Source organism: Eubalaena glacialis, chromosome X (assembly GCF_028564815.1).
Source record: "Eubalaena glacialis isolate mEubGla1 chromosome X, mEubGla1.1.hap2.+ XY, whole genome shotgun sequence".
Lineage (NCBI taxonomy): Eukaryota > Metazoa > Chordata > Mammalia > Artiodactyla > Balaenidae > Eubalaena > Eubalaena glacialis.
Window position 1 is genome coordinate 32,717,301 of NC_083736.1, and position 1,153,433 is coordinate 33,870,733.

General features: G+C 36.7%; 5 protein-coding genes, 2 long non-coding RNA genes and 3 pseudogenes across 7 annotated transcripts; 7 read left to right on the plus strand and 3 right to left on the minus strand.

Annotated features, from left to right (window-relative positions):
- Positions 1–3,147: 3,147 nt before the first annotated feature.
- On the minus strand, positions 3,148–3,630 carry LOC133082623 (ubiquitin-conjugating enzyme E2 variant 1-like). Its single transcript, XM_061179301.1, has one exon. The coding sequence runs from the start codon at positions 3,628–3,630 to the stop codon at positions 3,148–3,150; it is 483 nt and encodes a 160-aa protein (XP_061035284.1).
- Positions 3,631–23,374: 19,744 nt separating this feature from the next.
- LOC133082675 (uncharacterized) lies at positions 23,375–190,701 on the plus strand. The gene is made up of 4 exons (XR_009698971.1): positions 23,375–23,403; positions 23,906–24,024; positions 64,634–64,725; positions 190,648–190,701. It is a non-coding gene; the product is annotated as an uncharacterized LOC133082675 (long non-coding RNA).
- Positions 169,132–169,423, plus strand: LOC133082457 (small integral membrane protein 12-like). The gene has a single exon (XM_061179057.1). The coding sequence runs from the start codon at positions 169,145–169,147 to the stop codon at positions 169,421–169,423; it is 279 nt and encodes a 92-aa protein (XP_061035040.1). The 5' UTR covers positions 169,132–169,144.
- A 40,072-nt stretch (positions 190,702–230,773) lies between the features above and the next one.
- On the plus strand, positions 230,774–231,817 carry LOC133082536 (melanoma-associated antigen B16-like). Its single transcript, XM_061179153.1, has one exon. The coding sequence runs from the start codon at positions 230,774–230,776 to the stop codon at positions 231,815–231,817; it is 1,044 nt and encodes a 347-aa protein (XP_061035136.1).
- Positions 231,818–307,867: 76,050 nt separating this feature from the next.
- Positions 307,868–349,469, minus strand: LOC133081754 (serine/threonine-protein kinase MRCK beta-like; annotated as a pseudogene).
- A 4,711-nt stretch (positions 349,470–354,180) lies between these two features.
- On the plus strand, positions 354,181–359,696 carry LOC133081755 (melanoma-associated antigen B16-like; annotated as a pseudogene).
- Positions 359,697–409,768: 50,072 nt separating this feature from the next.
- LOC133082197 (eukaryotic translation initiation factor 4B-like) lies at positions 409,769–413,640 on the plus strand (annotated as a pseudogene).
- Positions 413,641–464,179: 50,539 nt separating this feature from the next.
- Positions 464,180–950,312, plus strand: CFAP47 (cilia and flagella associated protein 47). The gene is given in 76 exon segments (XM_061178124.1): positions 464,180–464,374; positions 468,107–468,258; positions 471,688–471,772; positions 471,774–471,804; positions 477,289–477,427; positions 479,613–479,841; positions 480,198–480,358; positions 482,383–482,427; positions 482,429–482,505; positions 485,109–485,344; positions 486,301–486,636; positions 487,646–487,758; positions 496,191–496,385; positions 499,027–499,056; positions 499,058–499,177; positions 499,813–499,996; positions 500,097–500,189; positions 503,618–503,622; positions 509,978–510,193; positions 510,497–510,738; positions 521,477–521,607; positions 524,639–524,761; positions 526,079–526,207; positions 530,294–530,371; positions 533,344–533,403; positions 533,405–533,489; positions 537,994–538,088; positions 551,189–551,330; positions 562,926–563,022; positions 574,370–574,530; positions 582,930–583,125; positions 589,200–589,290; positions 589,293–589,414; positions 616,010–616,110; positions 619,712–619,837; positions 620,998–621,226; positions 631,845–632,057; positions 646,595–646,676; positions 647,583–647,711; positions 663,680–663,872; positions 679,374–679,471; positions 679,758–679,874; positions 686,324–686,351; positions 686,354–686,457; positions 689,967–690,079; positions 697,640–697,790; positions 700,377–700,465; positions 712,456–712,542; positions 720,721–720,791; positions 722,066–722,211; positions 734,261–734,372; positions 735,124–735,350; positions 741,043–741,217; positions 770,703–770,756; positions 770,759–770,898; positions 771,382–771,525; positions 772,273–772,446; positions 780,120–780,231; positions 801,574–801,714; positions 808,166–808,263; positions 824,308–824,374; positions 824,377–824,467; positions 826,029–826,136; positions 828,319–828,427; positions 832,382–832,486; positions 836,389–836,545; positions 846,958–847,056; positions 881,357–881,516; positions 883,187–883,281; positions 886,993–887,145; positions 898,787–898,891; positions 898,894–898,957; positions 910,303–910,464; positions 943,211–943,403; positions 950,057–950,224; positions 950,226–950,312. Coding segments are annotated over 76 exon segments (9,771 nt in total).
- Positions 950,313–970,568: 20,256 nt separating this feature from the next.
- On the plus strand, positions 970,569–1,067,488 carry LOC133081601 (uncharacterized). Its single transcript, XR_009698869.1, has 3 exons — positions 970,569–970,627; positions 972,440–972,549; positions 1,067,425–1,067,488. It is a non-coding gene; the product is annotated as an uncharacterized LOC133081601 (long non-coding RNA).
- Positions 1,067,489–1,086,151: 18,663 nt separating this feature from the next.
- On the minus strand, positions 1,086,152–1,087,773 carry LOC133082217 (T-complex protein 1 subunit zeta-like). Its single transcript, XM_061178714.1, is given in 2 exon segments — positions 1,086,152–1,087,005; positions 1,087,007–1,087,773. Coding segments are annotated over 2 exon segments (1,596 nt in total). The 3' UTR covers positions 1,086,152–1,086,176.
- Between the last annotated feature and the right edge of the window lie 65,660 nt (positions 1,087,774–1,153,433).

Below are 1,153,433 nucleotides of genomic sequence, written 5' to 3' on the forward strand. Positions count from 1 at the left end.
TTCAGTTGACACAGTATTTCCAAATATATAGTTTCAGTAGTCTCATGGAGATGATTTCATCTTTGTTTTGCAGCTGAAGATAATGAAAGTTACAAAGTGAAATAACTTGCCTAAGACCAAATACCCAGTCTGTAGCACACACAGTCTTGTTGTTCTTGGTCCAGTATGCCTTCCTCCATACCCAGGTGCCTTCATTTGCAAGTCTACAGTAGAGTTCTGGAGGGAAGAGGTTTCCGGAAGCTCTTGCTAAAGGAGGTGAAGATGATAAACTCTACTACAGCAAATAATACTTATTTCCATATCTGCCTTTCCTATTAGATGGTAATTCTTCTTAAAGACAATACATTAAATCTGCGTTCCCCCATACCTTGCACAGTATCTAGAATGTAGTCAGTACTAGAAAGATTGAATTTAAAAAGGCTTAATGAGTACAAATGTCATACTCTCTCAGGTACACCATGTCCTGTCACTAAGAGCAGAGACCCATCTCCAGACCTGGGAAAATGTTACAAGGTACATGGGAACTGAGTTCATTCATTTAAAAATAAACTACTTACTGAGCATCTACTATGTGCCAGGCACTGTGTTAGGCAAAAGGCATAGTACTGCAGAAGACAGACATGGTGCCTATACTCATAAGAGCATCCAGAGACTTGGAGCTGAGCCTTTAACTCTTGTTATAAAGTATGGACCAGTGATTCTCAAACTTGAATGTGTGTACGAATTGCCCAGGGACCTGGCATTCTGATTCAGTAGGTCTGGGGTGGGCCCAAGAGTCTACATTGCTCACAGACTTCCAGTTGATGCTGATTATGCTGGTCCCAGGCTCACCCCTTGAGTAGCAAGGACCAATGTTATAAAATTTTATTCTCTTGAAACACTGTCCTGTATTACTTCCCCTGCAAGATTTCCCCAGTATTACTTGTTCATGTGTGTGTGTTTAGTTCTATGCAGTTTTGTCACATATGTAGGTTTGTAGATTCACCATCACAGTAAACATACAGAACAGTCTTATCACTGCCAACACCCCATCCCGCAACATTGCTCACCTCTGGCAACCGCTAATCTGTCATCTATCTCTACAATTTTGTCATTTCGAAAATGTTATATAAATAGAATCATACAGCACATAACCTTTTGAGACTGGTGCTTTCACTCTGTGTACTTTTCTTTTTGCCTGTATCGATAGGTCATTCCTTTCTATTTGAGAGAAGTGTTCCATGGGATGAAAGTACCACAGTTAGTTTAACCCGTCACCACTTGAAGGATATCTGGGTTGTGTCCATTTTCAATTATTACAAATAAAACTGCTCTGAACCTTTGTGTACAGATTTTTGTGTGAACATAAGTTTTCATTTCTTTGGGATGAATAACCAAGATTGCAATTGCAGGGCAATATGGCAGTTTCATGTTTAGATTTATAAGAAAGTGCCAAATTGTTGCCCAGAGGGGCTGTAAAATTTTATATTCCCACTAGCAAAGTTTGAGTGTTCCAGTTTCTTTTCATCGTTGTCAGCATTTGGTGCTGTCACTATTTTTTTTTTAATATTAATGCACACTTCTTTTTATTATATTAAAATCAGGCAATGGTCTGAAAAATGAAAAGGCTGCTTATGGAATACTGTTATGTTAAACTTTACTTACAGGACGTTAAGTCCTTAGAACTAAGGTTTTCCCCAGAAAAAGATTAATGGTAACATCAGCTGTTTTCAGACTTGATGGTTGCTACTTCTAAAGGTGGTTTTACACAAACACTAAAAAAAAAAAAAAAAAAAAAAACCCTTAGAATACAATGAATTGCTTTTATTTTGGTATGCATCCACATCTCAGCATTTAGTGGTCCTGAACAGAAAAGTGGAAAAACGCAGCAATTTGCCAGGAAGTCAAGCCCACCAATTTTGGGGATCCATTTGGGGTGCAAGCAAGTTCTTTCTTATCCCTGCTGAGGGCCGTGAGAAGCAGCAGCACTGAAATCAAAGTATGCACTGAATCTAAGGTTCTTTTTGTTCCAGTTGTCAGATTCCAAACTAGACCCAAATGGATTGCGAGGATGACCCAATGAGAGCCCTGTTTAAAACTTCTTCAAATTTTAAAAGCAAAAGCTATTACAGAAAAAGAAAACAATTCATTCAGAGGGATTGTGTGTGACTACAAGTGTCTTCTGTGGCCTTTCTCCAAGTTTAACCACCAAGGACTTTGAGAGCTGGCAGGTCTGTGACCCTGGTGACTGTTCTTTTCACCTCATCAAAACCTGAGCTAAAAAAATGCATCAGCTGATGACAACAGCAGAGGGTGGCAGGGCTGAGCACCCAACATTCATTTCCCAGGCTGGTGGAGAGTAAAAAGTGTGGTTCCAAAACTAAATGAGGGAGGTCAGAGACGCTTTCCAACCTTACCTGATGGCTTCTGGCCAAAGCAAGGAAGTGTCATGGAAAGTGCTGGGTGGTGATGGTGCAAAAAGGGACTTGAGGAGGAGGAAGGACAAAGCAGCACCCTCAATTAAGGTGGAGGGAGAAGATATGGGGAAAGCCCTGAATTCCTCACCGAAGGCCAATTTCAGAGGGGAGCCGAGGGGGTTACAATCTGTGCTTCGCCAAGGGTGGTAGTGGAGAGTGGGAAGAGGATGATGGCTTGGAAGGGGGGCACCATTTAAGACTTAAAGAAAGAAACCAGGGGTGCAGACGAAGCACCCCACACACACCCAGCAGTAGTCCCACAGGCTGTGACCTGAAACCCTCACATCTACTCTAAGAAGCCACCCCCAGCTGGAGGGCTGTTGCAGGGAGGGAGGAGGCAGGGGGAGGGGAAGGGGAGAAGGCAGAGACCCCAGGCTATGTAATCAGCAGCAAGGTGATGGCGTGATGTGTCTTTTCACAGTTGAGTTAGATGTGCCCCACCGGTTATGATGGGAATCGATTTAAATACACTTTCTTGATCCCAGAAGTTCATATGTGGATAGTGGTTACACTTGACAGGATGATTTGTTATGGCACAACTTATATATTTCAAATGGACAAAAAAATTAGTATCACATTTACAGTATCTTAAGATAAACTGCCTTTGAATGGGAGTTTCCTTTCCAGTACTTTGAGGTATACAAGACGTATCTAGAAAATTTACTACTGTGGAAAATGAAGACTGTTTAAATCAAATGGGGGTTAAGGGAGGGCTGGTGGTTTTTCTTTTTGGTTCACTGCTGTAACACTGTCCTTCAGGCGGCTGAGGGAGTTTCATATTATCTTTAGACATCATTGGGCACTGAAGCTCTTGCAGGACAACTTTGATGCTATATGAATTCTGCCATTCTGCTAGCACTGATTTGGCTCTTGGGTCCACCACTCCATTAGAACTATTAACTCCATTCATATTAATTTTTGTTACAAATCTTACAAAGGGGGGTGCTTCTAGGTATTTAGCTCCACATTCTATTTTAAGGCTGTATATTTGGTTTTCATAAATTGTTCTTGGGGGCTCAATTATCATCCCCTGTCCATCTTGTGTCATGTCTTCATCATCTTCTAGACCCCAGATAATTGTACCATCTCCTACTCCTTTCTGGCCTTCGTTGAGTTCTTCCAGCAGTTGGAAATTGCAAGGGACTTTTAGTCGCGAGCCTGCGGTGGCTGCCATCTTGCGTTGCTGTCGCTCCTTCACTATCTTTTTTTTTAATTTTAGGAATTCTAATAGACATGTAGTGATATCTCAGAGTGGTTTCAATTTGCATTTCCCATGGCTAATGATGTCAAACATCTTTCTTATGCTTCTTTGTCATCTGAATATTATCTTTGGTTAAGTGTCTGTTTATGTTTTATCCCAGTTTCTAATTGGATTTTTCCTTTGTTGTTTCCATTGAGTTTTAAGAGTTCTTCATATGTTCTGGATACTACTACTTTGTCATATTCTTCTTTAGAAATATTTTCTCCAAGTCTTAAGCTTGTATTTCATCTTCTTCACAGGGTCTTTTGCAGAGCAAAAGTTTATAATTTTAGTGAGGTCCAATTTATCATTTTTTTCCTTTTATGGATTATGCTTTGGGTATCAAGTTTAACAACTGTTCACCTAAACCTGATCCCAAAGATTTTCTCCTAGTATTTCTTTTCTCATAAAGGTTTTATAGTTTTAAGTTTTACATTTAAATGCATGAACATTTTGAATTTTTTTTTTTTTGGTATAAGGTGTGAGATTTAGATCGGAGTTTATTACACCTGTTGAGGTGTAGCATGAGGTCCAGGTGGGGGTTATGTTCAGTTTCCCACTGGACCCGACCAGCATCACCCTTACAAAAGAGGAAGAGAGCACTTACACCTCACTGCAGACAGTTGAGGTGGAAGTTCAGCCAGCCCTTCCCTCTGCTGACATCTTCCCAGCAGATGTGTGACACTGACTTTCACTGCCTCGTTGATGCTGAGTGAATGTGGAAGCTCAGCTCCCCGCTGGACCCCACTGACACTACATGAGGAGAGGGAAACAGAGTGTCTCCCAGCTCCACCTCTCATCACCTCATCTACCTCATTGCTGCTGGTGGGGGGAGTTGAGAATCTGCTCCCCAATGTGTTCCACAGACACAGGGAAAGGACTGCGAAGCCTAGTGGGGACTAGCTCTGCCTCATACCACCTCATTTAGTCTTATTTCTTCCAGGAAGATGTGGAGAGTCTGTTCACTGCTGGATCCCACTGACACCATCCTGGGGGGAAGGGAGAATGGTAATAACGCCTGCTTCTGGCCAGTGGGGGAATGGAAGATCAGATCTCCACTCAGCTTCGCCAGTACTCTTCCTGTAGGGGAATTGGTGCACAGCCTGCCTATGCTGGGCAGAGGATAGATGACTAGCACCCCCCTCAGCCCTGCCAGCTCCACTGGGCAGGGGAATCAGAGGGCTGCCACCTCTCTGGGGTGCAGGGGGGAGTGGCAGAGTGAAAAATCTGCTTGTGCTTGGCTTCAGTGGAACTTTGGGGAAGGGGTACAGTTTTTCCAATGTTCCATTTATTTTGCGCTGGCTTCAGTGGAACTTTGGGGAAGGGGTACAGTTTTTCCAATGTTCCATTTATTTTGCGCTGGCTTCAGTGGAACTTTGGGGAAGGGGTACAGTTTTTCCAATGTTCCATTTATTTTGCGCTGGAGTAGGGTAGCTATTGCCAAAAAGGATTCTGTTGTTAAGGTACCCATTTTCTGGGCCTTTAGCTAGGGAAAGCAGGTTTTTTTGTTTTGTTTTGATTTGTTTTAATCTGTGCTTGTTGGCAGTTCTGTGTTGGAAGCTTTTGTAGCATCCTGTCACAAAGATGTATGGAAGTGATAAAAAAAAACCCAGGAAACTCACTGCCATGTTGTTCCTCAAGCCCCCTGCAATCTAAACCTACAAATAACAGACCGCTCTGGGAAGGAATTGGCTTCCTCTGGATTGTTACTGAGGACTGACCCCTTTTCTCAGCCCTGGATATTACGTTCTCTGAACCCTGAGGGCCCAGTCACATGATGCTTTCTTGGTTTCCCATTAAATTGCTCTTTAATAATGATTGAAAGGAACAAGGCTTCAATTCTGAGAGCGACCCTGGTGGCTTCAAGTCTCAAGAAGTGCTATCGGCATCTGGGGGGTTACATGGGATGACAGCAAAGGAAGCTCTGGCCTTCCTCCTTGTAGCTTGATCACATCTGGAAAAAAAAAAAAAAGAGACCTCCTGGCTTCTCTCTCTGCTTCTGAATGTGGTCTTTGCTTATACCCTTCCAAGTCTAACATGCCTCATGTTCCTAATTACTTAGCTTATATTTTCAAATGCTCAGCTCCAGAAAGGTCCTGGCAATTGATGGTGGGACTTCACAGAATTTATTCCTAACCTCTGCCCCTCAGTTCATGTCCTCTCTGCCCACCCTAAGGATAACTCAGAGTGCCCCAAGTTTCATGACACTGTGCATTTTTAACATCTTTTTATGAAATAGAGGAATGTGGCAGACTTGCAGAAATATGTGACAAGCTTTGGTGTTTAAAATGCCTTTAAAAACACTTTTAAGATTCATACTAAGACTTTATTAATAAATAGTTATAACTCAGAGCTTACGTGTAAATTTCTCAAATGTATTTTAGTTATAGAAAGTATAAGTTCTCACTCTGTATCAAATATAATGCAGAATCATTAAAGACACAAGTAAATCAACCCAAGTCATCTAGACTTAATAGTAAAATCCAAACACCAATGCCCTTTATAATGGGAAATCTGAAATATTTTGTTTATGAAATGATATTATATTTTCTAACTGCACTTGGAGATGAGGGCCCAGAAGGTCACACAATCCAGACTTCATTTGGAGATGAGGAAGCAGGCTCAGAGACGGTAAGTGGCTTGTCCAAGATCACAAACCCAATTAATTCTGAATTACAATTCATATCTCTTAACTCTTGGACCAATATTATTTTCATTACATCAGTGGTTCTTACATTTTAGGGTGCATTAGAATCACCTAGAGGGCATGTTTAAAAACAGACTGCTGGGTCCCACCCTCAGAGTTTTTATATTGAGTTTTCAGGGTGGGACCTGAAGATTTGCATTTCATACCGGATCCCACAAAGCTGCTCATGCTGCTGGTCTCAGGGACCACTTTTGAGAACCACTGAATTGCAGCATTTTCCTCTATTTCTATTCTATTTTACTTTAATGAACATCTTTAACTTTATATTTTGGATAATTTTGAAAATACACAAAAGTGGACCCAAGACTATGTATAAGGAACTCATAAATCCATCGAACACCAACAACCATCCAACAATAGCCAATCTAAAGAACTTCTTAACATACCACTTTATTTTTTATGCATTTTTCTCTTGGGGACAGGTATTCTTAGATGTCCAAAATGTCTAATGAGAACAAGGTCTTGTATTGTTACTCTAGTATTTTTCATTTTGTGGTTTTATTTAATGTAGATTATCTTTACAACTTTACGAAAAGGTAGAGACAGTTGTTTACCAGCTTCTTTATTACAATGAAGGAAAAGGAGGCTCACATGGTTCTTAAGTGATTCACCCAGGACTCATACGGAAGTCTGACTCCACAATTTACCTTGTTGATCATCATCATTCAGTTGCATTAATTAAAGCCAAACTCATCTGATTTAAGGCAAAAGCACTCTCCTAGTCCATTCAGGCTGCTGTAACAGAATGCCATACGCTGGGTGGTTTAAACAACATTTATTCTCACAGTTCTGGAGACTGGAAAGTCCCAGATCAAGGCTCTGGCAGATTCGTTGTCTTGTGAGAGCCTATTTCTTGGCTCATAGACAGCCATTTTGCTGTCTCAAATAGTAGAAGGATGAGGGATCCCTCTAGAATCTCTTTTATAAGGGTACTAATCCCATTCATGAGGGTTCTACCCTCATGACCTAATCACCTCCCAAAGGCCCTACTTCCAAATACCATCATACTGGGGATTAGGATTTCAACCTACGAATTTTGGGAGGATGCAAACATTCAGTCTTTAGCAAGCACAAAACTGGCTGCACTTATTTCTATATATGTAGCCAGTAACAGTGACACAATGTTAGTACTTGTGGGCAAATGTTAAGTGGTTAGTGGCCCAGTAAGATTCAGACCTTCTGGTGGAGTGGAGGTGGCTGTATTTTCAGTCAAACTTCCAGTGACATTAATTGCCATAAGGATTTCAACATCACCACCTGATTCAATGTTCATGCTAGAGTATGGAGTTCTTCCTTCATTTATGACCTAAGTCTCACTGAGACTGTCTCTTGCTTTCAGAAATGTGGATAGTCTTTGCCATTTATGTGCCTCCAACAAACTGTGAAGTTTAATGAACTATCAAGAGCTTTTTAGATGAATATTCATATATAGTACCATGTGTCTCTAAATAGTTCTCTATATTATACATTTATGAGTAATTCATATGCAGTTATGATCCAGTAGTCAGAAATATAAAAGTATAAAATACCTACATGTGTCAAATAAAATGCCACTTAACATTGGCATCTTATGAAATTTTATCCTAAACTCCAAACCCTTACACTGCTCTAACAGTTATCACCTTTTGAGATATAACTGATATACGTAGTGTGATAATGTACCTCTCTGATTACTTGTGACAGACATTATACCCTGGACTTTCTATGATTAGCACAGAATAAAAAACAAAAAGAGAAAAGCTACCTGAGATGAAACTTGGCAGTTATAGTACTTTCTTATCACTGACCTGTGGCTTTTTAAAATGTGATTCTGGTTTCTTTTCTTCAAGTTTATTAATTTGGGATAATAATGAATAGTTTTAGGAAATTTTATGAGTTGACAGCTGTTTTTATCTAAGATCTAGAAGAAAAATAAGAACATCTACTTTATGGTACTTTTTATATTAAAAGATTTGCATCCAACACAGAGTGATTAGTATATGAAAAGCTGCTCAATATTATTAGTCATCAGAATTGCAACTGCAAACCTCAATGAGATATCACCAGAATAGTTAAAATTAAAAGGACTGACAATGCCAAGTGTTGGCAAGGATGTAGAGTAACTGGAATTCTTTCACACTGCTGGTTGGAAATAAATTGGTAAAACCACTTTGGAAAAATGTTTAACAGCAATTGGCAAGGCTAAAATACAAATACCCTAGGATCCAGTAATTCCACTCTTGGCCACATACACAAACATAAATGTGTACACATGTACCAAAATGCATGGACAAAAAATGATCTTCCCAGCCAAAACCTGAGAACGACACAAATGTGCAACCATGGATGAATGGATAAATACATATGATACATTCATACAATGGGATATAACTCAGCAATAAAAAGAATACACTACCGATATATGCAAATACATGGATGAAACTCACATACATAGTATCGAGCAAAAGAAAGTCAAACACAAAAGAGGGCAAACTGTATAATTCCTTTCATATCAAGTTCAAAAAAACAGCCAAAACTTTTGGGAGTATTAGCTAGGAGAGGGCACAAGGGAGCTTCCTGGAGTGCTGGATATGTTCTATATCTTGATGTCAGGTGCTGGTTTCAGGGGGTAAAAATCCATCAAGCTTTACCCTTAAGATCTGTTTGCTTACTAAAATATTTTTTAAAAATAGAAATAAAAAGATTATGCAAAATTGTCAAAATGCCCTGTTGAATTAACACTTCCAGACAGGCTCATTTCAAAGTGTGCAAACTTGGTCCCATGGAATGAAAGCTTTTCTGAGTCATCAGGTCATATTTCTGGAGCTTCTACATGGGCAATATATTTTCAGTGCTCTGCTCAGGGACAAGTGATGCTTAAAGGTAGATTTAGTATCATCTCTTTTTATTGTACAGTGCCACATGGAAGCAGCAACATCTCATGACCCACATTTTGAGTTGAATACTCAGTCATATAACTCATAATTTTCTACTCATAAATACACAAGTTAACAACTTAAAAACAATCGATAGCCATCACAACTTACACAACTCCTTAAAAGCAACCATTTAAATAACTATTCGATTTATCCAATGCTGGAAACATTTTGCTGAACAAAATAGGCATCATTTTTTTCCTGAGATTTAGGAAAAAATGTCTATATATACCTTATTTCATAATTTTTTCCAGACAGATGTCTTTTTTTTTTCCTACACGTATTCTATCATTGTATGCAGACCCAGAAAAAAGGCATGACCTCCATTTCCAAGCCATACTCTGAATGGGAGTATTAGCTAGGAGAGGGCACAAGGGAGCTTCCTAGAGTGCTGGATATGTTCTATATCTTGATGTCAGGTGCTGGTTTCATGGGTGTAAAAATTCATCAAGCTTACTATTATCTACCTGGAAAGGACTGTCCTACAAAGGTACACAAGATAGGATGGTGCTCTTGACCTGAAGAGATTCTGGCTATGAAGACATCTGCTGAGGTGTTGCATTTTGCTTTTGCTAAAGTACTGCACCATCCTCTGTTGCCCCAGATACAAAATGACACAGGGAATTAATTCCCAGGAATGAAGCTTAAGTCATGGGTTTTGTTTGTCTTTGGAATGCTTTTTCAGCACTGCCTTTCTGATCTTTGAAATGGAGCAAACCCTTGTTTCCTGGAATTAATTTTTACACCAGAGGACATTCTTGAATATCATTTTTCTTTTGAGAGGGGTCTGTCCTTCATATTGTGGTCATGACATCTTACTAAATGTATCATCTCTCCCAGTTAGACTGTTACAAGCCAGGTGCTACTCTTAGGATAGAGAGAGTAGCTGAATGGCTGAAACAAGGTAGAATATAAAAGATGTTTCATGTCCATGGAAGTGGTAGAGGCAGAAAATGAATTGGATTCCTTTAAGATGAATCTTTTATGGATCAGCAGATTTATTTGGAGTTACTTAAAAAGGAGTTATTTCATTAGCAACTAACTCTGATCTATGTCAGCAATAAGGCATCCTTAGGTCATTTATTTCAGTATAAGAAGTCACTGCAGAAGAAATGTGATTATTGACTATCTAAGATGGAAATAAATATTTAGGCAAAACTAAGACTTTTTTTACAGAATTATGGATATTACACTTGATTTTAAGCTTCATTTAATCAAAGCATTTGGCTATTATACTTTGGTGAGTAAGTTTATGATCAGGAAAGATGAAATAATTATTTTTTAAAGAACACTAAAGCTAACACATTTTTGCAAAGTTTTTAGCAATGATTTAAGTACAATGCTTAGAGGTATTATATAAAGAGTATGGGAAATGCTGGTTGCTCAACTGATTTTTGACAAAGGTGCAAAAGCAATTAAATGGAGAAAAAGTTACCTTTTCAACAAATGATGCTGGAGCAACTGGACATCTACAGGCAAATATATAAAATGAACTTCAGCCTAAATCTCATACCATATACAAAAATTAACTCAAAATGGATTACAAATTTAAACATAAAATTTAAAACTATAAAACTTTTAGAAAAAACAAAGGAGAAAGCCTTTGGGATCTAAGGCTAAGCAAAGGGTTCCTAGACTTGACATGCTCAAGGACAATCCATTAAAGAAATTCATTAAAGAAAATACTAATAGCAGATTTCATCAAATTTAGAAACTTTTGTTTTATAAAAACACTGTGTTAAGTGGATGAAAACACAAGCTACAGACTGAAAGAAAATAGTTGTAACCAAACCACATATCTGCCCACAGGATTACTATCTACAATATATTAAAACTCTCAAAACTCAACAGTAGGGCTTCCCTGGTGGCCCAGTGGTTAAGAATCCGCCTGCCAATGCAGGGGACACGGGTTCGATCCCTGGTCTGGGAAGATCCCACATGCCGCGGAGCAGCAAAGCCCGTGCGCCACAACTACTGAGCCTGCGCTCTAGAGCCCATGAGCCACAACTACTGAGCCCGTGTGCCACAACCACTGAAGCCCGTGTGCCTAGAGCCCGTGCTCCACAACAAGAGAAGCCACCGCAATGAGAAGCCCGCGCACCGCAACAAAGAGTAGCCCCCACTTGCCACAACTAGAGAAAGCCCGTGCGCAACGAAAACCCAACGCAGCCAAAAGTAAATAAATAAATTTATTTAAAAAAAAACAAACTCAACAGTAAAACAACAACCAGAAAAAAAAAATCTGACTAGAAAATGTTAAAAAGATATGAAGAGGCACTTCATGAGGATATATAGAGGGAAAACAAGCATATGAAAAGATGTTCATCATGAGATGTTACAACAATGCAAATTAAAACCACAATGAGATACCACCATGCCTCGATCAGAATAGTTACAATTAAAAATATTGGCAACGATATTTCTAGAGAGGCTGTGGAGAAACCTGCTCATACAGATGTTGCTGGAGGAAATGTAAAACGGCACAGCCTTTCTGGAATCAATTTGGCAGTTTCCTATAAAACTAAACATACAACTGCCATACAGCTCAGCATTTGCACTGTTGGCTATTCATCCTAGAGAAATGAAAATTTTTGTTTTGCACACAAAAACCTATACATGAAAGTTCACTGTAGCTTTATTTGTAAGTCAAAACTGGAAACAACTCAGATGTTCTTCAACAGGAGAATGGTTACACAAACTATGGCACATCCCTACCATGGACTGCTACTCAACAATAAAAAGGAACAAACTGTTGATACAGTAGTCTGGATGAATCTCCAGAGAATTGTTCTTAGTGAAAAAAGCCAATACCCAAAGGTCACATACGGTATGATTCCATTTATATAATCTTCTTGAAAAGATGTAATTGTAGAAATAAATGGAGAATAGAATAGTGGTTGTCAAGTTTAAAAGAGATGGTAAGAATGAGAATGAGGTAAGCTTGGCCACTGAAGAGCAGCATGAGACATCTTTGTAGTGATGGGATTAGTCTGTATCAATGTCAGTATCCTGGTTATGATAGCATACTATAATTTTGTAAGATGTTACTGTTGGGGAAACTAAGCAAAATGTATATGTAATCTCTTCATTTTTACCACTGCATGCGAATCTACCATTTCCTTAAAATCTTTTTTAAAGTTTATTTAAAAAAATCATATTCACAATGTGTTTGTAAATTGTGTCAGAAATTGCATTCAGAAATATTATGAATGAGTAATACTGAGATTCTCTTGGACGAAGATACTATACATCTCCACTAAAAAGCATTTCTCTCATATATAGAAAAAGGACATTACATAGGTATTTGTTCTCTCTATGTCTGGTTTCACCACCTCACCCCAGATTGTCTGACCCTGGTGTGGTAAAAGTGGAGGCCATGAACCTTCTGTATCCCTTATCCATATCCTAGTATTCTTGTGCTTCTTCTTTAAGCAGATTCAGAAGGAAATCCATCTGGTAAGCTCATTCAGAGTAAAGAATTAGTGCCTGAATTTTAAATGTAAAGAAGAAATCTGTCAGAAGGATCCAGGTATAATACATTAAACCCAAAGATATGCAATACAGACAGACATCCCCAGTGATACGAACAAGCCACTGGAATGGTATTAGTAAGCAACACACATCATAGCAGCTGCAATTTGTCTCTCTCTGTACAGTTACCTTATCTCTCTGTCTGAAGTCGGGACTTATTGATGGTTGTCATCATTTATTGATGCATACATCGCCGTCTCACAACTCCCAAATTTACCTAACTGAATATTTGGTACCAAAATAGATTCTCCCATCACAGTGCCAAATTCCTACGAAAGAATCTTAGGGTTTTTTCCAAGGTCAGTTCCCTGCCCTTTATCCAGTTAACTATGGGGTCATGCAGGAGGATGAACATGGATATTGAGGACTTAGATCTAGAGTCCAGTGGCATTTAGCTTTTGAAAGTTATGATGCACTACACAAACAAATTGGTAAGGAGTATCACAGGCATGAATGAGGCACATAACTATAGATGAACCCTTTCTTGGAGTCTGAAAAATACCACTGCCTGGATAGCTTATACATGGAGTGGGGATGCCCTCATCTATGTGTTGTATAGATGGCAAAAGTATCAGTAGTAGGGGAAGAAAGTCATTCATCAGCCTCTGTTAGTATCTCCCCTGTACTCCCTCAACAGTCAATGTCAAGCACCTGACAACCATGCCTCACTGCAAACTTCTGCCTAAAGACTTTATTTCACACAAGTGTAAGTTAATGCCCCTAGAAAGATAATGCTACTAGGGAACAGCCCTAAGCCATGACAAATGAGAAGTGGAGGATAAATACCAGACCTAACTCAAAGGAGGGGGGTAACTCTGAGATGTGTTCTATTCTGGCTTCCAGACACATCCCCTACCCCCAGCAAAACTGAGCCACACTTGTACATATTACTAACCTCTAATAGCATGTATTTCCTGTGGCTTCCTCCCCTTCCTGTCTCCTGTCTCATTCCCCCAATGGCGCTTCCTGTCATCAATTACCAAATAAACTACCTGCCCTCAAATTCCTAAGGGTTTTCTTCTTTGGTATGCAATGTAAGACAGGGGCATAGGACATAAATTGCCAAATGCTTATCTTCAGGGCTGGCATGATGGAGGGAAACAGGAGAGGCCAGTAGTTGGCAAAGGTAAGAGAGAGAAGCAGGAGCCGTGAGAAAGCTTCAGGTCTAACGTGTACCTGGCTGAGTTGAGTCAGGGTGCAGAGTGTGAATACAGCTTGAACACTGGAGGAAGATCCTATCTTTGCAGAGAAGGAAAAAAGAAGCATTGGAGAAGAGGGGGCAATGTCCTCAGCCAGATCATGGCACAAGATCAGTAACAGACAAGCAAAGTAAGACTCATCCCCTTGAAATCTTAGCAGATGGAAACACAAAGGGAGCAGGGCCCTGCTGGCTGCCTGGAGACATTGGATTCATGTGGTCAGTGACCTGAGGTCAGGGGAACCTTTGAGGTCCAGGGGTGTGAATTAATCCATCAATCATACAGTCATCCCTCCCCTCAGTATCCATAGGGGATTGGTTCTAGGACCCATTCCAGACACGAAAATCCAGGGATGCTCAAGTCCCAGAGATGGCCCTCCGGCCAGCCCTCCATATCTGCAGGTTCTGCATCCACAGATTCAACCAGCCATGAATCATAAACGTAGTAGAACCCGTGGGTGCAGAATGCCCAGAGGGCCAACTGTAGTCTTAGTTCATTTGACTAATTGCTAACCTCTCTAAGCATTAAAATGCAGCCTTACCCACAGCCACATTAGATTACTGGCTAATGTTTTGCTTTAGATTAATGAAGAGCTTTTTATAATACAGAAGAACTGTCTCCCTGTAGATATAATTTTAAATAAGGCCCTCAGTTTAAAAGCTCTATAAAACACAATATTTTAAGTCTTCACAACAGAGTTTTACTCAGGAACATGTTAATTTATAAGCAAAGATATGAAGATCCAACAATTTGATATTCAGTGAGGATATGCTAACCCTGGCAGAAAAGGGCATAGCAAATTACTTAGCTAATCCTAAAATGTGGAGACCAAGTCTCTTCTCAGTGATAGCTGATGAGGAGGAACCAGTTCCAATATCCTTAACCAGTTGATTGAATTGGAAAATTTTATGTAGCTCTTTAAATGTTAAGCATTTCCTAAAACAGAGCAAAAATAATTTTAGTAACTGATTATCATCTATATGTGTAAAATTCTGGAAACTCCACAGCCATTTTCACTTGAAAGTGGTTGGATTTCCTTCATCAATTAATTTGGCAAAACTCGAATAGAATGTGTAGTTTAAAATTACCCCAGAAACACCAGGAAAAATGGCACACATTCTGTCATTGATGTATCCTCTTTTACTCTACAAACTTGTCAATGAAAGATAAATTATAAAAATAAAAAAAGAATCAAAGAACCTTAGATAAGATAAACATCTTCATAGACCAGAGACAAAACAGAAAGCTGGAATTATAAAGTGAGGCTGAAGATCCATATTCCAAAGCAGGCAGTGGGAGGTATAAATTCACCTCCTTTGGGAAAAGAAGGACTAGAGGTCTTCCATGTGAAATGGAAAAACAGAGTCAGCTTCACTGCATAAATCCAGGGGCTATAAGTCATAAAAGTAAGGTGAAAAAAATACTGACAATTGCTGCCTGGGGCTACAACTTACAAGGAGCTGCCAGGTAATGTAACCCTGAGGATATGGACATAGCCTCAGGACAGAGCTGCCTGTGGCTCACTAACCATTTCTGTATATTCTTCATACCCCTACCAGGGAGGAGGCCCAAGCCTTCATTATGAGAGCTGTTTCTCAACTAATGGCCCCAAGACATTCATGGAAGTAGCCTCACAACTTCTTGTCAGAGAGGAAGGAACCTAGAGAGAGAAAGAGAAAACAATGCAAAGCAAAAAGAAAAAAAAGAAAGTTTCCCTTAGATAAGCCTGTGATCTGGAACTCTAAAATGCATGCAGAAATCTAATGTTAAGGAAGAGCCAAAAAAAATAAACCTTAGAACAGGAGTTATTTTCTAATGATGTAAATGTTATGAAATAGACAAATGTTTTAAAATAAGCATGGTTGGGATACTCAAAGGTGTGAGGACCTAACATCCATAAAAAGAACAAGAAAATATTATACAAAAAGTTACATACATAAAAGAAGGTGGGTGTAAAAAAGAATTAAATTGAAATGTGGGAAACAAAAATATAATAAAAATAAAATTAATAGACAGGATAAACTCTAAACAGAACACCACCGAAAAGATTAATCCTGACTGATAGCACTGGACACTTCACCTACCACATAGTAAAAAGATAGAAGAGATACATGCAAGAGCAGTTAATATTCCCACAAGATCTATTGAGTTCTTTTACACTTAAACTTCACTAATCTCTTTGAAAACATGTCCTAGCATACAGACAATACAGACAATGGCATGAAAAGAATATCTGATATTAGCTGAGAATTTTCTGACATTGAAGAGAGACAAAAGTGTTCACATCAATAATGCACTTTGAGTATCAAGCAGAAGAGTAACAATAAAATAATAATAACAGGGACTTCCCTGGTGGTGCAGTGGTTAAGAATCCGCCTGCCAATGCAGGGGACACAGGTTTGAGCCCTGGTCCGGGAAGATCCCACATGCCGCGGAGCAACTAAGCCCGTGTGCCACAACTACTGAGCCTCTGAGCTCTAGAGCCCGTGAGCCACAACTACTGAGCCCACGTGCCACAACTACTGAAGCCTGTGCACCTAGAGCCCGTGCTCTGCAAGAAGAGAAGCCACCGCAATGAGAAGCCCAGGCACTGCAACAAAGAGTAGCCCCTGCTCTCCGCAACTAGAGAAAGCCCACGTGCAGCAACGAAGACCCAACACAGCCAAAAATAAATTAATTAAAAATAAATAAATGAATAAATGTTTAAAAAAATAATAATAATAGATCCACAGGTAGATACATAATAGAGAAATTTCAAGAAATCAAGGATAAAAGAAAAAAATTTAAAAGCTAGAATAAAGAAAAATCAGTTTATCTAAATGGTAATGGCAATTTGACAGACAGTGTATTTCTCATTATCAATAAGAAAGGACAGAGAAGATGGAATAATAGCCTCAAAGTTCTGAGAGGAAAAACAATTACTATATGAACCCAGAGTTCTATACCCAGCAAATTGTAATTCAAAAGTAAGGGCAAAATGAAGACCTTTTTAGAAATAAAAAGACTAAATGATGTTGCCACAAACAAACCTTATAATATTGACTTTGGTTAGAAGGAAGACCCTAAATAAATGCCATTTTTTTCTTACTGCAAGTAAATTTCAGTAAGATATTTACAGGGAGATTAGATACATCTCAAAACTTTCCCCAGACTCTTTATAATCCCCTCTTAACCTTTTCCTTCCCGGGGCAGGGGCGGGGGGAGGGTTGGGGGGGGCAGGGAATACTCCATGTTGTCCAGTCTGTTCAGGATCTATGCCTTGCTGTGGTTGGCTTAGTGGGGACAGGACCCCTGACTGATGTACCCTCACCCCAGAAGCAGAATCTAGATATTTCTCATTCTAACCAGTTTCTTCTCAGTTTACACCATTGCCTCTTTTTCTGTCTGTTCACTGCTCTTTAAATGTCTGTTTTTCAGGGTTGTATTCATGCCTGATTTCTCTTATTGAATATTTTGTCCCAACATGTGAACTTTTGAATCACCTGGAGAACTTGTTAAAATATAGATTCTTTAATCTAGCCCCACATACACTGAATCGCAATGAAAGAGAGTGAACCTTATACCTGCATTTTTAGCAATCAACTCAGATAATTCTAATGCATACTAGAGTTTAAGAACCACCACTTTTATAAACTTTCTGTAAGCATTATCATGTATAGCTTTGCTTTTGACTCATAACAATTCACCAGTAAGTCACAAAATTTATGTCAGAATCAAAGCCATGTTCTAAGTTCCACCTGCTAACTGGCCATTTCAATATAAATGTCCTATATTTACCCATCTTCTAACCCCTTTATTTCCTGAGCTAAGAATGTGAATTACCTTAAGCTCCTCTGTTCCCACCTACATTTGTTCCCATGTTTTCTGTCAATCCCCAACCCATTTATCCTGAGCTCCAACCATTGCTTTACTGGTTCCCGGACATGCCAGTCTGAGAGTTCACAATCCCTTCTACACATGGAAGACTTCACATCCAGGAATATTCTTTTCAAAAGTAATCTTCTCCTTGAAGTCTTTTCTCATTCCCCAGTCAAGTCCCCACCTCCATGTTTCCACACCAAGGTCTCAATCACAGCACTTTCTATATGATCTGGAAACTACCTGCTTACACCTGTCTTCCCCACCAGTCAGGGAGCACTTGCAGGAAAGGTTTGATCAGGGCTCACTTGTTTTTATATCTCAAGGTTGAGTACAGAACCTAGCTTGTAGTAGTACTTAACACCTGTTTTTTTAAGTAAGGGTATAAACACATGAGCAAACTGATGGATACCTGACCAAGGTTCATTGAATCTACAAATTCCAAATCAGCATATGTATTTTCTTAAAGGATAGCGTACGTTTCATGTGGATAAGATTCCCAGAAAACTCGTATCTTCCATTCTGCAGGAAATTCACATAGTAATGAACAAATTAGTGACCCTCAAATAAGAAACTCCAAGTAAAACCTTTTATTGCTTTTTCAGATTCCTTTTTCAATATGAAGCAACGAACATCAACACAATATAGTGTTTTCCTTGTCCTCTTGAGATAAGAAGAAGTTTGTTGACATGGGTAGACCTCTTCCTGGTTACTCCCCCTACTCCCCGTGTAACTGCTGTAGTCTCTGAATTGATTTGATGCCCCTTGATTTTAAGAGCCATTGATATTCACAAATGTTGGACAAAGAAATAGTGAAAATATACAATGCAAAGCTTTCCTCTCCCTGAATCATTTCCCAACACCGCTGGATTCTTAAAGTAAAATAAAATAAAACAAGGACTGGTCGTGCTTGAAGACTCTTTAAAGTTTTACTGATCTCATGTTGCTCTATAGGTTATCATAAGAACTAGGACCATAGCTATATAAAGACAGACATTCTGAACAACATTTCTATAGGAAATTGAAAAAAGTAAAACTGCCAAAGGAACATTTTAAACTCCTGATGTAATTTCAAATCCCTTACAATATTAAAATAATCCACAAATGATGGGTGAGCAGAGAGCATTTGACACTATGACCTTGCCTCTTATGTCTTCGTGACACTTTTTGTGCCTTGTGACATAGATCCATAAGTCTTGAGGATTCAGATATTTCTTGCTGTCTGGCTACACTGGGGACCATTTCAGATATTCAGATAAATATCAAATTTATAAACTAGGCAAAATATGAAGCCCAAATATCATAAAACAAATAAAGATTGAGCGTTATTTGCTATATGGTTCTGACAGTGAACAGGACTTTGGGAGATCACTTGACAATAAATATTAACTAGAATAGCTTGTACTTCAGATGCCTGCCAGTGGAGAGAGGAATCCAGAATCATCCTCCAAGTCCAAGAGAAGTTCCCACATTTTAAAAATTATGGTATTGATTTACTTCTCTCCCTTACTGCTAGATGCTATTTACATTGACATAGGCCAAATCTCCCCACACCAGTCATCTCAATGGACTGTTCTGGGATTCAAGAACAACTCTTGCATGTTACCTTTTAGAAAACAGCAAAGAAGTAAAAAATATATATATATATACACACACACACACACACACATATATATAGTATATTGAATATGTAGCAACAGTGTGTGACTGTTTATTCATCTTCTTGATGAATACCTTGAAAATCCCACGTACACATGTACCAAAATCACTTTTACAAGATATACATCACAACCAATTAAACTACCCTGACATCCTATGTTCTTCTCAATGCAACATGACTAAAAATTGATTGATCATCTCGTGTCTATATAATAATCACTCCCTAGTGTATGCATAGAAGGGTTCATTAGTGTCAGATCAAAATTCAAAGACCACCAGTGCTGATAAAAACAAGCAGAATTAACTGCCCTCCAGGCCAGTGCCTTGAGAGCCAGGAATATCACTCAAGAGACAGGTTCACAGGGTCTCACCAAGTTAAAAGCAAGGCTGGATACAGCGTAAAAACAGAAAGATTTTCACAAACTAAGGTTCTGAAGGTCATGATTTGAATGAATAAGGAGAGGATAGTAAAGTCTCTTTGGGATTGGTCATGGCACCGGTTTATATCACAAAAGTGTGGGCCCAGAGATCATACATTTACATTAGCAGAGATAATCATTTTCCACTTGCATGGCAGACTACAAGCTCATGGGCCAGGACTTTGTTTCAATTGGTTCTGCACACCAACACCATACCCCTTGTGTCATGCTGGGCGCGTAATGACTGTAAAAAATAATTTTTGAGTAAATGAATGCATGCACATAGGTTATGCAGATGCCACAGCTTCGTATCATCCTCAGAAATATTTGCCTCCACGAATGATTATTTCCAAGTTGAGCACAGTGCTATGCTTTTCCATATCAACGCTTTCTCTCCAGGAGATTTTCTACTTTGTTATGGGTCTTTGCATGGTTTATAACTGATTCTTTGTCTTCACTTTATTTTCACACTGTGTTCTCTCTGGACCCATATATAAATACAGTACAAAAAGGCCTTTTAAATGAAAATGATGTCAAACACTGAGAGTGTCCCCTGAGGACATACATTCTAGTCCACTGGATTAAGGCTAGAATTTCACTCTGTTTTTATCTCTTTGTCTCAATTCCCATCTTGTTTCTGTTTTTAGTCAAGGATGTTAAGGCTTCTTCATCTTTCTCTCACGTGTTCATATACCAAACTAAATTAAATACCCACTATTAATCCTTTTCTCTCAAAGTTTGTCTATCGAAGAGCTGCTTAAGCAATCCAATAAATACTTTTAGGGTGAAGGGCTAAGTACAGGTCTGACTGATGCTCTTTGGCTTAATAAGCACTTCTGATACATCAATAATTCTTATCTAGGTCTCTAATAATCATATCATCCCTGCATATGATAGGAAGTTAAGATTCCTCCCTCTTTTTAATGTGTCATCTCTCCTCCTAAAGAAGCATGGGTGTGTGGGGAGTAAACCACAGTGTGGCATAAAGGAACAGTGAAAAATGGGGGATGATGTCAGAAGGAGAAATAAAACCAAGAGCCAGGTGGAATATCAAGGTGTCAGTTGGAAGAGGCTATTCAGAGGGCAGAACAGGTGAGGCCTGACAGCAACAAAAGCATCAGAGAATCCAGACAAGAGTGGCTACTTGAATTCCTTGCACGGGTGAGCGTGGGAGCGGCTGGGAGTTGGATAAAGGCGGTCATTCTCAGAGAACTGCCTGAACCCCTGAGGCAGAGCTGTGGACTCATCTCATATTGTGATTGTAGCCCAACCAAGGAGAAGTGAGGGTGGACAAAGAACCAAACTATGGAGGGCACTGTCCCGAGCTGTATTACGAATGGTGCTTTTGATAAACATATTTAAATCCATGGTAATGTCTTGGAAACTGCTTTTACCGGTCCCAAATGTATGGTAGGTAGAAAAAGCCCTGAACTACTAATAGGGAGACAGATTCCAGGACTGCCTCTCCTACTCACTTAGGGCTTTTGATGCAAATGTTAAATTCACTTCAAATAACAAGACAATTAATGAACGCTATGCATAACGAATAGCAGTAGGTAATGTGGCGGATACAAAGATGATTAAGTTCCTATCTTCTAAGGGCTCAGAAATAAAGTGAGGGAAACATTTACCCCCAAGTGATAATGAGGCACAGTGTGACAAGAACTGCAGTGGTATAAAGCACAGAGAGAAAGAACTCGGATAGAAAACAAGTTAATTCAGATGAAAAACATCTGACATCTAAAAAACTTTCTGCTGGAAGAAGAATTTGAGCAGAGTTTTGAAAGACGGAACGTATGTTGCTGGGCAGGTATGAGACAGAAGTGTACTTTAAGCAAAAGAAACTGCACAAGCTAAGTTCCTGGGCAAGAGATTCACTGTGACCTAAGCTCTGGCTTTGAGGCAGAAGAGGGCACAACATTGTGGAGATAAGACAGTGCAGGGAATGGGGGAAGACTGTTGAATGATTTGGATTTCAAGCTGAGGAAGATGATCTACACTGTAAGTGATGAGAAAACCTTCACAAGTTTGTGAATATGACGGATATTAAAAACAAAAACTGTGAATGCATTGGAAAGTGACAAGCTATAGCAATCTAGACACGCCATGGTGTCTGACCAAGGCAGGTGCAATGAGCCTAGGAAGAAAGGCATCGTTACTCATGATGCTAAAAAGGATGAATCAACAGGATCTGAAAAAGAAAAAAAAAATCAGAAAAGAGAAAAAGGAACTTTTTGGACCAGTTATTAAGTCTGTGGCTTTTAAATCACCTGTGGAGGGCTAGGTTCCATCTCTAGTCTCATGAATCAGGTTGGCTTGAAGAAGAGGCTGAGGGGCGGGCTTCCTGCTGGAGTGCAGAATGCAGTCAGCAGGTAGTGGGTCCCTTTAATGCTCTCAGATGTTATCTGCCTCTTTCCAGATCTCACCCTCCCCTGAGCCATGGAGGTCCCACCTCAATACCCTGGGTGCTGCAGGAGTGAAATGGGTTTCTCCAGCAGCATGGCACACAGCTGGGGAAGCAGGGCAACCTCTCACCCCCTCACCAACTTCCCTTTCCTCCCCCCCAGGAGAAGTCAAGGTGGGCAAGTTCAATCACGCTGTGCCACCTTGGGGGAGGGGCGGCGCTGTCAAAATTCCACTTACCTTGTCTAATGCGTCCAAACTCGTTACTTTTTTTTTTTTTTGCTGCAACGAAGTGCTGGAATGTCTTTTCAGGAAACCAGGACTTCTACAAGGCTCTCTCGTCGTCCATAAGTCAGTGCCCTCCAGGTATTCCGGGACCACAGCCAAGAGGGGCTGAAGCGAGTTCACAAGGCTCCTGCTGGTTCCACAGCCTCTGTCAAGGTCTGTCTGTTACCCGATTCCCCCCCGACCGCCCCCGCCGAGTCTATGGCCGTATGGTCTGCATCTCACAGCTCCCACAGAGGCACTTTTGTTCGTAGATGGATGTCGTTTTAGTTGCTAAAAGGGGGGAGGGGGGCAAAAAGGTGGACGTTTTACACCACCATCGCTGCTGACGTCACTCCACAGTTCCTGTTTTAAATTTTTTATTGGGGCTTGACCTTTCTTTGAACTCAAATAAGTACTGTGAAAAGATTTCGATCTAAAACGGACGGAACCGGAGAACCTCACGCATGCGCCCTCAAAAGAATGGAACTTACCTGAGACTGGCTTCCTGGAAATGACTGATTTACCCAAGACCGAGACTTATCTCCTGACCAATGAACATCCGCCGTGAATCTCTCCCCATCCTCAAGCCAATGAACTTACAGCTTACTGGCTGGACTTCCTGCTCTTTGTGCTCCTTCGCGATAAATACAGCCCATCCTGAACTCTTCACGGACTGGCCTGTAACTTGCAACGTTGTGTTTTTCTGGAATTGCGGTTCCTCTGCTCTTCCCGAGTGAACTCAAGTTCAGGTAATTGGAGCTTGCTTCAGTTTACCTCTTTATTTAGGTTGACAGTACCTTATATTCCCTTAAACAAGTTAATTTTTAAGTAGTGGTCGTGTGACAAAAGTAAAAGCAGGTCTCCGGAGTTTTGTAGGAAAGGCTAGGAAAAAAGGAATGTTCCTTTTAGACATTAATCATGATTTTATTTTCTGTATTTTATGATGTTTCGATATCTTAAAAATCTTGCTGGCTGGAGAGTGACTCCCCCTCCCAGGGTTAGCCCTTTCTTGGAGATAGCAAAGTTCTCTAGCCAGGAGAATATCTTTTATATACAAACCAACCAGCCCTGAGTCTGTAGCCCGAAACACCTCCTTATCTGACTTCCACTGACAAGCCGGTATTTCCTCTGCCTCATCCTAGGGCCAAGTACAGATAGCTAGAGCCCACCCTATAGCCCAGATGCTGCCATAATTATTCAAAGTAGCCAATTCTAAACAACTTTCTCTGCTTTCTCTCACTTTTCCTTCAGAAACCCCATTAAAGGCTCTGGCCTAGAGTTTCCTCTTGCTCCTGTCTTTGCCACCCGACCAAAACCTGGAGCTTCCTCTTTGGCCCTGCACGGCATGCAGTGACTCCCCTCTGGAATCTGTGAGTTTTATAAACTTTTTCCTTTCAAGCCTGGTTCTCATTTCCTCCTGTGGCCACACTCACTTTCCCGTACCATATCCAACATTTACATTCTTAGAATGCTTTACCCATCTACTTGAAGCTGAAAGGATGGAACAGGTGTACTAAAATGCCCCATGAAGGAAGAAACTGGAACTGCTAGGCAATCGCGTGTAACCTTGAAATGGAGCTTACACGGAGCAAGAGATGAAAAGAGATTCAGTCTTAATGACTTTGTTTTTATTCTAAATCTAACCATGGTTGAAGCTGCTTCTTGAGTTTTCAGTAATGTGAGCTAAAAATTCACTTTGTTATTTAATCCAGTCTGAGTTGGGTCTGTTGCCAATTGCACCACAAACAAACCCAGCTGAGGGAGTGCTGAATGTGATGGATCCTACATTATTCAATTAGCTAAGCAGAAGTTAGGTGGAAGCCATTAGGAACTGATATTTTGCTTTGGTATTTGGTACTTTTTAAAACTAATAGTAAGACAGTAGGTTAACGTGTTACCTGTTTTATTTGGCACTAAAACCATGCCAGTGAGGCTGCAGCATCTGGGGTTTGGAAGTAAAAATTCAGGATACACCTTGGAAAATGTTGCGTAGGTTTTTTTTTTTAAATCAGTTTCACGTGGAATGTACAGTGAACATTCAAGCTATAAATATATACATACATATATATCTCAGTGTAAAACTTTAGTTCTCACTTGTTGTTTGAGCCCAAGCCTGCCAGATATATTCTCCTGGATATATCTCTCCAAAAATGATGTGAACAAACTCTAGATGAACAGAAACAAAATCATTATCTACTTCTCTGTTTCCAGTCTTTATTAATGGTACCAGCACTTTACAACTAACCTGGCTCAGAAATGTAGAGACAGGTTTAACTGATGCCTCATTATATTGCCTCGAATGACGTATAAGATGAAATCTCTATCTTTATTTGGTGTCTTTTTCTTACATTGATAATATCCTCATGTCATAGCCATATTAAAATTCCCTAATGCACAATTGCTTTAATTGCTCTCCTGTTCAAACATCTTTTGATATCTCCCCACAGCCAATAACACCAAAAAATCAAATATGTACATTGTAGTCTGCCAGTTGAGCTTTTGCATAATATGACCATATTTGAACTGAATTGTCTCCTACTACTCTTCCATGCATACACCCGAAGAGAACTATTCACGGTTTGACATAATCACCCCAGACTTTTCCTGCTTCTGTGTACACTGTTCCTTCTGTCTCAAATGTGTCCCCTTTCATCAGTCTTTTACCCTTCAGTGTCTAATTCATGTTTTATCTCCACTAGGAACCCTGTTCCATTTCTGTCTCAACTTTTTTTTTTTTTTTAAAGAATCTGAGAGGGGAACAGCATTGATTTGTTTTTCTTTTTAATTAATTAATTAATTAATCTATTTTTTGGCTGGGTTGCGTCTTCGTTGCTGTGCACGGGCTTTCTCTAGTTGCAGCGAGCGGGGGCTACTCTTCCTTGCGGTGCTTCTCATTGCAGTGGCTTATCTTTGTTGTGGAGAACAGGCTCTAGGCACGCAGGCTCAGTAGTTGTGGCTTGCGGGCTGTAGAGCACAGGCTCAGTAGTTGTGGCACACGGGCTTAGTTGCTCCGCGGCATGTGGGATCTTCCCGGACCAGGGCTCGAACCCATGTCCCCTGCATTGGCAGGCGGATTCTTAACCACTGCACCACCAGGGAAGTCCCTCTGTCTCAACTATTAATGGCAATTTGTACCTCTCCCAATGTTGGTTGTCACATTCTGATTTGTAATTAATGTTATTTTTTATTTTACTCCCCCAAACTATAAATACTTATAGGTTAAGAACTATAGGAGCTATGTCTTTAAATACGCTTCCCAACTCCAAGTTAATGCTTTAGAATTTTAACGAGTTGTTTCCATAATATTTTATAGGCATATTTAAATAATGTAGGCTCTTGACAATTTCAAAAATAAGTTAGGACTATAGCGTACTCATTTTAATGTGTGAGTGTGTGTGTGTTTATATGCGTATGTGTGTCATGAACTGATTCTGAATGTCAATTCAAAAAGTGAAGCTACGTATAGTGTTTTGAACAATTGAAATATTACTGTATGTATTATTTCTGAGTGTATAGCAAATGCAGTGTCAAAGAAGATAAAATGATTTGCAGCAAAGCTTCAAAATTAGAGTACTCAAACAAAGCTTCATTGCTGAGGTGAGCCTTGAAAAATCAGTAGGCTTTGGATAGGTAGAGCAGAAATTGGAGAAAAAGTCGGGAAAAAGGAAAGGCGTGAGCAAAAGTACAGAAATGAAAATAAATGATGATGGTAATTTTGAAAAGGAATAGGAGGAGCCTTGTCTGCTGACAACAGAGACTAAATGTGCAGGAGGAGGCGTGGTAAATAATGCTGGATGAATAGCATGAGGTCACGTTTTAGAGGGCTTTGAAAAATGGTAGAGAAATTTGGACTTGATGTGATAATAATTTGTTATGCTTGTAAAATGACTTACAGTTTACAATGCACAATAGATTTTTTTCCATTTAAACTTTAATTTGTGACAGGCATTTTTTGTTTGTTTGTTTGTTTTGGAGTAATTTTTTTTTTATACTTCTTTTTTTTGCTTTTAAAAAAAGTTTTATTGAGATATTTTACATAGCATAGAATTTACCCATTTTAAGTGTACAATACAATGAATTTTAGTATATTTACAAAGTTATACAATCATCTAGCAGAATCTAATTTTAGAACAACTCCATTACTCTAAAAAGAAGTTTGTGCCCATCTAATCACTCCCTATTCCCACCTCTAGCCCTAGGCAGCTACTAATTTTCTTTCTTTCTTTCTCTATATATTTTCCTTTTAGGATATTTCACATATGTATTATAGATGAGGAACTAGAACCAGAGCAGTTAAGAATCTGCTGAAAATCATGCAGCTAATAAAATGCAGGACACCTGACTTACTACTCAATGTTATTTTTGTGTCTGCACCATGTTATCTTCTGCATTTTTAGGCAACAGATAGAAATAACTGGTATTTTAGGAAGTGTGTTCTCTCTATATTGGAGGTAACTCTATTAGAAATATCCAGTTTACAGTATAGAGGCTAAAGATATTTTCTATGTCTAAAACAAAATAGAGGTTAATGGGGCAGGAGAGTGAACACAAAGACGGTAGAAGTTGATGAATGAGATTTTCGTGGGGGGTATCATTTGGAAACAAGAAACAGTTTCTTGTGGTGGCTACTTCCGTGGTGATAGCAAAGCAGCATTCCTCTGCATATCACAGTCAGAATGTGTAACTACGTTTCCTTTCTGGAATAGTGATTAATATCAAAAAGATAAACCCTATCCTGTTAAGAAAGCAGATATCAGCACTTAGGAGAGGAAGAAGGCACTCCATAAAATCTGTAAGTCAGATATCAGTGTGGCTTTGGTGTAGCATTGATAGAAAAAATAAAGGAAAATATTCCTGAAAGTTTATGAGACTTTTGCTGGGGTAAAATGTGTTCCTCTATATTGGAAAAGACAAATGAATTCTTCCATCAAACACTGAATCAAATGCAGGTAATGAGCAGTTGAAATATGAAGAGAGGGCAAAAGGGAGACAGGGTGCTCTGGGGAGCATAGATGAGTCAACTTTTTCACAGCAATAACATTGCTACCAGTGGCAATAAGCAGAATGTGTCAGAGGACTGAAATGGCAGCCTGATATTGACAGTCCCTATCAGAGAGTTATAGCAATAAAATGGATTAAATAAGTAAAAGTAAACAAGATAAAAGATAAAAAGATATTTTAGTGCCTCTAGAATCAATGAGTGGGCTTGTTTGGTAACTTTGTTTTTTTGGTTTTTTACTTGTTAGTTTTTAAAAACTTTTAAAAATGAAAATACATGTCTAGAGAATAAAATAAATGAGTATTAAAATGATTATAGGGAATACGGAATTTAAAGTTACTCTTACAAGCCAATTTTTAAGGAAGAAAGAACATAACAATAGGGGTGCACTGTGTGTTGTTTTCAGATCAATAATTTTATTTTCTAATTTCTTATTTAAAAGATGGGACTCACATAAAATACCAGTAGCTGAAACTTTCTGAGGCTATTATCAAAAGTGACAGCAATAATAAAGTCACTTCTGATACATTTTAAAAGAAGAAGAGTCACAGTTGGAAAAACTGTCAGGCAATTTTGAGATCCTGCTTTTTAAAGCATAATCCTTGACCTGAAATTCTATGAATTAACTACTTTTCAGCAGCTATGCACCAAGTTACTAAGCATTTAAAGCATATTGCACAATTTCACTGAAAATCAATCCAGTTTATCAGTAGCCTTTCTTCATTGATTATTTTGACTGATAATGATTAGAAACAGTGTTAATATGTGATAGCATAAAGAAAGATAATTTTCATTATTTGATACAAACATGTCAAAAAGCATCAATAACTATAATCTCTGAATGAGTTCATGTACTTTTTTCCCCCCTGGATCCTGAAGTGTGTGCTAAGATAATCAATTCCATGATTACATCTTTTGTATCCTAGATGCCAGACGTTGGCAATTTAAAAGGCAGATCCTAAAATATGATGAATTACTGACCTCTGACATGGCATTTTCATTGTCTCAAGATAAACAGTATCTAATAGCGATACTAAAAATTTGTTATTTAGAGGAATAATCTCTGATCCATCTTTCAGAAATCACTATCAGCATATAAGGAAAAATGGTAGGCTACAGTTTCTAACCTAATATAAAGTTTTTTTGATGAACTACATTTTGGGGGAAGATGAATACATTCAGAGTTACTGACATAAAACTAGTAATAGCTTACATCTCAGTAGTATAGACGTGGGGAACATTGCTGTGTGCACTCAGATACCACCTCAATGAAGGACTTAATGCCCCAACTGGTAAAAGTGCTGTAGAAAGAATGTCTTTGGCTGTTAGTCCCTTAAGGAATTGCCTCAACTGCAGAGAACGACCTCCTCTAAGGTTGCATCCCTTTCCAGATTGATCTACATCAAATATCAGGTCAATATAAGGGTGTAAATTCCTGGCCATATCAGCCCTACTCCAGACAACTCTAAAGGTATATTCTATCAGCAGAGATCCTCATGAGGTTGGTCAAAGTTGTCTTTGGGACTGCGTTGCAGCCTGACTTCTTCCTTTATCTGGTCCTGCTTCCTTACCTTTACTTACACGTGTCTTGAGTCTAAAGGTACTCCTTACTATCTCCTGCACGGTAAACCCCATCTCAGTATCTGCTTTCCACAGGACTCAACTCACAGCAATTGTCATTAAAAAATAAACCTTATCTTCCTCAAGAGTTAGTTAATTACCTTAATAACTCAAGCACAAATTAAAATACATTTTTCTTTCTTCTATATGTGAGAAAAAATTTATGTGATTAAAAGTTTAAACCCGAGAGGACCTTCAAGTTGGCGGAGGAGTAAGACATGGAGATCACCTTCCACCCCACAAATACATCAAAAATACATCTACATGTGAAACAACTCCTACAGAACACCTACTGAATGCTGGCAGAAGACCTCAGACTTCCCAAAAGATATATATATATTTTTTCCTTTTTCTCTTTTTGTAAGTGTGTATGTGTATGCTTCTTTCTGTGATTTTGTCTGTATAGCTTTGCTTTTACCACCATTTGTCCTAGGGTTCTGTCTGTCTGGTTTTTTGTGTTTTTTTTTTTTTTTAGTGTAGTTTTTAGTGCTTGTTATCAGTGGTGGATTTTTTATTGCTTTGGTTGCTCTCTCCTTTCTTTTTTTAATGACTTTAATTTTTTTATTTTTAATAATTTTTTTATTTTAATAATTTTATTTTATTTTTTATATTTTTTTGTTCTTTTTTCTTCTGAGCCATGTGGCTGACAGGGTCTTGGTGCTCCAGCTGGCTGTCAGGCCTGAGCCTCCGAGGTGGGAGAGCCAAGTTCAGGGCATTGGACCACCAGAGACCTCCCGGCGCCACGTAATATCAATTGTCAGGAGCTCTCCCAGAGATCTCCATCTCAACACTAAAACCCAGCTCCACTCAACGACCAGCAAGCTCCAGTGCTGGACACCCCATGCCAAACAACTAGCAAGACAGGAACACAACCCCACCCATTAGCAGAGAGGCTGCCTAAAATCATAATAAGTTCACAGACATCCCAAAACACACCACCAGACATGGTCCTGCCCACCAGAAAGACAAGATCCAGCCTCATCCACCACAACACAGGCACCATTCCCCTCCACCAGGGAGCCTACACAACCCACTGAACCAACCTTACCCACTGGGGGCAGACACAAAAACAATGGGAACTATGAACCTGCAGCCTGAGAAAAGGAGACCCCAAACACAGTAAGTTAAGCAAAATGAGAAGACAGAGAAATACGCAGCAGATGAAGGAGCAAAGTAAAAACCCACCAGAGCAAACAAATGAAGGGGAAATAGGCAGTCTACCTGAAAAGTAATTCAGAGTAATGATAGTAAAAATGATCGAAAATCCTGGAAATAGAATGGAGAAAATACAAGAAACGTTTAACAAGGACCTAGAAGAACTAAAGAGCAAACAAACATGATGAACGACACAATAAATGAAATTAAAAATTCTCTAGAAGGAATTAATAGCAGAATATCTGAGGCAGAAGAACAGATAAGTGACCTGGAAGATAAAATGGTGGAAATAACTGCCACAGAGCAGAATAAAGAAAAAAGAATGAAAAGAATTGAGGACTGTCTCAGAGACCTCTGGGACAACGTTAAATGCACAACATTCGAATTATAGGGATCCCAGAAGAAGAAGAGAAAAAGAAAGGAACTGAGAAAATATTTGAAGAGATTATAGTGAAAACTTCCCTAATATGGGAAAGGAAATAGTCAATCAAGTCCAGGAAGCACAGAGAGTCCCATACAGGATAAATCCAAGGAGAAACATGCCAAGACACGTATTATTCAAACTATCAAAAATTAAATACAAAGAAAAAATATTAAAAGCATCAAGGGAAAAGCAACAAATAAACTACAAGGGACTCCCCATCAGGTTAACACCTGATCTTTCAGCAGAAACTCTGCAAGCCAGAAGGGAGTGACAGGACATATTTAAAGTGATGAAAGGGAAAAACCTACAACCAAGATTACCCAGCAAGGATCTCATTCAGATTCGACAGAGAAATTAACACCTTTCCACACAAGCAAAAACTAAGAGAATTCAGCACCACCAAACCAGCTCTATAACAAATGTTAAAGGAACTTCTTTAAGTGGGAAACACAAGAGAAGAAAAGGACCTACAAAAACAAACCCAAAACAATTAAGACAATGGTAATAGAAACATACATATAGATAATTACCTTAAATGTGAATGGATTAAATGCACCAATCGAAAGACACAGGCTCGCTGAATGGATACAAAAGCAAGACCCGTATATATGCTGTCTACAAGAGACCCACTTCACACCTAGGGGCACATACAGACTGAAAGTGAGGGGATGGGAAAAGATATTCCATGCAAATGGAAATCAAAAGAAAGCTGGAGTAGCAATACTCATATCAGACAACATAGACTTTTAAAAAAGACTGTTACAGGAGACAAGGAAAGACATTACACAGTGATCAAGGGATCAATCCAAGAAGAAGATATAACAATTGTAAGTATTTATGCACCCGACATAGGAGCTCCTCAGTACATAATGCAAATGCTAACAGCCATAAAAGGAGAAATTGACCGTAACACAATAATAATAGGGGACATTAACACCCCACTTTCACCACTGGACAGATCATCCAAAATGAACATAAATAAGGAAACACAAGCTTTAAATGGCACATTAAATAAGATGGACTTAATTGATATTTATAGGAAATTCCATTCCAAAACAACAGAATACACTTTCTTTTCAAGTGCTCATGGAACATCCTCTAGGATCATATCTTGGGTCACAAATCATGCCTCGGTGAATTTAAGAAAATTGAAATCGTATCAAGTATCTTTTCCAAACAATGCTATGAGACTGGATATCAATTACAGGAAAAAAAACTGTAAAAAATGCAAACACATGGAGGCTAAACAATACAGTACTAAATAACCAAGAGATCACTGAAGAAATCAAAGAGGAAATTAAAAATACCTAGAAACAAATGACAATGAAAACACGACGACCTAAAACCTATGGGATGCAGCAAAAGCAGTTCTAAGAGGGAAGTTTATAGCCATACAATCCTACTTCATAAAACAAGAAACATCTGAAATAAACAACCTAACCTTACACCTAAAGCAATTAGAGAAAGAAGAACAAAAAATACCCAGAGTTAGCAGAAGGAAAGAAATCATAAAAATCAGATCAGAAATAAATGAAAAAGAAATGAAGGAAACAATAGCAAAGATCAATAAAACTAAAAGCTGGTTCTTGAGAAGATAAACAAAATTGATAAACCATTAGCCAGACTCATCAAGCAAAAAAAGGGAAAAGACTCAAATCAACAGAATTTGAAATGGAAAAGAAGTAACAAATGACACTGCAGAAATACAAAGGATCATGAGAGATTACTACAAGCAACTATATGCCAATAAAATGGACAACCTGGAAGAAGTGGACAAATTCTTAGAAAAGCACAACCTTCGAAGACTGAATCAGGAAGAAGTAGAAAATATAAAGAGACCAATCACAAGCACTGAAATTGAACCTATAATTAAAAATCTTCCAACAAACAAAAGCCCAGGACCAGATGGCTTCACAGGCGAATTCTATCAAACATTTAGAGAAGAGCTAACACCTATCCTTCTCAAACTCTTCCAAAATATAGCAGAGGGAGGAGCACTCCCAAACTCATTCTACGAGGCCACCATCACCCTGATACCAAAACCAGACAAAGATGTCCCAAAGAAAGAAAACTACAGGCCAGTATCACTGATGAACATAGATGCAAAAATCATCAATAAAATACTAGCAAACAGAATCCAACAGCACAATAAAAGGATTATACACCAGGGTCAAGTGGGGTTTATCCCAGGAATGCAAGGATTCTTCAATATACGCAAATCAATCAATGTGATACACCATAGTAACAAATTGAACGATAAAAACCAAAACCATATGGTAGTCTCAGTAGATGCAGAAAAAGCTTTTGACAAAATTCAACACCCATTTATGATAAAAACTCTACAGAAAGTAGGCATAGAGGGAACCTACCTCAATATAATAAAGGCCATATATAACAAACCCACAGCCAACATCGTTCTCAATGGTGAAAAACTGAAACCATTTCCACTAAGATCAGGAATAAGACAAGGTTGCCCACTCACCACTATTATTCAACATAGTTTTGGAAGTTTTAGCCACAGCAATCAGAGAAGAAAAAGAAAAGGAATCCAAATCGGAAAGGAAGTAAAACTGTTACTTTTTGCAGATGACATGATACTATATATAGAGAATCCTAAAGATGCTATCAGAAAACTAGTAGAGCTAATCAATGAATTTGCTAAAGTAGCAGGATACAAAATTAATGCATAGAAATCTCTTACATTCCTATACACTAACGATGAATAATCTGAAAGAAAAATTAAGGAAACACTCCCATTTACCATTGCCACAAAAAAGAATAAAATACCTAGGAATAAACCTACCTAAGGAGACAAAAGACCTGTATACCGAAAACTATAAGACACTGATGAAGGCAATTAAAGGTGATACAAACAGATGGAGAGATATGTACCATGTTCTTGGATTGGAAGAATCAACATTGTGAAAATGACTCTACTACCCAAAGCAATCTACAGATTCAGTGCAATCCCTGTCAAACTACCAATGACATTTTTCACAGAATTAGAACAAAAAATTTCACAATTTGTATGTAAACACAAAAGACCCTGAATAGCCAAAGCAATCTTGAGAAGGAAAAACGGAGCTGGAGAAAGAAAAATCAGGCTCCCTGGCTTCAGACTGTACTACAAAGCTACAGTAATCAAGACAGTCTGGTACTGGCACAAAAACAGAAATATAGATCAATGGAATAGGATAGAAAGCCCAGAGATAAACCCATGCACAGATGGTCACCTTATTTTTGATAAAGGAGGCAAGAATATACAATGGAGAAAAGACAGCCTCTTCAATAAGTGGTGCTGGGAAAACTGGACAGCTACATGTAAAAGAATGAAATTAGAACATTCCCTAGCACCATACACAAAAACAAACTCAAAATGGATTAAAGACCTAAATGTAAGGCCAGGCACTATAAAACTCTTAGAGGAAAACATAGGCAGAACAGTCTATTACATAAATCACAGCAAGATCCTTTGTGATCCACCTCCTAGAGTAATGGAAATAAAAACAAAAATAAACAAATGGGATCTAATGAAAATTAAAAGCTTTTGCACAGCAATGGAAACCATAAAGAAGTCAAAAAGACAACCCTCAGAATGGGAGAAAATATTTGCAAATGAAGCAACTGACAAAGTTTTAATCTCCAAAATTTGCAAGCAGCTCGTGCAGCTCAATATCAAAAAACAAACAACCCAATCCAAAAATGGGCAGAAGACCTAAATAGACATTTCTCCAAAGAAGACATACCGATGGCCAACAAACACATGAAAAGATGCTCAACATCACTAATCATTAGAGTAAAGCAAATCAAAACGACAATGAGGTATCACCTCACACCGGTTAGAATGGCCGTCATCAAAAAATCTACAAACAGTAAATGCTGGAGAGGGTGTGGAGAAAAGGGAACCCTCTTGCACTGTTGGTGGGAATGTAAATTGATACAGCCACTATGGAGAACAGTATGGAGGTTCCTTAAAAAATTAAAAATTGAACAATCATATAACCCAGCAATCCCACTACTGGGCATATACCATGAGAAAACCATAATTCAAATAGCGTCATGTACCGCAATGTTCATTGCAGCACTATTTACAATAGCCAGGACATGGAAGCAACCTAAGTGTCCATCGACAGATGAATGGGTAAAGAAGATGTGACACATATATACAATGGAATATTACTCAGCCATGAAAAGAAACAAAACTGAGTTATTTGTAGTGAGGTGGATAGACCTAGACTCTGTCATACAGAGTGAAGTAAGTCAGAAAGAGAAAAACAAATACCGTATGCTAACACATATATATGGAATCTAAAAAAGTAATGGTTCTGAAGAACCTAGGGGCAGGACAGGAATAAAGATGCAGACGTAGAAAATGGGCTTGACACGGGGAGAGGGAAGGATAAGCTGGGAAGAAGTGAGAGAGTGGCATTAACGTATATACACTACCAAATGTGAAATAGATAGCTAGTGGGAAGCCGCATAGCACAGGGAGTTCAGCTTGGTGCTTTGTGACCACCTAGAGGGGTGGGATAGGGAGGGTGGAAGGGAGACGCAAGAGGGAGGGGATATGGGGATATATGTATATGTATAGCTGATTCACTTTGTTATATAGCAGAAACTAATACAACATTGTAAACAATTATACTCCAGTAAAGATGTTAAAAAAAAAAAAGAAAAGAAAAAGTCTAAACCCAGGGTTAATTTGAGAGTATGATTCATTGAAAGCATCGAGATGAAAGAATAATCTGGCCCTCTGGTTGATTCATAATTTTAGCAATTATTTGGAAATGCTGAGCAAACACTTGCTGGAGTGTATTTATTTTGTTATGTATTGAGAAATACTACCCTGATAGAGTTATGAAAGTAATTGGCTTTATCGAGGAATCATAGCCCTTAAAATCTCTTGGGTATTAGTTTTCTATTGCTATGTAACAAATTACCACAATTTTACCAGCTTAAAACCAAATACATATATTGTCTCACAGCTTATGTAGGTTAGACGTCCAGGCATATTTTAATTGGGTCCTCCGCTCAGGGTTTCACAAGACTGAAATTAAGCTGTTGTCTGGAATGCAGTATTATCTGGAAATGTGACTAGCGAGGAATCCATTTCCGAACTTATTTAGGCTGTTGGCAAAATTACTGCCATGTGGTTGGAGAACAGAGTCCCCATTTTATTGCTGATCGTTGGCTGGGTACCACTCTCAGCTGCTATATATTGCCTTCAGGTCTTTGCAGTCTGGCATCTCCACAGTCTGATCACAACATGGTATTTGCTTATTTAAAACCAGCAGAAGAATCTCTCTTATTTTGAATCTTTCTTGCTCTGAATTCCTCTCTTGAAGGAAGACCTAGATCCTCTTTTAAAGATCCAGGATTGAACAGTGTGGAGGTTCCTTAAAAAAATAAAAATAGAACTACCATATGACCCAGCAATCCCACTACTGGGCATATACCCTGAGAAAACCATAATTCAAAAAGAGTCATGTACCAAAATGTTCATTGCAGCTCTATTTACAATAGCCAGGACATGGTAGCAACCTAAGTGTCCATAGACAGATGAATGGATAAAGAAGATATGGCACATATATACAATGGAATATAACTCAGCCATAAAAAGAAACGAAATTGAGTTATTTGTAGTGAGGTGGATGGACCTAGAGTCTGTCATACAGAGTGAAGTAAGTCAGAAAGAGGAAAACAAATACCGTATGCTAACACATATATGTGGAATCTAAAAAAAAACAAAAAAATGGTTCTGGCGAACCTAGGGGCAGGACAGGAATAAAGACGAAGACATAGAGAATGGACTTGAGGACAGGGGGAGGGGGAAGGGTAAGCTGGGACGAAGTGAGAGAGTGGCATGGACATATATACACTACCAAATGTAAAATAGATAGCTAGTGGGAACCAGCTGCATAGCACAGGGAGAGCAGCTCGGTGCTTTGTGACCACCTAGAGGGGTGGGATAGGGAGGGTGGGAGGGAGGGAGACGCAAGAGGGAAGAGATATGGGGATATATGTATATGTATAGCTGATTCACTTTGTTATAAAGCAGAAACTAACACACCATTGTAAAGCAATTATACTCCAATAAAGGTGTTAAAAAACAAACAAACAAACAAAAAGGGCTCCAGGATTAAGTCAAGCTCATCCAGGAAAACCTCACTTTCGATTAACTCAAGGACAATTTATTAGGAGCCTTTATTACATCTGCAAAATCGCTTCACCTTTGTGATACCAGGTAACCTAATCAAGGAGAGACATCTCACTATATTTATAAGTCCTGCACACACATTCAAGTGGAAGGGATTATAGAGGGTCTGTGTACATAGTGCAGGAAGGGGAATTTCAGAGTCCATATTAGAATTCTGCCTACCACAAATTGGTTTTATGTTTGGAAACGCCACATTTTCACATAAATTAAATAACTACACATATCTCCTTGTCTCAACCCAGGCTTTAGAGCTTTGCAAGGTACTTGACATACATTTTATCTGGTGTGTATATGTGTGTGTATGTGTGTGTGTATGAATTATCCAAAATTAGAAGAAAAAAGGAAAAATGTGTGTGTGTGTGTGTCTTGGCAGGTGTTTAATGTCCTTTGAATATTATAGGAGTCACAGGTCCATCTAAAGATTATTTAGAAGAATGAACTTTGACTCACTGTTTACTATTGATTAAGGTTCCCAGACATGATGATGATCCATGTTAAATTATAGATTTTCTTTTAGTATAGGTTCAAATAATTGGTAAAAAAGATAACCCAGAAGTTATAGTTTATAACCATTTGAGTCAATAACCAATTGTATATGTAATCTAGCAATTTTTATATTCCTTTATTAAATTATTTCTATATAGTTCCTCAATTTCTCTTTTAAATGAGTCTCAAAATTGTATTGGTCCCCTCATTCATAAACTACTTAAATAAAGCTTTGATCTCATATATTTACATGAAGGTTATCACAATTACAAGAACTATTTATATAATCCAGCTATTCACCTGAGACTTGGATATTTTTTACACTCTCGCTGCCAAAGTCAACCTGAGTTTGAACAACATCAGTAATGGGGATCTATTTCCCCATGCTTCCTTTTAATTTTAAGTTGACAGAAAGTCCTTCCTAGAATGAGGGATGATTTCAAAATAAGACGGATTGATGGATAGATGAGTGTGATAAGCAATGGTAAATGTTAATTATAGATTAAGTGATAGGTATATGTATATTCCCTGTATAATTATTTCAATTTTTCTACTTCCTTGAAAATATAATGCAGAAAAAATTTTAATACGGACCCAAATTCAAATTTCTTATACTATATATGTTTTTCTACAAAAATAACACCTGTTCCTTACTAAAATTACTTTAGTGGAATAGTCTTATGACACATCAGAAATGTGCAGTGTAAAAAGCAATATTTTCGGGCTTCCCTGGTGGCTCAGTGGTTAAGAATCCGCCTGCCAATGCAGGGGTCACGGGTTCAAGCCCTGGTCTGGGATGATCCCACATGCCTCAGAGCAACAAAGCCCATGCGCCACAACTACTGAGCCTGCGCTCTAGAGCCCGCGAGCCACAGCTACTGAAGCCCATGCACCTAGAGCCCGCGCTCTGCAGCAAGAGAACCCACTGCAATGAGAAGCCCACGCACCGCAGCGAAAAGTAGCCCCTGCTCGCCGCAACTAGACAAAGCCTGTGTGCAGCAACGAAGACCCAATGCAGCTAAAAATAAAAATAAATAAATAAATAATTTTATTTAAAAAAAAGAATAGCTATGATTCTCAAAATTTCTTTATATCTTAGCACTACTAATATCAAGCCAAAAGCATCTTCATTTTGCATTAGATGCTTAGGTAGTCAACACCTCATATTTGAATTAATAGCTCACGATTTTCAGCCTTCCATTTTTTTTTTTTTTTGAATGGCAAGATAGCAAATAAAAGAGGAAGAACAGCGCAAATCAGCTGAGGTAATGTTCAGCCACAACAGTTCAAGGAAATATAAATTAGCAAACTAAGGATGGCATCAGGCCACTTTTTAACCATTGAGTTAATGGGGACCAGAGTTGCATTTGATCAAAACTTAGTATAGCTCAGTAATGCATGTTAAAAAAAAAATCAAACTTTCACTTTTAGTTATTCTCTGAATCATTACTTAGCCACTTTACTATGAATAATAAATATGAAGGCAAAAGTAGTTCAAGTACACTTGGAAAAGTATGCTTAATAACATTGTCAGACCAAAGCTTATAAATAACCAATAAACAAAAAATCTAAAAGAGATTGTACAGATCCTACTGTAGGCCCAGAACTATGCAGTTGTAAGGCATGCAAAAAATCTTTAAGGAAAAGACTCTGCCTTCCTGAATTTTGTCACCTTATTGAGAGAAATTGGAAGTGATAACATAAGACACTTGGATATTGGTACAACCACAGTAGAATTTGTATGATTTATTTAAAATAGCCCCCTAATTAAGTGGACTCTTAAACACACTGAGCATGATACAGATAATAAAGCTTCTGTTTTTTTAGTTACTTTAAAATTTTTATGTTTTCTTTTATTTAAATAGAGCTATAATATTTCCTGTTAAGGTCAATTCTCTGATTTAGTAATTCACCAGAATAAATAGATGTTCAGAATAAGAAGGCAAGGAGAGCTCTGAAACAACCTTTGAAAATACACATCCATGTTACTTGCATGGTGTTTGTGAAGCAATAACACTAGTTGGGTCTACCAGACGTTCTAACACTTGATCTTAGATTGATGAATACCCTGTATATTGTAATAAACTCTGACTTAACAGTCACATAAGCCTCAGTTAAAATTCCTGCTCTGCCACTCACAAGCTATGTGATCATAGAAAAACTACTTTATGTCTTTGAGTTGACTCTTTCCCTCAGGTAAAATCACATCTATTTTTCAGAGTGAATAAATAAGAAAATATGTCTGTCATAGAACAATTCAAGTACTTATTAAATGGTAGTTCTTTTCCTTATGCCTGCTTCATCAGAATTAGGTTTAAAACACATTTAATTTTTTCCATCAATATGGCAGAGTAGATGCCCTGGAAAAAGAAAGAAAATAAAAATTATTAGCTAAGCATCTATCAATACTTGGTTAAAAAAATGTAACAAATGCAGAGATGAACATGTTAAATAAAGAGATAAAAGAATCTCATAGGAACTGTCAGAAATAAACATAAAAATGAAGGTTAGAAAAAACAGAGAGATAAGCTAGGGCAGATGCTAAGTCTATGTTGGGGGCTTTTTGCTAATCTTAGTAACCAGATTTTAACAGCTGTGTCAATAGAGAATCAAGTCTCCACACGGCAGGGAGTCAAAGATGAGCCTCTAATTTAAAGCCAAGGGCCTTGGAGGGCTATACCCTCAGTGAAATTGTAGACTAGATACAGTCTATATGCCAGAAAAGTATGATTAGGAAAATTGAGAATTTATAACCACATGCAAATCCTCATGTTATACTGTTGCTTGAATGTACAATATCACTAGGATTTGAGAAGTGCCCAAACTTAGATAGTATCATAGATTTGACTCAGGTTAACAATGTTAAAAGCAAATTCTTTCTAATGGGACACATCTTCAACCAAGGTCATGCAGTATTCCCACAGTTAAGAGTCCCGCTAAACACCAGATCATAAACAAAAATTATAAACAAATGAAAAAATAAGCCATAAGCACAAAAGTTAGAAAAATTTTAAACAGCAGAAATAAAATTTCAAGAACTACAATTAGTTGAACGTAGCTAGATTTCAAGATATGGCATAGAAGTCACCCAGTTGAAAGCTGGCGATGTGGAATTATGTTTATTTTTATTATAAACAAGGCATGAGCAAAGCTCGGAGAAGATAAACAGGATGTTCAGTTTTGCTGAAAATAAAAGGTATAATGTGTGTCAGTTATCATTACTGACATCACCCTGATAGTATTCTATAATATAGTAAGTATTGGGACTCAGTGTGAAATCCTGGCTGTGTCAAACACTAACTCTATGGCCTTGGGAAAGCTACTTTTACTATCTGTGTCATTGTTTCCTCACTTGTAAAATGAGGATAATAGAATATCTGAGATTAGTGTTTTTATGAAGAAAGAAAGATTATGAAAGCACACAATTAGTTGTTCAGTACATATCAGTAAATATTCAACAGGGATATTTCAATGTATTCATATTATTCAAGTGTGCATTCAAAACATTTTACTATGTGATAAAGTGTTAAGCATTGGTGAACAAAGCTGGTTAAGAAAAAAATAAATGGTCAGGTGGGAAAAATATGCATATAAACTAGCAGTTACAATGCAATGATTTTTTTTTGCATTATTACAGATGCATATAAATTGAAACTAAAATATGGAAGAGTGAAAAGAAAAGACTTTGTCATGATATAGTCAGCTTCACATGGAAGGAAATACTCAAGCTGAATCAAAAATGGTAAATAAGATGCAAACTATTATATATAGAATAAATAAACAACAAGGTCCTACTGTATAGCACAGGGAACTATATTCCATACCCTGTGAAAAACCATAATGGAAAAGAATATAAAAGAATATAAAAAAGCATATATATATGTATAACTGAATTACTTTGCTGTACAGCAGAAATTAACACAACATTGTAAATCAGCTATACGTCAATTTAAAAAAATGGTTAATAAGAGGAATGGAGACAACAATGTGGGCAAAGTAAAAAAAAAAAAAAAAAAAAAATGGGGGGGGCATACAAGATTGTACTCCGAAAATGGCAAGTAGTGCCTTGTGGGTCAAGTTTACTATATTAAAGGGAATATGGAAGAAAATAAAGAAAGTAGACTAAAACTAGATTGATATGGCTTTGTATGTGAATCTTAGGAGACTACAACCAATATTAAGCATTAGGGGATTTTACTTCATTTTTTAAATTATTTTTCTTTTTTTTTTGAATTTTTGAATTTTATTTTATTAATTTTTTATACAGCAGGTTCTTATTAGTTATCCATTTTATACATATTAGTGTATACATGTCAATCCCAATCTCCCAATTCATCACACCACCACCCCCACCCCCGCTGCTTTCCCCCCTTGGTGTCCATATGTCTGTTCTCTACATCTGTGTCTCAATTTCTGCCCTGCAAACCGGTTCATCGATACCATTTTTCTAGGTTCCACATATGTGCGTTAATATACGATATTTGTTTTTCTCTTTCTGACTTACTTCACTCTGTATGACAGTCTCTACAAATGACCCAATTTCGTTCCCTTTTATGGCTGAGTAATATTCCATTGTATATATGTACCACATCTTCTTTATCCATTCATCTGTCGATGGGCATATAGGTTGCTTCCGTGACCTGGCTATTGTAAATAGTGCTGCAATGAACATTGCGATGCAAATGTCTTTTTGAATTATGGTTTTCTCTGGGTATATGACCAGTAGTGGGATTGCTGGGTCATATGGTAATTTTATTTTCAGTTTTTTAAGGAACCTCCATACTGTTCTCCATAGTGGCTGTATCAATTTACATTCCCACCAACAGTGCAAGAGGGTTCCCTTTTCTCCACACCCTCTCCAGCATTTGTTGTTTGTAGATTTTCTGATGACGCCCATTCTAAGTGGTGTGAGGTGATACCTCATTGTAGTTTTGATTTGCATTTCTCTAATAATTAGTGATGTTGAGCAGCTTTTCATGTGCTTCTTGGCCATCTGTATGTCTTCTTTGGAGAAATGTCTATTTAGGTCTTCTGCCCATTTTTGGATTGGGTTGTTTGTTTTTTTAATATTGAACTGCATGAGCTGTTTATATATTTTGGAGATTAATCCTTTGTCTGTTGATTCGTTTGCAAATATTTTCTCCCGTTCTGAGGGTGGTCTTTTCATCTTGTTTGTAGTTTCCTTTGCTTTGCAGAAGCTTTTAAGTTTAATTAGGTCCCATTTGTTTATTTTTGTTTTTATTTCCTTTACTCTAGGAGGTGGATCAAAAAAGATCTTGCTGTGATTTATGTCAAAGGGTGTTCTTCCTAGGTTTTCCTCTAAGAGTTTTATAGTGTCCGGTCTTATATTTAGGTCTCTAATCCATTTTGAGTTTATTTTTGTGTATGGTGTTAGGGAGTGTTTTAATTTCATTCTTTTACATGTAGCTGACCAGTTTTCCCAGCACCACTTATTGAAGAGACTGTCTTTTCTCCATTCTATATCCTTGCCTCCTTTGTCATAGATTAGTTGACCATAGGTGCGTTGGTTTATCTCTGTACTTTCTATCGTGTTCCATTGATCTATATTTCTGTTTTTGTGCCAGTACCATGTTGTCTTGATTACTGTAACTTTGTAGTATACTCTGAAGTCAGGGAGTATGATTCCTCCAGCTCCGTTGTTTTCCCTCAAGACTGCTTTGGCTATTTGGGGTATTTTGTGTCTCCATACAAATTTTAAGATTTTTTTGTTCTAGTTCTGTAAAAAATGCCATTGGTAATTTGATAGGGATTGCATTGATTCAGTAGATTGCTTTGGGTAGTATAGTCATTTTCACAATAGTGATTCTTCCAGTACAAGAACATGGTATATCTTTCCATCTGTTGGTATCATCTTTAATTGCTTTCATCAGTGTCTTATAGTTTTTTGCATACAGGTCTTTTGTCTCTCTAGGTAGGTTTATTCCTAGATATTTTATTCTTTTTGTTGCAATGGTAAATGGGAGTGTTTCCTAATTTCTCTTTCAGATTTTTCATCATTAGTGTATAGGAATGCAAGAGATTTCTGTGCATTAATTTTGTATCCTGCCACTTTACCAAATTCGTTGATTAGCTCTAGTAGTTTACTGGTGGCATCTTTAGAATTGTCTATGTATAGTATCATGTCATCTGCAAACAGTGACAGTTTTACTTCTTCTTTTCCAATTTGGATTCCCTTTATTTCTTTTTCTTCTCTGATTGCCGTGGCTAGGACTTCCAAAACTATGTTGAATAATAGTGGTGAGAGTGGACATCCTTGTCTTGTTCCTGATCTTAGAGGAAATGCTTTCAGTTTTTCACCATTGAGAATGATGTTTGCTGTTGGTTTGTCATATACGGTCTTTATTATGTTGAGGTAAGTTCCCTCTATGCCTACTTTCTGAGGGGTTTTTATCATAAATGGGTATTGAATTTTGTCGAAAGTTTTTTCTGCCTCTATTGAGATGATCATATGGTTTCTATTCAACTTGTCAATATGGTGTATCACATTGATTGATTTGTGTATATTGAAGAATCCTTGCATTCCTGGGATAAACCTCACTTGATCATGGTGTATTACCCCTTTAATGTGCTGTTGGATTCTGTTTGCTAGTATTTTTTTTTTTTGTTTGTTTGCTAGTATTTTGTTGAGGATTTTTGCATCTATGTTCATCAGTGATATTGGCCTGTAGTTTTCTTTCTTTGTGACGTCTTTGTGTGATTTTGGTATCAGGGTGATGGTGGCCTCATAGAATGAGTTTGGGAGTGTTCCTTCATCTGCAGTTTTTTGGACGAGTTTGAGAAGGATGGGTATTACCTCTTCTCTAAATGATTGATAGAGTTCACCTGTGAAGACATCTGGTCCTGGACTTTTGTTTGTTGGAAGACTTTTAATCACAGTTTTAATTTTATTCCTTGTGATTGGTCTGTTCATATTTTCTATTTCTTCCTGGTTCAGTCTTGGAAGATTATACCTTCCTAAGAATGTTCCCATTTCTTCCAGGCTGTCCATTTTATTGGCAAAGAGTTGCTTGTAGTAGTCTCTTATGGTGCTTTGTGTTTCTGTGGTGTCCTTTGTAACTTTTCATTTTTCATTTCTAATTTTATTGATTTGAGTCCTCTCCCTCTTTTTCTTGATGAGTCTGGCTAATGGTTTATCAATTTTTGTTTATCTTCTCAAAGAACCAGCTTTTAGTTTTACCGATCCTTGCTAAGGTTTTCTTTGTTTCTATTTCATTTATTTCTGCTCCGATCTTATGATTTCTTTCCTTCTGCTAACTTTGGGTTTTGTTTGTTCTTCTTTCTCTAGTTCCTTTAGGTGTAAAGTTAGATTGTTTATTTGAGATTTTTCTTGTTTCTTGAGGTAGGCTTGTACTGCTATAAACTTCCTTCTTAGAACTGTTTTTGCTGCATCCCATAGGTTTTGGACCATTGTGTTTTCATTGTCATTTGTCTCTAGGTTATTTTTGATTTCCTCTTTGATTCCTTCAGTGATCTCTTGGTTATTTAGTAACGTATTGTTTAGCCTCCATGTGTTTGTGTCTTTTACGTTTTTTTCCTTGTAATTGATTTCTAATCTCATAGCCTTGTTTTCAGAAAAGATGCTTGATATGATTTCAATTTTCTTAAATTCACTGAGGCTTGATTTGTGCCCCAAGATGTGATCTATTCTGGAGAATGTTCCGTGCACACTTGAGATGAAAGTGTAATCTGCTGTTTTTTGGATGGAATGTCCTATAAATATCAATTAAATTTATCTGGTCTGTTGTGTCATTTAAAGCTTGTGTTTCCTTATTAATTTTCTGTCTGGATGATCTGTCCATTGCTGTAAGTGAGGTGTTAAAGTTCCCCACTATTATTTTGTTACAGTCGATTTCCTCTTTTATAGCTGTTACCAGTTTCCTTATGTATTGAGATGCTCCTATGTTGGGTGCATATATATTTATAATTTTTATATCTTCTTCTTGGATTGATTCATTGACCATTATGTAGTGTCCTTCCTTGTGTCTTGTAACATTGTTTATTTTAAAGTCTATTTAATCTGATATGAGTATTGGTACTCCAGCTTTCTTTTGATTTCCATTTGCATGGAATATCTTTTTCTGTCCCCTCACTTTCAGTCTGTATGTGTCCCTAGGTCTGAAGTGGGTCTCTTGTAGACAGCATACATATGGGTCTTGGTTTTGTATCCATTCAGCAAGCCTGTGTCTTTTGGTTGGAGCATTTCATCCATTCACGTTTAAGGTAATTATCGATATGTATGTTCCTATGACCATTTTCTTAATTGTTTTGGGTTTGTGTTTGTAGGTCCTTTTCTTCTCTTGTGTTTCCCACTTAGAGAAGTTCCTTTAGCATTTGTTGTAGAGCTGGTTTGGTGGTGCTGAATTCTCTTAGCTTTTGCTTGTCTGTAAAGCTTTTGATTTCTCCATCAAATCTAAATGAGATCCTTGCTGGGTAGAGTAATCTTGGTTGTAGGTTCTTCCCTTTCATCACTTTAAGTATATCATGCCACTCCCTTCTGGCTTGTAGAGTTCCTGCTGAGAAATCAGCTGTTAACCTTATGGGAGTTCCCTTGTATGTTATTTGTCGTTTTTCCTTGCTGCTTTCAATAATTTTTCTTTGTCTTTAATTTTTGTCTATTCGATTACTATGTGTCTTGGCGTGTTTCTCCTTGGGTTTATCCTGTATGGGACTCTCTGCACTTCCTGGACTTGGGTGGCTATTTCCTTTCCCATGTTAGGGAAGTTTTCAACTATAATCTTTTCATATATTTTCTCTGGTCCTTTCTCTCTCTCTTCTCCTTCTGGGACCCCTATAATGCGAATGTTGTTGCATTTAATGTTGTCCCAGAGGTCTCTTAGGCTGTCTTCATTTCTTTTCATTCTTTATTCTTTAGTCTGTTCCGCAGCAGTGAATTCCACCATTCTGTCTTCCAGGTCACTTATCCGTTCTTCTGCCTCAGTTATTCTGCTATTGATTCCTTCTAGTGTAGTTTTCACTTCAGTTATTGTATTGGTCATCTCTGTTTGTTTATTCTTTAATTCTTCTAGGTCTTTGTTAATCATTTCTTGCATCTTCTCAATCTTTGCCTCCATTCTTATTCCGAGGTCCTGGATCATCTTCACTATCATTATTCTGAATTCTTTTTCTGGAAGGTTGCCTATCTCCACTTCATTTAGTTGTTTTTCTGGGGTTTTTTCTTGTTCCTTCATCTGGTATATAGCCCTCTGCCTTTTCATCTTGTCTATCTTTCTGTAAATGTGGTTTTTGTTCCACAGGCTGCAGGATTGTAGTTTTTCTTGCTTCTGCTGTCTGCCCTCTGGTGGTTGAGGCTATCTAAGAGGCTTGATGGGAGGCTCTGGTGGTGGGTAGAGCTGACTGTTGCTGTGGTCGTCAGAGCTCCGTAAAACTTTAATCCACTTGACTGTTGTTGGGTGGGGCTGGGTTCCCTCCCTGCTGGTTGTTTTGCCTGAGGCAACCCAACACTGGAGCCTACCTGGGCTCTTTGGTGGGGCTAATGGCAGACTCTGGGAGGGCTCACGCCAAGGAGTACTTCCCAGAACCTCCGCTGCCAGTGTCCTTGTCCCCACGGTGAAACAGAGCCAGCCCCCGCCTCTGCAGGAGACCCTCCAACACTAGCAGGTAGGTCTGGTTCAGTCTTCCCCAGGGTCACTGCTCCTTCCCCTGGTTCCCGATGCGCACACTATTCCGTGTGTGCCCTCCAAGAGTGGGGTCTCTGTTTCCCCCAGTCCTGTCGAAGTCCTGCAATCAATTCCCACTAGGCTTCAAAGTCTGATTCTCTATGAATTCCTCCTCCCGTTGCCGGACCCCCAGGTTGGGAAGCCTGACGTGGGGCTCAGAACCTTCACTCCAGTGGGTGGACTTCTGTGGTATAAGTGCTCGCCAGTCTGTGAGTCAGCCACCCAGCAGTTATGGGATTTGATTTTACTCTGATTGTGCCCCTCCTACCGTCTCACTGTGGCTTCTCCTCTGTCCTTGGACGTGGGGTATCCTCCTTGGTGAAGTCCAGTGTCTTCCTGTCGATGATTGTCCAGCAGCCAGTTGTGATTCTGGTGCTCTCGCAAGAGGGAGTGAGAGCACGTCTTTCTACTCCGCCATCTTGGTTAATCCTCCAAAATCTTTACTTCTTTAATGATGGTTTTCCTTAGTTCTTTGAATGTATAATGGCTACTTTAAAGTCTTCGTTAAATCTAACATCTGGTTGCTCTCACAGGTAGTTTCTGTTGCATACTTTTTTTTTTCCCCAGTAGATGAGTTATACTTTCCAGTTTCTTTGTTTTGGGGGTCAAGGCAGGGCTGCCCCAAAATATGCCAAAGAAGCATATTGATTATTTTGAATTAAATTTTCTTAAGAAACAACCAATACAAGAGGAATACTCTGACCCTCTTCTCTGTCTCCCTGAAAGCAGGAGCTAAATCTCTCATGTAAAAGGTGCTCTCCCTGTATCGGGATGTAGAAGGATACCCGTATCGCCAAAGACAGGGAATTCAGGGCCAAGAAGCCTCTATAAACAAACTTTGTTATTTCTTTACTGGTGACTGCCCAAGCCCAAACTTTGCTTAAATTCTTTACTAATTAAGTACCCAAACCTAAATTTCTTTGTCCTATCAATTCTTCTCAAATTTATTGTTTCTTTGCCAAAAATGTATAAAAGCTGCCCCTCCTAGGACTAGGAAGTACTGGGGCATGAGGAAGCTTTGTTTTCTTCCTTACTCCAGTCTAAAGTGGAGTGTCCATCTCATTGACCTTGACCAGGGGAGGGAAGAAATGCATCTTGGTTCAGATACCAAAGACTCTCATAATTTTTTACCATGCTGTAGTAGATTTTCTTGGACAAGTGTTCTTTATTTGTAGTTTGCCCTTAGGGCCATTTTCTGAGATATTAAATGGTTGTCTTTTTAAGTAATTTTTTGCAGTTTCAGTGGTAGGTGGGTCTGTGGAGCTCCTCACACTGCCATGCCAGATGTGGAACCTCAGTACTTTTTTTATCATGACCTAATTTAATAATGTATTTTATGTCATAATTCAGTAAACACACACACACACATACACATACACACACAAAATCGGATTTTACAGAACAATACTTTTCCTTACCAAGTGTGATTCTTGTCAATATTTTTCTATTTTGCTTAATTAAAAACTGTACTAGTTGGCAATATCTAGATTGATTTTCCACCCACTAACAGATTGAAAAACACTGTTCAAGTTGATTTGCAGTCTCTGTTTATTTGTCCACTCATTTATTCTTTTAATTCAATCTATAATAATTTAGAACAGTAGTTCAATTTTTATTTTTGAAAGTACCACTATGAATGAAATACAATTATTTATTCAGAGGAGCTTAAAATCTACTTGGGGAGCATGTTAAGTGTGAAAATGCTATTGACAGGAGACATACTGTTGGAAGTTTTTGTAACAGGAAAGAGCTAAATCGGACTCCACATTGGATCTGTTTCTTTGACTTTAACCTTTGATTTTCGTTGCTTTTGTTATTCTAATCATACATAATGGCCTGCCTCAGGGAACCCTGCCCCTCTGCTGCTCAGCTCACAGGTAGACAATCTGACCCTGACCACCTGTGAATGGCTGCAAGAAAGAAGAAACTAACACATCCCCTCATGGAGGCTGGCCATTCCAGGGAATATTTGCAAGACTGATGGCCCTTTTTACTTTACTTCCTCACCGCCTCTCCCTCTCTGAGTCTGTAAAAGAAACTGGCATCCAAACCCCGATAAGATGGTTTTTCAGAGACACTAGTCTGCCATCTTCTCAATCTGCCAGCTTTCCGAATAAAGTTGTGTTCCTTGCCTCAACACCTCATCTCCAGTTTATTGGCCTGTCATGCAGCAAGCAGATCAAGCTTGGATTCTGTAACATTTTTAACCAGAGGAGTAATGTAATCATGGCTATGTTTCAGTAAGTTAAATCTGGTGGTGGTGTAGAGGTTGGATGGGGACGGGTGATGGGAAGAAACCACAATCTGGTATATTGGTTTGGAGGCTTTTGCATTAAGTCAGTAAACATGGTGTGAGGACTTCCCTGATGGTCCAGTGGTTAAGATGCCATACTTCCACTGCAGGAGGCATGGGTTCGATCCCTGGATGGGAAGCTAGGATCCTGCATGCCCTGTGGTGCGGCCAAAAAAGAAAAAAAAATGGTAAACATTGTGTGAACCCAAATTTAAATATTATGGTAGAATCAGATAAGAGAAAGTTGACGGATAGGAATATAAGAGATATGTAGCAGATAGAGCCAATTAAATGCAGTCATACGTGGACTTTAGAATAAAGAAGTTTCTTGTACAGTGGAGGGTGCATGCGGCATTATTAACTTGAGGTGGGAATAGGAGGAAGGAGGAATATGTTTCGAGGAAGTGGAAAAGAAAGTTTCCTTTTGTGCTGATAATTTCTTCATAATTGAGAAAATATGAACTGTTGTTACCAAGTCCAAGCTCACTCTGCTTTTTGCAGCACGACAGGCCAATGAATCGGAGATGAGGTGTTGAGGCAAGGAACGCGACTTTATTTGGAAAGCTGGCAGACCGAGGAGATGGCAGACTAGTGTCTCTGAAAAACCATCTTATCGGGGTTTGGATGCCAGTTTCTTTTATAGCACAGAGAGGGAGAGGAGATGAGGAAGTAAAGTAAAAAGGCCATAAGTTTTGCAAATATCCCCTGGAATGGCCAGCCTCGGTGAGAGGATGTGTTAGTTTCTTCTTTCTTGCAGCCATCCACAGGTGGTCAGGGTCAGATTGTCTACCTGTGAGCTGAGCAGCAGAGGGGCAGGGTTCCCTGAGGCAGGACATGATGTATGATTAAAATAACAAAAGCAATGAAAATCAAAGGTTAAAGTCAAAGAAACAGATCCAATGTGGAGTCTGATTTAGCTCTTGCCTGTTACACTGTGAGGAAAACATTAACTAAAAAGTCCAGTAGAAATTGTAGGAATTTAAAAGAAAGTGATCCACCACTGAGTGAAAATAAAAATTATTCAGTAACCCTGATATTTATGAAATTAAAGAATTTTGACTTAATATGTATTATGTAAATGTTTGGTATTATTGTTTTTGTGTCTTTTAGTATAGTGCATATTGTCACTTTCATTTTAGTGAAGAGTAGTAATTTATTTAAAAAGAGAGCATTAATTTAAAGAGTTAAGGTAAATTATCTAAAGTACAATGATTACATTTGAAATCATTTATGAACTAAAAAAATAATTTGCAAGAAAAGACCATGATATCAATACATTTTGACTTTAGAATAATAATAGTGAACTATTTTAAAATAAAGTAAGTGACTAAGTTTAGACATTTACTACAGTGCTCTTGATGCTTCTGGGTCCATTAAAAGCAGCAAAAAATAATATTCATTTGTACTTGTTTACTGTAACAAAAATAACATCTGCTTTTTTTTTTAACGTTTTTATTGGGGTATAATTGCTTTACAATGGTGTGTTAGTTTCTGCTTTATAACAAAGTGAATCAGTTATACATATACCTATATCCCCATATCTCTTCCCTCTTGCGTCTCCCTCCCTCCCACCCTCCCTATCCCACCCTTCTAGCTGGTCACAAAGCACCAAGCTGATTTCCCTGTGCTGCTATGTGACTGCTTCCCACTAGCTATCTATTTTACATTTGGTATTGTATATATGTCCATGTATACACTACCACTCTCTCACTTTGTCCCAGCTTACCCTTCCCCCTCCCCGTGTCCTCAAGTGCATTCTCTACATCTGCATCTTTATTCCTGTCCTGCCCCTAGGTTCTTCAGAACCATTTTTTTCTTTTTTTTTTAGATTCCATATGTATGTGTTAGCATATGGTATTTGTTTTTCTCTTTCTGACTTACTTCACTCTGTATGACAGACTCTAGGTCCATCCAACTCACTACAAATAAGTCAATTTCGTTTCTTTTTATGGCTGAGTAATATTCCATTGTATATATGTGCCACATCTTCTTTATCCATTCATCTGTCTATGGACACTTAGGTTGCTACCATGTCCTGGCTATTGTAAATAGTGCTGCAATGAACACTGTGGTACATGACTCTTTCTGAATTATGGTTTTCTCAGGGTATATGACCAGTAGTGGGATTGCTGGGTCATGTGGTAGTTCTATTTTTAGTTTTTTAAGGAACCTCCATACTGTTCTCCATAGTGGCTGTATCAATTTACATTCCCACCAACAGTGCAAGAGTGTTCCCTTTTCTCCACACCCTCTCCAGCATTTATTGTTTCTAGATTTTTTGATGATGGCCATTCTGACCGGGGTGAGATGATATCACATTGTAGTTTTCATTTGCATTTCTCTAATGATTAATGATGTTGAGCATTCTTTCATGTGTTTGTTGGCAATCTGTATATTTTCTTTGGAGAAATGTCTATTTTTGTCTTCTGCCCATTTTTGGATTGGGTTGTTTGTTTTTTTAACATCTGCTCTCGATCACATAGTTAAGAACCAGTTTCAGATTCCCACACAGTCACTTATTACATGAAAATGAAAAGTAATTTTTTCCTTAAACTTTGTTTCTTCATCTAAAAGCGAAAAGTAATACTAGCTCCCTCCTAGAGTTGTTGTAAGGATTTAATGCAGGAGCTAAGTAAAGGGATCAGCACACACACCTGGCATTTAGTGGGTACAAATGAATGAGATACAGAGAAAGACCTGCGTCCACACCACAAAGTTAGTACAAATGAGTGACCTGCTACATCTGACCGCACACAGGATTTCTGGAAGCAATGCAAGACAAGCAGTATTCCTCCAGTTTAATAGCTATGTTATCATGGTGCCGAGTGACTAATGTCTTTGATGTGAATAATATTATTGCTCAAGTCATGTCATTTTTAGTTAACAGTAATGGCTATAATGCACAAAATTTGAGGATGAAGATAACTACATTAGAAACTACTGCCCAGTTGAATGTTTAACCATTAAAGTGGTTTATATATTCCTATATTTTCAGTAATTCTAAGCATTCCAAATAGCTCATATCCTTAGGAACTGCTTCATAATTAGCAGTTACTAAAAAGGGTCAATTTTTGTTAAATGATTACATGTGGTGGTACTAATATGTACAGAACAAATTCTCAAATGCAAATTTCTATTAAATTAGTTGTGTGTAAGTTAAAAGTGAGAGCAGAAGCAAGAAGAACTATAATTCTGCAGCCTGTGGAAGGAAAACTACATTCACAGAAAGATAGACAAAATGAAAAGGCAGAGGACTTTGTACCAGCTGAAGGAACAAGATAAAACCCCAGAAAAACAACTAAATGAAGTGGAAATAGGCAACCTTCCAGAAAAAGAATTCAGAAAAATGATAGTGAAGATGATGCAGGACCTCGGAAAAAGAATGGAGGCAAAGATCGAGAAGATGCAAGAAATGTTTAACACAGACCTAGAAGAATTAAAGAACGAGCAAACAGAGACGAACAATACAGTAACTGAAATGAAAAATACACTAGAAGGAATCAGTAGCAGAATAACTGAGGCAGAAGAACGGATAAGTGACCTGGAAGACAGAATGGTAGAATTCACTGCCGCAGAACAGACTAAAGAAAAAAGAATGAAAAGAAATGAAGACAGCCTAAGTGACCCCTGGGACAACATTAAATGCAACAACATTCGCATTATAGGGGTCCCAGAAGGAGAAGAGAGAGAAAAAGGACACGAGAAAATATTTGAAGAGATTATAGTCAAAAATTTCCCTAACATGGGAGAGGAAATAGCCACCCAAGTCCAGGAAGTCTCAGGCAGGATAAACCCAAGGAGAAACACGCCGAGACACATAGTAATCAAATAGACAAAAATTAAAGACAAAGAAAAATTATTGAAAGCAGCAAGGAAAAAATGACAAATAACATACAAGGGAACTCCCATAAGGTTAACAGCTGATTTCTCAGGAGAAACTCTACAAGCCAGAAGGGAGTAGCAGGACATATTGAAAGTGATGAAAGGGAAGATCCTACAACCAAGATTACTCTACCTGGCAAGGATCTCATTCAGATTCAATGAAGAAATCAAAAGCTTTACAGACAAGCAAAAGCTAAGAGAATTCAGCACCACCAAACCAGCTCTACAATAAATGCTAAAGGAACTTCTCTAAGTGGGAAACACAAGAGAAGAAAAGGACCTACAAAAACAAACCCATAACAATTAAGACAGTGGTAATAGGAACATACATATCGAAAATTACTTTAAATGTGAATGGATTAAATGCTCCAACCAAAAGACACAGGCTCAGTGAATGGATACAAAAACAAGACCCGTATATATGCTGTCTACAAGAGACCCACTTCGGACCTAGGGACACATACAGACTGGAAGTGAGGGGATGGAAAAAGATACTCCATGCAAATGGAAATCAAAAGAAAGCTGGAGTACCAATACTCATATCAGATTAAATAGACTTTAAAATAAAGAATGGTACAAGAGACAAGGAAGGACAAAATGATCAAGGGATCAATCCAAGAAGAAGATATAAGTATTATAAATATATATGCACCCAACATAGGAGCACCTCAATACATAAGGCAACTGCTAACAGCTAAAAAAGAGGAAATTGTCCATAACACAACAATAATGGGGAACTGTAACACCTCACTTACAGCAATGGACAGATCATCCAGACAGAGAATTAATAAGGAAACGCAAGCTTTAAATGACACAGTAGACCAGATAAATTTAATTGATATTTATAGGACATTCCATCCAAAAACAGCAGATTACATTTTTTTCTCAAGTGCACACGGAACATTCTCCAGGATAGATCTCATCTTGGGTCACAAACCAAGCCTCGGTAAAGTTAAGAAAATTGAAATTATATCCAGCATCTTTTCTGGCCACAACGCTATGAGATTAGAACTGAATTACAGGGAAAAAAACGTAAAAAACACAAACACATGGAGGCTAAGCAATACGTTACTAAATAACCAAGAGATCACTGAGGAAATAAAAGAGGAGATCAAAATATACCTAGAGACAAATTACAACAAAAACACAATGATCCAAAACCTATGGGATGCAGCAAAAGCAGTTCTAAGAGGGAAGTTTATAGCAATACAAGCCTACTTCAAGAAACAAGAAAAATCTAAAATAAACAATCTAACTTTACACCTAAAGGAACTAGAGAAAGAAGAACAAACAAAACCCAAAGTTAATAGAAGGAAATCGTAAAGATCAGAGCAGAAATAAATGAAATAGAAACAAAGAGAACAATAGCAAAGATCAATAAAACTAAAAGCTGGTTCTTTGAGAAGATAAACAAAATTGACAAATCATTACCCAGACTCATCTAGAAAAAGAGGGAGAGGACTCAAATCAATAAAATTAGAAATGAAAAATGAAAAGTTACAAAGGACACCACAGAAATACAAAGCATCATAAGAGACTACTACAAGCAGCTCTATGCCAATAAAATGGACAGCCTGGAAGAAATGGGAAAATTCTTAGAAAGGTATAATCTCCCGAAAATGAACCAGGAAGAAATAGAAAATATGAACAGACCAATCACAAGGAATGAAATTAAAACTTTGATTTAAAATCTTCCAAGAAACAAAAGTCCAGGGCCAGATGGCTTCACAGGTGAATTCCATCAAACATTTAGAGAAGAGCTAACACCTATCCTTCTCAAACTCTTCCAAATAATTACAGAGGAAGGAACTCTTCCGAACTCATTCTATGAGGCCACCATCACCCTGATACCAAAACCAGACAAAGATACTACAAAAAAAGAAAATTACAGACCAATATCATTGATGAATATAGATGCAAAAATCCTCAACAAAATACTAGCTAACAGAATCCAACAACACATTAAAAGGATCATACACCATGACCAAGTGGGATTTATCCCAGGGATGCGAAGATTCTTCAATATATGCAAATCAATCAATGTGATACACCATATTAACAAATTGAAGAATAAAAACCATATGATTATCTCAATAGAGGCAGAAAAAGCTTTTGACAAAATTCAGCACCCATTTATGATAAAAACTCTCCAGAATGTGGGTATAGAGGGAACCTACCTCAACATAATAAAGGCCATATATGACAAACCCACAGCAAACATCATTCTCAATGGTGAAAAACTGAAAGCATTTCCTCTAAGATCAGGGACAAGACAAGGATGTCCACTCTCGCCACTGTTATTCAACATAGTTTTGGAAGTCCTAGCCACTGCAGTCAGAGACGTAAAAGAACTAAAAGGAATACAAATTGGAAAAGAAGAAGTAAAACTGTCACTGTTTGCAGATGACATGATACTATACATAGAGAATCCTAAAGATGCCACCAGAAAACTACTAGAGGTAATCAATGAATTTGGTAAAGTTGCAGGGTACAAAATTAATGCATAGAAATCTCTTGCATTCCTATACACTAATGATGAAAAATCTGAAAGAGAAATTAAGGAAACACTCCCCATTTACCATTGCAACAAAAAGAATAAAATACCTAGGAGTAAACCTACCTAGAAAGACAAAAGACCTGTATGCAGAAAACTATGAGACACTGATGAAAGAAATCAAAGGTGACACAAACAGATGGAGAGATATACCATGTTCTTGGATTGGAAGAATCACTATTGTGAAAATGACTATCCTACCCAAAGCAATCTACAGATTCAGTGCAATCCCTGTCAAGTTAACGATGGCATTTTTTTACAGAACTGGAACAGAAGATCTTAAAATTTGTATGGAGACACAAAAGACCCTGAATAGCCAAAGCAGTCTTGTTTTTTTTTATTTTTTAATAATGACTTTTTTTAAAAAAATTATTTATTTATTTATTTTTGGCTGTGTTGGGTGTTCGTTTCTGTGCAAGGGCTTTTCTCTAGTTGCGGCAAGCGGGGGCCACTCTTCATTGCGGTGCGCGGGCCTTTCACTATCGTGGCCTCTCTTGTTACGGAGCACAGGCTCCAGACGCGCAGGCTCAGTAGTTGTGGCTCACGGGCCTAGTTGCTCCACGGCATGTGGGATCTTCCCAGACCAGGGCTCGAACCCGTGTCCCCTGCATTGGCAGGCAGATTCTCAACCACTGTGCCACCAGGGAAGCCCCAGCCAAAGCAGTCTTGAAGGAAAAAAATGGAGCAGGAGGAATCAGGCTCCCTGACTTCAAACTATACTAAAAAGCTACAGTAATCAAGACAATGTGGTACTGGCACAAAAACAGAAATATAGATCAATGGAACAGGATAGAAAGCCCAGAGATAAACCCACGCACCTATGGTCAGCTAATCTATGACAAAGGAGGCAAGGATATACAATGGAGAAAAGACAGTCTCTTCAGTAAGTGGTGCTGGGAAAACTGCACAGCTACATGTAAAAGAATGAAATTACAACACTCCCTAACACCATACACAAAAATAAACTCAAAATGGACTAGAGACTTAAATGTAAGACCGGACACTGTAGAACTCTTAGAGGAAAACATAGGAAGAACACCCTTTGACATAAATCACAGCAAGATCTTTTTTGATCCACCTCCTAGAGTAATGGAAATAAAAACAAAAATAAACAAATGGGACCTAATGAAACTTAATAGCTTTTGCAAAGCAAAGGAAACTACAAACAAGATGAAAAGACAACCCACAGAATGGGAGAAAATATTTGCAAACGAATCAATGGACAAAGGATTAATCTCCAAAATATATAAACAGCTCATGCAGCTCAAGATTAAAGAAAAACAACCCAATCAAAAAATGGGCAGAAGACCTAAATACACATTTCTCCGTAGAAGACCTACAGATGGCCAAGAAGCACATGAAAAGCTGTTCAACATCACTAATTATTAGAGAAATGCAAATCAAAACTACACTGAGGTATCACCTCACACCAGTTAGAATGGGCATCATTAGAAAATCTACTAACAACAAATGCTGGAGAGGGTGTGGAGAGAAGGGAACTCTCTTGCACTGTTGGTAGGAATGTAAATTGATACAGCCACTATGGAGAACAGTATGGAGGTTCCTTAAGAAACTAAAATTAGAGCTACCGTATGATCCAGCAATCCCACTATTGTTCATATACCCAGAGAAAACCATAATTCAAAAAGACACATGCACTGCAATGTTCATTGCAGCACTATTTATAGTAGCCAGGTCACGGAAGCAACCTAAATGCCCATCGACAGACGAATGGATAAAGAAAATGTGGTACATATATACAATGGAATATTACTCAGCCGTAAAAAGGAACGAAATTGGGTCATTTGTTGAGACGTGGATGGATCTAGAGACTGTCATACACAGTGAAGTAAGTCAGAAAGAGAAAAACAAATATCGTATATTAACGCATATATGTGGAACCTAGAAAAATGCTACAGATGAACCAGTTTGCAGGGCAGAAATAGAGACACAGATGTAGAGAACAAACATATGGACACCAAGGGGTGAAACTGGCGGGGGTGTAGTGGTGGTGGGATGAATTGGGAGATTGGGATTGACATATACACACTAATATGTATAAAATAGATATCTAATAAGAACCTTCTGTAAAGAAAAATAAATAGAATTTAAAAAGATAAAAAAATAAAAATTAAAAGTGAGATCATTATGTATATGGAGTTGCAGATGCCAAAATTTTTTATACATTAGTATCTTTACATAAAGTATGTTGCTGCATAGAATATTTCCTGATAAATTTGAATAATACACTTTTGGAGATTAATATATGAAACTATCTGCAAGGGCCCATTGGAAATAATAACCTATAAATATTCTAATTTTAAAACCTGAATTGTGTGCATTTCAATTAAGTTTCAACTGATTTTACATTAAGAGAACTATATTTTACATCTATATATATTTATCTTTCTATTTATATGATATGATGTGCTAGATATGGTAGTACATGACGCTAAGCATATAATGGAGTTCAAAATAGACCAGGGGTATTTCATTTTCTCATATTATTAGAAGGAATGACTTACAGTGGTGGAGTCACAAAATCAGTTAGTAGAAAGTCGACCATGTCATTAATCCAATACACTATGTGCTAATAAGCAATATAAGGTTTACTTTATAAAAATAAAGTTAAAAAATGAAATAAAACGTCTTATATGCCTTTCAGCTAGTTATCAGAGAGATTCACCTTTCCTACCACTTCACCTATAGGGTTTTAAATGTAATCCTGTTACTCATAAACACTTCTCCAAGCCCTCTGAGATGTCAGTTGGACAGACAACTGTGGGCAGTGATAACCAGGCAGCCTGTTGCCAGAGAAGAAGAATGATACTCCTGCTCTAGGGGTTCCTGGTGTGGTGCCCTTGGAGCAGTATCACTGTGTAATTTCCCTTTTCGTTAGCCCTGGTCCTGGAGCAAAATGACTATGGGAGAGGAAAAGAGATAGGGAATATATAAATAACTTGTGTGATATAGAAGTGTGGTAAATAAATATGTATACTTACTTGACCTCTATTATGCCCTTTTTTAGTCTGTGCTTTTGGAAGGGGGTAGGGGGCAGAAGATAAAGACATATCACTTGGGATTTTCAGACATGTCCATGGCAGCAGGCAGGGTTTCCAGCAGAGCTTCAGGTCCTCTGGCCCGTCCAATGCTCTGGGGCCTACCCAGTCACTGTGAATCTCACACATGCACACACACACACACACACACACACACGGGGATGATGCCAGCCACTCCCTACTTTTATTAACCCCTCCAAATCATAGTTCTTATACTGATATTTAACATTCTTTAATCAAATTATAAATAAAAAACAATCACTCCCACGCATGCATTTTGGGGAAGGAAATATCTTCCTCTACCATGTTTGGCTCAAATAGTTGGGAGCCTGAGAATAAACTGACCATAGAGAGATTAACAGGAGAAAAGACAAGGTTCATAAGGTTCATTTACATGTGCACATAGGGGTTGCTCAGTAATGAGCAATTTTGATGAATAATGAGAGATAAAGTTCCATATGCCAGTTTAACAAAACTCTGAGGTAGGGCTTCAGTGGGAAATGTAAAAGCTTCTGTTGGGCTTTTTGAGGCTAATGCACAGCTTAATTTGCACTTCCCAGTGCTAAAAGTCAGTCTTTGCCCAATCAGGAAACTGCCTTGGGGTCAGGGGGGAGGGATATGGCAATAGCAGCTGCATTTTGGGGAGACTCTCCTTGAGTTTAGATGATGCTTCTTTAGTGGCTGATGATGATTTAGATATTTTCAGTTTAAAGTAATTTTCGTACCACTTTGGTGGACTATGAATCCCAGTATTTCCCCCATCTGAAATTTCTCTAAAAGTCTCAAAACAAGTTGCTGGATGGATTGCTGTGGAGAGAAGAATTGGGTTGGAAGTTAAGAAGTAAGAGATCTGTAAAGGGCAAGACGAATAGAAATTAGAACAAGGAAATAGGAAGAAAAACAAAGATTAATGATTGGAATCGACTGTAAAACAAGTTTCTGAGTCCATATATTGCAGGAAAGAGTGGGGCATGAGAGGATGGTCACATCCCAGGTCTCAGTAAGTCCCTGGGACAGGCCAACAGGTGTGGGTTCTTGGCTTCATGCAGGAAAGAATTCAAGAGCTAGCCATAGTAAAGTGAAAGCAGGTTTATTTAGAGAGATGCACATTCCATAGACAGAATGCGGTCCATCTCAGAAAGTGAGAACAGCCCTGGGAGAAACACACTCCACAGACCGAGTGTGGGCCATCTCGGAAGGCGAGAGGCCCCAAAATATGGGGTGGTTAGTTTTTATGGGCTGGGTAATTTCATCGGCTAATGAGTGGGAGGATTATTCCAACTATTTGGGGGAAGGGGAAGAGATTTCCAGGAATTGGGTCAGCACCCACTTTTTGACCTTTTATGGTTAGTCTCGGAACTGTCATGGCGCCTGTGGGTGTGTCATTTAGCATATGCTAATGTATTCCAATGAGCATATAATGAGGCTCAAGCTCTACTGGAAGTTGAATGTTCCTCCATCTTAGACCTGGTTATTTCTGACCAGTTTATATTGTGTCCTCAAAAACTATGTCATTCTTTTAAAGATTGTGCCCTGCCTCCTTCCTGTCTCACGTAGGGAAGCCAGTTGAGAAGATATCTAGATGTTGGGCTTGAAACATCTTTAAATGGTGGAGTGAGGCATCAGTGTCACAGTCATGGTTATTTCCCAGAGCAGAGCATGGAAGATGTGGATGATCTGGTGAACTTCTTAAGTGGCCCGAACTGTTGTGCTGGGAAGTCATTTGAAGTCTAGATTGCCTTGTAGCTGCCCTTTGCCTGAAGGCCTACAAACTGAAGCTACATGACTTGATATAAACTTCAAATGACTCAGTAAGGATCTGGGCAGTTAGATTTCAGTTTTTAGTGACACCAAGTCAGGAGAGTGGGAGGAAAAATTAGAATCAATTAATTACTGGCAAAATGTTGCTGAACGCAAGTTCATGGGCTCTATGCACAGTGAGGCCAAACAAACAGAAATGTCGGAGTTTGGAGCAGAGAAAGGTTTATTGCAGGCCAAGCAAGGAGAATGGATGGTTCGTGCTCAGAAGACCTGAGCTACCAGATGGTTTTCAGGGAGAAGTTTTTATAGGTAAAATTTGGGGTGCGGGCTGCAGGGTGTGTGACTTTCTTCCGATTGGTGGGTGGTGAGGTAACAGGGCGGTGCTCCAGGAATCCATGCTCAACCTGAAGTTACCATCCTCCACCTGAGTGGGGTCCTTAGTTCCTGCAGAAGAACTCAAAGATATTATGTGTATCCCTTGAGGAGGAACCAGGACCCTGCCCCATCTCTGCACTGTTGTTTCTTGTCTGCTCCTCCTTTGTTTCTGTGTCCCCTCCCTTCCCTAATTAGCAACTGTTTGAATCTGCATAGGGAAGGTCTAGGAGGCTGAAGCCTTTTTCCTGCAAACCAAAAAAATGGGGACATGGAAAGGCTTTTGAACCTAGGAGGGCCCCACAGGGTCTTGCTTAGTTTCAAAACTGCACAAGACAGCAAGATTAAAATGAAAGATTGTGGTGATCATTTTGTAATGTACTGAAATATTGAATCACTCTGTTGTGCACCAGGAACTAACATAGTGTTATAGGTCAATTATACTTCAAAAACAAACAAACAAACTCATAGAAAAAGAGATAAGATTTGTGGTTACCAGAGGCAGGGTGGAGGAGGGGGAATTGGAAGAAGGTGATCAAAAGGTACAAACTTCCAGTTATAAGATAAATAATGCCAGGGATGTCATGTACAACATGATACATATAATTAACGCTGCTGTATGTTATGTATGGAAATAGTTAAGGATAAATACTGAAAGTTCTTATCGCAATGAAAAGTTTTTTTTCCTTTATTATGTATCTATATGAGATCATGGATGTTCACTAAACTTATTGTGATAATCATTTCATGATGTATCTACAACAAATCATTATGCTGTATACCTTAAACTTATACAGTGCTGTATGTCAATTATATCTCAATAAAATTAGAAGAAAAATAAGGATTATAATATATACAGTAATATTCATTAGATAGTGATTTAGTTTTTAAATGTGTGTTCTTATTTGTCTTCTGAGACAGCATGGTATTGTTGTTAAGAGCAGGCTTTAGGGTCAGACAGACAAACTTTGAACCCTGATTTTTATGATTCTTGGTTTTGATATACAAGAATGGTATGTTTACCATTACCATTTACCACCATACAAGGGTGGTATGTTTAGTTGTAAAAAGCTAATCTTAAAATGTTACATAGTATATGATTCCATTTATATGACCTTCTCAAAAAGACAAAAGAGTATAGAGATAGAGAATAAATAGATTAATGGTTTCTAGGGATAGGTAGGCAGTTACTGGGTTGGATTGGACTGTAAAGAGTAAGCATGAGAGAATTCCTCTGTGGTAATAAAATAGTTCAGTTACTGAACCAAAAACTTGGGTCTGCTTGCCCTCGTGCAGTAAAGCTAATCTGCTGACACCGGGTTGTGGTAAAGGAAAGTGCAGTGTTTATTGTAAGGCATCGTACAAGGAATCCAGGACAGCTAATGCTCAAAAAGCCCAAACTCCCCAATGAGTTTTAGGGAGGCCTTTTTAAAGGTGAGGTGAGGGAGGGAGGTCACTAGTACGCAATCACCTCATACACAATTCTCTGATTGGTTGATGGTAAGGTAACAGGGTGGTGTCACAGGGGTTTGGGGGCTAGGTCCTCATGGTCATCAAATAGTTAACTTCTTCCATTTTGTGGGGGTTTTAGCATCTGTAAAACAACTCAGGAAATGTGCATCAGATACTATTATCTAGGTACTTCAGAGAGGAACTAAAGCAGAGGACATGGAGGGGCAGGAAGATCCCATAGGGTCCTGCTCTGTTACAGTTCTGTATCTCTGTTGTGGTTGTCATGAAACAAATCCATATGTGAGTTCAAATTGACTAGAAACACACGTATACACTCACGAACAAATGCGTGTAAAAAATGATGAAAATGGGATGAAGTCTGTAGTCCAGTTAATGGTATTTTACCAATGTAAATTTCCTTGTTTTGGTATTGTACTACAGTTATACAACATGTCACCATTGGGGACAACATTAGGGTAAGAGTTCACAGGACTCTACTATTTTTGCAACTTTCTATGAGTCTATACTTATTCTAAAATGAAGCTTAAAAAATGTGAGAATTATAAAACAATTGAAAATTTGAACACTAAATGTGTATTTTATGTGTTAATACTAAGTAATTATTGTTAATTTTTAGATGTGATATTGGTTATGGTTGTGATTTTTGACTTTTAGAGATTAGGAAATATTTGCAGGTGATAGGATGTCTGGGATGTTCTTCAAAATAATATGGAAGGTAGGGAAGGGAGTGGGTATCTGAAGCAGGATTGGCCATGAGTTCATAAGTATTCATACTGGATGATGAGTGTTTGGAGATTAATTATTCTATTTCTGCACATATTTGGTTTTCCATAAAAAAATAGAATCAACAAAATAGTAATTCCTTAAGCATGTTTCAGTCTCAATTTTCCCCACGTAAGCTTTTTTCAAATTGTTCAACTTCAGACTAACTGCAAACGTCATGTTCTCAGTCAATACCATATACCAACTTATTGTCTCACAGGAAACCTTCAGTTCTGCTGCCGGTGATTTAATTGTCATATCAATACAGGGAAGCCAGGAACATATTTTATTAATAAATCCTCATAAGTAGTTAATTTTAGAAATGTCCATTGTGTGTTAGATAAAATAAATATCATTTTAGTTTGCAAATCTATCTTTAAGAGATTATTTAAGCTCCTTAGAAGGAAAGCATATCCTCTTTTCTTAACCAGCAAGTACAACATGATCACTTTAAATCAAGTATCAGTGCAGGCAAAGGGCTATTTGCAACAAGGCTCCAGAAGTTTTATATTTTTATTACCTGGCTTGTAAGAACTCTTAGAAAGATGAAAAACAGCAATAATTTTCTCAAGCTATATTCAACATTTTTCTTTTCTCTGTTCATGAAAACAGTAACAACATATTTTTCTGCCCATGACACTGCCTAATTAGTGTCTAACAGTTTGGTAATCACTTTGGCACCAAGAGTTATATCTTGAAACATGTCTTTTGTGCCTATGCTACTGAAAGTAGACACAGGCAATAGGCATCTTTTCAGAATTAATTTGAAAGTTATCTTTAACCTATAAGTTCTTAGTAGAATATATGTGGGAAATTTTATACAGAAATTTTGCCCACTTGTGGAATCTGCAAAACTGTATTTTCCTTTGCTATTAATGAAATGATAGTTTAGCAGACTTTTATATTAATGGCTCATTTTATACTTATTATTTCAATTCAAAAAAATTTAATCTTGTGTTTAATTTTCCTCAACATTTCAGACTCAATTTTTTGCTTACAATACTCTATGCCTTAAAAAAAGATTCCAAAATCTATATCTCAAATCACCTATACTTAATAAAGTCCTTGAAAACATATGTTATAGAAAGATAATATTTTAATATTAAACCTTTCCCCCGTAGTTTGTTTAATGCTTTTAGTGACATCAAACATCCTTGACTATTGCCTTTATAGAAGTCCCCTGTATTACTAATGTTGCTTTGTATTTTCTATTGTACATTCAAGGTTTAAAACCCACATTGATGAGCGTTCCTTCAGTGTCAAATGGAAGAAGTTCTCCAACCTGAGGCTTTACCAAAACTCCAGATCGCTACCAGGTAGGAAGTTTGTGGTGAATTGCTCAGCAAGTCTAGAAAAAAAGTGTAAATATTGACCTGTTAGATTTGATCATTACCCCATTCTCTTTGTGAGACCTTGATGACTGGAGACTGTATCCTGCTGCAATAGCACTTAGCAGCTGTGAGCCTGATACTTGTTACTGATGCCGAAAATTCAGCCTCTGTGCATCAGTGCCAAGTTGAATATCGGAGACAGAGTTTTGGGTGAAGTAGAAAAGAATAGCTGTATTGCTTTGCCAGGCAAAGAGGACCATAGCAGGCTTGTGCCCTCAAAACTGTGTGTCACAGCCCAGGGGGATTTGGTGAGGAGTTTTATAGCAGTGGTTCAAGGGCGGGTTACTGATAAAGATCAGGGTGTGTGCAGGGCCTGCATTCCTTTAATCTGGCCTCAGGTGGTCTCCTGATGAGCTTCTGTGGTTCTCGAGGTTATCCAACTGTGACCTTCTCTCTGGAATGAACAATGCTTCATCAAGTAGTTAACATCTTCCATTTGTTGGGGGTTATAGTTCTGCAGAAGAGCTCAAAGTTATTGTTATGTGTATCCCTTGAGGTGGAACCAGGATCGTGTCCCAAGGCTGCACTATAGTTTCTTGACTGTTCCTCCCTTGTCTCTGCATCCCCTCCTTTCCCTGATTAGCAACTGTTCAAACATGCCCTTTGGAACTCAGGAAAGGTCATGGAGGCTGGAGTCTATTCCCTACACACAAGAAATAGGGGACAAAGAAAGGCTTCCATGCCCAGGAGCCCTACAGGGTCCTGCTTGGTTTCATTACTTTATGGGATACTTACAGAATAACAGTCAAGAGGCATTGTTTAAATTACTGAAAGGTGTTATTCTTCCCAGAGTAACAAAATGGAATCCTAAAGATTTTTCACGTATTTATAGTGTACAGAGAAAAGCTGTCCCTGTAAAAGAGGGAAGAACTCAATGTCCTATATGAAAATTCAGTCATTTGTGAATTCATATATAAAATGACTGACCACAACAGCTATCGTAGTGTTGCCAAACACAAGTTCCTGTGCCCGACGCACGGTGAGGCCAAACAAACGGAAACATTCAAGTTTGGAGCAGAGAAAGATTTATGGCAGGGCCAAGCAAGGAGAATGGGTGGCTCGTGCTCCAAAATCCTGAACTCCAGGATGGTTTTGAGGGAGAAGTTTTTATAGTCAAAATCTGGGGAGAGGGCTGCAGGGTGTGTGACTTTGTTCTGATTTGTGGGTGGTGAGGTAACAGGGCAGTGCTCTAGGACTCTTGTGCTCAGCCTGAAGTTACCATCTTCCACCTGGGTGGGGGCTTTAGTTCCTGTAGAAGAACTCAAAGATGTATCTGTCATGTATATTCCTTGAGGAGGAACCAGGATCCTGCTTTAATGGCTGCACTATTGTTTCTTGACTGCTCCTCCTTTGTTTCTGCATTCCCTCCCTTCCCTGATTAGCAACTGTTTGAATCTGCCCTTTGGAATTCAGGGAAGGTCAAGGAGACTGGATGAAGCCTGTTTCCTACAAACAAGAAATGGGACCATGGAAAGGATTGGTACCCAGGAAGGCCCCACAGGGTCCTGCTCAGTTTCAATAAGTTTTTTGTTTTTACTACTATTCCATTGTGATATTTACTCATTTCCCTTTAGCTCTCCATTTGCAAACTGAGATGGAAGCACTTTACAGGCTACTTGAGAATTCTTGGGCCTGAAGATGGGTTAAAATGATCTGAAGTGAAGTGAGTGACATTTAAGACTCAAGTGACCATCTTCATGCCAAGGTTAATTACATTTGGGATGAAGACTGTGAAAGAAGTTGAGGAACTTCTTTGTTGAATAAAGCAGGGGAGGAGCATACTGTGTGGGAGGTTGTACACAAAGGAATTTAAAATTCAAACTGATGGGAGATGTAGGTAGAAGGTAAAGTGCAGCCTTCAAGAATGGGTACAACAGTGAAACATAGAAAAAGAGACAGGGGACATTTATGTTGGGACTCTCTGATCCATTGAGCAAATGTGTGTTGAGTATTATGGCAGAGGTTTTGATAGTGGACTGTGGATATGGATGGCCTGGATTGGAACCCTAGTTCTGTCAAGAGGCATGACTTCAGGTCATTTACTTAACGTGTGCCTCAGTTTTCTCATCCGTTAAATGAACTTAACAACCCATGTAAAGCCATCACATTAGTGCTTGATGTGAAAAGTATCGAGGATTAACCAATATTACTATGGTCATTATTGTTGTTATTGTTTTAACATTTCATTACCAGTGCTAGGCAATGATGCATGATCTAATAAATGAGAGATGAATAAGACAGAGTGTCCACTCTCAAGAAGCTCAATCTAGTGCAGTATTTTAAATCATTGATTTAAAAGCAAAAATTTTCTTACATACATTTCTAAAATGTAAAAGATAAATGTAAGGTATATAAAATATAAGTGAATTGTTGCCATTAAAGTTGTAATAGGGATCCAATTAGGAGATGTTGTTGTAATGTTTATTTGTTTTCTAGTTATCTAGTCATTAAGAATAGAGTTTGTGGCTTGGGGTAACCCAGTGCTTCCTAGTATTTTGCTGAGATGTTTTCATAATCAGGGTGTAAGAAATTTCTTGTCTCTGAACTAATTTCATTATGTGTGATTTCCAATCTTCTACAGTCCAACAGAAAAATATGCAAAATATCCAAGAAACTTAAACAAATAAAATCATAACTACAAAAAATTAGAAACTGAAAAGTCCCATAGATCTAGTACATAAGTATTAGTGACATAAGAATTACTGATATCAGAACTATATTCATATACCCATGGGCTCTATAGTGCATCTCTATAATAGGTTCATGAATAATAAGGCTTCTTTATTAACAGTTTTAAAAATTAACATGTTAATGTGCAGGAGGAAAAGTAATTTTCCCTCTACCCTTCTAGGTTATTGACTGAGACACCCTGTAATAAAAAATTAAAAAGAGAAAAACAGAAGTTTAATAACATGTATACCTCCTGAATACATGGGAGAGCCCTAGGAAAACTGGGTAACTCTGAAATGGCCCAGGCCACCACCTTAAATACCATCTTTAGCTAAAGACAAAGAAGATGGTGGCGGGGGGTGGGGAGTGGGGGGTGGGGAGCCAGTTTGGGGAGGTAACCAGGAAAAGCACAGTAAACAAGGGTAAGGGTCACCCTTTTCTTCCTGGTACAGAGGGGGAGACACCCTTACAAATGGACATTTCCCTTATAAATGTAAATATCTCTTACAAAATGGGAACTTGTACTCAGTTTTCAGATCTTATCCTGTATCTGCTATTTTTTTTAAAAAAGGTAATCAAATTACCTAAAGTAATCCTCATGCCAAAAAGGCATATTTTGGAGTGATATAGTTTCTTCCCCTTCATTAATAAGGAAGCTTTGTGTTATTTATAGCAGAAACTTAAAATTCGGTATAATTCTAAAAAGCAACTGTTTTTAGAAAACTATGACCCATTCTTCTGTATTTCTTAAAGTTGAGGCACAAAAACCAAGTCCGGGATCTTCAGGAAAAAACTGTTTATGGTGTTAAAAAACAAAATTCAACTGAGTAAATCTGAAGATCTAATTTGCTATATTCAACAATATGTGAATCAAAAGCATTACATCTAGCAAGTAGAAAGGTGCTCCAAGGAGCTGTACAAAATGAAGATTTTTAAAGGTGGAAAGGGAATGGGGCAAGAAAGTAAAAACAAAAGAAAGGACTATTTCAGGCAAGGTCACCTTCCTTTGGGGGAAGGGTGGGAGTCTGTCATGCAGATTACCTCACTAGTGTTGATCAGGAAATTCCAGACTGGTTTAAAATTTCACTTGTGTAAAGACTAAAACTGCAATTATGTTAGGTATTAAGTTGTGGTTTGCTGATATGGGGCTTAGCACAAGTGACTCCATTTGGGCCCTGTGGTTTCTTTTTTTAAACAATGGACATCAGTGAGCTATGCAGTTTGTTCTTCTTTAATACATTCTGCTATTTTTTTTTTTAAACAAAATCCAAGCAGAACATTAAGGCTATGCCTGGAACTGAGGAAAAAACATCATTGATGAATGGCTCTATGCATGGATAATAAAAGTAATAGCCATCATTTATTAAACTTCTGTCACATCAGATTTCAATCACATCTCTTAAATGAACTTGGAAGAAAGCTTTAACCAGAAATGGGGACGATTTAGACTGGTTTTTAGGAGGGAGAAAGGCAGACAGAAGCCTGGGGTCTAGAACTATATTTCCTAGGGGAATAGAAGAAACTACAAGTATACTCTCTTGATAATGAGTGAGATGGGCTGATGGATTGGGAGATTTAGTCCCAGGCCAGATGTGGTTGTCTGCCCTTGACACACAATAGCACCTGCTGGTTGTGAAAGCAGTCATCACCACTTGGGGAGAAGTCATTACCTAACAGTGGTAGCACAGTGTTCCATTACTCTCTCCATTATTGAACTGAGGTTCGGCTGCTTACTGCTGGAAAGCCAATACTCAAGAGACACATGTTGCTTGGAAAAGAATGTTTGCTTTGTTTAGGAGGTCAGCAACCAAGGAGAAGGTGGACTCATGTCCAAAACCCAACTCTGAAGATTCTGCTTGACCGTGGAAGTTTTTAAAAGGGAGAAAGGGGAAGTTAATTGCAGTTAATCATTTGGGGAGGGGGTCAGAATCTTTGTTATCTTACACTGTGTGCAGACTTTCTTCTGATTGGTTGGTGGTGAGGTAACAGGGCGGTGCTCTAGGGATCTTGTGCTCAGCCTGAAGTTACCTTCCTCCACCTGGGTAAGGGCCTTAGTTGCTGCAGAAGAGCTCAAAGATATTGTTATGTATATTCCTTGAGGAGGAACCAGGATCCTGCTTTAATTACTGCACTATTGTTTCTTGGCTGCTCTTCCCTTGTTTCTGCTTTCCCTCCCTTCCTTGATTAGCAACTGTTTGAATCTGCCCTTTGGAACTCAGGGAAGGTCCAGGAGGCTGAATGAAGCCTATTTCCTACAAACAAGAAACAGGGGTCATGGAAAGGATTTGTATGTGGGAGGGCCCCACAGGGTCCTGCTTGGTTTCATCTCCTCTGTGGTTATGCATGTATGCAAGCTTCTCCAGGCTCCACTGGAATCCTTGGCCCCTGTCAAATGAGGAGAAAGTCTGAGCAGGGGTGGCATTGGCCTTGAGGAAGGCAGAAATATGAACAGACAAAGGACTCTTCAGGAAGCTCACAGGGCCTCAGAGCCGTGTCCATCCCCCAAAGGCAGCATGGGAAGGGGAAGAGGATGGCAAATATGAGACACCTCAAAAATCCCCTCCCTTTTAGAGCTAGAGAGAAGAAACAGGAGGAGCCCAGACTCAGGAAAATAGATGTGGTATAAATATATATCCAGCCTGTAATCTTAAATTCAGGTTTTACACAGATCCCTGTCACACAGACAGCTACCAGCATATTAGTTATTATTATAGTTTTGCCATTATGATGTTCAGACCTAATTGCTTAATGATAGAATTATCTAGATTTCCTTTGTGAGACAAATCTTTTTAAATACCTGCTTTTAAACTGACTTCCCAATTTACACACGTTTGTTCCCTAGTACTGACAGATATGGTTTGTGTAGTCTCAGGGATTCATGAGCAGCACTGACATTGTACTAACAGAGTGATCTGAATAGAGACAAACATTTGAATTATACAGACTGAGGGAGAAGTAACAAGTCACTGAGCCTGTCCTATCCTTGAGCAACCCTAGCAAAATAATGTTCTGTCTTAGTCGTCCCATATGCAATAATAAATCAGAGTTTTATTTTGAAAGTACGTCAAAAATTAAAGATGTCAGCTATTGCCGATGATGGGAGAGGATAAAAATCAAAGCAATTAGTCAAATTTGACTTTTAGAAGAAATACAGAAATGCTGGTTGCATTAGATAATGCAGTGTTGAAGCAGTAGCTTCAACTTGTTGTATATGATGTGAATGGGCCTCCTGCAGTTATAGTGAGGAAACAAAAAAATAGGGGGTTTTCTGAAATGACTTTGGTGGATGCTCTGGTCTATGCAAAATATGCTCATCCAATTAAAAAAAACAAAGCATTAAAGAAAATTGGAGAGTCATTTTAATTGAAGTTCGGGAAATGTATAACTTTTCAAGAGAAGTACAATTCCAGAGACACTCAGCAGGTATTCCTCTATCATCATTACTTCCATTTCATTACAATCAGCTAAGTTCATCTTTAACCTCACTAGAGTTATAATATGCTATAAGATTGGGTATGAGAGTGGCAAAATTCGTTTCAATCGATTTACAGAAAGTGTATCCTATATTTATAGAATCATTGAGAGTTTTCAGAGATTGATTTTTTTTGTTTGTTTTGCTTACAATGTACCATACTTTATGGGGGAAATTATATGCTGGAGTTATGGTCACAATATTGGAAATGCAAGAACTTAAGACATCCCCATGTAGAATATTAAGGGCATGTATTACCTCTAGTTATTTCATTTATTGCCAAATACACTGAGTCCCTACGTTTGTTACGTATCCCTAATGGGGGATAGTAACAAATAGAAGTGTAACAAATAGTTCCTGTATTCAAGTAGCTTGGACTCTACTTGGGAAAATGAGCCATGTAGACAAATACCTGTAAAAAAAGAACCAATTAAAATTTGAAAAGATACCATATATCAACAACTAAATAAATGTTATAGAAAATAAGGATTTTAGGAACTCACAGGAGAAAGGAATCTATGAGGTGGACTGGTCAAAGAAATCGTAGAAACTTATGCTTTAAAAGAATCACTCTGGCTGTTCCAAGAATAGACTAGGTAGAAAAAGAACAGTGAAGAAACTTTGCAGTAATACAGGCTGAAGATGTTGGTTGTTAGATCAAGATGGCAGTAGTAGTAGTGGTCAAAAGTACTTGGATTTTGTTTCTATTTTGTAGCTTACGTCGACAAATTTGCTAATGGATCAGATGGGGAGTATCAAAGTTTGCTCAAAGTTTCTTGGCCTGGAAGAATGCAATAGTAAAATTGCCATTTACTGAGATGGGAGGACTTTTTTAAAAAATCACTTTGGGGAAAAATTTAAGAATCTGTTTTTGGCCATATTATTGATAAAGATGAACATTAGCATACAAATAGTGATGTTGAATAGGTAATTGGTTATATGAGCCTGAAGTTCAGGGAAGAGGCCTAGACTGCAAGTAGGATTTTTGGTTTCTCCAGAGTACAGATGGTAAAGTCATTAGAATGGTGAAATCACCTAGAGAGGGAATGTGGATAAAACAAAAGTCTAAAATTAAGCCGTGGGGCATTACAATGTTACAAAATTAGGGAAACAAGAAAGGATAACTGATGGAATCTGAGAAAGAGTGGCAGTAACAGAGGAGGAAATACAAGAAAGTGTGATGCTTTGAGGGTGATATGAGCACAGTGGCTCAAGAAAGAAGGAGTGGTGAACGGTACCAGATGATGGACACAAGTTAAGTGAGATGAGGAGTAAGAATTGATCTTTTATTGAAAGCGTGGAGAGAGTACAACAGCCCAAGAGGCAATGGTACTTGGATGCCTCATCTCAGGGGATGTTGAAGTCATGGAGAGCCATGCCAGGGATGGTACAGGGGAGTGACATTGAACTAGGTGCTAAGAGGGAGTTATTACAGTGTCTTTAAAATGACAGTATCAAGAAAGAGTAGAGGTGGGAGACAATATAGAGTGAAGTTACCTGCCCAACACCAGGCCCAGTGATCTCGGAGTCATGGGGATGGGAGGTTTAGTACTCCTCCTCCAAGGCTTTAAATGTCTGTAATACCCAACCAAACACTCCCCCATGAATTTTTAAGTACCCTCTAAGAGGGGTATTATGACCCCTGGTTGAAAACCACTGGACCTAGTTCCAAAGCTCATTTGCTCGCTTTTTGTTGGCGCTGCCTCAGCTCTGTGACCTTTTCAAACTTGTAAAGTTCTGTGCACATCTACACCAAGATTATTTTTACATAGCAGCAACAGTCTGTTTTAATTGGGGTTGGTATGGTTTCCGGGAGATTCTCCTTTTTTCACCTGGTGTTTTGCAAGACTTCTGTTTTATTGATTTACATTTTTAGCCATGGACTCCTTTGTTCAAACAAGTCATATAGAAGACAAATGAATAAAACAGATGAAATAGAGCTTTTATTTTTAAATACTAATGGTTTGTGTGTGTTTCGGTGGCGGGGGTGTTGGTTGGGGGAGAGAATAGGGTAGCAGTTTTTTAAAATAACAACCTTAATACAAAAGATTACACTCCGAAAGAAGAATTGCAGACCCAGTATGTGATGACAGATATTTATAGAAATTATCCCTTCCTCTGTGTGATATTCCTTAAATTATACTGCTCAGCAGGATACCTATTCTGCCAACATCTGCCGAAGCTAATGCTGGAGATACCTCTAATGCAACAGAGATGCTTAATAGCTTTCTCGGTGATTTTGGTATTGAAAAGATAGCTGGCAGATCTCCTGTGTGCTTTAGTCTACTACAGATCAGAATGGTCTGAATCTGAAATTCACAGAACACTAAGCTAGAGTAGGCATGTGAATAAGGGTGTTTCTATTGAAATGGAGCTGGAGGGAGGTGACAAAGACAATCCTTGACCAAACTTTAGACAGGTTCCTCTGTGCCCTCTTCTCAGCTAGGACTTGACTTTGGGCTTCCACATCCATCCTTGCTGAGTCCAATCCTAGCAAGAATCCTGCTAAGTTGGTTTAGAGAGAATCTTCCACCCTTGCTATCTCATCACCTTGGCCTGCCTTCAGTAAGAATCCTGTTAAGTCAATTTAGCAAAAATCTCCCTACCCTTGATGTCTCCTCTTAGTAATTCTTCATCCGCTGACCCCGTCACCTTGCTCTTTGTCTGTAAATTCCCACTTGTATTTGTAATTGAGCTCATTTCTATACCGAATTATCTTTTTCCCTATTGCAATAGTTTCTGAATAAAATTGGTCTTTACCACTTTAACTAGTATCTAGCTCTGGTTCTCTTTAACAATTCCTTGGTGTTGTGTCTCGGATCTGGATTGGAACCACCATCGGATCCTCAGACATGACAACCAGAGCTCTCAGCATGCACCAAGGCCTTTTGTCTCCAGTCTGCTTGCTTATTTTGGTGTCCAGTGGTGAATCTGATTCCAAATCCCAGTGCTGCAGATAAATATCCATCCAAGCATGGTGAGAACAGATTGATTTTAAGAATCAAATATACTCTAGAAGTTGCATTAGAGTCTCAGGCAAATAAAAGCTAGTCCTAGGCCTCTCTGTCCATAAGTATAAAGATATCATTAGTCAAGAACATGGAATATTCTTAAATTATTAAAAACCACCCCCCCTTCTCAAACTCTTGCTGACTATATGCTTAACCACTACACTCTAATACTATCCACTTTCTTTCTCCCTGGCAAAGTTTACTAGACACTCATTTGAGCTGCAGTGGCCCCTCTGGGGTTTCTGGGATATCCCCAAATTAATCCACCTGAAAGGAGCCCTAGAGTAAAAGGTACAAAAATCTTGGACACAAAGTGGTCTGCTTATTTCTCTTCGTATGAAGAAGCTGAAAAATGGCTAAATAATTCAATCCTCCCTCAAACTATTGAAATTTCTACAGAAAAAGTTTTTCTGACCCAGTAAGCTGTCTAGACTCCCTTCCCCTTGGCACCCAAATATTTCCCTCCTAGTTCTCCTCTGAATCCTTCTTTTCCCCAGAATATCCTCCATCATTCACACCCCAGCCCTTCAACTCCCTGTAACCATGAAGTTCACAAGGCCCCCATCTTTTGCACATGAAGCCTAGGGGCCTTGGTTTTGCTTTGAATTACATGCCATCACCAAGGGCTTCTCTGACTTCCGAAAGGAAAGGGAAAGATTTACTGAACAATTTAGAATTGTTCTAGGAACATGTTCTCCTGGATTCCCCAATTTATATCAACTTATACACCTATTGGTTGGACCTGGAGATGCCTCCCTTTGGTTTAAAAAGCCAAAAGGCCCACCTTTAAAGACCTTCAGAGGTCTCAGATTACTCGATTCCCATTGGAAACTGAGGGAAGTAAAAGAAAAATTACTAGGGGGCATTCCACAACAAAGAGATAAAACTATGGCTATCACCATTGATTGAAGAGAACATGGAAAGGCATTCAGAGCTAGAAATGACTTCCCAAACAGCCTCTGACCACAAACTTCATAAATGGTGTCAGACCAGAGCTCCATGACACATTATAGGAAAATATTAACTGGCAAAATGCAAACACATCTGAGGTCCAGACATTAGCCCAGCATTACGAAAACAGTGTTTCTGAAAACGGAGAATACACAATGCAACCTTATGGCCTTGCAATTAAAACAGTCAGAAAAACCTGAAAAATTTAATCTATGGCGAACTGCAAAATCACAGTTTCTCACTCATCAAGACACTTGCCAAAATTTTAAGGAAAAAAGACACTGGGTCTGGGATTGTCTAGACCTCAAGAGGAGGGGGAAGCCGGAGTCTTTTTCTCGTCAGCGCATGACTGACTCTCCTCGGAGGAAGTAAGTGCCCACTGCCCTCAACTATCACTAAACTTGCAAGAGAAAAATAACCCTGCAAGTTGAAGGGCACCCCGCCAAGTTTCTCACTGACATAGGAGCAGCATGTTCCACTTTTAACATCACTTCATTTCCTGTCCCCCTTCCTCAGAGTCCGAAACTTTAACAGTGATGGGTTTGATAATTTACCTCATGATTTCTTCTGTTGCAACCTCTTAATATTTCTACAGGACCTTTTAAAGCTCAAAACAACTTCCTTCTCAGTTCTACCACCCAAGTAAATCTGTTAGGGAGGGATCGTCTCATGAGTTATGGTATCAAAATTTATTGTGCCTCTAAAAGACTCCTTCCTACAGGTCCTCAACTCCTCCCCTTCATGTGTATGTCCCCTAAGGGCTTTGTCCAACTTGCCTGAGTTTCTTTGCCCCCTTCAGCCTAACACTTATTTGAGCGAAGATTTAAATCAACTGTTAGATAAAATTCTTTCTTATTTATGGGCAACAAATTCCACTAATATTGGACACGTGCAGGATGCAGAATCCCTCAAAGTGGAAATATATTCTTTCACACTCTTCCCCAGGATTCCTCAATATCATCTAAAACCAGAAGGACTTGAGAGGCTTTGCCCAATATTCCAGACTTTATTAGACAAAAAACTTTGTCTTCACTTTTGGTCCATGCAATACTTCCATTTTGGCTATTAAGAAAACTAATGGGAAAGGATATCAGTTAGTTCAAGGTCTAACATCTGTCAATAAAATTGTCAAATTTAGATTTCCCTTGTTGCCTAATCCTAACACTATCCTCTCTGCTATCCCTTACAGCACCCAATATTTCACAGTCATTGATTATGTTCAGCATTTTTGTATTCCCTTTCACAAGGAATCCTAACACTTGCTTGCCTTCACTGGGGAAACCAACAATATACCTGGCCTGTTATGCCTCAAGAATTTACTGAGGCCTCTACCTTCTCTTGCATACCCTGAATGTCAATTTGAAAGACTTAAAAAAAATCCCAGGAGACTCCACAGTAATCCAGTACATAAATGACTCCCTTATATGTTCTGACAGTTATGACAGGTCCCTTCTGGACACTGAATACCTTCTTAAGACATTAGCAAGAATGGGTCACAAGGTGTCTAGAGACAAAATTCAGTTATGCTCTCTGTATGCCTGATATCTTGGTCATGACATCTCAGCCACAGGAAAAACTATCTCCGCAGACCAAGAATTTACCATCCAACATTTTTTTTCTCCCTGAAACAAAATGACATCTGAGAGATTTTGGGGGTCTTGTGGGATATTATATGGTGTAGATACCTAATTTTCCTATGATTGCTTCACCTCTCTATGCTGTGACTAGGGAGTCATCCCCAGACCCAATAATCTCGAATCTCCTATCCGAAGATGCTTGTGAGAACCTTATGGGATCTCTGCTTTCACCTCCCACCCTTGGACTTCCCAATTGCTCTCTGCCTTTTCCCTTGTTTGTTGATGAATGAGAGGGTCATGCCATTGTAGTGTTATCCCAGAGGACTAATGGATACCAGAGACCCATGGGGTATTATAGCTTGGCCTTAGACCCAGTAGCTGAGGCAGCCCTCTTGCCTGTGAGCTGTGGCCACAACTGCCAAAATTGTCCATGCTACCTCTGATTTAGTATTAGGTCATCTGCTTGACATAAGTGTTCCTCATGGTATATAAACCCAATTTCTTAATGAATATACACAGTACTATTCCACATCTTGACTTACTGTTTCTTCTTCTCTCTCATCACCATACATTCCTGTTAGAAACTTAACCTTGCCACCCTGTTTGCTTTACCCACTGACAGAACCTCCGTGATTGTTTCACTAATACCAGATAATTATCTTATTGTAGGCTAGATTTATCAGAAAACTTCCCCCAAGTTGATCTCATTATTTATGTTCATGATACCTCCCTCCAGAAGGAATATGGGACCTTCCAGGTTGGGTATGCCCTCAATGATCAACACAAATCTCTTGAATATAAAGCCCTGCTAAATGTTAAATCAGCTCGGATGGCTGAATTAATTGATATCACTCAGACTTGCATAAGAGCAGAGGGAAAGAAGGTTAACATTTATACTGACAGCCGCTATGCCTTTAGGGTAGTTTATGATTTTGGTATGTTATGGAAACAAAGGATTCATGACAACAGCTGGTATCCCAGTCAAAAATAGACCCGAAGTAATAGAACTTTTAGAAGCATTGTTATTACCCCAGCATATTGTTATGGTTAAAACTGAGGGGCATAGTATAAAAAACTTAGACAAGGCCCAGGAAAACAAATTGATAAATATGCTAAACTAGCAGCCTCTTCCCATACCACCTAAGATATTCAAGTGGCTTCCAACTTGGGACTATGCCCCTGGAGTCTGTTTCAAGGCCCTGCCTGGTGGAATTATTCACCTTTCCTTAAGGGAAATAAATTCTTTAGAATGACTCCCAAGGAAATAATAACAGATATCTGCATGACTCATATAACAGCTTCAGCCTCAAAAAGAACTGGATGGGAAAAGTGGGATGTTCAGTCTACTTGGATAGGCTTTGGAAACACCAAGATGGCCACTGGATGGCTCTTAAGTCTACTGCCCAAGTCATTGTGTATAGTTTACATGATATGACTCACCACGGAAAGGACAAAATGCTGGATATATTAGACAAACAATAGTTTGGGCCATTTAGCTTTTATTTGAACCAAGTAGTTGCCACTTGCTTCATATGACAGAAACATAATCCTGGAAAAACTGTGTGTCCTTTGTGGAGCAAGGAAGGGAAGTAGATCTTCCCCCACCAGACTTTCCTTCATTTGCAAATAGATTACATCAAATTACGAAAAGCACAAGGCTACCCATGTATACTACTCTAATCTGCATGTTTTCTAAATAGTTAGAGGCTGTCCCCTGCCACAATACCTCAGCAACATCAGTTGCCAAAGTTTTTGTAGAATGAATCTTCCCCTCTACTATATCTAGTGACAGAAGATCACATTTCATTGACAGAATTATACAGGAAATTGAAAAGGCAACACGCATTAGTCAAAGTCTCCGCTGCTCTTACCATTCTCAGTAATCAGGCACCATAGAAAGAGCCAACAGTACCTCGAGACCAAACTAGCTAAAATATCTGAAGAATGGAACTTACTATGGCCATGAGAGCTTCCTATTGCTCTTATGACTCTCAGAATTTCACCCCTATCTATGCATAAACTATCTCCTTTCGAAATTATCATGGGAAGGCCCATGAGGATGCCTTATTCATTTTGGACTGCAGAAGATTCTATCTTGACACAGTCTGTCATCCTTAGATACTCTCAAGGGTTAATAAAATATACTCAATCCTATATCAGCAAATGAAGGCTGCCTTCCCCTTAGAATTTCCTGATTATCCTTTACATGACTTACAAATAGGTGATCTGGTATTCTTGAAATGCCGCCACTGGAAAACCCACCTTGAGCCCAGATGGAAGGGATCTTATTCCAGTTTACTCTGCTAAAACTCCTGTCAAATTATCAATTGTTCAACCTTGCATTCATGTTTCACAATTAAAGAAATACAAGAGCTATTCAGACTGGAGAAGTATTCTAACCAGAGACCTGAAACTGAGGCTATATCAGGAGTTCCAGAAGCAGACAACAGCCAGAAGCAGACAGTCATCCCAAGAACCTCCGAATAAGTAGACTGATATCATAAGGTAGTCAGCTTCTGCCCAAGGGTCACAGAACAAGACTCACCTGGATTCCCCTTCCTTATCCCCTGCTTCTTTTTCCTTGTCATTTGCCTAGAGACTCTCCTGCTCTTTCCAACTCTTTTATCAAGATGTGTTTCTACCCACAATAACTTTCTACCTTCAACATGACCTTTCCTCACCTTAAACTTCATTTTTCTGCCCCTAAATTTAAGATTTTCTGCTCCTCCCTCTACTCCTTCCCCTTTTCCTACCTCTCAGTAAGACTTTTTCACCCACAGAACCTTTGGCAACCCTGGGCCAAACTTCACTAAAGTGAGCATTACTCCATTGTAGCAGGCCTGCATATCCTTGACTCTTTTCTCATTGAAAGGTGGACCCTATGTTCCTTCTCTTCATTGTAACTAATAGAATGTGGCTGAAGTGATGCTGCCTAACTTCTGTGTCTAGGTCAGACAATGTCCTGTGTCTTCTACCTGGTTCTCTTGGGATACATACTCTATGGGAAACCAGTCATCATGTAGAAAATGCATCTACCTGAAGGATGAATACATATTAGACTATATGTAGGCATTTTTGTTGACAGTCCCAGCTGAGCTGGCAGCCAATGACCAGCATAAACTGTCATTCATGAGAGTTAGCCAGTCAAACCTTAACATAACTGTGGACATGACCAACAAGGGATTGCAACCCTAATTATGAAAGAACCTCAATAATTAAAATGCACCAAAAATGCACCCCAAGCCTACACATTGAATGTAGTTAAATGAGGAAAATCCCATTTGCTACTGAATATTTTTTAGTCTACCAGTATCAGTATGTATAAGGCTTGCATTATTACATTCTCAGAGCCAAAGTTATACAAAATTAAAGTCTTTATAAAATATTCTGCTGGCACTCTGGATTACTTGGTAATTCTAAGTAATTCACTCAGTATAAAAGGATTATCAGAGTTCAGGGCAGAAGAAACTATTTTCTTTCATATTTTGAATTCCTTTGACATATATGATTTGATATCATAGAATTCCTGATAAATGCATTCTTTCCCTAGGAAAATGTTTATTGAAAATTAATGAAGTAGGTCTATTTCATATTTCTTTTGAGAGTGTTTTTAAAATTAGCACTTGCATAAATACCCCAGAATAGAAGATAAAAGTTGCTTCTAATTTGAAACAAACACCTCACAGTATATTAGGGATATTAATTAAAAATGAACTCAGCCATTAAGTATGAAACAAAATTATTGTTTTCTTTTTGTTTCTTCCATACAAATATTTTGTCATACTTGCTTCTTTTATTCTCTTAAAAAGATACCAAGGGCATAAGGAAGCAGACGTTATTACATCAGAAACTGAATCTTGTGTCATATATTTTCCAGTGGTACCCATAACTAAGCTACCACAAGGACATTAAAAACATGAAGATGTTCAGTGAAAATATGAAATTAAACCAAATGCCAATCTGAAGGAATTAATTTGTAATTGTCTTAGTGTTCTCTTAAAGGCTTAGGGAATGTAGAAATGTAATCTGAAAGTCAACTTGGAATTGGATTGAGAAGAAATGAATAAATGTAGGAGAATAAAGAAAGCAAAAGTTGAGCTTCTAATTTATTACTCTGAAAAAACTGATCAAGACATGGATTCAAAATTATCACTTTTATCATAGAAAATAATATGTTCAGCATATCTGTTAAATATTAACATTAGTATTATTACTACTACAGTAGTCTATCAAAATTAGGATGATACCCCCCAAATTGAAAGCAAGTCTTACTGGCATCTGAATTAAATTATATATTCAGTAGGATGTGATATGCCCCCGTTCTTCCTCATCTTCTTTCTGAACCTAAATATGGGCCTGTGTTCTATGTCTCCAGTTAACTAACTCCAGGCGGAGTTCCCAGTCACATTTAAAGACAAATTAGACTAATGAAATTTTTTCAACTTAAAAATAACCACGATAGCATTCTTGCAGAAAAAAACATTTCATTTCAAATCTTTATTGAGAGTTTTCCTTTGTGTCAACCAGAATTTTGAGACTTGTGTTGATTTCAATCTCTTATCACTGATGATTGAGTTACTTAGTTTTATCTGTCAAAAGCAATCACAAGGAGGCAATAGAGGATGGAACTTGTGTTATTTTAATAGAAATTATTTGGTTGCTCTGTTTTCATCAAATTACATGCAGTATACTATTACAGGATGATTAATTAACAAGGACACAATATAATAGCTCAGTTACTCTGAACTCTATGGATTATTTTCTACAACCAGGAAAGAATAAAGAAAATTTTACTTGTTAAAGACCCATAAAAGTTATGAAATCAGTTTATTTTATTATATTTTAGGTGGAATACATCTGGTATATGTTTAGTTAATTTTCACCTACACTAGAAACTTGTGATGTAGAACATCTAAAATACACTCCTACTAGCAAACGCTCTGAACAAAATCCCAAGTGTTATGTAGGCCAGATGAACATACAGAACTGAATGAAGGAAAATCGATTTCCCACCCAAGAGGCAAATTTCTCAGAGTAAACAAGTATAGTACAATCTACTGACTGCCAAATAAGTAGAAATTCATTTTTGCACTCCTGATTGCAAAGGGAATATTTTCAACCTGAACAAACTGGGAAAGTTATGCAGAACATTTCATCAATTAGTGAAGGAGCAGAGCTCTCATTCATGCCCATAACTGTGTTTCTTTGGAGCTGATTAACCCATTAAAAAATCCTGTTGTTTATGATAAACAGTATACTTTGAAAAGACTTCATATATATAGATGTACTGGCTTTATCCAGTAAATAAGGATAACGGTTGCCACAACATAAAACAAAACAAACATACAACTTCTTTTTTAAAAATACTTGAAGTTTTTCAAAATCTCTGATTAGAAAAAGTCATTAATTATACATGTCAGTAAGTTCCCAGAAACCCAAGAAATTTACCAAGGCTCTCTTTTTTCCCAAGAGTACTTCAAGGCAGATTTATATTCAAGGCAGATTTATATTTAACAACAATTAGCATCACCAACTTGTTTGTTACTTATTGTGGAAACCAAAGTGCTTAGGGATTTTCATTCTTTCTAGGTATACTTATTAAGCATCTCTTACATGCTTCGCACTGTGTTGGTTGTTGGGGATACAGTGGTTGAACAGGGTGACCATGGTTCCTACCCTCATCGAACCCAGGCGCATGATGATAGCAGACATTGCACAAGTAAGGACAACAACACGGATCATTACGAAAGAGAATGATGGTGTGGTGGTGTTATAGGAACATACTTCTAGCTCTCCAGTATGCTTCCAGAAAGAAACAACGTTTAGGTTGAGACCTCAGAAATGAGTAGAAATCAGTAGGTGCCAGGGACACTGATGTTCTGCCCGGGTCACCTTTCATGAATGAAGGACTTACTCCCCCAGCTGGTGAGAATGTAGCACAAAGCTGTCAGGCCTCTCCAGGAAGTACCCTCATCTGAAGAGAGCTACTTTATCCAAAGACACCCCTCCTTCCTTGGGGGACTACCTGCTAGTGACTAGCCAAGGGAGAAAGAGAAAAACGAGGCCTTCTTACTCCAAACTGGGATAAATTAGAAGAGTTAAGAGCTTGGATGAATCTTTGTTGGGTTTGCATCACAGAGCAATTTCTCCCTCTGCTAAGTCCTGCATTTTTTTCTTTCTCCAACGTGTGTTGATTCCCGAGAACACTCTTCGCACCATCTGGCTCTGACTGGCCTCTCCAGCAACTTGCTGCCTTTGACGTTTCCTTAGCTTCGTTCTCTCAGTCACACTGGCCTTCAGTGGTCCCATGTCCATGTCCTGCTCTCTCCCCACCAAAGGACCTTTGCCCATGTGGCTTTTTCTGCCTGCAGTCTTCTCCTCTTCCTTCGCCTTCTTACCTCTCTACAGCCCTCAAATCTCTCTTCCTGGTAGAGTTTACCTGACCTACACGGAGGAACCAAATTTCCTTATTATATGTATTCAGAGCACCGTTCACTTCTTGTCTTAGTTATCACAGTTAAACTTTCACATTTTTTGTATGATATGTAGTTAATACACTGATTGACTAAATTAATGAATGATAAAATAATTAATGGCTCACACAGGACAATTTTTAAAAACTTTTTCTTCTGCCGAACCTGGGTGAGATGATTTTAAATCTCCTTATTCTGCTTTTGACGTGTTTCTAGATGCCTTAGAACTTTTCAGTGACCTTCTTACAATGCACAATTCAGAATGAATCAATTATTGATATGTCTCTGAGCAGCAGTGTTGAAGCTACATGCTTCAAAATATCCAGATTTTTCTTCCTTATTGTTATGGCCATTTTTTCCAAATACTTGTGATTTCTACATAATTAAGTTCTTCCTTATGGGATAGAACTCACTGCAGAGGGTAGTAACCATTCTGAGTATAAACCCATCAGCGAGACAGTTAATTTAAGCAATATGGCTAATAGTTGTTACTGCTCTGTCTTGCTTCCTGCCATTTTTTATTATCAGCACAAGGGAGTTACCTCCCATGGCTTATGTCCTGCCAAGTGACCTATAATGTAATTGCTTTTCTCATTTCTTAACCCAAACAAGTTGAGACCTGTTACCACACACAAAAAAAGTTATGCCTTATTATCTATTCATATATATTTGCCTGTTCTAAATATTACCCATTATTTTTGAGAAAAATCTTATGGTTTGAGGTTCTGTTTGTCGCATGTGGTATAAATTGATCCAAAGTATTTTTTTGAAAAAAATTAACATAATCTCTACTATAATCTAAATTAATATTTATATCCTGTTCTTTAATAATGACAAAGACTAATAACTTTAAATACTTCTCAAATAGATGAATGATTTTTTTAACCTAAGAAATGACAGTCTTCCACCACGGTCTCTTTTTTCTCAGGTAACCACAATGATTCAGACTTGATTATACTTTTTTGGGGGACTATTAAGGTTCCACACAGCTGTCAAATGTCTACCAGCAAATTACATCCCACCAGTGAAACTGCCTCATTTTTGTTGCTCTCCTCTAAAAGCACACAGAAAGTTGATCACATGTTCATTTTGCTATGAAGATTTTTAAGGTGCAGAGAAATCTTACCCATTTACAGCCTTCTCACAGTTCCAAATAGCCATTTTTAATTTACAATTTATAAAATAGTTTTTAACAAATGAACAAGTACCCAGATAGATACTGAATCTATAAAGCAGAAAGAATTGAAATATATGAAAAAAGTTATAAACTGTGTGTAAATATAGGATATATGTATGTTTTCTTCCTTCTGTGATTTTTAAATACCTGATTAGGTTGATCCTCAAGAATGATCTCTTCATTCTAATTTCATAATTTTATTTGTGAATTGACTAATCAATATTTCCCAAATCTTAATATGAGTCATTTATTCTACTAGGTGTTAGGTCTTGTGCTCTAGGAACTCATATTCTTGTCAGTGAGAGAAATAAATATGATAACAGGTAATATTTGCTATAGCTGTAACAAAGATCTTATGGGCACAGAGGACTAGAACAGGAGTGTGCGTAATAGTTCTTTATCGAATAAATGAATGAAGAATATTGCCAAAATCAGTTGCCTTCTTACCAGGCCTGAAAAGTGAACTAATCATAGACTCTGGGGGCCCATATACTCATGTTGTAAAGGACTTCTCAATGAAAACTTATCCAGGCTCATCTGCTCCCAGTTTCATTGTGGTAAATAAATTCCAATAATTAGAACTTTTTGTGATTCTTCAAATAGAACATATTGTTTCATGTATCTTATGTCATATGTACACACTGTTCTCTCATCCTGAAATTCCTTCATCATCCTCCTCCTATATATGCCTTGCAAACAACTATTTAATCTTCAAACCTGAGCTTTAAATGTCTGTTGACTGAAAGAATATATTGAGAAAGTAGGTGGTGAGTTTGCAAATATGAACAATATATAAACCCAGTGGAGCTCACATTCTGTGGAGTTGTGGCAGATTATTTTTGCCAAAGCTGGCTGTAATAATCTTTCAACATGCTCTTGCACAGTACGATTTGGGCACCTCATCCTTTGAGAAGAAGAGTCTAAGACTACATCCCTTGAATCTGGGCAACCTTGTGACTATTTTGACAAATAAAGTATGGTAAAATGATGCTGTGTGATTTCTGAGGCTGAGTAGTAAAAGGAAATTCAATCCTGAGTTATTCATAGAACTCTGATACACTATGTAAGAACTCTGGCTACCTCAAGGCTTCCATGCTTTGAGGAAGCCTGGGTCACATGGGGAGGCCACAGGTGATGATGTGGTAGATGCTAAAATCCCAGCTGACAGCTAGAATCAGCAACCAGATATGTGAGTAAACAAACATCCAGATGACTTCAGCCCCAATCATCAAGTCACTGCCAGCCTTTCAGTCTTCCCAGTTGAAACCCCAGACTTGGTGGATGGGAGATGAGCCATCTGCACTCTCTGTTCAAACTCCTGACAGAATAAATAAACATAATAGAACCATTCTTTTTAAGGCACAAAGTTTTTAGTGGTCTGTTATACAACAATAGTGATAACACAAAGAGTAATACATATAATTATTATTCTTCCTTCTTGTTGTCTGATTTTCACAAAGCTTCATCTTCTTTGTATTTGTCTTTAGTAACTAGCATAGTACCTCAACTAAATTAACATCTATTGATTACCCGCTATAAGTCAAGAACTTACAGACATTTTTTAAAACATAAAAAATTGCATAGTTCTTTAAATTAGTGGCCATATCATAGTTTTGATTTTGGTTTATTTTCTGATATTAAAGGAGAGTGACGTCTTGTGTTTCTTATATATAAATATAGCAAATTTTTCTAATATTAAAATTATATCCTATTTGACTAAGTAGAACTTTTATCTTGGGGGAATTTTGTTGAATAAATCAAAGAATGAATTATTTCTAAATTATTTTTCATGTATTGATTTCAAATACTAGATGATCTAAGATTACAAAAGATAGTGATTAAATTACAAAGAGAAATTGTATGTGTTGCCTAAGGAATGTTTCTAACTGGCTGAGGATATAAGTCATAGTCATTAAAAGAAAAGAAAGAAGTTTTCGTTTCAGTTATAATGAAATAAGTAGATTCAAACCTGTATTCCAACTGAATGCAACTAAAAACCCTGAGTTCATTAAGAAGTTATTGAAATAATCTGAAAAGTAATCATAGCAGGTAAATTGGAGTAGGAAACCCAAACTCAAAGTAATATGATTTAGTGGTGAGTTTGCTATTTGTTTTTTGACTCCATTAGGCTTAGCCCTGGAGCCAAAGACAACCAAAAACCCAGAATTAAGCAGCACTTCTGAACAGAAATAGCTCCAAGGAATCCTCTCTTTTTCTTGTCCAAGAAATGAGCAAGAGTGCCGCTGAGGGTTAGAAAAAGTAGAGAAGATGTGAAGTTTTATTTTAGTTTTTTTACCACTCTTTTCTATCACCCATGCAATCCCAAGGCAGCAAAGGAGGTGGCAATGGTGAAATCATTGGCACAAGACAGGCCTTACAACTCAGAAGGAAGGGAACCTTTTTCTGTGACCAGAGGAAATGTGATACCAAGACTGTGGGGAAAATCCCCATTGCTTTTCTCTCACTCTCCCCTCCCATTCCTTGGAAACAGAGGTAGACACAACCATAGAAGTGTATGAAAGAGCCCCAGTTTCTAACTAGACAGCCACACAAGATGGCCACTTCGAGCTGGGAAATGATAGTGAGGAAGGAGTTCAACAAAGCAGTGACACAATGTTTGGTATAAACTCAAGGACTCACTACAGAAATGCTATCATTTCAGTATGATTATAAACAGTATATCAAAGGCTTTTAGATTGTACTGTGGGATAGATGACCAGCCAGGTCCAGACTGTCCATTGGGTGGTATATAGAACTGAAGATCACTGCAGACACTTTGAAAAATGAACTGACCTAAGACTATCAGTCCATAGAATACAGTTTGGAAGTTGCAGTCTATACTGAAATAAAACGTCCTACTAAAATGGCAACATTAACAACAAACAATTTCTATAGAAATTAAACTAGACCTATAGACTGATAACATAGTATTCAAAATGTCCAGGATAAAAACTAAAATGACTTAACATAAAAGAAACAGGAAAATTTCAAAAACTTTCAGGGGAAAAGACAATTAACAGAAACCAATACTGCCATGAAACAAATGTTGAAATTAATAAAGAGTTTAAAGCAACCATTATAACTGTACTAGAAGTAAGAGAAGATACTTTTGAAATGAATTTAAAGGCAAGACATCTCAACATGCAAGTAGTTGTAAAGCAAGAGAACAGTAACAACAATTCACTCGAAGTCCTCAAGAACAGGATGGAAATGACAGAGTAAAGAACCAGTGAACTTGAAGATACATCAATAATAATTGTCCAGTCTGAATAACAAGGAGAAATAAATTGACAAACAAAAACCAGAGCTTCCAAAACATGCGGGGCAACACAAAAACGTCTAACATTTGTGTCATTGAAGTCCTAGGAGGAAAGGAGAAAGAGTTTGCTTCATAAAACATATTTGAAGAAGTAATGCCTGAAAATTTTACAAATTGGGAGGAATACAAAAACTTACAGGCTCCAAAACTCAACAAATCTTAAGCAGAATTTTAACCCACAGAAACCTATGCCCAGGAAAATTTATAATCAAACGGCTGAAAACTAAATGAAAATAAAAAGTCTTAAATGTAGCCATAGAAAACTGATGCATTGCATGCAGGGGAATAACAATTTGAAGGACTGTAAACTTTTCATCAGAAACCATGGAGGTCAAAAGGCAGTGCAGATATATTTATGAAGTGCTGAGTGAAAATAAATGTTAACTCATAATTCTGTATCCATAAAATATAAATGCCAGGAATTAAGCTCAATTAAAGACATTCTCAGATGAAGGAAACTAAGGGAATGCTATAAGAAATTTTTCAAAAGAGAAGAAAAAAGATACAGGAGAGAAAATTGGAACATTATGAATGAAGGAAAAGTGACAGAAATGGTATATATCTGGGTAAATGTAATAGACAGTTCTTCTCCTTCTGAGTTCTTTAAAGCATGTATTATTGTTAAAAGCAGAAGTTACCACTGTGCTTGATGTAGTGTTAAATGTCTGTAGATGTAATTTATATGACAGCTCCAATATAAAGGGGAAGAGTGAAGGGATGTATATTGTGGTAAGGGATCTATATTTCAGTTGAAGTCGTAAACTATTCTATGGAGATTATGAAAAGTAAAATGCATAAAGTAATCTCTAGAGAAACTAGTAGTGTTTTCTTCAAAAATATATAGTGAAAAGGATTATATATTTTTATATATAATATAAAAGGATATACTAAAATATTCAACTAATCTAAAAGAAGGCAAGAAATGGGAAACACAGAAAGAAGAAAAGAAGAAAGAAGAGGGGTAGAAGGAGGAGGGGGAAGAGGAAGAGAGAGGAGAAGAAGAACAAAGAAAAGGAGAAGAAGGAGGAGGAGGAGGGGAGGGGAAGGGAAGGAGAAGAAGACCACCACTTCCATGACCACCACAACCAGTAGCACCTGAGGGATCAAACAAAATAACTATTAAAATGCTAGACCTAAGTTCAAATATTGTGATTATATAAATGTAAAATGTCTAAACAGACCAATTAAAAGACAGAAATTGTTGGAATTAATTCTAAAACATGTTATCTATAAGAAATCCACTTTAAACATAATGCTATATGTAGGATCAGAGTAAAATGATAGAAAGAGAATGTAGCACGCAAAAGCTAAAAACTAATTAAATTAAACTTGGTTGGAATAGCTATATTAAAATCAGACAAAGTAGCCAAAGGCATTGCATAACAAAAAAGGGTTAATTCACCAAGGACATAATAATATAAAATGTGTATACATCTAAAAACAGAGCTTCAAAATACATGAAACAAAAATTGATAAAATGGAAAGGAGACTTGGACAAATTCACATTATATTTGGAGAATATATCAACGCCCTCTCAGTAATCAATATAGTAAACAGAAAATCAACAAGGATATAATTGAACTAAAAAAGATTATCAAACACTAACAATGAATCATCCTAAAAGGAAATGAAAAAAAAGTTCCTTAACAGTAGCATCAAAAATAATAAAATATTAACAACGAATTTAGCAAGGAGGTAAGAGACTTGTACATTGAAAACTACAAAACATCCGTGAAAGAATTTAAAAAGACATAGTAAAATGGAAACATATTCTGTTATCAACAAACTCCAACTAGAAAAAACACAAAGAAATCTACACCTAGACATATCACAATCAAATTGTGAGAAGACAAAACAGAATCTTGAAAGCAGCAAGAGAGAATTGACTCATCAGATACAGGGGTTTTAACATAAGATGAATAGCTAATGTTTCACCAGAAATAGTAGAGGCCAAAATGCAATGGGATGATGTATTCAAAGTGATAAAAGAAAAAAAAGATTGTAAACCATGAATTCTATTTCCAGAAAATCCACCCTGCAAAAATGAAGAATTTAAGATATCCCCAGATATACAAAAACAGAGACCCATCACTAGCAGGCATGTCCTATAAGAAATACTAATGGCCTGGGGGGTGGGGGGGGTTCCATGCAGGCTGAAATGAAAGGACATTGAACAGTACCTTGAATCCACATGAAGAAATAAAGAACACTGGTAAAGGTACATACACAGTCAAATATAAGATGCTGTATAAATGTATTTTGTATTTTGATGTTTTCTCCTATCTCATTTAAAAGACACCACATAAAGCAATTATAAATCTTTGCTAATGGGCACACAATCTATAAATTTTTATTACAATAACAGCAGAAAGGAGGGGAAATGGAGGTACACAGAAGAAATTTTTTTGTACAATATTGAAATTAAATTGGTATTAATCCAAACTACATTGATAAAGGTTAAGATGTTGATAGTAAACCCTAGGACAACCACTAAGAAAATAGCTCAAAAATACATAGTAGGATAAACAACATTTAAATGGTACTCTAGAAAATATCTATTTAACACAAAACAGAACAGTATGGAAGAATGGAGGGTAAAGTGATACTAATCATACAAAAAACAAATAGCAAAATGACACATATAAACTCTAACTTTTATCAGTAATTAAATTAAAAGGATTTAAACACACTGATTAAAAGGCAGATAGCATTGATTTTAAAAAGGATGATCCAATGGAGCAGAATAGAAAGCCCTGAAATAAATGCAGTCATTTGCAGTCAACTGATCTTCAACGATGGTGCCAAGAACACACAACTGGGAAAGAAATAGTCTCTTTAGCACGTGGTACTGAGAAAACTAGATATCCACAAGTAAAAGAATGAAGTTGGACCCTTTATCTATTACAGCCATTTAATTTCTAGTAATAAAAACGTCCTTCCCCACCCCCAGAATACTTAAGGCTAGATAGTTTCACTAGTGAACTCGTCAGACTCGAAGAAGAAATAACAGATTCTACAAAATCTCTTCCAGAAAAAAAGAAGAGGAGGGAAAACTTTCCAACTCATTTTATCAGGCCATAATTATCCTGATACTAAAACCAAAGACAGTATAAGAAAAGTAAAATAAATACCAATATCATTCATGAACGTTGACACAAAAATCATCAAAAATATATTACCAATGAAAATATATGAATGGCAAATAATCACATCAAATGAAGTTCACCGTCATTAACAATTAGGGAAGATACAAAGTAAAACCACAAGGAATAACCCCTACATACCTATTAGACTGCCTAAAATCGCCACCACCATCATCATCTAAATAACTGACAATACCAAGTACTGGGAATGATGTGGAGCAACTGGAATTCCCACACTTAATGGTGAGAATGCAAAATGATAAAGCCACTCTGGATAACAGTTTTTTTACAAAATTAAATGTAAACTTACCCAGAAATAGGGTCAAAACTAGAGTGAAACAAGTGAGGCATTCATCTGAAGAACAAAATTTAAGGGCATGTCAAAAAACTCAGTAATTGCAATAAATATTATTTTAATATAATATTTTAAAATATCAAAATTAATGCCAAAATACATAAAGAACAAAACATCAAAATTTGAATTAGAGAAAGGATCAGTGTTACTGATTATCCCTTAGGCCTCTGGCTCCAGTGTGTCTCAGCATAGCCCTGCCCAGCAGTCTCACACCCAGGTAATTATCCCAGAAAAATGAAAATATGTTTACACATAAACCTGTATACAAATGTTTATAACAACTCTAGTCATAATTGCCAAAACCTGGAGACAATACGAAAGTCCTTTAAAGAGTGAATGGATAAATAAACCATGGTAAATCCATGTACTAGAATACTACTCACAAATAAAAAGAAGCAAGCTATTAATATACGTGACAATTTAGATGAATCTTAAAGGCATTATGACGAGTGAAAGAAGACAGTCTGAAAAGACTACATGCTATATAATTTCATTTATATGACCTTCTAAGCAAAGCAAAACTATAGAGATTGAGAACAGGTTGGTGGCTACCAGATATTAAGGATAGGAAGAGTGTTTACAAATGTGCAACAGGAAGGAGTTTTTAGCAGTGATGGGATTTTTCTGTATCTTTATTCTGGTGGCAGTTACAGGAATATATACCTTTGTGAAACTCAGAACAAAGCAACCAATAGTAAATAAGTGAGCTATTCAGTAAGTAAATACATACATACATACATACATACATACATACATAAAACAAGTTAACACTATATTGGCATCATAAAGTGAAGTGTGAAACTTGAAAAATAGAATTTAAGTATCAATAGATGGAAAGGAGGTAAGAAGGGAATTTTAGGAGCCTAAAGAAATGAAGGCAGCTGAGAGGTAGTGATGCATGAAAGAGGCTCTGGAAATAGTGACCCTTTGCATAGATTGAAGCAGAGGATCTGTATTAAACATTGGAGAGGAAACCTGGAAAGTCTGAGTAGCCTGGTACTATAGACAGCATTTATAAGTGGAATACTACTCTGCGTAAGTGACAGGGAAACTTTGAATGATTTTGATAAGGGAAGTGACATGTTATAACAATGTACCTATAAGGGAGATTAGTTTTATGACACTCTGTAAGGTGGATTAGAGGTGAAAGAGACTAATTGTATTTGCTCAAACATGAAGAGAAAAACATCCAAGCTAAAATGATATTATTGTGATTGAATTTTTTTTAAATTAGAGTGACAAATAGTTTCAACATCAGATATAATTTTAAAAATATAATTTCTTGTGACCTGTTTCAACTATTCTTTGTTAATACTGATATTGCAAAATGTTTCTAACATTTGTTCTGGGGATCACAATGATTATTGGTAAAACCAGTTGAAAATATTTCCCTAAGCCTGAAAAACTCTTTTGAAGGTAGTAAATATATTTGGATTAAAAAAACTAATAATTTGCAATATTTGTAGTTAACTGAAAGAAAATGGTTTAATGACAATACTGTAACATATTCAAAATGGCTAACTGAGAGCTTCTGCTATCAAAGATGAGAACTCCAGTTATAATATTGATAGGCGATCAGACATTTCACTGCTCGTTATTTTTGACTTAAGTCCATGGAATGCATTCATACCTACCCAGTGCCTTTGTAAAGTTCATTTCTATGGTAGATAGAGACCATCCTGAGATACCACAAAGCACAGACAGGCAAGTCATGCCAAAACCATTCTCTGGCAGTTGTAAAATGAAGAAAATCAATAAATTAGGTACTGCCCTCCCAAATTCAGACATCTCCCACCTTGTCTGGCACCAATGAGGGAAGTATTCAATATGACTTGGGGACATGAACCTCTTATTTCTCCACCCACTAAAGTTTAGCAGTCTGTGTTCAGTGGACACAATTAAACCTCATTAGGGAAAAATCTGCCTTATTCAAACAAAATACCATTTCTCTAGCATGTGGTGAAGAAACTTAAAATAATTAATACCAGTTCCTAGTCAGCATTTCAAATATAAAATAACAGGGAACATTTGTAGTCAACCAAAGTGTACTTAAAATATACTGTACATGTGCATGTGAGACAGGCTGAAATGTTGTCACGTAGCATATGATATTACAAGTACAATAAGGACAGTTATAGTAAAACAGGAAAATAAGATAGAAAATGGAATTAACGTGTCACCCAATCATCTCCACTTAGTTAAAGCATTTCATAAGATAGCACTTCTTTTTTTTTAATCAGTCATCAGTTTTATACACATCACTGTATACATGTCAATCCCAATCGCCCAATTCAGCACACCACCATCCCCACCCCACCGCAGTTTTCCCCCCTTGGTGTCCATACATTTGTTCTCTACATCTGTGTCTCAACTTCTGCCCTGCAAACCGGTTCATCTGTACCATTTTTCTAGGTTCCACATACATGCGTTAATATACGATATTTGTTTTTCTCTTTTCACTCTGTATGACAGTCTCTAGGTCCATCCACGTCTCAACAAATGACCCAATTTCGTTCCTTTTTATGGCTGAGTAATATTCCATTGTATATATGTACCACATCTTTATCCATTCGTCTGTTGATGGGCATTTAGGTTGCTTCCATGACCTGGCTATTGTAAATAGTGCTGCAATGAACATTGGGGTGCAGGTGTCTTTTTGAATTATGGTTTTCTCTGGGTCTATGCCCAGTAGTGGGATTGCTGGGTCATATGGTAATTCTATTTTTAGTTTCTTAAGGAACCTCCATATTGTTCTCCATAGTGGCTGTATCAATTTACATTCCTACCAACAGTTCAAGAGGGTTCCCTTTTCTCCACACCCTCTCCAGCATTTGTTGTTTGTACATTTTCTGATGATGCCCATTCTAACTGGTGTGAGGTGATACCTCACTGTAGTTTTGATTTGCATTTCTCTAATAATTAGTGATGTTGAGCAGCTTTTCATGTGCTTCTTGGCCATCTGTATGTCTTCTTTGGAGAAATGTCTATTTAGGTCTTCTGCCCATTTTTGGATTGGGTTGTTTGTTTCCTTAATATTGAGCTGAATGAGCTGTTTATATATTTTGGAGATTAATCCTTTGTCCGTTGATTCGTTTGCAAATATTTTCTCCCATTCTGAGGGTTGTCTTTTCGTCTTGTTTATGGTTTCCTTTGCTGTGCAAAAGCTTTGAAGTTTCATTAGGTCCCATTTGTTTATTTTTGTTTTTATTTCCATTACTCTAGGAGGTGGATCAAAAAAGATCTTGCTGTGATTTATGTCAAAGAGTGTTCTTCCTATGCTTTCCTCTAAGAGTTTTAGAGTGTCTGGTCTTACATTTAGGTCTCTAATCCATTTTGAGTTTATTTTTGTTTATGGTGTTAGGGAGTATTCTAATTTCATTCTTTTACATGTAGCTGTCCAGTTTTCCCAGCACCACTTATTGAAGAGACTGTCTTTTCTCCATTCTATATCTTTGCCTCCTTTGTCATAGATGAGTTGACCATAGGTGCGTGGGTTTATCTCTGGGCTTTCTATCTTGTTCCATTGATCTATGTTTCTGTTTTTGTGCCAGTACCATATTGTCTTGATTACTGTAGCTTTGTAGTATAGTCTGAAGTCAGGGAGTCTGATTCCTCCAGCTGTTTTTTTCCCTCAAGACTGCTTTGGCTATTCGGGGTCTTTTGTGTCTCCATACAAATTTTAAGATGATTTGTTCTAGTTCCGTAAAAAATGCCATTGGTAATTTGATAGGGATTGCATTGACTCTGTAGATTGCTTTGGGTAGTATAGTCATTTTCACAATATTGATTCTTCCAATCCAAGAACATGGTATATCTCTCCATCTGTTGGTATCATCTTTAATTTCTTTCATCAGTGTCTTATAGTTTTCTGCATACAGGTCTTTTGTCTCCCTAGGTAGGTTTATTCCTAGGTATTTTATTCTTTTTGTTGCAATGGTAAATGGGAGTGTTTCCATAATTTCTCTTTCAGATTTTTCATCATTAGTGTATAGGAATGCAAGAGATTTCTGTATATTAATTTTGTATCCTGCAACTTTACCAAATTCATTGATTAGCTCCAGTAGTTTTCTGGTGGCATTTTTAGGATTCTCTATGTATAGTATCATGTCATCTGCAAACAGTGACAGTTTTACTTCTTCTTTTCCAATTTGGATTCCCTTTATTTCTTTTTCTTCTCTGATTGCCGTGGCTAGGACTTCCAAAACTATGTTGAATAATAGTGGTGAGAGTGGACATCCTTGTCTTGTTCCTGATCTTAGAGGAAATGCTTTCAGTTTTTCACCATTGAGAATGATGTTTGCTGTGGGTTTGTCACATATGGCCTTTATTATGTTGAGGTAGGTTCCCTCTATGCCCACTTTCTGGAGAGTTTTTATCATAAATGGGTGTTGAATTTTGTCAAAAGCTTTTTCTGCCTCTATTGAGATGATCATATATGGTTTTTATTCTTCAATTTGTTAATATGGTGTATCACATTGATTGATTTGCATATATTGAAGAATCCTTGCATCCCTGGGATAAATCCCACTTGATCGTGGTGTATGATCCTTTTAATGTGTTGTTGGATTCTGTTTGCTAGTATTTTGTTGAGGATTTTTGCATCTATATTCATCAGTGATATTGGTCTGTAATTTTCTTTTTTTGTAGTATCTTTGTCTGGTTTTGGTATCAGGGTGATGGTGGCCTCATAGAATGAGTTTGGGAGTGTTCCTTCCTCTGCAATTTTTTGGAAGAGTTTGAGAAGGATGGGTGTTAGCTCTTCTCTAAATGTTTGATAGAATTCACCTGTGAAGCCATAAGATCGCACTTTTAATTCTTACTGGAAAAAACCCCACATATGTTAAAAAATAAAATGCATTGGGTTGCCCATTGAAAACCAATAGAAAAATTTTCCTAAAGAATCAATATCTAGTTATTTCCTTTTGCCTCCAACTTTCTTTGGTCTTTACTTTGCAGACACTATATTTTAACAAATATACTAAATGTATAAAGTTTGAGCATAGAAGCCATGCTGCTCTGGCTTAAGCAGGAAAAGAAGACATAATAGGATTTTCCATCTTAAATTTTGTTTCACAGTTGAGTGTAAATTGCATTAGCAAAAATGAGCCACATACTTTTTCTTGATATATTACCTTCTCTGACTTGTCAGCCTAGAGTCAGTAATAGATTACTTAAAGAAACCAAGCCTTTTAGTGTCAATGACACCATCCACTTCAAGTTCAGTGACGACCAACATTATGGGAAACTTCCAGATCCTATCATGCACTCTATTATCAGTGTGACCTGAGACACTGAATAAAATAAGAGATGTGTAAAAAATGCTTGTGAGGAAAACAAAGAAAACATAGCATGTTAAATCAATATCCACGGTGAAAATGTAAACCTTGAGATTTTGGCAAAGCCATTGTGGGTTTTCTTTAAAAAATGCAGGTGGCTATAAACTTGATTTCAGAAATAATTTTTATGCTACAGTTTAAATTGTTATGTTCCCTTCAGGGTAATCATTTTGTAGGGCATCTTATCTAGGCTCCATTTGTTTACTAAGAGCTGGTAGCTTGTATCTAATGGGTGCCACAAATATAATCAGCAGAAACTTTTATAAAGAATACAAGGAAAGATTTGGAAAATAAGCCCAAGTATTTGGATAATAGGCAGGATACATGAGGGTTTTTTGTTTAAAATGGCTAATTGTAAAATAGTCATTTTAACTCTTTCATCTCTTCACATAGAAAATGCATATTTTCTGTGAATACTTGCAAAACCTCGTGACATTACCTAAGAAAGATTTCTATTTTTTAAATTAAATTACAATGACTGATGACCACAGACACATACCAGCATAACACCCTATTGTTAATATCACTTCAATGTGTTAAGGGAACTGAGAGTAGAGCCCACTGTACAGTAGGGCAAAACATTGTTTAGTTAAATTCGGCGGTTATGAAAAAGGGAGAAGAAGAAATTTGTTTGTTGACTGTTACCAGCTATTGAACTGATGGCTTTCTGCAACATCTTTTTAGGGACAGCATTCTTTTCCTAAGTTCACATTCCTTTGTGGACTTTCATACACATACTACTGAGACACAGATCCCCAAACATGGACAGTAATTTGTGATGTCAAAGCCTAAGGGCATGAGGGGAAGCTGCAAACAACATGTTTGGCCTCAGATGCAAACAGTACTTTCCCTACTGATCTGTCTGCCGTGGAAAATTGCCCCAAGAACTCTCATCAGTGTGGCAGGTTGGGTTTTGTGTAAAGTAAGTGCTTCAAGTGCTGGCTTAGCCTAGCCAGGTATTTAAGGTTTGCCAAGATCTCCCATCACATCTTTTAAGCCACACTTAAAGGATAATCCCTTTTATAGTGACAATTTGTGATCGTCCTTGTAACTTCTCTGTGTCTTCTGTGGGTGAACTGCTAGTCATGTCAAGGTTGGGAGGAACTAGAATTTGAAATTAGACAAAGATGGATTCTACAGTTTTGTGACCTACTGTATGCACCCTTAGAAAAGTTACATAATTCCATGCAGTCTTGGTTTACTCATATTTATATCAGAGATTTGTATGCAATTAAGTGGCATATGTAACACACACAATGTTTGGCATATCATGAATTCTCTAGATATGTTAGCTTTCTTCTCTTTCTCGTATCTTTTCTAGTGACAAAAAACAAAATACATCAAATTGTAAGTAAATGTGAAACTTAATTTCTGAACATGTAAATGAGTACCATCTGTGTATCTGTGAATCAAATTATGAATTTGACCTCAATCCCAGGTTATTGACATTCCTGATATAATTAGAATGGCTTTGGCAAATGGATGCCTTCCTTAGCTACCTTTCACTTTCTTTCTTTCTTTCTTCTTTACTTTTAAAAAATGAGGTACATTTTGCATCCACTGAAATAAGTTTCTTCATGCCCCTTCCCAGTCAATCACTCCATCCACAGGCAACCTCTCTTCTGATTTCAATTACCATGAGTTAGTTTTGCCTGTTTTACAGCCTCATATGAATGGAACCATACTCTTCTCCATTTTTTTCACACAGCATGAAATGTTTGAGATTCATCCATGTTGATCCACATAACACTAAGTTATTGCTTTTTATTGGAGAGTGGTATTCAATTGCATAAATATATCACAGTTGTTTATCCATTCCCCTCCATTTTTGCACTTATTTCTTTGTTAGTGTTTCAGTTTGGAAAGTACAGTTGATCATTTGAGCAGGTAAAAAGTTACAGGGATTGTTAAGATAACTAGTATTTCAGAATATATTCCAAGATAGATGATATGTATGGGTCAAATCTGGCGCACCACCTGTTTTTATAAATAAAGTTTTATTGGAACACAGCTATGCTTATTCGCTTATATATTATTTATACCTGCTTCCATGCTACCATGGAAGCATCCACAAAGTCTAAAGTATTTCTATTTGACTCTTTACGGAAAAAGTTTGCTGATCCCTGTTCTAGAATGATTATCAGACTGATTAATGCTATATGCATCTGCACCTAATCAAAATGTTTTCACTGACTTAAGTTATAATATTACGTCTTTGATTTTTATTTAAAATCAATATAAAATGACTGAAGGCCATGGAAATAATATTCCTCCATCTTTAATTAAAAAACATAATTTTAGGTCATTGACCATTATTATGTAGTACAATGTATCTTAAAATATTCAAACTAAAAGTTACCTAGAATTTATCAAAGAGATACATTGTTCTGAAGCAGTGGTACATTTTCCTTTACCAAACCATGAAAATATGTAATGCATAGTATTTTCTACCTTGCCATTCAAGAAGAGTTAAATTTAATACTTTATGCTGAGGTTTTATTATAATTATTTATTCTGATTTTTTCATAATTTTGAACTATCGCTTTTATATTTACTGGTGTTATTTATGTGTATCTCTTCCAGTGAAGCAAATCAAATACATTTGCAACAAGGAATGACAGAAATCAATTAATATGTAAATATATGCATAAAATAGAATTGTTAAAATACATCAAACCGTCACACAACACTCAGAGAAAATTATGAACCTCATGCACACAAATTGTCCTAACTTGGTTTCCAAATTCTTACCAAGAAGCTGTAAATCCAAAAAATTTGACTGATTATAAATATGGGCATTGACTCTGCCCATATTTACCAATATTATCTCCTCCTCTTCTAGTATTTGCTGGTATTTTTTCATATCACTAAATTAACACAATTTTTAAAAGTGTGAACAAATACTAAAAGTTAAGCACAGAAAACTATGAAAATCAAAGATAAAATGGGGGTAATATTTCAGGTGTAGAGCAAAGTGATTCAGTTTTTTGTTTTTTTGTTTTTTACATCTTTATTGGAGTATAATTTTGCTTTACAGTGGTGTGTTAGTTTCTGCTTTATAACAAAGTGAATCAGCTATACATACATATATCCCCATATCTCCTCCCTCATGCGTCTCCCTCTCACCCTCCCTATCCCGCACAACATTGTAAATCAACTGTACCCCAATTAAAAAAATATATTTCAAACTTAAAAATAAATTAATTAAATAAAAATAAAATTTAAAAAATAGGGGTAATATTGATATTTATAGCTTAAGTTCTTTGTGTGTGTGTGTTTGAATTACCTATTTTCTGAAAGAGCGTGATTCACAGGGTGTTAGAACAGAAAGACATGTTAGAAATTCTGCAGTTAATCCCCTCATTCTATTAGACGAAGAAGACAAAGCCCGGCAGATGTTCCCTGGCGCACCAAAGTCAGTGGGAACACCAGGGGCAGAATTAGAGCCAGTTTGTACTGTAATAGTTTATTATCATACCTTGTTGCCTTACCCTTCCTTCCTTCCTCCCTGAAGTATAGTTGAGTTACAGTGTTTCAGATGTACAGCAAAGTGATTGTTATACATATATATATGTGTAACATTCTTTTTCAGATTATTTTCCATTATAGGTTATTACAAGATATTGAATGTAGTTCCCTATGCTATACAGTAGGTCCTTGTTGGTTATCTATTTTATATTTAGTAGTGTATATGTGTTACTTCCAAATTCCCAATTTGTCCCTCCCCTGTCTTTCCCCCTTTGGTAACTACAAGTTGGTTTTCTATGTCTGTGAGTCTATTTTTGTTTTGTAAATAAGTTCATTTGTATCATTTTTTTTAGATATACATATAAGTGATATCATATGATATTTGTCTTTTTCTGTCTGACTTACTTCACTTAGTATGATAATCTCTAGGTTCATCCATGTTGCTGCAAATGGCATTATTTCATTCTTTTTTATGGCTGAGTAATATTCCATTGTATGTATGTATGTGTATATATATATATATACCACATCTTCTTTATCAATTCATCTGTGGATGGACACTTAGGTTGCTTCCATATCTTGGCTATTGTAAATAGTGCTGCTATGAACATTGGGGTACATGTATCTTTTCGAATTGGAATTTTCATCTTTTCCAGAAATATGTACAGGAGTGGGATTGCTGGCTCATATGGTAACTCTATTTTTAGTTTTTTAATGAACCTCCGTACTGTTTTCCATAGTGGCTGTACCAGCTTACATTCCCACCAACAGTGTAGGAGAGTTCCCTTTTCTCCACAACCTCTCCAGCATTTATTATTTGTAGACTTTTTAATGATGGCCATTCTGACTGGTGTGAGGTGATACCTCATTGTGTTTTGGTTTTTTTTTTTTAGTATTTACTTATTTATTTATTTCACTGTGTCAGGTCTTAGTTGCGGCATGCAGGATCTTTAGTTGTGGCATGCAAACTTTTAGTTGCGGCATGTGGGATCTAGTTCTCTGACCAGGGATCAAACCCAGGCCCCCTGCATTGGGAGTGCAGGTCCAGTGGCAGTGGGAGTCTCAGCACTGGACCACCGGGGAAGTCCCCTCATTGTGGTTTTTGATTTGCATTTCTCTAATAATTAGCAATGTTGAACATCTTTTCATGTGCCTGTTGGCCATCTGTGTGTCCTCCTTGGAGTAATGTATGTGTAGGTCCTCTGCCCATTTTTTGATGGGGTTGTTTGTTTTTTTGATATTGAGCTGTAAGAGTTGTTTATATACTTTGGAAATTAATCCCTTGTCAGTTGCATCCTTTGCAAATGTTTTCTTCCAGTCCATAGGTTGTCTTTTCGTTTTGTTTATGGTTTCCTTTGCCGTAAAAAGCTTTTAAGTTTAGCCCCATTTGTTTATTTTTACTTTTGTTTTCATATAACTTATGTTCTTCTTGAAACTTGATTTTATTGCTGCTTTCTAAATATTATTCTGGTATCATTTAGTAATTAGGCATATATATTCAAGGCCATTTTAAGTACATTCATGACCACATTAATAGATACTTTATAGTCATAATTGAAAAACACAATAGATACTTTTGATGTTTTAGGGGATAGGAAAGCTCTTGCCCACCAATCCTACCACTTACTTTTCAGGAAAGATAAAATACCACATCACAAAATATATGAGGGCATTATGCTTAGTGAGATAAGTCAGACAGAGAGAGACAAATACTGCATGTTTTCACTTATATGGGGAATCTAAAAAATGAAACAAATGAACAAATATAACAAAACAAACACATCACAAATAAAGAGAACAAACTAGGGGTTACCAGAGGAGAGAGGGGTAGGGGTAGAGACAAAATAGGTGAATGGGATTAGGAGGTACAAACTACTAGTTATAAAATAGCTGAGTTATAAGAATATAATGTACAACACAGAGAATATAGTTAATATTTTATAATAACTTTGTATAATGTGTAATCTATAAAAATATCGAATTATTTTGTATACCTGAAACTAATTTTATATTGTAAGTCAACTATACTTAAATTAGAGAAAAAAAAAATAGTACAGGTGAGAATGAGTTCCCTCCATTGAACAGGTCAGGACAGGTCACATATCCCTGAGCCTGGGGGACAAAGCTACCAGAAATTCTTCTGCTCTTGGAGGAGGAGGGTTCTGAGAAGAAAGGACTTAGACATACATGATAATTTTGCACCCAAAGAAGGCCAGATGCGTCCATGGATCTTTTCATGAGACCTAAAGTGATAGAATGGCTCAGTAATGGAGGGCAGCTTGCCATATCCTGTGACACTCTGTAGGAAAGGCAAAGGAAATCACACAAGTATCTTCCTTAACAGTCCCATATTCATGTTGTCTGTGGTGATTAAGTGTTCACAGTGTATCATTGGCCATATTAAATTAGCATTCTTAATTTGAATGTTTTGGTTTGGTTGTTTTTATTGAATTCATAAACTGATTATTTTTATAGCCGCATAAAAGCTGTAAGCTAAAGATATGCTTTTTTAATATATTTGTTTGAACAAATTTAGTAATTGGCTAGTAAAAATAATTGAAGCCCACAGAGGGAGAAGAAAATAACTTTTTTCTTTTCCTTAAATTGTCTGAACAGTGACCAAATTTGAGAAGCATGGCTTTCAAAAAGTAACAAATGCTATTAAGATGGTCCCCTTGACAACAGAATAATAAAAAATTGTCCTGCCAAAACAAGCTTGAAAATACAAATGAAAACAACACTGAGACATTTTCCCTCACCTATCAGATTGGCAAAAAAAAAATCAAAGTTTGACCATTCACCTTTCTGTGACATTATGAAGTACTAGGCACTGTCGTACACTGCTAGTGTCAGTGCAAAATGGTACATCCCTATGGAAGAAAATCTGTCAATATTTATCAAAACTACCATTTGATCCAGCAATCCTACTTCTAAAAATCTACCCTACAGATACACCTGCATATGCACCAATTGACAGGCTTTTAGCTAGATCAATAATTCTGAAAGGAGGGGGAGGTGATTTTTGCCTTCCCCCAGGGGATATTTGGTGAAGAGTGGAGACTTTTTTGGCTGCTACAAATAGGGGAGGGGGTGCTATTCGTATCTAGTGGGCAGAGGCCAGGGCTGCTGCTAAACATCGTACAATGCATAAGCTAGCCCCCCGAACAAAGAATTATCTGTCCCAAATATCAGTAGTGCCAAAGTTGAGAAACCCTGATATAGATCAGTTCTTTTATTTATATGATAAACTATGCTACTTTGTATAATTCATATCTTCTGTTTTGCTTTCAGATTTTAGGGACAGCTTTTACGGTTCTAGTCAGCATTTATGGTTTAGGTTTGTTTTGCTATGATTCCTCTGTGATAACAATGAACTTAGATTAGAAATATCTAGTAAGGGACTTCCCTGGCGGTCCAGTGGTTAAGACTTCACCTTCCAATGCAGGGGGTGCAGGTTCAATCCCTGCTCAGGGAGCTAAGATCCCATATGCCTCAGGGCCAAAAAACCCAAAACATAAAGCAGAAGAAATACCTAGTAAGTTAAAATATTTTAATAATTACAGCATCTCAAGGGGGAAGAAAGTCTACATGCCAAAACAAAAGCAATTGTAAGCATTTACTTGCTGCCTCTTACTTAGCTTTTTGTATCCCTGCACTGAAAATCTAATTTAGAGCTTTGAAATCAGCAAAATACAATTAAATTTTCATCAGATACACAAAGTCTAAAGGGTACTGTGTTACTATATCAGAGTTTCCTTTCTGTGAATATTTAAAAATTTCTGGAGGGTTCCTTGACACAAATGCTGCCTAAACAAAGTGACAGCAGCTTGAGGCAAAGAGGTCATGTACCTTCACTGAAAATTGTGAGCTGTATGATTTGCGCATGTGATCACTGTACTTGGAGCCCAAAATCTTTTCAAATGTTTATGAAAAACAGCTAACACATAAAACATCAGAAAAATATAAACCGTTTTATGAAAGTACTGTGCTATGATAACTAACGCATAAAGTTTACATCTCTGCTTCTCAAAGAATGTGTATATATTTTATACTTGAAAAAATTTTAAGATCCTTTATCTTTGTTTCTCCAAAAATGGATTGTACAAAATCCTGTTTTTAGGAGATAACTTCCTCTCTCACTCTCTATAGAAAAAATATTTTGAAATTGAGAAAACCTCCACAAAAATTCAACCACTCCCTCATTTTCCTCCTCTCTCTTACTTCTGGATCTTTCCATTTCCCTTCAGCCTAATATTTCTACTGGATATACTAATCTACTTCCAGAGACATAAGTACTGTATATAGTTGATATCTGCATGTATTTCTGTTTAATTATTGAAGCCTTTATGAGCAGTGTCAAAATGAAGCTAAGAAATGAGAAGCTAATTTTAGTTTCAGAAGTATTGAACCTCCTGTGGGGATCTGTCTCTATGGCTGTAATAATTCTGATTATAAGAATATCCACTGGCAAAAGTAGAGATGTGATTGTCAACTGTGGGCAGAGGGTGAGGCAAGTAATAACCAAGCGAGTATATTTTCATGATACATACATCCCCCTTGTATATAACTCAAATATATTGGATATAAGCCCCTAAGGAAGAAGGACAGCATCACAATTGACAAAAATTATGATAAACTGACATTTCACATTATGTTTTAAAATTGATCTGTTAGAGTTTCAGTATTTTGTTTGAAAAGTCATATTCTTAATTAAGAAATATGCCATTCACTGTATTTCTAATTTGGCAGAATCTATATAGTGTGTGGATTGGGTTGATAACAGCTGTCATTGAATTATCATCTGGTTGTTAGATAAAATCAATCTTTTATGATAAACATAGCTGACAACTTTAAGAGAATAAATGTAGGTTTCTAAAATAGTACTTTTAAAATTCAAAGTTACAAGTCAACAGTCCTTAGTACTACTGTTAACAAACCTTTTAATATTGGAGAAAATTTCTGCCCATCTTTAGCAAATCCTTAGAAAGACACTTCGTGAAATATGTACTCAGAATAAGTATACATTTAACCTCAGTTGTGTTTGAACAGGGGTGTAAATATTTAGTAACTTCTTTGTTTTTCTATCTTACAATATAGAATGATTAGCACTGGCTTCTCTCCTCAAAGCACCTCCCATTGTCAGTTGTCTCCCATTCTCTGAAGAGCTTCAGGAACCACTGACTAAGACCTATAGATTCCACCACAGTTAAACTTTCTTATTGTGGCTAAATTCATAAATATGGGATAGATAATTTTTTCTACAGCCAATATCTAAACATACTTTAAAAACATATTTCTTATGATTTATATTCTCATTCCTTTATTCATTCAGCAAATAGTAATTGAGGGCTTTCATTGAAATGAGAAGTATCATTCTTGTCCTCATGGAGCTTATGATCACTAGAAAAGAAGTGACAAACTGCCAATAACACAACTTGTTTTAGAATGATTACTGTGGAAATAAATAAATAAATAAGATTACTGTGATAACTGTTACCATGAACAAGTCAAGGAGGCTATGAGAGCATAGGTCCTGGGACCCTGACTACTAAAGATCCACCATGAGAAGACCGATACACCAAACCTGAAGGGTGAGTCAGAGTTAGCTGGACATGGAGACGGAAAAAATCGCCTTCTAGGCCTCAGAGAAGCATGCGGGAATTTTTCATGGTGGAAACCAGCTTGGCCCGTTTGAGCAAGAACTTATGTGGGTGGAGCAGAGGGAATAGAAAGAACTTGTCAAGAGATAAAGTAAGCAGGGACTTCCCTGGTGGCGCAGTGGTTAAGAATCTGCCTGCCAATGCAGGGGACACGGGTTCAAGCCCTGGTCTGGGAAGATCCCACATGCCGCGGAGCAACTAAGCCCATGTGCCACAACTACTGAGCCTGCGCACCACAACTACTGAAGCCCACCTGCCTAGAGCCTGTGCTCCACAACAAAGAGAAGCCACTGCAATGAGAAGACCGTGCACCACAACGAACAGTAGCCCCGCTCACCGCAACTAGAGAGAAAGCCTGCACACAGCAACAAAGACCCAATGCAGCCATAAATAAATAAATTCATTTTTTAAAAAAAGAGAGAGATAAAGTAGGCAAAGTTGGCAAGACCATGCAGGGTATGGTGAAGATTTGGGACTTCTAATAATAGTGGGGGCCACAGAATGTTTTAAATATGAAAATAATAGGTTCTTTTAATGGTAAATTGAGTAAAGGAGATTCAAGGAGAAAAGTTAATGAGGTTTCCACAGTAGTTCAGGCCAGGTAGTGGCTTGCACAAGGGTGAAAGGAACATGTTAATTAAGATCAAGTAATGCCCTGCTATGTATGAAGCAGGTGCTATGTGAGCAGTCATGACCGGTAACTAGAATCATCAATCATCATGAACTTACCACTTCAGTACTGAATTCACACCCTTTATATATATATATATATATATATATATTTTTTTAATCAGGTTTCAGAGAATTGCAGAGTTATCTATCTACCTATCTATCTAACAAAATAGTGTCATAAAACAATAATGGTAATAATCATTTGGATGTGCCAGCAAACTCATTATACTGCGCAAAAGGGGTAAGTCTCCTATCCAGATATTGTCCCTGCATAATTAGTATTCAACCTAATGTGTATATTATAGTGCCAGCATATCGTGCAGTAGGAGCTATATTGGCCAAGAGTGCCTGTTATTTGGGTGAATCAGGAAGTGTGATTGAGTTTTAATCAATACAGTAAAATATTAGTAATTTTTAAAAACAGAGTACTTGATTAAACATGATAAATTTGTTAACTTTATTTATTTTAAATTTATTTTTGGCTGCTTTGGATCTTCGTTGCTACGCGCTCTAGTTGTGGCGAGCGGGGGCTACTCTTCGTTGTGGTGTGTGGGCTTCTCATTGCGGTGGCTTCTCTTGTTGTGGAGCATGGGCTCTAGGTGCGTGGGCTTCAGTAGTTGTGGCACTAGGGCTCAGTAGTTGTGGTGCACAGGCTTAGTTGCTCCGCGGCATGTGGGATCTTCCCAGACCAGGGATCAAACCCGTGTCCCCTGCATTGGCAGGCGGATTCTTAACCACTGCGCCACCAGGGAAGTCCCTGTGATAAATAATTTAAAATTCTACTGAATTATAAAAAATTATTTACAAAATCACTAAACATTTTAATCTATAAGAAATATTTTTTATGGCAAACAACAAAAATATCTCAATGATGGAGAAATAAATGTCAAGGTATAATGGAAATTGTTATCCACGTAATTTCCATGAATTTCTGTTGTTTTCTATGCTGTAATATAAAGCATATACATTTGTTTAACAGGAGAACTTAATAGGCATATAAGAAATTAATGGAATCACTGAAGGCACATTTGAAATAAGATAAAGATTACAAGGTATTCAGAGAAAATAGAGGATGATGGATGAACTACAAGAAGTTATTTTCTTTGAATATATAATTAAGTAATGCCACCTATATACTCTTATTATCTTTACAAAGTTGTGTATCTTTTTCAAGAGGTATTTCATTTACATGTTTTTACTTCACTTTCATAAGGTCATTTGAAAGACCAGACATTTTGATTAACTTAAAATAACTACATTTTCCTCTGCTATGGCTGCAAGAACAGTAAACAACAAAATAAAAATTCAGAGAGAAAAGTTGCTGCACATCTAATGCTCTTCTTACATGTTTTCTTCTAAAAAATGATACTAGAAATGAAAGATACGGGGACTTCTGAAATATTTTATCTGAGCTTTTAGCGATTAGCATCCAATTTCAGACTCTATCCACGACTTAGGCTTCATGTTTTGTACTTTATTTTCATAGAGTATTCTTTTGTGTAATTCTGAGAAAACTTACCAAAATTAGAAGGTGGGCACTCTAGTACATCACTGTCACAGAATACCAAACTAGAGCTTAAATGATAATAATGGTAATGTGTAACACTTATGGAACAGTCACTGGGAACCAGGACTTTCTAAGGATTCCATATGCATTTGCACCTTGAATATCCAAAAATAATCTTTGTAACAGATACTATCATCATCTCCCCATTACAGTTGAAGAAACTGAGTTTATAGTGAAGAAATTTTCTGAAGGTCCTACAGAGACCAAATGGAAGAACCCAAGGCGTCTGACTTCAGATGTCACAACCTAGGATACCAGGCCTGTCATATGGCACAACTACTAAGAAGATGCCATCAGCATCATCATTAAATGTGCAGGATGTAACCTGTAACCTGTGCAATGGAGTATGGTGGCCCTCAGGGTCAGAGATCAGAGGAAGAGGTCAGAGATCAGAGAAAGAGGAATAGAAATGGAGAAGGGACAGCCAGGGTGATAATTAATAAAGCTAGTCATGAAAGCCAAGAACAGAAAGAACTTCAGCTGGTCAAACAGTAAATACTGCTGATGGGTTGAGTGAGCTCAGAACACAAATCTGACCCTTGGATTAGAGGCATAATAGACAAAGTTGGCAGTCTTGTCAAGGGCAGTCCTACTAAAATGAGGAGGACGGGAGTCTTAACAAAGTGAATTGATGAGAGGAAACAACATGAGGGGGAGTGGAGCAAAGGGTCACAGTCTGGGAGCCAATGTGGGGTCATGGGAGGACCAATGACAGGTTTCTCAGGAGCTGTTTGTGATTACAGACCAAACCCGATGTTGGAGATTACATTCAGCTTGCAAACAAAGCACAACAAGATGACTGGCCTTGAGTGAAATGAGACCAGCATGACTCATAAATCAGCAAATCAGACGCAAAAAAAGACAAATTAGTCAAAGAACAATGTCCTCGAGCTACAGAACACCTGGGAAATGAAAGAAGAGTCATGAATCTGACATACAGTTAAACAGTAAAACTACTCCCACAGAGAACATCCCACAGAGAAAAGTAACTGAACTAATCCCCAGGGAGGCACAAAGAACACCTGGACCAGGAGTTACTTAGGAAGAAGAAATACAAGTATAGGGGAAATTTTGCCTGCAGAGAATGATTTGTAATCTTAAAGAAGTGACATGGCGAAACAAAGTCTAAATGTCTACCGAGAATAATATCCTGGCAAGGAAATACTAACTGATTTAAATAGAATGGATGCATAAATAAAACATGTTGGAAAGATGTTCATCAAACCTCTTGACAACAGAGTCTGTGTTTTGTTCATTTTAGCATCTGAGACTGAGCATACTATCTGGCAGCAAAGATGCACACTCAACTGTTGTTGAATGATAACAGTGTTAAAATGATCTATCCTGGTTAGTGCGAGCACATGTGTGTGAGGAGTGGGGATGGAGAGAGAGAAGAGGGGTCCTAGCATTTTCATTAAATGAGTCTTGATAGTTTTACTGGACAGATGGAACAAAGATAATGAAGATAAAGGGAGGCTGATGAAGAAGGAGTGGTGAGGATTCTTATCTCCTACTTACCACGTTTACATATAAGAGCCTGTTCGCTCAGGAGGGGGAAAAGTATAGGAGAAAAAAAAATCCCAGCTTCAACCTGCCTCCTCCCTCATGATTCCCCATGGGAGAAAAAGCAACATATCAGTTCAGTGAATTTGGGTGAAGGAGTGAAACATGAGCGGATGATTGGAGCCTTCTCTTTCTTTCCCAGTAACTTGAATCCAGGAATCCATCTTTTCTCCTCCTCCTCCTTCATGTGCAGGTTTTGTTTTTTTTTTTTTTCCTGCAAGAAGTCTACAACTGGCCAGTTTGGTGTGAATACTTTCAATTTTGGTGGAAAGTATTAATAAGCCAGTTGTGTCCAAAGTGCCAAACCACCATCCAATTCATCTTTATAAATAATTAGCTGACATTTTAATCTTCCTCTGCCTTATTTCTACATCTACTTCTCAGTTGGTTTTACACTCAGATGAGGTAAGGGTGTCATTAGTTAGTCCTAACACCTAATCACAGTCCAAGCCACAGAGTGAAGTATTTTCATTTCTACCATAAGGCATTTAAGAGACTATAAAAAGTACAAAATTGCACAGACAACATTATCCTTTTGGACACTATTTAATGTGCTGAGTAAACTGTAATTAAGTTATACTCAAGGGGGAGTATAGCTGGTTTGCCTCTGCATATGTTAAAGAATAAAATCATATTCAGAGTTGTGACCAAACTCGTCCCTTCATACAAAAAATAGGTATTTTAGTTTCCACATCTAAGCAAAAATATACAGTATTTGTCTTTCTCTGTCTGACTTATTTCACTTAGCATAATATCCTCCAGGTCCATCTGTGTTGTTGCAAATGGCAAAATTTCATTCTTTTTATGGTGCATGGGTTTTTTCCATTGTATATATATATATATATACACCATATCTCCTTTGATCCATTCATCTCTTGATGCACACTGAGATTGCTTCTATATCTTAGCTATAGTAAATAATGACGCTATGAATATTGGAGTGCATATATCTTTTCTAATTAGTGTTTATGGTTTTTGGGGTTTTTTTTTGATATATACCCAGGAGTGGAATTGCTGGGTCATATGATAGTTCTACTTTTAGTTTTTTGAGGAACCTCCATAGTGTTTTCCACAGTGGCTGCACCAATTTACATTCCCACCAATAGTGTAGGAGAGTTCTCTTTTCTCCACATCCTCGCAGTGTTTGTTATTTGTGTTCTTTTTGGCAATAGCCATTCTGACAGGTGTGAGGTCATATCTCACTGTGGTTTTGATTTGCCTTTCCCTGATGGTTAGTGATGTTGAGCATCTTTTCATGTGCCTGTTGGCCATCTGCATTTCCTCTTTGGAAAAATGTTTATTCAGTTCTTCTACCCATTTTTAAATCAGGTTGTTTGGTTTGTTGATGTTGAGTTGTACGAGCTGTTTATATATTTTGGATGTGAACCCCTTATCAGTCATATCATCTACCAATATTTTCTCCCATTCTGTAGGTTGTCTTTTCATTTTGTTTATGGTTTCCTTTGCTGTGCAAAAGCTTTTAAGTTTAATTAGGTCCCATTTGTTTATTTTTGCTTTTATTTCCATTATTCTAGGAGACAGATCCAAAAAAATATTGCTGCGATTTATGTCAAAGAGTGTTCTGCCTATGTTTTCCTCTAGGAGTTTTATAGTGTCTGGTCTTACATTTAGGTCTTTAATCCATTTTGAGTTTATTTTTCTGTATGGTGTTAAGGAGTGTTCTAATTTCATTCTTTTACATGTAACTGTCCAGTTTTCCCAGCACCACTTGTTGAAGAGACTGTATTTTCTCCATTGTATATTCTTGCCTCCTTTGTTGTAGATTAATTGACCATAAGTGCGTGGGTTTATTTCTAGGCTCTCTCCTGTTCCATTGATCTATGTCTCTGTTTTTGTGCCAGTACCATACTGTTCTGATTACTGTAGCTTTGTAGAATAGTCTGAAGTCAGGGAGCCTGATTCCTCCAGCTCTGTTCTTCCTTCTCAAGATTGTTTTGGCTATTTGGGGTCTTTTTTATTTCCATACAAATTTTTAAATTATTTGTTCTAGTTCTGTGAAAAATATGATTGGTATTTTGATAGGCATTTCCCTGACAACATGAATGGACCTGGAGGGTATTATACTTAGTGACATAAGGCAGACAGAGAAAGATAAATACTGTATGTTTCCACTTATATGTGGAATCTAAAAAACAAAAAATTTGACAAAATAGAAACAGACTCACAGATACAGAGAACAAAAGAGTGGTTACCAGAGGAGAGAGCAGTGGGGGACAAGGGAAAAATAGGTGAAGGGGATTATTAAGAGGTACAGACTATGAGTTACAAAATAAATAATTTACAAGATGTAATGCACAGCACAGGGAATATAGTCAGTATTTTGTAATAACTTTGTATGGAGTGTAATCCATAAAAATATCAAATTACTCTGTTGTACACCTGAAACTAATATAACATTGTACGTCAACTATACTTTAATTGAAAGAAAAAGTAGGGCTTCCCTGGTGGCGCAGTGGTTAAGAATCCGCCTGCTAATGCAGGGGACATGGGTTCAAGCCCTGGTCTGGGAAGATCCCTCATACCGCGGAGCAACTAAGCCTGTGCACCACAGCTACTGAGCCTGTGCTCTAGAGCCCGGGAGCCACAACTACTGAAGCCCGTGTGCCTAGAGCCTGTGCTCCACAACAAGAGAAGCCACCACAATGAGAAGCCCGTGCACCACAACAAAGAGTAGCCCCTGCTCGAGAAAGCCTGCGCGCAGCAACGAAGACCCAATGCAGCCAAAAGTAAATAAATAAATAAATTTATTAAAAAAAAAAAAGAAAGAAAAAGTAAACCAGTTGGTGGGGGGGGGGGGAGATCATAAGGGAAAGGTAGCAGGGGGACTTATTAAGAGTGCAGGCAAGTTGATCACACGCTTAGAATAAGGGTAGGGAAAGGAATCACATTATTGCCAAGTGCCTTTAAGGAACCCAGACGAGGCAGAGGTCAGCTGATTTATCAAATATTCAGGTACCATAAAGACAGAGAAAAATATTAAAGTCAGGTGGGGACTGATCAAATGTACTTCCATATGGCAAGACATAATTCCGGAGAACAAAAACGTTCACAAATTAAAGTGTCTTTAGCCATAAAATAATGAGCTTGTTGAATTTGGTAGCACCAGGCAGAGAAAGAAGTATTTCAGAGGGAATTATGGGTGAAGATATGCCTGTACTCTTTCCATATAGTTATTTTTAGCATTTAGTATTATTTTTCAGTATGAAAAGCAATGAAGCAGTAAAATTAGGACCATATCAAAACATGTATTTTCAAGAGCTATTTGAGAGAGATTATTTTTCTGTTTTGCCTTTCAAATTTTCAAAAATGATATTGGAATTTTCCTTATAGATCCTGTTATCTAGGAGAAAGTACAGCGTTTTTTAGGTAGTAACATTAAAAAAAATTTTTTTTAAGTTTTATTGAGATTGCTGGGGAGGAGAAAATTTCCCCATTTCCCCTCTTGAGTTTTTGTGGTTGGACTAATAATAAAATTGACACAAGACAGATTAACAGGAGAAAAAGAAACAAACTTTAACTCATGCGCATGGAGGTCCGATAAAAATTGGACCAAAGAAGTGACCAAAGCAAACAGCTTTTATACTTTTTAGACAAAAGAGTTTGTGATGAATTGACCAGACAAAGAAACTTAGGTTTTGGGTGCTTAATTAGTGAAGAATCTAAACAGAGTTTGGGTTTGGGGTAGTCAGTTAAAGAAGTAACAAGGTTTGTATATACAGACTTCTCAGCCCGAATTCCCCATCTCTGGCGATAAGGGTGTTCTTTTACCTGCAGATGCAGGGAGTGCATCTTTCACATGAGAGATTTTGTTTCCTGCTTTCAGGGAGACAGAAGTGTCAGAGTGTCCCTCTTGCATTGGCCGTTTCTTCAGTAACTGTAATTCAAAATAGTAAATATGCCCTTGAGGTACATTCGGGGGTGGCCTACCGTGGGCCCCAACAGAATATAATTGACATACAATACTGTATAAGTTTAAGGTGCACAGCATAATGACTTGAGTTAAATATATTTGCAAAATGATTAGTTAACATCTATCATCTTATAGTTACAATTTTTTTTTCCTTTTGATGAGAACTTTCAGGATCCTACTACTCTCTTAGCAACTTTCAAATATTTTAGGTAGTAACTTTTAATCAATTTATCAGATTTAATATTTCTTTAGTTTACAACCTGAAAGCGTACAAGGCAGTAGTGAGTTACAATGGTTCCTACATACAAACATTCATTCTACCTTCCTTTATATATAGAACTGTTTTCCTTCCTCAGGATAGGTTTCCAATAGAAATAAAGCCTTAAACACTTAACCCCAGTTAAGTTTCTACAATGAAATTTAATCAACCATTAAACTTCACTTAGGTGTAGCAGGATGACACAAAACAATCTTTTCACATCTGAATGAGACTGGTCATTCCTGGGGTACTATAAATGTCGTTTTTCTGCTTATTAAAATTTGTTCCATTTTAATCATGAAATACTTAAATTTGTTTTAGCCCGTAAAATTGGCAGTCCAGTGTTACACATTTGAACTCGGAGGCAATCCACTCTAATATCTGCTTCCCTGATTTGCCTATTAATCCGTTTTTGCTGTTAGTTGAAGAAAGGAAGGCTTACAGGGTTCCATTTATTAAATGTTGTATTTCTAAAATTTCTCTAATTATTTTACTAAAGCCAGTTCTGGATCCAGGTTATAATATTTCCAAGATAGGAGGGATTGGTTTCTATCTGTCCAATTTTAATTTGAGGAAATAATTCCATACATTAAAGAGTAAGTGAGAAAGTTGGCAATAGAATAGTCTGTACTTTCCATCTGGATATAGTCCAATTTTATTTATAAATTTAAGCCCTATGTGATTAATTTGGCCCTATTTACTCAAACAGATTAAAAGAAATAACAACTATTAAAATTTAATTGTACAGCCTAACAATACTGTTTCCTTTTGCAAAATGTGTATTACTATTATCTAGTTGGTAAATAAAAAGAATGTAATTTGTGTGAGTTATCAAACTTTTTGTGAAATTTCTAAGAATCTATGGGTTATAATTGGGTGCATATAATAGGAGATTTTCATTTCATAATTCTTTCTCCACTTTTAAGAAAAAATAATTATCTGTTTCAGTAAAGATGGGAGGAGAATTATTCTGACAACTTTTTTCATTTATTTACTTAACGAAATTTAATAGTTCCTAAACTCTACCATGTGTTTTGTCAAGACTATAGTTTGCAAGAGACAGCACCCACTGAAAGTTCTGTGTCCTGGGAAACGTTTTAGTCACGAGGAAACTGGGATTACTAGTCACCCTATTCCTATTCCAGTACACTGGAGCTTAGAAAAGATTTCTCATCTCAGTAGGGGATTCGACATACTGACCAGAAACTGACTGGGGCTCTATCCTAAAGAATGGGGACACCAACTTCGATGGTTGGAACGAGGTGGGAGTTTGTGAAGGCAAAAGCTTCCCTCACCATCATGTCACCAGGCACAGAAAAATACTTCATGTATAATAGCTTCTTAATAAGTACTTTTGGATAGATATATAGATTTTATAAATCCATAGTAAATAAAGTATGACAGATTCTGCTAAATGTTTCCCCAATATTTATTTCCTTCCTTCCCCTTTTTAAATATAGAGGGTCCCTCAATTCTGTGAGGGCATGCCAAGAGACGACATTTCCCAGCCTCAGTTGCAGCTAGGAGCATCCATATGACTGAGTTCAGACCAATGGGATACAGGTAGAAATGATGTATGCTTCTTCAGGTCATAGTTTAAAGGGAACCAGCTTGCTCTTCACTGCAGATGTGACTGTACAATTGATCATGTGGATGAGGACAACTTAGTAGGTGGTGGAGCAATAAGAAAAAAGGAACTAGAATCCCTGAAAATCTCAAGGGGCATAGGCACTACATTCCCTAACCCATGCACAAGTCCAGGCTTTCGTGTGAAAAAGAAATAAGCCTGTCTTATTTGTCACTGGTTTTTGGTCACTTAAAATAGCTGAAGTGCATTCCTAACCAACATGTACCGTGACTTATTTGTTTTCTGTTTAAAAAATGTTCCTGCCTCTCAAGTATTCATGGAAGCATGGACGATCATGTGCCTAATTGTTTATGGTATAACATTATCTGAGTTGGATTGGATTGAGTTGTGGGAGGAGGGAGCTATCCATATTACTTCAGCGTCTTCTTGAATTGTTAAAAATGAAAACTTTAGTAAAGTAATAGAAGTAGCCATTATTATAAAATATTAAAACTACTATATCTCTCTCATAACTCCTTCAGTTATGTCTCATTTATTTTCTTTTATCATTGAAATACTTAGAGACAGTGTTAATAAAACTAAGATCAAAGTAAAACAAAATAGATATAAGTGAAGCAAAGCAGGGAAGATATTTGTGTTCTTGCAAGGAATTGTGTGTTCAATTTTGTAGTCAGCTTGCTTTTTACATAATATATAACCATAGATTTTTTTCCCCTTGAATTTAATGAAATACTGCTATAGGAATATCCCTTTTGATGTGGATTAGGCTCATTCCAATGTAGTTCATCTGGAAATCAATTGAAAAATAAAGTTTGCATCATTGGGATTTGATTTTGCCAGATGATTATATTAACTTTTTGAGAAGTCTTAAGACTAAATGTCAGAGGGATTATGGGGGACCAAGTTCACTGTCTGAAATTCAAATCAGGATGGTTTTGCCTTTCTGTACTCGTGTGTGGTTTCTGTCGTTACTAAATTCAATTTTAGTCAAGTTTGGCCAAAAATCCTGAATCCTAAAGCTGAATTTGTTTAAAACAGACCTTTCACTAATTAGTAGCTTCTATCTGTAGCTTAAAAACAAATGCTGCTTGCTGAGCACTGTACAGACCTCAGAAGAATGATCACTTTAGATACCAGAGGGAGAAAGTGATTGCCTTGCTGGTATCTTAGCACTTTGACTTTTATTTACCTTTTTACTGGTATTATACTAAACACAAACATTATGGTATTAAGCTTGACTTCCTAGCAGCCATCAGATACATCTAGCAATAATGACTTCCATAAACATAAATCACTCCACTACTACCAGGGTCAAAACATTTCATTACCAAAATGCTTACCTGAAAAGATGAAGTGCCCCAAATCAATATCTTGATATATATTCAAAAGTACAAAACTTATAAGAGCAATCAGTAGCTTGTTCAAAATGCTGTGTCTTCCGTGTGGTTGGTGGTATATTTTTTTATTTCAAGTGAAAAATCTCGTATTTGGAAAATTAGGTAAAGTATTTCAAGTTATTTAGAGTCAAAATTAGATATCAACTTTATGAGTAAAAAGCTGTAATTTAAATGTAATGTATGCCTTATACTTAATTATAAAAAATGTTTGGGCATTATATCTAATTTGTGTCCATTTTTCTATTTCGTTAAATAAGAGGCATTTTATCCAAGCTTGTATTTCTAAAATTAAGGCTGCGACACATGGCCTCAATCACATTCCTTAAAATCAAAAGGAAATCACAAAGAGAAAGGAAGAAATTAAAGTAGGCTGGAAGTAGAAATTGCAGTTATTAGATTTTCCTCTTTTCACTGCTGACAGAATCACAGTCTGTGTCTTATAAACCTGTTAATAATTTTAATTGCTGTCATTTGAGGGTGTTACCATGAAGTGAAGACAGCAAATGTAAGAACTGAGCACTCATTAAGCACTACTCAAATGATGTATTATATAAAAAAAGTAAATGGACAGCACTCTGCAACTCAAGCAAACTGTGTTTTTAATGGCTTAAAAGAAGATTCATGATTGTGATTCTCTTACCCTTGACATCTTCATTACAATTATCTGAACTCCTTTAAAAAACACTGCACAATCTGTCAGTTCTGAGACAAAATTGTTCAAAAAAAAATTCACCAGTGTGACTTCTACAGTATTCTCCACCTGATTCCTAGAGAGAAATTTTTCCAGTTACTTTGACTCTTAGTTTATATGATCATACTTGAGATATCAGAAAATAAACTGTGTCATGAAATATAAAACTTCCTTGGTATGTATTATCTGGTCATTTCCTGTGGTATTTATACATAAATACACAAATAACTATTATACAAGTATAATAGTGGGCCAAAAGGTTCGTTCAGTGTTTTCTGTAAGATGGCTCCAGTAGTACTTAGTTGTCTTTAACTTCATTCAAAACAATTTTGTTAGATTGTGTGTGACAGCTGTCATATCAGCATGCATTTAAAAAAAAACAGCCGCATAGCACAGGGAGATCAGCTCGGTGCTTTGTGACCACCTAGAGGGGTGGGATAGGGAGGGTGGGAGGGAGGGAGATGCAAGAGGGAAGAGATATGGGAACATATGTATATGTATAACTGATTCACTTTGTTATAAAGCAGAAAGTAACACACCATTGTAAAGCAATTATACTTCAATAAAGATGTTTAAAAAAATAAAAAATAAAAAAAAATTAAATAAAAAAAATTAAAAACATCAAAATTGGTGAATCTTTGTGTAGCCATTTTAATATTGAAGTTGGAAGAGAAAAAGCAACATTTTTGGCATATTATGCTTTATTATTTCAAGAAAGGTGAAAATGCAACCGAAATGCAAAAAAAAGATTTGTGCATTGTATGGAGAAGGTGCTGTGACTGATCGAACCTGTCAAAAGTGGTTTGCGAAGTTTCGTGCTGGAGATTTCTTGCTGGATGATGCTCCACGGTCAGGTAGACCAGCTGAAGTTGATAGCAATCAAATCAAGACATTAATTGACAACAATCAACATTATACCATGCGGGAGACAGCTGGCATACTCAAAATATCCAAATCAAGTGCTGAAAATCATTTGCACCAGCTTGGTTATGTCAATCGCTTTGTTGTTTGGGTTCCACGTAAGTTAAGCGAAAAAAACCTTAGTATTTCCGCACGCGATTCTCCACTTAAACGTAATGAAAACGTTCCATTTTTAAAACAAATTGTGACGGGCGATGAAAAGTGGATACTGTACAACAATGTGGAACGGAAGAGATCGTGGGGCAAGCGAAATGAACCACCACCAACCACGCCAAAGGCCCGTCTTCATCCAAAGAAGGTTATGTTGTGTATATGGTGGGATTGGAAGGGAGTCCTCTATTATGAGCTCCTTCCAGAAAATCAGACGATTAATCCAACAAGCACTGCTCCCAATTAGACCAACTGAAAGCAGCACTCGACAAAAAGCGTCCAGAATTAATCCACAGAAAACGCATAATCTTCCATCAGGATAATGCAAGACCGCATGTTTCTTTGATGACCAGGCAAAAACTGTTACAGCTTGGCTGTGAAGTTCTGATTCATCTGCCGTATTCATCAGATATTGCACCTTCAGATTTCCATTTATTTTGGTCTTAACAAAATTCTCTTAATGGAAAAAATTTCAATTCCCTGGAAGACTGTTTAGCACCTGGAACAGTTCTTTGCTCAAAAAGATAAAAAGTTTTGGGAAGATGGAATTATGAAGTTGCCTGAAAAATGGCAGAAGGTAGTAGAACAAAAGGGTGAATGTGTTGTTCAATAAAGTCCTTGGTGAAAATGAAAAATGTGTGTTTTATTTTTACTTAAAAACCGAAGGCACTTTTTGGCCCACCCAATATATATATAAATATAAATTTATATATAAATATATGAACACACACACACATTCTGCCTGCAAAAAAAGGGATAACTGGTAACTGGTAAAGAATATACAGGATTATGGAGATGAATACTAAATAATATATAAAAAAGATGCTACTACAAAAAATATGTATGAAAGATATGGACTAGATTAAAGAAGACCAAATTAGTACATAGGAAGTCTGCTCCAAAAATATAATTATATGACTTATTCACCTAGTCACTGTGAACATACGAATTTTGTCATTGTGACAGTAATAACCTCTATTTTTATAACTTTGCATTACTTAGTGTGATACTATAACAAATGTGCTTTATGTTTTTATGCTTTAAATATTTTTCTTATTCAAATAATTCCTTACTCAAACTACTTATTCAAATGTACCTTATTAATGTTTATTTAAACTAATTTTGTAAAATATTTAAAATTTTTATTTTTTGAATTGCTCTTCCATTTATAAAATTAACAGACTATTATGTTTTTAATTGCGAAGAAACAAATATAGTTGTAATTAATTATCTCAAAAATAAGCTTACATACAAGATTACATTTTCTGTTTTTTGATTTGTCTTGTTTTGTGGCTGTACCTTGCAGCATGAGGGATCTTCCCTGACCAGGGATTGAACCCATACCTCCTGCAGTGGAGGCACGGAGTCTTAACCACTGGACCGCCAGGGAGATCCACAAGATTACATTTTTATGGAATGCATATATATATTTCTATGTAGATGGAGGAGAAATTGTCAGTGATCTTGTGAGAAATAAAAACATAATTTATCTGGACAGACAGTAATTACGCAAAGACATGGTATTAATATTTTCCTTGTGCCTTAGCTCTCAAGTATTCTGGAGCCATGTTAGAGTTCAAATAAATACGAATATGGTTCCTCACCAATATGTCAAGTATTATACTTTTATTAAGTCAGATGCACAGAAAATATAAATTCATTCTGTGGGAAAAGGGGAATTATAATACAGATAAGAGATTTTGAATTTATTATACTATGTTTTGTGGCATAAATAATCATATATCCATCTAAACTGCAAAATTGCTAAGTGTGCTCAAATTTATGTGTATTTGCAATATAATATGCAGCACAATTGTAATATAATATCTAAAATTTATATTTATTCTAAAATTTACAGGTTGATATAGAACACTCTAGACCTAGATTAAATATGTGAAATAAACAATAAAGATACAGTTAGATGTAATTTGGGAGGATTGGAATGGCTGAGAATATGTATAAGCTTTTCTGATTATAATTAGCTTCACTGGCTTAAAGCATTAAATTGAAAATTAGTGTGATGAAAGTTACAGTTAGTATCATGTCACTGATCTTTTCCTATAAGTCCTTAAGAAATTAGTGCCCTGACAATGGAAGCATCCTCTCAGTCATAATGAATTCATGTTTCATTGTATTTCCACTGTGACGGGGAATAAGTCCTTTTCCAATAATCTCTCCCAGTGGGCAGAAGATAAGAATGCACAAAGAGAAAAGGTGGCTCACAAAACAAAACGAAATAAAACCAAAAAAGGACCTTGGACCCCATGTTTGCAGATAACATAGGTGATAGATACATAGAAATAAATAAATAAATAAAAGTAAAATATCAACAGATGATCCAGTTGAAAAGGAAAAGTACACAGCTAATCTCCAATGATCTACTAAGTAAATACTGGGGACTGGGCTCTACAGAATGTCTATGATACATATCTGTACAATTACATCAGTGTGCTTCTTAAGGACATTTATAGATTAAAAATTACTAATATATCTTTCAGTTCTTTGATAAAATGATTTAATATCTAGTACACAATCTATTTCACAACACTGCCATTAATGCTTGTTTTTGCTACTGTAATCCAGCATAGCCTTGATAAAGACCTCACATTTAATTTTATAATCAAGTAATTACCAAGCCAAGTGAGTAAAGGGAACATGTCTACATCACCTATAACTTTCTGGACCTTGTGCTGAAACTTTCATGTAAAATGATGTGCAAGAAATTTATACTTTTGTGTTCTCATTGGCCTTGTTTTAGATGGAAATTTTCTCTTTTCATTTTTAATATGGGAAAAACAGTGTCTGCAGAAGACACAAGCAACATTACTGTTAAAATTCCAGTAGAGCAATAGCTAGGCTCTATTATATCACTTTGATTAGATGACTCAGTATTATAAATTTAAAACTTCTTCTCTGTGGAAACTATACAATCAGTTATCTTCTAGAGAAAAAAAAAACAAAAACATTTTGACCTGTTTCTGAAACATCTTGAAAATAATCTAGTAGTTAATGAAATATTTATATATGCTATATGTTTTTTTAGCCCCAAAGTAAGAGTACTACAAGTAAAAAAAGTGATATTATTGTCAAAAGTACTGCTAGAAATGTGGATTTTCACTCCATTTGTTAAAATTAAAACTATATAAGCAATGGTTTTGGCTTCCATCCACGCTGGCTTTTAGAGAAGTTGAAAGGAGTTCTGCTTCCACCCTTACAGTAAAAAAGAGCCAGAACAACTTCAAATTACATGGCATTTCTTGAGCTACCAGAAAGCTGAGGTCACTGGGCGCAAATCCAAGGAAAGACCATGACTGCAGGGAAAGATAAGAGATGAACATGCACTCACCTGGGGTAGACATAATCAGGTCCCGATAAGAAGAGTTCAGCTACAAGCAAGGACAATTGGTGAAGACCAAGTGTGGCCTGTTGAGACAGTGTGAAACCCCTGAGAGCATTGGAAATTGGAGGAGTCCATGTCCCCTTGCATGTCCTTTCTCAGCAAACCCCAACAGGTGCTTGCAGAAAAGATTGGAAAGAGCCCTGAGGAATATCCACTGCAGTGCAGGCCCTAGAGGGAAGCAACAGCCACATTCAACTTATGGCTGCAATTTGGAGAGAGGCAGGATAACCAAGAAACCACATCCCTGGCACTCGCGTAAATTGTACATGCCTCTGACCCTTAGTCACAACAGCACCACCCCCATTGCCACGGTAAGACATTTTAAGTAACAAGTGACAGCGGACTACAGCTGGAATAGGACAGGAGAGGAATAAGTATGCAAAGAAACTTTCTCTGAGTCACAAAGTGACACAGTATCCCCTAGTCATGTCAGTGTTTCATTAGGATTTCCATCACTTGGTGAATGCCAGCATCAGAAGTCTTAAACTTTTCCCAGACATACCTGTTTGAGGTTGTTCTCTGGATACTGATTATTTATTGTCTTAGTAGACACTAATATCCCAATTTAAAAGGAATCTTCTTGCATGTCTCTGACTATGATTTATTGGGAATGATACTGACAGTTGAACTTGTTCATCACTTCAAACTTCAAATCAGCAATGGAATATACTATACTCAAAATAACATATTTTCCCCTTCTGAGAATATAAATCTCATCATTTAAGACATCATGAAATAAATTCATCACCACAAAATCATGAATTTTATATTGTATATGCATAGCATGTAAAAGAAACCAATCAGATCAGTGTTAGTTAAAATAATTTCACCTCGATATTCTTATTTAAATGTTTTATCTCTATATCCAGTTCATCACAATCGTAAATTTACCATTTGCACTCATCATCTGAATAACTACCAGGGTTTTGTATAATTTCATAAAGTTGGAGCTAAATAATAACAGAGTATCTGTATTCTTAGAGGTAGTACATTTACATCTGTAAAGCATTAAAAATTAATTTTAATGTGATAAATATTTGCAGAATACAAATCTAGCAGCAGTAGTAAGTAATCTACTTCCTTTAGAGATTACCAATGTATCAAAATCACTTTTAGATTCATCTGGATATTTATCCAAAAGAATAGAAATCAGGATCTTGAAGAGATATTAGCATGACTATGTTCATTGCAGCACTAGTCACTGTAGCCAAGGTATAGAAACAATCTAAATGTCCATTGATGGATGATTGGATAGAGAAATTGGGCTATATACAACAATGGAATATGATTCAGCCTTAAAAAAGTAGGAAATTATGCCATGTGCACCAACATGGAGGAACGTTGAGGACATTATGCTAAGTAAAATGAGACAGTCACAGAAAGACAAATACTGCACAATTCCACTTATATAAGGTATCTAAAATAGATTCATAGAACCAAAGTGTGAAATGGTTGCCAGGGGCTGGGAGAAGGGGGAAATAGGGAGTTACTAGTCCATGGGCATAAAATTTCACTTAAGCAAGACGAATAAGCTCTAGAGATTTTCCATACAATAATGCAACTGTAGTCAACAATAATAATGTGTTGTGCACTTAAAAATTGGTTAAGAAGGTAGATCTCATATTAAGTATCCTTGCCATAATAAAATAATATTTTTTAAGAAATTGGTTTTAAACAAAAATTACAGTATGATAAATTGCAGGTGTTCTGTTACCATTTTATCTCAAAAGATATCAATCAGCCCTATTAGAAAACAGTCAACCCTTACTTCTCTGGGAAATGTCATAAGGGACAGCTGGGGTTTCTGAGATAAGGAACCGTAAAACTCATGAGTCTATCTTGCTTCACAGAAAGAGAAATTACATCCAAATGCATTAGTTAAAGAAAAAACTTTCGTTTCTGGTGTATGTATTTCCACTGTAAAACAGGTCTGGGTCTCCATTTGAAGCCTCAAAATTGCTGCCAGTAATCACTGTTCATTTCCTTGACTGATCCAAGATGGAGATCAAAGGTTATTTGTAAAAGAAAGAGGAAAATTCTCACTCTTGTGAAAGCCAGAAGGCAGAATGATTGATAGCAGTTTCTTATATCATACTAGATTAGGGTTTCTTAAACTTTAGTATGTATAAAAATCACCTATGGAGCTTGCTAAAAAGAAAGCCTGATGAGTCCCACCTCCTGAGATTCTGATTCATTCAATCTGGCTGGTGTCCAGGAAGCTGCCATTTTTTTTTAAAATTTATTTACTTATTTGTTTTTGGCTGTGTTGGGTCTTGTTTTGCTGCGCGCGGGCTTTCTCTAGTTGTGGAGAGCAGGAGCTTCTCATTGCGGTGGCTTCTCTTGTTGTGGAGCACGGGCTCTAGGCGTGCAGGTTTCAGTAGTTGTGGCACACGGGCTCAGTAGTTGTGGCTTGTGGGCTCTAGAGCGCAGGCTCAGTAGTTGTGGCGCACGGACTTAGTTGCTCCGTGGCATGTGGGATCTTCCCGGACCAGGGCTCTAACCTGTCTCCCCTGCATTGGCAGGCGGATTCTTAACCACTGCGCCACCAGGGAAGTCCCGAAGCTGCCATTTTAAGGCGCAGCTTTAATTACACACTAAGAGATTCAGAATCAAATGATCATGGGGGCATACTTTGAAAAACAACATGTTTGTGACAGGTATTTAGAGGTTGCAGAAGTTAGGAGTTTTTTTACTGTCAGTAACAGTGGGAAATTAAAAAAGAATGACGTCTTCCTTCATGATACTAAAGTACTGTTGGCTGTATTTTTCTCTTATTCTTTCTAATAAGACATACGGTATTCAGAGACATTTCACCAAAGGTGATACTTTTTACTAAACCATTAATAAAGTCAAAAAAAGAGAAATTTTCCCCAAATTAACATTCTTATAATCCCCCTAAATGTTAACTTTATTCCTTAATAAATGCGAATTTATCAAGTTCACTATTACTAAATATACCACAGAGAGTAATTAATAGTAACTAATTATTAAGTCCTTAATATGTGCTGGTCTCCGTTCTAGGTATTTGGCTTATATCATCTCATTTAATCATCAGAAAACTTCGTATGAGTTAAGTGCTATAATTATTCCCATTTTATAAATAGGAAATTGAGATAGTAAGATTAAAACATTTGCATAATGTCACAAATCTTGTAAGATACAGTAATTATATATTTTTTCAGAGATATCAATAAAAGAGTATGAGGTTAACTAGCATGTCTATATAAGGCTTTTTATCTTCCAATTTGTCTTTATAAGCTCTGTATTTTTCATGAATCATTGTTTTGTGAGATACCATACAGTTAATAAAAAGGGAACATTTTTTCTGAAAAATAAACATAGTATAAAATATTATGTTTGTCATTAAATTATACATGCACTAAAACCTTGGTATAGATCTGTAAGACCCATTTGACTCTTAAACCTTTTTTTTTCCATTTTAATCAACATTTTACTTATGATTCTTGATCATTCATAGCAAAATAAGAAAGACCTTTTGTTAATAATTTAAAGTCTATAAATTCCCTTGCAGGGTTATGAAAGAATAATGTAGTTGACTTCATATTTCAAAGGTCACAAGTACAAATCTGATGAAGTATATAGTTTGTAAAAAACTCCGCCTCTTCTTTTTTCATTATACTACAGTAATAGATCGGTTCTTTTAAAAATATTTTTGGAACACAAAACAGCAAGAGCTGATTCAAGTAAACCATGCATCTCAAAATAATCAAGTTTAGAAAATATCATTTAAACTGACAAGAGCTATTTTTTACTAAAAACATACTTTGACATTTATGTAATCTAAGGAGACAAAGCATAGATAAGAAGGTTATCCATTCTTTATACCATGCTTGCTTATAATATTTTAATTAAAAAGCAGGATATGATGATGTCAAGACAAATAAGCTCATTTAAGTAAAAATCCAGTAACATGTTTGTGCCTATATCTATTTGCCACGTCTAAAGGAGAATCATAGTTTTCCCCTGAATTTACCATAAGACTTCTTTAGTTTTAATTATACTCTTAAAGGGTAAGAGTCAGTGTTCTTGCTAACCTGTGAAACTGTAGTGCAATGTTCACAACTTCTGAGAAATAATAAAGTCTTAAAATTGAAGATAACTTTGAGATTTTATCAAATTCATTTAATATCTCACTAATAATAAATATTCCATAACATCTGTGTATTTTCTGTTCTTCTTGGCAACATTCTGAACAGGAAAGTGGAGATGGGGATAATTTTGATGTAATATAAATGGAAGAAGTCAGTAGGCATGCATGTGTTCTAACAGTGAATAAAAAAAGCAACAGGACAACATGGAGATCCTGAAATGCTATTTGAAAGACATTGAAAATTGTAAATCAAAGAGATTGCAAACTAAAAAAGAGTTGAAAGAATTAATCTGAGAAGTGTTATGATTTTTTTTCAAAGTAAAATATGCTTTTTCAAGGGAAAGCATGTCTTCTTAGCCGTTTTAAAGTCTTTCAGTTCAGAGCATGGCACATAGTATGCCCTGAAAGAATAAATGGATGAATGAATTCATGAGCGCTCTGCCTATGTGAGAGCAACCTGATACTGGCAGAGTTTGGAGAAAGAAATTGGAATAGTATTTGGAAATTTCAGAATGCTTTTGAGATCTTTCATTATCTCATCTTCATCATTATGAACATCATTTAGATTGTACTCCTAAGAAGACAGGTGCATAAAAACTAATTAAGACCTGGTAAAATAGCAAATAAACTTCCTAAATTATAAATATATATATATATGTATTAATGTAATGTGGGAATGGAGGATGTAGATCACCACACAGTAATTACACAGGCAAAATTCTCATAATAAGTGATGTTTATATTCTACCTGGCTTGAAAGTCACACTAAAATAAATAAACTCACTGTTGAGCATGGTTATTATCTCCAGAAAACCAGGGTCACAATGAGAATTACAGGAGTGAATGAAGATCCTGAAAAGTGTCTCCTCCTCTAACTTTTACTTTAAATATGAATGTATTTAAGTTGTTTCACCTTAAGAATCTCAATAAAACTGGAAGAAAAAAAAAGAATCCTTCGGTGGAGAAGACAGCAACCAGAAGTAAGGGAGGCTCACCTACATTTTGGATAATGAACATTAATCTATCTACAGTAATACTGTATGCCTGGCTTTATAATTCCAGGCTTGGGAAGGAGACTTCAGGGAATTGAGGAAGTACTATTGGATAGGAAAGTATTCTGCATGCTGCATGCAAACTGTGGAAATCGGAATGAAGAAATTAAATGGAAAGAGATGAAATGAACAAATCAAAATGAAGATTGTCAGATGGGATTTAAAAAAACACAACGTATATACTGTTTACAAGAGACACATCTAACATATATGGATACAGAAAAGTTGAAAGTCAATGTATAGGTTAAAAATTTCTCTGTAAATATGAACCAAAAAGAGTTTGTAAGGTTAAATTTATAGAAGACAAAGTAGACTTTAAGGAAAAATGATTACTGGAAATAAATGGGACTATTTTATAGTTATTAAAGATTAAATTGATGAGGAAGATATAATTCTAATTTATTAAAAAATCAATATCTATAAAAAACTTAACAAAACCATCAGGATACATAGATACATACATAATGAGGTTGGAATATATTAACAAAACCCTCTCAGCGGGCTTCCCTGGTGGCGCAGTGGTTAAGAATCCTCCTGCCAATGCAGGAGACATGGGTTCGAGCCCTGGTCCGGGAAGATCCCACATGCCGCGGAGCAACTAAGCCTGTGCGCCACAACTACTGAGCCTACGCTCTAGAGCCTGCAACTCACAACTACTGAGCCCGCGTGCCACAACTACTGAAGCCCGTGCACCTAGAGCCCATGCTCCGCAACAAGAGAAGCCACAGCAATAAGCCTGTGCACCGCAACAAAGAGTAGCCCCCTCTCACCACAACTAGAGAAAAGTCCACGTGCAGCAACGAAGACCCAATGCAGCCAAAAATAAATTAAATAAATAAATAAATTTATAAAATAAAAAAAAAAACCCTCTCAGTAGCACATACAACCAGCAAGTTAAAAATTACTAAGGGTTGGGACTTCCCTGGTGGCACAGTGGTTAAGAATCTGCCTTCCAACGCAGGGGACATGGGTTTGATCCCTGGTCAGGGAACTAGATCCCACATGCTTGCCGCAACTAAGAGTTCGCATGCCACAACTAAGGAGTCCATGAGCCGCAACTAAGGAGCCCATGAGCTGCAACTAAGGAGCCCACCGGCTACAACTAAGAAGCACATGTGTCACAAGTAAAGGAGCCGGCGAGCCGCAACTAAAGGAGCCGGTGAGCCGCAAATGAAAGAGCCGGTGAGCCACAACTAAGAAGCCCGCCTGCCGCAACTAAGACCACTGGCGCAACCAAAATAAATAATAAAATAAAAAAATTTTTTAAATTACTAAGTGTTTAGAAGATATAAACAATGGTATTAAGAAATATAACCTAATATATCTGTATGGAATACCATACCCAACAATTCCTGAATTCATGCTTTATAAGCACATAAGCAGTATTAACAAAAATTTGTCATATATGTCTCCATATAGCAAGTCTCAAACAATTTCAAGAGATAAAACTCAGAGTAATTTTCTGATTGCAGTGCAATTGCAGTAAGAATCAATAACAAAAATAGAGGCAAAAATCTCCAAATGGTGATTATCAGGGGCTAGAGGGAGAGCGAAAAGAGGAATTGTTTTTAGTTGGGTATAGTGTTTCAGATTTGCCAGATGAAAAAGTTCTGAGGATCTGTTTCATAACACTGTGAATATATTTAATGTTAAAGAACTTAAAAATGGTTAAGATGAGAACTTTTATATTGTATTTTTTACCACAATAAAGATATTTGTGGGATAAAACTAAATCATAAATTAAAGAGTATTAATTTTATGTGAGAAAAGGAAGGCTGGATATTTTTTTTTAAATCTATTGCCACAGGACAGGAATAAAGATGCAGACAGAGAGAATGGACTTGAGGACACAGGGAGGGGAAAGGGTAAGCTGGGATGAAGTGAGAGAGTGGCGTGGACATACATACACTACCAAATGTAAAATAGCTAGCTAGTGGGAAGCACCTGCACAGTACAGGGAGATCAGCTTGGTGCTTTGTGTCCACCTAGAGGGGTGGGATAGGGAGGGTAGGAGGGAGATGCAAGAGGGAGGAGATATGGGGATATATGTATATGTATAGCTGATTCACTTTGTTATACAGCAGAAACTAACACACCATTGTAAAACAATTATACTCCAATAAAGTTGTTTAAAAAAAAAGAATCTATTGCCAAATCTAAGGTCTTGAAAATTTACCCCTATATTTTCTTATAAGACATTTGCAGCTTTAGCTAGTTCATTTGGGTCTTTGATCCATTTTGAATTAATGTTTGTACATAGTGTGACCTAGAGATCCCACTTTATTCTTTTTCATGTGATGTGGATATCCTGTTGTTCCAGTGCCATTTGTTGAAGAGACTATTTTTTCCCCCATTGAATGGTCTTGGCAGTATTGTCAAAAATCATTGTATGTCAGATGTCCAAGAAGCACATGAAAAGCTGCTCAACATCACTAATTATTAGAGAAATGCAAATCAAAACTACAATGAGGTATCACCTCACACCAGTTAGAATGGGCATCATCAGAAAATCTACAAACAACAAATGCTGGAGAGGGTGTGGAGAAAAGGGAACCCTCTTGCACTGTTGGTGGGAATGTAAATTGATACAGCCACTATGGAGAACAATATGGAGGTTCCTTAAAAAACTAAAAATAGAATTACCATATGATCCAGCAATCCCACTACTGGTCATATACCCAGAGAAAACCATAATTCAGAAAGACACATGCACCCCAATGTTCATTGCAGCACTATTTACAATAGCCAGGTCATGGAAGCAACCTAAATGCCCATCGACAGACGAATGGATAAAGAAGATGTGGTACATATATACAATGGAATATTACTCAGCCATAAAAAGGAACGAAATTGGGTCATTTGTTGAGACGTGGATGGATCTAGAGACTGTCATACAGAGTGAAGTAAGTCAGAAAGAGAAAAACAAATATCGTATATTAACGCATGTATGTGGAACCTAGAAAAATGGTACAGATGAACCGGTTTGCAGGGCAGAAGTTGAGACACAGATGTAGAGAACAAACGTATGGACACCAAGGGGGGAAAATCGCGGTGGGGTGGGGATGGTGGTGTGCTGAATTGGGAGATTGGGATTGACATGTATACAATGATGTGTATAAAATTGATGACTGATTAAAAAAAAAAAACTATGTATGGATTTATTTCTGGACTCAATTCTATTCTGTTGGTCAATAGGTCTGTCCTTATGACAGTATGAAGCTGCTTTTGTTACTGTAGCTTTGTAGTAAGTTTAGAAGTCTGGGAGTGTGAGCCCTCCAAATTTTTTCTTTTTCAAGACAGTTTTGGATATTTAGGATTCCTTATGAATTCCATATGAATTTTAGGATCAAGTTTTCCGTTTCTGAAAAAAGATCATTAGGATTTTATGGGAATTGCAAAGAATCTGAAGATAACTGTGAGGAGTATGGCTATCTTAACAATATTAAGTTTTCAGTCCGTGAACCCAGGGTGTCTTTCAGTTTATTTGGGTCTTCTTTAATTTCTTTCCCAATTTTTTGTAGTTCTCAGTGTATAAGTCTTACATCTACTTGGCTAAGTTTATTTCTAAGTACTGTATTTTTTTGGATGCTGTTATAAATAGAACTGTTTTGTTACCTTTTCAGATAGTTCATTGACGGTATACAGAAATGCAACTGAGTTTTTACGTGCTACTCTTATATCCTGCAACTTCACTGAATTTATTTATTAGCTCTAACGGGTATTTTTGTGTGTGTGCATTCTTTAGGATTTTCTGTATATACGGTCATATCATCTGTGAATAGAAATAGTTTTCCTACTTCCTTTCCAACTTGGATGCCTTTGACTACTTTTTCTTTCCTAATTGCTCTGTCTTGAACTTCCAGTATAATACTGAATAGAAGTGATGAGGTGAATTTCCTCATCTTGATCTTAGAGGAGAAGCTTTCACCATTAAGTATGATGTTAGCTGTACATTTTTCATAAATGCACTTTATCATTTTGAGGAAGTTCCCTTCTATTCCTAGTTTGTGGACTGTTTTTATCAAGAAAGAGTGTTGGAGTTAGTCAAATACGCTTTCTGCATCAATCTAGAACATCATGGGTTATTTTTTCCCCTTCATTTCACTAATGTAGCTCCAGAGTAAAAGAGATGATCATCTGTGAAGTAAGATAAGTATGATTTAATAATTGAATTTGCCAACATGGGAATCATAGTGACCTGAACAATAGTTGGTTTGATGAAATGTAACAAATCTTGACTGAATCCAGGCTCAACAGGAAATGAGAGGTGAGAAATTAGAGCTCTCAGCTCTTGAGGTCTCTTCAGCTCTTTTGAGGAACTTTGCTATAAATGAGGGGTTAGGAAATGAGGAGGTATCTTGAAGGAGATGCAATGGGTATGAGTTCTTTTTAAAGATAGGAGAAATTATAGCATTTTATACGCAAATAAGAATGATTTAGAAGGGGGGGGAAATTGATGAAGCTAGTGTTAAAGGAGAATCACTGGAGCCAGTAAGGATGGTATCTAGTAGACAGGTCGAGAGAGTGACCTAAACAGAAGTTCTGACAGTTTCTCCACCACAAAAGGAAAAAGACCATATGGTCACAGGTACATGTGTCTGAGTTACTGAGATGGTGAGGGTTTTTAGATGTTCTCATTTGATTGCCTCTGTATCCTCAGTATGTTAGAACTATCAACTGTTGAGACTGAGGATGTGGGAAGAGGTTTTAGCTGTATGAGGAGAGAGGAAAAGGTGTGAAATGGTCAGAGGGAGAAAGCTCAGGAAATGTGATATGATTGTAAGGTGTCATTTGGGACCTGATATATATTATATAATATATACAAATATATATTATATACTTTATAGAATTCTATGTATTATGTATATAAAAGTCTATATAAAAATTATGTATATACATATAGAGAAATATGTGTATATATAATTATATATTATGTAATTATTAATGGTTCTATATTATATATATATATGTATGTGGAGAGTTTGCTAATGTACCCAGGAATTGAGTGCTTGGTACAAGATGAATGTCTCACCATTTGCCCTTTTCCTCCTATCAGTTTTCCTTATGATAGAATTTGTGGTAAATATCAGCACATCATTTACATGTGATAAAAAGATAAATATAACTCAATGATTACTCTGTCTACTTCTAACAAGGAGGCAGGGGTCCCAGTACCTGCCCGGTTTCTATAGGAAAGGACATCTATTTTAGCTACCATAATTAAGGAAGAATAAACAGGAACAAAAAGTCATGAGTCGTTGTGCCCAAAGGAGGGAAATCTGAGAATAGATTTTTTAAAAGTAAAATGTATTCACTATTTCCCTTATATGAGATGGCTAAAAAAATGTGAAACGAATCCATTCTGTAAGACTAAACTGACTTGCTCACAGAGCTGGTAATGGTAGAATTTTTAGTTTGTGTGAATTCTTAGATATGACACAAAAAGCCAAACCTCTATTATCTAAACCCCAGCTAACCCACACATATGGGTTAGTGTAAAGTCTTGTCGTTCTAAATCACAGTTTTAAGGTGTTTTTAAAATTTTTTGTAGCACATTTGTAGCAATAACTGATGGAGCCACTGGGAGGACATGATCTTACTATTGAGATACCTACAGTATTCCACACACAGTGCTCTTCTGTAGAGGCCTGATGACTAAATGAATGAACAATTAAAAAATTAAAACTTAGCTTCCACATTTAACTAACACCAATTGTGATTCCAGGAATCACATCTCTAATATAAATAATGCCCTTGAATTGTACCCCAGCTACAATGTTCCTTAATTAAATACTCTTCATGTCCATTATACAAGTATCTGAGTTAGAAAATGTTACCCTTTTTTATCTGATAATTTTGTACATATATTACTGGCTAACTTTATTTTTTGTTTTATTTAATAAACATTTATATTGAGCTTATATGTTAGATACTCTTCTAAGTAACCATAAAAATATTGATTTCCTCCTCATAGAATTGTCTGTGTTAGGTGGTGTTATCATTTTTATTCTAAAGATAATTAAACTGAGGCTCATAAGTTTAAGCAGTTTGTCTAAAGTAATCAGATATTAAGTATTGAAGCTGGGTTTGAATACAGGCAGTCTGGCTTCAGGATCTGGGCTCTTACCCAATAAACAATACTGTTATAAATAAAATATAACAGTAAAAGTGGATAAATAACTAATAAAATAAAAATGTAAAACATGTGTCTGTATATCACTCAGAATTATCTTAATTAACACTGTTCAATGTCAGGGAGCATGCACTGAAAAGGAGATTAGTTTCCAAGAAGTTTATTAAGGAGTGCTTTCAGGAGCAGCACCTGTTGGGGAAGAGAATGAAACAGGATTAAGCAGAAGGTGGGCTGTGATTCAGTCACACGCAGAAAAGTCTTAGCTGACCTCACGTGAAGAAGCTCTGAACCTAGAAAGACTCTTCAAAGTAGTCCTAAATTGAGGTGTTGGAATCAAGATTTTATATCCCTGCCTCAACCAGTCCTTGGATACAGTCTGCCGGCGGAAAAAAGGCCTAACCTTGTGCAAGGCTGCTCTCTTCAATCAAGGGCAGTTCTCCAAAAGGGCTGACAGCTGCAAGTTCTCTCGCAACAGATAGTACTTCCCACTAGCTGGGTTTCCATTTTGAAGCGTTTGCTGGGTGGTACATAATAGCCTCCACTACAACTTCCACAGGTATAGGAAACACAGTTTGGGTAGCATTGGCCTAAGCCATGATCTTTTAGAACACTTTACATCACACCAGGTCAAGAGTAATCTGTATTTTGTTAACTACCCTTTTTTACACGGGGGTAGTGAGTTTGAGGGATTTCGAGGCTGATCGAAAAGGATCTGATCAATAGGTGGCAGTAGCATACAAGGAGCTGTATTCAGGCAGCATTTGGATAGGTTGGATTCAAGGGGAAGTCCCTTAGTGCAGGCCACCTTCCAGAGGCAGCAGCGCAAGGGCTGCCCCCAGAAGGGGAAAAGGACATGGGAACTCCTGGGGGAGATGGGGAATCAGGAGGTTTATGTGTGTAGGTGATATTGATTGCTCAGCAGCAAGGTGGGGAGTCTTTCAGTCAGAGAACTCTGAAGGGCAGCAGTGACTAGGGTCTTTTAGAGCTACAGAACTTATCTAGATTTAACAGATGTTGGGTGCAGTTTTGTGGAGGTATGCAAAACAGGAAAGCTCTCAATGGCTAACAGTCTGCTTTATTTGTGGTATTTTAAAAATAATCAGATATATAAAAATTTAAGTTTGGTGCCGATAGGCTTTTGGCTACTGTAAGAAGTAAACAATGTAGAGCCAAGGCACATAAGCCATCTGACTCATTTATGTAATACCTGCTATGGCCTTTATCCAGGTACTAAAGCCTATATAACAAGACCACCATATGTATGACATTCAACTTAGTGGAATACAATTCCTGTATTTTTAAGTTTAATATGAAAATACAACCAATGTAATGACATCAGAATATTTTTTAAAATGCTACAAATGAATATTCCATGTGGCTTAAGTTGTATTCTTTATTATAAAGTGTAAATTTTGCTATGTATCCATATGATCTACATTATTGATTTGGTATTTCATGTACTAGAGCCTTACTGAAGTATTAAAGTATCATAATATTAGTGTGTTTTTATCTTTTATTTTCTCCTCGTATCCCCTGCGGTTGCTCTGTTTTTATTTATTTATTTATTTATTTATTTTTGGCTGTGTTGGGTCTTCGTTTCTGTGCGAGGGCTTTCTCTAGTTGTGGCAAGCGGGGGCCACTCTTCATCGCGGTGCACGGGCCTCTCACTATCGCGGCATCTCTTGTTGCGGAGCACAGGCTCCAGACGCGCAGGCTCAGTAGTTGTGGCTCACGGGCCTAGTTGCTCCGCGGTATGTGGGATCTTCCCAGACCAGGGCTCGAACCCGTGTCCCCTGCATTAGCAGGCAGATTCTCAACCACTGCGCCACCAGGGAAGCCCGGTTGCTCTGTTTTTAGTGCATAGTTATTCGTAACTATTATATATACAATTTGATTATGACTTTAGTATTAAAAAGTGCCATTCTTTCCCATGAATAATGCTTTTGGCTCAAATTATACTTTATTTGATATCAGGTATTAAATCTTTGATTGCTTATTGTTTCCTTTTGCCTAGTACATCTTGGCATATTCCTTTATTTTAGCCTTTATGAAGCACTTTGTTTAATACAGAATATACTTGTATCTTAGATTGTAAGTCAGATTGGATATTATATTTAATACATGTGTTAAGCCCATAGTGTTTCTGACAGAGTTGAATTTGAACATTTTTTTGACTCCTAGTCAAGTGCTCCTTGTAACTCTATCAGTGGCTTCCAACCCTGGATCCTTAGAACCCTGGATATCTAGGGATACTTGAAGGAAGAAATACGGGCATTATTTGAAAAGCTCAAGTAGAAATCAGTTATCTATTTCCCCATAAAAAGGCCATGTGGGTAAATGAAAAGGTGAAGTGTGGTAGCTGGAATTACAGGAACTCAGTGAGGAACATAGCTATTCCCTTACTCTTGAGAGAAACTCTATTGAATGATTTCATATTTTAATAAGAATAGGTAAATGAGGATTAATCAGTAAACACAACTTTTATGAAAGCCAGCATCTTTCAGAACACCAGGAAAAATCAAAATAAAGGTCATCTTGGTTGAAAAAGGGTTGTGAACTGTTACACTGAAATATGCAGATCATTTTATACATTTTATTTTTACTGTCATGAAATATATATATAACATGAAATTTGCCATTTTATCCATTTTTAATGTACAGTTCAGTGGCATTAATTACATTCACAATGTTGCATATTTATTATCACTATTTTCACCTCAAACATAAATAATGTAACCATTAATCAATAATTCTGATTCCCCCTCCACCCAGCTCCTGGTAACCTCTAATCTACATTCTGATTATATGATTTTTTTTCTTTTCCAGATATTTCATATAAATGAATCATATAATATTTATACCTTTGTGTTTGGCTTCACTTAGCATAATATTTTCAATATTTGTCCATGTTATAGCATGTATCAGAACTTCATTTTTTATTATTTAGGGCTGAATAATATTCCATTGTATGTATATCCCACATTTGTTTATCCTTTCATCTGTGGATGAACATTTAGGGTTTTTTTGCCTTTGCCTATTATGAATGATGGTGCAATGAACAATGGTACACAGTGTATGAGTGTTTTTAGTGATTTTGTGTATATAACTAAAAGTGGAATTTATGGGTAGTATAATAATACTATGTCTACGTTTTAAGTATTCAAGTCCTTTGCACATTTTTTTAGTTGAGTTGTTTGTCTTTTTGTTGAGTTGTAATATTGTTTGTATATATATATATATTATAAAGCTATATATATACACACACAAACATATATGTTCTAGATATTAAAACTTTATCCAATACATGATTTATAAGAATTTTGTCTCATTTTGTGGGTATTTTCACTTCCTTAATAATGTCTTTCGAGGGACAAAAGCTTTTAATGAAGTCCAGTTATCACTTTTTTCATCTTGTGCTTCATGCAGATTTCAAAAATAGTTCAGCAGATTCAATGACAGAACTTTAGTTAGCAATACTGTTGGAATTCTGAAGTTGCACAGGACTAATAATGCTATCTTATGCTTTTAATTGATGTTCAAATCCTGACTTTTCCAGTGCCAGATTATTTCTGTGGGCCCTAAGGGCCTATGTCACTGTGAATCAGCATGATTGGCATGCCATAATTAAGCACAAAATATGACAAATAACTGTCATTCATTTTTACCAAAATATTTTTCTGCATACTGCTGACTTCATAAATGGGGATACATTTAAAAACCCAGGAGGGCAATTACAGAGAAACGTAAAGTGATAAAGTTGTGATGGAAGTATTAGCTAGTTTAAAAGTAATATCTTGTACTCTGATTGGCACCCTGTACATTACATCTGTTAAAATCAGACTGGCAGTTAGAATTTAAGAAAATAGGTTTGACAGCATAGCCAAATGCTCACCGATTACACAGATGACTCAATATGTAACTTCCTGGCATTTTGATAATTGCTGAGATTAATAAAGCACATCAGTGATTACCATAAATAATATAAGAATGTATTTTGAGCACTTACAGCTAGCTAGATTATCAAAAATTATTATACAGCTATTATAAACAAAGTTCTATGCTGTCTACCCAGCCTATTTTCGGGGCTGTAAGTAGGCACACCCTTATAACTTGATGTATCCACACAAACACACATGCACACACACACACACCCCGCACTAAGAACATACTTGAATAACATAAGATAAAATGAGGTTTATGCACTTAAATGATTACACCTAGTGGCCATCCAAGAGCAAGAAGCTTTGCGTGCATTCTGTCATGCTTCAGCACCACAACCAGCTTGGAAGCGAAATTCCCCGAATGGATAGTCCAGAAGATAAATGTTCGGTTATGGCTTATTGATGTGTCCTTGAATCTCCATCCAGGCACCCCATCCCATTCATGTTTTGTAGTTGGTAGGCATTAAGACATGTGTGGACCCCTGAAACATAATCTTTTCTCTACATTGCCTTGCATAATGCTCAACTGAAGTTTCTTTCAAGAGCTTGCTATGTTTCTTTTGCTTTAGTTTGTACGTGTCCTTGCCTGGAGTCTTCTGTTCCTAAAGTGAATGAGACAGGAAAAATCCAAAAGAAGTTGAGAGCTGCAGTCCACTCCTATTGGTTTATCACGTCATGGGTAGGATATTACCGCAGCAATCAAAAGTTTTGAAATAAACTATGGTGCTTCTTGGCTCATATATGCATTTACTTATGCTTCATCTGTTACAAAAACTTTTAAAGGTATCACAAAGATATAAAACACAAGAAAAAATGAATTACAAGTAATTTTTTAGGAAGTTGAAGCAAGATTAGAGACATCACGTGCAGTCAGGGATGAGATATAGTATGGTCATGTCACTTGCTCTGGAGAAGCCAAAATGTTTTTCTAGCAGCCAGTGTATGGAGGAAAAATGAAGAGTGGCACAATCATGCTCCATGGGATAAAAACCAACTAATTGCTTCAAAGAGTCAACTACTCTTCCTGATACTAACATCTGAAAGCCATTTCTCCCTAAGTTTTCGTTGAAAAGACTGGAAAGCCTTTGATAACATCCTTACCTAAACATCAAGATGAATCCCTTAGAATATTTCTGTGTCATCTGAAGTTGTGGGTAGATGACATCACAACACAGTATTCACTGAATGAAATCTTAGTGTGGTTGGGAGAAGACATAGTAGATTTTAGGTACAGGGCTCTTGGCTCAGTGATTTAATCATTGAGTAGATTTTAGAGCACCTAGAGGAATAGATTGCAAGACTTTCCTCTAATCATTTACTAGTATTACTTTTTCAGTAGAGATTTTAGGTTTTGTGTATACCTAGGTGAGCAGTTAGTGAGATAGTGTTCTGTCTGTTTACTGAGAGACCATGTGCAAAGTGATTCAGAGACCCAGCTTTGCAGTCTTGGGTTTTTATGCCAGCAACATCACTTAATACCTCTGTGATCTTGAGCAAGTTGTTAAGCCTCGCTATGCCTCAGTTTTCTTATCTGTAAAAACAGAGATATTGCCTATTTGAAAGGGTTCGTGCCCTGGGTAGGCTGAGCAGGCTTTGACATCCTGAGAAAGCTCCTAGGAAATGAGTTGTGGTTCTTGGCAGTTGGAAGATGGCCCAGATAAATTCCATGCAGGAAACCAAAAACGTCCTGGGATAAAAATGAAGGGCTCTGTAGAGTGCCTGTCATAATTCCCATCTTAAATATCAGCTATTGTATATCACCTAACTTACAGCCGTTCAGTTACAAGTAAACAATATATACTGTAACTAACAGTTGAGTTAGAGGTTGAGTTCACATCCTCCTGTGGAAATTGAGGAGCATAATAAGGATTTATGCGTAAGTGGAAGGCAACCCACCCCACTCAGGAAGTTCTTGTGAATGGGGTCAAAATTCTCCTTAGGACATAATTGTGAGCCTGCTTTAATGCACAGACCAGTGTGTGACCAAGGTCTCCAATTTCTGCTCCAAGAGCACAGCCAGGAAAATTTTTAACTTGGGATTTTTTTTTTAAATTTTGGTGAAATTGACATAACATAAAATTAACAATTTTTGAAGTGTACATCTGGTTGGTATTTAGCACATTCACAATGTAGTACAACCACCATCTCTATCTAACTCCAAAACTGTCACTTCTACAAAAGGAGATCTTGTACCCATTAAGCAGTTACTCCCTAAGGTCCTCTCCTCCAGCTTCTGGCAAGCACCAGTATGCTTTCTGTACTATGGATTTACCTCTGCTGGACATTTCATATAAATGGAATCATACAGTATCTGATCTTTTATATCTGGCTTCCTTCACTTAATGTTTTCAAGGCACGTTTATGTTGTAGCATTTATCAGTACTTCTTTTCCTTCTATGGCTGCAAAGAAATGCCACAGTTTGTTTATTTACCCATTGATGGGCATTTGGGCTGTTTCTACCTTTTGACTACTGTGAATAGTGCTATGTGAACATGTGTATCAAGTATTTGTTTGTGTATCCTTTTTCAATTCTTTTGTATTTAAACCTGGAAGTGGAATTCTTGGGTCATATGGCATTATATGTTTAGGTTTATAAGAGCAGCTAAACAGTTTTCCAGAGTGGCTGCTCCATTTTACATTTCCACCATCTATTTACAGGGGTTCCAATCTCTCCACATCCTCACCAATACTTGTTATATTCTATTCTTTTTAAATTATATGAAGTGGCATATCATTGTGTTTTTGATTTGCATTTCCCTAATGGCAGTTGACATCAATCATCTTTTCATGTGCTCGTTGGCCATTTGTATATCTTATCACATATATGATTTGCAGATATTTTCTTCTATTCTTTAGGTTGCCTTTTCACCTTCTTGATAATATCTTGTGATATACAATTTTTAAAAATTTTTGTTAAGGTCCAGTTTATCTATTTTTTTCTTTTTTTTTGCTCGTGTTTTAAGGTCTTATCTAATAATCCATCACCAAATCTGTAGTCACTAGGATTTCTTCTAATATTTTTATATTTTTAGCTCTAATACTTAGGTTACTGGTCCATTTTGAGTTATTTTTTTGTATATACAGTACTGTAAGGTAGAGTTCCAAATTCATTCTATTGCATGTGGATATCCTTTTTTCTCAGCACCATTTGTTGAAAAGACTACCTCTTCCCCATTGAATGGTAAATTCTCTCTTTCTCTCTCTCTTTTCCCCAAATGACCTATGCATCTTTCTCATATACCTACGCATGCTCTTCTTCTGCCTTCAGTTCTTTTCCCCACATTTTCATCTGCCTAACTTTAGTCACCCTGTCTTCAGGTACCATCCTGTCTTCAGGTACCATCCTGTCTTAAGGTACATGACACCTCTCTCCAGATCTTCTCTGCATCTGCTAAGCCTGGAATGATTACTTCCCTTACTGGAATCATGTGGCAGCTGATACACACCTTTATTGCAATATTTGTCACTGTTATTATAGTTAATGTTTGTCTTTCCCACCATATTGTGAGATCTTTTGAAGGCAGGGTTTGTGTATTAGGCACTTGTATAGCAAATGGGAGAGAGCAGTCCTTCAGTGCTTCTCTGCTGGATGACTGGACCATGAATAAAGTATTATAAATATCTAGAAGTTAGAGTTAACAAAATAGAAATAAAGTGAAAAATATTACTTGATTTTCAAAGGGCAATATTTCTGGGACAGGTGATAAAAGTGGAAATAGCCAAGATGTCAGGAGGAAAAAAGATGTTAGAGAAATAAGGAATCTAAAAGTTTGATAATGAGTTTGCAACTCCAAAAATTGTTTTCTTGGAAAAATAGTGGTGTGTGTGTGTGTGTGCGTGTGTGTGTGTGTAGAAGGGGGGCAGCCAGGCAAGATGCAGGATCTGAAATACTGTGAGATCACTAACATCCACAAATTTCCCATTTGCTGATATATCATGAACCTTACTCTCAACCTGCCACTAACAGAGATCCTGTGATTTCTGTACCATCTAAAGGCACATTCATATTGTCTGTTGAAAGACAGCAAGAGAGAACATAGTCCTCTCTTGAAATAATGTTAAGACATTTACAAGTATTTAAATGAGAAGTGATTAATTTAGTACCTTTTGTAATGAGTACATTTGGCATATATGTTAAACATGTTTATTCTTCCTGGCATCATGTTTCCCTATAGCCCTTTGACAATGCAGGCCACATTATGAGGCTTTGTCACCAAGGAATATGAATACAACAAGATATGTAGTTGGTGCCTAAAGAAAAAACGAAAGACAGAAAGTAAGTTATTAGAGAGAGGGAGATATCATTACCAAGAAAAGGTAAGGAAGATCCTTTTCATATAGAAGAGAGAGAGGAGATATCGGAGGTTGGTGTCTTTCTTTGCTCCCATTCCTTATAGTGAATTTCAGAGGGGGAAGGCAAATGAGAAGATTAGAAAAACAAGATAATTGTTGCAGAAAAACAGACCTCAGAGGCAATTTTGTGCTACATGGAGTTTGCGAATCTAGGTGAGGAGCACCTCACGGTGAGCACCCTGTGAACACATGGTACCCACATCAGAGTGAAAGTAAAGTGTGAAAAGTAGAATTTCAGGGAGAAGGAAGATGAAATAGAACCGAAGGGTCTCCTGTGGCAGCTGTGTGCAATTGATCCATGAGTTCCTTATTGCCCTATTGAGGTCATATAAAACAGCTGATGGTGTAGGCTAGAGGTGCAAGGAGATCAACAGAGTGCGTCAAAGAGCCCATCTGTTTGAAAGCTACTGGGCCAGTTCATGCCTGTTCAGTGGTTCCGATGGGCGTTATAGTCAACCTCATGGGATTTCTCATGCTGAGATAAAGCCTGCTCAGCCCTTAGAACTTGTCTATGACAAGGGAATAACTCAAACCTTTCACCAGCCTTGGATTTAAAGAGAGAAGACCGCCAAGGACCACAAGAATAGTAAGAGGATTCAGCTGTGAATGTAGAGCTACCTCTCCCATCACCAGAAAAACACTCCAGCAGTACACTGTTCATTCCTACCCACACCACTATGTGAAGAAAAAGGGAGGAGAAACTCTGAGAGTCTGAACATTTACCCTAGAGATAGTGAGTTTACTGGAAAGAAACTTTTGAACTTGAAACACATTGGTATTCTTTTGATTGGCAAGTTTACTGTTTTTTCTAGCTATGGAGTAGAAAGCAGTTTAAACCAGTTGTGAGAAATTAAAAAGAAAAACTATTTCCCAATTTATTTTTAATGTTAACATACTGATCCAGCTGTATTTTCATAAATTTCATATCCATATAATGCTTTATTAAGTATTTGATCTCTTTGTTAAAAGTTTCCCCACAAAACATCTAAAACATTTAAGATAGTAAATCACATTTGGTTACTATCAGATAGTTTAAATTATTTGTGTATATGATGCTAAGCGTGCATTTATAAAGTAACATGTATAAGTGAGATGTCCACCATCAAGAGAATAAGGAAGGAGCTGGCACACTAGGGCCCAGGGGTCAAATCCAGCCCACTGCTTGTTTTTGTAAATAAAGTTTTATTGGAATGTAGCCATGATCATCTGTTTAAATATTGTCTATGTCTGCTTTTGCACTAAAACAGCAGAGTGGTTGCAACAGAGACCATGTGGGCTGCAAAGCCAAAAATATTTACTATCTGTCCCTTTACAGATAAAGTTTGTTGAGCCCTGGCATGAGGAATCAGTCATTGCAGATATTTGACATATTTTTATTTTATTGCAATACCAACGGTCTGTCTCTGCAGCTTCTATTTGTTAAGGAGCTTAACTCACAAATATGTTAAGATATTTTTAGAAGCACACTGAGTATCTGCATAATTATGTAAAGGCTTAGGTATAATTAGATAACAAATGGTTGCTTACTTTTTGGGTATTTTATGAAATAAATTCTGTATAACAGAAATCACGTAACTTGAAACCATCACGATGACAAGCTACAAAAAGAAGAAAGTCATGTTTTCTTGTTTCCCCAAGTGTCCTGGTATAATGGAGTTTTTCTGTGCTTCTCTGCTAAGACACATTCTGCAATTGAACACAATAAGCAGTGGAACACTAATATCCACTAATGCCCTAGCCGTTGCTTAAATTATCCACTTGGGTGTAGAGAAGAAAATTAAAAAGTAACCTGGTGAGCATGTGCATTTTTAAAAAAACAAGTAACATTTTTAGCCCATCTTAATTGCAGTCTTCTAAAGGAGAGGCAGTAAAATCTTTAAAGCTTCGATTCCATTGTTTCTAAAAGATAAAACAAGTAGAGGCAGAGAGAGCAAATCTGGCTTACACATTGAGCAGAGCTCCAGGATGTCAAAACGTGCTGAAAATCAACAGAGCTTTGCATAGACACAGGCTGTGAGGACCATAGACTCAAGCTGGGTTATCAAAACACTTTGATTGTATATCTTCTTCCCTCATTTTTGCTATTCTGACCTTTAGGTGAAGAGAGTCAAACAGTCAAGTAAGAATCAAATAAATAATGCCAACTCTTTGAAAATTAAAAATGGAACAACTGAAGACCAAGAAAGAAAATATCAGAATATAGTGTTTCAGACCAAAGAGAGCTCCCAGTTCTCACATTTGTTGTTTATTACTGTTCCTTTTATCCTGTTATGCAGTAATGCAGTCTCATTTAGAGACTCTGGTAGCATAATAGGAGTTCATGATATTTGCACTTGTGATATCTTAACCAAATTAATTTCAAGATTCAAAATCTACACAAAACAACTCTAGCCTAAAGATTTTGCAATGCAGAGATCTTTACATGAATCCAAGCCAGAAACAAATGAAGCGAATAGTAATCCATAGCCATTTTCCCTAGTTCAGGCAAGAGGTGTGATCAGAAATAGTTAAAGCTTATCCTATAAGCACTGCCATTTGTTGATTTTAGATTAGTCAGCGATTCAGATGTATGTGTCAGTTCAGATACATTTAATCAGTGAAATCAAGAGAAGAAATACAATCTGAATGAGGTTTTTTTTCATAATGGCTAAAAGTTATTTCAGACTCTTAGATCTAGAAAAGTAAACCCTGAAATTTTATTTAAAAAAGCTCCATTAGATGTCTGCACTTACATGATATATACTATATTTTCAAAAGTTCATTCAATTAACACTTTGCAATGAACTGCTTTTTGTTTGAAAAGAATGCCAACTAAATGAATTAAATAAAAGAAGAAGACCAGAATGATTCAGGGATGAAAAGGGCAGGACAGATTGCAAAGGTTAGAGCAATACATTGAAAAGGTTGAAGGAGTTTGGATCCAGCAGCTGAAAGGATGAGTTATTGATTCAAGTCCAGCTTCAGATGAATTGTTGGAGATTTGTTACAACTCATGAGAAGATACTCAGAATGAAATCAAGTACCAGTACTCAACTGGTCCACAAAAGATTTGAGTTGATTATTTACTTGTTTGATTTCTTTTGTGTTTGGTAGAGAATTTCAGCTTCCAGACTAGGATCTCCTAATGCTATTAATATTCAGAACTGATAATCACCCTGCTGATCTATCTATTTGTATAAAAAAGTAATCTCTTCTATATTTTCCCTCTGTATGAGGATTACTGTGTTATTTATTTATTTTTTTATTTTTTGGACAATCAAGAATATTTCTAAAATATTTGGTTGAGGTCATGTATAAATCAGTTATCTGTTAGTCTCAAAACAATTCTTCTAAAACATAATTACATTTGGAAAAGGCAACATTTCAATTACCCACAAGCTGTGCACTGATTTTAGGACTCCTGTATTATATTTGATTGCATTGCCTCTCAGATGGCAGAGTTATTAGAGTTCTTTGGTGTTCTCCAAGATATAAAGTGCATTCCTCCATTGACTTTCTTCCCCATCAAGATTTAAAGAAAAAAATGAATAATAATACCTTTAAGTACTGTCTACATTTTTCTTTGGCAGTAAGAGAGTTACAATCGCTCGGCAAACTGTAAGGTACCTGTGAAAAGTAGTCGTGAAGACAAACTTAAGTCAGATATCCTGGGTTCAGGTCTTGGCTCAGCCTCTTACTTGCTGCCTGATCTTAATTTCTCTGTGTCTCAGTTTCCTGATCCAGAAAATGGGGTTGAAAACAATACTTCCAGTATAGGATTATAGTGAGAATGCACTGAGAAAATTCTTAGGCTGGTATGTAGCACCTTTAGAGATGCTCAAAAACTGATTAACTATTGTTGTTTTTAAAAATTATTATTCAAGCATACTGTGCAGATGAAATGGAGTGAAAAATAACACATATGCAAAATCACACTCTCTACATTTTTATATTTATGTTCATAAAAAGTTGAATAGTAAAAACCCAAGCCAGAAAATTAACATAAATGCCAGCAATTTGGCATTTCATTATAATACCTATCTTTTAAATCTGAGTATAGATTCTGGTTGATTCAAGCAATCTAGTGATACAAATATTTATTGATTTTAAAATTTAATTAACTGACTTGGTCTAAGAATACATTATCATATCTTAGCATAGTGGAAGTTGATTGGAGCCTGATGAATAACCTTCCTGAGTACAGAAAGATGAAACTGAACAGATACCTCTACAGTGAAGTGAAGAGGTATGAGCAACTGTGCAAATATGGAGAGAAGCAAAAGAGAACAAAAATCAATACTTTTATTTGAGTCAGCATCTTTGTGTACTAGGTATAGGCAAGGTTGATGTTCATGTGATTAACGTCTTGCCTTGCACACATTCTTCATTCTCAGCAGGCCTGCTCAGGATATTGGTAAAGCAGCCCTTGGTAAACAGTGTTTAGTGGTGTTCGAAGCACACTGACCACCCGGAATTACTGGATATATAAAAGGAAGTCAGGATTAATTTTTTAAGCTGATTCAGAGGCCCCAATAGAAATGTACCTTTTATTTTGAAGCCCATAGTGCACAGCTGGTTCTTCATATCCATGGGTTCTATGTCTGTGGATTCAATCAACAGTGGGTTGAAACTATTAAGAAAAAAAAATTCCAGAAAGTTCCAAAAAAGCAAAACTTGAGTTTACAGCTATTTATATAGCACTTATATTGTATTCACAGCTATTTACATAGCATTTACATTTTATTAGGTATTCTAAGTTATCTAGAGATGATTTAAAGTATACAGAAAGAAGAGCATAGGCTATATGCAAATGCTACAGCATATTATATAAGGGACTTGAGTATCTGCAGATTTTGGTATCCTTGGGGGTCCTGGAACCAATCCCCTGTGGATACCAAGGGATGACTGCATCATTCATCCAATGGTACATATCAAAGCACTGGGAATCAAAGGCTTGAAGAAGTCAAAAGATTCTAAGCATAGATATGACTTTCTTTTTTACTCTGCAATGAAGTTTTCCTTATTCTCCTATCACATACACATTCAGGGTGCAAATGTGATAAGCTGGAATAAATTGAGACTGTATGGTGTTAAATTAAGTTACCACTTGAGAAGTTGTGAAAGAAGCCAGCAGCTCCATCACAATGTAATGAGAGCGAGAGTATCTTCTGTCATCAAAATGCTACAGTGGGCATAATATAATATTTAATATGAACATTTACAGAATGAGTGATACATGTTTGAAAAGTAAGCCAATTATTTTTCACGAATGTGTTTTGTCAGATAATGTTTCAAAAAATAAAATTACAATTTAGCAGTATAATTCAGTCTTTGTAAAATATAGCACTTGATACTCAAGAAACTTTGATAATTATCATGAAATACAAAGAAAACTAAATTTTTTATTTATAGCAGTGTCATTATGTATATGAGTGGTTTATCTACAGCAAGTATTTTTACCTCGTGCTGGCCTCCCTCTGACACCTCACATATTACAGGGTTATCAGTTAGTATACACTTCAGGAATATAAATTAATTTTCATATCAGTCTTAGCCAAAAAAAGTAAATAAGAAAGTAATTGCACTCCATATATTCTTGCAGCTTAGCTAATATGAAAAAGAAAGTTGTGTATGTAGGTATCTTTCTCTGTCTCTATCTCTGTCTCTTTGTTTTTCTGTCCATATCTATCTATATTTACTTATAGGGAGCCATCTATTTCATTGCAAAGAAGATAAATTACTACATGAGCCTGTATTTTATTCTAGTTCTGCCACTTGTCAACCATGCAGTTTAAGTACTTTACCCTCTAAGGCCTCAAGTGCCTCCTCTATAACTGTATGTGAGAGGCCTATGGTGTAGATTAACTGAAGTAGTGTATATAACTAATCAGTAGTTCAATCAAAATCCTTTATTTTTGCTAAAAATTCATTGAAATTCACTGAAAATATATCTTCCATGGTTTCAAGGAAAGAAAGATAAATACCATTGGCAGCAAACTACTGGATTATTGAAATGGGCTATATTTAAGATGCTAAATGTAGGAAGTTTTCAAACCTTTAAAAATATTTTATTAAAAATAAGTGTCAAGAAGTGACATCAAAAGATGGTAGAGTAAGAAGACCTGGACCCTCCTTCCTCCCACAAACATACCAATTCATGGACAGTTCCCTTTGGAACTTTTTCCCTTCTGGAAAAATCCAGAAGCTAATTGAAAGGATCCTGCATCCCAAGTGAATGCAAAACCAGTCTTCAAAGCCAGTAGAGAGATTCAGGACACCCACTCACTGGAGTTCTTTCCCCTGGCATAGTACCATACAATCAGGAAGAGACTCCCTATCTCCCAGATTCACCAGGGGAGGAGGGGGGTTGGTTCACATGTCCAGTACCCCAACTATTCCCAGAGGGCTCCCTAGAGGACTGGCTTATGTTTTGCCAGTCTTGGAGCTCTGATGAGTGCAGCAAAGTCTAGCCACTCAGGGTAGAATATAGGTGGTTGCTGGGGCTGGTAGGTGTCATAGATCGCCCCTTTCTCTGCTTAGCAAAGAAAGAAAAGATGAAAACTCCCAGCTCTCAGCTTTTCCCTTGGGAGGGAAAGGGTTGATCTAGATGTCCTGTGTCCCAATTTCTCCAGAGCTGCCCAAAGAATTGTCTGCTGGCTTACATCTGAACTGGCATCTTGGAACTCTGATAAATATGGCAAAATCTAGACACCTGGGGAGAACATAGATGATGGTTTGGACAGGTAGATGCCATAGGTCCCCAACCACTGGATCAGCACAGAGTGAATAAGACATGACCACAGCTACCTGCTTCCTCCTGGAGAGGGTAGGATTCTGGAGGGGGTGGGCAGAATCTCTGGCTGGACTGATTGGTGAAGATCTTCTCCTGTATGAGGCCAGGATGGCTGGGAGAGGTGCCTGTTTTGTCTAATTTGAAGACATCAATACAGAAAGTCAAGGAAATTGAAGAATCAGGCAAAAATGTTCCAAACAAAGGAACAAGATAAATCTCCAGAAACCAATCCAATGAAAGTTATGATGTACCTGGCAGAGAGTTCAAAATAACTGTCATAAAGATGCTCACTGAGGTCAAGAGAACAATGCATGAACATTGTAAAAATGTCAGCAAAGATATAGAAAATATTAAAAGGTACCAAACAGAAACCATGGAGCTGAACACGATAATTGAACTGAAAAATTTACTAGAGGGGTTGAGCAGAAGACTAGACCAAGCAGAAAAAAAATATCAATGAAATCAAAGACAGGTCATTGGAAATAATTAAGTCAGAAGCACCAAAACAAAACAGAATGAAAGAGTAAAGAACACTTAAAGGACTTATGGGGTCTAATAAAGCAGACCAATATACACATATGGGAGTCCCAGAAGGAGAAGAGAGAGAGAGAAAGGACAGAAAGCTTACTCAAAGAAGTAATGGCTGAAAACTTACCAAATCTGGGTAAGGAAATGGACATCCAGACCCAAGAATCTCAAAAAAAAACCACTAAATTATATGACTCTAAAGAAATCCACACCATGACACATTATAATCAGATTTTCAAAAGTCAAAGACAAAGTTTGAATTGTGAAAACAGCAAGAGAAAGGCAACTTGTCATACATAAGGAACTCCCATAAAACTGAGCTGAATTTTCATCAGAAACCTTGTAGGCCACCAGGTAGAGGGATGATATATTAAATGTGCTTAAAGAAAAAAAAACCTACCAGACAAAAATACTATACCTGGCAAAAGTGTCCTCCAAAAATGAAGACTTTCCCAGACAAACAAAAACTATACCGATGGACCTACCTTACATGAAATGCTAAAGGTTCTTCAGGTTGAAAAGGAAAGGGCGCTAAACAGCAACATGATAGCGTAAATGAGTATAAAACTCACTGGTAAAAGTAAATATATAGACAGATACATAATACTGTACTACTGTAATTGTAATCAATAAATGAGTTTTAATTTGAATTTAAAGTTAAAACAGAAAAGTATTAAACATTACTATAACTAAAAAAATATATTAAAAGATAATATGAATAGTGTAAATGGTGCCAACAGTAAGATAAAATATAGATGGGGGAGAAGTTAAATGCAGAATTTGTATACAAGATTGAACTTGAACTTGTTTTTTTCAACTTAAAGTAGATTGTTACAACTGTAAAGTATTTTATGTAAGCTTCAAGGTGACCACACACACACACACACACACTCACTCACTCACTCTTATACATCTGGTAAATGAGAAAATACCCACATCACCCACCTCAAAATGGAGAAAAAAGCCTAAGACACTCACCGTAAAACCCTTTCTCAGCATAGTGACATACAATTGACAGAAGACTCCCAACTCCAAGTGTCTCCCCGGGGAGTGAAGAATTTTGGGCACCACATCTAGAGAGGCCCAACTTTTAAAACTCCCATCTTAGGGACAGGACCCCAAAGCAGTTAGCTCTGAAAGCCCATAGGGCTTGTGTCCATGAGGCCCACAAGGGTATAGCAAACAAAGAAACAGTTCCTAAAAGGGCTCATGAGGACTTGCTGGGGTTATTACCTCAAGGCTCATGAGGACTTGCTGGGGCTATTACCTCAAGGCTCACGAGGACTCGCTGGGGCTGTTACCTCAAGGCTCATGAGGACTTGCTGCCTCCCAGTCTCCCTGAAAGAGGCCTGCTTACATACCTTAAAAGCTACTGCCTGACGGTTAGACTTCTACTTTAATATGCATCTAGGGACTAAGTGTGATTCTCCCAAGAAACCGGGGAAGACAGCGAACTCCACCTCTGCCTTCTCCCTTGAACCTGCCCCAGGTCTCCAATATCTTTCTGGAAGGAGCTTGCACACATCTGGCAGCCCAGCTTTTGTACCTGCTGCCCAAGGGATGGACCCCTAGATCACCTGGCTCTGATAGCCAATGGGGCTTGCATTCACCAGTCCCATAGGACTATGGCAAACAAAGAAACAGTTCTTAATCAGCTATCCTCACAGGGCTCCGGAGAGGGAACAGACAGTCTTTCCCTGAAAGAGGCCTATTTGCATACCTTAAACTGAAACTTCACTCCTAAGGCGGGACTCAACCCAGCCCAAACTCAGTTTGGGGCTGGGACTTGAACCCACCCGCACCTCAGATTGGGATTTGAACCCAGGATCCTGACTTAGGAGGGGACTCAAACCCACTGTCTGATTGATTGATTGATTGATTGATTGATTGATTGATTGATTGATTGCTGGCTGCGTTGGGTCTTGTTGCTGCGCCTGGGCTTTCTCTAGTTGTGATGAGCGGGGGCTACTCTTTGTTGCGGTGCTCGGGCTTCTCAGTGTGGTGGCTTCTCTTGTGGAGCACGGGCTCTAGGCGCATGGACTTCAGTAGTTGTGGCATACAGGCTCAGTAGTTGTGGCTTGCAGGCTCTAGAGCACAGGCTCAGTAGTTGTGGCACATGGGCTTAGTTGCTCTGCGGCATGTGAAACCCACTGTCTTTTAATGGAAACTGCTCATCTGGTGTCAGGGCTTACTGAAGCTCAGGTACTTTTTGTCTAATTGCAGAAAGAATTCAGCATGAGGCAAAGTGGCAGGCAAAGAGTGAGTTTATTAGCATAGGACACTAGTGAGAGATACAAACGGACAGCTCTGCCCTGAAGACTGAGAGGACTTTATTTTTTGTATCTTTTTTTTTTAGATTCCGCATATAAGCAATATCATATGATATTTGTCTTTCTCTGACTTACTTCGCTTAGTATGATAATCTCCAGGTTCATCCATGTTGCTGCAAATGGCATTATTTCATTCTTTTTTTTTTTAACTTTTTATTTTATATTGGAGTATAGCTGTTTAACAATGTTATGATGGTTTCAGGTGCACAGCAAGCGACTCAGCCGTACATATACATGTATCCATTCTCCCCCAAATTCCTCTCCCATCCAGGCTGCCACATAACACTGAGCAGAGTTCCCTGTGCTCTACAGTAGTAGGTCCTTGTTGGTTTTCCATTTTAAATATAGCAGTGTGTACATATCGATCCCAAACTCCCTAACTATCCCTTCCCCCCACCCTTCCCCTCTGGTAACCATAAGTTCATTGTCTAAGTCTGTGAGTCTGTTTCTGTTTTGTAAATAAGTTCATTTGTTAATTTGTATCATTTCTTTTTAGATTCCACATAAAAGGATATCATGATATTTGTCTTTCATTGTCTGACTTACTTTACTTAGTATGATAATCTCCAGTTTCATCTATGTTGCTGCAAATGGCATTATTTCATGCTTTTTAATGACTGATATTCCATTGTGTATATGTATCACATCTTTTTTATCCATTCCTCTGTCAATGGACATTTAGGTTGCTTCCATATCTTAGCTATTGTAAACAGCACTGCAATGAACATTGGGGTGCATGTATCCTTTCGAACCATGTTTTTCTCTGGATATATGCCCAGGAGTAGGATTGCTGGATCATATGGTAGCTGTATTTTTAGTTTCTTAAGGAACCTCCATACTGTTCTTCATAGTGGCTGTACCAATTTACATTCCCACCAACAGTGTAGGAGGGTTCCCATTTCTCTACACCCTCTCCAGCATTTATTGTTTGTAGATTTTTTTGATGATGGCCATTCTGATGGGTGTGAGGTGATATCTCATTGTAGTTTTGATTTGTATTTCTCTAATAATTAGTGATGTTGAGCATCTTTTCATGTGCTTCTTGGCCATCTGTATGTCTTCTTTGGAGAAATGTCTATTTAGGTCTTCTGCCCATTTTTTGATTGCATTGTTTGTTTTTTTGATATTGAGCTGCATGAACTATTTGTAAATTTTGGAGACTAAATCCCTTGTCGGTCGCATTGTTTGCAAATATTTTCTCCCATTCTGAGGGCTGTCTTTTCATTTTGTCTATGGTTTCCTTTGCTGTGCAAAGGCTTTTGAGTTTAATTAGGTCCCATTTGTTTATTTTTGTTTTTATTTCCGTTGCTCTAGGAAGCGGCTTGAAAAAGATATTGCTGCAATTTATGTCAAAGAGTGTTCTTCCTATGTTTTCCTCTAAGAGTTTTATAGTGTCTGGTCTTACATTTAGGTCTTTAATCCATTTTGAGTTTATTTTTGTGTATGGTGTTAAAGAGTGTTCTAATTTCATTTTTTTACATGTAGCTGACCAGTTTCGCCAGCACCATTTATTGAAGAGACTGTCTTTCCTCCATTGTGTAGAGAGAGGACTTTATAAACAAAAGAAAAATGGGGAGGGGGAGAAGACCACCTTCTTCCTTGTTCTTGGGTAAATGTCAAGGCTTATATTATTAGTTCCTCCTTTGACCCTATATGGTTTAGCCAGGACTGTCTTGTCGCTATTTAAATCATATGTATATTAGCAGAAGGGTGGTACCATATATTAAAATATGGTAATTCATCTCAGGATTTGGTATAATGTCCCCTTTCACCTAATTTTTTTCCCCTTTCACCTATATTTTTGTCTTGGCTACATGCAGAAATGCTACTCTTCAAGGGCTATTAACTCCCTGACTTCATGTAACAAGAATCAGACCCCATATCTATTGTCTTGTGTTTTAACTGTCAGGGTTTGTGGCTTGAATGTGTCTGGCACTTGGATGCACCTGGTCTTCCTTCAAGGTAGTATAGATTGTTGCTAGGTTACTGGATTCTTTTCTTGAGTGGTCATTAGCTTACAACAGTCTCCCAAACTCCCTTAAAATTCCCTTTCTGTCTTTAATCCCCTAGTGTGATTTCTAAACTGACTATTTAATTATCCTACTCTATCCCTATCAAAACTGCTACCTGAGGGCTTGGCTTCTAATTTAGCATACATCTACTGGCTCACTGTGATACTCCCCAGAGACTGGGGAAGCCTATGCACACCTCCCCTGCGCTCTCTATCTAGCCTGGTCCGAGTCACCAGTTTCTCCCTGAAAGGAGCTTATACATGCCTCTGGTGCCCCAGCTTTTGTGGATATATACCCAGAAGTGGAATTGCTGAATCATTATGCTAAACGAAATAAGCCAGTGACAGAAGGACAAATACTGCCTGACTCCATTTATATGAGTTATCTAAAATAGTCAAATTCATAGATGCAGAGAGTAGAATGGTGGTTGCCAGGGGCTGAGGGAAAGGGAAAATGGGAAGTTGTTGTTCAAAGTGTATACAGTTTCAGTTATACAAGATGAGTAAATTCTAGAAATCTGCTGTAGCACATTGTGCCTATAGTTAACAATAGTGTATTGTACCCTTAAAAATTTAAGAGGGTAGACCTTATTTTAAGTGTTACCACCACAATAAAAAAAAAAAAGAAAGTAAAAAGTCACCTGCTCAGAGAAGACTGATTGTCTCATTGGCTAATAAATAAAGAAAAATCCTTTATTCACATTTCTTCGAGAAACATGATTAAAGAAATGAAAGCAACATTTAAAGCCATTTTTCCTTTTCACGTTTTTATTGATCCTGAAAGTAGCAACTGGAAGACTGAAGTTCAGTGGAACTTTAAGCTAACTCATAAGTCTGTAGCGTAGGGGAAGGCATGATTTCAGGGTCAGTCATGGAGGATGAGTCCTAGAAGAGACTTCAGACTTTCCACTGGAACCATGATATAATCCCCTCTGAGATTAACAGTATAAACTTCAAAGCATCTCAATTCCTGATTGGATTTATGTGATTTGGACTGCTGGCTCACCTCTCTTAGCTGATTGCTCTGTTGCATTATTATTATTTTTTTATGGCATGAAAAGAAACTATTCTCCAAGGTCACAAGTTACTTCTGGTATTGTGGTTGGTTGTGGTATTTCAGTAGTCAATCTCTGTAAATATCTCAACTCTAAACCTTTATCAGGCTGAAAACAAAACTAGAGGAGATACATGTATATAGTCTTGTCATTACATTTAGTTTTCATAATAATTTTGATATAAAAGTGCAAAATTGTTAGAATTATATGGTTTAAGGTGCCCTGTTGGTAAATGCACTGTGACACGGTGCTCACTGTGATGTATTTTTTAACATTTATTTTATGGTGAGGAGATTACTTCATCATTTCTTACTTAAGAAAAATAGTGAACTTGGCATTAACACTTGTTAAACTTACGGAATTTTAATGTATTGTCTGAACTAACACAGGAAATGTAATTAAATCAAATTTGGTTTCTTGAATGCATGTATATTTTTATGTGAATGTTATCAAGTGACATATATTTCTGGAGGGCTCCGTTTATAATCAACATGTGTTCCGCTCCAGTGGAGAGGGCCTGTGACACACTAATATCTTAACTGTGCCGGTATCCCAGCTCCATCACTATTTATTTGTACAAATTTGGACAAGTAAATTAAGGTCTGCAAGCCTCAGTTCCATCATCTATAAAATGGGATGATGCATTCATACCTCTTATGAGTGCTGTGGGAATTTTCTGTGTGTATGTGTAAAATATGTGCCACAATGAAGATAACAGAGTAGACAGTCGATAAGTATTAGGTAAAACTGTATCTTAATATAGGCTGATAAAGAAAATACAAGATTTGGTCTTTGCTCACAAAGTTCATACAATCACATTGGGGAGATGCAGTTGAAAGCCACCCCCCCCCCATGATATATCTGTGTCAAATTCCTGGAACCTGTGAATGTTACCTCATTTGGAAAAATGGATATTTACAGATGTAATTAATTTAAGGTCTTAAGATAAGGAGATCTTCTTGAATTATCCCTCTAGGCCTTTAATACTATAAGAGTCCTTATAAGAGAAAGGCAGAGGGATATTTGAGATAGAAGGGAAAACAGAGAGAAAAGAGGTTGAGGCAGTGTGACCATGAGACAGATTGGAGTGCTGGAGATGCAAGCCAAGAAATGCCTGCAGCCAACAGAAGCCAGAAGCAGTAGACTCTCCCATAGTGCCTTCTGAGGGAGTGTGACCCTGCTGACACCTTGGTTTCAGACTGTTGGCCTCCAGAACTGGGAGAAAATAATTTTTTTAATTAAAATTTTTATTTTGAGATAATTATTGATTTCCACGCAATTGTAAGAAATAATACAGAAGGATCCTATGTACCCTTCACCCAATCTCCCCCAATGGTAACATGTTGCAAAACTTTAGTATAATATCACAACCAGGAAACTGACACTGATACAGTCAAGATATAGACCATTTCATCATTCCACATTCCGTCACCATGAGGACCCCTCATTGGGAGATAATAAATTTCAGTTCTTTTGAGCCACCCAGTTTGTAGCAGCTCTAGGAAACTAATATGGGAGATGAGACAAGGCTATATTTCTCGTGGCAGTTTATCAAAGAGTGCCCGTTATAATAAGTTATATCCTTTTTTTTTTTTTTTTTGCTTCAAATTACAAGATAGTTTTAGCCTTTAAAACTTGGCAAATTAAGTCATTTATTAGTGCATTTAAGTGGTAATTACTTGGTTCTGATAATATGACAGATCAGTGCTAGGGGAATAGATATGAATTATTATTACTCTGAAAGAGCTTATAAACTAACAAAGGGTGTTTTCGTGGAATAAAATTAAATTCAATGTACAAATCATACCTAAGTCACTTGTGGACTTTAAAATAGCAGTAAATAATTTAGAGATTAATTTTGAAACACATATCATAAAGTTGATTTTATTAAAGTAATTGAATTACGTGTATATACACACATACACACATATATATGTGTGTGTGTGTCTTTTCACAAGTAAATTTTTCACAAATTAAATGCTAAAAGATCACCTGCTAACATTTTTTATTTAAATTTTTTCTTGTTCTCTAAACGGGCACTGTCTGATTACTGGAGAATTTAAGTGGAAATTAATTTTTATTAAGGGAATTGAATAGTCTGATCCTTCTCATATAATAATTTTCATTTGGTTCTATTTTTTGTTCTCAGAAAGTGAAATGGAAAAAAGGGGGGGGGCATAAAGAGAAATTTAGGAATTATTTAATTCAGTATTCCATAAGGCTATTATTAGGCAGAAATCATTTTAATTTTAAGAAAGACCAGTTGTACATAAATAACATTTTAACCTAAGAAATAAAGAAGAGTGGCATTTTGGATATAAATCAGAAGTGGTAATGGATATAATTTAGAACAAAGAGATATTTTGACATTTATCAAATAACATTACAGAGGTGACAAGACAACTTTGATAATAAGGTGGTGACAGAAGAGATATTCACAAAGCACATCTTCAAAATGACCATTACAGCTTGGTCCGTAGGTATTTCAGAAGGCCCAACTCCCAGAAAATATGCTTGGTTACCTCTGCAAATAAATAAGTGGGCGAATAATACGTTTTAGGAGATCAGAGACAAAATTTAGGGCAGTGAATAACATCTGGCGAGGAAAGATGGAAATCAAGAATATACACAAGTTTACAATTCAACTTGAGCAATTATAATTTATTATAAATAAGTTTTAATTGTAAAAACAATGGAAAAGTGCTTTCTACAATAGTTACAGCGGATGTTAGAATCGTGGGTTCATAAGATAAATGGGCACTCAAAGAACTACAGTAAAATATTCAATGCTTATAATTATAAAGAAGCAAAAATAAAACTATAAAAGGCAAAACACTGGACAATGACTAATTTCCTCGTCAACATGGCATATTTTATAAAATTGGTATAGGATTAGGCCTCCAAGGAATATTTCAATGGTCAAGCAAATCAACAACTAAAGCAAAGGAGTATGCCAGAATAACAAACACCATCAACCATATATTGCCCTAGAAACTTTGCCTAGGGTTTAAGAGAGAAAATGAGAAAATTAAAATGATATATTTGTGCCTAGGCATTTGTTCTGGTCTAATATTCAGATATTTATTAGAGAAGAACAGTGTCAGTTCAAGAGAATGCTACAGCTTCTTCACGGAAGTGAAAATGCCAATGATTTTCAAAATGTTTTCACCCCAAAAGTATCACAAAATAATTCCTACCCTTACCACATGTGATGTTCTCTGATATTTTCTATTCTCTTTTACTGTAGTCTATTTCTTCAAGAATAATGCTACTTTTGATTCACTCATGGATTGACACCTGCATATTGTAAAATCCTCGTCGAAAGAGGAATAAAATACTGGAATATAGAATTGACTTAGGTCTTATCGTCACTTATAAGCCTTGAACACAAAATAAAACCACTAAAACCTACTCTTTTCTCTGTGAGCTGCAACCTATTTAATAGGAGCGTGCCCTCATGTTACAAAGGTGTTATAACATTCTGTGGTTGGCTGAATCTCAAGAGTAGGAAATGGGGATAGCAGCTGTGGGGCACTTATGTCACAGCTGTTCCTTGGCATCCTTGCCACATCCATGGCAAACATCACTAACTGATCACTCTAATCAGTAGGTCTGGTTACCCCTTCAAAATCCTTCACACGGCAACCCTTCAGATAGCCAGTGTTGATTGATTAGAGCTGCCAGCACAGCAATCTCTTGGGAATCCCTGGAATCTAATTCTCTAGGGTTTCTAAATAAGAAAGAGACTCACTAGAAAGAAAATTTTTCATTATAATTAAAAGTTTAAGCTTCTAATTACAGTGACGTCAGCATTTGGTAGAATAGGAAGCTCTCTCCCCATGGAAACAACAATTTAACAACAATGCTAATCGCCTTTAGGAGAAATCCAGAAACCAGTTAAGAAGTTCCTGCACCTCAGGTGACACATAGACAAGAAGAACCATATTGAGTCCAGTAGGAAAAGTTTTGGCATTTACTCTCTCTAGCGCCTCACCACAGGACAGCACTACATGACTGGGAAGAAATTCCCAATTCTCAGCTTCTCACTGGAGGGGGAAAGAGAAGAGTGGAACATATATCCAACATTCAACATTCTTACTTTTTGAGTGGCTGCCTAAGGGACTAGTTTCAGTCTTGCCTGAACCTAAGTGCTGACAGGAACATGCAACAGATTGGAGGCTTCTGAGAAATAAGATCATTGCACCTTAGACTAGCACCAGAGAGCCTGCAGTACCACAGACACACACTAGCCAAAACAAGTTTGAAAAAGATGATAGTCAGAGCCCTCACACTTCCTGTTTTGAAAACATACTACAAAATAACAGTAATCAAGATGGTGTGCTACTGGCACCGATAGGCCAATGGAACAAAACAGTTCAGAAATAAACCCTTGTGCCATGTGGTTAAATGATCTTCAACAGGGGTGCTACACAATGGGGAAGGACAAATGGTGTTAGGAAAAATGGATATCTACACGCAAAAGAATGAAGATAGACCCTTGTCTTACACCATATACAAAAATTAATTCAAAATTTTACATCATATGCAAAATATTAACTCAAAATGAATTAAAAACCTAAACAGAAGACCCCAAACTGTTAAATTCGTAGAAAAAAAGCATAAGGAAGAAGCTTCACAATATTGGATTTGGCAAGGATTTCTTGGATATGACATCAAAAGCATAGGCAACCAAAGTAAAAATAGACAAATAAGACTACATTGAACTTAAAACCAAATTGCATCAAAGGAACAATTGATAAAATGAAAAGGCTCCCTGTGGAATGGGAGAAAATATTTGCAAATCATAATCTGATAAGGGATTAATAACCAGAGTATGTAAGGAACTCCTACAACTCAACAAAAATTTAAATAACCCAATTAAAAAATTGACAAATGATTTTAATAGACATTTCTCCAAAGATGATATATAAATGACCAAAGAGCATATAAAAAGATGCTCAACATGACTAATTGTATGAGAAAAGCAAATCAAAACTGCAGTGAATATCACCTCATACCCATTAGGATAGCTACTATCAAAGGAAGAGACAATAACAAGTATTGGCAAGGATGTGGAGAAATTGGAACCCGTGTGTACTGTTCCTGGGAATGTAAAATGGCACAGCCACTATGGAAAAAATTAAGGAGTTTCCTCAAAAAATTAAAACTAGAATTACCATATGATCCAGCAATCCTACTTCTGGGTACATATCCAAAAGAATTTGAAGGAGGATCTCGAAAAGATGTTTACACACCCATGTTTTCTGCAGCATTATTCACAATGGCCAAGAGGCGAAAGTAACCCAAATGTCCATCAAGGAACAAATGGATAAAGAAAATGTGGTATAAACATACAATGAAATATTATGCAGCATTTAAAAAAGATGAAAATAATGTTACATGCTGCGACATGAGTGAACCACGAGGACATTATGCTAAGTGAAGTAATAAGCCAGTCATGAAAGGACATAGACTATATGATTCCACTCATGTGAAGTATCTAAAAGTCAAAATGATAGAAACAGAAAGTAGAAAGGTGGGTGGGTGCCAAGGGCTGGGAGAAAAGGAGAATTAGTGTTCAATTAGAGCTTCAGTTTTATAAGATGAAAAATTCTAGAGATCTGTTGCACAACAACGTGAATATACTTAACACTACTGAACTGTACACTTGAAAATGTTTAAGATGGTTGTTGTGATTTTGTCAAATTAGCACTTATTATTATGTGGAGCATAGGGTACCAGATGGTGAGCTGTAGTTCAGTAATAGACCACAAGAGGAATTGAAATAGAGAAATTTACTATTCACAATACCTGGCAACCTCTAGGGCCCACACAGGGAAGTCAAGACAGAGTGCAGACAGAGAGAGGCAGGACCTGGAGCATATGCTTTTATTAAGGTCCATGGGTGGAGTGCTCTGAGGTTTCTTGGCTAAGGCTGGACTAGTCAATTCAAACCAAAAGAGCAGGGTTTTGGTAAGACCCACAGGGCTCTTATGTTAGGGATGCATAAGGCATATAGGTGCTAGAAGGCTGGGGAGACTGTCGATCACAGTGGTTGTTGGGGAAGTCATATCAGAAACTTATATTTACTTGTGACTCTTCTGGCTGCTACATACGGCATGTGCTTGCATGAGGGGCTAGTGCCAGCTTAAGGCCATTGTAGGCCGCTTGACCAAACAAAATGGATGCTGAAGCAGCAATACCATGGCGTAGCTTAGCTAAACTCTTGACAATGGTAAATATGTAATGCGTTTTCTACAATTAGAAAAAAAAGTTTATACCTTCTAATTAACCATAATGAATCTCTATGAGGCTAAAAAAAAAAGTCAAACTTAACTATAATATTATAAAAATAATTTCTAAATTTAATTATGGTTTGAATATTATTTTCTTCCAAGTTTGAATATATAAACGTATCTAAATCACACTTTTAAGCTATGTTATTATACTAATAACTTTTATAATAAATATCCATCTGCCAAAACGTTGTCACATCAAAACTAATTTAGGCAATGTTAGTTTCCTAACCAACAATATTTTTAATTCTAAAAAAATAGACCCTTTAGTTTAATGTATTTATTAGACTCAGTAAGTAAATGAGAATGACATTTTGTTATTCATCATTTTATAAGATGGCCAAAATACATATAAATTCATTCTTGGAACGTCTCCCTTATGTCAACTATATCATTCCAGAAATGCAGAAGTATCTTGAGCAAACACCATGCAAAATAAAATTTATAAAGAAAATTCCATATGTAAAAGCAGTTTATCTTGTTGTCTAAGTTATCCTGCCCCCATCCCATTTAAGAGAAATGGGTCTCACACAGGAAGTACACCAAGTACAGTCTTTTGAATTTCTGTGAAAAGTTTAATATGTTTGAATATTTGGCTAGTATCTTGGCTTACTTGGATGAGTGGGCTTTTATTCTTCCACTTTGATGAGTGGGCTTTTATTGTTAATTTATGTTTATGACTGTTAGACCAATTTTTTTTAATACAGGTAAAATAATAATGACTGTACGTGGTGACTTCAGAAAGTATAATTTCATCTTCATATGGACTCTTTTAGGTTCAATGATAGAGAATGTTGGGGCTCAGGGTGGGCTGCCCCAAAATATGCTGCAATGACATATTGATTATTTTGAATTAAAGTTACTTAAGAAATGGCCAGTGCAGAAGGGGCACGCTGATTCTCCTTTGTCTCTCTGAAAGCAGGAAATAAATCTCCCATGTGAAAGGTGCACTCCCTGCATCTGGAGGTAGAAGGACACCCTTATTGCCAGAGATGGGGAATTCAGGCAGAGAAGCCTGTATCAACAAACCTTGCTACTTCTTTAATTGACTACCCCAAGCTCACACTCTGTTTAGATTCTTCACTAATTGAACACCCAAAACCTAAGTTTCTTTTTCCTGTCAATTCCTCATAAATTTTTTGTTTCTTTGTTTGTTAAGTATAAAAGCTGTCTACTTTGGCCACTTCTTAAATCCTCTTTCTATGAGACCTCCATGAGTTTGAATTAAAATTTGTTTCTTTTTCTCCTGTTAATCTGTCTTGTATCAATTTTATTATCAGTCCAGCTACAAGAACTCAAGAGGGGTAGAGGGGGAAATTTCCCGCTCCTCATCATGAACATTCCTTTATAAAGCAGTTTTTCTCTTACATGTACTTAAAGAATAGATTAACCAGCATAATGACTTAACTTTCTATGTGAAAGAATTTCTGCTTGTTCAAAGAAATTGCCTCCATTTCTCATAATCTTTTATTAAAGGACTATACCATGTATATTCAATCTTGTGGCATAGAAGGGCAGATTTTAAAACAAGGACATTCAAAAGATGTTGAAATTTAGAAAACTGAAAAAAAATTCAAGTAATCAGAAAAGATTGGGATACTATTTTAAAATATGAACAGACATGTATCAAACTTTGCAAGTTATAAACCTTTTCAGTAGAAATTTTAATATCTTATACATTTTTAAATAGATGTAAGGTAGTTGCAGCAATTAAAATAGTATAATTTTTGTTATTATTTTCTTAAAGACAAGAAACATTTGAGAGGTAGTAGACTCTAGACACATATTGAATTAAATTACCCAGCTACAATTCCAGGGAACACAGTTAAGGAAATCCTGTGTTAGGATTTTTTTTTTTTTTTGAGTTCATTTTAATAGAAGTAAATGTGACTTCTTGATCATGCAGGTTTTTTGTACCATAGCCAGATTAAAACCCAGGTTCCTATATCCCCAGGCCAGGGATCTTCCTGCTACTCCACATTGTTTAAAAGTTTTAACAAAGAATTCTAAGCTGTTAGAAGAGCAGATTGGAATTTTCATCTGTGGCAAAACTGCTTTTGGTATTTCACCTTTATTTTCTGCCATTTTATCACTTTGCTAATTATATGTAATTGCTCTTTGATGCATGATGATAAATATTGTTACATAACCATGGTTATGTGGGCATATAAATTATAATTGTGTTATTTTAAATATATTATCATATTTCATTTATTCATTTGTTTAGTCAGTAAATATTTATTGAATTCTGCTCTGTGCAAGGTGTTGTGATAGACACTCAGAATAGAGCAAATCAACTGGACAGTAATGACCCTGTGTTAGTGGCACTTACATACTAGCAAGGGAAACATTAAATATAATGATTAGTTTAATTATAATTGGAATTATTTAACTAGAGCAGTGATAAATTACAAAGGAAAAGTGCAGGCTGGTATGAGGGCATACAACAGGGGACGCTGAATAAGCTGGAGAGTTAGGAACGGCCTCTTTGAGGAACCGACCTCTAAAGGATGAATAGTAGACAAAAAAGTAGTAGGGAGCAGGGAAAATTAGAGCAGAGGTAAGAAGAACATTCATTTCTAGGAGAAGCTCCGTAAAGGTGCTGTGGCTAGAGTTGGAGACTAGGGGGAATGATCACAAGATTTTATGTTGGTGAGATGGGCAGGGGCTTTTAGGATATATTAAAGAGTTTGATGTTTATCCCAAGAACAAGGCAAAGTCATTGCAGTGTTTTAAGGAGGAGACCCTCATCATTAGATGGATTATTTTGAAGCAGTGTAATGAATGCTACATGGAAGATAAGTTGGAAGGAGGCAAGACTGATTTGGTTGGATGTAGATGGTCAGGACAAGGGTCCAATTCAAAATATTTAATGATTGGTCCGTGGGTGCTACCAATCAGAACAGATGTCACCAATAAACAATAATCATGGCAGCATAAGTGTGAACCTCCTGGATATAAGACCAGGCTGGTGAACTTCAGTGCATAGCTGTATCTCTTGCCGAGATGGGAATAGTGGGAATAATTTTGAAGAAACAGGTAAAGGCTTAGAATAATGACTATTTTAAAAGCAAGTTAAAGAGACAAAGTAAAAGTATAACTGATTTCCCCTTATTCATTCTGCTATGAAAATTCCAATCAAGGAGGACACTGAAAGGCTGAATAAAACAGATTCCATAATAATCTTATTTTTAAAAGGAGAACCTTCTTCTGAAAATTTCTGCTTGCTTAATATTCACTTCAACTAATTAAGCCTCTTGAGAGGGGATATTTTTCCTAAGAAAGAACTTAATCATTTTTGCACTGAAAATATTATGTCTATTATTGTTATAAAATTAAACAAAGCTATATGAAGCCATATTAACACTGAGTTTAACAATGACTTTAGAGGTCACTGAAGAAGTCATTTCTAATTAAAAATTACAAGTTTAAAAATTACAGCATAGGATCCAAAGAAAAGTTAAAGTAAATTTTCAAAATACTTTGCTTTAAAAAATTAATATCCCAATATTATATCACTTATAGTTCCATGAAGTTTTCTCTCCCTTTCTAAACATTTGTTTTCCTTAAAAATTCTATTGTATGTTCAGATGAATTCATGTTATCCCTAAAATAGCCAATTTGGTACTCTATAAACATTTGACAAACAAATAAATGAAGCAAATGTGTTTTTTACACTATTTTTTTCTCCCTCTAATAAAAACAACATAGAACTCAAAGCATAGAAATCACAGTCAGAAAGCCTGGGTAACAGTAGTTGCACAGTATATGTGAACCACAGTTTCCTGATTTGAACACAATACCTACCTTTAAGGGATATTAAGCTGTACAGATCTTTACAGAATATTAATTTTTGTTATTATCCCTCCAGATGATTGAAAGGAATTATATTTACTGGTGTTAGTACTAAGCTCTCAAAGAACCATTGTTCCCACTCCAAATTGTTACCCAGAAACTTGTATAGCCCTCAAAAAAGGTAGTTACATGTTCAAGTTGGAACAGTAGAAAAATCACTTTGAGTTTTTGCATGTGGACATTGGTAGAGAAAGTAGAGCCAATAAAATAAACAAACACACACATTCAGGGATTGTTTTACCTTTTTTAAATTGTTGGTAAAGATCATAAATTCTGAGGATGTGCTATCCACTACTGTAGCCATATGCTCTGTTAAAATTGAGACAACAGGCCCAAAATGGAGTCACTTATGCTAAGCCCCATATAACCGAACCCAGACAGCTTAATTACAGTTTCAGCTTTCCCAGAAATGGAATCTTAAACCAGTCAATCAGGAATAGCCTGATCAGCACTAGTTAGGTAATCTGCCTCATAGACACCTGCCATCCCCTAAAGGAAAGTAACCTTGCAATAACTGACCTGCTTTTTTTCTTAGTGTAGCTTCCCTATTTTTGCTCCCTTCTGTCTATAAAAGTTTTTCATTTTGTATAGCTCCTCTGAGCTCCTTTCTGCTGTACTAGCTGCTGCCCAATTTGGATTGATTTTTGCTCAAATAAACTCTTAAAATTTTTAATATGCCTCAGTTTATCTTTTAATTCTTAGCATTTGAAACATGACTAAATTGAGCTGTATCGTAAGTCCAAATACACACTGAATTTCAAAGACTTAGTATGAAATAGGAATGTAAACCATCTGCTGAATAATTTTAATGTAATCAACATCATATTGGATTATATTAATATATATTAATATTATAGTGAAATTATAGCAATGTTATATTGAAATTATAATATTTTGGTTATGTTGGGGTAAAGTGGTTTTTGAAATTAATTTCACTTGTTAATTTTTACTTTTTAATTGTAGCTACTAGAAAATTTAAAATTACATATTAAATTATATTTTTATCGGGTAATACTGTTCTAGAAGGCACAAAGGATAAAAAAAGAGGCCCCTACTTTTCTTCAAGCTGTACCTTATACACCATCATGCCCAATTGTTGGTTTACACTAATGCTCTTACAATGTTTATATACATACATGAAGCATAATAAATGCATCTACATGAATTATGTTAATACCTAGAGATATTTTTCATGAAAATGTCCTATTCAAAATTATGTATATTTTAATTCTGATAATAATCCCAAGAGTTTACCATTTTATCTTCAAATATCTCCTTGATTCGAGGTGAGAAGAATATGTGTGCAAACAGAAGAAAATGCATATTTTAGTTAATAAATTGTTCGCACAGATATTTTAATTAGGAAACTTTGTCATAGCTTTTCCAATGCTGAAGACTTTGTGTACTTTTCATTCTGACTGTTGGGTAAATACTCTAACAACGAATGTGATAGTAGGAATTATATCTCGTAACATAGCTGTCTCTATGTTGCTGTGCTGGTAGAGAAGACAGTCGGATCCTGACATCAGAACTCCTTTGACAGATGTATGATCTTACCACATATTAATAAAATGACCTTGGTCAACTCATCTCACCATCTGATACATGTTGATACATTAAGCTTGGTAACTTCTCTACCTCTGAGTATATATGGCCCACTCCTATGCAGAAGTAAGGGAGTTTTTCATGCAGGTAGTAACGTTATCTGGGGATCTCAATTTTCATAATAGAATGTCAACCCTACACCTGGCATAAAATTCTTCAGTAGAAGCCCCCATCAAGAAGTACAATCTCAAATTCTCTGCTATTCAGCCTCCATCAAAAGTTTGATACAGGAAAGTAAAACTTAGACAACTTTATATAAAGCACTAGTTCTCAACTGCATATATTTTATGAAAAATGTATAGGAATTATTATCGTTCATTGATAATAGCATACACCAATACTGCTGATAATATTTATTGCTAGAGTTGTTAAACATAAAATAATGTTGTTGCCAAGGAAGTTTTTTTAAGAAAATCCATAGCCTGTAGTTCTGTTTTACTCAATCTACTACCCAAGGCTATTGCTAATATGCCATGATGTACCATGATAGGGTATGTATGAGAATTGTTTGAGTTAGTAAATGTGTGAATAATTTGTACATAAGATCAAACTGTAGTAATGACAAGTATAAAAATAGTTCGTCATGGGAATTCTTGTTTTTTTGTTTGCATTCTAAGGATTTTTGCTTCAGACCAATGCTTTTAATGTCAGTCAGGTGATCCATGAGTATATAATGAGACAAGAGAGAGGGACTTGGTGAGCTGAACAGAGACAGAGGGAATTATGTCATAGTAAAATTTCTAGTTCTATTAAAATATAATCAGTTGAACCTATACAGTAACATTTTATGTTTCTGTTTCCATCTCTGTTTCTTAGAAACATCTCCGAATTAATACAACAGTACCTAAACCTGTATTTCATTTCCAGTTAGAATTTGATAGAGTGAATTGAATGATCTCCAAGATTTCTTTAATGACTATGATTCTAAGATTTTTCTCTAAAGATTTGATTCTCCATTCCCATTGCTACCCAATGCATAAAGTGTCTCCAGAGAATTCTTGCTGATGGCCCTTCCTCTGTATTTCTCCTTCCCCTTCTGTTGTCCAATTTTTGACATATAATGTAGTGAGGACTTTACCTTGATGTCATTTTGAGCTTTTCACTTAAAATTACTCCAGGTATTCCTGTTGCCAGAAACTCTTCCCTTAACGAAAGGGCCTCTTATTCTACTTGATTTGGGACCATCCAGCTCTTACTGTATTTGGCAGTACTGCAAGCCAACCCCCATATAAACTGTCCTCTCTTTGGCCTCTATATCACTAAATATGCCACTTAATTTGCCTAGAAGTCGTCCCCATTTTGCAGTGTCAAATCATCTGCCTCACTCATAAAAAACTTTCTCAAGGCCAATGATCCTAATTATACAATGAAACCTCTTTATCCAGCCTTTTCACCAGTCTAAACACTTAAGCACTTAATGGGAACATCTATAATTGGCTGTATAAATATTTTCTACATATGCATAATTTTCTTTGGTTCTTGTATCTCTCTCATTAAGCCAAACAACTGACTTCAGGAAACTTATCTTTTATTTCCCTTGAAACTCTTCACTGCATCCAGCAAAGGGTTCAGCATTCAGAAGATGTCTAACAAATATGTTGCCTAAGAAAATCAACACTAGACCTTGATAAACTATTGCTCTCTGTGCTTCAGTTTTTTTGCAGTTTACAAAAAAGAATACTGTGAAGGTAATTTACCATTAGAAAAGTGTTTTGAAATCCTTGAACAGAGAGTACTCTTCAGCAATTGCATGAAATACTGCTGCAATTACAATGATTTCTGGATGCCACTCTGCTACAAATCTGCCACCTCAGAACAAAAGAAAATGCCGCTTGAAGAAAACTGGTTAACAAAGTGCTGTGCAAGGCCAAATGCCACCTCCTCCACCCTACATCAAAAGTAGACTTTGCTTTAGTTTCCTGATACTAGAAAAAAATAGTTTTAAGAAAATTTTAGCTAAGGAAAAACTCTTTGAAAAAAACAAAAGGATTCTCTACAAAGAACAGCTTCGTTCCAGCCTGGAATGCCTATTTTCTTTTTTTCTAGGTAATCTGATAGAATTTAAAAATTTCTAACAAATTTCTCTACTGTAAACCAGTTTAAATAAGTGGTCACTTAACACTATAAAAGTCTGTAAAATTTTTTGAATGAGTAGCTAGGAAAACATTCTACTAATCTAATGACAAGGAAGTAATTAGAAGAGAAGATTTCAAGGGCTTCCCTGGTGGCGCAGTGGTTAAGAATCCACCTGCCAATGCAGGAGACATGGGTTTGAGCCCTGGTCTGGGAAGATCCCATGTGCTGCGGAGCAACTAAGCCCGTGCGCCACAACTACTGAGCCTGCGCTCTAGAGCCCATGAGCCACAACTACTGAGCCCACGTGCTGCATCTACTGAAGCCCGTCTGCTCTAGAGCCCATGCTCCGCAACAAGAGAAGCCACTGCAATGAGAAGCCTGCACACCGCAATGAAGAGTAGCCCCTGCTCGTGGCAACTAGAGAAAGCCCGCGCACAGCAACGAAGACCCAACACAGACTAAAATAATAAATAAATAAAAATAAATATTAAAAAAAGAAGATTTCAGTATTAAATGCTAACTCAAAATTGAGCAAATGATAGTCAATTCATTACAATAAAAAAGGCCTGATTCTTGAAAGATTTTATAAAGAATACTTTAAATAATTAATATGATGGTTTAATAATAAAAAAATGTTGACAGATTCTTGAAAAAACTACTGATTTCCATTATTTAAAACAATTCTAATGCCCTGTAATGAAAAATATTTGGATAATACCTCTGAATTGCTCTTATTATCAAATTGCTTTTTTTTCTTTCTGGAAGGTTCCATATGTTTCACTCTTCCCCAGTTTAACTCCTTCTCATCTTTCTGATCTCAACCTGTTGTCACTTTCTCAAATTGGCATTTTTCTTAGCCCCCAAATATAACCATTTTTTCCCTGATATCCTCTTCCATTGCATCTTTGTATATTCTTTCAAAACACTTATTGCAATTTATGATTCTGTATTTATTTTGTATTTATTTCCTTATTGAATTTCTCTCCAACTAAACCTTAACTTCCATGAAGGTAAGGTATCTGTCTCGCTTTTTTTTTTTTTTTTTTTTTTTTTTTGACGTTCCAGACCAGCATCTAGCACAATGCTCGGCTGTTAGTATGTGATCAGTAAATACTTGTTGAATGAACTGAAGAATAAAAAAGTGATAATCCCTCATCATGTTATCTGATATTTCCAAAACACTAATTCATTTTGAGAGATAAAAATGTAAATTAAAAGCACTATCACATGATCCGGCAATTCCACCTCTGGGAGTATATCCAAAAGAAACAAAAACACTAACTGGAAAAGATATCTGTACCTCCATGTTCACAGCAGCATTATTTACAGTAGCCAAGATCGCGGGCGCCAGTGGGCGGGGTCTGGGGCGAGGCCCCGAGCGCCGCTGGGACTGGCGGCTTCGGTGCTCCGGGAGTGGGAGCACAGGCGGCAGGTGGGGGCCAGACAGCGAGGTGTGAGCTGCGGCGCACATGTCATGTGGCCTGTGCTTTGGACCGTGGTGCGTACCTATGCTCCCTATGTCACCTTTCCTGTGGCCTTCGTGGTTGGGGCTGTGGGCTACCACCTGGAATGGTTCATCCGGGCGAAGGATCCCCAGCTTGTGGAGGAGGAGAAGAGCATCTCGGAGCGCCAGGAGGACCGCAAGCTGGATGAGCTGCTAGGCAAGGACCACACCCAGGTCGTGAGCCTTAAGGACAAGCTGGAATTTGCCCCTAAAGCTGTCCTGAACAGAAACTGCCCGGAGAAGAATTAATGGAGGACACAGGGTCCTATGGGTCCTTCTGGGGGCCAAGACTGGTCCTGCCACCATGTCGACTCAGCAACCAGAACCCACATCTGATTTGCTTTATTGTTTCTTCTGGCCCCTACCGCCCCACACAGCCACGCACATACTGGCTGCTCTGCTATGGCCAGGCAGACACACTATTAGCTGAGGAGCCAGTGAAGAGGAAGGCCCGTGAGGATTCTGGCCTGAAAGCTGCCTCTCATGGATGGTGGCCACAACTGCTGAGGCTTCTGTGCTGCTAGGTGCACCACTGGGAGGACAGTGATGAAATGAACATTGGCTGTCAGTCCCTGTGGGGAGGCAGTTTGGCCTCAGGTGGGAGTGGCTGGGATTGGGGTGATACCTTTAGGAGGGGTACCTACATGCCTAGTTCTAGTTTGCACTGGGAAGAGTTCAGAAATCTACCTGGCTCCCTTAACTAGCTTGCTTTGTCCTTTGTGCTCATTTTCCCTGAAATCCTGTCCTGTCAGCTCAGAAAGGGGATTCCCCTGGGAAGGAAAGCAGATTTCTGTTCTTGGAAGCCCCGGCTGTTCACCTTGGGGCAGGTGAATTTGCTTGAAAACAATCACCATCTTTCACCCCCACCCCGTCACTGTGTAGTGCAAAACTTGATTAAACTGGCGTCTGAGAACCATTTTGATCTAATCCTATCTTCCAGGTGGTGCTGCGGTCTCCTAGGAGTTAGGCAAAGCAGTCATCTCCGGGTAGGATAAAATTGGCTTTTAACTAAGGACTCTGGGGCCCTGGAAGCTTTGTTTTACTAGCGTGGCTGCATTGGAACCTGGAGGCCGTGAGTCCTGGAGGCGCAGGTTCCCAAGGGCCTTTTTATCATGATAACATGAGGCTTATATACTTTCAAAGTCTACATTAAGAGTAGACCAGGGAGCTTAACAATTGCTATCAAATTTTCCAACTTCATACACACATGCACACATACTTTTCCCTATAAAAGTAGTATATGTACGTTAAATTTGGTAGGGGTTTAAAAAAGGTTACCCACACTCTGAGGGCTCTAGTACAGATAAAATGTTAACATTTTGGTATCTTTCAGTAATTCTTGGACTAGTTTTTTTAGATATTTATTACTGTACATTTAATTTTATATTCTTTTTACATAGTGTTTCATATCATAATCACTTTCTTATCACATGGTCTTCATAATCCTGATTTGTTTTCATTAGCTGTATAATTTGCCCATCAAGTGGGAATATAGCATAGTTTGTTTTTAACAGTTTCCCTATTGCTGGACATTAGGGTTGTTTCTGGTTGTTCACTAGGAGAAATAATGCAAAGAGTATCTTACATAAGGATTTTCCTGCATTTTTGGACTAAATGGTAGGAACAGTAAATGGCATTTTGGACGAAATGGGATGAACGGTTTTAAGGGCCTCAATGCATAATACTAAATGTCTTTCCTGAAGGGCAGTACGAACTTATACTAAATGCTACCACTAAAGATGTTGTCGGTGAGGTTGGAAGGGGTGAGAGCAGAGAGCAGACCTGTTGCCTCACGAAGTCAACTGACCTTTAACCTGAGTGAGCAAAGGCAAGTAATGAGCATTTGATGAAGAATGAACCTGCCTTAAAAGGGGGAGGGTGTTTGCCTGCCTCTTACCTCAGGATCTGAGGCCCAGTGGTGTTAACAGGTGGGTGAAGGTAGAATTCCTGAACAGATAGAGATGCCGGCTGTGGAGTGGGAGGAGCGGGGGGATGTGGAACGTGGTAGGCAGAGAAGGAGGGGGCAGGTCGAGTCGGTGGCTCCCCCTCAGTCGCCGAGGCCTGGTGGGAATGTTGAGATGAGTTGCTGTTGCTTCTCAGGGCATAAATCCGATGGGGGGCGTGGGGAAGCAGGGTCTGCTGCTGAAGTGAGGATGACGTTTCTGGTTCTGAAAGGATGTGCTAATAAGCTCAGCTTGGTTACAGGCTCAGGCTGACGCAGACCTCATGGGCAGACCAGTGCTGCCCCCCTGTGGCAGTCCTGAGGGCGACCAAGCCTGGGATCCCTTCACTGGGCTAAACCACCAGTAGCAAACTCTCTTGCCTACAGGGGTCAGTCAGGTGGCTTAAATGAGTGGCCAGGCCAGGCTAGAAAGCACAGGCCTGCCTAAAGGGGGCAGTGGCTGTGCAGCTTCTTCCAATTTGTGCTGCTTGCCCAGAGATACCAGATTGAACTTCTGATTTTTAAATGTTGACAATTTATTTTTTTAAAAATTCTAAGCATGCTAACATACCCATAGGGTTAATTTGACCCGGTGGCGGCCAATATGCCACCTGTCAAGCTGCCCCTTGCCTTCTAATGAAATCTGAGAGATACGCTTTGTTTTTAAGCAATCTAACAACTGTGGCAAACATTAGATCCCAGGATTGGTTTCCCTCGAAACACTTTTGGGCATCCTGCACATATGTAGTTTAATATCAGCCTAAGCAAAACATTACAGGACAGAAAACCTACAGAAATAACACACAAAAAGTTTTCCCACAGACTAAGACATATTTGGGTTTTCAGATATTTTGGAATAACCCTGCCACCACTGATGTACGTCCTCCCAGTGCCTGATGGAAGAAGCACTATCTTTGGAAGTCCAAGTTGCTCCCTTTTTCTAGTCTCACTTTGTGCCCCTTTTAAATAATTTTATTTCCTCGGGCTTGCCCTCGCTGAATTTTTGCCTCCAGCAAGTCTATTAGTATTCTCAGCTGGCTCTTTCTTTCCCAGGGCTGGCTGAGCTCTGCTACTACCGTCGGGCTGTGAGATCGGGCGTGCTTTCTTGCCTCTGCTCAGGTGTCATCAGGCAGCGGGGTTTCTATGGATGGGGCAAAGGTGGGCCAGGCTTGCTGGGACCAACCAGGGCATGGACTGGTTTTCTTCCACTCTTGCTGATTCACCTTGGAGGTGCATGACCCTCTTTTGGATTGGCCCAGCAGTCACGATTCACTGAAACACAGTAGTAAGTAGATGTGCTTGGGGCTTTTACCCACCCCTCCCGGCCCCCGCCCCGGGTCTCTTCCCAGCCTGGTGATAGTGGTGGCTTTAGAGCTGCGTTATCCCGTCTGAGCATGGCAGGGATCACTTCTCTGCCCTCAGCGGCCCAGGGTCTGGTGCTTTTCCACTCTCTCTCGAGCCTTTCCTGTGCCTGTTGCTGTGTTAGCTCAAGTCAGCTGGGCAGCTGCCAGGACAAGCCTGCCAGAGGGCCCTTTGACTCCTGTCAGCTTCCCAGGGCCCCGGGCTGGTGAGGCCGTCGGCCGAGTGAAACACCATGGGATTAGCCTCCCCAGAGTCACTTGGGAGCCAGGCAGTGAAAATGAAAAGGCTCGTGCCTTGCCTCACTTTTCCTTTTCCACTCTGGTGTGGGTCTCTAGGCACTTGTAGAGTGGTGAGCCAGGGCGGTGTGGTACAGTGAAAATAAAGTGGATTCTCGAGTCTGACAGGCTTACGAGTACTGCCTCAACCACTAGCTGAATGACCTTGGGCAAGTCACGTAGCCTTTCTGAGCCTCAGGTATCAGTTATCCTCATCTGTAAAACAGGGATAAGAGTACCTATTTTTGCTGGGTTATTGCAAAGTTAAGGTAACATATGTAAAGTTCTTAGCAGAGTCCATGGCAACAAGTAGGTGCTCAATAAATGTTGGCTGCTGTAGTTTTATTGCAGGAAAAGCAGTTCCATGTAGCTTGTGATCCTAGTGAGCTAGGGATCCGGAGGGGAGAGCAGCCTTGGTTGGGAGGGTGATCACAGGGACCCACCCTCACAGGGACCCTCTCAGGCCTGGTGGTTGAGGGCTTCTTAGGAGTATCTTACAGGAAAGACTGCCTTGTCCAAGAACCAGGCTGGCCACGGGGGTGCAGGCTTCAACCTGTGTTGCGAAGTAGTAGCCGCATCGGTGCCGTCTCAAGGTCAGAGTCAAGATGTGTGGAGGGAGGTGTGGGGGAACACCTGAGAGTAGCATGCGTCAGGATGGGTGGAGGTGAGAGCCCTAGACTTGGAGGCAAGAGACTGGGGTGGCCTGGGACATGCCCCTTCACCTCTTCTGGCCTTGGAAGAATAGGGGTGCTGACATCCTTCCTGCTGTAGTGTAAAAAGAGAAGCCAGCTTAGAGCTTCGAAAACGTGCAAGTGCTGTTCTATCCCAGTAAAATCTCCCTTTTATCGCATCAGGATGGCAGCCAGTCTGAATAATGGAATAGACATAAATGCTCCTTTATTCTTTTTCTGAACAGTCTCTTAAAGTATTTGCTAAGTAGAAGTCTTTGGGGAATCAGCTTTAAGAGTAAAGAGGAGTAATTAGTAATTAGTGTGTATCATTTTGCATCCTGTTCCAGTGGTACCTTGATGTACTTAAAAACAGTCTATTCTTTTTAAATTAAATTTGTTAACATTCGTTATCTGTTTATCAAATCCCTTTTACACAATGCAGAGATGAACCTTGGCTTTGTTTTTTTGTTTAAAAATTCCAAATGCGTCCTCCAAATATTTTTGAGATTTTTAAACATCTTTACTGGTGTCCCAGAAAGGGCAGCTCTTCTCTCTAAAAGAGTCCAAAGTCCCTTGTACCCTTATGCCCCTCTCCACTGCCCCTGTTTCTTCACTTCCAACCCAGCTCCACGGTCCATTTCTGTTTGCTTCTGGGCCTGAACTGCCCAGTGCAGCTAGAGAATTTTGCATAACCGTGTGGCCTGACACTCTGCATGTATGGGTTCAGATGTAGCCTTCAGGGTGATTTCTTATTTATTTGTCTTCTTTGGCTGCGCTGTGCGGCATGTGGGATCTAGTTCCCTGACCAGGGATCGAACCCATGCCTCCTGCATTGGGAGCGTGGAGTCTTAACCACTGGACCACCAGGGAAGTCCCTGATTTCTTTTTTAAACCGAGCTTGTCAAGCCCTCAGCCCCATCCCTGCATTCCTCTTAGCCCTTGCTGCTTGCTCTCCACTTCCACCGCTAAAGTGGTGAAACCAGTTTGGCTAAAAGCCTTTGTGATTGCACATGTGGTATCCATTCCCAGTCATACTAATGCTTTGCAGTGTCCGGCACTCTTCAGTGAATTCTGTCTTGACTTCACCACCACCTCTGTTTCCTTTTCCAGCTGTCTCCTCTGCCACTGGCTCCTCCTGTTCTCCTAACTGTGAGTGTTCTTCCAGTTTCATCCTTGGCTTTTTTCTTGCTGCACTGTTTTAGCCTCACCTGTGGCTTCAACCACCTGCTGATCTACCTTGAGGACTCCCAGATGTCTTATCTGTAGTCGTGAATTTCCCCCCAAGCTCTAGATCATTCTCTGAAACAGCTCACTATACATCTCTGTCTAGATTTGTATGACAGTTAAAGGTGTTGACCTGGGTTTGAAGCTTAACTCTGTAATCTAGTTGCGTGACCAGAAAAGTCACTTAACTTCTGTAAGCGTCATCTGTACAATGGGGACGATTCTTGTGAAGATGGAGAGTGTGTGTAAAACACCCGGCCTGGTGTTTGGCGTGGATTCCGTCTCCTCTCTCCTGTCGCTCGACTTGCTTCTGACTCCCCCTTTCCCCCAACCTGTGGTGACCCACTTCTTCATCTGGAATTCATCCTCTGTTCTCCATCTCACTTCCCTGCCCTCATAATCTCTTGCCTAAACTTTTGGTCTCTTCCTGAAAATTCTTCCCGTTTCTGGCAGCATTTTCTCTCTAAAACACATTTTTAATGAGGTCGCTCCTTAAAGACCTCCATGGCTTCTCTCACCAAAGCCCCTTGTGTGCCATGCAGATTCTTTCATCATCTTGCCCTAGCCTCCCTCCCGTCATCCCCAGGACAGAACATGCTTTGTATTGATACCATTTCCTGAACGTGTTGTGCTCGTTCAGGTCCTGATGCCTCCGGGTGCACTATGCATTGGGCCTCCTTGGCTGCCTGGTGAACTCCATTACACCACAAGACAGCCTAGGTAGCTAAGCAGAGACTGCCATTCCCTCTGCCTCTCTAACCCTGTGTCTGCTCTCCTACTGCAGCATTTACACAAGGCACTGTGACGGTCGTGTGTCTGTTTCCGTAGACTGTGAGTTCCTTGAGGGCAGGGACCAAGCCTTGCACAGAGTCATTTCCAATAAATGTTGAATGAATTAAGAGAAAAAAAAAATAGCCAAGGTGTGCAAAAAACCTAAGTGTCTATAGATGTATAAATTCTTCAAGAAATTGATATCAATATATGTAATTCAGCCATAAAAAGTTGAGAAAATCGTACCATTTGTGACAACGTGGATGGACCTTTAAGGTATTGTGCTAAGTGAAATAAGTCAGACAGAGAAAGACAAATATTGTATGATCTCACTAATATGTGGAATCTAAAAAAACAAACAAACAAACTCATAGAAAAAAGACCAGACTTGTGGTTACTAGAGGTGGACGGTGGGGGGAAGGGGAATTGGAGAAAGATGATCAAAAGATACAAACTTCCAGTTGTAAGATAAATAAGTACTAGGGATGCAATGTACAATATGATGACTGTAGCTACCACTGCTATACAATATATAGGAAAGTTGTTGAGAGTAAATCTTGAGTTCTCAACACAAGGGGAATTTTTTTCCCTTTTTTCTCTTCTTTTTTCTTTTCTTTTTATTGTATCTATGTGAGAAAATGAATGTTAGCTGCACCTATTGTGGTAATCATTTCACAATGTGTAGATCAAACTATCATTCCTTAAACTTATAGAAGAGGTGTGCCAATTATTTTTCAATAACACTGGGAAAAAAATGTATAATTCGAACTCTGTTTCTGATTAAGGAAGGATTATTTGGGCCCTAAGATACTCTCCAGTGAATGGTACCAATTAGATGGGCAATCTGTTTCACTTTCCCTTCTCATTCTTTTCAATCCTGTCATAAATTGCATCATAAATTGGTTTATAGGGTGACAATTTTAGCTATGCATTTTTTATATAAACCTTCAGAAGCTGGATTTTATTTATCAGAAAAATTTTCCTCTGGGAACAGGTAATGCAGTATTCTTACTGACAATTTCCTACCCTCCTCCTGGGTACTCCTGCAAAAATAGGAAAAATGGATTTCAAGGTTGAGTGAAGCCACTACAGTACTATCTAGGCATTGCATCTCGTGGTTTGCACTTTTGTAATTGGCACTATAGCAGTTGCTATGTAGATTCCAGAGTTAAGTAATCAGTGATATTCTGGGAAGCTTCAATATTATGCAACTCAGTTCTCTCAATCTAGTATATACCAGTTCAGTCCAACCTTTCAAGTTTAGCCTATTTTTTTCTCTCCTCTAATACCTGGCTCATCTAACTAGGAAGAAAAAACAAACAGGGGAAATAAACATATATTTTCTAATTTCCTACCGTCTCCTCACTTTTGCTGTTTATTTTGTTAACATTTTTATTTAGAAGCCTGTGGGATCAAAACATTTGCAAAAATGGCTAGGATTTACCATATATAAATACACACATTGACATTTAGCATGTAGAAGATAGTTTTTTAAAAAAATCATCAGGATTATAACATATATATATAGAGAGAGAGAGAGAGAAGAAGGAGATATTATTCGATATTATGTTACATTGGGTAATGGGAAGCCCTTTCACTTAATATAGTTGGTAATCATCAACAACGTTTTCTAGATTCCTAACAAAAATTCTATACATCATGAAGAGATTAGGAAATATAATTTAAGTTTTAAAACATAATTTTAGTTGACAGAGATCCCCATGATTAATATAACAAATGATTGAAAAGTAATATAAGAAGTAATGAATGCTATCTTTTCAAAATAAAGGAGTACCAAAACTAGACATTTATAGTACTTAACCTTAAGACAGTTTCAATTAATGAAACATATAGTTTGATATCTGTAAGGATTTCACTCAGTTGTTTACAAACGCACGTTAGTTCTAACTTGCTCACTTTTTTTTCTTAAAATTAATCAGTACATTTATAAGACAAAATTCTAGTCTCCCTATATGTACTATAGAGCTGTGCTGTATAATACTGGAGCCCCTAGCCACATATAACAATATACATTTAAATTAATAAAAATAAGTAAAATTTAAAATTCAGTTATTCTGTTGCCTTAGCCACATTTCAGGTGCTCAATAGTGATAAGTAGCTAGGGCAACCATTTTGGCGATACTGTATTTTTGTTGTTGTTTTATATTTTTTATACAATTTTAAAGGTTACTTTCCATTTACAGTTATTACAAAATATTGGCTATATTCCCCGTGTTGTATAATACATCCTTGTAGCCCATCTTACACCCAATAGTTTGTGCCTCCCACTCCCCCACCCTATCTTGCACCTCCCTCCCCTCCCCACTGATAACCACTAGTTTGTTCTCTATATCTGTGAGTCTGCTTGTTTTTTGTTATATTCACTAGTTTGTTGTACTTTTTAGATTCCACATATAAGTGAGATCATACAGTATTTGTCTTTCTCTGTCTGACTTATTTCACTTAGTATAATGCCCTCCAAGTCCATCCATGGTGCTGCAGATGGCAAAATTTTGTTCTTTTTTATGACTGAGTAATATTCCATTGTGTATATATACCACTTCTTTATCCATTCATCTGTCGATGTACACTTAGGTTGCTTCCATATCTTGGCAATTGTAAATAATGCTGCTATGAACATTGTGGTGCATGTATCTTTTCAAATCAGTGTTTTTGGTTTTTTTCGGATGTATGCCCAGGAGTGGAATTGCTGGGTCATATAACAGTTCTATTTTTAGTTTTTTGAGAAACCTCCATACTGTTTTCCACAGTGGCTGTACCAGTTTATATTCCCACCAACAGTATACAAGGGGTTCCCTTTTCTCCACATCCTCACCAGCATTTGCTATTTGTGTTCTTTTTGATGATAGCCATTCTGACAGGTGTGAGGTGATATCTCATTGTGGTTTTGATTTGCATTTCCCTGATCATTAGTGATGTTGAGTATCTTTTCATGTGCCTATTGGCCATCTGCCTTTCCTCTTTGGAAAAATGTCTCTTCAGTTCTTCTGCCCATTTTTTAATCAGGTTGTTTGGTTTTCTGATGTTGAGTTGTATGAGCTGTTTATATATTTTGGATATTAATACCTTATCTGTCATATTATTTGCAAATATTTCCTCCCATTCTGTGGGTTGTCTTTTCATTTTGACAACAGTTTCCTTTCCTGTGCAGAAGCTTTTAAGTCCCATTTGTTTATTTTTGCTTTCATTTCCTTTACTTTAGGAGATGGATCCAAAAAGTTATTGCTGCGATTTATGTCAGAGAGCATTCTGCATATGTTTTCCTCTAGCAGTTTTATAGTATTTGGTCTTACATTTAGGTCTTTAATCCATTTTGAGTTTATTTTTGTATATGGTGTTAAAGAATGTTGTAATTTCATTCTTTTACATGTAGCTGTCCAGTTTTCCCAGCACCACTTAACGAAGAGACTGTCTTTTCTCCATTGTATATTTTTGCCTCCTTTGTCAAAGATAAGGTGACCATATGTGCGTGGGCTTATATCTGGGTTCTCTGTCCTGTTCCATTGATCTGTATGTTTGTTTTTGTGCCAGTACCATACTGTTTTGATGACTGTAGTTTTATAGTATAGTCTGACATCAGGGAGCCTGATTCCTCCAGCTCTGTTCTTCTTTCTCAAGATTGTTTTGGTTATTCAGTGTCTTTTGTGTTTCCATATAAATTTTAAAATTATTTCTTCCAGTTCTTTGAAAAATGCCATTGGTATTTTGATAGGAATTGCTTTGAATCTGTTGATTGCCTTAGATAGTATGGTGATTTTAACAATATTGATTCCTCCAATCCAAGAACACTATATATCTTTCCATCTGTTTGTGTCATCTTCGATTTCTTTCATCAGCATCTTATACTTTTTGGAGTACTGGTCTTTTGCCTCTGTAGGTGGGTTTATTCCTAGGTATTTTATTCTTTTTGATGTGAAGGTAAATGGGATTGTTTCCTTAATTTCTCCTTATAATACTTTGTTGTTGGTGATAGAAATGCAACAGATTTCTGTATATTAATTTTGTATCCTGCGACTGTACCGAATTCATTAAAGAGCCCTAGTAGTTCGCTGGTAGCATCCTTAGGTGATACAATGTTTTATGTGAACATTTTCATCGTCACAGAAACTTCTGTTAGAAAGTGATGCTATAGAGTTGATTTAGTGATAATCTAGGCATATGAACAATACGTTGTAATGCATGTTTATAGCTATTAATAACAATGTAAGATTTTTCTGATGTATTGCTGTTTGGATCAGTACTCAATTCTGATGTGTGGAGGGGTGCCCTCACACCACCAAACAACTCAATTCTGACACTGTTTACCCAGAGATAGCATCAGATTCCGCAGGTTAAGTGCTCATTCCCAGCAGACTGCCTCCGCTCGCGTGCATTTGCGTGCATACACACACACACACACACACACACACACACACACACACTTCAGACACACTTGCAAATCCAGGTTGTTATCTGTACTTCTGACTGGCTGTAAAGCTGAGGCTCCCACAACCCCCTCCTTGGGTTTGATTAATTTGCTAGAGTGGCTCACAGAACTCAGAGAAACCTTGTACTCACTAAATCACTGATTTATTATGGTTTATTATAAAAAGATATAACTCAGAAACAGCCAGGGGGAAGAGAGGAGTACAGCAAGGTAAGGGAAAGAGCACAAAGCTTCCATGCTCTCTCTGAGCGCCACTCTCCTCAAATCTCCACGTGTTCACTAACTGGAAGCTCTGGGCTCAGTCCTTCTGGGTTTTTGTGGAGGCTTCATTATATAGGCATGAATGATTAAATCATTGGCTATTGGTAATTGATTCAACCTCCAGCCCCTCTCCCCTCCCCAGAAATCAGGGGGTGGGACTGAAAGTTCCACCCCTCTATTTGTGGTTGGTTCCCCTGGCAACCAGCCTCCATCCTTAGGTGCTTTCCAAAAGTCATTTCGCTAATATAAACCCAGTTGTGGTAGAAAGGGACTTGTTATGAATGATAACACACCTATTTCACTTTTATGGCTCGGAAGGGATTTTAGGAACTGAGGGCAAGAGACCAAATATTATAACAAAAGATATTCCATTGCTATTTTCTCAGGAAATTCCAAGGATTTTGAGAGCCGTGAGGCAGGAACTGTGGATGAAGACCAAATATATATGAGAAATAGATTTTGGTCATCTGAATGACCAAATATATATTTCTTATAAGTCACAATATTACAATTGTAGAGTATAGAATACACAAATTTCCATTACTTGGGAACATAATTTAATTTTACAAGTAAAGTTTTATACAAGCTCTTAATTGGACATCAGATTTTATTATAAATAATACGAGAGTCTTGACAAAATATATTCACTCTTATAAATACATTGATTCTTTCCTCCAAAGGAAGTTTAAGAAACTAGTTGTGATCCATCAAAAAAAAAAAAAGGTATTATATCCATTTTTAGGTCCTGTGTCTACCTACCAAGGACAACATCTCAGGTAACCAGAACCTCCAAGATACTAGTAAATCTCAAACTTGGAAGTTTTCCAACAGTCCAAAGCTTTCAGCTATAAGTAACATAGTGTCAAACATTAATTTGGATGATTTTACACAATTGTAGGCATAAAACCATAGTGATAAATATAGTGGTGGTGTACTTATGAATTAGTAATATAGATCTGAAAAACAAAAGCATACTTAAAAATAGAATAAGTATCTATTCTGGAAACCTGAAAGTAAAATAGTTGAAAAGCTTTCTTTGCCCATGAAGAAAGGTAGATGTCCAGTTTCCAAAATGCCTCATGATATATCTTTATCTTGGTGAATTAACTACAGTATTACCTATGCCCCTTGGTTTTACAACATATAAATATTTAGACTCACTATAGAAATATTTAAAATCACAAAGACTAAATTTGCTTGGTCAACTCACAAGACTCTGATGGCAATGAAGGGGAACAGAATTTTTCCACTCCAAAATATGCCACATCCCACATCAGCATGAGATTTGTTAACGCAAGTTCGTGTGCCCGACGCACAGTGAGGCCAAACAAACTGAAACGTCGGAGTTTAGAGCAGAGGAAGGTTTATTTCAGGGCCATGCAAGGAGATGGATGGCTCATGCCCTGAAAAGCCTCAAGCTCCCCTAAGCGTTTCAGCAAAACATTTTTAAAGGCCAGGAGGAGGGTCGCAGGGTATGTGATCAGCTTGTGCACAGTTCTCTGATTGGCTGATGGTGAGGCAGCAGGGTGGTGTCACAGGGGTTAACATTACCGGTCCTTAGGCTCCAGGAGGCCTGGGGCTATGTGCTCACGGTCATCAAGTAGTTAACATCTTCCATTTGGTGGTGGGGTTTTCACATCTGCAAAACAACTCAGGAAATGTGCATCAAATACTGTTATCTAGGTACTTCAGAGAGGAGCTAAAGCAGAGGATATGGCGGAAGCCCTGTCTTGGGAAGGCCCCATAGGGTCCTGCTCAGTTACAGATTATTTTGAGCTAAAGACAATGAAAACCCAGCAGATTCAGGAAAAATCCTTTACCTCCCCATCCTCAACTGCCAAAATTTGCATTGGAAAGGGGGCCTATACCAGGAAGAGAAATATTAGAAATACCATTTTACTTACGAAACTTATCTGCATAACAGGGCAACCTTTGTTTTCCAGACATCTCCTCTGCCTTCCTGTGAATGGCCTTCTTTTCTTTGTATCCCCAGACCCCACTCCTTTCCTTATTAGCTCAGGATGTTATATAAGCTTCAATCACCTGGCTGCCTTTTGGGTCTCTTATTTTTATGGGAATCCCATGTGTATGAAATTACATTTGTTTTTTTCCTGTTAATAACATTTTAATTGTTTGACCTGCCACAGAACCTGGAAAGGTAAAAAGAAAAATTTTCCTCCCCAGCAACATATTATGAGGAAAAAAAACCTGTCCAGTGAAACAGAGATTTGCACTGAATGATAAGATTAGCACATCCCCTTTCTTTAGATGGAAGGCAAATTGTCTGAAGTTTGCTTGATCAATACAAGATCAAGTTCAAGAGAAGATAGTGGCTTGATACAGGCATTTGATGACATCAGTCTCTGATAGATTAATATGCACATCTTTAGCCAGGCCAGTTGGGATTCTGTATCCACTTGCTGGAGGGGGCGGGGAGGGGCATCACCTTGTGCTTTGATAGACACTGTGACCATCTGATTCTTGTCAGAATTCTCTGCCTTTTGAGTGGAATAGTCTTCCTCTGTGCAAGCAACTTTGTTATTTTCGTTTTCACCACAAACACATTTTCTTTCTTTCACTGAACTTTATCTCTAATTTGTTTTATGTTGCCTTTATGCTACCTCTCAGAACGAATGCATGGTTGCTTATAAAACTCCTCCACTTCTGCTCTGCATACACATATATCCAAATAACTTCTCCAGTGGAAAGTATAATAAAAGTGTCAATGCTGCCCAAAAGAGGGATGTATTTATAAAATCAGTATCAAATTATAAAATAAACACTTCTGAAAAATTTCCTTGAGATCTGGTATTTCAACTAAGATCAACAGTCTGTGTTTCTTAATAAGTCAAATATAAAACTACTTTACTGATGTTTATTCCATCAACACCATAATTAACATTTGTGAATATTTTATTTGTGCATATATTTTTGAAACACACACTTCCTCTCACCAAGGAGTTTATGTTTGAAGATAAACATGTTGTGATTAATGAGAGATGTTTACTGGACAGAGCACTGGATTGGAAGCAAGGGCTTTTGTTTCATTAGATGTAAAATGAGGAAGCTGGGCTTTGTTATTCTTGTCACAGCTTCTAACATTATGATGTTATATCCTTAATAAGAAAATGAGACAATCACAAGACACAGGGTTAGAAAATCAAATCAAAGTCAAATCAATAAAATGAGTGTTATTGTACCATCACATAATTCTGTTACATCTTGAGGATTTTAGTCTTTGTAGTATCTTCTAAGTAAATCCTAATGAGTAAATAATCAGACTCCCTTGTGAGCTAAGGTGTTCTGTTCAGTGTGTTAATCTTCTTTCACAAGTCTAGGGAATCATTTATTCAGGAAAATAATGTTCTAGAAGGGTAAATGGTATTCTAGTGGCCTTAATTTGTACAATCAAATTTCTTTAAGTGTGGAGAAATGTTATTGAGGCTTATGAAAACAGCAAGAATATTTAAGAAGGAAAGCAATTTTTTTTTCTTAAAATAATGTATAGAAAAACTGTTGATAAAACAATAAAATAGCTAGATAATTTATTTTAGAAAATCTAAGCCTTTTAATAAGAACTTTTTGGGGCTTCCCTGGTGGCGCAGTGGTTGAGAGTCTGCCTGCCAATGCAGGGAACACCGGTTCGAGCCCTGGTCTGGGAAGATCCCACATGCCGCGGAGCAATTAGGCCCGTGAGCCACAATTACTGAGCCTGCGCGTCTGGAGCCTGTGCTCCGCAACAAGAGAGGCTGCGATAGTGAGAGGCCCGCGCACCGCGATGAAGAGTGGCCCCTGCTTGCCGCAGCTAGAGAAAGCCCTCGCACAGAAACGAAGACCCAACACAGCCATAAAATAATAAATAAATAAATTGTCAAAAAAATAAGAACTTTTGCAAATAAGAACACTGACATGTGAAGGGAAACAGAATACACCACCCCCAAAATGTGCCACTTTGGCATGGGGATTATTTTGAGCTGAAAGCAATCAAGACACTGCAGGTTCAGGAAGAGGTTTTTAGCTCTCCTTTAACATCCTAAAAGCATTTAAATAGGTGGCCTATACCAGAAAGAGAACTATTACCAGAGATATATATATATATATATTTTTTTTTTTTTAGAAATACTTACCTGCATGGCATGGCAAATATTTGTATACCAAATATTTACTCCTCTCATCTTCTCGTGAATTGTCTTCCTCCCCTTTGAAGTTCTAAAACCCTACCCCCCTTCTCCTTAGCTCAGGATGTATGTAGGCTTCAATTACCAGACTGCCTGGGGGTCTTATATCTTTGTGGGACTCCCATAGGTACATAATTAAATTTATTTTTCTCCTGTTAACCTTTCTTATGTCAATTTCATTATTAGACCAGCCAATGAACCTAGAAGGGAAGAAGGGAAAATATTTCCTCCCCAACACATGTTATAAAATCCACAAAAGCATTTTGGGGCAAGGGGAGTTAGTCTGGAAAATAACTCCTTTCAGTTTGACAGTTCTCCTAGCTCAGCTCTAGAAACAACTGCAAAATTCTTCTCTCTCTGACTGGCTCTACCAAATCCTTATACTGGTGGAAATTTTGACTAACCTATGAAGGCCTAATATTTACACATGATTTGAATGGGCAAATGCTATTGAATCTGCTGGCTTTCCCTTCTTTGTCATTCATTTTTCAGATGAAGAACACTCCAAAACCTCGTAGTAGTTCTTACCCATTCTCTTTGTTGTTACAAAAGCCTTTCTTGGTCACAATGTTTCCTCATCAGAGGGCTGTGACATGGACTTAAAAAGTCTTAAAAGGCACATGAAGGCATCTAGAAGCAACTGGTACCTAAATAACTTAATCACTTCTGTGGAATTAGGACTCAAGAGCATCCCTGAAAAGTGTACTTTAAAACCCTCCTCTTCAGCTTTTCCTTACAAAGGACTGCTTATTGTGGAATGTGGGTTGTCATGGTGACTGAATGAGGTAGGATTTAAAGATTTTCAAGGCATTGTTAGTAGCTAAGAGCACTGACTTCTGACTTCAGAGCCAAGTCCCTGAGTTTGAATCCAAGCTTAGCCATTTACTAGTTGTGTGACACTGATCAAATCACTTAATTTCCCTGTGCCCCAGTTTTCTCATCTGTAAAATGAGGATAACGGTATTACCTCAAAGGGTTATTGTAAGAATTAAATGAGTTACTATTTGTAAAACATTTAGAATAGTGTTTGGCATATAGTTAGTGCTGTATAAATACATATTAAATATTGATAAAAACTAAAAATTGGAAAAAATATACAAATATACAAAATAAATTGGAAAAAATATACAAAACTAAAAATTGGAAAAAATATACAAAGTTATATTCCTTCTCTGAATATAACTTGAAATGGGGCAGAGCTTGATTTCATGGTCCTGGAGAGCATTATGAGAGCAATAAAGAATCCTAAAATTCAGTGTGCCTAATGTCTGTTGTTTTTTTATTGGATATCATAGAACATTAAATGATGATGGCAAGGTGGGGACTGAGGAAATGATTTGGTCTTATTAAAAATTTATATCTTAGATTAGATAATAATATTTTTACAGAGAACATAAATTTCACTCCTACATTTACAAGTTATCACAAAGCATAAATTAATGGAGTCCAAATTAATGAGGTTTAGCTGAAATACTTTAAGCTAGCAAGATCTGACACATTAAATTGAAATTATACATAAAATTAAAGCACGCAGAACTCCTTTGGGAAATGATTCATTCTTTTTTGTGTGTTGCCAAGGTTCTATTTAGCACATCAAAGAAGACTTTGCCAATTATTAGCTGTGTGACTTTGGGAGAATTACTCAGATTATCTAAAGTCCTTTCTTCATCAGTAAAATGGAGTTGACAACAACTCCAGAGCTTGTCCCTCAATCCCCACCACATCCTACATCTCTCAGAGGGCAATTAGGAGCATAAAACAGTTTTGTATACAGTAGAACTATATGCATTAAATTGAGTGTGTATCTTAGTTTGGATCTTCCTAACAGCAGAGCATGCAGCAATTTGAGGGAATAGGATATTTATTAGGCAGGTTATCCATGGAAGGATAAAGGAGAGAGCAGGGAATGTAATGTCAGACTGGAAAACCAATAAGGAGCTGGTTTTCCCCATGAACAAATATGCTGTCTCCCTGTGTACCTTATGAGGAATTATATAGAATTCCCTATGGAATTGGCTTCCCGCATAGGAGAGGAGGCTGGAGCATTTCACTACAGACTCCCATCCTACACTGGTTGATGTGTTTCCTTGAGAGCACTAAAACCCTGATTGGACTTATCATCAGTCAGGAGGAAGCCTTGAGGCAGAAAAGCAGAGAGACAATGGTGCCCTTAAATTGGCATCCTGGGAGTTTGTAAAGTGTAGTCCACTATAGCTTTAGATGAGGTGAGAGGTGAGCAGAGGAGATGTGGTCCAGACAGTAACAGTATCTGCCACAGTGTGTATTACTATGCCCTTGTGAGTAGAATTAAATTTGAGGTATGGCATAGGGGGTAATAATTCACTCTGGTCCATCAGTGCCTTTTTGTTTGCTGGGTTGTATTGCAACAAAGTGCTTACCCACTCTATTCTTCAGAGCAAGGCCAGGCTTCTCTCATCAGTTCTATGATCCTTTAATTCCTCTAACTTCTCAAGACAGATTCTTCCACCCTCACATGCAGGACGCCGAATTTAACAAGTCCACGTCCTCTAGCATCTGCCTTGCCCTGGCCACCATTATTAAAACTGGGATTCGGCATTATGTATGTACCTAGCTTTTCTCTGTTTTCATGATATTTATCATATTCTACTGTAGAAAGATATTTGAATTTCTACTTTTTCTTTCCCAACCTCGATCCATATTAGACTGTGAACTATTAGAAAGCAGTATCAGATAATGTTAAATGCAAACAACTAAATTTTCTACAATCTTCAGAATATTTTAAAAATCTATGTGGTGGTTAATTTTAGCTGTCAACTTAACTGAGCCACAAGGTGCCCAGATAGTAGATTAAACATTATTTCTGTGTGTGTCTGTGAGGGGGTTTCTGGATGGGATTAACATTTAAATCAGTAGGCTGAGCAAAGCAGATTGCCCTCCCCAATGTGGGTGGGACTCATCCAATCATTTTAAGGCCTGAATAGAATAAAAGGCTAAGTAAGGAAGAATTCTCTCCCTCTGCCTGACTGTTTTTGAGCTGTAATATCAATCTTCTCTTGCCTTGGGACTCAGTCTTGAACTCAGCTTGGAATTTGCACTATCAGCTCTCCTGGGTCTGGACTTCTCTGCTTCCATAATCAAGTTAGCCAATTGCTTTAAAAAAAAAAAAAAAAAAAAAATGCACTCACACACATTCTATAGGTACTGTTCCTCTGGAGAACCCTGACACATGCAGTCTACTTTAATTTCCAATAAGATTGAATAAGTTCCTCACTGACCTATAATCTTCTATGGTCCTAGTTTTATTTTGTGAAAAATACCTATGGGACTCTAAGTAATTCTGCTTTATACCAAAAGAAAAAATATATATATATCTCCTAAATACTCTTTGATTTTATGTTCTTTTTTACCCACAAAATAGCCCATTCAAAATAAATGGAGTGTTAGAGCTGCTCTTATATATTGGCTAAAATTCCCAGCCAACAACTTCATTTCTTTAAATAAACAAATACCTCTGGGACCTTTAGCAGGAAGATGGAGAATATTTTTCTTCTTTTAATATTTTCATAGCACAATATTCTGTTAAAAAGGCATGATAAATATTCAAACAAATATTCTGAAGTTATAAAACTCATGATGTAAGTGTAGAAAGAATTAAAATTTGGAAAATTACTAAATAAAATACAGTCATTAGTTGAAATTATTAGTGGACATCTACATAAAAGCAGGGATGCTATTTTGTGTTTCATAAAAAACAAGAGATATCTGGCTGGTGACTAAATAAATTGAAGGTGAATTATAGATGACCAGTGTCGTCTTTGTCTAATTTCAATATTCATGTTGTATATTTCAAAGTATTACAGAGAAGTGAAACACTTTGGGATCAAAATTGTAAATACTTACCTGGAAATCAAATATTAATTTTTTAAAAATAACAAATGTCATATTTTAAAAGTATCTTCAAGACATATGGTAATGATTAAGATCACAATGTTAAATGCATCCAGTCAATAATTTTTCCTTTGAAAGATTACCAAATATTTCATCATTAAAATATATTTAAAGGTAGAGCATCTATCTTTTTGTATGCTATATTACCCTCCAACAGTTATGCAAAGTTTATAAACACTATAAAGTTTAGATTTATTACTCTTATCATACCATAAACTCTGATAATTTTAAGCATATAAACATGAGTGAAAAGATGGATTATAAAACCATTCAAATGCTATTATCCTGGATGGTGTGGCAAGTGGAGTAACATTCCCCCAAAGATGCCTATGACTTAATCCCCCAAACCTGTGAATATGTTCCTTTATGTGGCATATTTTTCAGATATGATTAAGTAGAGGATTCTGAGATGGGAAGATTATCCTGAATTATCTGACTGGACCCAATGTGATCACAAGTTTCCCTATAAGAGAGAAGCAGAAGAATCAGAGTTAGGGAAGGAGATGTGATGATGGAAGTAGAGACTGAGATGATGCTGCCCAGGCCAAGGAATGCAGGCAGCCTCTTGAAACTGGGGGAGGCAAGGGATGGATTCTCCAGAAGGAATGCAGCCCTGCTGACACCTTAATCTTAGTGCTATGAGACCTGTTCTGATTTCTGACCTCCTGAATTGTAAGATAATAAATTTCTGTTGTTTTAAGTAACAAAATTTGTGATAATTTGTTACAGCAGCAATAGCAAACTACTATAGATAGAGGAATTAAACCTTCCATATTACAGTAGCAGTTTTTTATATTTCTAAAGATATCTTGCTTCGCTTGATTCAGACCCTGTACAGATATGAAATATATAATTGTTAGAATTCTAATTAGCAATCACATGGTTATAAAAAACACTCACTCAAACTACTTAAAATAAATAGGGAATTTATTTTACTCTCTAGTAGGAGGAGAATCTTACAAGGCCCAATATTTGGAAGTGTAGCTGAATCTTACAGAAACTAAAAAATCATCAGGCATATAGTCTTACACTTACTCTTTCACTCTCTGGCTCTTTTTCTTGCTCACACTCCCTTATCATCTTCCCTCTCTCTCATCCACAGTGTGCCATACCTTTGTTTTTATTCTGCAAGCCTACCCCAGCCTCCTTTCTGAACACTGACTTGCCCTGAAAATACTTAGGATTTGCTACCCCATTACTTTGGTTTGTATAGAGCTTTAAACTTCTATACTGCCAAATCTAGTCTTGATTCATTATGGCAGGTCTGATATCTGCAGACACAGCCTAAAATGTTCTTATTCCAAATTCCCCAAAGAGGTATTCCGGTTGTCAAGTGTCCACTCTTGATCCAATCAGCTGTAGCCACAGAGATAGAATCATTTACCCCAAATATGGCTAAGACAGAATCTTTTATAAGAAGGGATGACAGTTGAGCCAATGGTATAAGTTTGACCTACAGATATTTTATAAGCGTATTTACATGGTGAGTATATTTTTATAGGTACAATGTGTATTGTGTTACTCAGCTACAGCTAATTCATTGAACCTTAATTATGTGAATTGATGCTAAGCTGTTGTGAATAGCACCAAGCACTGGCCTGCTAAGAATAGGACAGTAGTACATACCATAAATCTTTTAGTATAGAAGCTAGGCATCAAAACAATGGTGCAACTTTAATTGCTTATCATGTTACAAGTTATTCTAGTTAGATGATCCTCTCACAATGTCTTCTTCACTGGTAACTTAACATAAAACTATTTTCCAGGACAAAGTTAAAAGAATTATTTGGTAGCCTACAGTAAAGCAAACCTTTGCTTCTGCCTGTAAAGTAGGGACATCCCCTGCATATACAGAGTAATAATAAAATGACTCAATAATTCCATGATGGAAAGAATCTTTGATAATAGTAACACCCAGAACATATTACATCAATGCCTATCATGGGTCACAACCAAGCAATGGAATCATTTATAAAATCTCTTTTAACATTCTCAACCATTCTTTAAGATAGCTATTTTTTAGTTCACATTTTATAGAGGATAAAACAAAGGCTCGGGAATAAAACAACTTACTCAAAGCAAAATGAGTAAGAGGTATAACCCAGTTCTGAACAAGATCTGCCTGATTCAAAGCTAATATTCTATCCCCTATATTAAACTACTCAATGTTTGTCACTGTACTGATGAGAACATAATAGATTCTCCTTGTTGGTTATAAAAAATAACTTATACACAGCTTAAAATGTACAGATTGTCATTCAATGCTACTATAAACGTATTACAAAATGGACTAAAAGAAAAAGTAAAATCAAGATCAACATTTTTACAAGATTTACTATGGTATATTTACGCTACTCTCAAGTCACTTACTTAAATTACAGACTTAACTACACCATCTCTCTTTGCTTTCAGCCTAGTTCCATCCTTGTCCCAGCAGTGGCAATGAAATGGCTACGAGATAAAAGCACAGTATGTATCTAGAAAATTGGCAGTTCTGTTTAGGAGCTTAACTATGCAGCGGATGTTATAACAAAGGTAAGTAAGGCTGTTCTCACACTTGTAATCAGGCGCACTCGGGGAGAAATTCAGGTTTTGTGGCGCTTGAAACTTGTATGATTTGCACAGCTTCTTTAAGAGAAGAGAATATAAAATTGAAACTAAAAAATTAGGTATTAAAAGGACTATGAAAATGGGAAAAGAAATCACAACGAATTATAAATTTTGAAAGGTGATAAATACTGCAAGCACCACAAAGTCCAGAAAAATAATATAACTTGATCAACTACTTGAGATACCTGTGAAATGCTTTTATATTTGTTATTTCTTGTCTATGTACTTTTTGATTCCCATGGCAATGGTTTTGTGGTATCATTTTCTAAACATATTCCACTTGTGCTGGTTAATTTTATATGTCAACTTGAATGGACTAAGAGATGCCTAGATAGCTGTGTCTGTGAGGGTGTTTCTAGAAGAGATTAGCATTTGAATTGGTAGCCTGAATGAAAGAGATTGCTTTCACCTTTCTATGTGGGCATCATCCAATCCACTGAGGGCCTGAATAGAACTAAAATTTGGAGGAAGGGTGACTTTGCTCTCTGCTTGAGCTGGAATGCCCATCTTTCCTGCCCTCAGAAATTGGTGCTCCTTGTTCTCTGGCATTCCTGGAACTGAGGCATACACCACTGGCTCCTCCGGTTCTCAGGTCTTCGGGTTTGGACTGGAACTACACCGCCAGCCTTCCTGAGTCTCCATTTTGCAGATGGCAGATTGTGGGACTTCTCAGCCTTCATAACTGCATGAGCCAATCCCTCATAATAAATTTCTTTCTGTATATCTATCTACCTATCTATCTATCTATCTGTCTATCTATGTATATCCTATTTGTTCTGTTTCTCTAGAGGATCCTGTCTAATACACCAGTCATTCCACTAGCATGACTAACTTGTCAAATATGTTTTAGTCAGGTATATTTCATGAGTATTGAATGCAATTGTGCTCATCTCTTTGGAGCCCCACTGCACCGTGGTGATGGCTTCCTAAGCTTCCATGTAAAGTTTTAAAGTTTCAGAATTGTTGAAGAATCTTCCAACCCTACCGATTCCCATAGGCTATATTTAATTTCTCACGTATTAGGAAAGCATTTTTGAAGAGTGCTTTGAATTTGAAAGAGTATCTAAAAAAAGGATGATGTATGAATAAAATAGTTTATAATAAACCCCTATATCTGAGATTCTTAAGTAAATGCTTTACATCAGAAAAGTTTATCAAATCACATTTTCATTTAACTGTAAATAACTGGTCACAACATATAAAAATTCTTTTTTTCAGATTGTTTTCTTTTATAGGTTATTACAAGATATTGAATATAGTTCCTTGGGCTACACAGTAAATCCTTGATGCGTATCTATTTTATGTACAGTAGTTTGTATCTGTTAATCCCATACTCCTAATTTTTCCTCCCCCCTTCCTCGTTGATAACCATAAGTTTGTTTTCTATGTCTGTGAGTCTATTTCTGTTTTGTATAGAGATTCATTTGTATTATTTATTAGATTCCACACATAACTACTTTCATATAATATTTGTCTTTCTCTGACTTCCTTCACTTAGTATAATATAATCTAAATCTAGCCATATTGCTGCAAATGATAATATTTCATATTTTTATGGCTGAATAATATTCTATTGTGTGTGTGTGTATGTGTATATATATATATATATATATATATATATATATATATATATATATATATATATATATATTCTCCGTAAACCAATCACCTGTTGATCGGCACTAGGGTTGTTTTCATGTCTTGGCTATTGTAAACAATGCTGCTATGAACATTGGGGGTGCATGTATCTTTTCAAATTAGAGGTTTTGTTTTTTCTGGGTACATACCCAGGAGTGGGATTGCTGGATCATATGGTATCTCTATTTATAGTTTTTTAAGGAACCTCCATGCTGTTTTACATAGTGGCTGCACCAATTTACATTGCTACCAACAGTGTAGAAATGTAACAGAGGGTTTCCTTTTCTCCACACCCTCTCCAGCATTTATTATTTGTAAAGTTTCTGATGATGGCCATTCTGACCAGTGTGAGGTGATACTTCATTGCAGTTTTGATTTGCATTTCTCTAACAATTAGTGATGTTGAGCATGTTTTCATGAGCCTGTTGGCCATCTGTATACCTTATTTAGAGAAATGTCTATTTAGGTCTTCTGCCCATTTTTTGATTGGGTTGTTTGTTTTTTTGATATTGAGTTGTATGAGCTGATTATATATTTTGGAAATTAACACCTAGTTGCTTGTATCATTTGCAGATATTTTCTCCCGGTACGTAGGTTGTCTTTTTGTTTTGTTGATGGTTTCCTTTGCTGTGCAAAAGCTTGTAAGTTTAATTAGGTCCCATTTGTTTATTTTTTGCTTTTATTTCCATTGCCTTGGGAGACTGACCTAAGAAAATGTTGCTATGATTTATGTCAGAAAATGTTTGGCCTATGTTCTCTTCTAGGAGTTTTATGGCATATGGTCTTATATTTAAGTTTTTAAACCATTTTGAGTTTATTTTTGTATATGGTATGAGGGAGTGTTCTAACTTCATTTGTTTCTTTGAGGCTGTCCAGCTTTCCCAACACCACTTGCTGAAGAGACCGCCTTTTCTCCATTGTATATTCTTGCCTCCATTGTCGTAGATTGATTGACTGTAGGTGTATATGTTTATTTCTGGGCTCTCTATTCTGTTCCATTGATCTGTATGTCTGCTTTTGTGCCAATGTCATGCTGTTTTTTTTGTTTGTTTTTTTAATTTTATTTTAACATCTTTATTGGAGTATAATTGCTTTACAATGGTGTGTTAGTTTCTGCTTTATAACAAAGTGAATCAGCTATACATATACATATATCCCCATATCCCCTCCCTCTTGCATCTCCCTCCCACCCCCCCATCCCACCCCTCTAGGTGGACACAAAGCACCGAGCTGATCTCCCTGTGCTATGTGGCTGCTTCCCACTAGCTATCTATTTTACATTTGGTAGTGTATATACGTCCATGCCACTCTCTCACTTCGTCCCAGCTTACCCTTCCCCCTCCCCATGTCCTCAAGTCCATTCTCTACGTCTGTGTCTTTATTCCTGTTCTGCCCATAGGTTCTTCAGAACCTTTTTTTTTTTTTTTTTTAGATTCCATATATATGTGTTAGCATACGGTATTTGTTTTTCTCTTTCTGACTTACTTCACTCTGTACGTCATGCTGTTTTAATTACTGTAGCTTTGTAGCATCGTCTGAAGTCTGAGAGGGTTGTGTCTCCACCTTTGTTCTTTTTCCTCGAGATTGCTTTGGCAATTCTGTGTCTTTTGTGGTTCCATATAAATTTTAGTATTTTTTGTTTTAGTTCTGTGAAGAATGTCATGGGTGTTTTGATAGGGATTGTATTAAATTTGTAGATTGCTTTAGGTAGTATGGTCATTTTAACAATATTAATTCTTCTGATCCAGGGACATGGGATATCTTTTCATTTCTTTGAATCATCTTCAGTTTCCTTTATCAATGTTTTATAGTTTTCAGTGTATAGGTCTTTATCTCCTTGGTTAAGTTTATTCCTAGGTATTTTACTTTTTTTTGACATGATTTTAAATGGGATTTTTTTTTACTTTCTCTTTTTGATATTTCATTGTTAGTTTAAGAAATGAAACAGATTTTTGTATATTAATCTTGTATACTGCTATGTTGCTGTATTCATTTATTAGTTCTAATAGTTTTTCTGTGGAATTTTTTTGGTCTTCTATGTAGAGTATCATGTCATCTGCAAATAGTGACAATTTTACCTTTTACCTTCCATTTTGGATACCTTTTATTTCTTTTTCTTGTCTGATTGATGTTGCTAAACTTCCAATACTATGTTGAATAGAAGTGATGAGAGTGGGCATCCTTATCTTGTTCCAGAGTTTAGTAGGAAGGCTTATAGCTTTTCACCATTGAGTATTATGTTGGCTGTGGATTTGTCATAAATGGCTTTATTATGTTGAGATATGTTCCCTCTATACTCACTTTGATGAGAGTTTTTATCATGAATGGATGTTGACTTTTATCAAATGCTTTTTCTGCATCTATTGAGATGATCATGTGGTTTTTGTCTTTTCTTTTATTAATGTGGTGTATCACGTTGATTAATTTGCATATGTTGAACCATGCTTGCAACCCTGGGATGAGTCCAACTTGATCATGGTGTATGATTCTCTTTACATATTGTTGGATTTCGTTTGCTAATATTTTGTGGAGGATTTTCACATCTACATTCATCAAAGATATTGGCTTGTAATTTTCTGTTTTAGTAGTGTCTTTGTCTGGTTTTGGTACCAGGGTGATGTTGGCTTCGTAGAATGACTTTGGGCATGTTCCCTACTCTTCAATCTTTTGGAAGAGTTTGAGAAGGATAGGTATAAGTTCTTCTTTGTATGTTTGGTAGAATTGCCCAGTGAAGCCATCCAGTCTTGGACTTTTGTTTGCAGGGAGTTTTTTTTGGTTTTTTGTGTTTTTTTCAATTACAGATTCTGTTTCACTTCTAGTGACCTGTCTGTCTGTTCAAATTATCTGTTTCATCTTAACTCAATTTTGACAGGCTGTTTTTAGAAACTTGTTCATTTTCTGTAGGTTGTCCATTTTGTTGGCATATAACTGTTCATAGTATTCTCTTATGATTTTTTATATTTCTGTGGTATCAGTTATTATTTCTCCTCTTTCTTATTTTGTATATTTGGGTCCTCTCTCTTTTCTTCTTGGTGAGCCTGGCTAGAAGTTTGTAGATTTTGTTTATCTTTCCAAAAAAACAGCACTTGGTCTTATTGATCTTTAGTATTGTTTTCTTGATCTCTATTTTATTTATATCCTCTCTGATATGTATTATTTCCTTCCTTCTGCTGATTTGGGTTTTATTTGTTCTTCTTTTTCTAATTCTTTTAGGTGGTAGGTTAGGTTGTTTAGTTTAGATTTTTCTTGTTTTTTTGAGGAAGGCCTGTTTTGCTATGACCTTCCCTCTTAGAACTGCTTTTGCTGCATCCCATAGATTTTGTAAGGTTGTGTTTTCATTGTTGTTTGTCTCAAGATATTTTCTCATTTCCTCTTTGATTTCATTGTTGACCCATTGGTTTTTTAGTAGCATGTTGTTAGTCTCCATGTGTTCATTTTTTTTTCCGTTTTTCTTTGTGGTTGACTTCTAGTTTCATACCATTGTGGTCAGAAAAGACGCTTGAAATAAGTCACAAATTTTTTTTTGATTGGCCATGCAGGACACACACACATACACATATACACACACATGCATGCATGCACACACACACAAAGAGTTTTATCTACTCAATATAATTGCAAAACATATATTGGCAGTTCAACATTCAGATATAAAGACTTTAGGCAGAATGTCCAGGATTGAGTCATCAGCCACTAGAACCTTCTTCGTAAAGCAACCTGAATTTATATTCAATAGAGCATCTACAGCCTGCCTTGCACTCCCAAGAAGAACTATGTCCCTAACACATGATCAAGAATTACAAATTAATAGTGTGCCAGTTAAGTGTGGGTTTCATAGTAAACACTAGAATTGCAGGACTGTCTTTCCCTTCAGCTGGACAGAGTAGATGCAGTTGTCAAATTTATGCTTTTCTCCAAGTTTACAAATCTTCCTTGATCGTGTTCTTGTATTTTATTGCCCTCCCATTATTGCACTACTGAATACATCTTTTAATATTTAGAAACAATTTTATTTTTGAACTGTATTTTTTCTTTCACTTAATATTGACTGGATACCTGCTGCTGTATGCCAGGTGTTGGTCTAGAGGCCAATGCTGGACTAGCAGATAAAGGACAGATCATCTTATGTAAAAACAGAAACTGCAGGATACATCATCACTCACTGATTTATTAACATGAATGAATTTATCTCTAGCTGGTCATCTGAGTTGAAGTTGGGTTACAGTTGGTATACATCTTGATTTGATGGACAAGGACAGGAGGAAAAGTTCTAGTGCTCACAAGCTCTGGAGGATAACACCATCCTGAAGGTGGCTAGAGCTATCATAAGACATCAGAGCCACCTGAGAAAGCAGAGATGGTAAAAGCAAAGAGGAGGGTCCAGAGGACCATGGCAGGATCCAAGCATACCTATTCTACTCTCTCTGAAGTTCTTCGAAGCCCTGCTTTTGCAAACCATTCTTGTCCTCTAAAAAAGCATGAAATGGTTTGTACCAACCGATACTTCAAAGACTAGTGGCACCTGATTGGTTTTTATGCTCCTACATCTATGTGACAGCCCACACTGGTAATAGGAACAATACAGCAAAATACAAATTTGATTTCAGCCAAACTCTTGACATTACGCTTCCTGGCTTTCTTATTGAGACAAGCTAGGAGAGGGTGGAAGACAAACGGAGTCCAAAATCTACCATATACTTATATCATGTTAGAGAGTTTTCATAAAAGGGATGTATAGCCATCTGGCCATTCCTTTTAGGTGTTTGTTTGCCAAACTAAGAAGAGAATAGTGAGGAGAAGAAGAAGATAGAAAAAGCAGAAGTTTACATTAGATAATACCTTATCATTTTCTGTGGTCTGTGGTCACTAGCTTTCTTTCAACATTAAAGAGAGACAGTATGGCACATAGATGCAAAGACTGTGGAGACAAACTGCCATGGTTCAAATCTTATTTCTGCCACTGATGAGTTGCGTGAATGTCAACAACTCACTTAAGCTCTTTTGTGCCTCAGTTTCCTCCTCTTTAAAACAGTGGAAGTAATCTTACCTATATCAAATGTTTGTGGGGATTAGTAAAGTAGATAAGATACAGATATAGTGTTAGTAGTTATTGTTAATAAAGGAGCCATGTGTTGTTCTAATAGTTATTAGAACACATGAAAAAGTGAAACTGATCATCATAAGCAGATTTCTCATGAGCTTCAAATGATACACAGAGTTTTTTTCAGCAGTACAAGTAAGTGGTAGATTTACATTTGTACCATGCATCTTCTAAGCTAGTTTCCAAATATATTTTCTCTAGGGCTTACTTTATTTAAAAATTAAAGAGTAAATTTCAGTTAACCCAGTGTTAGCATGCAAACGATGCCCCCTACATGATTTTTTTTTCCATGTTGAAAAAGACTGTGTTACCAAATGTGAGGGCCAGAGATGGGGTGGAGATGGGAGTTAGCATGTTAAATAAGAGTGATAAACATTAATTGAGCCCTAGTAGTTGTGTGCATTTCACTTATTCTCATTTACTGCCCATACCCATCCTGAAAGGTTAAATATTATCTGTATTTGACAAATAAGAAACCTGACATTTAGTGAGGTTAATTAGTAACCCAAGGTCACACAACCAGAGAATGACATAATTGGGAGCTGAAGTCATGTTTATTTGATGGTGTAAAATAATGAGGAGACCTAGCATTTATTTAGTACCTTCTGCATGTTCTGTGTTAGGGGCTTCATAGCACTATCATCCATTGATGGTATAACAGCTGATGACGTAGGGAGTATTTATGTTATCATTCCATGGATGAGGAAATTGAGGTTTAGAGGGGTTGAATAACCTGGCCCAGGTCCCAGAGACAGGAAGTAGTAGGTAGGAGATTCAGAGTCTGTTCTTCACGTAACATGGAATTATAAAAAGTGATCATATTTTGATGATGGCTTTTGATTTTTCAAAAGCTACATCTTTGAGACAATATTACATATTCTTATGATACATAAAACAAACTAAAACTAGATTTTATGTAAAGTGATTCTTTGTTGTTACAATGTTGTTGGAAGCCTTGAAATAGCTGTATGTCAATTTAAATGACAGAAATCAAAGGATGGCTTGCTCAAGATATAAAAATTAGTGTGGCTTATATTCAAGAGAGAAATCTCTCATTAAAAAGAAAGTTTACTGACTTATTGATATTTTAGAAAATAATATTTAAAATATATTTTATAAAAGTAAAAATGGAATAAGCCTATTATATATGCTTTATGTTTTTTAAAAAAGCCTTTCTCAGGCCAACTATTTTGGTTATGGAATATTGTCTTAAGAAAAAGAATAAGGCTAAAAATCGATTGAAATATATAACCTTGGCTTTACCTTGAAATGTTTTCAAAGGGATATTTTAAGGCATTGAAAATGAATTATTTGACTTCTGAATAAGTTCTTTTTGCAATAACAGTTAAATAGGAAATTCTGAAATACAAGATGTGCAATTTTCCTGTTACAATGTGGTGGATAGAATAAATATCCTTCCCAAAGTTAAATGAAAATGCAAAATTAAATGGTAATACTTTTGTTGGCATTGCTTTCTAAAAAGGTACAGGGCAAGTAGTACTTCATATCACACATAATATTGGAAATCAAATTTTGAACTGAATTTCTCATTTTAAAGATGGCAACTGGTAATAAATGTGTTTCTGGAAAGTGTATTATTTCAGAGAGTGGCAGAATGTTGACTATAAAAACTATTTCTATCTTGCTTTAATATAGGCCTAACATAAGAACAACTTTTTTGTGCTCACATTAAACATTTTATTTAGACATTAAACAGAAGTTTTCTGATGTCGAGCCTTTACCAAAGCTGAATAAAAGCTTGTTTGCAGTTGTTTGCGTGAAGCTTTCTTGTGCTATTGTCATAAAAGATTTCTTTCCAGTGTGCTAATTTCTGAACTGCAAATTTTTAGAAATGTGTCTTAGCTATAATTCACACTTGTAAGAAGTAAATGAATACAATCACTTTCCAGCAAGTAAAAAAGCACTTATAGCTGCTATTGAGCAGAAATACAGGGTATTTGTTGATGATGTTAAAACATCATTGTTACTTATTTTCTGGAGCTACAAGCTTAATTGACTATTTGTTACTATCAAAGGTCATGAATAATAGGATTGAACTTCAGACTAGTATATTAAGAATGTTCAGGGTAGAGATTAAATTTACTAATACGACTAGAAACCACCTTAATTGTAAATTCTCAGTATTTAGTTTTCTAATGAGGAGTAAACAGAGTTAAAGCACCTTGGTGACTGCACTGAACTATGTCCATGTAATGTTCTGTAACATCTAAAGATTTGCCCCTGTAAGTAAATGCTATATAAAAGTATTCTTGTTGTTCAATGTTTGGAAATTATTTTAGGCCATCAGCCAAGATCAACATATTAAATTCTTAGAGTCCATTCTTTTCCAAAATAATCTACAGATTCAATATAATCCCAATCAAAGCTAAGCAAGTTATTTTTTGGATATCGACAAACTGATTCTAAAATTTATATGGAGAGGCAAAAATCCAGAATAGCCAACACAATACTGAAGCAGAACAAAGTTGAAAGACTGACACTGTGTAACCTCAAGACTTACTATAAAACTACAGTAATTAAGACAGTATGATATTGGCGAAAGAAAAACAAATAGTTCGATGGAACAGAATACAGAGCCTAGAAATAGACTCACGTGAATATTGTCAACTGATCTCTTATGAAGGAGTAAAGGTAATGCAATGGAGCAAAGACAGTCTTTTCAAAAAATGGTATGGGAACCACTAGACAGTCACACACACAAAAAAGAATCTAGACACAGACCATACACCCTTCAAAAAAATGAACTCAAAATAGATCACAGACCAAAATGTAAAACACAAAACTGTAAATCTAGAAAATAACATTGACAAAAACCTAAATGACCTTAGGTATGGCAGTGACTTTTTAGATAAACACCAAATGTATGATAAACTGGACTTCATTAAAATTAAAAACGTCTGCTCTGTGAAAGCAAATCAAGAGAATAAGACAAGCCACCGACTGGGAGAAAATATTTGCAAAAGTCACATTAGATGAAGGACTGTTACCAAAAATATAAAAAGAACTCTTAAAACTTTACAATAAGAAAACAACTGAATTGAAAAATGGACCAACGATCATAATAGACACCCCACCAAAACAGAAATACAGGTGGCAAATAAGCATACGAAAAGATACTCCACATCAAATGTCATCTGGGAATGCATATTAAATGTATATTAAAACAATGAGATATCACTATGCACCTACTAGAATGGCCAAAATTCAGAACACTGACAACACCAAAATACTGGCAAGATTGTGGAGCAACAGGAACTCTCATTCATTGCTGGTGGGAATGCAAAATGGTATGGTCACTTTGGAAGACAATTTGGCAAATTCTTTGTCTTTTTTCCCAGGTTTATTGAGATATAATTGACACATAACATTGTGTCAACGTAAGGTGTACAGTGTGATGATTTGATATACGTATATATTGCAAAATTATTGCCACATAAGGTTAGTTAACACATCCATCACCTCACGTAGTTACCATTATTTATTTTCATGGTGAGAACTTTTAAGATTTACTCTCTGGTAACTTTCATGTATACAATACAGTACTATTAATTGTAGTCACCATATTATACATTAGACCCTAGAATTTACTCATAACTGCTTACCTTATGTGAAACTATACTATTACTTTGTCTCCTGTGTTTTGGGATTTTCTTTCACTACTTCTCTGCTCCTTCTCCATGTAGCACTCCCCCAAAAGTTTTGTTTTTACCTCTCTGCTCTTCTCTCACTCTGCACATTGTCCTTCAGACGTCTTACCACACTCACTCACAAATCCAAATATCATCTTGTTCCATATAATTCCCAGCCTCCCACCCAGAACTTCAGTTCAAGACTAACAAGTACCTGTTGGACATTTCCTCAGCCATGATAGCAAATAGTGAACATTTAAAATAAAAGACATAATGTGTCCTCCCCAAATATATTTTGACTTACTTCTCTGCTTCTGTTTATATTGAAATAATTTTCATATTGCCTGACTAGAAAACATTATTAATGAGAACTTTGATTCTTTATCCAAATTCCACATTCATCAAGTCTTGGTAATACATCACACTACCTGGTAATTTACCCCTCCTTCTTAAGGGGGGACAGTGACAGTGATATCTCAACTCAACCCATACTTCCTTCTCAAGCTTTACTCAACCCCCGCCTCAGTTTCAAGCCATCTTGTTCACCACTAACAGGGTTATAAAGCTAAACCACTTCTCGGATCATACTAGCATGCTATCAGAAAAGTATCAAAGGCTGGAAAATGTCTATGGATTGAAGTCTAAGCTTCCTGTTCTCGAATTTACATTCCTTCACCATCTGGCCTCACTTACATCAAAGAAATGCCCTCAGGGGAAGGATTTCATCGAAGTGGACTGAGCAGGAGAACCACTGGACTGACTTGCCAACACCAAACTCACCACACATGTGGCTCTGGCAGAGGGCAGTAGAGCAGGGTGTGCCATGGGTTTCTCACCTAGCAGCCATGGTCCCCCAGAGGTTCCCATGTATAAAATTCAGGGGATGGGGAGGATGAAGAACTGGATGGAAAAAAATGACTTTTATGTTTTCATGAATGCCTCACTGAAATGTGTCATTTCCTTCAAGTATGAATATGGGCAACCAACCTAATAGGTAAGAAGTACCTATGACCAGGTCACCAGTAAACATCCCAGGTATTTTTAAACCATGCAACAGTCATATCACACATATTGAGATTATGAAATCACCCACTATATCTTGTTGCTCAGTGCATTAAGGAGCATATATGCTCCTACATCACAGATGCATTTCATAGTTATTTTGACAGCACTATTTTAAAATTACTGGCTTCCTTTGCTACCTTTTTTTAAATTTTTATTTTATATTGGAGTATAGTTGATTTACAAAGTTGTGTTAGTTTCAGGTGTGCAGCAAAGTGAATCAGTTATACATATATATATATATATATATATATATATAAATTCTTTTTCAGATTCTTTTCCCATATAGGTTATTACAGAGTACTGGGTAGAGTTCCCTGTGCTATACAGTAGGTCCTTATTGATCATCTACCTTATATATAGTAGTGTGTATATGTTAATCCCAGCCTCCTAATTTACCCCTCCCCTACCACCTTTCCCCTTTGATAACCATAAGTTTGTTTTTTAAGTCTGTGAGTCTGTTCCTGTTTTGTAAATAAGTTCATTTGTATCATTTTTTTAGATTCAACATACAAGTGATAGCATATGATATTTGTCTTTCTCTGACTTACTTCACTTAGTATGATAATCTCTAGATCAATCCATATCGCTGCAAATGGCATTATTTCATTCATTTTTATGACTGAGTAATATTCCATTGTATATATGTACCATATCTTCTTTATCCATTCATCCACTGATGGACATTTAGGTTGTTTCCATGTCTTGGATAGTGTAAATAGTGCTACAATGAACATTGGGGTGCGTGTATCTTTTTTTTTAATAAATTTATTTATTTTTATTTATTTATTTTTGGCTGCATTGGGTCTTCGTTGCTGCACACAGGCTTTCTCTAGTTGCGGCGAGTGGGGGCTACTCTTCGTTGTGGTGCACGGGCTTTCTCATTGTGGTGGCTTCTCTTGTTGTGGAGCACGGGCTCTAGGCGTGCGGGCTTCACTAGTTGTAGCACGCGGGCTCTGTAGTTGTGGTTCACGGGCTCTAGAGCGCAGGCTCAGTATTTGTGGCGCACGGGCTTAGCTGCTCCATGGCATGTGGGATCTTCCCGGACCAGGGCTCGAACCCAGGTCCCCTGCATTGGCAGGTGGATTCTTAACCACTGTGCCACCAGGGAAGGCCACATGTATCTTTCTGAAGTATGGTTTTCTCTGGATATATGCCCAGGAGTGGGATTGCTGGATCATATGATAGCTCTGTTTTTAGGGTTTTTTTAGATTTTTTTTTTTTTTGCTATCTTATATATTATTATTTATATACAAACAGTATTCTGAGTATATTTTTTTAGACTGCCAAACGTGTCTGTGTCAGAAAATAGGTTCAAAACTGCTACACTCTATACCGCATGGTCCAGAAGTAGGTAACTGATAACACACAAGAGTGGTTCTGGAGGTGGTTCTGTAAATTTAAACCCATTAAATTTATCTGATTGTTGTTATTAAAATTTTATTTTTAAGGATATATTATGGCCCTGATATTCACAAGCTGGAGGGCCTTGAGCTGATTGGAGTGACATCCTCCTAAGAAATTTAGAACCGTCATGCCAGAGATACACCTCAGACATATGGCTTTTATATAGATTATTAAAGAGCAACTGGAAAAAATTATTAGAAAAATGATGTGCAAGTTATACCACATTATACAACCTTTAATTGGTACAAGTTAATTTTCATAATACTGCAGTAGGAGTGTGTTGTCTCTGTCTTATGAACATGCATGTTTTATAGCTATCTCTAAATTTTATTTATGAATTGTATTATTGCAATCAAAATCAATTTAAGAATTGCTGTTACTAAAGTATAAGTTAACCACTTAGGACAAATTATCTTCATCTAACTTTCAGTCTTGTGCAAAACAAACTTCTTCCTGAAGAAAAGTAGAAATGTACTTGCATATTTCACTACTTCATCTAAACAGCTGGCCACAGCATTGCATTTCTACAGTTTGTTACATATCAATCCTGTAATAATGGATGGTAAAATGAGCTTTTCAAATTATAATTTTTATCCAGACCAGAGAGCTATCTGTGTGGTTATGCAGGAAAGAATCTTAACTTTCATCATGTCTCAAAGCATGATATCATTAACATTATTTCTATCATGACCTTAAGAAAAATAGACTTCACACATAGTGTATTTGCTTGCTTGCTTTTGCTTCTTTTTTTCATTGAGATAATGTTGGGTTTATAAAATTAGTTTCCATATTCTCATGTCTAGATCAACTTAATTTTTTTTCTGAAATGTGTTGGCAAAAAAAGGTAATTTTGATCTCAACATTTAACTGGGTTTTTAATCCCTTTTTCCTCTTTAAATTGTGTCACCTTCCTTAGGGCTTCTCAATATCATTATCATATTTACCTCTTTTTTCTTCCTCATCTCCCTATATCCAATTATTACCAAATGTACCTGTGGTGGATACTCTCAGTCATCAACCAGGAATTATCTCCTCAGCTGGTGGGTTCCTGTGGAAAGATAGCTTTTGGCTGTCAGTCTTCTCTCAGGGCTTCCTTAGCTGAAGAAAACTGCTTCACCCAAAATCATGCTTCCTTCCAAAGCTAACCAACTTCCAATGAACAAACAACAGAGGGGTATAAAGACCTGACCCCCTTGCCCCAGCTCAGGTTAATCCTGAAGGGTCAGCTCAGCTATAGCATTCCCCATGAGGTTGACTGAGCCCTTTGTTGGGGCTGCATCACAGCTCAACATTTACTTTCTCCAGTTCTATGTTATACCCTCTTCCCCCAACACACATAGTTGTTGATACCAGTAGCACTTCCTAATAAACATCCTGAGTGCTAAATTCCCATGGAACCCAACCTGTGACAGAACCATTTTACCTTTTTATTTCTCTTGAAATTCTCTTCCTTTTTCTCACTGATCTAGTTCAATCTACCATTAACTTTCATTTTGAATGGTCACTCTTTAATTTTATTCCTTGCCAAGTGGGCTTTAAAATAAATATTGCTCCCACAGACACATGGATTTTGACTGGAGCTCACTGAAGGCATACATTTCCACTTCACCCTTTTCTTAAAACATTTCCCTACTCACCTATATGGCATTACACCCACTGAAGCATATACAGTTGGCTCTCTGTATCCATGGGTTCTACATCCGTGGGTTCTGCATCTGCGGATTCAACCGACCGTAAATCAAAAAAAAAATGTTTTAAATCCAGAAAGTTCCAAAAACCAAAACTTTTTGCCACAGGCCACAACTATTTACATAGCATTTGCATTGTATTTACAACTATTTACATAGCATTTACATTGTGTTAGGTATTATAAGTAATCTAGAGGTGATTTAAAATATATGGGAAGATGTGCGTAGGTTAGATGCAAGTACTATGCCATTTTATATGAGGCACTTGAGCATCCAAGGATTTTGATTTCCATGGGGGTCCTGGAACCAATCCCTTGCAGATACCGAGGGGCAACTGTACTGTGCTGAGCCCATATATCCTCCATAATGGTTCCCATACACACTCATGTCTTCCTGCGTCTCTGATTGAAGGCATTGTTTGTCATGGGAACATACTTAGTCTGTTTATGTCAGAAACATCTGGGAGATAATATCTCAAGAGTGTTTCTCAAATAATGAGGCATGGATATAGTGAATACATACTCAGCTTCCTCACCCTACGATGTGACAGTTCTACATAGGGATATTCTACATAGTCTCTAACAAGGTCCTCAGTGAGGTACCCCAGGTTTCAGTAGCAATCTGTTTGTAATTCTATCCTTTATTGTCTTTCACTCTTCACTGTCTTAATTTCCCACTTCAGAGGGTTTCCTAAGATTACCTTCCAGATAAATAGATCCTTGTTTCAGAGTTTGCTTTCTGGGGAAACCAAAATAAGTTACTTATATTGATAAATGATGACCTAGGACAGGAGTCAACAGGCCTATGTGCCAAATCTGACCTGCCACCTATTTTTGTAAGTATTGGAACACAGCCACTCACATTCATTTAGGTACTCTCTGTGGCTGCTTTCACACTATAACAGCAGAGTTCAGTAGTTGCGTTAGAGACCAGATGACCCACAAGCATAAAATATTTACTATCTGGGCCTTTACAGAAAAAAAAAAAAAATTGTTACCTGATCTGAATTATTACCAAAGGCCCCTAAATGATCACCCAGATCTAGCTGCCTTACTTCTCCCAGCCCATTTGTTTTATATATTACCTATAGATTTCTCTTTCAGAAACTATTGACTCATGCCTTTTGCCTCCTCCAAAATCTTCAATGGTTCCCAGTGCAATAAGAAGTAAAACAAAACTGCCCTACAAATTCTGCCTGTATTCCTAACTGTATGTCACTCTGCATTCGCTACCACACACACACTCCAGGCGTACCCTTCTAGTCATTATTTACAGAAATTGTCTTCTCTGTAATTGTAATAGAAATTGTCTTATTCTACAGTAAGGTTGTTTCATCTGCTAAAATGCCCTCCTCCACCCATATTGGCTCATCATTCAAGGTCCAGATAAAACCCAGTATCTCCTAAGAAGCCCTCTCAGACCCCCACTGTTGTGATTAATCTCTTTCCACCATGCTCCACAGCATCATGTTGAAATTTTCAGTCTATCGGAGTGTACTTTGTATTGAGAAGATTTATGGATGTCTGTTTCCACCACCAGATATGAATTCCTGGGAGGCAGGAGCCATATCATATCTATCTTTGTATCCATTGCTAATATTTGAAATAATTAACAAACATAGATTAGAGTTCTTACCAATCTGAAAGGATGCCTGATCAAAGTCCTGAGACTCCCTGATACACTATGTGTTAACTCCTTAGCTGTCACTGAATTATTGGGAGATGCAGGGGGCTCTGGGGGAGGGGACAAAGTAGTTAGAGGGCCAAGGGTTATACTGTAGTAAAAGCCATTGTTAACGATATTTTAACAAGCAGAGCATAATGCTTGAATGCCAGCCTTGTTTATAACTGCTATGCTTATCAAGGATTTCCTAATTATAGGCCCTCAGTAAATAACTGTTGTATACTTAAGAATGGAACTGAAAATGAGCACTTTTTTTTAAAGACTGCTCACACACACACACACACACACACACACACACACAAGCTGATGCATATCTTTGACCAGCATGAATAGGGAAAATTTCACATATGTGTGAAAATTTTATATTGTAATTTTGCTCATATTATTTCAGATTAGCTAACAGCTGTTCAAAAAGAATTACACTTACGGTGTTTAAAAACATGTACAAGTCTTCCAATAGTAACATCAATAAAAATGGAATTAGCCCTTCCTTGACTAGCTCTCTTTTTGCAGAGCATAATGGCAACATTAATTCAACTCTGAGGGAAAGCTCTGGGCACAGCTATCATAAACATGTTTTGCAAATGTTTTTCAAAATGATGAAGCCTGTAAAACCTCTTATGTAACCACCAGCATTGACCCTAATCCACCCTCACTTTGCGTTGGGCCCTGATTCGCCTTTAGTTCCCTAAATTCCTTCTAAAATCTTTCATACAATTATGTTAAAAGAGCACATATTTGCTTACTGTAAATATGTCTTGAAATGTATAGCCTCACAATTGCTGGTAAGACCAATACAAACAAGGTTATACAAAGGAAAAGCATATCAAATCCACTTATTTAATTCCTCTATTTATTTCAATAACTCCTAGCCCAGGAGTTTCTTTCAAGGTTGTCATAAACACTCCTAATTCAATAATGTTCCACAGTTCACGATGCCTCTTATGTTTCTTCTCCTAAGTAGCAGACCTTGCTGCCTTATGTACAGTAGGATACTGAAGTTCGTTCACTATGTTTTGTCTAAAAATAATCATGCCAATTCTGAGGGACCTGTTGCTCATTACAAAAGAATAGTTAAATTGCACAGCTGTCATTTGATGATCAAGATTAAAATTGAAATATAGGTTTTTTTGTTTCTTCTTATAAAATATTCCTTCATTTTATTTTATTTTATTTTTAATTAAAACATTGGATAAAATATTCCTTTGTAATTAAAAAAATACATTGTACTATTTACTAAGTGAAAAATCTTCTGAGGCAGAAAACCAAGTGGAAGAGAGAGCAGTTTCCCTGGAGTCACTTGATGAACCGAGTTTTGAGTTTTGATTTTTTTTAATTTTTTTTTATCGAAGGATAGTTGATTTACAATATTGTGTTAGTTTCAGGTGTACAGCACAGCAATTCAGTTTTATATATATATATTGTTTTTAATTTTTATTTATTTATTTTGGCCACACCTTGCGGCATGTGGGATCTTAGTTCCCCAACCAGGGATCGAACCCATGTCACCTGCATTGGAAGCACAGAGTCTTAACAACTGGACTGCCAGGGAAGTCCCCTATATTGTTTTTTAGATTCTTTTCCATTGTGGGTTATTACCAGATATTGTAATAATTGCATCTATATTCATCAAAGATATTGGCCTGTAATTTTCTCTTTTGGTAGTGTCTTTGTCTGATTTTGGTATCAGGGTGATGGTGGCTTCATGGAATGACTTTGGGAGTGTTCCCTACTCTTCAGTCTTTTGGAAGAGTTTGAGAAGGATAGGTATAAGTTCTTTGTATGTTTGGTAGGATTCCACAGTGAAGCCATCTAGTCCTGGACTTTTGTTTGCAGGGAGGTTTTTTTTTTTCCCCCGGACAGATTTTATTTCACTTCTAGTGACCTGTCTGTTCAAATTATCTGTTTCTTCTTGACTAAATTTTGGCAGGTTGTATGTTCCTAGAAACTCGTTCATTTCCTGTAGGTTGTCCATTTTGTTGGCATATAATTGTTCATAGTATTCTCTTATGATTTTTTGTATTTCTCTGGTATCGGTTGTTCTTTCTCCTTTTTTCATTTCTTATTTTGTTTATTTGGGTCCTCTCTTCTTTTTGGTGAGCCTGGCCAGAGGTGTGTTGATTTTGTTTATTCTTTCAAAAAACCAGCTCTTAGTTTTATTGATTTTTTTTCTATTTTTTAATCTCTTTTATTTATATCCTCTTTGATCTTTATCATTTCCTTCCTTCTGCTGATTTTAGGTTTAGTTAGTTCTTCTTTTTCTAATTCTTTTAGGTGGCAGGTTAGGTTGCTTACTTGAGATTTTTCTTGTTTTTTGAGGAAGGCCTGTATTGCTATGAACTTCCATCTTAGGACTGCTTATGCTGCATCCCATAGATTTTGTTTTGTTGTGTTTTCATTGTCATTTGTCTTGAGGTGTTTTTTGATTTCCTCTTTGACCAATTGTTTTTTTTTAGTAGCATGTTGTTTAGTCTCCATGTAATTGTTTTCTTCTTGTTTCTCTTTCTGTGGTCAATTTCTAGCTTAATACTGCTGTGGTCAGAAAAGTTGTCTGAAATAATTTCTATCCTCTTAAATTTGTTGAGGCTTGTTTTGTGTCCTGGTATGTGGTGTCTCCCAGAGAATGCTCCATATGCACTTGAAAAGAATGTGTATTCTGTTTTTGGGGGGATATAGTGTCCTGTAGATATCAATTAAGTCTACCTGTTCTGTTTTGTCATTTAGGATCTCTGTTGCCTCATTGATTTTCTGTCTTGAAGGTCTGTCCATTGATGTCACTGGGGTCTTAAAGTCTCCTACTATTACTGTATTCCCATAAATTTCTCCCTTTATGTTTGTTAGTATTTGTTTTATATATTTAGGTGCTCCTATATTGGATGCATATATGTTAATCAGTGTAATATCCTCTGCTTGTATTGATACTTTTATCATTATATAGTGTCCTTCTTTGTCTTTCTTTATGGCCTTTATTTTGAAGTCTGTTTTGTCAGATATTAGTATTGCTACCCCTGCTTTCTTGTCATTTCCACTTGCATTAAATATCTTTCTTCATCCTCTCACTTTCAATCTATGTGTGTCTTTCACAGTAAAGTGGATCTTTTGTAGGCAGCCTATTGTAGGTTCTTGTTTTATTATCCAATCTGCCACTCTGTGTCTTTTGATTGGAGCATTTAGTCCATTGACATTTAAAGTAATTATTGATAAGTATGTATTTACTGCCATTTTAAACTTTGTTTTCCAGTTGATTTTGTGTTTCTTCTTTGTTCCTCTCTTCTTTTTGTTTTTCCTTTTGTGGTTTGATGGTTTTCTTTTGTACTATTCTTGAATTCCTTTCTTTTTGATTTTTGCCTCTTTGTTGTATGTTTTTGATTTGAGGTTACCCTGGTTTTCAAGTATGTTGACCCATTACTATGTCTACTTGTTTTAGACTGGTAGTCATATAACCTCAAGCACATTCTAAAAGATCTACATTTTCTTACTCTCCTCCCCTGCATCTTGTGATTTTGCTGTCCTATTTTACATTTTCATGTTTATCTTTTTGCTGTTCATTGTAGGTATAATCACTTTCACCGAATTGTTTTTATTGTTTTCTTAATATATGTGCTGGCTTATTTAAGTGATCTTCAGTCCTTTTATATATTTGCCTTTACTATCGTGATTTTCCCTTTCCTATAGATTCTTGCTTCTTTTCCATTTAGAGAAGACCTTTCAATATTCTTTTAGGATAGGTTTAGTATTGCTGTATTCTTTTAGTTTTTGCTTATCTGAGAAATTCTTAGTTTCCCCTTCTATTCTAAATGATAATCTTGCTGGGTAGAATTTTCTGGGATGCAGTTTTTTGTCTTTCAGGAATTTGAATATGTCATGCCACTCCCTTCCAGCCTGCAGAGTTTCTGTAGAGAAATCAGCTGATAGCCATAAGGGGTTCCCTCGTAACTGACTCTTTTTCTCTTGCCATCTTCAGAATCCTCTCTTTATCTTTAACTTTTGCCATTTTAATTATGATATGTCTTGGTGTGGGTCTGTTCGGGTTCATATTGTTTGGGACCCTCTGTGCTTCTCATACCTGGGTATCTGTTTCCTTTTTAGGTTTGGGAAGTTTTCAGCCATAATTTCTTCAAGTACGTTTTTGATCCCCTTTTCTCTTTCTACTCCTTCTGGGATCCCTATTATGTGTAGATTGGCACACTTAATATTATTCCGTAGGTGTTGTATGTTGCTTTCCTTTTTTTTTTTTTTTTTTTTTAAGTCTTTCTGTCTGCTCTTCTGATTGGGTGATTTTCATTATTCTATCTTCCAGATGAGTTATACATTCTTCTTCATTATTTAGTTTGCTATTCATTGCCTTTAGCTAGGTTTTTATCTCAGCAATTGAGTTGTCTAATTTTGATTGGCTCCTCTTTATAGCTTCTAGTTCCTTGTTCCAGTGGTCTGCATTTCCATTGATAATCTTTTCTAATTCCTTAGCATTTTTATTACCTCTGCTTTGAACTCAGCATGTGGTAGACTGGAGAGGTCTATTTGATTTTTTGTTCTTTCAGGGTATTTCTCTTAGTCTTTTAATTGGGAATAGTTACTCTGCTTTTTAATTTAACTTATATTTCTTTGACTCTATGAAGTGAGGAGAAATATTTATCTACTGTGGTCTTTTTTTTTTTTTTGGCCACACCACACGCAGCTTACGGGATCTCAGTTCCCCAACCAGGGATTGAACCCGGGCCACAGCAGTGAAAGTGTTGAATCCTAACCACTAGACCACCAGGGAACTCCCTACTGTGGTCTTGAAGGGCTGCTTTTATGTGGGAGCATCCCTATGTAGACTGTGTGAGTCTGAAATATTTGGTGTGAGGACTGTTTTTGGTATGGATGCCTCCCATGTCTTTCCTTATCATGTGCTGGCCATTGTCCCCTTGATAGGGGGTGTGTTTATTGTTGTGGTTATCAGAACCTGCACTGGATATTTGGTGGAGCCTCCTCTTTGCTCTGTGGTTGTCACAGCCCTGTTGGGGACAGGATCTGCTCCCCAGTTCTTGAAGTAGAAGCCCCAGATCCAGTTCTAAGCTACAGTTGAGGTAAGCAGGACTGGAGCACTCCCACTGAGAAAGGAGCTGCCGCATATTCCTCCACAGGAGCTGTCCACAGGGACGTGTGTCTCTGTGATATCACCTGCCACCTGGTGTGTGCACCCACAAAGTCCACTGTTGCTGTGGGAGTGCTGGTAATTGGCTCCGACGTCCTCAGGTATGTGTACACTCCCAAAGTCTGCTGGCGGGAAAACCCACTGAAACCATGCCCCTGAACCCACCAGGGGAGCACTGGTAGTTGGCTCATATTTCAGCCCCACTTCCACATGTGCACTCCCAAAACCCGCTGCTGTCAGAGCCATGCCCTGGTGTGAGAATGCTGACAGTGAGACTGCTGTGGTAGATCCATGCCCCTCCCTTCACGCGTTGATAATTGGGCTTCCGTGACAGACCCATGCTGTGTCCTCTTGTACCCTCAGTTTCAGCCCAGACCACACTCCCAGCCCTTCAGTCTGTCTCCATGCAGCCAAACTGAGTCATCTCCCCAGGTTTGTCCAATGAAGCCTGAGTTTCAGCACCCAGCTACTTTGAACACGAACAGGCTTCCAATGAAGCCTGAGTTTCAGCACCCAGGTATGTGTTTTGGTCTGGGAAGTGTGGCAATGTGGCAAGGACTGTCTGTACTGGCCTCTTTGTACACTGCCTGGCCAGAAGCCACCTCTCACACTGTCCTCTTAAGCCTCTGAAGCTCCCTATCTATCCCTGCAGACCTCCCAGCCAGTGAAGGAGATTCCCAGGGTGAGGGGACCTTTCCTCTTTCACAGCTCCTTCCCAGGGGCACAGGTCCCATCCCAATTCTTTCTTTTTTTATTTTGTCCTACCCAGTTACATGGGGATCTTTCTTGCAGCTTTGGTTGTATGAAATCCTCTGCCAGCTTTCAGTAAGTATTCTGTAAGAATTGTTCAACACGTAGATATATTTTTGATGTATTTGTGGGAGGAGGTGAGATTCATGCCCTTCTACTTCACCATCTTGATCTCCTCCCAAAACATGGGTTAATTTAATTAATTTTATATCCCAGATTATATGCAAAATGGTGAAGTATACTACTTCATTGAAATATTTGGAATAGGTTTACTATAATCTATGATGAATTCTTAATGGACTTTGTAAAGCAAAATTCTTAAAAGTGATGGGAAGATTTCAGAAGATGCTAATGACTATTGCTGTGGTGACGTTTGACGTCAAGCACACTAGAAGCTGAGGAATGAGCCAGTGGACTCTTCCATCACAGTATGTTTTGTTGCAGTGGCAGTGAATCATGGAGTCAAGCAGAGCTCCAACTTTATGCCAAGTTTATGCCTTTTAAGAATTTCCTTTCTACTTGCTAATAGTATTTAGATTCAGTCTGCTATCTTTGCATTTCTTTCTTTGCTCTGGTTCTCTACACCTTTTATACCAGGTGTGGACTCTGCCCTCAAACAATCTTTGGTTCTCCCATTCTTACCCAGTTCAGTTCCTCAGTTCTCTGGTATCTTCCTGCTCATCCTGCTCAATACGCCATGTAACTTTGTTCCGAGTCACCCATATCTTCCCACTTAAGCTTGAATTGCTATTTCCTCAAACATTTCCTCAGTCATCTCCAAAATTTAATCTGTTTTCTACCCTTCCAGACTCAAAAGAAGGCAAACAGGATATGGATGGACCTTCATAGATAATTTCAGACCATTATTCTTCCACTGTCATTCATCAAAGACTTTAGAAATTCATAACCTGAGATTATCCCTTTCTTTATCATGTGTTTACTTCTCTATCACTCATTTTTTTTTAAAACACAAAATCCAAGCCCAGAATCAAGGTTTTCCTTGACTTGTCTCTTGCCATCATCCTTGGAAATTCAAGATAATGTAGTAATAAAAATTTCTGACAGTCGCCTTGATAATTAACATGGATCTCATGGCCAGCTATTCTAAAACTGCCCTTAAATCTCCTACTTATTTGATCTGTTTCGTTGATACCATGGAACTTATCTAGTCTAGGCTGACCTTACCCTCCCATTGATTTTTTCATAATTCCTACAAAATGGTAAGGAAGTCACAAATAGGGGTTAGCCCTAAAATTTGGGGTGCTCTAACTGCCCTTTTTACTCCTGCTTAGCTGTATTTTATCAATCTCATATTGCCCTAACATGGCATTTTCCAAAGGGCTCTTCACATCTTTCCCTAAGCCCTTTAGTTCCCAAGTCTCATCTCTTCTCATCATGTTGAAGAAATGGTTTTGCTACCTATTTTCTGTAGTAATTACAGATATGCAAGATTTTGTATGTGAATGTTTACCTGGCCTCAACTCTGGACAGTTGGTTTAAAGAATCATAAGTTCCCTTCATACACACACACGTTTCCACAGACTAGACCTGATCTCTCTCAGCATGGGTTGCATTAACCCCCAAGCTGGTGGACCTCTGAGAAACTCTGAAAACCTTGAGGAAATATTTATACTCATATTTGTATCCTCAATCCAATTTATGTCCTTTGAATTATTTAACTTATGTGAAAGTAAAACAAACTTGGTTTAAGTAATCATTTTGAGAGTCTTTATAACTGGATTAGTGTTTGTAGGCTGGCCTGGCATACAAGTCCTACCAAATATACTTCAATTTATTTATTGATTTATTTATTTGCCTCTGCCCCTATTTGTCCGTATCTATCCTCACCACTCTTGTCCATGACTTTGTGACTTCATGGCTAGACTACTGAAAACATCTACCACATCGATTCTATAAACTCAAAATAGTTTCTCTCTAATGTTAGACTGCTATATTAACTTTTTGGAAAACTATTTTTATGTTATACTTCCACATAAAAATTTCCCATGACTCCTCACTACTCGTTGAATGATGCAAAAAATCACTGACACAAGCCTACCTTTACAGCCCCAACTCCCCAAGTTTCCCAAAGGCTCAGTGTCCCAGTTAATTTGGAAAACTCCATATTCTGAGAATTTGCTTTGTCGTCCACCTTCCCTGAATTTATAACCACATCCAAGTTTACGTATAAATGTACTACTCATTCTCTAAGTCTTAGTTACGATGGTAGCTTTTTTAGATAGTCTTTCCCTAATAGTCTAACTAAAAGAGATTCATCATCTTATGGATTCTTAACATTTATCACTTATATGGCACTTGCCTTTCTCTAGGGAGCTTCAACAGAACAGTACTCTAAAGGACTCTTGGCCACTTATTCTGGTGCATAAAAACAATATTTGGACTTTAACAAATATTCAGGCAAGTGGGGATGAAGAGACAGCACTCACCCGGAATTGCTGCTAGATGTGTGTTTCTCACATTACAAGTTTGCCTCTATTAACTTTGACCAGCCTTTGATCTCAGTCCCTAAGGCTCTTTCAAGATTATATGTTTGTTTATTGCATTACTCACCTAACCAACTTGCTTTCTTCTGAAGCCATCAGTGCTTTAATCCAAAGGAAACATGGACATTTTAAGATCTCTTGAAGCTTGTTGGAGAAGTAGATTTATACAAAGACGTTTTGGTAACACTGATATACCTACTTAAGACCAGCTGTAATATTGGCTGGCTGGAAGAAACTCGGTAGAGTTTGGCACTTGAACTCTCTATTTAGAAATATAGTAATATAGTTTACTGGAGCATAAGCATCCCTGAGAAGCATTTGTTATATTTCTTTAGTTAACATAAGATTAAAAAATTGCATTACTCTTGGAATATTCTAAGTCATCTCAACCATTGATGCCTGGGGGAAAAGTAACCTGTGAAACTGAGGCTGAGAGAGGGCAAGTAAATTGTTTCAAATTGTATAACTAGTATTTGACTCCAAGGTCAGTGCTTTGAAATCTTTGTGATAAATCAAATACAGCATAGTATCCTTTCTTATATGCTTAGGTGTTTTCTTTTTACTCTGATGAATTAGTAATAATAACAGCAGCAACAACAATAATAACATTGAATTAGCATTTATCATGGTCCAGACACTGGCTTAAGTGCATTAAGTGTATCATCACATGTTCTTCATTGAACAATCCCTGTCCCCATATGAGAAAACTGACTTGTCCCAGGGATAGTAAGTGCTGGTGCTCGGGTTTGAACCTTTTCCTGCTTCTGTTCTGCTTTACTGTCTGCCAAGCAAAAGGAAACATCCTGCTGTTAGCTTTTATGAAGTTAATATTCTCCTTGTTTGCTCTCTCATTACATTATAAACTTGACCCAAATTTAAAAGAAGAACAGTTACATTACTAATATTTCAACTTTATTAGGTTTCACATATTAGGTTTAACTATCTTTGAAATAAATTGCTTTGTTCTCTCATAAGGTCAAGATTAATGATCTGTTAATTTGAAAATTATTATTTTATCTGCTTTTGTTGAGCAAAATGTTATACGTACTGTGGAATGTTATTTTAAGTATGTCGTTTTTTGCACATAATTACTCTTAATTAAACAATTTACCTTTAACCAAAATTCATGAGTATATTTGCCTGTATGCAGTTTCATCCAACTAGAGTAGTACAGGAAACACTGAACATGAGCACCATACTCAAATTTTGCTTCAGTGTGTGCGTTTCATTTTAAAGAAAAAATTTACGGTGTTATGAAATTCACCATGCGATGATATTGCCCTGTGTTTAAAATTAAGCATATAGTTAAATGTAGTCAGATAAGATAAAGAAAACATGTTTCTCTCGAAGAGGAAAAACAGAAAATGTTATTAAATAGGTACACTAAAAGGGGTTTTTGAAAACTCCAAACAACATTTCCTTCCTCACCAAATATGATCTTTTTTCATAGTCACACTCTTGAGTTTCTTCGTATTCTTCTTCCTAATTGCAGGATGCATATCACTCAGTTTGCCATCTTCAGTTCTTAGTTCCTTCTTTCCCTAGAGAGAATATGGAGAATCATTGCCTACCTTTATTGCCCCTGGATTAACCTATCATAATTATATAGTTTAGTTTCTTGAAAGTGCTTAAAGTTCAATATGTCTGACTTTTTTTTTAATCTCCCATCTGTGCAGCAAAATCTTGGCAATTGCTGTTTTCTCAGACACAATTTCTGACTCCCACCATTTGTCCTCATTGTACATTTTGGCATGTCTAGTGCCAAACACAGACTCCGGCACATATAAGGACTCACCAACATTAATTGAATGAAAGAATAAATAATAAATGAATGAATGAATAGTTGATTTTCAGCATTTTAGCACTGCATTCAGAAATTTCTGCCCCCTGGACTGATCTTTGTTATACAATTTTCTAATTGGACTGTGGCCCCAAAGGATCCTCCAGCACCTATAAGATAAACCCTTTCTACAATTTCCCAGTGACTTTGGCATTGATCTCCCCCACCCCGCCACTGTCCTATTTTATCTTCACCATAATATCTTAGGAGATTTTACTTTTCCTCCACTCCAGATTCTTGTTTTCCCTCTTATATCTATGCAAACTATATTTTTGAGGATAGCACATAAATAATTTAAAATGCTGGTTTAATCCAACTGAGAGCAGGAGACAAGAACAATTTAATGATCTATTTTTATTAAAGTGTGCTATTATTTTTTTTAAGGAGAAACTCTGTCTTCAAGTCTCACTTCTAGACCACTCACAGGATGTCCAGTCTCTGCAGACATGAGTGTATGTATTCTTTCCTGCAAATATATCTTAACTAATACATAATTTATATCAAGTATGTATCCAGAGATACTCAAATGAAGTTCTTCCTCCTTGATAGTTTTTTATATTTTGTGTTATCTAATTCCATACTAAGCAAAGAAACTGTCAGAGAATTTATGGCAAGAAGCCAGTAAGCCTCCTCCATTTAAGTAATTGTTATTCACCATCCTGAAGCACTCAGAAACATGCATATTTGTTAAGCCCAGCTAAGCTGCTGAGCTGAAATATGTTAAATCTTGGATAATAGAGAATGAAGCATATAAATTTGGTCATAAAAAGTGCTTTGTTCACTTTCCAGTTTTCTTCAAGTCTAAGTCTACAACGGACTATCTGAATGTCTCAGATTACTGAATAATGATCCCTTTCCTTTAACGAACATGGAATTTGCCAGAGGGAGCGGAGCATGTTGCTAAAAAGGGTAGAAGGTGTAACAGCTGGACAACATAACTATAAAAAATTATCTTGCTCTACTGAAGGCTTTTTTGTTACCCTGCTGTTTATCCATGGAGAGCTTTCCTGTTTCTTTAAGGCCCTGGAGCTGGTTAGGCAGGCTATCCTTTGTTTCACTTATCTATGCTGGTCTTTTCCTTTCAAGCAATGTCACTTTTCTCTGAAGGTTTCCATTTTTCTAATCTTAATGAAATCAGAGCATAGTTATAAAAACCTTCTCAACCCTAAGGTAGGATACAGTATAAAAGCATAATACAAATTTCACTATTGCACTTATCTTTCCATTTATTGCCAATATACGTAAGTAATCAATATATAACAACAAATGAGAAAAAAGTGTCCTAAGGCTTAATTCCATGTAAGGAAATTCTCCAGAAAACTAGAAAAAAAAGTCAAGCATATCAACCAGACAAGTATCATGACAATGAAACTAAATGGATATGATTTTAATTCACTATTGTGAGAAGCATTAAACAAATCAAATTTTAAAGATGGCAACTTTGTTTTCAAATGCACTGAAGTTTATGTGTCAAGAAAATCAGTCACTCCTGCAAGAATATTAAGTATGTTAAATCCTTTGTAAGACAAATTGAGGGTTTGTGTGTGTTTATGTTTTATGTATGTACTATATTTTATCACAAATTAATTACATTTTATACATTAATTATACATTATATAGCACATATTATATATGATGTGCTGCTATATACATATCCCATATTATAATTTTATATTATATACTAAAACACATTGGCAGTGGATCATAGTTGAAATTCATACTGTGTCTAATCAAAACCCCAAGACTCTCAGCTGGCTATGGGGCAAACAGAGTTACTCTCAAAGATTGTCAGAATATTGCTATTTTTATTCCATCCTACTCAAGTATAAATATAATTTTAGAATATAATTTTCTCTTGGCAAAAAAGGACTCCAGGTACATTTTATCATCTTTGTTCACTGATTACTTTCATTCTCAGAGAAGTATTTGGGTTGTGGCAATCTCATTAGAGCAAATCAGGAGAAAGAATTGTTTGATCAAAATGTGTTGTTTTATTAGTAGAAATCTAGGGAAAAAATGCCTGATTTTTCTCGTGCATGAACAGATTGAAATAAAAACCTTTAGAATAGGAAATTCAAATAAAATGAAATGTTTAGAATAGGAAATTTAAACAACTCAACAGTAATTATTAATGTTATCAAAGACAGAGAATCACTAGCTTTTTCATAGTATACAAAAATAGAAATGTACAAGTTCAAGTATAAAGTTTCTGTCAAAAGCTTTATGTTATACACTATTTCCTTTTCCCTGAAAATATTCATTTCCTAATGATATGGAATCTGAAAGTGAAAGCCAACGACCTTCTTAAGTGTACATTTTCCAACTCATGAAATGTTCGTGAGCAAAAACCCAAAGGAATGCACAATGCCAGCCCCCTCCCTTACAAGTCCATAAAGAAATCCATCATAATAGTGGAATTCATGGAAAAGATGGTTCTATTTTTGAAGATGTATTGATAAAATAATATTTCTTTTCTTAAAATCCAAAATAATTTGATTCATATAAAAAACATAAATAGGAAGATTTTCATATGTTATAAATCAGAAGCCACTTCTGGGTTAAGAGATTCATCAGCCAGTACCCACATCCCCTCAGATGTAAAATAGCAAAGGTAGAAACTATTTTGATCCTTAGAAGCTTGGAAATTTTTCCTGGCCACATTGTGCCAGCATACCATCATTCTCTTTTAGGGACATGTTTTCTCAAAGTTCTTTCCAATTCTGATCTGTAGCAGATGTCATCCATGCCCTGCCATGTCCCTTCACATTTAAATCTTCCCTGTAGGTCAGTGGCTTCATGAAAAACTGCTCCTTTCTCCTTGAGGGCTTTCTCTGTTCTCAGGAGGGTGCTCAGTCCTCACAGGCCTCAGGCCAGAAGTTGCAGTTAAAGCCTGTAGGAGCAGTCCTCAACCAATGATGGATGGAAATTGGTGGAAAAATAACCCATCTTCCTTGCCCTTTGGTTGGAATAACTCTGAGGTGAATTATTCCAGAGGTCCACAATGGGAATAAGCCCCAACTGCCCACAGTGGTAACCTGCTCATTAACACCCATTGAATTAGTCTCTTCTCTTCACTCTTAGTACAGAATGTCTACCAATTCACATGGCGGAATAAACTTTTATTGTATTAAGCTCTTTATATTTCAAATTTTGTCTGTTATATCATTTAGCAGACACTTTTTCTGGCTAAAACACAGCTACTCTTTTTGGTGTTAGGCTTATTTAATATTTTAATTACTAAGGTAACTGTAAATACATTCCTGTTGCAAGAAATTCTAACAATTTTCTCCCTTTACAACTCAAAAATTCTGTTCCTTCCTCAAAGGTAAACACATTTAACATCTGAAATATATTACTTTAAAGCTCATTCTAGTTATTTGTTTTTTCATACATAGATATACCATAAAAATATGTTGTGTTGTTTTTCACATACGTGGGTTCACTGATCCTTTTTATTGTTTCAGTATCCAAACCAATGTATACTTTTATCTCAGACACAGTAGCTTTACCTCTTCACATTCATTCTGAATCTTCTCGTATCTTCTGTGTCTCCAACCCACTTAATTTTTATGTTGTTTATTGGGCATATGAAATATAGTTACGATAACTTTCAATGTCCTTGTCTATGCATTTTATCACGTGTATCATTTCCAGGTCAGTTTTGATTGCTTAATTTTTTCCTAATTATTGGTTATATATTCCTGCTTCTTTGTATGCCTGGCGATATGTGGTTGGATGCCAGACCTTGTGAAATTGTGATTTTGCCTTGTTTACACTTGTCCAGAACAAATGCACACTTTTGTTTTTTTTAATTTCAATATATCAATATTCTTAAGCGCTGTTTTGTAATGAATATTAAGTTACTTAGAAACAAAATAATCTTGTCAGTTCTTGCTTTCCAGCTTTGTTAGTTGGGACTAGAACAGCATGAACCATGGCTTACCTCACCTCACTTCTGAGTACTCTCCCTGATGCCCCATGAATGATAAGGGTTTATCACTTTGACAGGAAGTACTCCCTGCCCTGTGTGGGCTCCACAGTTCTTTCTCTGTGCAGCTCTCTCCTCTCTGGTACTCTTTCTTAGGAGCTCTAGCTGCATCGTCCTCTCACCACTCTCAGCTTCATCTTATCAACTCAGAGATACCACAGGCTCCACTTGAGCTCCAGGCAGCAAGCTGGGGTAATTATAGGCTCAGATCCATTCTTTCCCATGTCTCAGGGATCACTGTTTTCATGGTCTGATGTCCAGTATATTGAATAATGTTGTCGTGTATTTTATCTATTTTTTAAAATTGTTTCAGACAAGTGGGAAAATCCAGTCCCAGTTACTCCATCTTCAGCATACTAGAAGTTGTAGAAGTCATAAGTAAGATCTAAATTATTGCAGCACACAAATGTCATGAAAGAGTAAACCAGCATTCCAAACACATTAAAATTAAAATTGGAATATGAAAGACTGTGGCAAACACACAAACACATATACCTATATAATTTTAGCCTTTTGGGAATTTTATGTAAATGAAATTATAGAGTAGATAAGGTTGACCTTTAAGATTGGCTTTTTTCATTCAGCATTATTTCTGAAGATTGATTCCCATTGTAATATGTATGCTTGTCCCCTTTTTTATTGCGGTATAATATGAATCACAGTCTTTTATCAATTCCTCATCGTAGGTTGTTTGGCTTGCTTCCACTTTTTGGCTATTACAAACAAAGCTTCTATAAAAATTCAGATGCTGTTTTTTTTGTGTGAGTGTAAGTTTTCATTTCTCCACGAAAATATCCAGAAGGGGCCTTTTCAAACTTAAGTAATAAGTTAGATTTATCAGAAACGTCCAAATGGTTTTCCAAAGAGCCTAGCTCATTTTGCATTCCCAAATCAATGTATGAGAGATCTGATAGCTCCACAACCTCACCAGGACTTGGTATTTTTAGTATTGTCTTTTTTAGCCATTCTAATAGATACGTAGTGGCATCTCATAGCAGTTTAAATTTACATTTTCTTTGAGTGTAATGATGTTTAATGTATTCTCATCTCCTTATTTGGCAGCCATAAATCCTCTTTGGTAAGCATGTATTCAAGTTTTATGCCAATTTTCTAACCGAACTCTGTCTATTACTGTTGACTTTAGAGAGTTCTTTTTATTTAGGGAACAAGTCCTTTTTCAGATATGTGATTTGCAAATATTTCTCGCAGTCTTTGTATGGTAATTTCTTTTTCTTATCATTGCCGTTCGCAGAGCAAAAATGTTTTAAATTTGATTAAGTCTAATATAGTGGGATGAATTGGGAGATTGGGATTGACATATATACACTAATATATATAAAACAGATAACTAATAAGAACCTGCTGTATAAAAAAATAAAATAAAATTCAAAAGTTCAAAAAAAATAAGTCTAATATAGATAGGTTTGATTTTATGGATTAAAGTCAGGTGTGAGAACTTTTCACAATGGACGGACTGGGCATGCTATGCAATTGTGGTGAGTCTGTAATCTACAATAGAAGAGAGAAGACAAGACAGATTAGAGGGAACGTTTTAAAGTTCCCCCTTAGTTGTTCCAAGTGTGACTTGGTTCAATGGATTTCTATTGCTTCACTGCAGGAATCTGAGGTGGCACCTGAAACCACAGCTGCCATCAACCATCAGTAAGGTCATTTCAGTAAAGCATAAAAGTTTGAGTTGCTTGAGGTGGTATGACTCCGGAGTGTACAATAACCACCTAAAGCCTCTTTAATGGGTGAGAACTGGCCTATTATTATTTTTATTTTAATAAAATGTAAAGAATAGACTAGGAATAGAATTGAGGATATCAGAGTAAATCGCACACAATAAGGCTGGGGTTTTTTTTTTATGAAACTCAGATAATATATGTATACATACACACACACACAAACTCTTGTTAGACATTGCTTAATAGTTTATATATATTCTCATTATGAAGGATGGTAAAAAAAAAAAAAAAAAAGAGTCACTACACTAGACAATGCAATGTAAGATAATGCCCAAAATTTAGGGGCTCACAAAATCCTGAACTATCAGATTCTTCCGTATAGTAAGTACATCTTTAAGAACTGAAGGTCCTCAAGAGGCTAATTCTACAGGGTAAATGGAAGGAATAGATCAGCCTGTTTTTTCTCTGACAGCCCATCCTCCATTCTAAGGCTCCTACCTTGTGCTGCAGCTCCTCCATTGTGCTTAGATCCTGATCCATTTTGTGTAAGAGTTGGGCAAAAGTCTCAGAGCAGGCAGGAAGGTAATATTATCAATAGAATAAACTAATTAAGGAGCTGGAATTCCAAATACAGATATAGACCACCATGAGAAAGATCCGAAAGGACCACGTGCTCCAGAACTTGGGTAGCAAGGAGCAGAGATCTGTTCCTGCTTTCAGTCTGGAGAGGCTGTAGGCTGCTATAGCTGAGGTGAGATGTAGAGTTTGGGGTGGGGAGGGGCGGGTTTCAGACTACCACTGTAGCTGAAGAAGAGTCCCACTCTTCTGGCTCTTATCTTTTCAAGGGTATTCCCCAGACTTACCTGTTTTGGGGACACCTGTGATTCTCCAGGGCCCTCCGAGAGCCCCCATCCACCATCACTACTGCTGTAGCTGTATCATGCACAAGAAGCAATAAAGGAGCTAACAGAGTCAAGAAAAGGAAAATTCAAGCACCTCATGGGCCCTGCCTGACTAAGTGCTTGTGTGCAGACCCTGTATCGAACAAGGTGACTTTTTTAGTGTCGTTTCTGTTGCTCATTAATAAAATGAAAGCGCCCATCACAAAGACACATATGCTAATGAATGTCAACAACAGGACCACTTCCCTGAAATCAGGATAGCTTCTGAGTAGATGGAACTGGGTTTTATCACTGATTTGAAGAAAGTTGTCTCCATGGAGCGCTTCCATGCCCTTATTAGCAAAATGGACCTCACCTTTGATAGGAAACTGAGTAATGACAAGGACGTGCCCAAGGCCGGCCACTAGATTACTAAGGACAACTGAGCCACTGAGGAGGAAATCTGGGAAGAGATTAATGTAATGAAGGTATATGTTGAGAGGAATCACTTCTCTACTAAGAGCCCATGAATCTCATCTGATTCATGGATGGAAGAAAATACCTGATGCGCTGGAAGATTCTCAACAGTGATCTGCATGCTATGAATACGTGTGGATTCCAACAGTCCATGCCGAAACCAGCACAATGAAAGTCTTGGTATTTTCCACCAGGGCCCATGTTATAGTCCCCACTGCACTCCCTTCCTGATATGAAGAGGCTCTAAGAGATGAGGAGGGGAAATCCCAAGGCAAAATTGCAGCCAGGGTTGGCTCTACTGCCATGGTCAGTGTACATTACAGGGCCAAGTTCAACAGCTTCTCCTGAGGCAGACTTTTCACTTAGTGTTTAAATACTAAGGTCAATATTCTAAGTAGCTGAGGTCCAGTATAGGGCTGGAGGGAAAATTTTATATCATTTTTGTATTCCTGATTTATGTGGTAACTTGGGAGTTTTTCCTTCCTTCCTTCCTTTCTTTTCACACTTCCTCCCTTTCTTCCTTTTTTCCTCTCTCTCTCCATCCCTACTTCCCATATAGCCTTGCTTTCTTCTTTCATTTATTTTTCAAGTGCTGTTCTTTTTATACATGTTTAAATAGCTTTAGAACCTATGTTTATATATAATTTTGGTTGAATATTTACTGCTTTGTATCAAGATTGAGTAGGAGTTTCATGACTGTAAAACAATGTTTGCAATCCAGAACAGGGTAACCTGGTATTGCAGTCCATGTTTCTTAGGAAATCTGAAAGAACTCAGTAGTAAAATCATTTACCCCAAGAAATTGATGCAAATAAATTAAATGTTGGTCAATTCTTCTCTTTCCTAATGCTTTTTACTGTCATTTTGTAAAACCAAAGGTATCTATTTGTATTTAGTTATAAAGAATATTGGAGAAATTAAATCTTAATAATTAGATACCAAGCTCATTCGTTCATTTATCTCCAAAACATTGAGCATCTGCTCTTTGGGAGACACTGTACCATTACTTGAGTTGCTCAGATTTTTGTGTGTAGAAGTTGGAAGAAGTGAGGTAGCACGGTAAACCAGAGGGACAATTTTTAAAAAGGAGTTAGGAGGCATGAGTTCAAGTTAGAATAGTCATCTATAAATGTCCCATTGCATGGCCTTTTGCACATTCAGTAAGCTGCATGTCCTTCGTGAGAGTGAAGTTTAAATTTAGCTTTGGAGTGGGCAAATCAAAGGTGTTGGATTGTTCAACAGATAACAGGTCGCTCAGATGGTATCTCACAGTTGAGAGACTAAAGCCTGGAATGCAAAATGGGTCTCAGCAATTAGTCTTGAATCCTGGATACACTAGAGAGGTAGGAGTTTGGCCCCTGTCTCAATACATTTGAGGACAGTTTGCAAAGTAATTGCATTGCATAATCAGTTATAAACACATATTCCCTTCCATAACAAATGAAGGATGACTTCAAGGAGAAACCTAGAACCCAGAGAGTGGCATTTGGAAATTTATCTGAAGGCCTTAAAATCTAATCAAGGAATTCACAATATATGCCCAACAGGCTTTCACAATGCTATGGGCCAGGGAATGTTTATACCTTCCACTTTTCCTGTTTTGAATAAGAATGTCTATAGTTGCTGTCCTTTCCCTGTCCCACTATTATATATAGGGTGTGTTGGGGCCTGATAATTTGTTTCTTTTATTTCACAGGTCCACAGAGAGAGAAGTATTGTGCCCCAGTTGGTATACTTAACTGTATGTTCCCCAAGAGCCTCATCTGCACAGGAGCCTATTTTAGGTGATGAGATTTGGATTTTAAATTGCTGTTGTAGTAGATTCAGATTTGGGGGGATCTTGGAAGAATATTAATGTATTTTGGATGAGGAAGAGACTTGGTTCATGGAGTTCAGAGATAAATTGTGGTAGACAGAGTCTAAAGTAGTTACCATGATCTTGACCATTTGGTATTCATGCTTCTGTATACTACTCCTCTTGAGTATGGGCAAGGCCTGGGACTTGATTGTAACCAACAGAATATGGAAAACTGATATGTCACACCCATGGTTACATTACATTTGATGCCAAAAAAGATGGGACATCATTCATTTGATTACAGACACCATATATGACTCTGTTTTGCTAAAGACTTGTTCTCACTTTCCTGCTGGCACTGAAGAAGAAATCTGCTATGTTGAGAACTTCCTATGGAGAGGGTCACCGGCCTGGAACTACAGGCTACTTTTAACCATTTAAACTGATTTTGCAAGAGTTTGTTTTTTTTTTTTTTTTTTTAATTAAGCTCTTAGTTCTTCAGACAAGAGGAAATGAATTCTGCCAACAAACTGAGTGAGCTTGATACTGGATTTTTCTCTAGTCAAGCCTTCAGTTTAGAGCAGAGCTCAGTAAATACTTTAATGTCAACCAGGAGAAACCCTGAATCAGAGAAGGCAGTTGAGCTATGCTTGGACTCCTGATACACAAAAACCATGAGAGAATTAAATTGTGTGTGTTTTTTTAACTGGTATGTTTGTGGTAATTTGTTATGCAGCAAAACAGAACCAATGCATGAAGAATAGTGTATGATATTCTTCTGGATATAAACTCTTCTTTTTTCTCTTTCTTCATTCCTATATTTCATGTTTCAAACCTAAAGTGGTTATCTCATGACAAGCAGAAATAGATTCATATAATGTTTGAGTAAGTAGGATTGTTCCTTGATCTCAAGGGTGAAGGGAGCTGGAATGAAGTGTGTGGAGTAGAGATGGGTGTGTGCCTTGCTCTGGGCTAGTAATTATCATGATTGACGATGATCTAGATGGTGTCCCTCCTCTTCAAGTTCCCCTCAGCTTAGGACTCTGTGGAATTATTTCTTGGAGTCCCCTTTGACATTTCAGCATTGACTGTCAGACTAAACTCTCAAACCAGGAACCCAGAATACCATTTAGATGGTGGAAGTTTCTCATTTAGGCACTTTCAGGACCTGGCCTGTCAGGAGTGGTGATAATTTACTTTATGGATGAAGAGTCCCTCCCTCTGGGTTCACTAAGAGCTGCCTGCCCATTTTGGAATTAGCTCAGGGTTCCTGAGTCCTGCCCTCTCTTAAATCAGACTCTCCTTAACGTCAGCAAGTAGAGAGACCTGTGCCTTTCACATTAAAATACTCCAAAGCCCAGTCAGGGGCCTCTATAAGGGGGTCTCTGTGCTAAACAGCAGAATCTGCAGGACACTTTCACTTGGAAAATAAAGGAGAGAGGCCCAGTCCCCCAAATTCCTAACTTCCAGAAGGAACACTCATCCTGGTGGAACAACAGGTGGGATTCTATTCCCATCATATCTGGACACCCTGGCGTGGCACTGCATCTAGGTCAATAATGACCTCTTGGTTCTCAGTGTGTCTGTAATCAACAGGCTATTCCCTGGTGTCTCTTCTCTGGAACAGTACAGTACAGAGCATATAATTCTTGGAGGTGCAGAGCAACACAAGTCAGCATGGGGGATGATGTAGTGGGAGGTGAAATGAACATATCATTGGCTCAGATAGCATTCTCCCAATGCAGCATTCTCCCAAGTCCCAGTTGTCACATTTTGAAAGTAAAGGCCCAAGAAGAAAAACTACCTGTGGAACATGGGGAAAAAGAGCTGGCATTTCTTCTTCTGTCCAACTCATGTCATCTCACGTGCTTATGTTACTGACCTGATAGATGTCCCCAGACTTTTCATTCTTTCTCCTCCAGATTTATTGATGTGCTCGATGACCAATGTTGCCGGCTCTTTACTTGATAGAACATGTGAAGATTTTGTATGTTGTTTCTTCTGTTATGTAAGATCTATATGACCAATAATTTATAAGTATTACCAATTACAAAAGAAACAGAAATAAGTAATAATAGTTAAAAATAGTGTATGAAATATAGGTGCAGAGAGTTAAGTATTTTAAGAGAACACTAACAGTATTTTAAAACAATACCTCAGCAAAATGTGGCAACAAGGAAAGGTTTCTGCCTATAGAAAATTTCTGTTAATAATTTAAAGATATGGTAGAATGAGAAAATTACCATGCTAGCCCATAGTGGAGAATGGAGAATGGTCATAATTATCAGAGTGTGAAGATCACAAAAAAGGAAGACACATAGACATTATATATCTCCTAATGGAAGTATAAAGTATCACCTGTGGAGTGCTCTTGCCAAAAAAACAAACACATTGACCAAAAAAATACTGATTATGATCAGACTTCTACTTATAACTATTGATGATGGTTATGATGAGTGTCAGGGAAACAGGGTTCATAGTAGTTTTGTGTACTACACTAAATGTCAGAGAATTTCTATGCAAAATTATTTATTATAAATATCATGCCTTTAACTTTGAATACCCAAGAGAAATGAAGAGAAATGCTGTTTTTCAGCAAAACATATACTGCAAAGGAGGCCCATTAATAATAGAAAATTGAAATCAGCAATCACAAACTGAAACACTAGGCCAAAGCCACACAGATCACATCAGGCTTAGAGGCTACTTGCACCATATAATCAGGGAAAACTAATCAGCATGTTCTGTAAACTTTTCCAAATCACACAAAAATATTTGAAATTACTCCACACATTTTAACAAGCAGGCTCCGCTTGATACAAAAACCAAATAGATGAGGAGACTCAAGAAAAGAATATTTAAGCCACTGTTTTAAACTGGACTAGAAAACAAAGCCACAGAGATAAGAATAGAAAAATAAACCAGAAGTATAAAAATGCATATAGATAATATTCATCATCTGCATATGATTACTGCATATTACAGGTGTGGAACAACCTCATAAAACAGGGGCTTTCAAAATCATTCGTCTCAGTTGCTCCATGTACAAAATAAACTTTGTAGTGGATAACCTATGAAAGTGGCTAAGTCTGCCTGGTGAAAGCAGGAATAGATGGCTATGACTTTCCTCTGACAGCCCACCCCCCTGTCCTAGCCCCTGCCTGTCTTGTGCTCCAACTTCCCCATTTTCCATTGAGGCTGGAACATGACCCATTCCAAGCACTGCAAGGATTGTAGTAAGTGAACTCATCAAGGCTTTGCTGGGATCTGGCATTTCCCAGGAAGCCTTAAGTCATGAAAAAGGAGCCAAAAAAGAGAACCCTTTGTATGAAAACAGAGGAAGGGCAACACCAAAGAATAAAGGGGGGGGGGGTGGTCACACGAAGACGGGCTAGCGGCTGCTTTTCACCCTAAAGGTCGGGCAAGGCTGTCTGGCTGAGACACGCCCTCAGTTACTCTTCAGGGTTCTCAGTGGCAAGAGGACCTTGGCATGAGGGTCAAGACCTCAGCTCAACAGAGGGAGGCAGCTAGAGCGCGGCAGCCAAAGTGAGGGCTGGGAGCCGGACCAGCAAGCACCTCCCTTCTGAAACTGAGCGCTGCGTGCGCAGTGCGCCGCCCCTACTGGTGACCCCAGGAGGTCCCAGGCAGGCCTCACCGGATGTCACGCCCCCTGACTTCCGCCTCCAGAGCGCAGGGCTGCGAGGGCTTCAATCGGAAGCGCAGACTCCAGTCAGCAGCGGGAGGAGCCCCAGGTGCCACTCGGTGTCAGGTGAGACTCTAAATGAGGACTGAGGGGACCGCCGGCCCCAGAAAGGAGGACGCCCACCTGATCAGAGCCCCACCCCAACCCTGGGAGGCGCGGGCAGGTTCAGGCTGACCTACCACACACGTCCTGTTCGGCCATCTGATTGAGGTGGTGTCATTTGTGCGTGGGGCTCAGGGTCCCCGACCTACGAGTCTTCAAGCAAAGGCCCCTGAGTGAGACCTGAGGGGACCCTCCCCCACAATAGTAGCGACTGACTGAGCCTCGGCCGGGAGGTCGGCCTTGGGAGGCCCCGGGCAGGAGCGGCCGGAAGTGGTGCTAATGAACTCGGCCATTGGAGTCTGAGGGAGGGGAGGCCTTAGTCTGGGACAGGCGGTGTCATGTCACCAAAGGAAGGCATCTCAGGCCCTGCAGGAGTCCTGGTGAGGACCCCGAGTGAAGCCTTAGGGATCTTCAGACCCCAGGACGGAGGGTGTGCACAGCGTTCATCCCTGTTGTCAGCTGTGGATGTCCTGTCATGAGGTTCTCCTCACTTCCATTTTGGGGGTCGCACGGAGATGCGGCCTTGATTGGAGGGGGGCCTCAGGCAATAGATGGCGGCGGGCACCTTACCAACCAGGATCTAATTTGAGAAGCGTATGTGAGGATTGTGAGGCTAACCAACCCATGGCAGAGGGGGCTCCACAGCCCTGAGAGGTCCAGGGAGTGAAGCTGGCAGAGGCCACCCCTCCCTTCCTCCTCTGGGTCTCAGGAAGAGCCGCCACAGTTAAGTTTACCAGCTGAAGCCACTCACATATGCCCTGTTTATCTTAGGTGGTGAATCTCATTGCCCACCGTCCTGTCCACGTACTGCTACCCACAAGAGTCATCATGTCTCAGCGTCAGAAGCATCCTCAATACTCATATGATCAATGCCATCAGACCTTCAGTGAGTCCCAGGGTCTGGAGGTTGCACAGGTCTCCAAGGCTCTGGAGGAGACCCAACTCTCCTCCCATCCTCTAATGCCTGGCGATTTGAAGGAGGCTTCTGGTGCTTGTATACCCAGCACTCCTCAGGGTCCTCAGAATTTCTGCTCCTCTTCCATTGCTATCAAAGCTACCTCACCCACCAAATCGGATGAGGGATCCAATAGCCAAGAAAGAGAGTATACTCTGAGCACCTCACAGGCTGTGCTAGACCCCAAGAATGTGCCCGTAGATGCTCTAGATAAGCAAGTAGCTATGTTGGTAAATTTCTTGCTGTTCAAGTATCAAATGAAAGAGCCAATAACAAAGGCAGATATGTTGAAGTTTGTCATCAAAGAGTGTGAAGTCCACTTTCCTGAGATCCTCCTGAGAGCCTCTGAGCGCATGGAGATGATCTTTGGCCTTGATCTGATGGAAGTGGATCACACCAATCACCACTATGGCCTCTTCATCAAATTGGGCCTCACCTATGATGGGATGCTGCATGTTGAAAGAGGCGTGCCCAAGACCGGCATCCTGATACTTATCCTGAGTGTGATCTTCATGAAGGGCAACCGTGCTACCGAAGACGAAGTCTGGGAAGTTCTGAATGTGACCGGGACATATTCTGGGATGAAGCACTTCATCTTTGGGGAGCCCAGGGAGCTCATCACCAAAGAATTCGTGAAGGAAAAATACCTGGAGTACCGGCAGGTGGCCAACACTGATCCTACGCAATTTGAGTTCCTGTGGGGCCCCAGAGCCCACGCTGAAACCACCAAGATGAAGGTCCTGGAGTTTCTGTCCAAGGTTCATGGGACTGACCCAAGTTCTTTCCCATCTCAGTATGAGGATGCTCTGCAAGATGAAGAAGAGAGAGCCCGAGCCAGAATTTCAGGCAGGGCTGTCTCTCCTTCTGTAGCCACTGCAAGTTCTAGTGCCAAGGCTAGGAGCTTCTCCCACACCTAGGGGAGTCAGGGATGCTTTCTTCATGCATTGTTGGAAGAGGCAGTTAGTGCTGGTAGAATTTAGTTCTGAGGTGGGGGCAGTAAGGAAGACAATATATTTGCCTATGTGTTCCTGTTTTGTATGTATAACTTGAAAGTTTATTCTTTTTTGATGTATGTATTACTCATATTTTTTAATATGAATGTAACTGGTTTCAAAATATCAAGGCTTATGAATGATACTGGTCATACATTTACTACTATCATGATGTTTAAAGCAAGAACTTTGTTGTTTTGTGAAACAGATTGTGAAACTATCCATCTTATTTTATCATCTGGAATAAGAAGATGGCATTGCTATAGGCATTTATTTCCTTGCACATGTGAAAGGTCAGCTTTAAGATAGCTGGGATCAATAGAAAAAATAGAGAAGAATCTCTAAAAGATATTCAAAATTTGCATTTCGTATTCCTTTTAGTTCTTGTTCTGTAAAATTAAATGATACATGCGTGGATGTGCTTAAGCTCTTTAAAGAATGTATAATAAATGTTAATAAATTAGACCTCATGTTCACTGGATCATTTATTCCACAAACCTTTATTGAACAGCTGCTCTTTGAAAAGAACTGTAGATAGTATTGGGAATGCTAGGATTAATGACTCAGGGCCTGCTCATAGCGTTTTAACATATAGGAGAAAGAATCCTTCATGGACAATAATGAGATCTTCTAATTCCTAAGGGACAAGTAAAATGAAGAAGTGAGTAGGTAGAGGTGGACAGTCCTATGAGACTGTCAGCGTGGTAATGCAGTTAGGCGTGGCCATTTGGGGCTTTGGGAAACTTCAGGTCTTTCAGTGGGAGTTAATTTTACATGAAACTGGGTGGTGAGCAACATGAGGCTGAGGGCATTATGAGAGCGACCAGACCCTCTAATGGTCTGTCTGAGTTGAAACCCAAATGTCTGGAGTGGTAAACTGCTGTTAGCTGTTACTTTTGGATCACAAGTAAACCAGAGAGAAATTCTCACCTGGAACAGGAATGGAAGGTTACCTGAATCTTATTCCTGTGCAGCTGAACGCATGCACAAAGTTTTTTGTATATGTCACCTCTAAGGAGTTTCTGAGAAATATAAATACTTCTTTGAGATCAGACACCCAGAAGCTACTGGGCTGACAGTTGGCCATCGCCTAGGAGAGCCAGCGATTACTTCATTCAAAAGAAAATTTAATTAAGCTGTCTTCAGTCTAATTTGGAAAAAAATAAGCTAAAGCTTAATTTTTGGTGGGGATGAAATGAATGAAAAAGTGGGGCAGGGTTGCAAGCAAGGTGTAAGGGAGGAAAAGTAATTTTCCCTCTATCCTTCTTGTTCTTGGCTGAGACCCTCTTGTAATAAAACGAGTAACAGGGGAAAAACAAACCTAATTTTCTATGTCTGTATGGGAGCCCCACAAATATATGAGATTCAAAGAAGTACCAGAGCAGGAAGCTTTTATACCTTTTAGACAAAGAAACAATGAATTGAAAAGAACTGACAAAGGGGTTTAAACTAAGGCAAGTCAGTAGTGAAACAGTAAGAGGGTTTGTTTATATAGCCCTATTGGCCCTAAATTCTCTGTTTCTGGTGGTAAGAATGCCTTCTACCCTCCTGGTGCAGGGAGGGTACCTTTCACATGGGAGATTTATCTCCTGCTTTCAGGGGAACAAAGGAGGGTCAGAGTGTCCTTCTTTCACTAACTGTTTCTCAAGTACCTTTAATTCAAAACAACCTGTATGCCAAAGTGGCATATTTGAGGGTGACATACAGTAGCCCTTCCTTACCCCAGTTTTGCTGTCCAAAGTTTTACTTACTGCAGTCCACCATGGTTTGAAAATATTAAATGGAAAATTCCAGAAATAACAATTCACACATTTTAAATTTTATGCTGTTCTAAGTGCTGCAATTAATTCTCATGTGGTCCTGCTCCATCCAGCCTGAGATGTGAATCATCCCTTTGTCCAGCGTATCCCATCTGTTAGTCACTTAGTAGCTTTCTCTTTTATCAGATTGACTATCAAGGTTTTTCAGCACTTGTGTTCAAGTAACCCTTATTTTATTTAATAACAGCCCCAAAGTACAAGAGAAGTGATGCTGGCAATTTGGATAGTCTCTTACTGTGCCTAATTTATAAATTAAACGATCATAGGTATGAATGTATAGGAAGAAACATAGTATATATAGGGTTCAGTTCTATCCACAGTTTCAGTCATCCGCTGAGGTCTTGGAACATATCCCACACTGAGAAGGGGGGACTGCTGTATTATGAACCCCTACAAACAGCAGCTGGGAGGGAGGCAAGGAGTTTGTCCTTCACACGGTATCTAGGACATTTGAATTACATCCAGATGAGGAAGACATTCCAACACCCAAATTCAAGAACATAAACTCTGAGGGTAAATTTTTACAAATTTTTTTTTTTTTGCTGAGGAACATTTTTGTCTGATTTGATATACCATAGCACTTTATGTTTTCTGAGAAAGTCTAGATTTAGAGAAACACTCATACACACACATACACAGGTGAGGGGGTAGGATTTGGAATCAACAGTCACAGCAATAACTCTCATTCATTAAAGCCCTGTGATATGCCAGACACTGTGCCTGTGTTTTGTATACTTAATACACATTGTAATAGTCCCAGAAGACAGGACTTATCAAACCAAATTCACATAAAAGAAGATCCTCAGGCTCAAAGACCTTGTGATCGTACCTGATTTCACATGACTAGACTGTGACAGAGCTGCCACTAGACCTCTTCTCTGAATTCATCTGGAACTCACTAGATTCCACTCTTCCCAGCCTGAGTCAGACCTTCTGACCCTTTATCTGTCTTCTCACTACTCCTTAATACCTCTCAGGATACAGAAAGAAGAATGTAGTAGCCAGGAACTTAAAGCAGGTATAAAGAAGGAAGTTTGAAATAAGAAACACAATTTGGGGATTGTCTCTGAGCTTCATTTACCAATGTCTTGAGAGCTGATTCTGCCTAGGGACTGGCATTTCTATCAGCTTCTGCTCTCTCTGCAACATAGTGCCTTTCCCCTGGGTCTTCTCCAGTGAGCCTTCTTGTTAACACTGGAACCTGACCTGCTGGCTAGCTCTGCAGTCCTCCTCTGAAAGCTGTACCTGCTCCCACTGGAACAATTAGGGCAAACTTCACCTGCCTCCCCCTGACTTGGAGCATTCCAGCTCCCTGGTGGTCCCCTCCCTCACCTGTACCCCTGTGATAGCAAAATCCTGTTCCACATAAAAGGTAACCTGATGTTGAAAGTTAGACCTGGCCACCAGTTTTGAGCATCTCTGCCTCAGTCTCAAAGCGTTTTCCAAAGTGCTGGTGAATTTAGTCCAATTTGTCATACAATCTACTAATTTGGGGGATAGAACCCTGAAGTTGGAGAAGGGATTTTGAAACTACCTTGATATTGCAAAAGAATTTTGATGAGTATATATTTTTTTGAGACTGGCCATTGAACACATACACATATGTAATTACCTATGTGGTTAATAATCAAAGCTTTCTTGGGACTTCCTTGGTGGTCCAGTGGTTAAGACTTTGCCTTCCAATGCAGGGGGTGCGTATTTGATCCCTGGTCAGGGAGCTAAGAACCCACATGCCTCGCGGCCAAAAAACCAAAACATAAAACAGAAGCAATATTGTAACAAATTCAATAAAGACTTTAAAAGTGGTCCATGTCGAAAAAAATAAAAGTTCTCTTCATAAGTGAGAAGTGCAAGAGAATTAAAGACCATGGAAATCACCGCAAAGCAAGCATCTACAGAGGATTAACATCCTTAAAGCCCTGCAGTCCTTCCAGGAGGTGAAAAATTGTTTACTGACAGACATGCTAACCTTGGGTGGCAGAGATAAAAATAATTCAACAACCTTCTACTGCCTCTTGTCTAACTGCAGGATCCGCGAGAAAATTATGGATTTTCCTTGCGCCTAATGACACCTGTACAGTGTTGAGCTATATTCAGTCATCTTGAAGGTGGCAGAAATTCATAGATTTTGACCAGGCACCAACAGGAAGAAGAAAACTCTCATCCCATTAAGATTTTAAAAGTTAAGGTTTAGGTCAGTGCAGGAAGGTACTATTGAGTGAAGAAGGCAAAATCTTTCTTCTGGTATTTTACAGGATCCTTTTTGAAAATTTGATGTGAGTCTGTGTCTGGAAGCAACTGTCACATAGTAGGACCTCAAAAATGTTGAAGAATTTCAAGGAAATTGAGCCTCCTCAGAAACTCTAACAGGAAATGAAGAGGGCCGTTGCATAAATTTTACTAGTTGCATTTCTTCTATTGAGCACTTACTTTGTAACACTTAATGGGGGAGACTACAAGTGCTTATCCATATCTTGCCTTCCTCTCCTTCCTGGGCTCATCGGGAGATTATATTACCAAGTGCACTTGTAGTTACAAAGGATCATGTGCCCTAGCTCTTGCCATTGATCTGTGAGCAGATGCAGTATTTGTCATTTTCAGGCCAAACATTTGTTATCCACTTTACCACTTTCCATGTTTTTACTTGCATTCATCAGTAAACATGGAAATCATGGGTTTATGGGGTGAACCTACAAGAAGGACATAGCCTGGACCCCTGCATCACCTGTTAGTACAGAACGTCTGCTAGTCTGCATGGAGAGAGAAATGTTTATTGTACTAAGTTCATATTTCAGGCTCTGTTATTTATCAGTCACTTTTCCTGGCTAAGACACAGCTACTCTTTCTGGCGTTGGGCTTATTCAAATATTTTAATTACTACAATAACTGCATATGTTGTTATTGCAAGAAATTCTAACAATACTGAGAAATCACAGTTGTCCCTCTTTATAACTCAGAAATTCTGCCCCTTCCTCAAAGGTAAATACAACTAACATCTGGTATATATTATTTTAAAGCTGATCCTAGTTTTTATTCTGTACATATGTGTACTATAAAAATATGTTGAGTATTTTCACATACATGTCTTCACTAATCTTTTTTATTGTTTCAATATCCGACATAAAAACATATCTGAGACGTTGTTTTCACCTCTTTAGGTTCGCTTTGAGTCTTTTTATATCTTCTATGTCTCTAACCAGTTGAAGTCTTCTTGTTTTTTGAACATATGAAGTACAGTTATAATAACTGTTTTGATGTCCTTATTTACTCATTCTGTCAACTGTGTTATTTCCAGGTCAATTATGAGAGATTAATTTTCTCCTAATTTTTGGTTACATACTGCTGCTTCTTTGCAGGCCTGGTAATTTTTTTTTTAATTAATTAATTTATTTATTTATTTTTGGCTGTGTTGGGTCTTCATTTCTGTGCGAGGGCTTTCTCCAGTTGCGGCGAGCGGGGGCCACTCTTCATCGCGGTGCGTGGGCCTCTCACTGTCGCGGCCTCTCCCGTTGCAGAGCACAGGCTCCAGACGCGCAGGCTCAGTAATTGTGGCTCACGGGCTTATTTGCTCCGCGGCATGTGGGATCTTCCCAGACCAGGGCTCGAACCCGTGTCCCCTGCATTGGCAGGCAGATTCTTAACCACTGCGCCACCAAGGAAGCCCCATGCCTGGTAATATTTGATTGGATGCCAGAGATTGTGAAATTGTGATTCAACTTGTTCACATTTGTCGAGAACTAATACACATTAAACATTTTTTTTTTAATCTGAAATGTAGTTTACATACAATATTATGTTAGTTTCAGGTGAACTACATAGTGAGTTGACATTTACATGTTAGGAGATGATCAACGTGAAAAGTCTAGTAACCTTATGTCCCGATAGAAAATTATTACAATATTGTTGACCATATTCCTTATGCTGTAGATTACATCTCTGAGGCTTACTTATTTTGTATTTTTTTGTTGTTGTTGTTGTTATTTTTTTGGGTTAAGACTGGGTAGATTTATTTATAGGGTTTTCTTAAAAAAAACAAAATGAACTTTAATATCAAAAGTACACTGATGCATAACTAGAATTTGGTTTTCTCTCTGTTGAAATAAAGTCTTTTTTTGTTTTTTTTTTTTTAATTTTTGGTCTGCTCTTAATAATAGATTGTAAAAGGTTTTTCTTTACCTTTTAAGTAATCCCCATAAGAATCAAAGATACTGTCTTATCAGAATAATTAACTATGCTTTATGTTAACCTTTATCGTGTCCTTACTTATTTTTTTCTTTTAACATCTTTATTGGAGTATAATTGCTTTACAATGGTGTGTTAGCTTCTGCTTTACAACAAAGTGAATCAGCTATACATATACATATATCCCCATATCTCTTCCCTCTTGCGTCTCCCTCCCTCCCACCCTCCCTATCCCACCCCTCTAGGTGGTCACAAAGCACCGAGCTGATCTCCCTGTGCTAGTGGCTGCTTCCCACTAGCTATTGATTTTACATTTGGTAGTGTATATATGTCCATGCCACTCTCTCACTTTGTCCCATCTTACCCTTCCCCCTCTCCATGTCCTCAAGTCCATTCTCTACTAGGTCTGTGTCTTTATTCCCGTCCTGCCCCTAGGTTCTTCATGACCTTTTTTTTTAAGATTCCATATATATGTGTTAGCATACAGTATTTGTTTTTCTCTTTCTGACTTACTTCACTCTGTATGACAGTCTCTAGGTCCGTCCACCTCACTACAAATAACTCAATTTCGTTTCTGTTTATGGCTGAGTAATATTCCATTGTATATATGTGCCACATCTTCTGTATCCATTCATCTGTCGATGGACACGTAGGTTGCTTCCATGTCCTGGCTATTGTAAATAGTGCTGCAATGAACACTGTGGTCCATGACTCTTTTTGAAGTATGGTTTTCTCAGGGTATACGCCCAGTAGTGGGATTGCTGGGTCATATGGTAGTTCTATTTTTAGTTTTTTAAGGAACCTCCATATTGTTCTCCATAGTGGCTGTATCAATTTACATTCCCACCCACAGTGCAAGAGGGTTCTGTTTTCTCCACACCCTCTCCAGCATTTATTGTTTGTAGATATTTTGATGATGGCCATTCTGACCGGTGTGAGGTGATACCTCATTGTAGTTTTGATTTGCATTTCTCTAATGATTAGTGATGTTGAGCATCCTTTCATGTGTTTGTTGGCTATCTGTATATCTTCTTTGGAGAAATGTCTATTTAGGTCTTCTGCCCATTTTTGGATTGGGTTGTTTGTTTTTTTGATATTGAGCTGCATGAGCTGCTTGTAAATTTTGGAGATTAATCCTTTGTCAGTTGCTTCATTTGCAAGTATTTGAGGACCCACTCCTGAGGGTCCTCAGAGTTTCTATGCATCTCCCACTGCCATCACAGCCACCTCATCCAGCAAATGAGATGAGGGCTCCGTGATCCAAGAAGACTTTCTTCATGCATTGATGGAAGAGGCAGTTAGTGTTTGTAGAATTTAGGTCTGAGGTGAGGCTGAAAGGAAGACAGTATTTATGCCTATGTCTTCCTATTTTGTATGTTTAACTTTAAAATTTATTTTTTTGATGTATGTGCTATTCAAATATGGTTTCTTTTAATATAGATTTAACTTCCTTCAAAATCTTCAAGTTTGTGAATGGTGTTGGTCGCACATTTAATGTTATAATGAGGTTTAAAGTAAGAGTTTTGTTGTTTTGTAAAACAAATTGTGAAACCATCTTATTTTGTCACCTGTAACAAGAACATGGCATTGCTATAGACATTTTCTTAGAAATGTGATGGATCAGTTTTAAGATAGTTTGGATCAATAAGGAAAAATAGAGAAGAAAGTCTAAAGATATAAAGGCATTCTTATCCCTTTTAGTTCTTGTTTTGTAAAATTAAATGAACTGTACGTGGATTTGCTAGTTCTTTCAACAATGTATAAGAAATAAATGTTAATAAATTAGACCTCATACTCACTGGATCAGTTATTCCCCGAACCTTCAGTGAACACCTGTTCTTTGTAAAGCATGGCACTAGTACTGGGAATGCTAAGATTAAGGATTCAGAACCTGCCCATAGATTTTAATATATAGAAGCAGTCATCTTTTGAGGACAATTGTGGGATCTTCTATGTCCTAAATGACAAGTAAAATGAAGGAGTGAGTGGGTAGAGGTGGACAATCCTATGAGATTGTCAAAGTGTTACTGAAGTTAGGCATGGCACTTTGGGACTTTGGGAAACATGTCCTTCAGTGGGAGCTAATTTTACGTGAAACTGGGTAGTGGGCCACCCAGAAGCCACTGGGCTGACAGTTGGCCATCACCTAGAAGAGCCAGTGCTCACTTCATTCAAAGGAAATTTTAATTAAGCCGTGTTCAGTGTAATTTGGAAAATAAGAAGGAAGAGTTAAATTTTTGGTGGGGATAAAATGAATGAAAATGTGTAACAAGGTTGCATGGAAGGAGTAGGGGAGGAAAAATAATTTTCCTTCTATTCATCTTGGTTCTTCCCTGAGATACCCTTGTAGGAAAAAGATAGATTAACAGCAGAAAAATAAATTTACTTATGCTTGTAAGTATTGGAGCATCACAAATATATGAGACTCAAAGAAATGCCTAGGGCAGGAAGCTTTTATACCTTTCAGACAACGAAACTATAAATTTGTGTTTATAGTTGAATTGACATGACAAAGGGGTTTGGACTAGGAGTAGTAAGTGCTGAAGAAACAACAGGGTTTATTTATACAGCCTTCTTGGCCCTGAATGTCTCTCATGGTAAGAATACCTTCTACCCTCTTGGTACAGGGAGGGTGTCTTTCATAGGGAGATTTATCTCCTGCTTTCAGGGGGACAGTGAGGGTCAGAGTGTCCTTCTTCCATCGACTGTTTCTCAAGTACCTTCAATTCAAAATAATCTATATGCAAAGTGGCATTTTTGCGATGACAGACAGTAATCCCTCCTTATTCATGGTTTCAGTTACCTGTGGAACCACGGTCCAAAAAGATTAAATAGAAAATTCCTGAAGTAAGTAATTCATTAGTTTTTTTTTCAGGTATTAAATATTTATTGAACAACTATTATGTATCATGAACATATAAGAAGTGCTGGGGATACATAAACTGATAAATTAGACATGATCGACTACTTATTTTTAAAATGTTACACCCAAAATTGACCAAATACATCAGATGATTTCACACCAGTGCAAAGTTCAATGGGACATTGATCTGACTGTACACTTTGAGGCAGACAAAGGAAGCAATAGATTTTGGGGGGCTATTTATTCAATGGTAGGTCATTTATGAATAATTCATTAGTTTTAAATTGCACTCCGTTCTGAGTACTTTGCTGTCCCACTTCATCCTGTCTGGAACATGAATTATCCCTTTGTCCAGCATATCCTGACTCATTCCCTTTAGTAGCCTTCTGGGTTATCAGATCAACTGTCATGGTTTCACAGTGCTTGTGTTCAAGTAACTCTTATTTTACTTAATAATGGCCCAAAACACAAGTGTAGTGATACTGCCATTTTGGATATTCTTTTACTATACATAATTTATAAATTAAACTATGTCATAGGTATATATATGTAGGAAGGAATAAGCATAGTGTATGCAGGGTTCAATACTGTCAGTGGTTCTAGACATCCACTGCTGTTCTTGGAATGTATCACCTTGGACATGGGGGGGCTACTGTATTAGAACCCCTACAGAGTGCAGCTGGGAGAGAGGCAAGGAGTTGGTCCTTGTCACAAATTCTAGGAAATCTGAATTACATCCAATTGGGGATGACATTCCCACACCCGAGTTAAAGAACATAAACTCTGAGGTGAAATTTTTTTTGCTTGTTTGTTTCTTTTATTTTCTTGCCATCTCATTAAGATATAATTGACATACAGCCGTGCACAAGTTTAAGGTGTTCAGCATAATGATTTGACTTATGTGCATCATGAAGTGATTATTACAATAATTTTAGTGAACATCCATCATCTCATATAGATACAGAATTTAAGAAACAGAAAGAAATTGTTTCCTTGTGATGAGAATGCTTAGGATTTACTCTCTTAACTTTCATACCTAACATACAGCAGTGTTAATTATATTTATCATATTGTACATTACATACACAGTACTTATTTATCTTTTAACTGGAAGTGTGTACCTTTTGACCACCTTCATCCAATTCCCTCTACCCCCACCCTCTGGTAACCACAAATCTGATCTCTTTCTATCAGTTTGTTTGGGGGAAATTTTTACAAAATTTTACTTGCTGAGAAACATTTTTGTCTGATTTGATATACCATGGCCTATAGCACTTTATGTGTTCTAAAAAAAAAAAGCCTAGATTTAGAAAACACACTCATAAACAGACACACACACACAGGTGAGAGGGATAGGATTTGGGACCAACATAATCACAGTAATAACTCTCATTCTTTAAAGCCCTACAATATTCCACGCACTGTGCCATGTGCTTAATATACTTCATACACATTCCAACAGTTCCAAAAGACAGAACTTACCAAACCAAATTCACATAAAAGAAGGTCCTCAGGCTCAAAGAGCTTGTGATTGTACTTGATTTCACATGTCTAGTCTGTGACAGAGCTGCCACTAGACCTCTTCTGTGAATTCATTTAGAGTTTACTCTTCCATTCTTCCCAGCCTGAATCAGACCTTCTGTCCCTTAAGTTATTTCTCTTCTCACTACTCCTTAATGCCTCTCAGGATATAGAAAGAAGGATGTTGGAGCCAGGAACTTATTGCAGGTTTAAAGAAATAAGGTTGAAATAAGGCACACAATTTGGGGATTGTCTGTGAGCTTCTTTTACCAACATCTTGAGAGCTGACTGCCTAGGAGCTGGCATTTTTATCAGCTCCTGCTGTCTCTGCAATAGAGTGTCCTTCCTTTGGGTCTTCTTCAGTGCACCATCTTGTCCAAACTGGAACCTGACCTGTTGGCCGGGTCTTCAGTCCTCCTCTGAAAGCTGCACCTGCTCCCAGTGGAGCAAACAGGGCAAAATTCACCTGCCCTCCCCTTGACTTGGAGCATTCCAGCTCCCTGGTGGTCTTCTCCCTCACCTGTACCCCAGTGATAGCAAAATCCTGTTCCACATAAAAGGTAACCTGGTGTTGAAAGTTAGACCTGGCCACCCAACAATGATCATCTCTGCCTCATTCTCAAAATGTTTTCCCAAAGAGGTGGTAAATATGGTCTGATTTAGCATAGAATCTGCTAATTTGAGGGATAAAACCCTGAAGTTGGAGAGAGGATTTTGAAATCACCTTGATATTTGCAATATAATTTTGATGAGTTTTTTTTTTTTTTTTTTTTTTTAGATTGCCCACTGAGCACATACACTTATGAGCTTACCTATGTGGTTAATAACCAAAATTTCCCTCATAAGTGATAGTTGAGGAGAGGTGAAAGACCTTGGAAATCACTGCACAGCAAACATCTAGTGAGGATTAATTTCTTAAATTCCCTGGAGTCCTTCCAGGAGGTGAAAAATTGTTTATTGACAGACACAGTATCTTTGGTTAGGAGAAATAAAGTTTCAATGCAGTTTTACTGCCTCTTGTCTCACTATGTGACCCAGAAGAAAATCCTGGTTTTTCTTTGTGCCTAATAATACCTGTAAAAGTGTTCAGTCATGTTCAGTAATCTTGAAGGTGGCAGAAATTCATAGATTTTTTGACCAGAAACCAACAGAAAGAAGAAAATTCTTATTCCATTAAGATTTTAGGAGTTACAGTTTAGGTCAGTGCAGAAAGGTACTACTGAGTGAAGAAGACAAAACTCTTCTTGCTGCTTTTTATGGAGTCCTTTAGAAAATCTGATGTGAGCCTGTGTTTGGGAGCAACTGTCACATAGTAGGATCTCAGGAAAGTGGGAGAATTTCAAGGAAATCTGGCCTCCTCAGAAACTCTAACAGGAAATAGAGAGGATGATTGTCATAAAAATTCTACTAGTCATGGTGTATTGAGCACTAACTTTGTAACAGCTTATGGGGAAAACTGCAAGTATGCATCCACATCTTGTCTTCCTCTCCTTCCTGGGCTCATGGGGAGACTAAGTTCCCAAGTGCACTTGTAGTTAGAAAGAGCATTTGACTAGCCCTTGCCATTGATCTGTGAGCAGAAGCAATATTTGTCATTTCCAGACCAAAGCATTTGCTGTCCAGTTTACCACCTTCCATGTTTTTTCTTGCACTCATCAGTGAACATGGAAATTGTGTGTTTGTTCATGGACCCACAAGAAGGAAGCAGACCGAACCCCTTTGTTACCTGTTAGCACAGGATGTCTACCAATTCACAGGGAGAAATAAACTTTTATTATATTAAGCTTTCATATTTCAGGTTTGGTCTGTTACATAATTTATCAGTCACTTTTTGTGGCTAAAGCACAGCTACTCTTTCTGGCATTAGACTTATTCAAATATTTTAATTACTACAATAACTGCATATGTGTTATTGCAAGAAATTCTAACAGTACTGAGAAATCACAGTTGTCCCTCTTTATAACTCAGAAATTCTGCCCCTTCCTCAAAGGTGAACACATTTAACATCTAGTATATGTTATTTTAAAGCCGATTCTAGTTTTTATCATACATAGATATACTGTAAAAATATGTTGTGATATTTTTTCACATACATGGATTCACTAATCTTTTTTATTCTTTCAGTATTCCAATCCAATGCATATTTTTATCTCAGACATTGTAGTTTTCACCTCTTGAGGTTCATTTAGGGTCTTTTTATGTCTTCTATGTCTCTAACCAGTTAATCCTTCTTCTTGTTTTTTGAACATGTGAAATATAGTTATAATAACTGTTTTGATGTCCTTATTTACTCATTGTGTCGACTGTGTCATTTCCAGGTCAGTTTTGATTGGTTAATTTTCTCCTAATTTTTGGTTATATATTTCTTCTTCTTTCCATGTCTAGTAATTTTGATCGGGTGCACAATATTGTGAAATTTTGATTTTACATTTTCACACTTGTCCAGAAAAAATACGCATTTAATTTTTTTTTTACTTGAAATATAGTTGACGTACAATAGTATGTTAGTTTCAGGTGAACTACATAGTGATTCAACATTTATATACATTACAAAATAATCACCACAATAAGTCTAGTAACCATCCATCCCCATAGAAAGCTATTACAATATTGTTGAACATGTTCCTTATGCTATATATCACATCCCCATGGCTTATTTATTTTATAATTGGAAGTTTGTACCTCTTAATCCCCTTCACCTATTTCACCCAACCCCTTACCCCTCGACCTTGGGAACCACTAGTTATCTGTATGTGTCAGTCTGTTTTCATTTTGTTTTGTTTGTTTTGGTTTTAGATTCCACATATAAGTGATATCATATGGTATTTGTCTTTCTCTGACTTATTTCTCTTAGCATGATACCCTTTGACTCCATCCATGTTTTTGCAAATGGCAAGAGATCATTTTTTTAATGACTGAGTATTATTCCATTGTACATATTACCACATCTTCTTTATCCCTCCATCTATTGATGGACACTTAGGTTGCTTCCATATCTTGCCTATTGTAAATAATGCTGCAGCGAACACTGGAGTGCGTATACCCTTCTGAGTTTGTGTTTTGGTTTTCTTTGAGTAATACCCAGAAGAGAAATTCCTGGATCATATGGTAGTTCTAGTTTTAATTTTTTGAGGAACTTCCATCCAGTTTTCCATAATGGCCATGCTAATTTACAGTCCCACCAACAGTGTGCAAGGGTGCCCTTTTCTCCACATCTTCGGCAACACTTGTTACAACTTGTTGTCTTTTTGATGATACCCATTCTGACAGGTGTCAGTCAGTGTATCATTGTAGGTTTGCATTGCATTTCCCTGATGAATAGTGACATTGAGCATCTTTTCTTGTGTCTGTTTGCCATCTGTATGTCTTCTTAAGAAAAATGTCTATTCAGGTCCTCTACCCATCTTTGAATTTTTTTTTTTTTTTTTTTTTAATGTTGAGTTGTATGAGTTCTTTGTGTATTTTGGATATTAACCCCTTATCAAATAGATTATGGACAAATGTCTCCTCCCATTCAGTAGGCTGCCTTTTCATTTTGTTGATAGTTTTCCTTCACTGTGAAAAAGCTTTTTAGTTTGATGTAGTCCTTTTTCTTTATTTTTGCTATTGTTTCCCTTGCTTGAGGAGACAGATCAAAAAAAATATATTGCTAAGACCAATGTCAAAGAGTGTACTACCTATGTTTTCTTCTGGGTGCTTTATGGTTTCAGGTCTTACATTTAAGTCTTTGATCCATTTGAGCTTATATTTGTCTATAGTGTGAGAAAATGGTCCAGTTTCATCCTTTTGCATGTAGCTATCCAGTTTTCCCAGCACCATTTATTGAAGATGCTGTCTTTCCCCCATTGTATATTCTTGCCTCCTTTGTTGTAGATTAATTGACCATATGTGCATGGGTTCATTTCTGGGCTTTCTGTCCTGTTGCATTGATCTATATTTCTGTTTTTGTGCAGTGCCATACTCTTTTGATTACTGTAGCTTTGTGGTATAGTTTGAAATCAGGGCACATGATACCTCCAGCTTTGTTCTTCTTTCTCAAGATTGCTTTGGCTATTCTGGAAAACCCACATTTTTTAAAATTTTCAGTACATCAAGATCTCAAGCTCTCTTCTGTAGTGTTATGAAGTTACTTAGAAACAAAATAATCCTTTCCATTCTTGCTTTCAAGCTTTGTTAGTTAGGACCAGAGCAGCATGAACTATGGCTTACATCAGCTCACTATTGTGACAAAGCACTTCTGAGTACTCTCCCTGATGCTCCATGAATCATATGGTTTATCACTCTGACAGGAAGTACTCCCTGCCCTGTGTGGGCTCCTTTTCTCTACAGTTCTCTCCTCTCCAGTACTTTCTCTTAGGAACTCTCTCTGACTTGCCCTTACCAGACTCTCAGCTTCATCTCATCAATTAACAGAAACCCCAGGCTTCACCTGGGCTCCAGGCAGCAAGCTGGAAAAATTATAGGTTCATATCCTTTGTTACCCATCTCCCATCACTGTCTTTTATGGTCTGATGTCCAATATATTGAATATTGTTGTTGTATAATTTATCTGTTTTTTAACTGTTTCAGGCAAGTGGATGAATCTGGTCCCAGTTACTCCATCTTCACCAGAATTAGAAGTTGTAGAGATAAGTAAAATCTAAATAATTGCAGCATGCTAATGTCTCAAAAGAACAAATCAACTTTTCAAGCACATTAGAATTAAAAATTAAGATTGAAAGACACTGGCAAACACACTAACATATATAACTCTATAATTTTTCCTTTTAAGAATTTTATATAAATGGAATTATAGAGTAGATAAGGTTGAACTTTAACATTGGCTCTTTTTCACTCAGCATTATGACCTTGAGATTGATCCGGGTTGTCACATGTACATGTTCTTTTTTTATTGCACTATAGTATTCCAGCATATGGATCACAGTCTTTTAGCCATTCCTCACTGAAAGACATATGGTTTGCTTCCAGTTTTTGGCTATTACAAACAAAGCTTCTATATACATTCAGATGCAGTTTCTTGTGTGTGAGATAAGTTTTTTGTTTCTCTATGAAAATATGCAGCAGGGACCTGTTCAAACATAATTGTAAGTTAACTGTATTAGAAACTCCCGAATGGTTTTCCAGGGAGCTTGGCTCATTTTCCATTCCCACAATCAATGTAGGAGAAATCCAGTTGCTTCACATCCTTACCAAGGCATGGTATTTTTAGTATTTTTTTAACCATTCTAATAGATGTTTAGTTGTGTCTCATAGGGTTTAAATTTACATTTCCTTAAAGGATAATGATGTTTAGTGTATTTTCATCTGCTTTTCTGGTGTCTATATGTCCTCTCTGGTAAAGATTGTGTTCAAACTGAAAAGGTTCTGCAAAGCAAATGAAACAGTCAGCAAAATGAAAAGGCAATCTATGGAATGGGAGAAAGTATTTCCAAAACATACATCTGTAATGGGTCAGTATCCACAATATTTAAGGAATTCATACAATCAATAGCAAAAAACAATTTGATTTAAAAATGCACAGAGGGCTTAGAAGACATTTTTCCAAAGACATACCTATGGCCAAGAAGTATAGGAAAAGGTGCTTCATGTCCCTAATCATCAGGGAAATACAAATAAAAACCACAATGAGATATTACCTTACCCCTGTTAGAATAGCTATTATCATAAAGACAATAGGTAGCAAGTATTGGTGAGGATGTGGAGAAAAGGCAACCCTTGTGCAATGTTCGTAAGAATGTAAATTAGTATAGTCACTATGGAAAAAAGTATGCAAATTCCTCAAAAATTAAAAATAGGACTACTATATGATTGAGCAATCCCACTTCTCAGTATATACCTGAAGGAAATGAAAACACTTATCTCGAAGAGAAATATCTGTACCCCAATGTTTATTGCAGCATTATTTACAAGAGTCAAAATGTGGGAACTACCTAAGTGTCCATCAGTGCATGAGTGGATAAAGATGTGGTGTGTATACACACATACATATATACACACACAATGGAATATAATTCAGCCTCAAGAAAGAAGGAAATCCTGCCTTTTGTGACAACATGGATGGACCTTGAATACACTATGCTAAGTGAAATAAAGAGTAGAATAGTGGTTGCCAGGGGCTGGGGGTGTGGAGGAAATGGGGAGATGTTGGTCAAAGGGTACAAACTCCCAGCTATAAGATGAATAAGATCTGGGGCTCTAATGCACAGCATGGTCACTATAGTTAATGGTGCTGTGTTATTTACTTGAATGTTGTTAAGAGGGTAGATCTTAAATGTTATCACCACACACACAAGAAAACTGGCAATTATATGATGGGATGGAGGTGTTAGCCAATTATTTTAGTAATCATTTTGCAATATATACATGTAACTAATCATACATTGTACACCTTTAACTTACATGTTATCAATATCTCAATAATCTGGAAAAAATAAAGAATATAAAAGGAGGCAGGATCGGTCAGAAATAGAAGTTGGGATGAGGCATGGGAACGATTGAGCTTTTCAATCAGTGGTATCTCAGTGTCACCCTCATCTCTGTTGTTAGCTGTCTTCAATATAACTGAACCAAGTAGGAACAATCAAGGCTACTGACTTTTTGCCTCTTGTGAGTCCTGGAAATGGAAATGCAGACGTATTGTCTGAATTATGGCTTTCACCTGCGGGCTTCCAGAGCAACTTCTATTTAAGGATACTGTTGGTCACAGGGTATAATCCCACACTTCCTAAGACTTCCTGCTGCCTTTAAGTCACCTGTACTGGTTACTCCACTAAGGTGGCAGCCCATGCTGAAAGTACAGACCACAATTCTGTTCTCAACTCTTTGTTGCTCTCACCACAGGGGCACATGTGGATGTCAAAGGGAAGAAAGTGGAGCTCCAGTCTTGAAGTCCCTTTCACTCCCAGGTAAAGAGTATGTATGGAACACATGAACTCTCTGATCAAATTGGACTTAACTTCTGGACAAAACATGAAGCAGAGCTTGTCTGAATATCATTTCGTAAGTGCTGTTTAAATAAAGCAGCTGTTTCAATTAGTGATGAACATTTGGGGATCAATAAAATTGCTCAAAGCATTAGCACACAAGATTAAAAGATGATACGTACATTTGTTAACGGAAGTATGGGTGACCCCAGCTCAACCTTTAAAAAAATGCATAATGGCTACCCTCTATTAAAGAATTTCATTACAAAGAGAGCTTGACTGTGGTTAAAAATTAGCCAGTTAAATACATAGCAAAGGAGTCACCAATGAATCTTCAATTTTTTTATGTACTATAATAGTTCATCGTACAAGATATAATGGAAAATTTGAACTGGAAATAAAAGACTGTTCTATGTCTTAGTATATACATACACATCTTTGGAGTGGTTTGAAAATATATCCACAATTTCTTTAATACTGCCTTGAATGTGGTGATATGCCAGGCCAGCTTTAGTGACAAATAGTATGCTAGAACATCCTAACAAATAGTATGCTAGAATGCAGCAGAAGTGAAGCAATGTGATTTCTGATACTAGGTCAGGAAATTTTACAAAATTTCTGCCTAGTCTTCTATCTTTTTGGCTTACTTGACTTTAGAACCAAATTGCCATCCTGTGAAATAGCCCGGGCTACATGGAGAGGCCACCTGTAAGTATCCAGGCAAACAATCCCTGCTTGAGACAATTTGCTAAGTAGCCATAGGAGACTGATAAAATCTCCAAACCGCAGTTTGTTCAACACTTGCAATCTCCATTACTTCAATCTTTTTTATCATAGTGAGTAGAAAAACAGACTAACTTAAGCTTTATCTCCATTACTTTTCTTTCCCTATTTTGTTGGCAAGCAGCTAATGAAAGTGGTTTTTTGAATAAATCAAAAAATTGCTTCATCCCCAAAGGAGCCTCTCAAACCCAGGAAACAGAATTAAGTATACTATAGCAAAAACGGGTTAGAAAATCTTTGAGAACCTAAGAATTTGTATTTACCTGTTTACAAAGCTAATTATTATCATTAGTGTTACTTAAGAGATGCCAGAATAAAATTTGATGAAATAATTTGTCTTGGGAAAATACTGTTTTTACTTGATTAATGTTCCTGGGTCTAGAATGTCAGTAATGAACATATCTTGTTTATAAAACCAGTATCATATGTACCCTGAAGATGGAACAGAAAACACCTTCATGAATAGTGATATGAGATCAAGTTTTAGATTCATCCCATCTTTTATGTGTCCAAGAGTTCAAAAAAGAGACAAGTGGCCATCTAGAGGACAGTAAAAATGGGATGTTTGCTGCATTTTGTACTGCTTTACCTCTAGGAAATTGAATATCTTAAGCAAGGAGCCCTAACCTGTAGTCTAAGAACAAAGTGGATATGTGAAATTCCAACTCTATTTTTACTGACTTTTAATTGCATTATAGCATTCCCAAACCACAGTATTATTAGTTGTACCTATAACTTGGCCACCGAAGAATCACAAATGTTTATATCACATTTCTGTCGTTTGAAATATTGTTTATATTCATCACTACTTTGAAAGTATGACAGTCATTAGATCCGCCATTAAATCTTATGCATTGTGTTAATGAAGAAGTCTACATTTTATATAATATTTTTTACTTTTTGATAGTCTATTGGAATATTAGCTTCTTCCATAATTCTTGCATCTTATTTTATGTATTTTAAACACCCTATACTGTGAAGAAGCATAGGCTTCATCAAACTACCAAAGAGGCCGATGGCATAAAAAATAATTAAGTAACTCTGATCTGGAGTGAGAGGATCAAGGCAGCTTACCACTTAGTATATACACTTGCCTGTGATTTGCTCTGGTTAACTTAGAGACTTGCCTAATTCAAATTGCTAACTCAGTGCAATAGAATGAAATATTTTAAAATTGTGGCTCTCCAGAATCCAGCTTTTGGTGAGCTTTTAGTGAGGATCAGGACCCACAAAAATATCTCCATGAGGGCCTTTTTTCACTTGGCTGAGTATTCTGGATCAACCTACTCTGGGATACAAGCCTGAATGATGAAGCCCCTAAGTTCATGTACCATACAGTCTGCCATAAAATGCAGGCCTGCAAGAAATAATTACAATGCAGAATGATAAATACTTTAATATCTTTTCAACCTTCATTCACACTCTCCTATGTTGACCCTGTGGTCCATATGCACACACATATGGCTCGTGCTTCCCTTTGGCTACCCCCAATGCTTCTGTCATCCCCTCTTTCCATGTTCCCTTGTCTTGTATGGAACTTATTCCCCTTCTCTAGACTCTGACCATCAAGAGCTTATTCATTTTTCGGCGCCCGATTTGTATATGATCAATAAAAGCAACAGAGTACAGTGTATATGTGAGAAAAGGGCTTAGTACCTCTTAATTCTCCTTAAATGTCCTCTCCTCTTCCATGAAGTTCTCTATCAGATCTAAATAGTGATATTCTTCTCCTATCAACTCATAGAGCATTTTTTTTTCATATAACGTATGATACCAAATGCATCCTGCCTTGTACAAATGCAAGCATTGTGTAATTGTTTTTCTACTTGACGGTGGGCTATTTGAGGACCAGATCTGACTTATTCATCACACTATATGTTTCCAGTACTAAAAAGAGTGCTTGGGGTGCCATTTAGTATGTATCTGTTGAATGAGTACATAATTCAATATTGCTGGTAAGAACAGCAAGTCGTATCAGTGTAGGAAATAATTTTCAAAGGATTCATTTCTGAGAACAGCTTATCCATCGATCAATTTTAAATTGTGGCTAAAACCAGTCTTTTATACTGATCCTTGCCAGCCAGTTCTTTTGGGATTAATTAGAATAAGAATTTGCTAACTGTTCTTGCTTATGCTAATGCTTCATATTCTCATAAAGTAAAATGTGTGATGACTATAAAGTTTACCTCCCACACCATTTAATAAAGAACAGGTTACAGATAGAGACTTCAAAATTTTTCTTAGTAATGGCTTCTATTATATTTTTAACAGCATCTGAAAGATAATTTCAGTACCATAAGGCTCATTTGGGAAGAGAAAATTTATTCTTTTGAGACACATTATGTTGCAGTAACAAACATCCCAAATCAGTGGATTTGCATAATAGTTGATTTCTTCCTCATACTACACGTCCATTATAGATGGAGAAGGTACAATCAGAGACTTATGCTGAGGGAGACTCAATTTCTGCATGTGCTTCAGAACTCATTACAGCTGGGGAAAGGAATCTGAAAAATTGCCCAGTGGCACTTAAACGTGGAAAATAATGTACAGCACTTCTCACATGTTTTTGGCCAAATAAATTTTATGTTCACACATAACTTGAGCATTGGTGAGGAAATGCAATATTACCATGTGCCTAAAAAGAGAAGAACATGAATATTTTTTAAAAGCACCAGAAGCAATCCAGTCAGTTTACGGGGAATTTTTTTTTTAACCTTTTCTTGTCTCCCAGCGTAACCCTGCTGGTTAAACCTAGAGACCAGACCTGGGGTTATTAATGAGACAATGTCATGTTATTACATTTTAGATTACATAAGAAAGTTAACTATAGAGGTACTACGCAGGACTTCCATTCTAATTATGATTTTAAATGTGCGTTCTTATATTTTATTTGTGCCTGGAATTCTCTTCAAAAATAATAATGAGAGCTTTGAGAAAAATGTGATCTTGTAACATTACTGTTATTTTATTAAGAAATATTTAAATATCAGAAGGTCTCATTATACCTACATAACCAGATAGCCCACTAACCATTTTACCTTTCCTCCTCACTGACAAAACTTTGACTTTATTTAGGCATGTGAGCATAGGTTCAGTCATCTGATTAAGATTTAGCCCATGGGCTACAAGCAGAAGTGCTGTGTTGTGTTTCTGGAGAGAAGGCACACTCTTTTCACTGCCCTTCCTATTTTTCTGCTGTCTAAAAGGTGGGTATTATTGTTGGAGTTCTGGAAATTTTCACTGAGCCTTGAGTAGGTGCATAGGATTTTTCCTGTTACATGACCCAGAGCCTGGAGGTGCCATAAAAAAATAGTCAGGATCCCAGAAAAAAGAAGAGACTCTTTAGCCAGCCTTTTTAGTGAACTTGTGACTACTCTATCTTAATTCATCATATGGCTTTAGGGCTCAGCAATCTATGTCAGTTGCCAAATGACAAATCAAGGATTTGTATAAATTGGCCAACGCCTTTTCCTTGAGAAATCCTCCTGTGGCTTTTGCCTTTGTAAGTCCCACCCTTGCCTTTGATCTAGGGGACAGTCTTCACAAAGGTATATGGAATAAATCCTCAATCCTTTAAACTAATGGCTCTGACTTATTCTTTGGGGGTTAGTCTGCAGGATAGTGACTCCTCTGTGTTGGATCATGTTCTTTCTGACTTCTGTTAGATCATGACTCCCTCACTCAGTGTTTCAGCAACTTTATGTTTCTTTTGTCGCAGGGAGGGTTGAGAGAAGAACTGAGATACTCAGTATTATCACTGTAAATGGAAGAGACTATATGAGAAAGAATAATCAATAAATCTTGAGACCATAGTAGACGTACTTCTTAACCTGTACTTTAAGCTGAGTTTGTAATTATTTTAGATAAATACTTCTAAGGTTTCCTTTCCTGCCAAAATTACATTATAAATGTTTTTATACTCCATTTTGGTTTTGACTTGGCACATGTGCCATAAAAAGAAACATACCTCTACCTGTAACTTTACTGTCTATGGTTTCAATTACTTTGGACTTTGGATCTAGTCAAACACATTCCAGAACATTATATAAAGAAAAAAAAATGTTACAGTCTGTGAGACAGAATTCTTATATTGCATTCCAAATTTTGAAAGTAGACTCAATTTTGCTGTTCATTAAACTGAGTCAATTTTTTTGTTACTTGTGCTCACAGATACCTACAGCGTTGCTTTGAAGTTCACCTCTAGTTTAATAAGTGATATCATAAATTATTCAAAATAAAAAGTAAAGAAAATCTTTTGAGACAACTCAGGAAAAATCTACATGACAAAGCAACTGTTTAATCAAGAAGATGCAAGGGACTAAAAAGTTAGATTTCTAGAAGAACTGTTTACCAGTGTTTGGCAATAATAATATTTGATATCTACAAATAAGTTAACATAATATGCCTAGAATTGCCTGGTATGATATGGTATGGTATGGTATGGTATGGTATGGTATGGTATGGTATGGTATTATAGGGGCGGAAGGCAGGCTGCCCCACATGTTGCCTCAGTGGCACATTAATCATTTTGAATTAAAGTTACTTAAGAAATAGCCAATGCGAGAGGGACACTTTGACCCTCCTCTTTGTCTCCCTGAAAGCAGGAGATGAATCTGTCATGTGAAAGGTGCTCTCCCTGCATTTGGAGGTAGAAGGACACCCCTATCACCAGAGACAGGGAATTCAGGCCAAGAATCCTGTATAAACAAACCTTGTTACTTCTTTAACTGACTACTCAAAGCCCAAACTCTATTTAGATCCTTCACTAATTAAGCACCCAAAGCCTAAGTTTCTTTGTCCTTTGGGTTTCTTTGTCCTGTAAATTCCTCACAACTTTATCGTTGCTTTGTCTAAAAAGTATAAAAGTTGCCTACTTTGGCCACTTCTTAGGTCCTGTTTCTATGAGACCTCCGTGTGCACAAATGAAAATTTGTTTCTTTTTTCTCCTGTTAATCTGTCTTGTGCTAATTTTATTATTAGATAGTCCAGTCACAAGGGCTCAAGAGGGGTAGAGGGGGAAATTTCCTCCTCCCCAGCAATGTGGTATAGTATTACAGCTCAGCTCATCAATTCATGTCGTACTGATTATTAAAGCCGAGTGAGAAAACAAGGCTTTGAATGCCCAAGTTAAGCATAACATGACCATTAATAAAACAGATACAGTGAGACCAAATGGCATCTTCTTTCACAACTTTTCTCACAGAACAACCAATAAGGAAATCAAACATAATATATATAATTTTTATACTTTCTTAAAAATATTGGCTTGAGTACACTTCACTTTTGGAAATTAAAATACATTTATTTCAATCTTAGCAAGATTGGCCCAAGCATTGTAATGATTTCAGATAACTTTCACAACTCATGTTGTCAAAATTGCCCCAATTTTTACCTGCTGAGCCTTTTTTACACCTAAAAGGATCACACAGACAGAGGCAAACAAAAGTGTAATGTAAACTAACAGTATAGCAGTAAAGGTCAATATATAAATCCATTTCATTAATATAAATCTGCATTATTTTCTTTTGCCCTGACATTCCTTAACTGTCATAGCACTACTTTTTATTGCTTTACTGTCAATAGATTTCTGTAGTTTAAAAGATATTAGAATTATAAAGCAATCTAAGTTTTAAAAACTTTGCTTCTATATCCTGAATTCAGACTCTTTAAAAAAATCTATAAACACTGACTTCACAAATTAGATGGAAGAAATTTAAATATTAATGCTGTCAAGTGCATATTTATTCAGTTACCATGCACATGAACCTAGTAACACATAAAGAGATATATTTGAATAAAAATGTGAATAATATAAATTAACCATTTTGAATAAATTAAAACCAATATGCAAATTTATAGTAAATTTATTCAGTGCAAATTATAGTGAATTCCCTCTGATAATTAAGAATTTATAAAATACAAATATTTACAGTGGTTCATGTGGTTAACTAATTGGCCAGGTTTAGTTAATTGTTATAGTAAAGATACAAACGTTGAGGATTCCACCAAAATGACACCGAAATAAACGAAACAAGAATTATTTAGAATTCTGCTTCACAGAAATCCACACAACCACAAAAAAATTCTTCCCTTTTTTTCCACCATTCATGAAAATTAATTATAGTCAGAATAAATTACAGTTTAAGGAGTCTAAGTGTTCTCATTCTACCACGCAAAACTTATGTTAGAAGAAGAGAAAGCACAGATTCCTGGGCCCCTCTTCTGGGAAGTCTGATTCAATTGGTGGAGAACGGGACCTAGAAATTTTTTTTAAAAAATAGACATCGGGACTTCCCTGGTGGCGCAGTGGTTAAGAATCCTCCTGCCAATGCAGGGGACATGGGTTCGAGCCCTGGTCTGGGAAGATCCCACATGCTGTGCAGCAACTAAGCCCGTACACCACAACTACTGAGCCTGCGCTCTAGAGCCTGTGAGCCACAGCTACTGAGCCCACGTGCCACGACTACTGAAGCCCGTGCGCCTAGAGCCCGTGCTCCGCAACAAGTGAAGTCACCGCAATGAGAAGCCTGCGCACCGTGACGAAGAGTAGGCCCCGCTCACAGCAATGAAGACCCTATGCAGCAAAAACTAATTAATTATTTTTTTAAAAAGCCATATCAGCTTGTTTTAAAAAAAAAAGAAGTAAAAAAAAAGATATATCGTAAAATAGCCTTATCAGAGAAAGTTAAGAAAAAACGAGCTAGCCTCAAGAGGAGGTTCTGGGAAAACCCATAATCTACCTGACCCAGGATTCCAAAAGACAAGCTGCCCCTGTGCTTAGGATGCCAAAAGCCACCTCTGTGCCTCAATCACTCCTCGCCTTGTTCACTCCTGCCAGAAGAAAGATCTAAGGGTAAGTGGAGAAAGTTGCTTTTTCCAGCCAAGTTTCTCATAGTCATTTCACTATTCCTCAAGCCAGTATTCAAAGAAAAAGAAAAAAAAAAGAAAACGGGGAAGGAGAAGCAGTAACATATATACGCATGATGCTATGCTATGCCAAGTCACTTAAATGTTGAATTACTCATATCACCAGTTTATATTGTGTATTCTTTAATAGCTGTACTAGCAAACATTTAGAATAAGTAATATGATGACTTCTGAATGTAGAAAAATTGAATCAAAAACCAAGCCAGTACTAAGATTAAAGATTTTTTTACCCTTCTTAACACACACATGTGCATGCACACCACACCTGCACAACTGCAATATTTTTGTATATCCTGACACTTGAAAACTAACATCAGATTCTGTCCTTTTGTTTTAACTTGATATTTCTAATGCTTTCCTATTTGACTTGTAAGGTGTACCAATAGTGTATACCAGAAAATGTCCAATATATAAAATTAATCATAGTAAAAGGCAATCTATGAATGATGCAAGACACATGACAGATTTTCAGAGGTACCTATATCACTGTAAAGTTACAGTTAGGCAAATATATAAGAAATTATTCCTCTCCAGAGAGTAATTTAAATTTAAAACCAGGCACTGAATTCTCATTTAAATTTCGTAAAATTATGAGGCAAAAAAAAGTCTCCAATGCTTCTCTTGATTTAAAAAAAAAACCTCCTTGATGACTGCAATTTCTAAAGCAGTGGTTCTCACATTTCAATGTACATAATAATCACCTGGGCTGCTTGTTTAAAGTTCAGATTCCCAAAGTTTTACCTGACAGGATTCTGATCAGATAAATCTGACATGGGTCCCAGGACCCTGCATTTAAAACAAGCTCTCTAGGTGCTTTTTATTTTTTTTTCTTTTTTAACATCTTTATTGGAGTATAATTGCTTTACAATGGTGTGTTAGTTTCTGCTTTATAACAAAGTGAATCAGCTATATGTATACATATATCCCCATATCTCCTCCCTCTTGCGTCTCCCTCCCACCCTCCCCATGCCACCCCTCTAGGTGGTCACAAAGCACCGAGCTGATCTCCCTGTGCTATGCAGCTGCTTCCCACTAGCTATCTATTTTACATTTGGTAGTGTATATATGTCAATGCTACTCTTTCACTTCGTCCCAGCTTACCCTTCCCCCTCCCCGTGTCCTCAAGTCCATTTTCTATGTCTGTGTCTCTATTCCTGTCCTGCCCCTAGGTTCATCAGAACCATTTTTTTTTTTTTAGATTCCATATATATGTGTTAGCATATGGTATTTGTTTTTCTCTTTCTGACTTACTTCACTCTGTATGACAGACTCTAGGTCCATCCGCCTCACTACAAATAACTCCATTTCTTTTTATGGCCGAGTAATATTGCATTGTATATATGTGCCACATCTTCTTTATCCATTCATCTGTGGATGGACACTTAGGTTGCTTCCATGTCCTGGCTATTGTAAATAGTGCTGCAGTGAACATTGTGGTCCATGTCTCTTTTTGAATTATGGTTTTCTCAGGGTATATGCCCAGTAGTAGGATTGCTGGGTCATATGGTAGTTCTATTTTTAGTTTTTTAAGGAACCTCTATACTGTCCTCCATAGTGGCTATATCTATTTACATTCCTGCCAACAGTGCAAGAGGGTTCCCTTTTCTCCACACCCTCTCCAGCATTTATTGTTTGTAGATTTTTTGATGATGGCCATTCTGACTGGTGTGAGGTGATACCTCACTGCAGTTTTGATTTGCATTTCTCTAATAATTAGTGATGTTGAGCATCCTTTCATGTGTTTGTTGGCAATCTGTATATCTTCTTTGGAGAAATGTCTATTCAGGTCTTCTGCCCATTTTTGGATTGGGTGGTTTGTTTTTTTGATATTGAGCTGCATGAGCTGTTTGTATATTTTGGGGATTAATCCTTTGTCAGTTGCTTCGTTTGCACAAATTTTCTCCCATTCTGAGGGCTGTCTTTTCATCTTGTTTATGGTTTCCTTTGCAGTGCAAAAGCTTTTAAGTTTCATTAGGTCCCATTTGTTTATTTTTGTTTTTATTTCCATTTCTGTAGGAGGTGGGTCAAAAAGGATCTTGCTGTGATGTATGGCATAGAGTGTTTTGCCTATGATTTCCTCTAAGAGTTTTATAGTGTCTGGCCTTACATTTAGGTCTTTAATCCATTTTGAGTTTATTTTTGTGTATGGTGTAGGGAGTGTTCTAATTTCATTCTTTTACATGTAGCTGTCCAGTTTTCCCAGCACCACTTATTGAAGAGGCTGTCTTTTCTTCATTGTATATTCTTGCCTCCTTTGTCAAAGATAAGGTGACCATATGTGTGTGGGTTTATCTCTGGGTTTTCTGTCCTGTTCCATTGATCTATATTTCTGTTTTTGTGCCAGTACTCTTCAGGTGCTTTTCATGTTACTTGTCCACGGATTCACCCCTGATAAATCCTGCCCTAGACCTGCCCCTCTCTAACTTAATTCTGCATAAAAATCCCCTGGGGATTTTGTTAATGTGCAAGTTCTGATTCAATAGTTCTTGGGGGAAGGGTCTGAGGATTCTAACATGTTCCCAGGTGAGATCAATGCTTATGGTCCATGGACCACACTTTGAGAAGCAAGGTTTTAAAACCTAAACCTTTGTTAAACATAAACCAAGACTCTCAGAGATATGAGATACGACAGTTATAATACTTACCAGTAAGTAAATTAACAAAGTACTGGTGGTGGTGGTGGAGGTGATTTGGAGGTTTTTAGCTAGAAAGGGGGTTACTTAGTGATTATGCTAATTAAGGATTGAAAACTAGCACATTAGAGAGGACTTGAATTGTCCATAGGTCTGTACGTATTTTGGATAAAAAATAAATCCTGCTATTTGTTGGACAGAAAAGCTCCTTCAGTTAGGTACAGTAAGAGTCATTAAAAGATAATGGTATTTTTTCAGCTTCAGCTGGTTAGAACATTTTTGATGAAGCACAATGTTCAGTTTTATACCACCTAGACAAATGCTGCTACAGGTGGGGATTTTTCCTTTTAACACTACTAGTGGAGAATTTGCCCAGCAAAACAGGGCAGATAGATGATTATGAAGTCATAAAAGTTTGGTTAGCAGATTTATTTTCTCAAGTGCCTTTTTTCCAACATTATTAATTCTGTTTTCATCTTACATTAAGTAATAGATTCAACAGTTGCTAGAATTCAATGTCAGTCCCTTGATTCAAACAACAAACAGACTTAATGCTGAGTATTAGGTGTACGGTAGAGAAGGAACTCTCAGCTTACCATTTATTTCCTTAAGTTGCACCAAGCAGACATGTTTAAAAGACACTTAAGTCTTTTAAACATGTTCAATTGCCGGAGTGTGTGAAATCCATGGTTCTTTTGGAAATCCATGAAATACAGATGCTAAGTTTAACCAAGTACATAATTTTATGCAATACCAAGGACTTCAGCAAATGTTAGTAAACATAAGTTTTGTTGAGTAGTGATAGTTTTTCAGCAAAGTGTTCTGCTGACTCTCTTAGCCAATATCAATCCTGGAAAAACTATAAAGAGTGGAAACATGTATTTCAGGAACTTAACCATCACAATAAACCTGGAGAGAGGGAAGGTTGTTTGGGACTGTTTGGGGATGGAGGGTCAGGTGAGAGGCTGCAGGTGGGAAGGAGGAGGCCATGAGAGGAAAGGTTGGAAAATCATATTAAGTTGTGTTCTTTGTCTGTCCCCTGAGTTGTCTAGGCACAAATGCTCCTGGTGAATGTAAGGTTCTTGTCCCATCACAGAAAGAATTCAGAAACGAGGCAGGGAGGTCAAGAAAGTAAAATGAGGATTTATTTAAGCAAGAATACGCTCTCAGAAGGAGAGTGGGCAGACAGGTGAGTAGCTGCCCTGGGTTTCTTTGGCAAGCCGGGTATGTGGGGCATACAAATGAAGAGATGGAAAATGTCAAATACTAAGTATTAGATATATGTGTAACTTCCAGGTCTCAACAAAAGTATTGATCTGAGGATCTGATTTCTGAAGCTGAGTGAAATAGAGTTCATAGTATTAACATTTGATATTTTCACTTATAATCTCTTCTCCCTCAGCATGTAAAACTGTAGGAATTTTGACAAATTCATTAAGAACAGATAAGTTTTTTTTTACATTGTGTCCATAAATAATATTCAAGCATTTTATTGTTTTTTCATCTCAAATCTATTTTTTTGTTGTTGTTGTTAATCTCAAGACAGGCACATGTACATTGAATGTGCCGTACTAATTAATCATGATGCCCTAAGTAAGAGTTCATTTCCTGTTTAAATCAATATTTCAGTTTTCATGTTTAACAGATGAAGTAAAATTAGAAGAAAAAAGGCTATTAGTTATAAAATTTTAAATATTGACAGAACGCTGAATCTCAATGAGCGGAAAGACAAGATTTATAAATCTGAAGTAGTCTGCTTTGTACAGATCAAACAACATTTCAAGGAAAATTGATTTGCCATGATTATTTATTCATTTTTATCTGATGATGCTTATAAGTTTATAGAGCTGTAAATACACATAATTTCTTTTCAAAGAGATGAAGAAAATTACATATTTCTCTTAAGAGTGAAGAATGCTAATTTCAGTGAGTTTATACCAAGACAACTTAAGTCCTCAGCAGTTTGGAAGGGGTTTTGACATTCACAGTGACTTCTTTCCATTGTGGTGTTTTGCGTTTTATAACTTCCCAAATAACAAACAAATAAAATATCTGATAATAACAAAAAGGAGTGTCTTAAATTAGGAACTATAAACTTAAAAAATATGCAAAGCATTTCATTGTAAATATTACACTGATATTAATTTATATAATTCCCGTTTTTCCACAAATAGCGTGCTGCTACAATCTAGATGGGAACGGATAAAAATATACTTTATCTCATCACCGATACACAGTACTGTGCTAACAACTAAACTCTTGGTCAAAATGATTTCTCCCAAATTGATGTCCTTTAAAACTGATTTTGTTAATGAATGAACATGATTTTGAATTTGTAATTAATCAAGCATCTATATCTATATCTATATATCCCTAATATGTATGACATAAGAAAGAAGCTGATGTATGTGTGTATGTGTATGAATACCTCTGTGTGTGAGTGTGGCATGCCTGTGCTTATAATGTTGCGGCTACATTGGCATATTTGTACTGTAATAAAAGCACAGATATAAAATTAAAACTTCAGATTACCCAAGTGACTTCCATGGAGGGAAACCTTTGAGGAATTCTGTATTTTTAGACTGTTCATGTCTAAAATCTTCAGGTGTCAGCTTTTCTGCCCCAGAACCATGTTAATGACAGGCTAAAATCAGCTATGTCTCTTAGCCACATGTTGCAAAGCAACGTCTTGTGTCAGAGAATTTCTTTGAGAGGGTTGAGAAGTATAAGTGTTCATTATTCAGGAGGAAATCAGAAGATCACAGCACATATCTCAGTAACAATCAAATGCCCACTTCCGGTTCTGTCATTATCTAATCAGACAGTCTGCTCACATGAGCATTTTGACACTTTCCTCACACATCTGGCCACTACTCAACCCTCCCAGTGTCATCCTCTCTGTTTCCCATTCTTGCACCTGCCTACCTAAAATTCTTTATAAATCTATATGAGAATCCAGTACATAATGAATTTACTTGTTTTTTACCATACACATCCATGGTAGAAAATAATATTTAGACAAGATAATGGCTACAAAAGTCAATCATGATAATGTCACAGTAATTTTATTAAGATTTTAAAATCCACCCCTCCTTGAGCTGTAAACACTTAGAACTCTGCCTGGAACATCATCACTTCTCCCTAAATGCCAGCATTAGCATTATCTTTATAATGGATTTGCTCTACAGGACACTCAAGATAAATTGATGAACGCTCCTGTCAAAGAAGAGAAAAGTCTTCTTTTCTGCGTAAACCTCCAACTCTTAATCCAAACAAAAACACAGACAGGCTCAGGGACTGCTTTAACTTAAATCACAAGTCTCCATGACAAAAGGAAATATAAGTTGCTATGTGTATAGTGAAAGACTCCTTCATGAAAAGCACAAATGTAATCCTAAAAAGCTGACTGTAAAATAACTCAATGCAAGTTCTTTTTTTTTTTTTTTAATATTTATTAATTTATTTATTTATTTGGCTGCACCAGGTCTTAGTTGTGGCATGTGGACTCTCTTAGCTGCGGCACATGGGATCTAGTTCCCTGACCAGGGATCGAACCCAGGCCCCCTACATTGGGAGTGCAGAGTCTTAACCACTGGACCACAAGGGAAGTCCCTCAGTGCAAGTTCTTTCAACTTCTTTTATAAAACTGGAGACTTATTTCCACAGGAAGAGTAGCAGAGTAAGAATATCAGAGACACAAAAGCCAAGAATTGTGCACATGTAAGTATGTGCTCATCTATGTGTCTGTACACACACACACACACACACACACATCACATCTTTATCCATTCATCTGCAGACAGACACTTAGGTCGCTTCCATATTTGCCTATTGTGAATAATGATGTGATGAACAAGGGAATGCAGACATCTCTTCAAGATAGTGATTCCATTTCTTTACATAGGTGCCCAGAAGTTGAACTGCTGGATCATATGTTAGTTCTACTGTTATTTTTTTCTCAGGAATCTTCATACTGTTTTCCATAATGGCTGCACCAAAGTATATTTCCACCAACAGTACACAAGGGTTCCTTTTTCTCCACATCTTTGCCAACACTTGTTATGCCTTGTCTTTTTGATGTTAGCCATTCTAACAGGTGTGAGGTGATACCTGATTGTGATTTTGATTTGTATTTCCCTGATAATCAGTGATGTTCAGCATCTTTTCATGTACCTGTTGGCCATGTGTATGTCTTCAGGCCTATTCAGGTCCTCTGCCCAATTTTTAATTGGAGTGTTTGTTCATTTGCTCTTGAGTTGTATGAGGTGATTTGTTGTTAAGCTGGGTGGTGGAGAAGATACGACTATGAGAGAGGTGAGCAGGAGCCATATTCTCAGATGGTGTAACTCAGCGTTCAGAGATAAAAACCTGGAGTGAGAATTCCCAGCCGTTACTTTGAGATCATGAATAAAGGCAAGAATGGAAGGTGTCCTGTGCTTTTGTCCCAGCACAGTTGAACACATTGCAACCTAAATGTTTTATGCACATTATCTCCAAGGAGTGTTTGAGAAATAAGTATGATAGTCCCTTGAGATGATATGTGCAGAACACACTGGGCTGGCACTGTATATGTAGGGCTTGGAGGGCCAGAGTCCACTACATTCATAGAACATTTTAGTCAGGTTATCTTGAATGTAAGTTGGCAAATCTAATCTGGGGCTAGATTTTTGGTAAGGGTGAAATGAATGAAAACGGTGGTTTGCATGGCATGCAGGGAAGGAGTTAGTCCTTGACACAAATTCTAGGATCATTGAGTTTCATCCAGTTGGGATGACACCTCCACACCTAAATTATATAATAGACTATTTGAGGGGAAAGTTTTATTTGATTTTTACTTGCCAAGTAACAATTTTTATCTGATTTGATATTTCATGTCCTACAGTGATTCATGTACTCTGATACATCCTTGATTACTTTTTTAATTAAAAAAATAGGTAAAGGTGGTTCCGTTTGTGGTCAAAATAACCAGAGTAATAATTCCTATTCATAAAGATTTAAGATATACCAAGCACTGTGCCAGGCGTTTTACATACATTACATGCATTCCAAAAGACTTTTGATATAGTGTTTATTAGACCAACTGCAGAGATGAAGAAACTGAGGTTCATAGAGCTTGGGATGTGCCTGAATTAACAGAATAGTTTGTGACTATACTGGGACTAAACCCCTGATCTGAACTGGTCTAGAGCCCACACTGTTTCACTCCTGCCAGCCAGAGGTAAACCTTCTGTCTTTTATCAATAATTCATTTCTCTTCCCACTATTCCATAATGTGTCCCAGATGATAAAAAAACGGACTCTGTCACCAAAGTACTTTATGCAGGCTTAAAGTAGGAAGATGAAAATGAGAATAAAGTATAATTTAATGGTATGTGTAGTTTTTGTCCCCATCACGTGTCATTGGACTAGCCCTTGCTGCTGACCTATGAGAAAAAGCAGTTTGCCACTTTCAGGCCAAAGAATATGAGAGTCAGTATGCCACCTCTATGCTTTCTCTTTCATTCAGCAACATCCCGGAGACTTTGTGTTGTGATGGTGGAACTAGAAGATGGAACAGCCTGGATCCATGGGTCACCTGATAGTAGTGTGGCCAGGACAATGTACATCAGATTTCCTCTTCACAAAAATAAATATCTTTGTGTTAAGCCATTCAAAATTCAGGTTTTGTGTGTTGTATCATGCAGCAATCATTCTATCTTATTAACACACTCTATCTTATTAGCTACTTTCTTTGTTTGGCCTATTTTAATACCTTAATAAGAAAGCTACTGATGCATATATTTTTGTGGCAAAAGAGTTTTAACAATATACATAAATCAAAGTTCTCTGCTTTACAGTATTTCTCCAAAATTCATGCCCTCACTGAGAGGTTACCACAAATGAGAGTCTAGTGTGTATCATTTAAAAGATGACTCTAGGATTTCCAATATAGAGATGTAGTATAAAAATACATTCTATTTTTAATTTAATGGATAAAAGTAACATGTTTTTCTACTTGCCCTTGCCACTTAATAAAGTGAATGTGGATCTTTCCATGATAACACATATAGATAACCTCACTTATGTAACTATACCCAAAGCAAGTATGTGTCATAATGAGTTTAACCATTCTCCTACTAATTAGAAACTAAGTTGTTTCCCATTTGTTAATATGATTTATAGAACTGAAGTCAACATTTTGGAAATGCATTATAGGGCCCATGTGCATGCTTTCTCAAAGGAAAGATAATGCAAAATGTAAATTGGGTTAAAGTGGAGAAGATTGTATATTTTTATAAATATAGCCCAAATTTATTTCCAAAATTTTTCTTCTAGTTCTCTCACAAATTAATGTATTTTAATACCCTACACATTTACAGACACTTTAATTTACCAATCCTTTAAAGTATAGTCAAACTTAAGAGTGAGAAAATATTGTCTCACTAATATTTTGTATTTCCCTGTTTTCTAATTAGGTTTAGCCGAAAATTATATTACAACCTCTCTCATATTAAGCTGAATTTATACAGTGATTTCCTGAGTAACAGGATATTTCTTGGAATGCTTTAAAATTCTGATATGTCAACATGGTATTTCTCCTTCATGTGAGAAGCAAGGATTCGATCAGAATGACCAGGTGTCAAGGAATAGGGCCAGACAGGAAAATCTTAGCTAGTGAGGATCCAAGAGGACAGCATTATCCAGGGTCCGTGGGAGTCACATACAAAGCAAGTCCAGGGACCCCAGTGTAGGATAGCTGTCAGGATTCTGAATCCAGAGCTCAGCATTATGTGGAGAAAGCACAGGAAGTAGAGAAGTTGGGGAATTTGGGGGCGGGGGTGGGGGGTGGGGAGGGTCCAGGACAAATTACATGAACAGGTTTGGGAAATATCACCGTTGCCAGCTGAGCAGAAGGGACATCTCAGTGTGGTGAGTCTACTGGATGAAAGGAATACTGACATGAAAGACAGCCACCTTACCTTAGAATACCCCCTACATACTGGGAGTCCAGTGCACCCCTCTTGGTGTTCCAGGGCTTGTGGCTGTCTGTGTGTGTGTGTGTGTGTGTGTGTGTGCACGTGTGTGTGTAATAATAGCACTTAACGTGAAATCTACTGTCTTAAAACATTTTAAAGTGTACATTACTTTTTGATTATAGGTACAATGTTGTACAGCAGATCCTAGATCTTATCATCTTGCTTAACTGAAACTTTATGTCTGTTGATTGGTAACTCCTCATTTCTCCTTCCCCTCAGCCCCTGGCAACCACCATTCCAGTCTTTAATTATGTGAATTTGACTATTTTAAGTAACTCATACAAGTGGAATCATGCAATATTTCTTTCTGTAACGGGTTTACTTCACTTAGCATAATATCCATGATGCTCATCCATATTGTTGCATTTGGCAGAATTTTCTTTTTTTAAGGTTGAAGAGTATTCTATTGTGTGTATATACCACATATGTTACTGACCCTTTAGAGTCGGGCCCCGACAAGGGTCCTTCTGCCTAGTGTCTGTCCGTCAAGCCAATAGGAGGCAGAGTTCGGTTCAGAAGCAAAGGAAAGCTTTCTTCTTTGATCAAAGAGTGGAGAGGTGTGTGCTTGTGCTCTAGAGCACGTGCTCTCCCTGACAGGCCAGGCCAGGCCAGGGGCGGGGCTGCTTTACTGGGCTCAGCGGGGAGGGGGCGGAGTTCTCACGGGAGGCGCAGGCGTGTTGCTCGTGCTCCAGATCCCAGTGCGGGTGCCGCGTCTCTGCACACAACCCGCCGAGCTGAGGTGTCCGGTGCAGCCGTCTTGCACTCAGAATCTGGTCTGAAGTGCCGGGTACAAGGCCTCTGCACGTAGCACCATATGAGCAAGAGAAAGAAGACGAAGCACAGAGGAAAAGAAAAAAAAAAGGTTAGACTTTATTGTATTACCCAGATTCTATTTCATTTCCCAGGAATTGTTAGTAGCTTTGCTGGTGACAGTTCCCTCCTCTGCCTTTCGGCCGGCTCCTCATTCTCGAGGGGCGCTGAGGGGCGACGGTCTGTCTCCTGTGACTGTTTCCTGCTGATTTGGGGGGTCGTCATAACCCCAGGGAGAGGAGCAGAGCTTCCCACAGCTGCCTTTAGTTATTTTTGATTTTCCCCAGGCCTTAGCCCTAACTGTTTGCGTTCCTGAGCGACCATCCTTGGAAATTTTATAGATTCTAACCTTTTGGAGACAAAAGACGCGAGACAATTTGATACATGGCCCAAGTGTCAGCAAGAGGACAATGGTTATTAGGGGGCCCAGGAAAAGTAGAAACCGGCGACCCAGGGGAGGCCTTGTTTTACCCGGCTCCACATTTGTTCGGCCGGATGAGGCTGGCTGCCTTCTGTTTGGCAAGTTGCTGTTTCCAGTAGCCCGTCTGCACTTTCTTCAGTCAGGCCACTTGCACTGAAGTAAAAGCAACATGGCGTATTGGCCAGCACACAGACCCTTCCCTGGTCAGCTAAGAGATCTTAAAATCTCTACTGCTCAGCAAGGCATATAGGGTTACTTATCGTTTGCCGTTTTTCGGAAAAGGAGTTTTAGGTTGGAGAAAGGTTCAGAAGAGGAGTCAGAAGGGTCCATTGTCTTGGGTTGTTTACTCTCAAGTGATGTACCCACGGAGTAATCCCCTGCAACAGTGTTGCGAGTCTCCATGGGCTGTTCAGATTGCCTTGCCGACCAGTTGACATTGGAGGGCAATAGCCAGTAAGCGGGCTTGCGTCCAGGCCTTTTTATCCTGACTTTTTCTCCTCTGTATCTCAGTTTTTAAACAGCCAGTGGGCAACCTTAACGAGGCAAGAGGTAGGGGTATCTGGTTCTATTTCCAGTTTCTGAAGTTTATGCTTGCTAGGGACACTTTGGGAAATGAAATACGACCTCAGGATTACATCCCCTTTCAATGACTCAGGGTCAGTGGTAGTATAGATTCCAAGGTATTCCCTAAGGCTTTAGGAATGCTAAAGCGTTTTCTGTTGGCTCATGATTGAATTCCTTTATCTATTCCAATTGACAGGTTTCTTTCCTACTACCTGGATTCCCTTTAGGATCATAGTTTTATAATGAGTCCATCTCTGTCTTCCACCTTCTTTTCCATTGTCTCGGTGGACCCAGGTGGGTTCATTATCTGGGACCACTTAATTCTCTGGTGTGAAAGTAACACAAACTACATTGTTTCTGTTCTTTTTGTTTGCCTCCTCTCTGGCTTTAAAAAGACCTTGGCCTTTTCTTCCCCCATTAAGAGTACATTGAGGGGGCTCTACAAGTCAGCCCAGGTGGGGTCATGGGTCTGAAAGATTCCCCTAATCAGATTCAGGAGCTCCTCTTGATCTTCCATCAACCCCGTGCTGTGACTTTTCCAGTTATACAGATGAGAAGTGGTAAATGGAAAAAAAAAAAAAAAAAAAAAAAGAAGTGGTAAATGAGACATATTCCTGGATGAGTTCTTCTTCTCCATTGGGGACCTGCCTCAAAGAGAGTACTTTTCTTGGTGGGTTGTCGGGCCTTGGCTGGTAATTAGTAGACCCATAGGCCAACTTTACCCATCTCTCAGCCGGTATTGGAGGCAGGCTGTATTACGTAGGAAGATTACATGTTTTCAGTCAGGGGGTGATACCTGAAAAACTTCCAGTTCTGCAGGATACACCCTAATGGGCTACCCTTCGATATGGCAGATGTTTGGTTCCCCATACCTTACGTGTTCTGTTTTGGATTTGTTACCGGTTACCGAAGGGGCGGTTGGAGTGATTTGTTGGTACACAAATGCCCCAAGATTTGACCCAAATAAGATTTCTGGTTTGGGAAATTTGGAACCAGCAAGCAAACCATTAATGGATTCCTTAAGAGACCCAAATAGGCATGGGATCTGATACAGTTGGGGGTTCCCTTTGAATTCATAATGGCCTGTGCTTGAAATAGTCAGTCCTTCCTCAGTCAGAATGTCCCACAGGAGGTTGGACAGGAGTTGCCTCCAGGCCAGAACAGCTTAGCCATGTTAGTTCCTAACCACCTTAGTCCTTAGGGAGAGGCACAGCTGTCTGAGATGGGGCTCTTCTCTTTCCTCCTTTTGGCTGAAGAGGAGGAGTTTTCAGGCTTCTTGCCGGGTGAGAGCTAAAAGCACGAGGGATTCCCATGGGGTACTCACCAGATCACTGGGGCAGCTGGTATTCTGTGCTGATACCGGGAGGAGAGCCTGTGGAACCTCAGTCGGTAAAGAATCACCCAAGGTTCGCCTCCCATACAGAGGGGGGAGCGCAGATCAGGCAGTGGGTGTTTCCTATTCTTGCCAGCAGCTCACAGGGCTTCCCAGTAATGATATTGTGAGTGGCTCACAGGGCTCTCCAGCCCAGTTCAGACAAACTAGCACTGACCAGAAGAGGTCAAGACCCCGGTCGCATACCTACCTTGGGACCCGTTTGCATTTGGGCGTCTTCGGTGACTTTTCCTGAACTCAGATCGAGCGTCCTCATTCTGTTTTGTCAGGTGGTCCTTATTACCTGGGCCTTGTTCTGGTCTCACCTCTTGGCTCACGGGGCTGCCCACTTTCCTTTACCACACTGAATGTGACTATGGAGAATGCTACTGTTGACCCCTGGAGGTGGGCGAGGAGGGCAGAAAGCCCTGGTGTAACTGCTACTGCCTTGTACAGGGGTCAGGAGGTCAGCACTGCTGGTGAGACAGCGGGCAAGACTGCCGTGGTCCCCTCTAGCCCACAGGTCCTCACCGTCCCCAGGCGTGCGGTACCGAGGGAAGGCCAGCCAGAGGCAGCGGGCAGATAGGCACTGAGTTTCAGGCTCTGATCCCCAAGGATGCCAGAGTATGATCCCCTCAAAGGGTCACAGTCCGGATTACTCTGGGAGCTACGCTGTGTGCCCACCACACCTGGCTATTGGGTTGCTGGGCAGAGTTGCTCTGAATTCGGCCAAAGACTACCGCCATTTTACTCCATCAGAGTGTAGTCAAAGATCACAGTCAGTCATCCTCACGTGAACCTCCCAAAGCCTCTGCCTTCCTCCCACTGGAGCTGGGATGAGCCCAGAGCCTAGTGGATAGGTGCAGGCAAAAAAGGCCACGGTCCATCCCATCTGGGTCACCAAAATTTGTTACTGACCCTTTTGAGTCAGGGCCCAATAAGGGTCCTCCTGCCTGATGTCACTTGCTCCAATAGAAGGAGAACAAGTTTGGTTAAGAAGCAAAGGAAAGCTTTATTCTTTGATTAAAGAATGGAGAGGTGTACTCTCACTCCAGATTGCACACTCTCCCCAAAAGGCCATCAGTGGGGCTGCTTTATAGGGTTCTCATCTGTGGAGGGAGGGGCAGAGTCCTTGAGGGTCAGGTGCAGCTGTTCTCCTCATGGCACTTCAGACTGAAGCACTGGGTGCAGCATCTCTGCACACGGTATGCTATTGCCATCTTGAATTGACGTGTCCTGCTCAGTACTTTTGCACACAGCATGCCAATTGGGTTATCGGGCACGGAGGTTCTGTACTAGGAGCTCTAATCTGACATGTTAGGAACAAGGCCTCTGCACATGGCCCTCTACTGGCAAGTGAAACTAGGGTAAGCACAAAAGAAGTTAAACTTTATCTTATCACCTAGATTCCATCTTATTTTTCTCAGGGACCCCAGTGGGCATTGCTGGTGACACATATTTATCCATTCATCCACCCATGGATGTTTCAGTTGTTGCTGGGGATTGTCTTACTGCCTGCTGGAGATGGGTATTTCTTCCCATGTGGACAGTGGCACTCCTCCCCTGATGCTGGGGCTACGTAATAGTTGATATTGGTGAGTGATGACAGGGAAGACAGGCCAGGAGTCCCATGAGTAGTGAAAGTGGGTGTGCAGCTTCAAGTATGTCTTGTTTTTCCACTTGGAAATTAGAGGGGGGGATACATGGGTGCTAATTACCTCAGTAACTCAACAGATGAAAGGCTGGATGTGGAAGACATGTCTTCTGAATCAATCCAGATGGTGTCTTTAGCTCAGACTCTTTTCCATGGTTTCTGAGAGCTTGGCACACTACAGAGTAGGTGTTCTGTGGCTTTGATTGCTGGCCTACATTGGCACCAGTTACTGCCTGGAGTAGGAAGTTGGCTCAAGGTATAGACTTTGCAGGTTGGATGCAGAACCCATGAAGATGGCACATGTTCTTCTTAAATTGACTGGGGTAACATGGATGTGTGTAGTGCAATGCAGAAAGCATAATATATCATTCCTGTTGTGCACACTCCCACCTCTAAGATGAAGAGTTTAGGGCCTGGGAATGAGATGTCCATTATGACGTTCAGAGTGATAGTTTCACATGGGAATTCTCAAGTTAGATGAGCAGCTGTGTTGCCGGAGAGGGGAATGTCACATCCTGGGACCCGCGGGAGTCCTTAGGACAGACTGCCAAGTGAGGCTCCTTGGCTTCATGCAGGAAAGAATTCAAGAGCAAGCCAAAGAAAAGCGAAAGCAAGTTTATTTGATAAAATAGAGGGATACACACACCATAGGCAGAATGCAGACCTTCTTAGAAGGCGAGAGCAGCCCCAGGGCATGGGGGTCATCTCAGAAGGTGAGAGCGGCCCTGGGGTCTGGGATCATTGGTTTTTATGGGCTGAGTAATTTCATACGCTAATGAGTGGGAGGAATAGTCTTGCTATTTCAGGGAAGGGTGGGGATTTCCCAGGAATTGGGCCACTGCCAACTTTTTGGCCTTTTTATGGTTCGTTTGGAAACTGTCATGGCATAAGGGGGAGTAATTTTGAGTATTACAATGAAGGTATAATGAGCTAAATCTCAATGGCGGGACTCTTCTCAAAGCCACCCTGGTTTCAGTTGGTTCCAGCCAGTTGGTTCCAGGTTTTTATCGCATCCCAACAGCTGCGCCCCTTCTTCATTTACCTAGCATTTGTGTCCTGCCCCCTTCCCTCCTATCTCAGCGGCAGCACTTTGAGTTTTTTCAGTGGAGGCAGAGGTAAGGCTCTACATTTTGAATCAGGGAATGTGATCCTTTAGTACTTTGATTGACTGATTGATTCATTCATTCAGCAAACACTGATTATATGCTGAGAGTGAAACATAGACAATGTGATCAGCAGGTGTAGAAAAAGGAACTTAACTACTTTCACAGTTTCACAAGAACGCTGGCAACTTCCGAAAAAAAAGTGTGTTATCAAAATTTCTACCTTCATTTTCTTGAGGATTTGGGCATCTTAGGCTGCTCACTTGTACATATCAGTTAAAAAGGGGGCAAGGCTACCCCAGCAGGTGTTTTTCCTTTCAGTTAATTAACTAATTATGTTTTCTCTGGTGTTCATTAAGAGACAAGGTAATTTTAAGCCTCAGACATTTATTTGCAACATTATTTAGGTTGCTAATTTCTATTTTCAGGAAGTTTTGGTAATCATACTAAACCCAACATGAACTACTGCTGTTTGATAGTCCATAACCACTCCTAAGACCTTAGGGAAACCACTCTGTTTGATTGTGTCTGTGACACAAAGGTATTGTGCTCACCTCTCTTCAAACTGTTTACGTCAATTTTAATAGCTATTACTTGAGGTTTCTTTTTAATCTGTTTAAGGGGTTTGAAAGTGTTGGTAAGAATGACATTCTGTGATTTAGGCACTACCATCTCATGATATTGGTTCACAGAGGTAAACTGTGCCAAAGAATCTCAGCAATTCCATATTAGTGATTTTCCTAAGTGGAACTTAATAACAAACTTAATAACAGAGTAATTCATATTTTCTATTGCATTTATTTCTAATTTCCTTCCTTTAAAGAATCTTACCTTACATTTGTGAAAATTATTGTCTCTATAATCTTGTCTATATTCTTTAGGTCTAAACATTATTTCTAGTAAAGGGCTAAATAAATTAAGAAAGCATGTTTCCAGTCATATATGCTTTAATTTGATTTTTACATCATAATTAAAATTTGTGTTTAAATATTAGCTAGCATAAATTCTTGTGCTTATGAAACTTATCTTGAAGTCAAAAGTCACTGCAATATAATTACAGCTCTAAGCCTGTTAGCATCCTCAGTCCTTGAATGTCATTGCAGTTAGGGAATTATCTTAGTAAATACTGCTGAAGAAATTTTCATGTAACCTTTATATCTCTTCTGAGAAAAACAGAAAAATAAAATCAAGTACAAGAGAACACATCTCAATATTTCTTAGCAGAAAATGGGGAGGGAGATGCTTTTCTTTCTCTAATCTGAGCCCTTTACCCTTTGAGACAAGAATTTAGTTTTTTTCCAATTTATAACTGAATCCTTATCAAGCATTACTCAAACCCTCTTGCAGCCTACACAGTTTTTTTTTTTTTCTCAAGGAGATTACAGTTACAACTTAAAGTTTACCAGAACATACTTCTAAAGACCAGTATGAACAAGTTTTCAACATAAGAATAAAATTATTTTATCCTAATAAAAATGTGGATAAGAGTACATAGAACAGCCTGAAGAAATTAAGATTGAATCAGATTAAAGTGGCAAAATATTTATTATACAAAATAAGATTATATCATCCCATAATGTGCTGAGAAAAAAAATCTGGTTGAAGATTTTATAAAAACTAGTAGAAGGGATAGTCTTAGATAAATATAAGCAATTTAAAATCATGTGCTAGAAAATATTTCTTAAGTCCTAATATGGAACAAATAATTTGGAAAAAAATGAGTTCAGTGTACCCTGACAAGTTATTTTCCCATCGAAGATGATACTTGGAAGACTTGACATAATTATTTAGAAATGTTATCAGCACACCAGGCTCAGAAATTTCATTTTCAATTTCTTCTGCAAGTTGATAAATATATAGTTACACTTTTAGTAGTTCCAGCGTATACAAAAACCTTTAGTGGAAATCAGGTGGTCCTGGTCAGGAGAATTATTTTTATTACATCCCTTTTTACATCCTCATTTGAAAAACAAATTCATCTAGAGTGTAAATGTCTAAAGAAAAGCTGAACACACTCAGACCACTAAATTCCCCTTAGAGTGTCAGTCGTTTCAAACATGAAATAGATCTCAAGAAGCCTGGAGGCATTGGACCTTCAAAAGTACTTAACTCTCATTTCCTATGTCACCAAACTCCATTAATTTCATGAATTACAAAGGACTATGATTCATTGTTAGTGGTTATTATAATTAAATGTAAATGTTTCTTTCACTCTTATAAATCCTGCGTCTAGAAGAAGCATATTTGCTAAGTCATTCAATTTTAATAAAACTTATCATATTAATAATTGTTGTTAATTGGGCATATGAAGGAACAATCTAAAACCCAACTTAAGTGCTTGAGTCACATGTATTTTGGTCCCAAAGGTACTCATGCCTGTCTCGTCACAGTGTCATGTAGAGTACAATGAAAGAATGTCACCTTCTTCGGGAGATGTATTAGTAATAATTCACACATGTAGACAGAAAGCATGAGCATTGGGATTGGATTTGGGTCACAAATGTCAGTGACCCACTTTCATAAAAGAAAAATATAAATTTAGAGGATATACAGATTAATTTAAATGTATAAAAATGAGTTAAAACATAGTACAGCAATCATTGCCCTTTTTTTAAGTTACTAATAGTCAATAGTGCTGACCTGTAGAAACAGCAGACTGCAAATGGAAGTAAATCAGAAGATATTGCCTTGTGTTGAAAGATTAAGTAGAATTACTAGATGATAAATTAGTTGTGTTCTAAGTAGAACACTGACCTCACAGCCTCAAAGACTATAATAGCTAGTCAGAGGGCAGAAGAATGCTAGACTTTAGAAACAACTATAAAGTGACTAAGACACTATCCCCATCTTAGAGAATCATATAGTGGAGTAAAATACAAATGGCAAGTAGACAGACTTGTGCAATGAAGAAAGGATGGCAAGAGAGTTTCAAGGAAAAGCCCATTAGAGGAGGCTGCATTTGAGATGTGCCTTGAAGAATGCTAGGTTACTGAATAGGTTGTGTTTGGGGCAAGGAAAATTGCGAATTCTAACAGAAAGGAAAAGCTGTGTAGGATAATATATAAAGATGTATAAAACTGTATAAGCTGTATAAAGCACTTTAAGGCAAGGAGATAGGTAAGCACAATGTTTGTTCAGGAAACAAAAGAAAGTAGAACTTGAATCATGCAAAAGATAAGACAGGACAAGTAGTGGGTGAAGAAACAAAGGAGTATCAGGGCCTTATTGTGGAGGGCTGGATGTCAGAGTGAGGGACTTGGTATGTGAACAAGGAATAACAGCAAGAGTAACAGTTCAGGCAGATCAAACAGAAGTGGTTGGGGAAAGTACTTTTCCCAGGGAAGACACATTGTAACAAGATAGACATGATAATTATATTAAAAAACAGATAAACTAAAGATGGGGGGACTTCCCTGGTGGTGCAGTGGTTAAGAATCTGCCTGCCAATGCAGGGGACATGGGTTCGAGCCCTGGTCCGGGAAGATCCCACATGCCGTGGAGCAACCAAGCCCATGCGCCACAACTACTGAGCCTGTGCTCTAGAGCCTACGAGCCACAATTACTGAGCCCGCCTGCCACAACTACTGAAGCCCATGCACCTAGAGCCCATGCTCCACAACAAGAGAAGCCACCGCAATGAGAAGCCCGCGCACCGCAATGAAGAGTAGCCCCCACTCACTGCAACTAGAGAAAGCCCGTGCGCAGCAACAAAGACCCAATGCAGCCAAAAATAAATAAATAAATAAAGATGGAGTATGAATAACTTTGAGATAAAAACCAATATAGAGGAATAACAAACAGCAGGGCCAATAAATATAGCCAAATGTAAGTTGGAGCCAAAAATATAATGAGGGTCAGAAAAAGGATGGGTTCTTTCTATCAATTGATGTAGTGTCTAAGATCTAGAAAAGGGTGGAGGTACTGGGGGAGGATTATTCATAGCGAAGAAGTACTGAGGTTGCTGTGAGGTAAGGATTAAGAAACACATAGACACTAAGTGAGCCATCATCTCTCTGCACTTCCATGAAATGAAGATTTGCTATGACTTAAAAGCATACATTCAAATTAGCAACTGAAAATGATCTGAGCCTAGCCTGGAAATGCAAATGGTAAAATGTTAGAGGAGACCTAAAGTGCCATGTGGAAGGAATGCACTTGATGATGATGTTTGGTAGCAGTTATTAGAGAATAACACTATTCTCTCTGATAATCCAGTACTTCACACATTCTTATAAACTCCGCTCCTTCTTGTGAAGAAGGAAAGGGTTTGTTCTTTCACTTTTATTTTTTATTTTTTTGTCAATAAGCAGTAATGTTTACCAATAAAAGTGCCTGGGGAAAGGATTGTTAGTAAAAAAAAAAAAAGCTAGCTGGCCTGCCTCAGCAGAGTAGAAAGCTGCTTGTGATTATGGTTTGAGAAAAACTGAGATATATACCAGGACCCCAAAGTTTCTGATCAGTATTCTGGGATTCCACATTTTTCCAGTAGAGACAATATTAGGCAACAGACATAGGGAAATGATTGCAGAGATGAACAAAATCAAAAACAAAATAAAAGAATTTGATTCTGAAGTTCACTTTTGTAGCCTAAGAATGTAAGTTTCAAAATGAAAAATATGTCCCTGCTTGGCCCAGTGTGATGGACCAGCCTATAGGTTTGATCCAAAGAGGGCTGTTTGGGGTGATGGGAAATGTGTTTATTGGGGAAATGGGGAAAACCAGTAGCAGAAAACTCTGGGCTCAAGCCTGGGGCTAATAAAATTCTTTTGAAACTTGTCTTAGTATACATGACTTAAAATAGATAACAATATAAAACTTATTTCAAAAACGAATCTTTGAAAAGATATATATTGTGAGCATGCAGTAATTTGGTAAATGAAAAAAAAAGTTTATCTTAAAGGAAAAATATACTTGATAATTAAGACTATACAGTGAGTAACCAGATAAAACTCTTTAAATGAAAGAACATTCATAACTTTCCTTACGATATATTTCAATGAAAAAAGCAAAAGAAATTACATTTTTCTCACTCCTACATTTAAAAAATATTAAAATAAAATCAAGTTTCTCCTAAACACAATTCGCATGTGAATTATCTTGCGAAACATAAAATTTCCCTATCTCTCTTTATCCAAAAAGAACTAAGTTGTTTAGATCTTTGATTTTTTTCTTCTTGAAGATAGTGTTTTGCTGCTGGACTAGTGAAAGACAGAAAATTAAACCAACAAATGAGGGGAAAAAAATCTTCATAATAGAAAAGATGCTGGAGTCAAAATCTGGTAAACTCGAAGCAAGTCCTACTACTACACAGTACCATGACCTTGGATTGGATGGTATTGAATTGAGTTTCCTAGGCCTCGATTTCCTCGTCAGTAACTAGAAAAGGAAAGATGATCATGAGCTTCATGGTGGATTTAATTTGCTATGATTTCATGATATCACCAGCTTTCACACTTTACCTGAATTATAACTACCAGTACCCATTGATATACTGTAATCCTAGAGAGGACTCTGTTGATTACCTTTTTAACAGCCATTTCTCCTTTCTTCTTCACTAATAATCCCACTTTTTGTAGGTGTACCATTTCCTTTGTCAAAGCCTGGTTTTTCCACAGACATGGTACACAATTCTGAACAGTGACATGCAAGGGGAACTCTGCTGCATGGCTACTGGGAAAGGCTTGCCTTCTGGAAAAAGAGAAGCACAAGGAGAGATGCCATTTGTCTTTCACTAGGAATAGCTGAATGAAGGTGTTATGTAAAAACTTTGGTAGATTTTTTTTGATTTATTAGTGTATGTATTTAGAACAAAGCCAGCAGGCTGGGAATAGCTGGACAAAAATAAATCCCTTATTTTTATGATAAATTGAATAACTACTCACCTGATTACTTCTACCACCTGATTTAATGTACTACAAAATATTGAATTTTCCTTATGTTTAAACCACTTGTAATCATGAGTTCTGCTATTTATGGATGAAAAATCCTAAGTGACAAAAACAAAAATAGACAAATCTTTAAGGGCAAAGTTAGAGTATCTAAGTATCTATTTACCTTTAACAGTACCCAGTGATCAGCATGTACTGTGTACTAAAATCTGTGTAAATGTTTTTTTTTTTATATCTTTCTTTCTGCATGCATTTTGTGCATCCATACCTTCTATGGTGAATCAGAATATTTTGATGAAATTTTTTCTCTTAAAGAAAGCATGAATTAGCAATGATTAAGTGGAATTTGAAATTAAAAATTCAGTATAATTTACAGGAGCACCTCCAAAATGAAATACTTAGGTATAAATCTAACAAAATAAGTACAAGATTTGTATGAGGAAAACTACAAAACTGTGATGAAAGAAATCAAAGGAGAAGCAAATAAGAGGAGAGATATTCCATGTTCATGGATAGGAAGACTCAATAATGTCATGATGTCAGTTCTTGCCAGGTTGATCTATAGCCTCAATGCAATCCCAGTAAGAATTCCAGTAAGTTATTTTGCAGATATTGACAAACTGATTCTAAATGGTGAGGCAAAAGGTAGCCAGCAAAATATCAAAGGAGAAGAGCAAAGATAGAGGACTGACACTAACTGACTTTGATTACTATGAAGCTACAATAATCAAGTCAGTGCAATATTGATGAAAGAATAGTCAAATAGATCAAAGGAACAGATTAGAAAGCCCAGAAATAGGCACATGTAATATAGTCAGTTGATCTTTAACAAAGAAGCAAAGGCAATACAATGGAGCAGAGATAGTCTTTGCAACAAATGTTTCTGGAAAAACTGGACATCCACCAAAAAAAGAAAAAAAAAAAATCTAGACGACCTAGGCCTTATACCTGTCACAAAAATTTATGAAAAATGGGTAAATGTAAAACAAAAAGCTGTAAAACTCCTAGATGATAAGAGGAAAGCGAGATGATCTTTAGTGTGGCCATAAAATTAAGATACAACAGCAAAGGATTGATACAGCAAAGGAGATGATAAGCTGGACTTCACTGAACTTAAAAATTTTTGCTCGGTAAAAAACATTGTCAAGAGAATTAGAAGATAAGCCACAGACTGGGAGAAAATGTATCCTCAAGACTTATCTGATAAAAGAGTGTTATCCAAAATATTTAAAGAACTCTTAAAATTCAACAAAATATACTCAAATTTTTTAATTTAAAATGTTGGCTACACAATAAAATAAACATATCTTGAGTCAACATATCTGCAGAAATTTTATTAAAAAGCAAAGGAGTGAATCACAATGCAAGATACTTGCAATGAGTTTTCTCTTCCTCAAGGGAACAGCTTATTATATATCATTGCGTTAAGGGAAGGTAAAAAAGTAGATGGTTCAAAATACAGTAAGTATACAAAATATTTTAGATCATTGTAATGGTGTACTGGATGTGAAAGCCCAAATAGAATTATAACTCAGAGGCCCAAATAAAGTGAAACATACTATTACTGTAGAGCTCTCCACACATTTTAACTTAAAAATATAAATAAGAAAACTGATACTTTAATTTTTTTCTACTGAATTAGGAAATAATTTTAAAATCTATATGTGTACAGCTCTGCTCTGTAAATTCATTCATAGAGTTCTGTTAATGTTAATAAAACACTCACACTTCATTTATGTGTTATATGATACCTGGACCTTTCAACAGAATGTCTTCCTTATTATTTGCAGTTGAGTAAATACACACACACACACATACACACACACACATTTTTTGTAATGCAGTCAATTTCTATGGAATCATTTTTCAGTGTCTATACTATAGTAATATCCTATTGAAACCAATAGGTGTGGTTTTGGGGTCTCCAAGGAGCCTGGTCCTTTATGTCTCAGGGCAGAAAGAATTCAGTGAGAGGCAAAGTGATAGATAAGAAGTGATTTATTGCAATAGGATGCTTGTGAGGCTTACAAACTGGCAGGCAGGCGTTGCACTGCCCCGAGTACTTAGTGGGTTACATTTTTATAATCAAAGGAAGAGAGGGGAGGGGAAAAAGACCTTCTTTGTCTTTCTTGAGTAGATGTCACATTTCCATCATCAGCTCCTCTTCCAGGGTGGACAGGGGAGTTTTCTTGTCCCTACATGGTCAGGCCAGGACTGTCATGGCGCTTTGGAAAAATTATTTCAGGTCTCAGTACAATGAGGGTCTTTCACTTTGAAATGTCACCTTTCCATAAATGACTGTTTTTTTGTGTGTGTACACAGAGCATGTCCTGGGGGTCATTAACTTGATGACACCACCGGGCAGGTTGTAGGCCTTATTCTCCACTATTGTTTTATTGTTTTGGGGGCATTGTGCAAAGAGCATGTTCTAGGGGTCAAAGAGCATGTTTTGGGGGTCATTAACTTACTGAGCTCACTGGGCAGGATGTGGGTCTCATGCCACCATTGTTTTATTGTTTGGGGGCATGTCTCATGCTTCTGTTACATGGTTTTGTTGCTAATCAAGTTAGCTTGATTTTGTTGTTAAGCAAGCCAATCTGGCTTTGATGCTAACCAACTTGTTCTGCTTTATGAGTCAAGCAAGCCCACATTGTTTCAGAATTTTCCCATTACTTTCTTGAGTGATCATTAATCTTATTGTGGTCTCCCAAAGCCCCCTAAAGTTCCCTCTCTATCTACAATCCCCTAATGGGGTTTCTAGCTAACTATTTGATTATGAAGTATGTTTCAATTCAGACTTTTACAATTTTTGAGCAAAGTATTATTGTAAAGAAATAAAGTAACAGAGGATACTCATAAAATGTTTACGGATTGCATGATATAAAGAATACACCTGTATGTCTATGTCAAAGTAAATTTCACAGAGTGTTCACACTGTGGGGGAGGAAAAATAATTTTCCCTCTACCCTTCTAGGTTCTTGGCTGAGACACCCCAGTAATAAAAAGAGAGATTAAAAGGAGAAAAACAGAAGTTTAATAATATGTATACCTGCTGTATACATGGGAGATACACAGGAAAATTGAGTAACTCTCCGAAATGGCCCAAGCCACCACCTTAAATATTACCTCCAGCTTAAAACAAAAGATGTTGGGGGTTGGGCAGAAGGTCAGTTATAAAAGGTTACCAGGAAGACACAGTAAACAAGGGTAAGGTTGTTATGCAGATTTAGGCCCACACCTCCTGCATAGGTAAATAGGTTTGTAAAGATTGAGTCATCTCCCTCTTCCTGTACAGCAAGGGTGATACCCTTACAAATGGAGATTTCCCTTGTAAATATCTCTTACTAAAGGGTAACTTCTTCGTGGTTTTCAGAGCCTCTCTCATGTCTGCTTTTTAAAAACATGATCAGCTTAAAATAATCCTCACGTCAGAGAGGCGTATTTTGGGATAAATTCTGCTCCCCATACAATGATCAGGCAATTGTGCAGATACTGTTTAGGACAGTTCAACCTTTTGCATATATCTACCAAATGAGAGTCTGGGAAACACAATATTCAGTCTTTTAGTAATAGAAGCAAGTTGCTGCTTCATTAGCTTTCTTTGTAGTTCAATGAAAAGGTATTTGAAGGTGAACACTTAGGCCATTTATTGATACATTAAATGCAAAATGCAAGAATAAATTAAAAAGCATTGATAGCATAGTTTGAGAAGAACTATGTGTTTGGTAGAATTCACCTGTGAAGCCATCTAGTCCTGGACTTTTGTTTGCTGTGTTTTTTAAATTACTGATTCAATTTCATTACTGATAATTGGTCTGTTCATATTTTCCATTTCTTTTTGGTTCAGTCTTAGGAGACTTGCATTTCTAGGAATTCGTCCATTTCTTCTAGGTTGTCTGTTTCATTGGCATATAATTGTTCATAGTAATCTCTTATGAGCTTTCATATTTTTGTGGTGTTGGTTGTAACTTCTCCTTTTACATTTCTGATTTTATTGATTTAGGCCCGATCTCAATTTTTTTTATCTTTTCAAAGAATCAGCTCTTAGTTTCATTAATCTTTCTTTGTTGCAAGTTTTTTTTATTTTTTAAATTTATTCAAGTATAGTTGATTTACAGTGTTGTGTTAATTTATGCTGTATGGCAAAGTGATTCAGTTATACATATATATACATTATTTTTCATATTCTTTTCCATTATGGTTTATCACAGGATATTGAATATAGTTCCCTGTGCCATACAGTAGGACTTTGTTGTTTATCCATTGTATATATAATAGTTTGCCTCTGCTAATCCCAAACTCCCAATCCTTCCCTCCCCTACCCCCGTCACCCTTGGTAACCACAAGTCTGTTCTGTATGTCTGTGAGTCTGTTTCTGTTTCATAAGTTAATTTGTGTCATATTTTAGATTCCATATATAAGTGATATCATATGGTATTTGTCTTTCTCTTTCTGACTTACTTCACTTAGTATGATAATCTCCAGGTCCATCCATGTTGCTGCAAATGGCATTTCATATATTTTTTTAATGGCTGAGTACTATTCCATTGTGTATATGTACCATATCTTTTTTATCCATTCATCTGTTGATGGACATTTAGGTTGTTTTCATGTCTTGGCTATTGTGAATAGTGCTGCTATTTTTTTGATGTGATTTTAAAAGGGATTTTTTTTTACATTTCCTTTCTGATATTTCATTGTTAGTGTAAAGAAATGCAACCAATTTCTGTATGTTAATCTTGTATCCTGCTACCTTCCTGAATTCTTTTATCAGTTATAGTAGTTTTTGTGTGGAGTCTTTAGGGTTTTCTGTATATAATATTCTGTTATTTGCATATAATTACAATTTTACCTCTTCCCTTCCAATTTGGATACCTTTTATTGCTTTTTCTTGTCTGATTGCTATGGCTAAGACTTCCAATACTATGTTGAAGAGAAGTGGTGAGAGTGGGCATCCTTGTCTTGTTCCAGATTTTAGCAGGAAGGCTTTTAGCTTTTCACCATTGAGTATTATATTGGCTGTGAGTTTGTCATAAATAACTTTTATTATGTTGAGTCATTGATCTTTTCTATTTTTTTTAGTCTCTATTTCATTTATTTCTGTTCTGATCTTTATTATTTCTCTCGTTCTACTAACTTTGGGTTTTGTTTGTTCTTTTTCTGATTCTTTTAAGTGTAAGGTTAGGTTGTTTATTTGAAATTTTTCTTGTTTCCTGAGGTAGGCTTGTATTGCTATAAACTTCCCTTTTAGAACTGCTTTCGTTGGATCATTGCGTAGATTTTGGATCATTGTGTTTTCATTTTCATTTGTCTCCAGATATGTTTTGATTTCTTTGATTTCTTCGGTGATTCATTGCTTCTTTAGTCGTGTACTGTTTACCCGCCAAATTTCCAGTTATAAATAAGTACTTTGGATATAATGTACAACATGATAAATATCATTAACACGGCTCTATGTTATATATGAAAGTTAAGAGAGTAAATCCTAAGAGTTCTCATGACAAGGAAAAATATTTTTTTCTGTTTCTTTAATTTTGTATCTATATGAGATGATGAATGTTCACTAAGCTTATTGTGATAATCATTTCATGGTGTATGTAAGTCAAATCGTTTTGCTGCATACCTTAAACTTATACAGTGCTGTATGTCAATCATAACTCAATAAAACTGGAAGAAAAAATGTGTATGGGATCTCAGAAAGGATGGGTTACTTGTAACTCTAAAGTTTCATTGTCGATTTCCCTCTTTGTTGAGCAAATTTTCATACATGTAGAGCAAGTATGTGGAAGGCTTGGCATAAATAAGAGAAATTTTATGGCTTAAGGAAGGCAGAATTATTTGACTTACGAAAGACAAGGCAAAATTAAGGAAAATAAAAGGAATTCTCGATTACAGAAAGTATCACTACATAGAGATTGGAACAAAAAATGAAACCTTCTGAATATTAAATAAATATCTGAGTGGAGGGAGGGTAACTTAAATAGTGGAAATTACTGCCGAGTTGAGTGGGGGCATCTCAGTAGTTAAAGAGTTTCCAAATTAGCCTAGTTTCTCAATGGGATGAGATGATTTCTTATATGAATGTGAAGGAGACAAGTGGGTGATCTTCATATATCCACACAAATCCCATGAACCCTACTTGCTGTGAGGGAAAAACGATAGAATATACTCATTCCATGTTGTGATATTGTGATTTATAAGAAATACATATTTGATCTTCATTGGAGTTCCAGGCTCACAGCTCCTAAAACCCTTGGAAGTTCCTGAATGATAAGAGGAATGGGAACATCTTTTGTTAAAATATTTGGTCTCTTGTCCTCAGTTCCTGAAAATGCTTCAGAGCCATGAAGGTGAAATGGGTATCCTGTTATTTATAACAAGCCTTTTTCCACCAAAACTGGTTTATGTCAATGAGATGACTTTCAGAAAGCACCCAAGGATGGGGCGGTGGGGGGGCTTGTTGCCAGGGGAATCAACCATGTGATTAGAAGTTTGGAACTTTCAGTCCTACTCCCTGAGGGGAGAAGGGTTGAAGGCTGAATCCATCATCAATGGCCAATAATTTAATCATTCATGCCCATGTAATGAAGCTCCACAAAAACCCAAAGGGAGGGAGTTCAGAGAGCTTCCGCATTGGGGAACCAGAATGCCTCCATGTGCCACCATGCCAGGTCTCACACTCCATGAGGACAGAAGCTCCTTTGTTCAGGACTTTGCCCTATGTATCTCTTCATCTGGCTGTTGATTCCTATCCTTTAATATCCTTTGTACTAAATCAGTAATCCAGTGAGTAAACAGGTTTCCTGAGTTCTGTGAGCCGCTCTAGCAAATTAATCAAACTCAAGGAGGAGGTCATGGGAACCTCCAGTCCGTAGCTGGTGGGTCAGAAGCACAGGTAACAACTTGGCTTTGCAATTGGTATCTGAGGTGGAGGGTAGTCTTGTGGGACTGAGCCCTTAACCTGTGGGATCTAAGGCTGTCTCTGGGTAGATAGTGTCAGAAATTAGTTAAATTCTAAGATACCCAGCTACTATCAGAGAATTGTTGGTATTTCCCCACACATTGGAAACTGGGTGACCAGAACCCTTACATGTGTATTAACTTCACAAACCAGGATTGCTTTACCCCTGAAATTTGAAGACTTAGTTTTCTCTAGAACCCCAAATGTCTTGGATGCTTCCAGAAACAGTACTGGTTACTTTTTCATCTGAGGTGCCACACCCTTGAGCATTTTTATAATATATCATTTCAAAATCAGTCTACTCAAATAGAAGTTAAAATAGATAACCAACAGGACCTACACAATAGGGAACTCTGTTCAGTATTCTGTAATAACCTAAATGGGAAAAGAATTTGAAAAAGAATAGATACATGTATATGTATAACTGAATCACTTTGCTGTACACCTGAAACTAACACAACATTGGTAATCAGCTATACCCCAATATAAAGTAAAAATTTAAAAAAAAATCACTAGAAGTCTTCAGCTAATATACAAAATTAGTTGAAATTCTATACTTTCTGTGTTTATAATTTTTTCCTGCTAGAAACCTATTAATATTTTTATGTCTAAGATATAATGCATCTCAAAGGAAATGATTTTAACAGTCTTATTTCTATTTGGCCTAATATCTATGAACTACATGTTTCTTTTAATGTGTAATCAACATCCATGGCTTTCAATAACAATTGAGAGTTTCACTGTGTAGCCAACATTCATTTTCTGTGTACTGAAAACAAAAATGCCTTTTGATTTGAAAAGAGCAATTTACTAGCTTTTTAAGGCCTTTACATATGACACTGTTTTTCAGGAAGGTGACAGTGAATGTTAGCAGTAGGTATAGACTGTGTCCTCAAAATATACCATCCCTGCTTGCTGTCATCATTGTGTGAACCTAAATAATACTGAACCCAGTTCTGTTAAGATGAAATGTAGGTTTGTAGGTATTAAGCAATTTATCCTCTCTTCTCACTCTCCCTCTGTTACCTGTATCTTTCAGTCGCTTTTGAAAAAGTATTTTATAGTCCCATGTATTTGTACGTACCTCAGAGTTTATTGGGATGTATATATATATGTGTGTGTGTGTGTGTAAATGTGTGTGTATATGTGTGTATGTGTGTATATGTGTGTAAATGTGTGTGTGTATATATGTGTGTATGTATGTGTGTGCATGTGTGTGTGTATATATGTGTGTGAATGTATATATATGTGTGTGTGTATATATATATTTGCCTCCACTATTCTCATCGCAGAGGAATATTGGAAACTTTACTATAAATCAATGAAGCTAATTTTCAGTTGTGGTTATATGATTATTCTTATTGTTTTGAAGTCACATATAGTGTATTAATGATTTTTTTTTTCAGCCTGAGGAGCTCAAAATTCAAAGATATCATACAGTAACTTAACCGTTCTTGTAAGAACCAAATCCTATCCTTTTTGTAAACAGTTTTTCCAAGCACTTTCGCATCACTTCACTGTCATGATGGCCTCCTTAAGAATCCTAATTTAATCTGAAAACAAACATTTTTTGAGTGCTTACTATGTATCAGGCACTCTTTGAGGCTCTAGAATTATAGATAACAATCTCTGTCATCAGGTTGCAGATAGACTAGTGAGGAAGGCAGGTAAGCAAAGAGTTACACTAGTTGTGTGTAAATTCTAAATGACTGACTACATACAAAGTCCCGTGGGAGCCGAGTGGCACCATGCCTAATCTTACCTTGATCTTATCTGTGTTATTTATAGCTGTGTAACAAGTTAACACAAATTTAGCATTTTAAAACAATGCACTTTATTATCTCACAGTTTCCTTGGATTAAGAGTCCAAACAAGACTTGGCTGAGTCATCTGCTTAAGATCTCACACATTTTCAATCAAAGCATCAGCCAGACTTACCGAGTATATAGAGGATCATTCATACATGAAAAATAATACAGAATATTAGATATGTAAAATAAACTTTAATTTTACACGTAAAATTACACATATAATGATGTTGTATGGTAATAGTAAATCTTGTTTATCTAATCCTTTAAAGTAACATTTGACTTAACTGAATTCTCCTATATAAAACTTTGTGAAAAAAATAAACTACAATGTGATCAGTGGTTTAGTCAGACGCTTCTGAATCCCCTTGTTGTGTTTATTCATAATATAGCCTTAGAAAAATGCTAATAGCTTAGCTAATGCTCAGTGGCATAGTAATGAAGTCAATTTTATTCTTTCAGTTAGACAATTAGAATATTAATATTTTACTCCCTAACTTTATATCAGTCAAAATGTAATTACACTTAAAAATCTGTGTTTTAGAAAGGGTCTCTGGAGCCCATGTTGAGAGTACATTAAAAGTTTGGAGAAAGAAATCAGAGTCAGGCATACTGGCTAAGAAGCTCAGGCATTCTATTTCTACTGCCCTTTGGTTTTCCTCCTGTGATTCTGGCAAGGGCCACAATTTGATTACTAGCAGTAAAAACAAAGAAGGATGTGAGGAGCAATAGTGAAAAAGGCAGTGACAGTATTGCACTTGGAGAAAGGAATAGGAAGAAGGACAGAGGAACAAGGGACAACTGTAAAGATGAATCTGGATATAAAGATTAATCTTCCATATGACCCAGCAATCCCACTCCTGGGCATATACACAGAGAGAACCATAATTCAAAAAGACACATGCACCCCAGTGTTCATTGCAGCACTATTTACAATAGCCAGGACATGGAAGCAACCTAAATACCCATTGACAGATGAATGGATAAAGAAGATGTGGTACATATATACAATGGAATATTACTCAGCCATAAAAAGGAACGAAATTGGCTCATTTGTAGAGACATGGCTGGACCTAGAGACTGTCATACAGAGTGAAGTAAGTCAGAAAGAGAAAAACAAATATCGTATGTTAACGCATATATATGGAATCTAGAAAAATGGCGTAGATGATCTTATGTGCAAAGCAGAAGTAGAGACACAGATGCAGGGAACAAATGTATGGATACCAAGGGGGAAAGGGAGGGTGGGATGAATTGGGAGATTGGGATTAACATATATACACTATTGATACTATGTATAAAATAGATAACTAATGAGAACCGACTGTATAGAACAGGGAACTCTACTCAATGCTCTGTGGTAACCTAAATGGGAAGGAAATCCAAAAAAGAGGGGATAGCTGGGATGAAGTGAGAGAGTGGCATGGACTTATATATACTACCAAATGTAAAATAGATAGGTAGTGGGAAGCAGCCGCATAGCACAGGGAGATCAACTCGGTGCTTTGTGTCCACCTAGAGGGGTGGGATAGGGAGGGTGGGAGGGAGATGCAAGAGGGAGGAGATATGGGGATATATGTATACGTATAGCTGGTTTACTTTGTTATAAAGCAGAAACTAACACTCCATTGTCATTGTAAAGCAATTATACTCCAATAAAGATGTTAAAAAAAAGGGGATACATGTATACGTATGGCTGATTCACTTTGCTGTACAGTAGAAACTAACACAACATTGTAAAGCAGCTATACTCCAGTAAAAATTAATTTTTAAAAAGATTAATCTTAATATCAGTTTGGTTGATATTCACAGTTGAAAGAAAGCAAATTTTAATTTACTTGCAGAGCAAATTGCTGGCATTTTTTAAAATAGAAACTCTTTTTTTTTTTTTTTCCCAAGAAATGTGGCAACAGTGAGGAGGAAAAGTATTAATTTTATCACCACAATGACTTCTGCAGTCTAGACACAGTTTCCTGGTATTTGCTGAGATAATGTCATACAGCACACTACATTTTTATTAGGAAACGCATTTGTATGTTTTTCCATTTAAGTATACATTACCTTCTCAAAATGTCTGGAATCATCTCTGACGCATGCAATTAAGTTGGGTTAAGATTGTGTTCAAATGACTGAATTTTTCACTGCAGGCTTACAAATTTTTTTATGAATCTTTCACCTGCACTGAGTTTTCCAACACATTCCCCTGAGTTAATTATTATTAATAATTCAATTAAAATTATTCTTTTCAAAATAACAGCAATTATTCTGCCCTGGTCATGTTATGTATAATTTTTTAAAGTCAAGTAGTCATCTTGAATGATTAATGACCTTTTTCTAGAGTACACAATTTAAAATTTTATAATTTCAGTTTAGCTCTCATTTGCCTATCTAGCCTTCAAACTCATGTAATTTGCCCACAGGATCTAGGCTCAAGGTAAGAGAATAAGTAGAATTTAAGATCTGTAAGACAATATGGATATCTGTCTAGGACAGTATCTTTTTATAAGATTGAGGTTATTTGTATCTAGAGGGCATTCACAACATGTCCAAGGTTACCCAGATAATTAGTTACAGAGCTAGGATTAGACCTTTTCTGCCCATTAAGTTTTGTGTCCTTCCTTTCTGGGTCATTAGTAGTTGGTCTTCTTGCAAAGTTGCATGCAGCTGTGCTATTTGAGGAATGCAATTACCTAGATACACAGAATGAACAAAATATTTTCTGAGTGTTTCTTAGTTTCTCCCAGGATAATATAATTACAATAATCAAGTACAATAAAAATATGAAATTAAGAGCAGGAAGGAATTTGTACAGGTGACTCTAAGGACAGCTCACAATGGCAAGTGTCTGCTATATTTAAGACAATTTCATTTCTCTGGCCATGATCTCTAGACTTATAAATTAAGGAACTTTTTTCCCAGCATTACTGAGATATAATTGACATGCAACATTGAGTATGTTTAGGGTTTACAGTGTGATGATGTGATAAATTTATATATTGCAATATAATTGTTACAGTAAGATTAGTTTACACATCTATCACCTCACATAGTTACAATGTGTGTGTGTGTGTTGAAAACTTCTAAGATTTACTCTTAGCAACTTTCAAATATACAATACAGTATTTAAGAAAATTTTTTATTGAACTATATTTCAATATATATATTCTATATATATATTTCAATATGTTACAATATTGTGTTATTTTCAGGTGTACAGCTTCAGATTATTTTCTATTATAAGTTATTGCAAAATATTGAATGTAGTTCTCTGTGCTATACAGTAAATCTTTGTTGTTTATTTTATATATAGTGGTGTATACCTGTTAATCCCAAACTCCTAATTTATGCCTCCCTCTCCTCTTCCCCCTTTGGTAACCATAAGTTTGTTTTCTATGTCTGTGAGTCTGTTTCTGTTTTGTAAATAAATTAATTTGTATTAGTTTTTTAGATTCTGCATGTAAGTGACATCATATTATATTTGTCTTCCTCTGTCTGACTTACTTCACTTAGTATGATAATCTCTAAATCCATCTATGTTGCTGCAAATGGCATTATTTCATTCTTTTTTATGGCTGAGTAATATTCCATGGTATACCACACCTTCTTTATCCATTCATCTGTTGATGGACACTTAGGTTGCTTCCATGTCTTGACTATTGTGAATAGTGCTGCTATGAACATTGGCTGCATGTATCTTTTCAAATTAGAGTTTTTGTTTTTTCCAGATATATGCCCAGGAGTGGGATTGCTGGCTCATATGGTAGCTCTATTGTTAGTTTTTTAAGGAACCTCCATACTGTTCTCCATAGTAGCTGTACCAATTTACCTTCACACCAACAGTGTAGGAGAGTTTCCTTTTCTCCACACCCTCAGTAGAATTTATTATTTGTAGACTTTTTGATGATGGCTATTCTGACTGGTGTGAGGTGATATCTCATTGTAGTTTTGATTTTCATTCTTCTAATAATTAGCAGTGTTGAGCATCTTTTCACGTGCCTGTTGACCATCTATATGTCTTCTTTGGAGAAATGTCTGTTTTGGTCTTCTGCCCATTTTTTGATACAATACCGTATTTTAAACTATAGCCACCATACTGTACATTACATCCCCAGAACTTTTTTTTAAAATCAATTAATTAATTTATTTTATTTTTGGCTGCATTGGGTCTTTGCTGCTGTGCACGGGCTTTCTCTAGTTGTGGCGAGCGGGGGCTACTCTTCGTTGCAGTGTGCAGGCTTCTCATTGCAGTGGCTTCTCTTGTTGCAGAGCACGGGCTCTAGGTGCACGGGCTTCAGTAGTTGTGGCACACAGGCTCAGTAGTTGTGGCTCGCGGGCTCTAGAGCGCAGGCTCAATAGTTGTGGCGCACGGGCTTAGTTGCTCCACGGCATGTGGGATCTTCCCAGACCAGGGCTTGAACCCGTGTCCCCTGCATTGGCAGGTGGATTCTTAACCGCTGCACCACCAGGAAAGTCCTACATCCCCAGAACTTATTAATCTCATAACTTCCAACTGTCCTTTATTACATTTGCATTCCCTTCTTAGTCTGATCTTATTTCAAGAATAGTAGAGAAAAATAATTATGTCAGACTACAGATTAAAGTTGCCTGAATAACTTCTCCAACATAAGCAAAACAAGAATTATTTTCATTTATTTTAAGTGTTGTTATATAATAAGGAGAACGTATTCAAAATGAACAAGTTAGGTAAAATCATTTTTAGAGAAATGGTAATATACCATCTGTAAGAAATGGAATTGAATGGAGACTAATTTATTGATATCTTCATAAAAATTGGCTAATCAATGGCTGGGAAACAGTTTATCATTTGTATTAGATTTTGGAAATAACAGTTTACTCCTTTTATATAGACAGTCATGGTTTGATACTCATTTGCATGAGGTAGACAAACTTCAGGTTTCATTCAGCCACACACAAAAACACTGAAAATTAGGATAATATTTTAATCACTGAGTCTAATTGCTTATGAATAGTATATCTTGGAGAAAAACAATTTTAAATTAGAATAGGGATGCCATGACAATTCAAATAAAAGTAAAAGAACTATTTCTTGTTTTCTCAAGCCTCTGCTTTGTTGAGCTGATACTTTTGTCCTCTATTCTAATTACTATTGAAAATTTTCTATCATTAGCGTTGATCAGTCAGCTATATTTGTACTTTAAAAAAATGTGTTTTGCACCCTGCAAAATACATGGCTGCTTAGGAAATATTCTATATTCAAATTATATAAAAATACTATGTATTTCCTGGAGTAGCTGAACTGAAGACAAATTGTGTATCTTAATTAATGAAATTCTAGGAAACTTTATCCTATGTAAGTAGACCACTAAATGAATTATAATATAAACAAATGTCAGTTTGGGAAGAAGGTAAGGAAGCTAGGAATGTGACCTTACAAACAAATTATTTATTTCTACATTGTCTTCCTATTTAATTTTCAGTTTCCAGTGTTTTACTTCTTATCTAAGATATTTATACTATTTTGGAATATTTAAAAATAGATTGCATACTTAAAGATATCCATGGAATACTCTCTCAGGCATGCAGTTAATAGTGTTTTAAGATTGCCTTAGGGCACTTCAAATGAGTTAAAAGCCCTCCTCAGAGTTGGATTTGATACTGTGTTGGTTCCCTCATATAATAGTTATTTGTATGCCTGTCACAAGACCATGTAGTTGCAATATTCTACACTGTAGGCCCAAACCTGAATTTTCCAGCCTTTATTTTCATTGATCCTTTCTAGTCTTGGTCCTTCTAGACCTTTTGTGTCAGAATCTGCATTTCACAAGATCCCCAAGTGATGTGTATGCTCATGAAAGTTTATGAAGCCCTGCTCTCAAAGAATGGTCCCAGTCTATTTAAATGGATCCCTAAATACCTCATACGTGCCTGGAAAAGGGTTAGGTTTCTAATATGTGGTACTTCATGTAGTCCTTACCACATCCTTACTATCATTCTACTTCTTAAGATTTAAGGATTTTTTAAGTTAATTATAGAAAATATAAAATATATATAATTGCAGAGATAAAATAACAACAAACCTCTGTTGTATCCTCTACCCAGATTCCACTGCATGGCCACACATTTTTCATGATTATTTTGAAGCAAATCCTAACCATCACACCATTTTATCCTTAAATAGTGCTGTGTTTCTGAAACAGTCTGTCTATTTTTGACACGGCCATGCTGCCATTACTACTAAAAATATTTCTTAAGTTATTCCTTAGTATCCTCAAACATCCAGGCAGTGTTCATACCTCCGTAATTGTCTCATAATTGTGTTTGTCTTGTTGCTGATGCTTCTTTTTAAGTAACTTTGTTTCAGTTAGCATCTAAATAAAGTTCATCTATTGTGATTGTATGTTTTGTCTTTTGACTGTCTCTGTCTCTCTCTGCAATATGGTGATTTATAAGAAATATACATTTCGTCATTCATGTTAGCAGAAGAGAGTCTGGGGGCCCCTCCTGCCAGGGCCTCTGTTCTTGGTAAGGACGCAAAGAAGAATCTGAGGTCTTACCCGTTGCAAGAGAGTTTATTGAAGATAAGGAGAGAACAGAGAGAACACCTCAAGAGAGAGGTGGGCCAGGCCAAGGAAGGCAATGGCCCTGGAGGCTGGGATGTAGTTTTTAAGGTAAGGTCTTTGATTGACAGTCTTGACTGACAGCTGCAGGTTATATAACAAGAGGCTCTGCTGTGCATGTCCTTCCCATAATTGTCTGTTATAATCAGATGTATGTATTCATAGAATATTTATGAACATTTAATGAGCCTAAAGGCCACCAAAGGTTATCTATGGACATGATAGCGTGAGGTGCGCGCATGTGCCAGAGTGGGGAAAGTCCCTCCAGTCGGCCATTGGGGGATTTTTCTGGTCCCCTGACCATTTTGGAGTACTGATGGGGGTGTGTTTGGGGCAGGGTTGGCAAATAGCTTGGCAGGATTTAGGCGGCTACTGGACGTTCAGCCGCCGGGGCCGCCTCTTGTTGCTCATGGCTAACTTCCTGCCTAACGTTCAGATGATCAAAATTTATTTCTCATATATATTTGGTCTTCATCCACAGTTCCTGGCTCAGAGCTCCCAAAACCCTTGGAATTTCCTGAATGATAAGAGGAATGGGAACATCTTTTGTTAAAATATTTGGTCTCTTGTCCTCAGTTCCTCAAAATGCTTCAGAGTCATAAGGATGAAATGGCTATCTTATTATTCATAATGTAGGGGAGGAAAACTTTTCCCTTTTTCCCTTCTAGGTTCTTTGGCTGGTCTAATAATTAAATTGACATAAGACAGGTTAACAGGAAAAACCAAGTTTAATTTTGTATGTACAGGAGCTCATAGAAATAGGAGCTCAAAGGAGTGACTAAAGCAGGCAGCTTTTATACCATTTAATCAAAGAAACAATTTTTTTGTGAAGAATTGACAAAGGCGTTTGGACTAGGGGTAGTAAATAGCCAAGAATTAACAAGGTTCGTTTATACAGTTTTCTTGGCTCTAAATTCCCTGCCTCTGTTGATATGGATGTCTTCTACCCTCCTGGTACAGGGAGGGTACCTTTCACATTGGAGATTTATTTCCTGCTTTCAGGGAGACAAAGGAGGGTCAGAGTGCCCTTCTTGCACTGGCTGTTTCTTGAGTAACTTTAATTCAAAATAATCAATATGCCAAAGTGGCATATTTGGGGATGGCCTGTCCTGAACTTGATCAATAACAAGCCCATTTCACCACAGCCAGGTTTATGTTAATAAGGTGACTTTTGGAAAGCACCTAAGGATGGAGGCTGGTTCCCAGGAGAACCAATCATGAATAGAGGGGTGAAACTTTCAGTCTCACCCCCTGACCTTCTGGGTGGGGAGAGAGGCCGGAGGCTGAATCAGTTGCCAATGGCCATGACTTAATTAGTCATGCCTATGTAATGAAGCCTCCATAAAACCCCCAAAGGACAGAGTTTGGAGAGCTTCTGGGTTGGTGAACACAGAGATGTGGGGACAGGGGAGCACCTGGAGAGAGCATGGAAGCTCCAAGCAGTTTCCCTATACTTTGCCCTAGGCATCTCTTTCATCTGGCTGTTCCTGAGTTGTATCTTTTTATAATAAACTGGTAATCTAGTAAGTAAAATATTTCTCTGGGTTCTGTGAGCCACTCTAGTAAATTAATCAAACCCTAGGAGGCGGTTGTTGGAACCCCCCATCTATAGTTACCCAGGACAGGTGACAAACTGGGCTTTCCACTGGTGTCTGCAGTATGTGTGTATTTGGGGGTGGGGGCAGTCTTGTAGGATTGAGCCCCTAACCTGTGGAATCTGATGCTATCTCCCAGTAGATAGTGTCAGAATTGAGTTAAATTTTAGGATACCCAGCTGGTGTCCCAAGTATCTGCTTGGTGTTATGGGGGGAAACCCAGCCCCATACATTAGAATTGGGCATGTAGAATCTAAATACTCTCCCTAAATCTCATTTAATCTCTAGGTTACTACAAAGGAAGGCATTTTTTATTCCAATTTACAGAGGACAAAACTGGAACTCAAATTAAGTACGTTGCCTGAGATTAAGTAGCTAGTAAATGGCAGTGCCAGAATTGAAACCAGGCCTGTCCGCTTCCATTAATTCTTCTCTACATCATGTTACTGCCCTTACATTGTCCCAGTTTTATTTCTTCACTCTCATTTAGCTCACTGACTTCTTGCCTTTTCATTCTTAAAGATCTTTTGTATCCACACATGTCCATTTAGGAAGTCCACAGCTTAAAGTCTAGTTTCCTGGGAAATCAGGCACACCCTGAAATGATATCATTACCCTCCAACAATAAGTTACAGAATGAGGAAAAAGGGCTGTGTGTGTGTGTGTGTGTGTGTGTGTGTATGTGTATGTATGTTTTGGTTGCTTTCTTGATTGTTCATTAATTTTAAGGTTGCATTCTTTCAAAGATTATATGTATCTGTAAAGATTCAATTATTGTTGGTTCCATCCTGGGACCTTTTAAATCCACCCACCATGTTCTGGTTGCATGCAAAATTTCCTCCACACTATTGTAGGGCTGTATTTATGCCTGACCTTTTCTCCACCCATTTAGGACCTCTATTGCACAATGTATGGATCTTTCTGTTGCATGCTGACTCATTCTCAGGAACTGTTTAGTTCTGCCTTTAATATGGAAACATAGTTTTGTTTTATGATTTATCATAATTTTTCTGAACTTTAAAAAATATTGTCAAGTTGTTATATATTGCAGAATTAATATACATTGTGCAAGGAACAAGTATGATCCCTCTGCCTTCCACCTTCCTTCCAAGAAATTTTTAAAGTTTACTTAACTACATCAGTATTCCAGAATACATTAGAGTACATATACGTTTTATTTATTTATAATGCTGAGGGATGGGACTGGTGTTCATATAGTCACCTAACCATCTCCATAGCAAAATTTTCCAGTATGTGAATGGATTTTGGAAGGCATCCTTTTAACTTTATTATATCAGCATGCATATAATAGAGCAACATTTCACCAATTTTAAAAAGTATTAATTATGGTGCTCTTGTAAAACTTTAATTTTTGATCTTAAGATTGATATCAAAATTTGGTATGTAAATTATTTACTCAACAAAACTTTCCATTTCTCAAATGATTAGGAAATCACTATATTCTCAAAATCTGTGTATTATGGTATGATCTAGAATTCTATCCCATGTTTTATTTGCTTGATTATTGACCACTAAAGAATTAAATATTAAATGGTAAAGTTGTGACCAAATGTTCACTATTGCCCATTACATACCCTCTACCTTACCTTAACCAACTTTTAGTCAGGGTTTTCTCCACCCTACAGGCACCTGAACTTTGGCTTGCCCTAGAGTTTAATCATTAAAATGCAGAACATCCCCCCTTAACATCTCATCCTGAGAACTAGCTGACCGCATTGAAAAAGACAGCCCTGATCATGCTGTCTTGTCACTCCCACTCATTCCCCCATTTTCCCTTCAAAAATTCCTGCTCGCCCTGCTTACCCCCCTCTATAAGAGAAAAGCATTTTTAAGTTTGATTTTGAGACATGTTCAGATCCTAAGGTTGGAGCATCCTCCCTATTGCAAAACTGTTTTTGAGTAAAGTCTCTACTTATCCAAGTCCAGATTTGTTTTTATTTGACATTTGTTAGCATCTCCAACTTGTTATACTATATTTCTTTACATTTATTTCTACTCTCCGTGCCTTCTAATGCCAAATAAAAAGCATAATAGTCACTAAATTTTTTGAGCATGTTGATGATGTTTCTTTGAGAGAACTGTTTGACTAGAACACATATTTGATATTGTTAATAAAATGCCTCTTCTCTAATTCTTCTTAAATCACTAAATTAGAACTACTAGAAATGGGTTATCCATTTATATTACCCTGTTTAATGAAGTTCATGACTGCACTTTTATGTTTCATATCTCCCAAATCCATCCTGGATAACAATGACAAGGACATAAATATTCACTGCAGTCACCAATGTTTTTGCTTCCCTTAGTGTTTAATAAGGAAGACCTAGTTCTGTATTTGGAACTCCTTCAGTATGAGAGCTCCTTCAAATACTGGATGTGGAGCTCAAATTGCTGCTAATGAAGCCAAGGGAAAGACTTTGGCTTTTGAAGCATAGCAATAGATGTCACACATGAAGTCTGAGCAAAGGTTGATGACAGGCACTGTGGAGAGCAGTAGTATCCAAATGGTCATTGCCCTTCTGAGGCTGACCAAGGTCATGATGGGACTGGAAAATAAGTGATACACTTAAATTACTCACTCATGAAAAATGTGTACGCAACTGTCACCACTTAATCAGTACCAATATTTTTGATAGAAAACTTGGGGTTTACACTGAAGACTTTTTTTCCCCAGAAAGCTCAGTTATTTTTTTTTTAAACCTCACTAATAATATATTTGAACCAAATTGTTCTGCTAGGTAATTTTAAGCATTACAGTATGGTTGATGTTTCACAGTACTTCTCAATTCTGGCTCTACATTGGGATGCCCTGGAGAACTTATCCCAGTGCCCAGGCCCCATCAGAACAATTCAGTATCAATCTCTGGAAGGGGGTGAGTGGGGACATATTCTAAAAGTTGTCCAGGATATTCTGTTGTTCATCCAGAGAGGATCATTTCTGGGGTCAGATTACCAGGCTGAGAATCAGACTCTAACACTGTCCAGCTGTGTGACTGTGAGCTGGTAACTTAAAACTCCTCCAGCCTTGATTTTTACATTTGTAATAAGGAGATAATGGTCATTAATGAAAACTAAGTGAGATAATTATATAAATTTAGCACAGTACCTAGTATATAATAAGTGCTCTCTAGATGTATGGCATTGTTGCTGTTGTTACTGTAGGCTCTATTATTACAGCTTGAACTCTATCTTATAATTGAAATAAAGTACAGTCGAGCTCCACAGAGCCACCAAAGCGATTCTTCTAAAATGGAAACCTGCGCCCTTTGCTCCTTTGCTCCCCTGGCTTTTCCAGCTTGTGTCAGAATGAAAACCAACATCTTTACGGTGGTCTTCATGACCCTTCTGGTCAGGCCCATCCCCTTCCCTGACCTCAGCGTCTCCACTGGAGCCCATTTACTCCTGTCCCTCCATGTGCACAGGCCTCCTTGCTGTTCTTCCAGCACCTGAAGAAGGCCTGCTCCCTGCGGCCTGTGCACATCTGTCCTTTGTTGCTTTTCCCTGGACGTGAGAGGCTGCGTCCCTCAGTTACTTCAGGTCTACTGGAATGCTACCACTGAGGTTCTGCTTACCAACTTGCATTTTTATTTTTTCATTTAATTTTTATTTTATATTGGAGTATAGTTGATTTACAATGTTGTGTTACTTTCAGGTGTACAGCAAAGTGGTTCAGTTATACATATACATATATCCCCTCTTTTTTAAGATTCTTTTCCCATGTAGGCCATTACAGAGTGTTGAGTAGAGTTCACTGTGCTATACAGTAGGTCCTTATTAGTTATCTATTTTATATATAGTAGTGTGTATATGTCAATCCCAGTCTCCCAATTTATCCCTCCCCCCCTTACCCCCCTGGTAACCATAAGTTTGTTTTCTACATCTATGACTCTACTTCTGTTTTGTAAATAAGTTCATTTGTACCCTCTTTGTAGATTTCACATATAAGTGATATCATATGATATTTGTCTTTCTCTGTCTGGCTTACTTCACTCAGTATGACAATCTCTAGGTCCATCCATGTTGCTGCAAATGGCATTATTTCATTCTTTTTTGTGGCTGAGTAATATTCCATTGTGTACATGTACCACATCTTCTTCATCCATTCCTCTGTCGATGGGCACTTAGGTTTTTTCCATGTCTTGGTTCTTGTAAATAGTGCTGCAATGAAATTGGGGTACATGTATCTTTTTGAATTGCGGTTTTCTCCGGATATATGCCCAGGAGTGGGAGTGCTAGATCATATAGGAGTTCTTTTTTTAGTTTTGTTTTTTTTTTAAATAAATTTATTTACTTATTTATTTATTTTTGGCTGCATTGGGTCTTTGTTGCTGTGCACGGGCTTTCTCTAGTTGCGGTGAGCGGAGACTACTCTTTGTTGCAGTGTGCGGGCTTCTCGCTGTGGTGGCTTCTCTTATGGCAGAGCATGGGCTGTAGGCATGTGGGCTTCAGTAGTTGTGGCTCACGGGCTGTAGAGCACAGGCTCAGTAGTTGGGGCACACGGGCTTAGTTGCTCCGTGGCATGTGGGATCTTCCCAGACCAAGGCTCAAACCTGTGTCCCCAGCATCGGCAGGCAGATTCTTAACCACTGCGCCAGCAGGGAAGCCCTTTTTTTAGTTTTTTAAGGGAGCTTCATACTGTTCTCCGTAGTGGTTGTACCAATTTACATTCCCACCAACAAGGTAGGAGGATTCCCTTTTCTCCACACCCTCTCCAGCATTTATTGTTTGTAGACATTTTGATGACCATTCTGACTGGTGTGAGGTGATACCTAATTGTAGTTTTGATTTGCATTTCTCTAATAATAAGTGATGTTGAGTATCTTTTCATGGGCTTTTTAGCCATCTGCATGTCTTTGGAGAAATGTTTATTTAGATCTTCTGCCCATTTTTTGATTGGGTTCTTTCTTTTTGATATTGAGCTACATCAGCTCTTTGTATATTTTGGAGATTAATCCCTTGTCAGTCACATCATTTGCAAATATTTTCTCCCATTGTGTGGGTTGTCTTTTTGTTTTGTTTATGGTTTCCTTTGCTGTGCAAAAGCTTGTACTTTAATTAGGTCCTATTTGTTTATTTTTGTTTTTATTTTCATTAGGAGATGGATCCAAAAAGATATTGCTGCGATTTATGTCAAAGTGTTCTGTTTATGTTTGTCATAGATTAACTGACCATAGGAGCATGCGTTTATTTCTGGGCTTTCTATCCTGTTCCATTGATCTATTTTTCTGTTTCTGTGCCAGCACCATACTGTTTTGATGATTGTAGCTTTGTAGTATAGTCTGAAGACAGGGAGCATGATTCCTCTAGCTCTGTTTTTCTTTCTCAGTATTGCTTTAGCTATTCAGGGTCTTTTGTGTATCCATACAAATTTAAAAATTTTTTGTTCCAGTTCTGTGAAAAATGCCATTGGTAATTTAATAGGGATTGCATTGAATCTGTAGATTGTCTTGGGTAGTATGGTCATTTTAACAATACTGATTCTTCCAGTCCAAGAACACGGTATACCTTCCATTTGTTTGTGGTGTCTTTGATTTCTCTCATCACAGTGTCTTATAGTTTTTGGAGTACAGGTCTTTTGCCTGCGTAGGTGGGTTTATTCCTAGGTATTTTGTTCTTTTTGATGAGATGATAAATGGGATTGTTTCTTTAATTTCTCTTTCTGATCTTTCATTGTTAGTAAATAGAAATGTAAGATACTTCTGTGTATTAATTTTGTATCCTGCAACTTTACCAAATTCATTAATTAGCTCTAGCAGTTTTCTGGTAGCATCTTTAGGATTTTCTATGTATAGTATCATGTCATCTGCAAACAGTGACAGTTTTACTTCTTCTTTTCCAATTTGGATTTTTTATTTCTTTTTCTTCTCTGATTTCCATGGCTAGGACTTCAAAACTATATTGAATAAAAGTGGTGAGAGTGGACATCCTTGTCTTGTTCTTGATCTTAGAGGAAATGCTTTCAGCTTTTCACCGTTGAGTATGATGTTAGCTGTAGGTTTGTCATATATGGCCTTTATTATGTTGAGGTAGGTTCCCTCTATGCCCACTTTCTGGAGAGTTTTTATCATAAATGGGTGTTGGATTTTGTCAAAAGCTTTTTCTGTATCTGTTGAGATGATCATATGGTTTTTATTCTTCAGTTTGTTAATGTGGTGTATCACACTGATTGATTTGCAGATATTGAAGAATCTTTGCATCCCTGGGATAAATCCCACTTGATCGTGGTGTATGATCCTTTTAATATGTTGTTGGATTCAGTTTGCTAGTATTTTGTTGAGTATTTTTGCGTCTATGTTCATCAGTGATGTTGGCCTATAATTTTCTTTTTTTTTGTGGTGTCTTTGTCTGGTTTCGGTATCAGGGTGATGGTGGCCTCATAGAATGAGTTTGGGAGTGTTCCTTCCTCTGCAATTTTTTGGAATATTTGCAGAAGGATAGGCGTTAGCTCGTCTCTAAATGTTTGATAGAATTCACCTGTGAAGCCATCTGGTCCTGGAATTTGTTTGTTGGGAGTTTTTAAATCACATTTCAATTTCAGTACCAACTTACATTTCTTCAAAAATCCCTACTTCCACCAGCCACTCCCCAAACCCTAAACTTCTTTCAGTTTTCTCTGTAGTTAGCATTTACCATCTGAGAGTAGTATATTTATGTGTTTACTCTTTATCTCCAGCAAGGGAATTTGTGAGAAGATATTTGTTTAGTTAATTCTCATATCACTAGTGCCTACAAAAGTGTGCACTGTGCCAAAGGTAGTCACTAAATCTTTGTTCACTGAAGAAATAAATAGTAATTTAAAAAATCCTACTAGTTTAACATTAGCCTTAATCTACATAGGTTACAACAAAACCCTTGGCATTGTAGGCATAGTTTCTTTTGTATTTGTGAGAATGCCAGAATCAGTACAGGGGGAAAAAAAGTTTACCAACTATTAATGATGGCTTTTTAAGAATGTCCCAAAACATCAAGGCCTCAGGTTCTGATGCCCTCTTGATTGATCCATCCATTCTGTCCTTCTAAGAAGCTAATGGCTTTCTTCAGCTCATATGTAAAAGCCTACTTCTACTATAGAATAGTGCATTTGGGAAGGTTTATGTTCAACTTTCAGTGCACTATTACAGTAAAAATGTTCAATGAGTGGCCATTTTAAACTTTAAGCCTATCTTAGAGTGCTTTCTCACTCTCCTTTTAAATTCATTTTCTTCATTCTTATCTCTTTTCAAGAGATTTTATTGAAATGGAAAATGGCTGTCGGAGATAATTTTGTACAAGGACCAACTTTCTATGATGAATGTACTTACACTCTGAATTTTCTCACTCTGTCTTTGGCTCTCTCCCTGGAACCCCGTACACTTATTGTGTTAATTACTGTGTCATTGCATCGATCAAATTATGTTTTCTATTGATTTACTTTTACATTTACCTGTGCTGCCCACCAGGTTGTGAATTCCTAGAAATCTAAAGAGCTTTTCTTACGTATTGTTTTGTCTCTCTCTCAATGTTTTGTGCATGATATGTGCTCTGTCATTGTTTAATTGAATTAAACATATGCCTGAACAAAAAATGGCTCTTTTAACCTACTTGACTCACACTCTTTGGGCTGGATTTATCTGCAGTGTCCCATTTTAGATGGAACTGTATTGAACTAGATTATGTCTAAAGAAGCATTATGCATGGGGGCATTATGTGGATGGAAGTAAAAATGTCTAACCTAGATAAGAAGAATTTTGGACAGCTATGGAGGGGTGGGAACTAGTTGCTTTTACATATTTATAAAATTGTCATTAGTAAAAGAGGGGGGACTCACTGTGTACTGCTAATAAGAATATGTCTGTTGGGTAGATGTTAAGGAGCACAAGTTTCAACTCAAGCAAGAAAGCACTTTCACAATACCATTCATCAGTAGAATGGTTTCCTCACAAGTCAATGAATTCCTCAACACATTAGAGCAGGAACATTAAGCACCTCTTGATAAAGTGTGGCTCCATTAGTTCTGTGAAATGTGTTGGTGTTATCTTCCAGTAATTAAATAAAATTTTGGTTAAAGAAATGAACCAGTTCAACCTCTTGATGGATCTTTTCTCCAAATATGAAGTCTAAGTACATAATGCTCTTTTTTGTTTTGTAAGTAAAAGTTAAGAGAATTCCATTCTGATTTTACTCTGTTTATTTGCAGTCCTTTATCCTCTTTAATATCTCAAAGTTGAGGAAGCCTAAGTTCATTTTATACATGATAGAACTGAGCCTTCTAGGATATTTCAGTATCCCCAAGAAAATCTACATCCCTCAGATTCTGGAAATTCAAGCTACCTTGACTCAATACCAAGGAGTTAAACTTCAGAGAAAACAGGTTATTAGTAACATGCATAATGCAGTATCTAGTACTGTCCCTAGTACTGCAGAGTACTAAAAAAGGAGAGATTATCTTCACTAACAGGAGTTCGTAATATAATTGAGGAGAGATTCAGCTACTTGAATGCCAATTATTGAATGATATTTTACATTATAAATAAGCAACACATTACATCACAGTAACCTAAATTATATACTAAATTTGAGTGCTAAATATTGGTATTAAAATTTAAAGATGTGTCTTTCTTAAAGAATAGTTATCTGATAAAGACCATGAGTACATTTTAAGAGAAATGAGTTCTTGATCTGACAGTGAACTTGGTTGCAGAAGTTGCGCTGGAGTTCAGGCTTAGGCTGGCTCTAAAGGATAGGAGGGATGTTGATGGCAAGAGCATATCAGAGGAGAGTGATGGATTATTTTTGAGTAATTTATCTTTGATCTGGACTAGAGCTTTTATTTATTGATTACTTACTTATGGTCTCCTGGTGCCCCTTTATTCTGTTTTTGTAATCTAGAAGAAATAAGCCAGATTTAATATAAATGTTGATATATTATTAAATACAAGTGATAACACATAAACAATGTGGCCAGATATTTTTAACAATTCAAAATTCCCTTTCTTTTTTCTTACACTTCCTTCCAGACTGCTGCATAATAACAGAAACATAATTTATTCTCTTGGGCTATTCCTAGACTGTACAGTATATCCAGTGTTATGGATTCTAAGTTATGTTTTCACTATATTTGGTCTTGTTAAATTTTCATTTGTTATTCTAGGATGATTTATGTGAAATATAATACAGTTTCTAAGTCTCAAAGAGTGAAGGCTACAGATTATAAGTTTTAGGGTATTCTGTTCACTTGAACTTCCCAGAGAAGTGGGATCCTAGATTCAAATGCTAAGTGGCCAAGTAGATAACAAAGATGTTAATATTAGGTCTAGTATAAGCAATAGGGGTGATGTAGCCTAGGGCAAATGGCAAATTGGAAAGTAGATGCCCTGACTGAATGTTCAAGTTAAAAGAAAAACTAAAAGCTTGGGCCAGCCGAACAGTGATGGGGTCATATTTAGCTCACCAGCTGCCAGTTTGGTATCCCTCATCAGTTGGTTTTTGTTGGTTTGGTTTGGTTTTATTTTTGTTTTTAAACTTGAAAAATGTAAAAATGCAGTTGTCCTACCAGACTTTGTCTGACTTCTGCTACAGGCCTCAAATAGACTAGACTCAAGAATTAGGGAATGCATCCAGAAATATCTACTTGACTAGGATAACAGGGATTCCTAGATATAGATAAAATTTGTGGGAAGTGTCCTAGTAAATAATTTACTCTAATTGTAGATAACATTGGTGTGAACATGTTGAATGTCTCCAGGTGGCCTTCAGTGCCTCCTTAAAAATGAAGTCATCAATATAAAATAACTAGGGAAAAAGGTATAGTTTGGGAAATTACATTACGTCTGTAATGACAGGTGCTTTGGATAAGTGATGAACATTTAAACTGGAGCTGAATAATAAGAATGTCCAGGTGTTCAATTCAGCACAGGCTAAAGTCAAGAGCAGCTTTAAACATTGAATGCAAGTTTCCAATTCAGTCACCCAAATTTCTTTACTGTAACACTATTCTCAATTATTAATCTGAAATTGTGGATGAATATTTGAGTCATTTATTCATTCAACAAATATTTATCGTGTATTGTGTGCCAGACTGTGTTTTAAGCACCCAGATTACATCAGAGACCAAAACAAAAATCCCTGCCCTGTAGAGCTTAGAGTCTAGCAAAGGGATTACAGACAATAAACAGTACACATAATAAAAGATAAATTTTCTTGTATGTGGGAAGTGATAAACACCAGAAGAAAAAAGAAAAGGAGCAGGGTAAGGTAATGGGGAGTGCCAGGGAGTGGGTGTAGTTGGCAGTATGATGTAGAGTGGTAAGGCGGGATCCCTTAAGAGGATGAGAACTGAGGGATGTGAAGAAAAGGAATAAGTTAGACAGATATCTGGTGGAAGGGTCTTCCAGAAAGAGGGAACAGTTGTTATGAGATCATCAAGGGGGATGTTATAAGGAGGCTGGTGTGGCATAAGTGGAATGAACAAAGAGAGAGGAAAGTAGGAGAAAAGGTTAGAAAGATAACTGAGCATTGGACCCTGTAGGGACTTTGAGGCTGGCTCTCTTAAGGATTTTTTACCATGAATGAAATGAGGAGCTATTGCATGGTTCTGAGCTTGAGAAAGAATGAGGCAGCCACCAATTTATATCTATATCTATATCTATATCTATATCTATATCTATATCTATATATCTATATATATCTATATAAGTGATTACTTAAAAAAATTAACTGCTTTAACTTAAACTGTTGTCTGCTGATTTATTGAGGGGTAAGTTGTTTAAAATTGATTGCATGATTCAATAATTACAAAAACACAATTTACATTTAAAAAGTAAAAACTAGAATCCTAAACACATGCCAGACCCACAGACGGTCCAGTAGATCAGGATAGGGCAGGCAAGTGCCAGGTGCGGAGCGCTTTCAGGCACAGAAGTGATGGCACCCGCATCACTCAGTGCCTAGTCATGGTAAGTGCACATGCTATACAGTTGGAGAGCAGAGAAAATCCTAAGAAAATACAAATTTAAGAAAATGACACCCCACTGTCCTCACAGTTGCTCAGAGGTCCTGAGGCCACAGATAACAAGCTGTGTCTGCTGGCCACAGTAAATCACCAACTTTTTTTTTTTTTTTTTAAATAATGTGAGGGTTTTTTTGTTTGTTTTTTTGTTTTTTTAAAAATTATTTATTTATTTATTTATTTATTTTTGGCTGTGTTGGGTCTTCGTTTCTGTGCGAGGGCTTTCTCCAGTTGTGGCAAGCAGGGGCCACTCTTCATCGCGGTGCGCGGGCCTCTCACTATCGCGGCCTCTCTTGTTGCGGAGCACAGGCTCCAGACGCGCAGACTCAGTAGTTGTGGCTCACGGGCCCAGTTGCTCCGCGGCATGTGGGATCCTCCCAGACCAGGGCTCGAACCCATGTCCCCTGCATTGGCAGGCAGATTCTCAACCACTGCACCACCAGGGAAGCTCGTAAATTACCAACTTTTAATGAGATATGGTAAAAAATCTGATTACTAAACATGTAATACATGGAGGGATGATATTAATACATGTGCGGAATATCACTGCTGACCAAGGGCTATGGGGAAATACAGAGGAGTATGCTAGCTGATTCCACATGATCAGTGCTGGGTTATCAATCATGGCATCTTCATTCACGGCCAGGGACCAGGGAGCAGTGTGGGTAGTGAAATGTCCCATCATCTGCTTCATGACTCCCTTGGGCTCTGGCCACCTTCTAGCCCCAGGAGTCCTCTAAGACCCCTGGGATATTCATTGGCTAAGAATGGGTATTTTTATGACAGAAATCAGGAGCTCTGGGAGTGACTGAGAAGCAGAGAATGCAGCCAGACTTCCCAATAGCAAGTAGTAGTGAAACTTCCTGATTGTGATGAAGGATGGACAGATACACGCAAGGGACCCAGAAGAGTAGGCTAGGAGGTAGGGATGACTATAAAGCCCACTGTTGGTGGGCCTCTACCCATGACTAAAGAATTGGTAGAAAGACTTCTGCAGCTTAATATGCAATAGCTAAGTGAATAAAAATACCACAAACTGACCTCTATTGCTCTGTCTTCAAAATTCTAGTGTTCATGAGAACAGTAAACACTTTTGTATTCTCCTAAGACTTCAGGAAAATAGCTTCAGAAAATAGGAAAAATTATATTGCCTGAGGCATTATCCAGAGAGGCCACATTGTATATAAAAAAGTTTCCTTCAAATGAGACATGGAATCATCCATAGGCATAGTTGAGCACAAGCCCTAATAGGTATCTCAGTTTGTTCTGAATAGGAGGTAGACTGAACGGTGGCCTTTCAAGGGCAAACGTAACAGTGTTGCCTCGTAGCTATGCAGAAGAATGGATCTTGTCTACCACTATTGAACAATATGACCTAAAGCTGATCATTACAATAATATAATAAATATTTTCTTCCTTTTCATATTTACAAATCAATTCTACATTTCCTTAAACAACAATAAAGGTTCAACATCAGCCTTGGCACTGACCTGACCATGAGGGGCCATAGATCAAGGAGCTTCAGGTGTCACAGGACAACTGCTGCAGGCCTTCTAGTGGGAGCTGGCTCTTCTAGGGAAGGGTGGAGCTCAGTGGGCTGCTGGGGTTGGAGTTGAGTGTTTGTTGGAATATGAATGAAGCTCTTTGTCAAATTCCTGGTCAGGATGAGACACGCTTCTCAGAGGTGTGGCCACTCCCATCTCTGATCCATTCAATGAGAACCTTGAAATGTACATTTTTTTTTTTCTGGACTGAGTCTACTGAGAAAGATTGGCTGGAGCAGGATCTAGCCTTTCCTCCAGTGAGGGAAGCGAAACATTCAGAATGAGAGCTATGAGGACTTGCATTCCATCTCTGGGCCGTGTGTGAGTCATATAATTGAAATTGGCTAGGTTGATATAGTTTTGGAGCTCATTCTGGGTCTCTAGGCATTGCTCACCCACGTTGTAATCTGTCTTGCTCTGGAACTTTTGCAAGTATCTGACACCCTTAACATCTCCAGAGGACTTGTTCTTAAAGTAGATTAAGCATGGAAGCTCACAGTTGAGGAGGTTTGATGGTACATTAAGAGTTTAGTGGTCTTATCCTTCTCAGACCAGTTATTTGGACCCATTCCATAGTCTTAACATCATCATTAAGGTGTATTGATATCACACTCACTGTATACTGTGACATGGGGAGAGCAGTAACTATAAGTAACTATAGTTTGAGGGCCATATTAGCTCCTGCATACTTGACCTTTGATGTAAGTCTACGTGCAATCCCATATGGCTGAAGCATATGGGATAGGTATTCCTCATTATTGAGCTCCACAGAACAAATGTCATCAAAAGATTACAGGGAGAGGAACATAACTGAGGGGCTGCTGGAATTTACCAGGCTTAGAGATTGCCCATCTTCACGGATACTCAACAGAGAGAACCCAGAAGAGTAGCCAACACAGAGCTTTTCCTTGAACATTGTCGTGCACTGTACAGTTCCTGGAGCCACAGTTTCATTGAACTGTCTGTGAGAAGGTTTAGTTCTATGGATTTCGTAGCAAAAGATCAGGCATTTCACTGCTACAAGCAGACAAGTTGAAGAACTCTTCCTACGTGTTGAGCTTAGGATGACTAGGCAGCCCTTTATTTCTGGAAGCTTGATGTCAAAGCTCCCTTCCACTGCCTCAGAGGAAGAGTATGGATAAAATGGAGCATGGTCCTGATAAATTGAATGTTTATAAATGGAATATTTCCTGCCATATCAATAAACAAAGGATGTCACAGTCACCAATGATTGCAACCCTCCAGCGTGAGCTGGTGAGCCCTGAGGAAACTCAGGGCTGAAAAGAATACCTGCCATCTAGCAACCATCAGACTGCAGCCACTCCCTGCGGTGAGCCCTGAGGAAACTCAGGGTGTGAAAATACAGGCCCCAGATAGCTGAGGTGCATATCAGAGGAATGATTTCAGTGAGTCCAGACTCTTGCATCTTCCCATACATAGAAAAGCGCTAAATTCCTTAACTTGAGATATCTGGTTTTCTTTATTTAACAATAATCGTTTGACCTTCCCAATTACCTGCTCTTTATTGCAAAACTCCTATATATCCTGGCCCCTCCCCTCGCCTCCTGGGCTGCAGCCCTCATTTTGCCCCAAATAAAACTTAACTCACAGCTCTCACGTTGTGCATTTTTTTAAAGTCAACAGTCCTAGCAACAAAGCTATTCCAAAAACAGAAAAGGGTTGTAGTTTTCTTCTTGGGGAGAGAAAGTTCAGTATGGTACACTTTCTTACAAACAGTAGCTTGAATGATCACATCACAGGTAATCTCTATTATGTACACACTTTGCTTTAAACCGACTGCAATCTTAGATGATTTTCCATAACAAGTGTCAGAATTGCTTTAATAAGAGACAGTATCCTGTCATAGGCTTCTAGTGGAATATGCACAACATGATTTTTTAGTTTGTTTTTATGTAGGATAGATTGGAGTCCTTCTAGAAACCTAGCCAATTTCCTCTTTTCTTTCTCATTTTCTGTTAGAATTAGTAAAGAACTAGTCTTTAAGTTGTACTTAAGAGAGAAGCTGTCACCCTGAATATACAAGGAATATCAGCTCGGATCACGTATAACAGCTAAAGCGAGGATAAAGCTCATCAAAAAATCCTCACGTCTAAGATACAAGATTGGCTCACAGTAACTCCAGGCTGGGTGGGTTTTCCTTCAGGCAAATCATACAGAAAGAGTAGACAGTTATGTACCAATACATAAATCTTTGTCATCCTTTCTCCACACTGGTATGTTTTGCACCTTAAGGTAAACTTTGTAGGGTGTTCCTAGGCCTTTCTGCACATCCACTTTAAGAGGCCTCTGGGACTACCTAGAGGTTGTACAGACCTTGGGAGCACTGTCTTTGTGGGATACACACCTCCAAGCGATAGCCTTGTTAAATTAGTCCAACCATGAGTGAGGTGCAATGGCTACAGCAAGTAGGACTAGAAAAAAACTTGATGCTAAATCAATGACCTTTTGGCTTTGGTTCAACCCATAAGAGGGCCTGTGTGGTGACAGTGGCACAGCAGCTGGCCTTTGCTGCAGCCGAGACATGTCTTCTTGCTGTTCTGGGCTTATGGGCATGAAAATTGATGGGGACACTTCCGGGTTTGGAGTTTGTGTTTCTTACTAGCTTAGCTAGTTCTAAGTTTCAAATCAGTGCAGGAGATGCAGTGTTGAAATAGTTAAAAATAGAATCACAAAAATCTAGAATTTTGAGCTCTGTATTTATTCTAAATTTATCTCTTGTTTTATTCAAAATTTCCATATCATCTAATAATTCTCTCCTTGTTGTTTCAGAATCCTTTAGTTTACTTCCAGAAGAGAGGTTTGTATTTAAACATTTCTCAGTTAATTTTGAACAAGTTCCCTGGCCTGGTTGCTTACCTCAAAAGCAGACTGAAAGCCCTGCAGACATGCTCAGCTTCTTACTATGATGGCCTTTCCAAAGTGGATCCAGCATTCATGATGCCAGACTAGACCTTTTCAGTTTCAAACTCTTTGGTCATTTTAGAAACAAGAGCTTCAAAATACTGCTGGACATCTTTCTCATTGCTGATCAATTCATGGTTTCTGCAATCTAAGCTTCCCAGCAGGCCGCCTACTCTTAGCTGCCAAATCCATAACCTCAACTTCATATTGTGTATTTTGAACTCTTAGGTTATCCACAACAGGTCAAAGCCTTTCATTTTCACCAGTAATTTCTTGTTTTCTTTGCACCTCATTGCACTTTCTTTTTCAAAAATACACCTTTCACCATGTCTTCTGCCTCCTCCATTTCATTGTGACATTCTTGTTTTTACTTTTGTTATTTCTCTTTTAATTTTATTTTTTTTTCTGCAGGATAAGCTGATGGCTCTCTGAATCACACACCTTGTTTTTTTGCATTTTTTGCTTGTTTGGTTTTTGTGGGGGTTTTTTTTTTTTTTGGCTTCTAAGACATGGAACATTTCATGTCCAACACATTCCTTTATATAAAACAAGACTTCCTCCTCAAGTTCAGACTTTATTTCAGAAATCTCTTGCTGGTATTCTGAAGTGGAACCTGGAATTTAACCTCCTTGGCTCGTTATGGGGACCTCAGGCTCACTTTCTGTTTGTTTAGAGAGGTTCTCTCTGCTTTCATGAGGCTTGTGTTCCTGTGAAGCCTCAGCAAAAGTATCCTCAAGCTGAGCTTCCAGGTCTTTCCTGAACATCTTGGATTCAGAGATTTCCTGTTCCATGGAGTCACTTTTCGACATGGCCACTTCCATCTCTTCCTCTTTGTCATTAAGCTTTCAGGAAATCTTCTGCTTCTGTAAGCCATGCATGCTTCTATCTCTGAGAATTCCTGCAGGGTCAGCTTTTATTGCTGATGGGTATCTTTGTGGTTTTTTGGCCTGGGATTTTGGACTGTCTGCAGGTTCAACCAACTGCTTCTGAAAAATCTTATTTTTCCTGCCTCATGATGTGGTACTGGTTTTCTAGTCCTTTCAGTCTAGGCGTGGATCTTCATGTTCTTGGCAAAGTGTTACTATATTCTCAAGTTGTTGCTTGAGCCTAGTTGAATCAGCTATTTATCCTTTAAATATATACTTTATTCATTAAATTTTTTAATTTCTTTTTTCTTGCTTTGAATTTCTATGGCATGAAGTGAACAATGTAGAGTCTGTGCATTCTTGTAACTTCCTATTCAGTTCCAGTTTCTCTTGGTCTAGTTTTCATACTCTTCTTTCATCCTTCTATCTTTAATTCTTGACTGCTATAGACCTGGCTGGTTTTTTTTGGCACTGAAGTCAGGGCAATAAACAAGAGAGAGGAGCCCCTGCCCTCATGGAGCTTCTGTTCCAGTGGCTATAACAGAGAAAACAACAACAAATAAATAGGTAAATAATATGATATCAGAGTCTAAAAAGGAAAATAAATGAGTTCAAGGAGAAAGAGAGTAAGGGATAGCTCTGTGTGGCAGACAGATAAGGCATCCTGAGGATATATTTGAGCAATTGGCTATTGTGAAATTTAATGAGAATTCCTTTCAAAGTGCTATTAACAGTCCCTGGCTAGTTGTAATAACTGAGTCAATGTTCTAATATTGTCATTAGTAATAGAATTAGTATTTCAGCTTTCCAGAATGATCTCAATGGCTATTATAGAGATATGGGCTTTTTACTGTTGAGAGTATTATTGGGTCCACCCTGGATTATAAGAGACACTGTCATAGAGACAGAGAGTTTGGGCAGGAAGGGAAGAAGGGGCAGAGGCAGGAATGCAATTCATGGGGAGTGAGGAGTGCTTTGGATAACCTCCAAATCATTTACATTGTGTTTCAGAATTTATGTTTGTTTTTATGTTGGAAAAATGTATCTGATTTGGGAATGCACCAAGATCACATGGTTTAACAGATGCCAGAATGTTGAAATCCCCGATTTTGCAGTGTGGTTTCCACTGTAGACAAGGGAAGGAAAGATTATATCCTGAAGGAGCATGTAATAATCAGAATGAAGTCTTTCTGCCTCCTCCTATTTTATAAGTTCACTGCCTGACTGGTACTTTGGCTAGACCTTACAAAGGACTCAGGTAATATCTCTGGGTGATTATTTTTACCAGAATTCTAAAAATTCCAAAGAAAGCATAATATTTTCTGATAATTAACCCCAAACCTAGGGTGTTTTCAAAATTTTGAAAAGTCAAGAGTTGATTTCAGCTGTGTGTTTCAGGTACCATGAGGGTAACCTGAATTAGGAGTGCCTCTCTGTTAAAATGCAAACACAAATCAAGTGTTCATAATTAGCAGAGGGGAGGTAAGAGCACGAAGGTTTACAACTCATTATTTTCTTCATCCCACAAACTTTTAAGATATATTCATTATATTGAAAACAGCTTATATAATCCCTACATTTTAGTACCCAGGTTTCGAGTGAGTAAATGTAGACCAAAAGAAAAATTTGAGGTGTTTTTTAAGAGAACTAAATAAGTTATTGGAAAATAAAATTTAAAGTAAATGATAGAATTCTAGATTATTTGACTAGATAATATAAAACATATATATGGGATGGTTGTTCAGATAATAACTGTTTTCCCATTCTAGAGAAATGGTCTCAACTTTGGCTGGGCATTGGAATCACCTGGGGAATTTTAAAACTACAAATGTCTTCTTGCTACCCCAAAATGCTGATATTAATGATCTGAAGGGTGACCGAGAGTGCCGAAAGTTTTAAATGCTTCCCAGATTTTTCTAATGGCAAGCCAAAGTTGAGAACCCTTGCTCTAGAACACTGGTTCTCAAACTTTATCATGCATATGACTTACCTGGAGGGCTTGTTAAAACAGCTTCTGAGTCCCACCTCCTGAACTCCTGGTTTAGCAAGTCTTTGGTGGAACCTGTAAATTTGCCTGCTGAGGTCGCTAGTTTGAGGACAGACTTTGAGCTTGTTTGAAAGAGAATTTCAGGTCCTACTCCAGATCTAAGGAATCAGCAGCATCTGTATTTTAAAAATATCCCTGGGTGATTCAGGTTCTCAGTAAAGTTAGTGAAGCTTGGGGACCTAGAAAGACTGGATAAGGGAAAATGCCGTCAGGAGGGATTAGATTAAACATTTTGGCAGAAAATGACATTAATACTAGAAATGATGTTGCTGTGGGACTCTTTAGGCTTGATACATATCTTTATAACATTAGAGTAGATTTCGTTTCTGCTACTGATAATTCTGTCTTTGTATATAAACTAATGAAATACAAAAGCAAGTATTACTTAACTTTGCCCTTCAAATAACTCCATGTTGTACAGCATATAGTCCCCAAATTACAGAGAAAACAGAAACATTATTAGGCTATTTATCTTTTATACTTTCAACCAGCTCTTAGATGAGAGAAGCTAGATTTGAAATCACGTTATTATATCTAGTACATTTTGCCTCCTTCTAACTTTTTTATCTTAATAAAATTTTATAACAGCTTTAGATGTGCAGAAAAGTTTTAGAAACAGTACAGAGAGTTCCTATACCCCTCACACCTAGTTTCCTCTATTGTTAGCATATCACATTAGTATGGCACATTTGTCATGACTAATAAACGTATATGGATACATTATTGCTAACTAAAGTTTCTACTTTTTCCAGATTTCCTCAGATTTTTCCCTAATGTTATTTTACTCTTTGAGGATCCTCACTGGGATCCCACATTACATTTAGTTATCATGTCTCTTTAGACTCCACTTGATTATGACAGTTTCTCAGGCTTACCTTGTTTTACATGAGATGACCTTGACAGTTTGGAGGAGTACTTGTCAGCTCTTTAGTACGGTGTTCCTCAATTTGGTTTTGTCTAATGCGTTTCTCATGATTAAACTTGAGTTATAGATTTTGGTGTAGAAGGCCACTGAGGTAAAATACCATTATCATCCCATCATATCAAGGGAACATGCTATCAGCACGACTTAATGTTAACATTGATCACTTACCTGAGATATTGTTTATCAGGTTTCTCCACCAGAGTTACTTTTCCTCCCTTTCTGTACTGTACTCTTTGGAATGAAGTCATTACACTCTGCCTCCACTTAAGGAGTGGGATTTAAGTGCTACCTCTTTGAGAGCCCTGAGTATTCACATAAATTATTTGAAATTGTTCTGCAAAGGAGATTTGTCTATTTTCTTTAGTTTACTTATTTATTTGACCATTGACTATGATCTTTTTTTATTTATTTGACCATAGTCCATTGACTGTGGACTCTTGGATATTTATTTTATACATTGGATTATAATTTTATACTACTTTCTGTATTTTCTTGCTCAAATTGTTCCAGCTTTGTCTATTGAGAAGTCTTTTTTTTTTGATTCCTTTGTCCCTTTGACACATCCTTATCTTTGTGTTTGTTTCTAAGAATTTCCATAATTTCTATCACTGCAATATGGTCCACAGTCACTGTGTATATTTCTTGTCCCAAGCCTAGAGTTGGCCATTTCTCCAAGGAGTCCTGGTTCCTTTTGTTTGAGAATGTTTTTATTTTTTGGAGAATGGGTGCCAGGTGTGCTTATTGCAACTGGGGTGTCAATGCTTCTAGGCCCTCTCAGCTGACAGAGCAAGGAAATATATGTGTGTATACGAACCCCTACACATATACATCCCTATAAATACTTGTGTATATATCCGTCCATATCTATATTAAGCTAAAACATGAGTTCTTTCTGGTACCTTCAATTCTAATCCAATACCACGAGTCATTCTAACCTTTCCCCATTGCTTTTCTGTAACCTCCCAGTCCAACAATAAGAGACCTGTATCCATCATTTTCCATCTGTTTATTTAATTGTTAAATTTGGTTTACATGTATAGTACTTTCAGTGTTGGTAACCTGCACCACTATGAGAACCAACTTTATCAACCAGAGTTTTTACTGCTTTTACATGACCAGTTTACTAAGAAACTTGTATAAAATTATTTTTGAGTCGTGAAAATCCATTACTTATATAGTAAGGCTTCAGTGTTTTAGTGGATTATGTTCCAAATGAAGGACCAATTAGAGATGCACAGTAAGAATCATATAGGCAATGTTTGGTAGAGGACAGTGAACTAAACTCAGGGATGGTTTTCAACTGACACAAAATGGTATGTATTTGCCAGTGGATAAAATCTTGACATACTTCTTTGTTAGTCAGTAACTAGCCTCTGTCCTTAGTGCCCACACCTTATGCCTGGGCTGTCTACCCACTCCCTCTGGACTTCATACCTACTCAAGACCTAGTAACCAAAGGGTTAATACCTGGCATAGTCAGGATTCTTCGGGGTCCTATGCTATTTATCTATTTTTCTATAGTTCCCTTTTACATTGGAGGATTTATTAGCATTAGAAGCTAACTATTCTGAATATCACCCTTTTCCATATGAAACATGATCGTGTTTCCAAAGACATAGTAGTTATATTTCTAATGCCATCAGGAGCAGTGGCCCTGCACATTTGCAATTGGCTGGTGTGCAGTAGCTTCAGTGTCATTAACAGCAAAGCTGTCACTGAAATATCTCCTCTATGAATTTCTTGGCACACAACTCTTGGGTTGTGTCTGGTTTAGTTACCCACTCTAAACTAATATCAATTAGTGCTTTCCCTATTCATGGGTGAGATATATTTTAGCAGAATCCTTGGACTTTTTCTTAAAAAAAAATATGACACAATCTTGTTCATTTTGGAGTTGCTAGTGTTAAGGTACTGGATTATATAAATTTTTTCTGACTTTAAAACACATGTAAATGGAACTTTGCACATATATTTTAATATGTTAGTTAATAGGGAGTTTAAATGATAAACAATTAAATTATAATTTAGACTTCATTTGTTGATATGATAATTAAGTATTCTGTTCTGGCTTTAAAGTTAAAGCAGTGCTTAAAAGTCTTTATCATAAAAGTGTAGAATATTATGTTGATGAGAAATATATTTTAAAATATGTAAATCTGATGTTAAAACTGAGAATGTAAAGCTCTTATTTATATTTACTGTTTTCTTATATGGCAGACATTTTGTCAACCTTGTTATAGAATCATAAAACTTTTGGATGCATAATAAACCTTCTTATGCTTGTCTCATTAATATGATAAGGCATTGCCACTCAAATGGAAATTATGCTATTAAAAAAATTGTCAGTGCATACCATGGTATTTGTGAAGGGTTCATATGGGTATATCGGGTTGGATTCTAGTATTTATTAAAGTATTTTAAGCATTCCTCTTCTAGATACTTTGCTGTTTTTGAAAGAGGAGGAGACTGCATCACATAGAGCAGACCAACAGAAAATGAATCAGACCCAGAATTAAACCACTTGGAATGCACTCAGGTTGGCAACAGCATAGTAACTGTAATGTAGGTAAAGTAATATCTAGTTCCTGGGGAGGAGGTCAAGATGGCAGGGTATAAGGAGGTGGAGCTCACCTCCCCCCACAAACACATCAAAAATACATCTACATGTGGAACAATTCTCACAGAATACCAACTGAAAGCTGGCAGAAGATCTCTTATACAACCAAAGCTACAAGAAAGAGGCCCACATAACTGGGTAGGACAAAAGGAAAAAGAAGAAAAAAAAGGTATCAGGATGGGACCTGTGCCCCTGGAGGGAGCTCCGAAAGAGGAAAGGTTCCATCGCCCTGGGACCCCCTTTGCTGGCTAGGAGGTCTGCTGGAACAGATAGGGAAATGGAGCGGCCTGGACTTTGCTCGAGAGGAATGTGCAGGTGCTAGCTTGCTGGCAGGTGGGATAGAGAGGCATCAGCACTGATGGCTGCCACATTGTTGTCACTCTTCCCAGGCCAAGACATGTGCCTGCTGGTGCACGCAGCAGCTGGGTGCTGAACCTCAGGCTTCAGAGGACAGATCTGTGGAGAGGACTCGGTTTGGCTGCATGGAGACAACCTGAACGGCCTAGTGCGTGGTCTGGGCCACCGTTGCTGGTGCACACCAGATAGAGTGCGGGTCTGCCACAGAAGTGCCATTCTCAGCATGCTCCCAATGAGGTGCAGCTCTGGCAGTGGTGGGCTTTGGGTGCCCATATACACTGGAAGTGGAACTGACAGCCAAGCCGATTATCAGGGCTCCCACAGTGTGGGCAGGTCCAGGGGCGGTGCCAGCAGCAGCAGACCTTGTGGACACACACACTGGGTGGTGGATGGTATCACAGAATCACATGTCCCCAGTGGACAGCTCCTGGGAAGGAATACACAGTGGCTCCTTTCCCAACAGGAGCACTCTGGTCCTGCCTACCTCACACCACAGCTTAGAAGTGGATCTGGGGGCTTCTACTTCAAAAACTGGGGAGCAGACCCTGCCCCCAATAAGGCTCTGACAGCCACAGACCAAAGAGGATGCCCTGCCCAACATCCAGTGCAGATACCACAAAAGCCAAACACACCCCCTATCAAGGGGACAATGGCCAGCACACTCTGAGGAAAGACATGGCAGGTATCCATACCAAAAACAGCCCTCTCACCAAAAATATTGGACCCACACAGTCTACACAGGGATGCTCCCACATAAAAACAGCCCTTCAAGACCATAGTAGATAATTGTTTCTCCTCAATTCATAGAGTCAGAGAAAGTTCAATAACATGAAAAAGCAGAGGAACTACTCCCAATTAAAAGAACAAGAGAAGTACCCTGAAAGAACAAACAATGAAACAGACCTCTCCAGTATACCATACCCTGAGTTCAAAAAGGAGGTAATAAAAATGCTAAAGGAATTAAGAAAAACTCTTGATAGCAATGCAGATCAGGGAATTCCCTGGCGGTCCAGTGGTTGGGACTTGTACTCAGTGCTCTCACTGCTGGGGCCCATGTTAAATCCCTGGTCGGGGAACTACGATCCCACAAGCCATGCAGCATGGCAAAAAAAAAAAAAAAAAAAAAAAGAAAGAAATGTAGATCACTGGAACTGGAACAAGGAACTAGAAACTATAAAGAGGAACCAATCAAAATTAGTCAAGTCAATTGCAGAGATTAAAAACCAAGCTAGGGCTTCCCTGGTGGCACAGTGGTTGAGAGTCTGCCTACCAATGCAGGGGACACGGGTTCGAGCCCTGGTCTGGGAAGATCCCACATGCCGCGGAGCAACTGGGCCCGTGAGCCACAACTACTGAGCCTGCGCGTCTGGAGCCTGTGTTCCGCAACGAGAGGCCGCGATAGTGAGAGGCCCGCGCACCACGATGAAGGGTGGCCCCCGCTTGCCGCAACTAGAGAAAGCCCTCGCACAGAAACGAAGACCCAACACAGCCAAAAATAAAAATAAATAAACAAACAAAAAAATAAAAATTAAAAAAAAAAGCACTTTGCCTCTGATAACAAAAAAGGCTCTTAAAAAAAAAAAAACCAAGCTAAAGGCAATGAATAGGAAATTAAATAATGAAAAAGAATGAATAACTCATCTGGAAGATAGAATACTGGAAATCACCCAATCAGAACAGCAGACAGAAAGACAAATTTTTAAAAAATGAAAGCAACATATGAGATCTTTGGGATAGTATTAAGCGTGCAAACCTATGCATAATAGGGATCCCAGAAGAACAAGAAAGAGAAAGGGGGATTGAAAATGTATTTGAAGAAATTATGGCAGAAAACTTCCTAAACCTAAGGAAGGAAACAGATTCCAGGTACAGAAAGCACAGAGGGTCCCAAACAAAATGAACTCAAACACACCCACACCAAGACATATCAGAATTAAAATGGCAAAAGTTAAAGATAAAGAGAGGATTCTGAAGATGGCAAGAGAAGAGTCAGTTACAAGGGAACCCCCATAAGGCTATCAGCTGGTTTCTCTACGGAAACTTTGTAGGCCAGAAAGGAGTGGCATGATATATTCAAAGTCCTGAAAGAGAAGAAACTGCCACGTAGGATACTCTACCAAGAAATATGATCATTAAGAATAGTAAGAGAGAATACGAATTTCTCAGATAAGCAAAAACTAAAAGGATGCAGCAATACTAAACCTATCCTAAAAGAAATATTGAAAGGTCTTCTCTAAATAGTAAGGAAGCAAAAATCTATAGGAAAGGGAAAGACACAATAGTAAAGGCAAATATATAAAAAATTGAAGAACACTTTAATAAGCCAGTGCGTGGATTAAAAAAAAAAATCAAAAAATTTTTGTAAAAGCAATTATAACTACAATGATGAGCAAAAGGATAAACATAAAGATGTGAAATAGGACAGCAAAATCACAAAATGTCAGGGGGAGTGTAAAAAATGTAGATGTTTTAGAATGTGTTGGAACTTATTACCAGTTTAAAGCAAGTAGATATAGTTATGGGTTAACATACTTGAAAACCAGGGTAATCATAAATCAAAAACATAAAATAGATTCACAAAAACCAAAAAGAAAGGAATACAAGCATAATATTGATAAAAAAGAAAACCATCAAACCACAGAAGAAAAAACAAAAGAAGAAAGGAACTAAGAACTACAAAATCAACTGGAAAACAAGATTTAAAATGGCATTAAATACATACTTATCAATAATTACTTTAAATGTCAATGGATTAAATGTTCTGATAAAAAGACAGAGAGTGGCAGATTGGATAAAAAATAAGAACCTACAATATGCTGTCTACAAGAGACCCACTGTAGGGCGAAAGTGACACACAGATCGAAAGTGAGTGGATAGAAAAAGATATTTCATGCAAATGGAAATGACAAGAAAGCAGGGGCAGCAATACTCATATCAGACAAAATAGACTTTAAAACAAAGTCCATAAAGGAAGAGATCCATAAAGAAAGACAAAGAAGGATACTATATAATGATAAAGGGATCAATACAAGAAGATAATATTATACTTGTTAACATATATGCACCCAATATAGGAGCACCTAAATACATAAAACAAATGCTAACAGACATAAAGAGAGAAATTGGCAGGAAGAAAATAATAGTAGGAGACTTTAACACCCCACTGACATCAATGGACAGATCTTCCAGACAGAAGATCAATAAGGCAACGGAGATCCTAAATGACACAATACACAGTTGGTCTTAATTGATATCTACAGGACACTATATTCCAAAAACCCCAGAATACACATTCTTTTCAAACATGCATGGAATATTCTTTAGGATAGACCACATAGTAGGACACAAAACAAGCCTTAACAAATTTAAGAGGATAGAAATTATTTCAAGCATCTTTTCTGACCACAATGGTATGAAACTAGAAATCAACCACAGAAAGAAAAACGAGAAAAAGATTATGGGAGACTAAACAACATGCTACTGTAAAATAAATGGGTCAATGAGGAAATCAGAAAATACCTTGAGACAAATGACATTGAAAACACAACCTCACAAAATCTATGGAACACAGCAAAACCAGTTCTAAGAGGGAAGTCCATAGCAATACAGGCCTTCCTCAAAAAACAAGAAAAACCTCAAATAAATAACCTAACCTGCCACCTAAAATAATTAGAAAAAGAAGAACAAACAAAACCCAGATTCAGCAGAAGGAAGGAAATAACAAAGATCAGAGAAGAAATAAATAAGAGATAAAAACAATAGAAAAATCAATAAATCCAAGAGTTGGTTTTTTGAAGGGATAAACAAAATTGACAAACCTCTACCCAGGCTCACCAAGAAGAAAAGAGGAACCAAATAAGAAATTAAAAAGGAGAAATAATAACTGATACCACAGAAATCCAATAAATGGACAAAATGGACAACCTAGAAGAAATGCACAAGTTTCTAGAAACATACAGTCTGCCAAAACTGAGTCAAGAAGAAACAAATAATTTAAACAGACTGATCACTAGAAGTGAAATAGAATCTGTAATTTTAAAAACTCCCTACAAACAAAAGTCCAGGACTCGATGGCTGCACTGGGGAATTCTACCAAACATACAAAGAAAAACTTATACCTATCCTTCTAAAACTATTTCAAAAGATTGAAGAGGAGGGAACATTCCCATAATCATTCTATGAAGCCACCATCACCCTAATACCAAACCAGACAAAGACATTACAAAAAAAGAAATTACAGGCCAATATCTTTGATAAATATAGATGCAAAAATCCTCAACAGAATACTAGCAAACCAAATCCAATAACACATAAAAAGGATCATAAAGCATGATCAAGTTGGCTTCATCCCAGAGTCACAAGGATGGTTCAACATATGCAAATAAATCAATGTGATACACCACATCAACAAAAGAAAAGACAGAAACCACATGATCATCTCACTAGATGCAGACAAACTATTTGATAAAAGTCAACATCAATTCATGATAAAAACTTACCAAAGTGGGTATATAAGGAGTATATCTCAACAGAATAAAAGCCATTTATGACAAACTCACAGCTAATGTAATACTCAAAGTTGAAAAGCTGAAAGTCTTCTGACTAAATTCTGGAACAGACAAGGATGCTCGCTTTCAACACTTCTATTCAACATAGTATTACATGTCCTAGCCACAGAAGTCAGACAAGAAAAAGAAATAAAAGGCATCCAAATTGGAAGGGAAGAGGTAAAATTGTCATTACATGCAGATGACAGGGTACTTTATATAGAAAACCCTAAAGACTCCACACAAAAACTATTAGAACTAATAAATGAATTCAGCAACATAGCAGAATACAAGATTAATATACAGAAATCTGTAGCATTTCTTTACACTAACAGTGAAATATCAAAAAGAGAAAGTAAAATAATCCATTTAAGATTGACCAAAAAAACAACAACTTAGGTTAGGAATAAACCTAACCAAGGAGGTGAAAGACTTATACACTGAGAACTATAAAACCTTGATAAAGGAAATTGAAGATGATTCAAAGAAATGGAAAGATATCCCATGCTCTTGGAAGAATTAATATTGTTACAATGGCCATAATACCAAAAGCAATCTACAGTTTTAATGTGATTTTATCAAATTACCCATGACATTTTTCATAGAACTAGAACAAATAATCCTAAAATTCATATGGAACCATAAAAGACCCAGAATTGCCAAAACAATCCTGAGGAAAAAGAACAAAGCTGGAGGCATAACCTCCCGAGACTTCAGAGGATACTACATAGTAATCAAAACAATGTGGTATTTCGCACAAAAACAGACATATAGATCAGTGGAACAGAATAGAGAGCCCGGAAATAAACCTACACACCTACAGTCAGTTTATCTTCAACAAAGGTGGCAAGAATATACAATGGAGAAAAGACAATCTCTTTAGCAAGTGATATTGGGAAAGCTGGACAGCCTCATGTAAATCAATGAAGTTAGAACACTCCCTCACATCATATACAGAAATAAACTTAAAATGGTTTAAAAACTTAAGTATAAGACAATATGCCATGAAACTCCTAGAAGAGGACATAGGTAAAACATTCTAGGACATAAATCACAGCATTATTTTCTTAGGTCAGTCTCCCAAGGCAAAGAAATAAAAGCAAAAATAAACAAATGGGACCTAATCAAACTTACAAGCTTTTGCACAGCAAAGGAAACCATCAACCAAATGAAAAAACAACCTACGGACTGGGAGAAAATATTTGTAAACGATGTGACCAACAAGGGGTTTATTTCCAAAATATACAAACAGCTCATACAACTCAATAACAAAAAACAACCCAATCAAAAATGGGCAGAAGACCTAAAAAGACATTTCTCCAAAGAAGGCATACAAATGGGCAATAGGCACATGAAAAGATGCTCAACATTGCTAATTATTAGAGAAATGCAAATCAAAACTATAGTGAGGTGTCACCTCACACTGTTCAGAATGTCTATCATCAAAAAGTCTACAAATAATAAATGCTGGGGAAAGTGTGGAGAAAAGGGAACCCTCCTACACTGTTGGTGGGAATGTAAATTGGTACAGCCATTATGGAAACCAGTATGAATGTTCCTTAAGCTAAAAGTAGAGTTACCATATGATCCAGCAATCCCACTCCTGGGCATATATCCAGAAAAGATGAAAACTCTAATTCAAAAAGATATATGCACCCCAATGTTCATAGCAGCACTGTTTACAATAGCCAAGATATGGAAGCAACCTAAGTATCTATCAACAGATGAATGGGTAAAGAAAATGTGGCATATACGTGTGTGTGTGTGTGTGTGTGTGTGTGTAATGGAATATTACTCAGCCATAAAAAAAGAATGAAATATTACCATTTGCAGCAATATGGATGAACCTAGAGGTTATCATAAAGAGAGAAATAATTCAGACAGAGGAAGACAAATATGGTATCACTTACATGTGGAATCTAAAAAATAAATACAAATGAACTTGTTTACAAATCATAAACAGACTCACAGACATAGGAAACAATCTTATGGTTACCAAAGGGGAATGGGGAGGGGGATATATAAATTAGGAGTTTGGGATCAACAGATACATACTACTATATCTAAAATAGATAAGCAAAAGGATTTACTGTATAGCACAGGGAACTATATTCAATATCTTATAATAACCTATAATGGAAAAGAATCTGAAAAAATGTATATATGTATCACTTTGTTGTACACCTAAAACTAACACAGTATTGGAAATCAGCTATATTTCAATGCTTAAAATATTAGAAGACAAAAAAATAAAACCATACCTGGTTCTTATGTGCCATTCTACAATATGTGGATTAAAAATATATTTTTTAAATATGTAAAGTGAGTTAAGTACATCTAAGGAACACTACCCCATAGCTATAAGCAACTTTTGAGTTATTCAAAGCTGCCTTAAGGATTAAGAAGAGCAATACTCTGGGATGTTTTCATCTTTTGGAAACTCCATTCATTCATAGTGCAAACCCAGAATGTATTGAATATTTATATTTGCTTTTAAACATATCCTGGCTTCTAGGTTTGTTCATTCTACATTTCAAATTCCTCCAGATGTGTTACTTGGTTTTGTTAATCCATTATTAGTAAAAAAGAGACAGCTTTGTTCAGATACATCAGGTAGGGCCTATTGGGTTCTTCCTCCATTGACCACTGAGATTTGCTATAAACCTAATGTCTATGTGTTTTGTCTATGGCTTTTGATTATAATCTTGGTTTAGGAATAATGTTGGGGTATATTTATGCTAAAATCCCGAATTCTAAACTCCCAGGAATAATTTCACATTGGCAAAGAAATTTCCAATCACTTCCAAATTTATACTTAGTGGAAACCATACTAATTTTAATTTTCTACTACAGAGGAGTATGAATTAAGGACATCTTGGTTTACTGTCCATCTGTTGAATTTTTTTTGCTTATTTTTAAAAGTTTTTTTCCTTGAAACAACATAGAGAAAATGACTTAAAACATTTTAACAAATCACATTGTCAAATAAACCCTCCCGTATCCACAACTCTTGTCAGGAAATAGAACATTACTGGCACCCCATGTCTCTACTGTATATCGCTTCCCCATCAAACATACTTTAAATTGTATAGTCATTGATTATAATTATTTTTTCTATAATTTGGGGCATTTCACATTAGAGAGGTAATGTATTAGTCAGGATTTGATGGATACGTGTCATATATTTGTCCAAGCTCACAGAATGTATAACACCAAGTAGATAAGATAAACTATGGACTTTGGGTGATTATGGTGTATCATCATAGGTCTATCAATTATAACAAATGTACCCTTTGGTAAGAGATGTTGATAATAGGGGAGGGTATACATGTTTGGAGGCAGGGGATATATGGGAAACCTCTGTATCGTCCTCTTAATTGTGCTGTGAAGCTAAAACTGCTCTAAAAAAATTGTCAATAAAAACAAAGTTCATTGGCATTTTGTGCAGAAATAGAAAAAAAAAATCCTAAAATTTATATGAAATCTCACAGGATCCCAAATAGCCAAAAGAATCTTGAGAAAGAACAAAGCTGGAGGCCTCCTACTTCCTGATTCCAAAACATATTGTACAAAGCTACAGTAATCAAACCAGTATAATACTGGCATATAGATAGATAAATAGACCAAAGGAACAGAAGAGACAGCTCAGAAAGCAACCTTTGAAAATGCTGCCATTGACTAAACAATTGGGAAAGGATAGTCTTTTCAACAAATGGTGTTGGGAAAACTGGATAAACATGCAAAAAAATGAAGAAGGGCTTTTATCTTACACTGTATAAAAAAATGAACTCTAAATCAACTGAAGATGGTAAGAATTGAATGTAAGAATTGAAACTATAAAACTCCTTGAAGAAAAATAGGAGAAAACTTTCATGACATTGGAGTGTGCAATGGTTTCTGAGATATGACTCCAAAAAGTACAGACAACAAAAGCAAAAATAGACAAATGGGACTACATCAAAATTAATAATTTTTTCACAGCAAATGAAGTAATCAACAGAGTGAAAAGTCAACCTAAAAAATGGGAGAAAGTATTCACAGACCATCTACCAGATAAGGTGTTAATATCCAGAATATATTTTCAAAACTTCTGCAAATCAACAACAGAAAACCAAATAACCTGATTTAAAAATTGCCAAAAAATTTTAATAGACGTTTCTCCAAAAAGGATAAACAAATGGCCAAAAAAATATGAAAAAATGTTGAACATCACGAATCACTAGGGAAATGCAAATCAAAACCACAATGAGGGGCTTGCCTGGTGGCGCAGTGGTTGAGAATCTGCCTGCCAATGCAGGGGACACGGGTTCGAGCCCTGGTCTGGGAAGATCCCACATGCCGCGGAGCAACTGGGCCCGTGAGCCACAACTACTGAGCCTGCGCGTCTGGAGCCTGTGCTCCGCAACAAGAGAGGCCGCGACAGTGAGAGGCCCGCGCACCGCGATGAAGAGTGGCCCCCGCTCGCCGCAACTAGAGAAAGCCCTCGCACAGAAACGAAGACCCAACATAGCCAAAAATAAATAAATTAATTAATTAATTAAAAAAAAAACACACAATGAGATATCACCTTACACCCATCAGTATTGCCACTGGTTTAAAAAAAAAAGTTTCAGTGAGGACGTGGAGAAATTGGAATTGTGCACTGTTGGAGGGATTGTAAAATGGTGTAGCCACTATGGAAAAGAGTATGGAGTTTCCTCAAAAAATAAAACTACCATATGATCCCACTTCTCGGTATATATCCAAAAGGATTAAAAACAGAATTCTGAAAGGATATTTGTACACCCATATTCATGCTCCATTATCCATAATAGACAAGATGTGGAAGCAACCCAAAAGTGCACTGATGGATGAATGTATAAAGAAAATGTGGTATATAAATACAATAGAATGTTATTCAGCCTGAAAAAATAATTCCTGGCATATGCTACATGATGGAAGAAACTTGCAAACATTATACTAAGTAAAAAAAGTCAATCACAGAAAGACAAATAATGCATGATCGCACTTCTGTAAGATATCTAAAATAAACTCATTGAAACAAAGTAGAATGCTGATTGCTAGGGTATGGGGGAGAGGGAAACAGAGTTGTTCAATGGGTATAGAGTTTCAGTCATGCAAGATGAAAAAGTTCTAGAGATCTGTTGTACAATACTGTGTACAGAGTTAACAATACTATACTGTATGCTTGAAAATTGTTGAGGGTAAATCAATGTTATGTGTTTTCTTTCACAATTAAAAAAAAGTTGATTAGTGTGGAAGACATGAGCTGCACCTCCCAGTGCCTCTTCAAGGTAGGACATGTTGTCCAATTATGTGGAGTGTTGTCAGCTGACTGCCTCTATTTTTCACCTCCTACAAAGTCTGTCTCAGCCACCTAGCCTGAAGTTACGTCCTACTCATGCAGCCTCCTGTGAGATTTAGGGGCTGAAGGTTACACTTTGGGGGGTCCTTGCTGATGACTACAAACAATCTTTTCTGGTATTTCAAATTTTTCTTAAATGAGGGTGTCACACTCTCTTCATCTGTCCGTCCATCCTTCCATGCATCCTTCCATCCATCCATCCATCCATCCATCCATCCATCCATCTATCCATCTATCTAATTCCATATTGCATTCAAAACTTCCAAGTAACTTTTATGTGCTGTGTGCTGGTCTCTGCCTTCAAGGAATTTCCAACCAGATGGAAATGATAAGAGATTGAAGAACAAAGTGACTATGAAGGGAGAAAATGCAGAAGTCAGAGCAGTCAATAAACTCTACCAGATTGATGCTGTGAAGAGGTACAGATCTACAGGAGTGGGAGTTAGAATGAATAAAAATGGGATGGATGGGAAAAAAGAGTCATTTTTGATAGAATAAACAATAGGATTGATGGCAATGTAGGACATCTAAAATCCTTTGAAAGAACTAAAAAGCATCATATATGCATGTGAGTAGGGCCCTATGCATTCATAGACCAATCTCGGTAGCTGGCTTTAAACATCTGAAAAATTTAGTATTTAAAAAAAAGACCTTCAAGTCTTGATAACGCAAGTCATGTTCTGTTTCTAATCAGTACATGGTTTCAAAAATGGTAGGACTTTTTTCTTGTTGGTTTGTTTGTTGTGATTAATGGAGTATTGCTTATATTTTTTTGTTAATAACATACCATATATCTTACTAAATTCCTAAATAAAACCCTTGTAGTGAGTAGTAAAACTTCAAACCGTATCTTTCAGTTGTTTGAAATGGGTGTACAAATTGATTTGGTTTTTTATTCTTTTTGATGCCCCTCTTTCTCCCACCTATACTCTCTGTTATTCTCTTGATAACTGTTAGCTTCAGTGTTTAAGTGATTATTTTCCAATTTCTCAGTTCAGCAGTAAATCTTAGCTCCATGATTTTAATAACCTATTCCCTGTAACCATGAGAGTCAGTCTCCAACTGGATTTTGTAACCATTGATCACTTGGGTGTTTGTAAACTTTCACATCTGACCTTTTTCAGTGACTTGCTAGACTTAGTGCTTTCTTGTAATTATCAGAAAGGTCTACCAAAAAAAAGCATCAATCGCCGGAAGTTAAATTCATTTCACCCCTGTTGAAATGCAAAATGTAGTTCAGAATTCTAATTTTGTGCTTGAAGGTACAGTGGTCTTCCATGCACTCTAAATGATCCTTATCTCAGTCTTACATAAACTAATGGGATCCTGCTGTGCTCTATCCTAGCCTTCATTCCAGCTGAAGAGCAGTAGTTTCATACTTTTCAAGTACTGCAGACTCTTTTAACCTCAAAGCATTTACCAGATCCTCTACATGAGAAAACATATGACCAAAAGTTACTTTAAATTCAGCAACTCTTTAAAGTAAAGATTTCATTTTATTAACTGTTAGAGCATACATTGACATCTGTAAGATCATGTTTAAAAACATGTGTTAGGGGAACTTCCCTGGTGGCGCAGTGGTTAAGAATCCGCCTGCCAAGGCAAGGGACACGGGTTTGAGCCCTGGTCCGGGAAGATCCCACATGGCGTGGAGCAACTAAGCCTGTGCACCGCAACTACTGAGCCTGTGCTCTAGAGCCTGCGAGCCACAACTACTGAGCCCATGTGCCACAACTACTGAAGCCCGCATGCCTAGAGGCTGTGCTCCACAACAAGAGAAGCCACTGCAATGAGAAGCCTGTGCACTGCAACGAATTGTAGCCTCCACTCGCCGCAACTAGAGAAAAGTCCGTGCGCAGCAACGAAGACCCAACACAGCCAAAAATAAATAAATAAATTTATTAAAGAAAAAGAAAAGTTTTAAGCAAATTGTTTGTCAGACTGTTTGATGTTCATAAGGCAATACAGAACCAAAACTGTTTGCTATGTTTCCACTGCCCCTCAGGTATCCACAGCCCAGGGATCAGGAACTATTTTCAAAGATGATGGAAATCTGCTGATAATTTTACCATTGCAAGTCTATAATTGACATTGAGCAGAGATATTTTGGATACATTTCACTAACCTCTTATTGGAAAGCAACAAAACAATGCAATGCAAACATAGTTTGTCTATTTTCCTATCATTGGCCTTACATCCAATGGGAATAGTCTGGAAAAGATCATTTATCTTTTAAAAATTAAGTGAGATGAGGCTGCCTTATGCTATACTTGGCACATCGTAGTTCCCAGTTAATTTTATTTTTTAATCTCCCTTCTAAGCCACTTCTATATGGTCAGGAGTCCCTGGGTAATCCCACCATCTGCAATTGTAGTCCCTCTGAAACTGATGCCAGACCATCTCCTGGCTTCCCAAGCTGCCCAAGCTGCTGGAGTCATTTGTTACAGCCTAATTGATCTCATTCCCTTGCTTAGACATCAACATTTAACCTTCAAGCTACAAATTTATAATCAGTACATCTTTAACATCGCTCTAATCAATGAGAACACACATATGGTGGGATTTCAGAGACATTTGACTGAATGGTTGGGAAATGTATTTTAATAGGGGTTTCTATCAGAGGGAGCTCTATTATGACACGGAAGTCAATGATGACTTCCTTTAATAACTTGTAAGGCCAGCTCTGACTTTAGCCTGTGCTACTGTTTGTTTCTAAAAGCTTCTTCAACAGAATAGCTTGATTCCAGGTATTTCAAGTGTAACTATGACTTCTTTTTGTTATGTTCATTAAAAAAAAATCCTAAAATCTTCTAAGAGATAAAAGGGGGATATTCTATAAATATTACCTAGCCTGTGTTTTAGCTAGATCATACCTGCCTTAAAATAAAATGCATTATAAATATGAAGGAATAGTTTAATGAAATTGAGCCTACTGTGTTCATATGAGTTTATGTCAGCACAGAGGGAGTCTTAGTTTTTGGTTACCAGCAGGATACTGATATTGATTCACATAATATATTTAATGGCTTTTGCCTCTGCTCAGAATTCTTTGGGATTAACCATTAAAGATGTAAGGATGCAAACAGAAGAAAAGCTATTGGATCATACAGTTTACAAATAATTTTCAGACTCAGCTTTATTAGGTGTCATAAGGCTGATCATGTTACCAGAGCAGTCTACCATAGATCACATTTCTACTCTTTAGGCATGAAGGCAGTACTATTTAGTACTGTCTTAAAGTATTCTGTATAGCTTTCCAAATACTTAAAGTTTAAATTTTGCCTTTGTATCTCTTTGTAATGATAGTTATTTACAGACAAAGAAAAAATTTGTAAATTTAGAGTGTACACATACACCTACATAAAATACATACACATACATATGGGGTTTCTCCCAAACATAAATATGTTTAGGGATTGGCAGTTTCTCCTTTTTGTCACATTTCATTCCTAGAAACCACATTTTGAACTTAATAGATTATAGTATTTTTCTCCAGGAACACTTTCTTGAAAAGAAAATATATATTGGTAGATATTAACCAAAGGTAATGTTTTAAAATACTTAAAATAGGCTCTAAGATATCCAGGTTTCTCGAATGTTTTATAGAAATTGCAGTTTATGCTTATTTTACCAGATTATTGGGTATCCAGCAACTGAGATGATTCATGTGAAAATAACATATAAATTTAAGTTATTGCTAAATGGATATATATTTCTATACTTGATGAATATCTACAGATCTCTTATGTGATCTAAAAAAAAAATTCTCTGCCCTTATTCTGCTGTGATACAAATCAATGGAAGACTTTCACATATGCAACATACTTCAGTGGATTTAGGAAGTTTTAGATTAAACCAAAAATCTATATTGAGGCACTAAATTAGTTAATGTATATTAGCTAGAATTAGTAATTTTCATAAATAACAGTGACTTTATGGCCTGCAGATAACGTATATTCTGAGTTATTGCAGTACCTAGAAGAGTAGCTATAACTCTACTCCGTTTTTTCCTCCCACTAAAGAAGGGATATTGAAAGATAAATAAGTGAGAGTCACATTATCATCAGGAATATTTGAGCCTGCTTTGATTCTTGAAAATAAATGAAAGAAATTAAAACTCTGGGACTTCATTCCTCATTAACAAAATGAATTGTGATAGAGACATTCTAATGTTTTACAACACCATGGATGAACTCTATCGTTATAAATATACATCACTGCATCCAAATTAAAATTTACTTGTCTCAACAATTGACCTAACTTAAATATACTATCTATAGTAAACATTACATATTTAAATAAACATTAATTAACACTTTTGTGTGAAAGTAATTTTTCATGTGCATATTTGCTACTAGTTATTAAACTGAGAAATATTTTAAATAAATGTGGGTAGTACAGTCTGCTTTAGAAAGCTTCCTGAACAAAATTTGTTTTCTGTAATAACTTTCTCTGAAGCAAAGACAGTCATTCAAAATCATTCCATTAATTTTACATTTTTACTTAAATAGTAGATGGATAGTAATAAGCATTTGTTTTGGATGATGATGTTAGTGGTAGTAAATTTCATAATATAAAGCATTTTCAAAGGGTTGACCCAGAATTTTTTCTTTTCCTTCTCCTATTTATGAGTTTATTTAGCCCTATAGAAAGACTTGTGGTGTATCAATGAAGCAGTGTTAGCAGTGAACTCTCCATTAACCATTCATTGCCACTGCTGGTTTTGTCACCCTTAATTTTTGGTTGAGTTGCCTTGTGGAGAAAGTTTAGACACACAATCATATTAAGACTAGAGGTTTGCTCCTAGAAACCACATCCTGGAGCCTTGCCCCTTCCTCTTGCTCTGACCCTATTTCTATGAATTAAAGCCATGTTCAGTTGAATTTCTTTTTGAACACAAGATCTGTCTTTCATTAATACGTATAGGAACAGAACTGTAGTTAAGAGCAGAAAGATATAAAAAGTATCACAATCTTATGATACATAACATGTTGTCAGTAGGCCATCACAGTACTTTATATGCTATTGGAAAGCAATAAAATACTGCAATTACTAAGCCCTTTATCACAAATATTTACTATAAATCTTCAAAATTGCAACCCTAACATAATTTGGAAAGACAAGGATAAGGGTCATTATCTTCACTAATGATGGCGAAAGACAGATATAAAATTTGAGCGTTGTTATTACCCAGTTAATGACTGAGTGATAAATGGTGAGACTTTACATACCTTCTCTAATGTGTTACATATACTCATCATGTCATTCAACTTCAAAATCATGATGCTTAAAATCATCATTTGCATTGTATCGGTTATTCTCTACTGTAAATTAAAATTTTTTGAGTGATTGATGTTTGTTTTTGCCTTTAAACAATGTTTTTGTTTGTTTGCTTTCCCCTCATAGGGAAAGATAGTGACTTCTTTCCTACAATCTGGCAATGAGGAGAAATGAAAAATAGAATTAAGACAGTAATGTGTGCCTGGGCCTGGGGAGAGGGATGTGGTATTTATGTGTGCATCAAGTCTGTGTGTGTGTGCATTATATTGGGGAGACAAATGTATATTAGATGAATCAAATTAAATTGCCATTTATGTAGTTGGCAATTTCATATGGTTCAACCCAATATTTAAACATTCATTTGATGCAAACAGCCTTAGCACTGATGTAATAAGTGCCACTGCAGCTTCAGGGATATTTCATAGTTGTAGCATCCAGAAGTATCATTTTTTAATAAGAGGAAATAGAAGCCCAAAATAATATCATGAGGGTATTAAAATACAAGCGAATGAGAGTTGCACTATTATTAGGAAACTTTTGAGTCTGCTTCAATTCAATAAAAATAAATACATATTTCAAAAACTCTGATACTTTATTACTGACTAAAAAAATGAATTGTGGTACCATCACAAGATTTTGAGATGTGTTTGAATATTGCAACAATCAAAAACTATTAATACTTACCTAGGATTAAACTGATAAACTGATTGAAAGAAAATATTAGTATCTCTATATATTATTTTTGGTTAAAAATTACACAGACATTAGAACAATATATTAAATAACTGAAATCTTTACAAATAAAATTGAAGTAAATACATTTTCATTTTCATAGTAGTATTTTTAAATGATTTACTAATTTATATAGCTCTTAAATTTCATTCAGAAACTGTGCTAATAAAGTGTTCTAATCTGAAACAGATCTGAATTATCATTCTTTAATTACTTCCTTTATTTATATAAAAGAAACAACAAAACACTCTAAGGCATGGGAATTATAAAGGCAGTGTCTCATAATCCTAATCTTCTGTGTTTAATAGGAGATTGAAAGCATCCATGCTATGAAAATGTAGTCATTAGAAGTGTATATTTTTAGAATCATGATATTAGAACTATCATCCCAACTGTAAATCAATGACATCTGTTGAGTACTGATTTATATCGTGATTTTTGTCATAGAATCTTTAGCAGAAGTAGCCACATGATTTTGTTGGATAACTAACTTAAATCCTATAAAATGGGAACTGACAAAAGATAAATACAACGTTTTTAGAAATGAAGTTATACAAAAAGGATGCATATTAAAAATATTAACATAAGAATAATTGATTTGTAGTGAATGAGTTATCTTCATAATTCTTAGTTTCATGTGGTTCTGAAAGACTGCTATTCTTAATCCCTTGGAGGAGTGTAAAGGAGGTGATTTCCTATAGTTCTCAACCAGAGGACTATGTGCATGGCCTGAAGTATGTAGAAAAAGGCAATAATTTCTGAATGTGTTACTTAAAAGCAGATATACTGGTTCTGTAAATTTGTATTTATAGGACACAGAGCCAATTTACACACTCACTTCCTCATACTGCTATAAAAAGCACTTGGTTTCTTTTCCGTCTTCTAATGCTGCTGTCCTGCGCTGCGCTTTTCAGTTTGGGGATCTGGCTCAGTAGTTTTTAGCCCTGAGAACCACTGACCTAGCTGCTTGGAGGAGCCCTTCCAAAGGGTTTTATACAACCCAAACACAGAGTGTATACTTTATATGCAGACCATTAAGGAAAAGGCTGATAAGGAAATGAATGTTCACACAGTCTCAAAGTTTCATGTAGAGGTTAGTTATTAACTACTGAGGGAGAAAGCTATCTTTAACATGAAGACATCTGGTGGACACCACCATAACCAGATGACCAAACTTAGCATCCCAAATAACTTGGCACTCTGACCTGCTGTGCTTCTGGGACACACTGAGAACTATACCACAGTACATACACAGTTTTCTTGCAGAAAAGTTTAAACTCCTCTAGTCACGAAGGGACAACCAGAGATTTCAGATAACTGGCCTCAACTCTTAAAAAATGTCAGTGCCATGAAGGACCCAAACAAGGTTTGGGGGACTGTCCTGGATTAAAGGAGCCTAAATTCAATGGGTAATCCTGACATTATTGGGACTCTTGAACATGGACTGTAGTTTAGATAATGTTGTTATGTAATTGTTAAATGTGTTGGTTGTAATGATGGAATTGCTGTTATATAGGAGACTTTTTTTTCTTAGAAGATGCATGCTGAATATTTAGGGGTGTATGTGCCTGTGTGTGTGTGCACGTGTGCACATGCACACATGAAAATACCTTAAGAAAATAAATCACAAATGAAAGAAGACGAGAGAGGAAGGGAGAAAGTAGATATGGCAAAATGTCAACTGGTGGACTAATGGAAGATTATATGTGTTTCCTGTTCTAGTCTTCAACTCTTACATAAATTTGGAATATTTTGAAGTACAGAGTTGGGGTGGGAAGAAGAAATCATTAATAAGTATTGGATGGGTCTGAACATGAAAAGGATAAAAACTAAATAGTGCATTCTGGATATGTCTTCCTATGTATTATAGTATTTATCATTTGATTTATTATACTGAACTATCAAGAGTTTGTACATGAGAATCATATGTGAATCAGCATTAGACAGAAATTGGCCAGAATATCTTCTCATAGTCACATTTTATAGTATTTCTTAGAACTCGAGTACCTTTTTTTCTTCGAACTTTCTATCTTTGTAAGAATTTATCATGTGCTCCATAGAAGTATTTGGTCAAGTCAATTTTGTAAGTATTGGTTATTCTTTCCTCTGGGGAGCATTTAAATCAAATGTGTTTCTTCCTGGGAACCAGAGGAATATTTATAGCTTCCCAAAAATGCTACTGTTTAAACTACTTTTTACTATGAACATATACAATTGCATATTTTTAGAACAGCTAGAAATTATTAAAATGCATGTTAGTTAATGATAAAGTTGAGAAAATAAGTTAGTGCAAAAAGGTTATAAGTGTTTACATTCATCATTGTCTCTATGGTTTTATTCAGACCTCCTAAATGTAAGCATCTGTGCAGCCACAGGTCTGGAAACTAACCATTTTCATGCAGTGACTAAGAACATAGCTTTGTTTCAGGCAGGTTGAACTTGAACCTGGCCCCACAATTTTCTACTTGTGGGACTTTAAACAATTAATGACCTTTTCAGGGCCTTGTTATCATAAATAAAGTCTGAGGAAGATATTACCATCTGCTCTCTGAGACTGTTAAGAGGATTTATAGAAATGAGATAGTGCACATTATGTATTCACAACAGTATCTGACACAAATAGTACAAGCCCATTACCACCACTTTTATCTACATCCACACCAGATCATCCTCCTTGTTGTCACCAGGAATGTCCATCCTGATTTATGCCGAGTAGAAACACTCTAAATCATTTATGCCAGAGGTGTATTATTTAAATCCCAGAATGGAGTTGAAAACCATGGTGTCATGTGCCTTTTCATTTTACTGTCACTCTAATATTGAGTATTTTTAGAATAAATTCCTTACCACTAATTGTTCCTTTCTGTACCGATTGGCATAGGAAATCCATAAATGTTACCATTGTTTCCTGATGAGGTACCATAAATTATCCTATATTCCAGGAAATATTTTTATTAAAATATTTTACTTAACTTTAAGTTTTCTTAATTTAACAATATTTATTATAATTTATAATGATATCCTATTATGGCATAATATGTAAAATAAATATAAATTTATTTTTATTTAATATAAATTAAATTATAATTCATTTAAAATTAAAATATAGTATTAAAACATAGAGTATTAGTATTACCATCTGCGTGTCCCTTTTCTTTTTTAACATATTTTTAATAATGATACCAATGTATAAAGTGCCCATATAGCCATGCAGTATAACTTGTTAAATTTCTGTATCATGTGCTTCATGGAAGAATGTGGTCAAGTCAATTATGTATGTGTTGGTTATGAAACTGAACAGGACCCTGTGGGGCTCCCGGGCACGCAAGCCTTTCCATGTCCCCCATTTCCAGCCAGCCTCCATGACCTTCCCTGAATTCCAAAAGGCAGATCAGTTGCTAATCAGGGAAGGGAGGGGATGCAGAGACAGGTCCTGCACACACCCTGATCCTTATCAGCAGCCCCGCCCTTGAACCATTACTATAAAACTCCTCACCAAATCCCTCCAGGTTGGGACACACAGTTTTTCAGGGCACAAGCCCACTGTGTCACCCTTTGCCTGGCAAAGCAATAAAACTATTCTTTTTTACTTCACCCAAAACTCTGTCTCCAAGATTCAATGTGGCACCAGTGCACAGAGGCTGAGTTTTTGGCATCAGTTATTCTTACTCTGAGGAGCATCTGAAATCAAATGCTATCTTAATTAATAAACTGATTTTGTGACATTTTAGTCTCACAATAAAATTTTCAACTTTTTTCCTTTAGTCCTTTGCCATTTTACATCCATTCAATAGTGCTTCTTCCATTCATTCATTTGATAATTGTCATGGGTAGCTGCTTGTGAATTGTTTCTAAGTGTTGGAGGATTCATGGGTATGTGGTTTGTTAAGGAAATGATCCCAGGGGAAAAAAGAAGTAATGGAGTAGGGGAAACAGGACAGAGAATCAGTCACACTAAATAAAAGTGACATTTCAGTCAAAGCTCAAGCCTCACCCTCATACTTGGGGTTCTCAAGAACTGAAATTGCACCACTGAGTTTTTGGACTGTTTGAGGCAATGGAGCTGGACTTTTAAACTCCCATACTACATGGGCATTGGCTTGGACTTGCTACAGGGCACATAAACTCCCAGGCACTTCAGGCTTTGAACAGCTACAGTAGCCCAAGGGAAGTTCTCTGAAGAAGGTTAGAGGTAGCCACTTAGGACTGTCAACAAAAAATTAATCAGTCAATCTAAGAAAGAAATGAAAATTTTATTCAAGCCATATTAAGGATTATAACCCAAGAACAGCCTCTCAGCTCCGAGAACTGTTCCGCCATTTAAAAGTCAAAGCACATTTATATAAGTTTTTGAGACAGAGGGCTGTACATTAAATGACTTACTACTGACAGTTTACACAATCTAAGGAGCAGTGGGTCATGCGTCATCATGGCCCCTTTCAAGATTCAGAAGGAATGTTATCTTTTAAGGAGTTGTAAGGAGCACCAGTCTTACTGGTGCTAGGAGAATGTTGTTTTTTTATGGTTGAGCAGGTATTCCTGCCGATGGGGGAGGTTTGGTCGATGCATAATGCAGATACACAATGCACAGTAGAGGGGAGACAGGAGGCCAAAGGGCAGAGAAAATTTTTTATGTTTAAAGTTTATTTCTTCTTCTGCCGTAAAATATTAATTTTATTTCATAGGACTAATAAGCTTGTGGAAGCTGGAGGATAGGAGCATATCACAGGTGATCTGGGCTGAATATTGATAGCATTTGCTAGAGTGCTCTTTTTATTCCTGAAATTGGTAAAACAAAATTTTTTGATTCTATGATAGCAATGATGATGATGCCATGAATAAAACATTTTATTTGATCTAGATAATTATGGTTAAAAACCGATGCTCAGGTAGTAGAATGTTTAATCATTAGGTTTAGCATAAATATACAGTAAGCAAAAGTAGTAATTCCTGATGTCAAGGAATTTTAAGCTTTATTTGTAAAGAGAACAACACATGAAATAATTACACATATTTGTTAGTTTCCTATTGCTGCCATACCAAATAAGCATAAACTCAATGGCTTAAAACAATGCCCACTTACTATCTCACAGTTCTATATGTCAAAAGTCCAGTAGAGCCTGGCTGGGTTCTCTGCTCAGGTCCCACAAGCTGAAATCAAGGGATTACCTAAAACTACAATGCTTATCTGAGGCTTGGGTAGGTCCTTTTCTAAACACAGTGGCTGTTGCTGGAATTTGTTTTCTTGTGTTTGTAGGACTGAGGCCCCATTTTCTTGCTGGCTCTCAGGTAGAGGTGGCTCTCATCTCTTAAAGGTCTCATACTCACAAGTCATCCCACAACATGGTACTTTATTTCTTCTTCCTTTAGGCCAGCAGGAGCACATCTCTCTCTGACTTCTGCACATCCAGAGAAAGTCTACTGTTTAGCTTCTCACCTGATTGAGTCAGGCCCACCCAGATAATCTCCATATCTTAAGATAAACTGACTTGAGACTTTAATTACTTCTGTAATATCTTTCCCCAGGAGGACATAAATTAGTGTTTGACTGAACAACCAGTGGACTGGAATCTTGGGGGGCCATCTTTAGAATTCTCCCTGTCACAGTATACAAATGCAAATTAACACAACAAGGAAGTTTGATGTATGTGCTTAGAATGCAGAGAATAGAATGAATGGTTTGGCTAAAGGGTTTTAAAAAAAATTCTGAGTGTTGTGGATTTTGCACAAAATTTTGACGAATTTTAAATGTTAAATGGATAGGGACTTCCCTGGTGGCGCAGTGGATAAGAATCCGCCTGCCAATGCAGGGGACACAGGTTCGATCCCTGGTCCGGGAAGATCCCACATGCTGCGGAGAAACTAAGACCGTGTGCCACAACTACTGAGCCTGCACTCTAGAGCCCGCATGCCACAACTACTGAGCCCACACGCCTAGAGCCTGTGCTCCGCAACAAGAGAAGCCCCCGCTTGACTAGAGAAAGCCCGTGCACAGCAACGAAGGCCCAACGCAGCCAAAAATAAATAAAATTAAATCTTTAAAAAAATATAAAATAAAAAAGAGTACATCCTTAAAAAAAAAAAAGGTAAATGGATAATGCACTCTGTAAGGAAGAAATAGCATATGTAGGACCATGAAAGAAATAACAATTTAGTTATATGAAGCAGATGTGTAGGTTTAATATCCCTGAGAACTCCTTATATTTGAGCTAAGATTTTTTTTTTTGGGGTCTGTGATGGGTGACTTTACGTAGTGGTAGGAAGTTGGTGAGGTTAATTTAGTTTTAAAATTAATTGATAAAATAAGTTTACATCACTTTCCTTCTGCAGTATGTGTACTGACTTCCTCTTTTCTTTCCCACATATACCAATCATATGTGCATGTGCACACAAATGTGGACACTTGCATACATCTGTACACACATACACGTTCACTAACGGTAACACAAAAGAAGTTTCTTAGTCCATTGATTACACATCTATCACAAGGCATCCAGTTGGAAAGTCATTCAGTGAACTCTTTCAATAAATAGATTGTTTCTCTGCTCAGTTACAAAATTTGTCAACCAGTGTATGGCATAATCCACAACTGAAAAAATAGATTGTTCTCATGTAAGGAAAAAGAGGAATGATAGGAATCAAAGGAAAGTTCTAGAGGAGCAACGTAAGCAGAATTTGAAATTTTTCATCATGGCAGCAACAACATTGTAAATATTTGAAAGTTGAATGATGTTTCTGAAGGATATCAGAATATGCCACCACAAAATATGCCTCTTTGGCATAAGGATTATTTTGAGCTGATTGCTTTGAGAAATTGCAGACACAGGAGAAGCTCTGAAAACAGAGTAGAATTTACCCTTTTGTAAGGGGAATCTACATTTATAAAGGAAATTTGCATTAAAAGGGGGGAATTACTGGAAAGAGTTATTATCAGAGATAAATTTTTCACCTGAGAGACTTACCTGCAGGGCAGGGCAACCTTTGTTTACCACACATTTTCTCCTTTCACCTTTCCATGAATTGCCTACCCCCAACCCCCAACAACATATTTCTTTTGTCTTTAGCTGAAGATGGAATTTAAGGTGGTGACTTGGGCGATTTGAGGTAGTTACTCTGTTTTCCTGGATATCTCCTATGTATGCAGGAGGTATACACGTTAATAAACTGTTTGTTTTTCTCTTGTTAATCCATCTTTATTACAGGGAATCTTAGCCAAGAATTCAGAAGGGTAGGGAGAAAATTATTCAGCAAATACTTCATTCAGCAAAGAATTTTTTATCATCCAATGAGTATGAGAACTGGAATAAAATCTGGCTCAAAATTAAGGACAAGATAATGGCAGGGGAGGCAACCATCAGTTAATCGGAGGAGGGCAGTGAAATTACTAAAATGTCAGTGAATTGTTTCAGTCTGGCTAATGTATCTTATGTCTTAATGTAAATTAGTTTATAGACCAATTACTGTAAAATTCAGTGGACTGATTGGAAGATATTGGAGGACAATGGTGAATCAATAATTGTTTTCGAGTCCAAGTCCCTGTGCCCGACACACAGTGAGGTCAAATAGACCTAAATGTTGATGCCAAAAGCTCAGCTTCTCTGTACACCAGTGCCAAATCAAATCTCAGAGACAGAGTTTTGGGTGAAGTAAAAAGGATAGCTTTATTACTTTGCCAAGCAAAGGGGGACACAGTGGGCTCCTGCCTCAAAAAACTATGTGTCCCAACTTGGAGAGGATAGTCAGAAGTTTTATAGTAATGGTTCAAAGAGGGGCGTAATCAGTTCATGGACATTCTTCTGATGGGTTGGTGGTGAGGTAAGTAGGAGTCAGCATCATCAACCTTCTGGTTCCAACTGGTCTGGCGTCTGTGTGCTTCTGGGCAGCAGTTAACTTCTCCCACCTGGAGGGGGTTTCATTATCTGCAAAACAGCTCAAAGATATTGTTGTGTGTATCCTTTGATGGGGAACCAGAATCTTGCCCCAAGGCTGCACTATTGTTTCTCTTGACTGTTTGTTTCTCCCTTGTCTCGCATCCCCTCCCTTCCCTAATTAACATCTGCTTGAACCTGCCCGTTGGAACTCAGGGAAGGTCATGGAGGCTGAATGAAGCCTATTTCCTGCAAAGGAATGGGGGATACAGAAAGGCTTTGTGCCCAGGAGCCCCACAGGGCCCTGCTCAGTATCAATGTCTGAGTTTGGAGCAGGTAAAGGTTTATTGCATGGGCCAAGTAAGGAGAATGGGCAGCTTGTTCTCAAAAGACCCAAATTCCCTGATGGTTTTCAGGGAAGAGTTTTTAAAGTCAACATTTAGAGTTGTTACCAAATGCAAGTTTGTGTGCCGGATGCACAGTGAAGCCAAACGAACCAAAACCTCAGAGTTTGGAGCAGAGAAAGGTTCATTGCAGGGCCATGCAAGGAGAACGGGTGGCTCATGCCCCACAAGCCCCAAACATCCAAGGGTTTCAGCAAAGCATTTTTAAAGGCAAGATGAGAGAGGGGCATCCCAGGGTATGTAATCAACTCATGCACAATTCTCTGATTGGTTGATGGTGAGGTAACCAGGGCTGTGTCACAGGGGTTAACATTATCAATCCTTAGGCACCAGAAGGTCTGGGGGCTATGTGCTCATGATCATCAAGTAGTTAATTTCTTCCATTTGATGGTGATTTTTAGCATCTGAAAAACTCAGGAAATATGCAGAAGATACTATCATCTGGGTACTTCAGAGAGGAGCTTACAGCAGAAGATATGGGGAGAGGTCTGTCCAGGGAAGGCCTTATAGGGTCCTACTCGGTTACAGGGTGACTGCTGCAGGGTGTATGACTTTCTTCTGATTGGTTGATGGTGAGGTAACAGGGTGGCATTCCAGGAATCTCAATCTTCTGGTTCTGGGGTCTCAGCATGTAGTTAACATTCTCCACCTGGGTGGGGGCCTTAGTCCCTGCAGAACTCAAAGATATACATCAGATTGTTATGTATATCCTTTGAGAAGGAACTAAGACTGTTTTTATCACTGAACTATTGTTTCTCGATTGCTTTTCCTTTGTTTCTCGAATGCTTTTCCTTTGTTTCTGCGTTCCCTCACTTCCCTAATTAGTAACTGCTTGAATCTCCTCTTTCGAACTCAGGGAAAGTCTAGGAGACTAAAGCCTTTTTCTACAAACAACAAATGGGGTACACAGAAAGGCTTTTGTACCCAGAAGAGCCTCACAGGGTCCTACTGTTAGAAGTCAATAAAGCCATAGAATAGACTTAGAATTGGGTTGTTAAAAGAGGAGGCCCTAGGAAAGAAATGACTGATTTTATCTGTTGTGATAAGTCTCTGTTTCTGTGATCCATCATATTAATTACATTTTTCTAACCAAATCATTTTATTTCATAAAGTATAAAGTTCTCATACATTATAGCTTCCTTAAGAAATCTGAAGTAAAGGTAAAGCAAGGGCAAATAAATTTAGTTGACTACAAACAAAAAAAAAAGATGTCAAACATAAAAAAACGAATAGACACTGTGTGATGCAATTGCATCCAGAGGTTATGACAGCAAAGGTCAGGAATAACACGTTTTCAATATAAGGGCTAATTCTGTAATAAGTAATGTTGACAAGCACTCAATATCCTGAAGATTATTAAAACACCAAGATTGAGTTTAAATGAGTAGCTTTCAATGATTAGACTGTCCCCATATCCGTCCCAATGGTCATTAAGAAAGAAAAATGTTTTTATAAAGTACCTGAGTTGACTGGTCATGTTTATTAGCTGATGGATGACTTGGAATATTTAAATCATCAGGGTCTTTGGAAACTGGAAGTATGCAAAGAAAAATCAATTAGGTTAACCAAAAGATGCAGATAATTTATGATTTATTTTGTAATTATAAATACAAAATATAATCCATTCCTTGTATAATTTAAAAGCTCATATAGATGTTTTCCACTTGGATGGCATTTATCATATATCTCTACATGGCTAACATTTGTTATGTTCATGGCTTCCCTTTATTACAAGCTCCCATTGCATGTCCCCAGCTCATGGCTTCATTCTCAGCTCTGAATAACTTTCCCTCTACATCCATGACACATTTGGTGGGAGTCAGTCTGTTAGGTTCACGTAAGCGATCTATTCTCAGAAAACAGCTCTGCAAAGAATATGAGTAAGTTTTGTTTCCATAAATTACTTGTCAGGGACCATGGACCTTTAGGACTTCCTACAGATAGTCAAATCAACAGTTTGTTAAATTAATTAATGCCAAGGCTTTTGTGATATATTCGCGTGTGTGTCTGTAAATGTGTATATTTATATGGTAGTTATATGTCTACTGTATGGCAAGCAGGCTAATAAGAGTGCCAATCTGAACCTCTACTCCAGCACTTAGTAACTTAAGAGCTATGTGATACCAGGCAATTTTTTAAATGTTTCTGTGCTTCAGTTTTCTTTTAAACATGTGGATGCAAATATGCTTATAATGAGGGTTAAATATGCAAATATACATAAAGTGCATATTCCTAATGTTCAGTATGCAGTAAATGTTAAATAATAGATATTAATGTGTATATATAACATGTTTGTCATGTGTATATATACATATGTGTATGTGTAATAAACCCAAATGTACATATAAAAGGACCAGAAAGAAATTAACCAACATGTTAGTACAACTATGTTTATCTGATGGGAGTTTTCATTCTTCTTTATACTTTGCTGCAAATTTCAAATTTTCAACAGTGTGCATTTATCACATTTATAATCAGAGAAAAATGATAAATATTTATTCACTTGGAAGAAAATGGTCTGACACATCAGAGAGCTGGTGTGGTTATCAAGAATAATTTCTTCATAACGAGACCTTTTAAATACTGGAATAGACTACTAGGTTTATGGAGTTTTGCTTTTTGGAAACCTTAACACTCTTCTCCTTTTTAATCCTAATTGAAGGAGGAAGAGTACATCTCAGGTTTTCAAAGCCTTGACAGCATGACAAATAGTTCTGTGGTTACGAACAAGTTAACTTCTATTACAAAAGGTATGTTTCGGGACTTCCCTGGCTGTCCAGTGGTTAAGACTCCACTCTTTCACTGCAGGGGGCATGGGTTCGCTCCCTGGTCGGGGAACCAAGATCCTGCATGCCGCGTGGTGTGGCCAAAAAAAAAGTTACGTTTTGTCAATCAACACACAAGGAAGCAGAACTACTAAAGTACCTGGGAAATTGATGTTCTTTTTCTTTTTTCCAAGGAGTTTTCTTCAGAATTGATTGATAATAAGGAAGCAGGTGAACATTTTTTTCCCCTCATATTTAACTCAGAATGGATATACTTCCAACCATGAATATTCAGATTTGATCATATATATACCCTTTAGCAGGGAGCATTTACTGAAGAAAACAACCACAGTTTAAAGACACAAACCAAGAAGATCATTTCAATTGGATCCTGGGTATTTCAAATATAATTTAAGCTTGACCCAATCCAATAATTTCTGCATTTGATCTACTATAAGTAATAAAGATTACAGTTTAGAAATAAATACAGCCTAATATATAAAGACCAAAGAGACAACTAGGAAAAGTACTTTTTTTCCCATTCTGTCTTTCTGAACTGGTAAAAATAATTGAATGCAAAAAATTCTAAAAATTACAACTGGTTAAAGATCATAAGTGCTTATGAAACTTGTCAACTCTTCTGGTACCGACACTGCTTGTATTATTATTACTATTTATTTATTTATTTATTTATTTTATATAGATTTATTTATTTATTTTTAGCTGTGCTGGGTCTTTGTTTCTGTGCGAGGGCTTTCTCTAGTTGCGGCGAGCGGGGGCCACTCTTCATTGCGGTGCGCGGGCCTCTCACTATTGCGGCCTCTCTTGTTGCGGAGCACAAGCTCCAGACGCGCAGGCTCAGTAGTTGTGGCGCACGGGCCCAGTTGCTCCGCGGCATGTGGGATCTTCCCAGATCAGGGCTCGAACCCGTGTCCCCTGCATTGACAGGCAGATTCTCAACCACTGTGCCACCAGGGAAGCCCCCTGCTTGTATTATTTAAGAAGAGTATTTGTCATGTTTAGCATCCATTGGTACATCATTTGGGACTTATTGATCCTGGAAGCATCATATATTTTGCTCATATTTATGTAAATATGACTATTCTCTGGGATTCTTATGCATACTTTATTTTTTAATTTATTTGATTTTTATTAGTTTAATTGTATACATTTTGCATTTTTATGAATTTGCTCTTTTGTTTCAACTTATGAAATATTTAAGACACAAATACATATACAGAATAATTTAATAAGCACCTGTGTAACCAACACTAAAATTAAGAAATAAAACATTGCCAATATTATTTAAGCACCCACTGTACCTCTCCCCAATAATACCCTGTCCCCTGGCCACCTTGGCAAAGGAAAGTATTTTCCTGGATTTTGTGTTAAATATTCCCATTGTATTTTTATACTTTTACTATATGTGAAAATGTCCATAAATTATACATAGTATTTGAACGTTTCTATACTCTATTTTCCTGGGGTTTGACTTCTCCATTGACATTATGTTACAGCCATCATCCATGTTGACTATGGGTGCTCCAATTAATTAATTTTCTCTGTATTTAATATCCCATTATATAATTGTAGCACATTCTCCATATAAAGGATGCTTACTTTGTTTCCAAGTTTTTTAGTATCACAAAGAGTGCTGCTAGGAACATTCTGATACATTTCTCTATGTGCACATATGCCATAATTGGTATACATACCCCAAAGTGAATTTAGTATGTCATAGGAATTTGCATATTCAAATGAACATGTTATTGGCAAATGTTTGTATCAATATACTCACCATCAACAATATTCTTTACCAATACCTCTTATTATCAGACTTGCCATTCGGGTTTCTTCTTTGGTAACTGACTGTTCATGTCTTTAGCCTATTTTTTGCTATGGGATTGTTTATCTTTTTCTGAATTAATTTTTAGATCTTTGTATACTCTGGACATCAAGTCATTTTTAGTTATATTCATTAAAAATAGTTTTTCTTGGACTATGACTTATCTTTTCACATTATTCATAGCTCTTTTTTAATTCATTAAAAAATAGACTCAAGAGATGTAAAAACAGTACAGAGTATTGCAATCACTAAGCTTAATCCATCTCTCAGCTTCTCTCAATGGTGTACAATCACCCAGTTTCCCCAATAGTGACATCTTATGTAACTATAGTACATTATCGAAACCAGGAAATTGATATTAGTATAATGAAATTAACTACACTAGAAATGATACACACAGTTTGCCAGTTTTTGCTTGCAACTCTTGTTTTGGGGGTGTCTTTTTGTAGAATTCTGCAATGTATGTCTAGATTCGTATGTATATCTATATATGTATTAATTCATATAACTCCGACCACATTCGAAATACAGAGCTGATCCACTGGTACAAAGAAGCTCCCTCATATTATCACTTTATGCTCACACACTCCTTCCTTCTTTACTAACTCATGGCAACAACTGATCTGTTACCCATCTCTGTATTTTGTCATCTCAAGCATGTTATATAAATAGAATCATACTGAATGTAACCATTTATTTTGAAATAATTACATATTATTGCAAAAGAAATTGCAAAGATCGTACAGAGTTCTCATGTAAATTTTACCCAGTTTCCCCCAATGGTATTATCTTATATAACTATAGTACTTCGGTAAAATGTATTGGTTTAGACCTATGTCCTTTTATCACGTGTGTACATTTATGTGACTATCACTGCAGTCAAAATTCAGTATGGTTACCTAGTGTTACCCCTTAATAGTGGTGCCAACCCCCTTTGCCCAACCATGCCTAATACATAGCAACAACTAATTTGTTCTTCATTGCTATCATTTTATCATTTGGGGAATGCTATGAAAATGGATCATATGGTATGTGACCTTTTGAGACTGATTTTTTTTTCACTCAGCAAGTATGGCCTTTAGATCCATCCAGATTGTTGCATGTATCAATAGGTTTTTTTTTCCCTTTTCATTCCATTGCATAAATGTCCCAGTTTTTTTTAAACATTCACCTACTACAGGACATTTTGGTTGTTTCCCGTTTTCAGCTATAACAAACAAAGGTGCTATGAACAATTGTATGCAGGTTTCTTTGTGGACATAAGATTTCATTTTCTAGTATAAATATCCAGTTGTGCCATTTCTAGTTCATATGGTGAGTGTGTGTTTAGTTTTTTTTTTTTTTTTAACTTTCCAACTGTTTTTTAGAGTCACTGTGCCATTTTACATTGTGTTGACAGAAATAATCAATACACCAATATATAGTAGGAATAGAAAAGAGTTTTATTTGAGCCAAACTGAGGCCTGTAGCCCAGGAGACATGATTCGAGAAGCACTTAAATTGTGTTCCACTGGACTACAAATGGGGGAGGCTTATAAAGGCAAAAAACCACAAAATTACATAAGTTGTTTGTCATGAATTATAATTGGAGCTGGCAAGAAGTAACGATGCTTGTTAAGCAAGGATTGGGGTCTGAAATGGTTGCATAGTTACACGGGGAGGCCCTGAGACCACAAAGTTGCAGCTGGCAGCTGCCAGCAGATATAGTTTTGAGAATGGCTGGTGGTGTCTTGAGTCTGATACAGTCCAGAAAATTCAAGTTCTCAGTGATGCAGGAGCGTGTCTGAAACCACATCCACAGTGGCCGCTCAGCTCCATTTTGGATACCTGAACCATAGTTACTCCATTTTGATTTTTAAATGCATTCTTTTCTTTAGTGGTTAAAAAGGATGTACAATGTATGTTTGATAGGCCACAAAGCAGGCTGTTCTAATTATCATAAGTTTAAGTTAAACCATGTATAAACCTGAACAACTTCATCATACCCAACATGTGAAAATTTCTTCCACCAATTTCCACCAGCAGTGTATGAATGATCCAGTTTCTCTGCATCGTTGCCAACATTTGATACTGTTACTTTTTTTTTTAAGCTGTTCTGATAAGTATGTAGTGATATCTCATCGTCATCCTTAATTCACATTTCCCTGAAATTTAGTGAAGTTGAACTTCTTTTAATGTGCTTATTTGCTATCTGTATGTCCTTTTCAGTGAAATCTTTCTTCATGTCTCTATAAGAAAAAACTCAGTTTTCCACCTTCTTGTGTGAGGAAAAACCCTGTTTGTCCCTACTGTGTGTTTCTTTCCTATGTGTCTCCTTTACTACTCACATAGAACACTCATACTTCTGACATTTCTGGTCACCAAATGTTTGGAAGTTTTTTCCCCCTCAAAAAGCAATTCTCTGTGACACCAGCTGGGTATCCTACAGTTTAACTAGGACACTATCTACCTGGAGAGAGCATCAGATCCCACAGGTTAAGGGCTCAGTCCCACAGGAGTGCCCATCCCCCCAACTCCAGATGCCAGTTGCAAGCCCAGGCTATCACTTGTGCTTCTGACTAACCGGCTATAGATCAGAGGTTCCAAAGACCCCTTCCTTGGATTTGATTAATTTGCTAGAATGACTCACAGAACTCAAGGAACCACTTACTTACACTTACTGGTGTATTAAAGAATTTGATAAAAGATCTAGATGAACAGCCAGATGAAAAAATATCAGTACATAGGGCAAGGCCTGGGAGGGTCCTGAGCATAGGTGCTTCTGTCCCCATGGAGTTGGGGTGCATCACCCTCCCAGTGCAGATGTGTTCTCCAGCCTGGAAGCTCTCCAAACCCTGTACTACTGGGATTTTATGAAGTCTTGCTCATGTAAGCAGGATCAATTTTTAACTCCATTTACAGTCCCTCTCCCCTCTCTGGAGGATGAGGGATGGGGCTGAAACTTCCAAGCTTCTAATCATGGCTTGGTCTTTCTGGTGACCAGCCTCCATCCAGGAGCCACCCAGACTCACCTCAGTAGCACCAACGATGCTCCTCATGCTCTTATTACTTAGGAATTTACAAGAGTTTTAGGGGTCCTGTGTCAGGGATGGAGTCAAAGACAAATATTAGAGCAAGAGATGTTCCTGGTGTTCTTACCACTTAGGAAATTATAAGGGTTTTAGGAGCTCTGTGCCAGGAACTGGGGGCAGAGACCAATATATACATATACATATATATATATATAAAATTTATTTATTTATTACTTCATAATGTCTTTTGTCCATTTTCTAATTGTTTCCTTTTTTAAATGTTGTTTTCAGATGTCTTTAGATATTCTACATATGAATCTTTTGTACATATTTGGTTTGGCAAATATTTTCTTTGGCTTGTATTTTCATAACTCTTGAAAAGATTTTTCATGAATAATTTTTTATTTTGATGAAGTCTAATTTATCAATCTTTTCTTTTATGGATGGTGTTTTTGGTATAATGTCTAAAATCTTCAGTAGATCCCCAAAGCTTGCTCCTACATTTTCTTCTAAAAGTTTTATAGCTTTACATTTTATATTTAACTCTTATGTAACATTGAATTTATTTTTGTATAAGATCTGAGATTTAGGTCAAAATGCATTTTTTCCCAGTGGATGTTCAATTGCTCCAGCACCAGTTTTTGTAAAGTCTATCCTTCCTCCATTTAATTGCTTTTGCAACTTTGTTGAAAATCAATTTCCATACTTATATGGGGGTATTTCTATGGTCTCTTTTCTGATCTATTCGTCTAATGTCCACCCAGCCACCAATATCACAGTCTCGATTACTACAGCTAATCAATGTCTTGAAATCTGATAAAGAGATTCCTCCCATTTTTACTCTTCTTTTTAAAACATTGTTTTAGCCATTCTAGTTCCTTTGCCTTTCCATATAAATTTTTAGATGAGATTAACTAGACATGGAAAAAAATCTTACTGAAATTTTTATAGGTATTATGTTAAACCTGTTTATCAATTTGACAAAAATTGAGATTATTACTATATTGAGTCTTTTAATCCATGAACATATTATATCTCTCCATTTATTTAGATATTCTTTTATCTCATTCATTAGTGTTTTGTACTTTTCTGCATACAGTGCCTGTACATATTTTTTTAGATTTATACTTAGGTATTTCAGAGTTGTGTTGTTTTTTGAGTGAGTGTCAGTGGTATTGCATTTATAGTTTCCATGTGTTCATTGCTACTATATAGAAATACAACTGATTTTTGCATATTGATCTTAAAGTCTGCAACCTTGCTGTGTTCACTTACTAGATCTAGGAGTTGTTTTGTAGATTTCTTGGGTTTTTAAATATACACAGTCATGACTTCTTCAAAGAGGGAGAGTATTATCTATTCATATATGATTCTTAAGACTTTTATTTCTTTTATTACCTTATTGTGCTGGCTAGACATTCTAGTACTATGTTAAATAGCAGTGGTGAGAGTGAACATTCTTGCCTTGTTCCTGATCTCATGGAAAAGTCATTCAGTCTTTCACCATTAAGTATAATGTCAAATTTAGGTATTTTTAGATGTTCATTATCAAGTTGAGGGAATTTGCCTCTATTACATCCTAAGAGTTTTGTTATACATAGGTGCTGAATTTTGTCAGTAATAATAATCATCATCGTCATTATTTTCTGTCTGTACGACATTCTGCTATTCATTTAAGACTTCGGTAACTTCTGTCTTCTCTCTTTTCTTCTTTGTCAGTCTTACTAGAGGTGTGTCAATTTTATTGGTCCTTCCAAAAAAAAAAAAAAAACCCACACCAAAAAAACACAAGCTTTTAGTTTCATTGATTATCTCCATTTTTTTTTTTGTTTTTTTGTTTACAATTTCATTAAGTTCTGCTCTTTATCATTTTCTTTCTTCTCTTGCTTTTGGTTTATTTTGCTCTTCTTTATCTAGGTTCTTGTGGTGTGAGTTTAAATTACTGATCTGAGACTTTTCTGCTTATTTAATTTACTATCTTAGTGCTATAAAGTTCAGTCTCAGCACTGCGTCAGCTGTGCCCCACAGATTTTGAAATATTGTATTTTCATTTTAATTCAGTTCAGCATATTTTTAAATTTCTTTTCAGACTTCTCTGACCCATGGATGATTTAAAAGTGTTTTTTAGTTTCCAAATATTTAGAGTTTTCCTGTTGTCCTTCTGTTGTTGATTTCAATATTGGCTCCATGATCATTAGAGAGTGCACTCTATATGATTGTAATTATTTTCATTTTGTTACGGTTTGTTTCATTAACTAGGATATGGTCTGTCTTGGTATATGTTGCATGAGGTCTTGAAAAGAATGTGCATTCTCCTTTTTTTGTGTAGAATGTTCTATAAATGTTTGTTAGATTCTATTGGTTGATGGTTCTTCTATATCCTTGCTGATTTTGTACCTGGTTGTTGTATCATTTGTTGAGAGAGAAGAGTGTTCAACACTCCTGGTATGTCTTTGTTAAATTAACATATGTTAAAAGGAACACAAGTTAAGGGTGCTGAATGGTGAGCGGTGGTCCAACAACAGACCACAAGAGAAATTGAAATAGAGAAGTTCGTTACTCACAGGTCCTGGGGGAAGTACATCCAAGCCTCCAGGGGCCACATGGGGAGATCAAGGCAGACTGCAGACAGAGGCAGAACCTGGGACACATGCCTTTATTAGGGTCTGTGGGTGGAGTGCTTTGGGATTCCCAGGCTAAGGCTGGATTGGTCAATTCAAAACAAAAGAGTAGAGTTTTGGTAAGTTACATGGGATCTCATCTAAGGGGGTGGCCCTGAGAGGCAGAGGAGACTGTTGATCACAAGGTCTATTGCAGAAGTCATATCAGGAACTTAATTTGCTTGTGACTCTGTGGGATGCTATCTAGATCATGCACGTGCATGAGGGGCTAGTGTCAGTTTAAGGTCTCTGCAGGCTGCTTGGCCAAACAAAATGGATGCCAAGGCAATAATACCATGGAATAGCTTAGCTAATCTTTAATAACTCTAAACATAATTATAGATTTATCTATTTTTCTTTTCAGTTCTATCCGGTTTTGTTTCTCATATTTTTCAGCTCTATAGTTTAGTGAATCCACAATGAACACTGCAGTATCTTCTTGGTAGGTTGACCCTAAAACTTGCAGAAAGTAATGTAGTCCTGTCAACACATTGATTTTTGCCTCACAAGACTTATGTCAGACTTTGGAACTACAGAACCATAAAATAATAATTTGTGTTGTTTTAAACTGCTAAATCAGTGGTATTTGATAAAGCAGGAAAGGAAAACTAATATGCTAGTATAAGCAATTAGTGCTATAAATTCTTCTAATCACTGCCTTACTTGCATCCCATAGATTTTGATATATTGCATTTTAATTTTCATTGATTCATTTGAACATATTTTTTAAATTTACCTTGAGAAATCCTCTTTGACCCATATATTCTTTAGGGGTATGTTAGTTAATTTCCAATAATTTGAACAGTTCCCTGTTGAGTTTCTGTTACTGATTTCTAGTTTCAGTCCATTACATTCAGAGTCCAATCACACTCTGTGTGATTTCATTCTTTTACCTTTGTTAAGGTTTTTTTATTATACAGGGTCTAGCTTGTGAATATTCTATGTGTGCTTGAAAACAATGTGTGTTCTGTTGTGTTGGGTCGTGTTCTATAAACACTAATTGTATCCTGTTAGATTATGATGCTGTTCAGTTCTATATCCTTTATACTATATTCATATCCTCTAAATCCTTGATGAGTTCTTTTCTACTGTTACTGTTGATCCCTTAGGGAAAGGTGTTTAAATCCCTGGCTATAAGTGTGGATTTGCCTACAAGTCCGTTCAGTTCCCTCAGTTTTTGTTTTAGTTTTTTAAGCTCTTCTTTGAGGGCCTACATGTTAGGATTGTTGTGTCTTTATAATTTCTGTGGTCAGCCCTTGAAGACCCTGGGCCAGACTGTCAGGCTAAGCATCCTATTCACTTCTTTATATCAGGTCTAAGGGGATGATGGTGTAGCCATTGGTCACCAAAGGGAGTAGTCCCAGGAGCCAAGGTGAGGATGCTCCTTCAATAATTAGGAACCAAGTATCCCAGGACAGAGAGGGACCAACAGAATAGTCAGTACTAGGTATCCCATGGTAGGGGTGGTGGCTGACACACCCCTTGACTTTCTTTTCCTGGGGCCCCGTGGAAGTTAACTGCTTTGGTTTGAAGTGTCAACTTCACAGCAGCAGAGAGGAGGGGACACAAGCCTAGTTAATAGTTAATATGATGATCTTGAATGTGAACTAAGAGTATGACTCACTCTAGAACAGAGGGGCCCTGAATGCCAGCCCCTGCTCTCACCCCAGTATACCTCAGGCAGGGCTGGAAGGCCTCATCCTAAGACTCCGTGTAACTTCCTCCCTGGGTGTATTAGCTTCTAGGACTGCCAAGACAAGTACCACACATTTGGTGGCTAAAATAACCAGAAATTTATTCAATCACAGTTCTGGAGGCCAGAGGTTTGAAATCAAGTTGTTGGCAGTGTTAGTTCCTTCCGGAGGCTCTGAGGCAGAACCTATTCCATGCTTTTAACCTGGCTTCTGGTGGATTGCCAGCAATATTTGGTATTCCTTTGGCTTGTAGAGGCATCACTCCAATCTCTGCCTCTGCCATCACATGGCCTTCTTCCCTCTGTGTCTCTGTATCCAAATCTCCCTCTCTTCTTCTCTTACAAAGGTATCAGTCATTTCATTTAGGGCCCACCCTATTCCAGGATGACCTCATCTGAATTTGATTACATTCGCAAAGATCCTATTTCCAGATACGGTCACATTCGCAGGTACTGGAGAATAAGGCTTGAACGTATCTTTTGGGACACACAGTTCAATCCACTACACCAGAGATCTTAGGGGCAGGAAGGAGAACAGGAGCCCTGCGGGTTCCTAGAGTAATGCCCTCAAAGAAACCTGCGAAGCTGGTCTTTATTATAGCTACAGGATTATCTCCCTGTTGAAGATGAGCACACCCTCTATCCTCCTTCCTCCACTGGACTGGAATTACCTGCTCTCCTGCCCACACTTACGCCTCATGACCCTGGCCAGTGTCACCATGCCTTGGGAGCAGAGCAGTAAGAAATGTGGTGAGAAACACTACAAATCCCAAAGTCAGACACTTGCCCTCCTATTTTGGGGGATATTGCCCAGAGCCACCCCCCTTGCTGCTGGCATTCTTAGGAACCTCAGAGAGCCACATCCACTACCATTGCTTCTGCAGGTGTTTCATGCATGAGATCAGATGAAGGTGCCAAGAGCCAAGATGAGAAAAGCACAAGCACCTCTGAGGCCCCGCTCTCATTTCAGAGCTGACCCAGACGCCTTCTAATGAGGAAGAATAGTGCAGTTGACAGCGCAGTTCCTGCTGCACAAGTATAAAATAAGAGACCCACTACAAAAGCAGACATGCTAAAGATTGTCAACACAAAGTACAATGCAAGCACTACTTCCCCGAAATCTTCAGGAGAACCTCTAAGTACACGAAGCTGATCTTTGGCATTAATGTAAAAGAAACCAACCCCAGAAGTTACTCTTATGCCCTTGTCAGCAAGTTGGACATGACCGGCAAAGAGAGTTTGATTGGTGGCAGGGAGGTGCGTAAGACAGGGCTCCTGATGCCTCTCCTGGGTTTGATTTTCATGAATGGCACTTACGCCACTGAGGAAGAGATCTTAGGATTCCTGAAGAGTGTAGGGGTATATGCGAGGAGAAGGCATTTAACTTGGGGGGAGGCCAAGAAACTCACCACCAGAGATTTGATGCAGGGAAAGTACCTGGAGTAGGGGCAGGTGCCCAGCCGTGATCCTCCAGATGTGATCCGTGCGGTCCAAGAGCCCAGGTTGAAACCTGCAAGATGAAAATCCTGGAAGGTTTGGCCAAAGTCAACAAAGCTGTCCCAGTGCCTTCCAGCCCTGGTATGAAGAGGCTTGGAGAGATGAGAAAGAGAGAGCCTGAGTGAGAGTTGCAGCCAGGACTGGCACTACTGACGTGGTCAGTGCAAATTCCAGGGCTATGTCCAGTAGCTTTTCCTGCCCCTAGTGAAGTCTGAGGCAGATTCTTCATGTTGTGGATGAAGAGTGAACGTTCTTAGTAATGGAGGGCCAAAGTGGGCTGCAGGGAACACAGTGGATAAGATCTTTGTGTTCCTTTTCTGTACGGAGAACTTTTACCTCTTTTTTTTTTTTTTTGGTATTTTTCAAATGTCATTTTTATGAAAGGCTTATTTAGCATCAGAATCTAAGTTTATGAATGACATGGATCACACATTTGTTGCTGTTGATCAGGTTTAAGAGTAAGAGTTTTGGTATTTTCTTGGAAATATGAAAGAATCACATAGTGAAATGTCAGTAATTAGGATCACAAAATAGAGGCAAAAAGAAAATGGTTAATTATTGTTTTTTTATATTTTAGTCTTGTAGTAAAATTAAAGACACAGATTTGCTTAGCTTATTCAAGGATATAGGAGAAATAAAACCATTGTTAATTAACCCTTAGGCCATAGGCCCTTTCATTCTTCAGACATTATTGGACATCTGCTCTTTGGAAGACTCCTTATTAGTACTGAGGATGCTAAAATAAAGAAGATCCAGCCCTTGCCTATGGAATTTTAGAGTCTAGGAACCGCTTTCACATGATGAAGATGGTGAAATACTCTGCACAAATAAAATATAACAAATAAAAAAGAGTTAAGCAGGATGGGCTCCAGATGAGAACAGTCAAATGTAAATGTCATAAAGCAAGGAAGTTTGAGGTTTTGGACCCTGCAGTTTCTCCAGTGGGAGGTACTTTTAAGTTAAGTTGGGTGGTGGGCTAGATGAGGCTCTCAGTGTTGTGAGCAGAGGCCAGACACTCAACCGTTGTATCTTAGAGTTGAGAGACTAAGCCTGGAATGAAAAACTGTTCATAGCAGTTACTTTGGTATTTTAGGTAAACTCGAGAGAACCTCCACCTGTGGCAGTAATGGAAGGGGTCCTGCGCTTTGTCCCAGTTCAGATGAACCCAGTACAAAAACTAGATGTTTTATGTATATTGTGTCCAGAGAGTTTCTGTGAAAAAAGTTTGTCACTAGATTGAGGTAAGATGTGAGGAAGACACTGAGCTGTCACTCTTTGTCTTTGTGTTAAGAGTCAGAGCCTGCTCCATTAAAAAGGGCATTTGAATTGTTATCTTGTATGTAATTTTGTAAATCTACAAATGAGGGCTAGATTTCTGCTTGTGGTGGAATGAATGAAAATAGGGGTGGTTTGGATGGAAAGGCAGCTGGAAGGGATAGAAGAAGATGGCCCTTCACACAAATTTTAGGAGCTTTGAGTTGCATCCAATTGGAGAAGACTCCCCAGCACTCAAATTAAATAATATTGTTACTGAATGCAAGTCCCTGTGCCTGATGGCACACTGAGGCCAAACTATACCGAAACATTGGAGTTTGGAGCAGAGGAAGGTTTATTGCAGGGCCATGCAAGGAAATGGGTGGCTCATGCCCTAAAAAGCCAGAATTCATGGTTGGTCGGGTCACATGATGTTCCTGTAGACCTCCAACAAGACAAAGTTATTCTCTGTTCAGGTCAGGTCATGGTCAGGCTATCCCGTATATTTCTAGCTATAGGCAACATTCTTTTACAAAAGGTGCAGAGCCAGCATGACTAAGCACAGGCAGCAGAGCACAAAGGTTAAAGTAAGGTTAAAGTGAAAGGAACAGATCTAATATGGAGTCAGATTTGTTCTTCCCTATTATAATATGTCTTCAAATGGGGGAAGCTGATGAAGCTTTACTTGCAAATCAGCATTTTGGTTGATTTGCTATTCCACATCCTATAGCACTTCATCCTATAGACATGTATTCATAAACTATTAATCATCTAAGATATGCCAGTCACTGTGATATGTGCTTTATATATATTACATATATTCCAACAGTCCTAGAAGACAGGGCTTATCAAACTCACTTAATAGATGAAGGGCCTGAGGCTCATAAAGTTTGGTATATGTGCCCATGTTCACAGAGCTACAATATGACAGAGCTGGGGCTAGAGCCCTGGTCTGAATTCTTCTAGAGCCAACTGTTCTGCTGTCATTTCTTCAAAAAAATACTGCTCTTTCCCCACTTCTCTGCAATGGCACATTTTTAATAAATCAAGCAACCATGTACAAGTGGGTCTGTTTGGAGACACTCTATTTGATTACTTTGGTTTATTTGCCTATGCCTGAACTTAATGCCACAAGATCTTGGTTACTATAGATTATTTTTCCTTTATCTCTTTATTTTTTTTTAATTTTTATTTTTTTAAACATCTTTATTGAAGTATAATTGCTTTACAATGGTGTGTTAGCTTCTGCTTTATAACAAAGTGAATCAGTTATACATATACATATGTTCCCATATCTCTTCCCTCTTGCGTCTCCCTCCCTCCCACCCTCCCTATCCCACCCCTCTAGGTGGTCACAAACCACTGAGCTGATCTCCCTGTGCTATGCGGCTGCTTCCCACTACCTATCTATTTTACATTTGGTAGTGTATATATGTCCATGACACTCTCTCACCCTGTCACATCTCACCCCTCCCCCTCCCCATATCCTCAAGTCCATTCTCTAGTAGGTCTGTGTCTTTATTCCCATCTTGCCACTAGGTTCTTCATGACCTTTTTTTTTTTTCCCTTAGATTCCATATATATGTGTTAGCATACTGTATTTGTTTTTCTCTTTCTGACTTACTTCACTCTGTATGACAGTCTCTAGGTCCATCCACCTCGCTACAAATAACTCAATTTCGTTTCTGTTTATGGCTGAGTAATATTCCATTGTATATATGTGCCACATCTTCTGTATCCATTCATCTGTCGATGGACATGTAGGTTGCTTCCATGTCCTGGCTATTGTAAATAGTGCTGCAATGAACACTGTGGTCCATGACTCTTTTTGAATTATGGTTTTCTCAGGGTATATGCCCAGTAGTGGGATTGCTGGGTCATATGGTAGTTCTATTTTTAGTTTTTTAAGGAACCTCCATACTGTTCTCCATAGTGGCTGTATCAATTTACATTCCCACCCACAGTGCAAGAGGGTTCCCTTTTCTACACACCCTCTCCAGCATTTGTTATTTGTACACTTTTTAATGATGGCCATTCTGACTGGTGTGAGGTGGTACCTCATTGTAGTTTTGATTTGCATTTCTCTAATAATTAGCGATGTTGATCATCTTTTCATGTGCCTGTTGGTCATCTGTATATCTTCTTTGGAGAAATGTCTATTTAGGTCTTCTGCCCATTTTTGGATTGGGTTGTTTGTTTTTTTGATATTGAGCTGCATGAGCTGCTTGTAAATTTTGGAGATTAATCCTTTGTCAGTTGCTTCATTTGCAAGTATTTGAGGACCCACTCCTGAGGGTCCTCAGAGTTTCTATGCATCTCCCACTGCCATCACAGCCACCTCATCCAGCAAATGAGATGAGGGCTCCGTGATCCAAGAAGAAGAGCATAGTCCGGGCATCTCACAGGCTGTGCTAGACCCCAAGAATGTGCCCATAGATGCTCTAGATAAGGAAGTGGCTCTGTTGGTGAATTTCCTGCTGCTCAAGTATCAAATGAAAGAGCCAATAACAAAGGCAGATATGTTGGAGATTGTCATCAAAGATTGCCAAGTCCACTTCCCTGAGATCCTCCTGAGAGCCTCTGAGTGCTTGGGGATGATCTTTCACCTTGATCTGAAGGAAGTGGATCCCACCAACCACCACTATTGCCTCCTCATCAAATTGGCCTTACTTATGATGGGAAGCTGCACGGTGAAGTGGGCATGCCCAAGACTGGCATCCTGATACTTATCCTGGGTGTGATCTTCGTAAAGGGCAACTGTGCTACCGAAGACGATGTCTGGGAAGTTCTGAATGTGACCAGGTTATATTCTGGGAGGAAGCACTTCATCTTTGGGGAGCCCAGGGAGCTCATCACCAAAGAATTCGTGAAGGAAAAATACCTGGAGTACCGGCAGGTGGCCAACACTGATCCTGCGCAATTTGAGTTCCTGTGGGGCCCCAGAGCCCACGCTGAAACCACCAAGATGAAGGTCCTGGAGTTTCTGTCCAAGGTTCATGGGACTGACCCAAGTTCTTTCCCATCTCAGTATGAGGATGCTCTGCAAGATGAAGAAGAGAGAGCCCGAGCCAGAATTTCAGCCAGGGCTCCTCTCCTTCCGTGGCTACCGCAAGTTCTAGTATCGAGAGTAGCAGCTTCTTCCTCACCTAGGGTAGTCAGAGATAGTTTCTTCATGCATTGTTGGAAGAGGCAGTTAGTGTTGATAGAATTTAGGTCTGAGGTGGGGCTGAAAGGAGAACAGTATATATGCCTATGTGTTCCTGTTTTATATGTGTAACTTGAAAATTTATTCTTTTTTTGATATATGTATTATTCAAATATTTCTTTTAATATAGATTTAATTACCTTCAAAACCCTTAAGTTTGTGAATGATGTTGGTTATGCATTTAATTCTATAATGAGGTTTAATTGTAAGAGCTTTTTCGTTTTATAAATAAATTGTGAAACCATACATCTTATTTTGTCATCTGGAACAAGATAACATGATACTGCTATAGGCATTTCCTTGCAAATGTGAAAGAAATCAGCTTTAAGATAGAGGGAATCAAAAGATAAATAAAAGAGATACTGAAATCTTAGTTTTCTTATTTTTTCTTGAATTTTATTTTATTTATTTTATTTTTTTATACAGCAGGTTCTTATTAGTTATCCATTTTATACATATTAGTGTATATATGGCAATCCCAATCTCCCAATTCATCCCACCATCACCCCCCTCTTCTTATCTTTTTTAATGCTTGTTTTATAAAATTAAATGATAGGTACATGAATTTGCTTAGTTCTTTCAAGAATGTATATGAAATAAATGTTAATAAATTAGACCTCATATGTATTGGATCGTTTATTCTCCAAACCTTCACTGAACAGTTGCTCTTCGGAAAGCACCGCACTAGTACTGGAATTGCCAGGATTAATGACTCAGGACCTGCCAATAGAGTTTTAACATATGGAACCAATAATCCTTTAAGGACAATTATGGAATCTTCTAATTCCTAAAGACTAGTAAACTGAAGGACTGAGTGGGTAGAAGTGGACAGTCCTATGAGACTGTCAGCGTGGTAATGCAGTTATGTGTGGTGGTTTGGGACTTTGGGAAACTAAGAAGCAGACTTACAGATATAGAGAACAAACTAGTAGTTACCAGTGGAAGGTGGGGGGGCAATATAGGGGTGGAGGATTGGGAGGCACAAACTATTGGGTGTAAGATAGGCTCAAGGAAGTGTTGTACAACATGGAGAATATAGCCAATATCTTATAACAACTGAAAAATGGAAAGTAACCTTTAAAATTGTATATAAATGTTTTTAATTAAAAAAAATACAATCTTCCTAAAAAAATTTAAAAATAATAGAAGAGTATAATTCTAAAAGAAATTTTAAAATAAAGAATAAATAAATAAAATTAAGGGATGGGGAAAAAGAAACTTCAAGTCCTTCAGTGGTAGTTAATTTTACGTGAAACTGAATGGTGAGCCAGATGAGGCTGATGGCATCGTGACCAGGGACCAGACCCCCAGATGATGTGTCTCAGTGTTAAAACCCAAATGTCGGGGATGGTAAACTGCTGTTAGCTGTTACTTTTGGATCCCAAGCAAACCAGAGAGAAATTCTCACCTGGAACAGGAATGGAATGTGACCTGCATTCTCGTCCCAGTGCATCTGAAGTCATGCACAAACTGTTTGGTTTTTTTAAATTTTTTTTTGTATGTGTCACCTCTCAGGAGTTTCTGAGAAATAGAGATGATACTCCCTTAAGATTAGACACCCAGAAGCCACTGAGCTGACAGTTGGCCATCGCCTAGGAGAGCCAGCATTCACTTCATTCAAAGGAGAATTTAATCAAGCTGTCTTCAGGGCAGTTTGGCAAACGATAAGTGAGAGCTAAATTTTTGGTGGGGTTGAAATGAATGTAAAAGTGGGGGAAGGGCTGCATGGAAGGTGAAGGGGAGGAAAAATAATTTCCCCTCTACCCTTCTAAGTTCTTGGCTGAGACTTCCTTGTAATAAAAGGACAGATTAACAGGGGAAAAACAAATTTATGTTTGTATCTATGGGAGCTCCACAAAGATATGAGACTCAAAGAAGTGACTAGAGCAGGAAGCTTTTAGACAATAAATTTGTGAAGAATTGACATGACAAAGGTGTTTGGACTAGGGGTAGTAAGTGGCCAAGAAGTAACAATGTTTGTTTATACAGTCTTCTTGGCTCTAAGTTCTCTGTCTCGGCTGATATGGATGTCTTCTACCCTCCTGGTACAGGGAGGGTGCCTTTCACATCGGAGATTTTTACTCCTGCTTTCAGGGGGACAACGGAGGGTCAGAGTGTACTTCTTGAACTGACTGCTTCTCAAGTACCTTCAATTAAAAATAACCAATATGCCAAAGTGGAACTTTGGGGGTGACATATGGTAGTACCCCCTTATCCTGGTTGTGCTTTTTGATGTTTCAGTTACCCGCAGTCAACTGTGGTCCAAAATGTAAAAATATTAAATGCAAAATTTCAGAAATACATGATTCACAAAATTTCAATTCCATGCAATTCTGAGTACCATGATTAAATCTCATTCTGTCCTGCTCCATTCCACCTGGGACATGATTCCCTTTGTCCAGTATATGGCTCCTGTTAGTCAGTCAGTAGTCTCTCTGTTATCACGTCAACTATTGAGGTTTCACAGCACTCATGTTCAAATAACCCTTATTTTACTTAATAATGGCCCAAAGTGCAAGACTAGTGATGCTGGCATTTTGTATATTCTCTTATTGTGTCTAGTTTATGAATTAAACTTTATCATACGCATGAAAGGGAAGAAACATAGTATATATAGGTTTCATCTGTGGTTTCAGTCATCCACTGTGGTCTTGGAAGGTAATTCACACAGAGAAGGAAGGACTAATGTATTATGAACCCCTACAAATGGCGGCTGGGAGGGAGGGAAGGGGTTCATCCTTGACACAAATTCTAGGAAATTTGAATTACATCCAGCTGGGAAGATATTCCCACACCCAAATTAAAGAACATAAACTCTGCAGGGAAATTTTTACAATGTTTTACTTGCTGAGAAGCATTTTTGTCTGATTTGATATACCATGTCCTATAGCACTTTATGGTTTCTGAGAAAGCCTAGATTTAGAAAACACGCACTCATACACACACACACACACACACACACACTCATACACACACACACACACACACACACACAGGTGAGGGTTAGGATTTGCAATCAACATAGTCACAGCAATAACTCTCATTCATCAAAGCCCTATGTTATGCCAGGCACTGTACCATGTGCTTTATATATATACTTCATACACATTACAGAACTCTTAGAAAACAGGATTTATAAAACCAAATTCACATATGGGATCTTCAGGCTCAAAGAGCTTGTGATTTTATCTGATTTCACATGTCTAGTCTGTGACAGAGCTGCCACTAGACCTCTTCTCTGAATTCATCTAGAGCCCACTCTGCTCCACTCTTCCCAGCCTGAGTCAGACCTTCTGTCTCTCACCTCTCTTCTCACTACTCCTTAATGCCTCTCAGGATATAGAAAGAAGGATGTTGGAGCCAGGAACTTATTGCGGGTTTAAAGAAATAAGGTTGAAATAAGGCACACAATTTGGGGATTGTCTGTGAGCTTCTTTTACCAACATCTTGAGAGCTGACTGCCTAGGAGCTGGCATTTTTATCAGCTCCTGCTGTCTCTGCAATAGAGTGTCCTTCCTTTGGGTCTTCTTCAGTGCACCGTCTTGTCCAAACTGGAACCTGACCTGTTGGCCGGGTCTTCAGTCCTCCTCTGAAAGCTGCACCTGCTCCCAGTGGAGCAAACAGGGCAAAATTCAACTGTACAAATGATAATGTGGTTATAATAACTGCTTGGTTGTCCTTGTCTACTCATTCTATCATCTGCATCATTTCCAAGTCAGTTTTGATTGATTAATTTTCTCCTAATATTGGTATTATATTCTTCCTTCTCTTCAAGCCTGGTAATATTTGATTTAATGCCAGAGGTTGTGAAATTGCAATTTTACCTTATTCACACTTTCCTATAAAAAATGCAACTTTTAAAAAATTATTTTTTATTGAAATATAGTTGATGTAATATTATATTAGTTTCAGGTGAACTACATAGTGATTCACCCTTTACATGCATTACAAAATGATCACCATGGTAAGTCTAGTAACCATCTGTTCCCATAAAAAATTACTATAGTAGTGTTGACCATATTCCTTATGCTGTATATTACATCACCATGGCTTACTTATTTTATAATTAGGAGTTTGTATCTCTTAATCTTCTTCACTTATTTTGCCCAACTCCCCACCACCCTCCACTTTGGCAACCACCCTTTTGTTCTCTGTATCTATGAATCTATTTTTGTTTTTTGGATTACACATATAAGTGTAATCTGTATAATCTGTAGTATAGTCTGGAGTCAGGGAGCCTGATTACTCCAGCTCTGTTTTTCTTTCTCAAGATTGCTTTGGCTATTCAGTGTCTTTCGTGTTTCCATACACATACACATTTGTCTTTCTCTGTCTCACTATTTCACTTAGCGTAATACCCTCTAGATCCATCCATGTTGTCCTACATGGCAAGATTTCATTTTTTTAATGGCATCTTTTTTATCCACTTATCAATTGATGAGCATGTAGGTTGCTCCCATATCTTGGCTATTGTAGATAATGCTGCAATAAACATTGGGGTGCATGTATCTTTTAGAATTATTGTTTTTGTTTTCTTCAGGTAAATAACCAGAAGTGAAATTGTTGGATCATACAGTAGTTCTGTTTTCAATTTTTTGAGGAACCTCCATACTGTTTTCCATAGTGTCTCTACCAATTTACAATTCCAACAACAGTGGATGAAGTTTTCCTTTTTTCCACATACTCAGCAACATTTGTTATTTGTTGTCTTTTTGATGATAGCCATTCTGACAGGTGGGAGGTGGTTTCTCATTGTGGTTTTGAGTTGCATTTCTCTGATGAATAGGGATATTGAGCATCTTTTCATATACCTGTTAGTCATCTGTAGGTCTTCTTTGGAAAAATGTCTATTCAGGTCCACTGCCCATTTTTTAATTGGGTTGTTTGTTTTTTGTATGTTGAGTTATATGAGTTCTTTGTATATTTTAGATACTAACTCCTTATCAAAGATATCATTTGCAAATATCTTCTGCCATTCAGTAGGTTGCCTTTTCATTTTGTTCATGGTTTCCTTACCTATGCAAAAGCTTTTTAGTTTGATATAGTCCCATTTAGTTGTTTTTGTTTGTTTGTTTTTTGTTTTTGTTTATTTTTGCTTTTTTTCCCCTTGCCTGAGGAAACAGATCCTAAAAAATATTGGTAAGACTGACGTCAAAGAGCATACTGTTTCCTTCTAGGAGTTTTATGGTTTCAGGTCTTACATTTAAGTCTTTGATCCATTTTTATTTTGCTTTTGTGTATGGTATGAGAAAGTGATCCAGTTTCATCCTTTTGCATGTAGCTGCCCAGTTTTCCCAACACCATTTATTGAAGATGCTGTATTTTCTCCATTGTATGCTTTTGCTTCCTTTGTCATAGATTAATTGAGCATATAAGTGCGGATTTATTTCTGGGCTCTCTATTTTGTTCCATTGATCTATGTGTCTGTTTTTGTGCAATGCCATACTGTTTAGATGACTGTAGCTTTGTAGTATAGTTTGAAACAGGGCAGTGTGATACGTCCAGCATTGTTCTTATTTTTCAAGATGGCTTTGGTTATTCAGTGAAATACATTTACTTTAAATTTCAATACATCAGTATACTCAAGATGTGTTCTGTAATGCTGTGAAGTTACTTAGAAACAAAATAATCCTTTGCGTTCTTGCTTGCAAGCTTTGTTAGTTGGGACCAGAGAAGAATTAACTATGGCTTAACTCACCACACTACTGAGACAAAACAATTCTTAGTACTCTCACTGATGCCCCATGAATCATATGGTTTATCACTCTGACAGGAAGTACTCCAGCCCTATGTGGGCTTCACAGTTCTTTCTCTGTGCAGCTCTCTCCTCCCCAGTACTCTCTCTTAGGAACTCTATCTGAGTTATCCTCCCCAGACTCTTAGCTTCATCTCATCAACTCACAGAGAACCCAGGTTCCACCTGGGTCCAGGCAGTAAACTGGGGAAATTACAGGCTCACATCCTTTGTTTTCCATCTCTCAGCCATCACTGTCTTTTATGGAATGGTGTCCAATATATTGATTATTGTTCTCATATATTTTATCTGTTTTTTTCAGTTGTTTCAGGCAAGTTGATAAATCCAGTCACAGTTACTCCATCTTCACCACAAGTATAGGTTGTATAAGTCATAAGTAATATCTAAATAATTGAAGCATGCTAATGTCTCAAAAGAGCAAACCAACGTTTCAAATGCATTAAAATAAATTAGGATTGAAAGACTGAAGCAAACCTGAAACACATGTACCTACATAATTTTGTCCTTTTGAGAATTTTATTAAAAGGAAATTAGAATAGATAAGGTTTACCTTTAAGATTGGCTTTTTTCACTCATCATTATAGCCTTGAGATTGATCCCAGTTGTAACATGTACACTTGTCTCTTCTTTCTTATTGTGGCGTAGTATTCCATGGTATGGATCACAGTCTTATCTATTCCTAATAAAAGGGAATTTGGTTTGCTTCCAGTTTTTGGCTATTACAAATTAAGCTTCTATAAACATTAAGATGCAGATTTTTTTGTGTGAGTATAAATTTTTATTTCTCCATGAAAATGTGCAGTAGGTTCCTGTTCAAACATAAGTAAAAGTTAACTTTATTATAAACTTCTGAATGGTTTTCCAGAGAACCTGGACTATTTCACATTCCCACAATCAATGTATGAGAGATCCAGTTCCTCCACATCCTCACCAGGACAGGGTATTTTTAGTACTTTTAAAGCCATTCTCATAGATATGTAGTGTTATCTCAGTGGTTTAAATGTACATTTCCTTAAAGGATAATAATGTTTAATGTGTTTTTCAGGTTTTCATCTGCTTATCTGTATCCACGTGTCCTCTTTGGTAAAGCATGTGTTTAGGTCTTATGCCAATTTTCTAATTAGACTCTGTTTATTACTCTTGGATTTAGAGAGTTCTTTTTTATTTAGGGAACAAGCCCTTTTTCAGATATGTGATTTACAAATATTTTCTCCCAGTCTGTATATTGTAATTTCCTTTTCCTACCAGTGCTGTTCACAGAGAAAAAGTATTTCAAGGTTCATTAAGTCTAATACAGAGATATTTGATTTGATGGATTAAAGTCAAGTATAAGTACTTTTCTCAGTGGAGAGGAGGGGCATGCCATGACGTTGTGTTGAGACTGAAGTCTACAATACAAGACAAATGACAAGATAGTTTGGAGCGAGCATTTTAAAGTTCCCCTTTAGCTATTCCAAGCGTGTCTTAGTACAATGGATTTCTATTGTTTCACTGCAGGAATCTGAGGTGGCACCAGAAACCACAGCTGCCATCAAGTATCAATAGCATCATATCAGGAGAGTATAAAATTTGAATTTCTCAAGGCAGTATGACTCCAGAGGCTACCATAACCACCTGAAGTCTCTTTAATGGGTGAGAACTGACCTTTTATTATTATTATTTTAATAGAATATAAAAGAATGGACTAGAATATAAAGACTAGAAATAGGACAGAGACTATCAGAAAGAATCATATATAGTAAGACTAGGTATTTTTATTATATATATTTATATATTCTTATTATGAATAATGGTAATTTTAAAAGTCACTACACTAGACAATGCAATGTTAGATAATGTCAAAAATTTATGGGCTCACAAAATCCTGTGTATCAGACTTTTCCATGTAGTAAATATATCTTTAAGAAAGAAGGTCTTTAAGATAATAATTCTACAGGATAAAAGGGAAGCAGCAGATCAAAGTGTTTTTTCTCTGACAGCCCACCTTTGATCTTAGGGCTCCTGCCTTGTGTTGCATATTCTCTACTGTGCTTGGGACCCTGACCCATCTGTGTAAGGGTTGGGCAAAATTCTCAGCACATACAGGGAAGGTAATATTATCCACAGAGCGTATAATCAATGAGCCAGAACTCCAAGTACAGACAGAGATCACCATGGTAGAGACCTGAATGGACTACATGCTCCAGAACTTGAGTAATGGGGAGCAAAGACCTGCCCCTGCTGTTAGTCTGGAGAGGCTGTAGGCTGCTGTGGCTACGTACATCTGAGGTGAGATGTAGGATCTGGGAGGTTTTGACTCTCCTTTGCAGCTGGAGAAGAGTCCTACTCCTCCTTCTCACTTATTTTCAAGGGTATTCCCCAGACTTGCCTGTTTTAAGGACACCTAGCACTCTCCAGGCATCTTGGAGAGTCCCATCCACCATCACTACTGCTACAGCTGTATCATGCGCAATAACCGATAAAGGTGCCAACAGAGCCAGGAAAGGAAGACAAGCACTTCATAAGCTTTCCTCACAATGAGTGCTTGTACAGCGACCCTGTAATTAAGAAAGTGGTTTTCTTAGTGTCATTTCTATAGTTGAAGTATAAAATGAAAAAGCCCATCATGGAGGCACACATGCTGATGAATTTCAACAAAAAGAATGAGGACCGCTCCCCTGAAATCAGGTTTTCTGAGTAGATGGAGCTGGTTTTGTCATTGACTTGGAGGAGGTTGACTCCACCAAGCACTTTCATACACTTGTCAACAAAATGGACCTCACCTTTGATGGGAAACTGAGTAAAGACAAGTACATGCCCAAGGCTGGCCACTCAACTATACTGTTTATAACCTTAAGGACGGTAACTGGGACACTGAGGAGGAAATCTGGGAAGTGAGAAAGTGATGAGGATATATGCTGAGAGGAATCACCTTACCCACTGATAGCCCATGAAGCTCATCAACAGAGATGTGATGAAGCTCATCAACAGAGATGTGATGGAAGAAACTATCTGATGTACTGGTGAGTTCTCAGCAGTTATCCTGCATGCTGTGAATACATGTGGAATCCAGCAGCCCATGCTGAAATCAACAAGATGTGAGGCAGATTTTTCACACTGTTTTGAAGATGACAATATTCTAAGTAGTTGAAGTCCAGAGTAGGGTTGGAGGGAAAAAGTATATATCTCTTTATGCTCCTGATTTATATGGTAACTTAGATTCCTTCCTTCCTTCCTTCCTTCCTTCCTTCCTTCCTTCCTTCCTTCCTTCCTTCCTTCCTTCCTTCCATTCTTCCTCCCTCCCTTCCTTTCTTCGTTCCATCTTTTTTGCTCCTCATTTTCCTCCTTCCTTTCCTTTCTCACGTCCTCATTTTCTTCCTTCCTTCCCCCCTCTCTCCCACTCTTACCCTTCCTTTCTTGTTTTCTTTCTCCAGCTGTCCCTCCCTCCCTTCCTTTCTTCCTTTTGCCTTCTTCCTTTTTTCATTATCTTTCGAATGCTGTCTCTTTCAATAGAGGGTTTAAATAGTTTTTGTATCTGTGTTTATGAATAATTTTGGTTACATTTTTACTGCTTTGTATTAAGTGTAAGAGTAGGAGTTTTGCAACTCTGTAAAACAGTGTTTATAATCCAGAACAAGGTAACATGGTATTCAATTCATGTTTGTTTGGAAAGGTGAAAGAACTCAGTAGTAAAAATTTCTGCCTAAAAAATTGATAGCAGTAAATTAAAAGATGATCATTTCTTGTCTTTCCAAATACTTTTTACTATGTCCTTTTGTAAAATAAAAGACATCTACTAATATTTGCTTAGCTAATAAAGAATATAGGAGAAATTAAATCAATCATTTAGATACAAATCTCATTGGCTTATTTATTTCCAAAACATCGGGCATCTGCTCTTTTGAAGACACTGTGCTATTGCTTGAGTTCCTCAGATTTTTGTGTCTAGAAGTTGGAAGTAAGTGAGATCATATGGTAAATAGAGGGACAATTAAAAAGGAGTGAGGAAACATGAGTCCCAGTGGTAATAGTCACCTACAAATGTTCCAAGACATGGCCTACTGTGCATTCAGTAAGCTGCATGTCCTTCAGAGAGAATGAAGTTTAAATTTAGCTTTGGAGTGTGTAATTCAAAGGTGATGGAGTGTTCAATAGAGAGCAGATCCCTCAGATGGTGTCTCACAGTTGAGAGACTAAAGCCTGGAATGCAAAGTGGGTCTTAGCATTTACTCTCGAATCCTGGGTAAATTAGAGAGGAACGTTTTCTTCTTTAATTTTTGCCTACATTGGGTCTTTGTTGCTGCGCATGGGCTTTTCTCTGGTTGTTGTGAGCAGGGGCTACTCTTCATTGTGGTGCGCAGGCTTCTCATTGCTGTGGCTTCTCTTGTTGCGGGGCATGGGATCTAGGTGTGTGGGCTTCAGTAGTTGTGGCACGCAGGCTCAGTAGTTGTGGCTTGTGGGCTCAGTAGTTGTAGCTCGCAGGCTCTAGAGTGCAGGTTCAGTAGTTGTGGCACACGGGCTTATTTGCTCTGTGGCATGTGGAATCTTCACGGACCAGGGCTCGAACCTGTGTCCCCTGCATTGGCAGGCAAATTCTTAACCACTGTGCCACCAGGGAAGTCCCATAGAGAGGAACTTTTGACTGACAGAAGTAAGGTAGGAGTTTTGGGTCCTTTTCTGAATGCATTTGGTCACAGTTTGCAAAGGAATTGTTTTGCATACTCAGCTGTAAACGCGTGCTCCCTTCCATAATAAAGCAACGATGACTCCAGGGAGGAACAAAGAACCCAGAGAGTGGCCTTTGGAAAATTATTTGAAGGCATTAAAAGCTCATCAAGGAATTCACAACATTTATTCAAAAGGGTTTCACAACACTTTGGGCCTGGAGCTATTTTATACCTTCTACTTTTCCTGTTATTGAACAGGAATGTATATAGGTGCTGTCTTAAGCCTGTCCCACTATTACATATTGGGTTTTTGGGGACTGTTGCTTCATCTCAGAGGTCCACAAAGAGAAAAGAATGTTGCCCCTATTGCTGTACTAACTACATACTCTCTAAGAGCCTCATCTGCACACGAGCCTTATTTAGATGATGAGATTTAGATTTTGAATTGATGTTACAGTAGATGCAGGATTTAGGGGATCTTAAGAGAGGGTGAAGATATTTTGGAGAAGGAAGAGACTTGGATCATTAAGTTCACAGCATATATTTTGGTAGACAGAGGCTAAAGTAGTCACCATGATCTTGGCCTTTTGTTGTTCACACCTCTGTATATTACTCTTGAATGTGAGCAATGCATGTGACTTGTTTCTGACCAATAGGATATGAAAAAATGATGATAAGCCACATCCATGATTGCATTATATTTGATATCAAAGAAGATGGGACATAATTTATTTGATTACAGACACCATATATGACTTCATTTAGCTAGAAGACACACTGTCACTCTCCTGCTGGCATTGAAGAAGAAATCTGCTACACTGAGAACTTCCTATGGAGAGGATTACCCTACCTGGAAATGCAGGATACCTTTAGTAAATATTAAAGCTGATTATGCAAGAATTAGAAAAAAACTAAACTCATAGTTCTACAGGCAAGAGGAAATGAATTCTGCCAGCAAACTGAGTGAGCTTGGCAGTGGGTTTTTTTCCAGTCAAGTCTTCAGGTTAGAACACAGCTAAGTAAACACGATAATTTCAACCAGGAAACAACCTGAACCAGAGAAGGCAGTCGACCTAAATTTGGACTCCTGATTTCAAAAACCATGAGATAATAAATTTGTATGTGTTTTTTTAACTGGTAAGTTTGCAGTAATTTGTTATGCAGCAGTAGAAAACAAATGCATGAAGAACAGTCTATGATACTACACTATAAAGCTACAGTCATGAAAACAGTATGGAACTGGCACAAAAACAGACATATAGATCAATGGAATAAAACACAGGACCCAGAAATAAACCCACCCACCTATGGTCAATTAATCTACAACAAAGGAAGCAAGAATATACAATGGAGAAAAGACAGTCTCTTCACTAAGTGGTGCTGGGAAAATTGGACAGCTACCTATAAAAGAATGAGATTACAATATTTCCTCACACTATATAAAAAAATAAACTCAAATTAGATTAAAGACCTAAGTGTAAGACCTGAAATCATAAAACTCATAGAAGAGAACATAAGCAGAACACTCTTTGACATAAATCATAGCAGCATTTTTTGGATCTGTCTTCTAAGGCAAAAGAAGTAAAAGCAAAAATATACAAATGGGATATAATTAAACTTAAAACTTTTGTACAGCAAAGGAAACCATCAACAAAATGAAAAGACAACCTATTGAGTGGGAGAAACTATTTTTCAGTGATATGACTGATAAGGGTTTAATATCCAAAATATATAAACAGCTCATACACCTCAATATAAAAAAAAGAACAAACAACCCAATTAAAAAATGGTCAGGGTAGACCTTCAAGATGGCGGAGGAGTAAGACGTGGAGATCACCTTCCTCCCAATAAATACATCAAAAATACATCTACATGTGGAACAGCTCCTACAGAACACCTACTGAATACTGGCAGAAGACCACAGACTTCCCAAAAGGCAAGAAAATCTCCACGTACCTGGGTAGGGCAAAAGAAAAAAGAAAAAACAGAGACAAAAGAATAGGGACGGGACCTGCACCTCTGGGAGGGAGCTATGAAGGAGAAAACGTTTCCACACACTAGGAAGCCCCTTCACTGGCGGAGACAGGGGGTGGAGGGGGGAAACTTCGGAGGCACGGAGGAGAGCTCAGCAATAGGGGTGCAGGGGGCAAAGCGAAGAGATTCCCGCACAGAGGATTGGTGCCAACCAGCACTCACCAGCCCGAGAGGCTTGTCTGCTCACCCACCGGGGCAGGTGTGGGCTGAGAGCTGAGGCATGGGCTTCGGAGGTCAGACCACAGGGAGAGGACTGGGGTTGGCTACGTGAACATAGCCTGAGGGGGCTAGTGTGCCACAGCTAGCTGGAAGGGAGTCTGGGAAAAAGTCTGGACCTGCCTAAGAGGCAAGAGACCATTGTTTTGGGGTGCATGAAGAAAGGGGATTCAGAGCACCGCCTAAACGAGCTCCAGAGACGGGTGTGAGCCGTGGCTATCAGCTCAGAAACCAGGGATGGGCATGAAATGCTGCTGCTGCAGTCACCAAGAATCCTGTGTGCAAGCACAGGTCACTATCCATATGGCCTCCACCCGCTGCCAGGGAGGCTGTGCAGCACGCCACTGCCAGGGTCCCATGTTCCAGAGACAACTTCCTCGGAAGAACACACGGCACGCTTCAGGCTGCTGCAACATCATGCCTGCCTCTGCTGCTGCAGGCTCGCCCCGCATTCCAATTATAACTACCGTACCCCTCCATCCCCCCGGCACGAGTGAGCCAGAGCCCCTTAAACAGCCGCTGCTTTAACCCCGTCCTGTTTGGGCAGGAACAGAAGCCTGAGGGCAACCTACACGCACAGGTGGGGCCAAAACCAAAGCTGAACCTCAGGAGCTGTGCGAACAAAGAAGAGAAAGGGAAATTTCTCCGTGCAGCCTCAGGAGCAGCGGATTAAATCCCCACAATCAACGTGATGAACCCTGCATCAGTGGAATACCTGAATAGACAACAAATCAACCAAAAATTGAGGCGGTGGATTTTGGGAGCAACAGTAGACTTGGGGTTTCCTGTCTGCGATTGACTTGTTTCTGATTTTTATATTTATCTTAGTATAGTTTTTAGAGCTTGTTATCACTGGTAGATTTGTTTATTGGTTTGGTTGCTCTCTTCTTTTTTTTTAATTACTTTTAAATGTTTTTATTTTAATACTTTTTAAATTTTAACTACTTTATTTTATTTTATTTATTTTTCTTTCTTTTCTTCTCCCTTTTCTTCTAAGCTGTGTGGTTGACAGGGTCTTGGTGCTCTGGCCTGGTGTCAGGCCTGAGCCTCTGAGGCGGGCGAGCCGAGTTCAGGATATTGGACTACCAGAGACCTCCCCGCCCCATGTGATATCAGTGGGCGAGAGCTCTCCCAGAAATCTCCATCTCAATGCTAAGACACAGCTCCACCCAACGGCTGGCAAACTCCAATGCTGGATGCCCCATGCCAAACAACTAGCAAGACAGGAACACAACCCCACCCATTAGCAGAGAAGCTGCCTAAAATCACAATAAGTTCACAGACACCCCAAAACATGCCACCAAACACGGCCCTGCCCAGCAGAAAGACAAGACCCAGCCCCGCCCACCAGTCCCCCCAACAAGCACCAGTCCCCTCCACCAGGAAGCCCACACAACCCACTGAACCAACCTTACCCACTGGGGACAGACACCAAAAACAACGGGAATTACCAACCTGCAGCCTGCGAAAAGGAGACCCCAAACACAGTAAGTTAAGAAAAATGGGAAGACAGAGAAATTGCAGCAGATGAAGGACCAAGGTAAAAACCCACCAGACCAAACAAATGAAGAGGAAATAGGCAGTCTACCTGAAAAAAGAATTCAGAGTAATAATAGTAAAGATAATCCAAAATCTTGGAAATAGAATGGAGAAAATACAGGAAACGTTGAACAAGGACCTAGAAGAACTAAAGAGCAAACAAACAGTGATGAACAACACAATGAATGAAATAAAAAATTCTCTAGAAGGAATAAATAGCAGAATAAATGAGGCAGAAGAAAGGATAACTGACCTGGAAGATAAAATAGCGGAAATAACTACCACAGAGCAGAATAAAGAAAAGAGAATGAAAAGAATTGAGAACAATCTGAGAGACCTCTGGGACGACATTAAATGAACCAACATTTCATTTATAGGGGTCCCAAAAGAATAAGAGAAAAAGAAAGGGTCTGAGAAGATATTTGAAGAGATTATAGTTGAAAACGTCCCTAACATGGGAAAGGAGATAATCAAGTCCAGGAAGCGCAGAGACTCCCATACAGGATAAATCCAAGGAGAAACATGCCAAGAAACGTATTAATCAAACTATCAAAAATTAAATACAATGAAAAAATATTAAAAGCAGCAAGGGAAAAGCAAGAAATAACTTACAAGGGAATCCACATAAGGTTAACAGCTGATCTTTCAGAAGAAACTCTGCAAGCCAGAAGGGAGTGGCAGGAAATATTAAAAGTGATGAAAGGGAAAAACCTACGACCAAGATTACTCTACCCAGCAAGGATCTCATTCAGATTCGACGGAGAAATTAAAACCTTTACAGACAAGCAAAAGTTAATACAATTCAGCACCACCAAAGCAGCTTTACAACAAATGCTAAAGGAACTTCTCTAGGCAAGAAACACAAGAGAAGGAAAAGACCTACAAAAACAAACCCAAAACTATTAAGAAAATGGTAATAGGAAGATATATATTGATAATTACCTTAAATATAAATGGATTAAATGCTCCAACCAAAAGACATAGACTGGCTGAATGGATCCAAAAAAAAGACCCATATATATGCTGTCTACAAGAGACCCACTTCAGACCTAGGAACACATACAGACTGAAAGTGAGGGAATGGAAAAACATATTCCATGCAAATGGAAATCAGAAGAAAGCAGGAGTAGCAATTCTAATATCAGACAAACTAGACTTTAAAATAAAGACTATTACAAGAGACAAAGAAGGACACTGCATAATGATCAAGGGATCAATCCAAGAAGAAGATATAACAATTATAAATATTTATGCACCCAATATAGGAGCACCTCAATACATAAGGCAAATGCTTACAGCCATAAATGGGGAAATTGACAGTAACACAATAATAGCAGGGGACTTTAACACCCCACTTTCACCAATGGACAGATCATCCAAAATGAAAATAAATAAGGAAACACAAGCTTTAAATGATACATTAAACAAGATGGACTTAAGTGATATTTATAGGACATTCCATCCAAAAACAACAGATTTCACTTTCTTTTCAAGTGCTCATGGAACATTCTCCAGGATAGATCATATCTTGGGTCACAAATCAAGCCTTGGTAAATTTAAGAAAATTGAAATCGTATCAAGTATCTTTTCTGACCACAATGCTATGAGACTAGATATCAATTACAGGAAAAAAAAAAAAACTAAAAAATACAAACACACGGAGGCTAAACAATACGCTACTAAATAACCAAGAGATCACTGAAGAAATCAAAGAGGAAATAAAAAAATACCTAGAAACAAATGACAGTGAAAACACAACGGCCCAAAACCTATGGGATGCAGCAAAAGCAGTTCTAAGAGGGAAGTTTATAGCAATACAATCCTACCTCAAGAAACAAGAAACATCTCAAATAAACAACCTAACCTTTCACCTAAAGCAATTAGAGAAAGAAGAACAAAAAAACCCCAAAGTTAGCAGAAGGAAAGAAATCATAAAGATCAGATCAGAAATAAATGAAAAAGAAATGAAGGAAACGATAGCAAAGATCAACCAAACTAAAAGCTGGTTCCTTGAGAAGATAAACAAAATTGATAAACCATTAGCCAGACTCCTCAAGAAAAAAAGGCAGAAGACTCAAATCAAGAGAATTAGAAATGAAAAAGGAGAAGTAACAAGTGACACTGCAGAAATACAAAGGATCATGAGAGATTACTACAAGGAACTATATGCCAATAAAATGGACAACCTGGAAGAAATGGACAGATTATTAGAAAAGCACAACCTTCCAAGACTGAACCAGGAAGAAATAGAAAATATAAACAGACCAATCACAAGCACTGAAATTGAGACTGTGATTAAAAATCTTCCAACAAACAAAAGCCCAGAACCAGATGGCTTCACAGGTGAATTCTATCAAACATTTAGAGAAGAGCTAACACCTATCCTTCTCAAACTCTTCCAAAATATTGCAGAGGGAGGAACACTCCCAAACTCATTCTACGAGGCCACCATCACCCTGACACCAAAACCAGATGAAGATGTCACAAAGAAAGAAAACTACAGAACAATATAACTGATGAACATAGATGCAGAAATCCCCAACAAAATACTAGCAAACAGAATCCAACAGCACAGTAAAAGGATCATACACCATGATCAAGTGGGGTTTATCTCAGGAATGCAAGGATTCTTCGATACATGCAAATCAATCAATGTGATACACCATATTAACAAATTGAAGGGAAAAAACCATATGATCATCTCAATAGATATAGAAAAAGCTTTCGACAAAATTCAACACCTATTTATGATAAAAACCCTCCAGAAAGTAGGCATAGAGGGAACTTACTTCAACATAATAAAGGCCATATATGACAAACCCACAGTCAACATTGTTCGCAACGGTGAAATACTGAAACCATTTCCAGTAATATCAGGAACAAGACAAGGTTGCCCACTTTCACCACTATTATTCAACCTAGTTTTGGAAGTTTTAGCCACAGCAATCAGAGAAGAAAAAAAAAAAAAGGAATGCAGATTGGAAAAGAAGAAGTAAAGCTGTCACTGTTTGCAGATGACATGATACTATACATAGAGAAACCTAAAGATGCTACCAGAAAACTACTAGAGCTAATCAATGAAGTTGGTAAAGTAACAGGATACAAAATTAGTGCACAGAAATCTCTTGCATTCCTATACACTAATGATGAAAAATCTGAAAGAGAAATTAAGGAAACACTCCCATTTACCATTGCAACAAAAAGAATAAAATACCTAGGAATAAACCTACCTAAAGGGACAAAAAACCTGTATGCAGAAAACTATAAGACACTGATGAAAGAAATTAAAGATGATACAAACAGATGGAGAGATATACCATGTTCTCGGATTGGAAGAATCAACATTGTGAAAATGACTCTACTACCCAAAGCAATCTAAAGATTCAGTGCAATCCCTATCAAACTACTGATGACATTTTTCACAACACTAGAAAAAAAAATTTCACAATTTGTATAGAAACACAAAAGACCCCGAATAGCCAAAGTAATCTTGAGAAAGAAAAAGGGAGCTGGAGGAAATAGGCTCCCTGACTTCAGACTATACTACAAAGCTACAGTAATCAAGACAGTATGGTACTGGCACAAAAACAGAAATATAGATCAATGGAAAAGGATAGAAAGCCCAGAGATAAACCCACGCACATATGGTCACCTTATTTTTGATAAAGGAGGCAAGAATATACAATGGAGGAAAGACAGCCTCTTCAATAAATGGTGCTGGGAAAACTGGACAGCTATATGTAAAGGAATGTAATTAGAACACTCCCTAACACCATACACAAAAATAAACTCAAAATGGACTAAAGATCTAAATGTAAGGCCAGACACTATAAAACTCTTAGAGGAAAACATAGGCAGAACACTCTATGACATAAATCACAGCAAGATCCTTTTTGACCCACTTCCTAGAGAAATGGAAATAAAAACAGAAATAAACAAATGGGACCTAATGATACTTAAAAACTTTTGCACAGCAAAGGAAACCATAAACAAGACAAAAAGACAACCCTCAGAATGGGAGAAAATATTTGCAAATGAAGCAACTGGTAAAGGATTAATCTCCAAAATTTACAAGCAGCTCATGCAACTCAATATCAAAAAACAAACAACCCAATCCAAAAATGGGCAGAAGACCTAAATAGACATTTCTCCAAAGAAGATATACAGATTGCCAACAAACACATGAAAGGATGCTCAACATCACTAATCCTTAGAAAAATGCAAATCAAAACTACAATGAGGTATCACCTCACACCAGTCAGAATGACCATCATAAAAAATCTACAAACAATAAATGCTGGAGAGGGTGTGGAGAAAAGGGAACTCTCTTGCACTGTTGGTGGGAATGTAAATTGATACAGCCACTATGGAGAACAGTATGGCGGTTCCTTAGAAAACTAAAAATAGAACTACCATATGACCCAGCAATCCCACTACTGGGCATATACCCTGAGAAAGCCATAATTCAAAAAGAGTCATGTACCATAATGTTCATTGCAGCTCTATTTACAATAGCCAGGACATGGAAGCAACCTAAGTGTCCATTGACAGATGAATGGATACAGAAGATGTGGCACATATATACAATGGAATATTACTCAGCCTAAAAAGAAAGGAAATTGAGTTATTTGTAGTGAGGTGGATGGGCCTAGAGTCTGTCATACAGACTGAAGTAAGTCAGAAAGAGGAAAACAAATACCGTATGCTAACACATATATATGGAATCTAAAAAAAAAAAAAAAGGTTCTGAAGAACCTAGGGACAGGACAGGAATAAAGACACAGATGTAGAGAATGGACTTGATGACATGGGGACCGTGAAGGGTAAGCTGGGACGAAGTGAGAGAGTGGTATGGACTAATATATACTACCAAATGCAAAATAGATAGCTAGTGGGAAGCAACCGTATAGCACAGGGAGATCACCTCAGTGCTTTTTGACCACCTGGAGGGGTGGGATAGGGAGGGTGGGAGGGATATGCAAGAAGGAGGAGATATGGTGATATATGTATATGTATGGCTGATTCACTTTGTTATAAAGTAGAAACTAACGAAAAAAAAAAAAAAAAAACAAAGGCCCCTTACTCACATGAGCAGGGGTCTCTTTATTAAATAGAACATATGTTTTGACTTTTGCCACAGTTAAAACAAATCACCACATGTTATGAATTTTGAAACATAGACTAGGTTTTTAGTGTTTTTTCTTATTTATTTGTTTCTTAACGTGGTTCCCAGCCACCCTCTGTAGTTAGGAAAGGAAATTTCTCCAAAACGGATTTGACTGCCTGGTACCTTGTGCTCTTGGGCAAGTCCACAGAAGGCTCAGGACTAAGATATTTCAGTTGGTTCTCAGTTCAGCTGCCAGCTGGAACACTGGTTCTATCACAGTCTCCAACTCATTCATCTCCCATGACTTTTCAATGCTGATATTTTAACAGTTGGTTTTCTTTATTTAGAAGTAAACAGTTTGCTTAAAATAACTGTAGGTCTATGAGTTATTCTTTGACATTCCAAACTATCTTTTCTTTTTTTTAGATATACTCATCAACCCTTCTTTTCAAGAGACATCCTCTCATCTTTCTTACCCATATTGATCATCTCCATTCTTTAGATTTCTTCAGTGTTCATCACTTCTACCACTTGCTTTAGAGACTTAACAAATATACAGCCCTGAGCGACCACTTAGCTGTTTCCTGTGTACAGTTAAGTCCCTGATTGAATTGCAAACAGTGGAGACCATATATTATTATTTTTTTAATCTATCTCTACAATTTGAAGTGTTATTCAAAATAAATCTAAGATCAGGAGTTTTGATGCAACTGTTTTTGTTTTTAATAGTCACCTTCCTCAGCCTGTACTCTTCTTTTTTGACACATTATCCCTTGTGTCCTATGAGACTACTCTTCCCTTCCCTCCCTCCTTCTACCACTGTGTCTTTTCTTTCTTGCTCCTTCATGGAATTATCCTCTCCAACTTTTCCATTCTCACTCTTTATATTCATCCTAGAATCTTTCCTTGGCATTTATCAAATGACTCCCAAACCCATCCCAATAACTTCAACCTCATTCCCACCTTTCAAAATGTTGCTGCATGGCTCTAGCTCCAATTCAACATAGTCCAAATGGAGCTCATCATCTTCAGCCCCAAGTCAGTTCCTTTCTTTCACTCCTTCTAGTGACTTACTCCAGATAGCTCAAGCAGATCTTTGACTCTCCTTCATATTCTGCCTCCCAACAGTGGTGAATTTCCATAGATCTGGACTTAAAACCAGGCCCACATTTGTTTTCTCTTTTCTGTCTCTAGTTCCACCATGAGCCTTCTATCAATATGCTCACTTATGTAATATTTGTTGAGCTGATTGCTACAAGCCCCATCCAAATGCTCCTTCTTACTGCCAGTGGACTAGTTACCCTATAATATGACTCTGATCCTGTACCTTCCTAATGAGTTAGTGAAAAAAATCTCTTTAGCAGTCCCCATAATGTAGTCTTAACGGATCTTTAAAATCTCTCTCACTACTTCCCATATTTGTGAAATGATTTAATCGATCTGTATTCTAAGCTGCCAGTTAAATGTGATGCAACTTCATTTACCACCTGCTCTTTGCTTATACTGATTTTTCTACCTCACATGATTTCCATGTAATCATTACCACATGTCAAGATGCCACTGAGGCTCCTTCCAGATATTTCCACATCCAGGCAGCTCTCCTTTAATCCTGTAGTTCCTTGTTTCTACACTTTCAGCAGTCATTGTGTTTTCTGTATATTATATTTCCCAGGTAAATACTTCATCCTGGGTTTTTATTTTTCTGATAGGGGTGTTTGGGGACCGAGACAAACTTACTCATTTTTCTAGACTCTGGAGGACATTGCATAGTTCCTCACATATGCAAGATTTTATTATGTTGAAATTGAAGATACTAAAAGTATACTAGAAGAATGGATGATAAATACCCTGTACTTCAAAAGGAAAATGAAAGGCTTTTTGTCAGAAGGAAGAGTTAGAGGCAAAAATTAGAAGGCATAGGGCCATAAAGTGTGTCACTTGGCCTGCCAAACCAAAAGCTCATCTAAAGCAATTATACCATTGCATGTTTAAGGCAAGTGAGAGACGGTGAGAGAATCATGTAGCAAAAGTAGGTTTGTTAAATGTAGGTAGTGCTTTGTTCCTTAGAATGCACTTGTGATCAAGAGTTCCTGAGTTTTCAATCATTAAAATCTGTCCTTCTAAGCAATCATATCTTGGCACACAGTTTTAATCCTGGCTGCTTCTAAGCAAAAATATATTCTAGTCCTAAAAAAAAAAAAAAAAAAATCACAGTGATTTATTCCTTCTCTTCACCTTCTCTTCATAAATTCTTTTCTAAAAATTAATTTTCTACAGGGAGAGACTGAGATGAATGATTTTGAAAGCCCCTGATGTTTTGAGGTTATTTGACATTGAATATGCACCCACTTTTCTTCTCCAGTACTATGTGGTCTCAGTTCATTTAATAAGAGTACCAATGTACACCTTATTTTAAAAGAACATCAAAACCCTTTCTCCTACAGTTATTGTAAAAGAAAAGATAATAATTTCCTGTTCTGCCATGAAATCTGGAACATGACCACAGGTTAAGGGAGATTATCAGCAGTGAAACCAGTGGTAACATTAGTGACTGACTGAAGATAAGGAAGGGGTGCTAAGAGAGAGAGAGAGGGGGGGGGGAGAGAGAGAGAATGGGGGAGGGGTAGAGAGAGAAAGAAAGAAAGAATGAGAATGAATGAGAATACTGTCACATCTGGGGGGAAAATGGTTCTCAGGGTTTAATGTACATTAGTAACACAATGGTAAGTTTGTTAAAAAGGAGATTACCAGGTGATAAACCCAGAATGTCTAATTTAGACCGTCCTGGGTAAAGCCTCAGAATTGCATTTTAACAAGCATTCTCAAGTGATTCTATGCCTGAAGTCTGTGGTGCATATTTTGAGTTAAAATTACTTTAGGTCCTGGCCTTGCACTAATTCCCACATCAGCACCTCCTAAGTCCTAGAGGCATAGTTCAATAACAGAAACCATTCCATTTACATGAAGATATATCATAGGTTTAATTTTTTAACCTGGACTCCACTGAATATTCTGATGAATTTATTAAAAATCTCTCCATTTGTGTGCTCTAAATCACCTTCAATAATTTTACTCTAAAATGAGCAAGAGGTACAGCTAGTGTTGGCCACAGACCTGATTTTGGGCTTTTTACTTTATGTCATTGGAACTGTATTTGGTTTTTGGCCATGGAGAAATGTTCAGAAAGAACCAATTTTAATGTCATTCCATAACATTTTAAAATGTCCACTGAACAAGAATTCTGAGCTACCTAATCATTTTATTTTGTAATGCAGTCCATGGTACCTCCACTGGCATCTAGCCAACACACCCGGGCTCTTTAATCAGTACATAGTTAAATATATTTTAATGACATGTCTATTGAAACTGTTATTATAAAATGTAACTGCAACAGTTCCGGCTGTGAACAAATTTTACCTAATATATACTACATGGCCTATGTCAAAATAAAGTATTTGACAAGGGAGAGGAAAAAAGAGAGAAGAAAGAGAGAGATTGACTGAGATTTGTTCTGACTCTAAAGAAAAGGTCAGAGTTATTTGATCTTGATCTCCAGATGGGAAACTACAGATTTATCTCTTATTACATGTACTTATTTTTCTGCAAAATCTGTGGTGAATGAATTTTTGTGAGGATAGTCACATTTTAAGTTCACAAGAATGCTATCAATGGCTTCAGTAAAGATAATAATTATCCTAATTTTATATCTGTTAACCCCTTTATATATAAATCCACGTTTTAACTGTCAACTTTATTTTTACAGCTAAACTTGTTTGTAATATTATTCTTTATTTCCTGCCATTTGTAGATATTCTCAACAAAGATAAACCATAATTTCACCATGGCAATGCCACCTTCCAAATTTGCCTGTCTGCACATAACACGTCAAATTTTACTCCATTACCTTCTCGTCAAAGATACTGTGCTGGTGCAATCCCTTGCCAAATAATATTGACTTGTTTAATGTTTGTTATCCTCATAGTAATTTTTTAAAGGAGGGACACCCAGGAGATGTAAAATTGTTCTTTGACATTTTTGATAATTTATTTTAACTGAGCTAAAATTTACCTCACCTACAATTCACTATTTTAACAATTTTAAAGTACACAATTCAGTGGCTTTTAGTACATTCAGAATGTTGTGTAACCATCATCACCATCCAATTCAAGAATATTTTCATCACCCCAGAAAGACAACCCATACTCATTAAACAGTCACACACTATTCCTCCCCTCCCCTCAGCTACTTGTGACCACTAATCTGTGTTCTACATCTGTGAATTTGCCCCTTATGGACATTTCATATAAACAGAATCATAAATTATGTGTCCTTTGGATTCTTTCACTTAGCACAGTATTTCTAAGATTGATCCATGTTGTAGCATGTATCAGTACTTCATTCCTTGTTATGGTTGAATAATATTCCACTGTGGGAATATACCACATTTTGTTTATTCATTTATCAGTTGAGTTGTTTCTACTTTTTGGTTATTATTCATAATGCTGCTATGAACATTTTTGTTTGAGCTCCTGTTTTTGGGTATATACCTAGAAGTAGAGTTTCTGAGTCATATGGTAATTCTCTGGTTAACCTTTTGAGGAAACTCCAAAATTTGCAGAGCACTTCACCATTTTACATTCCCACCAGCAACACATTAGTGTTCCAATTTCTCTACATCCTCACCAGCACCTGTTATTTTCATTTTGTGTTTTTAATTATTGTAGCCACCCTAATGGGTGTGGAGTGGGATCTCATTGTAGTTTTGATTACTTGCTTTTCCTCAATGGCAAATATTGTTGAGCATCTTTTTATGTGTTTTTGGGCAATTTGTGTATCTTCTTTGGAGAAATGTTTATTTAAGTCCTTTGCCCATGTTTAATTAGCATTTTTGTCTTTTTTTTTTTTGAAATTTTTATTGGACTATAGTTGATTTACAATGCTGTGTTAGTTTCTGCTGTACAGCAAAGTGAATCAGTTATACATATACACATATCCACTCCTTTTTAGATTCTTTTCCCATATAGGTCATTACAGAGTATTGAGAAAAGTTCCCTGTGCTATACAGTAGGTCCTTATTAGTTATCTATTTTATATATAGTAGTGTGTATATGTCAGTCCCAGTCTCCCAATTTGTCCCACCCCCCACCCCCTGCTTTCCCCCTGGTAACCATAAGTTTGTTTTCTACATCTGTGACTCTATTTGTTTGTCTTTTTTTTTTTTAATAAAATTTAATTGGCATTTTTGTCATTTTAAAAATTGAGGTATAACTAATATACAAAAAACTGCACATATTTAATGTATACAATTTTATGAGTTTGGATGTAGGCATACACCTGTGAAACTATCACCACAATCAAGGTAATAGACATATATATCACCTCCAAAAGTTTCCTTGTGTCCCTTTGAATTTTTTTATCATAAGAATACTTAACATGAAATCTACCCTCTTAACAAATTTTTAAGTGCACAATACAGTACTGTTGACTACTGCACTATGCCATAGAGCAGATTTCGAGAACAAATTTACCTTGCATAACTGAAATTTCATACAAATTGAAAAAACAACTCCCCATTTCCCCCTCATCCCCCCGTCCCTGGTAATCATGGTTCTAATCTCTGCTTTTATGAATTTGACAATTTTACGTACCTCATATAAGTGGAACCAAAGCAATATTTGTCTTTCTGTGACTGGCTTTTGTTGTTGAATTGGAAGAATTTTTAATATATTCTGGATACTAGATCATTATCAAATATATGATTTGCAAATATTTTCTCACATTCCATGGATTGTTTTTTCACTCTCTTGATAGTATCCCTTAATGTACAAAAACGTATGATTTTGATTAAATCAGCAGATCCATTTTTACCTAGTTTTCTTTAGTCACTTGTGCTTTTAGTGTCATATCTAAGAATCTATTGTCACATCCATTGTCTTGAATGTTAACTCCTATTTTTTCTAAGAGTTTTATAGTTTTAGCTATTACCTTTAACTATCTTGAGTTAATTTTTGTATATGGTATGAGGTAAGGGTCCAACTTCATTCTTTTCCATGTGAATATTGGTTGTCTCAACAACATTTCATTAAAAAGACTATTCTTTCCCCATTAATTGTCTGTCACTCTGTGAAAAATCAATCAACCATAGATGTATGGCTTTATTTGTGGACTCCCAATTCTTTTGATCTATATGTTTACCTTATGCCAATACCACACTGTTTTGATTATTGTAGCTTTGTAGTAAGTTTTAAAACTGAGAAGTATATGTCATCTAACAGCATTCTTCTTTTAAAGATTATTTTAGTTATTTGGGGTCCCTGGTAATTCCACATAAATTTTAAGATCAGCTTGTCCATTTCTGACAAAAAGGCAGTTGGATTTTTGGTACAGATTGCATAGAAGCTACAGATCAGTTTTGGAGTGTATTACCATTTTAACAGTATTAATTGATGAATGTGGGATGTCTTTCTGTTCATTTAGTTCTTTCATTTATTTCAACAGTGTTTGGTAGTTTTCAGTGTACCAGTCGTGCACATTCATTGTAAATTTATTCCTAAATATTCCGTGGTGTTATTGTAAATGAAATAGTTTTCTTCATTTCATTTCAGATTGTTAACTACTGTAGAAATAAAACTTATTTTTGTATGTTGATCTTACGTACTGCAACTATGCTGAATTTATCTATTATCTCTGACAGTTTCTTAGTAGACTTTAGGATTTCCTCTATATGATATCATGTCATTTGCATATAGAAATTGTTTCACTTTTTACTTTCCAATTTGCTAATGACTTTCTTTTGATTACTTCATTTACCTGCCTAAAACTTCCAGTGCAGTGTTGAATAGAAATAACAAAATGGACATCCTTATTTTGATCCTGATACTAGGGAGGGAACTTTCCATCTTTCTCGATTTAATGTGTTGTTAGCTGTGGGTTTTTCAGAGATGCCTTTTACTGATTAAGGATGTTGCCTTCTATTCCTATTTTATTGAGTGTTTTCTTATCAATAAGGGGTGTTGCACTTTGTCAAATGTTTCTTCTGCAGCAATTGAAATGATCTTTTTTCTTTCATTTTATTAATATGGTGTATTAAATTTATTTTCATATGTTAACTCACCCTTGTATTCCAGGGATAAATCCTGCTTGGTCATGGTGTATAATCCTTTCAATATGCTGCTAGATTCAGTTTGCCAGTATTATGTTGAGGATTTTTGCATCATATTCTTAGGGGACATTGGTTTGTAGTTTTTTGTTTGTTTTTAATGATGTCTTTGTCTAGCTTTTGTACCAGAGTAGTACTAGTCTCATAAAATGAGTTAGAAGTAATCACTCCATTATTTTTAGGGAGGATTTGAGAACGATTGATGTTAGTTCTTCTTCAAATGTTTGACTAGAAAAGCCATCTATCTGGTCCTGGGTTTTTCTTTGTTTGAAATTATTTGAATGCTGAGTTAATCTCTTTGCTTATTATAGGTTTGTTTATGTTCAGTTAATTCAGATCTGTTTTGTGAATAGGCAACTGATGGGGTTCAGGGCAGGCTGCCCTAGAATGTGCCACTTTGGCATGTGGATTATTTTGAGCTAAAGGCAATCAAGGCCCAACAGACTTAAGAAGAGCTTTTTACCTCTCCCTTAATTGCCTAAGTAGACTTTAGAAAAGGAGCTTATACCAGAAAGAGAGCTATTACCAGATGTAACTTTTTACTTTAGAAAGATTTATCCTCATGACAGGGCAAACATTTGCTGTTCCCATCTTCCTGTGGATTGCTTTCCTCCCTTTGAAGTTCCAGATCCTTGCCTGCCCTCTTCTGCTTAGCTCAGGGTGGCATATAAGCCTCAAGTGCCTGACTGTCAGGGAACTTTATATTTTGGGTGCTCCCGTACATACGAAATTTAATTTGTTTTTCTCCTTTTAATGTGTTTTATGTCAATTCAACTATCAGGCCGGCCAAAGAGCCTAGAAGGAAAGAAGGGAAAAGTTTTCCTCCCCTACACAAAGAAAAAAGATGATGATTTCAATCTTTGCATTGTCAAAAAAATCTCTACCTTTACTTAGACTATTTAAGTAGTTGGCTTGATTTTACGGTATTATCTTGAATAGTCTTATTCTGGCCAGAAGGAAATGATTAATTGCCAGTTTGTGACCTTTCTTTTAGACTTGGGAATGCCTGAGGGCTTGGCATTTAGTTGGAATCTCTTTACACCTTTAACTCCAGGAACTTATAGGAGTATGCCAGATCTAAGTTGAGAACCCAGTTGAGGATTGTGTACTGGGCCAAGCAACCATACCTCATTTTCAAGATTGTTTATTGAGTAATGGATAATTACTCATTACCCCAAGGGTGTTGCTTGACTATGTAAAAATAAAAACTGAAAGGATGTTAGACTTGAAGGCATTCCTGAGTTGAAACGATCCATGCCCCCATCTCTTGTGATCATTTGTGACTTGAGAGTGGAGTGAATAAGACACTGAAAGCTATGCCTTGAGTCATGCACACTCCACTTTTCAATTGTTGTGCATTCTGTGTGGTTACCAAATTGTATAACCATAGGTCACTTAATATGCATTCAACAACCACAAAGATTGTCAATTTTGGTAATTAAAACAAGATTCAATATAATTTTAAATATTAGGGAAAAGCATTATTATAAAAATAGTGATAATAATAATAATGGCTTCATATCAGTGGGAGGAATGATATTGTTAGAGTCTCAAAACAGAACATATTTATTTACCTAGGTGGTGGATACATTGAGCTTGTAGATCACTCTACATATTCGATGTTTATTTTTCCATACTCTATTTCTACTAAGCATGAGAAAATACTCTCTCACAATTATGGGTTAACAAAATTGGTGGTTCTGGAAGATAGTTCTGGATATTCAAATGAAACATGAAGTGAGGCATTCTGTGGAGGTTTCTCATGGAAATCTACTATCCAGATTCCATCAGATGCTAAGCTGTGATGACAAGCTCAATAGCAGAAGGTAAAATAGAGCGGGATAGATAAAATAGGGATAGAGTGGCAAAGATAAGAATAATTTTCAGTGTTATTCAAAGTTTCTGCAGATTCTGTTACCAGAACTTTATTAACCTGTGCAAAACACTTATATAATTTTTTTAAAATGTGCCTCAGTCCTCTCAGAATTGACATAATCCTGTATTTACAGTTGACCCTTGAACAACACAAGTTTGAACTGATGCGTCTATTTATATGCGGATTTTTTTCAATGAATACATACTGCAGTACTGCAGGATCCACAGTTGATTGAATCTGCAGATGTGGGACCACAGATATAAAGGGCTGACTGTAAAGTAACATGCAGATTTTCCATTGTGCAGAGGGTCAGTGTTGCTCAAGGGTCTATCGTACCTGGTTTTGCCTGATGGTATCTTTGTGCAAAGAAAGATTCATCTGTTCCTCTAGTCAGGCACAGCTTTAAATATGTTTATTGACTTAGCAAGTAGTATGTAGGCTAGATATCAACATTTATAACCTCAGTTGTGAATGAATGACATACCAATAAATAACAGTTATGTCCATTAAGTATTTGGAATTTGTAACCTATATCTTCAAAGAACAAATGAAAATATGTAACTCAGTATTCTCAATTTCACCATTTCATTAACACCAAATAGAGAAAACTAATTGCCAACATTTTCCTGTGAATAAGGTTTCAAATGCAACCTCCCTTATTCACATAAACACTCTCTTCCTTTCTAGCCTCATGGCTCATGCTCTATCATACTTACCCGAAATCTCTTCTCTGTATTGTGTGTTCATTTTTAACTTCGTGACAAAAATGACTGGTATCATATGTGAGTAGTTGTTCTTCCACACTGTATGTCAGTAGTATTGTGGAACATCTTACAGAGACATTTAAGAAAATGCTTTCACCAATTTCATCTTCTCCAGAATTATATTTTAGAATTGATATTGCAATATGAGGCCCATGTGTTATTTTTATTTTATTTTGTTTCATTTCATTTTTGCTGCATTTTTATAAACCTCGGTATGCCTCTGTAGTTTTGTTACCGAGTCCAAGCTCGCTCTGCTTGCCTCACGACAGGCCAATGAATCGAAGACAAGGTGTTGATGCAGGGAATACGACTTTATTCGGAAAGCCGGCAGACAGAGAAGATGGCAGACTAGTGTCTCTGAGAAACCATCTTATCAGGGTCTGGATGCTAGTTTCTTTTATAGCACAGAGATGGGGAGGAGATGAGGAAGTAAAGTAAAAAGGCCATAAATTTTGCAAATATCCCCTGGAATGGCCAGCCTCGGTGAGGGGATGTGTTAGTTTTCTTCTTTCTTGCAGCCATCCACAGGTGGGCGGGATCAGATTGTCTCCCTGTGAGCTGAGCAGCGGAGGGGCAGGGTCCCCTGAGGCAGGCCATTATGTATGATTAGAATAACCAAAGCAACGAAAAGCAAAGGTTAAAGTCAAAGAAACAGATCCAACGTGGAGTCTGATTTAGCTCTTCCCTGTTAGAGTTTTTGTCTCATCTCCCTATGTTCAGCAACAAAATGCATCAATTTAATTCTATAAAGCATAATTTAATACTGGTTCTGAGGAAATTTCATTGATTTACCAGAAGGATCCCTATTCTTTGTTTGAAAATATCTAACTTTACGATGGAATTGTGCCACTATGTGACAAAACTTTGTAACAGACAATACGTGGAAGAAATTAGTCAACAATCTAATTAAACCTGCCTTTCAGATATTTATTGCTATATTCCCATCACATTTTTCTTTTCTAGCTCCTTCTGTAAAATCATCATAGGCACAGATGCTCTTCTTTAATCACATGCAGATTTATCCTTTGTATTCATGTGGTAGCTCTATTTACATTTACATTCTGAATTCATGTGTTTCTATTATCCTTTTTTCATCTCACTTGTGCTTCATGAACAATTTTTCAGTTATCAATGTGTTTTTTGATGAATTCTGGAATATAATGCAAGACAATGGCTGTAATTGAACAAGCAAATTGAGCAAGCAAAAATAACCAAATGACACAAAATCAAGTTGGGTGAGACAAGCTATATCCTGTTATCTAAACTATTAGTCAAGGAGAACTGCAAGGACAGCCCTGGAAGGCATGCATGATCACTAGGAAAGAGACAGAACTTAAAAGGATTTGTGTCAGAATCACAACATTCCATGTCTTTTTCTTTAAATCACTTATTGAAGTGTGATATGCAAAAACTTGGACATTTGATGTATACAACTTGATCCATGCAATCGTCATCGCAGTCTGTGCCATAAACATATCCAACACCTCTAAAAGTTTTCTCCTGCCCTCTTTATTTGTAATTATTTTTGTGTGTGATAAGAAAACATAAGTTCTACCCTCTAGCAAATTTTTAAGTGTACAATATTGTTAACTACAGGCACTGTGCTGTACACAGAATAAGTTCCATAGGACTTACTCATCTTATGTAGCAAACTTTGTACTCTTTGACTAATACCTCCCCATTTTTCCCTCTCCCAGGCCCTGGCAACCACCATTCTACTCTCTGCTTCCATGAGTTTGACTATTTTAGTTTCCTCATATAAGTTCCTCATGTAGTATTTTTTTGTCCTTCTGTATCTGGCTTATTTTGCTTAGTATAAGGTCTTCAGGATTCATCCATGTTGTCACAAATGTCAGGGTATCCTTTTTTATGACTGAATAATATTCATGTGTGTGTGTATACATATATGTGTGTATATATATATCACATCTTCTTTACCCATTTGTCTGTTGATGGACACTTAGGTGGTTTCTGTGTCTTGACTATTGTAAATAATGCTGCAATGAACATGGGGTACAGATGTCTTTTCAAATTAGTGATTTCATTTCCTTTGGATAAATACCCATAAGTGAGATTGCTGATCATATGGTAGTTCAATTTTTAGTTTTTTGAGGAACCAACATACTATTTTCCATAGTGGCTGTACCACTTCACATTCCCACCAACAGTGCCTAAGAGTTCCTTTTTCTCCATATCCTCACCAACACTTATTATCTCTTGTCTTTTTGATAATACCCATTCTAACAGGTGTGAGGTGACCTCTCATGGTTCTAATTGAGCATTTTATATGATTTACTTTTTTTCCTTTCTTAGCATATCAACTGTACTTCTTTTATTTTTTAACTTTTTTAGTGTTTGCCTTGAGTTTGCAATACACATTTATAATTAATCCAAGTCCACTTTCAAATAACACTATACCACTTTACAGGTAGTGCAGGTACATTATAATAATAAAATGTTTCTAATTCTTCCCTCTCATTCCCTGTATTAGGTAAATATATATATATATATATATATATATATATATATAAAGTGATTTTTTTAAAAGAGACTCGAAGTCACAACTGTTGGGTAATGAATTCTGAATGCTCAATGAATGATTTCACCCAAAATGAAAGTACATTATTAAAAGCTACTTAAAATATGTAAAAAATTCAATAAATCAAACAGAAAATTGAAGTTAGAATTAATTCCTGGGAAAAAAATTCCCAGATTAAGGTAATTTTATTATCAAGTCTTTAAATTTTCAACATATTTGCTGGTTAAATTTCCCACTGTATAGAAACTTGAAATATTAGTTCATTAAATCCATGGAGCTGGGTTTGTCTTATTATTCAAAAATGGAAAAGAATAATATATAAGAAACATACAGAACTAGCTCAGTTTAGCTTGCTCTTGAATATAGATGCAGAAATTCTAAATATAGCCATTCTATTTATAGTGATCAAGACTCACATCTAATGTATCAGCAGATTACCTTGGTGGTTAAAATTATGGTAGAGAATCTCTGACAACCCACCACACCTGCCATCTTGTAACTATCAATGGGACCCAAATTCCTATTTAAATTAACAACAAATATACATGGCTTGATGTAACCAATACAATGTAATTATTTTCGACATGCTAAGTAATAAAACAACACAATTAATTAATTAATTGAGGTAAATATATTGTCAAAAAGAAGATAATGTCAAAAACAAGATATTGTCAAAAAGAAGATAATGTCAAAAACAAGATAATGTCAAAAAGAAGATAATGTCAAAAACAAGATATTGTCAAAAAGAAGATAATGTCAAAAACAAGATAATGTCAAAAACAAGATAATGTCAAAAAAAGTGCTCCCTGTTCATTAATACTATTATGTGTCTACTTGACTATATGCTAGATTTAAGGCGGATATTTTATTTCTATAGAAATGTGCAGCTTCTCAATTTTGCATGTTTAAATGGACTCTTCTTAGTTCTAGTTCAACTTTCTCATTTTACAAGTGAGGAAACTGAAACTCAGTTTTTCATTGCTTGCCTAAGTCACAACATGTTTAGAAAAAATGAAAAGTATGTGGATATTAAACAATGTATATTTGCAAATTTTTGGTCTTCTTAACAACTCCCTCATAATTTATAGTTTAGCACAGAATAAATATAGAATAGAATAATACAAAGAAAAGAAAACAATTAATATATGTTTAAGAGATTCCAAAGGATACACTATATTTTATTATATGACACAAAGTAAGAGATTCGGAGAAAGGTGTAATAGTCACCTTCTTATTGGCTCTGGAATAGAAAGGGAATGGAGTCTTTGGGGCCAGCTTAAGTGACTAAATCAGGACTGAGCTGCATCTACAAGATTCTGAAAGAAATTATATGTCTTTTTTTGTCTTTTTTCTCCACCTCTTCCATAGATCTGTCACCTTCTTTCTTTGATGATTTATTTTCCTCCAAATTCATATTTTCATTTAATATATCAACAACTAAGTACTCATAAGTATTGGTCAAATAAGGTTCCTTGAATATTATAAAATATTCTGTTATTACTACTTGTATGTGACAAATAGATCCCATTATACTTATTCTATGTTCTTTAAGAAGAAATTCTAAGTCAGTTAACTGTATCTTAAAAGGAATATATCTCTTTTCAAAGATCTAACAGAAATGTCCAGAAAACAGGTCAGTTTTAACAAACAAAACCATTTAATTTTTCTTATCATCATAATAGTATGTAGAAACATCCCCTCCAAAATATTCTTTTATATTCAACTACTTTCAAAACATCTTGAAACTTCCTAGCATTCTTAATTAGCCTGAATAAGACTTTAGCTGCAGACATGACAGAGGCAAAAGCAGCTTCAGATTCAAAATAACTTTATATCCAAATAAAATAGTTGAAACAGAACATTTTCTGAGTTAACAATATTTTCTAGACCAAAATATGATTTAATCACAATGTACATGCACACACACACGTATGTCCTTCTCTTCACAAGACAAGCAATCTCCTGTCTAGCTAACTCATAGTAGCTATAAGCATAAGCTTCTCAACCTCTCTACGATGTAGTTTCTTAGTCTGTAAAGTGGGATCAATAAGGTCATCTAATTCAGAGCTGTTGGGAGGGCTAAGTGAACCAATAAATGTAAGGCACATAGCAGAGCACCTCATACCAGGAAAACACTAAATATATATTAGTGATTATTATTACATGTATTTCTAAAGTTATTTTAAAATATTTAAGAATCATGATGTCCATCTTTAGAAGTATTTCTCCAAATGGATGCATTATTTTTAACCCATAGACTTCTTTCCCAATAATCAAAGAAAAACAAAGATTTTATTCATATAAGAATATTATTTATTGTAGTGCAATTCCTCATTTGTTTTTGTGGAAGCATCTTATGAAAAAATATAACAGTAAAAAAGCAATAATAATAACAGTTATAGCAGCAATAATAATAAAATTATAGTAATAACACCTTCCAACTTTTTACAGTCTGTGAGTCCTCACAAAAGCCTTCAAATAAATAAAACAAACATTATAAATATCCTGTTACCCTACCTACCAATGTGCACATTTTGTTTTAATAACAGATGAGAAATTTGAGGCTCTAAGGGATAAAGATAAAATTATACGGCAGATTGGTGAGGTGAGCACACAAAATAGAATTTCCATCCAGATTCTGTAACTCTTCATCTATTGCTCTTATCACTGTTATCTGAAATCTTCCTTCTAGTATATTAGAATACAACATTAGGATTAGTCAGAAAATCCTTTTTATTTTGACAATGTTTGTAAAATTGTGATAGGAATAGATATATAGATATAAAAGTCCCCTCCTGCCAGCAGGATTATTCAATAAATTACTTTAAAATCAATGTCCTGTCATTCAGAACACACTATTCCACATAAAATCCACTCCCTTATGAAACTGCATTGCTAAGATATGCCTTCCTGGTAGTCCATAATTCAGACTATCCATTCTATAGCATTGATTGAATACGTTTTATATGCTGGGCATGGTGCTAAGCACTATGGATACAAGGGTGAAAAGGGGAGATACGGTTCCTGCTGTCACTGAACTTACAGATATCAGTATTTAGAATGGATATGGATAATAGGACGGTTAAGTCACAATGTGGTTAAGGGCCATACAGGAGAATTGCAGAGCTATGAGGGTGCACCAGGGAAACATAAGACCCCTACATGCAGAGGTATGGTTCTCCTGTATATGTATAGGTTGTGGTAGGGGAAAATGCCCCAGTTATAAGAAAGACCATCAGCAAAAATATAGATGCTGGAAGAACTCAGTGAAGTATAATGTGGCTTCGACATAGAGGAAGATAACCAGAAGTGAGAATGAAGTCATTGGCTGGGGCCATGCCATTAGGGCCTTGTAGACTTCCTCCTATTAGCAGTGAGCTTCTGTGGACAGATCTTAGGCCTGGTAATGACAAGACTGGATTTCAACTTAGAAAGACCACTGTGTCCAGAGTGTGAAGGATGGGGTGGGAAATGTGGGGAACATCGTAGATGGCAGAAGAACAGTTTGGAGACCTTTACAGTGATCCTGGCCTGCCTGAATGTGGGGAGTTGGAGAGGGAGTGGAGAGGGAGAGAAGTGAATGCATTTGATAGATATTTAGGAGACAAAAGGGATGGGAATTGTGGACTGGAATTGGAGTGGGAGAGAGAAGACATTGTTTAGGATGGCACTCAGCTTTCTGGATTGGATACCAGGAGGGATAGTAGGTACAAACACAGGGTTGGGGTGTTTGGAAGAAGATGGTTTCAGAAAGGGGAATTCATTTTGTGCCATGTTGTTGAAATGCCTATGGGAATCCAAGGAAAGATATCCAGAAGGCAGTTGACTATAGATTCCTGAATCTCTGGATTGGGATCTAGGTTGGAGATATAGCCCAGGAATTATAACTGAGATCATGGAAGGGAGAAGAGAAAAGGAGCTAGGAGAGAATTCACATTGACATAAAGAATTTAAAACGGCAGGTAGAGTAAGTGGATCCCATGAGGGATACTCAGAAGGAATAGTCAGAGAGATGAGAGGAACCCCAAGGCAGTGTGATATGTGGAAGCCCAGAGAGATTTTGAAGAAAGAATAGTCACAGTATCAAATGCTGCTCAGAAGTCAAGTTATAATGGAGGGATGTGTTATCCTTACCTCTAACATTTCCTTCCAGTTAAAGGGGAGCTAAAGTATGTACTCTAACTGCCTCGTTCTTCTGCTAGCTTTCGCTTTCTTCCTAGGAAATACAGTGATTTATTTGATTGGTAAATTTGGAAAGAGTAAATTGGGCATGTATGGCCTGAATCAGCCCCCTTTCCTGTCTGGGAATGAGCCTGTCCACTGAGGGAAAAAAGTCACTTCTGTCCTTCCTGCTGCTATATCTGGACACTCTCCCAAAGAAGCCTAGATGGAAGCAGAAGTTGAAAGTTAAGAGTAAGCAATGATTTGAAATGAGGCCTTTGGGTAAAGGGATTCATTCCATTAGGGGAAGGAATGACCTAAGGCAACAGACAGTTCAACTCCCTGCTTTGTGACAAGAGCCAAAGGACAGATCATAGGTTTCAATTAGTATTTGGTAGTTGAAAATTCAGAGTATTCCTGCCTAGTGGTCTTTATTTGTTCTAAAATTTAGAGAAAAGGGCATCCCCTGAGCTTGAGGAAGAAGGATGAAACAAATTTCTTAAGAGTGGTAAAGAGTTGAAGAAAGTATGGACAATCAGAGAAAACTGGATAAGAATACAGACACCTTCCAATCAACACTGAACATTAAGGCCTTGACAATCTACATTCTTAGCAGCTGGGAGAAGGTCTAGATTTTCAAATATCCATGGGTGGAGTTTTACCAGACAACTGTGAGTAAAAACTGTGAAGAAAGGGGACTCATGTACTGTAAAGAGAGACAGTAAAGTGATAGGCAATGGAATCTAACTTGGCAAGAAATGGGGTTAGAAGCGAGGGATTCATAGGTAAGAGAACTGGAAAAATGGGAATTGCCCAATGAGAGTGAGAGGACAAGGGTTTGGAGTCATAAGTATGAAGGTATAAAGTATGAATGTAGTCTGTCATACAGAGTGAAGTAAGTCAGAAAGAGAAAAACAAATACCGTATGCTAACACATATATATGGAATCTAAAAAAAGAACAAAAGGTTATGAAGAACCTAGGGGCAGGACAGGAATAAAGACGCAGACGTAGAGAATGGACTTGAGGACATGGGGAGGAGGAAGTGTAAGCTGGGACGAAGTGAGAGAGTGACATGGACATACATATACTACCAAATGTAAAATAGATAGCTAGTGGGAAGCAGCCGCATAGCACAGGGAGATCAACTCAGTGCTTTGTGTCCACCTAGAGGGTTGGGATGGGGAGGGTGGGAGGGAGACGCAAGAGGGAGGAGATATGGGGATATATGTATATGTATATGTATAGCTGATTCACTTTGTTATAAAGCAGAAACTAACACACCATTGTAAAGCAATTATACTCCAATAAAGATGTTAAAAAAATAAAATAAAGTATGAATGTATGATGTCAGAAGTAGAGTAGTTCTGGGGAGAGGTGTGATCTATGATACAGCCATGGAACTGGTGGTGAAGTAGAACATTGACAGTTAATAAATTGAGGAACTGTGTTTAGAGTCCTAAAAGTTGCTGTCATCTGGAGTGTGGCAGGAATCAGCATAAAGACACAAAGAGCAAATGTGCAGCTAGTCATTCAATGAATGGAGTGAAGAGACTGAGTTGGTTGAATCCAGGAATGAGATTTGTAGAGGGCAATAGAGTCAGAGGACTTGAGACAGAATGCAGCAGGAGAATTTAGATAACATTAGAGGTGAGTTTGTGTGGAAGTAGCAATGGAGTTTAAAGGGGAAGCTGATCCCACTTCATGACATAAGGTATCTGAAGTTTGGGAAACAAAATGCTCACCTCATGAAAGGATGGCGTGTGACTTTGTAGAGGAGCTGAGGGAGGGGGGGGAAGGAGCTTTCCATAAAAATTGAGGACCGAGTTGGTTCGCACACACATGTATATTTTTAAATTCAATAGCTTTGTGTGCGCATAGGCACTGTATATGTAGATAACTGTATACAGATAGGCAGATGTAATCCAAAATACTAAAATATTAACAGTGGGTATCTTAGAAAGGTGGTGTTATGGTGAACTTTTCCTCTATACTTTTCTATAACTTGCAAATTGTTTACAATGAATATATACTTCTTTCACAACCAGAAAAGTAATGCCAGGGTTTTTTTTTCCGTTTATATTTATGAGTTTCAATAGCAATATCATGAACAAGATCGGTTACTTTAAATTTGTTCTAACTAAATCAAAAGTACTTGATTTGGATGTGGTTTACAAGAGGGTGTATGATAAATGCCATCCAAATAGTACAAATCTATATGTACTTGTAAATTACTCAGGGAATATATTACATTTAGTATTTATAATTACAAAATAAATCATTTGCATTTTTTGGTTAGCCTATTCTTTCTCTTTGCATACTTCTGGCCTCCAGAGCCCTTAATGATTTAAGTATGCTAAGCCATCCTTCAGACATAAACATGACCAGTACACTTCAGGTGCTTTATAAAAATATTTTTCATTTTTTATGATCACTAGGATGAAGATGGGGATGCTCTCTAATTAATGAAAACCATTCATTTAAACTCAATCTAGATGTTGTAATTGTGTCTGTAGAGTATTGAGTGCTAATGAACATAGCTTATTACAAAATTAACCCAGAAATTGAAAACCTGTTATTCCTGACCTTTGCTATCATAGCATCTGGATCCTAGCATTTTGCTATTATATCACCAAATTTCCTATTCTCTTTTTCACGTATGACATCTATTTTTTTTTCTTTTTCTGTCAACTGAATTAAATCACCCTGGCTTTACCTTTCCATTAAAGATTTGTTCTTAAGAAAGAAAAAAATGCATGAGAATTTAAATTTATATTTTATAGTAATAATATGCCTTGGTTAGAAAAATAAAATTAAACAGATGGTTCACAGAAGTAGGACTTACCATAGCAGATCAAAGCAGTCAGTTATTTTGTAGGGCCTTCCCTTCCTTTAACAACCAAATTCTTAATTCCAACAGTTCATCTTGTATCCCTGATTCAATATTGTCTTCAAATCCCCTCCAATTACTACTAGTCCATTGAATTTTACAAGAATTGTTTTATTAACTAGTTTACATTAAGACATAGGCTTACACATTAGCCAGATTTCACACCATCATAATTATTTGAAAGAAGCAGTTCACACTGAGCTTTCAGTGATTTCATTGCTCTCCTTTATTTCCCTGCCGTTTGCTTGTCCTCAATTTGGAGACAGGTTCTATTCCATTCCTCACACTCCTTTTGATGATAGCTAGTAAGTTCCTCTTTGTTGAATAAAGAATCATTCAACTTCCAAATATTTTAAGAGATATTGATGCTGTCATGATGAAAAATGTCAAATTCTGTTCACACTGTCCCTCTAGAGCATGCCTTTGATACCTCTATTTCCTCTTTGTCATTATGTGCGCAACGTCTGTTTTGCCAGTACTGGAGTATATCGGGTACTAGTTGATGGATTTTGTAACTGCACATAGAAATAATGTATTTATTAAAATGGTTCACTGAGTGATTCTGCAACTGGATGTCTTACTGTAGTTGTATAATTGGTGGGCTAAGAAACTTCCTTTGTGTTCCAGTTAGTGTAGGTGTATGTGTGTGCATGTGCATGCACGTGTACGCATCTATCCACATATATGTGTACATACACACACAACTGGTATATGTCTGTGAGAAGGAGAGGAGGAGAGAGATTAGTACACATAATACAGAAGGAAAGTGATTTAAACTTATTCTATCTAATAATTTAAAACCTAAATTAATCTAATTTCCTAGCACTATATTAAGTCCACCTATCACAGAACCAAGAAAAATATCTTAGCTCAAATATAAATAGTTCTCAAGGATATTAAAACTATGCACGTATTCCATATAACTGAATTGTTATTTCCCCCTTGGTCTGCCAAATATTTCTTCCTTGTAGAATACATTATTCATTTATTTTTAACATTTAAAACTCTTCAAAAATCTTTGCAAAATCCACATACTTAAAGTTCTCCTTTTAAACCGTTTATCCAAACCAGTCATTCTATTCACTGCAGCCTAAGCACATACATCAGATTTCGTTGTTGAGTGCTAATTTGCATTTGCATACTGTAATAGGCAGAATTCTAAAGATGGTCCCCCAAGATTCTAGCCCCCTGGCTATTCAATCAGTGATGTATATCCTGCTGGAAAGAGACTTTATAGATATAATTAAAGTCCCAAATCAGTTTAGCTTAAAATATGGAGATTGTCTGGGTGGGCCTGACTCAATCAGGTGAGAGGCTAAATAAACAGTAGAGTTTCTCTGGATGTACAGAAGTCAGAGAGAGATGTGCTCCTGCTGGCCTAAAGGAAGAAGGAATAAAATGCCATGTTGTAAGATGGCTTGTGAGTAGGAGGCCTTTAATAGCCACCCCAGCTTGACAGCCAACAAGAAAATGGGGCCTCAGTTCTACCAACACAAAGAAAACATTCTGGCAACACCCACAGTGTTTGGAAAAAGATCCAAGCCTCAGATGAGCATTGTAGGCTGTTTGATAACTTGACTTCAGCCTGTGGAACCTGAGCAGAGAATGCAGCCATGCCACACTGGACTTCTGACCTACGGAACTGTGAGATAATAAGTGGGCATTGCTTTAAGCCATTGAATTTGTGCTAATTTGGTATGGAAGCAAAAGAAAAATAATACATATGCGTAATTATTTTATGTGTTCTCCTATTTAAAAATGAAACTTGAAATTCCTCGATAGCAGGAATTATTGCTTAAATAAGTTGTGTGTCTATGCTAAACACTGATAGATCAAAAATTCTGTTAACTGACCAACTGTGTTTAACCAATAATTACCTCGATTATATACATTTTTTTATTCACAGACATCATCATCATTGATATCGTAGACTCAAAAGTGTTATTTTGGTTTTAACAGTGATTCCAGAAGAAGGGGGGAAAAACAAGAAGGACAATTTTAGTAAATGCTTTGGATACTCTGCTCTTATATGCTTATCCCCTGGCATCCAGTTTACTTGTGCTGTCCTTTTATTGGGGAGAAAGAATTTTCCTCTACCGTTCAAAGGTTCTTTTGGCAGGTCTAATAATCAAACCAACATGAGACAGATAAACAGAAGAAAAACAAATTTAATTTTATATGTATGGGAATCCCACATGCATGAGAGGGTCAGAGACAGAAGGGTAAAATGAGTTATATATGTCATCCCAAGCTGAGGAATGGGATAGGGGCCTGGGGCTTCAGTGGTTCCAGTGTGCAGGTACTGAGTAACTCTCCAAAATGGCCCACATCATCAACTTAAATACATTTGTCCCCCAGTACCTGCAGGAGTTTGTTTTCAGGACCCCCTTGGATACCAAAATCCTTGAATGCTCAAGTCCTTTATATAAAATAGCATAGTATTTGCATATAACATATGCACATCCTCCTGTATACTTTAAATCATCTCTAGATTACTATATAAATAGTTACCAGAACAAGGCAAATTCAAGTTTTGCTTTTTGGAATTTTCTGGAATTTTTTTTTTTTTTTGATCCATGGTTGATTGAATTCACAGATGCAGAACCTACACATACGGAGGGTCACCTGTACCATTTTCAGCTAAAGACTGGGGGAAGTGAGGAGGCCAATTATGGAGGTTATCAGGAAAAGCACAGTAAACAAGGGTATGTTTGTTCTGCAGATTTAAATCATTGCCTTCTCCACTGATAAGAGTTTCTAGAGATTTAGAGTCATTCTCCTCTCCCTGGTACAGAGAAGGAAACACCCTTACAACTGGGGATTTCCTTTGCAAATGTCTCTCACAAAAGGTCAACTTCTACTCTTGTTTTCAGAGCTTCTCCTGTGTCCGCTGTTTATTAAAAATAATCAGCCTAAAATAATTCTTATGCCAAAGAGGCATATTTTGGGGTGAGAAATTCTGGTCCCCTTTAGTGGGTTACCTATAACTTTCTTCAGAACTATCATTGCACTGCTGAGGTTGCTGAAAACCAGAAGTAGCTGGTAGTTGATGTCTCCTGGGGCAGGCCCAGAACCAAAGGCTATGTGGGGTGGGAGTTTGAAAGCCCAGCTCCCTTGCCTCTAACAGAAAAGAAAAAAAAAAAAAAAGCCACTGGTGTCGTTTCAGCTCCAGAGAACACCATGGAATCAGGCTAGGGCTGATACATTGCCTTAAATCCCACACTTCTTTGGAATATCTGATTTGCTCTTCTGCTTCCATCCCCACTTACTTGTTTTTCCTGGAATCATTTCCTTAATAAATCACATATCATTGAATCCTCATCTAAAGATCAGCTTGAGGACAATCCTGTCCAAGAAAAATACAAAATGAGCAAACAAAAGAAGCATTGGAAATTCAATCATTTATAAAAAGGTAAGGGATTAATGAAAATAATGGTGAAAATAAGAATTTATTCTGAGTATCAAATGGGGAGTAATATACTAATATGTTGTTTTGGTTTTTGTAGAAAACTACTTTCTTGAAGGTGATTGCATTTGATTTCAGATGCCCCCTCAGAGTGAAAGATAATTGACATATACAAAATTGACTTGGCCCTATTCTTCCATGTAGCACATGATACAGAAATTGAACAAGTTATACAGCATGGCTATATGGCCTCTTTATACATTGGTGTCATTAGTATTAATAATACATTAAAACAGAAAAGTGACCTGTAGTTGGTAATACTAATATTCTATATTTAAATAAAAATATTTCCTGGAAAATATATGATACCTCATTCAGGAAACAGTGATAATATTAATGGATTCCCTTTGCCTTTCCAAACAGATAGGAACACTAGCAGTATGGTCTTTACTGTAAAAATACTCAATTTAGAGTGACAGTGAATTAAGAGGATACTCTGACACTGTGGGTTTCAATACCATTCTGGAATTTAAGTATCAACTTTCAACCATTAATGATTTAGAATGGTTCCACTGTGCATAAATCAAGTTGGACATTTTGGGTGACAAGAGGGTTGATGATTTGACAAGATGTTAATGAAAGTGATGGAAATGGGCTTGTATGATTCATGCCAGGTACTGTGCTGAGCACTGAACATGTATTAGTTCATTTCCATAAATCCTCTCAACAATCTTAGAAATTATGTATTATTATCTTTCTCAGCCTTTAGTTATGATATCAAGGTCCTGAAAAAGTCAGTCACACAATAGAAAGGAAGGAAGGGAGGAAGGGAGGAAAGAAAAAGTCACACAATTAGAAAATAAAGGAGCCAGGTTCAATATCAGCCTGTTTGAAATAAGTTTATATTCTTAACTACTACATGGGAATGGTAAGCTACCAGATCTGTCTCGTGCATCTGCTCAAATTTAGGAAGTCTGTACAAAGCCATATAAACGATGAATTTAAGCACTTAAAACTTTTCACTAACTTATCAATTTGTCATTAAACAAAATACATTTTAATAATTTATCCCTATTCTAATAAAGTACAATCTTATTTGTTCATATTAGAAAGTAGTTTAAATTAAAGCTTCATTTTTGGAAGCTATAAATATTGTTCTAGGTGCTCAGGAAGAAACATATTTGATTTCAGATGCTCCCCATAGTAAACAGTAAGTGGCAAATACAAAACTGACTTGGCCAAATATTTATATGGAGCACATGATAAATTCTTACAGAGGTGGAATGTTTGTAGTTTTATACAGAAAAAGAGGTACTCCGTAACCATACGGAACATTGTTAAATAAATACAGAGGAAATCATGGCCAATTCCCATGTCACACTGCTTCAGATACAATTCTCATGAGCCAGTTACTGATATTTCAGCGTAAAATTCAAAGAACAAATACTGTAAAAAATAGACATATATCAAGTGCACTGTTTATTTTTTATCCTTTACCATTTAAGCATACGCAGCACTTGTTATTAATATTCCCTCATCCCAACTATGTAGTTTAAAATACTCCAAACTTAAAGAAAAATTGAAAGACTAGTATAATAAACACACACATATCCTTCACTAGTACACCAATTAGCATTTTGCCACATCTGTTCTCTCTCTTCTTCTCTCTGTCTCCTTTATTTGCAGTTTATTTTCTTAATGTGTATGCATGTGTGAACATGCACGCACACAGATTCACACCCAAATATTCAGCATGTATCTACTAAGAATGAGAACATTCTCCTATATAATAGTAATCCCATCATCACAACCAAGAAATTTAACAATGATATGACAACATTGTCTAATTTATAGTCCATATTCAAGAGACCCAATTATGTCAGTGTCCAAATTAGAATCACCCTATAAATTTAGTCTCCTTTTTTTTAGCTATATATAATATGCTTTATTTCTTTTTTTCTTTCAATTTTATTGAGATATTATTGACATACATCACTGAACAAGTTTAAAGTGTACAGCATAATGATTTGACTTACATACATCATGAAATGATTGCCACAGTGAGTTTAGTGGTTATCTATAATCTCTTACAGACACAAAATAAAAGAAAGAAAAATATTTTTTCTTGTGTTGAGAACTCAGGATTTACTCTATTAACAAATTTCATATGCAATATACAGCAGTGTTAATTATAGTAATCATGTTGTATATTACATCCCTAGTACTTTTTTCTCTTATAACTGGAAGTTTGTATCTTTTGACCACCTTCATCACCATACAAAGATATTACATTATTTTTTTAATTTATTTTAAAATTTTAAAATTTTTTATACAATTTTTAAAGATTACTTTAAAGTTATTACAAAATATGGCTCTCCAAGTCCATCCATGTTGCTGCCAATGGCAAAATTTCATTCTTTTTTATGGATGTAGTATTTCATTGTATATATATATACCATATCTTTTTTTTTTTTTATTGGAGTATAATTGCTTTACAATGTTGTGTTAGTTTCTGCTGTATAACAAAGTGAATCAGCTATACATATACATATATCCCCTCCCTCGTGGACTTCCCTCCCACCCCCACCCCCCCATCTCACCAATCTAGGTCATCACAAAACACCGAGCTGAGCTCCCTGTGCCATACAGCAGGTTCCCATTAGCTATCTGTTTTACACATGGTAGTATATATATTTCAATCTTAATCTCTCAATTTGTTCCACCCTCCCATTCCTGCCCCACCCCCCATGGCCACATGACCATTCTTTACATCTGCGTCTCTATTCCTGCCCTGGAAATAGGTTCATCTGTACCATTTTCTAGATTCCACATATATGTGTTAATATACGATATTTGTTTTTCTCTTTCTGACTTACTTCACTCTGCATGACAGACTCTAGGTCCATCCATGTCTCTACAAATGACCCAATTTCATTCCTTTTTATGGCTGAGTAATATTCCGTTGTATATATGTGCCACATCTTCTTTATCCATTCATCTGTCGATGGACACTTAGGTTGCGTCCATGTCCTGGCTATTGTAAATAGTGCTGCAGTGAACATTGTGGTACATGACTCTTTTTGAATTATGGTTTTCTCAGGGTATATGCCCAGAAGTGGGATTGCTGGGTCATATGGTAATTCTATTTTTAGTTTTTTAAGGAACATCCATACTGTTCTCCACAGTGGCTGTATCAATTTACATTGCCACCAACACTGTAGGAGGGTTTGCTTTTCTCCACACCCTCTCCAGCATTTATTGTTTGTAGATATTTTGATGATGGCCATTCTGACTGGTATGAGGTGATACCTCACTGAAGTTTTGATTTTCATTTCTCTAATAATTAGTGATGTTGAGCATCTTTTCATGTGCCTCTTGGCCATCTGTATGTCTCCTTTGGAGAAATGTCTATTTAGATCTTTCACCCATTTTTTAATTGGGCTGTTTGTTTTTTTTTTGATATTGAGCTGCATGAGCTATTTGTATATTTTGGAAATTAATCCTTTGTCCATTGCTTCACTTGCAAATATTTTCTCCCATTCTGACAGTTGTCTTTTCATCTTGTTTATGACTTTAGGAGGTGGGTCAAAAAGGATCTTGCTGTGATTTATGTCAAAGAGTGTTCTGCCTATGTTTTCCTCTAAGAGTTTTATAGTGTCCGGCCTTACATTTAGGTCTTTAATCCATTTTGAGTTTACTTTTGTGCATGGTGTTAGGAAGCATTCTAATTTGATTCTTTTACATGTAGCTGTCCATTTTTCCCAGCACCACTTATTGAACAGGCTGTCTATTTTCCATTTTATATTCTTGCCTCCTTTGTCATTGATTAGGTGACCATAGGTGCGTGGGTTTACCTCTGGGCTTTCTATCCTGTACCACTGATCTATATTTCTGTTTTTGGTGCCAGTACCATACTGTCTTGATTACTGTAGCTTTGTAGTATAGTCTGAAGTCGGGGAGCCTGATTCCTCCAGCTCCGTTTTTCTTTCTCAAGATTGCTTTGGCTATTTGGAGTCTTTTGTGTTTCCATACAAATTGTAAAATTTTTTGTTCTAATTCTGTAGAGAATGCCATTGGTAATTTGATAGGGATTGCATTGAATCTGTAGATTGCTTTGGGTAGTATAGTCATTTTCACATTATTGATTCTTCAAATCCAAGAACATGGTATATTTCTCCATCTCTTTGTATCATCTTTGATTTCTTTCATCAGTGTTTTATAGTTTTCTGAGTACAGGTCTTTGGCCGCCTTAGGTAGGTTTATTCCTAGGTATTTTATTCTTTTTTGTGTGTGTGTGATGATGGTAAGTGAGATTGTTTCCTAAATTTCTCTTTCTGATCTTTTGTTGTTAATGTATAGGACTGCAAGAGATTTCTGTGCATTAATTTTGTATCCTGCAACTTTACCACATTCATTGATTAGCTCTAGTAGTTTTCTGGGGGCATCTTTAGGATTTTCTATGGATAGTATCATGTCATCTGCAAACAGTGACAGTTTCCTTCTTCTTTTCCTATTTGGATTCCTTTTATTTCTTTTTCTTCTCTGATTGCCGTGGCTAGGACTTCCAAAACTATGTTGAATAAGAGTGGTGAGAGTGGACATCCTTGTCTTGTTCCTGATCTTAGAGGAAACGCTTTCAGGTTTTCACCATTGAGAATGATGTTTGCTGTGGGTTTGTCATATATGGCCTTTATTTTGTTGAGATAGGTTCCTTCTATGCCCATTTTCTGGAGAGTTTTTATCATAAATGGGTGTTGAATTTTGTTGAAAGCTTTTTCTGCATCTATTGAGATGATCATATGGTTTTTATTCTTCAGCTTGTTAATAGGGTGTATCACATTGATTGATCTGTGTATATTGAAGAATCCTTGCATCCCTGGGATAAATCCCACTTGATCACGGTATATGATCCTTTTAATGTGTTGTTGGATTCTGTTTGCTAGTATTGAGGATTTTGCATCTATGTTCATCAGTGATATTGGTCTGTAATTTTCTTTTTTTTGTGATATCTTTGTCTGGTTTTGGTGTCAGGGTGATGGTGGCCTCGTAGAATGAGTTTGGGAGTGTTCCTCCCTCTGCAATTTTTTGGAAGAGTTTGAGAAGGATAGGTGTTAGCTCTTCTCTAATGTTTGATAGAATTCGCCTGTGCAGCCATCTGGTCCTGGGCTTTTGTTTGTTGGAAGATATTTTATTACAGTTTCAATTTCATTACTTGTGATTGGTCTGTTTATATTTTCTAATTCTTCCTAGTTATTTGTCTGTTTCTTCCAGGTTGTCCATTTTATGGGCATATAGTTGCTTGAAGTAGTTTCTTCTGATCCTTTGTATTTCTGTGGTGTCAGTCATAATTTCTCCTTTTTCATTTCTAATTTTATTGATTAGAGTCCTCTCCCTTTTTTCTTGGTGAGTCTGGCTAAAGGTTTATCAATTTTGTTTATCTTCTCAACGAACCAACTTTGGTTTTATTAACCTTTGCTATTGTTTTCTTTGTTTCTATTTCATTTATTTCTGCTCTGATCTTTATGATTTCTTTCCTTCTACTAACTTCGGGTTTTTTTGGTTCTTCTTTCTCTAATTGCTTTAAGTGTAAGGTTAGATTGTTTATTTGAGATGTTTCTTGTTTCTTGAGATGAAACTGAATTGCTATAAACTTCCCTCTTAGAACTGTTTTTCTGTGTCCATAGGTTTTGGGTCATTGTGTTTTCATTGTCATTTGTTTCTATGTATTTTTTATATCCTCTTTGATTTCTTCAGTGACATCTTGGTTATTTAGCAGAGCACTGTTTAGCCTCTAAGAGTTTGCATTTTTTACATTTTTTGTTCCTGTAATTAATTTCTAATCTCATAGAATTTTGGTCGGAAAAGATGCTTGATACAATTCCAATTTTCTAAAATTTTCCAAGGCTTAATTTTTGACCCAAGGTGTGATCTATTTTGTAGAATGTTCCATGTGCACTTGAGAAGAAAGTGTATTCTTCTGCTTTCGGGTGGAATGTCCGAAAAATATCAATTAAATCTATCTGGTCTATTGTGTCACTTAAAGCTTGTGTTTCCTTATTAAATTTCTGTCTGGATGATCTGTCCATTGGTGAAAGTGGGGTGTTAAAGTCCCCTACTATGACTGTGTTACTGTCGATTTCCTCTTGTATGGCTGTTAGCATTTGCCTTATGTACTGAGGTGCTCCTATGTTGGTTGCATAAATATTTACAATTGTTATATCTTCTTCTTGGATTGATCCCTTGATCATTATGTAGTGTCCTTCTTTGTCTCTTGTAACAGTCTTTATTTTAAAGTCTATTTTATCTGATATGAGTATTGCTACTCCAGCTTTCTTTTGATTTCCATTTGCGTGGAGTATCTTTGTCCATCCCATCACTTTCAGTCTGTATGTGTCCCTGGGTCTGAAGTGGGTCTCCTGTAGACAGCATATATATGGGTCTTGTTTTTGGATCCATTCAGCCAGTCTGTGTCTTTTGGTTGGAGCATTTAATCCATTTACATTCAAGGTAGTTATTGATATGTATGTTCCTATTACCATATCCTTAATTGCTTTGGGTTTGTTTTTGTAGGTCATTTTCTTCTCTTGTGTTTCCCACCTAGAGAAGTTCCTTTAGCATTTGTTGTAAAGCTGGTATGGTGGTGCTGAATTGTCTTAGCTTTTGCTTGTCTGTAAAGTTTTTGATTTCTCCGTCTAATCTGAATGAGATCCTTGCTGGGTAGAGTAATCTTGGTTGTAGGTTTTTTCCTTTCATCACTTTAAATATATCCTGCCACTCCCTTCTGGCTGGCAGAGTGTCTGCTGAAAAATCAGCTGACAGCCTTATAGGGATTCCCTTGTATGTTCTTTGTTGCTTTTCCCTTGCTGCTTTTAATATGTTTTCTTTGAATTTAATTTATGTTAGTTTGACTAATATGTGTCTAGGTGTGTTTCTCCTAGGGTTTATCCTGTATCGAACTCTCTGCACTTCCTGGACTTGGATGGCTATTTCCTTTCCCATGTTAGGGACGTTTTCGACTATAATCTCTTCAAATATTTTCTCAGACCCTTTCTCTTTCTCTTCTTCTTCTGGGACCCCTATAATTCGAATGTTGTTGTGTTTAATGTTGTCCCAGAGGTCTCTGAGACTGTCCTCAATTCCTTTCATTCTTTTTTCTTTATTCTTCTCCTCAACAGTTATTTCCACCATTCTTCCTTCCAGCTCACTTATTCGTTCTTCTGCCTCAGTTATTCTGCTATTGATTCCTTCTCGTGTATTTTTCATTTCAGTTATAGTGTTGTTCATCAGTTTTTTTGTTCTTTAATTATTCTAGGGCTTTGTTAAACATTTCTTGTATTTTCTCAATCCATGCTTCCATTCTATTTCTGAGATTTTGAATCATCTTTACTATCATTTCTCTGAATTCTTTTTCAGGTAGGTTGCCTATTTCCTCTTCATTTATTTGGTTGTGTAAGTTTTTGCCTTGCTCCTTCATCTGTAATATATTTTTTTGTCGTCTCGTTTTTTTTGATGGGTGGGGCTGTGTTCCTGTCTTACTGGTTGTTTGGCCTGAGGCTTCCAGCACTGGAATTTGTAGGCAGTTGGGTAAAGCCAGGTCTTGGTGCTGAGATAAGGACCTCCAGGAGACCTCACTCTGATTAATATTCCCTGGGGTCTGAGGTACTCTGTTAGTCCAGTGGTTTGGACTCAGCACTCCCACCACAGGAGCTCAGGCCCAACTCCCAGCCTGTGAACCAAGATCCTGCAAGCTGCATGGCATGGCAAAAAAAAAAAAAAAAAAAAAAGAGCAGAGCGTTAACAAAGAATGAAAAATAAAGTACAAATAGAAAAATTAAAATGTATTAGAAAAAATAAAAATATAAGTGAACCAACAGCAACAAGATAAAACAGAGCCACGATAGCAAGAAAAAAAAAAAAGGCCAGAACATGGCGACCTCAGCAAGAAAGAAGAATAAGAAGGGGAAGACTATCTCCCTAACAGACTTCCTGGCTGAGGATGGAGGGACTGGTGGAGGAAGCACCTATGTCCCCAAACCAGTCAGCTGGGCTGATGAAACAGATGACCTAGAAGGAGATGTTTCAACCACTTGGCATAGTAATGATGATGACGTGTATAGGGCACCTCCAATTGACCGTTCCATCTGGCCCACTGCTCCACGGGCTGCTCGGGAACCCAATATCGACCGGAGCCGTCTTCCCAAATCACCACCCTACACTGCTTTTCTAGGGAACCTGCCCTATGATGTGACAGAAGACTCCATTAAGGAATTCTTTAGAGGATTAAATATCAGTGCAGTGCGTTTACCACGTGAACCCAGCAATCCTGAGAGGTTGAAAGGTTTTGGTTACGCTGAGTTTGAGGACCTGGATTCCTTGCTCAGTGCCCTGAGCCTCAATGAAGAGTCTCTAGGTAACAGGAGAATTCGAGTGGACGTTGCTGATCAAGCACAGGATAAAGACAGGGATGATCGTTCTTTTGGCCGAGATAGAAATCGGGATTCTGACAAAACAGATACAGACTGGAGGGCCCGTCCTGCTACAGACAGCTTTGATGACTACCCACCTAGAAGAGGTGATGATAGCTTTGGAGACAAGTTTTGAGATCGTTATGATTCAGACCGATATCGTGATGGGTATCGGGACAGTTACCGTGATGGCCCACGCCGGGACATGGATCGATACGGGGGCCGAGATCGCTATGATGACCGAGGCAGCAGAGACTATGATAGAGGCTATGATTCCAGGATAGGCAGTGGCAGAAGAGCATTTGGTAGTGGGTACCGTAGGGATGACGACTTCAGAGGAGGTGGGGACCGCTATGAAGACAGATATGACAGACGAGATGACCGGTCATGGAGCTCCAGAGATGATTACTCTCGGGATGATTATAGGCGTGATGATAGAGGTCCCCCCCAAAGACCCAAAATGAACCTAAAGCCTCGGAGTACTCCTAAGGAAGATGATTCCTCTGCTAGCACATCCCAGTCCAGTCGAGCAGCCTCTATCTTTGGAGGAGCAAAGCCTGTTGACACAGCTGCTAGAGAACGAGAAGTAGAAGAGCGGCTACAGAAGGAACAGGAGAAACTCCAGTGTCAGCTGGATGAGCCAAAACTAGAACGACGGCCTCGGGAGAGACACCCAAGCTGGCGAAGTGAAGAAACTCAGGAACGGGAACGATCGAGGACAGGAAGTGAGTCATCACAAACGGGGACCTCAGCCACATCTGGCAGAAGTAAGTCAGACCAGGATGCACAAAGGAGGGAGAGTGAGAAGTCTCTAGAAAATGAAACACTCAATAAAGAGGAAGACTGTCAGTCTCCAACTTCTAAGCCTCCCAAACCTGAGTAGCCTCTAAAGGTAATGCCAGCCCCTCCACCAAAGGAGAATGCTTGGGTGAAGTGAAGTTCTAACCCTCCTGCTCGATCTCAGAGCTCAGACACAGAGCAGCAGTCCCCTACAAGTGGTGGAGGGAAAGTAGTTCCAGCTCAACCATCTGAGGAAGGACCAGTAAGGAAAGCAGATGAAAATAAAGTAGATGGGGTGAGTGCCCCAAAAGGCCAAAGTGGAAATTCCAGCCGTGGTCCAGGAGATGGAGGGAACAAAGACCACTGGAAGGAGTCAGATAGGAAAGATGGCAAAAAGGATCAAGACTCCAGATCTGCACCTGAGCCAAAGAAAGCTGAAGAAAATCCAGCCTCTAAGTTCAGTTCTGCAAGCAAGTATGCTGCTCTTGCCGTTGATGGTGAAGATGAAAATGAGGGAGAAGATTACACCGAATAGACCTCTGCATTCTGTGCTTTCTCCTAGTCTCTCACCACCCTGGAACATTCGAGAGCAAATCACACCTCTATCCAGACAAGACAAAATAAAACTCACCATCTCCTGGAGACCTTTCTTAACTTTTTTTTTTAAAAAAAAGAAACGAAATGAAATTCTTTTGCATGCTGCTGCAGCCTTTAAAATATTGAACTAACTGGAGAATCACCAATGTAGCCAGAGAGAGACGTACAGCTTTGAATGCTGTAAGTTTAAAGTTGTGGTGCATTTTTATGACACGTGCAGTTGCCTGTGTGATTAGTGCCTAGGGGCCTCCGTTTAGCAAGATGGCAGTGATAGTGATGCAGTGTCTGGAATCTAGTTGGGCAGTAGGCAGGTATGAGGAAGAGTGTGAGGTTTCTACCTTTAATTCTTATCCTGTTGTGGCATACATGAATTCGCAAACAGTATCTGAATAAATTCTCCATTCTTGGCAAGGTAGGTTTAGTCTCTGATGTTGTTTTAGTCTCCAGGAGGCTGCCAGCCCCACCTCTTATTTAATTCTGAGTTACTGGGGCCAGCCTAAGGGGGAGTTCCTTCATTTGTGCCCCCCAGGGGGGTAGGTGGGAGTGAGTCTACAGGCCACTGAAGAATAGGACTGTTTGGTGACCAAAGTAAATGGGGAAATCGTGGTTTGAAAAGAAGCTTGGGGATTTGATGAATTATTTTGCACCAGTAACAGGGAAAATGGTATGACCTCCAATAAACACATAATCGTTTACCTCCTGGAGCAGGAAGCACTTAGGGTTGTGGGAATTCCCAGGTCTTTTATGTGTCCTGGTTTCACCCTTTCTTAAACACTATCCCTTCTGAAAGTTCAAATATATCCACATTCTGTTGAAATCTTAAAGCTTTAAAAATTTAGACTCTTGTCATCGTCTTATGTTCCTCATGCTACTCTTTCCTGTTAACCTTCCCACAGGCAGCTTCTACTTAAGTCACATACTTGACCTCCTAAGCATTCTCTAGAGCCCCTGGGAGCTGTCCAATGAGGAATCATCACTGCTTTTTCTCAAGCAAATCTTGGCTCCTTCATGTTTTGACACTCCTTCCCTCCAGCCATTCGTGCTCCTGCTGCTTTGACCCCTTTTACACCTCAGAAAACTTTAGAATTACCAGTCTTAGGTGGTGAGCGAGGGTGGTTAAATTGGGAGCCTTTCTCACAACCTTGATTGGGGTTTGAGGGGCTTTTTAAAAAATAAAAGTTTCCTTCACTCCAAGTGAAATCCCACACCAATGTTTGGATTTATAATGTGGCTTAGACCAATGTGTGGTTTTTTTGGTTCTGTTTTTTTAGCATCCCCTTGAGAGAATAAATGATAATGGAGAAGAACAATTTCACAAGGTCCTGGCTTCTCTTGCAACACAGTAGCTTTACTTGCCTGCTTTTATGTGCACCTTGGTACTGTCAGCTCAACAGATGGTGTCCTTACAGGCAATATTGGTACCTGCAGAGAAAAGACATCTTGGCCTCTTCTCGCATCAGTCCTAGGTTAGACCCTTTACAGCCGTGCAGGGGTGTTGGTTTATGAGTGCTGCAGCGGTGAGCATAATGAATCATTTACCCAGTGGACATAAAAGACATACCAAGTGAAGTAACTTTAAATAATGGGCTTGGAGTGGGTAGTAGCTAGGAAGTGGCTTTTAGAGATACCCAAGGTTGAGAGGGTATTTTTTTTTAACCATTTGCTATAGATGATGAAAAAGTAGGGTTTGCCCTCTTCATGTCTGCTCCTTCCAAATAGATGTGTCCAAAAAAGCTGTTTTTTCCCCCATTCCTCTACCCTGCCACCCTGTTAAAACAAACAGGGATTTATGACCCGCTCCTCAATACATGTAAAATTTGTACAAAAATATCTTCTATGAAAATGATTTGTAATCTGTAGACTTAATACCTGGGAGATGTCTTGAGATGTAAAATCCCATCCTTTAGGTTGTGGGGTTTTTTGTTTTCTCCAAATAAATCTGATCTTTAAAGTTCACTTTAAAAAAAAAAAAAAAAAAAAAGGCCAGAAAAGGCCTTGGCTGTGAGGGGGTGGGGCTTAGGCGGGGGCGTGGCTTAGGCAGGGGTGGGGTTAACAAAGGGGTGGGGCCTATGTCAGGACCCACACAGCTGGAAAAGGCCCTCAGGGTTGGGACTTAGACCCAGTGTGGCCAGAGGGGGCCTCAGACTGTGGATGTTTAGGCCCGGGACCCCAGCAGGCTCACTGGGGCCCGAGTGGGCATTCCCTTCCAGTCACTGCTGATTCCCCTCACCCTGAGTGGGCCCTTCCTGAGCGTGGCCCCTCCTCTCCCCAAGATGCCCCTCAGGGTCACAGATCTGGTTTTGCCTCTACTTTTCCTCCCCCCCTGCCGTCCCTCCCACTCCCGCAGTACCCTTGCAGCTGGAGGGGGCCTCGGAGGGTGGAGGATCAGGCCTGGACCTCAGCAGGCTCCTCAGGGTCTGAGTGGGCAGGGGAAACACTGGCCATGTTCCCTTCCGATCCTCCGATCCCCCGAGGGTCTCTCCCTGTCCCTGTTGATCCCCTCACACTAAGTGGGTCCCTCTGAGCGTTTGAACACCTCCCCTCCCCTAGCCACCCCTCAGGGGCGCCAGTCCCATCCCACCTCCACATCTCCCCCTTCACTCCCTCCACATCCTACCTGGTCGCTCAGGGGTTCCTCCCGTCCCCTTAAGTGTTCAATGTCCCCCACCAGCCCCTAGTAGGTGCCCTAGTTGTGAGGAGATGCGAACTCCATGTCCTCTTACTCTGCCATCTTGACTCCGCCCTCTATACCATATCTTCTTTATCCATTCATCTGTTGATGAACACTTAGGTTGCTTCCATATCTTGGCAATTGTAAATAATGTTGCTGTGAACAGTGGGGTGGATGTATCTTTTCGAATTAGAGTTTTTGTTTTTTTTGGATATATACTCAGGAGTGGGATTGCTGGGTCACATGGTAGGTGTATTTTTAGTTTTTTGAGAACCCCCCACACTGTTTTCCATAGTGGCTGCACCCATTTACTGACTATATTCCCCACTGTACATTTCATCTTGGGACTCATTTATTTTATAATTGGAAGTTTGTACCTCTTAATTTCCCTCACCTATTTCACTCACCCCCCCACTTGTTTATTCTCTGTACCTATGACTCTATTTCTGTTTTGTAATGTTTGTTCATTTGTTTTATTTTTTCTATTCCACATATAAGTGAAATCATATGGTGTTTGTCTTTCTCTGTCTGACTTATTTCACTTAGCATAATACTCTCTAAGATCCATCCATGTTGTCAAAAATGGCAGGATTTCATTCTCTTTTATGGATGAGCAATGTTCCATTGTGTATATGTACCACATCTTCTTTATCCATTCACCTGTCGATGGGCACTTAGGTTGCTTCCATATCTTTGAATTTAGTTTCCTTTAATCCAGTACAATCAATTGTTTGATCTTTCATGGCATTGACATTCTTGAAGAGAGGAAGCCAGTGCTCTGATTTCCCTCTCATGACTGGATGAGTTTAAACTTTCATGGCAAGAAAATTCCCTATGGGCTATTGTAAAATTCACATAGCATCTCATCAGGAAGTACTGCAGGTCACAGTGCCACATTATTAGTGATGCTGAGTTTTGTCATGAGGGGAGCAGAATTTGCCACCCCAAAATATGCCTCTTTGGAATAAGGATTATTTTAGGCTGATTATTTTTAATAAACAGCAGACACAGGAGAAACTCTGAAAACAGACTAGAAGTTTCCCTTTTGTAAGAGACTTTTATAATGTATTTATAAAGGAAATCTCTATTTTGTAAGGGTGTCTCCCTCACTGTACCAGAAAGAGAAGGATGGCTCTAAATCTCTAGAATCTCTTATCTGTGGAGAAGGCTGGGACTTAAATCTGTATAACAACCTTACCCTTGTTTAATGTGATTTTCCCAGCAGCTTCCCATAACTGGCATCCACCCCACCCCCCAGCATCTTCTTTTGTCTTTAGCTGGAGATGGTATTTAAAGTGGTGGCTCAGACCATTTCAGGGAGTTACTCAGTTTTCCTGGGTCTCTCCCATGTATACAGGAGGTATACATGTTATTAAACTTCTGTTTTTCTCCTCTATGAAAGGATTTCTATCTAAAATGGAACCACAGGATTTGATATGGAGAATGTCATGCATGCATCCTCAGAAGAATAGAGTTTAAGAGCTGAGAGACTGATTTCCCATTAACGCCTGATTTACAGAAGACTAAGCCTTATCTCTTTTTTATTTTTTTTAATAAACTTATTTATTTATTTATTTTTGGCTGCGTTGGGTCTTTGTTGCTGCGCATGGGCTTTCTCTAGTTGCGGCGAGCTGGGGCTACTCTTCGTTGCGGTGCACGGGCTTCTTATTGTGGTGGCTTCTCTTGTTGTGGAGCACAGGCTCTAGGCACGCAGGCTCAGTAGTTGTGGCACTCAGGCTCAGTGGTTGTGGCGCACGGGCTTAGTTGCTCCGTGGCATGTGGGATCTTCCCGGACCAGGGCTCGAACCTGTGTCCCCTGCATTGGCAGGCGGATTCTTAACCACTGCGCCACCAGGGAAGCCCTAAGCCTTATCTCTTGACCAATGAACATCCACCAAGAATCTCTCCCCATCCTCAAGCCAATGAACTTACTGCTTACACTTTGGCTGGACTTCCCCTTCTTTTTGCTCCTTGCCCATAAATACAGCTGACCCCAAACCCTCAACAGACTTGCCTGTTACTTGCTATAGCACGCTTTTCCCAAATTACAATTTCTCTGCTCTTCCCAGATAAACTTGATTTCAGGTCATTTGAGCTTCCCTCAGTTTACCTCTTTGTTTAGGTTGACACCTGTTAACCTGTCCTTTATTACAAGGGTGTCTCAGCCAAGAACCTAGAAAGGTAGAGGAAAAATTATCTTTCCTATCCCACAGTTACCTGGTTATGGTATAAGATAACAGACATCTTCATATTAAAGCTATCTTTCCCTTTGGTAATTAATAACTAACGTGTGGATGAGACTTTGAGACTGTGTGAACATCCACTTCCTTATCAACTTTTGCCTCAATGGTCCTGCATATAAAGTATACACTCTGTGTCTGGGTGGTTTAAAGCCTTCTGGAAGGGCTCCTCCAAGCAGCTAGGTCAGTGGTTCTCCAGGCTGAAAACTACCCAGTCAGACTCCAAAACTGAAAAGTGCAGTGCAGGGCAGCAGCATCAGAAGATGGGAAAGAAACCAGATGCTTTTTGGGAATTCCCTGGCGGTCCAGTGGTTAGGAATCTGTGCTTCCATTGCAGGGGGCCTGGGTTTGATCCCTGGTCGGGGAACTAAGATCCCACAAGCCCCACAGTGCAGCCAAAAAAAATAATTAATTAATTTAAAAAAAAAAGAAGGGGCTTCCCTGGTGGCGCAGTGGTTGAGAATCTGCCTGCCAATGCAGGGGACACGGGTTCGAGCCCTGGTCTGGGAAGATCCCACATGCCGCGGAGCGACTGGGCCCGTGAGCCACAACTACTGAGCTTGCGCGTCTGGAGCCTGTGCTCCGCAGCGGGGGAGGCCGCGATGGTGAGAGGCCCGCGCACCGCGATGAGGAGTGGCCCCTGCTTGCCACAACTGGAGAAAGCCCTCGCACAGAAACGAAGACCCAACACAGCCAAAAATTAATATAAAAATAAATAAATTAATAAGAAATTGACATTAAAAAAAAAAAAAAAAAGAGACCAGATGCTTTTTATAGCAGTGTGAGGAAGTGAGTGTGTAAATTTGTTTTATGCATTATAAATTTACAGAATCAGTATGTCTTTTAATTAAAACAGCCAGAAATTATTATTACTCTTTTTATGAACTTCAGGCCCTGCATGTAGACCTCTGCAATTTCTCTACTTTCCTCCAACAGATTGTCTAAGAATAGTAATATTTTAGAACCATATAAAGCTAAGAATTATAGTGATAATTGATCTATATCTATGCAAATCAATTATTCTTATGTTAACACGTTTACTATGATACATCCTTTCTGTATAACTTCACTTCCAAATATATTGTGTTAATCTTTTGCTGGTTCATATTTTATAGGATTACAGTTAGTTCATCCAACCAAATCATTTGGCTAAGTTCTGCTAAGAATGCAGTGACAACAATCTGTTGGTTTCCAGTATAAATCAGTACACAATAAATGCCATTGACTCACAGCTGGGATGATAGTTCTAATATCACAGTTCTAAAAATGTACTTTTATAATTCTTACTTTTTCACAGCATGAAATCTCCTATGAAACTCAGAAAACTAGGATTAATGAACACTGCTTTTAGAACTCTCATGCCTTAAAGTTATTTTTCTTACGTAAATAACACAAGAAGAAATTAAAATATGAAAATACAAATATATTTCAAATAGCATCAGTAGCACATGGTTTCTGAATGAAATTTAAGAGCTATATAAATTAGTAGGTCATTTTATACTGCTATTATGAAAATCTGATTTATTTGCTTCATTTTTATCTATAGAACTTATTATTTTAACATATTCTAATGTCTATGAAAATCTTAACCAAAAACTGTACATTTTTAAAGTTTATTTCCTTTTTAATTGAAATACAGTTGATTGATTTACAATATTATATTAGTTTCAAGTTTCAAATATTAGTCAGTATTTTTATAGATTATATTCCATTTAAAGTTATTATAAAATATTAGGTATACTCCCTGTGCTGTACAATATATCCTTGTAGCTCCCCTTAATCTCCTACCACTATCTTGTCCCTCCTGCCTTCCCTTTCCCCACTGGTAACCAGTAGTTTGTTTTCTATATCTGTTCATTATATTCATTCATTTTTTGATTTTTTAGATTCTACATAAAAGTGATATACAGTATTTGTCTTCCTCTGTCTGATTTATTTCACTAAGCATAATACCCTCCAGGTCCATCAAAGTTGTTGCAAATGGCAAAATTTCATTCTTTTTTATGCTGAGTAATATTCCATTTGTGTGTGTGTGTGTGTGTGTGTGTGTGTGTGTGTATACCATTTCTTCTTTATCCATTAATCTGTTGATAGACATTTAGGTTGCTTCTATATCTGGCCTTTTGTAAATAATAATGCTATGAACTTTGAGGTACATGTATCTTTTCAAATTAGTGTTTTCATTTTCTTCAGATATATACCCACGAGTGGAATTGCTGGATCATATGGGAGCTCGATTTTTAGTTTTTTGATGAAGTTCCACACTGATTTCCATAGTGGCTGTGCCAATTTACATTCCCAGTGTACTAGGGTTCCTTTTTCTCCACATCCTCCCCAGCCTTTGTTATTTGTGGTGTTTTTGGTGATAGCCATTCTGACAGGTGTGAGGTGATATTTCATTTGGTTTTGATTTGCATTTCTTTGATGATTAGTGATGTGAAGCATCTTTTCATGTGCCTGTTGTATGTCTTCTTTGGAAAAATGTCCATTCATATTTTCTGCCCATTTTTTAATTGGGTTTTTTGTATCTTTGATATTGAGTTGTATGAGCTGTTTATATATTTTGGATATTAACCACGTATTGGTCTTAGCAGTTGCAAATATTTTCTCCCATTCAGGAGGTTGTCTTTTCATTTTGTCAGTGGTTTCCTTTGCTGTGCAAAAGCTTTTAAGTTTAATTAGGTCCCATGTGTTTATTTTTGCTTTTGTTTCCATTACTCTAGGAGACAGATCCAAAAAATATTGCTACAGTTTATGTCCAAGAGTTTTCTGCTTTTGTTTCCTTCCAGGAGTTTTGGGGTTTCCAGTCTTACATTTAGGCCTTTAATCCATTTTGAGTTTATTTTTGTATGTGGTGTGAGAGAATGTTCTAATTTCATTCTTTTACATGTAGTTGTCCAGTTTTCCCAGCACCACTTATTGAGGAGACTGTCTTTTCTCCATTGTATATTCTTGCCTCCTTTGTTGTAGATTAATTGACCATAAGTGCATGGGTTTATTTCTGGGCTCTCTGTCCTGTTCCATTGATCTATGTGTCTCTTTTTGTGCCAGTACAATACTGTTTTGATTACTATAGCTTTGTAGTATAGTCTGAAGTCTGGGAGGGTGATAACTCCAGCTTTGTTTTTATTTCTCAAGAACACTTCGACAATTCTGGATCTTTTGTGGTTCCATATAAATTTTAGGATTATTTTCTCTAGTTCTGTGGAAAATGTCATGGGTATTTTGATAGGAATTGCAATAAATCTGTAGACTGCTTTGGGTAGTATGGTCATTTAGCAATATTAATTATTCCAATCCAAGAGCATGGGATATCTTTCCATTTCTTTGTATCATCTTCAGTTTCCTTTATCACTGTTTTATATTTTTCAGTGTATAGGTCTTTTACCTCCTTGGTTAAGTTTATTTCTAGGCATTTTTTTTCGGGGGTGGGTGTTGTGTGTTTTTAAACGAGATTTTTTTACTTTCTCTTCCTAATATTTCATTATTAGTATAAAGAAATGCAACAGATTTCTATATATTAATCTTGTATCATACTTCCTTATGGAATTCACTTATTCTAATAGTTTTTGTGTGGAGTCTGTAGTGTTATCTATAATAGAGTATCATGTCATCTGCAAATAATGAAAGTTTTACCTCTTCCCTTCCAATTTGGATACCTTTTATTTCTTTTTCTTGTTTGATTTCTGTGGCTAAGATTTTCAATACTATGTTGAATAGAAGCAATGAGAGTGGGCATCCTTGTCTTGTTCCTGAATTTAGTAGGAAGGCTTTCAGCTTTTCACCGTTGAGTATTATGTTGGCTGTGGGTTTGTGTAAATGGCCTTTATTATGTTAAGATATGTTCCCTCTATACCCACTTTGGTGAGAGTTTTTATCATGAATGGATGTTGAATTTTGTCAAATGCTTTTTCTGCATCTATTGAGATGATCATGTGGTTTTTGTCTTTTCTTTTTTTAATGTGTTCTTTCACATTGATTGATTTGCATATGTTGAACCATCCTTGTGACCCTGGAATGAATCCAACTCATTCAAGGTGTATGATCCTTTTTATGTATTGTTGGATTCAGTTTGCTAATATTTCTTTGAGGACTTTTGCAACTATATTCACTGGAGATATTGGCCTGTAATTTTCTTTTTGTGTAGTGTCTTTGTCTGGTTTTGATAACTGTGGCCTCATAGAATTAATTTGGGAGTATCCCTGCCTCTTCAATTTTTTGGAATAGTTTTAGAAGGATAGGTGTTAGCTTTTGTTTACATGTTAGGTAAAATTCTCCTATGAAGCCAAGAGGTCCTTGATTTTTGTTTGCTGGGAGTTTTTTAATTACAAATTCAATTTTACTACTAGTGATCAGTCTGTTTATATGGTGTATTTCTTCCTGATTCAGTCTTGTAAGATTGTACTTCTAGAAATTTATCCATTTCTTCTAGGTTGTCCAATGTCTTGTCAAATAACTCTTCATAGTACTCTCATGATTTTTTTTTGTATCTCTGTGATATCAGTTGTAATTTTTCCTCTTTCATTTCTAATTTTGCTTATTTGGGTCCTCTCTCTTTTTCTTCTTGATGAGCCTGAGTAAAGGTTTATCAATTTAGTTTATCTTAAAACAAAACAAAACAAAACAAAAAAAACCAAACAGCTCTTGTTTTCATTAATGTTTTCTTCTTCTTTTTTTTTTTTTTTGGTCCCTGTTTATTCATTTCCTCCCTGATCTTATTCTTGCCTTCCTTCTGCTGACTTTGGGGTTTCTTTGTTCTTCTTTTTCTAATTCCTTTAGATGGAAGGTTAGGTAGAGATTTTTCTTGTTCCTTGAGCCTGTATTCCTATAAACTTTGCTCTTAGAACTGCTTTTGCTGCATCACATAGATTTTGGAAAGTTATGTTTTTATTTTCATTTGTGTCAAGGCATTTTCTGATTTACTCTTTCATTTTTTCATTGACCCATTGGTTTTTTTGGTTGCACGTTGTTTAGTCTCCACGTGTTTGTGTTTTTTCCCATTTTTCTTCCTGCAGTTGATTTCTAGTTTCATACTGCTGTGGTCAGAAAAGATGCTAGATATAATTTCTATCCTCTTAAATTTGTTGAGACTTGTTTTGTGGCCTAGCATGTCATCTATCCTGGAGAATATTCCATGTTCACTTGAAAAGGATGTGTATTCTGTTTTTGGATGGAATGTTCTGTATGTCTATTAAATCCAACTAGTCTAATGTGTCATTTAAGACCACTGTTTCCTTATTGATTTTCTGTCTGGATCATCTGTCCATTGATATAAGTGGGGTATTAATGTCCCCTCTTACTATTTTATTGTTACCAGTTTCTCCTTTATGTCTGTTAATATTTGTTTTATATATTTAGGTGCTCCTATATTTGGTGCATATATGATAATGTATGTTATATCCTCTTTATCATTATATACTGCCTTTCTTTGTCTTTTCTTATAGACTTTGTTTTAAAGTTTATTTGGTCTCATATGAGTATTGCTACCCCAGCTTTCTTGTTTTTACCATTTGCATGAAATATATTTTTCCATTCACTCACTTTCAGTCTGTGTGGTATGTCTTTAGCTTTGAACTGAGCTTCTTGTAAGCAACATATAGATGGGTCTTTTTTTTTTTAATCCAATCAGCCACCCTCTGTCTTTTAATTGGAGCATTTAGTTCATTGATGTTTAAAGCGATTATTGATTGGTATGTAGTTATTGCCATTTTGTTACTTGTTTTCTGGTTGTTTTAGTTCTTCTTCTGTTCTTCTTTTAGTTTCTTCCCTCTGGTTTGATGGTTTGATGATTTCCTTTAGTGGTATGCTTGTGTTCCTTTCTCTCTTATTCTTATATATGTATTGTAGGTTTTTGATTTGTGGTTACCATGGGGTTCACATATGTTGGCCTATTACTATATCTACTTGTTTTCAACTGGTAGTCATTTAAGTTCAAACACATTCTAAAACATCTACATTTTTTACTCCCCTCCCCCAAATTTTGTGTTTTTGATATCATATTTTATATCTTCATCTTTATCCATTAACTGTTTGTTGTAGTTTTAGTTGATTTAACAATCCCTCTCCCCACAACAGCACCTGTGCCCCTGAGGGGAGCAGGGCTGGAGCAAGACAGACTCAGTGTGGGCCAGGTCACACCAGTTAGAGCTTGAGACAGCTCCCAATTCACCACCTCTGTACACACAAGTGTAATGGCTGCTCTCACTCTGTTCGGATGCCATACCAGGTCATAGCCAGCTCTGTACCCTACAACTGTGCACTCTCTTCAGCAACAGCAGCCTTTGCCATGTTAGGGAGCTGCAGTGGAGCAAGAAGGCCTGGAGTGGGCACTCAGCATGGGCCAGGTCGTGTGCTGGGGCGATCCTGGTACATCATTCAGAGTTCCATACCACTCCCAATTGTCACCTCTGTGAACTCCAGTAATGGCTGCCCTCACCCCATTTGGATGCTGTGCTGGGTTCAAGCCAGCTCTGTGCTCCACAGCTACGAACTCTCCTCAGCAACATCAGTCTTTGCCCTCGTGTGTAGCTGCACTAGAGCTAGAGGGGCTGTAGCAGGCACTTAGCATGGGCTGGGGCATGCACTGGAGCAGTTGCAGGAAACCCACCAGAGTCCCAGACAGTTTTTTTGTTTTTTTGTTTTTGTTTTTTGATAGAGAGCCACTCACTTCTGTTTAACCACAAAGTTTACCTCTTTCAAGGAGTCTTTACACAGTCCATTAGACATGTTTCTGTTATAAATTTTTCCATTATGCTGATTTAAAATCTTCAAACTTTGATGTCCAAACTAGAGACAGAGACTCACAGTGGCATAGGATAGAAAAATCCATACATTAGTGGACTTTCATTCAACTTTTCTTTCATTATTCTTTTAATGCCCTTTAGTGAAAAGAGCTAACATTTGAGTGTGGACAAACTTGGGTTTGAATCCCCAGCAATGATACATAAAAGCTATATATACTTGAGCAAGCTACTTCACTTCTCTGGGTTTCAATAATCTCTTCTATGAAATCAGGATAATTATTTATTTTAACTGTGGAAAAGTACACACAACATAAATTTTACCATCTTAAACATTTTTAAGTGTACAGTTCAGTGGCATTAAATACATTCACATTGTTGTACAACCATCACCCTCATCTGCCTCCAGAACTTTTCCATCGTGCAAAACTAAAACTCCATACCCATTAAATAACTCCTCAACCCCTCTTCCCCTCCACTGGCAACCACCATTCTACTTTGCCCCTATGAGTTTCACTATGCTAAGTACCTCATGTAAGTGGAATTATACAGTATTTTTCCTCCTGGCTTATTTCACTTAGCATGATGTCTTCATGGTTCATCCGTGTCATAGGATGTCAGAATTTCCTTCCAGGCAGTTTTAATCTGATGCTTTGCCTTGTTCCTGGCAGTAAGCAAGCGTATGTGCATTTCTGATGAGTGGAGTCTCAGTTTCTTACAGCCTTCCTGTTAGTTCCACTGGTTTTCAAACCACGCAAGGGAATTTATCTTCCTGGTGTGAAACCCCAGGGCTGGGGTGCCAAGTATGTACTTAGAACCATTCACTCCCCAGGGAGGATTTCAAAGCCCATGTAATCCCCTCCTGGTTTATGTCCCCTGCTAGGAGCACAGGTCCCAATCTGACTGCTTTTCTTCCTTTTCTACCCAACTCCATGTGGATCTTTCTTTATAGCCCTGGTTGTATGAGACTCCTTCTGCCTGTCGCCAGTTTGTTTTCAGTAAGAATTGCTCCCAAAGTAGATGTATTTTAGATGTGTTTGTGAGGGGAGATGAGCTCTGCCATCTTGATCTCCTCTCCCCAAATTGTACATTGTTAAAAACAAGACAGCAGGCCCAAAATTGAGTCACTTATGCTGAGCCCCATGTTACTAAGCCAAGACTTAACTTAATTACAGTCTTAACTCTCCCAGAAATGGAAACTTTTTAAAAAAATTTTATTTATTTATTTATTTATTTATTTTTGGCTGTGTTGGGTCTTTGTTGCTGCACGCGGACTTTCTCTAGTTGCATCGAGCGGGGGCTATTTTTCGTTGCAGTGCACGGGCTTCTCATTGCAGTGGCTTTTCTTGTTGTGGAGCACAGGCTCTAGGCACACGGGCTTCAGTAGTTGTGGCACGCGGGCTCAGTAGTTGTGGCTCACGGGCTCTAGAGCGCAGGCTCAGTAGTTGTGGCGCATGGACTTAGTTGCTCCGCGGCATGTGGGATCTTCCGGGACCAGGGATTGAACCTGTGTCCTCTGCATTGGCAGGTGGATTCTTAACCACTGCACCACCAGGGAAGTCCCAGAAATGGAATCTTAAACCAGGCAATCATGAATCACTTGATCAGTACTAGTTAGGTAATCTGCCTGATGGACCCCTGCTATCCCCTATATGAAAATAACCTTGCAATGATCAATTTGCTTTTTGCCTAGTATAACTTCCTTGTTCCTGCTCCCTTCTACCTATAAAAGTCTTTCATTCTGTACAACTCCTTGGAGCTCCTTTTTATCTGCTGGATTAGATGCTGCTCAATTCATGAATTATTGAATAAAGCCAATTAGAGCATAGAGAAAACACCACAACAGCTCATGTATAGACAACCTTCATGCCCATTGCTATGTGGGCCACTCAGAATGTTCACTGGAACACTGGATGACATCACCAGAGGCATTCAGACTGGGTTTATACTTTGCTGCAAACCTTAGTCTTTGTTTTTCTTTTGTTTCCATAGAAATATCTCTTATTAAATACCTCACTGCTAGCACCATACAGGCCTAAGTTTGGGAGCCCACCTGTAATACTGCCTTCTGAAATGAGACACAACTGTTTAACTGAACTGACCTATTTTCTCAAGACTAAGAGAATGGTTTAATGAAAATATGGAGTGATTTACCAACTCAGCTTCTGCATTGTGAAACTTCTTGGTTGTTTCAGAGGTGGAAATGAGGGGGAACAGAATATGCCACCCTTAAATATGCCTCTTTGACGTGAGGATTTAGGGGGCTGATTATTTTTAAGAAATAGCAGACACTGGAGAAGCTCTGAGAACATAGTAAAAGTTACCCTTTTGTGAGGGACATTTACATTTATAGGGGAAATCTCCATTTGTAAGGGTGTCTCCCTCTCTGTGCCAGGAAGAGGAAGATGATTAAATCTCTAGAAATCCTTATCAGTGGAAAAGACAGGGACTTAAATCTGCATAACAACCATGTTTACTGTGCTTTGCCTGGAAACCTCCTATAACTGGACTCCCCTTCTCCCTCCATCTTCCTTAGTCTTTAGCTGGAGATGCTATTTATGGGGGTGGCTTAGGCCATCTCAGGGAGTTACTCAGTTTTACTGGATCTCTCCCATGTATATGGTGTGTATACATGTTATTAAATTTCTGTTTTCTCCTGTTAATCTGTCTTTTTATTACAGGCAGGTCTCAGACAAGAACCTAGAAGGATAGAGGGAAAATTATTTTTTTCTCTCCTATGTATAAAACATTACAGAAATCTCATAAAGTCTCTGTATTCATCACTTCACTCATTACCAGAGGAATACTAACTCTCTAATCTCAAATCTCCCATCCTTTCTTCACGATTAGTGAAGATAAGAGACTTTGTCTTTGCAAATTATTTTAGGGATGGAATTTTGAAGTTTTATATTGAATTTCTGTGATAAATGGCACTTACAATATCATATGAAGTCCTGTGATGTACTGCCCACAATATGCCAAGTACCATAAGATTGTTTTGGTATGTTTATCTTTCTGATCTTAACTAAGTTTATTCTCCTACATATACTGTTAGAAAACAGATCTTGTGTTCAAAAAATAGTTCGATTGAAAATGGTTTTAATTCATAAAAAGAGAGGAAGAGAAAGGAACAGGGTTTTATGGTGCAGCTTCTAGAAACACGTCTCTCTGGTCTTAATATGATTGCCTGTATAAACCTTTTTCCTCAAGGCTGCTAAATCAAAAATTACATGTTGGCAGAATTGACCGTGGCTGTGAAGGATTAATGAAAGAGTTTACTGCTAAACTAATCCACTGCTTTGGATTAATAATTTACAACTCTATTTATAGAATTGAAAAAAGTGAAAAATAGGAAAATAGAAAGAAAAAATGCTGGGTCAGCCCTTTGAAATTGCTATTCACTGTGAAACCCACTACTACCAACAAAACCATCTAAAAAACAAGTTGCTTTTTACTATCCATATAGTTTTAAGTAAAGACTTACAATCAATGGAATGATTCTGAATGGCTGTACTTACTTAAGGGAGTGTAATTACAGAAAACAAACTTCTTTTAGCAAGCTTTCTGAAGCTTCTTTTATATCTATACCTATCCAAGTTTCTTACTTTAATAACTGGTGACAATATTATTTGCATCTAACTTTATTTACATAAAAGAGCTCATGTTTCTTTAAATATTTAATGTAGCTAGTATATTTTTGTTGGCTAGGTCAATCTATGAGACAAATGAATTTTAATGCTGGTGATGTACTTTTTATATTTATAACTGTACAGCTCATCCACGATGTTGTAACATGCAAGAGTGTACCTATCATGTGTAAGGACATCAAAACTTGTTTTTTTAGTCAGTGATAATCTTTCAGAGTTTCAGTGCGTTTATTTCTTTTTAATGCATTAAAGACACTCATAAGATTCCCTGTCATAATGTAACTGTTACTCATTTGTGTTTCAGTATCCTTGCATGAGGGAGATAAGAGTAGAGTTACAGCTACTCTTCTAGGCATTACAGTAACCCAGACTGTATGTTATGTGGAGCCTAAAAAATCACTGTTGTTTATGAACATGAACGTTTCTTGACGAAGTGTTAATGTACTAAGTTAGTGCCCTAAAATTGTTTTTAAGTTTGATCTAAGTGTGCCTAAATCCCTGCAAGTGAAAATCTTCCAATGACTTCATTACAGCAGAAAAAGATCTTAGAACGTGTCTTTAAACCATCTACAAGTTCCATAAATATTCACCATGTATAGTAATATATGTCCACTTATCAAAACCATAAATTATTTTCACACAAATCATCTCTTGTGTTGGATACCCAATAACCTGATAAGTAAGAAAAGACTACAATTTATATAAAACATTTGAGAAATTGGAAAATCTCTGTTAGGGCCTACTTTCACTCTTTTAAAAAAAAAAATTATTTATTTTTTTGGCTGCATTGGGTCTTCATTGCTGTGCGTGGGCTTTCTCTAGTTGCAGCGAGCGGGGGCTACTTTTCATTGCAGTGCGCGGGCTTCTCATTGCGGTGGCTTCTCTTGTTGCGGAGCACCGGCTCTAGGTGCGCAGACTTCAGTAGTTGCAGCATGTGGGCTCAGTAGTTGTGGCTCGCAGGCTCTAGAGCACAGGCTCAGTAGCTGTGGTGCACAGGCTTTTAGTTGCTTCGTGGCATGTGGGATCTTCCTGGACCAGGGATCGAACCTATGTCCCCTGCATTGGCAGGCAGATTCTTAACCACTGCACCACCAGGGAAGTCTCTACTTTCACTGTTTTAAATTATTACCTTTGATTAACATCTATCAGTGCATATTTTCTTTCCAAGAGAGTATACCTATGGGAAAAATTCGTAATCTATTGTTAACACAGTTTAAAATAGTTTCCAGGAATGAATTGTGGCAAAACTGAAAAATTACCATTTCTTAAACATACTTGTTTGGGCCAAATCCTGTACATGTGTGTATGTATATGTATGTACTTATATGTATACTCTAAATTTATAAACTTTTTGGCTTAATGTAATGGATATATATAAATAAATATGATTACAGAAATTTGCAAGGGCAAAACATAAATATTCAGAAAGACATACAGATTACTGCAAAACGGTAAATATCATTGCCTTAGCTCTCAAAGAGTAGAACTTCTATATATGGTAGATTGCTCTCGTAATGCAATCAACCTTATAACATCCAATAAAGCTGAGTCGAAACGTTATTTGTAAACCATATGAACCATTAGCTGTTCTGCTGTTTACATCTTTAATGGTTAATTCCAAAGAATTCTGAGCAGAGGCAACAGCCTTTAAATATATTATGTGAATCAACATCCTCATCCTGCTGATAACAAAAAGCTGAAACTTCCACTGTGATGGCATGAACGCACATAAACACAGCAAGCTCATTTTCATTAAGCTATCTTTAGAAATATGTAATATACTTTAATTTTAGAAGACAGCCATGAACTAGCTAAAACATAGACTAGGTACTTTCCATAGGTTTTTTTCATCTTACCTCTTAGGTTTCAGGATGTCTTCAATAAACACAGAAGAAGGGATAGTTATGTTTTGAAATACCTGGAATCAATCTATTCTAATGCAGAGATTTTTAGAAATAGGTAGTAACACAGACTAATGTCAGAGCTGGACTTAAAGGAGACCAGCAACAAGGTGTTAAGACGGAGTTCCCTCTGATGGAATCCCTTGTTAAAATGTATTTCCTTAATCATCTGGGCAAATACCTGAAATATCACCATAAAATGTGTGTTCTCATTAGTTAGAGCAATGCTAAAGATGAATTTTTAGTTGACTGTAAATTACTAGCTTGAAGGTTAAAATGTGAATGCCTAAGCAAGGGGACAACTGGGCCATGATGAAATGAACACAGGGACTTGGGAAACCAGAAGACTGTCTGGCATCACTTTCATAAGGAGTGTGGTTGCAAAGGATGAGGGCAGCTGGGGACCCCTCATAATAGAGGAGTGGCTCACAAGGAAAGGGAAAAAGTAAATTAAGCACGAACTATGATGTACCGAGACATTGGCATAAGACACAAGCATAAGACATTCTTAGCTTATTTATCAATAATATTTCAAGTTACATGATCTCTTTCAGAATACTCCCATTGTATGTAAGTCCAATGTTAGGAAACTAGACAAATTCATTTGTATTGCATTGTTTTGTACATTTCTAATAAGGTGTCAGTGAAATCCATCCAAAATATCTCTACTCAATATCAATAACAGACTTGTAATGGTAAAATTACCAACAGGTTTCCATCATCTATGAATATGGAACCCTAACTCTAGGCTGCAGACAAATGAGGGGCAATAGAAATATAGCCAGTTGAGGATCTGTATGTCCTAACTAAGGCACAACAAATAGTCAAAAAAATAGTTTGTCAAATACATGTTTTTAAACATGATGTTACAAAATGTCAGTGCCTGCTCTAATAGTTAATAAAATGAAAATTTTAAGTGCTGATGAATTTAGAGTAACTTTTGGCCTATGTTTTTTCAAACAACAGAGTAAAACGGAAGCATTCTAATGTAGAGGGTCCAGTAAATGATTTGAGGCTAAAAGTGCTTATAGAACTTGAAAAACATGGAACCACTGCTCTTCAGTGTGAATCTAGTCTAAAATAAAGCACTATAGGATCCCACTAGTTTACGGAAATCTGAGATAAAGATCATTTAGAATAGAATGAAGATAAGTGTCGTCACAAGCATTAACGTGGAATTCTGAACTACCTTTTGTATTTTAGTAGGGGAGAGATGAATTCAACTTCTTTCCATTGAGGTTTCTTTCTGACATATCTAGTAGTAACAGGAAAGCAGTACTATGTCTAGCAAGTTATTGGGAAAAGTCAGATTCCGATATCTACAAACAATTATGTGCTGGCTACAAAATGCAGTTGGAGACTGATACCCACAGTTACAGGGGATATGTTTTTTAACATCAGGGAGCTAACTTTTGCTGAACTTGGATACTGGAGAATAAAACCCTTAAAATATAATAAACTCTGAGGTTAACTACCACCACTGTAGTTCTATCCCTCTTTCCAGCATCAATCTGGTTTATTTGCTATCAATCTTGTTTATTTATTTACAGATATCTCTACTACTGCCCTTTGTCCTTTCTTAGTCAACTTGCACATAAATATCTCTTCCATCTGGCTGAAAGCTCCGTTAAAGATATTTGCAAAATGTATCAAAGATGGATGGGTGGATGGATGGATGGATGGTTGGAGTCTGACATCATCATTCAACATAAATTTGAACTAGTAGAAAAGACTGCTTTGTAACCATCAGTAGGGAACCCCAAAAGTATAACATCTAATCCCTAATTGTCACAAATTGAGTTTACTGCAAGCAGAGAGAGTTTGAGGTGTAAGAGGTTTATTAGGGATCAATTTCTGTGTAAGGAGTAGAGAGGAAGCAGGTTTGGGCAGATTAAGAAATAAAACAGCTACACAGACCCCATGAGGCCTTGGCCAACATGACAGGGAGCTCTGGATTGCCCTTCAAAATATTTGGCACCAGTCTGAACTGTCTGAACTTCTAAACCCTGACAATCAGGCAGAGGATGCAGGCTTGCATGGTGGGGTGTAACCTAGGGCCAGGTGGCTGAGACACCCACTGTTGACAAATGGAGTCAGTCACCTGATCACACCCCACATGGCAGCATGTCCTACCTTGAAGGAGCTCTAGAAGGTACAGCTCCATGTCTTCCATACTAATAAACCCATTTTTATCTTGATTTCCAAATCAGAAAAATCTAACCCATGAGATGATCATCTACTATATTATTTTTCCTCCCCCACATAAGTCAGCCCCACTGTATATGTCACATATCACTCAGCTACTACAGTAAGTATTATTTGGATACTTAATAACTGAAGTGGTCCAGTATGTTATTTTAAACTGACGGTTTTATTAAGTGGGAAAAAACTTAATGCAAATAGAGAATACTTTTATTTTGAAAGTAAGGGCATGAATAAGTCCTCCGAGGTTCTTTAAATTGACATTCATCTTTGAGTAAAATCCAAGGATTTAAATAATGAATTTTAGGTAGTCTGCTGAAATTCTGAAACTCTTTTATTAAAGCATTTTTTGTATTGATTTCTATTCAGTTGGAATGCTGAAACTGTTCAGGCTATAGGTAAAGGTCAAGCAAAATTAAACACTGTTATTAAAGGTTTTAAAATAAGATAGTTCAATATCCTTAATAAAAGTAATTAAATAAAAAATGAAAGAAATACATTGTTTTATATTGAATAGATACTTATAAATAGAGCCAAATATTTCTTTCAGTTGTATCATATTCTATCTTTATTTTTAACCTGAGAGAAGTAAAAAAAATTTGATTTCCTATAACACTCTTTTTTTAAAAATCAAAGTATAGTTGATTTACAATATTGTGTTAGTTTCAGGTGTACAGCAAAGTGCTTCAGTTATACATGCATATATATTTTTTCAGATTATTTTCCATTATAGGTTATTGCAACATATTGAATATAGTTCCCTGTGCTATATAGTAGGTCCTTGTTGGTTATCTATTTTATATATAGTGGTGTGTATATGTTAATCCCAACCTCCCAATTTATCCCCCCTCTTGCACCCTTTGGTAACCATAAGTTTGTTTTCTATGTCTGTGAGTCTGTTTCTGTTTTGTAAATAAACTCGTTTGTGTTATTTTTTAGATTCCACATATAAGTGATATCATATATTTGTCTTTCTCTGTCTTATTTCACTCAGTATGATAATCTGTAGGTCCATCCATGTTGCTGCAAATGGTAGCACTTCATTTTCTTTATGGCCGAGTGATGTTCTATTTTGTGTGTGTGTGTATACACACACACACACACACATATATGTCACATCTTCTTTATCCATTCATCTGTTGATGGACACTTAGGTTGCTTCCATGTCTTGGCTTTTGTAAGTAGTGCTGCTATGAAAATTGGGGTGCATATATCTTTTTGAATTAGAGTTTTTGTATTTTCTGGATATATGCCCAGGAGTGGGAGTGCTGGATCATATGGTAGCTCTATTTTTAGTTTTTGAAGGAACCTCCATATTCCTTTCCATAGTAGCTGCTCCAATTTACCTTCCCATTAACAGTGCAGGAAGATTCCCTTTTATATATACCCTCTCCAGCATTTATTATTTGTAGACTTTTCGATGATGGCCGTTCTGACTGGTGTGAGGTGATACCTCATTGTAGTTTTCATTTGCATTTCTCTAATAATTAGCAATGTTGAGCATATTTTCATGTGCCTGTTGGCCATCTATATGTCTTCTCTGGAGAAATGTCTGTTTAGCTCTTCTGCCTATTTTTTTGATTGGGTTGTTTTGTTTTTTTGATATTGAGTTGTATGAGCTGTTTGTGTATTTTGGAAATTAACCCCTTGTTGGTTGCATTATTTGCAAATATTTTCTCCCAGTCCATAGGTTGTCTTTTTGTTTTGTTTGTGGTTTCCTTTGCCTTGCAAAAGCTTATAAGTTTGATTAGGTCATGTTTGTTTATTTTTGCTTTTATTTCTTTTGCCTTGGGAGACTGATCTAAGAAAATATTTCTGTGATATAAGTCCGAGAATGTTTTGCCTATGTTCTCTTCTAGGAGTTTTATGATGTTATGTCTTATATTTAAGTCTTTAAACCATTTTGAGTTTATTTTTGGATATGGTGTGAGGGAGTATTCCCTATAACACTCTTAATAAACATAAAACTTTAGGGGGGGGAAATAATTTTTCCTTTACCCTTCTAGGTTCTTGGCTGAGACCCCCCCTGAAATAAAAGACAGATTAATAGGAGAAAAACAAACAGAATTTTAATAACACGTATACCTCCTGTGTACATGGGAAATACCCAGAAAAACTGAGTAACTCCCTGAATGGCCCAAGTCACCACCTTAAATACCATCTCTGGCTAAAGACAAAGGAAAATGAGGGGGAGACAGGGAGACCAGTTATGGAAGGTTACCAAACAATGCACAGTAAATTAGGGTAAGGTTGTTGCGCAGATCTAAGTTGGTACTTCCTCCATTGATAAGACTTTCTAGAGATTTAGAGTTATCCTCTTCCTGGTATAGAGAGAGAGAGACACCCTTACAAATGGAAATTTCCCTCATAAATATAAATGTCCCTTACAAAAGGGTGACTTCTACTTTGTTTTCAGAGCTCCTCCTGTATATGTTGTTTCTCAAAATAATCAGCTCAAAATAATCCTATGCCAAAGAGGCATATTTTGGGGTGGCATAGTCTATCATCCTTCAGATTTTAGAAGACCAATGATGGAAATATGACAGGTTCAAAGAGCACATGCAGGAGGTGGTGTTCCAAACATCACTTCAAAAGTAAGCCTAACTATGAAGAATAACAAATAAGTTGTTATACCACTCCTTTATATATAAAAAATAGTCTGAAAATGGCATTTAATATGCTTATTCTGGTATGGGCTATAAACTGTTAAAGGATTGAGGAAGATGCTTTAAATAAAAGATACATACCAGTATGGACTTCATCAAAAAGAGGAAAAAAACTCTTCTAGATGCTTTTTCCCAGCTATTTCCTGCTGCTCTTTTGCTCTGGTTTGCTTCAAGTAGCTAGTTGTCAATGCTGTCACTGTGTGAGGTTTATTACAGGGGAAATTCTGTATCTTTATGTAGCAGGATTTCTCAGCTTGAGAATTTTCTAAGCTATATGCACCCTAGGTGTTTGGCTTGTGAAACATTGGGGCTATTTACAAGAGAACTAAGAAGCTCTGAGAACAAGCTTTCCAAGGGGTGTGAAAGTCTAGCCACACAAATGTGATTCAAGAACAATAGCTCAGAAATGGAAGAGGTTGGAACGATTTGGATACAGCTCAAGGTGGGTCATATAGGGGTTCATAAGAAGCCTCCCCCAAATGTGCCACTTTTACATGAGGATTATTTTGAGCTAAAGGCAATTGAGACCTTGGGGGTTCAAGAGAAACTACTGCCCCTCCCTTAGCTACCTAGAATTTAAATTGGGAATATTTTCCAGGAAAGAGTTATTACCGGAGATAAATTTTATCTAAGTGCCCCAGCTATATGGCAGGGCAAATATCTAATTACCAAACATATGCTCTTCTTCTTATCATCCTTTGAGTGACACTGCTGTCCTTGGAAGCTCCAGTCCCCTATCCCTTTCCTTAGCTAAGGTTGCTCTATATACCTCATTTTAGCTTTTTGTCTCTGAACCTCTTGTATACGTGGGATTCCCATACTACAAAATTAAATTTGATTTTCTCTTACTACTCTGTCTCATGTCAACTTAATTCTTAGACCAGCCAGAAGAACCCAGAAGGGTAGAGGAAAGTTTTTTCCTTCCCGACAGTCACATATACATCCCTGTCCCAGCATTCTGGCCTCCGTGGGAATCCAATGAAGGGGCAAGAAAGAAGGAGTGAAAAATAAAACCTACCACAGTTAAACTCCTGAAAGCCCTGAGAGTATAAGGCAGCCCTGCTTGGTGGCCAGTCTAACAGTCTAGTCAAAGTGGAGATAAAGTGCATCTGGCCCCCTTAAGGATAATATTAATGGCAAAGGTTGCATCTACATAGCAAAGGTTGTGTCTACAAGGCAAAGGAAATGGAACATTTCCATTTAAGGGGACATCAAGGCCTTGATCATGGCATGGGACAGGAGGTTCACATCACAGCCAGATTAGGAGAGGGGATAATGGCAAAACAGAAGTGTAATCACTCATCAATACATGCCAGAGGGAAATGGCAGATGATATGTGATAGTTCAAAGAACAAGGGTAAGACTCCACCACGTGTAATTGGAAGGAATTTTTAAGTCAGTTAGAGACCCACAGTTCTCAGTCACAAGGGGAAGGGAGAAAATACACAAGCTCTTTTCTGTGCTATTTATGACACTATTTTTACTCCCAGGCTCTTGTGACCTGGGAGTGAAAAGGCAAAGTTATATTCGTAATATTATTGGAGTCATGGTTTGAACACAAGTGGGATGTCATGTAAAGGGACTGGGGAGAGATAGGATTTAGGGGAACTGGAAAACTGAATTTTAATTTTAAAAAGTAAAATGGTGCTGTTGAAGGTTGTTAAGTAGAGAATTGGTCTAGTCTAAGAGCTTTGGTTCTCTTTCCCAAAACAAACAATTGGAAAAATTTTGATTCATCTGAGGTGTGCAAATGCACAGAAATATTTCTGGTTTCTATGCTTTTTAGAAGGGAATGACTGCTGCAATTTGTAACATGAAAGATAAGGATCCATTTTTCAAAATCCTAAAGTGAGTTATAATTACATGTTAAATAAAAAATTAATGTTCAGGTTGTTCATCTATGGCAATAGTACAGAGTTTGGTGAGAAAGGGCAACACCCAGGTCACTCCATCTTGAATCTAGGATGTATCCTTGCCTTGCCATCACCATGGTAACCAAGGTAGTTTATTATGACTGCTTCCGCCAGTGCCCCTGCCATCCTGTTCTCTGCCCTATTTCTCCAACACTTCAACTACCAGACTACTTTTCTGAAAGCATACCATGAATCTTTCAGTCTCTTGCTCAAGAACTTGAAATGGCTCCTAAGTGCTTACTAATCAATTATGGCAAATAAATGGCTCGATAATTCCTAATAAAATGTATTTCCCATATCCTAGCCCCCTATATTCATTTCCACCAAGTCCATTGCAAAGTTGCTTCCACCTATTCCACTTTTAGGACTGTTTAAAAACTTGCCCAACCTTTTCCCTCCACCTTCTAAATCTCGTCCAAACCCCCCCTTTTTCAGTAGGTCATCTCTGATAAGCTGGGCTCTTTATACTGTAGGGGAGCAAAATTTGCTACCTCAAAATGTGTCTCTTTGGCCTGCAGATTATTTTGAGCTGAAAAAAATCAAGGCCCAAAAGAAGCAGGAAGAAACTTTGACCATCCCCCTAACTGCCTAAAAGAATTTCCCAGAATAGAGCTATCAGCAGAGAAGTATGCAAAGTACTTGGGCTAGGTATGGTGGAGAAAACTCAGCAGGGCCTAGAGATGAGAGTTCACCCTGTGTCCCATTGTCTCTGCATGGCCCAGCAAACATTTGTTTACCAAACATTTGCTTTTCCATCTCCATGTGAATTGCCTTTCTCCCCTTTGAATCCCCAAACCACTAACCCCAACATCCTCTTAGGTGAAGATGGTATTAAAGGTGAGGATTTCAGCCATTTTGGTGAGTTAGTCAGTTCTCCTGGGTCTCTCGCATGTGTATAAGTTATTAAACCTTTGTTTGATTTTCTCCTGTTAGTCTGTCTCGTGTCAACTTAATTCTTAGACCAGCCAGAAGAACTTAGAAGGGTAGAGGGAAATTTCTTCCTCCCTGACACTTCCCTGTACTTCCTCTGTGGTTATGAGGAAATACCACACACAACAGCAAGTAAGTAGTCTGAGTGTTTCAAGTTTACTTGGTTACGTACGCACCAATTTCTTTAAAAACAATTGGAGGACAAGGACAAAGACTGTATCTTACACGTTTGTCACAATCTATATGAAACCCAACACAGTGCAAGATCCATTGTATTGAAGGGGAGCAGAATATGTCACCACCAAATGTGCCTTTTGGCCATAAGGATTATCTTGAGCTGTTCATTTTTGAGAAATAGCAGACACAGGAAATGCTGGAAACTGAGTAGAAGTTGCCATTCTGAAGGAGACATTCACATTTAGAAGGGAAATCTCAATTTGTAAGGAAGAGGAGGATGACTAAATCTCTGGAAAAGCTTTATCAATGGAGAAGGCAAGGGATTTAAATCTGCATAACAACCATACCTTTGTTTACTATGGTCTTCCTGGTCACCTCCCATAACTGGCCTTCCCTTCTCCCAACATCTACCCTTGTCAGTTAGCTGGAGAAGATACTCAAGGTGGTGACTTTGGCCATTTGGGGAGTTACTCAGTTTTCCTGAGTCTCTCCCATGTATACAGCAGATATACATGTTATTCAACTTGTTTGTTTTTCTTCTGTTAATCTGTCTTTTATTACAAGGGGGTCTCAGCCAAGAACCTAGAAGGGTAGAGGGATAATTATTTTTTCCTCCAGTATAAGATACACATAGGAAATAATCATTTTTCTGGGCTTTCATTCCTTACAGACCTGGCACTTTTTAGCTTCTTCCCTTTTAGTGGTGTTATGTCTCCAAGTTAGAGCTTCCTCATAATTAAAATGGGCATAAGACCTATTCTCATCTGAGGATATAATGTGACACTGTATGCCTGACAAATAATGAGTGGTCAATAAATGTGCTCTTAGTAGCCTATAAAGACACAATTGAAAGCATTGTTTTTAAAAGCCTGGTCCAGTTGCAGGTGAAAAGAGACTTTTACCACATTCTCAACAGGTAATACATACCTACTGCTTTGCTCAAAGATGCTCTGGGGACAGAATCTGACAGGTGTGAGAAGAATGGAGGTGGTTATATGGATATATGTAATCTGATATCAGTAAACCCTCTCCACTGAAAAATTATGATTCTCACAAGCAACTCCAGCCTGCCCTCCACATTGGGGGAAATATTTAGAAGGCATTTATTTGCCACAGTCCTGGTCAAAGTTGTCAAGAACTGGAACACAGGAGATAACATTAGGAGTAGACATAAGGAATGGAACCAAGAAAGTCAACAAAGAAAGAAAGGACAGGACTTGCTGTTCCAGAAGTACCGCTTAGCACAGCTAAGAGATTAGCACTAAGCTAAGGGAAATATTTCTTCTCTTGATTAGAAAATTGGAGAAGTTTCCCAGAGTATTATGACATTCAAGTCTTGGACTATATTCTAGAAATAAGGGACAGTGTTTACAGCAGTCACATAATAGTAATAAAATTATATTTCATTGCTGAGCTATCACTCTGTTCCAGATCTGTGCAATGTCTCTGAGTCCTCACAACACCTCTAAGATGCAGTCACTACTATTACTCCCTATTACAAATGAAGAAACAAAGCCTGGTTTACAGAGGTTTAGTAATTTTCCTAAAGTCACATAGCTGGTAAATATTAGAGGCAGGACTTGATTCTGGGTCAGTCCTACTCCAAAGCCTGTGCATTAAACTGCAGTTATTACACTTGCCAAGTTGTATCAGATGATTGGCTCAAATGGAAATTGCGATGCCCCACCGCTCATGGTTTCTTCATTTTTCTCATCTTTATCTATATGTGACTTTAAAGGCTTTACGTTTATGCAAGTTTTTCAAGCAGCAATAACAATAACAAACATTTATTGAGACTTACTGTGTGCCAGAGACGATAATGTTACTGAACCAAACTTGGGTCCACTCAACCGCACAAAGTAAAACCAATCTACTGACACCAGGCTGTGGTGAAGGAAAGTGCAGCATTTATTGTAAGGTACCATATAAGGAGTCCAGGAGACCTAGTGAAAAAGCCCGAACTCCCTTATGTGTTTCAGCAAAGCATATCTAAAGGCAAGGTGAGAGAGGGGGGGTGCAGGGTATGTGACCAGCTTGTGCACAATTTTCTGATTGGTTGATGATGAGGCAGCAGGGTGGTGTCACAGAGGTTAACATTATCAATCCTTAGGCTCCAGTAGGCCTGGGGGCTATGTGCTCATGGTCATGAAGTAGTTAACATCTTCCATTTGGTGGGGTATTAACATCTGTTAAACAGCTTAGGAAATGTGCATCAGATATTATCATCTAGGTACTTCAGAGAGGAGCTAAAGCAGAGGATATGGGGGAGGCGTCTATCCTGGGAAGGCCGCATAGAGTTCTGCTCTGTTACAATTACAGGTACTTTTTCTGTGTTCTTCTGTTTAATCTTCACAGTCAACCTTCAATGTAGGCGTCACCATGCATCATTGTTATCACCATCATTCACACTCAACAAATGAAGAAACTGATGCACAAAGAGATGTGTCATTGCTAAGGACTCACTGTCAGATAGTGTTAGCACCAGTATTCAAACCCTGTCAGACTGATCACTAAGCCTGTACTCTAACACACAAGACAAAAAATTATCTTGCCAGGATTTTGTCTTTTTTTTCTTTAATTCAATTTTGCCTTGTTAGTTTCAGTCCATTATTCCAGTCCATCATGAAGATTTGAATCTTGATTCTCTCATCCATCTGTTTTATTAGGTAGCCTGCCAAGCTCTCCAGCATCTGCAAATTTGAGATTTAAGTTGCACTTTTTTTCCTTAGCTTTCTTGAGGTATAATTGACAATTAAAATTTGGATATATTTAAGGTGTACAGCATGATAATTTAAAATATATATACTGTATTGTGAAGTAACTACCACAATCAGGTTATTTAACACATCCATCACCTTACAGAGTTAACATTTGTGTCTGTGTGCGCATTTAGTAAGAATACCTAAGATTTACTCTCTTGGGACTTCCCTGGTGGCACAGTGGTTAAGAATCTGCCTGCCAATGCAGGGGACACGGGTTCGATCCTTGGTCTGGGAAGATCCCACATGCCACGGAGCAACTAAGCTCGTGCAGCACAACTACTGAGCCTGTGCTCTAGAGCCCGCGAGCCACAACTACTGAGCCCACGTGCCACAACTAGTGAAGCCCTTGCACCTAGAGCCTGTGCTCCGCAACAAGAGAAGCCACTGCAATGAAAAGCCCGCGTGCAGCAGTGAAGACCCAACGCAGCCAAAAATAAAAAATAAATAAATAAACAAATAAATAAATTTATATATATTAAAAAAAGATTTACTCTCAACAGATTTCAGGTATACAATACAGTATTGTTAGCTATAGTCATCGTAGATCCCCAGAACTTATTCATTTTATTACTGAAAGTTTGTACCCTTTGCCCAACATCTCGCCATTTCCCCCACCCCCCCAGTCGCTGACTACCACCATTCTAGTCTCCGGTTCTATGAGTTTGACTTCTTTAGATTTTACATATAAGTGAAATCATGCAATATTTGTCCTTCTGTGTCTGGCTTATTTCACTTACCATAATGTCCTCCAGATTCATCCATATTGTCACAGTGGCAGTATTTCCTTCTTTTTTATGGCTGAATAATATTCCATTATATATCACATTTCTTTATTAATTCAGTCATTGATAGACACTTAGCTTGAATTGCATTTACTCTGCCTAGCAATAGAATTGAATTATGAACATTAATAAAGCCAAAATAAAATTCTCTCTCTCTCTCTCTCCTTCTCTCTCTCTACACATACACACAGACCCCATACTTAGACACTCATACACATGCACACAACAAACTAAACAAATCACTAGACACTATATGGTATAAGTGACTAAGATCTTGGATAATTTATCATTCACAATAATCACAAATTAATTTTATTCTATGTTTATATCTGACAAAATTCTGTATTAGAATCTAACAAATTGAGTTGCTAATAGGTTCCAAAATTATTCAGGTATAAAGCTGCCATGACATCTCATTTCCTAAGGCTGAGAACGTATATTTTATATTTGACTTTTCGGACTTAAAGTATCTTCATTGCATCTCCATATATATCATTAGGTTATTTGTAATATCTCTGTGATTTGGGCATTTGTTAGAGTATCTTAAGATAGATGATAATGTTTAGTTTTGAACATATAATGATGTTCAAGTGACAATTGCTATGGCCTGAATACATGAACAAGCTATATGCTTTTATTTTTTAAATTTTTATTTGGAAATAATTATAGATACAGAAGAAATCGCAAGAATAATACAGAGGTCTGTGTACCCTTCCTCCCTCCAGATTCCCACAATGACTATATCTCACATGATTATAATGCAATATCAAAACCACAAAATTGACATTGGTACCATGCAATTAAGGACACTACAGGTTTATTCAGATTTCACCTATTTTTACATACATAGATTTGTGGTATGTGTGTGTATGTATGTATGCAGTTCTATGCATTTTTTCAAATGTATAGATTCATGTAACTACGATAACAATCAAGATTCAGAAAATCCCATCACGACAAAGAAATTCCCTTTTACTACCCCATTATAGTCATATCCTTGCCTACATCCCTAACCCCTGGCAACCATTAATCAGTTCTTCATCTGTAAAATTTTGTCATTTCAAGAATGTTATATAACTGTAATCACACAGTATTTAACTTTTTGTCTGTACCTGTTGGCTTTTCTGGGCTGTGAACTTCTCTAGCACCCTGTCTGGGGCACACAGGAGGCAAAATGAAAACGAAAACCCAGGGAGCTCCCTGCCGTGCTGTTCTTCAAGTCCCAAGGACCCTAGCAAATTTGCCTCAGTCTCCCCAACATTTTGGAAGGTCTTTTTATGTTTGTTTTATGTATTATATATAGGGGTTTTAGCTGTAGGAAGAACAGAGAGAAATAAGTCCATTTTACCTTTTCCAGAATTGGAAGTCCAAACTTGCTTTTAGAAACAAAATTATATTTGCCTTTTGATGACAGCTCACACACACACAGACGCACGTAAGGAGAGCTGTTAACAGTGGTTGTGTTAGAGTGGCAGATTATTCTTCTCTTTTACCAATATTTTACCATGGCATTTACATTACTTCAAAGAAGAGAAAATTAAATTTCTTTTTTTAAAAACCACTTTATTGAAGTATAATTGATGTATAGAAAACTTCACGTATTTTAGTGTATATAGTTTGATGAGTTTGGACATATTTATAATGTGCTTCCATCGTGTGTTTTATGGTTTTTATTCATCTAAATACTCTTTAGCTAGACTCAGCTTTGCTTACTTTCCTACCACCGGTGCCAACTTCTCTATTTAGCAACTCACAGCTGATTTTTCTTTTGAGAACGTTGATATATTTAAAGAAGTAAAATACTCCATCTTTTCTGGTGTGTCAGTCAAGGTCCAGCCAGAGAGGCAGGACCAATAGGAATTAATGTTAAGAGATTTATTGCAAGGAATTGGCTTACACAGTTGTGGGAGTTGGCTAGGCAAGTTCGAAATCAAAAGGGCTGACCATTAGGAAAGGCAGACTGAAACTCTGGAACAGGACCTGAAGCTGCTGTATGCAGGCAGAATTTGTTCTTCTTCAAGGAAGGCCGAGCTCTGCTTTTAAGGCCTTTCAGCTGATTAAATCAGGCCCATCCCAATTATCTTTGCTAATCTACATTATTTAAAAATCATCTGTTTATGGACTTAAATCACATGTACAAACTACCTTTATAACAACATCTAGACTAATGTTTAGATAAATGGGGACATTAGCCTAGCCAAGTTGACACATCCAAAAGACAACACACTGAATAATCTAATACAAAATTTGCTGCTAATAAATATTTTATTTCAAATATTTCAAAGCCAAGTATCAAAATTGTATCAGAGAATAGATCATGTTGAAAATGTTAGTTGAAAATGAAGAATGTTATTTAATCATTGTGTGTGTACAAGATGGGGCAGAAATTGAATTCTGGGATAACATATTATCTTATGGTTTTGAGATTTTTTAAAAACAGGAAAATGATATTGTGAAAAATGCCTACAAAATTTTCATTGTAATCAATAATATTGTCTTAGCTATCTTTTTATCAAAATTAGTTAGTGTCTTATGTAATCTATGAAATTCAGTATTTTTAAAAAATTAATTTTAAACAATTACACTTAGGAAATATTTTAAATAATAACGTGATTTTCAGTTAAAAATATAAGATGCAAAATTTTATACATATGTTATAAACTCAATGTTAATAATAATATTAACTATTGCTAAAAACCCATAATCAACACTTTATATTAGGCCTCCTAATATGTGCCAAGTACTCTAATAAGTGTTTTATATAAAATATATCTAATCCTCATAACAGCCCTATTAGGTATTATCATCTCCCTATTGAAGATGAGAAAATTGAAACTCCAAGAGTTTCAGTAGCTTGATGGGATTAAATCTAATCCTTTCCATGTTATATGTTCTGGTGGCGATTATCAATTTATTACCTCTCAGTTCCAGATGCACCATTTTAGACTGCTCTGGGAAAATGAATGTGGGTAATTTTTCTTTTGCCGGCTGACACAGAATCTTTCTCAACAGAGGGCGCTAGAGATACACTGCAGGAGGAACCGTTTTGCTTCCGGTTCCGGTGTGCTGGGTCCTCTGGCTCCTGTAACTACAGCACAGGCTGTTTCTCCAGCGCCCAGCTCTTGCAATATGTGGTGGGCAGCAGAAGGCAGCAGTAAGTAGTTTCCCTGCACCCTCCCTTAAGCAGTTGTGTAGCAGAGTGTCTGAAGAGACACTAAGCCATGAACTACTTTTCTCCTCACCCTAGAGGGAAGATTTCCAGCAAGTGTTTCTGCCAGTGTCCTACAACAGCAGATTCTCTGCCATTTATTGACCCATGCCTGCACTCTCTCCAAGAAGGTCTGGATCTCAGCCCTGGGGGAGAGGCAACTTCCTGGTGTGCTCTATCTTAGCCTTAGCATAGTGGCTGATTTTTTTAGCATAGTGGCTGAAATTTATATATAAATCTCTATATTTTTTAATTATCTTTCCTCTTTACTAGCTAATCCATCATCACACCAATCCCATTATAGTTAATGATTCTTTATATTAATCTTTCCCTGTTCAAATTACTGTCTTGTTTCCTTCTCTTGGTTGAATCTAGACTGACACATACTTGGTACTTGGTAGTGATCCCAGGAGATAGATCCTCAAAGATAGGATTTTGGTTTGGTCATGCCTTTGGGCTTGGGCACAGTGCTGAGTTCTTTGCCAGTGGGCAACAGGATGCTAGTAAAACAGCATGCAGTGGCTTCACAATTAATCCAGCTTTCGCTTGTGGTTGATTGTGATGAAATGCCAAGTGAAACTTGTGCTTTGGGGGCCCAAGTGGCTGCTGCACTTGATTATTATGGCAGTAATGACTACTGAAGGGACTATGATATGGGATAGATTCTTTTGAGTTCGCTTGCGTGCTCACAGAGAGAAAATGATGAGAGTTTCCTTGTCATTCCTAAAAGAAGCTTTTACTTCTGTGGTCACAGGGCTGATGCTGCTGAATATCAAATGCAAAATTTCATTGTGTGGGTTACTGAATCACACTGACAGTTAGTCAGAGGCTTACTAAGCTTCTCATGTGAAAGTCTGGGCACTGATTGACAAAGAATGGGATCCTGAAACTTGGAGTGAAAACAATAGGCTGGATCCATATGAAACTGACCATCTCGAACCCCAGCCTTGGGCTTTCTAAAGCATCCATCACAAAACCTGTGGGCAAGAGCCAACAAGCCAGGCTTGGAGGTGCATGTGATGAAAGGGACCATAGGCTACAGACTTTACCTGTAGTGCTCTTTGAACATTTTCAGAGGTGGAAGGTATCACCTTATAGGATCAGTTCCAGAAACTTTTCAGTGGATAAGAAAACTCTGAGAGAGCGCATCTCTCGTGAAGAGAAAAGAGACCTGTCCTCTGTAGGATAAGTGGAGGAAGAGCCCTGAGGAGGGCAGAGAAATAAGATGAGAAAGGAGAAAGGGGTCTTGTGGAAGACAAGGTAGGAGGGTGTTTACAAATCATAGAAGGGGTCAGTGGTATCAAATACAGCAGTAAATTCCATTAGCGAAAAGACTGAAAAGTATCCCCTGGATTTGCCCTTGGTGACTTTTGCAAGAGTAGTTTGAGGAGAGTGGAGTAGAGGGTGGAATGAGAGATGAGGAGGTAGGGATCCAGACTATAGTAAATTAACCCAGCTGTGATAAATACTCCCTTTGAGTTTGCCACATGTTTCTTCAACTGGCACAGTAATTCTGAAACACTATAAGCATTTCCTTCCAGGAAGGAACAAGGTCAGGATGCCTAACATTAACACAAGGATTCAACATAATTCTAGATATTCTAACCATAAAGAGGAAGAAGGAGAGAAGAAGGGGAAGAAGAGGCAGAATAAGGAGGAGAAGAAGAAACATTAGTCAGTTACCATTTTATGAGACTGATAAACTGTTTACTTAGAAAACCTTGAAGAATAACTGAAAATATGCCAGAACTAATCAGAGAAGTTCAGTAAGAGAATCAGATGCACGATGAAATGGAAATAAATAAATTAAGCTGTCTTTTGGACTAGGAATAACTAATTAAAAAGAATAATGGAAAAATATTCTCTCAACACTTATGCATATAAAGATAAATGGAAAAACACTCTTTCTTGAATGGGAAAACTCAGTATTTTAAATATATCAGTTTTCCCAAACTTATACATACATAAGGTCATCCCAATTCAATATCATAAAGAGCCTTTTTTTCTTGAAACAGGAAAAAAAATATTCTATTGTTTATCTCTTTCATCTAGACAAGTAAATGGGTGAGAAGAGTCAAGAAATCTGTGTAATGAATGTCTTTGAGGTAAGAATTTTTGTACCAAGTAGCAAAGAAGAGTCTAAAATTGCTGTAATTCAAAACGAAAAATTGAAATGCCAGGATTTCAATGGACTGATAGATCAAAAGATACAATTAATTCGGATTCTATAAACAGACCTAAGTACATAAGAGAATTTAGTGTATCATAAAGGAGTCATTTTAAGTCACTGTAGACACTGAATGTTATTCGATAAATAGTGCTGGAATATCAGAGAAAATTTAAGGAACAAATATTGCTAGATCCCCACCCCACAGCCTCCATAAGAATAGATTTCAATATTTCTATTATAAATGTGTATGTGTATGAGTTTCCTCCAAGTGCTAAGAAATTAGTCATAAGAAAAACATATAGAGAATTATGAAAACAAACGTCAATAAAAAGCTACTGATCGTGGTTCTAGTATAACACTAAATAGATGGAGACAACCTAAATGTCCAAAGAGAGAATTGGTAAAATATATTAGGGTATATCTATAAAACTGAATAATATAGAGCCATCAAAATGATTACTTAGATATGTATATATACACATTTTTATAAAAATGTATATATTAAAGTATGTTTAGAAAAAATTCAGAATGCTGATAGTGATTACAATTCAGAATGCTGATAGTGATGTAATGCCTGTGATATTTGTGCAATTTCTTCCTTATATTTTTTGACATAACTTTTCATTTATATGAAGTAACAAATTTATTTTATAAATGACAGTAATACATTATATAGAAACCATTTTTGTCCATTAACAAAAGCTGTATTTCAGATTATCTGTAAAGAAAGTATTTGTATTAGTTAGATATTGCTGCATAACAAATTATCTCAAAATAATCAATTACTATCTATCATAGTTACTATGGATCAGAAATTCGGGAGTGGCCTAGATGGTCACTTCTGCATTTGGGTCTCCTATGTTGTCTCAGTCAGGACTCAGACTGCAGAGGTTCAGTCATGTGAAGTCTTGACCTGGACTGAAAGACCAGATTCCAAGATGACTCACTCACATGGCTGGGAAGAGGGTGCCGGCTACTGGAAAAAGACCTTAGTTCCTTTCCTCATGGGATTTTCCACAGGGCTGCTTATGTGTCCTCAGTATATACCTGCCAGCTTCTCCCACAGTGAGCAATCCAAGAGCACAAGGAGGAAGCTGCAACGCCTTTTATGACCTAGCTTGGAAGTCACAGTGTTGTATCCAAAGTACCCCCTGGGTCACAGGTTTGCCCTAGTCAATACTGGAGGGGACTACATAAAGGCATGGATATTGGGAGGTGAGGATCATTGGGAGCCATCTTGGAAGCTGACTAACATAATTATATAAAGAAAAATAAAAATTAAAGAAATATCTAAAAATTGTAAGATATAGAATATTTATGTTGTACCAGCATAGCAAATTGATGAACCTTATGCATCAACTGAAATTATTAAAAGTGATAATTATAGAGAAAATATTTTAAAATTAATATTAGGTAAATAAACATACATATAAATAAATATCAATATATAGGCTATTACCTACTATTTCAAGTGATCAGCAGACAAAGATTGAGGTAAAACAAAGAAATTCAAATGATTATATTTGAGGGCAGGATTATGGGTAGATAAAAATTTTTCTTTTCTACTTTTTTTTAATGTTGCATTACTATTTTTTAGTAAGACATGAATTTAAAACAAAGAAAATTAGTAAGTATTATACTAGAGTTTAAGTCATTAAATATTAATTCTGTTACTCTATAGTTGAAGTAATGGATTAATAATTCAAAAATATATTAAAAATATTTTAAAATACAAAATACTAAAAATCAATGGCATCTAATTTACAAGAAAATCTTACAAACATCAAAGAGCAAACATAACCCAGTGATACATATGAAAAAACCAATATTGAGTATGCTTCTACAAAATTTAAGGATTCATCTCTAATAGCTCTTTAAAATATGAGTTGGTCTCAATCCCCAAATTCTGACCGGAAATTTTCTCCCTCACTCCAAGCTCTTTAGAGAAGAATTAATAATTGAGGAATTAGGCAGAATAACAAAAGCCTATTAGTCTGCCTTGACACTGGGGCAAAGATGAAGGTGAATATTCTTTCTCTTTCTCTGTGTGAGGACTAGAGAGGAATTCTATCCCCAAATCTCAACTTTGGAAAGTTAATACCATTTACCAGACCCACTATTCTAGTGACTGACTTAATTTTCTTGTTCATGTGCTAGTTTTATTTAAACCTAACACATTTAGGTTATGTTAAAATTAAGTTTAAAAAAATCAACTCTGTAAGTCTTTCTTCATGGTTCCTTGGTCAGAGTCTAAAAGTAGGAGGAGGAAAATGAGAAAGAATGACATATTTCAAGAGTGGGAAAAGGAAGAATAATAATACAGCTGACACACCTAAGCCTTCAAGATCATAATAAGCTTTGATGGGTTCAGAGATACATGTAACTAGTGTTGTGCTATACTCATAAATTCTATGCTGACATCCTGAAAATTTTTTTAATAAAATGAAGGGCTAAATAGTATAAAGGGAATACTTTCAGCTCCAGTCAAACATATTGCCTACTGGGCAAAACAGTTGAGTTTTCATTTTTGTTTTTATTTAACATGAACTGGTCAATTCCTTCTCTTGTCATAGAATTTTTTGGAAATAGTTTGTTCTCATAACAGAGTTATAGAAACATAAAATATCAGAGCACTTATTACTAGTTATATAGTTCTTAAAATACGGCTGCTGTGATGGAGGAACTACATTTTTTATTTCATGTAATTGTAATTAATCTAAGCTTTCATTTAAATCGTCACACATGGCCAGTGGCTACCATGTAAGGACGCACAACTCTATACACTGACCCAGGAGACATGCGAGTGGCCCACAAGGAAAAGAGGGGCTTGAGTAACTTAGAGTAAACAAGCCAGTCCAGCCACAATACCAAATACAACTGCAGTTGTCCACCAGTCCTTTTGATTGTACCCAAACCTGATGCAGCGTAGGAAACGAAAGGTTACAACGAGAAATAAATCAAGTCCTTTATTGCTGATGTGTCATTTTCCTGCTACACAGGTCAACCAAGAGAGCACCCACTGGCTATTTACATTTCCACAAGAAAACAACAGACAACTTACAGCTAGCTATAAATATAGTGAAGGACATCTGAAACGACTAGAAACCAGATAATCAATTTGCCTCACTGGCACAAATTTAGTGAGCAAATTCTCACAGGGTGTGCTGTCTCTGCAGGATTTTATATGTTCTTCTCACTGTCTGGCTGAATTATACTCTTATACATGAAGTAAATCTCCCTCAAAATGCACAACAAAAAATGGAACGATTTAGAATTTTGAGTAAAAGTGTGATACTCGCCATACTAAGTGTTGTAAACAAACGCATTGAGTTTCTTTATTTTGTTTTTAGATCTCATGTACACTTTATCCAGATATCCCAATGATAACATTTTGGGGTGGGGTAGGGAATTCCATAAAACTTTTACTTATTTACATTTATTTAAAATTCTATTTTGTTTAAATTTTCTTTAAAATTTAAATTTTGTGTTAAGAGATTTGTAGAGTCACATGCAATTGTAAGAAATAATACAGAGATGTCTGTGTAATATTTTCCTAGTTTTCCTCAATGGTAACATTTTGCAAAACTATAATATCATAACCAGCATGTTGACATTGATATAAGGCATTGATATTATTCAGATTGTCAGTTTTACCCATATTCATTTGTGTGTGTATGTGTGTGTGTGTGTATTCAGTTCTTTATAGTTCTATCACCTGTGTAGGTTCACGTATCTACCCCTACAGTCAAGATATTGAACAGTTCCAACACCACAAGGATCCCTCCTCTTGCCCTTTTAGAACCACACTCAGCTCTCTTCTGCCTTATCCCATACCTAACCACTGATATGCCCTCTATTTCTGTTATCACTTTAAACATGTTACATAAAGGTTACGTATACTATGTAACCTTTTGGAATGGATTTATTTCACTTACCATAATCCTCTGAAGATTTTTCCCAAGTTGTTGTGTGTATCAATAGTTTGTTTCTTTTTACTGTTGAGTAGTATTCCACAGTATGGATATATCAGAGTTTATTTGCCTGTTGAAGGCATCTGGACTGTTTCTAACTATTATGAATAATGCTAGTATGAACATTCAGTTATTGTGTGAGCCTAAGTTTGCATTTCTCTAGGATGAATGCCTATGAATGCAATTTGTTGGTCATATGGTAGTTACATGTTTAGTTTAATAAAAAAATACCGAACTGTTCTCCAGAGTGGCTGTACTATTTTATATTCCCACCAGAAATTTATGAATGATTCAGTTGCTCTATTCTCACCAGCATTTTGTGTTGTCATTATTTTTTATTTTAGAAGGTGATGATTTAGCAATCTCATCAACCAGCTCACCAGCACATGCATACGCCATTTTCCTGATATAGTTATATTGTAATTTTGTTTGGATCAGTATTCTTCTTTTATATTATTATATCTCAATAAATAATAATCACTTTTAAGTAATATTTTAATTTTCATTTTCATACTAAACTTTTCATTTTTCCAAGTAATTAATGTTATTTTTATGTTTTTATTTTGCTTCTATGTGTTTTTCACTAATGTATTCCTCCCAAACCTCCCCTAGTTGTTTAAATAATTTCTCAACACATTAAAACTCATCAAACATTCTATTCATTCACTCTTCTTGGAGGCATCTGTTCTGTTGCCCTCTGACCTTCAATCTTCACTGGATGCTTGCTAGGTTTGTTGCATATCTATCATCTCCTTGAGGTTTTCTATCACTACTCTCTTAAGTTGGACGCCTTATTTCCTGAATACTATTTTTGTTTTCCTTGGCCTCGTTTGAGTAGAACTTAATCTCTTAGTTGGTTTCCTGGGAAAAGGGCCTATGAGGTAAAGTTAAGGCCTTGATTGACAGAAAATACTATCAGTTTACCCACACATTTAATCAGTAGTTTAATTTCATATATAATTATCTCTTAAATCTTGAAGCCGTTGCTGCAGCATTTTCTAGTATCCAGTATTCTGCTGAAGAAGACCAAAGCCATTTTGATTTCTTGCTCTTTGCATGTGTACTTTCTGCCCCCCCACCCCCTTTGGAAACTCTTGGGATTTTCTCTTTACTTCTTTTCTGTGAAATTTCCACATTTTTACCTAGTCATAGATGTGTTTGGATCCATGGTGTTGAGAAATAATGAGACCTTTCAATCAGGAAAATCATATCCCTAAATTCCATAAAATTGTCTTGAATATGCCTTTGATTATGGCCTTTTTTGTTTTGTTTTTCCCTTCTTAGAACACCTACTATGTGGCCATTGGACATATGGATGTCTTCTAATCTTATTGTGTTTTTCTGCCCTTTTTTTCCATCCCTTAGGCTTTTGAAAGTATCTTCTAGGTTAAAGATTAGCAAACTGTGGTCCATGGGTTAGCCACCCATTTTTCTAAGTAAAGTTTTATGGGAACCCAGCCACATCCATTCTGTTATAACTGCAGAGTTGAGCTGCAACAGAGACAATATGCCTTGCAGGCCTAAAATATGTAATATCTGGTCATTTAATACAAAGTTTATTGACATCTCTTCTAAGAGATTTTTTTTTTCAATTTTGTCTTCCAGATTTTCTATCGAATTTCTCATATCTATGTTCATATTTTCAACTTCCATTAATTCTATTTATAGCATCCTGTTCTTAAGTCATGGCTATAATATTCTCTATTATCTTTCTGAAGATATAAATAATCTTTTCTCTGTTCTTAAGATTTTATCATCTAGTATGGTCTCTCTTTCCTTTAAGTTGTTTATGCCTTATGTCTTTGGTCTCTGTAATGTTAGCACTTTTAAGATGATTATAGGAGAGCCTTGACTACTTGCTCATATTTAAGAGTGAGGTACTAAAATGCTGAAATTTCTGTACACATAGATGAATTTTGTAAATTGTGAGCTTTCCAGAATGGCAGTCTAGTAAGAGTGTTTTCTTAGGGAAATGCTGTACTCAAAGGCAATGCCCAATGGCAGAATTTCCCCTTGGAGTAGTCAGATTCCTTCCAGCTTTTATAAGCTTGCTGCCATGATATCCAAATAAGGTAAGAGGACTGAGAGCTTTTAACACTCTTTTTAGTACAGTACTCTGCCCTCAACAATGCCTGGTGCCCCTCAGTTGGGAAGTCTCTGTTTTATACTCCTCTGGAAATAAATATTCAGTCTTATGCCTGAATATGGGTCAGGGTCAGGAGATCTAAATCTTGTAAATCCCTAGATTTAGACAAATCAATAGATCATATTTTGTTGGCCTGTTTTATTTTACCAAAATTTTTGTTAAATATTTTTTCTCCAGTATTAACATTTTTCAAAGTATTTTATCCAGGTTTTAAACTTAGAGTATGTTAAACCTGAATGATGCTACCACTACCCTCCTAAACCAGGACACATTCAATTCCAAGTATCAGAAAATTCAATGCAAGCAAAATTAAACAAAGGGCATTATTGACCAGCTATAATATAGACCTATTTTTTTATTTGATTCAGTAGATCAAAGATAGCAATAAATATGTGTAACTTATTTCAGCCCCAGCTTCATGATGTCAGTTGCATCTTTAGAATGCCTTTCTTCTTGGTGACAAAATGTCTAGAGCAGTTCCAGTCATCACATCCACCCACCACAACATCCAAAAGGGAAGAGCAATGATCCCTTCTGGTAATTCTTTCGAATAGCATAGACATTGTATTCCAAGAGGCCCTCAGCAAACCACTAGTTGAAACTTAATAACCCAAATAGAGTGCTGAACCAATCTTGTCAACTAGGAGAATATCACAGATTAATTGACTTTCCTTGGGATATCTGAATCAGTCACTTTGGCAAGGAAGCAGAACAATCCTGATTGGCTTTCACCAATCACTGTCTGCTCTTAGAGCCTTGGATAGGTTCAATCCCTTCCAAACCATGTGATTTTTATACCGTGACACAGTGGGGTAGAGGGAAATGTATTTTTGGGAGTAATGACAATATTCACTTTACTCCCCATCTTTCTCCAAATCAACAATTATAGGTGAACATTTTAATACCTCTTGGCCAATAATTGATAGACCATGTAGGCAGAAAATTGGTAAGGATATAGAAGCCCTGAGGAGTGCTATCAGCCAACTTGTGCTAATTGACATTTATAGAGCAATCTACCCAACAGCAGATCGCTCATTTTTCTTCATGAGCACATGAAATATTTACCAAGATAGGCCATATTATGGGTCATAAAACAAGTTTTATTCAATTTAAAGGATTCCATTCATACAAAGTATGTCCTCTGACCACCATAAAATTAAGTTAGAAATCAAAAACAAAAAGTCTTGAAAATCTCCAAATATTTGAAAACTAAATAATACACATAATCCATGTATCAAAGAAGAAATCAAAAGAGAAATTAGAAAGTATTTTGACCTTTATGAAAATGAAAAAAAGAATGTATTATACTTGTATGATGCAGCTAAAGCCATATTTAGTGGGAAGCTTATTAAATTCCTATATTAGAAAAGAAAAAAAAAATGTCTCAAATCAATGTCTTCAGCTTCCACTTTAAGAAACTAGAAAAATAAAAGCTAATGAATCATAAAGTAAGCAGAAGAAAGGAAATAATATCAGAACAGAAATCAATGAAATTTAAAACAGAAAAAAAATAGAGAAAACCAGTGAAACTAAAAGCTGTTTATTTGAGATGCTCAAGAAAAATGATAAATTTGTGTCCAGGCTGATCAGAAAAATAGAAAACACACAAATTTCCAATGTCAAGAATGAGAAAGGTGGCATCACTACAAACTCTACAGATATTAAAATGATAAGGAGTTATTATAAACAACTTTATGCTAATAAACTCAATAATTTATATGATTCTGTAAGTTCCTGAAAGACAGAAACTACCAAAGTTCGCACAAGAAAAATATAACCCGAATAACCCTATATCTAGTAAATTAATGGAATTTGTAGTTAAAAAGCTTCCCACAATGAAAACCCCAGGTTAACATCACTTCCCTGGTGAATTCTGAAACATTTAAAGAAGAAATAAAACCAATATCAATAATATCAATTATGCAAGATCTCCTTCCACAAATTGAAGAGGAGGGAATTCTTCTCAACTCATTCTATGAGGTCAGCATTAATCTGATACCAAAAACTAGAGAAAGACACCATAAGAAAGAAAATTATAGGCCTATATCTCTTATGAACTTATTTATTCATTCTTTAGCTTTCAGGAAAACATTAATCACCTGTTTAGGGCAGCCTTTGTGATTTCTTTGACTAGTTAAATCTCCTTAATTTATGGTCTTGTAGCAACACATACCTCTTCTTCATTAGACTTATATCAAATGTATTTATTTTATGATAATATGTAATTAGAATCTTTCTCCCACACTAGACTGTAAAGTTTTGTTAGGGTGAGAATGTTCCTAGCCTGCTTCTGAACATTTTTTTCACAACTGTTTAGCAGAGTATCAGGCACATAGAAAGTGTTCAGTAACATTAAATATATATTTTTGAATTAATGAATGACAAGTTGTTGATGAGATGCTATTGCAATCTATTATGCATAGTGGTGATCTTGGGATGTGTGTAGAATGGGATGAAGGTAGTGAATGAGCTAGGGACATAGCTGGTTGGTTACCATTTTATTAGTTGGGTAATTAAATTCAATATATTGAGTGCCTGGGATCTCTTTGGTGGTATTGATTGCATATGTTTTCTGATATAAGTAACAGAAATCCATACAAACAGGGTCTTAAACAAGTGTGGGTTTTCTCAAGGAGCGTGAACTCTGGAGTAGGACATGCTGGCATTGATTCATCTGCTAAACTATTCCATCAAAGATTCATGCAATTTCTATCTTTCTGCTCTCCCATACTTAGTGTATTCATCTTTTTTCTTTATGCTTGTTGACTCATGGCTGAAAGATGGCTATTGCATCTTCAGCCACTGTACCCCATCTTAAGGCAGGAAGGATGAGGAAGGGTGGCGCCAGTCAAATTTGACCCTTTCATAAGCAAAACTTTCCCAGAGGCCTCTGTATTTCTTCCAGATTTACTCTTAAATGGTATTAACTCAAACTGGTCTCATCGGTCAAGCCTAGATGCAAGGTAGACTGGAGAATTGATGATCTAAAGAATATGTTTGTCATAGTTGCACAGTCTATGACCAATCATCAGTCATTTACTAGGGCTTGGGAACTTTATCCCCAAGCAACTCTTCATCTAATTCTTTTTTTTTTTTTTTAAGCAAATAAAAATTTAACAATGAAGAAGTTTGTTATCAATAACTATTGGGTAAGCAAATAACAGTGTTGGCTACTTTTGCTCAGGTACTGAGTAGGGCTAAATTCCAAGGGCTTTCATAACTTTCACCTGGTTAGGTCATGGTAAGCGCAGACAAATATTTTATTCAAAAGTGGTTAGAGAAGGGAAGATAAATTCTTAACCTGGATTTGTGTGTATAAAATAAATGGCTTAGGTTACTCATGTTAATAAGTATAAAACATAATAAGTAATAATAACATATTACTACAATATGTTATCTTAACAAGCATCAAGTAAGCCTATTGTATATCATAAATAGTGGTCAAAAATTGCATGTATTACATTTTATGACCTCGGTCCAACACAATAAGACATGACATACATAACATGTAATTCAAGGCAGGAAAATGTAGAAAAAGGTCAGTAAGATTTGAGCACTATTTCTGACCATAGTTTGGTGGGCTTGAGCTTTAATATATTAAAACCTTAAAATATCTAAGTAGGAACAAAGGCTGTTATAATCATGTTAAGTGATCAAGAGTAGTATAATACATATTTTAATGCATAAGAATATGTATTAAGACTATGTATTGATATATGTATTGAGAATATACTTAAAAACATATTATGAATGCATATTATAGTGTATATATTTATAACGTATAAGAATATATTGATCTCTCCAACTGGTCTTATTCATAGGCTAAGTGGCTAGCTACCTACATAGCATGATTTATGAGATTTTAATAGGATGCTCCTTTTCAACTCTGACATAGTGGTTATCCTATGATAGGCAGCATAACGTAGTGATTGTGGAGAACAAAGTCTAGAGCCATACCATCCAGCTACAAATCCTGGCTTTGCTACTTACTAGCAGTGTGACCTGGAGCAATGTATTTAACCTCTTTGTGCCTCAGTTTCCTCTTCAGTAACATAGGGATAATAACAGTACTTCTACGGGGTTTTATGGAAGAGTAAAATAATTATTTTTTCATAAAGCACTTAAATAAATGTCTGATGCACAGCAGGTACCATATAAATATTTGTTAAATGAAATAAAATTGAAAATATCATTAAATAATTGGTGGCAATTATTAAGGTATACAGTCAGTTATTGGGACCTCCTGGTTGAGTGCTTATCCCATTACCCACCTACAAATTGGGGTCAAATTCCAATTGAAAAAGCTGGCTTTCATAGGGTGCTAGCCTTAGAAAGAGACAGTATTTATTTCTCATTTATGTAGATTGCATTTGGACTATATTTATCAGTGAATTGCCAAGAACACTAATTTCCTCAACTGATTGCGTCCATCTGCAACATCTCATTAAATAAGAATTAAAAGAATGTAGTGAACTCTCTTCCATGTCCTCCCAATACAACGGACAGTTAAGTGGAATAACTCTTTCAGTCCACTGAAATCAGACTTATTAAAATGTTGTGGGTAATCACCTTACTTATTCCCTAGATGTGAATTTAGGGTCTGAGAAGACCCTGGTTCTATAGGCCTTTAAGTTTATGTCTATGGCTGAAAAATTCCATAAGGGGACAGAGGAGGTGAAGGGAGGGCGATCTGGGAATCTCAGGAGAATCATTAGCCAAAGACATATGACATGACATATATACTCTTTTTAAAGAATAATGAAACCAATGAAAATTTATATCAAAATTATCTTAGTGCATGTGCATGCATACACACACACCCCCCAAAAAGAAACCAGTTCCCAGAACATAGCCACTTGTTGAATGTGGAGTAAGAACCTAAGCTAAGACAATTTCCCGTAAAAGTATCTCTTCTCCAGCTTTTTTTCAGAATTGACAAGTATACTGCCTCCTATGCTCCCAAACAATCTCTTAGTTTCTTTTCCTAAGGTCTTGCTTCGATTCTTCTTGTCAAGGTTGAGTATAACTCTTCAAGAGAGAACAGCTGGTGTGTGCTGTACCTACTCTGAAGACCTTAAGGAGGAACATTGCCATAGGTGATATTTGGAATATTTAAATGTGGTACAGAAAGGTTACCAATCAATCAGAATGGATACCAGTTGGAATGAACCCCCATGGGTACGTGAAGACTGAAGTTTAGTTCCAGATAAATTAATTCCCAGCAGCACAAAGGAGATCCAGGCTGTGTTTTTAACTAGACTCTACTGAAGCCTTATTGTTAGGGGAGATTGCTTTCCTGTTTTCTTAAAGAAGCCACTTTTAGGGCCCCAAGAACCGGTCTTGTTCTTAAGCTTCAGCCTCATTCCATCAGGTCTTCACACAGGGTGCTGGCTCCATTCTCACACATGGGATTCTCTAGGCAGCCTCACCCATGTGGGAGGCCAGGTCTATCTGTTCTTTGGCCCTACAGAAAGATGTAAATTCTTCCCTCTCTGCTGTCAGAACTCACCTCCTCCTCTATACTAGGATTATAAATGTTTAAGTACATCTCACTCTTCAATGGCATGTGGCTTAGCCCATTCATGGGTTGACCAGGTCAGTCACAATGATCAACAACGCATTTCCAAAAATCTGGCTTATTCAGCTTTAAATGAAACCATGTGCGGAACATGAACAGTTCAGAACATGATGTCCTGTGGCAAATGAAGTGAAATAACTTGTCAGAAGATTCCCTTCATCATGAGGAGAGAGAACATGAGGTCTGATAATATCAAATTGCTATTAATGTGTCTAAACTCTTCCTTTCAATTTCTGTACTTATCATGGACCGGGAACAAAACGTTCATGGACTGAGGCCCTTCCATGGACCATACTTTGAAATGCACTACTCAGATATCTTTATCTCTAATCTAATACTTGGATAAGAGCACACACACACACATACAAATTTCCCAATAATGAACAAAATTTTTCAGGTAAAGGACCGATTATAGGGGAAAAATTCCATTTTAGGAGGGGCAGATCCACCTAATTCCCATCACTAAATAAAGAAATTAACATCTCAGTTTGAAGAAGGATTATTTCACTGGTTCAGAAATTCCCTGCAAAGAGGCTTTCCAATCTGTTTTCATATTGTGGCATACATAGAAAGTACTATCTGTAAGTCACTTTGAGATGTGATACCCTGAATAAAAACATTCTTGTCAGTGGGTAATTCGACTCCCTCTCCTCCCCCCTATTCTCTTTCTCTTTGTGTGTGTGTGAACATATGTACATGCAACACATACACACACACATACGTTTCTGTTGAACACTGGAGATTGAGTGAGAACTGAATTTTAAAGCTTCTGAACCCAGAAACATTTCTCTTTCTCTTTTTCTCTTTTTCCAGCAGCTTTTCTCTTATCAGAAATTTTAAAATTATTTTACTTAACATGTATCATAGGATCCCTTCACATTACATCAAGAAAGTCTTGGTATCATAATTTCTTTTTTTATTTTATTAATATAAAAGAAATGTCTGTCAATTGTGAAAACTGCACGTAAATCTGGTTGCAAGAGAGATTATTGAAGGTTAAGCTAAAAAAGAAAGGGTAATAAGGAGGAGAAGGGGGAGTGGGAGGGTTGGGGAGATGAGGAAAGAGAGACAAAATAAGAAAACTTTCAAAAGCTCCTTCATGGGGGTGGGAGGACAGAGGAGAGAGTTTCTGCTATATGCTTACAGGGTTGAAAAAGGTAGTTTATACAACATTGACTTATATGATGGAATTGGATACACTACAAGTTATATTTTCTCCAGCTATTTAACAGGAACAGAACTTCCTTTTCTCACCCTCACCTCCCCATGCCTGCCCCAAAGTTGTAATTGCTGCAATTCCTGGCAGACTTTAGTCTCAAAAGTGTCCTTTTATTTATACGTATTTTTAATATTTATTTATTTGGCTGCGCTGGGTCTTAGTTGCGGCCTGCGGGATCTTTGTTGTGGCATGTGGGATCTTTTAGTTGCGGCATGTGAACTCTTAGTTGCGGCATGTGGGATCTAGTTCCCTGATCAGGGATCGAACCTGGGCCCCCTGCACTGGGAGCACGGAGTCTTAGCCACTGGACCACCAGGGAAGTCCCTCAAAAGTGCCCTTGTAGAGACTTGCTCTTTATTATGAAAAATCAGCTATTTATAAATTTATAGATAAGGGAAGCATACTGAAAATGAATATATCAAATCATATATACATAGATACATATTTCTTTTAGAACCAGTAATTGAAAAGATTTTTTCATTACCTGTTTTACAGGTTTTTCCTCCCCTTTGGTTACAGAATGGGTTTTTTAAATGTTCTCATTCATTTTGCCAGTCTCATAAGCCCTTTGGAAACAGATTTTTTAAAATTCTATTTCAAATAAGTAATACCAAAGGGGTTTTGGGATTCACTGGGGTCAAACAGGAAAATAAAGTACATATAGAGATATAAATGAGTTGAGGAATGAAAGAATCTTAAATCATTTGATGAACAATACCTTTCATAATCACCCCTTTGGGACTTTTTTTCACATTGATTTCAGCCATCAACTAGTCACATTTATCAGGTCCTGATTTGATGGTGGTTACATTTTATACTTCTATAAACATCAATATCTTATAGCCCAATAAAATTTGATACAAAGCCTATACTATGAGACCAGCCCTGTCTAAAGCCCTGGTGTTATGTGGTTCACCAATCAAATACTGAACTCAAATAAAAGGACAGAAAGAAATGGCAGTTTTTACTTCAGCAAAAGCATAAACTTAAAGGGAGAAATGACAAAAATGGAATTGAAAATGTAGGACAAAGGGAATGGGCAAAAATGCAGAGTATGTTGAAACTGAAAAAAGAGTAGAAAATAATTAAAATAATAGTAATTATTATTAATAAAACATTTCAAGCGGTTTCCTAGATATACTAAATGATAACAGAGAAATGCAATTATGAATACAAATGGAAGAGAAAAAAATAGATAAATCAGTGTACAAAAGTGATAATGTATTTGACAGAAGTACTGAATCTCAACAAGAAATTCCCAGGATAAAAACAAGGGAAAGTGCTATCGAGAGAATTTATGTTTAGTTGTTAACTGCAGCTAACCCAGCACTAAATAAAACTTTTGGGGGACCATATTTTGAAATTCTTATTGGAAATTATTCAATAAATGATGTTGGGGTTTTCTGGATTGATATCTAACTTTTATACCAGGATAAACTTCATATGGATATAAGATGTAGATGTTGTAAACAAAACAATAAAATGCCAGAAGAAGCCATGGAAGAACTTGTGTATAAGGAAGGCCTTTCTAAGAGCAAATAAGAATACTTTTTAAAATCCTGAAGCCATAAAGCAGAAAGCATTAAAAAGTATTAAAAAGCAAAAATATATTATAAATTCAGCCGAGTTCTTTCCTAACCCTTCATATTTTCATACTGGAAATTCATGATTTTAGATTGTTTTCTTTTAGATTGTTTATCTTCTCCTTGATTCCTTTAGATGTCCTTATCCAACTCTGCTGAATCTTTCTTGAGATTGATCAACATCACCTCAGGTAGGATGGGAGATGGTCCTGAAGGAGGGTGAGGTAATGCAGTAGTGCCTATCCTGTTACCGCCAAGTGAGGCCTGTTCTGCTGAGATGTATTATACTGGGTAATTGACTTTTAATTCATTGTTTCACTCAGTAACCTGTAATTACTCAGAAAGCAAAGGTATTATTTGACACCGGGTATCTGTGCCCAGTAAGCATGAGGGGCAAAGGCAGAGTCACCACAGCAGTTTGGTGGTGAGAAGGGTTGGTAGGAGTTTTAGATGGCTAAAACAAGGTTTTGCAAAAGTTACAAAGCTCTGTCTACTAGCATAGTGTTATTGAAACTGGTCCTCTTCATGGGAACATGTCCTTCTGAGTTCCTGCCCTGTGTTGTTGTCTGTATTGATTAGGTTCAGCTATTCTAAAGGGACTCAAACCAGTAGTGGATTAAACAAGATTTAGTTTTAACTGTCTCCCAAATAAAAATCCCAGCTGGGTTGGTGGCTTTGCTATCCAATTTCAGGGCCCAGGCTTCTTCTATCTTCTTACTATAATTACCTTAAAGTGATCAGATGACACTGAGCCAGAAAAGCAGGATAAGAGGAAGGAGAAGGCATCTCCCCTGATTTTAAGGCACTACTTTAAGGGAATAATTTAGAAGCAGCGCACATTAGTTCTACTCATACTCAGAACTTATTTGCATGGCCATATTCAGCAGGAAAGGAGGCTGTAAAATGTAGCAAATGTAGTCTTAATGTATACAGCCGTATGTATATCTAAAAATTCTACCACTAAAGAAAAGGAAAATGGATACCAAGGCACAATTAGCAATCTCTGCAATGATGTCTGTGTGTAGTAAGACACACTTGTTATTAATGATAGAGAAACTTGTGTCCTTTGACCTGGGTCAGTTGGTGGCTTTCTGTCATTCACTAAATGCCTTGTGAAAATAATGGATAATTTTTCTGTTAGTTTATGTTACTGCCATCCAGTTCATGCTCTTCTACTATATCCAGACATTAGTCTCATCAATCTATTCTTATTGGCATGGCTCTTCATTATCTGGAAGAACTTTTAATCCTATGTAATCTTAGTGAATTTCATTTTATACTGTCCACTTTTAAATTATTTTATAAACACGATGGTTACCACACTTTTAATACTCTTCTGCTTAAAGAAGTTCTTTTTACCCTCTTTCAATAACTCCTGTTTCTAAGTCAGTACTCTAACCACTGTAATAGATTTTCCTGGACTTCACTCAGACTCTTTTCAAAAAATAATTTGAACTTTTGAAGATTTTAAATCGTGAAAGTAATATCCACTGTTTTCCCTTTTTCCCTTTGTCGTCAACTTTTTCAGTCCCTTAAACATGTCTAGAAGTAAACATCCAAAAATTGTACTAGGGATCATTTCGCTTGCTTCCTCATTGTTACCCCTTCCTTAGTGTTCAGAAACTCTACCACCATTAGAGTTTCCACTAGTTAAGTATGAAGTAGGACTTCTGATGTCTATTTCACATGGCAAAATTTATAGGTAATTGATAGGAGTTACGTTTTTTCTCTTAAATTAATTCAGAGTAGAAGAATGGCAAGTCTGCAGTGGACGTTTAGCATGTCTCTGCTTAACATTCAAGTCTCCATTATAGTATAGTTCACCATCTATTATAATGAGGAATAAAATTTAACCTTGTTTATAATATATAAAGTATTCCAGTCAGAATGCCTACTTTGATTTTTATACAGGAGCCCTGCCAACCATGCTGCCTTGGAAATCTGAACAAAGATGAGCACAGACATTTCATCCATGATACATAACGAGCATTATTCTCCATGAAGCTATATTAGAAAATAATATATATAAGAAAATGATATTAGAAAATGATGTATATAAGGTACTATTTATCTTTTGAATTACTGTTATGTAAAAATCTCTTGTTGTTATGTTATTTGTCCAGCCTTAAAGTAACTACATAATCATGCATAGTTGAAAATTTTGGCTAAAAACAGCTTACAGTTCACCAAAATATGCCTTTATATGGCCATTGTTTGATAATGGAAATTGGACAAGACATTTTGGAGTTAAACAAGTAATGCAAATGTTAGACTACTTCATCTAAAGTTTACATTTAAGGTAGATAAAGTAGGTAAAAAATCAAGAAGGCTTAATTATAGTTACTAAGGGCAATGGATTGAGCTCTAGGCTTGGGGAACTTGGAGAGAGCTATGTGACACAGTTGATGAGAGTATGAACAGGACAGGGAAACAAAATTGTTCTCCATTTGATTTGCATCACTATATCTTTAGGATCTACACAGAAGTCTAGACTTGAATCCCAAAATTGCCTACTACCCAGAATGGGCAGTCAAGTTCTTTGGGCCACTGTTGTCCTCTCAGTGCTGTAAAATTGTCCTGCATAGGGGCTCAAAGATATGCACTGGGTTTGTACTGTGACATCATAGTAGTGATTAGCATAAAAATCCAGGTGTGACTCACATCTCCCACTTCTTAAGTCAAAATATATAGAATTTTGAAAAATGATGCAGATGCTTTTAATCAATCATTTCATAAGAATTTGCAAATAATAATGTCCACCACCACTACTTCCACTGTTTTCAACTATTGACGACAACAATTCCAAGAAATTTTAAAGCTTCTCTTTATAGTTACTTTATAGTAAAGTAATAACTTATCGATCATCTTGGTACTGTGAGAATCTTGTAAAACAATTGTGGGAAAGTTTTCTACAAGGATATTTAGGTCTTGAAGGATGAGTAACTGTTTGGCCAACAGATGGAAAAGCTAGTGCCCTCAGAGTGAAAATCATGTGCCATGGCAAGGAGGAAATGAAAGCACCGAATTATATACAAATTTTAATGTGAGTGGGGAATTCTATATAGTTTTTAAAACAAGGGGGGGGGAAAAGCCATTTCTGCAGTGCTTGGCTCCAGATAATAAAGGTCAGTGGAAGAAACTTGTAAAGTTATGATAAGAGGCAAATTTAAGGCAGGGAAATACCACTCATCTAATATGCTTAGAAACCAAGGACCATCACAGCAGATGAAGGATGATGACAGTAGGGATTGGGCAGTGTGAATTTGGACCTGTTGGAAAGGTGCTCATCTAGCTATGAAGATGTTTGATCTCAGTCTTCTGAGCAGCACCTTGTTTCACAAATGAAGGAACTTACACCTAGAGTAGTTAAAGTTCCTATAGCCTCTCTACTCAGTATATGTGGTCCCTGGACCTGCAGCACTGGAATCACCTGGGACTGTGTTTCAGATTCTTAGGCCCTGCCCCAGATCTACTGAAAACAGACTCTGCATTTTAACAAAAGACCCAGAGGATTGCTATTAGATTTTTAGAAACGCTAGCCTAAAGGTAACTGAGCCGGACACCTAGGGGGCTCTGACTCTGCTTCCATGGAATTCCTCCGTTACTGTTTTATCTTGCTGCTTTGATAGACCCCATGGGCACATTACTTCCACTGCTCTTTAAGCTTAATCTTAAGAGAGGTCTAGGAAAGTGCCCAACCCGCCAGTGACATCTTAAAATCCTGCCAGCCAATGGCAAAGTGAGATCCCTCTGGGATTTCGGCGACCAAAGCAAGTTTTCCGGTTACTCTGACGACACCTGCGATCCTGGGGTTCTTTCGCCAGACGCCTGCAGCTTCGGTTGAGGTTGCCAACTCACGCAGCTTGGGCGGCGCCAAAGCCAGCTGGGCTGGAGGCTAGCGAGCAGCGTCTGGCGGTTGCCTAGCGACGGCGTCCACGCTAGTCCTCGGTCAAATCTGCAAAGGTTTGCGGGATACCTAGAGCACGGCTATGGAGTCCGAGAGGAGCTCACTCATGGCCCGGGACTTGGAGACCCCAAAGAAGGATATGCAGCTGCGGGTGACCCCGTCGGAAGTGAAGTTCCTGGACGCGATGGCAGGGAGGGTCTACCGCCTCCCAATTACCGTGCACAATCTCGGCCGATACAGCCAGAAGATCCGGTTTCAGGAGCCTGTCAAGCCACAGGTAACACACCCAGGGGTGTTCAGAGCAGGACCTCAGGGGGGCCGCCGTCCGAGAATGCCTACCCACCTGGGCACCTGCTTTGTCCTGAGGAGTAGGAGCCCGGCTTCTGCGGGGGGTGCGGGCAGGATTGAGCTTCCTGGGGAGCGGCGATTTAGTGTGCTGGCCTTTTTGTTTTGTTTTGATGTTTTTTCCTTTCTGCTTGGGGCTGGGAGACAGGGTGGAGAAAAGTCGATCTGGAACCTCCCAATTTCTTCATTGGGAGTTTGGAAAGGAGGGAAGAGGATTTCACGTCTGTCTCCTCTTAACAGCCCAGAATCTATGCTTCATGATACTATAGAATTATGACAACAGATTCTCTATTAACTACCCTTTGGATCATAAAGTGCCTGTTACTCCAGATACTGTAGGATAGTGGAAAGGTTTATTATTTCGTATTCTAACAAACATTTGTTGAGAACCTGCTACAAAATAGGCAGTAAGTGTTAGGGATGTAAAATGGAGAGAGTCCTGCCCTCATAAGACTTAGAAACTAATGAGGGAGTTAGTACTAATAATCAGCAAAATTAATGTTCTGAGAGGCTATCCCTATCTTCTGATTTAAAAGTTGACAGAACTTCATCTCTATCTCACTGTTATTTTAGATTATCTGTGTAAATGGATGGATATTAGTTTACTGTGATCATCTGTTATAGGACAGGTGAAACGAATTTTTGATATGTAAGTGATGAATAACTGCATTTTTTTGTGGGATAGTTCTAATGGTAATGATACTGAATGCAGCTGGACTTCTATATACAGAAATGGAAAGGTATCTATGATTTAATTAAAATCACACATATTTGTTTGTATATATATAGATAAATGTATGGTAGTGATTAGGAGGGCAATGAGAAAAAGGACTTTTATGTTCTCCTTTTTACACTTAGAAAATTGATGTACTATTTACCTACACTAAAGTGCACAAATCTTGAAAGTAAACCTTGATGAATCTTTATATACATAATATCTCCACGTAGCCACCACTTGGATCAAACCATAGAATATTTCCAGCACTCCAGAAGGTTCCCTATAGCACGTGGAGTAATCACCCCATGGAGGTGACCACTATACTAATTTGTAATGAACCAGATTAATTTTGTCAGTTCTTGAGTTTCATATAAATGGAATCATTCTTTATTGATTTTTGTATGTACATGTTTTAACAATAGTAATGTGTTTATTTTGTAACAAAATTGTACATCACAGAGACTATTAACTACTCTTTAAATCAAGAAGTACCTGATTACTCCAAACACTGTAAAATTAGGGGAAAAGTTTATTATTTCATTAACTCACTACATATTTATTGAACAATTGAATGTATATCTGAAAATATTTTCTTTTAAAACTCAAGCTGGCAGCAAATCCCAGATGTGGGCAAACACTATTTTATGTATGTCCAGGAGACACTTGTATGGATGGTTTTTATGCAGTCAGAAGAAAAATAATATAATTAGTTTTACTGTGGTTTTTATTTAGACCACAGGTCTTGACATTGGCAAGAGAATGGCCAGACAGGTTTACTAGTTAGAGGCCAAGGCCATGAGTTCAGTATCTGTTGCAAGATCATGATATGCACTTCTGGTCCTTCACAGGCATAAAGGGAATTAGGGAAGGGATAGATTAGCAAAAAGTATATTAACTGTCTTGGAGGAAGAAAGAAAAAATAAAAACAGGGCACTACGTAAAGGGCATTGTCATCATCACTATTGTAATTATTTAGGAAATGATTCTCTTAACACACAGCAGTGCTTGTTTTCCACCCCGTTTTCCAAGATCCTGCCTTGCCTATGTATTGAGTACCCACTATGTGCCATATGCAGTGCTAATGCCACCTACTGTGGGTTGCTGTTAGAAAATTAAGACACAGTCCTTATCTTCAGTGTTTTGCTGACTTGTGTGGCCTTTGGTTCTGTCAGGCCAGTCTTACTTGTAATTGTCCTCTTACCCCCATGGCTCAGACTTCCTTTTCTTTTGACCCATGTTTTCATTCCTCCCTCCTGCAAGAATCACCGTCTTCCAAATCCCACCTATCTTTGAGGGACAAAATGAGTTCTCATTTTCTGAAATGTCTTCACTTACATTATCTCCAAATTATTTCTCCCCTACTGGATACTAATTGCATTTACAGACATTCATTATAGTTTGGACTTGTATCCAGATGGCTCCTGGTAAGTGTTACTTTCACCTCAATGGTCAGTTCATAAGCTCCTAAGAGAAGAGGTGGTGCCTTACATACCTTTGCAGACCACTCAGAGTGCTGAGAAACTTGTAGTTTGGGCACATGCTGCTGAAGTACTAGTTGCCCTTCTTTTTTAAAGGAAGATGGTCAAACCTGTTATGTGGACTTCCAGCACCCAAAGACCTATGTGGGGAATAATCTATCCCTTTTTTTCTTACTGTTTGGTGATGGATGGGGGTTGAGAGTTGGGCTGTGGTAGTTATGAGGTGTCAGAATCATTGTTTGCTGGAAGTATGATGCTTTCAGACCAGTGGTATCAGAACATCACTCCAGTTCTCTATATCTCTCATTGCTGGAAAGCCCTGCTTAGACTCAGTCTGACATTAAAAGCCCTGAATAATTAATTTCAACTTGACCTCCATTGTTACTTATTGAAGCTCTTTGCCCAGCGAGGCTAGCTTATTAGCTGCCTGCTGAGAGATTATTTTGCTTATTCTTTTCTCTGCGTGTGCCTGAGATATTCCCGCCTCCATAGGGAGCACCTTTCTTGCTTCTTCTCCACCTTTTACATCCATCCTCTAAGCCTGGGTTGAGTGTACTCCTTCTTAGCCCACAGTAATCATGTTCTCTCATGGATTTTCATGATACTTATGTCTGCCTCACTCATATGACACATGATTAGTCCCTGGCTTACATTATTTAATTTTCAAGGGGTATATAGTCTGCTTCTTTAAAGAGATTATATATTCAGGAGATTCTTTCTAGTTGTGGGGAAAGAGCTTAAGTTTTAGAGTCAGATAGATGTGTGTTTTGAGTCCTCACTGACACAGTGACCTTAGGTATTAATTGCACCTACAGGTCCCAGTTTCTCATCTCTACACTGGGAGCCTTAATATCAGCCTTACAGGGCTGTAGAAGTGTATTAAGTGAGCTAATAGACGTCGGATGCTTGACCTACCAGACGTACGCAACACATAGCAGTTCTTCTCTTTCCCCCTTCAGATTTTTCCTGGAGTCTAGCCAATGTTTTTCAAGAACAAAAGTTATTTTTCCTCATTGGTCTATTCCTTTTTATATTTCCTCCAAGTTATGAAGTCCAAGTCCTTATGCAGAAAGTATATAAAATGCTGTATGTATTTATGATTGTATGTATGTGTGCATGTTTATATTGTGTATGTATTTAGACTGAGTAACATTTTCATTAGATTGCTCTTCCCTTTTTTTCTGTATTCTAGTACCTCATACTTCTAAAGGAGCCCGTGAACATTTACATATTTCTTGACTGACTGCATTTTCAGTTTCAGTTTGTGTACCATTAAAAGCATATCTGAAGCATCTAGAATCTGATAGGTATAAATATGGTCATTAAGTCTTTGCCTTTAGGGCAGGAATATTGCCTATGTCTTGATATATCTCTTGAAATAATGTATACTCCTAACTACAGTTGCTCATACTATTTTCTTATTAGGACTTAAGATGTATAATTTGATTTTTTTTTCCTCCCACTGAAGTTCAAACTGATTTTGACCAATCTGGATAAAGCACTTGCTTCTGGCTTTCAGACGACAGCTATGGTGGAATATCATCCTGATAAGAATGAAGACACTTTTGACCAACTTCTTATTTTAATAGGAAATAAAACAATAGAGATCCCTCTAATTGGGTATGTATTCTTCATATTTCGTGCTAATATTTTGAGCACTCTTCAAATATTAAGAGTCATAGTAATATTTTGTATTTTCTATGACTAATAGGGCTTTTTGTATCTACAGTTTCCTTACAAGTGAACTTAAAGAACAAATTTTTAGCAAATTGTGTTCAAAACAAATGGAAGACTAGTTTTCCATTATTTTTTTATTAAAATCATTAAAAAATGTCCAACAATTGCATGTTTTCTTTTTTTCCCCTTGAACTCGCACCCTATTTTATTTCCACCATATTTTCTGTACCTTTTGATAGCAAGATTTATTAAAGAATGCTATTTTTGCTGTCTCTACAATCTTACTTTCCATTCTCACTCCAGCAAACTCCAGAGGGGCTGTTTTCCCCAGCTTTCCAGTGAAGTAGCTCTTGCATATTGCCAGTCTGTTGGTACCTCCTTTGTCTTTATCTTACTCCATTTCTCAGAAGCATTAGACACAATTAACCATTACTGCCTTTGTGGGCCACTTTATTCTCTTGATTTCCCTGCTACTACACCTCTTCGATGATTGTTCCTTCTCATCCTATGTTATTTTTTTTTTAATTGAAATACAATTGACATATAACATTGTGTAAGTTGAAGGTGTACATGTTGATGTGATACATTTATATATTGCAATATATTACTACCATAGGGTTGGCTAACACCAGTATCACATTACATAGTCATCATTTCTTTCCTGTGGTGGGAACAATTAAGATCTAGTCTGTTAGCAACTTTGAAGTTTATAATACATTTTTGTTGCCTATGATCACTATGCTGTATGTTAGCTCTCTGGGACTTATTTATCTACTAGTTCCCAGTTTGTACCCTTAAACAGTATCTCTCCAATTCTCCTACCCTCCAGCCTCTGGTAACCACCCTTCTACTTTCTGTTTTTATGATGGATGTATTCCTAAATGAATTATTGTGAACCCATATTCACATTTTAATTTAATTTAAAATTATTGTCATATTTACTTCACAGAATTTTAAATAATGCAGATGTTTGGCTTCAAAAAAATCAAAATGGTGTTTTTTTGAGATTGGCTGAAAAATCTGGACTGATATAATGAATATAATACAGAACTAAGTAACTGGTTTGCAGATGAACTTTAATACAAATAATTTATTTGACCAGGACATTGTGCTTTTCAGTTTTTATTGAAATAAGTATAGTTCTGTTCATTATAAAATTACCTGTTAGAGCTACTGTTAAAATTTTTGTGTTTTTTTTTCACATACATACATGCATGATCCTTCTTTTCCCCAGCAAAATATGATTCCATAGATGTTATTCTTTTGTCTCTGTTTGTCCAGCACGAGCAGAATTAATATTAGAATATTAATATTTAATATTAATATTAATATTGGTATTAGATATAAGTCTTTTTATAATTTCCCTTGCGTTTTTTCATTTTCATAAACTAAATTTAGATGTGCAATTATTTGGGTTCTCAGTGTTGTTGAGAAGTTCTGCTTTTGCACAACATCCCATTCTGCATAGGAGTCAAACAGCTGACACATGTTAGGAAAGGAATAAGCTACTCCTTTGCATCATTGGAAGGTATTTATTTAGCTGTCAGAGCATCCCCGAGTTTGGAGACCACTGGTACTTGGCATTAGTGTGTTGGTCATTCCCCTCTCCAGAATTTCCTTCAACTCTGATCCTTAGTCAGTGTTCAACTGGTAACCCATCTTCCAGAGAGCATTTGGAGTCAAGAGGCACTTCTTCTGATAGGTGGCTAGATACTTTATTGTCCTCAGAGGTCAACTGTCTTGACGTGTTGTGGTGCATATGGGGCCAGAAAAAGTTTTTTATACAAGGAGAAGAGAAACCAGTAGGATAGCCAAAGAAACTGTTATATATTGCCATTTTACCACACCCTTACTGCTAAGGTTAAACCATATATATGTATGTGCATGTATGTACATGTATATGTGTGTGTATGTGTGAAGATTCTTAAGAAATTCTTCTTAAGATACTTTTCCACATCTAGCTAGAGAAAAAGTTTGAAAAAACGTTCAGCTTCACATCTTATATTGTTTGTGTAACTGGTTCCTCTTTTAGATCCTGTAAACTATTAATGCAATTATGTATACACATATAAATATATTATAAAGAGATGTACAAGGTCATTGATCTTTTCCTGTCAAAAAATTACAATCTCTATGAGAAGAACATGGGTATTTCTTAGACTATGCAGCATAAGTAGGACATTCCTGGCTGATCTCTGGAATGTCTGTACCTATCCAGTAATACACAAACACATATAAACACAGATCCCAGAAAGAAGGCCCAGACCACCAATGTATAGGCAGTATTTGTGAATGTTTTGTTCAGGTATTTTTATTTATGAATTTTGGTGTGTTTGTATGTATATGTGATTGTATGTATGTATGCATTTATGCTTTGGAGGTTGTATCCTAAGTGGAGTAAATTACTTAATTCATGTGTCTGGCACATAACCTTAGGACTCAATAAAGATTAGTTATTACTATATTTATTACTGATGCTGTTGTTATCGTTGTTAGGTTTCTAAGGTAATGTACTTGAAGTCTAACAAAATGGATTCAAGGTTAAGTTCCCCAATGTTATATCCAGATAATTTCTTAGATAAATCATTTAAGCTTTTTAAGTCTTTGGCTTTTCATCTGTAACCTAGGAGCCGTAATATTTACCTACCTTTCAGGAAATTTGTTAATATCAAACAGGATAATATACTTAATGGTGCTTTATAAACTATAAATTATTACCCAGATATAATATATATGTATATGTATATCATTATGAGATGTGTATTTAGGATTAGAATGGATTTTTAAAACGCTTATGAAAACATATGCTACAGGTACGCTACAGTGAGTCCTTTAAATTAGAGACACACATGGAAAATCAATTGTATCCTTTTGTTCTTAGACCTTGTTTTAGTCCCCAAGTGATATTTTATAGTATCACAGCTTCTTTTATTTCATCAGATTTGGCATCATCCAAACTAGTTTACTTTGTTCAGATAACTTGCACCCTTTTGGGGTCGGGGTGGGGGGGGGCAAAAGAAGGTATTATAGGCTTAGGTGGAGATTCCAAAACAGAGTTCCAAATATATTTTGAGCTACAAAAATATTGAGATATGTGGGTAACCTCTCAAGGTGAGTACTTGGGAAGGCATACCATGTACTTATGCATAAAGTCTGATTTCTTTATTTAAAATGTGTCTCATTATCTTTTTTTCGTGTCTTTATTTTACAATTTGTTTTACTGACAGATGTGCCACCAGCAGACCTATAAGGAAACTGAAATATCTTTTAAGGAGTTAAGATAAAAATATCTATATATGTCCCCCTGTGGATTTATCCATGAGGTTATAGTTGTTAAAATTCATCATATGGTCCTCTTTTCTCCTCTTCTAGGTTGATTGTATCCTGTCAACTGGAAATTGAGTCAGAAGTTAGATTTGGGACATTGGTTGCCAATAGTAAAGTATATTGTAAAGAGAATTAATATCATTAACCATGGCAGAGTACCAGGTAAATACTTTCTGTCATATAAATTAACTTACACTTTTGGAAGAAAATTGGTACTGTTTGAAATATATACCTTCTGCAATTAATGGATTCTCTGATTCACCCTACCCCTCCAAAAAAATTATGTTATTTGAAAAAGCTCAAAACTGAAGGTCCTTAAGTAGAATGACTGTAAAAGACTGATAGGCAATATCAGGAAAGATGAATCTACATCCTTATGATTCTTATTAATACAACCTCATTCTCAGATGACTGATGATCTCCCTGAGGATAGAAGGCAAGGTGGTGTCGTGGAAGTGACATAGTCCTTAGAGCTTTCCAGAGATAGAATCAGGACACAGTGCCTTACTAGCTGTGTGATCTGGAGCAAGTATCTTTAAGGACATTGAACTTCAGATTCCTTATTTATAAACTGGCTAATAAAATATACTGTGGTTAATTATGTATGTACTTAAGGTTGTAATATGGTACTTGACTTACCACAAGCGCTCAGTAAATATTTGTTTTTTCTCGATCATATTCAACTTTGAATTCACATGATGATCCCTAGAAGGCTCTTACTAATATTTTGTTGAAAGAAAAAATGCTTCTCTCTTCTCCATACTGGATTATTTATAGACATTCTTACTGTGACCTAAGAGTTTCCATGAAGGCATAGGTGTGCCTGTGTCTTTGTGTGTGTGTGCACACGCGTGTGTGTATGCACACTCTTCATTGATGATATACTGTAGGCATAAAATCACTTATCCTTTCATTCACTTGATTGGATGGTCAGCATCTGGGATGATAAGACTAACATTTTCCCCAAGCTGAGAATAGGACTAGCTCCAGACAGGGAGGGCATTTCTCTCTGAGACTGCTTGTTGGATACATAAAACAGGTCTTAAATCCAAACCCGTTTTACAGTAAGTGAGGACGTTCTTTGGGGTTGCTTGAATGAGCAGTGGGAATTATTAAGACAAAGGCAGTCTGTCACTTTACTGATTTGTTCTGGGATATGAACAAATAAAACTGATAGTTGTTCCTCACTGAATGTTATTCATTTCACTTTCCATGCTTTGGTTTTTAAATGGCTGAATTTCTGATGCCTGTCAGACTGTGGAATATTAGGCTCATTTGTGGTCTGACTCCAGTGTTAAGGATGAACTCTCTTATGGTGATTGACTGTGGGCTGTATGGTCCTTCAGATTGTCTGGTTATAGAGCAGTGATATGTAATTGAGAGAATTTTATTTGTATTCTTTTACTTTCCAAAATCTCTCTTAACTGTTGTCCATTCCAAAACCCTTAAAGTTTTGATCATATCCTCTCTTTATTCTAAAATCTCACCAAATTATACAGTTTTATTACTTATAAAAACTCTCTATAAGTAAAAAATATATAATTTTAATTTTAATTGAATATTTAATATTATTTTACTTAATAAAAGTATATGTGTGGACCTGAGTCCCTACATTTTAGGAAAAGTAATCCACATTGACTTTTAGTATTGTATTAATATTTTGTGTGTGCATAGTATTTGTAGTTAATACTATATTGGTAAATTATAATTGAGTATTATGAAATGTTAATTACTCTTACCTTACTAACTGAAACAAATTGTTATCAATGAAACACATTTTCTTAGTGCTGACTTTGTCCCTCATTTTTGGAGTTGAATGATATTATTTTTTCCACCCTTACCAAAATTGATAGTATGTTTTATATTCACAGTAGCAAGTGCCCGTAAAGTGTCATAAAGTCCTCATTACCCACAAGCACAATATATAAATATTCATGAGAATTATAATGTATTTTCATGAAGAAAAACACTTAGGCAGAAAATAGATTCAGCAACCAAAGATGATTTTAATAAAATTTTCAAAAAGGATTTTATGTGACAAATATTGTATAGTTTTAGAGTCAAAGATCAAGTGTTTACAAACGTGTATGTGTACTTAAGAGGACATTAAAAAGCCACATTCAGCAGATCATGATTTGTATAGCTTTGTTTTCTCTCTCTGGTAGTGTCACTGAGGTTGTTATCTTCAGTTTTATAGAAGCCAGAGTTTATGTAACAACTTCATGATGTTTTATTTTAATAGTCTATTACGGAGTAACCATCCCTAGATTTAGCTGAAAGTTGTTGAATACATTTTGTTGTCTTGCCCCTTATAAGAATGTTTCCTAAGTTTACAAAGTAGTGCTTGTCTTTTCATCTTGAAAAGACATGGTTTAATCTTTAAGATGTTTCTAATATTAGTGTTTTGTGAGCTGGGGAACTCCATGTTCTCTTTTATGTCTTTATTGTTTCTCAGTTTTTATCATTGGAGATTGAAAAAACATTATTTTAGCATGCCTTGAATTGCACACATTTCCCTCTTCCCCTCTTGAATCTTTGGGCACTTTTTCTACTACTGTGTTATGATGTAGAGTAGTCTTTAAAGTCCCTAGTGTGATCTTTACACACCATTTCTGGGTTTGAACAGCTACCTTAGGACTCCTTTAGGTTTTTTGGGGTTATTTTGCCCCAAATATATGACCTTTCTCTTGCTCTTAATGTCTGCTGTCCCCCTTCCCCTGATCATCAGCATCATCTCTCTACATCACTGTCTAGAAAAGCCTGGCATCATCTGTAAACCAGAAAATTTGCTAAATTGGACCAGACCCAGGAGTGGTCCTCAGAATCCTCTCTAACTACCCAGAGAAGCACCCACTACTTATTGTCAATGCATTTTTTTGTTTTGTTTTCATGGAAACTGATGTCATGAAATCTCAACATACTTTTCATGCATAACACAATGTTGGGCATATACCAGGCATTCAGTAAGCCTTCATTTAATTGATTTGACCTGGAGCGAGGTGTTCCAGGTCCCAAATCTTGGTTACAATATTAACTGGCTGGGAGGCCCCAGGCAAGGAATTTACACTTCCCGAACATTCATTGCCTCCCTTGTACATTAAAGATAAACATAGCGCCTTCCTCCTATAATTGTGGTGATGATTAATAAAATGCTTAGCACACGCTCTGACATATATTAAGTGTTCAGTAAATATTCATTATTGATGTTAGAATTATTCTTCTTCTCCCTCCTCCTTAATTCTCTTTTGTGGACTGCTGTCCCTTTTTTCAGTACATTAGAAGTGAGTGTTCCTTAGGATTTGTCATAGACCCTCATGTTTCCTCAGTCACCCTGCTCTCCCTAGGCAATCACTTCCATTCCTGCTACTTCACTGAAGTCTGTACAAGACTTTGCATTTCCTTCAGGTTTTTCAAAGTTAACACGTCTAAAACTAAACTCCTCAACGTCTCCCCCAAACTTCTCCTTTTCTGTTTTTCATTGAATGTAACCACCATGTATATGGCCAAGTCAGAAATTTGGCAAATCCTTGAGACCTCCCTCCTTTTCACCCTCTATCCCCTTACTCAGTCAACTATTAAATCCTGTCTGTTCACTTCCTTATATTGTGAGTAATCCTACTTTTCTCTGTCCCATGGTCACTTTTTTACAACAGTCCATAATCTTCTCTTGCCTTATAATTACATCAACCTAAATTATTTGTCTGGAGTCACCTCTTATCTCCTTCTAGTTCATTCTCCACACATCAGCCAGTTTCACATCTAAAAAGAAATGAAAATTTGATGACAGAAATTCTTCGATGACACCCTTCTCCTTGCATGATGTTCTTGCTCCTGTTGTTAGCAATTAAAAAACCAGTCAAATATTTCATTATTACTAATGATATTAAAGTTACATAAGACACAGTAATGTTTGTCAGCTCACTGTTTTAATATATTTAAAAGATTGAACAATGTTCTTTTGTTAGGGGTTGTTCCTGAATAAGCTTTTGAACCATTCACTTAAAACTCTTTCGTCAAATTACAGAAAAGTGGTTACAGTATAGAAACTATTTCACTGACTCAGACTTAACTGAACTCATATAGTTTTCTTTTCCTGGAGAATTGAGTCAATAATATTTATTCATAATGGATATAGTTTTACAGAGTTTTGTTTTATATTATGACAGAAAAAAATAAGCCTTAAATATTATGTCATTAGCAAGTCTCTAAAAATGATTGGATTAACAAATTTTGTCACTGTTTGCCTTTTTCATCTGGTCATCTCTGGACCTAAAGTTTTATTATCTTTTATATTTTCAGTACTTTTATTACGCTAATATTACATTCTCCTAAGTTAAATGAATAATTTTGGAAAATGTCATCAAATGTGATTTAAAACTGGTAAATTAGGAATTTTCAAAGTTGTTTATGTTGGCAGCATGCTCATTTGTGTTAATATTGTATAATGATATCAAAAACACTCATGACTGGTTACCTCCCATTTATTGGACATTTTGAACACTGCTTGGTGCTAGGCACTGTGTGGGGTGCCAGGACCACAAAGATGAAAAAGAGATAGTATCTGATCTCACCTGCATGCTCTAAGATAGGCACCAAACATTACCATAAATTATGGACCGTTTCTGCTTTCAGAACAAGAAATTTTTGTGGCCTCCTCATATGCTATTTGAGTCTAGAAACCCATTTCTTTCACCCTTTCCCTATGTGAACTGCATTAATTCATTTATAGAGTAGTGGTAGTGGCTAGAAGTGTGAGCCCTGTGGTCAGAAACATCCAAGTGAAAATCCCAGCTCTATTAGTTAGTTACTAGCTGTAGTAGTCAACTATTGCGTGTAACAAACCACTCCATAATTCTATATCTTAAAAAAGTAATTATTTTTTTAGTTTCTCATTTTTATGCAGATTAGCTGGAATTTGACTAATCTAAGCTGCGTGACTCTGCTTCAAGCTGAGGCAGCTGGGGCTGATCTGTTACTCACCGCAGGTCTCTGAGTCAGCAGGGTGGCTCTGCTTCACATTTGCCCATGCTGGGGCAGAGGCCAACGGGACAGCAGTTTCTTAAAAGAAACACTTTCCATGGTAGAAGAGCAAGAGAACATCTGGGGATGGAGCTGACATGTTGTCACTTCTAGCCCCATGCTATTTGCCAAAGTGAATCACATGATCAGGCCCCGTCAAGGGGTAGGAAAACATACTTAGTCCACGGGAGGGTAACAGTAAGGATGCAGAGAAGGTTAAAGAATTGGAGTTGATGATCTAATCTATCATAATAGTTGTGTATTTTTGGACAAGTTACTCAACCTTTCCAAGTGTCTATTTCCTTATTTATAAAATAGAGGTAATGATTGAGCCTGTATCATAGATTTCATTATGAGGACTAAATAGAATAACATATGCACAGCTCTTAGCATAAGTGTCTGAACACAGTAAGCAGACAGTAAATTTTAGCTATTAATGAGGGTTGAGTCCTAACACTAGGCTCACATTTATTGGATGACCCTAGAGACAGGACTTACAATCAAAGCTGTGATTCTTGGTCCACAGTAGACCATATACTCTGTAATGTGTCTCTGTCCTCTACTAAGAGTGTGAATGTTAACATTATAAGGATCCAAAGGTAAACCATCTGCTCTTGTTCTCCTTAGGTATGTTTAAAACAGAATACCAGGGCCAGTTACCTATTGTCATTTTTCCAACCAGTGGTATTGTGCAACCCAAGTCATCAATGGTTATTAAAGTGGATTTCTGTGCAGACTGGCCCATAATTGTAAATGAAGTGGCAAAGTGAGTATATACTATGGTTCTTAATTCTAGCGTAGTGCTTAATACTTTCCTGTTTCACTTTTCATATATGCCTGTTGTCTTTGAATGTATGTTAGCTTCTTCTTTCAGTCAGCATTCATTTATTGAGTATCTACTATTTGCCAAGCACTAGGGACTGAAAAATGGGAAGAACCGGAGAATGGCATATGGGTACACCTAACAGGAGCTCCTAGTTTGGATTTTGGTGGGGTGAGGGAGTGGATCAAGAAAGAGCTCCACTAAGGAGGTGATAGTTGAACCAAACACCTGTTGTTGAGTAGAAATTAGCCAGGCAAAGAGCAGTGGTGTGATTTGGGCTGAGTGTATGTGTGTATGTATGTGTGTGTGTGTGCAGGGGAGGTGGGTATTGGTGATGAGAGTGGGTTAAAGGAGTGATTTCAGGCAGTGCAAGTAGAAGACTTGAATTCCTACAGGTTAATAGACAGTGTTACACATCTAGAGATCTGAGGCAAAGAGATGGAGGTGAGGAGTGATGAGAGATGAGACCAGAAAAACAGAATGGTGCAGGGTCCAGTTAAGGACCCCATAGGACAGCATTTTTTAATGCTATATGTCTCAGTTCATTAGCAGAATGTGCAATCACTATAACGGGTCACCACCAGTATTAAAACAATGAAATAGAAAACATCAGAATGCATCTCACATGGTAAGGGCAAGTGGCGTTTTGTAAAATTTGTTTCGTGTGTGTGTGTGTGTGTGTGTGTGTGTGTGTGTGTGTGTTTGTGTCCTGCATTGTAATGTAAAATGCATTTCTAACTGAAGGTCACAATTAAAAAAATGTTTGAGAAACAGTTGTGAGCCCCTGATAGGAGCTTAGGTTCTATTGTAAAGGCTGTGGAATCTCAGGAAGGTTTTAAGATGGGAGTGCCTTGATTAGTTTGCATTTTAGAAAGGTCATGTTGATAGCAGTGTACGAAATCGAGGAGTACAGATGTGGAGTGGATAGCCTGACTAGAAACTCTAATAGTAAAGCAGAAGAGAAATAATGAAGGCCTCAGTTAAGGTACAAATTGGGAGTATGGAAGGAGAGAAGTGTGCAGATTGGAGATATGTTATGGAGGTAGATTTGACTGCTTTTAGTGACTGGTTATAGAAAGGGAAGGTAAGCAGAGGTTCAGGTCTGTGGGAGAAGATCTTGAGTTCTGTTTTGGAATGCCGGAATTGATTTGCTTTGCAGAATCCTGTGGAGCCTATTAGATTTACTTATCTTGAGTCCCAGAAAATAATTTGGTCCAGGTATATTGGTTTGAGAGTCGTCAGTTCATAAGTTGTAGATGAAGCATGAAGTGTTGAAAATAACTTTGAGAAGGAGGGTAGAGCATAAAAAAAGTAGGAGAGAAACAGCATTATTCATGGAATTTACAAAATATCCAAGTCTTAGAAGAATGAGAAGGCAGAGTCTAAATAAGTTAGAAGGAAAGCCATGAAAGTATGGTGTCAAGAAAGCTAAGGAAGGGGAGATGTGGAAAGAGATGGTATCAGCCGTGCCCAATGTGACAGAGATACACAGAGATACAAAGTTAAGGACTTTGGTGATGGCTTGGATTGGTCAGTGATCTGTGGTATCTGACAGGGTGAGATTCAAAAGGATTGCATTTATGCCAGAGAGGGATAAATGCGGGATGGAGGGAAGTTGCAACAGTGAATTCAAATTAGTCTGGAAAGTGAAGTTTTATGAGGGAGGATATTCATTTCAGCAAAGAAGTGGAGTTTTGCTGAGATACTTCACTTTGTAGGGAATTGGGTTATTAGGATGGGGATGAAGTTGGCTGTTGGACTTGGGGGAATGGGATGAGTTAGAAAAGAATCTCAGAATTCTAGAACTAGAGGTGACCATGTAAATCATTGGTGATATGGAAATATCAGTAAGTGATTTTTGGGGTCAGTTCATGCCGTTGTTTTCCATCTTTGTTGTTTCCTGGAGACAATGAATTAGGTTGCACATATGCTATTCTACTTTGCAGATTCAGACAGACAGAAGGACATGACAGTCTCTGGCACATACGTGAAAGGAACTGCTCTTAGGCCTTTGAATTTTAATTATTATGTGATTTTATAAAATTTCTGTTTATATAAACATTTAGGAGAAAAATAAAATATATAGAATTCTAATTAAAATATGTGTGTATAATTCATTATCTTGTAGAGTGAGTTTGCAAGATCGTCCAGACATATTCTTGAATATCAAAGCTCATGTTGTTGAGCAGATTATTGAATTGTTAAACATGAGTAATGATAAAAAGTTGGAATGCATAAGCTTTGGTTCTGTTTTCTTTGGAATGTCAAAGATTGAACATGCACGTCTATACAATAATAGCCCAGAATCTATAAATTGGGTAGCCATAATGCAAGATGATTCTGTTGGAGAAGAATTGGTAAGTAAGTAGTGCAACTTACTAATAACCAACAAGCTGTTTAATTATTCTAAATATGTTTTAACATGAAGATAGATATGATTTCATTTCATGTGTCTCCAAAGGTGACCTAAAAAAGTTCAGTAAATTAAGCTGACATTGATAGTAATCTATATCTGTTCTTATCAATTTTTCAATAGTTCTTTTAATTTTATGAGGTGCCTTGATCAAATTTATGTATGTTACTTTAAAAACATACATATTCTCTATATCTAGACTCTGGAATTTCAATAATTATTTTATGACCTCATCTTAAAATATTTTATTTTGTTTGTGTTTTGCCTGAATACTCTTTTATTTCTGATTTTATATTACAGGGTACAAATGTTCAACAAAGAACAGATGTTGCTTTAAATAATCTAACCTACTTAAGGAAAATAAAGAACATAGATATTACCACATTTATCTCCTATGTTCCTAATGAAGGGAGGTTACAACCTTATCAAAAGATTTTAATTACATTTTGTTTCAGCCCAAAGTAAGCAAAAATTAATTCCATTATGATGTTACTTATTAATGGAAAGTATATTAACCATACATTCATCAGATTGACTTTAATAGTAAAACTTGTTGGGCTTCCCTGGTGGTGCAGTGGTTGAGAATCCACCTGCCAATACAGGGGACACGGGTTAGAGCCCTGGTCCGGGAAGATCCCACAGGCCACGGAGCAGCGAGGCTGCCACAGCTGCTGAGCCTGCGCTCTAGAGCCTGTGAGCCACAACTACTAAGCCCGCGTGCCACAACTGCTGAAGCCCGCGTGCCTAGAGCCCGTGCTCTGCAACAGGAGAGGCCACCACAATGCGAAGCCCATGCGCCACAATGAAGAGTAGCACCTGCTCGCCGCAACCAAAGAAAGCCCGTGCACAGCAACGAAGACCCAATGCAGCCAAAAATAAATAAATAAAATAAATAAATTTATAAAAAAAAAAAAAACTTGGCAGAAGGCACAAATTGGGTTTTTCTTATTATGGTTCTAAATATTTCTAACATGGTTAATATTATTTCCAATATTTAAAAATGTTTCTAAATACTTCATTTTAAATTAAAAATCTCTCCAGACCTTGTGGAAATGAGGTGATGGAAGTTTTGGGTTGCTTTGGATTTTGGCTGCAAACCAGTCTGTTCAACCAAGACCTTGTTGTCCCTGCAGAAATAGTCAGGTGATGGCCAGGGGCATGCAGTATATTCTAGATGCCTCCAAAGAGGATGCAGTGCTCCTGCCAGGGCCAAATGCTTACTGAGTATCAGGAATATTAAGCCTATAGCAGCTGCTGGGATCAACCACACTTGCTTGCTGAAACTCATACAGATGTTTAGGACTTTTGCCAATGTATATTTTTCCCTGTACTTGGTTTGATTATTTAGTTTGAAAATATATTTGGCAATGCTGTTTTAAATATATAGTAGCAATTTCAGCTACACTTGACAGGTTGCAGTGTGTGACAATAACCAATCCAATTGTCAGTATGTTTACCCTTGTTTGTAAGAAGGCAATGTTTAATGTACTTCTCTCTGTGGCAACAGGGTCACCTGGTGATACCAACTGTCCGATGAAGACTGAGTTGTGGTTTAATTTAAGGAGGGTAGTAAATCAAGTAATTGTTCTATTTGTACAACCTATAATTGCCTTATTAATCATCTCTTCATGCAGGAAACTTCTTTGGTGAATCTATAAGATTCTGTTTAATACACAGTCTTTGAAATTCTAAATATTCTTTTCATGGCAACATGTTCATTTTATTTGAGAGTCTAGCATGAACACATAGGAATAAATATGATTTGTAGTCTTAGTTAAAGATGTTCTCACTATGCTATTTTGTTTCCTATGTAATATTTCACATCAGCCTTTTGTGTGTATGTTTGTGTATCCGCTGCTAAAAAGTTGAGCTCTAGGTAAGGCAAGTAAAGATTGCCAGTGCACAAGCCTGTGATATAACCCATCTCTGTCTTTGGTCCTACTTCCCTTCTTCTCATCTTTCCTTTGCTTTTCTCCTCTGCCAAGATTTGGCTGTTACCAAATCTTATTCTCCAAATTACTTGTTCTCCTCTAACAAGAATGTGGCTAGCAATATGTGCTTAGTCCATGGGAGGAGACAGGTACGTATGAGAGGTTTGCAGTTTCACCCTGGTGTAAGAAGGACTATTGTAGAGAATTGAACAGAGACCTTAGCTAGCAATGAAGTTTGCCTGGAAAGAAAATCCTGTACATAGAAAGTGGCGGTGGAGGCAAGACCTTGACAACTTAGTACATTTAAATTCCTCTTATCTTACAAATATCATCATGAAGTCATTTTTTGGATCTTCACATAATATGAGTATGGCCTTCCTTTTGGCAAGTCTCAACGTCTTGTGCAGTAATTTTGGAAAATGGATCACAGTTACCTTTTTATTCCTGAATTTCATCTGTTTGCATAGATTTAAGTATTGGGTTGAAATTCCCTTTTGAGAGATAATAAAGTTATCATCTTTGCTTTAGAAATAACTGATTGTGATTTTTTACAGGCTAATCATTAATGGTCAAAAGGATGATCCTTCACACAGGCAAGACTGCTCTCTTTCTGAGATTTGAGTCTGTAGGAAGTAAAGATGGATTTTTGAGAGATGATAACAATAAAACCATCAAAAGTAAGTACGAAATGAACATTATCATCAAATGTATAGCTGTTTAAATTGTTTAAAAGTTTGGACAGCAATATTTGTAGAGGCAGTTTAATAAAAATATATAATTCTGGACTAGAATAAAAATGCAAACATTCGAGAGACCTTAACACGTCTTCTGTGGCACGTTGAGAAAAGTCAGCCTCAGCATCATTTACATGATAATTTTCCAAGTTAGAATTTAGATGACTTTATTATTTTATTTTATTATTTAAAAAAATATATTTATTTATTTTTGGCTGCATTGGGTCTTCGTTGCTGCACACGGGCTTTCTCTAGTTGCAGCGAGCGAGGGCTACTCTTCGTTGCTGTGCGTGGGCTTCTCATTGCGGTGGCTTCTCTTGTTGCGGAGCATGGGCTCTAGGCGCACGGGCTTCAGTAGTTGTGGCACATGGGCTCAATAGTTGTGGCTCGCGGGCTCTAGAGTGCAGGCTCAGTAGTTGTGGCACATGGGCTTAGTTGCTCTGTGACATATGGGATCTTCCCGGACCAGGGCTCAAACCCGTGTCCCCTGCATTGGCAGGCAGATTCTTAACCACTGCGCCACCAGGGAAGTCCCGACTTTATTATTTTAAAATAACATTAGATAAACATGATGATGTAGAGTTAAGGGAATTAAAAAAGAAAAAAACAAAAAAACAACCTGCCTTCTTTTCTTTGTAAGCCTAGGTTTTCTCTTAGAGATTAGTATGGGAACAAATGACCTATTTCATCTTTATCAAACCTTTTGCTCTCTTAGAATCTATATAAAGTGACAGTCACTTTATTTACTAGTCACCCTATTTACTAGAGCTCTAGTAAATAGAGTGTAATATCCTGCTATAGGATATTGATAAGTGCATGTGCTTTGCAGGCCACATGTAAAGATGCAAGGCACTTTTTACATTTTTGGGTAATGTTGCATGCGTTGCAGTGAGGAAAATGGAATTGGACTTCAGTTTAGCAAGAAAGATCAAAGAGAAAAATATAGGCAGATGAGAGATGAAATCCAGAAAGATGAGCCATGGCAAGTCAAGAATCTAGAAGATTTACATGTTGGTACAAGTGATGTCATTGAGCAGAGTTGAACTGTGTTCCTAGGGCAGAAATTGATTGCTCTGTTACTATTTATGCCATGGTTGGTGATATGGAGCTCTGTCTGCTGATCATAGACAGAACATTTATTCTAGGCTTGCAAGTTAATCTAGTTTTCAATGGCTAGAGATACAGATGCTAGGTTTTCCTCAGAGTCTAGGATTGGCTAGTAAGACCAAGAGTGAAGAAATATAAACTCTGTTTATGGGATTCTAGTTACATTGCTTTCTCTGCAAAACAGTTCTTTCACTCAATTAGAGCTCACAATTCATAGGTACTAGCTTCTTTCTAATATCTCCAAAACTTCATATTTATGTTATTGCTCAGCTTATATTCCATCATCCATTATTTTAATCACCTTTTCCCAAGTATATGTAAATCTCTTGGCTCAACTCCCATTTTGGCTGAGTGGAAAACCTCTAATCTGATGAAATTCAACTCTTAGCCTACTCTAGCGCTGCACCTGGGAAGCTAATTGCGCTGGCGAAAAACACAAAACCAGGCTGTGAGGTTTCACTTTATATCTATAACCACTAATCCCAACTGAGTCCTGGTGTTTGCCATTCCTGCTGTGTTCCTGCATGCATTCACTTTCTCTCGATTTGAGATTAGTACCACACAGCTTCTCTTCTCCCCTCAAATCTCCAATCCTTCCTCCTTTATCTTCACTCTAAGGTTACAAATATATTAAGTGACCTAATAAGACATTTCCACTTGGATGTCTACTAGACATCTCAAACTTAACATGTCCAAAAAAAGAACTATTGGTTTCCCTATAACCTATCCCTCCTGAAGTCTTTCCTGTCTCAAGAAATGAAAATTCCATCACTTCAGTTGCTTATGCCAAAAACCTTAGCATTATCATTTATCGTGTTCAATCTCCTATTCTACATGCAATCCGTCAGCAAATTTTGTTAACTGTACCCTCAAAAGTATATCTTAAGTCTGATCATTTCTCACCATTCTTCTACTGTTCTTCCGCAGCCATACTACTTCGTTCCTGGGGGGTTTTTTTGAGCATGCCAAGCCATTCCTACCTTAGAGTCTCTGTACTTGCTGTTTTCTCTGTTTAGAATACACTTTTTTTCTGGATTTTTCACATGATTTTCTTCCAGAGTCCCTTATATCTTTGCTCACACATCTCCCTATCAGAGAGGTCTTTTGGGACTTCCCCATATAAATGAGCAGCCCCCAAGACATTGTACGCTGTCTTACTCTACCTTATCTATTTATTTTATTGTCAGTGTCACCTCACTAGAATGTAAAACCCACGAGAGCAAGGACATTGTCTATTTTATTCACTGCTGTACCCCCAAGGCCTAGAAAAGTCCCTGGCACAAAGAAGGCCCTGGCACTCAATAACTTTGTTGAATGAAAGATTGAACGAGCTACCCATGTCTCATCAAGTCTTTCAGATGACACTATTTGGACTGAGCAAATATATTCTGGAGTCCCAAAACACTTTTAATGTTAAAAAGCTATTATTGCTTTTACAGGTGATCGATTCCAGAAAGTGGAATTAGCCCTGACAGGCTCAGGACTTCCTGTCTTATTACAGTTTGATCCGGGAAGGGTCCTTAATTTTGCACCTTGTTTCATGGGTGGACGTTCAGAGATTCAGTGTATTATGCAAAATCGATCCAAATCACTTCCTGTGATGTACCGCTTTAAAAAAACTGCACATTTTAAAATTGATCCTGAAAAGGGCAAGATAGATGAAGGATGTATGCAGGTAAGATAATCATTCTGTGCTTTCACATGCTTTAAATATTTTAAGGTTGGCTAAAAAGCCATGCAGAGGATTAAAAGCTACATTTGTTGTACCAGTGTTTATAAATTGTATCTCTTTTGTGGCCTAGTTATGAATACTTTTGTACTGGTACCTATACAATATCCATAATTATTTGTTAAGTGCCTTTCATGTGCCAGGAAAAGCACTTGACACTGTAGGGAATGTAAAGTACAAAACATAGTTACTGCTTCTAAGGAATTTTTTTTTTTCTGAGAGAATATTTATTTACCTATGTGCCCAGGAGGTTGGCCCGTAAACTTAAATATCCAGCATGGAGCTTTGGCCCTCCCACACGAGGGTGGATGCAGGAATGGGTCCTGGAGCCCTTGTCTAGGGCAGTAGAACCCAGGGACCAGAGATGGGATGCACCTGAGCCAGCGGCTGCTGATAGCAGCAAAAGGTGAAAAGGAGGTGGGAACCAGGAACTCATCGCAGCCGCAGAGCTGCCGAAGCTTGGTCAAGCTTGGGTGCACACATGTGGGAGAAGTGGAGGTCCAGTGCCATGTGCAGAGGCTGGAGCCCAGGTGTCCGCCCCAGTGCCAGCTAACTCAAGACAGGAGAGAGGGGGTGGTGGCAGTTTTGCCACCAAGAGGCCCAGGTCTTACACTCCTGTGAGGTGAGGTGGTAGAGGGGAAAGCGGGCACTGTAGTCTGAGTACTTGGTGAGGGATGCATCCCCCAAGGCCAGCTCTTCAGAGGCTAGTGTGGAAGGCGCCCTGCAACCACTGGTCATGGGCATAGTGCGTCTGGGGCACAGTGAGGGGTGGCGGGTTGAGGGGCAGGCTGGTATCAGGAGGCTCGTCGTCATCAGGCCAGTGTCGGGTGGGTAGGAGCTGAGTGCAGGGAGGACCAGTCTTGTCACAGGTGCTTGCAATAGTTCAGGATTGACTCGTACAGCGCCCCCAGCTGGCACAGCAGGGATGCGTCCGCCCACCGTCACCTACGGCAGCGCGGCAGGCGGGGTCAAGGTGGGCGGCGTACAGGGGCTGGTCCCGGACGCCGGCGGCTTGGGCCCGCTCGTTGCGGCTGCGGCTGCGGCTGCGTGGGCTGTGGATGCGCCCCAGCTCCGGCCGCGAGCCCCGCGCGGTGAGCGAACCCATGAGGCAGTGCGGTAGCGGCGGGAGCCCTGCCCGGACGCAGCCCGCGCCGACCGGCGCCTCGGCCCGGAGCAGCCCGTTCATGGCCCGGCGGATGAACTTCTATGGCTCCTCCTTCCCTCCAACGCTCCGCCAGGTAAGAAGTTTTTAATGCATTAAGGAAGTGTAAGACATACACACAAACAGGTAGGGTTCAAGAAGAATGCAAAGTACTTTAAAACAGATCTGTAACAAGGTGATATAGAAACTCCAGCCAGGTAGAAAGGTCTTCCAAGATAGTAACGTATGAGCCAGACCTTGAAGGTTGAGTAGAATTTTCTAATTGGAAACAGATGATACTTAATTGACCGAGGCCTTGTACTGCTGGTGCAGAGCAGAAAAGTTGAATGACGAAGCACACCTGTGAGCACCAGGACAGCTTGTGGATGTCAGGGTCTGCTTTGCTCTTTCTCGCTACTCAGACAGCTTTCCCAGATCCTCTAAACCAGGGGTTGGCTGACTATGGTCCACAGGCGGCCTGCTGCCTGTTTTTTGTTGTTGTTGTTGTTTGTTTAAGTAAACTGCTATTGGAACGTAGCCCCTCTTATTTCTTGCCTATTGTCTATAGATGCTTTCATGCTACAAGGGCAGAGTTGAATAGTTGTGAGAGTTGTATGGTTTCATAAAGCCTAAAATATTTACTGTCTGGTAATTAACAGAAAAAGTTTGCTGAGTCTTGCTCTAAACAGTAGCAAACATGAGTGCCTTCAGTTTCACCTCAGGTTCTTATGTTATCATCTTTCCTCCAATGCATAGTGATATGGTTCATAAAGTTATTGATGGAAGCTTTCTCCCAGTTGCAGTCAAGAACTGTTGTAAACATGTTTAAATGCATGCAGTTCATATGTATAACTCTTCCTGCTTCATTAGAATGACACTCCTCCCACAGTTTTAATAGAGCTAATTAGTCTTCACAGAATAACAAGTGTTAACCACATTATGCAAAACGCTTTCTTTTTAATGGTTTCTTAGACTTTAGTCTGTCTCTTAATCCTACCAGCATAATTCATTTTCTCCAGTAACCTGCATATCTTTCAAAACATAGCTGATTTTCTCTGATCAGAGAAACTGACAAGGATCACAGGAATCTGGTCAATTTCTCTTAGCAGTCAGCTCCAAGTATTAAAGACTTTGAAAGACACCGATTACCAATTTCCTACAGAAGCTCTTCATACCAGGATAAGAGAGTGGAGGTGGAAGTTGAGAAAGAAACAAAGTGGTGAGAGGAGCAAAATGAGTGAAAGATTGAAAATAGCAGTGCTACAGAAAAGATGGGAAATAATAGCACAAAGGAAACAGAGGCTAAGGTGAATTTATAATGTGGAAGGATATGTCCTACATCCTTTGTGATGCTTTACTTTTGCTAGCTAAAATGTTTCAGAACCTATTGTGGCATCCAACCTCAGTTTGATTAGCATTATCTTAAGAAAGGGCTAAGTACCCAGGAAACAAGAGAAAATTTACAGCATGAAATATATAGTGGAAAATGATAGCAATAGGATGTTTTTTAATATATGGTAGGCATAAAATTAGTAACAGTAGATTAGGGATGGGCTGTTCCTAGTGGTTATGTTGAGAAAATGTGTAGGATGGCCAACAATTTAAGTGGACATGATATGAAAAGGTTAATTCAGTTTGAGTGTAGAGGGGGAGTCTGAGTGTTTAGAGAAGATACATGGGTGACAGCTGATAAATATGTGGCTGAGCAGATAATGAATCACTGTTGAGAAAGGAACATTTAAAGAGGGTATAATAAAGGGTCTTTCCTTTCATTATTAAATGAAAATTGTTCTGTTCACAAAGGTTTTTAATTTCTACAATGCAAGGCAGACCTGAAGTATATTTGCCACTTAAATTTAGGTCAGCATATAATCTTCTGGGCATAAAAAGAAATATATACTTTTGGGATCTCTGAAACCAATTTGGGAATTTCACATTGAGAGGGGCTCCTGGGAACACCCTATGCTATATAAAATTTTCAAACTCAAAAAAGAACCCCATAAGGGACTTCCCTGGTGGTCCAGTGGTTAAGAGTCTGCGCTTCCACTGCAGGGGACATGGGTTCAATCCCTGATCGGGGAACTAAGATATCCTGCATGCTGCGTGGCTTGGCCCAAAAAAACCCAAAATACCAAAAAACCAAAAAAAAACCCATAGCTGATAGTTACCAAATTGCAGGTATACAATATAGTATTGTTAACTATAGTCATCATGCTGTACATTAGATCTCCAAAATTTACTCATCTTGAGTAACTGAAACTTTGTATTCTTTTGACCAACATCTCCCAATTTCCGCCCCCTCCCTGCCCTGGCAGCCACCATTCTACTCTCTCCTTCTATGAGTTTGACTATTTTAGATTCCACGTATATGCCACATATAAGATTCATGTACTGTTTGTCTTTCTGTGTCTGGCTTGTTTCACTCAGCATAATGTCCTCCAGGTTCATCCATGTTGTCACAAATGGCAGGATTTCCTTCTTTTTTAAGGCAGAACAATATTGATTGTGTGTGTACTATATTATCTGTATTCATTCATTGGTGAACATTGAGATTGTTTTTGACTCTTGGCTATGGCAAATAATGCTGCAATGAACATGGGAATGCAGATATATCTTGGAGATACTGATTTCATTTCCTTTGGTTATATACTCAGAAGGGGGATTGGTGGATCATATGGTAGTTCTATTTCTAATTTTTTGAGGAGCCTTCATACTATTTTCCCTAATTGCTGTATCAGTTTACATTCCCAACAACAGCAAATAAGAGGTTCCCTTTTCTCCATAACCTCACCAACCTTTGTTATCTTATTTTTTCGATAAATGACCATTTCAACAGGTGTGAAGTAATAGCTCATTGAGGTTTTGATTTGCATTTCCCTGATGCTTAGTGATGTTGAGCACCTTTTCATATACCTGTTTGTCATTCATATGTCTTCTTCAGGGAAATGTCTATTCAGGTCCTCTGCCCACTTTTTTTTTAGTAGATTTTTTTCTTTTTTAACATCTTTATTGGAGTATAATTGCTTTACAATGGTGTGTTAGTTTCTGCTTTATAACAAAGTGAATCAGCTATACATATACATATATCCCCATATCTCTTCACTCTTGCATCTCCCTCCCTATCCCACCCCTCTAGGTGGTCACAAAGCACCGAGCTGATCTCCCTGTGCTATGCGGCTGCTTCCCACTAGCTATCGATTTTACATTTGGTAGTGTACATATGTCCATGCCACTCTCTCACTTTGTTCCAGCTTACCCTTCCCCATCCCCGTGTCCTCAAGTCCATTCTGTAGTAGGTCTGTGTCTTTATTCCCATCCTGACCCTAGGTTCTTCATAACCATTTTTTTTTTTTTTTAGATTCCATATATATGCGTTAGCTTATGGTATTTGTTTTCCTCTTTCTGACTTACTTCACTCTGTATGACAGTCTCTAGGTCCATCCATCTCATTACAAATAACTCAATTTCGTTTCTTTTTATGGTTCAGTAATATTCCATTGTATATATGTGCCACATCTTCTTTACCCATCCATCTGGTGATGGACACTTAGGTTGCTTCCATGTCCTGGCTATTATAAACAGAGCTGCAATGAACATTGTGGTCCATGGCTCTTTTTGAATTATGGTTTTCTCAGGGTATATGACCAGTAGTGGGATTGCTGGGTCATATGGTAGTTCTATTTTTAGTTTTTTAAGGAACCTCCATACTGTTCTCCATAGTGGCTGTATCAATTTACATTCCCACCAACAGTGCAAGAGGGTTCCCTTTTCTCCACACCCTCTCCAGCATTTATTGTTTGTAGATTTCTTGATGATGGCCATTCTGACTGGTGTGAGGTGGTACCTCATTGTAGTTTTGATTTGCATTTCTCTAATGATTAGTGATGTTGAGCATCCTTTCATGTGTCTGTTGGCAATCTGTATATCTTCTTTGGAGAAATGTCTGTTTAGGTCTTCTGCCCATTTTTGGATTGGGTTGTTTGTTTTTTTGGTATTGAACTGCATGAGCTGCTTGTAAATTTTGGAGATTAATCCTTTGTCAGTTGCTTCATTTGCAAATATTTTCTCCCATTCTGAGGGTCTTCTTTTCGTCTTATTTATGGTTTCCTTTGCTGTGCAAAAGCTTTTAAGTTTCATTAGGTCCCATTTGTTTATTTTTGTTTTTATTTCCATTTCTCTACGAGGTGGGTCAAAAAGGATCTTGCTGTGATTTATGTCATACAGTGTTCTGCCTATGTTTTCCTCTAAGAGTTTGATAGTGTCTGACCTTACTTTTACGTCTTTAATCCATTTTGAGTTTATTTTTGTGTATGGTGTTAGGGAGTGTTCTAATTTCATTCTTTTACATGTAGCTGTCGAGTTTTCCCAGCACCACTTATTGAAGAGGCTGTCTTCTGTCCACTGTATATTCTTGCCTCCTTTATCAAAGATAAGGTGACTATATGTGCATGGGTTTATCTCTGGGCTTTCTATCCTGTTCCATTGATCTATATTTCTCTTTTTGTGCCAGTACCATACTGTCTTGATTACTGTAGCTTTGTAGCATAGTCTGAAGTCAGGGAGCCTGATTCCTCCAGCTCCGTTTTTCTTTCTCAAGATTGCTTTGGCTATTCGGGGTCTTTTGTGCTTCCATACAAATTGTGAAATTTTTTGTTCTAGTTCTGTGAAAAATGCCAGTGGTAGTTTGATAGGGATTGCATTGAATCTGTAGATTGCTTTGGGTAGTAGAGTCATTTTCACAGTGTTGATTCTTCCAATCCAAGAACATGGTATATCGCTCCATCTATTTGTATCATCTTTAATTTCTTTCATCAGTGTCTTATAGTTTTCTGCATAAAGGTCTTTTTTCTTCTGAGGTAGGTTTATTCCTAGGTGTTTTAGACTTTTTGTTGCAATGGTAAATGGGAGTGTTTCCCTAATTTCTCTTTCAGATTTTTCATCATTAGTATACAGGAATGCAAGAGATTTCTGTGCATTAATTTTGTATCCTGCTACTTTACCAACTTCATTGATTAGCTCTAGTAGTTTTCTGGTAGCATCTTTAGGATTCTCTATGTCTAGTATCATGTCATCTGCAAACAGTGACAGCTTTACTTCTTCTTTTCCAATTTGGATTCCTTTTATTTCTTTTTCTTCTCTGAGTGCTGTGGCTAAAACTTCCAAAACAGTGTTGAATAATAGTGGTGAGAGTGGGCAACCTTGTCTTGTTCCTTATCTTAGTGGAAATGGTTTCAGGTTTTCACCATTGAGGACGAGGTTGGCTGTGGGTTTGTCATATATGGCCTTTATTATGTTGAGATAAGTTCCCTCTATGCCTACTTTCTGGAGGGTTTTTTTATCATAAATGGGTGTTGAATTTTGTCAAAAGCTTTCTCTGCATCTATTGAGATGATCATATGGTTTTTATTCCTCAATTTGTTAGTATGGTGTATCACTTTGATTGATTTGCGTATATTGAAGAATCTGTGCATTCCTGGGATAAGCCCCACTTGATCATGGTGTATGATCCTTTTAATGTGCTGTTGCATTCTGTTTGCTAGTATTTTGTTGAGGATTTTTGCATTTATGTTCATTAGTGATATTGGCCTGTCGTTTTCTTTCTTTGTGACATCTTTGTCTGGTTTTGCTATCAGGGTGATGGTGGCCTTGTAGAATGAGTTTGGGAGTGTTCCTCCCTCTGCTGTATTTTGGAAGAGTTTGAGAAGGATAGGCGTTAGCTCTTCTCTAAATGTTTTATAGAATTTGCCTGTGAAGCAGTCTGGTTCTGGGCTTTTGTTTGTTGGAAGATTTTTAATCACAGTTTCAATTTCAGTGCTTGTGATTGGTCTGTTGGTGTTAAAGTCCCGTAGTATGATTGTGTTACTGTCGATTTCCCCTTTTGTGGCTGTTAGCATTTGCCTTATGTATTGTGGTTCTCCTATGTTGGGTGCATAAGTATTTACAGTTGTTATATCTTCTTGGATTGATCCCTTTATCATTATGAAGTGTCCTTCTTTGTCTCTTGTAATAGTCTTTATTTTAAAGTCTATTTTGTCTGATATGAGAATTGCTACTCCAGCTTTCTTTTGATTTCCATTTGCATGGAGTATCTTTTTCCATCCCCTCACTTTCAGTCTGTATGTGCTCCTAGGTCTGAAGTGGATCTCTTGTAGACAGCATATGTATGGGTCTTTTTTTTGTATCCCTTCAGCCAGGCTGTGTCTTTTGGTTGGAGCATTTATTCCATTTACATTTAAGGTAATTATCGATATGTATGTTCCAGTTACCATTTTCTTAATTGTTTGGAGTTTGTTATTGTAGGTCTTTTCCTTCTCTTGTGTTTCCTGCCTAGCGAAGTTCCTTTAGCATTTGTTGTAAAGCTGGTTTGGTGGTGCTGAATTCTCTTAGCTTTTGCTTGTCTGTAAAGGTTTTAATTTCTCCGTCATATCTGAATGAGATCCTTGCTGGGTAGAGTAATCTTGGTTGTAGGTTTTTCTCCTTCATCACTTTAAATATGTCCTGCCACTTCCTTCTGGCTTGCAGAGTTTCTGCTGAAAGATCAGCTGTTAACCTTATGGGGATTCCCTTGTGTGTTATTTGTTGTTTTTCCCTTGCTGCTTTTAATATGTTTTCTTTGTATTTAATTTTTGATAATTTGATTAATATGTGTCTTGGCGTGTTTCTCCTTGGATATATCCTGTATGGGACTCTCTGCACTTCCTGGACTTGATTAACTATTTCCTTTCCCATATTAGGGAAGTTTTCAAATATAATCTCTTCAAATATTTTCGCAGTCCCTTACTTTTTCTCTTCTTCTTCTGGGACCCGTATAATTTGAATGTTGGTGCGTTTAATGTTGTCCCAGAGGTCTGTGTGACTCTCCTCAATTCTTTTCATTCTTTTTTCTTTATTCTGCTCTGCGGTAGTTATTTTCACTATTTTATCTTCCAGGTCACTTATCCGTTCTTCTGCCTCAGTTATTCTGCTATTGATTCCTTCTAGAGAATTTTTAATTTCATTTTTCTGTTGTTCATCATTGTTTGTTTGCTCTTTAGTTCTTCTAGGTCCTTGTTAAATGTTTCTTGTATTTTCTCCATTCTATTTTCAAGATTTTGGATCATCTTTACTCTCATTACTCTGAATTCTTTTTCAGGTAGACTGCCTGTTTCCTCTTCATTTGTTTGGTCTGGTGGGTTTTTACCTTGCTCCTTCATCTGCTGTGTGTTTCTCTGTCTTCTCATTTTGCTTAACTTCCTATGTTTGGGGTCTCCTTTTCACAGGCTGCAGGTTCGTGTTCCCATTGTTTTTGGTGTCTGTCCCCAGTGGGTAAGGTTGGTTCAGTGGGTTGTGTAGGCTTCCTGGTGGAGGGGACTAATACCTGTGTTCTGGTGGATGAGGCTGGATCTTGTCTTCCTGGTGGGCAGGTCTGTGTCCAGTGGTGTGTTTTGGGGTGTCTGTGACCTTTTTATGATTTTAGGCAGCCTCTCTGCTCGTGGGTGGGGTTGTGTTCCTGTCTTGCTAGTTGTTTGGCATAGGGTGTCCAGCACTGTAGCTTGCTGGTCGTTGAGTGGAGCTGGGTCTTGGTGTTGAGATGGAGATCTCTGGGAGATTTTTTCTGTTTGATATTATGTGGAGCTGGTGGACCACATCCAGCTGGTGGAGCTGGTGTTTGATATTACCATTGCCCTGCTGGATCAGTGTCCTGAACTTGACTCTCCCATCTCAGAGGCACAGGCCTGACACCTGGCCAGAGCACCAAGATCCTGTCAGCCACATGGCTCAGAATAAAAGGGAGAAAAAAAGAAAGAAAGAAAGAACAAAAAATTAAAAATATAAAATTAAATAAAGTTATTAAAATAAAAAATAAAAATTATTAAAAATAAAAAATTAAAAAGTAATACAAAGAAAGAAAGAAGAGAGCAACCAAACCAAAAAACAAATCCACCAATGATAAGAAGTGCTAAAAGCTATACTAAAGAAACAAAAACAAAAACGGGCAGACAGAGCCCTAGGACAAGTGGTAAAAGCAAAGTTATACAGACAAAGTTACTCACAGAAGCATACACATACACACTCACAAAAAGAGAAAAAGGAAAAAAATATATATATTGTTGCTCCCAAAATCCCCCGCCTCAATTTGGGGTGATTCGTTGTCTATTCATGTATTCCACAGGTGCAGGGTACATCAAGTTGATTGTGGGGATTTAATCCGATGCTCCTGAGGCTGCGGGGAGAAATTTCCCTTTCTCTTCTTTGTTCGCACAGCTGCTGGTGTTCAGCTTTGGATTTGGCCCCGCCTTTGCGTGTAGGTCGCGTGAGGGCGTCTGTTTTTGCCCAGACAGGACGGGGTTAAAGGAGCAGCTGCTTCGGGGGCTCTGGCTCACTCAGGCCGGGGGGAGGGAGGGGTATGGAGTGCGGTGCGAGCCTGCGGCGGCAGAGGCCGGCGTGACGTTGCAGCAGCCTGAGACGCGCCGTGTGTTCTCCTGGGTAAGTTGTCCCTGGATCACGGGACGCTGGCAGTGGCAGGCTGCACAGGCTCCTGGGAGGGGAGGTGCGGATAGTGACCTGTGCTCCCACACAGGCTTCTTGGTGGCAGCAGCAGCAGCCTTAAGTGTCTCATGCCCGTCTCTGGGGTCCGCGCTGTTAGCCGCGGCTTGCACCCGTCTCTGGAGCTCCTTTATGCGGCGTTCTTCATCCCCTCTTCTCGCGCACCAGGAAACAAAGAGGCAAGAAAAAGTCTCTTGCCTCTTCGGCAGCTCCAGACCTTTTCCCGGACTCCCTCCCGGCTAGCTGTGGCACACTAGCCCCTTCAGGCTGTGTTCACGCCGCCAACCCCAGTCCACTCCCTGGGATCCGACCTCCAAAGCCTGAGCCTCAGCTCCCAGCCTCCGCCCGCCCCGGCGGGTGAGCAGACAAGCCTCTCGGGCTGGTGAGTGCTGCTCGGCGCCGAGCCTCTGTGCGGGAATCTCTCCGCTTTGCCCTCCGCACCCCTGTGGCTGCGCTCTCCTCCGTGGCTCCGAAGCTTCCCTCCTCCACCACCCGCAGTCTCCGTCCGCAAAGGGGCTTCCTGGTGTGTGGAAACCTTTCCTCCTTCACAGCTCCCTCCCACTGGTGCAGGTCCCGTCCCTATTCTTTTGTCTGTTATTTCTTTTTTCTTTTGCCCTACCCAAGTACGTGGGGAGTTTCTTGCCTTTTGGGAGGTCTGACGTTTTCTGCCAGCGTTCAGTGGGTGTTCTGTAGGAGCAGTTCCACGTGTAGATGTATTTCTAATGTATCTGTGGGAAGGAAGGTGATCTCCCCGTCTTACTCTTCCACCATCTTCTTCTCCCCCTCAGTTATCTCTTATACATTGAACCATATGAAATTGCTGGTATTCAACTCTCTTTAACGTATAAAAATTTCGGTTTCGTGTGTGCCAACCCAGTCCTTCAAGTTACCATGTTTTAGTTTTTTTGCATGCATTTTTATTACTTATGCACGCATTATTTTGCTAAATTGTTTTATGTAGATCCATTTATTAAATGAATTATTCATATTTTCTGAATTTGCTTAGGGATTTAGCTTTAAGTTGGAACCAGTGGTCTAGTGTAGTAATTAATTCATGGAAATTCAAAAAAAAACATATTTACACTTAATATTCAATTCTCTAAAAGATATATCCCCTTTGATCAGTAATCCTATGGGACAGTTTGTGGTGAAAGACTTGGCAAAATACAAGGACCATGCACCTGTCGCAATGCTTCAATCAACCACGGCACACATTCACAATCATAACACAAGTAAGGAGTTAATAAAGGATGCTCTGATAGCCTTTCCCAATGACCGAGCTGCAAGTATCCGGTCTGGAGAAGAGCATAAACATTTCAGGTAATGTGCTATATTAAAAACCTGAAATTTTGTAAGATACAATAACCAGCATGACATGCAGAGATCTTACCAGATCCTGCTGTAACAAATTAGTGATGGTAATAATAATAATAGTAGTAAAATTAAATTTTCTTTCTTTTTTTTTTTCTTTTACATCCGAGGAGTGGTTGCTGAATGCTATTATCTAACCTCTCATCTCTATTGCGTACTTGCCAGGACTTGTGAATGGTTTACCAGATGATTCTTAAAATATGCTGTTAACAAGTAGAGAAGAATAATAGAAATAATCACTTTTGGAAATGTATACAGTCCTCAGAGTAGTCATGTTCATTAATTATGGCTGAGAGCCTGAATTTATCTAAGATTAAAAATTTTAAACTGTGATAAACAAGTTGTTCTCGTCTTCATTGTCATTATCTTCATCCCTATGCTATCATCTTTGTTCAGTCCCCTCAAAGTCACATTTCCAATAACCTTTCCCAAAATGAACTAAAACCTCCCCAATTATAAGGACTATGAGTGATAGTAAGCCTCAATTTAAAAATTACCCCATTTTCAAAGAACTTACTACCATGTCAATGCTTAGTGAGAATAAACCCAGTCAATCTGACATCTTTATTTGGGCCATTAGCTCAGGAATGGTTTTTATACATTTGAGGATGAACTGGGTTTCTTTTCTGCCTGCTTGTTTAACTGTCTAAACTTGACCATGTCCCTGGGCTTTCTCTACTTGTCTCTTTACCTTTGGTGAGTCTTCAAGTTTACTTACTTTGATAGTCACTTTCTTAAAATACCATTTGATTTTTTAGTCCATAATTGTTTTATTATCCACAATTGGAAAATTCTGGGTTTTTATATAGTCTATTTTATGATTTTATTTTACAAGTTCCATCCACAGCAGTCTTTATCTCTCTTTTTTTACTTGACAAGTACCATAAAACACACAAGCATAAAAATTATGCAGACTCCATTTTAAATAATTATACAGTATAAAAAAAGGAAAACTCATCCCACCCTGCAGAGGTAGCTGCTGGAAATAATTTTTAAATGTATCATTTTCATTTCTTTCCTATGCTTATACAAATATATCTATATAGAGATATAATGTGTTAATTTAACATTAACATTTTGTTCCTGTCTAAGTATTAATCAGATGATCTCAAAATGCCAGGATTTTTTTGAAGAAGGCTAACGTAAGCATCCCATGGCCATAATTATTTTTCTCAGTTTACTCTTTTCCATGCTAACAGAAATACAAAATTTAGTCCAGTTATTTTCTGGCTAGCAAATAGTAATGAAAATTTAAGTAATGAAATTTTATAGTGTATTAAGTTGTTGGTAATTATAATTGTTTTATTTTTTAATACTTTTTACCTTTTCAATTTTTGAGAAGAAAAGGTAAGAATTTTTGTCTAGTTTTATTTAATGCAGTATATGTCTTGTGTTTAGAATAGTATGTTATAGTAGGCATTCAGTAAAAATTTTTTTAATAAATAAGTGAGGAAAAATGCTTTATTTACTTAGTAATTTTTGTTGTCTGTACTTTGCACATTTAAAAAAAATCACCTACTCAAAGTTGCAGAGGTATTTCTTAAAGTTTATTCTTTAAGGAGCTGATAAGCATTTAGATGTGTTAGTAACCAGCTCTTTGTCACTTCAGGCACCTCCTGTACTACTTCTTTTTAAGTCCCTCCTTTTCTCCTTGTTACAGAGATAGAGACCTCAGATATAGGAATTATTTCTAGGTTCTAAAGGTGGTTAAGGATCCCAGAGCCTGAAGGGAGATTTAAATATATCAACAACTATCTGAGTAACAAAGCATTTGTTTCTCTCTTATTGCCTCACTCTCTTAAAGACTTTAACTCAGTTCAAGCTGTATTACTGTTACCACTGAGGAATTATCAAAAACAGGAAAAAATATTAGATATTAGATTAAATTTCATTTGACTGTATATGACTACTAGGTTTATACTTAGGAGTTAATTATTAAGGGTGAGAATCTCAATGATTAATAAAATTTGCTGAAGACTGAGGTAGCCTAAGGCCAAAAGATGTGAATAGTTGTACTTTTTGTTTTTATGGAAAATATGTGGTAGGTGAAAGGAAGTGCATGCACCCAGTTGAGTGAATGTGAGATGTAGAGTAGTTTGCAGTTCTTCTTTGGATTTTTTTTCTCTGTATAGATTTATTGCTGATGGTTATTTCATAAGCTCTGAGATATTAAGAAAGCATGATTTAACAAAAGGATTCATTATTCTATATATTCTTTTCTGATTTTGATCACAGTTATCTAAAAGTAATTAACTATTAGGAAACACTAAACAGATTCAGATCTAGCTCCATCTGTAATCTAGAGCTGCCCAAATTGCCTACTTGACTAATACTCCAAGAGTGGGTTTAGGGTAGGTGCGGTGCTACTTCTTCCCAATGACCTTAGGGATTTCCTGTGATTAGGTTAAGAAGAAAATTAGATATCATTCTATTTCTACATATAATAATGTCTTGGTATATAAAAGGACTAGAATCTGTCCTGTTCACCATTCTGTGCCCAACTCCTGGCATAGGAGGCACTCAGTAAATACTGATTGAATAAATGCATATATACACACCTAAATATTAACATGTCTTGCTCATATTGTAGGACGATTTTCACAAAGATTCCAAGATACAACTGTGGATCCTGATTTTGCATACACTAAATTTGAAAAAATAGAAAAGAAAGCACATGAAAAGCATTATGCAGGATACATTAAATATTTAAGAAATGTGCACCTGCAGAAAGAAGAACAGAGGTAAAGTTCACTTCCTCAAACAGTGTGAAACAGAGCATGGTGCCTGTAGAGCCAGAATTTTTTTCTTTACTCTTTAGGTTCTTTTTTAGTGATTTAAATGACTTTTCATGAACGAAAATAGCAAAACATTGAACTACTTTAACTGCATTTATTTCCTTTTTTACTTTTGATTTGGGAATGTCTTAGGTGGACTTCCCCAGAAGCAGATTCTGAGACAGGAATTCCAGCACATGTGATTTTTGGAGAATGTTCTTTTGGGAGAAACCTGCACAATATGAGGAAAGCAGGAGAGGGCAGAAGAGAGAACTCAGAAATAATGTGTTTCAAATAAAGTTTACTCTCAGCCTGATACCTAGGGTCTTTTGAGCATAAATTATACCATGTTGTTGTTCCTGCCTTGAGTCATTGACTGTGAGCTGTCCTTGGGTATGGTAGGGTGGGCGTAGCTTCCTTGAGGAGGTGTTTGAGAATGGGGTCCCCTCAACAGAGGGCAATTTTATGCAGATTAGTGCTTCTGTCTGCTTCAGTGGATCTGAGTGGGTCAGTAACAGCATGTACTATGGGGAATATTTGGATTTACTGATGTATTTTCTAAAAGACTTAGCCTCAGTTAATTATTATTATGATTTCACTAGGAAACACATGTACTCATATAATGATACAGACATAGGATTACAGCCAGCATCGGGTCTATAGTCACCCACACTCTCAGAAGCAGAAATAGAAGAGTAATCTTCAGCACAGCGTCGGATCAAATGTAACCAATTGCTAAGTACCAGAAATATAGCATCCACGGAGACAAAGTCTTTGAGAAGAAAGGCATGTGCAATATTTTACATTTTATTATACCATGAGAATTCTTAAAATATCTTTTGGTAATATTGAACAATTAATTTTGGAATAATGTGATTTCTCACAGGTTCTCAAAGGACTTAAATCAGACCCATCCTCACCCCATGAAAAACATGATTGCAGCTTAATCTTGACACCAAAGCAAATTCATCAAGTAATTGTTGGTAAGAATCTATAAAAACCTACTGAACAATTTTTTTAGCAGATTTATTGAAGTATAATTTATATTACATAAAATTCACCAGGTCAAAGCATGAAAATCAATGAATTTCAGTGAATTTACAGGTTTATGCAACCGTCATCACAATTCAGTTTTACAGTGCTGCCATCACCCTCATGTCTATATGCAAGTTACTCCCAATTCCCAGCCCTAGCCCCAGGCAACCATTAATTAGCTTTCTATCTCTATAGATTTGCCTATTCTGAACATTTCATGTAAAAGGAATCATATAATATGTGGTTTCCCTTATATTGTTTGTTTAGCTTAGCATAATGTTGGTAAGGTTCATCCATGTGGTAGTAGGTATAAATATTTTGTTCCTTTTTGTATCTAAATAGTATCTCATTTTATTAGGAATACCACATTTTGTTTATCCATTTACCAGTTGATGGACATTGAGCTATTTCCAGTTTGAGGCTATTGTGAATATTTCTGCTATAAACACTCACATATAATTCTTCGAGTGAACATATGTTTTTATTTCTTTTGGTTAGATTCCTAGGAGTAGAATTGCTGAGTCATATGGTAAGTTTGTGTCTAACTTTTAAAGAAATTTCCAAAAATTTTCCACAGTGACTGCACCAAGTTACAATCCCTCCAACGGTGTATTAGGGTTACAGTTTCTCCACATTTTCACCAGCAATTGTTATTATCTGTCTTTTTGATTACAGCCATCCTAGCGGGTGCAAAATGTTCTCTCATTGTGATTTTGATTTGCATTTCCTTTTTGACTAAGATGTTGAATATATTTTCATGCATTTACTTAGAGGTACAACAATTTAAATTGTATATCTTATTTGGAGAAATGTCTTTGCCCAATTTTTAACTTGAATATTTACCTTCTCATTATAGAGTTGTAGGAATTGTTTATGTATTCTGAATACAAGTTTTTTATCAGATATATGATTTCCAAATATTTTCCCTAAGTCTGTGGCTTGGTGTTTTTTTTTTTTTTTTCTTTTCATTTTCTTAATAATGTTGTTTAAAGCACAGAAATTTTTAATTTAAATGAAATTGAATTTATTAAATTTTTTACTTTTATAGATCATGCTTTTCATATCATGCCCAACAATCTTTAGCTAGCTCAAGGTCACAAATATTTTCTCCTATTTCCTTTTAAACATTTTATATATATATATTTTTTTTCAGTACTTCATTCTTTTTGCTTCCTGAGTTGTAATCCATTGTTTGAATATATCACAATTTATTTATCCTCTGATAACTTTTTTTTTATTATTATTTATTTTTTAATCAGTCATCAATTTTATACACATCACTGTATACATGTCAATCCCAATCGCCCAATTCAGCACACCACCATCCCCACACCACCGCAGTTTCCCCCCCTTGGTGTCCATACATTTGTTCTCTACATCTGTGTCTCAACTTCTGCCCTGCAACCCGGTTCATCTGTACCATTTTTCTAGGTGCCACATACATGCGTTAATATATGATATTTGTTTTTCTCTTTCTGACTAACTTCACTCTGTATGACAGTCTCTAGATCCATCCACGTCTCAACAAATGACTCAATTTCGTTCTTTTTATGGCTGAGTAATATTCCATTGTATATATGTACCACAACTTCTTTATCCATTCGTCTGTGGATGGGCATTTAGGTTGCTTCCATGACCTGGCTATTGTAAATAGTGCTGCAATGAACATTGGGGTGCATGTGTCTTTTTGAATTATGGTTTTCTCTGGGTGTATGCCCAGTAGTGGGATTGCTGGGTCATATGGTAATTCTATTTTTAGTTTTCCTTAAGGAACCTCCATATTGTTCTCCATAGTGGCTGTATCAATTTACATTCCCACCAACAGTGCAAGAGGGTTCCCTTTTCTCCACACCCTCTCCAGCATTTGTTGTTTGTAGATTTTCTGATGATGCCCATTCTAACTGGTGTGAGGTGATACCTCATTGTAGTTTTGATTTGCATTTCTCTAATAATTAGTGATGTTGAGCATCTTTTCATGTGCTTTGTGGCCGTCTGTATGTCTTCTTTGGAGAAATGTCTATTTAGGTCTTCTGCCCATTTTTGGATTGGGTTGTTTGTTTCTTTAATATTGAGCTGAATGAGCTGTTTATATATTTTGCAGATTAATCCTTTGTCCGTTGATTTGTTTGCAAATATTTTCTCCCATTCTGAGGGTTTTCTTTTCGTCTTGTTTATGGTTTCCTTTGCTGTGCAAAAGCTTTGAAGTTTCATTAGGTTCCATTTGTTTATGTTTGTTTTTATTTCCATTACTCGAGGAGGTGGATCAAAAAAGATCTTGCTGTGATTTATGTCAAAGAGTGTTCTTCCTATGTTTTCCTCTAAGAGTTTTATAGTGTCCAGTCTTACGTTTAGGTCTCTAATCCATTTTGAGTTTATTTTTGTATATGGTGTTAGGGAGTATTCTAATTTCATTCTTTTACATGTAGCTGTCCAGTTTTCCCAGCACTATTTATTGAAGAGACTGTCCTTTCTCCATTGTATATCTTTGCCTCCTTTGTCATAGATGAGTTGACCATAGATGCGTGGGTTTATCTCTGGGCTTTCTATCTTGTTCCATTGATCTATGTTTCTGTTTTTGTGCCAGTACCATATTGTCTTGATTACTGTAGCTTTGTAGTATAGTCTGAAGTCAGGGAGTCTGATTCCTCCAGCTCCGTTTTTTCCCCTCAAGACTGCATTGGCTATTCGGGGTCTTTTGTGTCTCCATACAAATTTTAAGATGATTTGTTCTAGTTCTGTAAAAAATGCCATTGGTTATTTGATAGGGATTGCATTGACTCTGTAGATTGCTTTGGGTAGTATAGTCATTTTCACAATATTGATTCTTCCAATCCAAGAACATGGTATATCTCTCCATCTGTTGGTATCATCTTTAATTTCTTTCGTCAGTGTCTTATAGTTTTCTGCATACAGGTCTTCTGTCTCCCTAGGTAGGTTTATTCCTAGGTATTTTATTCTTTTTGTTGCAATGGTAAATGGGAGTGTTTCCATAATTTCTCTTTCAGATTTTTCATCATTAGTGTATAGGAATGCAAGAGATTTCTGTGCATTAATTTTGTATCCTGCAACTTTACCAAATTCATTAATTAGCTCTAGTAGTTTTCTGGTGGCAGTTTTAGGATTCTCTATGTCTAGTATCATGTCATTTGCAAACAGTGACAGTTTTACTTCTTCTTTTCCAATTTGGATTCCTTTTATTTCTTTTTCTTCTCTGATTGCTGTGGCTAGGACTTCCAAAACTATGTTGAATAATAGTGGTGAGAGTGGACATCCTTGTCTCGTTCCTGATCTTAGAGGAAATGCTTTCAGTTTTTCACCATTGAGAATGATGTTTGCTGTGGGTTTGTCATATATGGCCTTTATTATGTTGAGGTAGGGTCCCTCTATGCCCACTTTCTGGAGAATTTTTATCATAAATGGATGTTGAATTTTGTCAAAAGCTTTTTCTGCATCTATTGAGATGATCATATGGTTTTTATTCTTCAATTTGTTAGTATGGTGTATCACATTGATTGATTTGCATATATTGAAGAATCCTTGCATCCCTGGGATAAATCCCACTTGATCATGATGTATGATCGTTTTAATGTGTTGTTGGATTCTGTTTGCTAGTATTTTGTTGAGGACTTTTGCATCTATATTCATCAGTGATACTGGTCTGTAATTTTCTTTTTTTGTAGTATCTTTGTCTGGTTTTGGTATCAGGGTGTTGGTGGCCTCATAGAATGAGTTTGGGAGTGTTCCTTCCTCTGCAATTTTTTGGAAGAGTTTGAGAAGGATGGGTGTTAGCTCTTCTCTAAATGTTTGATAGAATTCACCTGTGAAGCCATCTGGTCCTGGGCTTTTGTTTGTTGGAAGATTTTTAATCACAGTTTCAATTTCATTACTTGTGATTGGTCTGTTCATATTTTCTGTTTCTTCCTGGTTCAGTCTTGGAAGATTATACCTTTCTAAGAATTTGTCCATTTCTTCCAGGTTGTCCATTTGATTGGCATAGAGTTGCTTGTAGTAGTCTCTTAGGATTCTTTGTATTTCTGAGGTGTCTGTTGTAACTTCTCCTTTTTCATTTCTAATTTTATTGATTTGAGTCCTCTCCCTCTTTTTCTTGTTGAATCTGGCTAATGGCTTATCAATTTTGTTTATCTTCTCAAAGAACCAGCTTTTAGTTTTATTGATCTTTGCTATTGTTTTCTTTGTTTCTATTTCATTTATTTCCGCTCTGACCTTTATGATTTCTTTCCTTCTGCTAACTTTGGGTTTTGTTTGTCCTTCTTTCTCTAGTTTCTTTAGGTGTAAGGTTAGATTGTTTACTTGAGATTTTTCTTGTTTCTTTAGGTAGGCTTGTATAGCTATAAACTTCCCTCTTAGAACTGCTTTTGCTGCATCCCATAGGTTTTGGATTGTCGTGTTTTCATTGTCATTTGTCTCTAGGTATTTTTTGATTCCCTCTTTGATTTCTTCAGTGATCTCTTGGTTATTTAGTAGCGTACTGTTTAGCCTCCATGTGTTTGTGTTTTTTACGTTTTTTTCCCTGTAATTGATTTCTAATCTCATAGCGTTGTGGTCAGAAAAGATGCTTGATATGATTTCAATTTTCTAAAATTTACTGAGGCTTGATTTGTGACCCAAGATGTGATCTATCCTGGAGAATGTTCCGTGCGCACTTGAGAAGAACGTGTAATCTGCTGTTTTTGGATGGAATGTCCTATAAATATCAATTAAATCTATCTGGTCTATTGTGTCATTTAAAGCTTCTGTTTCTTTATTTATTTTCATTTTGGATGATCTGTCCATTGGTGTAAGTGAGGTGTTAAAGTCCCCCACTATTATTGTGTTACTGTCGATTTCCTCTTTTATAGCTGTTAGCAGTTGCCTTATGTATTGAGGTGCTCCTATGTTGGGTGCATATATATTTATAATTGTTATATCTTCTTCTTGGATTGATCCCTTGATCATTATGTAGTGTCCTTCCTTGTCTCTTGTAACATTCTTTATTTTAAAGTCTGTTTTACCTGATATGAGTATAGCTACTCCAGCTTTCTTTTGATTTCCATTTGCATGGAATATCTTTTTCCATCCCCTCACTTTCAGTCTGTATGTGTCCCTAGGTCTAAAGTGGGTCTCTTGTAGACAGCATATATATGGGTCTTGTTTTTGTATCCATTCAGCAAGCCTGTGTCTTTTGGTTGGAGCATTTAATCCATTCACGTTTAAGGTAATTATCGATATGTATGTTCCTATGACCATTTTCTTAATTGTTTTGGGTTTGTTTTTGTAGGTCCTTTTCTTCTCTTGTGTTTCCCACTTAGAGAAGTTCCTTTAGCATTTGTTGTAGAGCTGGTTTGGTGGTGCTGAATTCTCTTAGCTTTTGCTTGTCTGTAAAGCTTTTGATTTCTCCATCAAATCTAAATGAGATCCTTGCCGGGTAGAGTAATCTTAGTTGTAGGCTCTTCCCTTTCATCACTTTAAGTATATCATGCCACTCCCTTCTGGCTTGTAGAGTTTCTGCTGAGAAATCAGCTGTTAACCTTATGGGAGTTCCCTTGTATGTTATTTGTCGTTTTTCCCTTGCTGCTTTCAATAATTTTTCTTTGTCTTTAATTTTTGCCAATTTGATTACTATGTGTCTCGGCGTGTTTCTCCTTGGGTTTATCCTGTATGGGACTCTCTGCGCTTCCTGCACTTGGGTGGCTATTTCCTTTCCCATGTTAGGGAAGTTTTCGACTATAATCTCTTCAAATATTTTCTCTGGTCCTTTCTCTCCCTCTTCTCCTTCTGGGACCCCTATAATGTGAATGTCGTTGTGTTTAATGTTGTCCCAGAGGTCTCTTAGGCTGTCTTCATTTCTTTTCATTCTTTTTTCTTTAGTCTGTTCCGCAGCAGTGAATTCCACCATTCTGTCTTCCAGGTCACTTATCTGTTCTTCTGCCTCAGTTATTCTTCTATTGATTCCTTCTAGTGTAGTTTTCATTTCAGTTATTGTTTTGGTCATCTGTGTTTGTTTGTTCTTTAATTCTTCTAGGTCTTTGTTAATCATTTCTTGCATCTTCTCGATCTTTGCCTCCATTCTTATTCCGAGGTCCTGGATCATCTTCACCATCATTATTCTGAATTGTTTTTCTGGAAGGTTGCCTATCTCCACTTCATTTAGTTGTTTTTCTGGGGTTTTTTCTTGTTCCTTCATCTGGTATATAGCCCTCTGCCTTTTCATCTTGTCTATCTTTCTGTGAATGTGGTTTTTGTTCCACAGGCTGCAGGAATGTAGTTTTGAACATTTTATATTTTTAGATCTTATGTTTAGCACTGCAATTCCTTTTTATGTTTTAAAAATTTTTGTTTATGGTATGAGTTGAGTCTAAATTCATATTGTTATATATGGATATTCAATGGTCCCAGCACCATTTGTTGAAAATACTATCATTTCTCATTGAGTGCCTTGACACCTTTGTCGAAAATCAAATGATCAAATGTGTCAAGGTTTGTTTCTGGATTCTTAATTCTGTTCCATTGATCTGTATGTCTATCCCAATGACAATTCTATACTGTCGATAAGTAGCTTTATGGTAAGTTTTGAAATCAGTAAGTGCAAGTCCTCCAAATTTGCTCTTCTTTTTCAGGATTGCTTTGGTTATTCTAGGTATAAATAGGATCTTATTAGACCCACTTTGTCTGTCTTGTTCTTGTATCTCTGTCTTAATATTTCTGGCTCACCTCTGTATTGCTTGCCTCAACCAGTACTGAAATCTCATAATTCATGGGACATTGAGGCAGAGTACTCAGGAAGTTCTTACCTCAGTAGTGGAGAATAATTATTACTATTTAAAGCACTGCTCTGGACCCGGGTAACATTCATAAAAGAAAAATCTGGAAGGACCAGTCTGTTTTAAGGTAACTTCCTTCCAGAGCAGAGCTCAAGAATATTATAGAAATATGAAAAAGTATCCAGTACCTAATGAGGTAAAATTTACTATATTGACATCCAAACAAAGATTACAATACATAGGAAGAAGCAGGAAAATACAACCCATAATAAAGAGAATTATTAATCAGTTAAATCTGATTAATACTGATACATAGGTTAGAATTATCAGACAATGACACTAAAATAGTTATTGTACCTGTATTCCATTTATTCAAAAAGTTATGCAGAGACATAGAAGATATGCAAAAACGATCCATATAATCTACAGATTCACCACAGTTCCAACCAAAATCCCATCAGGATCTTTTGTAGAAATTGACAGGCTCATTTTAAAATTCACATGGAAATGCAATGTAATTAGAATAGTCAAAACAGTTTTGAAAAAGGAAAACATGTTGGAGATAAAACACTGCTTGATTTCAAGATTTATTATAAAGCTATAGTAAGCCAAACCGTATGTTATTGGCATAAATATACACCAATGAAACATAAGGTTCAGAAATAGACCTATATATATTGGACAACTGAATTTTGACAAAGGTAAAAGGCATTGAGGTTCAAAAAGGTGCAGAAAGCATAGTCTTTTCAATAAGTAGTGCTACAGACCTACTAGAGAATGGACTTGAGGATATGGGGAGGGGGAAGGGCAAGCTGTGACAAAGTGAGAGAGTGGCATGGACATATATACACTACCAAATGTAAAATACGATAGCTAGTGGGAAGCAGCTGCATAGCACAGGGAGATCAGCTCGGTGCTTTGTGACCACCTAGAGGGGTGGGATAGGGAGGGTGGGAGGGAGGGAGACGCAAGAGGGAAGAGATATGGGAACATATGTATATGTATAACTGATTCACTTTGTTATAAAGCAGAAACTAATACACCATTGTAAAGCAGTTATACTCCAATAAAGACGTTCAAAAAAAAAAAAAAAAACGAATGTGACCATATACAAAAATTAACTCAATATGGATCAAAGACCTAAACTTAAGAGCTAAAACTATAAAACTCTTAGAAGAAAACAGGTGAAATTTTTCATGGCATTGGGTTTGGCAATGATTTCTTGGATATGACACCAAAAGCATAGGCAACAAAGGAAAAAATAAACCAGATTTCATCAAAATGAAAAACTTTTTTGTGCATCAAAGGACACAATAGAGTGAAAAGACAACCTTCATAATATGAAAAACTATTTGCAAATAATATATTTGATAAGTGGTTAATATCCAGGATGTATAAAGAACTCCTACAACTCAAAAACAAGAAACACAATTAAAAATGGACAAGACTTGAATAGACGTTTCTCCCAAGAAGACATACAAATGCTCTGTAAGCACATGAAAAGATGCTCAATATCATTAGTCATTAGTGAAATGCAAATCAAAACCACAGTGAGAAACCACATCACATGTGTTAGTATGGCTGTGATTAAAAAAAAAAAAAATAGTGCTAGAACATGAAAGTCACACACCAAAAAAAAAGAAAAAAAAGGAGTTTGTAGCCATACCTTATATCATGTGCCAAAACTAAATAAAAATAGATCATAAGCCATGTGCTTCCTTCCTTATAGAAGATATAATGACAAATAAGCACATGGAAAGATGCACAACATTGTTCATTGTAAGGGAAACACAAAATAAAACCACAATGAGATAGTGCTATTAATCTATTAGAATGGCTGAAAAACTTACCATTTCAATTGTTGCTGAAGATGTGAGGGAACTGGGACTCTTGTACACTGCTAGTGGGAATGTGAAATTATACAACCACTTTAAAGCAGTTTGGCAGTTTCTTAAACATTTAAACACACGTGTACCATATTACCCATCCATTATACTCCTAGATATTTATCCAAAAGAAATGAGGGCATATTTTCAAACAAATACTTGTTCGCAAATGTTTTAGCATCCTTAATTTTAATAGGCCATACCTGGGAAGAATCGAAGTGTTAACAGGTGATATATAAACATTCACCTATAATGGACTACTACTTAGTAATATAAAGGAATGGACTGTTGACACACGAAACATCTTAAATGGATCTCCAGAGAGTTTGCTGAGTGAAAGAAATCAGAGAAAAACCATACATGCTATATTATTCCACTCATATTAAAGTCTAGAAAATGCAAACTGATCTATAGTGACATAAAGCAGATGAGTGGTTGTCTGGAAAGGGGGAATACAGAGGATGGTGGTAGGGAGAAACTATAAAGGGGCCAAGAATACTTTTTGGAGTGATGGATGTTCACTCTCTTCATTGTGGTGATCGTTTCAGGTATTTCACCTGTATACAGGTATATATATTTGTCAACACTTACGAAATTCTGTACTTTAAACATGTACAGTTTGCTGTATACCAGTTAAAATTAAGCTGTTAAAAAAGCAGGATAAGACATAATTAAGATTGTTATGATATAAAAACTTCTAGCATTTAAAGGGGGAAATTTAAAATTTAAACAGTGAGTCATGGGAAGTTACCAATTTCTGTAAGTTCTGGATAAGTGAACATAAATGCATTTATGGGAGTGGAGAGGGTGTAGGAGAATGCAAATTCATGTACTGAGTTATAATTAGTGCTAATAATTTTGTCATGTAATTTTCCATATAATCACAATATGTATTGAATTTTGGCCAATCACCTCAAATTATGGACATTTAGATAAAAAGCTCTGTTAATAATTTCTGATATTATAGTAAATATTTTAAGTACTATTTTTAACGAATTAATCGATCAGCATATAGTATGAAAACTTAAGTAAGTCAATGAACACATTTGTCAACATTAAACTTAGTAACTTTTCATTTTTTCAAGGCCCTCTGTCCTTAACTTTGGTGATGTTTGTGTGAACTCAACAAATACTCATCTACTACATGTTATTAATATGCTACCTATTCATATTTTGATCCAGTTAGATGTCAGTTTGCAAGAACTTCGGAAAACCAACCAATTTTCATATGTGATTCCACCTACAGCTAGTACTTATGTTTCAGTGATATTTGAATCTCCCACTATTGGAAAATTTTGGAAGTAGGATTTATTTTCAAATTTCTGTTTGCTAGAATCAAAATGTCCTTTTGTATATTTACCCCAATTATTGTAGTATATATTATGTTTGGTCCCCAAACATAGAAACTATATGTGCAGCAATTTGTAGATTTGTAGATTCATATTTCAATGGTAGTCTAATTACCTTTCATAATTATTTTGATATTGTTTACTAAGAATTGTTGATGTCAATCAATAATATATGCATTTTTACATGTAACTGAATTCTACCATTCAGTTAAGAGGTGTTATCAGTTAAATTTGGATGCCTTTGCTGTGTTGCAGGTCTTTCACCTTTACAGTGAACAATATGCCTGGTGGGCACATCCTAGTGATGGCAGTTGTCTTGCCAGTAAAACTTGAGCTATCTGCTAATGAGCTAGTACTGAGACCACAAGGCTTCTTGGTGAAAACATGTTTTAGGGGGATGGTTAGGTTGTATAATCGTCAGAATTATTTTGTCAAATTTGAATGGCAACCGATAAATACAGGAAAAGGGATGGCATTTTCCATTTGTCCAGCTAAAGGTAATAGTTTATTCTGTTTGTTTGATTTAGACATTCATTTATTCATGTATTCAGGCATTAATCATATCTGGAGTGTGTACTGTATAATGGTGATAAGAACGTAGAAGTAAATCACAAATGGTCTTGGGACAATGGGACATTCCTTCCCTCCTTCCTTCCCTACGTCCTTCCCTTCCTCTCCCCCTCCCTCCCTCTTTATCTCTAATTTAGAAATAGTCTTCATTTGAGATCTAAGTAGACTATACTTCAGGTCACAGAGGAGTCCTGGTTTGTTGAATTCTTGCCTTAGGTGCTTTTCCTGTGAATATCAGTCATTCCCAAATCATGACTTCTATATAACTCTACCAGTGTTGGTAACAGGGAGTGTTATAAACAAGCTCGAGTATTAATTTAAGTTCACTTAATTTTAGTGCAGATATAGGTGGAGATGTTGACAAATTTAACAAGTGGAAGAGGAGGACTGTCCGTTTATTATGGCTGGAGATCATTGATATAACCACATTTAATCTTTTTATTAATCTGGATAGATTTAGCACAATCCCAGATTATAATTTTTTTCAATCAATCAATTAATTAATTAATTTATTTATTTTTGGCTATGTTCGGTCTTTGTTTCTGTGCAAGGGCTTTCTCTAGTTGTGGCAAGCGGGGGCCACTCTTCATCGCGGTGCGCGGGCCTCTCACTATCGTGGCCTTTCTGGTTGCGGAGCACAGGCTCCAGACGCGCAGGCTCAGTAGTTGTGGCTCACGGGCCTAGTTGCTCCGCGGCATGTGGGATCTTCCCAGACCAGGGCTCGAACCCGTGTCCCCTGCATTAGCAGGCAGATTCTCAACCACTGCGCCACCAGGGAAGCCCCCCCCAGATTATAATTTATTAAGCATTCGAGGTATACTTCTGTCAATATTTAGCAGATTCATTTGACCAAGCTCTTTTTTGTTGTTGTTGTTATTAATACTGGAAATACTGGGTCCTGCCCCAAACTAGAAAAAAGTGGAGTAAATGATCAGAGAAGAAAAAGAAAATATTTCTGCAGATTTCAGAGATTCTAGATAAACCTTCTCCAGTTTTTTTGAACAGGTATCAGTTGTAGTTACATTATCTGCATTCCAGCTATAGATTCTGATCAAGCACGTGATATGGCACTAAGGGTGTCAGAAAAGCACAGTGCACAGGTACTTTTCCTTGTATTTCTGCATCCTAGCCAGTGTTGAGTGGCTGGGCTACCCCCTCGTGGCTGCCATGGAAATGCTGTGAAAATGCTTCATTTGTCAAAAGTGGAATTACAATGTTACAAACTTCTCATGGTTTTTAGTACTCTATTTTTACAGGGAGATTTTAGTATTTACTTTTCTTTTTTTTGGGTTGCTCGTAACAGCTCTTACATTTTTTTAAATCAAAGCAAAAAACACAAAGACATTTAATTCCAAATACAGTGTTAATATGAATAATACCATTAGCCTTTAAGTACTTTTAATTTTTTTAGAACACAAATGATACAATACTTGAATCTATTTGATATAGCATCAAGGAAAGTATGCATAATTTATATTATATACCTAGATTTCACTAGCGTCATTTTCCTTCTGCTGCTCAGAATATTCATATAATAATTACTCACTTTTGTTTTTGCCTCTTTGTATAAATCTTTTTCTTTTTAACATCTTTATTGGAGTATAATTGCTTTACAATGGTGTGTTAGTTTTTGCTTTATAACAGAGTGAATCAGCTATACATATACATATATCCCCATATCTCCTCTCTCTTGCGTCTCCCTCCCACCCTCCCTATCCCACCCCTCTAGGTGGTCACAAAGCACCGAGCTGATCTCCCTGTGCTATGTGGCTGCTTCCCACTAGCTATCTATTTTACATTTGGTAGTGTATATATATGTCAATGCTACTCTCTCACTTCGTCCCAGCTTACCCTTCCCCCTCCCCACGCCCTCAAGTCCATTCTCTACGTCTGCGTCTTTATTTCTGTCCTGCCCTTAGCTTCTTCAGAACCATTTTTAATTTATTTTTTTTAGATTCCATGTATATGTGTTAGCTTACGGTATTTGTTTTTCTCTTTCTGACTTATTTCACTCTGTATGACAGTCTCTAGGTCCATCCACCTCACTACAAATAACTCAATTTTGTTTCTTTTTATGGCTGAGTAATATTCCATTGAATATATGTGCCACATCTTCTTTATCCATTCATCTGTCAGTGGACACTTAGGTTGCTTCCATGTCCTGGCTATTGTAAATAGAGCTGCAGTGAACATTGTGGTCCCTGACTCTTTTTGAATTATGGTTTTCTCAGGGTATACGCCCAGTAGTGGGATTGCTGGGTCATATGGTAGTTCTATTTTTAGTTTTTTAAGGAACCTCCATACTGTTCTCCATAGTGGCTGTATCAATTTACATTCCCACCAACAGTGCAAGAGGGTTCCCTTTTCTCCACACCCTCTCCAGCATTTATTGTTTGTAGATTTTTTGATGATGGCCATTCTGACTGGTGTGAGGTGATACCTCATTGTAGTTTTGATTTGCATTTCTCTAATGACTAGTGATGTTGAGCATCCTTTCATGTGTTTGTTGGCAATCTGTATATCTTCTTTGGAGAAATGTCTATTTAAGTCTTCTGCCCATTTTTGGACTGGGTTATTTGTTTTTTTGATATTGAGCTGCATGAGCTGCTTGTAAATTTTGGAGATTAATCCTTTGTCAGTTGCTTCATTTGCAAATATTTTCTCCCATTCTGAGGGTCTTCTTTTCGTCTTGTTTATGGTTTCCTTTGCTGTGCAAAAGCTTTTAAGTTTCATTAGGTCCCATTTGTTTATTTTTGTTTTTATTTCCATTTCTCTAGGAGGTGGGTCAAAAAGGATCTTGCTGTGATTTATGTCATAGAGTGTTCTGCCTGTGTTTTCCTCTAAGAGTTTGATGGTGTCTGGCCTTACGTTTAGGTCTTTAATCCATTTTGAGTTTATTTTTGTGTATGGTGTTAGGGTGTGTTCTAATTTCATTCTTTTACATGTAGCTGTCCAGTTTTCCCAGCACCACTTATTGAAGAGGCTGTCTTTTCTCCATTGTATAGTCTTGCCTCCTTTATCAAAAATAAGGTGACCATATGTGCATGGGTTTATCTCTGGGCTTTCTATCCTGTTCCATTGATCTATATTTCTGTTTTTGTGCCAGTACCGTACTGTCTTGATTACTGTATCTTTGTAGTATAGTCTGAAGTCAGGGAGCCTGATTCCTCCAGCTCCATTTTTCTTTCTCAAGATTGCTTTGGCTATTCAGTGTCTTTTGTGTTTCCAAGCAAATTGTGAAACTTTTTGATCTAGTTCTGTGGAAAATGCCAGTGGTAGTTTGATAGAGATTGCATTGAATGTGTAGATTGCTTTGGGTAGTATAGTCATTTGCACAATGTTGATTCTTCCAATCCAAGAACATGGTGTATCTCTCCATCTGTTTGTATCATCTTTAATTTCTTTCATCAGTGTCTTATAATTTTATGCATACAGGTCTTTTGTCTCCTTAGGTAGGTTTATTCCTAGATATTTTATTCTTTTTGTTGCATTGGTAAATGGGAGTGTTTCCCTAATTTCTCTTTCAGATTTTTTCATCATTAGTGTATAGGAATGCAAGAGATTTCTGTGCATTAATTTTGTATCCTGCTACTTTACCAACTTCATTGATTAGCTCTAGTTGTTTTCTGGTAGCATCTTTAGGATTCTCTATGTATAGTATCATGTCATCTGCAAACAGTGACAGCTTTACTTCTTCTTTTCCAATTTGGATTCCTTTTATTTCTTTTTCTTCTCTGATTACTGTGGCTTAAACTTCCAAAACTATGTTGAATAATAGTGGTGAGAGTGGACAACCTTGCCTTCTTCCTCAACTTAGAGGAAATGGTTTCAGTTTTTCAGCAGTGAGAACGATGTTGGCTGTGGGTTTGTCATATATGGCATTTATTATGTTGAGGTAAATTCCCTCTATGCCTGCTTTCTGGAGGGTTTTTATCATAAATGGGGGTTGAATTTTGTGGAAAGCTTTTTCTGCATCTACTGAGATGAACATATGGTTTTTCTCCTTCTATTTGTTAATATGGTTTATCACATTGATTGATTTGAGTATATTGAAGAATCCTTGCATTCCTGGGATAAACCCCACTTGATCATGGTGTATGATCCTTTTAATGTGCTATTGGATTCTGTTTGCTAGTATTTTGTTGAGGATTTTTGCATGTGTTCATCAGTGATATTGGTCTGTAGTTTTCTTTTTTTGTGACATCTTTGTCTGGTTTTGGTATCAGGGTGATGGTGGCCTCGTAGAATGAGTTGGGGAGTGTTCCTCCCTCTGCAATATTTTGGAAGAGTTTGAGAAGGATAGGTGTTAGCTCTTCTCTAAATGTTTGATAGAATTCGCCTGTGAAGCCATCTGCTCCTGGGCTTTTGTTTGCTAGAAGATTTTTAATCACAGTCTCAATTTCAGTTCTTGTGATTGGTCTGTTTATATTTTCTCTTTCTTCCTGGTTCAGTCTCGGAAGATTATGTTCTTCTAAGAATGTGTCCATTTCTTCCCGGTTGTCCATTTTATTGGCATATAGTTGCTTGTAGTAATCTCTCATGATCCTTTGTATTTCTGCAATGTCAGTTGTTATTTCTCCTTTTTCTTTTCTAATTCTGTTGATTTGAGTCTTTTCCCTTTTTTTCTTGATGAGTCTGGCTAATGGTTTATCAATTTTGTTTATCTTCTCAAAGAACCAGCTTTTAGTTTTATTGATCTTTGCTATTGTTTCCTTCATTTATTTTTCATTTATTACTGATCTGGTCTTGATGATTTCTTTCCTTCTGCTAACTTTGGGGCTTTATTGTTCTTCTTTCTCTAATTACTTTAGCTGTAAGGTTAGGTTGTTTATTTGAGATGTTTCTTGTTTCTTGAGGTAGGATTGTATTGCTATAAACTTCCCTCTTAGAATTGCTTTTGCTGCATCCCATAGGTTTTGGGTCGTCGTGTTTTCATTGTCATTTGTTTCTAAGTATTTTTTGATTTCCTCTTTGATTTCTTCAGTAATCTCTTAGTTATTTAGTAGTGTATTGTTTAGCCTCCATGTGTTTGTAGTTTTTTACAGATTTTTTCCTGTGATTGATATCTAGTCTCATAGCGTTGTGGTTGGAAAAGACACTTGATTCGATTTCCGTTTTCCTAAATTTACCAAGGCTTGATTTGTGACCCAATATACGATCTATCCTGGAGAATGTTCCTTGAGCACTTGAGAAGAAATTATATTCTGTTGTTTTTGGATGGAATGGCCTATAAATATCAATTAAGTCAATCTTGTTTAATGTATCATTTAAAGCTTGTGTTTCCTTATTTATTTTCATTTTGGATGATCTGTCCTTTGGTGATAGTGGGGTGTTAAAGTCCCCTACTATGATTGTGTTACTGTTGATTTCCCCTTTTATGGCTGTTAGCATTTGCCTTATGTATTGAGGTTCTCCTCTGTTGGGTGCATAAATATTTACAATTGTTATATCTTCTTCTTGGATTGATCCCTTGATCATTATGTAGTGTCCTTCTTTGTCTCTTGTAATAGTCTTTGTTTTAAAGTCAATTTTGTCTGATATGAGAATTGCTACTCCAGCTTTCTTTTGATTTCCATTTGCATGGAATATCCTTTTCCATCCCCTCACTTTCAGTCTGTATGTGTCCATAGGTCTGAAGTGGGTCCTTTTTAGACAGCGTATATACGGGTCTTGTTTTTGTATGCATTCAACCAGTCTGTGTCTTTTGGTTGGAGCATTTAATCCATTTACATTTAAGGTAGTTATCAATCTGTATGTTTCTATTACCATTTTCTTAATTATTTTGGGTTTGTTATTTTTGGTCTTTTCCTTTCTTCTGTTTCCTGCCTAGAGAAGTTCCTTTAGCATTTGTTGTAAAGCTGATTTGGTGGTGCTGAATTCTCTTAGCTTTTGTTTGTCTGTAAAGGTTTTAATTTCTCCATCGAATCTGAATGAGATCCTTGCTGGGTAGAGTAATCTTGGTTGTAGGTTTTTTCCCTTTCATCACTTTAAATATGTCCTGCCACTCTCTTCTGGTTTGCAGAGTTTCTTCTGAAACATCAGCTGTTAACCTTATGGGGATTCCCTTGTATGTTATTTGTTGTTTTTCCCTTGCTGCTTTTAATATTTTTTCTTTGTATTTAATTTTTGATAGTTTGAATAATATGTGTCTTTGCGTGTTTCTCCTTGGGTTTATCCCGTATGGGACTCTCTGTGCTTCCTGGACTTGATTGACTATTTCCTTTCCCATATTAGGGAAGTTTTCAACTATAATCTCTTCAAATATTTTCTCAGTCCCTTTCTTTTTCTCTTCTGCTTTGGGAACCCCTATAATTCGAATGTTGGTGCATTTAGTCTTGTCCCAGAAGTCTCTGAGACTGTCCTCAATTCTTTTCATTTTTTTTTCTTTATTCTGCTCTGTGGTAGTTATTTCCACTATTTTATCTTCCAGGTCACTTATCCGTTCTTCTGCCTCAGTTCTTCTGCTATTGATTCCTTCTAGAGAATTTTTAATTCCGTTTATTGTGTTGTTCATCATTGTTTATTTGCTCTTTAGTTCTTGTAGGTCCTTGTTAAACGTTTCTTGTGTTTTCTCCATTGTATTTCCAAGATTTTGGATCATCTTTACTCTCATTACTCTAAATTCTTTTTCAGCTAGACTGCCTATTTTCTCTTCATTTGTTTAGTCTGGTGGGTTTTTACCTTGCTTCTTCATCTGCTGTGTGTTTCTCTGTCTCCTCATTTTGCTTAACTTACTGTGTTTGGGGTCTCCTTTTCGCAGGCTGCAGGTTCGTCGTTCCCATTGTTTTTGGTGTTTTCCCCCAGTGGCTAAGGTTGGTTCAGTAGGTTTTGTAGGCTTCCTGGTGGAGGGGACTGGTGCCTACGTTCTGGTGGGTGAGGCTGGATCTTGTCTTTCTGGTGGGCTGGACCACATCCAGTGGTGTGTTTTGGGGTGTCTCTGACCTTATTATGATTTTAGGCAGCTTCTCTGGTATTGGGTGGGGTTGTGTTCCTGTCTTGCTAGTTGTTTGGCATAGGGTGTCCAGCACTGTAGCTTGCTGTTTGTTGATTGGAGCTGGGTCTTAGCATTGAGATGGAGATCTCTGGGAGAGATTTCGCCATTTGATATTATGTGGAGCCGGGAGGTCTTTGGTGAACCAGTGTCCTGAACTTGGCTCTCCCACCTCAGAGGCACAGGCCTGACACCCGGCTGGGGTACCAAGACCCTGTCAGCCACACGGCTCAGAAGAAAAGGGAGGAGAAAAAAGAAAGAAAGAATAAAATAAAATAAAGTTATTAAAATAAAAGACAATATAAAAAAAATTAAAAAGTCATTAAAAGAAGAAGAAAGAAGCGAGCAACCAAACCAATAAAAAATCCACCAATGATAACAAGCTCTGAAAACTATACTAAAGAAAAAAAACAACAAAACACGGACAGACAGCCCCTTAGGACAAATGGTAAAAGCAAAGCTGTACAGACAAAATCGCACAACGAAGCATACGTATACATACTCCCAAAAAAAGAAAACAGAAAAAAAAAATATATATAACTTTTAGGAGGTCTGAGGTCTTCTTCCAGCGTTCAGTACGTGTTCTGTAGGAATTGTTCCACATGTAGATGTATTTCTGATGTATTTGTGGGGAGGAGGGTGATCTCCACGTCTTATTCCTCCACCATCTTGAAGGTCTCCTGTATAAATCTTTTTATTGAGTTATTTTTCTTACATCCCTTTTGTTATATCGTGTTGGGAAAGAAGAAGTTTTCTTCTACCCTTAGGTTCTTTTCGTTGGTGTAAGAATTAAACTGACATGGGACAGATTAACAGGAGAAAATCAAACAAAAGTTTAATAACATGTATGCATGAGGCAGACCCAGGAAAACCCAGTAACTTGCCAGAGTGGCCACATCCTCACCTTAAATGTCATCTTCAGCTAAAGACAAAAGAGGATGTTAGGGGTAGTGGATTGGGGCTTCAAAGGTGAGAAAGGGAATTCACATGCAGATGGAAAAGCAAATGTTTGGTAAACAGATGTTTGCTGGGTCATGGTACACAGAGTGGACTTGATCTCTAGGCCCAGCTGAGCCTCCCCTATCACAGCCAGCCCATATTCTTTGCATGTATCTCTGGTGATAGCTCTATTCTGGGAACTAGCCCTTTATCTAAATTCTTTTAGGCAGTTAAGGAAGAGGTAACAAGAAAAAACTTCCTGAGTCTTCTGTTTCTTAAAAATAATCAGCTTAAATTAATCCTCATGCCAAAGAGACACATTTTGGGGTGGCAAATTTTTGTGCTCCTAGAATTGGTTTTACATCCTACATAATGCATTTAATCGTATCCCTCTCTATATTTTTGTAAACTAAAGTGAAGAGTTATAATTTAAATTTTATGTTGTGATTGTCCTTTCTTCCTGAGGCATGATACATTTTGGATTTGTATTTGGATAGTGGATATTATAAGGGGAGAATGGAAGAGTGGATTGATGTTGTCTAAGATAGAATTGGTTTCTCATTTGACTTTTTCATTAGATATTGTTTATGTTTCTGCTTGTTTTGTTATGTGTTCATCCTTGTTGTCTTTAACCATACTGAACTCTTGAGTCCACTCAATCCTCAGACTTGTCTTCAGTCAGTTCACCCTCATTGTCTTTCTCAATTCTGTCACTCCTTGGCCATTTGTAGTACCTTCCCTGCCAATCCCAGCCGTGCTCAATTCAGCCATCCAATTTATTTCTCCTGTCCCATGATATACATAATATTCCTGGAGAAAAATATATAGCCATGCTGGTTGAAGGGAAAATATTGACCTCAAGCTAACCCTCTCAATATGGATCTATAATCCTTGTGCTGCTCTCAACTCTTCTCTGAAAGCTTAGGTGTCTTTATAAATAGCATTGACTCTTCTTTGTCAGAGTTACTTCCCATCACAGTCTTCTCTACACATCACTCTCTTCTAGTACCATCACTTCTACATTTCCCATAGACTTTGTCCTCCTGCAGAGTTCCTGCTCATTCTTCAGTCACAACTCAAATGCCATCTCCTTATGATGAAGTTTCCTCCACTTTCTTGGGCTAATTTAGAACTCCCCACCCAACCTCTTTTCCACTCCCATTGTGTATTTGTTACGTCACCTACAGTTATTTGTTTATGTCCATCTCCTGTTGTGTTAGATGTTACTAAGCCCATATCTGATATCCATTCCCCTTCCTTATGGGACCCTCATTTTGTTTGGGAAAGCAATGTTCTTATTTATGTATCTCTTTTCCCCAGCCTTTCTTGCCAATGAGATATGGACAGAAATTTCTTTTAGCTTCATCCCCCTTCTATATGCCAGGTACTGTTTGAAGTACTTCTGCTTATATTAGCTTATTTAATCCCTATGTCAATTCTCTAAGAAACAGTTGTTATCCCCACTTTATGTATGAGGAATCTGTGTTACATAGGTTTAGTAAATCGTCCGAAGTCTCAGCTAGTAAGCGTCAGAGCTGAAATTTGAACCAGGGAGTTTGACCGGAGAATTTGTGCTCTTTTTAACTACTGTGCTTTGATACCTTTCCACACTGAGGAAGGCCACGTGATAAGGAATGGCAGTGTGGGAAGCTAGGAGCATTGCTCCTTGAAGGCATTGTCAACCTGTTAAGGCAGCCCTGGAATACCTGGCCATGGACTTCTGATTGCATAAGATAAATAAACTCGTATCTACCTAACCCACTGTAACAGGACTTATTGTTACTTATAGACAAATATAATTCTGATGGATCCCAACTAGACTGTTAACTCTTCCATGAATAGTTTCTCTTCTTTTTATAAATTATTGTGCCAACCATAGTATTGGCATTCAAGAGTATTAATAATAATATCTGACACTAGGTGCTTTCTGGGCATTACACACTATGTTAATCCCTTTATGTGTGTTGTTATCTCCCTACCTGGCCACTGCAAAACTAGGAGGTAGGCACTATACCTTTTTCAAGGTTGAGAAAACTACCGTTGCATGTGAGTCAACCTGACTCAAGGCAAAGTTTGTTGTGATGGTCAAGCATCTCTCTGTTCAGTATCCTGTGCCTTTGAATCTCAGATGATCCTCTCTTCCTGAGGGAAGAGCTTCTAAGTCATTCTTTCCATCAAGTATTATTTTCTTAGACCAAAGGAGATGATGAATTTAAACAGGTAAAGCAGCTCACAGCAAATGTGCCTTATACCCTCCTGGGTTCTAAATACATTTGAATTATAGAAATGTGTTAATTACTAATAGCTACATCAGAAGTTATATCTCTAGGGATGTGAACATTAAAACAAAAAAAAGCCTCTGGTAATGATAATTCCTTCCTCCAAAAACTGAATGAGTGTCTGGTGTGTTTCAGAGTGTTGAGAAATGTGGAGGGGACATTTGATCAGGGATCGCAGATGGTTTTCTACTGTCTAGATGTAAAGTCATCTCTAATCCTAGAGTGTCGCTTCATTGATAAATTTTAAATTTTTTGCTATATGTTGGCATACTTTTTGTCAGATATTTTGTTCTGCCTATTACAGTTGGAGCATAAGGTATTCCCTGTATTTTGTTTAATTTAAATAATTTGTTATAAAATGTCATTACATTTTTATGCCATCTCTTATTTTGGATATTAAAAAATAAATATAGTTAAAATGCGGTAAATTTCTTGTTCTCTCTAAATTCTCTGTAGGCACTGTTGAACCATACTCCCTATTGGAATGTGAAGTGACATGGCAGCCGGGTTTTGATTCTCCAGAAAGGGGAGAATTTATTCTTCACATCAATGAAGGAAACACACTGACACTGAAATGTCTTGCACATGTAATGATTTCCCTTGAATATTATTTTTATTTTGAGGGCTATAAATTGGTTGAGTATGCATATGCGTATATAGTTGCGTATATATACTATGTTAGTAAAAACTGATTTGACATGTAATACTTAGTTAACTAAACTGTCTTAGCATCTTCTTGGAGCCACTTCTCTACCATAAATGAAGACTTTGCTAAAAAATGTGTTGTATTATCTAGAATTAACTCAGAAATCCAAGGCTTTTGTGCCAACAATACTAGATTGTTATTAGAGACTCTATAAATATATAATACCAAGGGAGCCACTTGAAATTAAATTATTTCTTTAATAAATGCCAAAGAAAAATAGAGAAAATTATATTATTGCATTTTTCATATTTAGTTGTAATTAATAATTCAGTATGAAATGGATCATGTGATTTATATAGCAAGGAAATATAGAAAATTCTTCCATATTCCATATGGAATATACTTATAATAAAAATGTAAGTAAAGTGAAGGCTGCAATATGTAATTTTAACTTTCTTTCTGTGGTAGAACCCAGAAGACCTTAACTTCATGGCTTTTAATTACCAAGGATATGCTTTACATGTGTACCAAATTCCCTTCCCAATGTTCTTAGTAATTTAACACAACCCAGTGCTGTTTTACTAAATCCCATCTCTGTCTCCAGGCCATGATCATGTTCTTACATATTTTAGCTATGAAGAAGCTTATAGCCTTAAGATATAAGAGATCCATCCACTTTTATGATGGCAAGTGGGAGTCAGAAATCAGTAGGGTCTTTCCTTTGCCCCAGGCTTGAAATAAGCTACTGCTTTCACTATGTTTAAATCACTTATTAATTCTTTTTAAAACTTTGTATTGAAGTATAGTATACTACAGAAAGGTGCACATATTATAAAGTATGTATCACTCAATTATTTTTTACAAACTAGTAACACCCTTGTAACTCACACCCAGATCAACCTGATCAAGAAACAGAACATGACTAGCATCACAAAAGAACCCCCCTAGTCCACACTTCCAGTCACTATGTGTCCCTCCCAGGATCATCACAATCCTTACTTCTAAGAGCATAGATTAATTTTGGTTTTAAACTTTATATAAATGTCATCACACCATATGTTCTCTTCTATGCCTGGCTTCTTTTGTTCATCATTAGGTTTGTGGGATGCATCTATGCTGATACATGTGGTGACAGATTATTCATTCTCACTCCTGAATAGCATTCCATTTGGTTAGACTATACAATCAGTTTTCCATCACACAGGTGATGAGGGTTTGGATTGTTTCAGATTTTTGGCTAATGTAATAGTGTTTCTGTTAACATTCTTCTGTCTTTTGGTGAACATATGTATACAGTTCTTTAACTGTTATTTACATAACTGTGTTTGACAAGTTTACTAATATAAATTTGCTCATATACTCACCCCATGTGTATTTTTTCTAACAGATAAAAGATGAGCAATTTAGTAATGTAGACTTAGCATTAATAATAAGTATCATTTTTTAAAAAAATTTATTGGAGTATAGTTGATTTACAATGTTGTATTAGTTTCAGGTGTACAGCAAAGTGAATCGGTTATACGTATACATGTATCCAGTCTTTTTTTTTTAAGATTCTTTTTCCATATAGGCCATTACAGAGTATTGAGTAGAGTTCCCTGCACTATGCAGCAGGTTCTTATTAGTTATCTGTTTTATATATAGTAGTGTGTATATGTCAGTCCCAATCTCCCAATTTATCCCTCCCCCCCTTATCCCCTGATAACCATAAGGTATCATTTATTATTGTGTCTCAGGTACGATGCAAAATGACGTTCTTGTATTATCTCATTTAATCCTTACAACAACTCTATAAGGAATGTATTAATAACTCAATTGATGGGTGTGGAAATGGAGCATTAGAATGGTTAATTATCTAGTACAAGTTCACACGTGCAGTAAATGCCCTATTGGAATTTATATCCAAAGTGATCTGCCTCCACAGCCTTTGCCGTTACCCTCTCATAAAATTTGATTTCCGCTTTCCCTACACTAGGATTGGTTAAGAATTAAACTCTGAGATATCAGTATACTGAACTAGATTATTTCTGGCCAATTTTTCAAGCCCTTGAGGTTAAGTGAACTTACTTAAGAGTAAGTGAAGTGTTACTCTTAAGAAAGTAAAGAAGGAGGAATGTGAAACGATTAAATAAAATGTTCATTTAAGGTTTTTCATTAATTATGAAGGACTTAATTGACCATTTCATCTTTTGTTAGCTTTGTTTGAAAGTTTATTTTTCCAGTTATCCGAATCATGTTCTTCAACTAATTATACAAATGTATTAAAATCTCCTAAGACAATAAGAAATAATATGTATTATTTATAGTAGGGTCTATTGTAAAGAGCACTGAATGAGGAATTAGAAATCTTGGGTTCTAGTTCACCTTGGTTACTGTTTGCTTTCCTGTAAAATGGGAGAGGTGGATAATATCAACATTTCCAAAAAGTGTTTTATGTTGCCGTAGTTCTGTGAAGTGGTTTGTGTAGGACAGGGCGAGGGAGTCCTGTGCCTAAGTAATTCTGTGAATCACAGTGTACTACCTCCCCATTCTCAGGTAAGCAAAGTGTACATTATCAGCATATTAAGCCCTATGAGAAGACTTCTAGTAGAAACATGCCTGGATAATCTCTTTTGGCATGTTATTTCCCATACTTACATGACCCTTGAACTTTTTCCTTTTGTGTAGCACATGGTAACACCTTGTACGTAGTGGGGCAGATGATCTCTAATATCCCCTTCAGTGACTAATCTACATGATTCTCAGTCTTGGATTTACTTCCTCCTTAGAGTTATCTTACTCTCTCTGCCTTCCTCAGTTTAGGAGTACATTGTAAATATTCCACTCTTTTCTCTTAAGCACACCATAAAATCTGATAACGCTTCGTATTTTAGAAATTTCTATGAAGCTGACGAAGTTTGAGTTGTCTGGTGGGGGATACAAAAATGTTTACTGTTATTTCAATTTCATGTTCCCTTTCTTCCTCTTATTAGCTTGCTCACACCAAGGTCGTTCTTTTAGAGCCAAGGATACTCTTCGGTGATAGCCCTCAAGGTTTAACAACTTGGAGGAAAGCCATTCTTCACAATGTAGGACAAAACCATGCTTATTTCAAGGTAATGTAGAATCTGGAAATCTTACTTGGATCAGATCACATTATAATTTGAACTATTTATTGCCATGAGTTCTATGCCATTAATACTTTAGTCTTTATAGATTGACTGATGCTAATATTTAGGTATTTCATATCAGATTTATCTGAATACATTTCATCTACTTTATCCTTTTAATTTCCCACAAAATTTGTCTCTATCTCTCCCTTCCTTCCTTAATCTCTCCCTTCCTTCCTTAATCTCTCCCTTCCTTCCTTAATCTCTCCGTTCCTTCTCCTCTTACCCCTCTTTTTCTTTCTTTGTTATTTTGTTTTATTGGGGAAAAAAAAGATGATTTCAAAAAAACTAACATTTAAAAAATATACATTGTTTATGTTACATTCAGTACTTAATTACATGCTTTTCCTTTTTTTCCTCATTTTCACTCTGTCATCAAGACTGTTATGGTAGCAACTGGGACCTAGATCAAGACCATTCTAAAGATATTCTATTTATAGTTGTTACTCCTGATTTAAATTGTGGGGCGGGTGGTGTTTAAATTGATGATAGAGGTTTTTGTTTTTTTTTTAACTGAGAAACATTAAGATCTCCTAATAGTGACAGTAGAGGTTAGCATTTGAGATCTTTCTTTCAAGCTTGTATTTACATGTCTTCTGCCCAAACAAGCAAAGGAGGATACCCTTTTCTACTCTGTTGCTTCAGAATTAGTTCTGAAGTCTGTTTGTTCCCTCATCCCCTAAAATATGTTAACCAATTTCCCTTCAAATTATTCTGACTTAAGGCATGATAGATAAGCCTAAATTGGCCTCTGACAAACCACACCTTAACTCTTTTGGTAAGTTAGTTTTTTGAAGGTCAAAATGATATCTTAGACATTAGGCTATAAAGGAAATAATAAAGAAGAGTAGGTTACTTTATCATCTTGCCTCCCCACTAACTTTGCTTTCAGTTTTTTAGGATCAGGGAAAAGACAGGCTATCAAAATAGTATCTAGAATTTTGGCATCTCTCCAAGAGATACATCTCATCCTTTCCTTGTAAGTTTTGCAAAGTCTTGAAAACACTTCAGATAATAAGCTTCATCGTCCTGTTTGAATTGGAAGATGCCATTGCCAAAAGTTCTGTTTGCTGGGTTAGGGGTGCAAATCCTTGTTGAAGTTCAAATTGTTTGTCTGGTGTTTGAAAATCTATTTCAAAATCATCTCATGCTGTGTGCCTATAGGTCCTCTCTCTGTGTAGTGGTCTGGAAGTTTTCCTATGAAAGCTTTGGAACAATAACTTTAAAGGATAATGTGGCATTTCTGCAAATTTTTGATTATAGGTTTGTGACCAGAGTCTTTTGTCTGTGATTGACGTTCCATCACAAGGAATCATTCCATTGGGGGAGCTAACTGTTCTCAATATCTCCTGTACTCCTACCGTAGCAGGAAAATTTGATACAGGAGCAAAGGTATGTTTATGCATATGTGTGTTCGCTCTTTATATATGTATCTGTGGATTTGTTTGGTTATGATATTTATAATAGTAGGTATAATGCTATAAAATGTTATATACATGTTTATTCTTAGAAAGCTTGTTTTAATGATTTCTTCTAATGGGGATGGGTTTTAATATTATGACACTAAAGAGTAATTTTAAAAATTTCTGTTATTTTTCTATTTAAATTTCTAATTGAGTTAGCTCTAAAGAGGTGCAGTTTTTAGAAATCTAAAAAATGAACAACCTTACTTATACATCTGTTGTAAAAATGGTTAGCAGAACTTGGCAAGAGGATTTGTAGAAAATATTTTTGGTGGAAGTTGCTAATGAAAGTTTCTACTAAGTTGAAATGGATACATTTCATTGATATGAGGCATTTTTCACATGAACTTGGAATATTTGGCATCTCGAACTTGTGACAAGCCCTCACTAGTCACAGCGCAAAGGATTGTTTTTTCCATGGTGTTAATTAGATACCTAAGGAAAAAATAATCAGTTTTGGAATGCTAATTTTAAATAGCTTTAATGACTATAGGAATTATAGGCAAATTGTATATGAGGTTAGTATCTATATAGCACACATAAAATGTTTTACTATTTTATGTTCTGGGAATTATGTAAATGAAAAGATATTACCTTGATTTTAGGGACTTCTCTAAGTGTTCATTAAACAGAATAAATAAAACATGTAAGACCAGTCTGTAGTAAATTTTACTTATTATAAACTCATGGAATGGAATGCTCTTAATCTTCAATTTGATGATCAACTGTGTGCATTTACTCACATTAAAAAAGTAATATGTGCACTATCATCAGATCAAAATGAACGGCTTAAGACGTATCCTCCATTTTATCCTTCAATTTCCCATAACCATTAGTTCTTAAATAACATTTAGCTTAATATAATAAACACCAATTTGCCTGGCCTCCAAATAAACAACCTAATAATTATATTTTACTTTTATAAAGAAGTATAGGGGGCTTCCCTGGTGACGCAGTGGTTACGAATCCGCCTGCCAATGCAGGGGACACGGGTTCAAGCCCTGGTCCGGGAAGATCCCACAAGCCGCAGAGCAACTAAGCCCGTGCGCCACAACTACTGAGCCTGCGCTCTAGACCCCACGCGCCACAACTACTGAAGCCCATGCGCCTAGAGCCCCTGCCCCACAACTACTGAGCCTGTGCTCTAGACCCCACGCGCCACAACTACTGAAGCCCATGCGCCTAGAGCCCCTGCCCCACAACAATAGAGGCCACTGTGATGAGAAGCCCGTGCACCACAACGAAGAGTAACCCCCGCTCGCCACAGCTAGAGAAAGCCCGTGTGCAGCAATGAAGACCCAGCACAGCCAAAAATAAATAAGTAAAATAAATAAATTACAAAAAAAAAAGTATATATTGAAAGATGTTTATAAAGTGTATATTGTGGTATATGGTCTGATATTTGGGCAGAATTTTTGTATATTACTTTGGAAAAAATAAAAAACATAGCCACTAAAATATAGGTTTTACTGAGATTAGTTTCCACTGTATTTTAGAGAACCATGCTGTTTTTACAAAGCTTACCTTTTTAACAGTATACTATAATGAGATTCCTTTTTTCATCCATTCCATGCGTACTTACTGGGCACATATTATGTGTTAGGCTCTGCTGCAGTTGCTAGGAATGCAAAATTGAACAAGATAACTAGGGTCCTTGGTCTCTAAGAGTGTACAATACGATGGGGGATGCAAACAACTCAAAATTAAAAGATAGTGTAATAAGTACTATGATGGAGAAATACAGTAGGCTGAGGGCGTAACACGGGAGAGGTTTGCAACCCATGCTTAAATGGTCAGGGGCAGTTTCCTAGGGGAAGATACATCTAAAAGACACCAGAGTTAAGAATCAGCCAGAGGAAAGGGATAGTAGTGGGGTGAGGGAGGAGAGGAGGAAAGAGTATTCAAGGAAGACAAAATTGAATGTGTTCAGGCATGGGAGGAGAGAGAGAGCTACAAGGCAGATATGAAAAACTTAGTTTAACATGACTTGGTTATAGATTGAATGGATGATAGTGGGGAAAGATGTATTTCGAGACCTGTATAAATTTTAGTCATACAGGTCCTTAGCAACAACTTAGGAAGTCAAAATTTCATCTTAAGAGCTTGGAGTTTTTAAGCATGGAGAGTTTCACAATCAGATTTGCATTTTTCAGACATCACTTTGGTTGCAGAGCAGTGTTAAACTGGGACCAGTGCAGAGTTATTAGTCTGCTAATGATGTCCAGGCAGGAGAAGATTGTGTTCTCAGGAGGTAGGATTCTAGACAAATTCTAGTCAAATTTAGGAGATGAATATTTAGGGTTTGATGGTTGAAAGGGGTCACATATAAATAAAACAGGTAAGTCAAGTGTGAGACAGGTGGTAACAACATTCGAAGAAAGATTAGAGGATGAGTAGCAGATTTTAGAGGGAAATCCTGAGTTTGAGGCACCTTTTGCATCCCTATGTAGAGATGTCTCGTAAAGAGGCCATTGCTTATACATGTTGGTCTGAAGGCTAAGGATTAATCTTAGAGATGATAGAGGTTATTTCTGTTACCCCTGTGAAAATCAAGATGAGTATAAGTGGATCGAATATATTGATGAGAAGTTGGAATGATAAACTTTGTTGAATAAAGGAGAAAATGGAGACAGGTGAATTGGGGCTGATCAGGAAAACATCACACATGTGACATCGTGGAACTCTTGTCTCTGAAAATGGGTGAGAAAGCAGGGATGAGAGAGGGTTGTGAGAAAGAGAGGGATGGATGAATGTATGGTTTCTGAGGCCATGGATTTGTGACGGGTGATATTGTCCAGGGTACAGATTAAGTCTCAGGAGATGAAAAGGTCAAGCGAGCAGTTGGTGAGGGTAGTAAATGGGTTATGGCAGCCTGGAATCTTCAGTTACCCACGAAAGGAGAAGTGAGTAAAAGGCAGCCATGGGGGTGTTGAGACTTACATATGGCGTTCATCAGTGAAGCATATATTGATTTGTAATTACTTCTGAAGCATTGAGTTATGCTTCTTATGATTTTAGTCAAGTATTTTAGGTACTATATATCCTGTAAATAAAATATAGAAATCATATAGTAGTATGAATTAAGCAATTCGGTTAATAAAATTGTCTAGATGGCACTCACTTTCCTTAATAATTCTGAAAAAATGGTATTTTGTGGTTTCTTTACCTATAAGCAATGTCACTGATTCTGTCGAAAGAGTGAAGTACACTCATATCTCTTTCTTTAATATACATTTAGATTTAAATCTCGAAGTTGACTGCTAACCTATTCTTATACAGGTAGGGCTTTCAGGGAATGATATTTTTGTGCTTCTGAGATTTTGATTAGACAATTATATGTTCATGTAATCTATAGTTCTTATTTTGTAGGAGTTATATGACTGAATTCTTATTTCACTGTCTTAAATTTCTTGGAAGAAATTGAGTGCTCAGGCGGTTCTTGGTTCAAGTGTAACCACTGCTGCTTTCAAGTTTTGTGACCTCAAGCCCCAGTTTTCCTCACTTGGAAATTAGGGTATTAACAGAATACTGAAGATTAAAAAGGAGATAATGTATTTAGCAGTATACTTGGCCCATATACTCAGCAATTTTTAGCTGCTCTCATTAGAATTATGGTTGTTTTGGATATTAGTATCTTTCTATGTTTGCACTCAGTTTCTTTCTTGTTTTAATTTTGAATATTCCTTTGGAATTAGGTAAATACAAAAGGCTCACACAGAGTTTGAAGCAATAATGTCAAGGCAGATGGGTAGAACTCTTCAGTCAAATTCACAAGCTGTCAGCTGGTCCCCTTTGTGATGGAAGTTTTTAAGAGTTGAAAATTCACTCCTTTAGGAATATCAATTCTACATCACAAGAAATGAGATGATAACTGCCAGAATAAATCTTGTGACATTTATAATAAGTTATGATTATTTAAATTATAAAATGTTATATAAATGCCAGGTAAAACTTCAGCAGTACATGAGTATATTTTAGTGTGGTTTCTACAGAGTTTTATGTTTTTCCTAAATAGATTGCTATTCGCCGTGCAAAAGACATAGACCTTAGGTTTGGTGGATCTGTTGAGATTGCTGATGTTGAAATCAATCCGGTGAGTATGTTACCTATTTGTATAATCAATTTATGAGTGTGGTGATTTTTATTTATGTGTCCCTAGTCAGCCCATTTAGGTTAAAAATTTTTTATTATGTAGTAATTTGTCACATAGAAATTAATATATGTAATATAAATATAAGTGATGAAGCAGAGTATTAAGCCAATTAATGAAGGTTTAAGAATTCACCACTGAACTTAAGTAGCAGAACAGTACCAGTACCGTTAAATTATCTGTAGGCTTCATCATGGTCCTACCCCTCTTAAGAGATAACTACTTTCCTGAATTTTGTCATTTTTCTCCCTTTACTTTTTCTAATTGGGTTACCACATATGTATGAATTCCTTGACGGTTCATTATTTAGTTTAGTTTGTTCATTTCTGAGCTTTATAGCAAAGATATATTATCTTTGGTGGGTTACTTTTAATTGAATATTATGTTTTTAAACTTCATCTAGGTTATGTGTAGCTGTATGTTATTCATTTTCCCTGCTGCTTAATAGTCCATTATGTAGACATACTGTAATTTGTAGACTCATTCCATTGTCCATCCAATTAGTGTCTGTTTTTTTGGTATTACAAATACTGTAGCTATGAACATTCATGTACATATCTTCTAAGGTACTTTTGAAAGAGTTTCTTTAGGAATGGAGTTGCTGAGATGCAGATTATGTACATATTTGACTTCACAAGATAATTTCCATATTTTCTTCTCAAGTTTCCATTGATCCACAATGTTTGCCAATCTACTGAGTATAAAATACCTCACTGTGGTCTTGATTTACATTTTCTGAACTATAATCAAATTTATGTTTTGAATTATTGTTCTGTACCCTAATAAAATTTTGTTCTACAGTTGATAGAGCAAACATACATGCTTTTCTTTTCTTTTTTTTTTTTTTCTGTCCAGGCTTTCAGAGTTAGATCTGGTCTTACCTACCTAAAGAAACTTTCCCTGATCCTTCAAAGCAAGCCCATATGCCCCTCTCGTGACATTTATTAGATGTCACAAACATCTTAAACTCTGGGAACATCTCCATTGTAGCAATTGTCATATTATTTTCAGGTTATCTGCCCTTTTGTTTTTCTATCCCCAGTACCTAGTACCATTCTGGTGCTGAACTAAATTGAGTAGAAATTGATAAGGCTGCTGGTTGCCTCAGGTAGGGTCTTACCACTAGTCTGCACTTTAACGGCATCACCACAATTCTAGGCTTTAAGTTACAATTTTCTAACCTTTCTTTTATTCAGTGTTGAAGGCATGGTAAGTCCAGATAGACTGATGGATGCTAAGCTAGCTTGTCTAAGACCATGGTGATTCCTGTAGTATCCAGAGTGCTTTTTTTCAATTGATATGGTGTCCCTCCTTGAACACTGTTAGACAAAGATGGAGACTTTAAATATTGCATTTCCTAGTCCTAAAGATACTTGTGGCAGGCTTTGCATGTTATGGTACAACTGAGTAATTTATAGGACTTTAATATATATTTATCAATATTTCTTAATTATGTTGGATTTTTAAACATTGCTGCCTAGTTACCTTTTAAAAACAATATTCTAGTATTACCAGATATTGTTAGCAATATATCTAATAACTGTGTGGCGTTGACTGTGTGTCTTAATAACAATTAGGAAATTTTATCCAAATGAACCTATGGGAAAGACCAGAAATGGGATAAGAGGAGTGATTTTTTGCATACGAAGCATCAAACTTTCACTACCTGTTTTGGATTTCACAAATTTCACCTGTAGAACTGGGTTGATATTTTAAGTGAAGCAAATAGCGGACAGTTGACCTTAATGCCATGTTTTTCTCAGCATTAGGATACTGTTGCCTCGTTCTCTTTTAATGGTGTATGTGATTCTTTTACTAAGGAACTGTAGAGTATATATAGTTACTCTACCAGAAGAGGAATCCTGCAGAGCTTTGTGGTGTACACATGCCTGGCATATAAGCTAAAGTTAAGATACATTCAATAAACATTCCTTATATATTTAAGCTAGATGTCAGATAGGTGCTAGAGATGTAAAAATGAATTAGACTTAAGGTCCACTAGAAGAGACATAAATAGACAAACGGGCTTTATGATGTCATAATGTGAGTAAACATAAGGAACAGAAGTAGTCCTGATCATATTGTAATTAATTGTGGCTTATCCAACTGGCGTTTGAAGGATGCATAGTATTTTATCAGGCAATTACAAGTTAGAAGGACCTTCTGACAGAAGAGACACCTTGATAAAGACACAGAAGGGAAAAGCGTCAGGTATTGGTTGGAAATGACAAGTCATACAGCTTGCTGAAATATGAAGTCATAGGGGTGAGAGTGGAGCTAGGTGAGGCTGGAACATGAGGCAGGGGAAGGTCATGGTGAACTTTATGAGCCCTGCTAACAAACTTGACATTGTCCTGTAGATCTCCTGTAGAGGAGAATCATCAAATTTTAAGACAGCAAGTGATGTGGTCAAATTTTTAATTAGTTTAATTGTGACTTAGGTGTGGAAGGGAGAATTGGAGAAAGTCAAATCTAGCAATGAAATGAAAAGTGATGAGTTACTAACTTTATACAATTACAATAAAGATAAGAGGTGAAGGAGTCAGAATTAATGGGATTTGGTAACTGATTACATGCAGGAGGGAGGGGGAAGAAGGAAAATGTAACTAATTTGTATAGAATACTACTGTAATAATGTCCTTGATAAACATGAGTATAATTTTTTATTGAGGTATAGTTGACATATAACATTGTTAGTTTCAGGTGTACAATATAATGATTCAATATTTGTATATATTGTAAAATGTTCACCACGGTAAGTCTAGTTATCATCAGTCACCAAACATACTTAGAAATTTTTTTCTCGTAATGAGGACTTTTAAGATCTACTGTCTTGCAATGTAATTTTTAGTTTACATTATTTTCATAAATTGTTACTCTACCTTCTGATTATGATTTCTTTTTTTATATTTTAGGATGTATTTAATTTCAGTGGCACCTATGTTGGTGCTACCCAGATTATTCCATTTTTAGTAAAAAAACAAAGGTATAACACGTGCCAGAGTAGAGTTTAATCTGGAAGACTTTGAAGGTTTTTCTATGGATTTTAAAGACAACTCAGGTATATATTTTATACCATTATGATAGTATTGTAAAAGTAAAACAGTTTTAAGTTTGCTCTAAGGAATAATGTTAAGCAAATACTGTAAGTCAAGGGCAATTATTCTTAAGTATTTTTAATGACTCAATGTATATTGTTCTTATATCCTATAAACCATCATGGTTCTATTTCTAGAAATACATGTATGTTAATATCAGAAGACTTTGATAATGCATGACATATAACTGTGCTTATTAATTGATATAATATAGTAGGTTAAGTATGTTATACATAAGTATATACTATAAATTAAAATAAAATTAATTGCTAGTTTTAATTGCTTAAAAGAATTTCAGGTAAATGTTTTGGAGAGTTCTCTCTCTGTGTTTACCTATATATTAGGTATCTTTTTTTTTTTTTTTTTAAAGGATAATCTATTTTCTGTATCAAAGCCAGTAGTTTGTTGGGTTTTGTTTAAAAAATTAATTAATTAATTAATTAATTTATGGCTGTGTTGGGTCTTCGTTTCTGTGCGAGGGCTTTCTCCAGTTGCGGCAGCGGGGGCCACTCTTCATCGCGGTGCGCGGGCCTCTCACTATCGCGGCCTCTCTTGTTGAGGAGCACAGGCTCCAGACGCGCAGGCTCAGTAATTGTGGCTCACGGGCCTAGCTGCTCCGTGGCATGTGGGATCTTCCCAGATCAGGGCTCGAACCCGTGTCCCCTGCATTGGCAGGCAGATTCTCAACCACTGTGCCACCAGGGAAGCCCTAGGTATCTTTATGTTAAATTAAGTTTGAAAAAAATGCACTTTTATAAATGTATTTCATTTGTTTACTCCAGGTGTTGGCAAACTAAGGTCTATGGGCCAAATCTGGCCTGACACCTGTTTTTTTATAAATACGGTTTTATTAGAACACAGTCACACTCATTTGTTTGTATATTGTTTCTGGATGCTTTCATGCTATAATGGCAGAGTTGAATAGTTGTGATAGAAACCTTATGGCTTGCAAAGCCTAAAATATTTACTATCTAAACCCGTACAGAAAAATGTTTGCCAACCATTGGTTTAGTCATTTCTTCTTCAGTATATATTTGTTGAATACCGATTATAGGCCAGATACTAGACTTTGAATCTATAAAGATAATAAGACATCTTACTTGTTCTCCAGAAGTTAACAGTAAGTTTATCAGTCAGGGTCTTAGTAGTGAACAAATGACTCAAAGCATTTAACTGAAGATGATTTAATGAAGGAATTATGTATGGACCTGGGAGCCAGGTTAAAAGAAAACTGACAAGGGATGGAAGCTGCTTCTACCTCTAGGTCTGAAGGAGCAAGAGGAGGCAAGATATTATTGAAGCCCTGTGAGTGGTGAAACTCTGAAAGAGAGGCCATCTAATAAAAGCTATAACTGTAAAAAAAAAAAAAAAAAAAAAATGCTGTCCTTGCCAGAATTGTAGCCAAGGCAGGGAAGACGTGAGGGCATAAACACCTCCTACTCTCTGATATCTTGCTGGCATTTCCCTGTGGTTGAACCAAATCAGAGACAGAAGAGCAAGGGACCTAGATGAATCAGTCTGTAGAGGTCAGGACAGAGGAGAGCAGAGAAAGATGGCTATTGGATCTAAATGACACATGGAGACCACCTATATAACAGTAGGAGAGAGAGACAAAGAATTGGGTTATTACCATATAGCATGTGGATGCTACAAGACAGGTCAGTAGCTGGTGCTAAGGAAGCATATGCTAAGGGAAACTAGCTGAGAATCACCAATAGGAAAGATTTCTTGGAGAAGTTGATGCCTAATCTGGATTTAGAAGAATAGGAGAGAAACAGAGAAGGGGATATGAAAGAATGCAGGTAAAGGCCTAGAAATGAGTCAATATGGCAGGTAGTTTGGACTGTCTAGAGTATAGAGGGACAGGACTAGAGGGGCAAGTGAGACCCAGGTAACTAATAGTTTTTTCTGGACATTTATCCTAGAGGTTAGGCAGCACAATTAAAGGATTGATATCCAGGCAATGGTGTGAGTAGGCTTGCCCTTCACTAATTTTCCTTTTGGAGCAAAGTTGAAAATGGGCTGGGGGAAAAGGTGGGTATGGGAAGGGCAAAAACGGAGACAGGGAGATCAGTTAGGTGTGGTGGCCATAGAGGTGAGAAGTGATGAGAGCCTGAGCTCAGACATTGATACCAGGGACGGGAAGGAGGAGAGTACAGAGGTGCTGAGAAATTAGAACTGCTTCGATGTGGTTACCAAGTGGACATCTGTATTAGGGAAGAGGAGGAAGTCTTGGATCGCTCCCAGTTTTTGACTCTAAGAGGTAGGTGATGGGAGGGACAATTCATAGTTGATATAATGTGAGGGAAGGAATAGATCTAGGCGAGCATGCTATGTTTGAGGGGACTGTGGAATAGCCCAGGAATCATAACAGTAGGCAGTTGGAAATCCATATGAGATTTATATTCATTTTTGGAAAATCTGGATGTTGAAACTTTAGTTGCCTTAACACTTTACTCTGACGGCCTCATATGCATTCATGCACCTTGTTAATGGACCACAGACTCTTCCTGGTTATTCTGCAGAGCTACTCGGCAAGATGCATTTCTTTCCACGATTCTGCCTTAGCCCTAGCTCAAGCTTCCCTTCTAGGTCACTGGATCATCTTTTAAAATGCTTTCCCTGCCTCCAAGCCTTTATCCTCATATGCCTATACCAGAGAGTGATCTCCTTCAAGCAAAGATCTTATCCCATCTGCCCTCTGCTTGAAAAGCTTTGCTGGTTTCCTGTTACCAGTAGCAGTGGGTCTCAACAGCAGGCTGCTGACACAGTCTAGGATGTATATAAGTTGATCTTAACAATTATTAACAATTTGCAATAAAGTTTATACTTAAAACGTCCTGAAAATGTATTTTATTATTATGAGTATGTTAAAACATAAATGTCCTTCTGTGACAAGTTAGACTTGGTTTTTCACATTATCGTTTCAGGACAAGAATGACTTAAGGGGGAGGAAATACTGAGATCCATTTAGCTATGACGCCACCTTTTCTTTCCAGTCACCTCTCCCATTGTAGGCTCCATCAGCTGTCTCTACTGCAACCAGATTGTGTTACACATTTCCTCTGGCACTGGGCTTCTCTCCTCCTAGGCTAGTTCCTCCTCTTCTGTCCCTGCTGCCTGAGATTCCACCCTCTTTTATAAATTAGCATCAACCTCCTGCATCCTATAAATCATTAGCCCCATTCATACCCCTATCCAATCGGTTGAAATTATTTTTTTGCCTTTGCTCCTTTAGGACATTAGGTAAGTTTTATTATAGCACTAACCAAATTGTACCTTGTATCAAAAAGAGCTTTGTACTTGTTTGTCTCCCTTACTACGCTGTGAGCTCCATGAGGTCAAGGACTATAGTTACAATTTTTGTTTTCTGCTAGAGTTGTCTGACATAGTTCTCTGCACGTTATAGGTGCTCAAGAAATATTTATTGGTGCTGTCTTGGATTATTGCATTTCACAGTCTATATGTTTATGTATACTTCAAATATATTTAAGAATATCTATTTTTATTATATTTTATGTATTCGAGATATATATCCATTCTAGGTGGATATTCTTTGCTGTATAATATATGTATTTTTTCCCACACCACAAACATGTTTGTGTTAATAAACACTTAATGGATCCTTTTTGTTCATTTGTTTAAAGGTTTTTATATCATACATCAAGTTGAGAGAAATTGAGTAGGGTGAAGGAGAATGAAATGAGTTATTTAAGTTTATTTTGAGACAGGGTAATTGAAATTATTATCGTTCCTTGGATTAATCAGAAAACTTTAGGGAGAAAAAAGGATTTTTAGAATTGTTTAGATGAGGGCAGAGGTTCTATTGTAGCTAACATTTGATCTTTCAGGAACTTATTTTAGAAGTTTATTTAAGTGCTTATAATTTTTGACCCTGACGTTTGTGTTACTATTTGACAATTGTTTCTGTATCTCCACCCAGTGCCTTTGTATCTGGAGTGATACCACTTTGTTGAAAAGTTTTCTTGTACAAAATTGTGTTTATCTTCTTTGTGAATTCCGTAAGGCATCAGAGGAGGTCTGGGTTCTCCCTGTTCCATCTTCACTGGAGAGGGAGTCTCAATTTTCTCAGACCTAAGATTCAGTCAGTTATTTGACCTTGAGCTTTATACCTTTTTATATTCATCTGAATATGACTGTGATATCATTCTTGAACTTTGGAGATTTTAAAAAATAGGTTTACCCTCTCTGTTTTGCTGATTGAATATATGTTTGTTCCATTTTTGGATACCAGTTTTGCTGATTAGCATCTTGGCATTAAGAGTGATTCCTTAGCCTAGCAACCTCATGCAGCCCCGCACAGATGTTTTAGCAACTGTTTTTTGATTGTTGTGAACATTTTGATGAGGTTTCTCAAAGTTTCATTTCCACATTTAACAATAGCATCATAGATATGTATCTGGCTTAAAAAAAAAATAAAAAAGTGTCCTTTTTCTGGTTTTATAGGGGAATTCACAGACCCTGCATTTCCTGACATATATTCCTTGTAGTTAGAGAGAGAGACACCTCTGGAGTGTGGCCTAGCATTTTCTCCCAAAGAAGTAAGTTAAGCTTTCTATTACTCACATTACTGGAGAGTTGTGGAGTTAAGATAATCCTAACTAAGAAGCTATCAAAGATCACCTAAGTTCTTTTTGTAGTGGGTCTTTTTCTACCTGTGAGCATGTCTGGATATACCCTTTAATTCAGTAAAATGATCGCTGGAGGTGTCTGGCTTCATGCTTGCAGTATATCTCAAGAGGTGCAGAGGGCACACACACGGAACCTACGTGGTCTTGTGGTTTCAGTTATGCTCTCTAGAAAATTCAAGATATGACATGTGAAGAAGAGGAAAGTTGAGGCTAACCCCAAAATCACTTATATTTGAGCCAGCATGTGCTTTCTGCTTATATTTGAGTGGGGTATGCTTGATGTTCTTAGAATCATCACCTGAAATCACCAAAGACATGCTGTGAAGATTTAAGAGGGGTTGCTATGACACTGGTTCTTGGGTAGTGTCCCTCGATGTTTGGTGATTTTAAAACACCAACAAAAACAACAAACAAAGAAAATCAAAGAAAAAAACCTTTCCTAGAATGTGCCCAGGAGGAAGGGATACCACTGGCAAAATTTCAGGGGCAATCTCTGATATGCTTTTGCTTTGAAGGTGATAGAAGTGCCCAAGAGAGAGCATCTTGCTACCTATGATATGGAAAGGCGTGTCGCCGCATCCTCCCAAACAAGAATCAAACTGCTAAATGGCAATTAGAGTATGAGACTCTTTTGTCAAAACATTTTTTATATTCCAGCATAACTAGCATGATGCCTTGTACCCAGTAGGTGTAGAATAGAATCAACTAAATGAAAGGAATTAAAACACAACAAGAAGGTGTATTGAATGCTAACAAAGTACGTCTTTAATAATCCAGTTTTTAGTAATGTTACTAAACTACAGAGTTTACTGAGATTAAAATCTTATTTTAGGAACAATAATAACTGTTATTTAGCTTTCAGGAGGAAAAAGTCAAGAAAATTTAAGGACACATTCAGATTTAAGAAAATGCTAAAGATTAATTTTGCCTTCTTAGGTGCAGTACATTAGTTGGGATGTATTTTGTGGGTTTTGTGCACATATGGTTCACATGGAATGATATTGTCTACAGAGTTCACTCTTTTGTCTGTTCTAGTTTTTGACAAGCATAGTGGATGAAATATCAAAGGTTACTCTTCCGATATTAAAGAAAATGAAAAATTTTAATTTTATATACAACATTAAGTTGTATTATACAACATTAAGATGTATACCATACTATATTTGATTTCTACAGGTTTAGTGTGTAATAATTATTCATCTACATTCATGAACCAGTGACATTTAGATAGATACTCTTTAGCAAGGTTATCCAGAAGAGAGAGAACATCTTTGCTTTTTTTTGAAAGTCATTTTAGGAATAATTTCCTTTTGCCTAATTTGGGCTATCAGATAATATCAAACTACACATATTATTTACATTTTCCTTTTATCTTTTCAGCAAAGGATTTTGTAGTGCATGAAATATTGTCAAGGTATTACAATTTGTTGAATAATACAATCTGTGACTTGTCTTTCTACTTCAGACAAAAGCATAATTAACAAGTTATTTGAAGAGATTCAGAGGATGTTTATCTTTTTAATTTTTACAGTATTTTAATATCTTTCAAAGCCTACTCAACTCCCACATATCCTAACGATTTGCAAGTTTTCTCAGCATCATCTTATATTTCAATCTTGCATATCAGTGATATTCTCCTCCTGATTATTAAAGTCTATTGTCAAAATTAAATGGGAAGTTTAGAAGAGCAGAAAGAAAGAATAAACAATAAATACATCCTAATACATAACAATGACCTCTGTTTATATTTTGGGGTATCTTTGTTTTTTCTCCTTCTATCCCTATACTTATATTTCTCTATCTATAATTATAATGAAATAATACTTTACGAACATTTTTAACCTGCATTTTTTTTTTGGTGAGTGTATTAATTTAAATGTTATCAATTGCTTTTTGTGTCATTAAGTATTCTAAATGCAATTTAATTTCTTAGGGATAATATTTTATGGCTATACTATGTTATAGTTATTAAACTAATCCTTCTTACTGTACACTTAAGATTTTTCCATTTTTTGACTCTATAGATGATTCTGTAAGAAACATCCTTGTAAATAACTGTTTGTTTTCACATTATAGGTGTTCATTATATCATCCTAGAAGTAGAATAATTGGGTCAAACTCTATGCACATATTTTAGGCTATTGATATGCGTTGTCAAATTGCTCTTCAAAAAGGTTATACCAGTAGTATTAGCCACTAGTAACAGTGTAAAATGTTGCTTACTGTCGCCTTTCTTTGTATAACTAGGTTGCATCCATTATATATGTATGTATATGTAATATTCAGCCAACCTCAGAGGTGAAAGGTGAATTTTAAATTGCACTTAAAATTCTTTGATTCTTCTTGCATAACAAGCCACCATACAAAAGTAATGATTTATTTGCTAACAATTTGGCCTGGTTGGTACTATTAAAATTCTTTTAATTCTCTGGTAGGATAACTATACTCTGTTCTTTTCCTTTTAAAATATCATTGGCCATTTTTCTTGATGAACTTTAGAATCTTTTTCTCGAGTTTATAGCTAAAACTTCTATGGTAATTTTGGTTTGTGTTGCATTAAATTAATAAAAAATTTAGAGAGAAGTGATTTCTGTATAAAATTGAGCTTCATATTGAGAAAAAAGATATGCCGTTTATGTTATTAAAGCATTTTATACTACTCAGCAAAAGTTTGGAATATTTTGAAGTAATTTTTCTATGCTGTTTTGTGCAGTGTAAATGATTGGGTTTTATTATTTTTATGCTCTCATATCAATATTTTGAAAATAAATTATGTTGATGAGGTATAAAACTGTTTATCTTACTTTAAGCATCAGTTCCTTTTAATTATCCTTCAATTTATTTTAGATTTTTTTAGGAATACTGTAATAGATTGCAAATATTATTGTCTCTCCATTTTAATAATAATTTTTACCACTTTTTTCTTATACTACCTTGTTTAGAATTTCTAGAACAAGGTCAATTATTTTTCTTGGCTTATCTTATTCCTAATTTCCTATGAAGCAATATGCTTTAAGGCCATATTGGGAAATATCTTTCACATACTAATTTAACACACATTTTAACCCAGAATAGATGTCATTTCTTAATCTAGTCAGATATCTGTATGCCATCAATCATATTATTATTCAAAGGAGGAAAACAGTATGATATATAGTTCAACATTATATTTGTAGCATTAATATATTTTTTGGCACACATCAGACAATAAGTATTCAATGAGTGAATTAAAGTGCAGTGAATAAACTGGCATGTTCATTTCTGAGAACTTGTTCTGTTGTTTCTTTTGGATATTTAGAATTGGAATTGGTGAGGAAAGGTTATGTGCATTTTAATTATTGGTACATATATCCACATTGTCACCACAAAACTTTTATCAGTTTATATTTCCATCAATCATCATCATTCAACAAATGTTTATTGGGCACCTACTAGGTATCCTGCATTATTCTTGACTTTAGGATTATAGTAGAAAGCTTACATCCTAGTGTGGCACCAAGCTGTATTTTCTTCACATCGTCTTCACACTGGCTATTATCATCTGCTAATATAGAAGACACATGTGACAAAAGTCCCATGTATCTCTTTTTCTTTTGTCACTTGTGCTTTTTGGTGTCATATCTAGGAAGCTATTACCTAACTCAAGTCATGAGATTTCTATGTTTGTTTCTAAGAGTTTTATTTAGAGTATTAGCTTTTACATTTAGGTCTGTAATCCATTTTGAATTATTTTTTGTGTATGTGTGATGTGAGTCCAGTTTCATTCTTTTGCATGTGATGTCCATTTTGTCCCAGGACCATTTATTGAAAATATTATTTTACCACATTAAATTGCCTTCGCACTCCTGTCTAAAATCAATTAAACATAAATATAAAAGTTTATTTCTGGACATTCAATTATGTTCCATTGATCTATATGTCTATCCTTATTCCAATAACACAAGGTCTTGATTATGATAACTTTGTAGTTTTTATAATTGGAAAATGTGAGTCCACCAATTTTGTTCTCCTCCTGCCGCAGACCGGCTGCAGAAAGCTGGGAGTTCCTGGCGGTGAGGGGTAAGGAACTGAAAAGCACCAGTATGGGATCAGAAGGGCCAAGACAACTGATGGTTGCAAGGCAAGTTTATTCAAAGAACATGATCACATATATAGGTTAGTTAAGGAACAGAAAGAAGGCAATAAATCAGTAAACCTTGTTTTCCACACGATCCTGTTGCCACCTGACTATGCGTCAGCATGCCCAGTGGGCCATTCTTTGGAGTTACAGACCGTCCCTTCAGGGCAGCACGTCCTTCTTCTGGGGAGCAACCAGGGGCTCTTTAGCCGGAGCAGACTCCTGGGATTAACCAGGGGCTCTTTGGCCAGAGCAGACTCCTGGAACGAAACTGGCCTCCAGCCATTTTCCTTTTTTACGCTCAAAACCACAGTCAGGAGTGCATACCAAGAAAGAGACAAGCAGTTCTCCGGAAAGCAGAAAGCTGATTAAGCTTACAGCTTGGGGGCTACCACATCCTCCAGTAGTATTTTTGACTACTTTGTGTCCTATGCATTTCCATATGAATTTTGGGCTGACCTTGTCAATTACTGCAAAAAATCTGGGTGGGATTTTGATAAGGATTATGAAGAATCTTTAGATCAATTTGGGGAATAGTGCCATATTAACAATATTAAGTCTTCTAATCCATGAACATAGGATGTTTTTCCATTTATTTAAATCTTTCTTAATTTTTTCAACAATGTTTTGTAGTTGTCAATGTACAAATTTCCTCTTTCCTTATTAAATTTATTTCTAAATAATTATTTTTGATGCTCTTGTAAATGGAATTGTTTTAATTTTATTTTCAGATTATTCATTTCAAGTGTATAGAAAAACAATTGATTTTAAACATTGATCTAGTTTTTCTGCAACTGTGTTAAACTTATACATTAGTTCTTACGGTTTGTTAGTAGATTCCTTAGAATTTCCTGTGTGCAAGAACATGCCATCTGCAAATAGAGCATTTTATTTCTTCCTTTCCAATTTGGATGCCTTTTACTTGTTTCACTGCCTGATTTCTAGAATCTTCAGTACAATGTTGAATAGAAGTAGCAAGAGCAAAGATCTTTGTCTTGTTCCTCATCTTAGGAGGAAAGCATATGTCTTTCACTTTTAAATATGATGTTAGCAGTGTTATTTTTAAAAATGTTTTGTTGATTCCCTTTATCAGGTTGAGAAAGTTCCCTTCTATTCCTAGTTTGAGTATTTTGATCATGAAAGACGGTTGCATTTTGTCAAAAATTTTTTTGCATGCAGTTTGATGATCACATGATTTTGCCCATTCTATTAATATGGTACATTATATTGATTGATTTTTGTATGTTAAATCAACCTTACATTCCTGGGATCAGTCTCCCTTGATCATGGAGTATAATCCTTTTTATATATTTCTAGATTTAGTTTCCTAGTATTTTCTTGAGTTTTGCATCCCTATTCATAAGGAATATTGGTCTATAGTTTTCTTTTCTTCAACTGTCTTTGGTTTTAGTATCAGGGTAATATTGACTTCTTAGAGTGAGTTGAGAAGTGTTTTCTCCTCTTCTGTTTTTGAAAGAATTGTGAAGGATTGTATTAATTCTTCTTTAAATTAGTGATATATTTCATCATTGAAGTCATCTGATCTCAGGCTTTGCTTTGTCATATGTTTTCTAAATTACTAATTCAGTCTACTAGATCTATTCAAATTTTATATTTATTTTAAAAATTATAATAACAATCCTTTAGTTGATAATTATATAGTACTTAGAGTTTGTAAAGTGCCCTCATATCCAATGTCACTTAATTTCCATATGAATCCAATAAGACAAGCATTGAGACCTTAGATTTTTCTCTTTTTTCCAATTGTAGAAGCCAATGCACAGTGAGGCTAGGGGACTTGTCAAGGCTAGCTGCTGGTGATCTGTAGAGCTTAGACCATAATTGTTATGTCCTCAGCCTCCTGGCCTGTCATGATACCATCTTAGGAATCCAAACATGATGAAGAATAGTATATATTTCTTTAGCCTATAGACACAAAATTTTCATATCCTTTCTTGAGGCTTATTACTTTCCTTCTAGTCATTAGCATTCAGAATCTTCAGTTTCATAAGGTTGCCATCATCAAAATGTCAATGACCATTTTTATATAGTCCCTTTTTTTCTGTTCCACTTTCCATATCCATAGGGGGAAATTTGCAGTCACAGTTTGTTTCTTCTGGGATTAAGTTTGGTTGGGGCATAATTACCATATGCTTAAGCCTTTAATTACATATACAAGGGTATTTGTAGAAACTAATAAAATATAACCCATAGTAAAATGGAAAGAAAAGAAATTGACAGAAATTGTCAGGATTTTGTAGAATATTGGGAAATACTATATTGAATTAAAAAGATACAAATCTGAACAAGACAACTCAAAAAACCAAATCTATGTCATTGAAAGTGGCATGATTTTATTACTTGATATAGTGTATCTGTCATCCCAGTCCTTAAACATGAATAGCATTTCTGTGTCAGGTCAAATCATGGGTAGCCTTTTCTGTTTTTAATTTTTGCATATATTTCTCATAGTAAAAATTTATAGCATTTGCAACAAAAGGAGAGTTCTTCTTTCTCATTTCTCAATTCTTTCTCTGTCAGTATTGCCTCTTAGATTTTATATAGATTTCACATGAGTTTCCTCTGTCTAATGTCCTGCTTTGGATGGAGCCCAATGAATGTTTGTTTAATTTCCTATTACTCATTCTGATATGACCTGATGTTCCTTTAGTATTTATATTTTCTCTCTTGGGAACTTTCTGTTTTGCTAAAATTAGTACTCTGACTTCCCTTGAGTAAACTAAGGCCAATAGTTCTTCCCTACTCCCCCACCCCCCAGCTTCATCTATATTTTAATAGTTTTCTCTATACTTCTTCCAGGTGAGTTTCCATGTTTCTTTCTTTCTTTCTTTCTTTCTTTTTTTTTTAATGAGACCTATAATTATGAGACTAGTATTTTCTTTCTTTTTCCTAATAATTTTATTTATTTATTTATTTATTTATTTAGGCAGGCAGTGCCAGGTCTTAGTTGCGGCCCTCAGGATCTTCGTTGCGGCATGCAAGCTTCTTAGTTGCTGTATATTACATCCCCAGGACTTACTTATCTTGTAACTGGAAGCTTGTACCTTTTGACCACCTTCTCCCCACTTCATGGGTAAAGGTGATCAAATTTTCTATTTCTTCCTGAGAAATTTTGTCTAAGTTATCTAATTTAGTGGCATACAATTATTCATGGTGTTCTCTTACTATTTTTATTTCAGTAAGGTAGGTAGTAAAGTTGCCTATTTCATTTCTGATTTTATTAAATTATCTCACCTTTCATCTTAGACTATCTAAAGGTTTGTCCATTTTGTTGGTATTTTTAAGATTCAGCTTTTGGTTGATTTTCTGTACTGTTTTTGATTTTTGATTTTGTTCATCTTCATTTTATCTTTTATTATTTACTTCCTTCTGCTTTCTTTGAGTTTAGTTTTCTTTTTTCTTGTTTTTTAAGGTAGAAGGTATTGATTTGAGATTTTCCTTAATTTTTTATATAGGTTTTACAGCTATAGATTTCTTTCTAAGCATTGCTTTACCCACATATCAAAAGTTTTGGTATTTTGTGTTTTCCATTCATCAGAGTTTGCAATTTCTCATGTAATTTCTTCTTTGACCTATTGGTTATTTAGGATGTTATTTAATTTCCACATATTTGTGAATTTACCAAATTTCCTTCTGTTATTTATTTTTAATATAATTACATTGTAATTAGAGAATATTCTTTGTATTATTTAAATAGGTTTAAATTTATTGAAGCTTGTTCTATGACACTCTATGTAGGTTATTTAGCTGTGTTGAGGTAAATCCAAAAGAAATAACTAGGAGAGTCGAAAATGATTGCATCTGGATTTGTGTGTGTGTGTGTGTGTGTGTGTGTGTGTAAGTATACAAAGGTGGAGGGAAGGGAATGCTGATTTTCAAAATAAGCTTTGTAGGATTATTTTTCTTTTATTTCCTCAAGTATGTACTCTTATAATTTTGATAAAAACAAAACCTCAAAATTAAAAGAAAATAATCCTTTTGTGACAAATTATTTTGAAGCATTGAAGTATATCATTCTCTTACCCAATGCCTGCATCTTCATCTTTCATGTGTACAGAGGTATGCAGACAGACACACACACACACATACACACATTCTTCAATAAGGAAAATAAATGAGTTTGAGCAGTAATTTAATCTATAGGTTTTTAATTTTGCTGAGATCAGGTTATATCTTGTCTTAATAAGTCAATATTGTGATTTTATATACTATGTTTTTAATGTCATCCTTTATCCACAAAAGCATTTAGCTTAAGGGTCACTAAAAGTTAGAACAAATACATAATCCAATTTAAATGTTACATGACTTTTGGGGAGGATGCATATGCAATTTGATAATTTTTCAGTCCAGTTTACTATTTAACACTTTCAACAGTTAAAAGCTTAGAAATCTATTTCTTAATGTTTGGACTGTGGCTCTTCTAGTGTTCTAAAATTGATTATAAAATTAAAATAAGTTATATATATTTATAGTTTTCTGGAGTGCTGCACATTGCTTAAGATTTTGAATTGTTCAGCATTTACTAGGTAGTTTAAAGGGAGATTTACCTAGTGTATAGAAGTGTAATTCAATCTGACAATAAGAAGAACATAAAGAACCCTGCAGAGACAGCACACCCTGTGAGATTTTGCTCACTAAATTTGTGCCAGTGAGGCAGATTGATTATCTGGTTCTCCAGCATTTCATATGTCCTCCACTATATTTATAGCTACTTGTAAGTTATCTTTGTGTGTGTGTGTGTGTGTGTGTAGATGTAAATTGCCAGTGGGTGCTCACTTGGTTGACCTATGCAGCAGGAAAATGTGAAATCAGCAGTAAAGGACTTGATTTATTTCTAGTTGTAACCCTTCCTTTCCTATGTTGCACCAGGTTTGGGTACAATCAAAACCGCTGGTGGACAATTGCAATTGTATTTGGCATCCTTGACTGGACTCATTTGTTTACACTAAGTCGCTCAACCCTCTCCTTTCCTTGTGGGCCACTCACATGTCTTCTGTGTCAGTGTATAGCATTACTGGAGTTTAAAATGAGTTCATATTATATGAAAAAAAGGAAAGAATACGATAGTAACCTAAAAAATAATATAAATACTATTAAAATATGTGTGAGAGAAAGTATTGATTTCTATTAATATAATAAATAAAAAATGAAAAAAACAAACCAGAAGAGGAAAAATAGAAATGAGACAAAATATAACTGGTTGTTGATGACTAACAATGAGATATTCCAGGAGGAATAAGATCAAAGTTTTGTTTTGTTTTGAGAAAGATATGAAAGGGTAGTATTTGGACATGAAGTATATCTTTTTTCAATTTACTCCTTGACACCTGTGTGCTGGTATCACTGCAGAAATAGATTATCATGGGAATGAGTTGCTTGCTCTGATTTGTCAAGATAAATGAAACATCCATGAAAGTAAAACATGCTGTAGTATTTTTATGCTTCTATAATTCTGTTATGGGAACAGATTATTTACAAAAGATTCTATGACGGGAGATGGAATTGGCAGTGACATGGCCATTGTCTTAGTCTGTTCCGGCTGCTATAACAATATACCACAGGCTGGGTGGTTTATAAGTAACAGAAATTTATTTCTCACAGTTCTGGATGCTGGATGTCTAGGATCATGGCACCAGAATGGTGGGGTTAGGGCCCCTTCTGAGTCGCGGACTTCTTGATGTGTCCTCACAGGATGGAAGGGGCTACGAATCTCTCTGGAGTCTCTTTTACAAGGCACTAATTATAGTTATAAGACTAATCCCAGTCATGAGGACTCCATCCTCATGGCTTAAGCACTTCCCAAAGCCCCACCTCCTAATTGTATCATCTTTGGGGGTTAGGATTTCAACATATGAATTTTGGGGGGATATTTTCAGACCAGAGCAGCCAGCTAATACTAAAAAAAAAAAAAAAAAAAAAAAGCCCAAGAGTTTGCCTAGTAGGGTAATATGCATGGCAAGCTGTAACTATACGCCTTTTATTATTTAGCTCTTCATTTTATTTAAAACTTATTTTTTATTTCTCTAGAATCTTGAGATCATCACATGGTAGATATCTGGGGAATTCCTGGAAACCTCTGATTGATTTGTCCTTCATTTATTTTTTAAAAAATAATTTATTGAGTGGCAATTTCTTTAACATAAAATTAACCATTTGGAAGTAAACAATTTAGTGCCTTCACAATATGGTATAACCACCCCATCTATCTCATTTCAAAACATTTCCGTCACTCCAAAGTAAAACCCTTTACCCATTAAGCAGTTTCTCCCCAGCCCTCTTCCCACCAGCCACTGGCAGCCACCAATCTGCATTCAGTCTCTATGGATTTATCTATTCTGGATATTTAATAGAAAATCACCTCTCCTAAATTTTTCTTGTCCCTATTTGTAGTCACCTTCTCCCCCACCTTCAGTTCAGGGCAAACACTGATCTCACTTTGTATAATTTTGCCTTTTCACTTGTATATGATATGAATGAAATCATAAAATAGGTTGCCTTATCAGTCTGGCTTCTCTCACTTAGAATAATACATTTGAAATTCATCCATATTATTCTGTGTAACAGTAGTTCATTCCATTTTATCGTTGAAAGCTGTTGGATGCATTTACCATAGTTTGTTATCCATTCACTATTTGGAGGGAATTTGGCCTGTTTTCAGGTTTTCACGATTATGAATAAGGCCACTAAAAACATTTGCATGCAGGTTTGTGTATGAATAAGTTTTCATTTCTCTTTGGTAAACACCTAGGGTTGGGAGTTCTGGGCCTTATGTTAAGTATGTATTTAATTTTCTAAGAAACTAGAAAACTTTTCCAAAATGACTATAAAATTTTGCATTCCTATCAGCAATTCATAAATGTATTAGGTGCTTACATCTTTATCAGCACTTGGTAATATTTTTATTTAAGCATTTTGATAGGTATGAAGTGTTATCTTCTGTGATTTCAAATTGTATTTCCCTAATATCTGATGATGTTAAACATCTAATTATGTGGTAATATGTCATATGTACATTTTCTTTCCTGAATTGTCTTTTCAATACATAGTTTTTCATTGGGTACTTTGTTTTTTATTAATCTTTGTGTGTTCTTTATATATTTTGGATGTAAGATGGATTTTTTTGTCAGAAATATGTTTTTGGCTTGTAATTTTATTTTTTAACATTATCATTAACAGAACAGATATTTAAAGTTTGAGAGGGGCTTCCCTGGTGGCGCAGTGGTTAAGAATCCGCCTGCCAATGCAGGGGACACGGGTTTGAGCCCTGGTCCGGGAAGATCCCACGTGCCGCGGATAAACTAATCCCGTGTGCCACAACTACTGAGCCTGCACTCTAGAGCCTGCAAGCCACAACTACTGAGCCCACACGCCGCAGGTTCTGAAGCCCGTGCGCCTAGAGCCCGTCCTCCACAAGAGAAGCCACTGCAATGAGAAGTCCGTGCACCGCCGCGAAGAGTAGCCCCCGCTCGCCACAACTAGAGAAAGCTCGCACAAAGCAACGAAGACCTAACGCTGCCCAAAATAAATAAATAAATAAATTTAAAATTTGATAAAGTACAATTTATTTTTTTATAGATGGTTATTTTTGTATTGCACTTAAGAAAGATTTTTCTCCTACATTTTCTTCTACAAGGTTTATAGTTTTAGGTTTTATATTTAGGTCTTTGGTCCATTTTGAATTAATAGCAACTATTTTTAATATTTTTATTTTTTATTTTTAAGAATTATTTTTGGACTCATGAAAAATAAGCCAAGTCTTATTTTGAAAAAAAAAATATTCTTTCAATGTCACATAATTTTCTTTTTGAAACTGTCTTTTCTTTAAAACTGCTGTTTTGCTAAATCCATAGTATCTCATTAGATCTCCAGAACTTATTCATCTTGCATAACTGGAAATTTGCACCCTTTGCCCAACATCTCCCCATATCTCCCTTCCCCCCAGTCCCTGGCAACCACCATTCTACTCTCTGCTTCTGTGAGTTTGACTGTTTTAGATTCTACATGTAAGTTAGACCATACATTATTTGTGTTTCTGTGTCTGGTTTATTTCATTTAGTATAATGTCCCACAGGTCCATCCACGTTGTTGCAAATGGCAGGATTTCCTTCTATTTTTAAAACTGAAAAAATATTTCGTTGTATGTGTATATCACATTTATTTTTTTATCCATTCATGAATATGTAGGTTATTTCCATATCTTGACTATTGTGAATAATGCTGCAGTGAACATAGGAGTGCAGGTATCTCTTTGAGATCCTGATTTCAGTTCCTTTGAGTAAATATCCAGAAGTGAGATTGCTGGGTCATATGTTAGTTCTGGTAACAATATTGTACTTTATACTTGAAATTTGCTAAGAGGGTAGATCCTAAGTGTTCTCTCTCTCTCTCTCTCTCTCTCTCTCTCTCTCTCTCTCTCTCTCTCTCTCTCTCTCTCACACACACACACACAACAAGGTAACTATGTGAGGTGATGGATATGTTAATTAGCTTGATTGTGTTATTTCATTATGTATATGTAAATCAAATCATCAAGTTGTAAACTTTAAATATGTACAATAAAAAATAGTATTGGTTGAAATAGGTGAAGGGAATAAAGAGATAACAAACCTCCAGTTATAAAATAAATAAGTCACAGGGGTGTAATATACAGCATAAGGAGAATGGTCAATAACATTGTAATAATTTTGTATGGGGACAGTTGATTACTAGACTTATTATGGTGATCATCTCATAATATATGCAAATGTCAAATCACTGTGTAGTACAACTGAAACTAACATCATAATGTATGCCAACGGTATTTGAATTTTAAAAAAATCACAATTTTTATAGCAAAAATAGTCACATTTATAATGTATTTTTTTTCTGTCAGGTGGCAACTTATGACTTTAGCATTCAAGTTCGAATTAATTTCTTCGCAGCTTCAGAACTTTACACTCAGTGTTGTTTGTCAGACTCTCCTATGATTCCAAAAATGGCACCACTTATTCGACCATGTTACGTTCAAGCTACTGGTATGTAATATGAAACATTCAATTGATGTGCGTAAACCAAATATTTATGCTTAAGGAGCTAGAAGTTTAAAAAATTAGAGCATGATATTTATTTTTTAAAAATAGAAATATTAGAAAGTAAATTTATGATACGATTCTTGTGTGTTTGTGAGTCTGTGAGATTGAATTTTGATAAATAGCCTGGATATAATCTCACATGATTTACCTTTGCTTAAAAAAATAGGATATAGGGACTTCCCTGATAGTCCAGTGGTTTAAGACTCCGTGCTCCCAATACAGGGGGCCCAGGTTTGATCCCTGGTCAGGGAACTAGATCCCGCATGCCGCAACTAAGACCCCGTGCAGCCAAATAAATAAATAAGTATTTTTTTGAAAAGTAAGACATAATAAAAAACAAAGGTCAGGTTAGTAGTTTGTTTATTGTGTGGGCAATTTAAATGATTAAATCAAAATAGAAATTATTAAAATAAAATACATTGGTTATAAAATAAAATGATGAAAATTTTATTTAAGGAAATGTTTTTCACCCCAAAGGGATGGGTTACTAAAGAACTAAGTACAAGTAAAGAAGGATAAGTATATTAAAATTTTGATTTATTGAATATTTATTCATTTTCTCCAGGAGTTCAAGTATAAAACTGATGCCCTCTGTAAACCATACTTTTGACTGGCTTTGGCTTTGCATAGTATTATATGTTCTTAAGTATTTTTCTTGAAAAGTTAAGTCTAGTTTATATTATACTATGTTTTTATGGTTCTGACATTGTCTTTAATAATAAAATAATGATCAGTTAATAATTGTACTTGGCACCTAGTAAGAGAAACCTCATTAAAGTAGCATATATAGTATAGAGATTTATTTCATTCCCATTTAAAATACAGAATTAGAAATTCCACTACTGGTAGAGAGGCTCTATGAAGTTAAAAATTTCTCCCTTGTTTTAAGATATCTTTTTAGGGAAAGAAAATAATTATTGTGTAATTTTTCTGAATTAGGTAAGTTATTTTAATGAAAAAGAAAATAAAATTTACAGATTTTATAATTAAAAATTAATGTATCATCATTAAGGAAAATTGGAAAATGTAGAAACACAGAAAACATCATCTGGAATGTGAATATTTAGAGCATACTCTTATTAATATTTTGGTGTCTTACTCTTCTTTTATTCTCTATTTTGCTTTTATTAGCTTATTTATAACATAGTTGGGATCTTACTGCCTATGTTAAGTTGAAATCTGATCACTCAATAGAAGCTTTTACTTGGATGCTATAGACTCTTATTAATTATATAAATTAACACTGACAACTATTGTAGAGTATTTCATCCAGTAAGTCTCTCTTATAGATTACTTAAACATAATCACAAGCATTTAGGTTGTTTCCTCCTTTTATTTTCTTGTTAATGTAAATACTGTAGTAGTGAACATTTTTGTGTATAATACTTTTTCCCTATTTAGATTTTTTTGAAGGTGAGAGTCTCTGAATTGCCTGCATTTTTTCTAAAGTATGTATCAGTACATATTTGCAAAAGGGCTTTTGTAAAGAGCTGTGTCAGTGTCATTTCACCCCTCCTCCAGTGTCAACTCTAACCAGCATTGAATGAAAGAAATTGGATCTCTTTCTTTGTGATTAAAAGTTCTTCATTTCAATTTTCATTACTTTGATTGCTCATGAGAATTAAAATTTTCTATCTTTGCTGTTATGTAAATTATCTGTTCATGAACCTTGCCTTTATCACTGAGGTTTTGTATTTATCCAATAGATGTCAGTGACCTCTTTATTGATAATAATTTTTTTCATGTTTACTGTGAATGTTTTCTAAGATTTGTTGTTTGCCTTTAGTTTTATTCATTTTTCAGTAGATCTTTTAAATAATTTTATGGTGAAATCTATCTATCATTTCCTCTGTGATTTCCAACATTGCTTTAAAGATTAGATCGTCTTCCCCATCTACAGGATTGGTAAATATGTAATTCTGTTTTTTTCCCCTATTTCTAATGGTTTAAAATTTATTCAGTAATTTTTATACTTACTTAATTTATAAAAATATTATTGTATTTCCACCAACAGTTGAAACGTCAAAGCAGACTTAATTATATCATATAACTTATCAACACCAAAGTTTGCTAATGATTCAAATGATAACAAGTAAAATTAGGCAGAGATGTAATATTTCTTCCTGTAGAACTTGGCATCTTCCAACTTGTCCTTTGATCCCTCCTTAGGATGCCTTTGGTTTTGAATTAACAGATGACTTTTGAATGATATTTGTAGAAACCTTGTTCTCAAAGGATGCCGTTTTTGTTTGGAGCTCTGCATTGTTTTTTAATCTTCATAGTTATACAGATAATGCCTATGTGATAAATACCCATTCTCCTATGAGCAATGCCCCATAAATCCCAGATAATTTTTTTTGTTGTTGTTATTGTAGTTACCTAACTTCAAGGGTGGGGAAATCAACTCTGCCTCTTTTTTTTTTTTTTTTAATTAATTAATTAATTTATTTATTTTTGGCTGTGTTGGGTCCTCGTTTCTGTGCGAGGGCTTTCTCTAGTTGCGGCAAGTGGGGGCCACTCTTCATCGTGGTGCGCGGGCCACTCACTATCGCGGCTTCTCTTGTTGCGGAGCACGGGCTCTAGGCGCACGGACTTCAGTAGTTGTGGCTCGTGGGCTTCAGACGTGCAGGCTCAGTAGTTGTGGCTCACGGGCCTAGTTGCTCCATGGCATGTGGGATCCTCCCAGACCAGGGCTCGAACCCGTGTCCCCTGCAGATTGGCAGGCAGATTCTCAACCACTGTGCCACCAGGGAAGCCCAATCCCAGATATTTTTAATTGGCTATTTGGACGATAATGTATGCCAAGTTTCTTCTTTGAATAAGTCCACTGGTCAATACCATTTTTATGTTTACAAGGAGGTATGATCAAATCCGTTACTCTCTCAGCCATCACCTCGGTAGGATGATGATACCTAAGTTGGAGGCTCACAAGCCTGCTGTTATCTCTTTACTCCCAAATTACATGCGTTCATTTTTGAATTAAAATAGTGCTAATCCAGAATTGCAATCCATTATCTCTCTCCTCCTTGAGACTTATCCTGTACCCTAGAGGCAGTGACTTTCCTCGTTAATTATCTAATGAAAACACTTATTTGATGATAGGCAACTTGACTCACTGGAAACTCTAACTCCTCTTATCCTTCTTCCTAATATAATTATACCTTTAATTTCAATTAAACTTTTTATCAGATTTAATTATTATGATGATGGATTGTACATTGTTTAGCCAAGTAATGTATCATGCATAGTTATTTTATTTCCTTTATTTCAACTTTCTTTTTTTTTTTCTGGAGTTAATAATTGCTTAATTGTCCTTAGGTATTTGACTAAATCCTCCCATGCCATAAAGCTCTATAATATGCCTTTCAGGACAATATTCCACATAGTCTAGTCTGTCAGATAATATGTCATGTCTTATTATTCTCTTGAAGCAACGCTCCTGGAGCACAACTTCCTGTTCCAACATGGACTAGATGCTTTCTTTCCCTGTGGCAGAGTTGGAGACTTCCCTTCATTCTACTTGTGAGGATTCCTTTTGACTCCTTTTTACCTTGAATCTCCCGTTTCTTCAATTTCTCAACTTCCTATTTCTTGGTTTACTTCATTGTACTGATAGATTACATCTTCCAGGAGCTTCCAAAGAAAGGGTGCAAGGGAGTTACCTTTTTACAAAATCCATGTCTGAAAGTATCTTTGTTTTTCCTCCTACACTTGAATGATAGTTGAGTGTGGAATTCTAGATTGAAAATAATTTTCCCTCAAAAATTTGAAGGTGCTATCATTATCTTCTAACTCCCATTGTTGAATTTAGAAGTCTGATGCCATTCTTCTTTCCCATCCATCATATATTACCCACTGTTTTCCCTTTAGAAGGTTATAGAAACTTTTTTTATCCCTGTACTCCATTATTTCCCATTGATGACTTTGGTGTGAAGCTTTTATCTTTACCACTGTCCTAAGTTCTTGTGGAGCTTTTCACTCTAGAAGCTTATGTCCTTCAGTTCTATAAAGTTTTCCTAAATTGTTTCCTTGAAAAACTCCTTCCCATTATTTTCTTATTTCTTTCTCTGACTCCTATTGGTTAGACTCCTATTTGTACCTCTTTGATTATATTATATATTTTAATTATCTTACATATTCTCCCTTATTATCCTTTTCCTCATCTTTTCATTTTATTTCCCAGGATATCTTTTTCTGACTTGGCTATTTTATTTCTTAAAAAGTTATCTTGGTGATTTCAAACTGACAAGATTTTTCAACTTTTTTCTGACTATTTCTTTACTTATAGACTTTTTTTAAAAAATGAAAGCAACACGTTTTATCTGTAATTATATTATAAATTATTTGAACTTCTGTTGACTACATTGTCTCAATTTTTGCTGAATTATTTTTCCTTTATTTCTGTCTCCCTCATGTTGAGGAGTTCCTTAAATGTCTATTGATTCTTGCCTATTATGTTTCTTAGTGAGTCTCACAATGCTGGCTTCAGCTTCAGCTATTACATCATTTCCTGACAATCTGGATGCCAGTGAATGTTTTAATTTAGGGGGGGAACCAAAATATTAGTATGTGAGACTTTAATCTTGAGAAACAGTTTCTCCAGAAACTTTCTCTAATAACGTGTTGGGTAGAATGTAGCTTTATATAAATGAAATAGAGATATCTAAATGGTGTCATAATATGGCAGAACAGTGCTTTGTTTTTAAAGCTATAACCAATCTATTATTTCACTGATTATCCCCAGTTGCCAATTTGCAAATAGGCAGAACATCTTAGATGTGCTATTTCTTGTAGTGTGCCATAATATCGTCTTTTCCTAGGATTTCTCATGACAAGAGTTGGGGGTGACACAATGAGGAACACTATCTACACATTTCTCCTATTCCACATGTCCTAACTCCCTGCCAAAGCATCTGTTAATTCCACTGGTATAATAAAAGCACTTGTAAGATACATGAGTTTTTGCATCAGAAATTGGTTTCTTTCCAGGGACTTACATTCCCATAAACTTGTAAGATTTTTGAGTTTTCATTAAGGATTACAAACGTCTCCAAGGTAAGTTTCAAAAAGTATAGATTTTCAATTCTGGTTTCTGGTTCAGTGTGTAAGAGGCTTGGAAGTTACTGCTCCATCCTTACAACAAGTACAAAAGCTAAACAAACTGAAAAATCAACAAATAGTTTTAGATCTATAAGAGAAGTGAGATCACAGGGCAGATTCATGCTCCTGAAAATCGAAAGAGTCATGGGCAAATACAGAGAATCACAACTTGCTGGAATGGAAGTTACTTCAGGAATCAATGCCTGAGGAAGGAAACCTGTACCGTAATTGATGAATTGCTGGAGGTTCAGCATGGACAAGTCTGAGAGAAAATCTCCATGGATCCCCAGTCATTAGGGGCTCTGATAGTTTTGTGAATTTTACCTCCAGGAGCTTGACTTGATTCTCTCAGTGAATATGGGAGAAAAATCCCCTCATGTTTCTGGCAGAGGTGAGGAAAAGGAATAATTTTGAAATATGCCAGAGCATTCTGTTCTGCTTAACAGGGTCTGCCCTCAGGAGAAACTATTTGACCAGATCCTGCTAGGGTTTTGTCAGAACCTCACTGATCTCAGGGAAGGGAAATATCCAACTCCAGCCTCCCGTAACCTTCTATGTGGGAGAAGAGAAATACCCAACTCAGCCCGCTCTAGCCATTTAGTCCCAAATTGGTGGTGGTGGGGCACAGATTGAGAAGCACATGTAAAGTTCACAGTCTAGAGACAAAGGTTCACCTAAAGACTGAGATCTAATCATAGGATTATAGAATGTTTCCCCTCCCCCCACAACTTACTACCACATTACTAAAGGTCTGTTTTCAGCAGTTCCTTTTACCCAGTACATCATGTCTAAGTATCAAGAAAAAAGTACAAGACATACTAAAAGGTGAAAAACATAGTTTGAAGAGACAGAACTAGTGTTGAAAACCAGATGCTGATATGGCAGAGGTGTTGGAATGATCACATTGGGAATTTAAAGCAACTATGATTAATATGCTTAGGACTCTAATGGATAAAGTAGACAGCATGCAAGAACAGATGGGCAATATAAGCAGAGAGATGAAAATTCTAAGAAAGATCCAGAAGAAGTGCTATAGATCAAAAACACTGGAACAGAAATAGTCATTGATAGGAGTATTAGTAGACTGGACATGGCTGAGGAAAGAATCTATGAACTTGAGGATATCGCAATAGATATCTCCAAAGAAAAGCAAGGATAGAAAAGACTGAAAAAAACAAACAAAAACAGACTATCTACGTACTGTGGGACAACTACAAAATATGTAATATGTGCATACTGGAAAGACCAGAGGGAGAAGAAAAAGTAACAGAAGAAATATTTCAAACATAATGACTGGAATTTCCTCCAAATTAATGTCAGACACCAAACCATGGATCCAGTAGGCTCAGAGAATACCACACAGGATGAATGGCAAAAACTACACCTAGGCATATCACTTTCAAACTGCAAAAAAATCGAAGATTAAAAAATCCTGAGAATTCATGCACCCTGATGTTCATTGCAGCACTATTTACAGTAGCCAGGACATGGAAGCAACCTAAATATCCACTGACAGGGGAATGGATAAAGAAGATGTGGTACATATATGCAATGGAATATTACTCAGCCATAAAAAGGAACGAATTAATGCCATTTGCAGCAACATGGATGGATCTAAAGATTGTCGTACAAAATGAAGTAAGTCAGAAAGAAAGACAAATACCGTATAATATTTATGTGGAATCTAGAAAAAATGGTATACATGAACTTAATTGCAAAGCAGAAATAGAGTCACAGATGTAGAAAACAGACTTATAGTTGTCAAGGGGGGAAGGGGGTTGGGATGAATTGGGAGATTGGGATTGACATATATACACTACTATATATAAAATAGATAACTAATGAGAACCTACCGTATAGCACAGGGAATTCTACTCAGTGCTCTGCGGTGGTGACCTAGATGGAAAGGGAATCTAAAAGAGTGGATATATGTATATGTATAACTGATTCACTTAGCTGTACAGCAGAAACTAACACAACATTGTAAAGCAAGTATACTCTAATAAAAATTAATTTAAAAAAATGCTGAAGTAATTCAGAGGAAAAAACACCTTACTATATTGAGGAGCAAAGATAAGAATTGTATGTGACTTCTCAGAAACTATGCAAGCAAGAAGATAATGGAGGGGAATATATAAAGTGTTGAGAGACAAAAAAACACCAATCTAGAATTCTGTACCTTGAGAAATTATCCTTCAAAAGTGAAGGAGAAATAAAGACTTTTTCAGAAAAACAAAAATTGAGGGGATTTGTTGCCAATAGACCTGCCTTGAAAGAAATATTAAAAGAAGTTCTTTAGCGAGAAGAAAAATGATATAGGTGAGAAACTTAGATCTATATAAAGAAAAGAAGAGCACTGGAGACAAAATAAATAAAGGTAAAATAAGAGTTTTTATTTTTCATATTCTTGATCTGACGTTTAAGTTTATTCAACATATTGGCAACAGGGTATTTATTTATATATATGTTTATGTATACTTGTATGTAAGTGAAATTAATGACAATAATGAAACAATGACAGTAATCAAACAATTATGCTATAAGTATGTTAAGGAAGGTAGGGAGGAATTAGGATTATTTTGTTATTAAGAAGGTCCTTGCAGATAAAGACAAATACTCTGTTATCACTTGTATGTGGAATATAAAAAATAAATGAATATACTGGGTTGGCCGAAAAGTTCATTTGGGTTTTTCCATAAGATGTTATGGGAAAACCCAAATGAACTCTTTGGCCAACCCAATATATAACAAAACAGGAACAGACTTACATATATAGAGAACAAACTAGTGGTTACCAGTGGGAAGGGGAAAGATAGAGGTATAGGGGTATCTCATGTATGCAAGCCTGGTTCACATTCAAAACTCAATTAACCAGTTTTCTTATCAGTAAGAAAAGGACAATTGGTAGCTTCCTTGCATACTTGGCAAAGTGGAAAGCACTGTGCAAAGTAAAAGCACTAGAGGAATTGAAGGTATATTTTAAATCAGCAAACTATAACTTAAACCAGTGAAATAATATATATTATAGATACAACCCCCAAATATCAGTTTTCTCTGTTAAGAACATTCCTTAGGAATTTATCCTAAGAAAACAAAGGAATATATAAAGATGTTCATTAGAGCATTACCAATGATGGTGAAACACTGGGAGTAGCCTAAATGTCCAGCAATAGGGGATTGGCTAATATACTATGAGTTTATTAAGGAACGCTATACTTCTAAGAAAATTCATGATATCCTGTTAAATTTTAAAAAAGTGCAGATTACAAAACGTGGTTATATGGCCCCACTTTTGGGTTATGGAAATATATATGTGTATGTGAAAAATTGTATGTAGACAAAACATAAACAGTAATGATTTCTGAGTGGGTAGAGTATAGATAATTTGGGGGGGTGATTTTTTTGTGTTCTTACAGTTTTCTTTATGAAGAACATACAACTTTTTTATTAGAAAGAAAAAATATTAATCCATCACATTAACAGGCTAAAGAAGAAAATATCACATGATCATATCAGTAGCTGCAGAAAAAAAAATTTTACAAAATCCATTACCCATATATTAAAAAAAAAAAATCAGTAAATGAGTGATGGAGGGGAACTTTCTCAATTTGACAGAAAATATCTACGAAAACCCCCCACAGCTAACATCATTCTTAATGGTGAGAAACTTGAAGCTTTCTCACTAAGAAGAGAAACCAGGCTAGGATATCCCCTCTCACCACTATTTCTCAACATTTTACTGGAAGACTTAGCTAATGCAATAAGACACAAAAAGGAATTGAAAGGTATACAGATTAGGAAGGAAGAACTAAAACTGCCTTTGCTCGCGGATGACATGATTGTCTATAGAAAATCTGAGTAAATTGAAAAAAACAAACTCCTGGAACTAATAAGCTATTATAGTAAGGTTGCAGGATACAGGCTAATATACAAAAGTCAGTTGCTTTCCTGTATACAAGTAATGTAAAATGGAATTTAAAATTAAATACAAAATACCATTTATATTAGCACCCAACAAAAATGAAATACTTAGGTTTAAATTGAACAAAATACTTAATAAGAGCTATATGAGGAGAACTACAAAACTCTGATGAAGGGTATCAAAGAAGAGTTAAATAAATGGAGCAATATTCCATGTTAATGCATGGAAAGACTCAGTATTGTCAAGTTGGCAGTTCTTCCCAACTTGATCTAGAGATTCAATGCATTCCCAATCAAAATCCCAGCAAGTTATTTTGTGGATATTGACAGACATATTGATTCAAAGTTTATATGAAAAGGGAAAAGACCCACAGTGGCCAACATGCTATTGAAGGAACAGAACAAAGTTAGAAGACAGACACTACCCAACTTCAAGACTTACTACAAAGGTACAATAATCAGGAGAGTTTAGTATTGACAAAACTAGACAAATGGATCAATGGAACAGAAAAAAGAGCCCAGAAATAGGCCTGCTTAAGTATAGTCAACTCATCCTTGACAAAGGAGTAGAGGCAGTACAATTCGGAATAGTCTTTTTAAAGAATGGTACTGAATAACTGGACATCCACAAGCAAAAAAATGAATCTAGACACAGACTTTATACCCTTCACAAAAATTAACTCAAAATGGATTGCAGACCACAATGTAAAATGCAAAACTAAAACTCATAGAAAATAACATAGGAATACATCTCTAAAATGACCTTGGGTTTGGCAGTGACATTTTAGGTACAACAACAAAGGCAAGATCTATGAAAGAAAGAATTAATAAGCTGGACCTAATTAATATTAAAAATTTCTGCTCTGCAAAAGACACTATTAAGATACCAAATGACAAGCTGCTGACTGGGAGAAAATATTTGCAAAAGACATATACAGAGAACTCTTCAAAATGCAACAGTAAGAAAAACCAATTAAAACATGGGTCAGAGATCTGAACATACACCTTACTAAAGGAGATATACTGATGGCAGATAAGCACATGAAAAAATGCTCCACATCATATGTTATCAAAATGCAAATTAAAACAACAATAAGATACCACTATACGCCTATTAGCATGGCCAGAATCCAGAACACTGAGGATGCTAAATGCTGATGAGGATGTGAACAACAGGAACTGGTGTGAATGCAATTGCTAGTGAGATTGCATTGCTGATGGGATTGAAAGATAATATTGCTTCTTTGGAAGACAGTTGGGCATTTGGTGGTTTCTTCCAGCACTAAACATACTCTTACAATACGATCTAGCAGATCATTCTCCTTGGTATTTACCCAAAGGAGTTAAAAACTCATATTCACACAAAAGCCTGCATGTAAATTTTATGGCAGCTTTGTTCATAATTGCCAAAATTTGGAAGCAACCAAGATGTCCTTCCAAATCTTGTTTATCCAAGTAGGTGAATGGATAAACTGTGGTACATCCAGACAGTGGAATATTATTTAGCACTAAAAAGAAATGAGCTATCACGTCATGAAAAGACATGGAAGAACCTTAAATATACATTACTAAGTGAAAGAATCTAATCTCACAAGCCTACATACTGTATCATTCCAACTGTATAACAGTTTGGAAGATGTAAAACTATGGAGGCAATAAAAAGATCAGTGGCTTCCAAGGGTTGTGGGGGGAAAGAGACAAATAGGTAGACCACAGAGGATTTTGGGGGCAGTGAATTTCCTCTGTATGAAACTATAGTGGTGGATAGATGTCATTATACATTTGTTCAAACCTAGAGGATGTACACCATGAATGATCACTAATGTAAACAGTGGGCGTTAGCTTATAATGATGTGTCATTGCAGGTTCCTGTGTAACGAATGTACTGCTGTGGTAGAGGATGTTGATAATGGAAGAGGCTGTGTGTGTGGCAGTGGTGAGGGGGTTATATGGGAAATCTCTCCTCAGTTCTGTGAATCTAAAATTGCTCTAAAAATCTATTAAAAATATAGGAGTTTCCAGCAGATAATATCTTCTCTAATGTATTTTTACATATGATTCCATTCCTAATCTTCCATAGAATAGCTATTTTCTCTGTAGAGCTTTTCTGTTTCATGTATAAAATGTTTTATTATATGCCATCTATATGTTTTCCCTTTATTCCAATAATTTTTCCTTCTGTATTTCTTTTCACTTCTGTACTTCTGCATTGGTGAAACTTTACTGTGGAGATCATTTTAACTTTGTCTATTTTTTTCCTGAGATCAATATTTAGTATATTTTATACTCTTTTATTGACTCAAGGGTACATTTTATACTATACTTGTAATTAACTACCATTACAAAATTGGAACTTACAGATGTGATAAACCAAGATATTCTGAAATGTTTTTAAACATAATTTTGTTTTCTGGCTGGAAATACAAAAATAGGTAGAAAATTTAAATGTAAAGTAAAAATTATCTGTGAGCTTATGTCTATTAATATTTTAACAGTGTATTTGCTTTTCTCTCACAGTGTTGCAAGCACCAATGACATTTTCCAGCACTGATTTTATATTTGAAATCCCATTACATACTATGGATCCTAATAAAAGTGTCACAAAAACTCAGGTGTGTATAGAGAATTGATGCAATTTATAATTTTTTTCTGATTATGGTTTTCAGTTTATTAAGGTGATTATTCTGAAGCATGTGTTGTAAGAATACTTTCATTTTAGAGAACTTGCATATATATATATATATGTATATATAGACCGTATTTCTCAGAAGTAATAATCAGTATACAAACATATAAAGCCACTTACTTTATATATGTATATTTTAATAGGACTATTCAAAATATATTAAATTGAATGGTTATCCCTCTTTCTTTATACAAATGGAAGCTATGATTAAAATTAACATGAAATATGTTCCATTACAGGTGAGGAAATGTGAGAGGCAATAATAAAAATTGAAAAAGTCCAGATATATAATACAGTCACTTCTATGATAATCTACTCTTTATTTCTTATATTTCTACCTCTCTTCTAATTATGAATCCATCTGCAAAGAAAAAAAAGAGAGACATGCATAAGAAAGAAGCTCAGGCATACACTGTAGAAATTTGTATTTGTAGTGCCCCTTTTTTTGCCTTTTATATCAGTTTTCCTACATTCGTAAATACAGTCCCTTACATTGTAAAAGATACTTTGCCGATGTATAATGTAATTAGAATAATGATCCTGAGCATGGGAGATTATCTGAGATTATGTAGGTGGTCCCAGTCTAATCACATGAAGAGTTAAAAACAGAGAACCTTTCCTGACTGTGGTCAGAAGGATATGTGATGATAGAAGAGGGGTCAGAGAGATGTGATGTTGCTGGATTTGAAGATAGTGCAAGGAGGCCACCAGCCAAAGAAATTTGTCTGAACTCTAGAAACTGAGACTGGCAAGGAAACAGATTCTTCTCTGGAACCTCTGGAAAGTATCATAGTTCTTTCTAACACCTTGGTTTTAGTCCAGTGATATCTGCATTGACCTTCTAATCTACAAGACTGTAATGTGATAAATTTGTTTTGTTTTAAACCACTAACTTTGTGGTAATTTGTTATGGCAGCAATAAAAATCCTAAAGTAAGCTATATCAGCATCACATTTAGAATAGGCTATAACTATTAGAGAAAATTGAAATAAGAATTGGTTAAAATTGGTTGCTTCTGGGAAGCAGGACTGTTGATGAGGAGGAGCTGAGTGGGCTAACTTTTTTATCAGTGTATTTCAACTATTTGTGTAAGCTATATACATGTATCATTTTGATGAAATTATAAAGAAAAATAACCATACTACACATGCTAAACTAATTAAACGATGTTTCTCCATAGATGACTGGAACAGTTCAATTCTTAGGATAGGATATAGAAAGTGGATAGTATGTTAGAGATCTTATACCATTTCCTCAATTTCAGAATGAGAAATATGAGGCATTCACATAACTAGTATGATACCATGCTCACCTTGTGTATTAAGAGATGTTTTCTTTATTAGGTGCAAATGAACTTCGTTATAAAGTACACAAATATTAGAGCTAAATAGATGTCTCAGTACTTAGAGACATCTGGGAGTAAAATTGCCTCATTTTTTTATCCTGAATATTTTAAATCAATCATGCTTTAGAAAGAAACAAAGTATATTATTTTGTTGTGGTGACAATTGCATGGATCATTCTACACACTTCCAGTTTGGAAGAATAAAGTTTAAAAAAACCTGGTTAAAGCTTTTATTTTCATAGTGAGTTGCACTGGAAAGATGAGTTTGCACACAAGTCATGTACATAGCTCCCATATTTATAGGAACATCACAAAGACAGTGCAGAGACTTTCTGCATACACTTTACACAACTTTCCCTAATGTTAACACCTTGTACAACCGGAGAACAATTTTTTAACACTAAGAAATTAACATTAGTAAAATATTATTAACTAAACAACAGACTCTATTCACATTTCACCAGGTATTTACTAAGGTCCTTTAACTGTACTAGGGTCCAATCCAGGATACCATATTGAATTTAGTCTCCTCTAATATATGACAGGTTCTCAATCTTACTAATTTTTTATGACCATGTTAATTAAAAAAAATACTGGTCTGACATTTTTTTTTCCAGAATGTTCTTTAATTTCAGTTTGTCTTATATTTTCCACCTGACTAGGCTCAGTTCTTATTTTCCATGGACTTTGGGGAAGAATGTCACAGAGGTGAAATGTGCTTTTTGTCATATCATGTGAAGGGAGGACGTGATATCAATGTACATGCCAGGTTTCTCCACTGTAAAGTTGGAGAAACTATTTTTCCCTTTCCACACTCTATGCTTTGGAAGTGAGTCATCGATTTCAGCCCAGACTCAAGGGGTAGGGTCAAGCTCCACCTTCTGGAGGGGATATTTACATATATTATTCGGAATTTTTCTGTAAGAAAGGTTATTTCCTCTCTCCATTTATTTATTTAGTTAGTTAGTTACTTAATATATCTGTGTGAACTCACATATCTTTGTTCCATACTTTTAGTTTTAATCCAATGTTACCTTTTTTATTTTGTTGCTAAAACTGTTCCAGCTTTGGCCATTAGGACCTCTTTTAGATTGGCCCTTTGATATACTCCCTTCTTTATGATTTTAAAGCATTCTCTTACTTCCTTTGCTACAAAATGGTCCAGGGTCACTTTTTTTTTTTTAAACACCTTTATTGGAGTATAATTGCTTTACAATGGTGTGTTAGTCTCTGCTGTATCACAAAGTGAATCAGCTATATGTATACATATATCCCCATATCGCCTCCCTCTTGCGTCTCCCTCCCACCCTCCCTATCCCAACCCTCTAGGTGGTCACAAAGCACCGAGTTGATCTCCCTGTGCTATGCGGCTGCCTCCCACTAGCTATCTATTTTACATTTGATAGTGTATATAAGTCCATACCACTCTCTCACTTCGGCCCAGCTTACACTTCCCCCTCCCTGTGTCCTCAAGTCCATTGTCTACGTCTGCGTCTTTATTCCTGTCCTGCCCCTAGGTTCGCCAGAACCTTCTTATTTTTCTTAGATTCCATATGTATGTGTTAGCATACAGTATTTGTTTTACTCTTTCTGACTTACTTCACTCTGTATGACAGGCTCTAGGTCCATCCACCTCACTACAAATTACTCAATTTCGTTTCTTTTTATGGCTGAGTAATATTCCATTGTATATATGTGCCACATCTTCTTTATCCATTCGTCTGTTGATGGACACTTAGGTTGCTTCCATGTCCTGGCTATTGTAAATGGAGCTGCAGTGAACATTGTGGTACATGACTCTTTGAATTATGGTTTTCTCAGGATATATGCCCAGTAATGGAATTGCTGGGTCACATGGTAGTTTTATTTTTAGTTTTTTAAGGAAACTCCATACTGTTCTCCATACTGGCTGTATCAATTTACATTCCCACCAACAGTGCAAGAGGGTTCCCTTTTCTCCACACCCTCTCCAGCATTTATTCTTTGTAGATTTTTTGATGATGGCCATTCTGACTGATGTGAGGTGATACCTCATTGTAGTTTTGATTTGCATGTCTCTAATGATTAGTGATGTTGAGCATTCTTTCATGTGTTTGTTGCCAATCTGTATATCTTCTTTGGAGAAATGTCTATTAGATCTTCTGCCCATTTTTGGATTGGGTGGTTTGTTTCTTTGATATTGAGCTGCATGAGCTGCTTGTAAATTTTGGAGGTTAATCCTTTGTCAGTTGCTTCATTTGCAAATATTTTCCCCCATTATGAGGGTTGTCTTTTTGTCTTGTTTATGGTTTCCTTTGCAGTGCAAAAGCTTTTAAGTTTCATTAGGTCCCATTTGTTTATTTTTGTTTTTATTTCCATTTCTCTAGGAGGTGGATCAAAAAGGATCTAGCTGTGATGTATGTTATAGAGTGTTTTGCCTATGATTTCCTCTAAGAGTTTTATAGTGTCTGGCCTTACATTTAGGTCTTTAATCCATTTTAAGTTTATTTTTGTGTATGGTGTTAGGGAGTGTTCTAATTTCATTCTTTTACATGTAGCTGTCCAGTTTTCCCAGCATCACTTATTGAAGAGGCTGTCTTTTTTCCATTGTATAGTCTTGCCTCCTTTATCAAAAATAAGGTGACCATATGTGTGTGGATTTATCTCTGGGCTTTCTATCCTGATCCATTGATCTATATTTCTGTTTTTGTTCCAGTACCATACTGTCTTGATTACTGTAGCTTTGTAGTATAGTCTGAAGTCCAGGAGCATGATTCCTCCAGCTCCATTTTTCTTTCTCAAGATTGCTTTGGCTATTTGGGGTCTTTTGTGTTTCCATACAAATTGTGAAATTTTTTATTCTAGTTCTGTGAAAAATGCCATTGGTAGCTTGATAGGGATTGCATTGAATCTGCAGATTGCTTTGGGTAGTGTAGTCATTTTCACAATGTTGATTCTTCCAATCCAAGAACATGGTATATCTCTCCATCTGTTTGTATCATCTTTAAATTCTTTCATCAGTGTCTTATAGTTTTCTGCATACAGGTCTTTTGTCTCCTTAGGTAGGTTTATTCCTAGATATTTTATTCTTTTTGTTGCAGTGGTAAATGGGAGTGTTTCTTAGTTTCTCTTTTAGATTTTTCATCATTAGTGTATAGGAATGCAGGAGATTTCTGTGCATTAATTTTGTATCCTGCTACTTTACCAAATTCATTGATTAGCTCTAGTAGTTTTCTGGTAGCATCTTTAGGATTCTCTGTGTATAGTATCATGTCATCTGCAAACAGTGACCGCTTTACTTCTTCTTTTCCAATTTGGATTCCTTTTATTTCTTTTTCTTCTCTGATAGCTGTGGCTAAAATTTCGAAAACTATGTTGACTAATAGTGGTGAGAGTGGACAACTTTGTCTTGTTCCTGATCTTAGTGGAATTGGTTTCAGTTTTTCACCACTGAGAATGATGCTGGCTGTGGGTTTGTCATATATGTCCTGTATTATGTTGAGGTAAGTTCCCTCTATGCCTACTTTCTGGAAGGTTTTTATCATAAATGGGTGTTGAATTTTGTTGAAAGCTTTTTCTGCATCTACCGAGATTATCATAAGGTTTTTCTCCTTCAGTTTGTTAATATGGTTTATCACCTTGATTGATTTGTGTATATTGAAGACTCCTTGCATTCCTGGGATAAACCCCACTTGGTCATGGTGTGTGATCCTTTTAATGTGCTGTTGGATTCTGTTTGCTAGTATTTTGTTGAGGATTTTTGCATCTATGTTCATCAGTGATACTGGCCTGTAGTTTTCTTTCTTTGTGGCATTTTTGTCTGGTTTTGGCATCAGGGTGATGGTGCCCTCTTAGAATGCGTTTGGGAGTGTTCCTCCCTCTGCTATATTTTGGAAGTGTTTGAGAAGGATAGGTGTTAGCTGTTTTCTAGATGTTTGATAGAATTTGCCTGTGAAGCCATCTGGTCCTGGGCTTTTGTTTGTCGAAGATTTTTAATCACAGTCACAATGTCAGTGCTTGTGTTTGTTCTGTTTATATTTTCTGTTTCTTCCTGTTTCAGTCTTGGAAGGTTGTTCTTTTCTAAGAATGTGTCCATTTCTTCCCGGTTGTCCATTTTATTGGCATATAGTTGCTAGTAGTAATCTCTCATGATCCTTTGTATTTCTGCAGTGTCAGGTGTTACTTCTCCTTTTTCATTTCCAAATCTATTGATTTGAGTCTTCTCCCTTTTTTTCTTGATGAGTCTAGCTAATGGTTTATCAATTTTGTTTATCTTCTCAAAGAACCAGCTTTTAGTTTTATTTATCTTTGCTCTTGTTTCTTTCATTTTCATTTATTTCTGATCTGATCTTTATGATTTCTTTCCTCTGCTAACACTGGGGTTTTTTGGTTCTTTCTCTAATTGCTTTAGATGTAAGGTTAGGTTGTTTATTTGAGATTTTTCTTGTTTCTTGAGGTAGGATTGTATTGCTATAAACTTTGGTCTTAGAACTGCTTTTGCTGCATCCCATAGTTTTTGGGTCATCGTGTTTTCATTGTCATTTGTTTCTAGGTGTTTTTTGGTTTCCTCTTTGATTTCTTCAGTGATCTCTTGGTTATTAAGTAGTGTATTGTTTAGCCTCCATATGTTTGTATTTTTTACAGATTTTTTCCTGTTACTGATATCTAGTCTCACAGCGTTGTGGTCGGAAAACATACTTGATACGATTTCGATTTTGCTAAATTTACCAAGGCTTGATTTGTGACCCAGGATATGATCTCTTCTGGAGAATGTTCCATGAGCACTTGAGAAGAAACTGTATTCTGTTGTTTTTGGATGGAATGTCCTATAAATATCAATTAAGTCCTTCCTGTTTAATGTATGATGTAAAGCTTGTGTTTTCTTATTTATTTTCATTTTGGATGATCTGTCCATTGGTGAAAGTGGTGTGTTAAGGTCCCCTACTATGACTGTGTTACTGTCGATTTCGCCTTGTATGGCTGTTAGCATTTGCCTTATGTATTGAGGTGCTCCTACATTGGGTGCATAAATATTTATAATTTTTATATCTTCTTCCTAGATTGATCCTTTGATCATTATAAAGTGTCCTTCTTTGTCTCTTGTAATAGTCTTTATTTTAAAGTCTATTTTGTCTGATATGAGAATTGCTACTCCAGCTTTCTTTTGATTTCCATTTGCATGGAGTATCTTTTTCCGTCCCCTCACTTTCAATCTCTATGTGTCCCTAGGTCTGAAGTGGGTCTCTTGTAGACAGCATATATACGGGTCTTGTTTTTGTATGCATTCAGCCAGTCTATGTCTTTTGGTTGGAGCATTTAATCCACTTACATTTAAGGTAGTTATCGATATGTATGTTCCAGTTACCATTGTCTTAATTGTTTTGGGTTTGTTATTGTAGGTGTTTTCCTTCTCTGTTTCATGCCTGGAGAAATTCCTTTAGCATTTGTTGTATAGCTGGTTTGGTGCTGCTGAATTCTCTTAGCTTTTGCTTGTCTGTAAAGCTTTTAATTTCTCCGTCGAATCTGAATGAGATCCTTCCTGAGTAGAGTAATCTTGGTTGTAGGTCTTTCCCTTCCATCACTTTAAATATGTCCTGCCACTCCCTTCTGACTTGCAGAGTTTCTGCTGAAAGATCAGCTGTTAACTTTATGGGGATTCCCTTGTATGTTTTTTGTTGTTTTTCCCTTGCTGCTTTTAATATTTTTTCTTTGTATTTAATTTTTGATAGTTTGATTAATATGTGACTTGGCGTGTTTCTCCTTGGATTTACCCTGTATGGGACTCTCTGCACTTGCTGGACTTGACTGACTATTTCCTTTCCCATATTAGGGAAGTTTTCAATAACAATCTCTTCAAATATTTTCTCAGACCCTTTCTTTTTCTCTTCTTCTTCTGGGACCCCTATAATTTGAATATTGGTGCGTTTAGTGTTGTCCCAGAGGTCTCTGAGGCTGTCCTCAATTCTTTTCATTCTTTTTTCTTTATTCTGCTCTGCAGTAGTTATTTCCACTATTTTATCTTCCAGGTCACTTATCCGTTCTTCTGCCTCAGTTATTCTGCTATTGATTCCTTCTAGAGAATTTTTAGTTTCATTTATTGTGTTGTTCATCATTGTTTGTTTGTTCTTTAGTTCTTCTAGGTCTTGTTAAACGTTTCTTGTATTTTCTCCATTCTATTTCCAAGATTTTGCATCATCTTTACTATCATTACTCTGAATTCTTTTTCTGGTAGACTGCCTATTTCCTCTTCATTTGTTTGGTCTGGTGGGTTTTTACCTTGCTCCTTCAGCTGCTGTGTTTTTCTCTGTCTTCTCATTTTGCTTAACTTGCTGTGTTTGTGGTCTCCTTTTCTCAGGCTGCAGATTCGTAGTTCCCATTCTTTTTGGTGTCTGCCCCCAGTGGGTAAGGTTGGTTCAGTGGGTTGTGTAGGCTTCCTGGTGGAGGGGACTGGTGCCTGTGTTCTGGTGGATGAGGCTGGATCTTGTCTTTCTGGTGGGCAGGACCGTGTGCGGTGGGTGTGTTTTGGTGTGTCTTTGACCTTATTGTGATTTTAGGCAGCCTCTCTGCTAATGGGTGGGATTGTGTTCTTGTCTTGCTAGTTGTTTGGCATAGGGTGTCCAGCACTGTAGCTTTCTGGTCATTGAGTGGAGCTGGGTCTTAGCGTTGAGATGGAGATCTCTGGGAGAGCTTTCGCCGTTTGATATTAAATGGAGCCGGGGGGTCTCTGGTGGACCATTGTCCTGAACTCAGCTCTCCCATCTCAGAGGCACAGACCTGACACCCGGCTGGAGCGCCAAGACCCTGTCAGCCACATGGCTCAGAAGAAAAGGGAGAAAAAAAGAAATAAAAAATAAATAAAAGAGTTATTAAAATAAAAAATTTTTAAAAATTACTAAAAAGAAAAAAAAGAAAAAGAAAAAGAAATAAAGAAAGAAGAGAGCAACCCAACCAAAAACCAAATCCACCAATGATAACAAGTGCTAAAAACTATACTAAAACTAAACAAAACAAACAAAAAAACCAGACAGACAGAACCCTAGGACAAATGGTAAAAACAACGCTATACAGACAAAAATCACACAATGAAGCACACACATACACGCTCACAGAAAGAGAAAAAGGTAAAAAATATATATATTGTTGCTCCCAAAGTCCGCCTCCTCAATTTGGGATGATTCGTTGTCTATTCAGGTATTCCACAGATGCAGGTACATCAAGTTGATTGTGGAGATTTAATCTGCTGCTTCTGAGGCTGCTGGGAGAGATTTCCCTTTCTCTTGTTTGTTCGCACAGCTCCTCGGGTTCAGCTTTGGATTTGGACCTGCCTCTGCGTGTAGGTCGCCCTCTGTCGTCTGTTCTCCACCCAGACAGGAGGGGTTAAAGCAGCAGCTGATTAGGGGGCCCTGGCTTACTCAGGCCTGGGGGCGTGAGGGGTATGAAATGCGGGGCGAGCCTGCAGCAGCAGAGGCCAGCATGACGTTGGACCAACCTGAGGCGCACTGTGTGTTCTCCTGGGGAAGCTGTCCCTGGATCCCGGGACCCTGGCTGTGGCGGGCTGCACAGGCTCCTGGGAGGGGAGGTGTGGATAGTGACCTGTGCTTGCACACAGGCTTCTTGGTGGCTGCAGCAGCAGCTTTAGCGTTTCATGCCCGTCTCTGATGTCTGCGCTGTTAGCTGTGGCTCACACCCATCTCTGTAGCTCGTTTATGCCGTGCTCTGAATCCCCTCTCTTTGCACACACCGAAACAATGGTCTCTTGCCTCTTTTGCAGTTCCAGACTTTTTCCCGGACTCCCTCCCCGCTAGCTGTCGCACACTAGCCCCCTTCAGGCTGTGTTCACGCAGCCAACCCCAGTCCTCTCCCTGGGATCCGACCTCCAAAGCCCGAGCCTCAGCTCCCAGCCCCCACCTGTCCTGGTGGGTGAGCAGACAAGCCTCTCAGGCTGGTGAGTGCTGGTCGGCACCGATCCTCTGTGCAGAAATCTCTCCGCTTTGCCCTCTGCACCCGTCTTGCTGCGCTCTCCTCCGTGGCACTGAAGCTTCCCCCCGCCACCCCCCGAACACCCACCTCAGTCTCCGCTCGCGAAGGGGCTTCCTAGTGTGTGGAAACTTTTCCTCCTTCACAGCTCCCTCCCACTGGTGCAGGTCCCATCCCTATTGTTTTGTCTCTGTGTTTTCCTTTTTCTTTTGCCCTACCCAGGTACGTGGGGAGTTTCTTGCCTTTTGGAAGCTCTGAGGTCTTCTGTCCGCATTCAGTATGTGTTCTGTAGGAGTTGTTGCACATGTAGATGTATTTTTGATGTATTTGTGGGGAGGATGGTGATCTCCCCATCTTATTCCTCTGCCATCTTGAAGATCTCCCTCCCAGGGTCACTTCTATTTTAGTTGTTCCAGCTCTTGAGTCAACATTTTTTCAAAGAAACCTCATTATCTTTTACAGGAGAATGGTATTTAGAAACCAAGATCTGTACACTAGGTGTGCTAGCTGCTACTGTGGTGTCACGTGTTCTAGGCCCTTTTGGCAAATAGAGCCAGGAAGTATTTGTATGTGTAATAATCCATGAATACACATATATTGGTAATTATCTATCTGTCTATCTACCTGTCTATCATCTATTTATATCTGTCTTTTCCTATCTGTCTATCTAAACATGAATTCAAACTGCTAACTCTGACTCTAATCCCGCACCACAAGGTTCATTTCAGTCTTTCTCCCTTGTTCATTTTTAACTCGTTTCTCTGACAGTGAGAAATCTGACTCCCTTACTTGTAATGTATTTACGTATTTTTTAACCCTGGTACTTAGTAAAGAAGTTTCAGAATTTTTAACCTGTACCCTTTTAGAATTATTAACATATTTTCCAACTAGGGTACAGTGTTTATAAAGAGTATCTTTTTTTCTTTAGCTTTATAGTTTCCAGTCAAAACACAGTTTTCCAGAATTACTTAGGACACTCCTTACCACCCACACTACCTTTGGTGAGTTTATTTCATACATTTGTGATATAGCTTGTCATAGTCTACAATCCATGCTGGGATCCCCAGCATCTTGGTTGGTTGTTTTTAATTTACATACCTTTAAGTTCACTCTTTGCAGTATACAGTTGTATGAGTTTTTAAAAATGTATAGAATAATTTATTTACTACTTCAGTGCCATACAGAACAGTTTCATTACACTAAAAATTCTCTGTATAACCCCTTAGCAATCACCTACTTCTCCTCCCACTGACACTTGGCAGCAATTGATTTTCTTTTTCCACCCACAAAATTGTGCATTTCCAGAATGACAGGTAATTTAATTATACAATATGTAGAAATTTGGGTCTGGCATCTTTTACTTAACAAAATATACTTAATATTCACTTATGTTTTTGCATGAATTAATATTTTACTTATTTTGTCACTGAATTTTATCCCATTGTATGGATGTACCACAGTTTGTTTATACATTAATTTGTCGATGGAAATCTTGTTTGTTTCTACTTCCATTGGTTGGTGATTATGAACAAAGCTATTATAAACATTCACATGCAGATTTTTGTGTGAACATAAATTTTCAATTTACTTAAGAAAATACCTAAGAGTAGGATTACTGTGTCACCTGGTAGACATATGTTTAACATTATAAGAAGCTGTCAAACTGTCTTCCAAAGTGACTGTACCAATTTGCATTCTCACCATCATGAATGAAGGTTCTTGTTACTCTGCATCCTTGCTAACTAGCATAGCTCCTTTGAGTACTTTTCATAGTTGTTAACAGGCTGTGAACATATTTGCATACCCCTTTGTTTGCCTAACATCACTTTTAAAACATTTTATCTATGATTACCACTTTTAATTGCTTGACTTTGTGCCTAGGACTATCAAGTTGCTACAGCAATACAAACTAAATTTTATATTGTATATTGTAATCTTTATAAATCTCTTCTTTTATTTTTTATGTGTGAACAGGATCTTGTTTTACATAATACTTCAAAAAAAAGATGTAGAGTGGAATTTTGATATTAGTAATACTGGTAAACTTTTCGAAGATGGCATATTCAAATTTAGCATACTCAGTGGGACTCTGTGACCAATTGAAGAGTGTAATGTTTCTATAAATTTCTGTCCAAGTAAGTACTTTTTTCCTTTATTTGTTGTTGTTCTATATCAGTTTATCCTTCACATATTTTATTTTATCAAGTATATAAAAGTTTAGATTATTTGTTATATGTTGTTAAAACAGTTTTAATAAATTTCTTACTAAAATTTTGTGGTAACCGTCATTATAAATGACACCCAATGATTCTTATCTCCTGGTATTCATGGTGTTATATAGTCCCCTCCCACATCAAATAGGGCTAATATATGACCCATGGGATATTATGGATGTGATGGTGTGTGACTTCTAAGATCAGAAAAGGCACTGCAACATCTGACTTGTTCTCTTGGATTACTTGCTTTGGGGGAAGCTGGCCAGGATGTCTATTTATCTATATTTCCACTTTTCTGTTTTTTTTTTTTTTTAATTACAAAAAGTTTTTTGTACCTTTTAATAATTGGTATGGCAAATTTTCTTTCATTAAACATATGTTTCAAAAATTTTTGGCAGTTCTTACACATTTACTTTTCTAAATGAACTGTAGATTATTTTTTCCAGTTTCTAGAAAATGGCATATAATTGAGTTTTTCCCTTCAAAGAATAACATGCTTTTACAGTAATTAAGGTATCATTTTATATGCATCATTATATAAAGAACAAGAATATCTTTTCCCCACTAAATTATATTGGTACCTTGTTGAAATTCAATTGACCATAAACAGAGTTGTTTATTTCTCTTAACCTGGTCTTAGAGAATGGCTTGTGAAGTATTCCTTCCATTTCTGTTTTTGTGAAGATTGATATTAATTCTTCTTGAAATGTTTAGTACATTTCACCAATGAAGTTGTTTGGGCTTTGGCTGTTCTATGTGGGAAGTCTTTTGACCCCTACTTCGATCCCTTTCTATAAGTCTATTCAGATTTTATATTTCTTATTGAGTCAGTTTAAGTAATTTGTGTCTTTCTAGAAATTTGCACATTTCTTCTAGGTTATCTAATTTGTATACAGCTGTACATTGTGTTTCCTTATAATCCTTTTATTAAATTTCTGTAAAGTTAGTATTTATTTTCCCTTTTTTGTATTCATGACTGTTGTAATTTGAATCTTCTCTCTTTTTTTTTTTCTTGGTCATTCTTGCTAACGGTTTTTAAAATTTGATAATGTTTTCAAAGACCAACTTTTGATTTTCTTAATTTTTTCCTATACTTTAATTCAGTTAATTTCTGTTCTAATATTTATTATTTTCTCTATTCTACTTTGTTTGGCTGTAATTTTTTTTTTCCTTGTCTCTTATGGTGCAAGATGTTAGGTATTGATTTGAAATATCTTTTAGATAGAGGCATTTATAGCTATAAATTTCACTCTGAGTACTGCTTTAGGTGCATCCCATAAATTTTGGTATGTTTTGTTTTCCTTTTAATCTAAAATTATATTTAAAAATTTACTTTGCCATTTCTTAAGAATTAGTTTTTTGGGAGTGTGTTGTTTAATTTTCATGTATTTGAGAATTTCCCAAATTTCACTTTATTATTGATTTCTATTTTTATTCCATTGTTGTTGCAGAACATACTTTGTACGGTTTCAGTCATTTTTAATATATTGAGGCTTACCTTACACTCTAAAGTATGGTCTACCCAGGAGAATGTTCCACATGTGCTTGAGAAGTGTATGTATTTTGCTCTTGTTGGGTGGAATGTTCCATAGATGTGTGTTAGGTCTAGTTCATTTATAATGTTGTTTAAGTCTTTTATTTCTTTAGTGATCTTCTACCTACTTGACTTACCCACAATTGAGAGTGGAGTATTGAAGCTTTATAGGGTTATTATTTAATTATTTATTTGTCCTTTCAGTCCTACCAGGTTTTCCTCATGTACTGTGTGGCTCTGTTAAGTGCATATATGCTTAAAATTGTTATATCTTCTTGATGGTTTGTCCTCTTATCAGTACATATAATGTCCTTATTTATCTATAGTAGCAATTTTCTTGTTAATATTTATTTTTTCTAAATTTATCATAGCCACCACTGCTCTCTTTTAGTTATTATTTGCATGTATATCCTTTCTCCATCCTTTTACTTTCAACTGAATTGTGTTTTTGAATCTAAAGGTGTCTCCTGTAGATGACATGAATTTGGATTATTTTTTAAAGTTTATTTTACTTATCTCAGCCTTTTCATTGCTGTACTGAATTATTTTATATTTACTGATTAATTACTAATGAAGTTAAGGAAAGATTTACATCTGTCTTTTTGCTATTCGTTTTCTGTATGTCTTTTAGTTTAACATTTAACTTCCCTTGTTGTTTCTTTCATAATAAAATTCTGAGGTATTTTCTTAGTGATTTCCCTGGAAAATACTAGTAACATCTTACTTTTTAAAATGTAATTGAGAATAATACCAAGTTCATTTCAACAGTATGCAAAAACTTTGCTCCAATATAGCATCCCCTTCCTTTGCACTATTATTGTCATGCAAATTACATCTTTGCACAATATAATCCCATCAACACAGTTTTATACTACTTTCTTATACTTTTTTTCTGTGTAGTTTTAAGGGTTTTTTTCCTTTTATTGAAGTTTAGTTGTACGATATTATATAAGTTACAGGCATATAATATAGTGATTCACAATTTTTAAAGGTATTCACCATTCATAGTTATTATAAAATATTGTCTATATTCCCCATACTGTACAATATATCCTTGTAGCTTATTTTATACCTAATAGTTTGTACTTTCTAATCCCCCACTCCTATATTGCCCCTCCCCCCTCACCACTGGTAACCATTAGTTTGTCTCTATATCTGTGAGTCTGCTTCTTTTTTGTTATATTCACTACTTCATTGTATTTTTTTTCAGATTCCACATATGAATGATATCATACAGTATTTGTCTTTCTCTGTCTGACTTATTTAACTTAGCATAATGCCCTTGAAGTACATCCATGTTCCTGCAGCCACTGTGGAAAACAGTATGGAGGTTTCTCAAAAATCTAAAAACAGAACTGCCATATGACCCAGCAGTTCTACTCCTGGGTATACATGTGAAAAAAACAAGAACACTAATTCGAAAAGATACATGCACCCAAATGTTTGTAGCAGCATTATTTACAATTGCCAAGATATGGAAGCACCCTAAATGTTCATCAACAGATGAATGGATAAAGATGTGGTATATATATACAATAGAATACTACTCAACCATAAAAAGAAAAGAAATTTTGCCATTTGCAGCACCATGGATGGACTTGGAGGACATTATGCTAAGTGAAATAAGTATGCATTTAAAAAAATATCAGATAGTCAAGGAAAATAAAAACAAAACTACTTTTATATTATCATTTATATTTACTCATATATTTACCTTTACCTCTTTATTTCTTTCTGTGATTCAATTTACTGTCTAGTGTCCTTTTATTTCAGTTTCAAGGGCTCCCTTTAGTGTTTCTTCTAGAAAAGGTATGCTGGTGATGAAGTCTGTCAGTTTTTGTTTATCTGGGGATGTCCTAATTTTTTGCTCATTTCTGAAGGATAATTTTGTTGGATATAGAATTCTTGGTTGACAGTCTTTTTCTTTCAGTACTTTAAATATGTCTTCATACTGCATTCTGGCCTTCATGGTTTTTGATAAGTCAGCTGTTCACATTATTGAAGATCCCATATATATAACGAGTCACTTTTCTTTTTCTGCTTTGAAGACTCTCTTTCCTTTGGTTTTTGGCCATTTGACAAATGTATCTGAGAGTAGATCTCTTTGAATTTATCTTACATGGAGTTCATTGAAATTCTTACATGTTTCAATTAATGGTTTTCATCAAATTTTGTATGTTTTTGGCCATTATTTCTTCAAATAGTCTTTCTGCCCTCTCTTTCTCTATCTCTGGGATTCTCGTTTTGTGTATATTGGTTTACTTGATGTCGTCCTGTAGATCTTTGAGGCTCTGTTCAGTATTCTTCATTTCGTTTTCTTCTGTTCCTCACACTGGAGGAAATCAACTGACATTTTTTTCATGTTGGCTGATTCTTTCTTTAGTCAGTTTAGATCTACTGGTGAAACCATGTTGAATGAATTTTTCATTTTAGTTATTGTACATTTCAACTCTGCAATTTATGTATAATATATATTTATATATAAATGTGTGTGTCTATGTGCAATGTTTGAACTTTCTCAGGGACAGGTCCTACTGACAATCTTTTTTCCTGCGTATAGATCATTCACTGTTGGTGTTTTGTGTGTCTCAAAATTTATTTTTGAAAATGGGGCATTATAAGTAATGTAATATGGCTACCATGGAAATGAGAACTTCACCTCCACTCAGTTGTTGCTGTTGCAATTTTTGGTTTGTTGTTATTATTGTTACTGTTTGTTTGTTTAATGACATTACAGAACTAATTCTGTAAGATTTGTATTCTTTTTCTTATGTGTCCACTGAACTCTCAATTTAGTGCTCATCTAATCATTAAACAGTGATTTCCATAAATGCTTTAAATCAATAAGTTGCCCATACTTTGCTGAGGGATTCTGTGCACATGTTGGGGCATGTCATTGATGGATGAACGGACAAAGAAGATATGATATATACTTACAATGGAATATTATTCATCCTTAAAAAAGGGGACTTCCCTGGCCGTCCAGTGGTTAAGACTCTGCACTTCCACTGCAGAGGTTGTGGGTTGGATCCCTGTTTGGGGAACTAAGATCCCACATGCTGCAGGGCACAGCCAAAAAAAAAAAAAAAAAGAAGGAAACCCTGTAATATGTGACATGTTTGAATCTTGAGAACACTATGCTAAGTGAAATAAGCCAGTCACAGAAAGACAAATACTGCATGATTCTACTTATGTGAGATACTAAAATAGTCAAACTAATAGAAACAAGGAATAGAATGGTGCTTTTCAGGGTCTAGGGAAGCGGGAAATGGAGAGTTGCTAATCAGTGTGTGTAAAGTTTCAGTTATGCAAGACGAATAAGTTCTAGAGATCTGCTGTACAACATTGTGTCTACATATAAAAATACTATAATGTACCCTTAAAATCTGTTAAAATGGTAGATCTCATATTAAGTGTTCTTATCACAATAAATTTTTTTAAATGTGGGGATAAGGGTATCTCTCTGCATCTGTACATTTCAAACAACTAGAAAATTCCTCCAGTCTTTTTTTTTTTTTTAATCAAAAAACTGTTAGGACAAATTAGTTTCCTTTTGGACAAGTTACAATGGTAGCATTTTGATTTTTGACTCAAAGTCTGTTTTTCTATCCACCCCTGGCCCCAGACCGAATCCCTTTGTCCTAAATCTGATCCATTGTCTAACTTTTTTACACCCCCCCCCACTTATGTGCAAACCATGATTCCAATAATCTTATTAACATAACTTCTCACCCCCAGGTCACAGGGCTTTGGAAGGACAGGGTAATAAGCAGCACAGAAAGCAACTTGTTTACTTTTCCCAGCCTCTTGAGAGATGTGGGTCTCTAATTGACTTAAGATTTCTTTTAATCACACCTAGTGAGATCTTGTCCTTGTTCTTTGTGCTGTCCTGTAGCATCTGCCGTTTTATTCTAGCAGGGATTGGTGATTGATTACACTTTTGTTCTGCCATTTTCTCTTCTTGTAATCTGACTGTGGTATAAGCCTTTTATTTCAAACCATGGTCAGGGTTTCTATGTCTCCTATTTCCTTTGCCTTGTAGATGGAACCTTTGCTATCAATATCACTTAAAGTAGGGCAAATATATTTTATCTCCACTTTGGGTAGACCCTGTTATACTGCTAACCAAGCAGGACTCCTTTATACTGTCAGGGCTTTCAAGAGTTTGAGTGAGGTGGGTTTTAATTTTCACTCCCCCTTTATTGCTCTTCCTTGGACTGCCACAGGGATAGAGGCAGGGCTGTGCTAGTATCTGTTATCCACACTGGTATGTAGGCAAATGATCAATCCCTTCTGAATCTGAACCACTGTTCTTGAATCTAATTTGTGTGGCTAGACTCTCACTCCCCTTGGATAAGGTTGTTCTTAGTTCTCATGTAAATACCCTCAATGTTTCCTGAGCCTGACACCCAGGATGCGCATATCTTAGAAGATTCTCAACATGAGAATCCGTGCTACATTAAAGCATAGAATTTTTCAGATAATGAGCTTTAGGAAGTGAAGGTATGGCAACTAGCTTTTTTAAGCAGACAGGACCAAAGGAACAGCAGGAAGGTGCTTGAAAAAACATCTATGCACATTTGGTTTTTTTTTTCTCTCTTTGAGGAAGTCTATACTACTATTTGTCTCTAATTAAAAGCATCTGCTTAAGTACCTTTATAGTTTATATACTATAACTAAAGCATACCAAATGTCATTTCCAGACTATTTTTCTATTTAAAAGGGTGTTATAGTAACTTACCTGTTTTTCTTCCTAATTATTCTTACTTATGAAGCAATGTTAGGATTACAGCCACTTGTATATGCTATTTGGGCCTATCCAGATTCCCATTACTGGGCTTTTCCATCCCTCTCTCAGTTATGGGTGTTGGCTCCTGGCAGGTTATGTTTGTCCCTTTCTCCAGGGGATTGCCCTTGGCTGGAGGAAGATACCTCATGAAGAGATAGCAAGGAGATTAAGTCTAACCACCACTACTACCTCAGGTGACCCAACGCACTCCCTCCCACCCCCTCCCCCTCCTCTGTCCGACATCCCAGAGCTCCCTGTGGAATCAGGTTGAATCTGGATTCTAAAATTACAGCTTCTCATAGCTTCAGCTTCTTGCCCTGCCCTGTTCTGCTTCCCTCCTTTACCCACAGGTTCCTCCTGAGAGCACTCCCTCAGTAAATCACTTGCATTGGGATCTCTCAGACACTACTATGTTTTACACATGTGGCAATCTAATAAAATACCCGCGGCTAGCTATGTTAACAATAGAAAAGGCAGGATAAGAACCTCTTACCGCTTTTAAGCTTTTTAGAGAGTTCATTGAGCTGTGTGTTCGCTCTCTCCATAATATTCTGTTAGCACGGTATTGCATTAAATCTATGTCCAGCACATCTCTTAGCCTGGCCTTGTATATGCACTTTAGATTTATGTGTGAGAGACAGTACATAGGATACTGTGATTAGTAGATTTTTTAAATGTTTCATCTTTTATTACCTCTGTTTAGAACTCTGAAAAGATGATAGAAAACATCAAATATTCCCTGCATTCTGAAGTTTACTTTATAAAAATTATTAGGTTTCATTATATATTTCTTTGTATTTCTTCTTAGTTTCTAATGTGTCTGGTCCTAAAAGAAATAGTATAAAAGCTAGTCCAGCTAAAGCCACCACCTGTATTTCTATACAGAGCTTCTCCTTTATGTCCTTATCAACATTTATATCCAGATGAAATGGACTGAATCATCTAGAAGGAAATAAGAAACATTTCCATTTGCCTTTTCCTTCAGTATGGGGCTGAGCCCAAGCAGTCAAACCTGTAGGTTCCTTCCTTAGGATCTCATCCTAACTCTTAAAAAAAAATTAAACCTGCCTATAACACCTTTATATAACTTACATCTCAGATAAGAGAGAAGGCATACCTGAGCTTAAAAACATGAGTTACTGAATTCCCAGTAGTCTTAGGTTACACAAGGAACCCCCTTCTCCATTATCCCAGAAACCTTTAACACTTCTAAAACCCAGGAATAATCTCAAAGCAATCCATTCAAAACTCAGAATGCAGTAAGTTTTTGATTTCTAAAATATAACCTTGAATTCATACTCACGAGATCACATTTTTCTGCCTATGAGACTCATGTTTGGGGATTTCGGTCTTAAAAGGCATTGGCAACTGGCTCTGATGGCACCTATTGTCCAAGACCAGCCTGCTGCTTCTGTGCTGAGCCTTTTTCTCCTACACAAACTGCCTTTCCTCCTGTGAGTTGCCATGTGGCAATTTCCTATCTTTTCCTACCAGGTGAAATTGGCCAGTCGACCCTGACAGCCTTACATAAACCTAAAAATCTGCAAGAAAGCACATTCCTTTCCTCTCAGCATATCCATTTCTCAGTATTCCCTGAGATCTTTATGGCAGTTATCTGACCTCATCTTCATGCTGCATATACTAAAGGGATGGGCAGCTCCTGTTAAGGCATGGAAAACAATTAAAAAAAGAAGTCCTGTTGTACTGTTTCCCCAAGGTATATGTATTTTCCCATAATAATGAAAATCTACTGTAAGGAGACATACTCTATTTCTAGACAGAGTGCACTTTAAAAGATTTTTATTTCAATGACACCTCATTACAAGTCTTAAGTTCCTTGGCAGGATAAATCCAGTTTCTGGGTAATCTATTCTGCTCCATTGAGCCGTAACTTCATAGTACATCTTAATATTTAGTAAGGTTTAAATTATGTAAATGTTTTTTGGTGTGTGTGAACTAATCTAAAATACTTAAAAAATGTTTTTCTTTCATTAGAACAGCCTAGAAAATACACAGTTGATATTCCTATACATTTAAATGATAATCCAGTTTGCTATTGAATGTTATGTCTGGTTGGAGAGGTAAAATTACCCAAGTTATTGTTTGACCCTCCTTTCATATTTTTTACTCCTGTTCCTTTGGATGTAACAACTGTGATGGATGTCAACATTTTACCTCAAAACTATTTCAGGTAGATGCCTAATGTGAATTGACCACATTTTCTTTAGGTGCTTTTTTCTTTCTGTCTGTGTTATATGAGTCATGAACAATGTCTGACTTGTTTCTATAGTTGGAGTGAACTACTAAAATATTTAACTGTACATTTAAATTAAAAATACCCCCAAAAAGCCCATTTAGTTGTCTCACCGTTAGTCATTCAATTTTCTGGTAAAAATTTTTGGTATATCTCTTTTTGTGGTATGAGAAGCAAGCTTAAAAACTCAGTGTATTAGTTTTCTTTTGCTGTGTGACAAATTACCACAGACTTAGTGCCTTAAAACATGAATTTGTTCTCCCAGTTTCTTTGGGGGGTGGGTGGTGGGTGGGTCAGGAGTCCAGGTTAGTTTAGTGTCCACTGCTCAAGGTCTCAGTAGGCAGAGCTCAAGGTGTGGGCTATAGCAGCAGTCTCATGTGAGGCTCAGTCCTCCTCCATGCTCTCTGGTTGTTGGCAGAACTAATCCTTGTAGTTGTAGGACTCAGACATCGTTTTTTTGCTGGCTGTTGGCTCGGACAACTCTCAGCTCTTAGAGGCCACCCTCAAGTCCTAGACATGTGGTCCCCTCCTCACAACATGGCATTTAACTCATTCAAAGCCAGAAGTACACCATCTCTCTGACTTTTCTCTCTCACCTGATTAAATCGGATCTGCCCCTGATTATCTCCCTTTGCTTACTCAAATTCCATTGACTAGGGACCTTCATTGCCTATGGAAAGTTCCTTTACTATTGCCATATAGCATAACTTAATCACCAAAGTGATGTCTCATCATATTTACAGATCCTGCCACCCAAGGAGTGGGAACTGTGCAGTTTGTACACTAAGGAACAGGACTCTTGGTGGCCATCACAGAATTCTGCCTATCATGTGCACACACTATAGAGAATGCAATCTGTTTTCATTTTTAAAAAAATTTATGAACAGCTCAAATCCCAGGACTGTATTGGCCTAGATATATTATGAGCCCTCACATTACAAAACAAATAGAGCTTGTGTTTGTGTGTGTGTGTGTGTGTATATATGTATGTATGTATTAAAAAAAAAAAAATATATATATATATATATATAAAACTGCTGTGCTGCTGAGAAGTGTGGGAGGTCTCTAAAGGGTATCAGATCAAGCCAAACCAGAAGAATACATTCTTACAAGCTGAAACCAGAGTAGGAGTGGTGAACTGTAATAACATGCCAAATGCAAGCTTGTTCTTAAATTGGGACAACTTCAAGATAGGAAAACTTAATCTCTGATTCCTGGATTAATCTGGAAGAAGCTAAAATGGTTCCACGTGAGTAAGTCCTTCTATCTTTCAGCAGAAGCAAGCAAATCTTCTCTAGATCAGTGGTTCTTAAACTTTGGTGTATATCGGAATCCGAATTTCTGTATAGGAAATTAAAAGAATGTATATGTAGATATTTAAAACTATGAAGATCATTTATCAAGATAGACAAATATAAGTCCAATATTTAAAATTCAATAGCATTTCAGCATACAACATTTAGAACGTGCAACTGTAAAACTACTATTCATAAAAACATTAACAATTAAAGATAATAGGAAGAATTGTATGGAACTGTATGGAGAAAATTATAAAATTTAAGTCAAAGAACTCATAAATAAATGAAGATTTACACATATTCATGAATTGGGGTATTTAATATTGTAAAAAGGACAGTTTTCTGCAAATCAATTTAGATATTTCATGCAACTGAAATAAAAATTCAAATAAATTTTTTCATAGAGATTGACAAGTAGAATTCTAAATTTTATATGAAAAAATCAAGGGTCAAGAGTAGCCAAGCCACCCCTGATGAAAAAGAATAAGGTGAGAAGGGCTTGGCTTCCCAAATATCAAGACTAATAAATCAATGTGATAGTGGTGCAGTGATAGAGAAAATGTGCAAAGGAGTAGAATAGACTTGAAAAAGGCCCACACATGGATGGATACCGAATATATGACAAAGGTAGTATAGATCTATGGAGCAAAGAGATTATTATTCAATAAATGGTGCTAGAATAATCGATTGTATGGAATATTTCAAACTGGATTCCTGTCTTAATACACGAAAATTCATTACACATGGATTGAAGGCTTAAATGTGAAAGGTTAAATGTAAAAAAAAAAACTTAGAGGACTTCCTTGGTGGCACAGTGGTTAAGAATCTGCCTGCCAGTGCAGGGGACATGGGTTCGAGCCCTAGTCCAGGAAGATCCCACATGCCATGGAGCAACTAGGCCCGTGCACCACAACTACTGAGCCTGTGCTCTAGAGCCCACGAACCACAACTACTGAGCCTGCATGCCACAACTACTGAAGCCCCTGTGCCTAGAGCCCGTGCTCTGCAACAAGAGAAGCCTGCTCACCTCAATGAAGAGTAGCCCCCGCTCACCACAACTAGAGAAAGCCTGCACGCAGCAATGAAGACTCAATGCAGCCAAAAATTAATTAATTAATTAAAAAAAAGGCAATTTGAATATAGGCAAAAAAAAAATTAGAGAAAACAATTTTAATGTCTGTGGGTAGAGAAAGATTTCTTAAGCCTTAAAATCATGCTAACAATAAAATAAATAACTGATACAAATTAATCAGAAAAATATCAAGTAACTCAACAGAAATGTTGACAAAAAGTTTCAATCACTATTTCACAGATAAAACGGAAAATAAACACATGAAAACATATAATTGACCTATTTGTAAACTTGGAAGTAAAAATTAGTGACTGCAATAAGATAGCATTTTGCTTGTCCTAGGTAGGCAAACATTAATAAATCAGGTTACTAGTTACAGTGTCAGTGAGTAGGATCACACTGGATAATACTATGTAAAGTGTAACATCAGCATATTTCATAGCCCAACATTTACACTTCACAGTATATACAAGAAAAACTCATCAGGGAAATGCAAATCAAAACCACAATGAGATATCACCTCACACCTATCAGAATGGCAGTTGTCAAAAAGACAACAAATAATAAATGTTGATGAGGATGTGGAGAAAAGGGAACCTTAGTTCACTGTTGGTGGGAATGTATACTGGTGCAGCCACTATGGCAAACAGCATGGCGGTTCCTCAAAAGATTAAAAATAGAGCTATCATATGATGCAGCAATTCCAGTCCTGAGTATATATACAAAGAAAATAAAAACACTAATTCGAAAAGATTGATGCACCCCAGTATTCATAGCAGCATTATTTACAATAGCCAGTGTATGGAAGCAATTTAAGTGTCCATCAACAAATGAATGAATAAAGAAGATGTGTATATATTCTACATATTCAATGAAATATTATCCAGCCATAAAAAAGAATGAAATTTTGCCATTTGCAACAACATGGGTGGACCTGGAAGGTATTATGCTTAGTGAAGTAAGTCAGACAGAGAAAGACAAATACTGCATGTTTTCATTTATATGTGGAATCTAAAAAATAAAACGAATGAATATAACAAAAGGGAAACAGATTCATAGATACAGAGAACAAACTAGTGGTTACCAGAGGGGAGAGAGGTGGGGGAGGGTCAAGATAGGGGAAGGGGATTAAGAGGTACAAGCTACTGTGGATAAAATAAGCTACAAGGATATATTATACAACACAGGGAAGATAGCCAATATTTTATAATAACTGTTTTTTGAATTTTTTTTTTTATACAGCAGGTTCTTGTTAGTTATCTATTTTATACATATTAGTGTATATATGTTAATCCCAATCTCCCAATTCATCCCACCAACACCACCCACGCCCCGCTTTCCCCCCTTGGTGTCCATACGTTTGTTCTCTACATCTGTCTCTCTAGTTCTGCCTTGCAAACCAGTTCATCTGTACCATGTTTCTAGATTCCACATATATGCGTTAATATACGATATTTGTTTTTCTCTTGTGACTTACTTCACTCTGTATGACAGTCTCTAGGTCCATCCACATCTCTACAAATGACCCAATTTCGTTCCTTTTTATGGCTGAGTAATATTCCATTGTATATATGTACCACATCCTCCTTTTCCATTCATCTGTCAATGGACATTTAGGTTGCTTCCATGACCTGGCTATTGTAAATAGCCAATATTTTATAATAACTTTAATATTGAATCACTGTGCTATACATCTGAAACTAATATAACATTATAAATCAACTATACTTAAATAAAATAAAGTGCACATGTGTGCTACAAGGTATGTTTGAAATTAGTCATAGTTGCATTATTCAGAATAGCAAAATCTGGGAACTGCACAAATGTCCAGTGACAGGTAAAGGGATAAATAATTTGTGATATATGTGTACGTGAATATTCTATAGCTGTGAAGTGGAGGAACTTCAACTAATGAGACAACTGTATTATGAATCTTAGAAAACAAAATATTGAGATTATTAAAAAGTTAAGGAAGACTACATATATTGATATCCTTTATATAAAATGACAAAAAAGGAAAGCAAAGCAAATTTTTATTTAGAAATATACGCCTGTCTATATGTACAAAGAAATAGATGTAAAGAGTGGCTGGTTTACATCTTAAAATTACATAAATTGTGAGGATTTATATACCGATGTGAATTGCCTATTAGCATTATTTTCATAAACTACCAGATCTTGGACCCACCTCAGAGCTTCTCTAGTTCAGTACCTTATTTTACAGTTAAGCATTCTGAGATCCAGAGAAAATGAGTTCCGTGTGTGATGTAATGGTTGGAAATAAATGAAAATTGTCCAAGTTGAGGAGCATAGAACGGCCTTTAGTTTCTAACATTTGGCCTGCAAGATATGATGAGTGCTTACTTATGCCTCGGGGGCTTGCTTTAAATGCCATTTTGTGAGAGAGTGTAGTTCCTCAACATTAACTTTACAACTTTGGGATTCACAGTTTTTCCAAGACCCTATGTTGTAAGCAGACACTAAACTTTGTTGCTTAAATAGGAAATAGACATGACTTGAATTACATTGTACTAGAAAGTACATTTTTTTTGGTCAAGAAACGTCTCATATATGAATTAATCTTTTAATCTTTCAGCTTTTAAGTTAATGTATAATGGTATCAATTTTAAAAATACCTCAAGTTAAAAGCTGAGTCTTACAAAACATGGTATAATGAAATGAGCATGTAAAAGGGACTGTAGAGATGATGTAACCTATTCTAATTATATATACAATAAAGTCAATAGCATTAATGACTTATCCAATGACAGTTAATTAGCAACAGAATTGGATTCAAACCTGATTTATAAACTGCTTTTTCATGTTTTATCCAGTGAACCATATGAGTTTAGCTAATTCGAGAGCTTTCTTTACTTTTTCTAGTTAATTAGCTGACTAATCTTCATTCTAATTAAAGTACTAGGGAAATATTCCCATTTGATAGCACTTCTTATTTGCTATAGGAACCTACATATATAATAAAACAAAGTAATATGGTGAAATATTTATTGACAACTAAAATTTACCAAGTATTAATTAGAATTGAGGTGAATACTACATACTATGCTATTAAAAATCACAAATATTTTAGATTGGCTAAATAAATTATAGTATATAATGAAATATGCAAACATTTAGTAGAATTTTTTTAATAGTAATGATTGAAAAAATATTCATGATATATGTGTACAAGTGCTTAATTGTACCCAAATTAAAGAAAAATATGTGTATATGCATTTGTTAATATTTAGTCTACATGCATTAAAGCTTTAGCTGTTTAAGCAGTAATTTCTAGTAAATTTTTGTCAGGACATATTTAAGGACAATGCTTTTAGCATGGCTGTGGTTAAAAACACATTGCACTTAATCAGGCATTTTAACCCTGTTATTTTAATCCTGACAGGTCAAAAGGAACTTTTGATCACCTCATGTAGTTCTTGGTTAAATCAACATATTATCAATTTTACTTATATTGTGACCAGAAAACGAGAGATGATACAAAAATATCTTTAGTAGTTGGACATATTATTGTAAATATTTATTGTTTTAATTTTTCTAATGATTCAAAAAACAGGAAACCACATTTAAATCCAATTACTTGTACATGTTTTGAGCTAATTTTTTCTTTTAATTTTAAACAGGAGTTCAACTTTCAGTGTCCAGATTTCCCCAGCAAGGCTTCTTGATGGTGACATGATTCAACCTCTTTCTGTGAATTTTCCAAAAGGCAAATAATTTTCATTATGGGCTCTCCCAGTGGAATTAATGCTGCGCTCACCTGCCATCTCAGCTTCAAATCATCTAAACCTGTGTCATTTTTCAGCAGTGTTCTTTTCTGCGATAGCAGGAATAAGTGGTAAGACATTTAAATGTAGATTCTTTTGTATCTGACAGTGAAGAATAATAGATTTATATTCTACACTATTATAAAATGTTAAAAAGAGGGACATCTAAAATAATGACTTTGGACATAAAGGTTTTTTAAGGAAGTTCCAAATGCAATGTTGCTTTCACGAGAAACAGGGTGATAGTGGCTGCTAGCCTATACTCTGGGGCTAGGCTGCCTGGATTTGAATCCTGGCTCTGTTAACTTTGGTGAAGTTATGTCATCTTCTGAGCCTCTCATTTCCCTCATCTGTAAAATGGGGGTCATAGCAGAACCTATCTCATCTGTGATAATGAGGAATTCATTGAGTTAATTTTTATTGAGTAATTGTACAGGAACTGGCACAAAGGAAATGCTAAGTCAGTATTAAATGAAAATGAGAAACATCAGCATAACGAGTTTCCAAACAATATGATTTTGTTACACGTTCCTTTGACAGACTCAAGGAAATTAAAGTACACCTTGGTTAAACCATGTTTCTGGATTTCTTACCTTGTAAGACCAGAAATTTCCCTTTTACCTTATACCCTGAGATGATTTGACTCTCCAAAGGGCCAGAGGTGAATGTATAGAGCAATAAAGTTTGTTAAAAATGTTTATAGTGTAGAGTGAATTGTATACTAAAGATGAAAATGTACTCTGTGTGATAATTTATTAACTTTTAGTGAGGTCATTACTATATAGCATATTTATAGTCTAAGGATTGATTTATGCATTAGAAATTAGAAGGGTGAGAGAGCCAGATGGTACTGGAATGTTGCATCCAAGGCAAAGCGTGGCTGTATCCAGGACACGGTTCATGGAGTTCTGAGCTCCAGCTTCCATGTCCCTTTCTCACATATGTTGATGGATAAAATTATCTAAATTATACCTCTCAGACTCCTATTTTTCTCTTTTGATGCTCACAGTCCGTCTTTTGTTGACATTTAAAAAAAAAACCTTTTTTTTTTTAATGGCGTTGCTTTAGGCTCCTATCAAGAACTGAACTCCATGCCTCCATCCTGGGAGGTATTCTGTCTCTTTCTATGTTACTGACCTTGTTCATAGAAGTTTAACTTTACTTTCCTCTAGTCCACAAATTCAATGCCAAAAGCACTAAGTAAGGTGTACCTTTGAACTCACCAATAAAAATCATGAATAACTTATCCATGAACGTCTTCAAGCTAATGAAGGCTCAGGCCACGTTCACAGGGTGAGGAAGGAAATAGCTTCAGTAAGTGCTGTGTGAACTAGATGGCTTCTTGGATGGTGGTACAATTGCCTCTAAGAGAGGCATGAACAGGTTCCATTGTTACAGTGTGTTGACGTCTGGTCAGCAAACAGGATGTAAGGAGACCTGACAACAGTCTCCAGAAAGAGGAGGGTCATATATTTGATGATTTTCTTGTCTTTTTGTTGTTGTGGGTTTCCTTTCAGCCTTGAGACTCGTTTGCTCTTCAGTAGATTTCCCCACCCTTCTTCCCTTACCCTAAACTCCAATTCAACATTTAGCAGGTTTGGGATAAGGTAGAGCTTTTGGAACTAATTTAGAACCTTTGGAAATCATAAATGGGCTACAAAAGACTTTTCCATGTAAAAGGAAACATTCCCTGGAACCTTAATACTGACAAATCCTTTTACCGATGCCTTGTTAACTCCTTATCTGGTTTCCCGTAGTGCATATGATCAGCTCTTCCTTCTCAACTCTCCGAAGCTGTCTTTGCCTTTCTCTCACTACACGTTTTTGATCCCATTGAGATAAATGAGGTGTTCCAGCAAGAACGTCCTCAAAAGCCTCCCTTTCACCTCAGCCTGTTTGGAATAAATTTGATTCTTTTGATTCTTTTATTGCTTTTTATCTGTTAGTTTATATTTATTTGTGAGTAATCCTTGTGAGCTCTGCCCAAGGTACTGGGTAAGCAAAGATTAAATAGAAAGTGGCTTTTCCTTGATGGAGGTCAATATAGTAGGGAAGGTAGACTTTAAAAAAGTGTTTGGTACCAATAGAGGTAGAGAGAAAATGCAACACAAAAGGAGCAACTAATAATGTCCTGGGGTGGGGGTGGGACTGGGGACGGCTGCATGGGCTTCTGAGTAAAATCTCAAAGGACAAATTATACTTGCTGATGTTTGTCCTAAATTAAAGACTTTATTTGCATCTGGTTTGTCCGTGTTGAGGCGCATGGGTGCAATGAAAAAATGAAACACTTATTTCTTCATGTTTTGGGTTTTTTTTACTTAGGTAAGACCATTTCATACCATGGCTCCCCTTGGAGGTGAACATGCTTGGCTTTTTATTTTGTTTTCTTCTTTTGACTTTGTCACATTTGGTTTGGCTCACCTGGCTGTAGAACTATTAATTATAGCCTGCTAACGTGGCTGCTGGTCTCCTCCACACTCATGTGTCTTCAGCTTGGTGGTTGCACATCCTGCTTTTCTTTTCCCTAAATTTCCAAAAAATCTGGGGTTTGAGGTTGTATATATCTATGGGAGGGATGGTGATGTGGGCAGAGTATTACAAGTTGTAAAAAAAAAAAAAAAATGCACTGGATATGGAGGCTGAAACAGGCTTATATTTGGGGAATATTTTTGGGTTTTTTTGGTTTGATGGATACTGGCCAGGCAAAGCTGAGAGATGAAGGTGAAAGAATAGCAGGAGCAGATTATGAGAGTCTTGCACACTCTGCTTTGTTATCCATGAGTAAGACATAGGACAAGAACTGGGAGAGGCTGATGGTATGGAAATCAAAGCTTGGATAAATACAGGAATCATGAGGTCAACAGCTATCAATTAACACAGGTCAAATTCTAGGTCATAGGCTGGATATCATGGAATCCACACAACAGCCCTGAGATGTGGATGTTTTTAGATCTTCACCTCTGTTTTACAGAAGAGATATAAGGCCCATAGTGTGAGATAACTTGCCCAAGCTTACTCACATGTTAAGTGGGAGAGCCAGGAATTTGAACCAATTTCTGTTTCCAAAGATTATGCACTTAGTCACCTTGTTTTAACACCACTTAGATTGTATAGAATCATATAGAAATTTTATTATAGGTAGACTCTTTCGAGAATAACACTGTCATATGTCAGCTATAGACTTTACAAAGAATAAGAAAAGGAAACTTTACATTTTCCTCTTTTCCTATTCCTTTGCATCTCTCATCTTTCTCTCTCACACACACACAACCCTATCTTATAAGTACCCTTATATAATAAATTTATTTTTAAGTAAACAACATTTTAGTTTCTATATTGCCTTTAAGTACCAAGAAATTTAGTTTATAATTAAGTGCATTTTGAGTTACAGGTCTTAAATAGGCTATATGCTCTAGAATTAGGGAAGTGATCAAGAAATATCCCCTGAATAGAATACATTAATAAATATTCCATGTTTGATATATAGTAATGATAGTAATTAAAGTTACTCAATAGTGGCATGGACATATATACACTACCAAATGTAAAATAGATAGCTAGTGGGAAGCAGCCGCATAGCACAGGGAGATCAGCTCGGTGCTTTGTGACCACCTAGAGGGGTGGGATAGGGAGGGTGGGAGGGAGGGAGACGCAAGAGGGAAGAGATATGGGAACATATGTATATGTCTAACTGATTCACTTTGTTATAAAGCAGAAACTAACACACCATTGTAAAGCAATTATACTCCAATAAAGATGTTTTAAAAATAAATAAATAAATAAAATACATTAAAAAAAAATAAAGTTACTCAATAAAAACTGGGAAGTTATTCATTTATTTTTATTGATATATTAATTTACTGATGAGGCAAAAACCCATAAATTGTCTCCATAGTTATAGGATGAAGTGAATGTTTATAGTTTCACTGAAGAAGCCTGTTTTACAACTACCATCAGTAAACAACTCTATAGAAGATATTTACTTAAAAATAAATTTATTATATATGGGTACTTGTAAGATATCATATAACTATTTTAGATATTTTAAATTAATAGTGTTTGCAAAAGGCTTCAAATCAACTTATGAAATTGAAACCCAATATCAAAACCAATGCTAAACTGCTCTTTTGAAATTGTACATTTCACATCAATAAAATTTCAAAATGAAAAACATATTCTTTGTAAAAATTAAAATATTTTCTTTTCCTACAAAAAAAGCATGTACTTATTACTGAAACAAATTTATATCTTATTTTAGAAGTTTATGGTTTTATGTGGGATTTTTGTGTCCATTTATAGTCGCTTAAATGATATTAAGAATGGTTTTTGTGATTTTCAAAAGAAACAAAGTCTTTGTTTGCAGAACCAGAATGGATATTCCTAGCCACTGTGTTTCTAAGATAAATTATTTAGAGTTTTCTTTTGTTTAACATCACCTAGATATTGGGTAGCACCAGTAAAGTAATGTCCTTGTTTATGCTGAATTATCTGATTAGCTATGATATTCTAAATACAGAAGACACTGGTTTGTTGCACTTTCTGTCTTCCAAAATTAATAACCAGCCTTTCCATCTATTTCCTAAGTTATAAAAAAGTATTATTTTATGGTAAAAAAAAAAAAAAAAAGAATGGTTTTTGAGGGAGTCAAGGAACCCAATAGTAAAATACAATTCCCTCCTTGCTGCTTTTCTTTTTTTTTTTTTTTTTAACATCTTTATTGGAGTATAATTGCTTTACAATGGTGTGTTAGTTTCTGCTTTTTAACAAAGTGAATCAGTTATACATATACATATGTTCCCATATCTCTTCCCTCTTGCATCTCCCTCCCTCCCACCCTCCCTATCCCACCCCTCTAGGTGATCACAAAGCACCGCCTTGCTGCTTTTCGAATTAACCTCTATTTTAGATTAACTGATTATCTTCCTTATGTGCTCATCAATTCAATTTTTTCTTCTTGAATTTCCTTATTTTTACTTTTGGCATATGAAGTAATACTGTAGGGGTGTGTGTGTGTGTGTGTGTGTGTGTGCGCGTGCTAGTGAGAGAGAGAGAGGGAGAGTGAGAGAAGCAATATATATGTATGTGTATATATATATACATATATATATTAATTATCTGAGTAAAATGGCTAGAATATGTTTTCTGGTTCTTTGGGGGTTTTTTTGAGTATCTAGAATATGTTTTCTGGTTTTTTTTTTTTTTTTTGAACTTAACATTTTAGTTTCTGTATTGCCTTTATGTACCAAGGTATTTAGTTCATAATTATATGAAGTACATTCAGAGCTACAAGTCTTAAATAGGCTATACTCTCTAGAATTATCCTGAATAGGATAACAGGAAGTCCCTTACATAGATAAGACTTGTGGAAACCATCCTGAGAAATAATCTGCCTTGAATAGGAGGCATTTGTTAAATGTTGATAAGATTAGTGAACTTCCAAAATGAATGCAGGTGACTCCTCAGCCTCTTTATTTATTTTTTTATTTTATTTTTTTTAATTTATTTTTTTATACAGCAGGTTCATATTAGTGTATATACGTCAATCCCAATCTCCCAATTCATCCCACCACCACCACCACCACCCCCGCCCCCACCGCTTTCCCTCCTTGGTGTCCATACATTTGTTCTCTACATCTGTGTTTCTATTTCTGCCTTGCAAACCAGTTCATCTGTACCACGTTTCTAGATTCCACATATATGCGTTAATATACGATATTTGTTTTTCTCTTTGTGACTTACTTCACTCTGTATGACAGTCTCTAGATCCATCCACGCCTGTACAAATGAACCAACTTAGTTCCTTTTTATGGCTGAGTAATATTCCATTGAATATATGTACCACTTCTTCCTTATCCATTTGTCTGTCAGTAGGCATTTATGTTGCTTCCATGACCTGGCTATTGTAAATAGTGCTGCGATGAACATTGGGGTGCATGTGTCTCTTTGAATTATGGTTTTCTCTTGGTATATGCCCAGTAGTGTGATTGTAGGGTCGTATTGTAGTTTTATTTTTAGTTTTTTAAGGAACCTCCATACTGTTCTCCATAGTGGCTGTATCAATTTACATTCCCACCAACAGTGCAAGAGGGTTTCCTTTTCTCCACACCCTCTCCAGCATTTGTTGTTTGTAGATTTTCTGATGATGCCCATTCTAACTGGTATGAGGTGATACCTCATTGTAGTTTTGATTTGCATTTCTCTAATAATTACTGATGTTGATCAGCTTTTCATGTGCCTCTTGGCCATGTATATGTTTTCTTTGGAGAAATGTCTATTTAGGTCTTCTGCCCATTTTTTGATTGGGTTTTTTGTTTTTTTGATATTGAGCTGCATAAGCTGTTTATATATTTTGGAGATTAATCCTTTATCCTTTGATTCGTTTGCAAATATTTTCTCCCATTCTGAGGGTTGTCTTTTCCTCTTGTTTACAGTTTCCTTTGCTGTGCAAAAGTTTTTAAGTTTCATTAGGTCCCATTTGTTTATTTTTGTTTTTATTTCCATTACTCTAGGAGTTGGGTCAAAAAAGATCTTGCTGTGATTTATGTCGAAGAGTGATCTTCCTATGTTTTCCTCTAAGAGTTTTATAGTGTCTGGTCTTACATTTAGGTCTCTAATCCATTTTGAGTTTATTTTTGTGTATGGTGTTAGGGAGTGTTCTAATTTCATTCTTTTACATGTAGCTGTCCAGTTTTCCCAGCACCACTTATTGAAGAGAATGTCTTTTCTCCATTGTATATCCTTGCCTCCTTTGTCATAGATTAGTTGACCATAGGTGCGTGGGTTTATCTCTGGGCTTTCTATCTTGTTCCATTGATCTATGTTTCTGTTTTTGTGCCAGTACCATATTGTCTTGATTACTGTAGCTTTGTAGTATAGTCTGAAGTCAGGGAGTGTGATTCCTCCAGCTCTGTTTTTTTCCCTCAAGACTGCTTTGGCTATACGGGGTCTTTTGTGTCTCCATACAAATTTTAAGATATTTTGTTCTAGTTCTGTAAAAATGCCATTGGTTATTTGATAGGGATTGCATTGAATCTGTAGATTGCTTTGGCTACTATAGTCATTTTCACATTATTGATTCTTCCAATCCAAGAACATGGTGTATCTCTCCATCTGTTTGTGTCATCTTTGATTTCTTTCATCAGTGTCTTATAGTTTTCTGAGTACAGGTCTTTTACCTCCTTAGGTAGGTTTATTCCTAGGTATTTTATTCTTTTTGTTGCAGTGGTGAATGGGATTGTTTCCTTAACTTCTCTTTCTCATCTTTTGTTGTTAGTGTATAGGAATGCAAGAGATTTCTGTGCATTAATTTTGTGTCCTGAAACTTTTCTAAATTCATTGATTAGCTCTAGTAGTTTTCTAGTGGCATCTATAGGTTCATTTATGTATAGTGTCATGTCATCTGCAAACAGTGACAGTTTTAGTTCTTCTTTTCCAATTTGTATTCCTTTTATTTCTTTTCCTTCTTTGATTGCTGTGGCCAGGACTTCCAAAACTGTGTTGAATAAGAGTGACGAAAGTGGACATCTTGGCCTTGTTCCTTATCTTAGAGGAAATGCTTTCAGTTTTTCACCATTGAGAGTGATGTTTGCTGTGAGTTTGTCATATATGGCCTTTATTATGTTGAGGTAGGTTCCCTCTATGCCCACTTTCTGGAGAGTTTTTATCATAAATGGGTGTTGAATTTTGTCAAAAGCTTTTTCTGCATCTATTGAGATGATAATATGGTTTTTATTCTTCCGTTTGTTAATATGGTGTATCACATTGATTGATTAGCGTATACTGAAGAATCCTTGCGTCCCTAGGATAAATCCCATTTAATCATGGTGTATGATCCTTTTGATGTGTTGCTGGATTCTGTTTGCTAGTATTTTGTTGAGGGTTTTTGCATCTATATTCATCTGTGATATTGGTCTGTAATTTTCTTTTTTGGTAGTACTTTTGTCTGGTTTTGGTATCAGGGTGATGGTGGCCTCATAGAATGAGTTTAGGAGTGTTCCTTCCTCTGCAATTTTTTGGAAGAGTTTGAGAAGGATAGGTGTTAGCTCTTCTCTAAATGTTTGATAGGATTCACCTGTGAAGCCATCTGGTCCTGGACTTTGGTTTGTTGGAAGATTTTTAATCACAGTTTCAATTTCATTACTTGTGAGTGGTCTGTTCATATTTTCTGTTTCTTCCTGGTTCAGTCTTGGAAGGTTATACCTTTCTAAGAATTTGTCCATTTCTCCCAGGTTGTCCATTTTATTGCATAGAGTTGCTTGTAGTAGTCCCTTATGATGCTTTGTATTTCTGTGGTGTCTGCTGTAACTTCTCCTTTTTCATTTCTAATTTTATTGATTTGAGTCCTCTCCCTCTTTTTCTAGATGAGTCTGGCTAAAGGTTTATCAGTTTTGTTTATCTTCTCAAAGAACCAGCTTTTAGTTTTATTGCGCTTTGCTGTTGTTTTCTTTGTTTCTACTTCATTTATTTCTGCTCTGATCTTTACGATTTCTTTCCTTCTACTAACTTTGGGTTTTGTTTATTCTTCTCTCTCTAGTTCCTTTAGGTGTAAGGTTAGATTGTTTACTTGAGATTTTTCTTGTTTCTTGAGGTAGGCTTGTATTGCTATAAACTTCCCTCTTAGAACTGCTTTTGTGCATCCCATAGGTTTTGGATCATCGTGTTTTCATTGTCATTTGTCTCTAGGTATTTTTTGATTTCCTCTTTGATTTCTTCAGTGCTCTCTTGGTTATTTAGTAACGTATTGTTTAGCCTCCATGTGTTTGTGTTTTTTACGTTTTTTACCTGTAACTTATTTCTAATCTCATAGTATTATGGTCGGAAAAGATGCTTGATATGATTTCAGTTTTCTTAAATTTACCGAGGCTTGATTTGTGACCCAAGATGTGATCTATCCTGGAGAATGTTCCATGTGCACTTGAGAAGAAAGTGTAATCTGCTGTTTTTGGATGGAATGTCCTATAAATATCAGTTAAATCTATCTGGTCTCTTGTGTCATTAAAGCTTGTGTTTCCTTATTAATTTTCTGTCTGGATGATCTGTCCATTGCTGAGAGGTGTTAAAGTCCCTCACTATTATTGTGTTACTGTCGATTTGCTCTTTTATAGCTGTTAGCATTTGCGTTATGTATTGAGGTGCTCCTATGTTGGATGCATATATATTTTTAATTGTTATATCTTCTTCTAGGATTTATCCCTTGATCATTATGTAGTGTCCTTCCTTTTCTCTTGTGACATTCTTTATTTTAAAGTCTATTTTATCTGATATGAGTATTGCTACTCTAGCTTTCTTTTGATTTCCATTTGCATGGAATATCTTCTTCCATCCCCTCACTTTCAGTCTGTATGTGTCCCTAGGTCTGAAGTGGGTCTCTTGTAGACAGCATATATATAAGTCTTCTTTTTGTATCCATTCAGTGAGCCTGTAACTTTTGGTTGGAGCATTTAATGCATTCACATTTAAAGTAATTATTGATATGTATGTGCCTGTTTCCATTTTCTTAATTGTTTGGGTTTGGTTTTGTAGGTCCTTTTCTTCTCTTGTGTTTCCCACTTAGAGAAGTTCCTGTAGCATTTGTTGTAGAGCTTGTTTGGTGGTACTGAATTCTCTTAGTTTTTGCTTGTCTGTAAAGCTTTTCTTTTTTTTTTTTAAAGATTTAATTTTATTTATTTTGGCTGCGTTGGGTTTTCATCGCTTTGTGTGGTCTTTCTCTAGTTCAGGCAAGTGGGGGCTATTTTTCATTGCGATGCACGGACTTCTCATTGCGGTGGCTTCTCTTGTTGCAGAGCACGGGCTCTAGATGCGTGGGCTTCATTAGTTGCAGCACGCCGACTCAGTAGTTGTGACTCGCGGGCTCTAGAGTGCAGGCTCAGTAGTTGTGGTGCACGGGCTTAGTTGCTCCGCGCCATGTGGGATCTTCCCAGACTTGGGATTGAACCCATGTCCCCTGCATTGGCAGGCGGACTCTTATCCACTGCACCACCAGGGAAGTCCTGTAAAGCTTTTGATATCTCCTTTGAATCTGAATGAGATGCTTGCCGGGTAGAGTAATCTTGGTTGTAGGTTCTTCCCTTTCATCACTTTAAATATATCGTGCCACTCCCTTCTGGCTTGTAGAGTTTCTGCTGAGAAATCAGCTGTTAACCTTATGGGAGTTCCCTTGTATGTTATTTGTCTTTTTTCCCTTCTTGCTTTTAATAATTTTTCTTTGTCTTTAATTTTTATCAATTTGATTACCGTGTGTCTCAGTGTGTTTCTCTTTGGGTTTATCCTGCCTGGGACTCTCTGCACTTCCTGGACTTGGGTGGCTATTTCCTTTCCCATGTTAGGGAAGTTTTTGACTATAATCTCTTCAAATATTTTCTTGGGTCTTTTCTCCTTCTGGGACCCCTATAATGTGAATGTTGGTGCATTTAATGTTGTCCCAGCGGTCTTGTAGGCTGTTTTCATTTCTTTTCATTCTTTATTCTGTTCCGCAGCAGTGAATTCCACCATTCTGTCTTCTAGGTCACTTATCTGTTCTTCTGCCTCAGTTATTCTGCTATTGATTCCTCCTAGTGTATTTTTCATTTCAGTTATTGTATCGTTTATGTCTGTTTGTTCGTTCTTTAATTCTTTTAGGTCTTTGTTAAACACTTCTTGCATCTTCTCGATCTTTGCCTCCATTCTTTTTCCGGGGTCCTGGATCATCTTCACTATCATTATTGTGAATTCTTTTTCTGGAAGGTTGCCTATCTCCACTTCATTTAGTTGTTTTTCTGGGGTTTTATCTTGTTCCTTCCTCTGGTACACAGTCCTCTGCCTTTTCATTTTGTCTCTCTTTCTGTGAATTTGGTTTTTGTTCCACAGGCTTCAGAATTGTAGTTCTTCTTGCTTCTGCTGTCTGCCCTCTGGTGGGTGAGGCTATCTAAGAGGCTTGTGCAAGCTTCCTGATGGGGGGGGACTGGTGGTGGGTAGGGCTGGGTATTGCTCTGGTGGGCAGAGCTCAGTAAAACTTTAATTTGCTTGTCTGCTGATGGGTGGATCCGTGTCAGCCTCTCAATAGTGATACCATTGGCTAAGAATGCTGGGGGCACTCACCTGGTGCCTTACTACTTATGGCAGCCCCCACAGACATTTCCCCTTTCAGAGTCAATATTGTGGCTGGACATGCTTTTGTGGTTCCTATTATGATTGCAAGATATATCTCAGCAATAGCCATCAGGGAACTTTGAAAAATCAAGGTCTATTACTCATAGGTACTGGAGGGTACCTGGCATGCCTAGGGCCATGCAATGGGTGGGGGGCGGGGTGGAGGTGGGGAGCAAGTGCACACAGGCCTGGGTTCTGCCTTTATTGGGATCTAGAGTGGGATGCCTAGGCTTTTGTACGTTCACTCTTTATTGGTGAATTTAAAACATAAGTGTGGGAATTAAAGCTCAGGAGGGGAAAAACTAGCCGACAATCAGTCTGGTCGGTTATCTAGGTCTACCAGAGTTTTCTAAGAAGGGGAATTTCTTGGGTGGGGCAGCCTGGCTCTTCATGTATTGTGGAGATGAAGTGTGTTTATTCTAAATGGTTGTTTTTGAAGTGGATGCCTCAACAATCAAAAGTTTAATGTGAGGCACTTACACTGTAATCAGGAAAGCTCATTGTCAAGCCCTTAAGCTACGTGTTAATATACACCTCCCTTTTAGAGTATAGGGTTCATTAATATTCAAAGATGGATATTTTGATTATCACCCCCATTTTCATATGAAATGTGATTGTCTTTCCAAAAAGCATAGTTAACGTACTTCTAAGAAATCAGGAACAGGGGTCCTGCACATTTGCTGTTGTCTGGTGTTCAGAAGCTTCAGTTTCCTTAGCTCTGAAGCTGCCACAGAAGTGTCTACTCTATAAATTTCTTGGCACACAAACTCCTGGGTAGTGCCTGATTTAGTTGCTTACTTGAAACCAATACAAATTTGTTCTTTTCTTAATCATGAGCAAGATATGGTTTAGCAGAATTCATGGCCTTTTCTTAAAAATAACCAGTCACAGTCTTTTGTTTTGCCTTACTGATTTTAAGGTACTGGGTTATATGTATCTTCTGACATTTAAACAAGTGCAGTAAGGACTTTGCATATACAGATAAATAAATGCATTAATAAGAGTATGATAAATTATAATTTCTCCCTTATTCATTGATATATGTTAGCCATTCCATTCTAACTTTAGAGGTGAAGAACATAGTCTTAATTCCAAATGTAGTGAACATTTTGCTGGTGGAGAAATAATGTGCAGACCTGTTGTTTAAAACTGAGAACATACAGCTCTTAATTATATCAACTCTTTTTCTATATACAGTAGAATTTTATCAACTTGTTATGGATTAAAAAACATTTTGATGCATAATAAAACTAGCTATGCTTACCTCATTAAAGTAATAGGGCATTGACAGTAACTTAAATTGAAATTACCTATTTTTGAAAGCATTCAGCATAATAAAAAGGAAATGAGGACTAATGAAAGCTGATTCTAATGATTATTTACTCAGTGCATAATTTGGTATTTGTGTAGGGTGTACTTGGCAACTTTGGGTCTGTTTCCAGTATTTTAAAAAGTATTATTATCATGCCTCTTCCAGAGACTTTACTATTATTTTTGAAAGGGTAGGAACCTGCATCACGTGAAGGAAATCAGCAGAGAATGAATCAGACCCAGAGGCATGTGGAGCATTAATGCATTCAGGTTGGCAAGGCCACCTTAGTAACTATAGTGTGAATTAATATCTGCTCTTAATGTGCTTTTCTGGGATATTTAGATATTTAAAATAAGGATGTAGACATATATTTAAAATGATATTTAAATATTTAAAATACATATGGAAAGTGAGTCAAGAACCTCTAAGGGACACTACCAGATAGCTAGAAGCAACTTTTGAGTTATTCGGTGCTCCCCTTATGGATTAAGAGGAGCAGTATTTAGGACGTGTTTGTCTTCTGGAGACTCCATTCTTAGCACAAACCTGCTGCCCATGGACAATGAACCACCTAGAGTTTTAGCATTGTGACTGCTAAAAGGCAGGTAATTGGAAATCTCAAGAGGATTTCAGTAATCATCTAATAGATGTTACTGAAGGTAGTGTTGAAATATTGCCCTAAACATTATTTGTCGTGTTTTGGGGGCCTGGGTTATGCATGAAAGCATGTATTTATCCACCTTTCTTAGTGGTGTGTGTGTAGATATAATAGGCAGTAAGGGGGGGAGTAAACTTCATAAGGAGCCATGCTTTGTCCTGATATAATCATCTGTTCCTTATTTCTTGACCTAGTTTTATGGAAGGCTATGTGTAATGGCACCTTCATTCTCTGAAGAACGTTATTTTCATGGTAAATCTGTTAAACCAAATTGCAGGATTGTAGCACAGTCTCAATTATAAAGTAGAATGTTTCCTTATATTTAGCTAACACATAGGATAGCAGTGTATTATAATAAACTGTAAACAGAAAAATATTCATAATTATGATTTGTTTGTCATGTACTTGTGGCAAAATGGCAGTGTTTAAAATTTGTATGGAGATTGCAAAAGCCCAAAACTTCCAAGATAATATTTACCATCTCATCTCAGATTGTTAAAATCATACTGCTTTTAACACCAGGTTGCAGACTAAAAAAGTTAACCATAGAGGATGTGATTTCTCCCTTTTCCTCCTTTTTCTTCTCCACTCCCCCCCTCCCCTCGCCATTCTCTTTGGAGTCAGTGATGGTTGGAGAGCCTCTGCCCTGCTGAGAGATTTTTCATTTTGGAGGAAGTTCCAGTGTCTTGCCCTTTGTCTCCCCCTTAGTGATTGTGAGCACTTGCCTGATTGCTGGTCTTCCCAGAGCTTCTCGAAGTTGGATGCAATTGGCAGAGTCCTCTCTGTCTCTCCTTCCTCATACCCTGTCTGTCTACCCAGTTCCTCAACTATTTATAAATGTGAATTGATTAATCAGGAAACTAACGGGATTATAATATTTGATTGCAACATTTACTTTATGCATAGAATATCAGGCATTTAAATAACAAGAAGGAATGCATGCTCATTATAACAATTCACAATGCAAAAGTTTAAAAATACCATTAATAGTTAACTTCTCCACCTCTCAGTTTTACACAGTCACATCATGCATTAAAAATGTGGTATCTTTTCATATGTTACCTTAGTTATACAAATGTATGCAACACTATGTATGTGTGTATGTATGCAGAAATATATATATATGGATTATTTTTAAGATAATGTAATATTATACATATTAATTGTGGGGTTTTTCCCCTGCATATGTCACACAATATAATGGAGTGGGAAGGCAGTCTGGGGCTTGTGGGCCAGCTCCATCATTTTTTTTTTTTTTTTTTTTTATTTTATTTTTGGCTGCATTGGGTCTTCGTTGCTGAGCGCGGGCTTTCTCTAGTTGCGATGAGCAGGGGCTACTCTTTGTTGCGGTGCACAGGCTTCTCATGGCGGTGGCTTCTGTTGTTGTGGAGCATGGACTCTAGGCGCGTGGGCTTCAGTAGTTGTGGCACGTGGGCTCAGTAGTTGTGGTGCACGGGCTTAGTTGCTCCATGCAGCTCCATCATTTTTGACACATGGCTTCTGAGTTAACTTCCTGCTGTTGTCATTCCTAGGCTAATGGAATAGAATGCAGAGAATGTAGGACAAACATTTTTAAAGAGATGAACCAGGACAAGCACTCATTACCTTTGCTAATCTGTCACTGACCCAAGCTAGTCCCATTGGCACGGCTAGGTGCAAGTGTGAGTACACGCGTGGCTATGTGTTCTGCTGACACTTGGGAAGGGGATTCTATTTCTATAAAGAAGAGCGTGGCCTCTGGGTGATAGCAGACTCTACTGCAAGTAGTAACAGCTCTTTCTCCTTTTCAGTACTTTGAATATTTTATTAAATTTTAATTTTTTAATGTTTTATAAACCCTTCTCGGTGTTCTAATTGCGTTTCATACAGTCAGGCCCTTTAGGCAATTGCATATTTGACCTTCTTCACCAGAAGTTCCACAGGACCCACAAGGCTGTGACACTGGTGCCCAGTCTGTACCGTCAGGCTTGGTAGTTGTTTTACCAGGGTCTGTGTGGAAGAGGGTGGCATGAATGCATGTCGGCCCCAACTTTCCTGAATTTTCCTTTTGCTGCTCAGATATGTTCCTCCTTTTGTGTTTGTATTAAATCCTTGGATTTGTTTTTAAACATATCCTAACTTCTAGGTTTGTCCATTCTGCATTTCAAATTCCTCCAAACAAATATACTGGTATAATTGTATACTGATCTATTATTAATAAAAAAAGGTTTGTTCAGATACTTCATGGTATGGCACTTGGGGTTTTTCTCTACTGACAGCTAAAGGTTGCTTTTTGCAGTCTTTGCCGATTATAATATTAGTTTGGGGATAGTGTGGGGAGATATTTGTGCTAACATTCCCAATTCTTAACTGCCAGCATTGATTCCACATTTGCAAGGAAACTTCCAATCTCTTCTAAATTTGTACTCAGAGGAAGTGATAATTCCACGGTGATAACTTTCAACTCCCCCAGCAGTATCAATTTGAGGACACTTGGTTTACAAGTTGCTTTTTGGATTATTTGGCTTGTTCTGAAAAATTTTTTTTTTTCCTGAAACAATACAGATCAAACTATGTAAAACTAATTTGCATGTTTTAACAAAGTAAAAGTAAACCTTCTTGTGTTTACCACTCTGGTCAGAAAATAGAACATCAGTGACGCCTCAGAGATCTCTTGTGTATGTATCCTTCCAGGTCATGACCTGGTTTAAATTCTGTAGTCATTAGTTTTCTATAACTATTGCCTTCTGTAATTTTGGGCATTTCATGTTAGATAGGTTGATCTTCAAACTCATGCTTTTTATGGTTACAGAGGGTGTTATTAGAAAGAAAAATTCATTTACTTCCCTCAAGTTAAAAAGAAAGGCAGAATGTGATACAATTAATTGAAATATTTTTTCTGTTTACAAATTTCTATTCAACTTAAAGCTAATGATATTACTTCCACTCCTCATTTAATTACTTTTATTAAATGTATTGAACTGTTTCAGAATTTCTGCAGACTGCTTAAAATTCATCATTTAAATGCTTGGATTTTATTTAAAGATGAATGTTGTTATAGTGAATCTTAGAGGATGTTGTCATGCCCTGACTTTCGAAGGAAAAGTATTGTCTACTTGCATTCAGTTGGTTCCCACTTGATAAAACCATAAATTTAAATACCATACTGTATCACCTTGGTGATTAGGTGATGGTCATTAGGTATTCAGATAATAGTTATTGCAGAAGATGAGTGATATGTGATATATACAGAGAGTTCATACTAATAAATAAATGCTGGGCATGAGGAAAATTGACTAAGAAGTGCATTTCGCATTTATAGCCAATAGAATTCCAATAAGAGCCTCAAGATTCTGTGCTCTCCAAAGGGCTTCATAGATTTAGGCAACATGAAGTCCTTGACTGGTCACTCAGTCTCTCCTTACTTAAACAGGGCTGCTTAAATGAGGTATTGACCTACGTGTATCTCCTCTGTCGTAAAATACACCAAGAGTTTTAGGTTAGCAGTTTGTAGAGCTTGCTATACCAGGTGATCATCTCACCTGTTAGAGTTTTCTGATTCAGAAATCAAGATCAAAGTGCGTTGGGAATTCCCTGGCGGTCCAGTGGTTACGACTCTGAGCTTCCAATGCCAGGGGCCCAGGTTCGATCCCTGGTTGGGGAACTAAGATCCCGCAAGCTGTGCAGCCAAAAGAAAAAAGAAAAAAAAAAAAGATCAAAATGGGAAGACATGGGACTGCACATCCTAGTGCCCCTTCAAAGCAGGATTTGCTGCTCAACTATGTGAAATGAGGTCAGCCGACTGCCTCCATTTGTCAGGAGGATCTGTCTTATCTACAGGATCTGTCTTATCTACTTGGTACCACTTGGCCTGAGGTTACACCCCGCCAGGCAAGCCGGCATCCACTAACTGATTGAGGCAGGTTTAGAGAGCCAGGCATTTCAGCCTAAAGCTAGAAACTCTGAAGGGCAATCCAGAGCTCCCTGCCCAGTTGGCCAAAGCCTCATCAGGCCTGCAAAGCTGTTCTACATCATCCTGTTCTCCACACCCTGCAGCCCTGCCCCTTCTTCCTACTCTCTTCTCCAGCCTGCTTCCTTCCCCTTCCTTACACGGATATTGATCCTAATAAACATCTTAAACCCCAGACTGTTTTCTTCCAGTAAACCCAACCTATGGTAATTAGAGAGTGGGTATTATGCTTCTGGGGTCCTGATGATGGCTATGAAGTGGTCTTTTCTTTTAGTTCAGGTGGATCTTGATTGCAGATGTCAATCACTCCATCCATCCATCCATCTGCCCATGTATGCAGTGAAAACTCCCAAGTATTTTTTATGTGCTCTGTGCTGGTCTTTGCCTTTAAGGAGCTTTAGCTAGATGAAAGAGATAAGCTATTTATGTGTTAGGTGACTATGAAAACACAAAGACCAGAAGTAGAGAGATCAATAGATAAGCTCTCCCAGATTGATGCTGTGAAGAGGTACAGAACTATAGTGGTTGTAGTTACAATGAAAAGAAAGCGAATGGAAAAGAGTGATTTTGATTGAATAAATATAGGGACATGGTGACTGATGGCACTGTCGGACTTCAACAAACCTTTGAAATGAAAGAGAATTAAAAAGTAGCATATATGAATGTAAATTAGGTGCTCCGCCTTCACAAATCAGTCTTTGTAGCTGGCTGTACTTTGTTTTGTGTAATTGAATTTTTAAAAACTTTTATTTGTAAATGAAATGTCCTTCATCCTACTAATCTCCCACATATAGCCCTTGTAGTCATTAGTAAAATTCCAAACCTTATCAGTCAATTTATTGAAATGGCCATGCAAGTTTATTATGTTTTATACTCTCTTTGATGCTTTTCGTTCCTCCCACTCTCGTACTTTATTGTTCTCTTGACAACTGTTTACCTCAGTGTTATGATATTTTAAGGGTTTTATTTTCTAATTTTCAAATCCAGCAGCAGATATTTGCCCTGTGATCTTAATAACATATTCCCTGTGACTGTGTGAGTCAGTCTCCAACTGTGTTTTGTAGCCATCACATGGGTGTTTGTAGATACTGGAATTTGATCTTTTCCAGGGTCTTTCTGGACATAGTGTTTACCTATTACTACTAGATAAGTCTATGTAAAGAAGCATCAATGACAAGAAGTTGGATTCATTTCTTCCATGCTAAGATGAAAAAGGTGGTTCAAGGTTCTACTTTAGGGTTTGACATGACAGCTGTATTTCATGCGCTCTGAATGATCTTTATCTATCTTGCATGAACTAATGGGATGCTGCTGTGGTCTATTTTAGACTATATTCAAGTTGAAGAGCAATGGTTTCATACTTTTCAAGGACTGCACATTTAAACCATTTACTGGACCCTCTACATGAGAGTACTTATATTTTACTCCATTTATTGAGAAAACATATTACCAAAAGTTACTCTAAATTCAGGAACATTTTAAAGTAAAGTTTCTTTTTATTAAGTATTAGAGCACATACTGAAATCTGTTAGTTGATTTTTTAAAACAGATGTGAGAGTCTGCAGCCTAAAAATCGGGAACCATTTCCATAGATTATGGAAACCTATTAATAGTTTTAGTGTTCCAAGTCTGTTAATGATATCGAAGAGATACCTTTGGATGAATTTTATTTACCTTTTTGGAAGGGAATAAAACAGTGAAATTCAAATAAAATTTTTCTATTTTCCTATTACTGGACTTACATCCAATGGGAGTATTCTGATAGAGATCATCTAACTTTGGAATATTAAATGAGAGAAGAGTGTTTTATGCTGTACTTAGTACATTGTAGTTCCTGGTTAGTTTACTTTTCCCCTTCCCTCTGGACCACTTTTCTATTGCCAGGAGTCCTCAGCTGATACCACCCTCTGCAACCATATTCCCTTTGAAAACAATGCCAGGCTATTTCCTGGTTTCTCAAACCCTTGTGATCATTTCATCATATCCTAGTTTATCACTAAGAAGTGTTCCCTTGCCTAGGTGTTAATATTTAACTTCCAAGCTACTAATTTATAATCAACAAATATTCTTCTGGATTGCATTCCTCTAACCAATGAGAATACATATTTCATGGTGGGAACTTAGGCCTTTGGCCAGATGGTTGGGAAAATGATTTTTCACAAGGAATTCTATTAGAGGAAGTTCCATCATGACACAGAGATGGCCTCCAATTCTGACCAATTCCAGACGTTTCAAATCACAAATATCCCTTCTTTCCTTTTAGATTCATTTAAAAAAAAAAAAATATATGTATATATATATATATTTTATATTTATCTCTTAGAAGATTTCATGGAGCTTCAGTGTTTCATTTCTAGAGTGATATGGGATGACAAGCATAAGAGTCTCTTATCTTCACTATTGCTTGGGACAGAATTAGAGATGTGTAATTAGGGTATTAATTATTCACTAGCTAATGACTGGAGAGATGAATGATGAGACTTTCCACACCTTATTTAATGAATTAATGTGGTCACCATGCCATTCGGTATCAAAATTGTGATTTGTAAAAATATAATTTGCATCTTATTGGTTATTCTCTGATGTAGACATAAACATTCTTATTTGACTTACTTTTCTTTTTCTAATTTAGCATTTCTTTTTTGTTGGTTTTACCTTTGTTAGCTTGTAGTGGCTTCCTTCCTAGAATCCAGTAGTGTGGAGAATAATCAAATAGGACTAAGGCAATAATGGCTGTTTGGGTATGGAGAAAGGTATATAGTGTGTGATGTGTGTGTATGTGTGTGTGCATATGTGTATACATGTGCACATGCACTATGTGTGTATACCTTAGATTAAGGGAGACAGATGTATTAGGCCAATTTTATGAAGTTGCCAGTATCATAGGTGAAAACTTATGAATAGTGGCAACTTCATTTCAGTCAATGGGATGTTTAAAGATATTTTTATGATGCCTACAGATTTAGTAAAGATCAAATGATGCCAGTGACACTATAGGAATATCTGTTCTTAAACTTGTAGCATTCAGAGGCATCCTTTCTGTGGTAATAGAAAATAAAGATAAGTACAAAATAGCATCATGAGAATATTGAAATGAAAGTAAATGAGAGTTCCTTTATGATCCTGAAACTTGAATCAGTTTTGATTCATTCCAAAAAAATAAATCAATCAAAACTCTGGAACTTTATGACTATACTGCCATATACTTATTCTCTTATCTTCTCTTAAATGATTCTTAAAAACACTTGCACAAAACAATATAAAGTTGTATAGTTGGGCTAATAGCATATAGAGATATTTTGTAAATAACATTACAAAGCAGGGCAATAGAAATGAAGCTATATCGGAGTAAGGAAATGACACTGTATAGTAAATTGAATCCACAGAAAGAAAAGATGAGAACCAGAAATGGTAATGAAATGTAATATAAAAAACTATATAAATAGATTTTTCCTTTCTTCTCTTAACATCTTTAGAAGACATAAGGTTATATAAAATAACAATTATAACACTAGATTGTTTGGTTTGTAACACATAAAGATGTAATTCTGTGTGACAGTAAAGAAAAGGAATGGAGCTATATTGGAGCAACATTTCATAACATAGTAGAATTGAGTTAGTATGAATCTGGAGTAGATGCTAAGTTGAGATGCATATTATAATTCTGAATACAGAAGACAAATACATACATACAGAAGACAAATAAAGTAGCAGATATAAATCCAAAAATATCAATAATAACCCTACATGTGAATGGATTAAACAAGCTAATCAAAAGACAGAAATTGTCAGGCTTGATTTAAAAAAAAAAACTACAACTATATGCTGTTTACAGAACACACACTTTAGATTCAAAGATATGATTAGGTTGAAATTAAAAGGATGGAAAATGTTATACCATGCAGTTACCAACCATTAGAGAAATGGAATGGTTATACTAATATTATTAAAAATAGACTTTAAAACAAAAAGTGTTGCTAAAGAAAAAGATGGATATTTTATAATGATAATTATAAATTGTCAATCCATCAGGACCATATAACAATTATAAACATAAGCACCTAACAAATGATCCCCAAAGTGTATGAAGCAAAACCTGACATATATGAAAGGAGAAATAAATAATTCAAAGATAATTGTTGGAGACTTCAATACTCCAATGTCGATAATGGAGAGAACATCTAGACAAAAAATCTACAAGGATATTAAAGACTTGAAAAACACTATCAGCCAAGCGGTCTTAATAGACATCTATAGAGCATACGACCTAATAGCAGCAGAAAACACATTTTATGTCAAGTGCATATGAAACATTCTCTAGGATAGATTATATGCTAGGCTATAAAACGTCTCAATATTTTTAAACACAATTGAAATCATACAAAATATGGACTCCAACACAACAAAATGAAATTAAAAATCAACAGCAGAAGGAGATTTGGGAATTTCACAAATGTGTGGAAATTAAACTACATACTCCTAAATAACCAGTGGGTCAAAGACTAAATCATAAGGTAAGTTAGGAAGTATTTTGAGATAAGGGAAAATGGAAACATACAATATCAAAATTTATGGGATGCAGCTAAAGCAGTGCTTAGCGGGAAATTTATAGATTTAAATGCCTATATTAAACATGATGAAATATTTCATATCAATAGCCTAACCTTCCACCTTACAAAACTGGAAGAAACTAGAAAAAGAGGAGCAAATTAAATTCAAATAAAGTAGAAAGAAGGGAATAATCTGTATGCCAACAAATTAGATGATTTAGATGAAACTGACAATTTCCTAGAAAGATACAAACTATCAATACTGACTGAAGAAGAAAGAGAAAATCTGAGCATTCTTATTATTCTTGTTAAAAAGTTGAATAATTATTTAAAAATCTTCCCACAAAGAAAAGTCCAGTCCCAGATGGTTTCATTGCAGAATTCTACTAAACATTTAAAAAATCGAAACTAATTCTTCACAAACTCTGTCTTGCACTATGCTTTTCAGTTTTGAGACCTGCCTCAGTGGTTGTCAACCTTTAGAGCCACTGACCTATTTGCTTGGAGGAGCCCTTCCAGAAGGCTTTGCACAACCCAAACACATAGTATATACTTTATATACATTGGGTGAAAGGTTGATGAGGATGAGATGTTCACATGGTCTCAACATTTCGTCCACAGATTACTTATTACTTGCTTTTAATTGCAAGTAATAATTCTAAATTAATTATTTAATGTCCAGGCTAGGCAAATCCATAGAGACAAAGTAGATTACTGATTTCTAGGGTCTAAGGGGAGAGGCAAATGGGGAGTGAATGCTAATGTATATGGGTTTTATTTACAGGTGATGAAAGTATTTTAAAATTAGGTAGGGATAATATACAACTCTGTAAATATATTAAAAACTACTATATTATACATCTTAAAAATAATGGATTTTATGATATGTAAGTTATATTTTTAAAAATACTGCTATAAAAAATGACATCTGATGGACACCACCATATCAAATGACCATACTCAGCATCACAAATAATGAGGAACAGTAACCTACTGTGCTTCCTGATGCACTTAAATGGGAACTGTGCCATAACACATGAGGTTTTCTTGCCAGAAGTGTTTAAACCTTATCCAGTCATGAAAGGACAATCAGAGCAATTCAGACAACTTGACTCTTAAAAATGTCAATGCCATGAAGCATCAAACAAGGCTGGGGAACTGTCCTGGAATAAAGGAGACTAAATTCAATGGGTGATCCCAATTTGGACCCTGGCATTATTGGGACTCTTGAATAAGGACTATAAATTAGATAATATTCTTGTACTAATGTTAAATTTGATGGTAGTGATGATAGAATTGTGATTATATGGAAGAATGTTCTTGTTCTTAGGGGATATATGCCAAATATTTAGGGGTAAATTTGTGTACGCACACCTTTTAAGAAAATTAATTGCAAATAAAAGAAGAAAGAGAGAAATAAACAAATGTGGCAAAATGGTAATTGATAAGGGATACATATGTGTTTGTCATTCACTTCTTCTGTAAGTTAGGAAAAACTTAAAGTACATAGTTGGAGGCAGAGGAAAGAAATCATTAATGAGAAATATTGAGTGAGCCTGAAATAACAGAGGAAAAAATAAATCGTGTACTCCATATATGACTTTCCATACATTATGGTATTTACTGCTTGATTTATCATACAAAAATATCAGTAGTTTGTACATAAAAATTCTATCTAAAAGAGTGGCCAGAGTTTTTCTTATTGCATTTTGCATTGTTCCTTAGGGTACAGCAGTACCTTTTGTTTCTATATACACAACTTCACGATTTCCACCTCTAGAAGAATTTTCATGTGTCTAACGGGAGAATTTGTTTACGTTGACTTTGTAAATGCTGGTTATGGTTTACTTAGAAGAGCATCTGAAGTCAAATGCTTCTTCCTGAGAACCCAGGAGAATATTTATAGCTTCCAAAAAGGCTTTTATTTAAACCAGTTTTAAATAGGAACTTTATGTAATTTAACATTATTAGAATAGCTAGAAGTATTACAGTGTATGCTGTTTAATGAGATAATTAATGAAAGATGCTAGTGAAAAACATTTGTGTTTACATTCATCATCATCTATATGATTTTATGCAGACTTCCTAACTTTGAGCATCTGTGCAAGACAGATCTGGAAGCTAACCATTCCTATGCAGTGGCTTATATCAGAGCTTTGTTTCAGGCAGATTGAATTTGAACTTGGACCCTCTCTTTTCTAATTGTGTGACTTTAAATAATTATTGACTTTTTCTGGACCTTGCTATTGTAACCAAAGGCTGAGAAAATTAATAATACATATCCTCTAGGACTGTTGAGAGGATTTATGTAAATGAAATAATGCATGTTAGATGCTCAGCACAGTAGCCGCCACATTTCCACCATGTTCATCAACATCTGCATCGTATCAACTCTGTTGTTACCAGGAATGTCCATCCCAATTTTGGTCCAGTGGAACCATTCTAAATCACTCATGCCTGAAAATTTCTATTTAAATCCCAGAATGGAACTGAAACCCATAATGTCAGAGTGCTTTTCATTTCACTGTTACTGTAATATTGAGTATTTTTAGAGTAAATCCTTTACCACCAATGGTTCCTGTCTGTATGGATTGGCATAGAGAACCCATAAATAATACCATTATTCTCTGATAAGATACCATAAAGTACTCTATTTTCCCAGAAATATTTTTGTTAAAATGCAGTATATTAGTATTACCAACTGCCAGCCCCTTGAACTTTTAATAATTATGATATCAATGTATAAAGTGTCCATATTCCCATACTGTATAACTTGTACAATTTCTGTATCATGTGCTCCATAGAAGAATGTGGTCAAATGAATTTTGTACATGTTGGTTAGTCTTTAAGGAGCATCTGAAATCACATCTTACCATCTCTGACAAACTAGTTTTATAAGAGAAAAAAAATTGGTATATTTATTCCCATTTCATTCTCAGAGTGAAATTTTATTTCATCCTTATTTTCCTTAGTTTTGTACCATTTTATAAATGTTTCAAGTGATAGTGCTTCTTTTGTTTGTTCATTTGGTAGTGGTCTTGGGTAGGGTTGTCCACAAGCTAACTTTTAGGTGAGGGCTCATGGATATGTGAGAAAAAAACAAGTAAGGAAGTAAGCGAAGCAGAACAGGGAATCAGTCATCCCACATAAATGTGAAATTTAAGTCCCAACCTCAGCTTGGTCCCCAGGAGTCTCTGGAGATGAAGTTACCATTGCACAGTTTTTGTCCTATTTGAAGTAAAGTTGCTGGGCTATCAAACTCCCACACCATACAGGCATGGACTGCAGGATTACTCTAGGGACCATAAACTCCTAAGGCAGTTGGGACTTTCAGCAGCTCCAGTAGCCCAGCAGTAATTCTCTGAAGAAGGTAACAGTTACCCCACCATGCCCACCCAGAGGATGGGAGCCCAACACAAAGGATTACATCCTGGGGCATAAGGACTTAAGGGCCGAGCACCCACAGCATTTGCTAGAGTCACCTTTTTTTCTTTCCTTTTTTTTTTCTCCTCCTGTAATCACTGTTAAAACAAAATGACATTTTTGGTTCTAAGATAGCAATGATGATGGTGTCTACAGATAAACTATATTATTTAATCTGAAAAATATCATTAAACATAGTTGGTCAGTTAATGGACTTTTGATGGGCTGCTACGTTTAGTATAAATGCGTAATACGTGGAAGTAATGATTCACGCAATCAAGGAATTTAAAATTTCATTTTAAGAGGGAAATAACGTGGAAAAAAATTACATATAAAAGTACACCTTAATCCTGAACAGGGCGATCTAATGCTTGTGTTTAGGATGAGGCAGGGGAATGACTAGGGTTGGTTAAACAAGACAATGTTGAATCTGTATATTTTGCATAATATTTTAATACCCACTAAATGATAAAGATAAAAACAATGCATTCCTTATGGGAAAATATCATATGCAGAGCTGAGGTGAAAATCAATTCATTTACATATAACATGTTTATTTTAATGTCCCTTGACAACTCATTATATTTCAGCTACAGGTTTTTATTAGTCTCATCCTATTCTATATTTTACTTGCATTAACTTGGATTATAACATGGGATTTTGTCATTTCACCTTGGCCAGTAACCATAAGCTAGATAGAAGAATAAGTATGATAGATGATTCAAGAGTAGAATTATCTTGATATGCTATGATGCAGAACTGAAACCAATAAGGCGGTATTACAGTGGTATAAAGTATAGTATTTATATTAAAAATCAATTGCACAAGGACAGAGTTGTCACATAAATTAGACAGGTAAAAATAATAAGACTATTTCACAATGCTTCATAAAATAGAGTATGCAGATTGTGGAAGGTAATAGTACTCTTTACTGGTTGAATAACTTTTAAAGTATTACTTTCAGTTCTCAGACACATTTAAAGAAGGACAAACACAAAACAAAAGATCATCTAAAGAAGTTAGATGGTATGTGAAATATTTAGAGACCTTACAGTTGAAAGAACCCTTGAACATTCTAAATGTTTGCAATATGGAAAAGAGAGTTTAGAGAAGATACAGTGAACTGTCTTTAAATATTTGAAGGAATGTAATGGGGACTGTAGATTGTAGATTTTGTTCTGTGTTGCTCTGAAATAGGATTTATGAGGTTACAGTTCTCCAGATATGAAATGGGTTGTCACTGAGTCATGTGTCATCCTGGTGGTGTCTCCCTAGTGGTAACATCTGAGGCTAGATAACATTTGTCACGGATTTTATAGAAGAAGGTGAGTAAATTAACTCTGAAGCTTCTTCAACTCTAAAATTTCCTGAATCTGTTTGTGAACCTGCATAACTACAAGCTGTGTTCTAGAGCACACTAGACAGAGAAATTTACCATCTGTGTTAAAAGTTTTAAAAGTAAATATTCTTAAACCATTAAAATAGATACAGTAGGTGGTTAAGAAAAACAAAGTAGATGGAAAGAAAAATGATGAATAATTCATGTCTTGATCATTATAGGCATCCAGGATACTTAAAAAAATCTTTCATTGTATTTACTGCATCTGAAAATTTTATTTTATTGAAATGCAGTATTTTCACTTTTAGGTTTGCACTTCCAGTTACCGCAACAGCAGAAAACTGCATTCTTACTCTCTATTTATATATGGCAATTCATCTTGATGAGCAAAAAATTATTTTAAAGAATGGTAAGTTATACATGACTATTGTTTTGAACTCTCGCTGTATATGTTCTTGTTACCCAAGGCTGACATCTAGAAACAGAGTGATTTTAAGATTAACAGATTTTTATTAAACTCCTGCCAGTACCGGGGGCTGTGTTTAGCATTGAAGGTAGATTATGGCAGTGTCTCTTAATTGCAAAAGTTGACAGTCTAGTGAAAGATACATAAACAAATTAATACAAAGATTGAATTAAGAGCTCTGTATATGAGCCAAATGATTTCTTGGGGATGTGGGGGTGGTGCAGAGGTTAATGCTGATGTTGGAGGTTTGGGTGTCTTTATGGAAGAGATGACATTTGTGTAGAGTTTGACAAATGATCTTGAATAGGACAATTTGGACAAAAAGGCAATATAGCAAAGGCATGGGGGTGTGATGGGAGACATAAGGCAGATAGTGTGGGTATGGGACCACACCACTGCACCCTCTATTCTGTAATAGTGGGGACCTTCTGTGGCTTTTGAGGACAATGATCAGTGTATTAGAAAGGAAGCAATTGTTGAGATGTGAGGCGAATTCAAGTGGAAGGAGAGTGATCAGTAGACCAGCTAGGAGTTGCTCCAGGAGAAATGGTGAGAGAAGCTAAGAACAACAGAAGAGAAGCTGCAGAGTAGGGAGAAATTTGAAATGTTAGACACAGAGAAGGATGCTTACTGAAGTAAATTTCAGAGGGAGAGAACAGTGGAGAGTGGGAAAAAATTCTCTGTGTAGATTGTCAAGGCCTTAAGTTTCAGTGCTAAATTGCAGGTCTTTCCTGGGTTTTTAAGTTTTCTCATCTTCTCCACTTGCTTGAAATGTTTACCACTCCTATGAAACCTATTCAATCCTGTTCTGCCTCAGTCTCAGGGGATGAACTTTTCTCTAACTTTTCAGAAGAACTGAAGACCACCAGGCAGGAACACGCTGATTTTCCAATTACCAAACATGCCTTTGAACCCATCATCTCTCCCATCACAAAGCCAAGGAAAGAAGACTCTCTCCTCCTTAGGCTGTTCCTTTATCTGAATCTCATTATCCAGAGACCTTGCTTAATCAACTAACCCTGCTTACTCTTGCCGTTCAACTTCTGCTTCCCTCTCTTAGCTACTTTGGGTGAGTGTGCAGGTTGACAATAGGGAGGAAAGAGGAGACTATATCCCTTCATTGAATAGGCTCATTCCCAAAGAGGAGAAAGAGTGAATTCAGGTCATGCTTGCCTAATTTACCAATCCAATAAACCACTCTATTTCCCAGAAAGAGGGAGGAAAATAGCAAAGGAAGCTAGGATTAAACTGTTGTCACTGCACTACTGAACACTGAACAGCAGTTTACACTGTTGACCCGCCCCCCTCCCCTCATCAAATTCTAGGCTTCTACATACCATACTTCCCTGGGTCACTTCTCACCTCTCTGATTGTTCCTTCTCAGCACGTATATATTACAAATTTTACACACATTCTCAGAATTTAAAAGGCTTTTCTGATGAATCCTGATGTTATATTTTTATATTCTTCTAGTATAGTGGATGGGTGGGGGGGATTTCAGATAACACAGTGTAATAGAAAGAGCAGAGGATGAAAAGTCACAGAACCTGGGTGGAAATTCTATTTTGTGTTCTAAACTCACCATTTTGCCATATGCTTTTATCTTTAGTTCTCAGATCCTTAAATATCTGTTATTAAACAAAATGTGCATGATGGGGGAGTAGCACGATACTAACGATATCTGTTTATCTATAAAAAAGGCTTTTGTGAAGACTCAGAATATAAATAACTGGAAAGTATTATTATCACTTCATCATTATTGCTATTATAACTTATTATTATTGCTTTACGACTCTTTTATATTTTTCATAATATCTCTCCCACCCCAAAATAATGAGGAATTACTGTACAAAATACTGCTATCTCTTTAGAATGAAAAAAATGAATGAAGTCTTTGTGTTTGTATGATAATTGTTTAAAGTAATACATCCATTTGGGTAAATATTACTATAGAAAGATATCATGATTCTTAAATATTCTAAAATATTTTTAGAAATATGTATAACAGTAATTTATAACATATATTTAGTGCGTCCCAGGCATATGATGCTCTTCTGAGTGCCTTATATTTGTAATTTCATTTAGTCCTCCCAACAACTGTGGTTCAATACTCTTATTAATCTCACTTTACAGATTAAGAAACTGAGTCATAGAGAGGATGAGCACATTGCCCCAGGGAATTCTAACCAAATTTGTGAGATCTCAGAGCATACATACGTAGCTACTGTGCTCTAGAGTATGATATGTTCAATAAAGGTGAAACCTTAAAACATACTAAGTATATCCAAAAGTAAAGAAGTATGATTTACTTGTTATACTTAATATGCTAATTAAAAAACTATCATACCGATTTTAGTTGCAGGGTACAGATGTGGGTTTGTACCCCACTAGGAACTTTTTGTCATTTGATGGTGAGTTGAAAAGGTACTGCCTAATGCAGTATGATTATGTCAAAACGAATCATTCTGTCATTGAATTTCCTAAGGCTCACTTCTATGACGTCTGTAGTGGCTTAGCATTCTGGAGATACGCATACTTATTGGGTAAAGGTTCACTGGCAAATTCTGAATGGCTTTGTACTGAAAGAGTGGAAGAAACTTAGTATATACCAGCTTATTTATATGTGTTATTGCCTATAAAGTAATCCTCAAAACAAACACATGAGCTCAGAACCCTTGGTTTCATTTTATGGATAAAAACAGACGTTTCAGAGAACTTGTATAATGTACCCTTGGTTTAATAGCTCAGGAGTTGTGGTGCCAAGCTTTCAAATTAGATCTTTTTAACTGCACAGGCCATGCTTCTCCGACAGAATAACATGAATATGTGTGTGTGTTCATATATATACATACACACATATATGTACACACATATGTAGATAGATAGATAGGTTGATAAGCAGATAGGTAGATAGATAGATATCTGGCTGTAGGTTACATCTGCTTCCTTTTCTTGGTCAGCATTGCCGGTGGTTGGGTTTGGATTACCATGCTGGCAAACTCTACTGTATGCACAGCGGCTCTAACTGGAATAGAGATCAAAAGCTGTACAAAATGATATCAGCTCATAACCAAGCAGTGCTTTCATTTCAGAAAATCAACTAGGAAGAAATTACTTTTGTTAGTGACACTCTTCTTATATTCGATTTTGAGCACTATATATAATAATTCTAAAAATTTGGGTGTGTAAACATTTAAAAAACTTTACATATCTAAGTTCATGCAAAAGTTGAATATTGTTCATTCTCCAATAACTTTGAAATACCATAATAATTGCCTTATTAATAAAGTTCATTCAATTCAGAAAACCATATCACCCTTTATTTTATTTTTTCTTATTTGACATCTTACTTCATGTGTAATGGGCACTTAGACATTTTTCTTTTATTTGGTACTGTGTACAAATAATAATTTTTGTATATATATACACACATATTTACTATATATATTTATATATTTGAAATTATGAAATTCGGGTTCAGTAACTTGATAGTGAATTCACAAATGTTTGTTTGACCTACTATGATCCAATGTGTCGTTTGTAGAAAAGGATGCCAGTTCTGTGAAGGCCGGAAGCAAGGTTTTGCTTGCCAATCGAGAAGCTGGATTACCCTCTCCTGCTCCTAGTAAATTTAGTGATGCTGAGCCTGAAAAGGGAAGATTATTTGTTGGTATGTGGCAAATATATAGTGTACCACCCAAACCTAATCCAAAACATTATCTGTTTAATATTATTTGATTCACAACTTAGACTTTTTCAGATAATAAGAAATCCATGAAGAAAACTGAATTTGTCATTAGTTTTGAGTGGGTCATCTGCTTTGGGAGCTCTTTCCAATGATTTAGAGCAGAGATTCTCTAATGTTTTTGGTTCGTGATGTGCTTAGTATCTTAGTACTTTTCTGTTAGGCCAAAAGATGTACCAAGCAGTTCCATTTATTAAATTGTTTGGTAGAAAAACCTAAGAGTAGAATCAATAGTTTATATGATATCCAACAGATGTTGTAGTGGTATTTAACTAAAATGTTAAATATCTGGCAGAGCCCCTGTGAGTTTGCTGTGACCCTCTGTACACAATTCGGGAACTGCTGAACTAGGGGTTTGTCTCCTAATTATCTAGCTGGATCCAATGTTGCTTATCTTAGAAAGAGATGCATGCAGATAAATATGTGAATTTGATATTATTATTTGCAATTAACTATTCAAATATTCCTTTCTCTATTGAAAATTTTGAAAATTTTCCTTTTTAATGAATGGACCAAACCAAATTAAATATTGAGAGGTTTTGAAATGAGTGTGTGCTTGTGCCATTACACAACCAGATAGTTACAAAAAACAAACAAACAATAAAGTCATTTTATATTCTTGAAAATTTCTCTAGTTTGAACATGTTTTGTTTTACTGAAGTGCTTCATTTGGCTAGAACGTCATTTTGAATCTGAAACCAATATTTTGTTTTTATAAGTTTTTCAGCTAAAGTTTAATTCTGTCTAATAAGTAAAACTGAAGAATTGTCTAGATATTTTACATATGTAATACTAAATGAAAGTTTCCATTTTAGAGAATGTTTTCACATACCATTATGGCAAGATGAAAATTTAATGGTTTTCTTTATTGAAATTCATCTCTTTTTAAAGTATTTCTGTTGGGCATTTGAAAATAAATGTCTTCTTTATGTTAAGGTACACTAAATTGACTCAGAGTTTCTTTGAGAACATAGAATAATTTGTAAAATGAGCTCTATTTGTCTACATACAGATAGCACTAGCTGACAGACTCTTTTACTCTGTGGTCAAGTTAACCCTTCTTCATAAACAAATTTGAATTTTAGGAATGGAAATAATACCTGAAAGATTGAACTCAGGAAAAAGTGAAATGTCAAAGAAAAGCAACAGATCTATGGAAAAGGAGGTGAAAGACGAGCAGTTCTTTTCTCCTGAAGAAGGCACAAAGACATATGACTTCTTTCAGAAGGTTGTAAATGCAGCTCAGACCTGGTTCAGTCTCTTCGGTTGGCCTGAAGGACTCCATTCTCTTTCTATTCCAGAGACTATAAGAAGGTGACAGCTATATGTTTCTCTAAATCCCTTGTCTTGTATCATATAATAAGATATCTATTTATTGGGGTTGTTTGAAGTAAAATGCGATTGTTAATTTATTCTAAACTGATAAATTATGAGGAGGCTGTTAAGAAAAGCAAAAGGATGCAAACAGAAATTCTTGAGTATGCGTGTACTTTTTAATTTCTTCTAAACATCCAGTGGTTTTAGGCAAGCACTGAAAGTCTCTGAACCTCAGTTTCCTCATCTGTGAAATGAGAATGGATGAACTATGGGTAGGAAATCCTTTTAAACTTAAAAAATTTAGAAACCCCACGTTTCTATATAAATGAAATTCAGCTGTCTATCAAGAGTATCATCAGGTAGTCAGATAGTAAATTGTGTTAGTGAAGAGGGAAGACGCAATTTCTTTGATCCTATCTCCCGTTTGACAGTATCTTTAGCTAACTCTTTCATGTGTTGTTTTATTACTCAGAATGTCTAAAATAGTTAACTGCATTGGTCATATCAAGTCACTTTATTATGTTTCTAATTTTAACAGGAATTTAGGCACCTCCATTGTTATAACTTTACTGGTGTAGTGGTTCTTAGAGCTTTCCTACCTCCTTTTTCATCACTGGGGTAACTTGCTGGCACCATAGGGGCAAGTACTGATCTATGTAACTAGAAGGGCTGTATTAGAATTTTTGCATCTATACTCAGGAGCAAGCTAGGTTACTCTAAGTCTGTAGTTTTCCTATAAGTTATCTTTTTCAGTTTTTTAAGTAAGACAATATCAGCTTCATAGAATGAGCTAGATAATATTTTCATCTTTGCCTATGCTGAGGGAAAATTAATACAGCAGATACACTGAATATTTACAGACTCAATCATAAATCATCTGACTCCAGGGAATTTTTTAGAGAAGTTATTCTCTTATAACTTTTCATTTTCTGTTTTGGTGTTTTTTTCTACTGAAAAGTGTATCTATTTTTAGTATATTTTAATGGTTTATTTTCATTTTCAGAGAAATCATTGATTGGGCATTTACAATTCATTATTTAACAGTTGTGACTAGTAGTATTATGGTTTATATGTTTAAAGTCTCTTCATTTATAATTTTAATTTTATTTTTTCTTGATTTAGATATTTTACTTTTATGTCTCATAATGAATAAGTTCTTTGATTTATTCATCTCTGTGTTTTCTAAATAATGCTGATTTTTTTTCTTTATGATTTACTTTTCCTTTAAACTTGAATGGTATGCTTAATTATTTTCAGGTCTGTAAATTTATCTCTATTCCACTTTGGCTGGATTCCAGATTTTTTGCTATTAAGCATTCTCATTTTTGTTGTTTTTTTATAGAGCTTGTGATTTTAACTTTCATTTTCTATATTTTTTACTATATTATTGATTGCTAATTTGTTGTATAATATGTTATCGTATTCATGCGTCATTATTTATTTGCCGATTCTCACTAATTGTTGGGCGTTTACTTATGTTATTTTGTTCTGTATTTTCTTAAAAACAATGCCAAGATTGAACATACCTGTTTATAAATGGTAGCAGACATTTCTAGATGTTACATAGGAAGGTTCTCAGAGGTGAGATCACTCGATCAAATAATATAAGCTTTTAAAAATCTCTTATATTTTCAGATGATTTTCTAGTAAGTGTTCTGTTGTATATCCCTACTAATGAATCACATTGTGGGTCTGGTTGTTTCCTGATGGAATTAAGAACTTTGCTGTTTTGATAAATGAGAAACAGCCCATGCATACAGCCTGGGGAAAGGCAGTTCTGGAGGAGTAGGAGGGCCTCTCTAGCCCTGGGAAGGAAGCTGCCCACAACCAAAAAACTTGGAATTGTTACTTTGTCCAAGTAACAGTGTTATTCAGTGGTAATTCTTTATTTGGAATCTTTGGATCATGGGCTCCAGGCTAAGAAGATGTTTTTTCAAGATCATGTAATGTTGCCAATATTTGAGCCCCCTCCTCAATGTCTCCTACATTACCCCGTCAGCTAGATCATTCAGTGTTTCTAATGAGAAGTCTGATGTCGTATTTTGTGAGTACCATGTTCATTCTCTCAAACTTATTTTATGGTTTCCATTTTTTTCTGCTAATCTCCTATTCTGCAACTTATTGAAATAAAATCTGAGTGTGCGAACATTTTATATCATTCAATCTGCTTGGCATTTAGTAAGCCCTTTCACTTAGAAAACTCATCTTTTAACTGTTTTTCCCTACCTCATTTTCTGCTATTTCCTTCCCTTTGTTTTCTCTATTTTCTCCGTTCTCTCTTTCTTAATCTCCTCTTGGAATGATGGTGAACCTGCATGACTAATCTTCTATATCACTCTCAGTTATGTCTTATGTTTTTCATCTTTTTCTATATTTTGCTTTCTTATACTTACAGATCTCCTTCACTTCCTCTTCCAGTCTTCTTTAAAATTTTAAAATTGATATTGATAGTTTTGTTTTTTTAAGAACTCTGTGTTATACTTTAATTATTTCTTCCCTCCTTCCCACCCTCCTTCTTTCCCTCCCTCCTTCCTTCTGTCTTTTTCTTTCATAATATCATCCTATTTTTATGTTATGGATTCATGCCTTCTCAAATACCTCTTCCATATCTAGTACTTGTATTAATCATCACGATTACTGTACCCCAGGTCACTTCCTCCCTCTGTATCTGCCAACTCTAAGTTTGGAGCCTCTCTTCTGTTCCTCTAGGAAAAAATGGCTTCCTTTTGCCCTGTAGCCTACCTACTGCTGTGCAGTCCATCATTTTGATTTATTCCTCAATACAGTTCTATCCATTCTCTGTCTTACAGATATTCTTCAAAGTTTCTGGTACACTAATGGTCCTTTTCCCAATGTCAATGTTGTTGTAGGTTTATTCCCTTTCTCCAGTCTTTCTGATATTTCTGAGAAGATAAAGGATATATGTTTATTTTGTTGTCCTGAACAGGAAATTGCCCTTCCTCCTCATAGTTTTGCACACTTCTCTTCCAGTTATCTTCTTATAGTCCTAACTTAATGACTCATCATTTCTGTCACTGCTTTCATTATTGAGGTCTAATAATCCATGCTCTACTGAACTTGCTTTGTAATATCTCTCTTACCTTATTCCTTTGAAAATAATTTAGTGATATTTTATTAATAATAATGATTAATATATACTAGACTCTTACTATAAACATGGCATTATTGTATGTATCTTGTGGGTATTTAATTCATTTACTCTTTATAACTATAGGTACTATAAAGTGAGGTAGGTACTATTATTATCCCTATTTTACTGATGAGAAACTGAGGCAGAGAGAGAATAAATAACTTTCCCAAGGTCATTCAGCTGATGAATAGCAGAGCTAGGATTTGAACCCAAGCATTCTTCTCCCAGAGCTAGTACTTTTAGGCATCGTGCCACTTGCCAGTTACTGGGGGATCAGATTAAGAATTAGGAAACTTTAACACTTGAAAGACATGAACTCCACTACTTGGCATTTTCATCTTTGGCTTTAGGCTGGACAGTCTAAGTGCCTATGGTTATGTATATCAGTTCAAGGAGAAAAAGAATACAGTAGTCTGGAACTGAGGATAGTTATGTTATCCTAATGTTTACAGGTTAAATTGAGGATTTCAGACCAAGTGAAGCTTAAAGTCCTGGGAAAGCCATGAATTCTAGTGAAGTCATGCATGTTAACAGGCAAAGTGGAATTGCCTGGCCTTCTGTGCAATAACCCCCAGCTGAAGAGTCATCCACTACAAGTAGCATTACCTGGAAAACGAATTCATTGTGAATTATGGTGTGAATGTCAAAAAGTTTCTGTTTTCTTTCCAACATTATTGAACATTTTCGAACACACATTTTTGAACACACCTTTTTTGAACCTGAAGATACGGGTTGTTAGAAATGCTGCTTTATTGATGTTATCTCAGGTAATTTCACTCTTTATAATAACAGTTTGCAGCAGCAAGGCAATATGTTGCCATTTCATTTGTTGATCTGAGAGCTATTTAGGTGGATTAGCAGAAGCCAAAGGAATTATTTGAGGAAATTACCTATTTATTGATTAATTATTAGTCTGTTTTCACTTCTTAGAGGCTCTCAGATATTATTTTCAGCCCTTCCCCAAATCAACAAAAGATGGAAATAACTATAGAAAAATGAGAGACCACAAAATTTATGTTTCAGAAATCATCAGCCGACTAACTTTAAGTTGGATGAATTATGGGAATTAATGTTTTCTCCAGACACCACAGGTCACAGTATCATTTAAATTGTACTGGAAATCCCACTTCATCTGGAAGGAGTGATTGTTGTACATTTCAGTGCTAATACAAGCTTCTGCCCCAGTATGTGTTTCCCTGAAGCTGTCACACACTAAGAGCGCGTATAGGAATGCCAGTCAGGAAGCTTAGGAGGAAGAATTCAAATTGTTCCAAAGCTAGGCATTCCCCATCATAAGGTCTCATTTAGTATATAGAATCTCACAGAAAATCAAATTAATCAGTGGAATGTTCTACAGTTCATAATAAAAGCATGAAAAATAAGGAAAATATTTTCTCTCTGCCTCCATTTCTTCATTTGTACAAAGGAGATAATGATGATACCTACCTTATAGTGTTGTGATATTTAAAAAAGGTAATGCCTTTAAATCATATAAAAACAGAGCTTAGGACCAAGTAAGTGTTCAATAAATGTTAGCTATTATTATTAAATGTAATTAGAATTACGTTAATCGTGTTATGTATTTCTGATTTCATTCATCATATTCACCAATTCTTCTTCTATTTGACAGTGGAAGGTAAATTTAAAGCTTATTGTTTCCAAGCACTTACCCAAATGATATTTCATTAATAATATTTCTCCTTCCCTTGCAGGATCTTTCCCCAGCTTGATTTAGGAACTTCTGACATATAAAAAATAGATGTGTATGTGTGTATATGTATGTATATATATATATATATATATATACACACACACACACACACACACATACAGATACACACGTACATATGGCATGTTTTTCTCTTTGTGACTCTGAGCTGCTGGCAAGCTCATTGATAAACTTAATAATGTAAATGTAAAGCGTAACCTCCATTTCTGGGCAGTCTGCCTATTCATATTGCCAACCGGGTCCAACAAAGTCACAGTATTGTGTCTTTAGATTGAAACAATGTGTTAAAATGAAAGTGGTTATAATAACTGATTAGAATTGAGTTCCTTGAGTTCTTTTCACTTCTCCACATTACTATAACAATAATGAACATTTTACAATTCTTATTTTCAAAATAGTTTTCCTTCTTTAACCATTTTACCACTTGCTTGCTGGTGATAGTGGCAAGTAGAGGGTGGTTTCTTTACCAGGAAAGATAGATCATAAGTACACTGAGCTTTTAGGTGTGCATAGTTTCAGTCTCCAAAGCAGGGGGACTCGCATAATTGAAAACGAAACTTGAAATCATTAATATCTTAATACTCAAGAGGAAAAGGAATATGGTTAAAAATTATCAAGTTATCAAGTAATATAAAGTTCACATTTGTGGGATATGCATACATGTAGATAATAAAGAAAAGACTGTGTAAGTTTTACATCATAATTTGTTCTCCCAATGGGCAATTTAGTTATTGACTAACAATGTAACCTTTTTCTGTAACAAACCTCTGGACATTAAGTTAAACTAGCTAATTTCAGTCAATCTTCATGTGCTAAAGGAACTTTGAAGACCCAAGCTGTTTCCTCTTGACTTTTAAAATCTTGACAGAAAACACAAAGAGAAGGGTTCACAGCTAAGTGCAACCCCTCAATTTACTCCTAGAGCAAACCTCTGTGCAGGCATCACTTTGCCAGCACCCCAGGAGCCTCTTGTGACCCTCACAACACTACCAAATCTCTACAACTGAAAGGAAACTACTAGCCTGACTTTTATGGTAATCATATCCTTGCCTTTTTTTTTTTTAAGTTTTATCACCCAAGCATAGATCTGTAAACTCCAGAGTTTAATATTTTTGCTTGAATTTTAATAGTTTTTATCACCATTTGACATACATGTATAGCTAACACTTACACCAAAAAAATAGAACATTGCTTCTATCTCCTAATCACCCCCACCTCCTGCATCTACTTCCACCACTAAAGGAGGCAAACATTATCCTGAATTCTAACGCTAAATATTAGTTTTGTCTGCTTTGAACTTTATATAGGAAGAATCATTCAGTTTACATTTTTTGTGTGTGTCAGGGTTCTTTTGCTCAATATTATGTTTATGCGGTTCATATATATATATATTTGCATTTAGGAGAAATTTATTTTTAATGCTGTACACTAGGCCATTGTATGAATATTCTACAGTTTATTCGTTCTCCCATTGATAGGCATTTCGCCACCTCCCCAATTTTTCTATTATGAATATTGCTACCATGAAAATGTTAGTATAGGGGCTTCCCTGGTGGCGCAGTGGTTAAGAATCCCCCTGCCAATGCAGGAGACATGGGTTTGAGCCCTAGTCCGGGAAGATCCCACATGCTGTGGAGCAACTAAGCTGGTGTGCCACAACTCCTGAGCCTGCACTCTAGAGCCTGTGCTCCGCAACAAGAGAAGCCCATGCACCACAATGAAGAGTAGCCGCCTATCGGCACAACTAGAGAAAGCCCGTGTGCAGCAACGAAGACCCAACGCAGCCAAAAATAAATAAATAAAATAAATTTATAAAAAAGAAAGAAAATGTTAGTATATGTCTTTTTGTACACATATTTCTGAAAGACATATATAACGGTAAAATTGCTGAATCATAAGATAAAAATATGATCACCTTTAGGGGGTACTTACAAAAAATTTTACAAGATGGCTGTACCAATTTCTACTCCCACAGATCACAAATGACAGTTCCAGTTGCTCTATATCTTAGGAAATATTTAATATTGTCAGTCTTTTCAATATTAGCTCTTTCTGGTGGGTGTGATTTGAATTCATATCTTACTGGTATTGATATTAAGAAAAATTTTACATGTTCCTGGTCATTTAGAAATACTGTATCATAAAGAGTCTGTTCATGATTTTTCCCCATTAAAAATAAATTAGATTCCCTTTTTCTTATTTGTAGGAATTTTATGCATTTTGTAAAAGTTCAAACACATCTACAAATAATCCCTCTTTTTTCTTTTTCAATTCTTACATCTTTGATTTCTTTTTCTTGCATTATTGCATTGGCTATGATCTCCAGTTAAATATTGAATAATAGGCATCTTCCTCTTAATGTCAATCTTAGTGAGAAAAACCTTTCAACACTTACCATTAAGTATGACGTTTACTCTATGATTTCTGTAGAAACACTTTATCTGTTTATTAAGTTTATTTCTAGTAGCTATGAGTTTTCAAATGAAACGATTTAATTTTTAAACTATAGATTTTCTTCTAAAGTTGGCTTTACTCTCTGAATTGCGTATTTTTGTATGTAATATGTTATTTCCATTCCATTCATTTTTTTTTCTAATTTCCATTGTGATTTATTTTACAAAGGTTATTTAGAAGCTTACATTTGGTGATTTTGTTGTTGATATTCAGCATAATGTCACTGAGGTCAGAAACGATTCCCTTTGAAATTTTTGGGCATTTGTTTATTGGCCACCATTTATTTAGATTTTATAAACATTTCAACTTGAAAATATTGTGTATTTTATAGTTATTGAAAGCTGTTTTCCATGTACACATGGTACAGGTTTGCTTATTATACTCTTTAAATGGTATATGTGCTTACTGATTTTTAGGTTATCAATTACTGGGGTAATTTTGTTAGTCTTCCTTTGTGTATTTGGCTACTTCTTTTTCATTCAGTCAATTTTGCTTTATATATTTTGAAGCTGTTACCTAATACATTCAAATGTGCAATTGTAATACCTTTGTGGTGCATTGCCCATGGAATTTCTTTCTTTATACTTAGTAATGCTTTGTGCCTTAAATTCTAACCTGTCTTTTACTAATATAGGTACATTACTTCTGGTTAATATTTACATAGGATTTTTTGAATCTTTTACATAAATCTTTATTTCCTATGTTTTTGGTTATATCTCTTTTTATACCTTATATTTAGCTTGTTTCATATTATTCTTTCAATCTTTTTCTTTTAATTTGAGTTTATGGTTTATATAAATTTAATATAAATACTGTAAATTTAGATTTAAATCTATGATGTTTTTAAGTTCTTCTACTTTTCTGTCTACTCTGTGTTCCCTTTCTCTCCTTTTTTGCCTTCTCTTGGATTGATGAAATATTCTCTTTTTATTTCATGATTTATCCTCTACTAGCTTAGAAGTTAAGTACACTTCTCTTATTCTTTTAACAATTATTTTATATATTACAGCATACATTCTTAATTTATTAAATTATTGTCGAATTAATCATTTTTTCCTCTTCCCTGATGTTACAAGGACTTACGATATTTTTAACTTTATTTTCTTCCCTCCAACATACACTATTGTTGTATACTATAATTATATATTTTATATATATGTTATATATATATATAACATATATATAAAATATCTGGAGTATATATATATATCCCAGATATTATTATTTAATCAGTCAATATTTGCCCATATATTTACCAGTTTAATTTTTCTTCATTCTTTTTGTATCTTTGATCTTCCAAATAAGATGATTTTCTTCCTCTTGAATAATTATCTTTATATCTTTTCATTAAGGTCATATGGTAACAAATTCTGTATTTTGTTTCTGAAAATAGCTGTATTTTTTTCACCTTTATTCTAATTGTATAGTTTTGTTTGGTATAGGATTCGAGGTTGGCAGTTATTTTCTTTAAGCATATTTAAAATATATAATTTTTTTCCTGTATTCTACTGTTTGTGTTAAGAAGTCATCTGAAATTCTAATTTTTACTGCTTTGAAGGTGTTTTCTTTTTGGGAGGAGGGGATCACTTTTAAGAGTTTCTTTTTATATTTGGTTTTCAACAGCTTTACTCTGAAGTGCCTAGGTAAGTTTTCTTTGTAGTTATTCTTATTGGGGTTCATAGTGATTCTTTCATCTGTGGTTTGATTTTTTTATTGTCAGTTTTGGGAAGTTCGCACTCTGTATCTTTTCAAATTATATGACTGCTCCATTCTTTTGGGCTCCTCTTCTTTGCTTACTCTTCTGTATTTCCCATCCTTTTGTCCCTCTATATTGCAGTATGGATATGTTCCTATGGCCTGTATTTCAGTGCATTACTTTGCTCTTCACTTGACTTAATCTGCTATTAAACTCATCCATTGCTCTCTTAATTTTACTGACTGGATTTGTTTATTTGAAAATTTTCCATTTAGTCATTTTTGATATAATTTATAGTTCAGTGACAAAATTCTCAATTTTAAACATAGTACGTGCACTTAATTTAAAATATGTGTCTTACAACTGTAATAAATGGAGCCCCTGTGTGTCTGTTTATAGTGTTTATTGTTTCTTTCCATTTGCACTCATCTTATTGCTTTCTTTTTCCTTTTACTTGGTCATTGGTTATGTTTTAATTCTGTTTAGACCATTTATCTTTTTCATAATTTTTTGTAGAACTATTTTAAAGCCTATGATGGGGCTAATTTTCTCCATGAAATATTTGGTTGATTTGTTGGTAACTTCAGGATATACTAGGTTTATTATGTACATTACTTTTCAGGAGGTTGAGGAAAGAAAGGTCAAGTAACTTCCATAAAGTCACAGAGTAAGTGGCAGAGCAAGGGTTTGAGGAATGGTAGTCAAACCCTTACTTGTACTTTCTCTTGTATATGCTATACAGACCTACTAGCTACTAAACTGGAGAACTGCCATTCACAATGGCCCCTTGGGCACTTTTTATTTCTCAGTCTAAGCGAGTGATGCATTTGTGACTCTCATTGTTAGCAGACAAATAAGCAGTGTAGTATTAGATATTTGATAAACTGTAGGCAGCAAGAATTAGTTGGAATTTTTTACTCCATTTAAAAATTAACATGCATCACAACTTGGTATGGGAGATATCAAGAAATAGAGATTATATTGTGTTATTTAAAGAACAGAAAAATATGTGGAAACAATAGATTTCTGGACTTTATCTTTAAAATGAAAATCCCCACTCATGCAACGAGTGTGCAGCATGTGCCCTTCTGACTATTAAAGTATAAATATTGAGAAAATATATATAAATTTGTATATACTGATATATGTATGATGAACGTTTGAAATCTGTTTTGCAAATTATTATAGGCATTATTATCTCCAATTTATAGTGTACAACATTGAGTTCATTAAGTTTAAATAAACTCATTATACTCACACAGTTGGTAGGTAATGAGTCCAGAATTTAACCCTTATTCTGTTTTTCCAAAGCACTTAACATTTTCTAATCACAATCCAATCTTTTGGACTTGACAGTTGCAACGTTAGATAATGATGTGTGCTTAAAACAAGATAATGGAAAGCTCTGAGGTTATAAAAATATCTAATTTTTACTAACAAATAGGTAAATGAAGTGAATTTTGTAATTTCTTCTTTGATTTTAAATAGAATTTTATTTAGTCATTGAGAATAGTTTTTTTTTTTCTATAACATTGTGAGACGTTTTTAATTTTAAAATTGTTTTCCCATAGGGATGTGTATAAAGTAAAATACAATTCTACTCATCAGCTCCATCACCCAAAAAATTTTCCAGACAGAATGGCTTTTCCAAATATAATAAGACCATTTATGATGTGATGCTCCACTTGAGTGGAAAAATGCCACCTGGAATTACTTCAAGTCAGTCTTTACCTGTGGATTACACTGAAAGGATGATTCAACTTCATTTGCAACATTCTTCACTTCGTGACTTTCTCAGGTAAGAGCATGGATGTACTAATTTAAAAATGTAACTGTGGCATGGATGGATAGATAAGTAAGTAGATGGGTGGGTAGATAGATAGACAGGCTTTGATATTATTTGTCTTTTTATAAAATATTTACTAAGTTTCTACAGTATACATAACCCTATAATATGTACCTTAGAGAAATAATAGAAAATAAGCATTTTATGACCTATTGAATTTATAATCTAAGGCAGTCATTCCCAAACTTTATCATGCATCCAAGTCATTGTGATGGTGTGTTAAACAGGTTACTGGTTCTTCGTCACAGAGAATATGATGCTAATTTACATTTATAACAAGTTTGCAGTGATACTGATACTTGTCGTCCATGAACTCATTTTGAGAATCTTCAGGTAAGGCAAATATAGAAATCTATTGAGTTAAAAAAGGGATGAAACCAATAAATTTATTCCTCAGATTACTGTTAGTATAATCTCAAGTCCTGGATACTGTGAACTTTTAGTCTGCATATTAAAGTGTTTTAATATTCAAATAATAAGCATATGAAATTTTCCAAAAATGGTTGATAGAAAATACTGGAAAAATACTTGTCATCATAATGTCTGTGTTCCTCTGAAGACATTAAATGGCAATTGACCAAGAAATAGGAAAATAATGTTCATTAAGAGTGTCAGGGGAAAGGAACTTCTCTAGGCAGGAAACACAAGAGAAGGAAAAAACCTACAAGAAGAAACCCAAAACAATTAAGAAAGTGGTAATAGGAACATACATATCGATAATTACCTCAAATGTAAATGGAATAAATGCTCCAACCAAAAGACATAGACTGGCTGAATGGATACAAAAAGAAGACCCGTATATATGCTGTCTACAAGAGACCCACTTCAGACCTAGGGACACATACAGACTGAAAGTGTTGGGGCGGAAAAAGATATTCCATGCAAATGGAAATCAAAAGAAAGCTGGAGTAGCAGCTCTCATATCAGACAAAATAGACTTTAAAATAAAGACTATTACAGGAGATAGAGAAGGATACTACATAATGATCAAGGGATCAATCCAAGAAGAAGATATAACAATTGTAAATATTTATGCACCCAACATAGGAGCACCTCAATACATAAGGCAAATACTAACAGCCATAAAAGGGGAAAGCAACAGTAACACAATCATAGTAGGGGACTTTAACACCCCACTTTCACCAATGGACAGATCATCCAAAATGAAACTAAATAAGGAAGCACAAGCTTTAAATGATACATTAAACAAGATGGACTTAATTGATATTTATAGGAGATTCCATCCCAAAATAATAGAATACATTTTCTTCTAAAGTAGTCATGGAACATTCTCCAGGATAGATCATATCTTGGGTCACAAATCAAGCCTTGGTAAATTTAAAAAAATTGAAATCGTATCAAGTATCTTTTCCGACCATAGCACTATGAGACTAGATATCAATTACAGGAAAACAACTGTAAAAAACACAAACACATGGAGGTTAGACAATATGCTACTAAATAACCAAGAGATCACTGAAGAAATCAAAGAGGAAATCAAAAAATACCTAGAAACAAATGACAATGAAAACAGGACGACCCAAAACCTATGGGATGCAGCAAAAGCAGTTCTAAGAGGGAAGTTTATAGCAATACAATCCTACCTCAAGAAACAAGAAACATCTCAAATAAACAACCTAACCTTACAGCTAAAGCAATTAGAGAAAGAAGAACAAAAAAATCCCAAAGTTAGAAGGAAAGAAATCATAAAGATCAGATCAGAAATAAATGAAAAAGAAATGAAGGAAACGATAGCAAAGATCAATAAAACTAAAAGCTGGTTCTTTGAGAAGATAAACAAAATTGATAAACCATTAGTCAGGCTCATCAAGAAAAAAAGGGAGAAGACTCAAATCAACAGAATTAGAAATGAAAACAGAGAAGTAATAACTGACACTGCAAAAATACAAAGGATCATGAGAGATTACTACAAGCAACTATATGCCAGTAAAATGGACAACCTGGAAGAAATGAACAAAGTCTTAGAAAAGCACAATGTTTCTAGACAGAAGCATGAAGAAATAGAAAATAAAAACAGACCAATCACAAGCACTGAAATTGAAACTGTGATTAAAAATCTTCCAACAAACAAAAGCCCAGGACCAGATGGCTTCACAGGCAAATTCTATCAAACATTTAGAGAAGAGGTAACACTTATCCTTCTCAAAGACTTCCAAAATATAGCAGAGGGAGGAACACTCCCAAACTCATTCTATGAGGCCACCATCACCCTGATACCAAAACCAAAGATGTCACACAAAAAAAGAAAACTACAGACCGATATCACTGATGAACATAGATGCAAAAATCCTCAACAAAATACTAGCAAACAGAATCCAACATCACATTAAAAAGATCATACACCATAATCAAGTGGGGTTTATCCCAGGAATGCAAGGATTCTTCAATATACGCAAATCAATCAAGGTGATACACCATATTAACAAACTGAAGGATAAAAACCATATGATAGTCTCAATAGATGCAGAAAAAGCTTTCAACAAAATTCAACACCCATTTATGATAAAAACTCTCCAGAAAGTAGGCATAGAGGGAACTTACCTCAACATAATAAAGGCCATATGTGACAAACCACAGCCAACATTGTTCTCAATGGTGAAAAACTGAAACCATTTCCTCTAAAATCAGGAGGAAGACAAGGATGCTCACTCTCACCATTATTATTCAGCATAGTTTTGGAAGTTTTAGCCACAGCGATCAGAGAAGAAAACAAAATAAAGGAATCCAAACCGGAAAAAAGAAAGCTGTCACTGTTTGCAGAGCACATGATACTATACATAGAATATCCTAAGGATGCTACCAGAAAACTACCAGAGCTAATCAATGAATTTGGTAAAGTAGCAGGATACAAAATTAATGTACAGAAATCTCTTGCATTCCTATGCACTAATGATGAAAATCTGAAAGAGAAATTAAGGAAACACTCCCATTTACCACTGCAACCAAAAGAATAATATACCTAGGAATAAACCTACCTAAGGAAACAGAAGACCTGTATGCAGAAAACTATAAGACACTGATGAAAGAAATTAAAGATGATACAAACAGATAGAGAGCTATACCATGTTCTTGGATTGGAAGAATCAACATTGTGAAAATGACTCTACTACCCAAAGCAATCTACAGATTCAATGCAATCCCTATGAAACTGCGAATGGCATTTTTCACAGAAGTAGAACAAAAAATTTCACAATTTGTATGGAAACACAAAAGACTCCAAATAGCCAAAGCAGTCTTGAGAAAGAAAAACGGAGCTGGAGGAATCAGGCTCCCTGACTTCAGACTATACTACAAAGCTACAGTAATCAAGACAGTATGGTACTGGCACAAAAACAGAAATACAGATCAGTGGAACAGGATAGAAAGCCCAGAGATAAACCCACGCACATACGGTCACCTTATCTTTGATAAAGGACACAAGAATATGCAGTGGAGAAAAGAGAGCCTCTTCAATAAGTCGTGCTGGGAAAACTGGACAGCTACTTGTAAAAAAATGAAATTAGAATACTTCCTAATACCATACACAAAAATAAACTCAAAATGGATTCAAGACCTAAATGTAAGGCCAGACACTATAAAACTCTTAGAGGAAAACATAGGTAGAACACTCTATGACATAAATCACAGCAAGATCCTTTTTGACCCAGCTCCTAGAGAAATGGAAATAAAAACAAAAATAAACAAATGGAACCTAATGAAACTTAAAAACTTTTGCACAGCAAAGGAAACCATAAGATGAAAAGACAACCCTCAGAATGGGAGAAAATATTTTTAAATGAAGCAACTGACAAAGGATTAATCTCCAAAATATAGAAGCAGCTCATGCAGCTCAATATCAAAAAAAAAACAACCCAATCCAAAAATGGGTGGAAGATCTAAATAGACATTTCTCCAAAGAAGATATACAGATTGCCAACAAACACATGAAAGGATGCTCAACATCACTAATCATTAGAGAAATGCAAATCAAAACTACAGTGAGGTATCACCTCACACCCTGATGAATGGCTATCATCAAAAAATCTACAAACAATAAATGCTGGAGAGGGTGTAGAGAAAAGGAACCCTGTTGCACTGTTGCTGGGATTGTAAATTAATACAGCCACTATGGAGAACAATATGGAGGTTCCTTAAAAAACTAAAAATAGAACTACCATATGACCCCGCAATCCCACTACTGGGCATGTACCCTGAGAGAACCATAATTCAAAAAGAGTCATGTACCACAGTATTCATTGCAGCACTATTTACAATAGCCAGGAAATGGAAACAACCTAAGTGTCCATCAACAGATGAATGGATAAAGAAGATGTGGCACATATATACAATGGAATAATACTCAGCCATAAAAAGAAACGAAATTGAGTTATTTGTCGTGAGGTGGATGGACCTAGAGTCTGTGATATAGAGTGAAGTAAGTCAGAAAGAGAAAAACAAATACTGTATGCTAACACATATATATGGAATCTAAAAAAATAAGTAAATAAATAAATGGTTCTGATGAACCTAGCGGCAGGAAAGGAATAAATATGCAGATGTAGAGAATGGACTTGAGGACATGGTGAGGGGGAATGGTAATCTGGGATGAAGTGAGAGAGTAGCATGGACATATATACATTACCAAATGTAAAATAGATAACTAGTGGGGAGCAGCTGCATAGCACAGGGAGATCAACTCGATGCTTTGTGACCACCTAGAGGGGTGGGATAAGGAGGGTGGGAGGGAGACAGAAGAGGGAGGGGATATGGGGATATATGTATACATATAGCTGATTCACTTTGTTATACAGCAGAAACTAACACACCATTGTAAAGCAATTATACTCCAATAAAGGTGTTAAAAAATTTTTTAAATAAAAGTTTTGTTCATATAAAAAAAAAAGTGTCAGGGGAGTGTTGGTAAATTTATACCACTTCCCCTGCCTACATTTGCAGTATCCTTGTCCACTGGAACTCTCCACATCCATAGGCAGCCTATTACTCCATCATCCATGCTCCTGTACCACTAAAATAGCATTTGTTACTTGTAGTTATTTATGTAATGTGGTTAATATATTTTGAAATATCATATTTTTATATGTTTCTTTTCATGTGGAATTTACTCCATAGTTGGCCAGAGATGTTCAGCTTCTTTAGCAGGAATGGGGATGAAGGGTAAGAAGAGGGCACTTATAGCAGGAATGTAAATCAAAGTTTCGGTGTTCATTTTTTTTTTAATTTCCAGATCAGAATTTTTCTGTCCCTAGCAATACTGTGGTCTTAAAAATTAGACATGGTACTGAACAAAATATTTTTTCTTTGTGTCTTAGGCTCTCACTGTCATGTCAATAGCCAAAACTGGCTTAAGTTTCTTGTGGTTGGAAGAGATGTAGGAGTTTCAAAGTCACTGAAGGTGACTGAGTTAAGACCCAGGCAATCTGTTATGGAGCCTGACTAAATGAGAGGGACTCCATTGAATAGGTAGAAGAGTAGGAGATGGCTGGCTCTGCAGCCACAGCATTAATGAAAAATATATGACAACTGGGAAGTGGCTGAGTCAGTTATGAGACCCTCTTGGTCCTGGGTGGGACTAAGAGGAGAGACTCAAGATCCCTATCTCAGGCCTCAGTAGCAGATGGCAACATGTCAGTAGGCTCCAGGTAGAGAGGGGGCATTGCTACAGAGACTGAGGATCCAGAAAAGTAGTGACAGATCCATGTACAGACACAAGAGCCCGTCTCCCCTACCTCATGAAAGCCCACTGCAGGGCTGATCCATGTTCTGAGAGGCCTTACACGATTTGGAGATCCCTTCTTTATAAAATAATATCAAATTCTAAATACAAAAATTACATACATAGCTTTAGAAGAGGCTCATGAAAGTGAGGAAACCTGAAGTTGAAGCTTTATTTAGTAGAAAATAAATCTGCCTCTTCCCAGATGCCATCTTGTTGGGGGGATGGGAAGGTCTGAAATTTTGACTGTTTATCCCAAAGAACAGAGTTACTGTAAAGAGACTGTTCAGGTTAGAAGAGACTAAGATATGTGAAGATCCAAGTCTACATTTCCCCCTGTTCCTCTACAACCAGTCTGGGTGGGAGAATGAGGAAGATTCTGTTAAGGAAAACAGCACAGCTGTGTATAACTATGTAAATTATTTTCAACACCACTGACTTATTCATGAGTCTGTGTACCCCAGTAATTTTTAAGCATGCTGAGGACGGGAAGCACATCTCATTCATCTGGCATCTCTAACACCCAGGGTCATTGATAACATGGAATGTGGCCAATGTTCATTAAACATTTATTTATTAACATTGTCACTCACAGAGCTTTAGTTTTTGAGCTTATGTGGTGAAAGAAATAAAACTGTGAAATTGGATCTCAGGACAGTCATAAAACAGGAAAATTTTGTGAAATATAAAAATTAGGGGTAAAAGAAGAAAAGGTAAAGGATTTGCATTCTAGGAGAGATTCCAGTGAGAGAGGGTCAAGTTGGAGAAAGGTGGGGTATGTACTATGAATGTCATACATTGAACATTATATATAATATTAAACTATAAAGTCTTAAAAATAACTTTAAGGCATTTATTCCATAATACCTATATTAGTTTGCTAGAACAACCATAACAAAATGCCACAGACTGGCAGCCTTAAACAACAGAAATTTATTTTCTCACAGTTCTGGAAGCTGGAAGTGCAAGATCAAGGTGTCTGCAGATTGGTTCTCTTCTGAGGCCTCTGGCTTGGCTTGCAGATGGCTGCCTTCTCTCTGTGTCCTTACATGGTCTTTCTTATGTGTGCACACCCCCCTGGTGTCTCTCTGTGTGTCTAAACTCCATCTTCTTAGAAGGACACCGGTCAGATTGGATTAGGGCCCACTCTAAGGGCTTCATTTTACCTTAATCACCTCTTTAAAGGCCTTAACTCCAAATACAGTTACATTCTGGAATACTGAGGGTTAGGTTTTTAACATATGACTTTTGGAGGTACATATTTCAGATCATAACAATGCCATGTGTCTTCTATTATTAAAAAAATATATAAATTGGGTGTTATATTTTACAATAAATTTTATATTGCTGTATTTGAAATAATATGCTTAATGTTTCCTGTCTTTTGTGCCTGTTATAGAATGAATTGTGTCTCCCTAGAATTCACTTGTTGAAGCCCTAACCCCCATTATGAGTGTATTTGGAGATAGGACCTTTAGGATGTAATTATGGTTAAAGATGTCATAAGGGTGGGACTCTAAGCTATCTTCTTAGGAAGAGAGGTCTCACCAGAAACTGAATTGGCTGGCACCTTGCTTGTTCTTGGACTTCTTGCCTCCAAAACTGTGAGAAAATAAATTTCTGTTGTTTAAGTTACCCAGCCTATGGTATTCTGTTATGACAGCCTGAGCAGACTAATACAGTACCTAACATCCTTTGATATAATTTCATTTGTTTATAACCAGTATTCATTTTTATGATGTGATTTTCATTGAAAAATAAACTTTTTTGATTTGTATTTTCCATAATATAAAACTCAAAATAGAAGCAGAATATAAACATCATGTACCCTTCATTGAAACTGTAAAGTAGGATATCACATAAAATAAGACTACTATAACTGTTACTTTCTAATTCCATTGATTTTTTTTTAACTTCAGTTAACATTTTACTGTATTTCCTTCAAGTCAATTTTATGCATATTTATTTCTTAGTTGAGATTCCCTTCTAAACATATTTTAATCCTGCTTTTTTAACTTAACATAAACATTTCCCTGTTTTGTTAAAAACTCTTCACAAACCACTTTTAATTACAAAGAGATACCGTTGTTTATGGAACCATTCCCATTCTGTTGGACTCATTGATTTTTAAACAAATTGTTCATACACCAAAATAAATATACTTAGAAAAACTAACCCTCTTCCCTTTATAAGTATTGGGTTCGCCGAAAAGTTCATTCGGTTAATGAATACGTTGTTCAATAAAGTTCTTGGTGAAAATGAAAAATGTCTATTTTTACTTAAAACCGAACAAACTTTTTGGCCAGCCCAATAAATTTAATTCCATTTGTGATTTCACTTCTTTTATCTTTAAAAACTTTATATCCTTCTTACTTTTGCATGACCATTATATATATCTTATTTAATGGAGTTTCATCTAAGAATGGAAATATTTCAAAGCAACAGCATAAGAAGTGATTCTGGAACAGTGCAGTGAAGTGGATTAAAGAGCATGACTTTTGAATCAGACAGATGCAAGCTTAAATTCTAGCTCTTTTGTACTTTTGTGACTTTGTACAAAGTACTTAAGCTGTTTAAGCTCCAATTTCAATATCTGTAAAATTGACAATGATAATTCTTAAACTTCTTTGGTTGATAAAAAGTATTAGAAATAATAAAATGTGTATTACATGATGCATAGTAGATTATTATTATTTAAATAAATTATGATCTATGGCTTTCATATGCCAAAATGTTTTCTTAAATTATTCCAGTGTGATAACCATTAGTGACATACTGAAAACTGACTCTTGTGATATTATTTCAGGAAATAGAATATTTTAGAAATCTGTTCTATTAGAAATAAATGTTTTGTTGTTATAAGAATGCCAGAAAACCAGTATTTGTCAAGTGTGTCTTTTATTTTTATTTTTCAAAAATTTTGTTGAAGGGGGTGGGATGAATGGGGAGATTGGGATTGACATATATACTCTTGATACTATGTATAAAATAGATAACTAATGAGAACCTACAGCACCGGGAACTCTACTCAGTGCTCTGTGATGACCTAAATGAGAAGGAAATCCAAAAACGAGGGGATGTATGTATACGTATAGCTGATTCACTTTGCTGTACAGCGTAAACTAACGCAATATTGTAAAGCAACTATACTCCAATACAAATTAAAAATAATAAATAAACTGGAAATGAACCCAAAGATCATCTATTCAACCCCACTCACTTTTCACATAAGGAAAAGACTGTATTCTTCTTCAGAAAATAAGATCTTAATAGAAGTTAATGGCATTTTACATACATATTTAACAAGTTTCTAAGCGATTACTCTAGACAGAATTCAATTTGGTGTTTTTTTAACATTACTTTTTCATATGAAAGTTATTATTTTCTAAAAATATTTTTTACTGAAGTATAGTTGATTTACAATGTTGCATTACTCTCTGTTGTACAGCAAAGTGACTCAGTTGTATACATATATATGTATATATATATGTATATACTTTTTCATATTCTTTTCCATTATGGCTTATCACAGGATATTGAATATAGTTCCCTGTGCTATACAGTACGACCTTGTTGTTTATCCATCCTGTATATAATAGTTTACATCTACTAATCCCAAAGTCCCAATCCTTCCCTCCCCCACCCCCATCCCTCTTGGCAACCACAAGTCTGTTCTCTATGTTTGTGAGTCTGTTTCTGTTTCGTAGATATGTTCATTTGTGTTGTATTTTATTTTATTTATTTTTTAATAAATTTATTTATTTATTTATTTATTTATTTATTTTTGGCCGCCTTGGGTCTTCGTTGCTGCTTGTGGGCTTTCTCTAGTTGTGGCGAGCGGGGGCTACTCTTTGTTGCGGTGCGCGGGCTTCTCATTGCGGTGGCTTCTCTTGTTGCAGAGCACGGGCTCTAGGTGCACAAGCTTCAGTAATTGTGGCTTGCAGGCTCTAGAGTGCAGGCTCAGTAGTTGTGGCGCACAGGCTTAGTTGCTCCGCAGCATGTGGGATCTTCCCGGACCAGGGCTTGAACCCGTGTCTCCTGCATTGGCAGGCGGATTCTTAACCACTGTGCCACCAGGGAAGCCCTGTGTCTTATTTTAGATTCCACATATAAGTGATATCATATCGTATTTGTCTTTCTCTTTCTGACTTACTTCACTTACCATGATAATCTCTAGTTCTGTCCATGCTGCTGCAAATGGCATTATTTCATTCTTTTTAATGGCTGAATAATATTCCATTGTATATACATCCCACATCTTTTTTATCCATTCATCCTTCAGTGGACATTTAGATTGTTTCCATGTCTTGGCTATTGTAAGTAGTGCTGCAATGGACATTGGGATGCATGTATCTTTTCAAATTATAATTTTGTCTGGGTATATGCCCAGGAGTGGGATTGCTGGATCATATGGCAACTTTATTTTTAGTTTTTTGAGGAACCTCCATACTGGAGGTTTTCATAGTGGCTGCACCAATTTACATTCCCACCAACAGTGTAGTAGGGTTCCCTTTTCTCCACACCCTCTCTAGCAATTATTATTTGTAGACTTTTTAATGATGGCCATTCTGACTGGTGTGAGGTGGTACCTCATTGTAGTTTTGATTTGCATTTCTGTAATAATTAGCGATGGTGAGCATCTTTTCATGTGCCTGTTATCCCATCTGTATGTCTTCTTTGGAGAATTGTCTATTCAGGTCTTCTGCCCATTTTTCGATCGGGTTGTTTTTTTTTTTGTTATTCAATTGTGTGAATTGTTTGTGTATTTTGGAAATTAAGCCCTTGTGGGTCGCATCATTTGCAAATATTTTCTCCCAGTCTGTAGGTTGTTGTGTTTTCATTAGATAAAATGGGAATTTTATTTAAATTTTTATGAGTTTAAAATAGAAAGCACATGACTTTTAATTTTACCACTTCCTACGCTTGGTCCTTGATGATTCATGCAATAAATTAAATGCTCTAATTCAATAAGGCAAAAATTCTAATGCTCTTCTTGTTTAGAAAGTTCGTTGTGCTTTTAAAGTCTAATGGAGTATTAACTGTGAACAAAAGAAGGAAGTTTCGTTACTTAAATAAATCCTTATTGTTTGTGCATTATAAAAATCAGTTTTCTGATAGCATCATTAAACTCTATGGTACTTGTGATCGTCATGTTATCCTTGGAGCATTATTATTGTCACAGCTCCCAGTAGTGTTAACATTAACATGGGTGGTTTCTGTTTTGACATTTTATGGTATGAGGATGCAGGTATGGAAGAATGATTTTGGAATTAAAGCCAAGCTATTCAAATTTGTTGCTCTTTTATCAGCAAATACATGCCTATCAGGATATGTTGGCTGTGATAAAATTCTTCAACATTTAGAAAGTGACAGTATGGTTAATAAAATTGGGTTGTTAATCCAAGATATGTGCGTATGTTTCATTATGGAAATAAATGTATTAAGGTTCAAAATAATCATAAATGTTATTAGCTTTCCCATTTAAATTTGATGTCAGTGAGTGAGGAGTTCTGTACAAGTGAAATTATATGTTTTACACAGTAAACGAGAAAGTATAATTTTGCAGATTAAGTTTAGAATTTAATAACTCATTTCAGTTAATTTTCTTCTACTCTGTAAACTCAGAAGAAGGTTCAAATAGAAAACCTAGCATAAATGTAATCAAATGTAAAATGTAATCAAATCAATTATAAGAGTCAACTCTATAAAACTACTAACCACACATAAAATCTATTGACAAAACATAATTGTAAATATTGTCTTATCGTTTGATGAAGTTAGGCCTTGAGATATATTCAGAATGAAAAGAATGAAACAAGTCTCATGTAGAGGAGGAAAACTAATTATTCCTTTACCCTTCTAAGTTCTTGGCTGAACCCCAAGAATAAAAGATTAACAGGAGGAAAAAAACCATACTCAATTACCTATGTAAGTAGTATGGTAGCCTCAGAAAGATATGACTCAGAAGGCAGCCAGAGGATTGAGGTTTATGTGCAGTCCTGACCTAAGGTGTATAGGGGTCTAAGGCTTCAAAGGGTGGCAGGGGGGTGGAATTTACTGGAAGGTGAGAGGAGGCAATGTTTGGTAAAGAAAGATTGCCCTGCCAGATAAGTCTCCTGTGTGGAAAAGTTATCTGTAGTAACTTAAAGGGGATGCAGGCCCCCTTTCTAATGTAAATTTGCTTTATAAATGTAGATTTCCCTTACAAATGGATAACTTCTACTCTGTTTTCAAAGCTTCTCCTGTCTCTGCAGTTTCTCCAAAGAGGCATATTTTAGGGTGGCTTATTCTGCTACCCCTCTCTTCATAACAGCCTCTGTAAAGTGCTGTTAAAGAACAAAATTCAGCTGAGTAAATTTTAAAGATCTTCCTGGCTTTCAGCAATCCATCAATCAGTCAGCATTCAATCTAGCAGATAGAAAGGAGCTCTGAAGAGGTATAAAAGGCAAGAGATTTTTATAGGCAGAAGGGGGCAAGAACAGGAAGTTGAACTGAGGCAGTGAGAGGGAACAGAATATGTCACCCCCAAATGTCCCCCTTTGGCGTGGGGATTGTTTTGAGCTAATGGCAATTGAGAACCAGCAGACTCATGAAAAGCATTTTACCTCTCCCTTAACTGCTTAAAAGAATTTAGATAGGGGGCCTGTCCCAGGAAGAGAGCTATTACTAGCAACAACTTTTTACATCAGAAAGGCTTATTTTCATGGCATGGCAAACATTTGTTTGCCAAACACTTGTACTTCCCATCTTCCCGTGAATTTTCTTCCTCCTCTTTGAAGCCCCAGATCCCTACCCCCTTCTCCTAAGCTCAGCATAGTATGTAAACCTCAACTGCCTGACTACTTTTGAATCTTCATGTCTTTGTGGGGCTCCCATAGGTACGTAATTAAATTTGTTTTTTTCCCCTGTTAATCTGTCTTATGTCAATTTGATTATTCGACCAGCCAACGAATTTAGAAGGGAAGAAAGGAAAAGTTTTCTGCCCCTACAGCAAAAAAAGCAGATTGGTTATTCCAAGCTTACTTTACTTTAGGGAATGGCAGGTGTCTGTCAGGCAGATAACGTAAGTAGTGCTGATCAGGCGATTCCTGATTGACTGGTTTAAGATTCCATTTCTGGGAGAGCCAAAACTGTAAGAAGTCTTGATTTGGTGAAGTGGGGCTTAGTATAAGCAGCTCCATTTTGGGCCTGTTGTCTTGTCTTTAACAATGCAAAAATGCATTCTTTGGCCTCAATTTGTTACTGAGGGCCTACTCTCTGCTGTGCACTATGGAATACTCAAATGAATACCGTGTGGTCTCCCTCTTCAGGAAACTCTCAGTTTAGTGGTTCCCTGATAGTTTTCCTTAGGCTGTCAATTGCATTTGATAGAAGCAACTATTTCCTCTTGAGATCCTGTCTTAGCTTTGCATGCAAGGAAGTATTCCAGTTTCTTCATAAGGCTCTGAGCTATTTGTTTTACCTCTAGGATTTCAAGTTAATGGACATCATCTCATTGAATTCTTACATAGGCTTTAGTGTGGCTACTTCTGCTAAGGAGTGGTGTACCATTAAAATTAGATTTTATTTAAACCTATAGTAATTCCAGTGTAATGAAGATACACAGGAATCATGCAAATGAAGACGGGAAATGCGTCAAAATCAAAGAGAAGGAATGATGTTTGTTTTCCAAACAAAGGAGCTTTATGTATGCAACATGATTTCTTCCACTAGCTTTGACTGGCCCAGGGCCACAGCAAACTTAACAACTCCGGAACCTTGCTGTCTGCTTCCACTCCCACAAACATGGCCTTCCTCTTCTCATTCATCTGTGCTATCTTTAAGGTTTGAGCTTTCAGAGTCATCTTTCTCTTTTTTCTTTTTCCCACTTTTCACTAGTTACAGGACTGCAAACTGCTGAGGGTGTTTATAGAGTTAAGTACTAGATCTGGCATTCTCTGTTACATGCTTATGGTAAATTCTCTGTTAAATGCTTACGGTAAGTGGCCTTCTCTGCGCACTCAATGAGTTAGACCTAAACACCCAAATCCCCACTGAAAAGCACTCGTGCCAGATTTGTATTAGATGGCTATAGAGTGATTCTGGTGGTAGTGGACATGCATATGAAGACTTCGGATAAAAACATTTCAAGAAATATGACAGTGAAAAAATATATTTTAAAATATAAATTATATACATGTATATGCTATTACATGTATATAATAATATAAATAGATATTTGCTGCTTCAGATACTATAAATTTATATAATCAAAGGCCACAATTTTTGGATGTTCTCTGGAAAAATAGGCGATGGATTATGTTACATTGGAGTTTTCTATATTCAGGCATATGTGGTGATAGGCATTCCATGAACATAGGGTGATTAATGATCTATCTAATAGATGTTCTATTGTGTTCAAACTTTTTGCAGGTATTTTTCAGTTTTATAATATTATAACAACAATAAATGGTCTTGACAATAGGGTCCAAGTCGTATAACTGTCTGTGTCCCATTAACATGTAAAGGTAGATGTGTATGGTTATAGGCACTTAGTAAGTTCTTTCTCATTATTAATCCTCCAAAGGAAACATCATATGCACATTTCATTGTTAAGGAAAGTTTTAAATTAATTGTATAAATTTTAAATTTGAAAATTAAAATTCAATACATATATAAACTATGGCATTGAAATAATTTTATTGACGTTCAAATGCAAGTAATAGATCGATCATATTATGCTATAATAATGTGTTTTTTTCTTTTTTTATTTTAGTGCTCAAGGAGCATGTATTTCTCATGTACTGCCAGAATTTCTGCTTGAACCAGAAGATTATAAGAAGTGGATTGAAATTACAGTAAGGGAATTTAATTTCTTGGAAAAATCTGCACTGTTATTGAATTTACTGGTTTTTGGTCTTTGTTAGATTTTATTTTAGAATCTTTGATTTTTTATTTATGAAGTATCCTAAGGATTATGCCTCTCTGGACAGTATATATTTGTATTTGTCAAAAAATCTCTGTGGAGTTCCCATGCAGAAATGATTACATGGCTTCCTTAAATATACAGGTAATTGCTTCTTTTAAGGGATTTAGAAATAAAGAATGGTCTGTGCTTATTTAAATTTTTTCTTAAAATACATCCTTAGACTATATATCTTTCAAAGAAAATACTGGTTTATTTTCCCTGCCACTTGCCACTTCCTTTCTTTAGTTTTAGAGAAGAATAGGGAGAAATTAAACAAGATATTCATTTTTTTTTTCAAATTATACAATTCATTTTATGAAAACCTATTGAGAAGAGGAATTATCTTGAGAAGCCTGTAGGCTTTGAGGCAACGCTCCTTTAGTTGTGGCACTGTTACTATAGTCACCACATGACATTAGTAGAAGAGCCAGGGGCCTGTTCTTTGGCACTCTGCTGAGTTCCTGTGGCTTCATCCAAAGGGTGTGGCTCTTTTGGGGGTTCAGAATTCAGAATAATTTTGCATCTCATTCTACCACTTCTGCCACAGAGTGAGCTAGTAGGTACATTGTTTGAATAAATCTACAACTTGAAATAGGGGCTGTGAGTTCCAGAAAGTTACCTGTGTTGATAGTTTCTATTAGTGGCACATGGGGAATTAGAGATCTGGATGAGTGGGAAAAAAAGACATGTAAAGGTTTTGAAAAGAAAAAAATTGTATGCTAACTAAGTAGTTAAAACTTTGTACTTAAATTTGCCTTGCATTGTAATTAATGTTGTGATATTTTATTTCTTATAGTCTTCCACTAATACGTTGCCCAAGTTTTCCAATATACCTAAGGAAAAGCATTCTGTTGTTATAGATATTACAAAGTTTGAAGCCTGGAGTAAATGGGCATGGACAGATGTATTCCTTCAGACATACCAGGTAACTTTTCCACTCTTGTTCACTGCTAGGGGTTTTTTTTGGTTGATTTATATGAATAGTGTAGTAGTGAAGGTATAGGTAGTGCTTCTGTAAAAGATTAAAAAGCACAGTGGCCCAAATAAGATAGAAATATTATTTTTCTTTCTCATGGAATTGTGGAGAAGTGGTTTAGAAATAGTGGGTGTCTCTTCCATCCTCAGTATTGGACTTTCATTTCTGGATCAGTTTCTCAGAACAGGGAAAAGCAGGTTAAAGAGTAGAAGACAAGTAAATACCTTTTAAGGATGTCATCTGAAAAATACATCATTTCCATTTCACCTTCCATTGGGCAAAATTTAGTCATATGACTGCACCTAGCTTCAAGGGAAATTGAGAAATGTAGTCTCTAAAATTGGTAGGTACAGACATATTCTGGTACATAAAAGGAAGGATTAAAGAATAGATGTTGGGGGACTTCCCTGGCGACCCAGTGGTTAAGACTCTGCGCTTCCAATGCAAGGGGTGCAGGTTCGATCCCTGGTCGGGGAACTAAGATCCCACATGCTGTGTGGCGTGGCCAAAAAATAAAGAAAGAAAGAAAGAAAGAATAGATGTTGGTGAAAATTATGGTCTCTACCTCTAATGCTTAGTAGACTCTTGCTATAAAGTTATCCTGGAGAGATATTTACTAGGAATCATACAACTGTAGGTGAGACCAGGTGTTGATGAGATTCTCCAGTTTGCTTCATGTTAAGTTCCATATTTGGGTAGATTAACGTAGCATAAATTGCACCTTCACACCCTATATCTTTATTGCTTAAACAAGTCCTGGTTTCAGTCTTTGAAATCATTCCCTAGGTTTCCAAATATGGCGCTGTGGATCTTGCCCACTAAGACCAATAGAGGCTTTTGCTCTGTCCTCATAGATTACAACCACAGATAGGGTGAGCTGTAGGGTAGGGAGTTGAAAGAAGGAAGAAGTCAAATAGAAGCAGCAATTAGTCACTCAAAGGAAAGGATAAAATGAAAATCTAAATAGTGAGTAATATATGTAAGACTTTTGTCACAAAATGCTTTTTAAATGTGATCTTGTTTAGTCTTCACAACCAGTAATATCCCCAGTTTAGAAATGTGGGTACAAAGGTTCACATGCATACATACTTTCTTCCAAGATCACCTGATTTCGGCCATATAAAACCATCTGATGTAGGTAAAGCTTATTTCTTCCTTGTTGTTCTCCGCTGGGGCCCAGGAGCCCAGGTCCCTCTTGTTGCCCTCCGGCACTCTAAATCCTCCACTGCAGCCAGCCACCCAAGCCTACCCTCTGGCGAGTTCCTTCTGCGGCTTGATTCCCAGTTACTCCCCCTCTCTACCTTTTCCCAGTAACCTGCCCTGTCTTTCTTGCTGGATGTCAAGAGGAGAAATCCTGTATTTTTTTTAGTAATTCCCAGAAGAATGTATGGGGGAATTTGTGACTCTCACCCAAACTTAGATTTGGGAAAAGACAATTTTCTTCTTTTCTTTCTTAACTCCAGGCTGCCTCCTATATAATTTTGTCTACTGATAAAGAGGAGCACCTCCATAACAGAAGAGCTGCACATGTCCTAGTTTATGGACAAGCTAGTACTAATCTTGGTTTGTGGGCTTCATTCACTCACCCATTCACTTATGCGCTCCTGCATGCCTTCATGTATATGTCTCATTCATTTAACCCATTTTCTCCAACCTATAAGTCTATGAATTTAGATACCAAGTATCACTTGTAAACTCAGAACTTAATAGTGTGTCAGCTACATAGCAGATGGCTCAACAAATATTTGTTGAATGAATTTATTCAACAACTATTATGGTCCAGGTACTATACTAGGTTCTGGGGGTATAAAAGTAAACTTGATATAGTCTGTCTCTTCAAGGATTTTGTGTCCTGGAGTATGTAAGCAACTAAATATATATAATTACAGGGAAGTATGACAAATGTTATAACAAGGTAAGCCCAAAGAACTAAGGATGAGCGGACGTAGAGAGGAACCTAACTTTCCTGTGTCTTGGAGAAGGTTTCTAGGAAAAAGGTGGATTTAAAATGAGCCCTGAGCAATGAGGAGGGTTTGGCAGGCAAGGTGGGGCATAGATTAGAGAGAAAGACAGTACAATTTGTGTGACGGAGGTGGTAAGTGAGTTTTATTGGGGGGGTGGGGCAGTAACATTTTTCCAGATAAAGGGAATTCAGTGTGGAAGTGCCTGTGGTTTGATAGAGCATTGTACGTTCTGAGGAATAAAAACAGTATGGCTGTGGGTAAGAGGAGTGGACTATGAGCCCGGTCAGAAATTAGACCGTGGTTGACTTCATAAGCCAAACCAAGGCATCTGGACTTTATGGATTTTAGCACAAGGTCAGTACAGAAGTCCTGAAGGATTTTAAACACAAGGTTGATATGATCAGTTTTGCATTCTAGAGAAATCGCTCTGGTACGGTGTGGAAACTGTTCGTGGATTTTTTTTTCAATTGAAGTATAGTTGATTTACAATGTTATGTTAGTTTCAGGTGTACAGCAAAGTGATTCAGTTTTATAAATATATATATTTTTTTCTTTCTTTTTCAGATTCTTTTCCCTTATAAGTTATTACAAAATATTGAGTATAGCTCCCTGTGCTATACAGTAGGTGCTTGTTGGTTATGTATTTTATATATAGTAGTGTGTATATGTTAATCCCATTCTCCTGATTTATCCCCCCCTTTCCTCCCCTTTCCCCCTTGGTAACCACAGGTTTGTTTTCTATGTCTGTGGGTCTATTTCTGTTTTGTATATAAGTTCATTTATATCATTCTTTTTTTTTTAGATTACACATATAAGCAATATTATGTAGTATTTGTCTTTTTGTCTGACTTTCTTCACTTAGCATGATAATCTCTAGGTCCATCCATGCTGCTGCAAATGGCATTATTTGATTCTTTTTTATGGCTGAGTAGTATTCCATTGTATATATGTACCACATTTTATCCATTCATCTGTTGATGGACATATAGGTTGTTTCCATGTCTTGGCTATTGTGAATAGTGCTGGTGCTGGGAATGCTTGTGGTAGTAGGAAAGATGAGAAAGGGGCAGCTTTCATAAATATTAGGAGTAGAACTCAGTAGGAGTTGGTGAATGACTACATCTTATGGGGGTGAAGGAGACAGAGAAGTCAAAGATCACAATGGGTTCCTTGCTCCGGTGACTGAGTGGAATTTGATCCCAGTCACTGAAATACAAGACAAGGGATGATAACAGGATTTTGTTTGGGGAAGACAAAGGGACACAGCAAGAGGGCATGATAAATTAATTTTGGTCCTACTGTATCATGGTGCTGTGTATGATTACCAGGTGGGTTGATCCTATAGTCAGGAGGTTGATCTGAATGGTAGCACGTGGTTGAGATTCTTCACTGATTCAGTGACAAAGTCATAGGCATGGATGATTGCCCAACAGATCACCTGTAGAGCTGTGTTTCTCCATATATTGTGTCTAAAGCATGGGTAGCTCTAGGCATTCTACTAAATCAGTAATGGATTGACAATTTGACTTAAAAAAAAAGCAAGCAGTGTTGTTGAGATGAGTTTTACAAGTTAGAAATAGAAGATTGTGATTTTCACACAAATCCCTTTGGGTTCTAATTGTCTCTTTCCTAGAGGTCATTCGTGCATTTCAGGAATGCCTTTGTCAGTTCTTCTTTGCTAATAGTTTTGATAAGAGGATATAGCTTGTCTTAACCAATTTGATTTTGTGTCATTTGTGTTACTTCTGCTTGTTAAATTTACATGTTTAATTGTTGCTATTTTCTTGCATTATATTCCCAATTCACAAAAATGTATTGATGGCTAAAAAAATGGGTGATTGAAGCATAAGGGAGGTGAAAACAGTAAGAGAAACACTTAAACTCAGAATGCTGTTCTAAATGTAAATTATAAATAGGGCTCTCATGTGGATATAAAGGATGAATATGTATGTGCTGAAGGAAGTGAATGTGATAATTTTACACAAGAATCTGGAAGAGAAAAAGATGATCAGAAATAAATATCTCAATAATAATTTTAATTAAACTGTTTATTCATTTGTTCCCAGTGTATTGTCTATCAGAAAGGGTTTTTTTTTTTTTTTTTTTTAATAGTGGCACAGTTCTGTCAAATATATTGATATTTTTAAACAAAGAGCAACAATCTTTCTGGTTAATTAAACACATTTTCCCCATACCAGTTTAAATTCTCCCTATAATAAAATTGGAATATTTGTTGCTAAAGGAGGTAAGATATCAATTCTACTGAATATTTTAAATGAGCTTCAATAAAATATGATTGGCGAGAAAGCATAATTGGTGAAATTCTTTTATTAAATGGATTTGTAGGATGTCCCATAATGTCCCTGGAATGCAGTGTGGAAACACGATTATTCTCACATGAGATAGCAAGTATTGCACAGTTTATTTGGATTTAACCATGTATAGGGAACATATGAATAACTCTTTGCACATCTGTAATAATTATATAGTTGCCCCTGGGTATCGGAAGGGGATTGGTTCTAGGACCCCCCACAGAAACCAAATGCTAGGATACTCAAGTCTTTTATACACAATGGCATAGTATTTGCATATTACCCAGGCACATGCTCCCATATGCTTTAAATCTCCCATATACTTAAAATCATCTCTAGGTTATTTGTCATACCTAATACAATATAAATGCTCTGTAAATAGTTGTAAATACAGTTTAAATGTTTTGTAAATAGTTGCCAGCATGGGGCAAATTCAAGTTTTGCTTTTTGGAATTCTGAATGTTTTCTATCTGTGGTTGGTTGAATCCAGGGATGTGGAACCCACAATGGGGAACCAGTGTATATGGAGGGTTGACTGCATATGAAAGAAGTATATGATAACATTTTCTTCTCTTTATCAGAGAAAGCCCATGCTTTATGAGGAGTGATTCTTTGTTATTTAAAGATTAATTTGTAAGGTACGTGGAGAAAATCCATCAGTGGTATATATTAATAGAGAATGAGCCATTGGTCACAACAAGAAAAGGTGTCACAAATGAACCCTTATTCATAGGGAAATGTGGGATTAAAAATATGCTTCTGTTCTGAATTCAGTGTAAAAAGACATAGAAAAAAATTGTAAACACTGTCAAAGTAAGGCTACTGAATTATATAAGTTTATTGTGATCTCTGTGAATTCAACATCCTTCTTTCCAATGTTGAGATGTACTAGTTATGCAGGGATGGTCACTCTCATGCATTTTTCCAATAGGAGTGAGATTAAAAATAATATTTTCATAGCACTGATGTTTTCTGTATATACCATTTCCATTATTTTAAGTGGCTGGCTCAAATGATGCATCAAATGATGCTTTCCATGTCTTGGATACACTGCACATATACCTATAGGATTTGAATATCATGGTTTTTGATGTGGTACAAATCACTATGCATTAAGAGTTTGACCGTTTCCAAAGATTTATTGGAGAAAAAAATGTATCCAGTTGTTGAAAGGACAGATAAACTGAATATGATTGTGTAGTTTCTGTACAGCTGAATTGATGAATGGGTGCTGGAATCCAGTCTACATGCTGCTTTCTAAGACTGGGGACCCTGGTCTAAGCTGTGTCTCACCAAAGTGGGGGGCGGGAGCTCTTAATTTAAATGCAGGTACCATCAGGACATCATGCTCTCAGAGGGACTGCCATTTTCTAATCTGCACAAAGACACTATATAGTTTATTCAGGTCCTGGGAATGAAGGCTGAAGAAACTCTTCCCCAAGATGAATGCTATTGAGGAGTATTATACTATTTGCTTTAATGTTATTTTCCAAGTTTAGTTTTTTTACTGTCTGCTTTTGAGTGTGATATGCTCATCAACCACCTTAGCATTTGATTAGTAGTTGAAAGTAGATTTTAAAGAAAAATATCTCTATTATTTCTCATTTCATATTGGGCCTGACTGTCCATAACAATCAAAATGGGCACCCATTCTGTTAACTTATGATTATGAGTTATGATTTTCTCATTTAGTGGAAACAGAGTAAGAAAAGAAACTTACTGAATATATAAAGTGATACAGAGCTGAATATATTCATCATCTTGATAAATGTATATAACTTGATAGAGATTTAACAATATCATTCATCTCACTGATATGAAGCTATAGTTTTTCTCATTACTACCACTAACAAGTATTTTAAATATTGTGTTGAATCCTTTTTTTTGAATTATGAAAATTGGTCTGTGTGGTTTCTTAATGCAAATTTAGTGGTTTATAGAGGATAAAATTGGGATAAACATAGCTATAAAGTGAAAAGAAAAGACAGCATAGGTTGGAAACCCAGTGTCAAAGAAACCGATTATTTAAATAGAAAAGGAAGAGAATCCTGCAAATGAGCCTGAAATAGGCAAAAGGATGGCAGTAACACTTTATGATATCGTGAACAAGTATGAAAGAGAGCCTTTGAGGGAGAATGTGGTTAACAGTATCAGATGAAATTGAGAGGTTGCTTAAGATAATGATTAAAAAACTCTTTTGTTATTGGACAGCAAAGATGCCAAAAAACTTTCAGGGCGTGGTGGTAGTGATGAGTTAGGGAAGGTCATTAGGTGTGCCTTGGTTTGATGAACAAAAGGAATAAATTAAAGTGGAGACAGTGAGGGTAGAAATCTCTTTCAAGAATTGTAACTGGTAGAGGGAACAGAAGAATCAAGGAGAATCCAATTTTGGGAGAACTCTCTAAAAGCTGAGTATAGTGAGCATGTTTTGATACGGCTGAAAAGGAATTGGTCGGAGGGAGAAGTTAAAGATCCAAAAGCTAAAAAAGACAGCTGATGTAGGACAGTAACAAAGAAGATGAGAAAGGCTGGTGTCTAGTACAAGAGAAGGGAGCGCTCATCCATTGTGGCTGTAGAGAAGGAAGAAAAGTGAGTGCAAATGCAAGAACTTTTAGACACGTGGTAGGACACTGACGTGTTCTCATTAAGATGTCATCCTTTTGCTCTTTGACATAGAGATGAGGGATTTTCTGAGAAGAACTAGCATGTAGGCTGAGGGGGGAGGAGGTTTGATAGAGATGATTAAGGAGTCAGGAGCCACCATGGATAATGTGAGTGAGAAGACAAGGGAAATGGGGATTTTTCTGGGCCTGCAGACTTCATCTTTCATTCAGGAACAGGTGCCTCTCAGGTTTCCTGGAACCCCTGGCAGTGATCCCCTGGATGATGCTGTGCACTGCTGTAGAGCTGAGATCAGATTGATGCCGTGTCTTCTACCACCAGAAAGCTCCCCTGTAGCCTCAGTCTCTTCTTGGAGCTTTCTCTCCACCTCCTGTCTTAACTGAAACTTGCATCTTCTCCTCCAAGTGTCTTCTTTTGTTGTCCTCTTTAATAGGGGCTGTTGATGAACAAACTTGAATGCTTTTTAAAAAAAATTTTCTCTCTTCCTTTCTTTTTTAAAAAAACGTTATTGTTTTCTTTTTTGTAATTCTTACCTTATGGAATTAAATTATATTTTCTTTACAACACATTTGTGATCTTGATAATATTTAGACTTAAATGACAGTAATAAGTTTTGTTATGGTGATAAACATTTATGGTGTATTCAAACATTGTTTATTATGTCCTTCCACTTAAACAATCTGATCAGTGGAAATGTAAACTTCTAAAAGTTGAATCTGATCTGATTCTTGCTGATTCCTACTGAAAATAATTGTGCCCCAAAATATATTTTTGAATTAAGATTTACTACAATAATTTGTACACAGGTTAGAACATTCAGTGAAATTGTAACAGATTAGTAAAATTAAAATTTGAGCTCATGTCATGATCTACATCTTTTTTTTTTTTTTAATGAGGCAGTACTTCACATTTCTTCATTTCTATTCTATTTATTCATTATGAGACCAATCTTTATTTTAAAAATATTGTTTTCTTTAAACGTGGTCTAAAAATATAAGAACCGTTTCCTGGTGGAATAACAGCTTGACTTTTAGACCAGGAAGAAACACTGACAAATGCAGGTGTGATAGGCCTTATTCCTTGGAAACTTTGGAAAAGGAGTTAAATTTGGTAGCATTTTTTTTCATTCTACTTTTTATACTTTACCTTTTTTAAAGATTTTGCAATTCAACCATTTAGGATTAAATATCTTTCTAAATATACTTTAACTAGAGATTGCATTGTTGCATTTGTCATGTTTCTATTTCTAATTACAGTAACTGGCTTTGTATTATGTACTCAGTGTGTAATAATTGAATAAAGGAGTAGACATAGGCCTTCTTTCCTCTTTAATAGAATATGGTTTGAAATGGTTGAAATATTTGTATCACCTCAGTATCCAGTATAGTGGTCCACAGGACTGTATACAAGCCTGTTTCTCCTCTAAATGGTGCTGAGATGCTTGGATTATTTTTTTTTTGGGGGGGGGGCTGAGTTTGGTCTTCATTGCTGTGCGCGGGCTTTCTCTAGTTGCGGTGAGTGGGGGCTACTCTTTGTCGCGGTGCGCAGGCTTCTCGTTGTGGTAGCTTCTCGTTGCGGAGCACGGGCTCTAGGCACGCGGGCTCCAGTAGTAGTGGCACTCAGGCTCAGTAGTTGTGGCTCGCGGGCTCTAGAGCGCAGGCTCAGTAGTTGTGGCACACGGGCTTAGTTACTCCGCGGCATGTGGGATCTTCCCGGACCAGGGCTCAAACCTGTGTCTCCTGCATTGGCGGGCAGATTCTTAACCATTGCGCCACCAGGGAAGCCCTTGGATTATTTTTTAGCTTTTAATAGTTTGTTTCTTTATTCACATGTCAAATGACTATATCCTCTCGCTTTTTATTACTGTTATCAATGCATCTGCTTACACTAGTTCCTTTTCCTAGTACTTGTAACTTTTTTGTCGCCTAAGAAACCAGATATCCAAGGTTATTACTTTTTTTTTCTGTAAAATAAAAGCAAATAGGCACTGCCTTAAAGTACACAAACAGGTTTTTATAAATTAAGTGGAAAAAAATTAACTTATAGACTTTGAGACTTCACAGATTGTAGCTCAGAATATTTACATATGTATTATGTGCTTGCTGGCTTGCCTGCATGAGGTTTTCAGAGGTAGCTGAGATTTGGATAGTGAGTTATTTACTGCATGTGCTCTGATTTTCATCTTTATTGCAGCACAATAAAAATCCATAGTAGATATGATTTTTAAAAATCTACTTTACAGCCATACTTAAGGATGCTCAAGTTCTTTAAATCCTTCAAGAAAATTTCCCTCTGTTGATCACAAAGATTATGGGAAGACTCAGCTCATTGCTAACTGATCGCTAATGCCTAACTTATCCCAGTCCATAGGCAAAAATATACTGGAAATGTTATCTTTTGCATAGTCAGTCATATAGGGCCTACTATGCTTCACCAGCAGCATGGCCTTGGGTTTGGTTTGACAATCAAAAGTGGAAAATACACTGGACTTCACATAGCAACATGTTAACTTAGCTTTAAGGAAGTGTACAAGATAGGTAAAAAAGAGAATGCACAGTAACAGCAAAGTTGGAGGGCTTATCACTCATATCGTCACTTCTAGTGTCCCACTCACTCCACACTCAAATCAGAAATGTACACAAAGATGGAGCCCTAGTGGCCATGGACCATTTCAATTCAGGGAAGCTTTCAGTCTGAGGTCCTTTCCATTTTCTAGTCATGCAGCACACTCAGGGTGATGAGTTTAGGGATGGAAAAAATTTCCCTTCTTCCCTTCTAGGTTCTTTAGCTGGTCCAATAATTACATTGACATAAGACAAACAGGAGAAACAAGTTACATACATACAGAAGCCCCATAAAAATATGAGACAGTCAGACAGTTGAGGCTTATATGCCATCCTGAACTAAGAATAAGGGGGTAGGGGTCTGGGGCTTCAAAGCGGGGGAAGACAATTCACAGGAAGATGGGAAGAGCAAATGTTTGGTAAACAAATGTTTGCCCTGCCATGTAGATAAGTCTTTCTGATGGAAAAAATTATCTCTGGTGATAGCTCTCTTCCTGGTACAGGCTTCCTATCGAAATTCTTTTAGGCAGTTAAGGGAGAGGTAAAAAGTTTTTCCTGAGTTTGCTGGGTCTCAGTTGCTTTCAGTCAAAACAATCCACATGCAAAATTGGCACATCTTGGGGTGGCCGTATTCTGTTCCCTGTCATGACTAATCATTGATTAACTAATACAAAGTCTTGAAAATGATGTCTGGGTGCTTGGTCCAGTACACAATCCTCAATTGGATTCTCAATTAACTCGGATCTGGCATACTTCCTGGAGTTAATGGAGTAAAGAGACTCCAACCAAGTGTTAAACCATCAGGCATCCCTAAATCTAAAATAATCATCATAAACTGGCTATTGATTCTTTCCTTCTGATCAACGTAGGCCAATTCGAGATGATTCTTCAGAACAAATCAAACTATCTGAATAAGAAAATGCAGAGATTTTTTATGGACAATGAAAAGATGAAAATTGTCATCTCTTTTCTATGTCAATTGGCAAAATAGATTAAAATAACACATAATTTTAAAAATCTGTCATTGAAAAACATTAAGTCACATGTAATAGTGAAAGTCATGTGGAACTAGAAGTGCGTATGACAGTGGTTGGATAGCACTCAATATATGTAATGAAAGAATGTTACCGAGTCCAAGCTCGCTCTGCTCACCACTCGATAGGCCAATAAATCGGAGATGAGGTGTTGAGGCAAGGAAGACGACTTTATTTGGAAAGCCGGCAGACTGAGAAGATGACAGGCTGATGTCTCAAAATTACCATCTTATGGGTGTCTGGATTCCAGTTTCTTTTATAGAATCAGAGAGGGAAGTAAAGTAAAAAGGCAGAATAGAGAGGGAGAGGGGGGAGGAAGTAAAGTAAAAAGGACCATCAGTCTTGCAAAACATCTCCTGGAATGGCCAGCCTCTGAGAGGGGATGTGTTAGTTTCTTCAGCCATTCACAGGTGGGTAGGATTCCCTGAGACAGGCCATTATGTATGATTATAATAACAAAAGCAATGAAAAGCAAAGGCTAAAGTCAAAGAAACAGATTCAACATGGAGTCAAAATTGGCTCGTCCATGTTACAATACTGTGATATTGTGATTTGTAATAAGAGATATAGATTTGGTCTTCATTGCCATTTCTGGCACAGAGCTCCTAAAACCCTGGGAATTTCTTAAGTGAGGAGAGTGGTGAAGGCGTTTTTTGTTATGTTAATGAGGTGACTTTTGGAAAGCCTCTAGATCACCTAAGGGTAGGGGCTGGTCACCAGAGGAACTATCCATGTGATTAGAGGGTTGGAATGTTCATCCCACCTCCTGACCTCCTAGGAGCAGAGAGGAGCTGGAGGTTAAATCATTTGCCAATGGCCAATGACTATTTTTTTTTCTTTTTAAATTTTATTTTATTTTATTTTTTTATATAGCAGGTTCTTATTAGTTATCTATTTTATACCTATTAGTGTGTATATGTCAATCACAATCTCCCAATTCATACGTTTGTTTTCTACATCTGTATCTCTAGTTCTGCCTTGCAAACTGGTTCATCTGTACCATTTTTTCTAGATTCCACATATATGCATTAACATACGATATTTGTTTTTCTCTTTCTGACTTACTTCATTCTGTATGACAGTCTCTAGGTCCATCCACATCTCTACAAATGACCCAATTTCGTTCCTTTTTATGGCTGAGTAATATTCCATTGTATATATGTACCACATCTTCCTTATCCATTTGTCTGTTGATGGGCATTTAGGTTGCTTCCATGACCTGGCTATTGTAAATAGTGCTGCAGTGAACATTGGGGTGCATGTGTCTTTTTGAATTATGGTTTTCTCAGGGTATATGCCCAGTAGTGGGATTGCTGGGCCATATGGTAGTTCTATTTTTAGTTTTTTCAGGAACCTCCATACTGTTCTCCATAGTGGCTGTATCAATTTACATTCCCACCAACAGTGCAAGAGGGTTCTCTTTTCTCCACACCCTCTCCGGCATTTGTTGTTTGTAGATTTTTTGATGATGGCCATTCTGACTGGTGTGAGGTGATACCTCATTATAGTTTTGATTTGCATTTCTCTAATAACTGGTGATGTTGATCAGCTTTTCATGTGCCTCTTGGCCATCTGTATGTCTTCTTTGGAGAAATGTCTATTTACGTCTTCTGCCCATTTTTGGATTGGGTTGTTTGTTTTTTTAATATTGAGCTGCATGAGCTGTTTATATATTTTGGAGATTAAGCCTTTGTCCATTGATTCGTTTCAATGGCCAGTGATTTAATCAATCATGACTATGGAATGAAGCCTCCATAAACACCCCAAACAAACAGGGTTCAGAGAGCTTCCGGGTTGGTGAACATGTGGAGATGTGGGGAGAGTGGAGAACCCAGAGGGACATAGAAGTTCCTCACCCTTTCCCACATACCTTGCCCTAAGCATCTCTTCCATCTGGCTGTTCCTGCATCATATCCTTTTATAATAAACTCATGATCTAGTAAGTAAAATGTTTCTCTGAGTTCTGTGAGGCTCTGTAGCAAATTAATTGAACTCAAGGAGGGGGTCGTGGGAACCTCTGATTTATAGCTAGTTTGTCAGAATTATAGCAACCTGGACTTTCAGCTGGCATATGAATTGAGTTACCAAGGAGGGTGTCATTGGAACCTCCAACGGGTAGCTGGAAGGTCAGAAACACAGGTAATAGCCTGGGCTTGCAGTTGGTATTTGAATTGAGGGAGGAGTAGTCTTGCAGGACTGAGTCCTTAACCTGTAGAATCTGATGCTGTCTTCTGGTAGATAGTGTCAGTTTTACGTTAAATTGTAGGATGCCCTGCTGGTGTCTGAGAATTGCTCATTTCTGTGGGGAAGCTCTGCCCCCTCCACATGCTGAAATTGGGTGTTGACCCAAAAGATATACTATTAGCAGTTTTGTCATTGTTGTTTCGAGTCTTTCAAATACTTTGTGTGGATTGAATGTTAAGCAAAAAAATAGTAACACTTCTTACACATAGTGGATTTGGGTTTGCTTGTGATGGGGTCTTATATTTTGTATGTTTTATTCTGCATTTCATTTGTCTAGGAATTTATTTTTAGAGTATTTGACAAAATTAGCATTTTGTGGCAGAGTAAAAACTAATGGGTCTTTCACTGCCGATAGTTGGAGAAGCACTGCTGTAGAACTAAGTACTCAGGGTGGTGGCTCTTCTTGTGGTAAAGGTCACACGCATCCTCTGTGTGGGTCCATCATTAAATCTATATTTGTAGTCAGGGGTCACTTGTAGATCTTGTCTCATTTGCGGAGTGGAGGTAAGAGATGACAGATGAATCCTGAGCCAGTTTAGGTTACTAGCCTCAAACATTTATCTCAACTGTTCTCAGGTGTTTCGTCATTTGGTAATCCCTGAGAAGGGGAAAAGGTTCTTTTCAAAGGCTTTTAATTGCATTGTTACAGAATGTGTCATTTGAAGCCTAGGAACCCTAAGTCGCATAACTACCAGAAAGAAGGGGGAAAGAAGTTTTGTTACACTTCTGTCAAAAATGCTTAAATGATGCAAATCACATTTTTGAATGACTATTCTTACTAGACATATGCCAGATAATTATTCAGAATTCAGACATGGATTTTTTGATGGAATTTTAAAATAGTTCTCATTGTGGCAGAGTTAAGAATAGTTTGGGCACTCTTGTAGATATTTTAATACTTTTTAAACTGTAGCCATTTAAGACACTACATAGTGTAGATATGTTATATGTAAAGAAATGAGCGCTTTTTTCTAAAGTTAGAATTAACGTATACTTGACTAGGAAAGTACCAATACTTGTCTTAGACTGCATTCTCCTAGAAGCAGACTCGGAGACAAGGTTTGAGTCCAAGTAGTTTATTTCAGAGGTGATCCTAAGAAGCATGGGTATTAGAGTAGGGAGTTAAATCAGAGAATGTGAGGAAGGCTGATAACAGATGTGGTTTCAAACAGGTTCCACTGTGGGCAACTGAGGCTCAGTTCCACAGGGGATCTGTAGGAGCACTGAATAATAAATCTCAGAGTCATCCCAACTGAGTGATGAGGAAGCTGGAGTATTTATCTACCAGTTCCCTGACCATTCTTGGTAGGGGGCTGCTTCAAGGGTCATTAATCTTCTGGCACTCCTGGCTGAGTGTGCTCCCATGTGCCAGAGAAAAAGCCCTCCAGCAGAGATTTGTAGGTCTTTACCTACAAAGTAAGTAGGTGAGTAGCTTTCCGAATGAGAGGTGAATGCTGGAGAGATATGGTCAGGCTACCGACAGTATCACTAAAGCATATCGCTCAGATTGTGGTTTTCACACCCATGTCTGTCTATCACAGGTTTGGGATGAACCAAGGAGCTGAGTTTGTACAGTAATGTAAACCAAATGCTCTGACTCCTTCATTGAGAAAGTCTTGCTGTATATATGTAGGTTCTGGGTGGGATGAACAGCTTGTGATCTACTACCTTGCTAGTAGAGCAGCACTTTTGAGTAGCTCATTGCTATATTACACTGCTGATCAGACACTGATTTCTTTACTTAATCTTAATATTGCTTAATTATTTTTAAACTCAGATGCGTAGCTTCATGATCAAACATGTGGTGTATATGTAGTGAATGGTGCTATGATGTAAAGACACCAAATTTTATGATATAGGATACAAACATGCCAAATTACAAAATTGTATACATTTTTGTTGTCTTAAAAACAGACCTCTTAAATAAATATCATTATCACAATCAGTTGTGACTTGATAACTTATTCTTTGATGTTCTAAATTTTACTTTTATAAGTTATATAAGCTGGCAAAGAAATGAGAAAGGAATTTCAAATCCTTGTGTTTTTAATGAAATGGCACTTGAAAAAAACTGTCCTCAAATCAGTTAATTTTTTAATTAGGTAATGCAATATTATGATTTATAAGAAATATATTTGGTCTGACCAAATATATGTATTTCTCATATATATTTGGTCCAAATATGTATATTTCTCATATGTACTTGGTCCAAATATGTATATTTCTCATATATATTTGGTTTTCATCCACAGTTCCTGGCTTATAGCTCCCAAAACCCTTGGGATTTCCTGAGTGATAAGAGCAATGGGAGCATCTTTTGTTATAATATTTGGTGTTTTGTCCTCAGTTCCTGAAATCCCTTCAGAGCCATAAAGTTGAAATGGATATCTCGTTATTCATAAGAAGCCCCTTTCCACCACAACTAGGTTTACGTTAATGAGGTGACTTTTGGAGAGCACCTAAGGATGGGAGCTTGTTGCCAGGGGAACCAACCAAGAGTAGAGCATTGGGAACTTTCACTCCCATGTCCTGATTTCCAGGGAGGGAATAGGAGCTGGAGGTTGAATCAGTCCCCAATGTCTAATTATTTAATTAATCATGCCTGTGTAATGAAGCCCCCCATAAAACCCCAAAGGAGGGGGGTTCAGAAACCATCCAACCAGAATGCTTCCACAAGCCACCATGCTGGGTCCCAAACTCCACGAGGAGAGAAGCTCCTTTGTTCAGGACCTCACCCTATGTATCTCTTCATCTGGCTGTTAATTCCTATCTTTTAACTTCCTTTGTAATAAACCAGTAATCTAATGAGTAAAAGGGTTTCCTGAGTTCTGTGAGCTGTTTTAACAAATTAATTGAACCCAAGGAAGGGGTCGTTGGAACCTCCAACAGATAGCCCATTGGTCAGAAGCACAGGTAGCAACCTGGACTTGTGATTGACATCTGAAGTTGAGGACAGTCTTGTGGGACAGAGCTCTTAACCTGTGGACTCTGATACAACCTCTGTGTAGGTAGTATCAGAACTGAGTTGAATTGTAGGACATCTAGCTGGTGCCAGAGAATTGCTTGGTGGTGTGTATTTACTCTTTGCTTGGTAGTATTTACTCTTTAAATACTAGTTTTTATTTTGCCATTCAGGTCTAGTAAAATTTATTTCTCTCTCTCTTACCCAAATTTTAGGTTCTGGTACTATACCGAGTTGTACCACATAGCATCAATAATCTGCCCCCTGTACATGTGCAAAATTCACCAAAAGTCAATCCTTGTTTTGCATCCAGCAACATATATTCTAATCCTGAAAGGATTCTGCTTAGTTGGATGAACACAAATTATGAGAACAGCTGACATGTTACTTGGGAAAACTGTCCCAAAGGTGAGAAATTTTTTCTTTAAATAAATTATCACAAATAGTAGTCTGACAATGTAGAAGGAACCACAGAACCAAACACAGAATCCATAGATTCTAGACATGACTACAGCATTTACTCTGTTCTGCAAATAGGATGTCCTATAACATTTTCAAGATCAGTTTCCTTACATGTGTCAGGGAGGGGGAAATTTCCCCCTCTACCTGTCTTGAATTCTTGTGGCTGGACTAATAATAAAATTAACACAAGACAGATTAACAGGAGAAAAAGAAACACATTTTAATTCATGCGTATGGAGGTCCCATAAAAATTGGACCTAAGAAGTGGCCAAAGCAGGCAACTTTTATACTTTTTAAACAGAGAAATTGGTGATGAATTGGCAGGACAAAGAAACTTAGGCTTTGGGTGCTTAATTAGTGAAGAATCTAAGCAGAGTTTGGGCTTGGGGTAGTCAATTAAAGAAGTAATGTTTTGTTTATACAGGTATCTCTGCCCGAATTCCCTGTCTCTGGTGATAAGGGTGTCCTTCTGCCTTCAGATGCAGGGAGTGCACCTTTCACGTGATAGATTCATCTCCTACTTTCAGGGACACAAAGAGGAGGGTCAAAGTGTCCCTCTTGCATTGGCTGTTTCGTAAGTAACTTGAATTAAAAATAATCAATATGCCATTGAGGCACATTTTGGGGCAGCCTGCCCTGGGCCCCAACACATGTAAAATGGAAATACTAAAAGATGCTTCTTCAATTTATTTTGAAGAATAAATGGTAAAAATTATATAGAGATGCTCTACAAATGAAAGATCGCCTTAACACTGCTGGCATTTTCAGCTTTATAAAGTATTAAATTTAGGTGACACTGCTGAAACCTTGTACATAATTAGTTGAGACCAAGTGAAAATTGACTAGAAAACACCTTACATGTCATTGTGACAGTCATGTTGGTAATCACTAAGTGTGAATTTTGAGGGGGTAGGTCATATTAAGTCCATATACCAAGACCAAGACAAGCGGGTGATCATAGATAGACCTGCTGCAGTGTTCAGGTGGGCACTCCCTGGTTCTGTCCTTGAGGAGTGAGGCTTTATAAATTTCTACCCCGAGAGCCTTACATTCTTTGAAATAGTTCCAATTGGCTAGTATAGCTGTGCATTTTTTTCTTCATCATAAGCATTGCTTGTATTGAGAAGAGGGCATGTGCACGTTGGTTGTTTCTTTGGCTTCCATTCAGCTACCCTCTTCCAAGTACATACAAACCTGTCATGTTCAGAGTGGGCTATGTTTTATTTTTTATACAGAACCCTCAGAGTTTAATCTAAACTTTAGAAGTAAGGGGAAGATTAAAAGTATGATTTAAGATGAGACTTTGAATTACAGTTGCTCCTAACTTAAAGGCATTAGTTTAGCAAACATAGTGACATCAAGATTGAAAGAGATATATTGATATATTGGTATTAGAGAACAGTAAACATGGAATATTTTATTACCTTCTAATTGACATGCTGATAATATCAAGCAATTTGCCTTGAAACTGCAATTTAATAAGATTCAAATCTTAATAAACATGTATTTGGCCCATTCAAAGATGTAAAACAAGGTGTTTATAAGTAGTTTGATTACTGAGGAATAACACTTTAACCAGAGTGTTATACAATATGTACATATATTAGAAATGAATATGTTCTTTTGTTGTAAAATTATTATGGTTCTATTTTTTACCAACAAAATGATGTACACAAGTTGTTTTCACAGAGTTTGCTGCATGTTTTAGAATAATGCATTATGGGCACTGGCCTATTTTCTGCTTTTTAAAACACTGTGTCTCATGCCTTTGCAAAGCCCTTGCACTTCCTATTCCCTCTGCTTGGAGCTTCATTTTCTTGGATATCTTCACGATTCTTTTTCCCACTTCACTCAAGACCCTGCTCAAATATCACATTATCTGAGAAGCTTTCCCAGTACCCTCTCTAAATTAGTACATCCTTCAGTCCTTCTCTTTCTTGCTTATTTTTCTCAATAGTGTTGATCCCCAGTCATATTTATACCCTGCCTCCTCCTGTAGAATGTGAGCTTCTTAACAGGAACAATCTATTCTGTTTTGTTGTTCGCTGCTGTAGTCTCAGAAAAGTGCCTGGAAAATAACAGATATCAAATATTGTTTGAGTAAATAAATAAATGAATGAAAAAATGAGTGAATAAAGGGACACACTCAGGTTTTATATATTTCTCTACCCTATTTCAGACAGTTGAGTGTATATTAGCTTACTAGTTTCTACCTGCTAGTACCAATGTAGGGATCAGGTCGAATGGTTGAGTTAGAAAGAGGCACTTTCCGTGTTCAGTATGTACCTGAGTACAGGTCTGCATGGTTAATAACTGTGGCGGTCCATGAGGAGAAGCTCTCTGAAGGGCTTTGCTTAGGTTAACTTGGACTGAGAAAAAGTCATACTCAGTGCCCCGGATTTTTACTTCTCAACATTGACACTTACTCCACTCATCCCTCTCCATTGGTAAAGTCTCACCATGGTTACAGCTTGGTGCAGTGGTGGTGTGCAGGGTAGATGGATAGAGCTGCACTTCACACCTTTTGATTAAGAAACTCTGAGGATGGGGCCTAGCAATCTGTGTTTTAGTAAACCTTCCATGTGATTCTGATGCACTCTAAAGTATGAAGCAATTAGCCCATAGTATCACAAAAAGCAATTAGTGCTTTTAAATTGTTCACAGAATGGTATTTATTTACCAGTTATATTTGAAAAAGAAGTCCCTTTAAACAACAATTCCTTTGAAGTAATAATGACTGAGAACTTCTCCAAATTAATGTCAGACATCACACCACAGATCCGGGAAGCTCAGAGAATACCAATCAGGATAAATGCCCTAAAACCTTAATACCGAGGCATATTATATTCAAACTGCAGAAAATCAAAGATAAACAAAGAATCTTGAAAGAAGCCAAAGGAAAAAAACACCTTACCTGTAGACAGACAAAGGTAAGAATTACATCCAACTTCTCCTCAGAAATCATACATTCAGGAAGAGAGTGGAGTGAAATATTTAAAGTGTTGAGGGAAAACTAACCTATAATCCTGTACTCTGAAATTATCCTTCAATAGTGAAGGAGAAACATTGCAGAGAATAGATAGTGGGCCTCGATTACACACTTTTTGGGTAAACTGATCAGATGGCAGCTTGTAGAGTCAACCTTAAGGACAGTGTGTCCTTGAACAACCTGATGGGGCAACAAATAAAGAATTTTTCGTTGATAACGGATTTCTCAGAAACTCTTGCGAGTTTAGCATTGGAACCGACATGACAGGTTGTTTGCATATTGCATATCTGCTGAGGTCTTGCTATCAGCACCTCCACCTCACTTAGGACAGGGCTGATACATTCCTTTTTTTTATTATTATTTTTTTATTTTTTTCCTTTAATTTATTTATTAAAAAAAACTTTTTTAGTTTATTGAGATAACATTGATTTATAACTGACACATTTCTGTCATTAGAATTTTTTTAAAAATTTTATTCACTTTATTTAAACAAAGCAAAACAAAAAACTGTTCAGCCATTTCTTTTACCTCCGTACCCCCTACGTCTTGTAATCACCAGCCTGTTTTCTGTGTCCATGAGCTTGGTTTTTGTTGTTGCTTTAGATTCTACATAGAAGAGAGATCATATGGTATTTGTCTTTCTCTGTCTGACTTATTTTACTTAGCATAATGTCCTCAAGGTCCATCCATGTTGTGACAAATGGAAAGATTTCACTTTTTTTATGGCTGAATAACATTCCATTGTGTGTGCGTGTGTGCGTGTGTGTGTGTGTATGTATACCACAATTTCTTTAGTGTTTATTTATCTATTGATTTATCCATTTATCCATTAATGGACATCTAGGTTGTTCCCATGTTTTGGATATTATAAATAATGCTGCAGTGAACATGGGGACTCGTATATCTTTTCAAATTAGTGTTTTCATTTTCTTCAGATAAATACTCAGAATTGGACTTGCTGCATTGTATGGTAGTTCTCTTTTTAGTTTTTTGAGGAAGCTCCATACTGTTTTACATAGTCAGTGCACCAATTTACATTCCCACCAACCATGCACAAGGGTTCCCTTTTCTCCACATCCTCGCCAACACTTGTTATTTCTTGTCTTTTTGATAATAGCCATTCTAACAGGTGTGAGGCCATATCTCATTGTGATTTCGATTTGTATTTCCCTGATGATTGGAGATGTTGAGCATCTTTTCATGTACCTGTTAGCCACCTGTATGCCTTCTTTGGAAAAATGTCTGTTTACATCTTCTGCCCATTTCTCAGTGGGATTGTTTAGGGGGTGTTTTGCCATTGAGTTGTTTGAGTTTTTTTGTATATTTTGAATATAAGCCCAGTGATTTAATTATTCATGCCTATGTAATGAAACCTCCATAAAAATTCAGAAGGACAGGGTTCAGAGAACTTCTGGGTTGGTGAATACATATGTTGAGATATGGAGAGAGTAGTGCACTTGGAGAGGGCATGGAAACTCTGCCCCCCTTCCCATATACCTTGCCCTGTGCATCTCTTCCATCTGGATGTTCATTTGTATTCTTTATCATGTCCTTTTATAATAAACTGATAAACATAAGTAAATTTTCCCTGAGATCTGTGATTGCTCTAGCTAATAAACTGAATCCAAAGGGGAAGGAGGTCATGGAAACCTCTGATTTATAGCTAGTTGGTCAGAAGTACAGGTAACAATCTGGACATGTGACTGGCATCTGAAGTGCACGGAGGGAGTCCTTGGAATCTTCAGTCTGTTGGTCAGAAGAATCAGTGTTAACCTGGACTTGTGATTGGCCTGTGAAGTAGAGGGCAGTCCTGTGGGTCTGAGCATTTTACCTGTGGAATATGATTCTACCTCAATTCTGATAGTGTCAGAATTGAGTTGAATTATAGGACACCCAGCTGGTGTCCTGAGCATTGCTTGGTGGTGTGGGAACCCTCCTCCCCAACATGCACACACATTCATGTTGGAATTGGTCTCAAAACCATTTTATATTTGTAAATAGATAAGAGCATATATTTTTAAGAGCAGAGGTTAACAACCATTATCCCCTAACATTTACTTTGTTTAAATAATCAATTTTAAAATATATCTGCTAATAGTTTACAGCTTAACTCTTTCTCCATTGTGGCAGTAGAAACTGTAATCCTGTAACTGAGTACTGATTTGTCTGACTCAGTATTGAGTCAGTATTGACTGACTCAGTATTGACCGACTCAGTATTGACCGAGGTCTTAAATGTCAAGAGCCATGAAATTAGCGTCAAGTCCCTTAAAAATGTAAAAGGGTTGATAAATCACAGCACAGAGAGAGAACGTTTTTTTTTCTTTTTGGGGTGAGGAGAGTTGTTGGTCTTGAATTTGTTGACTTCAGTGAGTGTTCTTTAATTTATTATATATATTGTATAATTTCTTTATTCCTTAGCTGAATGATAGACATATATATTGTTTCCATTTTGTGGCTATTATGCAGAAAGCCTCTACAAACATTTATATACTGGTCTTTTATAGACATATGTTTCTATTTCTCTGAGGTAAGTATCTAGGATTGGAGTTTCTGAATCATATGGTAAGTGTATTTTAATAATTTATCGAGGTATAATTCCAATACCATAAAATTCATCCATTTACAGTATATGACTTAATAGTTTTCAGTATTTTGATAGATTTGTACAACCATCATCACAATCTAATTTTAGAACATTTTCATTGTCCCCCAGGGGATACGGGATGTTTCTATTAGCAGTCACTTCTCACTCCCCCAGCACCAGGAAAACACCAATCTACCTCATCTCTATGGATTTACCTATTCTGGATATTTCATGTAAATGGAATCATATAATAAATATCTTTGAGGCTGATTTTTTTCACTTATTCCAGGTTCAGACATTTACAAATAATATTCCATTATACGCCTGTACCACATTGTGTTTATCCATTTATCATTTGATGAATAGTTGGATTGTCTCTACTTTTTGGCTGTTATAAATAATGCTGCCATGAACATTCATGTAAAGGTTTTTGTGTACATATGTTTTCATTTTACTTGAGAATGACATAGGAGTGGAATCTCTGGAACATATGATAACTGAATGTTTAACATTTTGATAAATTTCTAAACAGTTTTCTAAAGTGCCGGTACAATTTTACTTTCCCACCATCAATGTGTAAAGGTTCCAGTTTGTACACATCCTCAACAACACTTGTGACTGCTTTTTTAACCATAGTCATTAGGTGTGTGTGAAGTAGTGTTTTATTTGGGTGTCAGTTGCATTCCTTAGTGACTAATGGTGTTGTGAATTCAGTATTTTCAATTTGTAATATTTTTTCTTCAACTTTTTATTATACTTTAGTATGTGATAATACAAGCTCCTCTTACCCCTGTCCACAACTATGTTCTTCTAAAATTAGATGGTTTATTCACTTGCTAGGTTTCCAAGGTTGGCATTGTAATAACAAAATTTGGAAAAAATAATACAGAGAAAACGTTAAAGGAAACATATGACAAAAAATATTCAATGATTAATATTAAAAAAGAATCATAGGAATATTCATAATTGTAGTCAGCATAATAGGGAACTCAGAACAATGAAAGCATATTATAGAATGTAATATGGATGTGACATTTCAAAATCCATAATAAATATATTAGTTCATTTGGTAAATAGTGCTAGATCAGTTGGCTGACATTTTGTAATTAAGGTAAAGTTAACTCTGTACTATACACTATATACTATAAATGAATTCTAAATGTATGAAAAAGTATTAAGTATAAAAACAGACTATAAAATAACTTGAAAAAAATAAGTTAATCTTTATGTGAGTTTACTGTGACAATTCATTTTTTAAAACTCTAACAAGAACAGAAGCAACTAAAAATATTATTTGTTTAGCAAATATTTATTAAACACCAATTTATATGCCCAGCACAGTTCTGGGGATTAAAGATGCAGCAGAGAACAAAAAAGCCCAAATCCCTTCTAACATTGCAGTTATATTCTAGTAGAAAGAAGTTAGCTGCCTGGGCTTTGGAAATAAATCTAGTCTCTTAGGTGGCAGGTGAGAATTTTTTTGTCACTCCCAACATCTTCACAAGTTGATTAATTAAAACCCTATTATCTTTGTGATTGGAGCCCTTAGTTGCTCACTGAACTGAAAAAATAGTTTAAGAAATAGAATCATAAACAGTAGATATACATATATGTATGTATATATGTGTATATATATGTGTATATACATATATAATATATATACACAAGTAATTTAGCATTTTTAAAATACAGAACAAGTACATAAGTAGATATACATCAATTCACCAACTGTTTTACCAGTGTTTCCACTGCAGTGATTTCCCATTCAGTCATCTTCTGTTCCTAGCCCCATGATCAGGACAAACTGTCAGTTACCATTTCTGATGGTCCAAGAAGGATCAGTGCTTGTGATATCACTGTAACAGGAAGTTAAGGAATGAGGCAGACAGCCAACCATCCTTTTCCGTAATGCTCAGAGTTATTGTATAGATAATTCATTTGGGGAAAGTTCTTATCTTTTTTTTTTTCTGTATTTCATAATTTTGGCTGTAACATTAAAGTGACCTTCAGACAGTCCCAGACATTAGGTATCTGATAAGAATTCTTCTAATATTTAGCTTTTTTCAAAATGCTCTAAAAAGATTCACAAATATTATTCATCTCTTTGAAGGGAGGGAGACAAGACTCTTTATAAAATAGCTAGTAAGGGATTTTCAGCCTTGTGGAAGGAAAACATGTTTAAAATAGGACAAAATGAAAAACAGATTCAGCTAGCATCTTCTCTTCAATGTAGTGGACCACAGTTCTAATTGGACACTTGACAAAACCATGATTAATAATAATAATAGCCCACATTTGTGATATGCCAATTAAAGGTCTAAGAATTTCACATATATTTGTTTATTTAATCTTCAAAACAAGCAACTTGATCAGGTAACTGTTATTACTATTATTTAATTAAAAAAAATAAATACCAAAGCAGAGAGGTTAACATATTTTCCTAGGTGAGGTTGTGGCTGGGATTTGAATCTAAGTGGTTTGACTCCAAGGCTCATGTTAAGTAGCATTGTGTAATGCTGTTTCTTCAAAATATTAATTCTTCAGTAACTTAGAGCTATGCAGTTCTTGCTAATTCTTTTCAGCTATTCAGAGAGATATCTTGTTTTCTTTTTCATCCACAGCAGTGGATTTTCAAATCTGGATGCCCATTGGAATCACCTGGGGAATTAAAAGAAAATTCTGATGCCTCCACCTCAGGCCAATTGAAATGGAATTTTTTGAGGTGTTGCCTGTACATGTGTAGCTTTTCAAAGCTCTTCAGGTGGTTCTACTGAACAGTGAAGGTTAAAAACTAATGTGTGCAAATACAGAAACAAGGAATAAGATTAAATAGTGCAGAAGTACCATATAACGTAAATACTTGTCCACCACAGGAAATAATATTTCCCAACGTATACCTCAACTTTAAAAGAAGAAATTTATGAATAACATTGAGTTCTGAGGTTTTCTTTGTTTTGTTTTGTTGCTATCTGTTTTGATTTTACATAGCATTGATAGTCATTGCTCTGACAAGTGAGGTAATTATTACTCTCATTTCCTCTCACCTTCCTGCCTGAGTATCATCATTTTGTTAGATTTATTATACCTACATTGTCAATGCTTGTAACACGCACATCCATTCTATCAGTGTTCGACTGTGTCATTTTACCAGAGTTCTCCATTTTTAATTATTTTTGACTCAGCTGTTGGATGGTTGGATTTCATAATTATTTTGTCTTTCTAATTATCATTTCAGGGGCTCTAGTCTCTGAGTTCTCTTTGTAAGCATCTTCATTTTATTTACATGTGAATGGCATCTTGACTGAGAATCAGACTTGGGAATCACTCTTTATTTTTCTCTGAACTCTATGGATGGTACTCCATTGTGTTATGCCTGCAAAACAGCTTTGAAAAATGAGATCAGCCTGATAACTCCTCCCCTATAAGTGAATTGCTTTCTTCGGCTTTAGACTTTTTATATTCTCAAAGTAGGTGAGGTGTTCAAGACTGTGAAACCTGTTCTAAAGCATTTCCTTTGTAAATTTGGCATATGACATATTTTTTGTATTCCTTTTGAAGTGTAAGATATTGGTTGAAACTGAGCCATGAAGAGACTTTTTCTAACCTTCTATTAGCATAGATAATCTTGTATTATACCTGATCTTTTTCATATTTAATCTTAGATTATATTCCACATTTCATCAGTAACTGTGATATTTACTGTAGGATTATTTTGCAGATTATGTTCATTGTGTTCTGGAATTTATATCCTCTCCTTAGTTTTGTAGGAATTTTTATCATGAATACTATAGAATTATCTAGATAGATAGCTAGATAGATATGTATCTATGCATTTTAATATGGTAAGTTAAATTGATTTTTAAATGTAAACTAAACTTGCAGTCCTGGCACAAATTCAATTTTGCCATGATAGCTAATCTTTTTTTAATACCTTTCTAGAATTAGTTTACTAATATTTTAATTTTTTGCTTCAGTTTACAAGTGATAATTTGTAAATATTTTCTGTACATTTTAGTTTTTTGTGTGTAAATCTCTGATTACTTGAAGAAGAGTCCCTCTTTTGTAAGGGTCTCTATAATAGTGAAATTGGTTGTTTCTTAAATTTTGTAGAATTTACTGGTAAAACCATCTGGGCCTATTATTTCAAAAGGGATGATTAAATAACTAAATCAATTATTTAATTATAGTAAGATTATTCTTATTTTCTATTTTCCACTGAGTGAGATTTTGTAACTCACTTTATGAAATTAATGAATATCATCTAAATTTTTAAAATATATTAGCATAATATTATTAACCATTTGTGTCTGTTCTATGTAGCTGCTATAATTTCTTTCTTTCTTACATTTGATATTGTTTTCTTACACCTTCTTGTATTGGGCTGGCCAAGAACTTTTTGGACAACCCAGTGTTTCTAATCAGTCTTCTCCATAGTAATTATCACCCTGGTACAGAATAGACTTCACTTTCTTTCTAGTTTAATGATGCACTTATATGGAGGTTCTACCAAGTATTATATACATTATCTCAATCTCATGTGGCTGACCTGATAATTATTTAGAGTTCACATATCCTAATAAATCAACTGCCTTTAGAAGCAAGATGACTTCTACATTAAAGCATATATTACATGGCATTTCCAAAGTCTTTTAAAAAATAATTTAAAATGTCCTATGTTATCTGTTATGAATATAGGCACAAAAATCCTCAAAAATACTAGCCAACAGGATCCAGCAACATTTTAAAAGAATTAAACAAAATTACTGGATAAAATATATCTCAGGAATGAAAGATTGGTTTAGCGTGTAGATACCAATCAATGTGATACAACATATTAATAGAATATAAAGGAAAAAAATGAACATTTCAAAGGACACAGCAATAGCAAAATCACATATCTAGCAAGAGATTTTAACAAGAATATATAAGAAAACATTTAAAACTCAACAATAAAAAAATAACAATTAAAAAATGGGCAAAGGATTTGAATAGACATTTTAAAAATTAGAAGGTAAGTAAATGGCGAATGAGCACATGAAAAGATGCTCTATGTAATTAGTCATTAGGGAAATGCAAAGCAAAACCACAGTGAGATAGCACTTGTCACCAACTACTATGACTTAAACTTGTCACCAACTACTATGACTTAAACTATTTAAAAAAAAAAGAAAGGAAGTCATATTATAACAAGTATTGGTAAGGATTTATAGAAATGAGAACCTTATACATTGCTGGATAGATTGGAAAACAGTGCAACCACTTTGGAAAACAGTTTAGTAATTTTTTCGATATATTAAAAGTAGATTAACAATATTTTCTAGCAGTTTCACTCAGTGGTTTATACTCAAGATAATTGAAAACATGTTCACACAGAAACTCCTATATAAATGTCTATAGCAGTGTTATTTATAATAGTCAAAAAGTAGAAACCACCCAAATACCCATAAACTCATGAATGGATAAACAAAATATGTATGTTCATAAAGTGAAATGTTATTCAGCCATAAAAAGGAATGAAGCACTGATACATGCTACAGCCTTTAACCTTGAAAACATTATGCTAAATGAAAGAAGCCAGAACAGAAGAGGATACATATTTTATGATTCCATTTCTATGACATGTCCAGAATAGACAAATCATAGTGACAGAAAGTAGATTAATTTTTTCCAGGGGATGAGGGAAGAAGAAAATGGGAAGCAACAGCCAATATGTTTGGGATTTCTTTATGTGTTCATAAAAATATTATAAAATTATATAGTAGTGATGATTGCACAACTCTGTAAAAATAATAAACAACAATGGACTGGACAATTGAATTGGGTGAAATTTATGATATGTGAATTATATATTAATAAAGCCATTATAAAAATGTACTATTATAATACCTAAAATATTTATATAATAATTATGATATTCATAAAAATAAGTGAATGCACTTATTCCTTCAGTACATAAAATGATTCAGTTTTATGTGTAACAGCCATATCTCTAATTCATAATAATATTAGGACCAGCATTTTTATTAATATTTTAATATTTCTGAATATTTGGAGTGATATAATTGAAAAACAGATAAAAATATAACTTCCAAATTAGAATTTTAAAACATCTGTGAAACATCACTTGACTTTTCTGGTTCCTGACAAATGGGGACCAGATTAGACCGCTGGTTCTCTCGCTAAAAAACAACCCTAGATCAACACTTCTCAGACAGTAATGTGAATATAAATCGCTCGGAGATTTTGTTAAACTGTTTTTATGTTTCAGTAGGTGTTGAGTGGGGCCTGAAAGTCCTCATTTCCAACAAACTTTCAGTCGATGAAGGTGCTGCTGATTCACAGAGCACACTTTGGAGAGCAACATCTTTGTGGGAGTAGAGAAGAGAGAGTAGCTTAGATCAAAGGAACGAACATAAAAGCAGAGAAAATCCTTGGCATTCCTAAGACTGTGGTACAGTGTAATGGGGGCTTGTCAGCAGCCTTGTGTATGAATGACAGGATACAGGCATGGGATCAGAGACAGGAGAAGAGCTTTGAAGTTTGGTTCTTACCTTTTCCCAATATTGTCCTGGAGAATTATGGCCAACCTGTTCACACTTTGAGCACAACAGTCCACGCCAACAATTGTTTGACAAGTAATATCAAAGCAGTTCCAGGGTTATGATGGGATGACCAAAAATAGGTGCTGCTGGTTTCCACTCAGGGAGGTAGAAGACTGGAAAGAGCTTTGCTCCCACCCCTAAAATAACAGTGACAGCAAAAGCCATACAAAGCAAATTATCAGTTTTTTTTAAGCTCCCCTAGAAAGCTGAAGCTGGAGGGCAATAAAGTGGCCCAAAGTCCAAGGAGGAGTAGGTGCTTACAGGAAGAAGTGGGATGATAGCAATTTTCTTCTTGTGGTAGAGACAGCTAGATGCCGAGAAGAAGAGTTAAGGTGGTTGGTGAATTGGTAGAAACCTGGTGTACTCTGATGAGAGAGCATGAAGTCTCTGGGGGCCAGAGTTAAAGGGAGAGTCTGCATCCTCTTGAAGGTTTTTACTCCACAAACCTCCCTGGTTGCTCACAGAAAGGACTGGAGTGAGTCAGGAGAATGTGCTCCCTGTAGCGCAGACCTGGGGGGAGGGGCAGGCAATTTGACTCCTATATTCCCTGTAGAACAAAAGTGTTCATCTGTGGGGAGAAGAGCAACACATAACTGTCATCCTTAGGGCCCTGGTGAAAGCTCATTGCAGCTTCAAAAAACCCTTAAAAACAAAAAACCCCACCTCTCCCCCTGGGAAGGAGGCTGGAATTTGACATGACAATCAAGTAGAAGATCCCAAAGAATCTACAGAAAAGCTCCTAAACTAGTATAAGTGTTTATCAAGGTTGTAGGATGGATATATGATCAGTATACAAAAATAAATTCTACTTCTATGTAATGGCAGTAAACAATTGGAATTTGAAATTATCTATCTATATATATACCTATATATAATTTATCATAGCGCCATTACATTCTTAAGTGTAAACCTAACAAAATATGTGTAGAATATATGTGCTGAATGTTACGGAACACTGATGAAAGAAATCAAAGATAACTAGATAGAGAAATACACCATGCACGTGGTATTGGAAGACTCAATATCGTTAAGATGTCAAAATGATCTGTAGATTCAATGTAACCCCAGTGAACATCCTACCACACTTTTTTTTGTAGATATCAATAAGTTGACTCTAAAATGCACATGGGAATTTTGGAAGTGATGAAACTTTTCTGTATGGAAATGTGATGGTGAATACATGATAATGTATCTCTCAAAATCCTAAAAGTGTATCTCTCAAAATCCAGAAAGAGTGAATGTTAGCGTATATATATTTTTTAATCAACCAAGACATAGAAGTAGTAATCCAGGATGGAATGCAGACTGTGACAAATGAATCTAACTGCGTTACAGATGTTTGACAACCTCACTGAATGTAATGGAGGAGAAAGGAGCTGACTTAATTCTCTCTTGAATATAGTACCATGACTGCATAATGTAGAACTAAAGACAAATAGAACTGTACATATACAAGTTACTCTAGTTTCTTACAGGGGGATGGGTTTGCAATTCTGAAAGTACTTTATACGTATACTGTGGCTCAACAAATAAGTAAATCTATTTTCGATAGTGAGAGCCATGTTTTTCACTGTTGAAAGAAACAAGTTAGAAATAGGCAAAGGGGGAAGGTCATAATGAACCCTGTGATGCTGGATTGCAGTTGGTGGAATTGGAAGTAACAGTATAACACTTAGGTTTTGCTATATTGTTATCTATTCATTAACTTCTAGTTAGGAAATATTTCATTAGTTTTCCTCTTGTGGTTGTAATCTTTCCTCAGTAAGATGTTAAACTCTTTCAGGGGAATTTCTATCCCTTGTCTGATGTCGGTACAAGATAAGGATGAGATACTTAGAGGTCACAGTCTATATCCACTGCCAACTGACTGTTTCACTATAAACTTAAAAGGCTAGTAAATTGCCTTTTTCAGATTTAAGTTAGAATTGTTGTTTCTAGTTCATAGAAAAATGAATTTTGGCTACAAATTGAGACCTTTTTATTAAAAGCTATGAGTGGCAAATATACATCAAGAAGTACATTTAGACTATAATTATTCAGACAACTAGAAATGTACATTTTACAATAATTACTTTGGTTGTATCACATCTTATATCAGACATACAATTATTTATAGATTTCTGCCAGGAAAAAAAATACTTTCAAAAATATAGTGCAGAATGTTGTTTGCTATGTGTTAGTTGAAAATTCCTAGTGATCTTTGTTTGCTAGACTAATTTTGCAATAATATACTATAGAAATCCTCTAGAAACGTTCAATGTTGCAGCGTCTAAGATGAAAAAGTACTGGGCACTGTTTCTGAGAAATATCGGGGACATCTGTGGTTCCAGAGAAAATTAAGTCTTCCAGTTCCAGACGTAAAACAATCCTACTTTGTGAAGTCATATACATGTCATGAACATATCCCATCATGGTTTCTTCTTCGCGGAAAACGAGAATCAAGGGATTTGAGGGGGTTTATGAAGATCACCAGTTTTTCCCCCTCTTTTCAGACAAGAAATTATCTCAAACCATTAAGAATCTAGGCCCTTTTGGAAACATTTTTAAAAAGGAAATGTCACATTCATCACAGCAATAATTTCTGATGTTTAAATCATCTTTCCTTCCTCCCAAATATAGGACAGGTTTGTTTTTGTTTTGTTTTTCACTAAATATCCAGATACTTTCACCTTTTTTTCCTAGTCGCAGCATAGTAGTCGTCTCTGTAACTGAAAACTTCTTTTTTTTTGAAAACTTCTTTTATTATTCCTCCATCTTGTATTATCTTTTATAGGTCATTTCTGGTTTCTTTAAGCCATAAATCTCCAACCCCTTTCACATACTTACCCTACATGTGGAGGAATTTCTGCAACAATAGTGAAACGCACACTAAAACTTTAGAGTTACAGGAAACCTCATGCCTTCCGAGCCTCCTTACCCGTGTTGATGATCATTGATCAAACATTTGAACTTCACGATACTCAACAGAATGAGTAATTTTGAAATATCAGATTTTTTTTTCTATTACTGCATGGTCGTATATTCTTCAAAGTGGTTCCAGTAGAAATAAAGGAGACAGCTTGCAGTTGCCTGTAATACCTTACAGATATATTTCATGTTACTAAGCTTCTGAGGTTTATTTATTTATTTTTTATTTCCAAAATAATATGTTTTTTTCTTTTCCAAGCTAAGGCAAATTTCTCTTTGACTATCGCTCAAACTTCCATAAGAGAGATTGTTAGAAAAGTAAAACTATTAGGATATTTACTCTCTCTCTCTTTTTTGGAGCAGATGTTATTCCCTCTGAGAGATGGATAGTAAATTTTGACAGAGACCTTTTAGATGGTCTTGTTTTTGCAACACTGTTAGGAGCCTATTGCCCATTTTTGGTAAGAGTCCTTTTTATGCAGAGTGGTCTTCTCTTATTTGAAAGAACTTAGTAATTAAAATTTGAAATACTTTCTGCAAACTGATTCTTTTGAAGTTTTAATTTTAAGTCATACCTACATCTGAATGGCTAGCATTCCCTTTTTATTTATTCTTTTATTTTGATTATAATAATCTCCTACTGACTAATGTTAGTATTTAAATGATTGTTTACTGAACTACAGAGAACAGTTAAAAAGCAGTAATTTTTATTCCATTACTAAAAGATTTGTTTGTTGTCTTTTCCAGATTGAGTCTCATTTTGTAAATATGTACACACAACCGAAAAGTTCTGAACAGTATCTGCACAATTGCCTGATTATTGTGAATGTTCTTCGTGAAATTGGCTTTGACATGGACATACAGGTGGGTGCCTTAAAATCACACATTCTATAAATATTTTATGAATTTCTTCTCTTACTTTTTCCAGCTTTTTAAGTTACGGCTGGCAAATAAAAATTGTGTATATTTAGGTTGTACAATGTGATTTTTTGTGTGTACAATGTGATGATTTAACATATGTATACAATGTGAAATGATTACCATGATCAAGTTAATTAACACGTCAGCATCCATCACCTCACATAGTTACTTTGTTTTTTGTGGTGAGAATACTTAGGATCTACTCTCTTAGCAAATTTCAAGTGTACAGTCCAGTATATTATTAACTATAATGACCATACTTTACATTACTTCCCCAGAACTCAGTCATCTTATAATTGAAGATTTGTACCCTTTGACCAACATCTCCCCATTTCCCCTGTCTCCATCCCCTGGCTACTACCATTTAACTCTCTGGTTCTTTGAGTTTGACTTTTTTAGATTCCACATATAATTGAAATCATACAGTACTTGTCTTTCTGTGTCTGGCTTATTTCACTTACTATAATGTCCTCCAGGTTCATCCATATTGTCACAAATGGCAGGATTTCCTTCTTTTTTATGATTAAATAATATTCCATTGTAAGTATATACCACATTTTCTTTATCCATTCATCTGTCAAGAGACACTTACGTTGTTCCTGTATTTTGGCTTTTGTGAATAATGCTGCATTTGAACATGGAAGTGCAGATATCTGTGATGTAACTGATTTTATTTCCTTTGGATATATACCCAGAAGTGGAATTGCTGGACGATGTAGTAGTTCTATTTTTAATTTTTTGAGGAACCACGATACTGTTTTCCATAGTGGCTGCACCAATCCACATTCCTACCAAGAGTGTGCATGTGTTCCCTTTTCTCCACATTCTCACCAACTCTTGTCATCTCTTATCTTTTCGATAATAGCCATTCTAACCGGTATAAGATGATCTCTCCTTGTGATTTTGATTTACATTTCCCTAATGGTTAGTGATGTTAAACATCTTTTTATGTACCTGTTGGCCATTTTTATGTCTTCTTTGGAAAAATGTTGATTGACTCCTTTATAATATTCCTTTGTTCATATATTTTAAATCTAAATTGAAACAGTCTTTTCATGGGATATTGCTAAAATGTGGAAATTGAAGTATGACTTCATAGAAATCTACTGGCTGTTTTTAAATGTGTGTAATTATGTACATCTGACTGTGTAATAAGCAAGCAGTTCTAGCGATAGGTCCAGTTTTCTTAAACCCCAACAATGAAGTTTAAGTGCTTTATTAATATTATCTGAGCTCTAAGAATGAATTAAAGGAGCAGATTGTTTGAATATAGATGTTCTATTATTGTTTTCCTATTTGGTAGCAAAAAAGAAGAATTTTCACCTTAGTTTTAAAATAAATATTGATGTAGAGGTCACAATGTCAATACAGAGTTTTATTATGTTTAGACCTCCAAGTTATAATTCCATCTGGCCTTTCACATCGTCCTCTATAGCAACAATCAAAAACATATTATATGCTTACCATTTTCTGAGCCTTTAGTTTGTTACTTTAGAGTAATGAAGTAGTATAATAAATTATTTCTGACTTCAAAGAATATGCAAACTCATTGAATTATCAAGATATATGCAAGTTAAATGATAAATAATGTTCTACTGATTTAATTGTCAATGTAGGAAAAGAATAAAGCGTAGAATTCAGATAAAAGAAGAGATCAGTGTGATCTAGATTGATCCACCATAGACTTTGTGGAGAAGGCAGGACTTACGTGGGGTCTGAATGGTGGGTTGGATTTGGATTGGTAGTGGTAAGAGAGGGTGTTTATTCAGGCATAAGCAGAATGTAGAATGTGGACAAATGACATACATTAAGGAAATTGTGTGAATAGTTTGCCTTAGTTGGAGTTTGGGATTGGAAAAGTAGACATAGGGCATATACTGGGATCTTCGGTATCAACATAAAAAGTCAGGAGTTTACTATGTGGGTGTTGTGGGAATAAAGGTGTTTACTCTTACAGCAGTGGTGAGGATGGACCTAGACGAAAGGCACTGGAAACAGGGAACACAGTACAATAAAAATGCCATTGCAGTTGGTCAAGGAGAAAAGTAGTTTCTCTACTCATATCATTTTAATGGGGACTTAAAATAATAAACTGATAGGGGAGATATCGTGAGGTTTGTGAGACCTGGTGACCAGACACAAAAGGGCACAAGAGGACCATTACAACAAACTCTGAGTTTTCCGTTCTGTGATTCAGAGAGATTGATGATGCCAGTGCCCACTTGTGGCTTGGTACAAAGTGCTTCCTTACACCTGCTGGAGAAATGATGTTTCATAACGGCTTGCTTTTTCCTTGTATTAAAGTCACTTATATGTTAAAGTCAGTTTGTACCAGGTCTGACATTTATCTTTTATATTGGTAGAGCTATAAAGAGATACTGTAATCAAGGGTTTTGGCCAAAGAGTTCTTTTATAAGAGTTTTAAAGATAAACTCTAATTAAATACTTCAGTGTGGAAGAAAAAAATATTATAGTTCCCGTCAATTCGACAGGTTGAATATCCTCCATGAAATATGCTGGATAGACCCTGCAAAGGATACGGATATGGTGAAACCATACTCATGCCTTCAAATATGTTACTGACTAAGAGTTGCACATATATCTGGTACAAAGCAGCCAGTGCATGCCAAGAAGACATAGAAACAGTATGCTTTGGGAATCAAAGGGGGAGAGAAATCATTCTGAAAAAGGAACCAGGAAGAGTTGCATAGGACATTTGGTGTTTAAGGTAACCTTTGAGAATTTGGTAAGGGTTTACAAGAAACTTAAAATATCTTTGTTTAGAAAATATAATTCATCGTACATTGTGATTCTCTCCTTTGCTTTTTGACTTCCTCAGATAAATTGACTCAAAATGTTTATTTTATTGTGTAGCCAAAAAAAAAAAAGATTTTAAAATTTGAGTATCTACTACATAAAAAATGTAGAGAAGATGTCTAAGATTTGATGAATGGAAAAATTGACAATTAACTTAGCTGATAATTACCAAGCTTTAACCAGCCAGTTACAGTTCCCTACCTTTTTATCAGCCTGAATTTACCCACTGCATTAAATGTCAAAGTTTTAAAAATATCACCCTTAAATTAACTTAACCATAGTGAATTAATGCTGATGCTTAGCACTGGTCCACATTTGAATCTTGTGAAATTCACCGCTGGACTTATTTATTAATGTTTAAGTTCCTGATTCATCATGTCCTTCTTTGCAACTATTGAATCAGTTGGATAAGTTTCTGTGCCAGTGTTATGCCCTGTTGTGGAATCCTGCCAGCTGGAATGTAACAATTATTACATATCCTCCCTTTTAAAGCAAAGATATTGTGCAAATTATTTGGACTCAGCATAGAATGTATTTTTATTCCCTCATGTAGAGAGAGAGAGAGATTCTCCTACACATAATTCACTGAGTAGTGATGGAAGCTAAGGGTGAATAGATAATCTAACTTTTCTCTTAAAAATTTTGTTACTTTATATCAGCTTGGATGCTTTCAGCCTTAATAACAGAATTCATGAATAAAAGTGTTTTAAAAGTAAAGAAAGTCAATGTTTTATGTAAGATGAATTCAGGCAGTAGAAGATTGTAGGGATAGTTATTCATTTCCTCAATAAAGTCATCAAAGATTCATTTTTGCTCAGCCCTTCTCAGCCTGCTGGCTTTGTTTTAAGCATGTGCTCTAATAACCACAAAGTTCCTACTGAAAATCTTACATAACACCATTATACAGCTGTTCTTGGTCTGGTTGAATAGGACCTCTTCTCATTTTCCATAAAGTAAACTTTCCCAATGGTCCCACAGCATACTTCCCATCGTATATCACTGACCATAATTGCATCCCATGTTTGTAGTTAAACCAGTGTTTGAGAAAGGTAATGGAACAGCCACAAAAATTGGGAGTCTTAGTAAAGAAGAAAGGAGAAAATTGCTGTTGGCAAGGCAACCAGTAGTGTTCGCTGTAGGATTATGGTATGTCATTGGGTACTACTAGTTTTGACTGGTATCTAGTTTGAAAGCTGGGATATCTTGAAGTCATAGCAAATTAAACCCAGATGAGGACATTGAGACCTAGAGAAACCAATTGATTTAGTAAAGATTATGGCACTTTGTGGTAACAGGACTTGATTTTAGTTTACTAGATTTTTACTCCACCATTTTCCTCTATTATGGCATTTTTTAAAAAATTCCCTGTCTTTTGTTAGTCCAGTTTGAAAATATCATCAGGGGAAAAATGGATCAATACAAGTGAAGTTCTTCTAGGTTAGAACTGTGTAGAGAAAGTGATGATTATCTTTGAAATATATCACATGAAAATCTTGTTTTAAACAAACATAACTTATTTTGACATTTGGCTTTTTAAGCCTAGGATTGACTAAAATGCAATTTCTTTAGGTTATTTTCATTGAAATTTATCATAAAGGTAAGGCTATGCTTTTCTGTGGTTTTTCACTCTAATACCCTGATTATCAAATATATTTTTCAATTAAGATAAACATTTTTTTTCATTTCCAAAATGCTGCCTCTTCATCCTATTACATATTTTTCAAAGGTGAGTTTTTGGAATAATTTTGTATTGCTGCCTATATATTTTATGCTGTAGTCACTATAACTGTTCAGAAGACTTTTACTGGCCTCAGACTTGGGAACCAGAGTATCCTGCCACTAGTTCTACCCTTTCCCCAATGAACACATTTCCCATCACTGTAGATAGCTCTCTTTGGATCACGCCCAGAGGCTGGCCCATAGTCTTCATTTTGTGGGAATTAAACTCTGTATTCCATTTTTCAGTTTGTCCTTATGTTGAATAATTTTCCTATATATGTTGACTAACATTGTCTTTAGTGAAGAAATGTGAGATGACAGAATACTGATGAGAAACTTTGAGGTCCTGATATATTTCTCAGTTTTCCTCACATCATACTCACTAACAGTTTTCTACCCTGCCAAGGCTCCCCCTTTTCCCCCTAATAATCTCCTCCCCAGGCACCTTTATTGGTTAGCCTTACTGCTTATTGACAGAACAAGAAAGAATAAACCTTTGTTGTTCTTTCAAAGAAGGAAAAGGATGTATTCGGGAATGTGGGCTAGCAGATGATCAAGGGGGCTGTCATTATTCTGTGGTAACTGCTGCCAGATTTCAGAATCAAGTACTTTAGTTCCACATAACACTTTAGATATCCTTAGCTCTGGCACTATTTGTGTTTCCAAGCCAGGCCCAGATCATTTTCAGTTGCTAATGTGAATGTGTGCCATTAAGTCATAGTAGATCTTCATTTTTGGGAAATGTTAGGAGCTCCCTGTTGACTAACAATGACAGAGCTGCTTGTTTATCAGTGGTGTTTATATGTCTTTGAGTCTTTGCCTCAGACCAATCCCAATACTTCATTGCTATGAATAATTCTTCCCCACTGCTTCCGCCTTTTTCTAGGAGATCATAGGCACTACATAAACTGAGAGAAAGAATCCTTCCTCCTTCTGCGCTTGACTTTACATTTTGGGTTTAAGGCACATTCTGGCTATGTTGATTGTCCCTGCTGTTATTCCTCTCTAATTCTGGATCTTCTCTCAAATCTCTTCCAACAACCAGCACTAATTTATCTTGTTTATCAGTATAATTACATTTTCTGCCTTACTGTGATTTGTTCTAGGCAAAGTACTTCCCCAGCCACCTCCCCCTGCCCCTACCTGATCTGCCCGAATTGTTGCTCTTGTGTTATTCCTTGTTCAGAAATCAAGTCCCTCACCCTGGCATCCACACACTCCTCTGTGTGGCCGTGGCAATCCTTAGTCTTTTCTTCCACAACTGGCCCCTTCTGATCTTATTATGCGTGATTCGGATTGTACTTTTTCTTTCCCAAATGAACACTATACTTCCTATATCCTTGTCCTAGAGTTCTTTACCTTTCTGATAGAATAAACCTTTCTCTCACTCCAAACACCAGCTTATTTAAAATCCAAGCATTCTTCAAGGCCATCCCATCTGCTACCTCCTCCTTTGGGCTTTTGCTTGAAAACCTCTTGCTATCTTTTACCTTAGTAGTTTGTCTACTATTACTTTTTACCGTATTATATACTTTAAGTCAGGGATGGTATCTTAATCACATTAGTATTTCTAGTGCACAGTATTTTTTCTGACTTCTGACTAGCTTTTATGACATCTTTGAGGCTGTGAGGTCATTGTTATATTTAGAATACATCTGATTTATCTTTTAACGCATAGGTGAAGCTGTTCTGATTCACAGCAATATTTTGTTTGCTCATAGCAACATTTCAGTGTCATTGTCAATAACATTTTAAGATGTTTTAAGTAATTCAACAATTGATGTACTGTGCTTTAGCTCTTTTTATATATTTTATCTGTATTTCCTGTAATTTATAATTCTCTTCTTTGAAACTAGGCTACTGACATCTGTGATCCCAATCCAATCCGATGCTCATGTTTTGTGTCTACATGTATGAAAGACTTCCTGCATATCTCCCCAAGAAGGTGGTGCCCTTTCATTGTACTCTACATGACACTGTGTTGAGAGAGGTAAGGATATCTTTGGGGCCAAAATATACGTGGAGTTAAACATTTAAGTGGGTTTTAGATATTTCTTTCTCAACTCAAAATTAACAAAAGTATCAGTATGATAAAATAAGCCTTAAATGTTTTTCCTTCTAAACTAAAGGTATAGCAGAGTGAAAGGGAGAATTTTTCCTTAATAGTAATCACTACCTGCAATGAAATGATGATTCTTTGATTCATTTGAGGAATGGGGTGGGGAGATGGAAAATGAAAGTTAAGCACTTTGAAGGGCAAATCATTCAGGAAACTTGAGATCCATTTCATGTACAAGAAGACTGACGCAGTAAGTAGAAACTTGTGATCGGAGTATGCTTGGCTTTCCTTTAGGGAACTTTACACATCCAGATGGATTTTGTTCAAATGAGGATATGGAAAGGGAAGTAATAATGAAAGCACTCCTGACCAGGGCCACTATTAATTCCCACTAAGGGATTTTATATATGCTGGAGCTGCTAAATGTGTAACAGTGAATTTTTTAATATGAAGGAAAAATTAAAAATGAAATTTTCAGTCCTGTGACCATGACAAAACTATATAAATATGTCCATGTTTTGCAAGTGTTTTCTTTGATTGAGAAATATCTTGTCAGGGATCATCAACATCACTTTGGTTTTCAAACAATATGTTTCATATGAATACTTGTGAAATATGTTGAGCATACAGTTTTATTTCTTATATTTGTTTAAGACTGTTCCTTCTACTAGTTTTCATAAAATCTTCAGCCAGATTTATAGTTCTCTCCTTCTTTCTCAGGACAGTCTGGGCTGTTAGAATCTTACTATGTACGGAAGTTAATTTACCTCTTTGGTCAGATCATTTTTATTCCTTGTCCTCAGGCTGTTTTATGTATTCCTCCTCATGTTAAGCTGGGGGGGTGGTAATTTGATACTTTTGATGCAAAACATGTCCATATTTGGTCTTCAAAAGATACATCCTGGTGTTTTGTAGATGTAACCTTTTTGAGAAAATAACTGTGCAGGCTCTGTGACTGTATGAGTAATGGTTAATAAGGATTCAGTTAAAAATCAGGAAAAACTCAGGTCCTTGTCTCAAAGTGTAAAAGGCTCAATTTAGGGAAAAGAAAGCCACTTCTCCTGATTTTCTGTTAGCAAACATTGAGATATGATTCCTTTTTAAAAATTTTATTCCTTTCCCTTATTTTGTTGGAAAAAGAGATACAAAACTCTTCAGAGAACTTTTTCAACAGTATTTTGTACAGTAATTCACTACGTGCAATGATAATTAAGGGCCTTGGGTACTAACTGGCCTAGAGCTGTAATTACAATGAAGAGGACTTTTGACTTCAGAATCAAATTTCTGAAGAGTTAGAAATGCTTTGCTTAAGCCTGCAGAAGATAGGAGAGGTCTGAATTAGATTTAAGCAGTGATTTATTTCACTTAAGTATTATTACTAGTTTTCTAATTCTGTACACGTTTGAATTTCTTTATGCCATTTGATTATTATTTTGAAAAAGTTAATAACACAAGCTAATTTTTAAACATAAATTTTATTTGTGATGTTAAAAATCAGATTAAAGCATATTAAAATGGAAACATGATTTCTTTCCACACTTTTTACTAAGAATAATGTTCATACTTTAAGATTATAGATGCGATTCTACATAGAGCTTTTATTTTTCACAAATATAATAAACATCTTTTGAAGGAAACAATAAAAATTAAATAGAAATGCAAAATAAAATATCAATTACAACATGCTTTGATTTTAAATTTCATTCAAGAAAATCACTGATTTGGAAATTGCTGAGAATCTATGGCATAGTTTGCCCGTATGCATCAACACCGTAAATGACAGTGCCTAAGTAGTAGAATGTCATTCTTATCAACCCTTTCAACCTTCCAGTATAAAGAAAAATCTCAAGAAACGGCTACTATAGTTGAAAAAGTATTTTTGTAGCTATGTGTCACAAATAGAATACTGGGACCATTAAACAATGTAATGATCAGTGAAAAAATGTAGAGTGCAGTGATTTTCTGAGATACTTTTAAAAGCAGTTGAACTATCTTTTTTTTTTCCTTTTTGAAACAAAATTTACACAGAAGCACAATAGTTAAAGAATGGCTGTCATTGCAAAAGGAGAACTGAGGTTCCAAAACTTGCTTTCTTTCCTTGAACAGCTTTCCCTTCTCCCCATCTACCACTCACATGACCCCTACATGAAATCCTGGAGTTGGGTGGAATAATCTGACCACAGATGGGCCCTATGCCTTTGCATCATTTATTTATTTATTTATTTTTATATAAATTTATTTGTGTGTGTGTGTGTGTATGACATAATGAGAATGAGTAGCTTTCTTCAGATTTCAGGGCTGGTTATGGAAGTTCCAGGACTATAAACCAGTAACAGTTCATAGTACATCTACTATTATTTTCAACATTTCCTTCCAGAAAATGGAAATTAGCTCTCTGTGACTTAAAATCACTAGATCTGTTAATTAATACTTTAAATGCACACATACATACATAAAAAATAAGACAGTAGAGGAGTCTTGCCTCAATTGTTACTGAGATCTGTAAGCAGGTAAGCAACATGAGAGCCCCAAATTTGAGGGTAAACAAAGGGTAGAAACTTGAGAAAGGGTAGAAATTTGAGGGTAAACAAAGGGTAGAAACTCTTTGGCAACAACATACTTGTCTTGGTGGTTACCAAAGTTCTTATTGAAATATAAAAGTAGTTAATTTATCTTTCAACAGATGTCTACCATATTCTATCTATGACTGTAGTTCCTGGACTGCCTAAGTGCCGTCACCTTTTCCTTACTCTAATTTGGCCAACCATTCACTTCCCTCAGGTCTTCTCCGTCCTCTGGGTCAGTACTTTCCATGATAACTCTGTGTCGTTCTAATGTGTATATTTTTTAATCCCCATTATATTCTGCATAAACACTTATATACTCACATTTTTCATGAAATGCTCTCTAAAAATGAAGTAACTCATTCTCGAATATTCTCCATATCTTGGCATCAGGAAGGAAGGGACAGCCAACCCTTAGCTCTACTACCACTTCTAGATGAGGCCACCATCGTTTTCAGCCTGGACCTCTGATATTAAACCTACACTCCTTATAATGCTTTCTACACTGAGCAGCCAGAGTAACCTTTTTGTAAATTGGACTATGTAAGTTCTCTGTTTCAAATTCTTTAAAGATTTCCCTTTGCAGTACAATTAAAATCCAAGTTGCTAACTTTGGATTTCAAATCTTCGATGATCAGGTGTTCTTACATCTGTCATTTCCTTGACTGATAGCTCTTTCTCCCTGCCCACTTCTGGAAAAAAAACAATAATACACACACACACTATCTTTGAACACAAATTCTGCTTTCTTCCAGTTACTACACTAGGAGTAAGTATTTTCATGATTAAAATATATAACTCTTTGATAAAAATAAGAAATGTTAAGTTGTATATTTTTAAAATTCATGATCTCATTTATACTCTTCTTCAACATAGATTCTACTGAAAAATTCAAGCTTGAAAAACTTATTGTATAATGCTACAATTATCAGAAGAGATGCCACTGACTTCTCCCTCTCCCAAGGGAAGGTTGTGACAGTTTCTCCAAAGTAAGTGTTTTTTTTCTTTTAATTTTGCTTCATTGAACATATCAACCCTAGAGATTTAATGTGTGTTATAATTACAGAAGAGTGACCTGGATTTGTTTTTTTGTTTTTTTTTGTTTTTTTTTAAATAAATTTATTTATTTTATTTATTTATTTTTGGCTGAGTTGGGTCTTCATTGCTGCGCGAGAGCTTTCTCTAGTTGCGGAGAGCGGTGGCTACTCTTTTCGTTGCGGTGTGCAGGCTTCTTATTGTGGTGGCTTCTCTTGTTGCGGATCATGGGCTCTAGCACGTGGGCTTCAGTAGTTGTGGCTCCCGGGCTCAGTAGTTGTGGCTCACAGGCTCTAGAGCGCAGGCTCAGTAGTTGTGGCACATGGGCTTAGTTGTTCCCCGGCATGTGGAATCTTCCCAGACCAGCGCTCGAACCTGTGTCCCCTGCATTGGCAGGCAGATTCTCAACCACTGCGCCACCAGGGAAGTCCCTGGATTTGTTTTTAACAGATATGTGTAATGAAAAGATCGCCACTGCTGATATAGATAAGTTATTCATATGTCACTGAGATTTCTCACCAATTTTGTTAAAACAATTCTAACAATATAAAGCATTTGCTTTTTATGTATGCATTTAATTTTAGTTTATTTTGCATGCATATGGTCCGTAGAGAATAGCCTCTAAGTTCTTTATGTACTACAGTCCCAGTCCAGGAAACTGGAACCAATGTGTGCTAAATATATATATATATAATATTTAGTTGTTTCTGATTATAAATGCACTTCGTGCTCATTGTAAAAATTTAGAAACTATGAAAGAATGAAGAAAAATAAAAGTAAAGGCTAAAAATGTTACCTCAAAGATACCCCCAATGTTTCCATTTTTCTCTATCGCTTCATAATCATTGTATATTTATGTATGGATGTATACATACATGTACACTCCCAAATTGTGATGATATTCTATATAGTCTCATTTTTATTTGATTCTGTTCACATGATACTTGTTTAATGTTTCAATTACTAGCCCATTCTCAAAAATGAGGAACAAATGAAACCCTCAGAGAATAGTCTTGAGAAATTAAATACAAGCATACTATATAATTCTTCCTAGATCAACAAAGCCTACTTCATATATAATGTGTTAATGATGACAAATACTCTTATTACATATTACAACGATGATATGAGAATAGCTATGTCAGTACCACAGGAGTTGACAGATTTGATAACCAGTAATGGACTTTAACCAGTCTTAAATTTTAGTCATTGTCTTTGTATTCAATTATTTTTTCCTTGTGCAAAGCAACAGACTATAACTGCTAATTATCTTTTTGGTTTTTGAACTATACCTTAACCTGAATTACTTTTCATATGTAGTCTTTATTACTTCTAATATATCAAACACAGAAATAATTGGAAATGGGAGCCAGCTTTAATTGTATTTAAAATACGAAGAAACCCAGTTGCAGTAGTACATTTGACTTGTGTCATTAGCCTCTGTTCATTTTCTTCAGTTGCTGCTCCATGCTAAAGGAGTATATAATTTATAAAATCTGAATATTCATGGTTGAGACTATATCCAGATTGAATTAAATATGAGAAAAACAATTCTCCACTCACCTCTACCTATATTATAAATCAAATCCCAGAATAAAACTCTTTGTAAAAACAGCCCATTCGTTTTCCAAGCTATATTTCTTATATGTCTGTTATAAAACACAACTTTGGTAATACAAATTCATTTGGACATTGTCACAGTACCGTTTGTCTTCCCTCAGGACTTTGATAAATGATCTCTTCTCTGCCCTTCAAATAGGATGATACAAGTGAAAAGGATTAAAGTCCCCCCCGACCCTTTGTTCACTCATAAACCTGATAGCCTCGTCCAGTACTTCAAAGTTCTCATGATGTGGAAATTCTTCCTAACAACCACACTAAACCTCTGATATCTTAGCTTAAGACCATTTTTCTTGCTAGTTAAATTAACAATTAAATTTATAGTTTCTATTATAAATGTAAAACCTGTATACCTGCATTGTTGAAAATTTACACTTAACAGAAAAGTATAAAGAGGAAAACAAAAATTGTCTAGAATTCCATCAGATAAAAACATTTAATTTATTCATTTCTTTCCAGTCTTTTTATATGAACAAGTATGTGTTTATTATAGCATATGCATAATTAGATGTTTACAAAGTAAATGCATTATATATGTAAATATTAAAACAATATATGTTAAACATTTGTTATGTATGAAGTCTATATAGCATACATTTTTATGTACCTTTTCATATTTAATCATTCTTGCAACCATACTGGTGTCCTCGTTTTACAAAAGAAGACATTGGACACAGAGACATTAAATCATTTGCCCAATTTTCCCTGCTATTAAATGGTGAAATAGAGATTCAAAACCAGCCAATGTAAATCCAGAGTTAGTACTCTTATTAAACTAACACCTGCAATACTGTGTGTGTGTTTGTGTATATCATATTCATACAAAGCCCTTGGCATTCAGTGAAATGTGACTTTGACTATTTGTAAGAAATCTGAAGATCCATGACATATAATTATATCATTTTTGTTTCTCCAGGAGCTGGTTTGTGAGAATATTTCACTTGGGTGAACGTAATTCCCATTAATTTCTCAGCAGTGCTTTTTTCTTTTTATTCACATTGTACCTTTAATGGTCTGCATCAATATAGACATATTTATGAATATTAGCTTCTTGAGGTTTTTAACACATGCCAAGTGAACGTTAACTGACCATATATCCATGTACACTTATACATGTAATCATGAATATATGTATTCATATTTTGACCATATTGTACATGTACATGTATTCTTGTTTTCAACTTCTTTATCTTTTTTTTATCAAAATTTAATTTGCATCTGCTTTAACAACTCAGATACAGAAGAGTTTAACATGCAAAGGAAATCCTTCTCCCCTCATATTCCCATCTCCAGAGATCCATTTCTTGAGTGCCTACTTTTAACTCTTTCAACTATGTCTAATTTTAGTTCTTCCAATGGTTACCTCCATAAATATAAATAATCTATATATCTTTGCCAGTATTTTTATTATGTCAACTTCAGAAATAATGTCTTGACATATAGCTATAATATTTGATGGTCTTGCTTACTTATTCCTCTAGATGGATCACCCTCCCACCAAACATCACTAGTTTTATCCTCTGTTCATTACTGTTCCAAGAGTAAAAATGTGTTTTGTAAATATTTCTTATGCAGTCAGTGTACAAAGCATCTTTTGATTCTTTTTTTAAGCTGAGAAAATAAATTCTAAAGAAGTGCGTAAAATCCTTCCTTCAAGTATACCACATTCTAGAGCACTTTACCTTTCATTCTTATTTGGACTGAGTGCTTTCCAGACCTACTGAAGAGCTTAGTATTGGGCACTCTATATTTCTCTTTGGATAGAAACTAATATCCTTCTCTTCCTTAGTGTACTCACTTATTTACTAAAAAACTTCCTTTATGAAACCTTCTAATAAAAAGTATGGGAGAGGTAAATTTCCTAAAATTTTTATTTTTAAGCATGTCTTTTGACTACCCTTACACTTGATTTATATTTTGCTTGGTATATTTTTCCAAGATGAAAAGGTTTTTCCTCATAACTCTTGAGATAATTGTTCCACTTGCCTCATGGTATTCAGTATTTGTGATGAGAAAGTCTACTATAATTCTGTTTTCCCACACCTCTGGACATTTTTAGGATCTTCCATTGTGTTGTGATATTGTTCCAGAATGCATCAAGGAGGGACTTTTTAAATTCACTATCTGGGTGCACAGTGAGTCCTTTAATTATGAACTTGTTTTTCATAAGCTCTGGAAAATTCTCTTAAATAATTTCTTTCATCATTCTCTCCCCTCCATTTTCATTGTTCTCATTTTCCAACCTTTAGTTGTTGGATGCTACCTGTTAATTGGATCCTCTGTATATCCTATCTTATCACTCATATTTTGCAGCTCATTGCTTTTTTCTCTCTTTATGAACAAGCCTTCTTTTCCAACTGTTTCCTTTAGGAGATAGATAGATAGATAGATAGATAGATAAATAGATAGGTGATCTCCTATATATATTTGTAAGAATACTTTCTTTTGCATTGAGTATCTCTATTTCATAGCATCCTGTTCTTAAACTGGAGTTATAATATCTTAATAAGCATCTCTGATTTTTATATTCTGACTTTTACGTTCTCATCTATGACCTGTATTATTTTTATTTTCTTTGAGATCAGTCGGTATGTTTGTTTATCTTGGTCTCAGTGATATAAAAATATCTTTTTAGACTAAATAATTTAAAAGACTTTGGTTTTTACACATAGGGTTCAGAAAATATTTTATTTGCTTTAAAATGTCTGTAGGTTTATCATTATCAGATATTATATAATTATCTATGTGCACCATATCCTGTCTTAGATTCTGTCTGAATCATGATTAATAATGGCTCTTTCTGCCAGTTTTGGATTTAAATTCCCTGAGATACCATTTATATAGAAAAGATTAACAGCTATACCAGCATATAAACAAACATTTCTGCATCTAACTTGATGACTAAATTTAGCTCTAATCATAGAATGACTGTCATAAAAGTGAAAGTATACTTTTAGAAAACCATTCTGTTTCTTTTTTTCCTCATTATTCTCATTGAGCCATCTGGGCACTGACATTGATGTGTAATATATTTATTTTCCATCCCTTCCAAAAGCCATGTTGAAGTAGTGTATGAGGTACGTGTAATATCAAGGAGACTTTTTTTTAAATGAGGGGGAGGCAATTGGAACAAAAAGAAAATAAAAGATAAGAAAATTAAGATAAAGTCCATAATTATGATACGCATCTGGAGACATAAGACACTTACCTGAAAAGGACAACCCACTTGATTCTGAAATTTCTAACACGCTCAGGAAGGAATCCTAGTCATTTCCATGCTTAAATATGACTACAAAATTTATAAAAGGAATATCTGTACTCAGGAGAAGCTCAAATCTTGATGGTCCTAAAACCAGCTGTTGGCTTCATAAAAAGGATGCTCTATTTTAAAATGTTTCATAAAACTTAAGTATAGTTCCATAAATTTATTTACTAAGTGCATGTTATTTAGCTTATGGTCATTCTTGAACTCCATTTTTCATCACCTTCCATGGAGAGCCCATCCATTACCTCATCCTATTGATTTTACCCAATATATCTTAAATTTGACATCTTTCCCCTTATCTACCTCTTCTGTGCTAATTTAATGTACTGTCATCTTTAAACTGGGCTACTACAATAGATTCTTAAAAGGCTTCTCTGCAATCCATTCTTTATATTAGAATGGCAATAATTTTTTTTGATGTAAATTTGGTCATGTTACTCTTCTGCTTAAAATATTCCAATAGCTTTTCATCACCATTAAGATATAGACTGAATATCTCAACATGGCCCATGTGGCCTTTCATGGCTGGCTCTTAGCTACATCTTGCATCACTAACACCCTTGCTCTCTAAGCTTCAGCACCACTGGCCTTTGGTAATTTCTTCAAACACATCATAATTCCTCATTTTAGAGGCCTTGGATGCCTTCTTTCATCCCCTACAAATTCTACCTAACTCATTCTCGTCCCCCATATCCTACCTAACATATCACTTCCTCTAATCCTTCAGAGTATATCACACTCTCCATTATGTGCCCTTCTATCACTTCATGGCACATACATAATTTGTAATTTTCACATTTATTTTATGATGACATAATTAACGTCTGCCATATCCTATAAAATGAAAGATCCAGGAGATCAGGAATAGTGTATTTTTTTTTCTAATTACTATATCTCCAAAACCTAAAACAATGTCTGGAACATTATAAATTATAAATATTAATTGAATGAATGGCTTTCTCTAGTAATGAATTTTAGAATATCTAGAAAAATCCTAAGTCACTCACAGGTATCCTAACACAGAGTTTGAGCCTATACACCCAAAAAAAGATCTCAAGGTCAAATATTCTTTGTTTTCAATTAAATTTAAGCCCATGAACTTTTCGTAATAGCCAAGAAAGTGTCCTTTGCAGAGGTTGAGGAGATTAGTGATATTATATCTGAATAAAATCATCCCCATTCCTGCTGGTTGTGAGTTGTAATTTTCCCTAAGAAACAATTTTGAGAATATTTCAATTGATTTTGAAAGTCCTCCATTCATTTTACTCTATGCTGCTCCCTAAACTCACCCATTTAACAGAGATTCCTCAAAGGTTCTGGGGAAGTTAAGCCAAAGTATAATGCCGAGAGAATCTATTCCCATCTCCATTCCCAACTGTGTCTATCCTAAGGGAAGGTGATAGGTGATAGTTTGTACAAAGAATAACTGTGATATGATGTATAATGCTAACTGTGCTAAAAGCCAGCGAAAAAGCAAAGGTAAAAGGTCCCCATGGTTTACCACCCACAGCTGTGGCAGCAAGGCAAGGCAGAAAGACTCAGCCATTAAAGAAACATTGAGCCCATTTTTTATTCAGAGACCTCATTACTTATATAAACAGTGAAAGCAAGAGTTACCAAAGGGACCAGATCTCCATGTCCCTTATGCAGAGCGACACCAAAGCAACAGGGACCAGATGACTGCATCATGCATGGTAGGACACCTGTTGCTGACAGTCAATTTCATGCTGCAACTAAGCAGTTTCTAGCCTGTAACTCTACCCTGTAGGAGGATAGGCAGCAAGCCTCAGACCTCATCAGAATCTAGGAGGCAGTGAGAAACTGTCTGGTGACAGCCTCTCAGGGAAGATAGGGAGGCAAGTGAAAAATGTTCTTGTAGCAGTGCTTCCTGAAGCTCCGTGCTCTTATGTTATGGGAGGATCACTGAGCTTTCTGCCAAGACTTATATCCACTGCAGTTAAGCCTTGCATGTGTGTGGCCTGTGTTGTTATGCAGGGCTGCCGGGGTGCCATGGTTGACTCATTCCCCTAGAAACTGGGAAGTAAAATTTCCGAATCCATCGATTCTTTAACCATTTTACTATGGTCTAGACTAGAAAGTTGAAGATTAAATGAGATGGACATGTTTTCTTTATTCTTTCTTTTAATTAAGTCTATCTTTCAAATAAAAGTCATGCTACTTATATACCATTATTTTGATTTGAGGTTTGAATTTTATTTTCAACCACAGTTTAAAGTATTTTTTGAATTCTTTGTCTTTCTCATTTTTTCCTCCATGTAATCAAAAGTCAGTGATATAACTAAGAATGTGCCTAAACAGTAGCACAGAATGTCCTATGAAATTCACACAAAAATACATATATGATTTCCTGTGGCTAGCTCTTAGAAAATCCAGTATTCAGTAGATTATACATACATTTGGAAGTTAGCTTTAGGTTTTACATACTGGATCAAGATGTTTTGACTGACAGCAATAACTAGATTGTAGGCTTTCTAAGATCTGCAACAATCTTTAATTTTATTGTAGAAGTGAGTATTTTGCAGGGTGTGGTTACTAGGCACATGCACTGAATAGATGCTTGTTGTCTTTTTTCACTACAATATTTTCGTTTTTATCTATTGTTAAATAGAAAACAAATTACTGTCACTCTGAAATTTACCAGTCGCTTCCTCCATCCTGCTGAAGCTTCACTGCTACTAATTTCAAAACCTAAGAATGGAACAGGAGGTACTACGATGACTTTTGCCCTCAAGGGTGAAGTCCTCAATTTTAAAGCCATCGTAAGTAAATGTTACCTATTTTATATGTTTCTGCTTTTCTCAGCCCATGGAGTATCCCAAGCACAGCTGTTCTCCTAAGTTTCATCTCCTGGCAGCTCTTGTTCTTTGAGATCATGTGTGTATACAGACACAGATGTGTACTTACTTACATTTGCACAGTTTTTGGCTTCTGTATCTCTGATATTTTTACTTTGATACTCTTTCTTTGGAAATGAGTCTCAATTTTATAATAGAAGTTGAAAGGACTTGTATTTTTTTAATTTTGTTTTTTTAACTGTTTTATACAATTTTTAAAGGTTACTTTCCATTTATAGTTATTGCAAAATATTGGCTATATATTTGCCGTGTTGCACAATACGTCCTTGAGCCTATCTTACACCCAATAGTTTGTACCTTCCACTCCCCCCCACCTCTAGTAACCATTAGTTTGTTCTCTGTATCTGTGAGTCTGTTTCTTTTTGTGTTATCTTGACTAGTTTGCTATATTTTTTAGATTCCACCTATAAGTGATATCATACAGTATTTGTCTTTCTCTGTCTGACTTATTTCACTTAACATAATGCCTTCCAAGTCCATCCATGTTGCTGCAGATGGCAAAATTTCATTCTTTTCTATGGCTGAGTAGTATTCCATTGCATGTGTGTGTGTGTGTATATATATATATATACATATATATATATATATATATATATATGCTGGACACTTAGGTTGCTTCCATATCTTGGCAATTGTAAATAATGCTGCTATGAACATTGGGGTGCATGTATCTTTTCAAATTAGTGTCTTCATTTTCTTCAGATATGTACCCAGGAGTGGAATTGCTGCATCACATGGTAGTTCTATTTTTAGTTTTTTTGAGAAACCTCCATACTGTTTTCCACAGTGGCTGCACCAACTTACATTCCCACCAACAGTATACAAGGGTTCCCCTTTCTTTACATCCTCACCAACATTTGTTATTTGTGTTCTTTTTGATGATGGCCATTCTGACAGGTGTGAGGTGGTATCTCATTGTGGTTTTGATTTGCATTTCCCTGATGATTAGCAAGGTGGAGCTTGTTTTCATGTGCCTGTTGACCATCTGCATTTTGAAAGGACTTGTATTGAGTGCTATTTTAAGTTCAGCTTTTTAGGATTATATCTGTGCTTTTTATCAAGGAGTCATTCACTATACACGTAGCAATTTACATGCCCTTCTGCCATGGAGACTTGTGATTTAAGTTAAAGCAGTCCCCGGGCCTATGTCTGTTTTTGTTTGAATTAAGGTTTGGTGGTTTACACAGCATAGAAAATGTTTCTCTTTTCTGATAGGAACACTCATCAATTTATCTTGAATGTCCTATGGAGCAAATCCATTAGAAGGATTACTATTACTGGCATTTAGTGAGAGTTGATGATGTTCCAGGCAGAGTTCTAAGTGTTAGTATCTCAAAGGATGGGAGAGAAGGATTTTTAAACCTCTGTAAAATGGTTGTGATATTGCTTTGATTGACTTTGTGTAGCCATTAGTTTGTCTAAATATTATTTTCTACCGTGGATGTATGGTAAAGAAGTAAATTTATGTTGCCAGATTTCCATATGGATTACAAAGAATCGTAGGTGTGCAGTGGCTTGAGTGGGAAGAAAAGAGAATGACTCTAGTAAAGGCCACTTGTGTGAGGAGAGCATTAAGATGCTCACCTGGACAGAATGGCTTATTCAATAAGGACACCCAGGACAGGGAGCAGGCATTTGATTGTCGCTGAGATGTGTATTGTGATCTTCTGATTTCCTCCTGAATAATGAACTCTTACACTTCCCAACCCTCTCACACAAATTCTCTGAAACAAAACATCGCTTTGCCACATGTGTCTAAGAGACACGGATGGTGTTAGCGTGTCATTATTATGGCTCTGGGGCAGAAAAGCTGACACTTGGAGCTTGTGTGTTCTCTCTTTACTTCTCCATCTGGCTACTCATGGTCTTAGACACCAGGAAATAGTTTGGATAATAATGGAGAAATAAGGTAAGAATATGATTAGTCTAAAAATGTGGAATTCCTAGAATCTTTTCTTTCATGGAAGTCTTTTGGGTAATTTGAGTTTTAGTTTTATATATTTGTGCTTTTATTATAGTTAAAATATGTCAGTGTAGCCGCCACATTATAAACACAGGCGTGCCACAGTCACACACATTCCAACACAGATGTTCTTGCACTCACACACCAGTGTGCACATGCACACACACACATACACACCTGCCCCTTCCTTATGTCATATGTATTAGGTATATATAAGATTGATTAATTTGCAAATGTAAAATCATACTCAGTCATTAACAAAATGAATTTTAAGGAAATCAATTTGGGAGACACTATTGTGACAGATCATTCATTTGTTAGCATAGTACTATGGATCAGTGATGAGGTATAATCTATTTTTATTTTTTCCCACCCAGATTTTAACAGTATAATGTTTATATAAATTAATATCACTATGGTATTTAAATGGACAGTTTTTTAGGTACTTTAAGTTTGTTTTTTATAATTGAGGATATTATTTTTTGTTATTATCATATTGTATGTTTTATTTATTTTTTTTACCTTAGGCAACTATAAAATGCAAATCTCCGTGTTATAAATGGAAAGAAATCACTGTGAATGTTAAAAATCCCTTCCACCCTGCTGGGGATTTCAGGTAAGTTATTGTTTTGACATAAATTCATTGCAATTAGCCATATTGAATCTTAAGAGAAGTATGTAATTTTCTTCAACATGAACTGTTTTGAGGAGAAATTTTATATATTTACATTGCTATAAATTTATAAGCATCAGCAGATAAAATAGAACAAATAATGAAGGTAAATCAGTTTTCCTTGAAATGCTATTTGATCTCTACAAAGCTAAGGCTGATCATATCAAATTTATGAATTTTGTCTATAAGCTTTCTGTTTATTGAGATTTACAGTTCTTTCATTTTTCAAAATTTATAATTAATAGACTTTTTAGCTTCTAATTTTATCCTATCTGTTAATTTCCAAAAGTGAAATGTTGATTCAAGCGGAAAATTTATTTCTACCTAAAGCATCATGATTAATTAAAACTGCACATTAAACGTGCATTTGTGCATCTTGAGATTTAGCAAGAACAATAACAACAGCATATATTTGAAATTAAAAGACAATAAATTGCTTAAGTATTATTTAAGGTCGCAAGTAGAAAAATATCTTTCTATAAATTTACATATAAATTTACCTTACGTATCGCTTAAATTATGAACTCTGTTTCCACCAGCTTTAAAAATCAGATCCTTACAGCAATACTTGTGTTGAGACTAGAAGTTGTATGTATGCTTATTATTTTAGTAGTTGATAATTTCCAGTTTTTAAATCACTATATGTCTAGGCTTTTGGTAATTCCTTATTAACAATATCATTTATTGTTGACAAAACAAAAATTCTTTTTTTAAAACAGTTACTGGTGAATTTATGGTTCCCATGTTCAGTGAGGGAGAATTTTTTTTACCCTAATTTTATTAAAGTGTTATATCAGAATGTAAGGAATAAAAAATACCAGAATATGTGGCATTAATCCAGTATTAAAATATGCCCTTAAATGAACCAAATGACTGCAGTTCTTCAGAGGAAATCAGGATCGAACATGTTTAGACTTATTCTAGTGGTTGAACTGAAAGTAAATCTCAAAGTTCCTGGAATTGGTAGAATATTATAATTGTATGTTTCTCAAAAAATTATAATATTTTATTGTTATTTTATGGTTTATCTCAGATTGAATTAAAATTGTTACTTCTTGTGAGGAGTGCATGGTTTGATAGAGGACAAGATTGTTAATTGGGGACTTTTGACTCCTTCCTCTCTTATTTGAATGTGGCCCTCAAACTTAGGCAATGGGCATATGAACTCAAAAATTTAAGGCCAATCACAAAATTTGTAAAATCAATATTTTACTGTAAACATATATTACTTTTAAAGATAAAATATAATAAAAGAGAATGAATAAGAAAGGAAATTTAAAGCCAAATAATTCATATAGAGACTATTTTAATGGTATAAACAATATAACATTAAGTGACCTAGTTTTTCATATTACACTTACAAAAATGATCAGGATTTGCTTATTATTAATAATCTCATATTAAATGTACTTTAAAGTAAAATTTTAAATTTCATATATTTTCCAAAAATTTATATGCAGCACAGTGATCAGATTTGATTCTACTTTGTCAAAATTTAATATTCTTTTTAACAAATAAGGTGACCCAGTCTAGATTTTAAAAAAAATTTTTATTGAGCTGTGGTTGATATACAATATTATATATTCTGGTATACAGTACAGTGATTCACAATTTTTAAAGGTAATGCTCCATTTATAGTTATTATAAAATATTGGTTCTATTCTCTTTGCTGTACAATATATCCTTGTAGCTTATTTATTTTATACATGGTAGTTTGCACTTCTTAATCCCCTGTCCAGTCTAGATTTAACAGAAACAGGATTAGTTCCCACACCTCTGTGTACCAGATCAGTAGTTCTCAAATTCCTCTTTAGCAGGATGCAACTATTTCATGCTGTATAATTCTTTTTTATGTGTTGTAAGATTTGGTTTACTAGTATTTTGTTGAAAATTTCGCATTTATAACCAAAGGATTTGCTAGTGTAATTTTCTTGTGATGTCTTTATCTGCTTTTTGTATCATCAGTACTATCCTCAGAGAAAGATTTGGGAAATGGTCCTTTCCATTCTATTTTTGGGGAGAGTTTGTGAAGGATTGGTATTAATTCTTTTAATGTTTGGTAGAATTCACAATTGAAGCCATCTGGGTCTGAGCTTTGCTTTGTGGAAACTTTATTTTATTACTAATTTCATCTCTTGTTATGGCATACTCAGATTTTCCTTTTCTTCTTGAATCAGTTTGGTAGTTTGTGCCATTGTAGGAATTTATACATTTCCTCCAAATTATCTAAGTTGTTGGCATGGAAGTTTTCACAGTATTCCCTTATAATCCTTTTTTTTTCCCCCTGAAAAGGCAGTAGTGATGGCCCTTCTTCCATCCCTTACTTTGATTTTTCTCTCCTTTATTCTTGATCAATCTAGGTAAAGATTTGTTAATTTTATTGATCTTTTGAAAGACCCTTCTTCTAGTTTCCTTGATATTTTCTATTGTTTATCTTTTTTAAAAACAAAACAAAAAAAATAAATAAATAAAAAAATTAAAAAAAACATCTTATTTTGAGGTATAGTTGATATGCAAAAAAACTATACATTTAAAGTGTACAATTTGATGAGCTTGGACATATGCATGTACCATGATACTGTCACGACAATTAAGGCAATAAACATATCCATCACTTCCAAAAGTTTCCTTGTGTTCCTTTTCTCTTTTTTTTCTTTCCTTTTTTGTGGTAAGAATTCTTAACATGAGAATTGCCCTCTTAACAAATGTTTTAGTGCACAATACCATATTGTTATTTATAGGCACTATGTTGCATAGCACATCTGTAGTACTTATTCATCTTGCATAACTGAAACTTTATACAACAACTCCCATTTCATCCTCTTCCCAGCCCCTAGCAACCACCACTCTAGTCTCTGCTTTATGAGTTTGACTATTTTAGATACCTCATGTAAATAGTAACTTAATTCCACTGAGATTCACAAAGTGTTACTCTTATATAGCTCTATTCCCTTCCCCCTATTTTGTGTTTCTTTTGGTCATATGTATTATATCAATAATGTTACAATAATCAGTAATATTACATAATATTTATGAATATTTCTTTTTATTTCTTTTGTATATTTTTTATGATTTTAAGAAAACTGGGAGAAAAAAGGACAGTATATCAATTTGCTAGGGCTGCCAGCACAAAATACCGTAAGACTGGGTGGCTTAAACAACAGAAATTTATTTCTCACAGTTCTGGAGGCTAGAAGTCCAAGATCAAGGTACTGGCAGATTAGGTTTCTTCTGAGGCCTCTCTCTTTGGCTCACAGATGGCCACCTTCTTTCTGTGTCTTCACGTGGTCTTTTCTCTCTATGTGTGCATGCCTGGTGTCTCCTTGTATGTCCACGTTTCCTCTTATAAGAACACCAGTCAGGATGAATTAGGGCCCACCCTAATGGACTCATTTTAACTTAATCACCTTTAAAGGCCCTATCTCCAACTATAGTCACATTGTGAGGTACTAGGGGTTAAGGCTTCAACATATGAAGTTTGCGGGGGGGGGGAGGGGAGAGGCACAGTTCAATTCATAACAGAAAGTACATATTTATAGCCTTCATTATATTAGTCTTCTTATTTATCATTTTTGTTTTTCTTTAATTGTTCTTATAGATTCATGTTACCTTTTGGAATGATTTCCGTAGCCCAATCCAGCTTTGCTCTCACCCACCTCACATCCGCCTTCCTTCCTTCCTTCCTTCCTTCCTTCCTTCCTTCCTTCCTTCCTTCCCTCCTTTCCTCCCTCCTTTCTTTCCTTCCTCTCTTTCACAGAAAAACAAATGTATCATTTAATAAACTATTATAAGGTAAACACTCTTGTATTTGAGTCAAGAAATAGGACTTTGTCAACCATCCCCAAACCTCCTCTTTCTTTCTTGAATAAACTGCTATCTTGACTTTGATGGTAATCAAGGAAGTGACACACACAAGTGTGAATTTCTGGGCACTGGAGTTTCCTCTTGCTGTTTAAAAAAAAATCATGTGCCTTTTAAATGATTTACAGGTTCCTCCTCCATTTCTTTCTTTTCCTTACAATCATCAGTTGAAGAACATGAGCTAATTGAGCTGCAGTTTCCCATGTCTGGATTTTGCTGATTTCATGTTTATGGTATAGGTTCACATGTTCTTTTTTCAGTTGTATATTTTGTAAATTCACAGCTGTATACAGAGGAATGATTAGACTCAGGTTCAGTTGCTTTGGCAAGATTAAAGGAAATGACATATTCTTTCTTTAGGAAGCATATAATATCTTGTCTCTTTTTGGAATGTTAGTAGCCATTGATACTCAGTGGGTACCTCCATTTTTCATGGGTGGTTACAAAATGATGATATTCCATTTCTATCATTTATGAAATGTATTAGTTGGAATATTTTTACAAAGAGAACATCTTCTCATCTCTTTGATTATCCAGTGGTACAGTTCATATAAGAAAAGTAAAATAAATGTTTAATTTTTTCCCTTTATTTTTCTTCTTTTTACCTTTTGACCCCCTTCACCCATTTATCCCACCCACCCCATCCCCCAACTCTGGCATCCACCAGTCTGATCTCCATAGCTATGAGCCTGTTTTTTTCAAGATTCTACATATAAGAGAGATTATATTGTATTGTCTTCTTCTGTCTGACTTATTTTACTTAATGACCTTGAGATCCATCATGGTTTTGCAAATGGCAATATTTCATTGTTTGTTATGGCTGAGTAATATTGCATTGTATATATACACCACAATTTCTTTATCCATTCATCTGTCAATGGACACTTAGGTTGTTTCCATATCTTAACAATTGTAAATAATGCTGTAGTGAACATGGAGGTGCATGTATCTTTTAGAGTCAGTGGTTTTGTTTTCTTTAGATAAATACCTAGAAGTGGAATTGCTGGATCATATGCTAGTTCTAGTTTTAATTGTTTGAGGATCCTCCAAACTATTTTCCATAGTGGCTGCACCCATTTACGTTCCCACCAACAGTGCAGAAAGGTTCCTTTTTCTCCACAACCTCACCAACACTTACTATTTCTTGTCTTTTTGATAATAGCCATTTTAACAGGTATAAGATATATCTCATTGTGGTTTTGGTTTGCATTTCCCTCATGATTAATGATGTTAAGGATTTTTTCATGTGCCAGTTGGCCATCTGTATGCCTTGTTTAGAAAAATGTGTATTCAGATCTTCTGCCCATTTTTTAATCAGATTGTTTGGATTTTTGCGATTTAGATATATGGGTTTTTTATATTTTGGATATTAGCCCCTTATCAGATATTTGATTTGCAAATATTTTCTCCAGTTCATTAGGTTGCCTTTATATTTTGTTGATGATTTCCTTTACTGTGCAGAAGCTTTATTTTAGTTTGATGTAGTCCCATTTGTTTATTTTTGCTTTTGTTGCTTTTCCTTTTGGTGTCAGATTCAAAATATCACTAAGACCTATATCAAGGAGTTTACATTAGCCTGTGTTTTCTTCTAGGAGTTTTATGGTTTTAGGTCTTATGTTCAAGTCTTTAATCTATTTTGAGTTAATTTTTGTGTATGGTGTAAAATAGTGATCTAGTTTCATTCTTTTGCATGTGGCTGACCAGTTTTCCCAGAACCACTTACTGAAGAGACTGTCAGTACCCCATTGTATATTCTTGGCTCCTTTGTTGTAAATAATTGACCATATAAGTGTGGATTTATTTCTGGGCTCTCTATTCTTTTCCATTGATATATGTGTCTGTCTTTATGCAAATACCATACTGTTTTAATTACTCTAGCTTTGTATTGTTTGAAATTGGGGAGTGTGACACTTACAGCTATGTTCACCCATCTCATTTTTTAAATGGTTTTTCTTTTCCTTTCTCTTTCTCCTCTCTGTTAATTTCATTAAACATGTGTTGGTCCATTTAAGTGTGTACCATATATATGTGACTGTTTATTTTTCTTTGTTTTTCTCTGTTTTCAGACTGCATAATCTCTATCAACCTTGAAGTTTGTTAATTCTTTTTTTCCTGCCAATTCAAATCTCTTGAGCCCCTCTAGTGATTTTTTTATATCTGTTTTGTTGTTTCCAAATCCACAATTTCCATTTGGCTCTTTATTAATTTCATTCTGTTTTGATATTCTCTATTTGATGTTACATTGTCATCATGCCTTCCTTTACTTCTTTAGTCATAGTTTCCTTCGTTTTTGAAGACATTTGCAATGGCTATTTTGAATTTGTGTTCTGTTAAATATGGTAGCTGATCACTCTAACAGGCAGTTTTTCTTGCATGCCTCTTTTATTGTTTCTTTGCTTGTTTCATAATTGTTATGTTGGAAACTGGACGTTTTTGAAAATATATTGAGTTCTGGTCCCACTTCCCACAGGATTGTTAATGTTGTTTGTTTACTGAGTAGCTGGCTTATTTTAGTGATGTCTACTCCCCATCCCCCCCCCCCAAAAAAAACCCACATACATAGTGTGAACCTTCTAATGTTGCTTCTAGGGGATACTACAGCCTTGGGTATGCCCACAGTCACTCTGGGTTAACAGTGGTTTTGGCAGGGCTTTCTTTGACTATCTGTGTCTCTGTCCACACCTAGCTATTAAATTCCCCTAATTCCAATTCTATGGAAGGCATAAATTGCTCCTCAAGCCAATTCAATCAAATCCAGCTCCTCTGAAATAATAATTTGTTAGGTCAGTGTTTGAGATTTATTCTGTCCCCAGGAGGGCTCCTCCCAGTGGTCTCTTGCCCCAGGTTTCTCCAACAAACTAGCAGGGATTCTCCCAATTGCCTTTCACTACAACTGCACTATTTTTTTTTTTTTTGGCTGTGTTGGGTCTTCATTGCTGCACGCAGGCTTTCTCTAGTTGTGACGAGCAGGGGCTACTCTTCATTGCGGTGCATGGGCTTCTCATTGCGGTGTCTTCTCTTGTTGTGGAGCATGGGTTCTAGAGCGCAGGCTCAGTAGTTGTGGCGCACGGGCTTAGTTGCTCCGCGGCATGTGGGATCTTCCCGGACCAGGGCTCGAACCCGTGTCGCCTGCATTGGCAGGTGGTTTCTTAACCACTGCGCCACCAGGGAAGCTCCAACTGCACTATTTTTAAGAGCACCCTTGATCTTCACGTTTTTGAAAATGGAATCAGTTCCTTTGTGAAGAGATTAAGAACTATATGCTTTAAGGTCAGCTTCTCCCTCTTGGCAAAATCTCTGAGCCACGACTCTCTTGGTGGAAGTGGGGACAGTGGTACACTTTTCTTGGAGAATCAGTCCCACATTAGGAGCTGAGTGCTAGGTGGGATGGGGGACAGTAGCTTCAGGTCTTCCTGGCTTGCTTCTCCCAGCATAGATCCACCACTTTATAAGGTAGGGCAATGGCGATTTCACATCCATGTAGAGCCTGTGGTCCATGATTTGGTGCTGGGCAGAAGAAGGGAGCCCCTTGGCTCCTCTCAGCTGCATTTGCCCAGAACTTAGCCTCAGCAACATGTACTTAGGGCAGGATGAGAAATGTTGATGTCACACATCTCTCAGAAAGATAGTTCTTGTGTTAATGTCTTAATTGGGTGAGGAAGGAGGAGGAAGAGAGTGGTCTTGGTTCAAATGCCACAGACTACATCTTTTCTTACTGAATTTAGTAAATATTACTGAAGAGGTGTGGGTTTTTTTGTTTTTTGGTTTTTTTTTTTTGCTATATGCCCTCAAGATCATTTCCAGAGAGTTTATATAGTTGATTTTTATGTTTTAACTTATTTCCCTGGTAAGTAGTCCGTGGAGCTCTCATGCTGTCATGCCGTGCTGGAACAATGTTTGCTTTAAGTTCTATTTTGTCTGTTATTAGTATAGCCACTCCAGTTCTCTTTTTTTTTTTTACTGTTTGCATTGTATTTTTTGTTTGTTTGTTTGTTTTTTAATTCTTTTGTTCCCAGTCTGTGTCTTTGAACCAATGTTTGACTTTTTCTAAGCTATTTTTTCCATTTTGTCAATCTCTGCCTTTTGATTAGAGTGTTAATCCCTTTATAATTAATGTAATCTCTGATACAGTAGGGTTTATGTCTGCCATTTTGATACTTGTTTTCTATAAGTCCTGTGTCTTTGTTCATCTGTTTCTTTATTACTGCTTGATTTTGTTTTAAATATTTACTTTTAATGTGCCTTTTAAAATTTTTGTTTCTTTTACTGTATGTTTTCTTAGTTTTTTTCTCAGTAGTTATCCTGAAGATTATAATTAGCACCCTAATTTAAAATAATCTAGCTCAGATTGATACCAATTTAATTTCAATATAATTCAGAAACTTTGCTTCAGTGTATCTCCTTTTCCTAGCCTCTTGTTAGTGCTATTATTGTTATACCCATTACATCTTTATAAGCTATAAGCCCATAAAACAGTTTTACATTTATTGTCTCACACTGTTTTATTTTAAATCAGAAAGGAGAACAAAAAGGATTGCAAATAAAGTACATTTATAGCCTATTTGTTTTATGTATTTACCTATGTAGTTACCTTTACCTATGCTTTTTATTTCATCATGTGGTTTAGAGTTAACTTCTAGTGTTCTTTTACTTTAGCCTGAGGAAATTCTGCTAGTATTTCTTGTAGGGTGGGTCTGTTAGCAATGAATTCTTTCATTTTTTTGTTTGTTTGGTAATATCTTAATTTTTCCCTAATTTTTGAAGGATAGTTTTGCTGTATATATTATTCCTTATGATAGTCTTCTTTCAGCATACTGTATACATCATCCCATTGCATTCTGTTCTTTAGGGTTTAAATGGGAATTCTATTGTTAATCTTACTGAGGAGCAACATAGGTGTTGAGTCAATTTTGTTCTGCTTCTTACTGTGTCTTGGCCTTTCAATGACTTGACTCTTATTGTCTAGCTATGGATCACCTTGGGTTTATCTTGCATAGAATGTTTTGTACTTCTTAGATGTGTAAATTAATATTTTTCATCAAATTTGGGAAGTTTTCATCATTTATTTCTTCACATTTTCTGTCTGCCTCTTTTTCTCTTTTCAGGATTCTGATTAGGCTTATGTTTGTCTGTTTGAAGGTTTCCCACAGTTCTCTGAGGCTCTGTTAATTTTTCTTCATTCTTTTCTCTTTACATTCTTTAGAATTAATCATTTTACTTGACCTATCTTCAAGTGTACTGGTCCTTTTGCCACCTCAAACCTGCAGTTGAGTCCTTCTAGTGCTTTTTTATTTCAGGTATTGTACTTTTTAAGTCCAGAATTTATAATTCTGGACTTAATTCCTATATATAGGGATATATATATATATATATATATATCCCTATATATAGGAATTATATATAATTCCTATATAACAAATAGGCTATAAATGTAGTTCTTTTGTATAATATCTCTTTATTGATATCCTTTATTAATTGTCTCCATAAGTGGGGTTGAAGGTCTTTGACATATATTGGGTCTCTACTAAGCTATGGCGACTCTGCCTATGGGCATCTTGTCCCCAGATCTTCCTTTTATGTTTTGTCAGGCTCTTATTTGATCCAGTTGCTGTTGCGGCCTCAGGCATAATTGCTACTGATTGTTTTCAACTAACATCTTGGGGATAGGTGTTTTCCTTTGAGTCAGTTTGATTAAAGACAACACCTTGCATATTGAGCTCTTCTAGAGAACTGTGAGACGGGTTACACAGGAACAATGATCAGGCATGGGACTTTTTTGAAGAGCTCCAGTCTCAGTCTGTTCCCTCCTGTGGCTGCAAGCCTGAGCATTTTTTAAAACTACCTTGGTTGCAAGGCTGTTAGTTTTCAAGGCTACTATAGAGCTATGGAAAGGAGGAGGGAGAGTTACAGCATAAAAGTTACAAGGCCACAAATTCTACTGTTCTTGCCAAGGTTTGGCAGCTTTTCTTGAATAAACACTACTTAGATTGCTGCAAGCCTTTCTTTAGTGAACTAGAATTCTGAAAAAGTTAATTTGGACAAATTTTTCCAGTGTTTTTGTTGCTTTTATACAGTAGTGAATATATGGTCGTTCTAAACCATTCCCTGCTTTTCTTTTTCTGGTGGCCTGGCTTTATTATTTAAAATATGTGGTTTTTTTTTTGTTTTAGATTAGACTCGTGCTTCTCAAAATGTCATCCTTGAGTCAGCAAAATCAACATCACCTGGGGGCTTACTAGAAAAACAGACTCTCAGGCCCACTCCAATCCAATTGAGTTAGAATCTGCATTTAACAACATCTCCAGAGTATTTGTTTGTACATTAATGTTAGAGCAGTGCTGGTCTAAGTCAAGATTACTCAGAGTTTAATCCATAGACAGGCTATTTTAAAAACACCTGGAGAGCTTGTTTTAAATGGAATCCATGCCAGACTAAGTCAGAATTCATGCAAATAGAAGCTTGGGAATCTGCATTTTGAACAAGCACTCCAGATAATAATAATGCACATTGAAGTATGAGAACCACTGATTTAGAAACTGCAGTAATGAAACAAGATCTTTTTCCATTTTAATGACAGTTTATATTTCATTTTACAATTAATATGTCTATTTTGAGGAAAGCATGTTCATTGTAATTAAGTAGGGATTTGTCAAACAGAAGCATACAGAATGCTATTTTATCTCAAAATGGTACATGTATAGTATATGAAAAATGTAATATTTATTATATTGGTTTAGTTTTTTATTTGTGTGTCAAGTAATATTATCCTTGTGATTGTTTTTTAGCCAGAACAAATTATCACCAAAATAAATTGCCCAATGATTCACCATGGATTTATAGAAATAAAAAGAAACATTATGTTTTTTGCCTCAAAATTTTATGATATTTAAATGAGAATTTAGTGTATGACTTTACGTTTAAATTGCTCTCTGGAGAGGAATTATTCCTACATTTGCTTAACTGTAACTTTACAGTGATATAAGCAAATCTGCTAGTTTGATACATAGCTTGCATTGTTCATAGTTTACATTTTATTACAGTTAATTTTGTCTCTTTAAAACTTTTTATTATTTAATATTTATAAAATTCCTTACAACCCTTATATGAAGGCACCAGAAATATCAAGTTAAAACAAAAGGACAAAAACTGATGTCAACATTCAAATGTTAGGATATATAAATGTGTTGCAGTTTAGTTCATATATGTGTGTTTGTGAATGTGTGTGTGTTTTAAGACTAAAACATTTGATTAATTTTATTACTGATCTGTTTTTCATTGTAAAGCTAGTATTGTGAGATATTAATAACTGTTACATAATAAAAAAGGTTTCCTTTAACAAATCAAGTTTGGATAAATCTGTTCTTAACAATATTATACAGATTCTGTTCAACTCTGCAGGAGGGATTAGGCATTCCTGAAATGACTCTTCATGATATCTTTCACCTGCCTCTAGAGTGTCATTTCTCTACATTGTGGGGGGCTGAGAGGATAACATATTCATGTTTGTACTTTGCAGTACCTAGTCCCACACCTAACACATAATGGAGTCTCCAAAACTGTTTCTTGAAGGAATGAGCATTATTATATAGGAAGGATGGAATTTCTGTGTGATTCCAGATGATGGCATAATTATTAATGCACTGATTTAACTAGGTACCCACATCTCATGTCCACTCCTGAAAGAAACGTTTCTCTTTTCTGGAAATAGGATTAGAAATTATTAAATGTGTATAGCTCTGACAGTGTATTAAGACCAGTGTGTAATTTCCTCTTTCTTTCTGGAATATAATTTGGGTGGTCATTTTTGCTCTAAATTTCCTTGTTATGAGAATTCAGTGTTGACTTTCCATATAAAAATAGCATTTTTTACCTATTTCCATTCCAGATCTTTTCTTTCTAGCCTACGTTTTGAGTTGCAGAATGAGAGCACATGGACTTTTTGAATTGTAATTTATTCTGATTCTAATTATAGTTTACGAATGATGGAAAATAATTTAAAAGAAGAATGTTTTGTGGTCATCTGAAATTTGTTACAGTAGAATTCAAAATAATCCTTTTTTCATTTATTTTAGTGTCATTTTTGTGGAATCCTCAACATTTATCTCTTTGCCATCCCAATTAACTGAAGTTGGAGAATTTGTTGACCACATGAACGATGGGTAAATGTCTATATATTTTATGCTCATAATTATCTGAGGCAAATTTCTGAGAAATTAGCATTCAAGTAAACTTGTTATATAATTACACAGTAGTTTTCATTTATTTGAAATATTTAATTTATATTATATTATATATATAATTTATATTATTCACACTGTTATTCTCTTTATATATTTCTAAGTTTATGTGCATGAAAATTGAATACATATGCACTTTATTAAATGCAGTGGATTCTCATTATTCATGGTAGTTATGTTCCATAAAGTTACCATAAACACTCAGTTAGTGAATATTGCACCATTACTCCAAGGAGAAGTATATATAACCACATAGATTATAATTGTAAATCCTAAAAACCGCCTATCCTGGTAGATTCCACTTTTTTTTACTTTACACAGAGAAAATGAAGTTCAGAAGTGTTAAATGACTTGCCTGAGGCAGTCCCACTAACAGGTACCATAGAAGGGTTTTAAACCCTGTCCTCCTGACCTCAGAGCTAGAGCGGCTTGTGCTTCTTTTTTTTTTTTTTTTTTTTAAATTTATTTATTATTTATTTGTTTTATTTTTGGCTGTGTTGGGTCTTCATTGCTGCACGCGGGCTTTTTCTTTAGTTGCGGAGAGCGGGGGCTACTCTTCATTGCGGTGCACAGGCTTTCTTATTTTAGTGGCTTCTCTTGCTGCAGAGCACGGGCTCTAGCTCATGGGCTTCAGTAGTCATGGCTCTCAGGCTCTAGAGCACAGTCTCAGTAGTTGTAGCGCACAGGCTTAGTTGCTCCGCGGCATGTGGGATCTTCCTGGACCAGGGATTGAACCCGTGTCCCCTGCATTGTCATGTGGATTCTTAACCACTGTGCCGCCAGGGAAGTCCCTCGGCTTGCACTTCTGTACTTGTGTACTACCCCCTACCGTCTCCATCCTCTGCTTATCTATGCTGGAAAACTGAAATAGAAAAGCCCAGTGTCACCTTATTCGACCTCAGCTGGGAACTTGTGTGACCAGCTACTGGAACTTTCCACCATTCTGCACATGCTTGCAAACAATTGTGAAAGTGCCATAAGTATTGATTTGTGGGTTACAAATCAGTTTTAGTGAGGAGGTGAATTTGCAAATACGGGATTGGTGGATAATGAGGATTGACTGTATTTAAGCTTATTTGACCCATGTTATGAAGTCTGTATTTAGTTTAGAAAGGAACTTTGACTTCTCAATAGAGAAGTAGAATTTTTTAAAGTTAGATTGCCTCATATGTCTCATCTGTTTTAAACTATAAAATAGCTATTTAAAGTGAAGTAGAATAAAACAATGTTATAAAGGTTGAAGAAAGTCAGGCAGAAACAAAATAATGCAGGTTTCTATTATAGAAGTGCACTTGACCGTTACTACTGTGTTGTTAGTTTATTTTATACCATTGTCTCTGTGTAATGCTTGACAGCATCAGTGTCATCCTTTTAGCTGCAAAAACATTCCAAGAGGCAAGGATTTGGCAGTGTTGATACATTGAGCTATAAGGCAACATTATAGATATCATAGGAATGGAATATTGTAGGCATTTATGTTAATTTCTTTGTAGTATGAAATGCTAGTATTGCCAAAAAAACTTCGGTAAACAGTTCTCCTGGATTTTTTTTTTTTTCCAGTCCCTTGCTTCTTGATCAAGAAGTTGCTTTGTGGTCACAGATTTTGCCTGAATGGCTTTGAAACAATTTTCTTCACATTAATTGCAAATAATTTATAGTATCACATAATTAAACTAGAGTCAAATCTCAAAGAAATGCTGTAGGTATCTGTGAGCAGAAGTAACTCAAAGTGGGTCTGTTTAATGAAGAGCAAAAATATTGAGTCTACCTTCATAATTTGGAACACAATATGGAAATTCTGTACCCAGATTTTAATATGATTTTTCTTCATACAATGTTCTGAAGTGGTTTTAGTTAGACCCAAAGTTCCAGAATTATTGAAGCCATAGAATCTCAAACTATAGGTAAAGATATCTTTTTAAGTTATGCCTTTCAAATCAAAAACAAAATAGAGTCAACACGTATGAAAGCATTTGTAATTTAATTTAGGAAAGGAAGGAAACTTTGGAAATACTCATGCAAAATAATTCCCAATTCAGCGTGAAGTATCACTTAAGAAGTGTGTCTACCACAGTCTCAAACTTTATTGATTGTTATTTCTCATATAGTCTCTTCCATTTGTATTTATAATACTGTGCTGTCTTAGTTCTTCTCTCAAATCTTCCTGTGAGAAAAGAAACATAAAGATACAGTGACATTGAATGTTGGGTCAGGGAGAACATAGAGTAGTCAGGCTTCGGCAGATTAGCTCTCAAAGAAAAATTCAGAGCCGTTAATTTAAAGGATCGCAGATTTACTCCTGTGCACCTCTGTAAAGACTGTCTCCCAGATCAAAGGCAGGGGTGAGACAAAGGCGAAAGCCACACAGTTCCTCAAGGAAAAGGGCTGGTCCTTGGTATGTCATTTCAGCACTGACATGGATTGAATACTGAGCCCCAAATCCATATGTTGAGTTGTGATAGAATAGTCTCAAGTTCACCAAAGAGCTTGCTTTTCTGACATTCTGAACAGATTTATTAGAAGCATTACTGTGGCTCCTTCTTCTAGGGTCCTGACTGCTTTCTGTGTAACACCTCCAGGCTCCGGTTCATGTAACAGGCAAGGCTTTATTCATTTTCTCAAGGATCAGCTGAAGTATCCAGAACTCCAGCAATCAAGTCCACTTTATAGGCAGCAGAAAGGATAAGAGTGTGCCCTTTTTCTGTTAGGGAAGCTTCCTAGAAATACCACGTAGCACTTCTGCTTGTAGCCCATTGATCCAATCTTAATCAGATGACCAACCCTAGCTGGAAGGAAGACTGAGAAACTGCCCTTCTCCACATACACATCAAAAGAAAATGAGGGTTTTGTCAGGGAGGAGGGAAGGGCCAGTGGTTATTGGGATAGGCAACCAACAAGTTCCACCACGAGGGGAACACAAAAGAGCGTTTTTCCTCCAAATAGCACAACGTTATTTCATCAATCTGGCTTCATCAGCATAATGAGGCCTTTTGATCTTTAAATATAATCTTAATAAAACAATACTTAATAATGTGACACATCCTGTTTTTCTTAAAGCTCTCCTTAATGTTTGTCTTGAACAGATTTCCAGACACAAATAAAATTTAAGAACATACATTTTCAATCATGACCAGAATGGAAGTCTGGTGTAGCACCTCTATGATTAACTTTCATATGTAATACACCATATACACCAGCCCTGGTCTGGTCTCTAGGTTTAATCATCAAGGTAACATAAGAGAACAAGAAAATGTTTTTAAAAATCTCTATAAGCTAACTGGATTATTTTTAGAGCTTTTTTACAAATATCCTTGTTTTCCTCTTTTAGGCACATGGTAATATTGCACTTCCCCACTAATGTTGAAGTTATCCATGAACACATAACTTAATCGGCCAATGGCATGTGAGAACTGCTAACTATTTTTTCCAGGTGGTAGCTTTAAGACCCAGTGAGCAATTTTTCTTGTCCCCTTTCCCTGCCACAGTTATGAGAGAGGCACATTTAGAAATGGAGGCCTCCTTCACCAAGGATCACTACATGTGTGAGCAAGAAATAAACTATTGTGTTAATCCACTGAGATGTGGAGTTGTTACTGTAGCATGACCTAGCGTATACTAACTGATACTCCTCTTCAGAGTCACTTCTGTTAATATCTCCCCACATGATAAATAACCTCTTCTCAAATGAGCCATAAAGTGCTGAAATTATCTTTCAGGTGGCATAAAAATGGATCTCCTATTTAAAAATGTAAAATGTCTCTGTAAACTGGTCTTCTTAAGCAACAGATACATATAAAACAACACAGTTGAAACCACATGGATGAGGAAACTTTATGTTCATCACATATTTTACTTTATGGGAACATGATCCCTGAGCATAAGCAAGAGCAGTTAAGAAGTTTTTATTCTAATTAAATCCCAAGGATTATCAGAAAGGATCAGGACAGAGACTGATTTTAGCCACACTTTAAAATTGAGTGACGGATCAGCAGTGCTCAGAAATGGGCAATTTGTAAACAATTTCCTACAGTGATATGACTTGCAATTTTTTTCCAGCAATTTTGAATTATTTATCACTCAAATTTTTACTAAGTGGCACGTTAAGTACTGTTCTTAGTACTGGAGAAATATTGGGATAAATAAGTCACAGATCTGGCCCTAAAGTTGCCAACCATCAAGCAGAGAAGAAGAAAAAATCTACACAAATGGAAGCAATTGTACAGGGCAGAATGCATTCAGTAGTATGTGTTATACCAAAAAATAATATATATATATATATATATATATATGTATATGCTCTGTGAGCTGATTGGCAAGGAATATCACTATGTAGGTATTATTGAGATATTCGTGAAAGATAAAACATTGAAGGAGAAAAATGAGGTCCTAGTAACCTTTTTTCCATGCATACACCATGTTCTCCTTTATCATATACAAATTGGGATCTGAAATATGAGTATGATCTTGACGGCCAGACTCTAAAGCAGGGGCAGAACTTTCCTACAAATATCCTACAAATATAGAAGTATCATAGGAAGAGGGAATTGCAGAAGCATTGGGGGGAGTGGGGGACAGACAGGCAAGGGGAAGTACAAGGCATACGCTTATAAATATGGACTATAGGGTCAGCATAGGAAAGTGTGAATTCAAGTTGAAGAGGTATTGAAGTGTTTATCATTCTGCTTTGTAATTATTTCTTGTAGAGCTACTTTGCTTGGCAGACTGGATACTCTATGAACTGAGGGGTTTCATCATTCTTCATTGTTCCCAATATAGCTTGGCCCAGAATAGCCACCCAAATGAAAGAAGGCCCTGGTAGAGGTATGTTTCTGAGTCCTGATTCTTGTTTTAAAAAAAAAAAAAAAAAAGCTGGGTTCTGGAGAGCCATGATTTTAAAATATTTCATTCTGCTACACTGAATAATTAGTAACAGAATTAGGCAAGTCTGTAAGGAAAGCAGAGTGACTCAAAAACCAGATGTATATACTAAGAGTAACAATCTGCCATGATGCTCTTGCTCTCGATTAGGGTTTCATATGTGGTTTTAATGTTGTCGGGCTCTTTGGTAGTCTTATGAAGCCTATTCTACTTCACAGAATAGTGTTTTATAAATACATAAAATAAGACGCAAGGATTACAGAGTGTCTTAATCTACTTGGGATGCCATAACAAGATACCGTAGACTGGGTGGCTTAAACAACAGAAATTTATTTCTCACAGTTCTGGAGACTGGAAAGTCCAAGGTGCCAGCAAGTTAGGTTTCATTCTGAGGCCTCTTCTTTTGACTTATGGGTGGTAGCCATCTCACTGTGTGCTCACATGACCTCTTCTTTGTGCACACATGGAGAGAGAGGTTGAGCTCACTGGTGTCTCTTTCTATAAGGATGCTAATTCTGTCTTATTAGCACCCCGCCCGTATGACGTTATTTAACCTTGATTACCTTCCAATATGCCTTCTCTCCAAATGCAGTCATTTTGGGAGTTAAGGCTTCAACATATGAATTTAAGGGTGACACAGTTCAGTCCATAGCATAGAAGAAAGTAATAGTCTAGTAGATTATCAAAATATTTAAAAATTGTAATATGTTAAAATATATACTTCTTCATTAACACAGTACATAGTCAGATCTACTGGTAGAGATTAACTACCATACTTTAAAAGTAGCAATGAAATAAATGACAGCTCAAGATATGTGCAAGAACTGAAATGTGATGTATACATATTTGTGGTTGTTTGGTGATCAAGTCATAGTACAGTTAACCACTACTACTGTGGTTTGGTTTAAATTGCTATTAAGAGTTAGTGGACATAAAGATGAATTTTTCCCCATTTAAATTCACAGATTCACTCTGTCCTTGTACCACAGGTTAGCACCCCTTGCTTTAGAGACTTCTCAACTGTTCAGGAGCCAAAGTGGTACAAAAAGAAGCAAACATTCCATTTTAACAGCCCTCCAGATGGCCCTGGGGCCCTATTTTGACAAACTCATGGACACATGGAGGATGGAATGAATCTAAAAATTGATCCTCTTATATTCCTTCCTGTGATGCATAAAAACTAGACTTGAACCAGATCATTTGCTGTTTGGTTTGGATGCAGCCCTGAATGCTAACCCAGAAGTATGAAAGCTTATAATAAAGATCTTCCTTCCCTGTTGGAGAAGCTTGAGAAGGAAGCCATTCTTGGAGCTGATTTATTCATGCCCTGACTAGAACCAGTTCAATATCGTTTTGATTATTTTAGCTTGAAAAGAGCTGTATACCACTATTGCAGAGGAAAAAGTAATGCCATCCCTTCCCACCTCATAAGTAAGTTCTACTCCCTGACTTTGGCCTACTACTAAATTAGCAGAAAATATTCCATTGCTTGATCTACAGTGTTTTGTATAATTTTAGCCTCTTTTGATGCTATTCTTCCTTAAGACCAAGGCTTTGAAATGCTCCCTCTGCCTTAGCTTCAACAATAATCAATGAGCATTTAGGAAAATGGTAGCATGGATTGAGGTATGGGGATTAACAAAAGGGTAAATGAATTGTTTTCTTTTCTGTCTTTGGAACATGCAAGATACTGGTTTTGTAATCAAATTGGGTTTGTCATCAAATTTCTAGGGTCAAGAACATTGATCAGGTAACATAGAATTTTCCTGAGCCAGAGTATTTTATTAAATTATTTTCTGATGTCTCTGAATTAATCATGACAATTATTAGCTTTATGAGCAAGTCAATCAAATTCTTAGGTCTGTAAATTATTTTTATTTGTCTTTACCATAAATAGTACAGGTAACTCAATTTTTCTGGGTTTGAGACTTTCCTTTGAGGATAAGGCAACTCTGATTTATTCAAAAAGGCACTTTCATTAGCTGTTCTCCAACAAAATAGGTAAAGAAAAGAAAAAGGAGACGAAGCCCAAATTGCTCTGCTTTTCTATTCACTATGAAAAAACAAAAATGACTGAAGGGCTAGTGATTGCAAGTATTGAACAAAATGAGGTTTGGAGATTATCTGAGCATTTTAATCAGGCATTCTACCCAGAGCTCCATTATCAAAGAGATGGCATCAGAGCGGTACATTGAGAAATAAGCATTCTTTGTTGTTCTTTCCACTCTTTGTATAGTCTCTCTTATAAATGCTAAAATATCCATCTACTGTGTCTATCATGGCCTTCAGGTATCTATCAAATGCTCAAATGACATAAAAGTATTAAATGTTCTTTTTAAAAAAAGAGGATTACTGAAACCGATAGTCAGAATGCCTGTGAGTAGAAGTAAAGCACAGAATAATGGCAAGATGTGGTAAATAACCTTATTAAGAATGTGGTGTAAAGAAAAGACAGTGTTTGGAGAAAAGGAATGGATATGGTTGGAAGAACATTACTTAGAAATAGTATATTTTTACAGCATCAAATTCAGACAAATCAGCTGGCAAGGTGAGAAAATACGGGATTTTTATATTCTCAGAAAAAAATCAGGCAAACAATATCTTAGAGCCTAGGTACTAATTGACAGCAAAATAATCATGAATACCAAGAGGAGCAATTTGGAGAAAATTGATGGGTTCTGGAAGACATGGAACCTTTCAAGGGAGGCCCTTGCTTCAGGCTGTGATTGGCTAATTTTCAGGAGTGCAACAAGAGATTAAACAGCTGCCCAAGTCTCCTTCTACCTTTATGAGAAAGAAACAAATGTGGGAACAGTTAGCGTAGAGAAGAGAATTTTTCAAGAAATCAGGTTCTAGAACCATTTTTGGAGAGACTACCTGTGTAGTCCTAAGTTGAGACACCCTCCTTTGGAGTCTGAGGATTTGGGTTTTTATTATTATTATCAACTGTTTACTTCTCTACAGTATTTGCAAGTAAAAAGGAATTGCTTTTACCAAATTTTTAAAAAAGCAATGGTGAAAATATAAATGATTTTTCTTATTTTTAAAATTTCTAAAACGATATAAACGTAAAAATGATCTTGGAAATACATCTGTGGTCTTTGCATATCGTATTGTAGGTAGCCATAATTTTTAAGGATGTGTAAGATTGAATTAAGATAGAATATTGTTTTTGAGTCTTGTTTGTGCTGTTGATGTTGTCTTCCTGTTCCCTTATGACAGCGGTGCTGTGAGTAGCAGTGAACATGATGTTGCTGAGGGCTGTTCCCAGGCCCCAGATGCCTTAAAAACCTGTGAGTGCTGCAAATAAAAGCTTTTATTTGTTTGCATTTTTTATTTTTATATATAGAGCATAATGTGAAATGAAATAGTCAATAAATCCGACTGTAGACAGAACGGTAAGCCCTGGGGATTGCTAGCCACATGGGAGCCCGAGGTGTTGGTCCTCAGCCTTTTCTGCACCATGACCCTTTGGAAAACTCTGTCCACATCTTGCCTTTCACTGTTGAGTCTTAGTTTCCTCGCCTGTACAATGAATGTATTTCGATAAGGGACCTTTATGTTTCCTTTGGCTTATTCTGAACTGTTTAAACCTATTTAGGTGACAGGTCTCACCGTGTTTAAAATGTTAAGCAGAAGACAGATTTACTTTGTTTTATGAAATAACTATAGATTTAGAAAATGTGGATAGAATGATGGATAGGAAAATGGATATGGGGATGTTCTGGTGATCTCTAGCTACAGAACAAACCACCCCAAATGTAGTGGTATTAAATAACAAAAATGCCTTATATTATTATCTCTCACACTTCGGGGGTGACTGGCCTCAGCTAGGTGATTCTTGCTCAGGGTCTCTCAGGCAGTTGCAGTCAGATTGAGGGTGGGGCTGTTGTCTTGGACGCTTACATGCGGCCTCTCTATGTGGCCTTGGCTTCTTCACAGGATGGCAACTTGGTTCTAAAAGCAAGTGAACCAGGAAAGAGAGATGATTAGGAAGAAGTTGTATTACATTTTCTGATCTAGTGTCAGAAGTCATACTGCTTGATTCTGCTGCATTCTAGCATACTCTCCGTTAGGATCAGGTCACTAAGACTGGCCCACCATATCTCCACATTCAAGACAGTATTGAGAAGTTTGCAGATATGTTTTAAAAGCTAACAAAAAGATAAAACTATAAACAGTCCTTTATTTCCAATTTAAGTTGTCTGTTACACCCTGTAATTTGAATCATTGCATAGTCCACAAAAAAGCTGAAGATTCTGGAATGATCTCTTTGCTGTTTATTTTTATATGTATATCCAGGCTAATTTTAAACACTAGTGAAGTTCCTTTTGTTTTTTAAGGAATCTTTAATAGAGGGTCATAATTATATATTTTTATTATGTCAAGCTTGGGCTGGGGTCCCCCATACTTTCATTAACAAATGCATCATCTAATTTTGTGTGCTAATGCTTTGAACATTTTTAAAATTCATCCCCAAACTCTAATCACTAATTGAAACAGCTGCTTTATTTGAACAGCACTTACGAAATGATATGTAAACAAGCCCTACTTCATGTTTTGGCAGCAATTAAGTCCAATTTCATCAAAGAGTTCTTCTGCCCTACACGTACTCTTCACCTGGGAGCGAAAGGGACTTCAAGCCTGGAGCTCTTCTTTCTCCCCTTTGGCATGCACACCCGCTACTGTGTCATCATCTTCAGCAACAAAAAGGTGAGAATGGAACTGTGGTGTGTGCTTTCATCAAGGGCTGCCACTTTAATGGAATAACCAATGCAGGCAACTTGAAGGCAGCTGAAGACTATAGGAATGTAGATAACAATGTCAGCCCTCTAGTTGCTAAACAAAGAGCTTATCCTCAAGAATAAGCAAAGAGTTACACTAGTTGTAAATTTTATTGGGTTGGCCAAAAAGTTCCTTCGGTTTTTAAGTAAAAATAAAAGGCACATTTTTCATTTTCACCAAGAACTTTATTGAACAACGTATTCACCATTTTGTTCCACTACCTTCTGCCATTTTTCAGGCAACTTCATAATTCCATCTTCCCAAAACTTTTTATCTCTTTGAGCAAAGAACTGTTCCAGGTGCCTTTTACAGTCTTCCAGGGAACTGAAATTTTTTCCATTAAGAGAATTTTGTAAAGACCGAAATAAATGGAAACCCGAAGGTGCAACGTCTGGTGAATACGGCAGATGAATCAGAACTTCCCAGCCATGCTGTAACCGTTTTTGCCTGGTCATCAAAGAAACATGTAGTCTTGTGTTATCCTGATGGAAGATTATGCGTTTTCTGTTGACTCATTCTGGATGCTTTTCATCGAGTGCCGCTTTCAGTTGGTCTGACTGGGAGCAGTACTTGTTGGAATTAATTGTTTGGTTTTCTGGAAGGAGCTCATAATAGAGGACTCCCTTCCAATCCCACCATGTACACAACATCACCTTCTTTAGATGAAGACCGGCCTTTGGTGTGGTTGGTGGTGGTTCATTTCCCTTGCCCCACGATCTCTTCCATTCCACATTGTTGTACAGTATCCACTTTTCATCACCCGTCACAATTTGTTTTAAAAATTGAACGTTTTTGTTACGTTTAAGTAGAGAATCGCATGCGGAAATATGGTCAGGAAGGTTTTTTTCGCTTAACTTACATGGAACCCAAACATCAAAGCAATTAACATAACCAAGCTGGTGCAAATGATTTTCAACAATTGATTTGGGTATTTTGAGTATGTCGGCTATCTCCCATGTGGTATAACGTTGATTGTTCTCAATTAATGTCTTGATTTGATCACTATCAACTTCAACTGCTCTACCCAACCTTGGAGCATCGTCCAGCCAGATATCTCCAGCACGAAACTTCGCAAACCACTTTTGACACGTTTGATCAGTCACAGCACCTTCTCCATGCACTGCACAAATCATTTTTTTTGCATTCCAGTTGCGTTTTTACCTTTCTTGAAGTAATAAATTATAATATGCCAAAAATGTTGCTTTTTTCTTCCATCTTCAATATCAAATTGGCTACACAAAAATTTACCAATTTTGATAAGTTTTTTTTTAAATGCACGCTGATATGACAGCTGTCACAGTACAATCTAACAAAATTGTTTCTAATGAAGTTAAAGACAACTAAGCACTACTAGAGCCATCTTACAGAAAAAAACAAATGAACTCTTTGGCCAGCCCAATATAATGGTTGGATAAGGAAGTCCCATGGGAGCAGAGTGGAGGCAAGCCTGACCTACTGGGCCCTATCTGTATCAGTTATCTATGGCTGTGTAACAAGTTACCAAACATGGGGCTTAAAACAATCTGTGTTTATTATGTCACATTTTCCACGGATCAGAGATCCAGACATGACCTAGATAGGTCCTCTGTTTTAGGTCTATCAAGTCTTCAATCAAGGGATTGGCCAGTGCTGGGTTCTCCTCAGAGGCTCAATTGAGGAAGGAGCTGCTTCTAAGCTCTCTCAAGTTGTTGACAGAATTAATTTCCTGGCTCTGGGATCCATGCATCTTGCTTCTCTAAAGCCAGGGAAGGAGAGAGACAGAGGAGAGGAGGCAGGGGAGGAAGGAGAGAGAGAGAGAGAGAGAGAAAGAAAGAAGACAGGCTTAGAGGAAACGTTTTACGGCATTATTCCCTTCCAGAAAGACACTGCCATGTGTTGATTTGAGGAAGGAATTTATAACCCCCAGGAGATAGTCCCAAATGTATAAGTTATGCATCAATTATGTACTATATTGAATGCATATTCAATGAAATAATGGTAATTGGAAAGAGGTATTATATTGACCTGTTTTCTATAGAACTGTTTACACCTGAAAAATAGTATAGCTTCTTAAACATATAAAAAATAGTTTAATTTTACACTGAAAATTACTATTTAGGAAGAAAAAATGCTATTTTATAGTAATGCTAAATCTTGTTCTTCATTTCTTTTAAAAAAGTTTAGGATTTAACTGAATTCATCTATATCAAAATTTGTGAAAAATAATAACTATAGTGTGACCAATAGTTAAATAAAATGTTTCACAATCCCTTTTTTTATATCAATTTATTATATAGCCCTAGAAAAATGTTAGAGTTAATTCTCAATAGCATGGTAAGGAGTTTGATTTTATTCTTCGAATTTTTTTTTTTTTTTTTGCCCACGCCTCACGGCTTGTGGGATCTTAGTTCCCCAACCAGAGATTGAACCCAGGCCCTCAGCAGTGAAAGCACCAAGTCCTAACTACTGGACCTCCAGGGAACTCCCATTATTCTTTTAATTAGACTATTTGAATATTAATATTTACTTCCATAAATTTAATCTAAATTAATCAAAATATAATTACATTTAACGTGGCATCTCAGTTTATTAAAACAGTCTTTTGATTACATATGTTTTGTTCTTATCAGAAAAAATATTAAGAAAAACAATGATCATGAAATTACATTGCTATCAATTGAGAAATAATGCCCCTAATCTAAAGTATTGCATTGAATTACAATTACTTAAGTGGGGAAACACATCTATTAATTTACACATTCAATTTTATTGCTAATTATATTGAAAAATGCAATTACACGCTTAAATAGATAATCAAACATCCAAGTCCACCTAGTTAGCTCCTTTTCTTATTGAATGTGTGATAACTGCCTTGCCATTAAGAACCACCTGTTGAAAACTGTAAAGTAATTAGGCCCCAATTTGATAGCTGTCCATGTGTAAAACAGAAACGTTTCTACTAAAACTGCTATCAAGGGTCAGCCATTTGTTTCATTTTGGCTGTTCCTTTTGAACTTTCAAATAAAACGAAATGACTTATGTAATAGCTGTTTGAAAGTAGAAACAGTTTTACAGAACTTCCATCAGTGTTCATAGAAATTCCTCAATTAGGGGAAAATCTACAGAAGCCCTAAAAATTCATGCTGTTAAATGTAGAAATCCAAAGAGATTTCTGCTCATGCGTAGACAGGGGCAGATTGAATGGAGGAACCTGGAGCAGAATCATGACCCAGTCCCTGAGGAAATGCACTTTCTGGGAGGAGGTATTGACAGACCCCCACACAGAGCACACAAACACTGCACAGCACAAAGCCATGTACTGACACAACCCTGGGACTCTGTCTTCACAGTGGTGCCCGTGTGAACATCTGCTCTGTATAGTCCTAGGTTCCAAAGTCAGAAACCACCCAGCATTGCTGGGATCATCCTTATGAGAGAGGCAGGGGGATCAGGCAGGGATCCTTGACATGGGGCGTGGGTTAAGAGTGGACTCCATCTGTAGCTACTTACTGTGGCCTGATCAGCCCTTTTCTACCAACACATGAGCCTTTTTATTGAACCACACCAGACTCCTTCTCCCCCCCAGTAGTTTTATCTTCTAGTCCTACATTGTCCTTTTTCTGTCTACAGAATTTGGTCAAAACAAATAGAAACCAAAGTCCATATCTTGCTGACTTGAGGAAGTGGGAGTCAGCATCCCTGAGCAACTTATGCAATACAGATTGGTCCTGTTCCACACCAAAGAGAGCTCCAGCCTTGCCAGGTCAAATCAAGAGTTGAGAGGGCAAGGGTGCCCACTGCCTGGTCAAAGACCCCACAAGGTCTTCTTGTTGATTTATGGTTTACAACAATTTAGTCTAAGGCCATGCCATACCTGTTGTTAAATATATTGTATGTCACTCTGTCCATCTCCCTTAGATTTGCGTAAATAAGTGGAACCCCTCGCTTGACTTTTTGCACCATCACTCGTCTCATTCTCCCTCAGTCTCTCTGTCTCTGCTGATGCAGAGATTAAGCTGGCAGTCTCTGTTATGTATATTTGTAACTATTCTGCAATCAGTGTGCAACTTTTTCAATCATAATTTAAGGTGCAGACTTAAATAATACTGATTTTTGTGTAATTTTACAGACTGTCAAGGTAAAAACCTTAAATTATATTATGCTAAAATCTTTGTATAATTTAACATTTAGGCAAACTAACTTCAGTTTTATGAAAGTTATTTTTATAGCTGGAGGGACAGAGTATTATTTGCGGGTGGTTTATTTTCCATGATTTTTAACAGCAAACCACATTTCATTTGCCCTTTGATTTTTTGTTCGATTTGTTACAACTGCATTTTTTTTTCTATTGGTAACTACACTCCTTCCCACATGCCATACCCCTGATTTTTTCCCTGGGAAACATAGAGAAGATGAAATCCCGTCTGTCTCATAAACACTTTGAAACATTTATTAACCACAGGATGCCTGCTGGCAATATGGGGGCAGGTTAGGTGAACTTTGAAGTTTTCACCAATGTGGTAAATGTTCTCAAAGATATGCATAGCTTGAGCCCCTCCACACTGCAAGGCCTTCTCCTGCTTCACCTACCTTCCTTACCCCTGTTACTGTGAAACCATCAGCATACAATAAGCACTGCAGCCTTTTTCAAGAAAAATATGAGAAGAAAATCTGAAAATGAGAATTTTGTACCCAATGGTAGTTATTTATTTTGGGGGGTCTCCTCTGGGCTCCTTCTCAATGATACAACCAATTAGTCTGTAAAGATTCTGCATACCTCTGGGGTACCAGTATGTTAGCTCTAGGGGACTGCACTTCAAATGACATGTAAAATATGAGGAAACAGTAATTCCTATTTTCCCAAATCCATGTTAACTTTATGGACCCTCTCATCCTTTTGTTTTTATTGAGATATAATTGACAGATAACATTGTATAATTTTGAGGTGTGCACCATGTTGGTTTGATACATTTCTATATGGCAATATGATTACCACAGTCACGTTAGCTAATGCCTTTATCACATCACACAATTATTGTTTCTTTTTCGTGTTGAGAACAATTAAGATCTAGTGTCTTAGCAACTTTGAAGTTTATAAAATACTATTTTTGACTATAATTACTGTGCTATGCATTAGACCTCCAGAACTTATTTATCTGATAGTTGGAAGTTTGGAACCCTCTCCTTCTTGAAGGAAACTGTAGAATATGGAGTATGGCTTATTGTAAGTTTTAAAATTTGACACCCTCAAGCTATATTCTCAGTAATTTCGTTTTATCATTCAGTTCACTCCTCCCAACACAGTTTAATTCACCAACTGTATAAAGCCAATTTTCTAGGTATGGAGAGAGTGAACACACAGAAAAGGCAGGAACACTGAACTCAAGGGACTTACATTCCAGTGGAGAAAACAAACTTGCACAAGGCTGGCCCAGTTCACACAGAAACTTTGTGTTAATTTGAAGTAGCTGCTCCCTCCAGGTTTACAAATAATGCTTGCTGAACATATGGCACATTCATAAGAATTAGAAAAATGCACTCCTTCCTTCGATGGATGCAGCCTTATGCTGGGATGACCTTGCCCTCAACAAGATGCCCCTTGCAAGACATACTCTTTTCTTGTGTGCGTGGTGTCCTGGAACATGTCCACTCATTTCTATAACATAGATTGTGACCATTTCTAGAATAGAGGGAAGAATGCATAGCAGAGGCAGGGATAATTGATTAATAGAGGTGTTTGGTTAAGAAGGATGAGTAGAAATTTGCCAATAAACAGAGTTTGGGGAGAGAAGTGTGCTCAGGAGAAGATTCTAAGAACGTTAGGTAAAAGAACTAAGCGTGACATTTCATGAATACTTGAATTGCCACTTTTGAGAATGGAATGTTGGAAATGACAGAAAATGGGTTGGATGGGTAAGTCAGACTGATAATGAGGAGGGCAGTGAATTTTAAGTTGAATAACTTAATTTATTAATATTATTATTATTATTGAAAGCGGGAACCCAATAGAAGGTATTGAGCATAGGCGTGATCTGATTTCATTTTGTTTTAGAAAGCATCTCTGGAGCCAAAACAGAGAGTAGATTAAGAGTTGGAGACAGAAACTGGAGACCGAGAGACTGGCTAGGAGACTCTTGCAGTCTATTACACTACTCCACACACCTCCATTTTCTACTGCCCTCTGCTTTTCACTTACTAGCAGTCAGATAGAAGGATGTGAGAAGCAATGGGGAAAGAAGAGGTGATGATGTCGGATTTGGGGGAAAGAAGAAGGGGACAAGAGAGAACTGTGAAGAACATTGTTATAAAGATCAATCTTAATGGCAGTTTCAGTGATGTTCACACTTGAAGAGAAAGCAAATTTTCATTTATCAATACTTGCAGAGCAAATTGGTGGCAAAAAATTTGAATAGAAACTTCTGAAAAATATGGTGATAAAGGCAAAGAGAGATTGTTAATCTCATTGCCACAGTAGCTTCTAGAGTCTAGGCCCAGCTTCCTGTTTATTTGAGAGAGGTTTTCCTACAATATGCTATGTGTTTTTATTAAACAATCAGTTTGTATTTTATGCCATTTAAATATATGTTGCCTTCTCAAAATGTCTGTGGAATAATCTCTCAGGCATGCAATTAACAATGTGTTAAAACTGTGTTAAAAAAGTTGAAATTTTTAGTGCAGGCATATAAATCTTTTCATATGCCTTCTTCTCACCCTCACTGAATCTCCTAGCTCAATCATTCTATGAAAAGTAGTATTTTAAAAGAACAGCAATTATTCTTACTGATCAGTTTCATTTTATAATTATTACAAAGTCAAGTAAATAGTCACGTACAATGATTAATGATCTCTCTCTAGTGTATGAAATGTAACAGTTTAGAATTTTAGCTTAGGTCTCACTTGCCTGTTTAGTCATCAAAATAATATAATATTGTTCAGCCAATTCAAATACACAAATTATAAAACCTAGCAAGATCTAGTTCCAATATAAGAGAGTAAGTAAAATTTAAGACCTATGAAACAACATGGGGACTCGATTTTCTGTCTAGAAATGCTTTTTTTTTTTTTTTTTTTAAAGATTGAGGCTATTTGTATCTGGAGGGCATCCATAACTTGGCCAAGGTTACCCAGCTAATTAGTGGCAGAGCTGGGATTAAAACTTTCCTGCCAATTTAGTGTTTGTGTTCTTCCTTTCTGGGTCATTAACAGCTGGTCTTCTTGTAAAGTTGCATGAACTGTATTGTTTGAGGACTGCATTTAACTAGATACACAGGAAGAACAAAATATCTTTTGTGAGGGTTTCTTACAGTTGACAATGGGCATTGGCATCTTTCTGGAAAATATAAATTCAAGTAAACATGCCGACTGGAAAATATGAAATTAAGAGCAGAAAGGAAATTTAATAGGTGACTATTAGAATAGCTCACATTGACAAGTACCTATTATGCGTCAGATAATAGGTACTGACGCATACTGTCAGTATCCTTGTCACTGCCTCTACACTTGAAATGAAAAGTGCATCTCCACTTTAAAAGAGTTCTTTATTGCATTTGTATTCTTCCCTGGTCTGATTTTATTTCAAGAAAAGTGGAGGGAAATAATTAAATGATACTACAAATGACTTCTCTAAATAATTTGCTGGAACAGGCATTATTTTCAATTAAATTGTTTCTTTTTAATAAAAAAGAACTTTGAAAGTGAACAAGTTAGACAAAATACTTTTTTGAGAAACGATAACATATTGTCTGTTTAAGATGTAGAGTTGAATTGAATGGAGTCTTAGTAACTGATATTTCAAGTGGCTAATCAATGGCTAGGAAGCTGTTTATAATTTACATTTTAGAAAAATATTCTGGAAAATAACAGTTTACTCCTTTTGTATTAAATTCTGTGAGTTGGTATTCATTTTCATGGCGTAGACAAGCTATATAGATCTGGTTTCATTCAGGTACACATTAAAAGAATGCAATTATTATAACTCTATACTCACCAAGTCTAATTTCTTATGAAGACTATGTCGACACAAATCATCAATTAACAATCTATAGTAGGAATAGAAAAGAGTTTTATTTGAGCTAAACTGAGGACTGTGGCCTGGGACACAGATTCAAGAGGCACTTGAATTGTGTTCTCCCAGACTACAAAATGTGGGAGGCTAATATAGGCAAAAATCAAAAAGTTACATAAGCTGTTTGTCAAGAATTAGGATTGGAGCTGGCAAGAAGTAAGGATCTTGTTAAGCAAGGATTGGTTTGGAGTCTGAAGTGTTTTCACAGTTACAAGAGGAGACCTTGAGACCATAAGGTTGCAGCTGGCAGCTGCTAGCAGGTATTGTTTTGAGAATGGCTAGTGGTGTCCTTAAGTTTGAAACAGTTCAGAAAAGTCAAGTTCTCAGTGATGCAGGAATGTGTCTGAAACTACATCCGCAATAGCCACCCGCATCCATTTTGAATGCCTGAACCACAATTACTCCAATGATTTTTATTCTTTTCTTTAATGGTTAAGGCAGATGTAAAATTCATGTTTCACAGGCCATAAGACAGGCTATTCTAGTTAGCATAAAGTTTGAGCCAAATCATATATAAGCCAGAATGATTTCCCCATACCTCAACATGTGAAAATTTCTTCTATCAACTACACTTTGGGTAAAACAACTGATTTTTAGATAAAAATAAACATGAGAAAAAAATTAAAAGTAAAATATTAACATGTTGTTTTCTCCAGTCTCTGGTGAACTGATACATTTGCACTCCAATTATCATTGAAAAAAAATTTTTTTGGCCACACTGTGCAGCTTGCGGGATCTAAAAATTTTATAACGTTAGTATCGATCACTCGGTTGTATGTAGTAAAACACACACATACACAGTAAACACATTTCAGATTGCTAGCTTGCATTTATGTTTGAAAAGTACATGGCTGCTTAGTAAAAATTACTCTATGAAAATCATATATAATATACTATTTATTACCAGGAGTGCACAGATTTAAATGCTAAGCAATTTAAAACATTCAAAGTTTTCCATATTCCATTTTTCAGCAGGAATTAAAGATAATTGTGGATTGTAATTAATAAAATTGTATTGAACATTATCATGAAAGTAGAAGACAAAATTCATTTTATTATAAACAAATCTCATTTGGGGAGGGATAATGAAGCTGTAAATAAATTGCCCTCACAATCAGAAATTGTTCATTCTTATATTGTTTCCAGATTTTTACTTCACTTGTTATCAAAGATATTTACAATATTTTGGTATATTTTTATTATGTGATCAGTTTACTTTTATATCATTTATGTGTGTATTGCTTGTTCAAAGATATCTTTGGAATACTCTCAGACATACAGTTGAGATTATTTTAAGACTGTGGAACAGTTCAAACTAGTTACAATCCCAGCTTCGAAGTTAGGTTTCCTTTTGCTTGCCTGGTAGTTAGTTGCATGCCTGTCGCAAGCCCATTCTGGTACAAGATTATCCATTGTGTGGCTTAAACCTAAATTTGTCAGTCCATGTTTTCACTCATCCCCTCAAATCTTGGCTCCACCCCAGATCTTTTTTTTGGTTTTTTCTTAATTTAATTTTTATTTTAAACCCTCAGGTGATTGACATGCACGTGAAATTTGGGAAGCCTGCTCTCACTCCATTTAAATGGATCTCTTAAGTGCCTGGTACGTGCCAGGCAAAGGGTTAGAGATTATTCTAAAGATGTGTTTGAACAAGCAACGTATATGTAAATGATATAAAAGTAAATTAATCACATAATAAAAATATACCAAAAAATTGTAATATCTTAGATAACAAGTGGAATGGCAACAATTGTTGCATTACCTCCTGTAGTCCTCACCACATCTTAACTATCCTTCTACTTCTTAAAATATCAGCATTAAAAAAAAGGCTTTCAGACAGAGAAAGACAAATACTGTATGATATCACTTATATGTGGAATCTAAAAAATACAACAAATGAATGAATATAACAAAAAGAAACAGACTCACAGATACAAAGAGCAAACTAGTGGTTACCAGTGGGAAGAGGGAAGGGGAAGGGGCAATATAGGGGTAGGCGATTAAGAGGCACAAACTACTATGTATAAAATAAATAAGCTGCAAGGATATATTGTACTACACAAGGAATAGAGCCAGTATTTTATAATAATTATAAATGGAGTATAACCTTTAAAAATTGTGAATCACTGTGTTGTACACCTGAAACTTATATTAATATTGTAAATCAAATATACCTCAATTTAAAACAAGAAAAAGAAACAAAGAAAAGACTGTATTATGGAAAATATAAAATACACAGAATTGTAGAAATAAAACTGTAGTAAATCACCCCCTGTATCCTTTGCTCAGTTTCAGCAGTGCATTGCCAAGCAAGTTTCATGAAGCAAATCCCAGTCATCACATCATTTTATCCACAAATAATTCAGGAAGTGTCTCTACAACAAAAAGACTCTGGGTTTGTTTTTTCTTTTGTTTTGTTTTTTTGACATAACCATGATACCATTACTACTAAAAATATCGTAATTTTTTTTAATAGCATCAAAAATCAAGGCATTCTTCTTATTTCCCTGACTGTCTCATTATTGTTTTTATGTTTGTTTGTTTGTTTTTATCATTTCAAGTTTCTTTGTTTGAAATACAGGGGAGGAAAAATAATCTTCCCTCTACTCCTCTGAGTTCTTCTTGACTAAGACCCCTGTAATAAAAGACAGATTAACAAGAGAAAAACAGAAGTGTATTAACATGTATACCTCATATATACATGGGAGATACCCAAGGAAAAAGGAGTTAATTCCTTGAGGTGGCTTAGAATTCAGGCTTAAATACCATCTTAATAAGGAAAGGGGAGGGGGGGATGTCAGCCACTTAGAGGAGAGTAAATGATTTTTAGGAAAAATGAATAGGCCCTTAGAAGAGTAGATAAAAGATATGATAGTTTGTGACAACGTTTGGTTGTGGTGTCAACTTCTAGTCTCTTCTTGTGACAAGAGTCAATCTTCCCTAGTTGATGAAACTCTCAGGAAGGGGATTTACGACGATCGAGTTCCTTTTGGAGGATCTGTCTTAGGCAGATAAGGGAAGTTCAGAGAAAGCTCTCCCTGTTTTTCAGGTGCCTACAGCTCAAAAGAATCAATATACCAAAGCAGCATATTTTGTTGTGGCACATCCTGAACTCCTACAGTCATGTTTTGGGATAGCATAGTCTGCTACACTGAAGAATCAAGATCTAGATGATATTTATCCATTGTGATTGTATATGTCTTTTGAGACTTTCTCCCTCTCCTTTTTCATTTAATCTCTGGGTTCCTAACATAAAAGTGTTGTTCATCCCATTTTATAGAGGAAGAAACTGGAACTCAGAGATTCAGTAAACTTGCCTGAGGCTTATTAGTAGGTAGTAAATGCCAGTGCCAGAATTAAAACCAGGCTTGTCCACCTCTGTTGGTCTTTCCCTATATCATGTTGTTGCCCTTGCATTGTTCCCACTTTGATTTTCATGTTCTCTGTTTAGTCTTTTCTACTTCTTGCCTAATCACTTATTCTGAAAGATCTTCAGACCCTCACATGCACATTTTGAAACCCCCCACTTTAAAATATAGAATCTTAGGGACTCAGACACCCTGCAAAAATGATGTCACTCCCTTCCAACAATAAATCACAGAATGAAGGAAAAAATTTTCTCATTTGCTTGAATTCATTTGTTTTAAGCTAACAGTCTTCCAAGGATATTTGTACCTATAACGATCAACTGCTGTCAGTGCCGCCCTGAGACCTTCTCAATCCATCTCTGTTCTGGTTGCATGCAAAGTTCCCTCATACTATGGTAGGGCTGTATTTAATCCTTACCTTTCTCCACCTATTTAGGGCCTATGTTGCTTAGTAATGCACGATACATGTTTTTATAGTACAAAGATTTTTCTCATAGGTGAAAGATTTATCCTAATTTTTTTCTGAGCTTTTAAAATTTAATATTATTGTGTGGTTGTGTTTTAGATTGGAGAATTAATATATGTTTTGGAAGGAAGAGGTATGATCCCCTTGCCTTCCAGATTCTTTCCAATGGATTCTTCAACTCCGCTTGACCACAGCAGTTCTCCAGAAGAAGGTAGAGTATCCGTGCATTTTATTTCATTTCTAATGTTGAAGGATGGTACCATTCCTCATATAGTCACCTAAGCACCCTCACAGCACATTTTTCCAATATATAATTACATTTCTGAAGGCTCCCTTTTAACTTTATTATGTCAGCATACATGGAATAGAGTACCATTTTAACAATTAAGAAAATGTCGATGGTGATTCTTTTTTAAATCTTTATTTTTTTTTAGTCTTCAGGTAAATATTATAATTTGGCATTCAAAAGATTTACTCTGCAAAATTTTCCATTTTCCAAGTAACTTGGAAATAACTACAATGTCAAATTCTATATACTGTAATATAACCTGTACTTCTACCCAGTGTTCTAGTTTAAAGTGTAAGGTTATTACTGAAAGAAAATGGCAGTTCCTGCCCGTCCTTGAGAGATGTCCTTCTTTACATTTCTTTCTGTTCCTCCTACCTTCTAATCTCTGATAGGAGCACCATGGCCACTGAATTTTTTAGCAAGTTGATGATGTTTCTATGAAAGAACCACTTCACTAGGACTCTTTGTAGAGAAAAATATCTTTAATTCCTGAAGACTTACTCTTGAATTACTGAATTAGGACTACTAAAAATGTGTTGCCTATTTCTTTCTACTCTGGTTAATAAAGGCCATAACTGCAGTGTTATATTTCAGACCTCCCAAGTCCATCCTGGATAACAACGTCAAGGGCGTAACTGATCATTGCAATCATGAATGTTTTTGCTTCCCCCAGTGCTTAATAAGGAAGATCCAGTTCTGTATTTGAAATGTAAGCTCTGTCAAATCCTGGATGTGGACCTTAAATTGCCACTGGCTAATGAAGCCAAGGAGAAGGCCTTGGCTTTTGCAGCACAGCAACAGATGTCGAAGATTGAGTATGAGAGAAGGTTGATCACGTGCATTCTGGAGAGCAGTAGCGTCCACGTGGCCATCGCCCTCCTGGGGCTGACCAAGATCAAGGTGGGAATGGAGGACAGAGGATGTGCTGAAATTAGTCTCTCTTTAAAAATGTACATGTTTTTAAATATAAAAATGATGAAAGCTGCTTTTCCTCAGAAAGACAGCTCAGTAGCTTTTTTCTTTTTTACCTCATTAAATAATAAATCTGAACCAAATTGTTCTACTAGGTAATTTTAGGCATTACAGTATGGTTGATATTCCACAGTAGTTCTCAATTCTGGCTCTGCATTGGGATGCCCTGGAGAACTGATCCCAGTGCCCAGGCCCCACCAGAACAATTCAGTATCAATCTCTGGAAGGGGGTGAGTGGGGACATATTCTAAAAGTTGTCCAGGATATTCTGTTGTTCATCCAGACAGGATCATTTCTGGGGTCAGATTACCAGGCTGAGAATCCAGACTCTGACACTGTCCAGCTGTGTGACTGTGAGCTGGTAACTTAAAACTCCTCCAGCCTTGATTTTTACATTTGTAATAAGGAGATAATGGTCATTAATGAAAACTAAGTGAGATAATTATGTAAAATGCTTAGCGCAGTACCTAGTATATAATTAGTGCTCTCTAGATGTATGGCGTTGTTGTTGTTGTTACTATTACTGTAGACTCTATTATTACAGCTTGAACTCATGATTGAAATAAGGTACAGTCGAGTCGCCACAGAGCCACGAAAGCGATTCTTCTAAAACGTAAACCTGCACACTTTGCTCCTTTGCTCCCCTGGCTTTTCCAGCTTGTGTCAGAATGAAAACCACCATCTTTACGGTGGTCTTCATGACCCTCCTGGTCAGGCCCATCCCCTTCCCTGACCTCAGCGTCTCCGCTGGAGCCCATTCACTCCTGTCCCTCCATGTGCACAGGCCTCCTTGCTGTTCTTCCAGCACCCGAGGAAGGCCTGCTCCCTGTGGCCTGTGCACATCTGTCCTTTGTTGCTTTTCCCTGGATGTGAGAGGCTGCGTCCCTCAGTTACTTCAGGTCTGCTGGAATGCTACCGCTGAGCTTCTGCTTTACCAGTTTGCATTTTTAAAAGAATCCCTTACTTCCACCAGCCACTCTCCAAACCCTAAACTTCTTTCCGTTTTCTCTGTAGGTAGCATTTACCATCTGAGAGTAGTATATTTATGTGTTTACTCTTTATCTCCAGCAAGGGAATTTGTGGGAAGATATTTGTTTAGTTAACTCTCATATCACCAGTGCCTAGAAAAGTGTGCACTGTACCAAAGGTAGTCACTAAATCTTTGTTCACTGAAGGAATAAATAGTAATTTTTAGAATCCTGCTCGTTTAATGTTAGTCTTGATTTACATAGGTTACAACGAAACCCTTGGCATTGTAGGGGTGATTTCTTTTTTTATTTGTCAGAATGCTAGAATGAATATAGTCTAAGCACCAATTTCTAACAATTTGTGGTGATATTTTATGGATGACCTGGATTTTTAAGTTCTGATAAGGTCAAAAATATCAAGGCCCAAGGCTCTGATATCCTCCAGACTGACCTGTACACACTGTGCATCTAAGAAGCCAATGGCTCTCTCTTCAGCTCATACCAAAATGCTTACTTCTACTACAGAGCAGTGCATTTGGGAAGGTTTATGTTCAACTTTCAGTGCACTATTACAATAAAAATGTTCAATAGGTGGCTTTTTTCAAAATTTATGCCTATTATAGTGCTCTCTCTCTCTCTTTCTCTCTCTCTTTTCTTTTAAATTGTCTTCATTCTTACCTCTTGTCCAAAATTTTATTTAAATGAAAAAATGCTTGAGGGAGATGGATTTTGTCTATGGATCCCTTTTCTATTATTATGCATGTATATAGTTTCTATCTTTCTCCCTCTTCTTTAACTTTCTCCCTGGAACCCAGCACACTTTTTGTTTCTTATTGCATTTACCAAATTATGGTTTGTATATGATTTTTTTTTTATTTACCTATTTTCCCCATCAGATTGTGAATTCCTAGAAATCTAAAAACTTTTGTCATGTGTTTTTTTGTCTATCCCTCAATGTCTTGTGCATGAGAAGTGCTGTCATTGTTTAATTGGATTGAACATGTACCTGACAAACAAATGGTACTTTAAACCTGTAGTCTTCGTTGTATAGGCTGATGTCAATCCAGGTTGCCTCATAGCCTGATTTTTCACAAAGTCATCTTGCTGTTTACTTATCCTTATTTCCCTCCCACCTTTGCAGGATGGGTATATGTATGTCTCCACTTCTCCAAAATAGTTGGCGGAAATAGTAGTAATTATTATTATTTATGATTAAATCTTCTTTAAAATTTAAATGTTTTAAGTAGTCTGTAAATTTAAAATGAAAAGTTTTTTTTCACTTGAAGATTACAGTTTTCTTTGAAGTCTACAAATATCATGATTTTTTTTTTTATTTCAGCAAAAACTATCTAAATGCAAAAAATAACTACAGAAGGGTTGACTATGCCAGTTTAAGAAAATCAGCTACACCAAATCAGAACGTATAGGCACATCTTATTCTGCTGATACACATGTAGTCATAGAGTTTTCTTTTCAAGTGCAATTATCACTGCACTGTTGAAATATAATAATGTTAATACATCAGAACAGTAAACAGGATTGATTTTATAAGTGCTCTCTCTTTGTATAATATTTGACACCTTTTTTTCCCCAAATACTTTCATGTGCACTTTTCAAATTATTTCCATGACCCCATGGAGGAGTGGAGAGAAGATAGGATTACACTTGTAATACAAAACAAGTGGAATGACTGAGGCGTAGAAAGATCTAAGTTGCCCTCACTGACAGGGCAGAGATTACAGCCTAGATCAGGGTAGAGACATTATTGTATTTTAAAGCTGGAAAATAAATAACGCTGAACACTCAGAGACACATAGTACAACCTCTTACTTTTACAGACCTGTAAGCCAAGACCCCAAAATAGTAAGATAGTAGCCCAAGGTGACACCACTGATTTGTGACAGATTAGAAATGGGCCTCGGTTTTTACCTCCCAGAGTCCATTACTCTTTTCCTTGCCCTGCATAGCCTCCAGATCATATGTTCATTTCTTAGTTTACTGCCATGAAATTGTATAATGGAATAAATGAAAGTCTAGAATTCTCTGTTAAAGCATAAAATAACTATATAACAAAATCTAAAATTATCCTTGAAATAAATCTGTTTAGAACAAAATCTAATTGAATAAATGTAATTACTTTTCTACCAAGGAAAAGTAACATGCCTAATTTTTTATTATACAGCCATGTGCAATTTGAATTGTTGAAATATTTATAAGGTAATAGCATTATGATGTATCTACTTTATATACTGTGATAGACAGGATCTTTTGTCAGGAGCATGAATATCTGGCACTTAACACTTAGCACTCAGGTATTGAATTCATATTCTCCTGGCCATTAATAAACTAACTCTAGTGATATACTCATTGGTAGTAGGAAGATTCAGAGCTTGCAAGGGAGTTTCCTTATGTTTTCTATTAACTTCCTCAATTTTATGTTTTAAAAGCCATGCTTTGTACTCTGGGATAAATGGTGAGGAAACTCATTGAAATTTTGAAATTTGACATTTTTAAAAAGGAAATCTGAAAGATCCCCTTGGTGAGGATTCGGTAGGGTAGAGAAAAGGTTTTTGTATTTGTATAATTTAAGTGCACTTCAAATCGTGAAGTAAGTACCTGTCGATACTGTCAAAGATAAACAAAGCCAGACACTAGTTAAAACAAGCATAGACTTTATTCAGTAACTGTTGCATCAGGGAGGAGGATCCAGCATGAGCTGAACTCAGGGGAGAGAATGAGCTGAGGCCTGAGAAGTGTCAGGGAAGTGAAGTTTACAAGAAGCAGGAGGGAGTTGGTCACAGCAATCTGGACTTGTTAATTGACGCTTATAAAGAGAAACAAACTTCTGGAATCTTTATGACAGAAGGGAGATAGTGATGCAAGTTAGAACTAAGTACCCACCTGGCTGGGAGCATTATTTTCTTGAATTTTTGCATTTCAAAGGGAGGGCTCTGAGGTCCTTGAGAAGACAGTTCTGGGTGGTAGATTTACATCTCAAAAGGAGAGAGAAGGGATTTATAATTGCAAGCTTTCTAAAGTAACTGCTCTAGGAGGGGTTCAGGAGCTTATCTACCTATCACCAGATTTTGACTGGAACAAACAGTAAATTATCCTAGCAGCATTGAACTTTCCCAGATATGGACCTTAAGGGGGACTGGAGTCATCCTAGGGATATGGCCTTGAGCTGTTAGAAAGATTGCTAGTGCTTGTTCAAGTCTCTTGGTGTGTGTGTGTAAGGGAAAGGGGTGGACAAAATCATTTGTGCTGAGAATCTGCATTTTTTATAGGCTAAAGTTGAGGCCTGGTTGAGAAGATGGCTTGGAGGAGCCTGACTAGAGTTTGATCAAGAAGAGAGTGTGTATCTGTACATATTATTTTGAATGACTTGCAGATATAGAAGGCAGATGATCCACTTTGGGGTAAAGAACTAGTTGCTGATATGAATAGATAATTTGTTCATGATAACTAGCAAAATAAACCAAGCCAAAACAGTGGTAAATGTAAATGAATTAATTTACCTTTCTGAGTTTACATGATTTTAATTGCCAAAATAAAGTAGGTGGAAAATGTGACTTTGTGAGGAAAAAAAAAAAAAAAAACTTGTGGATTTTATAGATAATGAACTAGCAAATGAGATAATTGCCAGAGGAACTAAAGCTTATTTTTGCTGAGTAATGATATCATGGTCACAATCGTGATGATGACAAGGACAACAATGGTGATGATAATGACAGCCAACATTTATTGAATTCTTAAAATATGCTCCAAGGACCTGGCATTTGTTTATACTTTAAATATACCTGGGATAGGCAATGTGTACTATTATTGCCCATGTTTCACAAATGAAGACTTTGTGGCTTTGGTTAATAACCTGGCCAGGCTTGTTTGGAATTGGGGTATAAATTCAGGCAGTCTGGCTTCAAGAAGACTTGGTCTAACCCTTAGGCTCTACTACGTGTTTAGCAGTAGAAGGTCCAGATAAAACTAAACAATTGCCTACTTCCGTGCTCTGCATTGCTTGGTTCATACTTAGGGAGCTGGGTTTATCTTCCGGGTCCCATTTTAGGAATGACAGTATTGAACTAGATTGTGTCTAGAGAAGCATATGTATGGGGGTAAGTTGTATAAGTAAAGGTTGAATGGACTAAAAATATCAGACCTATTTGAAAGGGATGTTTGGAGGTTTGTGGAGGGGTAGGACCTAGTTTTATAGATACATATTTTTTTCCCCAAAATTGTCATTAGTAAAAGAGAGGGGACTAACTGTACTACTGATAAGAACTAGAGCTGATGGGAAGCTGTTAAGGAACACCAGGTTCGACTCATGGAAGGAAGTGCTTTCTCAGTGCTGTTCACTAGTGGAATGACTTCCTGAGACAATGAATTCCTCAACACTGAAAGGATTAGAGCAGGTGACATTGAGCATCTCTCAATAAAGGATGACTCTTTTGAGTCTATGAAACATGTCAGTGTTGTCTTCTACCAATTAAACAATAGTATGTCTAAAGAAATGAACAAATTCAATCCCTTGAGGGATTTTTTTTCCCCCAAATATGGAGTCTAAATACATAATGCTCTCTTTTTTGTTTGTTTGTTTTGGAGGCAACGGGTAAGAGGATTACAGTCCAATTTTAGTTTCTATTTATTTGCAGATTTGTATGCTCTTTAATATCTCAAAGTTGAAGAAGCCAAAGTCCATTTTATACAAAACAGAGCTGAGCCTTCCAGAACATTTTGATATCCCCAAGACAATCTGCATTCCTCGGATTCTGGAAACTCAAGCTAAATTGACTCAATATCAAGGAACTAAATCTGCAGAAAAAACAGGTAACCAATAACGTGTAGACTGCAGTATCTAGCACTGTCTCAGGTACCTGCAATACTAAAATACAAAGAAGAGATTGTTAACTAATAGGATGTTCATAATATAATTGGAGAGATAGTCCAGCTACATAAATACCAATTGTTGAATGATACTTTACATTATAAATAACCAATATACTACATCATAGTAATTTAAATTTTGTACTGAATTTGGGTGCCAAATACTGGTACTGAAATTTACTGAAATTTGCCAACCTGTCTTTGTTAAAGAGTGGTTATCTGATTAAGACAATAAGTGCTCTTTGAAGAAGGTGAGCTCTTGCTTTCACAGTGAACTTGGTTACAGAAGTTGCACTGGAGTTGAGGCTTAGGCTGGCTCTGAAGGATAGGAGGGATATTGATGGCAAGAACATATCAGAGGAGAAAAATGCCATTTATGAGTAATTTGTCTTTCATCTGGACAAGGGCCTTTTTTAGTTGAGTACCTACTTTTGGTCTCCTTTATTCTGTGTATTTGTAATCAGGCAAGACTAAGCCATTTAACAGAATACTAACATATTTATATTATTAAATACAGTGATAAGATGTAAAAACTGTGACAAAAAAGTATTCAAAAATTTTTTTCTTTTTCTTTTTTAATTGGAGTATAGTTGATTTACAATGCTGTGTTACTGCTATACAGCAAAGTGATTGTGTGTGTGTGTGTGTGTGTATATATATATATATACACACACATATATATACACATTCTTATTTTTTTAATATTCTTTTATATTCTTTTCCATTATGGTTTTTCATAGGATATTGAATATAGTTCCCTGTGCTATACAGTAGGACCATGTTCTTTACCCATTCTATATATAAAAGCTTACATCTGCTAACCCCAACCTCCCATTCCATTCCTCCCCCATCCCCCTCCCTGTTGGTAACCACCAGTCTGTTCTCTGTCTGTGATTCTGTTTCTGTTTCATAGATAGGTTCATGTGTGTCATATTTTAGATTCCACAAATAAGTGATATCGTATGGTATTTGTCTTTCTCTTTCTGACTTACTTCACTTAGTATGATAATCTCTAGTTGCATCCATGTTGCTGCAAATGGCATTATTTCATTCTTTCTTATGACTGAGCAGCATTCCATTGTATATATGTTGCACATCTTTATCCATTCATCTGTCGATGGACATTTAGGTTGTTTCCATGTCTTGGCTATTGTGAATAATGCTGCTCTGAACATTGGGTGCGTGTATCTTTTTGAATTATACTTTTGTCTGGATATATGCCCAGGAGTGGGATCACTGGATCATATGGTAATTCTATTTTTAGTTTTCTGAGGAACCTCCATAATGTTTTCCACAGTGGCTGCACCAACTTACATTCCCACCAACAGTGTAAGAGGGTTCCCTTTGGTCCACATCCTCTCCAGCATTTGTTATTTGTAGACTTTTTAATGATGACCATTCTGACTGGTATGAGGTGGTACCTCATTGTAGTTTTGTTTTGCATTTCTCTAATAATTAGCGATGTTGAGCATCTTTTCATGTGCCTGTTGGCCATCTGTATGTCTTCTTTGGAGAAATGTCTATTTAGGTCTTCTTCCCATTTTTGGATAGGGTTGTTTGTTTTTTGGTTGTTGAGTTGTGTGTGCTATTTGTATATTTTGGAAATTAAGCCCTTGTCTGTCACATCATTTGCAGATATTTTCTCCCATTCTGTAGGTTGTCTTTTCATTTTGTGTATGGTTTCCTTTGATGTGCAAAAGCTTGTAAGTTTGATTAGGTCTCATTTGTTTATTTTTGTTTTTATTTCTATTGCCTTGGGAGACTGACCTAAGAAAACATTGGTATGATTTATGTCAGAGAATATTTTGCCTATGTTCTCTTCTAGGAGTTTTATGGTGTCATGTCTTATATTTAGGTCTTTAAACCATTTTGAGTATTTTCATGTATGGTAAGAAGGTGTGTTCTAACTTCATTGATTCACATGTGGCTGTCCAACTTTCCCAACAGCACTTGCTGGAAAGACTGTCTTTTCCCCATTGTATATTCTTGCCTCCTTTGTCGAAGATTAATTGACCGTAGGTGTGTGGGTTTATTTCTGGGTTCTCTATTCTGTTCCATTGGTCTGTAATGTCTGTTTTTGTGCCAATGCCATGCTGTTTTGATTACCGTAGCTTTGTAGTATTGTCTGAAGTCTGGGAGGGTTATGCCTCCTGCTTTGTTCTTTTTCTTCAGGATTGCTTTGGTGATTCTGGGTCATTTATGGTTCCATATGAATTTTAGGATTATTTGTTCTAGTTCTGTGAAAAATGTCATGGGTAATTTGATAGGGATCACATTAAATCTGTAGATTGCTTTGGGCAGTATGGCCATTTTTACAATATTAATTCTTCCAATTCAAGAGCATGAGATACCTTTCCATTTTTTTGAGTCGTCTTCAATTTCCTTTATTAATGTTTTACAGTTCTCAGCATATAAGTCTTTCACCTCCTTGGTCAGGTTTATTCCTAAGTATTTTATTTTGGGGGGTGCAATTTTAAAAGGTATTGTTTTTTTTACATTCCCTTTCTGATATTTCATTGTTGGTTTACACCAACAATGCAACCAATTTCTGTATGTTAATGTTGTATCCTGCTGCCTTGCTGAATTTGTTTATCAGTTCTAGTAGTTTTTTTGTGTGGGATCTTCAGGGTTTTCTATATATAGTATCATATCATCTGTATATAATGACAGTTTTACCTTTTCCCTTCCAATTTGGATACCTTTCATTTTTTTTTTCTTTTCTGATTGCTGTGGCTAGGACTTCCAATACTATATGAATAGAAGAGGTGAGAGTGGGCATCCTTTCTTGTTCCAGATTTTAGCAAGAAGGCTTTCAGCTTTTCACCATTGTGTATTATATTGGCTGTGGGTTTGTCATAAATAGCTTTTATTATATTGAGACATGTTCCCTCTATACCTACTTTGGTAAGAGTTTTTATCATGAATGGATGTTGAATTTTGTCAAATGCTTTTTCCGCACCTATTGAGAGGATCATGTGGTTTTTGTCTTTTTCTTTTGTTAATGTGATGTATTACATTGATTGGTTTGCATAATGTTGAACCATCCTTGTGAACTTGGGATGAATCCCATTTAGTCATGGTGTATGATCTTTTTTATGTCTTGTTGGATTTGGTTTGCTAATATTTTGTTGAGAATTTTCACATCTATGTTCATCAAAGGTATTGGCCTGTAATTTTCTTTTTTGGTGGTGTCTTTGACTGGTTTTGGTATCAGGGTGATGGTGGTTTCATAGAATGTCTTTGGGAGTATTTCCTCCTCTTCAGTTTTTTGGAAGAGTTTGAGAAGGATTGATAATTCTTTGTGTGTTTGATATAATTTGCCTGTGAAGCCATCTGGTCCTAGACTTTTGTTTGTAGGAAGTTTTTTTTTTAATTAATTAATTTATTTATTTATTTTTATTTTTTTTGGCTGTGTTGGGTCTTCGTTTCTGTGCGAGGGCTTTCTCTAGTTGTGGCAAACGGGGGCCACTCTTCATCGCGGTGCGCGGGCCTCTCACTATCGTGGCCTCTCTTGTTGTGGAGCACAGGCTCCAGACGCACAGGCTCAGCAGTTGTGGCTCACGGGCCTAGTTGCTCCGCGGCATGTGGGATCTTCCCAGACCAGGGCTCGAACCCGTGTCCCCTGCATTGGCAGGCAGACTCTCAACCACTGCGCCACCAGGGAAGCCCAGGGAGTTTTTTAATTATAGATTCTATTTCACTTTTAGTGATCAGTCTGTTCAAATGATCTATTTCTTCTTGATTCAACTTTGGTAGGCTAAAGTATTCAAAAGTAATTTACGTTTTTCTTTCACTTTTTTCCTAGTTGGTGGATAATAGTAGGAATAGAATTTCTTTATTAGGGCTTTTTATTTGTTATCTTCCTATGGCTTTGTGTTAACTATACAATTTTTCTAAATCTGAAAAGGTGATTGCAAATAATAAGGTACAGGGTAATCTGTTCACTTTGCCTTCCTAGGAGATCTGAGAACCCAGATTCAAATGCCAAGTGGCCAAGCAGGTAACAAGGATTTATGAATTGGGTCTGGTCTACCGCAATAGGGATTATGGGGCCTATGACAAACTGAAGAGTAGATGCCCTGTCTACACATTCAAATTCCAAAAATAAAAATAAAAATAAAAATAAAATCCTGAGCTAGACAAACAAGTGTGAGGTCATGTTTGACCGACCAGCTGTCAGTTTGAGACCTTTCAGGTTAAGTTGTTGTCTGTTTTTTTTAATCTTTATTACCTCCAGCTTTTCTATGTGCTATTAAATTTTTAAATGAAGAATTTATTTTCATAACATTTTAATCCCTTTTGAGATAACTGGATAAAGCTGTGTGCATTATAAACCTGGCTAGGATTGTCCGTTCAGGCCATTCATTTATTCAGCTGTTCATTCAACAACACTGTTGTGCATTAATTCCTTTGGGCAAAATGATGAAAATTGCCATATTCATCCCTTTGAAGGACTAATAGATAAGTAGCTCTTGTAATACAAAGGGATAAGTATTGATAGAGGCACTTATATAGAGTATGTTTACTAATAAAACTAACATTAATACAGTTGATTATAGAGGGTAATTCAAATTTAAAAGAATTTTCATTTTGAGAGAACAAATAACTAAGGATACATAGCATAGGCTTGCCATGAAACTCACAGTATAGTCTTACAAATGAAGACTGTGGCATATTAAGATGCTGTTTAATTATAAATAAGTATGAAGTGATTTATATTTGAAAGTCTTTCACTCAGATATTTTTCTAAGACTAATATGTGTCTTTCATATCAACTGTTAACTATCCATTTTAGTAAGAAAATTATTGTGAAAATTAAGAAAAAATAGAACTGCACACAATTTTAAAGGATTATCATAAAACTTTTACAATGTAATTAGCCAGTCATGGTTCATGTCTAACTTAATTGTTTATGCAGTTGAGTTTATAGAGGAAGCTTTAAGCCCAAGTTTCTGTTTTCATTTCCTTCAGCATACATTTAAATAAAGTAAGTTTACATAAACAGAATATTCTAACTCAGGATAGTAGCAGGTCAAATAAAATACATACCCTTAGCAATGTACATTCTATTGTGAAGCAGTGGACTTGATTAATGAAAAGGAAAAGAATGTAAGCATTTTTACTTTAATAAATAACCTTCTATTAGAATTTGAAGCAAAGAATATTAGATTTAAGGGTTTAAAAAACTTATTTTTATGGTATAAACTAATTTGAAGAGAACAAACCAGCAAATTCCTAGCAATAAATATAGTAATGTAAAAGCAAATTTTTTTTTATGGGTGGCTTAGAGAAAGAAAGAAATAACAAGTGTTTATGTGGAGAAGTGGAGGTAACTCAGTCTTCCTGCTAATTTCAGGAAATGGGTGGAAGTAGAGTCATATAATCTCTTGAAGTTCTAAACTCATTAAAAAGAGCTAGTTTTGATGTATTAAAAAATGGCTGACTTCGGCCCTCTCATATTAATGTTGCCTATCAGTCTTTACCTTTTTGAAATTCGTAAATAAAATTCCACATTTCTGATTACATAGCTGTTACCAAAATTATTAAAAATAATCTACTTAAATCTGTATTTATTTCAGCCCCATCATTTAGAAAAATATTATTTTTTCCACTCTACCATTTAACATTATAATGCTTTCATCAGAAGGAAATGAAGCTGTAAAGAAAGTGCATGTGCACATAGTAGGTGCACCAATCTCTGTAGATGTGACAGATATACATATATGACAACAGTTTCCCATAGAAAGGATACATCACTTGTCCGACTTCACAGATCTCAGAGATCCTGTGACTCCTTTATGATAGTGGACTGGGGTAGGTCTAACGTTTGTTGAGCACCGACAATGCGCAAAGCACTGCAAGGGTTGGTTTGTGTACATTTTCTTTCTTTTTTTTTCCTCCAATTTATTTATTTTTTAAAATAAATTTATTTATTTATTTATTTTGGGCTGCATTGGGTCTTCGTTGCTGTGCACGGGCTTTCTCTAGTTGTGGCGAGCAGGGGGGCTACTCTTCGTTTGCGGTGTGTGGGCTTCTCACTGCAGTGGCTTCTCTTGTTGCGGAGCATGGATTCTGGGTGTGCGGGCTTCAGTAGTTGTGGCACGCGGGCTCAGTACTTGTGGCTCGCAGGCTCTAGAGCGTAGGCTCAGTAGTTGTGGCTCACGGGCTTAGTTGCTCCGCAGCACATGGGATCTTCCTGGACCAGGGCTCGAACCCATGTCCCCTGCAGTGGCAGGCAATTTCCTAACCACTGCGCCACCAGGGAAGTCCTGTGTACATTTATTCATTTAATTCTCCTGATAGATATTTCTGTCTCAGACCCTATTTAGGCATTAACTTCTATTTGCTAATCTGTGTACTCTTGCATTTCTCACAGCAATCTTTCCAAAGTGTTATTAGTCTTTTCAAACATCCTCTTCACTCCAGTCTTTTCCCCATCTCCAACCTCCACTGGACAATGACTGCATCTACTCTCTCATGGAGGAATAGGGGCTTCATGAACATATACTCTTCCTTAACCCCCTTATTGCTTTCACCCCAGTCTCTGAAAAATAGGAATCTACTCTATCAACCTTCCAATGTGTATCTTTTATCTTATCTCAGAACCTGTTCTTGGGCTCTTCTCCATCATTTATCACAGCTTTGTCTTCTCTGAGAACAGTTCCTTCACTTTTGGCTCCCAAGTGTTGTCAAACTTCAAAAACTAAAGAAACTCCTACCTTTCCCTTGGCAAACATATTTCTCAGTAGAGGGATCTGCATTTGCATTTTCTATTCATGCATGACGTTCTCAACTTCTCAAGTCTGGCTTGTGCTACGGCTGTAGCAAAACAGCTAGTTGTTTTCAGTGGACCATTCTCAGTCTACATCTTACTGGATCTCTATAGCATTTAACCTGGATGATTAAGCATCTACTCTTAGAATTCTAGGCATTTGAGATCAAGGCTTTATCCTTGTTTCCTGCATTTCTTCTCCATCCCCTTGACAAGATTTCTTCTTAGTCTCTTTGTGAGTTCTTCCATTTACCCCATCAATATGGGAATCTTCAAGGTTCTTCTTGCCCTAATGGGGCTATTATTACTTTTTACCCACCCCCTGGGGGATTTTGTACACTCCCATAGTTACAACTACCATTTACATCACCAATATTTATCTCTATTCCTAACCTTTTCCTTCTGTTTCCAACTTATATATTCAGAGGCAGACTAGTCATGCCTACCTAGATATATATGCAAATAGATTTACAAGTAGATAGATAGATAGATAGACAGATAGAAAGATATAGAGATATATCCCTCTAACTCAAAATGAATGCATTATTATTCTCCATTTATTTGTTCCTCACTACATAATCTTTATAATTTCAGATGGTGGGACTTGACCTGTCTCTTACATTAGAAATCTAGGCACACTACTTGAAGCTTTTTTCTTCTGAGCCCATACCTGAAATTCATCTTGTAGTCCTAAATTTTCTGTAGTTTATTTCCTTTTCTTTTTCTCTACTCCCACTGTTATGATTCAGGTGTTCATCATCACTTCACAAAATGAGAAAATAATCACATCTCTCTCTTCTCTCTTTGGTGCAAATTTAAGGAGATAACATTATGTCAAGAATTAAATGCCTTATAGTATACCTAATAAATGTTGGCTATTAATAATATTCTAATCCCATCACCCTTTTTACACTTCACCTCTAGACACAAGAATTATTAACTCTGACTGTGAAATATTACTGAAACATTTAGTGATTTTAGGTACAGACTTACTCTGATTCTAAAGGAGCATAAACTTTATGAGTCTTCACTTTTTCAACCCCCCTTTCTAGACCCTATACCTACTTTTATATTTGTAATTTTACATTCTTTCTCTTGAAGAAGGCCCCCTAAATTGTGAAAGCCTCAGGCTGCAGAAAATCTGGACTTTTCCCTGGTTGTAGATATTGACTTAAAATATCATCTACTTGTGGTTCTGAGGATGTTGAAATGTATGAACAGGATGAGTTCTATGGACCTTAAATAGGTATAGGTAAGCAAGAAAACTCCGGTGGATCCAGGAGCGCTTATCTAAGTCACCTCCCCAATGTCGAAGGTCCTATGTGTTCTGTGCCACCCATGAAAACTCTGTTCAAGGGCACTCAAACAAAATGCTCTGGGCTGATTTTGCTGATCAACTTAAACAGAGCTCAAACCCTTATTCCTAAAGATTATCACTTCAGTTTCTAGCACTTTGTGCTATTGACCCAGTTTCTCCTTCTCTCCCAAGGGATACATGGCAGACATATTGGAAATGCATATTGTAGGAACAGTGTTTTCCTTCTTTCCTTCCCCCATCTAATTCCAGTTTTCCTAATTTTCTAATATTTACTAATAATTAGCAGTCAAATAGGTGACAAATATCCACTAAATCCTTCCATGACAATGATCATGTAAAGTGATCATAAACGTGTAGTAAACATTTGCTAGTAATAACTAACACTGTAGGTAGTTCTACCCATTTTACAAAGATTAAATGCATTATTGTAATGCCTAAATTATCCTTCAGTATGAAAAAGACTGTAAAATTGTTGCAATAAAATGAACCTAAATTCCTGCTTAAAATTTATTAAATATTCTTTGAAAAATAAACCCTACATCTGCATTATATCAAATAACTGCAAGTGTATTTCAAATAGAATAAAAAATAAATTTCATTTAACAGAGTATCATTTAAAATGTTAGTTTTAGTGATTAAACTTAATTGAAACAATCTACTATATTGTCAGCATTGCCAGTGGTCACCTAATTTCAAAAGTGTGCTTTAATTAATTTTCATCAACATATCTTGAGTTAAACTTGTATTATTATTATATTACATTTGGTTTTGGCAAAAGCTGTTTTCAAATTTGCAAAGGCTTTTTGAAATAAAATTACTTTAATTCACTTAGAAATATAATTCAAATCCTCTGCATTTTCCACATAGGATCACAATTGTAAGCCATCAAGTTCGATTACAGTGTATAAAAGAATGGGAATAGATTTTGGAAGGAAATTTGTAATCCATATACTACATCGAAATCTCTCAAGAAAGGCAAGGGACACACAGCTCTGTTATTAGTCTTTAAATTTATATTTCATTACGAATCTAATAGGTTCTGTTATAGTCTAGCTTCTGAGAATACTTGCAAGTATAGTCATATAAGTTAATACCTGTCACTTGAATTTACGTCAAGTGAAAACTAAAAGGATATTCACCTATATTAATTCTCAAAACTTTATTCTCCTATTTATTTAGGTATTCCATTTCTAACAGCTTTATTGAGATACTATTCACATACCGTGCAATTTACCAACTTAAAGTATATAATTCAGTGGTTTTTAGTATATTCATAGATACATGTTACCATTACCACATTCAATTTTAGAACATTTATATGACCTCAAAAAGAAATACAGTAACCTTTAGCTATCAACCTCTTATCATTCATCCCTCCCTCTAGCCCTAAGCAATCGTTAATTTACTTTATCTATATATAGATTTGGTATTCTGGAGATTTCATATAAACGGCATCATATAATATGAGGTATTTTTGTGACTGGCTTCTTTCACTTAGCATAATGTTTCTATAGTTCGTTCATGTTTTATCATGTATCAGAACTTCATTCCTTTTAATGGCCAAACAATATTTCATTGTATGACTATACCATATTTTGTTTATCCATTCGTCATTTGACGGACATTTGGGTTGTTTCTACCTTTTAGTTACCATGAATAATGTTGCCATAAACATTAGTGTACACGTTTTTGTGTGCAAATGTTTTCATTTCTCTTGGGTGTAATACATATACATACACACACACACATACACACACACATATGCACACATTCATAGCTGGGAGTAGAGTTGTTGAATCATATGGTAACTCTATGTTTAAACATCTGAGGAACTGCCAGACTGTTTTCCAAAGTGGCAGTTCCATTTTACGTTACACCAGCAGTGTATGAGGGTTCAAATATCTCCACATCAACAGTAACACTTACTATCGTCTGACTTTTTTATTGTTGCAATCCTTGTGGGTGGAAATGATATCTCATGTGATTTTGATTTGCATTTCCTTGGTGTCTAATGATGTTGACCATCTTTCCATGTGCTTATTAGCCACTTATATATTTTATTTGTACAAATGTCTAGTCAGATCCTTTGCCTATCTTTTAAGTTGAGTTGCCGTTTTATTATTGAGTTGCAAATGTTCCACGTATTCTAAATACAATACCTTATCAGACATATGATTTTCAAATATTTTATCCCATTCTATTGGTTGTCTTTTCATTCTCTTGATAGTATTCTCCGAAGCAAAAAGTTTTTAATTTTGATGAAGTCCAGTTTATCTTGTTTAGTTATTCCTATTGTTCTTGCTTTTGACGTCATATCTAAGAATCCACTGCCAAATTCGAGTTCATGAAGATTTAGTCCTCTGTTGCTTCTAAGAATTTTACAGCTTTAGTTCTTGATTTAGTTCTTTGATCCACTTTCGTTAATATTTGTATCTTGTTTGAGGTAATGTCTAACTTCATTCTTTTGCATGTGGCTATCCAGTGGGCTTGTCACCATTTGTTGAAAACACTGTTCTTTTGGCATTAAATGATCTTGGCACCCTTGTTGAAAATCAACCGTTTATTCCTGAATTCTGTTTTATCCCATAGATCTGTAGGTCTATCTTTATGCCAGTACCACACTTTTCTTAATACTATTGCTTTGTAGTAAATTTTGAAATCAGAAACTGTGAGTCCTGCTGCATTGTTCTTTTTGAACCTTATTGTTTTGGCTGTTCTGGGATCCTCACATTTCCATATGGATTTTAGAATCAGCTTGTCAGTTTCTACAAACAAGCTGCTGGCATTCTGATAGGTACTGCATTGAATTTGTAGATCAATTTTGGAAGGAGTGTCATCTTAATATTGTCTTCTGATGCATGACCATGCAATATCTTTCCATTTCTTTAGGTACTCCTTAGTTTTTTTGTAGTTTTAAGAGTGGAAATTTTGTATCTCTTTTGTTAAATATCTTCCTAAGTATTTAATTCCTTTTGATAACATTGTAAATAGAATTGTTTTCTTAATTTCATTTTTGGATTATTCATTGCAAATGTATAGAAATACAGTTGATTTTTATATATTGAAATTATATCATGTGACCTTGTTTACCTGATTTTTGATTCTAATATGTTTTACTGGATTCCTGAGGATTTTCTATATACAAGATAATGTCATATGCATATAGAGATGGTCTTACATCTCCCCTTCTAAAATGAATTCTTTTAATTTCCTTGCCTAATTGATCTGGTTAATATGTCCAGTATGTTAAATGTAAGTGATAAGAGGGGACATCCTTGTCTTCTTTCTGAGCTTAGGAAGAAAGAATCCAGTCTTTAAATTCTCATGATAGCTGTAGGTTTTTCATAGAGGCCCTTTATGAGACAGAGGAAGTTTCCATCTATTCCTAGTTTGTGTCATTTAAGTTATCTAATTTTTGGCATACAATTGTTTATAGCATTCTCTTACATTCCATTTTTTTCTGTAAAACAGAAGTAATGCCCCCACTTTCATTTCTGATTCTAATAATTTGAATATTTTCTCTTTTTTCCTTGGTCCATTTAGCTAAAGGTTTGTCAATTTTGTTTATCTTTTCAAAGAACTAGCTTATAGTTTCAGTGATTTTTCTCTATTGTTTTATCTTCTCTATTTCATTAATTTCTCCTTTAATCTTTATTATTTTTTTTCATTCTACTTTTTTAAAGCTTAGGTTGTTCTTCCTTTGCCAGTATCTTAAGGTGGAGGGTTAGGCTTAGATTTTAGATCTTTCTTCTTTTTGTAATAGTCATTTACAGCTGTAAATTTCCCTGAAGCACTGCTTTAGCTGAATCCCATAAGTTTTTGTATGTTCTATCTCCATTTTCATTAATTTTAAAATATTTTCTAATTTCCCCGGTTTCTTCTTGACCCATTGATTAAGAGTGTATTAAGAATAATAATAGAGGGACTTCCCTGGTGGCGCAGTGGTTAAAAATCTGCCTGCCAATACAGGGGGCACGGCTTCAAGCCCTGGTCCAGGAAGATCCCACATGCCGCGGAGCACCTAAGCCCGTGTGCCACAACTACTGAGCCTGCGCTCTAGAGCCCACGAGCCACAACTACTGAAGCCTGTGTGCCTAGAGCCCGTGCTCCGCAACAAGAGAAGCCACTGCAATGAGAAGCCCGCGCACCGCAACAAAGGGTAGCCCCCGCTTGCTGCAGGTAGAGAAAGCCCGTGCGCAGCAACGAAGACCCAACTCAGCCATAAATAAATAAATAAATAAATTTATTAAAAAAGAAAAAGAATAATAATAGATATTTTGAAAGGCAGGTTGAAATATTATGAGCCATGCAATATATAAGTTAGATAAATGTAAAGCTTCTCTGTTCAAAACTAGAGAAGATGCTCCAGAGCTCTGTTCGCTTGTCCTTCCCTGCCTCCTATTGTATCCCCAGTAGTGGTTCATGAAGCAGATTCTCATAAGGCTGGGGTTCTGGTGAATACAGGTTTTAAGCCACTGATTTGCTCCAGCCTCCACATTTATAGATGAGGAAATTAAAACACAGAGAGGTTCAACAGTTTAACTGGAATCAAGTAGTTAGTGACAGAATTTGTTACCAAGTCCAAGCTCATGCTGCTCTCCCCTCAACAGGCCAATAAATCAAGAGACAAGTTGTTGGGGAAAGGAATAGCAACTTTATTCAGAAAGCCAGCACACTGAGAAGATGGTGGACTAGTGTCCCAAAGAACCATCTTGCCTGAGTTAGAATTCAGGCTTCTTTTATACTGAAAGAGGAGGGAGTAACGTCAAACATTTCCTGGTTCTGGTCAGCCTAAGGAGGGGATGCGTTAATTTCTTCCTTCCTGCAGTTATTCACAGGTGGGCCTGGTCAGGATGTTTCCTGTGAGCCAAACAAAGGTATTTTAACTTAACACTCATTACGTGGGATGCAGGGTTCCCAGAGATGGGCCATTATGTGTAATTTAAGCTTATAGGTAAAATCCCTTTAGTGATTAACTTGTAATAGAATACCAAGTTTCTTCCCTATTACAAATTCACTCTTGAACATAAATCTTCACCTTCTTTGAACAAAGATGCTAAATGATGCGATACTTTATTCAACAAATATTTATTGAGAGCCTGCTGTGTGTAAGCAGTGTTCAGGCACCAGAGATATAGCAGTGAACACAATAGAGAGGGTCCCTGTCTTTTAGAAATTTGATACGAAAAGTTGTCCCTAGTGTTTGCCATCCTTGGGACATATGTTTTGAATGGCATTTTCAGTACTGGTTCCTGCTCTTCTGTGACTCATTCTTTCATTCCATCTTTTTGACTGAGGGTATTACATTTTTGGATAATTAGCTGGTTAGACATACTGAAAGTGGTTGTAGCATAGAGAAATATGACAAGCCACGTGAGAACTTAACCCAAATTTTTACTTCAGTAATATTGTTTTTTTTTTTTAACATCTTTATTGGAGTATAAGTGCTTTACAATGGTAGTAATATTGTTTTAATAAAAAGGGTATTGCCTCTGGTTTTCAATTTTAAATGGTCTACCAATTATTAGTGGCTAGGTTGACCTATTATATGTGTATAATTGTCAGCTCTGTTCATAACTCTCAGCCATTTATATTTTAAATCAATTGTTTTTACCACATAATATCTGATTGAAAATAACTGCATGGTCTTCTTCCCCTGTTTGATCAACTTTTCATGTAATGCTTGAAGGTTCTGGTGCAATAGTCACTCTTTATTTTTCAGAAAAACAAAATGAAGGTGCAATTTTTTATGAAGTCCATTTTATATTTTCATGCATGGTGATTCAAAAGGGATTTTAATTAAGGTGTATTAAATTTCATGCACAAGACTTTAGTATAGTGACATTTAGCAATCAGGAAAGTAGTTAGGTAAGTTAACCACATTAACATAGTTTGGAAAATCTTCTGATTTTGCTTGTCACTGCTATATCATTTTATTTTTTGGTGAACAGAATATAAAACGTTTTTTCATTTTTTAAAAATAAAAGTCAGTAGAAAAATAGTGGCTGAACCGGAATTTTGTTTTTAAGTTTGTGGGTGATTGTATACTCATTTGAATGCACAGGATGCTAACTAGTGGCACATTCCACTGTAATATACACATGGGTGTCATAAAGCGTAAAGAAGGTATATGAAGTCAGATTCTTTTAAGCATTGTGTCTATGATTATTTACCATTCCTATGTTTAGTAAGTTTCTGGATTTTACCACTAAACATAGAATCTTAGAGACTTTTTATTTGTCTTTTATGCTTCAAACATTTTGATCTTTGTCTTTCGTGTTTTAATAAGTATCATGACAGATACTGTCATGATAGTTCTTGTGGAAGGAAATAATTATGCTGTCTTTCCTCAGAGAGGTGCCTCCTGACCACCTCTGGGATGTGAAGGGCTTCCCCAGGCACACCTAACCATTAGACTTCATGTTGAAGCGTATTTGGATCTAACATTAGGAAAAGGGGGGTCTGGTGATGCAGTAAAAGAGGGGGTGATGTTAGTTTCAGCAGTTGGTAAGTGAGTAGTTACTTAAAAGGTAAAACCATGAGCACCTTATCTACACATTTCAAAGTCTGACCATTGATACTTATATTTTAGTGATTACTCCGCTCTCTATCATGCTTTTTATTCTAATCTGAGTCAATGACATGCATTACCTTTGGAGAATATGTTCAAGGGCAGTGGCAATCCTCTGCTCCCATTCCCTAATCATACTTCAGGGTGCAGGGGTCAGTCCCATTGATCAAAGTATTGTCCTCAATTCACAAGGGTGTCTAATGTCACTGCTCACCCATTCCTTGGCTGAGTCAGAATATTGGTCATGTGCTTTTGTAACCTGGCCGCAATGGTGGGTAAATGATTGAGCTGCTGAGAATGATCACTCCCATCTCTTTCCATTTCAGGGTTACTCTTTTCCATTTCATTTCTTTGCCTCACCTGTGGGGACACTGAGTTTCTCCCTTCTATATGAACTCCCTTTTACAAACATCATGTTGTTCTTTTCATTTTATTTCTAGCCATCAACCTTGGTGTTTCTCAGAAAAAATGATTTTAGACTTGCAGTTAATATTGTGATTTTTGAGATGAATATTATACGATAATATATAAATCTTTACCAAAATATGTGAGCTGTAATTATGCGATTCCAACAAATCTTAAGATAATAGGAAAGAAAGAACTGGAAATGCTTACTGAAAAAGTTAGGAAAGAATTTCTGTGGAGGATTGATAACGTGGATTGACTTGGCATACTACATGTTATCTCATTTATAAAAATAATTTAATCAATAATCTATACCTGTATTCATATCTAAGCTGTGTTCCATTTCACTTAATTATTTGTCCTAAAAATTTATCGTTTAATTGTAGTATTTGTACCTCTTCCATTCTTCATATGTTTTGTTACTTTAAAAAACTTATTTTTGTTAGAAATTTCATTATATTTTATTGAAATTAAAAAGGGTTTTGTTCATTCATTTGGATTTGTTTTCAAGGGATTCAAATGATGAAGAAATCTAAGTTCTTATCCTCAGGAAGCTTATAGACTAGTGTAAGTGACAGCAGTGGGCACATAATAACCATAATATACAATTCAAACTGATAGATGCTTCCCTGTTACCCAAAAACTGGGTTCACCTCTTGGTGGGTGTTGAGTCAAAAGACACAGCCAAGCCAAAGATCGGGAGAAGGAAGGATTTATTACTTGCAGCAAGTAAGGAAAACACCAGGGATCTTTCCCAAAGAAGTGTCTCCCTGAACATCATAACTGGGGAAGTTTTAAGCTAAGGGTACATGCATATTCATGAAGGGGCTTGGGTGGTGTATGCATATTCATGAAGGGGCTTGAGCAGAGGAGAATTCAGCATAAAATCTGGGCAAAGGTTGACAAAGTCCAAGCTTTAGTTGACTGAAGTCAGAAAAGGTCAACATCTGTCTTAAAGGATGCTAGTCCACGCTTCGCCAGCCAGAGGGGCCAGCTGGACTCCCGGGCTGTTGCAGTGATCTCCATGCACCCATAGAGGGGGCCAACCTGGCAGGCTTCAGTGATGCTGGCAATAAACACTCCTTTGGCAGCCCACCCACGCCAAAGAGAAATGCCTTTTCAACAGTTTTTATTCTTATTCAATTAAGCTATTCCTGACTTGAAAAATCCCTCTTCTGCCAATGAAGTGTCCTCTTCCTTCCCACGTGGTGTGATCACTTGCTGTGAAAACTGGTCATGTCAGAAAAGGTAAAGCTGGCTGTCCACGGACCACACCCGCGCCCCCCCCCCCCCCCCCCCCCGCTTCCTCCCTTGGGGAGACAACCACAGTGATTTCAGTGTGTTTTGTTTTTAATTTTCACAAAGCTTTTATCTGTGATTCTTTCCTTTCAAATACAGTGTTGTGATCGTTTTGAAAAAAAAAAAAAGAAAAGGTCAACATCATCATTCCATCTTCTACCTGGGAACTCAAAGATATGTATCATATTGTTATGTATATCCCTTGAGGAGGAACTAGAACTCTGTTTGATCACTGAACTATCGTTTCTTGACTGCTTTTCCTTTGTTCCTGCATTCCCTCACTTCCCTTAAGAAAATTAATTATGGAGACCTGTTCAAGGGTAAACATTGTGGCCAGGCTTACATCACAAAATGGCCTAGGCCAAAAATGGCTTCTCTTATGTCAAGAAAGCCATGCCTGCTTGTTTTTCTCTGGAGACCCTCTACCTCATCTGCTTACATCTCTTCTTAGCTTTCTGGTCCCTGGAGTATTTATTCACCTGGTTACAGAAATGGTTTCAGGGCTTGAGCTGACCACAGTTGATTCAGGGAGAGGCAAACTTGGGACTTTTGCTGGAATTTTGGGAAAGGGATGGCTTTTTTTTTGCCAGTTTTTGGTAGGATAAGTTGGGAGAGTCTACAAGAATGAGTTCAGCACAGAGGAAAGCAAAGTCAAAAGGCTGAGAAAGAAAGTTGATATCTCATGATCTCAGGTGTGTCCCTGGATGCTCTCATTGTTAAAGTGGCCATTCCGTCTGTACATGCCAGTTACTGAGTCAGTAAATTACCTCTGTGGCTCCTGCTAGTTTGGGATGGGTTTCTGATGCTTATAAATGAAAGTGATTTGAGAAACGCAGAATCCAAAGTCTGTGCTCTTTCCACATTGCCAGTAGTTGCCAGCCCTGGTTGTACATCAGTGGCTCCTGGGTATCTTTTTAAAAATACAGATTTCAGGCCCAAATCTAGACCTACTGAATCATTCCTAGGTTGGAAAAGGTATAGGAATTTGTATTTTAAAAGTTTCCCTCCAGATCACTGTCATTGTTAATCTGCATGTTAGAATTGGGAAACCACTGCTCCACAGCATAATGCTACCACTTTACAAGTGGAGAAAGTCAGACTTAAAAAGTTTAAGTCCCTTCAGGAGGCCATGTAAGATGGTCACATCAGGTCTCCTGAGTAAGCACTTAAGTCTACTAAGTCTTTGTCTGTTGCTGTTTCCATTGTGCTATGCTATATAAAATAGTCACACTGCTCTTACTTCTTAGGTTAGTAATTGTCTTAGTTTGAGTCCCCTAGAAAATGAAGACTGAGGCAAGAATTAGATACTGATGCTTTACTTGTATGGTGATGTCTGGGAGGAAGAAATTTTCTTTTACTCTTCTAGGTTCTTCTGGCTGGTCTAAGAATTAAATTAACATGAGAGATTAACAGGAGAAAATCAAAGTTTGATAACATGTAGACATGGGAGAAACCCAGGAAAACCGAGTAACCCACCAAAATGGCCGAAGCCCTCCCCTTAAATACCATCTTCAGCTAAAGACAAAAGAGGGTGTTGAGGGTGGGGAGAGTCAGTTGTGTGAGGTGACCTGGAAAAACACAGTAAACAAGCGTGATTGTGATGCAGACTTAAGTCATTGCCTTTTCCATTGATAAAAGAGTTTCTAGAGATTTGGTCATCCTCCTCTTCCAGGTACAGAGAGGGAGACACCCTTTCAAATGGAGATTTCCCTTACAATGTAAATGTTTCTTACAAAAGGGCAATTCCTACTTGGTTTTCAGAGCCCTTAGCAGGTCTGCTGTGTCTCAGAAAATAGCCAACTTAAAACAATTAATATGCTAAAGAGACATATTTTAAGGTGGCAAAATTCTGCTCCCCTACTGTGCAGACTCAGGGTAGTGAGTGTGAGAAAAAAGAGAAACAAGGAAGGGAAGAATGGGAAGCAAAGCAATGAATGCCACATGGGCTAATACCTTAGTGTCCACTACTTACCTCTAGGATGAGATGCAACAGGTCACTCAGTAGGTGTCACTTTTGAAAAGCTATGTGAAAAGAAAGTGCCCCTGAGCAGTCAGTGTGAGAGAGGAAGGAAAGGAATATCTCCTGTCTCCTGCTCCTGATTGCCAGATTTTACTCCATGGGTGTTAAGGGTCCTAGGCTTCAAGGTGGCATTCTGTGGCCCCATGGAATGCCAGGTCCTATGCCCTATCATGGCAAGAGAAGCCCAAAATTCCGAGATTGGGACTGATCTACCTGTGTGTAGAGCAGCAGCCAAGGGGTTGACTTCATTAGTTCTAGAGGAAGTTACAGGTCATCCTCAGGCAGAGGAACACGGAGGTGGGGCAAGTGGTTGAAGTTGCTGGAGGTGGTGGAACCAAGGGAATCTCAGGAAGCACATAAAATGTACCTCTTATAGCAATGTTATCTTACTGTTAATATTTTAGAGAATTCTACTAGATGAACTGTCTGCAGCTTTCAAGAAAGACACTGTCCAATTTCCTTCCCTTTCCCCTACCATCTCTGCTGACATGCTTCAATCACAGGCCCTGAGCCAAATCTCATCTCAGACCCAGCACCTAGGGGCCCATCTATGCTGACACCCCCACCCCCACCCCAGTCTCCAGTGTCATCCACGTTGCCTCATGAGTACTATTCCTGTTACTGAGCTGAACTTGAATCCACTCGCCTGCACAGTAAAGCCAATCTACTGACACCAGGTTGTGGTGAAGGAAATGCAGCATTTATTGCAGGTGCCAAGCAAGGAGTCCAGGCAGCTCATGCTCAAAAGACCCAAACTCCCTGATGGGTTTCAGGGAAGGGGTCTTAAAGGCAAGGTGAGGGAGAGAGTCACATGGTGCATGATCAGCTTGTGCACAGTTCTCTGATTGGTTGATGGTGAGGTAACAGGGCAGTGTCACAGGGATTAACATCATCAATCCTCAGGCTCCAGCTGGTCTGGGGACTATGTGCTCATAGTCATCATGCAGTTAACTTCTTCCATCTGGTGGAGGTTTTAGTATCTGCAAAACAACTCAGGAATGTGCATCAGACTGTTATCTTTGTCCTTTAGGGAGGGACTAAAGATTTTGTGACCGTTATATGACCGGATTTATCATTTAAATTGTTACCAGTTCTCCTGGCCTAACTGCTGTTTTTTTTTGTTGTTACTATATGTTCACATACTTTCAGTCATTAATTCTTGAGCCAGCCTTTTGAGACTCAGGGCAGGCCTGGGAAACTAAAGCTTTTCTACAAATAAGAGGCAGGTGGAGGACATGGCTGGGGGGGTGGTGTGTCTGTTCTGGGAAGTCCCCATAGGGTCCCTCTCAGTTCCATTCTGACATTAAATCTGGCAGCCCTGGCTCCTCATTCATATGCTGTCATCCTTGTGATGCATCTCCCTCTTTCCGGTGTGTTCCATTACCCAGGCATAGGTTTCTACTTTATTTCTTAAAATCCAGGTGTGTTGTTTCCAGACTCCTTCCCTGGGTACTGGTACACTTTTCCTGCCATCCACCCTTGTTCTGACAGCCCAAAGCCCCTCAAACAAGAATCTTGCCCCTGAACTTGGGATCCTGGGTCTTTCTTGACTGCAGACTGGCCTCTGACATCAGCCTGACCTAGTTCCTCTTTTCTCTGGACCACTTACGTGATTATAATTTCACTTCCTACTTTTGAAAATCCCAGTCATAACTATTGTTTGACTAAAATGACTTTCTTATCTGGCTACCTTCCTATACCTGTCCTCCCATAGTCAGAGTTTACAGCTTGTTGAGTTGCCTATACGTGTCCTGTCCTAACGCTTGGGTTTTTGCCAGCTCCAGCTTCTTTCTTTTTACTCTGCACCATGCAGTAATGAGATGTGATTGTGTCCTATGTTATCAATGAAAATATACTTTAAGTCAAATAATTTGCATAACCAAGTCAAAATAATTGTAATATCCATGACTGTGTATATTCTTTATCCTTATAGTTTTAATATAAGGTATTTTCAGTTTGATAAATGTCTTACTTTGCCTTTTATTGTTTTATAGCTGTGGACATAAAGCCTGCAAGTAAAAAAAATGTGAATTTTAAGCAGTGTCTTATTCTTCCTATTAGGTGTTCAATAGTGAATATATGCTGTGCAATAGTACGCTTAGGGAGTCATTTAATCAAAAATTGTATAACCTTTTCCCCTGGTCTAAGTCCTAGAGAATGTGCTTTTTATTGGCTTCCTAACAGTTCATTCAGACTAATTTACACACTTAGTAAATCAATCTATGAGAATTTAAAACTCAACTCTGTTCAAAACATTTTATATTTAATACAAGACAATTAGAGAAAGTTTATGGTATTCAGAATTAAAAATGCAAAACACAAAGTTAATTTGCTGTCTGCAATCTCTTGCTTCCATCCCCATGGAGGGGTTAATTAGAAAGTGAAATCTTATTTTAGTTCTTTTCTTTTGGAAATTTTGTCTTCTGAGAAAAGTTATATGAAAAAGACAACTTCCTAGTTTAAATACCGGCAAGCTACAATTCCATGATAGGCTCTCTCCTAATTTTCCATTAAATGATCCATGAAGACATACAGAAATTCAGAAATTCAATATCAATGTAAAGTAAAGATAACAGCCATTCATTTGCATAAATCCTATGAGGAATTCCCAGTAGTCACTGAAAGGATGTGGCCTGACTGAAAAACACATTTAATAACCTCCATAGGCTCATGCTCAATTAAAACATAATTTAGGTATAAAAAGAAAACAGTCTAGTCCCATGATCTGCCTTTTCCTCAGAAATTTATTTTCTGCAACATACCAGAAAACTAGGAAGCTGCCTCCTAATTGCATACCTCCTGGTACATAGTAGGTGTTTTAAAATATTTTTCTAATGAATGAATATAGGTGAAATACTCTCCAAGGTGATCCTCTATTAACACTTGTTTGTTTGCACCTCTCTTAAGAAAACAAACCCCCTGAACTTAAAATGACTGTAACTGTAAGAGGAAAATGTGGAAGAACATCATTTTATCATAAGGATGTATAGAATCTAGCATGTAGATCTGGTGGTGGTGACAGAGATTGGAAGAGCCCAAGTGATTTTTGGTACATGTTGTTGGTGGGATTAGAGTTTATCCAGTAACAGGAAGTTCATGAAATTTTCTAAGATGTAAATTTTCCCTTAGGTGATTTGAAACCTGCCAGTGGATATAAAAAATATCCCCCCTACATCTAATAGACATATGCTTGTTTGATATAGGAAATTGACCCGGGGTATGCATTGAGCTACCTCCACATTTAGATCTAAGAGATCGCTGCAGAATGAAAGGCGAGTGAGACCCTGTACAAGTGACCACTTAGGAAAGATAACCCTCTCCTATTTATAGAAGCGAATGAAAAAGGAAAAGACAGAATGGTTTTTTAAATGCTAGAAGTTAAAAGAGTGACACCTAAATTCACACTTAAATAGTTTATCATGAAACAGTTGAATGGCAAGGACAAGAGAAATTCTGAAAAGCAACAAGAGAAAAAGACATATTAGTTTCAAAGGAACAAAAATTATACTGAAGGCAGAATTACCAATAGGAACAATAGAAGCCAGAAGACAATGGTATTGTAGTACTGAAGCAAATTAACTGTCAGCCTAGAATTTTAAATGCCAGTAAACTATCACTAAGAGTAAGATTGAAATAAAATTATTTTCAATTCAACAGTGAAATTGGGACAATTTAAAACTCACAGATAGTTGCTAAAAGAACAAAGGAGGATTTACTTATGGATGAAGGAAATTGAATTCAGAAGAAAAACTTGGAATTAAAGAGCTGTGATTAATAAAATAATCACAAAATGAGATATTAAACATATCATTAATCATGATAAATATAAAATTTGATATTTTCACAATGGAAAGTGAAATACAGCTTTATGCTGTTTACAAAATTACCTGGTAAAATATCCAAAAACTTATGCCAGGTATTAGCTAATCAAAAAATAGCTGGCATAAATATAGAATAAGTAGACTTTAGGGAATCCCCTGGTGGTCCAGTGGTTAGGACTCAGCACTTTCACTGCCGGGCCCGGGTTCGATCCCTGGTCAGGGAACTAAGATCCCACAAGCCGTGCAGTGCTGCCAAAAAAAAAAAAAAAAAAGGAATAAGTAGACTTTAAGGCAAATAAATGTGTTAATTTAAAAAGGAATACTCCAATGTAGAGAGAAATTTTGAACTTATTTCCACCTAATCACATAATCTCAAAATGTACAAAGCAAAAATTGGCAAATATGGAAGAAAAATGAACAAATCCACAGAGCAGGAGATTTATTACACATCTCTCAATAATTGATACATCAAGCCAACAGAACATTAGTAAGGCCCTACTAGTCTTGACCAATGCAATTAATAAGATTAGGTATTCCTGTACCTATTAAACCTAGCTTGACTGTGCTGGAAATAATTGGCAGTTCTTGCCATTTACTTATTATAGTACTTTGATATCCCTCTCTGGTCTTTTTCCTGTGCTTTAGGGCACCTGGGGGGATGTATAGGTATTGCCTTTCAGCAAAATCTGACAGGGAACTGCATACCAGTCTTTTCTGCTTGCAGATACTTAGAAACTTCATGGGGCAACAAGTCTGATGCTCTCAACCATTTGGAGTTGGTTAGGAAAGGTCACATGCCATTCTCTTAGCATCCCCCAAACATTCTTTTTCCTTCCTCAATTCCAACTTCCCTTTCTCCTTTATTTTTGTCCTCCTTCCATCTTCCTTTCTTCTTTTTTTTCCTTTTCCCCTTTCCCTCTCTCTTCCTATCTCTCTCTTTCCTTTCACCCTTAAATATTATTTTAGATCTTCCTGGTGATAGAAAAGCAAAAGTAATTCAGCCAGCTTCTTTTGAAGTGATAAGACCCATTTTAACCAGTATTTCAAAAATTAAATTTGTCAGTAATTAGTATGGGTTTCTATCATTTTAAATTATTGTTATTTTATTGAATAGTATACTAAATTTGACAGCTTAAGCAGTGAACCATTTCAGAAAATGGTTTTACCTGAGTGGATGATGCTAATGAAAACATTTTAGAAAATAAATCAAGCACACTTTTAAATTGCAATTGCTGAACTTTTTTCTTTTTTATATGAAGTCTTTTGGCACACTTCATGATTTTGATATTAAATGAGTAAACTCAATAATGAGAAATTGTTAGCACACAATGAATCTATCACTTACTTTGCCAGAGTATTCATGAGGTAGATGCTCATGTGCCGAAAAGAACATAATAAAGTAACTAAAATGGGTAATATTCCAACTAGCAAGTGATTTGGTCCTTTACTTGTGTAATAGGAAAAAAATCTACACTAAATCTTTCCAGTAGTAGATGGAAGTGGGATTAGCAAATAGGCCAAAACATTATTTGAAAGTATAATTACCCATACATTAATTTATAACAAATAAGTATCTGTTTATTATAAGTTCATTTTATAAATGAATTCATATCATAAATTTATTCATTCTCTCGATACCTCATTTTCTGAATTAAGGATCTCTGACTATTGTTTTCTAGTAATATCCTTATATAATTAATTATAGAAGATAATGACTAATTTACTGTATTACTTAGTCTCTTCCACTTTTCTGATGTACTTTCATATAATCATGGAATGTTAAAGCAGAAAGAAACCTAAGAGATCAGTTAATCAAATTATATTCTTTAGAGCTGTAACATTCTTCTGAAGTGCTTTGGTTTGTCTGTAGGGAGGCTGTGGAAGTGAATAGGAGCTTCTAGTGTCTTACTTCAACCAGATTGACTCTAGGTTAATTTGTTTTATATACTGAGATTCTGTCTTAGGTATTGTTCGGATACATTCCCCACCCTGCCCTGCCCCACCAAGCCAAAAAATAAAATGTTTGAAAGCTACTGATCAAATCTCACTCCTTAATTTAAACAGATTAAGAACTTGAATTCTGAAAAAGACCTCTAAGTTGTTTGCCCAAGATCACACAATGTAGAAGAGGAACTAAAACTAGAAAACAGAACTTTTAACTGTTAGTTGATTGCATCTTTCACCTCACCAGTTTAATGCATGTATCTTGCTTTGGAGTTAAGACATGGTAGATTGTTTCAGTAAAAGCCCAGGTGGATCCTATCTGCCTGTACACATGTTATTTGTGGTCTCAGCCCCCTGGTCTTGGCCATGTGACTTGCTTTGGCCAATGGATTGTTAAGGAATTCGAAAGAAGCAGATATATGATAACCATTTGTGCACAGGGCTCTCATTCTTTTGCTACTGGTAATTTTTCTGTACTGTATGAAAAATATTGGGCTCATCTCATAGAAGATTAGAGAGCTCATGGACAGAATTCCCAGTTGAGGTCCTAATGCATGAGTGAGCCCAACCAATACCACATGAAGCAGGTAAACTTTCCCAAATGAGGTTAGGTCACAGAATCATGAACAAATAAACGGTGGGTTTTTTTTTAAAACTACTAAGTTTTGGAGAGTTTGTTATGCTGTTTTAGCTGACCAAAACAGCGGTATTGATTTATTGTCCCAACCATGACCTATTCTAGGATCTGAAATTGCACATTTTTTTTAACAGCAAAATTTTTCAATTTGTTGGAAAAGACTGAATATAGGACATTTAGGGCATCCTGACAAAGTCAACACATGCTTCAGGAAAAAATCATGAAATATAAGGGCATGTTCTATATAGAGAGAATGCCTGGAAACCCTGTGACCCATGGACACCCCTCAATGCAAGCTTTTTCTGTCACTGAATTTTTTTTTATATTGAAGTATAGTTGATTTACAGTGTTGTGTTAGTTTCAGGTGTACAGCAAAGTGATTAGTTATATATATATATTTTTATATATATATATATTCGTTTTCATATTCTTTTCCATTGTAGTTTATTACAAGATACTGAATATAATTCCCTGTGCTATACAGTAGGACCTTGTTGCTTATCTATTTTATGTATAGTAGTTGGTATCTGCTAATCCCAAACTCCTAATTTATCCCTCCCCCACATTTCCCTTTTGGTAACCAGAAGTTTGTTTTCTATGTCTGTGAGTCTGTTTATGTTTTGTAAATAAGTTCACTTGTATCATTTTTTTTAGATTCCACATATAAGTGATATCATATGATATTTGTCTTTCTCTGACTTACTTCACTAAGTATGATAATCTCTAGGTCCATCCATGTTGCTGCAAATGGCATTATTTCATTCTTTTTTATGGCTGAGTAGTATTCCATTGTGTACATATACTACATCTTCTTTATCCATTCATCTGTCGATGGACAGTTAGGTTGCTTCCATGTCTTGGCTATTGTAAGTAGTGCTGCTATGAACATTGGGGTGCATGTATCGAATTAGAGTTTTCTCCAGATATATACCCAGGAGTGGGATTGTTAGATCATATGTGCTGGATGCCCATTTTTATGGGTTATTTTAAAAACGGTAGATCACACTGACTTCTTCCAGTAGCTAAAGTTATATAAAAATAAGTATTTTTCATTAGCGAGATTCTCTGTTTATGTTCCTTTATTTTCTTTAGTAACTATAATCTGGTAAATTTACGTATCTTTGGTTATCTTTCATTACAGAACCCTAGCAACTCCCATAGTTACTAGGATCACCTGTAAAGAAAAGGCCCCAGGTGAGCTACATCTAGTAGAGTAAGGATGGAAGAGACAGGTCCAGATTGTCCCTGACATTTGTAATGCCCAGGTCAAAAGTACAAAGGGAAGCCCATATACCATATATCTAAATTTTAAAAGTGGTAAATCAAACTAACAAAGTTTTAAATAGAATATAGTCTATTATTCCACCTTGAGAAATAAAGCTTTATACCAACCTAGAAGACCAAATTTGAATTTAGAATTCTTGGCCTCCTCAGAGTTTTGCACTAGAACATGAAAACACAGGATAGCTGGGCCCTGGGCATGTGCCCACCCCATTCTCTTTTTTCCTTCACATCTAACACGTATTGTAAGAGGGCTTGTGTACAAATTTGTAGGTACCTCAGCCCACATAATTAATCTTGGTTGACATCTTCCCCTTAATAGCCACCTCTTAGTTAGACGTGGCTATTCTAACTTAGAATTCTTCAATTCTAAGAGTCTTCCAACGGGAGGACTGACATAGGGAAGAGTTCTGTGCAGGCACTGGAAATGGGATCAAAGCACTTTGGATTGTGAATTGTGACATCCCATGAACTTGGAACAAGGATGGATCTGGGCTCAACATAGGCCTGTCCCAGTGGGCCCATGTCCTCCTTGCATATGCAGAGAGACAATGACAGGAGATTCAGAGTAAGGCTCTAGAAAGCATGAGGCCCAGGACAGCAAGCTCTCTTTCCTTGGTCTAAGGGTATGTGTTAGGTTGGGGATCCCCAACAGCAGACTCTGAGACCAGGTCTTGAGAGCAAGTAGTTTGAGAAGTGATCTCAGGAACCGTAGGTAGAAGTGTGAGAGAGTGAGAGACAGCAAAGAGAGGAAGCCAGTTCAGGGAGTGTTCATGAGCAGTTGCCACTGTGAGCAATTTGGGCTCAGTTGCACTGGGGAATCTCTGTGAATTGGTGTAGAATTCACCTCAGAGTTATTCCAACCCAAGGATAAAGAAGCTAGGTTATTTCTCCACCAGTTTGATACATTATTTGTTGAGGACTGCAGCTGCAGGCATTAACTGTCACTTCTGGCCTGACCCATGCGAGGGTTAAGCACCTTCCTATGACTAGAGGAAGCCCTCAAGGAGAAAGGAGCTGTTTTCCATAAAGCCACTGGCCTGCAGGGAGGATTAAATGCCAGGGGACATGGCAGGGCATGGATGACATCTGCTACAGAGCAGAATTGGAAAAGACTTTGAGAAAACATGTCCTTAAAGGAGAATGATGTTAAGGTGGCACAGTGTGGCCAGGAAAATTTACAAGTTTCTAAATATGAAAAGTCTCTACCTCTGCTATTTTATATCTAAGGTGATGCGGATACTGTGTGATGAATACCTTAATCCACAAGTAGCTTCATGTTGGTAATATAATATTCCTACTCCTTTTTTTCTAGCATGAATTAATTAAATTATTTCAGATGTTTAAGAAAAAGAAATATTGTTTTATCAATATATCTTCAACAAAACCATCATTTCCATGAATTCCACTGTTATGATGAATTTCTTTTTGGACTTGTAAGGGAGAGGGGCTTGCATGGCTTATTTCTTAGGGTCTTTGCTCATGAACATTTCCTGAGTTGGAAAATGTACACTGAAGAATGTCCTTGGCTTTCACTTTCAGACTCAGTATCAATAGGAAGTGCATATTTTTAGGGAGAAGGAAATAGTGTATAACATAAAGCTTTTGATAGAAGCTTTATACTTGAGCTTGTGCATTTCAATTATTGTTTACCATGAAATTCTTTATCAATGATGAAAATAATAATTACTGTTGTAAAGCAATTATACTCCAATAAAGATGTTAAAAAAATTACTGTTAAGTTGATTAAATTTCGTATTCTAAGCAGTTTAATTTTATTTAAATTACCTAATCTAAGTATTTTCATTTCAATCTGTTCATGCAAGAGAGAAATGTGGTTTCTTCCTTTCTGATAATAAAGCAACAAATTTTAATCAAATAATTATCTCACCTGTTTTGTTCTAATGATGTTGCCACAATTCAAATACTTTTCTCAGAATGAAAGTAATCAGTGAACAACAGATGATAAAATGTGCCTGCAGTCCTTTTTGACAAGAAAAAAAATTGTATTCTAAAATTAGATTTGTACTTGAATAGGACGGAATAAAAATTACAACATCCTGACAGCCTTTGTTTCCTCCTTAGACCAGCTGAGAATCTTGGACTTTGGTTAGATGTAATATAGATTTCAAGTGTGATCCACTGTCAGTGTTTTTTAACATATAACTATGACATTATACATAATATATGACATATACAACACGTAATATATTCTATATAATATATGATGAATATATTTTTAAAATATGTAACACAGAACATTAAACACATACATACACATCTTCGATATGTTTTAAAAATGATTTAAAACAGTTAATGTTCTTGCAAGAATGACTGGTCTTGGCGTATAGACGTCAGTGTATTTGAAAACAAGTTTGTCATTTTTAACATTTGAGGTGTTAAATGTGAGTGAATTAAAATTATAGCCAATTAATATCATAATACTTGTCTATTGGTTGATAAGCTTGATTTGTCTTCTTGGTTTCAGAGAATTTCCTTGCACAGAGTTAGGCTTCTAAACATTTTTTAGCACTTGTTTCTCATCTATAACTTAAATACTTTGGCTTTAGCGTGAAATTTGTATTACAGTATTATACTGCATCCTACTTTAGGGTTGAGAGATTTTTATAAGTATTTTCTCATTTCCTGGAGAATAAGAAAATGGTGACCTTCAGAGAAAAAGTAATGTTGCTTGGAAGGAAAGGACCAGCATAGACAGCCTGCCCACCATAAGAAGTGATATTAGCTATTAACTTAAGGTATATGGTATAACAAGGTGATATGAGAAGTATTCATTGGACATGCCTCTTTTGGCTTCCCTTGGTTATTAACTATGAAAAATTATTTCTATCTGCTGGTCAAGTTGCCACTTATTTTGATTGCTATGGGACAGAGCATTTCTATGTCATAGAAATGTGGCAGATAATAATGCTTGCCAAATATTCCATATATCTCTCAGTTCTCAGCCCCTGTCAGCTGAGATAGAACCGTGTGGTTGGGTCTGACCAGTTAACTGTGATGTGTGTTAACTTTGGGCTGAGCACTAAAAAGCCCTCGAGCAAACCTTCAGTTACTCTTCCTTGACCTGTAAACGAAGGAGGAGTGGTGTGCCTGGGTCCCTCAGTGGCTTTATGGAGCAGACCTTCCTCTGACCTATGCAGGATATATTGTCATTAATAAAAAATAAACTTGCTTGTAATGCCCAGGAGATTGAGGGGTAATGTGTTACCTTGCTATAGTCTCTTCTGGATTATATAATACAATTAAATACAAAAAAATAAAATATTGCTTTACCTGAAAATGAATCTTAGGATTTACACCATCAAAAATGATTAAACCATTTTTTAATTGTTTTGATAGTTACAGATGGATCTGTTCCAGTTCCTTTACGATTTGTTCCTCTCAGTCCTGGACGCTACCTTGTAAAATCTTGTTGACATCAAGGTATGATGTGCGTGTCTATTGCACTGAAGGTGTGGTAAATGAAGAACGTCCAGAGGCCAGATTTGATTTTGAAACACCAGCATTTGAAGCCCTTACCCAGAATATTCCAATAGTCAGCACAAACTTTTTTTTTTTCGTACTTTTCTTCATTCTCACTGCCACTGTCTCAATTAAAGTCCTTCAAACCTTTCATCTGAACTCTTACCGATTCCTAATTGCATTATGTGTGGCCATTTGTTTCTCCATATTGATGTCACAGTTTTATTCCCGAATATAAATGTTATCATATTACTCACCTGATTAATCACTTCTGCTGGATCTCTTTGCTTAAAAAATTAATTCTAACTTCCTTAACCTATCATCAAACCAAGCAGAGTCATGGTCTCTCAGATCACTGTTCCAGATTCAGTTGTGATCTTAACACTTGATTAAGATGGGCTCATAGGCACTAAGAACAGCGATTGACTGTAGCTTGGCTATTAGTGGGTGATAATAGCATCGAGGAAGGTAATATAATTGTAAGGAATTTTGAATTTTTTACACTGATATTTTTCCATCTCTCTGATATTTTTCTGTCTTTATTTTCATGCTTTAGAATAATAAAACAAAGAATGAATGGAAATGTCAAGTTACTATAGAAGGAGAATGGTTTTATGGACCTCCTGTTTTACATGTTGGACCAGGTGAAACTGTGAATTATCCTCTCACATTCAAACCTACTTTGGAATGTGAGATTATGGTATGAACTCATTGATTTTTTTCCCTAGCTTTAATATGTCAATAAACCAATGTGTGATGTTAACATATATAATTTATGATAAATTTTCTTGCAGAAAAGTTACATTTTGGGGGGGGTGGTGGTGTGGTGAATTGGGAGATTGGGATTGACATGTATACACTAATATGTATGAAATGGGTAACTAATAAGAACCTGCTGTATAAAAAAATAAATAAAATTAAACTAAAAAATTTTTAAAAAAAGAAAAGTTATATTTTCCATGAATTTGATCATTAGTGTTCACTCTGCTTGAAACTTTAATAAATGTTGTAATTTGAGGGATAAATATTCTGAAAGTCACAATGTCATAGGCTGTCAATATTTATGTCTAGATTATTTTTACATAATATGTTTAGCAAAGTAAAATCATTGCTTTGTTTGTTTTCAGTAAGGAAGTTTGTACTTCAGAAAATATTTTCTTAAGTCATATTTCTTTGACAAGGATGTAAACAGGCATATAATTGCTATGTATGAGAATGCCTATTAAACTGTCACTTAGAGAAAGTGAAAAGAAATGAAGAGCTTTTCACAGGAAATTCATCTTTATTCGTTCAGTAGAAGTATTTATATATAAACTGGAAAAGCTAATGACTAGCACCTCCTTGAAAGCTCATTTCATTGATCAGATTCAAAATTACTAAAATAGAAGAGATTGTTGGCATCCAACTGTCACGCCTATAGAGCTGAAATTTGGCTGATTTGTCACAGGGCAAACTTACCCTACAAAATGAAGTAGATGGTATGGAGCATATCTTTGACATAAAAGGGATTGGAAAAAGACCGCTGGCCTTGGAACACATCACCATAGACTGTCAAGTGGGGGAGATAACAAATAAACCCATAATGGTGCCCAATTATACAACAAGCATCCTAACATTTAAGGTAAGATTTTGTTTTTGTTTTTTGGTATGAAAGTGTTTTCAGAAGGAGTATATTGAATTATATGATATTTAAAAACATTTAATTTTACTTAACTAGGTGAAGCACTGTGACATAAGGAGATGGTTAGAATTCTCCTTTCTATTAGTCCAACAGCTTTTAAAATGCCATTTCGATTATAAAGTTGAATTAGCACCAAACAAGTTTTATATCTAAGTATTAGTATATAATCATAAAACACATTAAAATTTACTTATTTGAGTCATGTGTATTTTCACTTGAAGAAATTGTACATGACAATGAAAGACATTTTTTAAAAAACTTTTAAACAGCTTTTAAAATTGTAATGTGATATCTGCAGGCATGAAATTTCAAAAGTGTATGCTATCATTTACCAGTGTGAATAATAGTGGGAATGTGAAGGAATGCATAATTATTTACATCTTTATTTTTTATGAGGTTTTGTACTTGGCCCTCCTCACTTGATTTGTTTAAGCAAATCTGAAAATAAATTTTTCTACTCCCCACTCCCATATTTATCTACAAATTATGTGCCCAGTAGAATCCTCAAAGAAGCTTCAAATATCTATCCATCATAGATGCCTGAATCTAGTTTTAGAGGGTACATCAGAAGTTTAGAAATTCTCTGGGTTTGTCCTCTTTTTTTGGTAATCTTGAAAAATATGTGCTTTGATTTTCTTCTTCTTTCCTTACTGGATTGCAAATAGAGTGAATATTATGAATGAAAATCTCATCTTCTCACTCCCCTGCTAAAACTCTTCACTGTCATCTCTTGCCTTCAGGATTGAGTCCAGGCTCCCTGAAGTGGCTTTCACGTGTTTCAAAAGCCTATCTGCTCAGCTTCCTCTCTTAGCACTCCTGGCTCCAGCCACACTTAGGCCATTGTATATAGTATTTCCTTTTACTACTGCCTGGAAATCTCTATCCAATTCCCTATCTTCCACTTCTCTGTGTATGTCTAACTCCTTTTCATTCTTTATGGCAAAGCTTAGATGCCACTTTTCCAAGACTCCTTCTACATCCCCATAAACCTGGATTAGATGCCTTTCATGTGCTTCCACAGCATTTTTTTAACTTTTCCCACCATCATGTACATTACATCCTATTGCTATTACCTGTTCTCCACCAGATTATTCTTCTCCACCAGATTATGAACTGTGAGAAAAGGGGCATGCCCCTCGTATCCATACTTTTGTACTTAGCATAAATCATAGTGTCAAGCACATAATAGTTTTTCAAGGAAGATTTGTTTAATGAACAAACATAATGGATGGCTTTTCAAATGGAAGGAAGAAAGGAAGGAAGGAGGGAAAGAAGGAAGGAAAGAAAAGAAAAGAGCATGACTACTTGCACTTGCTATAAATAAAGAAAAAAATCATTTTTTCCACCACTCCCTTTCCCCTTCCAGAATTTTCTGGTGAGCAAGAAATCCTGTCTTATGAGTTTGATGAAAACAGTTTAAAGAAAAAAATTGCTTAATTTCTTAACATTGATTATTTCATTTTGTTGTTATGGCAGAGGTGATGTCTGTAGGTTTCAAAATTTTTATTCTTCAGAATGAATGCATTTTTTAAAAAATGTAGGCCTTTAAAAATAATAATTATGCTATATTAACTATATTTTTCTAATTAAATGTAGAAGTGGAATTCTATTCATAACAGAATTATACTTACAGGAAATAATAATCAAAGTCTATATTTCTGTGGTTTCAATACACAAATAAAACTGAAGAATCTGGTTAATTTTACCTTTAGAATGTAAGTTTTCAGTGAGACCCTTTCTGTAATTAAAGATACTACATATTAAATTAATTAAATGTCATTTCATTAAGATATTAATAATACTGTTCATGTATTCCAGTTCTTCTATATTTCTATATTTAAATAGCACCAACAATTATAAAAGAACAGAAACATGTTTAAGACTGAAGAAACTTTTGTCCCTAGAGATATTATGAATAAAGTACCACCTTTCTTAATTTGAAAATCACCATTATTTTTAATCAGCATGTACTAATGAGCATTACCAATTTGCCCTTTCTTTTCATTCATAATATTTAGTTTATTGCTGATATTTCAATGGAAATTCTATTGAGAAACAACTGAGATGCTGCTAAGGAGAAAGGCTAGACTGAGAAACTTTGCTTTATAGTGTCAGGATTCATCTTGCACTTCCTTTGAGACTACTGAAATGCTTCTGATTCTCCATCTTCATTCTTCAATGTGTAAAGTGAAGTTGGCCTCTGTGCACTCAAGGCTGATTCTCATTCTTTTCCCCCCTCTCTTTCTCTCTTCCTCTCTCTTTCAATACCTTCCTCATTGTTGGATTATTCTTCTTAATCTATAAATATTCTCAAAGATTTTCCATTATAAGATAAAACTTGTCTCTAACAATAGCCCTTCAACTATTACCCTCTATATTTTACGTGATTGCTAAACTTCTTGAAAAAGCAATATTTACATGATCACTTCTTTTTTCATGGTGGTCCATTTGTATCTCCTCTACTCTGTTGAAACTTCTGCCACAAAGATCACCCATAACTTTTGGTCAAGAAAAATCAGTTCTTTTCCCAAGTTACCTGCCTCAAAACTCCTATAATGTTTGGCACTGTCTATCTGCCTTCTTAACACTCTTCACCCTTTATTTTACATCATTCTATATTCCTCATTTCCATGCCATTTCTGGATTGTTACTTATCTGGTCCTTTTATTCCTCTAGCCTTCTCATTTCTTTTCAAGTTTCCACCTTCTAAAGCATTCTTATGTCTGTACAACATCCCACTTGGCAGTTTTTTGGCTTCAAACTATCAACTAAGTACAAATGCCAAATTCATACTTTTACTCAAGATGTATTAGCTTCAGCCCCTCATTTTTGTCTGCTTGCTGTACACCTCCACTTTGACAGTCTGCTAACAACTCAGACTCAGTATATTCTTTTCATGTCTTTTCCCTGTTCTATTTTTCATTGCTGTTAGTATTGATTTTTATGATGCTTTGTATTTTTTTTAAAAAAGCCTTTTAACATATATTTAATCTCATTGCTACAAGAATAGTTTGCAATAGAAGGTTGAGACTGCCCTAACAGGAAAGAGAATATAAAAAAATCAGAGAATATAATTGAGATACAGGTAAAATGCTATGGCATTTTATCAAAGTGACCAAGGAGTAGGAAATAGTTATGCAATAAAGAAAACAGGAGACCTGGGACTTCCAGAATGGTGGAGCAAGGGGTTTCATAAATCTGTTCCTCCTTAAAAGCAATAAAAACACTGACAAAAACTGTCAAAATGAAAATTTTTAAATCTTGAAATTAAACAAAGATTTCAAACAATCTGAGGAGTATTTACTCAAGAAAAACTCTGAATCCTGGTAAGAGCAGGGTGATTTGTGGCATTTTGACTTGACCCATTTCTATCCCCCTCTCCTCAGCTCTGCAATCTTGCAATCACAGTAGCTATGAAAACTGCAACCTTGCAAACAAAGGAAGAGGCAGACTGAGTATGGCTCTCCTCACAATTCCCATCCCCAGTACACTGTCACAACTTGACCTTTCTCGTAGCTCTCTAGCAACACCCCACCCCACGAGCAAGGTGTTGTCATCTTTTGACTTGTCTCATATCTTGCTCAGATGGAAAGGCCCTATCCTCAGGACATTTGCCAAAAATATTCAGTAGTTTGACATTGCAGTTGCCTGAGGCTACAGTAACAGTCGTGGCCAACTAGAATTTGGCCAAAAACTTGAAAGGAAGATCTGGGGAATAAGATGTCCATAGGGGATTTTAAAACTCTGACATATCCCTGGGGAACAAGCCAGCCATGTGCACGTGCAGAGTGGTGCGCTTGCCCAGGGAAGGCAGAGAGGGTGCCAGTTTTTTCATCTCTGGCTGATGGAGAGGTGCTGTGTGAGCTGGAAGTTAAGGCTAAGGTAGAGTTGTAAACTACCTGAGTGATGAAGGTATGCCACAATATGTATGCGGTGCTCCTTGACAAAGGGTAAAAGATTTATTGTTTCAGACATGTAAAGAAACCTGTGACAAACTACAGGCATACCTTGGAGATATTTGGTTTGGATTCCAGACCACCACCACAATAAAGCAAATATCACAGTAAAGCAAGTCACACGAATTTTTGTTTCCCAGTGCATATAAAAGTTATGTTTACGTTTACACTATACTGTAGTTTAAGTACACAATAGCATTATGTCTAAAAAGAACAATGTACATACCTTCATTAAAAAATACTTTATTGCTAAAGAATGCCAAAACAATTACAATAATAACATCAAAGATCACTGATCACCATAATAAATATAAAAATAATGAAAAAGTTTGAAATATTCCAAAAATTATCAGTGTGACAAAGTGAACAAATGCTATTGGAAAAATGGCACTTATAGACTTGCACGATGCAGAGTTGCCACAAACCTTCAATTTGTTAAAAAAAAAAAAAATGCAATAAAGCAAAGCACAATAATGCTAGTATGCCTGTATTACTGACCACTAAGCTATTTAGTGGACAAACACTACAGTGAATGCAGAATTTACAGAGTTCATCCAGAAAAATCACTAAATCAGCAAAGAACAAAGCAACAAAAACAAGAACAACATAAACTATGGGGAGGTAGTGATCTGATTTCAAAAATGGCTACATTACCTTATATAAAATGTATATTTTTCAACAACAAAAATTATGAGACAAAGAAAAATGAAACAAAGAAACAGGAGAGTATGGCCCATATACAAGAAAATAAGCAGTCACTAGAAGTTGTCTCTGAAGGGGCCCACATGTAGGATTACTGGACAGAGACTTTATAATAAAACCTTTCTAAATATGTTCAATGAACTAAAAGAAATGGTATCTGAAGAATTAATGAAAAGTTTCAATAAAGAGATAGTATCAGTAAGTATTAATATATAGAAATTATGAAAAGATAAATTCTACAGTTGAAAAGTACAATAAAAAAGGGAAACATTCACTATATGGTCTCTAAATATTTTCTAATTTCCCTTGGGATTTCTTCTTTGACTTATTGGTTATTTAGGACTATGTTATTTTAAATTCCACCTATTTAAGGATTTCCCAAATTTCTTTCCATTTTTGATTTCTAATTTAATTCTGTTGTTGTCAGAAACATACTGTGTATGATTCCAGCCCTTTTAAATTTATTGAGGCTTCTTTTATGTCCTAAGACATGGTCTACCCTGGAAAATATTCCGTGTGTACTTGAAACATGCTAAAAGGCATCCATGAAAATCCCACAACTAACATCATACTTGATGGTAAAACATTGAATAACTTTCCCCGTAGTCAGGAGCAAGACAAGGATTTTCCACTCTTGCCACTTCTATTCAACATTGTACTAGAGGGTACTAGCTAGTGCAGTTAGTTAAGAACAAGAAATAAAGGCATGCACAATGAAAAGGGAGAAATCATACAATCTGTATTTACAGATATCATGATCTTATAAATAGAAAATTATACAGAATCCACTAAATATACTATCAAAACTAATAAAGAGTTCAGAAGATTTGCTGGATATGAGATCAATATACAAAAATTAATCATTTCTATACACTAGTGATGAGTGATACAAAATGAAATTAATAATCATTTATAATAGTATCAAAAAGAATAAAATGCTTAGGAACACGTTTGACAAAAGTAGGTCAAGATTTATACACTGAAAACTACAAAACATTGAAGGAAATTAAAGAAATTCTAAATAAATAGAAAGACATCACATGCTCATGGGTCAGAAGACTTAATATTGTTTTGATGGCAATATTAAAAAAATTGATATACAAATCGAACACAATATCAAAATCCTAACTGACTTTTTTGCAGAATCTTACAAGGTAATCCTGAAATTCTTATAGAAATGCAAGGGACACAGAAGAGCCAAAGCAATCCTGTGCAATAAGAAAGAAAGTAGATGACTCACACTTTCTCATTTTAAAACTTACTAGAAACCCTTAAATACAAAGCTATAATATTAAAGATAATGTACTGGCATAAGGTAGACATGTAGGTGAATGGAATAGAATAGAATGTGCAGAAACAAACCTTTATAATAATGGTTAATTGATTTTTGATAAGGTTACTAAGAGAATTCAGTGAGACAGAATAGTCTTTTTTAAAAATCATGCTGAGACAACTTTATAGTCACATACAAAAAAATGAATTTGGACCCTTTAACTCATACCATGTGCAAAAGTAAACTCAAAAAGGATCATAGACTAAAAGTTAGTAGCTAAAACTATAAAAATCATAGAAGAAAACATACAAGTAAAATCTTCATGACCTTGGGTTCGGCAATGATTTTTTTAGGTATGACATTGGTGTGACAAAACAATAAATAAATTCAAAGTTGAAATGTTTGTGCTTCAAATGACACCTTGAAGAAAGTGAAAAAACAGCCCACAGAATGAGAGAAAATATCCACATGCCCAATATCTGATAAGGGCCTTGTTTCTAGAATATATAAACATCTCTTACAATTTAATAATAAAATGACAAGTAACACAGTTTTTTAAATGTGTGAAGAGTTTGAACAGAGTCCCCCAAAAGGATATACAAATGAACAATAAGCACATGAAAAGATACTCAACATTATTAATCCTTAGGGAAATGCAAATCAAAATCACAGTGAGATACCACTTCACACTCATTAGAATGGCTATCTTAGAAATGACAGACAAAAACGTTGAGAAAAGCTGTAGAGAAACAGGAACCATCATTCATTGCTGGTGGGAAAGAAAAATGGCGCAGCCATTTTGGAAAAGAGTTTTGGAAAGCAGTAATTTAAAAGCTTAAACATCTGGTTATCATATGTCCCAGCAATTCCATACCAAGATGTATGTCCATAAGAAAAGAAAATCTGTGTCTACTCAAAAACTTGTACATGTTTTCATAGCTGCATTATTCATAATAGACAAAAATGGAAACACCCCAAATTTCCATTAACTTATGAATGGATACACAAAATGTGGTTGTTATACAATTTAATGCCATTCGTCAATAAAAAGAAATGATGTACTGATAAACACCACAACATAGATGAACCTTGAAGACATTATGCTAAGTGAAAAAAAGCTAGTCACGAAAGACCACATACTGTATGATTTCTTTTTTATTGATTGTTCAAGATAGGCACATCTATAGAGGGACAAAGTAGATTAGTGTTTGCCTGTGCAGTGGTGGGGGAGAGGAGGGGCGGCAAGATGAAAGTACTCACTAAGGTGAAAGTTGAATCTAGCCAACAAGAGTTGTGGTCAAATGCTGCTTAAATATTATTTATATGCTGTAGTAATATTGATGTAGAAATTCATTGAAATGGTTTATCTTCTGTACATCAGATTGCATAAAGAAAATTCTGCATGGCCTCTAAAAGCTAGTCTGATTGTCTAAGCATCAGTGATCTTGCTACAAGTAGCAACAGAAAATAAACATTGTTCTTTTGTTCTATTTTTTCATATGTCTCAAATTTTTCTTCTACTGTATGTATCATTTTTCTGATTTGCTTTTCATTTAAAAGTGAACAGTTTTAATGGAAGTATTTAAGTTAAATTTCAGCTTTTCCTATGCTTTAGCTTATTATACTAATCTCATGAAAATGTTGACATTATATAATTCCTGTTTTTGAATTCTCTTTGCTAGGTGTCCTCAGATCTTCCAATGGTGTGGGGAAACCCAGACATCACCATAGACCCTGATAACGCAATTCCCTATATTCTACACGTATGCCCTTGGAAACGTGGTGTATTCAAAGGTAACAAAATCGTTAATGAAATATTATTAACTACCATACTGGGAAAGATGCGTGTTGAGAAGAAATTAAAAAGTAACTTAAATTTCCCGTTTCTAATAAATAACCCAGAGGGAAATTTAGTTTTCCATTTCAGTCATTACCTTTTTAAATAATCAGAGCTTTGGGGCATACATTTTATGTCTATAGTGCTATACTCTCTTGTTCATTTTTTAAAATTTATTTGTGGGGCAAATTCCTGGAAGTAGAAATATTTAGTTAAGGCATTTACATTTAAAATTGTGGTAAACACTTTCAAATAGTTATATCAATTTATGAGCCAGACAGCGTCCTATGAGAATATCTCTTTATAAGACTAGGTATTATAAAAACATGTACTACATATACTTAATTGAACATGAAAAATAGGTTAAAGGCTTTGGTATATGTGAAGTTTTCTTTGTTTCTCTCTAGTAAAGCATTCGTTGATACAAATTGCCTGATGGTCCCTGAAAAGAATTGCTTGCTTGGGAATGGGAGTGAGGGGTATTCCTACAAAGCTTTTGATGAGAGAGGAGGTGAGAGGTGTAGAAGACTTAACAGGGAAGAACTGAGGGACTGTAATTCATCAAAGGAATAATTGTTCTATTCGGGAGAGAATTCTGTGTCCCATGGTGGTTAGATCCTGCTGAGGAAATTATTAAAATGTTGGTAAATGGATACAATTTAAAAATGTAGAAAGCATACAGCCAGTAGCAATCTTGTACTTCCTGGGAGTACTAGCCCCTCATCCTTGCTTGCCTCAACAAAGAATGTTTTAGGAAAAGGTCTGTACCTAGCATAGGAGGTGTAGAGAGCTGCTCCAAATAAGAAAGTACATAGAGAGTAGGCTGAATGCCAGCGCTGTTAACAAGCAGAAGGGAAATTTCGGAATGGCAACCACAGTGATCCAGTTACTACCACTGCAATAGAATATGCTATGGGTGAAGAGCCAACCCGCCCATCCCCACTCTCTACTTCTAGTTGGCTTGAACTCAAATGTCACCATAGTCATAGCTGTTAGCATCTTGTGACATCTTCCCGTCACTTTTCAGACATTTGGCTTTACAAAGCCCATTAATAATTCTCCATGTGATAGGCAGATTTTGAACTAGAGTGAGCCTATTCCAGGCAATTCAATAAAGTAGCATATTTTTTGCCATTTTTAATGTAATTCACAGGATCGAAATGTAAATTTCAGTTTTCGTTTTAATCATCAAATGACACTCCTAATGTTCCTTAGTTTTAGAATTTTAACTAGTCTTTTGTAAAGGGTAGCAAGTGATTCAGAATTGCCATTATTATTATTATTATTTTTTTTTTAATAAATTTATTTATTTTTGGCTGTGTTGGGTCTTCGTTTCTGTGCGAGGGCTTTCTCCAGTTGCGGCGAGCGGGGGCCACTCTTCATCGCGGTGCGTGGGCCTCTCACTGTCGCGGCCTCTCCTGTTGCGGAGCACAGGCTCCAGACGCGCAGGCTCAGTAATTGTGGCTCACGGGCCCAGCTGCTCCGCGGCATGTGGGATCTTCCCGGACCGGGGCACGAACCCGTGTCCCCTGCATTGGCAGGCGGATTCCCAACCACTGCGCCAGCAGGGAAGCCCGCCATTATTATTTTTTATGTAAGTAATAAATCTGAGTTTCCTGTTCTATAAAAGGCAGTGAGGTCTGCTATGTGTGAGAAGGAACATAAGAGGAACTGCAAACGGTAGAACATTGTTGAATTAGGAGTGTTTATGACTCCTTTAAGCAAAACGGAGCTGCTGTTCCATGAATCAGACTCTTAAAGTTATAGAAATGGAGCTAAGAAGAATTAAATAATCAGATTGAATATATCTTTCCTTTGTATAGTCATTTTTGTTGATTTTGGCAGCATTTCTGAGACCATAAAACTTCAAAACGTATTTTCACTGATCAGATAAGGACTCTTAGCATGCTGATTTGAAGGACTTTAGAAGAAATTTGGGGAACTTAAAGGCAACTCAGGGTACATCGTTAGGTGAGGATGAATTGGTAAATATTGCTGGCTACACAAGAGCTTTTGCAGGCTTCATAATTTTGAAAAATATTTGCAAGACATGTTCATGATTGTTCTTCCCAGGGCGGTCCCTTAAATTTGAATCAATGTTGCCATTATGATTTGGACAAGCTGAGCCTGTAAAGAAGGCAAACTCCATTTTTATTGATATTACTGTTGGAAGGCTGCTACAATATTTTAAGCAGTGTAAATGTAATTGCTTCTGAACAGTTGTTAATCTGTTGTAATATAAAGAAAACTAGACTAAAATTTTCATACATATATGAGAACGTTCCTATTTGTGCTGGTTAAAGAAGTATGTCAATGTACATGTGTATATCATCCATCTTAAAAAGAAAAAAACTTTGTACACATTTTCAGTTCTGTCCTTAATTATATAAACAATTATTTATAAAAGGCCTATAATTTGGAAAGTCTTGATAAGTATAGTAGTTATAAACAAAGCTGATCTTTAACCACGCTCTGTTAAAATATTTTCACGGATGCTTTTCCTCATATGTTGGCAAATACTCAATTGTTTGAGCTCCACTTAGGTGTAACTTTTGATCTCTAGCCACCACAGCCCCTCCCTTTGGCCGCCCCCCCCCCCCCCCGACTACCCAACAATTCAGCAACAAATAAAGGGTTAACACATGCCTCAGGACTTGGATCCAGTGTCCTTCCTGACTGGTCAGAGCTGGAATATAGGTTTGTTAATTATTTCAAATATTACCACTGGATACAAAGATAGATGTCATATGGCTCCTGCCTCCTAGGAATTCATATCTGGTGGTAGAAATAGATATCCATAAGTCATCTCAGTACAAGGTACACACTGATATACCACGAGTTTAAACATGGCACTGCAGAGCATGATATTGGGAAACGTTAACCCTAACACTGGGAGTCCAAGAGGGCATCTTAGGGGGTAATGGGTTTGATCTGGACCTTAAAGGATGAACTGGGATTTATCAGCCGATATGGTGGGGAGGGCATTCTAGCAGAGGAAACAACCTTATTGAAAACACAGAGAAGTTACTTTCTGTAAATAATGAACAGAGGGGTGTGTCTGGAGTGTGTGTTTGTGGTAGCCAATGCAGAGTGACATACAGTTAGAAAAACAGGCAGACTTTGTTGGACAGAGTTGTGTTTTACTTCTTATTGCAGTTGGAGCCATTGAAGATTTCTGAGCGGCATGAGTCAACTGAGTTTTAGAAAGAAAAGTCTGGAGGTAACATATAAAATGGATAGGAGGTACAAGAGAGGGTGGATAGATCTGAGAGATCATTTAGGGGCCTTTAGCAATATTCTGGTTGATTAGTTCTCAATATTAGTTTGTGCCTCTTCTCCCAAAAGCAGACCCTGAGAAAAGAGTTTAATTGCAAGTAGTTTTTTTGAGAGGTGATCACAGGAAGCATGCTGACCGAATGGGGAAGTAAGATGCTGAAAGGAAAAAGTCAGAAAATGAGCTAGATATCAGATTACTGCTGAGACCTGGGGAACCTCACTGGGAACTTTGTGAGAGAATTGTCAGGCTGAAGGGTAAGGAAATTGGGGTAAACATCCTCTACCTCCTTTCCCTCAATGATTAAAGTTTGTTCTTAGGGCAGATTCCCATGGCAGTGAATTCCTACTGGAAAAGAGTCATAGGAAACCACTGGTGTGAATGCGAACTGTCTGCAGAGGGGATTTTCATGGGGCACTGAGTCATATGTGGCATATACTAAAGTAGGTGTCATGGCATATTGATTGGTAGGTAGAAATTTTGAGAAATGGATAGAACTGGAATTATCACAGGAGCCTGCAGTGAACTACAATCATGTTTCAAGCGTGCCTATGTGGAGGTTTAAATTTGAAAGCCTCTTTGGCCATGGAACAAAAAGTTAAGGTTGACCATTTAAATGAACATTAAGGGCAGACCAAACTAGGCCAGTGATAGTGGGTTAAAAAAAACAGAAGTGAAGTTTCAAGAAAAGTAACAATGGAAAATGATGCTGTAGCAGCTTGGGTTTCCAGGGAATCAGACTCTGAGATGGGAGATTAGTTTATAGGACATTTATTAGGGAATGTGTTGTGATCAACACTTGTGAAAGGAAAAGGTAAGAAAACATAGTGACCAGAGGGAAAAGTTGAGTTTCCGGACAGGCGGAGTGAAGGCTTTTAGTCAACTTACTGGGGCCTCTGAAGCTGGGATGGTCCTCTGGACTTGTCCCAAGTTAGGAGAAGGGGACTGGGCCTTTATGCTGCTGTGCTGATCAGTCATTGAAAGTGGAGTACATGTGGAAGGAGGTTTGACCTTGGGTGAGGCTTTTTTTTTTTTTTCACTCAAGGCGCGATGCCTAAAGAGGGCTTGACCAAATAGTCATTTTCCAGCATTATTCCTAGTTGCAACAGAAATAAGTCCTTCATTCCTGAAAAGGAAAATGGTTGATGTAGCATAATGTCTACCACAGCTGCATTTGATGAAGATTGAATAAGGAGAGAGAAGGGAGACAGGTGAGTCAAGTGTACTTCTGATAGTAAGCAACTCTAAGGAAGGTGATACCATTAACTGCGAGAGAGAAGAGATCAGCAGGATAGATTTACTAGTTAGGGAGGGAAAGCCCAGTTCTATCTTGATTTGAAGATTATCTTTTTTGTGTCAATAAATTTCAGAAAAATGGAAAAATATTGAATGAGTCAACCTAGATATGAAAGCATAGAACCTTGAAGGGAAACAGACACACAAAACCAAGCAAACAAAAACACCGTGTGTAAAGGCAGAAATGTGTTAATGACTAAATGCATTAAAACGTAATGGCCTAATTCTCTCCTTAACAACCAGAAAATGACCTCTCTGGTCATTAGAATGCAAAAAGCTAATATTACTGTCCATTATTACAGGATTAGTATGTAACAAAATATAGAAATGTAGTAATGGCCTGTGGCTTATTTGTAGTAGTGAAATATGCAACTAAATTTCCATTTGTCTCAGGTAGAAACTTGATTTTTTTGTACAAGGCCAATATTTAGTGAAGATGATTAGGCATTAACGGTTAGCATATACTTTAGTAACAATAATCCTTAAATTTATTTTGGTTGCAATAACATGATTCACAAATATGATTTAGAGATGGCTGTAAACATGCATGTTCACAACATAGAGTAACTCACTCCTAATATAGCACTAAGGAAATGAACTTGTAAGAATTAAGGTTATACAATTTGATATAACCTACATATCATTTCTTTCTAATACTTTGCTCCATTTGCTCTTCAATAATCTACATGGAACACATATGTCTCTGGCATAACTGTTCTGAGTTTCTTATGAGGAAATCACAGTAATCAGCTCAGTGCCCTCCAGCTTGTGAATATCAGGGTGATAATATAACTTTAAAAAGCAGATTTTAATAAAAACAAACAGGTGACTGTCTAAACTTGTGGGGATACTACTAGGGCCCCCTTTCTGTGAAGAGAAATGAAGAGTTATGAAGCTAAATAATTAATTTGGGGTTTGGTAGTCCAAAAATATAATGTGAAATCGGGACCCCAAACCATGCAAGCCTGGGCTCTTTGACAGGTTTGTTTTCTGATTCCCAATTATGACCCCGAAAGGCAAGACTCCAAGATACCACAGAGTAGTTCATATTCCAGAACAGATATCATCTCCAGTGATGGCTCAGTGCAGTGGATTCCTGCTTTCTTAGCTTGTGTGTGTGTTTAACTTAAAATTGTCAGTTGAGAGAGGATTCTCTGAACATCTCTTCCAACATATTATGGAAATGGCGATCCCTAGATATCTTTAAACAGCTTTTATCTTACTGTTAACCAATGCAGTTGATTTATCTAACCTAAGCATAAGACTTCATAATTATCCCTTATGATCCCCCAGTTGTGAGGAACATACTTTCATCTCCAGGGAAGAAGTCTTTAGAAATCCTTCCAGTTGTTAATGACATTTATTTGTGATCAAAAAAAAGGGGGGGAGGGTGGGAAACTTGGGTAGTTGAATATCTTATCTTTGTCTACAGAGTCGTGGAAGTCCACAAGGACTATTTATTGAACTATGAGTCATTTAAATTTATGAACTAAAATCAGACTGAAATAATTTAATATGTTGATCATGGCATGGTAGCCTAAAATGATCTCTAAACATTAAACAAGAGTATTTTTACGCCTAAAACTAATATAATGTTATGTGTCAATTTTATCTCAATTAAGAATAAATATTTAAAATTTTTAAAGGATATTTTCATAAACCACTTACAGTGTCAAGTATTTAATTGTTCAGGATACTACATGGACACAGTTCAATACTGTGCTTTAATTGTTTGTTCTACAGTAGAAAACTAAATGCTGAGAATCCACATTTTAAGATGGTTTCCAGTCATGTTAGTAAATTTAGTCTCTACCCTGAACATTCATGATAAAGTAGTCTTAAATTCTCTCTTATATCCGTGCCCCTTGACAAGCTGATAGCTCTAGAAAGTTGGTAACAATGGTGATTTTGATGTAGCCCAGAATTACCTTGTATTTTTTCAGCAGCAGCCGAAAGTGCTTTTTCACTTGCTGAAAAGTGATTGCATTCATTCAGTTCAACACAACTGTAAATTAGAGCTAAGATTTATTTCTGCAAATTTGCAATTCAGAAGTCCTTATGCTAGAATGAGATCTATTATGACATTGGCACAAGAAAGCCTACTCTAAATGATTGCAAACAAGCTTTTAGTCAGCTTTGCTAAATATTTTTAAAAATTTATTTTCGATGAACTTCTGCTTAATGTCAAAACGAAATGTTTAATGTGTGCATAACAAAGTTCTTATGTTAGGCCTATGTTTAAACAAGATAGGAATAGTTTTTATAGCTGGTGTCCTGCTACTCTCCACTATCTAGACAGATATGTATTACCAGTTGCCATCTTTGAAATAGAAATTCAGTTCAAAATTTGATTTCTAATGTTGTATGTGATGAGAAGCCTGCTTGTCATGTGTATTTTCAGAATGCGATGCTGAGCAAAAGTAGTGCTATTTAAATTTGCATTTTTTCATTTAAAGTTTGGGCAGTATATTCATGCTAACCAGCACATCACAATGGCAAAATTGCACATCTTTTCCTTTGCTATCTCTTATCTTACTGCTATTGTGTTGCAAAGGAACACGTTTGGAAGTCACGTGTGACTTCAACCTCCAATTATATCATTCTCTGGTTGGGCAACCTTGGTAGTATACTTAACATCACTGATTATCAGGTTTCTTACATGTTAAATATAGATAATACTTAACCTTTCCTTAACCTTAACCCAGGGTAGTTATGGGCATAAAACGGGAATATATGAAAAGTACTCATCTAGTAGGTGCTCAACTAATGTTTATCACTCTTATTTAATATGCTAACTCCCATTTTTGAAAATTACCTAATATGATATGGATATATGGGAGGATTTAGGGCTTCCTTTGTCTCCACTCTCTCCTAGTTTGTCTCAATGAAAATGCCAGAGAAAGTGCTATCAAAAGCTTGGCTGAAACTGAATTTGGATCTTGCTGGCCTGTTCCCACCAGTGTTGTAGACTGTGCACAGTTATAGGAGCATAAAAACCAATTCGATGCCACTGGTCTTTCAAAACAAATGTTGGCTGCTTTAAATGCCATAAAGCATTTTCATGCTCTTTTAGGTGAAAAATATGGTTTACAAAAAAAAACAGGGCCTTGAGGCACTGCAGAGAGAATGAATTGGGTTTGTTTGGATCCTGTCATGGTCTTCTGGGCTTTCCTCTTTGCTTTCACCATCTCTGCTTTCCCAGACAGCCTCTGCTCTGATGTTTCGTAAAAGCTCTAGCCACCTGCACGGTATTACCCTGGGGGGCTTGTGAACGCTAGATTTGTTCTTCCTGCCCCTGACCCCAGAATCAAAATCAGTATTAACTCTAGTCTCAAGGTCTACTCAGATGATTGGCTAGAGATAAATTCACGCACGTTAATAGATCAATGAGCGACGACAAATCCTGCATTTTCTGTCTTTACACGGAATGATCTGTCCTTTGAGTGCCAGACTAGCAATGGCCTGCAGACCAACACCTGGCATATAGCAGCAGGTATCCGGTCAGTGTCAAATGGACAAGAAATACATTTCAAAAATAAAATTATTTCTAAAATATTTTTTAAATTGCTTAGTAGTGCAGTAATAGGAGTGCAGTAAAATATGAGAACAAGGAAGATTTACAAACTTGAAGAAAAACATAAATTTGAAAACTGCATATATTCTGTGAAACTGAAGGAAGACACTCTTGCAATTCCAGTGTTTGCCGTGGGGTCATGTATCAGAGACATAGTTCTCCCTGGGAGTGCAAGGTAGGCCGTAGATGCTCTATTGAATATGAATTTAGGTTGCTTTCAGAAGAAGGCTCTAGTGGCTTCCCAATCCACCCATGATATTCTGGTTAAAAGCTTCATATTTGAATTTTGAACTAGTGATATATATATATATATGTATATGTATACATATACACACACACATATATATCATTGTTATTAAGAAAATAAAACTTTCTCCCTCATTTCGCCACCTTTCTCTCTCATCCCCCCTCCTGTGTGTGTGTATGTTGTATATGTGTGTGTGTGTGTGTGTGTGTGTGTGTGTGTATCCTGCTTTACTAGTCAAAAGAATTTGTGTATTTTGTAAGGAGTTATTTATAGTAAAATGAAAATATGATTTGGGAAGTCATTGGCTTTTTTTTTTGATTTATTTATTTATCATTTATTTAATTTTTGGCTGCATTGGGTCTTCGTTGCTGCATGCGGGCTTTCTCTAGTTGTGGCGAGCAGGGGCTACTCTTTGTTGCGGTGCATGGGCTTCTCATTGCAGTGGCTTCTCTTGTTGCGGAGCACGGGCTCTAGGCGCGCGGGCTTCAGTAGTTGTGGCTCGCGGGCTCTAGAGCACAGGCTCAGTAGTTGTGGCGCACGGGCTTAGTTGCTCCACGGCACGTGGGGTCTTCCTGGACCAGGGCTCAAACCCGTGTCCCCTGCATTGGCAGGCGGATTCTTAACCACTGCACCACCAGGGAAGCCCCCAAGTCATTGGCTTTTCTCATGTAAAACTTTTGCTGAAGAATCTCAGAGAGGGGGGTTTATTGTAAATAATTTATTCATACATTTTTGAAAAAACTTTTCAAATTCAAAGCATCTTTCAAAGAGGCTTTCTAATATGTGAGGAATTAAACATAACCTCTTGGAATTAGAAGGGTTAGAAGAACATTCAGAAATTATGAAACTTTAAAACTACTTTTTGTCTTTTAAATATTTTTCTTCCTTTATTGAAGTATAGTTGATTTACAATGTTGTGTTAATTTCTGTTGTACAGCAAAGTGATTCAGTTACACATATATATACATTCTTTTTGTAATATTCTTTTCCATTTTGGTCTATCACAGGATATTGATTTTAGTTCCCTGTGCTATACAGTAGGACCTTGTTGTTTATCCATCCTATATATAATAGTTTGCATCTGCTAACACCAAATATAATAGTTTGCATCTGCTGACCCACCCCGGCAACCACAAGTCTGTTCTCTATGTCTGTGAGTGTGTTTCTGTTTCAGAGATAGGTTCATTTGTGTCATATTTCAGATTCCACATATAAGTGATATGATATGGTATTTGTCTTTCTCTTTCTGACTTCACTTAGTATGATAATCTCTAGCTCCATCCATGTTGCTGCAAATGGCATTATTTCATTCTTTTTAATGGCTGAGTAGTATTCCATTGTATATATGTACCACATCTTCTTTATCCATTCGTCTGTTGATGGGCATTTAGGTTGTTTCCATGTCTTGGTTATCGTGAATAATGCTGCTGTGAACATAGGGGTGCATGTATCTTTTTGAATTATACTTTTGTCCAGATACATGCCCCGGAGTGGGATTGCTGGGTCATATGGCAACTCTATTTTTAGTTTTTTGAGGAAATCCATACTGTTCTCCATAGTGGCTGCACCAACTTACATTCCCACCAACAGTGTAGGAGGGTTCCCTTTTCTCCACACCCTCTCCAGCATTTCTTATTTGTAGACTTTTTAATGATGACCATTCTGACTGGTGTGAGGTGGTACCTCATTGTAGTTTTGATTTGCATTTCTCTAATAATTAGCGATGTTGAGCATTTTTTCATGTGCCTCTGGGACATCTGTATTTAAATATTTTTTCTTAACATGGATCTACTTCAAAAAGTTTTGTGAATACTGATGAACATTTCCCTCTTAACATTCTGCAGTTTTATAAAATGTGACTCCTGTTTTTATTGTGTGGATGGGGTCTAAGGATGCTTTTTAATGCTAAAATCCATTTTTATCTCATGCAGAAATTAATCATAGAAATAAGTTGAAAATAAAAAAAAAAAATGAGGGCTTTACATGGAGGCTTAAGAAGCCACCTTCACAGTGCAGTGAATCCAGACAAATGAGCAAACAATTATATTTGATATCAACGAAACATGCATGGCTTTATGGAACAAGAGGAGATATAGATAGAGATTTAAGATAGATAGATAGATAAAAGTCTTCTGACTATTTAATATGATGGCTTCATTAATTATCCTGTATTAATTATCTTGCACATGACATTGCCTTGTGCTGGAAAGATACTCATTGGTGGCTGTGAACTTCTCTTAAACACATCCTGCTTATACAGTACTTCCAATTTGGGGAGACAGTTCTCAACTTCTGTCAATATTCTGCTCAGAAGTGGTGGGTATAATATCTGAAATACACTGTATTTTTTTAACACCTTTATTGCAGTATAATTGATATACAATAAGTTGTACATATTCAAAGTACAATTTGAGAAGTTTTAACATATGTGTACACCCATGAATCCATTGACACGATTCAAATAATATATTTTACCCCCTGAAGTTTCCTTGTGTCCATTTTTAATCTTTTTGCCTCTGCTCCCTTCCTGCCCAATGCCACCATTGCCACCATTGCCCTGGACAACCATTTATCTGTTTTCTGTCACTTTATATGCATCTTATAGCATTATATATATATATATATATATATACACACACACACACACACACATACATATATACACACACACACTATATATATATAACTATATACATATATATACTATATATATACACACAATATATATACATAATATGTAATATTTCATATATTATACTAAATATATAATAAATATTTATAAATAATATATTTATATAAAAATTATATAAATACAAATATTTATAAATATATAATATATAATATAATTATAATATATATAATAATATATTGTGTATTGTGTATATGTATGTTGTGTATTGTGTATATTGTATATATGTGTATATATACACACTATATATATTGTGTATATATATATTATATATTATATAATAACACATTGTACACCCCTTTTTTGGCTGTTTTCTTTTGTGCATCGAAATGTTTTTGAGATCCATCCACACAGTGTATCTATCAATAGTTTATTCCCTTTATTGCTGGGTAATACTCCATGGAATGGATATACCACACTTTGTTCACCTATTTACCTATTGATGGACATTTGGGTTTTGGCATTTTTTGGTAATTACAGATAAAGCTGATATGAGCATTCATGTATACGTCTTTCTATGGGCATATACTTTCATTCCTCTTGGGTAAATCACTTATATGTTGGATGGCTGGGTAACATGGTTGTTGAATTTATAACGTTTAAAGAAACTGCTAGACCGTTTCTCAAAGAGATTGTTCCCTTTTCCATTCCCACCAGCAGTGTATGAAAGTTCCACTTTCTCTACATCATTGACCATACTTAGTAGGGTTAGTCCTTTCAATTTTTTCCATTTTAATTTGTTGTAGTGCTATTATAGTGTGGTTTTAATCTGTATTTCCATAATGAATAATAAATAATGTTGAACATCTTGTGCTTGTTTGTCATCCATACACCTTCTTAATTTAAATTTTTTTTCAAGTCTTTTGACCATCCCCCCCATTGAGTTGTCTGTTTTCTTACTGTTGAAATTTTAGAAGTTTTTAAAAATATATTCTGGATATATTCCCTTTATCAGTTATGTGCTTTATAAATTTTTCTCCCATATGTAGTTTTCCTCTTAATTTGATTAACAGTGTCTATTAAATAGCAGAAGTTTTAATTTTTTTCCAGCTTCATTGAGGTATAATTGACAAAAATTGTATATATTTAAGATGCACAATGTGACGATTTGATATATGTATACATTATGAAATGATTATAGAAGTTTTTAATTTTAATGAAATGCAGTTTATCAGTTTTTTCTTCTATGGATCAGGAAGAAGCATGCAGTTTTAATTGCAATCTAGACTATCATTGCTTGCCCCAGAAATGAAAGCATAGGTTCTTGTCAAAGTTAAAATGTAATCAACCATTCTCTACAACAGAAATCTGAATCCTATAGATTTTAATAATCCTTTATAATCCTTTCCTGTTGTCTTTAGTGTCTTGATATACTCATGCCAAAATGTATTATAGAAAGAACAAACAGTATAATTCCACGCACACAAAAAAATGGAGCCTTTAGGACTACTATTGGGTGCTAAACTGCTGTACATTTTATCGTAAAAATTAAGCATTTAGAAAGAGTGGGAGACAAGAGCTCTATTTATGGCAATTGTGGCCCCAGCACTGGGTTTCTTTATCTCTGTTTTTTATCAGCCACATAATTTTGTTTTTCCATCTTGCCTTTTGGTCCCCTAATGAAGGGGAAATAAAACAAAAGAAAGTGAGTTAGAAATAAGGTTAAAATGAAGAAAGAAAAAGATAAAGAGAGAGAAGGAGGAAGAGGGCTAGTAGAGGATTCCTTAGGCTTGCTACTCAAATTTTAAAGGGTCGTATGATATTAGAGAAACAACAGTTAAGATTAATTTGATCATGTGTAATATAACGTGCATAGAGCAAATACTTATGAAAAAACTTCTTGACGGAATTCATGTGCCTCCAAGAAATTCACAAGTGGATAAAATCCTAGCCATACGGAGATTTTCCATAACAGTTCTCCTCATTAGGGAGAAGGAGTGGTGAAGGTCCAGTGGAAGGAGCAGGAAGGATGTGAAGGGACCAAGTGCAAAGAGGTCAAAGACCTTACCAGGTTTAACTGTTGCCATGGAATCTTGCTTTTGCAGGTTTTGTAAGGGATAAAATAGTTTAGGTGATTACTGAGCAGCATCTGAGACCTATCACTTTAGGTCAAAATAAATAAATATCTTCAAAGTATACGAATGATTTTACTATTTTTCTGATCAAAAGCCCATTTATTCCATGCTATTTACACATGACTTAATGTGCCATTTCCCATATTCTGTGTCAGGTAAATATACATGCCTTTGTCACTTACTAACTGTGTGACCTGGAGTAAGTTATCCAACATTCTCTACAGCCCGGGTTGCTCAGCTTTAAAATAAATCTAATGAGTAATTAACTCATATGTTTATTAAAGTGGTTAAATAGATAATGAATGTGAAGCATTTAGCATCACCTAACACAGAATAAGCATTCAATAAATAATTTTTCATTATTTTCAAAAGAAATTAATATGAAATTACATTGCTCAGTCTATAAACTTGAGTCTGATATTTACATTTTACAAGAGAGTATGAAATTAGAGAAAAATAATTCCTAATTTTTTTAAATGACTTAAATACTAGGAAATATTTGTTTTTTGACGATTCAGACCCTTAGAGTGTTTAGCAGAGGAAAATAATCCATTTCTCAAAATACAAGCTTGTGCTATTAAAAATATAATAGCTATAATTATGATTCCTATTAGATTTTTTGTAACACTCTATTCAGACAAACTGAAAATCTCCATTAAATCAATGATGTTATATTTTAGAGAGTTGCTTTTGCTCACTACTATTATATCTGTTACACCTATAGTTTTTCCAAAGCAGCCTAATAATTTTCCTATCACTCTGATAAACTCAAGCACAAATAATCAAGCTTTTATTTATTTTTGTTCCCTTTTGGATTGGTTGGCGTTGGCCTGAACAGAGGAATACAGGGAGCAAAGTAATCACATGTACATATAGTGTGGCAAAATATTATCATCTTTTGAAACACATATTCTTCTCATAATTATTATTTACTGCATTTGGTTTGAAGTTTCATTGCTACCAGTCATGCTGCTGAGTCTAAAGTTATTCCTTGTAATAAAAGTTTACAGGAATTTGACCACTTGTCTCTTCTACTGTAGCAAATTAATAACCAAAATAAAGATGTAATTTAAAAATGTAATTGTTTAGAATTAAAATGAAAATTACATTGCCAAGAAAAAGGTTTTTCACTGGAAAAAAAATGTATATAAGTTAGTGGTATAAATTCTAAGATGCATTTTTAAAAGTCTTCTTTCAATTAAAACATAAGCTACTAAATAGACCTATAATTTCTTCCATAGTTCTATTCATCCATTTCTATTTTTGAGATAAATATGTAATTTCTCATTCTGGTATATAATATATGGTCTTATATAGGCCTTTTGAGTTGTTTTACAAGTGATTGTCCAATTTCTATTTGCTATGGGATAATAAAAATGCAAAAATGTTTAAATGGGTGTGTTGGAGGAAGAAAAATATGCTGAGTATATAAATGAACTGAAATGAGAAAGAATGGAGAAAGTGTACTTTTAATTCTTGAGAATATTTCATAGTATTTGAAATATTGATTAGGTTTCCTTATTATTCAATGCACACATATTAACATATATAAGGTTATCCAAATAATGGTTTTATTTAACTGAATTGTTTCCTTAGTTTTCTAATTGTTCATTGCTAGTGTACAGAAATTTACCCTTCATTCATTCATTCATTCATTCATTCCTGAAATGAGTCTCATTTGATTATGGTATGTAATCCTTTTGATATGCTGCTGAATCCAATTTTCTAGTATTTTATTGAAAAATTTTGCATCAGTGTTCACCAGGGATATTGGATTTTAGTTTTCTTACACTGTCTTTGTCTGGCTTTTGTATCATGGCAATGCTGGCCTCCTAGAATGAGTTAGGAAGTTTTCCCTCCTCTTCAATAATTTGGAAGTGTTTGAGAAAAAATCTTGTAAATTCTTCTTTACATATTTGGTAGAATTAAACAGTGAAGCCATCTCATGCTGGGCTTTTCTTTGTAGGGAGGCTTTTGATTACTGATTTAATCCTCTTACTAATTTTATGTCTATTGAAGTTTTCTATTATTCATGAGTCAGTTTTAGTAGATTGTGTGTTTTTAGGAAATTATCCATTTCATCTAAGTTATCCAATTTTTGGCACATAATTGTTTATAATATTCTCTTTACATATGTATAATGCTTTTTATTTTGGTAAAAACAATAATAATGTCCTACTTTAATTTGAGTCCCCTCTCCTTTTTTCCTAGTCACTCTAGCTAATGGTCTACCACTTATGTTGATCTTTTTAAAGAACCAACTTTTGGGTTTTTTGGTTTTCTCTGTTGTTTTTCTATTCTCTATATCATTTACCTCCATGCTAATCTTTATTATTTCCTTCCTTCTGCTAGTTTTGGGTTTAATTTGCTCTTCTACGAACTATACTAGTTCGTATAGTGTACATTTAGGTTGTTGATTTGAGGTTGTTCTTTTTTTTTAACGAATTTATTTACTGCTATAAATTGCCCTCTTAGCACTGCTCTTACTGCATCCCTTAAATTTTGTATACTGTGTTTTCATTTTCAATTGTCTCAAGATATTTTCTAATTTTCATTGTGATTTCTTCTTTGAAATATTGGTTGTTTAAGAGTATGTTATTTAATTTCCAAATTTATAAATTTCATTCTTCTGTTATTGATTTATAATTTCTTTCCATTGTGATGAGAAAAAAATGCTTTGTACAATTTCAGTATTTTAAAATTTATTAAGATTTGCTTTGTGGCCTCACATGCGATCTATCCTAGGCATTGTTCCTTGGTCATTTGAGAAGAATGTGTATTCTGCTGTTGTTTTGTGGAATGTTCTTTGTAAGTCAGTTAGGTCTAGTCATGTTACAGTATTGTTCACCTCCTTTATTTCCATATTTGTCTTCTGTCTGGTTGTTCTGTCCATTAATGAAAGTGGGGTATTGAGGTCTCCAGCTATTATTGTAGGATTGTCTATTTCTCCTTCCAGTTTTGTCAATTTTTGCTTCATATATTTTGGGCCTCTGTTTTTAGGTGTGTATAGGTGTATAATTTTTATATATTCTTGCTGAATTGAATCTTTTTTTTGATTTGATAATTGTTTATATTGTAAAATGATCACCACAATAAGTCTAGTTAACATCCATCACTACACATAATTACATTTTTTTTCTTGTAATGAGAACTTTTAAGATCTATTCTCTTAGGAACTTTCAAATATGCAATACAGTATTATTAACTGTAGTCATCATACTGTACATTACATCCCCATGACTTATTTTATAACTGGAAGTTTGTACCTTTTGACCCCCTTCACCCATTTCACTTATCCCACCCCCACCCCCTGCCTCTGGCAACCACCGATCTGTTCTCTGTATCTATATATAAGCTCAGTTTTGTTTGTTTGTTTTTTGATTTTTTAGTTAATTGAATCTTTTATTTATATATAGTGTCCTTATTTGTCTCTTGTAAACTTTTTGGATATCTAATAATGAGTGGTATCCAAAATATATTTTAAAGTACTAAAACTCAACAACAGTAAAATAACTCAACTTTAAAAATTGGCAAAAGATCTGGAGAGATACCTCACCAAAAAAAATATTCTGATAGCAAATAAGCATACAAAAAGATGTTCAACATCATATGTCTTTAGGGAACTGCAAATTAAAACAACAATGAGATAACACTACATACCTATTAGGATGGCTAAATTCAGAAGCCCTGACAATACCAAATGCTGACAAAGATGTAGAAAAATTGGAACTCTCATTCATTAATGGCGAGAATACAAAATGGTACAATGGTACAGGTGCTTTAGAAGACAGTTTGGCAGTATGTTACAAAACCAAACATATTCATAACATGATCCAGAAATCACAAGCCCATTTGGTATTTACCCATATGAGTTGAAAATTTATGTCCACACAAAAATCTATACATGAATGTTTATAACAGCTTTATTCAAGATTGCCAAAATGTGGAGGCAACCATGATATCCTACAATAGGTGAATGGATAAATAGTGGTATATCCATACAATTGGATATTTTTCAGTGATAAAAATAAATGACAAAAAGACCAGAGGAAGCTTAAATGCATGTTGCTTAGTGAAAGAAGCCAATCCGAAAAGGCCATCTATACAACATTCTGAAAAAGATCAGTGGTTGCCAGTCCCTTGGGGAGATTGGGAGGGAGGGATGTATGAGTGGGGTACAGGGGATTTTGGAGGATATGAAACTATTCTCCATGATACCGTAATGGTAGATAGATGAAGTTTTACATTTGTCAAAGCCATAGGATGTATAACACAAAGAGTGAGCCAGAATGTAAGCTACGGACTTAAGTTAATAATGATGTATTGTTATTGACTCATCACTTATAAGTAATGTACCACCTAATGCAGGATGCTTATAATAGGGGAAACTAAGGGAGGTATATGGGAATTCTCTGTACTTTACACTCATTTTTTTGTAAACCTAAAACTGTTTGAAAAATAAAATATATTAATTCAACAAAGAGTGTGAACTTTAAATCACAGTGCTCATGTTCAAATTCCAGCTGTATTATTACAAGCTGATTGACCTTGAGCAAGCTACTGAACTTTCTTGTGTCACAGTTGCGCTTCTTTAAAATGAGGATAATAATAGGACTAATTTCATAGGTATGTTTTGTAAAAATTTGTCAATTTTTGTAAATCCCTAGAACAATGCCTAACATACAGTAAGTCCTACATAAGCATAAACTACAGTCATTTAATCCTCAAAACAACTAGCACCATTTTACGAATGAGATAAATAACATGTTCAAGGCTAAGTTAGCAGTAGTAGAACAAGAGTTTGAATCCTCATTCTGTCAGAAGCCTGTGTTCTTTCCACTAGATAGAAGCCTGGACAGAAGCCTGTCTTTCCACAATGTGTTTGTGAGCATATACCAAGCTCCTATGTAAACCAAGAAAGCCATGTTTATAGTAGGACCTGAAATTTAACCTATAACTTAAGTGACTGTCATATTTCAAAATAAAGGAATTGAAAATGATAAGATAGTAGTGACATCAGCAAGATGGCAGAGTAGAAGATCCACCAATTGTATCCCTCTTCAGCACAGTCATTTGGAAGCCATCCAAGGACAAAAGTGCCATTGTGGGAGCTTTGCGATCCAGGTAGGAGACCATGAAACCTTGGAGGAGGGCCATTTTGAAAAGGCAGGCTCATGCTCAGATGACAGACTTGCCAACTGTGGTCCTGGCTACAACCAGGAAACAGCCCCGTGGACTGTTACAGTCCCATTTGACTTTGGTTCTGCCATCAGCACTATCTGCCAAGGAACCTGTCAGGAGTCATGCCTGCCCATGCCCTGTATAACAGGCCCACAGAATTCAGTCCCATGTGTGGACCCTGAAGTGGCCCATGACCCAGCTTCAGCCCCTCTTAGCCACCATTTCTACCCATCTGGGGACCAGGTGGAAGACACACCTGTCTGCGCCCCTGTGACAGGCCCTCCAACTTTGTTCCAACTGCAGATCCTGAAATGACCGTGTAACGTAGCTCCAGCTACTCTCAGCCATGGTCTGGGAACACTCCTACCGTGAGACAAGCTTGTCCATGCCCCAGAGGCAGGCCCACTGACTATGTTCTGTCTGTACATCTGGAAGCATCCCTATAATCCGGCTCCAGCCCCTCACAGCTGCAGTCTGGGAGCAGTTCTGCCTGCCCAGGGACCTAGTGTCTTAACCACTGATATCTGTTAAAGTGATCCTATTTAGAATAGGGTCTTTGAAGATATAATCAAATTAAGATGAGGTCATGCTGAATTAGGGTGGGCCTTGAAGCAATGTGACTGTTGTCCTTATAAGAAGAGGAAGATAGACATGGATAGATATGGGAGAAAACACCACGCAAAGGTGAAGGCAGAGACTGGAGTGATACGTCTACGAGCCAAGGAATGCCAAGGATTGCTGGCAAACAGCAGAAACTAGGAGAGGGGCATGGAACAGATCTCCCTCAGAATCTCCAGAAGGAACCAACTCTGTTGGCACCTGGATTTCAGACATCTAGCCTCCAGAACTGTGAGAAAATAAATTTCTGTCCAAATGCCAATTCATATTTGTATATATCTTTTAAACACACACACACACACAAATATACACACACACAGTCCCCCCACACACAATGGGCCATATGAGACATAAAACTCTGTAAATGGCTGCTTTCACTCAAATTATCATGGATGTATTTTCAGTTCGGTTTTCATAGGTTTTTCTTTTGACTAGATGAACAATAATCCAAATAAATGTTTATCTGAATTCATGTAACTAGTCATGCATAGGTGGAAATCAAGTTCCTCTTTTTTTTTTTTTTTTTTGTAATTACCGATAATATTGCAACAGCATCTTTGTAAATAACTCTGCTAGTTTACCTATGGGGTAAGATTTAAGATATAAGGTATTTATAGCATAAAAAAACAGAACTGACCTGTCAAAGGAGATGTGCAACAACTTGGTGGATGTTGCAAAATTACCCCCCAAAATATGTAGTACCAATTTTTACTCTTACCCACAGTATCTGAGATGGGGGTTGTTACTCAGCACTCTCATCAAAAATTAATGTTATCAAAAGTGTTAAGTTATCAATTTGAAAGAACAGTACATTTTTTACTTTTAATTCCTGGGCTTTTTTGGGGGGGATAAGATTTTTGAATCTATATTCCTATGTATTATCTCTATTAAATTTTGGTATGTGTTATTTTAGCTTTAAACATTGAACTGTGGGACTTCCCTGGCAGTCCAGCGGTTAAGACCTTGCCTTCCAATGCAGGGGGTGAGGGTTCAATCCCTGGTCGGGAAGCTAAGATCCCACATGCCTCGTGGCCAAAAAACCAAAACATGAAACAGAAGCAATATTGTAACAAATTCAATAAAGACTTTAAAAACGGTCCACATCAAAAAAGTCTTTAAAAAAGAAAAAATATTGAACTGTAACTTTATCTCCTATTTTTCTTTATCTTTAATTCTCTCTAAAAATTTAAATATCATGGCAATATTTTGTTCTTTGCCAATTTGAAAGTCATTGATTAAACCTGCTTAGATCGGTGCCAAGATATCACTTTGATTTTTTTTAATGTATTTATTTTATGCCTTGAATCATTTTTGTGATTTATGTTGTGTATTTCATCCTGATTTTAGTACTAAGCCTAACATGGTATTACGTAGTGCGTGTGTGTGTGTGTATACACAAAAACATATAAAAATACATAGATTTACACATACACATTAGATGGAGAGAAGGCTTTTTGGAAGTTGGGTGTTATTACAGCATGTTTCAGAGGGAGAATTGAAGATGCAGAAGGGAGTGGGGAACATTACAGTAGCCAGATCCTTGGGTAGACTAGAGTAGATGGGATCTAGTGCACAGGTCCAAGGGCTGGTCCCAGGTAAAAGTGTATCAGTCATTCTTACAAGAGGAAAGCCAGAGGATGAGGTCACCATTGTGGAAGGGTTGGTCAGTGTGGTGGCGGGACTGTGAAGGAATTCTTTCCTGGAAGTGTCCAGTTTCTTAGTGAAATAGAAACAAGATGATCAGCTAGGAATGAGGAGGGAGAAGGAAGTATTGGAAATTGAAGGGGAAAGAAGATTTGAACCATCCTCTAAACATGGATAATAAGACTATGAAAATAGCAAGCTGGTATTGAGATATCAGGACCAATTTTTGAATTATTTCCATATGTATGTTAGCTTCCATTTAAGAGTTAATACCAATCTTTTATAAGTCAATTTTAGTATAACAGAAATTCCAGATAAAGAGTGCCAATTTTTGACACTAACAGTTTTTTGTAACAAAATTTAGTATTTTACATATTAAATGTTTAAAGGAAAGTTCATGCTTAGAATATTGTATTAAACAAAGTAAATATTTTAATGAGGTAATAAATGAGTGTTAAAAATGACTTAAGAAGAAAATATGCAAGCATACTCACCCAAGACCAGTACGTTTTCTGAAAGCTGTTACAGTTCTGTTATTTGCTGCATTTTGTTAATTACTATGAGAAAGCTGTTTAAAAATTACCATTTTAATGGACATTTAAAAATATTTCCTTGAACTTTCCATTAAGTTGTTCTGTTTAATTGTTAGTTTAGAAAACTAAACACTGGTTAATCTGACATCTTGCACCTATATGTTGTAGGTACAATTTCGTTTTCCGTTAAAAGCAGACAAAATGGTGATTCTCAGGAAGACTCAGACGAAGATAAAGATAGAGATCTAATACCCTCCTTTGAGAAATCATTATCAGAACCATCTGACAAGTTTGATGAGGAAAAACCAGGTAAATTTATTATTATGGAGAGTTTCGTGATCAATTTTCATAAGCCCTCGTCATTTACTTATAAATCAGTAGATACTTTACATTCATAATACGTATACAAATGTGTATTTCATATATCATCTGTAAGAATTGTATTATTTCAGGATTAACTTGATGTAGTTCACTTTCTGGATTTGTACTGCTATTAAAATTAGTAGATTATAATACTTCAGCTTGAAGGCTGCCTACTCTTTCATAAGTGAAAAACTTTATACATATTTCTGTTACTAAACAAAAAATTTCAGTCAATTTCTAGTAAAATGTTAATGAGTATATCATTTTAACAATGTAATGTGTTCTCCTTTTTTAAATATAGGAGATGGTAGCAGTCTTCCTCATATGCAAAAGAAAGCAAATGCTATTATTTCCCCTTCCTGTATTATAAAGCTTTATTTGAATGTTGTTAAACATCATATCGTTTCAGTAGAAATTCAAAGGAAAACGAGAGTATGGAGAGTTGGAATAGACAGTGCAGGTTTCTTAGAGAGTGGGTAAATGAGTTCTCTTATGGGTGAGTAGCAGGGACGGAAGAGGGCAATAGAGAAGAGTGGGTCAACAGGGGCAAAGTTCTAGAAACAGAGGTGTACCGAAGAAGAAATCTTTATTGAATGAATTTCTGTTTAATCAGGATTCTTCAGAGAAACAGATACCACTATGATATAATATAATATAATATAACGTAATATAATACAATACAATATAATGCAATACAATATAATATAATACAATATAATACAATAACCTATATCTGTAGAGAGAGAGACATTTTAAGGAATTGGCTAACGTAACTGTGGAGACTGGCAAGTCCAAAATCTGTAGGGCAAGCGAGCAGGGTAGACAATTAGGTAAGAGTTGCTGTTGCAGTCATGGGTCCAGATTCCCCAGGGCAGACCGGGCAGGCTACAAGCTCAAGCAGGGTTTCCATGTTTCAGGCTTGGCTAAGAATTGCTTCTCCTTCAGGTCACTTCAGTCTTTGCTCTTAGGGCCTCCAACTGATTGGAGTTGGCCCATTCACATTAAGCAGAGTATTCTGCTTTACTCAAAGTCTACCGATTAAAGTATTCACATATGTTTTTAAAAAATACCTTCCCGGCAACATTTAGATTGGTGTGTAATCAAACAACTGGACCCCATAGTCCAGCCAAGTTGACACATAAAATGTACCATCACAGAATACATGGATTAAGAGTGATATTTAGGCACTATTCAAAATGGTTTGGGAAGGGAAGAGCAGTTGGGGCAAGCTCGCCACTGCAACAGCTAACTGGGTTTGAAGTGAAGAGAACAATGTCTTTTAGGGTGGTGATGGGGATAGAGAAATACCATGAAAGATGGAAAACATTTCAGAGACTAGTATTAGATGACTCTCTTGAGAGAGAAGACAGAAAGTGAGAATTGATTCCAAAAAATAACAAGTTTTCTTTGTATCTTGTTTGTATCTTGAGGATCTTATCTAAGGGCCGCACAAGGGGAAGGCACGAGAGGCAGGGGAGAGTGCTTATCAAAGTCTGCTGATTAAAGTGTTCTTTGCAGGGGAGGTTGGGGGAGTCATGTTAGGAATTACATCTACTTGTGACTGTGTGGGCTGTTAATTTTTTTTTAAATTAAGTTTCAATTATTCAACATAATAAATCATAAAAGAAACATTCTTATATTAAAATATTTGTGCATATCATCGATTATTTTATTCCAACATATTTCTTAGAATGAAATCATTGGCTCGAACGGGATAAGCAATTCTTAAACATTTTAAACATGTTAAAGCGCTCTTCAAATTTTTATTGATTCAGATTTCCATTATAATGTATAATATTATCTCTTTCAACCTGACCCTCATTAAAGCTGGGTGTTACCATTATTTTTCATGTTTCCCTATTTGGAAGGTTAGAAAATTCTTATTTAGTTGTTTTCATTTCTTTCTGTCCCAGCTTTACTGAAATACAACTGACTATTAAAAATTGTACATATTTCAGGTGGACAACTTGATTAGATATACATATACATTGTGAAATAATCACCACAATCAACCTAATTAACATATTTATCATCTCACATAGTTACCACTTTTTCATGGAAGAAGGTGAAGACACTTACGATCTACCTTCTAAATGAATATTGTTAAAATGTCCATGCTATTCAAAGTGATCTATATTCAATGTAATGACCTATCACAATCCCAATGGCATATTTAAAAATATTTAATCTTTAGAGCAGTTTTAGGTCCACAGCAAAACTGAGAGGAAGGTTCAGAGTTTTCCCATATACATCCTGCCCTAAAACATGGATCATCTCCCCCATCGTTAACATCCCCCACCAAAGTGGTACATGTGTCACAATTAATAAGCCTGTATAGACACATACACACACACGTACACACACACACACACAAGATCTTCCTTCTAAGCAAATTTCAAGTATACACTACCACCCTATTAACTATAATTACCTTGCTGTACATTAGATCTCCAGAACTTGCTCATTTTGCATAACTGAAATTTCCCTAATTGAAAAGAAATGTACTACTGAGCAATCAGTAAGAAAAAGACCAAAGTATTACAGGGAATGGAAAGGTTAATTCTGTTTGAGTAGGAATATGGGAAGGCCTCTCTGAAGAACTGCAGATACCTGTACATGCATTTTTCCTAGCTCTTAATCTATCTTGCAACCTGTCATCACACAGCTTAGATATTTTTTAAATAAAATGGTCAGCGATATGCACAAATATTTTAATATAAGAATGTTTTTATATGATTTATTATGTTGAATAATTGAAACTTAATTGTTTTAATTTTTAAATTTGATTAAATTTTTTTTTCTTGGCTGCGTTGGGTCTTTGTTGCTGCACGCAGGCTTTCTCTAGTTGCAGCGAGGGGGGGTTACTCTTGGTTGCGGTGCGCGGGCTTCTCATTGCGGTGGCTTCTCTTGTTGTGGAGCACGGGCTCTAGGCGCACGGGCTTCAGTAGCTGTGGCACATGGGCTCAGTAGTTGTGGCTCGCGGACTCTAGAGCACAGGCTCAGTAGTTGTGGCGCACGGGCTTAGTTGCTCCGCAGCATGTGGGATCTTCCCAGGCCAGAGCTCGACCTGTGTCCCCTGCATTGGCAGGCGGATTCTAAACCACTGCGACACCAGGGAAGTCTCGATTTAAAATGTTTTTGAATAGGTATTATCTGCCCATAAATTTTTTTCCATTTTTATTGAAAAATAATTGTCATACATCACTGTATAAGTTTAAGGTGTACAGCTTGATGGTTTGATTTACACATATTGTGAAATGCTTACCATAATGGGTTCAACTAACATCCATCTTCTCATATAGATACAATAAAAACTAAAGAAAGAAAAAAGAAACAATTTTCTCCTTATGAAGAGAACTCTTAGAATTTACTCTCTTAACTTTCCTATGTATCATACAGCAGTGTTAACTATAGTCATCATGCTGTACATTACATCCCTAGTACTTATTTATCTTATAACTGGAAGTTTATGCCTTTTGACCACCTTTCTTCATTTCTCCCTACCCTCACCCTCTGCCTCTGGTAACCACAAGTCTGATCTCTTTTTCTATGAGTTTGGGTTTTTTGTTATTGTTTTGTTTGTTTATTTTAGACTACACATATAAGTGAGATCATACAGTATTTTTTCTTCTCTATCTGACTTATTTCACTTAGCATAATGCCTTCATAGTCCATCCACGTTGTCACACATGGTAGGATTTCCTTGTTTTTTAATGGCTGAATAAGATTCCATTGAATATACTATAACTTCTTTATCCATTCATTCGTTGATGACACTTAGGTTGTTCCCATGTTTGGCTATTGTAAATAATGCTGCTTTGAACAGGAAGGTACAGATATCTTTTCGAGTTAGTGTTTTCATTTCCTTTGGATATATTCCCAGAAGTGAGATTGCTGGATCGTATGGTAATTCTATTTTCAATTTTATGAGGATCCTCCATACTGTTTTGTATAGTGGCCATATGAATTTACAATCCCACCAGCGTGCACAAGGGTTCCCTTTTCTCCACATCCACGCCAGCGTTTGTTATCTCTTGTCTCTTTGATCATGGCCATTCTAACAAGTGTGATATCTCATTGTGGTTTTAATTTGCATTTCCCTAATGACTAGTAATGAACTTAAATTTAATAGTGAATATTCTCTGAATGATAGAAATGTGTATATACAAATGCACATCTATATATGGATCTATTAATTATATATAATGTGTATATCCCAGTGTATTTATATATGTATATGTCTATATATTTATGTCTTTATTGATATACTACTCTTGAAATTTTATACAAAAAAATAAGTACTCTTGGTCATGAGATGGTGAATAATTTTTATTTTTTAAAGTTTTTCAGTAATTTCTTAAATTGCTATAGTGAATACTCCTAATTTTATAATTAGAAAAAAGTTTTAATATGTTTAAAGCTTATAGTTAAACAAAGTTTAATAATTATTATTTTTGTTGTTCATTTCATTAATAAATTATCACTAATCCCACTCTCACCAATAAATTCATATTCATTGTATGTTTTTAGCTCTGTAGGAATTAAATTAGCTTCATCACAATACTACCTTATGTGATAGTCACAGCAATTGCAAATAGGAGGTGTTCTTGTCCCTGTGATAGTTAATTTTATGTGTCACCTTGACTGGGTCATGGTGCCCAGATATTAGGTTAAACATTATTCTGGATGTTTTTGTAAAGGTGATTTTGTATGAGAATTACATTTAAATCTTTAGACTTTCAAAGAAGGTTGCCCTCCATAATGTGGGTGGGTCTTACCTAACCAGTTGAAGGTCTTAATAGAACAAAGGCTGACCTCCGCAGAGCAAAAAGGAATTCTACTGGTAGACTGCCTTTGGACTTGAACTCCAACTCTTCCCTGGGTCTCCAACCTGCTGGACTAACCTGCAGATTTTGGACTTACTGAGCCAATTATTTGAGCCATGCAATACAATTCAATATATTCAATGTAATTCAGTAATTCAACATAATACAATGCAATGCATTGCAATGCAGTGCAAAACAAAACACTTTTTCAGAAGAGAGAGTCTGAGAACTGCACTGGTCTGGGCCCCTTATTTCATAGATAAGGAAATTAAGGCCCAGAGAGGCTTAGTGATTTACCTAAGTAAGTTAATCAAACATTGCAGTTCTTGGAATCTTTAAAACTTGACAGTACTGATACGATATGCAAACAATTAACTGAAACTGAAGGTCATCTTAAAATGTAATCTAGCTCAACATTGGAGAATAAAGAATAAAGAATATCAAACTGAGAAGCTGAGCAGATGAGAACAAATAGAAAAAAACGTGGGTTTGATGCCAGTACAAACCCTGCTACACAGGGCTTTTATGGTTGACCAGGGTTCTGGTTTCAGGATTTAAGGGTGTGACTTTGGACATCACCGGCAGCAGAAAGGCCTGTTTTTAAAAAAAAAAAAAGTTGGAAAACCCAGATGTAAACATTACTTTCTCACCGCTTAGTCCTGTTAAAAAACAAAATTCAGTTGAGTAAATATGAAGATCTAATTGGCCTGATTCATCAATTCATTAATCAGGCAGCATCCCATCTAGCAAATAGAAAGCTACTCCCAGGTTTTATAGAAATGCTGGCGGAGGGGGTGGGGTATGAACAAGGAGGTTAATAGCAGAACAAAAGAAAGGATTGTTTCAGGCAAGGTTACCTCACTAGAGCTGACCAGGAAATTGCAAAAAGTCAATTCCCGGGAGAGGTTGAAACAAGTCTTGGTTTACTGTCCCAGAGGCAAGTGGCTCCACCTTGGGCCAGTTCTTTCTTTCTTCTTCTTTTTCTTTTCCCCCTCCCCCACTTCTCCTTTTTCTCCTCCTCCTCCTTTTTTTTTTTTTTTAAACAGTCCATACCCCATTTCAGCTTTTTTTGGGCTAAATTGCTAGGATCCTGTTTCACACTCCCAAAAAACCAGAAATTTCATGAACTGTTTCTGATATTTTCCTTAGGCTAAATTTTTATGGTACTGGAAATGTAGCCTTGTATATTGTAATACCATAGTTAGATATTTCTACGTGTAATATGTGAATACTTTGGGAATTAAGGGGGAAAGATTAGTTATTTCTTTTGAAATACTAATCCTTAAAAGTAAAACACTCTTATTTTTGTGGGGAACTTAGTGAGTTACGGGGCAGGCACGAGGCAGGGAGCTTTCACAGCCCATTCTCATGGCCAGGCAGGCTGGGGCTTCTCTTATTGCTCACAAACTGTGATGCAATCAGCTTTTCACCTTCCTCACAGCTCTCTTGACAAATGAGTCCATCAGAAAGAGTTTGAAAATGATATCTAATTCATGTTTCTCAAATTTTTATGTTAAATATGGTTTTCTGAAACCTAAATTAAGATGTGCTATGTTTTTTTCTTTTTTCAGATGATGCTATTAGCAATTTACAAATCTGGTATTATCTTGAGATCCATAGTGCTCCTGGACCACCCTTAAACACTACTGAAGTGAAATGTATTGCTCTGGTAAGAGCCCCATTAATTGTTCATAGGCTCCTTTTCGCAAATATTTGGGGCATTTGTTGTAAACCTAAATTGCTATTCCTAAAAAATATCTATATTAAATGAGCATTTTGGGATAAATTTTTCAAATTACAGCAATTTTATTTTAAATCCAGTAAAATGCATCTTAAATGCTTATAGAAAACATCTTTTAGTTCAATGGTATCATAGTGGCTGCCCCAATAAGCATTTTACCTGCATGTCTCAAGAATTACTAGAGCAAAATTAACCTTAGCCTACATGCTTTCCTCACACATCTGATAAAAGCAGGATTGTGCTCTCTGGACTCTTTCAGTATTGATTCTTCCTAGTTTCTATAGCAGGCCTTTCACTCTGAAATATATTTCGAGCAACTGGCATAGATTTGGGGTTTTAAATAATAGTGACAAAGAATAGGATTGTCTTATGTGAATTATTAAAGTATTACTAAATCCATGTCCAGAATTATTTGATAAAGTCAAATATTGAGTCTTCATTTAAATAAAATATGAGGACAATATTGTTATTAATCACATTTTGATTTAATTAATTTTCAATTGTTAGTACTCATTTATTTAAATCAAATATTTAAACTTATGATAAATAATGGTTATTTTCATTTTTAAATACGCAGATGAATTTCTTCATAGAATGATTATTTAGAATCTTCAACTTTCGCTCCAACAGAAAATAAATTATTTCTGTCTGTAAATCAATTATTTGCTCACCTAATCTCTGGGTAAATCTCCATTGAGGCATAGAAAATGGATGGTTAAACTATTGAAATGCACTCAAGTGCCACTTGCCAAAGCTTTCTCTTCTACCTAGAAAATTATTTAATGGGATGATGATAGGATCATTTCACTCAGTGGAAATGTCCTATTTCCGTGACCCTGTTATCACTGCAGAATAAAATCTTTATTAAAGATTATTTTTAAATGACATAACTTTAATTATGAGACCACTTGCATCTTTAGCTATAGACAAAAGAGGATGTTAAGGGTAGTGTTTTGGGACTTCTCAGAGGAGGAAGGACATTCACATGAAGGTAGAAAAGCAAATGTTTGGTAAGTAAGTATTGGCTGGGCCATGCAGAGACAATGGGACACAGAGAGAAATTTTAACAAACAGACTTTGCTAGGTTTCTCCTGTCTACACACCTAGTTCACACTAGTCTATGGTGATAGCTCCCTTCCTGGAATAGGTCCTCTCTCTACATTCTTTTAGGCAGTTAGGGGGAAGGTCAGAGTTCCTTCCTGAGTCTTTTGGGCTTTGATTGGTTTCAGTTTGAAATAATCCACATGCCAAAGAGACATTTTGAGGCGGCAAATTTTGCTTGAGTACAATAGTTATCTCTTTATCGGGACACAGGAGAAAAAAAAAATTTTAAATGGGTCCAGGAGAAATTGGGACCATGAGGTGGCACCTCAAAAAGGGAGACATTGGCTTCCTTACTAATAAGGAGCAAGACTTAGCACCATCAGATGCTAGATTGCTCTCTTTGCGAATACAGGCAGATGTGCTGTACTAATTAAATGTGCACTTTCAACAGAAGTTGGTGGAGAAGGGGAGTCATTTTCAAGTAACTCTGCCCAAATAGGCTACCAATGACAGTGATGTTGCCAAGTTACTAAGTTTTCCCACCTTTCTAATAGTAATTACCTAAGGTGAAAACTTGTTAGCTCTGTAACTTTCGGACACGAAGATTTAGTCATTGGAGATGGTATGGGTTGTTTTAAATAATCCCATCAAATAAACCTTTGTGCACTTCTTGAAGAACATGCTTTCTGAATACTTTCAGAAGTACACTAAAATGGCTGTCCACACCTATATATAGTTTCCTAATATTTTTGACTGCATTTGCTGTGTTTGCTAAACTTTTGAGAAATACTATACTTAATCCTTAGATCATCAGATGTGGCAATGAAGGTTTCAAGACACTAAGTCTTCTCTGATTTTCCATCTGTATCTCAGCTTTTGTTACATTCAACTCAATTTCCACACCTTCCCTAGAGATGAATGAATGGTTAGAATCTCTTTAAATAGGGTTTTTGTAAGAAATATTTACATCCTCGAGGCACATAAATTTGGTTACTTCTTACAGCAGGTTCCAAATATCAGGTTATATTTATAATAAACAACAACTGGTTGATAGTAGTCCATTCTCTTTTGTGTAAAGTATTTAGGATGTCTTTTTGAATTTTTTTCTTCCAGTTTTATTGAGATATAATTGACATACAGCACTGTATAAGTTTAAGGTGTACTGGATAATGGTTTGACTTACATACATTATGAAAGTTTAGTGAACATCTATCATCTCATATAGATACAAAATAAAAGAAAAAGAAGATTTGTATAACTGAAAATAAAGCAAACAAGCATACAGAGTGTACAAACCTTAAAAACAAACAAAACACCCTAACTCCCACAATAATAGGTGAAAGTGGAATCCTGTATGAGCTTTTAATTCTTTGCTTATTAATGACCTTGATCATTGTTCTCTCTGTATGATTATTGGGCATTTATATTTCTAGTTGTGTGAATTTGCCTTTAAATTTTAGGTTTTGCTTTTATAAGTAATCAAACAAATTGCTCTTTTCCTACGTGATTTTTTCCCTGTTAAACATGGAGACCCTTGCCAATCTGGAGATTTAATAAATATTCATATTCCTTAAAAAAAAAAGAAAAAGAAGAAAAGTGTTTTCATTGTGATGAGAACTCTTAGGATTTACTTTCCTAACAACTTTTCTATAAAACATACCGTAGTGTTAATTATCTTTGTCAGGTAGTACATTACATCCCTAGTGCTTATTTACCTTATAACTGGAGTTTTGTACCTTTTGACCACTTACATCCATTTGCCCCTCCCACCACCCTCTGACTCTCGTAAACACAAATCTGATCTCTTTTTCTTTGAGTTTGTTTGTTTGGTGTACAACATAGGGATTTGATATTTCTATACATTACAAAATGACCACTACTGTCTTGGAAATTTTAATGGGTAATAGCTGCTATTCCAGTTTCTTTGAACACAAAAATCTCTTGTGTATCATATAGTTTGGGGGTGGCAGAATGATGAGCATAATCTACTGTCTTCCCATTGACAGTCAGTAATTTCAATATACAGCAATGAGCTGAAAACAAATCTTAAGTTTGTGAATAAAACCTTATAGGCTTTAAATTTTAGGTCAGTCATAGCCTTCATAATATTTGTTCTCTTGTCAGTGAAAATTGCATGACCATTTCTTTACGTATTTTTTCATTCTATAATCAACCTTCAATTAAATTCATTATATTGTTAATGGTGAGGCCCAGAAACATCTCCACAAGTTAGTAAGAGAGAAGCAGAGTTAAAAACACCATTAATCCACTTGGTATCAAATATAACAACATGTATCAGTTGCCAACCATTTCCAATAAGTTTTCAGTTTAAAATTTTAGCCTCCATCATATAAAAACTGTATTTTGAGGTTTTCATTTTATGTATTTTCTTCCTTCCTTCAGGTTTTATATTCTTTATTTTTTTCTGTGTTAAAGATAATATATCATGAGTATTTGTACATGTTATTGAAATTTTTGATCCTCATGAAATGTTGAAGTAGCAAAAAATAGCCTTCTGCCTTGAATTTATCTTGACAAGTTGTGAAAAATTCTTAAATAGGATTTTTTAAAAATCTCACGGCCTATTTATGTTAAATCAAATATATATATATAGCTGTGCCATAGATAGATAGAAAGATAGATACTGTCTCTCCATATATAGGTAGATATATATATGCAGGTAGATATGAATATATCATTATATCTAAATTTTTTTTAACATCTTTATTGGAGTATAATTGCTTTACAATGTTGTGTTAGTTTCTGCTGTATAACAAAGTGAATCAGCTATACATATACATATATCCCCATACCCCCTCCCTCTTGCATCTCCCTCCCACCCTCCCTATCCCACCCCTCTAGGTGGTCACAAAGCACCGAGCTGATCTCCTTGTGCTATGCAGCTGCTTCCCACTAGCTATCTATTTTACATTTGGTAGTGTATATAAGTCCATGCCACTCTCTCACTTCGTCCCAGCTTACCCTTCCCCCTCCCCGAGTCCTCAAGTCCATTCTCTACGTCTGCATCTTTATTCCTGTCCTGCTCCTAGGTTCTTCAGAACCATTTTTCTTTAGATTCCATATATATATGTTAGCATACGGTATTTGTTTTTCTCCTTCTGACTTACTTCACTCTGTACGACAGACTCTAGGTCCATCCACCTCACTACAAATAACTCAATTTTGTTTCTTTTTATGGCTGAGTAATATTCCATTGTATATATGTGCCACATCTTCTTTATCCATTCATCTGTCGATGGACACTTAGGTTGCTTCCATGTCCTGGCTGTTGTAAACAGAGCTGCAATGAACATTGTGGTACATGACTCTGTTTGAATTATGGTTTTCTCAGGGTATATGCCCAGTAGTAGGATTGCTGGGTCGTATGGTAGTTCTATTTTTAGTTTTTTAAGGAGCCTCCATATTGTTCTCCATAGTGGCTGTATCAATTTACATTCCCACCAACAGTGCAAGAGGGTTCCCTTTTCTCCACACCCTCTCCAGCATTTATTATTTCTAGATTTTTGATGATGGCCATTCTGACCAGTGTGAGGTGATTCCTCATTGTAGTTTTGATTTGCATTTCTCTAATGATCAGTGATGTTGAGCATCCTTTTATGTGTTTGTTGGCAATCTGTATATTTTCTTTGGAGAAATGTCTGTTTAGGTCTTTGCCCATTTTTGGATTCGGTTGTTTGTTTTTTTGATATTGAGCTGCATGAGCTGCTTGTAAATTTTGAGATTAATCCTTTGTCAGTTGCTTCATTTGCAAATATTTTCTCCTATTCTGAGGGCTGTCTTTTTGTCTTCTTTATGTTTTCCTTTGCTGTGCAAAAACTTTGAAGTTTCACTAGGTCCCATTTGTTTATTTATTTTTTTATTTCCATTTCTCTAGGAGGTGGATCAAAAAGGATCTTGCTGTGATGTATGTCATAGAGTGTTCTGCCTATGTTTTCCTCTAAGAGTTTGATAGTGTCTGGCCTTACATTTAGGTTTTTAATCCATTTTGAGTTCATTTTTGTGTATGGTGTTAGGGAGTGTTCTAATTTCATCCTTTTACATGTAGCTGTCCAGTTTTCCCAGAACGACTTATTGAAGAGGCTGTCTTTTCTCCATTGTATAGTCTTGCCTCCTTTATCAAAAATAAGGTGACCATCTGTGCATGGGTTTATCTCTGGGCTTTCTATTCTGTTCCATTGATCTATATTTCTGTTTTTGTGCCAGTACCATACTGTCTTGATTACTGTAGCTTTGTAGTGTAGTCTGAAGTCAGGGAGCCTGATTCCTCCAGCTCCGTTTTTCTTTCTTAAGATTGCTTTGGCTCTTGGGGGTCTTTTGTGTTTCCATACAAATTGTGAAATTTTTTGTTCTAGTTCTGTGAAAAATGCCATTGGTAGTTTGATAGGGATTGCACTGAATCTGTAGATTGCTTTGGGTAGTAGAGTCATTTTCACACTGTTGATTCTTCCAATCCAAGAACACGGTATATCTCTCCATCTGTTTGTATCATCTTTAATTTCTTTCATCATTGTCTTATAGTTTTCTGCATACAGGTCTTTTGTCTCCTTAGGTAGGTTTATTCCTAGGTATTTTATTCTTTTTGTTGCAGTGCTAAATGAGAGTGTTTCTCTAATTTCTATTTCAGATTTTTCATCACTAGTGTATAGGAATGCAAGAGATTTCTGTGCATTAATTTTGTATCCTGCTGCTTTACCAAATTCATTGATTAGCTCTAGTAGTTTTCTGGTAGCATCTTTAGGATTCTCTGTGGATAGTATCATGTCATCGGCAAACAGTGACAGCTTTACTTCTTCTTTTCTGACTTGGATTCCTTTTATTTCTTTTTCTTCTCTGATTGCTGTGGCTAAAAATTCCAAAACTATGTCGAATAATAGTGGTGAGAGTGGACAGCCTTGTCTTGTTCCTGATCTTAGTGGAAATGGTTTCAGTTTTTCACCATTGAGAACGATGTTGGCTGTGGGTTTGTCATATATGGCCTTTATTATGTTGAAGTAAGTTTTCTCTATGCCTACTTTCTGGAGCGTTTTTATCATAAGTGGGTGTTGAATTGTGTCAAAAGCTTCTTCTGCATCTATTGAGATGATCATATGATTTTTATCCTTCAGTTTGTTAATATGGTGTATCACATTGATTGATTTGCTTATATTGAAGGATCTTTGCATTCCTGGGATAAACCCCACTTGATCATGGTGTATGATCCTCTTAATGTGCTGTTGGATTCTGTTTGCTAGTATTTTGTTGAGGGTTTTTGCATCTATGTTCATCAGTGATACTGGCCTGTAGTTTTCTTTCTTTGTGACATTTTGTCTGGTTTTGGTATCAGGGTGATGATGGCCTCGTAGTATGAGTTTGGGAGTGATGAACACCATTTATTACGAAGAATATTTTCCCCCCCTGAGGGCTCCCTTATCAAATAATTGACCATATATGCATGGGTTTATTTCTGTGCTCTCAATTCTGTTCCTTTGGTCTATGTGTCTGTGGGTAAGGTTGGTTCAGTGGCTTGTGTAGGCTTCCTGGTGGAAGTGACTGGTGCCTGTGTTCTGGTGGGTGGGAGTGGATCTTGTCTTTCTGGTGGGCAGGGCCACTTCCAGTGGTGTGTTTTGGGGTGTCTGTGAACTTATTATGATTTTAGGCAGCCTCTCTGCTAATGGGTGGGGTTGTGTTCCTGTCTTGCTAGTTGTTTGGCACTGGGCGTCCAGCACTTGAGATTGCTGGCTCTTGGGTGGAGCTGGGTCTTAAGTGTTGAGATGGAGATCTCTGGGAGAGCTCTCGCCGATTGATATTATTTGGGCCCGGGAGGTCTCTGCTGGTTAGTGTCCTGGACTCAGCTCTCCCACCTCAGAGGCTCAGGCTTGACACCTGGCTGGAGCACCACAACCCTGTCAGCCACACGGCTCAGAAGAAAAGGAAGAAAAAAAATAAAATAAAATCAAAAATTTTTTTAATAATAAAATTTTAAAAATAATAATAAAATTTAAAAATAACAAAATAAAAAAGAGAGCAACCAAACCAATAAACAAATCCACCAGTGATAACAAACACTAAAAACTAAACTAAGATAAAGATAAAAATCAGAAACAAATCAGTCACTGGCAGCAAACCCCAAGTCTACAGTTGCCCCCAAGTCCGCCACCTCAATTTTGGGAACATTCGTTGTCTATTCAGGTATTCCACAGATGCAGGCTTCATCAAGTTGATTGTGGAGATTTAATCCTCTGCTCCTGAGGCTGCTGGGAGAGATTTCCCTTTCTCTTCTTTGTTCGCACAGCTCCTGGGGTTCAGCTTTGGATTTGGCCCCGCCTTTGTGTGTAGGTCGCCTGAGGGCATCTGCTCCCCACCCAGATAGGAGGCGGTTAAAGCAGCAGCTGATTAGGGCCCTGTTGCTCAGAGGCTGGGGAAAGGGAGGGCTACTGTAGTCATAATTGGAGTGCGGGGCAAGCCTGCAGCGTCAAAGGGCAGCATGATGTTGCCACAGCCTGAGGTGTGCCGTGTATTCTCCTGGGGAAGTTGTCCTTGGATCACGGGACCCTGGCAGTGGCGGGCTGCACAGGCTCCCGGAAAGGGAGGTGTGGATAGTGACCTGTGCTTGCACACAGGCTTCTTGGTGGCGGCAGCAGCAGCCTTAGCGTCTCATACCCGTCTCTGGGGTCCGCGCTGATAGCCGCGGCTCGCGCCCATCTCTGGAGCTCCTTTAAGCGGCGCTCTGAATCCCCTCTCCTCACGCACCAGGAAACAAAGAGGCAAGAAAAAGTCTCTTGCCTTTTCGGCAGCTCCAGACCTTTTCCCGGACTCCCTCCCGGCTAGCTGTGGTGCACTTGCCCCCTTCAGGCTGTGTTCACGCCGCCAACTCCAGTCCTCTCCCTGCGATCCGACCTCCGAAGCCCGAGCCTCAGCTCCCAGCCCCCGCCTGCCCTGGCGGGTGAGCAGACAACCCTCTCGGACTGGTGAGTGCTGGTCGGCACCGATCCTCTGTGCGGGAATCTCTCCGCTTTGCCCTCCGCACCCCTGTTGCTGTGCTCTCCTTCGTGGCTCCGAAGCTTCCCCCCTCCGCCACCCGCAGTCTCCGCCCGCGAAGGGGCTTCCTAGTGTGTGGAAACCTTTCCTCCTTCACAGCTCCCTCCCACTGGTGCAGGTCCCGTCCTATTCTTTTGTCTCTGTTCTTTCTTTTTTCTTTTGCCCTACCCAGGTACGTGAGGAGTTTCTTGCCTTTTGGGAGGTCTGAGGTCTTCTGCCAGCGTTCAGTATGTGTTCTGTAGAAGTTGTTCCACATGTAGATGTATTTCTGATGTATTTGTGGGGAGGAAGGTGATCTCCATGTCTTACTCCTCTGCCATCTTTTTTTTTTTTTTTGTAAATTTTTATTTATTTATTTATCTTTGGCTGTGTTGGGTCTTCGTTTCTGTGCGAGGGCTTTCTCTAGTTGCGGCGAGCGGGGGCCACTCTTCATCGCGGTGCGCGGGCCTCTCACTGTCGTGGCCTCTCTTGTTGCGGAGCACAGGCTCCAGACGCGCAGGCTCAGTAGTTGTGGCTCACGGGCCTAGTTGCTCCGCAGCATGTGGGATCTTCCCAGACCAGGGCTCGAACCCGTGTCCCCTGCATTTGCAGGCAGATTCTCAACCACTGCGCCACCAGGGAAGCCCTCCTCTGCCATCTTGAAGGTCCCCTCTATATCTATATCTTGAGAGAGAGAGCCTATATTAAACAGGCTAAGCAGGAGGGTATTTCCTAGGTATTTGCCCCTGTAATTAGACATGTTTCTATTTGTCACTGCTTTTCGTAGTTTTTCCCCCTTCAACGTTGTGGGAAATGTCTGAATACACGTGAACAAACCTATAGACTCTGCAGGAGTTTCTGGCTTTTTCACAACTCCTCAGTGTCTATCAATGCATCCTCACCCCACATCACTCCCAGTCTGGAATTATCTCCCACTTTGATTGCACCTCTGCAATCCGTATGACTCAGATTGGATGGCGAAGGACTGGAGTTGGTGAGGGGGGATGTGAGGCATGACTTCCATAGACACAGTGACATGTAGATGGCAGTAGCAGAGGAATGACAATGGTGCTTGTAGTTTACAGCTGTCTACCTGATTCCTCTGAGTCCTGAACTACTAGCACTGACTTTTCAATTTAGAAAAATTACTAGGACAGATTATAGTTATCACTTCTTCTGAATTGCATGGTACACTTCAAAATCCCCTTTGGTACAATTTATTTATTGACTTGATAATGTTTTCAAGTTGAATAAAATTAAAATTCCTCAATAATATGCCTTATTTAAATTAATATTATTGTGCTTTTGGACCTCAGAAATAATCCTTTTATAATGAACTCATGATTATCTTCTAGGAGAAGATATGGTGAAAAATACTTCCTGCTAGTGCATATTGAATTGTCATCGACTCAGTTAGGCTTTTATGGGCAAAAATAATAATAATCTTCATTTTCTGTGACCCATTAAGAATAGGAATTGATGAAGTTTTCAGTACAAATACTCAGTGAATTAAATTTTTCCTGTTCAGAGAAGGTGTGAACCAGCAACCAACTGATAAAGTTAACCCAGTGTCTTTCTCCCATCTGAGGCAGCTGTTCTTTCCCAATAACTTTCATGAAAGAGGTCAGCCTGAGTTAACTTGATATTTTTAAACTCCTCCTGAGTCAGATTTTATCAGTGTTTTTGCTGTATTATTTAGTTCAGTGTTGTGATTATCCAGAATATTAGACATATTAACAACTAGATTTATATACAAACATTAAAGCCTCTTACAAATTGTACATTTTCTTATTTAATGAATATTTATTGTCTCTGGTATCCCTGGCACTATTCTAGATGCTGAGGAAAGTGATGAACAATACAAACAAGGCTCCTGTTTGCATGGAGCTAATATTTTAGTTGAGTTAGAGAGGAAACAAAAATAAAATTGAAATGGGATACTCTATGTGAAGTTTTTCTGTTGTCTTAGATTGTCAAGTAAAATACAAACCTGAGAACTATAAATAATTCTTTCTCCATGCTGTGAAAGGTTTTGCCATTTATTTAGGACTCACTAAACGTAAAAGTTAGGGCATCTCTAGCTGATATAACAAACTTCAGAATTTCAATGGTTTAACACAATCAAAGTTTTTAATAATTGTAACAGTCTGGTTCATTTGTTCCTGGTTAGTGGCTGGCGTCCTCCATGTTGAGATCCCAGGATTCAGATTCCTCCCATATGGTGAATCCCTCATCCTTTAGGGACTCAAAGGTTCTTGCACATTGGTGGAGAAAGAGAAAAGAGAGGAGAGAATTCCCGCTAGTCACATAGAAGTGGCACACATCACTTCCACTCACATACTATTGGGGTGATCTAGTCACACAGCTATGCCTGGGTGCAGGAGGGTCTGGGAAGTGTAACCTCTGATTGGATAGCTGCTACCCAATGATATCTTTATATTATGAAGGGGAGCACAGAATTTTGCTGGAGAAATGATATTTCTGCTGTGTCTAGGGAGATGAGAAATCTTTAGCCTATCATCCACTTTCTAGCCTATGTATGCCACGGCCAGAACACAAAGAGAGTGGCGGTGTTTTCTTTAAGGAGTGGAAACTGACAGTTTAATGCCCATTAGATTTTGGTGAGTTCCTGCCCACAGATTGGACCGTATGTAAAGGGAAAATGGCTAGAGTGAAAGCAGCTACACTTCCACTGACACATGATAAGACCTTCTGGATCAAAATGGATTTTACTCTATGGAAGGAGACTGGGCTTAGACTGTTTTAAAAGAATCTGCCTCAAGGTACATTCTACTAGAGTGAGAAGAACCCAGAAGAGTCTACATGGGGGTAATGCTAGAAAGAGTAAGAAAGAGGGACCTAGAAAGTCAGCTGGAGAAGATCACCCAGCATCAATTAAACAAATGGCCTTTGTTCTTTTACCTCTCATCCCATCTACATCCTGTAACCTGAAGGATCCATATTAGCACAGTGATTGCAGGAGGAGAGGAAGTCAGAGCAGGGAATTGAAAAGAACAGATCATGTATACCTTCTTCTTCACACGCGGTCTGAAAAATCACTAGATAGTCCTGGAAGTGGGGACGGTGTGCCAGGGAGAGAAATCAGGAAAAGTATTCGTTGGATGTGAGATGAAAGTGTTGATTGATTTTGTATTTCTTTACATATCTGACAGTGAGACTGCTCTAGCATTGCGAACCATCCTAAGATAACAACAGGAGTGGGGAAAGGGAGATCCTGCCTGGTTTGGAGAGCAGCAGTGGGGGAGAGAAACCGTTTTCAGATTACACTCCACTAAGTTTAGTTCACCAGGTGAACCCATTACCATGACAATAAATGGACAAGATGAATTTAGACAGTGATAATTCTACAAACGAAAATAGTCCAGGGTTTCATTGAGGATGACACAAAGACTGAAGCAGTACAACCAGGTAGAGAGACTAACCAACGTATAAGCCCTTGGGACAAAATCAGCTTGGTGGGAAGGGACCTACCAGGAAGGAGCCCAGGCACTCCAGGAACAGAAAAGAGGCTTGTGAGGCTGGAGCTTGGACAGAAATGGTAAAGGTATGATTTGCAATCAGAGGGGTCTATAGGACACCATCTTGTAGGATCTCAAAAGGCAAGATGAGAGTTTTTATTCCTTGTGCAATTAGAAGCCACTGGAGGGTGTGAAGAAGGGAATGACCTGATCTAATTTATGTTTTTAAATCTCTCAAAATGTTTCTTCTATTTTAAGAAAATAATAAACATATAGCATGTATTTAGATGCCAAAAATATTTTATATTTGTTTTAAGATGAACACAGATAGTCAAATTCCCTCTGAAAAGGTTTATAACTTAACAAAATTCAGTACAATTGTTTGTACATATTTTAAAATAGTATTCCAGACTTCTCTGAGTATTTGAACTTTTTCAGTAGTCTAAATTTCAGCATCTTATGAATGTTCTCATGCTTTAAAATCTTTACCTATATTCCACAGGATTAAATATACCCAATTTGGTCTCTCTACAAAGGATTGTGAAAAATGGAAGCAGTTTCTCTAAACAGTCATTATGTTAGCTAAAATATTCCTTAAGTACAATCAAGAGAAAAATACTAGACAACTTATGAAGGAATACTCTCTATCATTGAACCTAAAAGAGGCCATGTGAAGATGAAAGACAACTTTTGAAGTCACCATATACAGTCATTACTATTTTACTATTTTTCAAAAAAAAAATCAGTCAAAACTGATTTATATTTAATTCTAAACATAAACTGAAAAAAATCCACTCATCAAAGTGGAGTAAAATGCCATTGGCAAGATATATACTAGCCCATTATTTCAAACTTTTTTAATATATCAAGTTCACAGAAATTTAACTGACTTTGTACTTCCTATTGAATAAGTTATTTATCAAAATATGGAATGGGGGTGGTAGGCTACCTTAGGCAACAAGACTATTAACCATTTTTGCAGAGTAATTTTTTATACATTTTGTTTTGTATGTTATTTACTCAAAATAGTTATGTATTTCTGGATTACGTAGATAACACAAAGGAGGTGTTCCAAGAATAAATTTACAAATTTTGATCATCTTGTAAAATGGTGAATGACAAAAATTTCTTTTCTTTAACTTACTGAATGCATCAGATATTTAAAGAAATATCTAATTTTTATGGCCTTAAGAAATCTAGTTGTAAAATTAATCTTGTCCAAATTAATTTTGACATTATTTTGGCAGATGGGTATTTAATAGAAATTATTTATACAATACCATATATGAAAGGTATCATTTAGGGATTTTTATCTGTTTAAACTTTGAAGAAAATGATATTCAAACCATAATGAAAGTTAGAAATTATTTTTTATAATACTGTAGTTTAATTTGATATATATTTTACCATGGTAGGAGTACAGAACAATTAATTGGAAACTTCAGTCATTTTAGTATAATGAAATATTCATTTCTATTGAGTCTGTTGCTATTTTCAAGACTCCAAAGAATTTGGTTGCAGGGATTCTCCAGAGGTTGCCGTGGTACTTAGTGCTGGTAAGCAATTGATGATTGCTCTCTGGAAGGCTGCTCTGTGAAGAATTTTGAGGGGGCATCCAGTCCTACTGGATAAGAGTGAAATGATCAGGTAGTGATACTTGCAATTGATGTGTCAAGGAGGAGCTGTGACAGAGGTGCCCCTTAGCTGCCATCCACATTTCCCAAGAGATTTGGCCAACTGTGTAGAATGTCATCACACATTTGTAACACAAAGCATGCTTCTGTTATATGGCTTGTAGTTCACAGAGGAAACAGTAGCTTTAAAGTGGTTTTGTTTTATTTTGTGTTCATAGTTTACATGTGATAAGACATAAAGCAATTCCATATTCCAGGACTTTTTTTCCTTTTTAGACCAGAGTTTTTCAATGTACAGGTCTCAAAATGTGACTGGGTCAAAATGAGCATTATTTTTTAAAGAGATGACTAGAATAGAGTAGAGTAGAATAGAATAGATCATAGAAATCACATGTGGTAAGAGTAGGGACTGTTTTGTGAAACTTCCTTTTCAGTAGTATGTGTATATGAGCTGATGGTGATATAAAAATGAATTACTCTGATAATCAGTGGTTTTGATCTTAGCATTTTTACTACTTTGAAGAAGCTATAGGACTTCCTTGGTGGCACAGTGGTTAAGAATCTGCCTGCCAATGCAGGGGACACGGGTTCGAGCCCTGGTCCGGGAAGATCCCACATGCCACGGAGCAACAAAGCCCATGCATCACAACTACTGAGCCTGCGCTCTAGAGCCCGCGAGCCACAACTACTGAGCCCACGTGCCACAACTACTGAAGCCCGTGTGCCTAGAGCCCGTGCTCTGGAACAAGAGAAGCCACCACAATGAGAAGCCCGCGCACCGCAACAAAGAGTAGCCCCCGCTCACCGCAACTAGAGAAAGCCTGTGCGCAGCAACGAAGACCCAACGCAGCCAAAAAGTAAAAAAAAAAAAAAAAGCTGTAGCAGTGTCTTAAACTGACACTTTATCTGAAGAATATCTGAGTAATAGACCAGGACGCATATCTAGTCCAAGATGTCTCATTTCAATTTTCTGTCCAAAGACCTGGGCAAAGTTTCTAGGCTAATATATGGTGGTTGGTATTTGTTATCATGGCATATTCCTTTGGGTTAGTTGTTGATTTGCTTGACCCTCAGAAACTTCCTAGGAGGCTCTGTTCTACAACAGTCTTATAAAATATGTCAGGTTGCCTAAGAAATAGTAAATTTTGTGATGTAATGCCACTGTGGAGTTTTTTGCATGTTATATCTTATTTTTCCTTCTTTATAATTATGAGCATGGCTATTTTACTGTAGGAATTTAATGGCCATTTATTTTAGGAATCCATGATTCTAATATCTCCTGAAACTATTGTAGATGGCCATTTTCAATTGCATTCATAATTAAATCTGATTTGTAGTAAATGATATCTACTCTCGTCTAGTAATTATAAACTTGTGTATATCCTTGATTTCCATCTTTCCTTGCCAGATGATGTTCACCACACTAAATGCTTTTTCCATCCCCCTAAAATATAATACTTATCCACTCATTTATTTATACAGAGGTAATGAAGCAAATGCTTGTTCATGGACAAAGCTGTAATGTCTATCTTGAAGATACGTTGTGTGAATAACTCTCTCCCCATCACCACCTGTCCCCACCAGCTCCTGTAATGTGATTTGATAAATTTCAAAATAGCTCCATGTCCCAAAGTACATCCATTACCCAACTTTAAATTATTACTAAAATGTCCAACATTCTCCATTTAATTAGGTTAAGGCATTATAGACAATTGGTCTTTGTTAAGATTGAGATATGTCCTGTTTATTTAATCACCTTTGACACATTTGCTTCAATTAATGGCTTTTACTGTAGTGGAGATCATGGCTGTAATGGGATAAGATATAAGTCACTACATAGAGAACAGACTTGTGGTTGCCAAGGGGAGGAGGGATGGGAGAGGGATGGATTGGGAGTTTGGGATTAGCAGATGCAAACTATTATATACAGGATGGATGAACAACAAGGTCCTACTGTAGAGCACAGGGAACTATATTCAATATCCTGTGATAAACCATAATGGAAAAGAATATGAAAAATAATATATGTATAACTGAATTACTTTACCGTACAGCAGAAATTAACACAACATTGTAAATCAGCTATACTTCAATAAAATTTTTAGAAAAAGATATAAGTCATTAGCCAGAATGGTTCAGAATGAGAATCAGGAAATGTCTTGGAACGTGAAGTGTGCCTTCCATGGCTGAGTGGATGTAGCTCGGGAGGCAGGACAGGAGAAACCAGACAGAAGGGAGGAATCTAAACAGGAAGGTAGTCATGTCATCAGCATAATTTGACTTCTTAGTTCAGATTGTCTCTAGAACTTGATACTAATGTACAGAGCTACTCGGAATCAGCAGCAGCAGCCACAGCTTTTTAGAAAGATAAATTTTCGGGCCCCATCCCAGATGTACTGAATCAGAATCTTTGAGGAAGAGGGCCAGTAATCTATATTTTAGCAACCTCTACGGATGATAAGTCTGAGTACCACAGCAAGAAGAAACATTGACAGACAGACCTCATAATAATAATGGTACTGAAGACGAATATATTTTAAATGTAATTTTGCAGTTTCCTTAGCATTTAGCTAGGTGGATCTCTTGGACTCTTTGTTGTTGAAAAAAATATTGTCACCATTTAGCAAGGCTAAACGAAGAAAATATATAAGAGATTAAAAGAGAGTGAGGTACATTCAGTAGTGGGTCAAGGAGAAAATAAACTTTTATACATTTGGCCATTGTTTTATCGGCTTCCATAGGACAATGACTCTGTGCTGACACTAAGAGCTAATTTTATATTTCTTATGTAATTCTAGGAGAGTGTTTGTATTGAAATACGTCTCTTTAATCCAGAAGAGAAACTTATTCACTTAGATGTGCAGTTAGTGGACTCAAGGAACTTGTACTATTTCCACTAGATTCTCTCAACTGTGTTGTACGGTATTCTCCAGCAACTACAGGCTATAGAGAAGAAAGGTATGGTTTGAGTGTGGCATTATACTTATTGTTGATCCTTTGAAATTAACCTTTAAAATTATTTCTTTGCATGGTATAATCATTGAGATTACACTCGCTCATAGTTTTAGCTTTGTTTAATACCATGCATTGGTAAAATGTACTGATTGAGAATTACCATTGTTTTCTTTAATGCAAAGATATTATTTATTAGAATATCAAGTTAAATAATTCCTAAATTGCCCCTTACATACTCTCTTTCACTTCACTTTTTGTTAACCGTATTTTTCTGGGTTGCACCAAATGAAAATGATTCTGTAAGGACTAGGGGTTAAACTTTCAATTTTCATGATAAAAATTCATTTATATCTTATATTCTCAATTAAATGCAAATCACATACACCCACACACACACATATATTAACAGTGCAATGAGTGTTCTTATAGCATAATTATGAAAAACTTTGCACTATGTATTCTCACACACACACACAAGCACATAGCCTCTATGCTCACGATTAACTCAGTTTATAGTAAAATAATCAACTTTCTTTGTTTTAACAGTAATATCCAATTTATTTGTTATAGTTTTAAAGACTGTACTTAGTATTGGTGTGTACATTGCATTCCATTACTCCATGAAAATGTCTTTTGCTAGTTTATATGTGCTTTCAGAGTTAGAATAATTCTTATTTTAATGAATGATGAATAAATAAATATATTTGTGAAATTTTAAAGGATAAACATTTTTATAATGTGAAGCATGAAAATTAAGACCATAATGTATATAAAAGACACTATTTTGCTAGATTACCATTAGTAACGTGGGCTCATCTCCTCTCTGCATTGTGACTATAGAGGCTTTGTGAACACAGACCGAATCTTGGATTTTCTTTGTCAGCATACATTAAAAGACACACTTTGGGCTGATACTTACTGACTGCTTTCTCTGTTATCATCACTGGAGCATGTATTTTACATACGTACACACCTAAAATTCTCACAGTAACCATAAGTGTTCCCATTTTATAAATGATGAAATTGAAATTCAAAAAGTTAAGTGACTTGTTCAAGGCTGTACAAATAAAAGATGACAGAGCTGGGATACCAGCCTAGTTTTACTTTTAGACTGTCACACACTCTCTGTCTCCCCAAAGATGAGCACGTGCTGATGATAAAGGAAGCTCTCCAGAGCTGTGTGTCACTTGATAGCCTTCACATGAAAACGCACGTGTGTTCGATTCAACAAACTACATTTGGTTTAACCACAGTTCAAATGCAGGACTTTACTTGTTCTAGCTCCTGCAAGATATTTGAATCACCTATGTTTAAGCATTTTTCATTGATTCAACAGGCATTTATTAAACAGATATTAATGATAATACTTTTTCTTGAATACAAAGTGATTTTCTCACCAAAAATGAAAAAAAAAAAAATAGATCTACAAGAGTAGACTGTATCACAGAACAATTGTCAAATGTTGTATTTGGAGCCACCTATCTGGGATTTATTTTTTCTGCCAAATTTATTTTACATACAAACTAAATTGCTGACAAGATTTTGTATATTTCTCTTCCACCAGCATTATTTTTCAGCCTGATACAGCTCTAGAGTTCTGGTATTTACTGAAAGTAACTACTGACATACCAAAACCAACCATAATGCCAGAAATACATTGTGACCTTGGAAAGTAAGTTCTATTTAATAGATAAAATTATTTCATGGAAGAAAAAAAAGTTTATCTAAAAGAATAGTTATAATGCATTTAGTATTTTAAAATAAGACATAAATATGTTTTTAGTAATTGATTTTCTTCTCCAGGGAGGTTTGGTATTTAAACAACCTTGTGGAAAACTTGTGTGAAAAGAAAAACAAGTCAGGACTTAGTAAGGAGAGGCTTTTATTCAAAATGATTATCGCAAGGGAGGAAAAGGGACTATTGAAATAGTTGGCGGGTTACTATTGCAATTCGGAGATCATTCCCGTCTCAGAAATCTACAAGCTACTCAATATCAAACCGAGCAAGCTTTTTCTTTTATAGGCTAAAGGAGGGGCAAGCAGAAATAAGCAGAATCTTTGGAGGGAAAGCTGGACAAGGAAGGGAAAATGACCGGTGGGGACTGATAGGAAAAAGGGTTTTGCCGTGGTCAGTTGATTCCCAAGAGAAGCCCAGAAGGGAGGCGCATTTTACTTTTTTGGTGCTTGCTCAGGCTTGGGGACAAGCAGAGTTCAGGGGCCTATGGGAAAGATAGAAAGCTGACTGAAGTTTGGTCAAGGCAAAGCAGAGGGTAAGCATTGGGCAATTGAGAATACTTGGTCATTTGGTTAATACCATATGCCCTTGAAATATGACCTTTATATTTATGTGATTGAGTTCCTAGTACATGTCTGGCATCAAGTTTGGCGCTGATGCATAGGGATAATCAAGTCACATTTCCTGCTTTTAAAGAGTACGTGTACCAGTGGGCAAATCAATGCCTTCTCATTAATGTCTCTCCCTCACCACACCAAAAGAGTGTTCAATTCTCCCAGTGCCAGATCTTGAGCCAAAACATCACTGCAAGTGATTTATTAAGGAGGTGTGATCCCAGTAAGAGAACGAGGGAAGCGGAATAAGCAAAGGGAAGAAGCTAAGCAAGGATGTGATTGCAGGTACAGTCCCAGACTTTATCTGTTCCTGTGGAGAGCTTTGGAGCATAAATCACATTTCAGAGTTTGTCTTGTCTCGATGCCAAGACTCTGGGCTTTTGAACTCCCATACTAGTCAGTATAAGCTTCCTCTGGATGAGCTATAAACTCCCAGGCACTTCTGCTCTAGGGCTGAGGACTTCAGGATCCCAAGGCAATCATCTGAAAGTCTCAGCTGGAAGATGAACAGCAAGCATGCGGAAGTTGGGGGATGGGGCAGGAAACTAGGTGGAGCACCGACAGTGTCTGCTACAAGTTATTTACAAATTTATTTCTAGATTTAAGTTTTTCTTGTTTTAAATATATACCAATATATGAAAACTATATATATATATATAAAACTATAAACTATATATATATATACAATTGTTAATAAATGTAAGTCAGTGTTGTGAAAATATTTGGCTCAACCAATTTTACAGTCATGTTTCTTTTCATTCTACCTAAAAGTGCTAGCCTTTTTTCTTTCAAGTTCTTGTTGTTCTTTAACGTTCTTCTAAAACAACTACTTTTTATCTAAGTCATACTGTGTATAATTTAAAGTTGCATAATATTAAAAGATGTTTGATAGTTACTGTATTTCTAACCAGTCTTGTGGATCTTTTTCCTCTTCCGAAGTTTGCATGGTCTTTAATTGTACCTAATATCCTTAAAATTCTTAATGATACACATTGGTGTGGCTCTATTTTCGTACATTTTTCTGTGTAGTTGGGGTCTCTTTCAATATGGAAACACTGAGATATTGTTTCACACTTGTTAGAGTGGCTAGAAGTTTGAAATCAGGGTTTCAGCAGGACCATGCTCCCTCTGAAACCCAAAAAGGAGAATCCTTCCTTGGCTCTTCTGGCTTCTGGTGCTTGCCAGCAAACTTTGGTGTTCCTTGAGTTGTAGATGTATCATTCCAATCTCTACCTCCTTTCTCGTATGGCCTTCTCATGTGTCTTCACATCATCTTCTCATAAGGACACCAGTCATGTTGGATTAAGGGCCACCCTACTCCAGTGTGACCACAACTTAACTAATTACATCTGCAATGACCCTGTTTCCAAGTAAGGTTACATTCTGAGGTACTGGGCGTTAGAACTTTACTATATCTTTTTGGGGGATGCAGTTCAACCCATAATAGTCATCAAGTTTGTGAAATTATCATTGAACAACTTTACTAGCTTTGTTCTTCCTTCCAGGTTTGTCACTCAGATAATTCCTTTAGATAATCCTACACACGAAACCTTAGAATTGCAAGCAACAAACAGTAATCCTGATAATTTTGTCCTGGAGGTTAACAGATCACCAGTAAGTATATTTAGAAAGCCGAGTAATCTACCACTACTAGAACATTTTCCAATTCTGATTTTGGGACACCATGGAGTATTAGCAATTGAATTATTAATAAGGTTTCAAATGCTAAAACTTTTAAATATGACATATACATTGCCAATTTTAATTTATCAAGAAAATCAATATCATGTTCATGTAAATTTTTGAAATTATATATGCTAGATTCATGGTCATTTTCACTGAACCCTAAATAAATTGATTGTGCTTTATTTCTGACCGCTTTGGCAACCAGTTTTTGTAATAGTTTCCCAATAATATGATTTTTTTTCTTATTTTAATTGGAGTGGTCTTTTTTTTTAAAGAGACAATTGTTTAGAGCAGTTTAGGTTCACAGCAAAATTAAGCAGAAGGTACAGAGATTTCCTATATACATCCTGCCTCAGTCTCCCTCCCACCCTCCCTATCCCACCCCTCTAGGTGGTCACAAAGCACCGAGCTGATCTCCCTGCGCTATGCGGCTGCTTCCCACTAGCTATCTATTTTACATTTGGTAGTGTATATGGGGCACAGAGAATTTGCTTTTCTAAAAAGTTCTCTTGCTGCTGCTGCAGCTGGAGAAAGACCACACTTTAAGAACACTGATTAAGATATGTACAGTTTGGAGAGTATCTCAAAGGAACATAAATTCAGGGAATATTCTTAGGCAATTGGCTATGTGGCTCTGAAATTCAGGGTAGAATATTAAGCTAGAAATGAAGACTTGGGGGATCATCTGCACCAAAATGATAACTGAAATTTGGGGAGTATATGGGGGGAGGTCTGTGTATATAGAAAAGTAGAAAACCCCAAGCCTCACTGACCCTTGAGTGTAGAGGAGTGAGAAGAGTCCACAGAGGAGACCCTCCCTCTTGCGTCTCCCCAGATATCAACGTCCCCACCGAAGTGGTGCATTTTAGGAATATGATTTGACTCAGTGGTTATTCTATGTGTCCAGGTCCCAGGACGCCTGTTCTTTTTAGCTTTTCCTTAGTTCCTACCCATCACCCCCTCCCCACAAACAGTGCTGACAGCTCTGCCCCTCTCTCTTTTTCTCTGCCTCATTTTCTCATTCCTTCATTCCTGGGAGAGACTAGAGCCAGTCAATGGGCCTCAATCACCTTATCTTCCCCCAGGTAGCAAAACAAGATCTGAAGGTTCAGCATCCCTGTCTGTATTTCCAAAGCATACGATACCAAATACGTATAGTGAATGCCAAAACCTTGCTTTCAAGTAAACTTCGAAATGATAATTGCAATAGATTATTTTCTTCAGAGGACCTCACAGTAAATCATGGTATTTAGAAAAAGGCTTTTACTATTTGCTGTTTGATGATTGTTTAACGAATCTACAATGTGATTTCTTTATTTATATTTTAATACCTGTCTCTTGTCACTCACTGGTTGCCAACTAATATCATGATATGAAATTAGTTCTTAACTGCCATGATGTGTCAAATCAGATATCGCTAAGTATTACATTGCTAAAATTGGCGTATATAGGGTAATCTTAGAAACATTATTTTAAAATATACATGTATGTTTGTATTACTTAACACCATATTTTCCATAAATTAAACAGAATATGATGTTCAGGCTATAGTTTACATTTAACAGAACTTACTCATTAGTGGTGTTTTAATATCCTTCGTATCACTACTTTTACAGAGAATGTAAACTGTGGTCCAAGGGAAAACAAATGCATTGTTTTACAGATGCCATCTTACGTTGCTTAATGAAAAAGATGGTCTCGGCTTTAACATTTCCAACCATGGTTTTCTAGTCCATTCATTCTTTCGTACACTTATCAAATATTATTGACCACAGAATATGCAATTAATTTAATATTTGGAAACAACTCAAAAATAAATTTACAGGTGAGAAAAATACTATTATATGTTATAGAACAAATAGGAACATACATTAATGGTAATGATAATAAATGGAAAGTATATTATATATATATGTATATACTTTATATAGATATATATATATAACTTTATTCCTGGTTTTGTTGTGTAATATGTTTACATAGGTAAGGATTTTTAAATATTGATGATTACCTGTAAATGCTTCAATAAGTAAGCATAGATTGATTATCAAGGCAAATAATGATATTAAAAATTTACTGTCCTCCATCTATATATTATGAGAAATTTCAAAAAGATACAGAAGTGGAAAGAATGATACAATGCACAAACTTATACCTTCTATCTTGGTTCTTATAGTAACAATTTGTTACATTTTTTCCTCTTTTTTCTCTCTTACATTTCTTACTATTCAATTTACAGGTAAATTGTAGATGCTATTTTAACAGTAAATACTTTAGATTATATTTCTTAAGAGCATATTAGTCTCCTCTATCATCTAATATCCTGTCCAAATTTCAGTTTACCTGTCACAAGAATATCTTTCCCTCTTGAACTAGGATCTAGTGTAAGCTCAAACAGGGGAATTGGTACTCCTGATGACACTTGCTTGTAATAAAATGTTTTTAAGTTTCAAAAGCTGATATGTTTAACATATTATTTATATATCCCATTACACTAAACCAGTAGGTTTGCTACAGTTAAATTCCATCCAACCGTGTTTATCTTTTTTTCCTTGAAACCAGGGGAGATGCATTTTTCAGTAAATTTTAGGTGGAAATAAAGGAATCGAGTTATTGCTTGGTTGTATACACTGCCTCACTTTTCACCACATGCCTCTGACATATATTTATAGAAAAGGAATTTGAGGCCAGAGAGGCTAAAATATTTAAACCACATGATTAGTCAGTGGTAGAACTAGAGTTAAAAATCTAAGTTAATACAGTATTTTACATTTTTCCGATGAAATGGATGATTTCTTTTATATATATATGGGGGGAGGGAGAGAAATATTTTTGTCACATTTGCTAAATTGAAAGAACATATGAACTGCAACTTTTCTGGTTTTATTTCTTTGCTAAAGTTAATTCTGATATTAATTTGAACTCCTTAAATGTGCATTAACTGATAATGTCAAAACTGATAATGAAGTATCAGAGGGACACCCAGCCTGAGATAAAAAATATTTGCTGTAGATAAACCACATGTATAGTAAGGAGGTAACTCTGTTCTAAATTAAGTTTGTATTTTTTTTCATGGTCGTTTTCAGAGTTTATTGAAGAGCAAGTGCTGTATTCTACAAGGATTGAATGACTTTGCCAAATTGCAAGTGTCCTTTTTCAAAAGTTATCTGGCAAAATACATTAGTGAAAAAATAATTGGCTTACTTCTCAAATGTGCCACTCATTCTGTCATTCTATAAGGGTTCATAATAAATACTACATTATTCACAGTGTAGCTTTTTGATTACTTAAGATCTTCAAGCCTTCATTATATTATGATGGAGTTTCTAGCTTCTTTCACAATCTCTAAAGAGGTAACTCAGATTAATACATTGCAGACTCAAGTTATTCTAGCAGGTCACACCTTGAGGGTCTATGTAATAGGACAAAGAAAAAACTTCATTGTACAATAAAGAAGCATGTCTTACATCTGCACTTAGACTCAGTTCATTTCTTTTGACCTTGCCAACACTACAAGTTAGGTTCCCAGTGGTTTGACATGTATTTTGGGATGGATAATAAGCTATGGGTTCTCTAAATAAAATGTACATTTCTATTATTGGGGATTCCAACTCAGATTAAAAAATTCATCCTGATTTCCTTTTATCGATCGATGTGGTCATTGTCTGGGGAAAGAACATTGTGTGAGCACTAATAAACACTGTTTACTGTGGGCTGTTTCACCAATATTCCCCAAACAGGCATACTGAGAATGGTTAATGTGTATAAGGCAACACGTTAATCACATGAACATCAACCTGGTATACACCTAGCACACAAAGATGCTGACTCAAACAAAAGTATTGATTTTTGTTTCTCTTTCTTGTTTCTTAATTTACACAGCTGATCATACCACCTCACTCCACCAAAGACATATCTGTTCACTTTCGTCCTTCTCCTCTTGGAAGAGCTGGTCATCAGACTTCTATCACCTTCCACTGTGCTCAGGTACAATGGAGTATTCTTGGACCAAGACAAGTTAATTAAATTTTAAAGTCAATACACAAGTAAATCTAATTTGTCCACTTGACATCTTTGCAAGCAAAACAAATTTATTGTAAATTATTATTTAAATGAACTTTTGAAAATACAGTATGCATTATGTATGTGCAGGCATTTAAGAAGGCACTTTTAAATCCTTAGATCACTTGACTGAAAGAGAATATACACCCAGATTTAAAATGTAGGGACTTTAATGTAAATGCTAAATTGCTAGCATTTATGTTAATTTTCTGACTTGGATTTTATTACTCAAATTTTCATGAACTTAAATATAAAACTGTATAAAATGTAATCTTGCAAGTACTGTGTTATTTTTTTCACTCTGTTTTCATCTGAATAATAAGAATTAAAAAAAAATACTTTATTTTTTAAGTATCTCTAAACTCGCTACATGCCATTCTAAGAATTATTTCAATTCATTGTCCAGAGTCCTATGGAAGAAGTATGGCCAACCGCATTTTATGGATCAGGAATATGAGACACACAGAAGTTAAGACCAGACAGCTAGTAGGAGGTCGAACCCAGACCTGAACCCAGGACATCTGGCTTCAACCCGTCTTCATGACTATTTTTACAGCTACTGACAGATTGCCTAGGCATAACTCTCTTACTGCCAATGAAAATTTTTCATAAATTTTACAGTTATTATTATTTTTTACTTCTTCAAGTGTTGATGCGGGAGTAAAGTAAATGGAGGTATATACTTTATATCCTATGGGACACCAAGGAGCTTACAAAATCCTGCCATCTGGGAGGGAGTGAAATCAAATATAATACAGGGGTCCCCATGTCAGTGCAAGGCCTGTATGTAACTGAAGTGCCCTCTTTTTCCCCAAAAATGTGTAATTTAGAAAAAAGTTTTTGAGGCTAATAAATTTTTTACATGATTACTGACTTATACATGACCTGAAGCAATACTGTGGAAGTATGCTTGACTTTCAAAGATATTAAAGAAAACAGACAAACCAGTAATCCTTCTCATAAAGAAGGGCAAGTATAGTAGAGATATTTTCTTTCACAAAAATAATTTTAACACAGCTGATCTTTTAAATCGTTGCTTCATAGCAGGGTCAGGCCTTTCATCTTAATTCTTGGAGATAACTTAGTTGCTTGCATTTCTGGTGGAAATTACATCTACTCAAGGTAGTCTGGCACATCAGCAGGATAGTGATCACTTCTCCATCTTAATAGATTTAGAAAATCCTAGCCTAGAGGCTGAACTCAGAATTCTTTATCAAATACAAAAGAACTCAAACAAGTAAGTAATCCACTCAAACCTTTTTGTCAATCACTTTAACACTGGGGCTTGATTTCAGTCACTCTAAGCCTCTCCTTCCAAGTTGTAGTAAATCTCCAAGGCTTTATCTCTGGTTAGACTTAAATCAGTAATTCATTCTTTTAGCTACTGAGTCCAGACCGCTTCAACCTTTTCAATGTATTGCCCTAACCTTTGTGATTTTTCTTGCCTTTTCTTTTTTATTTTTTTGCCTTTAATGTTTTTTTTTCCTTTCTATCCCTGAATAATTCAGATCTTCCTCTTCTTTTAATTCATCTAGTTGACATTCTTTGCAGGCAAAACTGGTTTATCCTAAAGTATTAATTGAATGAACTTTTGAAAATGCAGTATATATTATGTATGTGTAGGCATCTAAAGAAGATATTTTTAAGAAGAAAATTTTAGGGCTTACTTTTCTAAGTCTGAGAGTTTGCCATTAGGTTAACCACTAGGGAAAAACTCACATAGATTTCTGTCCCTCTCTTGATTTCACTGATAAATATATCTGAACTAACACACACAACTAAGTAGCTGATTAATCAAAAATCTAGTATGGTAGTGCTTGTAGGATAAGTTTTAACTATTTCCGAATATGACTCTTTGCTGAACTTAAGGAAATGGCTATGGTTTATTATTTGTTTCATTTGTTTCCAGTTTGTATCCATGTGAAGAACTCTGCATTGTAAAAAATCTAACTTTAGGCTAAAGTTATTTGTATAGATTTTGAATCCTGAGATTAATTTGGTTAGGGCATCACAACTGCGAATATCATAAACTCATAATATGCTACCAGAATCTCTCAATGAGATTGTTACTGCATAACAGCATAAGAGGAACAATAGTAAGCAGCAAATGTGATAAACAGGCCTTCTCTGATATCAAACATTATGTTCTGAGATTTTCTCTTGGTTTTCAGTCGTTTCATTTTTATTTTCAAATAGTTGCCATTATTTATTTCATTTATACTTGATGTGGGACTCACTGCAGCTAAAGGTCAGAACAGTGAAAATAAAAGAAAAAGAGATAAAATCAGAGTGATTTTATTACCCAGCATGTGTCTATGGTCCTTGCAGCCTGTGTCTATGGTGGACTCTCTTGATTCTTAGCAAGCTCAAATGCGCTTGAGCTCTACTCAGAGTGCAAGCCAGATCTACTATCTTTTACCTCCACTTGTTTCTTCTTTCAGAAACATTGGAATTGGATCTTTAATGGTTTTACTCTGTCTCCTTTCAAAGAGGTTTGAGATAAAGATGGACTAAAAATGTTACTTTTTTTTTAATGCATATGTTCCCTGGGGTACTTTTTAATTTCCCTCTGTGAACCCAGGTGGATAATTTAAGCAATGCTAACGTAACTGTTGGATACTAGTGTCCAGGAATGGTAAGATATGGTTTAACTTAGAACCTCCAGTATTCCAGGCCACTTGGCAAAACATGAAAACATGACCTTCTTGTTTTTGTAGTTTGGCTTATTTCCAGTGGTTTAAATTAACCTAATTTCTGTCATCCATGATTTATTTTATAAAATAGCCAAAAAGTAAGTAATTTACATAAAACAGTTGTTACTATAATTGAACCCTGACACTTGGTTCCAGGCAGTCAATTACGTGTGATCAAGTTCAGACATCATAAGTGAAAATATAGTGAATTTATGCTTGTAGACTCTCTAACTAAAAGTAATACAGTCATTTGAAGACATATGCAGATAAAACTTGCCTTTTCATCCTCACTTACTGAGACAGCATTTTATGAATTTCCTGTCACCACCAATCCTACTTTGGAAACAATCTTAAAGCAAGTTTCCCTCTTTTTATTGGAACTTAAGCTTGGAAACATCTATGTAGTTTGAGAGGTGATAAACCAGGACATTGTTCGCTGGTTTTTGGTTAATGACCTCCTCATTCATCGGTAACATTAGCAAAGTGTTCGGTGTAGAACAGAGTCTCAAGGGACTTTTATTCTAAATGAATACAAAGGGAACATTTTCAAGCAGAGCTTTGCAGGCTTATGAAACACAGATAAGAACAATGGCCACATTGAATCTTCTTCACATAATTTTTGAGCCATTGTTTCATATCATGTGATAAAACATACACTGTACTAGATGATGGGCGTAAATAATATGGCAATAAGTTGTATACACTTCTTTTTAATGGGACTGCAATCTGTGTCTCACCTTCTTTGCCTTCCTGTGATAAATATTTTGGAAACTTCATAGAGCATTTAGTACCCAGTTTGTTAGACAAATTGATTTTTTAAAAACTCTTGAGCAGAAATGCATGGCTTTCATTAAATTTTCTCTTTTATGTTGCTATCAGTAAGCTTGTATGTATTGAAATATGTTTAATATTTGAACATTGGCCTTTTGCCTTTTTTTCAGTGTAGAAACACATTGATTTTTCAATAAAATCAAAAGGAATTTGGAAAAAGAAGGAAAGATGAAAACAGTGCATGTTAAATGTTAACAAAAAACTTATCTGCCAAATTTTTTATGTGTACTATATTTATTAAGTGGTACAAATAAAAAGTATGTAATTAAGACATATATGTTATGGATGTTTATCTTTATACAGTTTAAAGAATGGGTATTCTACATCTCTGGAAGAGGACTATTCCCCCAGCCTCTAGAAATAGAAAGAATGACCACATACCTTCGTCTTCAATCATCTGTTCTTATACCTTTCCAAAATTCCACCAAAGAAGATGTTTTAATCGATATCATACTAACAGGTAAGTTGTTTTTCTTTTACTTTACATATGTTATTTTGTAATTATTAATCACACTTATTCTATTATAGAGTCCAAGCATTTTAGAGGTAGTGGACACTTCAGGGCTCTGTTAGTTCAACAACATCATTTTATTAAAGAGAAAGTATACGTGTAAGAGATGAAGTATCATGGCCAAAATCACAACTCTAAACTCCTGGATCAGAAATTAGGAATCTGTGTACCAAGTCAAGTTCTTCTAATTTTATCTGGAAACCTGAATATGTAAATCAGTAAATTTGTACAATTCTTATGATATTACTCAAATATGCCAATGTTTATTCCTCAAAGTTTATAAAAATTCCAGTGTTCTAATTTTGTTGTCCTTTGCCCCTTTTCTATATAAATAGACAGCATATTTGGATTAAATTTTGGCTCCAACCAAGCTTGCTCCTTTTTTCGTGTCATATTGAAGGTGCATGTTTTTAAATTCAATTGTGTGAAATGTTTGATCACTTTGTATTAAATGACCAAATAATGTGGGTCTGAAATAAAAATCAACTCATTATAAGTTTTCTGAAACACATTTTAAATGTAATGTTGAACATTAATAATTTTAACTTTTCATCTATTTTTACTACTTCTACTAAAATTACAACTACTGTGATCCATTTTATAAAGTTCAATTTCAGGGCTAAAAGGAACACATATGTTAAGGGTTTTGATATAAATAACCAATTTACTCTCCTGAATGGTTATCCTATTGCACTTCATGCTGCCATCAGGAGTATGTTACAGACATAACTGCCTATTTTCTTGAACCTTGTAAGCCCTGAGTATCAGCATTCTCCTTAATTTCCAGCAGTCTCATTGTGGGAAAATTGTATCTTATCATCATTGCAAATTTTCTATTTTTTATTAATGCTGAAGCTGAACACTATCATTTACCTGTTAGAGTTCTCATCTTTCCTGATCATCTCTTCGTGCTTGTGGTATGAAATAAGAAAAATTAAGAACATAATGTCATCTCGTGTAAAATTCCCTTATGAATACTTTGGTTATGATGAGAAGGAGAGACATGCTGTTTAGTAAAACGTGACTGCAGGCTCAAGGAAGTCAGTATTTTAATGTGGAAGAGACTTGAGCATATATATAAGCAGAAGGAAGAAGCCAGGGTTGAGAAAGAGTTAAAGCTATAAAGGACATAGGGTTTAACCAGTGGGCCAAGGCTCTGGGAGGACTGGTATCAGAGTTGAGGTAGAAGGAAGGGCTATGAACAGGAGGGGCATTTCTACTTTTGAACACGTGGAGGTAAGCTAAAACAAATGTGAATGTAGATAAATTGTAGGTAGTAGAGGGGCTTTGGAATTAAGAGCAGTTGGATTTATATATTCATCTGCTGAGAAAAGGAGATACAGTAAGAGATTTGAAGAGTGGCACAGTGGGTTGAAATAACTGCTGGAGGGAAAGGAAGATGGAACTGACAAAATTCAAATAGAAAAGGTATTGTATTTGGCTGGAATTGGAAACCACAAATTTAGGTAGGCGCCAAGAAAATATGTGTTTGTAAACTTTGTACCAGTTGTAAGGCTTAGAATTCCTGGTGTGGGAACACACAAGGCTGATAAGTGGAACTTTCCAGGGAATGGAATTTTCAAGGCAGCTGCATAGCTATAAGAGTGTTATAAAAGCATATTAGGTCAGTATTTTAACATTAAAATAAATTGTGAAATAATTTGTGACTTCTTAATTTTCTTTAATTGGTAAAAAAATTTTTCTACTATGTAACAGAAAAAAACAGTAAGCTTGATAATTAAAAATGTATTAGTCTTTTGTAGTTTAAAACAGTCTTTTTTAAGTAAACTCACTCTCTCGGGTGAATGTTTAGACTCTTAGGTTCTCCCCCTTCTTCCTTCAACCCATGGAGTCTGGGGAATAAGAAAGACACTGACCTCTGATATCTTTCTCTCTTCCACTTTCTCCATTAGTTTATGAAAAGATTCCTCCTTTCCTTTTCTTGGTGATGGAGTCTCTCTGTCACTCTGTCATAACCTCCTCCTTCTTTCTTTTGTGGACTCTATTTTTTTTTTCTAGCCACCATGTACATGTATTCTTGTAATCATATTTCTTGGCAACCTGGCCTCATAATTTGGCCCGAATCGTTGAAGGGCCACGAGGAAATATGACTGACAAGAAGAATAAAAATATTTAACACATATGCCAAATATACTCATTAGAGAAAGTACTACATTAATACCTTCTCATTTAAATATTTGTAAATGTCTTAAAATTATTTCATGGTAGGACGATGGAATACCTTGCTGTCTTTCAAAAGAAGACGTAAATGTTCCTGCAGATGCTACACAATTCACAGAATCCCCTTAGGGAGGTTGATAGGAAGACTCAATATAGCCCCAAGAGAGTGGTTGATGCGTGTGAGAGATCCCACAGTATTTCAGATCCTGCATTCCTCATCTCTCTTTCAGATAGATAGATAGACAGACAGACTTTATAGATATTTAAGATATATAGATGAAGATATCTTTCAAAAGTCACTGTTTTTCCAAGAAGGCAACATTTTTAGAATTGTAAACTCATCATCAAACTTTTATATTGCCCAATTCTCTAACGTCTTTTCTTCTGCTATCTTGGCTGTTTTCATTTTAATCACTTCTCCCAGATATATTGCCCTTGATATTCAAATAATCTATTTATTATCTTTAATTAAATTCTATTTAATTTTTTAATTGTACTGTGTGTTGTCTATACATTCTTTCAGTTGACCATTATGCAAGGCAAGGTATCAAAAAGATTATGTTTGAGGGATCTATTCATATCTGAATCTATGCCAACTTAAAAAAGTAATGAGATAGGGAGGCTAGAGAGGAGATGGCCTAAACACCTGGAGAATACTAGAGATGTGTCCAAAGCACAGCATTAATGAGTCCCATGAGGGCCAGAATGCTACAGAAAAGCTTTCAAATAGCATAGAAAACTAGGATTTGTTATGCATCCACTATGTACCACACTTAAGCTCTATAAATGTGACTATACCCAATCTTTACAAAATGACTCTTGGAGGTTTTTTCAATGTGGAACCTGAGGCTTAGAAATTTCCTAAAGCCATGCAGTGGGTAAGTGATGGAACAGGTTCTTGAACTCATCTTCTCCAGGACCACCTCACTGTCTTTCTAAGTTGTCTGCTTACAGATGGTGCTTTAAAAGCCCCATACTGGATTAGCAGATGCAAACTATTATATATAGAATGGATAAACAACAAGGTCCTACCGTATAGCACAGGGAAGTATATTCAATATCCTGTGATAAGCCATAATGGAAAAGAATATGAAAAAGAATGTATATATACGTATAACTGAATCACTGTGCTGTACAGCAGAAATTAACACAACATTGTAAGTCAACTATAGTTCAATAAAATAAATTTTAAAAAATAAATAAAAAAATAAAAGCCCCATACTGATAAGGCTCTAAAGAAAGGCACTTGCCCTTCTTTTTCTTCCTCCCCCCAGATCTCAGGGAAAGAGGCCTCCCTGCATCCTATCAAAGGACCTCAAGAAATGCCCCTGACTGCCACTCCTTTCACATTTTCTCAGCTCTTCGGGACTCTCCTTTCTCTTTTTAACATTGCCATCAGACCCTAGCTCACATATGCTTGGATTTCCCCTCTTGGCCGCCTTATTCGGCCAGGACATGTTCCCTTCCTCAGCGACTGGTATCCATGGACTCAATTCCCACAATCCTCTCTCGTCAGTAATTATGCCCTCCACCCCAGCCCCCTACTCTTAAGTTTCCTTCCTACTTAGCTGGAAGTAAAAGTGGAAAAAGGGAAGGTAGCTGTGAGTGGGAAGCAAGCATCTGAGTTGAAACATTAGAAATTAGGGCCCAGTGTATACATTAAGAATTTAAGGACCCATCTCCATTATATGTATGTGTGTGCCCTTGTTCATATAACCGTATTCCACACCTGCTACTTTATATGCTTGCTAATGGCAGGGGTTATATTAACTCATAGATTTGCTCTTAACTAAATGAGTATTTCAGTGTTGGCATGTATGTTGATAAAGCAGGAGTTGAATATTCAGTCACTGTTTATTGAGCATCTGTTTTGTGCTGAAAACTGTCCTACGCACATTTCAAAGCTACCTCATGTGTGGGATATACGTACACACAAAAATATATACACATTGTATTTTGATTTTGTGTGGTATTCTACTTGTGAAATATCACTATGGGTTATATACCTAAAAGTTGCATAAATGAATGAAGCAGTAATAGATGTATGCAGAGTAGTTGTTTTGATTATTTCTGTTAAAGTAGCTGTAGTCTTGAGATTATTTGATCTTTTACTTAATACAAATTTAAATGCAGTATTAGTGATTTGATTCAAATGTTTAAGTATAAGTGGATTCTTTTCCAGACATTAGTAGTTTTATTGAAGAGCAAAACAGAATAACAGCAGGGATAAAGGTATGCATACCAGTTAACATATTAGTTTTACAAATATCAACTTCTATTTTGAAGGTTGATAAAATATAAACAAGGTACTATGTTGAATTGTTGTTGACTCAGGTTGATTATGACCATGGTGTTCACTAGTAATATAGTAATAAAGCAAACAATATAACACAGTTACGATAAGTTAATCACACTTACGGGATGTGGAGAGGCAATACCCAGTGCGTTTGATTTCACATGTTTGAATTAGTTTATGAAAATCTTGCCCCTGGAGGCCCTCTGAATCTTATCTGAAGTACCTCCAGAGTTGAATAAATATTTATGTTAAATATGTGGTGATCATTGTACATTGCCAGTCAAGGTGTGCATAGCTTAATACATAAGAGAGAGAAATAGGTGTAAGAAAAAGTCCCACGCTCTCAAAATCTCTCCCAAATTCAGACAGTCAACTATTTAAATATTTGAATTAATAAACATCACTGGGAGATTTGAGATTGGTGGGCAGGAAAGTTGGAGTATCAAATATATAACAGTCTATTTATACCTTAGTTTAATTGGATTATTTGTCTTAGTTTGCTTTGCTCATAACAAAAAGCTAATGCTCATACTATGGAAAAGTAGACGTGAAATTACTGTTACAGCCACTTTTCAGACAAGTAATCTGAGACTCAACTTGCTTATAATTGCTTTAATTATTTTTAGATACTGTTTGGGAGCCTTAATATTTGGAATTCCTTTTTTCTCACTTAGTAGCTTTCAAAATTCAGTAAACAGTAATTGGAAACTTACCAAAATTTAGATTCTCAGGTTCACAGTTATTCTGATTCATTACGTCTGGGGTAAGACCCTTCCATCACAAGTTATTCCAATGTAGGTTGTCAGAAGACAGCACTTTCAGAAATATTGCTCTTTACACAATGGTCTTGAAATATATTTTAATATCATACACCTCAATTAGTAAATATTTTTCAGCATTCACTTCAATGTATGCATATTTACTTGTGAAATATTTACATGTAGCATCATCACGTCATATATTTAATGTCAGTAAAGCTTATCTCCTTTCCATAGAGAATTAACTATAATTTATAATGTTTCCCCCATGACCCAGTAGTTCAACTTACACAAATCTCATTTTAAAGATAACAAAATGTGCTTCCATTTAATTAAAGCTATAGGAATTTTTTTTTTGCATTTAGTCTTTAGTCCCCTCCCCACAAGACACAACTTTTTATTCTGAAAAATGTCACACCTACAGAAGATCATAGTACAATGAATAGTCCTATATTTTTCATACAGATTCATCTATTTCATCAATTGTTAACTTTTGTGGAACTTGCTTTATATCCTATCTCTATCTGTAGATATATAATTTCATCTCTAAAGTATGTATGGCCTTAGAAAAAGGACTTTCTCCAACATAATTGCAATGCCATTGTCATACACTAAGATTTAACCTAGATACATTAATATTTTTAAAATATTAACTATCCACAGTAAAACTTCTCCAATTGTCCCAAAAATGTTCCTTATAACTTTTAAAAATGTTATCATTTTTCCAGTCTGGGATTCAATCAAGGATTATTCATGTCATTTGGTTTCCAATTTCTTACATCTCATTTAATCTAAAAATTCCCTTCTACCTTGTTTTGTCTTTTATGGTATTGGTATTTTGGAGAGTCCAGGCCAGTTGTCTTGTAGAATATTGCATGTTATGGATTTCTTTTTTTTTTCTGTACAAAAATTTCTTTGTCTTTATTTCATATTACATATCTTGGAGGTCATATGATATTAAAAACTACCTAAATATATTTACAGCTCCATAATGTTACACTGCATTGATGTACTTTGATTTATCTTATCTTTGTTTCTTCATTATTCAATTCAGATTAAACATTTTGGTAAGAATACCACATATCGTGTACTTCTCATTGCAACACATCCGGAGATACAAAGTCCCATTATTGGGGATACTAAGTTTAATCACTTGGTTAAGGTTGTGTCTGCCAGATCTTTATATTGTAAAGATTATCTTTTCCCTTTACAACTAATAAATAATTTGGGGGGTGTGATAATTTGAGACAATGTGAATAACCTCTTCCCTTACAACCCTTCATTTGATGGTTTTAGTATCCTTTCAGATATGCTACCAGTATCAATTATTATGTCCATCATCCTAGCTATTTTTTATTAGCTGAGATTTTTAAATTAAAGAAAAAAGCTTTTTCTCTGCTTCTTTCCTCCCCCCAACTCTTTTTATTTTTAAGTACGAGTACAGATTCATGGATTTTTTTTAATCTTTTATATTTCAGCATTTATTGTTTTCAAATCCCCATCACATTATCATATTTAATCACTGAACATTTAATTTATAAAAATGTGAGGGGATATAAATTCAGAAGACACAAGCTGTGTGACCTTGGGTAAGGAACTTTTATTTTTTTGGCTTTTGTATCTCCTAACACTGAGGGAGGTACCAGGTAATCTCTGAGCTTGCTTCTAGCTGGTGATTCTATGATTCTTTGACCACTGCATGTGTATGGTTTGATGGCCCACTCTTTATTCAGGGCAGGCTCCTTGATTTCTATCATTATCATTATATTTCTGAGTAATGTCCCTGAGTTTGGAAAAACAAAAACAAAGCCAGATGTTAACAGAAATGACTTTGACACCTACCTCTTCCTTCTCTGGATTTCTCTGTATCCAGATCTCTAGGAGGAACTTGTGGCTCTTACGAGTAATTCAAAAATACTAGAGCTAATATTTGTACAAATCCATAGCTATTATATCAATAGAAAAGAATAATCTCTCCTTTTCCTTTTTCTTCTTGCATTGAAGACTATTGAACTTGTTTGCCGCATTTTTGAATTATAGCAAATTTTTATGGTTTTTGAAAAGACATTCATTCAAAGAGTAGTGCCAGAGGGACTTCCCTGGTGGTTCAGTGGTTAAGACTCTGCGCTTCCACTGCAGGGGGCATGGGTTCTATCCCTGGTGGGGGAAGTTCCACTTGACCTACTATGAGGCCAAAAAGGAAAAAAAAAAAAAAGAAAAGAGTAGTGCCAGAGCAGACTGGGAAAAGACAGTTCCAGACCTTTTTCTTTTTTATTTCTTTCTATTACTGATTCCCTTATGGTCCAAAGAACACAATCTGTATGATTTAGAGTATTTTAAATTTGTTGAGGTTTGTTTTATGACCCAGTATATGGTCTCTCTTGGTGAATGTCCCATAGGACTTGAAACAAATAAGTATTCTGCTGTTGTTTTATGGAGTGTTTTACATATCTCATTCAAATTCTCAGTTAATTTTGTTATTTGGGTCTTCTGTATCCTTGCTGATTTTCTGACTAGTAGTTTTACCTATCACTTGGTGAGAGGGGGATATTAAATCACACAACTATAATGGTGTATTTATTTCTTCTTTCCCCTCTATTGAATTTTGCTTCATGTAAGTTGAGGCTTTGTTATTTGTTATAGACACATTAGTATTATATGTCTTCCTGGTGTATCCATATTTTATAATTATGTATTGCCCCTCTTTGTCTCTAGTAATTTTCTTTTCTCTGAAGTTTGCTTTATATGATAGTAATGTAACCATTTTTGTTTTTTAAAATTAACATTTTCATGGTACATCTTTTATCATCCTTTTTCTTTCAAACTACCTATGTCATTAAATTTGGAGAAGTCTATTTTAGACAGAACATTGTCGAATCATGTTATATATAAATATTTCAACTCTACCCTGGCTAGCTACCCTTTCCCTCAGCCTGCTACCCCAGCAAGAGAATTGGAGTGCCTCCTGTTTCTACCAAGCAAGAGATAGAAGATCAGCTCCCCTCCCCTTTATTTTTCTGCCCCTCTCAGTTGATCTGGGTTGGAGACTTGTTCAGTGCCTTGTCCAGTATATATGAGAGGCAGTATGGAAACCTGGAAACTCACCACCATGTCGTTCCTCAAGTCCCAAGGTCCCTAAGCAGGCTGCCTTCTTTCATATTTCAGAGTCTCCCCATCCTTGTCTGTTGTGTGTTATGTCTGGCAATTTTTAGTTGTAAGAGGGGGAGCCTAGGAGGAATGGGGCTACTTCATTTTTGTGGATTTTTATTATTATTCTTTTGGACACTCCCAAATTTGGACAGTGGGACCCTTTACAAGACAATCCCTAAGTCCTTTTGATCGTCTTCGTTAGTTTTTGAATATTTTGTTACTTTCTGGCAGTATAAGATGTTCTAGTTTCACCTAGCACTCAACTTGCTGTAAAACGAGAATTCGGCATTTTTCAATGGTTTGCTATACAGAGACAAGGTATTTAGTGTCCAAGATATGGGCACTAGATGTGCTCATTGCTGCTAGGATGTTCCTTTCAGGGGACAGAACAAAGAAGTATAATTATTAAAATAATTATTAAAAACAGTTATCTCATACTGATACCTCCTATTCCAATCCTACACCATAGGGTTCTTCCTCAATTCACCTCACTTTATCTTCTCCCATGTGAAAAACCTCACTCCCAACACATCAATTCAGTACCCATTTGCTCTATCATACCTATATACCCCTTATATTTTCTAAATTACTATATTCTTAACTACCAAGAAAAAGAGAGAGAGAGAGAAGAAAAGAAAAAGGAACTGAAAACTACTAAATCTAAAGCTATCTTTGCAGTTGATTTTTCCTCCTGGAATATATTATACTACAATAGAACAGTCAGAGAACTATGGCCAAAATATTCTTTAATTAATTCTTCATTCTGTATACTTTTGTTGTCAATTTATATAAAGATGGATTCTTTAATTTTTAATTTGAATTCAGTTTTAGCTTTGCTTTTTCACACTTTCTAAATTTATTTTTGAATTTGTAAAACACGTATTGTTCAAAACTCAAAGCTATGTAAAATGTTCTACTTAAAGAAATCCCATTCCCATAACTCAACCATCCACCACTTTCTCAAACAATCATACAGATGACCATCATCATTTGATTCTGATTTATCCATACTGTGTTTATTTTTGCAAAAATGAGTATATATGAATAAATGCATATGTACACACATGGTTCTGTTTCATCCTCTATCTTACACAAAGGTAGAATACTGTATAATTTCTTTTGCACCTTGCTAACTCCACCTAATAATATGTCTGGAATCCTAGTAAAATAGTTAATAGACATCTTTCTCATAGATTTTTATGACTTTTTAGTACCTCAGTTTTTTTCCTGCACTATTGTTTATACACAACTAGTCTCCAGTGCATAGATCTTTTCATTATTTCTAATAATTTGCTATACAAATACTGCTATGCAAATAATGCCTTTGTATATTTAAGGTGTATTTCTACAAGTAGTATTGGTGGGCAAAATGGTAAATATATATACAATTTTACTGTATGTTACAAAAATCCCCTTCTTAGAAGTTGTAACACTCCCATTCCTTTCCAAGGCATCAGCTGATATCTAGTTCAATATACTTAAAATTATAAATTTCTGTGCTGACAGAGTTTTTTACTTTTTATACATGGTAGCACTAAAAGCAAGTACATGTTATGTAGCCCATAAGCACGTTTTGAAAAATTGATTGATTTTTGCATATATTAGTTTAAATTATTAACATTGCAGAAGTGTATATTTATGCATGTGTAAATATTAACTACTACAATCCATTTTTATGTGGTAGGTTCAAACAGGCTCTCAGTAATATCTTTTATTTGAATAGTTTAAATTAAAATTCCAAGAATTTATGAGTTGATTTTATAATATTTTTGAGTATTATAGAGAAAATCATTAATAGTGTTGAATGTGTTCTTCAAAAATGCCATTTAAATCTCGTCTTAAAATGTACTTTGAAAATGATCATCTCAGAAATTTCCCATTAGAAGGAAGTTTTGATTCTATTTCAATCCCCACTGATGTTTTCCCTCTTGAATGTGACATTGAAGTGTAATATCTCTATATTTTTTTTTGATTAGGTCAGGAGAAGCACAAGCGTCTTGTCCTGGCTCCATACTGGGACAGCTTCCTCGAAGAGACTTCTGCCTTCAAGCTTAGTGGTCTGAGTCACACAAAAGGTACAGTATTTCTGCCTTATATTCTGTCATTCTATATGCTATCGCATTTCAGAGATGATGAAATATATGTCTTGTTGTCTTAATAAATATTTAATGAAAATTAAATGTACAAGTTAAAAATTTTGACACAAATTTTAGTAAGTTGACAGAAAAACATGGAGAGTATAACCTTTACATATAGTCATTATATCTTCACTTTTTTTTTTCATTCCTTATCGCATGAATACAACTTGCAAAAAATCTTATCTCTGAGATTGTGAATGGTTGAATGTCATACCACTTAATACATAACTGTGTGAGTCAAAGAAGATTTTGGAAAATTAAAAATACCTAGTGTGCTAAAGCTGCTCGCACTTATGAAAATAATTCCATCTTTGCAAAGCTGACAATTCCCTGAAAATGTATTATAGGGTGTACATGTATTAGTAATCCCAACTGCATATTGATGAATAGGAAAAAAAAAAATCTAAGGCATAAGAAATAATGAATTTGCTTAAAAATCTAAAGCTCACAAAATATGAATTTGCTTAAAATACTTTTCATTACAAAAAACTAATCATAATAATTACTGTACATATAAAATACAAATTATCTTAACATAATTATTACAAAAATAATAACTAAAATCAGTAACTACTACTAACATTCCAATATAAGTGGGTTCATGACTTTCTTTTATATTTATTATAGTCATTTTTATTAGCATCCTGAATCTCATTAATTTATTTCATTTGATACTCACAACAACTCCATTGTATAGGTGTTATTATTATTATTATTGAATCAAGGAGATTGCAATTCAGAAAAATTAACTTACACAAAATCAAAACAGTTGCTTACTGGCAAAGCCGAACTACCATATGTCTGATTTCAACATCTTTGTTTTCTCTTTCTTTGCAATGTATTAAAAGGAGTATGAACTGCAGTTCACAAAAGAGGAAGTACCGCTGTCCAAAGAATGACTGAAAATATGTTCAAAGTCACTAATATTCAAATAGATCTTGATTTAAATGATAGCCAGCTAAGTTTTCTTTTTCCTTTTTAAAAAATTTTTTCTATTTCAATTAAACTGTGATGAAATTGGAACAAACACTGATTAGTGGAGTATAAATCACTACATAATTTCTGAAAAGCACTTTGTGTAATGTATATAAAGAAACTTAGACATTATCACGTTTTGGACCCAGTAATTCCAATTCCGGTGAGATCTTTACAAGAAATAATCAAAAGATGGATTATTTATCCACAGAGATGTTTGATATTGAATTATTTATAACAGCAAAAAATTGGCAATCACCTCAATGCCAAATAACAACTTTGTTGTATTTGTAGTAACTATTTATATGTCTGCTTATATTTTAATTTTACTTATCCATTAAATATATGAGACATTTTCTTTTTTTTTTTTCATTTTTTCCATTGATTCTGCACTTTCAAAGCCTTTCTACATTTGAATCAATTGAAACTTCACCTCTATTTTCTTTTTTTCTTCTCCTTTGTTTATAATGGGGAAAGAGTTATATATAGGTAGGTAGGTATCTTTTTCATTTGCTCCTTTAATTCATCCAGATTTTGCTTTTTCGCTCTGTAATTACAATCTAATTTGATTCCCCCTTAATTAGCAAGATTTCCATCTTTTAATTGAATAATAATTACTATTCTGTTGTTATTTATTTTTGCAGTGTGACATCCTATATTCGATCATCTGTACTCTGTTACATAGATCTGTATTTCCGGTCTTGTTCCAGTGCCATACGGTTTAAATCCTACAGGTTTATGTTTTCTTATGTTATTTCTATTTTCTCATTATCATTTAAATCATTTATTTCCTTTTATCATCTATTTATCCTTCTGGAAAAAAATTTAGAACAACTTTTTAACAAGTTCTGAAAAGTCCCAGTAAACATTTGATTGAAATTACATTAAACCTATAGACAAATTTGGGAAGAACTACATCTTTACAATATTTAATCTTCTTATCCATGACCACTTATTTCCTCAATATTTTTGAGCACAGTATTTATAAATATTAATAAAGTTCATTTTTCCATGAAAAAAACATAAAGTTTCCAGTGGCAGTACTTTTATTTAAATAATACAAATAATGGGTAAAGGTGGTCAAAAGGTAAATAAATTAATAAAATGGCAGGGAGTCATTCACTCTAAACATAGAGTATGGGAATTATGGAAATTATTGTTTCTTTTACCAAAGTCAACAATCTTATTGCATTAGTTTATAAAATTTTCATCTTTGTTTACTAATTTTGGACTACTTATATATTGAAATGACTGCTTATTTTTTGTTTGTTTCTTTTTAAACTCCTGGTTCTTTATTCTGCAGCAAGTGATTTTTAAGATATTTTCAAATTAAAAACTAACTAAATAATCCAGTTAGCAATTATATAAAATGTAATTTCTATGCAACACAGAGACCAACATTTTGTGTTCCATTTAAAAATTTTCAAATTTGAAAAATTATAAATGTACTTTCTTTTTTTTAAATTTTGCTTTGTATATTTTAAGGCAATACCGTTTGGTACATAGATATTTATTTATTTTTTAATATTTATTTATTTATTTGGCTGTGCCAGGTCTTAGTTCAGCATGTGGGATCTTCATTGCCGTGTGCGGGGTCTTCGTCGTGGCATGCGGGATCTTTAGTTACGGCATGCGGAATCTTTAGTTGCAGCATGCAGGGTCTTTAGTTGCAGCATGTGGGATCATTAGTTGCAGCATGTGGGATCTTTAGTTGAGGCATGTGAACTCTTAGTTGCGGCATATGGGATCTAGTTCCCTGACCAGGGATCGAACCCGGGCCCCCTGCATTGGGAGAGCAGAGTCTTAGCCACTAGACCATCAGGGAAGTCCCTAAGCATACTTTCTTAATTATAATTTATATTGTTCTTGCTGTCTTCAAATGGTTTTCAAATTTAATGCCGTGTTTGTTGGATTTTTCAACTAGCAATGGACAACCCTGACTGTGCAGTGGGTTGACAGTTCGAAATATATTCTCTGCTTCTGTATATAATAAAATCTCCAGAGGGGTTTGTTTATTTTCAAGAAATTTGTTATTTGCTCTGGTATTCTTACATGTTATAATATTAGTGTTATGGATATCCCTGATGATTTGGGGAGCATAAACAGTAAGGGTACAACAGAAATGGGATCTCTGTTTCTTACACTGCTATCGACATTTTTAGAGACTTTGGGATTCATTGACCATATTGTAAAAATTGCTTCTAGGGAAAATCTCATATACCATATAAAGCATTTGTATCCTTAAAACTAAGTCTTTCTACATCTACATGATCTCAGGTGAATTGATTGAGTGGAGAGGTTCTAAACTTGTATCGTCCAGTTTGCCAAGTAATGTGACAGTGCATTCAGTTCAATTCAGTTAAGTGCTAGGCATTAAAGGGAAACCAAGTGATAGCTGGTAAGACTAGCATATATTCCTCAAATGTGAATACTGCTGCTTCAGTCCATGGTAAGCTGGTCTATGCATCATCCCAGTCACAGCCTGACTTTACCAACATTTTGTTCTATATATGACAAAAGGACATGGATAAAAATAATTTCTGCAAATACTCCTCATATTAACTTCTTTCTGAAATTTTAAGTTCCTTTGCATTTATGAAATCCCTTAATAAAATTGGATGGGTGGGTGGGTGGGTGGGTGGATGGATCGATAGATGGACAGATGGATTGATGGATAGATACATACATAAATACGTACATACATACATACCAAGACAAGAACTCTAGACATTGACACTATTTTTTTTACATTGGAAAAAGATGTTCACATCCATTTCATTCCTCCAAGGAAACATTTTTGTTTTCCTAGAATTTTTCTTCCTCAGAATGAGTTCCGTACTAGGCTATAGATAGCTAAATATTTCATTTTGTTTTTAGTAGTTTCACTGTTCTTTTCATTATCTTTCTTTCAAAACTGGTGACAGAAACTAGACGGGAGTTAAAAAAAAAAAAAAGGGTCTTCCTGTCAGCGAAGAATCTTAACCTGCCAGGTTTTCAGTTTGAAGCTCATTCTTGTCTACACATCTAATTAGGTCGAGTAACCAAAAATGAGACAAGAGTATAGGTGAATTGTGATCTCAGAAGCCATCCTTCTACAACGCTGATACATGTATGAGTTGCAGTGTTCCTTTTCTCTTTGACTAGGAAGTAATCAAATGTCACTGAAGCCAAATCAAGATTAAACTCTTGAGAAAAAAATCTTAGCTGAAACATTTTCCTGGGTCCTCTGACTGTGATAGTTTAAAAAAAATGGGGGCAGGTGGATTAGCATTATTATATATCATAGTGTAGCGCTGGAGAGTAAGGTACTAGTTTACAAATCTATTTATGTATAAAATTAGACGTAGGACTTTAGTAAAGGAGTCAAGCTGCAGGGATAGGGCATTAGACTTGCAGTGTGAGAATCTGTGTTCTGGTTTTGACTGTAATGTGGAAAAGCTGTGTTAGCTTGAGCTGGTTTCTGTACTCTCTAGACCCTGTTTTGGACATCAGAAGAAATGAAAATCAGTTTTACCTAATAGGATATTTTTTGAAGAACACACGCAGTTGTGCATGTGAAGAAATGTCTAAACACTAAAGGTATATACAAGTATTGTTTATTAGTATTACTTGTATAGGTGAAAATAGGTAAACCCAAAGATGGATTCCTGATTTTCTTCAGTTTTAGATGAAACAAGACCTAGTACACTGCCAGTACATGCCAGGAAATATATTTCTGAAAAATGAACAAAGAAATAAATAGCAGTTATTTTTCTTCTGAAATCCATTTGTTTTTTAGGTGAAACAGTTATGAGACAAATGATTTTAATTTTCATCAACTACTCATTGATGAAACAGTCTTGTTACCTTGGTGAATACCTTTTCTAGAAAAGGATATCTTACAGGACAGTAGATATCTATTTCTGTATTTATATCCATATTTTAAGAGTATCCAACTTTGTAGATATCTATAACTATATTTAAAAAATAATTCAACCTTGTTCTTCCTTTTGATATCCCTAAACCTTTACATATTCTATTCATTCAACATTTTAATTTTAAAAAATCAGCAAATTCATATACCACTTTCACAAATTTTGGCATTCCCTTGTATCACCTATATAATAATTTACCTAATTGTATTTTAATAGAAAGCAGTGTCACTTGTCATGAGCAGTAGCAATGTACTCTGTTCCAGGAACTATTTTAAGCACTTTACAAATATTAATTCATTTAGTCTTCACAACAACCCTATGAGATAGATTCTATTAATACCCCTATGTTAGAGATGAGTATACTGAGACGTGTAGGAGTTATATCCAAGATCACACCCACAGTATGTGCTGGAGCTTGTGTTTGAATGTAGGGCTTGGGCTCTTACTCAACTACAAAATACTGTTATAAATAGAAGACAGCTTTAAAACGTCAATCAGTAAATAATAAAACAAAAATTTTAAGTATCTGTCCACCTTTCACTCAGAAGTATCTTAAATGTCACTGTTGCAAAAAAGGTTTTCCTGGGAAGCAGTCTCTGAGAAGGAGGTGAGCATGCAGGAATTGTATTAGGGAGGAGTGTATGAGGATCGACAGTACTGGGGGAAGAAGAGGATGAAGCAAAACTGAACAGAGGGAGGTGAGGACAAAGGTGTCATTTCACACCCTGGCAAGCACCGAAACTAGGATAGTTCTTCAGAGTTTCCCCAATTTGGGATGAGGAAGCCAGGATTTTATATCTCATTTCCTCACCCACAACCCTCCCACCCCCCATCCCATCAATCCATCATGAAATGTAGTCTAATCCTGGAAAGGAGTTTAACCTTGGTCAGGTGACTCTCTTCGGCTGAAGGCAATTCTCCCAGAAAGCTGATATCTAGGTACTGTATACTGGCAATAATCTTGATAGCTTGGGACATAAAGTCATGAAGATATATTCCTCTTTTTACTGGAAGCATTATTCACTTTTCCTGATACTTATCTCAATAATTTTAAATATGATAAGATATCAGAGTCAAGGTTCATTTTATTCATTATGTATACCTAATTGTCCTAGCACCATTTAAAGAAAAAGCCATCCTTTCCTTCCTTAAATTGCAGTGACACTTTTCTCCTAAATCCATTGGCAGAATGTGTATGAGTCTCTTTCTGTACTCTATTCATTTCTAGTTGTCTATTTATATATTTTTGCAGCAATACCATATGTCTTAACTACTATAGCAATATGGCAAGTCTTAACACGTAGTAACGTAAATCCTTCAAATTTTTCCTCTTCTTCAAGATTTTCTTAGTTATTCTAGATCCTTTGCACTTTCATAATAATTTCAGAATCAGCTAGTTAATTTCCAAACACACACAGGAACACAGATACACACACACACCCCCGTGAGGACTTTGAATTGTATTGAAACTATACTTTGATTTGGGGGCAACTGGCGTCTTAGAAATACTGAGTTATTGAGTCTTTCAATCCAAGAACATGGTGTTTCTCTCCACCTAATTTACCCAAATGGCTATCTATTTCTTCAAGATTTATTTAAAAGCCCCTCTTATCCCTACTGATTTGACATGCCAACATTATCATAGACTACACTGCCATATGTACTTGGGTTCTTTCTGGGTTATCTCTACTATTCTACTGATCTGTCTTTTAGAGCCAAAACTATACTGTTTTAATTAGAGAGTCTTTATAATGTGCTTTAATACGTGGTGAAGATGGCTCTCTCATATTGCTTTTCCTTTCTAAGATTTTATTTGCTGTTCTTCCCTATTTATTTATCTGTAGGAACCTTATAATAAACTTGACTACCTCCAGAGAGAACCTGATAGAATATTTACTGCCATTATTTTAAATTTATAATTTAAATTATAACTCTATACATGTAAGAAGAAATGACATTTCTGTGATATTGAATCTTTGTATCAATGTCATTTTATGTATTTTCACTAGTTCAGCAGCTTTGTGCCTTCAAAAACGTTTAAATTTTATTTTTTTAATGTTTTTTGCATGTGTTCTAATGGACAAATCATGCTTAAAACCACTTTAGATCACCTTTTAAAAAAAGTGACAGTATTGGGCTTCCCTGGTGGCGCAGTGGTTGAGAGTCTGCCTGCTAATGCAGGGGACACGGGTTCGAGCCCTGGTCTGGGAAGATCCCACATGCCGCGGAGCAACAAGGCCCTGTGAGCCACAGCTACTGAGCCTGCGCGTCTGGAGCCTGTGCTCCGCCACAAGAGAGGCCGCGACAGTGAGAGGCCCGCGCACCGCGATGAAGAGTGGCCCCCGCTCGCCGCAACTAGAGGAAGCCCTCGCATAGAAAAAAACGAAGACCCAAACACAGCCAAAAATAATAAATAAATTAATTAATTAAATAAATAAATTAATTTTTTTAAAAAAGTGACAGTATTAACAATATATCTCATTCTTTTTGTGATATTAGAGCAACAGAAAATATACAATTTGTTGTCACATAATATGAGCTACCTTTATGATCATTTATACTTAATATTTTATTACTGATTTTAAGTGTAACAGCTCACTATTATATTTTCTCTTATTGCTTCCCAGATAACAAAAAAGGCTTTGCTTAAAATAACACTTTACTCAAGAATAGAAAACCTTTAGTCATTTTAATGAGAAAGGGTAATATAATTAAAAGTACTCATATAATGACTATCATATCGCTTTAGTACTCTTGCTATTCCATGATGCAATGGTAAAAGGATTAGCACACTATTCAAAACATTTTACACAGTGTAAATAATTTCTGTAAGGGCTAATTAAATTTTATCTTCAATTTAAAAGAAAATATTTAGAGCCTTAATTTAGATTGTTGTCCACAGAGTAATTGCAATGTTAGGGAATCCTACTTCTGGTTAGATAAAGATTCCTGGCAGAAAAGCACATAGGGAAGATACATTTAACTGTGTTGCTCTATTTATATTTTTCTTTAAAACATCAGGCCTTTGTTTTTCCACATAATTTTCTATATTTAATTGAAACTAATCAGATATAATTTTAGTTAGTGTCATTTTTATGTGACTTTTAAAAATGTCAGTATTCTATTTTAGCTTTATTTAAATATAGATATGTAGGTAGACAGATAGATAAATGTTAGGTAACATCCCCTTCTTTGAGAATTAATACCTCTGTTGTCAACATGAAGCCATTCAGTTGGCTAATGTAAGAAGTCCATTGGGTTCCAGGAAGCAGAACTTTCAGATCTAACATTAATGTTTACATTTGACTTTTTGTAAATTGTATTTTCATAACTTTTGCCAATTTTTAATGATACTGTGTTGTTTTACATGTGCCATTAATTTGTAAAACTTTTCCATATCATTAATTTAAAAACTTTTTAATTGAAGCCCAGTTGATTTACAATATTGTGTTAGTTACAGTTGTACCAGCAAAGTGATTCAGTTATATATATATTTTTTTCCATTATAGGTTATCATAAGATACTGAATATAGTTCCTTGTGCTATATAGTAAATCCTTGTTGCTTATCTATTTTATGTATAATAGTTTGTATCCATTAATCGCATACTCCTAATTTATCCCTCCCCTCCTCCCTTTCTTCTTTGGTAACCATAAATTTTTTTTTCTATGTTTGTGAGTCTGTTTCTGTTTTCTATATAGATTCATTTGTATTATTTTTTAGATTCCACATATAAGTGACACCATATATTTGTTTTTCTCTGTCTGACTTACTTCACTAAGTATAATATTCTCTACATCCATCTATGTTGCTTCAAATGGCAATATTTCTTTCTTTTTTATGGCTGAGTAATATTCTAGAGTGTGTGTGTGTGTGTGTATGTGTGTGTGTATAAACCACATCTTTTTTTTCTTTTTTTAAAATAAATTTATTTATTTATTTATTTATTGGCTTTGTTGGGTCTTCGTTTCTGTGCGAGGGCTTTCTCCAGTTGTGGCGAGTGGGGGCCACTCTTCATCGCAGTGCGCGGGCCTCTCACTGTCGCGGCCTCTCCCGTTACGGAGCACAGGCTCCAGACGCGCAGGCTCAGTAGTTGTGGCTCATGGGCTTAGTTGCTCCGCGGCATGTGGGATCTTCCCAGACCAGGGCTCGAACCCGTGTCCCCTGCATTGGCAGGCAGATTCTTAACCACTGTGCCACCAGGGAAGCCCCCTAAACCACATCTTCTTAAGCCAGTAGTCTGTTGATGGACACTTGGGTTGTTTCCATGTCTTGGTTATTGTAAATAGTGTTGCTGTGAACATTGGGGTGCATGTATCTTTTACAATTAGAGTTTCTATCTTTTCCAGATGCATGCCCAGCAGTGGGATTGCTAGATCATATGGAAACTCTATTTTTATTTTTTTAAGGAACCTCTACACTGTTTCTATAGTGGCTATACCAATTTACATTCCCACCAACAGTGTAGGAGGGTTCCCTTTTCTCCACATCCTCTCCAGCATTTATTATTTGTAGGCTTTTTGTTGATGGCCATTCTGACTGGTGTGATTGTGGTTTTGATTTGCATTTCTTAATAATTAACGATGTTGAGCATCTTTTCATGTGCCTGTTGGTCATCTGTATGTCTTCTTTGGAGAAATGTCTGTTTAGGTCTTCTGCCCAATTTTTGGTTGGGTTGTTTATTTTTTCAACATTGAGTTGTATGAACTGTTTGTATATTTTAGGGATTAATCCCTTGTCAGTCACATCATTTGGAAATATTTTCTCCCATTTCATAGGTTGTCTTTTTATTTTGTTGATTGGTTCCTTTGCAGTGCAAATGCTTTTAAGTTTGATTAGGCCCCATTAGTTTATTTTTGCTTTTATTTCTTTTGTCTTGGGAGACTGATCTAAGAAAATATTGCTATGATTTATGTCAGAGAATGTTTTGCCTATGTTCTCTTCTAGGAGTTTTATGGTGTCATGTCTTATATTTAGGTCTTTAAACCATTTTGAGTTTATTTTTATATATGATGTAAGGGGGTGTTCTAATTTCATTGATTTACATGTAGCTTTCCAGTTTTCCCAACACCAGTTGTTGAATAGACTGTCTTTCCTCTATTCTATGTTCTTGCCTCCTTTGTCATAGATTAATTGATCATAGTTGTGTGGGTTGGGATTATTTCTGGGCTCTCTGTTCTATTGATATTACATTGATCTATGTGTCTGTTTTTGTGCCAATACCACGTTGTTTTAATTACTGTAGCTTTGTAGTATAGTCTGAAGTCTGAACAGTTATGCCTCCAACTTTGTTCTTTTTCCTCAGGATTGCCTTGGCAATTCTGGGTCTTTTGTTGTTCCATATAAATTTTAGGATTATTTGTTCTACTAGTTCTATTAAAAATGTCATGGGTATTTTGATAGGGATCACATTAAATCTATAGATTGCTTTGGGTAATATGGCCATTTTAACAGTATAAAAAAATATGAATTTTGTCAAATGCTTTTTCTTCATCTATTGAGATGAGCATGTAGTTTTTGTCTTTTATTTTGCTGATATGGTGTATCACGTTGATTGATTTGCGTATGTCAAACCGTCCTTGCAACCCCTAATGAATCCAGCTTGATCATGGTGTGTGATCCGTTTTATGTATTGTTGGATTCATTTTGCTAATATTTTGTTGAGGATTTTTACATCTATAGTCATCAAAAATATTGTTGTATAATTTTCTTTTTTTCTAGTTTCTTTGGTTTTGGTATCAGGGTGATGGTGGCTGCATAGAATGAATTTGAGAGTGTTCCCTCCTATTCAATTTAAAAAAACATTTTTGATATGTCACTGAGAGATATTTCTTTCAATCTATTATTTGTTTATTATGTTTGATTGTAGCATTTTTTTTTTTTTTTTTTTTTATTATTATTTTTTTTTTAAACATCTTTATTGAAGTATAATTGCTTTACAATGGTGTGCTAGCTTCTGCTTTATAACAAAGTGAATCAGTTACACATATACATATGTTGCCATATCTCTTCCCTCTTGCATCTCCCTCCCTCCCACCCTCCCTAAGCATTTTTCCCATAAGTTTTTTTGCAATTTTATGATTAAATAGTCCTGTCTTTTATATTCCCTGGGTCACCTGTCTTGGTTACAAAGATTTTCTCCTTCAAGCATTGTGAAAATAGACTAGTAAATTTTTTTCCAAGACTTGCAGAGTTTAAAAAATATATTTAAATATGTAATTCATCTGGAATTTATCTTTGTATTATATTTGGTGTGCAAAATTTCCCATTTGTTTTTTCCTTTAGCTAGATATCAAGTTGTGATTGTATCATTTGTGAAATAAACCAGCCCTTTCCCACTGAATGGAAACACCATTAATATATAAGCTATATATTATATATTAATTATTAAAATTTATATAAATCAAAAATAATTTATAAGTTAATTTATTTGAAGATATATTATCATGATTATAATATAGTGATGCATATTTGAGTATATTAACTTTAATATATTCAGTATTTTAGTATATTAATTAATTGATGCATATGTTAATAAGATAATATATTCATAAATACATACTTCCAGATCTCTTTATGGTCACTCTATATGTTGTTTCATTAATTAATTTGGTTATGACTAGCCAGTACCTTTTTTAAAATTGTGATTTTTGTGGCATTGTATTTATATCTAATACAGCTAGTCCCTTTCTGTATTCTCAACATGACACAATAGAAACCAGCAATATAAATTATTAATTTTGATGTTGCTTAAAATATAGCCCATCATCAGCGTAGGGTATTTGGGAAGTAAGAACACAATTCTATCATTGACTATATTAATCCATCTTAAAACAGTAATTCTTACAGTTTTATATGTGCCTTTTGGTAAGTCATTTAATTTTTCTTGTTATATTACCAGTCTATAATATTTAAATGGTGACACTTATCATTCACCTTAAATGCTTATTTTCACATAATGGCTTCACAAAATTCTCAAGAGAGGATTTCATAGTTACAACTCAGTTATATTATTGCCAGTGAATGAAAGCCAAAATCCTTCTCCAGAATAAAAATGTACAATTTTTCTTCTTTTTATGTTGTTATATTTTTATATAAAGTATTATGCATAATCCTCAAAATGAGAAAGTATATCTTTAAGCAATATGAGTTATACTAGTGATGATCTAAGACAATATTCTAATTCAGCATTAATCTAGATAATAAGTGTGAAGCCAAAACTCTGTCTCAAAGCATTTTATACATGTAGAAGGATATACAAATTTATAGGATAATAATTTTGCTTTTATTGTTGTTGCTACTGCTTTCATTATTAATATGGAGGTTATTCTAATTTTGGAATTTTTGCTATAATCAGTAGAAGTTACATCCTCAAAGGATTTGTATTTTAGAATTTAATAGTTTTAATAACAACCATGTTTTCTCAGTTATTATTCACTGGATATTCAGTGAAGTATAAAACACCAGTATCTTAAAAGAATATATAAATAATTTCTTGCCAGTTAAAATCCATTTCATCCAGAAATAAAAGCTGCTACATTTAAAACAGATTTTTACTAATATGACTTCAGAAAATAAAATAAGTACCTCCAGAAGAGAAACAGACCAAAATGGATTAAAAATTAGTACATATTTAGGTATCACTGTATAAACAAAATTCCATTATCATAAATACCATTTAAGAGAAATATGTTTCAGAGAAAGTTTCTTTGTAACAAAATATTTTAATGACCCAGTAAAAGGTTCATATAAATAGTGTTTTGCTGATATGGTTACTGTGAACTCTACTCTGCCACCAATTACTATAACCTTAGACAAGAGACGTCTTCTAGACCTTTTAAGTTTTCTCATTTAAAAAATCTGTCACTTGGCATTTGCATGTTCTGCTCAGCAATGTTTAAATGTTTAGCATTGGAAAAAAGCACTGTTCACACTCATAGCAACAATGAAAAAATGGAAAAGTTATAATTTTTTTTAAAAAATCGGAGTTAAAGTCACAGAGAAATCAGTCGGCTCAAAATCGGAACAAGGACTGGGTACCTGCAGAGAGATACTAGAGGCAAAGTAGTTTTATCTGTGGATAAAGCTACAGTGGCACACTTGTAAGAAGAGTTCAGCTAAGAAGTTTGGAGAACTGGGATACTGAATGTGCACTGATAAAGGAGTAGAAAGATCCCAAGGGCTTAAGATAGAGGGACAGTGTTACCCTCTTAGAAGCTTAACCCCCTAAAAACTCACTGGCACTCCAGACAAGACTGGAGAAACTTTTGAATAATTATCCTTTGTGGACCTAAAAACTACATTAATTTGTATTGGCTAAACAGGCATAGAGGTCAAATGAACAGAAGAGAAAACTCAGATTTAGATTCAAACAAATATAGTCAAATGAATGTTTTAGGGTCTGAAGAAGTACTAAATACATAATTGGTACAAGCAAGGTCCACTGACGGATGAACAAATTAGAAGGTGAACATTCAAAGAAAAAGGGAATATTTGCACCATCTCAAAGTAGTTCCACGAAGTATTTATTAAAAACAAAGGGGAAATACCAAGTCTACATTGGAGAACCTGGCAGATACCACCTTAACCAAATAATAAAGATTAATATGACCAGTAATAAAATATATCAACACCGTGTATCCCCTGATTATTGGACACTGAGAAGGGAAAATAATCTCTCTGGTATTTTCCTCCAAATATATATCCTCAATCTTATCATGAGAAAACATCAGAGAAACTCAAACTGAGGGGTATTCTATAAAACAACTTATCAGTACTCTTCAAAAGTGTCAGGGTCATAAAAGATAAGGAAGGCTGACTCACAAATTGAAGGAGACTCGGGACATGGGATCTAAATGTAATGTAGAATCTAGGACTGGATCCTGTGGTATAAAATAACATTAGTGAAATAATTGATGTTATCTGAATTAAGTATGTAGGTTAGTTAATCATATTGTACTAATGTTACTGTCTTAGTTTTTATAGTTGTGCATTTCTGAGTAAACTTTTTTAAAGTCTTTTGGATAATATCATCTCTGGAATTATTCCAAACACCAAAGATTTTTGAATTTTATTATTAAAAATCTATTGCATATTTTATAATTTGTGTAAGATTATGTGAGTCTTTTGTGTTAAGTAATTTTAGGATGATATTGTGATGATAAATTGAGTTTGATTGCTACCATACAAAAAGTAGAACAAGGAGAATTCTAAGGCTAGACAGCTATTTTAATTCCTAAAAAAATTATTGACATATCATTAAAATCATGTAGAATATTTACAATAAAAACAAACATGAAGAGTAATAACAGCGTGGATAGATTAAGAGCAAGTTCTAACACATTAACCTAATTTTATTTTACTAAACTCTTACATCTTAGAAATATGTAATAATTATGTTCTTCATTTTCCACAAGGCATTGGACAAATTCCATTATAAGATCTTTGTGATACAAGTACGTGCATTTTCGTATATTGAACACTTACAGCCAAAACTTCTGTGAAGGGTCAGAACCTTCTGTCTGTCATTATAGTCACTTCCTTCTTTATGCTTTCAACGCTCTTGTCCATCTTCCTCCTTCTGTTCACTAGGCAAAACCACAGCCATGGTGAATTAGTCAGTGATTGCTGCATTAAAACTGCATAACAAACAACCCCATGATGTCAATGTCTTATAACCTGAAACATTTATTTTTCTTGCTCATGGATCTGCTGATCAGCTGGGCAGCTCTTCTTTAGATTGTGCATCAGGTTCAGGACTGCTCGATAGGTTTACTCATTCTGGGGCATACGTAGAATATGTTCTTATTGCGGCTGGAAGAGGCACAAGAGGGCAAGTGGAAATACAAAATACTTCCTAAGGTCTCATTTGCATATTTCACCTGCACCCACACTCCATTGTTCAAATTAATGTATGTTTAATATCAGTGGAAGTGGGAGATATATTTTCCCTACCTTAACATGGGAAACATAAAAGTATGACCATGATTATATAATTATAATAAAGAGGAGTAAAATTATAATTATATAATTATAATAAAGAGTTATCAGGAAAAATGATCTAGTCTGCTACATCAGACACTAACTCTCTGCCCTTTCTACATTTGCACACATATAGCTGATTATGGCTGAAGGACAAAGAAAAAGAAAAAACAAAACAAAACCAAAAAAACTCTGACTTTACTACCATTACTAGGGCCAAATGGTTTGTGCTCCTGTCACAAGCCAGCCCCTCCACTTGATCCCCAGATCCCACCTCTCCTAATTTATACAACAACCTTACCTCTCAATTATCTTTCATCTCACCTATATCTACGGTGTTTCCATTGACTGGAGATTCTCACAGTACTTACCAGCATGTTATAATATCAATATATATTAAATGAACACCTTGATCTGTTGGCCACTGCAGCTACCAATCCATTTTTGTCTTCTTATTTGAAGTAAAATTCCTAGAAAGAGTTGTTTATACTCATTGTCTCTACTTCTTTGTTTAAATTGAGATATAATTGACATATAAAATTATATTAGTTGCAGGTGTACAACAATGATTTGATATTTGGATATACTGCAAAATAATTACCACAATAAGTAGTTAACATCTGTCACCACACAATAGTTACAAATACATTTTTTTCTTGTGATGAGAACTTTTAAGATCTACTTTCTTAGCAACTTTCAAATATACTGTAAAGTACTATTAACTATAGTCACCATGATGTACATTACATCCCCATGACTTATTTATTATATAACTGGAAGTTAGTACCTTTTGACCCCCTTCACCCATTTTGTCCCTCCACCCACCTCTGGCAGCCACCAATCTGTTCTCTGTATCTATGAGCTTGTTTTTGTTTTTGTTTTAGACTTCACATATAAGTGAGATAATATTGTATTATCTTTCTCTGTCTAACTTATTTCACCTAGTGTAATGCCCTTGAGGTCCATCCATGTTGTTGCAAATGGCAAGATTTCATTCCTTTTTATGGCTAAATACTATTCCATTGTATATACCACGTTTTCTTTATCCATTCATCAGTGGGCACTTAGGGCATTGTGCTGGGTTCCCTTTTGTCCACATTTTCACCAACACTTGTTATCTCATATCATTTTGATGACAGCCATTCTAACAGGCATGTGGCTATATCTCATTGTGGTTTTGATTTGCATTAGTGATGTTGAACATCTTTCCAGGTACTTATTAGCCATCTGTATGTCTTCTTTGGAAAAATATCCATTCAGATATTCTGCCCATTTGTGATCAGATTGTTTTGGGGTTTGTGTTTTTTGTTTGTTTGTTTGTTTGCCATTGAGTGTATGGATTCTTTATATATTTTGGATATTAATCCCTTATCAGATATATGATTTGCAAATATTTTCTCCCATTCAGTAGGTTGCCATTTCATTTTATTGATGGTTTCCTTTGCTGTACAGAATGTCTTGACTTCTTTTTCTCCAATTCTCAAACTCACTTCAGTGAGGATTTAATCTTGACAGTTTGACTGAAATTGCCTTTGTCTAGGAAATCACGACTTTTATGTTTCATTATCTGTAGGTCAGTGCTATGTCCTTATCTTACTTTATCTCTTAGTAGCCTTTGGCGTAGTTGTCTTTTTTCCTCCTTAAAATGGTATATTCACTTGGCTTTAGTTTTCCTCCAATGTCATTGTTCAGTTCCTCTAAATCTTCTTTTCTGTCTCTTACCTGCTATCAGAATTCTAGATGTTGGCTTGATTTAGGGCTTATCCCAGTCTCTTCCCCAGTTATAATATCTTCCTGGACATTTTTTTTTCAGCCTCGTGTATACCATCTATACATGGCCTCTTAATTTATATCTCCAACTCTAAACTTCCTCCTGAGTTTCAGCTGCATGTTTTCATCTTCACATGGATATCTTACAGGTATCTCTTACTAAATATTATGCTTGATATACCTGTCTCCTCACCCATGCTAGTTTATTCCCCAAATAATTCTTCATCTTAGTCAATGGCACCATTATTTATCCAGTTTATCTTTCCAAAAACCTAGGAGTCATACTTGATTTCTTTTATTTTCTCATTGCAAATTTCCAGCCCATGAGTAAATACAGATAGCAAAGCCATAAAAATATATCCCATTTCTGATCACTTTTTAGCACCTCCACCCTAGACTATACCACCCGAACTACTGCAACTGCTTCCTGTATTTCAGTCTTATACCCCATACTCTAATCTGCACACAGAAGGCAGAGCGATTTCTGGTAAAACAAAAATTGGGTCGTATCACTATGCTGTTTAAAACCTTCCCATGTTTTCCAGTTCAACATTAGGAGGTGAGGTCAGAAAGGGCCCCCATGACCTGGTCCGTGCTTTTCTTTCTGACCTTACCTTCTCTACTCTTTCCCACCCTTCACTGAGCTACTGACTGCATCAACATTCTGAGCCAATTCCTATTTAAGCTTTTACATTGCTCACACTTCTGGTTGCAACACTCTTACCCAGCCTCTTGTTTAACTTTCTCCAAATCCTTGAAGCCTCCACTAAACGTCACTTCTTTAGAGAAGTTTTCTCTGAAAGCACCCTCCACTAATTCTCCCTAAATAATTAACTTGAAATCTATTATGCAGTTATCTATTTATTCTCTTCTTTTTCTCCACTAGAAGTTAAGTTCCATGATGTGAGAGATATTTTCTGTCTCATTTCCTACAGTATCCCCAGCAACTAGAACAGTTCCTTGCTGAATCCATTTAAGTACTAATATTTATTAAGAACTACCATATGCTAAGATCCCGTTCTAAGTTCTGTAGATACACAGGGAGCCAAATAGACAAAAATCTCTGCCTTCCTGGGATTTACATGCTCATGGAAAGAGACAGACAATGATCAAATAGGATGGGGGGAGAAAATAGGCAGGGGAAGGGGTTAAAGACAGTCATAGTGTTGGAGGTGCAGTTTTGAATAGGGTGGCTAGAAAAGTCCTTAACGAAGGGAAAAAGTGAATGCATGAATTAACCTGCACTGATGGCTATAATAAATTGCTGACAGAGTCTTGTTGGAGTCCATGTCATCTATGTCTTACGTAAAACCATAGACTATTTAGCAACTTTATGTATTACAAAAAACAGGAAGAGAAAGTGAGTATGCTAGAATGCCAAATGTATAATTAATCTCAATATTCTACAATGTTTGACTGTGGTCTTCAAGACATAGTATTTTGGAGATCAGAATGTCTCACGTGTGGGTTCAAAGCACCAGTAGCATAAATTGAATATGTGGTGTGTGGCTTGGGAGCACATTGTTGGGTTTGGCTTACTTCTTTCTTTTTTTTCAATTAATTAATTAATTTATTTATTTATTTATTTATTTTTGGCTGCGTTGGGTCTTCGTTGCTGCGTGCATGCTTTCTCTGGTTGCGGCGAGCGGGGGCTACTCTTCGTTGCGGTGCGTGGGCTTCTCATTGTGGTGGCTTCTCTTGTTACGGAGCACAGGCTCTAGGCGCACGGGCTTCAGTAGTTGTGGCACGTGGGCTCAGTAGTTGTGGCTTGTGGGCTTAGTTGCTCCGCGGCATGTGGGATATTCCCGGACCAGGGCTAGAACCCGTGTCCCCTGCATTGGCAGGCGGATTCTTAACCACTGCACCACCAGAGAAGTCCCTTCATTCTTGATAACATACTTTGTAGTAAGATTATCTACAAATGTAAAGTAAATTTCAGTCATGATAGTACAATTGCTTTTCTCAGGTATGAGAATATAGGTAATTGCTATGAACTAATTAGATCATACCTAGATAATTTGGGTCTATTAAACATGCTATGTATTAAGATATTAGAAGATAGATTGCTTCTTTGCAAGGATATTGCTTGATGAAGGATCCTTTGTCATATCTTAGGAAATGGCTAGTAAATACCTGATAAATAGCTAGACAATTCTACTTGTAGCCAAAACCTCCAACTAGACCTATTGATTGAATTTACACTGGTGCTGCAGAAACCAGACATAATTATACCTGTTAGGAAAGAGTGAAATTGGAAATTTGGAAAATCTTGCATTAAGGATAAAGCAACAGACAACATGTTATAATCTAGGTATAAGTGGTGATGTCCTAATGGGCAGGTAGTCCATGGAGTTAGAAATTCAAGGACAGTATTTAGAGATCCAGGAAATCATTCATCATAGGTGAACTATAACACGTAGCTGAGCTTACCGGTTTTGGACCGCCTAGTAAAGGACCCAGCAGAGACAAGATAGTCAGGATGTTAAGTCCTTGAAAATCTGAATAACTAGCAAGATACTGGCAAACATATAGAACTGGGTCTAGTGCTTGAGGGGATAAATTATCATGAGCTTGGAAAAATAGTTTCTCCAAGTGTGGAAGACAAGAGTTTAATTTTCTGTATCCCTGCTGAGGGCAGAACTTCAACCAGAGACTGGTTAGGTCTAAGCAGTGGAACTAGGGGCTCAAACAAGGAAAAACCTTCTAATTTCGTTTCACTGAGTACCATAAGAAATAGGAACTCCTCATCAGATGATGGGTCCAAATGGTTGCTGAGGGGCTGTCTTGCATATACTTCTTACAATATGTTGCTACACTCATTGGGAGGTTATAAATGAGGACCATTAAGTTAGAACTCAAAGATTCTATCATTCTATATTGGTAACATTAATAAAAACTGATCTATATAGGATCAGGATAATTGTTTTGGAACAATTATGCTAATTTCGATGTTAAGTTTAAAATATTTTCTTAAAAAAATGGAACCCTTTTTTTCTTTAGGTGCTAGAAAAGGCATAAAAAAGAAAAATTTAGAATGAAAGTGCTCAGAAGTAAAATGCAAAGTCAATTATATACTTTTCTACTAGTTTTGGAATACAACAGGTTGTTAGTTAGAGAGAGAAATTTTGTTTTGTAAATGGAATATACTCTTTCACATTTTACTGGTCTAATGATGTTTTTATTATGTTCGGATCAAGTATTAAGTGCCTGTCTTGGGGAAAACATAAAACATGCTTGAAATTGGGCATTTATCCACATGTATGAGATAGAGAAGAAATCAGGGTAAGACTATTGAAGATCACTGGCACAGAATCCACGGGTATGGAAAAACATACAATGCATTAGCTTCTATGCAAGAGCCTCAAGAGGTGGAAACTGTAAATAAAGTGTGGAGAGAGAGTAACAGTGGTGACAGCTTTAGCACATTTGGGTCACTTTTGAGAAACAATGCAGTTTTGTAGACTTCACATTTTTGTTTTAATTCTTAGACTCTGATAAGCGAGAACATGTTTTAAGCCATACCTTATGACCTGTTTGGTGCACTCTAAAAAAACAAAATTCCTGCTTTATGCTACATAAATATGATATTTCTCATTATGTTTATTTTGTATGAAAAAATATAATATCAGACTCCAATTCCAGGGTAGGTATTACATTGTCAGTGAAGTTAATTAAAATCTTCTATCACTTCAAACCTTTATTTAATTTAAAGCAAAAAATTCCAGAAATAACCAAGTATGTTGGATAAGAAGAGCTTAAAATGAAAATCAGTATGCATCTGTCAAATGTAATCAGAGCTCTGATATGTCAAAAATCCAATTACACCTGAACTGAAATTGTTATTTTTTCTTCTTCTTTTAGCTGACACCCCTATTTATATTTAAGTCTAAAAGGAAAATCAGATGGATATAAGTTGTCATGGTCTCCATGTGTAGGAAATGAGTATACAGTCGAAACTCTACTGTCACCAGCTCTGTGGACAAGTCAAAATTTAATCTTACAAAAGGATTAGATTTCTGTTTTTTCAGTTATCTCATAAAAGGAATATGGTGAATGCATTTTAGGAAAACATCCATTCTCGGATTTCCCTATTTTGACTAGGCACAACCATTCATTACCTTTTGCCACTTGTATTCTTCCTGAATTCTTGTAGCTCTAATTGATTTCTTTTCCTGTAGCAAGTGGGCATGTTCTGAAATCCCTAACCCCTCGATAACAGCAGAAGACGCCAACTTTGAGTGCTATTTATCTTATTATCAAATATAAATGGTGCCGTAATCTTTATCAAAACTTCTTATCAGGAAGAAACTGATAGGAGGAAAATGCAGATGCTGAGACATTTGTCTTGCAGACAAGCGCTCAATTCATGAGTACGTTAGCAAATTCAGCATTTGGCATTAGTTTGTTATTTATGAGACCTGAGTTTTAAGAATGCTAAGCTTATATATAGCAAAGTATATGCCTATGTTTGGGTAGTTAGAGAATGTTGAATAATTGATGGATTATTTTCAAGCTATTAGCAAATCCTTATATGTAATGTATATTTGCTAAGTTATCCGTTCTTTTCCACCTCTAAAGTCTCATCCCCATAGTACAAGTGTGAGATCTTACCACCACCATCTATCTTTCATCAGGAAGTATATAAGTATGTATTTATCTTTCTTTGTATCTGTTACCATATGAGCACCTGTTCTTCCAGATCATCCCTCATTCTCAACATTCATATCCCCAGTGGCAGTGTACATCCACTTTTTTTTTTTTTTTTTAACCACAACTTTCACTCCTTTCTAAATCCTAAAACTTTACCACACCATCTTCTAGAATTTGTGATCTATCGTAAGGAAAATACCCTCTATCCTAAACCTGCTTAGTCTTCCCATGAAAACCACAGTAAAGGCTCTTGGCCATTCCCTCACCCCATGACTAATTTTGATGATTCCCCATGTGTCCCTGCATGGCATACTATGCCTCCCGTTCCTAGGGATATGTGAGTATAAAACTTCTTTCTTCATGACAGTCATTTCTGTGTCTGTATGTCTCACCATACCTGATTAAAACAAATCCTGAGTACATTTTAAAACATAAGGTACATATTGATACATTTCATTCAAATTAAACATTGATACCTATGGAAAGCAATAAGTTGCGTATGTGTATTGAATTACCATTTTAAACAACTAAGAAAATTGTATGAAGTGGTAGACTCAAAAACACTATAAATCAGTTAAAATCCTAAAATATGTTCAAGTAACCCATGGCAACATCACTACAGATAACCTAAGACATTAGAAAAATAAGGCAGTATTATGAACAACTATAAACACATAAATTCAACAACTTAGGAGAAACTGATCCATTTCTCGTAAATTCCAAACTACCAAAATCCACCAAAGATGAAATACATCATATGAGTAGTCGTCTATTAAAGAAATTAAATTAATAATTGGGAAACTCCCAAGGTGAAATCTTTAGGCCCAAATGGCATCACTGGCAAATTCTACCAAACATGTAAAGAAGAATTAACACCAATCTTTCTCAAATTATTCCAAGATGGAGAAGAGAAAAAAACACCTTCCAACTTATTCTATGAGGACAACATTACCCTGATACAAAAACTAGAAACACATCACAGTTAAAGAAAGCTACAGACTAATACTGTTCCTAAAATTAGACACAAAAATCTTCAAGAAATATTAATAAAATGAACCCATCAAAATATATAACAAAAAAATATACCCATGAGCATATGGCATTTTTTCCAAATGTAAAGGCTGGTTGAGCATTTGAAATTTCATTAATGTAATCTACTCTCTTAAAAAGAATAAAGGAAAAAGATCACAGGTCATTCAGTATAGAGGTCATTCAGTATAGAAAATATAATGTCACCTTCAGTTATGAAACATTGAATACTTTCTCTCTAAAATAGGGAGCAACACAAGGATGTCACTCTCAGCATTTATCATACTGTTGGAAGTCCCAGCCAGTGCAATAAGGCAAGTAAAGAAAATGAAAGGCAAATAGAATGAAAGAAAGAAATGAACTGTCCTTATCTTCATATCACATGATTATCTACCAGAAAATCACAAGGAATCTTAAAAAAAAAAAAAAAGCTTGTAGAAGTATTCAGTGAATTCAGCAAGGTCATGGTAAATAAGAACGACACACAAAGAATCAATCGTATTTATATATATTACCAACGAAAATGTGGAAACTGAAAGTTAAAATCTAATATTGTTTGTAATCTCTCCAAATAAATAAATTACTTAGAAGTAAATCTAACAGAGCATGTTCAGGACTTGTATGCTGAAAATGACAAAATCAAATGACATTTAAATAAATAGAGAGATACACTCTCTTCATGAATTGGAAGACTCAATATAGTAAAGATGTCAGTTCTATCCCACTTGATTTATAGGTTTAATGCAATTCCAGCCAGGATGCTCAGACCTTATGCAAAAATTGACACAATGCTAAGCAAATAGTTCTTGCTTTTAACCAATAAAAAATTCCATAAGAGGAAAAATTAATAAATTGGACATCAAACTAAAATATTTTTCTCCATAAAAGCCCATGAGAAGATGATAAAGTGGAAAGCTATAAACTGGGAGAAAATGTTTGCAAACCACATATGTGACAAAGGGTTAGTATCTAGAATATATAAAACATACTGAAAACTCACTAATAAAAATACAAGTTTTAGAAAATGGGCAAAGAATATGAATAGGCATTTCACCAGAGAAAATATACTGATGGTTAATAAGCACATGAAGAGATGTTCAACATCATTAATCTTTAGAGAAATGCAAAATAAAAACACAAGGAGTTTTCACTACAAACCTATCAGAATGGCTAAAATAAAAAATAGTGACATCAAGTATTAGGAAAGATGTAGAGAAACTGGATCACTCATAGATTGCTGGTGGGAATGTAAAAGGGTACAGCCATTCTGGAAAACTGTTTGGTTGTTTCTTATCAAAGTAAACATGCAATTACCCTACCATCCAACAATTACACTCATGGGAATTTATCCCAGAAAAGTAAAAATTTATGTCATACAAAAATATGTGCCTGAATGTTCATAGCAGATTTATTTGTAATAGCCAAAGTCTGAAAACAACCTAGATGCCCTTCAAAGTGTGAATGGTTAAACAAACGGTGTTATATCTATACCACTGTGTAGTATTCAGCAATAGAAAGGAACAAAGCATTGATAAGTACAACAACTTGATTGAATATCCAGGGTATTATTCTGAGTGAAAAAGCCAATCCCCCAGATTTATATACTATATGATTCCATTCATAGAGTATTCTTGATGTGACAAAATTACAGAAATGGAGAATAGTAGTATTCAGGGTTAGAGTAGTGGGGGAGGTAGGGATGTCTGTAAAAGGTCAACCAGAGGGATACTTGTGGTGATGAAACTTCTTTTATTTATTTATTTATTTATTTATTTATTTATGTTTGCGTTGGGTCTTTGTTGCTGCGCACGGGCTTTCTCTAGTTGCGGCGAGCGGGGGCTACTCTTCGTTGCGGTGCACGGGCTTCTCATTGCGGTGGCTTCTCTTGTTGCGGAGCACGGGCTTTAGGCACGCGGGTTCAGTAGTTGTGGCGCACGGGCTTAGTTGCTCCGCGGCATGTGGGATCTTCCCAGACCAGGGATCAAACCCGTGTCCCCTGCATTGGCAGGTGGGTTCTTAACCACTGCGCCACTAGGGAAGTCCGAAACTTCTATAGCTTCACTATTTCAATGTAAATATTTTGGATTTTGTATTGCATTATAGCTTTACAAGATGTTACCATGGGAGATAACTGGGTAAAGGGTACTTTCATTTCTTACAACTGCATGTTTATAATTATCTCAAATGTTTTTATAATGGATAAAGATTATATCATATTATAATAAGAGAGAATAATCAGAAGGATAATGATATACACTGTGTTTGGTATCTATAATATCTACTTTTTAAAAGATAAAATATACATAATTTATGTGATTGTTAATAATTAGAGCTAAATAAGCATTTAGAAAAGAGACGTGTTTTTTTCCTTATGAGAGATAATTGCTATGTCTCATGTTGATTTTAGTTAACCTATATCATGCAGTTTGGCAATGAATAATAAAAATATTATATGCAGAAAAAAATGTTTTTTCAAATTCAATGTTGCTACTTGTGAGTTGGAAAACGTCTTCAAGAACTCAGTGTTTAGTGGCATTTAATGTGTGCTGCTGCCTGACATAAAGCATACCCAGGTCTCCAGATAATTGTCATGAATGTTTATTAAATTATGTTGGCAGCTGAGCATAATTTCATGTTTTTTGTAAAATTTCCCTTCCTATTATGTCAGATGACCAATTTTCCACACAAATGAGCTCAGGTTCCAATCAGACAGATTTGTAATTATGATTTTTAGCATAAAGCAAGCAGATTTCTAAGCTAGTCAGTGAAGCTGCTGATTTTATTGTAAAACACAAAGCTATAGCTTTTGTTATGCAAAGATGCCTGGATGCCTGCCCTTCAGAAAAATCTCTATAACCTGAAATTTAGACCTACTTCTACCACTAGAATATTTCTATGAAGAGAATGAAAATCGAACTAATTAAAATATTTTATATGGTCTGGGCTTGTAAAATGGAACCCAAGGCTCACAGTACCATTTCTCTTTTCTGTCATTTTATACAATTTTCTTAGCTTCAGAAATACAGAAAAATATTCTAACAGAGAGAGGACTAATATCTTCTTAGGATTTAGAGAATTTGGGGCTTTTACAATAGGTAGAGTGGTTGATGGATGTAGAGATGGATAGATAGAAAGGGAGATAGAGAAATAAGTAAACTGTGAGTGAATGATGAACTTTTGATGACACATTCTTTTCCTTTAGTAAAATTTCCTACAGTGAATTGAAACCTGATGACTACTACTGACATTCAGCATTTCCTCCCCTTCTCTCATCTGATATTCTTTCTTCCTATTTCATTAAGAATATAGAGTCAAATCAGAATCTAATTGTCTGGTTCTTCCATACATCCACCAACCTAATTTTATTTTCATCCATGTGCCTTGCCTCTCCTCCCATTACATTGGAAAAGCTCTTTGTGTTCTTATGGCCAGCCCTCTACCTGTTCACTGAATCCCACACCTACTCAACTATGTGGAGCTCTCCAGCTCTTTCCTATGTCTTCTGTGTAATAATTCTTGTGGGATTATGCCTGTCAACATAGCAAGCATGCAATAATACCTCTTAATGTTAAAAGACATGCCTCTCTTTACCCCTTATCCCTGCCAGGTACTATCCCATTTCTCTGATCCCTCTTTATGACAAAACAACTTGAAAGGTTGTCTATACTTAAGGCCCTCATTTCTTATACATTATCTCTTTTTTTTCATTTTTTTTTAATTGAGGTATAGTTGATTTACAACGTTGTGTTAGTTTCAGGTGTACAGCAAAGTGATTCAGATATATAGATATAGATATAGATATGGATAGATGGATAGATAGATTCTTTTTCAGATTATTTTCCCTTATAAGTTATTGCAAAAGCTAATCTTACTTTTTTCCCCATCATTCTACAGATGATTCTGCTCTTTTGAAGTTCATCAGTAACATAACATTGCCAGATCTGATCATCTGTGTGCATCCTCATCTTGCTCAACCCATGAGCTCAACTTGATACAGTTGATCTCTCACCATTTTGGAAACAGTTGGCCTCCAGGATTCAATTCTCCCTTGATTCTCCTTCTATCTCTCTAGTAAGGCCTCCTCAGTCTTTTTTGCATGTTTCTCCCCTGTTCCTATCCCCTGAATTCCCAGAGGCCCAAGGCCCTGTCTTCTCTTTTCATTTCTATCCATACTTGTTCCTGATGAGCTCTCATTCAGTCACAAGTGAATTCAAACAACTTTTAAATTGATAGCCCCAGCCTCAATTTCCCCTTAAATTCAGACTCATATAGCCACCTGCTGTCTTAGTATTCCCACCATGGATGTCTACAAGGCTTCTCAGACTTCCTTAGGTGCTTTGCTCAAATGACACCTAGCAGAGAGGCCTTCCTGGACCACCCTATATTAACATCCACATCACTCTCTAACTCTTTATTGTTTTACTTAACAACACCATACATATAATACATTTTATTTATTGTTTGACTTCTCACCCCCAACACATTCTGGAATGCATGATCCAGAAAAGCAAGGGATTTATTTTCTTCACTATTTTATCCCGTATTACAATGCATGGCACAGAGTATTTTCTGAATGAATAAGTGAAAGAATAAAATAGTGTACAATCAATGTATACTGTACAAAATGGGATTATCTGGATTGAACTGAAGTAGTACCTTTGCCATAGCAAAATCTTGATATATATATTATATTCATATATATATATATATATGCTTCCTTTTTCATATGAGGAAAATCTCACTTAGAAATTTAAATAACTTTCACAGTTTCCCAGAACTAATGAATATCAGAGCATAGATTTAAACTTGTAAATCTCAAATGCTTTACATTATATCATAGAGTATTCTTACAGGTGAAGAGAGAGATTTTACATACACACAGGCACAACTTAGCAGTGCAGAGAACAAGGAAGACATGGTAATTGATCAATAAGGGATATTATTTTAATTGAAATTAAGATTACTTTCCAAGAAAATATTCAATTTCCTGACATTAATTTTTAAAACCTTAGTTATCTTTTCTATTTATAAGGAAAAATGTTATCATAGAATATTAACACTGGAAGGCATATTAAGATATTCTAAATACTCATGTAAAGCTCAAAACCCTCCTCTTGGTCATCACTGTCAGTGGTTATTAGCCTGTGCTTGAAGGCCTTCAATAACAGAAAACTGTGTCCTTTACTGTGTCTCTGGTCAGGAGGCTCTGATAGTGGATTTTTCACTCATTTTTGACCCAGCAATGGAATGTTTACATTGGAATCAGTATTTCCTTTAAGTTTTATTTGTTTATTTTTTACTAATGTATTCTTAGATTTTTAAAAAAGCAAACATAAAACTTTAACTTACAGGTGCTTAGTTCATGATGTAAAACTTACCATAGCAATCATATTTGTGTTGAATAACCCCAAAAATCTACTTTAAAAGCATTATATGTCTCAAGCTGAACATTTTTTTCTAAGAAGCAAGGATTTGTATGTATTCCCCAATGACCTATATGAGTAAATGTGACCTTCTACTTAGTGCTCACTTTTTGTACACTAGTCCTTTTAATGGTGTCTTCTTTGGACAAGTTCTTTATTAAATCTCAGACATTAGCTAGCTCTATAAAAGATGGAAGAGTAAAGCAGCAGCAGTCTCTAATCCTTCATGAAGGAAATTCCATCCCTGAAATGCCCTTCTTGCTCTTCAATAGATGCTTCCATTCAATACATGCACCTCAGTCAGCAAGATACAGGTTGGAAGGGAAGACTGCTTCGTCCCTAGCTTTTCCATGATCATAGCAGCCAAATGGCAGTCAGAGTCAAATTTCTCTATCTGTCCTGTTTTGAGAGCCTGGAATTAGAAATTCTCTAAGCAAGTTCAGTGGCATCCCATGCCTCAGCCTCTGAGATAACATAGAAGGAAAGATAATTTCATGTATCAGTTTGCTAGGGCTGCAATAATAAAATACCAGTCTGGGTGGATTAAACAAAATAAATTTGTTTTTTCACAGTTCTGGGGGCTGGAAGTTCAAAATCAAGGGACCGGGCGGGATATTTGATTTCTTCTGAGGTGTCTCTGTTGGGCTTGTAGCTGGCTGCCTTCTCACTGTGCCCTCACATGGTCTTTCCTTTGTATGTCGGCATCCTTGGTGTGTGTCTGTGTGTCAAATTTTCCTTTTTTTATAAGGACACCAGTCAGACTGGATTAGAGCCCACCTTAACAGTCTTTTTTTTTTTTTTTTTTTTTTTTTTTTTTAAACATCTTTATTGAAGTATAATTGCTTTACAATGGTGTGCTAGCTTCTGCTTTACAACAAAGTGAATCAGTTACACATATACATATGTTGCCATATCTCTTCCCTCTTGCATCTCCCTCCCTCCCACCCTCCCTATCCCACCCCTCTAGGTGGTCACAAAGCACCGAGCTAATCTCCCTGTGCTATGCGGCTGCTTCCCACTAGTTATCTATTTTACATTTGGTAGTGTATATATGTCCATGACACTCTCTCACCCTGTCACATCTCACCCCTCCCCCTCCCCATATCCTCAAGTCCATTCTCTAGTAGGTCTGTGTCTTTATTCCCATCTTGCCACTAGGTTCTTCATGACCTCTTTTTTTTTTTTTTTTCCCTTAGATTCCATATATATGTGTTAGCATACTGTATTTGTTTTTCTCTTTCTGACTTACTTCACTCTGTATGACAGACTCTAACTCCATCCACCTCATTACAAACACCTCCATTTCATTTCTTTTTATGGCTGAGTAATATTCCATTGTATATATGTGCCACATCTTCTTTATCCATTCATCCGATGATGGACACCTAGGTTGCTTCCATGTCCTGGCTATTGTAAACAGAGCTGCAATGAATATTTTGGTACATGACTCTTTCTGAATTATGGTTTTCTCAGGGTATATGCCCAGTAGTGGGATTGCTGGGTCATATGGTAGTTCTATTTTTAGTTTTTTAAGGAACCTCCATACTGTTCTCCATAGTGGCTGTATCAATTTACATTCCCACCAACAGTGCAAGAGTGTTCCCTTTTCTCCACACCCTCTCCAGCATTTATTGTTTCTAGATTTTTTGATGATGGCCATTCTGACCGGTGTGAGATGATACCTCATTGTAGTTTTGATTTGCATTTCTCTAATGATTAATGATGTTGAGCATTCTTTCATGTGTCTGTTGGCAATCTGTATCTCTTCTTTGGAGAAATGTCTATTTAGGTCTTCTGCCCATTTTTGGATTGGGTTGTTTGTTTTTTTGTTATTGAGCTGCATGAGCTGCTTGTAAATCTTGGAGATTAATCCTTTGTCCGTTGCTTCATTTGCAAATATTTTCTCCCATTCTGAGGGTTGTCTTTTGGTCTTGTTTATGGTTTCCTTTGCTGTGCAAAAGCTTTTAAGTTTCATTAGGTCCCATTTGTTTATTTGTGTTTTTATTTCCATTTCTCTAGGACCTGGGTCAAAAAGGATCTTGCTGTGACTTATGTCATACAGTGTTCTGCCTATGTTTTCCTCTAAGAGTTTGATAGTGTCTGGCCTTACACTTAGGTCTTTAATCCATTTTGAGTTTATTTTTGTGTATGGTGTTAGGGAGTGTTCTAATTTCATACTTTTACATGTACCTGTCCAAAACAGTCTTATTTTAACTTAACCACCTCTTTAAAGGCCCCCAACTTCAAATACAGTCACATTTGAGACACTGGCAATTAGAACTTCAACATATGAGTTGGGGAGGGGGGCATAATTCAGCCTATAATATCTCTGAAGAACCAGTGAAAGGACTCTTCTCCAAACTACCACATTAACAATTCTGTTCTACTTTTTAGTGATAATTTAAAGATTATTAAATCAGTTATTGAAAATATAAAGTATTCAAGTAGAAAGTGCACACATTTCATGTGTGAAAGTGGTTGATGAAAAGTCACATTCTTGATGACTTGATGTTTTAAAAATAAAAGCTTGCTTTCTTATTTAAAATAAACCACTATAGCAGCAATATGGATGGACCTAGAGATTCTCGTACTAAGTGAAGTAAGTCAGAGAAGGACAAATATTATATCACTTATATGTGGAATCTAAAAAAATAGTACAAATGAACTTATTTACAAAACAGAAAGAGACTCACAGACATAGAAAACAAACTTATGGTTACCAAGGGGAAGATGGGGGAGGGATAAATTGGGAGTAGGGGATTAACAGATGCACACTACCATATATTAAATAGATAAACAACAAGGTCCTACTGTATAGCACAGGGAACTATAATCAATATGTTGTAATAAGCTAATGGGATAGAATCAAAGAAAAGAATATAGATATATACACATATATACGTATAACTGAATCACTTTGCTATACACCTGAAACACAATATTGTAAATCAACTATACTTCAATTAAAAAAACCAAATAGACATTTGACAAAAGTATAAATAAATAAATAAATTAAAGAAACCACTATAACAAAAATAATAGCATCACTTAGGGAGCTAGAATGTTTAAGTAACTATTTGATTTCCTGACATGGGCTATTTCTAATTCCATGCTAAATATTAGAAATTATGCTTTGGGGAGCAGTAGTGTAATACCACTAAAGTGATTAAAAATTAATCTCCCCAAATGAAATATTTTCATTACTAAAATGAGTATTACACTCACTTTATGCTCTTGAGAAGATTTTCTTCTAAGAAGGCAAGTAACCTCATACCATTAAAGTATTGTACAATTTCTATATTTCAAATTGGAGATCAGTGCATAAATATTTCTATTACGTTTAATCAAAAGAGCAGTCAAAATAGCAGTATTAGAATACACTGAATAAAATTTGAATGTTAAGTGCAGCTAGGCCATAGCAGATTTCAAAAGCAAAACAACAATAATAATAATACAATGAATGCCACTCTTTTTAATATTTCTCAGATGCTAAACATGACGTATTATCAGGGTCTCAAAATTATATAAATAATGTATACTTCTCTAATAAAATATATAAATACCTAAAATCAATTATGTAAAATAAAATGTGCATATTTCCCCCTAGATGCTTATTAGGATTTTGAATCCCCGAATGGTAACTGTAATAGAAAAAAGTAAATACATCTGTAGTTACTTTGTGTAGTTACTATATGGAAATGGAGTAAAACAGAAAAAGATAAGCTTAGAAAATGTTTTGAGTTTAGAATATGTTTTATTAGATTGTTTAACCTAATAGATGTAGTAATCATCACACTAGCTAGATTTCCCAGTCAGAAGATAGAAACAACTGATGTGGTTTCTCCCAGCTTCCTGCTAAACATATATGAAGATGCTGAAATGAGCCTCCAGCAACACTGAAAACTAACACTGGCTGAAAATCTATTCCAAGAACCTAGAAGCACCTAATATAATGCTCAAATGAGAAAAATAAAGGCCATATCCTTGCTCTTGAATAGATCGTGAATGGACAAAAATGTCGGTGATCCCTAAAGCGTAAATGTGGGGCAATCCCATTAAAAGAACTGTTTGCCAGGCCATCCCCTTCTTGGAGCTAACTGTTCATTCCAAATTTAGAAAAATTCTTTTAAAAAAATGAGTTGGAGGAGGAGACAGTTGTAGTAGAAAATAAAGCATCTATAATTAAAACAGTGTGGTACTTACACATGAAGAGAAATCTAGGGACTCCAGAAAAAGGCCAAAATATATAAGGAAATGCCATGTAGGTGGCATTTCAAATCATTGAACTTTTAAATAAGTGGTTTTTGGATAATTAGTCTCATATAGAAAATCAACAACGTTGGATACATTCTTCATTCCTTACATATGGATAAATTACAAGTGGATTGAGTATTTAACTATAAGGATGAAAATATATAGATATTAGAAGAAAACATAGGTTAGATTATAAGATAGAAGTGTGGACGGCTTTTCTGTCTCTACTCAAAGTGTTGCAAAGGACAATGGGAAAACCACAGGAAATATAAATTATTTGTGAGACACGAAATGAATTTGATAAATTCTCAAAGTTCTTTTCATTGCTAAGTTTCAGTGATTTCTTGGAAGTTTATTAACATTGCAGTGACTTACTATTCAAGCATGTAATAATAGTTAAAGAAATGTATGGTGAATTCAATAGGGAACTATAGTTCTATTTGTAGACTGGTAAAAAGTTACAGCCACAAATAGCCTACTAGATTTTTAATTAAATGGGCTTATTGGTTATAGCATTATTTTTCATTTCAAATATTATAAGAAAGCATGATGTTAGCAATGAAGTACCCTTTTGTATCTTTGTCTTGACTCCTTACAACATCTAAATGTCTGGGTTTATTTTTAGTTATAATATAATCTATTTTTAGTCATAATATACTTTTGTAAAGGTAAATGATCATTTCTAAACTTTTCCTTGGGGCTGCAATGTATGGTTTATTTGACTCAGCTCTGCTTTTTTTTTTTATTATAGTCCAGCTCTTTATCCTATTTTATTCTGGCTCTTGCTGTTTTTACTTATTTGAATGGAGCGATTCGTTGAAAATACGGAACTCATAAAGGCAAAGTTGAAGATAGAAATTTTTCAGATATCTTAGTAAACAACATGATCTTTCATTGGGACTTTGGGCAAGTTGTTTAACCAAATTGTCTCAATATCTCCATCTCTAAAATGAGAAACATAATAACACTTGTTTATGGTGATTTTCTGAGAATGAAATGAGATATTGTGTGAAAAATACTTAGCACAGAGCCTGGCATAGAGTCAGTAGTGAATAAATATTAGCTAGTAATCATATTAATTACTAGTTATTGTTAAGTATGACAATACACCTTAGAAAATTTTCATTTCCTGAAGGAATAAACTTTAAAATTTGAAAATTTATAAGAATTTTAAGTTGGGATATTTTGCAGAGGGGCCATTTTCTATTTTCTTTCTTGATGTTCTTAATAGTTTAGTACAGTATTCTCATCTGAGACAAAATGACTTTGAATATCATCAATCTTATAACAAAGACTTTTAAAAAAACAATATAGTCAATAATCCCTCATTTTCTTGTAAAGAGTGTTACTCTTTAAAATAAAGGAAGACACCGATCACTTGGAAATCTTCACTGTTATAAATGGCTAGAAGCTCACTACTCTTCCAACCTCTCAATACTTGTCCAATAGATAGAGGGTTTTTTTCTAAGTATGGTCTCATGATCACCTGCTTCTGGATCTCATGAGCTGCTACTTAAATACGCAGCTTTGAGGTCCCAGCCCAGACTGAACAAATCAGAATCTCTGTAGTTGGGCCTTAGCAAACTTCATGTCTAACAAGTTTTTTGCAGGTGGTACTTATTCAAAGCAAAGGTTGAAAAATTCTAATCCACTAGAACACAAGAAATTGCTGTCTGTTTTTCTGTCTTCTGATTTTTACAACCTGAAGTGGATGCCCCTTTCTTTCACAAATAAGCTTTGGCTTCCTTCGTGAATCAGTTAAAGAAATGAACAGTTTACTGGTAGCAATTCTGGGGCTCCAAGCAGAAACATGGAGCTGTTATGGTCTAGAACAAAAATATGCAAAGAAATGAAAGGGTCAGAAATTGCTGTACTTTGCCTTATGCAAAATGTGGTAAGACTTGAAAAGATCCATGGGTTTTATGGTTTTTTTATCACTCTGGGAAACTCAAGCCATCACTATCAACGTTTCTTCAATTCTTCCAGCCTCTTCAGGAGAACCTTCTTGGCTCAGGATAAAATGTGTTTTTTAAAGAATTGTGGTGACATTTGAGGAAAATTAGTGAAGCCAGTGAAGTGCACTTATAATTTAGCATAATGTGTTTTTTTTGTTCAGGAGTGATTTTGAAAAATTTAGGTGATCAGTAAGGAGAGGTTACTTTCTGTGGTTAAAACTATTATATTCTAAAAACGTTTACCACATTAAAACTTAGTTTTGTGTGTTTTTTTTTTTTTTTTACAGGAGTTGCATTGCCTCCTAAAGGGACTGTAGATATCCAGGTGTTATTTATGCCCCAGGTTATGAAATTACAAAAAACAATGGTCATTGTTCAAATGAAGAAGGCAAGTGGAGAAAGGTGGCCTATTGACAGTTTTAAAGAATTGCATACAGAGGTGAAAAGGTAACATTTACATAGCACATTGAAGGAACACGATTTCATTTTGACTGGCATTGATATGATCGGTTTCTTTTATATGTTATGCAATGTAAAGTTCATGAAGTGTTGAAATTTACATGGTCAGAGGGGGAAAATATATTTGATATATGGGGATTGTATATATCATTGCTGATTTGAAGTTCAGAGTGAGGAACAAGTCAATCTAAGTATCGTATCAGTGAATCATAGTCAGATACATGCAAAGGGACTCCTTTTTGAGTCTGTATCTAGAGAACAACCTGGAACAGCTTGTCTGGGCAAAGCATAGGACTCCTGATGCTCGCGTTCACCAAGTGATGGCACTGTGCCAGGTATATGACGTCCTGATGAAATACTGCCATGACTAGGCTGTGCTGTCGTTGCCAGAATGCGGGTTACTTGTCCCCTCTTTGCTTAGCTGAAATTTAAGCAGACTCCAGTGATGATGCAAAATTTAAATGTTTTCTCTGCTTTTATAATTTTAATTAAATAATTGTCTAGAAACCTTAATTAAAAAGAAATTCTTACTTTGTCCTATATGTGCATATTTCTTCTTCACGTTCAAAAAATTCTTTCCTGTGGGCTCAGTGTCCATTCTGCCATGCTTTTCACCACTCCTGCAATCAAGACTGCCGACGTGATCTGGGTAAAATGAAAATGAGGAGGCCCTTGTTCAAAAAGTATTAAGAATTTCAAGACATTAAACAAACATGAACAATTCCAAGTGTGGAGTTCTTGCATACGTCACAAGCCCATGAAGCTGGTCCTGCTTGTCATGTCTTATGTTCCATTTTTCATAAGAAAAGCCTGTTTTCAACAACGACCAGAATCATTTTCTAGTATTGCTGTTCTCCTGATGGGCGTAGAATAATTTTACAAATGCCCTTTTTCTTTTAACTGGTAGCCTCCAAAAGTAAATTCCTGATAACTTTCTGAAGTCCTGTACTTAATGGCATTTTTTGTGTTTCGTGTTTTGCCCATCCAGTTTAGAATATAACCCATGGAAACTGTATTACCTCTGATTAATCACAGTTTAGTCACATCAGTAAATACCAATACAGTCGTCCCTCAGTATCCATGGGGTATCGATTCCAGGACCCCTGCAGATACCAATATCCATGGTTGCTCAAGTCCATTATATAAAATGGCATAGTATTTGCATATAACCTATGCACATCCTCCCATATACTTTAAATCACCTCTACATTACTTATAATTCCTAATATAATATAAATGCTATGTAAATACAAGTTTTGCTTTTTGGAACTTTCTGGAATTTCTTTTTTTCTTTTCTTTAAATATTTTCAGTTCACAGTTGGTTGAATCTGTGGATTCGGAACCCACAGATATGGAGGGCCAACTGCTGTACCAACCTTTGAATGTAGAGAAAAGAATTCTTCAGTTTTAACTTGCATCTCACAATGGTTGTATTACATTTTTCTTTGTGACAGTTTACCAGTGTTTGGTTTGAAATGGTTATAAAATCAACATTTGCAGAAAATATTTTGTATTTCTTACTTAGTTTTTCTCTGCCAAAGTTTAAATTCACAAGCTTTGCTAAAATACCATTAGGTTGCTAAAAAATATGTCATTTCATGCTAATATTGAAAGTGTTTATGCTTTTGTTCACTCTTAATAATTTAATTTCCAATTAGAGCTTTGGGGATAGACAGTGAAGAAATCCCAGGAATATGCTGGATATACCCTATTCTTGGATTCCCATAGGCACCACATCCTAAATGCCCCCAAGGTAGGTATATCTTAGAGTCAGAGAACACCAGGATTTTAGGTATCTTAGAGGCCTTCTAATCCCATCTCTTCTTTGTACAAGTAAGAAAATCCAGGTCCAGAGAAAGTAGGTTGTAAAGTGACCCAGCCCTATTGGTGGAAATGCTAGGACTGAATCTGGTCTCTTAACAATAAGTCCAATGATCTTTCCACAAAACCATACCATTTCCTGTTGTTTTCCTTGTTGGTGAAACCTACAAATCAACTAAGATTGAAATAACATTAAATTCAGACCCCTTTATTTCATATTCTTTGATGAGCTCAGAGCCCTGCGCTAGATCTGTAAGATTTCTGGGTACTTGGGTTCTTGGATTACATTTAATCACCATATTCCAGCTTCTGTGCAACTCATGGGGTCAATGATTCCTCTATTAGTTGTCCCAGATACAAAACTTTTATGGTGTTCTCCAAAAACCAGTCAGAATGTACTACAGATTTTAGGGAGGTGGGCTTGGCCACCACACATGCAACGTAAAATCCCTACTCTTAAAATGCCTTTTTTTTCCTCAGTGACCCCTTTTTTCCTCCACATACTCCAGGCTTCTCTCAAGTTTCTGTATGTTCTCTTTCCTCAACACTCTTCTCACTTCTTCTGCATACTTTCATTTTCCCATTTTGTTCCCAGGGTCAGCGTAAGAATCACAACTCCTCTTAGATAACCATAAGGTGGAATTTAGTATCCCAACCTCTTACCAGGCTCTAGGCATAGTTCTTCATAACTAAGAATCACTGAATTGCACAGCAAAGGGATATCTATTTTTGATCTCCACCTTGAGCAACACAGATAAGCTAAAAGAAGTCTTGAAATTTTGAATTTTTCTTCTCCCTCCAATACCAATCTTTGCTAGTGAAAAAGAGCTAGTCTTTACTGATACAAATTATGTCACCACACTTAGAAGAGAAAATAGTCAGTTTTGCTTGTGAATAACAGCATTTCCCCAGAGACACTGGTTATAAAGGAAGGCCAAGATTATATATTTCCTTATGTAGTTTCATTTTAACTGGAGTGAAAATCCACTTAACTAACAGTACCTTTGACAATAAATGTCATTTGTTTTACTTGAAATATTTTTACTCTTGAGTTAAAAAATTATCAACACATAAATATTTCAAATATACTAAATTATCTTCAGAATGCTTCAAAAACATGTCAAAATGTTTTTTTTATTTCCTTCAAAACATAGTTGTTTGTATACTTTCCAAAGAGCTGAACAGTTTAAAATTTATAATAGTCTTCTGATCAAAGTGATGTAATACAGCCTAGACATTACTCTGTTGGAATTCTAACAGCAGTGTTGCTCGTGTCTACCCCAGACACTGCTTGTTTTTTTCCCAGATTAAAGAGTTAAAGCAGATTTTTTAAAGTCTAAAATAAAGCCTATGAGAAAATAAAAACAAATTTCTTGTACAGTTTTCTTCAAAGAAGGTTAAATATGCTCCAGAAACATAGAAATTTTCTATCAAGTCACTTTTGATAATTATTAGATTTTTAAAGTAAATGTGAGTTCTGTAAATAGCCTGTGTTACATTAGCACAACCAAGTAGTAACATCTGTGTTCTGAACAGATTGTGTACTAGTTATTAAATCATTTTACCAAAAGTCTGAAACCTATTCTAGTAATTCTTTTTCTCTACAAATGCCCTTGAGAAACAAATGGGTATGATTTTATAAATAAATATTATTTACTTTCGGTACAGTCCATTCTTTATTCTTAAGAACACATCAGAAATAACCCATTGCTTTCCCTGCTCAACTGTGTCACCATCAATGTTTGTTGTTTCTTTTTTTTCTATGTATCTATAACCCAGGTTATTCTCAAGCCCAGGGTACTTTTGTTGCTCTGTGAACCACCTTTTCTCCTGTCCTTCGGGGTAGATAATTGGAAAAGGGCTGTACTCCCTATCACAGTGTAAAGACAATGGAATGTGAATCCATTGTGGTTTAGTAATCCTGGCATTGCTAGGGCAGTAATTTCCTAAGGACTTACAGGACAAGACCAATGACATGATACTAATTGTAACTTTGATCACACTAATTTCCAATTTAATGCTTTAAGACTGAAGCTAATTATAACCAGAAAAGCTTGTACATTTTCCTCAGCCATTTCAACCCACTTAATTTACATCTAACTTTGTACCCTTGTTGTACATTTCACATATTAATTCTAAGTCCAAATGTTCAGTATTAACCTGTAACTTTAAGAATTAAAAATAAATTTATTTTAAACATTTCTTTACTATAAATGTGGTATATACTGCGAAAACACATAAATCTGAGGACATTATCCAATCTTGCAGTTCAGATGAACATATTATCAATATTATTATTATTTTTTTTTTTAATTTTTATTTATTTAATTTATTTATTTTTGGCTGTGTTGCGTCTTCGTTGCTGTGCGCGGGCTTTCTCTAGTTGTGGCGAGTGGGGGCTACTGTTCATTGTGGTGCGCAGGCTTCTCATTGCGGTGGCTTCTCTTGTTGCGGAGCACGGGCTCTAGGCACGCGGGCTTTAGTAGTTGTGGCGCATGGGCTTAGTTGCTCCATGGCATGTGGGATCTTCCCGGACCAGGGCTCGAACCCGTGTTCCCTGCATTGGCAGGCGGATTCTTAACCACTGTGCCACCAGGGAAGCCCTATCAATATTATTGATGCCACGAAAGCATAGTGTAATCCATTTCAAAGCTTTTTTAGTATTATGACTCCCTTTTTATCTCATATTCAATTTATGTCCTATGTGCATCTGAACTGATAAAAATATAACAGTTAATATATTTTGGAGAAATAATATTCTTAAATATGGACTCTAGCATACATGGCCCCATAATATTATACAGCTAATGCCAATATATTAATATTCCTTTATATAATTAGTAGTTGATATAGACATAATATTTTGGTTGCTCACAAGATCATTAACAACTTCTGCACTTTATATAAGAAAATGTTGGAATTATATATATATATATATATATATATATATATATATATATATATATATAAATATGTAAAGTTACATATTAATTTAATGTTTTAGTGCTGTATGCTAAATTAATATGTAATAACATTTTAATATTAACTTTAAATAATTCATTACAATTTTTAACTACTAAATAGTGTATTTTGTAAATTTAAAAGCAATTCACAAATGGAAATTAAAATATTTTACTTAAATAATTTAAGTGAATTTTAAGGTGCATGTAAATAAACTAATATTTTTGGTTTAGGAGATATTTTAATAAGATATATTTTAAAAGTGTTATTACAAAATAAATATTACAGAACTTATTTTTTAAATTATTTGAATGTATTTACTGTAGTATTTTTATATAAGTAAAGTTTGGTATTTACCACAATGAGTATACAGCTAGCTGAAAAGTCCAGTCCCTGAATCACATTTCTACATCCTAATGTAATCTTCTGTACTTTGGTGTGTATCTTCTAGATTTATCTCTTGTCATGCTATTTTTACATATTTTTTAATATTCATGTTGCTTCCAAAATGTCAATGTATGTTGATACTGAATGAGTGTATGTGTGTTAATACCAGATGTAGTGACATGTCAAAGTATGCCAAAGGAACTTTTATTTTTCATAACATAATTCATTTTTTCTATCTCAAGAACGATCATATAACCCAATAGTCAAATTAACTGAAAGTATTTCTCTCCTGTAGTTGTCATAAAATGTCAGTCCAGGAAGTGGGTAGAAGAGGAGGTGGAAGTCACATTGGATGGAGATTTTTGGGGCCAAAATCCTATCTTACATCTGACAGACTTTGTAGTGATTCCAAAAAGAAAATCATATGATTCTTATGAAGATATCAAAGGTAAGAGAACCACAGTCATGGGTATAAAAAATTATAATAAATAAAAACTCAGTTTTCCTTAAATTTCAGGTTGCTGATTACTCAGTTACATGAAAATCCATTCCCATTTATTTTTCACACACAATATCATTAAAATAGTGCCCAACAAGTGTTCGCTTATGTTTGTTCTCTTCACATAGTCGTTTTCTCCAAAACGACAATAATTATGGTTACCAGTGGATTTATAAAAATAGGTTGTGATTTCGTCAGCAGTGAGGAAAGAAAAAGTTACAGTAACTGTAATTTTCATTTCCCTTCAACTTTAATTTCTTCCTTTACTCTCTTTTTCTGATTTAAGGAATAAGATTGAAGCCATGGCTTCAGCTTTAAATTTGGAAGCAGAACCTTGAATAAAATGTTTCTTATTTAAAGAAATAGAAAAATTGACATAAATTAGATGTAATACCCACATATATTTTGTACAACTACCCCTCTGACATTTAGAGTCTTAAATAAGACTTTTCAAAAAGTTAGTATTATGGTCTGGCAAAATCAAATCTCAGTGATGCAAACTTTATTTTTCAGCTATCTCCCAGATGAACTAAAGTAGAATGCTCCTATTCACACTGAAAGGGAAATTCCCATAGCAGTGTTTTATTAGAATCAAGGGGAGAAATCTGTTTATGTATTATTTAAAAAGCAAATTAACCACAAAACTAAGTATGAAATTCCTTGCAGAAACAAAATATATTCTCTGGTTTTCTCATTTATATCTATAGTTTTTTACTTTAATCTCACTATTATCATCTCTGTGTCTAATCTAATTATTTCAGTGATAAGAGAATGTAAATGAGGTACAACTGAAGAGAGAGAGTATACAAGAGTATAGAGAGGATATACAAGAGATAGTAAAATAGTTTTTAATTTTTTATAATAGCAGCTATTTCTACTAAGTAATAAATGCTCATTTTAAATGGTTCTAGAAATTCCTGAAGTAATATGGATAGCAGCCCCTCAACTCAATTCAGCCCCACTCAGATGGTATTAGAATATAATAAACTTGATATATACCCTCTCATACTTCCAGCCATACTTGAGTGATGGAAACATGTTAGGAATTTAACCAGTTATTTTAACTAAGACCAATTAACAGTGACAAACAAGACAGGCATATTTCTCTTTCACATGTAAGCCTGGACTCGTGCGTGGCTTAGGCAGTGTAGTGCCTCTGCCCCTTGAGATTATCAGGCATTCAGGTTCCTTTTCTCTTATTGCTCCACCATCCACTAAGTTGTCCTCATCTGCATGATCAATTCTACAGTCACGTCCACAGTGAAGAGCAAGCTGGTTCCCTGTAAAGCCATGACCTGAAGATGCATATGTGATTTCTACTTGTATCCCACTGGTGAGACCTCAGTCATATGGGCACACCTAGCTGCACTTGAGGCTGGGAAATGCCTCTTGACAGACCCAAATAAAATTGGGGGGCATTCTATTATGAAAAAAGAGGAAAAGAGAGAAAGTAAATATTGGGGAGACAATTAGCAGTTTCTGCCATATTTTATTTGCTGTGAACTGTTAAAATCTATCATCAGTCCATCCGAAAGTACTTAATGAGGACCTATTATACATCAGGTGTTTTCCTAGGCATGGAAATTCACACATACCCCTATCCCTCTCCTACCATCAGACTGGTATCCCCACTCTGTAGGATAGAGTTCCAGTCAGTTTCTGGTCAACATCTCAAATCGCCTACTGAGTTGAGGATCCAGGTTTAACTGGCTGGCTCTGCACAGCCCCTGTTGCCGTGAACCGAGTAGCACCCCCCATTCTCCAGTTCTCTCTGCCACCTATCTGATATAAAGTATTGTCACTCTGTCCGTGCCTTCTACCATACCCCAAACCCAGATTAGAACCTTTCTGATATCCATGCCAGTTTATTTATTAAGCACTTAGTCTTCCAAGAACAGTGCTAAGTGTTTTATGTTTTGTATTTATTATATTATTATAGGACTTATCATCAAAGAAACCCTATGAAGCACATAGTATCCCTGTATTTTTATTTTACAAGTGAGGAAATCTAAGTAAAAGAAGTTTAGTGACTTGTCCAAGGTCCTACAATGCAGCAGTGGAAGGGATAATGCATGAATCCAGGCCTATTTTTTAAAACCGTTTTAAAAAATACTTTAGATTTAAAACCTAAAGATGAAATAGTAGGTTCTGAGCTGTTCATATTGGCATCAGACCTAACCTAATTGCTTTTTCTTTTAAAGCCCTGTAGAAATCAAAAACTTTTACAAGGGAAAAGCTTTCTAAGAGGTTCCCTGACCGAAGGTATAATGCCCGGTACAAAGTGGCCAATCAATAAACGAAGAGTTGTTTCAGCTTTCCCTTTATTATCACACTCTCTTCTGTTTCACTTTGTACCCTGTTTTATCCTGTTGCTCTTTTTTTCAGTAGTAGTGTTTACACATTGCTTGCTGAATAAAAAATGACTTTGCAACATATAAAAGTACCAATACCCATCAATTTTTCACCTATAAAAATATCTATTCCATATGAAATGATATTTGATCACTTTTACCTACTAAAATGTTTTTGATGTGATTCAATCTATATAAAATAATCCTGAATTACATTCACCATTTGTTCCCTACTGTCATTCCAGCCTGTTTATCTTTATTTGCTGAAGCTGTAATGTGTAGAGCTAGGGAATATTTATTTCTCTGCTTTCCTATGCAGGCCTGCTTTCTCCTCTCTTTGCAGGTCTCCTTTCTCTGCCTGCTCATCGACTTATGCACATGGCTCCATCATGCTTAATCAACACTTCCATTTGCTTCATGAAACCCTTGGTGTCTTCCAAAAAAGATTATTCAAACTGGGGTTCTATTATTTGCAAATAACATTCTAAGAGTAAATGTAGAAGAGGATCTAGAAATAATAAATATTTCTTAAATGAATTACAAAAATGTCAGAATAATCTCCCCTACACACTTTCACTATAAAATTTGCAAGGCAATATTTGAAAAGCTGGAGATGGAATTATGAAATGAGTATCTATGTTGTATGTATCCAATGTATTTCAAAAGATCTTTGGAATTCCAAAAATATTAGTTCACCCTAACTGTGTTCTTTTTATTTACTGGCTAGTTATTGATAGTATGAAGTATGTGAGAGTAGGAGATAGTAATGCAGTTACTAGGTTGCACAATGAGATATTTAATTCTTAATTATATTAACTTATTACTTATTTTTTCCCTTTGGTTGAATTTTAGTTTTGTCATTGCAAAATGCCAGTGTAATCACAAACTGCTTAAATTTATAAAAAGTGAAATAAGTTTATATGAGGAGAGGGGAATTTTCCATTTCAATGCCTGTTCAGTTACTCTCTATTTCAAAGAACTATCCATTAATAATGGAATCAGACTGATACAAAGATTTCCATTTATCTCAAAAAAGTTACTATAAATTGGATATAGATTTTGCCTTAGTGAATCATGTAATGACATTAGACAAATGTAGGAAATGTAATCTTTAAGTAAATGAAATTCTGTTGGCTTTCTTTTCTTCAACCGATAGCCAATACTCAAAGAAAATTCTGATTGTTTATGCATATCAGGGTTAAGAATATTAGTGTAGATTAACCTCAGAATTCAGATGTGTAATACAACTCCCAATTTCCAGTGATAAATAAATGTAAGTACTTTCTTATTAAAATAGAAAATAATTTTAATAAGCAGCAAACCTATAATAATTGTACCCCAGTGAATGTCCAGTTTCCTTCTGAAGTGAAACCATTGTTTTGTGTGTCATCCTGCTATGCTTCAGTGAATTTTTTTTTAACGGGGGGTTCTTTATTCTTTTTTTTAAATAAATTTATTTATTTATTTATGGCTGCGTTGGGTCTTCGTTGCTGCGTGCGGGCTTTCTCTAGTTGTGGCGAGCGGAGGCTACTCTTCGTTGCGGTGCGCGGGCTTCTCACTGCGGTGGCTTCTCTTGTTGCAGAGCACGAGCTCTAGGTGCGCGGGCTTCAGTAGTTGTGGCTCACTGGCTCAGTAGTTGTGGCTCACGGGCTCTAGAGCACAGGCTCAGTAGTTGGGGCGCACGGGCTTAGGTGTTCTGTGGCATGTGGGATCTGCCCTGACTAGGACTCGAACCCATGTCTCCTGCATTGGCAGGTGGATTCTTAACCACTGCACTACCAGGGAAGTCCGCTTCAGTGAATTTTAATAGTTTAGTGTTCAAGCCTTGATTTTTATTTGAAATCTATCCTGTTGAAGGCAAAATGTTGATGCTTCTATGACATGAAGTGGAAAGGAAGGTAAAGAAATGCTTATATCCAGGACTCATCTTAATATGTTCTTGCTACTTTAAATTGCTTAAATTGTACTCTTGTCAGGTTGTAAGCTAAAGAAATTATAATTCTGATAATAGAAATTGATTAAATCTTATTACCTGAAAAAAATCCACTTCCTCCTAGATAAGCAGGGTCTATAAGGAAGCTGCCAACATCATTTTGAGAGGTTTGAAAGGCATGTTAGGAAGACTGTCTCTCTCAAATAGCTCCAGAAAATACACCTTTTGATATGGTTCATATTTTACTGCTTCATTACTTTTCATGATGAAAAATAATGCTTACTATTGAAAATAACTATTTGGAAGGTTTGCAGGCTTATCTCTTCCCATCATTCTCTCTAAAATAGCTTTTTCTCTGCTCAGTACCACCAAATGCAAGAAGCTATCTATTTTTTGGCAAAAGACATTTTAATTTGTGAACGTTTATTTCTGTTCTGAAGCATGTCTTGCTATACAGAAGTAGGTTTGTTCAGTCCCCTCTCAACTTTAATGTTTTTCTCTGTCTTAGTGTCTTTTCTCTGAATATTTAATAAATCAGTTGACCTCTCTCTTTCCTGAGTTCCTTAAAAGCATCTGGTAATAACTGGATTCCTTTCACTGCTGTTATTCCAAAGATGTAACCAACTTACATGCACTCTCTGTAATTCTTCCTGCTCGCCCTTTCCTTCTCACCTATTTCTTTATGGAGGGACCAGTCTGGTCACAAGTCTGAATACTATTTTAGACTTTGTGCAAAGGCAAACCAGTTGTTTTCACCTATGTGTGTCATTTAATTATAGTTTACTCAACACATTAAATAGAATTCAAAAGAATCATGTTGTTTATGCCATTTTGTACTTCCTATAGTCTCTTAAATCCCTTATGGTGGAAATTAGAGCACTTCACTCTGTGGCTTGAACTTTGATGGGGCTTTTTTAGGTGTGATCATTAGTTACACCCTGTATTCCCTCATCCGAATTTATAAGCATCTGGGAAGTAGATGTAGAAATAAAGCAGATGGAGATCAAAAGGTACCTTTATATAAAGGTGAACTGGAAAATGACTTTGGATTCATTTGGGCTTATTAATACCTTCCACCAAAATCAAGTGCATTAACCCCAACCTAGCCAGTTGTAGATTCCCTACAGGAATAAACAACCAACACATGAAGAAGGAAGAGAAAGTGTACATCCTGGATTCAGGACATCGGGAAAGAAAAAAAAGGGTCTGCTCATCTGCTCATGCTTCATTTCTTCACCCAAATTCACTCATCAGATATGTCGCTTTTCCTCGGATGGCAAATCATGATGGAGGAGGCAGATTGATGCTGAGATTTTTTTTCCTCCTATACCTTTCCCTTCTAGTGAGTGATTAAGCTTCTCTATGTAAACATGATCAGTAGGAAATAAGGATCCCCACCACTGCCTTCCCATTATTTCCCTTTATCTTCATCATCTTCTTTCCCTGAGAGTCCAATAAAACTATCAAACCGCATTAAATGAAAATACCAGGACCTCTCTGTTCTCTTTCCACCCTGACTCCTCACACACACCATTGAGTTAATGAAGATTGATCACTTTCATATCTTTTTTATTCAACAACAATCTAGGGAGCATCTTTGCTGCCAGGTATTATGCTGAGTCCCAGAGATGCCAAAATTAACAAGACACAAATTGTTGTGAAGGAATTCAAAAAACATCTATCCAATATGTTGGATTTATGCACCTGTACTATTTAAATCAATTGTTGTTGCCCTACTGGGATATTATAATACTTGTATTTTTAGACTGTATTTTGAAATGTTACTTCTATAAGACTACAAATTATACCGTGTGGGCAGAATTTCCCCTATAGTTGTGTTTATTCTTCCTAAGTAACTCGTAGTCCGTGCCTTCTTTGTGCCTCTCTGGAGATTAGTTTGGTGACTCTCTCTCTATGGGACTTTTTCTGTGAGAGTAGTTTTGCCATTTAACTGCATAACAGATTCATGCCTCTTCCTGTTATTTCCCAGTGTTCAGTAGCTTGAGGCTGTTTTTCTTTGATTAATCTATTGTCTTTTTTTGTGCCTGATTTGCTGATTTATGTGTCACACTGGTCGCATTTCACCCCCCAGGCCAGTCATCTTGTTGCATGTTGTTTACATGTTGAGTGTAAACACCCATGTTGGGTTTGGTCTGTGATAACAAACAGCTCCTGAGAAGCTCGTCATTGGTCCTCCCATGACCCCACATTGGCCTCTAGACTTGATCCTTTCCTCTGCTTCTCTTTATTTTGCTTTCTCTACTCAACTCACTCCATTAAGCCTTCTGTCCTAACTACTCTAATGAGAGTACCCCTGACAAGATTGTCAACCTTATCCAGTATGCCTAATCCAGTGGTCAGATTTGTGTTCTGAGCTTACTCATCGGCAGCATTTACCAGTTGACCCAGTTAAAGAACTTTCTGCTCTTGGCTTTCATGACTAGCTTTATTTATCTCTCCCTTTTCCATCTCTGTTGTTGGCTCCTCTTCCTCTGATCAGGATCTAAATGTTTGAGTGACCCAGGCCTCTGCCCTGAGGGCCATCACACCCCCTTGCGCAGGTGATGGCCTGCACATTTCCTGGTATCCTAGGTTGTGACATCTGAACACAGACAGCTTGGGTTCTTCCATTTAGTCTCTGTAGGGCCTTGACAAAATTACTTTAGTTCTCTATAAACTTTGTTTCTTCAATTGTAGTATGGAGATAGTAATGGTATCTATTTCATAGGATATTTTTTTAAGATTAAGTGTAATGCATAGAATCCTTAAAAGTGCCTGATTCTCAGTAAGTGTCCCAGAAGTGTTAGATATTACCATTATTATCATTTAAAGCTCTGGTTAGGCATTCTCTGACAGTGATGTAACTAGAGGGCCCATCTTCAGTCACTGACAAATGACATGTTGAGATGGAAACATGATTCTTTTCAATGTCATTCAGTGGGTTTTCTCATTAATACACAAAAGAATATTCTATCAAAAAAGAAAGTACAAAAATATGGTACCTAAATCTTAGAGTCTGAAATTGGGTGCTAATTGCTAAAAGCTTAGATAAAATATTTATGTTACAAGAAGTTCCTTTATCTTTTATTTCTGGTTTCTTGTTTAAAATGAAACATGTACGAAGAGCATCAGCTATGTGGCCACTTTCTTCCTTTAATTTTCATTTTGTAGTTTACTGTACTTGCAGTTGTATCAAAGGAACATGCAGTTATTTTAAGTTAATCAAAATGTTTGGTCTATTAAATGACCTTATGAAAGTGAAGTAAAGCATGTAAATGAAATACCCCTTCAAAAAGGTACACAATTTTGTAAAAAAATAATAAGAATGTGCAGATGGCACATTCTTCATTATCTGTTCAAAGAAAATAGCTTTAGGTAGTTTATCCAGTATCCTCTCTTTTCTTTGAATACCTTGTTGTCGTCATCCTATTTCAGATTTGTCTTCGGTACTCCATTCATTCCTTGTATGATTACTATGTTCTTTCAAACAAATGTAGATGCCTGTTATTAATGAAGAGACAACTATAGAAATTTAGGGAAAGAACATGAATAATATTGTTCTTAATACTTTGATATTCATTTCTCTATAATTGAGACATTTTGGTTCGGTTTGCTATGAAATGTATTTCTTACAGATTAAAATATATATGGTATAAAATACATAATTTCAAAGTACATTTTGCAAATAAATTGGTTAAAATTCAGTACTTTTTGATTATCATATTTAATCAAGGGTTCTCTTTTTAAAAATTACTAATATTCTTCCACATTGAATAAAATTCAGTCATTGCCCTGAGAAAATTCACCCAAGTAATAGGCACCCTTGGCCAACATAGTGCCCGTTGCATGATTTATGGGCATGATGATACAAGCATTAGGTTGAATGATAATTATGCAGGCATAATATCTGGATGGAGACATACCCCTCTTATTCAATGTAATGACCTTGCTGTCATACCCAAATGATTATTACCATCATTATTTTATGAGACAGTAGATGATCGATCGATAGATAGATATAGATATAGATATCTCATACTCTACAATTCTCTGAAACCTGTTTGATTAAATATTTTGTATGTATCGATATGTTAAGGGTATGAATACAGTACTGAAGTGATAAGCTCATGATTCTAGTTACCGGTCAGGACTGCTCATGTAGCTGCCACTTCACACATCACAGGGCATTGCTTGAGCTTAACCTACATCTTCGTCTCACCCTTGTGAAAGTCACCACATGGCCTGAACTACTGCAGAAACTTCATTACCTTCTCTCCTAATCCCCTTTTGCTCAATTTACCATTCAACGATCACATCACTTCCGTACTTAAAACATTCAGTAGGCTCTTGTTATTCTTAGAAGTCCCAAACCATCACTGTACCCTGCATGGTCTTGCCTATTTTGCCCATTTCATCTCTTGACAAGTTCTTCCCACTCCCTTTTGCTCCACCTGCTTAAGTTCTTTCCCAAATGGGCTGAGGTGGTTTCCACCACGGAAAAATTCCCCAATGCTACTCTGATGCCTAGGAGGCATTTACTTTCTCTCTACATCCAGGAAACCCTTATCACCTTTCAACTTTGGTGTACTGGTCTCCTCCTCAGGACCTTAGAAGTCAAGTTCCCAGGACCTTTGCTCTCATAGCCTCTTCTGCTTCTCCATAGTAGCCGTTATCACAGTAGTCATTTAAAAACTAGTGATATAATTGGTAGTTTATTGGCAGTTTTTCCCTCCCAATCATAAAGCTCCATGAGGACAAGAACCTTATTTGTAATTTCAAGAAAAGCTTTCAATTATTATTCATTGAATGAATAAAGAAATGAAAATATAAATGATAAGAAAAATGTTTTTAAAGTCTGTTTAGATGTTGGCTGTGGAAACAAAATTGTCTGCCTCATATTCATGAATTTAGCCATAGCTAGGAAGTTTTACTGGGGCAAATTCTACAGGTCTTAGTGAGCAGTTTATGAAAATCTTCAGAGAATGGGAGACCATTGAAAATGGGAAGTGTTTTTAGACAAGCCTGTGATAACCATTATATATTGTAAAATACAGAAAAAAAGAGGTTAGTAAATATTTCAGTACCTGTTAAAACACAATTGAAATTAAATATATATTTATCCTATTAATTTCATGAGTTCAAGTGTCTTTTTAAGGGATTGCTAAAAAAAGGACAGAATTTTCCTCCTGTATTTGTTACAGTAGTCCCAAGAAAGGTTGACTTGTAACTTTGAAATTACAAACTGTATTAAGAGAAACTACATTTATTTAGATATTTTTTTAGAAATGTGCAATTAATCTCTTAAAGTTATGAGCTATGTTTGTCATGAGTGATTAATTTTATACAACAATCAGATGATAATTAATTTACACTGGCCTCACTGATATAGCTCTTATCAACCATGTCCACATAAAAGTACTATACAGATTCTCTTCCACTTAGCAAAAGGCATGTTTTTAACTTGATAATATGACTTTTCAAGTAAAATGCAGAGACTCTAATATGATAGCTTTAAGACACGATACAGAATGTCAGTTTATGATTTTGTACAACCCAATTCTGTCCCTCTCCCTTAGGTGCTAGTATCAACATATTCGAGTTACAGGTAAGGGGGATATGTGTAGTTTGAAAAAATACTAATGTAGTTCCTAGTTGCCTCACCCCCTGTCCCTTGCGGATAATCATGTCTGTATTTTGTACCAGTGGGTTTTCTTATGATTGGAATTATGACATCCATAGAGACGGATTCCTCACAAGGGGTTCAATGCTTCTGAAACTAAATTTAGCTTCTCATTTCCTATCTTCATTCTGACACAGCCATTCCCATAAAGGCTTCAATAATTAAGCAGAAACAGATGCAAATGTCAACTACATACAGTATTTACTTTGAAAAATATAATGTCATTTGAATGCAGTGGAAATTTCATCTCCCACTAAACACTCTAAAATTCTTAAATACTGCTTATCTGTATGGAATGCTGCTTCCTATACATTTCCATATCCCATCCCCAAAACAAATAGACACATTAAAGTAGACCTGTTGGTTTTGCTACAACAAAGAATGGTTATTGATAGGAACAACAGTTGCCGATTTTGTCAACAGGATGAGAACTAGCAATTCAGGAGGTCAGAGATTTATTTTTACACGTGGAAAAAAAAAAAGATCTTGTAAGGGTGTGGGTCAGTCAGTTATTTTACATTAATAAGGTTTGCTGAGTAATCATTAAATGTGACTCGGGCTTGTTACAACCAAGCTATTTTTCAGAGTTCTGTGGCAGAAATTATAATCAGCTACTTCTGAAAGGTGGTCTGGTTTCTGTTAGGATTGCTTAGAGGTGGCTGTCAGTTCTGTGAATCCAAGGATCACGTTTACCTTTACACACTAGAGACAGACTTTAGAAATTAGCTCAGCTGTGGACCAGGTCAAGTCATGGTTCTCTGGAGCTCTCTTCCATGATCTATATGCAACAAACTTCTTGATTTGCAAGTTGGGCTCCTTACATGGACATGGAGCATAAATACAATAAATGATTGTGCTTCTCTTCTACATGCCAGTCTTGAATTTAAGATATTTTTCACATGTACCTAACAAAACCCTGCTATAATTAACTTTCCTCTGGTAACCTACTGGTTAAGAAAATACAGTTAACCATATTGTCTATAATAACCCAAAACTAATGAAGAAGTCTCTCTTGTATTAAACTTCACCAGGGAATTCCCTGGTGGTCCAGTAGTTAGGACTCCACGTTTTCACTGCTGAGGGCACAGGTTCAATCCCTGGTCCGGGAATTAAGATCCTGCAAGCCGTGCAACACTGCCAAAAAATAAAAAATAAAATATACCAGTGTTTGAAAATCCTGCCCTAATAGACTGGGATGCAGTCTTAATATTGTTTGAACTTAATTCAAATCGTTCTTTATAAATTACAAGTCTATAGGCTTTTAATATATTTTTTATAGAGAGCACGTCATTATTTTTATTTTATAGTAAATATTGATTTTTAGTTTCCACTTGGCTATTTCTTGTTTTATAAGTCTGAATTTTAAGGATTTAAGATGATGGGATTTAAGGATGATGGGTACATGTATTTTTTTTTATGTTCATTCATTTATTTACCTTTTAACAAAAGCATACTGAGTACTATTATATATCTGGTAATGCACTAGGTATTATGAACACAAAGCTAAATAACATATACCATCTTCCTCCCTCTAAATACTTGTGCATGATTAATGCTGACATAATTGATTTTCAACCTATACATATTTAATCGAATTAAAATGCATTTTAATCTTAATTTTCTTAGATATACCTGTAAAACGTGAATTTGAATATGAAATTCAATTTGAATCTGAAGTTGCGAAGGATAATTTGGAATCCTGCGTGGCTTTATATTACATAAAAAAATCTTATAAATCAAGGCTGAAAGGGTAACACTTGTCTTCAGTCTGATATTTGCACCAAAGAAACCATTGAGGTAAAACTGCTTTTACCCCTATTTTCTTTAAACAATATTATTACTCTTTTAAACTAAATAATGTGATATTTTCTTTCCATCGTTCTATATTTCAGTTGCATTACTTCTTTGATGCTGTTGAGGAGAATAGATTCTTTTTTTTTTTTTTAACATCTTTATTAGTGTATAATTGCTTTACAGCGGTGTGTTAGTTTCTGCTTCATAACAAAGTGAATCAGCTATATATATACATATATCCCCATATCTCCTCCCTCTTGTGTCTCCCTCCCACCCTCCCTATCCCAACCTTCTAGGTGGTCACAAAGCACTGAGCTGATCTCCCTGTGCTATGTGGCTGCTTCCCACTAGCTATCTATTTTACATCTGGTAGTGTATATATGTCCATGCCACTCTCTTACTTCGTCCCAGCTTACCCTTCCCCCTCCCCGTGTCCTCAAGTCCATTCTGCACATCTGCATCTTTATTCCTGTCCTGCCCCTAGGTTCTTCAGAAACTTTTTTTTTTTTTTTTTTTTAGATTCCATATATATGCGTTAGCATACGGTATTTGTTTTTCTCCTTCTGACTTACTTCACTCTATAGGACAGACTCTAGCTCTATCCACCTCATTACGAATAACTCAATTTCGTTTCTTTTTATGGCTGAGTAATATTCCATTGTATATATGTGCCACATCTTTATCCATTCATCTGGCGATGGACACTTAGGTTGCTTCCATGTCCTGGCTATTGTAAATACAGTTGCAAGGAACATTGTGGTACATGACTCTTTTTGAATTGTGGTTTTCTCAGGGTATATGCCCAGTAGTAGGATTGCTGGGTCGTATGGTAGTTCTATTTTTAGTTTTTTAAGGAGCCTCCATACTGTTCTCCATAGTGGCTGTATCAATTTACATTCCCATCAACAGTGAAAGAGGCTTCCCTTTTCTCCACACCCTCTCCAGCATTTATTGTTTGTAGATTTTTTGATGATGGCCATTCTGACTGGTGTGAGGTGATACCTCATTATAATTTTGATTTGCATTTCTCTAATGACTAGTGATGTTGAGATGTTGAGCATCCTTTCATGTGTTTGCTGGCAATCTGTATATCTTCTTTGGAGAAATGTCTGCTGAGGTCTTCTGCCCATTTTTGGATTGGGTTGTTTGTGTTTTTGATATTGAACTGCATGAGCTGCTTGTAAATTTTGGAGATTAATCCTTTGTCAGTTGCTTCATTGGCAAATAATTTCTTCCATTCTGAGGGTTGTCTTTTCGTCTTGTTTATGGTTTCCTTTGCTGTGCAAAAGCTTTTAAGTTTCATTAGGTCCCATTTGTTTATTTTTGTTTTTATTTCCCTTTCTCTAGGAGGTGGGTCAAAAAGGATCCTGCTGTGATTTATGTCATTGAGTGTTCTGCCTATGTTTTCCTCTAAGAGTTTTATAGTGTCTGGCCTTACATTTAGGACTTTACTCCATTTTGAGTTTATTTTTGTGTATGGTGTTACAGTGTGTTCTAATTTCATTCTTTTACATGTAGCTATCCAGCTTTTCCTAGCACCACTTATCGAAGAGACTGTCTTTTCTCTGGTGTATATTCTTGCCTCCTTTATCAAAAATAAGGTGACCATATATGCGTGGGTTTATCTCTGGGCTTTCTATCCTGTTCCATTGATCTATATTTCTGTTTTGGTGCCACTACAATATTGTCTTGATTACTGTAGCTTTGTAGTATAGTCTGAAGTCAGGGAGCCTGATTCCTCCCACTCCATTTTTCTTTCTCAAGATTTCTTTGGCTATTCGGGGTCTTTTGTGTTTCCATACAAATTGTGAAAATTTTTGTTCTAGTTCTGTGAAAAATGCCATTGGTAGTTTGATAGGGATTGCGTTGAATCTGTAGTATAGTCATTTCCACAGTGTTGATTCTTCCAATCCAAGAGTATGGTATATCTCTCCATCTGTTTGTACCATCTTTAATTTCTTTCATCAGTGTCTTATAGTTTTCTGCATACAGGTCTTTTGTATCCTTAGGTAGGTTTGTTCCTAGGTATTTCATTCTTTTTGCTGCAGTGGTAAATGGGAGTGTTTCCTTAATTTCTCTTTCAGATTGTTCATCATTAATGTATAGGAATGCAAGAGATTTCTGTGCATTAATTTTGTATCCTGATACTGTACCAAATTCATTGATAACCTCTAGTAGTTTTCTGGTAACATCTTTAGGATTTTCTATGTATAGTATCATGTCATCTACAAACAGTGACAGCTTTACTTCTTCTTTTCTGATTTGGATTCCTTTTATTTCTTTTTCTTCTCTGATTGCCATGGCTAAAACTTCCAAAACTATGTTGAATAATAGTGGTGAGAGTGGACAACCTTGTCTTGTTCATGATCTTAGAGGAAATGATTTCAGTTTTTCACCATTGAGGACGATGTTGGCTGTGGGTTTGTCATATATGGCCTTTATTATATTGAGGTAAGTTCCCTCTATGCCTACTTTCTGGAGAGTTTTTATCATAAATGGGTGTTGAATTTTGTCAGAAACTTTTTCTGCATCTATTGAGATAATCATATGGCTTTTATCCTTCAATTTGTTAATATGGTGTATCACATTGATTGATTTGCATATATTGAAGGATCCTTGTATTCCTGGGATACACCCCAATTGATCATGGTGTATGATCCTTTTAATGTGTTGTTGGATTCTGTTTGCTAGTTTTTTGTTGAGGATTTTTGCATCTATGTTCATCAGTGATACTGGCCTGTAGTTTTCTTTCTTTGTGACATCTTTGTCGGATTTTGGTATCAGGGTGATGGTGGTGTCATAGAATGAGATTGGGAGTGTTCCTCCCTCTGCTATATTTTGGAAGAGTTTGAAAAGGATAGGTGTTAGCTCTTCTCTAAATGTTTGACAGAATTCACCTGTGAAGCCATCTGGTCCTGGGCTTTTGTTTGTTGGAAAGTTTTTAATCACAGTCTCAATTTCAGTGCTTGTGATTGGTCTGTTTATGTTTTCTGTTTCTTTCTGGTTCAGTCTTGGAAGGTTGTGCTTTTATAAGAATGTGTCCATTTCTTCCAGGTTGTCCATTTTATTGGCATATAGTTGCTTGTAGTAATCTCTCATGATCCTTTGTATCTCTGCAGTGTCAGTTGTTACTTCTCCCTTTTCATTTCTAATTCTATTGATTTGAGTCTTCTCCCTTTTTTTCCTGATGAGTCTGGCTAATGGTTTATCAATTTTGTTTATCTTCTCAAAGAACCAGCTTTTAGTTCTATTGATCTTTACTATTGTTTCCTTTATTTCTTTTTCATTTATTTCTGATCTGATCTTTATGATTTCTTTCCTTCTACTAACTTTGGGTTTTTTTTGTTCTTCTTTCTCTAATTGCTTTAGGTTTAAGGTTCGATTGTTTATTTGAGATGTTTCTTGTTTCTTGAGGTAGGATTGTACTGCTATAAACTTCCCTCTTAGAACTGCTTTTGCTGCATCCCATAGGGTTGGGTCATCGTGTTTTCACTGTCATTTGTTTCTGTATATTTTTTGATTTCCTCTTTGATTTCTTCAGTGATCTCTTGATAATTTAGTAGTGTATTGTTTAGCCTCCACGATATCTAGTCTCATAGCATTGTGGTCCAGAAAGATACTTAATATGATTTCAATTTTCTTAAACTTACTAAGGCTTGATTTGTGGCCCAAGATATGATCTATCCTGGAGAATGTTCCATGAGCACTTGAGAAGAAAGTGTATTCTGTTGTTTTTGGATGGAATGTCCTATAAATATTAATTAAGTCCATCTTGTATAATGTTTCATTTATACCTTGTGTTTCCTTATTTATTTTCATTTTGGATGATCGGTCCATTGGTGAAAGTGGGGTGTTAAAGTCCCCTACTATGATTGTGTTACTGTCGATTTCCCCTTTTATGGCTGTTAGCATTTGCCTTATGTATTGAGGTGCTCCTATGTTGGGTGCATAAATATTTACAATTGTTATATCTTCTTCTTGGATGGATCCCTTGATCATTATGTAGTGTCCTTCTTTGTCTCTTGTAATAGTGTTTATTTTAAAGTCAATATTCTCTGATATGAGAATTGCTACTCCAGCTTTCTTTTCATTTCCATTTGCAAGGAATGTCTTTTTCCATCCCCTCATTTTCAGTCTGTATGTGTCCCTAGGTCTAAAGTGGTTCTCTTGTAGATAGCATATAAGCGGGTCTTGTTTTTGTATCCACTCAGCCAGTCTGTGTCTTTTGGTGGGAGCATTTAATCCATTTACATTTAAGGTAGTTATCGATATGTATGTTACTATTACCATTTTCTTAATTGTTTTGCGTTTGTTACTGTAGGTCTTTTCCTTCTCTTGTGTATCCTGCTTAGGGAAGTTTCTTAATATTTGTTGTAAAGCTGGTTTGGTGGTGCTGAATTCTCTTAGCTTTTGCTTGCCTGTAAAGGTTTTAATTTTTCCATTGAATCTGAATGAGATCCATGCTGGGTAGAGTAATCTTGGTTGTAGGTTTTTCCCTTTCATCACTTTAAATATGTCCTGCCACTCCCTTCTGGTTTGCAGAATTACTGCTGAAAGATCAGCTGTTAACCTTATGGGGATTCTCTTATATGTTTTTTGTTGTTTTTCCCTTGCTGCTTTTAATATTTTTTCTTTGTGTTTAATTTTTGATAGTTTGATTAATATGTGTCTTGGCATGTTTCTCCTTGAATTTATCCTGTATGGGACTCTCTGCGCTTCCTGGACTTGATTGACTATTTCCTTTCCCATATTAGGGAAGTTTTCAACTATAATTTCTTCAAATATTTTCTCAGTCCCTTTCTTTTTCTCTTGTTTTGGGGCCCGTATAATTGGAATGTTGATGCGTTTAATGTTGTCCCAGAGGTCTCTGAGACTATCCTCAATTATTTTCATTATTTTTTCTTTATTCTGCTCTCCAGTAGTTATTTCCACTATTTTATCTTCCAGGTCACTTATCCGTTCTTCTGCCTCAGTTATTCTGCTATTAATTCCTTGTAGAGAGTTTTTAATTTCATTTATTGTGTTGTTCATCATTGTTTGTTTGCTCTTTCGTTCTTCTAGGTCCTTGTTAAATGTTTCTTGCATTTTGTCTATTCTATTTCCAAGATTTTGGATCGTCTTTACTATCATTATTCTGAATTCTTTTTCAGGTAGACTGCCTATTTCCTCTTCATTTGTTAGGTCTGGTGGGTTTTTATCTTGCTCCTTCATCTGCTGTGTGTTTTTCTGTCTTCTCATTTTGCTTATCTTACTGTGTTTGGGGTCTCCTTTTCGCAGGCTGCCGGTTCGTAGTTCCCGTTGTTTTTGGTGTCTGTCCCCAGTGGCTAAGGTTGGTTCAGTGGGTTGTGTAGGCTTCCTGGTGGAGGGGACTAGTGCCTGTGTTCTGGTGGATGAGGCTGGATCTTGTCTTTCTGGTGGGCAGGTCCATGTCTGGTGGTGTGTTTTGGGGTGTCTGTGGCCTTATTATGATTTTAGGCAGCCTCTGTGCTAATGGGTGGGGTTGTGTTCCTGTCTTGCTAGTTGTTTGGCATAGGGTGTCCAGCACTGTAGCTTGCTGGTCATTGAGGGAAGCTGGGTCTTAGCGTTGAGATGGAGATCTCTGGGAGAGCGTTCACCATTTGATATCACATGGAGCCAGGACATCTCTCGTAGACCAATTTCCTGAACTTGGGTCTCCCACCTCAGAGGCACAGGCCTGACACCCGGCCGGAGCACTAACACTCTGTCAGCCACATGGCGCAGAAGAAAAGGGAGAAAAAAAGACAGAAAGAAAGAAAGAAAAAGATAAAGTTATTAAAATAAAATTTTTTTTAACTATTAAAAATGAAAAAAATTACAAGGTAATAAAAAAAAAGGAAAAGAAAGAAAGAAGAGAGCAACCAAACCAAAAAACAAATCCACCAATGATAACAAGTGCTAAAAACTATACTAAAAACAAAAACAAAACAATAAACGACAGAGAGAACCATTGGCCAAATGGTAAAAGCAAAGCTATGCAGACAAAATGACACAAGGAAGCCTACACATACACACTCACAAAAAGAGAAAAAGGGAAAAAAAACTATATATCTATATATTAAAAAAAAAAGGAAGAGAACAACCAAATCAATAAACAAATCTACCAATGATAATAAACTGTAAGTACTAAACTAAGATAAACATAAGACTAGACACAAATTAGATGCAGAAAGCAAACACGAAGTCTACAGTTGCTCCCAAAGTCCACCACCTCAATTTTGGGATGATTTGTTGTCTATTCAGGTATTCCACAGATGCAGGGTACATGAAGTTGATTGTGGAGATTTAATCCGCTACTCCTGAGGCTGCTGGTAGAAATTTCCCTTTCTCTTCTTGTTCTCAAAGCTCCTGGGGTTCAGCTTTGGATTTGGCCCCTCTTCTGCATGGAGATCATCTGAGGGCATCTGTTCCCTCCCCAGACAGGACAGGGTTAAAGTAGCAGCTGATTAGGGGTCTCTGGCTCACTCAGGCCAGGGGGAGGGAGGGGTACGGAATGTGGGGCGAGTCTGTGGCGGCAGAGGCCCATGTGACATTGCAACAGCCTGAGGAATGCTATGTGTTCTCCTGGGGAAGTTCTCCCTGGATCACGGGACCCTGGCAGTGGCGTGCTACACAGGCTCCCAGGAGGGGAGGTGTGGATAGTGCCCTGTGCTTGCACACAGGCTTCTTGGTGGTGGCAGCAGCAGCGTGAGCATTTCATGCCCGTCTCTGGGGTCCGCGATGATAGCCGCTGCTCGCACCTGTCTCTGGGGCTCGTTTAGGTGGTGCTCTGAATCTCCTCTCCTCGCGCATCCCGAAACACTGGTCTCTTGCCTCTTAGGCAGGTCCAGACTTTTTCCCGGACTCCCTCCCGGCTAGCTGTGGGGCACTAGTCCCCTTCAGGCTGTGTTCACACAGCCAACCCCAGTCCTCTCCCTGGGATCTGACCTCCGAAGCCTGAGCCTCAGCTCCCAGCCCCCGCCCACCCCGACGGGTGAGCAGACAAGCCTCTCGGGCTGGTGAGTGCTGGTCGGCACCGATCCTCTGTGCGGGAATCTCTCCGCTTTGCCCTCTGCGCCCCTATTGCTGTGCTCTCCTCCGTGGCTCCGAAGCTTCCCCCCCATCACCCCGCCTCTCCACCAGTGAAGGGGCTTCCTAGTGTGTGGAAACTTTTCCTCCTTCACAGCTCCCTCCCCAAGGTGCAGGTCCTGTCCCTATTCTTTTGTCTGTGTTTTATCTTTTTTCTTTTGCCCTACCCAGGTACGTGGGGAGTTTCTTGCCTTTTGGGAGGTCTGAGGTCTTCTGCCAGCGTTCAGTAGGTGTTCTGTAGGAGCTGTTCCATATGTAGATGTATTTCTGATGTATTTGTGGGGAGGAAGGTGATCTCCACGTCTTACTCCTCTGCTGTCTTGACGGTCTCTCCCGAATAGATTATTTCTAGCTATCAAGCTGTGAAAAGTATTCCGATGAATAAAATATTCTAAATTATTAGAAATCTGAGATATCCTTCAGGAACTGTGACCTCCCCAAGGTCATTAGGATATGCTATTAGTAAAACAGGGCTGTCTACTTTGAAAAAAAATTTTAATTACTGACTTGGTGCTGTATATTGGCAACATGATGTTTCTTGATACTACTTCTCACAAACAGTTCAAATGATGAAAATGCCTAAACTATGTTCTCCTTTGCAATTGCTGTCATTACCATTTTACCACCCAAAACCATAGCATTGCACATCCTTTAGTAAAGCTTAAGAGGGTCACACTGGAATCTGTGAGAATAGTAAGTTTTGAATGTCTGTCCTCTGAGAAACCTCATCCAGCATCTTTATATTTACTTTTTAGGCAACTGATATTTAGCACCTACAAATACTGTATGATAGGTCACATCCGAACCAGGACTTTATTTATGTCTTAATGCAGAGATACTGATCAGTAGCACATATAAGTACAAAATACAGCCTGGCAATGAAAAAACAATTGAAAGTATTACTTGTGCTTTTAACCATTTCTGTAATTTAACTATGTATTGGATGTAGCCATGCATGTATTTACAGTGGCTTTGAGTATGTAGTCCAGTAACTAAAAGATACCAGGATCATCTTGAGGAAGCAGTAACAAAATCAGACTGCAAGAAGCAAGTATATTATAAACATTGACCCTCTTTTATCTTCTCTTTCATTTTCATAGTATTCTATGTTTATTTGTTAGTATTTTTTCACATTTAGCTTAGTATTATGTAGATTTAGTGACATGAACATTACCAGCAAAAACCAGAAGGGGAAAATGGTATCATTAGTGAATATGAGCAGAACCAATGTGAATTTATATTCGTTCCACATTTTGTGGATTTAGAGCTTTTTAGTGAATATTTGAGAAACTGATTTAGGACAACTTATATTCATGATTTATAAATTTTTGTGAGTGTTTTGTGGTGTTCTGATGTAGTTCAATAATGCTATTTTGTGCACACATATATATACATATTCATTTGCTTTTGTCATTCCTTCTTCATTATACCCAAATCATACTTTACCTAGATAATTTAAATAAGTATTAAATTTAATTCTTCTCTTCCTGATTGACAAGATAAAAAAGACAACAAAATTTTCATGTTTTGGTTAAAGAAAATGTAACATTGTTTCACAACAGTAAAAACAAGGTAATTTTTCACATTCATCCTTTCACAGAATAGTGCTGACATAATAAAAGTAATGGTCAGGGCCCTAAATGGTGTTTTTACAAAAAATAAAATATAATTAAAAACAAGAATATTATTCCTAAATGTCTTGACCTTTTCTTTTTTAAAATTTTTATTGGAGTATAGTTGATTTACAGTGTTGTGTTACTTTCTGCTGTACAGCAAAGTGAATCAGTTATACATATACACATATCCTCTCTTTTTTTAGATAAAAATCAAGGGTCTAATACCAAAACTTATAGATCAATAGCTAATATTGTCATGAATCAGTCTGATGATTCTAATTTAACACAGGTCTGAACTTTTTTTTTTTTAGTAGAGAAATTATAGATGTCATTTGTCTTAAGGAATGTTTAGAAATAATAATTATCTTAGCCTAACATTTTCCTGGAACTTTTTATCTGCTCAAGAGATGAACAGAATGAGAACCCAAAGTTCTTTTTCACAGCGTTTGGGACAGGCAACTTGGCATAGGGAATATCATATATGTACATTGTTAGGAATCCACAGTATCGACTATAAAATAGTTCACTGTGTCATCCCTGAAACTGAGTGGTCTTCGTCACTGTGGGCCAAAAAGGTTGACTCAGTGGCCTCCCACTAACTCAAAGAATTGGCTGCTGAATGAAATTATTCAACATTGTTCATTTGATCATGTTTATTCATTTATTCAAAAATCACTTAGCATCTACAAAAGAGACAAAATCCCTGCACTTTTGGAATATTTAGTCTAGTGAGAGTGATAGATTAGAGAATTAAATACATAAGTAAACAAGAACATTTCAGATTGTCTGAGAAGGAAATAAATAAGGGGAAATAGAGAGCTATGAAGGATGTACACCAGATAAGGTAGACAGGCTTCCAGGAAGAGGTGATGTCTGAAGAAAGACCCTACAGATGAGAAGAGCTTGGAAGGATATTTGAGACAGAGGAGGTAATAAATGCCGAAGCCAAAGCCGTAGCACAGAAAACGTTTGGCATGAATGATGAATAATAAGCAGGCAAATCTTTCTCTAATGCAGTGAGCAAAGGAGAAAGTAACCAATTGGAGGAGAGTTTAGCCAGGATCTGATCACATAGGGTCATGAGGCTATGAATTTGTCTTTTATGCTAGAAACAGTTGGAAATGACTGAAGGATAAATATTTGAGAGACTGTTTTAGGACAACTTGTGTATGTGATTCATAAAATTCTGTAAGTGCTGTGTGATAACCTGGTGTAGTTTAACAACTCTCTTTTGTGCGTATGTGTACATATTCATTTACTTCTATGATTCCTTGCTCCACATGAATTTGAGGTGGTTCAAATGTAGACATAAAGTTAATAAGAAAAACTAAAATAAAGCAATAGCTCAAAGTTGTGGAAGTCCTCTCCTTCTTGTGAAATGGCAAGAGTAGGACCAGGTAGACCAGTTATTGAAATAGTGCTCTTGAAATAGTGCTAATAGAGGAATATGGTTTCATTCACTAAGACAGGACAGTGTGAGAGAAGTGTAGCTTTAGGGTTTATATTTTGGATATAAGTTTAAGATGATATGTCAGTCATCATGGACTTCATTATACTGATTAATATTTCACTGTTTCAATGCAATACACTTTATTGTTACTAGCACTCTATTGAAGGAATATTTTTTAAATTTTGGTACCAGTTTTTTGATAGTATAAATAATGCAGCAGTGGACATCCTTATACACATTGCTTCTTGAAATCTTTGAGGTATATCTCTGAGGGAAATTACTAATAGTGAATTAGCTGGGTTAGTGTGTGCAACTTTTCAAATTTATCTAATTGTTCCCCAAATGGTTGAGTAATTTTACGGTCCAATTTAAAGAGGGTAAGAGTTCCCAGAACTGTTCTGACAGTTTTATGTAAGAGGATTGTGATTTCTTGGTCCAGTCTGACATATGATATGATATTGCAACCACACCATTATACGTTTGAGTCATTTCCACCCTAAGCAAGCAAACACATTGGTAACCATTCCTCAACTTCAGCTACTGACCTTTATCTCCACTCTTCTTCAGAGCCAAGTGCTTAGAAAGGCTATCTTTACTGTCTCCATTAATTCAGCTGCCACTCAATTATATGTTATTGCGTAAAGTGTTCGTGGTGTTTATCATTCGCAATTTAATTTTTTAAAGCTTCAGTTTAAGTTAATTTTGGGGGCTTTATGAGTGTTCACAGAAAATGTAATTTTTCTATATGAAGCAAGAGTTCAAAAAACTTTCTCACGGTGTTTCATTTTTTTACAGAAAATCCCCATATGGAATACCTTTTAGTATAATAGTTGGGTCCATTTGCCAACCTCTCCTCAGATTCTCAAATAATATGATATTCTATGCTGGTTACAGAAAATTTGCAGAGTCAATTCTGCATATTGTACTGGTTCTTAGTAAATACCTAGAGAGTAAATAAGATGCCCTACAAAATCATTACCTCAAAGGGAAGATGATAATATGGACTGTGACCTACAAAATTATTCCTAAAATGTAATTAACAGTCATCTACATTTTTTTAAAGAATTCAAAGTCTCAGTATTCTACTGAAACCATAGGTTTACTTACATTTTCACCTTAGATGTTGATCTGCCATACTGTATTCTCTTTGCTTGTTTTCCTGTAATATCCTTTATAATTCTCTTTTTCTATTGAAGGTCTCAAATTACACTGAAAATAGAGTGCATAACAGATGGAATCTGGAAATTTCCCATGATGTTGGTTGCTACTGAGCCTGATGTGGATGGTGTCATTGACATTGAAGGGGTTGGTTTATTTAAAGGATCTACTGTTGACTTCAGGCTGACAAGTCAGACAAGGTAATATATCAAACAAAAGTATGTAACTGGTTTTGTGAATGTAATTTATGCTGAACTGGGAAACAGAATTTAAGATGGAAAATTCTATTACGTCATCTTTTTCTGGTTAAGCCAGAGCATTATTGCTTCTATGAATCAAAGCTTTATATATTTCATATTTTTTATTTAAAACTTGGAAAATAGAATCTACAAAGTGAAGACCAAAAAAACAATAAGAAAAAGTAAATAGACACTGAAATTTAGAATAATACTTCTATTTGTTTTTCAAAGGGTGTTTTAATGTATTTTTTCAAAGATAGATGGGATGTTTCTAGTAAATTTTAACAGTTTTGGGTTATTAAGTGGTTTAATTAAGTAGAGATGATTAGGCAACCTATATTGATTCCATTTTCTGTATTATTCTGCTCAACCATAGCTATCTTTGTTATACTTGTGATAACGTAGGCAGCATGACAATACTTTTACCTATCTCACATGTAAAATATATTTTTACAGCTTCTTTTGAGGTATAACGTACTTTCCATAAAATTCACCTATTGTAAGTGTACATTTCAATGTTTTTTGAAAATGAATAGAATTGCAATCATAGCCACATTCTAGGTTTAGAACTCTTCCATCTGCCCCCAAATTTCCCTCAAGCCCCTTTGCAGTCAACCCCCACTCCCACCCCCAGTCTCAGGTAACCAGTGATTTGCTTTCTGTCTCTACAACCTTGCCTTTTCTGGATGTGTTATATAAATAAAATCACCCAGTATGTAGTGTCTTTTTTAAACTGTTTTTAAGCAGTTTAGGTTTCCAACAAAATTGAGAGGAAGGCATAGAGATTTCTCATTTACCTCCTGCCCCCATACATGTGTAGCCTCCCCCATTATCAACATCACTCACAAGAATGGTACATTTTTTAATAAGGATAGACCTTTGTTGACACATCATAATCATCCAAAGTCCGTAGTTTGCAATAAGGCTCACTATTGGTGTTGTACATTCTATGGGTTTGGACAAAAGTATGATGTCATATATGCATCATTATAGTATCACACAGAGTATTTTCACTGCACTAAAAGTCCTCTGTGCTCTCCCTATTCATGTCTCTTACTCCACCCTTGGAAACCACTGATCTTTCTATTGTCTCCATAGTTTTGTCTTTTACAGAATGTCATATAATTGGAATCATACAGTACGTAGCCTTTTCAGATTGGCTTCTTTTACTTAGCAATATGCAATCAAGGTTTACCCATGTCTTTTCATGGCTTGATAGCTCATTTCTTTTTAGCATTGAATAATATTCCACTATCTGGATGTATCAGTTTATTTGTCCATTCACCTCCTGAAGGACATCTTGCTTGCTCCTAAGTTTTGGCAATTATGATTAAAGATGATATAAACATCTGAGTGCAGGTTTTATTGTAGATAAAGTTTTCAAGTCTTTTGAGTAAATACCAAGGAGCACAATTGCTGGATTCTACAGTAAGAGTATATTTAGTTTTGTCAGAAATTGCCAAACTGTCTTCCAAAGTAGCTGTACCGTTTTGCCCTCCCACCAATAATAAATGAGAGTTCCTATTGCTCCACATCCTTGCTGGTGCTAGATGGTATCAGTGTTCTTGCTTTTGGCCATCCTAATAGAAGTATAGTGGTACCTCATTGTAGTTTTAGTTTGCATTTCCCTGTTGACATATGGTATGATGCGTCTTTTCAAATGCTTGCTTGACATGTGTATAAGGTGTCCAATAAGATATTTTGCCCATTTTTAATTGGGTTGTTTTCTTGTTTTGAGTTTTAAGAGTTCTTTTTATGTTTTGGATAGCAGTCCTTTATCAGTTGTGTCTTTTGCGGGTACATTCTCCCAGTCTGTGGCTTGTCTTCTAATTCTCTTGATACTGTCCTTCTTTTAATGAAGTCCAGGTTATCAGTTATTTGTTTCATGCTGTGTGTCCTTGCTATTGTATCCAATAAGACATCACCATACCCAGAGTCATCTAAGTTTTCTCTTATGTTATCATGTTATCTTCTAGGAGTTTTATACTTTTGTGTTTTACACTTAGGTTTATGGTCCATTTTAAGTTAATTTTTGTGAGGCCTGTAAGGTATGTGTCTAGATTCTATTTTTTTTTTACATGTGGATGTCCAGTTATTCCAGCACCATTTGTTAAAGAGACTATCTTTGCTCCATTGTATTGCCTTTGCTCCTTCATCAAAGATCAGTTGACTGTATTTATATGGGTCTATTTCTGGGCTTTCTATTATGTTTAATTGATCTATTCTTTAACAAATACCATCCTATCTTAATTACAGTAGCTTTATAGTAAGTCGTCAGGTCAGGTAGTATTAGTACTCCAACTTTGTTTTTTTTCTTCAATACTGAGCTGGCTATTCTGAGTCTTTTTCCTCTCTGTATAATCCATTTGTTGATATCCATAAAATAACTTCCTGGGACTTTGACTGGGATTGCATAGAATCTATAGGTCAAATTGAGAAGAACTGCCATATTGACAATATTGAACCTTCCTATCCATGAGCATAGCATAGTTCCCCATATATTTATTTATTATTTACTTTCATTCATCAGAGTTTTATAGTTTTTCTCACATAGATCTTATACATATTGCTAGATTTATACCTAAGTATTTTATTTTGAGGGATGCTAATGTAAATGATCTTGGTTTTTAATTCCAAATTTCACTTCTTCATTGTTGGTATACAGAAAGCAATTGAATTTTGTATGTTAATCTCGTATCCTGCAACCTTGCTATAATAGCCTATTAGTTTCAGTAGTTTTATTGTCGATTCTTTGGTAGTTTCTACATAGATGATCTGTCAACTGCAAATAAAGACACATTTATGTCTTCCTTCCCAATCTATGTAACTTTCATTTCCTTTTCTTGCCTTACTGCATTAACAAGGATTTCCATACGATGCTGAAAAGAAGTGGTGAGAGGGGACATACTTGCTTTTATGAGATCGTAGTGGCAAAGCTAGACGTTTCTCACCATTAAATATGATGTTAGCAGTAGGATTTTTGTAGATAGTTTTTATCAAGTTGAGCAAGTTCCCCTCTATTCCTAATTAACTGAGAGTTTTTATCATTAATGAGTGTTGGATTTTATCAAATGCTTTTTCTGTATCTATTGATATGACCATGTAATTTTTTCTTTTTAAGTCTGTTGATATGATGGATTTCATTAACTGATTTTCAAATGTTGAACCAGCCCTGCATACCTGGGATAAATCATATTTGATCATGGTGTATAATTCTTTTTATACTTTTTTGGATTCAGTTTGCTAATATTTTGTTGAGTATATTTGCATCTGTGTTTATGTATGAACATGAGAGATATTGGTATGTAGTTTTCTTGTAGTGTCTTTGTCTGTTTTTTAGTATTAGAGTAATGCTAGACTCAAAAAATGAGTTAGGAAGTAATCCCCCTGCTTCTATCCTCTGAAGAAGATTGTAAAGAATTGGTATAATTTCTTTCTTAAATCTTTGGTAGAATTTACCAGTGAACCCATTTGGACCTACTGCTTCTTGTTTGGGAAATTTATTAATTATTGATTCAATTTCTTTAATAGATGCAGGCCTATTCAGGTCATCTGTTTCTTCTTGTGTGAGTTTTGGCAGATTGTTTCTTTCCATGACTTAGTCCATTTCATCAAGGATATCATATTTGTTAGCATAGACTTGTTCATTGTATTCCTGTATTACCTTTGTAATTACAAAGGGATCTGTAGTGATGTCCCCTCTTTCATTTCTGATATTAGTAATTTGTGTCCTCTCTCTCATTTTTTTTACAGTTTGCCTGGCTACAAGCTTATCAATTTTATTGAGTTTTCAGAGAACCAGCACATTGTTTCATTGATTTTTCTCTGTTGATTTCCTGTTTTCAATTTCATTTATTTCTGCTCTAATTCTTATTTATTTTCTTCTTTTTATTTTGGGTTTAATTTGCTCTCTTTTTCTTAAGTTTCCTAAGGTGGAAACTTAGATTATTCCTTTAAAATTTTTCTTCTTTTCTAATATATGCATTTAATGATATAAATTTCCCTCTAAGCATTGTTTTCACTGTATCCCACAAATCTTGTTGTGTTTTCATTTTCATTTTGATAAAAATATTCCTTAATTTCTCTTGCGATTTCTTCCTTGACCCATGTGTTATTTAGAACTATGTTGTTTATTTTCCACACATTTTGAGTTTTTCAAGTTATCTTTCTAGTTAAATTCCATTGTAGTCTGAGAGCAGACATTGTATGATTTCTATTCTTTTAAATTTGTTAAGGTGTGCTTTATAGCCCATAATGTAGTCTGTCTTGGTGAATATTCCATTTGAGCTTGAGAAAAATGTGAATTCTACTGTTTTTGGATGAAGTAGTCCATAGATGTGAATTATATCCAGTTGATTGATGGTGTTGTTGAGTGCAACTATGTCCTTACTAATTTTCTGCCCACTAGATCTGTCCTTTACTGGGAGAGGGGTGCTGAGCTCTCCAACTGTGACAGTGGATTTATTGATATCTCCTTGCGGTTTTATCAGCTTTTGCTTCAAAAGTTTGATGTTCTGTTGTTAAGTGTATACATGTTAAGATTTGTCATATCTTCTGGGAGAATTGACCCCTTTATCATTATGGCATGTGCTTCTTTATCCCTGATAACTTTCCTTGCTTTGAAGTCTGCTCTATCATTCTTTTTCTGCCTTATGTGGTTTTAATTAAACATTTTATATGATTCAATTTCTCTCCTTTATTACGTTATATTTCTTTTTTTTTTTTTTAACTTTTTAGTGTTTGCCCTAGAGTTTGTGATATATATTTACAAGTAATCCAAGTCCACTTTTAAGTAACGCTGTATGCTTCACGGGTAGTGTGAGTATCTTATAATAACAAAATAATCCTATTTCTACCCCTGTTGCTTGTTTCATTGCTGACATGTATCTCTCTCTCTCTCTCTCTCTCTCACACACACACACACACACATATATACACACACATCTATATGTATACATAAGCATACACACATGAACATACACAAGATATATACATAAGCATGTATAATTGCATATATCATTGCTATTATTATTTGAACAAACTGTTACCTGTTATATTAAGAATAAGAAAAATAAAGTTTTTATTTTACCTTCACATTCCTTTTTGCATGTTTTTCCTTTCTTCTTGTAGATTCAGGTTTCTGGACTATATTATTTCTCTTCTCTCTACAGAACTTTTAACATTTCTTGCATGGTAGGTCTACTGGCAACAAATTCTCTCAATTTTTGCTTGTCTGAGAAAGTCCATTTCTCCTTCATTTTTGAATGATATTTCCACAGGGTTCAAAATTCTAGGTTGGTGTTTATTTGTTTTGTTTTGTTTTTTCTGAAAACTTTAAATATTTCACTCTACTCTCTTGCTTGCATGGTTTCTGAGAAGTTTGATGTAATTTTATCTTTGTTCCTCTTTATGTAAGTAAGGTGTTTTTTTCCCTCTGGATTCTTTCAACGTTTTTTCTGTATCTTTGATTTTCTGTAATTTGAAAGTGACATGCTTAGATATAGTTTGTTTTTTGGCATTTATCCTGCTTTGTGTTCTCTCAGCTTCCTGCATCTGTGGTTTGGTGTCTGTCATTGATTTGGGGAAATTCTCAATCATTATTGTTTTGAATATTTCTTCTGTTCTTTTCTCTCTTCCTTCTCTTTCTGCTATTCCCATTACATGTATGTTACACCTTTTTTAGTTGCCCCATAGTCCTTGGATATTCTGTTCCTTTTTTCACTCTTTGTTCTCTTTGCTTTTCAGTTTTCAAGGATCCTATTAATATATCATCTGGTTCAGAGATTATTTCCTTAACCATGTCTAGTCTACTAATAAGCCCATCAAGGGCAGTCTTCATTTTTGTTAGCGTTTTTATCTCAAGCACTTCTTTTTGGTTCTTTCCTAGGATTTCCTTCTTTTTGCTTATATTACAAACATTAAAAATGAAAAAAATACCTTGAGTGTGTTTATCATGCATGTGGCAAACAAGACCTTAAACCACAAGATTTTACTTTCAAATAATGAATAATACTTAGAGAATATTTAATATATCAATGACACTATTAATTATTTTTGTGGTCATAGGACTAAATTTGTTTGGGTCAGGAAATGAGTAAAAATTATATTTTTGCCATTATTCTATAAAATTATCAGACTAGGTAACTTAGTCTTTAATATTAAATATTTATTTCTGCACAGCATGCCATAAGGGATTGCTGAGGATCTGATATGTAATCAAAATGGACATTGTTACGAGCAGGCCCTGTAATACAAGAAAGGGTAACAGATTATAGCCTGTGCCAGGAAATTCATGGAAGTTGTGTAGTGACTGGCTCATAAACAGGTACCCCATAAACATTAATTGAAGGAATAAGGTGGATTAAGAAGGAAAATTATTAGAACAATATTTATGTCTTCATCTGCTTAGTGTAACCATGTAGAACATACGGAGAACAAGCAAAGTGTTCATTTTTCCCGTAAGAAGACAGAAATCTATTGCATAACACCATTGGGATTTGGTATAAGTAGATAATATTGAAGCATTCATTTCTCATAGACTTTATTTTTAGAGCCATTCTTCAGGTATACATAAAAACTTGCACATAAAGTACAGAGAGTTCCCTTATACATCCTTTCCCCAATCCCCAACACAGTTTCTCCTATTAGTAACACCTTGCATTGATATGTTATACTTGTTACTATTGATGAACCCGTATTAATATATTATTAACTAAAGACCATAGCTTACATGTAGGGTTCACTCTTTGTGTTGTACAGTTCTATGGATTTCGACAAATGCATAATGACACGTATCCACAGTATGATAGGAAATAGTTTCAACTGACCTAAAATTCCCCTGTCTTCCACCTATTCATTCCTCTCCACTCACCTCCACCCCCACTCACCCTCCTCTCAAACCCTTGGCAACCACTGATCTTTTTACTGACTCTGTGGTTTTGTCTTTTCCAGAATGTCATGTGGTTGGAACTACACAGTATGTAGCCTTTGAAGACTGGCTTCTTTCCCTTAACAATGTGCATTTAAGTCTCCTCCAAGTCTTTATTTTATGGCTTCATAGCTCATTTCTTTTTATAGCGGAATAATGGACATCTTGGTAGATTCCAATTTTTGACAAGTATGAAAAAAGTTGCTGTAAACATTTGTGTGCAGCATTTTGTGTAGATATACATTTTCAAATCATTTAGATAAATACCTAGGATTATAAATGCTGGATTGTATAGAAAGCCTATGCTTAGGTATATAAGAAACTGCCAAATAATCTTCCAAAATGGCTATACCATTTTGCATCCCTACAACCAATGAATGAGAATTTTGTTGCTCTGAATTTTCACCTGCATTTAGCATTGTCAGGTTTGTTTTGTTTTGTTGTCATTGTAACCATTCTAATAGTGGTATGTCATTGTTTTAATATGCAGTTTCCTAATGTCAAATGATACTGAGCACGTATGTCCTCACTTGCCACTTGTTTATCTTCTTTGATGAGGAGTTTGTTAAGATCTTTTACCTATATTTTAATTGTATTGTTGGTTTTCTTTTTGCTGAGTTTTAAGCATTATTTGTAAATCTTTTATCAGATATTTGTTTTGAAAATATATTCTCCCAGTCTGTGGCTTGTCTTTTCATGCTCCTGACAATGGTATATATTTCCTCCCATTCCATAGGTTGCCTGTTCATTTTGTTGATTGTTTCTTTTGCTGTGCAGAAGCTTTTGAGTTTTATGTAGTCCCACTTGTTTATTTTTTCTTTTGTTGTCTGTGCTTTTAGTGTCATATGCAAAAGAAATCATTACCAAGACCAATGTCAAGGAGCTTTTTCTCTATGTTTTCTTAAATTTAAGTCTTTCATCCCTTTTGAGTTATTTTTTGTGAACATTGTGAGATAGGGCTCCAATTTAATTCTTTTGCATGTAATTATCCAGTTTTCCCAGCACCACTTATTAAAGAGACTGTCCTTTCCCCATTGAGTGATTCTTGGCTCCCTTGTCAAATATTAGTTGATCATATATGTGAGAGCTTATTTCTGGGTTCTCAATTTTGTTCCATTACTCTATGTATCTATTTTTATGCCAGTACCATACTGTTTTAATTATTATAGCTTTGTAATATAGTTTGAAATCAGGAAGTGTTATCCCTCCAGCTTTGTCATTCTACTCAGGATTTCTTTAGCTATTTGTGGTCTTTTGTGGTTCCATATGAATTTTATGATTTGTTTTTCTTTTTCTTTTTTTTTTTGGGAAAAATGCTCTTGGAATTTTGATTGGGATTGTGTGGAATCTAGATGACTCTGGGTAGTATGGACATTTTGACAATATCAGTTCTTCTGATCTGTGAACACAGGTTATCTTTCCACTTATTTGTGCCTTTTTCTTTCATCAGTGTCTTATATTTTTCAGCATACAGGTCTTTCACCTCCTTGGCTAAATCTGTTCCTAAGTACTTTATTGTTTTTTATGCTGTCATAATATGATTGTTTTCTTTATTTCTTTTTCAGATAGTTCATTGTTTTCTTATTGTATAGAAAGCCAACTGATTTTTGTATGTGGATTTTGTATCCTGCAATTTTACTGAATTCAGTTATTAGTTCTAGTAGTTTTTTGGTGGAGTCTTTAGGATTTTCTATATATAAGATTATGTCATCTGCAAACAGACAGATTTTACTTCTTCCTTTATGATTTGGGTACCTTTTATTTATTTTTCTTGCTTAATTGCTCTGGCTCAGACTTGCAGTACTATGTTGAATAGGAGCAGTGAGAGTGGGCACACTTGTCTTGTTCCTCATCTTAGAGGAAAAGCTTTCAGCCTTTCAACGTTGAATATAATATTAGTTGTGGGCTTGCCATATATGGCCTTTGTTGTGTTGAGTCACATTCCTTCTAAATCCAGTTTGTTAAGAGTTTTTATCATGAAAGGATGTTGAATTTTGTCAAATGTTTTTTCTACATCTATTGAAATTATCATATGATTTTTATCTTTCACTCTATTAATGTGGTGTATCACATTTACTGATTTGCGTATGTTGAACAATCTTTGTATCCCAGGGATAAATCCCACTTCACTGTGGTGTATGAGACTTTTAATGTACTATTGAATTGAGTTTCCTAGTATTTTATTGAGAATTTTTGCACCTATATTCATCAGGGATATTGGCTGGCAGTTTTCTTTTCTTGTAGTGTCCTTATCTGCCTTTGGCATGAGGGTATTGCTGACCTCATAAAATGAGTTTAGGAGTGTTTCCACCTCTTCACTTTTTTGGAAAAGTTTAAGAAGGATTGGCATTCATTATTTGTAAAATACTTGGTAGAATTCACCAATGAAACCATCTGGTCCTGGGTTTCTTTTAATGGGAGGGTTTTGATTACTGATCCATTCTCCTTACTCATTGTGTTGCTGTCTTCTCATTTGAAGTAGTAGTCAGCTCCTCCAATCTTTGCTGACTGTCTTCAGGAGATAAATACCTTCTTTCAGTCCTACTTGGGATTTCAAGGATTTCTCGGTCCTTTTCTCTGTGTATGCCTGTTCCACACTTCTTACTCCATCTCATGGCAGAATACTAAAGCTTGTATGCCTTCTCTTGATCCTGTCAAGCCAGTCCTAGTGCTGACAGCCTCCCTTTTGCTTTTCCTAGGGCAGTGCTGAATGTTCAACTTTGTGTTTCTTGCAAGCCCTCAGAGTTGGGCTCTGTGTTTCTACAGATGCTCAGTAGCCATCTGCAAAGCCTCTGTCTTGCTGCTCTTGGGAGCACACACCAGAAACCAGCCACAGGGATAGGGTGTGTGCGGGTAGGGCACCCAGAGTGCTGAGGGTGCCTGTCGGCCAGCTGGGGGAACTGCAGGCAAGAAGTTCCCATTGTCTAGTGGGTGGGCCTTCTTGATAGAGTCTGTGATACAGTTGGTAGGATCCATGTCCCTTTAATGCCCTCTAAGAGCCCTATCCTTTGCTCTTCCAGCCACTCCCTGGCTGGGTACTCACTTACATATTCTCACTTTCCTAAGTGGGAGAAATCACTGGCTGAGAAGTTCTCTCTGGGCATTGGGCTGTTGCACCCTGGGGGAGGGCTCACACTGGTAACGTGAAATTGTTTTTCTTACCCTATCTAACCAATGTGTCCAGTTTGATTTTTTTTTTTTTGCTCCAGTGGTGTGCTGGGACCTCTCTCCTCAACTCCTGGACTTCCACAAAGTCTCTCTTGTCTGTCCATGGGTAATTGTCTAAATCAGTGCTCTCCAGGGGTGATTCCAGGACCGTGGCCAAGAGGGACTGGAGCTGGTTCACAGGCCACTTCAGGGTCTACAGCCAGGACTGAGGGCTGTATGCCTATTAACCTACACATGGATGTGTGCCTCCTCCTGGGTTCTTTGGCATATGGTGCTGGTGATAGAACCAAAGCCATATTGGGCTGTAGCTAAGTCCTCAGGGGTATGGAGCTGTTTCCTTGCCTGTGACCATAGCCATGGTCAGCAAGTCAGCCACCTGGTTGTGGGCCTGCGTTATCAAAATGGCTCCCCTCGTTCTTAGACTGCACCAGAATTTCACAGTCTCCTACCTAGATCCCAAAGCTCCCACAAAGGTACTTTTGTCCATGGATGGATACCGAATTATTGTTGTTGTTGAGGATATGAGTAAGGGACATCTTATTCAGTCATCTTGCTGGTATTACTTCTATTTTGACCTTTATTATGTGGTTTCTTGAAGTGGGAGCCTAGATTATTGATTTGAGATCTTTCCTTTTTTTCTATTGTATTTTTTGTGATAAATTTCCCTCTGGGTACTGCATTAGCTGCATTTCACAAATTTTGATATATTGTATTTTCATATTCATTCAGTTATAAATGTATTTTTTAAATTTCCTTTGAGAGTTCCCATTGACCCATGGGTCATTTAGTATTGTTTAATTTACAAATATTTTGGAGGATTTCTGTTATCTTTCTATTATTGATTTCTAGTTTGATTATCTTCTGGTCAGAGAACATACTCTATGAATTCAATCATTTTATATTTGTTGAAAAGAATGGATATTTTTCTTTTGTTGGATGGAGTGTTCTGTACATATCTATTAGAGCTTGTTGGTTGATCATATTTTTCAATTCCTTTGTTTCCTTGCTGATTTTCTGTCCCATAGTTCTCTAAATTGATGAGAGAGGAGTGTTCAAATCCCAGGATGTAATTATGCATTTATTTATTTCTCTTTTAAATTCTGAGTTTGCTACATATACTTTTGAAGTTCTGACATTTGGTACATGAAAATACAAGATTCTTGTGTCATTTTTGGCATACTTACTCTTTGTCATTATATAATATCTCTTTTTGTCTGGTAAATGTATTTGCTTTGAAGTCTACTTAATCTGATATTTATATAATCACTCCTGCTTTACTCCTGCTTTTTATTTTTTTTATTACTTTTTAAAAAAATTTTTAAAATTTATTTATTTGTGGCTGTGTTGGGTCTTCGTTGCTGCATGAGGGCTGTCTCTAGTTGCAACGAGCGGGGGCTACTCTTTGTCGCGGTGCATGGGCTTCTCATTGCGGTGGCTTCTCTGGTTGTGGAGCACGTACTCCTGCTTTTTAAAAAATGAATATTTGCATGGTATAATGTTTTTCATGCTTTTATTTTCAGTCTACCTATATCACTAAATTTGAAGTATATTTCTTGTAGACAGCGTATAATTTGATCATCCTTTTTAATTCCCTTTGCCAGTCTCTTAACTTCCATTGGTGTGCATTTACATCACTAACATCTAAAGTAATGATTGATATATTAGGTTTATTTATGCAATTTTATTATTCATTTTGTTAGTTAATTTTGTTTCTTTCATCTGTTTTCCTTTTCTTGCCTTGTATTGGTAACCTGAACTGATTTTAGAATCCATTGTTATTTATCTATAGTATTTTTTAAAGTATATATCACTGTATAGTTTGTTTTTAATAGTTGCTGTATGCAACATATTCATATGCAACATATCACGGTCTACTGCTATAGACATTTTGCTACCTCAAGATAAGTGTGGAAACTTCGTTTCCATTGGTTCCTTTACTCCCCCCACTTTCTAAATATAAAGTCACAACATACATTGAACACCATGTCTGATGATGTTATAATCTTCGCTTTAGTTGTAAAATATAAAAACTCATGAAAAGGATAGTTCATTATACCTACCCCTGTTTTTACCCATTCCATTGTTTTTCTTTCCTCCTCAAGTCCCAGCTTCCTCCTATTTTAATTTCTTTTTTGTTCAGGGAACTTCCTTTAGCTCTTTTTTAAGATTAGCTCTGCTAGTGACACATTCTCTTAGCTTTCCTTAATCTGAGATTACTCCTTCATTACGGAAGAATATTTTTGCTTGATATAGAACTCATGATTCAGAGTTCTTTTCCTTCATCTCTTGAAAAATGTGCCACTTCCTTCTGGCTTGCATGGTTTCTGAGCAGAAATGTGCTGTCATTTGAACTGTTGTTCCCCTATAGGTAACATTTCATTTCTCTCTAGTTTCTCTCAGGATGTTTTGTTTGATTTTAGTTTTCAAAACTTTGATTATGATGAGTCTTGTCATATAATATCTGCTGTCACTATTAGTCTGAGTTCAATGAAGACAGGGACAAGGACTGTCTTCGTCAGTGCCAGATATATAAGGGATGCTTGATAAGCATGCCCTGAAAGAATGAAAATCCCCAGGAACTTTGGTTTCCATGACAATAAGTAACAGTTATTATTGGATATAAATTTGACTTGATGTGCTCTTAGGGATGAAACAGAAGCTTGGTGTATTTCTTAGGTTTCTGGGATTTAATGGCACATAGAATTATTTGCTGTTTCTGTTGAGATACCGTTTAAAACTCTTTAAAAACATTTTTAAAGTTCATTCATAGTTCTTTAAAGTTATTTGTATCCTTAGGTACTGCATAAAACTATTACATCAATATATTTGGAGTCTTTTCAAAGTAAATTGTTCATTGTAACCAAAATTTTTAATAGGTTAAGTAGCTCCAAATAAACGCAGTTATGGGCATGATTAGAGCTCTGCTCTTTTAGTAACTTATTAAGTATTCTTAACTGATTGGCCTGTACAGCTCTCTCAGTTGGTCAGTTTTAAAATATTCCCTTTGCAATCAGGAGTGCAAAAATGAATTTCTATTTATTGGCAGGCAGGAAATTTTAATATCATACTTGTTTACTTTGAGAAAGCTGCCTCTTGGGCTGGAAATCAATTTTCCTTCGTCCAGTTTTTTTGTTGTTGTTGTTTTTTGGATATTTGCTTGGCATTTATTTGGGGTACCTGTCTGCGAATCATTCATAGAGTTTTAGGTTAAAAGTCTGAATAACTTCATCCAGTTTTATATGTGCATTTGGCCTACACACTTGGGCTTCGCTACTACAGATCTATTTTACATAATCTACAACACATTTCCCAAACAGGTGAAAATTAACTAAAGAGAGGCAAGGTAGATGCTACCTAAAATATGAGAAAGTGAACAGATTTCATAACCTGTATGGGCCTTTAATGAGTAAAATTATCTTTCTTCTTTCTTGGTTATAGAAAATAATCCATAGAGTTCAGAGTATCTGAACCATTATATTCTGTCCTTGGTAATTAATTACTTTGTAATACTATCCTGCATTTAATTTAATAGAAACATAGGAACTAAAGCATTTGAATTCAAGATAATACAAATTCCACCCTTCATTGCCTCACTTGTGATTGCTTTTGACAGATACAATTATATAATTTAATCATCAGTTATAAGAGATTATAATAAATCTGAAAATTTTGGGTAATACTCATAAAGGAAAACACTCAATAAAAATATAAAATGAAATGTATGAGTTTTCTGAAAGAATATCATCATGATTATTTCTGTCTAAATTGAAAAATAAATCATTTTCATTAGTCTACTTTATCTCTTAATCTAATTGGAAAGTCTGCCTTCATTTAGATAGTTTGAGACGTAGACCAAGGCCCATGTTTACTGTCAGAAAGAAGGAAGAACAGGAACATGTTACTTCCTGGTGAATAAACACTTTAATTCAGAAACCAATATGATTCATTCTCCCAATGTCTTGGGTAATGTCATCCTAGGTTGTGTAGACTCTGACCATAATAATACTAATGTTAATATTTTACAGATATGCTGAACCTGATATTTTTGATAAAATGATAGAAGGTCAAGATTACATCTATGTCTCACTCGGCCTTTTCAAAGAAATAAATTAGGAGTTAGTTCTCACTTTCTTGATTCCTCTACATTTATTAAATTCTTCTTAATCCATTTGCAATAGATTTGCATCATACCTTTATACTTTGGCCTGGCCTTTGGAAAAATATAAGATAATTGCAAAGTCAGTTTCGTCAAACTACCTTTAAGTTTATTTTTGTATCTTTACTGGGTATCTTGATTTCTAAATGTCATTGAGGTAAGTTTTTATGGGTACAACCAGAAAATATATGACATACAATTCAGCCTCTAACACTATAAAGTCTGTTTCCTTATGCCCTTGTATTTTCCTTTTTTTTTCAAGATTTTAATAACTTTTTTAAAAAAAATCAGTGATTTAATTTATTTTTTTTCTGTTGATGAACTATTTTTTAAATTTTTGGGGGGAGGTATAGTTGCTTTACAATTTTGTTGGTTTCTACTGTACAGTGAAGTGGATCAGCTGTATGTATACATATATCCCCTCTTTTTTGGATTTCCTTCCCATTTAGGTCACCACAGAACATTTAGTAGAGTTCCCTGTGCTATACAGCAGGTTCTCATTAGTTATCTATTTTATACATGTTAGTGTATATATGTCAATCCCAATCTCCCAATTCATCCCACCCACCCCATTTCCCCCCTTTGGTGTCCATACATTTGTTCTCTACATCTGTGTCTCTACTTCTGCCTTGCAAACAGGTTCATCTGTACCATTTTTCTAGATTCCACATATATGCATTAATATACGATATATGCCCTTGTATTTTTCTATTAATGTTAAAAGAAAAGAAAAAAAGGCAATTATGGCAGTATATTTGTGTAGAAGAAGCAAAAGAGAAACAACCTGCTTCATTACAATCACAATTATCTGAGTTCATTTTTAATTAATACTGCAAATATTCTCTTAGATATTTTGTTTAAAATTAGAAGCAGCTAGTATCTTTTATTCTGATATATTTCTGCAAACATTAAGTTCTAAGAGAGTCTCAACAGAAATATGAAATATACCTCCTTCTTTAGATTTCAGTAAACATTTTCCTAGTAGATGAATGCATTTATCAGAAGTTCTAGGATATACAGTTACATTTGTCAAATGTGCTCACAATATGAAATAAAATTTGATTCTTACGTCCTGAAGTCTGATAACCCTCCTATATTGAGTAAATGACTTAAAATTACTGAGAAATCTAAAAATGCCAACAGAATATTTTCTAAAGTATAGATTTTGATTTTGTTCAATTTTGGTTCTGAGATATAGTAATGCATGCCTTATACTATGGGCACAGGAGGGATTTTTTTAAGATTTAACAGAAAATAGTGCAAATTTGGGGTTCATATGTGGTACGTCTTAATGACTGAGGCTCCCTCATGAGGCTGTAGTTACATGTTGGCAATGTCCACGGCCAATTTAAGGCTTGATTGAGCTAGCTGATCAAAATGGTTAACTTAACTGGCAGTTAATGCTAGTTGTTGTCTAATAGTGCAGCTATTATTGGCTAATGGTGCCTACATGCAGTCTCTATATAATGTGTATCTCAAGTAGTTGGATTTTGTACACAGTGACTAGTTTCTCACAGTGTGTATTCCAAAAAACTGCAGGGCATTTTCTGATACAGACCTAGAATTTATGCAGCTTCACTTTAGCTACATTCTGTTGGTTACAAGAGAGTCACTGTTGACTTGGATATATGAAAGGGAATATAGGCCCCACCTTTTGATGGGAAAAGTGTCAAAAAATGTGCAGGGCTGCCACGGTGGAATCTGCTTACTTGGGAATGTTGAGCCTCCTCTAAGTCAATAAACTCTCTTCAGAGTCCTCCTAGTTATTATCTTCAGCTGGAATTCTTTGAGGGGCAAGGCTCAGATCATGGTGGGTAACATCCTAAGCTGCCAAAGGGGATGAATTTATTTTCTCTTCATGGATCAATTTTGGGGAGCAATTCAAAACTACCCCATGCCAAGTCTGTCTTAAATTTATTTTAGATGACTCAATGTTGTAAATAAGCTCCTGAATATATCCAGTTTACTTTCCATCCCTGGGGAGGCTATACCTAGGTAGGTATTAGAAATCTCAAGTCATTCAAAAGACTTATGAAACTAGTGGGGAACATGTCAGATAGGCTGACCTAATCATATTTAGTGTTTGACCAGCTTCACCACGAACAAACTCAACACTCAACATCTCGTTTTTCTCTCTGACCAAGAGTGAAATATCAAGTTCTGAAGAGAAATGACTATGCCCTGGTGACTACACATTCTTCGTGTTTGCTGGGCATGTGGGGAGGGGAAAAGAGGAGAAAAAAATGCATGACAAGCCATGAGGTGGTGGCTATTCTATCTTCTAAATTAAATGATCTCGGGAGGAGCTTCAAGATGGCGGAAGAGTAAGACGCGGAGATCACCTTCCTCCCCACAAATACATCAGAAATACATCTACTTGTGGAACAACTTCTACAGAACACCTACTGAACGCTGGCAGAAGACCTCAGACCTCCCAAAACACAAGACACTCCCCACGTACTTGGGTAGGGCAAAATAAAAAAGAAAAAACAGAGACAAAAGAATAGGGACGGGACCTGCACCAGTGGGAGGGAGCTGTGAAGGAGGAAAGGTTTCCACACACTAGGAAGGCCCTTCGCGGGTGGAGACTGCGGGTGGCGGAGGGGGGAAGCTTCGGAGCCACGGAGGAGAGCGCAGCCACAGGGGTGCGGAGGGCAAAGCGGAGAGATTCCCACACAGAGGATTGGTGCTGACCAGCACTCAGCAGCCCGAGAGGCTTGTCTGCTCACCTGCCGGGACGGGTTGGGGCTGGGAGCTGAGGCTCGGGCTTCGGAGGTCAGATCCCAGGGAGAGGACTGGGGTTGGCTGCATGAACACAGCCAGAAGGGGGCTAGTGCGCCACAGCTAGCCAGGAGGGAGTCCGGGAAAAAGTCTGGAGCTGCCGAAGAGACAGGAGACTTTTTCTTACCTCTTTTCTTGCCTCTTTGTTTCCTGGTGCACGAGGAGAGGGGATTAAGAGCACTGCTTAAAGGAGCTCCAGAGACGGGCGCGAGCCGCGGCTATCAGCGCGGACCCCAGAGACGGGCATGAGACGCTAAGGCTGCTGCTGCTGCCACCAAGAAGCCTGTGTGCAAGCACAGGTCACTACCCACACCTCCCCTCCCGGGAGCCTGTGCAGCCCGCCACTGCCAGGGTCCCGTGATCCAGGGACAACTTCCCCGGGAGAACGCACAGCGTGCCTCAGGCTGGTGAAGCGTCATGCTGTCCTCTGCCGCCGCAAGCTCGCCCCGCATCTGTACCCCTCCCTCCCCCCGGCCTGAGTGAGCCACAGCCCCCGAATCAGCTGCTCATTTAACCCCGTCCTGTCTGAGCGAAGAACAGACGCCCTCAGGTGACCTACACTCAGAGGCGGGTCCAAATCCAAATCTGAACCCCGGGAGCTGTGCGAACAAAGAAGAGAAAGGGAAATCTCTCCAAGCAGCCTCAGGAGCAGGGGATTAAATCTCCACAATCAACTAGATGTACCCTGCATCTGTGGAATACCTGAATAGACAATGGATCATCCCAAATTAAGGAGGTGGATTTTGGGAACAACGATATATGTAATTTTTTTCCCTTTTTCTCTTTTTGTGATTGTGTATGTGTATGCTTCTGTATGTAATTTTGTCTGTATAGCTTTGCTTTTACCATTTGTCCTAGGGTTCTGTCTGGTTTTTTTTGTTTGTTTATTTGTTTTATTACTTAAAAAAAACTTTTTCTTAATAATTATACTTTATTTTTTGTTTTAATAACTTTATTTTATTTTACTTTATTTTATTTCATTTTATCTTCTTTCTTTCTTTCTTTCTTTCCTTTTTTCCTCCATTTTATTCTGAGCCGTGTGGAGGACAGGCTCTTGGTGCTCCAGCCAGGCATCAGGGCTGTACCACAGAGGTGGGAGAGCCAAGTTCAGGAAACTGCTCCACAAGAGACCTCCCAGCTCCACGTAATATCAAATGGTGAAAATCTCCCAGAGATCTCCATCTCAACACCAAGACCCAGCTCCACTCAATGACCAGCAAGCTACAGTGCAAGACACCCTATGCCAAACAACTAGCAAGACAGGAACACAACCCCACCCATTAGCAGAGACACTGCCTAAAATCATAATAAGGCCACAGACACCCCAAAACACACCACGAGACGTGGACCTGCCCACCAGAAAGACAAGATCCAGCCTCATCCACCAGAACACAGGCACTAATCCCCTCCACCAGGAAGCCTACACAACCCACTGAACCAACCTTAGCCACTGGGGACAGACACCAAAAACAACGGGAACTATGAACCTGCAGCCTGCAAAAAGGAGACCCCAAACACAGTAAGTTAAGCAAAATGAGAAGATAAATAAACACACAGCAGATGAAGGAGCAAGGCAAAAACCCACAAGACCTAACAAATGAAGAGGAAATAGGCAGTCTACCTGAAAAACAATTCAGAATAATGATAGTAAAGATGATCCAATATCTTGGAAATAGAATGGAGAAAATAAAAGAAACATTTAACAAGGACCTAGAAGAACTATAGAGCAAACAAACAGTGATGAACAACACAATAAATGAAATTAAAAATTCTCTAGAAGGGATCAATAGCAGAATAACAGAGGCAGAAGAACGGATAAGTGACCTGAAAGATAGAATAGTGGAAATAACTACTGCAGAGCAGAATAAAGAAAAAAGAATGAAAAGAATTGAGGACAGTCTAGCAGACCTCTGGGACAACATTAAACGCACCAACATTCGAATTATAGGGGTCCCAGAAGAAGAAGAGAAAAAGAAAGGGACTGAGAAAATATTTGAAGAGATTATAGTTGAAAACTTCCCTAATATGCGAAAGGAAATAGTTAAGTCCAGGAAGCACAGAGCATCCCATACAGGATAAATCCAAGGAGAAACACCCCAAGACACATATTAATCAAACTTATCAAACATTAAATACAAAGAACAAATATTAAAAGCAGCAAGGGAAAAACAACAAATAACACATATGGGAATCCCCATAAGGTTAACAGCTGATCTTTCAGCAGAAACTCTGCAAGCCAGAAGGGAGTGGCAGGACATATTTAAAGTGATGAAGAAGAAAAACCTACAACCAAGATTACCCAGCAAGCATCTCATTCAGATTTGACGGAGAAATTAAAACCTTTACAGACAAGCAAAAGGTAAGAGAATTCAGCACCACCAAACCAGCTTTACAACAAATGCTAAAGGAACTTCTCTAGGCAGGAAACACAAGAGAAGGAAAAGACCTACAATAATAAACCCAAAACAATTAAGAAAATGGTAATAGGAACATACGTATCGATAATTACCTTAAATATAAAAGGATTAAATGCTCCAACCAAAAGACATAGATTGGCTGAATGGATACAAAAACAAGACCCATATATATGCTGTCTACAAGAGACCCACTTCAGACCTAGGGACACATACAGACTGAAATTGAGGGGATGGAAAAAGTCATTCGATGCAAATGGAAATCAAAAGAAAGCTGGAGTAGCAATTCTCATATCAGACAAAATAGACTTTAAAACAAAGACTATTACAAGAGACAAAGAAGGACACTACATAATTATCAAGAGATCAATCCGAGAAGAAGATATAACAAGTGTAAATATTTATGCATCCAACATAGGAGCACCTCAATACATAAGGCAAATACTAACAGCCATAAAAGGGGAAATCGACAGTAACACAATCATAGTAGGAGACTTTAACACTCCACTTTCACCAATGGACCGATCATCCAGAATGAAAATCAATAAGGAAACAAAAGCTTTAAGTGATACATTAAACAAGATGGACTTAATTGATACTTATAGGACATTCCATCCAAAAACAACAGAATACACTTTCTTCTCAAGTGCTCATGGAACATTCTCCAGGATACATCATATCTTGGGTCACAAATCAAGCCTTGGTAAATTTAAGAAAATTGAAATCATATCAAGTATCTTTTCTGACCACAATGCTATGAGACTAGATATCAATTACATGAAAAAATCTGTAAGAAATACAAATACATGGAGGCTAAACAACACACTACTTAATAACCAAGAGATCACTGAAGAAATCAAAGAGGAAACCAAAAAATACCTAGAAACAAATGACAATGAAAACACGACGATGCAAAACCTATGGGATGCAGCAAAAGCAGTTCTAAGCGGGAAGTTTATAGCAATACAATCCTACCTTAAGAAACAAGAAACATCTCAAGTAAACAACCTAACCTTACAGCTAAAGCAATTAGAGAAAGAAGAACAAAAAAAACCCAAAGTTAGCAGAAGGAAAGAAATCATAAAGACCAGATCAGAAATAAATGGAAAAGAAATGAAGGAAATGATAACAAAGATCAATAAAACTAAAAGCTGGTTCTTTGAGAAGATAAACAAAATTGATAAACCATTAACCAGACTCATCAAGAAAAAAAGGGAAAAGACTGAAATCAATAGAATTAGAAATGAAAAGGGAGAAGTAACAACTGACACTGCAGAAATACAAAGGATCATGAGAGATTACTACAAGCAACTATATGCCAATAAAATGGACAACCTGGAAGAAATGGGCAAATTCTTAGACGTGCACAACCTTCCGAGACTGAACCAGGAAGAAATAGAAAATATGAACCGACCAATCACAAGCACTGAAATTGAAAGTGTGATTTAAAATCTTCAAACAAACAAATGCCCAGGACCAGATGGCTTCACAGGCGAATTCTATCAAACATTTAGAAAAGAGCTAACACCTATCCTTCTCAAACTCTTCCACAATATAGCAGAGGGAGAAACACTCCCAAACTCATTCTACGAGGCCACCATCACTCTGATACCAAAACCAGACAAAGATGTCACAAAGAAAGAAAACTACAGGCCAATATCACTGGTGAACATAGACGCAAAAATCCTCAACAAAATACTAGTAAACAGAATCCATCAGCACATTAAAAGGATCATACACTTTGATCAAGTGGGATTTATCCCAGGAATGCAAGGATTCTTTAATATATGCAAATCAATCAACGTGATACACCATATTAACAAACTGAAGGAGAAAAACCATATGATCATCTCAATAGATGCAGAGAAAGCTTTTGACAAAATTCAACACCCATTTATGATAAAAACCCTCCAGAAAGTAGGCATAGAGGGAACTTTGCTCAACATAATAAAGGCCATATATGACAAACCCACAGCTAACATCATCCTCAATGGTGAAAAACTGAAACCATTTCCACTAAGATCAGGAACAAGACAAGGTTGCCCACTCTCACCACTATTATTCAACATAGTTTTGGAAGTTTTAGCCACAGCAATCAGAGAAGAAAAAGAAATAAAAGGAATCCAAATCAGAAAAGAAGTAAAGCTGTCACTGTTTGCAGATGACATGGTACTATACATACAGAATCCTAAGGATGCTACCAGAAAACTACTATAGCTAATCAATGAATTTGGTAAAGTAGCAGGATACAAAATTAATGCACAGAAATCTTTTGCATTCCTATATACTACTGATGAAAAATCTGAAAGTGAAATTAAGAAAACACTCCCATTTACCACTGCAACAAAAAGAATAAAATATCTAGGAATATACCTACCTAAGGAGACAAAAGACCTGTATGCAGAAAATTATAAGACACTCATGAAACAAATTAAAGATAATACAAATAGATGGAGAGATATACCATGTTCTTGGATTGGAAGAATCAACATTGTGAAAATGACTCTACTACCCAAAGCAATCTACAGATTCAATGCAATCCCTATCAAACTACCACTGGCATTTTTCACAGAACTAGAACAAAAAAATTTCACAATTTGTATGGAAACACAAAAGACCCCGAATAGCCAAAGCAATCTTGAGAAAGAAAAACGGAGCTGGAGGAGTCAGGCTCCCTGACTTCAGACTATATTACAAAGCTACGGTAATCAAGACAGTATGGTACTGGCACAGAAATAGAAATATAGATCAATGGAACAGGATAGAAAGTCCAGAGGTAAACCCACGCACATATGGTCACCTTATCTTTGATAAAGGAGGCAAGATATTCTTATCAAAGAATATCTTTGATAAAGGAGGCAAGTGGAGAAAAGACAGCCTCTTCAATAAGTGGTGCTGGGAAAACTGGACAGCTACATGTAAAAGAATGAAATTAGAATACTCCCTAACACCATACACAAAAATAAACTCAAAGTGGATTAAGGACCTAAATGTAAGGCCAGACACCATCAAACTCTTAGAGGAAAACATAGGCAGAACACTCTATGACATAAATCACAGCAAGATCCTTTTTGACCCACCTCCTAGAGAAATGGAAATAAAAACAAAAATAAACAAATGGGACCTAATGAAACTTAAAAGCTTTTGCACAGCAAAGGAAACCATAAACAAGACAAAAAGACAACCTTCAGAATGGGAGAAAATATTTTCAAATGAAGCAACTGAGAAAGAGTTAATCTCCAAAATTTACAAGCAACTCATGCAGCTCAATATTAAAAAAACAAACAACCCAATCCAAAAATGGGCAGAAGACCTAAATAGACATTTCTCCAAAGAAGATATACAGATTGCCAACAGACACATGAAAGAATGCTCAACATCATTAATCATTAGAGAAATGCAAATCAAAACTACAATGAGATATCATCTCACACCGGTCAGAATGGCCATCATCAAAAAATCTACAAACAATAAATGCTGGAGAGGGTGTGGAGAAAAGGGAACCCTCCTGCACTGTTGGTGGGAATGTAAATTGATACAGCCACTATGGAGAATAGTATGGACGTTCCTTAAAAAACTAAAAATACAACTACCATATGACCCAGCAATCCCACTATTGGGCTTATACCCTGAGAAAGCCATAATTCAAAAAGAGTCATGTACCAAAATGTTCATTGCAGCTCTATTGGCAATAGCCAGGACATGGAAGCAACCTAAGTGTCCATCAACCGATGAATGGATAAAGAAGATGTGGCACATATATACAATGGAATATTACTCAGCCATAAAAAGGAACGAAACTGAGTTATTTGTAGTGAGGTGGATGGACCTAGAGACTATCATACAGAGTGAAGTAAGTCAGAAAGAGGAAAACAAGTACCGTATGCTAACACATATATATGGAATCTAAAAAAAAAAGAATGGTCATGAAAAACCTAGGGGCAAGACGGGAATAAAGATGCAGACCTACTAAAGAATGGACTTGAGGACACGGGGAGGGGGAAGGGTAAGCTGAGACAAAGTGAGAGAGTGGCATGGACATATATATACTACCAAACATAAAATAGATAGCTAGTGGGAAGCAGCGGCATAGCACAGGGAGATCAGCTCAGTGCTTTGTGACCGCCTAGAGGGGTGGGATAGGGAGGGTGGGAGGGAGGGAGATGCAAGAGGGAAGAGATATGGGGACATATGTATATGTATAACTGATTCACTTTGTTATAAAGCAGAAACTAACACACCATTGTAAAGCAATTATACTCCAATAAAGATGTTAAAAACAAATAAGTAAATAAATTAATTAATTAAATGATCTCTAAGACATAAGGTCCTCAGGAGAGGAAGAAAGAGAGATGGACCAAAGGAAAGCTATTTTAAGGAGTGCATTTCACTTTGTATTTTCATTATTTAAAAGGACCAGAGTCTGTCAATGGTTAATTTTAGGTATGAAGATTCAGGGATGAGAAGTACTCTGAAGAGTTAGGATAAACACATGATAGAGTTTAAAGTATCAAAACAGCTCAACTATTATTCTTAATGATATTGTTGTTTTAAAAATACTGAAAATAATGTGTTTCTAGTAAAGATCCAGAGCTGTGTTAAATCTAGGACAGTAATGAGCCTACTTGAGTGATTATTCATGATCATCACATTTTTCTTATCCTCTTTTCTGCCCTACCTAAGAACAACACAGTAAACACAATAGTAAATATGTGTTTCATTCCTACTAAATATTTTGCATATATAGCATTATTTAATTTAATTTTTTAAATACTAAATAGATATTGCTGTCTCCAATTTACCTAAGACCCACACATACACACACCCACACACACACACACATCTTAACACAGTCACAGCAAAGAATGAAGTAAATTACCAGATTTGGTAGTATGTAGTGGGCAGGGTGTCCATTTAGGTAAGATGCCTCAGCTCCTGTCTCCTCTCCTCCAAACCCATCTCAACAGAGAAACCTTTGTTCACATCCCTATCTTAGCTTGGGATCCCGTGAACCTCAAATTCAGGCCATTCTGAACTGTGGTAGGGTAAAGTATATGTCAGACCCTCAAGCTATATTTTCAATATCAATAGCCCTGGGAAAGGTGATAAAAATTTCTGTTCCTTTAGAAGGTTAAATACGGCATTAACTTTGGCAGATGGAAGCAGTATATGTACCCTACTGGATAGTATAATGTAAGAAATGCCACATAAAGAAAGGAAAAATTTCTGTAATTATCTGTCATCACTGAGATTTGAAATTCTCCAATCAGAGGCTTACCCTTTGGATTAAGTTATTTTATTTTATTTTTTTTATTTTTCCAGCTATACTGACGTATGATTGACAAATAAACATTGTATATATTTAAGGTAAACAATGTGATGATTAGATACAATATATATTGTGAAATGATTCTCCCAATCAAGGTAACCTGTTCAACACCTCACATAGTTACCTTTTTGGTGTGTGTGGTGAGAACACTAAAGATTTATCTTAGCAAATCTCAAGTGTACAATACTTATTATTAACTATAGGCTCCATGCTATACATTAGATCACCAGAATTTATTTATCTTATAACTGAAAGTTTGTATCCTTTGCCCAGTATTCCTCTATTTCCTCTAACTTCCAGCCCCTGACAATCATTGTTCTCTACTTTCTGCTTCTATGAGTTCAGCATTTTTAGATTCTGCATTTAAGTGAAATCATGCAGAATTTGTTTTCTCATCTGGCTTATTTCACTTAGCATAATGCCCTCCAGGTTCATCCATGTTGTCCCAAATGTCCCAAGACTTCCTTCTTTTTTATGGCTGAATAATATTCCATTCTGTGTATATACCAGATTTCTTTATCCATTCAACTGTAGACAGACACTTAGATTATTTCCATAGCTTAGCTTTTGTGATTAATGCTACAATAGCATGGGAATGCAGATATATCTTTGAGATACTGATTTCATTTCCTTTAGATATACAATCCAGAAGTAGGATTGCTGTATCATATGGTAATTCAATTTTAGCTTTTTGAGGAAACTTCATACAGTTTTCCACAATGGCTGTACCAATTTTAAATCCCACCAACAGTGTTCAGTGGTTTTCTTTTTTTCCACATTCATGCCAACACTTATTTTTTGACTTTTTGAACAGGTGTGAGGTGATGTCCCACTGTGGTTTCAATTTGCATTTCCCTGATGATCAGTGATGTTGAGCACCTTTTCATATACTTGTTGGCCATTTGTCTGTCTTCTTTAGAAAAATATCTATTGAGGTCCTGTGCCCATTTTTTAATAGGGTTATTTGTGGGTTTTCTTGCTATTGAGTTGTATGAGTTCCTTATATATTTTAGATATTACCCCCCTATCAGATATATGGTATGCAAATATTTTCTCCCAGTCCAGAGGTTGCCTTTTCATTGGTTGATTTTTTTTCCTTTGCTGTGCAGAAAAGTTTTAGTGTGATATAGTCGTACTTGTTTATTTTTGCTTTTGTTGCCAGTGCTTTTGATGTTATATCCAGAAAGTCATTTCTAAGACTAAGGTGAAGGAGCTTTTCCCTTGTTTTCTTCTGAAATTTTTACTTTTGATTTATACAGGGTTTAGGTCTTATGTTTATATCTTTAATCCATTTTGAGTTGATTTTTGTTAGTGGTATAAGATAGGGGTCCAATTTTATTTTTTTGTATATGGTTATACAACTTTCCTAGCACCATTTATTAAAGAGACTATCCTTTCCCCATTGTGTATTTTCAGCAACTTTGTCGAAGATTAGTTGACTGTATATGTGTCCATTTATCCCCAGGCTCTCTGTTCTGTTCCATTGGTCTATATGTCTGTCTTTATTCCTGTATCATTCCATATTGATTACTGCAGCTTTGTAATAAATTTTGAAGTTACTAAGTATGAGGCCTCTAGCTTTGTTTTTGTTTCTCAAGATTGTTTTGGCCATTCAGAATCCTTTAAGATTGCATATGCATTTTACAATTTTTTTATTATTTCTTCAAAAAATGCCATTGGGATTTTGCTGGGGATTGCATTGAATCTGTAGATTGCTTTGGATAGTATGGATGTTTTAACAATATTGATTCTTCCTGTCCATGAATATGGAGATATCTTTCCATTTATTTGTGTCTTCTCTAATTTCTTTCATCATTTTCTGTTAGTTTTCAACGTACAGATCTTAACATTCTTGGTTAAATCTATGTCTAAGTACACTTGACCCTTGAACAATATGGCAGTTAGGGGTGCTGACCTTCCAGCAGTCAACAGTCAGCCCTCCCTATATGTGACTCCACACCGACAGATTGAACCAATCACAGATCGTGTAGTACTGTAGTATATGTATTTTTAAAATTCCATGTATAAGTGGACCTATGCAGTTCAAACTTGTGTTGTTCAAGGGTCAACTGTATTCTTTTTCATGCTATTTTAAATAGGATTTTTTTTCATTTCTTTTTTCAAATAGTTCATTGTTAGTATATAGTAATGCAACTGATTTTTGTATGTTGATTTTGTATCCTGCAACTTTACTGGATTCATTTATTAGTTATAACAGTTTTTCCTGGAATCATTCTACAAATAAAATCATGTCATCTGCTAACAGAGATAATGATCTCAGAGGAAAAGCTTTTGGTTTTTCAACATTGAATATGATATTAGCTGTGGACTTTGCATATGTGGCCTCTATTATGGTGAACTAATTTTCTTCTATTCCTAGATTGTTGAGGTTTTTTTAATCATAAAAGGGTGTTGAATTTTGTCAGATTTTTTTCTGTATGTCTTGAGATGATCATGTGTTTTTTATCCTTCATTCTGTTAAAGTGGTTTATCGTATTAATTGATTTTCTTATGTGGAACCTTCCTTGCATCCTATGGTTAAATCCTATTTGGACATGGTGTATGATCCTATTACTGTGCCGTTGAATTCAATTTGATAGCATTTGTTGAGGATTTTTGCATCTATATTCATCAAGGATATTGTCCGGTAGTTTTCTTTTTTTTGTAGTGTCTTTTTCTGGCTTTGGCATCAGGATAAATTATGCTTGGAAGTATTTGGAAGTATTCCCTCCTTTTCAATATTTTGGAAGAGTTTAAGATGGATTAATGTTAATTCTTTAAATATTTGGTAGAATTCACCATCTGTTCCTGGGCTTTTCTTTGTTGGGAGGATTTTGATTACTGATTCAATGTGCTTAATATTTATAGATCTGTTCAGATTTTCTGTTTATTCATGATTCTGTCTTGGTAGATTACATTTTTGGGGGAATTTATTCATTTCTTCTAGGTTATACAATTTTTTGATATATAATTGTTCACAGCAGTCTCTTATGATCATTTTTATTTCTGGGGCATCAATTGTAATGTGTTCTTTTTCATTTATGATTTTATATATTTGTCTTCTCTTTTTTTCTTAATTGATCTAGGTAATTTTGTTGATTTTGTTCTTTTCAAAAAACCAACTCTTAGTTTCACTCTTAGTTGATTTTTGTCTATTGTCTCTTTGATTTATTTCTGCTCTACTCTTTATTATTTCCTTCTTTCTGGTAACTTTGGGTTGAGTTTTTCTTCTTTTTCTCGTTTCTTGAGGTATAGAGTTAGGTTGTTTATTTGAGTTCTTTCTTTTTTTTTTTTTTAATGTAGGCATTTATCACTATAAACTTCCCTCTTAGTACGACTTTTGCTGCATTCTACAAGCAATGTTGTGTTTTCATTTTCGTTTGTCTCAAGATATTTTCTAACATCTTTTTGACTTCTTCTTTGGTTCATTGGTAGTTCAAGATTTCATTGGTTTTTTTAAAATTAAAATTTGATTGTTTAATTTCCACATATTTGTGTATTTCCAATTTTCCTTGTGCTATTGATATCTAGTTTCATTCCACTGTGGTGGGAAAAGACAACTGGGAGGATTTCAGTCTTCTTAAATTTGTTTAGACTTGATTTGTGACCTAACATGCAGTCTGTCCTTGAGAATGTTCCATGTGCCCCTGAAAGGAATGTAAATGCTGTTGCTGTTGAGTGGAATGCTCTGCGTATATTTGTTAGAACCATTTGTCTATAGAGTTGTTCCTGTCTTCTTTTTTCTTACTGATCTTCTTTCTCGGTTTTCTATCCATTATTGGAAATGGGATTTTGAAATCTCTTATTATTATTCTATTGCTTTCTATTTCTCCTTTCATTTCTGTTAATCTTTGGTACATATATTTAGATACTCTGTTGTTGGGCATATGTATAGTTATAATATGTATAATTGTTATATCATTCTGGCAAGTTGATCTGATATAAGGTCCTTCTTTGTCTTCTGTGACAGTTTTTTATTAAGTCTACTTTGCTTAATATAAGTAAGGCCATCCATGCTCTTTTGTTTACCATTTGCCATCTTTCTTCCCTTTAAAACTTTCAGCTTATGTATATTTTTAAACCCAAAGTTAGTCTCTTGTAGACAGCATATACTTGGATCTTGTTTTTTATCCTATCAGCTACTGTCTCTTTTTGAGTGGGGAGTTTGATTTACATTTAAAGTAATTATTGACAGGGAAGGACTTAGTATTGCCATTTTGTTGTTTTCTGTATGTCTTATAGCTCTTTTGTCCATCTTTTCTTCTCTTGCTGTCTTCCTTTATGTTGTATTGATTTTTTTTTCTAGTAACATGCTTTGATTCCTTTCTCATTTTCTTTTGGGTATCTTCTGTAGGTGTTTTCTTTGTGGTTACCATAGGGCTTACATAAAACATCTCATAAGTAACAATCCATTTTAAGCTGATAACTTGACTTCAACTGCATACAAAATCTGTACACTTTGTTGGTGATGTACAAATTACATATTTTATATTGTGTATCCATTAATATATTTTATAATTATAGTTATTTTTATACTTTTGTTTTTTAACTTTTATGCCACAATTAAAAGTGATTTATGTACCACTGTTACACTATTCAGTTTTGTGTATTTTCTATATATTTACCTTTACCAGTGAGCTTTATACTTTCAAATGCTTTTGTGTGGCTGTTCGGCATCTTTTCATTTCAACTTGAAGGACTCCCTTTAGCATGCCTTGTAAGGCAGGTCTAATGGTGATTAGCTCCCTCAGCTTTTCTTTGTCAGGGAAAGTATCTACTTCATTTTTGAAGGATGATTTTGCTGGTTATAGTATTTTTGTTTAGCAGTTTGTTTTTTATCACTTTAAATATATCATCCCTCTCATTTCAGGCTTACAAGGTTTCTGCTGAGAAATCTGCGGAGAGTCTTACAAGGATTCCCTTGTATGTGATAAGTTATTTTTCTCTTGCCATTTCCAAATTCTCTTTTTGGCTTTGTTGACATTTTGATTATGCATCTCATTGTGGAGTTATTTGGTTTCATCCTATTTAGAGCCTTTTGGACTTCATGAATCTGATGTCCATTTCCTTCCCCAGATTTGGGAAGTTTTCGGCCATTATTTCTTTAAATAAGCTTTCTGCCTCTATTTTTCTCTTTTCCTTCTGAGACTCATAATGTGTATATTGGTCCTCTTGATATTGTTGTGTAAATCCCTTAGATTTTCTTCACTCTATTTTATTTATTTTTCTTTTTGCTCCTCTGACTGGATAATTTCACATGACTTTTCTTCAAATTCTCTGATTACTTTTGCTTGATCAAATCTGTTGAACCTCTAGTGAATTTTTCATTTCAGTGAATTTTTCAGCTACATTCCTCAGCTCCAAAATTTGTTTGGTCTTTTTATATATTTTCTATCTCTTTGTTGAAATTCTCATTTTGTTCATGCATTGTTTTCCTGATATTGTTGAACATCTTCATGACAGTTATTTTGAATAATTTGTCAAGTAATTCCTATACCTCCATTTCTTTATGGTGTGTTTCTGGAGACTTATTTTGTTTCTTTAACAGGGTAATTTTTTTCTGTTTCTTCATATTCTTTTTAACTTTGTGTTGGTATCTACACATTTGAAAAAATAGCTACCTCTCCCATTCTTTACATACTGGCTTTATACAAGGAAAGATCTTCACCAAGCAGTGCAACTAGAGACTCTGGGGGCCTCTCAGATCTTTTCTGTGAATATGTCTTTCTGATCTTGTGTATGAAGATTACTAATTAGAGGGACTTGCCAGCTTCTGTTTTCTCAGGAGTTTGTAATCTCTTGCTCCCTCTGGTGTCTGTCTTCTGTAGTGTGAGTACTCTGAAGTAGCACACTGCCCAGATCTTTTTTTCAGCAGCCTCTAGGCATCTAGAGTTTGTCATGTTCTCTCAGTTCCATAAGACAAGCAAGACAGAAACCAGAACCTTAAGCAGCCCACTGAAAAGCCAGAAATTTGGATGCATGTTCCACTCTTCTTTTTCTGCACTTATGGAAAGCCTTCTGAGCTATATCAGTTTCTGTCTGCCATACCATGAGACCTCTGTAGAACCAGTATGCTGCCCAGCTCTTTTTTGTTCTCAGAAACTACCATGCTTCTAGAGTGTGTCAGGTCTCATCAATACTTCAAGATACGCAAGACAGAAGCCAGTCCCCCAGTAGCCCCACACCTCCAATATCCAGATGTTGGATGTCTGGTCCACTCTTCTCTTTTCTTCACCTGGGAGAAGTGAGACCTGAGAATTTCCTCCTAATCCTGTGGTACTGTGCTCAGGAGGGAGAGCTTGTGGTGACAGCATCCACAAATTTTCCTAATAGCTTCAAAGCAGCTGATTTTACACTCACCTGGAGGGCAGAAGCCTCTTAACTGGTTTCAGAATTTCTCACAATGGAAATTGGCCTGCATATTTTTGAATCAGTGTCTCCATGGAACTGATCTGGGGCTTCCTATTCTGCCATCTTCCTGACATCACCCCTCTGGATATTCTGTTTTATACATCTCTTATTTATTGGATCATGCATCATTGCCTAGCACTGGTAATAAAATGTTTTAAAACAATAACAATCATAATGATTATATTAATATTAATTAGTCCTTGTCAGGTACTTTCCATGTGCCAGGAAAGATAATAATCTTTATGGGTATTATTAATTTAACAGAATGAAAACTGAGGTTCAAAAAGACTAAGGAAGTTGCCTGAAGTCATGCTCCCAGATAGAGCTAAGATTCCAGTCTAAGCCATCTGTATCCTTAGTCCACTTTCTCAGACCACCTGCTATGATACTCAATACACATTTACTGAAAGGATCAATGAGTCCCAACCTGAATCTCCCATCTGCTCTTCTATGTTTCACTGTTCGGTCTTTTCTAGGAAACTGTTCTTTACCTTCTGCCTGTATCTCCCCTGTCAGTTTGGATTTTAAATTCCTCACAACCTCCCATGTACTGTGCCTCTCTCCTGCTTTCTTCTACCAAGAAGTTCCTCAACTTCTTTCACAGTCTTCATCTCAAATGTAATCTACCTTGACTTCAAGATGGTCACTTGAATCTTAAATGTCACCTAGTTCACTTCAGATCATAGCAGCTCATCTTCAGGCCCAAGAATCTTTAATGAACCTGTAAAGTATTTATGTCTTACTTAGCAAGTGGAAAACTGAAAGAGAGTGAGCAAATATCACATTGGAATAATAGTAAAAACAAAGGCTTTATGATAGCTGCTGTGGTCAGGCATTTTACATATTAATTTATTTAAAAATAATTGAATTTTCATTTGGAACATTGAGTTCTTCCAGTTTTTATAGGGACAGCATTGTATTCTTTGTACACTATAAAAATAAAATGTGATTGAAAATATGTTTAAGATTCCATTTTTGTCACCCTGCAAAGAATGACACTTTTTGGTAATTTAAAAAATGCCTCGGGCTTCCCTGGTGGCGCAGTGGTTGAGAATCTGCCTGCCAATGCAGGGGACACGGATTCGAGCCCTGGTCTGGGAAGATCCCACATGCCGCGGAGCAACTGGGCCCGTGAGCCACAATTACTGAGCCTGCACGTCTGGAGCCTGTGCTCCGCAACAAGGGAGGCCGCGATAGTGAGAGGCCCGCGCACCGCGATGAAGAGTGGCCCCCGCTTGCCGCAACTAGAGAAAGCCCTCGCACAGAAACGAAGACCCAACACAGCCATAAATAAATAAATAAATAAATTTATAAATGGTCCACATCAAAAAAAAAATCTTAAAAAAAAAAAAAAGCCTCCTCACTATTACTCTGTAAGCATTCCATAAAGTAACAAGTATCAGACTCACAGCTGCATAGCAGCATTAATGTTTAACTGTGGTCCTATGCAACAGGATATAAACCAAGCCCTACCCATCAAGTTCTCATAAAGAGAACAGGGTAATGATACAATTTTAAAGGTTGATATTATATTTTTGTTCCTGAAATCCCGAGCCATTCACGGCATACTTCCTACCTGGCAGTTATCCTGAGTTTTTTGTAAAACCTCAGGTTGGAGAACTTCTTCCTTTTGACACTGAAGGAACTCTAATCGTTGTGGGTTTTAAACCCAAAATGTACAGCAGGAAATACACAGCAACATTAGCAATACAGGTGAGTTCTACAAAGGCAGTAGTCAAGAATGTTTGATGTCACAAAAGTCATTAAATGACTTTGGGAGAAAAGGTTTCACCCAATGATCACAGATAAAGAATAGCAACATTATCTTGCAAAAGTCAACATATTTCAACTGCTCTGTCTTGTTTTAATTTCCTTTTGGTCAATAAAGAAATTTTAAATGTGCAGTATAACCAAAAATATTGTTATCACCAGTGAAAATAGGAAATTATTTCTCTTCCATATTGAGGAATTGTGGAAGACATAAATAATGACTGTAAAGTGATTTGTATAGTCACATATTATTTTCTGTAATAACCTATTCAAAGACTTTAGGTGATTTGCGATAGAGATTTTGAAACCTTTGATTAAGGGATAAGATGTTTTCAAAATGTTAAAGTCTAAAATGAAGAAAATTAAATAGAAGATAAAATTTATCTTGAATTGGAAAAAAAAAAAACGATGTGAAATGGGCCATTAATGTAAAATAATGTTAAAGTGATCATTTTATTAAAAGTTAAGGTAAATACAATTCTGAAAATTTATCCAGTAAGCAACACTTCTCCATAAAATTTCCCACATATATGCCACTAGGAACTTTTTGGCTTAAGATAACTTTCAAGTTATTTCTGAAAAGATGCCTATTCCCACTGTCTGTTTTCAGTAGCACAGGCACAAGGGACTTGTAGTCATGTTTTGAGACACAGCTACTGATGCCAAAGTGTCTACTAGACTTCTGAATCAGACACTAATTAAGCAGCACCATTGGCAGAAAAATGTGTTGTTACTGTTTTAATGAATAGATAAAAATGTTGAATATTGCTTGAGAAAATTATTTTTATTTTTCATCTTAGAGTCCTTACAACCCAGGTAATAAAAATATAAAGCCTCTGGAGCCTTGCTGCACATAACCCACTCCTGTGTTAATATTTGATTTTAAATGATCATGTTGATGTATTTCCTTCTTAAAATGATATTTTAAAAATATATTTGTGAATAAAATTATATTCAGTTTATAGCATATGGTGGACATTTCTGAAATTAACTACTTAGGAGGTTTTATCAACAAAATTCTGTTTCTGATTTCCCTATGCAGAATTGACAATTAAATCAGTGGCAGCAGAATTGAAGGGTTTCTGTGAAAGAATAAGTTAGTATATGGGATCAACTGAGAATATAACATTTTCATTTAGTCTGAAGTAGTATAGTTTGATAAAGTATATACGGGGAAAATTGAGAAATCACTATTTGGATTTAAGAAGTCACTATTTTGTTGATCCTATTTTTATTATGGAAAATTCCAAATACGTGTAGAAATGGAGAGAATAATTAATCCACACATGCTCATCATCCCATATGAACACTTATCAACTCAAGGCCACTCCTGCTTCAGATATATTCCCACCCCCTTCCTGACTTCCCATATTATTTTGAAGAAAATGCCAGGCATCCTATTATCTGCAAATATTTTCTACTAATCTCTAAAAGACAAAAATCTTAACCATAATAGCATTATCACATCTAAAATTTAACAATAATTCCTTAACATCAGTACATACCAAATATCCATTTAGTGTTCAAATTTTCAATTGACTCATAAATCTCATATTTTTTAATTTAAATAAATATGTAAAGACATAAAAATAGTACACAGAGTCCTATGAATCCTTCTCCCAGCTCTCCCAATGGTGACATCTTATATAGCTGTAGTAAAATATCAATGCAAAGATATTAACTTAACAAAATAGTGTTAACTAGGCTAGAGACCTTATTCCATTTTTTACATTTTTCACATGCATTTGTGTGTGTTTGTGTGTGTGTGTGTGTGTATGTATGTCTGGTTCTAGACAGTTTGAACCCATGTATAGATGTGTATAACTACAGTCACAAGTGAGATGGAGAACTCTTCCATCACAGCAAAGGAACTATGTCTTGCTAACCCTTTCTAGTCATGTCCAATACTGTAACTCCCTCTCTACCCCTGGCAACTAGTAATCTTTTCTCCATCCCTTTGATTTCATAATTTCTAAAATATTATGTAAATGGAATTATATGTAACCTTTTGAGATTGGCTTTTTATGCTAAGTATAATACCCTTGGGGTTCATAAAGGTTATTATATATATCAAATCAATGATTTTGAAATCATGGTTCAAACATTGTCTATCTGACTCCAAAACCCTGCTATTAATGATAACACCATGGTGTCTCACATGATAAATGTGAAGAATTTTAAAAGTTAATTCATTATCTAAATAAAAATTATTATTTACATTATTATCATCTTTTGTAAACTGTTGGTTTTAAGCATTAAGTCAATTAATACTTGTAACATATATGAAACCTATGGTCTTCATTGTGCTTTACTTGGAAATAGAAAGTAGGATTCTTAAGAACAGTTTAGTTAAATATTACCCTATACAAACTTCAACAACCCTGTTAGCAAGCTTCATAAGTTCCCTTTCAATTAAACCATATTTAGAATGATTAAAAAGTGTCTCTTCCCCACTGTTATACAAGGCATATAGCTTTGCGAGACTTAAGTTAACTTGGTCAGAGTATTACAAAAAGCAGTGTGACTCAAAGAGAGTCGACAGTCCACTCAACTTCCACGGTGGACATGATGAATCTTAAATAATTTATATAAATTTCTGAGGGCTATCAGAATTACCCAAGATAAAACATATAAGCCTTGTACAAAAGAAATATTTATATGTAGAGGGGCCTGGTATAACTAGAGACATAGCTAGGCATAGGCATAAGTAATATGTATGTAATTGTATTGGTTTTAAAGGAATTGGCCATTGCCATGAAACTGTGGGATATATATATATATATATATCTTGGTTTGTATTTTCTCATAAGCAGATCCTGAAATAAGGATTCAAGTCCATGTAGCATATTTACCATGTGATCACAGGAAACAGATGTAGAGAAGCCAGGATATGAGACACAGAAGGAATAGAAACCAATAAAGGGTGCTTTTATCAAGGCAATTACCAGAATGGGCTCCTGGAATTTAAAGCCATGGGAGTTCTCTGGGAAATCATGTGGAACTCACACCTCAGAATATTCACACCTGAGGGGGCCAGGGAGTTGGAGGGTTTATACACCAACTACTACTGTTCAATCATTGATTGAGGAATGTTCCCAGGAATTGTTAATTCCCTGGCAGCACAGAAGCCTTCTGGAGTTTCTGAAAAACTTCAAGTCAAAGAGGTGCAGATACTGGCAATTGGAAATTGGGCAGCAATGAAATGGAAACGTCTGAGGGATGTACCTGGGTACAGGCCACATCAGCTAATGTTGTTTCCATTCATAAGGATGTGCCCTTTAAAACACAGCTTTGGGAATTTATTCCATGAGTTCATTGGCTTTGGTTGATTCCTTTTCAAACTCGAGAGATATTATTTAAATATGGAAATTACATCTGTTTAAAAAATACTTGTTTTTTAAAATTCATTTAAATAAATAGTTGAGTATAATTGTCAGTTTGGCATTCCTTTGTAAGAATCAGCACAGTGATTCTTTGACACATTAGCTACATGGAGGTATTGGTTTATTCTTATATTATTTTCTCTTCTGCTTTTTAATTTATATTTTCAAAGGGAGACTGAGTATAGAAGATATAGAGCTATATCTTTAAAATGTTTTCAAAAACATGAGTTCTTTTCACAATTGGAAGAAAGTTAACTATAGATATAAGAACTGTAATATTTAATCTTTATAAAATAAATATGTTCTTATTACTGTATAAAGTATTGAAATAAAGGACATGAACAACTTCTTAGGAATATATTTATATTCGGATTATATATATTATATGTATACAAACACACAGCATCACTTATTGCAAAATTATTTGAATTTTTTTGTCAGTTAATCAATTTTATTTTATTTTATTTATTTTTGGGAGATTGGGATTGACATATATACACTATTGATTCTATGTATAAAATAGATAACTAATGAGAACCTATTGTATAGCACAGAGAAAGACTTTTTTTTAAATTAGAGTATAGTTGATTTACAATGTTGTGTTAATTTCTGCTGTACAGCAAAGTGGATCAGTTATACGTATACATATTTCCACTCTTTTTTAGATTATTTTCCCATATAGGTCATTACAGAGTATTGAGTAAAGTTCCCTGTGCTATATAGTAGGTCCTTATTCGTTATCTATTTTATATATAGTAGCGTGTGTATGTCAATCCCAGTCTCCCAATTTATCCCTCCCTCCCCCCTTTCCCCCCGGTAAACATAAGCTTGTTTTATACATTTGTGACTCTATTTCTGTTTTGTAAATAAGTTCCTTTGTACCATTTTTTTAGATTCCACATATAAGAGATATCATGATATTTGTCTTTCTCTTTCTGACTTACTTCACTTAGTATGATAATCTGTAGTTGCATCCATGTTGCTACAAATGGCATTATTTCGTTCTTTTTTTATGGCTGAGTAATATTCCATTGTATATATGTGCCACATCTTCTTTATCCATTCATCTGTTGATGGACATTTAGGTTGCTTCCATGTCCTGGCTATTGTAAATAGCACTGCAATGAACATTGTGGTGCATATATCTTTTCGAATTATGGTTTTCTCTGGGTATATGCCCAGGAGTGGGATTGCTGGATCATATGGTAGCTCTATTTTTAGTTTTTTAAGGAACCTCCATACTGTTCTCCATAGTGACTGTACCAATTTACATTCCCACCAACAGTGCAAGAGGGTTGCACTTTTCTCCACACCCTCTCCAGCATTTATTGTTTGTAGACTTTTTGATGATGACCATTCTGACCAGTGTGAGGTGATACCTCATTGTAGTTTTGATTTGCATTTCTCTAATAATTAGTGATGTTGAGCATCTTTTCATGTGCTTTTTGGCTATCTGTATGTCTGCTTTGGAGAAATGTCTATTTAGATCTTCCACCCATTTTTTGATTGGGTTGTTTGTTTTTTTGTTATTGAGCTGCATGAGCTCTTTGTATATTTTGGAGATTAATCCCTTGTTGGTAGCATCATTTGCAAATACTTTCTCCCATTCTGTAGGTTGTCACTTCATTTTGTTTATGGTTTCCTTTGTGGTGCAAAAGCTTGTAAATTTGATTAGGTCCCATTTGTTTATTTTTGTTTTTATTTTCATTACTCCATGGGGTGGATCAAAAAAGATATTGCTACAATTTATGTGAAAGAGTGTTCTTCCTATGTTTTCCTCTAAGAGTTGTATAGTATCTGGCCTTACATTTAGGTCTTTTATCCATTGAGTTTATTTTTGTGTATGGTATTAGGGAGTGTTCTAATTTCTTTCATTTGCATGTAGCTGTCCAGTTTTCCCAGCACCACTTATTGAAGAGGCTGTCTTTTCTCCATTGTATATCCTTGCTTCCTTCATCATAGATTAGTTGACCATAGGTGCGTGGGTTTATCTCTGGGCTTTCTATCCTGTTCCATTTATCTATATTTCTGTTTTTGTGCCAGTACCATACTGTCCTGATTAATGTAACTTTGTAGTATAGTCTGAAGTCAGGGAGCCTGATTCCTCCCACTCCTTTTTTCTTTCTCAAGATTGCTTTGGCTATTCAGGGTCTTTTGTGTCGCCATACAAATTGTAAAATTTTTTGTTCTAATTCTGTGAAAAATGCCATTTGGTAATTTGATAGGGATTGCATTGAATCTGTAGATTGCTTTGGGTAGTATAGTCATTTTGATAATATTGATTCTTCCAATCCAAGAATGTGGTATATCTCTCCATCTGTTTGTGCCGTTGATTCTGAATACTTAACTACTATGAGCACTGGATAAAAGAGCCAGTTACGATTAAAACAGGGCCATTCCAGTGGTGCAAGAAATTCCTGCACTTAACATTTGGTGATAGATATCACATTACACATTAAACCCTGATGTTACTGCAGTATTCTCTTGGCCTGAACGTCTCCTGAATGAACATACATGGTACAACTCTTATGTGAAGAAGATGGCCTAGATAAACACAGGTAGCATTAGGAAACTCTGTAAGAGTGATGGGATTTAAGTATGAACATAAATGTGCAGAAAATGCTAGACTGCCTCATTCAATATTGCTATTCTGTACAAAAATGCAGAAGAAATGAAGGATTTTTAAGTAAATCCCTGTATAAGTTGTACTGACCTGGTTTTAGATTATGATTGTCATTAATGAGTTTGCACCATGCTCAGTAGTTACAAATAGTTATATTAGTGATGTGCTTTCATAATCTAAAAAACAGAAGCTTGGCATGTTTACCAGTCAGTTCTATAGCCACACTGAAATTCGCATAGATAAATCTTGTGACATATTATTTCCATTACATATAGTTCATGCTGGGCAGTGGTCTCATGCAAACCAAGTAGTTAGCTTCCCTTTAGATCAGATGGATGCTTAGTTCATCCAGAGGGCAGGCCTCTAAGTATGAGAGACTTTTTAGTGAATGGTTTTTAATTCATAAAGCTAAATGCTTTCCTGAATTTATTTTCCATGTTAATTATTTATTATCAGTGCAGTTTCAGCTTTGTGCCATTCCTGTACCTTTCATGGAGAAGAGAGAAGGTGTTAATTTGGTAAACTTTTTCTTACGTTTTTCTCAGTCCCTGGATATTGCATATAAAATCTCTTCCTCTCTTTGTTTCCAGACAGCAGATATGTACTGGTTGTATGATATTAATGGGTTACCTCAAGTTACCATACCACCAGTGAATGTAAAAGCCAAAGTTGACACTACTAACAAGATGTTTGACAAAAAGCCAGCTAATTGGCACAATTTTATCTATGAAAATGCTCAAATCACAAGGACAGGGGTATCTATCCTCTACCATCAAGGGTGCTCCTTTGATGTTGAAGAATAAATTAAAAAATGTTTTTCCCAAAATATTTCTTGGTCTTAAGTAGAGTTGAATATATTTTCTTGAAGATTATTTCATTTTTGGAATATTTCTTAAGAAAACTATTTCAAGTATAATAGGCCTTCTATATTTTCTTTTTGTGAAACTGACTATATCTATTCTCTGAATATGTTATACTTAGTTTTTGAGTTATGTATGTGTTATAAAATGGACTGGTTGCAAATACTGGCATTAGTTCACTTTTAAAGAACAGGAGTACATGTGTAGTAAAACTGAAAAATGATTTCAACTTACAAATCCATGCACATAAGCGTATATACTCCATATGATCCTATACTGACTCTTTAAATAATAAAGATATATTTCAAAATGATCCAGGAGAAAGCTTATTTTCTTAAAGGAGAGTATGTTGCTTGGTTCTTATCATTGAAGGGAAATATAATAATAAAGAGCCAATTTAGACCATCTTTAAGACAGTTTGACACAAAATGAGTAGCTCTGCCACAGGTCATTCATGTGATTTTAAACAAGTCACTTACCTTTTTGTGCCCTATTTCCTTGTGTGCAAAATAAAACAACTGTACTAGGAACAAGAGTTGGCAAACTATAGCTAAGTCTAGTTTACCACCTGTCTTTATGCAGCCTACTAGCAAATAATGATTTTTATATTTTTAAATGGTTGAAAAAAATCAATAGAGGAATATTGAGTAACACCAGAAAATTATATCAAATTTAAATTTCATTGTCTACAAGTAAAGTTTTATGGGAACACAGCCACATTCATTTTTTAATATATTGTCTGTAGCTGCTTTTGTGCTATAAGGGTGAAGTTAAGTGGACAGAAACCATATAGCTGAAAAGCTTAAAATATTTACTCTCTGGTACCTTATAGAAAAAATTTGGCAACCCCTGTACTAGGCCAAGAATGACCTCTAGGAACCACTGTCAATGGATTGATCATAATTTCTTCACATGGTGTTAAGTAGAATTCTGGAGACACATATATAGGACCAATTAATCTTGTCTGCAGTTATTGAAGTAGAGGAGAGTGGAGGGTCACGTACCACAGATTTGCCATCCTGGAAAGGAGAAGAATTAAAATTCTGTAAATTTCTAAAAGCCCTTCTTGTTCTCTGGCCCTCTGAAGATGTTTCTTTGAGTATAGAGTCATAGATCATTTGTCTGTCCTTTCCTCTGCTGTGCTGTTGGGAGGAGGGGTGGTGTCAGTCTCTGAGTATATTTCTGACAAAGGCTTCATAAAACCTCTCCAAATCCTTAAGAAAGTAGAATTGCATTAGCCGTGAATGTACTTAGAGATCTAATTGCTTTTATATTTTGTTGTTTATGGTAATGCGTAATATTTAAATAATCTTAAACCTCTTTATATTGAGCCTTCTGAGAGTCACAATTGCTCTCCTATCTGAAATGCTCCAGTAATTGAAATTAGGCACCCAGAATAGAGTCCATTTGGATTTGACTTTTCTCAGTCAGAGAAAGGAGTGTGAATGAGAACCTGGGAGACATGCTATTAACTATGTCATGTGTGAACCTTTCAAAAATGCTTAAAATTGTGATGCTAGATTGTCATGTTTCAGATCTTATCCTGGATGTTACCTTCTTCAGAAGAGGTATCTGTAATTGGAAATGTCAGTGCAAACTATTATTTGTCCAAATGAAAATGGGGCAAGAGCAACACAAGTAGACAAAACTGAATAGTGAATAAAATTCTAAGAATCTAAAGGTGTTTGGAAAGGATTCAGGGAGAGGAAACTGTTGCTTTGTATATTTTAGATCATTTCTTAGTCCAGCACTTGTGAATATCAATGGCTCTTAAAATCAAAGGGCATCATCCACTCTCACTTCTATTCAGCATTGTGTTGGAAGTCCTTGCACGCAATCAGACAAGAAAAGAAATAAAAAGTATCCAAATTGGAAGGGAAGAGGTAAAACTATCCCTGTTTGCAAATGACATGGTACTCTCTATAGAGAACCCTAAAGTCTCCACACAAAAACTATTAGAACTAATAAATGAATTCAGGAAGGTAGCAGGATATAAGATTAACCATCCACCTCTCTAGTTTATTGTTTTTTTAAATTTCTTAATCAATATTTTTTATTGAAGTATAGTTGATTTACAATGTTGTGTTAATTTATGCTGTACAGCAAAGTGATTCAGTTATATGTATCTATATATTCTTTCTTTTATATATTCTTTTTCATTATGGTTTATCATAAGATATTGAATATAGTTCTCTGTGCTATACAGTAGGACCTTGTTGTTTATCCATTCTATATATAAAAGCTTACATCTGCTAACCCCAGTCTCCCACTCCATCCCTCCCTCAACACCCTCCCCCCTGGCAACCACCAGTCTGTTCTCTATGTTTGTGATTCTGTTTCTGTTTCATAGATAGGTTCATTTGTGTCATATTTTAGATTCCACATATAAGTGATATCATATGGTATTTGCCTTTTTCTTTCTGACTTAATTCACTTAGTATGATAATCTCTAGTTGCATCCATCTTGCTGCAGATGGCATGATTTCATTCTTTTTTTGACTGAGTAGTATTCCATTGTATATATGTACCACATCTTCTTTATCCATTCATCTGTTGGTGGATATTTAGGTTGTTTCCATGTCTTGCCTATTGTGATTAGTGCTGCTTTGAACATAGGGGTGCATGTATCTTTTCGAATTATAGTTTTGTCTGGATATATGCCCAGGAGTGGGATTGCTGGATCATATGGTGATTCTATTTTTAGTTTTCTGAGGAACCTCCATATTGTTTTCCACAGTGGCTGCACCAACTTACATTCCCACCAACAGTGTAGGAGAGTTCCCTTTTCTCCACACCCTCTCCAGCATTTATTTGTAGACTTTTTAATGATGGCCATTCTGACTGGTGCGAAGTAGTACCTCATTGTAGTTTTGATTTGCATTTCTCTAATAATTAGCAATGTTGAGCAACTTTTCATGTGCCTATTGGACATTTGTATGTCTTCTTTGGGGAAATGTCTATTTAGGTCTTCTGCCCATTTTTCATTGTGTTGTTTGTTTTTTTTGTTGTTGAGTTTTATGAGCTGCTTATATATTTTGGAAATTAAGCCCTTGTCGGTCGCATCGTTTGCAAATATTTTCTCTCATTTTGTAGGTTGTCTTTTCATTGTGTTTATGGTTTCCTTTGCTGTGCAAAAGCTTATAAGTTTGGTTAGGTCCCATTTGTTTAGTTTTGTCTTTATTTCTGTTGCCTTGGGAAACTGACCTAAGAAAACACTGGTACAATTTATGTCAGAGAATGTTTTGCCTATGATCTCTTCTAGGAGTTTTATGGTGTCGTGTCTTATATTTAACTCTTTGAACCATTTTGAGTTTATTTCTGTGTATGATGAGAAGGCGTGTTGTAACTTCATTGATTTACATGCAGCTGCCCAACTTTCCCAACACCACTTGCTGAAGAGACTGTCTTTTTCCCACTGTATGTTCTTGCCTCCTTTGTCGAAGATTGACTGTAGGTGTGTGGGTTTATTTCTGGGCTCTCTAGTCTGTTCCATTGATCCATATTTCTGTTTTTGTGCCAATACCATGCTGTTTTGATTACTGTAGCTTTGTAGTATTGTCTGAAGTCTGGGAGGTCTGTGCCTCCTGCTTTGTTCTTTTTCTTCAGGATTGCTTTGGCAATTCTGGGCCTTTTATGGTTCCATATGAATTTTAGGATTATTTGTTCTAGTTCTGTGAAAACTGTCATGGGTAATTTGATAGGGATTGCATTAAACCTGTAGATTGCTTTGGGTAGTATGGACATTTTAACAATATTAATTCTTCCAATCCAAGAGCATGGGGTATCTTTCCATTTCTTTGAGTCATCTTTAATTTCCTTTATTAATGGTTTATAGTTCTCAGCGTATAAGTCTCTCACCTCCTTGGTTAGGTTTATTCCTAAGTATTTTATTTTGTGGGGTGTGATTTTAAAAAGTATTGTTTTTTTACATTCCCATTCATTGTTGGTATAAAGAAATGCAACCGATTTCTGTACATTAATTTTGTAACCTACTGCCTTGCTGAATTCGTTTATCAATTCTAGTAGTTTTTGTGTGGAGTCCTTAGGGTTTTCTATATCTAGCATCATATCATCTGCATACAATGACAGTTTTAGCTCTTCCTTTCCAGTTTTGATAACTGTATTTCTTTTTTCTTGTCTGATTGCTGTGGCTAGGACTTCCAATAATATGTTGAATGCAAGAGGTGAGAGTAGGCATCCTTGTCTTGTTCCAGATTTTAGTGAGAAGGCTTTCGCCTTTTCACCATTTAGTATTATATTGGCTGTGGGTTTGTCATAGATAGCTTTTATTATATTGAGATATGTTCCTTCTATACCCACTTTGGTAGGAGTTTTTATCATTAATGGATGTTGAATTTTGTCAAATGCTTTTTCCACACCTATTGAGAGGATCATGTGGTTTTTGTCTTTTCTTTTGTTGATGTGGTGTATCACACTGATTGATTTGCATATGCTGAACCATCCTTGTGAACTTGGGATGAATCCCACTTGGTTGTGGTGTATGATCTTTTTTATGTCTTGTTGGATTTGGTTTGCTAATATTTTGTTGATGATCTTCACATCTATATTCTTCAAAGGTATTGGCCTATAATTTTCTTTTTGGTGGTGTCTTTGTCTGGTTTTGGTATCAGGGTGGTGGTGGCTCATGGAATGTCTTTGGGAGTGTTCCCTCCTCTTCAATTTTTTGGAAGAGTATGAGAAGGATTGGTATAAGTTCTTCTTTGTATGTTTGATAGAATTCGCCTGTGAGGCCATCTTGTCCTGGACTTTCGTTTTAAGGGAGTTTTTAAATTATAGATTCTATTTCACTTCTAATGATTGGTCTGTTTAAATTATCTATTTCTTCTTTTTTTGTCTATTCCTTCTTGATTCAATTTTGTGGGCTGTATGTTTCTAGGAACTTGTCCATTTGTTCTAGGTTGTCAAATTTGTTGGCATATAATTGTTCATAGTATTCCCTTATTTTATTTTTTTATTACTACGGTAGGATACAAGATTAAGATACAGAAATCTGTTATATTTCTTTAAACTAATAATGAAATATCAGAAAGAGAAATTAAAAAGCAATCCTGTTTAAAATTGCATCAAAATAAAATAAAATATCTAAGAATAACCTTAACCAAGAAGTTTAAAAACCTGTTTGCTGAAAACTATGAAACATTGATAAAGGAACTTGAAGATGACGCAAACAAATGGAAAGATATCCCATGCTCTTGGATTGGAAGAATTAATATTGTTAATGTGGCCATACTACCCAAAGCAATCTACAGATTTAATGCAATTCCTATCAAAATACCCATGACATTTTTCACAGAAGTAGTAGAACAAATAATCCTAAAATTTATATGGAACTACAAAAGACCCAGAATTGCCAAAGCAATCCTGAGGAAAAAGAACAAAAAGCTGGAGGCATAATCCTTCCAGACTTCAGACTGTACTACAAAGCTACAGTAACCAAAACAGCATGGTATTGGCACAAATATATAGATCAATGGAATAGAACAGAGAGCCCAGAAACAAACCCACACAGCTACGGTATATTAACCTATGACAAAGGAGGCAAGAATATGCAATGGAGAAAAGAAAGTCTCTTCAGCAAGTGGTGTTGAAGACAGTCTCCTTAGCAAGTGATGTTGGGAAAGCTGGACAGCTACTTGTAAGTCAATGAAATTAGAACACTCCCTCACACCATATACAAAAATAATCTTAAAATGGTTTAAAGGCCTAAATATAAGACATGACACCATAAAGCTCCTAGGAGAGAACATAGGCAAAACATTCTCTGACATAAATCATAGCAGTATTTTCTTAGATCACTCTCCCAAGGCAAAAGCAATAAAAGCAAAAATAAACAAATGGGACTTGTTCATACTTAAAAGCTTTTGCACAACAAAGGAAACCATCAACAAAAGGAAAAGACAACCTATGGAATGGGAGAAAATATTTTCAAACTATGTGACCAACAAGAGGTTAATATCCAAAATATACATACAGCTCATACTACTCTGTATCAGTAAAAACAAACAATGCAATCAAAAAATAGGAGAAGATCTAAATAGACATTTTCCCAAAGAAGGCATACAGATGGCCAACGACACATAGAGAGATGCCCAATATCACTAATTATTAGAGAAATGTAAATCAAAACCACAGTGAGGTATCACCTCAAACCACTCAGAATGACCGTCATCAAATGTCTGCAAATATTAAGTGCTGGAGGGGTTGTGAAGGAAAGGAAACCCTCATACACTGTTGGTGGAAATGTGAATTGGTGCAGCCACTATGGAGAACAATAGGGAGATTCCTTAAAAAACTAAAAAAAGAGTTTCCCTATAAGTCAGTAATCCCACTCCTGGGCATATATCTGGAAAAGATGAAAACTCTAATTTGAAAAGATACATGCACCCCAATGTTCATAGTAGCACTAGTTACAATAGCCAAGACGTGGAAACAAGCCAAGTGCCCATCTACAGATTATTGGCTTAAGAGTATGTGGTATATATATATGTGTATATATATATGTGTATATATATATATATATATAATGAAATATTACTCAGCCATAAAAAAGAATGAAATATTGCCATTTGCAGCAACACGGATGTTCCTAGAGAATATTTTACTTTGTGAAGTAAGTCAGAGAAAAACATACTACATGATATCACTTATATGTGAAATCTAAAAAATAGTACAAATGAATCTACATACAAAGCAGAAGCAGACTGATACAAACTAGTATACATAAAACAGATAAGCAGCAAGGATTTATTGTAGAGCACAGGAAATTATATTCAATATCTTATAATAACCTATAATGGAATATACTCAGAAAACACTCACTGAATCACTATGCTGTATACCTGAAACTATCACTGTAGTGATAGTTTTGTATCATAGATAGTATTGTAAATCAACTATACTTCAATTTAAAAAAATCAAAGGGCACCAAATCAATTCAGAGACAGAGCAGTTACATGAGGAGTAGGGGGAGTAACCAGATTAAGAGCTAACAGTGTCCACAAACTTCTTTCTTATCTCTAGAGGACACAGAACATGCTGTTGATATTTGTAGCTTCATATTTAAAAAGAAGTCTGAAAAAGCATTAAAAGATTTTATTTGGAGTTTCTTATTTCAGGATCTCAATTTGCTCATTAGTATGTGAATTTTCTGAAGAATGGAATGTAAGAGTTTTCTGAGATTCTGAAAGTTCCATATGAAGCTGACACTGTACATTTTTAAAAATACATATGCTGATTTGGAATTTGTGAATGTTGGCCAAGTATCTATCAATTCACTTGTGTGTTTATGCCCTTACTTAATAAACACATGCTGAGTACTACTCCAAGCTAGGTTCTGTACTGAACCTTGAGATATAAAAACAAATGAGCACTGATCAGACCTTCCTGCAAGTGCTCCCTGACTGGTGGGGAAGACAGGTGTAAATAGGTAGTTTCCAGACCACATGGAAAATGCTGTGATTGAGACCTTGGTGTAGAAAGACAGAGGTGGGGACCTGGCTGGGGAGTAAGAAAAGGCTTCACAGAAGACATTACATTTGACCAGGATATTAATGGAGTTGTTGTCTTCTGGGTATAGAAGGAGAGTGTGGCCTCTCAGACTGGGAGGAGGGACATGTGCCAAAGCATAAAAATGTGACAGTACATAGCATGTCCAGGAGTAAGCAATGGTTGGAGCTCAGGATTATTGGGTTGGGGTTTGACAGAAAATGTGGGAACAAATGTTGGTGGGAACACATTCTCAGCTAAGGGACTACATAGAGTAAAGGGGTAGGAAGATGGGTAAATAAAGGACATTTATATTGAAATGGCCAGTTAGCAGGTGAATATATGCATATGGAACTCAGAACATGGGTTTGATTCTGATAATTTTGTAACTTATTGGTATGAGTCAAAAGCAAAGCATGATAATGTTTATAGTAAGCTTATAAAAGCAGTGGTTCTCAAATCCTAGTATGCATTAGAATTGTCTTAGTTGATTGCTAAAAATGCAGTTACAAGGTTCACTCTCCTCCGTTCTGATTCATTATTTGAGGCTAAATTCAAGAATCTACATTTTAACGTGTGTTTAGGTGCTTCTAATGTTCACACGTTAAGACAAAATATTCAGTAAGAGAAGAGGGCCATGGATATGACTCTGAAAAACAAACATTTAAAAAGTAGCAAGCAGAGAGAAGAGGCAGTGGTGTAAACTAAGAAGAAGTTGGTTAAAGAGAGGAATATCTAGATCCTGCTCCTGATGTTGGGTACAGCAGTCCGGGGTCTTGTCCCCACTGAGCCAAACAACCACATAGCAAGGGTAGTTCCTGGAGAACAGACTGGGCAACATGGGGTATTTACCCTGGGAAGGAAAGAGTTAAGCTGGGATTGTGAGGAGCCTGGGGAAGTTTTGAGTCCTATTCAGCCTCCTTGTAAACAAAACATGTGGTTGAAACATACAAGCAGGAAGAAAAAAAATTGTCATTCACTTAAGATTTTTCTTTTAACCTAAATCAATATTGTAAGGGTTTGTTTGTGACAACTTCTTTTAGTCTTTTTATTTCTAGAGATGTCTTCATTTTGCCCTTACTTTCAATTTACACTTTCTCTAGGCGTAGATTTCTGGGTTCATAACTATTTTTCCCCTCAGCACTTTGAAGTTATTACCCCATCTTCTATGACTGTTCTTGTTGATGAGAAATCTGTTATATGTCAAGTTTACCTAAAAGGTAAACTGACTTTTCTTTTTAGCTTTTAAGGTTTTTTTCTTTCATTCTTCATTTCCTGAAAATTTCTCTATTATGTATCTAGCAATGGGTCTATTATGTTATTTTATTATTGTTATTATTATTAGTGTTATTATTCTGCTTGGTACTCAAAGTGTGCTATCATTTTGAATACTTATATTTCTCTTCCATGTCAGAAAATTCTCAGCTAATATCTTATCAAATATTCCTTCTTTTCCTTGCCTGCATTCTCTGTATTCTGGAAAGAGATTCCAAGAGCTTAGGGCCTGAAGCTTAAGTGTAAAGGATCTCAATCGATCTTGTGGGAATATTAACAGCTTGTGCATATATTTTACCTCTTTTATCTCTTTGCTGTGTGGTAGATGAAGTGTTCAGTGCTATCTTCCAAGTCAGTAATAGTCTTTTCAGTGGTGTTCTGTTTAGAGTTTATCCTGTCTATTGATTTTATTGTTTATTGCGATGATATTTTTTATTTCTTGTATTTCGATTCGTTTTTTTATATTCACCTTTTAAATATATGTAACTTCTTGTTTAATGTTTTCTTGTTCATTCCTTAATAAGATTTTATCTCTGAGTATCATAGCAGTGTTTACTATAAAGCATTTGTCAAAATATTCCATAAAGTTAATATCATGAGGAGATAATTCCTGTTCTGATGTTTATCTTATTGATTGTCTTTCTTAGCATTAGGTTTCTTCATGCATTTTAGAATGGTGGATCACAGGCTTATCTAAGGGGAATATGGTTTTTTTTGCTTTGCATTGTTTTCTTTTTCTTTCACTTTCTGGGCTCTTTCCTCTCTGACAAGGAGTTATGAGGCTACTTCCAGGAATGTCCTGGTGCCCTCAGTTGACAAGTAACTCTCATAATGAAGGCTTGGGCCTCCTCCCTGGTAGGGATATGAAAGATATACAGGACTGATTAGTGAGCCTCAGGCAGCTCGAGCTTACATTGCCTGCAGCTCTGGGCAGCAGTTACCAGAATTTTTTCACCCTACTTTTAGAAATCATAGCCCCTGGATTTAAGCAGTGAAGCCAACTCCTTTTCTCCATTTCACATGGAAGATCTCTAGTCCTTCTTATCCCAAAGAGGTAAATTTGCATCCCCCACTGCCTGCTTTGGAATATAGACCATCAGCTCCATTAACCACTCCAGCTTTATATATTGTCTTTTGTGTACGAAAATGCTTATTTTGTCTAAGTCTCTTTGATTCTTTATTTTTTTTAATTTTTTTTTATTGATTTATTGATTGATTGATTGATTGCTATGTTGGGTCTTCGTTTCCATGCTAGGGCTTTCTCTAGTTGCGGCAAGTGGGGGCCACTCTTCATTGCGGTGCGCGGGCCTCTCACTATCGCGGCCTCTCTTGTTGCGGAGCACGGGCTCCAGACGCGCAGGCTCAGCAGTTGTGGCTCACGGGCCCAGTTGCTCCGCGGCATGTGGGATCCCCCCAGACCAGGGCTCGAACCCATGTCCCCTGCACTAGCAGGCAGATTCTCAACCACTGCGCCACCAGGGAAGCCCTGATTCTTTATTTTTATATTGCTAAATTTTTAGAGCCGAAGGGTATACATCAAAGAAGCAACAGAGTGCCTTTTTCCTAGTGTCTCTGGGTTAATTTTTAACTACAAATTTTATTAGAATGTTGGAAATATAATTAATAAAGGAAATCCAATCACTTTCAAGTAGAAATAGCTATGGAGTTTCTAGAGGTTTAATTATATAGATTATAATCAGTTACTAAGGTTTTTTTTTTTTTTTCCTCTGTTTCAGGAAATACTTAGCTTTGAAAGAGTTATGTAAAACTGCAATTCAGTCAACTAGTGAAGGATATTGGAACTGGTTCTTTCTCATCAGCTATCACTGAAAAGAACCTTGGTGTCTACAGTTTAGGATTAGATAAGTAATTTCTATGCTTTTTTTCTGTCAGAGTTAGTGTAGTCTCAGTGAATACATATCAGATTGTTGGATCTTTATATGTTTGCTTATTAATTAACATGTTCCTCAGTAAAACTCTGAAGTTCTCTCTGTTTTTAAGCCTTAAAATATGGTGTCTTATACAGTTTTCAAATGAAGGCCTTATCTTTTTAAAATTATATCTGCAAGGAAAGGATTCTTTCCTCTTACAAGAAGCACTTTACTGAAGTGAAACATTAGCCAATGGTTTCATGTGTAAGGCAGTATCTTTATATTGACTGGTTAACAATTAATTACTCAAGTGAAAACTAAGAATATATTAGTGGATTGTTAATTCACTCCTCTGGATCTCAGCTGAGAAGTTTCCCTAATACATCTCAGGTTACTGACCACATGAATCCCATGTCTCCAGGCAGCCAGCAGGGCCCTGCTCCCTTTGTGTTTCCATCTGCTAAGATTTCAAGGGGATGAGTCTTACTTAGCTTGTCTGTTACTGATCTTGCTGCATGATCTAGCTGAGGACATTGCCCCCTCTTCTCCAATGCTTCTTTTTTCTTTCTCTGCAAAGATCGGATCTTCCTCCAGTGTTCAAGCTGTATTCACACTCTGCACCCTGACTCAACTCAGCCACGTACACGTTAGACCTGAAGCTTTCTCACGGCTCCTGCTTCTCTCTCTTACCTTTGCCAACTACTGGCCTCTCCTGTTTCCCTCCATCATGCCAGCCCTGAAGATGAGCATTTGGCAATTTATGTCCTATGCTCCTATCTTATGTTGCATCCCAAAGAGGGAAATCTTTATATGGTATGTGATAGGAGGTAGTTTATTTGGGCGTTGATCACAGAAAGCACCATTAGGGGAAGAAGATAGTGAGATGATATGTGGAAGGGGAGGAAGCCCAAAAGAGGGTGAGTTATTAACAGGTTTGTTCTATGTCCAAATGGATATCACTTCTCCTCAGGATCTCTGAAGTCCAAGATAGAACATGCCTCAGAGTAATCCCCCTTCTTTCTCAGAGCCAATGGGGTCCATATTCATCCTCCAGTACTCATTTGTCATTGCTAAGGGCTGCTCTATAGGAACATTTACTTTCTAAGGGCATTAATTCACAAGTATCTGAAAGAAAGCCCTTCAGCAGAAATTTGCAATGGATCAGGGTTGTTTATGTACTGGCCAGTGAGTGTTGAATGAGTATGGGAGAGGTACTAACAGGAACTGATGAATCACTCCCATCCTCTAATACTTATGTAGGAACTGTTGACATCTGTATCACAGAGGTGAGAGAGGTGAGGGCATCCCCACTACATGCATAGGCTGTCCAGGCAGTGGTATCTGTGAGGCACCAAGAAAGGGTTCATCCAAAGTTATCTGCTTCATTCATGCCTGTGGTTCTCTCTTACCAATAGCTTCATTTCTTTCAAAAGACAAATGTCACTGGATTCTAGATCTGAGTCCTCAGTATCCGTATTCATCCTCCCACATGACTGCACAAATCAATTGGAAAAAGAGCATGGAACTCACCTGGGCAAAGCCATCAGATTCTTTCTCTAGGAATTTGGTTTTGGGACGGGAGAAGCTCTTTCGGTCTCAATTATTCAGTTAGGAAAATTTGGGAGCCAAGGTATGACAGTGTATGCAGCAGACAAAACATCAATAAGTCTGAACTCCAGATAGAGAAATAAGGTAAACGTACAGAGAGAAACAAACTGGAGCTGCTATGCTGTGTCTTGCTTACTAATACCATTCGAGTGGCTTGATCATACCGCTGGGGAAGTCTGTCTATATTGCTTATCCCTGGGTTACACCTGAATCCTGACATTCATTTTAACAATTTTGTGTTATGTGTGGTAAAATACACAAAATTTACCATTTTAACCATTAAGTTTACAGTTCAGTGGTATTAAGTACATTCACATTGTTCAGCTATTACCACTATCTATCCCAGAACACTTTTCGCCTTTCCAAACTGAAACTACATACCCATTAAACAATAACTCCCTATTCTCTCCTCGCTACAGCCCCTGGCAACCACTATTATACTTTCTGCCTCTATGAATTTGACTACTCCAGACACCTCAGATAAGTGGAATCATACAGTGTTTGTCCTTTTATGACTAGCTTATTTCACTTAGCCTAATGTCCTCAAGGTTCATCCCTGTTGTAGCATATAACAGAATTTCCTTCTTTATAGAGCTGAATAATATTCCATTGTGTGTCTATATATATATACCACATCTCGTTTATCCCTTCATCCATCGATGGACACTTGAGTTGCTTCCACCTTTTGACTATTGCGAATAATGCTGCTATGAAAACGGGTGTACACGGTCAGAATGACCATCATTAAAAAATCTACAAATAAGAAATGCTGGAGAGGGTGTAGAGAAAAGGGAACCCTCCTATGCTGTTGGTGGGAATGTAAATTGGTATAGCCACTGTGGAAAACAGTATGGAGGTTCCTTAAAAAACTAAAAATAGAGTTCCATATGATCTAGCAGTCCCACTCCTAGGTATATATCCAGAGAAAACTATAATTTGAAAAGATACATGCACCCAATGTTCATAGCAGCACTATTCACAATAGCTAAGACATGGAAGCAACCTAAATATCCGTCAACAGAGGAATGGATAAAGAAGATGTGGTACATATATACAATGGAATATTACCCAGCCATAAAAAAGACTGAAATAATGCCATTTGCAGCAACATGGATGGACCTAGAGATTGTCACACTAAGTGAAGTAAGTCAGAAAGAGAAAGACAAATACCATATGATGTCACTTATATGTGGAATCTGAAATATGACACAAATGAACATTTATGAAACACAAACAGACTCACAGACATAGAAAACAAACTTATGGTTACCAAAGGGGAAAGGGGGCGGAGGAGGGATAAATTAGGAGTTTGGGATTAGCAGATACAAACTACTATATGTAAAATAGATTAACAACAAGGTCCCACTGTATAGCACAGGGAACTATATTCAATATCCTGTAATCAACCATAATGGAAAAGAATATGAAAAGAACATGTTATATATGTACTGAATAATTGTGCTGTTCACCAGTAAATCAACTATACTTCAATTAAAAAGAAAAAAGAAAATGGGTGTACAAATATGTGTATGATTCCTTGCTTTCAGTTAATGGGTATATACCTGGAAGTGGAATTGCTATAACATATGGTGATCCTATTATTAATTTTTTGAGGAACCGCCATACTATTTTCCATGCACCATTTTACAATTGCAACAGCAATTCACAAAGGTTCCACTTTCTGCACATCCTTGCCAATTGTGTAGACAAATGTATGTGTGTAGACATTTTTCTGTTATTCCCTTATTAACCTTCTGATGCCTACAGGGTCTGTAATGATACAACACGTTTCTTACCTAATAGAAAAATGCCAATCTTCTCCCTATTTTTAAGCATTTTATTTTTTTTAATTTGTCTTTGTTCACTCCATTTTTTGTTTCTCTGTTTATGATCCTGTCTTGCTGTGGTTTACCTGTAGATTTTTTAAGTCCCATATTGATTCATCTAAAGTGTTTTCTAAGAGTAGCTCTTTGCATAAAATTTTCATGATAGCTTACTTATTGTATTATATATTCATAACTTCTCAGTCTACTGATGTCATTTTATCAGTTTGAGTGAAGTGCAGCATTCTTAGCTCCCTTTACGCTCCCTTGCTTATTATATAATTTAAAAAAATATTTCCTCTACAGGTATTTAGAACCACATCAGAGAATGTTATAATTTTTTCTTCCAACATCAATCATAATTTAGAAAACTCAAGAGAAGAAGGAAAGTCTCTGATATTTACCCACATGTTTGCTCACTGCATTCTTTCTTCCTTTCTTATGTTCCAATATTCCTGCTTTTATAATTTTCTTTCTGTTTAGAGAAATTCTCTCACCTTTAGAGTCAGTCTCTAGGTGACAAATTCCACTAATTTTCCTTTGTCTAAGAATATCTGGGCTTCCTTTCTGAACAATATTTCCACTGGATATAGGATTCTAGGTGGACAGTTCTTTACTTTCAGCACTGGAAAAAAAAAATGTGTCACCTCCATGGTTTCTAATAAGGAATTCATTGTTATTCTAATTGTTTTTCCCCTGTAGGTAAGGTGTCATTTCTCTGAGCTGCTTTCAAGATTTTTACTCTGTTTTCATTTTTCAGAAGTGTGACTCTATTGTGTGTTGTTATTTCTTTGGATTTATCCTATTTGGAATTTTATCAGTTTTTAGAAACTGTAGGTATATGTCTTTTGCCAGATTTTGGAAGTTTTCCTCCATTATTTCTCCAAGTACGTTTTCAGCCTTATCCTTTTTTCCCTCTCTTTCTGGGATTCTGATGACATGAATATTAGATTTTTGTTATAATCTCACAGATCCCTGAGGCTGTCTTCATTTTTTAGATTCTTCTCTGTTATTCAGATTAGAATTAGAATTGTTCTATCTTTCAGTTCACTAACGCTTTTTTCTGCCCCCCTCCATTGTGCTGCTGGTGTCCTCATCATGAGTGAGAGGTCGTGAAAGTCTTATCTCTCCACCACCCCAGTTGGGAGGGGCAGGAGCATCTTGTTGCTGCAGGGTGTGGGTAGATGTTCAGGCTTTCCACGCAGTGGTCTCCCCTGACAGTGTTGAAGGCAGAGCCTTATTACCACCTAGCAGGGCTGACTATGAAAGCCCTGGCCCCTACTCAACCTTCTCTGACACCACTCCAGTGGATAATTATGGCACTTCCTTACAGCCTAGCAAATGTGAGTCTGAAAGTCTAGGCCCCCATTTGGCCTTTATTGGTGAGGGTGAGTGTGAGGCAATAGTTTTTTCTATAGTATTTGGCTGGAGTAGAGAAGCTGTTGTTTAAGTTTTCTCTCTGCTAGGCTGACCTTTTCTGAGTCCTTTCTCTAAAGAGAGCAGACTTTCCTTGGGAACTCACAGCCATGTTGTTCCTTGAGTTCCAAGGTTGTCTTTAGTCCATCTGCCTTCTCTCCATCTTTTAGAGTAATATACATATTTATACATACATACATACGTATATATACTTACATATATATGTATATATGTGTTTTAGTTGTACTTATTGGGAGGAAAATGGACAAATACATTTAATCCATTTTCCCAGAAGAGGAGATCTAGCTTCATATTCACTTAATTAACTCAGAGAAAAAAATAACATGAATGCTTTCAGTTTATTCCAGCATCCTTGTCATCCACTTATTTCAAAAGTCAAAAGGGGTTCAGGGCTCTTTACCTCTCTATTCTATGAGAAACCAACTTTCAGCATGACTCATAGACCCCTTTGGGATTTTTCTACTATCTGCTTCCATCTTGTTAATGCCAAAAGAGATTCTAAAGTGTAGGGGCTTGAGGTTAGGCCCAACGCAGTCAAGGTGAAGGTCACTCTGCATTAATAAGCCTCTGAACGCTAACCTCTCCAAGTTTCCCCAGCACTTGAGACCAGGCGTCTCTTCATGTCTGGTAGTACCCCTGTCCTACAACACAGGCTTGGGAAACTCCAAATAGCATCTCCCATCCCTTCAAGCAATAGCTCCAACCATTTGTTCCTGAAATCATTGCTATGAACTTTGTGAAAATATGTTAACATTACTGTTCTTTTAAAAAAAAAATCATTTACCTTTCCCGATCATAAACTTACAAAAATAAAACAAATGCTTTGATTAAATGAAGCAAAGAATCAAGCATAATGTTCATAATTCTATAAGAAAAATGACCTAGTTTTACCTCAGTATTTATTTGCCTTTTAGAGATTCAATAGCATTTTTTTTCTGAAGTGACTTCTTGTGCTAAAATAAATGACTGAAGAGTGTCTTATTGCTGACACAGATCACAGTTTGTTGCTAATGGAATGTTAACTGCTTTTTAAGTAACTCTGAATAAATCTGCTGATCCATAAAAGATTCATCTAAAAGGAATCCAATTCATTTTCTGGCTCTGCCACTTCCACTGATGTGAAAAATCTTCCTCCATATTCCACTTTATTTCAGCCATTGCAATGCTGAGAGCGGCACCTGGCTTGTAAAAGGATATTTTAATTGGGAGAGGTGACACATTTCATAATATGTCAAGGTTACCATTTAAAAAACAGTCACTCCCCAAAAGAAAAATGATATTTAAGCTTGTCCTCTGGTGTAAAAATTCATCTCCAGAGTATGAAGGTTTGCTCCATTTCCAAGATCAGAAAGGCAGGACTGAAAAAGAATCCTGAGATTTCCAAAGACAAACAAAACCTGTGACTTCAGCTTCATCCCTGAGAATTAATTTCCTGTGTAATTTTGTATCTGGGACAACCACGACAGAGGATTTTGCAAAACTTTAGCAAAACCAAAACTCAACACCTCAGCAGATGTCTTTGTGGCCTGAATTTCCTGTGTCTAGAGCACCTTCCTGCCTTGTGTGCCTTTGTAGAATAGTTCAGCTTGGGTAGAAAATAGTCCCATCCAGAGTATGGTTTGGAAATAGGGGCTGTGTCTTTCTTCCAGGTCTGCATGTTATTTATCATTCTTTGAAACAACGATGTGTCTGAAAATAAGGCATATATTTAAAAATTGTGAAATAAGGTATTTATTAGACATTTATTTTTGTAAATCTCAAAAAAGATAAATATTTTTTTAAGCAAAGCTCTTCTTTTAGACTTATACCGCAGTCCTCCAAGAATAGATACACCTTTGCAGTTACTTAAACGATAGCTTACAAGGAGTTGTATAAATTGTGCTGGCTACATAGATGTATACAGGCTGTAAATTGTTTTCAAGTTGTTACTTCTGTGTTTAAGAAAGAAAATAACGGGGCTGCCCTGGTGGCGCAGTGGTTAAGAATCCACCTACCAATGCAGGGGACATGGGTTCGAGCCCTGGTCCAGGAAGATCCCACATGCCGTGGAGCAACTAAGCCTGTGCGCCACAACTACTGAGCCTGTGCTCTAGAGCCCATGGGCCACAACTACTGAGCCCGCATGCCACAACTACTGAAGCCCACGTGCCTAGAGCCTGTGCTCCGCAACAAGAGAAGCCACCGCAATGACAAACCCGCGCACCACAACGAAGAGTAGCCCCCGCTCGCTGCAACTAGAGAAAAGCCCTCGTGCAGCAATGAAGAAGACCCAATGCAGCCAAAAATAAATAAATAAATAAAAATTTTTAAAAAAAGAAAGAAAATAATGAGTTATATGACTGAGTGACATTTCACAATGAAAAGAAATGATACTAAACCTACATTTCAGCATCACTTGCTCTAGGTCACTATGATTTCAAATGCTATCATTATGGAAGAATTGTGGCTCTTTTGAACCTCATATAGATGGAATCACATAGTTTGTCCTCTTTTCTGTTTGTCTTTCTTTCACATAATATTTTGTCTGTGAGATTCATCCATGCTTTTGCATCTATCAGTAGTTTATTCTTTTCATTGTGAGTTATATCCTGTTATATGAATCACATTATATATATCACATTATTACATTGTATGAATGTATCATATGTAGTTTTCCTTTCACTTGTGGTTGGACATTTGTGTTGTTCCCAGGTTTTGGTCTTTATGTACAAAACTGCCAAGAACATTCCTGTCCATGTCATTTGGTGCACATGTGTAGACATTTCTGTCGTGTATTCAGCTAAATAAGCTTCCCAGACTCAATTCCAATGTGTGTATGTGGATGCCTTCCCACACCAACAAGCAATTCTTGTACTCTAGCAAGGTGTCCAAGAATTCAAGTGAATTCTGACACTACCTACCCAGAAATAGAATGAGATTCCACAGGTAAAGGGCTCAGTCCCACAAGACCACCCTCCACTTGAGACACCAGCACAAGCCCAGGTTTGTTACCTGTACTTCTGGCAGGCCATCTAAAAACTGGAGGACTCAACAACCCTCTCCAACTCAGACTGCCAATCAGAAGTCCAGGTTGTCACCTGCACTTCTGACCAACTGGCTCCAAATCAGAAGTTCCCACGACCCCCTCCTTGGGGTCAATTAATTTGCTAGAACAGCTCACAGAACTCAGAGAAACATTTTACTTACTGGATTACTGGTTTATTATAAAATAATAATCTAAAAAACTGAACTTATAAAAACAGAGAGTAGAATGGTAGTTACGAGGGTCTGGGGGGTAGGGGAGGAAATTGGGGAGATGTTGGTTAAGGGCAGAAACTTGCAACTAGTAGATACATAAGTCTTGGGGATCAAATGCACAACATAGTGACTATAGTCAACAATACTGTATTATAAACTTCAAAGTTGCTAAGAGACTAGATCTTAATTGTTCTCAACTAAAAAAGAAATGATAATTACGTGACATGATAAAGGTGTTCGATAACACAACTGTAGTAATCATATTGCAATATATAAACACATACACTTCAAACTTACACAATGTTATATGTAAATTATATCTCAATAAAATGTATCATAAATTAAATATTTTCATTTTTCTTCATAGATCTTAGATAAAAATAGATGTCATTTCACAAATTCCCTAAAACCATTCTTTACTATCCCAATGTAATAAACTTGAAGAAACCGGAATCACATTTTAAAAAGTCACAGGTCATTGTTAAGAAAGTATTGTAACTGCCAAGCTTTATCTCAAACAGCTTTATCTACCTTTTCTGTTTGTTCTGTTCTAATCACAAAATGTACAGAGCACCATGTCCATCACAAATAGAGATGCACGTAACAACACTGACTAAATCAGTTATGTCTCAAAGGTAATAACTATTAGAACATTGCAAAGGTTAGCAGTTTAGGATAAGATTTCATTAACCATGATCAGTGGCATTTTATTTGACATACATAGATGTTTTAAAATTGTGTGTGAGCATTGAGTCATAAATGCAGATGTATAACTCATAATGTATATGCATATGAATATGTATGTGTAGTACAGAGAATTATTTCAAGACCATGCTACTATAAATGAGCATTCATCTAAACAGTTCTTAATTCATTAAGCCTCACAAGTCATCTGAGACACACAGATGACAAAAACTATGCATATTTCTGAAAACAAGAGGCAAGAGTCTGTAGGTGAGAAAAATTTGGTACCCCAAAATATATCTCTTTGGCAGATTAATTATTTTAAGCTGGTTGTTTTTTAAGAAGCAACAGATAAGGAAAAAACTCAGAAAACCAAATAGGAGTTACCTTTTTGTAAGAAACATGAACATTTATAAGGGAAATCTCCATTATTAAGTTATGTCTGCCTCACTGTACCAGGAGGAAGAGGATGACTCTAATCTCTAGAATTTCTTATCAGTGGAGAAGATGATGACTTAAATCTGCATAAAGATTCTTTACTGTTCTTTTCCTGGTAACCTCTCCTGACTCTCGCCTCCCTCAACATCCTCTTTTGTCTTTAGCTGAAGCTGGTATTTAAGGTGAGGGCTTCAGCCATTTTGGCGAGTTACTCAGTTCTTCTGGGTCTCTCCCGTTTAGACATGTTATTAAACTTTTGTTTGATTTTCCCCCATTAATCTGTCTCATGTCAATTTACTTATTAGAACAGCCAGAAGAACCTCGAAGGGCAGAGGAAAATGTCTTTCTACTCGACAAGTCCCAAGGAGACTCAGGTCCTAAAGGAAGGAAGAACTCCAACTCTGGCATGAAGAATGAGTCAGGTGATGGTGTCTAAATCCTAATAGCAATTAACCACACTGGGAGTTTGATTGAAAATGCAGCCAGTACCATTCCGCCAGGAGGTCTGAATCTTCCTGGGCCACTAACCACATTAACACTCGGCCACAAGTGCTTAGGTTGTGTCACCATTACCGGCTACACATATGAAAGTAAGTGCAGCTGAAATGTGCTTTTGCCTTACAACTTTAACTTGATTTAAGCCGGTCCATAAAAACTGTTTAGTTCTGAGTGTTCTTCCTGCCACAAGTTTCAGCGTCAGGGCCTGGACTGAACTAAGAACTCTAGGAGGTCTGCCCTCTTTCTTGGCAGTGCACCCCTCATGCCTACAAGCCCTCTGTCACGGTGCAGTGAGGCAAGGCATGAGGAGGGTGTCTCGTTCCTGGCAACAGTGATAAAGGTAGCACCTATGGTCTAAACTTTAACTGAAACAATTGAATATAGTGTCTGTCATGATAAGTTCTGGAGTTGGACTTAAGTATGAGTCCTGGGTGAGTTGCTTAATGACCATCTGAGCCTCCATTTCCCTCATTGTAACATGGAAGCTGGGAAACCACTGTCTCTGACTTAGAGTTGTGGAGACAGTGTACATTAAGTAACACTGCAAACTAAACATTAGCAGAGTAATAATACAAAACAATTTTTGTTAGCATCTTGGAAATAATGAGAATGCCTGGCTCCCAGGAGAAAGTACAGACAAAAATAAAGTGGCATGTTAAGAAGTCCTTTAGATGGTCCATTGTTGGATGGTTGTGCACACTCAATACATTTGTGAGGGTTCCTTATACGTATCTGTCCACTTTTGTGTATTTACAAAATTCTCCCAAATAAAAATTTTTAAAAGTCCTTTAAAAGTAAAATACTACATAAACGTAAGAGGAAACCACTGTAGTGCTGTGGTTCTCAGAGTGGTCCCTGGGACCAGCAGCATCAACAGCTATCTGGAATCTTGTTTCCAATGCATATTCTTGGGTCCCACCTCAGGTAAACTGCATCAGAAACTCTGAGGGTGGGGGCCGGCTGTCTGTGTTTTAACATGCCCTCCAGGTGATTCTGATATACCACTAAAATGTGAAAATCATTAATATAATGAAAATAGGATTAGTCTGTGTTGGAGGTTGGTCCCTAATGGAGGCTAGACTTGGGCAATCAGAGGCTCCTTACACCCCACCCCCGCTCCGAGGAACTACTTCAAGGACGCAGCCTCAGATCATAATATGTTATTGAAACCATCTGGGCATATACGTGACGGAACCTCGTGAAAGCCTCTATACAAACTTTTCTTTTTTTAACATCTTTATTGGAGTATAATTGCTTTACAATGGTGTGTTAGTTTCTGCTGTATAACAAAGTGAATCAGCAATATGTATACATATATCCCCATATCTCCTCCCTCTTGCGTCTCCCTCCCACCCTCCCTATCCCACCCCTCTAGGTGGTCACAAAGCACCGAGCTGATCTCCCTGTGCTCTGCAGCTGCTTCCCACTAGCTATCTATTTTACATTTGGTAGGGTATATATGTCCTTTCTCTTCTTTGTTCGCACAGCTCCTGGGCTTCAGCTTTGGATTTGGCCTCACCTCTGCGTGTAGGTTGCCCTCTGACATCTGTTCTTTGCCCAGACAGGAGGGGGTTAAGGGAGTGGCTGATTAGGGGGCTCTGGCTCACTCATGTCAGGGGGAGGGAGGGGTACAGTAGTTATAATTGGAATGCGGGACAAGCCTGTGGCAGCAGAGGCCGGTGTGACTTTGCAACAGCCTGAGGCACGCCGTGTGTTCTCCTCCTCTCACCGGACAGATTCCTGGAGTCTTCCTCTCAAACGTTCAGAAGTGCTCCATGTAAACTCTTAAGATTCTGGCAGGCGGGTGAGGAGATCATCTTGAGGCCACCGGAGAGAAACTTCACATGTAAGTTCCCTTGTTTTTTGTTTTTATACCTGCCACCTACCAATCTGGAGTGGTTTTCTTCTTTCTCTGGTTTCTCCTTGCTCTCCCTGTACTGGGGCCAGTTTCACATTTTACTCAGGGAACGCCCAAGGTTTGAAACCAACAGTCCGGGAGTTAAGAGGTCGGAATTTGAGTCTAGGGTCAACTGGTTTTATTACCGTGGACAAGCCACTTACCTTGAGCATCAATTTCCTTATCTCTTAATGAAATCTGAGTTTTATGGCCTCCTGAGCCCTTTCTAGTTTGGCCTTTGAGGATGACTCTGGCACACACAGCTTAAGTGAGAAAATGTGGTTTCTGGGAAACTGATCTCTGAACTTGGAAAATTATGAGCCTTGGTTAACTATGCAAACTGCTAATAATTAAACAATTGTCTTTAATTAATGGATTCTCTGTGTATAGCTGGGAGAGTTCATTTTCATCTCCAAATACAGTTTGAAAGTGTAAATATTGTTTCACAAATAGAAAGTATTTCATGTTTTTCATTACAATAGTCATTGGTGTTTAGATATTATTAAGTATAGATGACGGGGTAATTTACTTGTGTTTTTAAGCTTTGCGTTCTATTTGCAGAGGAGGGTTTTAGACTTTCTAGAACACATTTAAGAAACTAACAGTATGCTCTTAATTATAGCTATAGATAAGAGTTTGTTGTGAATCTAAAACGTGTTGTTAAAGGACTTTTTAGCACCAAACCTTGTCAGGTATTTGCCCAATTCAATCACCCTTCTTTGGTTCACAAAAAGGTGTTAAAATTTACAAGAGTCATGAAACTTTGGCCACTCCGAGTTATCTTTAGGGAGGGCAGAGGTTACATGAACTGGGAGGGGGGGTCAAGGGTTAAGAATAATTTCTATGAAGCGCCACAATTAATTGCCAAGATACTCTTGAGGCTAAGCATTTAAAAACAGCAAAGTAATGAGGGAGAAAAAAAAAAAAGGCATACTGGACTTGAAAGTATGTTGCTGAGTGCCACGTTGGGAAGCAGGAGAAGCCAGAAGCTCATTTTCTCAGATGTGATTCAGCTAAAAGGAAGAAGGCCAGATCTTCCTTTGTTATCACATCCTGCAGCTCCATGGATGATAGTAACATTTCCGGGGTCCTTGAGCCACCAGGGCACCTCTTAAGTGTTACTGCTCACCCCTTTCAGTCAATACTAAACAAAAATTTAATGGGAGACCAGAGAATACAGTATCCAGGCCTGAGAAAAAGATCAAACATCCTCCTTAAAAATCCACAGGAAGCACCTTGCATCCCATAGTGGTCTATTATTTACAGATTTAAAGTGTCTTGTGGGTAAAAGAGATACTTAACTTTTAAAAAAACAAAAAATCAGTATTTAATCCTTGCAGATACTGACAGCAATAGGCTGGAATTAAGTTGCACAAGGGGCAAATGTAAGGCTTGCTGTGCTGCCACTATGGAGATTTATAACAAAGGCACAGATGAGTATTGATGTGCCGTAAAGCAAGTTAAATCCTCGTGGATGCACGAACTAGCAAAGAAAAGCAAGTCTAGGTGTTTGAACTGGTCAGGGTCTCTAGTTGGGTATTATTGAGGGAGTAAATTAAAAGAGAAGAACAGTGAAGTGGGGACTGAATCTGATGCTTATTTTATTCCCAATCATGCTGAGCATATAGTGATATGAACAGGAGGGTCACAAAAGAAACAGCTAATCCTGACCCATAGCTGACACATGCCTATTTCATTTGATCCTTACAGATTGGAAAGGGTTTACATAATGTAGTCGTCCTGTACTTCTGCCTGGTGACCCTTAGCAGGAGACTCCTGCTTCCAGCCAAGTTGGAGAAGCCCCCTTTCTTCTAGGTCTTCAGTCTTAAAATGAAAAGTCCTAAACCTGACACAGTAAAAAAGCATAGGAAGACTTTGAAAGGCAGAAAGCTGGTGAGATGACTAGGAACGTTGGGACTTGAGGAACAGCATGGCAGTGATTTCCCTGGTGTATTAGTCTCTCCGGGCTGCCCTAACAGAGGACCAGACTGGGTGGCTTAAGCAACAAATTTATTTTCTCAGAATTTTGGAGGCTAGCAGTGCAAGATCAAGGTGCCAGCAAGATGGCTTCTTTTTATTACTAATTTTATTGTGGTTAGAACACTTAACATTTAACGTAAGAAATTAAGAACACAACAAATTTTTAAGTGCAAAATACAGTATCGTAATCCATAGGCACAGTATTGTTCAGCAGATCTCTACAAATTATCCATCCTGCATAACTGAAATTTTATAACTGTTGATTATCAACACTCCATTTACCCCTCTACTCACCCCTGAAAACCACAATTCTATGGTTTACTTCTATGGGTTTGGCTATTTTCCATATCTCACATAAGTGGAATTGTGCAGTATTTGCCCTTCTGTGACTGGCTTATTTCACTTAGCAAAATTGCCCTCCCGGTTCATTCATGTTGTCACGTATTGCAGAATTTCCTTCTTTGTAAAGGCTGAATGAGAGTCTATTGTATGTGTATACCACATTTTCTTTATTCATTAATCTATCTATGGACATTTAGGTTGTTTCCACATTTTGGCTATTATAAATAAGCTAGAATAAACATGGGAGTGCTAATACCTCTTCAAGACCCTGATTTCAATTTATTATAGATAAATATCCAGAAGTGGGATGGCTGGATAATATGATTTTTCGAATTTGAACTTCTTGAGGAACCTCAAAAAGTTGTTTGAGGTTTTTGAAAACAAAAAATAGTTTTCAAAAGTCACTGCACCATTTTGCATTCCCATCATCAGTGTAAAAGGGTTCCAGTTGATTCACAACCTCATCAACATTTGTTGTATTTTGTTCTTTTGATAATAGCCATCCTAAGAGGTGTGGGGTGATGTCCCATTGTGGTTTTGATTTGCATTTCCCTGATTAGCAAGGTCAAGGATCTTTTCATATACGTGTTGGGCATTTGTATGTTTCTTTGGAGAAATGTCTATTCAGTCTCTTAGCCCATTTTAAAATCACGTTAATAGGTTTATTTGCTACTGAGTTATTACTAATTTTATTGTAAAATTTTATCTTACAGGAGTCCTTTATGTTTTTTTGGAAATTAACCCTTTATCAGATACATGGTTTGCAAATTTTTTTCCTATTTCTTAAGTTGGCTTTTCATTCTATTGATTGATTCATTTGTTATACAAAAGCTTTTCAGTTTGATGTAGTCTGTCTTGTCTATTTCTGCTTTTGCTGCCTGTGCTTTTACTGTTAGAGCTATGAAATCATTAGATCTATGTCAGGAATCTTTTCCCCTGTGTTTTCCTCTAAGAGTTCTATAGTTTCACATGTTACATTTAAATCTTTAATCTATTTTGAGTTGATTTTTGCATATGGTGTAAGTGAAGGTTTCAATTTTATTCATTTGCATGTAGATAACCAATTTTACCATCACCATTGGTTGAAGAGACTAGTCTTTCCCTGCTGTGTATTTTTGGCACACTTGTCAAAGATCAGTTGAGCATATATGCATGGGTTTATTTCTGGGCTCTCTATTCTGTTCCATTGATTTATATGTCTTTATGCCAGTAGCATACTGGTGTGATTACTAGAGCATTATAACATATAGAAATCAGGAATGTAATGCCTCCAGCTTGAGGCATATTTTTCAAGATTTGTTTTGGCTATTTGAGGTCTTTGTGGTTCCATATGAATTTTAGAATTGTTTTTTCTATTTCTGGGAAAAAAGTGCCATTGCGATATTGATAGGAATTGCATTGAATCTATAAATCACATTGGATAGTACGGATATTTTAACAAGAGTAAGTCTTTAAATCCATGAACACAGGATATCTTCATTTGTGTCATTTTTAATTTCTTTCATCAGTGTTTTTTAGTTTTCAGTGTACAAGTCCTTCACTTCCTTAATTTTATTACTAAGTATTTTATTTTGATACTGTTATAAATTAGATTGTTTTCCTAATTGCCTTTTCAGATAGTTTATTAGTGTATTGAAACACAATTGACTTTTGTGTGTTGGTTTTGTATTCCAAAACTTTTCTGAATTCATTTTTCAGTTCTAACAATCTTCTCTACAGTCTTTGGGGTTTTCTTTATTATCATATCATCTGCAGACAGGGACAATTTTACTTCTTTGTTTGTAATTTGGATGCCATTTATTTCCCCTCCTTGCCTAATTTCTCTGGCTAGGATTTGAAGCACTGTGTTGAATAGAAATAAATGGAGTGGGTATCCTTGCCTTGTTTCAGATCTTAGAGGAAAAGCTTTCTGTTTGTCATCATTCAGCATGATGTTAGCTGTGGGCTTTTCACTTAAGGCCTTTGTTATGTTGAGGTAATATCCTTCTGTACCTAATTTGTTGATATTTTTATCATAAAAAATGTTGAACTTTATTATATGCTTTTTCTGCATCTACTGATGATCATGTGAATTTTATCCTTCATTCTGTTAATGTGGTGTATCACACTTACTGATTTTGATATGTTGAATCATATTTTCATGCCAGGGATAAATCCCCCTTGCTTATGGTGTATGATCCTTTTAATGTGCTGTATTTTGCTAGTATTTTGTTTGCTAGTATTTTGTTGATAAATTTTGCGTCAATATTCATCAGGGATATTGGCCTATAATTATTTTCTTATGGTTTATTTGTCTGGTTTTGGTACTGGGGTGATTCTGGCTTCATAAAATGAGTTTGGAAGTGTTCCCTCTTCAATTTTGGGAAAGTTTGAGAAGGATTGGCATTAATTCTTTTTCCAGCTTTATTGAAGTATAATTGACAAAAATCATATAAATTATATATATTTAAGGTGTACAACAGAATAATTTGCTGTACATGTACATTGTGAAATTGTTACCACAATCAAGCTAATTAATACACCCATAGACTCACATAGTTACCTTTTTTTTTTTTGGTTTAGTGAGAATACTTAAGATCTACTTTCTTAGCAAATTTCAAGTGTACAATACAGTTTAATTAACTGTAGTCATTAATGCCTATCTAAATGTTAGGCAAGTTTTGCTAGGGAAGCCATCTGGTCCTGGGCTTTTTTTGTTGGGAGGTTTTTAATTACTGATTCAACCTCCATGCTAATTATAGGTGTATTCAGATTTTCTATTTCTTCATGACTCAGTCTTGGCAGTTTGTATATTTCTGTAACTTACGCATTTCTTCTGTGTTGTCCAATTGGTTGCTGTATAATCATTCATAATAGTCTCATCATCCTCTTTATTTCTGTGGCTTCAGTTGTAATCTCTTCTTTCATTTCTAATTTCATTAACTTGAGTCTTCTTTCTTAATCTAGCTAAAAAAAATTTTTTTCAGGAAATGACGCCACACATCACCTGGTCCATCCCTTCATGTTTTACAGTGGAAATATGTCAGGGGAGGTGACTTATTGGATGCCAAACAGTGCAGGGCATAAACTTACATATCTTTACCTGGTGCTGGCTCTGTTACACCAAAAATTATATTCTTAAACAGCTTAAATATCATCAGCAGAGGCTAACAGGCAAAGCTCTCTCTTCCTATATTGTTTACCCCAGAATCTTTGCATAGGAGTTGATCTGTGGCAGTGCGAAAGGGGATGGAATTCTTCACATATTTTATGTCAGTTAAATATGACCCATGTGTTAGAAGTCCTTAGTCTTGAGATTGGCACATAATATTGTTCTTCTCTTTTGTGTATGTTCAGATTTTTTTTTAATTTTTATTGGAGTATAGTTGATTTACAATGTTGTGTTAGTTTCAGGTGTATAGCAAAGTGAATCAGTTATACATGTGTCCACTCTTTTTTAGATTCTTTTCCCATATAGGCCATTACAGAGTATTGAGTAGAGTTCCCTGTGCTATACAGCAGGTTCTTATTAGTTGTCTATTTTATATATAGTAGTGTGTATATGTCAGTCCCAGTCTCCCAATTTACCCCCCCCCCTTATCCCCTGGTAACCATAAGTTTATTTTCTACATCCGTGACTCTACTTCTGTTTTGTCAATAAGTATGCAGGATCTTAGTTCACTGACCAGGGATCGAACCCGTGCCCCCTGCAGTGGAAGCTCAGAGTCCTAACCACTGGACCGCCAGGCAATTCTATGTTCAGATTTTTGCCATTGAATACTTAGCCTGAGGCCATGGATAATTATTGTTCATACAGATGATGATTGATAAAGGCAAATGCCCTTAGTTTGTTCTCAAGATGCATTGTCATTAGCCCCACTTCTCTTGTTTCAGCTGCCCCATCCATCTTCACACACCATTTGCTCTGTAAGTATAAAGCTACTTTTCGTTCTTTCAAACCTCCATGCCTTCATATGCCACCATGACTTTGCAAATCCAATTCCCATTGCCAGAAATGTCCTTTATCCTTGTCTTCCTAATGAGTTGGAACTTCTAGACTCAGCTCACACTTTACCTTCTCAATGAAAATTTTTCTGATTGTCCTTCCCCAAAGGAGTTAGCCTTCCTGTGCCCCTATTTACCTCAACCATTCCCATCTCCCTCTGTGCATTGTAAGATCCTTGGGCTGAGATGTAACATCACTCTTCTGCCACAGATTGTCCTCCATACTCAGCAGATGTATTTAAAGACTTTACATTGACTAAATTAATCCCTTTCATAGAAAGTCAGATCTATCTGATTAGGTGACTGCAAAATCATGATACAGATATTTATGATAGGGAAAGTATACATTGTATGAAGAATTCGTGAACTTCACTAGTACCTCAATGGCTAGGGTCAAAAGAAGTAAAATAATCTGAGTAATTCTGTGTGCAATGCAGTTCAAAGAAAGGTGGGGAGGTGAATATATCAATTAGAGTTAAATATAATACCAGTTTATAGTCACCTTTTAATCCTCAGAAGAAACATATGAGGGAGGTACCATTTTTATCTCCTTTTAGATAAAAGAAGTGAGGCCCACAGCTACACTGCTAGAATATGATAGAACCGAGATTTTAATCAAGATCTCTCTGACTCTAGAATAATATGCTAAAATAATATGCTGTTTTTGTCCATTTGGGCTTCTAAAACAAAAATACCATGGACTAGGTGACTTAAACAGCAAACAGGTATTTCTCACAGTTCTGGAGGCTGAGAAGTCCAAGATTAAGGCACTGGCAAATTTGGTTATCTGGTAAGGGGCTCTTTTTGGTTCATAGACAACCATTTTTTTGCGGTGTCCTCACGTGGATTTTGTGGGGACACAAATATTCAATCCACAAGACACGCTAACTCCTGAAAGAAGTGTTCAAACAAATATTAAAGCAACATTACATGAAATGAACAGAGAAGCTAACTTTGGTCAAAAATATCTTTGATAAATTGAAAGTTATTCTGATCAGCTCACTTAGCTAAACACCCGATTCTTTGAGGATAAAATCTAATGGTAGTATTATGAATCATTGGTAACTTCCTCACTTCTATCATTCAGAAGTTTGCTGAAACGTATAAGCAACCATCTGTCCATAAAAATTGTTTAGTTCTGAGTGTTCTTCCTGCCACAAGTTTCAGCGTCAGGGCCTGGACTGAACTAAGAACTCTAGGAGGTCTGCCCTCTTTCTTGGCAGTGCACCCCTCATGCCTACAAGCCCTCTGTCACGGTGCAGTGAGGCAAGGCATGAGGAGGGTGTCTCGTTCCTGGCAACAGTGATAAAGGTAGCACCTATGGTCTAAACTTGCACACCTGAAAATAGACACTGGCTTGAGGATCCAGTTGAAATTCCAATTCCTGGTTAACTATGTTGCCAGGAACTTGCTACAGTAGTTTTGTTTCTCTAGCCCCTGTATACGCAGACCTTGGTAATGTTGTGGGTTTGGTTCCAGACCACAGCCATAAAGAAAGTCACATAAATTTTTTTGGTTTCCCAGTGTATATAAAAGTTATGTTTACACTACATGTAGTCTATTAAGTGTGCAAAAGAACTATGTGTTAAAAATGTACATACCTTAATTTAAAAAGTACTTTACTGGGACTTCCCTGGTATTCCAGTGATTAGGACTCCATACTTCCACTGCAGGGGGCACGGGTTCAATCCCTGGTCAGGGAACTAAGATCCCGCATGCCACGTAGCCAAAAAAAAAAAAAAAAAGAAGTACTTTATTGCTAAACAATGCTACCCATCACTCTGATAATGCAGGGCTGTCACAAACCTTCAGTTTGTAGAAAATGCGGTGTCTGTGAAGAGCAATAAAGCAAAGCTCAATGAAACGAGGCATGCCTGTACAGCTTTAAGCCACTCACCTGTTTAATATTTGTTTAATGTTTAATATTAGGATTAAAACCAGGAAACATAACCAACCAACATATGACACCAGCATTAATCCCATCTCCTTGAAGTCACACTTGTCAGGGAGTCCTCTTTATGGAACGTTCTCCAAAGGGTTCTTGGGAACCTCAGCGGCTAGTGCATTGATGAAGAGCATTGAGTGAACCCCACTCATTGCATGGAAATTCCCAATAAGCTCTTAATGCCCACTAGCCATGTGGATTTGATGTCACTTTTTTTGTGTGTTCTTAGCCAGATAACCCACACTAGCCAGGGAACATCATTCCTTTCCATTCTATTTAGAAATGCATGCCATAGAAATACACAGTCTTCCTTCACAGATAGGGCTGTGTATTAGTGGAGGAAATAAGTCAGTGTGACAATGGCACGATCCCATGTTGTCCAGCCCTGCCCTTGTCATTTGGCAATAATAGTGGGTCCCTTTTGTTCGGACATATTAAGTGATTTTCTAGGAAATCTGTTCTCCAAGCCAATATTAAAGAGAATGAATGGTAGTCTTGCAAACTCTTGAATCAATAATATAAACAACTAAGGAAGCAGGATCATGTTACAAGTCCTGGGAAAGATACAAGCAGAACAGAGGGCTGACTTACTTAATTGATATTTACCCCAAATCTTAGGGAAATCACTCGATCACCCATTTACAGCTTCTGCATCAGAAAAATACTGTCCTGATAACTTATTATTACTTACAAGAAATACTTACTAGTTATTGGAAATAAGTCCTTGCTTGATTATGCTGTAACATGTCAAAGTTTCTGATGGTAGGTCCTTAGATGATGCAGTTGAAATATTAGAAAATAAAATTATTTAAACTTGATTTAAGCCAGTCTTAAGTATGCAGAATTCTTCAATTTCATATTTTACTATACATGTGTACCTCGGCACAGAATATGTGTAGCGCCATTTTAAACCCACTGCATTGTTTCATGCATATATATCTTTTCTCACCCTACACTAGCTCCTTTTCTCCTCCTGTCACCTAAAACTTTATGAATCCTCAGTGTTACCTGTAACTCGCATATCTATCAATAGTTATTTAGTTTCACCTCCACTTGGCTTCTGCACAGAAACCTCAAATTCCTTATGTTCAAAATTAAACTGATAAGTGTGCATGGGTACACACACACTCGAATACTCAGTGAAAAATATACTAAAATGGTATAGCACAGGGAACTCTACTCAATACTCTGTAATGACCTATATGGGAAAAGAATCTAAAAAAGAGTGGATACATGTATATGTATAATTAATTCACTTTGCCGTGCACCTGAAACTAACACAACATTGTAAATGAACTATACTCCAATAAAATTTTTAAAAAACACAAAATGTTCTTTATTTAATTACATCTTACAGTAACTGAGAATAAAATCATGTTGAAAACTGAAAAGAAAAAAAAAAAAAATATATATATATTAAATTGTTTACCAGATTCCACATGTAAGGGAATAGGTCACATGTATTAGAGGGGGCAACGGCAGGAGAGAACAAAATGGGGGCACAAATGGGGAAAAGGTAAAAATTAAAAAATACACAGGAGAGGTGACTTTCACAGATAAGGAATGTCAGTGCATTTTAAGATGAGAAGTAAATGAACTATTCAACTTTCCATACCTGAGATTCGGCCAGGTAGAAAGAGTCCACAGATACTCTCAGTAAAATGGTTAGATGGCTGACTTTGCCTAGGACAACAAATATGTCAACAGGGCTATCTTATGGGCCCATAACTGACATAGAAACTAAACTCGTGACCTCGTAAGTTACACAAGAAAGGGTCTTGTCTTAGGCACAATAACAGTTAGGGGCTCCCGGTTACTCTCCTGGCCTCTGTCTGGTCAAACCCAAGACTATATTGTACATTTATGTACTATTTTTCCAGAGAAAGTATAGTTGCAATTTTGATGTAAGTTGAAAAGAAGTCATCAACAATTTCCAAGTCTGTTATTCATGGTGAATTGAATGGTGATACAGGGTGCAGGGGCTGGGGCTGTACGCTCGCTCTTTGGGAAATATGGTGTCCGTTCTGTCTGCCTTCTCCCAGCTCAGAAGGTAGCTAAATCTTGAACTTGCAGGAATCTTAACCTGGCCTGTCTCAGGTTTGTTGGGGGAAACTGAGGCAGCTTACTGCCCATGCTCCGCTAAGAATAAACCCAGAGCTCTCTAAACGTTAAAAAATATTTTGTTTGCATCACATATAATTTACCGTAGTTTTTTTTTGTTAGTTTCTTCCCATACCTGAAAATATGAACGTCAAATGTCTAAAGTACATTTAGGATCACATCATTGCAGTTATGTTCAGGGAGTCTTTTTAATGTCTTCTGTCTCAGTTGCTACTTTGCTGTCAAACTTGGCTACTCTTTGGTCTGTGTGGAAATAATATAAGGAGTAAAAGACAGCTAGTTTAAATTGATTTTTTTTTTAAAGGACTCTGACAACTCATTTACAGGATCTGAAGTTTTAGACTCAGTGAACGAGTCGTGCATCAATTGACGTGCTCTGTCTGAAATCAAATGTTTCTTTTTTGCTCCTAAGAGCTAGAGACGTTTGGAGAAACTTCTTTCATGCAACAAGCCTATTGATACAGACTATCTCTGCATGATAGAGGAGCGTCCAACTGTCCTCTAAACCAGTTAGCTATTGTTCTGTGTGAAGCTGTAGTGAATGAAGAAAAGGACTCAGAAAGCTGAATCCATCCCTATGGTACAGTTAGCTTACCATTCAAGAAATTTATGATTGTACCAGCACAAAAATAACAAAATAATAGTGTTGTGCTACCTATCTTATGCACAGAATTGTACTTATAGAAATGATGATACATACATCATATACATAAATATCTATGTCTCTATATCAATACGTGTATAAATATTAACCTAGTTTTATTCTTTTAACTGCACAACACAACTTAGTATTTTACAAAATCCTGAATTATAATTGGGAATATGATTTATGAAAGCTGAATATGACTTATGAAAGCACAATAGTGTTCCCATTTGTAGATACAGCATCATTTTAAACTCATTATGGATTGCATTGTGTCCCCTGCAAAAAGGTTTTATTTTCAAGTCCTAACCCCCAGTACCTCAGACTGTGACCTTATTTGGAAGTAGGGCTGTTGCAGATGTAACTAGTTAACATGAGGTCCGTATTAGAGTAAGGTGGGTCCCTAATCTAAGGCGACAGGTGTCCTTATAAAAGGAGAGCCATGTGAAGACAGACATGCATGCACACAGGGAGAGCACCATGGGAAGATTGGAGTTAGCTTGCCAGAAGCCGAGGAAGTACCAGAAGCCAGGAGGGGTTGGAGGGAGCATCGCCTGCTGGTACCTTGACCTCAGATTTACAGGTTCCAGAACCATGAGGCAATAAATTTCTCTTATTTAAGTGACTGAGTTTGTGGTACTTTGTTACAGCAGCCCTAGCAAACTAATCCAACTCATCTCTATTTTTTGCTCATCTCAACTTTTTGGCTTTTGAAAGTGGTGTTGAGATGAATATTATTGTCCCCAAATGGTTATTTTCCTCCAATTATGTTACAAAACTTATTAAAGTAAAATTCACATATAATATATGCACCCATTTTAAGGGTACAGTTAAAGAAGTTTCAAAAAACTTATATACCATTTTGACCAGCGCTTTACTCAAAATATAGAACTTTTCCATTATCCTAGAAAGTTTACCCATTTTCCATAGTCAGTCCTTCCTATCTCCTGACCCAGATAATATCTACTCTGATTTCTTAAACTGCTGATTATTTTTGCCCTTTCTAAAGACATACATAAATGAAATTAGACAGTCTGGATTTTTGTTTGGGGGCAGTGTGTGTGTGTGAGCACACATGTGCCTGGCTTCTTTCAATAAACCTGTTTTTGAAGTCCATGTTGTTGTATCAGTAGTTCATTCCTTTTCATTGCTGTATAATTTTTCACTATATGGATATATCATAGTCTGTATATCTATTGATTGACATATGGATTGTTTCCAGATTTTGGATATTAAAAATAGGGATGCTAAGAATATTTATGTTCAAGACTTTATGTGGACACATGCTTTCATTTTTCTTGGATAAATAACTGGGAGTGGAACGGCTGGGTTATATGATAGTATATTTTTAATGTTATAAGAAACTACCAGGGAAGTCCCTGGCGGTCCAGTGGGTAGGACTCTGTGCTTCCACTGCAGGGGGCACTGGTTCGATCCCTGGTTGGGGAACTAAGATCCCGCATGTTGTGCAGCACAGCTGGAAAAAAAAAAAAAAAACCACCAAATTGTTATTCAAAGTGGTTGTCTCTAGCAAAGTATGAAAGTTCCAGTTGCTCCATATCGACATCAACACTTGGTCTTCTGGGAGATTGCAATGGTAACACATAGTGGTTTTTATTCGCATTTCCCTAGTGACTAATGATGTTGATTATCTTCACGTGTGCTTGTTGGCCATTCATATATGTTTTTTTCTGAAGTCTCTTCAAAATCTTCCCCAATTTTTGTTTGTCATTTGTCTTCTCATTGTTGAATTGTAAAATACACAAACAAATGTTTGTTATATTTATATTATTAAATAATATAAATAATAAACATATTTCTTTTCAGGATACTAGTCCTTTGTCAAAGGAGTGCTTTGGGAATAATTTCCTCCAGGTTGCAGCTTTGTCTCTTTGTTTTCTTAACACTTTTCATTAATGAGCAGAGGTTTTCAATTTTGAAGCAGTTATATTTTATGGTTTGTGCTTTTTGTATCCTATGTAAGATATCTTAAAGTCACAAAGATGTCACAAGATCAGTTTTCCCTTTTTTTTTCTCTAAAGGTGTTACAGTCGTAGTATATGTTTAGGTCTGATCTTGTATGAATTACTTTTTTTTTTTTTTGGTATGGTATGATGAGGTATGATAAGTTAAGATTTATTTTCCCCTTCTAGGTATTCAACTCTTCTAGCACCATGGCACCATTTATGAAACACATTATCAGGAACCACATATTGAATAATTCCATTTACATGAACTGTCCAGAATAGGCAAATCCATAGAGATAGGAGAATACCATAGGATGGGTGGAAAGGGTAATTCTGAATGATTGTTACAAGGTTTCTTTCTGAGATGAAGAAAATATTCTAAAATTCATTATTCTGATGAGTGACTGAAATGATAATGATGCCCATTCTTGTTGAAGAGGAAAGAGAAAGGCTACTTTTTCCTCTGGAATGGGAAAAAATAAAGGAGACCATATGCATATCCAGACAAAACTTACAGCAATAAACAATGTTTAGTGTGCTAAGAAAATGAGGGAGACTGCAGGAGAAAAAAATCAGTATTAGAAACATGATGTTTATCATCAGGCAATTAGCAGAATTTGGTAGAGGTAGAATTGGATGCTTGAGAATTGAAGTTAGAAATCTGGTATAACTGACGAAAGGAATACAGTATCAATAATTACAAAGCAGTACATATTTTAAAAAATATATACAGAATAGTAATGAGGGCCTGACCAGAGTTTTGAGGCCTGGCTTTGATTTGGAGCCAATTTACTTCTGTTACTTTATTCATCAATGAATAGGGATGTGAAAGCAGTAGTAGAGGAAATATGTTATGGAGGTGAGATAAAATTAGAGATTTGTCAGCAGAAATTACAGTGAGTGAGGAATTCCTGGGTCATAGCCACATTGAGGTGGATGAACTCAGTGTCTAAGTTTGTTTTTGTGGTCATCTACCAGATTTGGAGAACAAGGGAAGGAAAGAGAATAATAAATGCTGTATTAGTTCCCTAGAGCTGCCATAATGAAATACCACAAACTGGATGGCTTAAAGCAATAGCAATTTGTCCTCTTACAGTTTCGGAGTCTAGAAGTCCAAAACCAAGACATGGGCAGGGCTGTGTTCCCTCTGAATGCTCTAGGGAAGAATCCTCTCTTGACTCTTCCTACCTTCTGGTGGTGTTCAGCAGTCCTTGGTGTTCCTTGGCTTGTAGATGTAAGACTATAACCTCTGCCTCCATCATCACATGGTCTTCTTCCCTTGTGTCTCTAACTCTTAAAAGGACACCAAGATAAGGAAATAAGGATTTAAGGCCCACCCTCACCCAGTATAACCTCATCTTCACTGGATTACAATTGGAAAGATCTTATTTGCAAAGAAGATCACGTTCTCAAGTAGTAGGGGTTAGGATTTGAATATATCTTTTTAGAAGACATGAGTCCATCCACAATAGATGCAGGAAAAGTGGGGAATTAAGTTTCTGCTCCCAGATATAAGAGCAGAAAGCAAAGATGAAGAAATAGGCAAATGAGAGAAGAGAGATTTGTGTTTTGTGTCAATAAAAGGAAAAACCCAGATCAAATAAATATCTCAGGTGAACATTTCATTTTGGGTGATGAGGAAGGCTTACATACTAGCTCTCCAGCTTAGGCTATCTGTCCTTGTGAAAGTTTTCTGACTGCAGGGATGGTATTTTTTTCCTTCTACACATCAGTAACATTTCCTTCTTTCTTAGTAATAATTTTTAAAATGTCACTAAGTGTGACTATCCCCATGATTAAATGTCAGTATTCTTCCTTTGAATAATAAGCATTCGTAGGTGGCTTCTTGGCTGTGACCATTTGGTTCCATTACAGTTCTTTATGCTAATTGAGCAGTTATTTAAAGAGCTAGTGCAGCTATGTTCACCAGAGAGGTACAACTCCTTGCTTGACTCACAGAAGAAGAGAAGGGCTTGGTCTGTGGTTATGGATTAAAACAAAAGCCTTATTAAAGTATCATTTAGATTTTGCCCTTAAAATATGGATCCAACTACGTTCCCAGTACTGTTTCCTTCAGACTATCTACAGATGCAGGATGCTATAAGCAATTTTTGACTAATGGTCTCATTTAATATTTCTAACCTGGTCTTTGCATTGTTTGTAAGTATCTGTAGGCAGGGGTGGAATGTACTGATAAAAGTGGGGATGTATTTCTCATGTCTCTCCCCCCTGTCTCAACTTCCCGTGTATTCCTTTGAAAGACTAAATAACTCCAGAGTAGCAGTCAGGAGGCCAATAGCTACCCCATATATTTGGCAAACATTCATTTGGCTTCCATTAATTTTTCCTCCAATTTAATATATCAAGTTGACCGAACACTTCGTACCAACACACATATTAACCAGAGTTTACTCATGTGATCTATATTGTTGCAATGCTGTTATTCCATCTTCACCAACTTTCTCAAAACTGTTTAGATATCCAGGCTCAGATGAGTCAGAAAAAAGAGCTTTTTAAGAAGCTCTAATAATGATCAAAACAATAAGCTATCAATGCCTAAATTCAACATTTTTTGCTAAGATTTAAATTAGGATAAAGATATAAAATATGGCTTAATTCAGAACTTCCCTGGTGGCGCAGTGGTTAAGAATCCGCCTGCCAACGCAGGGGATGTGGGTTCGAGCCCTGGTCCGGGAAGATCCCACATGCCGCAGAGCAACTAAACCCGTGCGCCACAACTACTTAGCCTGCGCTCTAGAGCCCACGAGCCACAACTACTGAGCCTGTGTGCCACAAGTACTGAAGCCTGAGGGCCTAGAGCCTGTGCTCTGCAACAAGAGAAGCCACCGCAGTGAGAAGCCTGCGCACAGCAAGGAAGAGTAGCCCCCACTCGCCACAACTAGAGAAAGCCTGTGCGCAGCAACGAAGACCCAATGCAGCCAAAAATAAATTAATTAATTAATTCAAAAAAATAGCTTAATTCAACATCTTTTAAACATGAGTTTTTAGACCATGTACTGATTTTTTTTTTTCTCCTAGAGAAATTCAACAGCAAACCAGGGGGTAGGTTAATGATGAAAATACAAAATGAAGTTACCAAAAATTGCCAGTGTGGGCTGAGTGTGAGACACATAGCTAAGAGGATAGGAGCATGCACTTTGACACCAAAATGCTTGACTCTGAATCCCCTACTCCACCAGGTTACAGCTTTGTGACTTTTGACAAGTAACTTAACCATCTTGCCTTAGTTTCTGCATAGGAAAAATAGGTGTGACTCAGTACTACCTCCTGAGGGTATTATGAAGATTAAATGAGTCATTACATGTAAAGAATTGACAGTGGTTTAATTGCCTTGGAATCGCTTACTATTATTTATTATTTTGGCAATAACAATATTGTACTCATTAAAACTCAAATATTTTGAGACAAGTTTGCAATTTTTTATCTTGAGATAAGTTTTCAGCTTTCTTTATGAAGAAAGCATGTGATCTGGCCACTTGAGATAGTATAGAATAATTTGGCTATACAATTTTAAAGAGGACTTTTGTCTTAAAATTCCAGTGGAGCCAATGAGGTATAAATGGGGGAGAAAATGCACACATTTATTCAGATTTTTTTTTAAACCAATGGGGACAGATCTTTATATGAATGATGTACATAATAATCAAGTTCTGAAAATACCTAAGTATGAGAAAAAAGGCTTGCCCTGATTTTCCTTTTCCTTAGGTAAGTCACTTTCTGGGTTTTCAGGTTAATTCTCTACTTCCATTGCTGAGTAATCAATTTTCCAATAACAAAGGCAAATCCTAAGAACTCAACATGGCACCATTGTGAGGGAGAGAGCAATGACCTATCGGGTGGTAGTTTGATTACAATTAATCCCTTACATAATTGAGAGTTCTGCTGGTTTAGAGTATTAGTTCCACCAGAGCCACAACAATTCTCCTGATAATGTGAAAACTGAAATTGCCAAATGACCTGTTCAGGATTCAGCATACCAGTTAATAAAGGGGCAAGATATTACTCTATTTCCTGTGCTAATTGATCCTGATTATTAAGAGAAAGTAAGGTTGCTGCTTCACAGTGGGGTCAAGGTGGCTGTGTGTTGAGCGTGGAATTCAAGTGCTTCTCTGAAGGACTTCTTTGTACTTCTGTGTAAGGTGTTCAAAATTGATAATATATAGCAATCCAATGTAGACAGGATCTTTAAGGACTCGCATCTTTTAAGAATAAAGGTAAACAACCATGATCAGCTGTGAGCAATGGAAAAATTGGGTAATGGAAGAAGTTACAAACACCTGCATTGCGACCAACTGTAGAAATCAAGACATTAGATTATAAGCATTTTTTTCTGCTTGCTTTGTCATATATTCATATATGTTAACCAATTTATGTCCCCTATCTTCTCATCACGTGCCATTTTCTATAACATGTATTCAAAGTGGTAAAAGTTATAATTTAATTTTAAGAGTACAGAACATCAAAAAAGGATTGTGATTGAAACAGAAGGGGAATAAATATCACAGAATAATAAAGGATTGTTGGGAGTTTATGGTTTCATACTGGGCGTAGAAAGTGAGGATGTCTTATTTATATCAGAGATACCCACATCATGTTAGGTGAAATCAGAATTTTGTTGGTATTTTTGTCATTAGAAAGTTAAATATGATGTGTATAGATAATAGACTTGTCAAAGGGCTAGAGCATGCCCGATTGTGTCAAATCAACATGATCCATGGGAATTCCCTGGCAGCCCAGTGGTTAAGACTCTGCGCTTTCACTGCTGAGGGCGTGGGTTCCATCCCTGGTCGGGGACCTAAGAATCCCACAAGCTGGGCGGTGCAGCCACAAAAGAAAACAAAACAAAACAAACAAAAAACTAAAAAAACATGATCCAGACTCTGATTTATACTTGATTCTGTATTACAGTGGAAAAGCTTCAGAACTACATTTTAAAGACTCCACTGCCAGCAGAGTTTGGGTTAAATTTTGCCAATAAGCAGTATCTATGTCAGATTTGGAAGTCAAAAGGGAAGTAGATGCTGTTATTATCCAGCAGCATTAAAAGGAGGCGCTTGGGAAATTGCAAACAAGTTTATAGTAGACTTAGAGTGAGCTCCTATGAATCACTTGCTGCAGTCCTGCAGGCAGCTGAGATCGTCAGCGGCTTGCACAGATTCCTGCCCTTCCAGATTTCCTGAAAGTCAAGATTGTTATTTCTGACTTTTACTTTTCTAGCACTTTTAACAGTTGCTTAATTTTCGAATTCCCTATATTATATTCCCTTCTAATTGAGATGCTTAGGGTGGTATCTGTCCTGCTGACTGACTTATTTTTCTTTTTTTTTTAATGAGATGGATTTTTATTTTTTTTATTTATTTATTTTTTTGTTTTAGCTTTACTTGGCCTTTATGTGTGTGTGTGTGTGTGTGTGTGTGTGTGTGTGTGTGTGTGTATATATATATATATTTAACATGTTTATTGAGTATAATTGCTTTACAATGGTGTGTTAGTTTCTGCTTTATAAAAAAGTGAATCAGCTATACATATACGTATATCCCCACGTCTTGCGTCTCCCTCCCACCCTCCCTATCCCTACCTTCTACGTGGTCACAAAGCACCAAGCTGATCTCCCTGTGCTATGCGCCTGCTTCCTACTAGCTATCTATTTTACATTTGTTAGTGTATATAAGTCCATGACACTCTCTCACTTCGTCCCAGCTTACCCTTCCCCCCTCTGTGTCCTCAAGTCCATTCTCTATGTCTGCGTCTTTATTCCTGTCCTGCACCTAGGTTCTTCAGAACCTTTTTTTTTTTTTTTTTAGATTCCATATATATGTGTTAGCATACGGTATTTATTTTTCTCTTTCTGACTTACTTCACTCTGTATGACAGTCTCTAGGTCCATCCACCTCACTACAAATAACTCAATTTCGTTTCCTTTTATGGCTGAGTAATATTCCATTGTATATATATGTCAAATCTTCTTTATCCATTCATCTGTCAATGGACACTTAGGTTGCTTCCATGTCCTGGCTATTGTAAATAGAGCTGCACTGAACATTGTGGTCCATGACTCTTTTTGAATCATGGTTTTCTCAGGGTATATGCCCAGTAGTGGGATTGCTGGGTCATATGGTAGTTCTATTTTTAGTTTTTTAAGGAACGTCCATACTATTCTCCATAGTGGCTGTATCAATTTACATTCCCACCAACAGTGTAAGGGGGTTCCCTTTTCTCCACACGCTCTCCAGCATTTATTGTTTGTAGATTTCTTGATGATGGCCATTCTGACTGGTGTGAGGTGATACCTCATTGTAGTTTTGATTTACATTTCTCTAATGATTAGTGATGTTGAGCATCCTTTCATGTGTTTGTTGGCATTCTGGATGTCTTCTTTGGAGAAATGTCTATTTAGGTCTTCTGCCCATTTTTCGTTTGAGTTGTTTCTTTTTTTGATATTGAGCTACATGACCTGCTTGTAAATTTTGCAGATTAATCCTTTGTCAGTTGCTTCGTTTGCAAATATTTTCTCCCATTCTGAGGTTTGTCGTTTCGTCTTCTTTATGGTTTCCTTTGCTGTGCAAAAGCTTTTAAGTTTCATTAGGTCCCATTTGTTTCTTTTTGTTTTTATTTCCATTTCTCTAGGAGGTGGGTGAAAAGGATCTTGCTGTGATTTATGTCATAGAGTGTTCTGCCTATGTTTTCCTCTAAGAGTTTGATAGTGTCTGGCCTTACATTTAGGTCTTTAATCCATTTTGAGTTTATTTTTGTGTATGGTGTTAGGGAGTGTTCTAATTTCATTCTTTTACATATAGCTGTCCAGTTTTCCCAGCACCACTTATTGAAGAGGCTGACTTTTCTCCACTGTATAATCTTGCCTCCTTTATCAAAGATAAGGTGACCATATGTGTGTGGGTTTTCTCTGGGCTTCCTATCCTGTTCCATTGATGTATATTTCTGTTTTTGTGCCAGTACCGTACTGTCCTGATGACTGTAGCTTTGTAGTATGGTCTGACATCCGGGACCCTGATTCCTCCAGCTCTGCTTTTCTTTCTCAGGGTTGCTTTGGCTATTCGGGGTCTTTTGTGTTTCCATACAAATTGTGAAAATTTTTGTTCTAGTTCTGTGAAAAATGCCATTGGTAGTTTGATAGGGATTGCATTGAATCTGTAGATTGCTTTGGGTAGTATAGTCATTTTCACAATGTTGATTCTTCCAATCCAAGAACATGGTATATCTCTCCATCTGTTGGTATCATCTTTAATTTCTTTCATCAGTGTCTTATAGTTTTCTGCATACAGGTCTTTTGTCTCCTTAGGTAGGTTTATTCCTACGTATTTTATTCTTTCTGTTGCAGTGGTAAATGGGAGTGTTTCCTTAATTTCTCTTTCAGATTTTTCATCGTTAGTGTATAGGAATGCAAGAGATTTCTGTGCATTAATTTTGTATCCTGCAACTTTACCAAATTCATTGATTAGCTCTAGTAGTTTTCTGGTAGCATCTTTAGGATTCTCATGTCATCTGCAAACAGTGACAGTTTTACTTCTTCTTTTCCGATTTGGATTCCTTTTATTTCTTTTTCTTCTCTGATTGCTGTGACTAAAACTTCCAAAACTATGTTGCATAGTAGTGGTGAGAGTGGACAACCTTGTCTTGTTCCTGATCTTAGTGGAAATGGTTTCCGTTTTTCACCATTGAGAACAGTGTTGGCTATGGGTTTGTCATTTATGGCCTTTATTATGTTGAGGTAAGTTCCCTCTATGCCTACTTTCTGGAGGATTTTTATCATAAATGGGTGTTGAATTTTGTCAAAAGCTTTTTCTGCATCTATTGAGGGGATCATATGGTTTTTATTCTTCAATTTGTTAATATGATGTATCAACTTGATTGATTTGTGTATATTGAAGAATCCTAGCATTCCTGGGATAAACCCCACTTGATCATGGTGTATGATCCTTTTAATGTCCTGCTGGATTGTGTTTGATAGTATTTTGTTGAGGATTTTTGCATCTATATTCATCAGTCATATTGGCCTTAGTTTTCTTTTTTTGTGACATCTTTGTCTGGTTTTGGTATCAGGGTGATGGTGGCCTCATAGAATGAGTTGGGGAGTGTTCCTCCCTCTGCAATATTTTGGAAGAGTTTGAGAAGGATAGGTGTTAGCTCTTCTCTAAATGTTTGGTAGAGTCTGCCTGGGAAGCCATCTGGTCCTTGTCTTTTGTTCGTTGGAAGATTTTTAATCACAGTTTCAATTTCAGTGCCTGTGATTGGTCTGTTTATATTTTCTATTTCTTCCTGGTTAAGTCTCAGAAGGTTCTGCTTTTCTATGAATGTGTCCATTTCTTCCAGGTTGTCCATTTTATTGGCATATAGTTCCTTGTAGTAATCTCTCATGATCCTTTGTATTTCTGCAGTGTCACTTGTTACTTCTCCTTTTTCATTTCTAATTCTATTGATTTGAGTCTTCTCCCTTTTTTTCTTGATGAGTCTGGCTAATGGTTTATCAATTTTGTTTATCTTCTCAAAGAACCAGCTTTTAGTTTTTTTCATCTTTCCTATTATTTCCTTCATTTCTTTTTCATTTATTTCTGATCTTTATGATTTCCTTCCTTCTCCTAACTGTGGGGTTTTTTTGTTCTTCTTTCCCTAATTGCTTTAGGTGTAAGTTTAGGTTGTTTATTTGAGATTTTTCTTGTTTCTTGAGGTAGGATTGTATTGCTATAAACTTCCCTCTTAGAACTGCTTTTGCTGCGTCTCATAGGTTTTTGGTCATCGTGTTGAAAACACACATCTTTAAAAACCAAAATCACACTAAAAACTAATAGCCACGCGATTGGTTAAAGATGGTGGAGTAGAAGGGCCTATGCTCACTCCCTCTTGCGAGAGCACCAGAATCACAACTAACTGCTGAACAATCATTGACAGGAAGACACTGGAACTCACCAAAAAAGATACCCCACATCCAAAGACAAAGGAGAAGCCACAGTGAGATGGTAAGTGGGGTGCAATCACAGTAAAATCAAATCCCATAACTGCTGTTTGGGTGACTCACAAACTGAAGAACAGTTATACCACAGAAGTCCACCCACTGGAGTGAAGGTTCTGAGCCCCACGTCAGGATTCCCAACCTGGGGGTCCGGCAATGGGAGGAGGAGTTCTCAGAGAATCAGATTTTGAAGGCTAGCGTGATGTGATTGCAGGACCTTGACAGGACTGGGGGAAACAGACTCCACTCTTGGAGGGCACACACAAATTAGTGTGTGCATCAGGACTCACGTGGAGGAGTAGTGACCCCATAGAAGACTGAACCACACCTACTGGCTAGTGTTGGAGGGTCTCCTGCAGAGGTGGGGTGGCTGTGGCTCACCACAGGGACAAGGACACTGGCAGCAGAAGTTCTGGGAAGTACTCCTTGGCATGAGCCCTCCCAGAGTCCGCCATTAGCCTCACCAAAGAGCCTGCAGGCTCTAGAGCTAGGTTGCCTCAGGTCAAACAACCAACAGGGAGGGAACTTAGCCCCACCCATCAGCAGACAAGTTGATTAAAGTTTTACTGAGCTCTACCCACCAGAGAAACACCCAGCTCTACCCACCACCAGTCCCTCCCATCAGGAAGCTTGCACAAGCCTCTTAGGTAGCCTCATCCACCAGAGGGCAGACAGCAGAAGCAAGAAGAACTACAATCCTGCAGCCTGTGGAACGAAAACCACATTCACAGAAAGATAGACAAAATGAAAATGCAGAGGACTATGTACCAGATGAAGGAACAAGGTAAAACCCCAGAAAATCAACTAAATGAAGTGGTGATAGGCAACCTTCCAGAAAAAGAATTCAGAATAACGATAGTGAAGATGATCCAGGACCTCGGAAAAAGAATGGAGGCAAAGATGGAGAAAATGCAAGAAATGTTTAATAAAGACCTAGAAGAATTAAAGAAGAAACACCTAGAAGAATTAAAGAACAAACAGAGATGAACAATACAATAACTGAAATAAAAAATACATTAGAAGGAATCAACAGCAGAATAACTGAGGCAGAAGAATGGATAAGTGACATGGAAGCCAGAATGGTGGAATTCACGGCCACAGAACTGAATAAAGAAAAAAGAATGAAAAGAAATGGAGACAACCTAAGAGGCCTCTGGGACAACATAGAATGCACCAACATTTGCATTATAGGGGTCCCAGAAAGAGAAGAGAAAGACAAAGGACCCAAGAAAATATTTGAAGAGATTATAGTGAAAACTTCCCTAAATGGGAAAGGAAATAGCCACCCAAGTCCAGGAAGCACAGAGAGTCCCAGGCAGGATAAACACAAGGAGAAAAAAGCTGAGACACATAGTAATCAAATTGACAAAAATTAAAGGCAGAAAATTATTAAAAGCAACCAGGGAAAAACGGCAAATAACATACAAGGGAACTCCCATAGGTTAACAGCTGATTTCTCAGCAGAAACTCTACAAGCCAGAAGGGAGTGGCATGATATATTTAAAGTGATGAAAGGGAAGAGCCTACAATCAAGATTACTCTACCCGGCAAGGATCTCATTCAGATTTGACAGAGGAATCAAAAGCTTTACAGGACTTCCCTGGTGGTGCAGTAGATAAGAATCCACCTGCCAGTGCAAGGAACACGGGTTTGATCCCTGGTCTGGGAAGATCCCACATGCCACGGAGCAACTAAGCCCATGTGCCACAACTACTGAGCCCACATGCCGCAACTACTGAAGCCTGAGTGCCTATAGCCCATGCTCCGCAACGAGAGAAGCCACTGCAATGAGAAGCCCGTGCACCGCAATGAAGAGTAGCCCCTGCTCGCTGCAACTAGAGAAAGCCCACGCAAAGCAACAAAGACCCAACACAGCCAAAAATAAATAAAATTAAATCTTAAAAAAAAAAAAAAAAGTAAAGCTTTACAGACAAGCAAAAGCTAAGAGAATTCAGCACCACCAAACCAGCTCTACAACAAATGCTAAAGGAACTTCTCTAAGTGGGAAACACAAGAGAAGAAAAGGACCTACACAAACAAACCCATAACAATTAAGAAAATGGTAAAAGGAACATACATGTTGAAAGCTAACTTAAATGTGAATGGATTAAATGCTCCAAACAAAAGACACAGGCTTGCTGAATGGATACAAAAACAAGACCCATATGTATGTTGTCTACAAGAGACCCACTTCAGACCTAGAGACACATACAGACTGAAAGTGAGGGGATGGAAAAAGATATTCCATGCAAATGGAAATCAAAAGAAAGCTGGAGTAGCTATACCCATATCAGATAAAATCGACTTTAAAATAAAGAATGTTAGAAGACACAAGGAAGGACACTACGTGATGAGCAAGGGATCAATCCAAGAAGGATATAACAATTATAAATATATATGCACCCAACATAGGAGCACCTCAATACATAAGGCAAATACTAACAGCCATAAAAGGGGAAATCGACAGTAACACAATCATAGTAGGGGACTTTAACACCCTACTTTCACCAATGGACAGAACATCCAAACAGAAAATTAATAAGGAAACACAAGCTTTAAATGATACATTAAACAAGATGGACTTAATTGATATTTATAGGACATTCCATCCAAAAACAGCAGATTACACTTTCTTCTCAAGTGCACACGGAACATTCTCCAGGATAGATCACATCTTGGGTCACAAATCAAGCCTCAGTAAATTTAAGAAAATTAAAATCATATCAAGCATCTCTTCTGACTGCAACGCTATGAGATTAGAAATCAATTATAGGGGAAAAAAACGTAAAAAACACAAATACATGGAGGCTAAACAGTATGTTACTAAATAACCAAGAGATCACTGAAGAAATCAAAGAGGAAATCAAAACATACCTAGAGACAAATGGCAATGAATACACGATGATCCAAAACCTATGGGATGTAGCAAAAGCAGTTCTAAGAGGGAAGTTTATGGCAATACACCTACCTCAAGAAATAAGAAAAATCTCAAATAAACAATCTAACTTTACATCTAAAGGAACTAGTGAAAGAAGAACAAACAAAACCCAAAGTTAGTAGAAGGAAAGAAATCATAAAGATCAGGGCAGAAATAAATGAAATAGAAACAAAGAAAACAATAGCAAGGATCAATAAAACTAGAAGCTGGCTCTTTGAGAAGATAAACAAAATTGATACATCTTTAGCCAGACTCATCACGAAAAAGAGGGAGAAGCCTCAAATCAATAGAATTAGAAATGAAAAATGAGAAGTTACAAAGGACACCGCAGAAATACAAAGCATCATAAGGGAGTACTACAAGCAATTCTATGCCAATAAAATGGACAACCTGGAAGAAGTGGACAAATTCTTAGAAAGGTATAACCTTCCAAGACTGAACCAGGAAGAAATAGAAAATATGAACAGACAAATCACAAGCAATAAAATTGAAACTGGGATTAAAAATCTTCTAACATACAAAAGTCCAGGACCAGATGGCTTCACAGGTGAATTCTATCAAACATTTAGAGAAGAGCAAACACCCATTCTTCTCAAATGCTTCCAAAAAATTGCAGAGAAAAGAACACTCCCAAATCATTCTACGAGGCCATCATCACCCTGATACCAAAACCAGACAAAGATACTACAAAAGAAGCAAATTACAGACCAATATCGCTGATGAATATAGATGCAAAAACCCTCAACAAAATACTAACAAACAGAATCCAACAACACATTAAAAGGATCATACACCATGATCAAGTGGCATTTATCCCAGGAATGCAAGGATTCTTCAATATACACAAATCAATCAGTGTGATACACCATATTAACAAATTGTAGCACAGAAACCATATGATCATCTCAATAGATGCAGAAAAAGCTTTTGACAAAATTCAACACCCATTTATGATAAAAACTTTCCAGAAAGTGGGCATAGAGGGAACCTACCTCTACATAATAAAGGCCATATACGACAAACCCACAGCAAGCATCATTCTCAGTGGTGAAAAACTGAAAGCATTTCCTCTAAGATCAGGAACAAGACAAGGATGTCCACTCTCACCACACTTATTCAACATAGGTTTGGAAGTCCTAGCCACAGCAGTCAGAGAAGAAAAAGAAATCAAAAGAATCCAAATTGGAAAAGACGATTTAAAACTGTCACTGTTTGCAGATGACATGATAATATACATAGATAATCCTAAAGATGCCACCAGAAAATTACTAGAGCTAATCAATGAATTTGGTAAAGTTGCAAGATACAAAATTAATGCACAGAAATCTCTTGCATTCCTATGAACTAACAAAGAAATTTCAGAAAGAGAAATTAAGGGAACATTCTCATTTACCACTGCAACAAAAAGAATAAAATACCTAGGAATAAAGGTACCTAAGGAAGTAAAAAACCTGTACTCAGAAAACTATAAGACACTAATGAAAGAAATCAAAGATGACGCAAACAGATGGAGAGATATACCATGTTCTTGGATTGGAAGAATCAATACTGTGAAAATGACTAAACTACCCAAAGCAATCTACAGATTCAATGCAATGCCTATCAAATTGCTAATGGCATTTTTTACAGAACTAGAACAAAAAAATCTTAAAATTTGTATGGAGACACAAAAGACCCCGTATAGCCAAAGCAATCTTGAGGGAAGAAACAGAGCTGGAGGAATCAGGCTTCCTGACTTCAGACTATACTACAAAGCTACAGTAATCAAGACAATATGGTACTGGCAAAAAAATTTGTATATAGATCAATGGAACAGGATAGATAGCCCAGAGATAAACCCACACACATATGGTCACCTTATTTTTGATAAAAGAGGCAAGAATATTCAATGGAAAAAAGACAGGCTCTTCAATAAGTGGTGCTGGGAAAACTGGACAGCTACATGTAAAATAATGAAATTAGAACACTCCCTATCACCATACACAAACATAAACTCAAAATGGATTAAAGACCTAAATGTAAGACCAGACACTATAAAACTCTTAGAGGAAAACATAGGAAGAACACTCTTTGACATAAATCACAGCAAGATCTTTTCTGACGTATCTCCTAGAATAGTGGAAATAAAAAACAAAAAGAAATGGGACCTAATGAAACTTAAAAGCTTTTGCACAGCAAGGGAAACCATAAACAAGACGAAAAGAGAACCCTCAGAATGGGAGAAAATATTTGCAAACGAATCAATGGACAAAGGATTAGTCTCCAAAATATATAAACAGCTCATGCAGCTCAATATTAAAAAAACAAACAACCCAATCCAAAAATGGGCAAAAGACCTAAATAGATGTCTCTCCAAAGAAGACATACACATAGCCCAGAGTCACATGAAAAGCTGCTCTACATCACTAATCATTAGAGAAATGCAAATCAAAACTACAATGAGGTATCACCTCATACCAGTTAGAATGGGCATCATCAGAAAATCTACAAACAACAAATGCTGGAAATGGTGTGGAGAAAAGGGAACCCTCTTGCCCTGTTGGTGGGAATGTAAATTGATACAGCCACTATGGAGAACAGTATGGAGGTTCCTTAAGAAAAACTAAAAATAGAATGACCATATGACCCAGCAATCCCACTACTGGGCATATACCCAGAGAAAACCATAATTCAAAAAGACACATGCACCCCAATGTTCACTGCAGCACTGTTTCCAATATCCAGGTCATGGAAGCAACCTAAATGCCCATCGACAGAGAAATGGATAAAGAAGATGTGGTACACATATACAATGGACTATTACTCAGCCATAGAAAGGAACGAAATTGCGTCATTTGTAGAGACGTGGATGGACCTAGAGACTGCCATACAGAGTGATGTAAGTCAGAAAGATAAAAACAAATATCATATATTCACGCATATCTGTGGAATCTAGAAAAATCGTACAGATGAACCGGTTTGCAGGGCAGAAATAGAGACACAGATGCAGAGAATAAGCGTATGGACACAAAGGGGGTAAAGTGGGGGGGGGGTTGGTGGTGGGATGACTTGGGAGATTGGTATTGACATGTATACACTAATAAGTATAAAATAAATAACTAATAAGAACCTGCTGTATTAAGAAATTAAAAAAAAAAAAAACTAATAGCTGCTCACTTTATGAGAGGCATGCCTTAACTGGGACCAGCCAATGTAACAGCATATTCATGCTTTCCACCTTTTTCTTCCTCTAGGATATATGTTTGCTGGAATGGTAGACTGAATTGCCCACATTATTTGAACTTTTCGTCGTCTTCTCATTCTCAACCTTTGTCACGTGCTATCACTCTCTCTCCTAAAAACATGAAATTGAACTTGCCTAAATTAAGTGTGTGTATAATTTATGTATACTGCATTTCCTTCTTTTAAGTACCCTTTGTCCTCTTGAATTATTTATTTCTAGTTATCAGTATGAACATATTACAGACCTCAAATAATTGAAGTTTTCTCTGGAAAAGTTACACATGACCTAAACTTGTCCTTTATTCTCAGCTTCATGATTTAGTTCAGGTAGCAAACAATTCAACACTGTCATAAGCAAATCTCTACTATAATTGTATATAAAATGTAGGTCTTGCATTCTTGGTGAGTATCACTTTTTGTAAACCACAGCCAAGTATCCTAAGGTGAAAATTCTGGATCACTAATATGCTTATATTTGAGCTTGGGACACAAGTTCCCACCTAGGCTGTGTCAACAAATGTGAAGGGTCTCAGAATTTATACTACTTGCAAGCTAAGTCAGTCTGCTTAAAAGATACTGTCAGAAAACATCAGAATCGGTGTCAGAGGTAAATGAAATTATTAATCACAGCTCAGCCAGCAACATGAACATCAGAATATTTGCATCAGTTCTCTTTGCCCCAGTTCTATAGGGGCAACCAATGGCTCTATATGGATGTCTGCACAAACATTGGGTTGCCTTTCAGAAGAGAAACCCTGAGATAAGAGAATCTCAATCAGTTTATAATGGGCAGTAAGCATGCCTTCCCTTTGATCTGGAGGGAAATACTGTGTTGATTAGACTGGACAATAAGTGACCGTGCCCTTGACTCCAGCGACAGACACTACCTATATCATCCAAGGCTGCTCATTATACAAGCATCCTTGACAAGATAGTCTAGAACAAAGGCACTTAGAGTCTCTGTTCATAAGACATGCAGAAATATGAGAGAACCATGGAGGATTGTGTCCTAGCAGACTTCCTTTGCAGTCTGAGGCTGATCTCTTCTTTGTGACTTGTTTTCAACCCCTGGGATGTATATTACCAATACATTGCCTCCTGGAATGTTTTTGCCTTGGCATTATTATGTCTAATCAAAGACTTATAAGAAGAGGTACCCTGTTGTTTTAAATAATGTGAACTCTCATAAGTAAACACAGTAAGGGAGCCGTAGCCCTGACATCCACTGCCCTGATGCAAAACCAAAGTGGAGGAAACAAAAGAGCTTACCCAAGACTCACTTTCTCCTTATAAGACATCCGGTCAAATTCTCTTCATCAGTTTATAGCAGGCATGCCTGAGAGAACCTACCATCATGATCTCTCCTCTTCCCACCCTTACCTTTAGGAATCCAGCCGATTTCGATTCCTAAATCTAAAGGAGATTTATGAATCTCCTTTCACTTGACCTTCTCTTGGGGCTGATTCCCCAAGTTCACACATACAGGACGCTTCCCATCGTTACTTCTTAGGAATCCAGTTTAGGACGCCATTCAGTTGGCTTTTTCTTGGATTATTTTTCCCCAGAGAGCACATTTGCAGGCCCGTTCTTGCTCTTTCCACTTAGAAATTCTGTGTAGAACTCGCTTTCAGTTGACCTCTTGGGACTGATTCTTGAGGCACAAATGTGAGGCCCTTCCTGCCCTTTCCTTTTAGGAATCCAGCCAAGGACTCTTTCATGTGGCTTCTCCCTGGGCTGTTTCCCGAGTGCACACATGCAGGCCTCTTCCCACCCTTTTCTCTTGGAATCAACCCTAGGACTCACTTTCTCTTGACTTTCTCTTGGGACTGATTCACTGAGTGCACACAGACAGGACACTTCCCATCCTTACTTCTTAGGAACCTAAGTCAGGACCATGGGAAAGCACTTGCCTCTGCTCAGGCTTTTCCCCTTAGAGCACACTACTGGTGTTCTCCTTCCCTTGCCTCTTAGTAATCCAGCAGAGAGTTACTTTCACTTGGCCTTCTGTCAGGTCCGATTCCCACGTGCAAACATGCAGGTACCTTTCTCTCCTTAAATCTTAAGAATCATGCAGTGGACACCCTTTCACCATGCCTTCTCTGGTCTGATTCCTTAAGCACACATAAGCTGGCCCCTTCCTGTCCATGCTTCTTAGGAATCCAGCACACGATTCCCTTTCACTTGGCCCTCACTTGAGGCACATTCCGTGAACGTACATATATAGAACCATCTTAACTTTCTCCTTAGGAATCTTGTGTAAGACTCAAACTTGGCCTTCTCTAGGGCTTGATTAAAGGAGCGCACATATGTTACGGGGCCTCATCTCCATGGCACATGTGGTAAGACAGAATCTGAAGTATAATCAGTGTCTTCCTGTTTTACCATACACTAGAATTGTTCGCCTAGTAAATCTTGGTGGCTTTTTGCATAAGGTGACCCCCAGTGTCCCTGTTTTGTTGTTGTTGCATCCTGAGATTGATTTAGATTTGTGATAAAACTTTTTCCATTCCTAAAAGCAGCTTAATTTAACCCACGAGGGCCTGGAGCTCAGGCTATGGGGAACAATCCTATTTGTTATTCAAATGTAGCACCCAGTGCCATCTTTTCCTGAAAATTTGAGATCTGAATCTCCTTTGCTTGGTTATTACACACCTTGTTCCACTCTCTGCCTTAGGCATACTTCCAAAATGCACTGCAAAACTCAAATCCTAGATCCCAATTCCTGGTTCTACATGATTTACACTTGCTAATGCCAACAAGTCTTAGAGGTCAGAGATAAGAAACAATTCATTATAATAAATCAGTGCAGTCTCTTGAGAATCTGTGAACTTGTAAGCAGTACGGTTTGTTATGAGGACAGAGAATCTCACGCACCAAGTCAAAAACTGATAATCTGGTCCAGATTACAGCGCCTGCAACCTAGGACATGAGCGTAAGACTTGAAGGAGGCCCTGTGAGTCAGGCTTTTCTTCAGGCACACTGAGCACAAATAGAAGACCTTGTAATCACTGTGGAAAAACACAAGTAGGAAATTTGAGGAAAATGAAAAGCAGGATATACAAATGAAAACTCACTTTGACCAGATTTATTCCAGGAGACCATTGGCTCACTGCTTTGTACCACGTGGCCCTGGTAGCCTTGTGAGACAGAGCAAGGACTGCCATGAAACAATGCCTCCAGCATTCAGGGTACAAACTATGCTATCTAGACTCAAGCCTTCTTGATTTGGGGCGTTTTTTTAACCCTATTTTTTTTTTATCTTCTACAATAAATATTTTTGGAGCAAATGGATAGCTTATTTTGACAAGAAATGGAGTAATTACCTTGCCAACTGATGGCGGTGTTCAAGGTCAGTTTCTTTCTGAGTAAAGGTAAGTTAGCCTCTGCAGATGTCTATGTGCTGCTTCAGAGGACTCAGAAGAGGGGAATAAAAACCATGCCAAGTAAACATTTAAATTGTGGAAGTTCACAGCTATACCACTCTGGTAGTAAAATCTGGGCATGTTTTCTGATGATCAACTTCATTCTTCCCATAATAGCCAGCAATAAATTATTTTCCAATTCTAACTGTAACTGATAAAGCCCTCTTTACATTCTACCATTGCGAATAAGGTCACAATGATTTTAATGATAAAGTTAGCATTTCTGTGAAGGTCCTATTAGTGTTGCAAGACTATCCACTGCTTCCCTCATTGGCTTATCACCAGGATCATCTCACTCCTGGTATATGGGTCAGAGACCACTTACTGGAATATTGTATTCTGTGGGAACTACCTCATGTCTGGAGCTGAAACCCAACTAGAAGTTGAGCAAGTCTGCTCATAAGGGGTTAATGCCTAAAATAGGTAAAGAACTGATACAACTAATGTGTGAGATGATATCTCATCCTGGTTTTGATTTGCATTTCCCTGGTGATTAGTAATCTTGAGCATCTTTTTTATGTACCTGTTGGCCATTTGTATGTTGTCTTTGGGAAACTATCTATTCAGTTCCTCTGCCCGTTTTTTAATCAGGTTATTTGTTTTTTTGCTATTGAGTTGTATAGTTCTTTATATATTTTAGCTATTAACCTCTTATAAGATATCTTTTGAAAGATATCCAGTTCTATAGGTTGCCTTTTCATTTTGTTGATTGTTTCTTTTGTTGTGCAGAAGCTTTTCAGATTGATGTACCACTTCTTTATTTTGATTTTGTTGTTTGTGTTTTTGGTGTCGTATCCAGGAAATCACTGCCAAGCCCAGTGTCAAGGAGATTTTTATCTGTTTTCTTCTAGGAGTTTTACAATTTCAGATCTTATTAATATATTTAACTCTTTAATCGTTTGTGAGTTAATTTTTGAGGGGTTTAAGATAGGAGTCCAATTTGATTCTTCTGCATGTGTTATAAACACCATTTATTGAAGTCTATCCTTTCCTCATTAAATATTCTTTGCTCCCTTGGCAAATATTAGTTGACTATATATACATGGAGGTTTATTTCTGGGCTCTTGATTTTGTTCCATGGGTATATGTGTCTATTTTTCTGCCAATATCATACATTTTTGATTACCATAGATTTGTAGTATAATTTGAAATGGAAAAGTGTGATGCCTCAGGCTTCGTTCTTCTGTCTCAAGATTGCTTTGTTATTCAGGGTCATTTGTGGCTCCATACAAATTTTAGGATTGTTTTTTCTATTTCTGTGAAAAATGCCATTAGAATTTTGATAGGGATTGCATTGAATTTATATATGACTTTGGGTAATATGGACATTTCAATAATGTTAATTTTTCCAATCCATGAACACAGGATATCTTCCTATTTCTTTGTCTTCAATTTCTTTAATCAAAATCTTTTTTTGTTTGTTTGTTTTTGGTTTCTTTTGCCTGTGCCACGCAGCATATGGGATCTTAGTTCCCCAACCAGGGATTGAACCCACACCTCCTGCAGTGGAAGAGTGGAGTCTTAACCCCTGAACCGCCAGGGAAGTCCCTCTTTAATCAAAATCTTATAGTTTTCAGTGTACAGATCTTTCACCACATTGTTAAACTTATTCCTAAGTATTTTGTTGTTTTTGATGCTATCATAAGTGGGATTTTTGTTTCTTTTCTGGATATTTTGTTGTTAGTGTATAGAAATGCAACTGTTTTCTGTACGTTGGTTTTGTATCCTGCAACTTAACTGAATTCATTGATTAGTTCTAGCAGTTTTTTTAGTTGAGTCTTTAGGCTCTCTCTATATAAGATGATATCATCTGTAAACAAAGAAAATTTTATTTCTTCTTCCTTTCCGATTAGGATGCCTTTTATTTTCCTTGCCTAATTGCTCTGGCTAGGACTTCCAGTACTAAGGGACTTCCACCACTAAGAGTGGTGAAAGTGAGCACACTTGTCTTGTTCTTGAGCTTAGAGGAAAAGATTCCAACTTTTGAGCACTGAGTATGATTTAGCTGTAGGTTTATCATATATGGCCTTCATTGTGTTGAGGTACATCCCCTCTATACCCAATTTGTTTATTTTTTATCATGAAATGATGTATTTTACATGGTTTTTCTGCATCTATTGAGATCACATGATTTTTATCTTTCTATTAATGTGGTGTATCACATTGACTTTGTGTATGTTGAACCATCCTTGCACCCCAGGGATAAAACCCACTTGAGCATGGTGCATGATTCTTTCAATGTTTGGCAATATTTTGTTAATTTTTGCAGCTGTATTCATCAGGGATATAGGTCTGTAGTTTTCCTGTAGTGCCCTTTCTTGGCCTTGGTATCGTGGTAATGCTGGCCTCATAAAATGAATTTGGGAGTGTTTACTTCTCTTCAATTTTTTGGAAGAGTTTGAGAAGGATTGGCTTTAATTCTTCTTTAAAGATTTTGTAGAATTAGTCAGTGAAACCATTCGGTCCTGGGCTTTATTGTGTTGGAGTTTTTTGATTAATGATTAGATCTCCTTACTTGTTGTTTATCTGTTCAGATTTTCCATTTCTTCTTGTTTCAGTCTTGGTAAGTTTTATGTTGATAGGAACTTATCTGTTTCTTTTAGGTTATCCAGTTCATTGGCATATAATTGTTAATAGTAGACTCTTAGAATCCTTTGTATCTCTGTGGTATCAGTTGAAATGTCTTCTCTTTTATTTCTGGTTTTGAGTTCTGTCTCTTTTTTTCTGAGTTAGCTAGCTAAAGGTTTGTCAGTTTTGTTTATCTTTTTGGAAAAAACAGCTCTTAGTTTCGTCTTTTCTATTTTTTCTGGACTACATTTTATTTATTTCTGTTCTGATATTTATTTACTTTGCTAACTTTGGGCTTGGTTTATTCTTTCTCTTGTTCCTTGAGGTGTAAAGTGAAGTTGTTTGAGATCTTTCTTGTTACTTTTTTTTTTAATTGAGATACAATAGACATCCTTCTTGTGTAGGCATTTATCTCTATAAATTTCCTTCTAGAACTGCTTTTGCAACATCTTGTAACTTTTGGTATGTGGTATTTTTATTTTCATTTGTCTCAGGATATGTTTTGATTGCTCTTATTATTCTTTGACCCATTGGTTGTTCAGAAGTGTGTTGTTTAATCTTCACATATTTGTGTATTTTCCAACTGTCCTCCTGTTGCTGTACTGTAATTTCATACCATTGTGATCAGATATTTGGTATGATTGCAGTCTTCTTAAATTTGCAATGACTTGTTTTGTGACCTATCATGTGATCTGTCCTTGTGATGATGTGTGTGTGCTGCTGCTATTTGATGGAATGTTCTGCATATGTCTCTTAGTTGCATTTGGTCTGAAGTATGATTCAAGTCCAAAGTTTTTCTGTTGATTTTACTGTCTGTATGGTCTTGGATTGTTGTCTGTTTCTCCCTTTGGGTCTGTTACTGTTTGCTTAATATATTTAGCTGTTTCAATGTTGGGTGCATATTTTTTTATTATTATTTTATCTTCGTGTTGAATTGACCCCTTATCATTATATAATGATGTAAGTATAGCTACCTCTGCTCTCCTTTGGTTTCCACTTTCATGGAATATCTTTTGCCATCCCTTCGCTTTGAGCCTATGTGTGTCCTTAAAAATGAAGTGAGTATATTGAAGGCAGCATATAATTGGGTCTTGAGGTTTTGTTTATTCGTTTGGTTGTCCATCCAGCCACTCTGTGCCTTTTGATTGGAGAATTCAGTTGATTAAAATTTAGAGTACTAGTTAATAGGACTTACTAATGCCATCTTATTAATTTGCTGGATGTTTTATACTTCCATTTTTCTTTTCTTGTTGCCTTCCTTTGTAAATTGATGATTTTCTGTAGTGGTATGCTTTGACTTCCTTCTCTCTACCTTTTGGGTATCTATTGTAGATTTTCGCTATGTAGTTCCCATGAGGCCTATATAAAACACTTTATATATATGTAACAGTCTATTTTATGCTGATAACAATTTAACTTCAAATGCAGACAGAAACTCTATCCTTTTGCTCCCCCATTTTGTTTTTGATGTCACCATTTACATTATTTTATGTTGTATATCCAATAACTAATTACTGTAGCTATAGTTATTTTTAATGCTTTATCCTTTAACCTTTATACTAGAATTAATTAGTTAATACATCACCATATTACAGTATTATGGTATTCTTAGTCTGACTATCTACTTACTTTTTCCAGTGTGTTGTATATTTTCACATGTTTTCATGTTACTAATTAGCATCCTTTTGCTGCAACTTGAAGAACTACTTTGATCATTTCTTATAAGGCAGATTTAGTGTTGAGGAATCCCCTCAGCTTTTATTTGGAAAAGTCTTTATTTGGCCTTCAGTTCTGAAGGACAACTTTGCTGGATAAAGTATTCTTGGCTGGCAGTTTCTTTCTTTCAGCACTTTTTTCTTTTTAAGATTTTTTTTTTTTTGATGTGGACCATTTTTAAAGTCTTTATTGAATTTGTTACAATATTGCTTCTGTTCTATATTTTGGTTTTTTGGCCCTGAGGCATGTGGGATCTTAGCTCCCCATCCAGGGATCAATCCCGCACCCCCTGCATTGGAAGGCAAAGTCTTACCCACTGGACCACCAGGGAAGTCCCTCTTTCAGCACTTTGAATATATCATCCCATTCTCTCCTGGCCTTTAAGGTCTCTGCTGAGAAATCCTCTGATAGCCTATTTGGCGTTCCCTTCTCTGAGTGATTTTTTTTCTCTTGCTGCTTTTAAAATTCTCTGTCTTTTGACAGTTTTATTATTGTGTCTTGGAAAAGATCACTTTAAATCAAAAATTTTAGGTGACCTATTAGCTTCATGAACTTGGATGTCCAAATCTCTCTGCAGGTTTGAGAATTTCCTAGCCATTTTTAAAAAATATTTTTTGGAGTATAGTTGATTTACAATGCTGTGTTAGTTTCAGGTGTACAGCAAAGTGATTCAGTTATACATATACATGTATCTATTTATTATTTTACAAATTCTTTTCCCATTTAGGTTATTACAGAATATTGAGCAGAGTTCCCTGTGCTATACAGTAGGTACTTGTTGGCTATCTATTTTAAATATAGCAGTGTGTACATGTCAATCCCAAACTCCCTAACTATCTTTCCCCCCCACCCTTCCCCCCTGGTAACCGTAAGTTCGTTTTGTAAGTCTATGAGTCTGTTTCTGTTTTGTATATAGATTCATTTGTATCATTTCTTTTTAGATTCTGCATATAAGTGTTATCAGATGGTATTTGTCTTTCTCTGTCTGACTTACTTCACTTAGTATGATAATCTCTAGGTCTATCCATGTTGCTGCAAATGGCATTATTTCATTCTCTTTAACGGCTGAGTAGTATTCCATTGTGTGTGTGTGTGTGTGTGTATGCATATATATATATATATCACATCTTATCCATTCATCCATCAATGGACATTTAGGTTGCTTCCATGTCTTAGCTATTGTAAACAGCACTACAATGAACATTGGGATGCATGTAACCTTTTGAACCATGGTTTTCTCCGGATAGATGCCCAGGAGTGGGATTGCTGGATCATATGGTAGCTCTATTTTTAATTTTTAATGAACCTCCATACTGCTCTGCAGTAGTGGCTGTACCAATTTACATTCCCACCAACAGTGTAGGAGGGTTCCCTTTTCTCCACAACATCTCCAGCATTTATTGTTTGTAGACTTTTGGATGATGGCCATTCTGACTGGTGTGAGGTGATATCTCACTGTAGTTTTGATTTGCATTTCTCTAATAATTAGTGACGTTGAACATCTTTTCATGTGCCTCTTGGCCACCTGTATTTCTTCTTTGGAGATATGTCTATTTAGGCCTTCTGCCCATCTTTTGATTGGGTTTTTTTTTTTTTTTTGATATCAAGCTGCATGAGCTGTCTGTAAATTTTGGAGATTAATTCCTTGTGCATTGCATCTTTTGCAAATATTTTCTCCCATTCTGTAGGTTGTCTTTTCGTCTTGTTTATGGCCTCCTTTGCTGTACAAAAGCTTTTGAGTTTAATTAGGTCCCATTTGCTTATTTTTGTTTTTATTTCCATTACTCTAGGAGATGGATTGAGAAAGATATTGCTGTGATTTATGTCAAAATGTTCTGCCTATGTTTTCCTCTAAGAGTTTTATAGTATCTGGCCTTACATTTAGGTCTTTAATCCATTTTGAGTTTATTTTTGTGTATTGTGTTAGAGAATGTTCTAATTTCATTTTTTTTACAGGTAGCTGTCCAGTTTTCCCAGCACCATTTATAGGAGAGACTGTCTTTTCTCCCTTGTACATTCTTGCATCCTTTGTCATAGATTACTTGACCAAAGGTGCGTGGGTTTATTTCTGGGCTTTCTATCCTGTTCCATTGATCTATATTTCTGTTTTTGTGCCAGTACCATACTATTTTGATGACTGTAGCTTTGTAGTAGAGTCTGAAGTCAGGGATCCTGATTCCTCCAGCTTCACTTTTCTTAAGATTGCTTTGGTTATTCAGGGTCTTTTGTGTCTCCATACACATTTTAAAATTTTTTGGTTCTAGTTCTGTGAAAAATGCCATTGGTAATTTGATAGGGATTGCACTGAATCTGTAGATTGCCTTGGGTAGTATAGTCATTTTGACAATATTGATTCTTCCAATCCAAGAACATGGTATATCTTTCCGTCTGTTTGTGTCATCTTCGATTTCTTTCATCAGCCTCTTATAGTTTTCTCACTAATACATTTTCTAAGAAAACTTCTCCAGCTTGTGTGTCTTCCTTAGTTTCATTCTTTTCCCCAGTTAGTTTGTGCTTCATGAGGTCAGGAACCATGTCTTCCATTTCCTATCAATCTTCCAGAATCATGGCATGGGGCTAGGCTCATAAGAAGGGAATAACAAACATTGGTTTATTCACTGTTACTTTTTTTAATCCACAAGCCACTACTGACAGTTACCTGTAATTTGCATCCCTTCAGACAAGATTTATTGAGGGTCCATTATGTGGTAGAGATACAGAAAGAATAAAACCATTCTGCTGCCATTGAGGAACTTACAGTGTAATAGGAAGAGACATATGTGAACAAATTATGCAGTGATGTGATATATCAACAGATGTGTGATGAGTAAATAAACTTAGTTTCAGAGGGGATGGAGTGACCTAATGCTGATTTTGGTAAGAGAGATCTGACTCACACAATCTTGGAAGTGAAATAAACTCTTAGTGATTATTTTGTCTGATCGCTCATTTTGTAGATAACAAATTGGAGTAATGGAATGTTGAGTGGGATTTTCCCTGTTAGTCCAGTCTTGGCTATGAAGAAAAACAGTTTGTTAAAAAAAAAAAAAGACTATGAATAAGCTTAAAGTCAAGAGAGCCTTTCTCTGAACACCACCTTCTTCAAGGGATTTAGAGGCAACAGAATCAGCTCTACTTCTGTCATGTACCCTCTCATCCCAGAATTGGCCAAGACCTAGAGATAGGAGGAAAGAAAGTCATGCTGGACAGTTTTTGGAGCATGCAGGGTGTCCAAAGAAAGTCTCCTTCTTTACCTTTCCTTTTCTGACTCTCCTCCTAAATCTAAGTGGTTACAGTGATGGGTTTGTTCTAAGAGAATTGCTCAAATTTTGGCTGAGTCTGCAAGAAGGGGAGACTGTTCTCTTTTCCTATTTTCTCATCTGGATGTCCTGGTCCCACAGTCTAAGGGGAGTCATTAGAGACTTTGGGGAATAGTTAGATAGGTGTTCTCTGGAGGTTCATGGCTCAGCGAAGAGAAAGATTGATGCCACTTTCCCATCTAGAGATTTCTGAAGATGGGAGTCCCACTGCAGTGGTCGAGGCCAGCAAGAGATCATGGTGTAGGAGGACTTGAGAAAAAATATGGAAGCATCTTCACCCCATCCTAGTTTTCCATAGTCTTTGGAGAAGGGGACAATAGCAGTTCCTGTGACTCCAAGAGGAGCTCCAGAGTTTCTCAAGCCATTGACAGTCCAGGCGTTCGGCTGTTCAACCCAGAGAAGAGATTGGGAGTATGGAATGTTGGCAGGAGGCCAGCGGGAGATAATGGACTACTGCTCTCTAGGGGTCCTCGGTGCTGGAGTCTTTCTGGGTAAAGCTGATGCCCACCCTGAGTATCACCCACACCACTTACATACCAGTAACCACAGACAGAATCAAACCAAATTATTGATAGAATGAGACATGGGGCTCCAATAGGCAACAGTTGCATATGAGCTTTTCTATGCCCTTGATTTTTCCTCCCTGTTCCCAAACCTGAAGGAGCTACACGTGTAAGAGCAAGGTAGAAGGAATATCCCAGACCCAGACCCCATCAACACATAAACACACTCATAAAGTGCTACACTGACAGAAGGAGGAGTGAGAAGGGGAACAGACCACAATCCATATCACCCCATTCCCCTTGACACACAAACCCAGTGTTAACTGGAAGATCTTTAAAACAGTGTGATATTAGAGTTTTATATAGGATAAAAATTTAATATCTAAAAATAAAAGATTTGCCCAGTTTTACAATAAGGGACTGGAAAAGGGAGAATTTGAGATTTCATAGTTGAAAGTAATTAAGACTATTTCACATTTATTTTTTAACAAGTTCACAAGTGTACCATGGTGGGAGGTGGGAGGCATGGAAGGCTTCCACCATGACAGGGAAAACTATTTTATCACTGACATTGTAAAAAATTACTTGGCATATGCTGATGATAAAAACATACAAACTTTTAGTTTTTCTTATTTTTAATTTCTCCAGTGGCAATGCACTCCCTGCCCTTGGAACAGTCTCTACCAAACCTCCCTCTTGTTACACCATTGCCAATTGAGATTCCCCCAAAATACATTTACATGGGCTTGGTGATTTGCCCAGAGAAACAAACCTTCTTTTCCTAGGGAAGAAAATTTATTTAGGGATAGATAATTTTGTAGACATTTTATAATCTCTGGCTTTGATTTTAAGTCATTTATATTTTTCTTTGGTTACAGGTTTAGGCAGATACAGTGGATCATTGGGGTCCTTTGGGAAGCAGACATGGATACAGAGTTGTCAGCACAAGAAGATTATTGCAGAATAATGCCTGTGAAAGATTTTTCTTAAAACAAGAGAGGGAGCAGGATTGGGTAGAGAGAGCCTTAGTCCACAATAGACCTGACAGTGTCTCAGCCAACCCAGTAGGGAGCTGGAGAATGAGGATTACTTGTTAGAAGACCCTTGTAATAGGCAGGAATGACCAGGCTTTAGTAATCCCACTCTGGACGGCCCTTGACTGGGGGCTGCCCAGGAAGAGCATGGCATCAGCTGGAAAGATGTTATAGTCAGTTCAGGCTGCTCTAACAAACATACCACAGACTGAGCTTAAACAACAGACATTTATTTCTCACAGCTCTGGAGGCTGTTGAAGTCCAAGATCAAGGTGCTGGCAGATCTGATGTGTAGTGAGGGCCCACTTCCTCATTTGAAGACAGCTACCTTCTCATTGTATTCTCACATGATGGAGAGCAGAAAGAGAGGAAATAATCTCTTATGTATTATGTACGATATGGTATATAAGGGCACTAATCCCATTCTTGAGGGCTCTTCCCCCATGACTTAATCACCTTCCAAAGGCTCCACCATCTAATACCATCACATTGAGGGTTAGGATTTCAACACTTTATCAACATTTTAAAAGGACACAACATTTTAGGAGGACACAAGCATGCAGTCCCTAACACCTTAGGTGGATCCCGAAGGCAGTGCAGCTGGAGGCTGTCAGCCAAGTGTGTCCCTTGTACCTGAACAGCAAGCTCTTTGTTGAAAGGAGATGTAAGTGGTATATATCTCTGGCTCCCACACCTGATCACACATTAAATTTCTGCATCCCCAGCTTTTCTATTAATTTCATAACTGTAATAAGTGCTTTGTGATGCCTCATTAAATATTCATCAACTACTTCTCTACAGTCAAATACCATTTGGATACCCAGCATGTGCAAATGTTTAGAAGAGTCAATCTAGTAAACACAGAACTGGAGGCACTGTGTGACTTGAGTCAATTCTGTGTCACATTTCAGCTTCTATTTGATCAAACGAAGTGTGAATTCCCTAACAAAAAAGAGTACCTTTTTCATCTTCATACCTTCCCATTTCCTTCTCACCCCACACAAAAAAATTACAGAGCCTGGCAGGGTACCTGCTGCCCAGGAGGGTCATGGTAAATGTTGTATTTAATAGAATGACCACTTTCAGAATGTCTTACCTTCTTCCCTTCCCTTCCACTTCATTGTGAGTGCAGACAGCCTTTGTGTCACTTGCTGTTGCTGGTGGTTCTGACTCTGGTTTTGAAATCAATTCGCTTATTCTGTTTTCTTCTTTATGAAAGAGGGAATACAAGCCCCAATAGCATGGGGTAATAAATACTGAGAAGAAGAAATGTGTTATTAAAAAAAAAATTGAGCTACCATTTTCTGGGACCTGCCACTCCAGTGACATCTCCAGAAAGTTAATGTTTCCAGCACCACCCAGTAATGGCCAGGAGCGAGACATGTTACAGATTGAGCGAGTCAGACACTCAAAATGTGAACACAAATTTAGGGAGGGAGGAAAGGAGGAAGGTTATAGAAAATAATTGTTTACTGAAACTTGAAGCTTGGGAGGCTTCTTGGAGTAAATTTAATGACAATTTTCACTTTGTCAGTGGACTGAGGATAATCTTATGACCGTGGGATGCTTACAGACAAGATCAGGACATCTAAATACAACAGGGAGGGCCAGCTGGTAGCTGGGATGAAATGTAAATGTCAGGAATCCTTAGTAGCCACCAAAGAAGGACCTGTCCTTTGCAAGCTTTGGAAAAAGGAGCAAATGGTCACTGTCGGCCTATAGCAAACTCTGGTGGTCGCCTGCAGGGTAAGTCTGGTGAGTCATGAGGCTGCCATTAAACCTAAATAAGTGAATAGAAACAGTTGTTTCAGAGGATGTGGCTTCATCTGCAAAGGTGACCACTGATGGATGCCTTTCAGTGCCAGGAGACAGCCGTTGACTCCTGACTTCCTGAGGGTAGCTGTGGAGAGCTGCAAATGGGGAAGCTGAAACAGAGCCATATGGGGGCTTCCTGGAAGGCTCTTTGGTGCAACTGATTATGATGTTCTGCGGGATAATTTACTTGTTTCAAGTGTATGATGAATGGGATTATTATTCATAATTAGGAATTGCCCAGAGAGCAAAGAACACAAACAATGTCCTGACTAGCTGTCAGTAATTGTCAGGCACACACGAATAATGCCCAGGAAATGAAAAGGCTCCAGCATTTTCCTTTAATTTTGTTTAGGAATGTGATTTCCTAACAGCAGTCGAGTGCTGTGGGCGGTGTATATCCCGCCAATTATGTCACCTCAAAGCACCATTCCTCACGGCATCCCTTGCAGCATACACAGAGGAGGCCCATCAGATAGTATTACTTCATTATGGCCTTTGTAGTAGGCGCCTTTGTAAACAATATCCCTCTCTTCTCTTCTCCCTCATCTCTTCTTAAAATAGCATGTGCTGCTGGTCCCTTAACGAGACATACCATATTGAGGTAACAGAATCTGTTAGCTGCAAGCTTAGACTCTAATGAGAAAGCTTTATAAGGCCAATCAACTCAGTTTTCATGAAATGGCTTCTCTTCTTGTGTAGTTGGGGAAAAAAAAATCTTAGAGCAGAAAGCTGTTATTTCTTTTGTTTTCTTTACCACAAGTGATCAAGATACTGTCATGCTCACCATTGCAAATTACTGCAAATTTCAATGAGCTGTAGAAAGACCACAGTCAGACTGAAGGACCATTTGTAGAGGCAGTTGCCAACTTCTCCAGTGGCATATCTTTGGGACTATAGCGATCAGAAAAGCCTGGGCTCCCCTGTGCAAATGTCCAAAGAAAACAGGGATGAGAGGGAGGAGATAACGGGCCTCAAACACATTTCACAGCTTGCTTCTCCTTCTGAGTGTGCTCTGTTGGATTTTCAAAAGAATGTATAGCTGCAGTGCTAGATGCACATATTTGAGTTCTTGCAGGTCTGGGAGGGAGCAAGACAGGGAAGAGACAGAGAGTGCATTGGTGTTGATCAGTTCAAAGCAAGCTAAATGCAAAAAGCTAAATGCGGCAATTCAGGCTGTAGGAAGAAAGCCCAAATTTTATGCAAAGCTCAGAAAAAAGGATTGTACTTGATTCTGCCTCAGAACACCTAAAGCTGTAGTTAAACTCCATAATTTTATCCCAAAGTGGGTCACTTTTGCTCATGCCCAGCTAAAACAGAAAATGAAAAGTGATAAAAGTTAAGGTAGCTCATGCCTTCCAGGGCTTTGGGCAGAATATTTGTCCCTTCAGCATGTCTAGATGGTGGCTACTCAAAGTATGGTGCATGGTCCAGCATCGTCAGGAAGCTTGTTAGAAATGCAGAATCTTAGCCTCCACCTAGAACCACTAAATCAGAATCTGCATGTTAACACCCATGTTTCTATGCAAATTGCAGTTTGGAAAGCCCTCGTCTAGGGTACTTGCTAAAGTTACCACTGTAGTTTAGGGATGAAGATGTATAATGGGCTTCATCAAAAGCAAGAATAGATCTATTTAATATCTTATTTAACCTTCTTTTTAAAAAAAATTTTTTTTTCTACTTGTTCTTTTTTTTTTTTTTATTAATTTATTTTTGGCTGCGTTGGGTCTTCGTTGCTGCACGCGGGCTTTCTCTAGTTGCAGCGAGTGGGGGCTACTCTTCCTTGCAGTGTGCGGGCTTCTCATTGCGATGGCTTCTCTTATTGCAGAGCACAGGCTCTAGGCGTGCAGGCTTCAGTAGTTGTGGCACGCGGGCTCAATAGTTGTGGTGCATGGGCTTAGTTGCTCCACGGCATGTGGAATCTTCCCGGATCAGGAATCAAACCCGTGTCCCCTGCACTGGCAGGCGGATTCCTAACCACTGAGCTACCAGGGAAGTCCTTTATTTAACTTTCTTTTGATAATTACTTTCTTTTTAAAACAACTTGATTCCCAAACTTTTGAAAAGATAAGTTGAAATGTTGTTCTGTGGGGAAGATAAGAGTAAGACTTTTCCATACCTGGGTAGTATTTTTAGTGAACAGTGGGCTATTTTCAGAGTAAATGTTATGTTGCTAGCCCCCAAATTACATGAAATACTATGAATAGTAGGATTGCTTTTTTTCTTTTGGGGCAGCAAGCAGATAAATTAATGGGTGTGGCCTACCTTATTTCACAGGGGTCTGAAAATTACTTTGATCACATTAAGGAGAAATGGTTAACACACAGCAGGTTTCCTTTAAAAATGAGGGTTTGTTGTGCAGGGCAATATAAACAGTCTCCAGGGGTCGAATATTAAGTATGAAATATTAAAGAACATTCCAACAGCAGCAGAATGCCCATTCTTCTCAAACACACGTAGAATATTCTCCAGGATACATCATATATTAGTCTTAACAAATTTCAGAAGATTGAAATCATACCACCTATCTTTTCCAACCCATAGTATATGAAACTAGAGATCAGTAATAGGAAAACTGGAAAATTCACAGATATGTGGAAATTAAATAACACACTCCTGAACAACCAGTGGATCAAAGATGAAATCAAAAGGGAAATTAAAAAAATACCTTGAGACGAACAAAAATGAAAATACAACATACTAAAGCTTAGGGGACGTTACAGAAGCAGTTCTTGAGGCAAGTTAATAGTGATAAATGCCTACATGAAGAAAAAATAAAGATCTCAAACAACGTAAATCTACAACTCAAAGAACTAGAGGAAAAAAAACTAAAAGTTCACAGAAAGAAGGCAATAACAAAAATCAGAGTAGAAATAGAGAATAGAAAAACAATAGAGAAGATCAGTGCAACTAAGGGCTGTTTTTTTGAAAAGGTAAACAAAGTTGAACCTTTGCTGACATTAATTAAGGAAAAAAAGACTCAAAATCAGAAATGAAAGAGGAGACATTACAACTGATACTGTAGCTGTGCAAAGCATCATAAGAGCACTATGGACAATTTTACACCAACAAATTACATAACCTAGAAGAAATTCCTAGAAACATAAAACCTACCAAGAGTGAGTCTTGAAGAAAGAGAAAATTAGAGTAGTCTTATAACTAATAAGGAGATTGAATCAGTAATCAGAAATCTTCCAACAAAGCAAAGTGCTGGACCCAGTGACTTCACTGCTGAATTCCACCAAACATTTGAAGAATTAACATCAATCTTCTCTAACTTGTCCAAAAATTTGAAGAAGAGGGGACTCTTCAAACCTCATTTTAAAAGACCAGCATTACCCTGATACCAAAGCCAGACAAGGATTCTACAAGAAAATAAAATTAATCAATGTCAATAAATGTGATACACATTTATGTGATACACATTTATGTGATAATTAATGTCAATAAATATGATACACTGCATTAACAGGATAAAAAGCATATCACCACAATAGATGCAGAAAAAGGATTTGACAAAATACAACATCCTTTCATGATTAAAGACTTTCAACAAATCAGGTATAGTAGGAATGTACCACAAAATAAAGACCATGTTTGACAAGCTCGAAGATTACATTACACTCAAGGACGAAAAGATAAAAGCTTTTTCTCTAAGGTCAGAAACAAGACAAGGATGCCCACTCTCACTTCTATTCAACATAGTACCGGAAGTCCTAGCCAGAGCAATTAGGCAAGCAAAAGAAATAAAAGTCATGCAAATCAAAAATGAAGTAAAATTGTCTCTGTTTGCAGATGATATGATTTTACATGCAGAAAATCCTAAAGACTCCACCAAAAAAAATTGTTAGAACTGATAAGAAATTGAGTAAACTTGAAGGATACAAAATCAACATACAAAAACCAGTTGCATTTCTATACACTAACAAAATCTATCTGAAAGAGAAATTAAGGAAGAAATCCCATTTATGAGAGCATCAAATACAATAAGATACTTAGGAATAAATTTAACCCAGTTGTTGTGCAAGACCTGTACACTGTAAATTATAAGACACTGATGAAATACATTGAAGAAGGTGCAAACAAATGGAAAGATAATCTGTGTTCTTGGGTTCAAAGAATTAAAGTTGTTGAAATGACCATACTTTGTAAAGTGAACTACAGAGTCAGTTCAATCCCTATCAGAATTACAATGTCATTTTTCACAGAAACAGAGAAGAACAATCTGTCAAAAAAATATATGATTTAAATTTTTTTTCCAATAGGAATAAATTCTGGACACACTGACACCATTTCTCATTTTTAAGTGCTTATCTTTATGTTAGGTATTAAGAAAGCAGCTAGGTGCACTAAATAATATGACCATGACAGTATTATTTAAAAAATAGTGTGTTCTCATAATCTCACATGTAAGAAGGAATATCAAGTAACAACCATACATGCTACAGAATTGCAAAGAAAACAAATCTTTCCTATTGCTACCTTCGACCTCAGCCTCTAAATTTTTATTTCAAATTGAGTTGAGATTAAGTTAGCATCAGATCCTCATAAGGTAGAAATGGGGTCAATGCAGCTTTCTCTGTTTTCAATAGAATGGTGTGAGGTGGGTATGTTTTACTAGGTTTTCCTACATGCTTTCCCTGAAGACTTACTGACCCCATTTTGTCCTCTCCCCTATAGGGCCAGGATGCCTTTACACTTATGATGCTTTTTATTATTCAGGAAAGCAACATTTGAGCCCTCAAATAAAATGAGTTTTAAAAGACTGAAGAAACAGATGGAAAATTTTAAAGACATTGTTATCCTTGCAACACTTTTCACTCCCAGTGGTTCATGTAGTCAAATAATAGCAATTTTTTGAACCAAAATTACAGATGGAATGTTTTTAATTAAGGTTCGTGAAAAAGGTAAATTCTGTGGAGAAATGGCTGTGGGAAATTCTAGGAATGGTTGGTCAAGAGGCAATTGTGAGTTAATACTTTCTAAGTAGAAGATTCCCCACTCTTATAGCCATTACTCACCTACTTCCTTGTGTCCAAAATATAAAACTTTCCATTAAATGATTAAGGAGAATTCAGACACTCTTAGGAGAGCTTATGCAACTAATTTATTAATAATTGAAGTCAAGATATTTCCTGACAGTGGGTCTAAGTAAGGGTAAAGTAGGAAAGACTGTATTTGAATGAGACAATCATGAATTGTCAAAGACAGGTCATGGACTCCAGCACATACTTCTGTTTTACAGTTTTGCCTGGGACTGCCTGGCCACCAAGAAGTGCTGAAGACATATTTCTCAGGGTTATAAAGGCATCGTTGTGAAAAAAGCACCAACCCAAATCTATAAGACTTGAGATTCACCAGTGGCAATGATATTGGGTGGAGAGGAAGAGGAATGACAGCAGGGCCTGAGGAATCTAAACATTGGGAATGCTGCCCTCTCTAACTCTAACACAAATCAGTATTCATTCCTTTGCTCTTGGCTCATGCCTTTTTCCTGAATATGCTACTGCCAACTTCTCAAGGGAAACCATTCAAGGGTTATCCCAAGATTTAAGAAATGTTGATTGATAAATATCTTGCTTTTATCTGAGTCTATATTGATGAATCAGGTGAAGATATGACTCAGGGAATACAGAGGCAAAGACTAAGAAGATGAAAAAAAATTTCTCCTACAAGTGATACTTAAAATACCTGGGTTCACCTGTAGAAATATATATTATACATAATAAGATGTGAAGTCCACAGTGCCAGCAGACCAAAGCAGGCGGGACTTCTTCCTTTCAAATATCTTTTAAGCTGCACATCCATCTTGTGAGATCTTTTACTCTTAAATGACATAATTCATGTTTACTGAAAAGAAATTATTATAAGATATATATGATTTACTCTGGGGCTGATGGCCTAGAGGGATGTTACTTCCCATCTAAGGGGCTTTAAAAATTCCGCAGTGGAAGTGTGTTTCATAGGGTTCCCTAAAAGCAGAACCTGAGACAAGTTTTTTATTTGAAAGGTATTCCTTGGAAACTCTTTAAGGGATAGTGAAGTGAGACGAGAAAAGGAGGAAGCCGTAAACAGTGTGTTAGGAAGGTAGTTACTAATGTGAACAATTGGAGCTCATCCCCACTAGGGACCTCTGGCTTGCCCATCGCTGGTTGAGAGCTGCTTCTTGGGGGTAGTAACTCTGTTGGGCACTTTGGTCTGCCCACTATGGAGACTGAGCTAACTCCGGACAAAGCCCTCATGCACCCAGTAGCAAGTGTTTGCCGTAAGCAGCCTTTTGCACACTGGGGTGAATACCAAGGGTAGAGGGATAGGATCCTAACAGCATCTGTTAAGGGGCCCAAATCAGATGAGAACACAAAAACTTTTCATTTACCACCCAGAACAATCTAGACTGCCATGACAGAAATCTTTGAAAGCTTCTCTTCTTCTGCAAGGCCAGTCAGAGTGCCAATCGTGTTTCCTCTGACACGCATCACGTAGAAAGGAGACGGAGGCCAGGTCCAGTCTTGTGCAGAGTGTGTTGGCATTTCTACACTCTTTGACACAGACACACCCATTTAGGAAATTGCTGCTCAGTAAGTATCCTACCAACATCTCAGGGGCTTGCTGGGAATTGCCAGTGTGACAATTCCTGAGCGGCACACTTAGTGCACAGTAGAAGGTTATTGTTTTGTATCATGGTTCCGTGCTTAAAACAATCTGTCAACAGCCAGAAGGACGGTTTTGTCCCCCACTGAGTCTCTCAGATGTGAAACTTACCCAACATTATTGTAGACATTATTGTCTCCGTAAGTTGATTTTCCATCAGAGTGAGAACTGTGGGGAAAATAGGTTCTAGCTTTTTCCCCAAAGATGAATCTCAGTGGTGGTATTAACACATTCCACTCAGGTAAAAAAACAAAACAAAACTTTGTTCTTATTGCTGCAAATATGAGTCATTTGCAGTATCAGTAAACTTATTTCTTTGCTGCGTGAAGATACTTTTCGGAATTTTAACAACAGGTTTAGTAGTATTTCAGTTGCTAAAAACATGAGTTTTATTTCAGCATTGTTATATGAAGGGAGAAGAGTTAATTTTTTCATCCCAGGAGCAGCATGAGTTTTCCTTTATTTGTGACTCTTATGAAAGGCTAAACTCTTGTGACGATTTTTGATTATTTATAATAATTTCATAACCTTTGAATTGTGACACTCAGTATGGCTTGTGAAAACAAAATCTCCACTATTGACTTCCTGCCTAAATTTCTTAAGATCAAGGACATTTTATTCCATAACTGTAATCCAGTTACCAACTTCAGATAAGAAAACTGAGGTATAAAAAATTGAATTTTTCAAGGTCACGAAGTTTTATCTATAAAAAGGATAATGGAACTCTATAAGCGTGTTATGAACTTAAGTGTGTAATATTTATGAAGAACTGATAGAGTGAGATCTATATAATTTTAATAAAATAAATAGCTAACTAAATCAGCTTCCTTTTTCTTTCTTACTTATTTTTTTGCTTCCCATTTATATTAGATGCAAAAAGGACCTGTGAATTTTTCTACAAAGATGTTGTATAAATTAAAGAACATTCATTTTTATGTAAGTTGCATGCTTTATGACATCATTAGAACCAGGCCTGAGGTATAGGATCATGTTTAAAATTGAATTATGAATATTGCCCTTATCCCGGTAGCTGGTTTTGTGAAATGGAGCTTTCCAGATTGTTTCACGTTGTCCGTCTATATTTAAATTTTTTTTTAATATTGAAATATAGTTGATTTATAATATTGTGTTAGTTTCAAGTGTACAGTGAAGTGATTAAGTTATATATTTTCTCAGATTGTATTCCATTATAGCTTATTATAAGGTATTAAATATAATTCCCTGTGTTATACAGTAAATCCTTGTTGCTTATCTATTTTATGTATAGTAGTTTGTATCTGTTAATCCCATATTCGTCATTTGTTCCCCACCTCCTCCCCCCGCCTTTGGTAACCACAAATTTGTTTTCTATGTCTGTTAGTCTGTTTCTGTTTTGTATATAGATTCATTTGTATTATTTTTTTTAGATTTCACATGTAAGTGATACAGTATTTATCTTTGTCTAACTTCATGAAGTATAATATTGTCTAGGTCTACCATGTTGCTGCAAATGGCAATATTTCATTCTTGTTTATGACAGAGTAATATTCCATTCTGTATATATATACCACATCTTCTTAAGCCAATTGTTTGTTGATGGGCACTTGGGTTGTTTTCATGTCTTGGCTATTGTAAATAGTGCTGCTATGAACACTAGGGTGCATCTGTCTTTTCGAATTGGAGTTTTCGTTTTTTCTGGATATAAACTCAGGAGTGGGATTGCTGGATCATATGGTAGCTCTATTTTTAGTTTTTTTTTAAGGAACCTCCATACCATTTTCCACAGTGGCTATGCCAATTTACATTCCCACCAGTAGAGTTGGAGGGTTCTCTTTTCTCCACACCCTCTCCAGAATTTATTGTTTGTAGACTTTTTGATGATAGGCATTCTGAACAGTGTGAGGTGTACCTCACTGTGGTTTTGATTTGCGTTTCTCTAATAATTAGTGATGTTGAGCATCTTTTCATGTGCCTTTTGGCCATCTGTATGTCTTCGTTGAAGAAGAGTCTATTTAGGTCTTCTGCACATTTTTGTTTGGGTTTTTTTTTGATATTGAGTTGTATGAGCTGTTTCTATATTTCTGGATATTAACCCCTTGTCGGTCGCATCGTTTGCAAGTGTTTTCTCCCATTGCGTAGGTTGTCTTTTTGTTTTGTTGATGGTTTCCTTTGCTGTGCAAAAGCTTGTAAGTTTGATTAGGTCCCTTGTCATTTGTTTATTTTTGCTTTTATTTCTTTTGCCTTGGGAGACTGATCTAAGAAAATATTGCTATAATCTATGTCTGAGAATGTTTTGTCTATCTTCTCTTCTAGGAGTTTTATGGTGTCATGTCTTATATTTAGATCTTTAAACCATTTTGAGGTTGTTTGTATTAATACATGGTGTTGAGGGAGTGTTCTAATTTCATTGATTTACATGTAACTGTCGAGCTTTCTCAACACCACTTGTTGAAGAGACTCTGTTTTCTCCATTGTATGTTCTTACCTCCTTTGTCATAGATTAATTGACCATAGGTGCATGGGTTTATTTCTGAGTTCTGTATTCTGTATCGTTGATTTATATGTCTTTTTGTGCCAATACCATGCTGTTTAGGTTACTGTAGGTTCATAGTATTGTCTGAAGTCTGGAAGGGTTATTGCCTCCAGCTTTGTCCTTTTTCTCAGGATTGCCTTGGCAATTCTGGTTCTTTTGGGCTCCATATAAATTTTAGGATTATTTGTTCTAGTTTTGTGAAAGATGTCATGGGTATTGTGGTAGGATTGCATTAAATCTGTAGATTGCTTTGGATGGTATGGCCATTTTAACAATATTAATTCTTGCAGTCAAAGAGTGTGGTATATATTTCCATTTCTTTGATTCATCTTCAATTTCCTTTATCTGTGATCTATAGTTTTCAGCATATAGGTTTTAACCTCCTTGGTTAAGTTTATTCTTAGGTTGTTTTTTTTTTTGATGCAATTTTAAATGGGATTGTTTTTTACTTTCTCTTTCTGATATTTCATTATTAGTGCAAAGAAATGCAGAGATTTCTGTATATTAATCTTGTATCCTGCTACCTTGCTGAATTCATTTGTTCTAATAGGTTTTGAATGGAGACTTTAGGGCTCTCTATAAAGAGTCATGTCATCTGCAAATAGTGATGGTTTTTTTCTTCCCTTCCAATCTGGATACATTTTATTTCTTTTTCCTGTTTTGTTGATGTGGCTAGGACTTCCAATACTGTATTGAATAGAAGTGGTGAGAGTGGGCATCCTTGTCTTGTTCCTGAATTTAGCGGGAAGACTTTTAGCTTTTCACTATTGAGTATTATGTTGGCTGTGAGTTTGTTGTAAGTGGCTTTTATTATGTTGAGATATGCCCACTTTTTATTATGTTCCCTCTATGCCCACTTTGATGAGAGTTTTTATCGTGAATGGATGTTGAATATTGTCAGATGTTTTTTCTGCATCTGTTGATATGATCATGTGGTTTTTGTTTTTCCTTTTGTTAATGTGGTGTATCACATTGATTTTGCGTATGTTGAGCCATCCTTGTGACACTGAGATGAATCCAACTTCATCATGGTGTATGATACTTTTTATGTACTGTTGGATTTGGTTTGCTAAGATTTTATTTAAGATTTTTGCATGTATATACATCAAAGATACTGACCTGTAATTTCCTTCTTTTGTAATGTCTTTGTCTGGTTTTTGTATCAGGGTGATGGTGGTTTCATAAATGATTTTGGGAGTGTTCCCGCCTCTTCAGTTTTTTCGAATAGTTTGAGAAATTTCCATATAAGTTCTTCTTTGTATGTTTGGTAGAATTCCCCAGTGAAGCCATCCGGTCCTGGACTTCAGTTTGCAGGGAGTTTTTAATTACAGATTCTATGTCACTTCAAGTAATCAGTCTTTCAAATTACCTGTTTTTGCTTGACTCAGTTTTGGAAGCCTGTATGTTTCTAGGAACTTGTCCATTTCTTCTGGGTTACTGAGTTTGTTGAGATATAACTGTTAATAATATTCTCATGATTTTTTGTATTTTTGCAGCATCGGTTTTTTTCTGCTTTCGTTTCTTATTTTGTTTATTTGGCTCCCCTCTCTTCTTCTTTATGACCTGACTAGAGGTTTTTCAGTTTTGTTTATCTTTTCCAAAAACCAGCTCTTTCTTTTATTGATCTTTTCTATTGTTTTTTGATCTCTATTTTATTTCCTCTCTGATCTTTATTACCTTCTATCTGCTAATTTGGGGTTTTGTTTATTCTTTTTCTTATTCCCTTAGGTGGTATTTTAGGTTGTTTATATGAGATTTTTCTTGTTTCTTCAGGAAGGCCTGTGAACTTTACTCTTAGGACTGTTTTTGCTGCATCCCATAGATTTTGCAAGGTTGTGCTTTCCTTTTCACTTGGCTCATGGTATTTTATGATTTATTCTTTGATTTCATCATTGACCCATTTTTTTTTTTAGTACCATGTTGTTTACTCTCCATGTGTTTGTTCTTTTCCCATTTTTCTTTTTTTTTAACATCTTTATTGGAGTATAATTGATTTGCAATGGTGTGTTAGTTTCTGCTGTATAACAAAGTGAAGAATCAGCTATACATATACATATATCCCCATATCTCCTCCCTCTTGCATCTCCCTCCCACCCTCCCTATCCCACCCCTCTAGGTGGTCACAAAGCACCGAGCTTATCTCCCTGTGCTATGTGGCTGCTTCCCACTAGCTATCTATTTTACATTTGGTAGTGTATATATGTCCATGCCACTCTCTCACTTTGTCCCAGCTTACCCATCCCCCTCCCCATGTCCTCAAGTCCATTCTCTACATCTGCATCTTTATTCCTGTTCTGCCGCTAGGTTCTTCAGAACCATTTTTTTTTTTTCTGATTCCATATATATGTGTTAGAATACAGTATTTGACTCTAGGTCCATCCACCTCACTACAAATAACTCAATTTTGTTTCTTTTTATGGCTGGGTAATATTCCATTGTATATATGCGCCACATCTTCCTTATCCATTCATCTGTCGATGGACACTTGCTTCCATGTTGCTTCCATGTCCTGGCTATTGTAAATAGAGCTGCAATGAACATTGTGGTACATGACTCTTTTGGAATTATGGTTTTCTCAGGGTATATGCCCAGTAGTGGGATTGCTGGGTCGTATGGTAGTTCTGTTTTTAGTTTTTTAAGGAACCTCCATACTGTTTTCCATAGTGGCTGTATCAATTTACATTCCCACCAAGAGTGCAAGAGGGTTCCCTTTTCTCCACACCCTCTCCAGCATTTATTATTGGTAGACCTTTTGATGATGGCCATTCGAATGGTGTGAGGTGATACCACACTGTAGTTTTGATTTGCATTTCTCTAATGATTAGTGATGTTGTGCATCCTTTCATGTGTTTGTTGGCAATCTGTATATCTTCTTTAGAGAAATGTCTATTTAGGTCTTCTGCCCGTTTTTGGATTGGGTTGTTTGTTTTTTTGATATTGAGCTGCATGAGCTGTTTGTAAATTTTGGAGATTAATCCTTTGTCAGTTGCTTCATTTGCAAATATTTTCTCCCATTCTGAGGGTTGTCTTTTCGTCTTATTTATGGTTTCCTTTGCTGTGCAAAAGCTTTTAAGTTTCATTAGTTCCCATTTGTTTTTTTGTTTTTATTTCCATTTCTCTAGGAGGTGGGTCAAAAAGGATCTTGCTGTGATTTATGTCATAGAGTATTCTGCCTATGCTTTCCTCTGAGAGCTTTATAGTGTCTGGCCTTACATTTAGGTCTTTAATCCATTTTGAGTTTATTTTTGTATATGGTGTTAGGGAATGTTCTAATTTCACTCTTTTATATGTAGCTGTCCAGTTTTCCCAGCAACACTTATCGAAGAGGCTGTCTTTTCTCCATTGCATATTCTTGCCTCCTTTATCAAAGATAAGGTGACCATATGTGCCTGGGTTTACCTCTTGGCTTTCTATCCTTTTCCATTGATCTATATTTCTGTTTTTGTGCCAGTACCATACTGCCTTGATTACTGTAGCTTTGTAGTATAGTCTGAAGTCAGGGAGCCTAATTCCTCCAGCTCCGTTTTTTGTTTCTCAAGATTTCTTTGGCTATTCGGGGTCTTTTGTGTTTCCATACAAATTGTGAAATTTTTTGTTCTAGTTATGTGAAAAATGCCATTGGTAGTTTGATAGGGATTGCACTGAATCTGTACAGTGCTTTGGGTAGTATAGTCATTTTCACAATGTTGATTCTTCCAATCCAAGAACATGGTATATCTCTCCATCTGTTTGTATCATCTTTAATTTCTTTCATCAGTGTCTTATAGTTTTCTGCATACACGTCTTTTGTCTCCTTAGGTAGGTTTATTCCTAGGTATTTTATTTTTTTTGTTGCAGTGGTAAATGGGACTGTTTCCTTACTTTCTCCTTCAGATTTTTCATCATTAGTGTATAGGAATGCAAGAGATTTCTGTGCATTAATTTTGTATCCTGCTACTTTACCAGATTCATTGATTAGCTCTAGGAGTTTTCTGGTAGCATCTTTAGGATTCTCTATGTATAGTATCATGTCATCTGCAAAGAGTGAAGGCTTTACTTCTTCTTTTCCAATTTGGATTCCTTTTATTTCTTTTTCTTCTCTGATTGCTGTGGCTAAAACTTCCAAAACTATGTTGAATAATAGTGGTGAGAATGGACAACCTTGTCTTGTTCCTGATCTTAGTGGAAATGGTTTCCGTTTTTCACCATTGAGGACGATGTTGGCTGTGGGTTTGTCATATATGGCCTTTACTGTGTTGAGGTAAGTTCCCTCTATGCCTACTTTCTGGAGGGTTTTTATCATAATGTGTGTTGAATTTTGTTGAAAGCTTGTTCTGCATCTACTGAGATGATCATATGGTTTTTCTCCTTCAATTTGTTAATATGGTGTATCACATTGATTGATTTGCATATATTGAAGAATCCTTGCATTTCTGGGATAAACCCCACTTGATCATGGTGTATGATCCTTTTAATGTGCTGTTGGATTCTCTTTGCTAGTATTTTGTTGAGGATTTTTGCGTCTGTGTTCATCAGTGATATTGGCCTGTAGTTTTCTTTCTTTGTGACATCTTTTTCTGGTTTTGCTATCAGGGTGATGATGGCCTCGTCGAATGAGTTTGGGAGTATTCCTCCCTCTGCTATATTTTGGAAGAATTTGAGAAGGATAGGTGTTAGCTCGTCTCTAAATGTTTTGATAGAATTCGCCTCTGAATCCATCTGGTCCTGGGCTTTTGTTTGTTGGAAAATGTTTAATCACAGTCTCAATTTCAGTGCTTGAGATTTGTCTATTTATATTTCTATTTCTTCTTTGTTCAGTCTCAGAAGGTTGTGCTTTTCTAAGAATTTGTCCATTTCTTCCAGGTTGTACAATTTATTGGCATACAGTTGCTTGTAGTAATCTCTCATGATCCTTTCTATTTCTGCAGTGTCAGTTGTTCTCCTTTTTCATTTCTAATTCTATTGATTTGAGTCTTCTCCCTTTTTCTCTTGATGAGTCTGACTAATGGTTTATCAATTTTGTTTATCTTCTCCAAGAACTAGCTTTTAGTTTTATTGATCTTTGCTATTGTTTTCTTCATTTCTTTTTCATTTATTTCTGATCTGAGCTTTATGATTTCTTTCCTTCTGCTAACTTTGAAATTTTTTGTTCTTCTTTCTTTAATTGCTTTAGGTGTATGGTTAGGTTGTTTATTTGCGATGTTTCTTGAGGTAGGATTGTATTGCTATGAACTTCCCTATTAGACCTGCTTTTGCTGCATCTCATAGGTTTTGCATCGTCGTGTTTTCATTGTCATTTGTTTCTAGGTATTTTTTGATTTTCTCTTTGATTTCTTCAGTGATCTCTTGGTTATTTAGTAGTGTATTGTTTAGCCTCCATGTGTTTGTATTTTTTACAGATTTTTTTCCTGTAATTGATATCTAGTCTCATAACGTTGTGGTTGGAAAAGATACTTGATACAATTTCAATTTTCTTAAATTTACCAAGGCTTGATTTGTGACCCAAGATATGATCTATCCTGGAGAATGTTCCATGAGCACTTGAGAAGAAAGTGTATTCTGTTGTTTTTGGATGGGATGTCCTATAAATATCAGTTAAGTCCATCTTGTTTAATGTATCATCTAAAGTTTGTGTTTCCTTATTTATTTTCATTTTGGATGATCTGTCCATTGGTGAAAGTGGGGTGTTAAAGTCCCCTACTATGATTGTGTTACTGTCAATTTCCCCTTTTATGGCTGTTAGCATTTGCCTTATGTATTGAGGTGCTCCTATGTTGGGTGCATAAATATTTACAATTATTATAACTTCTTCTTGGAAGTATCCCTTGATCATTATGTAGTGTCCTTCTTTGTCTCTTGTAATAGTCTTTATTTTAAAGTCTATTGTATCTGATATGAGAATTGCTACTCCAGCTTTCTTTTGATTTCCATTTGCATGGAATATCTTTTTCCATCCCCTCACTTTCAGTCTGTATGTGTCGCTAGGTCTGAAGTGGGTCTCTTGTAGACAGCATATATATGGGTCTTGCTTTTCTATCCGTTCAGCCACTCTATGTCTTTTGGTTGGAGCATTTAATCCATTTACATTTAAGTTAGTTGTCGATATGTATGTCCCTATTACCATTTTCTTAACTGTTTTGCATTTGTTATTGTAGGTCTTTTCCTTCTCTTGTGTTTCCTGCCTAGAGAAGTTCCTTTAGCATTTGTTGTAATGCTGGTTTGGTGGTGCTGAATTCTCTTAGCTTTTGCTTTTCTGTAAAGGTTTTAATTTCTTCATCAAATCTGAATGAGATCCTTGCTGGGTAGAGTAATCTTGGTTTTAGGTTTTTCCCTTTCATCACTTTAAATATGTCCTGCCACTCCCTTCTGGCTTGCTGTTTCTGCTGATAGATCAGCTTTTAACCTTATGGGGATTCCCTTGTATGTTATTTGTTGCTTTTCCCTTGCTGCTTTTAATATTTTTTCTTTGTATTTAATTTTTGATAGTTTGATTAATACGTGTCTTAGTGTGTTTCTCCTTGGATTTATCCTGTGTGGGACTCTCTACGCTTCCTGGACTTGATTGACTATTTCCTTTCCCATATTAGGGAAGTTTTCAACTATAATCTCTTCTAACATTTTCTCAGTCCCTTTCCTTTTCTCTTCTTCTTCTGGGACCCCTGTAATTCGAACGTTGGTGCATTTAATGTTGTCCCAGAAGTCTCTGAGACTGTCCTCAATTCTTTTCATTCTTTTTCCTTTATTCTGCTCTGCGGTAGTTATTTCCACTATTTTATCTTCCAGGTCACTTATCTTTTCTTCTTCCTCAGGTATTCTGCTATTGATTCCTTCTAGAGAATTTTTAATTTCATTTATTTTGTTGTTCATCATTGTTTGTTTGCTCTTTAGTTCTTCTAAGTCCTTGTTAAACGTTTCTTGTATTTCCTCCATTCTATTTCCAAGATTTGGATCGTCTTTACTATCATTACTCTGAATTGTTTTTCAGGTAGACTGCCTATTTCCTCTTCATTTGTTTGGTCTGGTGGGTTTTTGCCTTGCTCCTTCATCTGCTGTGTGTTTTTGTGTCTTATTTTGCTTCACTTACTGTGTTTGGGGTCTCCTTTTCGCAGGCTGCAGGTTCATAGTTCCCGTTGTTTTTGGTGTCTGGCCCCAGTGCCTAAGGTTGGTTCAGTGCGTTGTGTAGGCTTCCTGGTGGAGGGGACTGGTGCCTGTGTTCTGGTGGATGAGGCTGGATCTTGTCTTTCTCATGGGCAGGACCGCGTCTGGTGGTGTGTTTTGGGGTGTCTGTGACCTTATTATAATTTTAGGCAGCCTCTCTGCTAATGGGTGGGTTTGTGTTACTGTCTTGCTAGTTGTTTGGCATAGTGTGTGCAGCACTGTAACTTGCTGGTTGTTGAGTGAAGTTGGGTCTTAGCGTTGAGATGGAGATCTGTGGGAGAGCTTTCACCATTTGATATTACGTGGAGCCGGGAGGTCTCTGTTGGACCAATATCCTGAACTTGGCTCTGCCACCTCAGAGGCACAGGCCTGACAACCGGCCAGAGCACCAAGACCCTGCCAGCCACACGGCTTTTGGGAAATCTGAGGTCTTCTGCCAGCGTTCAGTAGTTGTTCTATAGGAGTTGTTCCACATGTAGATATATTTCTGATGTATTTGTGAGGAGGAAGGTGATCTCCACGTCTTACTCCTCCGCCATCTTGAAGGTCTCCTGCCGTTTTTCTTTCTGTGGTTGATTTCTAGTTTCATTCTGTTGTGGTCAGAAAATATGCTTGATGTAATTTCCATCCTCTTAAACATGTTAAGGCTTGTTTTGTGACCCAGTGTATGGTCTATCCCACATAACATTACGTGCATGTTTGAAAAGAATGTGTGTTCTGGTTTTTAGTCTTTGTTTTTGTTTAGAGGTAGTGTCCTGTAGATATCAATTAAGTCCAATTGGCCTATTGTTTCATTTAGGACCTCTGTTGCCTTACTGATTTTCTGTCTGGATGATTTGTCCATTGATGTCAGTGAAGTGTTAGTCTCCTACTATTATTGTATTATTGTCAAGTTCTTCCTTTATGTCTGTTAGTATTTACTTTATATATTTAGCTGCTCCTATATTGGATGCATATATGTTAACGAGTATAATAGCCTTTTAATGTATTGATCCCTTTATCATTATATAATGCCCATCTTGCCTTTCTTTATGGCTTTTGTTTTAAAGTCTATTTTGTCTGATATGAGTATTGCTATCCCCACTTTCTTGTAATTTCCATTTGGATGAAATATCTTTCTATCCCCTCACTTTAAGTCTGTGTGTATCTTTTGCCATGAGTTGAGTCTCTTTAAGCAGCATACTGTAGGTTCTTGGTTTTTTTTAATCCAATCTGCCACTCTGTGTCTTTCAATCGGAGCATTTAGTCCATTGACATTTAAAGGAATTATTGATAAATATGTATTTATTCCCATTTTAAACCTTGTTTTCCAGTTGTTTTGGAGTTCTTTGTTCATTTCTTCATTTTGTTTTTGTGGCTTGATTTTCTTTTATCCTATGCTTGAGTTCCTTTCTTTTTGGTTTCTGTGAATCTGTTGTATGTTTTTGATTTGTGGTTACCATGGAGTTAAGTATGATGACCCATGACTATATCTACTTGCTTTAAACTGATCGTCATTCAAGTTTAAACACATTTGAAAAGATTTACACTTTTATACTCCCCTTTCCCACATTTTGTGATTTTGATATGCTATTTCACATCTTCATGCTTATCCTTTTACTGTTAATTGTAGTTATAATTGCTTCTACAATGTTTTAATGTTTTTTAATCTATGTACCAGCTTATTTAAATGATCTTCAGTGCTTTTATATATATGCCTTTCCTACTGTGATTTTCCCTTTCCTATAAATTCTTGCTTCTTTTCTATTTAGAGAAGACTCTTCAATATTTCTTTTAGGGTAGGCTTAGTATTGATGATTTCTTTTAGTTTTTGCTTGTCTGAGAAATTCTTTATCTTTCCTTCTATTCTAAATTATAAACTTGCTGGGTGGAGTATCCTAGGTTGCTGGGTTTTCCCTTTAGGGACTTTGAATATGTCATGCCATGCCCTTCTAGCCTGCAACATTTCTGCAGAGAAACAGCTGATAGCCTTAATGGAGGGTTCCCTTGTAACTGACTCGGTTTTTTTCTCTTGCTGCCTTTAGAATCCTCTCTTTAACTTTTGCCACTTTAATTATGATATATCTTGGTGTGGGTCTGTTTGGGTTCACTTTGTTTGGGACCTTCTATGCTTCCTGTACATGGATCTGTTTCCATCTTTAGGTTTGGGAAGTTTTCATCCATAATTTCTTCAAATACATTTTCAATCCCCTTCTCTCTCTCCTCTCCTTTTGGAACCCCTATTATTCAAAGGTTGGCATGCTTTATATTATCCCATAGGTCTCGTATGTTGCTTTCATTTTTTTCATTTGCCTTTCTGTATGCTGTTCTGATTGGGTGATTTCTGTTATCCTCTCTTCCAGATCACTTATTTGTTCTTCCGTGTCATTTAGTCTGCTATTCATTGCTTCTAGTTTGAATTGAATTGTCTGTTTTTGATTGGTTCATCCTTAGTATTTTGAGTTCTTTGTTACAGTGATCTGCATTTCTATTGATAATCTTTCTTAATACTTTTAGCATTTTCATTACCTCCTGTTTGAACTCAGTATCTAGTAGACTGGTGAAGTCTGTTTCTTTATTTGTTCTTTCAGGGTATTTCTCTTGCTCTTTTAATTGGGAGTAGTTCCTCTTCCTTTCCATTTTACTTAACTTGCTCTGGGTCTACAAATTTAGGAGAAACAATTATCAACTATGGTTTTGAAGGGGTGTTTTTTTGTGGGAGCATCCCTGTGTAGACTGTGTGTCTAATATTTTTGGTTCAAGGGCTGGTTTTGGTATGGATGCCAGCCATGTCTTTCCTCAGAGTATGTTGGCAGTTATCCACTTTGCAGGGATGTTGTTGATGTCATAGTATTTAAAATCTGTGCTGGATGTTAAGTGGGGCTTCCTCTTGGCTCCATGGCTGTCACTGCCCTGTTAAGGACAGGGTGTGCTCCCCAGTTGGAGTAGAAGCCCTGAGGGTCACGTTTGATCAAGCTCCATTGCCCTTGAGTGTGTGCCCTGCCCAAAGGAGTTGATTGCTGAAGCAAGTGAGGCTTATGTGCTCACAGAGGATCTATGTGCCAACTGTGTAGGCATCTGCGGTTCCTCTCTGAAGTAGCCCAAAGTCACATCCCATTCTCTGTTCTGTTCGTCTCAGATCTAGTGCAAGGCTTTGGTGTCAAGTAGACTAGAGCTGTGGGTTGGGACATTGTGGGGCATTGTGCCTGCAGGAATTGAGGTGGAAGCACTGCTACCTGAGATCTGGGCTTCCTCCATAGCAGACTTCTCCCAGGACCTTTCTGCCCCAATTCTAATGCTAAACTGCAGTGTGTAGTGGGTGGAGCCAGAGCACTCTCTCTCTGGGAAAGCTGCATACTCCTGCTCAGGGCTTGTCTGCCTGAGATTCAGTGCTTAGCTCCTGCATGTTCTGGTGGTCCTGCCCCATGCACCTGCTGACAATGGCCTCTTCAGCTCCACCCAGGTCACACCTGAGTTGCCCTGGACTGTTTCTCCATAGCTAGACCAAACCTTTGCCCTGATCTCACACCAGGCTGTAGTGTACAGTGACTGGGGCTGGAACGTTCGCCGCTTCAGATTGGGAAGTACAGCGAGGCACAGCTCCCAGTGGAAGGCTCTCTGCACTCTGATTGTTAGCAAGCCATCATACATGCATTCCTTGCAAGTAGAGTCTAGGCTTCTTCAGCCCTCCAGTCTGTCTCAGCAGATTTCCCAGCAGGCCAGAGGGAATAGACTCCTCTGTGCAAGATCCCAGGACTGGGATGCCCAGACTATGGCTCAACCAGCTCACTCCCCAGGGCCAGGATCCTCCCCTATGGTATTTTTGATGTGTTTGTGAGGGGAGGTGAGCCTCCCGCTACTCCATCCTCCTGCTCTGCCATCTTGATCCCCCTCTGCTCCATGTTGTCTGTCTTTAAATTGAAGTCAAGTGCTTTAATGGAAAGAACACTAAAATATGACCTTGGTTTAGTCCCATTCGGTCATTAGTTGGCTATGGGACGTTAGCAATTTGCTCTTTCTCTCAATTTCTATAGATTATGAGGAATTCTGCAAGTTTCCTATAAAATGAAATGATAAATTCACAAAGACCCCTTCTGTTTCTAATAATCTATGTTTTTGTACATGTAAGTTTTTGTGTTTTGTTTTGGTCTATTAGTCACCTCGTGTTGCCATAACAAAATACCATCGACTGAGTGGCTCAAACAGCAGAAATTTATTTCTCATGGTTCTGGAGGCTGGAAATTTCAAGGTCAGGGTACCAGCAAGGTAGGTTTCAATTTAAGACTTCGCTTGGCTTATAGGTGGCCACCATCTCACTGTGTGCTCACATGATCTATTCTTTGTGCACACATTGAAAGAGCAAGGTCTCTGGTGCCTCTTCTTATAAGGGCACTAGTCAGCTCGTGAGGGCCCCATCATCTAACCTTAATTGCCTCCCAAAGGCCCCATTTCAAAATACCATTACATTGTGGGTTAGGGCTTCAACATGTGAGTTTTGAGGGGATATAGACTTTCTGTCCATAACAGTCTCTTACATCATTTATTCTGCACCCAGTTCATAAGCCTCCTCCTTTTCTTTTTTTTCAGCTTCAATTTACAACTCAGTGGATTTGATAACACCCAGTTTATGATGAGCAGCTCTGATCTCTTAGCCATTTGGTGTCGAAGTGCTCAGTCTTTACAAGAGTCCAGTAACGTACCAAGAGCTGATTTGGGTTTTTTTTAAGATGAATAGTTCTTTGCTGTATAGAATATAGCTTATTGCCAGAACTCCAGGGATCTGCTCTGCAGCTTTCCTATTGAGCTGGCCATAGACTTCACATAATATCATTAACCACATTAGATACCTTTAGCAACATCAGATCTAAGTCATGTGACCCAAGTGTTAATGCAAACTGTACTTCACACTGGACTTGCTGAAGACCTCTATCTCAAAATATGCCCCACTCAAAAGTTATGAGTTATCAGATATATGGATAGCAGCAACATCCCCAGGTGCAATACATACACCAAAGCAAAAACAATATATGGTGCTTTGTCCTTAATAGCTTAATATGCAGAATGTAGGATTGGCCCATTTCACCATCACTCTCATGGACCCACTTTGGCGTCTTTAGGTCTGCCAGATAACAATACATAGTTCCCAGAGTGGGAATAAACTGACAGGGACACATGAAGAATTCCACTGACTTGGAAGGTACAATTACCACCTCTCACTTTGGGGCTCCTTACAACAGTGGGAAAGCAAGCAAAGAGTTCCTTAACTGGGTGATGGAATACACTTCGATTACTATGAAGAGCAAAGATGCTACTGCATTATAGGGGCAAAGGCAAGTGTATACTGAACCCAGGGGCATCTCTTGATGCTTCTATCCCAAGAGATTAGTACAAATGGGCAATTTTAGCAACACGAGCTCAAAAAGGGAAAGGCTAGTAAGGGCATAGACAACTTGGAAATGAAGTTCTGGTTCACCCTACCAGGCAAGCAACCCAGATGAGACTTAAGTGCTGGCAGATGATGATGGAAATCTGGAGTAAGGATAGAAGATGATGAATATTTATTACAGCCTCAAGGCCAGGTACAGCAGCAGTCATAAAAGTATTTATATTTTTAGGAGATTATAGCTGGCAGGGATTAGTTTTCCAACTTCACTCTTAGAGTGCCAGTAGATTGGAGGTATACAATTAGGCAACCTGGATTTTGTACTTCACCAGAATCTCCTGGACCTATATGACCCCACAATCACTACTTAAAGGCTTTTCCACCTGCTTAGTGGAGAGCCTCTTCCATCACTTTCATGGATACATCTCCTAACATTGCCAGCTGTCTCAGCCTCTCAGGGTGATACTAGGCTTCTACATGGTCTCAGAGCAGGAGCCACCACAGCTTGGACAATCCAGGGCTACAACCCAGAGAAGCTATTGCTCCTCCAACCCCTTCTTGGTTTATATGATGTCCTGCATTATGGATGAGCAGATTTGACTTTTCTAATGGTTACCAAGAGGAGCTTAGTAACACACCTGCAGGCTTAGGGAATTAACGTTCTGTTAAGCTTGAACCAGTGTGATACAGTAAACAAGATTTTGTTAGATAATTCCTACTCATTTTCTTCTTCCCACATACTCTTCTGGGGTACAGTGGCTTCATGTAGCCTCTTAGAGGATGGTCTATGAGATCAAGCAAACAGCTACAGTTTCTTATGAAGCTGTGGCCAGCTTGATGATACAACCCATTACATTTATTTTCCTTTCTTTTTTCTGTATGTGTTTTCTTTTTTGCCTCAGTTCTTCCCCTGTCACATCCCTTGCTTCCCTGGGATTTCATTCTCCTCCCACCCCATCCTAAATGAAACATTAGACTTTAAGCTTTGTTATAAGCTCCATAATCTAAGCAACATGGACCAAGATAAGGATGTTTAACGAATCTGTGCATGCATGCAGTGATCATATATAAGAGTGAATCCTGGAAAGATGAAAGACTCTTGCGAACAGGAATAGGAGGTAAATTGTAAGGAAAATCACAAAGAGAAATGAGGGTGATGTGAATTGCATGAAATAGAAGAAGAAAACAGGAACATGAATATCATGAAGGAGGGAAATTACTCACCAGGTTTAAGCATTAAGCTTCCCTTGAGGTTTTTCTTAGGGATAAGGAAGGATAATGAATCTGGAATATGAAATGAAGCATGTTGTTGACAGAGAACAAATATGTACTCCCAGAAGAGAGCAGGCGGTCAGGAATCTGTCTTCCTTCTTTGCCTTTGATTTTTTAAAAGAATCCAATGCAGATATTTATATTAAGATCAACACTGTTAAATATTGCGATAAAACAAAAACATTGGTGTGGCTTTGGTTATTTACTCTTAAAGGGAACAAGAAGCAAACAATATAAAGGAAGTCAAAGAATAATTACCATACAATGGCCTTGTGGTCTTGGCTCTTTTAGGGTTTTTGTTTGTTTGTCTGTTTGTTGTTTTTTACAAGTCTGTTGGATCCTGGTTTAGAGACAACATTAAGTTAATTTCCAAAGTTTTCTTTGGCCAAATCAAGTTGAAAACCTCTCTGGGGTCAGAGTGCAAATATAAAAGTCTATATCTTCAAAAAAAGAAAAAAGTCTATATCTTCTATATTAGTGATTTTCAAACTTTAGTAGGTATCTAAATCATGGGTTTACTAAAACATAGATTGCTGGGTCCCACATCCAGAGTTTCTAACTCAGTGGTTCTGAGATAGTGCTGAGAGTTTGAAATTCTAAAAAGTATCTAGGAGATATGGATATTGCCAAACTGGGGACCAAATATTGGAGGAGTGATATTATATATGAGTCTAAGACATTTTAAGATCTATGACTGCAAGGAAAACTGTAAGGAATTCTCTTACTGAATATCTGTGAGAGGCTGTCGGAGGAACAGATGTGAAGTTTAGAATCAAGACTTGCTGGAGAGATTGGCATTGGAGTGCTAAAAATTATTTCCCACTTAGCTTCTTTGAACATTTGAAAAAATTTTTAAATAGGTGTTTCAAAAATAGTTAGTAGTTGCATCATAATTCTGTATGTAAAAGGTCCATCCTACAGCAATTTTTTTCTGCTACATAGGCATAAAATAAATCTTTCTGGAGAACTTTCTAGGTAGATTAGCTTCCATACCTTTTTTAAAAACAACTTTGAGTATAATCGATAGACTAAACTGCAGATATTTAATGTATACAATTTGAGTTCAGAGATATGCTTATACTGTGAAGTTATCACCACAAGGTAATAGACATATCTATCTTCTGACTTCCTTCTGTTCCATGGAGGCAAAAAAATGCTGAAGCCTGTATGTACCTCTTATTCTTTTTCTTAAGGCAAATCTGATGCCCTCAAGCATTCCTCTGAATATCTTTTGTAAGGAATCAAAGAGGCATTGAAAAATTGCTGTTTGGAATTATCAAATCAAAGCAATAACAGCTGTATCATAGGGTAGAATTTGTCTTAAAATACAGGCTAAATAGATTATGAGACAAATAGGTTTTTTTCTGTGATTCAAGGGAGTTAGATAAAAATGGACTAGACCAAAGGTGTATATCTTGGCTGCATATTCCAGCTTTTAAAAGCCCAACTCCTGGCCTTATTCCAGATCAATTATTGTAAATCAGTCTGGAGACGAGACTCGGGCATCAGAGTCTTTTAATATTCCCAGGTGATTCCTGTGAGCAGACAGTTTGAGAACCAGTTGTCTAAAAAGAAAACAGGTTCTTCTCACAGAAAGTGTTATTCACTCTGTTTCCAGCAGCACCAGAGTGCCATTTTGCATGAAGCAAAACAATCTTTGGCTCTTTCTGAAAAGACAATTTGTGTTTTCTTAAATTAAAACAGCTTCACTAAATTTATTAAGACACTTGAAAAATGCCGAGAGTGCATTTTCATTTCATAATGACCCATAGTAAGTGGAAAGATCTATTTGAGAGATTGGGACTGGGAAATGATGAGGCTCCATGCTTTGTCTTTTAGGAATTCCTAGGAATTGAGGGATAAAAGAAGTAATGGAGGAAAAGTCATGAGAAAGGAGAAATCAGTGGGGCTTCGGAGGAACAGGCCCTTGAACGGACTGTCTAGTTGGAGTGAATGATAATGCAGCAAATGGCCAGGACATTTGGGCATTGGTAAATTGCACAGGAACCCTGTTGAAACTGAGTCATCAGCACCCACTGCCAAACCCCTAATTTCAAGGCACCTTACATTGCCTGGGCTCTGGGGCTGAAAAACCATCTGAGAAGGACTTGTTATCAGAGCAGCCGTCACTTCACCTAAAGACCTCTGGGCAGAAGTGATGCATGTTCATACCTTTGGCTTTCCTGTAGTCCACATCCAACTTCCTTGCTATGAATGCTCCCATCGAAAACTCTCAGATTCTATTTCCTGGAAAGAGAAAATGGGTCTTTGACTTAACTGAGGGGTTGTAATGATGGAAGAGAGAGCCCAGCACCTTTACTTCAAGCCACCTGTGATGGATGAAGGCAGCATGAGAATCCCAAAACCAGGCAAAATCAAAGCACAGTCATTCTCATTTTCCCTTTGTAACCCCTCTGCCTTCCAAAGAAGAAAGCTCTGACATAGATTATTGGCTAGGTGATATATGGGAGAGTTCCTGAGTGAAAGGATAGAAGATCAAGGATGTTAGTTTAAGCCAAAAGTTAGACTCCAAAAACAATACCCCAAAGATGGAAGGGGGAAGGGAAGACTAGTGCTGGGAGATCCAGGACGGGGACATGGCTAGAGCCAGTGTGCCTGGTGAGGCTGCATAGAGGGAACTAGGGTTGGTGACGTGGTTGACTTCCAAAAAGGAATATTGTGTCAGAAGAAAGATGTTTACAGGTACAAAGGACACTATTTCCTGGGTGTCCTACCATTTGAGGCAGTATTGTGCTCTCTCCTCTTTTTCTTCATAGTGAAACCTGATATGACAAAGGACTTCAGTCATTAATACGTGGTGGGTGTTCCATCTCAAATTGTTGGTTCTCTAAAGATTATATGCATTTCCATGCCTATCCTCAAATTATAGAAGGAAGGCTTCATTTGGTTTAAAGCAATTTTAGCTGCCAAAATGAGTTATCAGTGAATTCTGAAAAGAAAGAAATTTCCCCAAATGTTCCGTATTATATCACTTAGGAACTTGTGTTAATTTTTATTTATTTGTTTGTTTGTTTATTTTTACTTTTTGGCTGCATTGGGTCTTCTTGCTGTGCCCAGGCTTTCTCTAGCTTCGGTGAGCGGGGCTACTCCTCGTTGCGGTGCGCGGGCTTCTCATTGCGGTGCGCGGGCTTCTCATTGCGGTGGCTTCTCTTGTTGCGGAGCACGGGCTCTAGGCGCATGGGCTTCAGTAGTTGTGGCGTGCGGGCTCTAGAGCGCAGGCTCAGTAGTTGTGGCGCACGGGCTTAGTTGCTCCGCGGCTTGTGGGATCTTCCCGGACCAGGGCTCGGACCCGTGTCCCCTGCATTGGCAGGCGGATTCTCAACCACTGCACCACCAGGGAAGCCCTGTGTTAATTTTTTTGAAGAAACATTATTGTTATATATAAAGAAAATTCATAGCTTCAAGATTATATGTAGAAAATATAATAGAGCAAATAGGAAAGAGCGAAACCATAAGCAAAGCATTGCGTCAATTAAAATCTATAGGAAATGGAGCCTTGAGAAAGGAATGTGAAGGATAAGAATAAGTCACTTCTGAATTACATCTGCAGTAAGTAGAATAAGAAAAGAGATGGGCTGATGTTATGCTAATACATCACAGAAAGAAAACCTCATCTCATGTCACTTAAGGCTTTTTTCTTTTTTTTTTTTAACCCATCACATAGAATGATTTTTAAAGCGAAAATTGATGAACAAACATATGAATTAAAGAAAAATTCCAGACCACGAGTTGCTAAAGTGTTTCAAGGAGAACAGTTCCCTTTCCTCTCCCGGTGTTCTGCTGTCAGATTAAAATGCCCCTAAGAATTAAGTGTGAGAATTACTCCAAAAATCAAATTCATCTATAAAAAAATTTTGCTTTATAGAGTAATATGTAATGATGTAATGAAAAGAGTTTTAAAGTTCTCTGAAGAATCAGAAAAATGTGGAAATTTGCCCGAAGGTTAGATACGTATACATACATTTCCAGTTTTCAGTTTGGGAAAGAGAAGAAATTACAGGATCTATTGTCCTGTTAGAGTAATACCATTAGAAAGCCAGCCATTATTGTGGATAAATAATAGGATTTTAAACTACTGGACTTTTAAAAGTGAGCCCTAATCACAAGAATCTTGCGTAGGTTCACTAAGAATAAATTATGAAAAGTCAAAAGTTTTTGAAAGAACTAGACTAATAAATTGCAGAATATATATCTGGATTTCAAAAAGTATTAGAATGTTCTATTCTCCTCCTAGGGGAAAAAAGAATAGGAAAACTATAGTTAAATTATCCTATATTTAAGTGATTTATAACTGGCTGGTTTATCATGGCTAAAACGCTGCTTATAAATGATTTGGCCTGGCTGTAGCAGAAAAACACCCTGGAGGCATTTCCACCGGCCGCTGAGTTCAGTACTTCCCTCTTCATTTATGTCAGTACTTTGGGTGAAATCTTAAAAGGTTTGTTCCTTGCGTGTACACATGACGGTATTTGGTGTAAAATAGGCTATGTCCCATGGCAGCATAGAAATCCAAAAAAAACTTGGAAGTTGGAAAGGTGAAATGCACCTACACATACTCCTATTTGTATTTATTTTTTAATGCTACAGAGAGACAGGTTACACACATGCTAAGAACTGTTTTAAGGGTAGAATTGATTGACCTGAGAAGCAGTACTTTCCTCTGGCATTTGTTGGAATATAATTGGGTTAAAGCCAGCTAGTGGCTGATAATGAGAAAAATCAAGGACTAACAACATGGCTTAACTAGCAGGCTTCAAGGAGTCTTCCAATTCTGATAATGTTCAATATTTCTGAAGTGCCTACCATGAGTAGGTCATTATTTCCAGGCTTGTAGTGGATTCAGACGAGCACAGAGCCTTGGCCTTTATCTCTCCCTCATGCTGTTCCATCAGGATGTCCTGTCAGCTCTGCCTTCACAAGACACCCAGCCTCTGACCACTGCTCAGCATCTCCCCCGTCATCAACCTGGTCTGAGCTCATCTCTGGTCTGAACTCCCGAGTTCTTGTCCCTGAACAGAGCCCCCCAACTCTTCCACACCCACTTCCATCTAATCTCAACAAGGCAGCTTCCTCACTGTTCTTCAAACATTCCAGGCAAGCTCCTGACTCAGGACTTTGGCTTTTGCTTTACCTGAAATGCTCTTCTGCCAGATGCCTGCCCAGCTCCTTGATCCCTTCCCTCACGTTTCTACTCCAAAATCCCATCTCTCTAGTTCGACTTCCCTGGCCACCCGAACTTAAAAGTCACCTCTCCGCACTGACACGTCACAGCTCCCTCTTTGTTTTTTTTTTTTTTCTCTTTAGCACTAATCACTACCTGGTATACTATAGATATTATTTTAAAATCTTATTTGTGTGTATTCCCACCAGCACGTAAGCACCATGATTTGTGTCTGTTTTTATTTTCTGTTGTATTCCCAGTGTTCAGAACAGTGCCCTGCACGGAGTTGGCAATCAATACACGATTGTCAAAGGAATGGAAGAAATTGTAAAAGTCCATAATGGCCCTCATCAAAAAGTTTACAAATAATAAATGCTGGAAAGGGTGTGGAGAAAAGGGAACCCTCCTACACTGTTGGTGGGAATGTAAATTGGTGCAGCCATTATGGAGAACAGTATGGAGGTCCCTTAAACTAAAAATAGTTACCATATGATCCAACAGTCCCATTCCTGGGCATATATCCAGAGAAAGCCATAATTTGAAAAGATACATGTACTGCAATGTTCATAGCACTATTTACAATAGCCAAGACATGAAAGCAACCTAAGTGTCCATTGACAGATGAATGGATAAAGAAGATGTGGTATATGTGTGTGTGTGTGTGTGTATGTGTGTGTGTGTGTGTATATATATATATATACACACACACACACATACACACACACACAAAAAAAAAACACAGTGGAATATTACTCAGCCATAAAAAAGAATGAAATAATGCCATTTGCAGCAACATGGATGGACCTAGAGATTATCATACTAAGTGAAGTAAGTCAGACAGAGAAAGACAAATATCATATCACTTATGTGTGGAATCTTAAAAAAATGATACAAATGAACTTATTTATAAAACAGAAACAAACTCACAGACATAGAAAACAAACTTATGGGGGTGGGGGGAGGGATAAATTTGGAATTTGGGATTAACAGATACACAGTACTATATATAAAATAGTAAACAACTAGGACCTACCTTATAGCACAGGGAACTATATTTAATATCTTGTAATAACCTATAATGGAAAAGAATCTGAAAAAGGACACATTACATATGTATGTAATTGAATCACTTTGTTGTACACCAGAAACTAACACAACATTGTAAATCAACTATACTTCAAAAAAAAAAGTCCATAATGGAACCACTCATATTCATTAAGCACTGGTTCAGGGTCTGGCACAGTGCTAAGCACTTTGCATGCTAATGTGTCCCTGAGTCCTTGTGACAACTGAGCCCCAGGTAACAGGTGAAGAAACCGAGGTTCAGAGAAGTCAAGTAAGTTGTCCTAGGTCCCACAGCTGGTCAGTGCTGGGTCAAGATAATGTTCAAGCGTCCACAGCACCACTGTTGCTCAGCTCATTAAATCAAAAGTGTATCCCACCTCACTCTTCTCATCATCCTCAGCTTAATCAGAGGGGTGAGGCACGTGTCGCCCAGGGAAAGCAGAACTGCTGACTGTGATTCTTTTACGGAGGGAGGGATTGAAGGTATTTGCTAGGTGGATTTGGTAGATTTTACTTTGTGCTGCATCTCAGGAAGGTCAGAACCTCCAGGTTGCCATGGTAACGAGAGCAGCTGCTCCTAAACTCATTTCCTGTCTAGTAATGATCCCTTCTTTAGTTTAAGTTGGAAACAAATCTGGTAATTTATGATGTGGCTGTCACTAATGCTGCTGATTCTATTTACACCTAACTGATATTTTTTCTTTTTCATTTTGAAAGTTAGTTAACCACATTACAGAAAATTTGGAAAAGATAAAATTCGTAATCGCACAACCCAACACAACCTCATTGTCAGGGTTTTTTTTTATTATTGAAATATAATTCATATGCCATAAAAATCATGATTTTAAAGTATACAATTGATCAATTTTTAGTATGTTCAAAGTATATCTACAAGGTTCTGCAGTCATCACCATTATCTAATTCCAGAACATTTTCACCACCTCAATGAGAAACTGTGTTCATTAGCAGCCACTCCCCATGCCCCACTTCTCACAGCCCCTGGCAACCACGAATCTACTTTCTGTATCTACAGATTTATCTATTCTGAACATTTGATTGAATGGACTGGCTTCTTTCACTTAGCATAATATTTTAAAGGTTCATTCACATTTTAGCATGTGTCAGTACTTCATTCCTTTTAATTGTCAGATAATATTCCATTATATGGATGTACCACATCTTGTCTATCCACTCATCAGTTGATGGAAATTTTGGTTCTGCCATTCATTCTGATGTTTATTTTTCAGAGAGCAATTCTGACTCCACCATCTTTTAGCACTTTAGCACTGAAAAAATGTCTTAAATGTTTATGAGATAAAACAAACCTCTTAAACTCTCAATTATACTAATAATCTCTATTTCATAAGGTTTTCTTTTTAACTTTCTTTTTTTGTTGTTTTTATTTTTGAGCATTAATGAAATAAAGTATGCATATAGTCTTGTATGTAGGGGCTTCCTAGGAATATTTGTATCTCCCCAGAAATTGCCTTCTTTTTTATTATGTTGTTCCCTGCCCTGCTCTCCTACAGGTAGCACTACGTCTAATAAGCACTCTTAGAGGTAAATTTAAATTTTTTTAATTTTCAGAAAATAATGTGTAACCAATAGAAGGATAACACTGATAGACAGAGCTGAAACTCTTCTCATGACTTTGACTAACCCAAATGACAATCTCTTATAAAATCTCTGCCTCTCTGCATTGTCAGTGTTAACACAGGGCGTCTGAAAACACCAGCTGAAGTTCATGAGCCAGTCTCACCTACCTACCCTACACTCAGAATCACCATTCCCAGAACTTACTTACATATACAAGTATCTCATGTCCTCTACTCTGTGTTCAATCTCCTCAAAACTCTGAAAGCTCTGTCTCTTATTAGCTGTGTGAACTTCAATGTCTTTTGTTTCCTCAGCTGTAAAATACAGATGATAATAGATGTAAGTTCATAACTGTAATTGTTAGGATTAAGTGAGATAATGCCTGAAGGTGCTTCGCAACACAGCTGACAGACTGACTGTTCCAGGAATGAACACCTGAGGCCTCAGGAGAAAATAGAAATATTCCACCCATTTCTATTCTTTTTTAAAAAATTGAAGTATAGTTGATTTACAATATTGTGATAGTTTCAGGTGTACACCATAGTGATTCAGTTATTTTTTTCTGATTATTTTCCATTATAGGTTATTACAAGATACTGAATATAGTTCCCTGTGCTATACAGTAGGTCATTGTTGTTTATCTGTTTTATGTATAGTAGTTTGTATCTGTTAACCCCACACTCCTAATTTTTCTCTCCCCCCTACCTTTCCCCTTTGGTAGTCATTAATTTGTTTTCTATGCCTGTAAGTCTGTTTCTGTTTTGTATATAGATTCATTTGTATTATTTTTTAGATTCCACATATGTGATATTATACAGTATTTGTCTTTCTCTGTCGGACTTACTTCGCTAAGTATAATATTCTCTAGGTCCATCCATGTTGCTGCAAATGACATTATTTCATTCTTTTTTATGTCAGAGTACTGTTCCATTGTATATATATACCACATATTCTTTATCCATTCATCTGTCGATGGACATTTAGATTGCTTCCATGTTTTGGCTATTGTAAATAGTGCTGCAATGAACATTGGGGTGCATGCATCTTTTCGAATTAGAGTTTTCGTCTTTTCTGGATATATGCCCAGGAGTGGGATGGCTGGATCATATGGTAGCTCTGTTTTTTAGGTTTTTTTAGGAACCTCTTACCATTTTCCACAGTTGCTGCACCAATTTACATTCTCACCAACAGTGTGCCCTTTTCTCCACACCCTCTCCAGCATTTATTATTTGTAGACTTTTTGATGGTAGGCATTCTGACTGGTGTGAGGTGATACCTCATTGTGGTTTTGATTTGCATTTCTCTAATAATTAGTGACGTTGAGCATCTTTCCATGTGCCTGTTGGCCATCTATATGTCTTCTTTGGAGAAATGTCTATTTAGCTCTTCTGCCCATTTTTTGATTGTTTGGTTTTTTCAGTAATGTATTGTATGAGCTCTTTGTATATTTTGGATATTAAGCCTTTGTTGGTCACATCATTTGCAAATATTTTCTCCCTTTCTGTAGGTTGTCTTTTCATTTCGTTGATGCCATTTCTATTCTTAATGTTCTTAACAGAAAGCAAATAATTTCCTGCCAAGCCTTTGGACCATTCTCCAATTTTCAGTCTCTGTAATAATTTTCCCTATTGCCCCATCACTACCACTGCACCCATGCATGCACACACACATACTACTTGGCATCATATCTGATACTATTTGATATTTTTCTGTAATACAAGTTAGATTTTTGCATTAAGAAACTTTATTCCTATTCTTATGTAACCAGCCATCTATTTTTAATATTTAGTTTATGATTGTTTTACTTTAATAAATGTTACTATGATGAACAAACTTGTAGCTAAAGTTTGTGCATGTTCATTATTATCTGCTGAGACTAAATAGCCAGATTTTAAATTTCTTAATCAAAGGGCACATATTATTTTAAGTCTTTTGATAACACATTGTTGAATTGCCTTTCAGAGAGTTTGTATCAATGATCAGCAAATAAGACATTTCATCATCTTTCTCATTCATCACCCACCACAGGGAGCAATAAAATATTTGCTATTTTTATAGGCAGAAATAATCTAATTGTTAAATTATTCTGACATGCTTTATAACTAAAAGTTAACATAACTTTATACTCTGATTGAACTTTTGCATTTACTCTGCCAGGAATTGCCTATACATTTTGAAATTCATTTCTCAACTGGAATATTTTCTCTCTTTTTTCTAATGGATGTTAAAGATACTGAATACTGAACTCTTTCTAGGATACCATTCTGGCATTTCTAGAAGCATCAGAGAATTAATAAGCTGGGGATTGATTGACTGTCTTCTTTCTAGGGATTGTCAATAAGCTGTTCGCAGGACAGGGTAGGGAATGTGTAAAGCACTAGCTGGTCAACAATTCTAGATCTGGAAAGAAAATGCTTGTTAACAACACAAAGCAATTTTGTGAGTGAACTTGTGAGTGAATTTGGCCTTTACTCTCTTATACTAAAAATACTTATTAAATGCCTTGTTGCTTGCCATGTGCTTTTCTTGGCACTGGTTATCTTTGAGAAGGTCAGCCAAGTTTCTTCCCTTTTTTAAGCTTAATTCTGGTAGATACTCACAGTCCTCAGTGCTCACATACTTTTTGTTCCGTATCCTGCCCTGGTTTATGACATCCCTCTGCCTTGGGTCCCATCCTCATAGGATATTTATTTATGATCTAGAACTCAACACCTAATCCAAACTAACATGCTTAAGAGTGTTACCATTTCAAAAACACTCCATTCAGCAAACATTTATTGGGCCCCTGTTGTATGCCAGTCTCTATTTTAACCCCTCTATATACCATATATTCATTTTCATATGGCCATCAAGAAAATAGTACTTTAAACCCGAAAGATACAGTTGAATAATTAAGACAGGCTGGTAAAATAAATATTCAGATCAGGCAGGGAGGCGGGTAGAGTAGGGTAAACTTCTTAAAATTGTTTTTTAAGCCTCATTAACTGGCATTACTCTATTTCACAATGGGTTTGAGAGCCCCTGACGCCATATGTCTTTTTGAGCTGGAAGGCATAATGGCTACGATCAATAACAGAAAATGAAATGATCATTTCCAAAGTCAAAGAGGGTCATGTCATTCCAAAACAAACAGGAGATCCAAAACATTCAAATGGCATTTGTTTAAACTATAATGCTTGCCCAGTGTACAAAAAAGACAGTTGTCGCCAGTGAGGTTATTAATCCTGCTCGCTTGAGATATTAACTTGAGGAATCATACTGTTACCAATCAAGTATCCATCTTGAAAATATCTCCCCTGTGTTGAAATTGGTGGCATATAACACGGCAGGCTAAACTAATTCTCTTGCCATCTGAGGTTCTAAAACCCACCATACATTAAAAATTCTATCCCAGCTTCCATCCTCATGTAAGATTTGATGAGCCAGGGGCTTTGCTAATAATAGAGAACAGCACATAAATGGAGTGTTCACTCCATAAGTTCTGATGTTAATAGGATAAAATCACTCTAGGTAAATAAAAGTAATTGTGCTCTCTTATAATTGATGCTCAAGAGCTACCAACTTCTTTCATATGGTGAGACTATAATAAGTTAGTGTTGCTTTCAACTTGTGTGGGATGCTCTCCTGAGAATGAATAATTATTTGACATTCAAAGGTTTTTTGTTTTGTTTTGTTTGCCATTTAACCTCTGTCTGTCTAACTAGTTCCATAAGAGAATTAAGCCAGGAATGTTGGTGTGCGGTTATCAGACTCAATTTCCCTTAAAGCTAAAGAAGTATCTTTGGGTTCCTGACTGGCCTCCTCATCTTCACTGTGGTGGACTGCATCACAGACGTTTTAAAATAGTGGCTTGGAACTCCTTCCTGAAGGTGAAGAACAAAGGTTAAGGTTATTAATTACTGATTCAATTTTTAAATTTGATATAGGCCTATTCAGATTGTTGATTTCTTCTTGTGCAAGTTTTGGCAGATTGTGTCTTTCAGTGAATTGGTATAGTTCATCTGTGTTATCAAATTAATGGGCATAGGGTTATTCATCGTATTCATTCATTGCCCTTTTAAGAACCATGAATTCTATAGTAATGTCCTTTCTTTGATCCCTGGTATAGTAATTTGTGTCCTCTCTTTTTTTCTTAAGTTTTTTGGCAGAGTAAGTATCAATTTTATCAGTCTTTTTAATGATCAGATTTTGGTTTAGTTGAATTTCTCTCTTGATTTTTTTCTTTTAAATTCAATTGATTTCTGCTCTAGGTTTTATTATTTCTTTTCTTCTTACTTTGGGTTTAATTTGCTATTATTTTCCTAGGGTCTTAAAATGGAGACATAATTATTGATTTGGTATCTATCTTCTTTTCTAGCATGTGAAGTCAATGCTATAAATTTCCCTCTTAGCACTGCTTTCTTGGCATCCCACACATTTTGATAAGTTGTATTTTCATTTAGTTCAAAGTATCTTTGATTTCTATTGAGATTTCTTGTTTGACCCAAGTATTATTTAGAAATGTGTTGTTTAATCTCCAAATGTTTGGTGATTTTCTTGTCTTTCTGTTTGCTTTCTAGTTTTATTCCTTTGTGGTCTGAGAGCAAACTTTGTATGATATCTATTCCTTTAAATTTGGTAAGTTATGGGGTATTTTTTGGCCCAGAATATGGTCCATCTTGGTAAATGTTCCATGTGGGCTTGAGAAGAATGGGAATTCTGCTGTTGTTGGATGAGTAGTATATAGATGTCAATTACTTTCAATTTATTGATATTTCTTGAATATATTTCAATATATTGATATTTCTTGAATTCAAGTATTCCTTTCTAATTTCTGGCTGCTGGATCTATTTCTTTTTTTTTTTTTAATAAATTTATTTATTTCATTTTTATTTTATTTTTGGCTGTGTTGGGTCTTAGTTGCTGTGCGCTGGCTTTCTCTAGTTGTGGCAAGTGGAGGCTACTCTTCGTTGCGGTGCATGGGCTTCTCATTGCAGAGGCTTCTCTTTGTTTTGGAGCACGGGCTCTAGGCGCGTGGGCTTCAGTAGTTGTGGCACATGGGATCAGTAGTTGTGGCTCTCAGGCTCTAGAGCACAGGCTCAGTAGTTGTGGTGCACGGGCTTAGTTGCTCCGCGGCATGTGGGATCTTCCCGGACCAGGGCTTGAACCCGTGTCCCCTGCATTGGCAGGCGGATTCTTAACCACTGCACCACCAGGGAAGCCCAGATCTCTCTATTTCTGAAAGAGGGGTGTTAAAGTCTCCCACTATAAATTTGGATTCATCTATTTCTCTTTGTAATTCTAATTTTTTTCTCACATATTTTGATGTTCTGTTGTTAGGCACATACACATTAAGAACTGTTAGGCCTTCTTGCAAAATTGGCCCCCTTTTCATTATGTTGTGCCCCTCTATAACTTTCTCTGCTCTGAGATCTGCTCTGTCTGAAATTAATATAGCTACTGCCACTTTCATTTGATTAGTGTTAGTGTGGTATATATTTTTCCATTCTTTTCATCTATGTCTTCACATTTAAAGTGAGTTTTTATAAGGAATATATATCTGACAGTCTCTGTCTTTTAATTGGTATATTTGGGCCATTAATGTTTAAAGTGATTCTTGATATAGCTGGATTAATACCTACCATATTTGTTACTGTTTTCTATTTGTTGCCCTTTATTTCCTATTTTTGTCTTCCACTCTTTTCCTGTCTTTTGTGGTTTTAACTGAGCATTTTATATGATTCTTTTCTCTTTACTTAACATATGAATTATACTTCTTTACTGTTTTTAGTGGTTGCCCTGGAGTTTGCAATATGTATTTATAACTAATCCAGGTACATTTTCAAATAGCACTATACTGCTTCACATGTGCAAGTACCTTATAAAAGCAAAATATTCTTAATTCCTCCCTTCAGTCTCTTGTATAATTGCAATCATTCATTTTACTTATATATAAGCATACATAACTATATAGACGTGTATGTATATATGCGTACATAATCATATCTATTGCTGCTATTACTATTTTTAACAAATTATTTTCTGTTAGATAAATAAAAAATTTAAAAATTAAAGTTGTATTTTACCTTGAGGAGCTACCAAACTGTTTTCCATAGTGTTTGCATTATCTTACATTTCTACCAGCAATGCATAAGAGTTGGAATTTGTCTACAACCTTACCAACATTTGCAATTTTCCATTTTTTTGATAATAGGCATCACAATGGATGTGAGGTGGTATCTCATTGTGGTTTTGATTTGCATTTCCTTAATGACTAGTGATATTGAACATCTTTTCATGTGCTTATTGGAGCTTTGTATATCTTCTTTGGAGTTTTAATTGGTCCTTTTTGTTGCTGTTGGTGAGTTGTGGGAATTCTTTATATATTCTGGATATTAATTTCTTATCAGATATATATGATTTGCAAACATTTTATCCCATTCGATGAGTTATCTTTTCACTCTCTTGATACTGTCCTTTGCTTCCCAAAGGACAGTTGTTAACTGTGATTAGTTGTTAACTGTGATTGAGTCCAATTTACTTCTTTATTTTAACCATGCTTTGAGTGTCATATTCAAATAAATCTTTACCAAATCCAATATCATAAAGATTTTCTCTTATCTTCTTCTAGGAGTTTTATAGCTTTATCTCTTATATTTGGTTCTTTGTTCCATTTTGAGTCAATTTCTGTATATGAAGTAAGAGTCCCACTTCATTTTTTTTTTTTTTTTGCATGTGAATATCCAGTTTTCCCAGCACCATTTGGTTAAAAGACTGTCTTTTCCCTACTTAATGGCCTTAACAGCCTTATCAAAAATCATTTGACTCTATGTGAAAGGATTTATTTCTGGGTTTTCTATTATATTCCATTGATACATATGTCTGTCTTTATGACAGTACCATACTATTTTGAGTACTATAGTTTTTTTTTTTTGTAAGATTTGAAATTAGGAAATATGAATGCTCCAACTTTATTCTTCTTTTCCAACATTATTTTGGCTATTCAGGGTCTCGTGAGATTCCATATGAATTTTAGAATGAGTTTTCCTGTTTCTACCAAAAGTCATTGGGATTTTGATAATTATGTTAAATCTTTAGATCTCTTTGGGTCATATTGTCATCTTAACAATATTAAGTGTTCCAATCCATAAACACAGAATGTCTTTCCATTCATTTATGTCTTCCTCAGTTTATTTTTATTTATTTATTTATTTATTTTTGTATGTTTATTTTTATTTATTTTTCTTATTAGTCATCCATTTTATACACATCAGTGTATACATGTCAATCCCAATCTCCCAATTCATCACACCACAACCCCCACCCGCCTGCCGCTTTCCCCCCCTGGTGTTTTTTCTCTACTTCGGTGTCTCAATTTCTGTTCTGCAAATCGGTTCATGTGTACCATTTTCTAGGTTCCACATATGTGCATTAATATATGATATTTGTTTTTCTATTTCTGACTTACTTCAGTCTCTATGACAGTCTCAAGATGCATCCACATCTCTACAAATGACCCAATTTCATTCCTTTTTATGGCTGAGTAATATTCCATTGTATATAGGTACCACATCTTCTTTATCCATTCCTCCGTTGATGGGCATTTAGGTTGCTTCCATGACCTGACTATTGTCAATAGTGCTGCAGTGAACATTGGGGTGCATGTGTCTTTTTGAATTATGGTTTTCTCTGGGTATATGCCCAGTAGTGGGATTGCTGGGTCATATGGTCATTCCATTTTTAGTTCTTTAAGGAACCTCCATACTGTTCTCCATAGTGGCTGTATCAATTTACATTCCCACCAACAGTGCAAGAGGGTCCCCTTTTCTCCACACCCTCTCCAGCATTTGTTGTTTGTAGATTTTCTGATAATGCCCATTCTAACTGGTATGAGGTGATACCTCATTGTAGTTTTGATTTGTATTTCTCTAATAATTAGTGACGTTGAGTAGCTTTTCATGTGCTTCTTGGCCATCTGTATGTCTTCTTTGAAGAAATGACTATTTAGGTCTTCCGCCCATTTTTTGGATTTGGTTGTTTGTTTTTTTAACATTGAGCTGCATGAGCTGTTTGTATATTTTGGAGATTAATCCTTTGTCCGATGATTCATTTGCAAATATTTTCTCCCATTCTGAAGGTTGTCTTTTGGTCTTGTTTATGGTTTCCTTTGCTGTGCAAAAGCTTTTAAGTTTCATTAGGTCCCATTTGTTTATTTTTGTTTTTATTTCCATTACTCTAGGAGGTGGATCAAAAAAGATCTTGCTGTGATTTACGTCAAAGAGTGTTCTTCGTGTGTTTTCCTCTAAGAGTTTTATAGTGTCCAGTCTTACATTTAGGTCTCTAATCCATTTTGAGTATATTTTTATGTATGGTGTTAGGGAGTGTTCTAATTTCATTCTTTTAAATGTAGCTGTCCAGTTTTCCCAGCACCACTTATTGAAGAGACTGTCTTTTCTCCATTGTATATCCTTACCTCCTTTGTCATAGACTGGTTGACCATAGGTGCGTGGGTTTATCTCTGGGCTTTGTCCTGTTCCATTGATCTATATTTCTGTTTTTGTGCCAGTACCATATTGTCTTGATTACTGTAGCTTTGTAGTATAGTCTGAAGTCAGGGAGTCTGATTCCTCCAGCTCCATTTTTTTTCCCTCAAGACTGCTTTGGCTATTCGGGGTCTTTTGTGTCTCCATACAAATTTTAAGAGTTTTTTGTTCTAGTTCTGTAAAAAATGCCATTGGTAATTTGATAGGGATTGCATTGAATCTGTAGATTGCTTTGGGTAGTATAGTCATTTTCACAGTATTGATTCTTCCAATCCAAGAACATGGTATATCTCTCCATCTGTTTGTGTCATCTTTGATTTCTTTCATCAGTGTCTTATAGTTTTCTGCATACAGGTCTCTTGTGTCCCTAAGTAAGTTTATTCCTAGATATTTTATTCTTTTTGTTGCAGTGGTAAATGGGAGTGTTTCCTTAATTTCTCTTTCAGATTTTTCATCATTAGTGTATAGGAATGCAAGAGATTTCTGTGCATTAATTTTGTATCCTGCAACGCTACCAAATTCATTGATTAGCTCTAGTAGTTTTCTGGTGGCATCTTTAGGATTCTCTGAGTATAGTGTCGTGTCATCTGCAAAGAGTGACAGTGTTACTTCTTCTTTTCCAACTTGTGTTCCTTTTATTTCTTTTGCTGCTCTGATTGCTGTGGCTAGAACTTCCAAAACTATGTTGAATAATAGTGGTGAGAGTGGACATCCTTGTCTTGTTCCTGATCTTAGAGGAAATGCTTTCAGTTTTTCACCATTGAGAAAGATGTTTGCTGTGGGTTTGTCGTATATGGCCTTTATTATGTTGAGGTAGGTTCCCTCTATGCCCACTTTCTGGAGAGTTTTTTTTATCATAAATGGGTGTTGAATTTTGTCAAAAGCTTTTTCTGCATCTATTGAGATGATCATATGGTGTTTCTCCTTCAGTTTGTTAAAATGGTGTATCACATTGATTGATTTGCATATATTGAAGAATCCTTGCATTCCTGAGATAAATCCCACTTGATCATGGTGTATGATCCTTTTAATGTGTTGTTGGATTCTGTCTGCTAGTATTTTGTTGAGAATTTTTGCATCTATATTCATCAGTGATATTGGTCTGTAATTTTCTTTTTTTGTAGTATCTTTGTCTGCTTTTGGTATCAGGGTGATGGTGGCCTCATAGAATGAGTTTGGGAGTGTTCCTTCCTCTGCAATTTTTTGGAAGAATTTGAGAATGATGGGTTTTAGCTCCTCTCTAAATGTTTGATAGAATTCACCTGTGAAGCCATCTGGTCCTGGACTTCTGTTTGTTGGAAGATTTTTAATCACAGTTTCAATTTCATTACTTGTGATTGGTCTGTTCATATTTTCTATTTCTTCCTGGTTCAGTCTTGGAAGGTTATACCTTTCTAAGAATTTGTCCATTTCTTCCAGGTTGTCCATTTTATTGGCATAGAGTTGCTTGTAGTAGTCTCTTAGGATGCTTTGTATTTCTGCCATGTCTGTTGTAACTTTTCATTTTTCATTTCTAATTTTATTGATTTGAGTCCTCTCCCTCTTTTTCTTGATGAGTCTGGCTAATGGTTTATCAATTTTGTTTGTCTTCTCAAAGAACCAGCTTTTAGTTTTATTGATCTTTGCTATTGTTTGCTTTGTTTCTATTTCATTTATTTCTGCTCTGATCTTTATGATTTCTTTCCTTCTGCTAACTTTGGGTTTTGTTTGTTCTTCTTTCTCTGGTTACTTTAGGTGTAACGTTAGATTGGTTTTTTTGGAATTTTTTTTGTTTCTTGAGGTAGTCTTGTATAGCTATAAACTTCACTCTTAGAACAGCTTTTGTTGCATCCCATAGGTTTTGGATTGTCGTGTTTTCATTGTCATTTGTCTCTAGGTATTTTTTGATTTCCTCTTTGATTTCTTCAGTGATCTCTTGGTTATTTAGTAACGTATTGTTTAGCCTCCATGTGTTTGTGTTTTTTATGTTTTTTCCCTATAATTGATTTCTAATCTCATAGTGTTGTGGTCAGAAAAGATGCTTGATATGATTTCAATTTTCTTAAATTTACTGAGGCTTGATTTGTGACCCAAGATGTGATCTATCCTGGAGAATGTTCCATGTGCACTTGAGAAGAAAGTGTAATCTGCTGTTTTTGGATGGAATGTCCTATAAATATCAATTAAATCTATCTGCTCTATTGTGTCATTTAAAGGTTCTGTTTCCTTATTTATTTTCATTTTGGATGATCTGTCCATTGGTGTAAGTGAGGTGTTAAAGTCCACCACTATTATTGTGTTATTGTCGATTTCCTCTTTTAGAGCTGTTAACAGTTGCCTTATGTATTGAGCTGCTCCTATGTTGGGTGCATATATTTTTATAATTGTTATATCTTCTTCTTGGATTGATCCCCTGATCATTATGTAGTGTCCTTCCTTGTCTCTTGTAACATTCTTTATTTTAAAGTCTGTTTTATCTGATACGAGTATTGCTATTCCAGCTTTCTTTTGATTTCCATTTGCATGGAATATCTTTTTCCATCCCCTCACTTTCAGTCTTTATGTGTCCCTAGGTCTTAAGTGGGTCTCTTGTAGACAGCATATATATGGGTCTTGTTTCTGTATCCGTTCAGCAAGCCTTTGTCTTTTGGTTGGAGCATTTAATCCATTCACGTTTAAGGTAATTATCGATATGTATGTTCCTATTACCATTTTCTTAATTGTTTTGGGTTTGTTTTTGTAGATCCTTTTCTTCTCTTGTGTTTCCCTCTTAGAGAAGTTCCTTTAGCATTTGTTGTAGAGCTGGTTTGGTGGTGCTGAATTCTCTTAGCTTTTGCTTGTCTGTAAAGCTTTTGATTTCTCCATCAAATCTGAATGAGATCCTTGCTGGGTAGATTAATCTTGGTTGTAGGTTCTTCCCTTTCATCACTTTAAATATATCGTGCCACTCCCTTCTGGCTTGTAGAGTTTCTGCTGAGAAATCAGCTGTTAACCTTATGGGAGTTCCCTTGTATGTTATTTGTCGTTTTTCCCTTCTTGCTTTTAATAATTTTTCTTTGTCTTTAATTTTTGTCAGTTTGATTACTATGTGTCTTGGCGTGTTTCTCCTTGGGTTTCTCCTGCCTGGGACTCTCTGCGCTTCCTGGACTTGGGTGGCTATTTCCTTTCCCATTTTAGGGAATTTTTTGACTATAATCTCTTCAAATATTTTCTCTGGTCCTTTCTCTCCTCTTCTCCTTCTGGGACCCCTATAATGTGAATGTTGTTGCATTTAATGTTGTCCCAGAGGTCTCTTAGGCTGTCTTCATTTCTTTTTATTCGTTTTTCTTTATTCTGCTCCGCAGCAGTGAATTCCACCATTCTGTCTTCCAGGTCACTTATCCGTTCTTCTGCCTCAGTTATTCTGCTATTGATTCCTTCTAGTGTATTTTTCATTTCAGTTATTGTATTGTTCATCTCTGTTTGTTTGTTCTTTAATTCTTCTAGGTCTTTGTTGAACATTTTTTGCATCTTCTTGGTCTTTGCCTCCATTCTTTTTCCAAGGTCCCGGATCATCTTCACTATCATTATTCTGAATTCTTTTTCTGGAAAGTTGCCTATCTCCACTTCATTTAGTTGTTTTTCTGGGGTTTTATCTTGTTACTCCATCTGGTACATAGCCCTCTGCCTTTTCATCTTGTCTATCTTTCTGTGAATGTGGTTTTTGTTCCACAGGCTGCAGAATTGTAGTTCTTCTTGTTTTTTTTTTTTTTTTTTTTTTTGTTCTTCTTGTTTCTGCTGTCTGCCCTCTTGTGGATGAAGCTCTCTAAGAGGCTTGTGGAAGTTTCCTGATGGGAGGGACTGGTGGTGGGTAGAGCTGGCTGGTGCTCTGGTGGGCAGAGCTCAGTAAAACTTTAATCTGCTTGTCTGCTGATGGGTGGGACTGGATTCCCTCCCTGTTGGTTGTTTGGCCTGATGCGACCCAAAACTGGAGCCTACCTGGGCTCTTTGGTGGGGCTAATGGCGGACTCGGGGAGGGCTCACGCCAAGGAGTACTTCCCAGAACTTCTGCTGCCAGTGTCCTTGTCCCTTGGTGAGCCACAGCTTCCCCCCGCCTCTGCAGGAGACTGTCCAACACTAGCAGGTAGGTCTGGTTCAGTCTCCTATGGAGTCACTGCTCTTTCCCCTGGGTCCTGGTGCGCACACTACTTTGTAAGTGCCCTCCAAGAGTGGAGTCTCTGTTTCCCCCAGTCCTACTGAAGTCCTGCAATCAAATCCCGCTAGCCTTCAAATTCTGATTCTCTAGGAATTCCTCCTCCCGTTGCTAGACCCCCAGGTTGGGAAGCCTGATGTGTGGCTCAGAACCTTCACTCCAGTGGGTGGACTTCTGTGGTATAAGTGTTCTCCAGTCTGTGAGTCACCCACCCAGCAGTTATGGGATTTGATTTTATTGTGATAGCGCCCCTCCTACCATCTCATTGTGGCTTCGCCTTTGTCTTTGCATGTGGGGTATCTTTTTTGGTGAGTTCCACTGTCTTCCTGTTTATGATTGTTCAGCAGTTAGTTGTGATTCCAGTGTTCTCGAAAGAGGGAGTGAGAGCATGTCCTTCTGCTCCGCCATCTTGAACCAATCTCCTTCCTCAGTTTCCTTCAGCAATATTTTGTACTTTTCAGTAAATAAGTCTTCAGTTTCCTAGATTAAATTTATTCCCAAGTATTTCATTCTCTGTTGTTTTTTTTGTTTGTTTGTTTGTTTTCTTTGGCTGCGTTGGGTCTTTCTTGCTGCATGCAGGCTTTCTCTAGTTGCAGTGAGCGGGGGCTACTCTTCGTTGCAGTGCGCGGGCTTCTCAATGTGGTGGCTTCTCTTGTTGCAGACCACAGGCCCTAGAGTGAGCAAGCTTCAGCAGTTGCAGTGCATAGGCTCTGTAGTTGCGGCTCACAGGCTCTAGAACTCAGGCTCAGTAGTTGTGGTGCACAGGCTTAGTTGCTCTGCGGCAGGTGGGATTGTCTCAGACCAGGGATTGAACCTGTGTCCCTGCCATTGGCAGGCAGATTCTTAACCAGTACGCCACCAGGGAAGTCCTGTTTCATTCTTTTTGATGCTACTGTAAATGGAATTGTTTTCCTAGTTTACTTTTTGAATTATTTGTTGTTGGTGTATAGAAACACAACTAATTATTGTTCATTGATTTTGTATTTTGCAACTTTACTGAACTTATTTATTAGCTATTATGCTTTTATTCATGGTATATTTAAGATTTTTTACATATAAGATTATGTCACTTGAAAAGAGAATTTTACTTCTTTCTTTACAATTTGCATGCCTTTTATCTTCTTGCCTTACTGCTGTGTCTAGAACTTCCAACTATATGTTGAATACAAGTGGCAAAAGTTGGCATATTTGTCTTGTTCCCAGTCTTAAGGGAAATGTTTTCAGCTTTTCACTGTTAAGTATAATGTTAGCTGTCATTTTTTCCATATATAACCTTTCTCATGTTGAAGAAGTTTTTTTCTTCTATTCCTAGTTTTCGTTTTTTTGGTTTTTTTTTTAAATTATGAAATGGTGCTGAATTTCATCAAATGTTTTTCTCAATCTACTGAGATTACCATGTGATTTTTTTTTCTTTAACCTGTATTACATTGATTGAATTTTTTTTTAATTATTTATTTACTTTTGGCTGTGTTGGGTCTTCGTTTCTGTGCGAGGGCTTTCTCTAGTTGTGGCGAGCAGGGGCCACCCTTCATCGCGGTGCACGGGCCTCTCACTTTCGCGGCCTCTCTTGTTGCGGAGCACAGGCTCCAGACGCGCAGGCTCAGTAGTTGTGGCTCACGGGCCCAGTTGCTCCGCGGCATGTGGGATCTTCCCAGACCAGGGCTCGAACCCGCGTCCCCTGCATTGGCAGGCAGACTCTCAACCACTGCGCCACCAGGGAAGCCCCACATTGAATTTTGTACAGTGAACCATCCTTGCATTCTAGGAATAAATACTAATTGGTCATGCTGTATAATCCTTTTAGTATGCTACTGAATTCTTTTTGATAGTACTTGGTTAATGATCTTTGAATCAGTATTCTTAAAGGGATATTGGTCTGTAGTTTTATTTTCTTATAGTATCTTTGGTTGGCTTTATCAGGGTAATGTTATCTTCATAGAATGAGTTAGGAAGTGTTCCCTCCTCTCCAGGTTTTTAGAAGAATTTGAAAAGAATTGGTGTTAATTCTCCTTTAAATATTTAGTAGAATTCACCATTGAATCCCTCTGTTCTGAGACTTTTATTTGTTGTGAGGTTTTCATTACTGATTCATTCTTTTTTACTATTCAGTAGTTATTGGTCTATTCAGATTTTTCTGTTCTTTATGGTTCAGCTGTGGTAGTTGTGTTCCTCAGAATTTGTCCATTTAATCTAGATTATCCAATTTGTTTGTGTAAAATGGTTTACAGGGTTTTTTTAAATAATTCTTTTTATTCTGTAAAATCAGTATTGATATTCCCACTCTCATTTATGATTTTAGTAATTTGAGTCTTCTCTCTCTTTTTCTTACTCAGTCTAGCTAAAGTTTAGTTAATTTTGTTGATCTTTTGAAAGAATTACTTTTTACTTTCATTGTTTTTCTCTGTTGTTTTTCTATTCTTCATTTTATTTACCATCCCACTAATATTTATTGTTTCTTTCCTTATGCTACTTTGGGGTTTAGTTTGCTCTTCTTTTTCTAGTTCCTTAAAATGTAAGGTTAATTACTGATTTGAGATCTTTCTTCAGTTGTGTTTACAGCTAGAAATTTCCATCTTAGCACTGCTTTCACTGCATTCCATAAGTTTTTGTATATTTTGTTTTCTTTTTCATTTGTCTCCAGGTACTTTCCAGCTTCTCTTGTAATTTCTTTTTGTCTAATTGATTTTTTTTAAGAGTAAGTTGTTTAATTTCCACTTATTAGTGCATTTTCCAGTTTTCCTTTGGTTACTGATTTTTTGTTTCACTTAATTGTGATCAGAAAAGATATTTTATATGATTTCAACCTTTTAAGATGTCAGTTTTGTGGCCTAATATATTGTGTGTCCTAGGGAATGTTCCATGTATACTTGAGAAAAATATATATTCTGCTGCTGTTGGGTGGAGTGATCTGTATATGTCCAAAATAATAAAAACACTCAAAATTCAGAATTGTATCTCTATTTTCCTCTTGGGGACTCTCCTCTGCCCCCTCTTTATGCTAAATTCTTACTTCGTGGTTGTTCTGAGCTATATTAAACATTTAGGAAATATCTAAACCTAATTCAATACTAGAATATATTTGCCATTGCCAAACTAATAACCTGAGATTTGTGCTGTACAATTTCATGATATCCTGTGGGACCACTTCATAGCAGACATACATTTTCACTGAGAATTTTCATCAGTGCTGAGTCAATTTGTGTCTGATGTGCTGCTTATTTCGTAGCAGCAGGATTCTAAAGATTCTTACCTGCAGCACCTGAGTGTCATCAATGATAACAAGTTTTCAGAGAAGCTAGAAATGAGAATACTCTCTCCCATGATGCTGTTTAATATCCTGAGGGAAGAATGAGCCTCAACTTGAGGTGCAATTCAAGAGACAACAAGGATTTTCCAGCTTAGTAGCTAGAATGGAAAGCTTGATTTTCCCAGATCAGGAGCTGTCATCACTGGGTGAACCATGGCATGATGTTTCCAAAGTGCATCAATGATGTGGTTAGCAGTGCCCTGGCATTTGAGGGAGGAGAGGATTAAATGGCAAAAGGTCATATCATGACCCTCTGACTTGCAGAAGCAAATATGATTCATACTTCATATTATAAAGTTGAGTTCACTAAATTATATGTCATTAAATCCAGGTTCAGTTTACTGCAGCCTTTGTAAACAGAGGAACTATGATCTTCCTATCAACAACCAATGCCTAACAGACAAAGTATCATGATGAAGAATAGATTGTCCAGATGGCTCTATTTATGTTCTTTCTGGTGACTTCTTATTGTTGTACTTTTGATTCATACTTAGAAATACCAACCACATTTATTTTTCCAAGAACACAGCTGTTCTTTTCAGGTAACCAATATTTTTTTCAGCCTTAATACAGTCAAGCTACTGTTATTTGACTTAGACTGATGTGCAAAAGGTTCCAGAAGGATGAAAACTAATAGACATACAAAGGGCTTGAAACATGTAGGGGAATTCACATATTTCAAATCAGTCAGAACTTTGCAGCTGTCTGATCTTGGCAAATTCTTCAGCTTTGCTGAATTTTCAGTCCTCTTTTTAAAAATTCCAGTTGTAAAATGCACCACATCTAAGTGCTATAAATTTTAAATTAAGATAAATAAAAAGTATATAACACTGTCTCAAAAAATATACATTTAATATTCACTCAGGAAATTTGTTTAAAATTGCAATTCCATGTTCTTACCCTGTTATAGGTTGAATGTTTGTATCTGCACAAATTCACAAAGATGGGGTCTTTGAGAGGTAATTAGGTTTAGATTACATCATGAAGGTGGGATCCTCATCACGGAATTAGTGCCCTTATAAGAAAAGGACAAGAGATATTCATAGTTATTCTACATGCCAAGGAAAGGCCATGTGAGCACATAGTGCAAGAAGGCAGCTGTCTAAAAGCTAGGAAGTGGGTTCTCACCAAACACCAACTCGGCCAAGACCTTGATCCCCTGGACTTGGCAGCTTCCAGAACTATGAAAAATAATCTTCTGTTGTTTAAGCCAACCAGACTTCAGTATGTTGTTATAGCTGACTAAAACACCCCCACCCTCGGTATGTCTGGAACATGGCCCAGAAATCAGCATTTAACAAGATCCCTGGGAAACTTTAGTCTTATAACAATTAGGACATGTCACTTAATGTAGATAAACATAAATAACAATGATAATTTTTTAATTATAGAAAAAACAAATGAGCAGATATTATTTCAGTAGCTTGAAAAAACGTAAGAACAGTTGCACAAGTCTAAATTACTGTGACTACCGCTGGACTTGCTCATGTGCCTTTTCTTCATAATCGATTGGAGCTTCACAAAAAAGCCCAAAATGTATAAATTGTGCTTTTCTAGAAATAGACTCTGTGCTAAGATTCTCTTGAAGAATCCAAATTATTTAGGATGAGCCATGTAAAATCACCTATATTTGAATCATTTTCACTTGGCAAATGGCAATTTTTTTTCTTTAATTTTTTTTAACATCTTTATTGGAATATAATTGCTTTACAATGGTGTGTTAGTTTCTGCTTTATAACAAAGTGAATCAGCTATACATATACATATATCCCCATATCTCCTCCCTCTTGCATCTCCTTCCCACCCTCCCTATCCCACCCCTCTAGGTGGTCACAAAGCACCGACTGATCTCCCTGTGCTATGCGGCTACTTCCTACTAGCTATCTATTTTACATTTGGTAGTGTATATATGTCCATGACACTCTCTCACTTCGTCCCAGCTTACCCTTCCCCCTCCCTGTGTCCTCAAGTCCATTCTCTACGTCTGCGTCTTTATTCCTGTCCTGCCCCTAGGTTCTTCAGAACCTTTTTTTTTTTAGATCCATATATATGTGTTAGCATACAGTATTTATTTATTCCCTTTCATCACTTTAAATATGTCCTGCCACTCCCTTCTGGCTTGCAGAATTTCTGCTGAAAGATCAGCTGTTAACCTTATGGGGATTCCCTTGTATGTTATTTGTTGTTTTTCCCTTGCTGCTTTTTAATATTTTTTCTTGGTATTTAATTTTTGATAGTTTGATTAATATGTATCTTGGCATGTTTCTCCTTGGATTTATCCTGTATGGGACTCTCTGCGCTTCCTGGACTTGATTGACTATTTCCTTTCCCATATTAGGGAAGTTTTCAACTATAATCTCTTCAAATATTTTCTCAGTCCCTTTCTTTTTCTCTTCTTCTTCTGGACCCCTATAATTCGAATGTTGGTGAGTTTAATGTTGCCCCAGAAGTCTCTGAGACTCTCCTCAATTCTTTTCATTCTTTTTTTCTTTATTCTGCTCTGCAGCAGTTATTTCCACTATTTTATCTTCCAGGTCACTTATCCATTTTCTGCCTCAGTTATTCTGCTATTGATTCTTCTAGAGAATTTTTAATTTCATTTATTGTGTTGTTCATCATTGTTTGTTTCCTCTTTAGTTCTTCTAGGTCCTTGTTAAACATTTCTTGTATTTTCTCCATTCTATTTCCAAGATTTTGGATCATCGTTACTATCATTACTCTGAATTCTTTCTCAGGTAGACTTTCTATTTCCTCTTCATTTATTTGGTCTGGTGGGTTTTTACCTTGCTCCTTCATCTGCTGTGTGTTTCTCTGTCTTCTCATTTTGCTTAACTTACTGTGTTTGGGGTCTCCTTTTCACAGGCTGCAGGTTCGTCGTTCCCGTTGTTTTTGGTGTCTGCCCCCAGTGGCTAAGGTTGCTTCAGTGGGTTGTGTAGGCTTCCTGGTGGAGGGGACTAGTCCCTATGTTCTGGTGGATGAGGCTTGATCTTGTCTTTCTGGTGGGCAGGATTGCGTACGGTGGTGTGTTTTGGGGTGTCTGTGACCTTTTTATGATTTTAGGCATCCTCTCTGCTAATGGGTGGGTTGTGTTCCTGTCTTGCCAGTTGTTTGGCATAGGGTGTCCAGCACTGTAGCTTGCTGGTTGTTGAGTGGAGTTGTATCTTGGTGTTGAGATGGAGATCTCTGGGAGAGCTTTCACCGTTTGATATTATGTGGAGCTGGGAGTTCTCTGGTGGACCAATGTCCTGAACTTGGCTCTCCCACCTCAGAGGCACTGGCCTGACACCCGGTCAGAGCACCAAGACCCTGTCAGCCACACGTCTCAGAAGAAAAGGGAGAAAAAAAGAAAGAAAGGAAAAAGATAAATAAAAGAAATACAGTTTTTAAAATAAAATTTTTTAAAAAATTATTAAAAATAAAAAAATTAAAATGTAATAAAAAAAAGGAAAAAGAAAGAAAGAAAAGAGCAACCAAACCAAAAAACAAATCCATCAGTGATAACAAGCGCTAAAAAGTATATTAAGAAAAAAACAAAAAAACAAAAAAAAAAGGACAGACAGACCCTAGGACAAATGGTAAAAGCAAAGCTATACAGACAATATCACACAAAGAAGCATACACATACACACTCACAAAAAGAGAAAAAGGAAAAAATATATATATATATCTATACATTAAAAAAAAAGGAAGAGAGCAACCAAATCAATAAACAAATCTACCAATGACAATAAACTCTAAATACTAAACTATGATAAACATAAAACCAGAAACCTGTCAGTCACATACAGCCAACCCCAAGTCTACAGTTGCTCTCAAAGTCCACCTCCTCAATTTGGGATGATTCGTTGTCTATTCAGGTATTCCACAGATGCAGGGTATATCGAGTTGATTGTGGAGATTTAATCTGCAGCTTCTGAGGCTGCTGGGAGAAATTTCCCTTTTTCTTCTTTGTTCGCACAGCTCCTGGGGTTCAGCTTTGGATTTGGACCCGCCTCTGCATGTAGGTCGCCTGAGGGCGTCTGTTCTTAGCTCACAAAGGACGGGGTTAAAGGAGCAGCTGCTTCGGGGGCTCTGGCTCACTCAGGCCGGGGAGAGGGAGGGGTACGGAGGAGGCGGCGCGAGCCTGCGGCGGCAGAGGCCGGCATGACGTTGCAACAGCCTGAGGCGCGCTGTGTGTTCTCCTGGGTAAGTTGTCCCTGGATCACGGGAGCCTGGCAGTGGCGGGCTGCACAGGCTCCCGGGAGGGGAGGTGTGGAGAGTGACCTGTGCTCGCACACAGGCTTCTTGGTGGCGGCAGCAGCAGCCTTAGCGTCTCATGCCCGTCTCTGGGGTCGGCGCTGATAGCCGCGGCTCACGCCCGTCTCTGGAGCTCGTTTAAGCGGCGCTCTGAATCCCCTCTCCTCGCGCACCAGGAAACAAAGAGGCAAGAAAAAGTCTCTTGCCTCTTCGGCAGCTCCAGAGTTTTTCCCGGACTCCCTCCCGGCTAGCTGTGGCGCACTAGCCCCCTTCAGGCTGTGTTCACGCTGCCAAACCCAGTCCTCTCCCTGGGATCTGACCGAAGCCCGAGCCTCAGCTCCCAGCCCCCGCCCGCCCCGGCGGGTGAGCAGACAAGCCTCTCGGGCTGGTGAGTGCTGGTCGGCACCGCTCCTCCGTGCGGGAGTCTCTCTGCTTTGCCCTCCGCACCCCTGTGGCTGCGCTCTCCTCCGTGGCTCCGAAGCTTCCCCCCTCTGCCACCCGCAGTCTCCGCCCGCGAAGGGGCTTCCTAGTGTGTGGAAACCTTTCCTCCTTCACAGCTCCCTCCCAGAGGTGCAGGTCCCGTCCCTATTCTTTTGTCTGTTTTTTTCTTTTTTCTTTTGCCCTACCCAGGTACGTGGGGAATTTCTTGCCTTTTTGGGAGGTCTGGGGTCTTCTGCCAGCGTTCAGTAGGTGTTCTGTAGGAGTTGTTCCACATGTAGATGTATTTCTGATGTATTTGTGGGGAGGAAGGTGATCTCCTTGTCTTACTCCTCCGCCATCTTGAAGGTCTCCCCAGCAATTTCTTATGGTTGAATCCAATAGCTTTTCATGTGTCTTTGAAGCTTTTAAAATATTTCCAACTCTACTAGTCTCCAAGATTCTTCAGAATACTGACTGTTTAAAAAAGTATCAAAATGGACTATGCTAGAAATGTGAGATCCCAAGTTGGAAAACAATGAATTAAAATAATTTGTAGGCCTGTGTGTGTTGGGGGTATGAATCATTTAATAACATAGGGTGCTTTTAAAATAAATTTTCAAAATGCCACTTGGACAGTCTTATTGCTTTGAGTCATGTGATGCTCAAACATTACTTAAACAGGTGCATTTTTATAGTTAGAAAAGGAGTAAGAATCAATTGAAAACAACTCTCTAAATGGCAGTTTTCAACCTAGGCAATGGTTAGTCAGCCATGGATTCCCTTCTACCTCTGTAAAATATGACATAGTTCTCATCTATTCCTTTTCCTTTTCTCACATGCAACCGGATTCCTTAAGATAGTTTCTTCCCTTTTTTTCCTACACAGGTGCAGGAAAACAATCTATTCCTCTATGAGTGCCACATCTCAGCCATTTTACTTTGAACGTCTGTGGAAATAAACAGGAACTGATTCCATGTGGACTCAGGTAATCACAGCTTCCTCCTGGGAGCTAACTGTCTCTCTACCCCATCTTGTTCAACCAGATAGCACTTTCCTTGCTGACAGAGTTTTGTGAATCCCCATCCCTGGTGCCAGCTACTGATGTAAGATCAGACTCTCTTCAGGTAGAGACATCAGTGCCCTTGATGTGCCCCCTCCCTTCCAGGTTCTCTCACACACATTTGCTCAGCTGTCAGCCAGCAGTAGGGCTTGTGTCCGTAGTTACCATCCACTGCCTGGGTAGTTCAAAATGCCCAGCTTTCTCCTCTCCCCAACTAGCTCAGCAGACCTCCTATAGAGCTTACCTAGGAATCTTTTATTTCTGGTTATAAGCATGAGAAAAGATTTGACTTACTGGGGGAAAAGAATGAGAAGCATAAAATGGTAGAATCAGTAAGAACTTGACAATTCATGAATATTCACAGATGCAAAGTGGGGGTAAGGATCTAACACAGACCCCTCTCCTGCTATATAGTGTTCGCTTTACCTGTGTTTTGTGAATTTTTCATGACATTATTAGGTTGCTATGTTCATACTGGTTTTACAGATGAAGAATCTGGGGCTTAGAATGCTAAGTATCAAACGGACATGAGGAAACAATTTTGAGGTCATTGATTTGTTTATTATCTGGATGGTGATAATGGCCTTATGGATATACACATGTGCCCAGATTTATCAAACTATATGTTTTAAACACCTGCAGTTTATTTTATGTCAACTACACCTCACTGAAGCTGGAAAAAACAAACAGAATGCTACATAACCTGTCTAGGACAACACAAACAGAACACTACTTCTACCGTCTCACCTCTGAAACCTAGGTTCTTACTCAGCAAGCCTTGCAGCAGAATACTGGGGGAAGACGTCACAGCCTAGCTGGGAGGAAAGGAGATGGAGTGAAGAGGAAGATGTGCACGCATTTTGGTTTTCCTTAGAATATTAGCACCTCCTCCTGACCTGCGAACCAACTTCAGGAGAAATTGAAGCCCAAACTTTGGTATTCTAAGTTGCCCAGGTGGATCTGCTGTGTCATTTGTTTCTGGGGTAGAGATGCTGGCAGCCTTGGCCTGTTCACCCCCAATAAGATCTCTTCTCAAAGAGAAAAATCTGTGCCACAGCCACAGATCACAGCTCTAGTATGGAGGCAGCTGTGAGTCTAAGGAGGTTGGGATGACTGTCGGCCTTGGAAGAAGGAGAAATAGTGCAAACTCAAAACCGCTAAGCAGTGATCTCTGTTGGGGCTCAGTTTGTTAATGTCCCATCACAGTTGTAACCCCCTAGCACTCATGGTGTGTAGTAGACGCTCAGTAATTAATTTGAAATAAATGATCCAATGAATCACCAGTTCTAAAAAATTAAATGCAAGTGGCTGTGTTACCATTAGATTTATATGGAAAAGTTATAACACTATAGATATGATACAATAGTTATTTTGGGAAAGGTAGAGATAAATATCTAAAATTAAAGTGTGAAAATGATCTAAAGATTTCTATTACCTGTGCTTCCCCTCTGAGCTAAAATCATCATCAACTTTCCTCTGCAACTGCTTTTTGCAGTAAACCTCTGGCTTTTATTAGGGGCAGACTGATCTGCATTAGCAGACAAAATAACATCACATTAGCGTTTAGCTTGCTCTGCTTGTTTTCCCACAAAACTCAGCTCATCATAACTTCTCTAAAGAAATAACAGTTCCATTTTTGTCAATATTCATAATTAGTTGTGTTTACATATTCATTGATGGATAATGGACATTTTAGACAGTCTAGCTACATTATACATTATAGGACATGAATCAAGTAAATCACAAGGTGTGTGTGCCAATGTAATTTCAAAAAATGTAAGAAAATTTTACTTTCTACTACCCCGCTATAAAATTGTTAGTTCAGTTAAAAGGGGTCATTTTATTCCTTAATGATGGAGACTTACAGAAATTGAAAGGCTATTGAAAACCTGGCAATTGGCCCAAGTTTTTTCCTCATCAGTTCCACAGGTCACACATGTTTGTGTGATAGGTAATATGAATTCACTGCGTTGGGAGGTCTGAGGCTGCTAACTTTCAAAACCTCTCTTAGCAGACAAGTTCAATCAGCATGAAGAACACAGTGAGGCACGGAACTGTTATGTTGCATCAAGCAGCAAAGTAATTTATTCCTTGAAACACCTGAAAATGAACAAATGCATTTCTGAGGCATGAGAACATGTATTCTACATTGTAGGCTAAGATTCATTTAGCCTGACCAACAAAGTTTCAAAATCATATTGGGAAGTATGCCTGTTTAGATGGCTTGTGTAAAGCTTATGATATTGGAAGGGAATAGAGGATGCTAGGCAGAAGGTAGCCAAAACGGGACAGAAATCAGGGATTTCATAGTAAAGAACCCCTTACTGTGAAATTATTGAGACCCTTTTCTCTCCTGTCCATGCTGGGGAGATTTTGCCCTTCCATGAGTTCTTTTGTTTAAAAATGTACTTTTGATTCTTAAAAATAATAATAATAATAATTGCATTGTAAAAATCCATCAAATTACCTCTAAAATTCCTTTGAAGAAAGGCTTAAACTCTGTTTTCTTTGTGTGTTGTCTCTGTTGAATAATAACAACATTAGGCTTCTTTTTTTCCTTTGCCATTTTCCTGCAGTGAGATTCTTTCCAATTTAATCCTCTCTCATCTGTAATTAGTAGTGGATAACAACAGCTTGATATTCTTTCTCTCTTTTGCCTAAACAAAATTGTGTGATTAGCAATATGCATTTAGTAATCCATTTAGGAAAATGTGGAATGTGGAAGAATTTGTTTTTTTGTCCTGCCTGGCTTCCCTATACTAATCCTCCTACCCCTTACCAAAGGGGGAAAATTAAGGCAAAGAGTTCACTTTTGATACTGAAGGGGCCAGAAGGTGTGCTGTGGAATGTAGTTTTAGCCTTAAGTAGACCATATTTGTATGGACGAAGCCCATCAAAATGAGAAGGAAGGAGGGGAGGGAAAGGCGATGAGGAGAACCCATTTCTCCAGCATTGAAACTGGACGCTGGTGCTCTGAGTGTGTTTATCAAGGCGCCTGGGGTGTTGAAGTTACCAAGAGGCCAACAGAGGATGTTCAGTGGGAAGCCGATTTGCAGTGCATGTGATGCCGATCAGAGAATAAGCTAGAAAAGAGGCAATTACAGCTGAGGATGACAAGTTGACAAGCACAACTGAGAATGTGCAAATGCACAGACAGCAGCCAACGCCGCGTCTCCACAGGCCGTGGCCAGAGACTCGGGCTCCTCCCAGCGCGAGTCTCCCCGGGCACGTCCTGAAGCCTCATGTTAGATCCAAACAAGTTGCCACAGCTCCATCTTCCCCTCTGGAACTACTGCCACTGCATTAAAACACAGTCGCACTTGACAAAGGCCGAGATGAAGCCGGCCCTGCAGCCCTTTTGCTGGACAGCTGACTTTCTCTCACATGCCCATTTCAGTTGGCAAGTCCAGCAAGTGACTGAATTAAAGAGACCTGCCTGCGAAATTCACGAGGGGGCCTCGCGGGCGCTGCCCCTTCACCTCTCAACATCCGAGCAAAGCATGCCTGTCTAGACCGGCAAGCACCACAGAAAACTGCTTCAGAGGCTGTGTCTGCCGGGTGTGAAGGGATAATGAGGAGACCTCCGGTTTGGGTGAAATGAGCCCTGTTTACGGCATCAGACTAAGTGAAAGGAGGAAACTGTATCCTGCCTCAGGGAGAATTTTCACAATTACATCACATCACCTTCGCTCCAGCGTCCTTATTTCACCCTGTGTCCCCAGGATGAGGGCTCCTCTGCAAACCAGACTCCTCTGTTGTGCTCCCACCCGGTGATTTTCACAGCATTTGAATATTAGCACTTTTAATAATGTGTTTGGTTAGCACACAGCTTAGGAATTCATAGCATCGTTAACATTTAAAAGTCTAAATATGGGTCTTTTAAAGATTCCAAATCTTTTTACTTGGCTTTCACTTCCTAGGAAGAAAATTGTCTGTTAAAATAAGAATCGCACCAAATATGAAAATATTATAAGATATGTGTGAACTATAATACATGCATGCATATCTTATAAACTACACAAGATGCATACATGTAAAGTGTGTATTACAAAATATGTAAATATATATTAAGTATATATACATGATACAGAGTAAATATATAGTAGATATATGTGGTAGATTTAGTATATGTGTGTAATATATGAAAATGTTAAAGATATATATGATATATGCATATATATGTGATACATTTAGTATATATACATCTCTGCATATATAATACAAATATACATAAAAGCCCCACTATGTGAAAAGCCCTTGTTGGGTGTCCTAGATAAAATTATAATACATGATAAAACTTTCCTCTTTCTTGGAGGAGTTTAAATTTTATCTGGGTGTGTACATAAATACTTAAATTGAGAATTATGTGGCAGGGCAGTATGAATGATAATTATTGATTAGAATAGTACACATTTTTCTTTATAAGTCACCTTTGCTTATTCATATATACATTGAAATATTGCCAACAAACTACCCTCTTCTTAAGGTTAATATTTTGCAAGTTATTTCTCATTTTATTTAACAAGAATAAAAAGCAAATCAAAATAAAGGCATCTTTTGTCCCTTGCAAATTGGTGTAAAAACCTCTTCAGTGAGCCCCATCAATCAAGTAAATACAGGCTATCTGCTCCTTTGTAGTGGTCCTAACTACTATCACAAGTTCCAATCTTTATTTTTAAATGTCAGAAAGACCCTAAAAAGAGAGGGTCTTACATCCTTGTGGGATGATTTAGTGTGCAGATTCCCACAAACTCCTACAAGAAGGTAGTGAGAATAAGGAGAGAGAGAGGAAACATTCCTCAATGTAGTTGTTATATCCTAGGAAAATACAAGAAGCAAAATGGGACCCCGGGCTAAGAAGGAAGGGACCATCAGTGAGGGACCAAGTCATCAAGAGTGTTCTTATTACTCAGGTGGCTGTGAGATGATGCATCCAACTCAGCAGTCAGGGGTGACTTGCACATTATTCAGGACCCTGATTTGTGGTTCACCGAAGCAAGGAAGCATACATGGAGCCCCAAGAGAGATTCCTGTAACCGTCGTGTGCCTCATCCTCACAAATGGCAGGTAAGGCTTCCCAAAGGAAAAGAAGATCCTGTTACAGAAGGGATGAAAGAAGTGAAAATTAAAGAGAGCGATACTCCTGAACATATGAATAGTGTAAAACATGTAGCTGGTTTAGGAAGGCATTTTTTTGCTTGTTTTAAATGATGTTATTATAAGAGCCATCAAACTTATAAAACCAGGGCCTCCACAGTTTTTTTCCAGAAGAAAACGTTTTCACTTCAATCAAGGGGAAAAAAATGACCAATAAGCTGGGAATGGGTACAATGGCTGTGCATAACCTGGAAGGGCATCTAGGGAAAGGAAGGCAGAACTGACCCTGTCCTGAGTCAGCTCACTATGAGAAAGGCCAAGAACCAGCAGGTGGGATGCAAGGGTGGCTGTGGTCACGTCTCCTAGAGGAACCCAATCTGCCTTAAAGAGTGAGCAAGTGGTCATAAGTAACCATTAGAAGGGTATATTGTAGAGGGAGTTAAAATTACAGAAGAAAGAACAAGTCTTATTGTATTATTTTAGGTGATCCATTTATTCTATGAAATTTAATGGATTAGCGGGAATATTGATCATGTTGACACCAAAAAACATATGGATTTTACCCATAATATGTATTTTTCCAGCCAGTAAAATATATGAAACCTTTAATTTTTATGTGGTACTGTCTAGGTATTATTCATAATAGTATATCAATAGCGAGTTATCCATCCAGTGTTCTCCTTGGTTAAAGAATCTCCTTGGTTAAAGAAAACTTGATGGGTACAGACTTAATAGACTACAAATTTAGGCCTTATGTGACAAGATGTAACTTCTCTTTCTTTTCCACAAATTAATTTCTATCACAACATACTCTATACCAGTCCCTGGTTCTCTCTGATACAATAATGACATTATTATTATTATTAGGATCTTACCACTTGCAGATAAACCTAGTTACTTTGGTGATTTTTCTCAGTCATTTCAGCTTTAACTCAGAAAAATTCTGTACTTGGACTCTTTTTTTTCTTTGGGATTGATGTTAAATCCTACTGGCCTACACAAACGCCACCGTCACCGGTGGGAAGTCAGCGTTTTTCTCCATCTTGCTCTATGTCGGTCTCCCGCTGGCATCTAAAGTGATATAACTCATGCAGTCTGGCCTTTGGGTTTGTCTCCGCTCACCCTGCCATCAGCAGAAATTCACAAAATCGGCTGAATCCCAAAGCCAGTGCAAAATGCACCCTCTGTAGCAGCATTCCCTTGAACTAGTTTCAAGACGTTTACAGGTCTGCCGGCAATTCCTCTCTAAACTAATATTCTCTTGGGGTATCACTTCAGCTTTTGGATGTTCTGTTATTTGTTTGAAACCATAGGACCCTTCGGAGGGTAAATGGAAGGCTGTTGCCCCTTATGCCTGGAACATGCCACCCCACCATTTCTAATCTTGTGCTGGATCTCCATGATTCTTCAGGAGACCTTCCACAAGACTTCCCATCTCCCTCAGATTTGCCAAGGAGGCTATTACACATTGAATTGTGTTCCCCCAAAATTCATATGTTGAAGTCCTAACCCTCAGTGTTCTTATTCGGAAATAGTCTTTGCAGATATAATTAGTTATGATGAAGTCATTAAGATGGGCTCTAATCCAATATGACTGGTGTCCTTATAAAAAGGGAATTTTGGAGACAGACATACATACAGGGAGAATGCCATGTGAAGATGAAGGCAGAGATCAGGGTGATGCTTCTTAGAAGCCAGAATTGCCAGATTGCCCACAAACCAGCAGAAGCTAGGGGAGAGGCTTGGAATAGCTTGTCCCTCACAGCCCTCAGAAGGAACCAACACTGCTGATACCTTGATCTCGGACTTCTAGCCTCCAGAACTATGAGACAATACATTTCTGTTGTTTAAGCTACTCAGTTTATGGTACTTAGTTACAGCAGCCTTAGCAAACTAATAGAGGCCTATACTCTCTTTCTACCTTTGTATCTCCAAATTTAAAAGATTCGTTCCAGTTTCCCACTCATCAAACTCAAAAATGGGGTGAAGGTGGGTCTCCTACAATGCATTTTACAAGTTGTCTTCCTTTCCAGAGTCTCCTGGAGATCAGAGCATTTGTTCAACAAATATTGAGTGCTTCCTAGTGCCAGGCACTATTTTAGGCAACGTTACCAAATATCGTGGTAAATAAGACAGCCAATGTTCATGCTTTGGGGCTCACAGAATATTGGGAAATTACAGTAAATGAGTGAACAAATAGTAGAAACTACAGTAGAGAAAAGGGAACAGAGTAAAAGTGATGGGAGTTATTTTTATCGGTGGTAAAGACAAATTCTTTCTGATAAACTATCATTTGAGAATCTGAGTGAAGCAAGAAACAAGCTATGCTGTCATCTAGGTGATGCGCAGAGGAGATAACCCATAACCAGGTCTGGTGCCCGTTTATTGAGTCTCAGGGTGGGAGTTTGTGATGAAGTGGCAGAAGAGGAGTACTGAAAGTACAGTTGGGTAAATATTTGGATGAATAAGCATACCCAGGAACTGTTTTTATTCGCTTGTTTGTAACATATCAGAGTGTTTGTACTTTGATCAGAGAGTAACCACAAGACTTAAAACATAAATTCTCCGAATTAAAAGGGGGAAAAAAAAGGTGTCACAGACAATTGGTGTCAGTCACTGTCAATATTGTATAAAGTATTGGATTTCATCAGAGTGTAGAGAAGATGGCAGACATTAACCGGTAGGAGTACAAGTGGAAGAAATGAGCAAAAATCCACAGAGGTAAAAGGGAGTAAAGCATCTATGATATGGATGAGATGGTGGCATGCCTAATATATTTTATACGTGGAAAAGATCATTTTTAAGACTACATTTATCTACATAGAAAAATATTGTCAGTAGTCATCGTAAAACAAAAAATATCAATATATAATAGAAAAACAGAGAATGAAATATTTATTATTGGAATTTTTTTATATCAAATCATATCCGGAAACATGAAATCAGTTCAATTAGGGAACTGATTTTTTTGTTAATTGTTTTAAAGCTAAAGAACAAACAACTTTAGAAGACTAAATCTCAATAATAAAGATTTAAGTTCATAAAAAATAGTTCATGTGCAAGTCAAAATGTTTACTTAACAGAAGAAAATCATTATACTTTGCAGTTCACACTATTTTTCACTGTTTAAAATGTTAAATACATGTGAAAATTCCAACTGGTAGCTTAAAATGACAGAATTGAAGTAACTCAAGTTATGTTTCTTTGCTTGGTTGCTCACTGTGCCTGCAGAGTTCAATTTTAATCTCCTGTCCACGTGCAAGAAAAGGCAAGAGCCCAGGGATGAGTGACATGAGCTCTGAATGAAGCAAGCTCACAGAGCTCATAACATTAGGAACTCTCTCAAACAACACATGTAGTCGAGTCCCTGTTTGTTGAGGGATGACTGTAAAATGGGGATTTTCCCAATTAACTCTCGATGTTTATAAGAGGATAAGAAAGAAAAGTGTTTTAATTTAAAGCTTTCATCTCTAGTATTAAATTTCAACAATGACCACAGAACTTAGACCAACCAACAGAAGATCTCTTCAGATAGGAATATTTTATCCCAGATATTTAGAATTGCCCATCCTACATAATGGACAGCTTACGTAAAAGACTTTTAGTTGGTTTTGTTATTGTTTCTGTTAAAATCTCCAGACGATGTATCTTCTTAATGCTGGCACTTGGAGCAGACAGACTGCTCCCAGGGCCAGGGATAAACTGCAGCGTTCAGTTTTATCAGTTATTCCCTGACCATGGGAGCTATTATACTTCCGCATCCATTACCCTCAAGACTAAAAATGGTTTGCATTTGGAATGTTTGCATTTGGGGGAGCTATGCCTCCATCTTTGAAAACGGTATAAAAACCAGTTGACTATATATATATATATATATATATATATATATATTTGTTTTCTTCATCTGATAAAAAATAATACAGTCAACTTGGCTTAAATAGTTTCTTGTCTGAAAATCTCTGAGTGGAAATATGAGGAAGTAATAGCCCGTTCTCTCTCTCAGCTTGTGTTTTTGCTGCTGGATATTTCACAGACTCTTCTACGCCTCAACAGCTTTAGAGTGAATGTCCTGTATCAGGCTCTTCACTACTTTCCTATCTTTCTCCAGTGTAGACAGATAAGAGGGAGGATGGAGTGACAGCCTTGTTGGAAGATGACCCCTCCACAGCCCGCATGTGCCTCCCTAACTCACCTCCTCTCCAAGTTCTTCTTTGCTCTCACAAACAGAATTGATATCATTAATTGGACTAGCTGTTAACCAGACACTAAATAGAATTTCCTTTTCTTGGGCAGATATCTTTGATTAGGCCAGTATTATTAGACAGAATGTCCCTAGACTTTTTGGATCCTTGCCCAGGAAGTTTGGTTGATAGAGGTCAGTGTTGCTGTTTTACTGGTGACATCCTCTTTTTTTTTTTTTTTTTTAAATCAGTCATCAATTTTATACACATCACTGTATACGTGTCAATCCCAATCGCCCAATTCAGCACACCACCATCCCCACCCCACCGCAGTTTTCCCCCCTTGGTGTCCATACGTTTGTTCTCTACATCTGTGTCTCAACTTCTGCCCTGCAAACCGGTTCATCTGTACCATTTTTCTAGGTTCCACATACATGCGTTAATATACGATATTTGTTTTTCTCTTTCTGACTTACTTCACTCTGTATGACAGTCTCTAGATCCATCCACGTCTCTACAAATGACCCAATTTCGTTCCTTCTTATGGCTGAGTAATATTCCATTGTATATATGTACCACATCTTCTTTATCCATTCGTCTGTCGATGGGCATTTAGGTTGCTTCCATGACCTGGCTATTGTAAATAGTGCTGCAATGAACATTGGGGTGCATGTGTCTTTTTGAATTACGGTTTTCTCTGGGTATATGCCCAGTAGTGGGATTGCTGGATCATATGGTAATTCTATTTTTAGTTTTTGAAGGAACCTCCATATTGTTCTCCATAGTGGCTGTATCAATTTACATTCCCACCAACAGTGCAAGAGGGTTCCCTTTTCTCCACACCCTCTCCAGCATTTGTTGTTTGTAGATTTTCTGATGATGCCCATTCTAACTGGTGTGAGGTGATACCTCATTGTAGTTTTGATTTGCATTTCGCTAATGATTAGTGATGTTGAGCATCTTTTCATGTGCTTCTTGGCCATCTGTATGTCTTCTTTGGAGAAATGTCTATTTAGGTCTTCTGCCCATTTTTGGATTGGGTTGTTTGTTTCTTTAATATTGAGCTGAATGAGCTGTTTATATATTTTGGAGATTAATCCTTTGTCCATTGATTCATTTGCAAATATTTTCTCCCATTCACATCCTCTTTTTAACTTTTAAAAATCATACACTATTTATGGAGGCTGATGAAATGTTTAGCATCACAGAATTGTTGAATAATATTATATGTAAGTGATACTTCATGCTACCATTTTGGAAAATGACTATATTTGATAGAAAAAGACATAGAGATGTTACAAAGGAGATTCATTTGGAAATTCAATGAACTTTAGTAACATTAAATGTAAAGAAAGGTATTATAGACCAGTGAAATTCAAGACTGAGGCCTACTACTCACAGAAAGACTGTTAAATAAAATGTAATGGTGAGGTATGTAATATAGGAGTAAATAAAATGAATAACAAAAGAAATAACCAGGTCAGTTAAATCAGTAAAGAAATTTTCCGCTGGGGAAAACTTCCCAGAAAAGTTTTTTTTAAACCCCAGCAGACAATCTTGTTCATTTTCTCACTAGATGAGTTTTAGATTCAGAACAATATACAAGCTAGTCATTTCTGATATCAAGAGATGGGGTTCAAAAAGAACTTGCCAACAGCTTTACTGACACATGTTTTTTTTTTTCCAGCAGAGCATATCATGGAAAAACAGCAGGGGCCATGCAACTTCTTTTTTAGCATTTTTTTTTTAATCAACTTTATTGAGACACAATGGCATATAACAATGTGTAAGTTTAAGATGTACAGTGTGATGCTCTGATAAATATATATATTGTGAAATGATTACCACAATAAGGTTGTTTAATACCTCCATCATCTCACATAATTACCACTTTTTGTGGTGAGAATGTTTAAGATTTATTCTGTCAGCTGTTTCAAGTGTATGATGTAGTATTGTTAACTATAGTAACCCTGTTGTACATTAGATCTCCAGAATTTATTCATCTTATAACTGCAAGTTTGTACCTTTGACCAAAATATTCCCATTTCCTACACCCCTCAGCCCCCTGGCAACTAGTATTTTACTCTGTTTCTATGAGTTCAGCTATTTTAGATCCCTACATATAAGTGAGATTATAAAGTATTTGTCTTTTTTGTTCTGACTTATTTCACTTAGCATAATGCTCTCTCAAGGCCCATTCAGGTTGTTGCAAATGGCAGGGTTTCCTTCATTTTTGTGGCTGAATAATATTCCATTATATTATATAATTATAATTATATATATAATAATATAATAATTATATATATATAATTTTCTTTATCCATTTATCCATTCATCCATCAATGGACATTTAGTGGACATTTAGGTTATTTTCCTATCTTGGCTATTGTGAATAGTGCTGCACTGAACATGGAAGTGCAGCTATCTCTTCTAATAGTGATTTCATTTTTTAGGATATATGCCCAGAAATGAGATTGTTGGATCATATGGTAGCTCTATTTTTAGCTTTTTGAGGAATCTCCGTACTGTTTTCCATAGTGGCTGCAGCAATTTACATTCCCACCAACAATGTAGGAGGGTTCCTTTCTCTCTACATCCTTGCCAACACTTGTTATCACTTGTCTTTTTTATAAAAGCCATTTTAACATGTGTGAGGTGATATGTCATTATGGTTTTGATTTGCATTTTCCTGATGATTAGTGATGTTGAGCATCTTTTCATGTACCTATTGGCTGTCTGTATGTCTTTGGAAAAATGTCTATTTAGGTCCTCTGCCCATTTTTTAGATGGATTGTTTTTTGTTGTTTTGCTACTGAGTTATATGAGTTCCTTATGTATTTTGGATATTAATCCTTTATCCAGTATATGGTTTGCCTATATTTTCTTCCATTCTGTAGGTTGCCTTTTTATTCTGTTGATTGTTTCTTTTGCTATGCAGAAGCTTTCTGGTTTGATGCAGTTCCACTTTTTTGTTTTTGCCTTTGTGGCTTGTGCTTTTGGCACCACATCCAAAAAGTCATTGTCAAGACCAGTGTCAATGATGTTTTTCCCTTCGTCTTCTAGTAGTTTTATAGTTTCAGGTTTTACATTCAAGTCTTTATTCCATTTCAAGTAAATTCTTGTGAATGGTTTAAGATAGAGGTCCAATTTCGTTCTTCTAGCGTGTGAATATCCAGTTTTCCCAGCACCATTTATTGAAGAGACTATGCTTTCCCCACTGAATACTTTTGGTTCCCTTGTCAAATATTAGTTGGCCATATATGCATGGATTTATTTCTGGGCTCACAATTCTGTTTCATATGTCTATGTGTCCACTTTTGCCGGTAATACTGTTTTGGTTACTATAGTTTAGTAATGTATTTTGAAATCAGAAAGTATGATGTCTTCAGCTTTGTTCTTTCTCAAGATTGCCTTGAATATTTGGGATTTTTATGGTCTCATACAAATTTTAGAATTGTTCTTCTGTTTCTGTGAAAAATGTCTTTGGAATTTTGATACGGATTGCATTAAATCTATTGATGGCCTTGAGTATTATGGGCATTTGAAAAATATTAATTCTTCTGATCCACAAACAGGGGATATTGTGCCATTTATTTGTGTCTCTACATTTCTTTCTTAAACATTTTATAATTTTCAGTGTATGAATTTTTTGCATCCTTGGTTAAATTTATGCCTAAATATTTTATTGTTTTTGATGCTATTGTAATTGAGATTGTTTTCTTTATTTCTCTTTCAGGTATTTCATTGTTGATGTATAGAAATGCAACTGATTTTTTTAATATTGATTTTGTATCCTACAACTTTACTTAATTTGTTTATTAATTCTAACAATTTTTTGATGGAGTCTTTAGGATTTTCTATATATAAGATCAAATTATCTGCAAACAGAGGTAATTCCATTCAGCATTTCTTGTAAGGCAGGTGTAGTGGTGATGAACACCCTCAGCTTTTGTTTATTTGGTAGCATCTTTGTCTCTCCTTCATTTCTGAAGGGCAACCTTGCCTGGTAAAATATTCTAGTTACCACTTTTTTTCTTTCAGCACTTTGGCTATGTCATTCTATTCTCTCCTGGCCTGCAAAGTTTCTGCTGAGAAATATGCAGATAGGAACAGGAGTTCCCTTGTGTGTAATTTTTTTTCTCTTGCTACTTTTAAAATCCTCTCTTTGTCTTTGATTTTAGACAGTTTTTGTTTTTTTTTTTTGTTTTTTTTGTTTTTTTAATAAAGTGCCTTGGAGAAGATTATCTTGTTTTGAAATTTTGGGGCAGCCTAGGAATTTCATAAACTTGGATGTTCAGATCTCTCCCCAGACTTGGGAAGTTCTCAGCCATTAATTCTTTAAATAACCTTTCTACTCCTTTTTCCCTTTCTCCTCCTTCTGGGATGCCAATAATGTATAGATTATTTCTCAATGATGTCATTAGATTGCTTCTCTTAATAATTTCCTATAGTTCATGTAGGCTTTCTGAACTCTTTTTCATTTTCCTTTGTTCTCTTCTGACTGGATAGTTTCGAACGATTTGTATTCTACTTCACATATTTTTTTCTTCTGCTTAATCCACTCTGACATTGATGTTCCCTATTGCATTTTTCATTTCTTCATTGTAATATTTAGCTCCCAAGTTTGTTTCATTCTTTTTTATTATTTCTATCTTTATATTAAGCTTCTCATTTTATTCACGTATTGCTTTCCTGATTTCATTGTATTGTCTTTCTGTTTTCTTGTAGCTCACTGAGTTTTGTGAAAACAACTCTTTTGCTTTATTTTTTCATACAAGCATAGTTGATATTTAACATTATATTTCAGGTATACAATGTAATGGTTCAGTATTTTAAAACAAGTACTTTAAATTCTTTATCAGGCAAATCGCATATCTCCATTTCTTGGGTCAGTTACTGGAAAATGTGTTCCTTTGGTAGTGTCAGGCTTTCTCAATTTTTTTCATGTTCCTTGAAGTCTTACATTACTGACTTTGCATTTGAAGAAGCAGTCACCTCTTGCAGTCTCTACTGACTGATTTCAGGAGAAAAATTCCTTCCTTCAACCCTATTAGGGATTCTGCAGCTTTCTCAGATCTTTTCTATGGGTATGCCTGTTCCACAGTTCTTATCCCCTCTTGTGGGGAGACTCTTAAACTTGTATACCTTCTATCAATTCCACAAAGCCAGTCCAGGTGCTGATAGCCTCCCATTTGCTCACTTTCCAAGCATGTTATTGTTATATTACTCATTGCATCATGATATATTTGGTTTTATTTATTTATATATGTATGTATATATGTATGGCTGCATTGGGTCTTCGTTGCTGCGCGCAGTCTTTCTCTAGTTGTGGCGAGCGGGGGCTACTCTTTGTTGTGGTGCAAGGGCTTCTCATTGCAGTGGCTTCTCTTGTTGCGGAGCACGGGCTCTAGATGCACGGGCGTCAGTAGTTGTGGCATGCGGGCTCAGTAGTTGTGGCTCGTGGGCTCTAGAGCGCAGGCTCAGTAGTTGTGGTGTATGGGCTTAGTTGCTCCGCGGCATGTGGGATCTTCCTGGACCAGGGATCAAACCCGTGTCCCCTGCATTGGCAAGCAGATTCTTAACCACCATGCCACCAGGGAAGTCCATGATATATTTGGATAGGAAGGCTTCTTCTTCCCCAACCAGATGTGAACTCATTTAAGTCAGGCCTGTGTCGTCATTTTTTGCATTCTAATTCATGGACAGTTCCTGGCACACTGTAGCAGCTGCTTTATAAATATTGGTGGAATAAATAAAATTAAAATTCAGAATTAGAAGCAACCTCAAAACAACAGTTGTATCATCATTTGGAGATTTTTCAGAAACCTGTCTATGGCGTACATTCATTACTGACAGAGTGCAAGTTGATGTTAATTCTCTGTAATTCGATTTTGCAATATGTATCAAGAGCTTTGAAATATTATTCTTTGAACCCTAAGTTCTACTTTAAAAAGTAGTCTTCAGAAAGAAATTATAGATGCCAAAATAAAAGTTTTTTCAATTGTGACAGTTACCCAGCCCAAAATAATTTAAATGAAAAGTGGAAATGTGGCTGTTCCTAAAGCTAGAAAAACTACAAAGGAAATTCACAAAATTGAAGGAGGAGTTGCAATCCCCAGGGCCCAGGGTCAGGCAGCAAGGACCAGTATATGCCAGGACATTCCTGTACTTCATCTATCATTTCTCTCTGCTCGTTTTACTTGACTTCACTCTTCAGATGGGTTTCCTCTCAAAGAAGAAAATACGAACCCCAGAAGCTGCAGGTTTCCACCCTGTCTGCTTTAGCAACTCCAGAGATAAAAGAGCATTTCTTGCCCTATTTTCATAGCATCTCTCTATCAAACCAGAAAATGTCTTGGATTGACCTGCACTTAGGTCACGAAAACACCCTGTGACTAATTATTGTTTCCAAGATAGTGTGATAGAGAGTGTTGGTGAGCCAAGACAAGGATGCTAGATGATTTAAAAGAGAAATGCATGAAGTGTGTATCTCCTGTGAGTTAGAGGATTATATTCCAGCACATGCACCACATTACAATATTAAAAATTGTTTAAAACAGGTTCTTCACTATAGCAATGTGGTTAAATAATGTATTACCTGAATACAGTAAAACATTATACAACCATTAAAATTCCTTTTACAGAATGTCTAAGGATATGAAAAGGTGTTCACGATAATATAACAAAAACAAAAAGATAAAAAATATTTCTAGGAAACACATCAAAAAAATGGAAGTTATCTTTAGAATATAGAACTATAGGTTATTTTATTTTCTTCTTTACAGTTCTGGATTTTCTGAATTTTCTACATGGATCATTAATTTTATAATAAAAATATTTTTAAAATACCTGATACATATCAGGAAGTAGGATATACTGGCTGATCTTAGGGCTGTCAGATGAGTTTGTAGGCCTGGTAGAGAAGCTGTATGGAAGCACGGTAGTGTTGGTTTCACCATCATCCTTACTTCTGGGTCCAAAGTAGTGATTGAAACTTGGGTTTATAGGCATGATATATGTTTGTGTTTCTTATTAGAACCTATTACAGGAGTATGTGGGTGTTGCCAGAGTCTATTCTGGAATTGACCTTTGAGCTAAGTCATCTAAGAATTAATATCCTGTTTGTAACATGTTCAAAAACAAAGCCAAATTATCTATGTTTATTGACAGTGCATTCTGAGGAAAATTTTTATATTCAAATACATTGCATATCTACTGATAGTGCAATCCTGGGTCTCACTAACAAATGGAAACATTATGAAGCAATGAACCTGTATTTTATTTTATTTTATTCCAGCTTTTTTGAGGTATAATTGACAAATTAAAGTTGTATACATTTAAGGTATACAGCATTGCAACTTGATATATATATATATATGTGTGTATATATATATGTGTGTGTATATATATATATATATATGTATGAAATGATTACCACAATGAAGCTAATTAACACATATATCACCTCACATAGTTACCATTTTTTGTGTGTGGTGAGAATACTTAAGATCTACTCTTTTAGCAAATTTCAAATATACAATATAGTGTTATTAACTATAGTCACCATGCTGTAGGTTAGATCCCCAGAACTTATTTACCTCACAACTGAAAGTTTATACCCTTTGACTGACACCTCTCCATTTCTGTCACCCTCTAGCCCCTGGTAACCCACTGTTCTACTTTCTCCTTCTGTGAGTTTGACTTTTTTTTAAGATTCCATATATAAGTGAGATTATATAGTATTTGCTTTATCATGTGCACCAAGAATACACAATGGGAAGTTTATACCTGGAAGTTTATACCTTTTGACCACCTTCATCCATTTCCACCTTCACCCATTTCACCCAGTTATAAAATAAATAAATCATGGAGAAGTAATGTACAGCATGGTGACTGTAGTTAATGATACTATATTGCATACTTGAAAGTTGATAAGAGAGTAAATCTTTAAAGTTCTCATTACAAGAAAAAAAAGTTGTAGCTATGTATAGTGACAGATGCTGACTAGATTTATTGCGGTGGGTGATTTCACAATATATACAAATACCAAATCATTCTGATGTACACCTGAAATGAATATAATGTTTTATGTCAGTTATATCTCAATTTTAAAAAAGGATACACAACGGGGAAAGGATAGTCTCTTCAATGTTGTTTGGGAAATGGTATACAGAAATGCAGAAGAATGAAATTATACCTTTATCATACACCATACACAAAAATCAACTCAAAATGGTTAAAGACTTAAATTTAAGACTTGAAACCATAAAATTCCTAGAAGAAAATGTACAGGAAAAGCTCCTTGACATTGGTCTTAGCAATGAATTTTTGGATATGACACCAAAAGCACAGACAACAAGAGCAAAAATAAACAAGTGAGACTACATTAAACTCAAAAGCTTCTGCACAGCAAAAGGAACAATCAACGAAATGAAAAAGCAACCTACAGAATGAGAGAAAATATTTGCAAATCATATACCTAATAAGCAATAAACGTTTTAAATGTCAAGCCCTCATTTATGGAAGTCTTATATTTTCCATTGGGAGAAATAATATAAAATCCCATGGTCTAACAACATAAGGTGAAAAGTATGAAAGCAGGTCAAAGAAATCAAGTTACTCTTCTGACAAACTCAAGAGAGAACTAAAGGTGTTCCTAATCCACTAACTGTAAAATATGGTTGTAAGTTTGGCAACCACAAGAAATTCAAATTGCTCAATATTTATATCTCTATGAATTATACTGACTTTAGGGGAGGAAGATATTGTTAAGTTTCTCAAGTATCTAGTTGAAAAATTTTTGAAAGTGTGAAAGCCTTAGTCATAAACATGTCTTATTTCACTAGAAGCATGGCAGAAATCCCAGCTATAAATTAGCAAAAGGATGTCATAAAGATGAGAGAGCATTTAGTGGGAAGGAGTGCCTGTGTGTTTATGCTGAAACTAAAGGAGTTTTCTTTTTTTTTTGGTGTTGTTGTTTTTCGAGGAATATTTAATAACAAGGTAGATAACATATGCCTATCTAACATGTATTTTTATATCACTGAAGCTAAAGCAAAACATCCTGTTTATTGGCAAGTATGGCCTGTATGTGTACACTACAGTGCAATTTTTAAAATACTGTAATTGTAATTTCAGAACCTCAGAATCTGAATAGGTGCCAGTGTTCTCTCCTTTTTTTATATGGGAAAAGAAAATCCTTTGAAAATCATTTGAAGCTTGGACAAAAATTCCATAGCTATATTCTTAGGATCGCTCTGTAGAGTCTATGATTCAGATGATACAAGGGAAGCTTCAATTCAACTTTTTAGAGAAGATATTCCAGCTCTCATGATCTCATCAACCAGGAGAATGTTGGTGGCAATCACAGTGCAGGAATGAAGAAGCTGTTTCTTTACATAATATTTATCCCTTATGCCTACTTCTGCTGCTACCATTGGCTCATCTGTATTCAAGTCTACACCCACAAGTTGACCTGATTCCGAATGTTCTGCTTGAACTTTAACTAGTGTTTCCTGAAGGTCAAAAACAGAGTTCTGAGCAAGAACCTTGGGAATCATGAGCAATGCATCAGCAAATGCTTGAACTCCAAGTTGGGCCCTGCCCTTTACACTGGACTTGTATTTAATCAGGGCTTCTGCCATTGCCACTTCCACTGCACCAGTACCTGGAACTACACAGCCATCATCAATAGCATTTTTAACAGCCCTCAAGCCATCTCTTATTGCATCTTTGATTTGAGTAAGTGTGTGCTTATTTGGTCCTTTGATCAATAATGTGACCGAGCGAGGACTGTTACATTTCTCAATAAAGGTGAACTTCTCCTCTCCCAGTGTATATTCATAGACAAGTCCTGCATGTCCCAAACAATCAGGATTTAGGTCATCAAGAAAATTTAGGGGTACTCCACCACAAGCAAGAGTCAGCCTTTCCACATTTCTCCTTTTAGCTCTGCGCAGAGCTACTATGCCTTCTTTTGCAAGAGCATCTAAGGAAAAGGGGTCAATTCCCTTTTGATTAATAACAACAAATCCTTTATCTGAATCACCACAGACTTTCGTTTTCAGGTCTATCATTTTTTTAACTCTGTCTTCAATGAATTTTCTTTCGGCTTTCACGAGTTTCTCTCTCCTCTGCACTCTTGTAAAAAAAAAAGCCAGAATTCACTTCTGTTTTTCCATATTCTGATGACACATTGCATGTGAGGATGTACTCATCTTCTACTCTCTTTTTCATATCAGGATGCCATGCCCCATGGTCCCAAACAAGACCTCTGATTAAGCTTGCATCAGTTTCAGATTTATGTTTCATCTCCATGATCTCAACCATGAAGAGGTCAATAGGTTCATCTCGTTTTTTAATGGCTAAAATGGAGTCCACTACAGCCTCTGTTAAGACATCAGCAAGTTCAGCATGAACTTTAGTACGTAGAGATGTTCTGGCCACATCTATAAGTGTTTCCCTGTCCATCTCTTTGCTTAGTTTGACTTGTTCCAAAAACTGAAGTGCCTTTTCCTTTGGAGCTTCAAATCCTTCTGTAATTATTCTGGGATGAAGACCTTCAGAAATGTAGAGATCCACCTGCTTCAGGAGCTCTCCAATGATTAGGACATTGGAAGTAGTACCATCACCAGTTATGTCATCCTGGGCTGTTGCTACTTTGGCTATTAAGGAGGCTGTTGCGTGTTGAATTTGCATTTCATGAAGTAGCACATTTCCATCTTTAGTGAGCTTGATGTCTCCAGCACCAGAAACAAGCATCTTCATGGTGCCCTTAGGCCCCAAGTTGGTCCTCAGCACGTACTGCAGCCCCCAGGCCACGCTGATGTTGAGGGCCGACACCGCGTGGGCTCAGGCCACCTCAGCCTTGGGGTTCAGGGTCTTCATGGCCGCCATAGCTGACCCAGCAGAAGAAAATGAGGGAAGCCGGTGTCTGGAAAGCCCAGAGCCGGTTCAGCGTGGCTGGGAGGCGCTATCCAGGTCTTCTGGAGAGGGAGTTTTCTTTTTTATTGTTTGAATATTTAAATAATGTTAATAGCTTGTGAAATTTCTTTTTACTTAGGTCACTGATAATAATAAGAAAATCTTCCAAATACAGACAAATGAGAACTATTTCTTCTTTTTTTATTATTTATTTATTTGTTTGTTTATTTTGGCTGCACTGGGTCTTAGTTGCGGCATGTGAGATCTTAGTTGTGGCATGCGAGATCTTTAGTTGAGGCATGCATGTGGGATCCAGTTCCCTGACCAGGGATCGAACCTGGACCCCCTGCACTGGGAGCACAGAGTCTTACCCACTGGACCACCAGGGAAGTCCCTGAGAACTATTTCTTAGACATTTGCTTTTCACCTCTATTATGTAAAAATTGAAGCCATATGAGGATTCAAGCTGAATTATTTACTACCTCAACTCAGTGGACAGTCGCCACTCCTCCACTACAGTTTGGGCTTTAAAGATCTAGCATAAGATAAAATGAAATACATCTCAACAACTCTGTAGGGAAAATGGGTCAGTCTTATCGTTCAATTCTTTTGGTTTGAGATCCCTTACAGAACTCATATCCCCTTTAAATACAGCTGCCACCAGTCGATATGATTTTTCTTAACTCATTTTTTCCTGGTCCTGAGTTACTGAACTTTGGCCACAAATTGCATTGTATTTAGGGCCTCTCCATCTCACCTCTAAACTTGGAGCATGTGTCTAGAAGAGAACAGAAACAAAACAAGGAAAAATCAAAATAAAATAAAAACCCAAACTAAAGCATCACCCTTCATCTTTCTTTACATTCTTGCTTGTCTGAGTCCTTCCTTACTTTTATGGCTCATGACCTGTCCCATCTCCAAACATTTGATATCTGTTGCCACTTTTTAATCATATTTACCTCATACATCTCATCAATAGTTAGGTTGACTAGTTTGTTTTCAAATCTCAGTAATCACTGTCCTTCATTGCATGATGACTTGAGAACTAGTTTTTCATATATTTTGGCCAGTTTTTTTTAAGTTTGTTTTATGTGAAAACGTAAATCTAATCCTTATTAATATATCTTGACTAGAGGCATAAGTATGGTGCCATTTTTTAAAATATGATCTTTTATGCCTCTAATCTCACTGAAAGTCAGGCTGGTCAGTTCTCTTTAATGTTCTCTGGGGTCATCCCTCCTTTCTGAAGCCCTCAATTAAGTCTGAGTTCAAACCACCTACAGGAAAATGGCTCTTCCACCACTTACATCTCCCTTTGCAAACCTGCCTTAAACAATATGACCCTGATCAACAATCCTAGTGACCTTGAAGAGACAGCAGTGTGTGGTGGCTTGAAGCGAGATCTTAGTTCCTGCCCCGGAAATGAACCTTGGTAGCCTGGCTGAAAACCAGGAATCCTAGCCACCAGTCCGCCAGGGGCTACAGGCTAGAAGCAAAGTTGGCTTTTGCTGGCTTCGCCCCTGTTGAAAAATGAATTTCTCAGGGAGGCAAAAACTGTAAAAACACATACAAAGTTTATAATTAGAGACACTGCACAAGTGGGAGAGCACACAGAGAAACAGTTCGTTTGGTAAGACAGAAGCAAGGCAGAGATGCACACCCAGAGAGAAAGGGTGTGGGCGTCCTCCCTAATGAGGAGGAGCACACCAGAGAGGTGACTCATCACTCATATAGGGCAGTTCTTCCCGGTCTTTGTTTACCTTTGGCTAATTATCTCACTTCTTTTTCCACACCTGACCTGTCTTAGATCCCTTCCCGACATGTGTGCGCATCTTTTTGTCAAGAGGGATTCCAGCACAGAAGACTATGGGGAGGTTGACACACCTATTATGGGGTGGTGCCCCCTCCCTTTTTGGCCCCCGAGGAGTCTTTCTGCGGATGTGTAGTCAGGGAGGTCTCCTTGACCTCAAGAATGAGAAATACATGGTCTCTTTACCTTTTGTCCAAGCAGGACTCAGCTCCTCCTTGCTCCTGCCATTATCTTTATCTTGGAATATCTGTCCACAGGGGACAAATTCCAGCTGCTCAGCCTGGGGCCCATCTATCTCCTGCTTCACTAGCACTTATGAGTTCCAACAGTCACAATAGAAGCAGTGACCATGGAGGATATGCTTTGCAACAAAGAGGTTTCTCTCTGATTTTCGGTTGGGTCTCTTGATGCAAAACAAGATGGAAAGTGGAGGAAGTCCTTTGACTAATTAAGCCAAGAAAACACCATAGCCTCCATTTGTTGGATGTTTCAGATAAATAGTCTTTGAGCTTGATATGTGTGGAACAGCTCAAATGCTCCATTTTGTAGCTCATTTGTGGGAACAGATCAAGCCCTCAAGTTCCCCTGATGTGTATGTTTCTTACTGAAAGCAGTGTCTTTACTTATTTTTATTTTTTTCTTCAGATTTAAATAACATAAGCTTAAGAATGTGGAATGGGGTGGGGAAGAGCCAAATATGTAATTCTATGAGTAAAAGCACTGAAATTAAATCATCCCGGGGAATTAATTTGCATAGAAAACTGACATCTACAACTTGATTTGACAAATATATGCCAGTTTCTGGTTGACTGTGTATTTCTTAAGCATATACTATAGAAGAAGTTGTTTGTAGTATTTGTACTTCTCATGTCTAGGGCATTGGGTATCGTGTTTCAGATGATCAATGAATGCTGAATGAAAGAAATAAGTGGATCATTGTGGTCCTCCTCTCATTTTTGTGGACTTCAAAAGACTAAAGGGATTTTTGAGCAGTTTATATATCAGTGATCCCTGAATTCATTAGTTTATTCTCACAGGAAAATATTAGAACAACCCAGTGAACATTTGGTAGATTCAGCTTCTGCTTTTTTCATGTGCTCTCTCTTCCAAAAACTTTTTAATAAGAAAATTACTCAGGTAGAGACAGCGTATTCTAAGGTTTTAAGCTAATGTTGGTTCCTAAGCATCCTTCAAATCAACTTCAAGTATGTCCTGGTAGATCAAGGGAGACTATGTAGATGCAGATATTGGCAACTCTGATCTCCACAGAACAGGAGTGAGTTCACTGCAGAGTTTGGCCCATTCCTAACTCCACCAGGGAAAATGAAGGGCTTCTGCTGCTCTGACTGGGAAACCTGCCCTCACTTCTCAGTGGAAGAACAGATCATACGGTTAGCTCATTTTATATGTGGTGATGTGACAAGGCATAAAGCACTAGAACTACAGGGTTTTATTTTCAGGATTACTGAGCAAGTCCCTTTAATAAAGGAGGAGAGAAATATGTCTCTTTGCAACTTAACAGGTAAAAATTTATTTTCTCATCTTTAACTGTGTCCAGTGTGCTTATGGATGGAGAGACTGAGCTCACAGGTGACAGCCTTGAACATGGCGTATCACAGAGGCCAGCATCAGGCCCTGCTGTAACTACACTGGCTGGCCAGCCAGGGCTTGCAAGGCAAAGCCAAGGGCTCGCCTTGGGAGCCATTCAGGTTTCATGTTGGAGCATTTAGAAAGGGGAAAGCCAGAGGTACAGAGACACTTTAAAGACCATTTAAGATTGTGAACATACAGGAGGGGAATACAGTGTGCTGAGAATTATAAGAAGTTTGGTCCTCTCACATTTTCCACAGCCTTCATGAGAGGGCCGTAAGAAGGGAGGGCAGGAAAGGGACACTGCTCACTAGGCTTTGGCATGAACGCTGAGTCTGAAAGCCCATGGCTATTCTCTGAAGAGGACTCTAGTAAATCATCCACTTGGGCTCATATCTCTGTTCCATTTCTTTGGTCTAGCAAAAGAGAACAAATGGTGGCCCTCAAAAGATGAAAACTAAGATGTTGTGACTCCAGTTTAAATTATGGAAGCACTTCAGTATTGTCTTTTAAGCTCTAGTCTTCCTTAGCCTTGTAGAGAGTATAAAAACCAAGAGGCAGTACTGTTAACTTATCAAGAAAAATCAGTATCCTTGGTGTGGTTTGTAAATGAGGCACATATTGTCTGTGAGGTGAGGGTGTGAGAAAAGGAAAATTTAAAAAATAATAATAGAGGCATAGGGAAAAGTGACAGTTTTATTAAGTGGCCTGAGAGATATCTCAGAGTTGTAGCATTTTTTGTAAACAAGTAGTCTGTGTGTGTTGTCAAAATGCAAAGGAGACTCACATATCACTCCATGCCCAAATCTGGAGGATGATATAAAAGCAAAAGGAAATAATTGAGAATAAACTTTGGACCCCAAATTAATAAATACTTTAAAGAATAGTAGAGATCACCTTCTTCCTTGGGACCATGGAACCTGCTGACTTGATCAATGCAAATCACAGACGGTTGCTAAGCAATGCCTGTCCTGATGCCAGTCAGGTGATTCTATTATTCTTTGTAGAGTTTCTCTCTGCTTTCTGAGACTATGTATGGCATTTTGTTCTCCAAGAATGCGATAATACTCCTTTTTTAAAAACCATTTAACACTATGAAATCTCAAACATATATATTTTTCTTGAGAATGAAATATGTCTATTCCTGTCAAAACCAGATCATAAGGTTTTTAGAAAAGAAGATAAAATAGAGAAATGTCAGTATTGGAGATGGCTTTCCATAAGCCGATTAGGGAAATGGGGATTAACACTGATGCTAATGCAATTTGTGTGCAGAACTCCTTTTAACATATGTCCCTGGCATCCTCCAAAGTCTCATGGTCTCCAGGGGACAAACCCCATTACTCAGTGCATTTCAGAGTGCTGAGGACAGAAATCTAAATGAATATATGGAAAATTATTTCTGAAATTGTACTTTCATATTGAGGATCACCTTATTCTTCCCATAACACCATGCTTATATTTTTTTTATAACATATGTCATATTCTTTATTCACTGGTCTATCTCTGACTGAATGTCAGCTCCCTGAGTTTGGTGGTTTTATCCTTGTGCTTCCTATATTGGTGGAGCCCAGCATCATGTCTCATACACAGTCTGGGGTATATAAGTGTTTGCTGGGAACCAAATTCACACAGATGCAATTATACTAGCATAAATTTAGTGCAAGCTTAGTTTTATCTCAGCTCTGCCATGTATGTTTTCTTTGGACATAAAACGTTCTTCCTAAAAATATTTTAACTTTGAATTTTAATTTTGTGAATAAACTAGAATAAATTATACATTTTATATCTGACTTTGTGGATACAAATAGCCTAATCTATACATAGAAACATTTGCACTTCTAGTTTTAGCGCAAACACATAAAGAGCAAGTCGTCATACTGATCCTTACAATCAGAAGAAGCTGGACAGACTGGAAATTAATGACTTTTCTTGGACCCACCAAAGAACTAAGGTCACAGGGCAACTTGCTACCCCTAAATCTGAAGAGACAAGCACATCTAGAGAAAGAGAGCCAAGATCTGTTTACCTGGAGAAGAAGTTAATAAAAAAGAAGACACAAATTAGCAATATAAGAAAAGGAAGAGAGGTCATCACTACTGATGCAAGAATACAGGCATACCTTGGAGATATTGCAGGTTTGGTTCCAGACCACTGCAATAAAGCAAATATCACAAAGTGAGTTGCACAAAAAAATTTTTTTAATTCCTAGTGCATATAAAAGTTATGTTTACACTATACTGTAGTCCATTAAGTGTGCAATAGCATTATGTCTTTTAAAAAGTATATAACTTGGGGACTTCCCTGGTGGTGCAGTGGTTAAGAATCCGCCTGCCAATGTAGGGGACACGGGTTTGAGTCCTGGTCCAGGAAGATCCCACATGCCACGGAGCAACTAAGCCCGTGTGCCACAACTATTGAGCCTGCGCTCTAGAGCCCACGAGCCACAACTACTGAGCCCACATGCTGCAACTACTGAAGCCCGCGTGCCTATAGCCCATGCTCCTCAACAAGAGAAGCCACCGCAATGAGAAGCCCGCGCACCGCAATGAAGAGTAGCCCCCGCTCTCCACAACTAGAGAAAGACCATGCACAGCAACAAAGACCCAATGCAGCCCAAAAAAAAAAAGTACATAATGTAAAAATACTTTATTGTTGAAAATTGCTAACCATCATCTAACAATACAGGGGTGCCACAAACCTTCAGTTTATAAAAATGCAATATCTGCAAAGTGCAATAAAGTGAAGCACAATAAAATGAGGTATGCCTGTATTAAAAGGATAATAAAAGACCACTACAAAAAACTATGCCCATAAGTTTGATAACTTGGATGAAGTGGACCAATTCCTTGAAATACACCAACTACCAGTGTTTTCAAAAGCTGCCTTTTGAAACACTAATTCTATGGGCAAATACATTGTGAGTAAAACAGCTGATTTAGAAATGGGATTTGGGGACATAATGTATTTACAAGTTGGAGTCAGTCTCTAGTTGGATTTTTAGTTGAATATTGGGGTTGACATTGAGAGCAGTATAAACATGCAGCAATTCAAAAATAATTATAATAATAATGATAAGAAGAAGAGGAGGAGGAGTAGGAGGAGGAAGAAGAAGAGGAAGAGGAAGAAGAAAGTCATCCTGAAAAGATTCAGCACAAGAGGGGCTTAAAAACTGCCCCTCTACCTCAGTCTTCAACTTCTTCCATCTCTCTCTGGATTTGTGCCTATTTTAAAGCAATCACATGCTTGGTTCAGTTTTTTTTCCATTTCATGCCCACATTCATGGGAGAATAGAGATGTTTTCCTGTGCCTTGTTTGCAGTGGGATTATCTTCTACCCCCTGAAAACATTTGAACACTGTACTGAGCCATGTGACCTATAAGGTTCCAGATTCAGACTCGCTAGTCTATCTTCAATTCTTTCAGTGTCATAAGGTCCCTCAAACCTCCAGGTCTTTGGTCATGCTGTTCTACCTGCTGGAATTTCTTTTCCTCCTCTTCTGCCTGTATGCTAACTTTTCTGGTTAATCCTTACTTGTCCCTCAAGAATCAGCTCACTTGATGCTAACGGGTCCCCATAAGTATCTTCACAGTTCTCAGGCTGACTCAGGAAGTGCTCCATTTTCATCTCATCGTACAGCACGGCAATGACTGATGTTCTTCCACATGTCCTCTTCTCTATGCTGAGCATCTCGAAAGTTAGGGCTGCTCAGTGCCTGGCCTTTAATATGTATGAAATGAGTGCATGAGCCGGTGATGCTCAGGAATGAGAGGCCATGGGTGAAGGTTTAGGAAAACCATCAGAGTCCTCTTGGAATGAAGGAACAGAAAGTCCACAAGAAGGAAAAAGTCAACAGGGAACGAATAAACTTGCTTGGGATAGTCCACTAAATTTCTATACCCTTTTCAGAAAAAAAGGCTTGATGACACAAGTAAAAGCGTAAGTTTCCAGAATTGATGGGCCCAGACCCAGTTTTATTCCCCAGGAATAGAATATTAAATTTCATTGTAAGAAGAGCAACAGGAAGCCTTATCTGCTGGTCATACTTATTGGTAGGTATTTGCAGGGATGTTCTTATGATTTATTATTCATCAATTGCTTCTTATGAACAAGCAATTCCCACCCTAACCAGACACCAGGAGCCTGTTAGTTGGCATCTGATGATAGCTTCACATCTACTAGATCGAGAAGGAAGTGGGCTTTCTCTGCTTCCCTGTAAAGGACCCACGGACATTTACTGCCATAAGGGGCTGCTATACTTGGTGTGCATTCATCAGTAAACCAGGCACTGAAGTCTTGACTTTTATCTCCTCACTGCACTCACAAATGATTCATCTTTTCACAACCATCTGTAGCAAATAAAGAATAAAGTAACAGAACCTCACTGTTAAAACCACTTGTGATTACCAGGGAGAAAACAGGGATTCATTGGCTGCAAGAGATTATACTTAGGGGAGAAGTGAAAACTGTGAAGCATTTGCAGATTCAGCCTACATGGCATGTTTCCTCAGCACAAGCTCCTTGAGGATGTTTCTGTGATGCAGAAATCAATCTATGGCATCCAAGTTGGCCCTTTATGACCTGTTCAAACACCCATCATACGGAGCTTCACCTTTTCGTGTGCCGTATCGTCATGCAAATACCTCAGCACACCGTGCTGCTCAGCATTTCAGATTATCCCCCTTTGGTCAAACAAACCAAAATGCTATTTCTGGGATTCTTTTCTTCCCACCATCCAGATTCCTCCCTCATTCTGCTACATCCTCCAGTGAATTTTTTTTTTTTTAATTGCTTTAGAGTTCATGGATAATATTTCTTTTGGAAAGATACCAGTAAATCTTCACATTTTACTTTAGCACCAAACTGACATTATACAAGAGAGAGATCTGCAATCCATCATAGGAAGGAAAATTTAAATGAATGCCATATAAAACATTCTACAAAATGAGATAAAATCTTCCCACGTACTAGGGCGGGACATGGTTTTCTTCTTCCTGTGGAGAAATAAGTTAACAGAATTGACCCAAATAGATGCCTAGACATAAAACATCACAAGCAAAATGCAGCCATGGATTGGGAGGAGGAAAAGAAGAAGAGAAAAATGCAGGATACCAGCAGTAATTTTAAACCAAGAACTTACAGATGATTATGCTTATGTCCGGATGGAAAAGTAGTTATATACTCCAAACAAGGCTGCTTTAAACTGTCTCTTTGAAAGAGAATAATAGATGGGTGAAAAGTAATTTTGAGAAATGCCTCAGGGGATAATATTTGAATCCATCCATACCTTTTTGCCTTGCTCAACTAACCTAGGCCTGGGGGAGGGGATTCTCTTCCAAATCTATTTTTGATCTAACAAAATACTTATTAACATTCAGAACAGACACACAGCTCAGTCATTTGTGCTCTCACTGTAACAAAGGATCCTGACAGAGGCTGCCAATTACAGGCGTGCATCTTCCTAGACACAATGACGGGTACAGACTCTGTGCCAGGGAGTCAGAGCGCTTCTCTGGGATTTGGGCTCTGCTCAGCCCCTCTCTGATGGTGAAGCTGTGAGGACAAGAGCTGTGAGAGCCAGGCTGAAGAACTTGTGGAAGACGCTGGCTTACAGAAGATAAAGGAGCCCACCGCAGAGAAACAGAGCCTGGCAGAGACAGCACCACTGTTCCCGCTGTCTCAGAGGCCTGGCCGCGCCACTGCCCACCTTCCCTTGGCTACTGCAGCAGATCGAGTCCCTTTGTGCCTCAATTTGTTCAAGTTGAGTTTCTAGGACAGTCCCTGACTAGGATCTTTAACATAAAACTATGAACTGTATTTTTTGTTTTGTCTTGTTTTAATCTTCTGCTCCTAATACAGTGTTTGGCATGGAATAGAAACTCAAAAATAAAAACATAAAAAATAAAATAAATTGAAAAGTGGCCTCAAATACTGACCCCTGCCTCTTCTTTCTTAAATGAATTGTAAAGTGATATGCTAAATACACTGATAATCCCAGCAAAACAATAACTTGTAAATGGAAATGGGAAATTCCCCTTTACAAAGGAAGGTCAGACTTACATTCTTTACTTTTTTAGCAAGTTTTCACACAAGATAAGGGAAATCTACAAGATGGGTTTCAAAGAGATAGGGGAGGCAAATGGCAAAAAGATAAACCATCCAGGTAGGAAACTAATGTTAGGATGAGGACACTCAGTTCATGTTTTGTTCTGTTTTGGTCTGGTTTTTGTTTTGTGTGATATATTTTTGCCGTTACTAACACTGGAGGTACATTTTACTATACCTTCCCTAGTTTTAGAATTGGTGTATACTGAAGGGGACCAGAATATGCCACCCCAAAATATGCCTATTTGGCATAAGGATTATTTTGAGCTGCTTAATATTAAGAAATAGACACAAGAGAGGCTCTGAAAACCAAGTAGAATTTACCCTTTTGTAAGGTAAATTTAAATTTATAAAGGAAATCTCCATTTGTAAGAGTTTCTCCCTTTCTGTACCAGTAAGAGGAGAATGACTAAAACTCTAGAAACTCTTATTGATAGAGAAGGCAATGACTTAAATCTGCAGAACAAACATACCCTGTTTACTGTGCTTTGCCTGATAACCTCCCATAACTGTCTCACCCCACCCCCAATATGTTTTGTCTTAGCTGAAAGTAGTATTTAAGGTGGCGGCTTGGGCCATTTCAGGGAGTTACTCAGTTTTCTTGGGTCTTTCCCATGTATACAGCAGGTATACGTGTTTTTAAACTTCTGTTTGTTTTTCTCCTATTAATCTGTCTTTTATTACAGCCAAGCAACTAGAAAGGAAGAGAGAAAATTATTTTTCCTCCCCCAAAATAGATTGCTCAAAGAGTTAATTATAGCTACAGGTTGGTGTAGCATGGAGAAACAATTGTGGTTTAGACCAGCATCTGTTGATTGAATCTTCAGAGTTGTGTACTTTTCTTATAAGCATCTCTTAAAGAAATTTGAACTCTGTTATTCTCAAACATTTGGCACTGAATGAAAAATTCAAAAGACAAAGGAAATGGAAGTAGTGGTAAGTTCAAGGAGAAGAGACAGAGAAATTGTGACAAAATGCTGGCATAGGAATAGAAGGGAATAGATGAAGTATAAATTTTTAGAGCTTACCCTAGCATGAAATCTTCTGTTTTTATTGTGTTAAAAAAAAAAAAAAAGCACATAACAAAATTTAAAATCTTAACCATTTTTAAGTGTACAGTACAGTGGTGTTAACCATAAGCACATTGCTATGCAACAGATCTTTAGAAAATTTTCGTCTTATAAAACTGAAACTTTATACCCATTGAAAGTGTTAAGCAATGAAATTCAACTGAGTAAATTTTAAAGATCCTATTGGCTGTATTCAATGATTCATGCATCAGGTAACACCCAATCTAGCAGATAGAAAGGAGCTCTCAGGAACTGTACAAAATGAAAGACTTTTATAGGCAGAAGGGAGTGGGAACAAGGAAGTTATACTAGGCCAAAAAAAAAAAAAAGTGGGTTGATTATTGCAAGGTCTCTTTCCTTTAGACAGTGTCTGGGGTCTCTCAGGCAGATTATCTAACTAATGCTGATTAGGTGGTTCCTGATTGACTGGTTTAAGATTCCTTTTGTGGGAGAGCCAAAACTATAATTCAGTTAAGTCTCAGTTTGGGTGTGTTGTCTTGATTTTTTTTTTTTTTTAATTAATTAATTTATTTATTTATTTTTGGCTGTGTTGGGTCTTCGTTTCTGTGCGAGGGCTTTCTCTAGTTGTGGCAAGCAGGGGCCACTCTTCATCGCGGTGTGCGGGCCCCTCACTATCGCGGCCTCTCGAGTTGTGGAGCACAGGCTCCAGACGCGCAGGCTCAGTAGTTGTGGCTCACGGGCTTAGTTGCTCCGCGGCATGTGGGATCTTCCCAGACCAGGGCTCGAACCCGTGTACCCTGCACTGGCAGGCAGATTCTCAACCACTGCGCCACGAGGGAAGCCCTGTTGTCTTGATTTTAATGAAAGACAACTCCCCTTTTCCCCAATGCCTGTAGCTCCTGGCAACTACCGTTCTATTTTCTGTTTCTAAGAATTTAACTAATTGGGATATCACACGTAAGTAGAATCAAGCAGTAATTGTCCTCTTGGCTTATGTAACTTAGCATAATATCCACAAGGCTCATCCATATTGTGGCATATGACGGGATTTTCACCTTTTTTAAGGGAGAATCATATTTCATTGCATGTATATGCCACATTTTCTCTATCCATTTATCTGTGATGGATATCCACCTCTTGGCTATTGAGAATAATGCTACAATGAATATAGGTGTGCAGATTATCTCTTTGAAATCCTGTTTTCAATTCTTTTGGATATATACCTAGAAGTGGGATTCCTAGGTCATATGATAATTCTGTTTCTAATTTATTGGGGAGCCTCCGTACTGTTTTTCACATCAGCTGCCCCATTTTACATTCCCACCAACAGTGTACAAGGGTTCTGCTTTCTCTACATCCTCACCAACACGTCATTTTCTGTTGTTTTTTTTGTTTGTTTTTCTTTTTTAACAGAAGCTCATTAAGCTTCCAAAAGACAATTATTTTGAATTATTTGTCAATTAATTCATAGATGTCTGTTTCTTTGGGGTTAGTTTCTGGAGATTTTTTTTTATTAATTGAGCCATGTTTCCCTGTGTCTTCATATGCCTTGTTGGTTTTTGCTGGGATTTGGGTATTTGAAAAAAAAAAAAAAATCCACCTCTTCCAGTCTTTACAAACGGGCTTTGTACAGAAGACCTTCACCAGTCAACCTGGCTAGAGATTCTAGGGGCCTCTCAAACATTTTCTGACGATGTGTCTTCTCTGTGCTTGTGCATATAATTTCCCAACTGTACAGATTTTCCAGTTTGCTTTTCAGGAACTTGTAATGTCTTGTTCCCTCCAGTGTCTATTATGGTTCTCTAGGTGCTTTGTTGCTACAACAAGCCACCAAGCTTTACTTTGTTCTCTGCAGCCCCCAGGGTTCAAAAGTAAGCTGGTTTCCCATCAGCACTCCAACTCAGGGGAGACAGAAGCCAGTCCCTCAGGCAGCCCCCTGAATGGCTGGAATACTGGGTATACGTTCCACTTTTCTCTTACCCTCCAAAGGACAAGCACTGAGTTGAGTGTTTTCTTCCAGTCACCCCAAGCTGTGCTGGCTTTGGGGAAGGGCTATCATGGGTGAAATGTAACAAATTTTCTTACCCATTTCAATGTGACTGTTCTTGGCTTTCCCCTTTCCTGGGGTACTGAGTCATCTTCAATGGTTTCTGGAGTTCTCATAAAGGCTTTCTGGGCCATATATTGTTGGTAAGTCAGTGTCTCTGTGGGGAACAAGGTCTGAGGGTTTCTATTCTGCCATCTCACTGACATCACTCCTAAATCTCCATTTGTGTTTTATGATAAGGATCAAGTCACTGGGAGAAGAGAGTATTTATATACTGAATAATTATTATAATCGTTGACTTTTCTTTAATGCTTACTATGAGGGTGACACATGGTATACAGATGGTCCCAACTTAACGATGGTTCAACTTATGATTTTTCAACTCTATGTTGGTGCAAAAGCCATACGCATTCAGTAGAAACCGTACTTTGAATTTTGAATTTTGATCTTTTCCCAGACTAGAGATATGCCCTATGATACTTTCTTGTGATGCTGGGCAGTGGCAGCGAGCCACATCTCCCAGTCAGCCACACCATCATGAAGGTAAATAACCAATGCACTTATAATCGTTCTGTACCCATACATCTATTCTGTTTTATACTTCCAGTACATTATTCAATAAATTACATGAGTTATTAACACTTTCTTATAAAATAGGCTTTCTGTTAGATGATTTTGCGTAACTGTAGGCTAATGTAAGTGTTCTGAGCGTGTTTAAGGTAGGCTAGGCTAAACTATGATGTTTGGTAGATGAGGTGTATTCAATGCATTTTCAGCTTATGATATTTTCAACTTACGATGGGTTTATAGGAGCATAACCCCATCATGAGTCAAGGAAGATCTGTATGATAAAATTCTCACAACTGTATCAATAAAGATTCCAAATACCACTTCCCTCTCCCAATTTACCCAATAAGAAAACTAAAAAAGAGGGTGGCCTAAGAGTGCTTTTCTAGTCAATAATAGGAATGGGGTTTGCACCAAGGCAATCTAAATCCATGGCCTATGGGTTTAACAAGTTGCTTCAAAGTCTTTAGTATTTGAAACTGTAGGATTATATAAAAGCCAAAAACAAACAAGCAAAAAAGCAAAACAAAAACCAGGAAGTTATTTAGTTTTGTGAGTTAACATGAATTTTTGGTTTCCTATGATGTTAAACAATAAAAGTCACAGGTAATAAAGCATTAAATAACATAGCTACACATACAAAACATTTTCAGAAATTCTTAGACTTTGGGGGAAGAAGAATGTTTAACCTAAAGTTGACTTAAATCTGATAAGTATACCATTCAAAGAGAGATTGATTTCCACCAGTTTTTGCATGGGATCATAGTTCTGTCTCTGAAGTAATCCCAGATGCCCATTAGAAAAGCCTTGACTAAAACATATTAACAAGCCCTAAATTTGTTTAGTCAACGGAAACCTCCATACATGCTCAGGGCGTAGTTTTCCAAACCCAGTTAGATGTAGGGATTTATGGCATATTAGCTCCCTCCAGGATAACTTTATGTTCAACCCCCCAAAACCCAGCAAAACCCTGCAAGCTGGTTCCATCACCCCCACTAACATCTCATTCAACTTTCCCATGGTACACAGTGATTTGTGGAATTTTATCTCTTCCAGTGCTCAAGATTCAACTTTGCCATGTTTTCTTTATTGCAAGTAATAAGAACAATTACTTTTTTTTTTTTGGTTTTAAAGTGACAGGATGAGTTTTATTTTTTTATATTTTTAATTTTTTTATATTTGTACTTTTTTTTACGGTAGGTCCTTGTTGGTTATCTATTTTATACATTTTTTAAATTGATTGATTGATTGATTTTGACTGTGTTGGGTCTTTGTTGCCACGTGCAGGCTTTTTCTCTAGTTGCGGTGAGCGGGGGCAACTCTTCATTGCAGTGCGCGGGCTTCTCATTGCGGTGGCTCCTCTTGTTGCGGAGCACGGGCTCTAGGCGCATGGGCTTCAGTAGTTGTGGCACATGGGCTCAGTAGTTGTGGCTCACGGGCTCTAGAGCGCAGGCTCAGTAGTTGTGGCGCACGGGCTTAGTTGCTCCACGGCATGAGGGATCTTCCCGGACCAGGGCTTGAACCCATGTCCCCTGCACTGGCAGGCAGATTCCTAACCACTGAGCCACCAGGGAAGTCCAGTTATCTGTTTTAAATATAGCAGTGTGTACATGTCAATCCCAAACTCCCAATCTATCCCTCCCTCTTACCCTTCCACCAGGTGGAACAATAAGAACAATTTCTAAGGCAGATCATGTCAATAAATTTTCTTCAACTACCTACTTTTTCTATATTACTCATTTTGCTTTCTCTTTTTTTGTGTTTTTGCAGTTTTAACACTTCGTATAAGATGAGAGAGAAAGCTGAAGGGTATTGGCCAGATATTTTCTTTGTAAAATACTTGTTCTAAAGTTCCAGTACTTAGAAAAATGTTAACCTCATTTATCATATTTTTAAAAAGCCAATAAAAACTAAGATAAATCTGGGTCACACATACACACACACAAAACAGTATATTATGTTTCTTATTTATAAGTCACGGCTTTCTTGATTATCACTCACCAAGGACTTACCTGATTCATAAGCTAGTGGCCTCCAAATTACCCTCCCTGCCTACGGCTTCTTCCCTTCCAATCCTTTAAATTAAATTGTATCGAGTAATAATCATTGCTAAGGGTAAAAGAATAACAAATTAAAACAGTTTCCCTAAAGCACAATTTCTAATAAGCAAAGCATAGATGAGAAAGTAAATGTAAATGGAAGGTACAAATGCAAGAGAAAAAAAACCAACACTAGAGCAAAATCTCAGTAGAACTTCAGATGCGATTATTCACTATTGCTGAGCAGAGTCAGGGCTCATTAGTTCTGGGGAAAAGTAAGAATATGCATGAGGGCAAATAAAGTTGGTTGATTCCTCATAGCGCTTCCTATTCCCTCGGCAAATATTACCATTTCACTCCACTTAAAAAATAAAATGAATAATGCTTTTTACTGGCCTTTGGAAAACTTCCTCTATGCATTGAATGTCATTTAATTTGGCTCATAATCCTCCATGAAATAGTGTAAGGGTGTATATTACTAGTTTTAATATTAGTGGGTAGGACTATGGCTAAGTAACTTTTTTCCAGGTTACTGAGAGGCTTAGAGTATTCAAGTCTTCTGCCTCCTGAAATAGTCACTTGGCAATACAAAAATAAAATTATAATTATGGATATGTCTACACAATACCAAAATAACAGATGGATTTAGCTAGAAAAACAACATGCACATTTATGGAATTGTATACTCAAACAAATATGAACTGACAGATTTTTCATACTTTCATTTTAATTTGGGTGTTGTGAGCATATAGCTGAAGTGTGACAAAGCCCATGATAGTAATTGAAATTCAGAGCAGTTTTAGAAAACACTTACTGTGTTGATCATCTACACGTATTGTACTTTTTGACACATACTTATTAACAAAATTTGTTTCCTATCACTCATGTCTGTCCTCTTAATGGCCATCACAACCAAGTATTTCCTATGCCTGAAATACAGCAGAGTGTGAAGTGCCACTAATTTCCTTTGATGTCATAATTTCAGAGCCATGTAGAGAGAGTAATTAGGAGCTCCATTCAGTGTCATGGTGACAGCTTGGCTCTCTTCGACTGTACATAAATCTAAACTAGGGAGAGTGTGTGTGATGTGGAGACAAGAGACCTGGCTTGGGTGACCAAAGGAATTATCTTTGTCCCAGCTCTATCATCACCTTCATGGAGGAAGTTGGAAATGTCAGTTAGCCCTTTTTAGCCTCAGTTCCCTCAATTTCAGGAGAGAAGGAGGAAGGAAGGAAGGGAGGGAGGGAGGGAAGAAGGAAAGAAGGGAGGGAGGGAGGAAGGAAGGAAGGAAGGAAGGAAGGAAATGAATAGGGGGGAGAGAAAGAAATGTGGGAAGGGAAGGGAAGGAAATAAATGGCAGAGGGACAGAGGAAAGAAACAATAAGGGAACAATTTCTGAAATATGAGTGTTATTACATGTGCCCATAGAATTCATATCTCATCTCCTGCTGCCCGCTACCCTTCCACTTGAATAGAGACATTTTCACTATGTTCATTCACTTAAAAAACACCTACCATTTGTAAACATTATGCTTTGTGCCTGGAATACCACAATAAATACCACATCCTGCCTCCATTCAGAGTTTTCAGAGTGCAGTGAGGGTAATATACATTAATTTATATAACAAGACAATTATATCGCTGTCACTTCTGTGAATAAAACCCGTCACAAAAAGGATGACATTTTTTCCATAAGAAAGTACTTTTTGTTTTGTTTCCTTTCCATGCTCTTCAGGTATCACTTCTTTTATGTCTTCTGACTTCTCTGCTATCTTTAGGCTTCTCTGGATCTGGAGCAGACAGCACAGCAAATCAGTAGGCCAAAATAAGATTGGCCAAAATAGGATTTCCTTACTGTCTTGCCAGGATCACCTTTAATTTTGCAGTTTCATCTTCCAGTTCTTTTTCTGTTTTATTTCTCTTACTCTTCCCCCCCAACCCTGCCCCCAGCCCATTCTCTCGGGTTTTCCTCCCACTGGATGTCAATGTATTGGTAAGGAGGCTACCCTAATAATTATCCCAACAGGGGCATTTCTCCTAATGGCTCTCACCTGCCTTGTCTGGCAGCACAGGCTGCAGAGCTCACCACACAGATTTTTGGACTCTTTATCTCCATATTCCCAGGGATTCATGCAAGGAGCCAAGGAGGAATGGTTTGGACCAGTACCTAGGCTCATCCTGCTGCTGGACCTAGTGTGATACATCTGTCCTCTGTTTTACCTGCAAAATAATTAAACTACAAACAAATTCTCTAGGTCAACAGAGCTGTTAAGGTCCAAATACGCCTGCCATCTGTGTTCCCTGAGAATTACTGAGTGGCAGATTGTGCTTGGCAGGTATTTTCTGTTCTCCAAACAGGCATTTATCAATCAGCAAATTCAGTGCTTTCAAACTCACCACTTAGTAAACATCACAGCTCATTTTATAGATTTGGAAGTGTTGGTATTTCTCTGAGCAGGCTCAGAAATAGTTTGGGAAATGCTTTTACATGCCGTCCTGCCAAATCCCCCAACAGACAAGTAATTCTCACTTCCTACTCACTGCCAGACTATGTTCCAAAGCCAAGACCAGGAAACAGACTGTTTGTAGCCTCCAAAGGAAGGAAGGTTCAACTATTAGAGACAGATGATTGAATAAATAAACCCTACAACCTAAACCGATTTGTTCACGCACAGCTATTAAGTTGTTTTTGGTAGATACACAACAAGAGCAGCCACAGTTCTGATGTGGGTAACGGCTGAAGAAGCCTCAAAGCCTCACTTCCAGGTCATACTAAAAGCCAGCTTTGAATCAAACTCTAGCATATACCCATTTATTAATTACCCATTAGCAAGTGTCCATAAAGCAGTTCAGGCAACTTGGGAGTGCCTCCTGATAAGTGCGTTTTTAACAAGCATCTTAGATGATCCTGAAGCACACAAAAGTGTTAAAACCACTGCCTCAAGCTGTGCCTACATCAGAGCTAATGGCTACCTTAGTTCCCCCCTTTTGGTCTTTTTTTTTTCTTTTTTTAATTGAAGTATAGTTCATTTACAATGTTGTGTTAATTTCGAGTGTACAGCAAAGTGATTCAGATATATATATATATATATATATATATATATATATACACACACACATATTCTTTTTCAGATTCTTTTCCATTATAGGCTATTACAAGGTACTGAATATAGTTCCCTGTGCTATACAGTAGTTCCTTGTTGTTTACCTATTTTATATATAGTAGTGTGTATATGTTCATCCCAAACTCCTAATTTATCTCCCCCACATACCCTTTGGTAGCCATAACTTTGTTTTCTATGTTCTTGAGTCTCTTTCTGTTTTGGAAATAAGTTCATTTGTATCATTTTTCAAGATTCCACATATAAATGGTATCATGTGATATTTGTCTTTGTCTGGCTTACTTCACTTAGTATAATAATCTCTAGGTCCATCCGTGTTGCTGCAAAAGACATTATTTCATTCTTTTTTATGGCTGAGTAATATTCCATTGTATATATGTTCCACATCTTCTTTATCCATTCATCTGTCGATGGACATTTAGGTTGCTTCCATGGCCTGGCTATTGTAAATAGTGCTGCTATGAACATTGAGGTACATGTATCTTTTCGAATTAGAGTTTTCTCTGGATATATGCCCAAGAGTGGGATTGCAGGATCATATGGCAACTCTATTTTTAGTTTTCTAAGGAACCTCCATACTGTTCTCCATAGTGGCTGCACCAATTTACACTCCCACCAACAGGGTAGGAGGGTCCCCTTTCTCCACGCCCTCTCCAGCATTTATTATTTGTAGACTTTTTAATGATGGCCATTCTGACTGGTGTGAGGTGATACCTCATTGTAGTTTTGATTTGCATTTCTCCAATAATTAGCAATATTGAGCATCTTTTCATGTGCATGTTGGCCATCTGTATGTCTTCTTTGGAGAAATGTCTATTTAGGTCTTCTGCCCATTTTTTGATTGGGTTGTTTGTTTTTTTTTTTTGATATTCAGCTGTTTGTATATTTTAGAAATCAATCCCTTGTCAGTAGCATCGTTTACAAATATTTTCTCCCAGTCTGTAGGTTGTCTTTTCGTTTTGTTGATGGTTTCCTTTGCTGTGCAAAAGCTTTTAAGTTCCATTTGTTCATTTTTGTTTTTATTTCCATTATGCTAAGAGACGAATCCAAAAAAATATTGCTACGACTTATGTCAAAGAGTGTTCTGCGTATGTTTTCCTTTAGGAGTTTTATAGTATCTGGTTTTGCATTTAGGTCTTTAATCCATTTTAAGTTTATTTTTGTATATGGTATTAGAGAATGTTCTAATTTCGTTCTTTTACATGTAGCTTTAGGAGCTAGAAGGGACTGGGAAAAAGCTACTGGAAGGCCGTCGAGGGAAGGTAATATTTGAAGCCGATTGGATGTGTATTACACATGCTCTTCAGCTTTGTTTATTTTACAAAGCATAGAAATTATCTGTGGAAGTTGATTTTAAGTAGAGAGGCATGGAAACTAACCCCGGCCTGGTGAACCTGCATGCATGCTGTGGGAGAGTCGCATGTATTTTGCAAAAGGTCTGTTGTTGATTCTAGTGCACAGCCGTGTTTGTGAATCATTGATGTGGAGCTAGCTGTGTTGGCCTAAAGCAAGTAGACTGCCAGGTCTTTCTCCAGCGAAGATGGGTTTATTCAGGATCAGCAGAGAGTTGCAATTCTGGGCCTGCACCCATGGCGAGCCTTGTGCAAGTGCTCGCCCAGCAAGGGAAGGAAACTGCTTTTATAGAGGGAGGAAAAAGAACTTGGGAGGCCCATAGTAAGCAAAGAGTCCATGGCTTTTCATTGGCTGAGTCCTTGCCAGGAAAGAACAGGAATCTTTCTTCTTTCTACCTGCTGGACTCTGCAATCATCGTAGGGCATGAGAGCTCCCCTTTTGGTCTTCCGACTATTTAATTGAGGTTTCTGTTTATTAATTTTGTACAGCTAGAAGCCACTTTCTGTTTCTTCAATCCAAGTTTAGAGCTTCCAGCAACAGAAAAACACTGCACATTTCTGTTCCCAGAGTTGCTATTAATTAGCACTGCAGTCTCAGACATGTCACTTAATATATCAGAGCTTCGGTTTTCTTACAAGAAGTCACTTTAAATACAAGCTAATACAGATATTCTGATAAAATGTTATCCATTTTATCCCAGTCATTCAAAGGCACAAGTCTCTGTTACAGGTATATCAGGAGGCAATATTTTGACAATAACCAAGGTTTTCTTTTTCCTGTTATTTTTAACAATCTTGGGCACACCACCCAATTGGGTTGCCGGTATTCCATGAGTCAGGAAAGGGCTAACTCAGCTGGGAATTAAAGAAGTTAAGTGAGTTTCTGAGTAGATTTTATAAACTCATAGAACACAAGTTGTGAAAACCTGACATTGTGGAATGCCAAGAAACTCAGCCTTTAAGAAGCAGACCTAGAGTTTATGCCATATGTATTTAACTCAAAAGACTGTATGAGGATGTAAGAACAGTTTCCTGCCTATGGGCAGGTAAAGAACCCATGTATTTGGCAGAGGTAATCAAGGGAGTTAAATTGTGGATTAAATATTCCAGGGTTATGTAACAGGGTTTAGTGTGTGTGAGAAATCTAGACAGAGTTAGTGGGACCCAAACATAAAGAGGGGTCAGTGAAAGGCCCCTGGAGAAGTCCCAAAGCCACTTCGGCATCTGAAATCTATAGAGTAGCAAGTTGTAAGTGCATGTCCCTCAATGTAGTAGGTCAGAGAGCATCTAAAATGGCATCTTCCCTTCAGAGGGATATAAAAATGAATAAGAGTGGCCTGGAGACTTAGAAACCTCAAAATGACAGGAAAATGAAGGCACACATTGGCTTGTAATAAATTGGGTGTGGCAGAGCAGAAAGAATATGGTCATTTGAGCCACAGAGGTAGTTGATAGATGTCAGTCATTAAAATTGATTAAGCTTATACATCTCAGCCAAAGCCAGCATGGGTTCTTAATTCTAATGTTAAGTTATACATTATCTATCTATCTATCTACCCATCCATCCATCCATCCATCCATCCATCCACCCACCCACCCACCCATCCATTCATCCATCCCAAATGCCAGCTTCTTTCTAAATCCCCCTGGAATATAGATCAGGACAAATAGAAATAGAAGGAAAGGGAAAACAGGAAATTCTACCTTAGGAGAGACTGAGTTTCAAACCAGAACTTACTGAATGTACCTTGAATTTGAAAGATGAAATTTTCTACCACTGAGTTGAAATGAAAGCTCAAGTTCAAAATTTTGTTTAGTTACAGAGGCAAAAATATAGGGACATGTTTGCTGTCCTGTGGTTGGTGACTGTATCCAATAAATATTTCTCTACCCTAGGACAGCATTGCTTTCCTCATTAGAGACAAATTATTTACTTATTATCTAATGTCTCTACCCTTTGATGAATAGGGTAATTAGGTCTCTGTCCAGAATTTAGTATCCTAAAATAGTGACAATCTGTATAAATAGTGACAAAACAGCTCATGGTTGCCTGGGTAACAGATTACATCCCCAGCACCCACTGCAATCTGACTTAGGCCTATTTGGTTTTTGCCCAATGCTTAGTTTATTTTTGACAGACAGTGCTGCCCAAAAGTTGGGTGTGGGTAAGGGTAATTGCTTCCTCTTAACTTTTCTGTCAGGATATCTTAAGTCTTAGAACAAATGCTGCCATAAATACAAACATTTATTATCAAGCAGACATAAAATGGTTCATACAGCCTATTCTGTGGGTTCCATGAAGTCCAGAATTCTGTCCCTCTAGGTACTTCAGCTACCTCCTTGCATGAAAGGGTCCTAGACAGATCCAAAACCATTGCAGAGGCTAGAATCTGAGAACACTGTAATAATTATCACTATATATCCTCTCAGACTCATGGTTCTCAAACTTGGGTACACATGGGGATCACCTAGGAAGCTTTAAAAACCCCTAATGCCTGGACTGCTCCCCCAAGGATTCTGATTTAATTGTTCTGAGGTGTGGCTTGAGCATTTGCAGCTTTTTAAAGCATTCCAAGTGTGTCTAATGTGCAGCCAAGTTTAAGAACCGCATTCCTAAACAAATAGCAGGAGAAATGATCTTGGGCTGCATTCCAAAGGGTAAAGTCTATCAACCTTATTAGATTCTTAAAAACTCTTTGTGCAGGGATGGGCAGTAACTTCCGCCCTAGATTCAGCCAGTCCATAAACCTTAATTACTTTTTATTTCACCTATGCGAGTCCATTTACAAAAAAACATCATTCTAGACAACATGCCTATTTCACCAATAAAATTTCATTTCTGGCATTTAATATGTTAATTTGCAAAGCCTAGTTTGTTGACTGAAAAACAAGGAACAAAGGCACTCTCAGTAGCTGCCTCTTGTGTATGGACTTCCTACTTGAGTGCCAGCTGACCACACTTAGACTGTACATCGATATCTGGACCCAAGTTAGTATTTGAACTTTTAAAATAATACATGTAAAATATATGTGTGTGTGTGTGCATCTGTATGTGTGTGTAGAATATTTTTAAGTAAAATTAGTATATAACATTATGTAGTTTTCAGGTGTACAACATTATAATTCGACATCTGTATACTCTATAATGTGATCTTCACCAAAGGTCTAATTACCATCCATCATCGTGCAATTGACCCCCTTCACCCATTTTGCCCACTCCTCAGCTCCCTCCCCCACTAGTAACCACCACTCTGTTCTCTGTATCTATGAATTTGTTTTTGTTTTATTTATTCATTTCTTTTGTATTTTTTTACATTAAACATATGAATGGAATCATATGGTATTTGTCTTTCTCCATCTGACTTATTTCATTTAACACAGTACCCTCAAGGTCCATCCATGTTGTCACAAATGGCAAGATTTCATTCTTTTTTATGGTTGAGTAGTATTCCATTCTCTCTATATACCACATCTTCTTCATCCATTCATACCTTGACGGACATTTAGGTTGTTTCCATAACTTGGCTATTGTAAATAAAGCTGCAATGAACACGGGGGTTCATATATCTTTTTGAATTAGTGTTTTCTCGTTCTTCATATAAATACCCAGAAGTGCAATAGCTGGATCGTGTGGTAGTTCTAGTCTTAATTTTTTGAAGAATCTCCATACTGTTTTCCACAATGGTGGTACCAATTTACATTCCCACCAACAGTGTACAAGGGTTCCTTTTTCCACATCCTTTCCAACACTTGTTATTTCTTGTCTTTATGATTACCAGTCTAACAGGTGTGAGGTGATTTCTCACTGTGGTTTTGATTTGCATTTCCCTAGTAGTGATGTTGAACATCTTTTCATGTGTCTGTTGGCCATTTGTATGTCTTTTTTGGAAAAATGTCTATTCAGATCCTCTGCCCATTTTTTAATCAGGTTGTTTGTCTTTTTGTTGTTGAGTTGTATGAATTCTTTATATATTTTGGATATTAACTGCTTATAGTCCCACTTGTTTATTTTTGCTTTTGTTTCCCTTGCCTTTGGAGTCAGATCCACAAAAACATTGCTAAGACCAATGTCAAGGAGTTCCCTGCCTATGTTTTCTTCTATAAATTTTATGGTTTCAGATTTTACATTCAAGTTATTTTTTTGTGTATGGTGTAGGATAGTGGTCTAGTTTCATTCTTTTGCATGTAGCTGTCCAGTTTTTCTAACAGTATTTATTGAAAAGACTGTCCTTTCTCCATTATATGTTCTTGGCTCCTTTGTCATAAATTAATTGTCCATATATGTGCAGGTTTATTTCTGGGCTCTATTCTGTTCCACTGATCTTTGTGTCTGTTTTTATGCCAATACCGTACTTTTTAATTACTATCACTTTGCATCAAAGTTTGAAATTAGGGAGTGTGATACCTCTAGCTTTGTTCTTTCTCAAGATTGCTTTGGCTATTCAGGATCTTTTGTGATTCCATACAAATTTTAGATTTATTTGTTCTAGTTCTGTGAAAAATGCCATTGGAATTTTGGTAGGGATTGTGCTGAATCTGAGGTTGCTTTGGGTAGTATGGACATTTTAATGATATTAATTCTTTCAATCCATGAGCACTGAATATCTTTCCATTTTTTTGTGTCTTCTTCAGTTTCTTGTGTGTAAAATTTTAAATAAATTGTAGACAGTATAACACCCCTGCCCACTGTCATCATATAGGTCGCCTGGATCCTGGGTGCCATTTACAACTCCTTCTACTGGGAGGGAATGTTCTCAACTTCTTCCATTGGAAGTCAATATTTGTTTCTCCCAGAAGACTGCATTTCTAAGCACTTGCTTCATCTTCCTCTCACCTCAACAAAGAATTTTTAATCCCGGTAATAGTAGTGTTCAGTCTTAAATGGCCTTGAGAAAACAGCATAGAGTGTTGTCTTTGTTTGCAAAGTTCAGTTACAATAGTCTGATTTCAAAACACAAATCTCTGGCCATGCTCTCTTGTCTAGAGGAGAGTCGTGGTCTGTCTCTTGGCATTAACTGTCTGGCTCCGAAGAAACATAGGTAAGAACAGCTCTCAAGCTGTCTCAGTAATATGTTGACCCTACTCCTGAAGTCACTTGGGCCTCAGTGACCTCCTAATCCTGCCTCACCTTCCATATTACTGGTCACGTTATCTTAATAGTTATAGCTTATTACATAAATTTTTGTTCTGCTTTTTTTTTTTAAGGGAATACAGAGAGTAGGATGCTGTGGTATAATGAGAGCTTCAGTTGTTGTGGAAATGCTCTACCATTTCTGTGATATTGTGATTTATAATAAGAAATGTATGTGTGGTCTTTGTCTCCTGTCTGGCGCAGAGCTCCTAAAACCCTTGGAATTTCCTAAGTGATGATAGCGATAAAGGTATCTTTTGTTACACTGATGAGGTGACCTTTGAACTGCACCTAATGATGGGGGCTGGTTGCCAAGGGAACCAATCATGTGATTAGAGCATTGGAACTTAGTCTCACCACCCTGACCTCTGGCGTGGGAAAAGGGACTAGAGGTTGAATCAATCACCAATGGCTAAGGATTTAATTAATCATGCCTGTGAAATAAAGCCTCCATAAACACCCAAAAAGATGGGGTTCAGAGAGCCTCTGGGTTAATAAACCCATGCAGGTGCTGGAAAGTGGTACTTCTGGAGAAGGCATGGAAGCTTCGCACCCTTTCCCCATACCTTGTCCTGTGCATCTCTTCCATCTGGCTGTCCTGAGTACATCCTTTTATAATAAACTGGTGGTACAGTAAATGTTTCTCTGAGTTCTATGAGCTGCTCTAGTAAATTAGTTGAGCCCAAGGAGGGGGTCCTTGGAACCTCCAATCTATAGCCGGTCAGTCAGAAGCACAGGTGATAACCTAGACTTGCCACTGGGATTATTACCCAAAAATTGGGTTCACCTCTTGGTGGGTGTCAAGCCAGAAGACACAGCCAAGTCAAAGACCAGGAAAAGGAAGGATTTATTACTTGTAGCCAGTGAAGAGAGCACTGTGGATCTTTCCCAAAGCAGTGTCTCCCTGAACAGCAAAATTGGGGAAGTTTTAAGCTAAGGGTACATGCATATTCATGAAGGGGCTTGAGCAGAGGAGAATTCAGCATAGAATTGGGGCAGAGGTTGACAGGGCCCAAGGTTTAGGTGATTGAAGTCACGAGGATCAGTAAAGGTCAACATCATCATTCCTCAGGTTCTGGCCAATCTGGGGTCTCAACGTGTAGTTACCATCCTCCACCTGGGTGGGGGCCTTTGTTCCTGCATAACTCAAAGATATACATCAGATTGTTATGTATATCCCTTGAGGAGGAACTAGGACTCTGTTTTATCACTGAACTATTGTTTCTTGACTGCTTTTACTTTGTTCCCACACTCCTTTGTTCCCTTAAGATCATTAATTACTGAGATCTGTTCAAGGGCAAGCATTGTGGCCAGGCTTAGATCACAAAATGACTTAGACCAAAAATGGCCTCTCTTATGTCAAGAAAGCCATGCTGCTTCTCTTTCTCTAGGGACCCCGTACCCTATCTGCTTACAGCATCTGCAGGAGGGGGACAGTTTTGTAGGATTGACCCCTTAACCTGTGGGGTATGACACTATCCCCACTTAGATAGTGTCAGAATTGAGTTCAATTGTAGGACACCCAGCTGGTGTTGGAGAATTGCTTATTGGTGTGGGAACACCCGTCCCCACACACAAACACCCACATGTTGGAATTGGTGACCAGACCTTTACTCCCAACCCAGGGACTGACTGGGCTTTTTAGCTCAGGTGTGGACTCCTACTTCTTCCTGGAAAACCGACATTGTCAGGTAACACACTTATACCCTGAGCTGAAACGTCTTTTCCTTTCTGAGAAGAAGTTTAGTACTTGTAGGAGCAACTCAGAGTTGACATAGAGGCATTCATGATATGTTCCCATAGCCATCCATAGTGTTTTTCCTTATGCTGACATTCCTGTGTCAGCCCTGGAGATGTGATGGATTATGCAATACTCTTACACTCAGGCTCATTACAACCCATTGTTTGCAAATCATTAAATACTTCTGAGAGTCTCATTTCTCTCGAAAGGTGGGAGTTTGGCCTCAAGCTAATCACACCCCTTCCCATCCATTAGTATTAGTCCTTGAGGCAGATGTATTGACATATTGCATAAAAATTCTTTGGAAACTCAGACCAGGCCTCACTTAGGGTACTACAAATACTAAAATCATAAAATCTGGTGTACACTTATGCAACTTGTGTTACATTTTAGCACACCTCATTTTCCATTTCCCAATTTGCGAAGGAAAGAAAACAAACCTGAACATTTATGGTAAACTCAGCCACTTCTAGATTTCTATCAGTATTATCTAGAGAGGAAATTCTGGATTTTAACCTTCATCATCTTTTTTCCTCTGGGATACTTATACTGTGGATGATGGTAAAGGAGAGCAGAATTTGCCACCCCAAAATATGTCTCTTTGGCATAAGGATTATTTTAGGCTGGTTATTTTCAAGAAATAGCAAACATAGGAAAAGTTGTGAAACCTAAGTTACCCTTTTGTAAGAGACATTGACATTTACAAGGGAAATCTCCATTTGTAAGGGTGTCTCCCTCTCGGTACCAGGAAGAAAAGGATGACTAAATCTCTGAAACTCTCATCAACGGAGAAGACAATGACTTAAATCTGCATAACAATCTTACCCGTGTTTACTGTGCTTCCCCCCCCAAAACCTCCCATAACTGACTTCCCACTCCTCCCCCACAACATCTTCTTTTGTCTTTAGCTGAACATGGTATTTAAGGTGCTGGCTTGGGCCTTTTGAGGGAGGTACCCGGTTTTCCTGGGCATCTCCCATGTATAAAGGACGTATACATGTCATTAAACTTCTATTTGTTTTTTTTTCCTGTTAATCTGTCTTTTATGATAGGGGAGTCTCAACCAAGAACCTAGAAGGGTAGAGGGAAAATTATTTTTTCTCCCTACAGTGGAATACTTTATATTGTCATATTAGGCTTTGTATTTTGTCCCTGTCACTTCCTGCACACTATGGCCTCTGCTGAGATGCTTCTGAATTTGTCATCACTCCCATGAAGACATGTTGATGTCTGCTCTCTGATACCAGATCTACAAAGGGCATATGTCATCTTCCTCATCTAAAACACTGAGTCCCTTCACATCCACTGAGTCTTCCTCAGACTCTCTCCATACACCTTTCAGGTTCACCAGAAATCTTCTCTGGTTCAAAACCTGCAACATTCTCAGATAGCCATCATAGACTGAAAAAAACTTGGGAATGCAAGCAACTTGGAACAGTCTCAGGATTTTTCCACAATGACACTTGACCTATGGCCATTTCTCCCGTGAGGCTGTAGATGTTAGCGTGTTGCACTCTTGGAGTTATAAGTAGGAAGTGGGGAAAAAATCATGTCTGTGAGCCTATTTCATCTCAAATTGGGAGCTCTCGCTCCACCTAGTGGCATCCTCTTCTGGACCTACATCAGTGACTCTCTTCTGCTCCTTTCCCAGTTCTATCTTCTCTTCCAAAGAGTTATATTCCTAGGGTAGGAAAGACCAGCTCTTTCATCAATATGCGTTCTTCCATACCTGTTGTTCTGTGCTTTGGGACTTACCTTTCAGTGTTCAAAGTGGAGATTTTGGAAACCAGGGGAAAAGTTTCCTTTTTGAAATGCTAGAGAAATCACAAACCCAAAATAAGGAAAAAATTAAATTTCCATGATATAAAAAAGGAAAGAAACTTTCCCATCCCTTTTCTTAGAATATTTCCTGTATAAAACATATGTATATATTTTTTTCTGCTCTTCAAAATGTAAATATATAAGGCTTTTAAAAGGCTAAATAATACTCTTGCCAATTTTACAACCCAGAGATGTTTTTCTTAAAGGCCTGAAGACATCTCTTTGAAATGTAAGCATTAAGAAAGATACTACCCCATCTTCTAGTCTCCCTGAGAGGGTGACCTAGGCATCTGACACCAGGTCGTAACTACTTACCTGTTATATGCGTATGAGGAGTTGTATTATTTCTTTGGATAAAAGCAATTAGCTGACACAGATGGCCACCTCAATTACCAAGTAAACTTAGGATAAATTATGTGTAACAAATGGCGCCATCATGTCCTCTTAAGGATTAGTTATCATTTATCTTAAGAGCATATATGTAATGGTTATATCTGTTTGGCTATGTAAAATGGTAAGATTTCTGTCTTTCTAATCACTTGAGCTGATGTCTGTGATGCACATCACAGTCTTATTTATTGCTTATTTAATAATAAAACTGTTTTCTTTCTCCTGTACTTTTGTGGAGAGTTTTTCTGGATTGGCAGGAAATTTTGTTTCTAATTATTTCCTCAATACAAAGAGCTCACCTCTTATACTCAGAAGCCTTGGATATCAAGAATATTTTGTCTGAGTTTTTTAAATTCCATGGATAAACAAGTATTTTTGTTTGTTTGTTCCATGCTAGAATGCTGTATCTGTTGAATTTTGGTTTCTGGTAATGGTAGGCTAAATTATTTAGATGAATTCTCCCACTAGAAACAACTGAAAACTTTGGATAAAAATTTTAAAACATCACTTTAAAAGCATCACAGAGCAAGTAAGACTATAGAAGAATTTCCAGGCCAAAGTTATACTTTAAAATGAGAACCCAGGGAGTTTAGCAGAACACAGAACACTCAATTCCCCTCCCCCTCCCTCATACCCAAAGACTTTGAGCGTCCTTCATTTGGGGTTAGATTCTCTGGCTTGAGTAGGGATGAGGGATTATAGGATTATAGAAATTTATTTTCCTTCTTCCCTTCTCATTTTGTTGGCTGGTCTAATAATTTAATTGACATAAGACAGATAAACAGGAGAAAAACAAACTTAACTGTGTAGACACAGGAGCCCCACAAAGACATGAAGACTCAAAGATAGTCAGGTCATTGAGGCCTATATGCCATCCTGAGCTAAGGAGAAGGGGGTAGGGGTCTGGGGCTTCAAAGGGGAGGAAGATGATTCACAGAAAGGTGGGAAGAGCAAATGTTTGGTAAACAAATGTTTGCCCTGCCCTTCAGTAAGTCCTTCTGATGTAAAAATTACCTCTGGTAATAGCTCTCTTCTTGGTACAGGCCCCCCGTCTTAATTCTTTTAGGCAGTTAAGGGAGAGGTAAAAAGCTCTTCATGGGTCTGCTGGGTCTCCATTGTCTTCAGCTCCATACAGTCACCATGCCAAAGTGGCACATTTTGGGATGACGTATTCTGTTCCCCCCTTAAGGGAGAGAAGGATGGAGGGGTACAGAAGTAAGGGCCCAGGGCCTGCCCAAGCAGGAAAGTCCAGGATCCCAAAGGGTTACGACCTTAGTGTTAAAGTAAACCAGAGTTAATTTCATCCCCAGCGGGTGCAGAAAAGTCATCTTGGTGCTGAGCAGAGTGGGAAAAAAAGGGAAAGCAAAAAAAAAATCCAGGACACATTGTCATGAGTCAGCCCTACTGTAAATTAGCTAGGGCAAAAAAAAAAAAAAAAAAAATTTACAGGAGATAAAGAAAAATAAACAGAGTCAGTTCATAAAGAGGAAAGACTCATTTCATTAAGAAGATAAAACAAATTAGATATATAGACAGATAGATCTAAAAGATGCAAAATTCCAATGAGAAATGGGTAAACTCAGCGATCACTGTGGGACTTTTTTTTAGGGTGGGATGTATTTTATTGGATTTTTAAAATTTTTATTGGAGTATAGTTGATTTACAATGCTGTGTTAGTTTCTGGTGTACAGCAAAGTGAATCAGTTATACATATACATATATCTACTCTTTTTTAGATTCTTTTCCCATATAGGTCATTACAGAGTATTGAGTTGAGTTCCCTGTGCTATACAGTAGGTCCTTATTAGTTATCTATTTTATATATAGTAGTGTGTATGTGTCAATCCCAATCTCCCAATTTATCCCTCCCCAACATTTCCACCCTGGTAAACATAAGTCTGTTTTCTATATCTGTGACTCTATTTCTGTTTTGTAAATAAGTTCATTTGTACCATTTTTTAAGATACTATATATAAGAGATATCATGTGATATTAGTCTTTTTCTGTCTGGCTTACTTCACTTAGTATGATAATCTTTAGGTCCATCCGGGTAGCTGCAAATGGCATTATTTCATTCTTTTCTATGGCTGAGTAATATTCCATTGTGTATATGTAACACATCTTCTTTATCCATTCCTGTTGATGGTGGGACATTTTAACATATGCCTCTTTTGGTAATTGTCACACAAAAAATCAATTAGGATATAGAAGATTTGAACTCCATTAACAAACATAGCTTAACGGTTATGTGCATGTGTGTGCATGCACCAACAACATGATACACGTTATTTTCACTCACACATAGAATACTTATAAATATTGACCACAAAGTGGACAAACTTAATTTTTATAGTAGCAAACAAAGGAAGTGATTACCAATGAAAGTCAGGGAAGGCTTTACTCTGGTAGGGGAAGTTGGGAGGGTGGGGGAGGGGTTGTGATCAATAGGCAAATGGGATGGTTATGCAGGTATTCACTTCCAATATTCCATGAAACTATGCTTTAATGTTTTATGGATTTTCTATATGTTTGCTACATTTCACAATAAAGTTAATTTAAAAATAAGGACAATATTTTTACCATCTTCCCAGATAATACAGTAAGCTTATATACTTGAATTAATCTCATCCTAACATGTAATGCTGCCCTGCGTTTAATTCTATTTATAAACCTATTAGACATTAATAATAATTTAACACAGTCAATGTGAATACACTTGTATTTACTATTTTTTGTTCTTCCTCCTTGCCTCTTGGATCTTCCACCTGGAATCTTTTCCTCTCTCTTAGAGTATACCTATAGCCTGAAAGTTCTGGTAAGGTTCCAGTTTTGACTAGATGTTTACATTTTAATCATTTCTTAAACTTTACATTTATGTTTTTTGTACAATTCTATATGCAAAAATTAATAAAATTAAATATTTTTAAAAGAATAACTTTAAATTTTATGTCTAATGTTATTTAGATATACTAGTTTTACTCTGGTTCCATTGTTGGTTGAGTATAACATACATATTTTCCTTTCTGGTATGTACTTTGCCTCACAGTGAAGATAGTTTGTTAACAAATTATGATGTTTTCCTTAGACACCACAGTGTACAAAGAGATACACAGAATTGATCAAGAAAATGTGCTGTATTTTTGAGGGTCACGGATTTGGAATCAAAGTTTTAGGTTCAGGTCTAGATGCTGCCATTTTAGTAGGTCTCTCAGTTTATAAAAGTTCCTTTTTCAATTTGAATTTCAAATAATTCATCTATAATGGAGACAATAATACAATTTGGCCTATTTCACAGAACTGGTGAGAAATACTAATGAATCAAAATATGTGAATAGTCTTCATAAAATGGGTAACACATGAGATCTTTTGTGTATACTGAACATGAGGATATGTATAGGTACATAGTAAAGTGTTATTGTATAATAGAAATAGCAGGATGTTTTGAGTCAGATATAATTAATTGGAAGATTTAAGTTTCTGCTCCATTGCCCGCTAGCTCTAGAATCTCCTGCGATTAACTTTTCTGAGTCTCAGTTTCCTCATCTATAAAATGGAAATTATAATGCCTCACTGATGCCTCATTTACTGTGAAGACTGAATAGGACACTGTGTGTGTTGTGCCTGGAGCACAGTAAGTGCACTGTCAATGTTAAGTCTTTACAATGCAAATTGAGTGAAAAGAATGATGAGAATAGAATGTGATTATAGTGTTGATAGAAAATGGTCTATTCAGATAATATTCTCCCCCGGAAGTGAGAAGGACCTGATAAAACTAAATTTCAAAATAATACAACTATAAACTCCAGGAGCCATTGGGATTTTTAAAAAACAGTCCTTAGGTACACCTCTGACCTTTGCTGAAATTTGCTTAATCAGCTTGTTTCAAGATTCATTTCCTTTTCTCTCCTCTGACTCCTGCTGCTTTGACAGGAAATATTTTTGCCCAGAAAGTCATCCTAGAGAAGATTTACATTTGAGCTCTCAAGGGAAGGAATGATGAGGAGGGGGAGCGTTTGCAGGCAGCCCCTACCTCCAGGGGTGAGATCGCCCTGATAGTCACAGATCTGAGTGCAGAACCCAACCTGGAACTAAGAGATCCAGAGCCAGCTTCTACCTCACAGCCTCTGGAACACCCTCCTTCGACTCTGCTGTCCCTCCACCTCTCATTCCCATAAGGGGAATATTGTTTATGAAAACAAACACACAAAACCTGCAAATTTCCTTCATTGCTTCTGTCTTCTATTAGTTTTCCAACCACTCCCCACCCACCCTTCATGCCCAGCTCCCCGTCCAAAAAGCAAACCAATAAACAAATTAAAAAAAAAAAATCCATACTAAGGTAATTTCTTTATCTGGAATAAAGTTGAATAAAGAAAGGGATAGTGCAAGAGGGAATAGGCTATTGCAATAGGGAGAATGCTTTCATCATGAGCTCTGCAAGCCTCTCAAGGGTTAGGCACAAAGGGTTTTTCTTTTATGGGGAGGAATAAACATGGCTAGAAATAATTAGGTGTGGGGAAGTTGGGTGAAAGGGAAATCGGGCATTAGATCAGAGAATATTTTACCCTGAGGCCATTCTAAACACAGGAGGGATTATATGTTAGCTCAGGCTGAGGATGGGTCAAAGTTCAGGGACCTGGGGAAGTAGAGAAGCTTAATCAAAGTCTGGTTAACAAGCATTTTATTCTAATTGATCAGTAGGAAAAATCAGTTTAGCTCATCTTTTATGAGACAAAGAATGGGAATTTGGAGGGTCTGAGTCTGGCCTTGTCTTAGAGAAACAAAGCGAGCATTGTGAGTCTTTTCCAAGTCATTTGGGGAAGGGTATTTCTCTGCACTAAGCCATCTCCTTGAACACAAATGGATGGGAGAGATTTCTTTTACCATCCGTATTTTCCAGGAGCACAAGTTTCAGATAAAATTCAACGTTGTTAAAAACAAAACAAAAAACAAGCAGAGTGTAGAAATTTCTTCACCAATTGAGATTCTCTTTACCTTTCTGTTCCCAAGGCTAACCAGTTACTAAACTGACAGCCTCTGTCTTGATGCCATTACCTAGGATGATCCTTACACTCAAAGGGATGAGCAGCACGTGGTCCATGATTCAAACTGAAGAATTTTATGTTTACTTTTATTCACTGTGGGATGTGATCGAGGCACAATATAACAAAAGCTGGTGTTTGGTTGTTATTTCTTTGACAAGCAAGTGCTCAGGGCACCTTGGGGAAGATCTTGTTCAGAGATGCAGACAGACTAGCAGACATTGGGACTCGGAGAACTCTCAGCAGGTGCCAGACACCAGCCATAATCTTGGGTTTCTGGTCAGGACACCAGTACTTAGTAAGGGACATAGCGAGAGTATATATGGCCCCAAGTTCTAAAGCGGGGGCCTTGGTATTTGTAGGCGATTACTCTAGAAAGGTAGGAACAAGGATTAGGACAAAACCCCAGGTTCCAGCAGGACAGTTAACTCAATTATGGGTCCTGGTGACTCTGCTCTCATTATTCCATCAGGCTTAGAGCAGTTGTCAAATGGTAGAAGGGAGAACAAGTAATGAAAGTATAACTAGCCACAGTCAGCATTGGCTTTGTACACACCATTCATTGTAGAAGAAAGAATCTCTGTGTTTTGTTTTGAGATGGGTGTGTTAGAGTCACAAATTTCTTTTTTTGCAGACAGGCCCAAAAGGAGAAATTTAACCTTAGAAAGCTTTCTCACGGACAAGTAAATTTACGCCACATATATAGGAGATGTGTTACCACATTTACCAAGGACACACATAGATACTGAGTTAAACATCAGAGGGCTAGTCTGTACTTTACAATTTTGTTGAGTAAATCCAATTTCCTGTCATACATACGCTAACAGATGACAGTTTCTATAGAAAACAGGTACGAGAAGCCCCTTGTAATTATAGTCTTGAGGTTAAAGATTATATTACACTAGGGTAAAAATAAAACTCTGTAGAAGAAAACAGAATGTTACAAGAGAGTTTCTTCCATTTGCAACAAACTTGGCCAAAAATCAATTTTACAATGATGGGATAAAGAATATATATAGATTAAGCTAAATCAGTACGTGGCTAATGCTTTTTATACCTTGTGCCTTAATGATAATTGTTTTGCAAATATTTCCCAGCCTTCGCTATTATCTTTTCAATAAAGATTAACAAAGGGCCCTGTATGGTGCATTCCCCAATGCACTTGTATCAAAATCAATTGTTTCCTCTAACATTTTCTTATTAAATACTATTGAAATATTTAGTTTATGGTTTTGTTCTAACCAAAGTGAATCACAATATTTGGTGCTTAAACATTTCCAAGTCCACACTATATACGCTAGACAATTTTCTTAAGTATTTTTCAAGTATTATTTTATTTGACCTTCCTTTAAACTTTATGAACTAGGCATTCTTGCTTCCATTTTACAGATAAGGAAACTGAGGATTAGAGAGGAGTTGCTCAGCTAGCACGTGCCAGAGCAGGGATTGGAACCCAGATCCTCTTCTTTCAAAACCCCGTCAAAGACGTAGGGGAGGGTGGCCCAAGATAGCATGATGGTAGAGTCTGAGGCCCAATCTGTAAGAGTGCTTTTGTTGTACAGTGCTCCACATGGAGTATGGTCTCGGTAGATCCTTTGAATAATGTAGTAATGCCGCCTGTGTACAGTGGTACCTGGAGAATGACTGGTTTTATAAGCAAAATTGTTCCTGGTGCTTTTGTTAGTTGGCTTACAAACTGTTGGGAACTGATGGCAGGCACCAGATCAAGTAGCCTGCTTCTCTTTTGCAGAAATATATCTAGGCTGACTTTCACAGCAAAAATCCCAGAGAGAGAAAAAAACAAAAAACAAAAAAACCTTCTACCACATAATGACTCATTAGGATTAAATGAATCCTTGGCAACTGAGACAATTCATAAGCATCTTTTAATGATACTGCTCTTTCTAAGACAGTAATGAGTTTTTAAAAATATTAGAATGGATATGTTGCTGACAAATTATATCCCATTTTCCATTTAATTTTTCTGTAATATAAAAGAATGTTTGTGCCAAGATATAATAATATACCCCTTAAGAATGAAACTCACTTTCATTTATTTAAAGGGAAAGATGATAATTTGGGGATGACATTTGAATAATACTCTAATTTACTATATGTCTGTTTCAGAAATTAATAGCTTAAAGTCTGTGCAGAACACAATAGTTCTATCCACTCAAAGAACAGAGGCACTAAGTGATCTTTGAGTGTCCCTCAGCAACTCTAATTTTATGATTATATTTAAAGAAAAGGTAGGCATATAGGAGTATCCATAATAGAGCAAGGGAAGGAACACAGTGCTGGGAATCCAGAAACTGATATTCTAATTCTAGGATATTTACAATAACTGAGGAATCAGGAGCAAGCCATGACCTCATCTGACCTAAGTCTCCTTTATTCAATATGAGGAGACTGAAGTAAATCATTTTTAAGATGACTACAGGCTATAAAATTCTATAACTTTAATGCATTTGAATCTCATTGCATAAAGATGACTTGGGATCAAGTTACTTCAAAGTTACAGTTTTCAAGTTTCAGATCAACAATGTAAAGAAGATATAGAAATAAATCCATTTTCTTTATAATTTACATACCTACACATCTGTGAATAGAATTCTGGGCTATATTTATAGATAAATATAGTTTAGACAACCAAAAAGATATAAAAATGGATTTATACAACAAATAAACTCAAGTACATGCAACCTGGGAATTATATTTACATGAAGATGCCGATAGTCTAGGGAAAATAAAAAGTCTAATATGAATACAAAGAATATCTCTTCCTTGCTCCTAAAAGAAAACTCCATAAATGGTTAAGAGTTTTCATCAATATTATTGGATGTACAAAGAAATATTTGAATGCCTCCAAATAGTGCCCTGCACAAGCCATTGGATATTCTAACTGAGAGCAAACAGTTTCAGATTTTCGAGAAATCTCCCAAATTAGAGCACATACGTTTATGGATGCCTGTTTTCAGGATGTTTCCCTAACGTCTTGTCATCACGGTGCACTAACATTTCCAGAGTCTTCCTTGATCACCTTGAGCAGTCTAGGTCACCCTGGCATTGACAGCCCCATGTGAACCACATTATGAGATGGTCAACAGCACTTTCTTGTCCTTTCAGGCTAAGTCTGGCATTATTTGAATGTGGTCTCAACATGAACTCACTTAACTCCAGCAGGGACCAAGCAGGATTAGACTCTGGCTTTAGAAATTCACATCAAAAAATATTTCCTAAATCAACTAATCTGTTGTTATTGACTGAATTAATGGCATTTTTCCCTAACTCCCTTCTGTATGCCTCCCCATCTTGTCTGTCTGGAAAATTTCTATTTACTGTTCCATGCAAGATCAAATGTCACCCCTTAGAGGAAGTCTTCCAAATTCCCCCAGGTTCAATCAATTGCCTCCTTTCTTATCATCCCATAGCATATTACACATAGCTTCATTAGAGCACTCACATGCTGTATAACACTGTATGTGCTTCTCACTGCTCAGAATTTGATTGAGGATTGGCCCATCAAGACACATTCCTGGAGGGTGTCAAAGTATGAGGGCTTGATAAAACACCACTAAAATAAATTGGAATTGGATTGGTGGTTAATTCACGCTTACCAAAAACTACTTGCATAAATCATGGTATATAAACTAGACTAGCCTGTACTTCAGAGTAGAGATTAAAAAAGAAAGGAGAAAAGGAAAAAATAAAGGAAGGAAGGAGGAAGGGAAGGAAAAAAGAGAAAAGGAAGGAAGAGAGGAAACCATTGTCAGTTTTTAATTATTATATTTGGTGTCACTCATATGTGATTTCATGGTATAGCCACATGCCATCTCACCAACCCAGATATAGTAAACTTGTTGCAGTATTGAACAGATTATTTTCACTAAAGATAAAATTATATTACGTGAATATAGTTGCAAGTTGTCAATCCAAGATGCCTAAAACTTTTTCGTCCTGATTTTCTATTTGGCAGTATATTTCTAAATTTACCATAGATTTTCTGATGTCCAGTTCTCCGTTTTTCTTTCTATCCTTCAGCTTTATTTCTTGTTTTATTTTTTTAACTAAACACTCTAAAATCATATTACAAGATTTTAGATAAGGTGGTAAACTAAGTCATTCATTCACAGTAAAAAAGGGACTTCATTTGGCATTACTTGATTTCAGAATTTCATATGTCAAAGTTTTTTAAATGAGCATTCCTTTGCAGAGAAGTTCAATATTCCATACATTCAGTGGAGCATGGGATTGGTATAGGATAAATGTTATTATGATAACAGGTCAGAAAAACAAGAAAGAAAAGTATAGTTTTATGAAGTATATATTTAGGACAAGTAAAACGTTTTTATGAAGTTCTACGTATTAATTTTATAAAAGAGACAGAGATATTTCAAAGTAACCCTGTCATCACCCTTCCCACATGAAGTTAGTCCTTTCTGTGTCATTGTCACATGGATCATTTTGCCATTCCACTTAGTAGCCTAAGTAGAGTCTTCTCCTTGCAATGACTTCTGGGTTAACCTTCACATTTTCTGGCTTCATGTTATATCTCAAACACATTGAGACAAGGGTCATGCAGCATTTTTATCAGTGTTTCCTCTATGATATGTGTATTTTTCTGGCAGAGCTGATCGTGAGGATTTGGGAGGCAATCTGATAACTCCTCTGATTAATGATGTCGCCCCAGGTTTCATTCATTTCTTATTATATGACATCCTTCTTTGATGCGAATTTTGACCTGTACAACGAATTACTCTGCCTTCCTTTCCTGAGGTGGGCTGCTCCCTTTCTGCAAACAAACTCCCAGATGTTGGCTTTATTGCCAGCTATTGCTGATGTTAATGCTGACATTGGTGATGTCTGTGAGATTTAAGTTCCACAATGGGCAGCAATGCCAATATCCAGTGGAAAGGAAGTGGTACCTATTAGAGAACAAAGGGGATTGTTCTCACCCAGAAAGCAGACGCTGATGTTAACCTCTTCCAGGAGAGTACGCAGTGTTGTGCATTATCAGTTTGTGAAGAGGTAGTAACCTGTTTCATCACATCAGATTTCAGGATTTTCACTAATTTATATATGTTAAATCTCTTTTGTTAGATAGGTAATAGCTTACACATTGCTTATAATTCAAAAAAATAGTTTTATAATCGAGGTTTATCTTCTAACCTTTTCCCAGTCACACTACTCTAACATTACCCTCAGTCATCAAAGGCAGCAAATGCCATAAGTTTCTTCTAGAGTTATACCAGGGAATGGATCGATGGATAGATAGATAGATAGATAGATAGATAAAGATATCACACACAGTATTATACACATGTATATCTTTACATACTCATATATATTATATCCATATATTACCCATCCATTTTCTGTGTATTTCCTTTTTCATCTAAAACAAGTTGGAAATTATTTCCTTCACGTACACCATGACTTTGTTCATTCTGTTCAATAATATTTTCTTCTATGGATACACAGTCATTTAAAGAGCCAGTCCCTTATCTATGAACATTTGTTTCCAGATTGCTATTACAAACTATGCTGTAGGAATAATCTTCTACATGTATCATTTCCCGTGAATGTATGCAAGTGTATCTTCAGAATAAATTCCTAAACGTGGAATTGGTGATTCCAAGGATATGTGCATTTGCAATTTTGAGAGTTTTGTCAAATGTGCATTTCCTCCAGTAATTATGAAAGTGCCTTAACCCTACTACATACTCACAAAAATATTCACTGATTTATTCGTAACCAATGTAGTCCATTTTACTTCCATTTCAGTAGTGTACAGAGTTTGGATTGGTTCTTGTTGCAAGCAGGAATGCAAACTTCTGTGTCCCTCTCTCCCCCTCTTGGGGGTATTATTTTTTAGTTAATTAGAATAAGATGTTTTGTTTAACTTTAAAAAAAAATAAAGGAAGATATCTAAGAAACTGTTCTGGTAGATACCGTTCCTCTCCAAATCAATTTTCTGAATCAGAGGTCTTTTCAGTTTTTCTATTAACGTAGCTGAAATGTTTTTTGTAGAATCCAAAACATTTACTTGATGAAATGTTACTACCTTTTATTTTTATTAAATCAATGCTTTACTCCCTGTGATTACTTTCATTCCTCAAATATATGCAATAAATATTTTTGTTGTTGTTGAGTTGACTTTTATTTATTTTTTAACATCTTTATTGGAGTATAATTGCTTTACAATGGTGTGTTAGTTTCTGCTTTATAACAAAGTGAATCAGCTATACATATACATATATCCCCATGTCTCCTCCCTCTTGTGTCTCCCTCCCACCCTCCCTATCCCACCCCTCTAGGTGGTCACAAAGCACCAAGCTGATCTCCCTGTGCTATGCGGCTGCTTCCCACTAGCTATCTATTTTACGTTTGGTAGTGTATATAAGTCCATGCCACTCTCTCACTTCGTCCCAGCTTACACTTCCCCCTCCCTGTGTCCTCAAGTCCATTCTCTATGTCTGCGTCTTTATTCATGTCCTACCCCTCGGTTCTTCAGAACCAATTTTTTTTTTTTAGATTCCATATATATGTGTTAGCATACAGTATTTGTTTTTCTCTTTCTGACTGACTTCACTCTGTATGACAGACTCTAGGTGCATTCACCTCACTAAAAATTACTGAATTTCACTTCTTCTTATGGCTGAGTAATATTCCATTGTATATATGTGCCACATCTTCTTTATCCATTCATCTGTTGATGGACACTTAGGTTGCTTCCATGTCCTGGCTATTGTAAATAGAGTTGCAATGAACATTGTGGTACATGACTCTTTTTGAATTATGGTTTTCTCAGGGTGTATGTCCAGTAGTGGATTGCTGGGTCATATGGTAGTTCTCTTTTTGGTTTTTTAAGAAACCTCCATACTGTTCTCCATAGTGGCTGTATCAATTTACATTCCCACCAATAGTGCAAGAGGGTTCCCTTTTCTCCACACCCTCTCCAACATTTATTGTTTGTAGATTTTTTGATGATGGCCATTCTGACTGGTGTGAAGTGATACCTCATTGTAGTTTTGATTTGCATTTCTCTAATCATTAGTGATGTTGAGCATCCTTTCATGTGTTTGTTGGCAATCTGTATATCTTCTTTGGAGAACTGTCTATTTAGGTCTTCTGCCCATTTTTGGATTAGGTTGTTTGTTTTTTTGACATTGAGCTGCATGAGCTGCTTGTAAATTTTGGAGATTAATCTTTGGTCAGTTGCTTCATTTGCAAACATTTTCTCCCATTCTGAGGGTTGTCTTTTGGTCTTGTTTATGGTTTCCTTTGCTGTGCAAAAGCTTTGAAGTTTCATTAGTTCCCACTTGTTTATTTTTGTTTTTATTTCCATTTCTCTAGACGATGGGTCAAAAACGATCTTGCTGTGATATATGTCATAGAGTGTTCTGCCTATGTTTTCCTCTAAGAGTTTTGTAGTGTCTGGCCTTCCATTTAGGTCTCTAATTTATTTTGAGTTTATTTTTGTGTATGGTGTTAGGGAGTGTTCTAATTTCATTCTTTTACATGTAGTTGTCCACTTTTCCCAGCACCACTTATTGAAGAGAGTGTCTTTTCTCCATTGTATAATCTTGCCTCCTTTATCAAAGATAAGGTGACCATATGTGCGTGGGTTTATCTCTGGGATTTCTCTCCTGTTCCATTGATCTATATTTCTGTTTTTGTACCAGTACCATACTGTCTTGATTACTGTAGCTTTGTAGTATAGTCTGAAGTCAGGGAGCCTGATTCCTCCAGCTCTGCTTTTCTTTCTCAAGATTGCTTTGGCTATTCAGGGTCTTTTGTGTCTCCATACAAATTGTGAAATTTTTTCTTCTAGTTCTGTGAAAAATGCCATTCGTAGTTTGATAGGGATTGCATTGAATCTGTAGATTGCTTTGGGTAGTAGAGTCATTTTCACAATGTTGATTCTTCCAATCCAAGAACACGGTATATCTCTCCATCTGTTTGTATCATCTTTAATTTCTTTCATCAGTGTCTTATAGTTTTCTACATACTGGTCTTTTGTCTCCTTAGGTAGGTTTATTCCTAGGTATTTTATTCTTTTTGTTGCAGTGGTAAATGGGAGTGTTCCCTTAATTTCTCTTTCAGAGTTTTCATCATTAGTGTATAGGAATGCAGTAGATTTCTGTGCATTAATTTTGTATCCTGCTACTTTACCAAATTCATTGATTAGCTCTAGTAGTTTTCTGGTAGCATCTTTAGGATTCTCTATGTATAGTATCATGTCATCTGCAAACAGTGACAGTTTTACTTCTTCTTTTCCGATTTGGATTCCTTTTATTTCTTTTTTTCTCGGATTGCCATGGCTAAAACTTCCAAAACTATGTTAAATAATATTGGTGAGAGTGGGCAACTTTGTCTTGTTCCTGATCTTAGTGGAAATGGTTTCAGTTTTTCACCATTGAGAACAATGTTGGCTGTGTGTCTGTCATATATGGCTTTTACTATGTTGAGGTAAGTTCCTTCTACGGGAGGGTTTTTATCATAAATGGGTGTTGGATTTTGTTGAAAGCTTTTTCTGCATCTATTGAGATGATCATATGGTTTTTCTCCTTCAATTTGTTAATATGGTGTATCACATTGATTGATTTGCATATGTTGAAGAATCCTTGCATTCCTGGGATAAACCCCACTTGGTCATGGTGTATGATCCTTTTTATGTGCTGTTGGATTCTGTTTGCTAGTATTATGTTGAGGATTTTTGCATCTATCAGGATTGTTCACCAGTGATATTGGCCTGTAGTTTTCTTTCTTTGTGACATCTTTGTCTGCTTTTGGTATCAGGGTGATGGTGGCCTCATAGAATGAGTTTGGGAGTGTTCCTCCCTCTGCTATATTTTGGAAGAGGTTGAGAAGGATAGGTGTTAGCTCTTCTCTAAATGTTTGATGGAATTCGCCTGTGAAGCCATCTGGTCCTGGGCTTTTGTTTGTTGGAAGATTTTTAATCACAGTCTCAATTTCAGTGCTTGTGATTTGTCTGTTTATATTTTCTGTTTCTTCCTGGTTCAGTCTCAGAAGGTTGTGCATTTCTAAGAATTTGCCATATCTTCCAGGTTGTCCATTTTATTGGCATATAGTTGCTTGTAGTAATCTCTCATGATCCTTTGTATTTCTGCAGTGTCAGTTGTTACTTCTCCTTTTTTATTTCTAATTATATTGATTTGAGTCTTCTCCCTTCTTTTTTTGATGAGTCTGGATAACGGTTTATCAATTATGTTTATCTTCTCAAAGAACCAGCTTTTAGTTTTGTTGATCTTTGCTATTGTTTCCTTCATTTCTTTTTCATTTACTTCTGATCTGATCTTTGTGATTTCTTTCCTTCTGCTAGCTTTGGGTTTTTTTGTTCTTCTTTCTCTAATTGCTTTAGGTGTAAGGTTAGATTGTTTATTTGAGATGTTTCTTGTTTCTTGAGGTAGGATTGTATTGCTATAAACTTCCCTCTTAGAACTGCTTTTGCTGCATCCCATAGGTTTTGTTTTCATTGTCATTTGCTTCTAGGTATTTTTTGATTTCCTCTTTGATTTCTTCAGTGATCTCTTGGTTATTTAGTAGTGTACTGTTTAGCCTCGACGTGTTTGTATTTTTTACAGATTTTTTCCTGTAATTGATATCTAGTCTCATAGCGTTGTGGTCGGAAAAGATACTTGATACGATTTCAGTTTTCTTAAATTTACCAAGGCTTGATTTGTGACCCAAGATATGATCTATCCTGGAGAATATTCCATGAGCACTTGAGAAGAAAGTGTATTCTGCTGTTTTTCGTTGGAATGTCCTATAAATATCAATTAAGTCCATCTTGTTTAATGTGTCATTTAAAGCTTGTGTTTCCTTATTTATTTTCATTTTGGATGATCTGTCCATTGGTGAAAGTGGGGTGTTAAAGTCCCCTACTATGATTGTGTTACTGTCGATTTCCCCTTTTATGGCTGTTAGCATTTGCCTTTTGTATTGAGGTACTCCTGTGTTGGGTGCATAAATATTTACAATTGTTATATCTTCTTCCTGAATTGATCCCTTGATCATTATGTAGTGTCCTTCTTTGTCTCTTGTAATAGTCTTTATTTTAAAGTCAATTTTGTCTGATATGAGAATTGCTACTCCAGCTTTCTTTTGATTTCCATTTGCATGGAATATCTTTTTCCATCCCCTCACTTTCAGTCTGTATGTGTCCCTAGGTCTGAAGTGGGTCTCTTGTAGACAGCATATATATGGGTCTTGTTTTTGTATCCATTCAGCCAGTCTATGTCTTTTGGTGGGAGCATTTAATCCATTTACATTTAAGGTAGTTATCGATATGTATGTTCCTATTACCATTTTTTTAATTGATTTGGGTTTGTTATTGTAGGTGTTTTCCTTCTCTTGTTTTTCCTGCCTAGAGAAATTCCTTTAGCATTTGTTGTAAAGCTGGTTTGGTGGTGCTGAATTCTCTTAGCTTTTGCTTTTCTGTAAAGGTTTTAATTTCTCCATCAAATCTGAATGAGATCCTTGCTGGGTAGAGTAATCATGGTTGTAGGTTTTTCCCGTTCATCCCTTTAAATATGTCCTGCCACTCCCTTCTGGCTTGCAGAGTTTCTGCTGAAAGATCAGCTGTTAACCTTATGGGGATTCCCTTGTATGTTATTTGTTGCTTTTCCCTTGCTGCTTTTAATATTTTTTCTTTGTATGTAATTTTTGATAGTTTGATTAATATGTGTCTTGGCATGTTTCTCCTTGAATTTATCCTGTATGGGACTCTCTGTGCTTCCTGGACTTGATTATTTCCTTTCCCATATTAGGGAAGTTTTCAAACGTAATCTCTTCAAATATTTTCTCAGTCCCTTTCTTTTTCTCTTCTTCTTCTGGGACCCCTATGATTCGTATGTTGGTGCATTTACTGTTGTCCCAGGGGTCTCTGAGACTGTCCTCAATTCTTTTCATTCTTTTTTCTTTAATTTGCTCTGCAGTAGTTATTTCCACTATTTTATCTTCCAGGTCACTTATCCGTTCTTCTGCCTCAAATGCTATTGATTCCTTCTAGCGAATTTTTAATTTCATTTATTGTGTTGTTCATCACTGTTTGTTTGCTCTTTAGTTCTTCTAGGTCCTTGTTAAATGTTTCTTGGTATTTTCTCCATTCTATTTCCAAGATTTTGGATCATCTTTACTATCATTTCTCTGAACCCTTTTTCAGGTAGACTGCCTATTTCCTCTTCATTTGTTTGGTCTGGTGGCTTTTTACCTTGCTCCTTCACCTGCTCTGTGTTTCTCTCTCTTCTCATTTTGCATAACTTACTGTATTTGGGGTCTCCTTTTCATAGGCTGCAGGTTCGTAGTTTCCATTGTTTTTGGTGTCTGCCCCCAGTGGCTAAGGTTGGTTCAGTGGGTTGTGTAGACTTCCTGGTGGAGGAGACTCGTGCCTTGTGTTCTGGATGAGGTAGATCTTGTCTTTCTCGTGGGCAGGACTGTGTCCGGTGTTGTGTTTTGGGGTGTCTGTGACCTTATTATGATTTTAGGCAGCCTCTCTCCTAATGGATGGGGCTGTGTTCCTGTCTTGCTAGTTGTTTGGCATAGGGTGTCCAGCACTGTAGCTTGCTGGTCGTTGAGTGGAGCTGGGTCTTAGCATTGAGATGGAGATCTCTGGGAGAGCTTTTGCTGTTTGATATTACCTGCAGCTGGGAGGTCTCTGGTGGACCAGTGTCCTGAACTCGGCTCTCCCACCTCAGAGGCACAGGCCTGACACCCGGCTGGAGCACCAAGACCCTGTCAGCTATATGGCTCAGCCAACAGTGGCTGCAACTCCAGGGATTAGTTTTTTAATTCAAAATTATAGTGCTAACCTTCATCCTTATTGCATACAGCTGCTGTTCAATCATTTCTATATTACTATTTATGCATTTTCCTGCTGAGAGTTTTTTTCATGTTTTTACAACTATGTAAGAGCTTCGATGGACATTCCTGTTCATATCTCATGATGGTGGTGGTAGTGGTGTATGTGTGCAGAGTTTCCTTGGGATATATGATTAGCAGGGAAATTGCTAGGCCATAGAGAATATGAATGTTCATCTTTGCAAGATATTGCTACCTGTTTTCCATAGTGGTTGTAGTAATCAATACTTCTTCCAGCAATGTCCAAAAATCACAGCAATCCAGATCTTCCCCAACACTTGGAATTATCTGATTTCTCACTTTCACCAATAAAATGGGTGTGAAATGGCACCTCATTCTTGTATTGATTTGTGATTCCTTGCTCACACTCATGGCTGACCACTTTTGCACAATTTACCCCCATATGTGCTTCTTCCTCTGTGAAATACTTGTTCATGTCTTTAGATTTTCTATTGGGTTACTTATCCTTTTCTTCATAGAAGAAAAATTTAGGTTGAAAAGTCAAGGACACTTCAAAGAAAGAGGACAGTTGTTAAGGTCAAATAAAAATCTCAATTTCAGAGAGTAAATAGCTTCTTCATCTTCAGTAGCTGATAGTCAAGTGATGCTATGTTGGACTGTGATTTAAGGACTAATTCCAAACTAATTTAGAGTGAGATTTTTTTCCAAAGAATTTATTCCTTCCTTTTAGTTCCCTTTAAAAAACGAAATCCAACTGAGTAAATTTTAAAGATCTAATTGGCTTTTTTTCAATGATCATGAATCAGGAGCATCCCATCTAGCAAGTATCAATAGAAGGGAGATTCAGAGGGCTACAAAAAGGGAGAGTGTTTTAAAGGCAAGACAAGGAATTCAGAAACAAACAAAATAATTATTTCAGACTAGGTCATCTCCCTTTGGGGACAAAAGGGTCTTATTCCTGGGGAAGGTTGTAACTGCAGTTAGGTTACATATTAAGTCTTAGTTTTAGCACATGACTCCTTTTGAACAGTTCCCCACTTTTGATCAGACTCCCACATTAACTGAGAGATGTGATCAAAAGTTAAGGCATTAGCACCAGTCTCAGCTACTGCTCTGTAGTTCTCAGAGCTTTTGTTGATCCTCTGTGTGGTATTCACAGGTCATGTTTTTGCTTAATCCCTGTCATAGTCACAGGTCACCACTTCAGGTTCATAATCTTTAAGCTGGTCATTCTCTTTGTTCCTCTTCTGACCTTCTAGTCTTAGGGAGATCATTTGCTTGGTGGTTAGTGACTGCAAACACACATTTAAAGCTTTTGAAAGAACACAGTGCACCAGGGAGATTTGTATGATTGTAATAAGCAGGATAATTCCCAGTGTTTGGAGTGCATTTTGGAGCCATGGTCCCCAAGACCCAAACCAATCAAAATCAAAGAAAAGACCCTAATGAAGGAGTCACCTTTTTAAGCCAAGTGGCTTGTTCAGTGACCTTATATAATTGAGATTCAACTTCCCCAGAAGTGTTAATCCAGGTGCAGCAGTGGTGTCGGCCATAGCACAGACTCCTCCTTGCTCAGCTAAAAGATAATCAAGGTCTGTCCTATTATCAAGAACAACTTTGACCAGAGAGTCTAAGGATCTTTGTTGGTCAACTGTTCTCTTAGCAACGGAAACTGCAATAGCTTCAGAAGTTAAGGAGGAAAAAAAAAAAAAAGTTAAGGAGACAGTCCTCATTTGCACTTCCTCTTAACCAGGAAAGTAGGGATCTGTCAAAGGGAACTAATTTTGAGTTATGAATGCCATCTGGTATTAAGGGTCTGTAGCCCACACAGGCAGTTTTATTTTGGTTACTTTTGCCTTGTGTCCCTTCCTTTGAATACAGCCTGGATGCAAAGTTTGGGGTGTTCACCAGAGGCAAGGAAACGAACCAGGGAGTCTCTACCATCATAGACAGATAAGAGATTTGTTGACAAATGCAGCAGTCTAAAAGGCCACCCCTCTTAACAATGGCTTGGGAGATACAGATGATGGTGGTATCTTTCTAGGCCAATGTCAAAGTAGAGGAAAGAAAGAAAAAGTTTCATGTTTCATAAAAGTATGAAGTCTTGATCTGGCATCTTAGGAGGAAGCAGTCTCCTTTAATGTTAGCTACTTCTCTTCCTAGTCAATTTCATTTGCGCTTTTTAGCATTTGTATGCAACCAGATGTCAAGTGGAGTCGTCATTAGCTATGAAATGTGTACCTAAGGCTTGACTACTGAACTTTGGCTGCCATCTTGGGTAGTGAGGAGGACCTCATATAGTCCCTTCCAAGAAGACTCAAGGGCAGTCTTTGTTCTTACCAGTTCAGTTTTATGATCTTAAAGTTATCAGAAACCTTCACTTGTCAGAAAGTCCTTTTCTTGAATTTTTCTGAAGATGAAATACTTTCGTGGGAACACCTTTGCAGAGCATCAGAATAAAACAGTAACTCTCTGTAAATTACGGAAGACTTAAAAATGCCTATTACTAAAGATATGATGGAATTGATAAGGAGATCTGGGTATTTCTGTGACACACAACATTTTAAGATAATAACTGGAATTATGACTGATAACGTTTATACCAGGAAATAGATTTCCAGGAATTTCACACATTTACTGAAATATTTACAACATATACCTATATAAGCACAACATTAAAAGGCTTTGTATTACTTCTTATTTGACAATGCTTCGCATGTAATTTACCATATCAAATAAGCCTAATTAGTTTAACACCTTCCCTTTTTATAAGGAGAGAGAGAGCAAATCTTTTGAAATGTTCCAGGGAGGCTCTGGAAAACTTCAAAGTTAGTTAGAGGTCAAAAAAGACTTCATTTAGAATTTTATTTTGGTAAGTTTTTCAAAAATATCAACAAGGTTTTAAAACACCTAGTCAAATAGGATCATAGGTCACTGTAAAACAGTGCTTAGTTATTCATTTAACCAAAGTGACAATAGAAGATGTTAAAGGCAAATACAGAAAGGTAAATAGTTGTTAAAAAACAAAAAACAAAACTTTACTCTTTTAACAGAGAAGATTCAGTTTTCTGAAAAATAAATTATTTTGACAAACTACAGAATCTTTGTTTTCTAGGCAAATTATTTTAAAAGCTAAAGAAAATCTTTCACAATTTCGTATCAAGAGGAGACCAGTAGTCCAATAAAACCTTGTCTTTTTAACAAGCAGAAAACCAAATTTCAATTTTGCACCACCTAACTTTTGAATTAAAACTCATTTATTTAATTAAATTTATTCTACTCTTATTCACACATAAAATTCCTTTTCCTAATTAGTTCTAGTAGTTTTAATTACATATTAGAATTTTTAACCCTTAGAAACCTTTAATTTCTAATAAAAACTAAGAAGAAACCAACTATGTTTTGCATCAGCATTCTATGGATTGGAGGATTTATAAATACTTTTATAATTTCTAGAAACATGCTTCTTAGCGAGGCACAAAATGTGTTTGCTAATGGACCCAAATTCCTTTAATTAGTCTGTAAAAGGAAGCAAAAAGTAGATAAACCTATGTTCCGTGATTAATGTTTCAGTATTTTATCTTATTTGGAAATGATCTAGATATTCACTGACTATCCATCATTTAATTTAATTTAGCAAAATTTTAGGATTCAGGTTTCCAGAAAGATTTTAGGAAACTATGTAAAAATTTCACCTAGAAACTTTTATCTCACATCCATTTAATTTACTTATTTTCAACAATTATGTTTAGACCATTAACAAAAACTTCATGAGACATTAAACAAAGTCAGTCATCATCCTAGGTTATTTTTCAGGCCAACAAATTTTGTAAGAGGTAACATGAACTTGTTTGACTAATAAACCCAGGTGAAATAAAAAGTTGTATGTCTGCATTATATTCAATGTTGATAACTCTAAAGATATACCTATTTTAATTAAACCAACAAACTTAAATTAGCTTTTATTTACTGAAGATTATCCCAGATTACATGAACTTGAAAAGCATTCGGGTTAGTTTGAATAATAAATCTATAAAAGCGCTTGTTTGTTTAAACCAATTAAATAGAGCTCTTTTACAAATTAATTTTACCAGTACCATCCAGAGGTAGAAAAATATCATACATTTACAACACACACACACACAAAGGCATATATATATGTGGACACACATGAACTTATAGACAGACGTCAACAGAGACCTTATAGTTTTCATTTAAAAATTTTCCTTGAACTAGAACTAGATTTTTGGGTAAGGGTGCTTCTATAGCAGTTAGTATTTTTAAAGTTCCTCTCCCTGCTACCCTTTTCTTTTTCCTGCAGTCCTCTAGAGCAGCGGTCCCCAACCTTTTTGGTACCAGAGACTGGCTTCATGGAAGACAATTTTTCCACGAACGGGGAGTGAGGAAGTGGGGGGATCGGGGGGACAGTTCAGGCAGTAATGAGAGCCATGAGGAGCGATGGGGAGTGGCCAATGAACCTTCGCTTGATCACCTGAAACTCACCTCCTGCTGTGGCGGCCCAGTTCCTAACAGGCCACAGACTGGTACAGGTCCGTGGCCCGGGGTTGGGACCCCTGCTCTAGAGCTGTATTTTTAGTTTTGCAAAGATTTGTGAGATAAGGGCAATTGCTTTCAATTCCTCAAAGAATTGGGCTATAACCTGGAGGTTAAAGGACTGACACATCCATCCACCTATGTTGAAATGCTTCCCTCTGGTTACATTTAGCTTAGAGGAGTTGGCATAAACATTTTCTTTTTCTATCAGACGCTGAATATCAGCTTCAAATTTGACCAAATTTCTGGTTATAAAGTTATTAAATCCTTTAAAATATCTTGTCAGGTTTCAGCCTGGATAAGCAGTGAATATTTCTGCCAATATTCAAAAAACCTCTTGGACTTAAGCGGTGTCCCTAAAGTGGGTGCAAAAGATATTATCTTCACAAGATCTAGAGTCACTCCTAAAGAAAACCCAAAGAAGGAACCACAGCCTGCATGTCCCAGGCTGGCAGAAAGCCAATCCAGGTACTTAGGATGTAAAGCAAGAAGGCAATAGCTGTCCTTGGGAGAGAAAGGATCAATAAGCAATGGTTCTGGATTTGGAAAGGAGGGGACATTGTGAAATTTTATTTCCTTCTCTGAACTAGGCAATACAGACAGAGATTAGGGAGAGCTGACTCTGGTAAGAATTCTCACCTTTCTCTGGTTTCTGACAGTTTCCCAGGATTCCCTCTGCAGAGTCAGGGTTTTTGTTAACTATAATTAACCTTCTTTTGGCTATTAAAGAGAATAACTTAGCAGTTTAACAGAAAATTCCTCAGCGTCCCATCAGCTCTAGGAAGGGCCCATACAGGGGCCCTCTTTCAGAGGTAGATATCTACCTCTGCTCAGCGCTTACAGAATCTATACTACTCACAAATGGTAGAAAGGAAAGGTGCCTTTAATCAGAATGCCGGCAATCTGGGAGATGGTGGACTCGGCGTCCCCCAAAAACCACCTCTGAAGATTCTGCTTGGCCATGAAACTTTTAAAAGGAAACAGGGAAGTAATCTCAGTTAATCATTGAGATCAGGGATCAGAGTCGTCACCATCCCACACTGTGGGCAGACTTGTCGACCCCTCAATGATTTTCCTTTAGATGCTACCTTGTTCACACAGTTTGGTCACACAGTTAGTTCAGGAGATTACTGAAGGGGAAGCAAGGGAAGAGATCTGGTCATCTGTTAATTACCTATTCTTCATTTCTACTTCTTTGATCTACGGAAAGAACTGACAAGTTAGGCAAGTTATTGTGTGATTAAAAGATTTGAAAGGTGTGCTTGGGCTGGAGATGAGTAGAGAAAGGGGGTGCCTGGTTTAAAAGTTAGTTAAAATATAGGTTTACTAAAGTGACAAGAAAAGGGGCTTTCTGCAGAGGGTGATTTCCTGTAAAGAGCTGCTTACAAACCCCCACTTGTCAGACAACATTCCATTTCTATGGGGTGAAGGTCTATCCTCTGTAACTTCTTCACGCTGATATAGGGTGCCATATTCTCAGGGTGGAAGATGTTGACATGGGCCTGTAGCATCTCTTTGCTGACAGTTTTAGTTGTCCACTTACATATATGGGCAGAGCAAGCTACAATTATTTTGATGTCCACAAAGATATAGACTATTATGAGCAATAAGGTTAATCCCATTCTCTTGAAGCCAGTTCTTGGAATCGTGCCAGTCATAGATGCAGTACTGCTCAAATTGGAGCAGCTTATGTCGTGGCTATAGTCTGGTCATCATGCAGTTAGCATTTTTTCCTCTGGTGGCAATTATAGTATCTGTAAAACAACTAAGGTATGAGCATCAGACACTGAGTCTGTGACTCTATTGTCCTAAGCATTAACTGCTCGGTTTGTACTTGGCGTGCGGGGGCGTGCTGCAGGGTTCTGTTCAATTCCAGGAAGACTTTTGTTTATACTCTTGTAGTCTCTTCAGGATGGAAAGATGATTAAAACAGAGGATGGCTAGTATGAGTACGCAAATAAAGGAGGAGAGGGGGACTAGTAGGGGTTGGGTCTGTCTCATAGTCTTTTGTTTTAGGTACCTTTATCTTTTTAATTTTTTACTAGTGTTTTGCAATGAAACTTTCAGTGAAGCTATTTTGGAATTTTGAAGCTTTCTGGAGGCTCCTGCAGGCCAATTAAAATAGATATCTCATCCTGTTTGTTTAATTTTGGAACCCTTATTTCCAAGTACACTTGTGAAATGAACTTGTCAAATTGGAACATTCCCCATAATGGCCATTGTAATTCTAGGTTGTTTTCAGTAATACTTTGCTATTTTTGTAGATATTTATAGTTTCTGGGACTATAGTTCTTAGACATAAAATAAGCAGGTGTACCAGAAGGTAGTGCACTTGACTCTTTAGAAATTAAAGATCCCACCTCATTTAGGTAGCCTTTATCGACACAAAACAAGACAAACAAGTATGTGCACCTTAACACACCAGCAGTAACCAAGGAAATGTTACTGCGGACTGGACAATAGAAGGCTGTGCTGTGCACACTACAGCAATTCCAGCATGGACAAAACCAGCAGACTCCAGTAAATAGGGACTGCAGATTGGAAGTGGGGAAAGGGATTCCAAACAACTGGGGAATTACAGACTGAACGAAGGCCAAGGGACTTGGGTTCCAGGTGGAACCTTGTGTCGGCTCAAGCTGACCCACCAAGCCCTGGACTGAAAAGCCAATTTAGATTGGGAGCTTGATGCAAAGAGAGCAGAGCTCAGAACCAAGAGAAACTTACCAACAGCCCTCAGAAACAGTGAGAAAAATAGGGAACTCAAAAAGGGTTCTCAGGTACCACGCCTGTGTTTCTCGTTGTTCCTGAATACCACCAGAAGTTCACGTTGCATCCTGATACTGCCACCAAAAATGTTAAAAAAAAAATAAAATTTAACTGAGTAAATTTAAAAGATCTAATTGGCTATATTGAACAATTCCTGAATTGCGCAGCATCCCCACTAGCCAGTAGAAGTTGAGCTCCAAAGGGCTACAGAAAGGGAGAGGTTTTTAAAGGCAAGTCATAAACAGAAACTGATTTCTGATTAGGTTATCTTCCTTTGGGGATAATCAAACTATAAAAACCTATAAAAATTAATTAATCAAACTATAATCAAACTATAAAACATGGGCGCTTATACACGCACACGCGTGTATACACACACACAGACACACATATATCCAGTCTTTTGTCCCCATCTCTGGGATAGAAGTCCTAAAACCCTAGGAATTTCCTAAATGATGGAAGTGACAAAGGAGTATTTTGTTGTGTTCATGAGGTGGTTTTTTTTTTTGTACCACACCTAAGGCTGGGAGCTGGTTGTTGCCAGGAGAACCAACCACATGATTAGAGGGTTGGAACTTTGAGTCCCACCCCAACCCTAGGAGAGGGGAGAGGAGCTGGACGTTGAATCAATTGCCAATGGCCAATGATGTAATCAACAATGCCTATATAATGAAGCCTCCATAAACACCCAAAAGGATAGGATTCAGAGAGCTTCTGTGTTGGTGAACGTGTTGAGATTTGGGAGAGTGGTGCATTTGTAGAAGACATGGAAGCTCTGAGTCATTTCCCCATACTCTGCCCTATGCATCTCTTCCATCTGGCTGTTACTCAGTTATATCCTTTTATAATAAACTGTTAATCTAGTAAGTAAAATGTTTCCCTGAGTTCTGTAAGCTATTCTAAAAAATTAATTGAACCCAAAGAGGAGATCATTGGAAACTTGGATCTATAGCTGGTCGGTCAGAAGCACAGGTGATAACTGGGCTTCGTATTGGCATCTGAAGTGGGGAGGTGGGGGTGAGTCAATTTTGTAGGACAGCCCTCAACCTATGGAATCTGATCCTAACTCGGGATAGATGGTATCAGAATTGAGTAGGACACCCAGCTCTTGGTACTGGGGAAACCCCCCCACATTGTGATTGGGTGAACAGAACCCAAATAATATATTGGAGAAATGTGAGAGAATGAAATGTTATGCTTTATAGTAGAAAACCAAATTCATGGTTTTCATGCAAGAATCATCCCCAGGTTCTAAACCTAGTGGGTGAACATCTACAGAGCAATAAGATATTGGCATCGTTTCAAAGAATCTCCTCCAAAAAGGAAAGAAAAGTACTAACTTTATAATGGAGAACGTTGGCAGATATCACTTTAACCAAGAGATTAAAAGTAACATCACTAGTCATGTGCCTCCTGATATGATGCACTGGAAAGATACACATCACTACTGTAATCTTCCTGGAAAAAGAAATGCATATCATGATCTAATGATGAGGAAATGACAGAAAACCCCAGAGTGAGAGAAATTCTACAAAATGACTGGACTGTATTCTCCAAAAATATCAATGTCCTAAAGCAAGTCAGAAACAGTTTTTTGAAATGTGTACAGTTCTCCACTGCAGATGGCATAGTCTTACTCCAGAACCCTAGGAGTCTGTGTTGTGAGTCTTCCATTGGGGTGTGTTTTGTCACCTCTGGTACCTATAATAACATAGGGTCTCCCAGATGATATGGGCCAAGCAGTAGGACCATTTGCATTGCACCCTGTTTCTGATGCAGAGCACTCTTCTGTCCAGGTCCCCACTCAAAGCTGAGACCATTTTATGTCACCAAATATGTGGGGTGGAACAGTATTACCAGTTGTGGCTTATGCTTTGTCCAGATCCCAAAAGGGCTTCTCTGGAATATTACTTTCTTCTTTGTGGAGGAATGTTTGAGATGCAATAACGTGCCCTTTACTTTGGAGGACATGTACTGGCATATCCCAGACCACTGGGCCCTTAAGATTTTTACCAATGTGGAGGGCCCCTCTCTTTGGGGTGCATGCACTTTAGTAGGACTTTCAATGTACTTTACACTTCTTACTGGTCTAGTTAGTGAGATATAATCAGTATGTTGAAAAATTGTGATGTTCTACAGAATGTCCAGACAGTTCAGGGGTCTTCAGAGGTTAGAAGACTTAATATAGACCTAGAACAAGACTGTAAATGTATATTGTTATCTGTTCCAGTAAATGCAAACTACTTATGATCCTCCCTTCTGATAGAAACAGGAAAGAATGCGTTAGCCAGATCATTGAGTGCTCACCATGTCCTTTTGGTTGTGTTAATCTGCTCTAGGAGAGACACCTCTTCTAGAATGGTAGCTGCAACTGGGGATCTTAAATGTTTGAGTTTGCAGTAGTCCACTAATATAATTTGGAGTGTGTTTTGGGTTTTCAAAGCTCGAGATTTGTGAACTAAATGGAGACATGATAGGGAACACTAATCCTGCATTCTTTTCTTTCTTTTTCTTCTTCTTCTTTTTTTTTTTTTTTTTTTTTGGCTTGTGGGATCTTAGTTCCCTGACCAGGGATTGAACCCAGGCCGTTGGCAGTGAGGTGCAGAGTCCTAACCACTGGACTGCCAGGGAATTCCCAATCCTACATTCTTTATATTGTGCTACCCTTGGAACATAGGATTGGTTTTTATTTACAGTCTTGGTTGAGCATTGGGGTAGTTTCTAAAGTTTTTACTTGGCCTTCCACACTATCATAACTCTTACCCTACAGGCCAAGGAACCAATGTGGGGTTCTGCCAATTACCAACATTATCTATTCTAATTGCATATTTCATACTATCTACCTAATGGATTAACTGTGAGATAGACCTGGGCTAGGACTACATTCATTACCTGGCCATTACATGTCCTAACTCTTACAGGGGTCCGTGGGATGCTTTGAATTTCTGGATTCCAACATCAACTTGAAACTTATATCCAATAATTCTTGAGATGTTTGTGTATCTATTTATCTTAGGGGACAGCTACATAGGTAAATGGCCATAGTTCTAATTGGGAAAGCACTGGAGGAATTATTATTGCACACACTTGTCATTGTTTTAAAGGGCCCTTCTTCCTGGAGATGAGGACTCTCCTTCAATCCTAGAGTTATGGGTCATAAAACTGGCTCCGTTCTGGAAACTGAGCAAGGAATGGTAACATATTGGGCAATAAATCTCATAATCTATCCTTTTGATTGTACTGATTGAGCAGAACCCTCGTCAGTTGTCCATCTATTTGGCTCCCAGAGATGCTGTATTCTGATAATCATCTCCATAACCTTCTACAGGTCAGACTTCCCTGGCTGCCACTTTGTCTTTTCTGCTCAAAACAATGATTTCATCTATATGACTTCTGATAGTTACACACTGCTACCTGTTTTTTGTTTTAAGTCCCTACCACCTTCTTGGCTGTCATAAGCCCAGTATTTAGCATCTCTTACCATCAGCCTTTCCCTACAGAACAGAACAACCACTAAAATTTTTAGTGGTGTGACTGTTCCATCACCAGCATACTTCTTATCATTTGTTATAAGGTGTACCTCTGGGCCCTAATGTGAAGCATCTTCATCTGGAGGGTTTTCAGATATTACATAATATACCCATTTTAGTTTGCTCACTTTTATGAGCATTTTAGTACCTCCCTCCACTGCCTACAGTGTTATATCTACTTTCTCTATCTCAATTATAAAAGCTATCGCATTTCCCATGCTATAGCATGTTCACATGATAGCTATGGGTCCTTGTCAAGGTGTTAAATCCTGTATCCCAGAAGAGTGCTCACAAATCAACAAACTTTCCATTTTGTAACTTCATGTTTTGCCCACACTTGATCTAGTGCCCTCTGATTGTAGTCCTATATTGACTATTACAGCTCTTTGTGTTATATTTTGACTAGGTACTTCAGATTTTTTATAATATAGTTTATTTCCTCCTTTATTATACCTAGAATGTATCTTAATGAGTAATGTTGTAAATTAAATCTAGTTATGGATTAGTATCCAAGAGAAAAGATAGGAACAGTTCCTGGGGAGCGTGGTGCATATTGCCCTATAAAGAGGAAACTTCTGTATCATCTTCAAATCCCTGTCAAAGAAGGGTGTAGTGCTAGTCATTAAGAGGTAGGAGTGGACCACTTCTGTAGGTTCAGAGAATTCAGGGAAAATTGGAGATTCAGGAATTTTGGGGTGTATTAACCCAGATGTCTATAGGTTAAGAGTTTCTATTTTCTAATATTTTATGTAGGATTTTTGCATCTGTGCTCTAGAAAGAGACTGACCCATATTTTTCTTTATGGTAATACCATTTTCACTTTTGGCACCAAAGTATTCCATCTTTTGCATATTATTGCTGTTATTTTTTTCATTAAGTATTTGGTAGAGTTTATAGGTAAAACCATCTGGGGCCAGACAATACCTTTGTGAGGGTGGGGGTGGGGGTGAGGTGATTTTAAATTACAAATTTAATTTTTTTTTAAGATATAGAAATATTTGGGTTTTCTATTCCTTCTTGTATCAGTTTTGGTAATTTGAGTTTATGATTTTTTCTATATAATCAATCTTCAGATATATTGCTAAAAAGCTATTAATGTCTTCTCATATGTTTTTTACTTTATTTTTTAATTTACTTTTTTATTGAATGAAAGTTGTTTTAAATTCTATAGTGCTTTACAATTTTTAAAGTTTCACACACATGATTTCATATACTCCTATAATAACCCTTTCTTTCCCCCTACCCCTATGTTGCCCCTCCCTGCTTCCCTCTTTTCACTGGTAACCACTAGTTTGTTCTCTGTATCTGTGAGTCTGCTTATTTTTTTGTTGTTATATTCACGAGTTTGTTGTATTTTTTAGATTCCACATTTAAATTATATCATACAGTATTGGTCTTTCTCTGACTTACTTCACTTAGCATAATGCCCTCCAAGTCCATCCATGTTGCTGCAAATGGCAAAATTTCATTCTTTTTTATGGCTGAGTAGTATTCCGTTGTATTTATATACCGCATCTTCTTTATCCATTTATCTGTTGATGGACACTTAGGTTGCTTCCATACCTTGGCTATTGTAAATAATGCTGCTGTGAACATTGGGGTGCACATATTTTTTCAAAGTACTGTTTTTGGGTTTTTTTCAGTTATATATGCAGTAGTGGAATTGCTGGGTTATATGGTAGTTCTATTTTTAGTTCTTCAAGAAACCTCCATGCTGTTTTCCACAGTGGCTGAACCAATTTACATTTCCACCAACATCTCATATGTTTTTAATGCCTTCAAGGTTTGTATTGTTGTCTTTTTTAAAATTTCTGATATTGGTAATTTTACCTCCTTTCTTTTTTCATAACAAAACTTGCTTAGTGCTTATTAATTTGTATCAGATGTTTCAAAAGACTATTTATTCCCTTTATTCTCCACTGTATGATTTTTTTCTATTTAATTAGATTCTGTCTCTTTAGTAATTGTGAAATAGTATGTTTTCCTTATCTTCTAATGACTATTAAGCAATATAATCTTTGAGGTAGAGTCCTCCCAAGTTTGTAATATATTTCAAGCAATGATAATAACGTATGCATTAATTCAGAGTTCACGTGTCTGTCAAGTTTCCTAAGTAGCTGTATATACACAAGAGCAGTGGCAGAGTAGTAAGCATCTATCATAAAGTTAGAAAATCCTCAGTTTGAGATCCAGATGGATATCTTGACAGCTATATTAACATATGCAAATTAACATAGTTCAACCTCAGATTTCTTGTCTGCAAAATGGAGATACAACATATTCCTATTGAGATTATTGACAGAATTAAGTGAGAGAACATATCTAAAACTCAGCCCTTTCTAGGTTCATTGTAAATGTTGGTCTCATTTCACTTTGTTTTATCATTTTTATTTTATTTTTTTTAATTTATTTATTTTAGGGTGTGTTGGATCTTTGTTGCTACATGTGGGCTTTTCTCTAGTTGCAGAGAGTGGGGGCTACTCTTCGTTGTGATGCGCAGGCTTCTCATTGCAGTGGCTTCTCTTGTTGGGGAGCACGGGCTCTAGGTGCACGGACTTCAGTAGTTGTGGCACACAGGCTTAGTTGCTCCACGGCATGTGGGATCTTCCCAGACCAGGGCTCGAACCCATGTCCCCTGCATTGGCAGGCAGATTCTTAACCACTGCGCCACCGGGGAAGCCCCTTATTTTGTTTTTTTAATGCAGAAATTAATAGCTCCTACAAGGTAATATGTAAATTAGTAATTAAATGAGACTAGAATTCACACTTCCTACTTCACTGTTGAGCTAAAATTTTCCCACTTGGAAAATTATTTATGAAAGAAGAAAAAAGCAATTAGCCATTTTCAGTGTTTGCTCTGAAATTATCACATAGAGGTTAGTTTTCACCTTTAAGTATTTCTTATAAAGCTAATATACTTTTTCCAATTTACACATCATTATTTTTCCAACAGACTTGCTTTTTTACATTGCAATGGTTTTTAATCCATTTGCCCCTTGACTTCAGCTACAAAATTATCTGGGTTCTATTAACCCTTACCATTAAGCAAAACACAGTTGCCCTGCAAAAAATTAAGCAACAAACTCTAATTTATAAATGTCACCCAAATCATATTGCAATCCTCTTTGGCAAAATTACGTTTGCAGTTGTCCACTTCAGTATGCCCCTTTCTTGGCTGCAAGGCATTGTTTTAGGAAGGAACCATTTTGATCCTGAAACACATTAGAAGAATTAGGGAAAGAGTAATATCAGTGCTTTGCTGCCTGGATTCTGCATTTTATGTTCAGGATTCTATAAAAGTTTTGTTGAATTATACATTTTAACATAATATTAAAATATTTTAAAATGGTAATAAAAGCAAAATACATTAATTCAAATGTATAAAAATTGTAATGCATTGGATTCTATCAGATCTTGTACCAACAAACTAACTGATTTTGGGTTCAGACCTTAGAAACTCTTTTCTTTTGTAACTTCGTATTGATTATAGTTTATAGATTGGCAGTTCTTTTTAATAGGGAGGGAGGGAGGGAGGGAGGCCGGAAAAAAGCAAGGTAGCATGATTACATACAATGGAGTACAGGATAGTCCCCTATCAGAAAATAGAAACCCTCGGAACAGAGGCAGTGGAAATGAATGCTGACCATGAATAACAGGAAACAGTGACTTGGTGCCATCAGCACGGCCTCACAAACAATCATTTTGTTTGTCAGTGATCTAGGACACAAAGAACGATTGGGAAGGTAATACATTTTGAGTTGTAGGGAAAGGGACAGATGCATCCAAAGTAAGAGGCGCTGTTAGGGGGCACAGTGCTGGGCTTGTACAGACCAAATAGGAGGGGAGTTTGGAGCATCACAGAGGATTGGTGCCAGAGAAAGACAGTGAAGCAAAACCTACACAGATCTGCCTTCACTCTTTCTGGAATAATTTCTCATTAATCATTAAAGAAGCCGAATGAGACCGATCTATAAAATTATTTAACTTCTGATGCAACTTTTTAAAGTTATCACCTATTTTAATCAATGATAGAGAAGATTATAGTGTTCTACTCTTTAAGGAAGTATCTCATCATCAAAGAAGTACCTTACATCATCTATTAGAGGTAATGGGGCACTACAAGAAAGCACCTAAAAATCAGAATCTATTAGTAATATCCATGATGAAGCTAGGGAAATCCTTTATCATGGCTGAGTTTATGGTCACTTGTCAAAATCTTTTGCTTTATGTTATCTTCTTCATTATATATCCATTGCCTATGGAAAGATTATGAATATCAGAATTTAATCTAAGATACTGTTTCTAAAGAATTCTCAATATATCAGTGATTGTACTTAGCAATAAAAAAGGTATGGGACTTCCCTGGTGGTGCTGTGGTTAAGAATCCGCCTGCCAATGCACGGCACACAGGTTTGAGCCCTGGTCTGGGAAGATCCAATATGCCGCGGAGCACCTAAGCCCGTGCACCACAACTACTGAGTCTGTGCTCTAAAGCCTGGGAGCCACAACTACTGAGACCGTGTGCCACAACTACTGAAGCCCACGTGCCTAGAGCCTGTGCCCTGCAACAAGATAAGCCACCGCAATGAGAAGCCCGCACACCACAAAGAAGATTAGCCCCCTCTTGCTGCAACAAGAGAAAGCCCATGAGCAGCAATGAGGACCCAACACAGCCAAAAATTTAAAAATTAATAAATAAATAAATTTATTTGAAAAAGGTATAGTTTCATAAGACTTTAGAGTTATTCTCAAAATAATTTAATCCATCTCCTTCAAATAAGCAGATCTTCCTTAAGAGATTAATTAACTTGACCAAGGTCACTGAAATTTTTCCAAACTCAGGTTCAGCTGCCACTTGAAAGCCAATACTTGAGAGACAAGTGTTGGTTGGAAAAGGAAAGGTTGCTTTATTCAGGAGGCGGGCAACCTGGGGAGAAGGCGGAATCAGGTCCCAGAACCAACTCTGAAGATTCTGCTTGGCCATAAAAGTTTTTAAAGGGAGAAAGAGGAAGCTAGTTTCAGTTAATCATTGAAGTAGGGTGTCAGATTCTTTGCCAACTTTCATTGTGTGGGGGCTTGTTGAATTCTTTTTTTTTTTTTTTTAGCTCTTTTTAACATCTTTATTGGAGTATAATTGCTTTACAATGGTGTATTAGTTTCTACTTATAACAAAGTGAATTAGCTGTACATATACATATATCCCCATATCTCCTCCCTCTTGCATCTCCCTCCCATCCTCCCTGTCCCACCCCTCTAGGTGGTCACAAAGCACCGAGCTGATCTCCCTGGGCTATGCGGCTGCTTCCCACTAGCTATCTATTTTACATTTGGTGGAGTATATATGTCCATGCCACTCTCTCACTTTGTCCCAGCTTACCCTTCCCCCTCCCTGTGTCCTCAAGTCCATTCTCGACGTCTGCGTATTTATTCCTGTCCTGACCCTAGGTTCTTCAGAACCACTTTTTTTTTTTTTTTTTTAGATTCCATATATATATTTTAGCATATGGTATTTGTTTTTCTCTTTCTGACTGACTTCACTCTCTATGACAGACTCTAGGTCCATCCACCTCACTACAGATAACTCAATTTTGTTTCTTTTTATGTCTGAGTAATATTCCATTGTATATATGTGCCACATCTTCTTTATCCATTCATGTGTCGATGGACACTTAGGTTGCTTCCATGTCCTTGCTATTGTAAATAAAGCTGCAATGAACATTGTGGTACATGACTCTTTTTGAATTATGGTTTTCTCTGGGTATATGCCCAGTAGTGGGATTGTTGGGTCATATAGTAGTTCTATTTTTAGTTTTTTAAGGAACCACCATACTATTCTCCATAGTGGCTGTATCCATTTACATTCCCACCAACAGTGCAAGAGGGTTCCCTTTTTTCCACACCCTCTCCAGCATTTATTGTTTGGAGATTTTTGATGATGGCCATTCTGACCAGTGTGAGGTGATACCTCATTGTAGTTTTGATTTGCATTTCTCTAATGATTAGTGATGTTCACATGATCCTTTCATGTGTTTGTTGGCAATCTGTATATCTTCTTTGGAGAAATGTCTATTTAGGTCTTCTGCCCATTTTTAGATTGGGTTGTTTGTTTTTTTGATATTGAGCTGCATGAGCTGCTTGTAAATTTTGGAGATTAATCCTTTGTCAGTTGCTTCATTTGCAAATATTTTCTCCCATTCTGAGGGTTGTCTTTTCATCTTGTTTGTGGTTTCCTTTGCTGTGCAAAAGCTTTTAAGTGTCATTAGGTCCCATTTGTTTATTTTTGTTTTTATTTCCATTTCTCTAGGAGGTGGGTCAAAAAGGATCTTGCTGTGATTTATGTCATAGAGTGTTCTGCCTATGTTTTCCTCTATGAGTTTTATACTGTCTGGCCTTACATTTAGATCTTTAATCCATTTTGACTTTATTTCTGTGTATGGTGTAAGGAAGTGTTCTAATTTCATTCTTTTACATGTAGCTGTCCAGTTTTCCCAGCACCACTTATTGAAGAGGCTGTCTTTTCTCCATTGTATATTCTTGCCTCCTTTATCAAAAATAAGGTGACCATATGTGTGTGGGTTTATCTCTGGGCTTTCTATCCTGTTCCATTGATCTGTATTTCTGTTTTTGTGCCAGTATCATACTGTCTTGATTACTGTAGCTTTGTAGTATAGTCTGAAGTCAAGGAGCGTGATTCCTCCAGCTCCATTTTCTTTCTCAAGATTGCTTTGGCTATTTGGGGTCTTTTGTGTTTCCATACAAATTGTGGAATTTTTTGTTCTAGTCTGTGAAAAATGCCAGTGGTAGTTTGATAGGGATTACATTGAATCTGTAGATTGCTTTGGGTAGTATAGTCATTTTTACAATGTTGATTCTTCCAATCCAAGACCATGGTATATCTCTGCATCTGTTTATATCATCTTTAATTTATTTCATCCATGTCTTAAAGTTTTCTGCATACAGGTCTTTTGTCTCTTTAGGTAGGTTTATTCCTAGGTATTTTATTCTTTTTGTTGCAATGGTAAATGGGAGTGTTTTCTTAGTTTCACTTTCAGATTTTTCATCATTAGTGTATAGGAATGCAAGAGATTTCTGTGCATTAATTTTGTATCCTGCTACTTTACCAAATTCATTGATTAGCTATAGTAGTTTTCTGGTAGCATCTTTAGGATTCTGAATGTATAGTACCATGTCATCTGCAAACAGTGACAGCTTTACTTCTTCTTTTCCAATTTGGATTCCTTTTATTTCTTTTTCTTCTCTGATTGCTGTGGCTAAAACTTCCAAAACTATGTTGAATAATACTGGTGAGAGTGGGCAATCTTGTCTTGTTCCTGATCTTAATGGAAATGGTTTCAGTTTTTCACCATTGAGGACGATGTTGGCTGTGGGTTTGTCATATATGGCCTTTATTATGTTGAGGAAAGTTCCTTCTATGCCTACTTTCTGGAGGGTTTTTATCATAAATGGGTGTTGAATTTTGTCGAAAGCTTTCTCTGCATCTATTGAGATGATCATGTGGTTTTTCTCCTTCAATTTGTTAATATGGTGTATCACATTGATTGATTTGCATATATTGAAGAATCCTTGCATTCCTGGGATAAACCCCACTTGATCAAAGTGTATGATCCTTTTAATGTGCTGATGGATTCTGTTTACTAGTATTTTGTTGAGGATTTTTGCGTCTATGTTCACCAGTGATATTGGCCTGTAGTTTTCTTTCTTTGTGACATCTTTGTCTGGTTTTGGTATCAGGGTGATGGTGGCCTTGTAGAAGGAGTTTGGGAGTGTTCCTCTCTCTGCTATATTTTGGAAGAGTTTGAGAAGGATAGGCGTTAGCTCTTCTCTAAATGTTTGATAGAATTCGCCTGTGAAGCCATCTGGTCCTGGGCTTTTGTTTGTTGGAAGATTTTTAATCACAGTTTCAATTTCAGTGCTTGTGATTGGTCTGTTTATATTTTCTATTTCTTCCTGGTTCAGTCTCAGAAGGCTGTGTTTTTCTAAGTATTTGTCCATTTCTTCCCAGTTGTCCGTTTTATTGGCATAGAGTTGCTTGTAGTAATCTCATGATCCTTTGTGTTTCTGCAGTGTCAGTTGTTACTTCTCCTTTTTCATTTCTAATTCTGTTGATTTGAGTCTTCTCCCTTTTTTCTTGATAAGTCTGGCTAATGGTTTATCAGTTTTGTTTATTCAAAGAACCAGCTTTTAGTTTTATTGATCTTTGCTATTGTTTCCTTCATTTATTTTTCATTTATTACTGATCTGATCTTTATGATTTCTTTCCTTCTGCTAACTTTGGGGTTTTTTTGTTCTTCTTTCTCTAATTGCTTTAGCTGTAAGCTTAGTTTGCTTATTTCAGATGTTTTTTGTTTCTCTCGGTAGGATTGTATTGCTATAAACTTCCCTCTTAGAAGTGCATTTGCTGCATCCCATAGGTTTTGGGTCATCGTGTTTTCATTGTCATTTGTTTCCAGATATTTTTTGATTTCCTCTGTGATTTCTTCAGTGATCTCTTGGTTATTTAGTAGTGTATTGTTTAACCTCCATGTGTTTTTATTTTTTTACAGATTTTTTTCCTGTAATTGATAACTAGTCTGATAGTGTCGTGGTTGGAAAAGATACTTGATACGATTTCAATTTTCTTAAATTTACCAAGGCTTGATTTGTGACCCTAGATATGATCTTTCCTGGAGAATGTTCCATGAGCACTTGAGAAGAAAGTGTATTCTGTTGTTTTGGGATGGAATGTCCTATAAATATCAATTAAGTCCATCTTGTTTAATGTATCATTTAAAGCTTGTGTTTCCTTATTTACTTTCATTTTGGATGATCTGTCCATTGGTGAAAGTGGGGTGTTAAAGTCCCCTACTATAATTGTGTTACTGTCAATTTCCCCTTTTATGGCTGTTAGCATTTGCCTTATGTGTTGAGGTGCTCCTCTGTTGGGTGCATAAATACTTACAATTGTTATATCTTCTTTTTGGGTTGATCCCTTGATCATTATGTAGTGTCTTATTTGTCTCTTGTAATAGTGTTTATTTTAAAGTCTATTGTGTCTGATATGAGAATTGCTACTCCAACTTTCTTTTGATTTCCATTTCCATGGAATATCTTTTTCCATCCCCTCACTTTCAGTCTTTATGTGTCCCTAGGT

What these genes read in the sequence shown, in the direction of transcription:
- LOC133082623 (XM_061179301.1), bottom strand. Translation starts at nt 3,630, where the DNA reads ATGGCAGCCACCGCAGGCTCGCGACTAAAAGTCCCTTGCAATTTCCAA.
- LOC133082457 (XM_061179057.1), top strand. Translation starts at nt 169,145, where the DNA reads ATGTGGCCTGTGCTTTGGACCGTGGTGCGTACCTATGCTCCCTATGTC.
- LOC133082536 (XM_061179153.1), top strand. Translation starts at nt 230,774, where the DNA reads ATGTCTCAGCGTCAGAAGCATCCTCAATACTCATATGATCAATGCCAT.